Here is a 1,100,126-nt window from a genome sequence, read left to right as displayed (position 1 = left end):
ACGTGTCGATACCAACTTGTTAAATCCTTTTTCCCACACGATAGAATGCCAGACAAGTTCGCCAATGTGAACATACCCATTCGGAACGGAGTTCTTAGCTTGCGACCCAAAAAACTGGATGCCGACGAGGTGGAGTCAAATCTGTTGGAGAACCTGGACGAGGACACCCTTAACCAGATCAAAACGCTGCACGAGAACTTGCAGATGATTGTTAATAAGGCCAGCCAGGCGGTGTTCAAGTAACTGTCATTTTAAACGCTTTTCTAGATATAATGTTATATCATATATTTTAGTACGTTTCGTTTAAGTTCATTTTTTATTTTACTCATTTAGTTCAAGTATTTTGTCTTCATTCATAAAAATCTATCGTATTTACATAAATTTCAATACATGTTTATATCCAAGTGTACGGCGACTTAAATGTAATGTTTTAAATACATGCTTAACCAAAAAAAAAAAAAATGAAGCGTTCAATGATGGTCACTCGCCTTCAAGCAAAACGACGGAGAATCGAAAGAGATGAGAAAGTGAGAATCCAATTTAATTCTGCAATGGATAAAGTCGATGAGATGGCCAAGTTGTTCAAGCAGGATGTGGACAATCAATTGGGTTTGCTTCAAGCCAGGACTGATGCTCGCTTGCTGCAGATGAAGTGGTCGGATTTTATGGCTCTAGCAAAAAAAACTTACTCCAAATAACATATTTTTATAATGTATAATGTCTTATGCTCTGCATAAATTTTTTAGAACCCTGCAAATTGCATAAGAGACAATCGCTTTTATGTTCCCCGATTCCAGAACGTAGCCAATAAAATTCTGTTATGTTAAAAATATTTAAAATGTATTTTCGCACGTTCATATGAATATTGTTTTGAATCGTTTGTTCACCAAAGAGCCCTTTGGCTTTGTTAGAACTAGGTGACTGGAATACATAAATCGTTAGAAATATGCCTCGCACAAAGATTTCAGCTCGTCGTCAGGCCCAGCGCCAGAAAGCTGATCGCGAGGAGAAAGTGCGCCTGTCCCAAATCAAGATGGATGCGGCTCTGGAGAAGATCGATGAGATAAGCAAGCGCTACAAGCAAGAGGTAGACAACCAAATTAAGTTGATCCGTGGAAGGACCGATAAGCAGCTGCTGCAAATGAAGATGCCAGAATTCTTGGCTCTCGGGTTTAATACTTTCGCCGAACATCAGAGGGCCGGTGAGATTCAATTTAACAGTCCGCAATCCAAGAGTAAATATTCTTTTTGTAATGCTTTCTTCCCAGCTATTAAGCCGCCCACAACTCGCAGTTTGTCCATCAGTCGTGGTCGAACCCGGACTCCGCAGAATGCCGCCCAGCTACCGAGGCTTCAGGCGCATTCGGTGGACAGGGCTCTGGGTGGCGACACCATGAGCTTTGTGCGATGGCCCCGCGCCGGAGAGATGGTGCTCTCGAAGGCGGGAAGCCCGCTGGCCGTCCAGTTGCGTCCGGATCGCTATGCGGACGTTCACATTCCCACCAAGGGCGGCGTGATCACCGTGAAGCCGCACAAAATCAACACTGTGAAGCGGGAAGTACTGATGCAGCTGGATGAGAACACACTCAACCAGGTGAAGACACTGAATGCCAATCTCGGATTGATCGTGGACATGGCCAACAAACTGGGGAAATTGAAACCGTAGAGAAACCGTATCAGAGGAAACTTCAAGAACGCATCTATTACGCTTATTTCGTTAATATTTTATTTAGTCTTTTTCATTTTCTCATTTTCAATGTTTTTGTTCAGTTGTTAAACATTAAGTGAACGTGTCTGTTGTTCTTGTTGCTGTTTGCTGCTTTTTGCTTGCTTCTTGTTGTATAATTAATTAATAAATTTAATTAATTGTATGTATATATATATCGATTTGTAAGTACAAACATAGCGTACAGAATTCCGTCTCCACTAACATTAAATTTAATTGTTTAAACATTTTTCTATTGTGTTGCATGTGTGTGTTTTGTGTGTCTGTGGGTGAACATTTTCAATTATGCTTGTAAGTATAGTACTTAGTTAAATTAAAGTGTATTGTGTTTTCATTCAAATGAAAATTCAAGTGAAACTTTACTTGGTTTCCTAACTTTTCAACTTCACTTTCAGTTGTGTGAATCCTTAGACAAACGTTACATTTACACATATACAGATTTAGTTATTAAAAATTATCATTAATTTTTAGTGTGTATTGTGTTAAATTTAGCATTTGTTTTTTGGGCTTCCCATTAGAGTGTGAAATGTGAGTGGGAGTGGGGCGTGTCGTACGCGTTTATATAGTTACAGATACATAAAAATACAATACATAGCAAAAGGTACATATATAGAGACTTAAAATACGCTTGTTTTCACTGAATTATTCAATACGATTTTTAGAGACAAAGACAACATATATGTGGACAATCAATCGATACGTGTAAACAGTGACAGATGACAACAACATAACACTCAGATTTTTAACATTCATTATGTTTGTGTGGGGGTTTGAGAGTTTTCGTAAAACGATTTCAAAGAATTAAACATACGGGTAGTGCGATGAACAGTCGCCCTGACTCAAAACCAGCAATAAACGAATATAATCTAATCAAAATGCTCGTGATAATCTTAAAACAACTTGCCGTTTTCTTCAGTACAGTCTTCCCTCCAAATCACGTATTTTAACATACCCAAATTACCGATTATGTGTTTATCTAAGCGCTAAATAATCGTTGATGAGTGAACAAAACTAGATGCATACATATGTGACAATTTGAACTGAAGTTGCCTGCTCTTAAAGATCTGATCCCCTTCCATAAATTCAGCATTAATCCAACCTCCTATATACGTGGCAAAACCAACCTATATAAATATCGGTTTTGGTTCTTACGCCTCTAACTACGCTAACCTCGACCAACTATTTTATACCCATCCGATACTTTTGAAAATGTTTTTCAATTTCAAATTTTAGGCCTATTTCGTCGTACGTTTTTCGGTCTTTCAACTTTTTTCCATTTGGTAACACAGCCAATCAACGATGCCTTCTTCCATCAAACCAATATTTTCGTTCCTCTATTTTTGCATTTTTGCATTGACTGAAAAGAAGTTAATTTAAATATTGAGTAGTTGTGCTGCGTGAAATTTTTGTTCTATTTTGAGTTCGTACAAATTTCTACTCGCTTTTTTTTACAAAATTGTGCTATTTTCGCTATTTTGTTTAAAAACTATTTTTTTTGAGGCTGTTGTTTTAGAATTCGTTATAACCTTTAAATGCTAGTTTATATATTAGGTTTGTATGTCGTTATTCTTATGTTTGGGCACTACTCATTGCGGTTCAGGGCATCTTTTGTATTTAGTAAATAGTATTTTATTTGTAATATCAAGTTTAACAAATCTTTGTAGGCATTATGCACGGGTACAGGGCGTTGCATTATTTGTTTTGTAATTCTCATTCCATCTCCATTCTCGGCTAATATCTTAAATCGCCAGTGTGTGATTTGGTACAAATTTTATGGTACTAGGTTGCATAGAAATTAGGTTTAATTATGACTGTACAGTATGAACAAATAAGTACGGTTTAGTTAGGGACGTCCGCTAGTCAGATTCGGAATAAAAAATTAACTTTCTCATCAGAAGTGTCCAGCGAAACCAATTTGTATCTTCAATTCGACAAAAAAGCTTAGATCGAGAGCTGGTATAAAACTAGATTAATTTTGCTTATAAAATTCTAAGATGCTTGTATTTACAAAAATGTATGCGCAACTTGATCGATTGAACGTGCGTGATAACAGAACAACTTACCAAATCATATGTGCACTTTAGTAGGTAATCTTATCAAAACTAACTCCGGTTTGCACTCACGTAAATATTATTTGCATTAGGTTAGTTAGCTTTATGTGTAGTACTTAGTTAATTCCTAGTATACTCCATGAAGTTAATGCCATTTGTAAATATCTGTTTATTTTAAATATATTCGAAATAAACCCAATATTTGTTCATGCTTATAAATTAATTAATTTCATTAAATGCTTAAATTCATTAATGCACTTTATATGTACTTTTTGTGTTGCTGTGTGTGAAATTTGCTATATCCTTACCCCGTATAAATATATATATATATTTATGAATTGGTATATATGAATAACTGGCATTTAAACTATTATTATAGTGTATATATAATGCTAAATGCAGTATACTTGTGTATATTCATTTGTCATACTTATACTTTCCTGTTTTGAGGTTTTGTCAGTATAAAAACTATGGGGAGAGCCGGGGCCGAAAATTGGCCACCATCTTTGAATTTTTTGTTTTATAATTTTAATTTAATTGCATTAAATGTAGCCTCTTAAAGAAAATCTCGTCCTAAGCTAGTTTTAAGTGTGACAATTATAATTTAGCTAGCAGCGTCTAGAAATTTTTTCTTTAATAGATATTGAAGTAATTTTATCTGAACCATTTGCAATCTATTTACAATTTACCATAGACGTCTTAATAACTATTGATGAATTTTCGGTTACGTTTAATATTTGTTTAATAAATTTGTATTTTTTTCATACGTTTTTGAACTTAACGAGAGGTATTTCTATTTTCCCAAGTTTTAATATCGCCGTTTCCATTTATTATTTTTTTCATTTATTCGTGTTGTTTGTCGTTGTTTTTGCGTCCGGTTTCAGTGTCAAAATGTGTTAAAGAATGACGATTTAAAATAAAGAAAACATGAAATTTTTAAAATATTGTATATAAATTTTTATTTAGGGCTTTGCAGTTTAAACAGTATTTTAATAAAATTATAAACTAAATTTATATCAATAATATTTGTATAGCATTTGTATCGTTTCTTCTTTAAAATAATATTTATAACGATTGAACCCAACTTAATAGACTTAAAGATTTAAACAAAATCAAAAATCAATAAAAATTACATAATAGAAAACGTGAAACGTTTTTGCCTAGCTCTAGCTTGCAAAATGTTATTTGAAAGTGTTTTGAATCATACATGCCAATTTTGTATATTTAATGTGTAATAGTTAATATAAAAATGGTTAAAATTACATATTAGTTTAAACAAAACCTGTAAAATAGCCTTCACATGAAATTGCAACGCCAACTTTGCTTTGCGCGCTTTGCTTTCTCGCTTTGATATAAAAGTATTTAAAAGTAATTACAATAAATTTAAAAGAGCATTAACTAAATTACAATTTAAAATTTAAGGCGGCTCAAAGAAAAGATACTCAGTGAAAATATTTACAGCAAAGGGATAGTTTTTCTAACCATAGTTAAAGTGATATATTTGGATCTGATTGGTCAATTGGTGAATTGAAAAGAAATTTTTGAAGACGATTGAAAAGGTTTAGAAGGTATACATAAAGCAAAGCCTTTGGAGGTCGTGGTCCTCGTGCTTTTGCAGCAACAAATTAGCAACATTTAGTACATAAAATTCAACAAATTATCACACTGAAATAATTCAACACTACTTTTTTAAATGTACAGCAAGTTTGTGTTTTTGTGTGTTACATGTTACATGCTTTCCCTTCCAATTGTATACATTATATAATCGCTTGTCGTTATATCTAGAGCTTAGCCAACTGCTGCCGTTGCCAACGCCTCTCCAAATGTTATGCAATATTAATGTTAATTCTCTTTAAATATACATATATCAATTTAACAACACCTCGAAACGGCCAGCACTTAACGCATAATTATTTATGTTTTTGCTTTGTTTCTGCTTTCATTCTTTTGTATATATAGCTCTTAGTACTAAGCTTTATCTTTAATCGTAATAAATATGCATTACTTATATCATGTTTGCATCTTCTCTTGAAGTTATTATGCTGTTTTCAAAATATTTAACTAGAGCTTGTGTCTGGTATTTATGTTTTCGCGATTTCTTTTAGACGAGGTTCCCATTTTGCTTTAAAATTAATATTTGCTAGTATTATAAAATAAATATATTTAGGTATATATTTTTTAAATAGTGCTGCTAATATTCTTAATTAGATGTACATGCTTCGCCTTTCATCCGTTGATTTCCTATTGTTTTTCGTATCTAGAGCCATAAATGCGTGCGCAAGAGAAGTTTTGGTTGTACGTGATCCTTGGTTCTGAACTAGGCACCTTAGGGTCACCTCGTAGCGCTGCTGGTGAAGAAGTCCGCTATGGAAATAAAAATGAATTTTGAAGTTATAACCAAAATAAATATGTGTGCCAGTACTTACGCGTCTCAAAGCTGAAGCTCAGCGTTGGGTCCGGCGGCGTGTTGAGCATGGAGTTGTTGACATTGCCGCTGCCCGTGGGCGTGACGTTGCCCATGGTGTTTGTACTGTTGACTCCGCCCACAATGCCACCGCCACCCCCGATCACTGAGCCCTGCTGCAGCGGACTCTGCGGCGTCTGTCCTCGTTGAGCTACGCCTCCTCCGACTCCAGCTCCTCCGGTGGCTGCCGCAGCCGCCTGCTGGGCCCGCACACTGACCACCGCGCGCAGCTCCTGCTTCACGAATTCGGAGTTGGCATTACCACCGGCTACGCTGCCACCACCGCCAGCTGAAAGATTGAAAGGGAATCAGTTAAGTGCTTATAGGTCTATGACCCAGTACACTGGGCTCCAAGCCACAATATAATATAGGGTTTAGTCACATTGGTTTGGCTCAATACTAAACATAAAACATAAAATAAATACAAAACATACACAACGAAATACAACATAGAACACAAAGGTTAAGGCACACTGAAAATTGGGATTTGGGAATTAATTTTGCTAGGTGGGTACCGATAAACGTACTAAACTCCTACAGCAGTGACCAATTTCAATTTTGCATATCGAAGTGTCTTGCTTTTTATAATCTATTGTTTATGTATAATTAATTTTTGATAAAGAAAAAACTTGGGTCTTGGTTTTCGAAATGTGTTCTTAGGGCTAAACATTGTAGGGGATTTTAGGTACACCAAATGTTTTCGTGGGGGTGCAGCGCCTGCAACTATGTATGCTAGATATTATGTACAGTTCAACCAACTTGACTTATTGGGCGGATATTGGGTTAATTACAATGATCGTACAGAGTTATACAAAGATATAGTCGCATATGTGTGGGTTAGGGGTGTTGATACGTGTGTGTTTTCCAGCTCAAATGTAGGTTTTTGACATGTATATACAGAATGCTCCCAAAATTTTGATTGCTTTACGATGCGTGGCAATGGATTATACAGCCATATTATATATACATATTATACATAGATTTCAAATCGGGGTGATTTATACAGCGATCGTGTGAGATAAATGATGGTTTCAGTTTGAGAGAGAAGAGCACACAGGCTTACCGGTCTGGGCGCGACCATAGAAATCATTCGCCTGCTGCGATTGCCCGTAGCCGCCAAGGGTGGCCCCATAGTTGCCGCCCCCGCCGCCAAGGCCAATGATGCCGTTGCCACCGCCACTGCCCATGCCGCCCACGCCCATCATCGCCGGGTGCGTATGCGGATGTGGCGACATGCTCAGCCCGTTCATCAGCTGCTGATGTTGCTGCTGCTGATGCTGCTGCTGTTGCTGCTGCTGCTGTTGCTGCTGGTTGCCGGCGGCAGCTGAACTATCAGTGTTGCTGCTGCTGCCCGGTGAGGAGCCAAAGCGTGGCGAGCCTGTTTTGGTTAAGCGGTTTTGGTTGGTTTCGTTTGGCTTTGATTAAAACTAGTTCAGGTTATCAAGTGTGTGTGTGTGTGTGTGTGTTATGTGTGAGTGTGTATAAAGCTGTCTAAGTATGTAGTTTAATGTTTAGTATGTGGATTAAGGGGTGCTTAAATCACAAGAGATATATCAACTACATTTGTTCTTCATACTCGATTTTTTAGAGGCAATTGAAGGTAATTTAATCTTGATATCCGAATTGTACTCCCCCTTACTTGCTCCTAAAAACTTTTTTTTATTCGCCATAAATAAACTAAACGCCTAGTTTTTAGTTCAATGGTTGTTGATCCAGCATTTTTCCCCGTTCCATTCCTTACCTGGCAAATGTTGGGTGGCCTGTGGCACGCTGCCCTGTCGCTGCAGTCGCTGCAACTGTTGCTGCTGGAAAACATTTACATTGCTGCCGTAGGGGGACTGTGGACCGCCGAAACCCACGCCGGAACCATCGGGCGTTGTGGCCCCGCCACCGCCCTGCCCCTGGAACGAGTTCTGCCGCTGCAGAGCCGCTTGTGTCGCCGGATTGCCGCCGGGTCCAACTGCGCCTGGGGAATTGAGGCCTCGTCTCTGGTTCTGTTGGTATTGACGCGCATTGTACGGACTCACGCCCTGCAGCGCGGCCATGGAAAGGTTTTAGTGGGTCTGCTTTGGCTGGATCAATTCTCAGACACTCACCTGCAGCTGTGCAATGAGCATCGGGTTGTGTTGTTGCAGCGTTCTACCGGCATTGCCGGACGGCAGTGGACCGCCGGGACCACCGCCACCTCCGCCGCCAGCTCCCCACTGCTGAGGACTATTCTGCATGCCCGGCGACTGCATTCCCGAGTTTGAGCCGAACGGAGTGTTGGACCGTCCGCCATCGCCAACCTGTTGCTGCTGGTAGGCCAACTGTTGCTGCTGGACATTGTTCTGTTGCTGCTGGCTGAGTTGCTGCTGCTGCTGCGGGGAGAGTCGTTGACCAGGTTGCGGGAACTGCGGGGCATAGCCTACAAATCCAAATTCATCTTAAGTTATCATCTGCTATGTCATTTTCATAATCAGAATACCTTGGTTGGGCTGCGGGCTGTAGGGCGCGCTACGACCGGGACTGAGCTGCTGCTGCATCAGGGTCTGAGCAAAGTTTGGACTGAGCTGGGCATCTGAGGGCAGATTCGTGCGGGATAGGGACACATTTGGAGCTCCCGTCGTGTTGAGAAGCGAGCCAATGTTGTTCAAGCCCGCATTCATGCCAGCTAAAATATTAGACACAATACGAATATTTGTAAATTGTAAATTAGAGCTTTAACATTCCCCAATACTCACTCGCATTCTCAGGAACAAGCAATTGCTGCTTTTGCTGTTGCTGCAATAAACGCTCCTTCTGCTGTGCGGCCGCCAAGTGCTGTTGCCGCATGTTCCGCAGTTGCTGTTGGGCAGGCAACACGACGCCTCCCGGAGTGGCCACCGCATTCATGGGTCCACGACCGCGGGCGGGATACATGGGTGGAGGTCGCTGAAAACCCTGGTTGCCCTGATTCCGCATGGCTTCCAGACGCTGCATGATGTGTTGCTGATTTTGCTGTTGTTGCTGTTGGTGTTGCTGCTGTTGCATGTTGAGCATTCCCGGATAGGCAGGGGGCTGCTGCAGATGCTGCTGTCGCTGTTGCTGCTGCTGCTGAGCAAGCTGCAACGCCAGCAGCTGTTGCTGCTGCTGTTGTTGCTGATGCTGTTGCTGCTGGCTCATCATAAGCTGCTGGTTTAGATCGTTTCCAAAGGCCGCCGACTCCACGTCTAGCATTAGCGACTTTTGAATGTCGTTGATTGCCGAGGCCTCGGATGGGGCATTGGTCACGATAGGAGTATCATCTGGATAATACTCCATTACGCTGTCTAGCAACTTGGACAGCTCCGAGTCGCCTTCGCCCAGAATGGCCGCCGCTGCCGCAGCTGCAGCCGAAGTGGAGGCCGCTGTGGTAATTGAGGTAGTTGCTGTGGTCGCCAGTTGCTGGTGCTGGAAGGCCAGCTGCGGCGGCTGGAGTTGCTGTTGCTGCTGCTGACTGAGGTAGACATCGTTTGGCTGCTGTTGTTGCTGCTGGGAAGGAATGCCGGCGACCTGTTGTTGCTGCTGCTGCTGCTGCTGTTGTTGTTGCTGCTGCTGCTGTTGCTGCTGCTTTCGGTTGCGATTAGCTGCCGCTTTGGGTCCCGTGCTGCCAGCGCTAATGAGATTACCCGGAGCGGCTAGCGTGCTGCTCACCGTGGAGCTGGTGATGTCCGGCAGCGTCTTCACTTGCAGTGGCTGCTCGGGATTGGGTGCTTTGGGTATCTTTGGCGGATTCTGCAGTAGCTTGGCCAACATCTTGTTCTGCGTGCACAATTTGCTGGGCTTGTCCTCCGACCGTTTGGCAGACGGATCATCATCGGGCTCATTTAGCGATCGCTTTCTGTTCAGCGATGGATCGCTTTGGATTTTGAGCATGGCCTTTAGATCCTCGGTGCTCATGTTGCCGCTGGCACTGTTACGGTGCATGCCATGGCTGCCACCATCCGGATTCTTCAGCTGGCGCATCAGCTCGCTCTGCCGGGAGTTGTTCATAGAACCTGGCCCACCACCCGATCCGTTGCCATCATCGTCCTCGGACTTCTCGTTGAGTAGCTGCAAGTAAATATGTAACTTGAAAGGTGTTCGATTTCGCAATATTAGAATCATACCTTGAGCAGCATGGGGTTCTGGGAATTGCCTGCCTTGTGCAGCATACTTGAGTTGCCGACACCACGCCCCATCGATCCCATGGGTCCAAACATTCCCATCCCTCCGGTCTGGCCACCCATCTTGAAGCCACCGCTGGTGTGCTTCTCCTCCTCGCTGCCTTCTGGCTTGAAGTACTGTGAAATAATTATACTTGCATTAGTATAGATCCGCGAATTTCATGTGCAAAACCAGTTTTAGCCAAGTCCAAGTTATTGACCTAAATCTTACATTGGGACTCACCTTCTCATCATCGCCCAGTCCTCCCAGACCGCCGGCCATGCTCTGTGACTTGGTCAGCAAATGGCGCAATCGCTCTGAGGATTCCTGTTGCTGCTGCTGCTGTTGCGGTGGTGTCTGCTGTTGCTGCTGCTGCTGCTGGGAAAGCAGCATTCCACCCACTCCATTCGGCAAACCGCCGCCCAATAGTGGGTTGCTACTGCTGCTATTGTTGTTTGACTGCTGCTGGTTTTGTTGTTGCTGGACATCCTTCTCGGGCTTTACATCGCTTGAATCGAAGGAGTGGAAGTTGAAGCCACCGTAGTTGCCTCCGCCGGCACTGGCATTTGACTGCGGCGAGGGCAGGCTGGCGGCGGAGTGTGAGGAGAGCTGATAGGGCGTGGCCGGAGAAGCGCAAACAGCCGGACTAAATCCGTGTCCAGACGGAGGGCGCGGCGTGCTAACGGGCGTGGCCACAGAGGCTCGCGAATTGGGACGCGAATCCGTCCAGGCTCCCACACCGCCGCTGGGATCCAATTCGAATGAGGAGGAATGTGCTGCAATGTCGAATTCGAAGGTATCGCTTCCGTAGAAGCTGTGCTCCGCTGGCGCTGGCGAAGCGGTAAACGCGTTAACCAGCGCATTCGCGGACGAGCTGGCCGATGAGCTGGCGCCGGATCGCTGCTGCTGCTGTTGTTGCTGCTGCAGTCCGGTGCCGTTGATAATCGCGCTACTCATCAGCGGTCCGCCCACGCTTGTAGTCTGCGTGCTGTTGCCACCGCCGCCCTGTTGACCGCCGCCCACCAGTCCGCCCAGCAGATGGGTGGGCAACATGCCAGAGGCCACTGGCGAAGACGAGGATCCCGAACCGGTTCCTCCGTGCAGACCATCCATGGAAAGGCTGCTGAGCAGTGAGCTGGCAAGTGACGGACTCGGTGCCATGGCGCATAGTTGACCCAAGCCCAGTCCTCCACTGCCCGCTCCAGTGTTGCTGCTGTTCATGTCGTTCTCCGAGTTGAGCAGCGTCTGCACGGACATTATAAAGTCGCCCTCACCAGGCGTCTGGTTGAGAAACAGTCTCGAGTTTGCCTTCACATGCACGTATACATCCGGTGCTCCTAATCTTAGACGGAACGGTCGCGATACCACACTGGTACCTGCCCCAGCACCCGGCGAATTGGCGCTGGCCGAGTCCTGTATGTCGCGGAGGTGCGACTTGAGGGTGGATAGGTCGTGTGGGTGACACAGGTCCTGCCACAGGCGTCCCACCCACGTCTGCAGGTGCTGCTTGAACGGCTCCCGCAGTGCAGTGGGATCGAGAGTGAGTATTTTGCCGTGGATGTCCAGCTTAAAGGTCATCTGCTCGATCGGCTGCTGCTGCACGTGCTGCTGAATATTGATCTCCAAGGGCGACTCATCCTCCGGTCGTGTGATCAGGCACAGCACCGAGCTGCTGGCATCGGCATCGTCTGAAAATAATATGGTTTATAGGGTGTTTCAACCGGTTTATTTGTGTTTTAGTACTCACCCTTGACTGGTGCCGCTATAAGGACCACCTCCTCGTACTTGTCCTGATGGCCGGACTGCCTCAGTGGCTTCTCCTCGCAGTTTGACGACGTTTGGGTGGCGGTGCGCGTGTCTTTGACTAGCATGCGCACCTTGGTGGAGATGCTGCGCTTCTTGCCGGCCGCAGCGCCACCTGCTCCTCCTAGGCCGCCCGCTCCGCTGGAATTGGAGCCCTGTGAGGCATTCCCGTTGTTCAGCTCCTCGAGATCGCCCCACACGCCCGCTGAGGTGCCAGCAGAACTGCCACCTGGACCAGAATTATTGCCGGAATTGCTATTTCCGCCAATCGGATTGTTGTACATTGTGTTGATGATCGGCTCTACCTTGGCGTGATCCCCCGAATAGAGGTACATGTAGAGCGGCTGGTGGTACAGCTCCTGCTTCTCATAGCCGATCAGGTCGCGGATGTTCTGCGTGCAGGACTCAATGATGCCGTTGGCGTTCACCTGCAGCAGGACCCAGCCGACGCCGCTGATGTAGTGCTCGAGTGCCTCAAAGTACGCCGATATCTCTGGCACCTGGCCGAGCAGGAGTGATGGCTCTGGAAGAAGTGGTTCCGTCGACGAGACCTCGCCCTGTTGTACCGGATGGATTGAGCAGTTGTCCGTGGCACAGCGGCTGCAGCGTGTTGAGGTTGCTTGCGGTTTGCTGGTGTTGTTGTTATTGTTGCTATTCGTGTTGTTGTTGGTCGTTGTCGTGGAGTTGTTGTTGTTTGTCGACGTTGAGGATATATCACGGTTTTGGCCCTTGTCACAAATCTCACGATACTGAAAGAAATGGGGTATTGTGGTAAATATTACAGCTTTAGATACATTTAAATGTGACATGCATAAAAAATGTTTAAATATTAAAAATAGATCTTATTAGAATAGAATTTACTTGAGAAAATCAAATGGTTGCAATGGAAATATGCCTCCCGACTGGAAATATTCATCTTAAATTCTACTTTGTGACGAGCCTCATAAAGACACATCATCTGCTCAGATCGCATCTGTGAGATACATATTCGAATATAAAAACTTCATTCATATCGCGCCCACTTTATCGGCGACATTTAAACCGCGGGCATTATTTATTTGGCGATGATGCGGAAGCATACCGAGCAAAAACTCATGCATAATATGACACACAGCCAATAATAATAATAATAATTATAGCACAAAGATCGGCACACTTTGTGTGGAGTAGTAGTAAGTATGGCAGAGAGGAGGGAAACTCGGGAATATTATTATATGTGTAATATCATTGTATTGACACAATGGAAGTGCAATAAACGGCATTTTATCGAAGTCGTGTGTGTGCAGGGGTTCTATGTTTGTGTTATTTTTACGCGCACGTTTGAAAATAAAGTCATTGACATTTGCGAAAAAATACGCGAACAGCGCTCGTCATATTCAAATATTATTGTTATGGTTAGGATTTCGTTTTCCTTAGGATTTCCACAGCACGCCTCCCACTGCCACCCACTTTCCAGTGGCTCCCCATTCTCTCACTGGCTCTCTTGAAACAGTTTCGCTCTCACACATGGGAATTCAAGGTCAGTCAACTTCAACTTCGCATGGACAAATGTCAATGGCATTTCACTTTTGTTTTGGTTTCTCGTGTCTCCTCTTATTTGCGTTTTTTGTTTAATATTTTTTCGGGTCTTATCGCAGTCTATGCTTTAAATGTGTGACTCAATTCGGGCCAGAAATCGTAAATGACTTACGAAAAATCTCAGAAATAATGAAAAGCTGAGAACACAGAACGTTCGCACAGTCACAAAGTTGCCGAAATACTAAGCACACATTTTTTGAATGCAATTGTGTTAAAAAACGCACAACGACAGCAACACCAACAACCACACGAAGACGAACAACAATGGCAACACGAAGCTTCTTCGCGCTCTTTGCCAAAAAAAGGAAGCTTTGCTCTCTGGCACTCGCTCTTTCCAGTTTTGTTTACCGGCTTGCACGGCGGCAGAGTGTGTGTGTGTGTTATCACATTGTGCACCTGTTTTGTGCGGGCGTATGGGTGTGTGTATGTGGGGGCAGCAACAACAATTTAGAACAATATAGAACGAAACGCAATCGCAACTATGTGAAATTGCAAATAGCCGATACGTCATCGGTGCAAAAGCATTTCAAAGCAGTTCGTTGATCTCCCAAAAAATGGAGAGCGAGCTTTTGTTGTTTGGAATTGGAATTGGAAGGAAGGGAAGCTTGACCAGGAAAAGCACGAATATCGGGGTGAAGGCACTCCGAATAATATCAGTCAAATGATTAAGTAAACATCAGAATAACAACAACAATGAGAGCAACGGTAGCCGTTGCAAAAAAGAAACAACAAAGCCTGGGGCGCGTGCAGTCGTGAAAATGTCCAAAACGTGTCTGGCTTTATCTCTTTGCCACCCCTCCTCTTTCGAAAACATCGTACGCTTCATTTTTGGCGCGCTGTGACCCAAAGACTCTGCCAAAATGATCAAATCAGGTAAAATGCGAGCGTTAGATAAAAGTAAGCAGCTGTGCAACGCAAAAGGGGTTTGTCAACACCCGTATCACCGCGATCGAGGGATAAAAAGCTCCGATTCAAATTAATTGAGGCGAATGGCAGTTTTTGAGATACTTTTGGGTTCTGAATACTCAAGGGTGTGTGGTGTTAAGCAAAATGACTTAATCAATCTTTTTTAGCATTTTGTATTATTAGATCTTAATCATATTTAAAAATCTTTCGTAGCATACTAATCGGAGCAGTGTAGTTTAAATTATAATTCTAAGGATTTTACTGATCTATGTACGCCTTGTTTTTAATTTTCCCTGTTTTTGTACAGCTCAAGTATTTGAAACTGAGTCGTATTAATTTCGAAGACAGATGTTATATTTTTTAAAAGAAACTAATCTATATTTTCATTAGTGTGTCCTTTAAGGACCTTTCTATAAATCGTGCTCGATAGCTTATGATTAGAACTATAAGTCCATTAGTAACGAATATTTAGTCCCCTAAATTTTTCCATATTAAAGTGAACATTTAGTTTTGTTACTTTGAATGAATGGTGCTAAAAATAGACACCACACACACCTCGTCGAACCTAATCAGCCAATCAGTTGATAGTGTAGAGGTGTTGCGAGACGAGCAAGCCAAATAGAATTTATAGAACACGCGAAGGCAAGTGGCGCCGTGGCTTAGTTGGTTAAAGCGCCTGTCTAGTAAACAGGAGATCGTGAGTTCGAATCTCGCCGGGGCCTTTCCTTCCATTCGGGATGTATCTTTTTTCCACACTATATCTTTTTCCATGTCAGCCAGCTAATCGAGTTGTGTTTTGCCAAGTGAATAATAATGTGTGATGAGGGGTCCAGCAATTGGATTAGCGCTGAAAATTGTCTCGGTTCGATCCCTTCGTTGGCTTTTCTCATTAGGGAAAAACCAACATGACACGAACGCGTTTAATTCAATTTGTTTATTATGTACGGAACTCATGTGTGAGCTTGTTGTACCCTTTAATTGCATTTCACTGCCCGGCGACTTGTTTTGTTTTTGCCCGCACGGATTACAAAATAAAATTATGTATTTTGGCGTTGGCTGTGTGCCGCGTTTCATTTAAAAAGCCATTTGTTGGTTTGTGTCTTTTTGCACTTTTTGTTTGGTTTTTTTTTTTGGTTTTGGGTTTTGTCGGTTTTTTGGATGTTCGGCAAAGCGTGGCGCTTGGCTCGAAAATAATTTGCATAATAAAGTGCTTAGGCTACCTGAAACCAATAAAAGAAATACGGCAACAACAATAATAATGCCTAAAACAACATAAAGTCGGGTCGGGCCATTGAAACATAAATAAATTTATGTAAATTAAATAAAAATATTAATTAAATCGTGTTGCGGCGGGGGCCAAATTACGTCAGCCAACTCTTCATAGCCGCTTCTGCACCTCGTATTCCCTTTCGCGACATTCTTTTAAGCTCTTTTTCGGCTGAGCTTTTAATTGCTTTTTAATTGGAACGCGTTTTCGGATGCGCAGAGAGAAAACTCAGGTGAGTTGGAAGAAAGTTTGTGATAAGATGTTGAAGAAAATTACACAATTCTTATATATCAGCAACTTGATAACATATTTTTAAAGTATTTTTAGTTAATACCTTGTCTTAAAATAGAGATTTATAATGTGGTAATCAAAGTGGTAAAAATATCACCCATTTTTCTCTCTGTACGAAAAATATCCAAAAGAACGAAGACGAAGCTGAAGCTGCGGGGAAACTGCATGGAAATTACATTGGGGAATTTCACTGGGCTGTGTTTTTGCGCTGTAATTGATCATTTGGTATTCCGGACAGACCAGTGGAATCGACTGGCCAAGTCCACCAAGTCAGTCATTCCCAGGGTGTTATAACAACTTGTATTGCTTTTTTTTGCAGTTGGTCGCGTTTCGGGCTTTATTAGTTTCGTTTGATGAGCTTATGCATTGGGGTCTTGTCGGTAATTAACTTGTATGCGTGGGGGGCGAGTGGATAAGCAAATGTACACATTTATCAATTGATTTCATACCGTTCGAACCACTTGGTTTAGTATAGCCGCCTTGTCCGGTTTCGTTGAGGTCATATCTCCACGCTTGTTCAGCGTCAATATCTCCGACAGCTGCTCGATATAGCCATTCTCCGCCTCGCGACGTCGCTTCTCATTGTTGCATTTGTTGATCTGTGATTGTGGCTGCAAAGAGCACAATGTTGTTAATAAATTTGTACCACTTAAAATATGAATACTTATGAAAGTCTGAGCCCTCAATTAAGCATAGTTTATGGCTAATTTTGCATGTTTTTGCATATTATCTTTATAAAAAGGTTTTATAAATATTAATAATCTGTTCATTTCATTTTGCATTGGAGTGATAAAATGATAAAACAAACACAAATATTTATTTCCTGACATATATACATACATCCTTTAGATGTTATTTAGTGCTTAGATAAATCATTAAATTATATTTTAGTTGAGCAGCCAAACATATGCCTTGGAACCAGCATAGGAATGTCCATGTGGCGTATACATAATATTCGCATGTCTATTTATAGGTTTATAGGGTGTTCGAAATTCCTTTCTCGTTAAGAGAGAAACTTAATGATTTGCGTTAGCAGGTACTTCCCCGTCCGAAACTTACCAGATTGACCTTTGAATCCGTCTTGCGCCGTATCTTTCGGCCGGACGTCGCTGAGTTGGCAGAGTTGGCTGAGATCGGCGATGCCACCGCATTCATAATGGCAGCCGATCGCTGCAGGGCAGCAGCAAGATTTGCCGTTTGTGCGGCAGCGGTGGCCGCCGCCTTGTTTTGTATGGAACGATGCGAGATGATCTGCTGCTGCAGTTGCTGGTGCTGGTAGGCCAATTGCTGCTGTTGCGCCTGCTGCTGATGCTGATGCTGGTGCTGATGCTGCTGTTGCGCTTGCTGCTGCTGTTGTTGCTGCTGCTGATGCTGATGTTGCTGGAGTGTAAGTGCCGCTGCTGTTGAGGCGCCTGCCACGCCCCCAGCACCAGCTCCGCCTCCGCTGGCTGCCGTCGCGCGCTGCAGTGGATGCGTACCGGGCGCCAGACCGTGATGCAAGCCGCTCAACAAGTTGCTGCCAATACCGCCGGTGGCCGACGATAGTGTAACGGCTGCTGTTGCAGCGGCCGGCGATGAGCGCGGCAGGTTGCAGACCGATATGTTGCCGCTGTTGTATTTGTTGTGGTTGCCGCTGTTGATGCTGCCGCTGGCGCTAATGCTGCTGCTGCTGGTCGAGGTCGATGGATTTGATGTACCTGAGGCCCAATGATCTGGTAAGTCACTTGGGCTAAGCCTGCAAAGAAGAGGTCAAAGTTGAAATTAGCAAAGAAATTGTTTAAAAGAACACAGTAGAATATTTCAGATACATGCTATAAATTTAAAAATAAATATAATATTATATCTTTCTTTACAACCATATCAAATGTTTTATCAAAACATTTTTTTAAGTACGAGCAAACCATTTGTATACGACTTTGTCTTTGGTCATAGACTTGGTTTTTGTGGTTTGGCCTCGAATTCTTATCAGAATGTAAAATTTCCTATGCCCCTGTGCTTCTATTCTTTCTATATATATTTGACTTGAATTACTTTGGGTAATGTGCTGCCTAAATTACTCTTTATTGCCCAATTAATTTGCATTTAAACAGCGCAAGAAGCACCGACAAAGATTAGTTTTAGACTGTATATCAAATATCCTTTTACTATTATATTACTATTAAAGAAATGCTATTAATAATATAATATATATATTATATTAAATATGATAATATATTAAATTTTATACTTATTTCATTATTATTTCTATTAAAACGTAAGTTGTCACAACAATTTCACTACTGAATGTTGAGGTTTCTCTTTACAATCTCAACTATTTCCACGGCTTTCCCCGAAAAATGACTATTTTCCGGTGGAATGTGACGTTTTCAGTTTGCACAATGGTAGCCACTTCAAAGGATATTGAGATGTGTTACATGTTTCCCGCACAAACTTAATCATTTGTTAGCCGGAATTTAAGCAAGTATTTCGGTGATGGGCGGTTGGCTTTGGGTTACCAACGCAACGTGAGCCAAATTAATGTTGTCAGCTGGCTTAGAACCCGGACTTGAACTGGTCATCATGGCCATTACTCTTGTTGTTGCCCTCGTGTCGTGTCCCCTCCGCATTCAACATTTTTATTTGGGCTCTTTCATGTCAGTTTTCATTTGGCTAAATGATTAATTGTTTGTTTTACTCTCTTAAAATGCGGAATAAATTACACGTTTGCCAATCTGTGTGTCGCTGGACGAACCGTTGTGCCAGGAAACGAATATATAGAATTGTCGGAAATATGTTTAATCAAAAAAACAAGCGAGCTCATCAATCCGATTGCAGTAAACTATGTATCTGTATCCCCCTTTTCATGGACCTCATTTGCCACTGAGACTCACCCAACCAGTTGAGCGTGAAACCTTCAGTCCAAATTGAGGACCACCCGGTGGTGCAGTAACTGCTTCTTATTCCTCCACTTTTTTTTAATTACATTATATGCATAATGAAGAGAACCCCAGAGATTGGGGAGCGGGCAAGAACTGAGAACTGCAACCAAATAATTACAGGCAACTGGACATGATGGGGAGATGTGATCAGCGCAGAGAACGAAAAAGTCGGGAAAACACAGGTAAAATAAGGTAGCTACGGTAGCTACGGAACTATATCTACTAAAAAAAAAATATAGCTAAATTATATTACTTTAAAACATTTTCTTAAAACTGATCAACATTCCGTTACTGTTTCTTATCATGGAAGAAACTAGCATACAAGATAGTAAAAGAGCAATAAAAGTATTATATCAAGAATAAGCAGACTAGCAGATTAGTATTATATTATTTTTTAGAGAATTACTTAATTTCTCGTTGATTTACACTAGCTCAAACTACCTGTTTGAGGGTATACAAGAATGTGGGTGAGCTGCGATGTGCCAAAATGACTGACGTACCGCTTACCAGATACCCTGTCCCCTTTCTCTCGCCGCTTCGAGCGATATAATTGTGCGAATTCTTTGCGCTGCTGCTGCTTCTGTTCGCTGTTGGCTATTTTGACAGGGCGACACTTAAATGTGGCAGCCCGCTATGATCATAATCATCCACATCGGTCGCATTCCCATCCAATGCTCTATCGCTGCCGCTCGCCTGCCACACAGGGCGTATGATTGACGCGCTTAATTAAGGCAGCCAGAAAAGAGCGAAACAGAGTAGCGAGTAGCGTAAATTAATGAAATTACAATTAATGCAGCAAGTCAGTTGACTTATTCGCGCTGTTCGCGTTGCTTTTTTCAGTTCCTCTTTTATTTTTTTGTTTTTATTTTTTTTTGCGCTCTTGTTGGGCTTATCAATTTGCACTTTGCCGCTTGGGCTTTCAATCTGCCTCTGTGTTTTGCTATTTTCGCCATTTTATCGTCATGAACTGGGGGGACACATCGTATTTATAGACAAACAGCCAAATATATGCAAAAAACCCACCGTGTGAGAGGGTGGCCAAAAGAGACAGAAAGACACAATACTTTCGCCCCAAAAGAAAACAAACAATGTGCCTTAAAATGACAATGAACGGCATTTGTTTGATCATCGGGAAAATTGAGTGGTTGGGATAATACAGATTTTAATGGGTCGTCTCAAAGTGAATTTGCGGCAATTTATCGGGAAGAAATTACTACATACATATGTATTTATTTCGTTTGGGAACAGCAAAATATTTAAGAACTATTTTTATACATTTCCATACTGATTGAACTTAAGAATATACTGTATTGTATCACTTAATTGTGTTTTTTTTTTTATAAAATAAGACAAACTGAATTGACTCAATAAATTACGTAATGGTGAAATAAATGCGTTTTATCACCGCTGTCAATAAAATTCCACCGAATTCATATAACAACCTGTCAGCAGCAATGATTCCCCGAAAGTTCTGGCAACGATTGCTCCCTTCCTCTCCATTCAAACTCTTTGATGATGAATTTGCATACCAATGGAGGAGACATAAGCCCCCTGGCAAGGTCGTTCCATTTCACATCAGCTCTCGAATGTGTTGGCCAACAAAATGCAGACTATATATACAGAGAAAACAAATTACTCATTACATTTAATGTTGATCATTATGTCAGCCAGAGTTTTGGAACTTGGCTTCAGCGTTTTCGAAGCTTTTGTTTACACCTATGCGAGAGCTTAGACAAATTGAGTCACGACTCACGTGATGATGATTGTTATGGAGAGTGTGCTGTGCACTTCAAAATCGCATCACTCATACGCACCGTATACATACGTATGTCATGAAGCCGGGGAAGCGAAGAAAGCGCAAAACGTTGCTCGGGGCAAAGCTCAAAAAATTGTTTTGATTTTTGTGGGTTTTTTGGGGGTATACGTGATGTTTGGCCTGTCGCCTCAAACTTGGAATTTGGAATTCAAAGAGGAAAATACTTGAGTAAAAAAAAGTACTACAAGCAAGTGAATTTTTAGCTGAAAAATGGGGATTGTTTTAAAAATGTACTAATTATTTAATATAAGAGATCTCAACCTGGGATATCTTCTATTTGTTTGTGATCTCATTTACCTGACTCACATTTCGATTCACTTCCGCATACCGCACAGTATCCTTGACATCAATTGCAAATTGATATCACCCTCAAAAACAAATACAATTTGTAAATATTTTTTTTCGGCTTATTTGTGCATGCGGAATGGAGTTTCTATGGCATTTCAGTGGCACAAATGCTGATTCATTCTGACTAAACCAAATGTGCGGGTTGACTTTCGAGGTAAGGTTATCATATTTTGGGGAATTCCCGAAGGTTTTCAACATGACTGACACATATCTGTAGTTTTCCTGCATTTAAGGTTTTAAGTTGTGTGTTTTATTGTATTTTAACTATAATTGAGCACATGTAACTTTAGTTAAACTCGTCTCTCATTTTTTTGTCGCCAGAGTTTTTCTTGACTGGTCTCAGCTGTGTGCGCTGCCTCGTTCGCCGAGCAGAGACCTGTGCACTTGTTTAAGCCAAGTTAACTAAGTCTAGTCTGGTCTAGCTGACATCCCCACCGCTTCTCGTACACCTCGAAAGCCCCATTTGCTCAGCTGCCGCTGCTGCTGCTGTGTTTTTCAGACTTCTGTGTGGGTAAGCCTGCATTTTTAGCAAACTAATTGTGTGAATGGTGTGAATAAAACATATGTTCGCTCGGTTCGGGTCTCTCCGCTCGAAGAGACACAATGCTCTCAGTCTGAGTCTGTTTGTGGGTCGCTCTCGGCTACAGTCATTGCTACAAATAATAAAGTGGGTCATGGATGAAAGAAAAAGCGTTTTATAAAGTGGGTCATGAATTTTGTTTCACTCACGTTCAAGTGTATTTCGATTGCCGCTCGCCGTTGTTTTTGTTGTTATTACTGCGGCTGCTTGCTGATTTTTTATATATTTTTCTCTATATACACTTTGTTGATATTTGATAAATTGTATGATTCAGGTTTCGGCTGGTAGTCTATTTCGCTTGGGAGCAGCTTAAATTTATTTCCACAATATTTTTGAACTTGAAAACAAAGTTGGGGAATATAAATTAAGTGCCCAATTAGGATATAAAAATGTTTGAAAAATGCGTATTCTTTTTTCAAGATTATATGCAATTCAGTTTGTTAGTTTATCTCGTTCAATGCTTATTTTCGACTCAATGAATCAGTTTCAATCGAGCGATTCAATTAATTGGCATTGATTTATGTGACACATACTTAAATTATTTTTTATTTATTTTTTATTATGTCTTTCGCTTGTGCGTTTAGCCACTTTAATTGCCCCATCAAAGAGCGCCACGAGAAAGGTGGCGGCGAAAGACTGGTGCCATCTGCTACACTTTCACTGACTAATTGCCAATTCAGGCATTGACAGTTTTCACTTTCCATTGAATGGCGTCAAAATAACACTGCTAAATAACTTTGTGAAAGGCGAAGGCCCATTTGTGCAATAAAAATAGTTGTAAAATTAAACGGTTTATGAAAATTTGTTGGCACACGAATTTTCAAAGAAACTCAGATTATAAACACCTACTTTAATTTAATTTATTTTATAGTTAAGTACAATGAATACAATTCTACTTTGCATAACTAAGAGAAATTCCAAAATCAAAGTGAATACATAGTTATAAACAAATTCAGCGTTTTAATAGAATACCAATCAAATGGTCGCTTTAATAGCTAAAATTGCTACCATTTCGAAGCCCATTTCCCCAGGCCAGTAATCACCATTTAACTTGCCAGGCAATTTATTTGATCTGAGTGAACCAGAACGGGGCTCTATTATATCAGAACTGTAACTGAATGATTCAATAGACAGTAACTACGGCAAAAACATGGATGATAACATCTAATGAGCGACCGGCCGAACGACTATGCAATCGCCGGCCTTCCTCCTCCATAGACGCCCCACCTCCACGACCTTATAGACCAGAAGTCTCTCTTTCCGGCACTTTTTGTAATGCCCCGCTCTGAGTCTCGCATTTCGAGTGTTTCACCTGCCGACTGAATGCACTCTTCGCAGTTGTTGCTGCTTTTTTTTTTTGCCGTCTATGTCGGCGAAATAATGTCAGTGGGTCAGAGTCGATTTAGCATTTTGCTGTTGTTGTTGTTGTTCTCCCCACGCTGCACTTGTTTACGTTTTGTGGGTAAGGTTAGCTCATAAGCAGCTGAAACAGCTGTTTAAGCCCCAACTGCCTTACAGTCCTACTTAACTAAAGCTACAGCAGTTGGGTATCGGTTGTATTTGGGTTAAAATCCCAAAGATTTCGATAGCATTCTGCATTCTATGGTGGCAATGGTCAAGTGCATTGCTGCACGTGCTAACATATGGGACATATGCATATAGATGGTGCCATTCGGTGTAAACAGCGCATTTGTATGCAATCGTTTGGATCGTTGAAGTAAACAATTTTTGGGGGTATCCCAAAGATTTATGGCGTTTCGAATTGTGTAGATAAATTTATGCAGAATATTATCTTTAAAGAATCTATCTATCTTTTCTAGCACTTTTATTACTATCCAATTGTGCTGGAAACTTTCCTCTTGCACCATAAGGTGCATTCATTCCAAGTTGTTAAATTCCATGACATCATAAAGTCAGATATCTGATTGACTTATGAAGTGTCAAATAATTTAATTAAAACCTTCGGCTCCTACAACTGCGAACGCACTTTATAATCGAATGTGTGTGTGCAAGTGTGCTTAATCTTTGAGCAATCTCTCAAGTTGATTTCCTCTACCTTGTTCGCGCTGTCTTGGCTGCGTTTCAATGAAATCTCAGCCAGACTGCAAAAATTTAATTTATGAGTAAATAAAATGTATTAAGCTAACCTTCGCAATGCCGTTGCTGCTGTTGTTTTTTCGACTTTTGTTGCTGGCTTTGCGCACTTTGCATTTTGTTTACATGTCGCAGGCAAGAGTTTCAACTACGTAGACTGAGTTGCAGCGTAACCGTGATGTTTTTCGGATACTTTCTGAGCTTTTTGTCTGAGTATTTGAGTATTTCCTCAGTTGCGTGCTACTTCGTTTCGCGTGCATTACTCACCTGTAATCAGAGGGAGAAAGATGCGATTAGCACATGTGGAAAAGGGTTGATAAAGCTGCGATATGAGCCAGATTAGGGGTTGCATTAATATAAAAGTGTATAAGGTTCAGGGTTGGGAATTAAACCACTTCGTTGCAAGGTGCATTATGTTATCGGATTCGATACATATTATTAATGTGTTGCGGAGGGCCAAGTTTGCCAATGTTGTAAAGTTAATTCTGCAGAGAAACAGATATTTCATGCATTTCCTTTACAACGTATCTGATAGATTGATTCTATATCGTGTTACTCCATTCCCTGTGTTTGGCCCTATCATTAAAGCTACTTTGCCCGTCTGGCTGTCTGGCATTCCACTACATTTCCGCTCATAGATAGGGGTAGTCATAGTCCTAGTTCAGGACCTAAATCTGGACTTGGGAATGGGCGGAATTGAGCTCGTGTGTTTTTTTGTCCCTTGGCTGATGGGGTGCTTGTGATTTTTCTACCGGATTACAATTGTTTACACACACGACTGAACATTGTCACAGTTTCCACGACGGCGACGGCTGCAATTGTTCCACAAGGCAAGCCCCCGCGCCGCCCTTTTCCAGCCCATCTCCTCGGGCCCCACATAGTAGCCATGGCATATCCTTTTAAGCCCCCTCGTGTAATTGTGCGTCTTCATGTGACAAACTCTGGCAACTCTGACGTTGCCTTCGTTTGTTGTTTGCACAAAAGTATAAGTTTACAGCGGCAAAAACTGATTTGCATGCAGGTCGTTGTGTGTGTGTGTGTGTGTGTGTGCTGCCACTTTGTCTAACATTTCACTTTATATGCCAGCCACGCCCCCTATACTCGTATATCCTCCGCCCACCGCAATTGCCCGGCGTTTTGTATGCTTTTCACTTTACGTTGCCAGTCAGCAAGCATTTTATTCCATTTTTCTCTTCCTTTCCAAGTTTTTTTCAGATATACATATATACATATGTATTTTTTCGCCTATCCTGCGCTCAGTATTTTTCCAGAGTTTTTCCAATTTTCCGCTCATGCGACTTCCTGCTGTGTCTGTTTGCCTTGCTGACCGATAATGGCGGAGGATGAGATGGTACGGTATGGTATGGTATGGTATGTGGGTACTCCCATTATCAGTTGAGCTCCGGTTTTATCCGCAAAAACACACTGGCACGAACAAAATCTCGTATTGGTTTCACAGTTTCTGACAGTTGTTTGACTTGATGGCTGTGGCAGGTGCAATAAGTCCAGTTATTGAAGAGCCTTCATATTGTGGCAGGTCTTCTATTTGCTTGGACGGAGTTCTGATGTCACTGGAATGTGGATTGGGGCGTTTGAAATTGAATTCACTCGGACAGCTCGAGTTGGGGTTTGTAAACAATTACATGAAAGTCAGTGCGAGTCAAGGGCTACAAATAAGGATGTTAACAATTGAAACTTTATACGTCAAAAGGAGTAAACTGTGAATTGATTCAAGTTATTGGTAAAATAAATCAAATATAGAACAATTCGCTTTCTGAAGTTGAAATAGCGATGATGTGGTCATAGATGTATAATTGAATAATAAAAGAATAATAAGCAGATTTAAAATATTTAACAACTTGAAAGAGTCCAAGCCAAGTAAGTTCAAAATGTCAAATTATTTCGGTCATTTTAAAACGCTCAGCATAATTAATTCCGGTTCTTTCAGCTCGTCAGACGTGGGCAATAAAAATCACTTCATTTTTTTGCTGCAACTTTCTGGCCGGGCCAGCATTACCATATTCTTTTTCTGGCCGCGAATACTTAACCCTTTTCCAACGCTCGCCGCTCAGTCGGCTGTCACAGTTTGACAGCAACTGGCATTGACGCCGTCGCTCAGATTGCATTCGCAGGTTTGCCGCTCCGTTGTTTGCATTTGTGTTGGTATTTGTGTTGCGTTGTTGTGCTCATGCAAATTTAATTAAATGGATTTCTTCTCCGGCTTCAAAACCCCTCTCCCCAACGTTTCCCCTTCCTCACACAGCTCACTCTTTAATTCATTCCATTTCTGTTTTGTTTGTAAGCCGAGCAGCGAGCAGCCCAGCAAGTAATTAAGTTGGACAGAGCTCGAATCCTAGGGCCGTGCCACACAACGCCTTTCGATTCCCCAACGACCTTTTCACACACTATCCATCCAACAGGATCTGTGGAAAAGTCTTTAATCTGTTCGATACTTATTTTCGGTGTGTTGGTTGTTGTTGAAATTTAATTATGATCGGATTGGTGAAAACTGCCCACGTTCATCTATAGCCCACCTGATTGAGCAAGATTTACAGAGAAAAAGGGAATGCCGTAAAGGTAAATATTATTATTATGAGAGGTAAATGATTCACAAAGTACATAGAAGTTTGGAAAATTTAATAATATACATCATAATTCCAAGCACATATGTATGTATACTTTTATTTCAAGCTATTCTCTAAATTAGCATATAAAATGAAAAAAGAGATATGACTTAATTACGCATAGTTCTCATTATCTCTATTTATAAATGAAAGCTTAAATTTTGTGAGATACACTGAGAGAAACTCACACAGAAGCACACCCTGTATGGACTGGCATGCCTGTCCGTCAATGGTAATTCGATATTGCGCCGGTTTTAAAAATTCTCTTTTTCCCTGCCCTGCGATGTGTGTGTGTGTGTGTGTGTGGTTGTGTGTGTGTAGCTGCCAAATTAATTACAGAGCGCTGCACCAACGCACAGAGAGCACTGAGAGAAAAAAAGGGTAGGGGCAGAAGCAACGGAGGGAAGTGGGTGGGCGGTTGTAGTACAAACAAACAGAGCCGGCTGAGATTTTTTATACTACCTTTTTTGGTTTTTATTTTTTTTATATTTTGTATGCAGAGAGCGTCCCCCTTTTAACCCTTTAGTCCCCGCCCGTTAACCCTCTACCGCCCGTCTGCGAGGCAGCTTTAAACTGGCTGTTGGCTGCGGCTTTTTGTTTCCGAACTGGATTTACCTGAGGTAAGTTGAGGTGAGGCGAGTTGTCTGCCTCGTTTGCTGTACTCTTTAGCTGTAGGTTTGTAGGTCTATTACGGTGCTCTCTCTCCAGTTTTTTATTACGCTTTTTGCTGTTTTTTTTTTTAGCAGCTACCTCCGCTTTTTAGCCCGACGTCCTTTGTTTGCAGTGAGCCCTTTTGTCTACCGGTTCCAAAGGCCATCGTCGCTGTCGATCAGCGATTACAATGCCGGCGGAAAAGGGAGGGCACTGAGGAGGTATCTCAATCTTGAAGATAGTTCCTGGTCACCTCACTCCTCAGCTATCGATAAGTGTGCCATGGGGATTTCAAGCTTAACTGCCCACAAATCACGAGTCGTTATAGAAATTCGGCAATTATGATTAATGAATTATAAAATATCTTTGCGAATTATGTATGCTAAATTGCTTCGTTAACCAAACAGTTTTAAGGTTTAAGCACAGATTATTCTTTAGCTTCCGCTTAAACAATGCATATATAAATCAATAGCTAATTTAAGTATCTTAAAGATATGTATCGCTGGCGTCACAGATATTTTATGCGTCAAGTTTAATAGGAATGTAGTACAAAATAATAAAAATCTTCATTTGTAGATGTATCTAGTTTTTATTATATTATATTTGTATTCGGAATACAATATGCTCAGAGCAGGTCTTGTAACAATTTCAATATGATTAACCACTCAGAAAGCCAATTTATCGTAATTTGCTTCGACAATTGTCGTTGCCAGTTCTTTTTTTTTTTGCTACCCATAAAAGTCGAGTTCTGTTCCGCTTCTCCAGCAAACAAACCGGTGCGTAATTTGTTGTAATGGTTTTGGTTATTTTTCTAATGGGGGAGCACACCCACGGCACCCCTCCCTTATCATCGTCCTATCCAATTACAAGCGTCTGAACAGCGACGCCATCATAATTTCGAACTCAAGCTGCGAGCGAATCGAAAGCTTAGCTTCAGATACAGATACAGATACCCATTCCGAATCAGAATCAGCCATTTTTACCTGGCTTCTCTGGCTTTCTGTTCTTTTCTGTGCTCGGTGTGTTCTGGTTTCGTATCGTTTTATTCTTTTGCAGAGCGCAACACGAAATTAAATGCGCAGTAAATTACGCAATTTTATGCTTCGTTAGGTTCGCTTTTTTTCCGATTCACCACGGCAATAGGCGGAGGAGAATTGCTGGAAAATGCGAAGAAAGTAGTCAGAAGGAAGGAAGAACGGGCCACAGCAACAAGTTTTGACAGATCCCGAGCGGTGTTACTTTCCTTCTTCGGTTTTTTTTTCGCAAATTTATTATTCGCACTTGAGGGTTGAAAAGTTCTTTGTAGCTACAATACATACATATCTACCAAATATATATAGTAAGCAGTATATAATGCCATAGCCCTACCCCAATGCAATGCAACATGATGCATTCAGCCTGCGGCAGCTGCAGTGGCAAAGACTTGCATAACAAATTCTCAATTGTGCAACAGACCCTCTCTTTCATTTCTTCTTTAATGAAAAGTTGTCCGGCTGGTGCTTTGTGCTTGGCCTGCGGTGATATTGCGGAAATATGTCACCGCTAAGTACACTGGCCAAAATTAGAGTAGATAATGTGCATATGATGAGATTCTAACAGCACATTTAATGTTGCATTCCACTAACTCATACGATTCATCCAAAATGTAATGTTAAAATCTACAGTGAAGAAAGTTGTTTGGATATTACTTAAGCTGAAGATTTCGCGTAACGAATATTTTTGAATATTTGTATTCTTAACATGTATTAAGCTTGTTTTTTAACTATTTACTGATATTTATTCCGTGTGCAGTTTTGGTTTTTCCCTGTACAGCTGCTGCTGTTTTGAAGTTGAAGTTTGCATCTTCATCGCTGCATTTGCGTTAGCCGAGGTTATGCTCGCACACAGGACCTCACTTACACTCACACTCACAGTCGGGCACACACACACACACACACACTTTCAGCCACATAAAAGGTTGTCACGCATAGTGTAATTCCATGTGACGTAAATGCAAAAATATGTTAAAACTTCACCAAGATGAATGTGAAGGGAAGAACGAGGGGGGCCATGGTGGTAATGCATTGGAATGAGATGCCGGGCAGATTGATGGGCAGTATATGTTTGCAAGGACTCTCGAAGTTGTATTCAGCCAGAAGCTCGAGCTCAAAAGGGGTTGCAGGCGTAACTTCATCATGGAAATGTCAGGGAACTGTCAAGCGCCTCACAACTCGAATGAAATTCGAAGTTGAATTATTTCATATCGGTTGGGCTGAAAGTTAAATATGGGAGTTGAAAAAAGGGTTCACCATCTAAGTAGTGAAATAAATTGCACAAAAAAAATGAAAAGTGTAAAAGTCTCTTGCCATAAAAATATATGAAAAATCCCACAGATTAACATTGTGTGATTCTACATCAGATCTCAAAAGGAAAAATCCCAAGCGCCACCCAAAATCCCACCCACCTCTTTCTAACCATTATGCAAATTGGCCACGAAACGACTTCAACTACATGTTAAATGTTATCTCTGCCATCGGGCCAACATTTAGCCAAATAATAAACTGTAGTGGCGACTGTTTGAGGGGCGGAAATAAGCGTGAGAGGCATTAAAAGCGATGGGAACTGTGACCCAAACAGCAATGCAACTGTAAATCCCATTTAGCCAGAAGCTATAAGGTCGGTCGGTCGGTGGGTCGGCAGAAGAGATTTCCACGGAACACAATGCGAACTCGCAAAACGCAACTCGCCTGCAAATCTGTCAACCGCTGTAATTTCCCCCTGCCACTGACAAACAGTTATCATTATGATGGAAAAACCAGAAATGAAAATTCAACGGCAGTTTTTTGAATTATACGGCAAATTGAGGCGGTGCAGGCACTAATACCAAGTGGAAAATTAAGCTGCATATGAACAGCGTATTGCCATGGAAATTGCATGTCACTTCAGAATGGAAAATCAGGTGTGACACACATTTTGAATTTATTTAAATCGATTACTTAAATGTTTTCTATGCAAAAAATTAATAGCTTTCAAAGAGTATTCATTTAATTTACAATTATGAAATAATTGATTATCATAGAAAATCTTAATGATGTATCTAATAATGAGAATTTCTAAATATTAAGGCTGCAAATTATCAAATTACGAATATTTTGCAATCTCGGGTGCATAATTTTGGTGGATTGCATTCTTTGCCAGCAATTTGCGAGCCCTGTCCCCCCGTCGACAAACCTGCACAAACATTTCACTAATTGCGAACACGCTCCTCAAATTATTTTCCTTTTCGCTCCCCACAACGTCAAATTCGACCAGTCTCGATTATATATTCGCGAAATCAGCTCGCTATATAGAGCACAGTTGGCTCTCCGATTCGCGATCGTGGACCCAAGGGGGTTTTGAAGGGAATGGAGATTATCGCAGGGGCCAACCAGAAGTCGAAGTCAACCAAAGGTCTTTGCTATTTATAAGAAAATGTTTCTCGTTAATTCGGAATAAATACAAAAGAGGAAAAAAAACGCGTGTTTCAGAATGGCATTTTATGTGGAGCAAACAAATATTCGACTAACGGACTTTACAACTTTAAATATCAAAAAAATATATATACAATATAAATATCTGTGCAGGGGGGCAATGAACCTTTGGTTCTATGACTAATGTACGCAAAGCCAAGTGAACTGCCTCATTGGCAAATATTTGCATTTGAGTCGCACGCGCCGAAAAAAAGTACAGAACATAAATACAAGAAAATTAAAAACTCAAAAAAAATAACAAGAATAAACACAAAAAAAAAAAAATGTATCAGTAAATATGCAATAAGGAAATGCGCCATTTTTTTTGGACGCACCAAACAAATCTTGGCCAAATGTTTATGTGATCCCTTATGACTCAGTGTTGAAAAACAAGATTTAATATGGTAAATGGTATATTGCAGGGATGCAAATAAACGTGGTATCTATAGATGACTTGGTCAACCCGGTTGGGTAATTAAAATTTTAGTATGTGGGTCGTAAAACGAATGTCTGTTCTGGGTTACTAGGAAAGGTCGTAAGACCGCAAGTGTTATATCTTTTTAGCCAGAAGCCGTTTCCCCCACGCTCCTCTTGGCCATCGATGAAGTGCATTCGCTGGAAATGGTCCATAAAAAGGGAAATAGATTGGTAGGTGTGAGTGAAAATAGCCCAATAAAAGCGGCTGAAAATAAAACCGAAGTCAGCGAAAGTGGGTTTAGAATGGAAATAACTCGAAAAGAAGTAGCCACAAGTGTTTGATTACTGGAAAAATGTACTGTAAAGAGGATTGGGATCTATTTAGAAGGAGGCGAGGGCAGTTCAAGAAGTTCTTTAAATGTACATATATCTCATTTTGCACGCTAATTGATATTTTTTTTTGCTGTTCAGACCATATATCTTCGCTGTCTCGCCCACGATAGACCCTTTCCAGCAAAAGGCTGCCCACACAATATCTATCAGCATTTACATCGCCCATTACACGCGGAATGAAAAAATAAGCAAAATAATTAATCTGCTGCGTAAATATTCCGCACGTATTTGGCGCCCACACTAAAACGAGTGGAGCTGGCCAAGAAAAAGTGGCATTACTTTGGGGACAAACAATTTTCTTAATGCCCGAAAAAGCAGCAAAATCAAAGCCAAGAGAAGACCAAACGAAGCTGCGATAAAATGCTTTTGCTACGACCGCAATTAATTTTCATTACATGGCAATAAGCTAAATTAAACACGAATCAAGCAGCACGAATAGCGAATAAGGGACAAATTTTGGTCTCCGGGGTTAGAAAATCGTGTTGACATAAACCATTTAAAGGAGTTTTGATTTATTTTCAACATAATTTGAAGGGGGTGACAGAAACATCTTAAGAACTCTCATTAGACCTTGCAATAATTTATCATCTGACGAAGGCAAAAACTCAAAAGGATTAAGGAACATAAAACACAGGGCAAGTGTATAAATAACATTTTAAGCCTGAAAATAATTATAAACTTACGCAACTCGCAAAGAAGATGCATATCAAAGTTTGCTTACCTGCAAAGAAAAAAGGGATTACATTTAGTTGAGTTAGACAACTTACTTTAATAAGTTAAATTAGTTGTCTCAAGAGACTAGTGTACTTGGCTTAACATACATATAAACGTTTTGTCTCTGAACTTATTAAAAATGATTTATCACTTGGCCATCAGCAAATTGTTTTTCTACAGTTCGGACAAAGTTTTTGGTAAACATGCGAGGCAAGTGAATTGAAATAATGCTCAACTTTCAAGCCGAAAAAAATAAGTATTTCTTGGTTTGATGAATCTGTTTTGTTGTATTTGCGTTGTTTCGTGTGTCGTTTAGATAAAAATAGATTTAAGCTCGATTTTTCAGGGTTAAGTAAGCCAATCGAGCGTGAATACACACAGCAAAAGCAAAAACTTGAAATTAAAAAAAATTATGCTTAAAATGAAAAAAATCCAGCCATATTCGTCACTTTAATTCCATTCTTTTTAAGGAACTGCATCTGATCAGTTTAAAAGATATTTGTTCTGCGATAGCCAATTAATCCCTAATGAATTGAACTACGTATAAAATATTCTTTAACGGTTTCGAACTGGTTGATAATCTGAAAAGTATCTGAAAAGTGGTCGCGTCATGCAATCAAATTGAACGAACCGCACATACGATTGACAGTTTATTCCATCAAATTGTGTGACAGACCCCCAGATGTATCCCATATATAGGCAAGGAGAGCTATGGAGGAAGTAAGCCGCCATGGAGAAATGCGGAAGAAAGGTGCCAATGCCAATGAACCGCAGCAAATGAATGAAGATATCGCAGAGTTCAATAGAGTTGGGTACTTTTTGGGAAGCAGGGGGCACACGTGTTGAATGGAACTTATCAAATGATTAGATAAGAACCACGCACAAATAACACCTTCCATTTCGGGGGTGTTAGGAGCGCCAGTTGGAGGGCTAATCAATTAGAATAAAAGTCGAAAAAGGATTTCGGTTAATGTCCTGCTAACGAACTTCGGGTTCACTGAACTGAACGCCTAATGAAGTGTGTATGCGTGTGTGTGTGCCAAGAAAAACAGCTAGTACGACAAAATTCTGTTTCGACCAGAAGCCACGAACAAATGTTATTCGATATGCGTGGCTCCTACACGTTGCTGGTTATAAAAATAGTTCAATTTATGCGCTGACGTCATTCTGGGAGCCTAGGAAATGCCCGTACAGAACCAAAAAGCGTTGGAAATGGAGCAGGAAGCAAAGGGGGGTGGTGGAGGCACTCCAACTTGTTCTTGGACTGGTTTTAGTTGATTCCACAGTCGACAGTTTCTTGGCCTCCTGTTCAATTCGATTTAATTATTATAGCCGCGTGTCGTTTGCCTCCGAGTACTTGGAAAAATCGATTTCCAATTGAGTTTTACTTTTTTATTTGAAAGAGCTTGGACAACTGCTAATAATGGGAATCGTAGAAATATATACTATTCTAAGTATTATCTTTCTTAAAGTAATGCATATAGTATTTGTAGTTTCATTTCATGGTTTCAATTGGAAAGTGAACAAAATATTTCGATCCACATATAGTATGCACGTAATGCCCAAACAATATATCAACTTCCGTGCTACGCTTTTCTCGGCATTTTCCCCACGCCGATATCCTTTATTTTATCCTTTTCCAGGCACTTGGCTCGAACAATAAATCAGCGGTAGGCACATACTACTCTCACTTTTCCACTGGGAGATCCAGCTTAGCATGCCAGCTCCATCTGTCTCCATCACCATTTCCACTGGTGTCGCCATCTATCCATCTAATTCATTCTGCTGTGGCCCCATTTGCTTTGATTTCTATTTGGCTACGTGGTGATTTAATAAATTGTTCATTTATCACTGACATGTGAGCAACGTTTCATCATCCCCATTGCTTTTACATTGCTTCGGCTGTCCTTCTTCAAATTCGGTATTTTGTTTGTGTTTGCTTTTGGCTTATGTCGCCGTTGTTGTGTAATTGTGTAATTATGAGTGCGCGTGTCCTTATCCGCGGCAGGACATCGCTTGATTGCCGCTCCTGTCGCTTCACGGAAAATTGAGATTGGGGCAGAAAACGATTAGATTGTATCTGCACTTTTCTACATTGATTACAACATTTGTGCACTGATAGAAATATATATTATTATATAAATAATAAATAGTTCTTTCTAAAATATTTCAAATTGATTTTTAAACTTAAAAAAAAATATTTGAAATACTCTCAATTTATTTTCCACTTAGACTGGCTGTCGACTTCAAAGCAACGTCATTTTGTTGTCCTTCTTCGTAGACACACTAATCCAGTGAAAAGTTTATTGCCTGCTTTTAGGCGCTGCGCAGTGCCTTAAGCCTTCGGCAGCATATTTCCCCGGGGCAGCTGGAAAAGCCCGCATGGAAATTAGCATAATTCATTTTCAAACGACTGACTGCTTGGGCGGAATCAAATGGCGTTTTTATCTGTTATAGGATTTAGACATATTTATGCCATTCGGCCATGATGGACTGACCAAAACAGCGGTTTCTTTTCATTGAGTGCGGTCAATGATCTCCTGTCCTTCGATATCTTCCTTTTCTGAGTGTTTTCATGTGGTTCAACAATTGTTCTTTGGGAATTTGTTTGTTTTCTGTTTTCGCTTTTTTTTTTATTATTTTTTTGGTACGAAGGGGTTTTCTTTGGGTTTGCTTTTGTTGTTTTAATATTAACCCACTTCAAAAGTCTCGCACACGCATTTTATTTGCATACATTTACGCCCACACCAACACACACATACAAACGGCGCTCGCACTATTTGCATCTCTTTCCCCTGCTTTCGCACTATTTCTTTCTCACTTTCTCGCGAAGTGCGTTAAAAGCTTTTGGTTCGATTTCGGTTTTTGTTTTGTATTTTTGTTTCTCGTGCCATTTGTTCTTATTTATTTTTTGTAATACACTGAGCTAAAAACATGTACTCATGTATACAGCACATATTTGTTTATCCTGGACTTACAAAGAACCTACAACTAGCATATTTAAAATTGTAATTTGGAGTATCTTGGTATTTTTTGTAAAAAAAAATATAGAATGAACACATCATTTAAACATATTATATAAATATTCTTAATAGTTTTAAGTGCTTGTCAATAGATTTATTTGTGTATTTAGCTTGTATCTACCATATGCACTCTTCCCTGCATCGATTTAAATTTTCTTTCTCTCGCATTGTGTGTTTTTCTCAGTGTACTTTTTGTATTTGTGCGTTCGTTTTAGTACGTTTTTCCTTTTGCATTTTACTTCTTTTGGCTTTGCGCTGCGTCTTACGACTGCGCTGCCGGCGTCGCAGTTGCCGTTTTGTATCTTGATTTTGGTTTCGACGGTGAATGAACTCAGGACCTGCGGACGTTCAACTGCGTCCCAAAAGCGCTTCGATTTTGCACCAGCATTGCTTTTGTAATGCTGCGTAACACATTGTGTTATTATTGTTTTAGTTACTGTTGCCGTTTTGGTTGCCATTCGCGCTGTTTTTTGCCCGATGTTCACAGCACATTTTTAACTGTTCTTTTCGGTCGACTGGCTGGAAAATTCCAAATTTCGGGCAGATTTCGCTGGCGACTTGCGGCGCCTGGCTGTCAAACAATAATTTGACATCTTGTATTTTACGCAGGGTATTATTCTAATTCGCGTGGGTTGGGAGTTCAGTTGAGTTCCCTGCCGGCCGTCAAATTAAATGAAAATTTGTGGTCGACTTTGAGGCGTCTTGGCCGAATTAAGGGACTTTTCGGCCAAGTTAATTGACTGTGGACACTTTCGCTGTGCCGAAATAAAAGGGTTTCGACATTATCAAAGGATGCCATTCAGTTTGGTGGTAGTGGTGTTGGTGATTAAATGAAACACTTAACGAATTTATCACACCCATTTATATAGCACACATTTAACAATTGACTGCAATTTAACCACGAGTGCAAGAAACTGTATATTATAATATATTACATGCTTTACAAAACAAAGAAAACAAATCCTTCAATTAACCAAAGATTTGATCAACTTTCCAACCAATATTGCAAAAGGTCACCCAAATCCCTTTTAAAACGCCCACATAATTGATTGTTTCATGGAAAACTTGAGCATTCCGGAGGCTTTAAGTAAACATTTGGGCAGCGGCAAAAGGGCAACAAACATTTGTTTGCCCAGTTTTCTTATTTTGGAAACCGACGAGCAGCTGCCACCGCCCACCAGCAAAGTGGGAGGGGCTGGGCTGGCAGCCTAAAACCTTTTGCGAACAATAAAAATTCAAGTTCAACGAATTCTACGTTTTGGGTAAATAACCTCGAATCGGACGCGTTGAGTTGTCGCTCGCTCACTGATGTTGCTTTTTTGGGCGACAACACCCTGAAAAAGCAGAGCAAAAGCAAAAGCAGCAGAGCAGCAGTAGCAGCCAAAACTGAAATCCTGGCCCAAAAGCACATGACATCCTTGCAAAAAAAAAAAAAATTCACGCCCAAAAACTCGGCGAAAAGCAGAACGTGCAGAGAAAATATGGCCAAATGAGAGCGGCCTCGAATAACCTTGAACTTGAGACGCGTTGCAAAGTCTGCCGAAAAGCATAGCAAGTGGAAAACGTCAAGAGAAAATGGTGCTGAAAAGAAAATCTACACGGCACCTCCGCGCGCAACAAAATGTTTTTTTTTTCTCCGCCCACCATTGTCGTATCCTTTTTATGCTAATTTTTTCGTTTTTTTTTTTCGACAACGTCTGGCAAATAGGAAGGTCGGAAATGGGTTTCTATTTTTTAGAAAATTACACACGTACTTGAATCGTTTAGTTTATTTGATAATGAAATATTACATGGCAGTAACTCGACAGTTAAAGCAACAGCTGAGCAGAAAATTGGCAAGCAAAGAGCACAACTGTACTTGAGACATTTCCAATGATTTATTCAACAAATGGATACGAGTCTAGCATCTTGGTGCTGAAAATTAGAAAATGGTAAACAAGATATTTCTGCCTTAACAAATAGATACCTGAAGAGTAAATCTTTAAGAGTAAAAACAAGAACTAAAGTCTCTAATTCGACGTAATCATAAGCTAACCCACCTCTCCCACGTTTCCTTTAAAATTAATAACTTTTGGGTTAATCTACGGAATACCTAATTGCAAGTGAGGAGAAAGGGAAAGGTGAAGTGAGTTTCTTGCGCCGCTAATCTTGAAGGATGTTAATAACTTGGTCGTACATCGTGAACATGGCACACATTCCATGCAACATTAATTAGTTTCGTCTAATTACAGTCGACAGAAGATACAGCTAGAATCCAGCAGATACAAAGTTACATGGCCAGTTATGTTTTCATGCTATTTTGTCGCCAAAGAACAAGTTAACGACTTCGGCGGAATGACATGGGATGTTGCATGATTGCGGCTTACTGTTAGAAATGTATGCACATGTGCAGATACATATGTGCTGGATAGATATCTATAGATAGACAGATAGATATACAAATGTATCTGTTAGATGACTGAGCGCAAAAACTCGTTCACTAATGGCCTGCCAAGCGGCGTGGAAGAGTTGTCACAGCTCGTTTTGATGTGCCTTGGGAGAAAATCCCCCATCAAGTCGCAAAAATTCAAATGAGTTGGATTAGCTTGGATTTTAGAAGTTGAAATGGTAGTTTGATTAGGGGTAATTAAATAAGTTGGAAAACTAGAAACCCAGCTACTGTTTTGCTCTTTAAACAAATGTTCCTCAAACATTAGGTAGTACACACATTCATTATGTAACATCATACACGTTTTTTTCTTCTAAAAATGGCTGCAACGAAGAAATTTACCCGCCATTTTCAAAATATGTCAAACTGTCACTGCCATTCATCAACGAAAAGTGGTAACAACAAGCATTTCCACATCCATGAAAAGTTGACGCCACGGAAAAATAAGGATGAAAAAAGTAACACTTTTCTAAAAATAACAAAAAGCCATATTGTTAATTTAATTTTATGACATGACAGCAACAGCAACAGCAACTGAAACTACAACAACAACAAACACACATCCAAAACTACCTTTGTACAGTCTGTCAAATGGAAAAAAGAAAAGCTGGTCGATGAGGTGGCCCTAACCAGCGAATAAAAGGCAACTACTAAAGAGCCATCTTGGCAAAGAAAACGAGAAACTTTAGCGGCTTCAAACGGTAAATATAAATATGAGAAGAGTGAGAAAGAGGCGGAAAATGAATACCTAACAACAAACAGAAATGCAAACAAACACACACACATGCACACAACACTTTTTTTTCATAGGCAAGTGCAGTCGCAAAGTAGGCGCGTCTCGTTGTTTTTAGCCTTGTTCAACAAGGCAGCAACAACAACCAGTTACAACTGGCAACACGAGCGACAACAACTTACAGCACCAACAACCGTTTGCATTCCTGACCTACTCTGCAACTTTACATTGACTTCAAACGGCCAAAACCAGCCTCGCCCCCTTTTCCACCTGCCGCCCACCTGAAAGCCAGACACTCTCTTGCCGCATAGAAAATAGGCGGGAAAACAAAGGAAAAGCGGCGGGGGAAGCGGGTGGCGGGGGGTGGTGCGTCATTGGCTGAAAGGATACGAAACGAGCAGAAACAACTACAAAAACAACAGCCGGGATGGCCATAAAGAGTTTTTTTTTCGCTGTTTCGCTTGCCTCCAAAAGTAGTTAAACTTCAAAAGCCGTCGGACAAGAAGAAGAAGACGCAAAAGCAGTCGAAAAGCGCTGGAAAAACGAAAAACAAAAAAATATGGCTAGCTGTGCCTGAAAACGAGTTTTCACTACTTTTGCCCATTTTACAACGGCAACGACAACGAGGTCCGAATCGAGATGGGGATAGAGTGATGTGGTGGATGCCACCAGGCATGCAACACCAAAAACACAAGAAACCCCCAAATGCAGCGTGCAACAACAACAAGGCATTGCAAACCGATGACGTGCGCACAGTGGGCAGGTGCTCAGCAAATTACATAACCATAATAATAGGTAAATATTTCGATTTTAGCACACCTTTTTTTAAATTTATATATTTATTTTATTGGAAAATAAACTTGTTTTATCCTTAAAAATTTGTGTAAAACCAAATTTTTTACGTTGCCAAAACCAGTTTTTTTAAGAGCTATAATTATTGAATCATAAAGTAGATACTTAGTTTCCCACAATTTTCATGGCTTAGTGTCTAGTTTTGGGTTCCAAGATTTTTTTTCATTCATTTGGTTGATTGGTTGTTGCCTCTAATCCAGTTTCTGTGTTACCAAATCCGCCTGACGTCGAATGCGCCTCATTGGCATGCAACGCGAACAAGTTTACAGCTACAACAAAGCCAACAAAAACCGGGCTAACGAAAAAAACGCGACTCCAACAACATGTTACAAGTGCAAAGGCAATGCGCGATGGTCACGTTGCAATGTTAGACACCCACCGCCCCCTCCACCCAAGCAATCGTTTTTGTATCTCCAACTAGCGGCAACCAAACGACTTCGCGCCCATAGACCATAATTTTTTTCACACAGTTATTTTCTCCAGCTACACGGCAATAAAAAGCGCAAAGATTGTTAAAAAGCAGTCTAAATTTGTCATAATAAATTCCTTTATTTTTGATTTGATTGTTATGGATTGAAGTAACAGATATTAATTCTTTCTTCAATGGGGAACATGAAGTTATATTATGGTACTGTAACTTTTAATAATTTCAATAGAGGTACTAAAATGGATTATCTTTATCAAATTATTAAGCCAACTTCTTTTCTGTCTGTGTAGCTCTTTCTTTTTCTCTTTCAATCGTTATCCATCTCTTTCAGTGCCTGTTTTCTGGGTAGGTGCCGACCTGCCCCTGGCAACAATGCAGACGGCCTATTACCACACAGCCAGCCCCAAGTCAAGTTGAAGTTGCCCATGTTGTTGGCGCTTTTTTGCCATTGTTGTTGCCGCTTTGCCCCACTGCAATTGCCGTTAGTCGGGCTGTGGGGTGTGTGCCAATGTCGTTTATAATGAAGTTTCCTGTCGATAAAGTTAAACTTCAAAGCTTTGGCCAAGTTTGGGGGCCTCGCAAAGCTGCTTCTATTTCTTTCTATCGGATTTTATTTTGTTGCTTGCATGAGAAAAGCCGAAGGTGACTTAAATGCGATTTATTCTCCTGGAGGGCAGTATAATTTAATATTTTAGTGAAGAGAAAGAAGCTTTTAGCTGTTGAAGGTAAGGACGTTTATTTATTGTACAGAAACTAGTGGCTAAAAAAGTATTTTATTTAAAAATATAACTGTGGATCGCTTAATTTAAAAAGTTTTTACAATTTTATTTACAATATACCTCGCAAATCTACCTATATTCGTTGAGCTTATTTATACCAAAGCTGATAAAAAACGCATCTAAAAGATTCTGAACAGTCACAACAATGCAAAGCACTCACACACACAGAAGCAACACCCACGTGACGTAATAGCATCACAACAAGGCGGCAAAAAAAAAAAGAAAGGCGGGAAAGAAAAAGAAAGAGAGAGAGCGGCAAAAGTCGCAGACAAACATTGAAATTCATTTCAAAATGTAGCGAGATCAATGCAATGATAAGAACGAAGAGAGAGTGATGGCGAAAGAGAATCCAAAAACTATGCAAAAAGAAAGGAACCAAGAGAGGGGGTCGTGTAAGTCCCGAAAGAGCAGCATAAAATCCTGTCGCATTACAGTTACAGTTGTGTAAGGACCAATATAAAAAATAATAAATTGAAAACAGTGGAGACAACCTCCACGCTCTCTGCTTCTCACTCGCACCTTCACAATTCCACAGCAACGACCTACCTAACAACAACAACCACAGTGCAAAAAAAAAAACGAAGAGAAGCTCTACACAGAAACAGAAACTACGTCAACAAAGTGGGAACGAAATGGAAGCGGGATATTGGAACATTACCATTGCCATTTTGTTTGTGTTTGTTTTGCTCCAATTAGCAACTCGCTCGCTCTCTAGCTCTCTCGCTCTCTGTCCCGGTCTTGTGGCTTTGTCGCTTGCGTCATTTTGCCTTTGCAAAGCCAGTATTTTCTTTGCGCGGAGAAAGCTTTTCTTTGGGAACCCAAACAGCTGCTGTGGCTGTGTCGCCTTGTCGCCGTGCAGCTTTCACAGTGTGTTTCATTGTCATCTCGCCTCATTCATGATGACGCCAAAAGAAAGCAACAACAGCACTAGCAAAATCAAAAGCAGAAAGAAAACGCCGGTTGGGATAGGGTCTCAATTCCATGTGGGATTCCCTGTCCCTTCCTCTCCCTCTATCCGTCTATCTCCGCGACCGAAAACATTGGCGATCTGCTGCTGAGATACGAATATGTACATGTAACCACAACCATTAGGTGTGTTTTTGTTCCCCGCCAATGGGCTTATCAACATGAAAAACGACAAGTAACTCAATCATAACCCAACGTGAAACTAAATTACACTCAAAATAGGGTTACCACACGATTATGAAGTGGGTAGAGCGAGGAACTAATTAAATGTTCTACAAACACAATTTCGTACCCATTCATAAATCTCTCAATGGGCCAAAATCAAATCAAGTAAAAGACTTTTTAATGAAAGCCGCAAGATTTATGAACACTCGAGATCGCATTTTTAATTAAAACACAAAACTGACGAGTGTAGATGAGAATGAGAGCTTTCAGCAATTGAGCGAAAATAGTTTGCTGAATTTTTCAGATGCGAAATTTGGATTGAGAGGCACGCAAATGGGTATTATTTATTCACACATCCACATTAGGCGATTGATGTTTATTTTGATTACCATAAAAACGAAGTACGGAAACAAATCGATTAATGAAAATATTTTGTAGGCGAAGCAAAATTTATAGGACACAGCTGTTTTTGAGAAAGAAATCCAAAATCTTTCTAAGGATTAATATTTTTTATATAGAATATAGTAGTTTTTGCGGCTGGTTTCAGTGATTTTCGCAGATCTTAGGATCTGTACAGGAATACCATTAATTTCGCATAAAAAGATCGGGGGAATGAGTCTGAAATAAACGAGGATTAGGATTTTAACAGCTTCCCCGCTACGTCGTGTACACCACAAAATGCTCCATAAAAGTGTCGAGATTTCTTAAAAGTGAGAACATGAAACCCGCGCATTATCACAACTTTAATGAGTTGTTCTATGGCTGGAAGGAAATAAAAATATGAGGGGAAGAAAAGGAAAATAAAAACTGTCAGAAGGCAACGTGTTCTGGCCATTCCCAAGCGTTCCCCTCTCTCACCGGTTCGCTCAGAGAAACGAACGAAAAACGCTAACGAAACGAAAATGCAAAATGTCAATGTCCTATACTGTACAGTTCAGCGTCAGAATTGCGTCGCAGTTTTGTGTTTTTGCCCACAGAACGCAGAACTGTTCTCGCGGAACGCCGGAATGGAACGCGATGCAAGCCAACAGAAGCGAAAAAATAAGACGAACGTAAGCGTGGACTTCTGGAATGGAGCCAGTATGAGTGTGTGTGTAAGAGAGTGTGGAATGAAGCAATGGGGAAGTGGGGATTACGGGGGACTCGCATGTGTGCGTAGTCCTCTTTGGGGCTTCTCTTCTCCTAAGGGGTATAACACTATTCCGGACACAAATTCATCAAGAACGTTGTCCAATAAACAATAATCAAAACAAGCTTGCCCAAGATACTTTAGCAAAAAGTATCTTTTGTCCAAGTTCAGGGGGATATTATTTGATAGGTATATTATTTAGAAGAGGTTTAAAAGTGTGTATAATTTTTTAAAAATGAAACTTTTAAGAGTATTCAATAAGACCCTTTTTAAACAATTCTACTGCATGACTTTCTGCAAAGTTTCTTTCAGAGTTTCGCGCGCGTCATAAATCCAAAGCAAATACCAAATACAAATAACGTCATTTGTCCGAGCCTTGGTATCCATATCCATCTTTGTGCTCCTCCCATATTGCATTGGTTGGAGCAACTTTTTTAATAAGCGCCGATAACTGGCAAAGAACGGGGGCGATTCGAATGAAATGAGTTCTTGTTGAGCCAATACTTAATGAAAAACGGAAATGCCATTTTAGATTTATAGTTGTGATAAACAGCAACCGCAGCCGGCAAAGAGCAATTGGCCAGTTGAAAGTTGGTAACAACTTTTGGCCGGCTTTGCCAACAGATGTTGGCGGAACTTGTTCCTCGCCTGCGGCCAAAAAGTTAGCCAAGGAAATGTTGCACAAACTTCAAAAAAGATTTAAGGCTTCCTCGCTGAAGCTGAAGAAAAGGCAGTATAAGTCCACACTAAAAACAAAAGTTAAATAGTTACCCCATATTTTTTAAGAGTGTTACCTCCAAGCATTGATTTCTTATACGAACTTACACTAATCACGGTAACATTTACTTTCTTCGAATTCATTCGATACATACCTGCAATGAGAAGAAACCCAAATTGAATTAGCAATGCGTTGGGGGAAAACAATTCTAAAGAAATGGAAAACTCTTGGAAGAGGCACCCGAACAATAAGAAACCCACAAATAGCCACAGACCCATATACGTAAGTACCGCCACTGGCTGATTTTGTTATTGTTGTTCGCCCTACACCTGCACGTGTAATCAAATACAATAAGCCATAAAAAATTATCATAAACAAGACGCTGCCAATGCGGCCAAATGAAAAATAAAGTTGACAATGAGACTGGAATATTGAGGGGTGGTCGATTGGTAGGTGGCTGTGGTGCCTGGTCCCTGGCATTGTTATTGGGTCGAAGGTGAGCCCGAGCTGGAGCCCTCGAAAATCCTTTGGCACACACAGACAAGGACACGATGGCCTGGCCAGCAGCAGCAGCAACAACAACAACTGGCATTGGCATAAATTAAGGACCAACATGTTCGGCGGCAACAACAAGGCTCCACAAGTGTTGACAATAATGGCAACACGAAAAGCTTTGAGGCTGTGTCAATTCGATGACTGTCCTCGCTGAGCTCCGATTTTCCCCGACACTTGCTCCCTATTTTCCCCATTTTCCACACTCACTCTGTCGATTTGCTTAGAATATTTTACAGTTCGTGCCGTTTTGAGTGAAACATGATGTTTGGCTAATTCAAAAGATTTACACTGAATTTCGCAATTCAATTTTTCTTATGATTGAACAGTTGCCAACCGAGAGAAATTTTCCTTGCTCACTTTGCGACCCATTGCATTTATTTTTTCATTCAATCGCAGCTCTAATAAATTCGTTGGAACTAAATTCTTATTTAAAGAGCTTCTTAAAAAATGTATGGATTTACTTCAAAGAGATATATATATTTCTAACCATTAAATTACATTGGAATACTGAGAAATATTTCACCTTTGTTATGCCCTCTTAGAGGACATTAAACTTGAAGCTTTAATAGCGTAATAGCCACCTACTCTGCGCCTTTTGATAAAACAAAAAGTCAGCAAATGAATGTGGCGCCCATGACGTCACCGCGGGGTATATACAAAAAAGTATATATGAGATAAAAAACAGAAAAAAAACGCATCAACCCCTGACGAAAAAGTTCATTGTCTTAGCTTTACAGTTTATTGCACTTAATTAACGTAAAAAGTTTGGTCGGGAGGAGGGGAAGGCTCGCCTCGCCTTCTGGATGGCAACACCTACCAGCTGCAGATACATAGATACAGATACAAAGCGCCAGCGATAATGAATTATTAGCGAAAAACAGCAGGGCAACAGCCAGAGTATCTTTATCCCGAATCTCGGGCTGTATCTGCCGGATATTAGAGCACTGCCAACAAAGCGACAACATGTGTCGCCCCTCCAGCAACATGCAACGTGCAACAGCCGCAGCAACAGAAGGCGAAGGCGTTGCAAGTTCTTAGGAACTTTGAATCACGGTCTTTTCTTCCCCCAATTTCTACAATTTCCCCCGGCTGCCCGCACTCGAAGTTCTTTTAATGTTGCATGGCAAATTAAATTTCTAAATTGCAGCTGTCGTCGCTCTGCCGCACATTTGTCTTGGTCTCCGTGTGTCCATAATCTTGCCAATAGTATCGTCATAAATCATGGCAGCCGAACAGCCCAGACATTTCATCAAAATCCGCAAGAGGATCTCATTCCCCGCTCGACATTGCGTATACGCCGCGTGTGCAGCCGGGAATTGAAGCGTGGTGTCCCAGACCCAGACGCTTGAAAGAGCTGCCAGGCAATCGCCACATTTCTAATAATTTACAGACAAACTAAGGAATTCTCTTGGCATTTTATTAAATAAAAGGAGGTCTTATAATGAAGAATAAGATAGCATTCTTCCCAGCAAACTGGTTTACGCTTGTTTCTGATTTCTTCGAAAATTTAAATTGGTAACATTCCATAAGGCTTTCTTAAGCAATTAATTGTATCTTAGGTTCGTTTGACATATTTTAGTTCAAAATAAGTACATAAGAGATTTTTTATTAAATTTTGCGAGCAAAGTTTCAAATTTATACATTGCTTCATTGTTCACCATTAATTAGCACTCTATGCCCACCACAGAATTCAAGCTGACTTTATTTCACAATGAAAGTAAAATCTGTGAATCACTCGAAACGCATTCCCCGCATTCATTCGAATTGAGATACAATGGGCAGACTGCACCTATGTATGCTTTATGGTCTGGCCCCAAATTGCATGTTTAATTGCAATAAAGAAACAACGCTCGCGAAAAAAAAAACGATGAAAAAACATACAAACAAACAATGCCGCGGTGGAGAGAAAATACAGAAGCAATTTTCATGAAATTTCGCGCACAGCTGAAAGACACAAAACAGCTGCAGCAAAGTGCAGTTGGAAAATGGAAAATGGGGAAATTTCAATGCACAGCCAGAGCGCGAGTGGGATAGCAGAAAGAAAATCCACCTCCCGCTGTTTAATCAAAGGGAATGAATGAAACCGCACCCAAAAATGCTCCGAATAAGACTGAAAACTCCGGTCACAAAAGACAAAAGTATCCTTACATGCTAAAATCCAATTAATAATTTAATTCGCATTAAATGCCATTTTCATTAAAGTTTTTTGTTCGGTTTGTTTTTTCCGCCGCTGAAATTAAACAAGGAAAACTTTGAACAAAGACCAACAATGGTAATGAGTCGAACTTGAAAGTTCTGTGAAACGGAAGTTGCAGTAATTAACATGAATGTTCAAATAAATGTGGCAAAAAGCAGGCAAGAAACTATAAATAAATTAACTATGAAATTACAAAAATCGACCATAAAACATTCATAATTAGCAATAGCGATTTTTTTATTTAAGGTTATTTTTTTTAGTTTATGATTTGGTTCTGAAAAAAACACTAATTAATACTGTTTATAATGAGAACATCGACTGGTTTGTTCCAGCCTTCAATTATTAAGCGCGTTGAATGGTTTATAACTAATTCTAGTTAAGTATATAGATTACTTGGCATAATTGTTTCATAGTTAATAGCTAATTGATTCTCATGGGGCTTATAATCAATTTGTTATAGTTTTTGCAAGCTTACTTTGATTTACAGAGGATATTTGATTGATTTGTGACCCAAAAAATTAGCAATAGTGAAGAATTTTAAATTAACTATTTTTATGATTGGTTTATTATTTCATGAATTATTAATTTGCATACACAAACATTTATTTAAATATTTGTAGCACTCAGCGGAATGTACATATAACTCTTGCTGTGATTTTAACGATGTCAACTACTTATTTAATAATAATTTATGCAGCAATAAAAACTCATTGTTGCTATCATTAAATTAATTGATGGCCGGCCAACGCAGAAAGCTGCCATTTGCATAATTGATACTAATATTTTAATGGTCACCAAGATTAAAGTCTAACCTGGCGAAGAAGTGGCTAATTTTTCCATATCGAATATTGAAATAATATCTGTATGTAAAAACGTTCGAAAGTTCATGTCACAATAAAAACTAAATGCCTGGCTCATTGTCGTAAAAGTTTTTGTCGGTTTATGGATGGGGATAATGGGGAAGGGGAATGGAATGGATTTTTATTATAAACGAAAACGAAATGTGCACCGATGGGTGGGATTTTGGGGGAGAAGAGGGACTGCGGACTTGGGGCTTTCAATGGCCCCAAGATGCTGATGCATACCGAAAAGTCTTCAGAGCGTTGATGAGACATGAAACGAAGCGGCAGTCGGACAGACAGACAGATACAGATACATTTGCAGATTCGGATACACAGATACTGATGCTCAGAATGCAGTGTGTGTCTGTGTGGAGAGATTCAGAGATGCCTTTTAGCTTTTATTACATATGGTTGCGCTGGTGTGGATGCAGCAGGCGGCGATGGAGATGATGGAGAAGATGGAGACCGAGACGAGACATGACCTACCCCAAGGCAAAAATTATTATTATTTTCTTCTTCTTCTTATACGATTCCATATATACGTATATACTTTTTTGTTGGTTCCCTCGTTTTCATTTATATGATTTTCTTTATTATTACTCTTGCTCTGGGCTTCTCCGCTCTTTTCTGGGTTGGGTTTTGCCGAAATGAAGCCGTAAAATTATATATGTACGCATGCCACGGCATTCCGTTCCCCAATCAGTCCTTCCACCCCGATATCCCCCATATGTCCAACTTCATTGTTTCAAACTGCAGCGAGCAATAAATGAGTAATACGGTAATAAAAACAAAGTTTGCACAGCACACGACTGAAGGAACCTTTGTCTCCCGAAATTCTGGCCAAGAAATGTGTTTATCTTGGTTAGTTTCAAAGACAATAGCGCTTGGTCATAACATGTCCTGTGAATCACAATGGGTAAATATCAATTAAGAGATAATGTAACTTTTGCACTAAGAAAATTGCAAGAAACTTGAATCTTGCAACTAAGAGAAAAATGAAAATAATATAAATGTGATTTACCATTTAAATAGACGTTCTTCCGGAAAAATAATGAGTATAAACAATGGAAAATTTAAAAAAACTGCAACGCATGACATTTTGAACATAATTCGCTATTATATTAATACCATCGCTTACATATCTGTGCATTTATCAAATAATCAGACCGTGTCTAATGCCGGCAATGATACCGAAAACGAACCATCTGTATATCTATGTATATATCTATACCCACGTCGCTATAGAGTACATCCCATATGAAACCCCAACATGGCAGCAAGATCGCACTCACGGATACGAAAGCCAGCCCATAAAGACAAAGGCATTAAATTACAACTGGCAAACGAAGCAGCACAGAAGTGTAGCTAATGTTTTGCTACCTGCCACCCAAAACCACCTCATACCCCCTCAAAAAATAATAATACAAAAAAAAAAACAGAAAAAAAACAGAAAAAAAAAACTCCAAACGAAACCATAATTTAATAGCAGCTACTACACCAACGGTCGCTCGCTGTGTTGGTCTAAACTTGATTTCAAAGTTAAACCAACCTTAACCAACATTTATAGACATCAAAAACTTTGGCGGCGCAACGAAAACGACAAAAAAACGTATTTTTTAGTTTTGGGCTTAAACTTGATTTGCAGAAAAAAAAAGCACAAGCAAACATTTTGGATTTGAAGGTGAAGTTGTCTTTATTGAGGTAGGAATGCCAACTGATGGAGTACCGAGAGGAGAAGTAAACCTGACGTATTCTATGGGTAATTAAGCAGACTCTTGAGCCACAAAACCTTGGGCTTGAGGTTGAGCCGAGCCTTCTAAATTGCCCAAGGAAGGGTAAATATTACCATAGAGCATGCAAAAATAGGGGGGAGACATTTAATGCAAGGATAAGCTCATTAAGAGACCAAATGGTAAGCTTAATCTTAAACTAACTCTTCTTAAGTTAATAGCTGTGACTCAGTATTCCAAGCTTAATACTATCTAACCAATGCTAACCAATATGTTTTGCTGTCCAAGTGATGACATAAGAATGTACTTAAATATTTACAATTCCCATCGGCGCATTTCGAAAGAAATTAAATGAAAACTTTTCCCCAAACAGCTCTATTTATCCGTTTAGCCATGCAAACCTGAATTAATAATTAATACCCTGCATTGGCAGAGTTGGAAATTGATAGATACAACGTCGAACCGCAGTAACTCAAGTCAAAATATTCAATAATTTAAAAGTGACCTGCGGAAGTGTAAGGAGTTTAAGGGTTCAAATTGTGCCACTGTTTAATATTTAAACGTTTTTGCAGTTTCGATTGAGCTTAATCAATGTGTGAGCTTCGACAAATAATTGTTGTTTAACAAAACCCATGAAGGAAAAATATTGGAAATCTTTGGCTTGGGTAATTAGCTCATTCCACCTGAAGGATTTCAACTCGTCTGCCGACTGTCTGCAAACAACGAGGATCACATTACAAATTTTCTGCTTGTCAGCATGAACAAATTTCCAGCAGCTTGTAATTGATATTTTGACATGTATCCCTAAGCAGTTCACCGCCTCTCAAATGGGAGGCAATATATATATAAGATTCGATTTCATTCGACGCTGCTGTGTAGGTTTTTCTCACCAAAAATAAATATATTTATATTAGGCTAATGACATAGACGGATTGTATATCAAATGTTGTTTGGCTGGCTGCTCAGCTCCTTCTGATGTAACTTTTCAATCAATTGGATGCCAACACCATGGAAAATGTGTGTGATAAAATTTGTTAGTTTTGAAGAATTTTACAAGCAAAGCTATGCTCAGACAAGTCAAAAGTTATAGAGTCCGTTGAGAGCCAATAAATTAAGCTTACAACAAAGCCAGTATAATTATATGAGTCACAAACGAATTTATTTTCTATATGCATTAAAAAGCTACAGTCATAAAAATGTTGAGAAAATATTTAAGAAGGAGTACTGGCAGCATACTTTTCTCAATTTGCAATGGTTTTTTTGTAGCCTAGTGTTTGTCTAGTTTCACCACACGCATTCTGGAAAAAACTATAAGAAATTGAAAGCAATTTGCCAAGAAGAAAGGCAGAAATAAAGAACAGAGCTATGTATGCTATCACCAGAAGCGAAAATTATTTTTCCAACTCACAGCGGAAAATGTACGAGCAGGGAAAAAAGGAACGCAAACTGCAATATCGCGCTGTCTGCATATAAATTTTGGTTAGGCGACACAAAGGCAGTGGAGCCAGAGGGAAAATGCGTCTGATAAGGATGAAAATAAAATGCGATAATTTTTTTTCTCTTTTTGCGCCAATGGTTTTCATGGAACGGACAGTTTGTGGGTGCCATTTGGGTTTGGGGATGGGGAGCCAGTGGTTATGGGGGATCCAGAGAATTTCAGCTACGGAATGACAAAGTATCTGGCCAACAACAAAGCTTAAGTCATAAAAAAAGTTTCCTATGAGGCGTCAACGAGACGACGAGCGCTCTCTCTCTCCCATTTTCTTGGTATTTTCGCTTTTTGTGTGTTAGGAATTTTCCTCAAGCCAGTTGCCTGATTGCATCCAACAAGGGAAAATTTAGCAAGACAACCCAGTGAGGGTCTTTATATATTGCCCCCTTCCGTGGCAACGAAATCTGTTTACAAATTTGATTTGCCTGCCACGCCCAGCACAATTAGGGCGAGCAAAAAACCATCGGAACATTCTCACACTCAACTGGAGGCCTACGAAACAGGGGCGTAGTTCGCATAGGTGCTCCATAGGGGGTTTTACTTATCGATACTGTGCTTAAGAACCATCGTAATGATGCTAAAATTAGGCAAGTTTAGGTTATAAGTTGAAATCAGTCTACCCAATATGATCCAATAGGATCTCAACTATTTAATATTTCGTACTGAATGTTTTAACTTAAGATCCATATATGTTTTTTGGTGGAGTATAAGGTATGTAACTAACCCCTTTTCGAGGACGCCGCTGCCCATGGAGCACCGCAGATATGGAAAAGCGGGCCTGCAGTCTTAGTCGCATTGATTGTTATGTAAGCGGCTTATAATTTCTTCTCGCCGAGAGAGCGCCTGTCTTCGGATGTTGGGGAAACGAATTTAATTTTTGTTGTCGGGCGTAGCCAAGTGTCGATTGCCGTTTCCCATGTTAAGGTTGTGTGTGTGGGCAGCTATGGACTATGGCTCATCGTTGTTGTTGTTGTGCTGCCCTGAAAATTGCTGTTGCCAAATGGGAAAAGTATGTTTTCAGGCGCTTAAAAAGTAAATTATAGATGGTGTGTCCAGTCCTCACTCCGCCATTTCCTTTTGCCCATCGTAGAGTCCCCTCCATTTATTTGCCTGTCGCACGTAGTTAGTCCTATTCTGTGGCCAGTGGACAAAGTAACAAATTCACTTGGGCTGTGAGAAAAGTTTGGGATCTCTTTTGGAAAAGAGGATGGATTAAGCCGGGTTAGAGCGTAGACCTAATCACTGGGTATGGTGGAAAAACTGGGGTCACTTAGGCAATTATTGATGGTCAAGTGGTATTTTGTTGGTTTGTGGGCGTTGCAGTGGGTGTGGCAACATCAGAAAACCAACTTGCGCTTAGTTTATGTCTTTGGAATCTGCATGCTAAGTCTCGACTAGCTTTTGTTGTTCCGTGATATTCATATGGATGGACATACGGACAGTTGGACGGATATGGACAGATCGACTCGGCTAGTGAATTCAGTACCCTTTTTACCCTTTTATTCCACAAGTAACGGGTATAAAAACAAAAAATCGTTATTATTATCCAAATATGTGTTATGCATACATCCCTTTATAACTAATCCCCATAGCAGACCAATTTCATAACCAGCGCGCTCTTAAAACCCAAACTCGCTTTCCCGCTGCGGCGCAGAAAGAAACGATTTTCACTAAATTATTTTCACTTTTCTTCATAGGCCGACGCGATGAAAACGAAAGTGAAGCAAAGTCAAGTCCCCAGCGACCATCGAAGCCACCGTTACCGGAGTGGAGTGATGTGGATATGGACTGTGGACTGGAGCGCGGAGTGGAGTAGAGGGATTGGAATGGTGTGGAGTGATTGCATTGTTTTCTACGTCCATGTACACGGAGATATTAGATAGGCCTACCGACACGGAGACCCGATGAGCTCAAGTCGGAGTCAAAGTCGGGGAATCGAGCATGCTGATGAGTTTGGCCTACTTTCACTTTCATTTTCTAGTTTCGGCTTACAAGCGTAATCATTTTTGGTTTTTCTCTCTTTGATATTCAGGCGTTTTTGAGCCGGTTTTCCAGAGAGCCATGATGTGAGAGACCCACTGACAATGAAATAAAGTTGTTTCACATTTCATGGTTGCTGCACTGACAGACCAAAAAAAAAAGTATATATTGTATAGGCCTACGAATTATTGCAAAGAAAAACTAAAACAATAGGCAAAAAGTTAATTTTAGACCAGGTTGGCAAAGAAAAATGTTTGGCGATTGCTCATCGCAACGTAGTCATTGATGGATTTCCCATTTTTCTGTACATTTTTTGAGCTCTCAAGTGATGCGACTACACTAGACTACATAAAAAAGCACCGCACCGACACTCTTATTGCTCACTTTCACTTATTTTTCAATGACAATTAGTGGCAACAAAACATAAACACCAAGCTGAAGCCACAGCGATTCACGTTTCTCATTTTAATTGCAAGCCAAAGCTTTAAATAATATAATTTTAATTGTTTTTTTTACCAGCTGTTTAGTGTTACAATTATTGTTTCCCCAAAATGAAGAGTAACTGTACTTAGATATGGAAAAATTTTAATTAGTTATTGGGCATGAACGGTTGCATATAATATGATTTGCATGAGTGCTTCTTGATTTGGATTTAATTGGAGGGAAAAGTTGGAAACCCGCGGGTGAAAAATGGGTAAGTTACCTGGAAAGTCAGTGGATAGCGCAAGACTTATTGGACTGCATTGGAATTTTAACCCAAAGCTTCGATAAAACCAACTATTAACCCTTGGTTGCCAGGCGCCCTTTCTACAGACCCAACTGTTTTTGAAATCACAAATGGCACTTGTCATAGATTCCACTTCGGATATCCAAAAACCAAACAAGTTCGTACGACAGTAAAACTTGAGCTGAGGGCGAAAATAAAATCATAAAAATCCAGCCACATAATTCCCACTCACACACAACTCGAGTCAAGTTAAACTAATAAAAAGAGTAATAAAATCAATTTCAATCAAATTACCAAAGTAAAATAAATACCACCAAAAAAACGCGAGAAATTATGAAGCAAAGAAACGAAAGCGGAGACATCACAAAAAAGTGCAAAGACGAAGCAGCCAGCAAATTGGGAGGCCATAAATCAAATGCCGAAATATGCGCCGAATATTATAGGAAATACGGGGAATACCGGGGGAAATAGGGGTCACTTAGAGATAGAATGCAATCTTCGGGGAGAGCACGAGTTTTAGGTGGTATGCCTCGAGGTATATTGGTTTCTGTATCTGTATCTTTGTATTTGTATCTGTATCCGAGAGATTCGCCGACCGGAGCGTGCAATTAATGATTTTGTCGGGGCGTGATGTCGCAATATTCAATGAGCTCCTAATGACTGGCACATGAGTGTTAGGACCCCAGTTATAGCACTTTAGATTAAATGTCTAGCCCAGACAGACCGAAGGGGGGGCAGGGCACATAAGAAGCTATCGCCTCTGTGATAAATGATGGCTGTTTTTTTCACTTTGCGCACTGAAACCTGGATGGCAGCAGCCATGTCTGCAAATACTAAACATTTGAGGGTCTTCAAAAATACAAGAAACTTTGGGGAAATGTGTCTTAAACAATTAGAATATTTAATTTCAATTATTAAATTAATTTAAAGTAAGAGAAGATTCCTCCTTAAAGATTTCCCTTTATAATAAAGCTCTCTTAGATCTTTCCACATTCGACCGTCTCTGTTTCATCCAATTTACCTCATTAGCCATAAGGCACAAGTTCGAACCCTCCGGGATTGGGATCCCCATGCAGATACATACGTATCCCCTCCATCCAAACTTACCCTGCATTTTCGGCTGCAGCAATTGACATCTGTTGTTGGGGCTCATCTGTTAGCCGCAGCGTTAGATGTGCCCTTCGTTGTTGTTGCAGTGGTTATTGTTGTTCCTGGTGCCGCTGTTGATGATGCTGCTAATTTGTTTTGCCTTCGTTTATTTGATGTCTACACACATAAAATTCGCGCACGAAACGTAAATAAAACACTGCAAAAAGAGGGAGGGGAAAATAAAAGATAATTTTATTAACATTTTTTGTACATCTAGCTTTGTTCGGGCATTTTATAGTATTATTTCAAACAAAACGCTGGACTTGACATAAGTTGCCGCACTTGAAAGAAACACACACACAGAGAGAAAAGGGGGGACCCCGAGAAAACAAGAAAAACTGGCAAAAGCAAATGCCAGCTGGCCACTTGAAGACTCAAGTTACAAGAAACACTTAGGGCCAAGCCGAGCCGAGCCCCCTTTCTCCATCTCCATCATCGTCATCATCATCATCACCCTCCCTCCGCCTGATGATGAAAACCCCCAAAAAAAAGTGAAGAAAACCCTAGCAAAACCCAAGACATGAAATGAGTAAAAGGCGCCAAGTGTGTGTCTGTGCAAGGTGTAGGGAAAATGGGGCTACAAAAAAACGAGGGAGGTACTGAGGCCCCTTTTGTGTTGCCGAGGGCAAAGTGTAAGTTCCCTGTCTTCACCATTTCCCCCAAGCTTTTTTCGGCCAGCAAGGGTTACGGTTTAAGCCTAAATGAGGGGCTGAAGACAACGAAATTCGTTCTTCAGTTATAACAAGTATCTATTATATGTTCAATATTAAAAAACAGATAAACCAAAAATATATCTCATTACTTTTGTACTGTAACTGTTACTAACAATGTTCAAATGTATTTTTTTTAGACATTTTATATAACTATCTATCTAATCCTTTGACAAAATCCGATTTACCCCTGGCGAACTCTTTTCGTAAGCTTCTTGTAAACAAACAGAATTATTTGCTATAAGCCCATGAGCTGATATATAATCTGCAGACTCTGCGCAAATTAAAGTTTCATTTTTCAGTTGTTGCCTCTCTCTGCTCTCTGCTCGGCTATTTTGTTATTGTGTTCGTATTCTTCACTTGGCCAACGTGTCGTATACTCAACTCGCCAGCCACCACCCAAAAGAGTTTTCCACACGCATGTAGCATTCTCGGCCGGGAAATACTTATGCATGTATGCAAGTGTTCGTGGCATGAGGAGAATGCTTTATTGTATTTGCTTTTTAAACATCAACAACATTTTCTGTTGCCATACGAAGTACATGCATATGCATGTGTTGATGTATATGTATATGTATGTAAAACACGCATACACACACACGCACACACTTAGGTGGATAAAACTGCAGCAACTGCGACTGCATTGCGTTTTTCTCATTGTTTTTTCCCCCGTCGCCGTTGCCCCTTTCGGGCTCCAGAAACTTGTTTATATAATTTCCTGTACGCGTGGCACAAAAGCCAGCAGCAGCAGCATAATCTTCCCGTCTTATTCTCTCCCTATACGAGTACATATATCTCCATCAAAATCCCTCTCGCCTGCCCATTCTTTTGTCATGTATTTTTGCTGATAATAATAATGCATTTCATTGTTGTTGCTGCTGGCTTTGCTGCTCTTGTCATTGTTTATAATTGTTGCTTTGTGCGAGCCTAGCAGATGCATAGATACACATGTATCTGCTAGATACGTCAAGTGACGACTGCGAGCGCAAAAACAACTTACAGCATTTCTGATATCACTTCGTCAAGTGACGACTGCGAGCGCAAAAACAACTTACAGCATTTCTGATATCACATCTTCCAGTCCGCTTGCCGTTTGATTGATTAAAACAAGGAAGCAATATCCTTGCCTTCGTCATGTTTTTGTTGGGAATTTTCATTACTTGGGCAGTAGAATAGTACAAAACAGCAGCTATTTAGAAAATTCAATTACACAAGAAAGTGTAATTCTAAAGATTCTGAATCTAGGTTTATCAGCACCCAACTAAACTGCCATAAACCGTGTTTCCAATCGATGAACACGTTTGGCTGGAAGGGAAGTAACAGCCTTCGGACATTCGGCACTTCATTAAAGAAGGGATTCAATAAATTTTCACAAAAGCATGTTAATTGAACGCCAGAGATGTTGCCATGTTATTGATGAGCTGGGGAGCTGCGGCTTAAGTTGATTTCTGCGCTTGAAATAGTTTCAACAAGTCGCAGACGCGACAAGAGAAAGGAAAATATGACGAAGGAAAACAATTTCAGTTTGTTTACTTTATTGTCGACGCGTCGCGTTGAAATTCTTTCTGTTTGTGGACTGGACTTTATTTTTATCAGCGCAGACAAGGACACAACTGTGGAGAGCGAGCGAGAGCGAAATGTAAACAAGCAATAATGAATTTGTGATAATGGTAAATGTTCCTTTTGGCTCACTTATCTTCATTTCCTTCCCTGGCGTTCCTTCTTTTTTCCTTCTTTCCACATTTTTATTTATAGCCTTTAAATTTTTGTAAGTAAACAGTATATTTATTTGTATTTCCGCAACTGTCGGTGGAAATGTGTAAGTGATTGAGTGCAGCGTAGCAAATTAGCCGCCGCCTCGCCTTGGAAAACCAGCTTAGAACCGTGCTAAGCGCTCCAACAATGTGACAACAGAAGCCCAGAGACGCGATAACTTGGCCAAGACGATGGCGATGACAACGAGGCAACTTAATACGCGGTTATGCAACATACACACTCGCGCACACGAAAGAAGCGAATCAGTTGCACAAAGCAAACGACGACAAAGGCCCAAAGCCCCAACGGCCCAAAGGCCCCTTTACCTGAAGACCGGTTTCTTTTTTAGCCACATCGCGAGAAGAGAAGACAAGAAACTCCATTTCGCATGGCCAGGAGATTCTGCACATTTTACCGTTAACATAATGGCTAAATCACCGTTTAGAAAACCGCCAAGATGACGCTGTAGCTGCGAGGGGGTGGTTGTGGGCGGGGTTTTGGCCAAGAAAGACTCCAACTCGTGGCAAAAAAAAAGGAAGGAAAGATTTCAAAAGAATTCTCCTCGCTTCTTCGTTCTTGCCAATTTTTCTTCGTCTCTTTCAGCATTTTTTCTTCTCTGCTTCGCATTTTGCAAAAACGTAATTACAGTTGTTGGTTATATTTTTTTCCCAGACGTGCTTAGAATTAAATTAAATTAAAATTACAGTGAGTGCCAAAAGTTGGGGCAAAAGTCGATGGAGATGAGATAATTCGCAATTTCCAAAAGGTAGCTAAATCAAGATGAAATTAAAGTTTCAACTCCATCACTAATAAAAACACTTTTCCACATTTCCTGTCACGCATTTATCATTCAAACTCAAAAAACAATTGTGCAATAATTCAGTTTCTTAATTTATTATAATTGATTAACTTATGACTCTCCCCTTCTCCTAACACCACAAAAATTCCTTCTTTCCCTGCAACTCACTTCACAAATATTACGTGACACTTTTTTCAAACGTTTCCGATACCAGAACAAACAAATAAATAAACGAAAATTAAATTTATTTATATAAGTACAAACGGAAAAGACTTGTACCGTAAATCGTGCGTAAGTTATGAACTCTGCAGCTAAAAGATAAACAGATTTTCAGCACTTGATTAATTGAGTCTTTGGTTTCTCCTGGGCTTTAAGGAGCAAAAATACCATGAGCATAAAACGAGAAACGCGCAAAAACAAATTGTTTTGTTAGCTTATCGTCCTGAATAACTATTAACATTACTGTACTCGGTCGTTTGTGTGTCAGGCATTCTGGTTTTGGGCTATCCAAAACTTCTATAAAGTGCCATTTCCTTCCACGCTGTGTGTGCAAAAACAATTTTTCTCCATAATGAGGTCAGTTTTAAAATACATAAACTGATTATACGTTTTTTTTTCTTTTTTTTGCCGAGCTCGTGGCTGTGCACACAAACAGTAAAAAAAGAAAAATTCGGCGTAAAAATTATTTTATTGTCGCGTACGCAAGACGACGTACAAAAATGTGTGGCCCAAATAAGGAATACAAGTACAGCAAAAAAAAAAAAAAAGTAAAGCTAAAAGCAAAAATAACAATGACACATTAATAAAGTTAAGTAAATAGAGAAATTTACGAAAATAAAATCAACACACGATAGGCAGTCAAGGCAAATGAAATATAGGCATATACGAAAAGATTCGGATCAAGTTAAGATCAACAGAGATCATATGATGCCTACCTATGCCATTTTCATATCTACTTGTTTTGGGATAACTAGAATCGTTGGAAATTAGAAAGTTATGCGTTTTAAGTAGAGATTAACTAAAGATCTCATCCCGAAAAAACATTTTTCATCAGTTATTTGTGAATTGGGCTTATAACAACAGCCCTAAAACAAACTTCAAATGTAGTTTGGGGTGGTATGAAGTTTATCAATTTTGGGAAAGTGCTTCCGCGTGGGGAGAATTGCACAAGAAGCCACTTATGTACATATGTATATGTTGCCATGTAATGTGCCGCTATCAAATGCTGTGGGCCGTGAAGTAATGAGGAGGTTCCATAGGGGCTGGCCACATAAAACCGAACCGAAACTATCTGAATCGCAGAAACATGCTTTGCATATCGCAGGGAGAGAGCTTCGACTAGCAGTACTGTTACACCCGCCCGTGGAGTCATTTCAACAAGTGGCCAAAATCCGTATGCTCGGGTTTACGTGCCTGGAATGTATTAGCCGCAAAATGAACCATTTGAAGTCCGTTTTTAAGCGTTTTCCATAGTTGCCAGGGGACACCGCGCAGCTGTTTAAATGCCACTGATAAGCCAGCAAGACGAAAGAAAACATATACACTTGGGTATTATTTCGACGATCGACGGAAAGACACCAAATACAAATGTAGCTCGAGATTATCCTCAGCACTTGGCCAAATGTGCGTTCAAGTTAGGCAAACACAAATGTGGGAATTACCCGCCACCACCGAACTGATCAATTTAGGTTAACCCATCCAACAGCAACAATGTTGGCATAAATCAATACGGTTAAAGCCACGAAAATTCCCCTCGACTCGGTGTGGAACATTAGGTCGTATATTAGGCAAAACCGAAGCATTAATTTTCATATATTTCGTTCGGGCCTAAACTGCTTATTAGCATGCAAGCCAAATAGCTACAAGAATCATTAACCATCCAACGGACAGAACAGAAAATCCGACAAGAATAATATTTCAAGAACTTTGACGAATTTGGGCATGCTCTTTAAACTAATCGAAATACAAAAAATATTATAGATACATATGTATCTTTTCGTGTTCTTATTTAGAGTATGAAACATCAAACCCGTACAAAACTATATATAAAAACCATTGAAAATCCAGTTAGGTAATCATGCTTATGTTTTACTAAAGTGGCTTTAAATGATCAATTAACCAAATGAAACTTAGGTTCTCTATTCCCTTTGTCATCCGTCTTCCCAAGAGAAATTTGGATACGCAAAGACGAAAAGCATCATCGAAACTACTCAAGAACAAATGCCCGGAAGCGTTTCAGTTCCTTGGTGGTCAGATTTTCGGTTCGGTCCAAGTCCAGAGATAATAAAAAAAGAAGGAAAGAACAAAACGGAGCGAGATTCTACTGCTGTGCGTTTTGTTTTCAATCATTTCATTAATCACTTGGTCCAGAGAATCTGGACAAGAGTTTTTTGTTCTTTTGCGAGGCTGCTGTTTATATCGCTGCCTTCTGCTTCATTTGTGCCCCGAAACGTGTTAATGTCAAATTTGTGTAATTAATCAAATCAAACGAGAGGAGGGAGCGCGGGATTGCGATTCACCTAGGAGCTGTCTGCTAATTTTCCATTACTCATTTTCCTTTTGGGCACTTTGCTTCCTGTTTCGCTGGCTTGCCAATTGAAATGTTTTTCTTTTTTTCAAATTGGCTAGTTGCTCTCACTGACAAAATGTCAACGATTGTGTTGACATTAGCTGCTGGTTTAAAAATTAGTCTCGGTCGTTAAAATTGAAAATTGAAGCAAAACCGAAGTGTTGATATTTATACATATGCACGTTTTTCTCATTTTTGTTTTTCCTTTTAGTAGGCACACAGTTTTCCTACTTATCTCTAGGTGTCAAGCATTTTCCCTGTCCTGAATACGCTTGAAATCTTCATTTGTCAGCGACATTTTTATAGGTTTTCCCTCAGTAAACATTGCGGGAAATTTTTATTAGTTCGCCATTAAAGTATGTTTCCCGACGTATGAGTGTGTAAATTGCCATAAACAATAATGTCGTAAAGGATCAGGAAACGTTGTTAAAGCCAGCTAACTTGTAGTCATAAAACTTAATTAGTTTGGGAAACATTTAGAAGGTAAGTCAAGCGACCATTTTACAGGAAATGACCCAGAAGTTTTAGAGTTGGTAGGAAACAGAGATAATTATAATGCATATACAGCAATAAAACACGATTAAATGTAAATATGTTGGACAAATTATTTCACAGAAATCACAGTCCTATATTTCCATATTTCTCACTAAAATTAGGAATACATTCACCATAAATTACACGGGTCTGACATCATTTAACCATTGCCATTCTTTGAAAACGTAAATAACTCACTTTTCAAGCAAGTAACACACAAAAACAGCAAGCCCTCGATAAAAGAGCCATCTCCAACTAAACGTCAAGATGGGACACCAAACAAAAAGTAAATTTATGAAGTAAGCAAGAAACACAAAAAAAAAAATACTCAGCAATCGAATAAAATTTACATAAAAGCTAAATAAATAACAGACAGGTCCACCACAAAGAGCAGCTAAGTAGGCATTTGTTTATAGACTGCAGATGTCTCTATTAAAGATACAATCAATTTCACAACAACTAAAGCGGAAAGCTCAGGTCAGTGAGAAAATATGAAAATATATCGGAGGAAATTTCAGATTGCCAATATTGTGATACTAATCAGGCAATCGAATTGCGGTCTATATATATATCTCTTCATATTCGTATATATCTTCACATTGTTTACACTTGGATGCAAATTAGTTTTGTGCCCGAAATGGCGCAGAAAATTCCATGCCCAAACTGTTTTCGATTCTAGCCAGTTTCTTTCTGCATAATGCGAATGCTTTATATGTATATATACTATATATACTATGTACATATTCAAGATATATATGCACACAAACGAATCCGAATCCATTCGCAATGGCTGCATAAGTGTGGACTTATTTTATGGAGCACTCGACTTAAACTGAACCACGTCGCCAGTTCTCAAAAACGTTGGATGGTCATCAAAATAAAAAGTAACAAATTCTTTTTCTACTTCAGTTGCGCGATGACGCACAGAAATATTTATTCGCGCACAGATACTTTTCGCTTGGCGATCTGCTCTATATTTTTTGTAAGGCATAGTTGTATGCAAATAAGCGAAAAAAAAAAACACTATTTACCAAAAATAAATGGGTTAAAGCGTTTTTAAATGTGCATGTTTTAAAACTCAATGAGTAAAGTCTGGTTTTAATAATAAAGTTTGCAAGTTTCATCTGCGAGGTATTTACAATTTGATAGTCACTTTTTTCAGTGCTTATTGCGCGTTATACATTTTTAATTGAATATCACTTTGGCACGCGGAATTCCAGGCCAAAATTTGATTGAAATCGTGGGCCAGAAGAAAAAGTAAATAAATGAATCGAGCTACCACTCAATCAAACAGGTGTTGTGCTGCCCTACCTTTATTGTTCTATTTCTGGACATTGCTGAATTTAATTACACATCTCAGTCTCAGTGCTCAAAGCGGATTAGTAGGGCGTATACAACGTCCTGTATTCCGATTATATCGAAATGAAATGACGCGAAATAGAATAAAATACGCACCATTAATTGCATACTTTGAGGCGCCATTACATGGACACTCGTCAAAATCAATAAATTGAACTCAAGTCATGTGTAAAACTGATTTGTCTGCAGAAAACATGATTCTTGGTATTTCACAACCTTACTTCAGCTAAAGTGAGCTGAAGCTTATGAGTAATCGTTAGTTGCCGAAACATAAATAAACTAAATTTCAGTCATTTATGCTTAAAAAGAGATATCTATAAATAACTATCTATAAATAAGCACATTTTTGCAATATAAATGTGTAATGACTCCAAAAACTATAACACGTCTAGAGAGAAATGTTTCAAAAATCCATATACAACACTTGAAGAACTGCTCTCAACTTACAGGATACCAATAAAACCCAGCTCTTCAGGTTCCTTGTGCCACAACCGAAAATAATTCGATGCCAAGGAGAGGAAAAGACAAACCGGCTCACTTCCAACAGCTGCAAACCCATCACAATCAAAAAATCATTCCGAAAATGTGTGTTTTTATTTTCGCATATGCCAAAAAGAGGCAAAAACAAGACGAGGAGCCAGCAAACGAGTCGTCGTCTAATAATTTGTAAAGAGGCTGCAGATCTGGAGAACTGGAGAACCGAAACCCGGCGTCTCTCATTGTCTCGGGATTCAAATTATTGTGTGTGTGTAGTGGGGCTTCCTCGGCATTATTTTCATTTTTTTTTTCGACTGTCAGATTTGAATACACAGCGGCGCAGCGCAGACATAAATCTTGTTTTGATTTATATATTTGTATAACTTGGTGAGATGTGTCGCATTGAAGAGAGCAGCCCATAGTTTTCAATTAAAAGCCATCCTAGCTGTGAGCGAAAGAGACGAAGGATCAAGAATCTTCATTCTGCGGGAAGAATCTCCTGCGTTTTTTCGGATGGTACTGCCTTTTTTTTTTTGGTACGTTTCGTCGTTTTTTCGTTGATGACCTTGAAAAGCTTTATCTAAAAATCGAGTGCAATCAACTTTATAAACACTCACACACACAGGCTCGCTGGCGTTTCCCCTACATTTCACACACACACACACACACACGTAGGGGGCTTTGAGAAGCGAGCGTTATAACGCGTTAGGTAAAGTCTTGGAGCTCGTTCGCTCTCGCTCTTTGGCTCTCTGGAGACCGCGAGCATGGGCTAACCGCACATAATAATTATTCTAGATCCCCAGGTTCCCAAAGTATCTGCGAGTGTGCGAGAGTATCTGGGCAAAAGGTGGTCGCTCCGATGGTCAAACGCCGCTCTTGTTTTCACGCTTTATGGCATCTTTTTGGTTTCGGTTTCGGTTTCTTTTTGTGTTGGTAATAATAGAGTTTTGGTTCAAAGCCTTTGGCCAAGCAACCCAAAATTGCTATGTGTGTGGATTTTCGATTGGGGGTTAGGCAACAGGTAGGTAGGCTGATGGGTGAGAAGTTAAATGTACTCTTTTCGGGGGCTTCCTATCTTCCTATTCCAATGCAGTTAAAACCGGAACTCGAACCCTTAGAAATAAAAAGCATGACTCATATCTTGTCTTCGGCAATTTAAGCTTACAAATATATATATTGGGGAATCCAAATTTGAATATCGATAAATAAATTTATATTTAATGGACTTTTTACAAAATCACGATATCTTATAGCTATAGCTTAAGCTCTTCTGGCATTGTTGTTACTTAAAAGTTAGCAAACTCTTCAAACTAATGCGCAGTTATCTTGGCTTACAAGGGACCCCGTTTCGGTATATGCTTTCGAATCCGTGACTCATACTTCCTAATCAGTCGAAGCTATAGTTTATAGGCACCACTTTTTGTACTTCCCACTACCCTCCTTCCTGTTGGCCCATTCAATCACTCCGAAATCAACTAATACCCATAAAACAAACCAGAAAAATACTTTGACAAAACAAATATTTGGCATATATAATGGGCATTCCTGAGTCGTTTTCAAATGTTGTTGTTTTTTTTTCGTCTTTTGGATGCTTGCATTAGCCGCACACACATACACAACACAAAACACAACACACACGCAGGTTCGAACTGAATGCCTACCAACGATTTTTTACGCCCAGCCAACGAACCTATGACATCAACATTATTTCGGCCAAAAAAGCCAGCTGAAAATTATTTATTTCGTATATTCAAATTTCAACAGAGCAATGTGCAAGTAACGAGTGGTCAGAGGGGCTTCCGGGGGGACCAAGGAGCTCTTTCTCGACTAAAATCCGAGATTGTCTCAAGCTTTTCCATGCCATTTAAACGACGTTGATTGCTCAATTCGCCAGAAAACCAGATGAGCTAATCGCCGGCTGGGTTACTCTGACTCCGACTTTCGACTACTGGGCCAACTTTGACTTTAGATTTTTAATTAAGATAATTATAGTTGGTCTCGAGCAAGTGATGCGCGATCTGGTTGGGAAAAAGAGTGCAGACCTCAATGAATGGTTGGATACCCGAAATGAGTTGAAACATTTGTTGTCCCAAATGTCAGTCCGTCAAATATTTGTGGGTCGAGGAAGCTCGTTTCTTTTTTGCCTATAGATAAACACAGACGTCAATTAGTTAATATGCTTTTAAAAAAAAAGGAACCGCAGAGCGGTATTTCGCTGTATTTCATTTCGACTGTGACTAAGCCAACCAAGCACATGACAAGAAAAGAAAACTCAGATAGAGACCATAATGATCACACGTTTCTTTCGGTCAAGTACAGTATGGCTCAATAAACTGCAATTTAATGGGGCTTATTTTATTTAATTTTTTTGTTGTTTGCGTTCGCCGGTTAACCTATTATACAACAACTACAGGGGCCAGCGACGGTGCACAGAAAAATGAGTATCAATTCAACAAATTCGCTTGAAGAAGCACTCACACACAGATACGCAAATACCAACACACTGAGAAGCGGAGAACAATATATGGCATACATAATATTAAAGAAATCGCACCCAAAAACCAAATTGGCATAAACTACGCCGAAAATAAATTGAAATCTAAAAATGAAATTCAAATGCGGCAAACGCCCCAAAGAGGAGCAGTCCGCAAAGCAACACAACAAACAAATCAAAATAAGGCACACAAAAAAGCGCTGACAAAATCAAAAAAAAAACCCAACAATGTGGATAAGTGGATGTGTGGAGGAAATAGAGAACCACATATCAAAATATCCAACAATGTCAATCGCACTAACATGCTAAGAAAACTGCCAAAGACTTTTGTGAATTCCAATCGAAAATCATATACAATTTAAAGTGTATTTGTTGTTAGGTTTTGCATGAGAAAATTGTTAATCTTTCGTTTGATTGTGATTTCTTGAGATTGAACTATTATCACGCCTTATTTTGTTAGTTTTATTGAGTAGTTATTTTAAACTTAAATTGTATTACCAAATACATTTTTGTTCCATGCGTACACAACTGTAATGAGTTTAAAACAGAAAAATTTCAAGATGGCAACAATTTCTTAACTATTATTTAAATAGCAGTTAAGAGATCTTCAGCACATTTGCGCACAACTTCAAAAAGAAATTAAAATTATAGCAAAACTCGTGCAGCGGTACGGTCAGATACAGAAAAAAATTACAAAAAAAATACGGACAAAATAAGGCATTCAGAAACCAGTTTTACCTGGAAAGAAACAAAAATTGGTCTGATATTGTACGTAAGCAGTAATTGAAGTTAACGTAATTATAAACGTAGTCCCGGCCAACAAGAATCATGTGCAGCACATACAAAACAACAAAAAACAGATACAAAAAGAATAAAAAAGAAGTTGAACAAAAAAATGTCTTATATTCACGACGAAGATTTCGAGTGAAGCGAACGAATGGTCAAGCTTAATTTCCCAATTAACATGGAAAACATCAAAGGGACAAATTCATTTACGCTTCACAGGAACTTTGGCGCGAGGAAAACACAAGTATGTCCAAAAAACGTGCGACTTTTTCCCACAGAAAAAAAAGTCCGAAAATTTGAGATATTCCAGGATATGATAGTTATGTCCAGTAATTACTGTTTTGAGATATAAAGAGCACTAAAAATAATAATACATTGTAGAAAATATATGTTTTTGTTTAAGATTTGCATTAATTTTTATTAATTTCTTTAAATTTTGATAGGTTCAACATAAAATAAAGCACATTCAAAACTGATCCCAATTAAGACTTAACCTTATTCCTGCCCGCTCTCTAATCTCTATAATTTGACCACAAATAAATTAGTCGATGATTATTTGGCAGGTTTCAAATTACAACAATCCATTTGAAGGTAATCAAGATTGCATTTGCCCAACCACACCATGTCAAAAAAATCTATTTCCTCTCCGTAGTCTATTAGAATTGGTCAAACTTCTGTCTAGGTTTTTTCGTCCGCACTACTGATTGCCCATTTCTCTCTCGGTTTCTCCGATTCTCGCAGTTTGGCTGTCTCTGTGGGCATTGGGCTGTCTTATCAGCCGTTTTCAGTTTTCAAAACAAAGTCCATTTCCATTGTTGGTTGGTCACTGCTCGTGTGTGTTTCGCGACACTACTGTACAGTAGAGACATCGTTTAAAATGCCATTATCTAATCGCCGCTTTACTGCCAGTGTTTCTATCTGTGTGTGTGTGGGGGGTTCTTTGCTGGTTTTTGTGAGCGGTGGGGGCATCGGCGATAAGCCTAAGCGCAGCAATTTTAGTTAGTTTCTTCCTTTTTTTTTATTGAATTATGAGCGGCGAAGATTAGGTTGAAGGGCGCCCAAAAATCAAATACAAAAAACCAAAAGAAACACAGCGAACGAATCTAAAACTATGAAATAATGTGGCATGTTTGAGGTGTTTTCAGTTCTTTTTCTAATTTTGAGTAGAGCCGCCAAACAGGAAAACTGGTTTAACCAGTCTAAAAAAAAAAAAAAAACAAAACAAAAACACCAAATTGCCGACAGCCAGTTAATAGCTAAACTCAAAAACACCAAGTCTAGCAACAATAAACTAATTAAATCAAACCAAAATACGTCGCAAAATGTTCTAAGAGCTCGCTTCTCTCGCATGTAAGAGAGTTATTAGGTAAAAATAGGTGAGGATTTTCATTGACGGTATAAATAAAATGTTCTCAAAATAAATATTTCAATATCATATGCAAAACTTGGCGTTGATAAAGAAGAAAAATAAAACAGCCGACACGCGCTCGCTCGCTTGACAAATGTATCTGTGAGATACGTAGCGCTGAAAAAGAGAACCCGAGTTAAGAACCAAGAACGCAACGGAGAATAAAATAAACCTTTTCGATTCGTGTGAGCCGATTTTCAGTCGGTTTTCTCAGCTCCCCGGTGATAGCGATATAAGTTTCTTTTGGGCTTAGGTTCGGTTTTGGTTTGCGTTTGGGCACTGAGTTTGGGGTTTGTTTGCCGCCGAGAGATCGGATCGCACCGAACGAGAATGAATGACAAACACCGAGGCAGTTTACAATGTTTGCTCGTGTATTAGCAAAAGAATTCTAACTGAACCGAGCAGCGCGACTCGACTCACGTTTTCTTATGTAACAGCCTGCACTTCCACACTTCTGTACAGAACTGCGACTATTATTTCCATTGGCGATCTACCGTTGGAACCAGAGTTCTGATAAGTGTTCTTGCAAAAGACGATTCATGACGAAATGTTGGGAAACTGAAATGGACAAATGGCTACCTTTCCAAAGAATTAATCGCAGTTGCTGAGTCAGCGGAGAACCAAGAAAATCTTTCAGATAATGACACGCTTACGGTTTGATTATGATTTCGTTATTAGTCTTTTAAAAGCTATGAAAGCTTTGAATTTCAAATCAAATGCGTTTCTTAGATGAATGTACTCAAGGAAATATAACCAATCTACATATAATGCGAAGTTAGGATTAAAATAATATCTAATTTGCAAAAATTATCTTATAGGGTCTTCGTTGTCTTAATCCAATAGGGTTTTAAACCTTATTTATATTTGTATTTCAGACTTTACAATTGGGTTCGCTGTCAGAAGCTAAGAAATGTCGCTTCCCACACATATTGCTACATTTCTAAAATAAATCTTTAAGATAGGGTCAAAATTAGTTAATACCTTTCAGTTGATAATTTACGTTGATCAAACCTTGCTCGTTGACTTCAATCCAATAGATAACAATCTACAATAAATGCGTTAATCCATGTTTGTTTAGTTTTTTAGGCGGCCTTATACGTGTTAATTATTGAATATATAATTTGATTTTGCACATTGATTTGCACTTCTTTGTGTATTATACTTTATATTGAGTCGATAACTGTAAATCGCTTTTTGTTTTATCTTCACATTATTATTTACTCTGTATACAACTCGCAAAGTGAAACCGTTGTGTGTATAAATATATCTTTAAATCGATTTGGTTTTTATCTTTTTTTTATGTATTTTTTCTTTTTCTTTAATATTTTTTTTTTTCAATGACTTCTCCAAGGCTAGCTTGAATTTATTTATGGTTTTTATTTGTATTTATTTTGCACAAAATATATACACCAAGATCTCAGGTAAATCATATAGTATTTTGTCAGAGAAACTGCTTGGGGGACGAGAAGAATGTAAAACTATTAATATTGTGTGTGCTTTTTCAACTATTTTTTGACAGTGGTGGGGGGAATTTCGTTTTTTTGAATTTTGAATTTTCCAAAAAGTGGGCAATTAAGATTCACACTGAGCGAAACGCAGTGGAAACGAAACAAAATATAAATAATGATACGCAAGCGAAAAGCGACAAAATTATGAAACCCGAAAGCGGCAAAGCGACACGAGAGAGCCCAGTAGAAGAGAGCGAGCGCGAAAGAGAGTTCGAGGAACGTTTGGGCAATGGAACGCCACACAAAAATTCCGCAACGAAACGAAGAAATTTTCTTCAAAACCCTAATTGTTAAAAAAATATACGGGAGAGCCTAAGCTGATTATTAGATTTCTGCTGTTTTGGTCTTGGATAATTGTCGTGTGTCTGAAGGATACTTTTTTGTTTTTGCAATGGGAGCGACGGATAAGACACGCACTCACACACACGGACGCACACGTAAACACACACGCGCACTTTGCATTGCTTTTTTCTTCTTTCTTTTTGGGCTGTGCCAACTCTTCCCCTGCGTTTCGGTGCCTTTTCTACGCACTTTTCTACGGCTACAACTTTTGAGTTGATCTTTATTCTTTGTGAAACGTAAGTTTAAAGGTAAATAAAGTCGGGACAGACACGCACGGCGAACGGAGAGAGAGAGAGAGACACGTCGACAGTAGACAAAACGAACTGTAGCGAACAGTGAACCTCACCAAACGAAATACAAACTCGAACTGAAATGCATCTCACCGATACGCACATCCATATCCACCAGCTGTGTGACGTGCCTAGCCCTCTCTTCGATTGGCTCTTATCGCTCTCTTCGCCCTCTCTTTGCGCTGTGTCAAGTGTCAAGATGGGAGACCGTGGATTCGCACTGTTGCCGGCCCATTCTCTCTGCCGACGGGGAGCGGCCCCACTAGAACGGGACGGCTAGTTGCGCCTTCGGCCCTGGCCGCGCTCTTTGGCGCTCTTTCAACTGCCGGCATTTTCGCTTGGGCTTCCCAACACACACAAAACACAAAAACAAAATCAAAAGTAACTTTGACTTTTAATGGCGGATTGTCGAAATCACACCACAACCGATCCCAGTTTTGGAATTTTTTTAAAAAACGTTTCTGTCTCAAAATTCATAAGTGCTAAATTTCGTAAAAACATATAATAATGTCAGTTTTATATATAATTCATAATAGAATAAAACTTTCATTATACGACTTTAAATAATTGAACTTGTTTATTACACAAGTAACAAAACAGTAATTTATTTCTTAACTGTTTTATTTAAGATTTAATAATTGTTATTCAGTATCAAAATAATGTGTGGATACATAAGTATATATACAAACTAACAACTATAGCTATTTAAATTTAATGATTTGTTTTAATACTTAACGAAATTTAGTGTGAATCTTTTCTATATATTATATTTCAAAATTTGGTGCTAAAAACTATCTTTAAATTATTCATTTTTAACAAGACTGTTACTTTGCTATTACAAAAATTTTTAACCACCTACAACTTCTATAAAATTCGTATAAAAAATTGATTTTTTAGCAACACAACAAACCCATTTTGATGACGAAACACATGTTGTGTTTGGGGCTCACCGCAAAGAAGAGACAAAAAGTAGCGAAGAGCGGCGATTTTGGACTCTCAGTTGTAGCTTTGTAGCCGGCGCAAAACGCAAAACAAAATTAAGCACAAAAATAAACAGAAAAAGATGGCAAAGCTTGTCGCCTTCAATTTCAATAGCAGCCAGTGCTAGAGAGCTGTTCCTACACAAATACCTATATAGATAGCTCTGCGACTGCCGACCACGTATATCTGCACGAACGAGCTTATATATATTGCAGATACTTAGCTACTTCTACGGCTCTTTTACGGATTTCTTCTGCCTAGTTTTACTCAAAAATTGGTTTTTATTTCCTAAATTTGAACAAAGTATACAAATCCTGACCATAAAATATATTTCATTTGTAATTCCTAATCTTGCCAAGTAAAACCCATCATAAGATCATTTATTTCAAAGTAGATATGTATGTATTTGGAAATATTAGTTAATTTAACAAATTGTATTAAAGTCTATGAGCTTTTAAATTTTCTGTACATTAATTTCTTTTACATATGTACATAAATACGTTTCTTGATTAAAATATTAACAAGTGATATATTGACATTTTCGCATTTATATTTACCATACCCATCCGTGTCTTGTAAAACTTCTATTCCGTAAATATCTTTGAGATTCAGATCTCTGAAGTGTGTAAACTTTTTAAATAATATTTTTAAGTGAATAGAACGCTGCCAAAACCGAGCAGAAAATGGAGCTAACTGCCCTTGCCAATGACATCATTAGATACTTTTTTTGGCATTCCCTAGCTTCAAAGTTCTAGAAATGAAGCTATAAGCCGAGAAAATGGCAAGCGAGTTTCAGATTTTGCCCTCTGGAAAAAACCCTTGCAAAGCTTGTGCCCGTTAACTCTTTTTGTCAACACTTGAGGTTTTCCTGGGATTTTTCCGAGCCGTAATTATGCATGACAATTGTACGTTTTGTGTTTGCTGGTACCTCCTAATGTTGTTTAATAATAATTTTATACACATAATGGCCAACAATATCAACCATTGCCAAACTGTCAGCAACATGAAGAGCTACTATAATTGCTGACTCTTTAAAAACTTTATAGTTGCCATTTTCTTTATGTCTAAGTTGGCTTTTTTATTCTGTTAATGTGGCCAACAATTAGATACAAAATGACTCAAAACAATAATGGAGTGCAGAAAGGTGTGTGTTTAGTTTTCCTCAAGCTTTCGTAGATCTTAGCCCTGATCTAAACATTTACCTGATTCGACTCCAGTATAAAATGACCAGAAAAAAGAGCAGCTAAAAAAGTGAATTTGAAAAAAGCAATTAAAAAGCCGCAAATTGTTGGAGCGCCGGAGAAGGCAAACTCTAAAAATAAAAATCAAAACCAGTAGTTGCTAACGTGACGCCATAAATTTCCCCCCATTTGAACCCCCCTCGCAGACCCACAACATCAGTTGGCCACGATAAACCAGCAAAAAAAATTAAAATCAAAGCCGGGAACCCAAAAAACGAAGGCGTTTTGGCCAAACTTCATGCGAAAATGATTGTGTTTCTATTTTTTGATTGTTTGTTTGCCAGGGCCTTTGCCTTGAATTTGTTTGCGGAAAGCATTGAACGGACTTTTTCATGGATATTAGATGGCAAAAATCGACACTTACAAATATGTACAATAATCAAACATGGCATTTAACTTAACTAGCAAATTATCCGTTTTAAAGTAGTGCAAACTCAACTTTTCTTAATTTTAAGTCTGCAAATGACCAATATTTCTTTTCTTCAATTGAACGTTGTTTTAATCTTGCATTTCAAATGTCAAATGTAATTATTTTATATTATAAAATTTATATTTTCGAGAGTTATATTTTGTTAATATTTTGTTCGTGCCGTTTGTTTAATATTGTGCTGTGTGCATTTCTTCTGGCTCGTATTTGCGGTGTTCGCTGCTTTTTATTTTCTTTTTTGTTTTTTGCTGGGTTTTCTCCGTGTCTGCTCTCGCAGCGAGCTTTATATTTAATATATTCATATACTATATATATTTCCTCCGGCTCTGTTTTATTTGGATTCTATTTTATGCTGATGTCCACAATTCGACAGGTGTTGCAACCGTGAAAGATAGAAAAAGCGTATTTATGTGCTTTTAATTTGTGGAGTAAAAGGGTATACTAGAAACGTATAAGCTTGCACATCTCCATCTCCTTTGCTACGTCAGAGGTATCTGATAGTCGAGGTACTCGTTATACCTATTACTATAAAAGTACTTTCATTGAGTATTAATTATTATTGAGTTTTGAGTTGATATAAGTCTGTTTGGCGAACTAGCTATATCCGACTGTCCATCCTGTCCGTATGTTTGTCCGTATGACCGTCAAGATTTCACTATTATCTTTAGATAATTAACGAGTATCTTATAGTCGAGATTATCGACTTAACCGTTTCTTCTTATATTTTCCATATATATTTTGCTGGGTTTTTGGTATCAAATTAAAAGTTTCTATATGGCAGTTACTCATTTGATGGTGTTGCAGGTTCAAGGAGCTCCACTGAAGAGCTCTTTAATTAGAGTCGAGGAAGAAATTCCCATTGCCAGCAGCAAGTGCAACAGCAGCAGCAGCAGCAACAGCAACAACTGAGCACGAGCAGCGACACGTGCTCTACATGTAAAATTGACAAGGTGACGAGGCCGATGGATAAGGCGGCTTTTGGGGGCCGATGGCAAGGAGAGGAGCAGGAGGGGCAGGGCGAAGGGTTGAGTGGCAAATTCGCACCTGAAGAGGTGAGGTGAGGTGAGGCTACTCTACGTGCTGATGTTGTTGCTCTGTCTGCATTTATGGCATTTTTTATGAATGATGCAGAGGCAACAAAACAGCAAGTGCAGCAACATTTGGCGTTGATGAAGTGCTGAAAGGCAACTGCAATGTGGAGTCCTGCCCCCTTCGGAACCCAGTTGTGTACGCTCTCTGCGCATTTGTTTATGAATTAATAAAATTTTAATTATGTTGCACAAATAATTGCTCACTTGTGCAGAAAAGCATGGATGGCTGGCAAATGAAAACCGAAAACAACACGATAGGTGTAAATAGGAAATGCCCATAACAACCGAGTCCAAAGTGCATTTGAATGAATAATTGATCAAATGCGGAATGCCACCCCTATGGAAATTGCCTTTTTTTCTCGTATCTATAAAATGTGATTATAAATTCAAAATGGATTAACAGGGCAAAATAAAAGCAGGAAAGAGAGCTTAAATTTAAGTTGGGTTGAAGAAAATCACTTATGCTAGCTACAACAAATAATAATACTAATAACTTTATTTCTATCATGTTTTTTAGCCGAATAAATAAAGTTTAAGGTTTCCGCTTATAAAAAAACCCTTTATAAACCGATTTTAGTGCTAATAAATTCTCCGAAACGAGGGCATCAAGTGACTGACTCTTGTATACAAACCAAAATAATATACATTAGCGTTCGCATAAATATCCAAACCAATCTTCTAAAATTTTCTCACACATAAGCACATAAACAGTGGGGGAAAAATGACAGAAATTATGTACAATGTCTTCAAATTACACGAGTCTTATCATTTATTAAAATTCACAGAATTTATTAAGAGAACCCCCGGGCGAGTAGCGCCAACAGCAGCAGAAAAGACCCCATAAAATAATATACATATTTAAATATATCGAATTTCCTTAAGTAAATACCAGCGAAGGCAAAGCTAAGACCCATCCTAACCGAAAGGGAGCAGAAGACCCCCAAATATTAAACTATTTGGTACCTAATGTCCGAGAGGTTAAAGACACAACAAACACAGACAACACGACACAAAAACAAAAAAAAAATATATATATATATATATCGAAAAAACACGAAAATAAGAAAGAAAAGATTCCTGGTAAAGCTCAAATCCTGTTTACTTCCTTTTGAGCTACCTAAGCAACGAGAGCCAGAAGACGAAGCCACTAAATCTTCTATGGGTAGGTTTTAGGAGCCTCTCTTTGCAGCATCTCAATCCCCGAAAAGAATGTGTGCGAATCCCAGCATTATGTACACTTCTTTCATTTTCATATATATATCGTCTCGTCGCTGATTTATTATTTACTTTATAAGATATGTTCCTGCAGCGAAATCAAGTTTGCCTTTATATTTTGATAGGGCAGCTATGAGGATATGGAATCCGGAGGGGGTGTATAAACTTTTGCTTAATTTGTGGCCGGGGATGAGAGGCTTCTATCCATTAGACGGGTGAGAGGCGGGGGATGCGGGGAAATGGCAGACGCTTCACGGAAATCTTGTTAAATTTCGCTTGATTGAATTTGCGCTTGCATTTTCTTATTTTATTTATACCGCTGGTTTTAGCATTATATGTGCGCTTGTATTTTGTCAATTTGGACCACACGCAGCAATCGGTTAGATGAATATTTGTGGGCTAGCCCATAAATTGAGATGCAAGCATTATAAAAACATATTGCTCACTAACGCTACGCTTCTCTCAATTTCTCTCAATACTTGCCATTTTAACCGCAGAATTTATGGCTAGGAAATAAAACGTAAACTAGAAGGGGAAGTGGCTAAAACAATGCGAATTATAAATGCACTTATGACAAATAAATCAAAATAATAACAAAACATATACTAATATCATTGCTGTTTCGTATATTCGAATATATAATATATTAAATAAATATAAATATTTGGTAAGCTATTTCTTTGGCTGTGTGAAAATGTCTTTCAAAAATGTACTTAAATGCATATTTAATTTTTAATATTATATTTCCATATAATAACATTATTCAGTTTGATTTCATTTAATTGCATTCACCTCTTGTGCAAATGTTGAATTAATTCATGCGAGTTCACACCATAAACCAGTAATTAATTGTTTGATTCATGGGCTACCAACCAACCATCTCCCTTGGCCAAAACCGACAAACCCGCTTGTGTGGCAGAGCATTAGCCATCAGCTAGAAGCAAAAGCGTGTTAGCATCGCTGGAGGAAAAGCTTGTGAAGATTGCAATGAAGTCGCTACCTGGGTGGAGTTTTATTGCAGGCAGCACGCCTCCCACCGCCCACGGAAAATCGCCCTGGCAGTGGCATGAAAAACCGCAGAAAATTGCTGTACATCGGGAGAAAAGCCAAGTTAAGCTAAGCTCGTGTAGATGAAACTGGCTTTTTGCACAATGAGATTTATTTATCGTGATTGTGCGCTTAATTGAAAATTGTTTGCCAGCATCTGGATGCGGAACAAGCGATTCCGAGGAGCAGGCGGTGACCACCGCCTGGGATTGTTGGGCGCAACAGGAGTCTCGCTTGTTCGCAACCTTATATATCACCATGACCCTACTGCCTAACGGTATTTTTAACACACATTTATTGACACACATTTAAGGGCTCCATTCTGCATCTCCGTCTCCCACTTTCAGTTAGTTGCCAGGATCCCAGGGATCGAACCCACACTTCCACCCATCTAGACAATTTGTCAACGACATGGCAATGATACAGCACAAGGAAAAGCGACAGCGGGAAAAACAGTAGCCCTACTGTAGCAAAATGAAAATGTCAGCGGCAGCGGCAGCAGCAGTAGCAACAACAACAACGTGCCCCAATCCATCGAAATAGTTAAGTGGATACGAGAGGGCACAGTGAATGGAATCCATCAACCGCCCATGGTGATCCCCCCCAACCGCCATGGTATCCAACTGGCAGCCCCAGCCGACGAAACCTTTCCAATCACATTACTGAGTGCCAGGCGATGTCCTCCGGGGCAAATGGACTGGGTTCGGAAACCCAGGGAGCTACTTAGCATCCCCACTGGAAGAGCCGAACCCTTCAGGACACGAAAATCAAATGGAATGTAACAGATAGATTCCTTAAGATAACAGGAGGCCTTTATCACAGCTCTATAGCTTGGAAAGATATTTTAATGAATTCTCGTGAAATAAGGATATAAACTTAATGGATTTTATTTAATTTATTCTTTTAAGGAATTACAGCAAAATGAGAACAACTTCGTTTTAAATAAGTGTTAGCAACACAGATAGAAGCTGGTTAATTTATCCTTTTCAACACTTGAATAATTGTAAATATGAAATAATATCAAATTGGTATGGGATATAGAACTTTCCATCAATACATGCCTCTTTTTTCTTATAAAAATCCATAATCAGATAAATTATTCACATTTTTCCATGGCTCACCTTAATTTAAAGCGCATGTAGCAAATACTAAATTAGAAAAACAAAAAGCACGCATATGTTTTCAGTCACACAACACGGAACCAGCGGCAACTAAATAAGCAATGGTATTATAGAGATCACAGCCGCACACCCCACAAAGCACCACCCATCACCACTCCATACGGAATTAGCTCTCGCTTTCACTGTGGGTGGTCCTGGAAAATTCCACGAGCCACAAGAATGGAAAGCACTTTGCAGGATAAGCGCCCCGTGGCATCCTCGAAATCCCACCCACCCGTTGTTGAATTGATTTCGCTATGTGAAGATGTGAAGTGCAGCTTCACATATAAATTCCCTGCCAAATTGTTTTGTTTCTGCCTTTGACGTGTTGCGTTTTCCATTTGGAAAATTGATATGGAAATCAATTTAATTCATTCCCACAATTAGGGCCAAGACTTTGGCCCACTGCAGCGGCCCAAAGCAGAGCCATCGAGCAAATCTGCCATAAACCAGCGAACAAGAAATTCTTATGGGCGAGGGCGTGTCCACCACTACCAACTGGCAGTTGAAAAGAGCCGTAAAAACACAAGGAACCACCAGATGAAGAATGCGCACAGTGGGCTGAAAATTAAATAACAATGAATTCAAAAACATAACAGTAATGAGTATTTGTAAATGTTATAACAACCTATAACAACATTATAAAAGTGGCTTAAACATTTTATATATTTTTTTTGTGTTATATTTATGGTCAACCTTTATCCCACTGTGCTTTATTGCAAAATCGTAAGCAATGAAACGTGTGAATTTTATGAGCTCGCTCAAACTTAAATGGGTCTCCAATTTAATGACGAATTCTGCAGTTGGCGAAAGCGAGCGCGAATCTTACAGAACAGAGCGAGATAGATGAAGAAAAGCTGAGGTTTTATATACATTTCAGTCCGAAACATTCTTCGTTTTGCCGTGCTTTTCATTTTCCGGTTTTCACCTTTCCGCTGGAAGGAGCAAAGTGGGCGGAGGTCCTTGTGGGCGACAGGATGCCAAGAATGTGGCAGGAGCAACTCAATGTTGCAGGAGGAGCACTTCAAAAGTGCGCAAACATAAAGGTATCTCAAAATATTTCTTTGTGTGAAACTTATGACCTATGTTTGTATGTACTTTATTTGATTTTCTAATTAAGCTCATGTCGTTTTTAATAAATCATTTTTTTAGATTTATTAAAAAAAAATTCATAAAGAGAATTTGCATTATGCTTAACACAAATTATACAGTATTTTAATCCTAAGGTAATATCAATTTTTTTTAAATTTTTTTCGAAGAAAAGTATTCTTATTTCGTTATATCGTTATCAATTAGCAAGTCTTATTTTGACAATCAATTAAATAATGAAATCGCAGACCTGCCACAACTGGCATACATATCTATGTATGTACATACATACATATGTATTTTCCAATGGATATCCCTTACCTCAGGTTAACTTATCGAAGGGATTTCTCGACGACTTGTAAATCACGCACAAACATGGGGATGTATGAAATTCGTTTGTATATATTCCACTTGTTGCCAACGGCACACGCGCGATTGTGTGTGTGCGGTTTTCCTTCTTTACGACGCGACGCAACAACAAATAAACAAAAGCCGTTGGCGACGACAGCAGCGAGTGTAACAATAACAACACAACTTTGGCGACAGCGACGCAGGTGTCGCAGACGTGTGACGTTGTTGCTGCAATTTGTTATTGTTGCTTTTGCTTTCGCTGTTTTCTGCGATGTGAGTTATCAGAAAATCACCAACACACACGAACACATAGTTAACACACACACACACGAGCACACATTTACGCACAAAACCGTACAAGTATTCCAGTCACAAGAAACAAACAATTTGTTTATAAGTTTAATTGCTCTATTTGACGCCGTTAGCTGTCGTCACAAGACTTCCTGTTGTATGACAATAAGAGATGGCAGGCCAGATAGCATATCTTAAAATTCTGACAAAGTTTCAATAGCACAGCAGTTAATATTTCGTTTTCAAACAAAAAACGTAAAGAATTTTTAATCGGCAAACAACTAAAAGGTGTGCGGGTATTTACCAGCACTGCGGCAACAGCTGTTCGCTGGCAGTTAACAGTTGGCTAACAGTAGTGTTCAGGTGACAGTGTTGCCAGCAACAAGTTTTGAAAATATGAATGTGAATAAAGATTACAAAGTATAAATACCAATTAATAAGCTAGTGAATTTACCTAATATTTTAAGCTTAATATATAAAAAAATATTTTATTTCAGTAAAATAATTGTATTTCCTGTTAAACTTTCTTTTTCGATTCAGTTGGCAGTGCTACTGCAGCAGCTGTTCAGCTGTCAACGCTCACCAACACTGCGCCACATGCTCCACTAAATTTTTTGTTGCCTTTTGCGGCTGATTTGTCACTGCCCGTTTATTCCACAAGTAAAAACCCTCCACACATGATATTTAAACGAATTAGCAAGCAACCATGAGCGCCACTGATGAGTTCCAGAGCTGGCTCAACGAGCAGCTGCGCAAACTGAACACCGACGAGAACGTTTTCGGCTCGTATATCGTTGGAATTTTGGAGGGCGACGAAACCACAGATGAAAAAACCGAGGCTCTCGAGGGAATCCTCAGCGAAACAGGTGTAAGTTTTGGTTAATAATAATAAAATACTATATAAATCAAGGTCCGTGATCTTTGCAGTCCGCCAACATTGAGGAACTGGTGGCCACCATACTCCAAAAGTGGCTACAGAGCCATCCCAGCGCCGATGATCCGCCCAAAAAGGGTCTGGATATCGATGTGAATGCCCAGTTGGCCAAGTTGCTGGAGCAACAGAAGCTGCAACCCGCAGTAAACAAGGAGCGTGAATACACCGAGGAGGAGCGTCGCATCAAGCAGCAGATCCTAGCTCAATACTCCCAGGTTGCTATCCATTCTGGTTACCATTTCACCTATCTATCTGGAATAAAAGTAGGAATATCTAATGACAATACTTATCCTTTTGCAGACTGTCGTTGCCAACGAGGATGACCAGGATTCCGAGGAGGAGAGCGAGGATGACAGTGGGACCCTCACCAGGAACACCAACAAATCGGATGTCCAGGCGCTTGCCAAGGAGAAGCGGGAGCAGGCCCGAATGGACAGTGCGGCCAAAAAGCAAAAGGACAAGGAGGATCGGGAAAAGCAAAAGCAATTGCGCGAGGAAAAGAAGGAGAAACGCAAAACCGTCAAAGGCGAACGGCGTCGATAACCGTCCCCAAGCGAATATTTTTTAGACTCTTTCTATAAACAACAAAAAACTTAGCAAAGTGCATTTCGCTTATATGTTTGCATGTTTGCATTAAGCGAAGTAAACTTTGAGGAGATTTACCGAACTGTTGAATATAAATGTATTTAAATTGAAACGCCAAAGTTTTAATTTGATATTTTCAAATGTTTTTCCTTTTGATTTTCTTTTTTCTTAGTTTCTTTAATTTTCTAAATTAAATTTAAAGTGGTTTTCACATAGCTGTTGTAAGGAAATTTGTTGTTTAACGCTAACTTGGCCAACTAGTTGTAAATACTAATGAAAATGTTAGTTCCGTGTATAATAGTAGTTTTTTTAAGAATCAGCATCATTTGGCTTATCCTCCTCCGCCTCCGAAGTGTCTTCCTTGTCCGATGTCGATTTCTTATTTCGCTCTGATTGTAGTTCCACGGAGATTTTCTTAACCGCCTCCAGATCGTGCAGTTTAATGCGTCTGTTGTTGGGATCCAAGCAGTTGACTTTGACCTCTATGAAGTCGCTCGTCTGCTGATCATCCCAACTGGAATACTGCAAAGTTAAGTATATTAATAGAATTCTTATTGATAATTATATATATAACGATTGCCGCAGGAGGTATATTTTGTTGATATATAAACTGTTTTACATTGATGCAAGTAACATAAATTGACACAATCAATATACAGTTTTTGCTCATTGATATCTCATAGTTGTGACCACCATTGTCATATAAATAATCACACTCACTACAGAACTGGAGGTGAAGAGCAGCTCCTCCTCCTCGGCAGCCGACTTGACCCGCAGATACTTCTGGAGCAGATTCGTCTGTTCATCCTTGCGCCACAGACACAAGCGATTGTTCTTCAGCCAGTCGCTTTCCATAAGATCAGACTTTTTTACCAGCAAATCCAGTTGGTTTAACTTAACAAATTGCTTCTTGGGCGGCAGACTCTGTGGTCGCTTCGAAGTGCTGGCCGACGGGAAGTCAAAGTCGTCGTCGCTGGGATCGGTTTCGAGGTCATCCTCTTCGTCGGACTCCTCGTCGCTCACCTTGGCCATCCGACGCTTGGCCTTCGAGGCAGTGGCTGCCGCCGATTTCCGCTTCCTGCCGCCATCGGAGCCAGATGGCTTGGACGGACGTTTCTTGGTGGGTCGCCAGTCCTCCTCGGAGTCGGAATCGTCCGGACTGAAGTCATCCTCGTCGCTCTCCTCGAAAGTGGTGGTCACCAGTTCCGTGCGACTTCGCATCCTGACGCGAAAATTCTCTACTCCTGCTGCTCCTGGTTGAACCGACCGCTAAATCCTGCAGCGGCTGCTGCTGCTGTGGCTGCTGCGTCTCAAAGCTGACTGAAAATTTTATTGTTGACTCCGAAAAGCCCATTCCATTGCCCGCACAAGGGGGTCTCCCGGAATTATCCTTTAAGGGGTTGCAGCTCGTCCTCTCTTTCGGCTGAAGCTTTTGCGCTGGCGAGCTTTTTAGTGTTGCATCTTTTATAAGACATTTCCGAAAAGTTCTCCGAAAGCGAGCTTAATCGAAGGGAGTCCTGCGGCACATCCTCAAAGCTTTTCGCCAAATCCCAAGAAGCTCGATCTCTGCATCTGCAGACCACGTCTAAATTAGGTCAAAGCTCAGCATCGTTATGCATCTTTCCGAAATGTATTAATTTTTAATCAACAGTTGTTTTTCTGGTATTCCCAGTAATAATGCACTAATGATTTATTATCATTTCGAGATGCAAATTATTATTATATTATTTATGGTTATTGCATATGTTCATAGTTCCTTCCCAATAATAGTAGCCAGTTTTATTTAATCTTTTATTAAGATGCTTTTTACTAATGTATATTTTATTTAAACATTTACATAAAGCTGGACATTGGAGCACACACACTACGAGTACTACTACATAGTTAAGATTTAGTTACTATTCTCTACCTTCGTTGAAGTATTTTCTATGCAAATAATTTCCAAACTTTGTATCAAGTCGACTAATTTATCATTATTAATCATTATATCATTATTAAACTAGTGGGGGAGCAATCAATTCTCCATCGATTTGGATTATCTTTAGACCTTTAGGCGCTATACACGCGTGGGCGTGCCATATATAGCCCCCGATCCGACTCCGGATCCGAGTCCACCATTATTCCGGCGCTGGGCGAGGGGCGAGGCTGGTTGGGGGGTCGGTCCATTGTTGTTGTTGAGGCGACGCTGCTGACTGTCCGAGTAGGCCCGCTCTACAAGTTGGGGAAAGGATCGCTTTATCTATATCTTTTGGTCCATTCAACTTTCCGATCTTCTCATGCACTATGGGGCCAGTCGGCTGGACACTTTGTGTAACATGCACAATTTGGGGCTTTGGGTAAGTTTACCACATATTTTCTGATTCTTCTTTATATTGATAACATGCAAAAGTAAAAAGTTTACATTATAAAAAGGTTTAAAGGTATTGTCTTTTATAACAAATGATAAAATGGAGTGAGGATGATTTATTTAAATAAGATAATATGGCTTTATACAAAAATCATAATCATCCCCTTTAAGATGGGTTTAAATAATAAGCTTACACAATTCTAAACTTGATTAAAAATGGAACTCCTTAAAGTTAAAAACATATAAAAAAATAAAAGTAAAAAATAAAAATATAAGAAATAATGAAATGCATTAAAACTAAAAATGGTACAAAACTATCTTAACTAATTAATGAGCATTCCAGGTATTACGTTTTCCGAAACCAGTCCAAATATGATCCTAAAGCCATCCCATAACCATGCCAGATGAACGATGAGTAATGCAAGCAAAACCGTACAAATCCTCAAACCTACCTCGAAACTTAAGGCCCTGGGCTTCGTTGATGATGGCGGCCAGGGCGGGATGTTGGTAGCGCTCCCGGAAAATGGCCGATCCGTTCATGCGATCCGATCCGTTGGTGTTGCCATTCAGGGTGCCCATGTTGCCGTTCCCATTGCCATGGTGCATCATCATCAGTTTGTGCTGCGGCGTATGCTGGGGCGTCAGTGAAGTGGGAGGCGTGGCATTTCCGTTCTTATAGTAGCGATTCTGGTTGGGATCGTAGGTGGCCGGCTCCTGATTCTGATTGAGCCGATTGGCCATCTTGATGGAGGCGCAGCGATCATCCTCGTTGTTGCGCATCTTCAGGATGCGCTGATCCTGCACCGAGTATCTCGATCCGTTCAGGGAATTCAGCTGGTTGAGATTGCTTACTTGGGTGCTCAGCTTCTTGGCTCGAAAACTGCCACCTGGCGATGAGTTGTTCAGCAGGGTTCCCCTCGACGAACTGCCATTGGTCTCCGTGCTGTCCCTGCTCGCCTCCCGGTAGCTCGAGGGGCGGTGCGTCGATGGGGGCGTGTCCAGGCCACTATCATGGGCCGAACAGTCCAGTTCGGTTTTGGCCAGCCCGATGTTGCTGCCGCCGCCAGTGGGTAACATTGGTTGAACTAAATAATAATAAATAAGCCAATATTAATATCATATTCATTCAAAGCAATGGTAACGATGTTGATGCATCGCTAGTTTTATGGAGTAAAACCCACCTGAGTGCCTCATATCAGTGGGCGCCCTTGGCTTCCGATACAGCCAATCGCGGTCCAGTTCGTTGCCATTATCCGGAGTAGCGCTAACTCCCCGGAACAGTCTGGGCCTACGCAGCTGAACCTCCGTCTCCTCGGTCTCCTCATCCACCACCTGGTTGGAACCGAAGCTGCTGTTGATGAAGATCCTCCTTGGCGATCCGTACAGTGCTCCGGCCTGGGTGAAACTGTTCTGGGCTGAGACATATCCATTGGAGTATCGGCTGAGATTCGCGTTGCTGTGGTGGGGGATCTTTTGCGGCGTCGAGTGGTTCGTGCTGATGCCGCTCAGGTGGTGATTGTGGTTTTCGTTGTTCAGAGCACTCAGATCCGGCACCGAATCGGAGAACAGGAAGGGATTGGCCCCGCCATAGCCGTTCAGACTGCCAGCTCCAATCTTGTGGCGGGCCAGACCACCGGTTCCATTCGTCATCAGCCAGTCGTCCAGGGCACTCGAGTATGTGCCTCCCAGACCAAAGTGCTGGAACTGCAGCGAAGCATGCGAAACAGGAGCAGCCAAGGAGGCTCGGGATCTGGGTCCTTGGGCAATCTTCAGGGCTCGTCTGCGCTCCTTGGAGGTCATTGTGCATTCCTAAAGAGAATAGCGAATGTTTAGTTATGTAGATTGATTTTAAGTTTATGTGGATCCATTTTTCAACTAATGAAAATTCTTGTCTAGTTCTGAGCCAAGTTAGTTCCACTATTTATCCGTTTCACGGCCACTCACCTCCAGCAGCTCGAACCAATCCTCTAGGCCATCATCGCAGCGGAGGAGAACACGACCCTCGCGACCCAGTAGCAGTCCAATGGCGCTGTAGGAGCGCCGATTCAGCCACTCCACCTTCTCCACGTCCACCAGCTTGACCTGAAGCGAAACCGCAGAAGACAATGCAAATCGTTAGACAATCAAGTTAAAGGTTATGTAAACGAATGTAAAACAACAAAAGATTTGCACGGGTCACACTCAGTGGGGCGCTGGGAGAATGGTTCACAATTGTTGGTTGGGAAAGGGGTCTGCAGTTTTAATGCTAAGTTTCATGTCTATATGGTTAAGTTAAGTATGAGTTTGAATATAACTAATTACTCTAATGTATGATTTATGTTTAGATCCCAATCAGTACAAAGAAATACTGTAGAACAATCGAAGGCCTTTCGATGTTTTCGATAGATCGATTTATGTAAAAGACTGTTAATATAACAAAAATTATTTGAAGTGTCTATGTGTCTCTTTGGAATAAAAGTTCCCAAAATAAGTAAAATAAATGACTGCTAGGACCTTACAACTTTATCTAAATAATGCACCAATTAAGCGAGAGCCTTTTACTCTAGTACGTGGCCCGTTTCCTTTTGCATTTTGCAACTCGGTTAAAAGTCATTAGGCCAGAAGGTCTCTACTCTGTGTCCCCCACCAACCTCTACATCTGCTGCTTTTCCTATAGGGACCGCAAACTTTTCACCATGCTAAACTTTTTATTGAACTTAATTTTTTTTTTAGCCTGCAGCTCTTGTTTATGAGGAAAACTTTAACACTGCCAGCGACCGATTCATCGTGCTGGCGCTCGCTTATGGCTAAGAACTATGCGAGGCCATTAGGCAAATATGTCAGCAGGCCCAGAAAGAGGGGAAAAATCAAGAAGCTGGGCCGAGAGTCACTGGTAGCCACCGCGTGTGGCAATTAGCCAAGTTATGCGGCCCCTGTAAGTTCGCCTCCTTCTTTCTTTATTCATTTCCCTCATTGGTTCCATCTCTCTTCTTCTAATGGCCAACATAATTAAGTTCTTAAAGTATTCGGATCGTTTTTTATGATAAATAGTGGCGGCAGCAGATGGAGAATTGCATAAAGCTTCCATTCGTTTGATGGATGATTTAGTGGGCCTGCTCGTGCTGAGATCAAAGATCGAAATCAGAACTCATTTGGGAGTTGTACACATAAGTGCTGTGTGGTGGGTGGTGACATGCAAGAAATATATCAAATTTAAATATTTATGATACACTCATAAATGATACCCAGATAAATCGAATTTAAATGTAGATTGTTTAGTAAGATCTATAGATATAAGCTTGTATAGCTAGAGATGAATTACATTACAACAAATACTATTACAAATTTCACCGTTTTCTTTTGCGCTTGTTTTGTATAAATATAGTCACTTTGACCTCTATTTCCCTGCCCAATCTCTGACCTCACTATTTCATAATGTGTGCCACACAACCCACAATCGATGGCTAAATATTGTCCAAATTTCCATTTTACCTTTGGTTCACAAATAATGTGCTCAAGGTCGATATTGATCGGCTTGTTGGCTCGCCTGTTATTATTTATTATTGTTATTTATGGGTTTTATGAACAAATCCCATTGTTGTTGATGTCGTTTTATATTTTGACATGTTTAACAGCATGAACTGTCAAAACTAACAGAAGCTCAACTGGTCATTGGTTTCAAATTTGGCATTGCAATTTGGGAAAGTAAAATTCAATTTTTGCGCGTGTCTTTAAATTTTTTAAAAAACATCAGTATAGCTTTATCTTTTGCTATCAGAACTGTAACTTCTCAATATTTATTTGAATTTCTGTCCTTCTTTCTTCCATCTACTTTTAATTATGCGTGCTCACATTTTGAACATAATTAAATACTTCAGCATCGATATCCAATCTCTGCAGTGCAACCCAATTAATAATGCTCATTAACGTTGAACAGGCGGAAATTGCATTTCCGGACAGGCACAGCCACCGCCCCCTTTTTGTATTATCCACATTCCGCCCACCCAAGGACAAAAATCAATATAGCTTTCAATCACTGTCGGAGTGCAAAACTGCAGATTCTGAGGCGGAAAACGTTATCCACCCGCAGGCAGGTAAACCGAGGCACCAGCCCCAAAACCATACCACCAATTTTCCCAAGCTCCCACCTGCACTTTCATCACCTGTAATTATGCCCGATTGATTTCCCCCAGGTACACAGATGTCAGACAATCAGACAAATTCAGTTTCATCACTTTTGCCACGATTAGTGTCCTCTATATGCAAATTGGAATCTCTGATTGATGATAGGAATTTTAGAGCTTTTAATTTAGAAGAATTTTAGAACAAAAACCATCTATGTGCTCCTCTTTTTACTTATTCAGTGTTAAAGGGATTTAAGATATAGTGACTTTTATATAAGCATATGGGGTATTTTTATATTTGTAAACGTAGTTTCTGCTTGGTTGAAATAGTCTGAAAATTGCGTTAAAATCAAATTAAATAATTAGTCTGAAACCATCTGTCTTTCAGCCCAGTTGCTCCTCTTTTCGCCTAATTGATTAAGGTGATTACATTGACGAGGCAATATTGAATCATTGTAGTGTCAGTAAAACATCAATGAACAAGCGAAAAGCACAAAGAAGCGATAAAATGAGATGCCGCCTTCCCTCATTAATGAGTCAAACATTTTCAGATATTTTTCGTCTCTTTCACACCCGTGCCGTTCGCCTCTTTCACACCTTTTTGTTCAATGATTCGTTCACGGCTGACATCCCAGGTTCGCGTCTTGGCTACACACGAGTGTGGGTGGGTGGGTGTCTTTGATGTGGCTTCGCTGACCAAAAATGGTTGAATTTATAATATTAAGGTCTTTAACTTGAAGGTCAGTTCGGTGTTTATTTCATTTGAAATTTCCGGAAAATTGTATGGAATTTTCAAAAGAAACACACAGTTTTGTAAATCGAATTATGTAATGCGTATCTAGTCGAACGAATTTTTCGCGTAATTCGTTTATAAATGTTTTCCCTCACATTAAATAAGTTAATCTCCCGCATGCTGCGGGATTTTTCGCCATTTAGTTCCACCTATGTCATTATTTTCCCCCGTGCCTGCTTTTCCCATTTCCCTTGCCACTCTTGCTTATTTACTTTGGAAAATTGCCCGCACAGCAACGGAGCGTTTTTCACTTTGTTTTATTTGCGAGAAAAAAAATGTATTTTAATTTTAAATTAAACTGTAAACAACAACAACCTGCTGCTGGTTGTGTATTGACACTGCTTTTAAGAGAGAGATTTTAGCAGAAAAGTGCCAGAAAACAAAAAAAAAACGAGACAAATTTAAAACAAAATAAAATTAAATTCAAGCGGGGGAAAAAGCGCTAAAGTAATTTTCCCATGATCTCTTTGCAGTGGCGTTGCCATTGTTGTTTTGCTGCAGTTTTATGTGCATTTTCCTTATTTGTTTAAGCAGCAACAACAATAATGTCATCAGCAACAACAAAACACATCGGTAGCTTAGGTAATGAACAATTTCACGGCAATCGTGTATCTAATACTCTCACTTAATCATTTCCTATGTCTAAAAGGTTAAAAGTTAAGTATATATAAATAAATAAATATATATGATACTAATTAATGAATCTTCGAATGACCAAGATAAAAATTAAGATTTAAATGTTTTGCAAAAAATTAAATATTTTTAAAATTATTTAATAATAACAATATATTACTCATTTTCAAATGATTAATTCCGAGAAATATCTTATAGATTTCTTGTTTTGAACTGGAAATATTTTGTTTTGTTCGGTTTTATTAAGATTTTTCAAAACATTTCTCAGAACCCTCAATGATTTCTTTTTTAGAGTGTTTATACATCGACTTTTCGTGATTAGCATTTTCCTGTTTTTGTGCTTTTCACAGTTGTTGTTGCTATTGCAGTTGTTCCTGTTTGTGTTTTGTTGTTGCCTCTGTGCAATATTTGCCCGTTTGCCTTTAGTTTTTTCTCGTATTTGCCTTATTTTCATCGCAAAAGTTGTGCGAAGTGAGTGAAACGAAGGGGCACTCGAAAAGGTGGCGCCTCAAGAAGGCGGGAGGGGCGAGGGGTTGGGCAAATTAACATGCAGTGGATGCAAGTTTTAGCCAATTAGTTGAGCTTAGTTGAAGTTTTTCCGCTCGTTTTTATTCCCCCTTCGATCAGGATTTGTTTGACTAAAAAAAAAAGAATAATACCCAGACAATTGGCATAGTTTATACGGATTTCCACTGAAGATTACCTATCAATTGAGTCCCCTACATGGACGGGTATCTTTCATCTATATGGCTGAGAAGTCAATTGCAAAACGTGACTTCATGTGTTGGGCATTGTCAACCGAAAAAGACTTCATTTTTAAGGCATATGGGTGTGTCCTAGCCCCACTCTATAAAAAACACACCCCTCTTAACCACGAACAGGTTATTCATGGTTTGTTCATAATGCTGGGCATAAATCTCTTTCCGGCTGCAATAGAATTTAACACAATGCGCAGTAAATATAAAAGTTAGCTTGACACTTTGGTGGAGTAGAGGCGTTTTGAAAAGGGGATATAATCGCGGACTCGAAACTTTTAAGGAACTCTCCCTTTGTCAAGCTTTTGCATGCTACTTTTTTTTATAGATTATCTTAAAGTTTGCATCCACTTACCTTGAAGATAAACTGTCCCATATCCGAGGCACGTTCATTGGCCGATCCCGAGGCTCTTTTGAAGCAGTGCAAGTAGTCGCGAGTGAGCACAAAGTAACTGCAAGAGGAGATTGGCTATAGTCAGTACGAATCCGTTCACAATTTGTGGAGTGACCTTTAAATTCATGTATATCTGCCGACAGTCTTCAGTTAAAGGTCAGATACTTCAAATCAAAAACCGGCATCAAAAAGCCGGGCAATAAAATGTTTGAGCCCTTCCCCAACGATGATGGCATTTCGATATGTTATTAATAAATCATAAATCATGCGCCAAAAAATCAAAGCCGTTGCTCGGATTTTAAGTACTTCAAGCTTTACGACTTACTCAAACGATAATAGTATTATTTTTTTATTTTGCAGCAATGAAAATCGACTTTATTAATGTGGCCCGCCATTTTCTTGATGCACATAAATTTCACATTTGTTTATAATGTATGAACAGAAAGTATAAATGGTTTTTAGTTGGATTTTCGGATCGCCTAATAGCTCACTTCCTAGGTGGAAGTTCTCATTTTGTTAGGCTTATTACCGTGGTCAAGTAAATTGAGCCAAGAAAATTGGTGTTCAATTCCGCGGAAGAGTTAAATGGCTTGCGGGTTTCTCGGTTTTCTTCAGTGGGTGGCGTTTTAGAAGAGGGAAAGATTGTTTGCCGTGGATAATAAGCGCTTCTGTTATTAGCTTAGCTTGTTAAATGTCGGAGGCATGCAACTTAATGGCGAACGCCGAGATCTAAGCCAAAGATATGCAATAAGTGGAGTCTTTTTGTAAACTGAATACTACAAAATGAAGATGATTCGGATTAAAAATATAGATAAATAGAAATTTAGGTCTACACTATTATTTTCCATTAATCGATTAGGAACATAAAAAATAACCAATTTTGTGATGATATTTCAGAGCTTTTTTAAACATTTTGCTAAGCTTGTTGTGGCATGTATTTTCAGAGCTGTTTAATAAATCGTATTAAACTTGATGCAAAACTGCAAATCGAATGTTGACCAATGAAATACCGGGCTTAGTTGGTCATTAAGTGTCAATTAAAATGGCGCCGTTAAATGATAAGCGATAAACGTAATTATCGGTTCGAAAGGGCAAAAGCCGAAAGTGAAACAAAAACATCGAATTGCATTGCAACATAATTAAATTTCAATTAAATGCAGCTTGGGGGAAACAAAAACAAAAGAGCTGTCGAATGCTCTACCCCCTGGATTTCGAAGCCCCATTTTTCCCCTATTAGCATTATATGGAAAAAGACGGGCCAGCATGCAGCCACTGTCAATTATGCCCGTTTTCGCAATTAACAACCCTTGGTTGTGAAATATTTTTGCATATTTTCCGGGGCAGTGGGGGTGCGCTCATGTCTGGTCCTTCAGCCAATGCAGATTGCGGTGGAGGTAAATTTAAAAGCGCTTAACATTTATGCATCCCCACTCGACCAGAGAAGAAACTGGGCATCAAATTTAAATGGCATTTTATGAAAATATAGGAAATTATTGGACAAAATTGGGACATAGTTCTTATGGATAAGAATTATATGTTTCTAATCAGAAGCTAATCAATTTAATATACATGATATATTATTCATAACATATGTAAGTTTAAAGAAGTATCTAACATTTCGCAGATAAGATAGATCTATCTATCTTTTTAAGTATTTGGTGTAATTAAGTTTGTAAGAATAATGCATTTTCTTTCAGTGTACTTACCGCTCCTTCCAGCGAGAGAAGAGCCGATCCCTTTGCTGCCAGAGCAGTCCGCGTTTAATGGGTCCTGTCATGGAGGCCACCGGAATGCGTCCTGCCAGCAAGGATTGCTGCAGAGAAAGAGAAGCGGGAAATTGTTGCTGATTGTGCATTCTTCAAATTTAATTATGGGAATATTTGTGTGCATGTAGTTAACGCACTTCTATGCCTCAGCTGTTTTGCTCGTAAATTCTTTTATAAATTATTAAAAAGCCCGGCATGGAAAAGCCAATTTCCCACACACACACACTAGACGAGGAGCGGAGAAAGCGGTAGGGAGAAAGCGAGGCACTCTCGTGAGCTCATGATTAATGTTGCTTTAAAAACGCTGCCACTTGCGCCCAGCATTTCAACCCCAAACGCCCTCTGGCCCCTCCGCCACGCCCACCGCCTACCGCCTTCCTATGCATCCCCATTCTCGACTTGTACCATTACTCTGCCATAAATTCTGTTTGTTGCCGTGCGGTTTGTTGTTTTGGCTTTATGAGCATTAAGGCAATTTATTATCAACCATAGTGTTACAATATTTTACATTAACAAATGTTGGCCGACGTGTCCTGGTTTATTTACCGTAATTATCTTGTATCTGTATCTGAATGTGTTTTTTTGCGGCTGAAGATTAAATTAGCTGTTACCATCCGCAATCGATGGATACGCTTATCTGTGTTCAAATACATTTTTTAATAAGTACTTTTTTAACCGAAGAAGAATAAATTACAGAAAAATCGTCCATCATTCAATATTCGCATGTATTCAAATATTCACTTTAATGACTCAATTTGAACTTTATTCACAGACCCCTTTGGCAAATTATCTGCTGCGTCTCCAACGAAAAATGTCAAACATTTTTAAGTCATAAAACCAAAGCAATCTGAATCTGAAACGAATTGATTCAAAATGAGATGCTCAAATGCCAATGGCAAAAGGCAAAAGCCACTGTCAAAACAAACAAAAAAGAAACATAAATGAGAAAATCTATCAAAATGCTAACGGTTCGTTTTATTTGCGAATTGACAAAAGCGGGATTCCAAAATCGAATTATAATTGAGATGAAGAGCGACGGACTGAATTGGGTAGCTACAAAGTAGCAGAAACAATATCTGCCGAAATCTGGCAAATACCCGAAATGAGGCAATAAATCTTCTGGCCGCTGAAATTGAAGATACTTTTCTTGTTTTATCAGCTACGAGCCATCTATCCTATAAACGGAATGAAGTTCTTAGCCAGTTCTGGTCAAATTAATGTTAGTCACGAGCTACGAGCAGACAAAAGCCAACTTCAAGCTCAATATGGTCAAGAGGAAAGCTGGCTGAAATGGCGGAAAACGGAGGAAAATGAAAGAGTTTGTGCGGATAATTCCCAGCAAAGGGAGGCAAGGTCTAAAAAACTCGGCTGAAACTTAATTTGGCGCATTAAAAACTATTGTGCGCTCGGAATGCCAAGGAAAGAGAGCGACTGATGCTGCGGGAAAGAGAAAGGACGAAACGTGCTTCAGCCATTGCAGTTAATGAGGAAAATGAGTTTGCTTTTGCCTTTTCGCAATTGGGGCCCCAATTTTGTAGCATTTTTTTCCACTGCTGTGGGCGAAAATTAAGAGACAATAGTTTTTTTTTTTAATTTTATTGTACCAAAATAAATACAATTCTGTGTCAAATCAATGGCATAGGGTGGCAATAGAAGTAAGAACTTAAAAGTTTTTAGGTAAAATTGTCAATTAGCGGAAATGTAAACTGAATATCTGGATAAATCCAACTTCGGGTAAGTACAAAGGAGTTCTTTATCATCACTGAGACCTACCTCTATTTGCCTTTCATTCTGGGATTATCTTCCTGCTCAGCTACCTATTTGTTTTGTATTTATGTACCATTAAAGATGAATTATCATTTCTTATCGTTCTTTAAACACTCATTTAAATAAATAAATGAATTTTTAATTAGCAATCATAGGTGTTTATTTTACTCTGCCCCAAGAGACAAAGAAATCAACTCAAGCTGAGAACAAAAGTTTAAATGTCGAGTGAGCCAAGCAAAAAAGTAACCTTTTTTTTTAAATAATTCAAAAAGATGTCTTTGTGCAACTCTGATGTGATTATATAACCCATATGACTTCAGTGTCTTAATGCCCTCATTTTCGTTGCAATTCATGTCATTTTTTCGTGTGTGAAAACTTTTGCAATTGCAGAAATTTCATTTCCCCCACAACAACTTTGATTATTTATGCGGGCTTCACTGTTTGTTGCCGCCAATTCAGGCAGACAGTGGTGAAAAAATATATATTTCTGGTATTTCTTTTCGATTGCACTCAACTGGGCTTATATAATTACCTGACCAGGCTTGGTCTGCCCGTCGCCCCATTTATGGGGGCTTTTAATTGAGGTTGCACTGGACGAGTATGAGGACTGAAAATCTCTGCCACACATCATCATTTTGATGGATTCACACCCTATTTCATTTTTTGTATACCAATACGCCAACACAGACAATGCAGACTCTTCAGACAAGTATAAATTGTTAAGTCTTCACTACGACTTTTGATTTCCGCTCAACAAGCCCAAATGTGTGTCATCGCCAACAGCATATGTATATTGAATAATTCACAATTCACCCATCGTTATTGGACTACTTTTAAGCTAATTCTTAAAATACCAAATCTATATCTTTAAACTCTTCAGTTCACATATACTAATACTGAAAGTGCCATAAAAAGGCGGCTCTTTAAAACAATTACCGCTTTAAAAGGCACTCCGTGAGTCAATGACATTAATAATAAAAAACTTTTTTAATTTAATTATGCACACGCATCCACAGACACAAACTACTTTCAGCGTTGGCGGGTTCAGTGAAAAGAACACACAAAGTGAAAATTTGTGCAACAGCTGGAAATGTGAGGGAAGTTAGGCCCGGCAACCCGATAAAGAAAAAGGAAAATGGCATCAAATGGCATATGAAAAGGTGGGCCAGGAGTTGCTTTTTTATTTAATAAATATTTTTCTCTTTTGCCAGTTGAGAGCACAGCAAGTATTTATGACTTTGGTTGGATGAGTTAACATCAAAAGGCAACAAAATAAAAACTGAAGAAAAACAATGGTGCGCTTTTTTTCGTTGAATGTTGAGCAAAAGTCAAATATAATCCGTAGTTGAAAAAGAAATTCAATTTGCCAACAAGTCATGTTGAAACAATTGGAAAAGCAGGGCCAAAATGAAAATGTTCGATGTTTAAATAACCGCTTCGTTTTAATTGAAAGTCAACTAAAGTTGAAAGTTGCTTACCCAATGCGAATCCGTTGAAAAAATCATTTCGCGCTGAGGTAAATTGAACTTTAAATAAATTTCGTTTTCTGTTGATTGAAAATTTCATTAAGAAATCTTTTCAACAGTTAGTATAACTCGTTATTGGTTAGTTTTTATTCGAATTTCGATGGAGTTTCACTGACACTCAACACTGCACAAGACTTTGGCTAAGATCAGCTCGAACCGAAACGTACCAACTTCCATTGACGACTATTCAAAATTCTGTTGAGCAAAGATTTTCATGACAGAGTCCGCCAAACATTTATTTTATTTGATTTTTTCCCCATCACATATGGCGAAAACAAGCCCGGTTCAAGGGGTCTGGCTGTGTGTGTTCTACACATGCTCGTGAGCACATGCAAAAAATATCTGAATACCCGAGCATTTGAGCTTGTGGGTATCTTTGTATCTAAGTATATGTTGCGGCGCACTGTCGTCTGCCGTGACGTGACACACATGTGGGCAATTCTAAGCAGGCAAGCCATGAAGATTTTCGGCGCTGTATTGCCGTTCTTGTTTTGGCCAAACATGTGCCTACGGTTTTTGGCTTTTATGGTTTATGTGTTAATACGGCGACCTTCATGACCACAAAGCTGAGATTTTTCTATCTTTTTGGGTGGAATGAAAAAAAAAATCAAACGCAACTGGCTGCCAATGTGGCAATGGGCGTGGTAAGTGAATAAAAAATGAGAAATTAGTTTCTATCTGTCTTGCCACATTAAAGATATTTATGGTCAAGTTTCTTAAGAATTCGCGTTGGGTGTTATTTAGGTCTTAGGAAATCAAATGTGAAAAACATTTTTCAGTGACCTACAAAATAATTTTAAATGTTGCAATTATTAGATATTAAACGATAGTCAGTTTTCCTATGTGCCTGCGATTAAACTCAAATTTTGTGACTTTTGTTTGACTACTTGTGGACTTTTCCACTAAGCTCTCAGCAGCCATAACTCACAATCTCCTCAAGCAATTCACCCTATCGACCTTCAGCAGACTCCCTCCCGTCTAGCCACATTGTACATTCTATCTTTTTCTCGGTGCCTGACTGTCAGTCACTCAGAATGGCAAGCTGCGTTTCAATTCCAATTGCCTAGCTCTTTTGAAATGCATTTGCCAACGGGAAATGGAAAATTGCGCCTGCCTGCTTCTCAGTGGGGTGGCTGCCCGAAAAACCCATTTTATGCCCAAGAAGAACCTCAAAACGAGCCATGTTCACACGGCCAGAAACACAAAAAAAAAGACGAGATCCTGCCGCGCAACACTAAGAAATGAATAAAAGAGCAGAAACCAGAACGAGAAATTCAGTTGTTCTCTGGTGGCTTCTCAGAAGTTCATCATCACCATCATCTTTAGCATCATTTTAGATGTGTCCCTGGCCCGGCGACTCTAGGTCTGCCAAAAACAAGAAAAAAAAAATTAAATGATATAAATGCTAACGCAAAAAGTGTTGAGAATTTGGTGTGCCATGTGTGCAGCGGGAAAACGAGAACAGGAAGCCGAAGGAGAAGCAAGAGCAGCCCTTGAACTTGGCCCAGGAAGTGTTGGCCCATTGGCTGCCAGCCTAAATGGTATTTTTTCTTTGATCCTGAGGGGAAAGGGAAACGATCAGGGTGCCTCGAAGTTGCAACACATGTGGTGTTTGTTCTGAAATGAATTAGCACTGGAAAAAAGTTTACGGCACAATAATTTACCCATTACAAATATTATATGTTTTATATAAAAAAATTGTATATTTTACCATGCCTGTTTTATTGCAAGAAAGGCTATGCCGACTCTTCAATCCAAATTCCAAGGGTATTCCTACCTCGCAATATTTCAGAGAGCAAAATTCGTTGGCGGTTTTATTTTTAAAATTCTATGCATATTTTTGCAAGCCCTCCATCCCACTCTTGTGGTATCCCCATCTCCCTCTTGGGGACTATGGCGTCATGCGGGCTCGATGAAAATCATGAGGTTTCCTTTTTATTCCGACAACTTCAAAAGCGCTCAGAGGTGATGTGCGAGATGCTGCGGAGACTGCAATTGATGGCCAACTCTCGGCGGAGGAACTGAACTGGCTTCACATGTTTCTGTATCTTATGTGTATCTATTAGCCGCAACTATGTAAGGTCACGCCTAGCATGGGACCGCCCCCTAAAAAAACATTTCACATGCTGCTCCAAGTCAACTTTGTATCTAGATAAACTCGGTGCGAGTTGTAGTTGTTTGCCATGCCTGATTATGACATTTAACATGAACACGTAGCGAGTGCAACACATGCGAGCGACAGCTCTGGTATTTTTCGCAGTCTTTTGGTATTTCTTTCGCCGGTCACAGCATGACACGCCTGGCAGTAACCAAGAAAACTGCAATCCAGCGAATTTTTTCACATCTTTTCTTTACTTTTACCCCCACATTGTAGTGTTCTTTTGGCCCTGGCAATAAGCTGCCCACATTTGAGAAGTTAGTGGCACCTATTCATTGCTAAAATTGGTAGGTAGTTCAAAAGAAAACTGGACGGGAGTTGGCAGAGAATTGGCAGGAAAAAGTAATGTTATTGCTTACGTCTTGTTTGAAATTCAGCCAATTGGTTTGTTTGTTGCAACTCACCTGGAAATAGAAAAAAAAACATTTTGTAGTGTATTTGGTATAAATTAAAGATAAGGAAGCCCCATTAGAATTATAAATCCTATTACACAAAGATTAAAGACCGCACAGATTAGTTATACAAGTGCTTGGAGCACTTATAATCGGCGCATTAAAAAATCTGAGCTGCCAGAATATTTCGTTGGAATCTAAAATGAAACTTCTATTCAATCCAGCTGTATTTTCTAATTATGTTATAAATTTGTTCAAAAATTCCAAGTCAGCTTGAAAATACATATATGCACTCACAACCTGACACGGCTTATCCGATCAGAGCAACACAAACGAGTTTTATAAAACAAAATCGAGTTGGGCCCGCAGACAGTCAAGTGTGCCAGCGACTTATTTGTCACTAGAGCTGTTTTGTGTTTATTATGATCGCGATCGAGTGTGGGCGATTGAGCACTCGTTCTGGCGGACTGGCAACACCCGGTCTGGCTAAGGTCAGGCGTTCACCAGTGCGTATGAGTAATAAGTTCATAATTGTCGCGTTAAACAATTAACGATTGGCGCGCTCTATAAATACACTATTATCCAGGATGGGCATTCAAGTGCAATAATCTTTTTTGTTTGCATTTCAATTTTCTCTTGTTATTTCGGGTCTTGTTATTTTCGCTCGCTTCGCTGCCTTTAATTGTTTATGTAAATTAGAATTTTGTATTTTTTTTATTTTGCCGCCTCTCACTGATGAGCAATTTAAATACACACGACGAGGAAGTGAATGTGCGCATCGACTGAAGCAGAGTGAATCTTTTGGCTACTTTTGGCACGACTCTCAACTGATTCACAAGGCAAACAAAGGTGTGAAGTACATTAGCCAGTCAATATTAACAAGATGTTCGGTTGAGCAGGGGCTTGGTCTAAACCGCAAACTAAATTCCCAAAACATCGACCGACTTGAACAGCTTTTGGTGGCTCTGTAGCCAAATTGGCTGCCAGTTGTCAATTGTTAAGTTGTTGGATCGGCAGGTAGTTGGGCCACAAGTCCATTCATCTTCATATGTGTCCAGATATGCATCCAGCTACCACTACGCTTTCCACTTCCGTTTCCTGGCCCGTTCAGCCAAATTAGCTTTGCCTGCCAGCCGTTAGTTAGCCAACTTTCAGTACTCACTTTTGTCGCACTCGTCTAGACTTTCGTTTGATTGAGCGCTGTGATGACAAGAGACATCTCTGTCACGGCTGTTGCCAGGTCATCCAACTACCAAGCATCAGTGGCCAGCAAGCCTGCCTCCTTCCACCGCCACTTGGCCATCATGTTTTGGCCAGCACCCTGCTCTCAGGTTCAACGCTTCAATTAAGCCCGCTGTCAATCATTTTTCGAGCTTCACACTTTTGTTTAAAAAAATCGTGAACAATTTTATGACTTGTTTTGATTAGGCGAAAATGACTGAAAGGTGTCTGCCAGCTAAATGGGATATTTTGATTTTTTCCTACCGGAGGGGTTGAAAAGAACAGAGAATTTTTCTAGGAAATCGATTTATCAATTTAGTGCTATGAGTATGTTATAACTAATTAGGCGATTAAGAAAATGAAATATTGTAGAAAGACTTTTGTTCAAGTATGCTTATGTTCTATTATTTTATAGGCCATGGCAAGTAAACTCATTTCAATTTTCTCATTCCCTCCTCATCTGTTTTCAGCTTGGTCTTCCGTTTCTTTAAAATAGATCGGCTCAAGATTATTGATCTTGAATATTTTGCTTTCCATTTATCATCGACTTACACCTTTGTCGCTGGCTTGTCGCCTCATACTTCTTCTTCCGCCCACTTTCCGATCCGATCCGATCCCAATCTTCGCCAGACAAAAGCAAGTCGGCGCACTTTGTCGGCCTGCCCACAAGCCCAGCGATTTTGTCCCGGGCCGTGAGAACTGTGCCAGGTGTATATGCCTCTACCTCTATCTCATCCAGACCATTGTCAACAGACAGTGGCAGGGAAACTTTGCACTATTTTACCTATTTTCTTGTGCAATTATTTATAATAGCGCCCGGTTTCAGACATTAATGCCCGGGTAGCTACCTCGATGCAGGTAAAGTTCCTACTCCAGACACTGTCTCCAGGTCCTGAGTTCATTAAGGGTAATGCATGCCAAAAAAAAGGAAGAAAAGAACTGAGGTGGTTGAAACAAAAAGATTGAAAAGGGAGACCCAGCGTCTGACAAACATTTTGCGATCCAGACTGGCGCACACCCACATGTATCCGAGTATCTGCGTATCTATGGGATGCCAGGATACGTTCTTAATGAACGCCTGTCGCCTAGCACCTGCTGCAGTTCTTAAGAAAATGTACCCTCATTTGTCGGCTACCATATCCTGCAGGTAGGGAAGTGATTTTCCAAAGAGCTCGGGCTCTTAACTATTTATAAATAATTAAAGTGCAACGAGTTCTGGACAGTAGTTTGTTATTGATTTCTTAAAGGGAGTTTCCAGAAGATTGTGTACTTAAAATATAGTGCTAGTTTCGATTTATTTTATTTTTAATTTTTAATTCTAAAAATAGATTAACTAGAGTGTTTGCCGCCCAACGGTCTGCCATTTTCATTGAGGGTGGTCTGACCCATAAAAGACTAACTCAGGAACATTGTGAGGGTTTGCCTTAAAACTGCCAGCACTTCCGCCAATCAAAGCCATACTACTTACGCTTCAAGAAGATATATGTATATTCCCTCCTCACTTCCCTGGTATGCCAAACAGAAGTCTTACATGTGTTGTTCGGGCGCTTTTGTTTTTACCGCCTGTCACATATGTCATAAGCAAAGTAAAGAAGTCTCGTATTTCCCAACATTTGCTTATTAGCGTAGGTACTTGAAGGACCCTTGTCATCCGAGGGGCAAGGTTGTGTGGGAAATATAGCTATGGCCCTCTGGTTCCGTACTGTCCCGCCCCTTTTTATGATGTGCTAATGGGCGGTAAATATATTGTAAGCTTCATTGATTTTCATGCATTTGCTTGGGTATGGGGAAATACTTCAAGTGGGTCATGTAGAACGAAGAAGCCAAATGACATGCAAGTCAAATGATGAATGGCTTAATACACGAAGCATACGTCTTACTTTCGTAAAATGGCTTAGTGGACATTGTCACTTTATTTACTTATAAGGACTTCCGGCATCATAAATTTGCAATCAACGCCCATCAAAAAACTAAACCTGCTGCTAATTCAACCGCCTCACATGGCAGCAAATTAATAATTGATACACAAATATTTGGTTTCTTGTGCGGCGAGAAAACTCGTTGCTTTTCCGCCAAATGAAAATGAAAAACTGGTCAAGCGTTTGTGAGTGACATTTTCAAATGTGGCGAAAACGGCTTTGGCAGCTCCCAACCGCTTTTGTGCTCAATAACTCGCCTAGAAAGTGAAATCTTGGCTGGGAAAAGCAAGACAAGTGGCTGGAGCATGTGGCTCAAGAGATTTATCAGTTGGCCTCCTGCCGGGCGGCGTCATCATCATTAACCACGACAGTCCTTTGTCATTTTTATCACACAAAAGTGGGGGGTAGGTCCTTGGACTGGGCCAGAAAGTTTATGATAAATGAAATTTTTGCACCAAGCGGTTTTGCCTAACTTGTCTTCTTTTGTTGTCCGTTAGAAGGCCAAAAGGAGTGAGGGAAAGTATGGCCTCCATCATTATCGTAATTTTCGAACAAAACACGCACGACTTCGGTTTCAGTTGGACTCTGGCCAGAAATGCTATTTGGCCAGCTGACCAACAGACACCATGTGTGATTGATTGTAATTGAGGTTGGGAAAAGTTGTTGTTCGTTGAATGTTGGTGTCAATGTCAAGAGTGAAACGGAATTGGTCCACACAAATGCCGTTTGACACTTTTGTAAGCCGAAATAAACCATTCTTCGAAGAATTGAGGGTTTTATCCATTAGTCGCAAATCTATACAATGGCAATTTGCTGTTTTGTCAATCGGAAAATATTGTCGATTCCTTCGCCGCTTCAAAAACTTAACAAATTTAATGGGACTCTGGAGGTTCACTCAGATTATCCAATTATACTTCTAGTCTTTCACCTAGTATTTTCTAAAGTTTTGTAATTAACCCAGCTTAGTTCCACTCTGACCCTCTTCACAGTGGTTACGGAAAAAGTGGACTCATCTAATTAACACAGAAACTCAAGTAATCCACTGCAAACTAAATAAACAAAAAAATAAATTATACTCCCCATTAAAGAGCAACAAAAAATGTAATGTATATAAACCAAACGCCAGAGTGTTCAACTCGGTTTTCTTTTCGTTGGCTGTGCCAACAATTTCACTTGCGAAAGCGGTCTGAGAAAAGCTAGAGAGCTGAATTTGTGGCTCGGATTTGAAGTTGAATTCAGAGTTATATACGATTTCGTAATGGACGGCGGGCGAGAAGCTCAACTGCACATTAACACGTTTCAAAATGGGTTCAAAGACATTGCCAAATTTTGGAATATATAAACAAAACAAAATCTTGGGAAAGTTTCTCAAGGGCTATCTGGAAATGTGTCAGAGTCAGAAAATTATGAATGAAATCACGAAAGCACAATGGCAATGGTACAGAAACAAAACCAAATTAGTGTTGGTCTTTATCACAATGTGTATCTTGAACTACTTGAGCAACGATTACCCAAGAAAAAGTTTGAAGATGGGTGTAAAGGGTGCGGTATACTCGAGCTCAAATTTGAGACTTATGCAATTGTCGTTTTTATTATAATTACGGGACGGAAAGAAAAGTCTTTAAAGTCAACGGAACAATGATGGATTTTTGGGAGAAGTTACAAATTTCAAAATATTATGAATGCATTTGTTTCTGTGTACAGAAGATTGTCGCCAGGAGCGAGTTTTTGGTCTTTAAAAGACGCGTTGAAGTTGAAAATTGCTCTCTTTGGCGAAAAGTAGAGCCACAACATACAGTTGTTTTCAAAAGTAATTAAAATGTGCCATAAGCGTAAATTTTAATTAAATTAATTGTTCAACGAAAAAATGAAACGTTTACAGAAGAATGTAAGTTGAAATTCCACAGAGGCCAAACTGTGCACCAGATTTAGAAATAAGCCCCCGAGCAAGTTGAGCCCGTTGATTCCTATTGCTTGCGAAATATATCTGAAACAATTACCAGGCACATGGCAGTCCTACCCACTCACTGACTAATTGACTCGTCTGCTCGATAATTTAGATATAGTTCCAGCGCAAAATAGCATCCAGCACTTAAGCGAAAGTATCTCGTTTTTCTCGCCGCTGTTTTTGAGTGCTTTTATAAGCCATAAATTTGCATAAAACCAGCTAAGCGAGCTTACTCATTCACAGTTGTCTGCCGGTCAGATCGAGCGACAAGTGAATCATCAGATGATCTTTCCCAAATACGCAAATCTACGTATAGTATCTACGTATCTGCAAGTTCGCCGTCAGCCGAAACAAAACAACTGACGCAAGTTCATTCAAGAAATTTCTGCTTATTACGAATCAAAAATACAATTTGTATCAGAAACGTGATTTGTATGCAAATTGCAACTTTTAAATTTATTTTTGCCGCATTTTGTTTGTGATTTTTTAATAAGCGGCCACCAAAATAAACTGTATCTGATGGATGCAAATTACTGTAGCGCTGATGCTGGGTGACATTGCACAGCGTTTTTCATGTTAAAACATAAAAATTAAAATGCCTGCGGTTTGTATTTATGGTTTTCCCATCTCCCCTCGATTTCTTTGCGCCATTCGCTGTGGTCTTCCGGACTCCGGAGTGAATAAATTTCATTAATGTGGCCAATCGTAAAGTGGACAAATAGTCGAGTTGTTGCGGCTGATAGGTCAGTTTATCGTAAAATTCGTGCTTTGATGCCGTTGCCATTGTTTATTGTGTCGTTTTTTCAGTCGTTTTTAACGGTTCTTCTTAACGCATGATTTGCAGCTTCCCAACCAAATTATTTTAGTTACGCAATACAAATCGGTTGTGGCTTGAAAAATAGATACATAATGTTGTACTTTTTACTTTAAATGCAAACATATAGCAACTACATTTTTATTACCCCTTTAAAGTTTTAAATTGCAAATTCTGGTGCTGAATAATAATTTCAGAGGAGGATTGCCTGAAATGAAAACTAATTACCAAACACACACTTGCCATCCTCTATCAGACGGAATCTCCGTGAGGAAACTGTCAAAAAGTCTCTTTCCCCACTTGGCTTTCACATTTCAACGCCATCAAGCAACTGTCAACACTTGTCTCACTTCCCCTTTATCCCCATTTCCTCTTCCGAAATCCCCCCGAAATGGCATATATATTTTAGTATTTTTAGTTAACCCGCGAGAGGGCACTAAAAGTGTCATTCTTCATTTAAAGAGCTAATTTCAATGGTTTCGCAAAATCATTCGGCGGGCTTACTTATTTAGAATAAAAGTTTCGTTCTTGTGAAATATAACAAACTGACATTTGACATTTAAGTTAAGTGGTGTGCCACTGGTAAACTGTTGCAATCGCTCAAAAGTGTACCATTTAAAAGTTTTGTCATTGACGATGGCGAACATAAAGTGCCAAAGATTTGATGGAATTCCGAAAGTGAGCCAGCTCGGATTTTTCCAGTTAATTTAAAGAGAAAGAGAGCAGTTTGCCCTGAGGGCAATTTAGTGCTATTGTTCTTTTCCCCGCTTTTTCACCGCTTTTCCCCCACATTTTCACCACTTTACTGCCCTTTCTCATCTTCAACAAGCCGCACTAATGAGCGTCATGGCATGCATAATGCAAAAGCCCACCCCCACCACCCACTGCAAGTAACATAATCGCCGCTGTCAAGTGCAGCGCTTCGCATGGGGCAAAAAAAAGAGAAGGAAAAGATACAAAGATACTTCCTTGTCCAAGTGGGTAAGGCTAAACCTAGAGTGCCGAGAGTTCCACAGTCGAGTGCGCACACACCAAACTAATGACAATATCAAATTACAAGCGGAGCAGCTGGAAAATTTGCATGACACACTTAGGCCCAGTCGAGATACTCGGATACTAAGATACTCGGATACTCAGGGAGCGGTGAAGGGGTGGCTTTAATCCTCAGTGTGTCCACAACTTCGACTTTGGCTGGCAGTTTGTCAATGACTTGTTAGCCATGGCATTTTCTCCACAGCCACAGCAATTTCTAAAAGCCGAGCCAGCAACTTTTGTGCAGAAAATGAAAGTAATTTGCAAAAGCCACGAATCGTCTTCTTTAATCAACACAAAGAGATCGTGTGCTCGGACGGTCAATGGAAGACGAGTTGCATGAGGCAGAGGCACAGAAAGTAAAAATATTATGATTACATATTTAGCAATTTCAATGCATTAAAAAAATATTTTATAGGTATAATATTTTCATGGCTGTTTTTTTATCTTAACTACTCATTTATTTGAGCAAACTATCTGTAGAGATATTTTCCTGAGTGTCTTATAGATTTTTCTGTTAAAAGTTAACTATGCCAGTATATGTTGTTGACTACAAATTTTATAACAACCTATTAACCAGAACTACCAATTTCGAATTATGATCAGGCCTTGTGGGCTTACAAGCCATTTTTATTTTTCTCTGTGCAGATACTAGTATGTGAAAGTCGCCGAGGGTCGCATCGGATCGAATCCAATCGGAACGGATCGCAGTTGTGGAGGCCGGGTCTCAACGAAAGTGTGTCCAAAGACCAGACTAGATGGCTAATGAAATTAGCTCCGACTTGGCTCGTCTGGTCTCCTTGCGAAGCCGGTAAATTGGGACGAATGTTGGCGCTTAATTGAAATGCTGAGGAGTGCACAGTGACAGACAGACTGAGATAAGAACCTGACAAATAAGGAAGCCAGTTATGGAGCCAGTTTGGCGATTTTCCGATTAAGTCTGGTAAATGCTCGAATTAATCTGAGATAAGCTCGCGGACTTGGTGAACGTGGCTTAGTCAGGCGTTTATAGAATAATTTACATGATTTTTAAAGTGTAAATCATTTAATTTTGCACAAGAAATTTGTAATTGTTAAGTGGCTTAACAACCTGTGAGATCGGAAAATATGGTACTTTCTTAATAGCCTTCTTGTCAAACTGAGTTTTTCCCATCAAATCTAGTTCTTTTCTAAATTATGAACAGGAAATAATTGCCATCAGGGCTCATCAACACTGTCCAATTTCCTCATTTCTCACGATCGGTGAAGCTTCTGCTTTCGAGTGCATCATTCACATGTGGAGCACCTTCGACGGTGTATTTTGTTTTATTTTTCCTTGCATGCTTGCTGAGCGAACAAATTTACTTCCTGCATAGTTGTCTAAGCCCACCCAATTAATCAAAAATCAAAACTGGAAAAACATCAACAAACTGGAGGAGGGTGGAGAGCCACATTTACGCGATACATCTTAGACCTTAGACCAATGGAATCCCATTGATATGAGCCGAAATGCTTTTTCACCGATCACTTGGAATTTTAAAGGGGCATTACTCACGGCGATAACGTAATCGAGGTACCACAAACTGAACTTAAGATGAGTCTTGGATTCTAATAAAAGCTTTCCACTTACTGACGTCACCGGAAGATCAATGTCGATCGAGCAAAGCGAGAACTTACCTAGAAATATAGGAAATCGGGAAAAAATAATGTCAATTTGCTGGCAAATAAGTCAAGTGCAAGATATAATAAAAAATGCAGCCAGATCACCAAGCGGAACAAGAATATCTATATATGTATATAAGTGTGGGACATTTAATTGAGTGCGAAATTATTAATATTTTTCATTCGAGGTTAGCGAACTCTTTTCAGCGGGACAGGCGCCTTAATTAACCGGCAAATAAATGCTAGAAATGGAACCCATAGAGATCGTTCCACTTGTCTTTCATAATGGGGTAATTAGCATTAAAATAAAGTATCTGAAGATGGATCCTTTTGTGCGTGTGATGGGAAAATAGTTTCGCCCAGTCAGCTTCGATTTCTGATGTCAGACGTCTGTCGAGGATGGATAACACGGATGGCATAAGCACACAGATACTGCATATATAACCCATAACGTGCAACACATTGACCCTGGAGTGGCAACAAAGCGTTGCATTGTTCGCGCCCGATGAGAGAGTGGCGTTTGTAATTGGTTGGGGGCTTCGATCCGATGGCGGCTTTCTTAATTAATAGATGAGTTTCGAAAGGCGGAAGTGGCAGACTTCCAATGTGGTGTACTGAAGAAGAATTTACTCCATTCTACCTGCAGGTTGGCACATCACTCCACCTCCGAAGTCATGTCTTCAGTTCACAAGGTTTGATCATCGCCATAAATAACTCCAAAATAATACCAGCTGACAGGCGAACATTTTAAATGTCGCCTTTAAAGTCGGCCCACATCCAAAAAAAAAATCAATAAACAAATAAAAAATAAAACCAAACTTGAAATATTTGTCGAGTAATTTTTCCATATTTGGCTGCTCTGTCCCAAAATGGTTAAGCTATTTTTTGTGACTTTTCAGTGTTTAGGCGCGTGGCCAAATAAAAACTCTGAGATCTACTTTAACAAAAATTTGTTTAAGTTTTTGGCTTATTTGTTTTTTTGTGTTCGATTGCCGCTGATTTTGGTTTGGCTTGCGAACACAAACTTATCGTTAGAGTTTTTATCTTATCGTAGCTGGTGCAACTTTTGTGACTTAAACTCTCTCGATGCAATTTCCAAAGATACAGAATTCTGTGCTAGTTGCGCCACCGAACTCGCAGCGATATATGTGTATATTTTCAGTTCTGGAGCTGCTGGCTTTATGTAAACTCTTAAGTGATTAAGGTCAGGCCGCTAATTTGCTGGCAGACCAATAAACGAAAGTGGGTGAGTTGGTGTGGCATGAAAGGTGCCGCTTCTAAGTTCAGTTGCAGTGGGAGCTCAAATTAAATTTAACCAAATAGTCGGGGTCTCTGGAGTTTACTAGAATTTCGTCATCTGCCCATTTTGTGCAGTTTTTCCCCCGACAAACTACTTTGTGTTCTGGCGCCCCGTATCGATTTTAATTAAATATTTACAAGCGAAAAACATGTGGCTGGCCAAAGTTCCAATGCAGTTTGCTGCTCTGTGCTTCCCCTCCTACTGAAGTCATCAAGGTAAACAGAATTAATATCAGTTGAGTTGTGGCTGAATCAACTCCTCTTCGTTTGCTGTTCACCATTCAGATGTCGCCGGGCAAGAGGAAAATATTCCCGTGCCCTGGCCCAAAATGCAACAAAACTTCATCTGTGGCCTCAGCTCGATTCCCGGGGACAATTGCACTCGGGTCAACAAATGGAAAATCTGAGAAAAAAAGTGCAAAAGAAATCAAGTGGAAATACCCAGTACCAATATCAATAGCCATGTCCAATCCATTGTTCTCCATCCAACGGCAGCTGTCAGATTGTGTATTTCTGTCATTCCTATTCCAATGTGTTTTCAAAATTTTACTTCCGCTCTCCAGATTCGGGGTTTTGGTGCTGATTTATATGTGGCATATCTGTAGAGCGAATCGCCGAAGGGCCATAGATACATATACCAATATCAAATATGATTTTCGAGCTGGCACAGAGAAAAATGGCTTTGAATTGCATTCGGTTTTATGTCGCAGGTCTCTCGCTTCCTTTGCCACTCCAATATAAATTGGCTTTATATAGATTTTGCTGATGCCACGACTGCATTATGTGGGATATGACTATACTCCATCGCCTCTACTTTTTCTTTCCTTTTTATACAGCCATTTATTTTCCTGCGGCCAAGTTTGTCTGGGGCAAACCTGTTTGCCTTGCAGGCTTTTTCACTCTCCTTCTTCTCTATAAATCTGCTGCTCTATAAATCGAATCATGTAATAACATAAAAAGAAGGGAATTTGATTGATATCGTTTAGCCGTTTTATGTAAGTCAAAAGCTTGAACCGCAAAATTTCATTAACTTTCAGCAGCTGCCCGCATATCAAACAGCAGATGCCATAATTAATAGCCATGTGGTGGAGTTGGTTATATTTTTTTCCTTTCTGTTTTAGTGGCGAATATATAAATAAAAGACAGCTAGCCGTTGGCAAAATTATAATTACAGGACTTGCGTGTCTGAATTGCTAATCGGAGATGAGTCGAACCGACTTTCTGTCTTGGATCCTAAATAACTTCTTTACATGGAAGTTTCTTGATATTTCTTTATTATCCAATCTGGTTATTCTGACATCAGACTCATTCAAATGACCCACTTGCATCGCCCAGTTAAGATATCGATTGCCATTCGCCGGTTCTACATTCACATATCAATCATAATTTTTCCCCTATTCACTCTATTTAGATAAACACCAGCTCTCTAGCCACTCGATAACTCGATCGTTTTCCATGTGATATGTGATGTATGTGATTTTTTCCTCAGTACGCAGCTTGAATTCCTATTATTTTGGCTCAAAAGCTGGCGGGCAAAAAACAAACGTCAAGCCGGAGATCTCGAAATGAAATTGAAAATTACAGTGTGGATCGGGGCAGACAGAATTGGAGATGAGCGCTCCAAGTTGGGGATGGTGGACCACGGATCGTTGGGTTGTAACTGGCCACCGAAAACCGGTTAGGCGGTGCGCATGCGCCGGAAAACCTGTCCATCGATTCGCTCTGCCCCCAAGCCATGAAGACAATATAATGGCTCGAAGAGTCGCAGCCGCCGAGTCTTCCAATGGCGCATCAATTATGTTAATGAAGCTTCGAATGTGTCTTGATATTGAAAAATAAAAAACGCCGAGTTGTTCAGGTTTTTTTCAACGAAAATATAGCGGCCGGCTTGGCTTTTAGCCGGTTTTCCTTTGTCCACCTAAATGCCAGCTGCTTAACAATGAACCACAACCGACTAGAACCAGTAGGATCCTAAAATGCAATTTGCATACGCCGACCTTTGCCTACGACACCTTCACGCTTTTCAGAAAACCTCGACGTTTCTTGGCAGCTTTTCTCGTTTGGAGCGTTGTTTATGTTTCCAGCGGCTAAAGATACTTTTGACCCTGAGCTGATTTATCTTAAAGCTTATGACAACCGCACGTAGCTGACATTAAATGGCTGTCCGCTGTAAGGGCTTGTAAATATTTTCTGTAAGCCATTTCCTAAAGTTGCACAAAATGCCATGCAAAATGTCAAACTAAATTTGTTGTGCTGCTGCTGGCACAGCATGAAAATACTTTTATATTGTATAGTAAAATAAGTGCGGTGCGTTCAAAAGCGGGGGTTGAACCATGGGGTGGAAAGTGTTTGGAGCTTTTTATGTGTAGATGGAGTTGGGGAACCGTAGTGATGTGGTGCACAGTAAAAACTATACGACATTTTTATGAAATGTCAAGCTACCAAAGACCTTATTCAGATGAGCTTTAAATTTTGTTCGCTTTCCGAATAATTTGTTTTGTCTTATATAACGAAAAATAGTGCATGGTATGCAGTACATTTGCATTGATCTAAAAATAATGGCATTCCTAATTTAAAGAACAAGTGTTGCCTACAAAAATAGTTTTTAAATGGCTGAAGTTTAAGTTTCTTTAGTTTAATCCTAACTAAACACACACAAATGTTAATAGCTCAAATTTGTTTTATTATATTAAAACGAATTTAGTGCTATTTATTTTCCTGTACTTGATCTCTACTGTAGTTCACTTGCATATTACCATGTTACGTCATATATAATGGCAACCCCCATAATGCTCAACATAGCATGCACCATAAAGTTGAGCTTACTGATTTTGTGGTGCACTTGTCCTTTGTATTTTTTCGTTTTTGTGAGTGGGGTTGCCTTGGCAAAGTCAATTGCTGGCATTTGGCTATGTCGCCGGTTAATGACGATTATTATTATGATTACGATTACTGCATTCGACATTGCGCTTAATGCAACGCTGAGCTTCAACGAGTCTTAGATGCATTAAAAAATTCGCCATGGAATGAAAAATCAGGGCTGAAAATATTTTGCTAGGGTAACGAAACGCGTAAGCTATTGAGTAACGAAACCAAAGTCAAAGATCCATAAAACCATTAGCAAGAAAGGAAATTAACGTAAATTAGCGATAAAAATAAGTTTGGCGAGATGGATGGAAAGTGCCATAAAAACAAGATATAAACAATAAGCGAGATTTAGCAATATCTACTTTGTTTGAGAGAGGAACCAAAACCAAGTCAATCATCCATAACCATGCCAGTAAACTCTATTTTATCTAGGAATTAGCTAAAGTTCGTACCATATCGGGCCTGAAGTACACCTGTTGCGTATACATAGAGCTTTTCAGGGAGGCCGTCTTATCCGGAAATAGAATGCATTTTCCGGGCGTTGATGTCATTGTTCCCGTTGCCGTTGTTGTTGTTGTTGTTGTTGCATTTGGTGTCATGTTTGGATGATGGCCCACGCCCACATCGGTTTTCTGGGCGGTCAGACTGCTCGTCGAATTGACTTTGGAGGCGTGCGAGAGGCGTTTCATGTGCGTCCACATCTGATGCCAGGGCGCCGTTTCTTTCTAAATTGTTTTTCGTATTTTCCCGATAGTTTTATTGGTTTTCATTTGGTTGTTGTTGTGGTTGGTGTGTTTTGGTTGTTTTTGTTTTGGGGGGAAAGGTAGAAACGCGAGGCAGGATTGAGTAAACATATTGGGTTTGCGTTTATGTAAGAGAGAGGTATCGTTTTGTTTGCAGTTTTTGTGTGGGAACGAAAAAACAGAAATAAATGGGAATTTTATTGTCAATTAAATTGTTTGCCAATTTTCGAATAACTAAAATAAATAGTATATTGTTTAGATAATTGATAAAACTTGAATTTGGTAAGAGGAAACATATTTGGTTTGAATCAAGAAGTTGTATGTCTTGTGAATATATTTAGAGTAGATTGGTAGAGCTAAATTTAGTTTTAACCAAGTTACTTACTAGAATAAAGCTACTTTTAAATTCTTTCTGTCATGGCTATGGCTTTTTTAATAGAGGGTAAGTTATGTAAGAGCCACACGCACTTGTCACCCACTTGGCACTCAGAACCCTCTTTCCACACCACAATTATTGCCTCCCCCACACATTCGCCCAACTATGATGTCATACGAAGCCAAACGCGCTACCAATTTTAATTCTATTTGCCTTGGTTGTTTAATTTAGTTTTTTTTTTTTTGCATCGGCTGTAAATACCAGGGTATGATGTCAACTTTTAGCTGCCCATTGTCGCCGGCGCCGTGTTTTAAAGTATCAAGAATTCCCCGATAAGACGCTAAATTAGACGACATCGATTGATAAGTTTTTTGAAATGAATATAGCTATTTCTCCTGATAGCGTTGACTAATTTGCTCCAAGAGAACGAACAAAGAAATCAAATTCCTAAGAAAATTTATGAGCACGGTTGTTGAGGTAGGTGAACTATTAATAGTGTTGAAATAATCCATCCATTTAAATGAGTCATTCTCGAGTGGAGAGAAACAAAAGGGAGCTAATTTGATACTTTAAATTATGCATTTAAGAAATTGATAGTTATATCTTGCACGTACATAAAGATTTATTTATCGGGTAACATTTTAAGGCACAAAAGCTAAAAGTAGGTAACTAGACTGTAGCTACCATGATGGTTGATGAATGCCTGTTATCCACAAGCACTCATAAAACATCGCCCCACGCGACTTGGCTTAATGATGTGTGAGTGCAGCACTCCTTGGTCCTATTATACCATTAAAAGCTCGTAAAAAACCTAGTCTGGGCTGGACAACACACCTTCATCCCCATCATCATGGTCATTATCTTAGATCAACGCAATTTACGCTGGGAGACCCCAATGCGGTCGGCAAATGCATTAAGAGTTCGTGCCCTTGTGGCGAAATGCGGTTATGGTTTGGGGGTCGCACCCTGGGTATCCAACATACCCTTTTTTCCACAAAAAAGCCCCCTATGTGCCACTCACACACACACTCACATGTGTACCACCTTCCACGCAACTCGCACTAATCAAATGAAAACAATTTCCGTTTGTCATGCAAACAGTTGCAGCAACCTACCCCCAAAAAAGAGTAAGCTGCAACAGCAACCATAGCAAGTGGAGAACGGAAGCAATGAAAATGGTCAGCCCATGATTGCCCCTCAGTTCGTTTTTGTCAGTACACCGAAATAAATTTTAAATTTTGTATAAAATTGTATAAATATGTGATATGATAAATATGTATATTAAGCATTTTAAAAGTTTAGTTATATGTCTCGTTGAAAAGTATCATTTTAAAGATCGGACTTAAAAGATAATATTGATATATATCAATTTATCATATAACTTTTATTTTTTTTTATAATTTTTTTAGGTGCACCATGCGTGTGTTCGTATGAGTGAGTGGGTTTGGGTCCGTATTTTAGTTTGCCCCAATCGGGGGCACATGAGTGTTTGCATTGTTGCTGTTGTTGCCATGACCCCTGTCTGTACGGCTGTTCTCTCTGTATATTTCTCTTTATAGTATAAACAATTCATTAAAACGGGAAATGGCAATTATAAAGAAATTATACACAAAGAGCAATGAATAATTTTTTTCTGTTTCCGACGGTGGGCGATGGGGGCGTGGCGCCCGGAGGCCTAAGTAGATATTGCTTATTTGTGCGCTCTGTGTTTTGTGAATATTTAATGCGAAGACAGGCTTTAAGTGTGGCAAGTGCACGATGGAGCCCCCCACATAGTTGGTGGCACAAACTTGGGAAACAAATGCTTGCCCGACTCACGCATTCGACTTGCCACAGAAAATGCAGCGAAAACAAAAGCAAAAACTGATTGCAATGCGGCTGTGTCTTCCACATCGTCTTCATCATCATCGTCATCATCGGCTTTGGATGCATCTTGTTGCCACGCCTCGTTTAACTTCGAGGGGGCGTGGCAGCTGGGGGAGTGCAGGGCGCTTAACTCAATTGCATATGCAACATTTCGCTGCTGCTACAAACTGCAATCTTGACTGTGCCGGCATGCAACATGTTGATGTAATATGCAAATTGTATGCAGTTGCCATTGTCTCGGCAGATTTCCTAAGAAACATTTCTCCTCCTGCCGCATTGCTGTCGTCGCGCAAAATGAGGAAGCTGGGAAAAGCGGGATCTCAGAAGCTTTCGACCATGGAAGTAATTGTCAGAGCGATGATCTGGGAAAATCCGCGGAAAATGCTGTTCTAACTCATCGTAATTGATGAAAAACCAGCAAATAAATGAGTTATACAAATTGTTAGAGCTATCAGCTGTGTCAGAAGTGTGTCAAACATTTTTTTTCGTTCTTGTGCTAATGTTTAGATTAAATTATACACATAACTCGTAAAACGAAGATTCTATTAATACGATTAATATATTTTCTAGGATAACAAAAATGTAATTTTTAAAATAAACATATTTGTCATAAAATGTTTTTAATTTTTAACTGCATTTTTCTTTTGTAAATAACGCGGACTTTTCCATTTGTTTACAGCAAATGTTATTAATAAGCAGCATGCAATGTACGCAGAATGAAAGTTTACCAGATGTTTTTTAATGCGTCTTCCGTATGTTTTATAGAATCTTAAAATGAAAGCCCGAAACAAATTGAACCATTTGCTACTTAACAAATTTTTGTGATCTTCGCTCGAGGTCAGCCCTTTCACACTCACTTTTCATCCCACCCACATTACCTCCCTTTTGTCCCCGAATGCAATCAATTTAAAAGCTGCTCCAAATTATGCCATCTCCATGCACTTAATGCAATCTATCAAAATGCATTAAGTAAAGAGCAAGAAATATTTCAGCTGTTTTGCAATGGAATTTTCGGACAAACAATATAAATTTTCAAAGAAATACATATTCATAAGATGGCTAAATTTATAAAAAATTTTAAATAGCTGCAAGTATATACAAATTTTCCTCTGTGTGGTTTTTCTGTTGTTGCTGTGAAATTTAGTGGGTCACTGTGTAGCAGCTTAATTGTGATATATCACTTTACACGACCGAAGAGGGAAACCAAATTGAGATATGTATGTAAAACAAAAAACAAGAACGGAACTTCAAAACGTTCCGACAGACCCAATAAAACCAGAAGCCACAAAATATTAAATGCAATTGTTCGGCCCGAAAAATGTAACCCAGAAAAATTAGCTTTAAGGCGGTGGTGGCAACCCCACTTGCTGCCAATCCAATCCGCAGAAGGAAAACATTTTTCCATTGGCATTTCCTTTTTGCATTTGTGATTTGCTCCCCTTTTACCCCAAATTCGCCGACGAAAATTGCACTTCTGTGTGCCATTTGGTTTTTCCGCCTTGACTGGAAAATTCCCTCGCGTATCCCCGACAGCATCTGCCCCCATCACCCCCTTCCAGCCATAGCTGGAGCCTAGCGAAGAGCCTATCAAAGCTACACAGCCTCCCAAACAGCCCATCCCCCTTTTTATTTGCATTAAGCTCGGCCATTTATTTGTATATTTTATTGTTGAGCATATTTTCCGCTAAAGTTTTCCTGTCTTTTTCGCCTTTATGAATGAAAAGATCGAGGGGTTGTCAGTGGGGAATGTTGTGGAGGGGGGTTGGGGTTGAATGAAATGATTTTCTTCTCTGTATTATTTGTTTCGTCTCATTTTTATTTTTACGCATTTCTTGCGTGTTGTCTTTGCGACGCTTTTGTCTTTCTCGTCTCTTTGGGTTCCCCCAAAAATTCAGTTCTTTAGTTTACTTTTAGTTTATCCGAGGGTTTTTTTTTCGGAGGGGTTTGCTCTATTTTCTTCGCTGATAAGAGTTATATATATATATGTGTGTGTGTGTGTGTGCTACGCTCACTTGTCTCTCGATTTATTACACGATTTTGGGGCCTTGCGTGTGCAAAGGCAATTCTAAGCGGCAAATGGCCAAACGACTCAAATTACCCGGCTGCATTTGGCTTAACCCCACGGAAATTCTGTTTTCTATTTATTTACCTTTCGGCGGTTACTAGGTTTACTGTTATTCTTTTTCTTCCCCAGCAATCTCCCCTTTCTCTCGAGGTTTTTGTATTTTTGGAACAATTTATAGCTGGCTAATTGAAGAAATGGGTTCAGATCTATTTATACGTGTAGATGGGAATAGTTTACCCATGTTTACTAATTTTATAAATGGCACTGGGACCTAAACTCAAAATTTATGAATAATCAGCAATATTAAATTTGAGCAATTTGAGTAAGATCTATCGCGTTATATATAAGCATTAGTTAGCAAAGAAAAGATTATGTGAATCGATTTTGAGTGCAGTATCTGACTCACGTTATTGTTTTTGCCATTTGACCAATCCTCAAATCCCACATTTCGCTAAATCTTTGCTTTCACATGATGCCAAGAGATCGCCATATACCATTTTTACTCCCTGTCTGCCCCCAAGAACTGACTCATCCATCGCCCAAGGCCCAATGACCAACTCAACTCAACCAAACACTCGACCACTCAACATCGAAACACTCGCATTTGCTGACCATTTCTAAGGCCGCTCGGCGCATTCAGGCATGTAAAATACAAAAACATGTATTTTTCATTTATCATTCTATTTTTTTTTGCCAGATTTTTTTTGTAATTTGTTTGCAAAAGCAAAATGTGCGCCGCAGAACATTTTCACATATTCGTGTGGAATGTGTGCCGCGTTAAATTGAATAGCGCGCTAAAAAGAGCAGAGATAAATTGACATTGAATGTAAAATTTATTGAAATGGTTTACGTGGCAGTGGGTCCTCTGACATGGTCGTGTGTCGCTATGAGAAACTTTTCGCCATAGAAATATGAAAGAGATTTCTCCTCTCGAAGCCTTTTCACTGGAACCACCTTTCTGCTCCAGATGCGCCCTCAACTGGGCCCTTCTGCAATTGCAGCCGAGTGCAACGAGCCGCTGCAAGATGGACAATGGTGGGGGTATCTTTTCTATCCACTTCCACTTTGGGTCAAACATACCTATACCTACACAGATACCTATGGATCTCAAAGTCCGGCACATGGCAAAGCATTTTCAGGCTTTTCACTCGCAACTCCTCGGGTTTTATTTTTGGTCTCTGGTTACCGAAGTGAGTTTTGTCTTCACTTCGCGGTGTCTGCCTCACTTTTGCTCATATTTCGCATGGCCAACTAACGGGCCGCGTTGTCTTTGGGCCAATGCCTTTTTAAGTGTGACTAATTATGACTCGGCTGAGGTGTTATTTCTTGCCGCGAGTTCAACGATCTGCCGCTTGGAGCCCCAAACGGGCGCTGCAGAATAGGGTTGACCCGAAAGCGTTTTTCATGCCACTTGCGCAATTTGTATCGATTTCGTGTGGCAAGAGGAAATCCTGCAAAGATTTTGGAGACCAAGAGGAGCCTATATGTGCAAAGGAATAGTTCAACCAAGTAAGCTGGCCAAATATTTTGGCTGCAGTTTCCCAAAAGGTGGGGTTACCCCCACAGAAATTATGCAGGCAATTTGGCCCAAAAACTCTTACGTACAATTTGTTACAAGTTGACTAGGGAAAAGCTCAGCCTGTATCAGGTAATCAGTCTTGACTTGACTGCTGGCAAAGGGCCAAACAGAATTGATGATGTGACATAAGAGCTGAGGAACTGAACCTTGGCTGCACTAAGAGGAAGTTACTCAGGATAATCAAAGCGTCAAATGTGGGGGAAATATAAAGGAAGTTTTTTGCACATATTATCTTTTCAATCACCTCCATTCATTCTTAGGTAAATACTATCTATATATCGAGATAAGAGTTCACAAAATCCTATCTAACATGTTAGCTCATTGCTATCTACGAGCATAACATCGTTATTGCCTACCCGGTAGATATCCACATTTCGCAATTCATTATCTGAGTTTATGTTTTCAACCATGAGGTGAGGCCAGCTACCTGAGAACTAGGTTCTAAGCTACCTGGACACACAGCCAACCCAACTCCGACCATTTCCATGTATGCAACGGTACTGAGGAACTCAGTTGTAGTCCTCAGTAAGCTTTAAAGAAATAAAAATGCGCAGAGCCTAAAGAGGCTTTTGCCAGATGATGAGACCCCAGCACAGTCGAGATAAAAAAAAAAAACTGGCCGCGATAAGAGCGTTAACAAAATAATAACAAAATAAAAAGCATTTACATATAGCCAGAAGGTCGTGTTCGGACAGCGAGAAGTAGCCATCTCCTCAGTTGGCTAGGCAGTCAGTAACCTATAGCTTAAAGGGGGCTACTTTAGGCCGCAAGGAGGACTTGGGCCATTAGTGAAATGGCCCCGTCAAGAACTGTGGCTGGGCCAGCAAAAAAAATGTGTGTATGGCTTATTCGGTTTAGCCCCTCTTCTTTCACTGCCTTCTCCTAATGTCTGTTCTATTTGCCTTTTCCTCTCTCAACGTGCTTCATTTGGTTTTAGTAGAAGGTAGCCACTAATTTGCAGCATCATGAAGACATTTGTTTCGGTTATGGACCAAATCTAATAAGAGCTTTATGAGATTAAAGGAATCGGGTATCTATGGGGAGTACTTGGATTTGGCAACATATTACGGAGACTGGGCTAATTATTTAGCTCAGAAGTTTTAAAATAAGTATTTAATGCACACTTTAAAAATGTGGCATCTTGGTATTTAAATAGGTTAAGTCCAATAGTGTTTTATTAATTTTACATAACACATGCCACTAAGAATCTTCTTAAGAATAATTTGAATGGGATGACGTAAGAATCAGAATCGTGAAATTTAAAGAATTTCTCTAGCTGGAAAAAATAATCTTCTCAGCCATTTATAAGATTGTATTTTCTATGGCGTAAACTTTTAAAAGTTGTCTCATATATAAACAATTTTTTTGGGCCGATTGAAGACATTTATCAGGCTCTCAAGGTATGCGAGAATTATCTGACGAACATTTTCAATAAATTAAAAGATTAAAATATATGCTTTGAGCAGATTGCCGAGATGTTTTCAGATGACTCGCTGCGATAATACATTCGGTTACTTGGGCCGTCATTATCACGTAGGTTTTTTCACGATCCCCCCTCCTAATTGTAATTTATATCCTACGAGTATGTGGAAGAATCACACAGAAAAAAATTATAGCTTTCTTCAGTTTCTTTAAAATTTTAAAAGAATTTCGAAATCTTACTTTAAGACTATCTTATGTTGATGCAGGATTGTTATTTTGTTCTGTGTGCAGATTTTGCTGCAAGCTCACCTTGGGATCCAAAATGCTGCGCTCCAGGCTATCCTCACGATTCATGGTTGTGGCGGTGCTGCCGGTGCCAGTGCTGCTACCACCGCCGCCACCTCCTCCGCTGCTGTCGCCCACCTCCCGCTGGCTGCTCCGCTCCCGTTCCCGCTCCCGCTCCTGCTGCTCCAGTCGCAGACGAGCCCGCTCCACGCGCGCCAGGGTCGGACTGTCCAGGATGGAGGGAGCCCGTGAGGGGGGCCGTGAATTGTTTGCGGCGTTCGTGTGCAACTGCTGCAGTTGCTGCTGCAGCTGATGCTGCTGCTGCTGATGCTGCTGTTGTTGCTGGTGCAGCGCGTCGAGCGTGGCACTGTTGTTGGAGGAAGTCGACCCGGGTGTGGGCGTGGCGGAGGACGATGAGTTGGTCATGGTGGCCGTCGACGTTGTGGAAATTGATGTGGTGTGCATGAGCATTTTCCGTTCTGTTTCTTAGCCTAGGTTGATGGTTTTTCTTTTGTTTTTTTCTTTGCTTGATTGTTGGATCGTTGAATTTAGCGGTAAGTTAACTGCAACGCTTGCTTATTATTTATGGGGGAATGTTGCACTTTTCGAGTTGACTGTAGGTGGAGAATTAAATAGTGGTTTGCATTAGGTTCTGTACTTTTGCTAATTATTATTTAACGTCGGCTCTTGTTACACACTTGGGTTGGTTTGGTTCTCAAAGCGTATCTGAGTAGTCTGATTTAAATGACTTCAATTTATAAGCAAACTATTTAAGAATTAGTTGAATAATTCAGTCTGTCTATATTTCAAATGGATCAGAATAAGATAAAAAAAAATCGTCGCTATAAATTCGTTCGTAATCTAACTGCCTTTAACGAAAAACCGTAACCACTCTATCCACAATGAAATGTTCACACCTCAATTTTATGCTAGAACCCCTTGACACCTTTGGCAATTTATGTCTCCCTCAATTGCATTTCTTATCAATGCTATCCATCCGCTCACTTTATTTATGACTCCTCTATCTGTTCGCTGGCAGCCGCCAATTTCGGCTTGTTATTATTGCCATTTTCCTTTCAGCAATCCACAAAGGAGTGCAGCCAAGAAAATAGTAAAAAAAAGAGAAGCATAACGAGATATAAAAACTAAACTAAAACCAACACAAGAGCGTAGTCAATAATTTTCACAAAACTGGTTTTCTTTTTCGGGTTTTTCGGTCTGGGCAGGTCTGTCTCTAAAGTCTGTTGCAGGTAGTTTTTACTTTCGCACAACAAAACACTGCGTATTTTTTTTAAGGAAATGGAAGGGGTAACTGCAAAGTGCATGGCCAAAGATACAAATGTATCTTTTCGCATTCGCAACGATTCTTGGGCACTTATCAAGCTGTTTATTGGCCGGGTCGGTTGAGTTTGTTTGCTGACGTCGATGGGGCTTATTATTTATATTTTCTTGGCGCGTTGCTTTCGCATATGGGATGCCAAAAACGTTTGTTTTGATATTTCCGCTGACATATTAATTCTTGAATTTGGTTTCGTTGGTAATTGGTTTGTTGGTTTATTGCACATACTTCTTTAGGTTTAATTTAATTTGTTGGCAGCGTGTCGCGTCGCATTTCTTTGCGGTTTCTCGGTGCGGCTGTGGCTTAGCAAATTGAAAAAACCAATTTTGTTATTGGCCAAAATTTTATTTTCAAATTGAGTTGGTCGCGCAAAGCAAACGAGCGACCGAAGCGAAGGCGAACTATCCACGCGAGCTGCCCGTCGATGACTGGCGCAACGAAAACTGGTTTGCCACCGAATCCCATGCATCGGCATGCGGGGCTCGCTTCGAACATGTTCGAAATGCGCACAGTGGGCCGCTCAGTGGGTCTGTCAGTACCAGCAAAGTTATGGGTGTTTAATCATCTGAGCAAGCATTGCAAAGGAATATGTTATACTTTAAACTTTTGTTATATAACTACAACAAATGACGAAATAATACTTTTCAACAATTAGAAATAGGTTCAATCTTATAAAAAGTAATATGCACAAACTAGAATTTTTTAATATATTTCCTAGATATATATCCGTTTTTACCACTTTTTTGGTTACTATTGTACAAGTAAAATTGACAAATGAAAAATAAATTTGTTGGCCTTATTTTGCTAAAGATGAATGTCATTGTTTTATATTATATTGTATTTATTACTATATATAAGTTGTCCCATTGTATGCCGTTTGAGTTGCGTAGAAAATTTCCCTGTATTTTGATTTCTTCGTTTAGTCAGCAGTGCATCACCCCAAATTAATAAAAAGTAATCTTTTGCTTCCAGGAATTTTTAAGCATAATATCTTTTAATAGAAAGCTCAATTTGAGATTGAGAATATATGAAATTATACAAAAATATAATATATTTACTGAGAACTAAATTTGTGTTTGGTTAGATTATTAAAGAATGTTTTTTTGTGAATTATATTGTATAATTAAAAGAATTCATAAAGTCAAATAATGCTTACAATATTAATATGGATATAAGTTAAAGAATTAAATTCTATATGGTTTGCTTTTTTCTTAAAGATTTGTTTTGAAAGAATATTACGATTTTCACTCTGGGATATTTAATTTCCCAAAACAAACCGACTTGCAACTTCACGCATGTTGAACCCGAACGCGCAGTAGAGAAATTCCTTCACACAACAGGAATAAAATATTATTAATGCGATGAATGCGAATTTGTGAGATAAAAGTTAAGCTTAAGTTGCATTATTATGATCGGTTTGATACATAACAATTAATACATACATATGTATCTCTGGTATTTTAATTTTAAACCTTAAATTTAATTCAAATGTCTTTTTATTATTTATTTTTTTAACTCATCATCCGTAGAATGATTTATTATTGTTATGGTGGTGGGAAAACAGGTTGTTCCCTTCGCTGTGTACTGGAGATCTAAGAGGTTTAGCAGCCCCTCTCTACAAACGAACCACAAATTGTTGCATGCTGGTCCAGTTCGACGTCCCGGAATCGGATTGTGAATCGTTTGAATTGCGTTCATTCTTTTTTTTCCGAATGAAATAATCGAACACTCGACAATGGAGGCGAAAGCGACCAGCACTTGACTCATTGAATCATTGAATTACCATAAGTTGGGAATAGCGGTGGACTCATCGGGTCTAAGAGTTGTCTGGGATTCCATCTTGCCTTCCATAAAGGTGATTCACAGTGAGTTTCACATACTGGCACACATGTAAATTTTGCGGTATGCGAATCACGCAATTATGCAAATTATCGGCGAATCGCTTAATCGCTATCTGTCTTTATTTTGCGACAAACTCCAAGATGGAACTTGCCATTTCTGGGCAATCTAAGCGGGTCTCTATAGCTTTTTGGCTACTCCTCGATTTTAGTTTCCAATTACCAAATTGACACGCCATTCATGAGTCTCGAAATCTTTTTTTGGGATGGGTTCTTTGGTCTGGCGCCAGGCATAATTTTTTAATTTCGGATATAAATGCGATGAAAATTTGTCGTGTCTCGCGCATCGCTGCTTATGTTTATATGCTTGGTGTTTTTTGGGGATTCTCGGAATTTGACGTGTTGTTCGGGTAGATTTCGAATGGATTTTATTTTTTGATTTTGTGTCTGGCGACCGTCACAAGAGGTTTGATAACTTTATTGGCTATGTTCTCAATGCTCGCCTGTCTGGCCTGTGTTCTTGTAATTTGTTGTGATTATCGGATCATGATTGGGGGTTTTAGAAGCGTGATCGTGGAATGGGAGACAAAAGTTCCATATAGACACACATTTGGAAATCCATTTGGAGCTAACATATCAAAATTATGATTGAGGGACCATTGTGTCAGCCCCTATCTAATCATTGAGGGATTAGAAGAACACGGGTATATGGAGGGGTATTGTAAAAAATATACCTCGGGATGTCAAAAAACATGCAATTATAACGTTAATTTGCTTTAGCTTTATCTTCTTGGTAAATAAGTGAAATCATTATTTCATCACGTCTCAAGACTAACATATTTTTTGCCAATTGCTTAGAATTCTTTATATAATTAGTCATTCACTAAATGAATTTAAATAAATGTCTTATAAATAAATGCCTTAAAATCAAATCTAATCTTCGTTGCTAAAAATCATATGTTGTATTCTACTTATGTTTTGTTGAAATTCTTAAAGATATCTCATTATCAATCTAATGCTTATCTAATCAGAATATATATACACATTTAATAGACCACTAAGTGTGCCATTTGTGGCGTCTCTTCATAATCATTCAAGTGCTTCCATGTCTTTCAATAGCTTCCATAGAAGGCGGTGCTCGTTCTTGGGTTTTTGCTTTTCTGGTTCTGTGCCGCACTTCCGTTCCGTATTGGAAAAAGCTTCGTTTTAATGATTTTTTTGTTCTATCATTTTCAATGGTTTATCAAAATGCCGGCGACGCCGTTTCGTCTGGCCGCCATTTAAGACTAAAGTTTCTTCTGTTCTTCCACTGCTTTGTTCTTCCCTCTCTGTTTTGCCGTGTATTTCCGTCCCCCTTTCTCCTGCTCAGTCTGCCCGATTCTTTTCTATGCATATCGGCTTGGCCATATCTTTAGTATGCATTCGACGCATTCGAGAAGTTTTTTCTCCATTTATCGCAAACTTTGGCAGGGCAGGAAAAGGCGCGTTCGGACTTGCTGTCTTTTTCCTCATTTTTTCATATTTTATTCAATTTTATTCGAGTGTATGAGGGGAAGATTTGTCATGTGTTTTGTATGCGCTGCATAAAACAATGCAAAAGTGACATTTCATCAACTCGCCTTTCACTCTTATCAGCTGGCGAAGAAAAAGCAGCTGGGCTGAGCTCTGCTCAACATGCTGGTTGTCGGATGCCGATTGCTGATTCCACTTCCAATCCGCCTCCGCTCCACCACTTCTGCCTTGTCAGTCAGTTGGTCTTTAATACTCCTACAATCGCCTGACTGGACTTTCGATAAGCCTCACTACCCAAGTGATAATAAGCAAAATAACTGCCGAGTCAAAAGAGCAAACTGCGCTCTGATTGCCAACTGACGATTGCCGATTGTCGATGAGCTGCAATTGATGATTGCGAAATGTTCTCATAGTGTCAGAAATTCCCTCATAGCAGAAGTAGGCTTCTAAAAATTAAATTATTTGCCTTAGAAAATTGATTACCACGAATCAAACAAAATAATTATAATATAAATCAACCGGAGTAAACGTATATCTCCTGCTTCATTACTTTCCAATAGTACGAATTTAATATTGCAAATAACTCGCATGATTAGTAAGTTCCTGCTAATAGATCCTATAAATATATTCTTTTTTTCTTCATCATTGCAAGAAACTTGCACACTTTTATTCCCCCATTGATTTATATTTTATGGGCAGATTGCATATTTTTCCGATTGCAAATTTCATCTTGCTGCGCTGACGGCTTGTTTTCAAAACAACCACTCATAAATCACTGATAAAATGACCAAGTACCAATTTCATTTATATTAATTTATATGCCTTTTGCTGCAGCCACTGATTGCGCATTTCTGTCTGAATCGGTTTCCGCGGATTGTTCGTTTCGAGGCACTGACCATGGGCAATTAGTTAACGTGCGGCGCTTTTAATAGAAACTAATAGCCACTACCATTTCAATTCCTATTTCTATCCCCATTCCGCATAAAGGCATTCCGAAAACACGCATTCTCGTCTAGCAACTTCAATGAGGTCGTCCCCTCAGCGGACCGAGGGTAGTTTTAATTAGCTGTGTAAATTGGTCAACGAAAATTAAATTAATTAGCCTAAGCGATGTTAATAACGTTATCGGCGTTGACAACTTTATTGGCCATCAACTGGAAACTGGACATTGATTGTAAGTTGTGAAGAGAACAGATTGGATATGATAGTGGAGCATTTAAGATGAGGGAACATTTAGAAATTGGGAAAACTAATATGGGGGCAGTCAGGCATTATCAATTAAACTTATTAGTAAAATTAAGGATTTGTAAATCAAGTTTATCGTTAAAATGCCAATCTTAAAGACAGCAATGTCAGCTTCTATTTTATTAATCTATGCATAACTAAAAACTCCCTTAAAATTTTATTGTTTATCCAAAGCCATCCTTATCCCATTTCAATCACAACATATCAATATCAACTCTATACTATTTTAGAGTTGACTGATTTTTAACCACAATAAAATTCATATACAGCCTTGACTTTATCTTCATTTAAACTCTTTTTCTACTCATCCTCGGCAACTAGTTCGCATACCGATACACATTCCTTGGCCGACTGACTACCTGGTCATTTTGGCTCACAGGTAGCCGAAAACTCATAATCTTATTAGAATTCGATTGCGGCACGGCAATCGTTTGAATTCGGAGAGAAAAAGGTTTCCCATTCCAGCCAACGTATTTCATTAAAATGGTTTCGATGTTCGCCGGTATTTCTTTTGTGCCTCTGATATTGACGCCCGCCTGTCTATCGCATCTTTTCAATAATAATTTGGGTTTTATTAAACCGCCAACGAAACATAAAAAAAATCGCCTCTCCAGTGACTTTTTGTGAGAGGTGCAAAAGGAGAGGCTGAGTCATGATGTCGGTTTCGTGGAAGATATAACGATAAAGATGGGATCATTGAAGATACACAGCAAGCAGGACAAATTGATGGGGCCTTATAAATGACTGATTAATTCCTTTTTTTTTTGGAAGCTACAAATTCGCATTTCATTGCTGTTTCAATTGCCACTTTTGAGCAAAGCAACTATAAATTCCAAATTTTCATAGCATACTTTTAAGTGGCCATAAATATTCGATGACAAACAGTCGCAGAGATGCACTTTTAGGCATCCCGCACAAATATTCCACCGCCGGATATCAGCTAAAATGAAAACTTTAGAACTTGATAGTTGCAACGACTATTTGGGGGCGTGGCAGGGGATAAGGCGCGTGCCTAAGTGCCGCTTGTCTAGACTGCTTAACTAGCAAATGTCAAATGAAATAAATTTCTATCCGCCCCGCAACGCGCAAGGTAAATATTAGTGAGTAATTGAAAAGGCTTTCCAGTAGTGCTCCCAGGGAAGCGAATGGTTCACTGCTAAAGGTCAGTCATTGTTGTTTGTTGTAGCTTATTTTTGGTGGAAAAAGCGGAAAACTTAAAGGACCAAAAGAAACCGTTCAGGGAGTCCTCGAGTCTGGACCTGACTGCATTGGGATTTCACGAAGCAAATCAAAAGAAGCAAATAGAAGGATTGATGTATGAAAAATTATTGGACACTGGATGCACTTTCTGTTTATGAAAAAATAAATAATATAAATAAATATGTAATTATAAAGTAAAAAGATAATAAAAGCGATAAAACATAATTTATAAAGAATCGCATAATAAAGATTTTGGTCACTTGGGAAGAGTATTGTGGAAAGGAAAAAAATCGCTTGGCATCTTGAGAAAATCCCGTTCTACCAATTTTTCCACTTGTCTTCAACCCCTTTTCATAAGCTAGCCTGCAGCCATCATTCGAAGGCCTCAGCCCCATTTGGCGTTAATTAGTTTGGCAAGGCTGCGGGCGTGTGACTTTCACCAATCATTTACAACAGCAGCACCCCGTTTTCTTCGCTCCACCAGCTCCTCGGAAAATTCACGGATTCCCGCGTATTTTTTCCACGCAGCCAAAACAATTTTCATTAACAGTCAGTCGCCGTCATCGACAGTTGCTGACTTGCCTTTTCCCAATCCACCTCTGACCTCCCAATTGCCAGCCAAGAGCTGATCCCCTTTTCGTGTCGCTTCTCTGATTACACATTTTAACGCCATTTTTGGCGCAACTTTTTCCCTTCTGACTTGGTCGTTAAACCCTTTAGGCCAAAGTAGGAAAAAAGTTTTCCCTTTGGTTGGCTGAACAGCAAATGAAAAGAATCTCAATGAAGGGTTAACAAGGAAAATTTGATTTATTTGATGAGTTTCACTGTTTGCCAGAGAAGACGCATTTAATGAGCATGAAAATGAACTTGCCAAATATTGTGTGAGCTTTGTGGAAATGACCAAAACATCAAGTAGAAAATGTCTCGCTGGAAATATTTTGCAAGTGAAATTTATCAGGAAAGTACAAATTAAATAAAAATTGTTTACTTTTAGATCCAGAAGAATAGAACACTGTTACTTAAATTCCATAAAAGTTTGGCTGCTTAAGATAATTGAAGCACAGCATCGTAACTTATTGTACTGGACCCTGGTGCCCATTTTTTATAGGTTTCAGTTTATTTGTTTTATTCTATTTGCGATTGACAACTGAAAACTTTCTTTATTTTCTGTCCATTGTTGTATTGCTGGCATTGCTTATGTATGTCACATTATTGCCTTATCCAGCCCATTCTGACTTAGACAAAGGACATTTCAGTTTTCAGTGCTGGCAATGGAATTTCAATGCACTCCCATTATCCGCCCATCTCCCAGGATCAGTCTCCAATAAACAAGCGAAACATTTTCCCGCACTTTTCTAAATTCAATAAAACACCAAGAGAGCAAAGGAAAACTTTTCAGTGACGCAACAAAGCCGCTGATTATCCAAGTAGCTTCTCGGATATCCCTCTGGCACCTCCTACTTCTCGGGATGGAGGCGTGTCAAGTAAGCAAGTGACATGAATAATTCCCAAGTCGGTTGGGCAAACATATCCATAGCCGTACCCTTATTGTAATCACATTTGGGCAAACTCAAATGGAAGTTGTAAATTCAATTAGATTTAATTTACGCAACTTTGCAGTGAACCAAAACGAAAGGGAGTGAAATAATTTCAAGGGGATGAGAGCAACAAAACTTCAGAACCAAAGTTTTACTCACTCAGGTTGTCGGGCATAATTAACTAAGAATGCGCAGTCTTAAAGTTTAAGAAAACTTTAACAAGTCCACTGCAGCGTCAAATGTCAAGTAAGTGCCTGACATTTAATGTGCAAAAATTGCAAAACTTTTCTCATATAAAAAGCATATTAAATCATTTTTATGGCAACATTTCTTGGTTTTTAGTTTGGAAGGGCACCCACCGACTGCTTCTACCTGTTTACATTGTTCTTGTCCATTTTTTATGCCCAGCTCATTCTCGTTTTATGCGCCATTTGGCGAGGCTCGTTTAGAGCTTTTTGGCTTGTCTAGGCTTCACTTCAGCCACGGTGCGTATGAGTGATATTTTTATGATCGACGAATTTAGAGTTATGGCTCATCTAAAGAATTATGAGTGAGATGTTTATTAGCACTTGTGCAGCATATTTGCACCTAAATTTCAGTCATCTTAAATATATAAACTAGATTATGACTAGTAAAATTGTTTCTTATTTATTTGTAGTTCTTATCTGTGGATACAGTGCTTTAATGGAAAAAAGCTGTAAAAATAAGAATACTGTCTTCTAAACAAGAATGAAAAAACGTCAAGAGTCGGGAGATTTTGCAGTATATATCTTTTGGTCATTGTAAATATGTATACACACCGTATAAATGGCAACTGAATTATCATAGGAAGTCACGTCAAGTGTTTGGCAACTGCTGCAGTGAAATTTCCACGGAGAGTGCAAAGTAATCGGAATGCAAAATAGTTTGCCAACAGCAGCTGTGACCAAAAAAGCGAACTTGACATTTGACATGTGACAGCGACTGTGACAGCCAGACAAATAAAATGTAAACAAAGCTAAAGCTAAAGTACTGAAATCGAAACAAAGGACACAGAAGGCAGCCACCAGAAGTTGACTGCATCATAATTTTGGTAAAAGTTTGGACCAACTATTCCAATCAGCCATGCAACTAAGAGTGGGAAATGTTAATTAACATCCAACTAGCATGGTGATGGGGGCTGTACCTGGGCTGGTCGCATTCAAGGTTAAATTAGCTAATTGGCTGAATATGGCGTGACTAAATGAGTTGGCAAATGTCAACATGCACAAGTTGTAAAAAATATTTATGACCCGCCAGATAAAATAGGGCTTTAAATGAGAGCTGCTTAAATTCCTTAATTCTCAAATTTATACTTAAGAAAAAGTGTGAGCATAGCAGTCTTCCTTTTCCCAATATAATATTTAAATTAGAATTGAAATGTTTAAAAGGCAAAAAGGAAAGCAAACGGTACCCAGCTCCATTGGCCATGACGGTGATAATCTACCCAGGAGACTAAACAGGCCCAAATGGAGTAGACTGAAAGGAAGAGGAAATTGAGAAGACAGGGGCAAAATACAAAGCGACAGACCACAACAAAGTGTCAAAGCCACCAGACAAGCGGCTTTACAAAAACAGCCAACATTTTGTTAGACAACTTGCAGTAAGGAGAAATGGATAATAAATAAGTGGCAAGTATTATAAAGTGTATAAAATAGGATGAGTATAAAGTGAAAATAAGATAATCAAATTGGAATAACACAAAGTAATCGAAAGAAACTACAATACAATTGAAAATGGCAACGAGAAAAGAAACTTCAACAAAGAAATAGTCCTTGAGGCATGATTGCCAATAGAAATTGGTTAATGAAAGAAAATTAGCATAAATTGAGTGATTTGGTTTACAAAGCCACAAAGTGGCTTAGAAAAAACTTTAATAAAGTTCCTCGTTTTCTGGACCATTTAAATAATTGTGTACAAGGCAGTGTTTGACGGATAAACATTTTCAAAGCATATATTTTTGACACTGTTTGGCAATATTTAAAATAAAATCCCTTGTAAAACACACAAAATCCGATTCAGATGTGTAAATACACTATTGTCACTTTGAAATGTTCTTAACGTCTCCAGGACATAACAGCAATGTTGACGCCAGATGCTTTTCTTTTTCAGATTTTACGTGACACAATCCCAAAAAACTATGAGACTTGCACTTTGTTTCTGGCAGGATGTGTTAGGCTTTCAGACTGCAATTGGCCTGCAGCCCAAAACGACACTGGTCAAACAGAGAAGCATTAAGTGGGCGGCAAACGCCTCAATAATCCTGGCCAAAAAGGAGGCATTCCTGCAACAGCACTGGTCACGCACACTCGTTTGGCATTCATAAATCGCTTACCAAACTAAAATCCTAACCAGATTTGTGCAGAAATTTTGATGGCATTCGGCAGATCCTGCCGACCTGTCCAGACGTAAATAGCAATTTGCAAGACAGGCAACGAGCAGAGAGCAATCGGCATTCTTAGTCCAAACTAAGCGATTTTTATCGAGGAATTGGCAACTTTGATTCTGATTGCCAGTCATTTCGAGCCGGTCTTCGGACCGCAAATGCATAAATGGCTGGAATTCTTTTGACCAAACTAATTTCATTAGCCTGGCAAATACACATAAGGCAAACGCCACCGCGTACACGACGGCCAGCTGTTTAGTCAGTTAATTAAATTTGATTTGGCCACACACAAAAGCCACTTTGCCCTGAATTATGCAAGAGGCACTACATCGCAGGTTGAGCTTTTAGTTTCAATTACCCTTGCAATGCAACTGAAATTGCGCTTAATTATTCAGAGCATGCTCTAATGGAAAACTTCGGTCCTTAGATAATTTATTGGCATTGATGTCATTTGGACACGGGTCAAGGCAACTAATGGAAGGAGAAATCGAATCTAATGTCAATTAAAGACATTTCCTGTATCTCTATGTTTTCTCCTGGCATTTAACACGAATATTCAATGTATGCATTGGGCTTAGATATAATAACTGCATTGGGTTTTTAATAACTTAAAATGCTTTTTGTTCTCTTAACTTTCTATTGTAAAGACAAAAACATGATACAAATTTGTTTTAGCCACTTAAAGCATAAGAAATATCTAGTTTTGTAGCAAAAATTACAACTCAACTTGAGTTTTGTTTGAGCAAAATGATTCCCATGATTCCCTGCCCTTCCCATTAAACTTTTTTTGTCGCTGCAGGCAAACATCATAAAACCCTTGAAAGGTTTTTATTTAGCACACTCACAGAAAGAGCATAAAACACTTGACCGCTTGACCTAAATTTCCCAACCAGAGCAGGATCAACGACACTCGTTGACTGTCCCTTTTGGCCCGGTCAAAAGTCAAATGTCAACAAAATAAGCGGAGGAAAACACGAGAAATGTTTTAAAAATTCCAACACGTAGGCAATTTCTGGATGATGCGCATAAAGCAAGCATGGAATTTGGAGGGCGAAAACTATGAAAGAATATTCACGAAACGGAGGGTTGCAGAATTCGATGGGGAAGGGTTATATCTGAGTCGCCTCATTAAACCTGCCAGTAGTCATGATTTCCACTCAGGCACTCTACTCACATAACTTGGCCCGAGGCGAGAATGAACGTAAATTGATTTGAGGCCGGATAAATTTCGAATGCCTGGGGAGCGCTGTTTCAGCTGCCACCAGCCTGGGAAATTAAAGATTCCGTTGGGCTGACAAAAAGTGTTGCCAAGTTGTCTACTTTTTACTAAAGGACTTAAAATTATGATAGAAAAGAGGTGTGCCGTCCGCTTGTATTTGATTATTTGACTTAGCAACTTTAAATAAAACATAGAATGCTCTCAGACGCATTTTAAAAAACGTTTTTTTTTTTCAACGCTTTGCTATTTTTACTGCAAGTAACTTTTTTGTAACCTACAGCTGTCATCTCTGCTGCTTTTTGCTGTTAGTGTTGATAAGCTCCATGCTCGCACGTACTACATTTTAGCACACTATTTGGGATGCGGGATGCGGGAATATCCGCCCTAGAAATGTGTCAATTTGGCGTCAAAGACATTGACGGAGCAACAACATGTTTACATTAGCAATAAAACAGGCGCAGAACCATCTGAAATTCAAGATGAGCCAGCTGCCAGCGGTATAAAAGAGGGAATGAGTAGGTCCTGAGGTGTTCGCCAACCTCACGTACTCATGGATGGCAGAATTAGGGGGAATCTTGGCTGATCTTATCCACCCCAGACCAGCCAGACAATAACTATAATTGTCGCATCAGCATTTTTTCCGGCCTCCGCCTATGCAGGAAAACGCGCCAGTCATGATTCGTTGGATTCAGGGAAGGAGGTAAATTCCATTAAACCAACCAACTCAGACACAGACGCAGACAATGCCTGAAGGCTCGTCAAGCGATTCCATTTGTAGGTCTGCCAGTGACTTCTGCTTCCTGACTTCGGTTAGCCTTTGGATCTGTGAGGGGCATATAAAAAATTCTTAAATTAAAGTCAATTCGAAGACGAGTCTGCGTCGAATTCGGATGTGGATGACGGGAGGTTTTGGAAAGGGGGCTTGACTCTGAAGTGAAAGTTAATGTTGATTAGGGAAATTGAAGTGATAATGCTAGCAACTTATGGGGGCTTCACTTCAAGTAAAGGTATTTAAATGAGGGGAGAAACACGGCGTGACAAATATTTGCTTAAGACTAAACAACTTGGAAGATAACCAAAGGAACTTTACAATGATTATATAAAACCCTTATAAAGAATCCTTCTTATTATCTTTTATAAAATAATATATTATTGTGGATTGCCTTAAAGAATCCTTTTCGTGCTCTCGAAAACAAAGAAACAAAACTTCTCACCACCGCACATCTATACAATGACCTCATTGGGGATAAATAACGGAGTTTCCAATTTCCAGCATTAATTAACAATTTGGCTTACTTGGCACTCAGAGCGGGAATTTGTAAGCAATTTCGTACACAATAATGTTAGGTGGCTCCGTGGTCCTGGAATCCCTGTATCAGCTGGCGGCAGACTGGACAACGTTTATTTTACGAGAACATTTTAATCTAATTTAGCACACTTTAGATTTATATTTGCTTAAATAGAAGTTATCTGAATGGCACGTGCCGGGCATAACAATGAGCCAACAACAAAAGGAAGCGCTCGTGGTCAACTGCCAGCCAAGATGTGGTCGAAAAGCCAACAAAGGATCCAACAGAAGCAATTTTATTATAGTTTATTTCGTTGGTCGCTCCTTTCGAATATTTCGGAGACGTGTTGCAGTTGCCTCGAATGCATTTGCAACAATCCAATTGCACCGCATTTGCCCTTCCACAATATCCTTTGAGAGGAACATTTGCTGCTTAAATGCAATCAATTGTGGCAATTGTTCCACCAAAGGAGGGATAACCTTGTAAGCGAATGTTTTTTAGCCGTAAACGCGACGCAGAAGGGTGAAGAAGGAGTAAATGGCGTTCAGTAGTGACTGAAGCATTTTCAAGTTCATGGGATAGGTGCCACCAACCAGAATCTGAAGAGAAAATAATGGTTAGCAATAGGACATAACTGAGTAAATGTCTATAAGGCTTCACCGCCAACGGCTTTTGTGAACGCATTATGAGGAACTTCAAAGTCTTTTGCGTGTCCACATCAAAGTCCATCCAATTGCTTTCATAAGCAGCAATGGCAATATCAAAGCTCTGCGAAATGCCATACTTATACAAAAATTTAAAAGAAAGTGAGTGGGAAAATCTTACTTGGAAGTATAGTTCATTGGCCACGTAGTAAAGGACCACACTGTTGGCAAATATCATTACCATATATGCGATGACTATGACGGTCTGAGCTATAGTTTGAGCCTGTTGGATGGGGGAAATAAAAACAAAACTTACATTTTTTTATAATCCCCATCACTCACAATTATCAAGGAGAAAAGAAGAACACATAGCATGGCACCAAAGCAAAGGAACTCAACCAAATGAAGATGGGTGTTCAAGGCATTCATTGCGTCCACAAATCTGTTTTTTTTAAATGTTAAAAGACTTTTAAAAACAATTTCTAAAAAGCTTACCCGGATAATTTCAATTGATATTTTATGCACCATATGATTTCACCACGTACTTGTTCAATTTTCAGCTTCTCTAGGCTTCTCAACTTATGTTGCAATACTCGACACATGAGAATGGCGAAAAGGGTAAATGTCACTACCATGTTTGTGTAGGGTATGTACATGCAACACCCCATTGGAGCCATTATGGCTTGAATCACAAAGAAAATCTCGTAGTAGGGTGATGCGTATTTGTATTCATCAATAGTGGGCAAATACATGCCATATGGCAGAACTGCAAGAGAAGAAATTGACAATGAATTTATCCAATGAAATTATATAGCCCACCTCTTTCCGATCCAAAAATGGGATATGTAACAAAGCCAATGCAAGTGCAGCAGCCCATTAATAAATTAATCCTACTAATGAAAACTGATAGACGTGTGGTTTCCTCGACCAAAAGGTTGATGGTGGGGTCATCTGATTGCTTTAAAACTGCACTTATGCAATATGTATTTTTGAGATAATCTTTCGTACTCACCAACAGCTCAATGTAAAAGCTTTTTAAAACATTAATGAAACGCTCGTAGCTAAAACGCTGTACGCATAACAATACACCTCTGACCACTGTGTTGGTAAACAATACAGCCAGGTATACATTTCTGATGATAAAGTCCAAGGATTCGGTGCTCAGATATATATCCACATACTGAGTACAGTTTATAATGATGTACGGAGCCATTGCGACATAGCGGCGCCAGTTGTGAACGAACAGATATGACCAGAACTTCATTAGCTTCAGAGTGCTCCCAAAAATGGGCATCTCCACCGTATCCATCGATTTCAATTCCATATTGTCTGTGTTAATATCCACAATGGTGTGAATTTCACAGCCCATTCCGGCTTCGTTATATAGGTGCTCAAGTGATTAGGGGTGGGATTTGTCTGTCTTGTCGTGATGTCATCATAATTAGCACTTAATTAATGGGGCTACATCGTGATTGTGTTGGAGCAAATGTGTTAATTAGCCCTCTAAAGGGTATTATTAGAGGTGTAAAGAATACAATTGTATATTGAGGTCATTGGATAAAGGACATGTTCAGTTTTTAGGCAATACAGGTCCTTAAATTTCTTAAACTTAAAGTCAGTTTGAGTAATTGGTTTGGGAAGTTTCGAGGACTTCATTTAACCTCAAGTTGCAAGAAAAAAACTCAACATCTTCATTTTTCATGGCCGTCCCTCTGTACTCCGATAAAAAATCTTAATCGGTGGCAATTTGTCTGTTTCCCAGCCGGACGAACCTATAGAAATCCCAAAACCCTCAAGCCAACAAAGGGCGTTCAAAGAGCAACCTTTTTCATTATAGCCCAACAACACCCACTACACATGTTGCAGACTCCCAATCTGTGCGCCAATTACAAGATGTAGACCCTCTACTTTCTTTGAACTTTGAACTCACACTGGGGGTTTTCACTTTATATTTATGGTCATATAAACAGCAAGGAAACCAAATCATTTGTCATTAAGACGGGAGCTCCGGAATTCCTTTTATTGCCGAGATAGGGGATCTTAATTGAGTTGCAATTGGAAATACTTTTGAGTGGACAAAGCAAAGAAAATATGTGATCAATCAAACAAGTTTTTAAAGAAAGGAACCAGACAAACCTTAATTACTTCATTTCTTGGCTGAGAGATATAAATTGCGTATACGCCCTGTTTGTCCCGAGTTTTGCCGTCACTTGAGCTTTATATCAAGGTGTTACTTACGCTTGATTTGCTTTATGATGTATGATGTATCACCCCTGCCCCGCGTTTCTCAGTCTGGCTGCTGTCTTAATATGAAACTTAGTTAGTCGGGTGCACTGCGAAAACTTAACAGGGCTTAAAGAGAGATTTTCTCTGGAAGGCGCTATGTATTTGGCAGTTAGCTTTTACGTTGGCCAATTATAATTTTAATTGGTTGAACGTGGCCATTAACAGAGGCAACTATAAAATGCATAAAGACAATGTCTGAAAATTACCACCACTTGCTGGGAAAAATATCTTAATATTAACCGATATGCTTTAAGTGTTTCCCAAAAATGGAAAAAGAGTAGAGGAAATCCAGGAAAAGCAAGCTGCAGGGCGCACCTTTTTGCGAAAGCGGAAACTAACAAGCAAAAAGGACGAAACAGTTGAACTTGCAGTATCTTGTATCTTGTATCTACGTCGGGGAAGCACTTAACACGCGTTATGAGGACTCGCCGTTGGGGTTTTGGAGAAAATGCAACGAGCTTGCAACTTTTCCTAGCTGCTAAGTAGGAAAATCGCTCCCAGACAGAGCAGCAAAAAAAGGAAACGAAAAGGGGCAGGGGATTGGCAGGAAACTACGTGTCATATGACAAGTGAAATGTGCGCAAAATTACTTGTTTAGTTGCGGTTAAGACGCCTTTGCTGCGTTTGCCAGACCAACTACAGATATTTGCATTTCTTGAGGTTTGCTTTATGAATTGCGCCAGTATATGTGCAAGATAAACATTTGCCACGGCTGTCGGGGAAACCGGCAAAAGTTTGTGGCAAAACAAAATTAGAGGCGACGATGAAGAGAAGAATTTAATAAATGGAAGAAGGTTTTATTAAATTCTGTTCAGCCATTTTTATGCCTTTCACGTGGCTACGGTGGCAAGCAACCCTCAAGACAGGGTAAGAGAGGAAAGTTTGTGCCACTTTTCTTTTTCTTGGCATTGTTGCTGTCGCTTTTCCGCCTATATATATGTACATATATATATATATGTATACCTCAGGGGATGTCATTTGAAGGCGGCAAGTGTAAAAATTAAGCAGCTAGGGGGAGAGGCAATGAGTGAGATAAAATTACCCGGAAAACGGAGGGCGGTGGTAGCTAAAAGTAATTGTAAAGTATGCTAAGAGGCGTGGCTTGACAGCCTCAAGAGATGGTTTCCTCATTGTTGTTCTGTCCTCACTAGATACAAAGGAGGCGGCAGTGAGCGGAAAATGTGGAACAAGGTTGAATTAGTTTTCCATGTGGGTAATTAGCCTGAGTTGTCCCCTCAAAAGCGGCCAAAACATAATCCGAGTACAAAACTGGATCATAGTCTTATTGATTTTCGTGGTGAAAGTCCTATGTTTATTTTAAAAAACCAGATACGTTATAGGACCAAACTTTTTCAATCTAAAATTATCAAAGCAAACATCAAAGTTGATACAACAGCAAAAAGCGTCAACAAATTAGCAAAATGGGAAGAGCATGAAAAAAGAAAAACGGGGAAAAACTGTCAACATGAAAGGGAGACCAGCAAAAACTTTTACAAGCCGAAGCACAACAAACATTTTCACACCTCATGAGTGGAATTTAAATTTCTGCCTCGCAGAACTTTCTTGAATTGCGGCCCTGTGTGTGTTTGTCTGTTACTCATACGCCCCGTGTGTCGCTGGTGTGTCTGTAAAATTTCATATCAATTTCGTTAGGATTAAGTTATATTTTAGTGCTCGGCAAAGGTGTTTATTGCAAGTTGAGAGTGTGTGCTTTCCCTGCTGAGATTTTGAGCACGTGCTAGTCCTTAAGGCTTTCACACTTTGTGTGTTTTCGCTTTTTTAAGCCGAGTGGAGATTTTCATTCGAACCAAAATATTGATACAGCCTGAAGTGTTTGTGAGAGACAAGGAAAACACATTTGGTTGATAATTCGCTGTGTGGGAAAATAGAGGAAATCGTTGGAAAAATGAAATGACGAAACCTATATACTAAGGAAAAAAGAATTGCAATATTATAAGTGAGAAAACTAATGTTAAAAGAGAAAAATATTTAAAATTTAAGTCTACAGCATTCCAGTTTGTTTCTGTCTTTTGCGATAGTCATTTCATCACTTTGCTTAATTCAATGAGTCTTGTGAGTGGAACTGCAGACATGTAAGTGCTTACTTACCAAAAGGCTTTATGAACCCATGGACTTACAAATCATAAAAGTCATGACCCGGCAAGTTCATAAAAAATTCGGCCCAGAGCAGCAATTGCCATACAAACAGGCGCATTACGGCAGTGGAGTAATATTGGGGGTCCCCCAATTCGGGATCCAAATCCCGATTCCCAGCATGACCGGCATATAATTCAAACACGTACCAATACAGAGCTATATACACACTACGGTGCTGGGCAAAACGATTTGGCCAACGGTAATCAGGCATTTTCATATGAATAAGTAAGCAGGCAGGCAATGCCGCCTGAGTGTGTGCAATAAATTTCGTTGTATTACGAATGCGACGCCCGGCGCTCCTTATGAAAATTTTAAAAGCCGCCAAACTATGCACCCGACTGTGATTGCTTCCATCCTGGCTGCCCGTTTTACCAAACCGTGTCCTTTTTACCACCCGCAGCCACTACAAGCCAGAGCAACAGGAAAATAGAAATTTATTACTACGAAACGTGCAGGAGGAGGCCCAGTCAAGGTGTTTGTTACTTATTTAGAGCAAAGGTAGTACCTCCAAAACTCCCACGGAGCGGAGCAAGACCACTTCTTCCGAGATAAGAGAAGCGGGTAGAAGTAATGGAATATTGTGGCGGAATGGATACCCTGTAATCGTGAAAAGCTTTCAATTGCGAGAATTTTTTGTTAAGTCCCTTAAAAAACTATTAGTGTTTTTGAGTAAGAACTAGCAATACCATTCTCTGTGTGGTACTTATTAAATTTGTTCAATTTCAATCTATGAATTTCTAATATGGTCCATGGCAGCCAAAACACTCCACGTTGCGCAGGTAACTGAAGTTTGTGCCCCTCACAGCGGGCGGGACTTGAGCTACTTGGCGGGGAACCCCCGAGTGAAAAACGTGCCTGAGGCTTTGGCGCCATCAAGTGGCAATCGAGGAGCTCTCCGCAGACTTGAATATTGGAACGAATGAAGGGACGATCGTGAGGCGGCTAGCTGCCACTAAACATTTTAATTAGAAAATTTTGCACTGCCAGTTGAGCCGGCCACAAATCCAATTACCAAGTAATTATGCATTTAATTTGGCACAGCGGTGAGATGGCGAAGCAGACTCTTCATGGCCAGTCATTAATGCAGATGGGTGGCCATCAAATCTGCTCAACTCGACACCAACAAACAAGCCCATGTGTGTGTACTATATGGAAAATAACAAAAAGTTTTTGCCGCATAACTTTGGGCGCCAAGGCTTGAAAATTTCAATTTGCTGTGTGTGTCTAGCCTCGTATGCCCCACTCCCTCCATCATCTCGAGGGCTTACCGTACTATCTGCCATGCAATTAAAAGTTGTTTCCATGTTTTGTCGGCTCCCAGACGCTTATTACAAATGTCGAGACCAGCAGACCACAATCAAAGAGGTCAAGTGCAGTCTGCGAATGTTTTTTTGAGTGCGTAATTTATGGCTGCTTGTCTTGTAATTGGCCCAGGTCGTGGTTCAGGCTTCGAAAAACTTTTTCTTTACCCATACAGATAATGTATCCCTTTTTTTGGTCGACTCTCAGGCCATCTATAAAACTGTCAGCATACCACTAGGCAAATATTTGCCATGTTAATGCCAAGAGACTGAATTTTTGGCACAAACAGTGCCAAAACGTGAGCTAAAATTTATGTGGTGACCTAGTTTCATATCGCTATTCAGTAGTTGTAAAAAATGAAAAATAAAAGTTTCATTTGTTAAATAAATGTGGCCTTAAGGCATTTTTACGCAATTTTCAAGATGACTTACACATGTTTGCATAATTTAGGTTACCCAATCCTTTTTACCTTCGCCGACCACCAATCGATAGACAGCTATCCTTGATTAGCGAGTTCGGAAATTGTGTTTATTTTCAGCTTAGTTTCGTCCTTTTTGTTCCTCGCCTTGACACACTTTTCGTAGGCGTAAACAGGAAAATTTGCCTAAAAAGAAAAAGAAGAGGGAAAACTTTCCATGGCCAAGCCAAAAGCGATTTCGATTTCGTGTCGATTTTCTACGCATTTGAGGCAAAGGTTATGATTGATGAGGGCAACCTTTCTCACATCAAATTTAATTCATACGCACCCACCGCAAAGAATATGCCTAAAGTTCACGGAACCATAAACATAATGTGTGCCCATTTATTGATTTTTTTATTCATCAAACTGATTATAAATTAATTTTAATCGAGTTCGTGGACTAATTGTTTGTTTTGACGCGTTGTTGATGCAGCAATACAGCGATTTGCTGCATTTGCATTTTCTCGCGAGTGGAATTCAATAAAATTTCAAAACTTACCCATTATTGACAAATATTTAATGCGCATAATTTAATTAAAAACGTTTTACAAATAAAAAAAGCAGCATAAAATGACCAGACACGGTGGAAATATTTCGATGCGAGAGTGAGTATGTTTGCCCGTTTTTCCATGCATTTAAATTAGTTACATGAATTTTTTATTACCATATGATGGCCAAAAAAAATTACGTTGACAAGGCTAATATTTTAACATGATCAAACGTTTATAGGGACTGATGGATGAAGTACCAGGTAAAAACTGTGTACAATTTAAAAAAGCCGTTTAAGTAAGAAACTCATTGATTTATTTATACACAGTTCCCTTTAAAAGCAAATATCTTCAAATCTGTCCCCATAAGTCAATCAATCAATATCAAGACAGGAGGACTCGCATACATTCAATGTGTCAAGTACTTGTATGGCCTTAAATAACTTTTGTCCCACTTTTCTAGCATATTTGGGCTCGCCACTATTTAGTCAACCTAAATCCACAAACAAAATACACAAAAACCTAAGAAAACCCGAAGGGGAATCAATGGGACGGGGAGGAAAAAATCCAGGCAGACTCATCAATAAGCCAGCCCAATAAACAGGATGTATGCCTGAAAGCGCCAGTAGCCAGGATTTAGCGTCCCCACGAGCAACTTCACTCCTCAATCAGGGCGGCCAAGTGGAAAATGCCTTGGCGTAGCGCCCTGTGACACCTTGTTAGGGGAAGATAGACAACCGGGCCAGAAGACTTATTAACATTTAGATGAAATGCCACCGTAGTCGGGAGGAACAAAGGACGAAGCTGTACTGTGGCCTTTGGCTTGCTTACTTTTTTGCATTTGAATGCCACATAACTGGCAATGAGCTCGGTGATTCGCCTTTACCTCTGTGATTTAATTTATATGAGGAGTTCTGGCTGGCTTTATATTAGGTAGCTCCGACTTTTGTTTGATTGCAAATAATTTGCATTGACTAATGAAAGCAAAAACTCAGAGCAGAACAAAACACAACTCTCCCCGGGCACTCACACAAAACAAAGAGGCAACTTTAAAGTTCTCCTTGGAACTTTGGCAGCTTCAACACTTCCGACAAAAAGTTGACAAAATCTGCAATTTACTGGCCTCGAGGCAAAGACAATTGTCAAGCCAGACAATTGAGCCAATTGTCTCAATTTCTTGTCCTCCTTTGTTTGCCACTTTCGTTGGCTTTGTTTGGTCTCATTCTGATTTTGTTTAACCAGGAAATGCTAATTTTCCACCAAATTCCACGGATTACTTTGAGGAGCTGAGTACAGTCCCACGCAAAGCTGGTCAACTGGCGCTCATTAGCTATGCACTCAACGTGCTAATGAGCCCGCTTAGGCTTTTGGGAGAGGCCAATAAAATTGTAACAAGAATTGCATGATTAGTGTAAATGCCCTCGCCATAAAACATCCAAACTAAACCGCAGCAAACACATGTGTTGGCCTGGTCAGGGATTATTTGTGTAGGCCCGAAAGTAAACGAATCTCTCGAAATGAGTAGGAGCCATATGGTGGGACTGAATGAAAGCTATAGAAATAACTAGGGAAATGGTACAAAGAAAATCGCTTAAGACAGCAAATGTATATGAATTAAGCTTCGTGGACTCACAAATATCCTACAATATTATAATACACTAAACTCTTTTACCAAAACACAAAATACCAAACCAGTTTTCTCATTTCTTTTACTTTGCTAACCCAAATTTTTAGTTCAAAAAACACATCTGCTTCTCGGCAGAGTATCTGAAACTAGCTTAGCCTTAAATCTGTGGTTTAATAATGAACTCAGGATATAGAGTGATTTGCTGGTCCAAAGCAGTTCCAACTAAATCTAGATATGCTCGAGAATAAAACGAAATGTGTGAGCACAATAATCGTAAATATGCAACTGAAGCATAAGAAAACGTTTGCTGGGCAAACCGAAAGATAAACAGCAAATAAGCCGAGTAGATACCTTCTAGAATACTTTATATCAATGATTGCTTTATTTCGGTGAATCTTTTCTTAGCGCCTGTACATCCTGGTTTTTGTCTAGCCGAGTCCTAGTCCGAGATGAAAAAACAAGAGGGGATATAAACTCTCTTGTTGTTTATATTAAAATAAGGAAATTAAGTTCAAGTCATGCGTGTGCCACATAAACAAGTGCCGCAATCTGTGCGTGTGTGTATTTGCTTACTCTGTGGTTTCCGGTTTGCATCTGTGTGCGAGCGTCTCATGTCTGGCGTGTTTCCTTTTTCCCTTTCTGCCCCATATAAAGCCTGTCCAATCAATCTTTATCAAGTGCGCTAATTATACGCATTAATAATGACAGCTCACAGAGCGAAAGATTGAGTAAGAGTCGGGCAGAAGATTTGAGGAGGGGAACACCAACACGTACACGCCTCGTATACTTTATGTCTTAAAGCCGCGTCTTTAGGGCGGCAATAACTTATTGGGTTCGCTCCACATGACGAAGATTGCTCTGTTTTCTTTTGCGTTTATATTGTTGAAGTTACGAATTAAATACAGAAACTACATATTCTGAAATATTTAAATTCAAAACCAAAAACCACCACTGTGGGCAATATGTAAGCCGTGTGTGTTAATGATCCAAAAAAAACTACTTCTACAGCGCGGTTGACTTTTAACCAAAGAATTTATAAATAATGCGCAACTGATTTTTAATTTTCTCCTTTCGGTAGTGTCGACAGCAGCGACGACAGCAAATTATTCGCGCGGCAGCTGAAAAGGGAAGCCAAAACCACTGCAGACCCGGTCAGAAATAAAATAATGTAAAACTGCTCCACAGGCATGCAAGGACATCAACAGGAGCTGCAGGAGCTGCAGGAGCAGCAGTGGCAGCCACAGGCGGAGTTGGGGAAAATAACTTGCAATTAGTTCATGTCAGGGGCTGTGGCAAGCTATGGAGATACTGCTGCTGGAAAGTTAAAGTCAAAAACCCAAAAACATTGTATGAGGACAAAATGACATCAGGTATGCAAGTGGAAGCTTTATTTGTGTCTGAGATTTTTCACTTTCCCCTTGAACTTGGGCTCCGGTCTAGCTTAACCCTGGCATTGGTAAAATGTCGGGTTTTGGACTTGGAATTGAATCGAGAAAGGAAACGGAAATTCTGTTTGGCTAATGAAAATCAATGAACGAATTTTCCTTTTCCATTTTCTCTCTATCGTGTAGAAAAAATGTGTCCGGAGCTAAATTGAGTCATCGAGTTTTCAGATGAAACGTGCCAAGTACCAGAGAAATATAAATAAAATATGCTGCACAGTTGTTATTCTTTAAAATAAATTTAAGTCTAGACCGCGCTAAAGCTCGTTTATATGCCATGTAAGCTGTCTTGAGTACATCTAATCTATGCATAATTATTATGAAAATAACCCAGCAGAAAACACCTGCGGTTAAGCAAAAGGCTTAGGGCCAAAAAGAGAAAATCTCAGCACATTTCCACCTCAGACCCAAGCTCATTATTATGCACAAGCTGTGCCAAGCCGAAAATTACATTTTGATGTCCTACATCGTTGAGTTTTGTTGATATTTTAATGGATTTGCTATCGAGAAAATTTCCGTGGCCTGGAGGCTGTCACATTGAATTCGGCTTTTTGAATTTCGAATGAAGTTAACAGCCGGTGAATTCTGTCATCCTGTGAAAGCTACGTATGGATAGTTAAGCTCGCTGGAAAAAAGGGGTAAATAAAAATATCGCAACTTTCCCTCCGGCTTTATGGGACTTTAGCGTGTGTCAGTTTCGAAAAAAAAGGGAGATACCTCTAATCCTCTCTAATTGTTCATTAAATCCTCCTCTGACGCCCCATCGACATTCATCTTCTGCGGGGTTCCAACACATCTCTTCCTCGAAGTTTTTCACACGCTTCCAAGCCATAAATTCCAATTAATTTGTCGCATTTTATCTTCCCAGACCTTCGCCTTTTATTATCTTTCTTTTTTTCGGGGGTTGCACCCTCCTTGGGAAATACGCAAATCATTGTTTTATAGCAATTTAATTTTGTTTTCTGCTGCAATAAATAAGTAAAATGGGAGTTAGAAACATGAAAAACGTAGGAAATCCGAATCAACTGAGAACTCTCTTATTTATTTATAACAAATTGCCCGATTACGTTGTTGCCGTCCCGAATTGTTTATCAATATTTAAGGCCAGGACATTCTTGGCACAAGACTCCTTTTGGCCCTTGGAAATTCCATTAGAAATGTGTCAAAAAAATGCCATAAAAAATGCAATAATGGTCAGACCCGAAGCAGGCATTGCACATGCAGCCCGGCCGGAAATCGAGTCAAGGGTTTGGATGGGGTTTCGGTGCCCATCCCTATTGATATTTGCCAGCTGCAGTCGCCGGCTTAAATGTACGCCATAAAATGCCAAACAGACAATAGACCCTGAGGAGTGTGAGACAATGAATACTGGTGATGGGAAAGGAGCTCCAAACTCCGTGCGGCTTTATTGCATGCAAATATACAGCACAACACCCAGACAGACAGTTGGCCGGGACACGTGAAATGATGTGCAAATCTTATTAACAATTGCTGCCAGGAGCAGGCCACAGAAGCAAGTCCAGCCGAATGGATAGGATACCACTTTGGGTTTGCCCTCGGTCTGGACGAGTTCTTCGTCCTTTTCGTCCTCCATGCCTCCTCCGATTGCATTTGTGTTGAGTGCAGCTTTGTTGCTCGTAGCTCCTTTGGGGGTTTTTCTGGTTAGCAAATGCAGGCAAGCATTGTGGTCTATAGGAATTGGGTGGGGACTCGTTTGAGGTATAGTTAAAGTTGTCCAGGGGGCTTACGAATTGCAGGTTAGCGTTGGCAATGAGGAGAACTATGTTCCACTATGTGTGGATGCATGCTAGTTTTAGCAGAGATAAATGGAAAGGAGGGGCACAATTTTAAGTAAAAAAAGAAAACATACGAACTTTCTTAGCTGTCACAACTCTTCACTCCGTGCAGCAAAATTCCTACTTATGGATTTAAAAGAGCTTTAATAATCCTCAGACTTTAATACTAAAATATTCGCCATCCAAAAATATTTGCTCTAAACTCATAGTAATTTGCATGACATCAGCTTTCCTACCACCCCTACAATCCCTAGTTTTATGTCTTGGCATAAGTCTCCGCCCGCAACAATTATGTATGCCAAGTGTTCGCCGGGGTTTTTCCATTAAAATCAACTAATAAATATCCACAGCGGACCGACAGAGTAAAGCCAAGGAAAAAGGACCCACAGAAGTCTCCGGCGGATATTAAACACTTAAATGCTGGCATAATTTTTACGCCAAGCGTTGCCGAGAAGCGGCTAAGTATTTAATTTAATGCGGCATACCTTACTACCATTCACCACGACCAGAAGCTAAAACAAATAAATTGAGTTTGGGCTTGGGGGACGGTCCGACAGTTGGATAGACAGACAGATGGTGGGGCATCCCCACATAGTGGCGGAAAATTAAAGATTAAACGCTGGCAAAAATATTCTCGGGGTCAGACTGGGATGCGAAAACGATGTCTGACTAGACGGGCAGACAGATGGAGTCACTGGAGCTGGGGTGCCAAGTCAAACAAAAGCTAAATGAAACGCTGGCGTGCTCCCCACTCGATTTCTAAATTCGTGTCCGAGGAATGAAGCAGTCAAAAGGTCCGAATGCGACTACCAATTTATGCGCATTATTAAAGTAAACGCATGATATGCCCGGAATGCTGGGTCCAAACTCCCCTAGTAAGAAGGAGTCTCCACATGGACAGCTACCCCACAGAGCCCGCCCCATCACCTGTCCCTGGAATTGCTACTGGCCACGTTCGTAGGTGTCCAAAATGGACATTTATTTATTTAGATTTTAGTTGAAGGCAACATGGAAGGAATTACGTTGGGGTCTAGCTGTTTGGCTTTGGCATCTTATTGGTGTTATTAAATCAAGTGGATTGGGAGGAAGAAGGTGAGTGAACTGAGGGTGGGTATCTGAAAATATTATACAAGATCTAAATCCCTAAAAATGGCTACACAAACTGTTTGTATTTGAGTCCTTGAAAAAATGTTGGCAGGCCTGATTGTTTCATAGTGTATTTCAAAAAAATTAACCTAAAAGTGGAGTAAAGAACATTACTTTTCGCCATGTTCATTGATTTTCGATTTCATTATTTACGGGTATACTTTGAGCACCAAATTAAAACATTAACCAGGAAGCCATTTGAAAGCCACTGCTTCATTTAGTCCAACATTTTGTGGCAATAAATGGACTTTATGTGCACCACCAATGGCTGAAATTATAAGTTTTTAATACGCCCCCAACCCACACAAAACATCTGTAATGGGGCCTCGGTGCAGTGCGTCGCATTATGAACGCGCCATTTGAAGGAGACCAGCAATGGTCGACTTGGGGCAAGATGGCCAACACAATAGGCATAAAAATCAATTATGAACCATTAGTCGGGGCCAGAAGAAGAGGCTGAACAAAAGGCCAGGGCAAGAGCGAAGGTCATAAATCATCTGGCCAGGCTGTTGCTCCGATGGTTCCACGGGGAGGTCCCTGTGCCTCCAAACCCACAACCTCCTCTCCAGTTGTTCACGCATTAAATATTTATTTAGCAAGATTTTAATGGAGCCAAATAAGTTAAGTGTACGGAGCAGTCCATGGTCGAGGCGGAAGGTGGCCCGAACACGTGTTCTCTTGAGCTCGAGAGCAGTGGGAAATGGCAAGGATCTGGTAGGAGGGCAGGACATTCGCTGCGAGTCAGTCAGCCAGGCACACTTTGCTTGTGCTTTATGTATTTGACAGCTGGAGGCACTGGGGCTGGAAGAACGAGAGGCAGAGCGCTTACAAAGCTCCAGACAAATTTATTTCATTCGTGCGGAAATTAAATGCATATTTGACCTATTTAAATTATCAGCTCGAGTGTCGAGACGGAAACAAGTCTGTCTGAAATTTAATTTATTGTGAACGATTTTTCAAATCGTTGAACTGACAGAACAGTCAAATGATGTTGGACACCAGCAACAGATGATGTCAGAGTTGGATGTTGTTGATTTACATATCAAAAGATAAGCGTTAAATAAACCGAAAAACATTTCTAGTTGACTTTATGGAAAATTAACCTTTATATGTAAAATTATTATTATAACTTTGCGTTTCATTGTTTAGAAAACCAAAACTATTTCGAAGTCCTCGCCTTTGGACGAAGTTCAACGCAATTCTTTTTAATTTATATGTCCTCCACCCGCCTTCTTCTTATATTACCCATTTAATTGGCTCGACCATCAAACCCAGACATTGTCTGCACACCTGATCCTTGTAGCTCCCGAGCCCCCTAAATTACCACAAGTTGCTCATTAACCATAAAAGTAGTCACATCCAGAGCCAAGTGGCAATTAAATGGCCGAAACACAACATAATCAGTCATAAAAGTCTTGGGGGACTGACAAAGGTGGGATGGAGCGGAAAAGCCACGTGAGCAGAAAGTTAAATAGGTAGCTTGGGAACACCTCCAATTCAGGATCAGGTCCTGCCAGCCGACACCACAGGCAACGAAAGTGTCACATGACCAAATGGGAATGTTCGACATTTAACTGGGAACAACTTTTATGATTGCTAATTAAGCCTAACGAGCAGTGTCCATGTAAAGAGGACAGAATGGGCAAACAAAATTCTTTCCAATTAGCAAGGCATTTTCTTTTGTGACTATTATCCGGCACCGCATAAATTTGAGCTGGAAACTAGAAAGTTTACTTCCTCAGACAGTTGCGAATTTTCCCTGGGGATTTGGGCAAGGCATCGACAATAGCGAGTTCATCTCATCATGAGCCTCATCTGCATTCGCTGCCAAAACTTATTGCAGCCTGCGGGAAAATGCCAAATTCCACACCCAGATGGAAAATGGCAAATTGCATGTCAAAAATTGTCAGAATCGCATCGCTATCCACATAAAATTGTTGATAAATAACCCAGGGAGTCTGTAAAAATATATATGTTGCATAGTCTGGGTAGCTTTCAAATTGCTTCAAACGGTTTGACTTAATGGCCGTCGCCCAGATTGGCAGCAAACAGACGTCTAGAGAGATATACATATAGCCGTCGTAAGTAAGATGGAAAATGCAGTGGAGACGGCTAAAAGAAAACGCATTACAACCAACTCGACGGGAAGTTCTTTCTTTCAAACTGAAATTATGCGTTTGCACAACGAATCAAAAGTTAACTTGAAGCCAATGTCTATTCGGCCTGGCGGGTCTTGAATACCCTTACTATTGATATGGTCATAGCTCCATCCTGTCCCATTCGCTGTCCCATTTGTCCCAGTTGTCAATATCTTCCTCAAACTCTTCCTCCTCTTCTTCGTCCAAATTTTCTTCCCTTTTCTTTCGATTTGGAGGTCTATACACCCGGCATGTTTTCAAGCATTCCTCTTTCGTATAAAATCGATTTGGATTTCCACCACAGCCTCCATAGTAGAAGAAAATGCAACGATTAGTCAAATAATCGTAGCCCCAGACTTTTACAAAATCATCACAGGGTCCAGGGTTCGCCACATACCAGCATTTTGCTAAGAATATATACAATTTAGATTCATATGCAAGCTTCAGTACTTCTAAGACCTACGTTCTTTAATTGTGAATCCTTGAGGATTAACTGCTGCCACTGGATGCAAAAATAAGAGAAAGATTGTTGGAAAATAAATATACATGATACAATTACTTGAACATTACGGACACAAGTTATAAATTGTTTTTTTTTTTTTATATTGAATGAAAGTTCAAGGCTAGTATGAAAGATGAATATGTAAAAGATATTTTAATATTTCAGTTCAGCTGATTTACTAGAAATGATTTTTCTAAATTTATTTAGTATTTATTCTAAGTCATAAGAATCAAAACTACTCCCAATCATTCAATCCGTTCGAAATCTTAATGTACCCTTTTTTCATTGTTGGGTATGCATAAAAACTAAAGGATATGCCAGGAATGCAAGCTTTTCTAACTTCTTCCCTTATTTTTTCCAGCCCAGTCCTACTAGTACTTTCAAAGTACTTCATCATTTTTATTGCCACGAGAGACTTGGGCGAAGAGCAAAGAACTTAAATATTTTTTCTTTTCTCGTATTTGACTAACGATTTGATGACGTTGATGGGTCTTTGAGATGCAATGACACCAAAGTAAAACTACAGATGCATATTTCAGAGCTTAAAGCTCAAGTGCCAAACCGGAAATAAAAAGAAAGCCATAATGTATATTTACAAGCCCTGCAACTCTTGGTAGAACAATTTTCACACAGCCCGATTTTATCGTCTTGAAGAAATCGATTTAATTTAATTTGCAAAGCGATTTTCACTTAAAATGTGATTACGCAAATTTTCAATTTGAAAACGATAACGTAAATTGGCAGACACAATGTGGGGGAAATGCTCCTATTCAGACATTTCCCCCACATTGGGTATATCCCGAAAATTTCGTCGTCAGCCAAAAGGAAGCGAGTTGAAAATTGTTTTGCACACAAATTTTTGGGGTGGTGGCTAAGATAAGCCAGCCGCTTTTTGTCTCGCGGGTATTAACTGTCTCTATATAATTCTTTATTGCACGTTAAAGGTGATATTTAGCGGAGGATGAGTAACGCAAAGATTATATCGAAGTACATTGAAATTTTAAAATTAATCATTTTTAGGTGTGAGGCGGCAGAGATGTAGATAAAGCCATCGAAATAAATTGGTTACACAGAGTGGTGCTTAAAATACATTTTTTCAGCACCTGTTTTCTTTGTTTTTCTTTCCATTTAAATGTAAAACCCAAAAATCAACTAGGAGTTTGTTACACGAAACCAATATCCGTTAGAATTTGTTAGTAACCGCCGTACAATCATTTTCCATTCCAGCTCCAGGACCCAGTTGAATTAGGTCCTCTGGACCCGGCACTTAATTAAGTCTCGATATAACTTCATGCCGTGTGCTATCCCCAAAATCATCGAATAGCAACCACGGCAAAGCTCGATGCGAACCACCAAAGTGGTTTAGTCCGTCCACTACCCACAATTGGGAAATTCGATGTAAAACTCTGTCGGCAGTTGATTTCAGTTCGCTTATTATCGTCGCACTGACAACACAAATTACACAATCCAATGTGTACTACAAATATGGCGAACTGTAACCGATTTTTCGAATACGGATCTAGCATTTCTAAATTTAAATAGTTGCCAAGTTTGGAATTCCACGGAGGCAGGAGAACCCTCATCAACTACCATTAGAGTGTCAAAGTTCAGCGGATGTCGGAGGCTTTCGGTTAAACCGTGCGCAAAAGTGTCAAAATGTTTAACATATGCCCACATGAGACACTGCAGGACCAGCAGAACCAGAATGTCCTGTCCCAGTTGCTCCTGTGGCTGTTGCTATTTTGGTGTCGCCATTTCCAGTGACAGCGTTGATAACAATGACAATAACAAGCGTCCTGCGCCCAGGGACTTGTTGGCGTTGTGATTAGGGGAAGGGTCCTGCGAATCGGAGAGGTTATCCTCCCAGAGCTGTGTTTTGTGAGTAATCACATGAAATGGGCTGTTGACCCGTTAGTGGCTGCACTGATGTGGGATTGCACACAGTGGGGTCGCTTGGATTTGATGGATGTCAAGGGGAAATCCGAGACGAGCTGAGATGTGGGATCAAGTATGTGATTTTAGATTAAATTGCAAATACGCATACATTACTTGTGATTCAGTTGCATCTATGTCAACGGCAAGTGAACTAAACAAATAAGAACTGATAAGAATTAAGAGTGATATCAGACGTCTTAATGAATGATACACTAATAATAAGTGTTAAGGCCCTCCAATATTAAAGAAAATACCTCATTAACTAACTTTAAGATTTACGAAACCATTAACAATTGCTTAAAATATGTATTAATGCGCAGTCAAGCCCAGTTGAACACTCTGCTAATTAGAAAACCCTCAAGAATTTTCACCGCCCTTTCCGGCGGTATTTTCATTAGCTGTCAGCCGCGACGCCGCATTTCCACACAATTTTCTTTTCCAGCAGGAAATAATAAAATTTTAGCAAGCAGTTTGCGCCTTAATGTTCAACTTAATTTAAACGAACGAGTTAACAAGCATCCAAAAAAATTTGATTTATCGCTGGCAAAACTTTTTCGGCTTGATGAGCTTCGGCCACAGTTTTTGGGGATGGGTGGGAGCCTAAGAGTGTGGGCGTGGCATGAGCAAAACGTCTGCTGCACTTTCGGTATCCTTTTGCAGGCTTTCTTACTTGGCGCGATTTGTGGGTGGCTCAGCAGAACGCTATGCAAAATCGCCCACTAAACTTTAATGGCCTGACATTGAGGCGCCGCCGTCGACATGTCCGCCATTTGGGCGCCAGTTTGGAACCAGAAGTTTGCCACATGCAACCCGGGAGTTGGAGTTTTGGATGGGCCGCTTTAATTGCTTGGCGTGCCATGCGAAAATGTTTGGGAATCGGTAGGGGGAGGCCCGCACATTTTTCCCCTTTTTGATTTTATGTGCACTTTTATGGGACACGAGCTAACCATTTGCAACAACATTTCAAAGGGCACCATTTATTTGGGCATCGGGTGCTTGGGGTTGGTCAGTTTTCCAAAATGTTTTCGTTTGTTTTAATTTGTTTTCGGTTGTTACCTGACGAAAACTTTCGTCTAGACACGGCGCTTGAGCACGAAGCTCTGAAAATACTTGAGGTAACAATTAATGCGAAATGTTATCTTCAGGGACAGTAATAAGTCGAAACACTTACTCATATATTCTTGCAAAAATAGGTCTTAATTTGGCACCAAAAATGTGTGCAAGGTAAGCGGATTTCGCAGGAGACATATCAATATGCAAAAGAGGTTTGGCACAGCCTTGCACTAAGTGAATGTGAAGGCACGAGCTGGAAACGAGAGCATGGCGTCCTTAGATGGGGAAAACCTGGGAAAAGCTGGAAAAGGCTGGAGCTTGGGCTCAGGACACAAGTGGCTAGACGTGACTAGCTTACATTATTTTTGGTCTGGCCACAATAAATGCAAAGTATATGTATGCATCAAGTGCAAAACACGCCGTGGAGAGAAAATATACAAGTACTGGCGACAGCTTAAAATGGAAAACGAACAAAATATTCAATCAGACACAAAAAAGTAAAAATGTACAAAGAAAAATGCGTGAACAAAATTACGAAATATTTTTAGAAATAAGTTAACTGAACCCAAGACATACAATATCTGTAAAAAAAATAATAAGGTTCTTTAAAGATATGGTAAGTATAAAAAACTTCCAGGTTCATTTATTTATTTTATGTCTATTAAAATTATATAATTGAAATTTATTGCAATATCCATTTCATATGTGCCAGTTGTAATAAATTTGCCACACTCTTTAAGGACACATGTTATTTCTAGTCAGCAAAACGAAATAAAAGTCCGCTCAAATTTAATGCATATTATTAATCTTATGCTTATTTCATTTGAATGTAGACGAGGGGTAACCTGGTAAAGAAAAGCTCTTGAGGAAAATCCATTTGTTGTGAAAAATTCAATTTATATTCGATTACGCGACGATGTCTAAGTAGGAAAATAGAGAATGGCTGAACTGCTTGTAAGCGATTTTTTTTGTATTTTTTGCTTGGAGCGCATTGAGAATGTCCTGTCATGCGTTAAAATTGCAATTTCTTTGCCAGGCAAAGCAGGAAAACGTAAGTTGATAAATGAAAAATATAAAGCCATTGAGAAAATCAATCCCGATCCCCAAAATCCCTGTGGGCTTTCGCCCGAGCCCCTCTTTCCTCTCTATCCCCTCTAATTGTAAAACACAAGGCAGCAACAAACATAACAATCATAGTCAATTGTTGGCAGTTAAATATTCATGAGCCGAGTGAGAAATAAAACTGGAAATAGATATCCCAAACAGAAAGGAATGGGGCTTAAAACCAGAAGAAAGTATCCCATGGACATGAGCGCTGATTGCCCACATGACGTGCATAGGAAATGCCCGAAACTGCTATGGGTGGTAGACTCTATATACCATACAGTAGTATTCTGTATACTGTATTCAATACTGTATTGGAAAACAATTTCCATTCAATGGCAGGCGAGCAGACAAAACAAAGACAGGCCCAGCCAGCACTTGCGAAAATTTCATTGCAAATGAAACGAAAAGCGTTTTATTTTGATTTTCTGCACACGCTCGATTGAAGGAGTATGGGAAGGCCAATCGGTGTGGTGTCGGTGGACTCCCCTTCAAAGGCAAATGTTTTGGCACTTTTTCTATTTTCATTCACCAATTGCCCAAGAGCATCCTGTTTTTCTGCTTTTTACGTGGGCAATTTGGGAAAATTCGGAAAGGCGGAGGTATGAGTTTGGTAAGCCAGGAATGAGGGTTTACGCCACATGTTGACAGAAGGATGTTATTAGAAAATGACTTTAAAATTTAATTAACCCGAATAAGGCTTAAAGCAATCTAAGCCAAAGGATTTAAATCAGCTTAATTTATTCACATTAAAATTACGTGAGTTTAAAATATTGGTTTTAAAAATTTTTAAAGCAAAATGAATAAAGAATGTACTATATATTTTGACTGTGACTTTTTTTTGACCTAACGCAGTTTGATGCAATTACTTTCTTCATTCCTTCACTTTTCACTTTCCTTCTAAACTTTGACTTATTGTCTTCTCCATTTCAGTTCGGCTCCAAGCCATGTTCGTCCTGCTCCTCTTACAGGAATTAATAAACCACTCAGTAGAGGACTCCGAAGACAATTGTCATTACCTCCCCGAAGCAATGAAATCTGGCCAGAGTCGATGTGAAGTGGGAGAAAAGTGGCAGACTGAATGCAAGTCTGATTCCGCTGCAGCTAAAATGCTTTCCATGTTGTAAATCTACACCATACCATCCCTATCCTATTCTTCCGAGGACTTTATTCAAGCGGACAAATAACTGAGCACACAAAACACGAACACGAATCGAAGTCTAGATGGAGGGATGTCAAAGTGAAACAACTCGAAAAATATCAACTTATGCAAATCGTTATAGACAAGAAGTGAGGGAAGGAAAAGTTGCCACTATTTTTATTGACAGGACTCAGGACTGTCTGCCAGTAGTCCCTCAAGGAATTGTGGGCATATTTGCTTCTGCTGAAATGAGCAAAAATAATTGCAAATCGTAAAGGAGGAAAACGCTGGAGAAAGAAAGGGAATTTTTCCAGGCGGCTGTCGTCGCTTTTCCATATGTGCAAGGCCTCAGGACGCAGAAGTAAAAGGAGCCGAGGGGGTTGGAGACTAGTCCGGTCTGGAGGAAACGGAAATATGCAATGAAGCAGAAGTTGGCAGGAAATTGTTAAGACGCCGCGCCTCCTTCGCCCCATCTCGCTTTAACTCTCGCTTCCTCTCACTCGCTCACTGAGCTTTCGTTCTCGTTTTACAACTCTACTTTATTTTCCATCATCGAAAGGGTTCCCCGAAGGTTCCCCTGGCTTGCGTTTTATGTTCTTGGACGAATTGAAAAGCCGCATGCAAATAAAATTTGCCTTCTATTTAGTGTGTTGTCCTATGACCTGACTACCCCCCTCGGTTTTTCTCTTTTCCGTTTCCGTATTTTATTCTTTGTGTTCTTGTGGTTTTTATATTTCAATCGAGTTTTTTGTATGCCTTAAAGTGCTTTCCGTTTTCTGCCCTTGTGTTTTCCCAAAATTTGTAGAACGTTTATAAGACATGCAAATGATGATCTATTGCAGGAGTAGCTCCCCGGGGATCTGTACTCCGATTATGTAATGGATTTCCCGCTTTGAGGAAAAGCACAGGAATGAACTTAAATTAAAAAAAAAACTGCTGGAATATAACTTTAGATGGTTGTTAGTTTATTTTTTAAATTGACGTCTATAAGAGGTCAAAATTATGTAGCTTTCATTTCAGTTGAATTAAAACATCCTGTTTGATGCAAACATGATAACAAACACATAACGTACTCAAATAAATGTTTGCATAATTTTAACAACTGTCAGCATAAATTTCAAAGAACGACAGCAATATATGAACTGCGAACTGAATTGCTGGCCAAATGCGAAAAGTTGGTCTAAATGAGAGCCAAAAAATTCAGCACTGCGAAGGAGCACGAAAACTTTGGCCGCCAACTTTCGAAATAAAGTAAACAATAAAATGTGCCAATTGGAATAATGTGCCAAGAGAATATAATTAGAAAAGCGGATAACTATGCTAAAAATATTATCTAATTTTGGATTCAAAAAAGGGGAGAAACCCACCTCATTTTGTTGATATGTTAATTGCACGTGGATTGTTCGTACAAACGGTAATCATTGTACACATTTTGTGTATAACATTTTTGCAGGTTGCGTCACTGATTGAATAATAATACATCAAAAAATGTGCAAGATACTATAAAAAGTAATATGCATTTTAAAATCCACTCCTGCAGGGAAGGCATGTAGATTGATACGGGCAATGCCAGTGGTGGAGCACACGTGCCATGGTTTAGTCTGCACGCGATTCCCCCAGCCGCAATTGTCGACCATCCGCTGCGTCTGCCGCCTGTCGCCAAAAAAGTGGCTAAAAACGTGATGTGCATTTCAAATTGGAGTCCCCATCATCGCCTCGCTGCATCCCTTCCCTTACCAAATCCCAGCCCCAACCCAACCAACCCTCTAGCACCTTTGCCTGTACTTGCACCTGCTCAACTCATCCGATGAATCGCTTGCACTTTTGTTTATGTCCTTTGCAAAGGCGCGAGCGATTGAAAAAACAAAACGAAGGGTAGCTCCAAGTGAATCCTTAGGGGTGTTAAGGGAGCTTCCTCCACCAGAAGTTCAAGTTAAGTGGCACCTTGTCTCGGGTAAGAATTTCACACATCATTAGCCCTCGGAAATTGTCGTTAAGGGTCAACTTTCAGTTATTGGGGATTTTAGACTTACATATAAGACATAAATAAGTAATAAATTCGTATATGAATTATCTTTACCTATCTAATATAAAATCTATTACTTCTTTAGTATTTTATTAAAATGTGTTTAAAAATGTAACTTATTTAGAGAAGAAAAATTTAATTGATTAAAGAATAGTTTAAAATATAGCAATGAAAATTTACATTCAAAATCTTACATTTATTTTAAGCTATACACTTGCTTATGAGTTTCAATATTTGCTAAATCTTTTCAAGCTTTTAAGAAAAGCTTTTTCAAAAGCTACACAAGTAATGTGTAAAATGTATAAATACACGCAGGTTTATCTTTGAAGTTTTTAAAAATAATAATACTATACAGAATTATAAGAGCTCGGTTTTTGTTTTTGAAAGCCCTCCCTGAGGTGAAATTCCATAAGTTCAGGGCTGAATACAGAGCTTTGGAACATTTTTACTAGTTCACTGAATCTTTCAGGGATACCACATATTTTAAGTTGTGCACAACTTAGCTTGTAAAAGCTAGTAGAAGCCGCTAAAATTAAATTCAATTTTTTTTAAGTTTCTAAACTCAGTATTAAGGCTACGAAATACAAAAGTCAATACTTTTTATAACTTTTATATTGCACAAGAGTATATTTATCGCAATTATGTTTGTAAAGACAAAGGATATAATAGATTTTGTCAGATTTGATCGAAAAACGCGACCAAAGTCCAATATATTTTTAATAACATTTGTTGAATATTTTTTCTTATACCTTTGTTTCTGCATCTGAAAGACTTCTCTTCAAAAGCCTGACATGCGGCATCGAATACATTAGCTTGTTCCAGAAGTTTGGATTATTTCTTTCCAGGTATGTATTAAGCACCATGTACGCCCTCAACTCGCTGTCTAGATCATCGAAATTTTCAACATCAGGATAAAGGACAACGATCAATCGCTTGCACCGATCCCTCGATGTTGCATGCAGCGCCAGTCTGAACTCGAGGCGACCCCAGGTGGACTTCAGGAAGTTCTTCGTCATCAGGATGATAATGCGCCTTGAGCCCTTGACAGATTGGTTAATGCAATCGGGAATGGACTCCCCCACCAGCCAATCTCGTAGGTAGAAGCATAGCCTAAACTTGTGCCTGCCGTTCTCCAGTCGATCCACGAACTCTTCGATAAGCTCCTCGTCCTTGTGGGTGAATGATAGGAATGCATCGTATTTCTTGTCTTCGTCGAGTTCCCGTCGGGCGGCCAAACTGAGGCATATTTCGTGTTCGTAGAACCAGATCATTATGGGTTGCCTGAAGCAGATAAAGAAGTTAATTGACAAGGCGATGATCAGCAAAGAGACGGCAAGGGAGGTATAGTAGATAAGGACCGAGGGGCATATATCTGTCTCTTCGACTTCAATCAACGATCTTCCTGTATCACTACATTGAATAGCTGAGGCATTTGCGATATTTTTCGCTTGTTCTTTTACGAATATCAGGAAGTCCTTCTCTTCGCATCTGCAAGTCCACGGATTTCCAAAGAGTGAAAGTTGCAGCTGGGAGCAATTCATTCTTTTCTGAAGAAATCCCCGTACACGATCGTCGAGAGCAGAGAAATTATTGTTACTGATGTCCAGGTATTCAAGTTTGTCTGGTAGTTGATCAATATCGGAAAGTCTGTTGTTGGCCAAATAAAATCGGGTCACACTTGAGTATCCTGGTAGCAAGCTGGATGGCCATTTCTTGAGACTATTCCTTTCAAACACAAGCGTTGTTTGTCCATATGTTGGCGTAGGTAATGGTGGTATTTCGCTAAGCTCCTTTCCACTGCAGTCGACCATAAATGCGAGCGAGTCGGGATTGGAGGTGTCGACGCAGCAAATGCAGTCCTCAGGACACATATCCTGAGTTATTTCAACGCGGCGCAGGACTGTATCGTATTCCATCGGCTCGTGCTTCCTGAGAAAAGATAGAAAGGCCTTTGCCTTGCAATTACATTCCCATGGGTTCCCAGAAAGTTCTATCTTAGTAATGTTCTCCCGATATTCAAGGAAGGCTATCACACCATCATCCAGATACTTTAATAGATTATTGCGTACATCGAGGTACGTTATATTTTCTGGGAGCAGGTGTAGCGGAAGTTCTCTTAACAGGTTTTGGGCCATATGCAATTTCTGTATCGATGCATGACCAGAAACGATTACAGATTCGGTATTAGTCAGTTTTGTTATTTCATTTGCATCAAGATATAAGGTCGTGTTGTACGGAATCGAGTTCGGCAGCCTTGGATAAGAGTCAAGAGTCAAATTCTGGCAATTTATGAGGAATTCATCTGTAAGCCGTTCGAAACAACAAGAGCACCTGTAAGGACAGGGCGCGTTGAGATGGTGGAGGATAATTTCATCGAACTCCCCAGAAAACAGCCAAATGGCGTGATTTAAAGCTTCCATTAACTTTAAATTAAAGTATTTATCCGACTGGCCAAAGGCGTCTATTATTTCATCTTCATTTGCTTCTTGGTATAATAGATCTATATTCTCAACAAAGAAATGTTCCACAAATGAGCCTTTTGTACTTAATTCAATATTTTCCATTATTGTCTCAAATTTTGATGTTTTTATGCGTAACAATTTTGCTTTATACCAAAAAAATTCTTGTAAGTGGTATTCATCGCAGTAGATAATCCATTTGTTGCCAAACTGATTGAAAATATTAACACTGTATAGATATTCAACAACCTCTGGGCTTAGAGTAGTGATCTTATTATGTCTGATGTCCAGATAGTGAAGACTTTCAGGCAGTTGGCTTATGCTTAGACTAGTTAGTTGGTTGTATGACACGTCCAAGCTTTTTATGTTCCGATAACCCTCCAATGAATTATAGGGGAGTTCAGTCAGCAGGTTGTTCTGAAACACCAGAGCTGAATTTCCTTTTTTCGGAATTGGTAGCAATGGAATAGTTGTGAGATTTTTCTGCCAACAATCAATTTCTAACTGGGACTTGTCTCGATTATATGAGCAATTGCATTTTAAGGGGCATGCAACTCCATTAATTCCTAATGTAAATTTACAGTGACTTTTATATGTTTCACATATAAAAGCAGTAAGACTTTTAAATGCTTTGTATCGGTTCACTTCTATAATTTCAAGATTCGTGAAATTTGCAAAGCTCTTTAAGTCAACCGTATTCTCAACCTTCATAATGCAATATTTTAATGATGCCTGAAGCGCAGGAGATCTGAAATGCAGGCAGACATTAACGTAAGATAAACGAGACTCTTTTTTACTAACCTCAAAAATGAAAGATCTTTTAGAACGACATAATCGAAAATAAGGGTACTCAAACTTGTTACATTTTCAAAGGTTTTATCCGTCAAACCTTCTATATTTAAACCAGTAAATATTACTGCACTCAGCTTATCTTTGCCATGAAAAATATTTTCCTCCATTGTTAGTGTTGTTTTTTCAAAAGTGTTAAGATAATAAATTTTGATTTTCTCGGTGTTGTTCATGGTCTTCCGAATGTAATTATTTGTAGTCACAGAATTGTCTGGACTGTCATATAAATATTTAAAAGTTACCATTTTCGGTCCATTTACGTGATGTACATCCATCTCAGTTATCAGCACGGATGGAAGGTAAATATCGTAACTACTTATTTCTCGAATGCCAAGTAGGCTTAGGTATTGTAAGGCAGGGCTTATTCTCATATCGACTTCACTTCGAATTCCAAGCACAGAAATTGTAACAAGTTCGTTATTAGTTTCATTAGAAATTTTTAAAATATTCCAGCGGTGAAACACTGGGCTTGTCCAATTGATTTGTAGCTTAAGAAAAACTAATTTCATTTGATAATCTTCAGTGGTTACTATATTATAAGCGATTGAGCATTTTCTGTCTTCGCCAAATTCACCCAAATATATTTCGCAGTAGTCCTCTCTAATATTGTCCAATCCCTTGGAACAGTTTATGTCTGTACAGTGTTGAATAAAAACAAGAAAAAACAGAAATATAATTTTACTCGACATGGTACGATGTAGTCTGGGTCAAACTTTAAACTGAACTGAATCGACTGGAAATGTGATTTGCTCATAGCTACCAAAAGCAAAATTTATAAATCCGCTGGGACCAATAACAAATTAGTCTTGTAATAATAAGATTACCCTAGAGTGAAATAATAATGAATGGAAAAAGTTCGCATTAAAGCAAATGAAAAACAATTTAAGTTTTGTTAAAATTCCTTGTTGTGCAATAAAAATTATTATTGTTTTAATTGTTTCGTTTTTCTTTTAAATTTCTGTCTATTTATATGTGAAGAACCTTCTGGCCACGCCCACTGTAACGCCCATAAGCCGCTCAAATCTTTCAGCTCCACACTTTTGGAAGTTTATTTGATTTTTTTATATCATTTGGAAATTTCTGCTGATAACCTTGAAATTTCTTTTTTACGATCGAGTAACTCGACTATAGCGGCTATGTATTCCCTTTTTTTAATGTAAGAGTAAAGAGTTTTAGTTGGTACACTTTATTAAATATTTTTCCTTTTAAATTTACTCACACCCTATCTAAATCGAGCCTGGTTTTTTTTTTCGCAATTTGGCTCACATCCTCAGCAGGGCTTCACCGTCTTTTCGTTCCTTCAGCCGTAGCCCGTCCACCTCTGGAACCGCCTGGCTTGTTCCTGGACTGTCAGACCTTCGTTGGTCACATGCCGTGGCAATTGATGTCAAATTTATAACGACAAATACTCGAAAAGTTTGCCACGTAGCCCAAACACACACTCATGCATTTATAGTGGCCCAGACATGCCCACTTTTCACACCTCCCGTCCGCATCTCGCCAGGCACAACCCGGACTCGAGCCCGGACCCGGACCCGGCTGTTCAGATTTCGAGCATCATTATTGCTTTTTGATTTTTGGTGTAAATTTGCTGAGCAACAGAGGTCCGGCGATAGTTGTGTGGTGTGTGTTTGTGTGTGTTTTTGTTGCCTCCCAGATGAATTATGGCCGGCAGATCCGGGGAAGGCACGAATAGCTCTTCTCTTGGCTGGAAATTTGCCCAGGACACAGGCTGCAGCTGGAGATCCTTTTTGGTGGAGAGAACATATTAATGCAATTTTATTTAAATTACGCTACATTTATGCCCCTTGCTCGCTTTGATATATTTGTTTTTTATTCGCTGCCGTCTCTTTTCTGCGCTGTGCGTTGCCGTCTCTTTCTGTTTTTGCGGCAAGGGGAAAACGGCAATCGGAACTGGGGCCCTTATTGTCCTTTTGTGCATTTCATTGCCTTGTCTGCAAAGTTTTCTGCCTCCGCTCGTCGGCACAAATATTTATGGCCATCAAACAATTTATGTCAGCTGATAATTTTAAATGTTAATTAGGCTTGTTGGCTTGACACAGAGACCGTGCCAATTATTAAAGATTTAATAAATGACAAATAAATTTCTGTTTCACAGGAAGGATGAATTAAATACAAATTGATATATTAATGTTAATAAATAAATTGTAGTAATGCGTAATCAATTGTCAACGGGTGTTATTATGCAAAGCGAGTTGTCTGGTCGAAAGTAGCGAATGCGGCTTTAATTCTTAAATAGATGTTTGAGTTCATATTTGCTACAGTTAACTGAAATTCCGTAATTTGAAGGCTTCTTAATAAAACAACCAGTAATTATTCATTGGAGTTGTTCAAATGAGTCCCATAAGTCTCAAACAATTTTCTTGCTATTGCATTTGCGAAATCATTAAGTCAACTCAGTGATGCGGGAAAGGACCTTAGGTAAATTGGAATTGCTTAATTTCATTCACATACACATTGAAAATCACTCGGAATTGTTTGCGGACAGCCTGTGGGATGAGCTGAGGCCCCAAGGAGCCGCAGGAGCGGGAACTTTGCAATTATGGCTAAGGAATAGAAATTCCCGCCGAGCCGTCAAAACCGGAAATGGCAAAGTGGCAAAGCGCAAAGCGGAAATGGCAGGCACAACACAAAGCAACGCAACAGAAAAATGCAAATTTCCACGAAAAGGAAATTATAAAAATATTTGTTGGCGTCGCACCTGGGAGGAGCAGGTCACCCCCATTGAAAAATAGCAAAAGAATTTTTGCACGTGGATCGTCCTTGTTATTGCACCACCCCAATTGTTGTTGTTGTTGTTGCTGGCCGTCTGAAGTCCACTTGAAGCGACGTTCCCGCACTTCGGGACGAAGGTCCCACAACTTCGAGTGCTCCTCGTCTGGCGGAAAGTTTTCTTTTTATTTTATTCCAATTTTTTTGTTGCTTGCCACTATATAACAAATAACAAGTAGCCCTACCGTATATATCGCAGCCCAGATATAAATGGGTATGCGAGCGAGTAAATTTATGCACTGGCAAGTGAAAGGTGGAGTTCATATTTTAGCCAGCCAGCGAGCGATTTCAACTTTAATTATTTTTACAGGTGCAATTTATTTACATGAATTTCAATCTCCGCACCGGAGTATAAATTACCATAAACATATCCTATATGGATACATGGGCAATACGTATTGGGCTCTCCCATTTTTTTTATTCCACCTTATCCACTTGCCAGTGCTTTTTCCATGATGAATATTTAATGCATGGGGCGGGGGAGAAAACCACTCGAAATGTCAGAAACAGCGAGACAGCAAAACGAGCACTACAAACAAAGCCTGTTCCAGACTTACTTTTCCGAGGCCTTTTTCGGAAATCATAAATGCACAAGCACAAACACACGGTTGAGTGTGCGAGTGAGTGTGCCGATGCACAGGTGAAAAGCCAGGCAAAGTCAAATTAATTCCACTTAATTTGTTTTAACCACAAAAGCCAAAGTATCGAATGCCAAATGGATGTTACTATTGCCACTCCATTTTTACGCAACCAATTTTGAGGAACTCTACAGATTTGTGGGTTATAAAGACAGGCTAAGTACTTATTTAACAACATTAAAAAACTAATGTAATTATACTGCAAATATTTAGTATATATATTTTGTCAGTGCAATTTATGTTCTTAAAATAATTGCATTCGTTTCTAATGCGTTTCCGTTTTTTGGGTATAACATATTATTTAATGTTTGGAGTAACAGTTATGTTATTTAAAGATAAATGTTAAATTCAGTTAAATTACATTCCTGTTATTTACATAACAGACTTATTTTTAAAGAGAATTTTTCCATGTTAAACTTTCTGAATTTCCCATTATTGCCTTTCACACAATATCCTTAACAGAACTGTTGGCTTACATTTCCTTAAATAGCGGTATATTTTCCCCTGCAGGAATATGCTTAACAATCCAGCTTTCAAGTTTCGCCAAAAAGCTTTTGTTGCCTAACAGTGGCTTTTCTAAACAGCAACCCCTATGTTGCCCACCCACTTTGGATTTTAACAACTTTATATCTTGGCTCTCATTGGCTGAGCCGCGTTATAAAAGGCAGGGCAGTGCCCAATTGAAGCTTAGTTAGGTTTTTAAGCGGGACTCAGCAGCAGGTGCCCAAGGATGTGACGGACACTAGAATCTTCCCTACACTGCAGTGTACACTGTACACTACATCGCAGTGCACTGCGATGCATGGAGTACTTCTTATTTATTACTTTGAACACAAAATATATATAATTATTTTTTTGTCGTTTTTTACTGGTCAGATAGCTTAGTTAAAATAAAAATAAAAGTAATAAAAGTTAGGCTTAGTTCTAAAGAGAATTTATAGTATTAATACAACAACAAAATATTCTAAATAAATATATATTCGCTTTGTTGTGCTGTTTTACTGACCTAGCTTAGCAAGTATTAGGAAGAACTGAATTCTTATTATTCGGTATTCGTGATACTCGTCAGATAGTTATATTAAAATTTAAACATTTTAAAAATCTTGGACGGCACTTCAGATTATCTGTGCAAAGTTATACAAATGTTCATTGCTTTAAATAGAGTGTGCTATGTTTAGTCATGAGCACGGCCATAAAGATAAATACTCTTTTCACTTAAATTTGATTTATTTTGAATCTATAAAAACAGTAGCCTAGGAATTCTTAGTGTACGATTGGATCGGCACTTGCTAGCATTATTTATTGTAAACCAAACATTTAAATATAAAAGGTTTCGCCATATCATTGTGTAACTTATCTACACGTGACTATATAATTATACGATATTCACGTATCGACAAAATAAATTCTGCTTATTCACTATCAATGTGTCTTTAATTGGGAGCAGTTTTGGTCCCATATCCTATATGGGAAGCGCAATTAATAGAGTCTTTATGGTTTTTAGTAGGGTTGGTTAACAACCGTAAACTTTTGTTAAATAAAAACTGATCTTAAATTAAAAAAAATTGTTTTAATTGATCAGTTTGAATTCATTAAAAATTTTTATATTGTTTCACAAAACACATAGCCAATATTTATTTATGTATATGCGGAGGTCGTTAAGGCATCTCTACTAAATTAATGCAATAACTTCTTACAATACCTAATAACTGTAGATATGAAACGAAGTTAAATTTTCCATTCCTTCTTATCTTGGAATCTGAATTGCATCATGTCAGAAAAATAAAGACGTTCCTAATAGTTTTAACCCAATTTTAATATCGCTAGCATCCTTTCGAAAAAATATCATCAGTTCTCGTTGCGCGCATAGCATCCAACTGCGATTATTCACCCTTTTATTACACATAAGTAATGTCCTTGGGGAAGTCACCCTCGACCGCTTTGGGGCTCAGTGAAAAACTCCAATTACGACCTAATTAACAGCGCCTAATTACATCCTGCCACGCCCACTCTGCGCCCAATGGAGCTCCCCCCACCAACCACAAACGCATTTCTCTGGTGCAGTTCACCAGAGTCATGGGAAAATTAAGTGTAACGCGGATATTTTGCTCCCCTTTTATGTTCGCCAATTTGGCAAAGTCAAAGAGGTAGGAAGCGGAACTACTCGAGGCTGGAAACAATTTATTGGGAATGCAATTGAAAATGCAGCAAGCGTGTCGAGGTCGATTCAGAAAAATGCCAGCCATCGAAACGTTTTGAACTTGCGGCAATAAATTCTTCGGTTTTTGGCAAGCTATAAAATATCCAAAAGAAATAAAAATCCTAATGAAGAGCCTGGGCTGAAGTCAGAGCCTACAAATTGTATTAAAAGTTATACGCTTCTATTTTTGGGCCGGCTCTCGTTTTGTGGCTTCATATTCATTGGTAAGTCACTCACGTATCGAGGTAGAAGACTCAAGCGGTTTGGGTTCAACAATAGTTGAGCAAAGAACCGGAAAAGTCGACTACTTTTGATCTTTAACTTCATCTGATACTCCCAAAGTCCATGGAGAACATTAAACTATCCCACAACTAAACGGACTAATTCCAGTTTTCAACTTATTTACTCTTTTCCATGTCCATCTCGGGCGGGCAAACAAGTTGTCAGACCATCGGACTATCCATGACTGACTGGCTAACAAGTCGTTTAACGCCCACTCAGCTCCTGTTCTTGGTCCTTGGTCCTTGCCAGCCCCTAAACATATGCCACAAATAATTTGTTATTCAATACGAAACACGAAAAAGTACACAAAGCGGCAAACGAGCTTCAACAATTCAACACACACTGGACATTTAGTAAATTGGCTAACAACTTTTTGTTCGGCTTCGCTGTTGTTGTTGTTACGTGATTGCCCACCGCATGTGTGTGTGAGTGTGTATCTGTGTGGGGACGAAATAGCATGTTGTTCTGTGTTGTGTGCCATATGCTTGACCACAGTCACAAAAACCCGACCAGACGAAGAGGGGAGCAACATCAAGTCCGCCAAAAACGAAAAAGATTTCCTGGGACAGATGACACCAAGGACTTTCAGACAGGACGACGGTCCGAATTGAATCGTCGGATTAGGGTGTCCAAAAGGGTTTGTCGCGGCCAATTAATCGTTACGACTTTTAAGTCCATTTGAGATTTCACACTCCAAGCTGTAAATACTTATGTAAGTTCTATGTATTTAGCTGCACGATAAATAATAGACGATTATTATAATATTAAACAAAATAAACAAAGTGAATGGTAGCAACTGTGATCTACTGATACCAAACAGTAAACAGTATGCTTTTTGATTGCTTGCTATTTAAATTTCGAGTACTGAATAAGAACAACAAGAACAGGCACATGGAAAAGGAATAAATTTACTTAACGAACTTGAGTATACATATATGATATTTTCTGGATATAAAATTCAACTTAAAATATTTTATTGCTTTAAGATATATTGCCAATCAACATTACCCAGAAAATAGTTCCACCATTTTACAAGCAGTTTTCGGTTAGTACTTTCGGTTATTTTATGTCTGCGCCCCACACCTCTTCCACGTAGAATGTTTTCCCAAGTTTTTCCCTACTGGTCGCATTTCCTTTGTTGTTTACGGTATGGCCACTTGAGCTGCTTTTATTTTATTGAAGATTTGTATCAAAATGTCAACAGGAGCGCAAGTCAACAACAACTAAAGGAACAGGAGCAACAACATCGACAACGTGAACTGGGGAAAAATGCAGAAGTTGCTCTTTTGATGTGGGTTGTGTGTCTCAAGTTCCATTCTCACTCCATCTTCAATGGCGATGTTTTTGTTTTTTTTTTTCTAGCATTTGAGCAAATAAAATGTTTGCTTAAAAAATTGCAGACATGCATTGCCAGTTTCCCTGTCTCATGTTCCTTGTTGGGTTATTTCACATACATATATGTACATATATATATTTTTTCCAGCTTAAGTTGAAAATGTTGAAATGCTCATTTCTATCAAGTTTGCCATTCTTCGTTATCTGAGAATTTTTGGGTAGTCAGGAATTTACTGCAGTCACGACTTCAGCCTGACACAAACACATTTAAAAATGTGCTAGCATATGTACGCAGTCTGCCAGAAGCTCACATACTTCTTATCCATCCGTTTCGTTGACAGAACCCCCGAAAACCTGCAAAGACCCCCAAAAATCCATCTTATCACCCATTCTGGAGCAGTGAGCAACTAACGACACTTGGCATTTAAGTTGGTATAATGCCCACGGGGGCGGTGTTTCGGTATCACAGAGTGTGTGAAGATAATCTGCTAAGCTATATACTACTCTGATTTCAGCGCGTAGAGTTAGTTAGGGGTAAAATATGGGTCATTCAATTGGCCTTGGAAATTGTTCCGTTACTTAGATATTAAAGAAACGCAGCTATTAAAGGCATAATTTTTATAAATATAAAAGATGAAACACTTATAGCATAAATAACTGAGCGCATTAATCAGAATTTAGTGATATTCCACCAACTTCGCTAGCAAATCACAAACAATGGAGAAGATTCCACGAGACAAAGAACACACAACCGGCAATTCATGACTTTTTGCTGATCCGATCCCCAGACGTATAAGATGTGAAATATTTAATATACCTTCCCCTTGTTTTTCTTTTCCAAGCTTCAGTCGCAACATCGCAACATCGAGTCAACACAGAAACAAATTCAATTACTCAACACTGGGGCAACATGGGGGTGCTTGGATGTGGGGCGCGTGAGTGTGAGTGACATTAATGCGATTCCAGCAACTGTCAATCATATTAGTATTTCCAAAGCAATTGCCAAAAATAATGTTCGACTCTTGTTTTGCTAGCACTTTATTTTTATACGCCCGCCCTTTGATGAGCAGCCCAATACAGAATTTGCAATTTAATCGACTGCATCTAAAAGCCTACAAATAAATTGGTGTAAATATTTGTGTTAGGTGTGAAGCTCTGGAAATAAAATTTCCCTTCTGAACTGAAGAGTCCTCACAAAAAATTTGTTTTAAATTATAAAAAGTTAGGTATTGAAAATTATTATTTAATAGTTTTCTTATAGTTTATATCAAACATTTTTTTAAACAATTTTAATAATTATATTCAAAGTATTTAAAGTTACCAAAGAGTGGTTAATAATTTCAAAACTTATCTCAAATCTAATTAAGGTTAAAAAACTTTCCAGTCATTTAAGAAAGATTATAAAGCCTTGGTCGAGTCAACTTTTAGTTTTCTATTTTGTAAGCGAAACGAATCTCAAACTGCCTTGCAATTCGCTGTCAATTACCTAGCGAATAAACAACACCCCTGACACACTCATTAACACCCTTCTCCCGCCCCTGGATCCAATCGCCCGATTCCGCAGTGGAGAAAGAAATACAAACAGAATCGCTTTCAACATATTTCGAAACGAAATCGAATGTCGAACGTTTGTCGGACAGATTAAAAATACAATTTACGGCAAATCAATTGCGGCTAACATGGCAACAACGATGATGGCGAGGCGAGGAATAAAGGCGAAAATTAAAATGGCCACCGCAAGGAAAACAGTTGGAGCAAAAAATGAAAAGCAAACAATGGGAGGACCGAATTCCGGAAAATCGAAAAATGAAAGGTATACCGCTCCATGCCGATTCCGCACAAAAAAAAACGAAAAGAAAGGATGGGAACAATAAGGACGGCGGTAGCAACAGCTGTTGGCATAAATTTGTATAAATAATAAACAATTTACGGGGACAACTCCTGGACGATTTCCGGTTCTGGCGCCGATTTTCCGGCGTCCATTTGATTCCCGGAATCCTGGACAGCCGGTTCACCTGGTTGTACGTCCTGTCCCTTCTTGTAGCGCAATTGAGCCTCGAAGGCGTGCACTGATAGAATACGTTCCTCCCGAGTCAATTGTGAAAAGTATATGGCGCCCCACACAAAGGTTTGCACATCATGAATGCATTTGAACACTGGTCCGGCGTCCTGAGGAATGAGCAAGACGCCACTGTTCTGTCCCACCAAATTCTTCATCTTCCGCGGAGCCAACACCTCGAGCACAATGCACAGTGATCCAACGGCACCTAGGATGCTGCAGAAAGTCATTAATCCGTAATTGCAACCACGTTTTCCACTGCACACAGAAAAGACAACTCGGTAGGTCATCCTTTCGAAGCCACACCATCCCACCAGCAGGATTAGTTCGGTGAAGAAGATCGTGAATAAAAGATCTCCGCAGGCAAAAATCCGTGGGGAAAACGGTTTCAATTTTCTTGGAATCATGTCTGAATCCCAAAAGAGCAGAAGTATGGCTAGTAGGAAGATATACTTTCCAACGGGAGGAGCTGCCGAACATCGATCCTTTGGCTGGGCCACGAAAAAGGAAATGCCCAGTGTGTTCAGCACACCAGTAGCTATAATAGTTTTTGCGCTGACCATCTCTGGTTTATCTATGTTTTCTTGGAAAAAATTAATTCAGCTTGTTAAATTTTCCCAATCGACCTTTGTATCTTTTTAACAGCCTACTTTAACCTATAAATACATTGGGTGCATTCTACTGAACAGTCTGAATGAATAGTCAAATGAATGCTTTTTCAACGCCTCCTGATGGCTTTCTGGTTCCATCTGATTTTCAAGAGTCGGAGAAATACACTTTTACAGTTTCTGCAGATCCTGGCAGATTCCACCTACCTCGTCTTTTAAACACACACATCCTGTCTCAGCATGGCCTTAACATTTATTGCATACTTTTAAGGGCCATGGCTTATATAACACATTCTGAAGTGGCGTAGGTGAAACAATGCTCTATCATAGCTGGGTAACATGAACTTATTAAAGAGACTCTCAGCAATTGTTGTTTATTTTAATATTTCATCAGCTGTCCTTTTGTACATTATAAAATTTATATTTCAATGATTTTAAATTTATTTATTCTAAGAATATTTTGTATAAATAATGCTTAGTTTTTGGGATGCTGAAAATAAAGAGCATTAAAAAACCAGTGTGTAGATAAGTACAAAAATTAAGTTTCTCTCCTGCTTGTATTTCCTCGTTGGCCTCGTTGGAATTTATATTGGGCACTTTTCTGAGGTCTTTCTGGTTTCAGCTTGTGCGATTTTGATTGGCCTCATAAATTATTTGTAGTCCGAAAAAAACAAGTTTTAGTGCACACTTTGTGGGAAGCCCACAAACAGACACTTAATATGCTATCAAACAATTTCATGGGCAGTATTAAGCCTGCCCGGCTTTGAAATTTTGCCATGACAAATATTTTGAAAAAGTCCAACACTTTAAATTATCATAACCTTAGGCATAGCCAGAGGCTTTTCATAGGAGGGGCCTTGAACAAACATTGACCAAAGTCAATGACAAAACTTTTCGGTGCAGCAATAAAAATCAACAACATTATGCTAATTAGCTTGGCTTCCGCGGAGCAGCGAATGGAGGCCAAGCCCTTTGGCATTCCACGGTAGGGTCAAGATTTTAATCTCTAAATTAGTTTACAAAATACGTAAGTATTTTTCCGGAGTTTTTTACCGAGTGCCTTAGGTCAGGTACGAACAATCAGGATGCTAAAACGCCTAAAAGCATGTGGTCCTTATTTGTCTTATGGCGGTAAGGCAAAAGGTAAATTCTGGGTTCTTTTGTTAACTGCGTAAAGTTTTCACTTGGTAATTTTTCTTACCTTGCCTTCATTCTTTTTCAGCCAAAAAATAATAAGTAAACATTATTTATTTTAAAGGCAGCCAACGCCGTTGCATACCTCCGGGCGTTTCAAAGTGGAAACAATACCGAAACGCTGGAAGTTGGCTTGTCATGGTCGCGGGCAGGACGTCAAAGTAATTAAACAAAAGTAATTAAGATTAGCGGACTTGGAGTAGCTCCGAGTCATCAGCCAGGCTCTCACCTCTCAACCCGCTGCCATTACGCTCATTATCATTATCATAGTGAAGAGGGGCAGGCACGAAAGTGCAAAAGGGTAAGGTTAATGTTGAAGGCAACAATATGAAAAAACCCCTGACAACTTTGACGTCATTATAGCTGGCCATCTTTCGCGGACACTTTATATAAATATAATATATATATATTAATGGGGGGACCGCATACCCTTCGACTCCTCAACGGAAAGCTTCAGGGCTATTTGGGGAATTATTATTGTTATGAAGAGTTTTGTGCGAACAAAGCTAATGATCTTTAAAGATTAGTTTCAAACAATAACAGCACACTCACTCGAAACTGGACTCGGACAATCAGCAAGGGGTCACGACCCCCCAGGAACAATCATCATCAGGCACTAAACTTAATCGACAGCTGACTGGCCATATTTCTCTCGACCCCGTAACCCCCAATCGGCGTGCTTCATTAACTCCCACACACTCGCCCTCCCATATCAATCCAATCCAATCCTTCATTGGCTTAACTCCCGGCTATCATCAACTAAAAAGAAAATCCCTTCGACTCTGATTCCTGGCCGGACCCGCTCGCAAAACTTTCGGCCAACAACTTTCGCAGATATTTGGCTGCTTAAATTATATTTGCCGCTGCCAAAGGTCGGGTTTAAGCGTTGATATGCAGCCCAGCCACGCACCGAACGAGATTTATTAGCATTCAAAGAGGCATTTTAGCCTGCCGCTTACCTCTTGTGTATGGGGTAATTTTTCACCAGACCAACTTTTTGTTTTGATTAAATGAAGCTTAACGAGCGACCGCACAAGCCACCAACAAGTACACCGGAAAAAAGTACACTTAATTAGAAATAACATAAGTTTTTTTTAATTAAAATGAAAACACATGTGTAGTAGTTGCATCACACTAATATCCATTTGTTAGTAAAACCTTTACCTTTCATGTATTAATTATGCTTATATGCTTATGCTATTAGATAAAAATTGTTGCAAGTTTTTTATTTAGATTACTATATATGATTAGGCTAATTAAAATTATATAACTTAACCCAGCAGTATATATTTTTCTCACTGTAGCAGCTGCTACGTGTTACTCATAGACTGGTCTTAGCCGAGCTCGAGGTGCTGCCAACTAACTAATGAGCTGATTTACAGCCCAACACGTCCAGGACAAAGGCCAAGGACTGCAGTTTGCCAAAAGGTGAATGGCAGGGGAGTGGGGATCGGGAATCGGGCATCGGGACTCGGGAAGCGGGATTTGAGGTGAAGGGAGGTCGTATGACAAATGCGCTTTTCTGTTATTTATGGTGACCGCAGGACAAGATGTTCTACGTGCGGTCATTAGGCTTGTAGGCGTTACCGCCTAGCCATATGAAAGCAATTTGTACTGGTTATCGATATATTACGGCCAACTGTGCAATAATGGTTAAAATAAAAGTTCCATAAATTGTTTGACATATTCAAAAACGTTTTATATGCGTAAAATAAAGCTAAGGCCAATGGTTAATTAAGTTTTTTTGAACATACCTACAGTGTTGTATAAATTTAAAAAGTGCTACCAAGTCGATGCTGCTAAGTCTCTTAAATATTTTTTATTTTACATCTTACTTGCTTTTGCTCCTATTGCTCTGCGATTATCCCTCATTAGACTGGGATATATATGTATACACCTTTGCCAGCCAATCAGGCGAAGGACAAAAGCAATCCCGACGACCTAAGCCTCAACTGACAAATTGTAATTGTGTGACAAACAAGCGGAAATCGGCTTAAGCTTGCCTTGCCACAAAGGAAATCCGCAGAAGGTGGCGGCGGATGGTTTAGGCCATGACTTCCTTTATTGAGTTATTAGCCGCACAACGTGGCAGCTCGCTCTCAGGCCGTGTGGCAAGTCAATTTGTCAGTGGGAAAAAGTTTCATCAGTCGCGCAAAGTCATGATTGCTAATAAAGTGCAGACAGATTTCGGCGAATTTTTTGAGGTCCATCGTCATTGTATTGACAACCGATGGAGATGCTAATTTTCATTAGGTAGCAATGACAGGGCAATTTTTATTATCCAGTTTTTCATTCGATGGTTTCAATGTTTGCATCATACTGATTTTTAAAGGGCTTACATAAATGAAAACAAAATGTTATTTAAATTAAACGAAACTTGACACCTGAATAATACTCAAACAATCACACGTTAGGTGGAGAAAATTATGGGGAACAGGGAACATCTTGCAAACGTATCTGTCCTTTCTATTAGGTGGGTGGAAAGCACAAATGTTTTTCCATATAATAAGCCCTCATCGACTGCCAGAAAAAGTGAAATAAAAATGTTCAACTTGCTAGGTGCTAAAGGGCACTTATGCGTAACATTGCGTAAGTGCAGCTGTCAGATAAAACGAGGGGTTGCATCTGGGGGAAATGCAGCAAAGTGCATGCCAGCTTGAGTGTGAAAATTGCTGGAAAAATGAATGCATGCTTATGGGGACTTGGTTTTAAATCCATTCCATTTTCGCCTCCGCTGGGTAAATGGAAATGCGACGTCAGCCTGCGGTTTTTTCAACCCTCACATTACGTGATGTTATTACGTTTGTTGCCCGCCCATCAAAGGGTCTAAAAATCTCCGCCCATTAAACTTTCGATTCTCATCTTTAATCTTGTTTTATTACTCGGTCGGATTTTCGTACATGTATTGTTTTCTTTCGTAAACTCACATATCCCAAATATAAATCTCCCCAGACAAGCCGGGGAAAAACTTTGCCGATAGTATTCCCCAAACTATTTTACCTCATTTGGGCAGTCCTTAGCAGAGAGACTAGACTGCAAGGCATACTTAACCAAAGTCGCAGGCGAACTGCAAAAGAAATTGTGAATATATCTACACAGGAAAACAGGAACCAAACTTTCCATTTTCAATTTGCTGCAGACTTTGGCTAAGTACCAGAGAAGGAGGTCCAATATTTCCGACCGGTTTTGTATACCTTTTTCTATTTTGTATAGCTCTGTCTACTTTAACTCGCATTGAACTGGAAGAATAACATTGAACAGCCAACAATCAGCAGTCAAAAATTTCATTGTTGAGGCGGCAGCGGGAAAAAATAGCAAAACAAGTAGAGGGGAAAAACAGGAAACTTTCGGACAAGGCGTGAAAAATACAAAAAGACTGGGAGAGAGAGAAAAAAACTTTTTCCATGGTGAGAAAAACTTTACAAAGCAGCCAACAAAGTGTTGTAATGGCTGGCATCCAAGGGGATCCCCCGTCCAACGCTTGACTTTTGACCCAACGAAGCGAATGTGTTGCAACGACCTTTGTGGCCTTTCCGCCTCCGCCTCCTCATTCGTCACCACCTAATCCACCCGCTCCACCCACTCTTCCTGTTTTGGTCACATCCTGGCGCAACAGTCGACCACGCCCACTCGCCGCCTATCACCTCTGGGATTCCCTCCACAGTGAACTTGCCAAGCAATGGTGCACGTTTCTCCTTGGGTGTGTGGTGTGTAGAGGAATCCCGGGAGAGGGTCACAGAGCAGTCATCTTGTCTGCCGTCTAGCCTTGTTAGTTTTAATGTTTTTTGCATTGAGCGATGTCTGTGATTTGAAAGAGTTCATTAAGATAGTTCAGTATGGCCAACAGGGAGAATTCATCACTCTCATATCGCATACAATCCGTCTATACCATATATAGACTAACTTTCGGACGGATATGCATCGTTTTTTTTCTGGTCTGGTCAAAACTGACCAGAGATTGTCGAGAATGATTACAGTGACTTAACAACAAGGTCTAGTTTAAAAATATCAAACCTTTTTTCGTGCACTTAATTTAATAGGATCAAGGAATAAATATATAATATATATAAAATATATAATAAAATCATAATGAAATACTTCGAAAAATAAGTAACTAAAAATATTAGCAGTCTAACCATTCGAAAATTCCACTGTTAACTTCGAAAAGAACTTCTTAATTAACCGTCTCCCAACTGACCAGCTTTGCTAGCTCAGTCAGTCATAAAACGCAATTATCACCCTCAATTAGATGGTCCTGCATCAGCGAAAATCGAATAAGCAACGCTTGCAAATTGAATATCTCAAATTAATTGCACTTTTTTCGCTCAACATACGCACATGGACTTGAAATGAAATGCAAATACATTTAATTAACTTGTCTAATTAAATGCTTGGCTCGAAATAGCAATATGCAGCAAACCAACGGAAAGCAAAAATGTGTTTTGATTTTGTTTTCATTTTATCTTAATTCGATTATTATTAAAAGGGTTCAGTTTCAGCCGGAACGAGCCAAAAGGTTCGACGTTGAAATCGGCTTGCAACTCGAACGTTGTAAGGTGATTTTGGGGCATGGTGTTGCAGGTTGGACTCTGTTAACATTTTTGTCGCGTGTTTTGCGGTCTGTTGTTGTGGTTGCGGTTGCACGCAAACAACAAGCCTCCGAACATAACAAGGATACCGGGCATAGCCAGCAACCGGCAGCAACAACTACCAATGAACAGCATCCTGCGTCCTTTGGTTGGCTTAAAACGAAGCTGCACTTCGGCTCGCTCTGTCGGCCGTCGGCCGTCGGCCGTCGTCCCCGCCTGTTATCACTCGGCCAACGCGGCGTATACGTAACAGCACTTCCCATTCGTTAGATTTTCCCTTATTGTTGTTGGTGGAAAGCCAGAGCCCGGCTCTGTGCGAGCATTAGGTTTCGTCGGCAAATCAGTTTCGCTACGGATTCTGCACGAAGCGGACGCGTTTTATCTGTGTTACCCTGAAAACATGTGTGAAAGATCCCCGGCAAAGGGAAAGTCGTATTCAAGTGTAATGTGATCGATGGAAAATAGAAGCACCAGACTCAACGTGATCGTAACATAAAAATCGAGCTAAAAATAATAGGTCCACTTGCATATAAAATTTAAAAAATAACAAAACTTGTAAGCGTTTTATTGAAAGATATTACAATTTTTAAAAGTGGTTGGCATACGTAACACAAAACTAACCTACAGAATTCACAAAAATATTCTTGTAGTTACAGTATGTAAATGAATTATTTCAATACATCGAATTCATACTATTAAAGTCTAAAACAGAAGAACAATTTGATCATCGGAAATGTCTTTTTTATTAGCAATTCATAGATAGCTTAAAATATTTTATTGCTGCATAGTTTTTGAAGAATTAAATAAATTCTATAATACACTTTATAAAAATATGGAATTTTAAATTAAATAAAGTTTAGATATTATTTATAAATATCAGGCACAGAAGTATATTAAATCGAAGGGTATAACAATTTTTAATAGTGCGAGTGCCGGTTAGGATTAGTAATTATAAGCTATGATTAAAATTGGAAGTCCAAAAAGGAGTTGGTTTCATGCGTTTAATATCTCTATATATTAATGTATACAAGCTTTATTTCAATATGTAACGTAAAAGGGTTAAGTTTGGGACTGCAGATCTTTTGAAAGCACTTAAAGACTTCGATTTATCTTCGTGCGAGTATTTCAAATAACTGAACTCCATTTTAAGGTTAACCACAACTACAATCCAGACCACAAACTCACATGTCACTTGTCAGGCCCTCGAAATGGGTAAACAATTAACAGTTAACTCTGCTAATGCACATTTCATGCCAACAAAAAGTAAACAAACAGCGAGACTAGCTCCAGGACCCTCGAAGTCCTTAAATCCCGAAAATTGGCAGACACGCACACAACGCCGCACTTCAATCTGTGAAAAATTCCCAAACAAACTTATATGCGAATAAATGAATCCACTAGAGTTCACTTTGGGACAACTCGCAAAAAAAGTAGTCGAAGGGGAATTTTGTTGCGATTGATAAAGGAAAGCAGTTTTTGCCACTGCAACGCAATGTGCTACATACAAACACAACCGAAAACAGCAAGGCAAATATAAACAAAGAATTTAGCTTAAAAATACATTAACCCACTGCAGCCATGAGAATCAGGATATGCAGGGAAAAGGGCCAGGACCCGACTGCCAACTGCTGAAAACTTGCATACTTAATGGGGAAGGAGATAGAGACAGACAACGCAGTGTACAGTGGGGCTTATGTGTTACTGGGCACAGCCCTATTCCAAATGGAGAATAAATCTTTGTCTATGAATATTGTCAAAGCTTATTCTAAACTTTTCTTTGCATTTGCTTACTATTTATTCAAGACACAACCAAAAATTGAAGATAAAGTGGTAGATTAAAAATATTATTTTATTTATAAATAATATATTTTAAGAACCATATGCGAAAAAATTCATTATTTTGGATATCCACTGTAGAATGGGATGTTTTGCATTCAGGCATCATTGCAGATCAATGGCAATATGGAGCTGATACAGTTTGAGTAAGACACGTAAACACACAGAGCAGAAGAAGGATGGGAAACTCATGGATGTCAGCTGTTTCAGAACTTTTTTCAGAAGCCAGTGAAGAGAGGGCTTATTGGTTCTTTATTTATTTCCATCTTTTTTTGAATTCTTTTTTGAGTTCAGCTTTGTTGCGTTTTGTTTGCTGAAGTTTGGTTTGACGTTTGCAGTTACAGGAACTTTACAAATTGTGCAGAGTAAAGCAAACAAAACTGCAAAACTATGATGCTGCTGATGATGATGTCGAAAATATGTCTGAGCTTTGATCATAAGTAGATATTTATTGGTGCGTTTATTTGGTAAATTTAGTTTCTATATTGCACTTCTGAAAATATAATAGAGTACTTTATCCAGAGATAAATTGAGTTCAATTAAACTCGTATCATTCGAATTAGACAGTAACGTAATCTACCGACTTTTCGATCAAATATAAATGTAACCAAATTAAATCGGAATTTTATTTCCATGTTTGTACTGTTTGCTACCAAAATATAAGTGATAGGTAATAGGCATCAAACTCCTAGCTTGCTTCTTCTTTGAAGAACCTTTTAATGTAAATAAATTTGGCCATAGGTAAACATATCTTAATTCCATTCCGGCCTTCTTTATGCTACTTTCTTTTCTCCCCTCTATTACCAGGAAAACACGAAGGTTAAAAGCTGTCAGACATTTATAGAAACTTAGGAGAAATCCCCTGAGAGCTAGGAACATTTTTCTTAGGCTAATGACAATGTCAAGATTAATTAACGTTTACACAAAATATTAAAAAAAAAACTGTAAACACCCAATAAAAAATATTATAATGGCTATAAACTTAGTCAGCATAAACAAAACAGAAGCCAAATAAATGTTTTATCCTTCATCTACACACCCGTTTAGTTAAGTCCCTTTAATCCCGCAACAATTATAAGCCAATTTGTTTTACCAAAAAGTTATCATTATAATAACAGTCAAAACCAAACAAACACTAAATAGCCCCATTAAAACTTAATTTCCTAGCATAAAAATACAAGAAAAACACATTCGAAACAAGTTCCTCCCTCAACAATTTATTAATTTAATTACAAACACTTTGCCAAACTCATAAAAAAGTGCATAAAATTTGTTGGACTTCTTGTTCTTGTTTCTGATGGTAAATCTGTTTCGGTCCATACCAAAAAAGCTTTATCATGTGTGCGTGGTTTTTGGGGGAAGAGATTGAAGAGAGGAAGAGAGCCAAAATTGCTTAATTTCATAAGCGAGTCATAAGGGAAAAATTTGTGTCTCTGTGTCTGTGTAAGTGTTACGCAAGCTGCGTGTGGAACCCCTTAAAAGCTGAAGGCGACACGCTCAAAAGCCATAAAAAATACAATTTTTAAGAGAAAGTTTTGGATGAGATGGCCAAGAAACAGAAACCAGAGTAGAGGACTGCGCGTGACACAACTATATTTCAAAGACCAATGAATTTAAACTACAATATCAGACACATACCGACTATCCCAATGAAAATAATTTAAGTAAAAATTAAAAATTTATGGAATTAGATTTTCCAAAATGAAGTGTCAATACTAAAAATCAATCTAAATTACTATTATCAATTAGATGTTGATGAAAGTTATGAAGTTAGTTAAATATTAGTGGTGTTTATAAAGTTGATTTCGTTTTTACGATAAGATCTAAAATGTTAATTAATATGATAGATGATTTTTTATTAATAAGATCTTAAATAGTTAATGTACAGATGAAATTATATCACACTGTGCACATTTCGTTTAGAAGATCTTAAGATACTACGGTATAGACAAAAATAAAGTTGTAAAAGAAAAAACGAAAAGTCAGTGAGGAAGAAAACAAGTGAAGGAACCAAAACTTAAGATAAACAACAAATGAAAAGAGCATTTAAATTAATTGGCATAAACTTGGCTGTCAGCATATGCGGTATAGAAACTTTATTTCTCCAAGATTTCATAAAGTTCGCAGACTCAAGTATCAAATATGTTGAAAAAGAAATGTATTTTTTATGAGTTCCGGTTAGGCCTTTTCCGACATTTAATTTTTTGCCCACCACAGATAAACCATATAAAAAACGACATTTATCAACTGGTCGCCAGAGGGCGCTCAAGTTGCTACTGCTCAGGCAAATCTTTATGACTTTTTGGTTATTCCGTTGGCCCTTTTTCCCTTTCGGTGGCTTAAACTTTGCTGCAACACGTGCAAACCGCCTACGCACAGGGGGCGTAGCAGGCAGCTAGCGTGCAGCTCTATGGCATAATATTTTGCCAAACTTTATTGAATTCCCCAGCAAATCTGCATGGCATCTGTGTGCATGTGTTGAAAGTTACTAGACAGCAAACAATTGGGCAGGGAACAGGAAAGTGGGAATCCAGTGCATTGAAAGCAAATTTATGGGTGCTAAAGTCAAATGGAAAACTCGAGAATTGAGGCTGTTTTTTCGTTGTTTTGCCTATGGCAATATCACTGAAAACGAGTGGGACCTTAAAGTTTGCAAGAACTAGTCAACACTTTTAAGTTATGTTTGAAAAATTTTAGTTTCTTAAGACTGATAAGACTTGAAATTGATTGTAAAATAGTAGGTGTCAAGTTCAGTATATTCCTTAAAGTCAGTCTATATAATAACCTTTTTTTGCGACTCCGTTTTTTATAAAATGATTTTAATATAAACCATATTTTAGGTGTGGTGAAAACAATTTAAGGGACTTATAAAATGATTTTTACCAAAATGGCGTTGCTTACAAACAGAACATATTAAGTAAATGCCAGAAGGAAATAATCCTGTGAAAAAAATCTAAAATTTGGTAATTGCCACAAGCCAAAAGCTGCGGTAACAAAACCGTGTGAAAAACTCCGAACAAAAGCGAAAACACAAACAAGCCCCGCGGCGTTTTAAAAACCAGTCCGCGGCAGTGAGGTGGTAAAAACTGAGCCAGTAGATCCGAGAGAATGCACTTTGGCCAGGAGGCGAGGCCATCATTGGGGCTCCTGGCTGTGGCTGAGTCGACCGCAACGGCAAGTTGATGTTGCCCCCGTCTTGGCATCTAATTGGGGCCCTCCTAGTGCTCGCGGCAACAGCGGGGGACTCCACCAACAAGATCATCTTGCCGCAGATTCTAAACGGTGGCGGCGGCGGCGGGGGCGTCGGAACTGCCCAGGGCAAACATCCGTCTGGAACCAAGACGGTGGCAACTGGATTGGTTCCAAACTTCGGAGGAGCAGTTGGCAATGGAGCGGGCGGAGGAGCACCTGTGGCTGGCAGCGGAACCGGAAGCACCGTGGTCGGCAGCAATGGCGTGATTGTGGCCGGAGGCGGGGCCAATGTGCCGACCTCGAATTTAAACAGTGAGTATCAGTCATAACATATCTAAATGAATATTTAACTGAAGTGGCAGTACACTGCCACAGAAAGCACATCAAATTAGGGTGTTTATTAAATATAACTGCGTAAGTGGAAAATAAACACAGCTATGTAATATTTTAAAGATATATTACTTTTATGATCAATATGTTTCCGTGTACAATTTCTCTACAATTTTGTTGCTATAATACCATACAAGCAAGACTCCCAAAACGCCATGTTTGCATTGACTGGCAATTTTGTAGGGCAGTGTAAATATTGCAATCGCACTTTATCTTTATCCGCGATTGCCTTTTGGCTGCTTTCCGACTCCCGCTGCCTGATGCCATCAATAACACTCTGATGCCACGTGGGCGACCAAGGCCCCCGCATCCAATCATATTTGCACAGACAAATGGGGAAAAGGGGACAAATACCATCATATTGGGGGAGATTTTAGCCGCAGGGCAAAGGTGATACAAGGCTTTATGCCAAAAATTGAAAGCCACCTGGGCAGAATGGGCGGCAAAGGTAGAAGTTCACAGATAACCTCGTGCACACATAAAACGCTACTGATCCGGCACTTAGGATAAACTTCATTTAAACTATTTGCTACAGTACGCTTTTATGCAAAATGTGTAGTGGTTTCTCCAAAGACTACGTTAAATGATTTGATGCGCATAGAATTTTACACTATTAACAATAAATGCATGTAAATATTTTAAATTTGGTGAATTTCCATAAACATTCCAAATGTCATTATTTTAAATGAATTCGAATTTGTTGAAATTTAGATGAAATTCATACCACAGAATTTTTCATATCGAAATGCAATATTTCCAATGTGGAAAAAGCTAGTTCTGAGTGTGACGTCACGTGACGGGGGAAAAATGAATCCCGAATGGTGACAGAGCCGCGGGGTGAACACGCCTCCAACTCCGATTTGCCACTCAACTCCTGTGAGTGCCGGCTGTCATTGTTCTCAGGTGCAGTGGCAACAAAAACGATGGGAACACAGGACCCAACAACAGCAATAATGCCGTTTAACTGCGCGCAAAATTCATTCAGGCAGCTCAATTTATTTCGCAACAGGCGACATTCACCGCATCATCCTCGTCCTTATGCACATCCTCGTGGATATCCTACCGCTGACTCGTCTTCCTGCTTCCTTCCAAGTCTCAACTGCCGATGGCCAATATCATAGCCAGCGTGTTTATGCATTGCGAGCTGCGAATTTATTCATGAATCGAGCACCTTCATTGTGCAGGCAAAAATGCAATACCAGCTTCAATTAACTGCTGAATATTTAGTTCAAGGAAAAATGGAAAATTAACAATTTGTGTAAAAAATTGAAGCTTTTTATGTGTGATAATATAATAAATTCCTCATTAAAGTAAGCTATGCATAATTCGCAAATAGCAGTTAAAAAGCGATAATATTTCTCATATTTAATTTATCTCCAAAATAATCATGTCTATCTGTTTTCTCTTGAATAGGTAATTGTGATCAAATGTTTTGATGTTACTATAAAAAAATTAAAAATCTCAAAAATCTTTTTAAAGCCAACATTTGTAGATTATGCATTTTAAAAAGTTGACAACTTTCCCTGTTACCTGTCATCTCTAACAGACTTCCCATTTGATTGCTTGTTGCCTCTATTTTAGGGCGTGGTCGCGTGGGCGTCGGGGGCGTGGTGGCAAAAGGCTGAGACCTCAACAAAATTTATATGCAGACACGCGCTCTGGCGCGAAAATTGCAGCTGGATGAAATCCCATGATTATGCAGGCCATTTTCCCCCGCTGCTGTTGCCATTGTGTAAACTTCCCACGCCAGAATTGCATCATTGGGTCGCGAAATTTGCCCATTGCTCCTGTTTTTTCATCAGTTCAAGTCACTCAAAAAAATACTATTGTTTTCATGCTGATATGAATAACTTAAATAGCCTATTGCCGCTGGCGGATGTTAAAGAAATGTGTTTATATTCAATATATATCCAGATATTACAAACTAAAATAAGTTATTCCTTTTTCAATTCTACTTGTGATGTTTACACAGCTTAATAGAGAATGTACCATTATCTGACCTCTGTTTTTTGGTGACTTAAAATTTGATTAATTTCATTTATTAACACATTTTTTTGTGTTATTGTTTCGTAATTAGTTGGACTTTACTGGAGGGCGCGCCCAAAAAGCATACTGTTTCCATCGCCTATGGCCTCGTGGAGTCAACCAAATTGTAGCGACTTCTGCACATTTCGATTCGGGAATGGCGTATTTGTACATAGCTCTCTATTTGATTTTCAGTTTGCATTTTACATACCAACTACACATGACTGGCAGGCACAGCAGTCATCATAAATATCTAATTAAGCTAAAGCAATAGTTCGAAACCATTTCTGGCTCGTCAAATTAAGTTGCCCAAATATAAATGCGGCAAACGCAATCCTAACTAAAATTTGAACATTGCCCGTGTTCTTTTAAATCAGGAACCAATGCAATTTGGAATAAAGATCCAAGTCGGAAAAATGTCAATAAGAGAATTATATTTTTAATTCCTTTAACATGAGCAAAAATTACTCTGCACACCGAAACTGTCCATTAACGTCATTTTGAAAACTTCTCAAGCTCGCGTCCTTTCATTTCATATTCAAAAGTCTTTGACTGTCCCTCTAAGCCACATTTCGACTTCTTTGAAATCGTGTGATTTGTTATGCATAATTGTTGCCGTTTCAGGAATGCGATTAAATAATTGCAACTCAAACAGTTTAATTGAATTGCCGAAGCTATTTCGTTAGGCTATCATGCTCAAAGCAAACAAAAATTGAATTTCTATATTAAATATTTGCTTGGCTCAACTAAATTAGCAGCTAAATGAATGAAGCTAAGTCTCCTCCCCTTTGGCAAGCCCCTTTGTCCCCTTGTCGCCTGTGGACTATCAATATTTGTCTGAATAATGGGGGAAATGCCGCTAGGAGCTTTCATAGTTGCCTTAACGGCACAATTTAAATGCATTTCGACAAAATTGTATAGTCTTTAAAAGTTAATCGACGCAGCTGCAACAGTGGCTGAATATTTTCGCATAGAGGGGTTGCGAAAAAGAGTTTAACTTGTTGATGTTCGAAGCAAATATTTAAGTGAAATTTCATTTACGCCTGTGTGCTTGAAACATGTGTTTAATTATAATTGTACACATTTGTTGTTGTTCGATTTGCCCGCCAGCAAATTCCCGAACAGCAGCAAAAATAATGAGTCAACGCAAAAATCAATGAAATAATTATTTTGCACCCCGAAGTGTCATTTTTGCAAACCAATGCCACGCCCACTTTGCGCCCGCACGAATTTCGAAACATTTTTACAATTAATTTTGCTCGCATAATTGATTTTTATGGTTTATTTGATTATGCAAATTCATGAGCGGCATATTGACATAGAACTAAGTCAAATATAGGAATAAAACTATTTGAATATTTCATGCACTAAATTAAAATTAATTCATTTTTTACTTGTTGTTTTGTTGATCTCTGTGCTTTGTAGTTGTCGTCGAAGAACCCGAATTTACTGAATACATCGAAAACGTAACTGTACCTGCTGGACGTAATGTTAAACTCGGTTGCTCCGTGAAAAATCTGGGCTCATATAAGGTGAGTAAAAATTACCATCACTACTACTACATAATTAGAAGAAATATATAATATACTTGTTTATAAAAGAAACAATTTAACGAACAGGCTTTTAAAACCCCTACCTCATTGCGATCTTAAATCACGACCAAAATAATTTTGCCAGAACCGTTGGAATTCATTTCAAAAAAGTGCTGACGTCGAATCGCTTAGTTTATATGCACCATTAGCCGTTTTGCTTTCGGCCAAAAGTCCAAAAAGAAGTCCAAACAGAGCGGGAAAAGCGAAAGGGCCACAATAAATGGGGTTGCACGAGAAGGGACGTGAAATGATTTATTAATTAAGCGGCTTGTAATGAGTGCTAATGATTTGATTACTTGGCATAAAAATCATGTCTTAAAAGATTAGACTGGGAGTGCATAGCAAATGAGCTGGCAGCGCGATGGGAAGCGAGCCCATTAATTAATTTCCATTGACTCTCCAGCTTGCAGACTGCAGTTTACATTCTTCCGAAACAACCATTCAAATGCCACTGCTTTCGATGGGACTTAAGCAGATCATTACCATGAATGTCGGAAGCGGCTTACTCGCACCAACTGCGGGCATCATTAGGGGACACTCGGAGTGCCAGATTTCCCGGCTCAAGTAGCCATCAAAGACGGCCTTGTTAGCGTGAGTTGGCTGGTAGAAGCCCATTCGATAGTCTGTCGGAACGCAGGAAATAGAATCAAATTGAGGTGTAAATGAGAGCAACAAGAAAATGTGCTGCAAAACGAGAAACGTGCAGTGCATGCTGGGAAATGGGAAAAACCCTTGGAAAATTCCTGCCCAAGGTTTAGAAGCCGGAGAGACCCGGTTTAGCTTTAGTCGAATGGCATGTTTAAGTAGCTGGGCGTCTGTAAGTAAGGCTTCCCTTACATCCTTCCCCCAGATGTATATGCACTTATATTGGCTGCATGTAATTCATAGCTATCACCACACACTCACACAGGAGTCGGTGCTTTTCCTTTTCCCGCACATCCTGCGACTTGTAACCGGTTGCGTTTATTTTTATGTGCGACACTATGATGCAATTTTCTCGCTTCCGCTCTCTGCCACCCATTTCCCAGCCCACCCTCTTTTTTGTCCTTTGGCTCCATTTTGACTGCTGATGCTGAGCTGTGAAATTGCTGGATGTTCCATATAGTACGTGCGTAGTGGCAGACCGAAAAAAAAATTACTGGTGTTAGGATGTTATTAAAAAGTTCCCTTTTTTCTTAAGTACCAGCAGTGGTTGGAAACGTACTAAATGCTTAAACAACTAAAAGCCTTTAGAATTTGTTTATCTCGCTAGGATGTAAATTAATTAAATTTTTAAAGCAGCACTGTTACAAATTAAACATTTGAAGATGAAGTAAATTAACTTATGAATCAGTTGGCTAGATGAAACAGCAGCTATAAGCTACCCCAATCCCCATTTCAGGTCGCCTGGATGCACTTCGAGCAGTCCGCCATCCTGACCGTTCACAATCACGTGATCACGCGCAATCCGCGCATCAGTGTCACGCACGACAAGCACGACAGGCACCGCACGTGGTATTTGCACATAAACAACGTGCACGAGGAGGACCGGGGTCGATATATGTGCCAGATCAATACGGTGACGGCCAAAACGCAGTTTGGATACCTGAACGTTGTCGGTAAGTTGTGGGGCATCTAATCAGGGTGTGGCAGCTTGGGGACTTCCACAGGAACTGCCGGGAAAGTCCTGTCCAAATACGGGGCGAATTAAAAAATAATTTATATGCCTTAAAGCGGAGTGCAAACATGGCAAAAACAAAAACGCCCAAATCGGGAGAAAGCCGGCTGCGAAGTGGAGTCCAGAGCCGAATCCTGGAATCAGGATTCGTCGAGGGCCAGTAGCCGGAACGGTGCACAGTTCAGTGAATCCTTTGCAGGGGCGAAATTATTTTCCCTGCCATGGGCAAACAACAAACAAATTATTAAAAATGCATGCCATATTTGTGGAAAAGGGAGCGAATTCGCATGCTTTTAATTAAAAAGTGCGAGAAAAAGAAACGAAATTATACGCGGGCAACAAAAAAGACAGAGCAAAACTTTAAAATCATATACATATATGAAAATGTACGGCATATAATAGCATAACCATAGTTACATCAAATGCTTTTCTAATGAAATTAAATATTAAAAACCCTGATAATTGTGTTGGGCCCTAAGTAAACAGCATATTGAAATGCTCGAAATGAATTCAAATTTTTGAATGGCGCCGCCGTTTCATGACCAATAAATGCTTTTCGATTTCAGCGAATAATGAGAAATTGGAAAATAATTGCTGTGTGACAGCACAGTTCATATTAAAAGCAATTTCCTGATGCCAAACTAAAGCTTTTTATGTGTTGGCAAATATTTATCATGCATAAATACGAGGCCAGAGTTCAATTTTAAATGACTGCTGACTGCATCTATTTAAGAGGATTACCAGAGTTTAGCGGATATTGCAGATTACACCCATTTCCCCGCATCTTTTCCAGTTCCCCCCAACATCGACGACTCGCTGAGCTCCAGCGATGTGATTGTGCGGGAGGGAGCCAACATTTCGCTGAGATGCCGGGCCAGCGGTAGTCCCAGACCCATTATCAAATGGAAACGCGACGATAACTCCCGCATAGCCATCAATAAGAATCACATAGGTAAGTGCGGATGCACTGCATCAATCATTTAGCGCTCTCCCCTGTCATTTCCCCAAACTGATTTTCACCCCTTTTCCGCACACCTTTCCAGTGAACGAATGGGAGGGCGACACCCTCGAGATAACTCGCATCTCCCGACTGGACATGGGCGCCTATCTGTGCATCGCCTCCAATGGGGTTCCACCCACGGTTTCCAAGCGCATCAAAGTCAGCGTGGACTGTAAGTACATTGTATTAGATTACAGCAGTCCTCAAAAATTGGTCAAGTAACCACAGGATCCTTTAATTCCACTCTTGCTAGATATGAATATTTACCAGATTCGATAAAGTAGCCGCGAAAAAGTTAGTTAAAATCTAAATAAAAGCGTTGTTGTTTCCATTTGCCTTCTCCTTTTTTTTCATTTTGGCTTTCAATTTATTTTTGTTACGTGCGTACTGGGAATTTGTTTTGCTGTTGAAATGGTTGGGTTTATTATTTTTTGTTGTTTTCTTCAGGATTCGCAGCCGCTCATATTTCCATTTGTCAGCAGCGGATTAAAGCCGAACTTTCGGGGAAAATTGTTGGGGATTGATTGAATCTACCGTGGATATTGCTTATAAAACGCTATAAATTAAAGTATTTTGTTTCAGTAATTGGTTTAACGGAACCCAGCACTGATTAATTAATTAATTGTATGTCTTACCTTTTATTACGTATTAAAAGTGATTCAAATGCTTTCGATCGGAGAGCAAAAAAATATGTATAAATATTGTAGGAATTTAAAATAAAATTCGGTGTTCAGAAGTAGTTTCTAGAGTACGCAATACCTTAAAGCTTCTTTTTATGTCTCGGTACCAAAGTCCCCTCAAAAAACCCACAAAGAGGCCCTGGGCTACGATTTTTTTTTTTCAATCGGAAGCACACTTGTAGCTGCTGCAGTTTGTGGCTTATACTATGGCAGCGGTACAAAAAAAAATGGAAAGACAGAATCAAATCACTGCGTTTGCCGTTGTGCACTTTTTTAAGATTTATTACAGGCGACAGACACATCACATGTGCTGTCAACTCCTGTCATGCCCTGGGAGGTGGGCGTCAGGACTTTCCGTGGGCGTGGTCGTGGTCGTCACAGAAATTTGCTCGTTTGCTGTCACTTAAAAATGCCGCAAGCATAAATCTATTTTTGTTTTGTACACGACATTCGCTGCTGTAACCAAACAAACCTCCGTCGAACGAACAGTGGCTCCAATTCCCCCTTCGCAATACCATACCAAACTGGGCTGAAACCAGTTCCAGTTTCCGTTAACAGTCGGCCGTGGCTAACCTCTGGCCGGCAAAAACTGCAATACCAAATACACTTGTGGCAGGAGAGTCGCAAAAAAATGGGCAAAATACAAACAGAAGAGTCGAAAATACCTTGATTGGTGCAGATGTCCTCCATAAAAAAGGAATTGTTCGATGTTTGTGAGTGTTCAGATTCTCTAGATAGAATCCGTGTCTCTAAATTGGAATGGTGAAAAAATGGACACGTGGTTGAAAAAAAAAATGTAGATGGAATATGTATAATTTTGTAATATTTATTCTTTAATTTGTTTTAAGACACTTAAAAAGTTATGGAATTATATGATATACTTGTTTATACATTTTTAAGCTGAATTTTTATATTTTTTTAGGCAAAATAAGAATGTCATTTAAATGAAGAAATTGGACTAGCTAACATTACCATTCATGCCCGTATTCAATCGAGTGATAGCCTTTAACAATTGCCGATTACTGAGAAAAGGGAAAAAGCATCCCAGACGCAATCTTCTAGTGCGACAATCAAGTCCTTGCCATCATTCCCATTTCGACCCGCACTAATTCCACAAATATTGTCGCAGGATTTTTTTCCAGGACGGTCTCCCCGGTGGCGCAATCAATTGCTCGCAACTGTTCGACAATGCTGCCACTTCAACAGTAATCCTCTCGGCCACCATTCAACCCCTTAACGAGGCTTCATTAACGGCTAATTTTCAAGTTGTTTACACTCGCAGTCAGCTCACCTTTTTTCTACAAATTTTCTATGGAGACGCAGGCGGAAAGAAAAGAATGTCACTCAATGTCCAACAGGCCACCATCCCACCTTCCAAGCTAAATTATTGTTGACTCAACGCGAGTCCTTGTGGCACTTAACAGCTGCTTGACTCGACTGCTGGCCGGGCTTGCTGGCTTTTCCGGCTTTCCTTTCGCCAATATTGTCGCCACTCAATTGTAATTTAAATCAGTGCTCGAAAGGAGTGGAAGAAGCTGTTATCCCGGACAAATGTTTGTCCTTCCACTCCTTGCAGTCGGCACTAGGTCCTGGGTTTCCCTTTTGTGTGGGCAATTAAAATGAATGGAAATAAAGGAAACGACAACTTCAAGGTGATTTCTGCTTGACTTTCGCTTAAGCTGCGCTCAAAAGTTGTCTGCTGGCGAAAAATGAACAGAAATTATATCAATATGGAATATATGTGCTGCATACGAAATAAGTGAGGGAAATGTTTCGCTTTTGGTTTTTGCCTTGTACTGTTTCCTTCGGATTGGGACAGGTTAAGGGTCGTTTGCAGCATATGTTGCCCTTTTGCCGGCGAACTTTTCCGTTTCTGATTCTGATTCTGTTACTGTTGCTAGTGCTATTGCTGTTTCTGTGTCGGTTGCACAAAGGCAACAAATCAGTATGCAGTCAGAAATATGTACATATAAGAACCAGTCGCTCTCTCTTTCTCTTCGGAACCGGAAACAGAAACTGAATTTGTTGCTTCCTGCTTGCTAAGCAACGCACGCCACAAAAATAAACGTATGCGTGTGTGGCCCGATGTAAATGTATGTGTGTCCCAGCCAAAGGACATATGCAAGCTGTCACAGTTGTTTTAACAAATTGTTCGGGCTCTCCTGTACGTGTACGTGTGTGAGTGTGTGCTTCCCCATAAGTTTGAAAAATCAAAGAAAAATCTTCGTGTTTTTATTAAAGAATCTGCCAATCAAAATATTACTGGTCGATCGAGAAATCTAAAGGCAAAGATGGGGAATTGGATTTTCCTTCTCTTCTGTTATCCGTACTTGGCGAGGAGAGCCATTTGAGTACCAACTAACCCACTTGACCCAACTCGCTGACAGGCTAATTAAGCTGCTCACTTCGTCACACTTAAGCTTGTTTTGGTAAAAAGGATTATACCCAGCTCTGATGGCTCTGAGCACCTCATCAAAAATACAAAAGATCCACGAGATACTTTTCATAAGAGTACAGAAAAGCCAGCAGAACCGACGCTAATTTGTGTCCAAGCTGATTAAAAATTCAATTGGACCATCGGGGAGAATCCCTTTCCATGCCATTTTTCGTTTGCCTTCAGCTTAATTGCCAACTCTTGGTGGACATAAATCAACAAAAGGTAAAACAGGCAGACAAATGACAAGGCAAAACAAAAAATATGCCAGAAGAACATCCATTGTGCCCCTTAATGATGATGAAGATGCTGACGATGCTGGGCTGCTGACAATAATGATAGGAAAAACGTAGAGCTCGAGTGTTCATTAGTCCCACTCTCTGCGGCATTTCCCCATTTAATATCTTAATTAAAACTGTGCGCCAAATGCGCCTGAAGTGCGGGAGGTTTTTATGTTTGGTTTCTCGAGGTGGCAAAGGTTGGATTTCCATAGATGTCCTCGCATATAATTGCAAAGGTGCAGCCGGTGCAAGCTGGGAGTCGACTCAAGATGGCAAAAAATCCCGAATAATGCTATTCATAAGATTTCGTTGAAAGAAAATAGTCTCTTTTTTCGCTTTACTCGAGGCTTCCGAGAAGTTTCTCTTGGTGACTCCGGCTTGACTTGCAATTTAAATGAAAATCAGTCTGAGCAGAAAATGCCTGCTTAAATCAAAACTAAAATAGAGCATTTGCATAAACCTAAAAAAGCAGGCAAAAAATATATTAAACATATGCATAAATATATTTCGGTCTTGAAACTTTGTTGTTTGTCAATAAAAAATGGAAGAAAAAAACTTTCAAACTAACTCAAATGAATTATAGAGAACTTGACCACAAGTTTACTTCCAAGTTAAGTTTATAAATTTGCGGAGTTGAACTTTTTTGATTACCGAAATGTCCGAGCAGCAGTTAGATGATAGAGAAACGCAAAATGATTGAATGTAGAATTTTAGGTAGGGCTCGTACTGTCTCCTAACTATATGAGTCTTTATTTGTTTCCTTTCAGTTCCCCCAATGCTGCTTATACCCCATCAGTTGGTTGGTGCTCCAGAAGGTTTCAACGTCACCATCGAATGCTTCACAGAGGCACATCCCACGTCTTTGAACTATTGGACACGTGGCGAGGGACCAATCATACACGATTCGCACAAGTACAAGTGAGTAAACACCATAAAAAATTATTAAATAATGCATTAAAATACATTACGCAATATGTCCTGTTAATATGATTTCCATTCATCTTTTTCCGCTGCAGAGTGGAAGCCACAGTCGGATTGCCAGCTTATAAAACCCATATGAAGTTAACCATCATCAATGTGAGCAGTGGCGATGATGGTATTTACAAATGTGTGGCCAAGAATCCGAGAGGGGAAACGGATGGCATCATACGACTGTACGGTAAGTTAAAAGCACCTAAATATTTTAACTTTAATCTGTTACGTAAGAACACATGGCGTAGAAGGAAAGAAATGCATGGCATTCTTTAAGCCCTTTCATTGCCAGCTGAAGCCCAACTAATTAAGCTCTCCATGTCCAGCGGGTCCAATTGAGGACTCGAGGCATTGAAAAACTACCGCATTGGCCTTAACACGAATTGACAAATCTAAGTCATTTAGATGTTTGTCCGTGCCAGGGACAAAGCCAAATGAAAGGCCAAAATGAAAGGGGCGTAGAAAAAACCTCGACCACATTCGTGGCCTGACTTAATTGCCTGTCTACGAGAACTCACTCTCTTCCTCTTTGTACCATGTGCAACTTGGCCCGAATGAACCGAAATAGCCGCCCAGAAATGTGGTAGTTCTAGCTCGTTGAGCGGCCATAATAAAGCCAGTGAAAAATCAAGTCACGTCCCTATGCCAAGGTGTGGAATTTTTGACAAGGCTTCTCTGGCTTATCCTCGCCCAAGAGCGCTAAGAAGTTTCAGGCTCATATGCGCCAATGGCGAAACTTGGATTTAAAGTTGGTATGCGTGTATGCACCATAATATTGGTAGCAAGTTAATATCACGTATTTAGTTTAATTACGTGATGGATTCGATGGTAGCGAACGTTTTAAAGTTATCGATTGGAAAATGGTTATTGCTGCCACTTGACAGTGAATTGAAAGTCGAACTGAGATTAAAGACAAAACAGAAGATGAAATACACTTATTCTCACAAGTTCCCAATAAATAAAGGTTAAAGCTGTTCTAAAATCGTGATATATAATATTCAACAGAAAATGTCAGCTGCCAAATTGATGAATTTTTTAAGTCTAGGATGCTTTTTTCTTGCATTGACTTTATAAAAACGGCCTGGCATAAATTTAAATAGTCGAATTATATTATCAACAAATTGAAATGGGAAGCGTGCGGAGCAATAGGCTTTTATTATTGACGGCATTTATTGCCCCGCGGCAGACAAAAATATGCATATTGACATATTATTATGAAAATACAAAATAATTAGCATTTCGCATAAACCACTGAGGCGTATGAAGTACCCAAAGAGAGACAACTGCGAAAATTATTCAGAATGATGCAAAAAAAAATCTGTGAATCGAGACTGCAGCAAACCTTAAATAAGTTCAGAATGAAGCAGGGCATAAAAATAAAATTTACCGAAACGTGCTGCAAATGTCAAATAAAAAATGTAAATTATATGAAAACAGTACAGTTTTCCACAAATAGAATACTTATGTTTGCTCGTCGATGCGTTGGACAATGTAAATAAAGGCGCAATACAATGAAATGTCACAATAAAATAAAACCGTTCTTGTACAGTAAATTGTAAATGATTTCGAAAACGTTGAACCTATTGTTATTTTTAATCAAATTTGGATAACGACTCCTACAGATATTAACAGATTTGTAGAAACTTTCAATAGTTAGACAGCTTAGTTACTGAGAACGTAATTATACACTAATCATAAATAATACAATAAAATGTATTATATATTTTCCAGTTTCATATCCTCCAACCACTGCCTCATCGGGTATATACTCCACGGATTCGCATTGGGGGGAAAATGGGATCAACAATAATTATGCGTATGGTGGCCCTGACTCCACGCGATCGATTTATGCGCAGGATAAAAGTAAGTGTATAACATATATCTGCATTATACTTTCCAAACCCGTGCACCAACTACTTATATCACTGATTCACTCTTCCCTACTCACACAACGATTTCTTCGGCTTCTATTTGTGCTCTATTTCATTCCATGCCCACCATTTCATGGCCATCCACTCAGATACGCGATATCAATCGAATTTGAACGAAATCGGATTATCTGAACAAAAATCCTTCCTAGATAAGACGCAGAATCCGTTGTTGGCCAATGGCAACGCCAACGAGGCGGATGCGGAATCCAACGGGTCCCGGGGTCACAACCCTTCAATGGCCATTGCGTGGCTGTTCGTCGTCATCGCGACGCTGTTGTTAACAATCCGATCTGCGGTTGGTTCTAGCCATAGCCTAAGTCTATGTTAGTTAATGCAAACCTAGCTTATAGTTACCAGATTTAACTATGTATGGGACTAGCTGTAAGGCTTTCCGAACACGTAACGTTAGCGAATGGCATTTGCGTATGTATGATGTATGTGTAATAAACTAGACCCTAGTGTAAGAGACCCTAATTACAATCCGCCCTTTCCCCATATACATCACAAGGTATATACAGATATATATATACTTATATATGAGAGACCAGGTCCGACTGAGCTCGTTAAGCATATGTATAGCCATCAGTCATCAGCCATCAATCACACGCCCTTTCTCGGGGGTCTATAAACACTCATATGCGAATCAATTACTAGAAGGTAAAGATGAACCAACCAAAGGGTAAATGCAATTTCATTTTGCTTTCAATGCTGTGCTTCAAACTGAGAAAGTTTCATAGTTATCATATAATCTATCACGGTCTATACTTATAGCTATGCATACACATCTATATATTCGTGCGTTAAACGCTGCTGACTCACACTTGCATATAAGATTACGGACACTTAATATATTATTATACATATGCCTTAAGGATTGCAAGCTGAAATGCAAATTAAGCTAAGAAAAATAAGCCATCACACATATCGATCATGGAAATTGTTTAATTAGGCCAGATATACCGAATCACGTATACAGTTTTGTAGATATAGGTAATTAACATTCGAGGACAAGTTTCGAATGCATTTATTTATTTTAAGTTATCAATTTCAGGAGATTAATGATTTGAAAATCTGAAATTCAGTAAAATAAAATCAAACATCCACTTTAGGAGTGTCAACTAATAATGTCAAATTAAACGTATTATTTCCTGTTTATCATTAATTTATATTATATGGTCCACAAAGTATTTACACCCAGGCTCATCGGATAAAATCTTGTTCGGTTATTAAATAGCAACAACCTAATTACGATGTAACTAATAACAGAATTATTAATGTACTAATGTAAAGACAAAACGAAATGTTAAACATTTAAGCTAAAATAAAGGAAATTTAAATTGTGTTGCTTTAAAGACAAATTAAATTAGAAGCAAGAAAGCATGTTGAATGTTGAGAAATATAATTGAATTATCGCAGAGCTATGGACACAATGGAAAAAGGATATACAAATATATTACATTATATACAATTATAGACTACGTATATACAAAGAAACACACGCATACACGAACTACACTTATGTAACATGTATTTAAGCATATAAAATGAGTTGTAACTGAGGCATTAAATTAAATAAAAATCCCAAAAAGACAAATAAAGCTACTGAATGGCATTCACGGGGCAGTCACGGAAAGTAATGAAAGTGAGCAAATTGAAATAAAAACGAAATGCATCGGCAAGGAACAAGAATGATGTGTTAAATGCTTAATTAGCAACCAAATTAAATAATGCCCATGCAAACACCAAGCATTCATATTAAACAAAATAATAAAAAAAAACCCTGCAAAACATTAATAAACAATTAACCTGGTTGATATTTTTTTTGCTCCGATCTAGCAGGCGGCTGGAACAGGAAAGGAGGTGGTCCAGTTAACTCTGACCGCATTTTATTCGTTATGCAATTCCATAACAACGTTCCTATACAATCACACCGATGAACCGAACTCCGAATACCCTTGAAGTAGTTATACTTATTGATTAAATCATAACTTCAAAAGGCTTAAAAACTGTATTATTTCATTGCAATTGTTTGCTATTTGTTTTAGTTTTTTGTTAATATGTGATTTTTTTGAATGTGTTGCTAAAACCATAATACCCTTTGAAAAGGTAATGAAACAAGGGAAATTGCGTAAAATTGCCATATTCAATTTAATTATTACGCGGACGTGTGGCGTCTGAGGGTTTAACAGCAGGGATTGCGGGATGGGATTCGGTGTGTCACTTGAATTTCAATGACACAAATGCACCAAACTTTAGCATGCATTTTTCATCACGCTTTTTAATCATTTGAAAGTGCAACCTTTGTTGCCATGGTTAATGAAGCATCCCAGCGGATGTGGACGTTCACGATAATGGTTTACCGAAGCTTACGAATTATTGTCGCCTCCGGATGTCGATTTTATAGATTAATATTATAATGTGGTATACGTTCTTTGCGAAATATAGTGCTTTTCTTGTAGAAAGATACTTTTATTGTCAAAATGCAAGTAATATGTTTTCCTTATGCCCAAAATATAATATTTATGATTGTAGAAGAGATAAATATTCGTATATGTAGTGATAGCTACGGAAGTCCAGAAAATAAGAAAATTGAATTGAAAAAACACAACGAATGCAAGATGAAAAAGGATATTAAAAGTTACTCTTAACCTTAAAAGGAAATATAAAGTGGTTGTGGAGAGTCCCAAATGCCTGATGAGGAAATTCGCAAAACTCAGGAAGCATAACAGAGTGGAACAAAAACGAAATCAGCTTGAAATCGCGACACAAAATGTCAATTTCATTACATAAAAGGACACTGCAAACGGGACTCATCTGCATAAAAGGGAAATTATTTTTCCTATTTTTTTGCTTCTTGTTTTCCTACTCCGTTTCGCAATTGCAATCTGCTTGGACAAAGTTTTCGCCAAGAATGATGGCAAAAACGATGGATAAATTATTCCCAGGAAAAACTGCTGAAATGAAGTATTCAAAACAATTTCCGCAATGCACTGCGAAAGGCACTGAATTAATGTAAAGTTAATAAACTCAATCAAACAAAATAAGCACCAGATGAACAAAATTAAGTTCGAAGAAAATGGAAAAAAAAGCCTGCAGCCAAAAAATGTTGAAAATATGTGAAATGCTTTAAGAAATCACATCCCCATGCTATTATTAACCCATTGCATTGGCTGCGCCCTCTTTTTATGCCCCATCCATTGTTGAAAACTTTGAAAAACCCACGGAATGTGGTACAAAATATATGCAGCTGTGACTGCATACTTTTTAGGCTGCCTTAAAACAGAATGGAAAAACGCGAGTATGGGCCAAAATGTCTTTGCGGATGCCTCGCGAGCCTAACAACAGAGATAATTCCTTGGATACTACATGTTTTTTGGGGAGGATGGTCCCAAAATATGGCAGTCGGAAAAAGTTCTTGTGAAACATGCTTCCCATACTTTTGGTCCGTTTCGAATGGAATGAGAGTGCTTCATTGTGGAGCAAGTTCAAAAAAAGTCCAGATATATGGAATGGAAGTGTAGAGTCATGGGAGCATAAATGGGACTCAAATTATGTAGGCAAATGAAAGATAATGAACTACCGAAAGGGTCCAGAAAAATAATTCAATAAATTAGTTCAATAAATACTTAGTTAAAGTAATATTTAACTGAATTTTAAGTAATACATCCTTCCATTTTCCTTTCCGCCATCATTTCTTGTAATTGCCACAAATGAGCCGTATCAAATTTGATTTGATTTCAGCATTTAGGCCACAACAATACCAGTGAGAATAACAACTGAAGGGCAACACTAAAGGAAAATCAGGGGGAAACGGGGAGTAATAAATGTGGAGGAATAATAAAAATATCAACAAGCCAGCAATAAAACATTCAGGCGGTGAAGTGGGAATAAGAGATCTGAGCTGAGGCAGCCAAGTGAGCACTGGAGGAGTATTGTCCAAATGACATCAATAAAATATTTAAAGCCGGCAACAAGGCACGGTTAAGAAAGGAGAATCGCAGCGTCGAATGTCCTTAAGCCACGCCCCCTCAAGTGGTATGAGGAAAAAAATCCAGAAAGGGCAGACAGAAGGCGGAAAACTCCACTTGAGTGGCGCCGTAGCAAACGAGCTTAACAGGACAAGCAGGAATAAGGATGTGCATGAAAACTCACTTGAAGCTGGAGCTGGAGCTCAGTCCTGGCTAGAGTCTGTCGTCTCGGTTTCATCTTGACTTTGAAGTGGCATGACGGAATTTGAATTCAATTGCAATCGCTAACCAATCCTTCTTTTTATTCCCCCCTTAGAACAGCCATAACAGCGTTTTTATTGTGGTTTCACCCTTTTATTTTGCCTGAATCACTTGTCGGCACAAACACGCCTTGCAAAAGACTTAACTTGTTGGTTGAATGGAGAGGAGAGGACTCCAAAGGAGGGTCTAGTTTGTTTTGCCAATGCCTTGATCCGCTCAAGAAACCGCGAACGCCAGGCAAAGGAGGAGCCACTGAAAGGACGCATAATGGGTCCTCGACGATGGGATACCAATTGAGATGGCAGATAGCAAATGGACAACCCAATGTAGAATCCTTTAAGGATGTGCTGCCTTGGTTTCCATTTCTCGTTTTTTGATTTCTCATAATTTGTGCACTTCCATTGGAATTTGTTCGTTGGTGTAATCATTCGCCTTTGAAAAGCTCGTATCTCGGTGCTCCAATTTTGCTGCCACAAATTTACATATTTTAATCAGAAATTGTCGATTTCCCAACGGCAATCAATTTGCGGCAACGTTCCTGCTTTACTTTCTGCCTCAGATCTAGTCTCGTTTTTAGTTCAGTGGAGATTTTATCTTTGATTTGGCTGGAGTTCAGTTCATTTCGTTGGACTGTTGCAAATTGGTTTTAGAGAGTTTCAACTTTAGTCTAAGCTAAAGTGAAATTCAAAGGTGTTTAGAATGTCAGGCGTCCACCGACCAAAACTCAAAGGTGTCCTCGGAATGATAAATGACCTGGGCGGAAATTCATGGTAAGGTAGATTTCTATTAAATGTCCTCCCTCGCAGAGTTCAGAGTCAATAAAGTATCAAATTGCCTTTTAATATGCCACATGGCTTAATGAGCCGCCCTTCGTGTCCTTCCAGAACAATCACGTTAAGTGTTTTACAGCATTTTTCCGCATGCCTATGTACAATTTTTTTTATTGAGTCCAGAATCAGTTTGTGGCCTGGCAATGCGTTCAGGAAATTTTACAATTTTAATGCAAATTTAATACAATTAGGCGGTAACACGGAAGCGGCGAGTTTAAAGTGGAAATGAGCGAAATGGCGGGAGGCAGAAGGTTGAACACGAGGAAAACCAATAATCAGCCTGAGCAAACTTTCTTTGAGGCTCGTAGAGATAGGGGACGATAACGAGGAAGGGGAATGCCGGGAAACCCGAAAATGCAATTGGGACATAAATTTCCATTTTCGGTTTTATGCCCCCGAGAGTTCGCAGTAATTTAACGCTAAGTTTTCCGCTCCGGCCGCCTCCTGCCCTTGGGGCCACAATAAAATAGTAAACATGAATAAGAAAATAAGTCGCGCAAAAAATGAGAAAAGGAAATTTTTGCTAAGTGTCCTGGCTGTCCTGTCTGACTGGGTCTCCAGTTGACCGCCATCGCCATCGCATCCTGGGCAAAAGTTTTCCCCTCGAAGGGCGGCTGGGGGATCTTCAATTTACGCAGCTGTGAGTGGTTTTTGTTTTCCTATTTATCTTGGCCTGGTTACCAACTCAGCTCTGAGCCCTTTTCCGATGTTTTTTCTGTTTTTTATTTCGGCCGTAGCGGCTATTTAATGTCATCATAAATACAAATTCAAGTTCCTGAAAGCTTCTGCTTCTGTTCCTATTCGTGTTCTTCAACTTGAACTTCACGGTGAGGCACTCTATTTTTCTGGGCGCCACATCTAGTTACTTTTCGCGACTTTAAGCCTTTGTCCGGCTGCAATTCTATTAAGCGAATCCAGCCGCAAGTTGCCCGACCCTCTGGATTGCCTATAAATTTCAACTGTTATCAAGCTAACCCGTCCACTTATTCATACCCCTAAAACAGCATGCAGCTGCTCGGAAAACCGAAGCTCCATAGCTCTACTTGCGTGTGACTACATTATTTAGCATTTTTCCCCAACAGCACATAAAACTATCAGTGTGCAAAGATGGCTTAAAGCCACATTGCAATGCTCTTTATGCGATATCAAAAATCTGCAAACTTGTAGGAAATGTTATTCTAATTACTTTATCTTTTAAATATGATTATGGTTTTATATACTGTACTTATACCTCTAAAATAACAAAACTATGGTTAAGATGACTACGATTTTATTTACAAGATGTAAATTTAAAGTATTTATGATTTTTCCTTAAATTATCTTGTGTGTTTGCATTTTAATTTTATCCGAATGTTATCAAAATTAATTTAAATATTAGGCTACATTGTGTAGTCTGCTTTGTATCGTGAGTTGTCTAGAATTCTAAAACAAATTTAAATAACCCAAGAAGGGCATTCACGAACCACAATTCCCCGGAGGGCAAGCCTCTTTGCGGAAGAGGGAAAACAGACGCACTTGTGCCTGCGCCATGTCCTTGCACTTGAGCAGCACTAACAAATGCAATCAACGGAAAAACTCTGGAACGGCAAAAGGCAAACCATCAGGGCACGTACCCACACCTACATAGGTTGCACATCCGGAAAGGGGAATCCCCATTGCCGGCAACTAAAGCGCTACAAGTGCCGACTTTGCCTTTTTGGTTTGCCTTCGCCTCGCGTTTTGTTTTACCACTGAGTGCAAATTATTTATGCCACATGGGGGAATAACACACCTCAGACCCTTTTGCACCTAGCAATGCAATCAAAGCGAGCGGTGAGAGGCAAATAACAAAAGCCACAATGCCACATTGCCACTTGCCACTTTCCACTTTCACTCGAGTGCAATTCGGCTACGGCTACGGCTCCGTTTTCCCTCTCGGTCTGCCCCCAGACCGGAAGTTGAAGTCTTTTGTTTTCATTTCCGTTATTTAATGCGAGTGCCAGCCAAGGCTGTTTGTTGCTATTGTCCGTGCTGTTTTTAGGTGCCAGCTGCCTTGCTGCCGCCGACTAACATAATATATGGGGAAGGCCCCGCGGTGCCAGCTCCCCATGATGAAAGTTGCCCCCTTTCAGCAACTTTTAACGCAAACTTGTTGGCACCTAGTTCCCTTCACCACTTGAAAAGAATTTGCATTTTAGTCTCCGCCCGTGTTTATTTGTTTGTTGGTTTTTTGACTGCATTTTGAAAAATGTTTGCCTTCTACCTGGCGAACTTTTCTTTGGCTTGCTCTCATTTTCCCACTATACTTTTCGCGGTTCTTTTCTAAACGAAGTTAACCAGATTTTCATGTGCAGATAATGATTTTGGCTTTATTTGCATGCCATTTTTTCTTCTTTTGCAGCTTCCTCTTTTATGAGGTTTCCCCTTCTTTTTTTCTAACGATTTTTCACTTTGCTTTGAAGTTGGTTTAGTGGCTGTGCGGAATTTATTGCATACTTTTGTGCGCGCAGAAAATGAACTTGGTCTAGGACTCTGGACTGCATTTATAAGGTGAAATCTGGATTAGGGAAGTGGAAAGCGAAAAGAGTTGCTTTTAAGACAAAATTTATAATCCCCTCTTGAATACGAACTTTAGTAATCAGCGACAGAAATACGAATCTCATTGATTTCGATATTACAAGGTGTCCAATCAAACCCTCCTTTAAGCACAACTTCACATAAAAACCTCTTCATTAAGGAACATTTTATTGCATTTATACACATACTCCTCCTTAAGTAATTGCCCGTAGCATTATATTTAAATGCTTAATCACTGATATTCTCAGATATATATAATTCTAAATAAGAAGTCTTTCTAAGCCTTTTAAAAGTACATTTACCCTTTCTTGGCAATTGATTGGCTCAATTTTACTGAGCTGCTTACTTACCCATTGATGCCCATCTTCGGGCTAGCAAGTTTGCTACTGCAACTTTTTCGCCCAGCTGCTCGCTCAATCTGCTGCCACACACATTCCCAAACTAGCGACGGCCACAAATTGCTTTTTAATAACTCAACTAAGCCAACTTAAAACAAGCAAAACAACCGCCGTGTGGCAGCACCCAAAACAACGAGCAGCAACCTTCAACGGGAAGTTAAAAGGAGGCAGCAACTATAACATCCTAAGCAACTTCAAAATACACTAAACAAAATAAGACAACGTCTCTAATATAGTGACACCAAAAACGGACGGATTGCTAAAGATTCTGGTATACATACTTATCATTCAAAGTGTATATTTGTAGTCAGTAAATAAAAAATAACGACCCTTTTATTTCAAGTGTAGGCAAATCTGCATTCCCAACCAGCATCTCCCACTACTCCTCCTGCGGCTGTTCCAAATCTCTGTTTCTGAATAGTTTCCCGGCCTGCCCACACACACAAACACCCTTGATCCTGGATGAAGTCCAACCCAGTTGCCATCCTCATCCCTCCTGTCGAAACTTTAAAACTTGAGCAATTTGTGAATTTAGTGGCAAAGTTTTGCATCAATTCTGTGGTTGCCACTTTTTCATTATCGCTAGTTGTTCATGTTGTTGTCATCATTTCCAATCCTCATTCCGATTGTTGTTTCTCGGCACATTGCGTTTACCCTGATTTCTCGCCAGGCAACCGGAAAATGATAAACTGCTTAGACAAATATTGCAATCACAATCCTCCATATTGTTGCTCTTGTGCAGAGGAAAGTTTGCTTTTGGCAGCTTTTGAATTAAGCCAGCTAAAAGGATAATCAGGATGATCATGCCAAAGAGTTTTGCTCAGTTTGATGCGTATTTTGGGAAATTAACAGACAAATGGAAGGATTTATAATGAGCTGACGAATTCTACCTATTGAAACAAAAGTAAATGAGGTTTTGAGTTCAGCACTGGTTTAAATACTGGTTGTTAGGGCTTCCTAGAGAAGTTGACGGATTTCCTCGAACAACGGTACGTATGAGTAATATACTTTTAACCTGAATTTTTTTGGAAATTCTGAAATTCTCTGAAATTTCTCAATCAAAGTGTGAACATACCCACCATTCGCTACTAAAAATAATATTTAAATAGTTATGAGTGCCAAAGATGTAGTTGCACAACCTAGACAACTCAAAAGTGCGCAACATAAAATGGAACTATTAGGAGGCGCCATCAAAATGCATAGAGGGAGAGAGGAAAGTGTCAAAAAGGGACAGAAAACAGCAGACAACCATGAAAAGTTCCACATGCAACAACAAACAATCTTCTTCCGTTTTGTTGCTGTGTTGTGGTAATAAAAACTAATTAAATCTGCACGAAAAAAACATGGAAAACCCGGAAAGCAAAAGAGCAGATTCTCGCCCCATCTCTCTCTAACTAGCCATATCGCTCTCTTTCTCTTAACAGTAGCTGCTGGTGTAACATGTTTTAACACTTTGCGTCTAGCCGGAAAACAACAGGCCAAGGTGGTGGTGGTGGTGATGGGGGCGAAGCGAAGGGATCTGGCTGCTGAAGAGCAATTCAAATTCCCATTGAAAATTTAATAACCGAAAATGTTCGGAGCGCAAGTGGATTTTCCTTGCATTTTTTGCTCTTTCTCCTTTGGATTTTCCCTGCAGCTGCCAAGTTGCAAAAGCGAATGGAGTCTATCAGCCTTTCTCTGTCTGCTCTTAGCTGCTAATTGTTGTTGTTATTCATTTATGTTTTATGCCGCGTTTCCCGCTGCCGTTGCCTTACTCTCTTCCTTTTTGAATTTTCCTCCTGGTGGCACTTGCTGACAAAAAACTTTTCCCGTCTGGCAGGCAAAGTGTTGTTGCTGCTGCTGTTGCAATTATTATTGTTGGCACTTTCTGCTAAGTAATAAGCAACCGCAACAACTAGCAAAATCAGTGCGGAAGTGTCGACAAACGAAAATGTAATAAAATTGTTGGCAAACTTCCGAGGCGAGACGAGTGCCAAAAAGGTGGGTGGAAAAGGGGTGAGTTTGAAACCCCTCCCCCAACGCTCATATCCAAACACCTCTGTGGTGAGCAGGTGTAATTGAATGGCCTAGACTTCTGCTCTTCCCCAGGGAAACTCTTCCACTTTTGGCACGAGTCTCGCAATGAGCAGCACACGCCAACGTTGTCTGTCCCCCTCTACACACCATGCTCTGTCTCCCTCTAGCTGTCTGCTTGCGCGGATTTTCCTCAGGAAATTTCCATATGCATTGTGCACGGGCATTAAATGAGATAATTGTATTAATTGCGCGACGGTTTCCCACAAAAGCCGAGGAAAACAATGTGCCTGGAACGGAAGGCAACGATTGGAGGGAAATTCAACTAGCGAAAGTCTGCAGGCAGGAAATCTGCAGAAAGTCCCTCTCGATAAGGAAGGTCTAGCAAGGAAAATACTTTTTAAATTTTGACATATTTACGCTTAAACGTTGTGCGGCTTAATGATAAATTATGAACGAGGTCAAGTTGGTCTATTTTTAATGGAATTCAACTTCTTCTAGGGAAAATCAAGATTTTTATTTTACTAAAAGAATACTTTTAATATTTTCTAAGTATCTACCATAAATGTATATTTAATTCCTTTTCATTCCAAGCATTCAAGGCATCGCTACCTAACATAATTGAAGACAAATTAGCAAAAATTAATAACCCTGGAAAGCCCAACTTAATTATCGTTTAACCACGGCCATCAAATGAAATTGTAACTAGTTTATGACTTACCCCGCGAGCTGAGAAGTCATGCCTGCGGGCATTGCAGGGCAGTTCAAAGGTTTACAATGGCCCATGGGCTCAAATGTTAATTTGATATTTTATTGACTTGGCCATGGCAACTCAACGTGCTATTCATACCCCTGGCAAATAGCCATGGATGCTTTAAAATTAAATGCAAATTTGCCAGCGAGCAACAGACAAGGCAACTTGGCGGAGTCGTTTATCATTCCGCGTGGACTTCTGTAAGCTTTGGTCGCGACGATGGCGGACAGCTGGCAGCCCGAAAATCCATGGCGGATAACCAAGGCGTCGACATGGGATTAGATCAGTTTTAAAGAATCCTGGACGCTTTGCAGCCTAGAATTTTCCAGCACATCTCGCCTGCGGGCCAAGAAGTGATGCCAAATCAAAGATTAAATCTGCAACAGTCTTAAAAGTGGAAGAAAAAAGATGGCATAGCAGCAAATAGATTGCCGTTGGGAAATCGAACAATTCTGATTAAAATATGTAAATTTTTGCCAAAATAGATTGTGCAGCGAATCGATTTTTTTAGAGGAATGTTCCGAAATACAATTACGGGTAACCAACGACAATACTACCATATCCACGGTAGACCAAACCTTTTCCGGGATTGTCCATTTGCTATCGACCATCTCAATTGGTATCCTATCATGGGCGACCCATCTATAAGTCCTTCCTGGTGCACCTCCCCTTTTTGATTGGCCTTCGCGATTTCTTGAGCGGATCAACGCAATGGCAAAAACAAACTCAAGTCTCAAATCCTCCGGCACCCTCTCCTCCATTGAACCGCCTAAGATCCGTAAACAGCTGAAAGACCTTGCTAACAAGTCTAAGTCCTCGGCAGAAGGCTTCTATCCGCACAAATGATTCAAGCCACAAGGAAGCCGCAATAAAATCTCTGTTATTGCTGGTTAAAGGGGTGGACCAAAGTGAAGGGGGGGGCGAAAGCATAAAAAGACGGATTGGTTAGCGATTGCAATTGAATTCAAATTCCTACAACCCCCCCACAGAATCAAAGTGAAACGGAGACGAGGAGCAAGTGCTTCTGATTGAGCTCCATCTCCAGTTCCAACTTCAAGTGAGTTTTCATGCACATCCTTATTCCTGTTTATCCTGTTAAGCTTGTTTGCCACGTCGAACCTCAAGTGGAGCTTCCGGCATTCCCCTCTTGGGTTTTCCTCAGAACAAGGTCGTCCCCTTTTTTTTAGCCGTGCATTGTTATTGGGTTTAAATGTTTTATTGATGTCATTTGGACAATACGCATCCAGTGCTCACTTGGCTGCCCAAGTTCAGATCCCTTATCTCCACTTCGCCGGATGAATGTTTTATGGCTGGATTGTTGATATTTTTATCCTTCCTCCATCGACTTCTCTTCTGCCTCATCCACCACTTATTGTGTTTTAAGTGTTGTCCTTCGATTGATATCTACATTGTTGTTCTTACTCCACTTCCTGTTATGGCTTAAATGCTCAAATCAAATTTTATGCGGCTCATTTGTGGCAATTCCAAGGGATAGAAGTGCTGATGGAGAGGAGGAAAGTTGGCTTATTCAAATTTCAGTTTACTTTTAGCTGGATGAAACTTTGCTGGGGTTAGCCGAGTTGACCAACATCGAAAATATTTATCTTTTCAATTTCATAAAGTTATTCCTCTGGCCACGTTTCGAGTTTCAATTCTTTGTGTTTATCTCGATAAATTGGACAATTTCCCATTTATGCGAAATGCACTTACAACTTTTTCACCCCTACTACGTTTTCCCCTCCACACATTTGGGATTCTTTTGTGCTTTCTCCTTAATAAACTCTCCTCCTTTCCACCAAGAAGATAAAGAATATGGCAAGCATGTTCCACAAAAAAAACTTTTACCCATACGTTCTTCGCCCCTTCCATTATATGGTTGCCACGCCCCTATAATACCCCAAACCAAAGAGGCAGAACTCTGTTGTTAGGAATGCATAAAGAATTTTCTACGCTTTTCCCCATTTGTTTTTTCTTGGTTAGCGGCGGAAACTATTTTGCCGTATGGGCTGGAGAAATTGGCACAGTAATTTTAAGGATACTTGAAATGGTAATGCTATGAATGCAGTTAAATTCCTTTTAAGGAAAAATCTGTTTGCATAACTATCTTACAAGTAAAAGAGCAAAAGTGCTGCTTATAAATGCATCGCCCATATTTGTTTCACCCATTTTGGGTCGATTTTTGCTATGCTATTTCGGGGCTAATTAAGACTTAATTTATAATATTACAGTGACTTTGTTCATTGCTTTTTGAATAGATATTTTTCTGTTATCCCTTAAAGGCATTAAAGAGTGCCTACATAGGCACCTTTTCCGGCACCCCTCTCCGCTTTTCCCCCATTTCCTTCTTCTCCTCGATAATCGAAAGCTATTATGCCCACATTAGTCTGACTCCCAGATTTTCCGCTGCCCTCGTTGTTGCTGTCTGTGGGCTGAGATGGTGTCGCCTCTTTGCAAATATTTACATATGCTCCACGACGACATTGGCGGCTGTGGCACACTTCTCTCGTGTCCTTGTCACTTGGGGGGTATTTCTGCCCCGCCCACCGCCCCCTGCGACATTTATTTTTCGATTGTTTGCAGAGGCTGGCAGCTTTTCACCCACCCATGCCCCCAACAAAAAATGCACGTCTCGCTTGTCTCGTATTTTATTGTTATTTTTCCTATTAAATTGCGTTGGCTTATCGCACGTTTAAAATAGCAGCAGCAACAACAATATCAACGGCATACTGCAGCCCCGCGGAAACCGTTTGAATTGTAACTTTTAACTCCATTTATTGTAAATTGCTGTCTGTACATTACACCCCAACACGCCCAGCGGTCATGTTGCGTGTAGGCGTGGCATCTATCATTACAGATAAGAAAGGAAATAAAATGAAGCGTGTGCTTTACGGCTTTTCTTGGTGGGATGGGCATGAAAACGGAGGCGGAGTATTGAAGCTGGAACCACGGCCATCGATTCCGATTTTCTTTTTTTAGAGGAAACAGAAATTATTGTTACTGTTCTACAAAAGATCCCATCTATTTAAGAACATATTCATTTTGGCATTCTGTTGCCATAAATAATTCATTTTTAATTCCATAAAAATTAAATGGGTATATATATTTCTATATATTATATATTAAAGAAAATAAATAACAATCAGTACCTTCTACATCAGTATACCTAACGAAAAGTCACTTTCCTTTCAACCTAATTCTTAGGTCAAGAGCGTAATTATTTTGCATATTTCATTCAACTGCTGAAAGGATAAGGGATTTGAGTAGTTGGGTGAAAGGCAAACAAGCTGAATAGCTGTCGACTTGTGGCTGACTCCCCCTAATACCCACTTGAAGGAGTGAGACCCACTCAAGTTCACAACTTGTCTATCTTTTCAGCTGCCCGCCCAAGCATTCGACTCTTTTCAAATTGAATCAACACAATTTTCTTTGCCAGAAATATCATAATCATCATCGTCATCATCATCATCCTCGTCGTCGTTTTCGATGTCTTGTGCTCTTGTTTTCCGTACATATACAAGTGACCAAAGAACTTAAGGCCTTCTGTTCTGCGAAACCAACTTTTTGAGACTGTGACAACCACTTAATTACAAAATAATAAAGATTTCGGCCGCAGACGGTGGCGCTTTCATTAACACAATTCCTACGTGTCGCCCCGCCCCCTTAAGAGTCTTATTCTAATTTCAGACCCGTCGTCGTCCATAATGACCTGGTTACCAGGATCACATCCTCATCTCAACCCGGCCCCTTGCTAATTTCAATTTGAAGAGTCCGCGTACTGACTTCTGGGACTCACGTGGCAGCGGGGTCGAGGTTCGTCCGTGGCCCGTTTGTCTGATTTGATTATTAATTGAAATTATGTTTGCCGCGGCAACGCGCATTGAATTTCTGACAGTTTTGTGGCAGCTCTGTGGCAGGGATTTCCATTTTCCAGTTCGACCCCAAAATTCCCTTCGGTCCGTTACTGGCACTGAGCCCATTGTGAGTTTCGAGCCAATGAGAGACGATTATTACAGCGATTTGAGGTGAACTTTTAGTCTAACCAGATAAATAAAACAATGTTTATGTTTAAACATTTAAATGTTTAAAAATCTTGCTATGATATTTTCAAACTGGTCCCTCAACAGCGATGTTGCATTTTATTGGAAGGCCTATTCCCAAAAACGCCTTTGGCAGATCTCACTTTGATATGCAGGCACATGTCGGTGTAGGTTTCATCTGGCGAAGCCCCGGAGTTTCCCCATTCCATCTGACATTTATGATGACAGGCGGTCATGTTGGGAAGTGTGTGTGAGCGTCATTCGTTACCATTCCAACTGATGTTGACACGTGCTACATCATCATAGATGGCGATTCCCCCAGCATTCCCAGCACCTCGTCGTGCCTCCTCTGATGCTTTCCTCGGAGGCACGTACAAAACATAAAAGTAACTGCACTGCGCTTTGTTGAAATAGTTGCAAAAGGAAACGGGTAGCAAAGCACCAGAGGACCGACACAGGGCAGACCGAAAAAAAAGCAGGAAAAATTAGAAAATGAAGGGAAAAACGCAAGCCAACACACAGGACGTCCAAATTCGACTGGACTTCAAAGTGTTCAAATTGCAGCGTCACGGAAAGTGCGAGAGAGATTTCCGCCAAGTGCAATGCACCCAGAAAAAATATAAAAAAAAGGGAACATGAAAAAAGAATAGCTTGAATAAAGACAGACGGCGAGCGATAAGCCTGAAAAAAATGCACAGCCTAATGACGAACAGGATACCAAGAAAATATCTCACAAAAGATTCCGGATCTGTTTGAAGTGCGAGCCCATATTCATGCAGGCTAGATTGAAGAATTCCGACGGCAAAGAAACACTTTTACCATCCAATATAGACACTCTACTCTTTTAATATACGAACTCAAAACTAAAACACTTTCTACAATCAAGCTTAGTGCTTACAATCTATCAGAATTGCTGATTAAATGCGGCTCTTTAAACTCATTTCAACTGCCGTAACCCAATCACATCAGCAGTAAGCCACTTTAGGTAAACATTAGCTTTAGAAAGCAGGATACACAAACATACATACATCCATGTAGCCAAAAGGTTGCATTTCAATGCTTACAAGGTCTCTGGTACCACCCACAGGATTCCCAGGGATGGGGCAAGTCCTGGGAGAGAACACCGATGGCAACTCTCACTTGACTGCCCTGAAAGTGCATTTCATGTTCAAATCAAAGTAAAGGTTGCCAGCAGTCAACCCGCTTTTACTCGACTCAATCACCCACAAAGTTCAGTTTTGCTGGCAATTTTTCAATGATGATGTGCCAGCGACCATGGAAGCTGGGCTTTAAGAATTTATGAAAATGAAAACGATGGTTGCCATGGCCATCAGATAGGACGAAAGCAACCCAAGGCAAAGGCAAACAAAAGTCGCTGGGTAGGGCAACAAAGATCCTTTCGCTGGGTTTGTGGGAAAAGGTTGCCAATGCCATTACCACAATGCAGTCATCGTTGTTGTGCTTATATATCCTTGCAATGATTTCCAGCGTTCTGTTTACTCACGTCGCCCCGCCCCCTACGTGGCAACCACTGTCTCTGCCCCCTTTTCCACTCCTCTGCTGCCCAGTGAACTGAACAGTGCGAGGAACTGGCGGCCCTGGCCGGGAATAAATTATTAAATCATACAACGTTTTAGTGCGCCTTAAACCCTGCGATATGCCTTGTAATCTCTTGCTAGGATTTTCTACGATTAGAAGGGATATAAATACACAATAAAACGTAGTTTCTGCACCAAAACAGTGCCAAAAATATCAATTTATTTTATTAATTATTTAAAAGCTTGTGCTCATCAGAAACATGGAATTGTTAAAACTACTACTTTATATGATATTGGTTTTTAACTTCCATTGGTTTTAAAATTCTTGCTCTATTTTTCAAAGTGTTTTCAGTTCTTTTTCTTTTAGGCAACTTAAGCCAGTTATGAATATGAGAGGTTTAGATAGCGAACAACAAATTTCACAGTCAGCGCTTTTCGCTTTGCAAAAATCCTCATCCAACTTAAACACAAACGCAGACGAAAAGTAGGAGTATCCTTCGCTCAAGCGCTTAATTGAAGTCGGATAAGGACGCTGAAAGAGAGTGAAAAAGTGTAGCATACCTACGGGGACTTGGGCCATAAATCCTCGCCAATTCGGAAAGCCAGTGGAGTGAAGATACCGAATCGATAAGCGCTTAATTGGCCACACGAAAGACATCTTGATGCAGTTGGAAGGAGGCCGAGACAGCTCGGGCAATTGGCTTAGCCGTGAAATCAGGATCTGAGACCTCGCTAAATAAAGTTGCCCATTGGCAGTGGAATTGTAAGATTATAGGGGTTTTCTTTGTGAGGGGGTAGCAACGTACTGCCACCTCTTTAAATGATTCATTAAAATGTAGCGGGTATGAAACTTTTACGCCTGACCCAAGGACCATAATTGCGGAAAGTTTTTACCCCAAAAAAGGTGGTTTTCCGTACACATATGCTCCAATTTTATGCGAACAATGAGAGGTGGTAGCGTGGGATCAGATCACATTGTAAATAAAACATTGTAGAAAATGACAGAGGAGCCGTACCGTAAAATGAGCAGCGACCAAGAGTTCCATAAAACAAAATTCCAAAAAAAAACTGTGAAAAGGCAAAGGCAAAGTGCCGCGAGTGCCGTCAAGTGCGAAATTTAAATTTGCATAAATTATACAATGGGCAGACCCCCGAACAAAAAACTGACAACGGAATCCAACCACAAACACGAAAGACAAAAGCTCAAAATGTTCCGAGCAAATTTTTTGTGTTAAGTCATGAAATATATATGCGATAATCATGAAGGCGTGAGATTTGAGTGGCCATAAAGTGTTTGACAAGGGAGGCGAAAAATGGGATGGAATGGCTTATGAAGGAGTGAATTCGGGGTCACCATAATGACCAGGGAAAATATTTACGGACGAAGAAATAAATTCATTTTAAATTAAGTTAAATTCGGCATTGGAAGGAGAGAGCGAGCTTAACAGCTTACTTTTTGTCGAAATACATAATGACGGTATGCATATGCATACACGAAGTATTTTGAAAGTCCTACTCTCTTTTACTTTGAATTTTATCAAGTGACCAATCTGCGCCCTGTAATTCACCTGGAATCTTATAATTCTTACTCAAGAAAGGCAAACCTGGCTGCAAAAACATAACATTTACAAAAAGCAACAATTGTCTAGAACATTCGCAAACATTAATCACAATAACTAGCCCCAAGCCAACGGAAATCTGGTGCCCTCAGAAACCAAAACAGAAGCCCCAAAATCCTCATAAATATGCGCAACAACAGCAAACTATTAAATATAAGCACACACATATGCATACATGACTGACTTATTCCAGGACATTGGGAAAGGCAAGGGCTTTCCCAAACAAAAACCCAAAACCGCAACTTGTCATAATAAAGGAGGAAAATGCGGCGGAGGGTGGGAGCACGTTTATATTGGCCTAGGAATCAAGAAGGGGTAGGTTGAGGTATATGATGGACACGGGCTAGTCGAGGTCCTGCCAAGACCCCATCTCTGGTTCTGTGGGACGTGACTTTGTGATTTTATGAGCGCCGAGAATGCCACACGTACTCGGCAAGGATTTGCTTTGCCCGGCACTCCGCCCTTTTCCAAATCCCCTGCATTAACACTCAACTAGTGGGGAGTCCTGGCAATGCTTTTTATGGCTGTGTTTAGTGAAAAAAAGGATTCAACTTGATTGCACCCCCAGGAATCTCGGCCTGTGTCGGGATATTGGCCTTATGGCGAATTTAATTGGTTAAAGGACTGGGCAAGAGGGCTAATCCCGGCCAATTAGGAACCTTAGACAGACACTTGAAATGATACGGCATTACTGGAATTCTGTACCATATTTTCCCTTTTCGTCGAGGCGAAACGAAAGTAATTCCATTTGTTTGTGGTCAAAAGGCATTAGATCGCAGTCAAACTATGCAACTAGGGGCAATTTAATGCAAAGTCGTCTGTAAAGTTTCCATTTCTTTCATGCCCTCCGTGTTCCTCCTCTGGCTGGCTGAATTTTTTAAAGCCCTGCGAAATGTTTCAAGTGCACAGAAACAAAGAGAACAAAATTCCGATACAGAGGCCAAAGCTAGGCAAAAGGCTTTTTTTCCACAAGGACCTAGCCCCAGAGAAAAGAAATTGAAAGACAGCAGTAGCTGGAGCTGGGCTGTCTGGCTGCGGATTTCCTGATGATTTTATTGGGCCGCCAGCAAACATTTTTGAGTGTTGCCCAACAGCGGTGGACTGCGGAATGCGCCAAAGTATTTGGCAACTTTTTTCATGCCCCCACTGCCATCATTCGTCCCCATTCCACTTGCCGGAGGCCAGCCAAAGGATGCGGCATAAAGGATTAAGCATGGGTAGCCGGCAGGCTTGTAAATTGTTAAGGAACTTTTCGCAGGGTGTTTTTAAATTTCATTTTTTCCTTAGCCGCACAGCGCGGCGAAACCGAAGACGACACAATAAAATATGGCAAAATATTGAACACTTTTAATGGGCATGAACAGGACCCACCCACACATGAGCTGCAAATGCATCCTTGGGATTCTTCTTTCCGTCATTCCCACTACGGTTTAGTTCCCTTATTGCTCACGACAGCCTGCAGGCTACTTATGGCTGCATATATATAGTGAAAACCAGGCCGGAACTCCCCGTCCCCTTCTATTACCCGATTTCTGCCTTCAGCACATGTGTGTGCTATATATTTTAGCCAGGGTTCCTGTTCCTGCTCCTCGGGCTTTACGTATCGCTGCTTATAGACTGTGGCATGGCTTCTGGGCAACTTACTTAGCGGTTGAGTGCAAATCTTATGCGAGTGTGTTTGTCTGCACACACGTGTGTGCCTGCGTGTGTGTGGGAGGGGGGAGTGTGTGAAGTGGCTGTTTTGTAGGTTTAAGTTGCATTTGCAGCACGGGTATGTTAAACATTTGGTCTGGCTGCAGCGCATTACCTGAATGTGATTGAAATTACCCATAAGGGCGCCGTAATCCGCAAATAAGGAAGCAGGGGCATTTGATAAGAAAAGTAAGCAAAAGATCAATTGTCTTTATTTGAAAAGGATCAACAGGATTAACGTTAGGCAAATTGAAGCTAATAACATACATTTCAAGAAATGTTACGTTCCATCTGATATATATATATATATATATAGAAAACATAAAACCAATAAATTAGTGCTAATTGTAAAATAAAATCTATATTTTAACTCTCCCATATGAATAATGAGGAACTCCTTAGTCAACCCTCTTTTTAAGTTCATATTTTATCGAAAATTCTGTTTTAAAACTTTGAACTTAAACTAGAAAAACTTTAGCCAATAGCTTCGCCAACTGTTTCTCATAATTATCTCACACAAATAGTAGCTGAAACTTATTTTTTAAATGTTATACTCATGTTTTGTTTTATTATACTTAGATCTTTACACTTTCTTTAAGCTTTAATGCTTTTTTCAACGGTAAGACTATTGCCCTGCGAACAAATGCTTCACGCTATTTTAATGTCATGAAGTCATAGACCAGACGAGTCGGCACTTGAATCGTTAATCATTTGCACCAAGAAATTACGTATACGTCAAGTGTAGCCGGTCAGATAAGCGGCACAAGGAGAACTTAAAAGAAAGAGGGTAAAGGAGCGAAACAAGGTTAAGGTTTGAGTGGGACAAAAGGGTTTATCGTTTGATAAATGGCCCCAGATGTTCCCCGACCTCAGAACACAGCTCTTTCCCTCAAATTTTCATATGTTTGCGGTTGAGTTCAAGGTGAGTCCGTGAACTGGCTTGGTGCCCAGAAATGGGCAAGGACCTGAGATGAGATGCGACATTCAGGGATAAAATTATGCAAATGAGCGCCCACCGCCACCGAGCCGAACAATTTGTCAGTCGTTCGGAGGAGAAGCAGTTGCCAAAAAACTTTCAAGACAAATCAATGGAAGACCTCGATTGCAATTAAAATAGTTGGGAGAAAGTTTTGCCGAACCAAAGACGTGACTGAAAGGGATTTAGACCCTAATTAGACACAAGGGAAAATCAATATAAGCTTTCACCCGCAATCTATGCCACATTTCCACTAATTCAGCTTCTTATCAATCGCATCGACAAATGCAATTTTACAAGCAACTGAAGACAGTCAATGGATTCTCGGCGAAAAAGAAGTGGATTTTCCCTCCACACAAGTCGGTGAACATACTCGTATACGCGATAAGACTCAGTCAGCTGGGTATATTGTTGCAGTGGGTGTTGCACATTTTTATGCAGCCCTTAGTCTGTCTGGCTTCGCAGGACGTCCCACCCCCCACCGAGCGCCCAACCCCTTTGATCAACCCCCGCTGTCATTTAACTGTCAGTTGCGCTGCTTGTTTGTGTCGCCCCACTGTCGCTTAAACGTCGCCCCAGGAAAATCGCTGGGGGGCGGCGGATAGGGACGGGGCGTGGCCGAAATACAAATGGAGGAATTCTTCTGGGCATATGTGCGACTCTTTGCGGTGATTATCTCCGCGGCCTGCTGGATATTTTGACTGCAGCAAGCGGGAAATTGTTCATCAGATAATTGATAACGAAGGCGGAAAGTAAGTTCATGGTGGATACCCCAATTTGAGTTGGTTTTCAAGGATTTTATGACTTTTAAGGGAAAATAACACAGGTTTTTTTTATTATTTTATGCTTAAATTTAAGACATGTTTTTAAATGGTCATTTATCATCCCAATAAAATAACAATAAAATAATGGTACATTGCCATTCCAAAAACTTGAAAATTATTATTTGCAAAGGTTTCCTTCAAAATGGTTAAATTTGTTACGTTCTCGTTAACGACCCTTACATTTTGCAACCAAAAATTCCAAATTCCGGCTCCCTTTTCATGCTAATTGATTTCATTGCAGCCACTTGCAGGCCAAAAAAAGAGAAATTTAAATAAACTAGTTAGCCAAGAGCCATGAAAAAGTGCATAAAGAAAGGGGATGGACTAAAAGCCAAACGGGAAACATATTTTAGCCATGAAATTTATGCCGCCACACACTAAATGAATTTCGCAGACCAAGGACCTTCAGCAGGCCAGGACGAGAACAGCAGCAACAACAAAAATAGCAACAGCCCTAGCAACAAAGGACAAATGCAAACAATGCAGATAATTTAGTTGGCGGCGGATAGTTTTGCAACAAAAGCACAACAGGGAAAGAGATCAGGCTGGCCTATAACCAGAGGAGCGAGGCGAGGGAAAGCGCGGAAAATTCGTTTGCCCAACTAGGCCTGCCAACTTGTTTAAATTGGCGCTAGCTCAACGGAAAAGAGGGTGGCAGTGGGGCCAGAAAATCCATTGGCACGCCACAAAAATAGTTAACTTTGTGCAGGCAACGTTTAAATTATGCAAGCTCCGCAGGACACTGGACCACGAACCTCACATGCACCCATCTACACACACATCCCCACATCCTCACCGCCCCAACTCATCGTCCACTCATTTGTGAACGTTCGCTTGTTTGTTCGTTTGTTTGCTAAACGTCTGTCAGGCTTCACAAATGTTTGCATTTGGCATTCAAAAAGTTCATGCAAAATGAAATTAAGTTGACTCCTCAGTGGCTTTAAGGATTTACAAGTATCTAAGCCTTATCCGTATCTGTATCTGCTTGTGCTTGTGCCCCGGCAAATGCAGCTCATTTAAACACATGTCACAATACTTTCGCACAGCTGTCACTTTGACAATTTTCTAGATGAGTTTCTTGCGATTTCGTCGACGCTTCCGCATACCGAGTCCCGAATCGGGCAAAAATGCGAATCTTTAAGCCATCTTTTGGGTGGTGTCTGCGTAGGTCTGTCAATGTCATCATCTCGCTCGTAATGTGGCTGCTCACAGGACCCTAGAATACGGTCTTCCAGGGAGCCACCCACAGACATCACCAGCCGGCTTCTTTAGCTTCCAGACGCATAATGAAAACTTATATCACGCGTATTAGAGAAATTGCGAGCACATGTGGCCCCGACTTGGGTTGAATCCCAGATAAGGGGTCTTTAAACAGCATGTGAAAGTGCTTTCAGGTGGATTGAACTATTAGATAATCCATAATCACGCACAATATTTTCTCTTGGCTTAGTTTAGCTCGCGTTACGAATCACAATAAAAGAACGCTCATTCTCAAGATGTTTATTTAGTAAATATACATTCATCATGTTCTTGAATTCGGTGATGCATCACCTATTCCACTAGAGTATGAAACCATGATTTGAATCCGCATAGCCACTCCAGATTATCTAATCTTAAAAAATAAATTTAATCACCGCAACACGAGTAAGCCCAAAAAATACGAAAGGAATCCCTTCGACTTTACTTGCATTAGCGAAATTAAAATCCATGACCGAGGAGTGCACACTTTCTGCGCTTCCCTAGTAATCCTATTCCACTAGTTGGGTGGCATAAAATTTCATAACAAGAGTCCTTGCCCCAAATGGGAAGGATGCGCTTTGTGGCACCCACATCCGCATCCGCATCCGCATCCGCATCCGCGTCCGTATCCGCTCCATCTTCGTGCTCGCGGTTTCGTAGGAAGTAAATTTCGTTATCGTTTATTATTATTATTATGCGCGATGTGTGAAATGTCTAAGTCCGGCGTCTTCCCGCCCACTTGATTCTTTGCCAGTGTCGGTGTTTGTGTTGTGACGTGGGAAATAAATTTATATTCATAACACACAGGACGAGCCAGGAAGCTAAGACCAGGAAAACTGGCGAGGAAAGGGGCTCCCGACATGCATACAAAGTGCTTTATGTGTGCCACAAGATGCTGAAAGATGGGTCCTCCTAGATGTGGCTGTGGCTCCTGTAGCATTCCATCAACAGACTCGGCAAGTTTTTTGATTAAACTCGAGTGCCTCGGCAGTCAATGGGTTCTTTTTGGGCCTTTCACTTCGCATGGTAGCTTATTAAAGCCACGTCAAGTGCGTGTCGGGAGTAAAGTGCTGGTAGAGCATGTGCAGCTAATGGGATTAGCGATGCATCCACAGGAGAAGTCCTTCCTCGGAGTATCCGACCAGGGTTCCTTCAATCTCCTCATATTGATAACTAATTTACTTGCCACAGCGCTCTATCAACTTTCAACAAAACTTCCCCTACAGTGGAACTTGCGATCACTACTTTTGCTTACTATAAGAATCAGTTTTACTTTACGTAAGCTATCAAATATGAAATGTTTTATTCTATCCAAAGAAAACTATCCAATTTAAGTGTATTGCATATCTCCAGAATAATGTTTCAGTCCAGAGAGTACGGACTGTATCACCAGGCCAGATGCAGAGGCAGACAGACGCAGATAACTCGATTTTAGGTAGCCAAACTTGGCATTAACATGACGACATGACGACAACGACCAAAGTTGAGACATGCGTCTGGAATCCCGACGCTGGACAACTTTGTCGTAATATAAAATGTACAAAGCACAGGTAGTACATAGTTTTCCGGACAGCAGGGGACAGTCTGGGAGCATCGGAATCTCGGGATCCGTCTCCCATCCCAGCAATGCCTTCCAGCCGCATAAAGTCCAACTTCCACTCAACGGCATTCATGCATAAAGTCAAACGGCAGCCGAAAATCGCAGCACAACAATCAAAAAAGCGTTTCTGAAGTCAAAGACGCCGCTGGGCAACTGGAACTACCGAAAAAAGGTGGAACTGGACATGGAAGTGGTCATGGAAATGAGTTGGGAATAGGCGAGCGAATGGGTTTGGGGCCATGTGCAGCGCAATAACTTGCCCAAACTGACGCCATATCCTTGGGGTCTACTTTTTTCGGGAAGAGAGCGCGTTGTATCGATAACGCTTGGTCTACATCTATAAAGGGGGTGGCACTGGGGGCGGTTAAACTAGTGTATCTGTTCATCATATGTCGGTGGACATCCATGGGATTACACAGTGGAAAAATGTCACCTATTATGATTTGATATAGTATGGGTATAATTTACATCAACCCATATTTAGTATTTTGCTTACCGTTTTATAATTATTGTTGAAAATGGGGATTAAATTAAACTAATTGTGAAACTCTTGATGAAGAATATGTATTTTCTGCTACATTATAAAATGCATCTCTAAAAAGCGGAAACAACGGTTTCCATTGCTTATTTATTAGTTTCATATTTTGCTGAACAAAGCTGTATAACTTTATCTATATATATATGAATAAGTTTTCAATAATTTAAAATATAAACTTTTAATAGCACTATGAATTTCTCGCCCTGCACTTGCCTTGGCAAACAATGAGAAATCATGCAAAAATCGAGAAGATTGCATATTTCTTATTTCTACGCTGGCGACTTTTAATTTTTTATGCGAATTGCAGTTGAGACACGAATGCGACTGCGGATCCTTACCAGTTTTCCGCCGCCATTTCCATTCCGATTCCCAAAAAATGCATTCCCCGTTGGCCAAAAAGAAAAAGATGAGGACGAAAAGTTGAAGCCCAACCACATTCCCTGCCTTTGCCATTTTCCGAGTGCTATATTTTGTACGCTCGTGTGTGACTTGTAAATTTCCCTTGTCGGACTCTTAGAGGCGCCTGATTGAGCTCACGTTCTCCAACGTCGGGCATTCCGACTCCTCCAGCTCCTGTTCCGTATCCGTCTTCGGGTTTGACTGTCAGACGGAGTGCACACTTGGTTCGACTTTTTATTCAAAATATATGAAATGGAGTGCATACCCGAATAAGCCCTGAAATTAAACCGGGCAGGGAGAAACGCTCTACATTTCCCCCGTGAATGTGAGATAAGTTTGCCGCAATTTTCGTTTAGTTTTTGGGCTGCGAGTCGGACGTGAGCGCCGGAATTCCTGGGGCCCAAATGAGTTTCCAAACTTCGACATCATTGTCTTTAATCAAAGAGCATTAAAATGTGCATGCGTTGAGCAGAACCCTAATCCCGAATCCAACCCGGATCCCGTATCCGTATTTCACTCCCATTCTCTTCCAGTCCGGAGCAACATTTTTGCATGTCACACGGCGTATTGCGAAACATGAGTATGTAAATTTTTTGCTCAGTTCCCTCCTGCTCATCGTGGTATTTCTATAGCCAGAGCTCTTATGGGTGTTCCCTATGCCATTATACTATATTAAGTACAGAGTTGATTTCACATGTGTCCCTTCAGCAAGGGTGGCTGCTGTGAAAAATGTTGCAAAGATGCAAAACAACTGTTGGCAGTTTGTCAAATTTGATTTGTCATACATCAAATGGCTTTAAAATGACAAGGAGACGTCTGATGTGCTGCTGACAGTGGGTGGAAAACCTTGGGCGGGTTTTTCCCCGGTTTCCCATTTCTATTCAGGGAACTGCGGAGAAGGAGAAAAAATAGACTGAGAGCTGAGTGAAATTCTGTAGAGGTCTGTGTATTCTGCTGTTGAAAAAAGTGTCCAGCAAATAACAGAAGTGTTGATGTGTAAACTCAATTGTGGGTTGTTTTTTGACATGGGACTGGTCAGCAAAAAAAAACACAAGATAAGGGTTCAGCTAATTAAATGAGTTGTGTTAGCAGAATATTAAATGGTCTACACTAGCTACACTTAGCTGAAACTGAACCTCAGTCTGAGTTAATAATCATATGTATAAAGGCAGTATTTGATCATATTAAAAATTTAAAATATTAAGTCCCCCTCGTAGACTTTCTCTTTCTCATTGATCTGCCATCTATCAAGGTAATTTTGTACTCGGTGAGCTTCTCGACTTAATAGCAAAGTCATCAGTCACTTGGGCAACTCCAAATGCGGCAAGCTTAAGCCACAAATTGACGCCACTTCACCTCACTTAAGAGTCCTGCTCATTGCCCTAATATTCTAATATAAATTTAACGCTCTCCATCAGGATGTCAGGATACGAAAACAGAAGAGGGACTGAGCAGCCGGCGGCAATGAGCTGACTTATGAACAACGACCTGGGTAACCCGACGCCAAAAGGTACTTCAGGCCAACAAGGCAGGCATTCAAGGAGCAGCTGAAGGACATGGTAACGAAACTCATTTGCCTCATCAGGACTACGAAGAGAATAGGACGCTCCACAGTTGGTTGCCACCAGGACATGGTCTGCAATTGTGCAGCGTGACAGGCAAATTGCCGGGATACACACCTAGCCACAGACAATGTGGGGTCCTTCACTCCTCTGCTCGCGTGTTAAACTTGGCTGAATGGACTTCACTCCACTCCACCCCGCCGCACAACCAGCCCAACGCCGCACATTGCTACATAACTGGGCCAAAATAGCTGGGATGGGGATGAGGATACGAATGAGGATGAGTACTGAGTGGTGTGCACAAAAGGGCTGGGACTGGCCTGTGCGACCATGACTAATTTGTTAGCAATTATGTTGGATTGACGTCCCGGATTGGGCCACATTAGCATAATTGTTGTTATGAGATCGCCCAGGAGTCCGCCAGCAGAACCGACATTTTGATATGGGGGCATGGGCACGGGCATGGGAATGGAAGTTCCTACATGCAGTGCACTTGACATTCATTAACATGGCACTCGGAGCTTCATTAGAGGGTGGCCAAAACAACGAGGCTGCAATGTGAGACGATGCAAAAAATAACCAGTAAGGTCCTTAAAGAAACTACTTACAAGCTGCTCGTTTCGCATTCACTTTATGGATCATTTCCTGAAGGAATATTAATTAGTTGAACATGAATAAAGATATATTTTAACTGTAATGTCTACTATCCAAGATTTGGATTACGTTTTTAGCAATACATTCTATATTGTAATACAATCAAAAGGTGTAATCATTTTGTTTATGTAATCATTAAATTAAAATTAAAATGTTAAAATTGGTTGCATATATTTGAAACTACTAATTGGCATGTTTTGATTTTGTTAAGTCCTAATATATGCTATGAAAGGGTTAACGTTTCTATGAACAACGAACTTTAACCTTGAGGTAAATACCATCTTCATAATATATTGTTAAATTCCATTAGCGTCGACTTGGCTTTTAAGTCAGAGACGAAAGGGTTTTTTTTATATTTTTCTACAACATGTGTTTAGACGAAATTCGAAATTTTGACGTTGGATGGCGACCCCTTCTGAAGAGACGGTTCATTCACTGGCGTATTGGCAATTTTTGGCTGGCGGGTTGTCGGGCTTCATCGAGATTATCTGCTTTCATCCCCTCGATGTGGTTAAGACCCGGATGCAGATACAGGGTGCCCATCCATTTGGCGGCGAGGTTGTTTACACCTGTCCTCTGGATGCCATCGTCAAAATATATCGCTACGAGGGGTTGTTTTCCCTTTGGAAAGGTATTGTGCCCCCGATCTGCGTGGAAACTCCAAAGAGGGGCGGAAAGTTTTTGATGTACGAGAGCTTAAAGCCGTACTTCCAGTTTGGAGCCCCTAAACCAACTCCGCTGACCCACGCCATGGCCGGTTCGATGGCCGCAATTCTGGAGTCCTTTATCGTCAATCCCTTTGAGGTAGTCAAGATCACTCAGCAGGCTCATCGGGAGAAGCACCTGAAAACACTGTCGGTCGTTAAGTACATCATCAAGCATGATGGCTATGGCATCAAGGGGTTGTATCGGGGTATCACTGCACTAGTGGCTCGAAATGCCGTCTTTCACTTTGGATTCTTTGGTTTTTACAATGCGCTCAAAGACATTGTTCCAAGCCCGGAGGATAAGACATATAACATTCTGCGAAAGATCATCATAGCTGGGTTAGCCAGTTCCCTGGCTTGCGTGATGAGTGTTACGTTGGATATGGCCAAGTGCAGGATTCAAGGACCCCAGCCAGTGAAGGGCAAGGTGAAGTACCAGTGGACCATAAGCACGATTAAAACAACCTTCAAGGAGGAGGGTTTTCGATCGTTGTTCAAGGGTCTGGGGGCGATGATCCTGCGTGTCGGCCCTGGTGGGGCCATGCTCCTGGTGACCTACGAGTATTTATTTGAGTTCCTGAAAAGCCAAAATATTTGATGTATATTTTTTTAACAAGCTTTATCTAAATCAACCTAATATCACTTTCCCAAAACAAACCATTGATAGCTCTAAATTAACTGTTATTAATTGATATAATTAAGTGTTGAAATACATTAAACATATCATTTAAATTAACACATTAATATCTCCCATTATTTGTCCACCCCAAATTGCTAAAATTATCCATAGCTTAAATATATATTCTGTTTACATTTCCGTTTCTGCACCCAAACTATATAAATTCATCTTCGCCACTTGAAAAAGTCCCTTTAATAGCTTGTGTAATGTTTTTGTTACAGTTTCAGTTTCAACTTCCGTTTCCGTTTCGGGACTTCACCCACACAGACATAAACACACACACATACAGAAACATGACCGCAGACCGCAGCTCAGCATGTTTTACACTTTACACTTAATTGTTTAGCACGACAACAACAGAAATACCGAAAACAGCAACTAGAACGGCATCAACAAGACCGACAATTATAAGCCAGCCATAACAACAATTACAATTACACGGAGCACTTACACTTACACTTACAGGGGGAATTATAATTAATTTATGCCGGGTGCTGCGAAAGTGTTTGCTCGGACGCCTCTAAGTGAACTACTGACTTGGTTTTCTTCCTAATTTCCCACAGTTTTTGCGCTCCCCTGTTTTTTCGGTTTCATTCCACTTGACACTCGCAACTAATTGCACGGTAATTGAAGGGTCCTGCAGGACGAACGGAATGGCAATTAAGAGCCATTACGGTGAGCAAAGTAGAGCAAGTGGAGCAGAGGCGAAAGGATTCTGCATTATCATATCTAAAATCAAGACCCAATTAATCCGCTTAATGCCTGTAATTCCTATAAATCAAAGTTGAATGCCTGGCAAATTTTGGGCGGCTGCAAATCAACATTTGTTGCTATCAATCAAATTTTGAGGCCGAAGAGGAAGTTTTCCTCATCGCAAAGAACAGAAGGTTTGGGGGTCATCAAATACAGTTTCATGCTTAATTAGTTTTAATGCGTAATAAGCATATTTCGGCTGAATTAGCCAAAAACATCAACCGTAACTGCGATTGCAACGACACAGCCCAAACATTCAATTGTAATACCAATTTGGGCCTTAAAGTATGCTGTGCACATTTTCAATTATTCATAGCCGAAATTGCAAATGCGTAATGAAATGAAATCAAAAGCAGAATTTCCGATATGTGGAGTCCAATTCCGATTCCTACCGCCGCCCACAAGCCCCAACCCATTCGTTTTCGTCCCCAATGGAGTGGAAATGCCCTTGAGCCGTTTGCCATGTTCATGTCGACGTCATTTTCCATGGTATAGTAATTACACTAATCTATATTTCGAGTATCTGTGTGTGTCCCTCTGAGCATGTGAATGTGTGTGGGTGTGTGCGTGTGTGTTTGCCTATGTAAATGCATTTGAAATTGACCCTGGAGACATTTTCGTTGGCCAGAAAATGCATTCCAAAACGCATTCATTGTTTTGTACCCTTGTTGTTTGCTTTTTGTTACTCAGCCTGTTTAATTGTTTGCCAGCTTCAAGTGTTTCTAGCTTGTTGGCAATTTGTCAAGCGGTTTAAAATTTATCGTATGCTTATAGTGGGAAAATTTAAATGATGGTTTTCGAAAATGCCTCATTAATTGAGTGAAACATGGCGCAGTTGGTAATTTATAGTGTGCTTACATACGGAACAACTAACTAATTTGATTATATCGCCAGTGAAGCCATTCAAAATAAAAGCCACTAGCATAATATTGCCAACGAGGGATCATCAACTTTTTCACTCAGTTGCTCAATCAATTGCTAAACAAATTTTGCTTTTGAACAATTTCGAAAAACAAATTGAATTAACACAGAAGTGCACAATACAATTTAATTGCACTGGCCAGAGAGTTGGCTGCGTTTGCCTCACTCCGCTGGTCAGGTCTAGTCAATAAAATATGAATTATTTGAAATATTTAAACGTCCCAAATAAATCAAATGCCAACACTCAACACCATCAAAGCCAGAGAAGGCAAAATTTACAAGTATTTTTTCGTGTTGCCGAATTGTGTGTTGCCTGCCACAAAAATTTTCCAACTGAGGATAATATTTTTTTATTTATCAGGAAACAGCAAAAATTTGTGTTGCCGTTGTGGTTGTCTAAATAAATTTTTTATTGACCATGGTTAACGCTCCACTGGCCAATAACCAGAGACAGGCTAAGGGGGCGGGAAGTGGGCGTGGAAAAGGCAAAAACCACTGGAGAATGCCAAATTGTGGGGCTTTCCAGGGACGACTGCAGGGAGGTGCGAAGGAGTGCTCAAAGTTCTGGCTTCCCACACAAACGCCTCAAAGCATGCCACAAGTTATTTCACAGCCCAGCTCACTCACACAACAGGCATTCAAGTGTGTGTGTGATTGTGATTGTGTTTGTGTGTGTATGTGTGTTGTGTGCGAACGAATAAATGTATGAATGAATGAATGAAATGCTCAAATTACACATGTTATACAATTGTTGGCAGAAAATATGATTATGCTCCGGGGGAAAAAGGCCAGCAAAATCCCGAGCACGCTCAACAAAATTTTGAAATGTCTAAACGTGGGTTTTGTGTGCCTTCTTGGAGGTGTTAATCTGGAAAATGGAGAACGACTCTATTTTAATACCCTTCTGACATATACAGCTTACTACATTCGGTACATAAATATTAAATGTTTAATTTCACAAAAGAGAAAAACCAAACCAAACACGTGTTGATTAAGTTATAGTTTTATAAATAGTTTTGTTTTATTTGCTCATAGGACATTCGGCATTCGCTCATCTCTTTAACAATCACATTCCATAAATTCATAACACGTCTCCCAGTTACCTTATTTCGCCTAGCTATCGACTGTTCGTTCGGATTTTATCCTTCTTGACTGGCTTTTATTCTGGCATTTTACGTGTCTCATGTGCGCTCATTTTCAACTTTAAAGCAACCAAAGGATCGAGACAGAGGGCTGGTTGAAAATGAAATGAAATTAATATGAAGTTTGACTTAACGCCTCATAAATCATTGTCCAATTTTCAGACGACAACGATACGGGGACAGGGGACACTGGACTCGGAACTCGGGATTCAGGATTCGTAACTCTGAACCAGAGTGCCGGAGAAAATACGGGCCATCCTGCGGTGGCATCGCTGTCCTGCTGACGTTGTAACACAAACACACTTAAAATGATTGAAATATATGTAGAGTCGCACACATATATGCGTAACATGGCACGACATTGCATCGTATATAGTACACATCCCGACTATATATTGGCTGGCTAGCGTCCTAGACGGGCGAAGACTGAAGACTTCCTCATTACACGCTTGTCACGTGCACATTTAACGTTCCGTTGCACACACACATCCACATAATTATACGCACACACAGGCAGGACCACCAACACCAAGGCATGACAGTCTTTCATATTAATATTGTTGGTCAAAAAAAAAATAACAAGAAAAAACAAGGACACGCAGAAACGACTCTTTAGACGCTAGAATGTCAGTCTTGCATACCAATTTTAACATTTTAAAGGTCTCCTTAAAAGTTACAATTTAAAATACCTCTATGATAAGTAACTATCTCAAATTTATAACACTGTTCACTTTGTAACATTGTGTACATTTATGAAATATTAATATATTTCTTAAAATCTAGATAGTTTTAACCAGTTTCAATAACAAACTATTTAAATTTAGAAGCTTAAGCTGCTCGGCCAATAAAACTAAACTCAAGTCCCTGTGAACAACTTTTCGCCATGGAAAAACAAACTGTTGAAAAGAAAAGCCAAGCAGACCATATCAAGTTCTAGTTAAGTTAGTCAAAATTTTCATTCCCACAACTGCTGGGATATGTAAATTTATCCTGTGGACAAACTGAAGAGAACAATATACAGCAGTATAAGGAATGCATGGCAAGTGTTTTTCAATTTGCTTTGCAAATTATGCAGCAAAGTGGGAACTCGAAAATGAAAGTTCCCTACCCATGAGCGAAGATATTGTTAAAGCTTAAGATTTAAGCCAAACCAAAAATTATACACAAGCACACCCTCCGAAATGGACCTTATCAAATTTTCAGTTTGGAGATTTAATTTCATTCCCAATTTCTGCATTATTTCGAATTGCAGCCGCCAACATGTTCATGTGTAATTTAATGCCAACTAAACAGACCCAGATCCGAGCCGGGTCATTAAGCTTGGACTTGAAACGCTGACCACATGGACGGCAACCACATGACGCCGTCGCCCCACTCAGCTAAATATCCACATCCAGGCATCCACATTCGAGATAATTAAACATGCTGCGCACGTGCAGCGGCTGCTTTCAACATTTTATGCTCAAGCAAAAATGAAATAAAATGTTTGGGACCCTGCCGGGGGAAGCCCAGAGGATTGGGGCATACGAGTAGAAGGGTGGGGACTCATGTCTGGCTCTGTGTTCCACAAATTGAACCGCAAGTAGACGGAGCAACTGCTGACCAACAACAGCAACAATTTTATATATATTAATTAAAAGGAATTTTACGCGCTAATGAAATAAAATGTGAAAGTGTGCGAAGGGAAGTTTAATAAGGATATGTGTGTGGGAGTCTGTTGGCTGGCGCATATGCAATGAAAAAGTATTCCACAATTTAATTTGCCAAGAAATTAATGCACACAAAAAGAGATGCACGTTACACATACGCCCCGTGGAACACGTAATTTTAACGCAATCTCAAGATCCAAAGGAGCGTAGTCCTTGCGGCGTCCCGGCAGTTCCAACAGCAGTTGCCGAGGAACTGAAAGAGTGTTAAGCTGGCTAAAACAGTTCGGCTGGAACACTGCAACAAGTTGCATGTGAAACAGGTTTGATCGAACCACTGTTAAAGTGGGCGGTATCTGCAAATGTTATCGGTACTGTTAACGTAATGATGTGTGGCCATTGGTAATTGAATATGTGCGGAGTTCAGGGAAGCAAAAATTAATGGCAGACTGACAAACACTCACTCATATTTCGATGCAGCTTCCCATTCATTATAATTAAGGAAATAATTTAATTTTTGTATTTGGCGATGCATTTGGACAGCTACCTAAAAGCAATCTGAGCTCCCATTCGCAAACAGTCTCATTCAAGCCATATCCCTTTCCATCTGCCTTCGATTGCTGACCCATATCCTGCGGTTCTCTCAACATTGTCTGACAAATATGGTGACAGCTGTCACCGAAAGCGAAAGTGACAGGCCACTGACCCGCACTTCCGGTTTGCTGTGGACTTTCCTGCTTCCCGTCTCCCTGCACAACTGTACCTCGATTCGCGCAGGGATTCACGTTGACGCATCTTTATAATTGAAAATTAATAGTCGCTAGTTGCTTGTTTATGCATTCTCCGGCGACCAACAGCCTCTTTTTCTGGCTTGCATTCCGCTGGTATCCATTCCGCATTTTCGGTGGCCATGTTGGAATGATGGGTGTGGGTAGCAACCATGGCCATTCCCGGAGAGTGGACACGCGTTCAGGCAAACAATACCAATTACCAGGCGCGTAACGGTGCGGCACTGGATATGTGCCAGGTCGGAGGATATGAGGATATGAGAGACCATACGTGTGTGTGAGCACTTCCTGGCTGCCCTCACATATTCATATAGATATATATGCATGTGGGTGAGCGGGGCGTATGGGTGTGTCAGCCATGGCCAATGCAGATGTCTGCTTGTGTTTGTTTTTTGCTGTTTGTTCGTTTAACTGACATTCGTCCAGTGTTATTCCTCCCCCCACCGCTTCACCACTTTTTGGGTTTTTTGTTTGGAGTCACTGCCTGGCCGAGAAACCATTGTACAATTTTAATTGGCGTTTCAGTTATTGAAATGTTGCACCCAGTTCGATTTATATATGCCCTATGCATCGCAGTATCGCGAAAAAGTTAAAGGGACAATGCAAGAAAATCGCATAATGTTAAATAAAATGTACATTCTGTAACAATATTTTTTTATATTTTCCAATCATATATCCTAGAAGATGCTCTTTATTTCTTAGTAAATTCTATATGAAATGAAGCGGGTTTTTATAAAAGCATAAAGTAAAATTGCTCAATTAGTAAGAGTATTCAAGTTTCACCGCGCCAAAAAAAAGTGTCCTTCACTGTTTTCCAGGATATTAACAGTCAATAATGTCAGGTTTTTGTCGAACATATGCGGCAGCGATTTTTCATTGTCGCCTCCAATAAAATCTGTCTTTCTCTCAGTCTATCTTAATATTTTAATTTTTCCTGCATTTCACTTTTAATACGGTTAAATGCTGCTAAAGAAAAAACAATAACTTTATGAAGTATCACTTTTACGGGTGCAAGTAATGATTGATTTTCTGCTTAAGCGGTCATTTTGGAGAGCTTGAAACACATTTCCAGCCTAATTTAAATGCAACGGACTGCTCGTTTAAATTAAATTCGTTGGCTTTCCATATCTGTTTTGGTTTATGCTTTTCGTTTTTGGTGTTAATAATAATATAAGCAGTGTTTTGCTTCAGCGATTGTTTCCTAATAACAAACACGACCCACTCTAATTCCCTGTCCCTGCGAAATCTCTCGGATTTTCTTCCAGAATCTGACAGCTCACGTTGGCGCCTCGCAAGGATTAAGTCATGCTGCTGTCATGCATAAATTCTGCAAGTTGTACAACGGGAAAGGACTCGACCTGGGTAGGAAATAGTTCCGAATTTAATGCAGTAGAGGTAATATAAAGTGGACGATTCAAGTCGAACAGAGAAATAAAAGAAGTTCAGTTCATAAGAGAAGAAAAACTAAATCCTTTATTAATATTATCAGCAGAAAAATTAAATCAATGGACAGCAAATGAATTTAGGCCAGCCCAATTAGCAATTTATTAAACTGACTTAAGTTATTTACTAATTCGAACGAACTCAAGTGTGAAACAATTTTCTCTGTGACACATCCTTAGCACACAAATGATATGAAAATGATTAGCTTAAACTTGCCTCGGTCCTCACATCATTATTAGCATAATAATAAAGTTGTTGGGTGGACACAAAATCACCAGCATATAAGCCAAATATCTTTCTAATTACTTACAAACAAGTCCCAAACCAGAAGGCAGTCCAAAAACAAGGCTAAGCAAAAGTTACATTGGACAGATAGAAACACCAAGCCATTTGCTAATCTTTCAACAAAACACCAAATCCAATCCTTTCGCAGCTCGTTATAGTACATTGTACGACAATGTGATAAACGTTTTAGGCATATATTACAATAATAATTCTCAAACACTGTCGAGGAGTTTTTGGAGCCGAGGCTCTTTAAGCCCGATTTTAAACCAGATTTTGTGCCACTTATTTTGTTGGCATTTTCGTTTATATTTACGAGTTCTTGGTGTTTACACATTGGCTGATTCACATAAATTATGAATTCTCCGAATTTATATGATGTCTATTTGTATATAACCAATTGATAATGTATGATATGTGCGGAAAATTTTAAAAATACCAAACGAATGTGTAAATTTTGTCTACTTGTATTTGGATCTGATTTATTTGTTAAATGCCCAATTTTTCGATTTATGAGCTTGCAGTGTGTTTTGTCCTTGTGCTGATTTTTGGCAACACTTTCGCTGAAAGTGCTCATGCTGTTTTTGATTGTGTGACTTTTAAATTTAACTTTAGCTTCGAATTGTAACGCGTTTGAACAAACAATTTTTATGCTGAATTCAATCAGATTGTTAAAACAATTTACTTAACTGCAATATTTATGCCGACATAATAGAATTTAAATTTCCATCTTAATCATTTGCGTAGGAAAATTAATGGGAAATGTGAATAATTCAAACAGGCCCATTTATTCATTGAAAATTAAATGCTCATGCTATCATGGACATAACGCAAATCATAAAGCAATTCGAAATTTATGCAAAATATTGAATTGCTTATTTGGTCTTTAATATCAGCATGTCAAAATTTTTGTTCAGATTGCAGCATAATTATTTAAATTGCCTTTCTTTGATTTACATACCAAAAATTCACAAAGCATCAAGCAATACCGCAGACATTTTGCGACAATTTAAAGTGATAATACATACATATTTAATTTGCAGCATTTGTTCAGTAAAAACTAAATACAAAGGGAAATTGAAATATCTTTCAGGCATTCCGTGTCGAATTAAAATAATAATTTAATCGCATAGAAAGGTCCAAAACTAACAATGTAAAATTGATAAAAGTGACCAAAGAAGGAGCTGAAAAAAACCAAATTAACCGCGAATTACAAATCAATTTAAATGCACCAAACTTTTTTCCAAAAGCCAAACAATGAAACTTCTACTCGTTATTCTATTTCCGCGCAGAAGAACGAAAACTTTTAATTCAATTCCTGTCTCAGGCATGTCAATGAGTTTGTCTTTGCGGTGTGAGACAAGTTTCGGGCCTCTTTTGGCCTCTCGAATGCAACATTTTCGGTCGTCGCGAAGAATGGAAATTTGTTTGGTAAATTAAAAGTACTTAAAGTGCAAGTCAAGATCCCAGCTTCCCCCAACTAATACCACGTCCTTTGCTCCCCGTCTCATCTGTGGCATTATGTATTCTTTTTTAAAACATGCAAAATCACGTCTATGCATCTTAATAACTTTTCGTGCTCGTGCAAACAATGCGAACGTGAAAGTTGAATAGGTTTGGCTTAGTTATCAGAGGGTTCCCGTCTTCGTTTTCGCAGGAGGAAATTTTCTGGGGTCGCGGGCAGGTTGCTCCATGGTCTCTCAATGCATAAATCAAATGTACATATTGTAGTTGAAGCTAAACTTAATTTAGTTTCCGGGAGTTCCCAACAAGTTTCGGATATCGAGGGTGGATTTGGAGCACAGATAGGGGGAAAGTAAGAATATTCCTGCGGATGTGCAGATGTGTTTGATTTTTGAATCTGGGTACGTAGTTTGTATTCAAGTATTTAAGACTATTACAGTTATTGGTTGAGGCAAGAAAGATAAGAATTGTATTATAAGTGTTGACTTTCCATTGTTAACAACTATAATTTCTTAGTGTCAAACCTTTTAATTAGCATATCTCGGGGGAACAATAACTTCTTAAATCTGCTTGCCCATAGTACAACTATAGTATTGAATAGCTAGTCCCTAAGCCAGCTGCCAAAGCCATGACCATAGCCATAACTTTGTTTAGCAAACACATCCATTCATTCCCATTCCGAGGCACACATGAAACAATTGAATCGAAAAGAAACCAATCAGTCAACAGGGGTATTCCCCACGTAACCCACCAAGGGCTGCAAAAAACCAGCCAAAAAAAAAGTAACAATACAAAAATTAATTGATGACGTGCACACACACATACATGCACACATGAGCACTCACACAGCCACACAGGTGACGCACCAACACTAATTGGCAGCAGGAACAACGTGAACCACATATGCATGTATGCGAGCATATAGCCTGGAAGTCGATTTGATAACCGTGCACGATATGATGGGCGGCATGGATCCCTTCCGCTTTGCTTATGAAACATCCGAAAGGGGACGCTGTAACGGGATTTTGGAGGCGACTCGGTGAAGGGGTGGGGCGTGAACACGGCCAAATCGATGCAGACATAGACGAGCAACAATCAATCAATTAAATGCCTGAATGCAGCTCCAAACAAACCGAGCCACGATAACCATAACATGACCCACCGGATAATGTACGGCATGCAAAAGTGAGGTTGACTTTTAGGCAGCCGGCAACACTATTAAAGATTTATTCTTGTTTCTCGGCTCGTTCGAAACTCCGACTTTCTCTCGGATAGTTTGCCAATTTATGTGACGGACTGAAATTTGTAGAGCTCCATGGATGTCTCATGCAACAAACGGAATTGGAATGTAGCACGATGTGGCAAAGAATACCATTTCTGTTAACCATCTCTATATTTGCAAGTGATTCCAGAAATGGACAACTATTGCAAGCAATGGGTAAAGTGCGAGATAAAATAGATGTAAATATTAAAGGCATATATTTGTTTGTGCCAGAATGCTTCTTGATTTATTGTATTTGTCAATACGAAATCATTAATTCCAAAACTGGTGTCTAAAAGAACTTATGGTAATTTATGGTTAATCGGACTTCCATCAGCTGCACAATTAGTCTGGCCATTTCAGAGAGCTACGCTATGTGAAACTTAATAGAATCATAAATTTTAATCATCTACCGATTAATACTTGTAAAATATAGAGAAAACGTGAACGTCTGGAAATTCCAAGATGCCAATCTAATCAATGGTGATAAGAAACAAAATACTAGGAGAAATTCGAAAAATAAATTATGTATTAATTTATGGTATTTACGCGTTGCCCGGCACTGGCCACATTGTTCGGCCACGTTTTCTTTCTCCTTTTTAGCTTGAAGCTAATATCGATAACCACAATCGACGCCAAATCGAATGCACGTTTTCGCAGGCTCCGTTTCCATTACATTCTTTCCCGAGCTAAGTTCATTTCAATCGTCCGGCGAAATTCCAGAGGCAGATCTTTACAAGCTACCAGATCCTTGCAAGCTAACGCGGAAAAACCAACTTTGCGATGAGTGAGGAACCAATTCCGGTAATGAGCCCCCAGAGGCAGGCCGAGCGGGAGAAGTTGTACCAGTTGATCATCGAGCTGGCCTATCCTGCCACGCGGGAGGTCGCTCTGCTGGAGCTGAGCAAGAAAAACGATCCGGACCTGGCCCCCATGCTGTGGAACAGCTTCGGGACCAGCTACACCCTGCTGCAGGAGGTCGTCAACGTATACCCTTTTATATCGAATCCAATCTTGAAGGCCAACCAGTCGAACCGCGTGTGCTACGCCCTGACGTTGCTACAGTGCGTCGCCGCGCACCCGGGGACTCGCCCGGCCTTCCTGCGGGGCCAGATACCGGTGTACGTGTACCCCTTCATCTCGACCACGTTCAAGAGCAAGCCCTTCGAGCAGCTGCGCCTGAACAGTCTGCGCGTGATTGGTGCTCTGGTCGAGACCGACGACACGGAGGCCATCAGCTTTTTGCTGTCCACCGAGGTCGTGCCTCTCTGCCTGAGCAACATGCTCAAGGGATCGATGCTGACCAAGTTTGCGGCCATCAAAATCATTGAGAAGATACTGCTCAATGAGACGGGTCTATCGTACATCTGCGAGACCCACGATCGCTTCGCGGGGGTGGCCATCACCCTGGGCAAAATGACCATTCGAATGATGAAATCTCCATGCTTCCGGGTGCTGAAGCATGTGGTGCGCTGCTATCTACTACTTACGGAAAATGAGATCGCTCGCAGTGCACTGGGAGTGTGTCTGCCCGATCAGCTGCGTGACGGCACCTTTTCATCGGCCATACAACACGACACGTGCACCAAGCAGTGGCTGAAGACGCTGCTCAAGAACCTGGAGCCAAGGGCTCCTGCTGCTGTGCAGCAGGTCGTCGAGTCGCCACAGGACTCCTAGAGAGTGGAAGCGCCAGCACCAACAACTTTCCTTATTCCGCCGTCCATGCAAGCGCCATCGATGAGTGATCCCCACTCCTAGTTAACTGCTAGACCCAATATACATGGCCTGCATTAAATATGACTACATAATCTACAAATGAAATTGTTTATACTCAGATTGACGGTACAATAAAAAATATCAAATATAAAATATCATAGCTCCTAGCTCATTTTTATTAAATTTCACACTAGGCATACATCTTGACCAGCAAGAGACCCAGAACGCTGGCCACGATGGCGATATTGCTGCTGCTCATCTTTCCGGCCGGATTCTTGTTGCACTTGTTGCCCGAACAGGTGAGACACCATGTCTTATTGTAGTGAGCATAGTTCGGCTTAAGGGCTAAGCTGCAGGCTCCAACACTTGGATGCACGCAGCCATGGAGCTGATGGACGACATCGTTATCTGGCGAGCGGAAAGTAGTTAATAAATGTATATAGTCCGCTTCTGGGGTCCCACTCTACTCACTGTAGTTGTACTTAAGAGCCAGGCAATCGAATCGCGTGCTGGTTAGGTTGCGAACATTCTGATGATAGACACCCAGGTAGTGACTAGTCTCATTCGCAGCCGCATTCGTGCAGGTGACTTTCTTGGGACTCTTGCAGTCCTTTGGCGTTACGCAGGTGTAACACACCAGGGAATCAGCTATGATCCATGTTAAATACAGTCAGTTGAACTCGAATTTCACATTTTACGCAATCGACTCACCGATTTGCACACACACAAAGGCCACAAGTACGCTGACTATTAAAGCTTTCCTATACATTTTGGTTTAAATATTAATACTTTACACTTAATTGTAGTACAACTTAGCAAGACGTCGATTCGCTTTAAACTAAACTCTTTTTAAATGTCAAGAACTCTTTTATAAGGCGATTATCTTCAGATTTCGCACAATGCTCAATTCTTTGAGATAAGCTTGTATGTATAATGGTATATTTTTGTTAAGTTAATCTAATCTTATCGTTTACAGGCTCATAAACTTATCAAAAAGTTTTAATGGAGAAGCATAAAGGGTTTCCCCTTTCGAAACTCATTCAGTTTGGGAAACATTGGGAACACAGTCCTACTCTCATTTAAACATATTTCATTATATAAGAATTCTTTTAAATTTTATTTGTGAAATTCGTGGACTTAGCCCACCGTTTCAAGTATTAGTCACAACCTGGGAATCTCACACCTGAGCGGCTTTAAAAAAGAGCTCTTATCTTAGTCCCACCAAATCTATAAGCAATAAAAGATAAGTCCGTTGCGTACAATTGGTAGTAATTGGGAAGGGGAAGTTTTTACCTAATTAACTTGAAGAGTTGACTTGCAACAATTAATATTTTAGGGTCAAAGATTATTTAAATTTTTATTTTCTAGAATAAATGCAATGGTTGCATAATAATCAATTTTATTTAGTTTTTTTCTTGTAGAAAAAATGCTTTAATTTATAAATACGATAGTAGTTTTGTTTTTTAGTAAACTTTATAAGCTAATATATATTAATGCATACCCATAAAACTCTTAAAAAAACATTTAGGATCTGCTTAGAAGAGTTAAAGCGAAATATGCCTTACTAGATGAGCCAGGTTATAATGTGGAAATGAAAATCAATGTTGGATTTTCCTGTAGAAAATCTTACGCATTTTTTTATGATAAGATCCCATTGTTCGTTATCTTAAGTGATTTTATTTTTAATTCAAATAAATATTGTACAATCGAAAGGTAGTTGAGATACTGCAGATCATAAGTTTAGCTTAGAACCTTGGCCAAAAGCACGGCTATGGCGGATCCCACGATTGTATAGACACTGCTGCTGTAGGTTCCAGCTGGATTGCAGTAGTCGGTGCCGCACTGGACGCACTTCCTGCTCCATCCACTCACTGTGTTGGTTAGGGCAAGATTGCAGACATTTGTCTCGTTGAAGACGCAGCCCAGGAACTCAAAGGTGTGCGTGTAGTCTGATAGGGGATACAAAAATTAGTTAGGATATCTCCTTTCAACAGCGAAAATCAGGAAAAAACATACTTGCTGCATGGTAGTAAGTGAGATTGGCACAGGAAAAACTCAGACTGCCATTAACGGTGGGCACATTACTATGGTATCCTTCCAGAAAATTCTTATTGGCATTGGCCGTCGAATTGGAGCAAGTTTCGGAGGAGGGACTTTTGCATCCAGACGGCGATGTGCACTTGTTGCAGCTCAGTGAGTTGGCTAATATATAAAAATATTCCATTAGCAAGGATTCAACTTTGTGGTCAACATTTTCTTCTCACCGAACGGCACTGCCACAAAGGCCACAAGCACCAGAAAAAAAACTATTTTCTTCCACATTTCGATAGGTTAATATTATTCTTAATTATTATAAACGCAACTCTTTGTAAGGCGACCTCAAGCGAAACTGAATCAAGTGTAGCCGATAGCTGCTCAATTTGTAGTCCAACATTTTACCTCAATAAAAGCGGCTTTTATGTCGGCTATAAAGATTAGATTATGTTATCACTAGGCCCCGCAAACCCACTTTGAGTCAGGAATTGTTGACTAAAACCCAATGCGGGGATTTCTGCTGATGAAGTGCATTTTCAGGTGAGTGTATGTACGCTTCTTTAGCGGATACCTGTTATGAACTAAATTCCAATGCGATAACTAAAACCAAAATGGGAACAGAACTCTTCCCAAGTTTTATATGCTTTTCCGCTTGAGTCTATGAAAAGTGACATCATTATGCAAGTATTGCCAATTTATAGGTGCCATACCAATGGCTTATTGATACCAATGTCTAACATCCTGATTATTAGCTGATAATATTTCTATAAATGATAACCGCCTGGTTTATAACATTAGTTTTATATGTGAGACTAAACAAAGCTATAAAACACATATACTATATGTATATGTCTCAAAATATATTTTTCAGTATTATTGCTATTAAAAGTTAAGTTTCTTTATGTAAGGAATTGTCTGAAGTCGATATGAATTAATGACGATGAGTAATATGCTTCAACCCAGATAAGAAACCCTAAATGTACATAATAAATGAATTTGAAATAAAAAGCTGATAGTTGGGCCTAGTGCAACCGATTGTGAACATAATATTTAAAGTTTCTACCTAAAAAACAAAAGGTGATTCGTCTGCATCGGGCTATGACAACAGGATGAAGTAACAAATAAATAAAATGTTCATTTAGTTTAGAATGTAAGAAAGCACATAGCTTAGCCGTCAAGTAAACTCACGATAGACCACAAAAAATGATTCCATTCTATTTTTTGATGCTCAAGCCAAGGGATAATTTCAACAATACTGGAAGAGGGACTCGCCGTAGGTGGAATTGAAAATCATACATCACAATCGTGGCCATTGCCCCGGACATGTCACGAATAGCTAAGCAGCTATAACAACAAGGATGCTAAGCCGCTGTCAAGGATGCGTAGGAGAATATAACAAATGATAGGACCAATGACTGACTTTGCATTGCATTGGGAAGGAGCACTCCAATTTGGCAAGAACGAAAGAAAAAAACAAAAACACAAAGGATCGCCTGCGGTCGAGATTTAAAAAGTACGTGTATCCGAGTGTCCAAACAGGTAAACAACAGAATTACAATATGCTTTCTTAAAAATTAAAAAGGAAAAAAGCAGCAGACAACAAGCAGCAGCGAGCTCTTTCCGACAGGACAATAAGCAAGGATAAGCATCGAAATGATGATGATGATGACGATGATGGCGGTGGTGCTAAGAGATGGCAAGACAAATACAAGCACAAACATAGATACAGATACGCGACAGGCGACAACGATAGCAAAAGTCGAGGAGTCTGACAGATACATTTTAGTCCTGTTGCGGCTCCTGCTTGTCTACTTTTTCCGCTTTTTGTTCCTGCCCTTTTTGTCCCGATTCGCGCAGGTCCTGGCCACATTTCCGCTTGCACATTGCACTCGTATTCCGGTCACGTATCCTTTTTAATCCTGACAAGAATATTATTTCCATAAAAAACATACACACACTCACAGGAAGAGCGACTTGCGGCAACATCCCGGCAGATCAAGCATACGCCGCGTTGGCCACCTAACTGAGTCGTAGACATAGACAACCCGCAACGGCCCTAGAGCAGATGTATTTAATCTTTCGAATGTATATATTGCCATAAACTTCAGCCCTATGAACAAATTTAAATAAGTAAAAAGACGAATTAGTTACGACAAAAGTTATACATTTTGTTTTTTAAAGAAAACATTTTTGAAGGTACATAATACATTTGTAAGTGGAATATAGTTTAAAATAATAGTTTGTATAATCAATATTATTATTTAAATATAGTACTTAATTTACTATTCCTTGTTATTCTGAATTGATGAAAGGTTAAGAAGTACAATGGCGCTATAACGAAACTCTTTTCTGTCCTCATCAATATGCAGTTCGTCATTGCGAAAGCAAGGATTCAATAGATTTTTTGATGCTTTCGACAATATTTGTTGTTCACATAACAAATTACAAAAGCTGCAAAATAATTTATAACAATCGATTGTTGTTGGACCATCTGGACACACCCACACACACTCGCCTCTGGACCGGCTAAGAGAACAACAATGTGGACGACAATGCAAACAAATCGACAAACTATAATAATAAGACAGTCCCCTGGCATGCCAGCAGATAAAATTAGAGTCCGAGGAGGGACTGGAGATATGGGCGGGAAAATAGGACCCGACTCGCTGCATTGTCTGCAGCAGCTGCAAAAACTTTCAACATCAATGAAAGGAAACAAACAAATTTTACATTTTCTATGTCTATGTCGGTGGCTCCAATGAACAACAAAAAGGGGAAATGGGGGAGAAAAAAGGCAGTAGAAGGCTGAGCGGGGTGGATTCAGCAAGAAAAACAATAACAAAAGCAGCTTAAGTACTGCCACAAGTCGTTAGTCGAGGTCGCCACTCGTGAAAAGGGACCGTAAAACTTTAAAGGATAAGCTGAAGTATCCTAATTGCATCTTGAAATGTAAAATGTGCAAGTATGATTGCAGATTATAATGTCAGTATGATGTATGTGCATATAATAATATATAATGTTTGTTTAATGAAGCTAAGTGTGCATATGTAGTTCTTAAGATCTATCTTAAAGCTAAAAAGGATATAAGATATCCTTTCGCTTGCCTCAAATATAGTGGTGTCATGATGTTTCATTTCCTCCCCTGATTAAATACACCCGAAAATGTGCTGCACATTGACCCACTTGAGTTCATTTGAAAGTTGAAACTTGTACCCCATCTCTCGACATAACCGTTCAATTTGCAGTTCATGTCTTGGCTTCGTTTAGTTCACTTTGCCATTTTTTGCAGCTCCTTGCTGTTAACAAGTTCACGTGCGAAATTGCAATGACCCAAAGGACACAACGACACACACCTGCCGGGCGATTTTCCACCCGACCCTCCCCTTTTAGCACCTGTGGTTCGCCTGCTAACTGCTATGACAACCGTAGATGCTGCAGAGCAACCGAAACGTCAACGGAAAGGCCAGAAGAAAGGCGACTATGGGCGACTAGTGGCGAAGCTCGCAGCAATTTGCAGCATTTAATCAACAATTTAGTGAGGCCAGGAAAATGGCTGGGAAAACCAGAAGAGTCACCGCCGTGCGACTGCAAACGCAGATGAAAAACTTCTCTTACCTCGAATTGGATACTTATACTTATACACTCTACCTATGCCAACTTTGTATGTTTTTCTCTTGCCGAAAACTTTTATTTGCCTTCGATCCAATCATTAGGTAAATTTGATCTCGGTTCGTTCGTCTGTCTGCAGTTATTGATATGATGTGGTCATCCAGGCCACTTCCTCCTTCCAGACTATGCCAATATTGGGTCATGGGGTTTTTCTGGGTCAATTGCTTCAGTGGGCGATGATGAATGGATAGCTGCTGTAAGGCAATGTTGGAAATTCTTTGATTGCATCGGTTTCGAAAACATTGAAATCTGTTTACGAGTGAAGTTCATGTTTTACCTAAAAATACGCTAGAAAACATTATTTTATGTAAATAGGGTATCAACTATGAAAACAATACTCAAATCGTAACGTATTTCCATTCCCTTTATTCATTTAGTTTAGTTTTGATGAAGTTATGATCTCAAATGCCACTAACAGAGCCAATCCAGTCACGAACCGCAGACACGCGCGAGTAAACGCCGGGATAGTTTGGTCTGGCACAGCCGTAGCCCCAGGAGACCACGCCCCAGAGGACACCATCAGCAGCGAGTGGTCCTCCGGAGTCACCTTGGCAGGCGTCCTTGCCGCCCTCCGGCAATCCGGCGCAGAGCATGCGATCCGTGATGCTGCCAAAGTTGCCATAAGCCTCCGTGCACTGCGTCTGACTGACTTTGGGCACCGTAACGGAGCGCAGGACGGCTGAGGTCTCCTGGGCGCTCTGCGTGTTTCCCCAGCCGGAGACCAGGACGGGAGTACCATCGGCAATGTCCGCATCCTGTTCGGGAAGCCCAACGAAAGCCTGCGTCACGTTCTTGGCACTATATTCCTCCAGCTCGAGCAGCGAAAAGTCAAAGTCAATGGTGTAGGCATCGAATTTGGGATGTCGATGGACTCGCTTGATGCCCACCAACTGACCGCCCACAGAAGTCCGCGAGGAGCCAATGCGAACTTTGGATAAGAGTATGGCCGATCCTTCAGTGCAGTGGGCCGCCGTGAGCACCCAGCCCTGAGCGATCAAGGAGCCACCACAGAAGTGATAGCTACGCTGCAGGGAAACCTGATAGGGAATGTCCTTTATGCTAGCCACCTGGCCGCCCACGATGCGTCCATCCAGGCGAGGGCGCCTCACAGTGGCTCCCAAGCTCAGATTTACCAGGAGAATCCCGTAGAGAAACAGTTGAAGAATCGTCTTTGCCATGCCGGTCAATCCAATGCTCGATCGCATATGCTGCAGGTGCAACCAAATCCGTCTTTATATATAGTTTGCCAATCGATCAAGCTATTATCAACTGCGTTTTCAGGGTCAATTCCTGCACTCTCGCTCTGACCACTTGGCCTAGTTCGATGAGCAGGCACTTCGACGACAATAAACTTTATTGCCGCCAAAATAAACGATGTTATCTAGGAGCGGGCGATCGCCCAATAGCCTTAGTCTAGTGCACTACTTTATAGCTTTAGCCAGGTCAGGAACTTGTTGTTTGACGGCATCTCCACGAGCTTTTCCAGCTGCAGGCCATTTTCGGCCGCCAAGACCTTCAGGTCCTTAATGTCGCGAACGCCCCAGGAGGCGTCCCTCTGTCGCAGGCTGCGATCGAAGTCTACATTGCTCTGCGGAACGAGTATGCCGTCTTGTGCATATGGTCCATAGGTGAACATCCTGCCGCCCTTCTTCAACAGCTGCCCGGCAGCCCGGAATAGTCCTATGGAGCAGGCCCACGGACTGATGTGCATCATGTTCGAGTTGAACATGTAGTCGTAGCTGGCAGGTGCTGGAGGAGCCTCCCAGTCCCCGGGATCCCGGGTGATGTCCACATGGAACGGCGGGCGAATATTTCCAGTGGGACACTCCCCTGCATAGGCAGCAATCGAACCGAACTGATTCCTTTCGTACTCCGTCGGCTGGAAGCTGATGTTGGGCAGCAGTGGCGCCAGAAATCCCGCATGTTGTCCTGAGCCCGAGGCAATCTCTAGCAATTGTAAATTCTGGGTGGTTTTGTCCACTTGAGAGAGTAGCGCCTCCGAAATCGGTTGCGAATTGCGATCCGCCGAGGGATGCGATCTCTTGGCGAAGCTGCAACGGGGAAGGATGTGCAGGAATCGCTTGGTCAGGCTGTGTTTGTTTTGCATTTAATAGATTAAAAGTTTGTATATTTACCTCATTTTACTTGTCAAAAAGGATGAAAACAAATGCCGATGTAAGTGATGGGTAGCACTGTTCGAAACTAGGGATGGGCAAAGCTTTACAGCCGTTAAGTAGCGGGAAGCAGTCACGGAATTTGGAAAATACCAATTGGTCACATATAAAGGACACAGTATATTTTTCTTTATGGTATTAATAATTGCAATTTAGGTATCAGTCGCTATTTAGGTTGCGCATCTCTATAAGACACAGTTATCGATTTTAACAGCTGATAGCCACATTTGGCTGCAATATTTTGCTAGTCACCAAACGGTCACACAGTTTTTGTGCTTTGTGTTTTTTTCAAGTAAAATATTCTAGATTGGCAATAATTTGCTCATAAAGCGTAATTTACAAATCCAAACCCGTAAAATGTCCGACAACGATGATGATTTCATGTGCGACGATGATGAGGACTATGGATTGGTAACTACCACAGCAATTTGGCTGTTTTAGGCGAATTTAAATTAAGCCGGCTTCTGTTGATTCCCCACTTTGAAAATCTTTTAGGAATATTCCGAGGATAGCAACTCGGAACCGGATGTGGATCTGGAGAATCAGTACTACAACAGCAAGGCTCTGAAGGAGGAGGAGCCCAAAGCGGCGCTGGCCAGTTTCCAGAAGGTGCTCGACCTGGAAAATGGTGAAAAAGGGGAGTGGGGTTTCAAGGCGCTGAAGCAGATGATCAAGATCAACTTTAGGCTGGTAAGGAAGTGTGCAGCCGGTTGATATATATATTCCTAGCTAATGGCTTATCCCTCCAGTGCAACTACGATGAAATGATGGTGCGCTATAAGCAGCTACTCACCTACATCAAGAGTGCCGTCACCAGGAACCATTCGGAAAAGAGCATCAATTCGATCCTAGACTATATATCCACATCGAAGAATGTGAGTACATGATAAAAGTGTTCTTCCTTTGTTTTTTCCATTTAAGAATATGCATGATTTCAGATGGCACTGCTCCAAAACTTTTACGAGACCACTCTGGATGCTTTGCGGGATGCCAAAAACGATCGGCTGTGGTTTAAGACCAACACCAAGCTGGGCAAACTCTACTTCGACCGCAGTGACTTCACCAAGCTGCAGAAGATACTAAAGCAGTTGCATCAAAGCTGTCAGACGGACGATGGCGAGGACGACCTGAAGAAGGGCACCCAGCTCCTGGAAATCTATGCTCTGGAGATTCAGATGTATACGGTGCAGAAGAACAACAAGAAACTTAAGGCTCTCTATGAACAGTCACTCCACATCAAGTCGGCCATTCCCCATCCCCTAATCATGGGTGTGATCCGTGAGTGCGGCGGTAAAATGCATCTACGAGAAGGCGAGTTCGAAAAGGCGCACACGGATTTCTTTGAGGCTTTCAAGAACTACGATGAGAGCGGTTCGCCGCGCAGAACCACTTGCCTAAAGTACTTGGTGTTGGCTAATATGTATGTAAAACAGAAAACAGGAGAAGTATTATTATTAATTGTCCCATTCATTTTTAGGCTGATGAAATCAGGCATAAATCCCTTTGACTCACAGGAAGCCAAACCGTATAAGAATGATCCAGAAATCCTTGCCATGACAAACCTGGTAAATTCCTATCAAAACAACGACATCAATGAGTTTGAAACCATCTTAAGGCAACATCGCAGCAATATTATGGCTGATCAGTTTATACGTGAACACATCGAGGACTTGCTGCGTAACATTCGCACCCAGGTGCTCATAAAACTTATCAGGCCCTATAAGAACATCGCTATACCCTTCATAGCCAATGCACTGAACATAGAGCCAGCTGAGGTGGAAAGCCTGCTGGTTTCCTGCATTCTAGATGAGTAAGATATACATATTTAAGATGATGTGAACTTTACTGACGTTTACTTCATAACCAGCACAATCAAGGGGCGCATCGACCAGGTGAATCAGGTGCTGCAGCTGGACAAGATCAACAGCAGTGCCTCGCGGTACAATGCCCTGGAAAAATGGTCCAACCAAATCCAATCGCTGCAGTTCGCTGTGGTCCAGAAAATGGCCTAAGTACTGCTATTTCCAATTCGATGATGATTATTAAATTTGCTAGAATTTATCCTAAACAGTTGGAGATGATTCATTGGGCGTAGCTTTTAAGGCTGGTGCTTCCTCCTTCCTTTTGCCACAACAGTTGTACATTGACATCCGTAACCTGTAAATTCCAAAGGCCACGAGGGAAAAGCAACATATCAATGCCAAACTGGCGCAAACGAATCCAATGGCCAGACCAGGTCGAGCCCAATCCAAGGCGAAGTAGATAAAACGATTACCGTCGCTGCAAAAGTAATATTAAACTAAAAGTTGGATAAGATTGCATAGCTTTACTTACATGTCGGTTCCGCCGGCCCAATAGTAAATAAGAGAATGCACCAGGAATATAAGCACCACCGAAAAGGGATACACAAAGTGCATAAGACGGTTAGGATAAGCCACCATAAAGCAATCGAAGACCATGCAGATCGAGTTGAATGCATGGCACCACAAGTTGTAAAGCTCACCTGCCACTTCTGGCATGGCTAAGAGAGATTAAAAAGGTTTTAAAATGGGGTAATATGGATTTTAAGACCTATGCTCACTTGATGATAGCGCTGCCCAGAAGACGGTGGTAATCAACATGGATAGTACCGACGTGGTGTAGTGTGAGATCCAGTAAATTTTTAGAGCACAATGTCCGGGAGCTGAAAGTTTTATTATAGGCTGGTTGACTTAATACTGTTATTACCCTTTTACAACTAATACTTGGCGAAAGTAAAAGTTTATTCATTCCCTTTACAACGACTAATACTCACCAAAATAAGATTGATTGAAGTAGTAAATAGTAGCGATTACAGCCCCGTAAGTGCACGTAAATAGACACAGTGTAAATCCCCAATCCGTGAGAAAAATAAACCATCGACCGCCATTGAAATCCTGCATCATGCTGCCAATGACTCCAGCGGCGAAGAAAGCAGCCAAAGCCCATCTATACAAAACCCAGATTAAATTCCGCTCTCCATTCTGCCATTGCGATCGGCAAAAGACTCCAGGATCTTCATGGTGCAGCGAGAACTTTGAGCGCTGAAACTCCTCCTTTAGGGGCTGGCAGCAGGACTCTGTGTTCGCATCAACCATTATTCGATGGACTCGATTGGAGCTAGTTATTACTTTGCTGGTAAAATGCAGACTGATGAAGGAGCAGGTGTTCCATTGGCTTAATAGCCACATTTACCGCTCTGAATAGAGGCAATCGTGTGGTACTAGCCGTATAGAATTATCACGATCCTTATCATCCTGTTAAGAACCTTTTATGTTTGGTTCGGCAGCAGAACTCGCTCCCGATAAGACCCCCAGCGTGGACAAGGTCGGTCAGAGCGGTCGACTGAATCGAACTTTGATTCGAGCAACATACCATACATACCATTAATCTTCCATCTAGCGCAGTCGCGGTAAAAGCTATTGGTATTTGAAAAGTCATATTCGGAATTTCCTGGTTTTCTGATGGCGCATAAAACAGTTGCTCACTATTGGAATCCAAGTGTCGTATGATTTTGGCTTCGTAGTTCAACTCTTTGCTAATAGCAGATATCATTGGGAATTCTTGATCAGAGTCCATGATAAACCCGATCGGTTCATACCATATTCCCCAGCAGCGCCGAATCACAGAAACCCTATCAGTAGTTGTTGTTAAGATAGGGATAAAAAGCTCGATTCTAACAATTGAACAACCACTATCAACCTGTCTGCCAAATCGTTTTCCGATATGAAAATTTAGTTTTATAGTGGCCATTGATAGTGCCAAATCAAACAACATTATAGACTGAAATAATCGTATATAAATTCAAACATATGATTGTCTTACAAGCAACTTGCCTGTTCATTTAAAGACTAGTACAATATTTTTTGAAGTGAATTTTTTATTTTTTTTTTCTCTATCTATTTGTAACATTAACACATTTTTAATTTGAAACTTTAAACAATAATTCATTCAACAAGCTCGCGGTGAAGAGCATTCTATGAATACTCCCTTCTCAACAGGACTTCTTGTTCAAAATTAAGAAGAGTCCTCCGATCCTTGTGTTCATGGAGGTAGATTAATAGAAAATACATATATGTATGTATGTACATCAGAGCCTCTACAAGTTATTAAAAAAATGTAATCGCCTTTCTTAAGTACACAGCCTTCCTATTTGGAAACCAACTAAAAGCATTATAACTAGACTCAAACAGTTTGTGCTGGTTCTTTGGGTGTAGCAGTAGTGGCTGGAATTTCATCAGGCTTCTTGCTGCACGATTCGTAAATAGAGATACGTAATCTGTAGAAACCAAAGACCAACACACAAAAGCAGCTGACCAGAACCACACATCCACATACTGTTCCAATGGCCAGACCTGGTCGCTCCCAGTCCAAGATGAAGTAGATGAAGCGATTTCCCATTCTGTAAATATTATATGGAAATAATAACTTGTTTAACATATTCCATAGCTGCACTTACGGATCTATGCCGCCAGCCCAAAAGTAGATCAAGGAGAATACTCCATAGGTAATGCCAGCGGTAAAGGGATACACGAAGTGCATAATTCTGGTGGGGAAGGCCACCATAAAGCAATCGAAGACCAGGCAAATCGAGTTAAACGCATGGGCCCACAAGCTGTACAGCTCAGCACCCATTCCTGGCATGGCTAAAAGAATCTATCATAAGTATATATATTTTATAATTAATTAATATCAGAACTCACAAGGATAAAGGGCGGCCCAGAAGACCAGGGTGATCAGCATGGCTAGGACTACAGTTGTGTAGTGGGATATCCAGTAGATCTTCAGGACCCAACTGCCAGGAGCTAAAAGTTGTAAGTGATAATAATTAAAATTCACAAATGATTGATAATGTCAACAACTCGTGTCGCGACAACTCATAACTATATAATTTGGGGTATTTCCAGACAAGTTTGTTAAGCCCATAGGAACTACGAACCGGCGGAATATTCCCAAAGTTCGAATTTCAATTTGGTAATTAGGCCTTATCTTGATCATTCATGAATACCTATTAATAGTTATTGTACAGCTACGAGCAATAGCTAATGCAATTATAAAGGGATTTTTCAATAATAATATGATTTTATTTTATTTAACAATAACTTCTATCTGTATCCAACAATACTCACCGAAATAGGGGGGCTTTATGAAGTAGATGGTGGCGATTATGGCGCCATAGGTGCAGCAATAAAAGCACAGGGAAAAACCCCAATCCGTGAGATAAATGAACCAGCGACCACCGTTGAAGGTCTGAACCATGCTGCCGATCACACCCGCTGCGAAGAAAGCAGCCAGGATCCATCGATATAGCACCCAGATGATATTCCGATCGCCCTTCTGCCATTGCGAACGACAAAAGACGCCAGGATCATCGTGATGCAGCGAGAACTTGGAGCGTTGGAACTCCTCCTTTAGGGGCAGGCAACATGGCTCCTGGCTCTTGTCACGCATCTCGTTGGCTGGATGAACTCGTCGTCGGTTTCGCTGGACTAGGAGGGCCAACAGAGTCCAGAGCAGGTGGCTTCCTTGCCGGTAGATCGCAGACTGACGAAGCCAAGCGGCACAGGTGTCAAGTACGCTGAATGGATGGCCATTTTTACCGCAAATCGTTTCGGCTTGAATCGGGGTAATCGGCTGTGATAGGCAACGCTTCAGTTATCTGGATCCTTATCACCTGGACAAGTACCGTTTATGTCAAATTCGTCGGCAGCGCACGCCTTTGATAAGCCCGAAAAAACCTGGTCCTCGTTGTGCACGAGTGCGGTCAGAGTCATAGACTGAATTGAACCCAGACGGGTGGTCCGTGAATGGGTACTCTTCCCGCACCATTGCTATTAATATCCCGCGATTGGGCCCAGACCCACAGCAATCGATGGCCCTGAATTTTTAAACATTTTTGGGAATTTTCGCATATGCAGCAAGGCAATAAACATATTGATAAACAAACGTGTTCCTCAAGTGCTGGCGGTTTTTCCTCCTTGACAAGCCAAAAGTCGCGATAAGAGTACGCTGAAAAATAATCAATTCAAAATCATAATTGATTGAAAGCCCTTCTAATTGAAGATCGTAGAAACTATGGCTTTTCCTAAGAATGCACACAAATAATCTTTTTGTGTGATTTGAAAGAATCAAAAGTATCTTTGATGTATTTGCTCTTTTATTTCATAAAATGGGGGAGTTTTTCACACTCATTTATTGGTTCAACTATCATTATACGAGTACGTTCAAAGTGAAGTAAATTTGACTGACGTTGTTTCCTTTGCTGATAGGAAGTGTTTACCTGAAATCAGTGGACTCAAAGCAAATATTTTGCAAAAGCTTTTGGGAATGTCCAAAAGATTACAAAAAAAAACCATTAAAATACTATTTTACTTGTACTTCATTGAATGAATCATGGGTTCTATGATAAGGAAAATAGTAAGACAGAAAAGCGACGTAGATAGAGCTTTTTGGCAAAACAGGGTGTTTTTTATGTTCATAATTTCTATTCATTATTATTACTCTACCTAAGTAATAATATGTAATCTGTTTATTGGTATAATCGAATTCACATCGAATTTAAAATTATGCGGAACACAAGAAAAGGTCTTTATTTGTTTTGTTTGAAATAATGAGAAAATGAAAAAAATAAATAAGCCCATTCAATTCCATTAATTGTAATACTTCCAGGGGGAATTCCTAGATTTTCAAGGCCAAACATTCATTTGATAAATCCAGTTTATTTGTAAACAACCGATCTCTGATTTCATAGCACGCAAACTATCGCTGATACGAAATTTTGCACGAAAATCTGTCAGTTGTCAGGTTATTCCCACAGAATCAAGCCAAAGGTTAAATGAATCCACATCTCCGTTGAAGTTGTCTTTCAATTACAGAGCCAAATTAAATTTATTCAAGAACGAGGAAGTTTCTTTATTTACAACAAATGTCAACGACACTTTCGATTTCTTGTTACCGACCAATGGCACGGTCAACAAATACAGGGTATCGATCTAGTTGCCCTTTTGATTACTCGCGAATTTGATGAAATGGGTATGCAGAGTAATTGATCATGGAATGTCCAATGTAATCGACGCAGCCCGTTTGTTAGACGCTCGAATTGCTCCAAGTTCAGCCAGAAATGGATACTGAAACTGCAGTGGAGCTTGTTGGCTAGCCCAACCAACAGCAGGGTATCAATAATAGTAAATAAACTAGAATCGTATGGACGTTATTTATTCACTGTTGAAAATTCCAGAAAATCAGAAATTGATAACGATTGCATAGTAATCAGCAATTACATCACAAATTCCCATTAAAATTTCAAGTATTTTCAGTGACTGCACGTGAATCCAGCTAATGATATCTACTAATATAGATAAATATAGCACACAAGCTGCAATCAAAAATGAATTTTTTGCTTATCTAATAAACAGAGCTTAATTTACTACTAATTAGCTAATTTGAAGTGCATGGTAGGCGGCTCTCCGATGGATTAGATAAGACCTAGTCCACTTTGCTTATCGCTCTGCAAAAAGCCAACAAATATAGGTCAGCTGGAATTTCGAGCATCCAGTGCTGCACGCCAATTTGGGGGTTTGGAGCTCTCGGGTGTTACTCGCCGCTAATGGAGATCTTAATTGGCCGACCTCCATGGCTTCAAGTTCAGTGCTGGTCAATCGTGACATATGTGAGTGCTGTCAATAATACCACTGATACTCTTAATGCCGCTCGTTAAACGGTTCCCACCGACCCAGAGGGCGGTACTTGCTATTTGACACTCTTTCGGCTGGCGAGTGCTCCACATTATATTAAATTGAATTTGCTGGCGATGTCTCGCTATAAAGCATGATACGCCCGTGTCGATGTGTCCAATTCCCGTTAGGCAACCAACCGACTGGAATCGAGCGATCCACCAATTCTCGATCCGATACGATCCAAACCGAACCGATTCCGGCATTCAGTCCGCCGTTTGAAGAGCTCGAGTGCGCGTGCCAACTGGATCAGCTCCCCACAATCCCATCCCTCTGTACCTTAAAAAGCATATATATACATATATATAACTTAGTTTTTCAAGATCACGGCAGAGAGCAGGGCATCGCTCCTTGCTCACACCTACACCTCTACGCGCCTTTAACTCTCTCAATCTCTCCAGTTCGGTGCTCGTGTCGGTCGTAAACATAACTCAAAAAGTGCTGGTGAAGTCAGTAGCCGGCTAAACGCGACTCGGGTCTGAAGTCTCCGCTCCTGGCAATCAGAAAATCCCCTCCACGCGATAAGGGTGTACATAAAAAAAAAACGGGAAAAAATAAATAAAACAAGTTAAATAAATATATAAGAAAATCATATGAAATGCAACTTTTCGACGACTTTTGCAAAAGCTTCAACAAGGAATTGCAAAGGGCGAATTTCGGCTTTGCGTACAATCGAGTTCATTTATTCTACAGATCTCAGGTGAGGACAAACACAGCCGTCTTTATCGGTGCTGTTACAACTCAGGTGGTGGTGTGGTATCATACGTGCAATGCAAATAGTAGTAGCGAAAAAAGGTATATACATAGTAAGTAGTCACTGTCATTAGTGTACCGTGCAAAAACTTCGTGTGAGATCACAGAGGCACGTGTTTCTTAAATATGAAAGGCCAAGGTGCTAGTAACTGGGTCGTAATGCATTTGAAATGCTGTTCCCAGACGACTTCGCACTACGACCCCGGCTATCAGCAAATTAACTAGATGAGTGCAATAAAAAACATAATATAAACATCATATGATCATATCAACATGATAAGCGAAACACCCGAAAAAGGGTTTTTTTTTAAGCAAACCATTAAAATTCCTATAATAACAAGTTAACGAAGCTCCGCGCTTTAAGCTAAAATATAAACTGAGTTCCACAGGGCATCGTATGTCTGCCAGCCATTAGAAATACACTTAAAAGGTAAAAGTGGCTTATATACCAAAAGTTCATTAGAGTGTGCTCAACAACAAAAAAAAAGCGAAGTTCACAGAGAACATAAAATGTTATGGTGAGAACACACTGTACACGCAGGCATTGTTAATTAATTCGTATTTAATTAGAACAGCTAAACTAAAAGCTGGGCTCTATTCAAACATATACTGCTCTAAACAAATATCACACATAGAACAAACTAAAGTGTAACCCACATGGAGATGGAATTATGTTTTTAACCAAATGTTCATGAATGAAAGCAAAGCACCAAAAACCATCCATTTAGAGTAAAAGAATCTTTAAACGCTAGATATTTGAGCAAATATAAGAGTTATATGGACAAAGATATCTATAAGACCATATGATGATACCACGTTAGATAAGAATTATGAAGTTTGCAGCCCCCTTTTTCGACGATTCATGCTGAGAAAATACCAATCTGGGCATTTGTGCCAACATTATGAGTCATTTTCAAATCACCAAAATAAATTCTCTCGAACAAGCCAAGCACTGAAAACCCCTGATAGTTATTGGAGCTCTTCCAATAAAACTGATTACACATTTCTCACGAATGAAATACTAATCAAATCAAAACAGGAACCATACAATAGTTTTGCGCTCGCCATAAATATTCTGGGTAGACCTTATCAGACAGCCCCAACAAGTCCATAAACATCCATGAAGGATCGCGTAATCTAGCGAATCAATGTTTTTATTTCCGAAATATTTAAGTTCTAAACAAATCAATTTGAATAATACTCTACGCACGCAACACTAAAAACTGTGATGCGAAGGTGATATCAGTTAGACAGGCCCTAATTCTGACTACGTCATTGCTAGTGATAAGCGTTTAGCTGTCGTTTGTTAACGCGGGCAAAGATGTGGAGTATTTTAATTAAAATATTACATGATTATTAATCGATGATCGTGTATGGGTCAGGCTGGGGCACGCGATAAGGAATTCGCTATCAATCACAGCAACAATGTAACAATGAATTATTGCCCATATATAATATATTTTATTTTAATCAATTATTAATTATCAATCATTAATTATTAAATAGCTAAAACTATATCATTCTCGTGTTGCAGTGGCAAAAAGATGAGATCAACACCATATACTTGCTCTACCGTTGGATTTGGGCGCTGTTCTTCCTGGGCGTGTACATCATGTGCGTCATCGTTCAGTTTTGCGATGGAAAGTTCTTCATCTACATGACCAACTGGGGATTCGGGCTCTGCACGATCACCTTGCTGATCTCGGCCGTACAAGTCACCTGCTGGCACTTCGATGTGAGGAGCACCCGGAGCCTGGTACAGGAGTCCGGTCACAAGGCGGAGACGTCGAGGGGCCTGAAAATCTACTGGTGGCTCTATAATATGACACTGTCGCTGGCGCTGATCATATCAACAGTATACTGGGTGTTCCTCCATGGAAAAATGAGTGAGTATTGCCGTATCTGCGTTTGTTATTTACTTGGCACTGGTTGGGTGTGCAAGCTGTTACATACCTTACGATATCTATGTACAATAGACAGAGGGCATATTTCTTTCAAATTTAATGTATTTCCCTTCGTTATAGACAAGCCCATGCGATTCCCTGCCATCAGCATTATCACCCACGGCATGAATTCTGTGATGATGCTAATCGATTTCCTGGTCATTGCATTTCCGCTTCGGATACTGCACATGGTGTACGGGATGAGTCTGGCGATTTTCTTCTTTGTTTTCACGCTGATCTACCATTTATGCGGGGGAACAGATGAGTGAGTGGAATCTTGAAATCTTACCCGTATACCTTGCAATTTAGGACTGATCACCTTCACAATTCTCCTGCAGATTTGGCAATCACTACGTGTATCCCATTCTGGATTGGAACAATCCCAACCGCTGTATGGTGACCTTTGTGGGCATCTTCGTGCTCATTATGTGCTACTGGGTGCTGCTCTTTGGACTCTACAAGTTGAAGAGAATGTTCAATAGGGCATTCAGTGTGGTTTGGTCTCCTCACGCTGTGGGCCTGATATGAGGGATTTAATACTCACAAAGTCATTCAATATCACCTCATTGGCACCCGCACGTATACCAAGTTCTATATGCATCGCCAGCATTATGTAACTCCCATTAACCAATCCATCCAAAAACGACACTGAAAAGGGAGTCGCACAATTGCATGCATTTATTTATATCGAGTATTTCATATAGTAAGTTTTAATCATCTGGTTCCTTAACATTGAATTGGTTTAGTTAGGTTAATTCTTATACATTATGTTGTTATTACATATTTGGATTAAATAGTATAAATATGAAATTTGTTGAAAATACTCTACCCAAGGGATAGATCAAAAGAATAATGGAATTGTATAAAAATATATAACGAATATCAAACGTCGAAAGCAACGAAAGTGAATAAAGAAAATGTGGCGTTATTTAATTTAATTGTGCGAATTGAATATATTATTATTATAGCCATGAACAGGGATATATGAAGAAAGTAGTATTTATATTTATTTTTGCTTTTGTTTTTTGACAATTATATCAGTAATTTAAACGGATTATAGTTCATTCAAAATTTAAACAATTGTAGCAAGAGATATCATTTTAATTGTTCTGCATTTTGAGCAAGTTTATCTCTAGTCTTTGGAAGCAATCTGTATATAATTTTTCAAAATGTTTTTTTAATACCCTTTCATCTTTTATCAGCACCGTAGAGGTCATTAAAACATTGACTGTAAAGTGGAACAGGTTGAATGACACTAAAGATTTCGGTAACCGGAATACTTACTTTTTCGCTTAATCTAACCCAAATTTCAAGCCTTTTATTCTGCTTCAATGAAATGGTTACTAAGCTTTTTTCATTGTAATTTTGCAATTAGACTACAAATTCAGTTTTTGAGAAAAAAGTGTTGAGTTCCTTCTAAATATTACGAAATGGAACAATTAAGACATTATCAAGATCGGGCTCTTTTCTTCTCTTTTATACCAAGCTGTACACGCAGGTAAAATCTACTTTTATGTGGCTGCAAACATTTGCCAAATAAAAGCACACACAAATGCACATATTTAGGTGAGCGAGTAATTAAGCCCAAAGTGGACAAAAGAGGAGGGCAAAAACAGAGCCAAAAAGCATCCATCGTTTTTTATGGCTACTTGGTCGTTCTGTCAATACAATACCCAAACACTGTAAAAAATAAAGGCATATCCATTTGAAAATTTTTATTAAAAACATCAATATCAATAGATTTAAGATTAGGTTATTTTCATGCGACAATGGTCAACTGTGTATTCAAAATAATTCTTTAAAACTGATAAGAATTTTAAGAAATCTATTGCTGATAATCCTCTGTGGAATTCCGAAATAAGATGCCAAATTATAAAATTAAAGAGAATTTGTATTAAAATAAAATGTCTGGTAACCGAAAGGCATAAAACAAAACGTTGAAGAATCTTAAAATTCACAAGCACAAATTTAAGTTATAAAATCCCAGAATTGTTTTCTCTGTACAGCTTCTCTCTTTCTCTCTCTCTTGGCTCTGCCGTAAAATACATGTGCAAGCACACCTGCCTGCGTCGACGTCGCCGTCGCCAGCGCAGTCGCCGCCGCGTCTGCGCTTACGATATTATATCGTAATACGGTGACTCCAGCTAAGCAGCAAAAAAACGGCAAGCCGCGATCAGTTTCGATTCTTGCTTCGCAGCGAGAAGTTGTGATTTTTTGATCCGATCGCCGCATTTTAAGCTTTTGGTGCGTTACTTAGTAGTATTAACATGGTTTTTGCTGTTGTTTCTATGGCTGTTCTGGTGCATCGGTGCGTGAATGTGAAGTGATCGCAGGGTGTAATACTCAAACAGACTACAAATCCGCTCACAGCAAACAAACAAACAAGCTCGAAATGGCTGGATACCGTTATGCAAAGTTGTTGTTGCTGTTGCTGTGGTGACCCAAATAGAAATTACCAACCGGGCCAAAAAATAAAAGACAGTTCAAGCCAACAGACCGCGTTTATAATCGACAAAGTACATGGCGAAAAAAAAACGATGCAAAATGTGTGCTACTTGACAAATTGGCAAAGTAAAAGCAAACTAACAAAGATGGAAAAATAGCTAAGATTTATTTAAAGAATTCTTGTTAGTGTGCTGTATGTGCGCTCGGTTGATTTAAATGCAAATTATTCAAAAACACACATTAACAAACTAATAAGTTATTCTAAGCAAGAAGATAGATTTATTCAATTCCATTGCTTGTCAGATTTGTTAATCAAATTAGTTATTAGAGTTGGAAATATGTACTTATCTAAATTATTTATTTGCTACTGAAACAAAATCTTGACAGTGGTTTCTTTTTTTATTCGCATTTCTTGTAATTTTTGCGTTCTTAGATGTATGTACATATATTAGAATAGAGTTTCTACTTTTGTGGCATTAGCTTTGCATACATATTGGCTCATTAAATTTACGATATGCTTGAAATTTTAGGCACGTCCCCAAAAAACGTTAATGAAAAAACAAGCCAAGTGAGCGATTAAAAGTTTCCTGTTTACCAAATAGCAACAAATCCAAGGAGCGGCAAACCAATTTGGACAACAAAAATATTCATAGTATAAGGTGGTAATTTGAAGGTGAGTTAAGCCGTGTAAAATCTGTAAATGCGGTCTAAATACACATTAAGTCTTAAGTGTTAGCTTATTAACCGGTATGCATTAGCAAACTAGTAAATACAGGGCATCCCAGATTTGTTTATATTTATATTCCCACAAATATTATAATTTTATTAGCACTTTACTACTTCGCTTCCGCTTGATTATCGAGTGAGAAAATTATTTTTTTACACTTTCAGTTATTGTACACTGACCTCGTTCAATTCGATAATGACACCTAGTGGAAAACCGGCTTTGTTTCGTAATAGAAATTGATCATGGAGAATATGTGGTGATCATGAGCTATATAGAAAATTATAAGGAAAAATTATATCTTTTTAAGTAAGAATTAAATATAGGAAATACTCTTATCTGTATAGCTGCATTATTGAGATATTTTAGCCAAATAAACAAAATTGGGGAAATAATCATAATTGGCACTCTGCGTTTAATCAACAATCCGCAGACTAATTATATTGAGTCATTTTCGATTGGCCTTTTGGACGAAACTTTTGGACATCCACTTGAAGCCCATATGAAAGTTTCGATTGGCTATGATTAACATTAACATAAGAAATGCTTTCAATGGCGTTGAACTCTTTTGATTTCACTTTCTATTGGAGTGATTGAAGCGATTGTGACTGCTGAATAGATGACGTGTCTTATCTAATCGAGTCGATCTTGATGGGGGAGTAGATATCATGGGAATCTAAAGTCTTCGGCTTGCCATTCCATTCACTCGAGTGGTTTGACGGCATTCAAGACGAATATTTATTTACACAGCTTGTAAAGGTCAACAAGTTTTATTTTTTAAGGTTCAATGTGGTACAACTTCAAGAGCCATAAACCTATATATCATTTGGCTACAGTGCGTTTCATTGATAAAGGGCATTTCAACAAAGTAACTCAATTATGCTTCAAAGTTTTATGGTCCAAAAAGTTACGCCGAAATTGACAAATATAATCAAGTGTGGAAGTCATAAAGAATACTCAGAATAAAAACAGTAAAAAATTACACACATTTATGAATCAAACTACGTTTTAGCCTTATCGTTTCGTCACGCAAGTCACACATTTGTGGGCTGAAGGTAGTTTTTTGGCATATTTTGTTGACGAAAATGAAGCCTGACGCGACAGTCCAAAAATCGTGTAAATAAAATGCAGACTAAACAAGACACCAAAATGTCTTGGCCACCAAAGTGGATGGCTCAGAGTTTGTTAACTGAATTAGCCGGCCTCCTTCGCTCACTTTTTAGCTCGTTAAAAAGATTCATTAGCGTGCCATGCGAGCAAGTTCAGGGACAATGAACATCGCGCACTCGAAAAATGTTTATATCAGAGTTATACTCTAGAGAAGTAATTATAATTTAGACGGGTATGGCGTCACGTTTGTATAAAGCCAACGCGATTGCCGTGAAAATTATGACTGAATACCATTTTAGGGTCTAGTGTAGCGGACAGAAAAGCTGTTTGCGATTCTGGTCTAGTCGAAGCATATGCCGTCTTAATGAACACTTAGTCCGTCTATTGATATTTAGCTTTTTATTTAAGCACAATAAGCTTATTACTGTATTATAGCATCATTAAATGATTTTGAGACCAAGGTTAAAGACAAACTGGCTTTTTGAGCACTATCTTATCGGGAATGCTGAGGTTGCTCAGGTAATGAGAAGAAAAACAAAGATGTTTTATCTAGTCATAGGCCATTATGCAGATTGCTGTAAATATTCTTTAGAGCTTAAGTACTTTGTTAATTACTCACCTCTTTTATTGGCGTCCTACCTCAAGGTACGTTTTTTTTTTTTTAGTATAGCCTCATTTCTGTGCCTTAGTGGGCTACTAAATTATTTTATTGGGTAACCTTATATTCAATTTTTGCAATTAACAATCAACCGATGACGGGCAATAAACTGCCGAGGGTCTCTTTTTGTTACCCTCGATGAAGCGAATAATTATTCACTGAATACATGATAATAGTGCGCGCAACGATGCGAATGAACTGTGTGGTAAATTGATCCATAAATGATGCTACCCCCACCGTGCCAATTTATATAATTATATGAATAGTCAGCCATACAATAGTAGCATTATTAGCACGATTAAGCAGTCTACTTAGCTCCAGCTCTTGAACCTTCTCAACTTGGGTTTCGCATTTTGCACACTAGCCTTTAACCTTTTTGGGTCAGCTTTATCTTAAAAACAGCGATGATTTAACTACCCATTATGGTTATGGCTTAGTAGATAAACACTAAGCATACGAAACATTGGTCAAAAGTTCAGGGATAAATGTTAAATGGCAAACCTTATTACGTATAGTCAAATTTAATTCAAATTTCTGTAAGCTATGCACACAGTCGTAAGGCCAAAATTTGTAAAAAATAAGTCGAGCCAATAGTGAGTACACATTTTTCTAGGGTTCCATTCCACCAGATTCAGCATCGATCTTGTGATCGTTATAGATGGGTTGCAGTAGCTCACGGGCAGCTTCGTGATCGGCCTTTCCCAGGGCCTGGGATCTTCCATAGAGCTTGATGTACTTCTTTTCCTTGTCGTGAACCAAGTAACCACCTCCAAGACCCTGGGTGCACAAGCCCATCGACTCAGCCTCCTTTTTTAGCTCATCGTATACGTCAACTGGGTAAATGGAAGAATGTTTGTAACCTTGAGGTCATGAGAACTATCTCAACTCACGATGGTACTTGGCCTTGGAAAGGCTACGAATCACCTGCTTGGCGCTGCCCATTTCCCCATGGATGTAAACGTGGGCCATCATGTACTTCGATTTTCCACTTTCCACTTTGGCAACAGGAAATGCGACTAGACTTCGCATCGGCTTCTCACAATAAAGTCGAGCCACTACTTACAGATGTTCCATGGTAAATAGGATAACCCACTAGTGAATGGCTACTTACCTTGCATCATTGGCCGCCAAACGGGCTTAAGAAATTTTCCAGCAAACTCCATCTCAAAAAAAAATATTTTTGCTTTTTTTCTTTTTATTTGTGTACTAGCTGTCGACTATACTGAGAATGAAAAGTGAATAGCCTAAGGTCCCGAACAAGCTCGATGAGTGTTTTATAAATGTTTACTAAGATTCGGAAAATTGTGTGCTAAAAAATATTACTACAACATAGATATCTATAAATATTAAATATGAAATGAAAAGCATATCCATCGAGAATAAACAATTATATTACAGGCAGCCATAAACTATTGTATTTGTTTATAGCTAGGCAATAATTTTATGGCCCCAAATATAATTAATTAAGTTTATTTTTCTGTTTATTAAAACTGTATTTTCGCATTAATTATAGTGAATATACAGCTGCGCGGAGAATGGAAACGCTGAGTACGATTCTTATTACATAATCGTGCTGGGAATCACTGCTTTCGCAAAAGCTCCAAACCAAATATATAGTCAGGTTCTTAAGGGCTCAGAAGCTAGCGAGATGAGCAAACTACAGGTGATCGTGCACCCGGTGAAGAAAGAGTTCCAGCGCAAAAGTTGCGGTTTCGACCATGATACGCCCGATGATTTTGTCAAGTCTCAGGTAAGAATTAAATTAAGGTGGGGGATGGGTCAATTTAAATAGTTCAATGAAACGTTGAGGACAGTACAAATAATCGCGTCCTTGGGCCTACGAGAAAAACGCCTCCACTCGTCACGCACCTGAGCAGGTGTGCTTCTATTTGCTTTGCACTCAGGTCAATGTACACGGTGGGCATATAAAAGTGCAGGCTGTCGTAAGCTACGATACCCTAAGATAGCTCTAGAGATCAATCTGGTTACACTTGTCAAAGGTCTTGGCTTAAATCGTTGTATTAGTGTCTCCGATTAAAAGTAAAAGCTTACTTTAATATAAAATCGCTAACTAAAGTATTTTAGTGCATGAAATAAAAATGCCAATTTGTTTTATATTACTTGACCGAATCGAATCTCCTTTACCATTCGTGAAAGACATTGGCCGTTTTACCATTTTGTATGGGGCTCACCTTGAGCATTTTTAATGACTTCTTTTATTCAGAGTATCAATAGAATGAGGGGTCTCTCGATACGAATATATATGCACAAGCTGATATATATGACAGTACACTTTGACTTGTGTACACCGATGGCTCTTGCATTGTAAATTACTGGATTGAAATATTCATAAGCAGCAAGCCGTTACAAATTGTGTGGCAAGTCAAGTAAAAGCAATACTTTAAACATGCGGCAGGTACAACAAATTGCGCTTCTCACTAATGGCGACCTTTAACCTTTCTAATACACAAATTTGGAAGGGCTAGGTGCAGTACGTGCATGATTAAAAATTCACACCGATAGCTTTGGAAATAAATTATAATATATAACGATTTATTAGCAATATCTACATGCAGTTTTCAATAAAAGCTTGGATGCAATTCTCACTTTCGACAGATTCTTAACTACCAATATTTTATGTTAGTTTTAACAATTTTGTAACCATTGCAGTGGCAATCATGTACCAAGAGTATGGCCTATTTGTTTTATCGCTGGTTCATGGCCCTGTTCTTCGTAGTTGTGGTAATAATCTCAATGTGGCCAGAAGCGGATGATGAAAGCAGTTATTGGCTCTACTTTATCTACATGACCAACTGGGGCATATGGATGTGCATGTTGACCAACGTCTTGGGTGCTGTTCTAGTCACTATATGGCATTATCATCCAGAATATGCGGGTGAGTACGACATGGCCATTTTGTAAGAACAAAACAGTGTGCTAATACGCATGGTTTTATATACTCCAGATAAGCTGTTGAATATGAAGAGCTACTTTAGCTATTTCCGTTTGTATTGGGGTATGCACATCATATCTCTGGTCTTGTCCATCGTCATCACCATCATCTACTGGAGCATTCTATACGATGGTAAGTTATTCTTGCACTCAGGTTGCCATATATCATTGACTGGTTTGCGTTTCCTTTAGCTAATGAAAGCGCCTTGGACGCCACGAATGTACTCACTCATGCATTCAACTCGATTTGCATGTTCATCGATCTGTGGATTGTAGCTCATCCCCTGCGGTTGCTGCATATATTTCTGCCAGTGCTATTCGGAGTTGTGTTTGCCATCTTTTCCTATATCTATCATTTGTGTGGTGGCATTAATAAGTGAGTTTTATATTTCTAACCACTTAAAATGAGCTCGGGATTCAACGATATGTCATTCTCTATAGGAAAGGCAAGCCTTATATCTACTATGTGATTGACTGGAGCAAACCTCAGAACGCCTTCATCACGGTCGTTGGCGTACTTTTGTTGTCCTGTTGCATTTATGTGCTGCTTTTTGCCTTCTTCAAGCTGAGATTATTCCTCCATCGACGCTGTCGAAATGCAAATTTCGTGCTGCCCACCAGTGCGAAATCAAATGGGCAATCTAATGGACTGGACGATAAATCCGGAAATGGAATTCAGCACTCACCATCTCGCATATCAATGGTATTGGGCAATTTCGCTGGCTATGAGAATCAGGCTTATTTGCCCACTGGCGAATTGTCGAATAAAGGCTAATAGTTGAGTGCACAATTTAGTCGGTAGTATTTAGTCAAATCAACTTGTAGAATTTATGACCAGTGATATTATATTATATTGTTTTGTGTTAAGTAAATAAATTCGTTCTGCGGAGTATTGTTGCTTAACGGCATTTGAAGGTAAAACCCGGTCTATGTCCTTCGGGAGAATCAATATTTATACTTAAACAAAAAAACATGCTTAAGAATTCTGATCAAAAATTCAAATAGTTAAAAGTTCGAAAAGGATAGCATGAATGTAGCCAATAGCCTTCGGGGTTTTTCAATTCGTTTGACACGCCCGCCTTTGGGAACTTCACAGTTGATAATTAAGAATTTATATCTGACCATATCAGGATGGCTCGAGGTGCATGTGCACCAAGAAAAATTCTAAGCCAATTAGTAGCCAGTGTGGCTGGGTGTACGAGATGTGTAAATATTTTACTCAAGCCCCTAATCACCTTTGAATGGCCGCATTAGCCCAAATAGGCCCTGAAGGACATTGAGTTGGAGTTAATAAGCCGGCAAGGACTGAAGTAATTCTGATTGTGGGGCATCTATTTATAAATGCTCGCAGGTGCCAAGAGATTTTCATTGTTAGTTTCATCTAATTATATAAATAGATCAATTGATTGTAATTCAACTTAAAGGAACACTTATTTTTTAAACAAAATGAGTGACAAATTTATTATTTTACAAGACGTACTGGTATATATACCTCACCACTTTTCTTTGGACCATCCTCGAACAATGTGCTCAAATAATTTATTGAATTGCACATATAATTCGATTGTAGGTATTTTCATAATTTCTCATCCTTTCAACGCACTTTACACCAAGAAAGGGGCTCCTTAGCCAGTGTCCTTAATCACAGATGTTCGGTTCGAGTTGCTTAACCCTAAGTTGGCCGCCCCCGTCTGCCATTGTGTACACACGTTGGCCAAAACGCGTAGCCTTAATTAAGCTTGAAAAGGGGATTTAATAGCCAAAGGACCCGCCCAGAGGGCCCAAGGACGAGCATGGGACACGAGCTGTGCTCACTGCTGGTCATTGCAAGGATTTGCCTTACGCATAAGCTGGAAAAGCAAACCCAGGACTGCTGGTCAGGTGTGGGTTCAATGTCAATTGGTTCGTTGGCTGGTTGGTTCGTTTTGGTCAATTCGGCCGTTGTTATCTTTGTTGTTGCCTTGTCCTTGTGTCGACGGCACATGACATGTCACAAATTCCAACAAATTAGGCGTCGCATCTGTGGTTGTCCATGGATCGATATGAGACCAATTTGATCGATATGAAGTTTCCTTGAGCTTTGAACTTCTTCGAGTGTCCTTGACGGGCCTATTACACCTGTTCCCTCGTCCAGTGTCAACTTCAAAAACGAACCCCAAGCGAATCCAATAGAATTTTAATTGAACACATTTTGGAAACTTTGACAGCTGTCCACACATGGCGTCTAGTCCTCCCCCAAAAAAAGAGGTATCATTGAACTGCAACCAGAAGTAAACTAAATAATTAATCAATTAATAGTGTGAAATATTAATTGAAAGCCGCCCATTGCACATCACACAGCCCAGTGTTCCAATTCCCAACTACTGTATAAAGAATCCAACCCTATGTCACCACTTCCCGCCCCACGGGATTTATCAATTTGGGGCTCTTGTCACTGTGGGTCGCCATGACTGCGCAATTTCTCCGCCATCGAAGTCATGAAAGTGATTCACAATGAACACATACCTTATGGCAGACTCATAATGGGTGAACACACTTTCGAAACGAACCAAAGGACATTTGTGTAGGGCTAGTTCTATTATAATTGCAAATTATAAAAATGCAATTATAAATTATTTATTTATTTGAATTTTGAAAATTCAAAAAATAACAAAAGAATTTTGGTATAACTTACAAGAAAACCTTTCAAAATTAAAAAAAATATCCAATTTACAAACTTATTAAGTATATAATTTTCAGTAATTCAGCAGTATTCGCTTAAATGCATAAAACAATTAGTTACTGTAACTATTTTTTTGAACCACATAACGTGGTTATATAGCCTCTTGACTCGAACAGCTGCAAGTCAAAGGATTTATTTACACCTATGAAAACGGAACTCTTACCGCCAACAAAAAACGGCATAGGCGACAGGACACCAGCACGCCAGCACGGAAAACAAAACAAAAACCGGGAAAATGTTTTAAAAACCATGCCCCACATACGCGAGAGCCCGCACATGTGTGCGCAGGATGTATGAGAAACGCACCGCTGGCTCCAGGACACAGGACACAGGACACTTTGTTTGGAGCGCATAAACAAATGGCGGCCCATGAATGACACGGACATGTGAGGTGGATTTCTGATGGGGGCACAGAGGTATCCTTAGGTCGTGCGTGAGACTTCCAATGGGGCAGGACAAGGAAATCCCGACCACCCACGCCGAACTGGAACTGCATTGGGGGTACGAAACTGCTGGAACCGCTGCTCATAAAGTATTCATTAATTGGAATAGTGACCAGGGGAACCGGGCTCGTAGAGCTAAAAACCGAGTCAGTTGTTAATTCAGAAACTCAGTTTCGTTTCGGACGTTCGTCGAGGTGTACGTGCTCGGTTTGTTGAACTGCTGAACCGTTGAACTGCTGAACTGTGGCACCGTGTAGCACTCGGAAATCGAATATCGGTACCCAAATCGGGCGAGTTCGCGGCTAATGCAGGAATCAAAACACCAAAACCGGCAACGTCATGTAGTTCGTTGTGGTGCGTGTTGCCGACGATAAAGCGCGAGAACAAGTATCCCAGAGATACCAATAATAAATGTACACATATTTATAATATATATACATCGAGCGAATTCCACTCGCCGTAGTCATGGACAGTCGAAGTTATAGAATGCAAAACATTTGTGCAATTCTAACAATTTCCATTGAGAGCTGCTACTGATTCTTCTTTTTATTTTCAACGAGATAATCATTTTAAAGTTGCAAGTGAGTGGACTCGAGTGTGTGTGTGGTGTGCGGTAGGGAAAACACTATTGCGAAAATTCAGCTATACTGGCCACCGAATGGATAATGGGTATTTGTTTAGACACAGGTGAGTAATGCCACATGCAGCAGATTTGTAATCAAAGATTAGCATTGCCTCTCCACGGCCAAAGATAACAAAAAGAACCCTAATGAGTCGCGCAGGCGAACACGACAGGTGAACTGTCCATGAAACCCATGAAACTCCATGGGTTTTTTCAATGGCAATGGGCTTAAAGTCGGTCTACAGGTATAGAATAGCTTCTAGCTGATCACTGAAAAATATTAACTATCTTGCAGCATACTTTCGGGATACCATTGTTATAACATAACAATAACATAAAGTAAATAGTTTTAAAAGCAATACAAGAATAGATATATAAATTGACTACAAAATGATCCCCATACCATACCTTAATTTTTTTTCTTTTTGGTCTCGGTGACATATTCAATTGACCACAACTCAAAGGACAGGTTCAATTGAAATTACTGCAATCACTTTGCTTGAAATTTATTGAAAGAAAAAACAATTATCTGTGACAAAACGTTGCTTTTATATGTGTACACATGGCGTTATATCAAAATCAAGACCTTGCCCAACGGTATAATTTGTATCGGAACTTGGACTCTTTTGGCCTCCATGGCTGCCAGGTCCTGGGACATGTTCGTTGACCAGTCCGAAGCTAGTACACATAAATCCTGAAACTAGCGTCACTCACAAAAACAAAAAGAATAGCGATACAAAAGGGAAATCCCCGAGACGAAAAGGGATAGCAACAATAACAAAACATGTCAATTAAATAAAACTGCAGGAAAATCAATAAAAATGTCACAAGACTGAACTGGTTCCGCGGGTGGGAAAACGTGAAATTTCTATGGGGAAATTTAGAGGGGTATGTGCTCGGTATTGAATGCTATGGAATCGCCATGCCCCAGCTGATTTTCCATGAATGAATTCAGCGGTGACGCCATTCTATACTAAACACGGTTGCCATACAATTAAATAATTGTTAAACATGTTTTAATGATGGGCTTTGCGATTTGTTTCGATCCCTGGCTCCCTTCCCACCCATCGAGTGCGTGTGGTTTCTGTCACTAATTTCCTACTCCTGGCAAATTGCTTCCGGCCTCGGTGAAGGCTGGCTAATGGCTAATGCCAACTTGGCACGTTATGTCTGCCCTTGCCTTTTTCCGGTTCCCGGTTTCCTTGCGCTAACTTGCCAACACATCCGGTTTCCGGTTTGAAAAATTTCTGCGCTTTGGCCGAAGTCAACTGTTGCTTCTCCTTGGGTTTTTAAAAGCATTTAACTGATGAGATGCAGTCCACTAAATTGTCTGTAAAATTTTGATATATTTCTTTCCATTGAAAATTAAATTTAAGTTCTGTAGTTTAGACCGATTACATTTTATTGGTAATTTAAAATCATTTATTTAAATTGGATAGATGCCAGCGCGGCACAAGATACCGGCGAACCAGGCAACGATTGGAATCTTACACGGAATCGAAATGGCCAAAATGCTGGCGATTTGGAGGCCGCTGCGGCGGCAGGACGATTGGGTTCTACCAATGTCGGCGCTATCGATATGCAAAATGCTGGAAAAATCAAATTCGATCCGCCCAAAGTGCCAGTGATATTTGTTTTAGGCGGCCCCGGTAGTGGCAAGGTCACCCATTGCGATACCTTCATGCAGGAGCGACGCGGCGTAACGCACATCAATATGATGGATCTCCTCCAGCAATATGCAATGGGCAATGGTAAGATATTTGGGGTATTGAAGCCAGAAGGTATATAAAAGTATGTTATTGAGGAGATACAGCTAATTTATAATATAGTGCTGCATACTTTTAGACACCTTGACCAGAGTTCGTAGTCTATTAAATTATTTCCCCACAGACATGCAAGACTTTTCGCAACTGTCGTCGAAAACAGTCACTGAGGTGCTGATGTTGGAAATGAAAATGGCTCCAGCTGCCAAAGCATACCTGATATCGGGATATCCACGCTCCATGCGCGACGTAGTCGAGTATTCTGAAAAGGTAATTTTCCACGCAACCGACTATTTTTCGCTGTCTTCCCCACCAGCTCACCCAATTATTGTGAAGCCATTTTGGTTGCCGCACTCTTTATTTGCCCAGTAAATTGCTGCTGAACTATTTCAACTAATTAACTGGCAAATGGGTCGCCGACAGTGTGTTTATTTGGCCATAATTCCCATGGATTTACGGTGACTCCCTATATTATATATGCAAGTGCTAATTGGACGGACTGGGTGCAAACGGCACTTGGGGAGTTTCAAGCACATGGCATTAACTATGGTATATAGACCTATCATTGCATAAGTAGGACATAACAATTTGGAGCCATAAATAAAAATTAATCTTCTTTGATTGATTTTTTTCTCTACTTCCTTTCAGATTCAAGTCGTGAATGGCGTGATTCTAATATCCTGGCGCCAATCGGTTCTACAGAAGCAAATCGATTATGGGGCCAAATTAGGTCATGTAGTACTCTCCTTAGCCAAAATGGAATTAGAAAATTTCTTTAAAAATGTGATGCCAGTCGCCGATTATTTTGATCAGAGCGACATGTTGTTGGCCGTAAGTATATTGTACATTGCAATAATGATCATATCAATAATATATCTTAATTGCTTCCATTTCTTTACAGGTAAATGGCGAACGTGCGCCCACAGAGGTATACAAAGACTTTCGCACCGCCGTACTCGATATACTGAGCACCCTCGAGAACCAAGAGGCCGTGATGAATGGAGTTACAGGTATGGGCAGAGGGATACATGATATACCCGGCAGTATAGTTAGCGTAGACACCGCACCAAGTCAAGCCCAACAAGGGACTCAAATTGCAGAAGACAACGTGACCAATGCCTCTGAAACTGCGGGAACAGTTTTGGCCAGAGATTTGGCGATCGAACGGATGGATGGCGGGCCAAATGGAGCCGTGACAGCCCTGAAAACGGGCACCACCAGTGCGGATGATGACAGCGGTGTTGTGGTCACCCGGCAGCCAAAGTTGCGCCAGGCTGCCGGACCAAACGAATCCGGATCGGATCTGCCACCTATTATATGGGTGATCGGCGGTCCGGGCAGCAACAAGGCCACGCTCTGCCTCAAGGCTGTGGGACTAAATCCTGGCTGGGCTCACATCAGGTATGTTGCATTGGATGTGCTCACTAAATAATTTTGCTTAAACTGATATCATTTTTTAAGTGTCGGTCGTCTATTGCGCAATATCACGGACTCTGCACCACGTGCCAATACGGAAAGCTTCGCCGTCAAGGAAGCCTTGGCCGCTGGGGATAATGCCCCAGAAAAGTCGCTGAATCAGCTCCTGGAAACCAATCTGCGCCAGTTACGAGATAGAACTGGAATTATCGTAGATGGTTATCCCAGAAATCTGCAGCAAGTCAAGTACTTTGAGAACAAGGTAATCTATAGGATGGCTAAACCCCAACTTAAAAGTAACTTTATTTGTATTGCTTAGTACAAACAACGACCGCCTATTATCCTGCTGGATTGCTCAAAACTTCAGTTGGGCAGAGGACGTATAGATGATACGGTTTCCTCCTTTCGCCGTCGCCTGGAACTCTTTCGTGAGCAAACTCTGCCCATGCTCAAGATTCTGGATACCAGTAATCGTTTGCAGATTGTAAGTAACCGAAGAAGACTCCGAAAATAGTAAATTACTTTCATACATTATATAAATATATTGACAGGTCGATGGAGACACGGATAGTCCATCTGTGCAGCGCGAGTTCGAGCGTCTCATCCGGAATCACATCCAGCGTTTGTTGAACAAAACCGATGATATAGACGACTCAGCCGACTTGGGTAATCAGATGATGCGGAACGAGCAAACGGATGCCATTCTACACGATCTGGAGACCAATGTGCCAGGTGCCGTGCCCACGATTAGTCACCACGTGAGCATGATGAACGGCCATCTGAAAAATCGCGGAAGCGCCTTGGGGAGTGGGAAGTCCCACGGCCAGATGATGAACGGACATGTTCCCGGCAGACCCGGAACCGGACCCGTGGGCCAACCTGTGCCCGTCGATTTCCGGCACATGCTAGAGGAGGCCGAGCGATATCCGGTCGACTCATATATGTAGATGTAGGCTTAAAGGAATCCGTAGTGCAGACGGATATCCAAGTTTTATAGTTTTCTAATCAACCTATACTAAGCGTACTGTTAATGCTGGTTTGTTGAATTATCGAATGTAGTTCGGGGGACCAATGCGTAAGTTAGTCCGGCTAGATTAAGAGTTAGAAGAATTCAATTCAATACTTTATTTCACTAGACGAGTACCGATTTAGAATAAGAGTGCGTTAGGGGTAGCCGTTAGAATGTACGATTTCAATAAAATCACAAGAGTTGAAAGTTGCTCAAGAAATTAATTATGATTGATATTTTTTCAATTTTTTAATGTGGTAGTCATTTTATCAACAAGTACAATTGAGCATCGTTCAGAAGAGGATTGAGTTCGTTGCAGGTCCTCCTAAGTCGAAAGGTGCAGACTCTTAGCAAACGGACACGATCACTGAGCAGTATCACAATGGACCGCAAATATTCCAGGAACTTATCATCCAGACCGACCCATCTGAGCTTGGATTCTATTGTGGCGTCTCATTTTCTTCAGGTTGACCAAATAATCTTCGCCTTTCAGCAAAGGAATGCAGGGGAAAACTAATGTAAGGAGCTTTAAACTTAACTTCAACTTTATTTTGAACATGAGAGACTGAATCAGTGGAGGTCACTGAAGCAAATACAATATAGTTTTGCGAGCTTATCATCGATGCATGTGGAGTCTTCCTTGTAGGAATTTGTTCTGCTGATTTTCTCAACATTTACTTCGGCCTTTTGGGTGGAATTATGGTATACCACTGTGGCCTGGAAGTCAGCACTATTCTGATTCACTTTAAACTTGACACGATAAACCGCTGTTTCCGATTCCATCAGGGGTTGGTGCCAATCGATGTTCAGACCCGTTTTTATCTCAGTATTATGGACATAATTTAGCGTCAGATTGCTGCAAAGACTGGTTAAGTTCTTTTGAACGAAATACTCGTTCATTCGATCGATCACACTGCGGGCAATAGGAGTCGTCCAATCCTGTCCCGAGATACGCTTGAAGGGTTCGCAGGTGCACCAGTGCTCCTCAATGCCCGCTTGCGAGCAGGTTCGACCCTCCGGCAGGGGATAGAATAGTGACTGGCAGGTGGGGCAGTCAAAGGACTTGGGTAGCTCTCGACCATCTGGGGTGCCTCCAATCTCGATGATATGTTTCAGCGTGTTGTGGAGGTCAAAGTTGGAACTAAGCCTGTGTTGATTTAACTCCAGTGCCCTTGCATAAGATGGATATGTTTCACGGAACCACGGAGGCAGATATATAAACATCATGGGCAGCCGCTCCTCCAGAAAGCCCTCCTTCAGAGTGGTCAACTTACCAAATCTGGTTCCGTGGTCGGCGAAAAATATCATTATCATTTCCTCGAATTCCCCATCCGCATGCATATCGAGCAGATCTCCCAGCACCTTTTCCTGCATTGCTGATGGCATGAAGGTATCGTCGTGACTGAAGTGATTCGACCAAAACATTCCCCAAATGGGTCGATCGTGAACAAAACGCTTCGTGAACTGTAGGCCATAGTCGTAGATATAACGATTCGCTATCCTGCGACCCAGACAGTATCGCATGTAGTCGTGTTCCGGCAATCGGTACACATCCATTTCGGACTCCAGTGCTCTGAGCAATGGACGAAAGTAGTAGTCCATGGGCTTTTTGGTGAAGCCGGGCTTCATGTAGTTGAAATGATTCGAGTTACTCTCGTCCTCCGCGTATCCTGTTAAATAGCTGGCGTTCTTGAAATACTTCCATATCATCGGCATCTCGTCAAAGCAGCCCTCCTTGTCCGTATCGCACACATTTTCCTTGGCCGTACTAGCCGAATATCCACTGAGTATAGCGAGTATGTTGGGGAATGAGTTGTCGGCAACCTGAAAGAAGAATTTTGTAACTATTTATGACAACAAAGTTAAATTTTACCTATAAAATCTGTTATTTTTGAAAGTATTCTTGTCTTAAATATATTTATATTTTTAAACGGTAAAGATGTGTTCAATATTTTTCAAGCCTTCTCTTACATCTAAATAATTATTTATCTTATCTAACAAGTTATCAAAGATATTTACTCTCAATGGGATCGTTGTTGCATGGCTGCCGTAACAATGTTCAATATTTAACTATACAAACAGTTGTACTCGTGTGTTGCTTTTTTAAGTTTTTGCCCTATAAGCATGCATTTAAATATTGAGTTACAACAAACACCACGGCCGCTTTGGCTCCTAACAAATAATATTAAGTAATATTAAAAAGATATAAAAAAAATATTTTTTATTAATCAAAAACTTAAGCGAGCGTCGGAGACAAATTCACGTCTTGCACAATTGAAGCATGAATAAAATCTAAATCTAATTTGCTAAGCGAATGCTTAGCAATCCCTTGGCTGAGCTCATTTACTTCTTCATATTGAGCGTACATAGGCTCTCATTTATGTTTACTTTAATTAGTCGCTGTCTTGAGTGGATTGCGCATGGATACAGGTCAGCCGAGTTTGAGATACATGGAAAGTTTTGACTTTTAAAGCTGTGTAAGCAGTTTTCACCCTTCTAGTATGAATAACGAATAAGATTGCGGATATTTATCTTAAATGGTTTATCTTAGGTGCTAAGGCATTCTTGGTTCTTTGCTTTATTGTTGCTAAGTAAAAGAATATATAAAGTGGCTGGTATATCTTGTAGATATATGTTATGTGGTTGAGCATATGTCACTATATTATATATCTATATATATACTTATATTCCTACCTTATTGTATCCTTGCATCTCGTACCATCCTGGGCCCTGTAGAAAGTTAAAAACCTTGGGCATAGTGCGTCGTAAGTTTATACGGGAAAGAGAGTCGATACCGTACATAATCACGCTTGGCTTTCGAGCTGCCCTGGGTTTTATGAGATCCTTGGGCAACGGCCGATGCTGGATGAAGGCGAAGGCGTCCTTCTGAAGGACAACTATCGGATCCTCAGCAGTCTGGCACTCGACGACCATTCCCTCCACATGAACTGGGACCTCGTAACCACTTGTGAAATATTTGTTGGCCTTGAGACTGCAAACAAATATTTGTTAATGATTTACTAATGTTTTTTAAGCGGAAAGGGGGCTCCCACTTGTCTTACTTGTCGTAGGTATCTGCACGCTTTCCATATTCGATTTCGCGGTAAAAGCAATTATAGTCCTTGTCAGTGAAATTAAGCAATTTATGAGCAACTTCATCGTCGATGTGCAGAACATGCCGTTTGATAATTTTATTGTATGTCGTTGATATGAGATCGGTCTCATTCGAGCAGGTGACTAGTGTTTGCGGTTTGTACAACTCCATGGCCTCGTCGTTGAAAGGATCCACATAGGGAATATGGCACTTGGATGTTTTCACATAGAATTTCTGCGGTTCAGTCTTTATCGTAACTCGAGAAAATCGCGTGGTAGGCGGATATAAAACATGATTTGCATTCGAAGTCGTATTCGATGGATATATTAGAAAAAGCACAATGGTCAAAAAGCAGCACAGGGCGAGAATCTTGTAGAAAGAATAGCTGAAACATATTCTCAACTCCATGGTGTTCCTTCGACCACATTAACGTCGCTACTGAGACGAAGTGGAAGTGAATACCTCTAAATAAGAATAGCTCGGGCTTTGTTATCATTTCTTGTGAATGAACCACGTAGGTATTCTCGTAAATTTGCTCCCGAGCCCACTCTCGAACTTCTTCTGTTCATCGGCTGTCAAAAAATGGAATGTAAAGTGGCACGAGGAGTGCAGTGATAGCTTTATGTAAGGGCAGGTTCGGGAATTTTGGGCAAACACCACGTAGAAGTGCAATTCGATGAGTTCAGTCAATTCTTTTCGTAGACAAAAAATGTTTAAAGTTAGATTAGCTTTAAGTTCTAATACTTAAAGAGCTCCTCGCAAAAGCGAACATACTTTTTTTATTAGGTTCAAGTATTTGCAACACAATTTAAATAGCTTCCGCAAATATACTTGAAAATTTATAGTTCACAAAATTAGTAAAAAAAAGACTGCAAGTTGAAAGGAAATACATATATATATTACATACAAATATTACTGGATAGTTGGTGTGCTTTCATTGTTTCTTAACTTTGATAGGCATATGCAGAATAACTTTTGAGTACCATCGTCTACACACTCAGCATCCGCTCTATAGATATTAATTCTGTTGATTAGTTCCACATTGATGTGAAGCTCTTCGGTTCTTCTATCGTAGAGAACGGTGGCAAAGAACTCAGCCAAATTCTGATGAACCTGGAATTTGGTATGATAATGTCGCAATCCCTTTCCCAGACCTACGTATTCATCGCTCTCTAGCATTCTTACTTCGGTGATGTTGATTACCCTCAGGGTGAGACTGCTACACAGATTCTGTAGGTTATTATATTGGAGGTATTGGTTAATGCGATCGACCACCAGTTCGGCCATGCGCCAAGTCCCGTGATCCTCCTGGACTTCCTCGTAGTTGTGGCAGGTACAGTAAGCCTCCGGTATGGCAGCCTCCGAGCAGCTTCGACTTTCTGGCAACGGGTAGAATAGCGACTGACACTGGGGGCAGTCGTAGGCCCACTTGGTATCCTCCACCAATCCTTCAATGTTTATAATGTGTTTCAAGGTATTGTACACGTCGAAATTGGAACTCAACCGATTCTGATTCTGGGCGAGAGCCTCCACATATTGGGGATATTTCTCACGAAACCAAGGTGGTGAGTAAATAAACATTATGGGTTGCCTTGCTTCCAGAAACGATTCCTTCGTCCTCATTAGGGGACCAAAGCGAGATCCGTGATCGGAGAAGAATATCATAATCGTATGCTCGAAAGATCCATCCTTTTCGAAATTAAGCAGGTCACCAACGATCTTGTGTTGCATGGCCGAGAGCATAGAAAAGTCATCGTGACTGATGTGATTTGACCAAAACATGCCCCAAATGGGACGGTCGGCCACGAATCGTTGCATAAACTGGCGGCAGTAATCGAAGATATAGCTATTGGCAAGTCGACGACCCAGGCAATATGCCATTTTACAACCCGGGTAATAATGTTTATTAGTTTTTTTTTCCAAGGCATCCAAGACGGGTCGAAAGTAGTAGTCTGTGGGCCTACTCAAAAACCCTGGTTTCACATAATTAAAAGTATTGATGATCAATGTATCCTCCGCGTAGGCTGTTAAATAGCCGTTCTTTTTCATTTCCTTCCATATGAAGGGTATTTCATCTAAACATCCTGGTTGACTTGTATCGCATATTTGATTTTCCGCCGAACTAGGAGAGTATCCTGTTAGGATGGGAAATATGTTGGGATACGAATTATCAGCTACCTGAAATGAATAATAAATCTTAAAATAGCTGTTCGATTGGTTTTCATTAGTTTCCAACCTTATTATAGCCCATCATTTCGTACCATCCTGGAGACTTTAGGAACTCGAACACCATGGGCATCAGCCGTCGAAGATTGGTGCGAGATACTGTATCTATGCCGTACATAATTACACTAGCCTTACGATCTATCTCCGAGTTCGGAGGAGGCTTCTGGTATTGTACAAACGAAAAAGCGTCCTCTTGCAGGATGCGCTTCTCGTCCGCTGACCTACACTCCACCAGCATTCCTTCGACATTCAAGGGTACTACGTAGCCGTGAGTGAATTTAGTTTTGTTCCCCAACCTACTCAGCATAAAAAAGCCGTGTAAAAACTCAAACTAACTTTGTAGATAAAGTCATTGCTCTCTGACTGCGACAGCTTGTGAAGCACTTGCTCATCCACATGCAGGACATACTGTTTTAAAATGGAATCAAAGTGCCCTGTAACCAGATCATTTTGATTGGAGCAACGTGTAAAGTTTTTTGGCGTGTACACTTTTGTGAACTCGGCATTAAAGGGCTCCACATACACCATTTGACACTTTGAGCTATTTACATAGAAACGTTTTTCGCTTTCATTGAATTTTATTGTCAGCTCATCGTTCACCACGAAAGACGTTATGTACCACACAATTGAGAGGAATAAAATAAATGTGCACAAAATACATTTTTTATATGACACCGAAGTAAAGGTCTTAATTTTCATCATCATCGTAATTAGGACTATTAGGACAGAAAGGTAATGACTTGACTAATAATTGTATTTTTTAATTCAAAATAAATTCCCGAACCGAATGGGCAGAACTATGCCTAACAACTGACTTTGATCGGCTCCCAGAGATCGCAATCGATATAGTAGAGTGAAAACGAATAAACATTAGATGAATATCCCTCGACTAAGATAATAAATGTTTACTTTCTTTTATACTCGTGTCAGTATGGCAATAGCTTTTTTCAACACAACGTATATTCTGAAGTAATTAATATAGTTTCAGCTTGTTTTATTGAACTTCAAGTATAGTTTTACTCTATTATAGCTCGCAGCTTTGACAAGCAAACGCAATATAACTTTTGAATCTTATTGTTAACGCACTCTGAATCGGTGCCATACATATTAGTTCGACTGATGAGCTCCACATTCATGTGGAGCTCTTCGGTCTGCTTATCGTAGAGAACGGTGGCAAAGAACTCAGCCAAATTCTGATGAACTTGAAATTTGGTATGGTAGTGTCGCAATCCATTCTCTAAATCTACGTCCTTGTCATCCATTCTTACTTCGGTGCTGTTGACTACCCTCAGTGTGAGATTGCTACACAGATTCTGAAGATTATGGTAATGAAGGTATTTGTTCATGCGATCAACCACCAGATTGGCCAAGCGCCAAGTCCCTTCGTCTTCCGCGACTTCCTCGTAGTTGTGGCAAGTACAGTAAGCCTCCGCTATGGCAGCCTCCGAACAGCTACGATTCTCTGGTAGTGGATAAAAAAGCGACTGACACTGGGGGCAGTCGTAGGACCACTTGGTATCCTCCACCAATCCTTCAATGTTTATAATGTGTTTCAAGGTATTGTACAGGTCGAAGTTGGAACTCAACCGATTCTGATTCTGGGCGAGAGCCTCCACATATTGGGGATATTTCTCACGGAACCAGGGTGGCAAGTAAATAAACATCATGGGCAGACGCTCCTCTAGAAAAGCTTCCTTCGTGTACATAAGGGGACCGAAACGAGCTCCGTGATCCGAGAAGAATATCATTATGGTATGCTCGAAAGCCCCATCCTTTTCAAAACTGAGCAGATCTTCTAGGATCTTGTGCTGCATGGCCGAAAGCATAAATAAATCATCGTGGCTGTAATGGTTCGTCCAAAACATGCCCCAAATAGGACGATCGGCAACGTATCGTTGCATAAACTGGCGGCAGTAATCGAAGATATAGCTGTTGGCAAGTCGACGCCCCAGGCAATATTTCATTACGCAACCAGGGCAATATTGGATTAAAGTCTCATTTTCCAGGGCGGTTAGAAAGGGGCGAAAATAATAATCCGTGGGCTTCACTGCAAAGCCTGGCTTTGCATAGTTGAAGGTATTTGAGTGCTCCTCATCTTCAGCATAGGCCGTCAAATAACCGTCTTTCTTGAAATCCTTCCATATAAAAGGTATTTTATCCAAACATCCATCAACATCCGTATTACAAATTTTAGTCTCTGCCGACTCGGGGGAAAAGCCAGTTAGCATAGCGAATATGTTGGGAAATGAATTATCCGCCACCTAAATTATGATTATTTGAAATTACTTTTTAGTAATAGAATATTATAGAATACATTTAGCTACCTTGTTGTAGCCCATCATTTCGTACCATCCCGGAGACTTTAGGAACTCGTGTACCATGGGCATCATCCGACGAAGATTGGTGCGAGATACTGTATCTATGCCGTACATAATCACACTGGCCTTTTTAACTGGCTTCACTTTCTGTGGAGGATCCTTGTATTGCACAAACACGAAGGCATCTTTTTGAAGGACTCTCGTTTCGTCAGCGGTCCTGCACTCCACCAACATCCCTTCGACATCCAAGGGCACCAAATGGTTCTGACTGATTTTTGTTCTCTTATCTTTCCTGTATTTAACGAAACAAAATTGTTTAGCAAACCTATCTCACGTAAAACACTCCATTACCCGTCGTAATGCTCCGCTGATTGACCATGAATAATTTGCTGATAAAAACAAGCAAAGTCATTCGTATTTGACTCGGAGAGCTCATGAAGTACTTCCTCATTTTTATGGAGCACATATTGATTCAATATTTTATCGTAGTGTACAGAAACAAGATCACTTTCATTTGTGCACGGTATAAATGCCTTCGGGTGATTGATTTTCAGAAACTCCGCATTAAAGGGATCCACATAACGCATTTTACACTTTCCGGATTCGACATAAAATCGTTTCTCCACTCTCTGAGAATCCTCAGCACTAAACTTTTCATCGAATCTTGCGGAATTCATGCTCCACAGACATATTAAGGTTACAGCGAGAAAAGTCAAGATAAGTCTTTTAAATGAGTATGAAATAGACCGGGGGGCCATTGCAAGTATTTCAGTCAACTAATAACTTTCAATTACCTTCAAAAACTGGCTAGGCTACCGGGAAGAAATGGATTTCACGCTGAGTTTTGATTTTTTATCCCATTTAAATCAACAAGTTAAAACGAACTGGCATGCAAAAATATGTGTGAAATATTTAGTTCAGTTTGGAGTTAGGATGGAACCTTATAAGACGCTGCTTTTCATTATACCTTTATTTCTAATAAGCCATTTGTCTATGAGTACGAAAAGACGGCCAGTTCTTCGAAACTCGCAATCTACTCAAGTCGAGCATGAGCACTGTATCAAGACATCAGAGTGCCATATACCATACATTAATAAACCATTAAAAAATGAAAAAGGGAACCCCAAAAAACAAAACAAGATTTGTTCTAAAGATGAAAATTTGATAAACCTTCGTTTCGACGAGAAAACCCATCAATATTTTTTGTATGTAAATGATCATGTGGCCCAGCTAAAACTAAGATCTATGGAAAAGCACTCTGCCAACCTGGTTGGATACAATTGCAGTTATCGTGAGATTAAAAGGGTAAATCGCAGCTATATTGTCGATGAACCTGTTGTGTATGTATGCTTTTTAACGATCGTAGGTTTAAGATTTAAGATAAATTTTTATACAGCCTTGGAGACGAAGTTACATTTTGGGATGGCTATATTGTTCCCCGTTCTGTGGAGGGCATGCTTGCATCCTGCCGAAATGAACTGGAGGAGGATCTACAATCGCATAATTTTACCCTCGTGCAAACTCCTAAGATATATGCACCACTTATTTCCTGGCACCGCATACCGAGTGTTATAATGATTGGAATCGATGGCATTTCCCAGATCAACTTTCGCCGTAACTTTCCCCTTGTATTCAATCATCTTAAAATGCAGGACTGGTTCAAGATGGACGGATACACAAGAATTGGTGAGAACACCGAGTCAAATTTAATGGCTGTGCTGACTGGCTACAGTCCTCACACTTTGATGAATCTCAAATGCGACTCGAGTGGGATTGGTTGCCTCAAAACTGTTCCGCTGATATGGAAGCATTTCAAGAAGAAGGGTTTTATAACAGCCTATGGCGAAGGAATGTCCGATTTGACAATGTTTGTTTCGGAAAAGTATGGGATTTTTGAAGGTACCATTGACTACTATGCTCGTCATAAGAATCGTCAAAGTTGCACTGATAGCAAGGATAACTACGACTATTATGAGGAATTTTTAAAACGACATGCAAACGCCTCCCGTCCATTCTTCGGAGTTTTCTTTGGAAACGGAATAACACATAAATCTTATGATAAAGCCAAATTACAAACTGAACTTTTGGATAAAGTGAAGAAATTCAAGAAAATGGGTGTTCTTACCCAGTCAATTGTCGTCCTATTCAGCTATCCTGTGCTGAATAACTTTTCTAAGGAAGATTTACCAATTTTGTATATTTGGCTACCTCCTTGGTTTAGAGCACTCCGTCCTGAAATAGTTCAAGCCTTGAGGATCAATAGTAAACGTTTGACTTCTCCATACGATCTACATCTCACACTGCAACACCTCTTGGAACTGGGAGAACGTTGGCCACGAGCGGTGGACAGGCTGGTGGATTGCCCCACTTGTCAAACCCTTTTTGCTCCAGTTCCCGAAAATCGAACCTGTTCAGATGCTGGCATAGGAGAATCCCAATGTCCATGTGATAGCTACAAGCTGCTTAGATCCAATCAGATGAAGCAATTATCTGTGGGAAAGCAAATCGTGCGCAGTATAAATGAATTCCTTAACCATCACAACTTGCAGGAGCTGTGCCATAATCTTACACTGATATCCGTCAAAATGGTGTTGCAACGAAAGGATAGAAAATTATCAAGTGGCAGCACCTATAGAGTATATTTCACTGCCAACCCAAATAACGCAGAATTTTCCACAACTACCCGCTACGATAACAATCGCCAAGAACTGGAATATATAAATGTGGAGTCCATAAACCGATTGAATAACTATCAAAATGACTCGAGTTGCATGCGAAGATTGCGAGGCAGAAAGTTTTGTATATGCAAGAGCCAAATTCTAGAGGAAATTTCAGTAACTGCTAAGGTAAATGTGAATGGACAGAAGGAAAATAAGCAAGTGGAAAATCACAGTACTTCAGAGCTCAAAAAATTAATACCGAATAAAAATAAAATAGATGATAGTTTATATGAATTAGCAGACATGCGAGAAAACGACCAAAACATTGAAACATTAAACATTGAAGTTATCTCGGTGTAACTAATAAAAAATTCAGTTCTCTAACAAGATCGGGGTTTATACTTGTGGGTTATAGTCCAAGTGATTTGAACAATATAAGCTAGGTGCTATCCATATATCAACGTTGTTAAAACAAGGGTTATCTCACTTTTACCTTCTCAGGTAAACCTTGCTAAAAGCAATCTCAGATAGTGCACGCTTACACAATCAGAGCCATAAGTTACTGAGTTCAAACGACAAATGATCCTGGAATGGGACAACTTCATTACCTTGGCTCCACTTTTTTGAAAACTTAATTGTTATCTCTCCAGCGTGCATATACATATATGTAAAAGCAAATGCTTCTTACTAAGATGTCAAACTCATTTCAATATCCACAATATGTGTCTACTTTGACTTACATACATACATATATGGACTTATAAAATTACAATAATTTCATAAATCTACAACCAAAATCTAACACCTGGGAGGTAATAATCACACACCCATATTGAATTAAGCCTGCATTTTTAATGCAAAACTTTCCACCCTTACAATAAAATAATTGACAGTAAGATAAAGATAAGATTAACAGTGCCGTAAATCCCTAATTTATTTGATATCTAGAACTCTCAAGTCGCTCATACTAAGCGGGATGCGTCAAGAAATAATTTTATCTTTGTTTGCTTGTAGGTGAAAAATGACAGGTGTCACACAACAATGAAGAACTCTGTTGTCGGCCACCGGAAAATAAATTTTATATCTTTTTACAATGCTTTTAGCTATGCCATTAGTTTGTAAAGGAAATGAATTTATCTAATTCTTGGGACTGTGGAAGTTGTGGTGGGTCACATATTAAATATCCAATCAATATGTCGAATCGTCAGATAAATTGATACTCGTGCCCAGGTTCAGAGCCAGAACTTCTGCCTCATGATTAGCCGCTTATCATTTGAAAGGCTGTGTTTTGTCTACTTATGAACATTGTTTACTAATTCATTATGATAATGGGCCGTCGGCGACTATCAGTATCAGTTCAGATGAGGACAGGCACCCCCGAGGCACAGTGGCGTAATTTAAAGTTTTGGTTGAATGTGTTTCATTTTATATTTACATAAATTATAATGCAGTTAATTAGGACCTAAAATCAATCAACTTTAAGGTATATATATATAGAAACCTTTTATTGAATTCGATTTTCGCAATGTTTTTTTGCTCTAATGAACCACTGTGTGACGTCTGTTTGGACTAAGCGTCATCGTTATCCCAAACAGTTGGCTCTGTCCCGATTTGGATTATATTCATTTCATTAGTTCGCTGCGATAATTCGCAGCCGTCGGTTCATTTTCAGTCCTTCAAAGAAATTTAATTTAATATCCAACATGGCCAACAACAAAATGTTCAACAGGACTACCTCAGTGAGTCCTGGCCAGTTGCATTATTATCACACGGATTTCTACTACTCAATGCCGGATTTGAATAGTAAGTATTGGGGGAAATTGTCCTTTTATAAGTTGTTTACAAGTTGTCCTTTTATAAGTTAAGCACATCTTGGAGCTATCATATACTTGGTTAACTTACATATAAGAAAATCCAAAAATTGAAAATTAAGCTTTAAATAATTTTAAGCTCCAAAAATGTATTTACTGAATACGTTGAAGCCAATATATTAGTCCTCTAAGTTTTTATTTCTCTCCTTCTTTACTTTAAACCACTTATATTAATTCAAGTACGTTTTCATCAAACTTAAGTTGAATTTTTTCAAATGCTAACCAATTAAATTAAATCGATAAATAAAATAAATTCCAAATCCTCCTTAAATTATTTTTCTCCATTCAAACTTTATGTTCGTCACAATCGTAAATTCCCGCCTTCAAGTTAGCCGAGTTTCCAACCCACCTTTTCACCGCAGCCAACTTCATGAGTTTCAACTTCACATGAGTTTCCCGAGAAGTATTTTTCTCGTTCTCTTAAGAGAGAGCAAGCCACCACCACTCAAACAAATCTTAATTATATTTCCCTCTGACTTTTTGTCGTAATATTCTGTTTTATTATAAGAAAAATACTTTATATAGTTTCAGCCTTAGTAAAAAATTAACCCTATATTTAATTTAAATGAAAACCAGATTAAGAAAATCATTCTAAATTTTAGATTTTTAATAATCTTAGGAATTCATTTTTTGTGTACGAAGTTGAATTTTTTACAGTGCACGCTTAAAACAAAGAGCACAGAGAGCGTCTACAGTTGTTTGGGGTTAAAATTTCCACTGTAGCAGTTTCTCGTCTCATTTGTTGGATTGCTTTGTAGTGAACTGAAGCGTTTTGTTGTTCCGCTGTCCAGTCTGGTGAAAATTTCGTGATAATAATGCTGGATAAATATTTAAGCATTTGGAAAACGGTGTAAAAAGTCTGAGTTGGGTGGATTAGACAATTAAAGTGACCCTTTATTTATAAACATTCCTCGGACGTGTTTCGAAAACAAACAAAGATATGCGGAAACAAAGTGTTAATGAAAGAGTGAAAAATAGAGAGAGAGTGTCGCGGTAAGCGGTTGAGCGAGATAGAGAAATTTGTTGATTAAAATGTGTGTCAAATTAAAACATCTAGCCGCTTGAGCAGTCAGTTGCTTCTGATAATAATCATGGGAAGCGGCACGTGTGCTTCGGTTCTCGGATTTATAAAATATTTAAACGTATGCATTCTTCTAATTTTGGATATATGCTCACCTGAGCGACTTTGTTAAACCGCGAATAACAATGCAAACAAGCGAATAGAAACTGAAATCGACAGCTACATGTGAAATTCACAAATCAAAAAGCAATTGTCATCCCAAAGATATAGAACATCTATAGGGAAGATACAGAATGTAAGTGCCAAACTTAGATAAACAAACAAGAATAACATTTCCACAGGTGTTTTGCATTTCAAATGCATATTTCCGTGGCGGCTACAAATCTTTTTCAAAACCGGAAAAAACCGGCTACGCTTATTTCAAGGATTTTCGCACTACACTGAAGTCAAATGCTTGTGCTAAGAAACACACTTTCAATAGAAACCTTGGTTAAAAATAAAACTACAAAAGAAGCAAGTTTTAACACTTGGTAAAACAAAATGTACATTGTTTATTTAAATCATATTGACACCTCAGCAAAAAAAATGAATAAAGCAAAATAAAATACCAATATGTGTGTCGTTGTCATGGGAAAGACCCGGGAAAACCTGACAAAGGAAAATGAAAACCGGCAATTGTATGCAGAAATAGAATGAATGAAGGAAATTTAAGTTAGTATATGTCTTTTTACATTGGTTAATTATAAAGATTGTTAATAGCATTGCTGATAAGAAAAGTCTACTGAAAGTAGGGCAGCAAAAGTATATACAATCACTCGCAATCTATTTATTGAGCTGTTATCAGTGAATGTAAAAAATAAGTTTTTAATAATTTTTAGCAACTGTTTGGTTACTAGAAAATAACATTATTTAAAATTGATTCGATATTTCTGTGTGCTATCTTAATGTAGCATTTAGTGTTGTGTAATATTTGATTTTCTTAGATTTGCTAATTAAGGTGTTGTAGTATATTTGTTCTTTATTCTTCTCCCAAAGTCTGTGAATAACAGCGAATCGTTGATAAGCTGTTTATGATACTGTTTTTATCTCGAAGCACATTTCAGTCGGGTTCAAAAAGCACTCGACAAAAACGTGACAAAGAAGCACAACTCGTGTATGCTATAAATTCTATATTTATGTCACATACATGAATTTATTTATTCCCGACCACAACGCGCTGACGTCGATAAGACCTGACTAATATTAAGATCATTTTTAATGGGAAAAACAGGGCTTATCACCGTTGGCATCATTAGGCGGGCGGTAATTAGGTAAGGCCCTGATAAGGTACCAAAAACTATGCGCAATCATGTGAGATTGCAGAGTAATTAAAACTACATATGGTACTTGTCAAAACTAAGTTAACAGACGATGAAATATTCATAACTGTGGTACACAGTGTTTTATTTAAAAATGAACTATTTAAATTATTTGTATTTCTGATCAGATCTACAAAAAGGATGCCAAAATAAACAGATAAAATAAATCTATGAATTTGCCGCCCTAGAAAATGAGACCGCTCCTGGTCTACATTTTTGCTTGTTAACCGCGATAAGCAAATCTTTTTCCGCAAAGCCCAGTAATTGAAGGGAATGATCCCGAGTCGCTGGTCGCTAAACATCGATCAAACATCGGCTGTCACTTGGCTGGCCATCAATCTGAGTCTGCCAATTGAATATTGTGAATAGCTTAGTTATACACGGCCAATATCAACAGTCGTGTTGGATTGTTGATACAATCTCACCTCTCACAAATACTCCGTTGAACTTATAAGATCGCAAGGAGGGGGAGGCGAGAAAACATGCCGCTTCCACTCGCTCAGACTAATTTGATAATCGCGCAATCAGACAGTGTACAACAAACCTGGCTGGCAATCAGACGTAGTCGCAGGAAAACTATTTCACAGTCAGGGGAACCATTTTAAGCCGTCAGGATGCAGCCGTTAACGGAATATCACTTTGAAGGTGCCCCGACAGGCCATATACAAATTTTATATAAAAAAAAAACCTTTTTCTATATCTCCAGATAGTAATCTTTATCTGTTTTCCATTTATATTTGCAGAAAACCGCAAAATGCACGGCGTGAAGAGGGTGCTGGTTTTCTGCCTGATGATTGTGATACTGCCGGCCATCCTTATCATTATGCCGCTGCACTTGCGAAAGACGGTGTTTGCCGACGTCATCTATCCCATGGCGGAGTCCGATATCATTGAGATTCGGGCAGGAATCTCGTCGATCTTTTGCTCGAAGCACACACTGCGCATGAACTCCAATTTCAACGCTTTCCAACTACGTAATAAGCCGGAAATTGCGACGAATCGCAAGCACATTAGGCTAAAGAAGTCTATGACATTGCCGGATGATACGCTGGAGTACTGGGGCTTCTTCTTGCTGAAGGGTGCCAAGGTGCGAGTGAAATTCTGCTCCCGCTACGATGGATCCCGCATCCTGATCATCCATGGTCACAGGGAGCTTAATCTTTGCGGTCTGACCGATCACAATAAGAATAAGTTGGGCGCCAATTATGCCAAAGGCCACGAGCAGGTGCAGGTGTTCTTCGAAGACAATGTGGAGATCACGGAAGAGAAGGGCAACCAGGATCTGCTAATGGAGCACGAGAACCACGGCGGAGAGGATTTGACTGAGGATGTTTCGCAGCCGCAGGTGAACATACCTGTGAAGCAAAACCATTCTATACAGCCTAAGTTAATCAGGAAAAAACTGAAAAAGGGCACAATTCATGATGGCGAACATGATATGCATGCTATAACAGATTTGCAAGGATCCCACCATACGGAACACATATTGAATCACCATGATCACAGCTCTAATTCTCCTGCACATCACCATAATAGTTCTGCCCATCATCGGGAACAGAGTTCGAATATCACAAACGAAGAAACTAGTCGCAATCACATACGAAATGAAGATTTTCCAGATCAGAATTCGAGTAAGACCCATCATAGTGCGGAAAGTCCGCCTCATCGGGAACGTCTCAAAAGACACAATAGGCGAGCCCATAGGAATCAGAAGAGACAGGAACTTTACGATACGCTTTATAAAAGGTCAAAGAGGGAGAATGTCTACGATAGAAAGACCATCCACGGAGGAAATGCCATAAATTTTACGGAAACCGACGAGTCGAATTCGGTGTCCAGCTTTGAGACAGGACTATTTCAGTGTTTCAATGGAATGATCCTGCTGCAGGAGTTCTTCAGGCCAAAAAATGAATGCTCAAATCCCCACATAATGGACACTTCGCCCAACAAGAGTTCCATGGTGGTGCACAACGTCATCGAGGATGGGTACTACTATTACATATTCTACAGTGACAATGATCACGTTCAAAACGAGATCCACGCCATATTCGATATTTACAAGCCGACGTATCAGTACTCAAATATGAGCGAGTCGCAAAGCTGTCTGAATACCACAAATTGCACATTCAACATCAGTTTCCTTTCGAACGAGATCGTGGTGGTAGAGGTTCCCACACGGGATGGTATCGAGCACGAGGAGGACGATATAACCAACCTGATCTCCACCTGTCATCCGCGCAGCGAGATATACGCCATCTTTCCCATTACGGTGCTGGTGCTGATCCTTTGCTGCTCCTTCCTGTAGTCCTCTTGATCCAATATTATTAATATACTATTGTGATATTTATGGTGAGGTAACTACCGGGTGATATACTCGCTTGTGAGTGTGTTAACGTTATGGCCGGCCCCAAAACGAGAGCTTTAAAAGTAGCCATAGAATATTCCATATGGGTTATACACACGGAATGAACAGTCTGAACAAATCGTTATCAATATTCGTAGGTTTTAAGGTGAATGTAGCCTAAGAAGCAAGCATTTTTAAGTCTACATATGAAAAATGCGAAAATAGTAAGATAAAATATGTAAATTGTATATCGTGTTCAAATAAATGTAGATACCAAGTAATTTTAAGATGGAATTGTAGTACTTATTAATTAATTCAATTATTCTCATTTTATAAACGACTTTGATCTTCTTGTTTACCTTATCGTTAGGTTGATCACATTTTAAAGACAATTCTTATGTACTCATTTGAAGCGGATTAGTTTTAATGCTTTTGTTGAATTTGTATAAGTAATTTAAATTTTAAGGTAATTTCCATTAGTTTTTAAATAAAAAGAAAATTGATTGTAATCAAGCGTTGTAATTTTTCATTTTATCCTCAATGTCGACATTTGAACGTTGCCGCAAAATATTTTCCAGTGGCTCCAGTTTTAGGACAGAAAACAATTTTGTTGATTCTAGTTATTTTAGATTAATTTACACACCAGTCAAAGCTTATATGCCGATAATTTGTGTGACTCTTTTCCTAATTTGGCCACAGGAGTAATGCAAATATTTACATAAAATTTGTGTACACATGCCTGGAAGAATTGAAAGGAAAATACCATTGTCGTTAAAATGAAATAATTCACTTTCTAGTCTTTTAGTTTATACACTCAATTGAGCAGCGTAAGCAAAGTGCCTTGGATTATCCGATTAACATAGTTTCATTAGAGTAAGTTATAAAAGAAAACAATAAAATAGTAAAAATTGTATTCAGTGAAAAGACTTATTTTTAAAAAAAAAAAGGGGAAAAAATTAAAGAAAAAGTCATTTAAATTTAACAGATCGTTGGGAACGTCAGCGAAAGAAAGCTGATTGCTACGAATCTATATACTTTTAGTTGTGTAGATAATGTGTAAGATTACAGTAAAACTATGTTAGTCAGCTATTTTTATACCCGTTACTCGCAGATTGAAAGGGTATTCTCGACTCGTTGAATAAGGTGTAAATGGTCTTGACACACCGAATTTTTATTTCAAAACATCGCGCAGACACTTTTGAAATTTGTTTGATTATTTAATTTTTATCTGCCAGGTCCGCTCTTTTTTTCTTTGTGGGTTTTTTTCTAACTGGTATCTGATAGTCACGGAACTCGACTGTAGCGTTTAAAAAACTCCTGCGGGGTTGAACGCTCAATCGCTTCTCACTAATTAGAAGACGGAATTTTGCCCTTATCAGAATTGTCAGATAATGCTAACAAGAAATACTATCTTATCTGAAGTGATCGATTGCAAAAAGTTATATGAACTCATTAACCACCAGCCTCACATCAATAAATATTTATTGAATGCATGCGTCACCAATTGGTTTAAAAATACTTAATGTATATTCACCATTTTCGGCTAACATGTACACCTTAATAAAATTTCAAGTAGTCTATGTTCAGGTTTCGAATATGAAGTATTAGAAGTCTTTAGCATCACAGAAGCCGGTTGTTAATGTAGATAACGAATCAAACAAAAACGGTTCTTAACGAGTTAGCGCGTATACATAACTTGTTTAATTACAGTCGCGAATCGAAACAATTAATATGTTTTTTGAAAGGTCAATTATTACTCACTTAGAAAGTACTATCTCAAATTTTTAACGTACAATACAAAAAATTGTTTGCATTCAAATTTAATGTTAGTTTTATTTTCTCATACCAGTTTTTGCTTATTTTTATCGCTATTGCAATTTTACAATAAAGAAAAAATATATATATATATATCTATCTATAATATATTTTTAGTCGGGGTTTTCTATATAACTTGGCCAAAAAAGGTGGCACATCTAAAATAAAAAGTGTTTTGTACTGCTCAAAAGCATACCTAACTATCCCTATCACAATTTTAATGACTTTCAAAAAACAAAATTTTAACAAATTTTCGTTAATTTTATATTTTTTTCCTTTCTAGACTGCATTTTTGGAGATAATTCTTTGAGAAAGTAATATTCGAAAGAGTGGACTCACACAAGTCTTAAAACCAACCCCAAAAACAAACCCTTAAGATAGTTTCCAACAGCTGTTTTGCCAAATGGTGACTAGTAGCGAGTGATGAGAGAGACAGGCCATTGATAAATCGAAAATCACACCATTTATAAATACAAACTATCTACCTAGAATCTTTTAGTTTAATATAAGTTTTCTTATAATTTCCAAATCATCACTCTCGCTCTTTATAGAAAGCCGGTACCGGTTTACACCCCCTTTCCAACACACTCATATAAAAAGAACAACGAGAGAGATAGAGAGTGAGCTTTGGCTCTCACCAAATTCTGTTGATTGCACAGGTAAAAACAAATAATTTGTATACTGCGGTAATTAAATTTATTTGTTGAACTATATTCTGGTTCAATATTAAATAGTTTAAAATACTTATTGTGAACTGATATTTTAAATAATATATTTAATAATAATAACTTGGTGAAATTATTTATTTATTATTTTATTTATTTTTGCACTAGACAGCAATAATAGTTTATGTTTCAATATCGACGGTAATAATACCTTTTTAATTTATAACTTGGAACATTTTCTTTTCAGTGTACTCTCTTCTCGTTCTCGCTCGTGCTCAGTTTTAGAATTCGCGACAGTTGTTTTTGTTTGTCCGGCGCGTTCGCTTGCTTCACTTATGCGCTTGTCGAAAATCAAGGAAAGGGCGCGGAAAATAAGTTTAATTAAATATTTCGAGTGGCTCGACTAACACAGCAATTAAGCGAATGTGCAAAACGTGAAAGCAGTTGTGAATAAAACGTACTCATCGCGAAATTAAAAGCTTTTTGGAAGCGTCCTGCGATGGAGAAACGCGTGAGGAAAAATCAATTCGTAAGTAAATGGGCGACGCGGAAAACGGTGATTTAAAAATCAACTGAAATGAAACGCGTGCGGAATTTACCTGAACGGAAAACCTAATCGGTCAGCAAAAATTGCGTTTTGTGCCAAAACAGAAAGCGCAATAAATAAATATATAAAATTGTGCATATGGTGTATCTACATAGAGTGCAAAAAGAACGTGACAAGGAAGAGCAAACGAAGGTGAAGAGTGTGAATAAAACCAAAACAATAAGAACGAACAAGTTTAAGCCACTGTTACGGCAAGTAACGCACAAAAATATACATATGCACATATATTGGTTTCCATCTGGAAACTGAAATTGACTAGAAGGAAGTGGAAGGAAGAATCGCCGCTGACGACCCTTCTTCCAGTCCGGCAACTCACACTGCCCTAGCCCCTTGCTGCAGAATTTTAAAATAAGGCCATTAAAGAAAATAATTGAAAACAATAAAAAAAAAACAGTTAAGCTCTTTTCTAATATATTAGTGAACTCTGATCCTTTGCCTTTAAATTATAAAATTAATGCAAAAAGTTTAAGTTTATTAAATTTAATCTTCTGTTCTTTAATATGTTATCTGTCTGAGGGTCGTTGGTCTTGAGTATTTTTTTAAAAACTCGCTAAACACAAAGGAATATGTTGATAAAGAGGTGAGAAGTGGCTTCCAAATTCGTGGTGTCTTATCCTGGTGTTTGTTGTTGTCACTATTATTGCAATGACATTCCCCAAACAGCTGCACTTCGTTCTCTCGCTCTCCGGCTCTCTTCAGTTGTCATTTCCGTTATGCCCTGCCATGCACTCAGCCCTCCCGCTCCATGCCCTTTTGCATCCGGGGGGTGAATTAACTGCAGCCGAAACGCATTTACTTTAATTTATTTGTGGTTCCAGTGGGCGTCACTTTCTCTCCCTCTCATTTTTATCTCGACAGATAGAGAGAGAGAGTAGCACATGTCATTGTGCGTGCATTTGTGTTTGAATTTCTCGTCTCTGCTCTCTGATTAGCCTCCTCTTGTTATTGTTGCGGGATAATTCGTATGCAGATTGCATATAGTGATTGCCATTCAAATTCAACTGATAGTGGAAGCTGGAATTTGCACTTTAAACATACATATGGTTGTTCTTCCTGCGTCAAGGGGAAAAATAGTAGCCATCTGTCATCAAAATAATGAACCATCATAACAACATGCGGTACTCTTTTTCAAGAAGAGAACTATCTAGTACAGGAAATTCACCTATCATCAACTCATAGTTTTCATAATTATGAATGACTATAAAACACTTTATCTAATGAAGATCCTTACATAGCTCCTTTCTTAATCTATCATTATGTTATTTTTAAAAATATTCAATGCCACATGCATCATGCTTGTATTGGATGTATTTGATCTTAAATGTGTGTTAATTCGTAAAGCCAAAAATATGAATTTGAATAGACTAGCCCAATAACCTTAAACCAGCTGTGCCATGCCCCGCGGGCTATACTATAGAATATTGCTCAAAGAATAAGATTTAGGTGAATGGAGCTATACATATTCATTAATCAGCAATCAATTATCTATCAGCAAAGCCTTTTAATCAATATTTAATTAAGAACTCACATTCCGACTTTTCTTCTTATACATTGCTTTTGTCAATGTCGTTTGAACAACAGAGTAATAGATATTGTTAATTGGAACAGAAAATAATAGTTACTTGAGAACTCTTATAGATAAGCTCTCCATAAAGTACAAAAAAATGTTAAGGAATGGAATTCTTTAAAGTTGAACTAATGGCCTAATCAGTTTTCTCGTTTGTTCAGTTTCGTTTGTTATATGAATCATATTAATATTTCCATTTTCATATGCTGTATTGTACTACAACCCGATAAACAAAGAAACTGAGTTTTAAAAACGAACGTCATGTTACTTTTTGTGCCTGATAACAATTCCGCAGTCCAGTTCCACTTTGATAAACAGCTGCCATCATCATTGTGCCAGTCCTTACTGTATTGTTTATCTGAAAGGGAAGTTACTGAAAGTGAATTAAAATAAAACTAGAACCACAGAGCCACAACATTTAGTACAGGCTACTTTGCTTACACGGTCTCCAAAAATAAAATACAATAACTGAATTGAAATATTTGCGGGATCGCAGAGCGTGGCTGATTTTATTGACCGCAGATGAAAAGCGTCCAAACAAAACAATTGTACAATTGGTTTGGTTTCTGGTTTTAGTTTGTCTTTCTGGCCCATTCTGTTTTTATATATTTTTTTTAATTACGATGAATGGACTGTCACGCTAGTCTGAGTATAGGGCAGCAAAAAAAAAGGCACTCTATTAACTGAATGACATAATAATAAATTTAGTTTAGCTTAATTTCTATTAACAGGTGCTCCATTACGCGCTCTCGATGAATTAGTTAAGAACTTGATTCTTATTATTTATATTTAAATGTTTTACTACTACTACTACTACTAGGAAAACTTAACTACAATATTAAGCTGGTTTTGAAAAGCCCATAAATATAGTTATGCTTATCTATTTGAGTTATGATGAGGTAAACGTTTTATGTCAAGGGTTCTACCCACACACTTTTTCAAGCTTTACAATGCCACAAAATATATTTGTTTTTATTATATGTGAAGCTATCTATCTTTTCGACGAGACAAACTGGTGTTATAATGTTTTATTATCTTTGGCTTTATCTGAGTACGCCACAAACCCCGAACTTTCAAAGATAACAACTCAAATACGTAATTGCACGAATAAAGCTAATCGCCATGGATATCAAATAGATCACTGAAATAGAATTGCCAGACAGGATGAATTATATACACGTTCATATTCGTGCTACCGAACAACGTGTGATTATATAATTTTCTTTTTTGCTCGACTAGTAATTTTTCAATTGGCCGCTGCAGTGCATGGGAATAGTTTTGGATCGGCAATGGATCTAATATTAAAACATTTGTAAATACAATATGTGCAACGATTCGGCAAACTTTTGTTTGTTATTCACTCCACGCAAATCGGGCATCCCAAAAGCGAATCGAATCTGCTCGGTAGACTACAATGATAAGCAAATACGCGGTTAAATTGCGTTTAATTGCTATCGTACATTAAATTGGAGCGGCGCTGGCGGTCTGACTTGTTGTTCATGCTTAAATTTAATTAATTTGCAATTACAATTGCAATTTTCATTGCAATTGCCATTGCAAAGCGCCAAGCAAGTCGGGCAAACACACTGGTTGGTCTCTGATGTGCCACCCACACAACCTGGCATTGCATTCCCAGTTTGCAATTGATGATTGGCTGGGCTCAGGGGTCTATCTCAGATTTTCCAAATCCTTGACCTGGTGACTGCACATCCTCGGTGCGAATTCGTCTAAAGCTGTCGAACTCATCGATGCGCAGCGGAATGGCGACGAGTTTAGCCAGGCCGTAAAATACGGCTAAACACAGGAAAATGGTCAGAATCACTTGGCTGGGCGGCACTAAAAAACAAGATAATGTTTATAAAAACTTGCTTGTTAAATATATTAAATCATAGCAGACCCTTGCTGGTGAAACATGGCAGCTTAGGACTAGACCATATCATTTTTATCACACTTTACACTTTGATGACAGAGTTCCAAATGAGATATAAAGTCAAATTGGAGTATCGACTTTAAAAAGCCACCAACTGATCAAACAAAAGCTACGCCTAACTATTCATACATACAGTGATCCCTGGTAATAAAGGCAAAAAGTGAATAACAATAGCCCAGAAATGGAAAGAATTCTATACAACTACGTTCAATACGCCCCATATGTTTTCTTTAAACTTTTAAAAAGCATTGTGTCTATAGGTACTATTTTAAGATAGGTATATTATTGCCAGGAATGGGCACTTGAAGTATGCTATAGCATTGATATGGGCAATTCCCCGAAATCAATATCTGTGTGTCACAAATAGACTGACTATAGGTCCGAAATTATATCGTGGCCAACGGAAATTGACCAAGAAAACGCTATTAGCACATCACCGATGTAATCTGCAATGGAAGTTGGTGATAACTACTAATAATACTTTGCTGATAAGTTGCGGCTGTGTGGAAAATGATAAGAGCCGGCCATGATAATGTCCACGCCCATGTCATTCACCGAAAATCAATTACAAAAATGCCCATGCATATCTACATGCATTAGCAAGGCCCTTTGCTTGCTTTACTTTTATTTCACAGATAAGTGGAAACTACAGCGAAAAATGAGAAGAGAAACAAAGGCGTAAATTGCTTAAAAACCATCTGCATTTCGGAGTTCTAGCCGCACTCATTAACCAAGTGGCGACTCGTTCGGTTGCAGAAAAACTGCAGTCAAGATTGATTTACTTTGGTTGGCGCAGCTGGTGTGCATTCGCCTGCTGGTCTTGCTACCAATTTAATTGTTTTATCCATGCAAACAAAATTATTAAGTAAGTGCTAAACAAAAGACTCACTAAACAATGACTCCGACGTGATAAAACAAAGAGATTTTCGTGCTCGAATCGAAGATTTAATTGTTCTAACAAATGTGACGACTGCAAGTAATTATTCGAATATAAAGTTTATTTTTGGCCACCAAATGAAGTCATTCTTTTATGCACTTACAAAGCCACAAACATAGTTCTCTTGAATCAGTGACTTCTGGTTGAAATATAGTTAATTAATTAACATTATTTAAGTAATTATCACTAGTTGTGTGCCTAGTTCAACGACACCAACGAAAACCATTCAATCATAATGGTTTAGTACCCGTATAGCTCATCGTTATCTAAACAAAACTGCGAAACTAAAAGAAACCCATGTCGAAAAAGTTATTACGGTGTCAAAAGTTTAATTGCGTTTCTATTTGCACTTTGCCACAGAATAGGCAAAATACTTGGTGTCCAAAATCCCATGAGAATCTCAATGTTGTTCGCTAGTTTTATGACACAAACTCGAAAATAGCAAAATATTCTTGGCGCAGACTCTTTATTTTTTTTTGAATTTTTCTTTTGCAATGTTTATGTACGGCGAAAAGGCAACGTAGTGCAGTAATCTCGGAAGGAAAAAACGCGCAGACACGTGCAAAACTTAAAACGAGCAAATATAGAAAAATTAAAATGTTTTCTGAAATAAATATTTATCAGCAACGTTGCTGCAGTTGCAGAATGCAACTCCGAGCGGCGGCAATTGTCACGTTTTGCATGAGATTAACACAGTTCGAGTTAACCGGGCGGAGGCGAGCCAATCCGAGCCGAAACAGCCAGCTCCATGCTCAGATAGTTGACACAAATGACCGAGTGCAGATGCGTTCCGAAAAACGCAACGATTCATTCTAAAAATACATACACGTGGCTAATTTACTGGCTCTATTGCAGAAAATGTAAGGAGAAACCCACACCGGAATTCCCCAGCCGAAGAAACGCAACCAAAGAAGCTGCCAGTCCTCACAAACGGATCCTGAAAGTTCCTTCCACCCACAAGCCAGTAAACTCAAAACTAAAGCCAAATGACTGCCAACAGTTTGCTAGGAAGGTCCATACTCAATGAGGGTGAGTAAAAGTGCAAGAAAAGCTAATGAGATGATTGTGAATGAACATCCATATTAATTCAGTTTACATTTTCCGCAGGACGCTCAAACAAGCGATCATTTGTGTCCCTGATTGTGGGCCTGATCGTGGGCTTCTGCCTGGCGGAGCTGTTCGTCTACTCCACGCCGGAGCGAAGTGAATTCATGCCATACGATGGCCATCGGCACGGCGACGTGAACGATGCCCATCACAGCCACGACATGATGGAGATGTCCGGGCCGGACCAGGATGTGGGTGGACACGAGCACGTGCACGAGAACTCGACCATTGCGGAGCGACTGTACAGCGAGGTGCGGGTGCTCTGCTGGATCATGACCAATCCGAGCAACCATCAGAAGAAGGCGCGCCACGTGAAGCGCACCTGGGGCAAGCGGTGCAACAAGCTGATCTTCATGAGCTCCGCCAAGGACGACGAGCTGGACGCAGTGGCTCTGCCCGTGGGCGAGGGTCGCAACAATCTGTGGGGCAAGACGAAGGAGGCCTACAAGTACATCTACGAGCATCACATCAACGACGCCGACTGGTTCCTGAAGGCCGACGATGACACCTACACGATAGTGGAGAACATGCGTTACATGCTGTATCCGTACAGTCCGGAAACTCCAGTCTACTTCGGCTGCAAGTTCAAGCCGTACGTGAAACAAGGCTACATGTCCGGTGGTGCCGGCTACGTTCTCAGCCGGGAGGCTGTGCGTCGCTTTGTGGTCGAAGCCCTGCCCAATCCGAAGCTGTGCAAGTCGGATAACTCGGGCGCTGAGGACGTGGAGATAGGCAAATGCCTGCAGAATGTAAACGTGCTCGCTGGGGACTCGCGAGACTCAAACGGTCGGGGTCGCTTCTTTCCATTTGTGCCCGAGCACCATCTGATCCCATCGCACACGGACAAGAAGTTCTGGTACTGGCAGTACATCTTCTACAAGACGGATGAGGTAAGAACAGAATTAGTTAATAAATGTCTTATAACATCCGTTAAAACTAATACATACTATTTCAGGGTCTTGACTGCTGCTCGGACAACGCCATATCGTTCCACTACGTCTCCCCCAATCAAATGTATGTGCTGGACTATCTGATCTACCATCTGCGACCGTACGGGATCATAAACACACCCGAAGCATTGCCCAATAAGCTGGCCGTGGGCGAACTGATGCCGGAGATCAAGGAGCAGGTGACGGAAAGCACAAGTGATGGGGTCTCCAAGAGATCCGCCGAGACAAAGACGCAATAATAGAGACACACGGGTAGACCCGTAATGTACATATAGCTTTTGTATATATCAATAGATAATTGTGTAATCCAACACGATGAATCGCTACAAGCTATCCTAGCAATGCCATTACCACTTCCATAAACCAACTTTATGTCCTCGGTCCATTTCTTCACATCCCGAAAGGTTTCGTTTGGACTCCACTACGGAGCTCTTTCCTTTTGTACAAATACCAAAACTAGGTATAATTTAGTTATGTTACTGTAGTTTGTAATTAAGTCTAGGTTGTACAATTATAAAGTCATCACTAATAGGGCGCATTTACTATTGAATTCTGGTTTTCCGTCACTGAGTTGGCCATTACGTGTTTATGAGTCGCCTAAGTAAATCCTATACATATGTAGTTGTATATTTAATCTCTTTTGTGATTGAGATTATTGCGTATTATAGATCTTAATATTCTACGTGTATTGAATAAAATGAAAATGAATTACAATGTATTTTTGATGTCTGAATGAATTTTAACGAAAGCGATGTAACTGGCAAAATTTTAAATTTGAAATACACTGCAACTTAGTGCTATCGATTTATTTGCGCCGTCAAGATAAAAATATCGGTGCGTGTCTCAGCTATTTGGTATGTGTTATCGTCTATCGGCTTATCTGTTATCGTTTTGCCTCCCATCTCTATAACACATGTTTTGTTTGTAAATAAAATAAGTAATAATGTTGGCGCCAATTAAGCACTTATTAGGGAATTATCGCATAGTCTTAGCCAGCGGCTCTCCACGGCGACAGGAACTGGTCAAGATGTTGGTAGGTTACATCAGAAATCGAAATCCATCCAAGACATAACCGATTAAATTTTTAAGGGACTCAATGCCGAATTGTGTCCTTCGACTTTTGAGGAGAACTTAAACTTGGAGGACTTCAAGGAGTTCTCGGATTATATCGAAGCCACTGCTCTGGGAAAAGCCGAGGAGGTGTACTCGAGATTTAGCTCCACGGGGGACTCCAAAAACCTAATTGTCATAGCCGCCGATACGATGGTCACCTTGGGAAAGGAGATCTATGGAAAACCCAAGGATCCTGCGGATGCTATACGCATGCTAACCAAGTAATGGCCTTTCCATTTACATTAGTCTATCCTGGAACTATTAAAATGAATGATTCCTTGGATATATAAATACTTACGGAACTATTGAGGAATTGTTATACAATAGTTGGAGGAATAAGTTCTTGCTATATTTCTATTTTTAATTTTTTTGTAGTCTCTCTGGAACCTCCAATCGCGTTTTTAGCGGCGTTGTGCTGAAACATGCCAACGGTATTCGAAAATTTACGGACACAGCGGACGTATACTTTGGCGATCTGCTGCCAGAACAAATTCAGAGCTATGTGGACTCTGGAGATCCCCTGTAAGCAGCTAATATGGAATTTAATATAATGAGAATTAGTTTTGACTTCAAAATTGCAGTGATAAAGCTGGTGCATATGGCGTCCAAGGACCTGGAGGCGCGCTCATCCACCGGATCGATGGGGACTTTTACTGCGTCATGGGTCTGCCCCTGCATCGACTGTGCTGTGAGCTAAATAAGCTTTTCCTAGAGGATCTATCCTCGTAAGAGCTGGTGTCATCGTCGCCGTCATCATCACCACCGAACTATCCGTGGTTTATGCGGCAACAAGCGTCAGAGGCTAAACACACTCCAGCTATCTTAATCTTGGTTGATAAGCGGCTATATATCTCCGACGTTGAGGGCCTGTTTGCTCTTTTTTAGCCCAAGTCAATTAAAAATAAAAAATCGTATAACAGCGAGCAGAAGAATTATAGTACATTCTGTACGAGAGAACAGGGAACAGTGGTCATATTGCTTTAAAATTTTTCGAAAAATGTAAACTCCGTATTGACCTAGATTTTATAGCTTTGTATTAGTTGACAAATAGTAAATAATTCATATTTATTTGAATTTAAGCAATCTGTACATACTTGGTTATTTTTTAACTTTACTTACATTTACACTTTTTACTTAACGTATTTGCAACTGAAACTACTGTTCCCACTGAGAGAATCTCGCTTTTGGCGTGCCCCAATCATTTAAAAATGAGCAACTTTTGTTTTAAAGATAACATGGCTGTACGACACAATGAAGTATCTGGGAGCAGCCCCAGTAATCAAACAACTGTTGCGCCAATCGGATCCATCATGACCCAGATCCCCGAGAGCTGCTATAAGATGTGGGGTGGTAGGTTCACCAAGGGGCCGCATGAGGCTCTCCATTCGCTTAATAACAGCCTGCCCTACGATTCCCGCCTCTATGCGGATGATTTGGACGCCAGCAAGGCGTATGCAGAGGCACTCCATCGAGCTGGTCTCATCAACGCAGCCGAGGCGGATAAGTTGGTAAAGAATCTGGAGCTGTTGCGATTCGATTGGATAGAGGGAACTGTGAAGATTCTACCCGGTGACGAGGATGTGCACACGGTGAACGAGCGATTGCTAGTGGAGATTACCGGCGAACTGGGCCAGCGGCTGCACACGGGCAGAAGCAGAAATGACCAGGTGGTCACGGACATGAAGCTATGGCTTCGCAAGGCCATTCGTGAGACCTTGGGCCGGCTGAGTCGCATCATCGAAACTGCCACCAGGCAGGCGGAACTCCACCTGGGCGTCCTCATGCCAGGATACACGCATCTGCAGCGGGCCCAGGCCGTTCAGTTCTCCCACTGGCTGCTCTCGCACGCGTTTGCATTAAGGGAAGATGGCCAGCGCCTGGTGGAGCTCAGGGATCGGGCGAATGTCCTGCCCCTTGGAAGTGGCGCTCTGGCGGGAAATCCCCTTGGCATCGATCGTTTGTGGCTGGCCGAGAGGCTGGGATTCTCGGGCGTCACAGCCAACAGCATGCACGCCGTGGGAGATCGAGATTTTGTAGGTGAGTCTGGTGTGAGAAACGCCCACTTAAGTCATTTCAACGTCGTTGATAATGGATTTTGGTTCGATTGATTTCTTATCAGCGTACCGCTCCACTTTTGATTATTCAGGGGAGACACTGATAAGTGGGGCTGGTTTAATTGCCCAGATTAAACAAAAAAAGAAAAGTTGATTACACCTCTTGGTTTTTGGATTTTTTCCTACATAACAGAATATTGCTTTATTTTAAATTTTGTTTAAATAATTAAATTGCATTGCAATGAAATTTTTTACCTTGCATACATATGCTTTGAGTGCTTAAAGAGAGATTAAAAAGTCCATATCAACCTTCTAGTTGACTTCATCTACTGCTGCTCTATGGTGAGCCTGCATCTGTCCCGATTGGCGGAGGACTTGATCATCTACAGCACCAAGGAGTTCGACTTCATCAAACTGGCCGATGGCTTTTCCAGTGGCAGCAGCCTGATGCCTCAGAAAAGAAATCCGGACAGCTTGGAGCTGATTCGCGGCATGGCCGGAGTGATCACCGCCAATCTGACGGGCATAATGATGACCATTAAGGGCACTCCGTCCACCTACAACAAGGACTTGCAGTACGACAAGCAATTCTGCTTCCAGTCCTTCGACAAGCTGTCCCAAGTGCTCGAGGTAACCGATGGTGTCCTGCAGACGATTCAGGTCAAGCAGGAATCAATGGAGGCGGCACTTAGCACAGACATGCTGGCCACTGACTGGGTAAGTACGCCCAAAGGCTATATTTGATTAAAATACATTACATTCCCTACTTACAGGCCTACTATCTGGTGAAGAAGGGGGTTCCATTCCGCCAGGCGCACCACATCATCGGTCGCGTGGTCTCGGAGGCCGAAAAGCGCGGAGTGGAGATCACTGACTTGCCACTGGGAGATCTCCACACATTCAGTCCTCTATTTGGATCGGATATCGTTGCAGTGGCGGACTACTCCAACAATGTCCAGCAATATAATGCGATTGGTGGAACCGCCAGTAGCAGCATCGTGGAACAACTGCGATTGCTCAAGAAGTGCGCAAGGGATTTGGCCAAACAGTCCTAGGTTACTGTGACTATATCTATGGTAGATCTTTGCTCTATTGAATCGCCTTGTTTTACATATTAAAAATATATTTTATATTGCCTTCTTTACATCTGACTGAAATCAATATAACTTCTGCACGGTATAATATACTGTCCTTTATAAAATACATTTACCATACCTTTTAGCAGGTAGTATAGGACTACCGCGTTTATTTCGTTTTACTATATGTTTAGTTAACAAATTAAAGAGTTACATTTACAAGGGGATCTCTTTGGGAATGCTATACGGTATAAATATGGCTTTGATCGATGTCGCCGCCTAGTTAACGCTGGGACTCTGGGGCGTGTAGGTGTAGGGTTCGTGGGAGCCCTGCTCTCCGTTGTCCAACTGCTGATAGCCGGTGACAGCGGAATTCTGGGGCGGAGCCATCTTTCCGCCGGAGATGAGGACGCCGAGGCTCTGCTGCAGCTGCCAGCGGCGGGCCTCGCGGATGGACTTGTTGCGGCGCAGCGTCTTGGCCAGCATGAAGGCGCAGAGGACGCCGAGGAGCTGGACAAAGGCCACAGTGGTGGCTCCGGTGGCAATCAGCATGGCGCTCTGCGACACAATGAAGTTCATCTTGCGGAAGCAGCCGTAGTCGTAGGTCTCCATACAGGTCATCTGGGTGGAGTCGTTCAGACTTTTGGGTTGGTTGCCGCAGCATGAGTTGGGCACCACCACGTCATCGACTCCCAGAGTGATGTTCACATTGGCGGATAGGTAGTCCTTCCAGTCCTCCGGCTCATTAACTCCGCAGCACTCAAGCTGTAGTGAAGAATTGAGTGAAATTATATTAAGATGCATTTCTTTTTATTTCCTTATATATCCCATATTTAGGGGTTTTGCACATACCATAGATTGCATGAAGTCCACTCCAGATTCCACGTAGGGATCGTGCTCGTACTCAGCCAGGGCTTGGTTCATGGTTCGGATCAGCATGCCCCTCACCTGCGATTGCATCACGAAGGCGGCGATGGCGGCAGAAACCTCGAGGATGAACACCAGGAACAGGCACACTCCGTACTGCAAATAAGTGTCATCATATTAGCGCAGCACCCATTTAAATCTCAGTTTTAATTTAAAACACATTTTCAGTTATTTCTCTTACCAGATTAATGACCATCACACTCTCCTTGACGGCTCCATAGGCCCCCAGGGTGGCCACTGCGATCAGAATGAATCCGATGGCAATGAGGAGTGCCGGTGGCGACGAGAAGTGTCCATCGATGAAGAGGCTGAAGTCGCCGAAGATGGTCTGGATCGTAGTTCCCACCATAATCAGGAGGATGGCGGTCAGCTGGGGGCGGAAAATTGGAAACGAGGTAAGAAATCGTTGGGAATTGCATGTCAAATCCAATTTGCGGTGAGATATTCAGTGTGACTTTGTGAACACATCGAACGCAGTATCTATTATGGACATATTCTGAATGATCAAAAATGGCGAACTAGTTTAGTTTTTAATTCTACTAACACTTTACCGTACTTATATTGTGCATATATATAGGCGTTGTTAAATCTTGTTAACTTATTAATAATAAAAGGATCGTAAAACGTTTGTAATAATAGATTGGCATTGTTAGGTTTTTAAAGCATGTTTGCCCCAACTGCACACCCACTCATTTTACACACTAACGTAATTATTGGCTTGTTGTAAGGCATATATGTTAATATTTATTGTAGATCAACAACCAAGTTGAGCAAACATTTATCACCTGGCCCGGAAATATACATGTACATTGTTGCACCCACACTATAAAAAGTATTTTGGTCTGGCTATCTTATCAGCATGAGTAATTGTTAAAGTGAGTTATCGTAAGGAATGGTGAAATATGAAATAAAAATATTTTTAACCGATATTTGCGATAGCGTAATTTTTAAATTTAAGATTTTCCTTATACCTAATATATGTGGTTGTCACGAATTGCTACCATAGAATCTCAATTATTTTTGATCTAGTTGGTATTCGTTTTTAGAAAGCAAACAAAAAACAGTTGGTAAGAGAAAATGGTTCTTGACCTGTTTCTCTTTCCCTGCGATTTCCCAGTTCGCTCTCATTTGTGTTTTCCTATCAGCGACTTACGTAGGCGCAAAACAAAAAAATATAGAGTGCTACACCCACACTCATTTAGCTGGACGGGATGATAAGACTAAGTGCTCTGTGTGATAAAAAAAAGGCAATCGCAGAAAATGGAAAATAATCCAAGATGGCGGAACCGTGATTCATGGGTGGCATTAATGGAGGACTACGGTCCGGGATTCAGTAACAAGGATCATCTACTCACCGCAAACATGAAGCTCACGATGATGAGCATGTACTTGGCGCACCTCATGCCCGAATTCAGCTGCAGTTCCCTATTCGCCATTTCGCTGTTCGCAGTCTCTCGCTTGGATGTCAGCTGCAATTTGTGAAAGTGTTAATAGCAGGCCGATTTCGATATATAGTATAGTATAGTATCGTATAGTATAGAGTATTGCTCGCTTTAATTTGACGACCGACCGACCCGGCAGTGCACGTACTTTAACTTTTGCTAGTCTCACTTGAACTGAGTGGCAAAACAGTTAAGGCAATCGGCCAAGTCAACTGCCAACCAGCCGTCTCTCTCCCACGCTCCGAAAGGGGCCGTCCGGCCTTGCCGCCTTCTCACTCCCACTCGCTCTGGCACTGCGAGAAATTCGAAGCAATATTTAAATACAAATTTTGTCAAATACTATTATTAGCTTATTGATTTGAATATTTCCATATTTTTCAATGTATGTATGTAGCGGAAAATCGCTTCTTTTTGAGGGTATAAATAAAGAATATAAAATAAATAAATCTATGGAAACATTTAGTTCCGAAACATTATGAATATAATCCTGGAAGCGTAAATATAAAATTATTAAATCCCATTCACTTTTTCAGTGAACTTGAAACACGTCTACTCTCTGGAAAGCTTTCCAAGCGACCGTTATCAGTTTGTTATGGCTCATAGCCTTCCAGTTAGACAAATATATGATAAGATAACGATTTCAGGCAAGTTTTCGCCATTAAAGGGATGTTCTAATATCGAATATTGGGCCAAGTCGATGGTACATCCAGTGACCTTTAAAATCATAGACTTACTGAGACTAACTGGAATTTATATGCTTATAAGACTTCACTCCCCCTAAAAAAACTCAGATGCCGTGCTGGTCAAGTTCACATGTCAATGCCAGTGGCTCAATCGAGTATATTATCGATTTACATTCAGTTTTAAGTGAGTCAACTTCTATGGTCTATCGATTTTTTAATCGCACTGCACTTCCGAACTGCTTAAATTATTTACAGGTAAACACAGGTGTGCTTGCTCATAAGTATGTCAGCTGGCTGTCAGGCTTCAGTGGGAAAAAACATGTATGTGTGTATATTTGCAATACGCTTTTTTTTAAGTCATATATGTATATATTTGAATATCTCTTAATGCTCTGGAACTCCTATATATTACTTTGAATATATTAAAATATATTATTATTAAATATAAATTATACAACAGCATAAATTAAATAAATAAAAAATGGTGATAAAATTTAAATAGATTATTTGAAGTATATAAAAAAATATTATTTGTATCAGTTATAATTCCATTCGTATTTGATTTAAAAACGCAGTATTTTGATCGACAATTATCTATATGCTGTTAGTAAGTACAAAAGTAATAAGGCAAGATTTAGATTGAATGAACAATGCATTCGAAATTTTATTGACCACAATATCAGTATGAACGATAAGATTGCATTGTGCGACAACTGTAAAACCAGTGAGACGATAAGCCTTATTAAACAGCGAAAGAAAAGTTAATATAAATACACTAAAATATGTTATGTTCTTTATTTATACAAGCAAGGGTAAATGTCAGTACAATATGTCTTAGAACATCATCGAATTTAGCAGTGTCTTAAAGTAAATATCGGCACCATCCTCATCTAGCTCATTATCAGAATCGGTTTCCTCCGGACCTACATAAAACCAGTAATGCCATTACGGATCTTAATCTCACGTGCAATATAGCAGGCAAAGATTACGCCAAAGAACTGTAAAGAATGGAGAGGAAAATTGTTGTGAAAGGTATTAGGAAGATATGAAAAATTGCCCTAGTTATATTTTAGGCCAAACAGTACTTGAGCTATTTCAGCACCATAACTCACCTGGAGGACGGCAATGACCACGCCTGCCGCTCCCAGGCTGACCGCATGGGCGGAAATGTATCCGGAGAATCCGTCGAGGCATCCGACTTTGTGTCGGTTTGCCACGCTGGCCTGAGCATTATTGCAGGTGAATGTGCCCACTGCGCCGACGGGAACGTTGCAGCAAGAGATGGGCAGGTCGCCGTTGGGGAAGGCGCCGATCCAGTCGTTGTATGAGCTCACACCACAGCAGTCGAACTCCTCCTGGATTTCATCCCAGAGTTGGGTGGTCGCATTCGGAAAGATACTGTTATACTCGTTCAAAGAGTAAGTCAGGGATTTTTTAATCAAATCGGAGGCGTCGTTGCGCAGCACATAGCCACTGATACCAGCGGCTAGCTCCAGGATGAAGATGATGGCCAGCATGACCGAGAAGCTGAGCACCAGGCAGTAGTTCTCCTTCAGGGCACCCCAGCAGCCAAAGAAAGAGATTACGATGATAAACGATCCGATCACGATCAGGAACGTGGGGATCGAGAAGAACTTTCCGGCCAGGAAGAGCTTATAACCCGTATAGACGGCGCCAACTCCGGCTCCCACGGCAATCAAGATAATGCCAGTGATCTGTATGGATGGTTATAATGATCAGTATTAGGGTCTTTGTTTAAGGCATTTTAGCAATTCATAATTTGGATTTATCGTAATTATTTCTAAGAAAAGGTTACTTATTTATGTTATTAAAATAAAATAAATTGTGTAGGATGTAGGATTAAGTTATAGTTTTTGGGAATGATGGCCTAAAACGAAGTGGCACATTAATAGCACGTAGTTAGACCTTTTTGTTATTATAACCAATATATTTTAAGGATATATATAATGCCCAGAATAACATTTATGGCCACCATTCCTCGTATTTAGTGTATGTTTTAACTAATGACCAATAATCCTTTAGTCAACGTAATCTCAAATGCGCTTTATCAGCGCCCTGTGACTGGTGACTCATCCAAATAGAGACCAAATCATTAACTTACCAAAAAGATCAAGTTAAATCCGAAGAGCGTGTACTTCACAGCATTGGCGCTGCCCGTTAGTAGCGACATTTTGTTTGTTTTAGTTTATGCGCTGTAAGAGCAATAATAATATTAATAAAAGGCTTTAGACCAATACGAGATAGGCTCTTTGTACGGGCCGAAAATATAACACAACCGACGCAAATCGATTCCAAAAGTTAAATACGCTGCAGTCGAAACTAAGACACCAAGGAAGGTTTCACTCCGTATCAACAAAAGCCAATATATATATGTATATATTTAGTTATCAGTAAATGATATGGCACATAGCATGGCACATCTAAGCCAAATGTGGTCAACCGTTGTATTTTTAATGTGCCGATGTTGCCGAGACCGCCATTTCAGACAAGATAAACGAGCGTTTTGATGAGATAAGATACTATAAAATTTTATAGAAAAAGTTTGCGCATTTTTCGGAGCAAAAACTAAATAAGAGTAAGAAAATAGTGTTGTTAAGTTTCAAAACAAAACTGTGATTAGAGACATCAACATCTATTAAAGCTGTTCAAGCGATCGGCTTCTTATTGTTTTGAGTACTGTGTGATTTTAAATATTTTGTATATTTTAAGATAAAGTGAAATTCAACGGAATTCAACAAACTTTGTGCCTAGAGTTCATATGACTCATTTTGCTAGGGAAAGCATTTTAAGCACAATAAAATTTGATGGAAGACACACATATATTAATTTGGCTCGATAGTGAAGATTATAATCACATTTATAGATAAGAAAGCCAAGTGTTAAGGGTTCCTCCGTCTATCGGATCGATGACTCATCTATATGCCAGACCAGTTGGTGCAGTGTCATTTAGAATGCCCAAAATCACGTCACATATTGGCAAACATAATTATGTGGGTTTTCGAAAGTTATTTTTTTTGAATTGCTACCAACTAGCTATCTTAACGTTATATTTGTTCTTATCAGTGGCCCAGTTTGAGCATAACGCAGTGGCACTCGAGTTTCACTTTATCAATTTTTTCTGCCTTTTCAATCTACTCACGGCACACAGAAAGTGGACAATTTTAGTTTAACTTGACGGCAGTTGGACAGCAACTGAGAGGCTCTTCCATTACCGAAAACGCTCGCAGAGGATTATTATTGCAACCATAAGCTTTGCTACCTATCGAGTTGTTGGTTTGCGTGAGTTTAGTGATAAAAAGTGAAATATATAACGAAATGTGGAAAAGCTGCTAAAAAGCTCTTCACAGAGTTAGCACGGGTCTGCGAAAAGAGAACTTCCACGTTGTTTTTTCGAATTGCATGAGCAAATATATAATATTTCATGACTATATTGAACATTTTGGAAATGTATTGACCATTGCTTATACAACGAACCGCTTTGTATTAGCCAACATGGATTACTCGACGTATACGCGATTTATCCCCATTCCTCATATAGATAAAAACTTTAATTGAAAAATGTATTATATTTATTTTCATTCACTTTGCTTGTCGTACACTAAATGCTACCGAAGAATATATATGAGTATCATTTGTTATTTTATATGTTTAGTTTTTAGTTTAATTTTGTGGAGTTGCTGGCATAATTTTAATACTTGAATTTCGAGTGCAATGCCAAAGCGTGTGTTTCCATCTTTTTTCAGTGTGTGGGAAATGCAATGTGGAAATGCGAACAGGAACTGGGAACTGAAACATATTCATAGTCACATTTTGCAATATTAGTAAGTCGGTTAGTTTGGGTGCCGTCAACCTTAATTGTAATTTGTTTGAAATTTATCGCCTTGCCAGTAAATTTCGCAAATTACCTAAAGAAAGTCTCATCGAATTGGGTTGGTCGTTCAGGTGTTAGTGCGTATTACAAATGTGTATATAAATCATTTAAATTAGATGCTTTATTTTTTAGTAGTTCGTTGCTTCCGCGCCGGTGTCCCCACATCCTATTTCCTATCCTTGCCGTGGCGATCCCGCGGATGCCTGCTACTCGCCATCGTCGAGGTGGTCAGGCTGTGGACATGGTGTGGCTGCTGCTCCCGATGGCCATGTCCAGATCCCTGATGCTTGCCGCTGCTGCTGTGCTGGTGCTGATGATGCTGGTGTCCATTCAGAGTGCTTTTACCGTGTCTGTGGACGAGGAAAATACCCTGTTAGATCTAAGATTACACATGCGACAGTACATAATATATAATTTTAATGATTTTTCTACTGTTTGGTTTCTTAGAATAGTGTTTCCAAATTGCTACTTCAACTAAGTAGTTCCAGTTGCTAGAGAGAAATAGAATAGAGCAAGGCCGTTTGATGTGTTTCGGTTTTTTAATTCCAATTTCATTGATGATTTCAGTTGACTTTTTTTTTCTGGTTTCCAGCAACATGTTCATAGTCAGTTTTTAGAGTTGATTCTACTGATAGAGCGGAGTGTGCGTGAGGTTAGAAATTTGAGTGGTGTGAGTTCATTAATCGTAGTCAAACATGCAAGAGAATTATTTGGTTAAACTATAAAATTGTTATATTAGTGGAGTTTGAATTCAGTTTCAAAACACGTTTTTCATAGTGCTACATGTGATAGTAGAGAAATTATAGTTTAATGTCCATTTCCAAACCACTTTTCGTACTTCCCGCTAAATCCCAACATGCAATACTGGGTGTTAGAAAAGTAAACGGAATTTGGAAAAAACGCTTACGCTGTGAAAAGTAAAAACAGATCCCAGACAGGCCCGTTTTTCTTTTTTGTGCTTGTGTGCATTGGCCGAGTTTTTGATTGTGTGTGCGCTCCAAAATAAATAATAATCAAAATTAACAACGAAAGTCTCTCACACTCGAATATTATTTTTGGGATTTTAGTATTAGTATGGGGAACACAGTGGTTGGTTGGGTGGTGGTTAGGAAAATGCAGTTCACTTTTTGGCCAGCTGAGGGATATCAAACGTAATCGTGCATTTGGGATTATTTGGGTGTGCTTGTGTGATTTTTGTGACGAGATCCTGTCAGCCAAAGGATATGTATCATATTTATTTGGATTTTTGGTTTCTTTTGGGCTAAGGTCTGTCCCGCGCTGACTATGAACATGTGCAGATGCCGAATGGCTGGTGGGTGGACACACTGCTGCGCACTTGTCGCATTTTCAGCCTTTTTGGCCAGCCGCTCAGCCGGCCACGCCCCTCTCGAGCAGCCGCCCCTGTCGCCGAGGCACCAAAAAGCTGCGCATGTTCATTGCTCAGATTGTTTTGGTAGGGACGCAGCTTGTCCGCCTTACCCAGCTCCTCGCTGGTGGCATACAGCAGATAGTTGTCATAGACATGGCTAACACTCGAGTTCCGTTTGGCCGGCAAATAGGGCAGGAAGGCGAAGCTCGAGCTGGTCGATTGGGTGGCCTTCAGGGAGGGTTTCTTGCGGGCCACACTGCGACACCTCAGGGTGGACTGATTCGAGTAGCTGGGCGGTATCATCTGCAGCTTGGTGCGATACTCATAGCTGGCGGGCGGATTCACCGGGACTGGGATTAGGGATCTCTTTCGTTTGCTGCGCGGCGGTGGCTGCGGTGCTTTCGTCACCGACTCTACCTCATCAATGCTCGCGTAGTCCGCCTCTTTTGAGGGCCCCTCGACGCTTTCGGCACTATGCTGTTCCGGTGACTCCTCGCTGGTTTCGGTATTGGCTAAATTCGTTACGTATACGTACGTCAGTTCGTGGTGGTGCGTGGGTGGTGCTGTGGTGGTGCTGGCAGATGCAGATGGTTTATGCGCTGTGGTTTTCGATGCTTTCGAACTGGCTGTTGTGCTCGTGGTCGACTTTTTGTGTATCGTTGCCGAGTCGTGGCTACTGCGACTCGATCTCGTCTTACTTGGCCGACTGCTCTCCCGGGTTCCCGACGACGGGTGCTCACTGTGCCTAGAGCGACTGGAGTGACCTGTAGTTGGGCAAATGGAGAATCGTTAGAAGTTACTTAATACAAAATTATACTAAAAGGCAGTTTTATTTCATATTTTTTATAATTATATTCTCAGACTAAATGGCCTCAAAAATAACATGCTGGTGGAGTAAAATTGTGTAAACTGTGCCTTTTGAACTATAACAAATTACTTGATTATGTTTCAGGTAAAATTAGTTTAAAGTTTAAACTAATCGGTCTCAGTGTGGTCCTGGACTAAAGTTACATTGTGCGAAGTGTGTGTACGATGGTTGTGTAAAAAGAAATTATAAACAATTTAATTGGTTCTAGTTTTTAGCAATCTGTTAAACGTAAAAAGGTGTTAAACTCGTATCTGTTGGTTGCAAGTGTTTTTTATAAGTTGATTTTAAAGACATTAATGTTAAAAAATTAAAACAATCGGTCAACTATGTTTTTCATCTTTTTTCGTGAAATCAAGGAAAAGAGTTGCTAGTATCATTTAATCAGTGTTGTAAGTTTTGATAAAAGTGTTAATAATTCTGATCAAAACTAAAAATCATCTGGCGAACCTAAAACGTTTGTTCAGCCTTTGCGGCTGAGTGGCACCCATAATGAGTAAGCCCAAAACAAGAAGTTCTGCAAGAGACAGGATCAGATTAACCGAATTTGATCACACGGTTGTATCCTTTCTGAAAAAAAAGTAGAGATTTTTCTTGATCTTACCCCTGGAGCGCGTGAGTTCATCGCGGTGTTTCTCGGAGCCTCGGGAGCGTTCCCGATCGCGTTCCTTCTCTCGATCCCGATGGCTGGTCTGCCGCGAGCGACTTTCATCCGCCACCCGGGAGGATCTTATCAAGCGACTGGAAGATGAGGTCTTGGTCTCAGTGGATTGATCCATCTCCCGGCTGTGGCGACTGTGATGAGAGCTTCGCTTCGACTCAAGGGAAGATGACCCTGCTCCAGTGGCACTGGAACTGCTCCTTGGCTTGCTGCTGTTCCGATGGACCCGAACTTCGATTGGCTCATGGCGCGACTTCTCTCGCTTGGGGGTGCGCATGCGCAGACGTTCGGCTCGCTGCTTGCTGGCCACTTGGTCGTCGGAAGATCCGCCGCCGTGAGTCATGGACTCCCGCGAACTGGAGCGGGACCGATCACGTGGACAACACTCGATGGAAGACTGCGATGAGCTGCGAGCTCTCGACGGCGAAGGAGTCGACTGCCTGGAGTTTCGGCGCGCCTCAGAGGCGAAGGTGCCACGGGCCACACCCATCGATTGAGGGTATACCTTAACCTTCTCGTCAATGGTCTCTAAAGGTTTGGCGCTGCGCCGCTGCAGGGAACAAGATCTGCGCCGCTGATCCTTGATGGCTGCCTCGTCGGAGAGAGCCTGTTAAAGAAACGATTTTTGAGTTTGAGTTTTATGTAAATTTATAAATATGTACGGTGCTGAAAAAACTTACCTTCAAAGTCTGATCAGCGTTTCGGGTCATTTCGCTTAGGATCTGGGCGTCTCTCTGCAGGTCGGTCTTCCGCTCATAGCTGCCCGGCGATCGGGATCTGTCCGGCGAGTGGGCTGGTGACTTGACCCTGAAGGTGGTGGTCAGTTCGGTGGCTATGTTCTCGTAACAGTGCTCCTCGTCCTCATCCAGATCATCATCATCGTGGTGATAGTCGTTGGTAGTGCCGATGTCGTTATGGTGGGGACTGCTGTGCCTCAGTAGGTCGGGTCGATCGTTGAGCAGTTGCCACTTGGTCGTGGTCGTGGTGTTTGCCTTCACCTCATCACTGTGGCTCACTTTACTGCGACTGGGCAGTGTCCTTCTGGGATTTGTCGTGGTCGTTGTGGAGAGCTTTGTTTGCTGTTGCTGCTTCTGCTGAACTCCAAAGTAGGAGAGTTCGTGTTCGCGCAACTTGCGAGCACCGCGTGCTTCCTTCACAATCTTCAAGGACTCGCTGCCCGATTCATCGGCATTATCTATGGTAGACTGCCCTTGGATTTGCGGCTGAATGAAGAGGGTTCTTGGCTTGGCCACTGGTATCAGTTGGCCAATTCGTAGGGTGGGCGGAGTTGCCTTAGGTTTCTCGATTTGGGGAGCATGGAGCGCTATATTCATCACATTGGACTTGGGAAGATCTGAAAAGGTTAAGAAAAAATATGTAATATGTGATTACTTTTTTTTAACACTTTAAAATGTACAATCTTATTATTGACTTTTTATGAACTGATTAAGCTAAAAAAGCTTAATGGCTACAGGCAAATCGGACTCTAGTCATCTACTTCACTGGTTCAATTACTCAGGATCCTTATTATATTGCGCTAAATGAACTCCTCTAACTCAACACTCTATTTGTCTGTAGTTTTAGCAAGCGTTACCTGCTCGCTTCAGCATCTGATCCTGTGCCTCAATTTTCCAGATGGTTCTCTTGGCTTTGAGGCGACTCCAGCTGCTGGAGTACTCGCTGCCCTTGAACGCCTCTGTCGGCTGCTGGTCTGGCGAGGAACTACCCTGGGTTCCTCCACCACTGTCACTGTTGCTGTCCCGGAAGTACCGCTTCACCTCCTCATCGGCACTGTCTTCCTGATCCTGCTCGGCGGCATCGTAAAGCCTTCGCAGTTGAGTCAACTGCTGGCTCACCGGGATTTGGGTGTTTCCCAGCAATTTCAGCCGAGGCGGAGCCAACGGAGTTCGGGGCAGGGAGTCATACAACGCGCTTCCGAATAGATCGCTGCTCGTAATGGAGGTGGTGGATATGGTGGAGGGACGGCGCGAGGAGGAGTAGGATCCCTCCTCCTGGTAACTGTGCGATCGCAGCATGGGCGTGGGCACCACTATAGTGGGTTGAACCAAGGCGGACTCAATCGAAGCTATGCTCAGGCGACGCATGGCCTCATCGAATTCACTGGCCGATCGCATGGTCCTCATAATCAGCGATGTGGACTTTAATCCCTCGTCCAGGATGCGCTGATGCTGGCGCAGATCCTCCAGCAACAGCTCCTGGGCACTGGGTCGTCGGTGTTGGCGGTATTTCAAACTGGGATGGTGATGCATTGCAGTGCCTGTGTGGGAAATGTGCGGAAAGTGTCGTTGGTGGATTTGGAAATTCATGTTTCTTTTTCTATTGTTTTTTTTTTAGAGCGTGGTTATCGAGCTGAGCTTAGCGGGTGGTGTTAGATGTAGCATTAGATGTGGTTTAGAAAAGCGGCACAACATGCATTAAAAATACAATTCAGAGTACAGAGAGTTCGAGTCAAGTAGAGGAGTCCATGGCTAAAACCCAGATAGACTAGATCATACAACGTAGTTCAGTGGACAAGGTACTACAAACTACAGGCATTCCAACTAACTAATCAAAAGTACAACTAAGTATACTAAGGTATAATTAAAGCACCAACCTGATTCAGCCCAATCCTCTGAGCCCAGGCTCACATTGATCTTGGTCGAGTACCCATTGCCAGCTGGTGAGGATTGCTGCTGCTGTTGGCGCTGCTCTACGATGCGAATCCTTTCGGCCACAGACTTGGGACTAATGGGTGAATCACTGGTGATTCCTTTATGTGAAAAATACATTTTATTTATTTTATATTATTATTTTATTTATACATTTACATTTTATTTTATCTAATCCATACGTACTATTATCTTCAATACACTTACCACTATCCCTTGCCGAAGGACTCTCCCGATCCGCTTTCATGGCCGGAACACTCCAAAGGACGTCGGCACTCTCTATGTTCTCGCCCAGGTGATAGGGTTTCGGCTTAACAGGCTTGTTCTTCAGGATCCCCCGAATATTAGATAGCTCGTCCGTCTCGTTGTCCGTCGTATCCACGCCACTGGTGGAGGTGTAACTGTTCCGCGACGTGGACTCCATCAGACTGTAACGTGGCTCGTGAACCGGCTTGGCCACCGTGGTCACCGTCACTTGAGTGCTGCTGGCGGTGCTGTTACTGCTACTGGAAATCTGCAGCAAATAAGTGAAATATTAGTTGGATTCTTATAAAATAATTACAATAATTGATGAAAATTCATTAATGTATATCGAACTTCAGTGATCATTTATCCGAACTATTCATTTGTCTGAATCTCATGCTCACTCATTTTGTGAGACAAATAAATTTATAATTTTCTTGGGACCTCAATTTTAGTAAATTACTCACCGGCTGGCTAACCACCTCCGGCGGATCCATGAGAGTGGCTCGGTAGGCCACTGTGCTGGTGGCTATCGTCTTGCGCCGCTGTGAATCGTCACCAAAGTGGGTCACCTCGCTGCTCGCAGTGCTGCTGGTAGAGCTCCCTCCTCCGACGGCACTGGCTGACTTAACCAGACTCTGCAGTGGACCACTGGTGGTGGTGGTGGTGTTGGAGCGGCGGCGACGGCGAAAGTTTTGCGTTGGCGGCGGCTTGCCGTCGGTCTCAACAATATTAACGCGACCCGATTCGGCGGCAAAGTGCACCTCCGTCTTGCAGAACTCCACTCGCTTCTGGGCGCTACCTTTGCTCAGGTGACTGGTGGTGGTGTGGGAGGTGCTGGAAACGGCAGTGCCTCCATTCACATGAATCTGCGAGGTTTTGCGGACATCACGCCAGGTTTCCTCCACGGCTATCGAATGGCGTTTACTCAGCTCCCCCTCTGTGGGGCTGGATGACGGGATGATGGGTTTCATGGACCTGCCAAAATGAACAATGGTGCCAACTCCATTCTGTTGTTGTGCCGCATCTGCATTCTTTTCGTTCCTCTCCCGCTCCCTTTCGGTGGGCGACCAGTTGCCAAGTTGCTCACCGGATCTGCCCAGGCCACTGTCCGTGGAGGCGTCCACACGGAAGATGCTCTTATCCTCCGGCGGCGACATCTTCTCGAAGCCGTAGGACTTGCGCCGCAGATGCCACTCACTGGAACTGGTGTCCTTCTGTCGCTGGCGTGACTCCAAGCTGTGCGTATTGTGAACGGGTCGAAAGGCCGAGGGAGTAGATTGAGACGGCGGCGCAGGATCTGCTTTTTCCACGCTGATCTCCCGCACTACGACTGGCTTCTTTTGGTGATAGGCCAGGAAGTCCTCTTTGTAGAGACTCTCGTCCGAAAGCTTCTTTAGCTTGCCGCGTATTTCCTGCAGGGACTCGGCCGTAAGGAATGTGTTCCTCTTGGCCACCGTGGGTTTGGCCGAGGGAGTGTTCAATATGTTGTCCAGAGCGGCCAGATCCACGTGATTATTCCGCATGGCCGTGTGAAGGCGACGACCGTTCTCCAGTTCCGCTCGCAGACGGGCAACGCTCACCGAATTACTCGGCAAATCCAGGGGTCGAGGTCGGGCCGAGGTCGCCGGACTCTTGTAGTGATCCTGCGACTGAAAGGAGCGCCGCAGCTTGCTGACCCTACGCCACTCACCCACCGGCTGTTCGGCGGGATCCTCTCGCTCCCAGTCGTTGCTGAGATCATCCGTGGAAATGGAGCGGGACCGCTGGAGCAGCGTGGATCCTATCGAGGGCACTGGAGGGGCGTAGACCGACTGGGACACCTGCTGGCGACGCTGGTGGCGAGCGGTGAGTCTGTGTGCGGAGGAGATAAAGATGGGGATGTGTTACTGCATTCAGGGCCGATCGGCTAATGGACCAAAATTTCTGTGCGCGACTTACCGCAGATTGTCGTCGTCGTAGTCATCGTTATAATGCCGGAAACTTTCCAAATCACGACGCTGCGTTGGCGGGGCAACAGCTACGTCAGCACCACCAGCTCCACCAGAACCACCCACGCCACTTGGGAGCTGGCCATATAAGTCAGCCTGCTTGGGCCAAACCGCTGACGACGGCGTTGATGATGATGATGATGATGATTCTGGTCCCACAATTGCATGTAGGCTTATTTTGCCCGCACTTCTGTGGGTGTTGCTCGCCGCTTGTGTTGCAGTTGTTAGGTTCGAATTGTTGCTGCTCTGGCTGGAAATGCTCGAACTGCTTTTCTGTAAATGGCAAGCACAACAACGAGAGGCGAAAAATTAAAAACAAAATTAAACAAAATCAACCATATTCAAAAACCAGCACAAAGACGATCTCAGTCCGACTGAGCGAATTATATAGCCGGGCTATATGGCGATCTCGAGTGCGGGTGTCTTTCGTATGGTTATCGTTATTGATGCCGTTGTTATTGGAATTGTTATGCTATATAGCAGTGGGTGCAGTGTTTGACAGGAACTGCTTAAGGAAGCCGGGCACTTAAGTCGCATATAAGCGCTGAATAAGCTGTGGCAAATGAATTTCCGCATTGGAGACAAATGGCTTCAAGAAAATTGAGTCCTCGAATAAATAAAGAACTAATAATGGAAGAGATCAAGCCATAAGTAGCTTATGGAAATAGAGCTAATTGCTATAAGGCAAAATAAATCTTACAATATAATGCAGATTAAGTAGCTGAAGTGAATGTCACAATTATAAATTATATAAAACTTTTGCTTCTCAAAGGGTATATTTTTTCTAAAAATAAATACATTTAATGTTTTCTCCATAAAGTTAAATATATATTTGCACATTTTCTAGGCTTAACAAGTTGAGAAACAAAACGAAATTCCCCGAATACGTTTTCTTAGTAAGATTAATGACCAGAACCTGAGGTGACTGTGACTGTGGGCGTTGATCTTGTCTCAAGACACTTTCTCATCTTTTTTTTGCCGCCCAATAATTAGACACTTTTAACTATGCGAATCGCGTTTCGAGAGAGTTGGCGTAGAAATTTCCTTTGTGGTCATGACCCAAATGTCCAGCTGAAGTGCTAAGCAACGCCTAATTGAGCCACGCTATTATTAAATATTTCCATTCGATTCCGATTCGTTCGATGAGTCAAACATTCAGTCGTACCAGACAGTTTGTGGAAAGTCTGGTAAGGTTTAATTTGATATATGAGTTATTGCCAATTGCAGAGAACAAGCTACTTTTATAAGTTTATTTTGGTAGCTGAAAATGTTCTGAAATGACACTTCCATTTATTTTTAACTGTTTTTTTTTTGACCAAGACTAATTCGTCTGAAGCCAAAATTCCCCAAACATTTTTATAGATGCTAAAAGACACTTATGGGCGATAGCGACTAACGAAGAAACTTAATTACAATTATCGGTTCTGTTTCCAAGAAAATGTTATAAATTATTTTGCAGCTCTATTATTTATTTGAAGCACCGCGATAAAATCTTAATGTTGTGAAGTTAACAACCAGCTTAGGACTTTCTCAAGATATTTTTCGATCCCTGTTCATTACACGATTTCCTCGAATTTCCCAGAGCCATGAATTTTCCCCCAAACACGACAATCGGCGACTGTTAACAACTGGCCATTTTCGGTCATTGCCATGGCCATGGTCAAAAGATTACTCCTGAATAAAAAACGAGATAGAAGAAAGCAAACATTGGCTCATGCTAATGAGCTAACTAAACAAAGACAACTACACGGAGAAAACAAGATGATCAACTTGAATATTCCAACACTCAATTGATTGTTTTAGGAATAAAAAACATTAAAGTACAATACTATAAAATTTATAACCATGATTTCTATTTTAGAAATATTAGACTGTAGAAAAATTGTTTAATTAGCAACGTTCGAAAATATTACATTTATTATGCCAGAAGAATTCCCTATTTATTGCAGTGTAACAAAGGCGATTGAAACAAGACCCTGACTGTGGACTACTGCATTTGAGCCTGGCTCAAACTTACCATTAGATTGCTTAATTTCAGACTTGGAGCCGTATCGGGTAACAAATTGTGGCAGCCTTTGTGCAAAGGCTCGTCGGCAGCGTCCTCTTTATCGCTCGCCTCGCCATTAATCACAACAAAATCAACATGATCGTCGATTAGCTCCTGGCTCAGTGCGGATGCGGATGCGGAGGCAGAGGCGAATGTGGCTGCGGATGGAGTATGAACAATGCCAATGCCAGCATCGCTGCCACTGAGACTACAATCGTCGCTAAGCTCGCAGATGTCAACACCCTGGCTGATGGGGGATGGGATAGTGGACTTTGGAGGTGGATCATGGCCATTGCTCTGACTCGTGCGGTGGTGGGTGGTGGATGTGGTGGTGGTGGATGTGGAGGAGGACCACGAGGACGAGCTCTTTTGGACTGTCTGGGTGCGGATCACCTGCATGGCGCCGTTGGCGGTGCGGGCCTTCAGCACCTCCAACTGTTTGCGTTGCGTGTGCTGTGTGCCATTCGGCTGTGAGATGTTTTGGGAGTCGGATATCTGGGGAGAGAGCGGAGAGAGAACGGGGGATTCAGTGGTGGCAGGATAATGAGTGGATGTTTTTTAGAGGGATATATTATGGAATTAATATAAACATAATGTAGTCATTTTAGTAAGAGTTTTTAAATTTAGTTGGAGTGTGCCATTTGTATGTTCCATATTCATTTCATCCATTTCGTTATTATTATTTTAAACACATCCCATACATATTAAACATATAAATATCAATAAGCCTAAATTACAAAAGATTTCAATTCTGATCTTCAAATGTTATTTTAGCCACATTAACTTTCACACATTGCCTGATCTAATTAATACATCAAGATATGCCTTGTTATATCGATTTCTTAGCCATAATAGCATTTGAATGGGTTCAAAATAAGATAAATAAAACATTAAACAGGCGATCGCGATGTGATTGTCTAAACTTCATTACGGGTGTGGGTGTGTCCCATGCGAGGCGTAAAAGTGCTTTGTCGCATGGCATTCGGCCGTTGGCAACGGGGCGTATGAAAGTTGCCAGACGAAACACTTGACCGTCGGCCACCCTGTGCCCCTCGCTCCAAGTTGCCCCTCCAAAACGCCTAGATGCCTCTTATCTCGACAGCTGGGCGTGCTCAGTTCGCCCGCTTGGCACACGTGACCAAACGCCAGCCACAAATCAAAAGACTCTCGAGAGCAACTGCAATTGCAACGGCGAACAAAACAGCAACTGCACCCTTTTGTGGTAATGCACTCAAAAAAAGAAAAATGGGATGTAAGTCCCATTTAAGGTCCTTCCTGCTTAGGCCAAGTATTTAGATCTGAAATATTTTGTAAGAAAATATTCTTTCAGTTATTAATTTTTCTGTGTGCATAGATCTAAACAATTAGCAGATCCGTTCATTGGATCGTGCCATGACACACTATCGAAGGTAAGAAACAGAAAAAGAAATACAAAACACACTCGAATCGAACTGGCCAAAAGATCGATTGTGGCAATCGATTGCATTGATGATTTATAGTGCTAAAATGCATAATATGCTCCAAATGAAAACTTTAACCCGCCGGTTGTCCAGTTCGCGGCGTATTCGTGTCAATGACCAAAATGCAGCCGCACATTTGACTATGAGTCAAAGTGCAGCATTGTTTATATAGAATACAAATATTTGAATGTTATCCAAGCGGTTCGTAACAAAGAAAATTGCATATTGTATGCAAGTTGTAGGTTGAGTCACCTCAGTGTTCTGGGTTCTCACTTGAAGTCTTGTTTGTTTTTTGTGCTGCAACTCATAACTCGGCGAATGGCGAAAATAATTAATTGGTAATTAGCTTCATTAGATGGGAATTTTTTTCGGCTCGCTGAACAAAGAATGGAATATAAATAAGGGATACGCAAATTCTGGGAAGTTTGAAAAGCGCGGCACCAGCTTTATATTTTATGATATGCACATTGTACGAGTTCAGGGTTATCCCTTTCAAAGTTCTCCATCTGGCGGTTTCACTTATACAGTTTACTTCAATTCAGTTTGGTTCGATTTCTGCCTGGCTAGTGATTTTAGCTCGGCGCTCAGGTCTTCAAGCTTCCCATTGACCCGAGGGCAAACGGACAATGCATAATAATTTCAGCGGCTCCCTAAAGTCACACTCATCCTTGGGACTTGGAACTGAAAAAAGAGTGCAGAATAGCGTGGCAGACATAAATTATAAGCCCAGTTTGGCACCCGCGGCCATGCACGTTCTGCCGGAGTTTCTCACGATGGTCAGAAGGAGACTCTTGGCGATCTGGGACCGCTCTTCCGTAATGCCTCGCAATTTCCTATGGAGTGAACGCTGCAATATGTGTATGTCTGTCTATCTATCGATGACCTCTTTTCGCTGGCTCGCTGATTTTCCAGCTGGCTGCGCCGTTTTAGTTTAGGCCAGCATGTGTAGGCTGTTTGGCTGGTCTTGATCTTGGCCAGGCTAATTAAGCTGTTTGGTACCAATCTGCATGGCCCAGGGGGTGGCTTTATCATGGCAACAGCTGGCGCGGAAAGAAAGCCAACTGTAAATGAATTATTCCGACCTGGCCAAAGTCAGCCAGCCAGCGATCAGTGTCATGATCTTGTACAGCCTCCGACGACCAGCTGATGATGTACACCCAGGCAGCAAAAAAAAAGGAAACCACATAATTGAAAGCGCTGAATCTAAAACCGTTCCGAACCGAACCGAAGCGCAAAGTCAAGTTGAAGGTTCAATGAAATGCAGAGACTTGCCACGACTTCCACGGAGCCCAGCACTCGCATATATTATATGCCAGCCAAAGTCGTGATGATGTAGAGGAAGACTTGGCGTGCGGCTCTACACTGATAAAAATCGTTTGAAGATATCTAAACTATTCTGTTTTCAAAATGAATCCATACATGAATATTATTTTTGAACGTAACTTATTAGGAAACTTCCAAGAACATTCGTACAATGCAAATGATCTTTTTTCAAGATCCAAATATTTTGCTCAGTTTATGGATATGCCGAAATATTTTGTTGCCTGGGCTTGAAACGAATTTAATGATGCTGCACCATCATCATCACGGTCTCAGTCGCAAACTCAATCGCAGTCGTCTGCCTGGTCGTGTTCGTCTGTCTGTGGCCATAAGATTGACTGTCTATCTCCCGACTCCGACTTCTGCCGTGTGACTCTGTGACTCTGCCTCTGCCATGTACGTCCGTGTCGTCCATGTGGCATCTAGTCCGGCCCATAGTCCATATGTCCTCCAGTTCGTGGCATGCATGTCGCCTTTTCTACCTTTTCTGGCTATCCCGGCTTTTCTGGCTGGCAGTTCGCACAGATCGTCGGCATAGACATGCCAAACCATTGACTCTTTTTATTTTTAGCTGGCACTGACTTTGGTACTTTTCAGCAGAGCAATGCACAGTGGGTCTAAGATTCGTAAATTCCAATTCTTCATATAGCTATACGGTTTTATTTGGTGTGTATTTTAACTGCACTTTCATAGCTGCACAATTATAGTATTATGAACGGCATTTCTGATCATATTTTGACTAATTCATGGGATTTTTGTGATTGTGTAACTGAACATTTAACTCAAGGTCATGCTGAATGACTCTTGTGAAATAAGTTTCTGAGCACGACCACAGTGCACTGTGAAGTATTTTCTGTTCTGGTTTGTGCCATTTTGTGAACCTCATACCATACGACCTGTGGGCTTAAGCCATAATAATATACATTTGTAAATGCATTATTTCTGTCACGATCTCGTTGGCTTCATATCTCTATATATGCTCGAGCTTTTGAGTGCAGTCAGTAGTGAGTGCCTATATTTGCGTCATTGAATCCCAGCCAACAGCCACCTGAAACTCACTTCGGTCTCGGCGTGGAGTTCATTAGCGGCAGAGGAAACACTTAATTGCGGCAAGTTGACATCCTCAATTAGTTGCAAGTAATTTACGTGTGTCGGCCAAATGGCTTGAAGAGCACTCGGGTAAAAAAGACAAATGAAATGCTGGTAGTTGACCACAGGTAAATCCCGTGAGTGGCCGGTTGCATCTTCTCCGCGGGCAGCATCTCTGGATTTTATTTGTTTTTTCTTTTATTCTTGCTAGACTTGTGGCAACCCAGTGACCCACAAAGGCGGCGGCATTGCCAGCGGCCCGGTACCGTTAGGCGGCAACATTGTGGCAACATGGCCAGCAACTGAAACCCCAACTGCGAACCAACTGCAACTGCCAGCAAATAATTCAAACTCTGCTGAGCTTGCATGCTTCAAAACAAAAACGAAAAATAATATTGCAAAATGTAAATTCTCTGTCTTGCCTTTCCTTCTTCACAATCCGCCAACCATAATGCTAATGAAGAAGTTGTCAGGAGATCCCTGATCCGTCCATCTGGCTGGCTAACGGTGTCTGGGTGCGTCTGCATAGAGATCTGCTCTGCTCTAGACCCGGCCAAATCGGTATTGGATAATGGGTATTGCCAAATTGATTTCCCTGCGATTCGTGGCGTCAATCGCTGCCTTTGACTTTGTCTTTGTCGGCAAAAGCGCTTCGAATGAACAGCGGGACATCGGTGATATAAATCCCGGACTTGGCCATCAAAAAGAGCCGAGTCGAGCTCTTTAAACTGAAACTAATGCGGGCTAGTACCAGCGATGGCATACTTCTAGCTCTGAATCTCTTATTCTTAGAAATGTGGCTAGAGGCTATTAAAAAGCGTTTTATATTAATACTGTCATTTGGATCATAAAGAATTAAGGTGAAGTATTTCGATATATTAACAAAGCACATATTAAAAAATATATATACTTTCAAGTTGTAATATAGTATTTTTAAAACTTGAGTGGGCCAAACATGTTATTTTCCTTCTGTATAATATTTTATGGCATAAATACTATAACTTAAGCTAAAGGAGGATAACTCTTCCCATCACTGGCAAGGACTTGGTGTCTTCTTTCGGCTGATCGTTTCCAATTGATTGTATTGATCGTTTCCCCAGCCAATCCCCCCACTCTATTACCCTTTCATCTTTTGGCCAGGCTCTCAGCATCGTCAGCCGCAGTGGCAACAAAGTTCAATCGCGATAAGATACAAAGTCAGCGGAATGAAACAACTTTCCGAGGTATTTTTTTTCGGGTTTCGGTGTTTCTCCACGGAATACCCTGCAGCCATAAAAGTATGGCTCAAAAAGGGCATATCAACACTGATCGGGTGAATGTAACAGTTGCCAAATTGAGTGATTGTTTGGCCATTAAATGATCTCGAATTTAGCTCCAGGTAGAATGCATTTAAAATGTCAACTTTGAACTCAACCGCATTCGATCGATCGTTAGTACGGAAATAGGAGGTAATAAGCAGCATATATATAGTCTGTAATCTCCACCATCCGGAGGATCATTGAAATTACCCCAAATTATTGCACGCTGCTCCCAAATCTGAGTAGAGATAAATTTTAATAGCCTAAGATGTCATAAAATTTCTCGGATGGCTGAGCAATCCTAAGGTCAACAGTCTTAAGATATTTCGCTATGATCTCATCAACGGGGCAATAGGATATTCTATTGTTTCGTAAGCCGATCAGTATTCAGTTAGAGCAAAAAATCACTTAATTATTTGGATCAATCTCTTCAGTTCGAGTGCGGCAATACCAAAGACATGATGTCATTGCATTTGATGGACGTTCCGGGCAGTCCAAAGCGAATAGCTCGCAGTTGGCTAGAGTATCTTAAAGTCCAGATCTCGTTAAGTATGTGGGGCTATTTCAGTTTGACCGGACCACGAGCAGAACCACGAACTAAGATCCAAGATTCTATTTCGATTTGGTTCTGGGCCGAGCACTCGAGGCGCGAACTTCAACTTGGCCCCACACACACTACCACTACATGACTAGATGGCCACATGGCCAGATGATGATGATGATGGGCTAGGTTGATGACGGCTGCCAGTGGATGAAATAGCATAAAATTAACGATAGGCCCCGAAGTGCTGCTGTGCCATCCAGCCAAAGGCATTTAATATTAACCGACAAATTCTAGAGCAATCAATGCTGAAGCGTAGCCCAAAGACAAGTGAAATCTGAAATCTGAAGAAGAATAGCACGAATTAATTAAGTATGGCCGTACCGAAAGTACCAGAAGTATTTCGCCTTTTGCTGAAAATCTCTCTGATGCGAAATCGAATCGTAAGTGGCACAGCGTGTGCAACTGCGTTAAAGTCTTTATTTTGCTTTCTATTAATTTCATTATATTTCTCTTTTTCAGCAGCAATTGGGATTCGCATCCAACTTATCAGAGCCATGCGTGTGACCTGTTAATTATGGTTGAGTAAAAACGGTCAACGAATCTCGATGTCTGTGGGGCTTAATAGGAACTTGGGGAAAAGCCGTCTCACACGCAAAACAATCTCAACTGGCTTATCGTTATTGCGGTATTCAGTAACCACCATTGAGCAGCTGATTAACTATGCTATGCCTGCCAAATTGTTAAAAGCCAGATGCTTGAGTTTTCTTCTAGAGAATTTGTGTTGAATTTAATTGCATTTACATTTCTTAAGAGCTGAGCAATGTAATCATCAGATGTTACTTACATTAAACAAAATAATATTGTTAAAAACTGGTAAATTGAACTATTGCGTTGCTATAGTTGTTGTACTTAACTTTTTTCTTTTTGAATTCCGATGGAACTTATTCACCTTAATCGATCAACTTCTGTTTCTGCTTGCCTACTCATGCATCCAAGCTTTAAGTATTCAACTAAATAAACTATTAACTGATTAAAATCGAACAGCAAGGAAACCGAAACTAGCAATCAAGCCGCAATTGCCGCAGACTCTACTAAATTAGTGAACGCCTTCCCATTTAGAGAGTCTGGACCTTTCAATTTCATTTAAAATACGATGGACAAACAGAGAGCCCAGCAATTAGGTCTAGACCCGAGGGGAGCTGAGCAGACTAGAGCATGAGGCTGGTCATGGACTGGAGCCACTGGTTCCATCAATCAGAGCCAAAAGTAATCACATTGTGGTTGGGGCCATATTTCAGGGATGAGTGCTTAGCTCGTGAGTGGAAGAAGTGCTACCGGTGTTTACTGGTAGTCATTTTAAGAAACTGATGATTGATCAAATATAGAAAATATATCTATATATCTTTCAAGTTAAATATAGAACAAAGAAATACTTCTATCATATATAGAAATCTTGGGAAATACTTAAATTTAGGTTTGGCAACTTGAGACCTATTATACAAGGTAAAGATCACCTATATTTCCGGATATATGCCAAATGATGGGCAACTCCGGATCACGCTGCCACCTTTAGTCTTTAGACACTTACCTTGCCGTAGCTGTTCAGCGGTCCGTTTATCCAACGGTCTGCCTCCAAGCGTCCGCTGAAGAGGGCTCCGGTATTGGGATCGATGCGTTGCCATTCACGCACCTCCCTCTGGAAGGGGGACCTGGAGCCCCCCGCTGCCCCCACCACCGCCGTCGGCTGCAGATGATGATGATGATGATGGCTCTGACTGTGATTGTTTGTTGTGGCCACTTCCATGTCGAGAAGATGGAGCTGGGGCTACTGTGGTGCGCTTTTAATTTGCACGCTCGATGCGCTCGAGCTGCCTTTTCCGTTTTTTTCTCTTGTTGCTTTGCTGGCTGCTCCTCTGGAAACGGGAGGCTGCACTTGGCCAGTGCTTTGTGGTCGTCTTCTCCTGCTTTCTGGTGCTCGCCTATTTCAAATTATTATTTATTGTTATTATGCTACCGTCTAGCTGTTCGTGGCCGCTTCCCAGGCCTCGTTCGCGTTCCGTTCCGTTTTGGCTAAATTAATGGCAACTTTAATTCATTATCATAATAATAATTTTCTAGCTATTCTAGCCCTGCTACTGTGTGCACGTGGCTACCCCTCCACACCTATAATAATTTCCTAGGCTTTTCTTTTTGCACGCTTTGCTAACTATTTGCTTTATGGCTTTCACGGTCTAATTTGAGACTTCTCTGTGTGCCTTTCATGTATTGTGTGTGCTGAAATGACAAGAGCAAAGTATATAGAATTTTCGTTAGTTAATTATGTTGCAAAGTGTGGAGATATAGGGTATATGGTATATATAAGTGACTTTTTTCCGATCTCTAGCGGAAGCAAAAGTGCTTTGAATCGGCGTCGTGCAGATTTCTAATTAAATTTGCGGCCAACGTCCAACGGATATGAGACGAGTCTATAGACAGAGCTATACCCATAGAGACTGATAGCCGCCAGCGGCAGATGCTTGGATTCTTTTGAATCCCCTCTCTCACTGTCAGCGGATGTCACAGTCTATTTCCGCCTCAGAGACCCCTCACATAATCGCGGACATGTGTGTCCACTTGTTGTTTCTCTTTTTAATTCAATTTATTCTGCTGTTTCGTTATTATTTCAGGTAGTCGGGCGATAAGTCCTCATCTTCAATGCATGGCTTTTTTTCGCTGTTGTCGTCATATGTCAGACACATCATTTGTAATTGTCAAAGTTATGCAAGAACTTCATTTATTTTGGGGCACAGTGGTTGGTCATCAAGGTAAGGTTAAGGTTCCAAAAAGTTATTAGGGTAAACTAATGATTATAGTTCGGTAGATATATGACAAAATTAATGGAGTTTTGGTCGTTGAATTCGATTTACTGAATATTTCTATTAACATTTGCGATTGCTTAATTTCGAAAATTCGGAAAATCAAGTTCGTTGCTTAAGTCTTTCGATACCTTTAAAATTATTTTAATTTATTTTTTTTTATTGTTAAATTAACCTTTATCGCCCCACTGTTTCCCCCCATTAAGCCTGTCCAAATAAGTGCCGGTCGGCATTAACACTGAAATACTTGTGTCTTATAGCTCTGGAAAAATAAAACGAAGAAAAAATCCAAATTTGGCACAATCCACATCCCAAGACCCATGTCGAAAGAAAAAAAAACCAGCGGATGCAATTGGGTGGACAGCACCCTCCTCCCCCGCCAAAAACACCCACGAAAGGAGAGAGAAAAGCAATTTTCCAAATATTTTATGCAGCTCTGGTCGACCGCTAAATAGTAACTGTTACTAAATTTTCCACAGCTCGACTCGCTTTTTGGCTGTTGGCTTTCGTTAGCCTGCTGCTCAGCCATTAACTTCCTCATATGCCCAAAGAGCTGGCGGTGGAAACCCGTTTTCCCCGTTGAACTTGCACTCGTTTTGGTTTTTGGATTTGGTTTCGGTTTTGGCGAGTGCGTCGCTGAATCTTTTAGCACTTTGGCTAGAAATAAAAGCTGCTCGAAACTGTGGCCCCGCACTCTTTCGCGATTTTATTTTTTTCCTCGGCACGCAGACTTACTCCACATTCACAAATTGGATTCGTATTTCGGACACGTTTTGCCGGTTTTCTTTGGTGACTCTGTGTTTATGCATCCCAGTGTGTGCGCCCTAGTTGATTGTGTTAATTAAAATTTAATTATGCGTAATTTAGTGTAATTAAGCTATGGCATAAATTTAATGACATGCACTGGGCACTGGGGCGTAAGCATGGCCAATTTATTAGTTTTATCCTATCGTTGATTTATATTGAGAAATGCAAAAATTGAGAAATTAGAGGATCGAGTTAGTTGCCTATGTCTTTCGTTCCACTTAAATTTTTATTCTAAATGCTTTCAGCTAGACTTAACCAGTTAAGATGCTGGTAGTCGCATTCCAGGCATTGGAGGAAATAACCACAGAAATACAATTTTCAACTTGAGTTGTTCACGTCCACTTGGCGACTTTAGGCACAATACCAACAATGATGTGACGATGAAGGTCAGCGTAATTATTACTATTATATTTTTACAGTTTGGCTGTCACCCAACCGCAGTAAGGAAATACTGGAAATGCTATGGCCATTCACAACGGTTATTTTCGTTGCAATACTTGGCCAAAACGAAAGTCATTTTGCTTGAGGTTTCTGCGGTTGTTTTCGTATTGGGTTCCAGTTATTTCAATATCAATTTGATGCGTAATTCGCCAGATATTCGTTTGAGTTGTTATTGTTTTCTCATGGGTTAAGTTAATGTAGGTTAATCCCTCATTTTTGGTTTTGCATTACATTTTTTTCTCCACCCACTCGCAATTTATTTTAAAATAGTTTGAATGAGTGGGCTGAAAAAAAAACCAATAGATCCATGTTTATTAATAAACACAGAAATATGAGCCTAAAAAGAGACAGCAGAGATGTGAGGTGTTTAATTGGCATTGAAAGTGCGTGACAGGAAAAATATTTGTGTTACGAAATTTTAGCGAGAAACTCGAATTGTAATTCACACTTTTCAGTATTTGCAACGCGTGCGCAGTCCACGAAAATCGTGCAACAATTGACCGATATGCAAATCGTTCTTTTTCTTTCAGACAGCTGAAAATTTGCATAATTGGCTCGCATTCGCGCGTTTTTCGTGTGTTCTAATTTGAATTTGATTTGTGCGACACAAAAACAGAAGCAGCACGCTCCACATGACTTGGACAACAAGTGTGAACAGAAAAGTTGGCATAACAATAAATTTCAGCTTTATTTTTACAGAGGCAGTCTTGCAAAACACCTAAGACAGCTGCAGAGTAAAAAGTTGCAATTCCTGAGCCCGCATTAACTTAGTTTAAGTAAAGACAACTATTACAAATTAAAAAAAGACAAATTTTAGGCTCTTCAGAGCAAAATATTTATCTGATCAATCATTTCAAGTTCTCGCGTCTTTTTCCAATTAAATGCTTCCCTTGTTCTGCTTTTGGCATACACAACTTTTCCCAAAATCTCACCCGCTTATAATTATTTATTTATTATTTATCTCTTTTGCCTTTCAACAGTAATCTTTAGCCTCATGATTTGAGTGTCTCAATCAACTTTTAATGTTTGGCTTCATTTTTTAAGAAAGGCAATTTTTTGCGTTGCTACAATTCAATTATCAGAATATAAAAACTTTTTGATCGCCGCCACAATTGAACAGCAACGCCTCTATGTGTCTATTGATATATCTAACCATAAATATATCCATCTACATATGAAAAAAACCACAATTGAGGCAAGCTTCCGTCTTTTATTGCCTGGGCTGGGTTTTTAATACACTATGACTGAATGGTTTTTGTGAGGCTTGGAAAATAATTTATATTTAATATTTTTTCAGATTTGCTTACTTGAAACTGAACTTGGATAGGGGCAGGCTTCGTTTAGCCGTCATTATTAGTCACACGCAAAATAATCTTTGAGTCTTTGTTTGACTTCCGTGTGAGACATGCTATAGACAAATGCGCAAATCGGTTAATTATATAGACGGTAGAATATTGTGACGATGCCCGCCAATTAGCAGCACCCGCACTGGATTTAACCGTAAAAGGAATCAGTGTGTTCTCTCATTCTTATTTAATTAGGCAAATGAGGTGTAATCGTGTTGACATTTGTAAAAACTATGTATATTCATGATTTGCAGTTTGTTGTTCAACTAAATGGTTCCTTCGAGCATTTCACTTGTATTACACAATTACATAACTTGGGCCCGACAGAGTGCCAAAAGCAGAGACAGGTTCCTGCCCCTAAGCCATTCACACTCTGCCCACGAAACAGGTAATTGTGGTCGTTACTTTTGCTGCCGTGTCTCAAATGTACAGACATATCATAGATATAAGTATAATGATATATCTACTTGTTCCGTCCAATGAAAATTGTAATTTTATGATTTCCTGCTAACGCCCACAAGCAGCCCGTGCGATCAATTTTCCGCTACCTGCACCACAGGCACATAAGTCAGTGCGTATGCGTAATATGCAAACGATGCGTATGCGTAATGTGGAATTTTATATCCAACTTGTGTAACAACTCTCTGCTAAAGCAAAAGTTGAAAGCTAATTTTTCGAAAGTTTCCAACCATATTCAATATTTATAACGCTCTATAAAGTAGGAAAATTATACATATTTCGGGTGTTAATCATCTTCTACCGTTAGCTTTAACACTTGCACTGGGCGTTTGCTTGAAGCCAAATATTAGAGTTTTTAATTAGCAAGCATAGACTGAACCAACAATAAACATAAAGCAAGCGTAATGTCTGCGTAAACAATTAAAAGTGTTTACATTGTGAAATTGAGTCATCAATATATAATATAGACGTATATGAATGAAAATTTATAACAAAATTTTACAACAGTCAAATCATTCAAATAATTGGTGAGTCACTGAGCAGACATTAGTATTTTCAATTTAACAATAACATATTACAGAGCTGTCTTGGCGAACTAAAGTAAAGTTCGTCACATAAATACCATTCAGCGGGGCAAACAAATTGAGTTGCATGCCACGGCGTCTGCAATTGTCAGGCAACATATGCAACAAGCCGCCCTCACAGCGGCTTACCCCGAAAGTGAAACAGGCCAATAAATAAAGCCAACATCCTGGGTTTATCGGAGTTAAGAGATCAGACCGCAAAATGTGTGTATGTGCCCCAGCTTCGCCCTTCTTTTTTTCGGGCTCCCACATGCATTTCGGACTTCAATGTGACAAAATAAATGAGCCGTTTGGCAATGCGAACAGACGGAGCGAAAAGAAAAAGCGAATCAAAATCAGGAACTGCATATTAAATGAAGCGTAACGAGGGAAAAACGCAAAGGGGTTACCGCACATGGCTTGGAGGATGGGATGGGGATTTCGGTGGAAAGGGTCGCTGGAGGGCCCAAAGTTAATTACAAGTGATGCCTACCACGGAACCGAGCCAAACTGAACCGGCTGGGTGGCCCACAAGCTCCTCGACTTGCGGCTCAGATTTTGACTGGGTCGCTTAAGTGAAATATGAGCTGTAAACATATATTTTTGCGAATTTTTCATGGTTTCCTTTTTGTCAGCCGCTGAAACATAATTTCAACATTGTTTAACACTTTTACTTTTTGGCAAGGCAACGCGGACAGTAAGAAATTATAATTTACATAATAATTTGGCGCTATTTGCTGATTGATTTGCGCCGCTTGTCGCTCATTTCTTGTCGCCGGCTAATCTCCAGCCTTGAACACCTCGAACAAGCTGTGTGCGCGCATTTGTCGCCGCAGCCTTTTGTTTGGCTTTAATTGGTTTCGATTTTGGCAAGAGAAGGTAGAGAAAAACATGCAAAATTTTGCTATAGATACCGAAAGAAAGCAACAAAATAGATATAGTGTCTAAATTTGCATATGAAGTTGGGGATGCCACGATAAATGACATGGGCGGTGTGCGAATTTTGTTTGCAGATTAAGATAGATTAGGCTTTCATTTACATAAATGGAGTTAAGTAAGGTGAAAGACTCCTGCTGGCAAGCACCCACGGCTTTTAGAACGTTAATTGACAGCAAGAGATATGCTTTTAAGATTGATTTGGAATTAATTTTTGGGAATAGCACATCAATATTTTATAGGACCGGGACAATTTATACGAACTGGTTTGAATTTTCAATTGGAGAGTTGTAGATCTCTTTAATAAATTAAAAAATACAAATTTTTAAGCCAATTTTTGTAGTTTACCTTGTTTTACAGTATTCAAGATGAAATTACAGCCATTCAAGTTTCTGCTATTCGAATATCCCTAGCCCGAAAACAGAACTTTCATTTTTCAAATCGTTGACACCAATCGTGTCTTTCAATGTCATTACAGAAAATTATACACCCAAGTATATCTAAAGTACCCACTGCACAGTGAAATACCGAAAAGCAAACGACTTTCACCCAACAGCTGGCGGCTGCTACCAGATACCATTTACTACCGCTGCTGTGAGAAATCTCTGACATTTCTCCCGATTTCAGTTCACTTTATTTTGCACCATTTTATGACACATTCTTCGAGTCGCTTTTCTGTCTATTGTGGTTCACAAACAACGGGCACAATAAGCGCCATGGCCTAAACAGAAAGCAAAAGCGAGCAGTACTTCGGCAGTAGAATGGCAGTGTTCTTCTGACCGTAATAATACACATGGTAAAGAGTAAAATAAAATAACTTGATACTTATTTAAGTACCAGTCAGAAGAAAGTCAAAAGTTAAGTGATTTGTCAGGCGTGACAAAAACAGTACAAGAAAACCAGGTAATAGTACAATATAGAAGTGTTCTTTGGGAACTCGGATTTTCATAACAATGGAAGGGGAAAGTGCTCAGTGCCCCTATTCTACGGTGAGTATTCCTCATTTTGTGCGACTAATTTCATGCAACAGAAGCAGTTTATGGCCTATTAGATATGCAAATTGAACACGATTCGCAATCAGCCTTATCACATAAATTATTTAACAAGTTGCCATTGTTGTTGTTGTTGTGCCTTATGCCCAACTAAGCTTGGCTTAGCTTTGGATGGTTTTGTTTGCTTTGTCATTGCCATATATGATTATGGTTGTACAACAACCTATCTTATCGCCCGAACCTTTCCTGATACTTGCCGCGAGTATTTTCAGTACTTGATGGCATGAGTACGTCATTGAACTTGACTTTGAAGGCGTTCCACTTTATAATACCATGTTTAGCTTTAGATCTTCACCAGAGCCAGCAATCCCGCCTCCTTCTGCCACTCGGTGTCAGTTGGAAACGCATTCGGAATCACATCTGTTGGCCAGAGGAAACCAGTTTTCTAAGCGTCTGCTGCTGCCCCGATGGTCACTCATAGTCGGTACGATCCGGTCGGTTGGAAATTAAAGTTAATTTTTGCTTTGCTTTTTACTTTGCTGATCATCGGGCAATGTGGGGGCGTCGTCAGACAGAAAGAACTGGGGGCAAAAGTTGGCTGCCGTCTCATGGCTGCTCGCATCAATATGCTAATTAAAACTGGGAACTGGAAATCATCCACTGACAGAGACAAATAAAATGTGATTTTGTTCAGCCTTTTCGTTTTGTCATGAAATTTACCCCTTTTCTCCATCGGTGGTGTGTTCCCATTGAGTCACAGTAATATCGTTCTTTATTTTCGGTTTACTACTTGAATGCGCCCATTTCGTCAAGTTCGTCGCTTGAGTCTCTTGTTTTTTTTTTTCACTTACTCATTCCAGAACTGCGAAGAAAAATCCCAGTTAATAAAGCGAAATGACTTGTTAAAACAAAAATTATGAATTGCCGTTAGCATTTTGGGTGAAATTACACAACTTAACGGTTAATTTCGTATTTTTTTTGCGTAATTTGCGTTTCGTTTGTCTGGACAAAACGAAATAACGAGCGCAAAGGGCAACTCTGCGGCGTTTGTTGCACTTAATGAAAGAGAAAAACCGACTGAAAAAACAGACAGGGGCGAATAAAAGACAAAACGGTCGAGCAATCCGTCAGACTGACAGGCTTTTGACAGCTGAAATGCTTTTGAGGGAATTTCGCTCCGCTCTTTGTTCATTCTTTGTTTCGGTACGAAAAAAAATTTAATTTTCATTATTTATTTATTTTGCTTTTCGGTTTCGTCGTTTCACAGTTGCATGCGGAAATAATTCAGATAATCGATGACAGCTATATTTTTACGTTGCTTGACTGCCGAGTAGTAAGTGGGTTTTTAAAGAAATGTTATACTGTGTTCTCTTTTGCAACTTCAAAGAAACCGTTCTTGACTTACAGAGATTGCACATTTGCACACATCCCTTACAGTTTGTGATAAAGATCTAAGATTATCTGCATGTTTGAATAATTATTTTTTACAGTTTCCTGTACAAGTATGTTTCTGATCTTATGTGATCATTAAGACGGTTTAATCTCCAGCTCCGATTACGTTATTTCTTCTTTCTCTCGCCTAATTTCCATATTGATTGTCCGTCACACGGTTTGCGACTTTATCTATTTTTTGCTGGACGATTTCGCCGTTAAGTCATGAATCGTTGACCCGTAGAACTTGTTTGCTTAGGGCTCGCCATCAGTTATCCATCAGATATCCAATTGGGAAAGGTTAGGTTAGGTCGAGCCGAGTCGCAAATGGGACTCTGATGGATGTCAGTCAATGAACGAGAGCTAAAGATCAGATTTCCGAGAGTTCTATCATAATCCCGTTGCGTGGGCGATGACAAATTTTTTCGGGCCACACGTGCCTTTGCCAAAAGATCAAACGAATTGTTGCTGGATTTGTCGGTATGTTGCGTCATTTGGATTATTCCGCATGGGTCGGCACGCGTTGGCCATAAAACTGCAGTTAATGGGATTGTGAATGGGGAAACCATATCAAGGAACTAGTAGTTAAAATGGCCAAATTCTACACTGACACTAGCGCTGCACGTCTTTGCTTTAAAGATCCGAATCGCCTTTGGCGGATGGACCTAAAAGTGCACGGAACATGGTAGAATCTCCTTTTTTACAGAAACCCTAGTTCTTCGACCTTTTGGGACCAAAACAAAACGAGCTCGCCACAACGCAATGCACATACCAAATAGATTGTGATTCAGCCGTTTGATTAGCACTGACACTTTTCCCATAAATAACCAGGTAAAACATGTGCCCCCAAAGGCAGCCAAAGAACTGTAGATTCGAATGCGCCCCTGACACGCAAAAGTACTTAACAATGACCAAAGTGTACTTAAAAGGCTTAAAATGGTCAATACTGCAAGTACGTGGTACGTACAAGCGACAAACTTGAAATGGCAGAAAACAGACAGCAGCTGGACTGGCTGGCTAACAAGCTCTGATGCCTTTTGGCCAAAAAGACAAAAGGATGCCTCTGTGAACTGACTGTGCAGAATGGCAATAGCATCCGCAACAGGAAATAAGCTGCAGCTCCTTTTAAAGCTAACCAAGGCCTTAAACAAACAGCCATTGGCACACGGCTCTCCTCCGCCAGAATCGGAGCCAGAAGAATCCGAAGAAGGGGCCTTGGTCAGAGCGTCCTAAGTGCTGCAGCTTGTTAGGGCCCAAACTCCCCGGTTTCGGCCATCTCTGTCTCGCTGTGTGAGAAATCATTTCAAGGTGTCTTTTGATTGCCATGCTAAGGCATTTACTCAAGGGGTATATAAATTGGTAAGTAAAAAAAGATGCCAGTCAATGTAAAATCAAATAAAAACATATTGTATTAATTACAGAAAACATACTATGTTTCTTAATTTGAATGCTTTTCAGATCCCGAATATTTCAGTTATTTATTTAGTCCCATATGTATACCACTCGAAATGTAGAGGGTATTAATTCAGCCTAACCCCTCCTTTCAATCACTTCTTTCCTGTTGTTATTACCTTTGCGGCTGCTGCGTCGTTTGTTCCTTTTGTGGCTGTCTTTAAAAATAGTTTATCGCCCGATCGCGCATTTATTTCGATTGTCTCTGTCGAAGTGTTGGCCCCCATTCAACCACCTCTTGGGCCCCTTTTAGACCCCAAAAGTTAATGCTGTCAAGATAGCAAAAAGGAAATCAATGCAGCAGCTTGTTTGGCCGGGGCTCTAAGGGCTCTTACCACCTCTTACCGCCGTTTTTCCCCCTCCCAAATGTCCGTCTCTGTGTGAGTTATATGATAAATGCAACAGCTGTGCCACCAACAACAGCAGTAATGCTACAAAGTGTCCAAGAAACAGGAAATGAAATCTGGGCCCTCCATCATTCGAGATCTTTTGTGCTGCGCTTTTTGGCCTCAACAAGGAAAAACAAACTGAAGGCGGAAAAATATTCTAAATTGCTGATCAACACGCCGCCATTTGCTTGCCCGATCGACAAACTTTCAAACTGAATATAATGAGGTGGTTTGTGCAATGGCCATAAGCTCAAATGCAAATCTGGGCGGAGAATGACTTGTATTTTTGCTAAGTAGTGTTGGCCAGCAATCAGTGGGGAAAATTGCAAAATTGAGGATGATTTATTTAGTACCCAAAGGTCTTTTGGGCTTTAAAATATGCAAATATAGTCAGGATTTGAAAATAATCAAAGTAATTAATGACAAAAAGTATATACTGTTAAATTAAGAATTAATTGTATTTTTACAAAATCGACTGCTCAAAAATCTATTTCCGAGGCCAGCAAAGTCAAGTCTTTTATTGAAACTTTCGCTTCGGTCGATTTATCACCTACGACGACACTCAATCACACCGCATCACGTCTAAACTCACAGTAGAGGGCAGGCATAAAAGACTTCAATCCAGCCACAGACCTAATGACTTTCAAAATGTTCACTTTGTGCAGCCGGTGATTTTCAGTTGTGGCCATTTCTTTCAACAATTAAATCATAAAGCGCAAAAATTAATTATGACAAATGGTGAGGCGAAAACTTTTCATTTCAAAAGCAACGAAGAAAAAACACATGGACCGAAATGAGAGCAATAATCAATAATCGATACAAAAGTGAGTAGTTAAGGAAAAGTGAACAGCGAAATGGAAAAGTGAAAGCCACCACCAAAACGCAGAATGAAGTTGAAAAAGTTAAGGAAATTATGTCTGACTGTCTCTGAGTGTCGGGCACAGCCGCGAGATATAGGAAAATTTAATCGAAGTTCCGCATTTTGGTATTGAGTAACACAAAACATAGTACTGCACCCTGACGGATAACTGAACCCGCTGGACTGAACCAATGGACTTTTTCTAACCTGACTGGGCAAACCGTCAATAATGTACAAAGATAGAGAGTATTGTTGAGTATTCCCTCGCTGTGCCAAGTCAATTAATTTTCAGGGTCAGGGCCCAGAAAGCAGCCCGAAAATGAAACCTGAAATTGCTTATTTCCTCGCCCAGTTATCGCACCTCAATAGTCACACAAAAGCCATTTCTGTCTTTAATTCTAGGTCAGCGACAACCTTCACGTGTGTGCCGACAAAAATTTGCATATCGCCCCATATAAACACGGTTATATAACGCCATCCAATTAGCCCGCATTATTAAATTTCAACTTGAACTTTTCTAACGACCAAAATGTAAACAGAGGAAATTGAGCTATAAAAAACGCTAAAAACGAAGCTACAAAAATGAACTAGAAACGAAATAAATTGTTGCAATATTTATATTTTTTGTTGAAGTTAAAAATCAATTAATTCTATTAAAAATAAACAATATATATAGTTAATTGTAAAAATTCTAGGTGATAGATAGTGGTTGCAGCTAATTAAAACATTAAAATTTAAATGGTAAAACAAATTAACTGAACAAACAATTGATGAAGCAAGTTATGTGGGTTAACGGAAAAACTCCGATCGTCTGTCAAAGTTTTCAATTTAGAAATCGTGTAAAAGTTAATTGCGATTGGCGATCAGAGTTAATTGAAAAAAATTGTTTCTGTCGGCCGTCAGTTTTCCTGCAACGATGACAGAAAGTGTAAGTGGGAAATGCTTGAAAAAATTACTGAAAAATGGTTGGAAAACAAATATGAATAGGATTTGCATTGGACCAGCATGTAAAATCGCGATTATCTCTTACACATTGTACAAGCATTTTCATTGCCATATCTTAAGCGTTTTGCAAGCCAATCAACTCAAGAGCGTGAAAAGTATTCACAAAATATTAGGAAAAAACGTTCAAGATGAAAAAATAGGCAATAATAAGAAATATAATTGCTTGTCTTCATCGGATAAGCAACGACGCACAAATTAAAACCATGAAAGACAAGTCAGAAAATGCTACAAAACGCCCGAAATGAAATAGCAACATCAACTAAAACTAAGACAACAAAAAATGTTACAAATTTTCTAGCTGTTTTGTGGTGCTTGGCGCTGCTTAGATTGCGCAGTCAAAGACCTTCATGCTCGTAATTGGCAGCCCCACATTAAGCCCATAACCAAAAATCCCCTAAAAACCGAAGAAAAAAGGCGCAAGAGGAGAGTCCAAAGGTGACGTCCCTCTGAACACGAGAATATCGTGAACATAATTTATGCAGGCAAGTTAAGCTAAATAAGCAAAAAGCTCGGAATGGGACAGGAGCCTACTCAGGTCTGATCCGAACTGAACCCCCAACTAATGAAAGTTAATATGGCTTCCCTGCACCCATATGATGGCTCCAATAAGTTCACCCAGATCGGGGAAAATATGCTCCACAAGCTATGGCAAAATCTCAGACAAGACAATGGCCAAAGTTTGATGTCCGCGAAATGGTGACCAATGAGTGATTTTAAGCATGGGGTATTTGGCTTCTGTTAAAAAATTGTCGAAAAAATCCACAAAAAAATTTGGAATTTTTAAAGAAGCTTGTCACCAAAATGGTTTACCAAATTACCTGTCTTAGCTATTTTACAAAAGTATTTATTTTTTATCATCTATATGTTTTTTAATAGCGGGGTATCAAATAGTCTTATTAAAATATACCCCATTTCATGGATCTCATTTTTTCACCTTGCTTTAGTGTCTCTGTAATTGTTTGCAATTATTACAATTCGCTGGCAGTTTTTGGCTTTGGCTTCGGTTACGGCTCAGCGGGTGGGGTTGGTTGGCCTGGCCAACCCCCTGGCTGGAGCCTGGATTTTCTCCACATTAAAAGTTTTTTGCCTGTCGGCTTGGTGGTTCCATGGAATGACGTCAATAAAATCATTTCGGCTTTTTGTTCGCTGTCATTTGGTTTCTGGTTTTAGTTGAGGTTTGTTGTAGCCTTTTTCATTCCACTATTTTATGACACTCTGCCGCGTAAATAATTGTCATTTGCCATTACTTGGCTTGTCATCAATCCAGAGCGTTGACGACTATAAAGCAACAGTTTTTGTGCGACTTTTGGTAAGCGGCTTTGATTTGTTGGTTCAATGACACAAGTTGGGAGACGCGTCTCAGTTGGGGTGCCGATTTGACGGCTCATTTAAATGGTACCAGCAGGATGGGAGGTGGATTGAAGTGACAGTTGACGAGCGCAGACACTTTGATATTTAGACGATTGGCCATGGAAACTTTCACTTAGAGCAGAGTCGACAAGTTTGGATAAAGAGATTAATTATATGCATTCGATGCAAAGTATTTTTGTGCAAGTTTGTGTCCTAAGTTTTTCGTATTGGAATCTCTGCTTTACCAGTTTTTTGATGGTTTTGTCCACGCTAAGAAATTTTGAGGATTTACAGATTTTGGGTTGTTGCCATCTTTAAACCCACTTAGTATTAATGTGCAAAATTTAACTGCTTTGGATATAAAAATATGAACATAGTTAAATGTACTACCATCAATTATTCATTAAAATTGTATAAAAGTTATACATACACTTAATTAAATGTTTACTGCCATGATTACAAGACATCAGATAGTAATATAAATCCCATTTATGATCAGCTTAAAAAGACATAAAAAATCACTCCAAGATACAATAAATTCTAATACAATACAGGGACTGTATGGAACTGTCCGCACTCGATTTTCTATGAAATAACTTTATGACTCAGTGGTGCATTTGCATTTTATAAATCTAAAATCCAAAGCCGACACCCACCAAACTCTGAAACTGCGTCCATTATGCATATCGAATGAAGCCATTAAACGTTTAATTGCCAGCCATTGGCCAATGCTGAAGTTAGATATGCATGCATCCATTTCAGACCCGGGGAATCTAAACAAATTAGTGGCATTTCCTCATTTGCATTTCATTTATGCAGATGCTGATGCCGAACTGAAGACTTTTCGCAATGTCCACGGGACCGCGAACAAAGCGCCTAATTGAAGGTAATTTAAATTGATTAAACACGTCTATAGGCTGGGCCCCACCGTTAACTGTTCACTGTTCAGTGGATCGTGGTCGCTGTCTGTTTTTTGCGGAGGTGTTTGTTTGCTGCAGTTTTTTGGCTGCTCAATGATTTGGCATTGTCTTGAAAAAAATGAAAAATGAAGCGAAACAATCGATGTCGTGTGGGTCGTTTGCCAGTTGTGATGGGTGGGTCACCGCCACGATGTGCGGGGTTCTGCATTATTTTAAGTATAGTAGCATGTTTTGAGGTGTTTATGGTTCAATTATGGCTGGCGATGATGAAAAATTATAGGACTGAAAAATGGCAAACTAAGAAAACATTCACAATAAATGAATGCTCCTAACCAAGAGCCTGCTGAGCTCATCATAGACCTTGACACCGGCTTTAATTCCATATTTTCTATGAATCACGTTTGAACATCCTGTTCAAACCCGAAAAGTTAATGGCAACTATAAATATTTGGATGCGAAATGCAAACGAATTGCAAACGACCTGGCAAAGTTCATTGGAAACATTAGCTAGAAAATGATTTATAAAGAATTTTATTTATGCCTCAACCATACAAGGCACAGCTAATAATTATGAAAACAAAATGCTTTGTTTTTTTAAGTTATGTGATTTTTATTTTTTTATAAATAACAATAGAAATATATTTCGTTTGAAAAAGTCAAAAATATCATTAATGATTATTGAGAATACAAAGCGAAATTCCACAAAAAATGAATTTTGGACCGCGTACACCATTAAACCTTTTTCGGTCAAAAAGGGTGTGTAAATCAAGGTGTCAGTTGCAATTTTGGCATACCAAATGCGACAATAAACGTGAGGAGCTACACTAATTTGCAATCCATTCAATAGGGAATTGGCTGGAGTAATCGTTTTATTTTCTATAAACCATGGATAACTTAAGCTTGATTAAAAAGTCTCTCGCTGCGGTGTTGAAATGGTCTTAATGTCAACTTCGGCTGCCATGAGCAACTCAAGTTCTAACTTTGACATTCAGCGCGACCGATAAAACGAGCAACAGGCGCGTGCCCATAAAAATACATATAAAACACCATGTAGAGGTAAAGAAATCGAGTATTATCGCAGTTTTTTGACGAAGTAATGCAATATGCCATAAGCTGCGAGTCCCACACCCAGTTTTCCGTTTCAATATCTTTCTGAGGTGACAATTGGGGCCAACACCTTTTGAGCCCAATGGTAATTTGCACTAATGCACGCCACAAGTTCCTAATGCGACAGTTGTAGTCCCCGAAATCACTGGATGTAGTCATAAATATAACTAAGTTTCGGTCCACATAAAAAGAAACCGTAGTATTGAATAACTTGTATAAATAAATGTGTAAAAATTAAAAAACCAGACAACTGTCCCCATATGGCTTGAGTGGGATACTCCGATCTGGTCTGGACATTCTGATGACTAATGGGCGATGTGGGAACTCATGCCCAGCACTAGAATCATTGAACCCTAATTGTTCAAAAATATATTAATGATTCATGATATATGGATAGGGTGATTTGGTTCCCCAATGATCGCTGATGAGTTGGGTGGAGGTGGTAGTAAGATAAATTGGCAAGCTTCGGAGTAAACAAAATATCATGGCAGGCCAAATAATTAACTGAGAAAAATAACTTTATAAATCAGACAAAAGAAAGCATAAGAATGTTCTCTTCTATTGTTGGATGCTTTAAAATGGAGCAGGGCGAAATGACTTCGGAAATCATTATTATAATTATGGGAATGGTTTCCGAGAATAAAAGAGAATGTATTTCTTTTATTTGCAATGTTTTTTTCGATTTGAATAAGAAACAAATAAACAGCAATACGAAGCAAAATGCTCTAGTCAATGACCTTAGCTAAAATATGACTATTTTTTATAGTGCTGTGTAAATGTGATTATTTGTTTTAATTTATCATCGAGCTCAATCAATCTATTTTTTGATATGTCATGTTTATAGTGAATATCTAAATTTTACTCAATTTTCTGACTGATATATATTGCATCATCAGCTATAGTTATTTTCTCATTAGCTGCTTGATTTTCTAGCAGCAATTTATCATAGGTACTAGCTCCTCTCACCGAAAATTAAAAAAAAAAATATACATGTGAGTTTTAATGCCTAGCAGCAAGTCTAGCAAAGTATACATGACAATTTATGGCTCTGGGTTCAATTGAAATAAATCAAAATGAGACGAATTGCACGTACCTGTCCATTTGATATCTTTTTCCAGCGTGAAGTCCACTGAAGGCGTTTTAGCTTATATTTTATTTGGCTTTATTTCATTATATTCTGGTCCGATGCAAACAGCAACAACAAATGCACTGGCGATTGGCATCAATGTCGCTTGGCCGTTTTTTTCCTTTTTTCTCCGTGCTCCGTTGATTGTATTCACCAATACTCACATACGCACAGGCACACACAAACACACACAAAGGCACACGGACAAGGGGCTCAATGAATCTATGGCAAATCGACTTAATAAAAAAACGCGTGGTATACGCGATTTTTTTTGTTTTTGTATTTTTAATAATTTCTGTCAGCTCTCGATGAATACGAAAAACGCATAGTCAGCCAGGCATTGGACAAAAATTATTGAAATTGAAAATGTTTGTTTTCTGGCTAAAAAGTTTCAATGATCAGTGGGCGATTGTCTGAGTGCAACAGCTGTTTGCTTTCAGGGGAATAAATGGTAACCGGAGGCTTCTAATCGCGATGCACCTGACGGAGCATCTGAAAAGAAAACTCGAGTAGCCACAACCTTTCCCTTTCTCGGACTTTTCCTTTTCTGTCTCTGATCTTTCACTTTCTTTGCAATTGTTTTCGGGACTCGGGCTGCTCAGTCTTTGAGACGAACTTTGTGATCCCGGGGTCTTGAATTGGCCCGTTTCGCATTTCACACTCAACGCTTGGCCTCACTCGAAGTCACAACATTCAAGCACTGTTTAATGTTTACTCGTGTTTTGTTTCTAGATTATTTGTATACTTTTGTTTTCGGCACAGTGAAGTGTGTGTGTGTGTTCATACAGTGTCTGCTGGCACACACAGCTATATACACATTAATATTTGCTTTATAACGAACTCGTTTTGAGGCTTCGAAGCTTCCCAGAAACCGAACCGTCTGTCTTGCACGCCAACGCTGTACTAAAAGAGTTTCGCGCTCGCACCGCGCATTAAATACCCGACAATCCGGCAATCTGGCTATAGTTTTTCGACTTGGCCAGGTCCGGAGGAGACTGGGCCTCTCGATGATGTCAGCCTCGTTGGGAGCGGCTCTCTGGTGGAAAGAGATTTGCTAGGCCCAATACAAAGATACAAAAAGAGAACCTGGTCAAAGCCGCTCTTTGGCTTAGTTCGCAGGGGGATAAGTGTATTTATTATGGCTTACAATAACCATACCTACACACTCTGCTTAACTTATTGTGGTTAATGGTGATTTATTGTCTCAGTCTCGAAAAGGAGCTGAACAATGAAAGTTAATAACAATTGAATGATATCTATAAGTTAAACGTTAGCAAATGATATCATATCTTATCGCAACTGCACCTTGTTTTTTCAAGTCAAAAGGTAACCTTGAAAACACCCAGTGCTTGTAATGTAAATTTTTACTTAAATTTATATTTTTTTATGATTTAAGACTCTTTGCGAGCTTTGACAACCCTACTCACTGCTCTCTTACCAACTCACTCTTTTCACCCGGCTTTTGCTTGTCAGACAACCGGCGTTTTTAACGTAAAGTAAAGGCTGCCTACGTTACGTAACGAATGTGCCATTGAACCAGACTTTATGTGTCTTGCACCGAAATAGGGCTTTATTATAAATATTTTTACGATGCATGTGACTCGGGCCAATTAAACATTTATTGTTTTCAGCCTCAAGGTGTCATTGGGTCCGACTGGGTGAGCAAATGAAGCCATTAATTGGAACAGCACACTTTCGATATGCGAACATATCTCAATGTTGAACGTGGGATGAGCCCAATGCAGTCTAGACTGATTACTACCCTACCTACAGCATTCATTCAACACGCACCAGCCGGTTAATCATGATTGGCTTGGGAATCGGAGATCGGGGGGTTTGAGACTATATGCACATATATCTATCTACGCGTACATATGCATGTCAAGTTCAGACGCAAGTAAGGTCTCGCCACGCACTGGGGCATGAAGATCGAATGCTCGGCTCGGAGATCGGTTCTCCTTCGTTTGGAAAACCCTTCAGTGGGTGGCCATATATACGTTAGCTATAAAAACCCAGTTGGATCGGCTACTGCTGGCAGCGGTTTGGGGCTTTAGCCATGGCTTTCGCTACACGCGCCACTTGACCCTTTCGGGGTCGTATAGTTCAAAAACGTGTCTTTGGCTGCCGCATTCGCAATGCAATTGAAATTGGATTTGGACTTGGAGTTGCACTTATTCAGATCCGCGAATTGGTTGCACTCGTTGGTTGGTCCGCTTGCTGGTAGCCTGGCCAACTGGTGTCCCGCCGTTCTCTTCCTCCACTTCTTTCTGGAACAAATTTTTTAACAAATCGCATTTGAAAGTTATGGCACGAGTTGTGAGCTGTCGTCGTTGGGTCTACAAATTGCATTTGGAAGTGTTATTTTTGTAAGTGCCTGCAACAGTTTCAGTGTTCCATTTTCGGCCCTCAATCATTTCTTTACATAGGGATTACACGAGTAAATTTTAGCTGCTGAAAATGGGAAGTGTTACATGGCGAAATGAAAGATATACACTTTGGCTGAAGCATATTATTAAACCTGGTCACAAAGGGAATCAAATTGGTTGAGTAATTATGTTTAATTTCTTACAAATAAGCCATTTATTCATGAATACAAGTTCAAAAGCCAATGACTTGTCTACAAAAAAGCCAAACCTTTACACATTAATGCATCTACTAATGGGCTACAAATGGGCGTAACCGATAATATCACTTCATCTTTGGGTCGACCACGTGCCACACGCATACATATTTTTCATAAAATATACATTATAAAACAAAATTCAAAAAAAATTTAAAAAAAGGTAAGCTAGTAATTTTTGTGTGTTCACCTGGGTGCTTCCTCAAACAAATTGTTGTACGTGTTTTGACAATCTTCCTGATTTTGAGTAGACAGTGCATGCCTGACTAATTGCTAAGCACAAAACCGAAAAACGACCAAAACATGGTGCCAAACCTGTGAGAAATTAAATGTTTAAATACACTCTAATTTCAGGGCAATATAGCAGTATTTACTTCTCAGTACTATTTGATTAGTAATGCTTTTTAATTTGATAATTACAGCGTGCGACAAAGATCAATTTACAGATTGAAAAGTAATTCTTTTGTGTATTCTTAAAACATTAAACCTCTTTTATACTTCGTAGACTTGTACTCGTATTAAAAGTAAGTTATAAATATCTATGCTACCTGCCACACAAAAACTATTATTTAAGTATACAAATAATTTTTGATTATAATAAATTGTTTCTGCAGAAACCCTAATGATTGTATTATTTGCTGTGCAAAATATGAAGTCAAAGTACCCCAAAAAAGGGTATGAAAACACAGAAGATGTTTAATTAGCCGCAAAGCATGAAGACGATGTTTTCGTTGAATATTTGTTTTTTTCACTTGGGCTTGGAGACACGCCCTGCTAATGGGCAAAGGTTCACCTGTTGCCGATTGCCAAAAGGCTTCCGGTGCTGCCACTCAAACAGGTGAGCCAGCTGATTTGTTAAAATAAGTTTTAGGAAGCGCATGGCAATTAATTAATTGCAATTTTTTGTTAATTTATGCATTAGCTTGAAGGTACGTGTCACTCTTATATTTTATTGGGAATTATCCATATTTTTCAATAAATAAGTGGCTCTATTACTACAGAAGTGATGGCAAACAATCAGTATACTTACGTTATATGTTAACTATTGGACATGTTTTACATTTAGCACACCTTAGTCGTACAAGTGTTTCTGGTTTGGTGCGGACTGATGTTTGATTTACGTCTCAATTTGCATTTGCCGAAGCTACGTGCCCTTTATGTCAAAAAAACAAAATCATAAAAAAAGGAATCGTGTATTTATGAGACATTTATGGTGGGAATATGTTTTGAATATTTAATTGGCGATCGTCTTTGCCACGCGCTAGACTTGGTCTCATTTTGGGAGTGTGGGCTGATAGAGAAGTTGATACTATGAGTGTGGTTACAATGCAGGATCATTGTTTCATTGGTATAAACAAGACATAATAACATCATGGCTGATGGCGTGATCCATATTATACATACCAACACTCTATACAGCCAACTCTTTTTTCGCACCACAAATTGAGTCATATTGTGCTATGTTTTGGCCCAAGCCTATTTGCCAAAAGTTTCTGTTTCGGTTAGTTCACTTGGTTCGACTCACGATTAGCCCCCGTAAACTTTGACCCCGGCTAATCATTGTTCATCTCCGTACCTGATGTGTGTGGCATGCCCCAAAAGCCTGCATTCAAGTTAGTTTGGCTGGCAACCAAGTTGCTTGGCCAAACTAGACTCTGCAGCTCACATGCTCTATAAGTAAATACTTAGTCGCATACATAACACTTTGCTGACCCAATTCAAGAGTCGAGAGTGTGCTTGGGCTCTGAACCTTTTAAAGAGCTATTACATGTTGCAGCCAAAAGATTAAACGGGGTCCCAAAAGCGGGCTGCCATCAGAAACAACAGCGAATGCCAGAGTTAAGCGGGCAAAAAAATATTGCGTTGTCTCGGGCTGACTGACAAGACAGAAGTCGGCTGAAAAAACGCTTTGGAAATTGAAAAAAAAGCCAGCGAAGAGATTATATGAATTTAAGGCGAAAGGAAAAGAAACAAATTTTAAGTATAATATTAGAGCGGCTTACACTAAACATTCCCCTTACACAATTTCATTTCATTTAAGAATGTTATGGTTAGAATATAAGTTCATAACAAAACAATATTCAAGACAAAAATCTATTTTCCATCATCAACATTCCAAGCACTTCCTTCCTGTCCTTTTTGTATAGTTCAAGATCATTTGACTTTTCGATGATCGCTTAATTAACTTAAATTGTGGATATTTGATATTTCCTACGGCTTCAGCCAAAGATCAAGCGATAAAAATCTTCAGACTATATGGAAAACCGCTTAGAGATGCTGCCAACAAGAAACGTCAAATAGTTTAGGCCATATAAAGCTAAACTAATTGGCTTCCTGGCGAACCGAAATGGCAAAGACCACATCTGCCACTAAATAAACAATTTAATTATAAATAAATAATTAAATAAATGCCCGACACGGACAGCCAATTTACATGGCATGTAAATGTTTTTGTTCTGCTTAGTTCTTGCCAAATTCTATAAATAAAATTCATATAAATCAGTCAGTCAAACGATTTTGGACAAGTTCAAGTTTTTACGGAGAAGCGCAAATGTATATGGAAACGTACAGTGCGTTCCAATGCTATAAGACTGCGCCCTTTGAGTTGGCCGCAGGAGGAGTTATAAAATGCTTCAATTAAAACTTATCTTGATTTAGTTCTTAATGCAAGCAGCTGTCAAACAAATTGTTCTTAATATTACATTCACTATAGTTTCGTTGGGAACTGTACGTTTGGCATAGGCTGTCAGTGGATCGATCTGCCTTATATGGCAACTGGACCATGTGGCAAAAGTGAATATCAATTCGAATTTCAGCTTGTTCAAGTATGTCTATATCATTTGTTCTCGCTCGTTGGGTCGTCTCAGTCTGAGACCCACGCGTGTTAATTACAAATTGTTTGTTGTGCCTGCTGCTGATGTGGTTTTTGCCATTGTGGGCATTAGTTTGTAGTAGACTTTTGTATTTCTAATTTTTTAATTTTATTCTCCTCCTTATAGTTTGAGGCGCGCAACTTGTGTCACATTTAGACGCAGCGTATTTGTCATGTCAGCAATTAATCAATGGATTTTATAATTTTATGCCAGTTACATGAAAATCACTGGGGGCTGAATGAAAAGTTGTCAATGTGAACAAAATTCGAAATATGGTCAAAATGGCTTACCCCAAACTAGACCCTCCGCTAAGCTTTAAGTTTTGTGTTCAAGCCACTTTGTATTGAATCTTGAATTTGTGCTCGAAATCAATCTGTTAGTTTATATTGCAGTTTTATTATTTCCTTCCCGGGCTTTCGTTATTATTCATTTTCATTTGTGGACCAGCTTGTGTCTTTCGCAATGTTTCTTCATCTTTAGTGAGTGCAGCATGCCATAAAGTCTGTGCCAGTCAGTCAGTCAGTTACTCAGTAAGCTAGGCTGTTATTCATTAGGTCTCCGTAAATGGTCTGCAAAAAATACTTTAGTTGCTAGATGGTTAAATGCGAATTTCTTGTTTTTCCGACCAGCCGAGAAAGCTGGGTGAGGTGAGCGTTGTTGTGCCATGATCTAATCAATAAACGATAAAGTACATGCTGAAATTGATCTCTATGCTGGGAAGGAATCTGATATTGATTGATATCATTTAAACTAATTAAACGTATAGTAATGTAAAGCAAGAGATTGCACAATTACCTGTAATATTTTATTCTGACCCACATTTTTTTAGTTTTCAGCCTACTTTATGTAGTATTATATAATCCAATTAAGATGTGGAAACAGCGAGCTTAAAGCCATATTAAATGTTACCCACCGAACGGCAGTTGTTCATAATTAACCACTCTGTTAATTGCCGTAAATGAATGAGGTCCAAGTAGGCGTTTCTTCCTCTTTACATAAACACCTTTGATTTTGGGGTTGCCCAATGCGGGTTTTGGGGTCCAAAATCCAAGAGCTTTTACAATTGCGCACTTCATGTGTGCCACGGGTCTTGGAGGCTGATTCACCTACATTAGTTATTTATGCGCCCCATTAAGTGCGAGCCAAAAGGGGGGAGTTGACGGGTCAGGTGTTGGGTAATCCTTCAGTAGACAATTGTCTCTGGAGCGACTATGTATCTGGCACCTTTATTGCTCGCTCAAGCAGCCCACACCCCAGATAGATACAGTGAACCCCGATAAGAAGAAATTAGTTCATGGTAGTAGGCAATGTATTAAAAGAGAGCAAGACAAAATATATGGTTAGTACAAATAATTTAAGGTTAAAAAAGTATGTTTAATAGAGGGGTATCTTAGGATATATCTCAAAATATGGGAAATCAGTTTCAACTGGTTTAAGAAATTGAGTCTCGTTTTCAAAAGTTCAGCTGGAGAGAGCAGTAATGTGAAGTCATAAAAAATGTATTTTAAATCATATAAATCTATAAGTTTTTAGGGCTTCACTGTACCGAACTGTCTATTGTTGTCGCTCGTTGGCGCTGATGGCATCATTTCAGCAGCTTCACCAAATCTGCAAAGCACATGCAATGTCTGCTCTTTTGTAATTTAAAATTTTGGCTGGTGGGAAGCTCACTGCCTTATTGACTGACTGGATGACTGACTGACTGAGTGACTGACTAACTGAATGACTGACTTACTTACTGGCTGCTCCCTCGAACTCCACGCGATTCCATCCAGCGTTGGCATAAAGTTCGTCGCTTAAGTCTTTCTCCATTTTAATTATTCATTCATTTGTGTTAATTGTATGCGTGCCACACACTGCACAACGATTCAATTTTCTATATGCCCCAGACATAATGGCAGCATTCGATACACGAGTGGCGTGGGCGATGTTTCATGACAACAAAAAACGAGAGAATTAATTTCTGAAAAGATGCTAATGATTGATTGCGTTTGCATCGCTGGATCTCTTTAAGACATTCGGCTAAATGTCAAAATGCATTGCGTGAGTTTTTCCTTGTAATTGCTTTTATTTCGATTGTTGGTGTGCTGATTAATTTAGGTGCAGCACGATGGGCTGCAAGAGATTACACAAGTGTCTGGTATTTCAATTCATATTTTGTTTGCAAAGAAATTTTTTAAGGCTTGGAGGCTGAACATGCACATATTAAAGAAATGTCCAATAATTCCTTGAACACTTATTAAAAAAGCTAAAACTTAACCAACCTACCTCAACCTACAATTTAAAACAAGGAAGGATTTCGTTGCGCAAGATATTATATTTTATGGTTTCATATTCATCACGTCATTTGGGAAGTTGGAATGGATTCACTCCTTATAATCGTCGAACGCATTTCCTTTGACAGTCGTTCAACGTGCAATAGCGATTGCGGTTGCCCTCGCAGCCGAGGTACCTCATCTTGATGCACCTATTTTCATTGCGGTTGTAGTACCACATCTCTGGATTGGGATCCCTATCACAATGCCTTGCGCGCTCAACTCCTTCGTCCTTGCCGTTTAAGCAGTCCTGATGGTCTATTTGAAAAAAGTGTTTAAAGTGTTAATAAACTACATTTCTTAATATTCTCAAAAATCAACTTACGTGGACGTCCTGGGCAGGACTGAGCAGAGGTGAGGGCCACATAGAGGACCAGACTGGCAAGGATCAAAAGGAATTTCATATTGATGTTGGTGTCTTTTCGAATTATCGACATGAACTGTTTCTTAAAAATTTTATTGAGGTTTATATAGGAAAAATATTCACTATCGTTAAAAAAGTACAAAAGCACGTGCCAAATTTTCAACACGGGGAAAATAAAGCAAAATAATTTCCATTAAACAGTTCATTGAACGAAATTCGGACGCCGCGTGTGTTTTCCATGTGTCATTTAACAATACGAATGTTTAAATATATTGTCGGTAAGCTCATTGTTCAACTACAGTATTAATATTAAGTCAAGTTAATTGCGTTTGCACAACTTACTGTTTTGTAATGTTTGATCAATGCTATGCCATAATCAAACAATAATATTATAAATAAGGTCAATTTATTCAGTTGACCAGACAAAATGTGGACAAAATATAGTGCAAAGTATCAATTCTGAAATAAAAAAGTTTTTTCGATTTATGACTCCTTAAATCACATTATTTTCATTTAATTTATATAAATCTTTTTTTGAAAGTGGATATATAAAATCCCCAAAATGCGGCAACATTAGCTTTAATAAGCACGTTTAATAAAAACAAAATACAAAGAACCGTGTAACGCCCACTAATCGTGGGCTTTACTTCAAAGCAGGTACCCTAAAAGCGGGATTCAATCTTTAAACCTGACATAAACCTAATGGAAATGCTCGGCTTTTGATGCCAAGTATCCATAAAGATCAGAATTTTATTGTCCATCATTTCTGGGCAATCGAAATCACACGACTTGGCACCGATTCGTCTGCCAACGCCAACTCTTTGACGCAGAAAGTTATCTATATCCATATGGATATCGATGGCAGCGATGATTGATTGCCATTAGCGATTCGTAACGGTTTCGCCTTTGTGACTTACCTGTGACTTACCTCCAACTTGGCAGTGGTGTCATCATCACATCAATCATACGCCCCAGCTGCCAAGAGTCGATTTTTAGATCAGTGCAGCTGGCACCTCCCGATGCACTGGAAACGACCGATTCAAAGGTTATAGTGATGCTCTTGGTTTTTCATATGGGAGAAAGTTTGAGCAGGCACTTATATTCATGACTGATACCTTCTCTTATGTATATTCAGTGCAACATATAAGTTTGACCAACTCTGACGATTTCTGTTGCTAACTGATTTGAGAGATTCCCAAAGCTGCCCAAATTCTGTTGATTTATTTTATTGGCATCTATTTGTCAACTTTCCATAAAATGTAGAATTTTCTAGTTTTTTCCAAATTTGGCGACAGCAGAAATTATATAAATTTCGTTTTTCTTCCAAATTGTACTAATAGTGTATATACCTAAGTGAATGTAATTCCCCGCTTATAAAACTGAGGTAATTCTAAAGAACGTATTGTTCTATAATTCTATAATTCCTAGAACTGATCTTATACTTAGAATCATAATCTTTTACTTTAACTAACATTTTCCGATTTTCAAGTCATTAAAACTATTAATTTCTAATAATTAATCATTTAATAAATTAACCATTGTTTGGCATTCTTTGTTCGTCTGCAAATCTTAGATATTCTTAGCGCCGCTCGCATAAAAATCAATACCAAATATTTTTATTGATTTTCAATATTTGTTTATATTGGATTTCTTTGTTTAGTGCCTCACGACTATGCAAACACCTTCAACCGCTGAGTTGTGGGTGTGGGAAGCAGGGGGCCTATTTATTTGAATGATTTGACAGTTCTTTAAGGCGATTGAATCAACTCGTAAAGTCGTAAAAATTTGAATTGCTCAAAGAAATACTATTAAATAATAATAGTTCGAGTACATGCTGTGCAAGTTAAGCTGGAACTTGAAAATCTTAATGTTAATGTCTTAATAATGCTGGGCAACTCAGGAAATACGGATCCAAGAACCGCAGAAGGGAGCGACATTAAAAGTTGACTACGAGGGTTCTCAATCGCTGGAATCACGAACGGATGATGGTGCACCAAAGGGCCTTCAAACTGACACTTAAACGTTGGTTTCTTCTAGATGGGCGTCTACATTTATCATTTGGCTGTAAAAACATAATTCGGAGGGGGCAGCTGCTGTCAGATCTGGACTTCCTTATGGCTATCGGTGATCCATTGTGCGTTGAGATCGTAAATCGAAGCGAATCAAAGCACATTACAATGGCACTTCTGTGACTGCGCATAATGAATGACGAGATTATAGTTATATTTGCTCATCAGCGCTAAAGGCTAGAACGTGATTGAATGTCCCTTGACGAAATGCCGGGCCAAGTGCTTGTGATTCTCGAAGTAATAAAGAAAGGTATATTTTAAGTATGATGATAATAAAATAAAACTGCATTAACCATGAAGTCAAATTTTGTAACACAGGCTTAAGACAGTTATCTACGAGATGCTGACCGATCTTTAATGAAAGTTGTAACTCTTCTTCATTATGGGGTTAGAAGGGTATTCTTTCTGAATAACGAACTTCAGCACAGTTAGGGTATAAAGGAACCGGTATAGTTTTTATTTTTAATTATATTTGCCAAAGACCCGAACCATAAAAGCTTTTAAGCCAAGTGGCGAACCTTCGCAGAAATTAGTGGATACTCAAACCAATTTGTATATCTAGTGTTGCATTTAAGATAAAAAGACTTCTGTAGCAATCGCCTTTATTTAGTCAGTATATTTACACATGTCATGCTGAACTAGAAGGTTTTCGATTGCTGCTGTTTTGAAGTAAATCAGGCTTTGTCATTTTGATTTCTAATGATATGCATTAAAAATACCTATTTGAAGAAGTCGGGATGGCAACTCCCTAAATGTGTAGAAATCGGGATGGCAGCTCTGGAAATGTATTGTAATCCAAATGGCAGCTCCCGGTTTTCAAATACCGACGGTTGCCGCGAATGTTCGCTGTTTTCAAATTGTCATGAGGGAATTGAATAGTTAATAAATAATATATGCCATATTAACAGTGCTATGTGTTTATAAAATTCATTATAAACAATATATTTTTTATTTTTATTAGATTTTAAAATTAATATCATTACAGTGCAGTTTTTTGATGCATTATATTGCTTAGTTCGAGACAATATTAATATCTGTGGGCAGTTCCGAACCGGTTCTATATCGCATTACCAGTCGGACATCCCCGTTGAGGAATGAGGGACTCGGACTTGGAGTTTCGAGTCCGCCTTAGGTGTCAATGTACGTGTTGGGCAATTCTAATTAATTAATAAATTAAGAATGACAAATGATTTTCAAATGCCTTAATTAATCATTTTTAACGCACCAGCGACAGCTTCGAACGTGCGATGGACAGGTGACGCCAACCAAGATGGTCAAGGAAGGTGCCAGCGAAAATGTTTGTCCGGCCCAACTTACGATTTCTTTTGGTGGGGCTCCGGCGATAAAAGATTCATTTAGTGGTTAATTGGAAAAGCGGACAGAATACTAAATGAGTCACAATGAAATATTTCCCTCTATAAGAAATATTATATTCATATTAAATTCTATTTATGATAATAAAATAATGATATATGCAGTTTGAAGTACGTTGAAATAAACAGTTAATGTTTAGTTGACCTATAATTCCCAAAATAAACTCCCATGCGTCAGTTTATAATGACTACAGTCACTTAAAGCATAATTTTCCCAAATTAACGTACCGATACATATATGAAATCATTTAATGTCTCATGTAATTCCAGCAAATTTACACTGCATTCGGTTTCGGTTTTGGCTTGATCTGAATCCGTATCCGTATCTCTTGGCTACAATCAGTTTGGTAACCGTTTAATTGGCCGACAATGGAGCTGTTTGGGCCCCGGAAAAATGTCAAGCGTGGAATGCCGGGTAAATGCGGCGGTTAATCAGAGACCGGGGCCACAAAGACAGCCGTTTGGAGTGGAGGCCAGGGCCCCATGAACATGGACCCATGATCGATTGCAGTCACCTCAACGCGAGGTGACAGTCACCGTCCGTGTCGCAGTTGACACACAGGCCACAATCGACAGTCGACTGGGCGAGGCACTTGCGATATTCCACATCCACATCGATTTCCATTTCAAATGGTAGCAATTACAAAAGGCGACCCCCGAACTATTTGACACTGTTTGCCGCTGAATGTTGATTAATTAGATCGGAGTGGACTGGATTGGATACGATTGGATTGGATTGGCCAAGATGGCGGGGGACTCTTCTCCCTACGAGATTGGCGCATCGCGAGAGGATGGGCCCCCAAGATATAAGTATATATATGTATATGTATGTACATGTAAACACAAATATCTGGCGTCGGCACAGCGTATTTGATCCACGATGACTCGCTTGTATTACTGAAATATGCTGACTCTTGGTCTTCGGATTCGAACTCGTATCGCATTCGATCGCCAAACACTTTTTAGAGTAATTTCAATTTCATAATTCGTTGCGCTAATCTCGTCTTTCTCATGATCGCAGAGAACTCGCAGCTGAGTCAGTGCATCTCTTCATCTCCATCTCCACAGATCCCAGATCCATTTCCAGCTACTTTGGATTTTGCCGCATCATGCCAATGGATCCGCTCCTCTGATTGATACATAAACACGCGCAAAACTCCTTCTCCGATCGGATCTATATCTATTTGGGTTCCATTGGCGGCATTTCTAATAGAAATGTCGAGTATCCAAAGAAATCAGAAGACTTTCGTTTTTTCCCCGGCATACTTTTGTTTTGGGCTGCTTCTTCCGTCGGCCGCCTTTTAGACTGTCTAAGCCCTTCCGCCGCCTTTATCAATAAGCCAGCCGAGATAAGCCACTGGCTTGGGGCGCAGGAGTCGAGCGACCCTGCTTCCTTGGCATGTCAGCTATTTTGCATAACTGACAGCGGCACCCATACCTACAAGAGCAGCACATACTCAGACCTCCAGCAAACAATCAAATGCTGTCTAGTGCCAAGAGTGGGCGTTCCAGGGGGAGTTTGCCGACTAAAAATGCTCAGCACAGTGGTAACTGATTAAACTTACAGATTAAAGTTGGGCAAATTATACTAATGGATGCAATAATATAAATATGTGTAAGAAATTACTTAAGCTAAACACAAATGAAAAATGTTGCGTCACTTTTAAAGGCTGTATAAAACTCCTGAGTTGCATAAATCCAATAATGTTTATTAACTAATGCAGAAATGCTTCATATATGTATGCATTTTGTTAAGAACTGTTTATTTATGAAGTGTAAAGAATATTTCATAACACATCATTTAATTCCACTGTACGACTTTCAAGTCGTCCCAGTCAAAACGAGAAGGGGCGTTTTTGTGGGGAGTCGAGTGGGCTGTGGGTGGTGGGCGTGGGCTGGGTCAGGGGGCGTCGCTCCACTTGTGGTTGTTGCTGCCATTATTGTTGTTCTGGCTGCGTATTTGGCGCTTCCTTCTTCTGCATACATGAATAAGTAATTGAATTTTGCGGCGCGTTGTCAATTTTGTTTTTCCCGCCAGCCTTTCAACTGCCTTTCGCCCCACAGCCCTGCCTCGATTTCTACACAGCAGAACTGAGTTTTTCCTTGACTTTGTTGCACATTTCCCAGTGCATCCACTTAATTTGAAGACTTTTCCTTTCCGCTAAGAGACTTGTTGCGCCAAGCGCAGCACAAATTAAATAAAATTAAGTTAATTTGCAGCTTGTTGAGAAAGCAGGGGGCATTTCAAAATGTTTTGTTGATTAATAAAATGAGCACCGACGAAACAAGTAAATGTTTTTATTGGAAAAACATATAAGGAAATAGTTTTGAAAAAAACTAGTTCTTTGAGTCTACACAATCCTAATGCTGTGCTTCCCCTAATAACCGTGAAGGATGTTTGATTTCTTGCCGGATTTCGCTCGTCACTTGACTTAATTGCAATTGGCAATGGGTGTTGGAATGGAGCTTCCAGCGAAGAACTCTAATGCAGTCGGCATAATAATTATCTGCAGCATCTGGGGAGGAACGGCCAGAAGTCTGTGACATGAAATTGAAATTAAATATGAGTACTTCATATATTTATGTGAGGTTTTTTTTTCTCCTATGGCGCAGACCCATAACGACGTGCCCGGTATGTTTAATTATTTACGATGATATTCAAAAATGGTATGAGTGAGAAAAGATGAGTAGGAATACCGATTTTTATATGCGCTGCGATGACCGTTTAATAAAATCCGAAATTAGCGGCGCACAAATGTGAGAGATCCCGATCTGGGTTCTCCATCTGAGTCAGACATTTCGACGTCTATGCGGAGCTATCTCCAGCACTTATCTACGGGAATTTGAGCTATGGATGCTGGGTATCTCAAACACGAAGACTCCATTTAATTGCGAGGCCCGAGATGGAACACTTTGGGTGATTGCATCGATGCATGCAATTAGAGCGCATCATCACTCACCATTTTTTAACACTTTCGGACCCCTTCGCGCACCTACCTACCCACCTAACTACTGGCTTAATGTCCGTTCATCAATCAGATTGGCGGCCTGGTAGAACTATATATCTCTGCTTCGGCTAAAATCATTGCTATATAGGTGGACTCGGGGCTGGAGTCATTATTTTCACATTTACCCTGCTCATTTATCAGTATTTTCTGTCCCTTTGCATTTTGCGCCCACTATTTCCCGACAAAAAAGAGGGAAAAGTAGAGGAAAATTTCGAGTTTCGGATTGTTACACTTGGTATTTGGAAAAATGTATCGCATTTCTTGCTGGCTTTGTAATTTGGACATTAATATAAATGTCTCACTTATTTTCTTGGTTTCTCGTTGGGGCAGTTTTCATTTCTCTGTGATCATCCGATGCTGTTTTAATGAAGCCAGTCAGAACAGTCAGTTGGAGAAACCGTAATGTATATAATATATTTTTTAAGCAGAAGTTATGATCATTACTGTGCTGGCACAAATCGCCGGGAAATCCGTTCGAATCCGCCCACAACTGTTCGAAATAACTAAATCCTGCCAAATTGAATCCGACACTGAAATCAAGTGATATATCGATGAGCGGCTTTGAGGTCATTTAGTGGCATTAGCCTGGGAGTATCAGCAGTCGGCTTGATCCGCTCAAATTACCGCAGTGAGCTGAGCCCCGTTTTTTACCACTTGGCACCCCTCGTTTCGATGGGCCGTAAAAAATGACAAGTGTAAGGTGAAAAGGGGTGCATAAATTTAGCCAAAATGTATCGCAATTGTTTCTGGCCCATTCGTTGGCGGGGGTATTTGGTCTAGCAACCCTCGCAACTGTTTTGTAAGAGGGTGGAAATCGGAGAACTGGCTAAATGTGGGTGCTTCACTGCCGCGTAGCATGTGTTTATGGGTTTGACTTTTCATTTGATTTAATTTGCCATGCCCGTGCCACCGAGGGGAGGAAACTGTGGCCCCAGATTAACTGTTAGCTTTTGGCACGTTCGCCAGAAACAATAAAATCAAATAAAAATCCTCAACGCCCACTTAGTTATGGTTGTTGTCACTTCATTAGGAATGAACTGTGAATATTTAATACATGGTTGCGGGGAAACGCCAATTGGGGAAAGAGAATATAAATGTATCAGTACTTGAAAGACATGAAATTATTATGATGATGAACATAAAAGGGTAAAATTAAATTTGTTGAATGGTATAATGTGGTAAAAAAGAAACTAAAAAGTTAAAATGTAAATTTTGAAGTCTATGTTTCTTTCCTCTTAAACGTTCGGAAACACATTTCTGCTGATCTAGTATCTTTTGTAGTGCTTAACGTCTGTCACCCACGCATATGACATATTGTGATCCTAGGTCTTGAGCCGACTTTAGTCCGCAATTTGCAATATGTTGCGGTTAAGGGTGCATTGGATAAATTATAGAGGTCCCACCGCAAACCCTTTTTTTCCAACAGCTCTTTGCATTCACATTTTTTGCTCGCCAATTCATTTGCACATAATTTGCGGTTGCCAATACCAGCAGCTGTGTGGCAGCACTTGTTGGTTGAAAAGGATCAGAGGATCGACACCGGCTGCTGACTGAAAATATGATTTAAATGCCTAGATTTAGTTGCAATTACAAGCAGCCAGTGCCACCGGGTACTTTGCACTGTGGTTTTTCTGGGCCAAGACAGATGCCAGATAGTTTCTCCAGATCTGACTTTTGCAATAGTCGTGCGGTTTCTCGAATCGGTCATAGTCCAAAATGAATTTCGTGCCAATCACGGTAATATCTGTGTCACTGGAGCGTTGGTAAGCCGGTGGCCCGGTGGCCTCCGCAAACAATAGTCACTGTTCGATGGCCAAAGCTCAGAAGTGGCTCTCGAAAAAAAGATATCGTCGGCCAATTAGAGATCGGGCGCTGAACTCCAATGACTTTGACTCACTTTCCCCGTATTCCTTACATTCCAATTCGCTCTGAGCCGTATTTAGCGAATAATGACAAATTCTGCGACGTTTCCAATTTCCAGCACTTTTTAATTGGCGAAATAATAGTCACGCTGGCTTTTTCGCTCTAAGCGGCTTAGGTTGTCTTCGCAGTGGCCAACGGACGACTTTAATTAACAGCTCATCAAGATGAAGTTGTTGAGCATTAATTACATTTCAGCTGCCTCGTTTGCTTGTCGGCGCTTTTCCTCCCACAGCACATCAAGTGTCGGCAACTAGTTATCCACTCCAAAAACGAATAACTTAGGCAACAAACTTGTTTGCTCGGGTGTACAAAAGTTGAACCTTATTTGAGTAACATTTACTTAAATCAGATATTTATTTATTTTTGATCCCTAAGAATTAAAACAAGTTCAGAAGCTTAAAAGCAGCTTTTGCTGTTAAGGATCTCAACTTTTAAAGCCGCCCTCGCACTCCCTGATCGTTTTACTTACTTGCCGGCTGATGCAGGCATCCCAAGATTCCGACAACGATGTGTAAATCGATTCATCGTTTGATGCCGGCGATTGTGGATGCTGATGATGATGTTGATGATGATTTGGTGATTTTCTTTATTATTATTACTGTTTTTAACCAACTTCTTATTACAGCGGGTTTTTGGTTATTTTTTTTCTTTTTGGTGTGTTTTTTTTTCCCCTCGCGCTTCCTTCGCGGCGCACTCGAGAGGTGTTGAAGACTTGGCGGTGCCAGATAAAAGGCGCTACAAAATTGCTTTCTACCCGCCGCGCCTCCATCAACTGGGCGTTGGATGAGGGATGGGGGCAATACAGTGAAAACGAGATGGAGCTAGATAGTCCACACATCAATTCATTTGGACTGCTTTGGTCTGCTATGAAGTATCTGAAGTGTGAGAGGAAAAAACTACCGTTTGGCAATCAAATAGCCATAGAGTACCAGTGCCGCCAGCTGATGATGCTATGCTGAGGTAGGATGATGAAAAAAGTGGGCTGTAAGGCGTTAATTGCTCATTATTGGGCACACTTCATGTCACACACAAAATGCAGACGCAGAAATTTATACGCTGATTGAGTTGTCCAAGCCGACGATGATGATCATCATAATGACGACAATAACGCACTTCTCCAGTTACCTTTTTTTATTTTTAACATTTTTTCCACCTTCGCTGCCGCCCTCCATTTTAACACATCGTCTGCTTCTTGTTCAAGTGCTAAATTACATAGTTTTTCAAGTGGAAAAACTCAAGAAATTAAGTTTAGGCTGCTGTAGCTGTTGATGTTGCTGCTACCTTTGTTAATTGTAGGTTTTCGATCTGCTGCTGCGGTTGAAGTTGCACTTGAAACTTAAATCGCATCTAAATAGATTCCAATCTATATCTAAAAATAATATGAATGATATCTCTCTTAGGCATAAAATAACAAATTAATTAAAAAAATATTAGCAACATTTTCATCCTATTAAATTCAATTGTATTAAAATCTGTAATTTTAAAATCATTAATTAAAATGTATCTCACATTTCAGACATCTTAAAATACAAAGAAAAGAGCTGAACAAAAAATCTTCCAGTGTTGCTCTTAGCTCTGAAATGAAAACTAAACTAGTGATTTTTCTAAGTGTACTGCGGTTGCATTCGACTGGACGACAGCTCACGTCCGGGGCTAGCCCGATGGATGGATAGATGGATGGATGGTCCACTGACCATGCGCAGCTGCGTTTGCGGCGGCGAAAAATCTAAGTTCCCCGGACTTGAGTTTGACTTTAATTGCTCTTGACAGTCATCACTGTCAGCGGCGGCAACTGCGCACTCCCTCCCATCATCAAAGCCACCTTAATCATCGCCATAATCATCATCATCGTGGTAACGTGGCAACAGTTGTTGCCGTTTGCCAATCTCGCTGCCCCAATCAACGTGCGCTTGTCAAACCAGACTGGGTCCGTATTTTCTGGTTGGGTTAGACCAAGTGACTGCGGCTGGTGGACGTTGAGGCAAAGGTAGTGTTACTGGTACTGGCTCTTGGGTTTTGGCTTGGGCTTCTTGCCTAATATGGCCGCCATTTTGCAGAGTCATTTGCGTTAATGGCGGCCCCGTCTTTGCCGACTTGGCTATGACTTTTTGGCTCTCCGGCCTGAGCAGGCGCTATCCCAAGCATACTATATAATTAAATGAAAATTTAGAAATTAACATTTAATGAATACGTTAGCGAGTGAACGATATAACTGTAGCAGAACTTAAATATACACTCGGAGTCCAATATGAAGGACCATCTAACAAGTAAGCCAACCAAATAAATTCTTAAAGATAAATATATCTGGTTTGGCGAATTAAATCAAAGTTCTTTAAACACATTTCGCAAAAAATGTGTGTTTATATGAATATGTATATTAAGACATCATTCTCTAACAAATAACTGTTCGCCTAAATATAAAGCGCTACTAGTCAATAAGTCAATTGTGATGGATGCTGATAAATTGCAAAAGATTAGCCCCCTGGATAAGCCGAAGGCCTAAAGACAAAAAGAAATGAGACTCGAGGCAATTTAAAACGGTTCTCCAACTAATAATATATTTATTTAAATCCCTGCTAAATATTTTCTTGAATGCTGAAAGCTTTTTAATTTTTAGTTAATGTAGCTAATTTGTCAAACATGTTTTGTTTGTGTTTGCAAAAAGTTGTTGTTTACAAAATTTGTATTGTGTTTCGTTTTTTTTTTATTTCCCATACATCGCTACCAATTCGTTCGTTAATTGTGACTCATTCTAAGGCGTAAATTATTAATTTTCCAATTTCAGTAATTTATTCACATATTTCGATGATTTATGTTTATTAATGTAAAGTTCGCGAACCGTTACCATTTTTTGTTTTAGCTAAATCAATAATATGAAATATTATTACTTTTATTGTGTGGCATTTTTGTTTTTGCTCGGCAATTATGAACTTTATTGTTAGCGGTTGCTTGTAATTAATGTTGACACATTTGTTGTGGTCACTGTATAACAACTAAAAGTATAAGTCTTGCAATTCAAAAAAAATGTAAACTAATTTTGTAAAATTAAAGTATCGTGCTGTCAGTCTTCGACGTTTTTACGGCTAGAGAACCTCTTTGGAAACTCCCAATTTAATCAGATGAATCAAATTTCGAATGCATATCCATCCATTAACATTTGTCGCTGTCAATATTTTCCGACCGACCCATTCCATTTCCATTGCGACAAAACAATATTGAAATGCGCATACCAAATTATTCAAATGCGTTAAGTTATGAAGTTATCACGATGGCACTTCTACTCCAGCATTCCCCTAGTACGATCCAGTCCGATCCGATCCGAACCACTGGGTGACAATGGGTTTCCCTCACGTAGAGCACCCCGTGGTCAGATTTTTTGGATGTTTTAGTGGGCATGAGCGATCGGCCATGGACTCGGGTGTATGGCCCATTGTGAGGGGCGCATTTGTTTTTGTGCGCTACAATTTCGTTGAGCGGAGACTCCCCTGGCAGGCATTTATTTATGGGGTATTAGCCGGGCCTTAGCGATCCGCTTCTTGGCCCAACTCACTCCCCGGCTATTTTGACAGTAACAAGTTGGCCAGCAAATATATGAGCCGGGACAGTCACTAACTGTCGTCGTTTGCCGTTCGTCGCGCCGTATCGCTTCGCTTCGCTTTGGTACTTATTTCATCGATTCATTTTAAAGATGAAGTTATGAACGCCAAAGCACCACAAAAAAATCGAAAAAAAGCGTATTCCAATTTGAATATTTGATTGGGACGCTCGCGAGCTGCGAGCTCCAAGTCAACTCTCCGGTTCAATCGTCAATTTATGCGGCGTGAACGGTTATCATTTGTTGTTGCTGCCTGCTTTAAGGTAGCCGTGGAAGTTGGCCCAGAGGAGGACGGCTACGTGACATGCGCAGGTGTTCCAGCCGTCGAGCCATTGATCCAAAATCGGAAGTCGCCCAAATACGTGGGTCTTGGTCAAGGGTGGCTTTGCCAAAAATAACTTTGACGGAATTAGTAAATCAAATTAAAAAATTTAAATATTTAAATATTGCATAAAACATTAATCACTCTTTCGCGCACCTCCAGATACAAATATGTCATTAAAAGTAAAGTAAAGGGATGTATTTCTGTTTTGAAGTGAACTCTTAGCAGATTACCTTATAAAACATAAGAAATCGATCGACGTTTTATTCTTTTGAGATACTTAAAATGCCAAATGCTAGAAGAATGCATTTCCTACAGGAGAGGATTGCAACTGTTGAATGTATCTGACAAACCGTTGGCAACTGATCTGTTAGGTCAAGTGCGGTGCAGTCGTATATAAGGTTTATAGTCGCCTTTATCGAGCTTATCAGATCGGGGCAGCACTCTGCCGACAACAACTTAATTTTCTCGCCTCGGCTCGAAAATGTAGCCGGGTTTATGGGTGTGAATAAATCAACGGAGCTGTCAGAGCTCGTCTATGGGTCAAAGGCAAGAGATCATGGCATCTGCACATCATGGCTAACGGTAATGGGCCAGAGTGTGATTGAGATCGGACTGAAATCGGAGTCTGAGTTGCGTTTGAGATGGATGCTCGCTTCATTTAAATTTACAAGAGGCAACCACCTCAGACATCAACTACTTAACGCAGCCATTACACGATCGATGATGAGGCCCAGCCAGCCGATGGGGATGGGTATGTATGTGGAATGGGGAATGGGGACTTTGGTAACTTCATTACCACACTCCAGACCCCCAGATTCCAGACCCCCACTCTGGCAGCTACTCAATAGTCGGGACGGTTGTGCGGTTCGGTTCGGTTTCGTTTCATTTTTCCAGCATTCGTGCACTAATGACACTTTAATAAATCATTCGAAAGGTGAGACATCGAGTGCAAGTTAAAGTCGATGATGGTCCGAAAGGGTGTTCACAAGAGAAAATGAAAAACCCAATCCAGCACCAGTACCAAAACCAAATGAGAAATGCGGTTACTCGGCCCGTTCAGCAGAACACTGAAATATCTCTGTGGAATGATATTTCATGGATAGTGGCAGGCTTCAGGACCGAAAAAGAGAGTTATGTAAATTTACGAGACCGTAGTTATGAGGAATTGAAACGTCTTCTCGATCCATTTGTAATGTGATACGCAAAATGGTAAACTGTAAATGGGAGAAATACTCTTGACAAATATAAATAGCTTTCGAACATTTCTATATACATACGATAAGTATTTAAAAACCAATCCAAACCAGTCGATTAGTTAACATAATGTTAGCATAACAAATATTTATCCTGACACAAGCACGCCCTTTGAATACAACTCACTTCATTCATTCGACTAACTTTTCGACCTTCTAATGTAAACTATTTTTGAGTATGCATACCCGAAGGGTTTTTAAATCTAAATTATGATAGCTTCTGCATAAAAACAATGGTCCGGCGTAGAGCTCCAAAAAGCCCAAAACAAGACAAAACAACCTGCCTCGACTTAAAGAAGATGATACCAAATTCGAATTATTTACGAAATTAACATTTTCTCGTTGACATCTTATTAATACTTCACACCTTTTTCTTCGGCTCCAAAATCGATTGTTATTTTATTAAAATTAGTCAACGCGCCGCACACAGGAACAACAAATCTCCATAGGCGAAATGACTAAAAAAAAGTAAAGTAAGTCCGTCGAGACGATATTCTTCGATAACGAGTTAAGTTTGAGTTCCAGACCTAAAACCCATACGACTGTTTGGCTGAAGAACTAGATGCCATGATATGGGGCTGGTTCCCCCAAAAAATCAGAGGGTTTATTGAATCTTTATGCGCTCTGTTGGTGCTTTTAATTTATTTAAGCAATTTAAATATTTTTTTTAGCCTGCTGCTGTATTTAGAATTTTGATTACTGGCAGCTTTGACGCCGCTTCGCTTGTTTTAATATTAATTAGTTGCTGGGTGCTGCTTTTAATACATTCGCGGAGCTATATAAATAAATATTAAATTAAGGCAGTCTCGCTGGGAGCCACACTAAACATTATTAAAATATTAATAATGCACGCAAACAACAAGCGTAGCCGCCAAAATGGAAAATAAGGCAAAACGTTTATGCATAATCCTAATTCGCTGGTGTGAGGTTCTCGGGCAAATGCGACAAATTAAAAATTCACATAAAATATATTAAAAATTGATCGTAAATTTCGTGCACTCAGCAAACAACGAAAACTCCCTCACAAAACCACTTATACCCCTGCAGCCGTCATTGTTCATGGTTATTAAGCTGTATTAATTTTGCATTTCTTGCTTTTGTGTGTTTTATAATCATTCCTTAATGAAGTGTAGGTTGAAATTGTAATTGAATTTAATACTTTACTGATTTCTGTTGCAATTAATTCATCATAACTTAAGCTTTATAGGATTCTCGAATGATACGTTAAACTGAATACCATAAGATCCTGTTTTCGAAATGCTTTAATCAACAAAGAAACTATTGAAACTATTGAAACTATCTATCTCATACGAACGGAATTACGTTGAGAGTTTAAGCATAAGCTTTGAAATATATAATTACATTCAAATCCGATAATGGTGGTTACATATTTTGGTATACAAAACATTTAAGCAACATGTGGGAGTGGTTCATCCTGACCAATTTACTACAGTTTGGCTGAGGGAACGATGGGCCCTATAAATCAGCTTTCGTCCGGCTGACAAACCAAAATCATATTTAATTTATTTTGGCCAAATGATTTGGCATAAATGGTCGGCAGTGCCCGCCGATGCATTATGAGGAGAACCGCTTTAAATGACCATGACTGTGAAAATTTCTGGCAATGAAAAACATTTGTCATACGCACGGCGTTTGGATGAGGGGGTGGTGGTGACGAAGAGGTCCCGGAACCAGGGGATCCGAGGAGCACAATCCCCACCGAAATTACCATGGAAAGTGCTGCATCATCGACGGCAAAGCAACTAACTGCCTGGCTCGTTAATGTCCTCGTTCCCGTTCTCGTCCGCGTCCTCGTCGTTGTCCTTGCCTGGCTTTATCTTTCCCTACCCCCACCCTGTGTCAACATATACTTGTATTGCGAGTTGGTGTCTGTGTCTGTGACTAATGTGCACACCTGAATCGTCGCAGGACGCGCACAGGTGCAGGATTTCGGGCTGCGAGGCAGAAGCAGCAGGCAGCCCAAGGACCTCAAGGCCTGCAAGCGGAACATTAACGCCAGGCTGTCTGCTGCATCGCCTCGGGCCTGATCGATATATTCCGATTAATCAGTCGACTTTTGTCGCCTTCGTCCTGCGACTCCCAGCAGCGCCGGAGGTGTGAAAGATTTTACGATCCCTCAGTCGGCTTAGATGGAAAAATGCTCTCCCCGCTGGGCGGTGGAGTCTCCGATCCAGGATCGTGCTGTGTGTCCTGGAATTCGGGGACCCACCTAGTGTGGGAAATTTCTACACGGCACTGTGCGAACATTCGTTTATTTTATTTGCATGGGAATGTACTCAAATTTTCCGACTTTCTTTTTTTCCCAACTGCTTCATTTATTAGTTAGTTTCTTTTTACATATTTGCTGAAGAATCTTTAACTCAGTGCGTAAATCTAGTAATGGCTAGTAATAAATATTATATTTAAAATCCTATGGCTAAGGCCTTGTTAATTTTTAAATAATTGCAAAACGATTAAATTTTCCGAGCTAAGCAAATACCCGCCAGAATATTTGGCCAACCCCGAAATTTGTTTTCATTTATTTCCGTGGACATTTCGCAATTACTCACAGACACTTCTGCTCCAGGAATGGCTGGATGGAGTGAGCCGATGGTGGGCGACTGGCGGGGATTGATATTGACTTAAACCGCCGGGTCGGTGGTCGGTTGACATTACCAGGCCCGAACACGTCGCCCCCAATGGCAAATGGCAAATGACAGATGCTGTCAGCCACAAAATGCATAAACAAATACGAATACATGCTCGAGGGCAGCGCGCGGGGCTGGAGGAGGGGGTGGTTTTTGGGCGGTGGCTTTGGCATATGCATTTTGTGCACGAGGCCGCAGCGGACGCTCATTAATTATGAAGGTATTAATATTGGACCGGAGCACACACACTCTCGCACAAAAGGACTTGCCTACATACATGTGCATATATGCACAAACATACGTAGATGGGCATAAATTTTGAGCAAACATAATTTATTACAGCACACAAACACATTTGTTTATATGTATGTATATATGGTTGGGATGTCGCTGCTGCCTGTGACTTTGTTTATTTGTTTGTCGGTTTTAACGCTCAAAATATTGTTTGCCCGGGCCAGGAAAAAAATTAGCACAAACACACATGCATTCACAGAGTTGGGGTCACCGCACCGATGGCAGTCGCCATTTTGTCCAGTTGGATGCCATTTTGTTGGCGTCGGGAAAACTCATGGCGAGAATTTCTTTAAAAAAACCACAAATACTTCCTTGTTTCAATAGCAGAAAGTATATAATTTTATTAAACAACGCACAGATTGTCGTTCGATTTTTTGGGAAGAAGTGGTAATATAATGATATGCATAAGAATTAGTTTGTTGACCACAGGCAAAAAAGAACATTTGTGAAATGTAATATTTACTCAGCTGACACAATTATGCCAACGTTTCAGTGCCAATTCTGGTGATTTTCCAGTTTAGTAGTATTCTAGGAAATATAGTTAAAGACGGTTAAATAGACATTTGCAATTACCTCCACTACCTTTTCAGCGGAATATCTATATTTTTCTCGCCGCAGGGCAAGTAAAATGGCTTCCATAAGCCACTCGGAGAAGCCACAAAAAATGGTTTAATTAAAAAAGCAATATGAAATATGAAATGAAAAATGTGATGAAAGGTTTTAGCCATCAGCGAGTCAGGCAGCCGTGAACCTTGACAATTATCTTCACACGTTTGCTGGGAGGCGGGGGAGCCCGGGTATCATGGCATCGGGTTATCAGGGTGTCAGGGTATCGGGGGAATGAGGATAATCTGCTGACAGTCGCATCGAGACCTTGTGTGTGACCTCCTTTTGTGCCACTCCGATTGGGATTGGAAGAGACAACGCCTAACTCGACGAGGATAACTCGCGTTCAATCACGGCCGCTGAAAAGGAAATGAAAGCAGACTTCCACATACAATAATCGAATAAGCCGCGTATTCATTGCGCGAAAATAGAGGCAAGAATAAATCCGCACATGTCCACCGGGAAGGAGCCGCGCTGAAGATACAGATATCCAGATACAAAGACGCTCCCGGGGAACACAAAAAAGCTGGGAGTTGCAGGCGTTGCAGCAGTTGCTGATGCATCAAAAGCCTAACACGAGGATTTGTCTTTTCAAATGCTCTTCCATTTCAAGTGAAAAAGAAGGGGTTTCGTTTGGGTTGGGGTCCTGCCATTACGGCTTAGGCCCGATAGATATAATGGCCTTATAAGCAGCTCGCTCGGTGCCAATTTCATCCGCTTAGCAATCGGTATGAGATGGGTGGGAAACTCAGGGGATGGCGCGGTTTGAGGTCGCTTTACATGATTATTATTGCCAATGAAATGGCAAGAGGAAAATCAAATTAAAATATACAATTTTAATGGCCACTGGGATGGCACTTTGGCCGGGCCTTTTGTTCTTGGCCCATAACATTTTGCCAGTTGAGTTCAGTTCAGTTCAGCTCGGTTTGGTCCGGTTCGCTGGTTCAATCTGCGATATGACATAATGCGTTTGGCGTCACGTTACGTTGCGTTGCAACTGTCTACAGGGCAAACTGCTCCCATTTCCCACCCTTTACGTAATTCATTAAAAAAGTTAATTTTTACCATCCGCTCGGCGGTCCGTGGGCCCGATTGTGTGGTGATTATGGCCACAGGCCCGAAAGGATATGCCGCCTTATTGGCTTTTGCTTGTGGTCAGATAGTTCGCAAATGATTATGCGGCCAGGACACACAACGCACTTGGGAAACATAATTTCAGCGCCAGAGATTTAAATTATGCGATATGACAGTAAAGTTGGGGAGTTGGCGCTGCTGACATACCCAATTTGTTTAGCTTTCTGTGTTTCAGGGTATTAAAAGTTGGCAGAAACAACTAGTAGGTCCGTCCACCTAGTTCTACAATGATTATTGCTGTTTTACAATATTCCCTACTATCTTACTATAGAATCTCCGTAATTAAAGTGAATCTTCATGCCTCACTCCTTTGTATTGCTCCCTGCATCGAATCAAATCGGTGACCCCTGCTGCACCTTTTCGCATGCCTTCGCAACTGCCTTTACACACCTTTTCCATTCTTACGGGCTACCATAAAAATATTTTAATTAAACTTCACATCTATGCCCAAGATATCCTTTGCCGAGTGCCGAGTCACTTGGACAGACCCGGGCAAACCTTCAACTGTGACCGGAACACTGGCATAAAGCGCAGTCCATTAATCATTCAAATTACCCATACATCATCATTACCCACAGCTCTCAGTGTCCCTCTGCAGTTTCCATTTTCCACTCCGCTCGCCTCTGGCCCCTTTCTGTCTGCGGAAAATCTTGGCTTCAGAAAAAAAATAAAGAAAAATCTTCTGAAATTATTCAATGAGGGCGGTCTCAATTAGTTTTAGGCGTTTCACGGCCTCAGTAAACAGGTAGAGTTAGAGGGTTGCTTCTGCGGGGGGCAACGGAAAATTGTTCAGTTACCTGATTCGGCCATTTGGCCAAGTGGAAGTTCTTAGACAGAACGGCGTCTACAGCATTTTCCACGAACCGCACTAAGCCGCTTGAAAATGGACTCTGGCCAAGTGGAATGAATTCGGAAAATGTCCGATCAGTTGGCGCTAAATGCAGTTTACATTCGTAGACATTACTTGATAACTAAGGGTCATTTTAAATAACTTGTATTCTTGGTGATTTCCCATGACATTTTAATAAAAAAAAATAGTCTTAAATTTCTAAACTTTTTTTTTAAAGATTTATAACATAATTTAGCATGTTGAATAAGTGGTTTTGTCTTACCTTATTCCAAGTAAATTCATCAATCGCAACTTTAACCATTTTTCCTTAGCTATTTAACCGTAATAAATCGACCACATCATCCCCGGACTGGGGTTTAAAAAAAGTGCCTTGCAAATGAGATCCGAGTGCACCTCAAGTGCTGCACTCGCCTCATTTGGCGTAATTCCATCTGCGACATCTGATTCCCCTGCCACCCCATTTCCACTCCCGTTTTCATTCCCATTTTGCCAGCGCCTGCGGTTGTCGCGCTTTCATCGCTAAAGAGCGTTAACTAACCGCAGCGAATGATCAAATATCGAAAATCAATTCCGCAGGCCATTGTCACCCATAATTAAAGTCCACAGAACCGAATGCCCGCTGAGGTGGTGTCACATTCGAGTCGAAATCAGGGGTTTCCCGGAGCAGTCAGTCGAGCGATTCGAGGTCTGCCGAGCTGGGAATTCTCTCACGAGTGCCACTCCAGGCTGTGATAAGGATATGGGATATGGGACAGGCGGAGCAGACGGAACCGACCCACGGAACGAACAAATTGGAAAGACATTTAAATGCGTCCACCACTAAAACAAAACCCAAGGAGCGGCCTACCCTCTTTAGGGGTCTGAGGTTCGGTCGACCGCAGCTTCCGAAACCCATTTGGGTTAGTTTTTGAGTTTTCAGTTACTCCTGCCGGTCTCAATGTCAACTGCAAGAGTTTCTCAAGCGTAACAAGAAATAAGTTACATGACTTTCAACGGAAGTTGTGCGAATGTATCACTTCACCCCAAAAGGCAGAAGAATATATGTATACACAGATATATGTGGAGGAACCTTTGAGGGTCGGCTTACTGTCTGACTGTCTGATCTGGTCTGGTCCACTTCGTTGGCAACTTGATTCTTAATTATTGCATTTATGCTCTGCCGACAAATTTGCGGTAATTGAATATGCCGAGATCTGGTTCTGGGCCCACTGATGAAGTCAATGTGCAATTGCCATTTGGTTAGACCCAACCACCTTTGTCTCTCACGTAATTAGTGCGTTGAGTTATAGTTTATTTGGGGTTAGAACTTGTTATCCCTTCCCGGGCAGAGTTTTGGGTGATTTTTATACCGGAATAGGACCGGACCCCGGACCCCGGACCACCCGGGTCTGCCTATAACCAGATTAGGCTTGTCAAAGCCACAGACTTCGAAAGTGGGTTAATGAGGCTATTGAGGATCTGGCCAGAGCTTACAAGGTTCAAAAGTGCCTATAAGTGGCAAAAGTTGGAAGACACCTCTTGGATATTATCGAGTTACCCCTTTATCTTTCTTCTCAATTGTCTAAATTATTTTCCAATTAATCTGGCCTATACAGACTTGATTTAATTGCCATTGTCCCAGGAAACCTCTTAACCTGAATTTACACCCTTACTTCTTAAGGTTGTCATGTTAAAGGTTAACATGCTGAAGTAACTTTTTCTTTTTACCTAATTATTTGATAATTAATTTACTTAAATCTGCGATCACCACCCTTGAGAAAACCCTTGCATCCAAGTGAAGTGAAAAATTCGGTTAAATGTGTTCCAAATTTAGTTTTAAGCATGGTTTCGCCTTTTCCAAGTCCATTAAGCATTCAAATTGTCTCTTTTGCTTTAATTGGTTTACTTGTTTGTTATTTGTTGCAGAGTTATATTTCGCCTCAGGTGCAGACACATCCGCGCCCTTCCGCCCGTTGCATTTGTCAATATTTTGGCCTGGAACTGCAGAGCTGGAGGATTGGAGGACGGCTAAACCGGAGAGCTGGAGGACTGGAGGGCTGTAGGCAAACAAACATGCTTAAAATAACAAATTAGCATAGGCCGGGGGAACGCGGCCCTGGGACTACGGACTAAAACAACAAATATACAGCCCTAGGGTTTTTGGGAGGAGGGCGGATGAGATGGCCTGGAATGGGTTGCCAGCAAGCTACCAATTTGGTACACTCACTCGAGATCGGGTTCCAAGTGGTGCTGGCTCGCTGGCTGGCTCAAAAGTTACATCAATCACCATCAACACTCAACAACTCGTCGACATCGAAATACCAAAATGGCGCATTGGTGTTAATGATGCCGACTTTGAAATTTTACCGACGCGCCCACAAGAGTTTCTTTTTGCAAAAATAAAAAAAAAATACGCAAAAAGCAAATAAGGCAAGTGTCGTTTTCAAGTTTTCATCATCATCATCATCATCGCCATCGTTCGTCACTGGAGGGTCACATTCGTCATTGGGCAAACAAATGAAGGGGACGTCGAGCTGACAGATAATTTTTTTCAGCTTGTGCTGAATGATGTGCGAACAAGTTGTAATTATTTCGCATTAAGCCACGGAACGCGGCGAAACGAAGATATGCTGATGACACCGATGTATTGGCCATTGGTTCTGGTATATCCCCTCCACAATTCCTTTCAAGAACCAAGCCTCTCAAGATGGTTGCATTGAACCGAATCGAGAAAAAAGGAGTTCAAAACTGATACGATGTTGTCCAATGGAATTTCAGATTTTAGCTTAAAATACAAATTTTAAGGAACCAAAAATGTTTCCTCTCGCATTTTGATAGTAACTCAAGTTTTGACTTTAAATCATATATCGAAGTCCTTCAGCAACTGGTTTTTGTTGGCCATTAGGACCACGACTTAATGTAAACGATTATGACAAATTCCACCACCGTAGTAGGCTCAGTTATCTGGGAGAGAAATCAAACTGCTGCTGCCACATTTCGTTGCATTTAATTATGCGAAAGCCTTCGATAGGCAGCTACCAGTTGACATTGAAGTCTCGCTTTCCCACGTTAAGGCACACACAGCTAACCGCCTACCAAAGTCGTTAGCAGAAGTTGGGTGGAAAAGTCGGGCCCCCTTCTCTCGGCTCGATTTACAATGCTTCCGCGTATTTTTTTTTGTCACCGGAAAGGTAAATCACAAGCTGACCACGCAACAAGCGGAATTATTCCTTTTTCCCCAGTTTCCACTCTTACCGTTTGAGGGTGAAAATGAGAGTTTGGAAAGCGCGCAAGTTTTCCGCGCGCATTAACAACCCCTGGCCATTAGGATTGGGTTTCGGGTGGCAAAGTAACCACCGCGAGACGTCGCGAACGTTTAATTGCATTCGATATGCGCTTTTCGGAATTTTCCCACGATTTTCGTGTAAGATTTTTCCGAAAGGTAACTAGCTCAGGTCAGTTAAGCGCAGCGCGGGTCCAGATGCGTGGATCGAAAGCTGCTGCAAGCGAATGGATGCGAATGCACTTAGATAAATATGTAAAATTTATATGATATATGTTAATAATTAGTCTTTTTATAGCTAATGTATAGGAAATAGTAAAAATAAATAAAAAAATGTGTTTATTTACCCATTATGTAGTTGCTACATAAATAAGTAATATTTATTTTAATATTTATTCTTTCAGAATTTGAAATAGTATGGGTTCCTATAACCCATACCATTATTTCTCGCAGTGTTCATGGTGGTGGCAGCCGTTGATCATCACCATCATCATCACCATCGCTATGCACACTATCATCCTGATAATCAACATTTATGGCCGCTGATTGTTTTCGCGACTGACCGCGACGCCTTCGAATAAAAGGGTTGCTACTCCCAAAAGATACGGCAGATACTTAGGTGGATCTGGATCTGGATCGGAGACCCTCGCCGCGAAGTCTGAGATTTGTGTGACTCATAACGAGTTTCCTCTCGCCTCGCTTGGACCTTAAGTGGATATTGCATTGTCGAGGGACTCGCGATCCTTTGTCTTGCCCAGCTGCCGCTTTGTTTGGTCTTGGACAGTCCAGTACCCTGCTCGATTAATCCTGTTTCCAGTGGCACTTCTTGTGTTACGCCAGCTTATCAAATAGACGGAGTGGAGTAAAGGATTCTTTATGTAAATTTCGTATGAGAGTTACGTTTTTCCCCGGATTAATCCAGTTCAAATCGATGCGCGAGTTTCTTATTAAAGCTGCACGGGGATGTTTATGATCTCGGACAAACGGAACTCTAGTTTTGATATTCTTCACGCCTAAATTATTAAATTTTATAACAAAGGAAGCTGCTTCGGATGGACCTTTATTTGCACAAATCTTTAAAGAATATAAATCTATTTGAACTGAGTTATATCGAAATTTATTGCAAATATGAATCCGGTTTTGAAATTCGTGTTTGCTGTTTACCTACTCAATAAAGGCTGCTAAATCACATGTGCAGTGAATGAAAGCCATCACCATACACGCCCCACCAAAATTGAGACACGTTGCACTGCCAATTTAGCGGTTTATTTATTTACTTCACTTCCAGACAATCCCGCATTGTTTGGATCTGGCGCATGCCAAGGAACTCTGTCCGTAGTCCCAAAACAATGAGCCGAAAATTTCGAACAGAACAATACAATAACCATATGCACAGTAATGCAAAAATACCAAAATCACCTTCCGCGTTGATAATTCTAGTTTTCATACAGTTTATTTAGTAACCACATGCAAACCAAATTTTAAGATTTACCGAATTTCATACGACTGCCAAAAGGGACTTGCATTTAACAACTTGTTTTCAGCGCACTTGTAAAGGATATGGCCAGGATGCGTTCGTGCAGGATCATGTAGGAGAAGAACTGCAGGACACTGAGGAACAGATACTCGTTCTTGGGCACATCGAACTGGCGATCGTGGATTATGGTAGCCGTGTACATCACCATGCATATGGCCACCAGGGCGAATGTGTTCCGTACCGCATAGTATATTCCCTGGTAGTTGATAAATAGGACATTGATGAAGAATATGATCATCATAATGTTGGCTATTGCCACCAAACAGCTGAGCAGCAGATCGCCGGGAACAATGAACATGGGAAAGTAGGCGCCCCAAAATATCGAGGCCAACATCAGGGCAACCACCACAATGCCAGCGTAGAAGTTGACGAGTCTATTCTCATTGTGCTTCTGTTCCATGGCTATATAAATAGTTGAGCTCTCCACGATTGCTGCGATAATGATGTAGTTGAAGGGCACCTTGCGTCCTAGTTTGGTCCAGGATAGTGTGGCGACTGCGAAAAAGGTGCACAGAAGCCACCAGCCGTAGCGCTCCTCCGATCTGCTGTGGCTCAGCATATGGGTGTTACCTATAATGATCCACTGCGTCAATGCGATGGCAGCCAGGATTACACTAAGTCCGTATATCTTGGCCGCATGACTGATGCTCTCATCCGGCGGTTCGCCATAGACCTCCTGATCTATGTTCCGAAAAGTGTTTCTTTGAATACTTGGCATTGGACTAGGAAATACCAGAGTTTATAAAATTCCAATTATCGATTTCTTGACTTTATTGCTCCAAACAAATTCAAATGTTTACCCGAAAAGTTTCTACTGGGTTATCTAGATCGGATTTACAATTCTTACCTTGTGCGGTCTGCATTCTGTACATACTGTAGCAGGTGTAAATCTATAACAATTAGCAAACATTTTTATTAATCACGTTCACATTGGAATTGTAGATAGGCCGTCTAAATCAACTTGCATACTTCCAAGAATCTCCCCTTCAATCGTATTAGAAAACACGCATATGCAGAAGAACAGGGTAAATGAGTTAAGGTAGATCAGCATGGAGCAGATCGGTTCGAGTCCAAGCGGCGAGTATTGCAATCGTCCGTGCATGAACTGTGTTTCCAGGGGGATGACTATTAATACCAGAGCGCTCAGCACAGCACAGAAGCTCGCAAAATAGTATCGCGTGGATACCACAGACAAAACGCTGAGCGGAAGGAGCGCTACCAGGAAAATGGTCACAATCACTCCGGTGACGAGGCCATTGGGAAGAAACGATTTCCGGCATTTGGCTCCAGAGAACATCAGTCCGCCCACCACCAGTGTCATTACGGTAAAGTAGAGCACCAAGTCGGGAATGTCATACATGCTTACATAATATGCGGCGGATAGCGTTAAGAGTCCCACAACCCCGCCGACCATTGCCCAGACGATCAGTGGCCGAATGCGCCGGATGGGCAGGCAGATCAGGACTGCCAGGATGGCGAGGGCGAAGAGCAGCCACACGTACGGCGGTATCGGCAGGACTTTAACAACACTTAACCTGAGAGACGCGACAAACAGTAAGGGAAATGCCGATGCGGAACACAGTAGTCCGGCTTCTATGTAAACAGTACGGGCAAACACTAGCTGCACCTCGTCCGCTTCCTCTTCCAATTCCACTCGCCCATGGGGACAACAAGGCATCGATACGGATTTTTTGAGACAGAAATTTCAAAATTTGATGTAATTCGACATTTTGCTAAGATTGTTCACTAGTTGTGTAAGTGAGGTATACCAAACATAAACTCAAAACCCAAATGGCATGTTTATTGATTTTCGATGGATTAACATGCACTTAAAACCATTCAGTTTTTATCCAACAAGGTCGCATATACATTTCTAGGCTATTTGCACATCAGCCCCAACATCTTAGACTGACTTTATTCAACTATAGTACTGGGCAAAAATGAGCATGCAGGCGAGTAGAAAAATAAAGTGTAGGTGAATGCCAATGGCGCAATCCGCAGTCTCCCCATAAGGCACCTGCTGCAGTCTTCCACAAATGAAACGAGCCTGAAATGGAGCCATGAACGCGATCATGATGACGAACAAGATGGCCACGGCCAGGAGGTACCGCATATCCCTGATGACCACGAAGAGTATCATTAGGACGAACATGGTGACGGCGAGCAGCAGAAAAATGCAGCAGGTACAGATAATGTTGGGTAGCAGAACCTCCGGACTTTTGGCCCCATACAAGTGCAGCAGGGCCAGCAGGGATCCAGCAACCAAAATGGCAATCAAGAGGACCGAGACGCGCACTAGGTGCATATAATAAGCTCCGAACAGGGTGAGGAAGAACAAAGATCCCAGCACCAATCCCCAGCATAACAAGGTCAGTGCTGGAGTCTGTCCGATGCAGCCGAGCACCGAGAGCAGGATGAAAGCTAATATCAGCCACACGTACGGCGGCACTGGAATTGCCTTGTAGACCCTCACAGTGAGTGCCGACAGTATGATCCACGAAATGGAAGACAGCAGGCACAGCACTACGGAGGATAGGTACACCCGGAAGATGAAGGCCCGCAACTCCCGCTCGTTGATGACTAAGACCTCCGGTCCCTCCGCAGGAACTGGCTCGCCACCAGGTCTTCCGGTTCTAGGGCCATATCGACCCCAACCCCGATTGCGATTATTCATGTGTTGATCAAGTATTTTTTAGGTCAATACAATGTAATTTTGAAGAAAGAAGCAAAGTAAGTGATTCTTTTTCTTTTATATTGAGACTAGTGGCTTTCGTAATGCTCTGGCTTTATGCTGATTGCCTTAGAATGATTATATATTTATATTTTTTGTACAGCCTAGGCTACACCGCGCTAGATGATTAGACTGGATGACAGTATCCTTTGGTCTAGAGCTCCGTAGTGACTTGCCAGATCGCTAATCAGTTTCGATCACACAGTGACAGCGATTTCTCTCAATCAAAATCATTTTCGAGTGAAATTTTCGGCCCTTCAGATGTTCGTCTAATGGCCTCCTTTCTCTCGTCGACCAGGATGAAGTAGCACACGCAGAAGAAGAACATCATTGAGTGCAAGTATAAGGTCAGGGTGCAGACCATGAGGTGCTCTTCGGGAACCACTTCCACGACGTCCAGACGGCCGTGGTTGAATTGCGCCTGAATGGGAATCGCTATGATCAGCATCAGGAACAGAATGCTGACGAAGGTGTCGAGCAGCTCAACACTCCCGGTGCAGAGCTGGACGATTCCCACAATGGCCAAGACCAACAGCAGTGCCATCATCAGCAGCGTGGAGCAAACACCGCCGGGCAGGAACTCCTGCGGGCACATGGCCCCTGAGAAGTTGAGAAACAGAATGATCAGGGCCACGCCGATCATCACGAAACTAATAGTGAGCGGGCTCAAATCGTCAATGAGATGGCAGCCAAACAAGGTGGTACACACAACCACCAGACCCGTCATGAACCACTTGCAGGGAGAGTAGTAGGATATTCTCGGGATGCAATGCATGCATATCATCACCAGAAAAATGATTAGGGCCAGGACGTAGCTGGGAAACGGAAGGAACCTGTGCAGGCGAATATTGGTCAGCATAAGCAGAATCCATGCGCCCACCGTAAGTCCGGTGATGATCATGCCAATGTTGTAGATGCTGCGAATGAACTGTGTCATTGGGTCCAGCTGCTCGATCGTCGGCCGGATGTTGTCCCGGTGGTAAATGTTGTCCATCCCGTTAAAATCCTTATGGACTGAGTGTTGAGACTAGGTCTGGCCTGCACCCTGACACTTACCTCCTGGCAAAGCTGCTCACCTTCTATATCTTTTATTTATAAATTGGTATCTTTTCTCATTAAAACCTTTTTATTTTGATGAAACAAAATAATATACATCAAGAATTACACGGACATTCCTCCGTGACTCCTATAATAACCAGAGTTTTTAGAAGTGCCGGAATTTCTCACCACTTGGGAGCCCAGATGACAAAGTAGAAGGCCGCAAAGAACAACAGATAGTGCAGATAGATGTTGACGGCGCAAATCACAAATTCGTAATCGGGCAGCTGAAATCGCCTGGAATGAACCACCTGAGCATGGTAAACGGATGCGGGTATTAGCAAAGTGGCCAATAACGTGAAGTACACGATCTGATAGATCCAATTGTCTGTTAAGATAAACATGGTCATCACAAAGATTGAGCCCATCACAAAGATTACGAGCAGGAGAAACATAGTCCTCTCTCCGGGGAGGATGATCTTGGGTATCCATGCGCCAGCGAAATAGCAGATCACAGTCATAGCAGAGGCCACCAGAAGGTCAAAGCACACGCGGGCAAGGTTCCGCTCCAGAAGCAGGATCACGCCCAAACCTGCCAGACTAACAAACAACCCAGCCATGATGAAACTATACCAATAAAACCTCCGCAACTTGGTCAAAATACAGAAGACAAAGAGAAACATTAGGGACACCATTGCACTTATGAATCCTGCCATCATAAGATCTGCCTCCGGAGGAATTACCTTGGACAGGATTATGGCAAGTATCGTAGTTGTAATCGAAAACAATCCAGCCATCATGTAGCAGCGCCGCACAAAGATCGTTTTCGATGAGTCGACATTTCCGTTCTCCAGTCCTCTGGAGCCTCCGTCTTCCAGAACCGAACGCTGTGGCCTTAATCTACGGGGTGCCAAGCGAAGCTGGTGTATCGAAGGATGCTCGTATCGAACCAAAGTTCCAGGAGCCTGCTCCTGCTGCTGTGGCGAAGGAAAGTTGAGGAGCTGGAGGGCAGGTGGACAGATGACCCAGTCATTTCTTAAACTACCTCCTAACATTGGGAGCACTTGGAGGGCAATAACTTTAAATTTTGACAAAATATTTATGGCACACCCTGATTGTGTACGAAGACATCCCTAAAAGAACAATACAATGTTTAATAAAAAACCAAAATAATGCATATGATCCAAATCTGATTTAAGAACTGGAAATATTTATATAACAATCATCCTAAGATTAAGATTCGCGTAAAAGATAATTACGGTTACTTACCAAATGCGATGGATGCATAAATATTTTACATTTCTCGAATCTAAGCAGTGTTATTCCGTTCGATCAGGGCGGAAAACTCAGCGAGGCATGCGGAATTCCAAGGGGACTACAAAGCCAGCAAGGAAAATGCTAAGTAGCTCCGATCAAAGCTAACAAAACAGCCACAAAGGATGCTTACTCCTTTCCCCTGCCTGCATTGTTTGTTGTTGTTTTGCTGATCGCTTGAGTGACACGCAAAGCAAAGGATACAAGGATACACTGGAGTAGAAAGGCGATCCCGAGATGTGTTTACTGCCGCATCTGCGGCCTCGATCACGATCACTTTCACAGACGGTTGATGCTTGATGGTTGACGGTTGGACGGCATTGTTCCGGCTATGACTCAATCTCAATCAGCTGGCTACGCTTATCCTTGATCCCGCTAAAGACATGCAAATGCCAAGGCAGCAGACAATCGGGGAGAATGTCAGTTATCTGGCAGCTGCATCTCAATGCAATAGATACGCTTGCAGTCGAAGGAGTATAACCCTTAAGTTGCCAATCAAGTCGTTAGCTCGCCTGCTCCTCATGATTGGATTATTGAGTTGGTAAAAAGTGAATACCTTTCGGAAATTGAAAATCAAGTAGAGGAGGTCAGTATTAGGACTAGATAATATGTTCTCTGCACATTTTATAAAACATTTTTAAAGCAATCATATTTAGCTAAAAAGAGAAACTAATTTGAAATAACTTACACGACTGGTTTATTGATCTTTCTCTTGCAGATTTCGGCCTTGGGCCACATCTATATGCACTATTCACTATTCTACAATGGCCTCTTCAGGACAGGTCAATGTACCATAGTATAACTTTTTCGGCTTATATTTTCCACCCACACAACGCTGACAACGATGAAAGGGCCAACGACGAGAGGTCGGGAGGAAAGTGAAAGCGTTGGCAAGTGCTTGACAACAACGACATGCGAGCGTATGCAGTGGACCAGGCCATCACAATCCCCAGCACCATCCTAACCCCACCTCAGACAGCCCCGGACAAACTAACGGCATTTCCCCCGTCGACTTTTCCCGGCCCTAACTTCATTTGGGATTTTGCATGCGAACACGAAAATGTTCGGGAGCCGCAAAAAGCACAAGCCAAAAAGCTTACAGAAGCGTAACGAACGAGAACCGCCCGGAGATTTGGAGGAGGAAAAGGCAGGGCAGCGCGGAACAGGGCTGGGAAGCGGCCACCGTCATCCGTGGGTCAGTGGAGAATACAGGTTGTCTCATTCTACGTGCTCGGGGCACGATTTATAATATTCTATTAGTTCCACGACCCGAGCTCGAGCTCAAACCCGATCCCGAGTTTGGGCCCAGCCCCGGCTGTCGCTGACTGACTGTTGTGTGTGGCAGCGCAGTTAGCGCAGATAATACATCCGTTTCCGGTTAAGCCCATATTTTTGTGTCATTTAGTTGGTGGGCCGACGGGGGACGGAGGGCGGGACAGTGCGGCAAGTGCCGAGACCGCTTGTGTGGGAGTGGAACAGACAGCCACAGATGCTGGCTACACTGGCCAAATATTTGATTTTTTCGATTATAGATATCCTAGCTGTACACTAGTAATCAAATTTTGGGATCACCGCAATTGTTTTTCATAAGAAGGTAATTTTATATTTTTTATTCAAACTTGTTAATATAATATAGAATATTTTTTCCAGCGTACACACAGACTTTAAAATGCCGCTGACATGTCAGCTAACGAGGGGTGGAGCAGAGAATGGGCTGGCTGGAGAATGGGGAGTGGGCAGGAGCTGGGGCAGGGGCATGTGCATGGACACGGACACGGGCTGAAACTGGAACTGAATCTGAAAATGGGGCTGGGCGCATCAAGTGATGCGACAAGTGCAGCAGACGCTGGAGCGGAATCGTCAACGCTTCCGCATATTTCTCATTTCCACAATTAAACATTGTGAGTGGAGCGTTATGGCGAATGCTCCAAGGGTTGCATAAGTTTTTTGGTGGGGTTAGAGGGTTCAGGGGGTTATGGGGATTCAGGGGTTTAAAGGGGTGCCGGCACTGAGGTCGGCTGGAGCCTGCTTCTTAGATAAATCAAAGGCAAAGCAATTAATAATGCATTTTTGGAGCGGGAGAACATATGTGTGGGATTGGTAAATTTGCCGCATTTGCTCCAAAACGGAAGCTCAAATGGAGCTTGCACCTAGCAAAGTCGGGTAATTATGCCCCAGCAGCCCCTTCCTGAACTCACCCGCCCCCGTTTTCGAAACGGAAGTTCTGCATGACTTTCCCGGCACGGGACCCGTAACCCCACTATCTTATCGGGAAATCCAGAAGCCAGCACCCAGGCAGCTGGAAATGAATGGTCGCCTGTCCAGCGTTGCATTATATTAATGAGTTATTGTGTAACACCTTCTGATTCGACGGCTGCTGTTTCGGAGTCTTCCTAGTTCGTCACCGAAAACGTATACAAGTTAAGCAAACAAACAATTTACTGTCAACAATGCTGGAAAGCTGTTTAAACACACACCCACCCGCCAGAAAGTGAAAAGGTTTTTAAAAATAAAATTGTAATCAAAATTCTACAAGGTATGGAAATGTTTTTCGATGAGCTGCCACCTGTCATGCATTTAAAATATTAATACATGATATGCAACTCATTTTTATCTATACTGAAAGTTAATCTTTGAATGAATACACCTTTAAGTTATGTTGAAAGTTATGCTACACTAATTATTAGTGCACGGATTTTGACTCATTTCCACCGCAACGGGTATATGAACTTAGTATACAAAAGCACCGGTCAACACGGCGTTACTAATTACATTTGTGCTAATGTTAATTTGTTACAATTTCCGGAATTTCGCTAATTTATTTTCCAACATTTTTATTAGTGGCATAAATTTACGTTCTAGAAGCATTGGGGTGGTCGCAGTGGAACTTCCTCTTCAATTGTTGAATATATATCAACAGCAGAGGAAATACATTAGCATATTTTACATGTAGAAATGGGGGGAAATGCAATTTACGATTTGAAATAAAATATGCTGGCCAGGTAATGACACATTAAGCAGCAGTTCTTCTCATTTGCCAACGTAACACTCAAGTTTTTGATCGATTACTATCACTTTTCTTGGAGACCCACAACTGACCCACTGAAGGCCCACACAAATCTGCTCGCCAGACGATCGATAGTCACATTGCCATATTGTTGAATGTCTTTTGTTCGGGTGAATAATACCTTTCGTGGGTGTTTGAATTTATGAACAGTTTATGGGCTATGGGCGAATTTTGCACTCGTCCAACCGGAACGCGCCGACCGTACGGGCATGCCTTGAATTTTGATTGATTTTCAAGATATTAATATTTATTTATTTAATATTTTTCATTCCCCTTTGGCTACATATTTTTATACTTTTTATTGCTTGGCAGAATGTTGAAATAAACACGTTGTATTGCCACTGTTAATGGCCGTATAAATTGTTGTCAGATATTAGTAATAAATATATATTTTTCCATATGTGTCACCGTTTGTTTATTTATCATAACAAATTTGTCGGTATTTGTCCCGCACGTGCCAGCAATTTTTGAGGCCCGAAAGCCCCTCTAATGTATTAGCAATGCATTAGTATCCATTAATCGAAACTACAAGAAATTTTTTGCCTGCAGGCCAAAAAGGTTAAAAGCCCGCTTACTGCTGGCATTTTGCCATCATGAAAACGCGCAAGGAAGCCAAACTACTGGTGCCCCATAGACCACATCCTGGTCTCGTCCTCGCAACACTAGGAATATCAATCGATGGGAACGGGTCGGTCGGGGGTGTTCCACCAGGTCACTTTATGGGATCTAAATTGTTTGCTTTTAGCTGCGTGGTTTCCTCACACGTGACTCGGGAAATTGATTGCAACATACTCATTAAGAGCTTTAATGGTTGTGAGTTAATGCATTAAGAGCACGGGTAAACAGTCGATTCAAATAGCTGCACAACAACGAAGTAGAATGTATTACTTACTTGAGAAGTGAGATTTGCCACAGCTTTAACCATCCAATAATATCGTTTTAATTCATGTTTAATATTTCCATTAAATGTTAGATGTCTTTAATTATATCCCATGTTTTAGTACTTAATACCAGCTTAAATTTGTCTACTATAAAAATGTTTTTGGATAAGTCCGCCGAATTTGGCTGCATCCGGATCCTCCCTCTTCCATCTGATGGTCGACACCCTGGGCTCTGAATCAGTAGTCATTGATAGGCGACCGGCTGCCATGGTTCATTAGAACCCATTAAGGTAAACCAAACAAAGAACCGACTGCCAGAACCGAGAGATGCCGGCCGTATTCAGTTCCATCTACTCATAAAATTTCGCAGCTGAGCGCCAAAAGCCGAAAACAAAATCCAAGTTGAACGAAGCGTACAAAATCATTTCCTACTAAAATCAACGAAACGGACATGCCGCAGAGGTGGAGTCGCCGTCGCCCATGTCGGTGGATTGTTCGAGTGGACGCGCGGAGGTGTTATGGCATGGTACGGGCCATGGGCTATGGGATCTGGATGGTCAGTGGTGGGGGTTGGGCCATACTCCATACTCCATCTCGGACACCGGCTCGACTCAAAATGCGTGACTGCGACTAATGACCCGCACGTGTTCCGACTGGCAGCGGTACGAGTTCTACGATGACTATGCGTCGCGCTGAACAGCGAGAATTGATTACGATCGCTGGACGCATATTAATTGTGGCAGCCAGCCAAGGCAGCCTGGCATTGGACGTAAAGGATACCCGAAAAGGACACTGCGTACTGGGTACTCCTCGGTGGAGCCTCGCTGCGCATATGATTAACAACTTAATGGATTCTCGGATGGGGATACTTTACTCTGGCCCATCCAGAGATCGTTCGTGTTGCTGCAGGTAAACAGCGCATTTGTCGATCGTCACCAGCCACACACCGAGATCTGTATATTCCGGGCAATCCCTGGGGAATCGGTAACGGGATGACCGAAAATTTGTCACGCCCCCGAGGTTGGGGACCCCACCATGCCCACACCCCCACCCCCAGCAATCTCCTCTATGAGTGATGATCCACCGAGTTGTCCCATCCCAGCCGACGTGTTGGCGATCTTATCCAATAGTTTGGTGAGCCGCCACGCACCTGGGCATAGGTGATCAAAAATGTTAATGAGTGCTAATTAAATAATTTATTATCGCTGAGCGCGGACGGTGTCAGGCATCAGTAATAAGTGGAATGATAAGGGACTCATACCCCTTTTACAAAATAATATTAAAATCACATTACTACCAACTTTCTAAGTAACCAACTCATTAAGCGAAGAATTTAGACTTCCACAATCATATTTATGATTGGTTGCTAAGTTAGGTATATTTCAGCAGAAAGTAACTAATCTCCCTTCTTTTAAAACAGTTGCCATATTTTGTGCCAGTGCAGATGTAATCAGTAAGTGCTTGAGCGTCTATCAATCAGCGGGATCTTGATAAGCCAAAACAAGCGCCAGCTTACAATCTCTACCTTAGCGATTTCAAATGAAACTGTAACAGAAGCCCAGTCCCCAGCCGAGAGCTAAACTAGAAACTACCGCACCAGCAAGTCAACATGACAAACTATAAACGCAATTACCTAGACAAACGGACACGGGGCAACAAAGGCGTCTACATAACGTGGCCAAAAGGAGCAAAAAGCCAACGCAGCCGCACTACCAAGTTACTCGGGTTACAATGAAATTTGTCTGAGGCGAGTAAACATTGCCACCGCACGTTGGCCCAAGTTGCCAGTTGCGAGTTGCAAGTTGCATGTTGCCAGTTGCGCAGGCGTGCAGAAAATGGAGTTTCGGTTTCGGTAGCCAAGGGATCCTGCAACCGAAACGACAGGAAGCCCCAAGGAAAAGAGGGCGAACATCATGATGAGGAATGTGCTGGCCGAACGTCTTTTGCTAATAACCATCATAAATTTTGCAGCGGCAACAAATTGAAATTAAACGAACAGACACCGCGCAGAGAAATCTTCCCGAGGAGAATCTGCTGTTTCTGCAGTTCCTGCAGCCGCAGAATGCAATCAGAGAAGAGACCGAAAGTTCGTGATTTTTTGTTGTGTGTGGGGTATATGAAAAGAAGTGTAACTACTTTGTTGTTGTCATGTAGTTAGCACTTGAAGATTTATCCGGGTGAATTAATTGCGATCTTGTTGCGCAGATTCGCCAGCAGATTTGCCTGCAGATTCGCCACATGTGGCGTCGGTGGGTCCCTTATCAAATTTTAAACGGTAGCCCAGCTGGTGGTGCATCTGTGGTATCCACGAAATCCGTATTGGTAGCCCAGTATCGCCCAGTAAGTAACTCGGAACCCCAAGCGGTAGCTACTTGTTGGCCATACAGAGACCCATGACAATTATGGGGGGCCATAAATCGCCGACTGCAGTTCCCGGCGAGATCAAGCGATCCCTATACCCCAAAATCACCTTCGATATTATTCACCGGCATTGTCGGCCATTGGCTCGTAAATCACCCGTTTCCATTTCAATTCGCCACATTTCTCCCCGATTTGTGCCTCCTTTTCGCAGTCTTCTGATGTGTCACAAGCCATTGAACTGACGCGACAACATTATTAGGCGAGATCAGCGATGGACGATCGGCGATCGTCGATCGACACTTGGTGACATTATGGATTATGGATTATGGCGCTCGCGTGCTGCTTATGTATGCCAGTCGAATAATTTCGAAAAAATATTATCACGCTACGTGGCAAACGATCGATCGGCGTTGGGCGATCGGTCGATCCAGGCGATCCTCCGATGATCGTTCATCAGCATGCAGCGCATCATCATCTCCATCATCCTCGTTATTGGCAGTGCACCGGGAGGAATTCAGAGAATATTATGCTTAAAATATATAAATACATATGTTCTAAGATGATCCTACTTTTTGACCTTATGTTATTTGAATTGAATTGAATTTACTAAACAAGAGGAACTGTTATGGTAGATGCACCAATATATTTTATAAAAACACAAGCAATGGATCGTCAAAGAACTTAAAAACTTGTTTTTCAGTGCGCTGGGATGGCGGATAGGTGGTGCCGCTTCAACTTGGGCTGCTGATCAATCAGCGCCTTAAAAAGCGAACTGCAGCCGTACCCTTCCATACCAGTTTCTTATTACCAAGTTGGCCCCAGCCGCCTCACATTTGGCAAATACATTTTCGCGCATTTTGCGACGTTTACAAATTGCCGCCATTAATTAGGCAAAAAACGCACGCACCGCCAACGCTTCGAGGGCCCCTAAAAAACCTCTCGCGTAGGCGAATTCACAAAAAATGCTGAAAATATATATGTAGATATATATTTATATATATATGAAAGCTAAACCCCGGAGCAGTACTACCAGACAACCGATCTGGGGGCCTGGAGCCGTCGATGTGGGACTCACATAATAATCTGCGGGTGGACAGCAACCAGGATTGGTTTTGGCATGCGTTCGAAATTAATTACACCCCAACATTCTCGCTCTTGGTGTGCATGTGCTTCTTTCATTATTATAATTCTCTTTTTTTTTTGCTGCTACCTGGTTGCTAATTAAGTTGTTTACGTTGCTGAGTTATTGAACCGCATTTTGGCCTATTGTGATAAAGGGGTTTGGCGGGGCCTCCGATTTGGGACAGGGCCGTCGGCTTGCTTCCAGATACGTGGTGGAATGCAATCCAGAAGGGAACGACGGAATGCATAAGTTGGGCTTCAAATTCCATTAAAATAAAAAAAATTTATAAATAAGAACCATTTATTTAATTTTACATATCATTAAGCAGTGCACATATCTACACATATGAAAAAATTAACCCATTCAAAACTAAAATTTAGTACCTTTTTTTTATTCAATAATATATTTTTTAAACGAAATTGCTTCGATAAATACCCAATTGTTTTAAACTAAGCGTCATCAGTTTCCGAAAATAACATATTCTAGCAAATAAATTGGGTTAATATGCCAAGTTTTAACTATTTATTTGCTTTTAATCACATATCTTCTGAGATGTGGCGGGGTAGGTAATCAACATGTCTCAGCCTAATAAATGTGGTTTTATTTGCCCATACAAATGAAAACTGTCGAGAACTGCCCTTCAAAACGAGCTCAATTTCATATTTCCCATCTTTCCAGCTCGATTCCGCCCCACGTAACTTCCACTTTTCAGTCGCTTGACTAAGTTGTCAACCTGTCTGCCAAGCGGACTGTCAGTTGGTGCATTTTTCAGTTCGGAACGAGTATCGCGTGCCCAGTGCGATCCGGAGTGCCGGAGTTGGAGTCACTCCCTGACCACTGGACCATGGCCCATCGTCAAGAAATTAAGATGCACTTTGGCTGTCATCGGTGTGTTTGTTGTGGACACTGGCCGTTGTCGTCATTTGTTTCAGCCCCTTTTGCCCAAGGGCCTCATCGAATCGAATCTAATACCGAAGCAGACATCACATAATTAGTCTCTCTAAATAAATCAGCCTGCCTTCCTATTCGGGAAATAGGTTTTCCGACCGAGGCACTTGATTTGTTTTCGGGTTATTCAGGCCTGTGGTTTCTTTTTTACTCTCGTTATCTCGCCGCTTGTCTCTGAGGTGATTTAAGTGGCTTTTTCCTCAGATCCCTAACCAATTTGATGTCTCAATTTCAGCGTCGACCGGAATGATTACCAATGTTTTCGGATTCGGAATGGTTCTTCTACACTTTCCCCACCGCCGAGGCGGCGCTTTCGTTTTGATTCGAATGTAAATTTGGTAACCTCGGAATTGGGTTTCTATTAAGTGCGACCCCGTGTTGTTCCTGTTCCATTCAGATGGGATAAGATAATCTGTTTTTAAAAGCTTGTAAAATGTGCGTCTGTCTAAAGGCAATCGTCTGGTCCGCCACTTAAAGCGGCAAACATCAACAATGGCGAGGCGACGACATTACGGCCTGCCATTCAGCCCGTTATCAATAAGCACATTAATTTGATTAATAACCACCTGCAAATCATTTCCACACTGCGCCACACACAAAAGACCCCACGATTGACAAGAAAAAGAATATATATACTTTCCGAAATCTCGCACCCTACTAAGTAGCGAAAATGTCAGCAACAAATGCTGATGATGCCGCGTTGCAGAGCTGCCGAGATGAGAAGTGCCATTACAGCAGAAGCCACATCAATTTACGCATCGACTTGCCAACCCTTTTCCACATAAATCGCTATCTTTATGGAATTTTTATGGCCAATCTCCTTGCAGGCATCCCAGCCCAACCGCAGCCCCACCCACACCGGCTAATACATCGCATCCTGAGTCCTGTATTCTGTGCTCTCCATCCCCAATCCGCAACCCCATCACAGAATCCGGGTGAAAAAAGGTGCACGCGACACTTGCGCATCATCATTATGTGGGATGTGGCCCCGTCGGGCGAAAAGGTGAGGGTTCTGCTTTCCTGGAGGGTTTGGGGGCCCGGGTTAAGTGGCGGGGTTGCCAAATAAAATTTCCTGCCCCAATCTTCGGCGATTCTGCGCCTGCTGCTGGCAGTGCAATTTGTTTTGATAACACAAAAACCAATCCGCAAAGCACCGGGACTCCATCGTTTTGCGTTGGGGAGATAGATAGTTGGAGGATGGAGAAAGGAAAATTCCCAACCATTTAGTCGGTTCGCGTTTTGCAAATCGGTTAGGAAAATTACCGAGCCACTTTTTAAACAGACTTATGGAATTATGCTTTCTTAACAAAACTAAGTTATATTCGTGGAAGAATAATGTTTTGCATATATACATCTCTCATGTAATGACGTTAATGATTATAAATTTCGTAGGTTTTTCCAATAATAATTTCAGATTGAAATCGAAGCAGGACACCTGACACAAAAAGGACGAAAGGACAGTTTTCCGAAAGTGCGTGGGTTAAAGTGTCAGTTTTCTAGCGGTTTGTGTGGCAGTTGTTCAGTGGCACACACGTACACCCCCGCACTTTGGAAAACTGTCAAAACAAATATGAGTCGCAACATGTCAATGCGATGTCAAAGGTTTTAACCCCCAACCTGCCATTCCAACCCCCGCCACACGCTAATTGGTTAATGTAAACAAGTAGCAAGTCGATCGAACCCGACCGAATGGAAAAGTAGAAGTACGGCACTGGGAATGTTTCAAATTTCAAGTGTTGACGCGCCGCAGAAACAACAACCATGGAAAAACAAACAGACGACAGGCGGCGACGCCGATGACGACAACACACTGAACAAATACTTCAATTAATAAACAGACACGCGTCCATCGATAAATAAGTATGTATGCTCGCACAATATGTTACTTACAACGCAGATCCCAAACATCAGTCGACGAACCCGGGAATCCGAGCCCAAGGGTCTCATCTCTGCCAAGTCTTCCAACTTGGACTGTGGTGGTGTAACCAAACACCAAATATCAAACACCCCACACCCAGGCCCGCTCCACCGCAAAACAGCCTGATAAAAGCCTGCCAAGAGCCAGAGACAAGGACTCAGGACATGTCGGCTGACGAGCACTTCTCGAAGGACCTTCAAGGGTGTCCGAGCCATGTAATGTTGGATTATGGTTGCACATGCACGACTGTTCTCATAGCACGCACATTTCATACAAATGGGACGTTCTTGTACCTCTAAGTATAATATTTAACAATTGGTCACATTTTAAGAGCAACTAGTTAGAATTTAATACTTATACTACTAAATTTTAATAAGAATCACACTAAATTTAAATTGATTGATTATTGTTTATATTATTATTATTATTTTGATTAGCCCGATTATTCAGTTCTTCTTAGTTAAGCAAATTGGTTAATACCCTCAAAAAAACTCCCTTCGCCACTATGTGATAAGCTTATTATATGGTCTTAAATATACTTCTCAACCGATTACTAGTCGAACTCTTAACTTTGACAATTCGAAAGCAAAGCGAGTTCCATTCACAGTTTCGGGCAGTCAGCTAACAACATCTTTAACCAGAATTTATGGGACATTCAACTGGAAATGCAGGAACAAAAAAGAGTTGGTAACCTGTCTTCGGATTAGGATTTCACACAAATGTTTGCGCTGTCTGGAGCATAATTTGGCAATCATTAACAAACAGTTAAATTTAAATATTTAACTATTTATAAGTGGGCATTAAAAGAAAAATGTTACAGAAAGTTCTGCCTATCTTGTGGATTCAGATCATTCATAAAGCGCTCCAGCTGTTGTCTCCACTCGAAAAATACGCATTAAGTTCGGAATATGTTAATGGTGCGAAAGTCGTATTAGATACAGATATACATAGATACACAGGCTCGATGCTCCCAATGCAGATAAGTCCGGGAACTGTCGACGATTTTTTACTGGTCGCAAATCATTAGCGTAAAGTGTTGATTTTGCATAAATTTTGATTGGATTGTGTTGGATTTGATTTGCAAAGCAAGTTGCTAGATCTCTTGACTTGAGGCCATGTATTATGTTAATTGGAGTGTATCGACTAATTTGTCCACCTTTTTCGGAGCTCTGAGTTTTTTTGCGTGGGTAGATGTTGAACCATTTTACCAAGTAGCCCGTAGTTTGATTTGTTTGATTCGTTGTAGATTTGTGGCCGAATATCAAATATCTTTATTTTCAGACTCCATGGTGGCGTTTTTATATACCTGTCCGACAGCGTGATTTAATATGTGAGTATTTGGCGTAAAATCTGAGTAAATTTGATTCCCTCTTTGGCTGCGCTCTTAAAGTGAGATTATCTCGGCTGCGAAACTTGTAACCGTAAGCTTCTTTTTGGCCAGACTCTGGCATCGGAAATTCCGACCCTATCTTACTTTCTTTTGCGAAATTTATTTTTTTGTCCGTCGTACCTTTCCTGGAGATTGCAAATACATTAACACTTTTTTATGGTTCCGGCTGGACTGCAAACTCCGAGCTCCAGGCTCCAGGATCCGAAGTCCGGACACCGGCGTCAGTGCCTGGCGGGTGGCAAGCGGCTACGGTTTTTCGCACCATTTGTTGCCCGGCCCGCTGGACGGGGAAATCCCCCATATGTTGATGCTACATTAGACCAGCCAGCTCTCATATTTTGTAGTTTTTTTTTACCACTTGGTTCTGCGGCATAAGCTTGCGCATCATTGATTTCAATTTGAAGCTCGAGTTGTCGTCTTGGCAGGACCAGAATCTGGCAGGACCCCGAACTATCCGCATTAAATGTTGTGTGCTGCGTCGACCGTCGACTCCTTCTCCATACCCACCCGCTCCATTCACCAGATGTCCGTAGTCGTGTCCGTGCGTTATCTGTTTCCGCAACATGATGCCGCAAAGTGTGAGGCGATGGGGCAGCGACAACGTTGTCGTTCTGCTGATAATGATTATTGAAGTTGCCGGCGCCCACACACGCGGATATTTTATATGTATCTATATATATTTATGATGTATGCGATTTGGTCCAGCTGAAAAATTTCAACGCATAAAAATATCTTGGACCTGCCACCCTGCACCACCCTCCAGCATCCAACCACCCCGCACCGCCACTTCTCCCCGCCATGTTGCTGTCGTCGACACTGTGAGCAAGATGGACTTCCGGTTTCCTGTTTCCGTCTGTCGAAGTTCTTTACTTTTTTCAATGCTTCAGCACACACTCACACACACACACACACTAATGCACAGCAATACCCTGTCATATGTACAACAATTTTTATATCGCTTTTGCTCTTCTTCATCATTGTGGGCGGCGGTTGTCTGGGCGTGGCTTTGGTTGTGGCACATCCTTGCATCGACATCTGCTGTTGCCCAGTTGGGTGTGAGTCCTGTGAAAGTTAAACGCAGCATTTTCCTAATAAATCGATTACAGCTAAATCTGAGTTATGGTCCTTTTTTTGTTTTGGACCAGAACTTAAGCGACTCAGCTGGTATTTTGGAGCATTTGAGAGGATCTAAAATTGGAATAATACGCATAATCACCACTCATGCTCAGTGACAGCTGATGGCAGCCTTGAAATTCACAAGTAGGCAAACGCAACCCCTTAGATGGCCAAACACCGGGCAAAACCAATGACAATTCGTCTCAAGCATCATTAGGGCCCTTCCATGACCATGACTTTCAAAAATAGCCGAGAATGCAGCCCAGACAACATGACGCTGCTCGACCGCATGGGAGATTCCGCGGCGAAACACCTGCAACTTCCAGTGCAACTGCAACATCCTCGGCATTCACCAGCCTCATGCTGTGCAGCGAATTTGAAGTCCAGCCGCTTTGTCTGTAGTTGTCTGGCGAAGTTCTCGGACCTATTCGCGCTGGGAGTTGGCCTTGGTGCGAGGACACGCTGCGAACTGTCCGGGATGTGGAACCCGCGGAGGACGCCCTGGCCAAATGGTCATCCCAGCGGAATTGCCAGACTATCAGGCGTCTAGAAATTTGTCACGCATCAGGTAAAACATGAACAGGTTGCAAATAAAATCTACTTAGTTTAGTTTTCATAGTGGTAAAACTAACGAACGTGTAGGCTTATGCAGATAGATATATATATAAAACTGAAATGCTTCTAATGATATGTTGTGCCGCACACGATTCCAATTTCACTGCATATCATCTAATGCTGACTAATAGATCATGTTCGAGGTAGAAATAAAACTTAAACTCGAGTTGAAAGCATTCACATGCTGTAAAGTAGTCCGCCCTTTTCATTTGGCTTATCAATTAATGGTCACTAATAGATCATAATAGAATGCCATAAAATCAGCATAGAAAAGATACTTTTAGCTACTTAAAGATGTAGGTAGTCTACAGTCTTTGTGTGTGGCAAGCTTTCAAGTCGAACTTATTGTCTTCGGTATGCGCCTTTGTAGCATATAAGATTTTGTGGCTTTTTTTATTCTTTCTAAATATAGGGGCCACCGATAGGCAAATTTTGATGAGGCAATGGCTACCAGGTTATCAATGATGATTTGGGTCCATTTAATTTGAATTAAATTCTTATTAGACATTGATGACCCTTGGAATATTGGGAAACCGGACTGAACATCCTCAACTAAAGCGAAAAATATATGTTGAACGATATTTTTTATTGATTTTTTACGAGCACACTGGATTCCAGACCAAAAGAATTATAGGTGAACCTCATAGATTTGCATATTATCCGAATTTCGGGACGTGGTCACCAGCGGGACGAGGGTCGGTGCCAAGCGATTTGTTCGGTCCGCGGGATCGATCGTGTGATCGTAAAACAGAAACATTTAGGAGACATGAGAGGTGATCTTTGTTTGAGGCGACTGTCTCGAAAAAGTCGTAAAGCCATATCAAAAAGTCACAACAGAGCTGGTCCCGAAGCCCATTTCGCACCTGCGATAGGTGGATCTATGAGCTGAAAACTTTTTACGACCTTCGATCTGTTGGATCGATCTTAAAAACATAAAACCAATGAACCGCCCTGTTTGTAGAGCCTCTGCCCCCCAATAATCGGTGACTTATGTGACATTATTGATCGTTAAGGCCGCTAGACTTGAGAAGCGAAGGGACCTGTCATTTAGCGTAATTTTGTAAGTTGTTTTCCAAATGGCTTTCGACTATTTAGAATCGTATCAGACCAAGGAGATTCGTGCTGGTGGTCTTTCCTCTCTCTTCTAGTCTGCGATTTCCAATTTTTCAATAAGATATAGCTTTTTATGACAATATGTTGAGTTGGTCCAAGTTAAGTTGAGCTTTTATGTAGCCAGCGATTTTACGATCGACTTTTATGAGGTGCGATGACTTAGAGATTGCCTTGAACTCGATTTTAGTATAGGGCTTTGTTGTAGGTCTTATAACGGTACTAGTTTTAGTCTTATGTATGCTCGTACATATATAAATATGAGATGTTGTTAAAATAAAATCAAAACTAGAAAGTTTGTTTCCTCTCGAAGCAAGCTGATAAATAGCTGATTCCATTGCCAAGCTAAGCTACCATAAAAAGGGATACAAGATCGTTAGTAATGAATATTTTAATAAAAATCATCACCGACAAATTGGTAGAAGAAACCCAAACACGAATCCGAATATTTGAACAGCCTCCATGAGCCCATTTGACAATATTATTATTTACATAGGAGTAAATCCCTGAAGAGCCAAACATGGCCGAAAATAAATTTGGTGGTGAATGCAGCTGCTTGGTTCTAAACGCAACGGGGATCCTACGAGAACCTACAAGTAAATTTTATTGCATCAAGGGCGAGTGGACATTTCTCCCATTGTTCCACATATTTCTGGGGGAAAATTGTTGGGAAATGTTAAGTAGGCTGGACCGTGGATAAAATGAATCCAAATCCAATTTCATTCTTGACTTTTGGTTCTAGGGATGTGGGCTAACTTTTGACATGGGTTTTATGGATCGTGGCGATCTTGATCTCCATCCCCGTCACAGTCCCTTCCTCAAGAGTGCGTAAAATGTGTGAAGAAACTGGAAACTGGAATAAAAATCGAAACACATATTATTTATGAGGTTCATCAGGAGTTTACGACGGCTCAATGCTCATTCAGAGCCGCCGGTGGAAAGGAGAGGAGCTGGAAAAATACCTTACCGGGCCATAAAAATTATAAAAGTAACGTATGCATCTGCCCCCGACCACTTGGCACCTCCAAGGCAACCTCATGCTGTGCGGAGGGTTCTCCGAGTTCCGAAGTCTGGTGTCTGGCCGGCACAGACTTCATGACGTCCCCGCTTAATGTCCGTCGTTGTAACGAAAGTAAATTTTTCATAACTCGCCGATGAGCCGATCGATAAATATTTCCAGACTGCAGCAGGTAGGTAGTTCGGTTTCGGTTTGGTTCTGTTTGAGCCCTGTAGGTAGCGCGTCTTTCTCTGGCCAGGTTATTTACTCTTTTCGGTTCCATATCCATATCTCGGCCCAGACAAACTGGCAGCAGCATCATTAGCAACTGTATGCGTGTGCGTCTCCTCAATGACAGAGAACAGGAATCCAGGGAACAAGATGCGGGCCCCGCTTTTATTTGCTTTTGTATATTGGGTACTGGGTCTTCCCTGGCCGGGGAGACGGACTTGGGGCCCGGTCGTAAATGACTAATCGAATTGGTAGCCAAATGGTTACTGCAGAAATAACCAATTACCCCAGGATCTTGCATTTCGATTCAATCAATGTAATTTATTAGTGTCATTAAATCAAATCACACACGAATATAATAAGAAGGTAAAACATTTACTAAAAAATTCTCATGAAAAATTAGAATAAGTATAACATATACATGAAAACTACTTATAAGTATCAACAGACAACCATCCATATATTCTTCATATATTATTTTTGAACAGAACTTCTCACCGTTCTCACTAAAAACCGAAACACTTGTCATTCTCGTTTAGGACCATTCAGTTCGTCCTTCACCTTCCGTTCACACTCTTCAAGTGCCCATTACTGTTTGCTTAAGGTCAGAGGGCTTGTCGAATGCAAATAGATCATAAAACTCAAAAATATTTGGTTGCCGTGCCAAAAAAAAAAGGTGTCAAGTGTTCGGTGAAATGCGTGGCAAAGGTCGCAAAGGTGGCTACCACGGACAAATAAACACGACTCTCTATGTAAATATGTGCTGACTAGCAGTTGAACAAATACGAGGAAAGAGGAACGCAGAACTTTATTGCCAACAATTCTGGACTCTAAAGAGGTATATTATTGACTGCGCTTGCTAAATGATTACATCTTGTTTTTATATGTATCTTAAAGTAACAGGAAATTTCCAGTATTCAGTTAGTGGGTGAGAAACAAACATATGAGTAAGTAACGAGTTCCCACCCCGGCCTTTCGGGTATAGCATTACGGGTCTGATAATGTTGCGGGATAACCAATTAGAGTCGACAGGTGGCTTATGTTGGATTTGGACTCTTCAAATATGCACAAATCGCGTTAATTGGCATCGCCGATTTTCGTGGAGTAGTCAAGCCGACAAAAGGATAATATTCTTGCGGCGGTTGGCTAATTAGGCGCACACGCCACATTCACATTCAGATTCAGTTTGTCTGACAAGCGGCTTGCGTGCCACATTTCTGGTCGCTTGATATAAATTGCGCAAATGTTGCGAAGCCAATAAATCGGTTGTTGTCATGGTTAGTACCTACACCCACAGGCATTCACCCCCTTAAGCATAGCGCTTTTTAGCCAACTTATGGGGACCGTATTGCCCGTTGCCAAGGTGCACCGCCAATTAAACGGATTTGGGCGGCGATACGCAAATGCGACCGCTCCTCGGCTTTTTATTGGTAGGCACGCACAAATATGACAAGGTGGGCGGTAAGAAGATTCGACTAGATGAAATAAATATCCTTTTAAAATGTAATGATAAAGGGAAAAAATCAGGATGTATTTGACGTTTCAAGATGATTATTTAATTGGATATTATTTACAATTTACATATTAATTATTACAGCTTAAGTAGGTTGGACTTTATTGTATACATTAATGCCTTTATTAATAACTCTATAAAATTGCGATGAAACCTTTAGAGTAGCTCTATGAATATCTTAGCCTTTTTGGAAACAACTGTGTGTGCCCTCGAATACAAATAGCAAGTTTCCAGACGAAGACCTCAACCAGCTCAGCTCGAGTGCCGCGGTCCACTTGAAATTATGCCAAGAGATGTTCGAGTGGGCACAGCCGCCAATAACCACGCACAACACTCATCCAGATCCCGTCCCGATTCACTCCCCAGACCAAAAAGAACCCAAACCCAGACCGCAAACAACCCTCGAGGTCCAAGAGCTGGCACTAGAACGTATCTTAGGGGTTGCGGGGTTTGGGATTGGTCCTGCTTTCAATCAAAGCTGCTGCGCCGATCTTTCTACTTCGCTAAACGTTTCGGACTCGACTGAATGTGAATCCCGAGTCCGATTCTGATTGTGAATCAGAACCTGGAACTGTCAGTCAGTTGCGGCTGGATTTGAAATTGCCACCAATTAAGCATTGCTGTTTGTGAACTCTCCTCTAGTCCTTGGCGGCCATTTGCATTGTTGGCATAATTATAGGCTTAACACAAATTATTGACAAGTGAATTAGAAATATTTTTGTTTGAAATCGCTGGCAGTCTTTGTTTGTTTGAATTGCTTGTAAAGGGCAATGAATCGGAAGATTTTAGGGGCTGCCCTGAAACCTTCAATTGTGTGGAACTATTTTGAATCATAAAAAGGACTAAACGGTTGCCTGGAAAATAGGTCAGAGGAAAAGAGTTCCAACAAGTCTAGTTATTTAAGTCATTAACGTAATACCACAAATAACAATACTTACAGTTTTTAACTAATTTCAACAGGCATTTGAGTAATATGGAGTGCAATTAAAATGCCAATCCTTGTCTAGCTAAGCCGCTGATCGTTTAGAGAACTAAACCTGTCACTCAGCCACTCCCACGTCGCCCAGAAAACAACTTTAAAATAACATAGTGACAACAGACGCCAACGCACACGGCCAGCCAATTAATATTCATAAGAATTTCGTTACGCTTTTGCCGCAAGCTGGAGAAAAACTACACAGTCACCGTCAAAAGTTGTATCGCCCTCCCTCAAGCACTCGAAAATATTCGAAATCCAAAAACGAAATGTGAAAAAAACGCGGAGCACAAAGCACTTACCTCGACCACTCGGTGCATATAGCACATAGTAAGTACACACAGTCGTCGGAGGGGTTCGCAAGTACTGCGCTGAACTGGAGTATGAAAAGCGGACATGGGCGGCGTTTTTCGGAGGGTGGTTCAAGTAGGTTCGAGAGGGGAGTAAAATGTTATAACAAACGTATCGAATCGAATATGGTAGGCATGTCTGGCCGACCAAACCGAGATTCCCAAGCCCGAGTACCCATAATGTGAATACTTGATGTGTCCGATGGGGGAAAAGTGTTAATTCGTCATGATGACGTCACGGCTGGGAAAATTGATTACCTATGCGAACAGAGCGTATCCTCGAACATCCTCGTACTGTCCTAGCCACCCCGAAAAAGATACACTCGATTTGGTTTTGGAAAATGGGCTGGCCAGCCGATGTCACCGCCTCTCTGAAATGCCACATAAATTGCCGCGTATGAATAAACATTTTGACAGATTTTGGTTTGGTTTTCGGCTCTAAATTTAATAGTTTGCCGAATTTCATGTTACTATTTAGAAATTTAAATTTTATACTGAATCTATCCTCTCGCTGTTTGTGGGGACGATCGCTTAAAGACATAAATATCACTTTATGCAAATGTATAGTTCTGGTTTCTGATTTTTTACGGGTTATTTGGGCACTCGACGAAACGACCAATAAAATTTGATTCGGGAAAACTTGTTAATGTTTCGATGATTAATACATGCCATCATAAAATGATTGCAGGGAAATAAAAATTTGTTTATTAAAACACATTTATTATATTTATATTTACGTATTAACGTATCTCTAATCAGATCATCCAACAAGCGTATAATTCACACTTATTGAACTAAAACCTATTTAATGAGCAAATACTCATTTAAAGAAGACCCTAGCCTTCGCCCTTTGAGGCCTTTTAAATCTATTCCCACACTGTCTCTCATTTTTCCCCAAACAAATACATCTTTCGTATATTATCACGATTTTCACATTTCATATCAGTTGAAAGTAAACAATTTATGCGCCCACACTGACGTCTGGCTGGCTGATTGTGCCGTCCCAACATAATCTACATCAGCGGAGAGTCTGCAGCCCCGGGCACCAAATTATCATCTCGCCCACATGGGAACGACACCTGAGTCCGCATTTAGGGGACCTCTGGAATCGGGGGATAATAAGTAAGGGTTCTGCCTTGACTGTCCATAATGCCACCGACCTCCCCACCACTCGCCTCGCTGAGTTTTTTGTTATGCTAATTGGCATTTAGACAGATCCAAACGAGAACCATCTCCATCCTCAGCCATCCTAGTGCCATCCTGTTGGCGGGGTCCATCCGCACGCACTCACCTATCCGGCCAGAACTCAACTCGCAGACGGACGGACTTTAAAACGCTTAACCAAACAACGGCAAATAGTTTCACTTTTCACTTTTTCCATGCGAAAAAACGAAGGAAGCCCCAGCTTCAATTGTAAGTGAGAAGTGAATGTTGCCATTTTGTTGGATTGCAGCGAATGGGTTCTATGGAGTTGACTGCTGTGCACTGGAAGAAATCTTATTAGAAATAAAGGTTATGTAAAGTTAAGTTAATAAAATGATTCGTCTGATGGTTCGGATTAAAACCCTTTGACACCCCTAAGCCAGAGCCATAAAAAACTTTCCCTGCAAGTTAAAATTGCACTTGATGCAAACCGCAGATGGGTTTTTTTTCGGGCAGTGCATGGCAGTTGGGTCATGTTTGTGTTGGCTGTTAAACTCAGTGCTATTAAAGGCTAAGGCCGACTTTTTGTCAGCCATTATGGTGCATACCTTTTGTGCTCCCAGTGTTATTGTTGCTGTTCGCTGCTGCCTTAGTTGGCAGTAGTAGTTGTGGTAATAGTAGTTTTCCAGGGAAACCCTCACACACACCGGCACAGATAGTGATACGAACACAGATGCAGATACAGTTGCCGGCTCACTCGCATATCGCATTCATGAAATGTATAGGATAATAAATCTTTACCTAGACCCAGGACGAGGGACATATTTTACGCCGATGCTCCGCAGGTAGCTCCGAGTTTTTGCCACCTTTGCACACAGGATGTAACAGGCAGAGGCTGCTGCGTAGGAGTATTTCAGAGCTGGAGGGTTGGTCCTGTCCCGATGTCCTGTAGTCCTGAAATCCTGGAGGAAGGGGGTTGGTCCAGGGCCTTTCTGGGAACTATGAATCCTCGCATTTTTACGTACCATTTTACAATTTCGATTCTTATCTCCACTTCTCCTCTGATCCCTGTGTGTTTTTTTGCGGTATTCGATTTAGGAGACAAAGGACGCACTGCGCATGGGTAATCATTGCTTGCGGACTACTGTGCACTCGATCCTGCTCCGGATCGAAGGATCCTCCGTTTGCGGTTCGTTTGATTTGGCGATCTCTTATCGACAGTTGCATCGTCAGCGGCGATAAGATTAGCTGGGCGGACTGTAGCCAGACTGCATGTCGCTTTCCATTGAATTCTGCGGCTTGGATGCGGCAAGGGATTTCCAATCCCTTTCCGGGGAGGTCTGTTTTGGCCCAGAGGCGTTCAGACATGAGGGCGCACCGAAAGCGATAAGCCTAATCGCAGCGAAAGTCAGGCTGTATATATGATATCAGGGATCCTGATTGGCCAGCAAGCCAGTTGTAAATTAAATATATTTATTTTATTTCCGTTGCAGAATCCAAATCCTGTCATCTCTTATTGGCCGAGGTCAGTAGAACATTTCTTATAACAAACCTATTTCCAACAGACCTACGACAAACTAACTGTTCTGGGCGCATTTTCACTTTCTATTAAATCGAATGGAAACTTTTACTATGGGCCAAATCATTGAGATAGATTGCAACAGCTAATATACCCCAACTCCCAGTGGATTTATGAGCATTAGGTTTCCAGCAACGGAGCTCTGGCATTTTCGAAATTTTCATAAAAACTAGTTTGGCGACGTTTTCGCCGTCAGACTGATCCATCGATTGAAAACGCCACAGTGAAATAAATAAGCGCGTTGATTTTTAAGTGTTGTGCATAATTTTAAATACAAATTTTTGGCTTTTGCCTCTATTTTGGTTGTGAATGCTCTTGGGGTCCGTAGTTTTGTGTTAAAAGCAGCCGGTGACAGACGTTTATTTTCTGTTTTAAATTAAAGCTCCACCGGCTCTGGCCAAGCTCGCTGAGTTGACAGGCGGGTTTTTCGGGCTGTTTGGTTTCTGTTTTCTGTTTTGGGATTGCGAATGGTTTTTGATCTGCCGGCTATGGCGCTGCGAAACCGTTAACACCCATAATAAGTACCGCTACGTACCCTAATTATGTGAAGACGATGGCAGCCAAAAGTTGGGCCAGCGGCAGCAGCAGCAGCCAGTTTTAATGGCCCCATCTTATGCATAATAACTTCGAACCTTTTTAGAGAAATCACTGGAGAGTGCCTCGGCGAACAGCATTTCTCGATTCCAGATTGAGATTCGATCCGGCGAGATTTTCGTGGCAATATTTCTAGTTGATTTGTGAAATGCATTCAGCGACGCGTGACTTTACTTCGAACTTGACTGAAGAACATTTTCCTCTCGCATTTTGTTTTCTTTTTATTTTTTTATTTTCCATTTTTGGACTTTTTTATCTTTTGGCGGCGGCGAGGGCGGAAATTATTTAATGGCGCGTACATGGGCGACATCGCCGGGCGGAAATCACGCACAGCAGCTGGAGTCTGTCGTTTTGGGGAGGCTGCGTGAAATTTTTATTTAATTTTATGCGTTCGCTTTGAAGATTTTTATTAGCTTCGAGCCAATAGCGCTGTTGCTTGCAGAAATGCCAATTTTTGGCTTGGCAAATTATTTGTCACGCATATTTTTCAAATTTATACGTTTTCCCAGCAGCAGATTGAAAGATAGAGGGCGGAAGGTTGCGGTTGAGTGGTGGGTGTGTGGCACAATATAATTTAAATATTTGAAATTTCTCAAGCATTTATCTGGTTGAATGGTTGGGTAACGGCTTGAAAAATCAAAATTAAATTAAGCTCTTGCGGAAGTAGTTTTAGCTTAGTTTTTCATATCTAATAAATCGACAAATATTAATTGTATGTTCCTAATACTGACCTACTTACACATTAATTTCTTCTAATTAAAAATATCATGTTTAAATAACTTTAAGGCAAACAAAGCATTTTATTCGTAGACGCATTTATTTTCATTTCGTACTTTACTATTTATACTTCAATACATTTTCACCTTATTTTCTCAGATCGAACTGTATGCTGCAATCTGGTTGGCAAACACGGCGAGCAACTCGATTCACCTGCAATCAGGCATCTCACACTCATTACCGGCAGCCGAAGGCGATGTCACCTGGAGGACATCGAGTGGCGCATCTGAATGCTGGGCGAGTGGCATGGGCAAATCAGACAACGCTGCGTATGAGCAATGCGATGTGTCGAGACATTTGTGTAATTGTGGCAATGTCAATGCTGGATACGTGCCACTTGAAAATTAGTTGCAAATTACCTACTTAAGTTGGTTTGGCTTCGCAGAAGAACATGTGCAATTTACAATTGTGGGCAGTTGGTTGCGTGGCAACCACGCCCACTTCGGCAGATTCAAGTTTGTCTTATGCAGTGGCACTTGTGCAACCTGGACACTTGGCCAGCAACCTGTTATCACACAATCAACAAGTGCAATTAGCAGCCCTGGTTCGGCACAATGAAGCGTGTGACAGAGCAAACAAATTGCCAAGCGACAAACAAATAAACAAACACACAAGCCAGCGAGCAAACACAATTGCACATGCAACTGCAACAGAAACTGAAGCAGAAGCGAATGCAATTGTGTGGCATAGCGTCTTCGGGCTAACCGTCTTTGTGCGTTGTCATCGATAAAGTTATGAAAGGGTCTGTCATTGGCGCTACCAATCCAGCATTGTCCATACTGGCCATCCTGCCAGGTATTCCACCACTATGCATGCGACTTGTGGCCAAGACAGCTCGGTTGCGAAACACTTGTGTGGCTGTTCGGGACAGGCCCTTTGAATTGGCAATTATCGGGCCAGAAATGCGCATATGTCAGGTGGCAAGTAAACGTGACCCGAAGGGGTTACGTGCTGCAAATTAGCGCGAGCTCGAAAGCCAAGGGCGAGTTGATTAATTAAAACTAAAGCTAAAAAGCCTGCTCATCCTCTCTATCTAGTGTCTTAAGTTGCTTTAGCTTCTTTTTGGCCAAATTTCTAATGTGTTTTTCCGTCCAGATTGCCCATCCCCTTTTTATTATTCACTGAAATAGATATGAATGTTGGCTTCCACCCCACCTGGCTATCGATGATTACCTGGGCCGGGAAAGGGCATCTTCAAAAACGCATTAGCAACTTCACACCCAGAGCCGCTCTGTCCCTTTGGTGGCTTATTTAAATGCAACTCCAATTTATTGTCAACGCGCGGGCATTTCATTCATTCATGGGCATTGTCCTGGTCCGAAGCGGCCCTCATCCCTCCTCGCCGGGGTAATCCTTTGGCCCTCGGGCGACTCCTTGGCACATTAGCCGCCTCGCATCGCGTATCTCGAGTCGACTTGGAACGTCTCGACCTAACGACTTCCGTTTGGGCTTTGCGCACGCGCGAATCGCCTGGAGTCCTCCTTTTGGATTTGGGATACGGAATCGAGTCGGGCTCTCAGTTCGCACTCCATTTCGTTTTTGCCTCTTTTCGCCCACAGCTTTTAATGATAATCTCCTGAGTTATGTGTTTTTAAATATAATTTCGTTGTTGGCGTGCAGACGACGGAGCCATAACTCACATAGCGCCAAGACCAAGTCACGAACTGTCAGACTCGCAGTGAAACTGAGCCTGGGACTCAGGAGCAGATATTTCGGAGGTAAAGGTACTGGCGTCCAACAATTTTGATCTAAATGCTTACATGTGTTACATGTTTGCACTCCCACGGCAGCTCATTAATTGCCGCATAAAATAATGACTTCAATGCACTGAGATAAAGCTTGCTTACCATAGAGATTTAACTGTGTGAAATTGGCATTGAATTTTGAAATAGTACGTATATTAACAGAGAAACTAACACTCCATGATAAATTAAGTCGAATCAGTTTCATAAGTCGAAACAAATGTTAAATAAAGCGTACAGTGGTGTTTAAGGATTAAAATGAATGATAAGCTTAAGTAAATGTTACTTTGAACTTGAGGCAAGGCATTTCCCATTTTGCACACTTGTGGTTTCATTATTTCATTGCTTAATTTGACCTCGTTTAGTTTATTCCAATTGCCATAATCTGCGCCCTAATCCGATTACCGCATGTATTTATCACCCCGATATTCTCGCTGTGTAAGAAATGTTTTTGGACCGGTGGATTGCGTGTTCCCCTGGCATTTGCAAGGGAAGTGTTTAACTTTTTACAACTTTCGCACTGTGTGCCATGGTTTGCCACCCAATTTATCAACCGAGAGCATTTGTCGTCGCACTTTTTCTCGAAACTCGAGATGTGAGTGCGTGGGAACCCGGCCAGTTGAGCGATGGACTCTGGGCCTCATCCCAGCATCCCATCATCCCATCTCCATATTTTCGATGGGAATGCGAGTTCGTGGGTATTTAGCATTGATTGGGAGCCGGCACCAGTCTAGCGCTATTAATGCGAATTACTGTCCAAAACAGGCAGCTGCTGTTGTAATCCTGCCGGCAGGCTCAAGCTCAAGTCATCGGTGAAAGGGGTTCTCGGTGGGCAGATGGGTGGAAGCCGTGGGATGGAAACGCAATTGGTACGAGGGTATTGGAACCACCCTCCCCCGAAGGTCGCCTGCTGGGCTGCCTGTGCTCGAATCGAATGAAATCAAATCAAACATAAATTAAAATCCACTTTGAGCCTATTAAAGTGGGCCAGCTCTCCCACAGGCCTCGTCCGTGTCCTTGTCCGTGCTCGTGTCCGTGGTCCCCGTCCTGATCCTCATCCCGTTATCCCGTTGCTCTGCCTGTCACTGTCAGTCTCCTAGTTTTAATTGACACGCAAGTCAACGTCCAGCCGTCGGCGACATGTCAATCAAAAACTGCATCCCTCCCATTTGTCACCCCCCAAAAGCGAGTCCGCCTCATTAGAGAGCTACGGTTTGTTGACAACACCACGCTCCTCGGCAGCTGCCGCCCTAGCCCAATTTCTTTTTATTGCTAAATCTCCCTTTTTTTATGTTATTACACCCTATCGGTTGGCCAGCCCACATTTTTGGGCATTTAATTGGTTGCACTCAGCGGCAAACAACTAGTCAGCAAACTAATTTAGCCTAAGTGGATTGCACCAAGTGGATCAAGTGAGGCGAGCTAATGATTAAGTGGCAACTAGTTGTGGTGGCTTCAATGGGTATTAATCCATTGGGCAGGCAGAATGCAAGTGAGCAAACAATATATTTACGTAATTAATCTAAAGCGATTGGCAACACAAATGTCACCTGACTCGATTGAGCCAGCTCCCCAAAAATAGTAGCAAAATCCGCTCGAGACACAAGTGGGTCCGTAAATCTATGTTCTATCGCATAGATCAAACCACTCTTGGCCAGAAATCATTGTCAAATGGGCAATACATCGGGTCTTTAATTAATGCCTGTGGTCGCGACAGATACATCCCAGCTTAGTTCGAGTTCCATTTGGGTGGAAAGAAAGTTGGAGCTATTTGGGATGGTCCACACAGAGGGGATATGATAAATTTGGCGTTTAAAATGCTATAAAATGACAACGAAATCGGGGGATTCAATGCAGGTACGATGCCCCGTCGGGTTTTCTCATAAACAAATCAACCGATGCTCTCCGCAGGTCCCATTGTTTTCATCAGTCGGTCGATCCATCTGAAAAACGGTATTTTTGGCGCACGCTAAATTACAAGTCTTAATTTGTTATGCTTTTTGTCAAGTCTCGTTCGGTATTTTAAATATATTTTCTTGTCATAGCAACGCTCGGATTTTGTTAGTTTTTGGTCAGCGTCTTTTTGTTTTTGATACATTTGTATTCTGGTTTCCCATTGTTGATAGGCCTAGATGTGTGAAAACAGTTATCTTGATTTGTAGATTTGTTTACCACACAGCTGGGCTTTGAACTCGGATTTAATGTAGGATCAATGGTCTTCACTAGGTTAATACCGATTAATTATACTTAGTTAGAAGCTATGATAAAGACTTACCTGACAGAATACGAAGTAAACCAGTTTAGCATGACATGACATCATATTGTGTGCTTGAATTTATATACCCACTCTGACTTCCGATGAGAATTCAGGTCACAGACAGATAGTTTCTATATGTATATATTTAAATTAAATTATATGCCGCTGTAATTAAGTTCAGCTGCAGCCCAGCCCAAGTCTATTAAATTATATACTCGTGCGGATCTTATATATCACATATACACTCCTATGTATATGCTGTACATTTTCGCCATATAAAATCCAGTGGCTTGGCCCGGCCTTTGAGGCTAGTCGCGCCAACAAACATAAGCAAATTAATTAAAGTTGCCACTTCAGTTGAATTTTCCAGGTGAGTGATGCGGAACAAATAATCAATCAATCAGCGCACACACATTCCAGCAAAAAGCTGCACGCCCTATCTAGACGGCACAGACGTCGGCTTTCATTGGTCACTGCGACGCTTGATCAATCCAGCAGTCCGTCAGTCTGCCAGTCTGCCAGTCTGCCAGTCCGTCATTCAGGCAGTCATTCAGTGGGGCTGACAGTTGTTCAAATGACGTCGCTTTGCCGGACATGGCGAAATGTTCGAAATAAGTATGAGACGGTGTGCGTATGTAAATGCTGCACGCCCCATTCCCATTTTGCCCCTCTTAATGCAACATAAGCTACAACCGAATTGCCATTGCACAGTGGTGCGTATGCTGTTTTATACTGATTTAAATATCAACTTAAAAGGTAGTTCAACATGGATAAATTTGATGCCGTATTGCAAGTATTCAAATATTCCATGAAATAATTAGATTCTATGTTAGATTTACAATCTGAACTTGGGAAAGTATTCATGATAATCAACAGAACGAAAGTGTGTTCTTTCCTTACATATTAATTGCTTAAATGAAATATTTCTCCCAAATTAACCACTTTGCGACCACTGTGCATGGGTCAGCTTGATTGCAGTGCTGCAGCGCCCGACTTCGTCGCATTTATCGGCAGCTTTTGCACTCATGTGTCTGTGATTCTGGTCCTGCTGCCGGAGTCTGGGTTTCGGAGTCCGGTCAGGTCGTAGTCGCCATTTCGGGGATAGGGTCCCCGCCCCACATTTCCATGTCCATACCCAAACCAGGGCGTGTGTGCGTTTGAACTTTTCCAATTTGCAAGCGAAAAATTGAAAATGCGACGACGACGAATGTGATGAGCGGTGATGGATCGGGGAGGTACAGTAGATACGGGGTATATGCGAGGGGCTACGTCAAGTAAATAAATCCATACGGCTCATAAAAAGAGTTGTTGTGTACCATATATAAAAACAATCTGTAGCTGCTTTGCGGCTCAACTAACTGCCGGACATTCGAAATGAAAGCCACTGAAAATGTTGTTAAGCGTTTGTGTCTGGGCGCGGTTGATTAAAAATATATACACAAAAGTGCACAGCCATATACATACATATGTATGTATATAAACCATTACACACACACATGGCCATGTACAAATTGCGGAAAAAATTGGTTAGTAAAATCGATTTGAGTGGCGAAAAGGGCGAGAGACTGAGGTAAAAAATTGTAATTAAAATTGAATTTCAGCTAGCGGGTGTGTTATTTTTTTTTTATTTTTATTTTTTGAGCCATGGGGCCATGGGCAGTTGCATGGACCACGCCCTCGAACAACAACAACAACAAGAAAGGGGGGCTGACTAGCGAATAAAAATGTTGTGAGAGATTTGTGCAGACTTGGTAGTTGTCATGGCGCCAACGGCCCAAAGAGGGTGCAATTTATTTAATTAGATGCATAAAAACTCATTAAGATAAGAGCTGCTGCTGCTGCTGTGCTCCACCTCCCTGCTGCCTGCATCCGCCCCACACCCTTTTCCCAGGTCCATCACCATCACCACGTTGTTCAAGTGCGCGAATCAACAAATGCGCCAAAGTGCAGGACTCAGAGAACTCAGGACTCGGCATCCTGGGAAGAGTGGGGAATTGTTATGCTCACTTGCAGCCAGTTGAAAAGTAGTGCCAGTGCCTTCCACAGGTAGGGATTTGCTGGGGGATTGACTCGCAGTCAGCCACCTCCTCTGAGTAATTAACTTGAGCAACGATGCTGCCTGCGATGACGACAATAAAACGTCGACTTAATTAAGTGACACAAGTGCATCGCCTTGTTGCTGCTCCTCTCGCCGGGAGTTGTTGTTCTCCCACCACCCACCTTGAAACTTATTGCGATTTTAAGTTATGCCTCGCTTGAATACGAAACTTTGCAGAGTAATGTTTAAAGTTTAAAAAAGATGAATCGTTTATAACAATTAATCTTGGTTGCTTGGAATGTAGCACTAACATCATAATCTAACAAATTGTTGTAACTTTCCTTTAAAAATGAATCCAGGACATTTCAAATTTGCATATATATGGTGCTATTTTTTGCCCCACCATTTCGTGTAAGTGATAGTTGTATTTTATAATAATCTGATATTATGCAGATACTTTGATATGATCTCCCAAAACGAGAAACCACCAAAGACGTACCCTTCCTCTGGCATCGCATATCATGTTCCCTTCCTGTTATCTGCATATTTTACCCCGCCCCCATGTCAGATGTACCACTAAGCCAGCCCGCATAGTTTATATATGTACATAGTTACAGCGCCTCGGTTCCATCTAGTACTGCCACATAACACTCAGCACAAACTGAGCAATCGAGCGAACGGAGTATCAATGACAAATCAGGGCGTGACTAATCGCCTAATTGCAAAACAAACCGCATCCGAATCAGAACGGCCTTGCCGGCCCCTCTCTCCGCGCTCCCTAACTCCCGAAAATACCCAGACCCTTAGCGATAAAAATGCAAAATTATAATTAGACAGCGATTAGCCAATGGCCCCATGGGATTCAGATTGCGCATTTTATGCAGGCGCGCTCATTGCCCGGGAAGAACGCGTTCTGTGATTGAATTACACTAGGCGAAAATGCGGGTGGTGGTCGAGAAATACCAAGAATCGTCGAGATACCGCGATACCAAGTATGCAGTATTATGCAGATAAACTTTTCGAAGTTGTAGTTGTGCACCGCAAATCCCTGAATGCAACCGAAGGTTCGAAATGGGTTGCTGTGGATTAGTTTGCGACTAGGGTTTTATTGGTGATTATGATAATATGCACTGCGATCTATAGGGACTTATTGTCGTGCCTGTTTGTTTAGCCCTTTATTGCCCAAAAGCGAGGATGAGTGCCAGGATGCGGATCCGAGCTCGAGGATTTGCGAGGCGTGGATTTTAGAGGTTCATTATCCGTGCTCACAGGTATGAGCATCGACCTGCCTGCCAATGGTGGATGGGTTTCCCCGTTTTCCGGTGCAGGTGGACGGGATGTCAGCTTATCTCCGGGGTCGCCAGGCAGTCTGAGAATTTGAAAATTTGCATGTGTGGTATGTTGCACCCCTCCAGAGATTTACCTGTACCATTTACCAGTACCTGCCTCGTAAATCATCGAGCCTATCGATCAAATCACGGCTCTATAAATTCTTACGCCTGCCACACATCCATCAAATGCTCGAGTTATTTTTCCGTCCACTGCCAGTTGAAAATTGTCAACCGTTTTTGGGTTTGGGGGCCCACGGCTAATTGGATTTTTGTCAACTAATCCGATTTGTTTATGTACTCGCATCTCGGAAATGTAGCCGAAAAAATGTGTGTGTAGAAAAAGGGCCGTCTCCGAATTGGTTACAGTTTTAGGCTTACGAATCCACTCGATTTCGTTGCATGTCTCACTCGGTTCACCTACATTCCAGAAAATGTGTCAACCAGCAGCGCAAACCGAAAACTCGAACAACTCACAGTCTACTACTTACTGACCAGACTGAAGTCGAAGTAATGACATTTGTTTGCCAACTTTGCGCCATTGTTCAAGTTTAATTAGTTGTTCAACTCTATCCATCTATCTCTGCATCCTATGCGTCGTCTCTTTCTGGCATCCGCAAAGCTTTTGTTGCCATATTTGAAGGGTTGAATTAGAAGTCCCCCGAAGAAAGAGAGAGTAAGCTTAGATACATCTGATTAGGGAACATCACAGAGTGTACTTATGGATATTTTATGCCGGAGCTTACTGTTCAAAATGAAATAAACTAACACTTGACGAGAATGTCAACCAGCTTGTAATGAATTTCAAGTTCACCACCGATGTATATAGCCAGTTATAAAACAAAACTATTATGGCCAATTAATGAACTAAATCAAAAGATCCAAAACAAAGCCAACGAAAAACTCTCACGATCGGCGATTGCTGACTCAGCTGCAGCCAAAAAAAAAATAAAATAAAATAAGCTAAGCACCTGTCTGCTGTCCCCACTATAAAGACAACAAAAAATTAAATAAAATATCAACTGATCGAAGTCAGAAACCACCAAATAAACAAACACACAACAAAATCTTGTTAAACGTGTGATTAGCTCCTAATTTTAATGGCAAGCGAGCAGCAATAAAAATGTTGTCATCGGGATTTCGTTTAATTTTCTCACTGATTGCAACAAATGACAGCGCCACAAAAAATTAGTCGGAGAAATAACATTCGAATGGAACGGAAAGCAGAACAATTTTTTAGCTAATTAAAGGTAGGCAAACACAGCTGGCTGACAAGAGAACAAGCCAAACACACTCAATTCCAAAATAAATCCAAATCAAATACGAGGCGCAGCTGACTGAAACGAACTCTCTCCACTACGATTTGCATGTCAAACGAAGTCGCATTTTTAGCTAGATTGTATCTTCTGCAACTTAGCTCAAATGACACCCATATGGCATTAATAAATTTCTCGTTTTGCATTTGTTTCACACAGCGCGTAGAAATATACACAAAAATTATGCATGTATCTCGAACATGCCACTCGACAATCTCGCATTTCAACACACAAATAAACAGGCCTCAAAATCGAAGATAAGCAGAGGCCCACAGAAAAATCTGTGAATATTATGAAAATTGCGACAAATGCAAATCGAAGCTCGTTTTTTATGTATGCGAACTATTTCGAGCAGCGACAACACAAAAAATGGTAAGTTTTGAAGCCAAAGGAAAAGGTTAAACATTTTTAATCAACCGAGGGTATGGGTAAGGGTTAAGCATCCGAAGCGAAAATTTTAATTTAGATGCGAAATTTTATAATTAAAAATCGTTGCCACTAATTGATTGCAAAGTGGTAATAATAGAAACGAGCAGGGGAATTGGTGGTGAAAAATTGAAAATACATTAATTGAAATTTCCGGGCAGCTTTCATTTTAAGCCAAACCATTTACCCGAATTACAATAATCAGCAGCTTTCGAATGACACAAAAAAAAAAAAAAAGAAAAAGGAGTAGTAAACAGTGTATAATGTTTGCTCACATAATAAATAAATTGTTTTGCAGCCAATGTGTGTTTGTTTTTGGTCCCCGTCGCTCTGAATTTGCAATTTTCATTAATAATACATATCATAATTTTTTATGAGCTCTTTGAAATGTTGGCACAGCGCGTGGGCCAGATGTGATGGTTTGGCCAGCATAAATTAGCCATATTAAGTGGATATTATCGGGTTTTGTAGGCCCATTCACCGTCGCGACAGCCGAGTGATTGGACAATCTGGGTCTGGTGAGCGGCTCTGAAAATATGGTATATGATATATCGCATTATCAAAATTCCTAATAATTGTATTTCAACCTTGATGCTTGATCGGTGGAATTAGTTTGGACGGTGTCGCCTACAAAGCGTCACCTTCCGGTCACGAAAATTGCAGTTAATCATTGACAAAATGCACGTAAATAAATATTGAAATGCCAGTTTGCCGCATGCGATGCACATGAAGTTCCCAAGTAATTGCCATGGCTGGATTTTATAAATGTCGATGGAATACCATTTTTATGGGAATCTCGTTTCATGTTTTGTTCTAATTTGTCAGGGTTTGTTTAATGACATTTTTATTTATGTTGACAATGCGTGAATTTCATTTGATTTTTACTACTCTAATCGCCTTTGTCTCAGAAATTACGCATCCCACTTAAAAATAGAGGGAGCTATAAAATCCAAACTGGAATTTAAGCCAACTGACACATTGGTGAACCTGCTGCATATCGACTCGGTATGCAAAATTCACGGATCCTCCCCATTTTGCCGACGGCAAATAGTAAAAATGTAGCGAGAAGTTTTTTGTAAAGATTTTTCTTTTATTTGTTTTTTTTTTCGTCGATTTTTTTGTGGATTTTGTTTTTATTATTTCCAGGTGCTTGGCAATGTTTTGTTGGATTTGTTTGTTTTCGCTGCCTTGCGCCATGTTTCACAATCACGTTTGCACGCTGCTCCTTGGTTTGTTTTTACTAAATTTGCTTTAGGTTTACTAACATTTTCTCTGGTTGTGTTTGTATTATGCAGTAGATGCTTGCCTTCGATTCGATTTATGTTTTTAATAATAATAATAATTTTGTTTTTGCTTTATTACAATTAATTATGGTTGTCTTGTCTGGTATTTGTAAGCATAATTAATAATTAAATTGTTTATATAATAGATAATAATTATAATTACTTAATGCATAAGAGAATTTATAAAATAGAATGTTTTTTGACATTTTTCTTTGCTTTTCTGAAATATTTTCATCGCCTCGCCTCAACTGCCTTTACTCCTACTAAACTTGTGTCTTGATTCCGCGTCCTGTTGCTCCCTCAAATTGAACGCACATTTAATGTCTGAGAATTTTTTGTACAGCAAAAGGTGAGTGAGTGGAAATGAAATGCTAAACCAAACGATTTGTTGTTTTTGCCGTTGTCCCAGTAATTGGCAACAGTTTATTTGTATCACACAATTGTTTTTAGCTATGCAGCAAGCGGGAAATCAAGGGAAATCGAAGCAGAACGGTATGGAATGCAAGTGAGTTGTCATCTTACTATTGTGGTACAACAGTGCGTATGCTTCATTTAAATGACTAAACATTAATCCTATTCTCATTTATTTATATGCGCGTGTGTTACTCTGCCACTTCGAAATTCGAATTAAACCTGCTTAAGAACTAATGCTAAAATTGTGTCTGTGTGTGTGGCTGTGGTTGTGGGTGTGGTTGTGGGTTGTGGGTTGTGGGTGTGCGTATCCTAGGGCTTTAGTTAATATTTTCAATAATTTACAATGTGGATATATCCAGGAGGCCAGCACTGGCAGCCACCGCTGCCTCGTGGCCAGGATGATAGTGATGGTACAGCTGGTTTTGCTGCTGCTGCTGTTGCTGCTGCTGCTGGTAGTGTTGCTGTTGCTGCTGTTGGTAGTGCAGGTGGTGGTGCTGCTGCTGCTCCTCGAGATGCTGCTGCTGCATGTCCAGCATGCTGGCCGAGGCGGCGAAGGAGCTGCCTGCAGCCGCAGCAGCAGCAACGGCCGCAGCAGTTGCCGCCGCAGTAGCAGCAGAAGTGGCGGAGGAGGCGGCAGCGGAGGGGGTCAGATGGTAGGCGGCTGCCAAGGCGGGTGAATGCGCGGCGGTATGGCCACTGGAATGCGCCGAGGAGCGGCCGCCCGACGACCCCGATGCCGTCGGACTAGGCCGTCCGTTGAGCAACTGTTGCTGCTGTTGTTGCTGCTGCTGCTGTTGCTGCGGGGCCGTCGGCATGTACGGCGGCAGTGGAGGCGAAACGCTCACACTGGAGCCTGCTGCTCCATAGGCGCTGGCCATTTCTCACATGTGTGCCAGCGGCGCCATCGCCCTCAGCGATTGCTGATGCTGCAGGTGGTGTTGCTGCTGCTGCTGCTGCATGGTCTGGTGTTGCTGCGGGATCTGTTGGTGCTGCTGCGAAAGGTGTTGCTGCGGGAGGTGCTGCTGCTGCTGCTGCTGTTGCATCGACTGGTGCTGCTGCTGCAGATCGGGCGAGTCAGTCTGGTAGTGCAGCAGGTGGCGCTGCTCATCCGGCAGATGGTACATGTTCATCAGGTGATTCAGCTCACCACCGCCGGCGGCTGCTGCCGCTGCTGCTGCTGCTGCCGCTGCCGCTGCAGAGCTGTATTCCCGCTTCATGATGTGATTGTTGTTGATGTTGTTGTTGTTGTTGAGCGCTATGGCACTGGGACTGGGCGACACCGGTTCGGACTTGATGCTCGAATCGCTGGGACTGTGGCTCTGGCAGGAAACCTGACCACCTCCTCCTCCGCCATACGGAGCCGGACTGCCGGGCTGCTGCTGCAAGCTACTGCCGCCATACGGCGACGGTGATCCGGGCTGCTGGAGACTGCTGCCGTACGGCGATGTCTGTCCGCCGGACACCGTCTGGTACATCGCATACCCGTTGTTGTACATGTGTCCCATGTCGTACCGCTGAGCCGCGTAGTGCTGGCCCATGTAGGAGGTCTGGTAGGCTGCCGCTCCGGCCGGATCCGCGTGCATCATGTAGCCATTGGGCATGTATCCATTGGGCGCGTTCATCTGGTACATATCCTGGCGCGCCTGTTGCGCTGCCGCTGCTGCCGCCGCTGCTGCCGCTGCTGCACTGCCTCCACTACCGTTTAGCGACTGGTTCTGGCCAGGCTGACCTTGCACCCGCGTGGGCGTCACCGGCTCACCCGGCGCTCCACCGCCCACCGTCTGTCCGGGCATCAGACCGCCCATCGGGTACTTCTCCTTGGTCTTGGTCAGCGTTTTGGTCTTGCGGCGCGGCCGGTACTTGTAGTCCGGATGCTCCTTCATGTGCACCGCCCTCAGGCGCTTGGCCTCATCAATGAAGGGTCGCTTCTCCGACTCCGAGAGGTCTTTCCACTGGGCGCCCAGTCGCTTTGAGATCTCCGAGTTGTGCATCTTGGGGTTGTCCGAGGCCATCTTCCTCCGCTGGCCCCTAGACCAAACCATGAACGCATTCATGGGCCGCTTCACACGATCCGCGTGCTGTTGGTTCTTGTTGGCCGTGGCGCTGTTGTTGTTGTTGTTGCTGGATCCTCCAGTTAGGCTGCTCAATGCGGATCCCGCGCCCAGATGCTGCTGCTGCCCGTGCTGTTGCTGCTGCGTGTGCTGCTGGTGGCTGACCGGCGATGTCATGTGATGGCTTCCGATGCTGCTCTGGGTGGGACTCAATTCGCTGGAGCTGTGCAGCGGGGAGCTCTGTTGCTGCTGCTGCTGTTGCTGCTGCTGCTGGCCCACCTGGCTGCCATTGAGGGTGTTCGCCATCGAGGACTGCAGCGAGCTCAGCGGATTGGGACTCTGGCTGGCCGCGATGTGGGCGCTCATGTGGTGATGGTGGTGGTTGTGGTGGCTCAGCTGAGAGTGGGTCAGGTGCGACTGGCCCAGGTTCATGAGTGGAGCCAGGGCGGAGTACGGCGATGCCGCGTGTCCGTGCAACGCGGCACTTGTGTGATGCGGCGGCATGGTGGCATGCAGCAGGCTGCCCTTCATATCCGATTCCATGGTCAGCATCTTGCTGGGATTGCTTCCAGTTTTCGATGCGATAAAGCTGATTTGACTCAAAGTTGGTTCTCCGTGGATACTCGCCTCTAAGATGCAGTTACTCTTTAGCTTTAGTTTACTCTTTGCTTAGTTAGACATTTTGAACATTTTGTGGGAAACCATGTTGCACTTGGGATTTTTGAGATTTTGATTTTTGCTGCAGTTTGTATTTCGTAGTTTTTTGTATCTTTACGCGTATCAAAAATGTGGCGCTCGGCTCTCTTTGGATTTGTAGCTAAACAGCTTGAATTGCGTTTTTTCCACAGTCACAGATATCAGATAAACATATATATGCTGTTTGCTAGCAAACAAACAAGAGGCGGCGTAAAACACTTGAAAATTGTTGCTAAAAACCGACGCGAAATTGCCTCAGAATATTGTTGTTGTTTGTATTTGATTTTGTTGTAAATATATTTGGTTTGGTTTGGTTGTTGTTTTTTTATTTTTTCGTATTCGAGAAGCGGGAACACCGAAAAAATACCTCCACACTGGGCGGAATTGAGCACCTTTCTGTTTCTCCGGACGACGGCGAAACCTGTTCGAGGTGCGTTCTACGCTGCTTTTCCCTGGCTGTATGATGACTTTTTTTCTTTCTTTCGTATCACCGCTTTTTGGCTAGCTGATGACGAGGCACGAACCAGAACCACCGATGCGATGCGATGCGAAACGATACGGATACGATACGACACGAAACCGAATTCGAGACAGCGAACAACCGAGTTGATGTTGCTGCGTGATGTTGCTGCTGCTGGCTGGCGTGCTGCGACTGCCGTGCGGTACGTTGCGTGCGCGTGTGCTGACGACGGCGAATGCGAGAGTCGAATGAGAGACCGTCTGCCGCTGGCCGCTCGAGCAGGCGGTAAATGCGGTGCGGTCCGCCAGACAGGGTGGCTGGAAAAACTGGTCTTGAGTCGCGAGTATCTGTGTGTGCGTCGCTGCTGTCCAAGTGTGCGTCGGCATTTCCATTGCCCGTCGCCTGTGCGGGAGCGAGATGAATATACGAGTGGCTGGCCTGCTAATAAATCAAATAAACTCGCTGCTGTGCATGTGTGAATCTGTGTGCTGTGAGCGCTGGCTGGGTTGGATTTTGCGCACACTGCTCCGCCAATCAGCGGACGGTGAGAGCGGTACAAATGTATCTGTATCTCGTTCCGGCACTATATCGATCCGCGTTGCGCTCAACGCTGCCATAAAAATGTCGTCTCTGCGTTTATGGCAAGCGCTGTTGCCGCTTTTCCGCTGCCGAAAGAGACTCTGGAGGAATTTCTCGTATAAATTTCGAGCTTTAAACATGGCCGAAACGCTATGGACGGGAGGGCTAGGGGTACTTTCAACCCAGTCCAGGGATCCAGGGACCCAGGGGCCTTAGTGTTTGCGGCGTTTTCGCCGTTAGAGCGCGTCTCACGCGCATAGTTTTTCCTGGTTTCCTTTTTTATTTTTTTGGGCGCAGCTATGTGTACATACAAAAAGATATATAATATATATATATATATATAGATATAGTCACTCTGCGTCTTGCGCTGCGCTTCTTATTAACCTAATGGGTTTGCCAAGGTAGCTCACGAATAATTGTGTAGGCAGGCAGTCGGCAGATGGAAAAATTTATTAAGCAAGTGCAGCTGCAAATGTATCCTGCTCTCGGCAGTCGGCAGTTGTATCTCAGAACTTTGATGCGGTTTGGCTTACACGTATCACGTATCCGCCACATGAGCCGGCCCGTCCTACGGCATTGTCTTAGGGCATCATCTCCCCCCACACGACCCCCCTTTAATTTACCTACCCGCGATGAATGCGTTTTTCTTCAGCTGACTCTGGTATACCGTTTTTTTGGGTTGCCCATGAGTAAATGTTGGGCTCGTTTTTTGTGCGACTTTCAGCAGTGCAAAGTGATTGGATTGCAGTTCTCAGCTGGTGAGAACTACTCACCAACTTGCAATACAGGTGGAAGTCGATTAATTCAAGTTTATTGCACAATCGAAGGGAAAGAACAAGATTCATAGGCTTCTCCAAAAGTAATATTAATTATAAATTGCGTCTTAAATAAACAAAAATACCATTGTGTTCCATTGACTGAAATAAAACATACTTGTGCATCCGTAAACTACGAATAATATAGAAAAGCATTTTTGTTCTTGAATAAATAAAATACAAATTAAATGAAAAAATTTGTATTTCTTCGATAAATAATATATATTTTCTCCCTTTAAAGCACAATCAAAATTTCTTTTGTACAACTCCTTAAGCATCGTCTCCAAATTTCCTGCAAATTCATCAAACACTTGAATCGAGCTACTAACCCATTAAAAAAGTATAATTCAAACAAAGCCGATATGTGGGCTCGTCGGCTTAATGAATTTATGGCCAATTGCTAAACATTTGACAATGGAGCGAAAACACTGGGGCAAGCGGGCACAATAATAAAGGCAAGACCGGCATACAATGCAAAACCTGCCCCAGTAACTGACCTACAACAACGCAACATAATAACATCAAAAACAACAAGAACGCAAATCTTAACCGCAAAAAGTTGGCCAAAGAAAAGGAATAAGTCAAAGTCGTTGTTGATTCTACGGGGGCTATTGTGTAATTTCAAATACGAAATGCAGAAAAAGAAATACAATTCTCGTCGGTTCATTATCAATGTACTTGGCCTGCCTGTTTGTTTTGCTATTGTATGAGTACGACGAGTACAAGTACGAGGCATTGATTCTTTTGATGGGAAGACTGTTGCTCCTCAGAAAGTATTTTGCTGAAAATGGGAAAACAAGCCAAAACCCGAAAAACCAAACAGAAACAGACTTATACTCAGACTCATACTAGAATTGCGATTCCGATTCTGACTCCGATTCTGAATCAGTTTCTGATTCGGATCCAGAATGAGCGACGAGTAGACACTCAGACGTCTTTGTTGCTGCTATTTGTGTTTTGTATTTTGTGTTTTATGTTTTATGTTTGACGATTGAGCGTGCTGGGCGCGTGTGAATGAAAAGGAAGCTCACTCACAAACACTCACAAACAGGCGGGCCATGGGCCATACAAAAAACAAAGTCAAGGTCATTGTAAAGAGTTTTAATTGTTCACACACAAAAAATACAAATGAAAATACGAAATAAAAATACTCTCGCACACACACACACCACTATGCTATGCTACTGGGAAATAAAGCAGAAAAACACAATGGGCGGGAGAGCATTGCACAAACAAGCAGGCAAACATTCGTACATAATAAAAGAAATAAAAACGCAACAACAATGGCCAAATGGCAACAGGAGGAGCAGCGCCGGCAACAACAAAACACAGAATTGGCAGCAAACAAGTTGAGCAAATCTGAATAAAGCCAAAAAGAATATATGGATATTAGCCCGTTCAAGACTTGGCCAAAATCTAAGCAGGCAGCAAATCAATAATCTTGGGGGTAAATAAGTAAATATTCTATCTCTTATTCTTATTCAAATAATTGAATCCTTTTTGAGGATAATCGAACTTGAAACCTGTGACTTGTAATATCGTTAAAGTATTTATTAATTTCTACCCTAGATGTTAAATTTTATAATCGCTCTAATTATTAATATATAAATTTCCTTTCTATTAACCCGAATCAAAAGTTCTTCGGTTGATATTGGCACCCCTCCAGTGATATAAGCCATATTGCATCCGTTTTGTTGGCCAAACTTTGGGCCACTCCTTGCTGCCACATTCTGCGCAACTCGTCCTCTCTTTTTCCATCTTTCTGCCGCCGTGTTGACTCTAAAACTCGGATCTGAATGTTTCCTAAATGCTTTGCTCTTGCAACTTCGCCGGCAACTGTTTTACGAGTTTATCCGTTTAACAACGCCCGAAAAAGAAAGTGGCGCAAAATAAAAAAATCTGCAAACACTCACCCGGGCCGAGAACAAAAACAAGTGCAGAAAAACGTATATTACGTATACGACCCGTCTCGACACTTGTAGACTACCATTCGCATCGCCGGTTGAGCGAGCGAGATGGGGCGAGTGTGCGAAGGAGATGCACTCTCGCACTCACACGCAGACACATCTACAGACCCTATTCAGACTTATTCATTTTACACATTCATTTCCTCATTCAATTCGCAATTGTATACGAAATTTCAATTGTTTGTTGAATGTATTATATGCGTTGTGGCTATGGAAGAAGGCCCTGTTGTTGCTACTGATGGTGCTGGTGATGGTGATGATGACGTTGTTGAAAATTGCATTCCCTGGCGAAGTTCAGGTCGTTTTCGCATGTGTATAGCAATGCGAGTGTGTAAGTGTATGGCTATTTGGCAACAGGTTGCTCTGCTCGGCGTCTAGCTTTTTGAATTCCTGCCACAGGGAGACAAAAGGCTCTCGCTCTGGATGTGTGCGCGTCTATGTGTGCGTTTATCCTGATTGCATGATGATGATAAGCGCGAAGTTCTGGCCATTGAAATTGCGAACGTGTTGATGAGTACCGCATTCATTCATTCATTCATTCAGTCAGTCAGTCAGTCAGACATTCACTCGCCTTGATTGTCGGTGCTTCCATTCTTCACTCCCCATTCTGTTCTGTTCTGTTCCGGCTGGCTAAAAGTGAAAGTCGGTCGGACCGGGTCGTAATCGGAATGGGAGTGGGCATGAGCATGGGGATCGGAATCAGAATCGGAATAGTTAGGATGGTCTGTCTGTCGCCAGCAGAACAATAAAATGGCATTAGTTTTTGGGCTCTGAACTTGATGAAGGGCATTGCGTTGAACAACAATAAAGGTGGTAGTGGGACGAAGGCCTGTCATCGATTTTATGCGGTCAAACGAGAGGACTCTACACATCCACATCTACATATACCCCAACACAGAGAGAGAGAGAGAGAGAGAGAGAGCGAACGAGCGACTGAGAGCGAGAGAGAACTGCCCCACATTCCATGGAGTCTATTCACAGGACGAACCCCCAAAGAGTTGAAAAGTGAAAGATGCAAATAATGGCTCGCTTCTGCCATCCAGTAATGCCATCCCGCTCGCAGACGGGGCGTGTTTGTCAGCCAAGGCGAACAATGAGCCAAAGATATTATATCTTATTGTTATTCTGTATTATTTTTGTGTCATTGAACTTATTTCGCCATAAAGGAAAAGTGAGTAAGGCCATCGGAATATGAATGAGCGGGATGGCTAGACGGCGCAGGAGGGACAGGACGAGCCAAGGCAATCATAATCAATAGACAACGAGGAAGACTGCAATTGTTTTAGCCAGCCTGTTTTTATACCACTTTTACTTACTTCCCCAAATGGTTATTGAGCACCCACACAATGGAAAATTTAAATGTTTCACAGACCTCCGGCAGACAGATAGCCAGACATTTTATACAGCCGAGATTTAGCGATTACGAAATTGATTTTTCATTAGCTAGCACTTTAAATAAAGGATACTGTGCATTTTGAAGCTTTAACTTATTTGGTGTTAAAGGTTTCATCTTGTTCGGGGGAAATTATTCTCGACAAACGTATATTTATTTAAAGAATTAAGATATTTAGTTCTTTAAAGTTGTATTTGTTACTAGAAACTGATTTTATGTTCATGTTTCTCGCCACCATGCACTTGTAGTAGTTCTTCCTTCTAAGTAATTCTTCCTCCTCTTTTATTGAAACTAATAAACCTCGGCGAGCTGCTGGATCCCCAGAAAGAATGATTTTTAAAAGATGGAATACGAAGACCGTCGCATGACTGTCGCCATATTTCCATTTAGTGGCTCTTGGGCGGATACAACCAATTGAGTGGGGCGATGACGAGATGACGACGATGGCTGGCGACTGCAGAAGTTCTTTGTTCATGGGCAGGGCGTAATTTATCGCATCATTATCATTATTATCAACGAGATGTGGGGACGAGCTCGTTAAAGGTTGTTGTCGCTGCCTACTCCTATTGGCGGTGCCGCGCAAATTGCAGCCATTTAATTCAATTTAAATAAATTTAAAATGCGTTGAACTAGTTGAAAGACTTATCCACCGGCAGGCCTGATTTCTCAGGGTGTTTGCGTAGTTTAAGTTTGAGTGCCACAATTGAAATAAGCTGCGACGAAAGCCTCATGAGGTAAACCGATGAATTGCATGAAGTGTGTGAATCATTTGGAGAATTTCTGTTCATTTTAATCCGAAATGGTAGAAGGTAAGTTGCACATTTTAGTGATATTATTTGTAATAAATAATATTATAGTCTTAACAATATAGTTTTCAAAGCAAATAAATTTTTTTTGAAGCTCTGAGATACAAAATCTTCAAACTTCAAATTGTCTATGGGAAAATTTTGAATAAATATGGTCAATAAACTAAATTGTTCAGAACAAAATATCCCATAAATGTTACTTCAAAACTGAAGCATTTATGCAACAAAGTCTGGTTAAACAGCCGAGTGACAGACAAATCGTTGACTTCCACGACGAGCCCAATAATTTGAAACGAATGGCGGAGGAAACCCAGGGTGAAGAGTCTTCAGTTGTTGGGCTCCGATGCCTTGTCGAAAGCGTCAAACTTTTGGCCAGAAACTGGAAGGCAAACAACAAGGAAGGGCTCATCTAGCGCTTCGCTCCGGGCGTGAATAAATGAAGTTTGCAAATTGCACCACGCCTGACCACCACCGAAACACAGAAACACCGAAACATTTGCAGCCCAAGTCACTGCAGCACAGTGCAGTCTCAGTCGCTCAAGTCCACAGTCCGCATTACGAATGCAAAACTTTGTCCTCATTACTCGAGATGTCGAGATGTTGGGCTGTTGGGATGTTGGGTAGCTGGGTAGCTGGAGGTGGAGTGGTGCTACAAGGAAGCTGCCCCTGGGTTAAGGCGTTGCTCTGCGGCCCAAGTTATGGCGTCTGTCAAAGTCGTTGGGCGGGCAAGAAAAACTTGTCGTCATCTCGCATTGTCCGGTGGCCCAAGTTCTCGGCAGCTGCAAAGGCCGCTGAAGGACAACGAGAATCGCCACGATGACGACAACATCTGCACTCCGAACATCCCGATTCCAATCTCAAGCCCAAGCCCAATCACAATCCAAGTTGCCGACTCCCGGCTTCTGGCCAAAGTCCAGCAGCTGTCAGCCCGTCTAACAAGTGTCACAGCAAGTTTTTGCTGCTCTCCTCTGGACACCGAACTGGACACGAACATGGATATATACACCCCATACATATACTATATAGTATATACGTACGTATTCCGGCTGAGTCCTCGGACTGTGGACTTTTTGTGAAAGATTAAAATCTGCAAACAGTTGTCATCCTAGTTTGAGTTTTGCAAATATAGCAAACGGCCCGGGGACTTTCGTACTGATTAAATGATTTAAGGTCAGTTGAATTTTGTTTGGTTTTCTACTTACTGACCAGCCCACTCATTAATTCATAAGTAATTAGTAAGCAAAAGTTTTGTAATTGACTTAGGCCTGATCTAATTGTTAAGCGAAGCGAGCTTTTGTTTCAAGACAAATACGCCTTCGGGTCTTGCGGTCCATGTTTGATGTTAGTGGCTACTTTAAAGATAATTAGGAATTTTCATAGGAAATTTAAGACTGAATCCGAATGTATCTTATTAAAAAAGGATTAAGGTGTAATTTCTAAAATTTGTAAATGCTTATCAGTGACTGGCGGTGAACTGAAGCCCAATACTTACACAATAATTATAGTTTTATCCTTACCCAATACCTTAGATTCCTGACAATTATTTGCCAGCCTCGCCAAGGTAACGAATTCAAATGAGAATATTTTCGGGATCTAGATGTAATCGATGCCGCCTTGTGTAAAACAGATAATTAGACCACCTGCATCGGCACTATCACCCAATCGAATCTCTTTATCCCCAATGAAGACACAAAATTGCGCATGGGCCAAGTATCGTTTAGGGTAACATTAAACTAAGTACTCATAGAAACCCATGACCGCATGAAATTAAGGACAACAAACAAAGCGATGCGAAATCAAAGTCCCCGGCAATTTACAAACTAGTTACTCATCGATACGGTGCTGGAGATCAATCAGCAAAAAGGGATCGCTCAAATTTAGCAGAAAGTACACTGTGCAAAATCCTCCCGACCGACAGCTGGCAATTAGGGCACGCAAATTTTATTCCACGCTGTACTGTTAACACGAAACCCTCCTCCTCCGTCGAGATTTTCTGGGGTATGAGTAGGGGTAGTACCATAGTACCAGCACCACAGTACCAGTACCCAAAACCAGTAGCTATGCCAGTAGCGACCCGAGATCCGATGCTAAGTCTCTGTAATTTGAGTCGATTTTTCCGGCATGCTGTTCGCTTCGTCTGAAATCATCTAGATGCTCTGGTATGGGCCTTGCCCTGCTCGTGGTTCCATTTTAATTGCAGTCGCCGGGGCTGGGCAAAAAAAAAAAAAATAAGTAAAATACGAGTAGGGAAGGAGAAAAAGGTCGCCCCGTTCTGCAATTAGATCCAAGAACGAAAAACGAAGCCGCAGCCGAAGGATCGCAAGATGCGAACCCAGTGATATGCTCCTCATCTCTGGCCCTTACAGCGATCTCCCTGTAATTATGGAACTGGTCGTGAGAAGTGACCTGCCCATAACCATACCGAGAATCCATCCTCGATCTCAATCCATCCATCCATCCGATCTGAGCCCGCTTTTATCCAGCAAATTAGAGGCATTTGAATGACAATGAGAATGCAATGAGAAATCAGTTGGCGGAAGTTTGGTTTTAAATATTTTGTACATTTTGTGGGCGTCCACCCGAATGCTGTGAAGTCTAAGTACCCGACAGGAAATTTGCTTAATAATATAATCGAATTAGGAGCTTGAAAATGGCGCAGCTCAGATAAACGCACACTGTGCACTCGCGCTTGTTAAAGTTTTAGGAGCTCGTCTTGGACACTCCCCTCATGATTTTGGATTTAGTGGCAGATCGGAGCGAGGAGAAGAGGCAACCCCACGGCTCATTCCAGTTGGCTGGTGATGAGTTTTTAATGGCCGGCGCTGACTGCGGCCAATGTGAATTATGGTTTTCATATGTGCCGCACCAAACTGGTTATGGTCGCCGGATTCGAAACGCTGAGTTCGCCAAGCAAACTGGAGCTAATCGTATATATGGTGTGGCCCTGCCAGCTTTTGCTTTGATTTGCAGGACAATTTTGCAAACTATATACATCTAAGTGAAATTGAATTATTAGAAGGGCACACTTCAACTATTAGTTGAACCAGAAGAGTTTATAAAATAATGATCTAATCACAAGAAAACACATGTGGCACATGCTGTTCTAATCAGCACATAAATGGTTGACTAAAAGAGTTTAGCTAAACAAAAACCTTTTATAATAGTCTACCATATTGTTAAACTAATCGTTATATTTACATATAAATATTTGCAGCCTTTGAATCCCGAGAATCTTTTCACCTAACCTAGCCAAACCTATTTAACAACTATCAGACTATATAGAAAAAGTCCGAAACAAGTGTGCCTAATTATTCTGTAGATAAATTTTAATGTTAACAGCCTATCCAAGCTTTCATCAATTGGGGTACCACAATCTATATATCTATTATAATACCCATAGCGATAGAGCCTTTTGCCCCAAGATACCTGTCATGTGTGGCATGCTCTACAGATCTGAGAGATCCGTTCATATGTTAATTCATATTGATCAAATATCGAAGGGAACCGAAAGGCTGGTTAGCCCTTTTCATTAATAGCTATAGGCCTAAGACTCAGTAATTTACAGTAACGCATACAGTTAAGACGCAGCGGCAATATATTATAGACTTTATTTGGACTGGAAACTTATGTACACACCGATGGGCCTGTGGATATTCGAAGATTTCGCATAACTTAGACAGAGGTCGTGATTAAAAATGCAAAAAGTATGAGTTTAGATTCCAATAAATATCCAATGATATGGGAGAGCCTGTCACATTAATTGTTTTCAACACGAACCACACTCGAGATAGAAAAATTCAAATCTCTCCACTCCGATAAATTTATATTAATATCAATGAACTATGAATTCATTTGGCTGCCACATGGCGACACATATTAATAATTTCGCTTATGTCTTTATTCACTGAAAATAAAATATGAGAATAACGAGCCAAGAAATTCTTTTAAAACACTTTGAGCAGTCCAAGACAAGAAAAAACCAAGCGCATCAGAAAGAGCTCCTAATGGCCGTAATAAATTACTCCCGAGAAATTCAAATATTTGTCTAATATCTTAGGAAATTAATTCATAATTAGGCAACTTCACGCCACCACCACACACCAAAATCCAACAACTCCCAATTCCTTTCGGGGAGGCGAACAAAAGTGGACAGTGATTGGGGCATAAATTATGAGAATCTTCGTTATCGGACAGTCGGATAGCTGGATCTTGTTCGACCTGGGGCAGACTAAAACTGGACTGGCTGAGTGTGAGATTAGTCAAACATAAATTAGGCAGGGGTCATCCGCACTATGGAAAGAATTCGGATAGAAAGGTGTTTCTCTAAGTCGTACAGGTGGCTTACAAAATATTTATAAAAATATATATAGCAATCATAGGGATATAGTTTATTAGAGGGTAAATATTCCAGTTTGATTCGTACATCCTAGTTGGAAATGGAATTCAGATTCAAGGGCCACTGTAAATGGGCATTCAATGTGGATGGATGACTGTGACTCTAGCACTCGTACTTCTCCGCCTTTCAGATGCGAGCACGCACTTGGAGGGAACAAAGAACTTGCTGACCGCAGAGCATGTGGTATTCGTATGGCTGGACCTGGATTACAGGGGGATCGGGAGTGGATCTGGATGGAGATGAAGGTAGAGATGGGGACTGTAGATGCTGCTGCGGTGCCTTCTGCGAGCAGTCTGCGAGTTGCAAGTAATAAGCAAGCCGCTGTCGTCGCCATTGAAATGCTGTTACAAGTAACTGAAAGTGCGGACAATGAGAGCTCCGCTTGGCCAGGGAACAATGCCCCGGGTGTGGACTGTGCTCCACCTCGGGGATGTTATTAATATGGCTGACAATTTGTCGTTGTCGTCGCTCCACGTCGGTCAATGAAACGGAATGTCTCTAAAATAAAAAGCCAGGGCAGCTGAAATTGTCGCACTTGGAATCCACCATTCGCCATTCGCCATTTGGCATTTTATTCAATTAACTTGCAAGACAAATAATACAAATCGGATATATATATGTACGTGCGGCACAGCCAATATGGATGGGCATGGGTATATATGCATCTTGTAGGAGCCATTTCCAATCTGCTGCTCTCAGCAGTTTCGGCATCCGACTGAAAGGAAGTGCATCATCAGCATTTGCATTCAAAGGCGGCCAGAGTCTTGAAACTTGAAATTACTTGAGCTCGTTAAAGTGGGAATGGTGGAGCTGATGGCGGTGGGGATGCCCAGGATACCAGGACGAGGGCGTAAATTACCAAAAAAAAATATATATAATAAAAAGGGAGAAAAAAGAACAGAATTGAAATGGCCACTGGCAATTGACACCACCAATAATCCAACTCGAACAAAGGCAAAAGTTCGGCAGGCTGATGAAATTTGCGCTGAGCTCGGCATTTGTTTTGTTTGCCATTCGGAGCGGTAACTTTGTGTTTTGTGAGCTACAATTTGAGCTGGAATATATACTTTGCTCGCATTTTCGCTGCTGCTGCCACTATTTGTGCTTTGCATTTGACCACTTCTAATTGCCAGAACCGAAGCGTTCCAATTTTCTGCTTGATTAAAGCCCAGTTGCTCAGCTAATTACAGGGAGGGGCTAAAACAAGCAATGGCGTGGAGCCAATTTCGTTCGACTGGGATTGGTTTACTTTGCAGCGATTTCATGGTTGGCAGTGCCTAAAATAATTACGAACTACCAGAAACCTAGTTGAGTTTATTATAGTTCTATGTCAAAAGATGGATCGACTAAAATGTTTTATTGATATTTATCTTTATTAAAACAGAATTTTCCAAAGAGATATAGATCAATAAATACTTCTTCCCCTTCAATTTTAATGCCTCGTTTGTCCTTTGAGCTTGCATTATCACAACAAACACCTGGTTCAGCTGGGAACAATCGACACAGCCTGTGATTACTTCAATATACTTTGCGCACTTTCCGAGCAATTTCATCCAAAGCAGCAGAATAATGTACATTGCCAGTAGGTGGGAATGGAAAATGGCAAAGCAAAACAAAATCAATCAAAAATCTCAGACATTTGCTTCTGATTCAAAGTAATTTGAAAGCAATCTCCGACAAAGCAACAAACAAACAAACAAACCCTGGAGATAGCAGGGCCAACTTGGTGCCACTCTGGAAGGGATCCCATACCCAGGAACAGGTAAAAGCACTTTGGCTTTTGGGCTCGGTGGGTTGAGAGTGGATCCCCCAGTTCCGATTTAACCCATGGCATCATCAAGTGGGCCACCTCGTCATAAGTAAGCCAAGCACTTTGCCTGAGCAAATGTGCAAACAGGCAGCGAGCGGTGACTCTCAAACTGTGCCCCTCCAAGTGCAACGAACGTTGCAGGTTGCAAGTCGACAGTTGCAAGGGCACATAGCACATGGGCGCAGCTAGACGCATTCAACCCCACGCCTGCCACTCGCATTCTATTTTTGCACATGAGTTATTTTACTTAAGTTCTAGCGTTGCACTCTCAAGGCACATGCACCTTGCCCCAAACCGCACCCGCCACCCCAGCACCACTCGGCAGTCTGGCTAAAACGCTGCCAAACGTGGCTCGAATGTCAGCAGCAGCTTCTTCGGTGCAGCAGGAGGAGCAGGGGCTTCTGGGGGTCTTGGATGGAGGCACTGCAACTGTTGTTATTCAGTGCTCAAGTAATCAGTGCTACTGTCGCTTATTGTTTGTCCGCCGCCGCTCTTGCAGTCGCATTTTCAGTCGTCGGTGTCTGTTTCGGAGTCGGCATTGCGACCACAGTGGTTTGAAGATATAAACTAAAATTATACAAATTTAAGGCAAATAAAAAATTTTGTAATATGTAACTGATGTCTCATAATATAGGTATCTTATATATGTGCACAAAAAGTATCTACTTTTATGACAGAAGTTTTGGAATCGTAATATCTAACCACTGTACTTCACCAATGGCGGATAGTCTGACTGGAGGTCTGGGCTTGGAATGGTCTGGGACTTGGCAATGAGTCGTCTCTCGCCTTGGACGCTGCCATCTTTCCCTTACCCCACCTTGGGCTCCCCTTTCCCTTAGGTCGTTGTTTCTTCTTCTATTGCTGTTGCAAATATGGCGCCCCATGCACATATAAGGTTTTTTTTTATTTTTGCTGGCATTTTTTGTGATTTATGGCGGTCGTAAGTGGAAACTTGGTGCACTTGCCTGGTAAATTAAGTGCTTATTTGGAGTTTAAGTTGCCGCAATTAGACATTTTCTCAAGGGGCCTGCACTTGGCCAGATACCTGAAGAGTGGATGACAAGTTAGTGGATGCTCGGCGCCCCATGCGTCTCATCAGGACTTTTTATCCCCCCGAGGACTACGTGGCAATTGTGTGCTCATATATTTGTCACCACATTCGGAGTATGAGGCCCGGTATAAGTATAATTGAGAAACTTTGCAGACGATGTTATTGTCAAAAATTACGAGATCTTAGCTTTTTGTCGTCATCGACATTGGAGTTATTCAAATGGAAAAGATGAAATTTAATGAAGATTTGCAAAAATGAGTTTCAATTGCTATTGAAATTATTTTAATTAAAATTGTGCCATGCGAGTTGTGCACCGTTAATTTCATTTATTGAAAACCTTTTGGGATAATCCGTGTATAATAACCAAATATTAAAAAATAACTTGCTAGCCTTGACCGAAATCGCGCAAAAGTCCGGTGGTCCTGGCAGCAAAGCTATAAAGTTCAAAATATAAATTTAATTACAATCCCATATGCAGTGACCCCCTGGGAACGAGAACACTAAATCAGTGCTAATCCTGTGCTCGTGGAGTAGCATCAGGAACTCTGATGTTGGCATAAATCAAGGATGGCATAAAATTTCACACCTTGCCTGGTTTTACGATTTTACGCTTAATTTACTGCCCAGATACAACAAAAAAAAAATAAGAAAACGGCGGATGGGGGCATGCTCGCACGTATATTTACTCGTACATAAAAAAATTGAAATATACTCTGCTTACTGGAATGTCATAAAAACGGGATTCAATAAAAATTAAGAAACGCTGGCAAGATAAGCAGGATGAGCAGATCCAAAGGCAGAATCCTTTTGTCAGGAACAACCAGCTGCCCTCCGATTTTTCCATCGTGTTAAAGGTAGCGGAATCCTTTCCAAGAGCAGGAGTATAGCGTTTTTATTAAATTCCTGGCCAACCAGACAATTCGACGCCAATCGTCGTCGTCGAAGTTCGAAGGCAATTGCCATCCTTCCCAATCCGAGATTTTACTCGTCTCACAGGTCGTAAAAATCGCGCAAGCAGCTCCATAAGATTTATGACTGAACAATAAATTTTCCACTCCATCCCAAAGCCGCCCGGTGCTATGGGTGCTGCTGGGTGCTGGGTGAAAGTTCTTCTTCTAGGCCGGATTTAAATACTCGCCGTCTGGCATTCACTTATCGATCGAATGTCGTGGTAAAGGCAAATCATTAAGTGCCATAAATTACGCCCACCAACCAACAAGTCCTTCCATGAATTTTTTCGCCACATTTCACCTTTGTTTGTCGTGTGAAAATGAATTGCATTTCTTGTGCAATTCCCTCGAAATGCAAAAAATGGATAGACAATGGGCCCAAGTAACCCTCCCTCCTCCATACCAATAGTTTTCTTCTGGCACTGGCCCTGCTCTTATTATTCGATTTTTCTCAAGTACCGACACTCGCATTATTGTTTCGCTAACTGTTTTTCGTTCGGGTTGAGGGCACTTGCAGCTTCCCGTTTTTCCCGTTTTCCCGACTTGCCCGTCAACCGACAATGGCCGTATAATGATATAGGTAAATGCATCCATCCTTCTATTCAGCAACAGCCAACAGGTATTTTTATTGTATTTGCTCATGCCGAATATATCCTGCGGCTGGCCATTGTCAATGGAAATTGCATGGGACTTATTGGGAATACCTCCCTCCTCGATTGGTGGGAAAATGTGTGCAGGAGCCGTAAAATTTGTATCCTGTCGGTGCGGGTGACGGTGGGAATGCTAATAAAGATCACTTGTCCCGAACAGCTTGGGAAATTACATTAAATAATAGTTTACCTCAAATTTTATTATCAGTTAACAGTTGAGCTCTGGATTCAAATCTCAATTATTAAGTATTCAATTTTATCATATGTGTTTATAAGTAGAACATAAGTTAGATTTTATCTGAATAAAAATTAAATAACTAATCGTAGGCAAAGTCTGGTCATATGTGTTTTAGTAATGATCAATATTAATGCACAGAATATTTGTTTTAATTTTCATTGTTTTTCATATCATTCTATTTTTAATAATCCTTTTCCATTCGCATTATCCCATTGAGTGTTGAAAACCAGCGATGTTAAGTAGATGAAATCTTCAGAAAATCTCAGAAATCATTCGCCAGCAACAAAAGCAACTGAAAGTGCTGAAATGCAGTGCCAATTGCGCAATAGTTGAAGGCAAGAGGGCGATTCAAAGGGGGAGTTTGGGACTCGAGATGGAAAAATGCCAACGGCGCAATAACATGACAAGTAACTGAACGGATCTCCCTCTCGAATCCGCCGGCTGAAACACCTGAGGCAGACATAATGGCAGCCAGAATGACGATGATCGATGTAATGTGTTGTATGCAGTAGACTTTTGGACTCTTGGATGTGCCAATAGTTTGGGGGCCCTGGCAAACAACCTTTGTGACAGGCACCTCGGGCTTAATGGAAGATCGGAATTATCCAGGGCTCAACCCGTTACAACTGCGCAGTTATTTCGCCAAGATTTGAAAGGAACAGTAATTTGCATGAACACAAGGCGGTGAATTCAACCCCCAAGGAGTCCAGAAAACCTGAAGCCACCTGGCCAGAGTGACGATCCCAACTTGTTTGCAGGGCAAGCCCTGTTGCCAACTGTGGGCCATCCTGCTGTTGTTTGCCAATTACCAGGAAGCATGAAATTATTATACCTTTTCCAGCATTTCAATTTTCCAATTTCGGATTTTCGGTGCGCACTCAAAGTGCCCATTGAAACGCAAAAAATGAAGCATTTATCCTCTGCCCCCAAAAACCTCGTTGTGTGAGTGTGTTGTGTGTATCTGGCAGATTTTACGGATACACCTTTCCGTGCGTATTTAGTCAGCAAATTGATCCTCCTACAAGGATCGCAGGATCGCAGAGTCCCGCAGGTAGGCAGTCATCCCTTTCCAACACTCCCCTCTCACTCTTTCGCACTCACTGATCGCTCGCAGTGCACAGTTTAATCCTCACAAATCGCCTACAAAGCTGATTGCGCACCGGCACGGGCACACCTGGCCCTCGATTCGGTCCCGATTTCTCGTCCTGACAGGAGGGTTGGTCCTTCGGTGCGAGCGGTGTCGGGTTTTGTTTCTTGCCAAAATGAAATACAGATTTCGGGAAACATGTACTCTGGAATCGGTTTGTGTGTTCCATTCTGGATTCAGTGTAGCAAACATGGGTTTCGGAATTGGGAGCGGCAGTTTCAGAAGGCTTAAGGCGAATTAGAACGGAAAACTGGGCCCTGGATTGAGTCCTTCGATCTGAGCCGAAATCTCGGCCCGGATTGAATTCGATCCTGACCGTAAGCCGAGTTGACTTGATGGCTGTCAGCAGTGCTGGTGGAGGGATTGGCTTGATAAATCCACATAGCTACAACTTTTCAATGGAGGCTTATGCAAATGAAAACTAAAAAATAAAATATAAACATTATCCTTTCTTAAATAATTAAGTTATTTTAAATATAAGTATGATATATTTTAAATATTAATATAAGCAATTGTGGCGGTGCTTTGGGCACAACTGTACCTATTTTTGGGGGCTATACCTGGCAACGTAATCACCCGTTTTCGGTGCTCAAGTAACCCCAACCTCGCGGGGACATATGTCAGCATTTTTCATTCAGATCAATGAAACACACACTCAAGGATCAACCCACCCCTTGTGGCGTGTGTTATTCAGTTGAAAATCGAAAGTTGGGCAATGGGTCCAGGGCGAATCCGCAACTCCAGGCAGCTGCGATCGAGGGGAACACCTTTTGGGCGCCCGAGCCGCGTGCGCAATATATAAATACCATAAATTTTCTATGGAAAACCTCTTCAGATGCCGCGGTATAAAGGAGAAAACTTCCATTCAGCAGTCGTCGCCTTTTGATAGAACTACCCAGCGAACAATGGACACGATCGCATTGTCGTCGTCATCGTCGTCTCCACATCCACATCTTTCGCGATCATATAGTCTTTTGTCTTCGAGGTGAGCTGGGTTTGCTCAATGAACCAAGGACGGGGTGAAGTAGAACATAAACATCAACACGTGTTGCAATTCATTCAAGTTTCGATTCGGTTTTATATTATCAATATTATTTATGGAAAGATGCCAGTGTCTTGGCGCTGATTTATAGACATCTCATGTTGTTTTCATCTACTTTTCAGAGGGGATTGGGTCAAGGAGAGCACGGTATACAGCTGCCGATGAGTGAAAATGGAACCGAAAGGTGTTCAATGAACTTGGGTATTATAAAATGGGTTTTCGATGATCATTAAGCAAGACCTTGTGAACTTAAATGGGGCTCAACACGCTTTGTGTTATAAGTTTTTGTAATATTTAGGGGAAGTTTGGCGAAGCAATTCCAATGTATATTCCTTAGACTTTTCTAGTTGCAAAAATTGCTGTGTGTTTCTTTTGAAGATTTACTAAAAATCCATAAGCCCATTAGGTATAATATTTAGATACTGTAAGAGAAATTAGCTTTGCCTAAGTTTTTCTAACTAACCATTGTATGCATCTGCCCTTGCTTACTTCCTTTAACAACTGACATCAGTAACTGAGTAACATCAAACATGATTCAAATATTTTTCGGGCTTTGCAAATTTGCAGTTTTCCTTTTTCTTTGGGACCATGAGGAAGAAGCTCGAACTTTGTTTGCACTCCGGCACATGACATCCTCTTCCTCTTTGCGAGTTGAAAGGGCCGGAGCACATCAAATAAACTCACATGTTTAGTTAACTCCCAGGTGAAAATTAAAAGCGAAGCGTAACCGAAAAACAACCAAGGATGGCCGAGTGGGTCGGCACTCGGTACTCAGTACTCGGTGCTCCTGAATATCCTGTCCTGTTTTTGGTCGAGCAAGCCACTTTAAGTAAATCCAACTGGCATTGCATACTTTGGGGCGCATGCAAATGTCACATTGCTATGCAGACTGAGAGCTCCAGGTCCAGATTCCCGACACAGATATGTGCAGATGCAGCTTCCCATTTCGGATCTGGATTTGGTTTTGGATTTTCTTTTTGGTGCACTGCCTGGCTGGCAATCTGAAAATGATTTCAGCAGGAAGCTGGCATGTCCAGAGCAATTTACTTTACTTTTGCAAGGCAAACAGGAAGTAGAATGCATATACAAACAGGAGCTGCAGACAAACTCGAATTAAAATCAATGGCTAGGGCCCGACCCCGAATATTTCAACAGCAAAAGTATACAGCTCTGTTTTGGTGCCCTTTGACATTCCCGATTCGTTTTCAGTTGTTTTAGGGACCTCGGCATAATTCATTGCATACATATTTGGATCGATGCGAGTTGGAACTTTGCGTGCATTCCGTTGCTTTTAATCAGCCATAAATTGTTGGCCAAGCAGCATTTGGCCAGGTTGATGGCCTTCAGCAAGGGGATAGTGTCTTCGAATCGTAAAATATGGAATTGCGTGCAAGTGTTCAATTATGTTCTCGGGTATATTTCGCTACACTTCACGCATATAATGCGGTCAGTCACTGGTAATGGATTCCTAAGTAGTTTCATGTTCTGATCATAAATCGTGCTCGCTTTATGGACACTAAGGTGATTAACAAATGGACCTCAAGATATTGGGGATGGACCTTTGGCCTTGCCCTAGGGCATATTAAGGGAGGATCGTTATTAATAAAGGATTTCATTATGAATAGTTGGCCTTCTTATATAAAATTACAGAAAAGGAAGACTTTTTAAATCTCTCCAAACATTCAATTACTTAGAAGAACCAATGGAAATATATGTCTTGATTTCTGTACTTTCAACTCAAATACTTATATTCAAGAGTCGCTACCTTTAAGAGCGATTCAACTTGAAGTGGTTGCCATTCAGCCCACAAATTCCCCTGGCCAATCTCCACTGACAACACTTCACATGCAGGATGCACGCCGCTCAAACTGGCCAAATAAAATGCAGTGCATCAGAGGGCTTCTTCTGCCACTTCGCGCGCTTCTGGCACTTGGGTTTATTGAATAAATCAACGCTTCAAAAATTCCAACTAAACTTAACGGCTTTCATTGGCCTCGGCAAATAGCTTTGGCTATTATACAAAGACCCACACACACGCCATAAAAAAAGTGAAAAATAAGGAGGGAAAAAACTGTAGCCGAAAAGTGCACGTTTTTCGCTCAAAAAAAAAAACTGACATCTAGGTGGGATTTTGTGTGGGGAACGGAAGGAAGGGGCCCAAACAAATGGCCAATGCAAATACAAAGTGGAAATTCAATGAAGCTTAGCGCTACAGACTAAAACTTGGTCTACTAATTGGGCGTGTGACTTGCTCGCCCAAATGGAGGGAGGGTGGTCCCCAAAAAAAGGGGGGACTTGCTACGTGCATCAATGAACCGTAAAGCTATTTCGTCATTTAAAGTTAAAAGCAAGGCAACGGGCCATACAAAGGCCAACAACGACAAACAACCAAAAATAAAATAAATAAAAAGTCCTGCAAAGGAGGAAAGAACGCGAACGAGCGCGACCAAAGTGAAAAAACTAATTTGCGCTGCTTCAAAAGCAAACACAGCCACCAGATTTTTGAGCGTGAGTGAGTGTTTTGGTGTGTGTGTATCCTGAGGAGAGGGTAGGGGGCTTAAGGATAATAGCGGACAGGGGGCCTTGAGGGTTAAGGATCCGACGGGGGCTATGGCAAGGTAGCTGCTACGGCTAAGGAAAAACATACACGTATTTTCGGCCAGGCAAAAAGAAAATTGGGTTCGCGCTGAGTGCTAACCGAAAAACTTTTTCATTAATGCTTCACAAAATGTCGGAGCAGAAGAAGCAGCCAGCCACCGTGTAACCGAAATCTTCAAAAACTTTGGAATACGGTTTTCGATTATTCTATTCAAAAGATCCCTCCTTTTGAAGAGGGTAAGCGACTTTCTTTTTACTCAATAGCTTAAAGAATGCACATTTGAACTTACCCACTGAATGGAAATCATTTTATTATTATATCATAAGATTTAATAAACTACGTTAGATAAAAAAATATATCTTTCATATACCCGCTTGAACTCAGTTGTTTAAAATTTATTTCGGTTAAATCTTGTTTTATGATTTTATAAGAATATATTCTCCGTATCTAAAAAAGTGATCTTCGTATGCAGTCAGCCCACTGTGCGCATCTGAAAGGCTCCTACAGCATGGCCACATGGACGTACTCATTCCGTAGTCCTCCACCAGGATGTACATACGAGTGTGTGCTAACCTGTCAATATTGCATCACAGCCGCCCCAGGTGGCACAAGGAAAGGGGGCAGATATCCGACTGAGGCTCCTGCTCCTGCTGCTGCTCCGGATCGGGCTTGTGTTCCAGCTCCGGCTTCAGGTTCCTGCCCAGATTGAGCTTGTGTAGTTAACGCGTCGAGCTTACTTTTATGCTGGGCTGGAGCCCGATGTCAATCAAAAATTCCCATAACCAATGCAGCTCCCAATGGTCGAGTGGTTTGCAGGGATGTTCATATATAATATATACGTATATATATATATATATATATATAAGGATGTGTGGTTGGGGTGTGTGTTTGCTTTATGAATGCTGTTGGCACATTTGGCGCATAAAAAACGAGAGGAAAATGGTGATGAAAAGGTTGAAAGCGAGCAAGTTCCGCCCCATCTCCATTTTCAGGGGGTTTTCCTTTTCGGCAGTGGCCAACCAAGGAGCATGTGATGAAAAGGATTTTGCTGCCCCTTGCATCTTCCGCTGCCCTCATCGGCCACGCCCACAAGTCCACGCGCCCCACCTGGACAGGTAAAGGTTGCTTTGCCAAATTAAATTGCCAAAAAAATCAATTAGGAACATGTCAAGTTGCGGAAAAGCTCCTTCTGAAAATTGGTGTCAGCAGCAAATTAATTTTCAAGTTTCTCTATCCGCTCTTGGAAAATGGCAGCTTGGAACCAGGGGTGTCCGCCATGATGATGAGTGTATGCACCAATAAAAAGCTGATAGGAAATGATACACCTTTAGAACACGTTACTATTGATACCGAAGTAGGTTCGATTCCAATGTTCATTGGTAGCATCTTGATATTCTTCTTCTATTTAAAAATCGGTTGATATTAAAAGGTTTGATTAAGTAGCAAATAATATTTTGTTTTTATTCTTTTTTGTATTATTTTTAATCCGCTTTGATTTACATTTCATTTAACTTAAATAAGCTTAAGTTTTCTTTTACTTAAGTTCATTAAATATACTTTAATGTCTCGTCATAAATGCCCAAAATAAATAATATCCAGTGACCCAAAGAGACTTCGCCCACAACTTCCCCAACGTCTAATCATTTAATCGTTGACAAGCAGAAGTTTGAAATTTGCATTAACATTAAACCGGAACTAAAGCCCAGTGAAGCGAAAGAGGCACATGAATGTTATTATTAATAGCACACAATATTTGAGTCCTGGGGGAAGTACAACGAAGTTGAGCCCATGATGCCAAAGTCTGATGATGAAGATGAAGCGATGGAGCAGATGATGTAGAAGTGCCGACGAGCGACGACGATTCTGACGAGCATTCTAGCGCAAAGTTTAGATAAACACATCAGCAGAGGACAGAACACAGATACGAATTTGTAGCTTGTCAAACCGAATGCAGAGTGAAAGATACAAATGGCAATTTATAAGGATGCCGATGCCGATGCCTCGCCCTGGTCATTAATGTCAAAAGTTATTGCGCAGGCGGCCCTGCTGGGCGATAAAGTCCTGGGAGCCCTGGGCATGGGGGCGTGGCCGGAGTGGGCGGGGCGGTCGATTGGCTGACCACAACACCACACGCACACACACACACACACCGCCTTGGGCGTCCTTCGTCGCCATCATCATCATCCTAAACATCCATCCATCCATCGTCTTCTTCTGGTTTCTGATGCTGCACACGCTTGGCCAAGTTAGCGGCACGTGTCCTGCCACGCTGCCCCACGCTGCGAGTCCTTCACGTCCACATCGGAATCGCAGTCGCAATGCTCATTCTCATCCTCGTACTAGTCATCTCACATCCGAAATCACCGCCCGGAGCCATCACAGTTGTCTGCGGATGGTTCCGGGTGTCGGCTGTCGCTTAATGGTGTTGCCCCTGGCCAATGAGTTGAATTTAAAGTGTGGGATTTTTCACTTCTGCATGCTTTTAATTAACCCGAAACATAAATTCTTCACTGCATATATATTAGCATTTAATTTCAGAAACCACATTGGCAACGAGGAACATAATCAGAAATACCCTTGATTTCGCTATGTAGTAATGAATGAATGTCCTTTTTAAATATATTTTCTTTTACATTAAAATAGATATAAAATGTCGAAGTGACTATCAATCCGCGACAGCCTCTTGCTTCATTTGCCTGATGGCCATCCTCCTACCAGGACACGCATTTGGTGACTCTTCCTGGGTTTTCCATTCCGGACTCAACTTTTCCACACTTAGCTGCATCGCCTGGTTAGCATAATAAATCGATTAACTCGACAACGTCGACTGTGTTTTTTTCCATATTTAATAATCATGGGCCGCAGGGCAGGACTTCCTTCATTCCGATGACGATGGCTGATTATTTTAATTCCCTAAAACCCCTGTTTCTGTCTCGGCGTGGCCCCCTGGATTCAAGGATCCAAGGTTCCCGGGTTGCAGGACCCACTCCCAAAGTCTACCGCTTGCCCCTTTCGCTCAAAATGATTGATGGCTTTTGTGGCACGCAGTACTTAGTTCTCGGGTTGTCCGCGTGCACATAATATACATGTGTATATATGTATATTTATATACTTTTTGTGCCTTGCTTTGCATTTTTTGTTTATGGTCCATCATCAGCATCTCACGAACCTCCCACCTCGCCACTGCCTGCGTAATAAATCTCCTTTTTTTTACATTTCTTGTTTATCATTTTGTGTCATGCGATTCTGTCTGCTACCCATCTGCGTGCCACTGTGTTATTAAAAATACTCGGATAAAAAAAAAAACAGCCGATGAGGTGGAGGCGGAGATGGAGGTCCCAGTGCCATATTAAGGTATTCCCAGGCATTAAAATTTCATATGAGCTGGCCCACCAACTGACAACCCATCCAGCCGAACCGAAATACTCGCCCATCCATCCAGGCGAACCTTCTGTCCTTCTGCCCGGCCATTCAAGTCATCCATCTCGGCTTTGGCAGCTTTCGCATTAATGCTTGAATAATTCCCCTGCATAATTTGTTGATCATCGCTGGCATTAGTTACATTAGTTTATGGGCTGCGATGCCAACCGCCTCCCCATTGCATAATGAGCGGAACATTTCATAATTCCGTTTAAGAGAAGGGCGGGAAGGATATCCACAAAGCAAAAAAAATCACATTATATAGCGATGTTATAAACAGTCAAAAAAAATGTATTTTAATTACACTTTTTAGTATATACAAAAATATATCATTTTTACTTACCCAACTTTTAATATTTACAAAAATAACTCAGTGTTAACAATAATAGAATAACAGATTTGTTACAACTTTTGATGAAGCTGCTCAATATACCAACTGTTTTGCAAGAAATTTCATTATGTATATTTAATGTAAGAAACCGTACTTTAAAGTGAACAATATTAATCAAAAAATCAATTTTTATAATTGCAGTCTAAACTTATTTTTTTTTTTTTTTTGCATTTTTATAGCTTATAATTTCAGCCAAGTAAAATTTTATTGTTTGCTTTAGACACCTTTGATATTTTGATAAACAGCACCCTCAACTAAAATAAATATTAAGGTAAAAATGATTTTGTTGAACTTAACCTATTAAAGGTATTGATAGTCCCTCCGCAACTTATACCCTCTCAGACTTTCGAGCATTAATAAAATCTGAGGAGAACCCTTTCCCCCGAAAAAGCCAATTCTTCCGCCACTTGACGGATCCGTCCAATAAACCAAAGCAAACAAAGCATTTAAAATGCACAAAGAAAATATTGCGACACACGTCAAGTACAAGGATGGGGAAAACGATAAGTATACGCCGTGTGGTGGGCAGGGGGCACCAGGATGGGGATGAGGTTGAGGCTGGGCCAAGTATACAATGTATACATTCGAGTGGGCGATGGTAATACATATATTAAGGACCCCGGGGCCATTAATGACTAAGTTTGCATTGCGTCCGAGCACACACACTCTGGCTGACATCAATTATTCACGGAATTTATACACGGATTTTTGCCGAGCCCGAGTTTGTTTACTCTAGGCGCATGTCAAATTGGGCGTGATTTTCAAGTGGCTGGTACTCGCTGCTCCCCGTCGTACTTTTGATTATGTTTGTCTATTTGTTGTGCGGCTTCATGCATTTTTGAGTTGCTCGGCTGAGGGCCAGCCTGTTTGCTTACGGTCAAGGCAATTAGGTTTTCCTGCCCTCGGGCCGAAATGTGCTGCAAATATTCAATAAGTAAGCGCCTTAGCCCCACCATTCTGAGCCACCCAGCCTCACTCACCCGCCTCTCCAAAAGCGCAAAAAAGACAGGCCACAGGAACGCAGGTTCAGGACCAAGACCAGGTCAGGCCCATCTCACAGGAGCTGGACTGCTTTTCTGACATTTAATTTTCGATTTTAATTGGATACTAACAGCAGGATGCTGCCCGACTATAACTATGGACCTAGAGGGTCCGGAGTACGGAGCTCAGTACCTGGCCAAGGAAGGAGCAAAAATAGTAAATTAAAAGGTACACAACATGCCCGGCCGGCAGGAGGAGCGAGGGAACAGGGCGGCGAAGGACTGTCGGGTAAAAGCAGCCAGAAACTCTTGGCAAAAAGGAGTTGGCTAACATAATTGAAAAGCGCTTTTCTATTAAGAACGCGCGCCAGGGTTGCCATCTCCCATCTGCGCTGTGTGTGTGCGTGGGAGGGATTCTGTCTCTCTTGGTGTGCGTGAGTGTTGAGGGTACACTTGAAAAAAATGTAAATATATATCATTTCTAAGAAACTAAAAAAGTGATACTTCTTGAAACTTTAAAACGTTATTTGAATGCCTTTGTCAATAATCATAAAAATGTTTGAAAAAATTTAATAGTTCTTCTATACTCAGTTGAGCCAGTTTTCGGTGTATCATAACCAATTTCGAAGCAAAACATCGTTGATGTCATATTTTCTAATTTATCTTATGCTTTTGTAGTGTGAGATACTGCTGTAGCAGTATATTAATTTGCATTGAATTCAAAAGTGCCACCCTGCTATAAACAACGCATTCTCCGGTTAGGTTTTTTCTCTCAGTGTCAGGACCATCATGGCTCCTTGGTAGCTGGAGCACTGATTGGCGGCGGCGCCTATTGACTGACTTAACACGCCATTGAGTTGCCTGAGACCCAGGACGCAAATTGGCGCGCCGGCATCAAGGACCAAGCGAATGGAGCATTAAAAGGAGCCGTTGAAACCATTGGGAACTAACGGTGAATTAAAGCCACGTCTGCCATTCAGGCCAATTAACAGGCCCGCTTCGATTTGAGTCTAATTAAAACAAGAATGCAATGCAAACTATGCACTCGAATATTAACTATGTTATTGTAATTTTTCATAGAGAAAAATATATTCTATTTGCTTAGCGACAAGAATGCACCACACTGGCCATATACAAACACAAACATAATGCAATTACTTATTATGATTATTAATTGTTATATTTATATTTGAGGTATTTCATATGTGACATTAAATAAATGCCAGGCGATATTTACAATTAAATTTAAGCATGTACATTTGTATTTGGAAAAGAAATATAACACCTGACATATTTTGCATACCCTAGAAACCCATTACTGCAATCTGAAAACTGCTTCCAATCAATCACACATCATGCATGCTGCATGGGAAAATTAGGCATTTGGGAAATGAGTGTTATGAATCGGGTTTTGGGGAATGGGATTGTGAATTTCCCTAGGCGAATCGAGCTCGTTCCCATCATCAGCGGCATCAGCGGATCCGTTCGAGTAAAAATATGCCATAATTATCGCTGATAATTGTGAGGCTAGGCCAGCTCTCCTCCTCCCAACCCATCCAGTTGTTCGGGTTCCGGGTTTTGAGATCCAAGGGTTGTTTGTTGACAACTCGATGTGGTTGTTCCGTCTTAAAGCCAGTTGCCTGGGACTTTAAGGAAAGTCAGTAAGGCAACGGAGGCGAAATAGCTTGATTGACAGTCAGTCGGCAACTCGTTGAGGCTCAGCATGCCGAACGGAATTATGGCTTAATTGACATATGCTGAGCACACTCATCTGAGATTCTCCGAGTCCCGGGGTAGATGCATACTATACTATATAGCCGCCGCATAGCTACGTTCACACCCTTTCACACAATATTTATATGTTTATATGTCCCCGAGCGATGCGGGATAATATTTCCCTAAGTAGACACCAACTGACAGCGCAATTAAGGCGAAGTAATTATTTTAAGTAGGGTTACATTTGTCATTACAGCAGGAATCGTAAAGTTGCGCCGAGATTGAAGGGGATTCTCAAGAGCTACGAACCCCTACCGATATTAAGTCTACTAAAGGCAGGATTCCTTACCGGCTTATATATTGTATTCTATACATTTTTATTATAATCAGAAGAATTTATTATTGTATAGAGCTTCCGGGATACTCTTTAATATCCTTAGAAATGGATCTAATATCTATTCTTTTTCTATATATTTAAAACGTACCAAATATAAAAGTTAGCGATTACATTATTTTCACAAGCCATTAAACCTTCTTGAAAGCTGCCTGGCCCTTCGATACGCCATTGTTCGGTCCAAGTAGTATCACTCCACTAGTTTTCGCCCCCTCGGTAAAGACCTCGATTAGCTGTGAAAGATGAAGTAAACTGCAAGACCGAAATCATTAAATCATGAACAATTAGCCATTTATTACTTCCCCTTAATCATGCGCCATTTGCAATTAATTTAAACGCAATTTTCGTAGTCCGCACAGCGGGACCAGATCCAGACTACGGCGGACATATAAAATCCCGAGAGCCAAGACAGCTCTTCCGGCCGGAGTCGGGGAGCCCAAAAAAGATGAGAGACCGTCTTACATGGACGCTCGTCTCACTCACACGGCCACACGACTCCGGCAAATCTTTTGCACAAACATAATTTTGAAACAGACACACGGCCGGGTAAGATACCAAAACCACCCACCACTCCCCCGCAAATGGGAACATCTTGGGAAATTTGAGCAGCAAATTGCAGGCAATCCACGCAAATGGCTTAGAACAACGGGTGGCATTAAAGTCGAATGTGGGCGCGGGGCGGTGCGGATAAGGGAAGGACTACTTTGCCGGGGCAAATAATTTTTCGCGCAGCCCCAAAAAACTTTTCGCCCAGGACACCCCTAGTCCAATAGCGTGCCAGGCATAAATCACGGCGTGCAAAGAGAAAACTTGGAGCGAAAGTTTATCCCCCATCATGGTTTGGTAAGGGGTAGTAGGGGGGCTGGGTGGAGAACCAACGGCGGATCTGCGAAATTTGTCTTGGCGTTCGGATTTATGTTTTTGCGACGCTTCTCGAAACAAACACCGGAGGAGAAAAGGCCAAGGAGTGCCGGAGTCCATGATACACACTCGAAGGAAATTATCCTGGATACTAAAAAAATAATATTCTTAAGGTCAAATAATGTTAATAAAAAAACATTTTCATGTTATATATTTTAAGGTATTTTAAGTATATATAGAAATATATTTTTAAAAATTTTAAAATTCAATATCTTCAAACATAAGTGCTGTTTATCAATGAACTGCTCTATTTATTATATCATGTATCTGTTATCCCATTAAATCGTATCCCTAATATACATAAAACCCGAAAGATTAGTAATTATTTATATCTAATATTTTTCTAAGTAATAGATAGACAGATACAAGGACGGGTCGGGCGAGAGAGACAGAAGTAAGAACGAAGGTAAATTCAGGAAATGCTGTCCTCAACGAAACAAAGCGAAAAGAATCGGTGAATACGTAGCACACCAGCCTACAAAACTCGGGGTTTTGGGGTCTCCCCGGGGTGGTGGAGTGCCGTGATTTATGGCAGCCAAGGTAGCAAAAGTTGAGGGTGGTACACGACAGCGGTACATAACTTTAAAAAAGTTTTACAGGTTTGCCGAGGATTTGCATTTGAACACACACAGAGACATTAGGTTTCCGGGGAAAGGCGGTGGATCCAAGGATCTCAAGGAGCGTTTTGTTCCACAGCTCTTGGCGCTGAGTTTCCTGTTTGTTCACGGGCCCGAATTTGTCATATTTTGTCGCTGATTTCTTGCCGGCTAAAATTCGGTTGCCGCATTCGGTTTGTTTGTTTATTTGTTTCTCCGGTTTTGGGTTCTTTGCAAACAAATTTGTCGTTTAAACTTGACCTTTTTTTCGAGACACAGATAAGAAATGTATTTTATCCATGGAAAATAATATAACTTGTGGGTTGTTTTTAATTAAAGCTTGCAAGTTTTAAAAACAAAACCGATAAGCGATGTAAGATAATAATAATGATCAGCTAATTTCATACCAGTATCTGACATATATTCATAATTTTTTTTAAAGAATTAAAAGTAAAATTTTTGTCCTTGCAGTTCAAGCAGTTTTTGTTTTGATTTTAATTTATTGACTACCGACGAGGTATTTGCGACGACATCAATATTTATAGCTTTTTCACTGTTTGTTATCAACTTTTTGTTTCACTCGCCCTCCAAATCGGCATAAAAAGTGAAACTCCCCAATAAAAGCAATCAAACTCCGCAAAAATGTTGCAAGTGGCTGGCGAAGGCCGCCCGGTCCCCAAAGTACTTGCAACAAAGCCATTCGCATCGGTTCCAGATCGCATGGAATCGAGAGCACAGAAATAGAAACTCCCAGGCGACGGGCAAACTTTTGGCCCAAGCCCGAGTTGGAGTCGGAAGGTCGAGGCTCGCGCATGGCCAACATGAATCCGAATCCGCCATTTTGAGTGGAGAGTCCCAGAGAGTGGAGCATAAAGTATGCGGAAGTCGAAAGTATGATGCGGAAGTCTGAATGACTGCGATTGCTAATGGATGTCGACTCGGAGCACTGGATCCCGACTAAGTCGCACTGAAACCGCTAGGCAGAGTGGGGGCTTGACTATACGGTCGAATGGATTTCAAAATTCCAAGTGAATCCCACCCACATCCCAGCGTCCCGTTTCCATTTGGCTCCTGGTCTGGGCAACAGGAGAAATTGGTGCAACTCGGGCGGGGATTTTGGACGCTCAGCTAGTTTTTGGGGTATCAAGTCCAACGGTGTACGAAGCTAGATAAACGGATTAGGTGGCAACAATGTGGCACACACTCTCCATGCGGGACGGATGGAATGCCGTTCTCGACGAGATGGGGATGACCAGAAGGTGAAAGCTGCAGGGACACGACGAGGTTGTTCCCCAGCAAGGCGTTAACCACTAATCGATAACCCATTAAGGGCTGCCACTATTGCTCCAAACAACATATGTGCCATTAAAATAAAGGGATCAGATCTAAAAACTATAATCCCAAAAGCATAAAGTGGAAAATATATTATCGAGCACATGTTTGTTAATGGTCTTAAGATTTTGATAGTAAGGTAACCGAACTGTGTAATATGAAAGTAAATAACTGCATCTGAATTTACCTGTAAACGTGTACTCCTTACACTTGTTTATATCTCTACCCTTCTATTCTAATTCACTACCCTAATCTTAAATCGTATCTCAGTGTATTATACCTGCGATTTAAAGCACTGCTCTACAAGAAGAGGTCCTCGGGTACCTTTTAACCTGTTCCCCTGCTATTGCCCGTTCCCACCATTCTATTACTGAGCCACTTGCGATCCATCTCCCACCACTCCTGTTTCGTCCTTTTGCGTTTAATCAAACACACTTCCGTTGCAAACGGCTTGAGCTGCTTCAATCAAACAACAACCACAAAAATTTCAAGTGCGGCTGGCTGAAGGATTGCTGGAATGACTGCCCCAGTTGGTTCTCCATGTCCTTAGTCCTGAGACAAAACTCGTCAGCGAAGAAAATACCACAACGTTGTTGTTGATCACGAGGACGACGACGACGATGATGATGATGAACCCTTTGCCTGGCTCTCGAGTGCACACGGGTGTAGCACTCATAATAAGGACTAGCTTCTATTACCCATCATTGTTTCTCCATGAGGGAAATGTGGGTGAATGATTCCGCTCTGGCCACACTTGAATCAAAAACCCATATTCAGACCAGAAATTCGCCAAAATGGCAATGGCTGTAAAACCAAATGCAAATTTGTTTAATTTTTAAAAATTTATGAAATTCTTTAAAAACAAGAGTTTAGTTTTTGAAAATATATTTTAACTACTTTGTAATTCATTTGCGCTTTTGTTCGTTCTGTTTTTCCGAGTGCATTGATGGTTTAACTCGCATTTAGGCATGGATTGCCAGCCTTTTGCCAGTCAGTCCACTTGAACATCACGTGGAAATATTTCGCAAATTACGAGCCTAATTAAAAGGCCCGCCGTCTGAAACGGGTTAAAGCCAAAAAATCTCGAAACCAGCGAGCCAGCGGGCAACTCATTGAACCAAGTCGAGTGTCTGGCCACGCTGACCAGACGACCGGGCAGACGCGATACCCCAGCTCCACTACACTTGTTGGCCCTTTGCATGCACCCCAGTCCAGTGCCAGCAGCACCCACCACCCACCATCCACCGTGGAACCATCAGCACCACCAAAGCCACCGAAGCCACCACCCACTCTACAATCCGCCCGTGCGCCACTCAATTATTGGAGCCCTGATTTATTGCAGCGGACACCCCTGCTCCTTGGACCTGTAAAAGACGAGTTATTGGCGCTCCCCTTATTTTTCCGTGATGAATCCCATTCGAGTGGGTAGGTGTAGTGGGTCGAGGCGATGATGGCGGCTGTTCATTTGCATTTCGAGGGGACTGGGCGGGTTTATTGGTGGTTGACCGCCGGCCAAAGGATGATAGCAATTTCAAGTGCAATCCTTTATTCAGCACGGAGTGTGTATCGATGTTGCGACCATAAATTCCTTTTTCCATCTTTTTGCATAAAAGTTTCAGTGGGCAAGTTTCAAGTTAAAGTTCAACCGATTTGGGTGCTATTGAAATCGGTGTTCAGAAAGAGTCGAACCAGTAGGTGTTTATTTTGAGAAGGGTTATTTATGTGCAAATCTACAAGTTCAATAAACAAACATGATGATTGTGAAACAAAGCTCTTAATATTTTGTATTCTTAGATAACTTTTAAAACAGACTCTTGAATCTATTGAAGTGTTGACATAAGTTAAGTATATCAAAGCTCATATAAGTCCAAAAAAGATTTAATAGTATGCATGAAGTCACGTCCGTTTTCCCTTTGAATATTGCCTAACAAACCTTGGATTTTAACCCAGTTTCCCATTCAAGCACTATGCCTACAGCTAAATTGGAAATTCCATTAAGTCACCAGATTTGCGAGTAACTCTTTCGCCCCCATCGAAAAGGCTTTCCTTCCTTTAATCTACAAGTTAATTTCTTACCAAAATAAGCAAGTGCTGCCATAATTGAATTTCGTGAGCAACATGTGCCGCCTTTGAGCAGACCCTGGTCCGAATACGGTACCGGATCTGAATCTGAATCTGAGTCGCAAACGCAGTGCCAAATCCGAGTTCCAATTCCAATTCCCCCGAAATGAGGCCCAAAATACCACTTTATATAATACTGTTGACATATGTTAATCAGGCGTACGAACACGCGCCGCAAGGAGAGAGACAGAAGGATGGGGGGATAAAGCCGAGGACCCGGACCAAATCGAGCCGTGTGGAACGAGGATGATGTTCCTGCCGATGATGATGATGGTGATGATGTTGCTGCTGTAATTCCTGGCGAGGGGGTGATGGTAATGAGGTTGCTGCGGGGCGGGTCAAAGGCATTAATTCGAATTCAATCTGCAAGGCGCAGCTCAGCGACAAAGTAAAAAGCCTATTTGAGGCACACACACACACCCACACACACAGCGCGCCAGTGAGATGAAGAACGAAGGACGAGAGGGCAGCCACGGAAACAATCTGATTGGAATAAAAGCTGCAGAGTGGCGGGGGGACGACAGGACTTTTGAAACAAGGGTTGTCCTCCAATTCGACGTCTGTTGGCAGTTTGGGAGATAATTTAATTTCGGATTCGCATGAACGATGAGATAAAGCCCACGGCCGAGCTACGAAACGTGAGGGTGAATCGAGTCGGACGGCTAGCATATTGATGCAATCAACTAATCTTCGCGCTTCCGTAGCACTGACCCACTCCCCCCTATTTCAGAGCCCGTGTCCTTGGAAACCATCCCAGCGATAGACCACAGTTGATAAGAAAAACGTCCATATGCAATGCCATCCCCGTGCGATTGATTTAACATATTTCAATCGGATGTGCTAGTGATGCGTGATTCGAATGGCGATCGGGATCGTAATTGTCCTGCATAAAGGAGCTAGCCTAATCGACCTATTGTGGACGCAAAAATGGACTAAAATTAAACTAATCCTTGTTCCAAAACAGAAAATTCGATTCAGCAAATGCTACTTGTCAAATCAGCAAGTCGGTTTAAGTTGCCTGACATCAATATTCAGACTTTATTTCGAAATCCTCTATTCGATTGACCATGATCAATAACTATCGCATGTTTTTGTAGATGCTGCCATCACTATATCAACTGACCCATTTGATGTCACGCAATTAGGATGGACCGATCCGCTTTGATTTTGATCTATTTTGTGCATTGGGCCGAGTAAAAAGGTAGAATTTCAAACAGTTTGTGAAGAGCTGGCATCCATTTGGTAATTTGCCAAGACAAAGGCAGCCAAAACATAAGTTTTTCACTTTGTATATTTGGGTGCGAGGGTCCACTTGTAATTTGTCTACCAGACGCTGCCTCATTTCTGTACTATTTCACATTATATGTTCGCTTTTTTTTTTTTTTGTTTGCAATTAAACGCAATTGCGTTGGCCAGTAACGACCCACTCCCCCACAACCCGCCATTTTCCGTGGGTTTTCCCTGGGTTTTCCTAGCGACGCGACGTCGCCATCGCCATCGTCGCCTGTCGCGCTTTTAAAACTGTTTCCTGTGCGCTAAATGGCGTTTTTGTGTTGGATCCCATCTACTTCTTCTTCTTTTGCTGCTTCTTCTTGTTTTTGTTTTCCATCAGCAATGGAAGGGGCGGTGTAAATTGCGGGAGGGGCATCCATTGCAGGCGACGATAGTTTATGTCCCTATATAGCCAGCAAAAATGGCGACATTAAATGAGCAAAAACTTTTTTATATCATTTCTTTGCACTCCACGGAGTTCTGGATGGCGTAAACTGGGAAATTTTCTTTGGTACTAAAATTTACTTTTTACTATTTATTTATAATATTATATAAAAGTTATTAATATACCAAAGTAAATCATTTTCACAATATTTTTGAAATTCTTGGAAAACAAAAGTCTAACATATTTTTAAGAGAGTAAGAGACTAACAATTAATTTACATATTTTGTATTGAAAGTTCCGAATTACTAATTTGAAAATCATTAATCAATAGGTCTAATTTAAACAACAAAATTATAAAAACACTATTTAATATGTATTTTCAGTAAAATTAATATTCTCTAGGTGCAATTATTTTGCGTGTGCACTTCTGGGTGCATTTCTCAAACAATTAAAACTTTGCTCGTCTACCTACAAAGTTGCCAATTTGGATAACCTCTAAACCAGAAGCGATGACAGAGGGCCAAAAGGGGCGCAATGGAGGTGGGCATGGAGAATAAAACGCGGCAAGAAAAACCAAGCGAACGAACGAACGGGCGACAATGAAAATGAAAAACTTTAGCGCAGAGCAGTCAAAACCAATTTGGAGAATTTAATTAAAATTGCAAAACTTTGGCAACTGATTAAATTTTCGCAACAAGAGGCAGCTGCAGAGAAGTGGGCCAGGTAAAAAGCTTAAAACAACCAACAAGAAAACGGGGGAGTCCACAGCGACAAGTTTAAATTTTTAAACATATCAGAGGGAAACGTTGAAAAAATCTACATTCGCTTTCGTTTGCAGTGAAAATATTTCAGGAACAGAATAACGCAGAATATACACATATATATACGTGCATGTTTGTGTACATATAAAATATGGCAGTCGGAGCAGGACGAGTTCTGAAAGCAGCCCAAAAACAGAAGGACACCAGACTCACTGCCGGGTTGTGGATGTATGTAGCTGCTCTGGCGATGGCAGCCATCATCGTCATCGCCATCGCCATCATCATCATCAACTGCAGAAGGAGCAGGAGCAGAGGGACCAGGACCAGCGAACGACAGACGACGACTGGCAGCAAAGTTTCCCCAATTTAATTTCATCATACTCCCGGGTGTGCGTTGAACTAACGAATGGAACGAAGGCCCCGAGATCGCTGGAACTGTGGGGCGAGGGCAGACATCCATCGCCCAGCAATCACGTAGACGACCCCCATCTGCATCCCCCAACTCAACCCCGAAAAACCTGCGCCCTAAAAAGTACTCTTCTGGGGGTGGCTATCCAATCGCCATGCTGGCCATGGATTCCATGGTTTGGGGACCGAGAATTGAGGACTGGCAGGACTCTGTTATTTTAATGAAAATTGGAAAGTGCTCCTCGCTCCGCTTGGCCCCAGTTCCTGCTCCAATTTCGCTCCTCTGACCGGCGCATTAATTTCAAGATGTCTTCGTGGGCACTTTATGAATATTGGGCGTTCCTTTGATTTTCTGTTTTCGTTTCGAATTAGGTTTAAAGCCGTCTTCAACGGAAACAGATTTTGGTGGAGGGCCCCTTCAATGTTTTATGAACCTCTTATTAAAATTGGAATTTCAGTCACGCGAATTGAAGACATGGAAATGGACATTCTTAAAAACTGTGGTAGAGGTAGCTCTTTATTATAAAATACTTTTGAATTTAGCAACTGATGTATTGAAATCGAGTTCTGCACAATGTGAAAAGGTTTTATTACAGATTACTACAGATCAATCTCTCTGCCTGGATTTTATAGAGGCATTCGTACCTTTAAAATTTATTCAAATATTATTCTTTTTCAAAGTCCGTATTTCACTGTCAGTCGCAGAGCCCAAATATGAGAACTCCCACCTCCAAGAGGTCCTGGTCTCAGGCCAAGCTAATTAGCACCCATAAAACGCACATAAATATGCGCAGCCCAATAAATTATAAATTATGACTTTGGCACCACCACCAGAGCCTTAGATCGTTGGCCAAACCGCAGACAGACAGGCAACAGTTTCATAAAATTTCCACTCGACTGCGCAGAATCTCTGCACAAGGATATAGGGGAATGAGAGCCCAAATCAGACTTGAGGCGGATGCACGAAACAGTGCGATGACTTCCGGTATTAACTAATTTTTTGCGCCCTTTTCCCCCAGGCGCATCTTTAAAGCCGCTTTCCCAAGGTTGTGCGAAAAAATAAAGAAGGAAAAAGATCCCATCCTGAGCTATCCGCTATCCTATCCCTGGAGTGAAGTGGCTGCCTGGATGGTTGGATGGCCAGAGTGGCGGAGGATGGGGCGAACTAATCCCCAGCACTCATGATGCCTTTGGCAAATACTTTGCACCGCCGACTGCGCGACGAATTGGAAGCAATCCGATGTCTGTCTGCACATAGACTCCACTTGGGGGAGGTGATGTTGGTGCTACTACCCTCTGTGGTGCTGCATGGGCGTTGCTCTTGGCTGGGGGTTGCAAAAAAATCTTAAACAAAGTATCGGGCCCAGACCCTCGGAGCACTCCAGGCCACTCGTCACTCCGGGGACCGGATTTCTATGGGTCGGCTGAGATTCGGGACCAGAATAGGAGGCTTAGAGTCAAGTGAGTCTCAGCTCCTCGACGGCACAAAGTCGGGAAGTTAGTTCAGGTTCAAAGCTGACTTCTGCCGGATAAAGCTGACAGGCTATCTGAAAGTATCTGACGGGAAAGTAAGCCTCCAAGAAACAATTTTAAAAATAAAATATATTCGAATACTACTAGAACTTTAGGAGTTTGAAGCATATTTTTAGGCTTTCTTTCCGATCGTAAATATCTTAATAAAAATGTTGAGCTGGCAGCACATAATCTTCAGCAATTTTTGTATAATATTCGGTTACAATTTTCCCATTTCTTTGTCACCATTCTATTTGCACTTTGCGAATCAGTGAACGGAAAAATTATAGACAACTAATCGATGTGGCGTCGCTATATAAACTTTTCCCAATACATTTCCTTCAGAATAAACTTCCCAAGGTGTTTGCGCTTGTTTTACCAACAATTTGCTGGTCTAATGGCCCAAAGCCGAGCGCGGAATAGGCTGGCAAACGTTTTCCACTTGGCCAACACCAACAAAAGTCTTTGTGACGGCTTTAGGGGCTTTCCCTCTTTTTTCTGTGTTTGTTGTTTGCGGGTCGGTGTAAACCGCCAACTTTTATGGTAATTGTTGTTCTGCTGTACATTTATATTTGCATTTTTCTAGCTTTTTTCTGTAGGAGATATTTTTTCCTGGGAATTGAATGGGGGATCATTTTGTGTGGAAACCGGAAAGAGGGAAAAGAATCAGTTCCCTTTAAGGAAAATAATTTGAAGGTTCTTAAACTTAACTTTTGGGCAAGTTATATTTAACACATTTTAAACCCCTTCACAGCGTTAGAAACAATAAGGGCTATACAACCTTATGCACTCCATGAATCAAATTAGGTGAAATCAAAGCAAACGGGTACGATTTCCAATGATTCTCTTTTTTATGAATGAACCAACATAGTGGCAATTCATTAGAAATTTCACAATATATTACGGAATAGAAGGAATTGCAAGTAATAGAGAAAGGTGAAGTTGAAAATGCGGATTACTGGCCAGAATAACAAACAACGCTTGACTTATGGGCCGAGTTTCAGTTTTGAGGCTCAGGTACTCGGGGGCGATTCACATGAAATATGTTCGATTGGGAAGCAAGGACTCGTTGACTGGGTTGTTGAACAATGCCAAATGACGAATGACGCATTATTCCCGACATCGAATTGTGTCACTGACAGCCGCATTCAGGGACATTTCCTTCTGGCTCGTTTTTTCTTATCCTACCCCTCAGTCTGCCCATTTTGCACCCACACAGGCAGCGAGGGGCTAAACAATAAATAATGCCAATGTCATGTTGTTTAAGGTGTATTGGTTCTAACATAATGCGCAATCATTCACTTTAGCCCGATCGTAATGTGAAAAATGCATGTGAACGATTTGATTGATTTTTACTCGATTTTAAGACTAGCCAAACCTCAAAAATCAATTGGAAAACTGACAGGATGGGGATTTTCCCAAAGGAAAAAGCCTGTGAAAATTGTAAATACCAAACTCAGCGGATGGTAAAACCATTTGGTTTGTAAAATCTGAATTTGCAGGACAATTTTTCATTTCGAGCTAAGGCATTTCTGTAATCGAATTATTTTATTATTGTCTCAAGAATTCTACTTTTTAAAATCCTTTATTTAATAATTCGACGTTGTCCTTATTTAACACCTTTGCGTGAAATATTTTCCATCGTGTAAATTATACGCCTAAGTTCTGTACATTTCTTTTTTCACGCTCAGCTGTACATTTACTTTATTTTAAATATAAATTTCGCATTTACACTTGAACTCTGCTGGCAGTTGAGCGGCCATTGAGCTGGGCAGGGGGGTTTTGTGGGGCAGGAGAAGGACCTCCTGGCATCGCCTGTCAGTCAGTTAGACATCGACGGGAACGTCATCGTTGAGGCACAAGAACAAAAGGACTTCCGGTGACGTTTAAATGCGTGGCATGTCACAGCGCAGCGGCAGACAGCAGCATCCTGGCTGAAGGCTGCCTTCGCTCTGCGTCTGAGTCTGAGTTCTGAGTCCTGAATCCTGAATCCTGAAGGCTCAAGCTTCGGCATCGGCGTGTGCCGGCAGGAAACACGCCAGAACGCAGAGGGGTAGAACCCAGAGGGTTGCCCCGTGAACTTGCATTCCATTTATGCATATTTTTGGGGGGTAATGCCCAGCAAAATAAAAATAAAAAAGACAAAACATAAAACTTTTGCATTGATTACTATTAACTAATGAAGCAGCAGCGGCAACAGCAGTCACCCTTGCGACAAGTTCAAGTACACATGTTGTGGGACACGCCTCCATTTCCACTCCCATTCCACTTTCCGCAGATTGAACAATCAGCCGAGCAGAAGTCGCAAGTATATCAACTTATTAATTTCATGAAGTGCCAGGCACATCAATGTCTTCCCATGGAGGCATCAACAATGAAGACTCCCTGTCACCACCTAACAAGATCCGCAAGGAGCGTCCTGGCAGGAGGACTAGATCCTGGACTGGGGCACATCACATCATCACGTATGATTACGCACATTGTTCGTGCGCAGCTCAAAATGCTGTCGAAAATTAAAATTCAGAGACCCTCCTACTTAACTTACCTTACCTAAGCCCATGAATGCACTGAGAAATGTGAATCTATTTAGAATATTAAAATGTCACAATATTCTTTCTAGGTATTGGGCTAAAATTAGTCATCTTTATTATGAATTTCCACATTGTAAGACTAATTTAAAAGATTGCTTTATGCTATATCCGCAAGTGACTCGAATTTCAAATAGAATAGAATGAAGATATGAATGCCAGATAGGAAGTGCCTTTCGTCTTTCTTTTTTCAAGTGTACCAAATGTGTAAGGGAAAAAAAAGTGAAGCAAAACAACGACGTGATTGCATTACACAATCAAAACAGGCACAGCAGCTCCCAGGTCGCAGTTCGCAGGGGTTGTGTCCTTCTCCCGTCGCATTGAGACGAGAATCCGGCGAAAAATCAAAGCCGGGACACTAAAGCACTAAAGTAATAGACCAACCGATGAACTCGAATCCGAATGCGAATGTGGAAACGTGTGCGTGGGCGTTGCAACTGCTCCGCCCCATCATCAGAATCCAATCAAATTAACAACAACAGGCCGCAGAAGCGGCAGCAGGAACAGGAATCGGAATTGGAATAGGAACGGAGTCTGGGCTTATGAAGCCCCTGATGAACCCGATTCCCTTTTCCAAAAACTGCACCCCCTTATCCGCCGGAGCCGCCTGTCGATGGTACGTTAATTTCAATTTGATTTCCTTTTGGTGTGGGAGGGGGAGGAGAAAGGGACTGACGGTCTGAGCAACAATTATACGGCAACTTCATTAGGTCAACATGCGGCATTACTGTGCGAAATGTAAGAACTTGCCAACTGGAGAGGGTGGCGTTGGCCAAGGGGGCGGGATCAGTGGTTTGCGGCTTACGCAACGCTCTCGCTGGCGATGATGATGACGATGATGATGGGGGCGGATGCGCAAGGGGTAGATTAATCAGGGTAAAACTATTAATTAAATACCAATTCATTTCCGCAAATTCAAAGCACACACACAACCAGCCACCCATCGCCAGCCAGCAACCCACAGATGTGGTCCTTTGTGTGGACTCTGGCTGGATTTCTATTTTAGCTGGAACATTTAGCCGCAATGAGCACCTGATGGCTGCTTTGATTTCGATTTGATTTGGATTTAGATTCGGTGGTAAAATGCGTCAGGTATGCTTAGACGTTTGTGGTTCTCGGTTGTGTTTAAGAAACTTGAAGACGGATTGAATAGGAAGGTTCTAGCCACAAAAGTTTCTTTGCAGATCCTTTACTCAATGCGGGGAATGAAAACATAAATAGGTGATTCTACAATTATCATCATTTTTAATATTCGAACTGAAATCTTTTGCATCATATTTTTCGTTCTCAGAGCAGCCACATCCGAAATCACAGGTAAAATAAAATAATTCAAACAAAATTTCCCAAAGGCATTTGCTTTATTTATAGCAAACACCTTCAGGACTAAATTACCCAAATCAGGAACCCATAAATAGCCCTCAAACCTAGATGATTCCCCTAAATTGTGACAATTTCACTGTACCTAGCAGTGAATTTTGCCTGACAGGCAAAAATAACCAAAAATAAAAGAAAATAATGCAGACTGACGGGGGAAAATGGCAACAAAAAATCGTCATAATAAAATCCCAAAGCTTATCAGTAAGCGCAGCAGTCAGAATATTAACAGAAACAAAAAAAAGGAGAAAGGCCGAGGTGGGGCGAAATGATGCACCCCACAAAGATCTCGGCATGGAGCTCTGCTCATCCGGTGTGTCAACAATTCCCAAGCTTCAACGCTTTGATGTTTCGCAGGCAAAGGGACCAGGACCACGACCACGACCACGACCACGCCCACGCCGAAAAGCGTGATGATGATGAGCAGTCGGACGGAGCCACTAAGCCCAGACAGTGTCATCCACTCTGACGGCTCGATGGCATCATTAACGCATATTCCGGACTGCCTTTCGGGCACAGGCAGACACCCGGATCCGGCAGCCAGGATCCGGGATGCATCATCTAGAATCCAAGGGAGCCGAGGTTAGAGGCTCGCTCCGTTTCCGGCTTTTGAAGTTCGAGCGGCGGGCTTTTAATTTTCTTTGTTTTCACACTGACGTTTGAGGCCAAAAGGCGTAAATTAATCGAAGGCTTAATTAGCACACACCAAGCCAAGGACTCCCCGATGACGATGATGGCTCGTTGAGTCGGCGTCAACGTGGCGTATGATTAATAAACAGCTCCCTGGCGGATAAATTCCCCCCGCTGCCAATTCATGTTGTTGTTGTGTGCGCTGCACTAATTATAGGCATCAATGAAGGTGAAGGTTGTCAATATCGCCCGGCGCAACAGCCCGTCGCACTGGCGGTAGCAAAAATTTCCATTTGAAATGTTTTGTAGGTTGCGAAAACAATGGCCTGCCTCCGACGAGGTAATCCTACAGCACCACCCACTCCGCGTCCGCATTTTTGCTTTTCTCGTTTTTTTGCCATGAGTACTGAGTACTGCGGCAACGTAGTTGGCTGCCACTTAATGTGTTTTGCACACTAATTAGGTTGTTTGGCGGCTGCCGTCACATTTCAAGTGTTGAAACAGGTGACAGAAAAAAAAGAGAGAAATACAAAAACGACATTAGGAGCAGCAGGAAAACGAAACTCGTTGCTGCAACAGAACCAACTGCACTCGAGGCCAACACTTTGCGGGTGCAGCCAAGGAAAATGGCAATTGTTTAGATTAGGCTTAAGTAGTTGAGGAATGCGCTACTTGCAACGAAAGTTTCGGGTTGCCAACAACGGAAATTTCAAGCAACTCCTAATCACAGTAATCAAATTACAGAGGGTCTTAGCTTAAAAAAATGATTATTTTCCTTATAATTACCAATGCTTTCATTTTCAAGTTCAAGCGATTTTTAATTCCCATTTTCACGCGCTTCCGCCAGCTTAGTTGGCTTACAAGGGCGCAATCTTTAATTACATTATAATTCTGGTTAAGTGTGCCATTAGCATTATCAATCCTCAAATCGAAACAATAAATTTTTCACAAATTGAAGTGCTTCGGGTTTTGTTTACCTATTTGATAAGGCATAACCAATAATGCAGATAATGATCAGGTGGCAAGAAAAATGGGTAAGAAATTAGTTGATTAAAAAATTTAAATACAGGCCACTTCATTAGATTAAAGTTACTATTGGAATACAAAATGTATGTACATAAGTAGCAGATCTGTGGCCTGACATGCCCCAACCCAAGCTCATCTGCAATTTATGCTTTATAATTTGAAAAGTAGATGACTTCCCATGAAAGTGCAGAACTGACTTGTAAGAAGCGCGTGGCTCAAAAACAACTAGAACATAAACAGCAAAGCTGGAGAGATGCAAAGTGAAAAATGTTTTAATTACTCATCTCAAGGCGAATTCGTAGCCCCTTTGCCCTACGCCCCTGTCGATTGACGCTTCGAAGGGCTGTGGGGGGAGGTCAAACACGAGAGAAAGTTCATGAAATTAAATAAGTTTGTTAAAATATATCTGATGCTGAATCAAACCAAATGAGCAATCGTATCTTTTTTCAATTTTTCAACTTTTAAATATTCTTTTTTCTAGTACTGTGAATTCAAGATTAGCTCCAGTGCCGTAGAATAGTCAATTGTTGCTGTAACACTCGAATGCCTCCATTCTGATATTTGCTCCCCGTTTGCCGCCGTTGTGTGCTAAATAGTTCCCCCAGGGCCGAATCCACTCGAGTCGTGCTAATGAGAACACCCCAGTGACAAGGAGATGCTCACAAGGACGAGCGAGTTCAGATGCCAAAGGAGGCCTTTAATGCACGATGCTGCATTATGCAATACTCGAGCAGGACGAAACAATATTTTACTGCAGTGCCGAAGTGGAGTGGAGTGGTCCCTGCCAAGAACGAAGTGAGAAGGTGTGCAGATCCTTAGCCAGGACCTGCGGCACTGCAGCGTGCTCCATTTGCACACATTTCGACAAGGCAATTAATTATGCTAAACTCGTTTAGAGCAAGGCAACAGCCCCATGCAAAAGAAGAAAACAACGTTTGAATTGAAATATTATAAGTATTAAATGATTATATTTCGTGTGTAGAGTCCAGAATTTTAAACTAAATAAATCAAAGCCAGAAAGAAATCTAAGAAAAATCATAAGCCCATTAATCTTTTCCGCATCCGTTTACCGCTTGAAAGGCTCCGTAATTCATCCCTGAAATGTTGCGTGGCGTGCGGAACCACCTTTGACCAACGCATTGGATGACTTTTGAGTGGATCTAAGGCGGAGATCTCCGGCCGGAACACTGAGGTCCTGACATTTGCGCTGGCCATGCGCAATTAATTACAAAAGTGTTTGCGGACAACTGGGCGGGCTGATGGGGTGTTTATCCTGTGAACCCCAACTGGACATGGCCATGAGGATAGCCAGCATTTCTTTTCGCCAGCCAGCTAGCCAGCGTTTATGGGGCTCAAGTGGTCCAGAGACCGAGAGAAGCGGCAGCTCTTTGCTTTGAGGTTATTTGCTTTTAATGACTCGCAAACTACACCCGCACCCGCACACACGGCGTATGCGTCATGTGTGTGGACTGCTTAAGTGTTTTCAGATATCGCGCATCAGTAGCCAACGACAGTAAGCCCTGGGCCCCATGGTTTGTTGACTTTTAGACGCTGTTTGTTTGTCAGCACAATTTTGCTTTCCTGTTTTTTTTTTTTGTATTATTTTGCATGTTTTTTTTTGCCCATATTTGTCCCATGTACTTTTTGGCTTTTCATCTTGGCATCGACGCAGACAAGCGGCCACATAAATGAGCTTTGAAGTTTGCATACGCGAATGCAGGCAGTGCAGTCTCACTGGCTGAAGGGATAATGCGACGCAATTATAGACGGAGACTGAGACTGGGTCCACGTCCACCCCCACCCGGTTATATCCTTGAAAATAAATTGTTTTGTTAATTATTTATGGTTGGTTTAATGAGTGTGTGCCGTTCGCTGTGTGTTTACTGTACTCAGTGTTCGCTGGTGGTCTGGGACGTCGACTTCCATGTGTTTGTTATACTTTTGCATTTTGCAATTATTTTAATGAGTTTTGCATTTAAACGATTTTATGCAATCATCGTCATTCGCAATAGTGTTGGCTGCGAAAAGGGATATGTGCATAAATACGAATGTGCTGCATAATTGCCGTTTTTGCTTCATTAAAAAATATGTCTTTATATGGTCGGCAGACTCATTAAAAGTTGAATATATTTTATCTCATTAAGTTCTTTCAGGTCTTTCATTAGTGCATTTGATTCGGCTTGATCAACGAATAATAATGCCCATATAGTTAGATATTTGACACTTACACGAACTTAGTTCAAGTCAAATATCCTTTTCTCTTTACATAAGAGTAAAAATATAAAGGAAAATTTGAGGAATCCAAAATTGTAAGTAAGAATCGAATTAAGCCAAGATAATGGAAGAACTTGTAGACCTGGAAGAACCTTATCTGTATATGATTGGCATACCGGCTGGTCTTCGCGTGCACTGGGCCTACATAGTAGATTTTCTACATCCAGAAGAGAATCTTCAACAAATCAACGAACCAAATGTGGAATTGTTGCCCCCCTCACAACGGCAATCCCGAGAAGACACTACGGACTTGGAAGTGGCGCCCTTACCTCAAGCGCCGAGCATTGACCTATCTGCTGCTGGCGATGGACACCACGTCATTCCCCAGATCGCTGATACCGAAGAGCCAATTGTGATTATCTTTCTGCCCAGAATAATGTCATTACCATGGTCCAGTTTAAAGCGTCTGAAGCCGGTGATCATTGCGGCCTCAAATATTCTCTTCAGAAAGATACTGTCCCATTTTGGAATCGATTTAAGTCAAGTCTTTGCCCTCGGCTTGTCATACAATACTCATTTAACAATATTTCACTGCTTTATGGAATACCTTACATCCTGGTTAACTGGATAACATAATTTTTCTTTTAAGTGTGCATTCAAATAAAAATGGCATAATTTTTAATTTTAATCAAAAACAAAACACTATTGATTGCGATTACTGATTGGGTGTTTATGATAACAAATTCAAATCATTTGCCTGTGGTCCTAATATTCAAAAAACTCCTCAAGGTAATCAGGTACTCATGGCTCCCTGAAGGGCTATTAAAAAGACCGAAAATAGACCTTTAGCTCCCCAAGTATTAGCGCCTCGTGTGGGGTCTGAATTTCCTGGTCTGTATGAAATAATAACCGGCACTACACCTTGGTACAAATTCATAAACATTGTATATGAAGTACAATCGAGTAATCGTCAATGGGAACTCATTTTACTAATCGCATGGCAGCGATTAGAACCAATTAAGATACCAATTAAGATATGCATTGACTGGCGATCGCGAATACACTGAACTTGAACTTCGTAGTTAGAATATCAGGTTTATACTTAAGCTTTTGGTTATCGTTAAACCGTTTTATTGGCCCTAAGCCTAAGCACAAGCCTCTCGAGGGTCTAAAGTGATTGCTTATCAGGCTAAAACCGTGTGGGGAACTCCTATAAAAGCAGCTCAAATTTCTAAAGAAAGTCAGTTCTGTTCTCGAATCGAAACTGTATTCGCGGTCAGTTCGAAAAGAAATTGGAAAGTCGTCGCCATGAAGTATTTGTGCGGCATTGTGCTTTTTGTCGCCCTTTTGGCCCTCAGTGTGAGGCCATCTGAGGAGGCTTGTGGATACGAGGTGAGAAGTGAATGCCACATACCGTGAAAGTGATTAAACAAATTGACATTCCTTTATGCTCGACAAACGGCAACAAAAGTGCTTAACATGACATTTAATGTTCAGGTTGCTAATCATCAAACCGATTTTGTTTTGAACCATCAAACAACTAAACCATTCAACGTTTATAATGCATTTCAGGCATGCCCCAAAACCAAGACAAACATGATCAACATTCACATGGTGCCCCATTCTCACGACGATGTCGGTTGGCTGAAGACCGTCGATCAGTACTTCTATGGACACAGGAGCAACATCCAGCACGCTGGTGTCCAGTACATCATCGATACCGTAATCGCTGAGCTGATCAAGGATCCCGCCCGTCGCTTCATTCAGGTGGAGACCTCCTTCTTCGCCAAATGGTGGGCGGAGCAGTCGGAGACTGCGAAGCAGGTCGTGAGGAAACTGGTCAACGAGGGTCGTCTGGAATTCACGGGTGGAGCATGGAGCATGAACGATGAGGCCGCCGTGAACTACCAGAGTGTCATCGATCAGTTCACCCTGGGATTGAAGTAAGTCTTGGAAAAGAGGAGGTAAAAAACAGGAATCTAATGGAAATATGTATATACCAGATTCTTGGACGACACCTTCGGTTCCTGCGCCCGTCCCCGCATCGGTTGGCAGATCGATCCCTTCGGTCATTCCCGTGAGCAGGCCTCGATCTTCGCTCAGATGGGATTTGATGGAGAGTTCTTCGCCCGCATGGATCACCGCGACAAGAACGACCGTATCGACAACTTGGGCATGGAAATGATTTGGGATGCCAGTGATTCTCTGAGCAACGATGAAATCTTCACTGGCCTGTTGTACCGTCACTACTCGGCTCCTCCCGGCTACTGCTTCGATGTCCACTGCGGTGACGATCCGATTATCGACACCAAGAGCTACGACAACAACGTCAAGTCCCGCGTGGATGACTTCCTCAGCTACGTGACTACGGTGGCCCAGCACTACCGGTCCAACCACATCATGATCCCCATGGGTGATGACTTCCAGTACGAAGATGCCCAGGTCAACTTCAAGAACATGGACAAGCTCATCAAGTAAGTGCTAAGGTTACGGATGTTTGCTTACCCATACTCATACTTTTGTCTCCACCTAGGTACGTTAATGAGCGTCAGGCCGAGGGCTCCACCTTCAACCTGTTCTACTCCACCCCCGCTTGCTACCTGAACTCGCTCCATGAAGGTCTCCAAACCTGGCCCAACAAGACCCAGGACTTCTTCCCCTACGGCAGTGACGATAACAGCTACTGGACCGGATACTTCACATCGCGTCCCACCCAGAAGCGCTTCGAGCGCGATGGCAACCACATCCTGCAGGTGGCCAAGCAGCTCAGTGTTTTCGCCGACCTGAACACCAAGCAACAGAAGGAGGATCTGGAGTACCTTCGCGAGATCATGGGTGTGATGCAGCACCACGATGCCATCACTGGAACCGAGAAGCAGCATGTGTCCGATGACTACGATCGCATTTTGTATGATGCCATCCTCGGAGGAGTTAACACTGCTCGCGATGGTCTGCGCAAGCTGACCAATCTTCCCAACGGAGAGTTCGAGAGTTGCCTGCAGTTGAACATCAGCGAGTGCGCCTTCACCAAGGACGATGCCGACAACGTGGTGGTGACCCTGTACAACCCATTGGCCCACACTTCTACCCAGTATGTGCGCGTGCCTGTAAAGAACGAGAACTACCAGGTGACTGATGAGAAGGGCCGCGTGGTGGCCTCCGAAGTGGTTCCAGTTGCCTGGCAGGTCCTGGCCCTGGAGTTCCGCAACAATGATACCCAGCATGAGCTGGTCTTCAAGGCTTCCGTTGATAAGATCGCTAACTACTACATTAAGAAGGTCGCCAGCCAGGAGACAAAGAACGTCGCTGCACACACCAAATCGAAGAGGTCCATCAAGGCTGAAGAAGCAAAATTGGAGGTGCCTAACCGTTTCAAGAAGGTTCACTCACTGAAGAATGCTACTGAGACCTTTGACGACGATGAAGGAGAGACTGTGGTGCAGACTTCGGTATGTTTATGGTTTTCAGTTAATTTTGTATATAAAGTAACATTTGGATTCCTACCTTTATTAGCAAGTCAAACTTGTGATCGACAACAAAACTGGTCTTCTGAAGACTGTCGAAATGAACGGAGTATCCGAGAACATCGACCAGAGCTACGGTGTCTACAGGACCTATGACTCCGGTGCATACGTCTTCCGTCAATATCACCAGGCTGACTTTATTGTTCAGTACGAAGGTGTTGAGTTCACCGTTTATGATGGAGCTTTGGTCAAGGAAGTCCACCAGCAGTTCAGCGAGTATATTTCCCAGGTTATCCGCATCCACGAGGGCAAGAACCTTGTGGAGATCGAGTGGCAGGTTGGACCCATTGAGCGGGAAGAAGAGTTCGGCAGGGAAGTGGTTATCATCTTCAACAGTACCATTGCCTCCGACGGTGTTTCCTACACCGACTCCAATGGCCGCGAGATGATCAAGCGTGTGAAGGACCAGCGTGAGACCTTCACCCCCGGTCTGGACAGGCAGCCAACTGCAGCCAACTACTACCCGGTCACATCCCGCATTGCTCTGCAGGACAGCAAGAAGCGTATTGCCGTCCTGAACGATCGTGCTCAGGGAGGAGCCAGTATGCTTAACGGCCAGTTGGAGCTCATGCTGCACCGTCGTCTCGTCCGTGATGATGGCTATGGAGTGGGAGAGGCCTTGAACGAGGAGAAGTACGGCCAGCCCATGATTGCCCGTGGAAAGGTGTACCTGATTCTCAGCCCCAGCGATGAGTCTACCGCCGCGGAACGCGAAGCCGAGAAGGAGATCCACCTGCCCTTCTGGAAGTTCTTCAGCAAGAACACTGGAAGCACCACCGCTGCTGCCAAGTCGGTTCCCAGCTTCGACGACTTCCCCAAGTCGGTGCATCTGCTCACCCTGGAACCCTTCAACGACGATGAGGTTCTCCTGCGTGTGGAGAACTTCTTGGATCACACCGAGGGCAAAGTGGTTAGCTTCAACATTCGCCCGATCTTTGACTACTTGAACGGTGTTGAAATCCGCGAAACCACCTTGGACGGCAACCTGCCATTGAGTGACATGAAGCGCTTCAAGTTCCACCACGACAGCTCGGGACATAAGCCAGATGCTGTCGAGTACTTCACATCCGCCCACAAGCCACTGGCTGCTGAGCAGTCCCAGGAGGCCTCCGAGTTCAGCGTCACCTTGCACCCAATGCAGATCCGTACGTTCATTATCAAGTCGGAGTAAACCAAAGTTCTCAATGCAGTATTTCATGATATGTAAATAATTTAATAAATAAATTCAATTTCGAAAATTTAAATCCTTCCTTGGTAAAATATTTATGGAATTAAGGGTTTAAATGGGTCTAATTATTGACAATTTATTTTACTGATATTAGGGAAATGTTTGATGTTCGGGGCATTGCTGCTAATATACACTTCTCCCTTTAATGTTAATTAAAACATAAATATAAGAAACTTCGGTTTTAATGCCAAATAAAACTTACTAATCAGCATTTATTGCTTGTGTCGATTATTCGACTGAAATTTATTTTACGGTAATTTTGTTGAATAAATAAAATCAGATTGGATTTATGTGTTGTTTTCGTATTATTCGAAATATGAATTCCATTTCAAATAAATTAAGGTTTACTCAAAATATATTTTTATCGTTAAACAATTTTTTAACTTAATTAGCCACAGATTATTTATTATAAACTTTATTGCTATAAAGTGTATATCGTATCTTAAGCATTTTTTGTTTCAAGATGTTTTTTCAAAACAGCACTGCCTTACGTCTTAAATATAAAAACATTAACATGGAAAGCCATGACAGTACTACATGACGTCTTAAATATATAAAAATTTAAATGGGAAACCTAGATAATGCTTAAATTTAGATATATAAATATTTAAATATTTAAAATAAATATAAATAATATTTAAATATTTAAAATCCCAAAATACTTAATTAATTCGTCAGTGCTTAAAAGAATCAAACCTTTTTCTTTAGCTTAAAACGAACATTAGTAGAAATTTGAGAACAAGAATCCACGATAGTCACATAAGTGTTTTGCTGCTAAGGAGAATCCAGGTCACCACCATGAGTGGTTTGTTGGCTTTGGATTATTTTATCGTTAGCCTTGGTACTTCACTGTAGCTCATCACTTCCACTTTGCGTGGGTCTTTCAAATTTCCGAAAAAAATAACTAATATGTTGCTATAGAGCATGTCACCTTCTGATAATTTCTAGTACAAACCCATAAATGGTGTTTTGAATGCAATCGACAAATTGATTTTACTAATCAGCAGGTTAGCACTGCAACTCTGTCAAAACAGAAGCAATCTTTTATGGAGGCCTATTAAGATAAAAGTTCAATAATGACCAGTAGTAGCAATAAGGTTCATTTGTTTATAAGTTAAACCATTGATCGAAGCGCGGGAGTCATTAACCCATTATGATTAAAATACACTTAACTGACTTTTAAGTGCGCTTGTGTTTACGTAATCCGATAATGCATTCAAGTACCGATTGCTTATCAGCAATCTCTGATATAAATGGGACAGTTTTCAAAAGTTAAGAATTCAGTTGTGGTTCTCACCTGGAACCATCAGTTACATCGATTTGGAAGATCGAGGAATACCACAATGAAGTTCTTGGGCATCGTCCTTTGCGTTGCCTTTTTGGCCCTTCAAGCTAAGTCAGCCCAAGCAGTTTGTGGCTATGAGGTGAGGAAAAGGATCATTTTACCCGAATTGCTTAAACTAATAGAAGCATTATCGTTATTTAGTCTTGCCATGAAACCAAGTCGAACATGATCAACATACACTTGGTGCCCCACTCCCACGACGATGTGGGCTGGCTGAAGACCGTTGATCAGTACTACTATGGCCACAGGAACAACATTCAGCACGCTGGAGTGCAGTACATCATCGACACAGTCATCTCTGATCAAGAATCCCGATCGTCGGTTCATCCAGGTGGAGACATCCTTCTTCTCCAAATGGTGGGACGAGAAGTCAGAGACCATGAGGGCAATCGTGAAGATGCTGGTGAACGAGGGTCGCCTTCAGTTCATCAATGGAGCCTGGAGTATGAACGATGAAGCTGCCGTAAACTACCAGAGTGTGATCGACCAGTTCACAGTCGGATTGAAGTAAGTTATGCCGGTGAAACATCTTTGGAAAGAAAATTGTAAAAGTACCATTTTCATAAAAGGTTCCTCGATGACACTTTTGGAGTTTGTGGTCGCCCTCGTGTTGGATGGCAAATCGATCCCTTTGGTCACTCCCGTGAGCAAGCCTCTATCTACGCCCAGATGGGATTCGATGGCGAGTTCTTTTCCCGCATGGATCACAACGACAAAGGCAGGCGGATGAACGATCTGGCTCTAGAGATGATTTGGGATGCCAGTGAGTCGTTAAGCCAAGTCAAGCTCTTCACTGGACTCCTGTACACCTTCTACTGGGACACTCCCGGCTTTTGCTTCGACGTTCACTGCAGCGACGATCCAATTATTGACAGTGATAGTTACGACAACAACGTCAAGTCAAGGGTGGATGACTTCATCGCCTACGCCGCTCAAGTAGCCGAAAAGTTCCGCACAAACCACATTATGATTCCAATGGGAGGTGACTTCCAGTACGAAGATGCCGAGGTTAACTACAAGAACATGGACAAACTGATCAAGTAGGGATAGAATCTGGTTACTTTAAGTTCTGTGTTTTCTAATTCTTGTAATATCTATGTTAGGTACGTCAACGAACGTCAATCCAGTGGCTCAAAGTACAACATCATCTACTCAACACCCACTTGCTACTTGAACTCCGTGCACAAGAGTGTGCAGTCCTACCCAAACAAAACTCTGGATTTCTTCCCATACGGCAGCGATACTAACAGCTTTTGGACTGGTTATTACACCTCCCGTCCCACACAGAAGAGATTCGAACGCGATGGAAACCACATTCTTCAGGTGACCAAGCAGCTGAGCGCCTTCGCGGAGCTCTCGAGTACGCAACAGAAGGAGGATCTGGAGTACCTTCGCGAGATCATGGGTGTGATGCAGCACCACGACGCCATCACTGGAACCGAGAAGCAGCATGTGTCCGATGACTACGATCGCATCCTGTACGACGCTATCGTCGGAGGAGTCAAAACTGCCGGCGATGCTCTGCGGAAACTGACTAATCTTCCCAACGGAGAGTTCGAGAGTTGCCTGCAGTTGAACATCAGCGAGTGCGCCTTCACCAAGGATGGTGCCGACAACGTGGTGGTGACCCTGTACAATGCATTGGCCCACACCACCAAGCAATATGTGCGTGTGCCCGTGAAGAACGAGAACTATCAGGTGACCGATGAGAAGGGCCGCGTGGTGGCCTCCGAACTTATTCCAGTGCCCGCGGAGGTCCTGGCTCTGGAGTTCCGTGATAGCGACACCCAGCACGAATTGGTGTTCAAGGCCTCCGTTGACAAAATCGCAAGCTATTACATCAAGAAGGTTGATAGTAAGGAGAGTTCGAATGTCGTAAAGGTCATTTCTCAACCTAAGGCGAATGCTGAGACCTACGATGACGGAGAGACGATTGTGCAGACATCGGTAAGTGCCAAACTGTTTAATAGTGGAAACACCTCTTCCTAACTATTTAAAATCCATTAGCTGATCAAGTTGGTGCTGGACAACAAAACCGGCCTCTTGAAGAGGGTTGAAATGAACGGAGTATCCGAGAACATTGAGCAGAGCTATGGTCTTTATAGGACCTATGACTCTGGCGCCTATGTGTTCCGCCAGTACAACCAAGGAGACTTTGTCATCCAGGAAGATGGAGTCGAGTTCACTGTTTACGATGGAGCTTTAGTCAAGGAAGTTCACCAGCGCTTCAGCGAATACATTTCGCAGGTCATCCGTATCAGCGAGGACAAACCCTACGTGGAATTCGAGTGGCTTGTAGGCCCTATTCCAGTTGAAGAGGAGTTTGGCACGGAAGTAGTTACTGTCTTCAGTAGTGAAATCGCCTCCAATGGCGTATTCTATACTGATTCCAATGGACGCGAGTTGATCAGACGCGAAAAGGACAAGCGAGAGGACTTCACCCCCGAGCTTGCTGTCCAGCCCACTTCCGGAAACTACTATCCAATCACATCCCGCATTGCTCTGCAGGACAGCAAGAAGCGCCTTGCGATCCTAAACGATCGTGCTCAAGGAGGCACTAGCATGAAGGACGGTCAAATTGAACTTATGTTGCACCGCCGACTCGTCCGTGATGATGGCTACGGAGTGGGAGAAGCCTTGAACGAGGAGAAGTACGGCCAGCCCATGATTGCCCGAGGTAAGGTTTTCCTAATCCTGAACGCCGCCGATGAGTCGACGTCCGCCGAGCGCGAGGCCGAAAAGGAGTTCCATCTGCCCCTTTGGAAGTTCTTCAGCAAGAACTCTGGAAGCACAACCGCTGCTGCCAAGTCGGTTCCCAGCTTCGACGACTTCCCCAAGTCGGTGCATCTGCTCACCCTGGAACCCTTCAACGACGATGAGATTCTGCTGCGTGTGGAGAACTTCAAGAATCACATCGAAGGCAAAGTGGTTAGCTTCAACATTCGCCCCATCTTTGACTATCTGAACGGTGTCGAAATTCGTGAAACCACCTTGGATGGCAACATGCCATTGAGTGACATGAAGCAGTTCAAGTTCCACGCTGAGGGTTCAGGAATTAGGGGATCAGAACCTGAGTACTACACATCGTCCCACAAGCCGCTTTCCGCGAACCAGACGCAAGATGCCGGCGAGTTCGCTGTCACCTTGTATGCAATGCAGATTCGAACATTCATCATTAAACATGAGTAATTGTATGTCAATGAAAATCAAAGAAATAAATAAACTGATGTCTGTATAAAAACACTCTTGTTTTGCTTAGACTTATTATGAAATTCCTCTTACATAAAGGGAAATAATACGAATCATATGAATATTGCAGAACTATACAAAATTCAATTAACCGCCCGGATTTAATCCAATTAGCTTTGAGATTTACTTTTACCATTTTTATATGGTATTGACAGTTACGGCCTCATATAATTCAAGTTTCTTATGACTGTTGATTACTTTTATTTTATTATCAGTGTGCGGGAACCTTTCTCACTGACTATAAGCACAACTTTTATTTAATCAGTAAAAAATGTATATTATACTCTTTTTCAATACGCTAATTTATCAATTAGGGTGCAAGTGCATTACAGGAGCTTCAAACCGTGAAGTGGCTTATAAACAATGGGTCCAATTCTTATCACAACGTGGTGGGTGGCCATTCTAAAAAAAGTATTCACCAAGTTTTAAGTTTTTAATGACCCACTAATTGATAATTAGGTTACCTTATCTTATTGACCATCATGTATTTTCTTATCAATGTCTACTTAGAAACGTTGCGCCCTATAAAGGAGCAGTCTTGGTTTAATGGGAATTCAGTACTTGGTAATAACAAGATGACTTATTTGGGTCGCATTTTATTCCTGTCCATCTTATTGGTGGTCTTCGTAAAACAATCCGAAACAGTTTGTGGCTATGAGGTAATATAAATTTGTTGATTCTATAAAATGATATCACTATATCCTTTGATATCCTTTAAAGTCATGTCCCGAAACAAAAGCGAACATGGTTAACATCCATTTGGTTCCTCACTCCCACAACGATGTGGGCTGGTTGAAGACAGTTGATCAGACTTATTATGGTTACAAAAACAAAATTCATCATGCCGGGGTCCAATATATATTGGATAGTGTGGTGTCCCAGCTCCTCCAGGATCCCAATCGTCGTTTTATTCAGGTGGAGACGGCCTTCTTTGCCAAGTGGTGGAACGTCCAGTCAGAGACCATGAAAAAGTTGGTCACCAAACTGGTCAACGAGGGACGTTTCGAGTTTACTGGCGGCGCTTGGAGTATGAACGATGAGGCAGATGTCAATTACCAGGGTGTTATTGATCAGTTCACTGTGGGTTATTTATAAACCTTACTTTCGTCAGTATTTTATTAACTTAATTTTCCTAGATTCCTTAACGAGACATTTGGCTCCTGTGGTCGTCCTCGAGTTGGCTGGCAGATCGATACCTTTGGACACTCCCGCGAGCAGGCTGCAATTTTCGCGCACATGGGCTACGATGGCCAGTTCTTTTCACGAATGGATCATAACGACAAGGACACGCGTATGAATGACTTGACAATGGAGATGATTTGGGATGCCAGTGAATCGATGAGCGGCGTCAGTCTCTTCAGCGGCATGTTATACAACTTCTACTCGGACACTCCAGGCTTTTGCTTCGACATACTTTGCACTGATGAGCCCATTATCGATGGTGACAGCGAAGAAAATAATGTGAAGCAGAGGGTAGATGACTTCATTAGTTATGCCAAGAATGTGTCAGAGGTGTATATCACCAATCACATCATGGTTCCTATGGGCGGTGATTTCCAGTACGAGGACGCCAAAGTAAACTACAAGAATATGGACAAGCTGATCAAGTAAGCGTAATTAGATAATACAAATCGTTACCAAATTCATTTTCCACTAGGTACATCAATGAACGTCAGGCGTCTGGATCCAAATACAATATCTTCTACTCCACTCCAAGCTGCTATCTGAACTCCCTACACCAGAGCCTGGAGTCCTGGCCAAACAAGACTCAAGACTTTTTCCCATATGCTCACGAGAAGAATAGCTTTTGGACTGGATTCTTTACTTCCCGACCGACTCAGAAACGATTCGAGCGTGATGGAAATCACATGTTGCAGATTGCCAAGCAGCTTTCTGTACTCGCAAATCTTACTAGCGAACAGCATAACGAAGACCTGGATTATCTGCGCCAAGTAATGGGAGTGATGCAACATCATGATGCCATTACGGGCACGGAGAAGCAGGCTGTCTTGGATGACTATGATCGAATGATGTACGAGGCCATTGCTGGAGCATCTAACAATGCCCGCGATGCCCTGCGGATTCTGACCAAAATGCCCAATGGAGAGTTCGAGAGTTGCCTAAGATTGAACATCAGCGAGTGTGCTTTCACCAAGGATGGTGCTGACAATGTTCTCTAGCCAAATCCCTTCCCGACTTTAATGATCTTCCCCAATCGGTTCACCTACTCACCCTGGAGTTCTTCTCCGAGAATGAAATTTTGATCCGCTTTGAGCACTTCTTGGATAAATCTGAAGGAAGGGTTATTAGCTTCAACATTCGGGATATATTCGATAGTCTTGGCGATTTGGCGATAAGGGAAACCTCCTTGGATGGAAATATGCCACTGAGCGATAAGAAGCGATTCAAGTTCCATGCACGAGAATCCGGAACGAAGCCGTCATCCGTGGAATATTCTACGGCTCAACACAAGCCACTTGAGGCTGTCAAATCGGATGAGGCCTCACTGTTTGCTGTAACACTATATCCTATGCAAATTCGCACTTTTATTATTAAAACAGAGTAAGAAAAGTATAAGAAATAAATGATCAAAATTTAAATTACATTGTTCTTATCTTTTTGGGGTCATAACATTATCGGCTACTTCTCCATGTGGCACTTTCCCTTTCCTGTAGATTAAAACTCCCTTGACTGTAATCCCAAAACTGAATGGGGCTCGCAATCATATACCTATTGTAATCTTTAAGTGGGCAATTACCAATTAAAATCCATTTAAGTTATTGAATGATAAGAACTGCAATTCATGCCAAATCGAAGATAGGCCAACAAGAACATTTTGATTATGTTAGAAGCACTGGAGCACTGCATGTGGCCCAAATAAAACGCATGGTACTTACCCTTTGAGACTTCTCACTAGCGATTGGTTTTAAGTTAATTAGCTCTCTCGACTAGTTAAAATTCAAAACATTCTGAAGTGGTGATTACTTATCAGATAACCCCCCATTGAGAAGTTTATAAAAGTGGCCACCTTTATTGTATAGCCAGTTCTTGTTGTGTAGTTGCTGCTTAGTGAACTCTGCAAGATGAGTTCTGTGAAGAACTTGGCCATTTTGTTGGCCTTGTTTGCCTCCTATATTGTGCAATCCGAGGCTGTTTGTGGCTATGAGGTGAGAAAAACATGAGATCCTTGAAAGCATAGCTATTAAAATGTTTTTTATACAGTCATGTCCCGACACAAAGTCCAATATGATCAATATTCACTTGGTGCCACACTCCCATGATGACTTGGGTTGGCTGAAAACGGTCGATCAGTACTATTATGGCAATAAGCACAACATTCAACATGCTGGAGTGCAATATATATTTGATACCGTTGTTGCCGAGCTGAGCAAAGACTCACGTCGCCGCTTCATCCAGGTGGAGACCGGTTTCTTTGCCAAGTGGTGGGAGGATCAGTCGGAAACCAAGAAGAAACTGGTCAGGACATTGGTGAACGAGGGTCGTCTGGAATTCACTGGTGGCGCTTGGAGCATGAACGATGAAGCTGCCGTGAACTACCAGAGTGTAATTGATCAATTCGCCGTTGGCTTAAAGTACGTTCATAACAAATCAACATTCCTTCCTTACATAATCGTAACCCATACTTATAAGGTTCTTGAATGACAACTTTGGGGTTTGTGGTCGTCCTCGCGTCGGCTGGCAGATCGATGCCTTTGGTCACTCCAGGGAGCAGGCCTCGATGTTTGCCCAAATGGCTTTCGATGGTCAATTTTTTGCACGCATGGATCAGAATGACAAGAACAAACGAGTGGATAACCTGGGCCTTGAAATGGTCTGGGTTGCCAGCGAGAGCCTGGAGGAAATGGACTTCTTCACGGGCATGCTCTACAATCACTACTCTGCTCCACCTGGCTTTTGCTTTGACTCCCTCTGCCAAGATGATCCCATAATTGATGGAAAGAGCTACGACAACAATGTCAAGTCCAGGGTGGATGATTTTCTCAACTATGCTTCCAATTTGGCTGGCTATTATCGCTCTAATCACATAATGGTGCCCATGGGTGATGATTTTCAATATGAAAACGCCTACATGAACTACAAGAACATGGACAAACTGATCAAGTGGGTTACTATTTCTATTAGAAAGTATAATTTAGTAATTCATTATCTTTAGGTATGTCAATGAGCGTCAAGCCAGCGGCTCCAAGTACAATATCTTCTATTCAACTGCTGGATGCTATCTGAACTCCCTGCACAAGAGCCTCCAAAGCTTCCCGAACAAGACACAGGACTTCTTGCCCCATTCCCACGAGGCCAAGAGCTTCTGGACAGGCTTCTTTACCTCTCGTCCCACCCAGAAGCGATTCGAACGCGATGGCAACCATATCCTCCAAGTGGCCAAGCAACTGAGTGTCCTTGCCGATCTTTCAGGTGAAGAACAAAACAAAGACTTGGACTATCTGCGTCAGATCATGGCTGTTATGCAGCACCACGATGCCATCACAGGCACCGAGAAACAGGAAGTTTCCAATGACTACGATCGCCTTTTGTACGATGCCATTTTGGGAGGTGCCAACACAGCCCGCGATGCTCTTCGAGTGCTTACCAATCAGCCAAATGGAGAGTTCCAGAGCTGTCTAAAATTGAATATAAGCGAGTGCGCCTTTACCAAGGAGAATGCGGATGACTTCATGGTTACTCTGTACAACCCATTGGCTCACACGTCTACGCAGTATGTGCGAGTTCCTGTCAAGGAGGAAAACTACCAGGTTACCGACGAGAACGGTCGAGTGGTGGCTTCTGAGCTGGTCCCAGTTCCCTGGGAAGTCCTGGCTCTGGAATTCCGCAACAACGACACTCAGCATGAGCTGGTTTTCAAAGCATCCGTTAATAAGATCGCAACCTACTTTATCAAAAAGATCGATAAAACTACTGAATCTGATAACACTATGCCCACTCAAACTGAACAGTCTGAGGAAGAATCAAACGTGAAAGTTCCCAAACGTTTCAAGAAGGTTCACTCCTTGAAAACCGATTTGGAAACCCTTGATGATCAAGACACAATTGTTCAAAATTCGGTAAGTTTTACAGTATGCACAACAAAAGGTAACATATTCCTAAATATTTTCTTTCCTTACTAGCTTATAAAACTAGTGATCGACAATAACACAGGCCGCTTGAAAACCGTTGAAATGAACGGAGTTTCGGAGAATATTGATCAGACTTTTGGAATGTACAAGACTGCCAGATCTTGCCATTACATATTCCGCCAGGATGCAGACTTGGAACTTGTGGAAGATGCTTTTGATTTCACTGTTTACGAAGGTGAATCCGTCAAGGAAGTCCACCAGCACGTTAACGAGTGGATCTCGCAAGTCATCCGCATCTACGAGGGTGTCAATCGAGTGGAGTTTGAGTGGCTAGTGGGCCCTGTTCCAATTGACGATGAACTGGGCAAAGAGATCGTCACTATCTTCAAAAGTGGCATCTCTTCCGGTGGAGTCTTCTACACCGACTCAAATGGTCGTGAAATGATGAAGAGAGAAAAGGACAAGCGGGAGGACTTTAGTCCCGATTTAAGTGAGCAGCCTGGGAGCGGAAACTACTATCCAGTCACGTCCAGGATGGCTCTGCAGGACAGTAGCAAGCGAATGGTCCTGCTCAATGACCGTTCTCAGGGAGGCGCCAGTTTGGAGGACGGACGTTTGGAGATGATGCTGCATCGTCGTCACATTTTCGCCGACGGTTCAGGAGCCGCCGAAGCCATCAATGAACAACAGTTCGGAAAGGGACTGATTGCCCGTGGAAAACTGTTTCTTTACCTCAACGCTGTCGAGGATGGAGCCACTGCATCCGAACGAGTGGCCGAAAAAGAGATTCATCTACCCTTCTGGAAGTTCTTTAGCAAATCTAGTAACATCCAAAGTGATGTAACTAAGACTTTGTCCGATTTTAATGACCTACCCCAGTCGGTTCATCTGCTTACCCTAGAGCCCTATTCCAAGGACGAAATCTTGCTGCGTTTGGAGAACTTTTTGGATCAGACTGAGGGCAAAGTGGTTAGCTTCAGTATTCGCCAAATTTTCGATGATCTTGGTGGACTGGAGATTCGTGAAACGACTTTGGATGGCAATCTTCCACTAAGCGATATGAAGCGTTTAAAGTTCCACCATGATGATTCTGGTCCTAGCCACTCAGTTCCGGAGTACTTTATCAGTCTGCATAAGCCTTTGGCAGCTGATAAATCTCAGGATGCCTCAGAGTTCAGTGTCACCTTAAAGCCCATGCAAATCCGTACTTTCATCATTAAAAAAGAGTAAAGCTGCGTCATAAATACTGCAAAAATTTGCATTTAATTATTCGAAAATATTTAAACGAACATGGTTATTAATGATATTAAAACTGTCATATTTTTCGGTTTATTGTAATGCTCTTCAAATAGAAGAACCGCAATGATAATTACAAGTTGGCTATGTCGAATCGAGATTATCAGTATCAGCCGCTCCGCAGGATTTTCATATTTGCCGCTTACAATGCAGATACATTTACTGCATTGGCTTCCAACCACCCATGAGTCCCATTCCCACTGAAAACACCTCAAATCCCGGCCTGAGTCGGCATAAGTCCTTTGGTTATTTGGTGAACCCGTGGCTTTGCATTTCGCCTGTGGGTTTTCGGTGTTGTGCAATGCCTGGCTCTTATATCTCTATATAAATGTATATATACATATAAATATATATGTATATAGAAGTGATATCTGTATGCGATATTTTGTTGTTGTTGGTCTAATGCTGCTAATGTCTGGCACTCGAAAAAAGATTTGCGCCCAATACCCCTTGGTTTTGGCCCCTGCCCACTAAATACTTTTGTGCCAACACCACACTCGCATTGCAGGAGGACTGTGGTCCTGGGCTTTTATTATTAAGTTCGCCACGGGAGACTTTAATCTTTCCTCTCTTGGTTGGGACAGCCAGCTAACACACACACACACACATACCGACTCACAGATACCCACAGCTTTACACAGCTACACCCTCGGCTCTACTCCATTTCACTTCAGTGCGATGCAAAACAATGAGCTCCTGAATTCATGCCATATGTGTGTGTACGGAGTCCTGCGTCCTGGGAGATGGGAAAAATTATTTAATATTGCCCGTCTTAGGCGATGAGGCGTGGCAAGTTGAGGCGTTGTTTGGTACTAATCCTTGGCGAGCATTAGACACGGAATTTAATTTAGTTCCAGCTGCAGGCTGGAAAGGCACACAGAGCCAAAATATCAACAAAAATTAAATGAACAACCCAAAAAAGTTTTAAATTTACTTAATAACTTATTTACAGAGTGGGTTAAAACCCATCATTCCACAATAAAGTGTTTAATTATAAAGACAATTTTATTTTGGTAATACATCTAGTTATTCTTTTCTATTTATTCTATTGCATGTGGTCGTAAGCTTACCTAGTTCAATATCCTGTACTTACTTACTGTGCGTTTCTTTCTCTGTACCGGACATGGCACAGTGTGGCCTGGCATATGTGTGCCAAGTACCCCATGCTGGCTGTCAAACTCTACTTTGCCGACTTCCGGTCGACTTGGCGCTTTTAATTCAAATGGAACCCATGCAAGAAGCCACCCATCCACCCACTTGCCGCCGCCTGTTTACTCGCTGAGCTGGGCAGATAATCCAACTTTGATTAAGTAATTTAAGCGTTGGGGAACGTAATAAGTTGGGTGTTCAAATCCCAGACTCAGCCGCTTATTCCCATGTGAGGCCGCGCTGAAGCCGTTCAAACAAAAAAGAAAATCACCATAAAAGCACCAAAAATGATTAGTACAATGCGTAGTATTACAGGGTTTTCCTGCTGTTTTGGGTTCTGTGTTTTCAGATTTCTGGTGTTGGGTTAATGTCTCTGACATCGCGATAACTGCTCACTAATGTGGAGTGCTTACAACCGTGATTAATAAATATTATTATATATTTTTTTAACTTCTATTCGGCTTGCCTAACAAATAAGGTTTAGAAACTGTTCGTAAGCCTTAAAATTGCCATAAAACTGTGCTGCAAATTCCGTGTTTAAGCTGAATTCAAAGGGAACGAACGCGAATCGGAAAAATGAAAAACAATGGGCGAATGGTAAACTAAGCGGCTAAACAAATATCGCCATCGAGCATAAATCCTTGCCAAAGCGCTCACTCGACAACTCAATAATACGAGCACAAGCGGCGGCGACAAAAAAAGCATCCAAAGTGTGCTTTTTGGCACTTCAAATACAGGGAAACGCAGCCGGCTTATAGACAATCGAGTGGTCCCCCCGCGGGAAAATCCATGGGACCAATGGCCCCAGCGGCAAATTGTGGCCCTGTGTCCCTATGTATGTCATTTTAATCAACGGAAACATGCATCGGATTATCCGACAGCTAAACAACACCCGGCGCCGATGAATGGAGAAGCGTTTCGTTTTGACAATTGCCACTACGACGCTTAACTTGCCCGCTCCACAGTTTCCCCTCCCCCTTGCTGTGACAATTAAATGCGCAGTGAGGCTCAAGCCTACTTAGGGTCTATAAAACCGGGTACATGTTCTGAACATTCAAGCACTATCACTGGAAAAAATAGACTAAAAAACCCGATTAGGAGCTGTAAAGTTGAGCTCATTCTAACTTCTCATTTTCAGGTACTTCACCGATCTTTATGTATATAAATATATATATAAAGATATAAATTTGTAAGAACATTTTTGAAATCATTTCATTACACTCCATAGCCCTTTAAAATTATTGCGTGCAATGCATTTTTCTTAGTGTAAGCGATGACAACATTCTATGTTTCCAAGCGCTTGCGAATTTATTGAACCGCAACAAATGTCATTGATGTCATCATCAACAGCATCATCTGCCACTGCAGCCAGTGATGATCATCGGAGGCATTATGAAAATGCGACATCGACAACCATATCCGAATCTTTTTATTAGCAACAAGTTTTTAATATCGCAGCGGGACCTCACATCCATGGAGGTAGAGATAGAGCAGAGGCAGAGGGTTCCTTGAAATATTTTAACAATAGCGCCCTAGTCTATCTATATCTCATCTCGCGCCCCCTTCGCCCCGCGGTGCCTCCACAAGCCGAGCATCCCTTGGTGAGTGCCGATTTTATAAGAATTTAATATGCGCCACGTATTTTGATGTCGAGGATGTGTTTCGGTTTATTCGTACTCGTCCTTTCAATTTTGCGCAGTTCCTTGAATCATTCACACTGTGAGCTGCACCGAAGATTCCCACATAAATGGGCTATATAGTATTGGGATTTTAAAGGTACTAGCATTAGGCATTTTAAGTCAATACTATAAGAAATTTAAATAATGCGTAAAAATATTAAATGCTTTAGTTTGAGAACAGCGTAAATGATTCATATCTGTAGTCCCCCGAAATCCTTCGAGCGTCCTTGTCGATGCTTTCTTCATTACATCATAACGATTATGAAATAAATACTTCCGTTTCTTTGAAACATCTCCCGAGTTGGCGGGGTGCGGGGTGGAAAATTGCGCTCCTCTGTGATTTTCCATAGAGGAGATATAAATCAACTGCATGTCCTGTTTCTGGCGATTGCCAGGAATCCTGGTTCGTTTCCCTCTCCCCACGAGAGTCCTGTATTTATTGTTGCGTTTTTAAGTTTGGAATTTTTAATTTATGGCGCATCCTTCATTGTTGAAAGTTATATTTCTTGCATCTTGGGAGACGGGGCCGGGGATGCTTAAGGAATAAGATATATTTGCCAGCGAGTCTCCAGAAATTATGATGTATGTGCAATAAATAATCCGAAATAAATAAATTATCGCCTCGCCAGAGGTTTTTCGGTTTCTCGGTTTCTCGGCCCGAGTGGCGCATCTAATGGATGCTGGTTATTCGTTCCGTCCAGGATGGGATTCTAGTTTTTATACCACTCGAATTTTTATGATTTGTTGGTGTCCCCGTGTCCCTGGCGGTTTTACACATTTACAAGGGTGCTAATGCTAGTTTTGTGCACTTTTTCTACGGTTCGGTGTGCGAGAAGTTCCTCTTCCAGCTCCTTGGCAATCCTTTGGCTGGGCCATAAATCACAGCTTGATTTGGCGCCTCGCATGTGTCCGGGCATGTCCTTTGTCTATTTGCCTAGCACACGGCATCCTTTTGTTTAAATGCGCCAAATATACTCGTCCTTGCCGACGTTGACTGCCCTGCCAGCTACCATTTTCGTTGGTTTTCCTTCCATTGCTCCTTTTTGTTTTAGCCGAGGGTTAACCCTTTTAACCCTTGGCAAGCAACTACTCTTTGGTTAACCACGGACAGCGCTGGATGACATTTTTCCAGGACATATTGCCACGACACTGAGGTCAACCTTTTTCATGTTCATTGGCTTTGCCACTTGCAGCAGTGGTCCCAGCAGTTTTTCAAAATTGTTAGGTTACTTCTTTCTCATATGGCCAGGCCAACTAATTAGTGTTAATTTGACACAAAACGGGTGTAACTTTTGTGAGAATCCAAGCTATTGGCATGCGTGTACTGAAATATTAAAAATATTTAGACTAGTTAGAAATCAAAACATATTTCATGATGTATTTGGTAGGAAAATTGTCTAATCTAACAAAGGATTCTTATTGAAAACAACTTTGAATAGAAAAAACAAGAATTTGGAAATTATTTTTGAAAATCGTAAACGGCGTAGCTATTATCTCAAGTAGTTTTGGCTGTAAGACATGCTGCATCTGTCCCATTGACTTGACCTCGTACCGATCCCTGCAAGGAGGTCAACGGCGGGTCAGGGGCGGAGTCAGGGGCACGGACGGTGGCCATGTAGAGGGCCAAAGGACCCAAGGGTACGGGGTGCATTTTGCTGTAACTCTGTCTTTGTCGCAATGTCGTAAATAAAGTCGGGGCAGGCATCCTCGCCGAACATTGGAATTTATGCGCGTTGATTTATTTGCTGTTAGCGATTTATTGCTGCCGCAGCCGCATCCCATCGTCCCGAGGAGTGGAAGAGAGGGGTGTGGAGGAGGGGGGGAGGGAATTGGTGACGTGACTGCGGATGTCGCCAGGAGCAGGACACACGTATTGGGCATGTCCTGGTTTCGGTTCGGCTCCTGCGCGCCGCTCGTTATTAAGTTTTTAATTTATGGCCATGTGAATGCAATGGGATGCAGATCCCAACCAGGATCTTCCCGGCTCCCGTTGTTTCTCTCATTTTACTCCCGTCGTTTTTCGCCAAAAATTATATATTTTAATTGAGCGTGCCGCCCAAAAACCCACCGACAATCCATCCGCCCCATTGGCCAACAGTCCGCTTCACCCCTCTCCCCTAATCACCAGCGGCTGTCAAATAAACGCCTTGTGCTGACAGTTTGCCGCTGACAGGCGCATCAACGACAAACAAAGTATTGATATTATTATGACTTTGTCTCCGCCAGATTCTGGCCTTATTTTGTCGTCATAAGCTGAATATTAGACTAAAGGTTACTTATTACTTATTTAACTAAAACTAAGATATAAGCCAATGTCATTCCTTAACTTAGTTTAAGTTTTTTGGAATATTTAAGTTATATTGTTTTATGGTGATATTAACTTTAAAATTAGGGTTCATTCCATAGATATATATAGAGCGTATCGGCACCAGATTCACCATTCTGGGAATGTTTTAAAATCTTTTCGTAATATTTCTTCAATTGTCAGGCTAGTTTCCACATTCCGTACATAACCAGCGCTTCTGTTTACTTACCCTGTATAAATATATTAAATTCTGGATGCTTTCCGGGGGACGGGGTGTCAGGATATGCGCCCGGAGGCGATGGCGGCATCCGTCGGCGTCCAAATGCGGCGACCGCAGACACACGCAAAAATTCTAATTTCTCCACTCAGTAAAGAAACCCCAAAAAAAAGGAAAAATAACAAAAATGGGGGAAAACTGAGGGGGAAAAATACCAGAAATATTTTTCTAAGCATGCGTCGGCGACCCGTCACCATCGTCATCGTCCTCGTCATCCTTGGTTAGCCCAGGGCTTCAAAATGAAATTAAATTTGATGGCCCTGGTGCTTGGGATTGTTTAGTTCCGTATACCTTTTCCGCCCCATTCCGGGAATATTGTGAACCCGGTAGCACGGAGTTGGGAGCACCACGGGCAACTCTGGAATCGCATTAAGCAAACATTTAAATTTAATTTCGCATGTAATGAGGCATTTGTTTGTTTATTTTATTTAACTTGGGCTCTTTTCGGCCGCACTTTCAGTTTGCACCCCTGAAATCGGTCAGAGATTTTGATTCGAGTTTGGCATTTTGGGGTTTACTGATGATCTCAGTGTTTTCATATTTTCGTCTGAATTAAAAAACTGCTCAAAGCATGTCCCACTCCTAAGTTTAACTATATTAAAGGGGGACCACATTTGCGTACAAAGAAATATGTATTATTTTTCTTAGAGATATGATTTCCTATTGAATTCAAAAACATACTTCAGTAGCTGCACCAACTTTCTGATGTTCAACAAAAGAATATCTTGAGGTAACTTAAAAATCCCGTATTTTTCGGCGGTGAGTGTTTAATTGCAACAAGGGAAACATGGAAAACCATTAGAGCACGGCTCATTAGATCAAAAATAGTCTGCTCCATTTTGGCTAATGGACAACACCCTAACAAGTCCACGCACACAAGGAAAACACATAGCGGAAGTTAAGAACGTCCTTTCTCTATAATAACTGAAGAATATTTTTCATATTTAAAGATACATTGCTTAATGTTTAGTAACTGTTACTCTGGCAATTGAAATCAGTTTATCTTGTCTTAAAAACATGATTGTAACCATATATGGTAGTTTCAGGCCTTACAAAGAGTATTCAGAATTGTAGACGCCCATTGTCTGGTATCCTTTCGGATATTTTTGCATCCTGGTTGGTTGGTTGGTTGCCTGCTTCCTTGCCAGACACTTAAGCCAAGCGGCAGAAGCCAACCAGAAGGGCGGGATGAGCTGAAATATTCAAATTGGAAATAGCACACAATTTCCCTAATTGGCGCGAGGATGGCGGCAAAAGAAAAAAAAAACGCGGAAACATCACGAACGGCTTATTATAATCGCGAAAAAATGTTGATGATAATTAGCCGCTGATGGCGATGATGATGAGCACATGCCGCGTTTAATTATTATGTCTCTAATGCATCACTCCCACCCACCTGCAGTCAGCTTTCCCCTCAACGCTCTCGCACCTACATGCAATTTCACACATGTGAGGAAAATCACAAAACAGGCGTCGCATTTTCATAATGGCAACATAAAAAATGCACACACATACGTGTATACATACATACATATTTGATGGGGGAAGCCGGAGCAAACAATATTTTTAATATGCAAAACAAAATGGGGAAAGAAAGATCCTGCCGGCTTATCAAAATGTGTTGCAAAATTAGCTGAGTGGGTGCGATGTTTAAAGAGCTGGAAGTGCTCAGGTGCTCAGGGAGGGGGAACGCATTTGGCTAATTTTCAGATCCTTATAGCACAAGAAAATGCTACTGGAATCATTCTAGTAAAAGGGTAAGAAAAGTAGCACTACCTTCTATGACTATGACTATGGCCATTTATAACTTATATACTTTTCATATATACAAATGGCTGATCATTAATAAATTGCTAGCTTATTTGAATATCCTTGATTATTCAGTGCGCTTTCTTAAGTACTTTGTTAGTAGGTAAACACTTAAAAAGATTGGCATTTGCGTTCAACCACAAGCCAAAAAAACCTGGCTTAGCTCTGGAATTCCTCTTAATTTGGCAGTACCAAAAAGCCAGCATCATTTATTTCAATCATTTATCAAAACGCTCGGGCCAAAAAGAGAAACTGCTAAAAAAAATATCGAATTTCAGGCTTTCAACACGACCGGCTAATGAGCCAAATTCCTGTTGTTGTTCCATGGAAGCCAATGAGTCAAAATTTATCTTTGGAGGATGGCGGCCAGACAAGTTGACAGGCCCAACCTCAAAGTCCGAAAGTTGCGTCGGTGGGTAGATGGAGGGGGCGTGGGCAGAGTTAAGTGCGCAGATTCATTAATTTACATTAAAATGTAATTAGCGGTCAAATAAGTGGCAGGAAAATACTGAAACCGCAAAATATGCGAGCTGCCATTAAAGAAGGGAGCAACACAAAAAAAAAACATTTATTTTATTTAAAAATATTTATTTTATTGCTTAATGTTGCGCTGAGTACAGCGATAATAAATATTCATATTTTATTGTGTCATAAGAGAATTAATATCCATACCAACGCCACTTTTGGCCCAAATAAAAATGGTTTCTCTAATTGCATTCGCCGTCTGGCATTTACAAAACGCAAGACCTTAATTCGTTTGGTTTCTTCGAGATCTCATTAGTGAGACTTTACCAGAATTTGTTTAGTTTAACATAATACACGATGCATAACCTGCCTATTCATTGTAAACGTTCATAACTATAAGCTATTGATACTCTTTTTGGGAAGTTTCAACACTAAGCTAAAATGTAGTTTAATGACCAGCAAACAAGTTTTATCTATTAAATAATCAAGCTTTAAAAAAAAAACATTTTGATTCGAGATTGCAGATCCTCTCTGAAAATATTTCGATAAATTTAGAATTTATGAAAGACTTGTTCATAAGTTTTTCCTTTTGGCAAGGGTATCAGCAAGGAAATTTCGCGCTTGTTAACTACTTCCGCTAAGAAAATGCCTGACTTGTTGTAGGTGCTGGCCACCCTAGAAAAGGTATGAACAAGGCATTATGCTTTCCCGCTTATTTTTCATTTTTTTTTTTTTTTTTTTTGGCTTGTTAACAAATTTTATGCATTTCTTAACTTTCGGAGGCGAGTTAACGAGTCCCGTGCTCTGGAATCCAACTTGCTTATTATTATTTGCGGCGATTCTTTGGCTCGGAATTTTCTAGGGAAAACGCATGCTGCTGGTGGAGGGCGAAAAATGGCGGGGGTGTGGCCTGCATTGTGGTTATCATACTTTAACAAGTTTTCAAAGAGCATGAAATTTTCTTTGGTCGACGAGTCCCCCAGTCTGGACTGAAAAATGCAACTTGGGCGCAAAAATGCAGAATGCAAAATGCTCAAAATGCTGAAAATGCTGCGTGCAGCAAACTTTTTATCATGGCGGCCTGCAAAAAAATCGCATGCAAAATATGGCATTAAAAGCAACCCGCCGCCAAATGCGAAGAATGGCGATCGGGAAGCTGCTTCCCAGCACTGCAGGTGCATTGTCCGAGTGCGGTCGCATTTCGTTAATTTCTGAGACCTGGCCAAAGGACCAAGGACCAAAGGACCAAAGGAAAGCCCAAGAAAGCCAGTTGTTGTGGGCGTGGTGGCGGCATAGAAAACGAAAATGAATTCATAATTAGATGACACCATCCGTGCGTAAATAATAATTTTTGCCAGTTTTTCCTTGTGCTTACGCGGCTCACTCTGCTAGTTAGTTAAAACGCGCGAATGAGTTTTCTTGAGTTTTCCCTCCGCTTTTCCATTGTCAGCGAAAAGCCCGGCTTCTGCCGAAGTTTTATATTTAGCCAGCCCAGCCGGCGGCTCCACTGGTGAAGGCTGAGCAAGTTTTTATCCAATCGCTGCTCTGGATTACCCTGCCATATGCTCTTTGGATCGGGTATATCCGAATAGATATAGTAATGTAGAAATGTATATATACATATCTTAGACTTTTGTGCCAATTAAAAGAAGAGAAGAAAGTAAAATAACATAAACAATAATCCGAGCATTAAAAACCTAAGTTGTTGGTGATCAGTTTTGCCAAAAAATCACATTCGATTCTAACGAAATTTATTAGAAATAAGAATGAAATTGTATTGAGTACTATTTCTTTATCCAAAATGTTATGATTGGTCTGGCATCATAACACCTTGTACCTAGGAAACTCATAGTTCGCTAGAAGCCAGGATAAGGTGCTGCCATTTCGCTTTTGGCCAAGTTAGCGCTGCCATTGGTATCAGCTCGACGGCATCTTCTTCGCTCCTAGTTCGGCTGCTCATCTCATCTCTCCTTGGAGCCCGGCTCTATTTTGCCGGGTTCTCTGTTCCGTTTGTTTCTTTATCGCGCATTTGCCAAGTGGCAAAGTTTTCTCGTTATAAGTTTTGTAGCCTTTGTGTGTCTCCCGCGCAGCTCGCAGCTTTTTGCTTTTTAGCGAGCCGAACGCGATGAGAGCAAACTTTCGATATTCCTTGAAAAGTTTACGGCCCAGCGTCGAAGCAGTCGCGAATTGCCGAAAAAAATACAAATAATGGCAGGGTATTCCCCCCCCTACCCAATGCTGCTGTACCAACCCAATTGAGAGTTGGCAAACAAAAAAATTATATTATTTTATTGTTGTTTGGCTGGCGCATAACTTTATGCCAAACACTTCGCTCTCTGTGCGATTCGCATTATCCCCAGCGAAAGTTTTCCGAACTTGAATCGGAGTTGGGCAAATCGAGGCAGTGGGTCCTCCATAACTTTTGGCTCCATTTGCCAGCGTATTTTGGAAAAGTCGCAGCCAGAATCAGCAGCAGTCTCGTGACAGATAAGGAAAACTATTTCCATATTCATATGCAACTGGCAAGTGCACTTTAAACTCTTGCAAATGAGCAGCTTGGCTCAATGCAGTTTCTTATTTGACAAAAGTTTGTTCTCGTCTACCGATAAATTTAAACCAAAGGCGTTGGCATTAAATAAAGGTATTTTATTCTTTTATGATATGTGTAGAAATGTATTATTTTATTTTCATAATGTTCCATGCTTCTACTCATTTATTGAAGTATTTCTGTAATTTGAAAGAGAGAGAAAACGGCGAATCTGTTTTACTAATTGAATTTTACTAAAAAATATATATATATTTATTAAAAGTGTTCGTAAACAATATTCATCTCATTATTGTATGCGCCACGGTCCACTGAATTTTGTATGGAGTTAATGGATCTTCCTGCCGTTGACCAAAAGCGGATGCAGTGCATCAGCCATGAGCTGATTTCGAGCATATTGTCGGTGCTTCGGGCCGACCAGCCATATGTTTGTAATTGCAAATTAAAATGGAATTTTTGTCACATGGCCAGCAATTAATATGCAATCGGCGATAAATAATAAACAATAATTAAGAACTTATTATGGCCAGCAGTGTGTGGTAGTTTGGAGTGGGGAGTGTAGAGTGAGGAGTGTAAGTGGGTGTGGGAGATTTATGCAGGAACTAATTTTCAAGGTCATTAGAATGCTCACCCAAGTGGGCTGTGGCTGGCGGGAAAGGGGCTAGGAACCACTGACACTGAGCATCCTATTGTTTGGCTAATGCTTATTGATAATCGCAGACAATGGACTAGCCCACCGTCATTATTGTTCGAGCGTAACCCATAAATACTCGTACTCAGGGGCAGTCAAAACAATCGGGTGGAAAGGGGTCTTATAAGGGGGATCTGTCGCCTTAGTCGAGACAATAAACAAGGCAAATCAACGCAATCGATAGGCACTTTGATTTTGGTAGTCACTCTAACCGACTGCCACGCCCACGGCGGCGTACGCCTATCGCCGGGATGACAACTACACATTTATTGTCCTGTTTTGGTTGTGGGAGAGGGGGAGTTAGTAGGGGGGGGGTGGTCGGTTGTGCAGCAAATGGCATAACTTCCGCTTTCGCTTGACTGCTGCAAAATTCACGGAAATTATCAATAAATATGCGAGGCCCGACCCGTAAAATGAATGAAACTGGCAAATTTTTCGCCATATCTCACTGGCTGATTTTTATGTGCAGCACGGCGCACACAATCCAATGTCCTGTGCCATCCAATGTCCAGTTTTGTGCTCGCCATAACGGAAGCATCATTATCATAAATTATCATTTTGTAGGAATTGCATCCGCTGCGAGCCAGAAAAACCGAGCAATAACAACAGAAACGACGACAATTTCAATTGCCGGCATCTCTTCCTCAATATCGCCCCCAAACCTTTTTTGGTCCACCCCAACATCATCCGTCTCGCTCCCACGCCGCTACTCTGCTCGCACATTCGAATGGGCAAATACTATTCTAGTTTAATTTATGGCCGACCGTTGTGACCATGATTCCATAATTTCGGGTTTTTTTTGCCACACGAAAATCTGCTTCATGTTCAACAATTTAATGCGACTTTTAATTGATTTCGGATTACCAAATATGGTACTATAAGTAGTACCTTACTACATTAGTTATATCCCTTTAACTAAGATCTTAAAGTAGCTTAAGAAAATAAATTATTCATTCGTAGTTATTGGAAACAAGTGAAACATTGCTGTACTGTACGTATTGTTATATTCTCAGAGATTTCAATTTGAGATCAGCTCTCGAGTCACGTATTCGCATTGCACCAGGAACGTGATTGAGGCTATATACTCATCCGTTTCTGATTCCAATGATGAATGACACCATTTCAAGATCGCTTTCAAAATGAATACCAACACGTCATGCTTATCGAAAAGGAGTTACCTAAATACGACTTCAAGTTAGTATTGTCTGGAAAGTTTTTGTGTTTAAAAAAGTCGAATACCCATTAATAAAAACAGTGCATGAGATCTAATTATTAGACAATCCGACATTTTAGCTTACACAGAGGATACATCACAAAGTTTTACGATATTATTCATATTCGTTATAGGGCGTTGAAGTGGTCGATGTAGCGGAACGATCGGCGTTTCCCTTGATATATATCAGGGAAATGCGACCGCCGATCAGGAAGAGTATATAGGCGATATAGAGCACTATGGCGACCAAGATGGTGTCATCTCTGACCAGGAACTCGAAGCTGATGTATGTGATCAGCACGTGGGAGATGACCAAAATAACTACACTGGCAACGAAGACACCGATAGCCACATCCTGCCAATACCTCCACGCCAGCAGGTTATTCATAAGTTCAATACAAAATGCCAGAACGAATAGCATTCCTCCCACGACGGCCAGTTTGAAGGGGTTCATATAAAATCCAGTGCTAATTAGAACGGCACAAATGAGCAGCGTGACTCCGAGGAAAAGCAGAGCCGTGGCCATCACCACGATGGTGCAAACCAGACGCCAGTTCATTAGAAAACTGGCTGTCCCCAGTGTCATAAGTTCGTAGCAAACGGCGATGACGATATAGTTGCATGGCCTCCAGTACTTCAGCGGCTCAATCAAATGGATAAAGACGAGCACCACGAAGCCCACGAAAAAGCAGGCGATGGTGTATATCAGGACACCATCTCCAAACAGGCACAGGATCATCCATTGCGGAATGGCGGCCAGCAGACAGATGCCCAAAATGAGCAGGGTCATTGATACAAACTTGACCAGTGCTATGCCATTCTCGTTCTCATTATTCGCCATTTTCGATAAGCAAACCCAACGACTTGCATGTAGAAATTTGGTACATAATTATACAAAAGATTACTAAAATTCGATTGGACCTATAAAGATTTGAGCTAAAGTTCGAAACAACTGAGATGGCCGTACATGAAACTTGCAATTTACTTGTTTTATTTAATCCAAATGAATTTTTGGAAAACGACTGGCAGCGTATTCCTTATAGGGGCGCTGCTCAATTCAATCGTTCTATCCAATTTGGCAGCCTCACCGACCAAATCTAATATGTGGCAGCCGCAAAAGTGCCGACTCTGCCACACCTCTTGAGGGCTTATTCTTCATCGTTTTTGGGCCATCAATTTGAGGCCCACTCATCCTCTTTCGGAGAAGAAAACAAAAAATGAAATCAGAGAGCCGAAGCCCGAGAAACGCTACATAAATGAGAAAAAAAAAATGTCGCATAAGCCGGCGCAGGACATACTGCAAGGACACTTGAGGCTCAGCAGCGGCCGAAAGTCCTTTGAAGTTGGATAAAAACTCGAGTCCCGTGGGTGGGCCAGTATGTCGCCAAGGAAATACAAAAAACACAGATCGCTGACGAGCGGAGTGTGGGGGTAAATCAATCTGCGACTGCCAATGGTAAGGATATGAGAGTCTCTATAATACTATACAATAACAACTACCAGTGAGCGACCTCAAAGTCTGGAAAAACTGCACGACTACAGTCACTGTCAACATAATAGTTCCCCCCTTTAATAATTAACCCAGCCCCATCAATGTATACTTTTAACTTTAAAATCGTGTCCTTCATGTTGAGTTCCAAAAGCGATATACCTCAATTCGATTTTTAAAATACTTTAATTTTATCTCCGCAACTGCACACACATATATGGCCAGCATAATGAAATAAAAATAAGAGGAAATGTTTGGCTGGGAAATTGAATTGAAAATGACCACATTGAAACACACACACGAATCGAAAGCTGGAAAAAACCAATCAAATTCAGGGAGGCCGCACCAACTGTTCCTGGACTTCACCTGTCGCTGATTTCGTTCTTAATTTTAATTGAAATTTGTACAATATCATTTTTCCCTCTCCGCTATTGTTGCCGGCGTGCTTCTTTTCGTATAATTACAAGCGATTAAAATCTGTGGAAATTTATTAAATTCCATAAATCAGCACTGGCATGACCCATCCCCGCGTTCGTTCGTCGGACATTCCCTTGACAATTATAAATTGTGCGTTCGTTGCCAGGCGCAGTAAACTCCCTCGCCAAAAAAGGGACGAAATTGCTTAACCACAAAATGTCACTTCACCCGTTTGCCCCGCCTGACTGACAATGGCCGTTTTTTAACGTTCCTGATTATGTAATTATCTGGGTTTGGGTCCTGCGTACCTCACAGCTTCATCCACCCAAATAAAAATATGCGGCCACCCCATCACGAAAGTTAAGATCGTACATCTCCAGTTACTCCGGCAACCTGTTTACATCGGTGTGACAAGGAGACCACAAATCCATATGCCAATTAGTGGTTTTAGGCCAAATGATTTCATTGTCCGATATACCTTTGTTTGCAGGGTCACAGGAACAGAAAACAATCAAATTTAAAAGAAGTATAGAGTGTAGTTATAGAAGGGTATATAAACACTCAAATAGCGCTCATATACAAGCGCACCCCTATTTCAAAATCAATAAATATACATTACACAATATTACCTCGAACAATTATTGCTAACATTCATCACGACAAATTGCAATGCCCAGCAATTGAGAACCAGAAAAAACATGAAAACCAAATAATACTAAAAAAAAAAAGGAAAACCGACCACAGACAGCAGTTAAATGATGCTACTTGGGCGATAAGAACGAAAAAACATCCTCCTCCAAAATCAGGACGACCCCAGGAGCGTTATTTGTTTTGTGCGTTGTCCAAAACAATTTCCTTCCTTAATCACAAGCTAACTGAGAGGGGGAAAGCAGCCAAAAATGCATTTGTCTGACCAAGGGTCGAAAAAAATACGGAGGAGAAACAAATATATATATCCCGAAAAAACACTTGCAAAAATTCATAACAAATCAATGAAAATAAGTTCTTGTTTTTGTGTGCTAAACTCAATTATGATTGGTTTTTTATTAATAGAATCACAATAGCATGAGTTTCAATATTTCCTTTGAGCGGTGCCTCCCCTAATATTTCTTCTTAAGTTTTTCAGGAATATAAAAACTTTTCTCACTCTGTAAATATATGGAAAACGCAGGGACATCGCTTCTAATTGTAAAAGATAAAAAAAAAGCGAGGCAACAAACTTTGGGCTGCTCGACATTTCTCGTTAGACCCCGGCAACAAACAAAATAAAAAAAACCGGCGAAGATAAATGACAAGCAACTTTTGGGAATGGGTGTCGTGGTTTTTGGATTGGAGCAAAGAATGGGATTGGGAACGAGTCCTAAAGTGTGCTTCTGTATGTGTGCGTCTCTGTGTGTTTGTGTGTCTGTGTGTGTGGAGACATTTGCCGGCAACTGTAGCATACTTTCGAGTGTCTTTGGGCTTTCAGCACGTTCTATGTGTGCCAACAGCTTGTCGAGTGGTTCAGTCCGCCTTTCCCGCTTTTTAGGGGTTTAGGTTTAGGGGTTTCTCTCCTGTTTTTTTGCTATTTGTCCTATCGATGTCGCCATAAGTTGCACAAACCCCTTCAGATGTCCGCCTGCCACAATTTACCCGATTCCCCAACGCTCTCTGCTTGACCAAGTGCAAAATGTCAAGTTTCCCCGGTTGGATTTCTCGCTTTGATGTATGTACGTCTGGATCTGAGTGTATGTAAATACGTGTAGCTTATCGACTGCCGTGTAGTGTGTTTTAATCGAAAACATAACCACCCTAACCTAGGCCAAATAATCTGGCTCAAAGCTGATTATTCAACGTGCTGACTTATCTGCGATCTGCTCTGAGCCGTATGATTAATTGAACTGTTTTGATTTGGCCGTCATATGTCTGCATTTCATTTGACAATAAATTCATTGATTGATAAAACGGGATTTTAAGGGTTTTGGTCAGGTACACATTTAAATTTCCCCATTAAAAAGGTCGATTATTAACAAAAAATTAGATTATATATATACTTGATTCTATTATGATTCCCTGATGAGACAATTTATCTCATATTCCATCTACTAAGCAGGCAAACACATAAATTATCATTGAAAACGATCCAAACCGAACCAACTGAGCATTTTCTCATGGCAAATTATCGAAGATTAACGATAATTAAATTTATTGTTGGCATATACAACCCCCTATTGAATACGAATTTCCAACCAACATCATTAGTCTGGAGCAAACAAATGGACTCCTTGGTAGGGGTGTCTTGTATTTATGAAACTAGGGTCACTGAGGTAATGTGTCATTTGCCTTCTTAAATCTAACTGCAAGCTAATAATTATACAATTGCTCCAAAATATTTAAGACCGGCAAATGCGGGCAAAATAAAGGAAAATATCGTTTCATTCCTACCCAAAACTTATGCATAAATCTGATCTAATTAAATCCATTGAATCTATCACTGAACTTGACCTCCATTCGAGTATGCGGGTCTTTCACCTATTCAATTGCATGTAAAAACATTTAATATATTTTGCCTTTTCATTTCACATCCTTTTTGTTCATAAGTTGAATTCCTTGAGGGGCGGCCCACAGGAAAGGCAATTTTTATTGGATTTTATTTTTATTGTCCTACATAAATGTATTTATTTATGACATTTCTTGCTGTTTTTTTTTTCTCTTGTGGGCACATTGATATTTGACAGTTATTGCGGGTACCGGAAACGCCCAGTTTTCTGGTTGTTTTTTATGGAATGCAATTTTTTGGGTTGTTATTTGTTTTTCAATTTGTCCGTAAGTGTGTCCAAAAGGTTAGGGAATTAACATAGAGTAGAGGATAGTATGGAAACTTTTCATTATAAAGTATTAAGTATTATTTATATTTAAGAATGACAAACTAAATAAAAACAGAGAAAAGTGAAGTCATTTAATGTCAAGAATATTAATTAGCTATTAGCTTTGTGTTTAATTCTTAAAAAAAAACTATAAACTATAGAATGATACTTTAAGATTTTATAATATTTAAATCATAAAGTAGTAGTTATGTGTAAAGTAGTAGTTATATGTTATTCCAATAAATACTTACTTTTGCAGAACTTCAGGTTGATGAAGCTCGCCGACTGCTCCGCGGGTCAAGGATATTAAATCGTGTACAACACCCTCGTAAACAGCTCTTTCCACCACTCACCGAGCTCCTCCTGCCCGAAAGCCAAGTAGTCGTAAAAAATCAGGGAGCGCACGTGTCCATTTTTTTCGTCCTTTTCATGATTCTCGACCGCTTGCATGTCCAGGACGGAGATGCGTGAATAATTTTGTTGCAGGACCTTTGGTCACGCTGTGAATCAATCTTGCGGGCACAGGAAGTAAACAACAGCTCCCTCCCGAATCAGTGAACATGGACATTAATGAATGCAATTTTCGAATATTTTACGAGACAGTTCGCCGGACATTTTAAGATTGAATATTCTTAAAGCCTCCCCGCAGTCGCAACAAAATGGAGCAGCTCCATTTGTCTGGGGTGGTTTTTTTTTTGGTGGGGCGAAGGGAAAACTATTAGCGTTTAGTGCGCATGTTTAAGGACGAAATCCCCGCCAACAGGGAGCAGAGCAAACAGCAACACTTCAAAGTGGTTGCAACCCTGAGTAACTTTTTCTCCCTTCCGTTTTTTTTCTCTGCCACTGCTCTGCGCGTCCTTTTTTGCGCCATTTGTATTGGCATTTGGCAGCGCGTGCTCCAATAAGAACAAAAGGATTCCCTCACACCCACCCACGCCCATCTCCGCCCCGCGTCCGCCAATTTTGTTTGTTTGGTTTCTCGTTCCTTTTATTTTTTGGGCACTTCCGAGTCGGGAGGCCAGGACCCGCAGACATGGCCAAAGGTTATTGGGATGGCAATGCGAAGTGGCTTCCTGAAGGGGATCCCCCATTAATCACCCAACGCCTCTTTAAACATCCTATTTTCACAGTTTCAATTTATTAACTATGACCTTTTCATTTTTATACATTTATTTTATGACGAATGTGATTAAAATTTCTTTTGATGATAAACTGATTTTTGAACAGGATTTAAAAACAAAATAGGGTTTTAATGGTCCAAGTTTATATTGTTTATTTCTTAAATATATATAGTTTACTTTGAATCTATCCGCGAATTAAGTGTTCTTCAATATTCTTTAGAAGCTTAAGAAAATCCAATTAATAAAATCTTCTTTAAGGACTTGGTCAATTTCAAATCTATATTTTTGACAGCCCACCGTTCTAGGCACACCCAAACCCAAAGCGGTACGCATATCAATCCCTCGCAATTTGCATAACCCACAAGGATACACCCACAAGTAACACCCAGTGCCGCCGCAGCTGGCAGAAGATGCGAAACCACAGCAACAACTTATCGCCATCCTCATCAGGTTCATGAATGAATCTGTCATATTATTTCGGCAATGATGCTGACAACAACAACGGCTGTATCCTCGTTTATAGCCTCGAAAAATCCCCCTGTGTGCAATATTTATCATGTCACATAATATTTTTCTGGCATTTGCACGTCACCCCCGCACCGCACTCTCCTAACATCTAGTGCCATGCCGAACTCCCCCAAAATTCTGGCTTAAGCAGCTGATACGCACACACACACACGCAAATAGGAAGGTCCTGGCATCACAACCCCTTCGCTAGCCAAACGATGTGGGCGGCGGCGGGTCGGAGTTTTGGGTGGGTGGGGCAGCGGTTGCCTGCCAGCCATCAATTGCAGCCATCAACCACCGACGACAGGGCGTCTGACTGCCTGATATCACTGGAAAACTCCAAGAGAACAATGCACCGAAAAAAATGAGTATTTTTATATGTTACATTTATATTTATAATAAAGGATAAAAATATAAGAAATTCATACATATCTCTATCTCAGAAAATTGGGATTATAATATTTTTAAATAATTTGTTTAAATATAATACCTATCATTTTCATTAAACTTTTCAGAACCAAGGGAAGACAGAACTATGCTCAACTATTAAATGGTTTTATTTCCAGTGTAGCCGAAGCCGAATCGAGAACTCATGCCACTCCTTGCTGCTCATTGAATTTTCTGCTGATTTCATTTCGACTTCTTTTGCTCCGCTGGGAACGAACTTAAAGTGAGTGGGTGGGTGAGTGGGTGGGTTTGGTGGGTGGGCAGCCGGAAGGAGTGGGTGGGTTTGGGGTGGCTGATTGTTGTTGTGCCAGCTTCTGTTTTGCCTGTAAATATTTTTGGCAATTGTCGCTTCCCCCTTCCCCCGATTTCCCCAGAGGGCGAATTAATGATGTCTTTCCTCTTGGTCCCAAAATGGAAATTACTTATGAATTGCTCTTGGCCTGCTTGTTCGTGTTGTTTTTGTTTTCTCACACTATTTAGGCATATTTATTAACCCAATCAGAAATGCAAAGGGATGTGGCTGTAAAGTTATCATTAATATTATTTAAATAGGAAATCATTTCGCAGCTTTTTTAGGGATTCGCCTAATTTGACTAATATACTAATAAAATAGCTCAAAAGTTGAACTTCTTTATAATTATACCTAACTTTAAAGCAAAGTTTAAGGAATATTCTACAAAGTGATGTCTATATGATGCAGTGAAGAAAGAGGGTAAACTTAGCATAGTAAAATTATAAAATATATTAATACATTACTTAATTTCCGCTCTAGACAAGGGAATTAATTCTCGCAGTTAAGCTTGGCTTGGGTTTCGTAAACTACGGTTAACTTCCAGGATCTTATCCATGGCTAACTCTGAATACACCGGTTTGTCGTCCAAGTGTCCGCCACTCAGCAGTTGCCCTCAGAATTTTCATCCATCAACACCTGAGCAGAAAGGCAGACCCCGCAGCCCAACCATTTGGCCAAATCCAAGGAGGAATGGCGCCGAGTGCCGAGTACCGAGGACGTCGGACCGCACTTGAGGCGCTCCAGAGAAGCGGAACGAGCGGAAGAAGGAGCGGCAGCTGGCCAAGTACCGCGCCAACCGCCATCATCGACATCAGCGGCGTCGTCCTTCCTCGCAACACTCTCAATTAAAATGTCCTCGCTTGGTAAGCGTGAGCGTTCAAGGGGCCATGAAAACTCCTTATTACACGGTGTCAGCGGATCAGCCACACTGCAAATGTTTAAATAAATAAATTTTAAATAAATCAAACAGCTTGTAAAGAAAAAAACAAAATAAGTAAGGTGCCACATTTTGCTTTAAACATCACATAATATTTTAGCAATATTTTCATGGTATTAAACACCACTTGGAATAACTCATGTACCATATTGGAGTTGTATCATAATATTGCTTGGGATCGCAATTGAAAAGCCCCTGAGGAGGATTTTAATTTCTTAAAATATTTTTTATGAATATATATATATATTTTTTTTTTTTTTTTTAGTGCATGGACCACCCTTAACCCGCTCCACAGCCGCGAATCCGCTGGTAACCCGAAGCCGCGAGGGTTCTTGGCACCTACGTGTTAATAACGCGAAATGCAGTGAAATTTTTGTATTTTCAAGCACGCACTCGAGTGTGCCACGCCTCGCAGTCCTTGCCGCCCCTCACCGCCCAACGCCCACCCACCCAGTCGACTTGAAACAAAAACCCTCCACGGGGCAAAAGTAGAAAATAAAAATTGCTGCAAACCAGAAATCATTGAATGAGTTGGCAACACTCGGTGTCCCAAAAGGAGATTCCTTGGTGGAAATGAGGGGGTAGTTTCTTTTTTTTTTGGGCGTAGGGGATGGCGACGAAAAAACACTTTAAAGAAAGCAAAAATTGTGTTTTAATTTTCAGTTTCTTTTTTCTGAAATCTGAAACACTTCAAATATTTGGCGAGCAGAAAGCCAAGCCGAAATGCTGGGACAAGTTGACGCCAAGCGCGGCGAATGCCACAAAATGGACATGGGAAATTTTAAACCCACTTGCCAGCTGCCTAAAGGGCAGCACTTAAAAGGACCCCCCACTTTGTCCTCAGTCCATGTTTACTTTTGCAATATTGACACGAAAATATTTACACAAAAATACAAATCGCGACCATGCCTGCTATCACGAAAAAAAAAAGTTGAAACTCTCTGGAGATTTTCGATGCCCTTCATTTGAGTTCAAACTATTACAAAATCAAGTAGATTACTTTTAAAATGGTAAGCAGTGTTGGGATTCATCATTTTTTTTTAATTTTAAAAGTTATCTTAATGATATTATTTAATGTATATATTTTCCTGAATTCTTAGGAGTGCTTCTATCTTCGGTGCGACCCAGTTGGGCAACCATTCTTGCGTATTTTTGTGTCTTGTGTTGTGTCTGCTTGTCGTCTACAATTTCCACATGTGGCTTTTCCTTGAAAGGCTTTTCGCCCGGGAAAACTTTTCGCTGCAGCTGGAGGGCACCAATAAACGTCAGACGCGTGTCAGGGCGCGTCCTTTGTACACTGACACCTCCACGGCTGATTTGATCCAAAGTTTGGAGAACTTCCAAAGCGACGGGGCTCCAGGTGAACAGGTGAACAGGATGTACTTGGCCACTGTGTGGCTGGCGCCTTCGATTGGACAAATCGGTTAAGTTAACCGTGGGAAATGCTGCGGTTCAGGTGGCCAGGAGTAAAGGAGCCACAATTGGTAACAAAGAAATGGGAAGATATTACCATAGGTTACTCATCAAAACTCCGTTTAAGCAATTAAGCAAGTACATACAATAATTTTAAAATATACAATCTCATTGCATGCGAAATCTGGTAATTATATTGATTATTCAACCATGTCACCGCCACACTTTGCAGATTAAGGCGTTTCCAACTGTTTGTAGCTATACTACATAAATACATTTTAATCAGCACACACACGCGTGCAGAATTAAGAAAAAAAGTAAATCTTTTTGGCTAATACAATTAAACTGATAACTTAACTAAATCAAACAAGTCGCTCGAGCAAAAACACCCACTGAAAAGTGTCGACCATTTTTTTTTTTGCTGCCTTGTGGTTGTGGTGCGACTTAATTCCAAGTCCCCTGTTTTCCTCGAACTCGGCGGAGAGCTGTGAATCTAGAACTGAAAACTTATGTCAGTGGCACGCGTCTGCGGCACGTGACCCCGACATGAAAATCACTCTCAAGATCGCTGAGGATGGCAAATGGATAGGGCTGATGGTGACGAAGGAACTGGGTGCTGGGTCCCTGGAACTGGGCACTGAGTTCTGGGTGGTATTGTCCAAGTGATGGAGGTGATGAATGCCTGTGTGCAGATGCTTTTAAATTTAAATCGAATCAAATTGATTTGCGCACAGTTCCAGTTTCACTTTTTACCCACTACCGCCTTACACTCGAAGAAGTCTTTAATAAGTGGTATTAATCTAGGAAATTGACAGGCACAATATATTCTGATATAAAAAGCATAATTTCTCCGAGTGTAGTATCAATTGGTATCGCCCTTTTTTGGAAACGAAGAGTGCACCGTGCTCTGACCACGTCCCAGCCCCATTGTTTAGCCATTTGACAAGTGTTTTGACAATATTTATTTGAGTTGCTACAAGCCACGGCAACGGCCACGCCCCCAGTCCCGCCCCCAGCGGCATGACACCGCCGCCCCCCTTTTCGCACACTAGAGCCACTGCCGCTGGGTAATTTGATTTCCTCGACGCTGCCATCATCTGCATCCTTGACGTCGGACACGTTTCTGCCTAATGGAGTTGCTCGAGTGGCGTGAATTTCAATTAAATTAAATCAAAATGTTGCATTTTTTATTAAGGCCATTAGCGGCACACACGGAACACCCGTCCACCCCGAGGACCCCCCGCTGTCCCCTAGTTGGTTAAATTAAGTTAAGATACCACCTCGTCAGTGCGAAAAGAACTTGTATCTTAATGTGCATAATGAAGTGCCACCCTTGACTTGCCATCCAGGAACACCTGGAAGTGCCAATATAAATCCGGTGGCTGCACGGCTCCTACTGCTGCGAGGGAAGCTATCGGGAAAATCCCAATTTCTAGGAAAATTGAGCCATGCATTAACTGAGGTTACAGGACCGAGTGAAAAGCTATTTTTGCTAGCAAAAGTGATTTTTAAGGATTTTCTATTATTTAACCAGCAATTATTTATAAGTTGCGGATTCATAATTTATATATGCAATAAGCTTTTTATGTATTTTTTTTATGTATACTTCCTATCTATTTATAAGAAAACGTTAAGGAAAATGCTGCCGTTTTTCCGACTGCTTCTGCGAAAAGCAAAATATCAGTGCACAAGAAGAGTTTCGTGGGCGAAGTAAAGTGGGAGTGGAGTTTCCTATTGTTGCACATGCATTAAGAGTAATGCTGCAGTGCTCGGAAAACGCTGGAAAGAGGGTGAAAATGCTACTTTGAGTGGCAATAAACAATGCATAATGAGTTGAGAGTCGCGTTATTATTGTTGCAGCCCGTGGCTGAGACTGTGTATTACTCAAACAGGTAATTTAAATTAAGCCAAAACAATACGCCAAGGTGGCATTTAAAGCAGGTGCAAAACGCATTTCGCCATTAGGAAATTGCCAATTAAAAAGCAAACACTTCTGGGTCCATCCATTACTGCAACACTTGCAGGCAAATCGTTTAATTGTATTTTAAAAATATACGTAAATCAGCAGAGGAGCCAAATATTACAAGTCTTCATGCAATTTCTCAGATATGAGTAGACACAAACACTTAATTCTGGATACCACTTGAAAATGGCACTTCCAGATCTAAATTATATAAATTTAGCAAATAAGAATTATGCAAAAAGACATTTTTCATTTAAAAAAGGAACATTAAGAGTTTCGTAATTCTTCTATTATCTTAAAAAACAAATTTGTAATTGCACGTGCCGTATTCTGTTAATACAACATTACATTTATAATAATGCAGATATAGACAGCGTGTCAGAGTTTTAAAATAATATTAAATTATTAGCAAAAGGTAGATCGGCATACATAACATAGTTGTAAATATGTTTTCTTTCTTTTGTAAAAAGTGATACTGATACTGTTGCCTAACATTATCTTACAATGTTATTGAAATGTTAATGTTAACACAAAAACAGTGTAAGAATTCTCTTTATGCTAACTTCTACATGCACCCAAGACAACAACCATCGATTACAATCGAGTACAAGTCCCTATAGTTGTGGTGGCAACGTTACTAATCCACATCTATTAAGATGGCAAGGTCAGTTATCTGCTTAAATTAGGATGGCAGCGTCGCACATAATTATATTTGAACTGTTATACGCGAATGTAACTTTTTCTCGACAAATTATATTATTTACTAGCTTACCCAAATATACACGGAACAAGCAGACACCGAAAATCTAAACTCTTAAAATATATTTTGCTTATTTGTTATCTTAAATTGTTTTTAAAATAGATATCAGTACTGCTGCAAATACAGATTCTCTGCTTTTAACTAATACTCGCGTGATTATTATAGTTTTTTGAAACATATCAATGTAAATTTATATTCATTTAATAAGTTTCACAATTGTTAGGCGCTGTTAACCGGCTTACATTCCCGTTAACATTCTGCACAAACATTAGTGTTAACAAATCCAAGTCTTTGCTTAACAGTATTTTCGCCGTTCCACCAGCTGGTCACACCAGAGACGAATTTAGAAATCTAAAGAGAGACCAACAGTTTCTTAGTGCAAATACAATAAACTAATTGTTTAAAATGTGACAACAGTGAACCAAATGCTTGCTGAGTAATAAACCAAAAGGTGTTTTATTTTTTCTGAAACGTGCCAAGTGAATCGGCTCCACGCAAATGAGAGTGTGGGAGAGTGGTCTGAAAACAATGGAGCTGCCGTGAAAAATTGATTAAACAAAATAGTCCAGAAGAGCGCGCAAAATGCACAAAATGGTTAAATTATTCCTCAGGTAATTTCAGTCCCAACAAAAACAACATGTGCCAGATGGCTTTCGTGCTCTTATTGCTGTTGTTGTAGTTCTAGACTCTCTCGTTGCGTTTTAATATTATGAATGACGTAAGCGCGCCTCTTTGGTAGCAATACAAAAGCAATAACAACAATTTGGTTTTGTTGCTTTTGCAAACAAGGAAAATAACAGAATGGTTTTGTACCGCTCGCGTGTGTGGGTGCATAGGTGAGTGGGGAGCTCACTCACCTATGCACACACACACTCAAGCGCAGGTAAAAGTGGCGTCGTTGGATTTTTACTTGGAAAACGTGCTCGAACTATAAAGAGAAAAAGTAAGAGAGCGCTGAGCAGTCTAGCGCTCTTTGCTATGTTATTTCTTTTTTTGGTCAATGACCTAAGCTTTTTCGTCCGTTAGTTGAATTCGTTTCTTTCGCCAATTTCCGTGCTTTTGTGTGCGAGTTAAAAAACTTAGTCTATTTTCACAAAAATCGTTGTTTACACTTTGCTGATGTGTTGGTTATTTCCCAGGCTTTCTTCACCTCATTTTTCAATAAATGAAGTAAACACAAAGTCCGGAGGTCAAAGTTGTGAATGGTAAAAAAAAAGATTAATTTTTAAAGAAATTTAAAAAAAAACTGCCAGAAGTAAACAACGTACAAACCTAAAAAGAATAATTGGGAATACTGTAATTAATAGTGTTGTATAAATTTTATTTCCCGAAGACATGCAGCATGAAATGAGTCTTCATAGTGTTTCCTTATATTTCTTAAAACAAATAGTATTTCACTCGATCATCCAATTGCCTTGCTGTTGTGACATCTTGACAGTAATTAAGTTTATGCACTCGATTGTCACAAAGCCGGAAACAAAAGTGCACAAAGATGTAACATGTTGATATATTTTTACAATGACAACAGCACGCAAATTAGTAAACATTACCGTCCAAATAACAATGCACTGTTTGGATGATAAAGTAAATATTATGAAATAAATATTACGGAGAAGCAGTAACTGCAGCACAGGTATATTTGCATTCGTGATAGCTTTTTGTTAAATAAATTATCTAAGCAATAAGAACACATTTTAAACTTGTAGGATTTTATTTTGGATTATAAACATAAATACACTTAAAAATAAGTGGTAGGTCGCTTTAGCCCCATCAATAATTTTTTTTTTATAAATTTTTCATTGACTAGAATATTTTGTTTTCGAAATTTTACACAATCTTGAACGGCACTTCTGCGTATTAAGATTAATTGTTTGGCCTTTTATCAGTCTGTTTCACTGGAATAAACATTTAACTAGTACTCAGATTTTGTAGGGCACTCTATCTGCGGTGTACTTTGCTGACTGAAAAGAAGAGAGATACAAATGTTGAGAGCGAAGTAAAACGCTTTTGTGCTCTGCTTGATTTAAAAATTTAAACGCCAGTGCTGACCGAGCAATTAAAATGTAAACAGGCGAAATGGGAAATGAATAAGCGTGCCAGGGAAAAATAAAATGAAATCCCAAAATATTTACAATCATGCAGCAGTTGCACATAAAAACCAGGAAGAGAAGAACGGAAACTTAACGTGTATGCTTTCGAAAATATACTTGTACTTTAAAATGGCAAATTGGCAATAAGAAACCGACGCGACATTAATATGGCTAGGTAAATACGAAGGCATCATTGCCGAAGGTCGTTTTTGTTTGCGTGCGATAAACTTTTTTTTTCGACTTTATAGCAAATATTCACGCATACAAACAAACCCGAATGCTTCCCTGTGTTTGCGATTGGTATTATCTGTAGGCCTTTGTTATCCAACCATTTGCTTATCTGGGCTCGGCTCCCAATGCGTGTGTTTGCGATGGGTACTTGATTGAATTGTTGTCCGTATGTTAGCGCCTAAAAAACAATCGACAGCCGCTTATCATTTGGCAGAAACATAAATAAAAGTTCCTCAATCTGAAGCCGAAGGTAAAATGCTCTCTAAGTCGAATGCTTTTCCTAAATTTTGGTTAAAAGCAGGAAAACTGTCAGAACCCATAGCTTTACATTTCTAGGGTATACAATAGTCGTTCGCCGTGTCATCGTAATGGCACTGCCCCACCTCGCACACATCCAAACAGTTTGTCAATCAGCCGACAATCTGTTGCCAATCAAACAACAAAAATTCGTGGGTGAGGTGAGTTCTAGATTTTCTTTGGTTGGAGGATGGGAAAATCTGTCTGAAAAGTGGGACAGCAATTGACTGACTAATCGAACACATTGTTTCAGGCAATTATTTCCATTTAGCTACATGATTCGTTCCGAAATTATTTCATAGACTATGGAAGCTTTGAATACTTTGTAAAAATATATCAGTTTCGCAATAATTACTTTCAATGTATTTATAATATCAATTGGGCATAAGTTCTAAATACCACAATATATATACTCATTGCATTCCTTTAAAACCTTATCCACAAATAAACAAAGTCCAAATTGTTTTCCATTTGAAGTACAAATATTATTGTTTTGTATTGTGTTATCTTATCTAATTGCTCTGAAATGACAAGTTATCCAATAGCAAATATCTGATTACTATAAACTATATTGTAATTATGCAGTATGTTTGTATTTTTCCAACTAAGGAGGGTAGGAAAATAAAAACAATCACAACTAGGAATCACTTTCTTATCTGCATCTTCTGCTGTGTTTTGTGTGTCAAGTATAAAAGTGTCAACAATATGTTATTCCATTTTATCCCCCCAATTAAATACCCAAAATAATGGCTACCGTTGTTAGTACGTTGAAAAATTGTAATCCGCGATTATCCGGAACCGCAATTAAAATGTTTTCACCTTGTCCGTGGCCAGCAATTAATAAGGCTTAGATGGATTTATGGCCAGCATACAACCCCAGATAACCCACAGTCGCATGGCATCATCGCGAAATGCTCATAAAAGGCGCGTCTATGACAGCATCTCCTCCGCTGGTGCCGTGCAAAATTGAGTATTTTTGGCCAAAACAACAAGCAGGGCAAATAATACACGAAAAAAAAATCAAAAAACAAAAACCTAAAACAAAGAGCCCAAACAAACGTCTTGGACATGTGCGCAAAAATCTTTTGAACTTTCGCATTCGAGGCGGTCGAAACAAGTGCCAAGAGCAAACCCTGACATACATTATAATTTGTAGCAACGCCCTCTTTTTTTCGAAACCGATTTTTTTTTAATATAGATATATAGTTTTTTTCGGCTATTTCTTCACCTACACCTACACGCGCGCCTAATCCCATTTCGAGCGGCATCAATAAATTGTCGGCCTGGCAGATATAGCCAGATTTCTATTCGCATTTTAGCTGTTTAAATAGGTGAGTTTGTTGTCTAGTATATATGGCCACCTATTTGGTAAATAGTCTTTAGTCCGCCCACAACAGCTGTTGACACTCACCCACGAAATAAAAAAAGGGAAACGCTACGGAAATAGCATTACCTGGTAAGCCTTTTTTTGGGCAATACCCAGGTTAATTCATAAAAAAAAAGTCCCATTAGTGCCGAAGGGAGTCCCATCGTTAGTTAGTCAGTCAGCTAACTCTCGGTCAACTACAATCTAGATTCGCATTTTTTCGGACATGAGTAACCGCGATAATTAGTAATTGGGAGCAAATCGGTTTGGACCCAGGTGACTAAGTCACTTCGATCCATAGAAATGTAAGTGCACAGTCCGTTTAGGAAATCTATGGACTTGCAAACCAATCGACCGTTAATAATGAGGCCTCACTGTTCATTAACCCATTTCAATAAATGGATTATTTTAAGCCCTACTCGCAACTTGAGCCTCTTTAAATTTAAAACTAACGAAGTTTAGCAACTCCATTTAAATTTTAATTTTATATGATACTGGACTTGGCAATATAATTTTCAAACTCACTATAGATTATGTTGACTTTCGTTTGAGTTTTCATTTGATTGCAAAAACAAAAGAAAGCTAAAAAGAGAAAGTATCGATGCAAAAACAATGGTATCAATTTGTAAAATTAAGACTTAAATCTAAGATCTGATAATGGAAAACTAACTGAAAAGAAGCAAATAGTTATATTTGAATATATAGGGTAGATTGGGGTATACGCAACTGCAGGTGCGTTAAAAATATAAATTTTTGGTATTATATGCCTTTTTTAAATTCGGTAATTCTCATTTTTTACAAAAATTATATATGATTACACCATTAAGTAATGATTGAAATTTATTTGGTTTCCTTAATGCCATACCTTTATTACATATTATATAATTGTCTGCTCTTTATTTGGTGTGTGTGTAATCGAGTTGTCTGCATTTTTCGAGCGATGTGAATGAGTTTTTGGCCTGGTCAACGAAAATTGTTAAACAATCGAGAGTTGCCCACGCGCAAAGTGAGTTCGGTGGCGTCTTCCTACTCAATTGGGCGGCATTGGTCGAATATTCGCCTTTTGATTGAATGTTGTTTGTTTTGAACTTGGGGGGAGCTGGGCTGCGATGAAAGAGAGGGCTTCTCTTTTGAATCGAATTCTCAGATTCTCCGCTCTCTGCGCGCGGCGATCGATGGTGGAGGTACTTGTGCTGGGTTTGCTCAGCGTTGCGACTCATTCGCTTGCGTTCATTCGACGCGTTAACAACGTTGCGTATACGCCTCGTCGGTCGCGCTGCATGAGTGTTGGTGAGCCGTCGCCTACGTGTGTGCGTGTGTGAGTCTCTTTTTTCGAGTTCTCCTGATATTTACGAATATTATTCAGCCGACTTCCGTTCTGATCGCATATAAAACCGCGCCTGTGTGCGCGCCATATAAAATCATTTCTAAATTTATAAAAACAAACGCGTATACACACGCACACTCACTCGCCGCCAAAGAAATCAATTTAATTTGTGCAAGACGTAATGCCTTAAGATGTATGTTTATGCATAAATATTTGCCAAAAGAGCACCCACACACAAAAACCAAACAAAAATCAACAACCAAGTGCCGCCTAGCTGCTAAACAACATTAAAAAAAGTGGGAAATAAAATTTCTTGATTTATTTTCGCCAGACAAATGTCGATATAAACACACACACACATTTCGAAATCTCTTTGCTGCATTTGAATTATATTTATTGTTTGCCTTTTTGTTGCTTTCTATATGAGTTTTGAACATTGTTTATTTTCACATAAATTCTTCAGTTGAAAGTGAAAGCGGCGTCGCATCATCAGCGTCGTGTGAAATGTTGTTGCCGGCGAGTCGAGATCGCAGAATGGACAAGTTATGCTAATGGCCACGAAATACCCCACAAAGAACTGACAAACAAATGCAACAAATCGGACGAGAATCGGCATATCAAAAACCGAAAGCGGCAGTTATCTAGGCAAAATGCGCTTGCAACATCGTTATGCCAGCAAGCCAACTACAAATTCGAGTAATAATACTACCATAAGCACCGCCAGCAACGCCAGCAACAACAACATCAAGCGGGCCAAGAAACTGAGTGGCCAGAACATTATCAAATTGCGCTCCGCCAAGCAATCGGGACCCAAATCAACCTCCACCACAACAATGCCACCAGCCACCCCACAGCCATTGAGTCGGCACCACCCAATCATGATGGATAAGGAATTGGAATCGGCCAAGGAAACGGCGGTATTATCATCGAATAATGACCAGAAGTTGAAGGAGGAGGACATCGAGGAGACCACCAGTACGACGACCACATCCGTGGAGCTGCGATCCTCGGCCAGTTCGCATTATCGGGCATATACCACCATTCGGAGCAATTCGACGTCGGCGATTCTGCACGAGGCGGTACTGCCGCCCCCGCTCACCCCCGCCGGAATGCTATACGCCCGCCCACGCACCCTCAATGTCCACAATGTCTGCCAGACGCCCGCGCAGATAACGCAAATGTTTTTTGGGTACGTTTTTCAGTTTGTTTTCCCTATGTTTGTTTTGCGGGTTCTACTAATCTACTAACAACAAACCGCACACGCTTTTTAATCAGAAAAACCCTTAGAAACATTATTACTTTCTTATTCAACGTTTTTTTGTATTAAAGTTATTCATTACGTTCATTTGAATGAAGAATGAGCTAGTAAACTATTATTAAATGCTATTCTGAACACGATCACTTAATTGTTTATGTTGATGCATTAAAAAGCAGCAATAGAAGGAGTAAATATTTGGATAGAAAAAGAATTTGCAAGTCAAGGATATAAATAAGAGTTTGTTTTACAGTTTGGCATTCATCATTAATTTCCATGGGTGATCAATTGGGAGGTCAAGCTCTTTGCACCTAGGCAAAGCCAAGGTCGTCTAAAAAGCAATCCAGATGTGAATGGGCATTCGCATAAATATTTATGGGTTCTTCAATGAACTGATGGGTTTTGAGGTGATACACAGAGAGGAAATGTGTGGCTATAAAACAGGAAAACTATGTTAAAATAATCATGATTTTAGAACGGTTTATCATCCTCGCAAGGCATTTAACGTAGTGACGAAACGCACCGTTCATTAATCAAGATATGTAGCCGAGTTGCTTGACATTTTTAGGGTTATTCACTTTATTAGCCATTATCCGTTCGTTGTGCATTATCCGATCAGTTCGATACGGTGTTGGCAAAGATTTATCTGCTGGGCGTCACGATCTGCCACGCCCCCATTTGCGGCGGTGGGAACCGCGATCCGTTCCGTTTGGTGCGCTCGTTCTTGGGAGATTTTGTCATCGTTATTTTAAAACTGATATATATATATATTTATATATTTATTTTGCGCGCGCTCAAAAACAGAGAACGAAAAAATTCAATTAAACGAAATTACCACCGCTCCCCGTAAATTGGTGGGTCTCCATTTTTGTCACTGTGTGAAAATTCATTGAACTTGATCTTTGTGTGATGTTTTCGTACTTGTATTTATTTATTTTCGTTGCCTCCATACACAGAAGCGCGTGTATTGCATTTATGTTTAGTGGTGTTTTTTTTCCGCTCTTTTCTCAATTGGAATTCAAATTGAAATTCAAAAAATAATAACAAAGCATTCAAATGTCAAAGCACGCTGTAAACACGATCTGGCCAATATCGAGTAACGAGTGCGATTGCTGGTATCGAGTGCACGCTGTAGATTGGACATTTGTCTCAATTTGCATATAATAAAGTCATAAATAAGGCTACAAATTGTCACTTTTATAACGTATTTATTGAGCACATTGCCTCCAGCAATGGAAGTCATTTTCCGTTGGATAACATCGAATATGTGATTCCCTGCTACAATTAGTATATATTTATAATGTGCAACTCATTCGCATAAAACCGGCTATCTTAATAGCATCATTATCACCTAAAAACACACAAGTTTATTTAATTTAGTGAGTGGGCTTTGCGTTTTCACACTGGATAATTATCAAAGCCAAGCTTAGTCTGCCGAATATTATATACCCCTGAAATAGCTGTATTTTGGTGATTATTTTTGGTTATTAGAATGTAGAGGAAAGATATGAATTCATTTTTAGGCGAGGAACCACGCCCAAGTTCATCGAGTTAGCTGCGGGGTATGAACCAAGTTCGATTCATCGAGTATCTGGCTAGATGGCTATCGCTCTCCTGCTTCCCAACGTCTTCGTGGTCGATGATGTTATGGCTGAAATTTAATTTTAGCCATGATCTATTGTCGACTGACCTTCTTCGTGACACACTCAATTTGTAAATCCACACGTGTCGGCGATTTGCAGAGTATTGCACTCGCTGTTGGAAGCTTGGTTACTTTTCTGCCCCATGGAGATGATGATGAAAAGGCGTCAACTAATTTCAACCCATAAATCTCGGACCGCCGCGTTCATTGAAGTCTTTATGTGGTCTGGAAAATGTACAAAAAAAAGTTCAATTAAAAGAGCTGGATGCTTTTGGCTTTGTTTTTATTTCGCCTTAATTTAATTTCATTGATGCAAGCATAAATCAAGCATTGACCGGGCAAAAGTCGCCATGAAGATGAGTTTATCAAAGGCACTTCAATTCAGCAAAATGCCGCATTCCTTTGTCAATTATTGTAGTAGCATTATTTGTCTTGCCTTTATTGTTTTGTTATTTCTCTTGACGTGAAGTGCATTTATCAATTTGTCTCCCCCACATACATACATATATTAATTTGCCCTCTCATTTTGCTGTCTGGTGGTATTATGCTTTATTTTTAACTTGATTATGGTATAATGCAATATAGCAATGCATACTATATAGCCAAGTAGCAATCACGGTTAATTCACTTAAATCGTAATTGGCGAATGCGATTTTGTTGACGAATAGAAATTCTAGGTACTCGTAGTTTGCAGTTGGAAGCTATTCATTAGGTTGATCATCTGAAATGCAGAAAAGTTGTCGTGTAGAATGATAGTATTTGTATTTTTAGAAGTGTTTTAACTGGTGAATCCCTTCAACCGGAACGTATTAACAATCATTCAAATAGGTAAAACTGATGCAAAGGGATTCTCTTTAATTAATAGCTTTGTTTACTTGGATTTCCTAAACAAGCGGAAAGCTGTTTCAAAGTATTATCCATGATATATCCATTTACACTATGGACTATCATCTTTCGCAGAGGGGAAAACACTGCCATTCAAACGGGTGCAACTCGTTTTAGCGCTATTCATTTATCAAAAGCCAGTACAAATTGCTTTGGACGTCAGGTAGATAAAGCCGACATTGGAAATCGGGAGAAGTCAATTAGGAAAATCACTCGCCCACCCAATTCTCACACAATTCTCGTTTGCGGAACTGCGGCACGTTGGCAAATAAATAGTAATAAATGTGCTGGGAAATGCATTAATAGGCTAAGCAAATGCGCGCATTAATTATTCCATCGACATAATTGAGAAACGTGCTCTAAACAATTAAATGAAAGACTGCAGAGAGCCGAGCCGTAAATGGTATTCGCATCCAGAACCAAACATAAATATCGCAACACTGAGCTAATCGTTTAAAAATACGAACCAACGAGTCCGCCGAGTGCAGATTGCAGATTGCACTTTGCTGCAATCAGCGACTAAGAATAGCCAGGCTATCAGAACTAGTTTATATCGATGTTCCGCCATAAAAAGTCGACCATCTAAAGGGACAAGCTGTATAAGAATCAGGGAACTATATATATTGTATATATATCCCCACTGATTGCCTGATAATGACAGCCGATAAAGTCGCATTGTGATTGCGATGGATGAGCCAATCAACTGATGTTGTCACCTCCAAAAGAGTTTTGGCATTTATTGGGCTCGAATTGATAAAACCGAATATGTACATATAGATTCGGTATCCCTAAAGAGCATTCTATGGGTCGGATTTCGCTGATAAGCTGTGCTGATAAAGTCGAATTAGAGATGATCCAATCGATCGATGACACCATCAAAGTATTTCCAAACAAATCAATGCTCAATACACAGTGATGTGGTCACCACCAAAAATTTGGTCTGATGCAGCAAATGGTAAAATTTTTGATGATAAGTTTGATAAGCGTTATTGTATCAGAAATTCGGTAAATGAACTGTTGCGATTGAAAGCCAGAAGTGTTTACTTTATTTATGAAGTTAAAGTTGAAATTGGCTCGCTTTTATTAACCAAATATTGATGAATTCGCTTTTGTGCACGATCCACTTGCGATGATCTTAGCCACATATCACTCACTTGCTCTTGGTCTATTTTCATGGTCAGAACGAGCAGAGTTTTGGCTACACTCAATGCCATGCCTCTGGCTATTAAAACGTTCAATATGCAAACTAAAAAGCGCTTTAAAAATGTTTTCTTTTTTGCATTGTTTACGTATGTCTATTTATCCGTCGTTTTGTTTACGCGAGCGTGTTCTAAAAATAATATGCATCATCCAAAGTCAAAAGAAAGTGTGAATTTTTGAGGGCCATAACTGAGGCTACTTCATAATTTACAAAGCAAACACATCAGCAGCCAAAATGCAAACAACAAAAAAGAAAAAAAATAAGACCACCACAATTTAATAGCAATGTATAAAGAAAGGCCATTAAATCTTGTGAGAGCGCAAAAAAAAAGAAGATATATCTACCGAAATATTAACGGCGAAAAAGAAAACAATTTTTTAGAATATAATTTTATGGTCTGCTCAAATTTTGTGTGGGATCTGATTGTGTTTATTTCCAAATTGAGCATACTCGCGATGATTGTGTAGATAGGATTATTTAGATATATTTATTGTTTGCAAAAAAACTCCCAACTTATTGGTTCTTTTGAATGTGGTATGAATTGATAGGTAACTTTTTTTGTATTTTATTCCTTCGAGAAGAAAGAAGCATGTTTTGATTACTACAAAGGGATTGTTAGTAAGTACATATGTTTCATAATTTTCCATAAAAAAGCACTATGACTTCACTACGCGACCCAGATCTTATATGTATGTACCTTGGAATGATCAGCTCCACCCACAGATTCCATAGGTCGTACAAACAATTGCGAACCTCGAACTGACTCACATTTCTCCGCTTTTGCATTTTGCATTCACCTATTACAGGAAACCAGATGTCGAATCGATCGATGCCTCACACTAACCTTGCGCAAAAACCGATTATTATGTGGGTTTCTGTGCTATCGAACACTTCGATCTGGGATTTTGGTTCTTTGTTAGTCGACCGAATTATGGAAGTATATGTAACCTATTTATTTTCGAAATGTTGACCTCATACGCACTGTGTTGCCCAAGTGGGAGCAAAACGATAGCGGCCAAATGTGTCGATGACAACTTCATTTGGCGCAGCATGTGGACGGATGATTGACCGACTGACTGACTGACTGACGGGCTGACTGGCTGAATAACCGGCGGATTGGGAGAAGTGACAGATTGGCAAACTGACAAGGTGACAGTACGTAGGCCTTTTGTTCTAGGCCGACGATGGTCGTCGAGTGTCGGGTTCACTATCTCCATACTTTCAATCAGAAACCGATAATTCATGACATCACCATCATCATCATCAGCCGTCCGTAACATTCTGCCCCTTTCCGCTTGAGTGGCACGCTTAATTAGTAATTTAACACAATATTAAATAAATGTGAGCCCTCCGGTTTACAGTCGTTGACCCCCTCCCATGTCGACGCCCCTGACTCGCGTTGTAATTCCTACTAATAAAATCCGCTGCGACTTTTGTTTCTTCATGACATCAAAAGTTCGTGAGCTCGGGTGTACAATTTTCTCATAATCGGAATTTCATCGAGCACTCAGTTTAGCTGTTTCTTTGTAGTTTTATACTACTTTTTGTCCGGATGGAGCCATTGAAAAGCTAAACTGAAAACAGAATGAAAAGCGGCAGAAAGAAGCACTGCACGCGAGCAAAAGCAAATCAGTTGCCCGTTTGCTCGTCTAATGAGCAGTCGTGTTTGTCTGCATCTCGGCTTCGAACATTTATTTAGAATCCTTATTACACTTCAGATAAAAGAAAAACATAAAAAAAAAATAAATATAAAATAATTGAAAAAAGGATTCAAGGATGCGTAAATTAAAAATTTAAACTTCATTCAATTTGGTAAACTTATAATTTTGTTTGATTTATTCTGATTTTTAATAGTAATTAAACAAAAATATTTGTAATTTTTTATTTAAATCATTCTACATTTTACTTTTACCGCGGTAGAGTAAGTAATCTTCATCTTCAAAAAAAATAAATATAAAATAATGGAAAAACGGATTCAAGGATTCGGAATCTAAAAACTGAAATTACATCCAATTTGGTAAACTTATAATTTATATTATATTTTGTTTAATAGTAATTAAACAAAAATATTTGTAAATTTTTATTTAAATCATACATTTTACTTTTACCGCGGTAGAGTAAGCAATCTTCCCATTGGCCAAACGCTTGATTCGCTTCGCTTTCCCAGGGAAAGTCACGCTCCAAATTTTCCCCCAATGTTTGGCGCGCATATTCTTTTTCCGGAGCATGACCGAATCGTGTTCGCACCCCAATCTGAATCGATTTCAGTACACATAGATCGACTGTTCCCAACGACTCCTCGTCGACGATTCGGCGATTGGAAATAGTATAGAAGTGGCGGTTAGATTAGATTAGATGCCAGTGCGATAGGGCAAATCACATTGTATACTCCAGAGAAACCCAAAAAGATTGGAAATCAGACAGTTAAGCCAATATACAGGCCAATTCGTTTTTTGTCTGGCCTCCAGCTGGATGGAATTTCTGGCCGAGCACCGCCAAGTGCTGGCGAAGGTAAACAAATTACCCGCTAGTGATATCATGGCGCTCTACAAATTTGGTATACAATCGAATAAATAATAAATAAATGCAAACAAGGCGAGAGGGCCAAAGAAGCACATAAATACGAAACACAAATGCTTAAGTGTGGAGCTTCAGAAATAAACGTTGATGTCACAAACCGCAGAGGAGCACCACCAAAAAAAAACCTTAATAAATAAAGAGGTAAGAAATAAAGTCGCTGGCAAACCGCAGAATAAAGCGAAACTAAAAGGTTATAGGACAACGACTCTGCAATCAAGATATGAGCCCCGACGTACCACTAAACAACTAAACCGATTCCCAGACAGACGATGACGCTATATCTTCTTCAGCAGGCGATGGCCTAACTGCTTTGTGAAAGTCTCGGCCTGGCTTATTGTCGTTGTGGAAATTATGGCCATGATTGTCTTGCCAAGTCTCTATAAATAGTCGGTGCTCGAAGCAGGCCAAAACAGCGGCAAAAAAACCGGCAAAAGCGGCGCTTCATAAATAAACAAAACACCGATTAATCGGACATGAATGCCTCTTGAGGTAGGGTTTCTACTGAAGTGACCAAAATGGCTAAAGCAGCAGGTAATTAGCATGGCTTAGATCACGCCATAAATTGAATCTGTACTAAATGATAAGCTTAAAACAAGCCAGACACTTTGGCAAAAATACACACAGCCAATGTTAAGAAGAATTTTGATTCGAGTCATTAATTTACGGAGAAGATAAGTTGCAGGAGAATTTCCTACTCCCATTTTGTTTAGCTATTTATTGTAAGCACAGTGAAATATTTTTCAAGCAATGATGCTGTTTTTCCCCCAATGTAAATATCCGATTTGGTTCTTACTTTTTCCTTGAAAGATGCGGAATCGCTTTTCATGGGGCTCTAACTCTATCAAGGCTAATGAACTTTGCAAACTTATCAGCAATGCCAAATGTTATTTAGCAAGTTAATTTTTTGTGCGAATAATGATATCTATATAGTTCACTGTACCCGTTAAGGTTATGCCTAAGCGAAAACTTAATTTTATACCTTCTTTCACCCTTTAACACATTAACATGCATCTGCTCAAATTGCAAACCGTGTTATTGACCAGTAAAAAACCAGTCAAAACTGTAGCTACCCAAAAAATTGGCACCGTCTTGTTAAACACAATTAACTGTTCAAATGCCAGAACATTGGCTTACTTTGTTAAGTGAAATTATTAACATGCATTTGTATACAAAGATGATAAAATTCCATACTCCATTAGTTATTCAATTTTTCTTAACCCATTGGCGGTATTAGGGGGTTGATTTATTGACTTGGGGTCTCTGGGCGCTATTGCGATATCATTAGCGATAAATGCAAGGGAACACGGATTTAGATAAACACCGGAACATCTGCAGAAAGTTCAAAGAGCTCTGCGATGACGCCAAACAGTTTCATTGATAAAGCAGATAGCAGATAGCGCTTATTGTAGGGAGGAGAATATGTATTGCCAAGATTGCTTGGATTTGCTGTTGGCCGGCCCACTAAAAACAGCTGTTCTGTTTCCTCTCTTCGCTTCAGCTGAGAGGCGCTCTTTGTTCGGCTTCTTTCTCTGGTGAGTAAGCGTCATTTTTATTATTAGTTATGACCTCATCATCGATTATTGCCGGGCGAGTTGCGCTGGTGTTGGTGTGTCGGTGTGTTTGTATTGAAACGAGTCGTCGCTGAGCAAGCTGCACTAACCCCCACACTCCCTCCCGGCCCCCTTGGCCCTAGCAACGCCACCCCTCTCTCCTTCGCTCACTCTCTATCTCGCTCTACCTGTTACCAACAGAGAGCCGTTGAGTGTATATGAGTGTGTGTGTTTTGGTGAGGGCGCCACAAGTGTTGTGCAAACATACACCTGAAGAAAAATGTCGTCTTAATTGTAACATAATTTGGAATAGTGTTATTATGTGGCATTTAAGCCCTTAAGTCATTACAAGTATTGTAGAGCACTTCTTAAATATGTATTTATACAATACTCATACTACTGCCCATAAATTATTCTTTTTCCCAGCTTATTATTTAATTATCGTGATAGGCTAATACAAAAAATTGATTGCTTTTCTTTTCTTATCAATTAGCAAACAAACATGCTTCCTTTGAAAATTCGAATTGTTTAATATCGAAACGATAAAACTGATCTTAACTGGTGCTATTTAATATGTCATAGCCAAGTTCACATTTTCTTTGAGTGTATCGCGAAACACACCTCTCTTTGAGATTTGCCTACATCTTTGCATAGATGACTGCTGATTAATCCGCGTGTGGTTGACATGTGTTCTATAAACTCGTACGCAAATATTTTGCGCTTGATTTACAAGCTGTTAAATACAAATATATGTACGTTTAGTCAGTCAAAACTCGTACTGGTTGTTGCTTTTGGCCGACTCATAATAACATCATAACAACACCTCCTCCCCGCCGAGATTACAAACTGTCAAATGCAAATAGCATGTTTACTATTGTGTTTTGCTGATGCGACTAGCAACACTTAATCTTCCTTTCTTTTCTCACGCGCCGAGTTCAATGTACATTTTGTCACTTTGTTCAATTGTGTTCGGAAATTGTTTATTACTCATTTAAAAGGCAGTCGACGAGGAGCGTGGGTCAATGAAATCATTTCCACAAATGCATTTCTCAATGGGTATCTGTTAGCTGGAAGATTGTGCATATGTATGTATGTACGTTGACCGCAACGTCATTCAGCTTGGCCCCTGGCCAAAAATGTTGCATGCGATTTGTTCGGAAAAGTCCATTTATCATTTGCGGAAATGCTGATCTGCTGAATACATTGGGATTTTAAAGCGTAGTCTACTCGTGTTTATCATCAAAATGATCTTCTCAATGAACTGGTTCAGTCAATCTATTTCTCTTAAAGGGCATGGCTTCCTTGATAAAAAGTATAAGTTACATTAAATGTCATTCATTAACCCGCATTGAGAAAAGCCAGATATAAGATAAGCTGTACTTTGTTGATTGAAACAATTATACTTTATTGATTGCGACATTCTTTCATTCACACAGATAGTAAGGTAGATAAAATTGTAATCAACAATGATTATGTGCTCTATCGGATGAATCACGGATACTCCGTTTCTATCTACATAGTTGATGGCCTAATGTCTATTACTAAGTGAAACACATACTAAGATTTCATTATAGGCCAATTGTGCTGGCTACCGAGAGATAGGCCGATTATAGATTGCCTTGTCTTGACTCATTTGTAAATGGCATAACGTTATCTTAAGCAGGTAGGGCCAGAGTAAATGCGAGATAGAGATACAAAGAAAGAAAGGACCTTGGCATATTACCTTGGCCTTATCTGCCCACCTATTAATAATGGGTCGCCACGTATTTCCGGTAGCCTGGTGGCTATGCGCCAATCATTCCGGCATTTTTTGCGTACCTCATATTATGTTCCCTTTTTTTTTCTTTGTTTTTCCACTCGGTTGGTCAAAACGCGAAACTTGTTTACCACTAAATTTCGTCGCAGTTTTAGTAGCTCATCATGTCGGGTTCTAAGAATCCATCAGGTTCCACAATTTCATCATGAGAGCCGCTTGTGAATCATCCGTGACCTGTTTGATTTTTGGAGCAGACAATGGAAAGTACCCATAATGTACATACATATGCTAATTTGCATAGTATTTCCTTATTTGGTGGCAATTCAATGGGCATATTTTATTCTTACCACATGCATCTGGAACATTGGGGTATTCTTCCTGTATCATTCCCTACAGAGTAATGCGATTTCTTAGAAAATTAAGACTTCTATAAATATGTATCTATTTTTAGATAACACTTTGTGCAACTGCATACTCTGTGTACCATTCATACTGCCTGTTGCCCATTAAGTTCCTTCAGGTAATATATCATCTGAATATAAACTGAATACAATGATTCCAACACAGCTGCTTTTACATTTATGACCAAAATTGAAAATCTATTATTTGTATCACTGCTGCACTTCCTCGTGTGCACCGAACCTCCTTTTCCTCGTCCCGGAAATGTTTCGACAGCCAAATTTGAACATCGACTGGCGGCCATTGCTCCTCCTCTTTATGGGTGTGAGATCTCTGGGTTCTGCCGTGTTTGTGGTAAACAAAGCATAAGTTCTGTGGCTGCTGCGTCTGTTTGCCATAAAAATTCCAAAAAGAGTAAACCTAACATATATGGCGCAACTTCACCCACACGAAAACACGGCGAGGCAAACAGAGGCAGAAGCTGGCCAAAAATAGAAGGCCAGGCCAGAACCAAATAAAACTGAAAGAGAGGCCAGGCCAAATTTAGTGAATGATGCGGGGCTGTGGGCGTGCCTAGTCGCTTGATGTTGATGTTGATGTTGATGTAGTCATGTAATTGGCATCTAGACAAGTTTGACCGCCGCCTGCACTTGGTCTTGAGTTGTTTCATAGCCAGCTAGTCTGTGTTGCCAGAAATTGGGAGCACAGACTTGGAATACTCAAGGAACAGACAATCTTGACAAATAGATAGTCTGCAGTTAGTGAGCGAAATTTAGTAAAAGTAACTAAAATCAAAATGGAATTCATTTTAGCAGACGAACTTTCAACTTTCTGAAACTCCGTCTTTCTCTGACATAATCGCCTGGTATAGGGACTTACTTTGCCACTTTGTTGTTTGATTTTCTTGGCCCCTTTATTGCACAGCTTATGTTTTGTTTGAGTGGGTAGCGGCCCAAACAGTTAAAAGACAAGTTTGTTGAGCCATAAAACCAAAAAGTTGCTCCTCATTCATGATTTTTCATTCGCTCGCCCGTTTTGAGCGACGCGTGTTGGCCGATTAGGTAAAATGTTGTAAATTTGTTTGTAAATATATAGATGAAATATAAAGATGATAGGCTACATTACCTAACGATATTTTGTCAAATTTAATTATAATGATTTAAAAAGGAACTTCAATGTAGCTTAAAAAGTAGCAGTAAGAAGAGGGTATCACAAAGTTGATCCTTTATTCACAATTCAGTTCTTTTCTGATTTAATCTGTGAAATAAAAGTTAATTATCTATCTAAATGTAAAAGTGAATTTTTTATTTTGTTATTAATATATACCGTTCACTTACTTTTTGATGACATTTGAAATAAGTTTTTAATTGTTTTTCCGTCTGCTATTTGTCACTTCACTTGACGTCATTTCACGAAATAGCTCTCTATAATTGATAAGCCAGTAATCAAATGAAATAATTCTCAGCGCCCAATGGAATATAATAACAAAGATTGTTCTTGAGTTCAGTCGTGATTCTCGAGCGTATGCGGAATAAAGCCGAGAATGGCATAGAAATTATTTCAAACCCTTTTTACGCAATATTTTACAACATTGAATTATTTGTTGTGTGCTGTGCAAATTGTCAACAACGCAAAAGATATATTAAGAAATATATGCGAATTTGTGGATGAATTATATTTGCGTTTTCCATTTCAAGCTCGCACCAAGTGAAATAAATAGGAACAAAAAATCAAGCGAAAACAGTTTCGAAATAAAATGGAAATCAAGTAACTGCGCCGCAAAGTATTGCTCAGCTATATACGATAAATATTACCCATTTAGCTACTTGCCATCCCGTTCCAAGCGGGTTTCTCCCATTCTGGCTGGCATACGCTACGTATACGCGATATTTGAATTTCCATTGCACAAATGATGCAATTGTCAATGATATTTTTGCTGCCTCTGATGACGATGGCAGTGTTTTCTTGCCAAAACACGGAAGACACTGAGGGAGCCGTCGAAGCTGCCTCACAAATCTCGTAATATTTTCATGTGCATACTATTTTGGCATTGTTTGTGTTTCGCTTTTCCATTTTCGCGCTTACATGACTCAAATTGGTGGCTTTAAAACATGTGTCGGCCCCAGGAAACGTGACTGGCGTACAATTCAGATTTATAGTGATTTATTCGATATATATATACAGAATTAAACTCGGAATTTGTTCGGTTTGTGTGTCCTTGGGGGGGTTCATTGTCGCAATCCATCTATATAAGGAGGCAACTCGTTGAAGTAATTTCCCGAGTTGATTTATTTGGGCATTTTGTGAGTTAGTCGATGTAAAACAGTAGTAGCCTTACGATTTACGATTTATTTTTAGTACAAACTCATAATAAGCTAATCACTAGTTTCGAATCGAAATTGATTACATTCGTGTGTTAATGCTGCAACGTGATCGTTTAATTCCTTATGCAATTCTGAATCATCAAGAGCTTTCTTTGTCAGTACAATGGATTCAATCATTTTGTTTACCTCTGCGCTCATATGAATATCATTTTATTTCCCTCAACGGTTCTAAGTGCTTGAATAATTTTATAAATTGTACAACAATATGCTACCCAAATCATTGAGGAGGCCAATAAATCGATAAATTGTGTAATAAGGTCATAAATCGTTCAGTAAATGATTACCTCAGGGCGGGTTATTTAAAAATCTCCAACAAAGATACCAATTTATGGCTTCCCACTGATGATTTCCCTCTTTTTGTTCTTACAGAGAAGTTCTGAATGCATGGCGAGCAAAGGCCAGATGCAATGTGGTACCCGACGAGCGGACACAGGAACTCTTCCACGAGCTAAGCTTCCATCCTAGCCAAAAGCAGAGTAAGAGCTTCATAAATAGAATATTAAGTATACGTATTTAACCAATCTATTTAATAACAGTTAGCGAAATGCTGCAGACTGCCAAGAAAGTGGCCCGCAAGGGAGGAAGTGGACAGGCAAATGGGCTGACCTTTGGCCAGTTTTGTGTTTTGGCCGCGGATTTGAAACGTTTCAGGTAAGCTGCTTTAAAATGTATATTATGGAAACTAAAAAGCATTAGCTTCAGTAACAATATAAGATTTTTATTAACACATTTACTTTATTCTCCGCAGAGCTTCAACAATTTCGAATCAGCCAACGTACTGCGACTATCAGTCTCTGTCCTCGGGACTGCTGCTCCCTGAACAAGATGATCCTGCCAACTCGTCCAAGCAAAATCTTCAGTCGCCAGCGGCTAACAATTCGTCACCTGCGTACAGCTCCAAGAAGCCGGATAACCACGGTACCGAACTGAGGAGTACCAAGTCCTTTAGCAGTGTGGACGATACCAAAAAGAAGAAGAACGCCACCAATGAGCCCGTCGAGGTGTTCCTTGGCGGATCCTGCAATCCGACCACCTGGCGAGCCGACGTTGCCATACCAGCCCTCAAGGAGCTGGGCATTTCATTCTACAATCCTGTGAGTATTCCTAAGAAAATGAAGATCTCTTGGAAAGCGAAACTTATTTTGTGACTTTTATTTGCCAACAGCAAGTATCCGATTGGACGCCCGATCTCATCGAGCTCGAGCATCGAGCTAAGGAAAAGGCCCGTGTATTATTCTTCGTTATGGATTCGGAGACACGCGCATCTGCTGGTGCCATCGAGGCGGCACACATAGCGGGTCAAAACTGCAAGCAGCTGGTGTTGGTTTTGCATCCGTATAAACCAAATCAGAAGATCCTCAATGAGTCTATTTCGCAGCAGTGAGTATTGTGCAGTATTGCGCACTCATTTCAACATGAAGAATAATCATGCGGATGATGAGCAACCTTTTTCACAAGCCTAGAGTCTAAACTGTCGAATTTGTCTTGCAGAGAATACCTCGATCTGAATCGCAATCAGTTGATACTTAAGGAGCTGGTCTCCCGACGCGGTCTGCCCGTATTGGATAACATACCACTGGGTCTGCAGCGCACTAAGGATATCCTGGGTGGCATCAGGGATCCACCGTCCAAAATATCTTCTATTTTAGAGTAAGTTGTACAGAATGCAATCAATCTATCATCAACTGACTTATTTATTTTCATTTTTCCAGTACCGTTCGCGGCGCCTTTGATCGTGTTAATCCGCTAAACGATCTGCTCACTGTGGAACAATGCAAACGTGCTCTCTTATTCCTAGGCTATGCTCAGAGTTTAGTTAATTTAGACAATCTAAATAAGATCATTATCAACCAACGCGAATCGCTGAAATTGCTCCAAACGCACAGTCCACGAGCTGTCGCCGATGATGCGGATGTGGATGCCGATGGCGGCAACTGCAGCCAGCCCATCCTGCCCAGCCAGGAGCTGATCGACTTTGATCTGTTTTGTGTGATCTCGGCGTATCTGTCCGTCCTGCAGCAGGAGATCCACGAGAGCGGATGCATTTCGCCCATCAAGGGCACCAATGTGCCACCACCGCAAGTTTACTTCACCAACGGTATGTGCCAAACTACAGAAGTTTAGTTTAAAAAGATTTAGTAATGTTTAATTTATTATTAAGCTCCCGATGTGGACATTTACTACTCGGCCAGCAAGAATATTTCGCGCACGTCGAGCAACGCCAGTGTTCCGTCCAATAGTAGCAGTGGCATCGGACACGACCTGGAGCGCCAGAGTCTCTTCGAGCAGCTCAGTCGCAGCCGGGACAGTGGAACTTCTTCGCCACAGCCCACCGGATCGAGCAGTTTGGGTAAAAGCCCTCGGCCACAGATCCTGCTAAACGTGGAGTCCATCGAGACAACGGAAATAATCACCACTAAAACGATAGAGACCAAGCCAAATCCGGTCACTGCATCAACTGTTGTGCATGCCGAGGAGGAGGAGAGTGATTCCAACGACTCGGTCTTCTCCAGCAGCAGCTCCATAGCCAGTGCCGGCGATGTACTCTGCTGCGGTGGTGGCTTGCATCTGCGGGATGTCTATCTGGGCGGAAGTTGTGTGCTTCGCACCAAGTGGCGTCAGGAACTGGCCGTGCCCTACCTGCAGTCCAAGAGCGTCAGTTTCCACACCCCGGCGCTGCACGAGAGCATCCAGCAAATGATTCTGAACCAGGAACAAAACCAGGATCAGGCTCAGCAGCACACAGTGCCGCCGCAGGAACAGCAGCAACAGCAGCGTTCCTTTGTGCGCACTCGCCGAAAGTGCAGGGGCAATCAGCTGCAGCTGGAGGAGCAGGAGGAGCTAACAGTGGCCGAGGAGTCACTCAGCTGGTCCCTACCACCGGTCGCCGTTCGTCAGAGCCTGTTCAATCCATCGCTGCTCGACTCCAGTCGAGTGCTGCTCTTCGTCATCACCAACGAGACCCGTTCCCTGGCACCCATGACCCTGGCCGCCCACTGCATTGGCCTGATGTACAATGTGGTGCTGGCGGTGCAAATGCTGCCCGAAGACTGTGTCCTGGGTGGCGAGAAGGTGAGTTGTTGTCGCCGTCCATAAGATATAGTTATATCTCATATCTTGCTTATAAGTATAAGTATATACAGCGAGTTCAACTCTGATGCTGTAGTTCATTTTATTTGGACTTTTATTAACCAGACGCTATGTTTCTCCTTCCAGCTGACTGTGGCGGCCATCAAGGACTACAATCGCGGACGGTCGTACCTGATCGACTTGGCCAAGAGGCAGGGTGTGCCCGTGTTCAGCGACATCCGGGCAGCCCTCGAGTGCACCGTGGCCAAGGTGAAGGCGTACAACAACCGCGACCGCTGCTAAATCGTACCTGTATTTAAGTTCCAGCCCGTGACAATTTAAGCTAATGTCTAAGTCTAAGGCCTAGTGCAATTTACGTTCTACTCTTAACCCCCACTAACTTAAATGGTGTCTGATCGTATTCGGAGAACACTCTTCTACCTAGTTAACGCTATACGTAATATTATATAGAAGATACAAATAACGAGTGTAAAACCACTAAAATGTCGTCGCCCAGAGAGCGCATTTCATAACCTTATGGAGAAAGTCATGCATTCAGCTCCCCTCTCTCTATAATCGCTATAAGCTATTTGCTTTATGCTAATTTATTATTTATTTAACACCATACACGTGGTACATGTGCTAAATTAAATGTAAATATTCGAAGTGTACAATTCTTAGTGCATATATGTACAATGGAACACCAACTAAAATATATATATTTTATAATCATAGTGAGCATTCAGATCTAAAATAATATCTATATAAAAGCCCCATCATGTATATGTATACCCATAGTGACCCACTGTACCAGTTAGCTGGCAAAAAATATCTCAATAAACCAATTTTTCTAACATTTGATTGGAGAAGTTTTTTTGGTTTTTGAACATTTTCGAAAATGACATTATATATTCTTTATATAATTTGAATACTCTTTGGAAATGGAGATTACTGTTTTCCTGTAAAAATTAGACACTTTTTGAGTATTTTAATTTTAAATAAGGCGCTTATATTTTAAACTTTAGAAAGTTCAATTTGAATAGTGCGCGCAGTAATTAGCTTTGCCAAGTGTCAAAAAAGCTTAGCAATCCAAGCGCAGTGCTACCAGATCGTATGCTTTTAGCACAGTCTGGCAGCCCTCCACCGCGATCGCTAAAAATTGACGTGATGGAAGTCACACGCACACCACCGCAATTGCACTTTTACTCTCCGCTAGTCGCTTTGTTGCTATTTTCGCGTGGCTCCCTTTTCAACTTTGCCAAACAGAATATTAGCAACAAAATGTGATATTATCGCATCTTGTTTTGCTCACGCGTTTTCCGCTTTTTGCAACGGTTGTGTACGTTGTGCGTTGATGGTGCCATTTCCAATTTGTATCTTTCGTTCGATTTGGCGACTTTGATTTCAGTCGCCAATCGTCAATCGCTGCGCCGGGTTCTCTTCTCCACCACTTTGAATTCGAACGTGGGTGTGCGAGTGTGTGTGCGTGAGAGAGCGGGTTCAATCAACTGCAGTTTGCAAGTCGAGCACATTCCCCGCCGCTCCCCCAACAAGAAACGCCACATTTATGCAATTAATGCATATTAAACTTATAAAGTGAACGGAATTTTTGTTTGGCAAAAACAACTACGTAACAGCCATGTTCTAGTGTGCGTGTGCGAGGCAGAGAGCTAGGGAGAGAGAGATAAAAAAGAGAGAGTGATAAGTGAGCGCTTTTGTAACGGAACACAGAAGCCGTAGTTGAATTCCAGTGACGTTGGAAGAAACAACTGCAAAAGGCAAAAACAAAGACAATGTTTATAAGCTGTATATTCCGCTTTGATTGATATAAATGAATATATGCAGTGCGCCAGTTATACAACTGCCCTGCAAAAGTCACTCATTAAATAAAAAAACGCCCGAGATGAATTTCACAGCGGCGGCAACAAGTGCAATAATAGTAAAAAATCAAAAGCCAAACAACGAAATCTCTCCCAAAAAAACGGAGAAGCGTGTCGCGGTGCCAAAAAGAAAACAAAAATAGAAAAATACACAACAAAATAATACGGAGAAACGTTAATTATAACGAGCCACAAAATCGCATAAAGAAATCAACAAGTGTGTGTCTGCCTTTTTTTCCCTATTCGCTTTCATTCATGCGGTCAACTCAACAATAACAACTCGAAAAAGCAACAACAACAGCAGCAGCAGTCGCTGATAAAAGCCCTGCAGCTGAAACAACAACAAAACAACAAAGATAGTTAGAAAGAACATCGTCTGGCCATTGAGCTTTAAGTAAGTTTATTGAGTTCTTAGTTACTGCCTTCAAGTCGCTTAGCTCAACCAGTTGCCAACATTTGTTACGACTATTTGCTTAGCATTTGAGTTGGACAAGCTTTTCGGTTTAATATACAGTGCGTTACAAAACTGTAATGAAGGGAAGAAATGGCAAAATAATAAAGTAGATAATAATATCACAAATTTCCTAAAAACAAATATACAAAATTTAATTGGATGGAATTCTAAGCCGCGTTTTTTCTATAAACATTCTATAATATGCATACTAGATATTACAACTTTCCAAATGAGCAAGTACAGAATTTATCGCAATTTAACATTATATGCATAAAATAAAAATGTGTGTAAACGGCCTATCTTGATAGCCATAATATTTATCTTCTAGAAAAGTATTAAATTATAGTAAAACAAAACAGTTTACGATCTTAAAGCAAGCAGGCTTAAAAACAATCTCTGTGCGATGTATATTATCCAGTAATTTAATGACCAACGAAAGAGTAAACAATCTAGGTATGCAATCTATTATGGAGACATTTGTACATTTGTAGGTTAAGCAAATACAAAATTCAAATTATAACCTTTCAATGACGAATCGCACTGTACTTTGGCGAACTCAATCAAGCGCAGAACGCACAGACACACGTGTGCTGCATGTAAACAGAGCGCCTAGCTAATGACAGATCTCGATGGGTGGTGATGGGGAGAGGTCTCCGAAAGGGCATTATCATCCGGGTTGGATAATCACAGCCAGCAGATACGTTGGGTAACCAGATTAGCGACGATTGCATCCCAGTGGTCAAGGTCAGCTCCTGAAAGTATGCTAAATAAATGAGGAAACACATTTATAGACTATTTTAATGTATCCTCAAATATTTTAGAGATTTGCAATGCAATAAAATTCAGTAGCACTCGTTTATTAAACATTCACAGCAAGGTTAGAGTGTAAAAAGTGTTTGATAAACTGGCATTTTAAACACGCATATTAAGCTCACAAATACAGATACATCTAAAATTTCTCATTTACTATTTATATGGGGTACATTTTGAAAGTTAGACCAGATACAAAAACCAATTTGTGTAACAATAATTTTTAAGAGGACGCCAAGTATTTCAACAGCCCACACAGTCTTATCAAATGTGTCTCAATACATCCTAGAACTTGGAAATCCTGGCCGTGTTAAGAGCCTCCGTCATGAGTCTCCCGAAATCGGAGTGCACCATGGTGAACAGTTTCACTGCCCGCTCCTGGAGGAACTGGCTGGCTTCGGTCAGATGCTCGGACAAGTTGCGAACTAGCCGCTTCCGGCCGCAGTTATCCAGGGTGTAGGTCCAAAAGTCGGTGACCTGGCTGAAATTGTCCTCGGTGTCGCCGCTCATAAATCGATAGACATCTCCGCTCAACGGACAGCACGTCTGCAGACCCAAAGCCCGCGGACTTTCCCTTGGTCCGCAGAAGGAGTTGGGGAAGTAGTTGGGAGCTCCGTTCTGATTGTCAGTCACTGTCATGGCACCATCCCGCTGGAAGTTGCGAACATTCACGCGGTACGGACAGTTCACCGGTATCTGCATGTAGTTTACGCCCAAACGATGGCGCTGCGAATCGCCGTAGGCGAAGAGGCGACCCTGGAGCATCTTATCCGGCGATGGCTCTATGCCCGGCACCATGTGGGCCGGACTGAAGGCCAGCTGCTCCACCTCCGTGAAATAGTTGGTGGGATTGCGATCGAGGACGAGCTTGCCAACTGGCAGCAGGGGGAAGTCCTTCTGGGGCCACACCTTGGTCACATCGAACGGATTGAAACGACACTTTTTCGCCTCCTCGTTGAGCATCACCTAGTGGTTATAAATGAACAATATAATAATAGCTGTTGATCTATGAAGTTTGTATCCGATTATATATTACAAAAAGTATATAATTCCTACCTGAATGTACATTGACCAACTGGGATAGTTGCCCTTCTTGATCGAGTTGTACAGATCCCTGATGGCATAGTCCGGATCGTGGGACATCAGCTCCTCGCATCGTCGGGCGTCCAGGTTCTTGATGCCCTGGTCCGTCTTGAAGTGGAACCTAACGTACTGCGTCTCCCCACTGGCATTGATCATGCGGTAGGTGTGCACTCCGTATCCGTGCAGGTGGCGATAGCCATCTGGAGTACCCCGATCGCTGAAGTACATGAGCAGGGCATGCAGGGTTTCCGGACGCAGGGTCATGAAGTCCCAGAACATGTCCGGATCCTTTAGGTGGGTCTGCGGATTGCGCTTTTGGGCATGGACCAGGCTGGGGAACAACATGGGATCCCGGACATAATGCACGGGCATGTTGCAACCCACAATGTCCCAGATGCCGTCATCGGTGTAGAATTTCACGGCGAATCCACGCTGTTCACGTACCGTATCCGCAGATCCCTGTTCTCCACAGGCCACCGAGAATCGCATAGCGACGGCAGTTCGTTTTCTAACCTTATCGAATATGGTGGCTGCACAGAACTTTGAAATGTCATGGGTGCACTCGAAGTATCCAAAGGCGCCGGCTCCCTTGGCGTAGGCCACCCGTTCGGGAATCCGCTCCGAGTCGAAGTGCATCACCTCGTCGAGGAACTGGAAATCCTGCAGCAGGGCAGGACCCCTTGGTCCCACAGTCTGTATGGCATCCTTGACGCCAACTGGAGTTCCACTGGATGTCGTGATCTCCCTTTGCACCTCGGAGTCATTGTTCTTGTAGTCGATCAATTGATTTGACGCCGTATCGCGTGAACACATTTTTCAATTTTGTCTTTGGCCTTAAAATTTCTATAAAAAAAAGAATTTTCAAAAAAATATTTCACACGTTTGATTTGAACTGCTAACAATAGCGTTGTGAGTGATGTGGTTGTCAATTGTGTTATCCAAAAATTAAGTCTATTTCTAAGAAGACCAGACGCGATGTAAATTTATAAACTAATTATATTGATAAGTATAAGAAAGAACAACAAGATATTTACATATGTACATATTAGACTGTTATTTTATAGATTCGGAGTCAAGAGGATACAAATTATATCAGCTTTTTCCCGGAAATTTATAAGCTTATAAAACAGTTCTATTTGTGTTGTTTTTGGCGCCATTTCACTGAATCGCGAAAGTCACCAGGGTTCAAAGGTCACGAATTGGCAATGCAGACGAGGGGGTCTGCGTCAGCAGCCCCATGATAAGCGATAAGAGGGAGAAATTAAAGAGAGATACAGGGGGACCCAGTGCTATAGAACCCATAGGGCTTATCGGCCTTTCTGGCACTCGAGCAAAAAATCGCATAATGGTAAATGGCCAGGAGAAACAATAAATCCCCGATAATCAGAAATCCTGTTTCGGCGTTATCGGCAAACAGTCATTCTCTTTTTTTACCATTTTTTCTTTTACCTTTTTTTTCGGGGGAATGAGTGTTTTTTATCTGCTAGTTAATAAAGCATTGAAGATTATGATTTCGGGTATTTTTTGGAGCTTTATGTACATGTTACCGTTTGGACAGTTTTGATATTCGATGGGGGAGTGTACGTAGAGCTTTGCTTTATAAAAGCCTTACTATCCCTAGTACAGGTGTGTCTGGCATATTGCTGATATGGGATCGTAAAACAAATGACTCCTCCCCTCCAAAAAAATATCCGATGGGGGCCATGTAATGTGAAGCCTTTGGTTGTCGGCCACTCGAGTTGACACCTACATTGTGTGCACAAACGACAAATAGCCATATTGTATATACCGTTTTGTAGATTTACAGGCGATACTTCGCTCGATTAGCGGGCCATCATTAAAAATTTAATGTGTTCGGCCCGCCTTCTGTTGGTTTAGCCAGTAGTAGATTGATATACGACAGCTTATCGATTACCTTTTCCACTTACAGTTGCCGGGCATTACTTTATGACTATGTGATTGGATCTGCCCGACTCACTTGTAAATAAAAAGTAACCAGTAGACGATGAAGCATCCGCAGGATCTGAGTGTCACGGATGGCCAGCAGCTATTGAAGGTGAACAAGGTGGAGAAGATGGAGCAGGAGGTGCACGACCCCGGTAAGTTTGCAATTACAGTATCTTAGATAAAGCATATATAGATATAAGATCTAGATTAAGATATAGATCTCTCTAAGCATGTAACTGAATTCAATAATATTCAAATTGAACGTATATTTATATAAGTTGAAATATTTTATATACTGTCATAATGTCGTTTTTCACAAATTGCTACCGATTGGTAATTTGTAGTGGAGCTTATAAATTTAATAATACTTTATTAAGTAAATAGTAGAGCAAACAACCCGACAAGACGTTGAACACGTGCCACGTGTGGTGGCCAAATCATTTCCGATACTGTCAGACCTGTTGTGGTATTATAAATAGAGCGCCATGGCCTTGATAAGAACGCTTTTCAAACGATAAGCCTGCAATCATTATAAATGTTTATAATTTGTTTATTGATTAGGAAAATTTGCTGGCACTGTGCCGCCTGCTGCAACCGCCGAAGATGATGGAATTGAAGTTACAATTGAAACGACGGGGTACCGAGAAATCAAGAAAGCGAGTAAATAGGGCTGTGAAAAATAAAAAACAAAAAAAACACGCACAAATTTAAGCGATGTGAAACGTAATCGTAATGTTTAACTTAACCCCAAAGGGTTAAGTATGCTCAATGGCAAACACACGGTGCGACTAAATACTGTGGCTTATATGAACGTACATATATGCCCAGTTTACAACCAAGCAACGTCTCCAAGTTGTTGAATATTTATAGAGACGATAAGCCCGACTGTCTACAGTTTTAGCTTTAGCTCAGCCTTTTTTAAAGGGGCTTGTGTCACCTTAGTCGCTGTGCGTTTACTTTCTGGTTTTTTACCTTAGCCGCAGTTGAAGGCAAATTCGAACCTATGTATGCCTCCTGTAATTCCCAGGTTTTATGCATGTCAGAGGTTCAGGGGCCCCGACTTCATCCATACATATATATGTATTTACTCGTATATACCATATAAGGCGAGGGCCGACTCTCCCGACCGGCTGATATGATATGGGGGTTATCGCCCAGACGCGAACTCCATTGATTTGTATTCGCCTTCGCAAATTGAGGTTCTTTATTTCTGTTATGATTTTTTTGGTTTTGGGTCAAGCGGCATAATTAAAAATACTGTTTTCCGCTATCTAAGATGGAATAGTCGCACTGGCATTGGCAGACGAACTAACAAAATAACCCAAATGGGTCTGTATTTGTTCTGCCTTCTTATATGATATCCACTTTGGACATTCATTAATTTCCATGGTAGATAGTGCAAGAAGTGCCTTGCGTCACATACGATATAAAGTAAACAAATATGCCACTTTGCTTGAGGTCTAGAGGCGTTTTGCAATCGTTTATGATATATATACATACATGTATGGGATATTTAAGATAAGTAAGTTTCATATTGCTTTTAGACATAACATCAATGGTGGTCAACGCAAAGGTGGCCAAGAAGTGCTGATAACCTTTAATAATATATTAAAAATATGTCACAATGCATAATACAACTTCAATCAGTGTTTTTTTTTATGCACCTTGCATATTTTTTAATGACTACCTTCTCTTTAACAAGAACTGCTGATAGCGGCATTTAACGTATCTCTAGAACGAAAGTCGCATTACTTCATGGGGTTTGAATAAAAGCTTTCCGAGTCGAGTATCATCTGCTTTCAGTGAACCCATTTCCGAGGCTCGCTCCTTACACAATCCACTTGGCCCGACTATCCTCACACTTAAACTAATTCTCCAATTAGTCGGAGCTGCGGGCAGCTTTATTCAATTGCGATGCTTATTATATCTTATTGTTTCACGCAGGCGAATCGCCGCGGCGAGTATCTCACAAATACGGGAAAGCGAGCGAAGCACTCAGCCCATGTGGACACATTTCACTTAAAGTTGTCGCCGCTAAATGAAGTGTAAATAGTAAATTGCAGTCAAACATTATGAAAACCTACCACAATCGTCATTATTGCGATCGTCATCATTGCATTCATTCATACGTATGTACATACATATGTGCCAGTCAGGCGACGGCGAGTGATCGTAATGATGATCGCCATGAAGGCGATGACGAACCGCACATGCAAATCACATGTGTGTCCCATGGCTCGTTCTTCGCTGTGTTGTCTCTATAAAAATGTATGCAAATAAAATAATAAGTTTCGCAAAAAACTCACTTAACGAAGCACCCGATGAAGATCGAGCGAAGAAATGCAATGGTAGCTTGCCTTCGGCTTGGCTAATTTTCATAATTCCCTGGAAATTGCACGCTGCAGCAAGGGTCGCCACATGTGGCCGGGAAAAGCGACAGCCATCAGCCCGAACATGACATGCATTTTATTTCAATTCTATCTTTTCCACTCTTACTGACTGCAGCTTTTCTCCGGCTACATGGTGCGTTCGTGCATTATTTTCATCACCACCACACCCCAGGAAACGTATCTCTCAGATAGCAACTGCCGGAGTTGCTGCATTTCGAGTTTCGTATCCACAATTGTGGGGACAACACTTGTTGTGTGTGGCTGTGATTCACTACCCAGATCGGATCGGTTGGTATCGAATAAGTTTTTCGCTGCATTCAATCCAAAACATATGCGTCATGTCCTGATCGCTCGCTCTCCATACCCACAGTCAGTCATACAGATTACAGATGGTTGCTGCTGGTAAACATATTTTGTAATTGCACTTAATGCAATCTCTCAACCCCATTTCGAGGGATCAACCAGATGATGTTTTGCATCAATGCCACAGAATAACTTTTACATATGGAAATTAGTTTAATTAAACTGAAAAAAATACAAAGAAAGAGGTATCTTCTTATTAGCAGCTCTACGTAATGAAAAAAGACAATCATTTTAAAACGAAGTTTTAAATATAAACCTTTGTGTGTATCAAAACCATTTATATTCAATTACAATTCGCTGCGAACAGCAATTAGCCAACTCAACCCCTTTGTCCCCACCAAAATCGACGAATCATAATCATATCAAATTTCCGCAAGCTCAACGTTTATGTGATGTCCGATGATGACGCCAAACGGGCGGCATTCGGAATGGATTCCTCATTCGAATCCAAAGTGCACCGTGAGTGGGCAACTGGGGCTGGCGTGGAGCTACGTTTCGTCACAGAAATTCCGGCGTATAAAGTACGGCTGGCGACGACCAGCTGACTGCGATTGTGCATGGTGTGTGCTGGTGTTGAATGACAGCGAATTATATTCAATTGAATCAGAAGTATCAATCAGTGCTGCGGCCCAAGAAACCCAAAAGCCAAACAAATCATTTGAAGAGCCACCCGTCATCGGTTTTCCACCAGTATCTCTGGCAAATCGGAATTTTCCTACTGATTTTTCAGCATTTCACTGATAAGCGACGCAGAAGCGGCTGGTGCCTTGAACGGCTTAGCCTAAGGCGCTTACTAATCGACTCAGCCAAGACTATGGAATCAGAAACAACGACCTATTATAATGCCTCACTATATAATATAACTGAATCTCTATCTCTTTCCGCCGCTGTCTGAGGCGACGGGGCTGCAGCTCCGGCTCTGATAAGCAACTACGGAGATACCAGACTGACTGTTTGCCAAGCTGAAAGTGAAGTGATCTACAAATAGAATAATAGAGAAACATATTTCACCTAAGCTAGAAAGCTCTTCAGTTGTTAAAGCAGCCTAGGAGTGTTTGAAGATCTTAACCAATTTATCAGATTAGGAAACAGCAAGTGAAATCTTAAGATGCAATCCGTATAAGTCAGGTTGTTTATAACTCCTAACGTCAAAATTGGAATAAAACTTTTTTAAAAAGTAAAGTAGATATAATTTACAATACTCAATTTTAACACATTATTCTATTCTCTTTAGTCTAGCTAAATTATATTTTGAAATAAAATAATTGCATATTTTACAATGTTTCTACATTTTCAAAGTGTTAGAACCAACATAATTATTCAAATCCGAATATTTTTCAACACTTTTTTGCATGCATCCCAAGAGGCGCCGGAACGGAGTGCCCAACTTTTGGTAATCTACATCTAAACTGTGAAAAAAATAAGCAATAAAAACTATTTATTTAATGAAAGCTCAAAAGCACACACAGCCCCGAAAACAAATACCCAGAGATATGGTTTTATTATACGTGCCATTAAACGATTTGAATTATATGGTATACTATGGAGTGCTGTGCGTTCGTGTGAGTGAAATCCGCTTAATCTAGTCTGATAAGACCGGCGGTACTAGAGCGTCGATCTTATGCGCATGCCCCCGATTCGCGGCGATCGAAAGCGATCCAAGCCGATTCAAGCCAATCCGAACGATCCAACCGATCCGATACGATACGATCCGATCCGATCCGAGCTGAAGTGTTAACAATTTTGCCAAGACGACGACTGCTCCGCAGCAATATTATTAATCACGGGGGGCAAGAACAGCAACAACAGTCTAGTCAGAATAGCCAGAATTATATTTATTAAAGTTTCTGTACGATCGTTGGGCTCGGTCAGCTTCGAGCCAGCCGAGCGATCCAGAGCTTTCGTAGTCGCTTCGTCGGGGCCGTCGGCTTCTATATCTACAACAAATAATATTAAGACAGTTAGTACGTGTTGAGAACATTATTTGAGGTTTAGTCAGTGTTTTGCACTAGGCGGTAATAATACAGGCGCCGCAGGCTCACACCCTTTTACCTTTCTACCAACAAAAAAAAAAAAGAAAATAAGACAAGCCGGCTTGAACCAACCCAACTTGCCACTCCAAACAACATTTTTCAAGAGCACCTGTGCGGCACTGGGAAAGGATTCGCGAAAAGAACTGTGATATTTTTAAACAATTTTACCCACCGCCCAATTTGTATTTATTTATTTAAGCGGCTCGCATGTAAATAGATATATATAAATATATATATATCGTATCGAACCAATTGCCGACGGTTCGGTTCGCTTCGGTTTTTTTCTGAGCAGTGCGGTGTTTTCCCTCGCTCCTTAACTTTCATCGCTTCAGCTATTTTCTGTTTTAATTTGTGCAAATATTTAACTTTACTTAAGTGTGTCTCTGGCCCCTCACCTTAGCTGGCTTTAAAATAAAATCGACAACAAAAAAAAAACGAGAGAATTATAAAAAAAATGTTCACCAACAATAACAACAAAGTCGGCAACAGCGACAAAAGCAGCAACCGTTTGTGAAAAACTCAATTTGCCCAAGAGTGTGAAGGATTTTCAAATATTTACACTCGTCTACGATCTTCATTAACTGCGTACCAGGAACTAGGAGACGCGTCTCCCACACTTTGTAGAATTCATAGCTACCAACCGGATCGGTTTTATATATACACATCATTTCAATACGTGAACTATCAGCCAGAGATTAAAACAATCTAAATGTACGCCTCAATGTTGCCCAGTCTGCTAAATATGAAAACGGAGAATCTGACTAACTCAAGCTACGACGATGCATTTCTTCTGGAAGAAAATCTTCTGCACATTATGGGTGAGTGGGAAATCTGAACTACGGCTATCTTCTTATAGCCATCAAAAAGTCAGCGAAAAGGTCCTTGCTTGAACTTAGGATATTTTTCTGATCATATTGCATAGCACACTTTTAGACTGAAAATATTAATTAGAAATGAAAATAACTAATTAGTAATTATTTAGCAACCTAATCCATATTTCCTCATACCAATAAATATATTTTTATGCTGCAATGAAATACTTTATAGATTGCGCAGATTGTTGCGATTAGGAGTAATCTTAAACCAATGGGGGTAAGGCCTTGTTGGTGGTTAATTAAAAATGCGTAGTTTTGGCGATAATCTACTTTTTTATAGCTAACAATATCACGTTTAAAAAGGAATCTGCAGGAATCCCTGCAATCTCAAATTTCATCGAGTCATGCTGAGAAAGCCATTTGCAAAAGTTAGCATGATAACACGCTTGTCGAGAATAATGTGATCTTTCAAGCGGGAAGATAGATTATAAACTTAAATTAAAGGTTATAGCTTTGTGAAATGTGACCAATTTTTCTACTTCTAGTTTTAGTTTTGATGGGTATCTAAAGGTCTAGAATGACCATCTCTGCAATGTGTTTCGTTCCCAGAGTTTAACGCCTCTGATAAGATACACTTAATTGCGTCCATGACAACATCGCAAATAATTCGGAGCCAAAATCAGGCGATACAATTCATGTAGTAGATCTCTCCTCATTATGTGTCCATCGATTCGCGATTTGTGGGGCTTAACAAACAATTGCACTGTAATTCGTTGCCCCACTCGCGATATGGATTTTATCTCTGACAATATCTATATGGCCGCAGATTACTGATACCGTCGTGTGCAAGCCATTCATGGGGGGTAAGGGGATTAATCGTGGCAGCCTGGGCCCCCTATCACACATAGCTGAACCATAAAAACAACTTTATTGCAATGCTTATCACAGCGATTATGATTCTCTGCCCGTGTGCATCTAAGGCGATAAGATTTCATCAAGAGCCAAGAAACAGCCAACGGCAAATATAATAAGCCAACGTTGCGTTGTTAATATTGTGTACTGATTCTTTAAATGAAATTAACTTAAATTAAATGATATTAAAATGCTGTTTACTAGTCATAAATTGCCATCAATGGTGCTCAAATATTCGATCATTAAATTCTGCCATAACCATTTTTTTGTTGGCTTCGCTTAGAACCATTTTATACGATTATAATTTGAGATTAAAATTAATTTGAGATTAAAAACATTAAAATATATGTTTTTGTTTACATCATTGTTTGTGCGCGCGGCATCGGGAGAATAAACTGTGATGTGATTATCAAGCTAAAGATAGAATAAACCTAAAATCACTCAGCCGAATTAAAACTTATTCCTATGCTTTTTTTTTGCACACGACTGGTTGGGTTAATTATCGTTTGCCATTCGATCAATTTGAAAACATTCACATTATTGATACATTTATTACTGATATAAGTAGCCGGTGACCCCTCGATCGTAAGTCATCACAGGCGATGAGCACTTGGCAACCCCCTCCCCCCACAGTCATAAGAAAATCAACTTCAACTACGTGTGCGATTTGTACTTAATTTCTTGCAATTATTCAGCTACCTTATTGAACTAATCACTAGTTCTCGGATGGCAGTTAACTAACCGGAAATACTACCCGTTCTATATGCATATCGCTATGTATAAGAAACGGCCACTCGAGATTTACATCAACAGAAGTTTAGTATTATCGTTAAGTATTGTCAAAAAGCTGGGAAATCGAGTCTCATTGAGTACGGGGGACACTTGGAACACTTTTAACGCCAAAAAAAAAAACAGATAAGTCAAAAATCTAAAGTTTGCCTGCCTAAGATCTGTACACTTGAGAAAATTATAAGTTCTGCGTGTATTTGTTTATGGAAGTACTTTCAAGATTAAGAATCAGGCAAAGTATTGTTTCCATGGAAGCTTAAGTATTTTTTATAGTTTTTTTTATATTTCAAGGCTTGTTAGTGTACTATCCTAATGCTCTTTTAAACTAGTTAAAAACGGAAAAAGTGATTTTGTCGTAACAAGTTGGGTTTCTCCCTGATTAAACGAATTTCATTTTATCGCAGAGAAAGCCGAATTGATCTTATTTTTGAGGTAGGTTAGGATAAACTTAATATATATCGGATTATGCTGGTGAAGTGGTAATGAAATATCTGCTTTGCGGACTTTTAATCACTGCTTTCACACGCTACCAGTCACTGCTTCACTCACCGTGACTTGCAGTTAGATTTTCGCTAGAAAAAGAGGAAATACATTTTGTATATATGCTAATTAGTAATATAATAGAACTCCTAAGCTCTGACGCATGTTTCATCTGAAAAGATCCGAAGGGTCTACTATCTTTAAGGCATGAGCCAAGGGAAAAAAGAGGTTAAAAAAAAGAATCAATTCCAAGACGATTAATTCAGAGCCAGGCTTTGGGTAAGCTAAACGAGTGCTTGGCGCAGTCGAGTTCTAAATGTCATGATACGCGGTTCAAGGCGAGGATTGCTTTAATTGCTCTCGGCTATTTGCTATTTGGAGATACAAATGTATCTGAAACACGTTAGCGCCCAATTAAGAGGCCAGACGGACACGGCGACCATAACAAATTTAGTTAATGGAAATTACACTTGACTCGATTCTAAGTACCAGGCGAGAAGTTTTACTTTCAGCATCAGGTCTAGAGATACAAATACTCGGATACAATAGTTTTAGCCGGCTTGCCATTTGATTGGTCCGAGTGCTGTTTGCCGCTTTGGCTTTTCGTTAATAACAATTTAATTGAGACGTTTTTAGTATTTTAATTATAGACAATATGAGCGCAATTATTAGTCATAAAAATAATGATAATGCCCATAAAAAGTTGAATCTTACGAGACGCCGTTGCTTTTAATTGGATCAGGCCAACGAGGGGAAATCTGAGAAGTTGTATGAATGCGATCATTAATGGTTCTCTTTGGTTTCCAAATAAACAACCTAACCTAGCCCAACTTAAGCCACTGATCGCACTCTCGGTTAGCTGGAAAAGACACAAAGTGTTGTCACTACCTATATTTGCCAGGCAAACATGACCAAACTAATTCGCAATCACAAGAGGGTTTTCCAATTTTATATCACTTATAAAAAAATATGCAATGCAATGAATGCCAGCACAAATCACTTATTTTCCTTAAAAAACACGCAAAAATATGATTTAAATTACAATGTCAAATGGAAACCACTTAAAAATTAATACAATACAATACATGAAAATGATTTAACTTTTCGCAGTGTGCTATTATCACTGCTTTTACAATATTTGTACTGAATATTTCTAATGTCCAGCGTAAACATCCGTGGGGAGATCATCCCCAGTTAATGGCACAGGAATCGTTTCCAAAGTTCGCACTTGGGTGAGAATGTCATCCTATAAAGATCACCACGTAGTTTCCAGGAGATGAGCTCAACTTTCGGTGATTTCACAGATATTTCCACCCACAAGTGTTTGCCCCATCCAAACTCTAAATTTTCCCCCTGTTTTCCCCATCGTGATGCAACACGCTCAAGTTGGTTTTTCGGCTTTCTGGTAATGCCCGTCCGATATTTATGGTATTTTGTTTGTATAACACGGGATTGAAATGCACTTTGCGAATATTAAACATAACCTTTCGATGGATGGGTCAAAATCATTAGCTGAAATAACAGTAGTAGCTAAAGACAATTCCAACGGACTTGATTTGTTTTCACGGAACTACAAATGCAATTAAGTCGCGTACTAAACTAAAATCTTGCCAGTTCAAGCAACTTTCGGAACCCGCCGTTGGTTATAGCCGCACCAAAGGGACGGCACAGACAACCTTCAAAGTTGCATCATTTCGGGGCGTTGTCATGAGCTCAGATCGTGGGTGGGTGCATGCAGCTGTGCAGGCTACTGATAATATTGTATATGTACCCTCCCTCTAGATGTTTGCTTCCCAGGCGAGATTTCTACCTGGCAATTAGACAGTGCTTTGCGGCGTCCGTCTTACGCATATTTATTGACTTTGATCTCTGACAGCAATTTAAATTTAAACGATCTAACCTAAAACAGCCCCTGAAGTGGTTCTAAATGATGAAGTAAGCGAAAAAGTACTTATACTCAGTGCTTCTGTTGAAGGTAAAATGTTTTGCTTCAAGTAACTATGGTAAACCATCTTAGTATCTGCTTAGCTAGCTATCTAAAAAAAAGTATCTAAGAAAGTGCGCGAAAGATAGAGCTATGCAAGCATATGATATATTATTAAAATAAATAAAAAATCAATTAAAATAATGTATATTTTTGCTATGACATTGCATTAAAAATTGCATTTCTTTTTACACTCGTACTCCCCCCTTTTTTTGCGATTTCATTTACAAACTCGCTTAAGAATAGGAATATCACCAAAAGCCCCACTGATATCTCGCTGATTCATTCTTAATTTCTCCGCCCCTCCTCCCCCCTGCCCTGCCATTGATTTGTTTTCAATTTCTGCTAATTGCTCTTGTCGCATGTGGACACCGTGTGTGCAACTATTGTTTCGGATTCGGTTTCGATTTCCAGTGTGTTTTCATTTCGCTCGCCGATTTCAAATTGATCATACGCCGTGTGTGCTATCAGCGTCGCTTCGAAGCCTCGCTGCCATTAGGCACGTTATTGAGTCTCTGCCGCGGAGCTGCGACGCCGATAAGAGTCTATATATTCAATATCAGTGTATCAGTGTACGTATGGTGCTCGATTGGGGGCTATAAATGTGTGTGCGCCCAGATGGGGTTAGGGGTTTCAAAATTACACATTTATGTGGGCTAATGGTAGTCGTTCGCATTGCCGTTGAAAAAAAAAAAAACAATAATTAAGGTTTTTGCTAAATTGCCCTCCTCTGTCGTATGTATTCAATAATCCGTGCCTGTGTGAGCGTGTTCAAGATTTTTCTGATTTCGCTAGCTTCCCTAAAGCGAGCACAGCCCAAATCGTTTTAGAAAAATAATTAGGTGTTATCACAGCTATTTTTACCTCATTATACATATATATATATATATATATATATATATATATATATATATATATATATATATATATATATATATATATATATATATATATATAATCCTAATCAAGTCGAGCCTACAATTTGATCGTTTAAGTGGTGCCCATTAGTTTATGCCGTTCAAAGAACATGATCTGTAATTTACAAAAGCAGCGTATAATTTTAAGATAAAGCCTTTCCATTCGGCATTCTAACTTGTAGGTAACATAAAATCTAATAATAAACTTTATAAAGATCAAAATCGGTTGCTTAGTTCTCCATTAAGTTTATGCGTTGCGAACACAGTGAATGTTTATACTCCATTTACAATTCACAATCTCATAAACTGTTCGGTTGTTATCAAATTTCATTCTTTTTCTGACTAATGGCTGACTAATGCAACGTAAAGGTTCATATTCATACAAAGGCCTCCGGAAATAAATTTGAACACGTCTCTCAATGCATTGTTTAATAAAAAGAGGAATTAAATTCATTTATAAGTGCTACCCAATTCCAAATATATTTTCGCTTCCAACGCTCAAGCTTATATAAAGATATTTTTTAAAAAGAACCTATACCTATTTGCTTGGTAAACAACAACATGGTGTCCAAAAATAAGTACAACATTTGCGTAGTTCGAGCAAAGTTCCCACCGAACTTTTGTTTGGCAGACGAATCATATGAATATATATTATATATATAACCGACACATGCCTGCGGAAACATTGTGGCCAAAAATCCAAACTAACTCAAATAAGCCAATTTTCCAATAGTCATATATTTGAGTAGATATTCCTATTAGTTTAGGAATAATAAATAACAACATAAATAAATAAAACACAATGGTGAGAGAAGGAGAGATCGCAACAGCAACGATGTATCGTTTAATACGAAAATTATCATCGTGGCGCGAACACTTGATTCTCTTACTTTGGAACCGCTCTCCAGATCTATTTATTTATACTTTTTTGGGGGCTCGTCGTCTGCCTGTTACGAGTATTGCGTTCGGCATATTAATTAAATAAATTTTTAGTGAACACATTAGAGTATTAATAGATAAAAGTGTGGCTTTGCTTTTATATGATTGTCAGGTGTTCACTTTTTTTTGTTTGGGGCTCCTTATCGGGAAACGTGAAATCCATGTATGTACATATGCTTTTGATTGCTGTTTTCGGCTCTTTCGTTTTATCAGCGCATCATAAACTATTTGCGGAATACTTGTACCATCGGAAAGCCTTCTAATATTAATATTTTGCGAATCAAGAATCCTATATTTTCTAATCTCAGATTACGATTTGCCCACCCACTTCAGTGTGGGGCATCAACATTTTTTGCAAAACTCACGATGACGCGGTCGGAAAAAAGTGAACTCTAACGATGACTTGGCTAAAAATATAAAACTTACACCGGGGCCTGTTTCCCTCACCCGCGGAGTGTGCGAGCGAGACGGCGGCGGTGGGCGAAAGAGATGGCGAGTGTGGGGCGAGAAAGTTTTATGCGCGAAATGTTAGCAAACTAGTATTATGGTTTTTTATTTACCTTTTTTATTCGTTGCTGTTTCAGTGCACCTATTTGCTTTTTTCTCTCCAACTGGTAAAACAACAACATTAAGTGTAAGAAAACAACAAATGCACACCCATAAACAGAGAGATAAGAACTTTCGGCAGTTGTATATTTTACTTAAACTTCTCTTGGGCGAGCAAGTGCTGTTATTTCGCGTTGGATTTTCAAGCGGTGAGGATATGTTTCAGGTGTATAATATCGGAATTGTCGGGGTGCCGTGATTAACTGTCTGAGAATCTGTAAACAAAGTGAACAATTTGGTGTTTGGAGTGCAATGATGAAAAGTCTATTAAAATTGTAAATGTTTGCCAATCAATTAGCTTTCAGAGAATTCCCGGTATATAAAAACTAATAAGGCAAATAGTGGAAAAGCTCTGGGGACTACCCACTGCGATCACTTCGAGATAATAACATTTATTTTATATAGCTATTAAAATGTTAATTGAAAGAATATATTATGCGAACCCAGAATGTATTATTAATATTTAAATAATTATTTTAAATAATTCTATTTTATTTAATTTTCAAAAACAAGTATTCCTTATAATTTACATCCACTGTACGAGCACATTTATTGTGGTTTATTAAAAGTAACTACCATTTTCCGTCTATGCCTATTTTCCGCTTTACTAGTATTTCTATTTTCTCTCTTTCTCGGTCTCCCCAAATGATTTTCTCACACACGCAAACAGTCCCTCATAACGATGTCCAAATTAAAGCCGGCTTTTTTCTACACATTTTAGTTATTTATTTGTTTATTCGTTTGGCCGATGTCGTTGTCGTTGTTGTTGTTGTTTCTCTCTTGCTTCTGCTTCTGTCCATTAAATGAATTTCTCTGCGGCTGCGTGCCTCTGTGTTGGTGAGAGCCCCAAGTCTGGTTTTGGGGTCTCGCTTCCTCTCTGCTGGAATGAAAGAGAGGGGTCGAGATATGCAAACACAGTTGAATTGATTTAAGCGTCGATTAACGCACACACTCAAAACGCACGGTGGGAATTCGAGCTTTCAAAACTAAATTTAGAAATTTCAGAACGCGTGGCGTCGTGGTGATATAGTGATATGATCGAGCTTTAGAATCCCTAACCAACTATGTTAGAATATAAAAATTCTTAAATAGAAATTTTAACAAGATTTAGAGGGGAAATGCAGTATTTATTAGTTTATTAAAAAGTTTATTTTTGTAAAATATTATTTTATTATCCAAGACGTAAAAGTTATATAAAGCATTATGAAACATTATTAAACCGCTTTTATATATTTTTTTATAGAAAGAGAGTAATATTTATTAACGTAGAATTTTTTGAAATCAGACCACTGTGCGGCAGCGCAGAGAGAGCAGGAGAGGTGCCCAAGACACAACATACGATACCGCGACTGAAAAATTTCGAGTCGTGTGTTTTTTCATTAATCAGTTGCATTAAAATGGTGCGCAAGTCCGGTAGAGTTAAGATTTCTAGTCGCGATCGCGTTGCCGTTGGCAACATTCTGTTGCGTGGCAAAGTGGGCGGTAGGCGGGTGGCAGTTGCAGCGGCAGAGGAAGAGGGGGCGGGGCAACGTCGACGGAGGCGCGACAGCAGTGCGAGCCGAACTGCATCCAGTGACGGTCAGTTGTTGCTTTTATTTTTAATATTGTTGTTATTTGTGCAGTTTCTGTTTGTTGCTATTGCGCGATTTTTCGCTGGTTTTCACAAAACCCCAACTTAATGACCCCTGTGTATCGGACGTTGTACAGCTGCGAACGAAATAAAAGAACAACTAACAAAGTAATAAATAAATAATAATAAATAAATAAGTAAATAATTTATATTGGCATATACGCCTTTAAATGAAAAATATATGAATCTAAAAGAATACATATTATTTAGTGTAGAAAAGAAAAAGAAAGAAAGTGTAGAAAAATTTCGGACTGTGTATGTTTTTAATTGCTCTTTGATTGCAAAGATTGTCCGTGGATTTAAAATGGCATATCCAGTTGCTGCAAAACCTCAGCGAGGAATTTGCGTAGGCATGATCAAATTCTAAAACTGTGCGTGCGCCCAGCACCTGCGGCTCCAAAACTGTGGATCTCACCATGACGGAACACTTTTACAGCAAAGCGATTTACATTTGAAGATTAGAATATTTTCCATTTTAAAGAAGTAGAACTAGTTCGACTAGTCTGGTGGGGTTATGACTTCAAGAAGTATTTCAACAGCTTATACTATATTACTCACTTTTTAGTATATATATATTAAAGTTTAAGTCCGCCCTCGTAACATTTAAGACTTAATGGGTCAGGAATATATGTACGTTATTCTGGTGGATATTTTTTTCATACCACTTACGACAAACTTTAGCTGCTCATCGTATAAATAACTCTAATACCTGATTTTCGTTGCAGAATCGGAGAGCCACATAATGCACGCGGATGCCCTGGCCTCTGCCTATCCGGCTGCCTCGCAGCCCCACAGTCCGATCGGCCACGCCCTCAGCCCCAATGGCGGTGGGCTGGGGTTGAGCAACAGTAGCAACCAGAGCAGCGAGAACTTTGCGCTCTGCAACGGAAACGGAAATGCGGGCAGCGCAGGAGGCGGAAGTGCCAGCAGAGGCAGCAACAACAACAACAGCATGTTCTCGCCAAACAACAACCTGAGCGGAAGCGGTAGTGGGGCCAGCAGCAGTCAGCAGCAATTGCAGCAGCAGCAACAACAGCAATCACCGACAGTCTGCGCCATTTGTGGAGATCGGGCGACGGGGAAACACTATGGGGCCTCCAGCTGTGATGGTTGCAAAGGATTCTTCAGAAGGAGTGTCAGGAAAAATCATCAGTACACTTGCAGGTACACATATATATGTGCTGAGAATGTTCTTATACGGGACTAGTAGGGAGATAAAGATTTTTCCAATGACAAATGGCCAGTCAGAAATAATTTGTATAATTCATAACGTTAACGTTAACATTCTAAGCTTTAGTTAAGTCACCATTAAATCTAATACATAAATACGACAATCTATACGCATTCGTTACTAAACTTTAACTTCTTTTGACAGATTTGCGCGCAACTGCGTTGTGGACAAGGACAAGCGGAATCAGTGCCGCTACTGCCGGCTGAGGAAGTGCTTCAAGGCGGGCATGAAGAAGGAGGCGGTGCAAAACGAGCGGGATCGCATTAGCTGCCGCCGCACCTCCAATGACGACCCGGATCCGGGCAATGGGCTGTCTGTGATCTCCTTGGTGAAGGCGGAGAATGAGTCGCGCCAGTCGAAGGCAGGCGCTGCCATGGAGCCAAACATTAACGAGGACCTCTCCAACAAGCAGTTCGCGAGCATCAACGATGTCTGCGAGTCGATGAAGCAGCAGCTGCTGACCCTGGTGGAGTGGGCCAAGCAGATTCCGGCCTTTAACGAACTGCAGCTGGATGACCAGGTGGCCCTGCTACGCGCCCATGCTGGCGAGCATTTGCTCCTCGGCCTGTCTCGTCGTTCGATGCACTTGAAGGATGTTCTCCTGCTGAGCAACAACTGTGTGATCACGAGGCACTGTCCAGGTAATGTTTTGCATACTATAAGTGAAATTGGTATAACCTTTGCAATCATTCTTCTTGCAGATCCCCTTGTGTCGCCGAATTTGGACATCTCGCGGATCGGCGCGCGCATCATCGATGAACTGGTGACGGTCATGAAGGATGTGGGTATCGATGACACTGAATTCGCTTGCATCAAGGCACTAGTCTTCTTCGATCCTAGTAATATATTAAACTCATTTACAAAAGTAACAAAGGATTAATCTGCTCTTCAAATCTTTTTAGATGCCAAGGGTCTTAATGAACCGCATCGCATCAAATCGCTTCGGCATCAGATACTCAATAATCTCGAGGACTACATATCAGATCGGCAATACGAGTCGCGCGGTCGCTTTGGCGAGATCCTGCTCATACTGCCGGTTCTGCAGTCTATTACCTGGCAGATGATCGAGCAGATCCAGTTTGCCAAGATCTTTGGAGTGGCCCACATTGATTCATTACTGCAGGAAATGTTGTTGGGAGGTCAGTATTTAAATGTTGCAAATATAAGTGTAGAACAATTTATTGATTTATTGTTTTCGCTTACGTTAACAGGAGAGTTGGCCGACAATCCTCTGCCGCTATCGCCGCCAAATCAGTCGAATGACTACCAGAGTCCCACCCACACAGGCAACATGGAGGGCGGGAGTCAAGTTAACTCCTCTCTGGACTCGCTGGCCACGTCTGGTGGTCCTGGCTCGCATAGTCTGGACCTGGAGGTGCAGCACATCCAGGCTCTTATCGAGGCGAACAGTGCGGATGATTCCATCCGGGCCTACGCGGCCAGCACTGCAGCGGCAGCCGCTGCGGCCGTCTCGTCCTCCTCCTCTGCACCCGCATCCGTTGCTCCAGCCTCGATCTCTCCTCCGCTCAATAGCCCCAAGTCACAACATCAACATCAGCAACATGCGACGCATCAGCAACAACAGGAGAGCTCCTACTTGGACATGCCCGTAAAGCACTACAATGGCAGTCGGTCCGGACCGCTGCCAACACAGCACAGTCCCCAGAGGATGCATCCCTACCAAAGAGCGGTAGCCTCGCCGACCGAAGTGTCCAGCGGGGTTGGCGGATTGGGTCTGCGCAATCCTGCTGATATTACACTCAACGAGTACAACCGAAGCGAGGGCAGCAGCGCCGAGGAGCTACTGCTACGAACTCCACTGAAGATCCGGGCTCCCGAGCTGCTAACCGCACCCGCTGGCTATGGAATGGGTGCGTAGTATAGTGATTCGAAGCTAGAATAAATTTCAATAATATATATTATATACTATTTCAGAACCCTGTCGCATGACACTTAAACAGGAGCCAGAGACTGGTTACTAGAAGAATAACGAACGGTGCAATATGCAGTTTGTAATAGGACACCCCTTAAGCAAACAACCCACACACATACAGGCCCTCTCTTGCTGTACTCCCCACCAAGTGCTATATAGAGATGAAATTGAAATGAAGAACTTACTTAATTGTTATGCCTTGAACCATTTTGATACTTTTTATTAGTCCTAAGTAGGTATTTTGGAAATTGTTGCTTAATTTTTAATGTTTAACGCAGTTGCAATATATTTTTGGAGTCATATTTTGCTCAAGAAGTTTATTATATACAATTATACTATATATACACCAATTAGCATGTACTGAGTTTGTTGGTTATTTGGTTATCTTATACTTGTGCGTGGATCACAAAATATTCATATAGGCCATGCAATATATTGTTTTAGGTTAGGGTGTTATGCTGAAAGTGTAATATATATTTAATTTTAAACACAGAACTATTTTTATATGAATATGTATAATATACAAACTATTTCTAAGATGGCTGAATGAATAAACAAAATCAAAATATACAGTGGAGAATATGAATGTAAATCGTTTAACTGCGGCAGTTTTACTAGTAATAAATTTTTCTAAAAAAAAAAGGGAAAGTATTCCTTATCTTTCAGCAACAACTTTCTATGTCCTATGTTCCCACTTAGAACGTTACCCTGATCCTGCCAAGAAAAAATTCAATAACAAATTACAAAGACTAACTAACGTTTATTTATCGATATTGCTAATGCCCGTCTTCTCGACCTGGGCGAGGAGCTCTTGGAGCTTGTTGTCGAAGAGCTCGCATCGGATGGGCATCTCCAGGGAGTAGAAGGGGTTTTTGAGCACGTAGTCCGAGTACAGCTCGTAAACCTTTCGCAGCAGCAGATCAATGCCATTGAGACCCGTTTCCGAGATTATAATAAACTTGATTCCGGTCAGCGTTTGGAAGCAGTGCAGCGTGAAGGTGTCCGCCTCTAGGATCTCGATGCCGGAACTCTTGGGCTCCGGACTCAGTTGGCTGGCGATGGCGAACAGCGGGTAGAACATGCTGGCCAGGAAGATTTTCTCGTTGGTGGTCATTTTTGGCCGGCTGAACTTCAGGTTAATGGGATAGTTCTCCGGTGCTTCCAGTGTCGTCCTCACATCGCGTCCATCATCCAGGGTGACTCCATTGACGGGCATACCGTTGATCGCCACCAGGACATGGCCCACTGTGTGTAAGCATATAGTGAGGTGGTTATATTTCTAGAATACCCAGACACACCCACCATTTATTCCATCCTTTCTGTTGAACGACACCGATACCTTCTTGGAATCGTAGTCCAGCACCAAGTCCAGTGGGTATGTAAAGGTCTTCTCGTGCTCGATGCGCGGCACATTGTTGTCCAGGTTGAATATAAGGCCACCCGATTTACTAACTATATAGACGCCATATATAATCATTTCTTACTATTTCTAATTCTATGTTTCCTAGGAATGTTTTTATATTTTATGCGAATTAGCGATGGTAGTGCCAGACAGCTGTTTGTCGCGGAACCAGTTCCAGTTCCGGCTTCGTTGCCATTAACAGACAATTAACATTGCGACTTAACAGTTGGCCCAAGGAAGGAATTACAATTATTATGATGAATAATCCATTAACTTATTTTACAGATCAGTATTTAAAATAAGGGAATAAAATGGACAGTAAAATCTTTAGCCAGGATACTGAGGATGCCTTAAAAATATTTACAATTTTTACAAAAAAAACTAGTTCTACCAGGGCGGAGTTTGAACTGATTCCATCTTGGGTATCGCATTCATTTAACTAGTTCACGGCCGAACAGCTGTCTCGACATTAAAATTAAAAATAAACATAATTGATTTTCTGCCGGAAAGTATACGTAAACGCGTAGGCGCTTCCATCTGGCAGTGCACCCGATTGACCGACTTGCAACCTCCACGGCCAGCGATGGGCTCCGACGACCAGAGTGCCGGGGACAGGATCCAGAAGGGATTCCAGATCAACTACATGATTCTGCGGGATGCCGACAGCGGAAAGATAATCTGGCAGGAGAACAAGGACTTCTCGGCACCGGACCATGAGCATGAGGCCCGGGTGCCGGTGAAAATACTGGACATGCGTGCCGTTTCCCGGGAGATCAACTTCAGCACCATCGAGTCGATGGAGAACTTTCGCCTGGACCAGAAGGTGCTCTTCAAGGGGCGCATCATGGAGGAGTGGTTCTTCGAGATGGGATTCGTGGGCGCCAACACCACCAACACCTGGCAGTCGACAATCGAGGCGGCACCCGAATCCCAGATGATGCCTGCCAAGGTCTTGAACGGCAATGTGACTATCCAAACCAGTTTCTACGACAACGAGACACTCATCACCAAATCGGTTGTGCGCCTGTACTACATTTAGGCAACTGTGAGTCACCTGCCGTTCTGCTGCTCGACCAGGTGTTCTCCCATCCACTTACGAGTTCTTTTGGATGTTCTTCAAGATGTTCTCTACAAAACATGCATACTTCGCTTTTGAGTACTTCAGCATTTCAATGCAATTGTTTGCGCGTTTATGAACTAGTTGTAGTCCAATGCATTTTAATCTAATCTAATTTTACGTTTATCACAGTAATTTATTAATAAAAGATTAACAAATGTAATTTGCATAAACCAAGGAGTCTGTCAACTCGAATTCGAACGCAACATGCATGCTTATGTACAAATCTTTTGTAGACTGTCACATATGGACTAAAAATAGCTGCCGAACATATTGTGTCATTTGAGATAAATTGTAACCATGGATCTCTGTACCAGTTGTAATCAATCCATAAAGTCTACTTAAGTCTGTTGAAGCTGTATGAGGAGTAATTCACTCATACAATCGAACACGTTGTATTAGATATAGCCTAGCTGTACGCAATTTGTCAGCAAATATAAACGAATGTTAAAAGAAAATTGTTATTTGAACCATTTTAGGATGGATACAGATTTGTGGCCCAACACATAGTAGTAAAAGAAGATATGCAATAATATCGTGTATAGATACTCAGCGACAGGAGAACGCCAATAGGCGTTCCTGGGCATTCCCTACGGCAGAGCGATTCAGGGCGAGTAAACATTGTTGTTATTGCAAGATTAATAAGTACATACATTACTTACTATTTTTTGATGCTTTTGATGTTGGTAAATTCAACCACTTATAAGTTGTTTTTTATTTGACTCACCTTGCTCAACATCCTCGATAGTATAGTGGTTAGTATCCCCGCCTGTCACGCGGGAGACCGGGGTTCAATTCCCCGTCGGGGAGAATGTGAAAGCATTTTCTTTTTAGTATTTGAATATAAAATACTTAATATTTGAATATAAAATATTTAGTATTTGAATATAAGATACTTTTGGTTATGGATCCCGTAAAATTAAACAAGGCTTCTGTTTTTAAAGTATTTGTTGTTCCACTAAGTATAGGTTTTGCTTATAACTTTATTCTTATTAACCGATAAACCCTTTCAAGGCAGATTAATGTAAATGCATATAAAACGAACTGATGTTATAAAATAAAATTGAAAATGCGTTTAAAAAATAAATGTCTTCACATTCTCCCCGACGGGGAATTGAACCCCGGTCTCCCGCGTGACAGGCGGGGATACTAACCACTATACTATCGAGGACTACGGATATCTCTTTGCCGGAACATTTTTTCAGCAAAGTAATTAACATTTGAAGATTAGAATATTTTCCATTTTAAAGAAATAGAACTAGTTCGACTGTTCCCTCGTAACATTTAAGACTTAATGTGTCAGGAATATAACGTTTTTGTAATGGATATTTTTTCATACAACTTACGAAAAACTTTAGCTGCTCACCTTATAAATAACTCTAATACCTGCTTTTCGTTGCAGAATCGGAAAGCCACATAATGCACGCGAATGAAACAGATGTTAAAAGAAAGTTGTTATATGAACCATTTTAGGACACAGATGTCTGGCCCAACACATAGCATTTATATATTATTATTTGTAGAAGAAGGTTAGCATAATGCAATATCTCATCGTATATAGATACTCAGTGAATCTTGCTCAGTGGGAGAAAATGCCCTAGGGGTCAATCGTAGAACAGGTTGCGCCTGGCTCTATTTTACTTTCATGCCAACGAGCATAATCCCATTTAGATCGCGGGCTTGGCTTTCGGCAATACATTGCCAAAGTTTGAATTTAGATTAGGCGTCGATGAATATTCAGCGATTGGAATCGCAAAAAGTGGCTATGAAGTTAAGAGGAACCGGAGAGTGCTGACTTGACCCCATTTAATTCGAAATAGAACCAGTGCCCGGTCAAGTGTCACTCGAGTATGGCGAGAAAGTCTTCTTGGTGGGCAGAGATCTCGGATGGCATACAGTTCGCTTCCATCTACCCACAGCAGCGGATCGAAATAATATAATGGCGCGGTTTAGTGGAGTTGTACTGCTCCTGACAATCGTCCTTCTTGCCGTTTTTGTTGCACAAGGCCTGGCAGAGAAGAACGCCAATAGGCAGAAGCAGCAGAAGCCCAGACCGGGAAATCAAAACCTTGGTATCCAGAAAAATAAGCGTCCAAAGCCCCAAAAAGTGCAGAAACAGAAGCCCAACAAGCAACAGGGTCAGAATGGTCAAGAGCCAAAGGTATTTACCACAATGGTTCCTGATTTGGGCAGGCTCCGTGGACGAACTCTCACCACCGATTGGACAGGGCAGAAGATAATGCAGTTCCTGGACATTCCCTACGGCAAAGCAGAGCGATTCAGGGTGAGTATATATTGTTACTATCGCAAGATTAATAAGTACATACATTACCTACTATTTTTTGATACCTTTGATGTTGGTAAATTCAGCCACTTATAACTTGTTTTTATTTGACTCACCTTGCTCAACATCCTCGATAGTATAGTGGTTAGTATCCCCGCCTGTCACGCGGGAGACCGGGGTTCAATTCCCCGTCGGGGAGAATGTGAAAGCACATTTTTTTCGTACATATATGAATTAAAATAATATTGGTTATGGATCACGTATAAATAAAGGATTTTGTTTTTTATTATTTTCAAGGTATTTGTTGATATTGTTCCACTAAGCTTATAATTTTGAAGTTATAATTTTATTCTTAATAACTGATATAACAGTAAACCCTTTCAAGCAGATTAATGTAAATGCATATAAATAGAACTGTTGTTAAAAAATAAAATTGAAAATACGTAAAAAAAAAAATGTTTTCACATTCTCCCCGACGGGGAATTGAACCCCGGTCTCCCGCGTGACAGGCGGGGATACTAACCACTATACTATCGAGGACGGTGAACGCCGATTGCCAAATACCGGAAACGAAATGCGTGTGAAGTACGTTTTCTAATTCCAATTTGAATCAAATGGCGTAACAAGAAATTAAAGAATATATATATATGTAGTTAATAATAATATTTTTGTTTTATTTACAGCCAGCTGAGCCCGCACCTTCCTGGAAGGGCGTCCTTCCCGCCCATCGACCCCACGCCGGCTGTCCATCCATTCAGGATCTTATCGTGTTCGCCAAGCTGGAGGAAGATGGCTTCGATGTGGAAGACTGCCTGCGTCTGACTGTGAACACCAAGGCGGTGAGTTAATTTCCAACACCTAATATTACCTTTTACAAAAATTAATTAAGAAGAGTTCATTTACCAATATCATCCTGCTTTCATTACAGATGGAGGGCAAGTCCCTGCCGGTGATGGTGTACATCCATGGCGATTTCTTCTACGATGGTGACTCTGTGGAGGCAGCTCCCGGGTATTTGTTGGAGCAGGATGTGGTCCTGGTGTCCGTGCGTTATCGTCTGGGACCCTTCGGCTTTCTGTCCACGCTGACGGACGAGATGCCTGGCAATGCGGCGGTCACGGACATCATCCTGGCTCTCAAGTGGGTGCAGCAGCACATCGCATCCTTCGGCGGCGATCCCCAGCGTGTCACGCTCTTCGGCCAAGTGGGCGGAGCAGCATTGGTCAACGTGCTCACCCTGAGTCCTGCGGTTCCTGCTGGCCTCTTCCACCGCGTGATCTATCAGTCTGGCACGGCACTGTCGCCCGCCTTCATCACGGATGCTCCACTGGGCGCCACCAAGGCCATTGGCCGGATCGCGGGATGCAAACAGTCCACTAAGGTGGATCAGCTGAACAAGTGTCTAAACCGTCTTAACGCAACTATGCTTCTGGCCGCCTTCAGCGTCCACGGCGAAAATCAACCCTCCTTGTCCGGCGGAGCCTACGGCGGTGTACAGCTGGTGATCGGCGGACCATCTGGCATCCTGCCGGAGCATCCAGGTCGTCTGCTGGCCGCCGAGAAGTTCCAGGCCTATCCCACAATGGGCGGTAGCGTCAAGCACGGAGGCACCTTCATGCTGAGAGGTAGTTAAACAGATATTTCTTCAAGATTGTTATATTATATATACTATTTTGACTAAAAATTACAGACATTTTTGCGGATATATTTAATGAAACCATTTTGGACGACAAGATGACCGGAAGGCAGTACATCGACACCATTATCGAACAAGCTAATGGAGCCGATCCCAGTGGATCGTGGAAGGAGTTCTCCGACGAGGAGATATTCACGCAGGATGATGTTAAGAATGGCACCTTTAGGCGTCTGACCCCAGGACTGATCGATGTAAGTATAGTCCGACTTATATGTGATGCAACAATAATTATTTATGGATCAAACTCCTTTCTCTTTCAGCTATGCAGCACTATTTCCCTAAAGAATCCTGTATTATTGGTCCTGCAGGCCAACGCAAAGAAGCTTCCCAATAGCACTTACCTGTACAGCTTCGACTATGAGGGCGAGCAGAACCGCTATGCCACAGGAGAGGATGAGGGCAACTTCGTGCCCTTCGACATGGGTGTCTCACTGACCGACGACAACCTGTACCTGTTCCCGTGGCCACGGTTCCTGGCCTTGAACTCCAACCGCGACCTCAAGGTGGCTCGGCGCATGGTGGCCCTTTGGACGTCCTTCGCCACAACAGGAGTTCCCCAAGCACCCGGACTGCCCACCTGGCCAGCGATGAGCGACGAGACAGGACCCTACATGAAGATCGATCGGACTGTCAGTTTCGGGGACAATTACCTGGACGAGTACCGTATCGCCGTGGAGGAGGCGAAGCACGGCTATAACCTGGTCAACGACGACTACTACGATCTGCAGGCAGCCCTTTTGGCGGCCAGCAAACTGGATAGTCTGAACGATGCCAACGAGGAGGATGAACAGGATCAGGACGATGCTGAGGGACAGAGGGCTGCCAGTCAAGCGGGTGGCCAAAACTGGGTCTTCATCGCCAGGAAGTCAACGCGCGTCCAGAAGCAGTAGAGTTTCCCAGCCTATCAACGTAACTTGTCCCTTTATTTATTTATAACATACACATCCTCAATAAACATATGTGAGACAAAAAATACAAGAAATTTTGAGTTTCAAATCAATATAGGAGCGCGGCGAATCTGCTTTGATTTAAAAAAGTGCTCAAAACTTAGTTCAAAACTTGCTTTCTTCATTGGCCTCATAAATCATCTTTTGCCAGGTGAACAAAAGTTTGGCTTCAATTTTGAATTGATTAGGGAACATAATAAAGTTTTAATTAAGCATGACAAACTCATTTGTTCTGTGGACTATTTATTTTGCTAGTTTTGCATCAGAATTGACAGGTCATGATGGGAAAAATCTTCGGCTTGCTTTGATTAACTTACGAGAGTTAATTGCTTAAAACCCTGATGCTTTTTTTTAAGAAATCCGAATTTTGACAATAACAATTTGTTGACACAGAGTTATATTTACAATATGCTGCTGACTCAACGAAACAAAAATTAATAATAAGTTGGGGAATATGTTAAGTGGTTCCAATTCTCTTGACATTGAGCTCTCAAAAGCACAATAATGAATAGAAATATTTTATTTCTTCGCTTTCTAGCTTCCTTACACCGTGGGGTTTCCCAAATTCATTTTTAGTTAAATGCAGCCAAATTGTGGAATTATCTGTTACCAGATTAGTGAGAAGTTTTTGGCACTGAACCATCACGAATGCTTTCTCCCGCAGCTCGCGATGATGATGATTGATATTATACCTCGTACTGTGAATTCCAGTAGCGAAGAGAATTTCTGGAATCAATTAGGTAAAATCTAAAATTTAAATCAGTTCCCGCATCTCTCGAGAAATTAATTTTGCCTGGCGCTACCCGCACTTTCATCGTCGTGAGAAAGACAAACCAAGTTAATGGACGATGTGATGTCCCATGTTTGCCAGCAAATATTCGCTTCAATATGAGCGACTAATGACTGGCAATCGGACAAATCAGAAGTTCCAGCCAGCGGCTGCTCTTAAAGGTTTCCCTTTTACTTAAGATGATCAACGCAGCACCCAAGCAGCTAAAACCGGAGCGAAATCTATTCTTGCACTTGGAAAAACTTCTAAAGTAAACTTTTAAATTTGACCAACAAAAAAATGGCTCTTAACTTGGTTAACTTGGTGGGTATACAAAAAATTCAATTAGAACGAAGTGTATGCAGTGATATATTATTTATGCTGTCTTGTAAAATCGTTCCGTAAAAGCCAAAAATCAAATGTTGAAACAAGTTTTATTTAGGTAACATTGCTTATTTTCTGTGTATCTATTAGCATAAATCAGTGGCTCTAGCCTCTGGGTCGCCGCATCATTTGCAGTTTATTTCGCGTTTCGTTTTAGCCAGTTTCCGTTTGCAAACTCTTCATTTGGCTATTTCGGTCAGAAGTGGGGTGAAACTTCGGGTCACAGCGGACTAAAATCTATTGGTCCCCGATGGCCACAGATCAGTTGCGATCGGTTCCTCAAAGCGAGTGTTGGTTCGGTTCGCGAAATCCTCTGGAATGCAGCTCTTGTGGTGGAAAATAGTTTACCTGCTCCTAGTACTCCAATCCGTGGTGGAGTCCAGGGTTCGTGGCAGGCAATATGATGAGGAGAAAGACACTATTGTCGAGTTGCCCACTTTGGGCAGCATCCAGGGAAAGATTCTCGAAACTGCCTGGACGAAACGCGAAGTGTTGCAGTTTGTGGATGTCAGATATGCGGAACCTCCGACAGGACTGCATCGTTTTAAGGTATACAAGTGGATATTAATACTAATCCATTAATTAAAACATTAATAAGATATATTGAAATGATATGGAAAAGTGGTCAGTGAAAATAGCAGAAGCTTGAAAGTGTGTCAGCAGAACAAAAGTGATTAAGCCATATACATTATGCAAAAAATTAAAATCGTCGGTATGCTAAATAAGGCTGACTCAGAGGAACTTCGCGAAAAATTCCAAATAGAAATGTTTGATTTTATTGAGCGTCTGGCTTATATAGCATTTTAAAACTTTCAAAATTATGTTAATGTTTTTAGCAGCAATAAATAAGCCAAACATAAAGATTCTAAGAGAGGAAAAACACAAAAAATAAAACGAATCTCTCACGTCTCCCCGACGGGGAATTGAACCCCGGTCTCCCGCGTGACAGGCGGGGATACTAACCACTATACTATCGAGGACTTGAGACAAATTTCGTAAATACCTAATATTTACCATTGGAACTCTTCGTTTGCTGATCTTATCGAAAAAAAATAGAATACTTGCAAGATAAACGATAGCTGAGTCATAGAAAAACATTTATAAATAAAAGCCTGTTTAATCATCAATTGTAAAAATATTAAATAAATTCTAGACTAAGTTTTGAACAACTTACCTATAAACAACATTAAACAATGTTATGCACTATTTATTTATTTATGAACACTTCTGGCTAAAAACTGATTACTGATAAACAATGGAATTATTTTAATATTCTTTTTTAAAACCCTTTTCTAAACCTGCTTATGCAAACGGTGTGCAAACTCAGTTATCATATGATTATGCTATTCATAGGCGCCCCGACCGATTGAACCGTGGGAGGATGTGATGGATGCCACTGCGGAAAAGATAGGCTGCCCGTCGGTGGTGTCGATGGACTCGCTCCGCAGGCTGGATGACGTCTTAGACGTGGAGGACTGTCTGACCATGACCATCACCACTCCGAATGTTACCTCACGACTCCCCGTTCTCGTTTACATCCACGGCGAGTATTTGTACGAGGGCAGCAACTCAGAGGCTCCGCCGGACTATCTGCTCGAGAAGGATGTGGTGCTGGTCACACCCCAGTACCGCCTTGGACCCTTCGGCTTTCTTTCTACTAAGACAGATGCAATTCCTGGCAACGCTGGCTTCCTCGATATTTTCCTGGCCTTGCAGTTCATAAAGCACTTCATCAAATACTTCGGCGGTGACCCTTCGCGGGTCACAGTAGCTGGTCAAGTGGGTGGCGCTGCTATTGCCCACCTGCTCACGCTCTCGCCAATTGTGCAGCGCGGCCTGTTTCATCAGGTGATATATCACTCGGGATCGGCCATTATGCCCATTTTCCTCGAGGAGGATCCGCGAAAGCACGCTCAGGAAATCGCTAAGAAGGCCGACTGTAAAATGGTGACGGTACGGGATTTGAACACCTGCCTAATGGAGCTGACGGCCTTGGAGTTGCTCACTGCCTTTATGGAGCACGCGGTACGTGAACCTTTTAGTTTCAACACTTGGCTAGTTACTTTCTGTAGAGCCTTTACACTGATATTAATTTTATATAGTAGGTAATTGATAAATTATGAAAAAATCATTATTATTACTTCCATTTCGTATATTCTCTTATTAGCTAGAAAAATCCGACCTCGGCATTGGGCACACCGGCGGCATACAGTTCACCATCGGCGGACCCAGTGGTGTTTTGCCCAAGCATCCGTACGATCTGATGCTGGAGTCCAACTTCTCCTATCCTGCAATGGGCGGTTGTCCCAAAAATGCCGGATCTCGCGTGCTCAACGAGATTGTGGACAATGACTTCGAGGGAAAGATACCGGATGATGAATACAACACGTACAACTACATCGACCACGTGATCCGACAAACGGTAGGCACCGATAAGACGATGCTCCTCACCAGCTTCGTAACCCACGATTTCTTCAACCGTCATTTGATGGAAAACGGCACCTTCGACACTCTGATCCCCAGGCTAATCGATGTGAGTTGCTTTCCCAAAACAAACTTTTCTTAGGACTAACATTGTACTTAAATTGCATTTTTTAATTTAAAGTTATAAAAGGACCTCATATACTTTCTAATACGCTCCATTAGTATTAACGACCAGGAAAACATTCTAAAAACTAACTTATAAAATCAAATTTTCAGGTTGCTGGCACTCTGAACCACAAGCTTCCTGTCCTGCTGGCTCTGAATATGAATAACAAGCACAACCCGGACAACACGTTCCTCTACTCATTCGATTATGCGGGCGAGTTTAATCGTTACAAGGAAATGGACGAGGAGACCAACTTGCAGAGTCCCTTCAAGGCGGGCGTTTCGCTCACCGACGAGGCCCTCTACCTGTTCCCCTACCCCGAGCACGTGACTCGTCTCAGTCGCCCGGATCAGTCGATGGCTCACCGGATGGTGGAGCTTTGGACAAACTTTGTGATCAGTGGTAATCCGTTGGGATCCGCTCGCGTCGGCTACTGGCCACCGATGACCACACTCTACGGGCCATACATGAGGATTGACGATACCATGACAATTGGGGGTAACTACTTCAGCGAGTTCTCCGCCACGTTGAGCGACGAGGAACAGGGACACAGTCTGATCCGCGAAGTATACTATTTGCGAAGCCGCAGCCGGAAGCGGGCTCTAATTAAGCGTCGAAAACAGCTGGCCAAATCTAATGCAAGAAGGTTGCAGAATCCGAAGCTCGGACGCAATCCGAAGCTCGGCGGACGCAAGAGCCTAGTTAAGCGGCCAAATCGCAACAAGATACGTTTTTGACCAATATTTGATAAAGAATTTATAAAACCAAAAGTTATGATGTAAGCGGTAATTCAAAAATGTATTTATTCAAAAACAATAGCTTTCGATATACATATTTCTATAGATACCAAAGCGTGGTAAATTTTTAAGTTTGAGTTGTGTATAAAAATTATTATGAAAGGTGGTTTCACATGATTATAATATGGACCATTGATTTGGTTACTTAGTTGTGAGAATTGCGTTCCCTCTCTGCCTGAATGCGGTCCTCTTCCTCCTGCTGGGCCCTATAACGTATCTCCTCCAATTTTTCTTGTTCCTCTTGCTCCTCGCGGAGCTTGATTGCGGCCTCCAGGTATGCCTCATAGCTGGGGAAATCCTCAACCTTAAGAACATCCTGTTCTGCTGCCTCTTCCTCATCTGGTGATCTCTCGTACTCCTCGCCAGGCTGTTGCTCTCTTTCCTGTTCAACCTGATCCCTTCGCTCTTGCTCGCGCTCCTGTTCCTCGCCATAGCTTTGGTCGGCATCATAGTCTTCGTAGTTGGGGTGGGTTGGCTGTTCCTCTGGCAAACTTTGTTCGGGATACTGGTGATTTTCTTGAAGCAATGTTTCTTGCTGCTGTCGCTCACGCTCTTGCTCTTGCTCTCTACTATATTCTTCGTAGCTAGGGTGTTCTTCAGGACCAGGTTCCTGCTGACCACGTTCCTGCTGTTCGCGCTCTTGCTGCTCACGTTCCATTTGCAATTGATATTCTCGCTCTTGCTGTTCCTGCTGCTCGCGACGCAGTTGCTCGCGCTGTTGTTGCTCACGGTCTTCCTCACTGTAGTTGCGATTGGCATCGGATTCGGGGAGATTTTCTTTGCCTTCAGGACCATATTGTTCGTATGAGGGATATGGTAGTCGTCCATCTTCCGGATTTTCTTCTGGCTGTGGCTCTCGTTCCGGATAACCCCACGGGTTTTCTGGTTCAGGATTATATTCGGGCTGTTGTTCTGGTTGCTCTTGCTCTCGTTCTCGCTGCTGACGTTCTTGCTCCTCTCGTTCTCGTTGCTCTCGCTCTTGCTGCTCGCGTTCATACTCTTCTCGTTCTTGTTGCTGACGAATTCGCTCGTCTTGCTGCTCACGTGGCTCCTGCTGAGGATGACGCTGTTGGTCTCTCAGCTGTTGCTCCCACCTACGCTGCTCCCTCTCACGGATGAACTCTTGCTGACGAGCTTCCTGTGCTCTAACGTATTCCGGATCCGCAGGATGCCAATTCGGATGCTGCTGAGTAGGCCTGTTTTGCCAATTGGCGTACGGGTTGTAGGCGTATGGACGACTGGTAGTGGTGGTTGTTGGGGTGGTCGTGGTGGTCGTGGTGGTAATCGGAGGTAAAAAGTTAGTCGTCGGCTTATAGCTCACTCTATGATTTGGCAAGTAAATTCCCTCGCCAAAGTGCGGATCTAGCTCAAGCGTATTTTGCTGATTATTTGTGAAGCGAAGGAAGGGGCCGTACTCGGAGGTAGCCTGCGGCCATACACCAGAATTAGGATTGGGCACGCCAGTAGTCGCAAAGTTCACCCACATGGTGACCAAGGCACGAGACATCGACCTGTCCGAGGGGTTCAGGCGACTAACCTCGGCTGGATAGGGGAATAAATATACGCTGTCATCGCTGAGCGAGGCATCTACTCCGAAGGGAAGAGGGTTGGACAGGTTTACGAACCGACGGTGTTCTCCGCGATAATCGAAGGTGTACAGGTAGGCCGGGATGGAGCGGTATGACTGACTGATGGAGTTAATCACGGGGGCACGATACAGGATGTAGTTGCTAAGCTCGATCAGACCAGCAGCCACTGTTTGCAGACTAGCCGTCTGTTCCTGGATCGGAGTAAAGATCTCGCGCAGTGCCCACTGCTTCCAGAGGCGGTGCTCGCTGGGCGGCGCTGTGTGGCGCAGGACAACGTCGATGTAGTCACTCACATTGCGAGACTGCAGGCGTGCGAGCTGGTCATAGATTCCTGGATTTAAATGAAAACAGAAAACTTTTTAAAGTATATTTGTTACACCTGCAAATAAAAATAAATCTTAAAGCACTTATGCTGATTACTCTGAATTTTTTGGAAATTCCCAATAATAAAAATATAATTTAATTGTCATTTTAAACTAGTTCTAATCAGTTTGACCTCGAGAACAGCAAACAGCACCTTATCAGCAAATGTGTCTCTCAATCGGCCTCTTCCGAAATAGATTAGCTCCATCATGAATCGCAACATTGATGTTATGTTTTGGACTCATATACATGCATATGTTATCATTACACATCTTGGTCACTTGAACTTAATAACTCAACAAAAGTACTTACGCGACACGATGAACGCACTTGCGTCCTTTGTGGCCCCGATAATCATGGGCAGAGCAAGGCTGCTGTTGGTGGCTAGTGCGGCTGGGTGGCTTGGTAGGAAGCCCAGAGCGTCGCCAACCACAAGCTTGAAGCCACCCAGTTGGGTGAGCCCGAGGTGCTCGTTTTGGAGGAACAGCTGCTCGAAGGCCGCCACCAGCTGGGAGGTGGGCAGTCGGCCGAGGCAATCGTATAGGGGCCTAAGTCCTTGTGGGAATGGGTTAATGGGTGGTGGTGGGCAGCGAGCAAGACGGGCGAAGGTACTTAAGGTGTCAAGTGGCTGGTTGTCAATCAGGTAGGGGTTCAAGGCGGTGCCCGACTGCAGGATCAGCTGCTGGAAGAGATTGCCGGCACGACCGCTAAGGCTCAAGGCGTGAGCCAATGTTGCACCACCAGCCTGACCCACTAGAGTCACCTGTCCCTCATTGCCACCGAAGTAGACCAGATTGCGATGCAGCCACTCAAGAGCCAAGTGCAGATCGGAAAGGGCGACGTTTCCAGGAAGCTCATCGGTTAAAGCGCTTAGGAAGCCGAATGGAGCCAGTCGGTAGTTGATGGAGACCAACAGCACATCCTTTTCCAGAACATAGTCAGGTTGGGCCTCCTCAGAGCCTCCGTCGAAGAGCATTTCACCGTGAACAAAGACCAAAACGGGCAGCTGATTGGCGCCTTCGGGTGCGTAGATGTCCAAGGTAAGGCAGTCGTCGACGTTTTCTCCCCGGGATTCAGACAACCTCAGGCGATCGAGCTCCGGAAACTGGGCACAATTTGGGCTCTGGACGGTGGCATTAACTCGTCCCTGGTATCCAATCGGTTGTGCCGCCTGGAAGCGCGCCAAGCCGCCTCCAACCGTACCATACCGTATACCCAAGAAAGCGTTCACTGGGCGATTGGCAATGGTTTTATGGCCACTAATTCCCAAGATCTGTCCGACTTCAGGCACTTGAACCACAGCTTCTTGGGGCTGTTGTGCATATCGGGTCTCCGACTGCCAAGGAAGTGGCTTTAGCGGCTCGGGGAGCCAATTGATTCTGGTATACTCGTCGCTATTGTCGTTATAATCGGGCCGTATACCCACAGAGTGAGCATGGACTTGGGCCCCACAAAGGGCCAACACTAGGAGCAACGGCTTCATGTTGCTCACTCCGTCGCGTTTTAAAGAGAACTGATTTCCGAATCGGATTCGACGGCCTGTAAAGCTCCGAGTACTATCAGTAATCCAAACAGCCTTGGGCCGATCAGCGAGGTTGGCTTGATACTACATTAAAGCAATGACTAGGAAAGCTTATAAAAGGTATACAAATTTATGGTTTTTAACCTAAACTACTTGTTAAAGACTAAAAATATAAAAATAAACGAAGAAATATTGTAGATTATTCTGGATGTGTTTTGAATTAGTTTTTGAACCACCCTCGATATTAACATTTTACACTTTCAACTGTTGGCGAACTCTATTATGAGTTCATTTAGTTGACTATGTCTCAAAGAAGTAGTTAAATCTACTGATATCTGATTTATATTACACTTAATAAAATATGGAAATTTTAAATATACTATACAAACTTTTAAAATTACCGAGGAAACACTTTTTTAATTCGGGCCGGTTTCTTGGTTGAGCATTTATGTATAAGTGTAGCTTTGCCGCGTCTGACGCACTTAATCTCATCCGGTCGGCGGCCGATAGAGGATTATCTGTGGGTCAAGCTTCTCTTGTTGTGGAAGTGTGTTTCGCCACGTTAAATTAAGTTCAACCCATATTTATATTTATATACAACTTAATGGAACCCACTTTGATCATGAAACAATTTGTTAAAATAGCAATCTTCAAACATTAATTTTTCTTCATTTAACGCGTTATTCAAAGTACATTTGAAATATTTTTTTTTTACCAGAATAGTTCTGTTTACTTTTACCTTTTAATTATATGAATGCTTTTTTAATTTTATATTGTATAATCATACATCTTGCCCTTCCCAAATGAGGTTCACCCTTCATTCCCGATCTCAACACAATCTTCGGCGGTCCAGTCATCCGGTCTTTTCCTACAAATCAGGAAAATCACTTTCTTTCCAGTTGCATCCAAGATGAACTCGCCTTCCTAGGCAATGCCTTCGTATTTGTTTGCCAGAATGCAGAAATATATATCTATAATATTCGATAGATAAACAACTCAACTTACTCAATCGGAAATAAGTATGAAGGGATTTCCGAAAACATACCAACTTTTGAACTTGAACTTTTATTAATTAAGTCCCAAAACTATTAAATGCAATAATAAATGTAATTCAGTGGGATTAAAACGCATTGAGGAGTTCGTAATATAATATTCTCTATATTTTCATTTTTATTAATCATTTTAGATTCCGTTCCCTCCGTTTTGGTTTTTTTTAAGTTTCATTTTCAATTTCTTCTTTTGCTTCGGCTTGTTCAGTATGTATCTATAATAATGTGTTATAATTAAGAATCGTCATTTCATCTAAATATTTCAGTTATAATAATACAATATAATAATCATTAATAATATGCGGTTTTCATTAATCGATTTCTCTTATTCGCCTTGCATGTTCAACTTTTGTGTGGCTTGCTTCAGAATGTATTCCGATCCGTTTGGTTTGTGTGGAATTAATTGTGTCTCGGACCAAATCTTTGAGCTCGTGTTCGTTTTTATCAGCTTCAGTTTGATTATTTCGTGTCTGAGAGCGACTATCTCTTATGTCTCGCAGCTTACTGTACGTTCAAGTATGGAAATCAGAGTTCTAGGAAAGCTAAAAGCAAGTGTATGCATATATACTTGAGTCTATATATGTATATACGTGTTTATATATATTCATTCTAGGTATTTTAATCTCGATTATGCTGTGGCAGTGGCCCAAATTAAACAAGAAGCCTCTTAATTCAAATCCAAATTCGAACTTAAAAGTAATGTGTCAAATTACGTATTTTCTTTAGCAGCTTCCCTACGATTTCAACTAACCCTCGTGCACTGAGAAGTACATAAATGCAGAAGTTCCTTCTAGGTAGGTGCACAATTTGAACCTGGCTTGAGTTTGATTGGTAATGGATTTGCCTGCGTTTTGTGTTATGAACTTCTTAACAAATTTACGACTTATGAAACTGAAAATTGTATCGAATTGCTCGCTTTCCCTTTGTCAAAGATCGTTTACCCAAAAATGCACGTTAATTAATTTGTCACTGAATCAAAGTTATTCACTGATTTGTTGCTAGCTTTTTTTTCTTTTGTGTTTTTTTTGTTGTATATTTTGTAGCTCAGTCTTTTTACTAACAATTTGTTGTTGTTCATGTTGTTGTTGTTCTATATAGCTTCTTCATGCTGTAGATTCTCGATTTGCGGTGCCGTTCTGATTTATGATACTGCACTTGCCGCATTCATGAATAATTAAGTGTTGTGTATTAGTTTCTGAATCCAAAACTTGACGAATTCCTAATGGGAGTTGTGTAGAGGAGATTTTTATGGAGGAATTCGAAGATAGGGCAACCGTTACCGATCTTCGGATCTGCTTGAGAAGATCTGGGGCTTATTTGGGTGCACCCTATCTATTAGCGGATTTAAATGGGGATCGGGTCGGGAATTCAATTCATACAGTTTAGTTCGCATCTGAGTTCATTCATTTTAATGGCTTGCTGTTAGCTCTATAGTTGCTTGGAAGTACCGTTTTGTGTCTAACTTTCGTAACTTATTTGGTTAAATATTTGTTATTCGCTTTGGGGCTTTCATTAGTTTGTTACTCATTACGTTCTTGCGCTACATATTCAACAATTTAAATTTATCCTTACGTATTTGATATCGCTAAAGAATGGATAACATACTCGTGGCTCGTATGCTTCGATAATACCTAACCGATAAGCATCTCTTTAGGATTGTGTGTGGTTTTGGTTTTGGGTGTGGAAAGAAAATCAAATGCTTGGGCTTACTTCGATTGAGTTAGGGATCTGATCTTGTTTTGGTTTAATGAAGGAGTATTTATTTGGTTGGTGAAGTATTTACAAAGATTCGCATAATAGTATTCATATGGGTAATGCATACGTTAGGCTTGTTGCGTTATAAAATCTTAACATAATTATATAAATTGAATTCATGAACTCGCTTTACTTTGCTGCATTGATGGCCATCAAGTAAGTAAAATGCATCGATTACGTGTCAGTGTGTGTTCGTCTTTATTCTATTTGCATAGAGAGCTGGCTACTTAGAGATTAAAAAACCAAACGGAACCGGATATAGTACAGAGTTATTACGCTTACTCTAAATCCGCTCAGTAATCTGATTCTCTTGATCTGTAATAGTTCGCTCGATTTCACAAAACATAATAATACAGTTCATAATAATCAAGTTGTGGTAAATGCCTTAAACTAGTTAGTAGGTATTTATAATGTAATGCCTGCTCGTAATAATATCTATCATGTAATCATTAATATATTTTTTTGTTTCATATATATTTATATTTATTTTATGTAAGAAGCACTTGAATATATATCGTTTTTAATGGAAAATGAAAACTTGGGTGTGTGGTGTCATGGATTCATGGATTCATGTTTTCATTTTTATTTTATTTTACTTTTTTTGTGTGAGTTCCTGCTTTCTGCTCTAGCTTTTAAATGTTGCTTGTTGTTTATAGTTTAATAAGTTGCTAATTAGCAAATATGAATGTGCTTCTACCATCAGAAGGTAATAATTGTTTTTGTCTTATTCGGAGAAAGTTAAAAATCGTTTTCGTTTATCTTATAATTATCTTTAAAGTATCTTCAACGACGTCTAGTGATCACCATCATCGTCAACCCCAATTTCTGATGTTCTAAAAAAGTGTCTGAGTTGGCTTATTTCACAAATGTATGCCTTTCGCTGAAAGTTTGAAGAAATTTATATATATGTATTTTTTTTGTGTTTTTGCGCTTGAATTTGCCATTTCCTTACTCAGTGTTTTTAATAAAATACTTTGCTTAAATCAGTTATTTTTCTTGTTTATTACTTCTTTTTTTTGGTTTTTCGTGGATTTTTTAATTTAAAAGCATTTCTAGAGAATCTCTCTTCTAAAGTATCTAATAAGTGTATGTATACGGGTCATCTATATTATATATAAGTATATATTTACGGATTCTCTGATCTTGTTGCTGTTGTTGCTGGTTTATGTGTGTAGGCATGATTTACTGTAAAACCTTTCAATTGCAGCCTGGCTTCAAATTACAATTACATGTTAAATTTGCCTTGTATATTGAATAATCGGTAATCGGCAATCAGTTTGCTTGTATATATGTAAATGGTAAAGTGTATAAAAGTTAATGATCTGATTCAATTAATACTTGTATGCAATTGTATAAGTAGTTGATGTAGATCTAGAATTAGTTCAAAACTCTAGTGTATTCCTAAGTTTTACCATCAGCTGCTACTCTATGTGTCTGAATCTCATTTATATTTTTCATATATTTTTCAAGTGTTTTTATTGCTTTCAAAGTACTCGACACTATTTCTTTAAAGAAAAAGAACACAATAATAAGGTGTATAATTGATTAACTAAATAATCGTAAACAGTAACCTTAGTGTTACATAGTTTGTCTAGAGGTTTAAATTGCTTTAAATAATATTTTTGTACAAATAAAACGAATTAAAAAAATATGCACAAATAACTTTAAAAACAAGTTTTAAAATCACTCGTATCTTTGGCTGTCTAAATGTAATATTAATAATTTTACTTGGTTTCTATGCGTTTTTGTTTTCCACTGTTGATGATCTTTTTCGGTTGTATACATTTTGTCAAAAAGTAAAATTGCATATAAAAAGCATTAAATTGCAGCTGCAAAAAGTATATATTAATCTTACGTTTCTGTGTGGGTTTACTTTATAAATCTACTGCTTTTTATGGGTTTTCTTGTTTATACATTTGCTTTGATTTAGATATTTCTACGCTTTTTTACTCGTTTTCCAACGCAATTTCCAAGTTTGATCGGATGATTTTAATGTTTCTCATACAAAATATTGAGTATCAATTAGCTTATCCTATTTCTAATATACTTTAATATGAGAACAACATTAGCAATGCCCCTAGTGAAAATATTTTCAAAAGTTTTGTTCTGCCCTCCGTTCGTCCAGTCTATAATACAAACCCTATGTGGCTAGGCTAAAGTTCAGTTTTAATGCTTTCACTAAATTTTGATCGATCACTTCACATGAAATTTGTGTATCCCTCTTCATGCATATAAGTATGTATGTATATATCTATATATATTCGAATATATACAAAGATAGCGAGTTGTGTTCTCGTGTAAAGAACTATTCTGAATCAATGCAAACAATAACAACTAAACTCAAAGTGGGCACATACCCAATTATGGCACATATCGCACATACTGCAGATCGCACTGTACAGATCGGTTGAATAATGCGTATAGTCCTGTACATAATTTACACGTTCCTATAGCAGACTGAAGCGCTGGAGTCTGAAGTCTGAAGAAGTACTATAGCTTGAGGCTCTGCAAATGAAATTGACAATGGAAAATGCACTCGATGGATTCGATTTCGTTGGGAGCGCTGCATCGCGTTTGGCAGTTCCAGTTCCAGTTCGGAATGAATCCCGAATGCAATCCCCTTATATTTCCCAGATATCTGACGGCTTAAGACTAATTTGTTTGCCCTCCTACTATTTCGGTAATTCATTTCATTTGTATAAATCAGTAATAAGCGTTTCGTTTTGTTTTGTTTTCTCATTGTTCTTAACCATTTGTTATGACTTTCTAATTTTATCTATTTTAAACTTCTCTGGGTTAAATGCAAAAAATCTTGTATATCGTGTATACTCTATTCGAATAAGGTTTGCTTAGATTACGTTACGTCTTTCCCATCTCTAGGATTAATATTTACATCTGTTGTGTTTTCTTTTCTCTAATCGTAATTAACAATATCATTTTGCAGCTCTAATTTAGCGTAGCCGATCCATGTGAATCGTCTATGAAATCTATTGGTATATATAGAGTCATATATACGTATGTTATGTTATGCTTGCTTGTGTATACTTAGCAGATCGGGGAGTATGTATAAAGGCTATATAACTATAAACTTCGTGTATAACTTCTCTGGCTTTTTGTGTGTAAGTAAATCCCCATCCAGTTTCTATCGCTAGTGAATGATCTTTTCGATTGCTTCTTTAAGTTTAAGGGAAGGGAGGGGTTATTCCTATATCTCAGCGCCACGTTGGAATCGAGTTGTGTGTACTATTTAAGCTAGCAGAACTCTTCTTTACAGCTTTTTTATAAAAAGTTAAAAATAATAACTTTAAAATGTTTTACTTAAAAACATGCACTCGCACCAAAATATCCTGCATTAAGAATACAATTTCGCATTTTAAAATCGAAATCCCATTCAAAATTTGCAAATGTGTATAAATTCAGAATCAAAGTGTTTCTGCTATCTCATTGTTGGTCTACGTGCTAGTACATCTCGTTCTCATCCCAGTCGACCGATTGCAGGACCAGTTTGTCCAGCTCCTTGGAATCGCCGGAGCTGCTGTTGCGTCTGCGCCGCTTCCTTTGCAAATGAGCCCACTTCCGGTTGAGTTGGGTGGCCATTTGGGGTGCGGCAAACATGGCCGCTGCCGCCGCACTCAACTTTGTGGGCGTGATGGCGCTGCTGCCGCGGTGGCCTGCCGAGGCGGTGGGCGTGGCTCCACCTCCGGCTGGACTCATGCTGAACAGCTCCCTGTTGCCAAAGCGAAATCTACGAGGCGGCGGCAGCGGCGGCGATGCAACCATATGCGGAGTGTCGTAGGGCGGCGGCGGTGTGATCATGGCCAGCGATGAAGTATCCTCCTGGTCGTGCTCATCATCATCCTCATCGTCCTCATCCCCAAAGTGGAAGGTGGCCGCATCCGAGTGGCGTTCGTAGAGCTCATAGGAGGGCGTCTCGGCCAGCGGCGATTGCGGTTGAACTGGCGTCACGGGCATGGACTTGGCATATGTCCTGCCGATCATTGGACTTCTGGTGCGTGGCTGTGCTGGGGGCGTGGTCGGACCGGGGGGCGGAAGCGGGTGCGGGTGCGGGTGTGGCTGGGCGTGCGTGGACTGGGCCTGGATGAGTGGCATCGATTTGGTGTTGCATATCAATCAATCACGGTAGATGTAGCTGCAGTTCTTGGGGCTCTCCTGCGGACTGGGACTGCTGGAGGGCGGAGCCGGACTGCTGCTGCTGTTGGACATTACGGGCGAGGAGCCAGAACTGGAGTGCGGCTGCTGCGACTGCTGCTGCTGGGGGCTATTCGAGCGGTGTTGAGTTACTGCAAGAGCCGGAAAGCACACGGATTAGTTGCGAAATATCGACTTGGCATGGGTGCTTGGGTGCATGTTGCATCGATGCTTGGGATAAGAGACACATACGATGGCTATGTAATGAATATTTGGATACAACATTGAATCTGCTGCAACATGCACATAAACACTCGCACACACACACATCGTTAAACTACTGGTACACGTATTAAATAATATATATATCAAGGTTGGAAAGGTAACAAATACAGCACATAAATTATGAAATAACGTGTGATTTTACTCTCAGAAAATAGTTCAAACATAAGAATTCGATTTCAGAGAACTGTCCAACCCATTCGGGTCTTGAACCTCAGGGATCGATCAGATCTCCATATAGATGGGAAAGAAAGACCTGACGACAGATGTATAAAATAGTACTTTCAAAATGGGTGTCTGTGTGGGTGTCGGTGTCTTTGGGTTCTGTGGGCCAGTCAAGTAGTTACTCTAACTTAATGCAACTCAGGATTTTGGACTTACCAATGCCATGACGGGGCGGCTGTCTTCTTGCGCGACCAAGACTTCTGTTACGTGTGTTTGTGTTGTTTACAGCCTATGGGGTTGGAGTGTTATCAATTTCTCATCTTTTATAGTCAAAATAATATGTTTTTATGTCATTGTTGAAGGAAATCAAACACAAGAAACTATAATTTGCTAATTTGCTTCAATCTAAGGAAAAACGTTCGCAATCAATTTTTGCTCTCAAATGTTGCAAGGCAAAGCCAATTTCAATTTGTATTCCAAAAGTGTGGCTCTATGAACCGAAATAAAGATCTGGTTACAATTTAACTATTAGTGTACCGTTTTATTTTGGATTTCTGGTGGGTTAATGCAATATCTTCCAATTAATATCGGGTCTGAAGATTTTAGTGGGCAAGCAATAAAAGAAATAATATGTTTAGCATATACCATATATAGAAACGAAAGCAAAAAGTACATGTATCATGGTTGGATAGTAGTTATTATATTTGTTTCTTAAATATCAAATATTCTCTAAGATGCACACACGCACTTCCTATTGTTTCAAATATCTTTGAAGTATTTTTGTGTAGTCAATTGGGTTTTTTGAATCGGGAGTTTGGCGCCCATGCAGAAGAGTTCAAGGGGTTCAGGCTTGGTGGGAATTCGGTACTGGAAGGTGGGTACATCGGATGGCGCCATATCCAACTAGACAACATACACACACACACACACACATACTCTCAATCACGCAGAGGTCAAACAAAGGTTGAAGGAAGCGCTGGCGTTGGCGATTTGCGAAGCGAGTTGGGCGCGGGATGGCTGACTGGGCTGCACTGGCCTGATTGAACGATTGAGCGATTGATTGATCGATAACCTTTTTAGCCATTCAAAAATGTGTAATGTGGAACAAAAATGAAGGTTGAGTGAAGAGAGATGGAGATAGCAAACAACAAAGCTTCTGCAACAATGCCTAAATATCTATCAAAAATGAAAACGAAATTTGCAGTTGTGCTCAAAATTCGAAATATAATTATGCAAAGAGTGAGCGAAATCGGGGAGATTTTGAAAATTACTTTTTGCCTATGGAATTTCGGTTTAGCTCGTTGCGAAGAGAGCTTCCGTATTGCAGCTTTTGAGCAAAATATTTTCCAGATTAATAATTACAGCAAACGAAAGCCCACCAAAGAAACGTAAAACAATAAAGGACACAAATAAATTAATATAAATCAAAATGAACTGAAATAAATTAACTGAAATGGCTTTAGTTATAAATAAGTATTTACCATATTTTGGGTAATTAGTCCCTGACTGGTTTCAGCCGCCCCACTCCCGTCTCAAAGGTAAACCTAATGTTAAAAGGGGAAGAAGAATAGAGAAAAGATAGAGATAGATTTTTGTTTTTTGGTATTTGTTGTCTTTTTATGTTGTTCTTAGAATGCAAAAGTTAGTATCGATAGAAGGAGTGTCTCTTTGAGCTGAAGTAGAGTGAGTAGTCAGAATGTAGCTGTACAAATGCTTAGATAGAGGTAGGGGTACTAAGAAAGCCCTGCAGAGATCCAATCCCACATATCTGAACGATTGGTGTATTTCAAACCTTAGGACAGAACCCGAAAATATGAGCTATGTTTATGGAACGAAGATGGTAAATGAACATGCTGTTGATCGTGAGTGATGGAAATACGGGTTAAATTATGAAGAATTTGTTGATATAAAGGTGAAACATAGACTATTGTTCAGTTTAGACCGTGATATAAGGCCACACACCCCAAGAAAAGAGTTATATCCGTTGTTCTTATATTAGTTTGAATAGTGATAAGTGTTTAAATAATAGATAAACATGCAGAGGTAACGAATAAAAGAATAAGATCACAACAACATTAACTACAATGTTAGCAATATGATTGGATTCGGTAATGATATATGACAGTGATGCGACTTGGTGCTATATACTTGGTAACACACACATAGAGGGAGTGATGGTTGGGCACTCGCACACACTCGAACACAAAAACACACAGATAGTAAAGGTGAGGCTAAGAAATACACCAATCGACGATTGTGTGAGGAGAGTTCAATCAAATACAAGCGCAGCACAAGGACTCTCGATGGGCGAGCAAGTTAGTTAACTAATGTCAATAAATGTCGAACAACATCGAAAAGAGCGCAATGGATACGGTTAGAGATTAGTTGTAGTACGATACGATAGTCGGAAAATAAAAACAAATCGGTCTGCTCTCCCAGATCGCTATAAATGCTGGATCAACTCACCTTCTTGACGCTGCGGGTGGTGGAAAAGCCATCGCCGCGCCTGTAATTGTCGCCCTGTGGATGGTGAAAATTGTTATAAATCGGAGATGGAGCATCACATGTTCATAATACTGACCATCACCTGGTGGGAACGCAGTGTTCCGAAGTTGTCGCGACCGCGATACGACTGCTGGGTGTTGTAGCCGTCGGGCTGGAACTGGAAGAGGGTCTCCGAGTTGGGACCCTGGTGCATCTGGTGCATCGGTGGCTTGCGCAGCGTGTTCTTCGGCGAGTGCATCTTATTGGGCGGCGGAGGCTGGGGCAGGAGCACTGGCTCCGCATACGTCACCTCCTCCACTTGGGGCAGCAGCTTGGGCTCCTGCTGGATGCGGCAGGACGAGGGGAAGCTGTGTGGATGAAAACAGGGTTATTAACTAGTATAAATACGCCGGTGAAAAGATCAGCAAACTGTTAAAGTTTAAGTGTATGACCATAAGAGGTAGGGCTACTAGTTAAGAAAACCATTGCCTACTTATTGGCGTCTAATTTTTTCCGGCATTGAAGAACCGATGCAAAATCACTTCCATTCAAATCACATCCATTCTATTGGTCCTACTTATTAAGAGTCAACCTGTACGCACCTATTGACATTCTGCCGCTGCTCGAAGTACTCGTACTCCGTATCCGGATACGGCAGATTGTCGTCCTCGTCCTTGTGGCAACGGCGACCGCAGAAGTAGCCTGTAAAGAAGCCGACCAGCAGCGAGAAGATCGAACCGGCCAGAACGGCCATCACGAGTGTCTCCACAGTGTACTGGGCGTTGATTATATCTGCAGAGATTTGGGGACCTTCGGTTAGTACATGTTCAAGGGTCGGATTCAGTTCGTTTCGCATCGATACAGTGTGCATTAGGCAAAACATTTAACAAACATTCCAAATCACAACAAATATGTAACGATATTATTGATTTGGTTTGTTGTTTCAGTGTGGGTATCGGGTTTTATGGAGGTTGGTCCATTATGGCAACGACATCAATAAACATCCAAACATCGAATTTAGAACGCACGGTATAAGGTAATTGCACGGTAATTGTTCAGAAATCATAATGAAAGAAACAAGAAAAATATGAATAGGAACAGTTAGTAATCTTGTTCAACAACGAGAATAAGACTTGAAAAAGATTTCTCATTTGATTAATAAAATATAAATGTATTGAATTAAAAACTTTGTAAATAGCTTATTACGAATATATATGTATGTATATACAACAAAGCAAAGTCAGGGAAAATATTAAATATACGTAGATTCAAAAGCATTTAAGATTAGTAAATTTTTCTTTTAAAAATATCACACAGAATTAAATCATGTTTGATTGATTATTATTTAATAGAAATGTTAGTTTTCTTCAGCAAGTCTTTTAGAAAATGTAGTTAATCAAAAATTATCCTTGTCTTGATGACTTCTTATCAATGGTGGTGGTGTATTGCACCTGTATTCCGGGCTTACAAATAAATTTAAGCTCATAAAAAAGAAATTCGCTTTAGATAAAATGCAGGTGCAAGACACTTGAATGGCATAAAGTGCCAACAAGCCGGCAGTCGGAGTCCGCAGTCCGGGGAATCCCGGCAAAATGAAAATATGATTTGCAATGTAGACAACACGGAGTAGACAACAACAAGCAAAAGGTCGAAAGGTCGCAAAGGAGGTGGGCAAAGTGACAAGCGGGTACGTGCATAATACAAAACGAACAAATGCAAAATAAATATGATGGAAAAATATGCTGGAAATGCGTTTAGGTAAATCACCTTCAAAGTTCTTATCAATATTGTCGATGATTTCCTGATCCTTGCTCTGGCGTCGCGAATCCAATAAGTCCATGTCGTTGCGGAAGCCCTTTTGCTCCCCAGCGTTGGCATCCTTCGAATTGATTTTGCCTGCACGACCAGAATAACGTTAATCTCGGCGCTCTTGGCCAGTCTGGACTTGGTTAAACTTGGCACTCACCTGAGGGGCAGGCCGCATGCTGGCCAGTGGCCACATTCTGGTAGAAGTAGTTCTCCTCCAGCCATCGGGGAGCGCCGTGGGAACGGCACTTGCCAGCGATTTTGTCCCAGGCGCAGTACGGATCCTGCAATGCGACGCACTCGCTGCGAACAGACGTAAAATTTTGGATAAATACGTGCACTCACAAAAAAATCGGATATCTAACACGTTAAAGGAATGGGCTATAAAGGATTAATATTGAGAGACCTAACTTAAATGATCTGAATACATTTCTTATTATTCAGATTGCATTTCTTAACATTTTTATTTATTGTATTTAAAGCTGTTTGTCAAAATATTATGGATATAATAAAGTCAAGTGTATGCCCCACGAATATACTGCATATTGAGGCTGTCAAGTGTCTGACAGGCGACACGAGAGTCACGCAAATTGTTACATGATAATAAAAATGCCATTGTCTGGAGTTGGTTGATAGAGGAGGGGTGTGGAGTGAAAGTAGGGGGGGTGGGGAGGTGCGGCAGGACACTCACCTGCAGCTGGTGATTTTGTCATTGTGACAACGATGCAATTGTATGGCTACCACCTGGCTGTCCGTCACAATGATTAATTTGCCATCGTCGTAGCTGCCATCTTTGGGTTGATCTGCGGGGATCAGAAAAAGCGTTTGAATCCACTTGCTCACATAGTCCTTTTGGCCCAAAAACTCTGCTTACCGTACTGCATGGTTCTGACTATCTCCAGATTGCGAATGGGTTCACTCTTGGTCAGGACATCGATCTCCTCGATGACAACGGAGGTCACTTTATCCGCAGAATCGGCGGATTCCGCATTCACTGACTTGATAATCTTTCCATGATCTGTTGCATTATTGGATTTATTATTATTATAAAAATTTCTAAAGTTTATTATATAATTTCGTATGCTCTACGCACCTGTGCCCACAAAGATAACATCATAGGTCTTGCCGCCAGGAGTTTTAATCTGCGCATCTACGGCGATTTGAGTGAAGCGGTATCTGTAAAGGATGACACGAGATTAATAGGGAGAAATGTATATATTAAATGTCGCGCATATTTCTTTTGCTTCTTAATTACTTTTCCCATTTGATTTCATTTCTATTTAATACTGCTTTCATCAACGACTCTGGTGGTCAGCATCCAAATGGTGGAATGAATGTCAATCCATGTTTTCTTTATTTTGCGACATTGTATTTCGCCAGTTCTCCTGACAATGGACGTACGTCTGTCATTACGGTTAGATGTCCATTAATAATGGACGGATGCCAAAATGGTCCTCCCTGTCGGAATTTGAAGGAAAAGTCTGTGGCCGGCTGGTTGGTTGGTTGGCAGGACTGGTTAGTCGAGGACTTGAACAAACAACTACCACTGCAACATGACTGGCAACACAAGATACATACATACAGACGGCAACGACTGCTGCAACAGCAACAAACTGTTTGTGTTTTTATGGAAAAAACATATTCGAAACAACAACACAAGTAGATGAAATAAAAACGAAAACTTCCCTCTGATTTCACCGCAAAAACGACGCCCCCCGCCGTCTGCCCCAAAAGCCAGCGTTGTTGCAACATTTGTGGCCTGGTCCATGTCCATTGTTGCTGTCATGCCTTCTGCCTCGATTTAAATGCAAATGCCCGGCAGCTGGAATGGGCCACCAAATGGGAGATGGGGAGCTGGGATCTGGGAATTGTGCTCCATTGCTCAGCTTTTTTATTGTTAATTAACTAATCTTGTTTTCGGGACTCCGGCTTGTGTGGAGCAACAATTTCCAAATTGCTCAACAATTGTGCAAAAAATGCATCGAACAAAGTTTTCATTTCAAACAAGTTAAGGGTGGAATTTAAAATTAAAATTTTTGTATGCCATTTCAAACCATTTGGCTGTAAGCTCTTTGATAGCAATTTATTTATATATATTTTTCAGAATTTAGTTAAACTACAATTAAATGCATAGTTCTAAGTTTTGGTTTTCATTATAATATTTCTATCTCTATTTGGAAAGGAAACTTTATTGCAGAACTCTGGAACATTTACTTAACAATTTGGACTAACTAGTTTTTTTAGAGTTGCATTTTTCAAATATATACAAATTTAAAGCTGGCGTACTTCATGAAACTTTAGCATATGCAAAATAAATATGTGAACAGGAGGAGGGAAAAAAATGCTCGCACAGGACCCAAGAACACGTCCTGCTCCGGGTCAAAGTCCAAAGTTCTGGCAATTGAAACTTGCAAAAATGTTGCCAACTTTTTGTATCGCTCCGATGAGTTTAAAGGGCGACGATGACGATGACAGCCAACTTGCCAGACCAATGGGCGGTACACAATGGGCGGGAAGTTGGTCGTCATTTGTCCACCTCTCTTGGACTTGGACTAAGTCGCCACCCCGTTCGTTGGTAACCTGGCAGTGAAAGCGATAAGAACACGTTAAGGACAATGCGATATCTTGGGACAGGAAGATGCAGACGGGATATGGTCAGCCAGCTGGCTGGAATCGGTTGAATATGGGATGCTTCCGGTCTGCGTCAGGAAACAATTTGTAACGGAGCCCGAGCTGGTACATTCAACTTTTGTCGACATTTCATGAGTACGGGTACGGCTTTCAACTTGCTGCTAACTTTCAGCACTCTGCCTCCGCCCCATGCCGCTATGCAAATTATTTGCCTTTTTTCCAGATTTATTTTGGCCACACCACGCCCACCCAACCGCCCCCGCAGGCTGACACTCGAGGAGCGGAAATGGGCTGGCCAAACGAACGGAATTATAATAAATTTATGTTTTGGCCAAATGCCATAAATTCTGTAGAATTTTTGATTTGATTTTGTCATTTGCGTTCAATAAATCCCCCACATTATCCAGCCTATCATATCGACAACCCCCTCGTTTTGCGGCATTTCGCCCTGGTTTCAACTCGAGAATAATTTATGCGCATTGTTTGGGCCGAATTGGAAAACATGATAAATGAATTTCCCCAACAAGCTTGACCTGGCTCAAAGACTAAGCGGCCAAGAGCCGAAGGGAATTAAAAGTAATCTTACGCTGGCTGGTGACAGAAAAGCGAAATGTTGAATGTGGCTCAAAGTATTCAATAACTTGAAAAAACTATCTACTGCTAATACTTTTCCAACTTAGGTTCACCTTTTGTGCCACATCTTACCTCTTATAAATATTGCTAATAAATTGTATTAACCAATTACACACATCACTTGCGTTACAAATCTGCATTTGAACGCATCCTTTGACTTTCCCTCAATAAGGCGGATACATCTATGACCCAGTTAATAAATTGATTTATGGACTGGCGATGACGCCTAATCATCATGCCCTCAAATATGAAATCTCAGTTTAAGGAAGTCGGATTTAAATCAAGACCAAGTCAAAAAGTTGACGTTCTGCCATATGAGAACAGCTGAGCCACAAAATGAGAAAAAAATGCTGAAGTAACTTTTGCGCATTTTTATGGCTTTCAATTGAGTGTCCCGGGGTCTTGATTAAATTCCGATGCACGCCCGCGTCCTCGGGCGGAGCATCCGCTGCTCCAGTCCCCGAAAATGCAGTGAGTCAGTTGCAGAAAGTGGCCGCCCCACCACACCCACACTGCACCCACTCCACGTACATTTGTTGTGGTGTGCTCATGTGGCACAGAAAATGTTCAGGGTATGCGGATGCGGATGTGGAAGGGATGCCAATGCGAATGGGGATCAGGATGGGGACGCGGATGCAGGAGCAGGTCCGCAGACTGCGTTGTTGCTACGTGTTCCATATTTCATTCTAATTTATTCAGTTGTGCATACATATTTTCGTTACGGGTTGCCTCCTCAGCGCATCCATGCATTTCCTTCTGGCTGGCTCGCTTCGTTTGCTTCAAACTATCGCAAAGGCAACTGCAGCTGCCCCACCACCTGAGCCACCATTTAGGCACAGTGGTTCTTGCATTGAGCTTTTCTACAATGGAATAATCTTTGAATTTTTATAACACGTTTGTAGGATAGACTATACAAAATGGCTTCCCAAAAGCCTGAAAAAATTTTTTATGAATTGAACAGTACTTCTATTTTTAATAGCAATTACTTCTCCATTAGTTTCCTTTTCACATTTCATATAACTTGTGCAAATATGGTTAAATTTGCCCCACTGTACAACAGTAACTCCCAGTCGCAAGTGGTGCTCAGTGGCTCGCCTATGATTTAGCCCTCTTTAAAGTTTCACCACTTTGCCAGCACACATCTCGGCGCTTTTCGCGATAATTGTGGCTCAATTACATGGAAAAGTTACCAAATTGAATTTTTAAATTCTCCCTCCGGCCAGAGAGGGCGAAATCGCTGGCAAATAATTTATTGCAACAATCCACCCGTTTTCTTTCCGTTTGCAGTTCAGGTTGCAACGGTTTACGGTTATTTGCGCTGACTAACACCTTATCGAATTTCCATAAACTGAAACAGATGCTGCAACATGGAGGGAATAAACCCATACGATGGCAAATCAACGACAGGATATGCTCGTTGAAAGCAAGTAAGTTTGAGCATTTTGTGTGCGACGACAGACCCAACTGTGAAACTCATGAATTGAGCAATAGTTTAAGAGTTGCCGCAAGTATATGTTATATGTGTCGTGTGTTTCAAAATCAGCTACAACCACGAAACCAGCCGAAGTTGGCCACTTTGCAAGAGTACGGATTTATTTACTACCCTTTGGAGTTCTGTCATATCTCTCGCACCGGAAACGGAAGTGACGAAAGCAACGAAATAAGGACCACGTGCATATATATACGTATGTTGCCATGCAGTTACTCACATTGTGCTCGTCCGAACCAAAATCGGTTGACTGAAAAATGCCGGAACATTCTCGTCCATTAGCGAATGTGTTTTGATGAAGTTCAGTGTGGGATCCGGAAGCGCTCTTGAATCGTTGTGACAGGAACCGGGTCGAGGATCGGGCACCTAAAAAAATCCAATTTTGTTTTAAACTACGGATTTCATATATAGTTCAATAACTTTAAGACGATTCTTTAGTTACTCCTTTGCTGTGCCAAATCCTTATGGCAAATGAAGGCAAGCCCCAAATCGATGGCGACATGTGCAGTCATTTGCTGGAAATTGGCAAAAGCATTTGGAGATGCAAATGCAAAATTTGTGCCAAGCGAAGAATACATTTTTATGGCAAGCCGGCCATAAGTCATAAATTTTCCAGGCAACAGATGTGCCGGAGTGCGGTCACAAGAAATTCGGGATTTGCGATTTCCATGCCCGAGGATTCGGAGCTCTTACCTTGGCGTTGTTCACTGGCAGCCAGTTGGAGTTGATGCCAGTCTGCTCCTTGAACTGACCCTCAAACGTATCGGCAATGTCCTGTGCGGTGAGAAAATGGAGGGAACAAAATTTAATTTTCCATTTCAAGAAACAATTCGGTGACAAGGAAACTCACCTGGAGGGCAAAGGCACAAACCGCTGAGCCGGGAATCGAGTTGCTCGGCGTGTTGAAGACTCCGTAGATCAGTTTCGAGCTCATCGAGCCGTACTGTCCCTCCACCAGATTGCTGGCAGATTCTAAATGTTACAAAAATAATTAAATATATTATATTAGCTGAGCAAAATATATATTAAATATATCAATCAATCACGAAAGTCATTTAAACAAAATCAATGCATTATTTAACATATTTTCTGCAGTTCAACGGTTTGCTTTCAATTAGGAATATTATTTATGTTGTTCACAAAATATTTCATTTAGTTTCAGTAACAGCAAAATTAATTTTGATGATAGCCAAACAGCAATTTACTAATTAATATTCTAAAAACTAATTTTAGCTGGATGTGCGATGCTGTCATTTTTAATAACCAACGTCAGATACACTTGTTCAATTACACAGCAAGATTCAATTCATTCATTCACTTAAAGATAAACACTTACGGATTTCGTTAAAGTAGAAAGGATAATCGCCGGGAATGGAGCAGTTGAGGCGGGACTTGAGGAAGGATGTCCAGCGGTTGCGGAATCGATGCGGGCCACCTTTGTCCCATTTGCAGACGCGGGCAACGCGCGAATAAATCGCCTGAAAAGACCATCGAATGATAAGATATTAATTCAGCTCAGCTGGGGGCTAGCAAATGTCTGGATACTGAGGACCAACAAATGCGACAATCTGCGGAGCATTAATAATCCCAGCATCAGCAGTTGTTTTCTGTCCAACTTTGATTGTATCTTCGCCGCGTTTGATTGCATTTGCTGATGCTCGTGCCCCAAATCGATTGGAAAACTCTTCGATTGGATGTTGCACGTGTACTCACCTTGCCGCAGTTGATGAACTCAACGGCGGTTTCTCGAAAGAAGAAATAGACAAAGTCGCCCTGCGTAAATGAGCTCACAAAGTTGGGGGCTGCGAAACGAGAAATGGCACATAAGTTTGGTCATCAAATTTTATTTATAGTTTTTAAGATTGTAAACATTTTTATAGCTGTCAGTTTTCCAATATTGTCAATATTGTCATATCTATGAATTTATGATGGATATTGGCGGGTAATATGTGACGTCAGTCGGTGATATTGGTTTCATGGGTTCATTGCAAAGGTTCTGAATAAACGACGTATTTTGGTTTAATGGTTAAATTAAAATTCAGTAGTCCCCCAAATGATAAAGTGTAAATATGTTAATTTTAACCATAGCACAGAGATGAAAAGGAAATTTCTTAAACGCAAAAATTGAAATGAAACCAAAATTCCTGAACATTTCCAGTGAATCACTTTGGAACCCCCAAGTAGTAGCTTCCGATACTGCCTATTTAATATGAATTATGAAGTCTGTCGCACATCTTCGCTGGTAAATGACAGTCGAACGTGCCATGTCGGTTCGGATTCAGATTCAGTTAATGGAAGCCGAACATGGCCAAGGCCCTTGAAATATGCAAAAGGCAATCGCGAGCCATCGTAAACTGACATTCGACAGGACACCATGGACAGACATGGGCGGCGTCGGGCTGGGCTGGGTCTGCGTAACCAGGACTCGCACTGCGCTTATAAAACGGAAACGCCATCCTGACAGGGTCCATGACATTTTCAATTACCACAAGTGGCTACAATCGCGCCCAGGAACTTACCGTTGAGACTTAGGCTATCGTACTGCTCGGTCTGCAGGGGCTCCCGGTAGATAATCGGATCGCTGCCACTGAAATCCGCTACGGTACCGGAATACAGTTCGTTGTCTGCAAAGAGAGCAAGGATATATGGTATCTCTGGTTTTTTAAACAACTCTAATATTTTAAGACATATTTTTGCTTTAAAGGTGAACCAACCAACAAACAGGCGTTTTCGGCATTAAAATGTCACAGATAAATGTCAATTACGTGTAATTCTATTACCTGCACAAAAGTACTGAAGTACTTGTTCAATTAAATTGTACTACTATTGCATCTATTATGCATTAAAGAAAATTCAGCTCGGGTATTATAAAGTATTTGTCAATTGCTGTACATCGGGCACAAGCCAACACACATACGCCCTGTTGGCTGACTAAATGCTAGCGACAAATTCCATTAAGCTAAACGACAACATTGAGGGGAGAAGTTTGACATGTCTTCTTGGATGGCATTGAATGCGCCTGCGGCCACATTGAGAAGATAAATGAGATTTTCTTGTTTTTATTTTCATTTTGTCGTTTTCGTTTTGATTTTTGTTTGTGCAGCGAATTGGCTCGCGATTGTCAGAGACTTTGGCTTTGGCTTTGTCCTTGTCGAGCTCCGGCAGCACTAAAATAAAGACAGCCAGTGAAATAAATATGGAAAAACAGAATCAAACCCGAACAATAGCAACGGAAATTCCGAGCTCCCGCTTTTTGTCTGGCCGGAAATGGCTTTGCTGTCTCGGCATCGAAATCTCAGCACCTCCATCCACACAACTCGGCAAAACAAACGTCAAACGTATGTATACCACATGTGTGTATTTTAATAGCTACCAACATTCGTTTTATTAAAATAATGCCTAACTTATCTTTAATTATTGTTACTAGCAGGAGTTATCTATTTTAAAAGTAATTTCTATTCCCAGTAAAATGTTCACGTTCAAAATAAATTATTTTTCAATGCTTGATGGTCGATCTCTTAGTTAGTTTTGATTGAATCAAACCGAGTAGGCGAAATTACATGTTTATTAATGCTACTAAAGAATGGGCAAATGAGCGATGGGTAGCAACTGAATAGAATTCCATGAGTTAAGCGCATTGTGATTTTGGGTCGTGTTTTCGGGTTGGCCTATGATGGTCTTTCAGCAATCTATCAAATTTACAATGCGGCACGTGGGCGTGGCAGGTACACTGAAGGGCGGAATGGAAAATGGGAATTACGTGACAGGAACGTGAGCAGGAAAATGTAAGAGGAACAAGCGAGTGGCACATTAATTTAACACAAAGCCACATTAAAAGCGTCGTCTGCAACAAATTAATTTTTGCCTCCTACCCCGCCAAATACTGCTCCTATTAGCCCTCGTCGGAAGAAGAAACCCTCTGAATCTTCGACAGGCGAGTGCTTAAATTAAGAGGCTGTAAAAGTCACACTGTGAGTGAAAAGTAAAAGTGGGGGGAAGTACCGAAAAGTCCTTTAAAGGCTGGCGGCTGCTGGAGTCAAAAGGGGGGTTGCTGGAGCAGCATAAGGGGAACAGGTGGGGCTAACGGCCAATAAAAACAATCCCCCAAGTGGAGTTAATGGACAGGGAATCTTAAATCAAAATCATAAAACCTATTGCTGAATATTTAAAAAAAATGGCAAAAAACACAACCTAAATGCTTGAAATAAACAGTGATTTGACATTTTCAATTAAAGACTTTTTAGATTTTGAAACCTCTAATTTTGCTCCATACTTTAAGAATTCAATTCATTTAATTGATAATAGTCCTGTACGACATTCGAGTTTCGTGTTCAAAAGCTTGTAATGTTGTAAAAAAGAAAAACTTTTGCTTAAATGCTTGTAATTAACAATGAGAATGCAATTAGCATAGCGATCGATGGTTGTCATTGTCGTAGTTGTATTTAGGATACTTTTTTGTTGAACTGGAGCTGCTTTCTTTGGCCTTCGCTAACAAGGTGCACAATGGGAAAAGGACGTGCCCCCAGTTCCCCCCTGTTGCCGCAGCCAACCGTCGACCTGTCGCAACATCGACAGGACACGAAAAGTTGCAGCTGCCACCTTTGGCCTTCGCTGTCCTCGCTGCATCTAATTGGTTTTAGTTTGTGTGTGTTCTTTGCCCCATCTCTTTCCTTTTCCACGCTGTCTTTCTCTTTCTCGTTCTCATCATTGTTTCGTGCAGCGACGTTTGCTTTTATTGTTTGCTCATTATAACGCCAGTTACCTGACGACCCACGTCCAACCGACCGCCCAGGACTCGGACTCAAAATCCGACTCAGGCTGAGGCTTTGCGAAGTTTTCCGCATTGCAGCAATTGCCCGGGCTTAACTCATTTTAAATGACAATCTAGCGTGCAAAAATTATGCACATCGTCCATGTCTGTGCGCCATCTCTTTCGCACACTGCACCTCTCTATGCGCTTCTCACAAAGTCTTGGTGGGCTTGCAGCGTTTTTCGCTGCCTCTGACTGTGGCATAAAGTTCGATAAACTCTTTAAGTGATTTAATCGATTTTCTGGGCTAGTCGAGGAAAGCGGAAAATGCTCTTTAGAGCGACGGGAACAAGGCGTAATGAAAGTTCATCGCGTTGACTGCGGCAATTTGCATATTTTTGCATGTTTTATTATGCGGCCGGCATACACACACGCGCACACGCTAATACATAAATTACACTCATTTTCAATGACAGGACGTACAGGGATAGAGGGTCGAAATAACGAGCGAACCGGCGGGAATCGAGTTGGAAAACGGGGAAAGCTTTATTACCGGTACGTTGTGTTTTAAATATTTGATATCTAACACACACACACACACGAGCACTTATAATTGCCATTTTTCAGGGTCTAAGCATATAAACATTGCTTTTGGCCCTTGTTTAATGCCTTGAATTACGTTCATTCATGCCTGCATGTGTCGAGCGTAAGGCCCTTAGTTAAATAGCCCACTTAGGAGTAATTACCCTCAACCGTGCACACTTACATTATGCATATCAATGCATTCCTACCTTTGGACCTTTGAAGTACAATTGTCTTCTGTGTTGCAAACCGGTAAATTGCTTAATTTTATGGAAATGACCGTAAACATAGCGTGGCGTAAGATAATGTTTGTCAAGGTATTTTAGATGATATTTAGGATAATCCAGTGGAAAAAAACACAACGAGTATAGTATTATAAGGACTTATCCTTTACTTTGTGTAATTAGTTTCAAGCCATGTAATGTTGGCTTAAACTATGTTACGTTTGGCAATCAGATCGATTCTTGTTCGAAATTTTGTATTATGATGGGACTTTATGCCGTATCAATGGGGTTAATTACACTATACGCCTGACCCACTTTGAAGAGCAAGCTAACCCCATCCTAAGCCCCGACTTTAATTGCACAGGCTGGCTGAGTGCCCAGGGAACACATTCTCTTTGCCATTTTTGTGTGTTATCAATTTTTGGCTGTAATTACACTTCACTTGTACTCTTATAGAAATGCAGACGCCGGGAAATAACGAGGGAGGAATAACGGCTGAAAAGTTTTGGCAACATGTGCGCTTCTCTGTAGCAGTTTCGCATTTTGCTCCACTTTCAGTACTCTTTTGGGCTTTTTGCTGCTTTTGGGCCATCTTTGTTCTGGCTCTGGTGCTTTCCAATTCCTAATGTTTTTGGGGATTTTGAAAATTTGGCAATTAGCTTAATTCGCTTTTTATTGGCGCACCGCAATTATCAGCTTTTGGTCTCCCTTTGGCCAGATTTGCATTTTCAGATGCATCTGCTGGGGATTTTGCATTGTGCTTATAAACGATCGAATTAAAAGTTAATGTCTTTCCAGTCTTTTCCACAAAGTGGTTGCTTAAGATGTGGTCTGGGGAAAATCTTTCCAAGCATAAGCTTGGTTGGTATGGCATCTTTTCACTGATTTTCGAGAGCACTTCAGTGCGTTTCTATTGTAAAATGGCGGACAGAGATTTGGCAGCTATTGTAAATGGCAACTTAAGAAGCGTATTTCATTTGTGTTTCATTGTTAATGGTATGTAATGTATGTCGTTTTTGCTGCGAATTCGGGAACTTAGGCATTAACTATCTTGTATTGTAATAGTTTCTTTAAAACATGCTGAGCAAAAGACTACCTAACGGAAATTAAACGGAACGGAAATTGAAAGTGAAAATGGGAACTGAAAGAAATATCTTGTGGATTGCAACCGATAACTTTTTAACAGAGTGAATTTGATAATTTATTTGAGAAGGTAACTGTGATATTATGTAAAATTAACATCAGAATAATACCCAAAACTTTACGCATTAGCTCTTCTTAGCTGAACCTTTATTTTTAACATAATCTTATGTCCCCATTTCAAGGATCCATTGCTTTTGAACTACGAAAAGATGGGCTGTCCTCTTGGCCTCATTTTGGCAGCTAATTGTTTCTTGTAATGTTTTTTTTTAGTCTTAGACATAAATAGGAAAAAGGAACCAAGAAAAGTCCGCGCATTGTCCGCTAAAAAGGGTCACAAGCTGTGCTTGTTTGGGGTCTTTATACAGCTTTTTTTTTTGCAAACGGTTTCTCTCTGCTTTTCCGCCATTTGGTTTATTGTTTGGACTTTGTTTTCGAGTACATATTTTACTGCAGACTTTTTTTGCCTGGCTTTTTTTCAAGAGCTTTTCGAGTGCTCTTTAGGTGTGTGTGTGTGTGTGTATGTGCGCTGGTGTCCTTTTTATCCTTTGCAGTTGTTAGACGGTCATTTAAACTTTTGGCTCTTAGCAGATTTCATTGTTTTTAATGAAACTGACAGTTGTTGCTGTCGCTGGTCTTGTTTTTTGCCTAGCAGTAGTTGTTGTTCTCATTTTGCATTGCACCCGCACTTTGACCAGGGCCATCCTTTTAGCCGGCTTTGGTTTCCAGATAACGCGCCATTTGTTTTCTTCTGGTCATTCGCCTAAGCCAATTTAAGTTGGCTAAAATAAATTAGCTCTCCTTTACTTTTTAACGAGCACTGTGCGCACGGTCCAAACGACCCAAAACATCAGTAAGAATAACCCTAAGAAGCAAATGATGCGAGAGAATGGCCCTTAATTATTAAATAAATAAATTAGATCATTTCAAGCCATCCCACTTTTTTTGACACAATATTGCTTAGTATTTCATTCACTTAAAGGATGCTTAGCTTTGTTTCTAGAACTTGAATTATAAAACTTACACATCTCTGATTGACATTCCCCTAGGTGTGCTTAAAATGCGGAAATAAATTATTCGAAATCCAAAATTTAATCGATGAGAGGGTGGACTTTATAGCGGCGCAAAGGGGAAAAAGTGCCAACGTGGTGTGAAATTGAAGCGGTTTGTGCGATATGCAAATGCAGCTTGGAACGGTTTGGCAATGGTGTTCCCGGTTCACAGGTCACCGTAAACGCCATGTCCTGCCGAGTCCTTGACATTTTTCGGCGGCGCCAATGTCCGACCAGCCCCTTTCTGCCCCCCTTTTACCAACATTCGTCAGCATTTTAATCGCGTTTGTGCATTTGCTTGGAAAAGTCTAAAATTGAACGCAAGTGATGGCAATTTGTACGCTTCGCTGTGCCTGAGAATCCACGGACGTGCAGAGGGAAAATTCGAAGGACACCGACCGAGGATTGGGGGCTCGGAATGGGGAGTGTGCCGAAATTAATATGCGTCGGCTTTTCGGGGAACGGGACAAAGTTTGCCGGCAAGGGATTTGGCCGCTGTTGGCCATTTTGCCTCCCCTTTTTTTTGGCCGGCAGCACAGCAGCGTTGGCTCGTGATTAATGTGGCAAATGCGCAGTTATAAATTATTTATTACTATTCTTCGCATTGTTTCCTGAGGCGTGTGCGAATTGGTAAGACATTTAAGCCATATTTTCGAGTGCCACAAAAGGTCAAAATGGGGGATGAAATCAGCGTGATAGCAGTTTAATATTCAGAGCACCGAAATGCCGCAAAGCGGGACAGTTAACACAAAATTATTTTGTAAAATATTGACACTCCTCAACTTATCGAAGCCTAAAGGGCTCAATCATAGGAAAGTCCAATAGGTCTTAGGGTATTAAAAAAAACTGCTTTTAAATGATTTTTGGGATCTTTGAAAGATTCTCAGATCTTAATTTTATGTGGAAAATGTACCTTGCTTTGAAATCTTGCTTATTGTTGGCTTGATTTTCCTTATTTCCTATTGAAAGATGTTCATGTTAATGGAAACTTTGTTGCCCCAGACTTTCCTTTCTGTTCAACAATTCTCGCTCGAACCCTAATTCCAAATGAAAACATTTAACAAATTAAACGACAAAGCCGGCTAATACGTGTTTCCTCTTTCCATTTTCTCCGGATCTACAAAATTAGAACTTTTTGCTTTTCTATGTTTTTTTCTCCTGTTTCCTTCTCTTTTCGGTGTGCTTAATTTTTTATTGGGAAAGTTTTGTACTCGCTGGCCGATGTCGTTGGGTGACACTGTCAGCGATTGAAATTTATTTCGCATGCACTTTTTAAATCGAACAAAAATAGATGCCTTCCGCTATATTGAAACACCAGGAAAGCGAACAGGATAAGGCGGTTGGACTGGACCCGACTCAACTGAACTGAACTGAACAGAACAGAAATGGGTGGCTAGATGTCGTATATTGGTGGAAAAAGCAATTGAAAACTTCATCATGGTTACAACAATATTTTTACAACGAAATTGGCACAAAAATGTGTCCACGAACTTTTTGCGCAAAGCGTTAGAAAACTGTGGCCCACTGAGGACAAGAGGTGGGGGCTATAATATGGTCAGGGTGGAGGGGGTAAAACTTTTGTGCCAGTTACCGACCACGCCCACGTCAGCCCATGACATCAACGCCCTGTCACGAATAAAAACTGAATTGATAACATTTTTCAGCTTGTTCTGGTTTTTCGGCGACTTTTTTCGCTCGTGTTTTTTTTTGTATTTCTGAATCGGAACTTTTCTAGACTCGCTGCCATTGTTGTTGCTATTTAGTGCACCACTATGATGGGGTTTTTTTTATGTGTTGCCTCTGTCCGGGCAATTTGTAATCTAAACAACATGGCCCAGCTAACCGTTACCCAATCCGCGTCGCATATCCTTAAATCCTGGCAAGTCGAGCGCTGAAAAACTGACAGCCAGCAAATGACTAAAGACGCAGCTCGTCGGTTGGCGGGGGGTTAAATGTCGATTTAATATTAGCACCATGGAGGGAAATCAAAGTGGAGTAAGAACAAAGTGGCGGAAAAAAAATCAAAAGCCAGGCGGATGAGGCTTGTTAGTACCTAGTTGTGCATTCTTAGCTTTTGCTGATTACAATTAAAAGTCATTTTTACATTGATTTGAAATCAGTTTATCCCTAAATGCCAAAAGTGGTGGTCTCCTTACGGAGTGATCTCAATAAAACACTGCGCTCAATCTACGTAGAAATTCGATATACCCGGCAGCAGGGTGGAAAGTAATGGGCGCAAAAATGGCTGCAAGCAATAAAGAAAATGGCGGCTGACAACAGCTTCAGGTTTGGCTGCTTCTTTTTTGGCCAGGATGTGGCAGCTTGTTGATGATAAACTCTTATGACCCACATTGGCGCGGTGTTGAGGGGAGTGGCGCGGGGGTCACGGGCGTGAAAAAGTGGGCGAGTTGCCAACACACTCGTGAGTGTGTGTGTGAGTAAGTGTGGAAGGAAGAAGCACACACACACATGGGGAAGGCAGCTGCATCCGGCGGAAGTTGTGGCAACACTCGGTGCCCTCTCATGCCGATGGACCAACAAAACCCATCACACACACACACACACTTTCAAGTTAGTTATAAACGTTTATCGATATTATCTATGCCCGGACCCACTCCTCCTTGCTCTTGGCAAAGTTTTCGCTGGCTGCAGACAATGAAATGCAAACAAATCACTGCGCGAAAACTTCACAACATGGCGGCAAAGAATGTCGATTTATGGGTGCCAAGTGGAAATATTATCAAAACTATGACTTTGCAGGCGCTAGAACATGGGTGGCAGATGCAGTGAGGGCTTCAAAATATTTCCACCCACCGTCGCAAGCGCCAAATGCGCTTGTTTATTGGCTGAGTTTCTGGGTTGCACGAGTGGCAAAAATAAAAGTTCATTCTATATGCACGGCGCATTCAGTGTCACAAGTAGAAATGTAACTTTATTTCACTCTGCAATCCTTTTGAGTTGAAATACTCAGAAAAATAACAGTTGGGGAGGGTTAAATAATAAGTATTTACACAAATCGTATGGATATTAAACTCTTTCATTCCATATATTTTTAACGAGTTTCTTTTCACACCTGGTGGGGCCATAAATTTCAATCAAATATCGAGTATGTAGGTAATTTCGAAATCTTTTATCAGTTTGGGTTGGTGGAGAAATATATTTCGCACATAATTTGCAGTTGTCTGCCATTCGGCAGCCGAACAATAATACTAAAAATTTATCATGCGGCTCCCCGCCGTTCACGAAGTCAAACCTGAAAAAAGCGGTAGCGCAGGCATCGCATGATGAATGACAATTTTTAAGCGATTTATTTGCCTGGGCGGCGGGGCAATACGATGAGTCTCTACTCACAGTCACATTCCTTGCGTTTTTCTCTCTTATTGCAAATGGCGATAACAGCCGGAACAAAATGGACAATTCGCATACAAAATGCTTGTGAACAATAAATTATTCGAGTGGCATAACAAAACGGGAAAAAACCAAGAAGGCACAAAGAAAAAGTATTCACAGCTGAATTCGTTGAAAATTGTTGATATGAACAACGGGGCGTATGCGTGTTTTGGTTATTCTTTTCTTGACCTCAAAGTGATGCAATTTAAATATATGAATTTCACCCCAGAGTTCATTGTTATGTTTTTAGCGCAGTTTGAATCATTAAAAGTAATCGCTAAATGAGTTTTTTTATGCACATCAGAAAAATTACGCATACGCAGTGTTGTCCCTGTTCTGTTTTGAGATAACTCTTTTGCAATTTTATTTTATTAATTATCCTTCTTTGATTTCTTAGTTATTCGTTTATGAATCTGTGATATTAACATGAAATTAAATTATAGCAAATTGGGCTAGTGGTAAACTGTACACTTACCGGCCAGCACAGAGGTGGAGTTGTGACGGGGATCGTAGGGGCACACCGCCTGTCCGTTCTTCGTGGCCTCCAGCGTGTAGTTGCTGTCACTAATGATATACGTGTTGCACATGGGCCGGAACGAGTTGGTGCCGCAAACGAAGAGGCGACCCGGCGATGGCACCACCATGATGCGGATGTAGTTCTGGCAGGCCTCCTGAAAACGTTAAAGTTTAAGAATTTAAGCGAAAGGGCTTTAAAGGTACTTTGAGGTCTAAAGAGAATGAAACAGTTGGTGTATTTAAAATTTTCAAGGACTTTTAAAAGTCATTTATACTCTATGAACAATATTTTGAAAAGTTCAACCAGTTCGTTAGTTATTAGTAAATGTCATAAAAGTCATTTTGCGAAATAATATGTAGGTTCAAAATGGTTAAAGAGGTCACAATGTAAACTTATACGCTCTGCTTTTCCACTTCCAACCTATTTTGCATAAATGTTTCGCAAATTGTAATATTTGATGCGTTGCAAAAGCACTTCGAAAGCAAACAATGAATGTTGCCGGGGCGGTGCACCTGCAACTCAATAAATATTAAAAGGCAAATGCGCAACTTGCTCCCATTTAGCAGGAGAGGAGGAACAAACTTTTCCCATAGTGGTGGAAAATTGTTGCCTGACATTTCCGGCGCCACTACAACTACCAACCCCGCCAACTCCCCTCGTCCAGTGTCACCATTGCAGCCGGAAGTGTTTGCACTCTGACATGACAAATCATTTGAAATACTCCCAGGCAGCTGATTCCACTGTACACCTTTTATGTGTCTCTTGCATTTCCTGTGTGCGCTGAAATATTTAAATATTTGGTTTGCCTGTTAATAATGAGGCCAGTCCTTTAGTTGCATTTATTATGAGGGGTCGTTCATATACCGCTAGCTATTTTACTCCACCAAAGTATTGCCTCATGTCATTATTAAATATTTTCCTACATTTTAAGGCCAATAAAAGGGTCATAAAGTTCGCACTAATAAGTATTGCACTCACATAAAATTGTATAGTTAATTACCCTTAAGTGGCCTAATTAATTTAAAAGTCCTTGAGGAAGTTGATTGGAGATGCCTCAGAAATGCTTAGCTTTTTAATTTATGCCCATACCCGCTTTTCCTATCTTGTATTTGCACAAATTTCTTTTTCCATTTAATTTAGTTTATTGTAAAACTATAACATGAAATCCAGGGTTGGTTGTGAAGTCGTACTTTTCTTTATTTCGCTTGTAATTAACACGCATTGCAGACATAGAGGAACAATGTTTAGAATGCAATTATCTGTGATATTTATTAATTTGCTTTCGAAATTTTGCGGTTGCCACTGGCTGTGTGCACTGGTTAATAAATTATTCTTAATTATAGTTTTTGCACATAAATGGTAGCTTAACCCACCCCAAACATATACGTTATATATGATTCTTTTTCTTTAAATAAAAACATTTATTTTGTTTTAAACATTATACCACGTGGGAATATTGATTTGGCAAATATTTTAAATACAATTATAAATCTATGGTTGTGGGAAAATCAAGCAGTGGCCTTCGGCTGTCTAAGTCCTGTCAGTCAAATAAAGCTTTTAAAAATTATGAAGTGAAATGATTTTTAGGGCTCATTACTCGTCGGCGGAATTTGGTTCATTTTGTCGTGTTTTGCCATCATTTACAAAATTTTTGTCTAACCTCGGGCGTTTTGTTAGCCGTCAAAATATTTTCCTGCTTTTTCTTTTTCAACTTTTCATTCCATTGACAAAGAAACATAATGAACAATGAAACTTTTTTTTCTGCTGAAGTTTGATTTTGGCTTTGTCAAGCTATGTTTTATCTTTTACATTTTGGGTGCCGAACTGAAGGCGAAACCTCTAATAAAAATTAGCATGGTAAGGTAAGAGTTAAATACCTAATTAGATTGAAAATAGTCTGGTAATGCTGAATTGAATGGAGAGCCAGAACAAGTTGCTTAATAGAGCTGTATGCGGATAGGAATGTACCAAAGGGTATTCAGAACACTTTTGCCGTGACCCCAGCAGACAAAGAAGGCCAAAGTGTTGGTAAGCTCCGAATGAATTTAACAGCATTTTCCAATAGAACAATGGGCGACTGCAATCCCACTTTCGGTCTCAGAATTGTATTTCTGGGCAGGGCTGACTCTGGGAAAAGCCATTTGCAAACCAATTCGAATGTTGGTTGGGAAAACCAGAGAAGGCCAAATGGGAACGTGGGTGATGCTCAGTGGCCTGTTCAATGATTGAGGTCATAGTTCGACTTAATAAGGATAACAACCGGACGGTTTTCCACAACCACTCTCTTAAGTTCGGGAATCAATAATGAAAATTACAGCATAATTGCTCGTTGCACTGTGGTTCCTGTATTAATATTGAAAATTACTTCATAATTGTTTGTTGCATTCCTACTTTGATTTAACTTAATTGGCTTTAATTGCTCATTTCGAATATCATAGCTGGCTACGAAGCATTTCAAAAACATTTTTCTCTTTGATTTATTTGGTTTACTTATGTTCTCTTGTGTTGGTCAGCTTTACATCGTTGACCACTTTTGAATATTTTATAAATCATCCATGACCAGCTTTCTGGATGGCGGCAATGCACTACGATACATACATATATACCCTGCTCATTTTAAGGAATTTAACGCAAAAATCAACCAATTAAACATTGGTCAAACAACAAAAAGAAAACTTGTATGGACAAATCAAAAAGAGCAGACTGTAACAAAACTTATTTTACCACTTGACCAATTTTTCACATAGCGTGAGTAAGAACATTATATATATCGGACCGCCTTAAATGCATTCCGCATTGAGAAGATTGCAGGCTTTTGCGTCCTTTGGCGAGTTATCAGCTTGATTAACTCGACATTTTCGCACCCAAATTAGTGGCCAAAATGTCGGTTAATTAAAATTGTAAATTTTGAACTTTTCTTTTCATTTATTCTGCCCAGCCAAACAATTGCAATTTATTCTCAGAGGTTTTTACCTTTCCTACCAAATGGCATCGCAGCACGCCATTGCCAGAAGTCCCAAGAAACTTTGCTCCACTCCCTTCCTCCCTTTGATGCCATAAATAACGCGACCCACCCGGGCACAGACATATAAAGTGACCCCCACTCAGGTGGAGCCGGCAAGCAAATTGAGTTCAACAAATTACACCTGCTAATGCCCTGGCTTGCCGTATTTTTGTTGCCCCGGCTATTTTTGTTGGCCGTGCAATTGCTGGCACGACCAGCCAACAAGTGTTGGCTAATTACGTGAGCAAAAAGCCAAACTTGAAGTGCACTTGGGCATGCACAGAAATGGCGAAGAAAACACAGTCAAGGGTTCAGATAGGGCACTCGAAATTTTGGCTTGAAAATACCATAGATGTGCGGTTTTCGTGTTCTTCTAATATTTAAAAAAATATTTAAAAAATATATATTCTAAAAATTAATTCAGGGCACACATATTTGGCGATTATTAAAAAATAAGGTATATACATAAATATATAAATCTTATAACAATTTTATTATAAGCCGTTTTGATACCATATCATTTCAATCATTTAATATGAAAAAGCTTTTATACTATTTAAATAATTCATACACAACTACAAAACAACGTAACACTAGAGTGAGTGAGACGCAGTATTTGGCCTAGTTGACCGGAAACGGAAGGCGAAACAAAAAGGCAGCAACAAAGACAATTTGAAAGCCAAAATATTTGCCATTTCCATTAGGCAAAAGTTTGCTCTCGGGCTTTGATTTGCCCGCTCCCTGTGGACTGAATTTACCCCGTTGCCAGTGCTTAACTGGCATTTTCTTAATGGGTCAACTGCAGTGGTGAAGAGTTTCCAATAAATTTCCTTGATTTCTTAGCCACAAAGAAGAAAAACACAAGAACGAAGCAACAACAGAAAAAGTAGCATAAATCAATTTCTTCTTGTATGGCGTACTTCTTCCTTATAGTTTTCCATGTTTTTAGCGCGAAAAAAGTTAAGATAGATGGCGAGAAGGACAGAGAAACACTTTATTGCCTTGTTTTTGCATTTCTATGACAACGGAAGCAACAGCCAAAGTTGAAATCGAAATGGAAATAGGAATGGAAATGGGAATTGCAAGGCCATTAGGCCAAAGTGCTGGAAACTTAACAAACAGCTCGAAAAAAGCGGCAGATGAATTGAAGCGAAAGCACGAAAATATTATTTCAGGTGTCCACGATTAATTAACTGCAATTTCTAAAATCTATTTTAAGTCCGTTAAAAGTTTTGTAAAGTTAAAAATCTTTTTCGCTCCCGAACACAAAACCAATTGAGGTTAGAATGAAATGGAATTGAATGGATATCAATGTTCTAACCAAATTCATATATGTAATTTAATGAGTTTATGTTTAATGATAACTGAATGCTTAACTAGATATTTTGATTGATGGGACTTTTCACTCACCTCATCCTTGCCCTTGACGAGACACATTTTGGTATCATCCTCCGGCGATGTCCAGACCAATCGCTGCTGCTCGACGAGATCGTGTATGCTTAAATTAAAAACCGTGTTTCTGCAAGAGACAAAGAAAAGAGTTGGCATAAGAAATGGTTCGGCGCTTGTTGTGGTCAACAATTAAAGGGGTAAACTTTCCCGCAGATAGAATTTGTGCGGTTCTCGTTTTATCATTCCTATCGGTTGAGTAAAAAGGGGCAGCTGGCGGTTTCGGAGAATTAATTAAAAAATTAATTAAAATTCATTTGGCCTTTTCGGGCGGCGAGCAATCAACACGCAGCCTGTGACCAGGACCACAAAAAGCCTCTGGTCTATGTTTTGTTTTCCTTTTAACCTTTCACCCTCCTGTCGGCTTGAATGTGATATTTGTGCAGAAATTCCAAAATTTTCGTTAATAAAATTGCACACACACATGCGGTGCATGTTCGTGTGTCCAAGTGCGACCCACAATATGAAGTGGTGTGCAAGGATGGGCGTGTCACATCCTGGAATTCGAGATGTAGGGGGTAAAATTTCATAAAATCAACTCATTGATTATTGAAACCGCAACTACGTGTGAGTGTGAGTGTGTATATATGAGTGTATCTGTGTGGGTTTGGTTAGTCCACCTTGCTGTGGGTGCACTTCGGTTGAACACTTTATGACTACCAAATACGGGAATCAGCCATCGCACCACCCAAATATCACCCGAAAAACCTGCATAACCTTATCCAAACTTTTCAAATTTGCCCCCATTTTTTTGTGTTTTCTTTTTTTGTTTTTTGTTATGCTTTGGTCTGAGTGCAGCAAAAGGAGCGTAAAATTTTAAATAAATACATAGATATGCAGATACTATTTGCGTGAGAGCAGTGGGCTTGCATGCAGATTGCCAAATTGCGCAAAGCTTCTAGTTAAGAAACGAAATGAATTGTATCAAATATGGCATAGGTTTACCATAGGGGTATTTTCGAAATAAATTCATATCTTTCTCAGAAACGCACAGCGCATGAATGAATATGAATATATAATATATAATCAGTGCTTAGTTTGCGTACTGCATTTGATATTGGTCAGTTTGGAGTTGTACTCTTCAAATATTGGGGTAAAATCACTAAACTGAGGCAAACGAATGACCAACTTCGGTGGCATTGGGGACAGGACTTTACCCAGAATAGGACACAACCTTTGTTTGGCAATTATGCAGCGCGTTTTAATTATGACAACGGCGAAAGGCAACTTCAAACGAACGTGAATGTGCACCATCAGCAACATCGTAGAATGCCAGCAAAATCAGCAAAGTTGCTGCAGCTGCACACTTCCCTTGACTACCCCATCCCCTACCCCACGAATGTCAGCACCTCCTGTTCGCAGGACGAACTATATGGCTATGGATATATGCGCCGGTACATATGTACACATAAAATGCGCCGAACCAAATTAGCATATAAAGGGGACAGTCGCCATAATGTGTTGGTCCCGCCCGGGCTAGAAAGGCAGGTGGAAAGGCTCGAATGTTGGTGATAGGTTAAGGGATTCGTGCTGGAAGTATCACCGAAGACTAACTACGAATACGCTGCTTTAAATTAAGGAATATCGCAAGACTAAAGTGAACATTTGTTAAAAACAGACACATTTTCAGTTAAAATAGCATTTTTTATAAGCTTTGATATAAAAATTTAATTAAAAATGTTATTAAGTGTAGAAAAAGTCTGCTTTTGTCGAATAATCTATTAAATAACTTTTAAATGTTATTATCGAATAAAATATTTGTATATTGGATGTGGTAAGAGTGGGCTATAAAAAATTGGGTCAAAGGGTGTTGCAATTGCTGGTGTTGCTTCTGTGGCAGAATGCTGTTGTTGCTGTCGCTTGTCGGCTTGCAACGCTCACAAACACATAAACACTTTAGCGCATTGCTTAACACACATAGGAGCACACTAACACACACACACGCACATTTTTGCAGAGTGCAACAAGCAATGCAAGCGCTTGTGAAAATGTCGCGGAAAATGCCAAAGCGAGGTGAAAGCAAAGGGAAATGGTAAGGCCATGTATGTGTGCGTGTGCTTGTGTAGAGTGGAGTGGAGCATTTTAAAGAACGCATTTGGCGTGAAAACCGAGCTCATAAATATTTTTCACACGGCATAGTGTGTTAGTGTTGCAGTTGTTCCAGTTGTTGTTGCCTGCCAGCAGTGAACGCAACGATTACGCCAGGATTTCCACTGCTTTGGCTCGTATTATCCTGGCGCTGTTGTTGTTCTTCTTGCCATCCTTGTTGCAGTTGCACATTTAGCAATGCTCGTTGTTGCCGCTGCTTTGCAGTTTATTATTATGCAGCTTAAGCGCAGTTGGCAAATATAAAGGGGAATATGTATGTGGTGGGGAGTTCCTCTTGGAAAACGTTTACAGTTTACATTTTAGTGGGATGAAACGCTGGCGATAATGAGGCAACCACAATACCAACAAATTTTGGTGAGCATATTAAAGGCTCAGGCGGAAACATGCTTAAAATTTAGAAAATTAAATTTTTAAATATCAGTCAAACAGTAATCACCACTCCAGTCAATTTCATATAAACTAGACCATCTATCGTATGCTAACAATTGTTATTTAACTAAAAATCGAACAATAAATCGGTATGAACTTTCTAAATGAGTACACCCAATCTGAACGAAACACAACATGCATGAAACCAAATATAATAAAAGGATAAGTGCAGGAAGCAAATTTACGAGCTTGTCTGCTAACGATAACTAGGCAAATCAGGCAAAACAACACTTTGCGTGGTAACCATTTGATGGCAGACCATGGGTTTGAAATTCCTGCGGTTTGTGGTAATGCCATTAAGCCCCAAAATAATTCGTGGTTTACACAGACATGTGCCAAATTTAGCTTGAACACGGAATGATTTGAAGCTACATGCATATAAATATAAATTTTAAACCTACCAATTATTTATACGGAAAATAATTTCAAATTAAAATATGTTTGGCAGAAAAGAAGTTTATCAAAAACAATCCGCTACCGTTTAAAATGCCAGAAATGTTAAATAAATTACAAAACACCAGACAAACACAAAACATGTATAATTTACTTGCCTAAAACAAGTTTAAATTCGTTTAAAATTCGCTCATTATTCGCCAGCCGTTAACCAACCGAATAACAGCAAGCAAATCAACCATCCGCCGCGTTGCCAGCCATCGGAAAGGCAAAAGCCACAAGGACAACCAGCAGGAAAATAAAACCCGCCCGCAGGACCCTCTTCATGAAACAAAAGCCACATGCACATAAATAACAGCATTGTGGTCGAGAAGACATCGCGAAACCTCTGAGAAAAGGATACACATTGAAGGTAACAACAGTCATAAAATAGATTGAAGGCAAGACGAATAACGAAAACTGGTGTAGCCATCATTTCAATCGGTGTTTTTGTGGTTTGGCCCACAAAAAGTATTGGTTATAAACAGGATAAAACAAAATTTCCAAATAAATATTATATGTCTAGACTCACAAGGAAAATATGTAAAAGGAAGCCGTAAATTACTCATACGCAATGTAGAACGACCTTGGTTAGGCCTACAGAAAACCCCCTCACTTCTCCATTTAGTACCGCTTGAATGATTGATTGGATTGTCGAGCTTGTTTTCTTGGTATTTTCATCTTTTGGAGTATAAAATTTCAAGGTGACACGCACATTTTTGGGTATTATGTAAATTAAAAAGACAGGCATTCCAAGAAAAATGATTCGTTCTGTGTTACAGCACAAAATCATTGCCGGGCAAAATTGGCAATTCACTTGAATAATGAAAATTCCCTTGACACTCGATTCCAATCAACACCTTCGTGGAAATTTTTAAAGAGTTTCAAGACTTTATGTTGATTATAGTATTTGAAGGTATGCATTTTACATCAAAAAATTCTTACTTTCATGTCTATTTTAAACAAGAAAACATTTTAATTGTCTCTGCCTTCAACTTGTTTGTTTTATAGATGAAAATATGAATAGTTTTCGAATAAATTAAGACTTAAAAGTATGCTGGAATGCGAGAGGTGTTCTAAAAACAATACACAATTCCATAGCTAATGTAAACCCTTTTTAATATATTTTGCTGCTTCAGGTCCTTTTGATAAACACTGCTAAGCTCTGCTTTTGCGTAAATCAATTCCTTATCTCCATAAATTTCCTTTGAATGGCCAATTGAGATGGCAAATTGCAGGACTGAATTCATCATGAAAAATGCCAGCAACGTTCAGTGTCACACGTCATCAGCGCCCCAAGGGAATGCCCGAAGGCAATCAGAGAAAAGAACACTCGACTTCCGGAATGCATTGATGCATTGATGCGTTGATGCCGATTCTGATGCTGCTGCTACTGCTGCTGCTGATTCCGATTTCGATTCCGATGCAGCCCTGCCTGCGAGGGGGGCGGCATATATCGTGGGCGTGGCATATGGGGGTTGACATAACGGTAAATGGCTTTTCTGAATAGCTAAGCAAATCAGGCGAACATCTCATGTTTCTTCGCTTTCAAGGCTTTTTTGGTTTGCCTTGGTTTGGGTAGAATTTATGTTTGTCGCCGCCATTTGCATGCGCTCGGTGTCTTAGTGTGCGTGTGTTTGAAACGGCAGCCATTTCAAAAAGAAAGAATATATTGGAGTCCAACAGAGAAAAAGGGGGTAGTCCCTTGCTCACTCACATCCATCACCATTTCGAGCTGAGCCTTTGTCATTTTTCATTGACTTTTGACTGTGCCAGGGCTATGGCTTCGACTTCAACTTCATTCCACATCATACGATGATGCTGACTAAGCCAATTCAGGGTTCAGGACTTTGTGTGCTACTATTCTACACTGGCAACAAAATTAGCATTTCAAATGGTTTATTCAATGAGCCTCCCGCCTTAAAATGTTATTGGGTACTAATGTGTTCTGCATATATTTAAAAAATGCACAAGTTCGGTTTTTTTGAAACTTTTTTCAAGTGTATGGCTTGCATTTCCATGTTATTGACCAAAGTTTTTTCGCATGTGTGCAACAAGCCCGGCCCAAACAAGCCAAACCAAATCAACCAACCAAACTCCGAACTGAGCCACGTTATACCGTGCCATTCACTCAATGGAGGCAGAAAATGTCGAAACTGTCAAATGCCAAAAACCCAAATGTGAATTGCCCGAGCTGAGCTGACCCACAACTCGATATCGTTGTAGTTGCATCACCCACGGCACCACCCATGCACCCAGTCACCCACCGAACCAATCAGTCCCGTTAACCAGGTGGTGGCATTTGACTTTTGCCCTTTGGCCAAGTCAGGTGCGGAGCGATTGTTCCTGGCCACAGGCAAACATGGCAAAGCGAATTGCATTTCATCATTGTGGTCCCATAAGCATGATTAAACTCCATTTCGTAGCCAAAATTGGACATTCTTGGCAAAGCCACATAAAATATTAACTGCATTTCGAATCACTTTTAATTTGATGACTCTTGGCCAAACTGCTTAGCCTTCGATCCCAGTCGTCCATTTTAGAAATTGTGAAATAAGAGCTGACTGCGCAATAAGAATATTTTGTTTAAGAAGTGAAGTACAGTGGTATTCAGAAGCATATTCTCAATAATAGAATAAAAGACCTTATATTTTCGATTATATATATATGTCACAATCACATAATTAATATTAAAATCACATATTCACTTGAAGCCAAGTCAATATATTAATGAAATCAATCCCTTTCTGTACAAAGGCCCTCTGAACAATGGCCATTGGCCCATAAGAAATACCTTTTACACAAATCTATTTTGTGTGCTACAGGCATTGACTAGGCTATAAACAATGGCCCATTGAAAACAATGCGTGCGCTTTCCCAAGGCTTTTAAGCCTGTGAAATGGCCAGGCAGACAATTCAATTCGAAATCCTTCAATCCATTCATCGGGACGATTACATTTCAATCCTAACTTCTGATGGGTTTGGCCACGCAGAAATGGACTTAAATCGTCAGAAATTAGCGGATGCCTGCCGCATTCACACATACACGCTGATGTGAGCAAAAACGAGGGCAAACGGAAATGAATTTGCGGTGCCGAAATGATTGTTGTGCGGTTGCACAAAGGACTCGACACACACACACACAAATGCAGGATACAGGATAAGAACAAAATGAAATAAAAGATGGACACCGCCGTGAGATTGTGTGCGTGTTTGTGAGCAAAGGAATTTTCAGACCTGCCGACAAAAGGAAAATTGCATACAAAAATTGGATACGCGATTGCAAGCGAACAGTGGGGCTAAAGCAAAAGTTTTCCTTAATGTGTGAAAAACCAATATTATTAATTAAATTGGTTTGCCTTCTATCTTTCAAGAAGATGAAATAGTGATATAGAGCTTTTGTTCTATGGATGTTTGTCTTATAGGCTTAACCTAATATCTATACATTAATAGACCACTGTGCTCTGTCGCTGTTGAAAAAGACGTTAAAAGCCGAAAGATAGGCTGGCATATAGAACACACTCGAATTCAAAACGTGAGGAATAAGGACAGGCGCAGAGAGACTGAAAGACAGAGAGAGATGGCAAATAAAGCAAGGCCCGTTGGGCAATGAAATGGATTTTCCTTTGTTCGCTTAGCAATTTTATTTCCGCCTTTGTCGCGATTCATTCGATTGCCTGCCAACCTGACATGAACGGCATGGAATGGAACGGAAACGCGCGGGTGGAACGGAATGGAAAAGGGAACGGATGGTATGGGATGGCATGGCATGGAATGCGGCAATGACAGCAGGGAAAACGTTGGCACATTTTTTCCATCTTAATGTGTTAACCCAATTTTCATGTCGAGCGCATTGCCATGGAATATTTATAGATCGCAGCGAGAAAATCTAGAAGCGAAGGAAAAGCTTTACGAGTATTTGCCGCCTAGTTTTCGCAACGCGCATAGCGCAGGAGCTGTCCTGGTTTAGACAAGCACTTCTGGCTTATTTGCATAAGTGTCGTAAGAGATACGAACAGTAATGGCTAAGGTAGTTAGCCTAATAAGTTAGCAGTTCCATTGGGGATTTACATTTCTAATACAAATAATACTTAATAAACAGAAAATTGTAATCTAATTTTATACCATTAGGTTTATTGCATTGCAACCTTAGTTTCAAAAATGATTGAAATGATAAAAATATTTTATAGATTTGTTGAGTTTTTTAGGACTAAGATTGGGTACTTAAATCAAATTATTAGATTAAGGCTTAATCATAAAATATTAGAAACAGAGAGAAGGCTTAGGCCGTTTGGGGGCGTAACAAAATGAATAAGAATGAAAGAAAAGAAATGAAAGGAGTTTTGGCATGGTTGACATCATGTGCGGGTTTAAGTACCCATCGTAGTACCTGCTTGCCACAGGAAATGTAACGGTATAGCTATGCCATGGAAAAGGTGCGTTTTGGGTGTATGTATGTGTATGGTTGCCTGGCAGAACTTTCCCTTTGCACTCTTCTTTTTTTTTAAACATTGTTCATGACGTTTCACATGCAAAACGCGTGTCACATTCGCATTTCCGCCTGTCATCCTAGTTTAGTTGGTCCACCCTAGCCATACACACTACTCGTACATGCTGCCACAAATACATGCACACTAGGAAACCCAAGCCCACGCACACACTTAAACACACGTGGTGCTTTTTGGCTTTCGCCGACATTCGCAGAAGAGGTTTTCCTTTGGTTACTTTGACTCTTTTGGGGTCTGATAAGTGGATATGTGCGTGTGTGAATTCCCTTTCGCAATGCGAGTGTGCAACTTGTTAAAAATCCATTAATCACGTAAGTGGCAACTCTGGATACGACATTGCCGGCATACAAATTTGTTCACGCGTGCGAAAATACAAAAAAATAAAAAGACTGGAGGAAAACCCAGCACATATATGTATGTATGCGAGAATTTGTGTGTATAAGGGGGTTTTCTTTAATTTTCCAGCTTTGGTTATGGTTTTGCATTTTATTGCCTCATTATCTTCACATTGTAAATTACTCGGCAGCAAAACGACTCAGAAAGCGCTTTCCAACTTTATTTATAGCAACTATTTAGGCGAATTAGTTTGCAAATTCGTTTAGAACGTAATTGAGAAATTCTAGGCATCAGCATTAGTATATAATATTATGTATGCGAACTCATTTCATGGAAACATGGCCTGACATGCAGTTAAAATGAAACTGCATTCTTTTCATTTAATTATGTGTGCATTGAATGACCACGAACTATTTAAAGTTGAAGCCCTGTCCTTACAGTTTACCATTGTTCCATTTGGTGAAGGAATTCGGTCCATTCATTACAAGCTGCAAGCATTCTTCGACTAAAAAGTTAACACAACGCCACATTCACAATCACACACATGAAGACACCGAGTGAAGCAAGTTTATTAAGTCTCGTTGGGCCCCAAAAAGTGTGCAACATTTTAATATGTATGTCAGTGCGTTGTCCATGTGGGAGCGGTAATGTGGGTGTGTTTATGTGCTCATATGTGCTGGCATTGTCTAGGCAAAATATAATAAACCCTACATTTGCAGCAAACATATTTTGCGGTCTCTGACAACGACAAAATCCACCGTACCCCGCACTTTCGAAAAAAGCCCGAGTCTCGCCCGAAAAACCTTGGCAACCCTTTAAGTCTTCTGGGGTTATATCTCGAGAAGGAAGTACTGGAAACTTTAGTTCAGCACAGTTCCTCATATCTTTGGGGCACCTGCTGCAAAAGTTTCCGCTTCCTTTCGCACTGGTTTTTGTTTCTGTTTCTCTTGCCAGCGTTGCCGGCAAAATCAAAGTTGCCACGAGAACTAGCTAAGGGTAGACTCCATGCCCCCGAAAACCCCATGCGTTCTACCTATTTTCGGCTCCGAGAAAGTTTGTCATGTTGGTACGTACATATATGCGAAAGTGAACATGCTAGTATCTTCTACTTAAATTAAATACAATGTCTGCAGAAAATAAATTGAAGTTTGCTTTATGTGTATTTTTCACTTGCCCTTATTCCTACCAATTTAGAGATTTCCCTTCAACCAAATCCTTGGCGCCGACTTACAAGGAATCCAACCTTGAGGGAATTGACAATGTAAGAAAGCCAATGCGAACATAATTGGGGGTACCACTCATAAATAATTTAACTCAATGGATTTTTGTTACAATTTAATGCCAGCTAGGTCAAGGGGGATTAAGCTCACATTTTATTTCTAGCTTCTGGTTTAAAATTGCCATGAGTTGTTTTTCAAAGAACCAACATGTCGAAATGTGGGGAAATGATTACATATTTAATAAGATTAGTTGCTGCTGGTTATTCAATTCCTTAACCCAATATGTGTTCCTCTAAACGCATCACAAGTATATTATATTTGTAAAGTTAAGGGATAAATGGTCTCTTACCTGGCACCGATGAGCAGACTGTTGCCATCCTTGGTGACGAGCTTGAAGTGATCCACAACACTTTCGTTGCCCACAAACTTCAGTACATCTTCGGGACCTGGAAGCCGGAAAGAAAAGAGGATTATAAATAAATTGCACCAGGCAACGGGGAGTGGATAGAAGCCGGCTGGCTGGGAGACAGATGAGATGGCCGGATGGTTTTGGTTCGGCCAGCAAATGCCTAATTAGGCAATTAGGCGGCGTTAAAGGCGACAAAAGGCAGTTGAGAAGAAAGGAAAATGGCAAGCGGATTATCTGGCAGCAGCGTAAAAAGCAGTGGAATATTTAGCCACATGGCGCTGCAAAGGGAGCCAACGCAGCTGAAGTTGCAAAAAAGGAAATGGGAAATGGGGCATGGGGCATGGGGCATGACGCCGGGAGTCCTGATGGCAACATTCCCACCCGCTGATATGCAAAAAAGGGCAGCTGCACTTAGAATGGCCCGTTTAGCAACAGCAACATAATCAGCAGCTGCAAGTACAATTTTTGTCGTTTGTTTACTTTGGTTATTTGCATCTACTTTATGCAGCCGTTCCGGAAAACCTTTGTTGCCTTGCCACTTGCCACAAACTGCAACCAGTTCATCCATCTGTCTGGCCGATAAAAAGAGGAGCGGTTGCCACGGGGATTAAGCCGCAAGGTAAACTGTGAAGTTTCAATAATTTATGTTGTTTCTTTCGTAAAATAATAATAAACGCGCTTTAAGAAATATTATGCCTAAGTTTATTATCAAAAATAGTTAAGGCAATAATTTCATTTCAAAACGTTTGCCTTTAAGATTCATAAGAACATAAAAGAAAGCTTTGAATATTATCATATATATTAAATTTTTAATGAAAACCATTTGGATTGCATAGATCCCTGTGGTTTCATCTTTTTATCGCGCATTTAGTACTTATTTCACCAGCAGCCAGCATTTGGATCAATGACGTTGCAGAAGCTAAAAATAATTTTTCTTATTTTCCCAAACTTTTTTGCCTTTCCAGTGAGCTTTTAACTTTTAACTGCAAATGTTCGGTCAACCCCAAAAGAGCAAACAAGTTTTTTTTTCAACGTCCAACGTCCCTTTCAACGCGGAAATGGGTGCGTGGAAAAGGACTGGTGAATGCCACCTGGTTATTGAAAGCGCATTTGGACTCTTTTCATGCTCGTCCACTTTTCATTTCAACGGGTGAGAATAAAAAACAAGCGGCAAGAATGGCAAAAAACGAATGCTAAAATTAATGGGTAGAATGAACGCTTTTATGCACAAGACAGAAGAGCCTTTTGTTTGCTTGACATTTAACGTGACACGCGGGACATGTGCGCAAATGTGGGACTCCCCCTTTTTTAAGGATGGGGGCAGGAGATCTGTGCTAACTATGGGAAAAGTTAAAACCTGGACCCGCAACAGAGTCCTTCAAATGAAGCGACATTTTTTTTAATTTTGCCTTGTAATTAAAAGCAACAAAAGCAGCAAATAGTAGCCGAAGGAAAGGGACACAAGACAAAAGCTGCAGAAAGTCAGGGAAAATGAAAATAAGGAATGGAAAAATAATTATTACAGACAAAAACCTGAGAAATGCTTAAGGTAGAAAGATAGACAAACAAGTAAGGATGCTATGTATGACGTGATAAGAAAGAAAAACTTAAGGAAACCTTAGAGAAAATAATGAATAAGAGTAGATTGAAATACAGTTTTTCATTCGTTTAAGTGAAAATAGCTATAGTTATAATTTAGTCTAATACTTGCTTTTTGGATTATTACATTTTTGTAAATTCTGTTAGTACTGCTTATGATCTTGAAGCAAAATCTCTGTTTCGTTTTTTTACTCAGTTCGTTTTGAAGACGATTTTCAAGACCTTAGCCAGCGCTCGCAACCATTCTCATTTGTATGATAATGATTCTCATTTGTTGTCCCTGAAGCTTTTCCTCACTCACAAAAGGCCCGTGCCAGCCAGCCCATCTCATTACTCAGCCTGCTGTCCCCCGAAGCGCTTTTTGTGCTACAAGTCCAACTTTTGTTTAATGCCACCGCGGGCCTTTTGTCGACCTGGCCAAAAACTTTGTAAGCCCAAAATTGTAAGCTAATATTTGCCTTACCTACATCTGCACACAATACCGCCGTGACACACACACACACACACGTTCATCTGCATAGAGGGAAAAGTGGAACCGGAAAAGAGCGAGAAATTCCGCAACCAAAAATCTAATATTTACCTTGACTTTGCAAAAAGCAAACTGCAAGCTAAAAAATAGAGAAAAAGAGAGAGAAAATACAACGAAAGCGAAGCGGTCCCAGTCCAATTCCCTTTTCCCCATGAGCACACTCGCATAGTATGTATATTTGAACAAAGGACCGGCCAGACAGGAAATAGAAAAGGGAACCCCGTGTCAGAGTCTATCACTTTAATCAACTGGACCGGGCACTGACTGCTCGAAATTATGCAAATTCAACGGAAAATAAAATAAAATTTCTGACGTTCGGGCACATGTAGCGACTGGAGTGGCGGAGTCCTTCGTGTTTGACATTGACTTGCGAACGTGACTGTGCAAGGACCGGCCAACTTAATGGTCAACTTTTCGATCCTGCGGCATTTTCTCGCCACCTCGCCACCAAACAAATCGCACACACCAAACCAAATAAAAAAAAAATAAAAAAAGGCGAAAAAAATACGTTGATTATTAAATATTTTCTTAATGAATTTTTCATTTGCACTCGCGGAATTCCTGAACAGGTTGGCAGTCCTGGTTACAACGGTAAATATTTCCCCAAGATGGCGCGCGCAAACAAAATGGCGTCCGTTTACAGGTGTGATGACCATTCGCCAAGGCCTCATTCCCTGCAAATATTTCAGATTCACATTCGCATGCAATGGTCGTAGCGGAAGGGCAGAAAACAATGCGGCATTAAAAATGCAAAAACCTCTTCTTAAATGCAAGTCAAATGTTGCTCTTAGTGCTGCCGAGAGAAATAAGAGAAAAAGGCCATAAAACGCCAGGACTAGCGCTCAGCAGAAAGGCAAATGTGCAGTCAGTCAATAATAAAGGCTTCCGGAAGGAAGATATGCAAGGCGGACTCCTAAGATTATAAAGACGAAAAAATATTCCATTGTTAAATGAATTAGTTTTAAAATCACGTTCACTGAAAAATTCAATTTATTCGGACTTTAAACGATGCCCTGTCTATATAATTAATCCTGTTTTTACTGTATCAGCTATAAATTTGGTGTAATAAATGTGAAAATTACTTTTTACTTATTGGCATTAACACCATCGCAAATTTCATTTCATGTTTCAACAAAACAAAAACCAACACCGATAGTTGTCTTGAAAGAAAGGAAGACCTTACTTCAAGGAAACGAAGCAAATTTATTCCTGACACCTCTCATAAAAATTATATGAAAACCGAAAAAGAAATAAACTTCTCTGCTCAAGGGTAGAAGGAAAAAAGCGGCTTGGCTTGCCGGAAAACAAAATGCAGCGACGCGTGAAAAGCATTCCCCGTCTTTGGAAACGATTCCACACACCCCGGTGAAAAAGCAACAATAACACGGCGGACGAAACAAATAAAAAAAAGTGTGGAGAAGGAAAAATCCCTCGTTGAGATTTGCATTTAATTGAAATGAACGCCAACGGTCGACAGAGGACACATCAAATGGCTAGACCAGACCAGACAGAATCTGAATCTGAATCCGAATCGGAATCCGAAACCGAATCGGACGCACAAACGGCATGGGAGAAAAGAGCGGGAGGCAAGCGTCCAAAATTCAGGGGATCCTGGAGTTTATTCTTTCGGAGGACCTCGAAACGAAAACTGAAATGAATGCCGCGAGCTGACCCTGGGAACAGGACACATCTCCTTCGAATTCCAGCTTATCGGAGCAGTGGCTCCATTCCATTTCATCCCACTCTTAGCTCAATGGCAATTTTTGATTTGCTTTGTTTTGCCATGCCTCCACTGCGTCATTGCCAAAGTTGTCAATTTCGTTTTCGCTGAGGTCGGCAACTTGATGGAGTTACGCCGTTTGCGGCGAATCGCCGTAATTTAATAGGGATTTTCGGAATTCCGGGTGTGAATGCGATTGATAAGTGAGATTACGAAATTTGCATTTAATTTGTTTTAGGTAGACACTGATTGGCCTATTAGGCCATTTGGAGTAGGTGAAATTCCCTTTGACACACATCTCACGTTACCAATTAATTGAGTTCACAGCAGTCAACTCAATTAATTCAAAATTGTCTTGTTTTATGTAACAGCAACCAAATCAGTGGTGAATAGTTTTATCACATCATAGACTTTTTTGTTTTGCATTTGAATGCATACAATTTTGAGCAAATCAAATTTATTTAGCATGTGACGAAAGCCACGACAGCAAAATAAATAGTTTTGAAGCAGCGGGATTGCCATTTTTTCGATGCTTTGAAAGCGTCATTAATATTTTAAATCGTATGCCAATTACATTTGAATTCATCAACAATTTATAAACGAAAAAACTCTATTAAAAAATCAAAGCGCGTAAAAGAATTATGTAAATGTTGCGGAATTCATTTAGCCTCCAGTGAAATACATTTCATATTTACACAGAGCACAAACAGAGGTATTTGTTATTATTTTAACATTCTATATCCTGAATTGGTATATAAAAAGAAAAATGGGATATATGCAGTATCGCAACGGATCTGAAATGAACAACTGCGTTTACTTAAAATTGAGTAAAATCAATATATTAACATGTTTCTTACTTTTCGCTGCGGACAAGCGTGTTTCGAGCCAAATGAAATTAATCGGGAGACGTTAAGGGAAATGCCGTAAAGGCTTGTAAATTCATTTAGTCCAAAAGAGCCGAGCTGCGGGCATCGAGGTCGTTTCAGCGACCTGCGGTTGCCACGAACTGTGACAGGATATGAACTCCATGTCATTTATGCAGCAATTAACGCCAGGCACATGCGCCACAGGATCGAAAGGACATGCACCTGCAGGATCTCGGCGTCGTATTGCATGCCGCTTTAATTATTATTGTATTATATTGCATTTATTTACGCACATCGCGCCCTGCTTTCCACATATCCTTTGTGCACTCACCGGAAAAGTATGCATTTTCCCGACCCGACGACCCTGCTGATGTCTTGCGCGGCTTGTTGGAACATCAGATGGGCCACACAGTTGGGTTGCTTGATGACAACAAAATGTCGCAACAAATTACCAGGTGTTTCCCCATAAGGAAACCAAAGAATTCCACCAGACGACATATGTATGTTTGCAACCAAGTGCGAGAATTGCAGCGGAATAAATATGTTCGATTAAATGGCGGAAAGTTGGCCGGGAAGAAATGAAGTTAAGTAAAAGCAGGAATATTGAAATGTTTTCTTTTAAAATAAAATCCGTTGTTATTTCTGCGTTCTTACTGCATTTTTAAACAATTTACATTAATCTTTCTTACTTTCGCTGTTAAAATTGAAATATCTGAAATTAAGTATACTATTCCTTTGAGGTATACATTTCATCGTCATTAGGGGCCATCCCCTTTTCGCAGGAACGTGATGTGTTATCCAAACAGGGTCTAAATGATGCCACTGAGTCTCACATCCCCATCCTGCCCAGAAATGTGCTGTTTACTCGCATAATCCCGGATCTTGGCTCCTGGAACCCAAACTCACATGACTCAGATAAGATGTGCTTTACATGTGCCTAAACAAACACGAGATGGGGGCATGTACCTGGGCGCCGTTCAGTCAGGTGCAGGTTACTTTGCTCCGGGTACCCACCCGAGCCCACATCCATTTACAACTGGGGCACACGAGAATGAATCACAAGCTGACACAGTGACAGTGTTGGTATTGTCGGTGTAGCAAAAGTAGCTAGGTTGTAAATAATAGCTAAAAAATAATATTTGCTTACTATAATAATAAATAAAAACATTATTAAGCTATTACAACAGCAAGGAGCTTAATTAAAAGTTTTAACAATTACAAAGACAATTATATTCGCTCTTTGTACCCGGCTAACTAATTATATATACTTTAATTTTAATTGATTTAAATCACAAAATCAATTGGAAAGACCCTTCTTTACAAATATAGTGGCGTACTGGCAATAAAAAGGTATATACCAGATATAAGAAACTTTTCTCGATTAAGAACTTTCTATACTTGGCTAAGAAACAACTAACTTGCCAGTACTGTCAGGATCTCAGGACTCAGGTGTATGCACTAAGTACACGCGTCACTTATTACAGAGACAATGATATGCCGCTTGCACACAAATATGGGCACGACACGGTTTAAAAGCCTGGCTGTTTTGGGGCGCCCCGGCTCCAAGGACTGGAGGATCCCGGGCCCGAACCTTCAAACAAATGTCGGCGGGTGTAATTGATCAGGAGTGACTGGGGCACGCACACAATCAAACAATGACTTGCAGTTGCCCCATAAATCGGCTGCACTTAATGCCGCGGCAGAATGGAGGTGCCACCTAAGAAATGCTCGGCACGAAATCCAAAATGTCAGGACGAGCAGCAGGCAGATGATACAAACATGTGTGCGATGCATTTTATACAGGAAGAAAATTTCTTGGAAATTGTGAGGCTTTCACAGCGATAGGACACGTTCAAGCCGTACGAGCTGGTAATCATACTAAAACGAACTTAAACCCATAAAGTGAGACAACTTTAGGGGCTAAAGCCTATTACCCGTTGCTTTCAAAAATAATATTTTAATAGTTATCACTACAATATAGAACATTAAAACACAAGGCTTTCGAAAAATAAGAAAATTTAAGGTTAAGGTGGACTATTTCCTTACATTTAAATTATAAGCTAGCTAGATATTGGGTAATAATCAGTGAACTTTGAATTTTAAGCACAAGTCCCAAATGTTTAACGACTTTGAGTAACCTGGTTTTTAATTTTCTTCCAGTGCCCAAGGCGCAAGCACGTGCTGAAGTTGATGTGTATTGCCACATGACAATACATGACCCATCCTCGGTGGAATCGCCAACTGGTGCTCCGCTCGGATGATGATGAAGCTGATGATGGCGACGACGAGGATGGGCACTTTGCTCCTGTTTAATGATGCCGTTTGCCTGTCGTTCGGAGGACATCTGCCCGGCTCATCTCGTCGTGGCTGAGCCATCTCAGTGCCGTGACAGCAGCATGTAGGTTATGCGCTCGCTTTGCGCTTTTCATCAGTACGGATCCGGATCCGGACACGGAGCGGGGCCATCTCCCCTCTCTGGTCACCCTTTCTGCGAGTGCATCACCCTCCTTCTGCTACCCTACTGATGATCCAATGACCCATAAAACGGACGCTGCCACCGGGCGGAATCAGCTTTGCCGGGCTTTTGTGGTTCACGTGGCACGCGCACATAAAGTGCCAACTGCAGTGATGACCAGACCAAGGTACAATTTCTTTAATTGACCCACATGGGGTTGTGTGCCAAAAATATGTAGCAAACTTAATGGAAATGCCATTCAGCAATAAAAAGCTAAACATTCTTATACAAATCTTTTTATATGTATATAATCAGAGCATTTGTTTTGTCATATTTAACTAAGAATTCACAATTCGATGATTATAATTTTTAGTTTAAGAAAAGTGCCAAGTTTTCCAGTTTAAATGTACCTTGTGTACATTAAAGCCGGGTCAAAAATACCTTTTGGTACTTCGCATCTCTGAGGGTAGCTCATGCTAAATCGAGCGTTGGCAACTATCCGGATCACATACACAAACGTCCGCGGACGAGGACTTAACTTTGCAGCTATGCTGTGTGAACCGCCCACCAATTTGCATCGATGCATCTGCCTCGAATTGCGGCCACCGGTTGGCACAACCTGCCTTTCTGGTGTCTTTGAGATGTACAAAAATAGTCATATGTGTTTATTTTTCGACTGTCAAGTCGATTAAAGATTTTTGAAACGTATGTGCGTTTCGTCACTATCTCAAAAAGCTAACAAACGCCTTTTTAATTACTTTGCAACGAAATTAGGATTGTAGTATATAGCTTGAAGTTACAGATTTTATTAAAACAAATGATGTATTGATAAAACATGATGGTTTTAAAATAAGCAACCTATTCCATAGTGTAATTGATTGGACTTCTCAATTCTAGACTCCTGTGGATTTATTTAACTATTCAGTAGATTCTACTTGAGGGTTTTAGTAGCAGACAAAGCAAAGGGGACTGAGTTAAATCCTAGGAAAAGCTTTCAGAATTCAACTCGTCAATGTCATCATTGCCATCGTGCATGATGTTATGATGAAAGCATAGATATATGTATGTACATACACACTTCTAGATTCCTTCGACTACTTGTGGCTTTTCGAGGTCCCTGCAACGAGTTTTTAGCCCGCTCAGCACTTTGTCGGGATAAACTTCTTCCGCAGCGTTTTATTTATTTAAACGGAAAGCCGATGAAGCTGAAAGTCTTAAGTGCCGAATGGTTGGTTCGGTGGAAAAACGCTTGCTTTGAAATCGGCCAAAGAGGCCGGGCTTTTATAATTTTACGCAGCTGAATACGTACGGCACACGTACCAGAGATACAAAAGACATAAAGAGTACAAAAGATATAAAGTAAACTGAAAGTAAAGATAAAAGCGCCACAGGCTCAGAAGAAGTGCAAAGACAATGATAAGGGCGAGCCGGAAAAATGCTTGTCAAAATGAAAGAGGAAAACAGGAGAAAATGTAAAACGCTAAAGTCGTCTCTCGGGTTCGGTTTTCCTTTCCTTTCCATTTTTTTTTCTTTCTACTTGACATGGCGGGTGCGGGACCTCTCAAAGGCAATAATTTTCCCTTGGAATTTTCACCTTGGCAACTGATGAATTGAAAAACTTAAAGTTTCTAGAGATGCTAATGGAGTGCAGTTGTTTAAAGGGACGAGTAAGGTAGACTAATAGGTATACTTAGGTAGCGCATCTAGATACTTGTTGTGGAAGTGGAAGTCTTCATATGGTATATTACACACCTGCAAAGATACAAAAGTAAATGATTTCATTAGTATATGGGTTATGAGTTATATTATTTAGGCAATTTATATGCTAAACCACTTGACTTTATCTATGTAATTATAAATATATGTTATTTATATATGTATTTAGTTAGTTTTCCTATCCATACCCCTATATATGCACATCTTCTAGATCCAATTTAATTCTATACTAATTAACTTCTTTTTTCCAATTGAGCTTTGGCAGCACTTTCATTAGTTTGTATTGATATACATTTTTAATAGCACACACTTGGACCAGTGATTTCCATTTGCGCTCGCCTCGTTTTTCGTCAATTTACTCAATTCACTGATTAGTTTTCAATTGGAGCAGCCATTAGAGCTCCATTTGAGTAATGCACATCGTGTTGTGCAACTGCAACTGTGTTGGACAGTTGCCTGGCGACTGTCGGCTAAAATGAATAATCGAATGGTGCTCGGAATTGGGAGCTGAATGGAATTCTGGTTCTGCCCCTTTGTGCATATTGCCATCGTGGTTCGCTGCTCGCTCGCTTCCGTTGCAGCTGGTTTTTCGCCTCACCCCCCAACCCACGAAAACAGTTTTTGCCCTTTTTTCCGATTGCTTTCCAACAAGCCGGCAATTTATTTGCTCGTGACAAGGGGTTCCAACCAAAGTAACAAAACAACGTTTAAAAGATGCAAATACCGCTGGGGTTCCTCTATATATTGCGAATGGCAAAATGGCAATAAAGAGAACTAAAATCAATGGAAATATTCGCGTTGGCATAAATTCCCTTTGAGGGAAACACAAGAGGGCACACAAAAAAATGCTCACACAGAACGAGAATACAATTCGAAAAAGTTTGTAACCCAGATTCCTTTACCCTTTCGCTTGCAATTTTTCACCAATTTTGTGTTATTATTATTATTTGTTTTTTTTTTTTCGAAACTTTAGACGCAGGTGTACTGCGCATATAAGCTGAAAATGGCGGAAAATGTATAAGGAGGGGGCAGGAACTGCAAAATATTCATGGTTTGCATCAGACCAACGACAGAGCCTCAAATGGAATTCTCAATTATATCAATATCATGACGGATATCGGATTGCTAAAAATATTATCAGCTGAAAAAAATGAGACTTAAAATTACAAAAACCCTACCGGTATCAAGATAGTTATTAAATAGCATACATTAAAATTAGTTAGTCCCCTTGATAATATCCTGCTTACGTCCCTGATGGGAAATGTTGCTTTTGGGTTCCGTTTTGTGGTCTTCATATTACAGGATCTGGGCAAACTTTTTCCACTAGCCGTCCTTCATCCTGTTTTGTTTCTGTTATTGCTGCTATTCTCGAATTCGCTTTGCCTGTCCCAAACAAAAACACATTCAAACACACACACACACTCGCGCACACCCACATGTCCTGGGGCAAATTTATTGAATTCGCATAGCAGCCAGGAAGGCAACTTAATTTTGAGGAGAAACTTTGTTAAGGTTCGCCATGTGCTCCAACAAACAGGAAACAAGCAAAAGGGCCAGCCAAACCCTCCCAGACATTTTCAAGTTCCCTTTTTCGTGGGCGGCGGATGGAGGGGGCGTGACCAGCCAACAACAAACGATGCTAAAGTTGGAGGTTTCGGTTTGTGTTTGTATTTTGTTAAGTGTTGAAAATTTATTAGTTTCACCTTAATTTGTTTGTTGCCTGCTTTTCGTGGAAGCGGGTGGAGAGAGTCCCCAAGGAGTATCCGAAAACGTTATTCTTTCGCAGGCAATTTATTGTTATTGCTTTCAACACCCAGCCACAACAATCTCATACAAATATTAATGAGGAAAGTGGTGCCGCCGTCAATCACCCAATGCGTACGTTTCAGAAATCATTTAAATCCGCATTCAAAAGATATAACTGCTACCTACACATAGGCTCTTTTGTTGCTTGAGATGACTTTTTGTCTTTTTCATTAATATTTTAAAAAAAAAACTCCATCTCCCCGACGGGGAATTGAACCCCGGTCTCCCGCGTGACAGGCGGGGATACTAACCACTATACTATCGAGGATGTTGTTTGCCGTTTGCCAGATATGTAACTTATAGCCCATAGCAATAACTATGTGCCCAATGATTCTAAAAGCTTTAATCTAATTAGATTATTGCAATCGTTTCCGAGTTATTCACATAACGTATACGTAGACGAAAGCTTTAAAGCCTTAAAGCACACATCGCACAGTGGGCATAAGGGCAAAAAAAAAAAAGATGAACGTACTACAATAAATGGGCGTGCGAGCGGGATGGCAAATCAAAGTCAGCAGTGCAGCCAAATGGGAAAACATTGTTTTAAAACAATGAAATACAAGCTGGTGCTGCCGCTGCTGCTGCTTCTGGTGGGCTTTCAACCGGGGAGCCAAGCTGAGCTACAAGCTGCAAGGACCAGCAACACGCAATAAAAGACAAAAGTGGAATATGTGCCACAACGCTGAACAGATGCCAACGACCAACATTCTACCGATCCCTATCCCCTTCCCATAGCCACCCCTGACGACCCCCTTCCGACGGCACCCCTGCCAGAACATGCGAGTCCACTTGAAACTTTGCGCTATTGTACTTTCACCCCCTACCAGCCATATATATATTTTTTTCTACAGCCGCTTCCAGCTGCGGACTTTCTCTAGAATCTTTGGCCAACTAAAGCCACTCACAACTGGCTAAAAAACTGGGGGAAATAAAAAAAAAATACATGTAGAGAGTCGGCAGAATCCAAACGGTTTTTACTTCGCAGTAGTAAGCTTCATAACATATTAAAAAATATATTTACTTCTAGAATGTAGATGATATTATGCCAAAGTTATTTAGCATTCACATTTAATGTTCATAATAAATTTGCAAGAAAGCTTAAAAAATTTTTAATACTTATCGTTGTAAAGACTGTCTATAAATGATATCATCACACAATTATACCAAAAAGTTATAAGTAATTTTAAATACTTAAGCATATCGTATATAAGTCCCAGAACAATTATCTCAATACATATAACCATTTTTTAATCCGAAAACCAATTTGTGCTTAAAAAAGAGTATACACCGCATGGTAGAAAAAAAAAACTATTACTCATGCAGCTACTGAAACTGCTGTTTGGGGAAAAAAAAGTTGGAAAATATAATTGCTGTGCTGCTTTGGCAAACTCCATTAAATTTATAAAGTGGGCAAAAGTTTTATTCTCATGCTTGCACATTTTTTATCCGCCACTTCAGACTGTGTGAATGGGCATATGAGCGCTTATTGATTAATAGTTTTATTGCATTCATGCAGACCCCGGTCATTAATTTTGCATGTTAAATAAAAGAGCACTCAATTATGTGGGCTGCATTCGAGGCGGGTAGTTGGCTGAATGAAATATTGATGCACTTTATGCTGGGCCTACCGTCAAACAATGCATGTTTGATGTGGAATTAAAGTCTTTTTCGCTCTCTGCACACGAATATTGATTAGTTTGGGCCGGAAAACAATATTAAATATTCCTGTGAGCTGCAAAAGGTTGGGATTATGTTCTTGGTGCATTTAATAGTTAAGCTCCTTTCAGTGGGTTCCATTGTGAAATGTGTGCCATAAGCTATAACATTTAAAGCGATTCATTCATATAAAATGTACTCAAAAGCAATTTGTTCCCAAAAGAACAGAGTTTTGATAGCTTAAGAATTTGATTAGAAAAATGTACGCAAGATGGCAGGGCATCAAAGCAATAGTTGGCGAATCCCAAGGATGAGGCGCCAAAATGCCTTCGAGGCGGATAAACCTGAACGGAATATTTAAAAAAAAAATTAACAGGACAGACCCAAGAGATTTTCCCAACCGCCCAGAAGAGGCTGCGAAAAGCTTTTTCCCATTTCATTTTCATAATTTCGCCATTTGGCAAGTATCTCACGCGTTTGCAATTATGTGAGGATTTTTCATTTCATTTGAGTTCGGGTCCATTCGAGACCGCAGTTGTAAGAGATTCTTCTATTGTTCATGTTTTGCTTGCTGCACATTTATGCGCAACCGCATTTCTAAAGCAATAAATTCTGCAGCTTTGCCCCAAAGTTGTGGAAGCAACAAAAATATGGACAAACGGAATACAAAAAGTACGTGAAAGCTGCAAAAGAAAACTTTGCTCATTTGTGGCCACCGAATATTTTGATTTCCATTTTTATATTCACTCAGCAAAGCTCTGCGTGAAATATAAATTAATAAGTGTGCACACGGCAAGAAATTAAACATATTTTTTGACGTCGTTCAAAATCATTTTTTAACTATTTTTTTTTAAATAATTATATTGAAAACAGAAGTTATTTGAAATTTTTTTTTATATGCTTTACTTTCAACAAAATGTGTTGTCATACATAACCAATGATTTCTCCCACACTTAAAATAAATATTTCTTTTCTTAAAATGCTTATTGTAGTTGCTAAAATTTGTGCGTACAGTTGAACAACTGAAAAAAAAGTATATAAATATTTCACACGCTTGTTTTTATTGAAAAGAATATTTTTTGATGTTCCTGCAGCTGTTTACTTGGCTGCCTTTCATTATTTGATTTCATTTTTTCTGTTGCCTCCATTCTAAGCAAAGTTTTGTGGACTTTTCGCCCGAGCCAAGCAGCTTGTTATTATTATTTTTTGCCCTCAATGGCAAAAGTTGTAGTAGGAAACAACAATTTCTGCACCCACACCCCCGCACCAAACTCTAACCACTTTACTCAGTTCAACCTTTGGTCCAAGTTCCCGTCGAGTTTTACCATGAAAATTAATTGCGCATTTATTTTGAGTGAGTTTTCGCATCCTGGCGCAGTAAAAAGGACGAGACTGGGGGCCTTTCCTTATAACAACCTGCCAGCATTTGCTGTTGCCATTCGCCGTCTTCTGCGGTTCCTTTCATCCCCAGGAAAACACGGCGGCGGTAAAAGTTAAGTAACCGTGCTCGAGTGGCATCGCCCTTCTACAGGTGACTGCGAAGAGGTTTATGCGTGTGAAGCTCACGCTCCATTCAGGCAATCAGTATGGCAGCTACTTGCGGTCCTGCACGAGATAGAAGACCATCTCGGGAAAATTTAAAAGGAAAATCACCAAAAGGCAGGTGGGGGAATCCAACTAACCAATAGTACACACTTTACAGGAGAAACTGACAGCGTGATTGCTCCATAAATCTTTTGGTTTAAATCTATGGCAGCATTAGGATTAAACCTCATATAAAGAAGTATCTATCTGATAATAAACTCTTTAAAGTACTAGCTGATGGCTAAATAAATCAGTTGGTTTGTATCTAAGCTCATAAATTGTAATGATTAAAGCTTAATTCATTTCAAAATAATATCTATAGCTGTGGTCAGCAGACGAATCGCTTCATAAATATGCTTATTTATATCTACCAGAACTCGTAAATTTAACAAATTCAGCCATAATTGCATTTTATTTTATTATTTTATTATCAAGGCGGTAGATTTGCTGCTTAAAGTATAAATTCGCAAAACATTAAGCACAGCTATTATGTAAGTCAACTAATAAGTTCTCAAACTATAGTGTTTCCCATCCAGCCCGCAAATCAATGTGGTTACGATTAAATTTACCGAATCGTGATGAAACCGCAGAAACTAATAATGAAAAATCCTAAATGTTAAACGACCCCCTGGGGTAGACAGTTATTGCAACACCCAGTCAAGTTCGATGAAAAGTTGCAGACACCCAAATTATACACCCCAATCAACCAGCCACCCATCCCACCCACATCATTTGCAATCCGATAACAATGCGGGTGCGTTTATTTGCACGATACACGAATGCCAACAAGAAATTCCTCTCGGATAGTCATGGTCCATGCAAATTACGTTAGGCCGGCGACTTTGATGTCGCCAGCAGTGAAATCGAATCACAGGGCAAACACTCAACGTGCCACGTTATCCGATCCGTTGTGGCAACCTGATTTGCTAACGATAATTTCCAGTTTTGAAAGCCATGGCATTTGCATTTCAGTATAGTGCGAGGAGGCACTATGGAGGATTATTGGAGAGCTCCATTGCGGAGCCCCCCCTTTTGATTAGCAATTATACAAGTAGTACTGGATGTGGTCGAGAGCTTGTTGAGAGCCAAATAAGAGGATTGCGACGTAAATAAAATATTTTTCGTTCCTAAGAACATAATAGTTCTTTCTAGAAATAAATTTATCTATGATCTATGACGTCATTCTGTACTTCCATCCAATTCATAGTACGTCCTAATACGAGTTAGTCATTCTGATAAATGTATATGATTTTATCAAGATATCAGGCTGATTTCAAACCCCTAATTTATTGGGGTTGCAGTTGCCGGGACTCTGACGACACTAATCAGAATTAGTTGCTGCTATATCCGTCCGGCAGTCAGTTTGCCCCACTGCTTAGTCGTACTTTGTGTCTACAATTTATTTCAGTCGTTTTAATTGATTCTGTCGCTTTTCTCGCTCGGGGGTTCCATGGTTTGCTCCATGGGCTGCCAAAGACGCAGAGTGCAGCCGGCGCATCTTGTTATTTGTAGCAATTAATATCCAATATCTGGGTGCTGGCATCATTAGTTTATTTTCCTTTCGCTGCCAACTTTATTTTTATTCCCTTTCCAACTAATATGTATATATACATCCCTTTTTTTTGTTATTCTTTTCTATCTGTCCGATACGTTTCACTTGGCGCTACAAAGAAAGCTACTAATATCAATGGGAAAACTACAACAAAGGCGCAGGCCAACTTCAGTACTGTTATTAAGAAGCGAATGGAAATTACACTGGGAAAATCTCTTACTATCATTTAGATCAATTGAAATCTATGGCTTTAATGTTCTATAACTATAACTAACTAGTAAAGATTCATATACTCCTCCATTTTATCGATATTTAAAAGTAGCTGTATAAGAAATCACTCATTATTCAGTGAATATTTTTGCTATATCTTTAGATTTTAAATTTAAATTGCAATTTTTCCGACAGTGTACAGGATGACCGGGGTTGACTGGCTTTTGCTCGACTCCTTCCTGATGATGCTGCATTTGACAGACCATTTATCATCCCACTAATTGTGTATCATTAAAAAAAGAGGCAAGTCCGCGCGCAGATACGACACTGGCGCCGATGTTAACCCAAAGGATCCGGGCTAGGAGCGGGAAATACAAAATAAAAACAGCTCCGTTTTCATCCGCCAGACGAAGCCACAGCCGGCGGTATCGATGTTCGCTGACAATAGCAGACTGTGACAAGCAGCCGGGCTTGGCTCGAATGCCGGCGACATTAACAGGGGGCACTGGCTACAACAAACAGTCAGTGACAGTGATAGAAATCTGTGGCAAGCAGATTAAACGTGTTCACAGTCCGCCGGCAGGAGGCAAATGGAAGGAGGTGTCTTTGTAGAAGTCAGTCATCATTATCGCCACTTTGCCACGCGCCGAATGAAGCGCAAACACAATGGGTGCAAAAAATCAATAACACAACTAATGATTCTCAAGAATATACATATATCAGATAACCCAAGATTGAAAACTTTCAATAAACAAAACCAAAATACACAGCTATTGATTGGCTTTCAGAATCCCTTAGAGATCTCCTTTCATTTTGAGGATATCCAATATTTCAATATAATAGGATCTGATATTATAGAGTCTGCTGACTTGGTAAGTTCCATCTACTCTTAGAATTTCATTTAATATGATGTGGTATGTGTTATGCGTTTTAGATCAGAAATCAATAACTTGAAGCGTGCTAGCTTTTTTCTATCCCATTTTATGTTAGCAAAACAAAAGTATATAGTCATATAAAGGTCCGATCCCAGAATTTAACCCTTTTCACCAGTAATCCCCACTGTTCAAGAACGCGGACGACAACAATGGAGCCGGATGTGTGTCGATGGTGGGGGAAGCCAGACTAATGAGAAACGTGCGCCATGAGTTGCGATAAATGGTTAAGTCAGCGGAATCGCTGATAGTAGTAAGCCATCTATTGCAGGTTTTGCCCCCGGCAGACCCTCGCAACGCACAAATACATAATAATCATAAAAATTCAAAGCTCCATCGCCCCCTCACACTCACTAAATGGCATCGATGATGGATTACGACGTCAACTCGTTGGTTATGGTACTGAAATTGAGCCCGAGGCCTGATGAAAATGTTAATGTCGTTGCCAATCGCTTTGTTAATCCATCCATCCCATCATGCCATCCAGGACGAGTTGCTTGATTTTGCGATTCCCCGGCCTCGGTCCATTCCCATGGTGAGGTCGGAGGAAAACAATTATGACCAGCTTTGTGCAGGATCTCCCCGAACTGGTGGCCAAGTTAGTTTGGTGTCCAGGACTGGGCGAAAGTTGTCACGTAATACACACTAATTAATATTGATATTTTCTGATAATGAGCCTTCGATGGCGTGGCCATTGCAATTTCTGCTTAGTCAATGGCATTTTGATAGGCCGGAATCGATATTCTGCCCCGGGGATAACTTGCTTCTAATTAGAGCGAAATGCTAATTGAAATAGTAGAGTTGGAAATTCGCTTAAGTGTATGGAGGAATTTAGGAGTAATCCCCATCGATTGCTAAGTATGTCAGCGAACTCTCTGCATTGCTGACTGCCTGACTTTCCTATTAGCTCCTTTTGTGTATCTGAGATCTGAGATTTTGTTCAAACTTAAGCTCACGCATCAAACATAAATTTGTTTATGACTCATATAAAAGCAGCATAGAGCACCATTAGTTGTAGTTCGCAAGTAGCAAACTACAATAATCTCTCCACTCCCGTAATTAGTTATGTCTGACAGCAAATCTCGATTGCCACACCCACCCATTGTCATTAAAAAGCCCAACACGTATCTTGTTCGACATTTGATAGAACAAACAATACAAAACGAAGCGGGCAAAAGAAAAGGAAAACTCGTTTCGACCTTAACGGGGTCGTAAAGGAGCCAGGAGTTGGTTGGTTGGTTGGCTGGTTGGTTTCGGTTAGTATGCCAAATGCATTCAATGCGGCAGGTCCTGCAGATCACACTTAATGGTTATGCCCATGTCTACAGCAGCCTCGTAAAAGTGAGAGGGACAAAAGCCATGAAAAGTGCCTACACTGAATGAAAAACATCACAAAAACTTATGTCCTTAGAAACGTTAAGTTTAACCTATAGAAAGATTTATCTATTATTAATTTCATTTAATTTTTGTTTTCAGTGTACCGCTTGACATCCTGTTCTCTTCTCGCTACTGATAAGAACGAGTGGGTAGGGCAACGAAAATATTTAATGAAATCAGCAGTGGCACAACAGCGTGGAGATGGAAGCATAACAAAATGCAATTGTTGCATTATTAATTTATATTATGCGCAATTGTTGCAAACTGTGGGCAGAAGGTCCTCGCACACAGATGCACAGCCACACACACACATGTCCGCCATTCATGCGGAAAATCGCGGCAAGGACGACGAGGGGGAGTAATCGGGGTAGGAAACAGACACAGGCCGCAAGATAAGCACCATGTAAAGGTTGCTCGACTGAAACCGTAAAAGAAGCACAAACATAACAAAAAAAATATATATATACTCCAAAGGATAACGACGGCAGGAGGAAGTAGAGCCAACCAATTTGCTACCGCTCTCGTTGCCTTTGTTTCTCGCCCGGAAAGGTGAAGGAAAATTTGGTAATAAAAACAACAATTGAACACAGTTATGATTGAAGTGGAAGCAAAGCCAGCACAAAGGACCTCGCCATACGGGGTAGTTAAGTTAAGGGATCTGGGGCCGAGCCACCGCATCCACCACCACCATCACCATCACCACCACCACCACCACCGCCACCGCCATCAGCACCACAGGTCCATCCCCAGCTGGCGTTGGTATTGTAATACGTATCGATCGATTTGATGGCTGCCAATGCCGATGACACACACACACACACACGCAGCCTCTTCTAATCGCACGTGATACACATTGAAAGTTGGAAAAATCCACAAAATAATTCCAGATTTGTCGGTGAGAACTGCGTATCTAAAAATGCAGCTAACGAATTTTTCTGCCTATTTGAATGACCTTAAAATTGCAATGGTCAGCCTACGGCACACGTTGACCAGTAAGAATATATTGGTTTCATGTTTTTAAATATTATTAAATATTAACTACGTAATATAAGAAGTTCAAAGTTATACAATATAAGTTAGACCATTCAAAAGGATTAGATTTAAGCCATGTTTCAACTTCTTGACTAACCCCTTGAACTGATTTATGCCACTTTATTAGGAAATGGCCTGGTTTTTACCTAAGTTTAAAACCACGAACATTTTCTTAAGCGAATCAATAACTCATATCAATGGCTGAGGTAGAGAGACCTCACCTCGATTCCATGTCTAATGCTCAGTTGGCTAATTTGGTAAACCGATTTCTTGCGCATTATTTCCAGCTCAGTTGCTCAATTGATTGAACTAATCAAAGTTTCTGCCTGAGTGCAACTTTCTCGCAGTGTAGCCGGCAAAGGAAATGGTAAGTTTGCCAACAATTATGGTTCGCATGGCCCCACCCACCTTCCCGCCGCCGCCGCTCATCCCATCCCATCTCATCCCATCCCATGTGTGTTGTGTTTGTGATCGAACTAAGCGCTGCTCCGTTTACCGCTTTGGGGCCAAGGCCCATCATCCAACTTGGGGTTTTGGCAGGGTGGTTTTGGGGGAGGGTGGACAGTGGAGGAGAGAGACTTTGATTATGTTGTTGCCTCAATAGTGGGGAGGCAACAACGGGTGGCGCCACCAAGGTGGGACAGGGACAGAGGACTAGCCCTCGGCGGTCCGTCTCTGTTCGTCGCCGGTTTATGGTTTGCGTTTGCATTTTCAACTAGTTAGCAGCTCTCGACGAGTCAGGCAGCCAAATTGCGGTTCACTATTCCAATGAGACATACACACCAGTGCACTGCGCCAAAAATGATCGACTCGCACGCCAAATAAGTTATATCATTTGAAGGCAGTGAATCAATCAAAGCAAGCAAGAAGTGTGCTCTTCATCTTTTTCAGTGTATTTAGTATCTGTGTGTGCTTGGTCAAAATAATTGTTATTGTTGCTTGAGTGGAATGGGCATGAATGGGGTTGGGAGGCGATGAAGAACCGCATCCTCCAAACATTATAACGTTTTGTGGTATTGTGATTAACATTTCGGCCCGAGCCCCTAATGACCAAGTTGTCGACTTAGGATCGACCATTCTCGGCAGCGGCAAAGTTATTAAACTCACTCGGCATTGATTGGCGCCTGGTGGTGTGCGTGTGCGGTTTCCCAGTGTGTGTGTGAATGACAGAGTGTATATGCGTGTGTGTGTGTGTGTGGATATGTATATAAGGGCTTGTGCCCGCGCTTGTTTGTCCAACGCCTCGTATACGTAATGAGTTTGCATGTGCATTTTCAATAAAAATTCATTTCACAATCGCTTCAGTCGAGTGTGTACAATGCTCGAGTAATTGCATGTTAAAAATTGCTTATTAAGGCAGAAATGGACACGCCCCGTACGCCCAGCTCCCTGATATATCCTTTGTGTCGCCTGCCCAACAGAACGAGCTCTCGATTCATTCTCCTACTTAATGGCCATTAACTAAAGTTGTAGCCATGCAATTTCTGATTAGCCCACAAATTACATTCACGTAGCTATCTGCAAAATGGGCACTTATACCATTTAATTTCTTACTCAATTTAACCACATAGTAAATTCTCAGTCAAGTTATCAGATGGGGTCAAGAATTGACGATTTTACGAACCTGCAATGAGAACAAAGCGGAGATAATAGGAATTAGAATGTTATTTGAATAGGTATTAAAATTTTATAATACAAGTTATTTATATGGTTTGGACATCGTGTCGTATACGTAATACTAAAACAATAATAACCATTTAATGTTTTGGGACTTTCTTTGGCTATGCTGAAATTAGAATACCCTACACTATATGGAAAAGGAGTTCACACTCCACCTTACAGTAAAATTTATGGTTGGCGAAAAACTTCGAACTGAAGAGACGGATCCCGTCTGTCAAATCAACGTGGAGAGCGCCGCAAAGTATGCAATTTACAAAAATAACGTGAAATATTTTCGCAACGCATCCTGGCTTGGAAAAAATAGGAAAAAAAAAACACACCCCACAAACTGCATCCTTAACCCAACTTTAGCTTCGACACGAACTGATTTATAAAGTTTACAAATGCGTGGCAAAAACCTCGTGACTTGACTTGACTGACGGACCCGGGGTTTTGGCTTGCTACGGCTTGGTTTTGGCTTGAGCTGGCTTCAGTTTCTGGGATTTTGGTTGAAAAACGTTTGCCACTTAACACGTACGCCGCATATTTTGTGCCACGCCCTATCCTAGCCTTTTTCGAGCGTACCCCGTCCGTCCGAAATGTGTTTTTACACCCAGAAATTTTTGCTGATTTTGCTGAGTTCGTTTGCAGCCGGCGAAATTTATACGCTGAGTGCAGAAGTTGCTCCGCTGACTGCTGCCATGTGCTTTGTTTGTGCCGCTCTGATCCTTGAATAATCAACAACAGCAGCAGTACTATACTATATATATATTTATCTATATATATTTATATATATGGCGGTGGCAGCCGAACAGATAAACACACACACAAAATCGAAAAAAAAACTATGGTCGAGGTTGGCGATTCGCAGGCAGCAGCGTACGTTGCTCAAATATTAATGTTGACCCTGGACGGGCAGACAGGACTCGACTGCTCGTTAGCCGGTTGCACAGTCCGCAAGGATACATCCAGTATGCCGCAGATGCGGCGGCAACATTCGTAATCAGGAGATGAACTTTCGCCGTCATTAACACAATATTTTAAAGAATTGACAAAGATTTGTGCAGCTCGCGTGCAGAATTATTTGATTTCTTCTAAATTTATTGGGTTTGGTTACGAATTCAATTGGCTAATGGTATTATAAAGGAAAAAAGCCAATCAGAATAGCTGATTATTATCCTCATATCAGTTGCCATAAGAAATGCATTTTTATACCTAACTTAAACTGAGATGATCCTCATAAAAAATGCACTGTTTGACTTTGCAATATATTAAAATATTCAAACACTTTGTATTGCTGAAGCAAATCACGATTCGATGCCCCATCTTTCACTGCTACTCTTCCGATGCAACTGTTATTTATATCTTTGTTATTGTTTTTCAGCAGCTGGCGATGTTGGGATTTTCCTGTCTGTGTTTTTGGCCATTAGATGTGGAAAAACTCCTATCCCAAAGAGTCGCTTATCTTTCGCCCTTTGGCTGGTTGATTTTTGCTTTGCTCCTCGGAACTTTTTGTTTCACCGATTTCGCGATGTTTTATGGCATAGTGCAGAATGCAGAGGATGCTAGCAAAATATTGTCTATATTTTCCCACTTATTGTGCTCATGTTTACACTGCTGCTCCGGCAGGACTCGCTTGACTGTCTAAGCTGGCGGCTATTTCAATCGGTATTCCGCTTAGTCTCAGTGCTCGTTTAATATGTATTTCATGTTTTAATATTTGACACGATTGCACAACAGTTGCTCGCTGTGTTTCTCCAACATTCTTTTCGTTTCCCAGTCGCGCCCGTCCATCGAATTCTTGGCATTTGCAGCGACCAGCAAGCCAACAAAGTTTCCACCCATTTCCTTCTGGCGCACGACCTTTGACCCAACTCACACACCCTTCCCTCCTTGCTGACAAACATTTGGGATTGAATAAGTTGGCTCCGGTGTTTGCCAAGATTTGACCAAAGAAACGTAAGGAAAGGAAAAAGAATTAAAAATAAAATATGCCGTAGAAAAGTTTATGACACTTATTGCTGGCAGAAGAAGTTGAGCCGATTGAGATGTCCAATACTGAAACAAAGTTGGAATCATTTGGGTTTTAAATTTAAATGTATTGATCTGCTCTGGGCTACATTCAAAAAATGCCAGACGGCAATTTTAAACTATTTATCTAGTTTTCAACTAACCAAAGATTATTTGAGTACACCCACATTTGTATTGCAATGGAATCCAAGGGGTAATAACATTGAAAATAAATATAAGAAACTATTTGATTGACTTGTGGTAATGTGTGCTTGCTAATAATGGCACTTCTTAGATAACCATCATAAAATCTCAAGTTTATTTCAAATATTTTTCTTCGATTAGCCACTGCCGAAGGCCAAGTTGACAGTTTCTCGTTGAGCTGAACATTTTTATTTGGTCTCCTCATTTTCTTGACTCCAATCCATCGGCAGTCCCCTGCCCATGAGTCCACCAGCTGTTGACTTCAACTTATAGAAGCTCGGGATTTAAGTGTTATTGTGGGCAATTTGATACTTTCGATTGAGCAACAACATTTGCTTGTGCGTTCAACTGAAGCGTGCAATCCAGGCAGGCCAGCCCCACCCAACCACCCAACCACACGCCCATCCCCAACCGCACCAGCCAGCACCACCCACCATCGTGCACATAATGCTGTAAAAACACGCAAAAATGGCTGCCACACATGTGCACAGTGAATACGAAAATAAATAACTTAATATGTGGTGTACATTTTAAAAAATAATACATAAGACAAGTGGAAAATGAGTTGTAATAGAATTGTATTCAATTCTCATATATACTATTGCTCAAGTAAAAGTTGGAAATTTAAAGAGCTATCTCACAAATGACGGTATCATGGGTTTTCTTTCTAAGTGTAAAAGTCTTCAACACTCTTTTTCACAAAGTTACTCAGACGCTTCGAAAACAAGTTGAATATAAATGATGTTGTGTGAAGCGGCAGCAGAATAAGAATGAGAGGAAAGGACGAAGGATAAGCCAGGACTCGGTACTAAGAAAGATGTCTTGTCTGCAAGTGTGTGTGTCTGTGTGTGAGGGTTGTTGTGCTGGTTATTTATTTGTATGCAAAGCTGAAACATTCAAAATATCCAATATAAATCGTTAGCCAACTTTAACCAATAAAATATAATGCTCATGGACATTTATAAACTGACCGAGAACGGAACAGATAAAATGTGCTCCTTTAAATCTGAAGAGCTTAGCAACATATACATTTTGCCAATATCAAGCTCAACTTCAAATTAAATGCAATATCAAATGCATCTATAAACCGAAATCAATGTAAATTTTAAATCTATTTACCTTTGGGGCGCAATCTAAGACTAACTCAAGACATACACACTCATAAGGACGTAATGCAATTATCCTTTAATGCATATTTAATGCTAAATGAAATAGGAACAAAATCCATTATCCGTAGGTATGTTTAGTCGACCCTTTGTTCGCTTTTGGTCGAATTAATTTGGCCTTGTTGCTGCACTGATTTCACTAATAAATGGCTTGGGGCATTAATTACGAACGGGTAGATGGAAAACCCAATTATCTCGGCACTGAGCAGCAGCAATTCTAACTATATTACATATTGTTAACCCACTTTGGTCCAGCACAAAAGTGCCGGATAAAAAGATGGATTGTAGAAAGCAATTTTTTTTTTGTGCGAAAATTTTGCAAAACTTGATTAGCCGGGCACACGACAGTATATATATGTATATATATGTATGTACAGGTCACACAGGACCCTCTGATCCACTCCTGTTCACTTCCCGCTACTTTATTCCATTTTAACTTTTCTATGACGATGCTGCACAAATTTGCACAGCTGCGAAAAAGTTTCGCCACCAAAAACAGGACGAAAAAAAATGGAAATCCAACTAAGTGCAATGGAAGCCGGAGCACTATCAGTGGCAAATTAATCCGACTCCAATCCGATGGCCAACTGGGAGTCACAGCACAAGTTGGAGTTGAACTTTCAGTGCGAGCTGCAGCCAGGTGGCCGGCATTCGCATTCATCACGGAATGCAACAGCATAATCGGGTGGGGGATCCACCACTTGGAGCTCTATATTCCCAGTACCTGTTCACTTAGCAGTCCGAATAAAAAAAGCAGAACTAATTCAAATATATGCTGATAAAATCTTGCCAAGATTTAAGCTCAGTTCATAATTACAAAAAGGGTTTTGTGTATGCACAAGCAAATATTCATAAATCTAATGGTGGTATAAAGAAGCTTCGCTTATTACTAGTACTATGTTTTGTTAAAATGTAAGCAAGTGTATGCGCTTCTTCAGCTCAAGTTTTAAATCTCACATGGGAAAAGAAAGCCGTGACTCACTGGGAAAATCACATCTCTAAATCCACGCCGAAAATGCGGTTGATTGCGGCATTCCGAGAGTGTTTTCCGCATTGAAAATCTGGCTACGTTTTCGCCATTTGTCGGCCGCTTGGAGCGGTGGGAAATTTGGGGGCGCTATAGCGTGATTGAATGGGTCGCTGGGCTCTGGAGCTATGACCCGGGTCCGGATCGGATGCCACATAATGAGAGTTATGGCTAATGCATTCAGGGGTTGGCCATCGGTTGGCTTTTGGGTACTGGCCACAGCAGCGCAGCCAACTTGATGGATTGCCAAGGGCGTAACCCCAACTGGACTTTTCCGTTCCGCCGCCCAGTCCAACTCCCCCCCCAGTTGAATGGGCATCTAAAATGAAACACTAAACTTGTGTCTAGATGCAGGTGCACGTTTTTCTCCATCGAGATTTGCATAGTCCAGTGTCCGATTGAGTTCGAGTGGAGTTCTCTGTTTTTTTTTTTGCACCCGACTTTTCTGTGGCCTTTTCATGTTCTTGCCTTGAACTCCGACCCCCCAGAGCAAGGTGAAAGTCAAATGTGTCCTGCCACAGCTCGAATTTCAAAGCATACTCAAATAAATGTGGTTAGCCAATTTTTCCCTTTTGTTGCTCATTTTTAATTTATTTAATGGTCTGACTGGATGTGCCAAACAAAGATCAAGGTGGTAAATCATAGCCATGGCTTATTTGAGTAGAACCGAAAGGGTTGCTACATCAAAATGACTACATTTCTACCATATGTTGCCCTCTAATGGGATTAGGCATTCGATACGGATACGAATGGCATTTGTGATTAGATCAAGTTGAAAAATGGAATTATTGATTTCTAGGATAGGTCTATAACAACAAGGACTATGTTTGTATACACACTCGTGCATTTTACTAGACCACACCTTTTTATAATTTCTCTGTGACCCCCAAGCCCAATCAGTTGGCTTCCGTTGTCCGTAATTTCTATGTCCTGTTCAATCCGGCAAAGTGAAGCGGGCAATGTAAGTACCACAAAAACTGAATACCAAAGAGGATGTCCCGGGAAGATATAGAATCGCATCAGGATCTGGACAGGGGGACGACAAAGGCGAGACCAAAGACCAGTTGAGTAAGCAAAAGAAGAATGTTGCTGAACAAGCAAAAATTTTATGACATTGCGAACAAGCTGGTTGCGAGGAGCTCGAGCAGCGTGGCACGAGGCATGGGACATGGGGCACGGGGCACGGGTGCAACAAAGGAAATAAAAAGATGCGAAAAACGACTGAAAAACGCAAACACAATTATAACAAGTGGCAGCGGGCACAGTCGCCCCAACCCACAACGCCCACCTCCCCCTTTTGAGTCTGTTGACCAACAATGTTGGTCACAACATGTACACACAGCCCATGTCCTGGCCCTTCTACTCGTCCTTCCACTAACAAGAACTAATATTTGACAGCTGCCTCAGACCCAAAAAGCTAGGCGAACAAAAAAAATTGGAGGCAGCGTTCAACGACTTTTGGCTGATTTCATAAAAGGTCAAACAGAGCGGCGAATAAAAAAAAAGCAGAAAACAAAATGCCCATAGCTGCAACAACAAAAGTCAAGTAGCCAGGCCATCCCAGGGAGATGGCCAAAATACGACGAACAAAAAAAATGAAATCTTAAAAAAATGCTAGCAACAAAAAAGAAAACAATTTAGCATGCACAACACATGCTGCCGCTGCTCATTTTGCTGGAAACAAAGCGCACTGCAGAGTTCTCCCTTCGGTGCCCAGCCAGCAATGATGAAAAAATAAAAGAAAAAACAGCAAAGTAAAGAAAAAAAAAACAAAAAAAAAGAGATATATAGGTTGGTGAAAACCATGGCGAAAAGCAATATTCAAACCTCCAGAGAAATGCCCACATACACATACACACTGCATGCCACAACTATGTTGCAGGTACTCAGGTTATTGCAGCCGAATCAAATTACAACGTGGAAAAAACTAAATTAAAAATGCGGCTTACAAAAATTTTATTTGCAGAATGAAGATAGCCAGGGATTAGTTTACTGAATTCTTCGCTGCATATTTTATTTAAAAGTTAACATATCAAAAACATATCAAAAGAATTTCTGAAAAATATTGCTAATATGTTACACAACATTTTATAATTTTTTTTCTCCAAAAAACGCCGAAAGGCCCAAATTTCAGTGCAAGTAAGCTTTAAATAATTTAATTATTCCAGTCCAAACGCATGTGCCACGCCCACATCCAGAGACAACTAACTTGATGAGGCATTCAAACATGGCCAAACAAACAGAACAGGAAAAAAGGGAAAGCTGGTAACCCAAGCGCACATCAAACAATTCACAAAATTTAAGCGCACTTTCAGTTATTGTTATTTGAACCCTTTTTTAAACGCAACCCACAAAAACACGCACACCCCCACACACACACACATCAACAAGTACAGTGAAAACAGCCCTGTTATGGCCACTTTAATCAGCAAATGGAAAAATTATATCGTACATACATATATGCGTAATAGAATTCTTAACAAATGTGCAGAAAAGAGGAAAAATAAATGCTGAATAATTTGAAAATGTATGCAAAATCCCCCGAAATGAGCAGCCATCAGTGGCAGTTGTCCTTCTTATCAATGCTGACACTCGTCCTTGGCGTGGGTTTTTTGGCTCCTCACCACCCAACCACCCACCGCCCACATGCCGCCTTGCAAGCCATCCAACCCACGCCATCCTTGGTGGCAATTCCTTTGTTGTCGCTCCAAAAAAGAATCTAATTTGAAATAAATGAACTAAATATGCTTAACACGCGCGCTTCCACACACACAAACGTTGCCATAAGCCACCCTCTGCACTGAGAGAAATAAAAAAAACAGAAGATTTTGATTGAAAAATACCAAGACTTGAAACACACATTTTTATATCATTATCCCCAAATGTTTTGATTATCAGTAAGAAAATGGGTATTTTAAAAATATATATAAATTTTCTAATCATTGTCAGTACACATTATTTCAAGTGCATCAAGCCACCTATGTCCTGCTTTGGAAAAAGTCCTTGGCTCGACTGGTCCTTTTTTTGGTGGGGTTGTTGCTCGACTGTTTTGTCTGGCGCATATGAAATAACTTTTCGTTAGGTTTTCACTTATTTTCCTCCATTCTTTGGCTGCACAGTCGAAACAATTGTTGTCACAAAACACACACACACAGTGAAAAAAGTGGGTGGTGGGGATTACGCCCACAGTAGTCACCATAAACGAATTTGCATGGAATTTTAATAAGGCCAACAAATATTTTGTATTCCCCCCATTTTTTTGGGTCTGCATTTGCTTATTTTTTGGTTGCCATTTTTATTTTTGATATTTTTTGTCGCCATTTCGTTTGGATTTCGTGCTATGCTTTTCATATGATGTGACTTTCTATTTTGTGTAGCCATACAAATAAGCATAAAAATGGAATTGTGATGACGGGCAATCAAAGAATTTGAAATTGTTTAAGCTGCTGCTCTAGTTGGAGCCCGTCTGAACCATAGAATAGTTTTGAATTACAAGCATTCTGCGCACCATATCGTCATTGTAGTTTTCATTGCCATGCCAGGCAGTAAATAAACATAATGGTAAATCGGATCAAAATTCGCAGGAACGCTTATGTAACTGCACATCAAGTGAAAGTCGTAAAAAGGTTATGGCCACAGCAATAACATTAGCCATGGTAAATCAGCAGCAAATAAAAAGCAGCACTTAATTCAAATTTATTGCCCATTTGTCTTGCAGCTTCCTCCCCCACAAACCATTTCAATCGCCCCCGAAAGTATGCTAAGCCCTATAAAATCTAAAACTGATTAGGTGGTAAAAAACCAGGGGGCATTTCAGTGATAACCCTTTTTTACGTTATAATTCCCAACAAAACTTTGCAGTTTTTTTCAACGATGTTCGGTTGGAGCGCGACATTAGCGACATGAACATGGCGAACAGACAAAGCTGGCTAGTTTGCAAAATCGGATGCACAGAGAAAAATAAGTTATAATATAACTAAAAAACACTACATAGTTTTTCAGTTTCTATAAGGAAAGGTCCGAGCTGAAGTACCACAGCTGCATGACGATTTTTTCTATTTGTTTTTAAAGTTGTAAAAGATATTTTGTAACTTTAACAGCAACCATACATATTTGACTAAAACAATATAGTAATGAATGTTTTAAGTTTAAGTTCTAATAAATTTTTTTCAGTGTACCTTTTGCAGGGTGGACTGGCATCAGTTGCTGACCCATGGTCAGGGGTTGCGGTTTATTCGAGTGCAAAGCCAAAAACTTGTTCTCTGCCGTCAGATGGACAGTGGCCACTGGACACGGAGTTCTCTGGTTCCTGACGCTTCTCCGGCTGTGAGTCACCTAACAACTGCACAATGATGTTGTTTTCCCCGCTCGGGCCGCCCAGCATGTCAGGCTAATAGTTTTCATTCGGGCCCATGCACTGCATGCATTGACCACAGGACCAGAAACGGACAGAGCAGGCCACTTCACTCGGCACATTTGTCATTCCCATTTTCTGTGCCATATTTCACAAAATAATTTTTGACTACACAAGAGCAAAGCAACCGACTAACACCCAAGTAAGTCAAGGGTAGTCAGTCACTCATAATTTTACCCTTATTGACGACATGTTCCAAAGACGAGTAACATACAACCACTCTAGTGTCCATCTGCCATTTGGTTTTGATGTTTTATATGATAGTTTTTGAGTGCATCATAGTGCGAAACTTATCCGTAATGACTACGGCCTAATTTAGTGCAAATCTGATCTCGTATGTTGTTGGATAATAGTAACAATAACTAAAAATTATGCAGGCACTTTAAGAAAGGAAAAGGAAAACTAGAATAGAATAGCAATAAGTAGTAAAAGGCAGAAAGCAGAAATCCTTCAAATTCCAATCACTTTAGCATATATTTTAAATAATAATTATACATAATACTATTTAATGGAAACGAGACATAAAAATATGAAAGATGTATAGGCAAACCAAGATACTTGATTGCCTATTTGTGAATATGGTAAAATGGCTAACTCATTTATGGAATAAAAATAAGAAAACTCCAATGGAATCGTTTTGGTCATCAATCATTTTTGCAGGAGGCTGAATTAAATATGCAAGTGCAGGCTGCAGGGATACTTCTTTTCCTATTTCCTTCGCCTGCTGTGGAAGCTACACATGTAGATTTCGATTTATATGTATGAAATTCCATGAGCAATGTTCACAAAGACATTTTCGGCTCATTTTTTGTAGAAAGCAATTGCTGCAGCAGCTGGACAAACATGATAAGAATGGCCACCATTCGATTCGTTGCACGCAAGTCGAGAAATTCCGAAAAATAGTAAAAACAATTTACGCACACATATGTATGCAGAACATGGACTAAGAATATTCAATTCGGCAATTTACATCCGAATGTATAAAATAGAATCGTAAATTGATTTTTATCTTTTGTTCTTTGCAAATTGTCAGGCGGTTAAATTTGTGCTTGGATCTGCATTCTCAAAAATTCAACTTAGTAATGACTAAATGTAGTCTGCAAATCAAGAGAGTACGTAAAATCAGTATTATTAGTTTTCCCAATACTCAGTATGGAAAATCATAGCCTAATGCTCATGGTGGCCAAACATTGGCAAAATTAAATGGATAAATGCAGATAGACACCCAAAGCACTTCTTTGGCATCACTCTTATTATGGGTTTTGTGTTCCAGGCTGCAGCTGCTGTCGTTTCGCTGGTGTCATGCAAAAACTCAATAAATTTTGCGCAAACGATTTATCATGAGCTTGATTACGAAAATGCAGACACAATCACAAGGAGCTTGTGTGTGCTGCCTGTGTGTGTGTGTGTGTGTGTGCTTGCATGGGTGTGAGTGTGTGGCCCATGGACACAGTTGCATGCATAAAATAATACGCCAATATTATAATAGACATACAACAATGGAACCCCGTTTTGGCAGACATTTTTCACATGTCAGGACATTGATTTGCCGTTATTACACAAAATGGCGGCCGGGTACCGTTAGTAACCCACTAATGGATGGAGTCCCATTTACTGCGCATATGTCTGTGTATGGATTCTGGGTTCAAGAAAGGTTACAACTAAATTAGCATAAATTGCGGCAGGAATAATCCACATTAGAAAATGGCCTTTGATTGCACACAATGTGAAGTGTCGAGTAAATGTTTGAGCTGGCCCCTTATCACAATTGTACATTAACAGTTTTGGCTTTGATTTATGAATGACACTGGCCTTCCTTGCATTGAGTGGGCGGAATACAAATTAATAGATTAATATTTTATAATCGAATTTCGTTCGTGATTTGCATACTTGGCATGTCCTCAAGCAGATGGCGAGGCATTTAAACAATCTCTCGTTAAGGCTGCGCCCAAAATTATTAACTGCACTTTGTCGGTCCGTCGGCCGTCAAACAGTTTCCATTAAATTTAATTTACTGGCAGCCCACCTCGCCTCCGGAATCCCTGACAGGACCTCATCCAGTGCATCTGTCAAAGCTCCTGCCGGAGCCGAACGACAACCAAGACCAAGTCCATGCACAGTAAATTAATTAACTTTATTGTCTGGGGCTGCCCGGTCCGTAATTTGATTAAACAGCTCTAACAGCGTTTCGCATATACTCGTACTCGTACACACATGCCTATATGCACGCACATAAATTCTAAGAAACGTTTTAGATCGCTCCATCAATTTGATGGCTGCATTTATCATTTTCGGTCGCATTTTTCAATCGCAAACTTAAAGCCTGCTCAACTCAAATTCATAGACTACTGCTAATGGACTCTAAAGTCATATAGAAAGGACGACCTGGAAAATAATTAAAGTCATTTGCACTTAAGGTGCCTATTATCCAAAATGCAGTACATAAGTTCACATTAAAGCAATTTTATTATCAGAAGTAAAACTATATATTAGCATAGGCACTTTTGTTTGTAAAATATTGTTTAAATATTTAAAAACTGATTTACATAACTCAAAAAAAAAAAAGGAAGCAATCACCTTAGCACTTGAACCGAAAGGAGTATAATAATGAGAAGAATAAGAATATTCAACGAAAATGCTGTTTTGCACTTTTCGCGGAGCGTTGCGAGTTTCTCTGAGCTGTTATGCAAAATGAAAGTAGAAAAGAAATAAACAAATTGAAAAACGTTGTGTATAGATGGAAAATAATATTATTCCCTAGTTGATTTCGAAGTTGGTAATGCAATTTAAGTTTTGCATTAATGTGGTCGTTGCATTTTTAACAATTGATTGTCCGAAGTTTTGTGCAAAGCTGGATTAAGATTGAAATAAAAAATATATTGGGTACAAGCTGAGGAGCAAAAATATAAGCAGAAACGCTAAAATGCCACAAAATGTAGAATTGAAACTTCAATCAAATTCCATACACCTTGAACTCTTTATCAATATATTTCATGAGAGCTATGTCGAAATTTCACAAAACATTGAAATATGAATAAAATGGAATTGAAGTGTGACTCTTTGATAATTAGGAAAACTATAATGAAATTCCACGCAGTTCAAGTAATTCTCAAGCATTCCCGTTGATCTTTAGGGACTTCAATATAGTGCGATAATAATAGTGTAGTGACTCACAGTTATTTACCGCCTTAGCCAAGGGAAAAATAATGTCAATAGGTTGTGTAACCCAGTGTTTCCGGCTGCAGTTGATAAGGGGTAGATGAAGTGTAGATTCTCAGCGGCATTTATATAGAAATAATTGGTGCTTATCGAATGGTATATATTGTATATCCAACTCAAATTGTGCTCAGTTCAAAAGTGTCCAGCAACCAAAGGAGTTCAACATGAAACTCTTTACAATCAACTTTTTAAAATTACTTTTTATTCTTCTACTATCAATCGTTATTGAACCGGAGGGCGGACCTCAAGAATGGTAAAAAAAAAATAATACATTAAAGCTTTTAAAGCTAAAATCAGACTATTGATTCGTTAAATGTATTATGCAGTGATTCGACTTCGAAACAAAGTGATTATTGAAATTGATTATAATTTAAAAGTAGAAAAAAATACAACATACCAAGTGCTAACCTTTGTTTTCATTTTATCGTTTTTTCTAGTCCGCGCTTTTCGATGGAGATCAAAAATGTTAAACAAGAAAAAACAAGGACCTACTATACAATAAATATATCTTAAACGGCACTTGGAATCCCAAACTAATATAAGTCTTTAATGTAAAACATAATACACAACGTAAGACGTCATAAAAATGTTATAAAACAAGTTCACATGTTTTAATTCGATTTGAAACAATTAATAAATTTTGCTTTAAAGTGGAAATGTTTTGCAAATGGATATATTGATCAACAGAGCATCTACGAATATCTTATTAATTGTCGGTTGGACTACTTGAAATAAAAACTCACGCACTAATCTCTACAACTTTTAATTTAATCTCGCTGACCCAATTCCGTGTACGATTATGCAGTCAATCGAACACATGTCGTTAGGCATTATCATCTCATTTCATTATGGCCTGAAATCGTTTTGGGATTACCGCATTCATATTCAGGGCACAAATGGTTGGCTGATTTGGTTCGAAACGCGATGCTGGTAATGCAGTTAATTGATTTGATGTAAAATTGTGGCATAAATTATTTCATTTGCTGTTGGCGCGTTGTTGATCGGCCCTTTATTGTCTGGATTAAGGAACATAATGTTCACTTAATATGCACATAACTGCTAAGTTAATGCGCCACTGAGAACACCTATTTTCACTGCCATTGCTGGCCGCGTTTGGCATTTGCATTGATTTATTAGCATTTTTCCAGCACTGAAAATATGGCGCTCATAAAAGTTTTGGTTTACCTTTCGCCGCACATTATTGAATACTTTTCGAAAATTGATAATGATGAATATAATATTCTCATTAAAAACTCTACGTTGCGTATAATCTTATTGGTTTTAATTTCGTCGTCATCGAAAATTGTAATTCGATGATGTTCAGATAATTTGGGCATTCAAATAAGGCAGTTTAAAGCGAAAAAACAAAATGTATTATTTTTTTTATTATTTTTGCGTTGATGAAAGCTTAACTTTTGAATCTAGTGTGGATGGTAACCAAATATTCTTAAACAAAAACAAATTTAAAGTGGAAAACATACTGGTATAGAAAATGTATGGAAATATTTAAAACTTAATAGGGAAAGTTTACTCACAAATATTATCCCGAACACATATACATACTTACGTTTAAAATACAGCATTTCGATATTTCGTGAGGCTTACCTGAAAGAAAGAAATGAAATGATTTATTAGTGGAATGACAATATCAAAAAATATCACCCACATTTGGTCTTCTTTAAAATTTGAGAGTTTTGCACTCAGTTCAAATTGATTCAGTCGGCAATTGTGAATGCAGATTTATGTCCCAAGAGCGCCAATAATCAAAATGCATTTTTTGGCCCTCGTTTTTGGTCTTTTGGCAAGCACACAAAAATTTCTTTTCACTTTTGCCACAAACAGACTCACAAAGGAAGTCCTGATGATGGGGGGAATCATCATCAGCCAACATGAGCTAGAGAGCGAAATAATTTCAGTACCCAAGGAAGCCCAATGCGCATAATTTAACTGACGAGCCGACGTGCACTGATAAAAATAAATATACATTTGCGATTATATCAATGAATTCCTACTTTATGCGCCAAAGAAGCATTATCTAATATGTAGTTTAAGTTGTGGTAAACACACTTCATTTTTAAAGGGATAGAAAGTAAAAATGAATCTTTTTAATCTTTTGACTTTTAATGGTTATTATTAACTTGCTTATGCAACTTTTTCTCAGTGCATTGTGCGGTTGTGGGAGTGTCAGAAGTTAGGGCGTTGACTGCATTTCATATTGAGTTTTCGACAGCCAGCAAAATGGCAGCATGCTGTGTGGCTGAAAGCCGCAGAAAGGCGCAGGTCTGCGAAGTGCGAGGAGGTGAGCGGAATCGGGGGATATAGCTTGGCCATCTCAACTTCACTGCCAATGGAGTGTGTGTGTGTGTGGGTGTGTGGAGGTTGTCGGTGTGCTTTATTGCATAATCTCGGTCCCTGGGCCTTGGCATCATTTTGGTGATTTTTCTTCTGGTTTCCGTGCAACTCCATGGCCCGATAATGACGTTAATGATGGGTTCTCTGATGTGTTGCATACTTTTTGGCAGCCAGTGTAAAGTGGATGGGGATAGCTCTTTGAACCACTCAAAGGAAGACTTGCTTATGGATTTCAGTATGCGGAGGGGACTCCTTATTGTATAATGTAGAGTATGTATATGGGAAGGCCCCCCAGAGTATGCTATAAAAATTTTATTGTAACAAGTCGTTCAACGTTGAAGACAAAAAACACCAAAAACGACAAAACAAACAAGAGCAAGGATAACTCGAGAAAACCACATCGCAACCCTACTTTTGACCAACCCGCCCCTTTCAACCTTTTTCCACTGCTGTTTAGCATAAAATTTACTGCACCAAGCGGCATTTGAACGTTGGCCCGGCCCGTAAATCCTACTAATCAAATTTATTATCCATATACAGGCAGGCCAACCGCAAGCCATGGCCCTTTCTCTCTCGCCTAACATCTAGTCGTCTCTTTCTCTCTCCCCTTTGAACTTAGAGCCGGTGTCTGGCCACTTCAAATGCCTTGGCAATATGCATATTAAATTTAATTAGAGCGACTGGTAAACATAAATTCATCCAGAGGAACACGTAGCCCGCAATGACCAGACTTCAAAGGCAGCTTAGAGCTTTTAGCAGGAAATCTGGCATTATATTGAGTGCACACACCTACGAAATTGGTGAGCATCAAACAAAAATAAATTGATTTTGGTAAATATGAAGTTAAATCATATTGCTATCTATTGTGATTTAAATAAGTAAGAAAAATAAATAAAAAATTATTTTTCTAAAGAACTAGTGAATCTAATATATATTCGTAAGTAAATAAGATTTAATTTCCGTGTAATCCGTCCGCTATTTAAGCATGAATATAAACCAAAGCTACTGAGCTGAATACGTTTTCCACCCACAATTAATCGCACCACACTATTATATAAAAATAATCGTTTAGTACGGCATTGGGCGAAAAGCAAAGATATTCCCGAAAATTAATTGCAGCCCAGAATACCCAAAACGATGGTGGCTTTTTTGGCTAATTTTGATTATTTCACTGCAGCACTCTGGGGTCCCACGTTAATTGCCTTACAGGCCCACAAAACTGGCTTAAACACACACTCAGACACACACACACACAGAGACCCAACAAATTGTTGTGTGCACTCAATTTAAATGGAGTTTGGTCCCAGCTCAGGGGATACTCTGATAGAATTTTTGCTCATTTTATGCTCTTTCCGGAGTTGCCATGAATGTGACATTAATGAGCTTCCCGGCTTATCCCACAGGCCAAAAGGCTCTGCAGCTCCTGGCCGCACAGGCTTTATGGCTATAATTTGTCCTTGAGTTCTGGAGAGGGAGCCAAAATAAGAGTGGCGTTCGAAGGTGTAGGCCTGAGGAGTATGTTCATAATTAAATTGTTATTTGGCTGAGAAATATATGGCCCAAAAGTGACAGTTCATTTGAAGGTTATAAAAGGTCGCTGCTGGCTGCCCATATATTACCACTTATGTGGGTTTGTATGGGCGGGATTAAAAAATCACATTCATAGCTTAATGGAACCTTTTTGTGAGGGGTCGAAACCCACTATTTGGTAGCCATTCAACAAAAAGTTCCTCGATTGGCTAGTAAAAGTTTTTGATTTCAGTCCAAAAATTAATTTCATTAACAGCATTTGTTCAAGAATTTTACAAAACCCTGTTTTGCTTGAAAACGAAAGAAGGGAGGATATAATTTGATTACCTATTATTTCGTAAAAAAAATTTATTTTCTTTTCTCACATTATAAGCAGAGGTCAGAAATTTTAGACAGCGAAGTTACGTAAAAGTTTAAGCGGATTTAAACATTCTCATTATTCTATTGACTTGTCAATACAAAAAAAGAAGCACAAGGGTGGGAGTTTTTTAAAAGTTCCTTAAATGTTCGTTATTTGGTATATGACCTTCTAGTATCATAATTAATAAATTAATAATAATATCTTCTAATTACTTGACACCTAGACGAAATAAAGCCCCCAAAATCTCATTAAAGTCTTATCGCCCACCACCACATCGCCCCCAGACCGCCCAATTTGCAGTGCCAGATTGAGATTTATATGCCTCATGGAGTGCATCCCATAAATCTCGATCCCAGGCGCAACACACTTACATGCTCGTTTGATGTCAACCTCAAAATCTTCGGGGAGGAGTAGGTGACAAAGCCACAGAACACCTCAATGTATCCATGATGAGCCGGCGGCACACCATTCATTCACATGCCGCCAATCGGTGGCGCATTTAGGGCGGCATAATGAAGCTGCATTCGCCAGGGCGTTACGCAATCAACAAAAATGTATAACACACACGACCCAGACACACGGTGATTTTATCTAAATCAATTCAACGAAAGCTCCATCCAAATGCAGGCAGCCAGATGCAGACAGGCAGAAGGAAGTAGCATCCCGCATGGGTTTCTGGATGATGCTGGCAAACAGAGTGCTAAAAATACACAGAACTCGAAGTTGGGAGATGGGAATCCGGAATCCCGAATCCGGAATTCTGGAATACAAAATACGGAAAACGGAATACGGAACCCGCACCCGCCCCTCGAAAGGCAAACACAATAACAGAGTCAGACTGCGATAAGAGAAACAGAAACTCAAATTAAATTAAAATCTTTCAGTTTCAATTACGAGTTTTTGTGTGCACCACTCCGGTTCCAGCATACAAAACACAAATTGCATTCAAAATGCATTAAAAGCAATTTGCACGAAAAATTTACATAAAATCCAGGAGGAAGACAGAGACAGATACATATACAGATCCAGATACAGAACGAGATAGACTGCGACGGCTACAGCGACGGTACAAAATTATATTGCTATCAATTATAATGGCAATGACAAAACGCAAATGCAACACAAGGTGAAGTTGAAGGAACAGTCAAAGCGAAAGGGGAGTGCCACAAGGGGTGGAAAATCTGGTGGCACGGTATGCAGAACAAATTGCAGTGTTGCCAAGCGCAAAAGGGGAAAAAAAGAAACACCCAAATGCAACAGTGAAACATTCGGGGAGGGCAGATCATCTGCTTACAAAAATAGAAAAGCAATGCATATTCATTTGTATCGCGCAGAGTGCTAAAAACGGGACTATAAGTTTGGGATGAATAATTTTTAAATTAAACGATACTTTACTCATATATTGTATGATATCATACAACTGTTGTCAATGCAAACCTCATTTATTAGGAATAAGCTTTATATGTGCTAATATTGAGGTAATCCCCCATGTAATGATTTTGGCAAATATATCGCTTAGGCATTTTATTCGTTTACCATCTCTAATTGAAATGCAGCTGACTATGCAAATTTGTTTTTGTTGACGCTGTTGGTGGTGCAACGCAACACAGACACGCTTCAAAGGTGCAACCGATTGCCGTTGCATTCGAGAAGGAGGGACGGACGAGATGTGCCACTGACTCCTGGCCCCATGGTAATCTCCATGTGCTGAATCCTTGCAGAAAGAGGGTTGGCAGACCTGGATACTGAATGGCGGCACGGGGCAGATTGGCAGGCCAGACAGATTGCAGTTGCAAGCAGGCGGCGCCTGCCCTGCCACGCCCCCCCATACACAGCTCGTAACTCCCAGCCCCCCTTTGACAGCGACATTGTCGAAGGTGTTGGAATATCCGAGCAATGAAGGCTTTTGTCTCCTGCCCGCCATCACGACTCCATGCCACATCCATCCATAGAACATTGAATTATGCTTGCTGCATGCTACAAATCAGCCATAAAGTTGCTGCTATTTCTGTGGTGGTGCACCACCAAATGGTTGCAGTGCTGCAACAAACAGGCGATATCTGGTTGGATAAATATTGTTCCACTCGTTCAACAGAATTGCGATTGATCTTTAAATTAAATTTGCTATCTTGTTTATAAGTTGCTGTTTGGTGGGGATTTCGGGCCACCGAAATTTCTATGTATATATGATAGTTTGGAAATTTCATTTGGGTTGGTAAATCCTAAAAGACAATTTTGATATTCCAGTTGTAGTAGTGAAAGGCCTAAAATAATTTATTTTCAAGAGCAAAGCATATATTTGCTATCTATGCACTTGATAGAATTTGAAATCTAGTTGGTGCAAAGCTTGCTTATTATCAACTGACAGATGTTAAAGATGTTTTAAATATTTTGACAAATAAGATGTCCCTTTCCTTGTTCAGTATTTGTTTTTTGTAGAGTAGATAAGAGAGATGATAAAAATAAAAAAAAAAGAATAGAATCCTTATTTCCAGTTGCGCTATTTTCTCCTCCGCTCGAAGTTGTTTCGCCATTGTGCAAACTTATTTCCTTTATCCCTCGCCATTTGCCGAGATTTGTTGAGAGCGTAGTATATACTCAGCTAATTGGAGCGGAAAATTAGCAAGTTTTATTGATTCGCTGCACAAGATTTATTGTTCCAGGCGAACTCACTGTACAGCAGACCAAAGGGATCAGGATCTGACTAGGGCTGTGGGCGAATCGTAGTGAAAAGTTTCGACTGCTTTAAAGTTTTCAACTGGATTGAATGAAAGCTGTGCTCAAGGGAAAGCCGCCAAATCATCCAACCATTCATGCATAGTTCGGATGGATAGATTTGCATCAAACAAATGTGGCGGAATTTCAGCAATGCACAGGTTTTAAAATGAGTTTTTTTCAATTTGTTCTTTCATTATTGTGGAAGCGGATTACAAAACATTGCAAACAGCCGAAAGCCCCCCAAGCACGACTGTCACACCCAACCGAACATGAAAAATGCCCTGCAGCGATATTAAATTTTAAAACAAAAAAAAAATGCAGAAAAAGGGACAACTTCGCTCTGCTAAATCGGTCATGATATATGTATACATATCGCTGCGTGCTCCATCCTCTGGCTAAACAAAAATGCAACTCAGCAAAACAAAATAAAGCTTCCTTCCCTTTTTGTTTGTACACCTATTAAAATCGGATTCGAAGGGTATATATGTTCGGTAAACGTGTAGCTCGCATATTAAATTACTTTAATAGATAACCACAAATTTGGCAAGTATCTAAAATAATTATCTAAAATAAGTTGATTCATGAAAGTAAAATTTTATATCAAAAGTGATAAAGTATAGTATATCTACAATTTGTTTCAACAAAACAATACTTAACAAGAGAGTATCCTGTAGTCGAGACTGTCGTTTGCAGCAGCTGTGCTTTCTTTTTGTTACTAAGTAATAAGTATTTCTTTTTGGCATTTGCCGCAAACACTCCAAATGCATTTGCCATTCCCTAGATTTGGCTCTTCCCTTATTTATGTGTGCTTGGTGTATCTTTTTATCGAAACCCTGCATGGGGGTGTTTTTTTATATATTGTTTTTTATTTGGAAGGGGGGATGGATGCATGCATGTTGGTTGTTGCCTTTTCGGGGGGTACACTTCAGCCGGAAGCGTGGATTTTTAATGCATGCTGGCTTGTCTCACTTGTGTGAAGTTTCCTTTTGGCGCCGATGCGAAAGTAGACACATGTTTCTATTTCTCTTACTTTAGTTCCTTTCCATTCAGCTTGCCCCGAGGACAGTGGGCGTGGCACCAATGGGGCGTGTTCTACATATCAGTACGGCACACTCCGGACTTCGTAAAGAAGTTGTTTCTTTTTTTTTTCAAGAAAAACAGCACTCATTTCCTTTGATTACTATTCTTACTATAAGCAGCAGTAATTATACTAAAAATGAATTTACAAAATTATGTTAGTAAACTTTAGTTTTTTAAGGCAATTGTTTTTTAGGCCGCAGGTTCAGAAACCTGAAATAAATGCATTTCTTTTTGTGCACATTTTTTAGCGTTTTACCTAAAATAAACGCAGGTTGTTGCAGAGACTTTTATAAATAGGACTGATCTTTAATTTCGTATTTATAGATAACACTATTGGATTGTATACAAGTTTTATAAACTAATTTGTAATGAATATCTCGCTAATTGGAAATTTGAAGAGCTATTTTCGAAAAGGATTTCCAAAACAGGTGCATTGAGCTGAGCAGCTCCGCCGTTTTGTCACTTTTATTGCCAGCATTTTTCCACTTCGTCTGGGGGGAAATCTGCAACAAAAGTCCGGAGAAAGGCGGCGGATGGATTGGGGAGAACTTAATCCTGTCGCCGAAGAAATGTCGTGACAAATAGTTTTCCCTGTCAGTCCACGACCATACATGTGTATGTATATATTATCGGAGGAAAGTTTAAGAGGTACGGTGTGGATATAGCCAAGCCAGATCACGTAGCAAGGCGCGATTTTGTCACCAGCAACTGCAGCTTACTTTCTACACGTTCACGTCGAATGCATTTGCAGGCGGTGGCGCCTCAAACCAACGCAAGATCCAGACAGACAGACATTTACATTCGGTGTGGTGATATGGTGCTATGGATGCGCCCCGGCTAGCAGAGCTGAAAAGATACAAATGTATCTCGGGGATGCGGCTGTTGCGTGTGTGGCATGCAACGCCCCTGAAAACACTTTGCACACTGGATGCAAGCTGTGTTTACACTCAAATATTTCTTCGTTTATAGCACAGCGGTTGGCCGGGTGGAGTTGGGTCCACCTCCCAAATCCCGAATCCCAAATCCCCGGGCCAGAATCTCGTACCCTCGTCAAGATTACCGGCGACCATTCGTTAAAGTTTTTAGTGGAGTGTAATTAGTCTTTTCTATGGCATGTTCTCTTTTTTCAGGGTTTTCCCATTTTCCCACTTGTATTTTCTTTTTCTCTTTTTTTTTTTTGTTTTTTTGGTTTTTTGGTTTTTCTGTTTGAGGGGCGAAAGGGTGGACCGTGTTTGAATAGTTTTGAAAATCCTTTGCGGCTAACACTAATTTGATGGTTTGGCATATTTAATTTTTTGGTCTTTGTTTTCACGTTAATTTTTCGAGCGTCGGTCAGGAGGTGCAATCACCATAATGGGAAAATAATTGTTGGGGAAATACATTTTGTTGGCAGTGGTTGCGCGGGGTGTAGGAAAAGTGTTGAAGATCCTGATTGAAATAATTTCAAATTTAAGCGAATCTCTTCAGTCAAATTGTTTTATTATAAATGGCTGGTCAAACGTTATGGAAATAATTACTTTGGCAGGCAAAATTCAAACACATGGAATTCCGATTAACAGCCATAAGTATCAATATAATTTAAATGGATTATTTATTATCAGAATTGCTGTTTAATGTCATTTACCAACGGATTACAATTCAACAAATTTATATTGCACTTTGCGGCTTTGGTTGTCATTATTACACAAAGTTTTTTGGTTTTTTCTTTTATAACTAAAAACGTTATTATTTTTTAACTTTTGATTAGTATAAAGCTCAGGCAACCGCTAATCCTTTTAGATATTTGTTCGATCTCTTACATTTTGGTCGCTTTTTAAATACGTTTTCAGTTACCCCCTTCACTCTAATAAATTCAACAAGCTGTCTCTACATTTTCTTCATGTTATTCCAAGTTGTTCCATTTTCCCATCAAGTGTATCGATTTCAATTTCAATTTAGCAGCAACTGAAATCTAACCCAGAACAGTAACCAATTTTCTGTGCAAGAGAGTTCAATCGACATTTGGCATTTCATTTAAACTTGAGCAGAAGTCGATGATGGTTACTGAAGATACAAATGAATTCAATTACTTAACGAAACTGTGTCGAATTCAGCACAGACAAACGGGCAAAGACAAATATAGAAAAATTTTCCTCGACTTCTCAATTGGAATTGGTGCTGGGGCACAAAGACGAGACTTCTTTTATAATCGCCGCATGTGTGTTGAACTGCAACTGTTGCATCCGATGGGCGTTACGAATAGAGATACATTTTTATCCGTATCTTTTTCGCACAAAAGTCATTGGCAGTTGTTGCCAACAAATGAGCTTAAGAAAACTGTCATTTTCCGTTGAACCTTTTTGCTTCATTCCACTTGACTGTGTGTATCCATATGTGTATCCATATCCATATCACATGGATGTGCTTCCACCACCACCACCACTCCAACCTTCAAGCTCCTCTATTCGCCTCGTAATAAATATGTGTAATATAAAACTTTGATGGTAATTATTTTCCAGCACAACACCCGCATGGAATTCCCACATGGGAGGCAGCTATAAATTGAAAACCCGGGACCTCGCACCCTGGAAACGGGGAGACTTGCTGCTGCTGCGAGTTGGGTGTGAAAAATGGAAAGCATCTATAATCTAATTTTATCATTATCACAGTTGTCTGAGCTAAGTGACGTCACAGGCTGCATGTGCAAGAAATGTTTCAGCTGAGTGGAGTTACAGATGAAATGAAAACTTTATGTGTGCTAGGGATTAGACTTTTTGATGACCTAGCATAGCATATGTTTATTAAATTATAACTCATCTGTTATCTAAGCATTTCTCAAAATATATTTTTTATATTTTATTTTAAAAAGAATCCTCCCATTGCTTTGTTAAACAGTTGTAAAACGTTGAGACATTAAAATCCATGGCTTTGCACTACAATTATCATACCTTCCGCACATTTAGCTAGAGGATATTAAAGTGGAGCCCTGTCAGCGAAATGGGAAAAGTGTATTATTGTGTAAGAAAAATCGCCACCCACTTGACTTTGCCGGCAGCAACAGCAAAGCTGCAGCTATTTCATGCAACTTTCATGTGACTTTTGTTTTTGTCAGAACGACCGCCCACACACCCAAAGACACTGAGAAAAAAACCATGTTTTTGGGAGGGGGAACTGCAGTCGAGTGGAGTGGAATGAAGTGGAAAGGGTGACCATTCACCATTCACCATTCACCATCCTGCTTAGCTTCTCTCCGCTTGTCCTTGTGCTTATTGTGCAGCTCGGCTTTCCTGTGTCTGAAGTTAAGTGCAACTCTAACATTGTGCAGCAGGGAGATAGCACGACATTCCATTGTTGTGTGCTGACTACTCCCTGAAAAGACTTAATTCACCCCACTCAGCCTGGAGCCAATTTGGTGGGAAGTTCCCCCACCCCCTCAGCTGTCCTTCGATAAATATATAGCTTGTATATATATGTGGTACAGGGTGGCAACTAACCGACTCTATTACACAGCGCGGTTGTTCCCATTGTTGCTGCTGCCGTGGCATTCAACGCAAATGGCGACAACATTCAGACGCTTAGCAAAAAATGGGCGAAAATGAATTCCCGGGGGGGAAGCTGGGTTGGCAAGGTTAAGCTTTCACGCTGCCATCAAATATCCCAGCAAACTTTAATTTGCTAAGCTGTGGATATAAAACGGGCAGCACAACTCAAAAGGTAAACTCCCAAATGTTGGGGTCATAGAAAAAAGTTCTTGAGTTGAGAGTGCTAAATATATAGGAAGTACAAAAGAGACCACTACTACCTACTACTTTTAACCTCTTTAGACGGTTGTGTTTTGGGTACATACCTGAAACGATATAGAAAGAACATATGTTAGAAACTTCATCAATAGTTTAATAGCTTTATATACTAATGAGAGCATTGATATCTTAAGTTCTATAAAATGTAACATTATTAGCTTCAACTAAACCCTTTAAAGTGTCATGTACTTAACCCCTTTAAGTAAGATGTGTATCCATTTCGAGAACCAAATAATCCAAATGAGATAAAAAACCTTTTAAATCAATCCGTGTCCCAGAACAATTAAATAGATCTCCCACTCACGGGCATCCAATTAAAGATGCCCAAGGAACTCGTAAAACCGAATCATTTACCAGGGCCCAGACAGGTCAGGTACTCACAGATGTCAGCAGTAATTACGAGTATACTACATACATACGTTGCCCTTTTTCTCAACGAGTTCGACAAAGAGGTAAGAAATCAATTGTTAACATCGAGCAGACACGGCCACATCAGTCATTGAACCGCAGAACGGGAATGACATGCAGCATGAGCAATTGTGACCTCGACCCTTGGGAATTCGAATTGGAATTGGACCCGCCCACGATCCAGTAATTCATGGATCATTAAGCTGGGCACAGAAATTAAAAGGGCCCCACAAACACAAACAAATGCCTGTTAAACAATAATAACAATAATAGCAATAATAATAATAACAAGAACAATGCCAGCCACAACCGCCAACAGATGCAGTAATTAATTCTATGAAATTTACGAGCGGTCAATGTGCGGGGCGATAAACTTCAGATGATGACCAGATGACCCAATGGCCAGCGGATAAGTGGGCCTTTATTCTTGATATCATGACTAAGCCAATTTATCGATTTGAGCAGACGCCTAAACAGGTAAATATATATATATTTCCCTATCTTTAGATATATGTATTAGTTTAGATTGAATCATTCTTGGCGGCATCAATAAGCTAAAATCTGTTACAGATTTATGTAACTGAACAATGTATTATAAATGATATGCTTATCTTGTGATTTATTGTACACAATTCAAATGCAGACTTGCGTACTAATTTTTAGCGGCAATAAATTTGTACAAGTTGCATGGCTGCCGATGTCAGGCAATTGAAGAAAGTAAGTATCATAGAAGCGAGTTTTTATTCCCACAGACTGGACTCAATGTACGATTTATGGCAACGCTTTGTCTTCAACGCAAACACACACTTGAATCTGCTAAATGTTTACATGGCTAATTATGATTTATTTGAGCAATCATTTTTCTCAACTGCCGGCAAATGTATATATAGATATAGATGAGAACGGAAGTCTGTCGACTTCTAGGCCATGCCACATTGCTTCTTCAACTTTTCTTGCCTCTTCCTCTCCCTCACTCTATCTCTCTTACACATCTTCCCTCCCTTTCGTTGCGGCATGATGGTGGTCCTGGTGGTCCTGGTGGTCCTCGAAGGACATAGTCGCACTTGCTGGCGAATGTCCCTTTGGCGTCTTTGTTTATCTAAGTTAATTACAGCAAAACATTTTCACTCTCTCCCCGTCTCTGTCATATTCATCCGTCTCTTTCTGACACGACCAGGGGTTTTATGATGGGCGGTGGGTATTCACGCATGTTTGGGTGCGGACAGTTCCGCTGATTAATTGCCGCTAAGCATACAAGCCGCCATTATTCAGCCGCCCTCACATAAAGGCCTAAATATACATGGCCAAAAGCGTGGTTTCAGCAGGGTAGTTACTCTCTACATGGGTTACGTTTAGATCCACATAAATGTCCGGGTTTACAGAAAACATTGCGAATTGCTTAAAATTTTCAGTAACTGATTACATTTTATAGTATGTCTTAAATGGGGTGTGATTGCACTGTCTTCGCATTAGCTATAAATAAAGGATTCTATATACAAAATAAATTATTTAATATCCCATTTTATATATTCATTTTCTGTACACTTAAGCTAGTCGAAACCTCCAGCTGCAATCGGTGAATATTGAAATGCAAATGCGAGTGAAAACAATTTCCGACGCCGTCTCGATGAGGATTGATTGTCGAGTGACGTGGCCAAGTGGCCACGTCGAGCCGTTCGAGATCCTGCCCCATTCCGACCCCCCAACCACCAGATGCCCGATTACCAATCCCGGCCTGACCGCTCCTCACTTATTGTTTGCTAGTTTGCTAGCACGGCTAGCCCGTGTCCAAGTTCCCTGGCAAGGAAGTTGCCCGCTTGTCCAATGAATAAAGAAACAAACAAACAAGAATTTCGTACGCTTGACTGCATGTCTGCATGAGCGAATGAATGAATGAATGAATGAATGAATGAGTGAATGAGTGAATGAGTGGGTGAGCGAGTGTGTGACTGGATGGGTGAGTGGTGCAAATGGCTGAATGAATTGTCGGTGGGTTGTATAAATCAACTTGGCGTTTATCTCAAAGCAAATAAGTCAACAGTGTAGACGGATAGCAAAATGCAATGTGAATGTGAATGAGAGTGCAGGGGTCAAAGGGAAATGTAGGGTGTCTGAGTTGCTAAGCAAGAGGTCAGGGGAAACTTTCCCCGGCTTAGGGTGTGTGTGTGCGAGTATCTGTGTGCGATGACATGGACGATTTAGTTGCGCATCGGTTGGCAGCTTCAAGTGACCCCATCAAGCTGAAGCTCCCCACTCAGATGCAGAATTAAGATTTTGCACTCGACAGATTCTAGTTGAAATTATAAAACTTTCAAATTGCAAAACTCAACTCACTGAATCCGAACAAGCTGCAGAATTCCCAAGTAAAGTTGTTCCTACTAATTTTTGATATATTTAAATATAAGTATGTCCGAAAGTAAGTTATAGTATCTCTTATCGAATCCGAAACCAATCAAGAGCATCTACCGTAATTTATTTGAATATTTTATATGAATAACATTCGCTATGCAATCTAACTAGGCCTGGTGCTCCCCCAGGACATTCGGATGCATTTGCTCTCAGATTTTCACTAGTGGAAATTTTGGGTTGAAGATGTATCTGCACAATGCATCGGTACGAATGGAAAACGTAATATGATAATGTGATGATTCAGATGCACACACGTCTGATTGCCTCGTCAGCTGTGCGAATTATCTTTTGTGAACACACACATGAAATTTGCTAGCAGTCCGGCCAGACCGCAAAAGATCTCTATATACGGACACATAGCCATACAATGGGCATGGCAATGATGCATTTGAACCATTTGGTTTTCAGCGATTCCGGAGTGCAGCTGTAATTCATCAATTAAACTGCGCCTTTATAGAATTACCAATTACCATTCCCCAGCCGGATAGCCCACAAAATGCAAATGCGAGCCCCCAAAAAGATTTCGATATTTGGGATCTGCTGTTCTAAGCTCAAACCCCCCAATTCTCGATGCTCCGGCAATGTGCGGCTTTTGGCCATTCGACAACCAACTAATCGATGACGAAACATTTGCCCAGACACAAAGCGAGCCTAATGCAAACTCGTAGCCCCAAAACTCCAGGCCCATAGGCACACACAGTCGGTGCAGTGTCGTTGCCATCTCATAAAAGATGCACATTGTATCTCATAGTATGCAGAGTATCTACGGCATTCAACTCCACCCGCTGGCTCCCAGTGCAGTTCACCTCCTACTCCGTTCTCCTCCTCCGGCAGCTTACTTTGCGGCCAGCTTCGGTTTGGACCCGTCCTAATGCCCATTTGCCCCTGCATTTGCATTAAAAGCGGTCCGAGCAGAAACTGTCAGGCGGACGGGCAAACTGAACCAAATAGCCCGGCTTGCAAATCACACGGCACAGTGGTTCAAAGCTAGTCAGATATTCGAGCAACATAATAGCTATGAATCTTTAATAATAATGTATTATATATTTTAAGAATAAAGCTAACAGATACGGTTTGGTACCCATACAATGTTATATATTCAGATGCGATACCCATAAATAGCGTTTGAACCACTGTGCACCCAAAATAGCTCACAATTCACAATGCACATGTGGAGTGGAGGAGCACAAGTGGGAAGTGGCAAGTGGAAGAGGCTGGTGTAATTGTGAGAGGGCGCCTGGTCTGCGCCACATTGCTTATTTAATGAGATTAACGTCTAAAGACAAATGTCATGTGCATGTTAACAGACCGAAAGCAGAGGCACTGGAAAATATACATATATATTTTGGAGTACGTTCCGAGCAGACTGGCTCCCATCTTTTGGGCCTGCGGTCGGCCAGTTTGGCAGCTGCTGCTGCTTCCCGTTTACGTTCCCGTTCCTGTGTCCGCTGACGATTGTGGGCTTTGCCATAAAAGGCAGAAGGCGGCACATTTAAAATTCTAAAATGTTTTTGTCCAGCCTACCGCACCATAAGCTGCAGTAACGCAGAGCGACAGGCGAGGAAAGACATAACCCAAACAGGGGGCATTCAAAAGAGTTGGAACGCTTAGATACCATATGTTTTGAGGTACCTCTTAAAATAACGAACTGTGACTTGGAAATAAAGTTATAGATTCAATAGAACTACTATTATCTTCGAAAATAATCTTCGCCCATCGAATCAATTCAATAAATCTTTTCAACGAAACAATATCTCTGAAATATTTTAGTGATTAACTTATATTTTTTGAAGCAATAATACTTTTTTCGGCCCATGGTGCATTGGTGGCCCACTGGAACTTCAAAGTGGCCGAATGCCATTACGGTAACTGCAAGGAGCGGGCGAACATTTGCCGCAGATGCCATGCTTTCCAGCCAGAAGAATCGGAGGTGGACCACAAAGGAGTCCGCTGCAAATGATGACAGCTCAAGCAGCTGAAACGACAGCCTTGACCGCGGTGAAAAGTGAAAAGCTGTCAGGCGTTTCTGCCTCGCTGTCCGTCTATAAAATATATATGGCAAGAATCAGCCAACTATAAAAAGCTAACGAGCTGTAAACTATGAAAAAGCAAACTCTTTGCCGCTTCATATTATTGCAGTTTTTGTTCACAGATTATACCTTGCTTAAATTGAGCTATAAATTGAAGTGGAGTGAGTGTAGAAGCGCTCCAAGGGCGCAGAAACAACATTATTACAAGCGATTCTTACAATAAAACCAAACTTGAACTACACAAAAACAATTCATGCGATGATAGTTCTTATATTTAAATTGAATAAATTTACCAAAAGCCTTTTATAATTTAGTAAAATTACAAAGAAAATTGCACCAGCACACATTAAAAATTCAATTGACAAACACTTAAGGAGCTTAGTTTAAAGCTCGTAAATGAGCTCTAAATCTAAGCCACTTGAAATTCAGAAAGACAGATACTTTACTAACTTCGCAGCGGATGTTGCCTTAACAAATCATCAGTCAAGATAGCGACACAGGATACAGATACAGCAGGCAGATACGAAACACTGATTCTGGGGCACACACTTGCGGTGGATTCCTGGCTGATTTGCCGATTGTCACAACGACATGCGTCTCAATAATTCATCACGAAGGCCGAAAGGCGTCACGAAAAGATTTTCCCCCACCGGGATCCCTAGGCTAAACTTCGATCCCGACATGGCGGCAAATTGCGTTGACGCGGTTGCACGTTGTCACCGCAGAAAAATCGAGCAAAAAGAAACCCTGGGACCCAGCCCCAATCTCTCAGGCCGACTCCTTGGTGTGACAATGATGTATAAAATGCGATAAATCTCGCCAAAAGGAAACGTACAGAGCCGCACAAGAAAAAGTCTACAGCGGATTTGCTCCAGTTAAGACGATGGAAGGTGGTTGCTGAAAGGCACTGAGAGAAAAAATACGATCTAATTTTAAGGGATTTTTTTATCAATATTTATAACATAAACAATTTATGAGTATGAAAAGTAGTGGGTTTCTTTTGTTTGCAAAACATCTAACTTTAAGAGCCAAGATTATACCAACTACTTCAGATATACAATTTTTTTAAGTGCACATCGAAAGTTAGCACGACGGAAGGCATTTGTTTTAGGCCGGGATCTGCTGGGTTTGGCACTGTGTGGCTAAGGGGGTTTTCCTCTAGCGGTAGCCCGCCTGATGACAACAAATTGTACGGCGGCTGCGTGGGATGTCAACTCCTGTCGCCGGCGATGATGATGATGCGTATAAGGAAATGGGATTGGATGGTCTTCCCGAAGACGTCATAGCAACGAGGGTTGTTCGCACAATTGCTCATAAGTGTATGAAGACCGTGTAATGGGTTATAATGGAACCCTTAAGGGTTGACCTACGTAGTTTAATAACGTCTTTGGGAATGATGGATGATGTGCAGTACGAAACAGATGTTTCAATTATGAACAGATTTCATAGGAGAAAGGAGTTACAGGCATTTTTTTTAAGATTGGTTCCATAGACTTAAATCTTTAATAGTTTGTGGGACTTTATAAAGCCGTTCCCTGAGATCATTGCTCATCTGATAACAGTGAGGCCAGCCAACCGAGCAAGTCATTAATAAGAAAACATCGATTTGTTATTGGCTATCGGAAGTTGTGCATCTGCAGACTGAATGCAGCCAAATGGACGTCACGTGAGCACTTTGCAATCCAGCTGTGAAAGCGGAATATCCTAGGGAAATGTGTATACTGTGCCGGCTGAAGTGGAGGTTGTTACGTGGGCGCCAGTGGCGAGGATCATTAGCGTGGCGGGAAAAGTGGGCAAGGTGAAGCGAACTGGGAGAGTGACGCAAACGACGACAGGCGTCCCCATGCGGGCTAAACGATTACTTCTTCTTCCACCAACTAAAATAAAATATATATAAAAACTTTCCGTCTCTGCTCCTGACAGCCCAACGACTACAGGAAACCGAAGAAAAACAACCGCGACAGCGGGGCCTTAACTTGAAAAAGTTTATGTCCAAGACAAAAGTCTGATTTATGGCGCATAATTCAGGAGGAATAAATAGAAAGAAAAAATAACAACAAGCATTCGAGAAAAGTGTTTATTATTTTACTGCCTGCAGGCGTACTGCGAAAGACCAAATAGGTAATTAGGATCTAGGCCATCTCCAGGGTCCAAAACTTTTTTGCTCCCCAGCCAAAACAATAAAGTTAGGTTGCTATTATAATTACTTATGGGCCTTGTAGCAGTGGAAAGCAATGGAAGGTTTTTAAAAGATAAATATTCCAATGAGACTAGATCAATAGTATTGCAGCAAAATCTGTTAAGTGACCCCATTTTACTTAAAAGCATAAATGTTAAGTAGCCAAACCATATTCGCTTCTCATTGCCAGATTCGACACATTAATGTCGGATAAGCTGCACTTGCACATGCTAAAATCTTTCACTTACCGTGTTGCCAACTGTTGAGCAACTCATTTTCCTGTTAATTAAATTAATTAGAGCACAGCGAGCGAGGAGAAAGCGCAGCATACACGTATAAAAAAGATGGGAGCCAAGTTAAACTTTTTTAATTGCATTCAATGTAGCTGCCAACTGCGACGACGACGACAAGGATAAAGCTACTATAAGGCGTTAAACAGAGACAGAAGATGGCACTGATGACGCTCGCAAGTTGGCTGAATGTAGTTGGTAGTTGGGCGCATTCCTGGCCATCATTTAATGACATTTTCATCAAGGCACCACCGCCGCCCGCAGACCCGAAAGCCCCCTCATTATCATTATAATTGTCATGCTGATTTTTGTGCTCACACTTTCGCATGGCGGCGGTGCCTCAGCATTTTCTGCATTTGTTTGGGGTAAAAGTTTTGGCAAAAGTTCGTTCGCATTGTGATTTGTGCGCAGTGGGCGAGATTGTTGTCGAATTCATCAGCCTCCATCCTTAATCCTTGACGCGGCGCGACTTTATTTTGTAATGAGCGCAGTGGAAGGATGTGTTCCCGATAGAGACACCGAAGAATGTCGAAAGTTCGCGAAGGGAAATAAGGTGCGGAATTACAGAATGCTTCGGCATTACAATAGATAATGAAAATACAGAATTTACTTTAAGTAAAAGAATATACAACAGAAAATGCATTAAAAAAAAGCCGTATTGCCGAAACCCGGGATTGAACCGGGGACCTTTAGATCTTCAGTCTAACGCTCTCCCAACTGAGCTATTTCGGCACTTGAATGCTCAGCGATAAAAGCTCAACACAAACTACAAGGCACTTCTATCCGAACAGTGTGGCAAAGGTCAAGTTTATTATTAGTACTATGGCTAGTTCTTATCTCTCAGATACTCAAGAGTATAAAGCCGGTTCGTGAGAGAGGAGATCTAAAAAGAGCATTCATAAAAACTCACGGACTTGGTGATACTACAAATCAGCTTAGGCGTGTGTTTGTATTGGTTTAATTTCATGCTTGATTACTCTTATCAGTAGAGAGCTTCCTAAATCGGTATAATTGAATCATAAAAGTGATAAGACGTGTGAAAAATTCTACTGATTTATTTAGTTTTTAACAACAATATAATCTGTGGCGAGTTACTCCGGCAAAGGTACATCGAGAAAATAGCCTTAATAAAAACCGAACTATTAAACTAGCTTTAGCAATTAATCTATAACTTTTACCTCCTTGACGCCTTGCGTGAATAACTTTGAGTTTGCTGATTCCAATCGTTACAATGTTTCCCTTACTGCTCTCTGCTCTTTTCTAAAAAGCGGAATTATTAAACTTTTAATCAATTTATCAATATTAACTTTTCACAAACTTTTCTACAGCCAGCCACTCGTTTTGCTCATTTTAGACCACCTCGAATGTATGTCGTATACCAGGGAGCTAAGACTCTTTAACTTTTTCATTAGAGTTGTGAGCGGGATTCGCTTCAATTTTTAGTCGTTACGCCATTTCAATTACTGGCCAAGTGCCAGGACGAGCCAGAAAGGGACACACGACGCACGATGCAGTCGGGCAGAGAGGGACAGGACATGTCCATGGCAGGACCAGGACGATCAGTGGCAAATTTATAGAGACAAAAAGCTAGGACAACCAGAACAAAGGGAATAAGTAAAATGTGTAAAAATGGTGAAGGGAATGGCGACGACAACGTCGCCACCGCCATCGAGCTCATTTGTCCACAGATGCAGTGGAAAATGGGGCGGTGTACGGTTAAAGCGGGGTAAATGGCAAATGGGAGGGCGGGGTGGTAATGCTGCTGCACTTGTCGTATTACTAATTTCCCTGGTGACCAAGAGAAAGCCATTGAACCTCTCACATTCGTGCACTGATACTGAAAGGATTCAATATATGAAAACATTTGCAAAAAATCGATTTTTTTCTTTAATAAACTTATATAAAGTTAGCAAATTTTAACTTAATTTAAATTTTAAATTAACTTTCAATTTTTAAATAATAAATTTGAAAAAAAAAACCGAAAGCTAAAATTTTTTCTAGTGTGTATCTATAAGTTACGCCGTTAAACGTTCAATCGCTGGAGTGCAACTTGCTGCATCAACAGAGTTGCCACGGCAACTTTTTGATTAACGCCATTATGAGGTGATTGTTCAGTTCAGACCCGTTCGGGAAAAAGATGGTACGGGTTAAGACCGTTAAGGCTCGTTCCTGGCGACTGCATCCTGCGTCCTGGAGCGACTGCCGCTACCAAATTGCACTCATGTGTGTAATTTATTTTCTCGGCATGAAAAACTTCCTAACCGGAAAATGAGGCACTCAATTAAGAAAGCGTTTAATCCATGAAATGTTCCAATTGCACAGACACACTCGCACTCGAGCAAGTGCAGCCTTGGCAGGTTGGACACGAATTCATGAGGCGGGTTTTTCGGTACGGCATGGATATTGGATTGGAATGGGTTATGGGAGAGGATGGAACGACACTGCCCGGTGGGGGCTGTAAAATTGCTGTCTATATAATTGATTGGGTGTGCCTTTCGGATTTGCTCTTCCGCTTCGTTTTTCCTCACATTTTTCTTTTTGTTTAAAGCACAACCCAGTGATTTGTAATTCCCATTTCAAATTACATGGCCGAAATGTGACCAATTTAAATGTTAGCATAGTCAAATGAGGAAAATATCTATGACAAACTAAAGAGCTGGAAAATAAACTTTAAGCACAAAATATGTGTAAAATTTCGGAAGTTAGGAAATAGGAAATTCCTGCTACATATGCTTAAAATTAAATATGAATTTTTCCATTTTTGATATGATAGCAAAATAAATTAAAATCCAACCGACTTGATTTTTTCTTTGATGACAACAAGCTCATCGTTACGTTTCGCCTATGAATGAATTTCAATTTCATTTTTGGCTTACGTAATCCTCCGTAATCCCTATCATCAATTTAACTATGCATCTCACATATTTCGAAAATCTAAATATAGACAGTGCCAAGCGATGACAGCCACGATTATCAATACACAATTTATTTAACTGAAATATAAATGGAATCAAAGTAATATGTAAATATGGACCAGCGGAGAGGAAACAAAGCCAGACAGAAAATCCAAACGAAGTTGGGCAAATGGGGTTGGGGATTTTTGTACTTGCCGCATTTCCGCCCTTTTGCGACATTCGACTACTGCCAAAAATGCATATGCCAAGGAAATAAAAGTGCTGGGAGTTGAGAATCGTAGAGGATTGCATACATATGCGAGTTGTGCGGCGCACACAAGACGTGTGGAAATTATGCGAGGCGCGTGTCAAGTGGCGCAAAACTGCAAGAAAACTTTTCGCCAAGTCGGTGGTTGCACTCCCCCTCCCCTGCTTAGTTGCCACCGAAAAGTCCCCATTTTCTATACACGTACAGCCATACATACCGCCCATTTCATTACCATTCCGCATCCCACTCAACGCTTGCAATTACATTGTGAATTAAATTGTAATGAGGCGCATGCGGCGAAATATGAAAATGAGACCGAAGTGCCGGCGGAACCAAGTGAAACCGGAAAATGAAGAGGGAGCTTCGGCACGGAATTCCGACTTCGCGCACAAATGGCAATTAACAGTTATGTTTGCTGTTCTGACACGTTGCAGACAGTTTTAATGACGGCCAGAAGAACAGCCAAGTCGAAGACGTCGGCGACAGAACTATTTTTGGGCGAATTCGAGCGAAGGCCGCAGACACCCCCAGCAAAACGGAGACTTCAAACAGGAAGTTTGGGGTTCGGGGGAGACGACTGAATTTACACGGAAATAATTACATTATCACTACTAATCGTGTAGAAAAATATTTATGATACTTCATTAGAGTCAGCCATTGAAAGTTATGAGCTTAAGTGTCTTAGGTTTTTCATGTGTTAATTTTATTATATATATTTCCACATTATTCACAGGTTTCAGTTTCGGGCCGAACATGAATTTTTGACTTAATGCAACTGTTTTCTCTCAGTGCAGAACCTGAGTAATGCAGTTTTCGTTCGCCTAATTGGCTGCCAACGGAAGTTCGTGTCATTTAAAGTCAATGATGGCAACTTTGGTCAGCATCTGGATGCCTTAAACTTCTACAGGTTCAATTGAGCGGAAAATATCAATTTAACAGCCACGGCCAGATGGCGAAATACTAATTCAATTATGATACCTTCTCGAAAAGTATTATACAACTTTGACATACGAAAATATAAGTTTTAGTTCAAATATGCAATTTATTTTAAGCATAAAAAATCGTAACCTATTTACCAAGACGGTTCATTTGCATGCGATTTATTTTGTTCGTTTTATCCCCTTTTTCTGAAATTGGCTTTGTGGTAATCAGGAAATCTGCGCACGTACCAAAATATAAGCGAAAGAAACATTTTGCAAAATGTCCACAAAATTTAGAGAAGAAAGAAAGAGGGGTTTCCAGTGGCTATGGGAAGAATGCAGCGCGATAGTGCCCCAAAACGATCAGCATTAGCTGCCCTTGCCGCCCACTTGATATACGTAATTTCACCGCAAATGTTGCGCCCACTTTGGCGTACAAGTTGTGGAAGAAGCGACAGCGACAGCCAGAAGAAGAGTGCATTTAAATGACCGTTTTGTCGCAGCTCCTAATGACAACCACTTGCGGCTGTCAAATGCAACTCTGGCCACGCAGGGTTGTAATATTTTATGGTCCAAGCGGTGGAGAAAGAAACAGAGCAAGCGTTGGAAAATGGGGTGCTCGCTTTTTATCCTGCCCAGTAAACGCGGGTATATTCAGAAAGTGAATGTATAAAAACGGACAAAATTGGTATTTTAAATATTTATTACAGATATGTAGTATTTCATGAATACGCAGATGAATAGTTATAAATCTTTTAGAACTGCAATTAAAAAAATTTGGGACACGGTACTCGATAGTCGGTACTATCCACAGTAGGCATCCCCTTTTTTCCGCTCTTTTGACCAACAATGGTGTATGAATGCATTGCCCCACTCACACATTTACCCAACAACCTTGCTCATTTGGTCTGCGCCTCCTTGGGCGCATTCATAATTTCCCCATTAACCCTATTTTCCTGTTATGCACGAGTGCCCCAAACAGCGTGAAGAAGATGAAGAAGAAATTGTCACCCAACCACCCCCTATATAACGCTTTCCCGTGCCCCACTCTCCTGCTCCCTGATGGATTTTAAATGAACTTTAACACGTGCAATGTCCCCTGACAGTGCGAAATGAAGGGGACCGGAGCTAAGTAATTGGTTTAGCACTGCGCGAGTGGGATGGTCGAAGGGGACCAAACAGGTTCGCTTCACAGATTATCCTTGAGTTGATTTTACAGCTAAACTAATAACAAAAAATGTTCATTCCAGTTGGCAACAGCAGTTGGCGCAGAAAGAAGACTTTCCTAATGAGATATTGAGCATGCAGAAATTGCAAATTGCATGGCAGCCCTAAGAAAATGTTACTCAAGCTTTACAGTATTGCAAAATCCTTTATTTCCTATCCTAAAATAACTTTATCTATTATAACAAACCTTTACTTTTCGAACTTCAATTTCTGCAACCAAAACTCATTTCCGGATCCTATAATGTAGTTTAACTTAATGTTTACGAATTTCCTCAGATGTGATTCTCAATTCAAATTTATGGGTAAGAGAGCAGTTCTAAAACCCATTCGGTTCAACTACTTCCTGGTATACTAGGAATCTTTTCCAACACCTACCAGAACGATTCGACTCCATATCTTTGCTGCTGCTGAAATTGTCTTCAAGAATGCAACATTTTCTTTGGCAGTCTGGTTTTTGCCATCTCCTGTTCCCATTTTAGAGTGTGCCAAATGCACATTTAATAACCTAATTTCTGAAGCGTGCACAAGATATTTTTAGAATTTAGTTCTTCTGCGCCAAAACTCCAGCATCGCCTCGACTTTTTCTCCATCATCTGCTGCCGGCAACTTTTCTGCTTCATCTTGCACAAACAAAAAGCGGTGCAGAAATACATATGTAACCAGAACTATGTACATTGTACGCCGTATAAATATACATGCTATATACCATATATCTGTCGCCAACCTACGTGAGCACGATGAAGAAATCGCCCAACTTTTGGGCCAAAAAAAACAAAAAAAAAGAGGGTAAGGAACCAAATTTGCATATGCAACGTAACTCCTGACGACGATCATGACGGCAACGATGATGAACACGATGATGATGTCGCACATTGAGGACATACACAGGACACTAGAAATAGCTGCTGGCAACAGCTAACCAACCCATCCCAGCCATCCCATCCATCCAAGCCAGCACCACCCAACTATTCCTATCCCCACTCATTTCAGCACTGAGAGCTTCGCCACTTTTATGCAAATAATGTCTTCCAGGAATTTTTGTTATTTATAGTTAAGATAGCAAAACGTGTGGATGTCTGGGATATATCTCAAAAAGTGTGTGCATTAGTAGCTCTATGTCTCCTGCTCGCACACACGCTTTGTCCAAGTTATTGCTTCATTTCTTGAGCAAACTTCTTCACCTGCCAAAAGTGGATACTTTCGAAGGATGGCAAAAAGGTTTCCTGATGAGTTGGGAGTTAGGAGCGTTGCTCTTTGGGCGTTGGGCGAGTTTTTTGGATGTCAAACTTTAACGGAATATCTGCAACTATCATCCGGCTTCCTGCCACTGCCATTGCCATTGCCATCGCATGAAACTCTGGCAGTCAAATTACATTTTGTAGCTCATAAAAATGTTGTCATTAAAGTTTTTGGCAGCTGACTTCGATTCGTTGCTCTCCGTTGCCTTACATTCCGATTTTGCATCTTTTGGTCATAATTTAAATTGACATTTGCTTTTGTCTTAATTTGGTTACAAAGATTGCAAAGATTCTCTTGAGATTTTCTTCGACTGACATTGAAATGTGACGAATAAATTTGATTATGGGGGAGAAAAAGTTCGAATAAATGTGTAAAAATGTATGCATTTCATGAACATATAAAATGAAATAAAAACAAATATTGTGACAACAATTATGGCTAAATTGAACAAGATCTTAGTTAACAAAATTGAAACCCTATTGTGGACATTCTTCAAATTGATGTGTAAATTATACCATTCAAGTATCTTATGCGTAAAATAAACAAATGAATACTTTTATGAATTCTTTGCAACTGGACTCACCTAATTCAACGTAGAGTTTTGGTCGTATATTCTCCTGCCAGGCACTTTGATTACCAATCACGAGGATTGTAAGTAGTAGGAAGACTTGCATCCAACCGTATCCGTAAAATTTGCTTAGCTTATGTTTCATTATTGTTGCTTTTGCCGTTGCACTTTTCAAATGCATTTTGTGGCCTTTGTTGTAGTTGCTGTTGCTGCCGCTGTTGTTATTGTGGTTTGTGTTGTGTGAATTTAACATTTCTATTTTGCATAAAATTTAGTTAAATTCCAGTTGGTTTGATTAAATTTGCAACATTTATTATTTGTTGATTTTCTGTGTGTGCCTTTGCCTCTAACTTTATTGCAGCTAAATGGATTTGATTTGATGTTTGTTTGGCTTGGTTGTGCGTGTTTTAGAGTTATTGCAGCTGCATTTATGCTTTACTTTAAATTGATTTTAAATTATTTCAAAATATATTGATAAATTTTTTGTTCAACAACTTTTTATAACAGGGCTTAAATTGTCTCTGGGTTTTTAAGGGCGAACGAATAAGTTGCGGGATGAAAGTTCAGTCATTTCTGTAACGAGAGAGAAAGTTTTAAGGTATTAGTTTAGGAATTCTGAATACTTGGCGCACTGTTCGTATGCGTAATTTTAAAGTTTGTTGCGTAACCATATGCCCCTGCTCACGAAGACACTTTTTTGAATAATTGAACCCAATATATATTGTCTTCCACCCCCTTGTTTTAGAATTTTTTTCAATTTCGCATGCATACATTTTGTGCTCGATTTAATGTAGGTCTCGTTTACCCTCTGCGCTTAAATGGGCTTATTGTGCAATCGTGTGTGTGCACACTGGCACAAACAAATACCACACACATACACCCACACGCACATGGCCACGCCCTCTTTTGGGGAGTCGCAGAAATTGTATTTTTTCGCCCCCCCACCCATGCAGATAATTTTAGCGACCTTAGCCCACAAATGGAAAACTGTAAGAAGCGGAAAACAAAAAATATAAAAAAATAAAATAAATGAAGAAAGCAAGAAGGCGGGGCGAAAAAAGAATTTGAAAGGCAGCAAGGAATAAATGGGCAACAAGGCGGATGAAGAAAGCAAGCAAAGAGTGGGCGAGAAGAGAAAAGGTGCCAAGTAGCGTGCACAGTTAATGAGTTTTTCAGCACATCACCCAGACACCCACCCACCCATCGAAACCGCCCATCGAAAGCAGCCAGCGCTGCTCCAAGTAGAGAAATGCAGAGAAATTAAAATGTGGCACGAAAATGTACAAATCTAGCACACGAAGGGGTTGACAAGGTGCGGCGAACGGAGGCGGAATGGGGTTACTCGGTGTCATAAATCTGCCACAGGTGAACTTTGAGGTGGGTGTGGCTGGGCGCTTGGCTAGCTGGGTGGTGCAGAGTGCAGCGCAATTTGTTTTTCCAAGTCATGTGCATCTGCGTTGGCTTCGTTCTAATTATGACGTCAACGGAGCGGCGAGGTGCCAAAAGAGAAAAAGAATGCGCCAAAAAGACTACAAGATACCCGCTAATTAAACTTAAAACCCGTTTAAAGACTTAGTTTATATGGGCAATAAAGTTTTTACTGCAGTTTTTACCACAGTTTGACATTTTTATTAACAAATACTGACGTTCAAGACTTTTAATAAAACATATCTGAAAAAGACAAAAAACCTCTTCCATTATCGAAATATATTGTTGCATAATTTTAGACAAATTTTCAGTTATTTGCTAACTAAAATATCATATACCCTGCATTGCCTAATGTTACCCATTACCAGAATGACCCGAATCGAGCGGGAGGTGAAAGGGCAGCGGGTTATACACATACATACGAGTGGAGTATCCACTTTGCAGCTCCTGTGCTGAACACTCCACCGATTGTTAGTTTGGATAAAAAGCAGACAGACACACACTTGCCAGTGTAGAATAGATGTGAATATGTTTGAGGGCAGTATAAGTGGCCATGTGTTTGCCAAGTACCTGTAAGTGTTCACGCAAAATTTAACTAAAAACGCTGTCACTGAACAGTAAGCCATAAACTATCGAGAGCAATCGATGGCTGTTTGAAAAGCACATAAAAAGGACATATGAGCATGTCAGGATATTAACTACAAACAGTTTAAGGGAATAGTAAATCAAAAAAAAGGAAGATTTACAAAGAAATAGGAATACAAAATAGTTTAAGATACAACTCCCCATTAAACACCATATGTGCTATTAAAAACATTTAACTATGCAGATATGATTTCTGCTCGCACAAAATATAATGGCGCACTTGCCCCAACAATTTTCATAAGTTGCAACCTAATTGTGTTTCCCATTTAGCTGCAATTGCTGCATTTCCAACACACAACTTTCAATGTTTAGGAATAATTTAGAGCTAAGCATTCGGAAGCCATCTACTATTTCAACTCGTAACCCGCTTACAAAGTGCAAACATAAAACATTTTTGGTGAAAACCATCACAAGAGAGACGTTTTGCCAGGCATATAAAATTATTTTTCATGCAGACGCAGACACAAGAACTGGCTAACGAAAAATGAGGCAGTGCCACGCCCACCGGGTTGGGATGTGGAATGGTTTGGAGTGGGCTGGTCTTTTGGCGGCCTTTTTAACTGCATTTTGCACTGTACCCGTTGAAAAACTGCATTTTCCGTTGTGCAAGGACTTAGGGTCCTGGGGTCTGTAAATGGCTACCAAAAATTAAATGCCTCGAATCCCTGCAGACAGCACGAATATGTCAAGTGTGTGTGGGTGTGGGTGGGTGTGTGTGCGTGTGTTTAAACAACAAATATAGCAAATGGCTGGCAGTAAGAAAAACTGAATAGTCCAGATCCTGCGTCTGAGCCTGATGCATTGCGCATATTACTCAAAAATAATGTCTGCTCAAAAAATAAAAACAATAATAAATCCAAACGAAATTGGCTTCTGTGCATTGGGGGCACAAAATACACTGACTGACTAGTTAACTGGTTGAATTTAAATATTATTTTATAAATATAAAATAAAATATTTAAATTTGCTTATGACATTACTTCTGGGACATGTTATTAATTACTAAGAAAGAACTGCAATTGTGGGGAGATTTCCCTAAAGGTTTATATATTTTTAACATTTTCTGTAAAATCCAGCATTCCTTAACCGGCATCAGTTTGCGATTTCCAACACTCACACAACACCCACTCAACACACACCACCCACTCACTTAACACTCATCAGGCGATGCAATTGGTTTTTTGCGGCAGCCATTTTGTTGCAGCCTTTTGCAAAATGGCCGCGCCGCCATTGCAATCACAAGAGTTGAGAGCAAAAAATCAGCTCTTAATATACAAATAAATGCCGCAATTCGCGTTTTGTTTTCCATTTGTGTGTGTGTGTGTGTGTGCAAATGTGTTTTTTTATCGTTTGTGTGCCATGGAAAATATTTATGTTGCAAATCTTGTGCGGCCCGACGAGTTTTTCTTCATTTTCAGTTGTGCTTTATCGCTTTTTTCCCTTTTGGTTTCGGTTCGTGACTTGTTTGTCTTGTCTGCATATCCTGCAGCGATTTGCTGTGTTTTCCTCGTTTTTGGCCTGCAATGGCGCCTGAGCCCCTTAGCTCCTTCATATCCTTGTAAAAATGGGATTTGCCCTTGTTGTCGCTCAAAAGTTCTCATTTATTAGCCTTGCTTATGTGTCTGTGTCTGTTTGAAAATATTTTACAATTTGTTGTTTGTTTTTTCGAACAGTCGCGAGGAAAAGTCCTGGCGAGGAATTTTGGTACTGAAGGCTCAGTTTAAGGGTGTGTGTGTGTTGTAGTGGTTTGTGTGTGCTGGTGTGCGTGAGTGTTTGTGTCCTGGCCCCAAGACAAACAGATTTATTCGCTTAGAAAACTTTGTATCCTTATCTCGGTCCATGTGTCTTTGTTTGTGTTTCGTGTTTTATGTTCATCTTCGGAGGGGTGTGTTTCGGCACTAGAGTAAATAATCATAATGGAATTTTTAAGGCTTATGACAATTTAACATGTTGCTCGCATATGGGATGTACACACTTGTCTTCGTTATGCCTCAAGCTTAACTGTGAAAAATGCGAACTGAATCTAAATTATTGGAATTTATCGTTTTGAAATTTTAAAATGCATTCTTAAATTACATATAGGATAGATGGCACATACTTTTATAAAAAATTATATGAATAATAATAAGTAAAACAAATCGATTTTTAAATCGTTTGGGCTATTTGATGTGTATGGATATTCTAAATCATTTTTATCGAATTTAACACAAATGCAGGTAATAGTTCCTTGGTATTTTCCTAATTACAAACAAGCTCATCCACCCTTTTAACTCATTGGCAAGTTTTCTCCTGCAAGTCGTGTCTAATTAGCATTATCTTATCAAGATCCCAATCTCAACTGCTAATTTATCTGCTCTGCAGAATTCAAAGCTCATTTGAAGCTGGCAGTTTATTGTCCTGCAAAAAAAGCTGGAGCTCAGGGCTTCGAGGGGATTTAACTCTTATTCCTTATGCCATATCACGTTCTCGGAATTTTTTTTCGTCTTTGCTCGTGAGGCAGTGGAAACTTGGGCGCCTGGTGTGTGGTTGTTGTGACTTATTTTTTAGTAAATACTAGTTAGCTAGTTGCGACTGGTGCTGACGCTGTTTTCCCTCGTAATTATTATTCGGATTCCGGACACCGAGAGCCCCGGTCTCCAATCTTTCTGCCAGCTGCTGCCCGAGTTCCGACAGGACCTAATGCTTCCTTTTTCCTGGGGATGGGGATGGCAAAGAGACTAGCCCAAAAAGCTTTCCTTACTTTTGCCGCATTCTGTTTGGCCTGGATTAGCATAATGCTATTTATTGTTGTACTTTTCTTGTTGCCAGCTCTCATTGTTGGCGCTCAGTTAATGTTGCCCCAGCAACTTGAATTTCATTCTTTTGTGGTTGCTCAAGTTTTCGCAACTTGGAGCTTGGAGCGTCGTCCTTTCCTCCATTTTCACATTTTTGGCAGTATGCATTTTGCACTCCGATGTACTTGCTTGTTTGTTTTCCCGCTTGTTATGGATAAGTTTGATGCTGATTCCTCCAGTCGATTCATTACTAATTTCGTTTTTGCAGCTAACACTTTGCAAACATGCAAATTGATGCTCTCCGCTAGCAATTTTCCAGAGGGCGAAACTTTCACGCCGCCGGAGTACTTGGAATTTTATGCAAAACTGCATGGAAACCAATTTGTAATTTGATGATGGAACGAATGCGATGCAAAGAGAATGTATGTTTAAGCAAAAGTCCTTCAATTTGAGTGGACAAGTGGAGTTTAGTTGCACAAAATCGTAGAGTTGATTGAATAAATTGTAAAAATACCTTGACAAAAGCAAACAAGTTTTGTAAATGTTCATGGGACTCTGTCTGTATAAAACTTCCCCGTTGAAATTATTCTAAGCACTTAAGTTTCGCCTGTATTCTGCTTCAAATCTATCATAACATTGACATTGGAAAATGTCTCATATTTATTCAGCGCTGGAAAATCAATTCTCATTTCCATTTCCCTTTCCGTTCGCTGCCTGTGTCTATCCAATACAATCAGTAAGAAATTTTTGAACAAATATTTTCCCATAAATACTTTCCACGTCACGTCTGCGCACTGTCACGTTGCCCGTCCGGATTCCCCCCATCTCCGGATTTCTGTTGACAAGCATTTAGTACGTGTTAGACCTCGGCCAAAGGGCTTAACGCATACCCCGGCCCAGAAACTCAGTCAAAAATGTGGCACTTTGATTCCATGATTTATGGCCACCAAGAAGGGGCAGCGCACTCCCATCAGCTCTTTTGCATTTGATAATCCCCAGAAATTTTGCGTATGCCCAATGCCATGGACTGACGGACCATTTGACTTGGACTTTTTGGCCGCGTGTTTGCACTCGACTTAAACTCCCTCATAAATAATGAAGCTGGCCCTGGTAATCCTCCAAAAGTCGTTGATATTGATATACGGAAATTAAACCGATTTATAAAACTCAAGACAATCAGAGCAATATTTGTTGTATTTTTTTTTTTTTAATTTATTATATTCAATTCCACAAAATACAGTTAAATTTTGGATCTCCTCAAACAAAACGTGACTAAAAAATGATTTCGAAACCCTCCCATTGAACAAAGTTGACATTTACAAAGCGATGAAAAGTTAACCATTAACAAAACCAGAAAAGCACAATCAATCATCCCCATTTGTATGGTTAGGTCTTTTTGACCTTATCAAATAAAACCACGAGACAAACAAGAACACTAAAAGAGCGAGCCATAAAATATTAATGAAATTCCCTGAACCAAACTCGATTTTTGGGGGATGGAGCCACGATTTGAACTTACATCGTTTCGATGTTTGTCACAAATTAGTGAAGTACTTAACCTGTGAAAATGAAGATGGCGGTACTTGAAAATTCAGGAAGCGTACTAAATGTATTTACGATCTGCCCAATCAATTTGAAGGAGAAGTAGCACATTGAGGAAACACTTTGTGGTTATCAATGGGAGGTGATCAATTAAGGGCAATAAAATTCATAATTTGAAGAGCAAAGAGAAGAAGTAAAAAATGCTCACTGGAAATGAATTGCGACAAGACAAGCGAACAAACAAAAATGTAGCCACACCAGTGTCTTCAAAAACCAAACAATTTATGTTATACTCTTTGATCAGTAAAAAAAAAATATATATGAGAGGTAGCTAGAAGAGTTTGAGTTAGGTACACAATGTGGCACATCATAAATGTCACGGACACGTTTGTGCCTCTCCATTTTTCGGTTTAGTGCAACCATAAATTTTTATATTCGCTCTTCATGAGTCCAAACAGCAACAAACAAATAATAAAAACGAGCAGGAGCAAAAATGTTGAGCAGGGTCAATGGAATCCGTTAACAAGGACGAGCATGAGGTGGCGCCACCGCCCACTTTGCAACTCGCACAAAAACTCATAAATCACTTAATCACATAATTAGAATGTAGAGAGAGAGAGAGAAAAAAAAACATTGATTTACGAGATTTCGAATGAGAATTATTATTGTTGGCGCTGCCAGTCGTCGCGTGTTTGCGATTATTTACTAACTTTCTACCCCAAAAACCACACATCTCCACATCCACCGGACCAACATGAGATTGCATAATAGTTGTTGTTCCCTTCATTATATGGAATGCAAATTGGCAATCCGTGAAAGAACGAACCACCCCAGCGATGAGGAAAATGCAAATTGATGGATGGTGAATGCAATGCTGAAAGTGGGGTCCCCATTTTCCCAAATGCGACGAGTTAAAGGGGTGCCATTGTTAAGGAGAGGATTTAGTTTCAAGGTGATTTGAAAAACATTCGCGGCAGCACACTTCAAGTTTAAATAAAATACGTGAGAGGACATTAAAGAACTTCTCTTTTCCTTTTAATTTAAGATAGCGAACAGCATTTGCTTCCCAGCCCATTAAAGTTATTATATTTTCAAGATCCTGCTGACCTCCTAGATAAGCAGCGATATGAAAACAACGATAACTCTTTTGCAGCCCAATCGAAAGGACCTCGCTTTGAAGGCTGAAGGGGCACGTGCCCACATTTTGAGCGATATTCCCGTCCGTCCTGTCTGATCCTTTTCGCTGGCCGAAAACTCGGAGCGAACGAGCATCAACATGAATTTCCACAACTTTTTCATTGGGGCGGCGGGCTGTCAAAAGTCAAAGTAAGCCGACAGACGGCAAAATAGAAGATGAGTGCAAAATAAATAAAACCCCAAAAGGTTTGAGGTACGTGACACCGCCGATTGCCTCCCCGGCACCACAGCCCTTCCTCGGTCATGTAGCATCCCTTTAATCTCGTTTGACTCGAGGGCTTGCACACAGTTGACATCGATAGAAGTTTTCCTTTTTCATTTTACGCTCTAAGGATCATTTCCAGGGGGTTGGTTCTCGGGTTGTTCGGTCGCTGTCATAACCGCTTTAACAGAAACCGGTTGGCCCGGTTCAGTTGGCCATTTCGCTTGAATTCATATTGGAGTGTTGAGCATAAATCGTTCGGATGATCTCATTAGGAAAAGAAAATGGTGTTCGTGGGTCAAAAAAGGAACATAAAAAATATGTGTATTTGCGTTCTTTATGTAGTTTATAAATACTAAACCAGTATATTAAAATATTCCAGCAGATGGCTGAAGTGCGAATCGATTTCGAAAACTATGAAAATTTTTCAAAAATAAATATCGATAGTTAGAAGTGGTTTACTAAGTAATGGGTATGTGTTAGTAGAGCGTTTCCAAACTATTTACATAACTCTTTGGTTTGTAAATAATTTTCAGATACATAATCTGTTTCTATATCAAGATTACCCTATGGAGTAGCTCCTTTCCTTATTTTTGGTTATTAATTCCTTTTCTATTTCCCCACTGGGTTTGCTCGATTTTCAAGGCGCTTCGGGCACGCACACACGCATGCCTCGCCCACGCTTTTCCTGCCCCTCCCCCCTCTTTCTATACCCTGCTGTTAACACCGTTTTTTTTATTGCATCATAAATTTAATATTTTTATGTAATGTTTGTATAACGGTACACGCTCCTACTACCCTCCTTGTGGGCATGTCCGTGTCCTCGCTTTTCTCTTTTTCCCCGATTCGCATTTTGTAGCAAACAAAAAAGGAGAATTCACAACATGCAAGAAGCGCGCGCCCTTGGCTTCTCACCACCCACAAACACACACACACACACGCCCACCCTGTAAAAATGTTTGCCCCTCGAAAGTGTCGCCAGCGCGTGCCATGGGAATTCTGTTTGCTGTTGTTTTTGCAAAAATCTGACTGCGAAATGAGGGCGGCAGCATTCGGCGCCGGGGAGGGGTGCAACATTTCTGTTGTCATTTCTTGAATGCTTTAGTTTTTCCTTGCATCTTCTCCAATAGCTCACAAGTTCTCGTCCTTGTTTCCACTTTTTCTTATTTTTTTTTTTTTTTTTTGTTTTTTTTTTGCCCAATCAAAGATACTGACTTTTTTGGCAGACAGACAGGCAACGCAAGCTTGAATCTCACAAAATCATGTGTCATTCACTAAATAATTGAAAAGTAAAGCTTGTGAGGCATCGGCAAGCCAGATAAGATAAGAATTTCTATTGAATTTGTTATTGTTGAAAGTAATAATTGTTCTTTAATTCGCTCTAACAGATTATGAAATTATTTACATAGCCATAAAATAAATACCAATTAATGTTTAGATCGTCCCAATTTCGGTAAGCAATCAGTTATAACAATACCTTAAACCAAGTTTGCCCAAATCCTTTTTTTATGAAAAGCCACTTTCCGGTGAGCCCAAAATTATTACCTGTAACGAGAGAACAAAAGTATAGGCCCAAATTAAATAAAGCTCAACTCGTGGGAATACACAAAAGAAAGGAGGAATGAATACAGAGCATTTTCAATTTAATTTCATTTTGGGACTGACGGCCTAAACATCGGTGATATTGCAATTCCCCTAATGGCCCACGCAGAACCTTTAAAAAGAAATTACCCATCATATTTACTTAGGATGTGGGGTGAGCGCAGAAAAAAGAAACGAAAAATCCATCACAAAGCCTCGCCTCTTGTCGCACACATCTTGCATACGAAATTACGAATTCCCACGGCAAACTCATCCTGACTGACTGAAAAAAACGCAGGAGGACACCCCCAGGACAAGGCGAATGTGTCTAACTCACTCATCAAACCATCAAACTGAAAGCCGACACCCCATTCGAAACCGAAGTGAAGTGAATCGAACCCACCTAACCAAAGCCAATCGCAAGCACAGTGGCTCCTCGCAAAGTGAAAACCATAACTTCGGTTTCCATTGAGGGTAAGGAAAATTGTAAGATTATATGTATATAAATTTTCCGAGCTCCCATTTATGCAAACTGTAATTGAATTTCCGCCAAACGATGGCACATTTTGGGCCGGTAATGTACTGAAATCCAAATCTAATTATTGTGTAAAATCCATGAATATTACACAATCAACTTCTGATTTAAATTTCTATAGTTATGGTAACAAAGAGTTTTTTAGCCACTGTACTTTCTATGCCATCCACCGAACCTAACTCAACCTATAGCCATTAGTGTTGGGAAGAAATCAATAAATCACATGGAAAAAAAGGGCGAGTATAAAAACCGGAATCGAATGATCGAATGTAATGTCCCAGAGACTCGGTGTCGATAAAGAAAAGAGCCGAACGAAATCAATTTCAATAAATTCCGGCAAACACACAAAGCCCCAGGAATTATGTGTTCGTGTGTAAGCGAGTGTTATCTGCACCAGTCGCGGGTTAAGGCACTGCCATGGGTTAAGGCACTGTGAGTGGGAGTGGAAGGGGAAGCTTTGTTTGTGGGGATTTGACCACCGAAAAAAGCCTCTTAGTATGCAAATCGAGACTTTGGGTTACATTAAGTGAGTGAATCATACTCGCCGCTGTTCTGGCAGCACATCATCTCAAGACCCCGATAATTTATGCTGTAATAATTAAGCAGCCGCTCGAGAACCCGAATCCCAAGCCAAATGACAGCCAACTGTCGGGGGGTGGAGTTGGAAGATAAGGGGGATATGGTATCTCAGCGGAAATGCGGCTGGTGGTCGCACACACGACACATTATGCATACACTATATATTGTATATTTAGTATATTGCAGACCCCAAGCTGAGCTCGAACAGCGGGAGATGAAGGCGTTTCAGTGTGGGGGTGTGGCTCCAACCGCACCATATCAGCTGCTGACAGAAGCAAATGCCAGCGAATTTGGGGGTTGGCTAGAGCTATGGGGAATACATAAAGCTATCTCAGATGAATGAAAAAACTAAGATGTAAACGAATATGATAGGAAACTATACTGGACAATAAATAACACAAGCAACAAAAAGGGCCAGTTAAAGCTTAAAATCATATGGGTTATTGCCTAAACTCCTTGAAAGAATATAAATATTTAGTAGCAACATTATCTTAAATCCAAGTGCTAGCATATATGCACTCGTATGTTTTGTATCTTTAACTCCCATCGCACTTTTTGTAAACTTTCTCGATGTCAACGAAACACAAAATGAATGGAAGCACTTTGAATGATGTCTGCTGCGGAAAGTTCATTTATGTGACAGCAAAGTTGACTTGATGCACTTAGTTGTTGCACTTGTAATTGAAATTTAGCAACAAGACGACAACCCACTGAAATGCTTGAAATAGGGGGCAGGGCAGCATTGTCTCTGGGAATTGAATTGAGCTGAGTGACTGCATGAGTGACTTGAGTGTCAGATGCCAGGGCTTTGATTGATGAAGATGAAGACATTTTCCGTTTGGTCGACAACGGCGCAATTTGCTCGGCCCACGCTCTGGACTGGCGATCCTCGCCAGAGAAATGCAACAACAGCGAACTGCACTTCACCATTGGACCACCATCGTGGTATGCGACAACACCCCCCAAAACATTCGGACATGGATGTCCCCATCCATTCATTCCCGTCCAACCCCTTGGCCAGGAACCTCCTGTCGCCACCGGGATTGTCAACGCCGTTGACCTCATCTCCACCGTCCAACTGCAATAAGCCTCGAATGGTTTGGTCCAAATTGAGGAAACAGTGGGTTTGACCACAGAAAGCTGTCATCAAAAGCCAATTTTATCTTATATGTATAGATAAAATAAAATAAGCTGTTGAAATTTGAGGCTTCTGTAATCTGTAATCTGTAATATTTTAATTTAGCTTGCTAGATAGTAACTGCATATTATTGTTTCTATTCTCTAACATTTCTCGCACTTTCGCACCACTGTGGCCAATGGGTTTTCGGCGCCCTGCTTTACCTTTCGACCCGCAAACTTAACAACAGAACTTTGACAACGACTGGCACTCACGCATTGCAATCAGTTGGCTCCATCAACTAAGATGCCATTACGCTGGTCTGGCCTGCTCATTACCAGAGACCGACCCCAAGAAGTCCGGCCGCAGTTCAAATGAATTTAATTGAAATTTCAAACTTGTCAAGCAGCTACCGCCCGCTATCAGAATCATTTTCAGGCTGCACTGAGAAAAATAAAGAATATTTGATAGGTAATTTCGATACCGAACGAGTTTGCAAACAACAAAGAGATTTTGGCTAGAACAAATCTAAGAAAACCATAAAACATTACAACTTTTTTAAATGCAACTTGTTTCTTTCGGTGTAGCGTTCTTTCGAAATGAGACAACGGAAAACGCATTGGCTGAAGGGGTTTTTTTTGGACTCCAACTTGAAAAGCCGCATCCCGCATCCCCGCCACCCTTCAAGCAGGCGGGGCAGTCAAGTGCTGCGAAATGTGAAAAAGTAAATAAGTTTTCGCCGGCGTTGCACTTTTAATGTTTTCCTGGCAACATCTGGCCAAGACTTCCACTGCCCACCGCCCCCGCCCCGCGTTTCTCCCCGCCAGCAAAAGTGTCATCCAGTGTACGTAACTTTTTAAAAGAAAAGTTTCCCACTCGCCGAGACTTGTCGTCTTTTCCTTTGGCTTCTCTCTGCTTTTCTGATTTTCCACCCCTACCTTTCAGTCTTCTACTTCTTTTTTTCTTAAGTAGCTAGTCCAAAAAATGCTTTGGGACTTTGTGTACAATTTGTTAAGTTATTTAATACTTTTTTCCGACAAGAAAGGAAAGGACTTTTATGACATTTCAATATGGAGCGATAAAGAATTACGTGGGTTATCGATATTTTTAACGAAGCTAGCGAAAAGTTTTTAAACTAAGCGATTTTATTTTTCTTTTTATCCCTTTGCAAATTGAGTTTTAGCCTTGATAAGAACAAGAACTTACAAAATTTATAATACACTTATTCATTATGGTTTCGTCAGATCAACCAGTCTGTTAATTATTAAATCAATCAAATATAGTTGTATCTTTGACACAACTTTGATTGGCATATCAAATTACAAATCTTCGATTAAATAAAGGGAAACTGTTAAGAACTAAACACACGTGCTGGCTCGCCTGCCAAATTGGCCGAGCTCAATTTATTGTTATTAGATTTGGCCTAGGCAACATTTGGTAACCCTAATGGTTCGTACATTGGCACAACATGTGTCACAACCAGATCCATCAGCCCATTCAGGCCACACACACACACTCAGCCTGGGAGTGGGAGCACCAACATCTGGAAGCATTTAAGTGTTAATTTTATAACTTTTGCTCAAGAAATTGCGCTTCCATTGGATGAGCGAAGGACGAAAACTACCACTTGGTCCTTGCTGGACCAGCTAGAAGGCCAAAAGGATAGCTAGCCGCTCGGCACAGAGACTGGAATTTACATTTTCAATTTAAATTTGAATTTCAATTTTAATTGAGATGAAATAGACCAAATGAAGCCGAACTTCCTCCCTCCTCCACATTGTATTATGCACACAATTTTCCATCTTGGCGCTTTTCTCTTCAGCCTTAACCCAATTACGCTCAAATTACTAAGCGCCACGGACGCTCATGGGTTAAATGCGGTGGCGTTGCCTCGGGCTAAACAGAAAAAAAAATTGGTTGAATAAGAATTCCTTGCAACGATGGCAAAGAGTTCAATTTGCAGCTGTCGCAACTTTCGGCGTTGAGTGCACTTTAACCGGAGTGAACCCAAAACCAGACTTTCCTTTTTTTTCGGGGGTTGATTCTCCATTTCGAATGCAAATGCGCGTATGCATTACCGAAATATATTATTTTAGAGGGTTAGACCCCTTTTTTTTTTTTGGTAAAAGGTTTGTTGTTAATGATGCTTGTGCCAAATGGCGAATGAGTCCTTCGTCCTCTCGTTTTCCGTTCGCTAAGAGCTCTGCAGCATATTTGCACTGCTCATTTGAACATTTCATTATTTTCGACTTGAAAAACATTTTTAATCTCAAGTAGCAGATTTTGGGTTCTCATAAGATTTTAGAGACGAAAAATCGTAGCTACTTATTTGTTTACTTCTATAAATATATAGCCATAATAAGTTTAAATTTTAAGTTTTATTTTCAGTTTAATGGAACCGCCGCCTAACAACAAAATTAATACTTTCATATTTCAGTTTTTAGATGAGATTAAAAACAGCATAAACTGCAGGATGTCCGCTAGTAACATCGTAAATTAAAAATTAAACTACGCATAAACCGAGCGAGAAATGATGGAAAAAATGGGCATAAGGATTTTTCATAATTCGCGCCAACCATAATTTATAATATCAATAAAACGGAGGGAAAATCGCGGATTAAAAATAATAACCCAGCATAAAACATAAATCAAAACATAAAACAAATGAAAATTGTATGCAAATGTAGAAGAAATCCCAAAAAATAGGCATCAATTTATATATATATTTATACATATATACATGTATCTCTATGCATGTTGTATGTACAAATAAATGAATGCAGGAAAAAATGGCAAACATTGAATTTTTAATTGCTGGAAATTTGTGTTCTCTGGTTTTTATGGTTTTATCGCGAATTTCTGTATGTCTGCTGCTGTTTGTGCATTTGCGTTTATTTATTTTGAGCCTTTTTATCGAAGTTTTCCCCGGTTCACCCAACGCCACCCACATCAGCCATTCAAATTATTAAATGCTTTTCACTCGAAACTATTCTTTTTTTTAACCATTACCGTTTTTCTGCCCATGCAAAATTTATACGTGTTTGATATTTTCATGATAATAACTAAATTGTTCACGTTAAACATTCCATGAACTTTCAAATAAAAAAAAGTTATGTACACTCTGGCATATATATATTTTTTTAACTGCCTGTAGTTTGTGAATCAAAAGTAAATAGTAATCAGAGTAATAACACTTTTTGCACCTTAATCAAAATTGTTAGACGCGTTTAAAAGCATGCTTCAAGCAAATAAAAATAATATAAATAATAAATATATACAATTGATACAATAATATAACAGCACTGAATTTACCGTTTATCGTTAAATCTTTGTAAAAGTAAATAAATATTTAATCACATCAGGAAAATTAAGGAAAATAAAATTAACCAAGCACGTAAACAAATTTTCGACTTGATGTGGTTTTCAGTGTGAATGTGGCACTCATTTTAATTTTTTTTTTGCACACCGAGGTAATTTGTCAATTTAATTTAGTATTGTGAGAGTTATTCAGTTTAATTAGCAATTCAATGGACATAAATATTTGATAGAATTCTGTACCAGCAATTTCGCCATTTGTTTCTGGTTTAACTAAAAACCAGTGCATATATCTAATACTTTTTATTAAAAATAAAATAGAGTAGATAATGTTTAGTGCAATAATGAAATGAGTTGTTAGTAAACTTGCATCTTTTTTCTTGTAATTTTCAACAGCAAAAATGTTTGCCATAAAGTCATTAACAAAGAATGTTATTAAACAATTTTTGAACGGAAGCGCACTGATATAATTCAATAGGTTCATTAAAAAGTGTGCCATAAAAAGAACTATAGCCGCTTTTGTTGTTTACTATTTTTTGTTTTTTTTTTTTTTGCAATTAACTTTACACACGCGAATGGCCATTGAAAAGTGTCGATGGAGAGGGGAGAAGGGCGGGATTAGGGTCAAGGGAGAAGCTCTTTAAAGCAAAAGCTTTAATAATATTTTAATTAATACATTAATTATATATTCATGGTTTTTATTGTGCAAGTGATTTTATATTAAGTGGAAATTTTAATTGCGATTTTATTGTGCCCCTTAACAAATTCCAATTTATTCGTCCAATGATTTTGTATGCGGGCAAAGTATTAAAAGTGGTATTGTAATTTAAGAACACATAAGTTGCCATTCATGTTCGTTTAGATTACATTAATATAAAGTAAAACTTACAAAAAGTATACAATTCGTTATCAATGAACATGACTTTTATGTTGATTTTTTTTTAGCGGCAAAAATCAATAGATCAAGTTTTTGTTTTCTCTTTTTTTTTTGGATTTAATTAAGCGAAATCCATTTGTCCCTGCCATCTGCCGATTTTTCCCGAATCCATGGTGGGTGTGACCGAGATGGCAGAGCTCGAATTGAGTGTCAATGATACCGTCATTAAATCAATCATTTTGGCCAGTCAGCCAGCCAGCCACTTGCGCTCTTAATTTGGTCAACACGCCAGGCGAGGAATATTTTATTTTCCTACCTTGGCTGCGTTATTTGTTTTTCTCTGTCCTTTATTTAGAAGTGTTTACTTTGCTTTCTTATTTGTCCAAAAATTCCTCGACTATTTTGTTACCCACATTTCATTTTTGCAGGGCTGACAAAGAAAAATGATTATAATCAAATAAACGATGAAATTCTTTACCGAATTTCTTCGTTTGGTAAATAACAAGCATTGATATTGTCCCCAATATTGATTGGTTTTGTAATTAATGTAAGTAAATTATTTTCTTTGTAATGTAATCTAACATTCTGGTTTTTTCATAATTAAATCATGTCGATAAATAATGCCAGCAATCCAATTGCAGAGTTAAATGAAAACTTTATGCTTTTTCCTTGCCAATAGAAGATAAATCATGATTCCAGGCAAATTGGAAAAAATAGAAGATACGAGTGGAAAATAGGGCATGGGGAGAAAAAGAGTTAAAATAACATTTTAGACTCGTGTATCTTGATTAGTACAAAACGCCCACAGCGCGGATCTGGAAAAACGAAACAAATTCAGTTTTTTCCTTATTTATCCCTCTCTGTGTTGTTGGCTATAAATTCTGGTAAAAGCAGCTCTAGCTGCACTGCGTATTAGTCAGATTACAGTGGCAACAAAATGGGTAAAAACGCCACTAGATACAGATACAAATGCATGGGGAACCAACGAGCAAGATTTAGGCCGTAAAATAATTCATGAATTTATTGAAATTTATTAGCATAAGCATGGGCACCATTGTTGTTTCGGAATGTCTAGAAAATGTATCTCATGGATGCGACGCTACACTTTTTGCTCCTATTGCCAACTTGCAGTCTGGTCGAGATGAAATCGTAGAAATTGAATTGAATCGCTTTGGAGTTGGGGGGGGGGGGCAAATGGCGAATGGCAAATAGCAAATGGCAAACGATATGCGTATCAATGGATAACAAAATGAGGAAAAATTGTATCGGTAGACAACTTATACAAATAGCAAACATGGCAAAAGGAGAAAAACTGTCCAAGTGCTACCAAAACAGCCAACTGCGAACCAGTTAGCTAGTCGCAAAGAAACCGAGTTCAGTCAGTGATGTTTATATTGTTTATAAAATAATCACTCGTAGGTTAAATATTCCATTCCATTTAAATATATACTTCAAAAAAAACATATTCGGTTTATGTTGTAATAATCATATAGTAATGTCACAGTTTGCAAAATTAGAGTATTTAATTTTTATAAATTTATTTATTTTCATCTTAGCCAGCAAAGTTAATAAGTATCTCTATATTCTGGCTTTTGTACAGCACTTTTGTTGGCCAACTCCGTTTGAATTTGCCTGTTAATCCATCTATATGCTAGTATGCTCATTCAATTTCTTCGGATGTAATAACTTACTGCACGACTTTGGCTTTTCTAGTTTTCTTTGGTGGATAGATGGGGGATTTGCACCACCCACTGCGCTCAGCACCCGCACATTTAACTGAAATGTAACTTTACCTTCCGCGACGCTGTTGTTGTTGCGCTTTTCCTTGGCTCTTTCTTTCTACACATATTTGTGTATCTTTAACGCGTTTCGTTGTATCTACTTAAGGCAGCTTAAATATTTGTGTAACATAATACAAAACATACGGGCTTCTTTGGTTATACTTAGATACATAGATAGAGAATGTGATACATAGATAGAGAATGTGAAATGGGCCGCGGAGTGGCAAAGGAGGTTGAAAGCCAGAAGTCCACAGTCATCTAAACTACAGTCTAAGCTCACCAGCCTTTGCACAATGGGAAGCAATTATAGTTTACTAATAAAAAAGATAATTGATTAATGCGTGGAAAATGTAATAAGAGAAACCGTGTCTAAGCTAAAAATTCAACAGAGAATTTGAAGACGACCATAAATTGTATCTCAATTCTTATCAGATACAGATATGTCGTTTACCATGAGAGGGGGAAATCAAATTACCATAAGAACTACGAATAACATTTCAAGAAGTGACCATTTACAAAAATGAAAGATTGTGGGGAAATAAAACTGGAGAAACAACATCCCATTAGGGATCAACGGATTAGCGTAGATGGCTCTCTGTCAAATTCCTAAATATGCAAGCGATTAAAAGATTAAAGCTATCAAAAGCGATGACGAGGACCATTTCTCCAATCGAAAATGTATCACAAACCGAGAGTAAAAAAGAGGTAATCACAGATACGAAAAGAACAGATTACAGCTGTGAAAGTAATGCAGACATAAATGCGGGTGAAGCAGAACTAAATCAGATTCCCGAGCCGAATAAATTTTGTTCTATTTTTTCAGCTTGCGTGTCATTGAGTAGGCGCTTAAGGGATTGGGCACATTAAAGATACTTCAGTTGTTTACATCTAAAAATTTATCGAAGCTAATAAAAAGATCTGATAACAAACTTAAGAAAACTTCTTTTGAGTCCTAAAATAACTTAAGTTTTAGTTATTCAAATACAACCTAATAACTTGGCTAAGAAATTGTTTAAACTGGCATCTTTATGTTTTTACTTAATAGCTACCACATTTTTATCAACATTTCCAAATCACTTGTTGTCGATGTCCCTTTTCTGTGGTGCCCACTGTAGCCGTATCTTAAGTGCTTGGTTCGCCTTTGTTTTCCCGACCGTCCAATCATCGGCTCCACTGTGCGGGTATCAGCGTGCTTTGTTTACATTTCAAATGGAAATCGCTCCGTTTTGTATCTCTGTCTGAGCTCCGATATCTCCTGCTGTGTGTGTCCGAGGGTATACTCCGTATCCGTATCTGTCTGCAAAAGTGCATTTCAACCATTTTCGGTTCGTCCTAATAAGGCTCGTCCTATGCCCACACCCTTCGCACTCATGCAGTCGTGTGTGCGACGTACGCAAATATCGAGAACGACTTTTGCTGACCCCTCCCACCAAGGTATGTCCTTTCTTATCCTAGAACGTGGCCAAAGGACAATACGTGCGCTAAATATAGATATTCCCCTGGCACGACCGATGTGCATCCACTTAAGCCGTGGAAAAAGAAACAATTTTGGGAGCTGAAGGTAACGAGACTAGTGCTAATGAATTTTTAAAAATCCCAATGTATCTACCTTAAAATACGTTCTGATTTTCCAGAAAATTAACTTTACCATTTCCTGCGATTAATCTTAATCGAAATCACTACTTTTATAAAAATGAGACACTTGGATTTCATAAACTATATTTAATAAGATATTTATTTCTTAACGTACCATTCCAAAAACTGTCCAGCAGAATGAATTGTTCAAAAGTTGAAACTCCGTGGACGTTGGGATCCAAAATATTCTGAAGATTACGCAATTGATTAGTCCCAGCAAGTCCTGTCTATCGTCTGTTTGCTGACATTGATCGATTGATTGGGTTGCTGTTGTTGTTGTGGTTGTTCTGATAGCTCGATTATCGATTCGCACACACAGACAGGTGAATTGGAATTTTTTGATTCGCACCGATCGCTTGTCGTACTTAAACAAATTATAGACACTTACACGAGACAACACCGAAGAACACAAATTTGTTATATTTACTTTATACGCAGATTAATGCCAGCGGACGACGATGAATAATAGGATAACAGCAAGAACAACAACAACGATGCACGACGACGACGACGACAAATATTGTACATATGTACAGAGGATACAAGGACTCACGCACACAGATGCACGCAGATGCACGCAGATGCACTGGCGCGATAACGGTTATATCGGATATATGAACAGACGAAACGGCGAAGGGGGGCGGGGCGGTGCGGTGCAGGAGTCGAATTAACGCGACGGCGATTATCCGTTAACGGTACCGGTTCTTCATGCGATAAGTAGGCTACGGATGCGTTTTCTGAGCATATTTCCTTGGTTTATTCGTTTGCTATATTCAAATTTGCCTTATTCACTTTGTTTCTGGCTTAAATACTGTGAAAATGGGAGAAGGAAAACTGGATTAGATTTCCGTTTCCTAATCAAAAGTTATGGCCGCAGGGAGAGCTTATCTTGAACACAAATTTCTGGCATAGAATAGATATTTCACAGACTTTTTTAAATTATGTAGGGCTTTTTTAAATTAAAATCAATATTTGCTAATATATGAAACACTATTGCATGAATTTATGCTATTACACATATGGAAGTACGTCTAGAAATACAAATTGAAACCCTCTGACTTAACTAAAACCTATTAAAAATCCCATGTAATTTACAATTTCAACTTTTTTTCTGATAACTTTCTTATTATGACAACAGTACTTTAGTTTTTTTTTTCGGTTGGCAACGCGCTGCGGAGAGATGCGAATGGGGGGCACAGGACAGAGCCGAAAAACATTATGCGGGGGGTGCTTGAGGCAAAGAAGAATAAGAGAGTGCTGCTCTCTCTCACTCTCACTCTCTCTGAGTCAATTTGAAACGCCGCGAGAATGAAATGCAGCGAAACGAATGGTGCACAAAACGTGGCCAGGAAAATAGAGAAATAAACAAAATATATAAAGGATAATCCAGCAGAGAGAGGGAGGGTGGGTTAGCGAGAGCCAGGACCGTTTCATTCCCAAAACGTTCACAAAACAGAATACAAAAGCCTGGCTCTCCTTCCAACTCTCTCGCCCTCTCGCTCACACCCGCAGGATGGCGAAAAATCAATGAAAAATATGTGGAAAAATTGCCGAAATTGTATATTTTTTGGATTCGCTCTGCTACGTCCTAAACTTTGGGTGGAAACACGGTTTTCGTTATTTTCTTATTCTAATGTGCCATAATATTCCAATTTTGTTGTGATTGCCAATAGCAATTGGACAATTTTCGGCTTTATTATTGTTGCACACATGCACTCACACTAGCACTCGATTGCACATGTTTTTAAATTGAGCAATTACCAATTTATTAATTAATGTACACAATGGACAAATCACTTTTCACAATTGCGCGACACAAAGGTTGCGGTGCTGGAATTTGTTTATCAACGCGAAAGATACATTTATATCCTTGTCGAATATCCGGAAATATACAAGAAAATATCTTGAAAAACAATATTTTTACAAGAAACCAAATTTTGTTTTATGCTGCGTTTTTTCCGGCGATTTATCCAATATTTTTGTTTGTTAATGCTGTTTTCAGATATTTTCCAACCGGAGCAACTACGCGCTGCAGCAGCGCGGGCGTTAAATTTTCGAATGAATTGGGAACTCGCACGAAAGAGAGTTCAGTCTCAAATGGCACTTTCTCTGGCGCTAGTGCATTTTCCGCGCGTTAGTGCTTTTTCCAGCGCAAGCTGCGATGTCGCGAACGGTCACTTTTTTGGCTCTCTTTTTCTCTCTGCTCTCTTCTCTTAACAGCTGGTCAACAAACAATATGCAAATTAAAAAAAACAATAAGGATAATTATTTTGTTGACCTAAATAAAAAAATAAGTGAGTGTTACAAAAAAATGAATATAAAAGTTGTAGCATAATGTCGATAATATTACTGAATTTATTGATAAAATATGGTATCTCTATGGCCAATTTAAAAACATCAAAAAAATATTTATAAAATTTTTTTTAAATTACTCAAACGACTTGAGCTCAGCTTTTTTATTTTTTCAAACGAAATTGGAATACACATACACGTTTAAGTTTCTTATTTTATAAAAATATTAGTTTCTTGTGTCCTTTAGAAGGGACAAGCTTTAAGAGAATGTTTAAAATGAAAGTCTCTCTTCAATAAACTCTCTCCTCTCACTATTTTGTTCTCAACAACTGAAACTCCCCTCACTAAAATCGGCCTCTTGAATTCTTATTCTCCCTCGCAACACCTAAAATTATTTATTTATTTATTCAAGGAAATCATGAATATTTTAAAACTAATGTGAGATACATAGTTTCTAGAATGCTTTTCACTTAAAAAACAAAATTGAATTAATGTTAATGAAAGTTCCATCGTTCCGCTCTCAGTGGGCGCGGGTGAGACTGCGCCTGTCAAGGGCGTTTGTGTACGAATTTTGAATATCAACAATCTGGGGGCACGTGTAAAAAAAACATTAAAAAAAAATATAAGAAGAACACTTCTATAATCAGAAAACAGTTTTAGTCACCAAATATAGTTTTAAAACTGCTCGAATAATAAGTATGTTTGGTACCTGGTACCTTTATGGTACCTAACTGAAACCTGGCAGCTCTACTCTTTTCCTATTAGGCTCTCTCTTAAAACGCGGTCTCTGTTTTGCCGGCCGTTTATATGTATTGCTTTATTTATAATTTACAATTTAACCAGTTCACTCGAACACGCTTTTTGTTCATTCTTGTTTAATTCACAACCGAATAAAATAGTAGGGCACTTTACGAAATATATTGTTTATGCTTTTATATGAGCACCTTGCAAATAAAACAACCAGAATGTATTGTTGTACAAACAACACACACGCCAATACGAATGAATACTGGTCGACTAGCGTTGCCAGTGGGAATTTCTACAGCCAGTGCTGCCATATTGGGTGGTAATTTAAATTTATTCTGCTTTCAGTTACCCCGTAACAAAACTTATATACCCGTAGATCGAAACGTGTTTAATAAGAAAAATAATAATATATCATTTTTATAAAAATTTTAATCACTTCCTGGATGAACTAGTTAATCAAAAATATTTTACTTACCGTTTCATCAAGCTATAGGGTGTATTTTTTATTAAATCATTGGTCTGAAACATATATTGCTTTACTGAAATAATTAACTTAAAAAATCAAATAAAAAGTAAATGGAATTTGAAAATAATCAATAAAAAATATTCAAAAAGATATATACATCTCTCCCCGACGGGGAATTGAACCCCGGTCTCCCGCGTGACAGGCGGGGATACTAACCACTATACTATCGAGGATGTTGTTTGCCGACTGTCAAACAACTGTTTCGAGCTTGCGCACTGTCTTCAAAGTAAAATTGGGGAACAGATGAAATTGGGACAAGCATTCACACTCCGCAAATGGAAAAACCGATTTTGACGCGCTGTGCACAACATCCTCGATAGTATAGTGGTTAGTATCCCCGCCTGTCACGCGGGAGACCGGGGTTCAATTCTCCGTCGGGGAGAGCTGTACATTTCTTTTTTCCTTTTCGGTTTATTTCTTTTAAAATGGTACATATTGATATCATTTAGATTTTTTTTTAAAGATTTATTAAGTACGATATTTTTAATTGTTGTTTTTTGTGGTAAAATACAATTTATTTTGTAATATCAATCATTAATTCAAAATGAAGTACATCCGAATACTGAGGAATTGTTTGGACAAGGTCATTGCTTAGAAGATAATACAGAAAACGCATAAGCAGGTACTAAAGGCTAATAAATTTAAAACATTAAAAACATGGACAAAGTGGTTAACAAATAAATATGTGTATCTGCAGTGCGACTAGTCAACCTGCTTGCCCTCGTCGCGATTTCGTTTGAAGGACACGGAATGAATAAGTAAGGGCGGTAGATTGCCACGCAGCATCTGGAGTCGTTTGCTCTTCTCCTTCTCTGGGCGACGCAGCTCGTCCTTGGAGGATCCGGGCGAGGCAGAGGACGAGGCCATCGATGGCGACATGGAGGCCAGTGAACTGGCGCCGGGCAGGACCTCAGAGCTCTGGGTCAAGAGCATGGCAGATCGCCGGAAGTAGCGCGGCATGGAGTAATCATCTTGTGTAGCCCGAGCAGCATTCGCCGTCTGAATGGAATAGAGACTCTGCGATACCCGGTACTTCTCGATGGTGGGCGTGTCCTCGTAGTTCTTCGGCAGATTACTGAACGATATCGATGGCACCTCCGGCGTCATGCTGATTTGACTGCTTCCGGTCATCGTACCGCTAATGGAGAATATATCCGTCTCACTGGCCGACGAGCGGACATTCATGTGCGGCACGCTCTTGGCGGATCGGAGGATCCGTTTGGGTGTGGTCGTCAGGCCACTGGGATTGGCCAGCAGATGGGGATGCCGGTCGATGAGGCGAGGTCGCAGCACCACCTCCTCCATGATCTCCTCCTCCTCCTCCTCATCGGCCTTGTCGTCCTCCTTCTCCTCCTCGGCAATGGCCTCGAACTTTTTGGGAGTGAGTGTCGTTTGGCTACCCGAGGGCGAGCTTTCGGCGGAACTGGGAGCCAGGGTGAAGGTGATCCGCTTCTCGGCCGATCCTGTTCTCGCATCAGTGGCATCTCCTGCAAAAAGAAGAGATACTCATCTTAAGAAGTGTTCCAGTAACTAAACCCATATTATTTAGAGGTATTGTCCTGATTTCAATGTACCCTAATTAGCCAGCTGTCGGAGAGGACAATATTATCTCTGGAAGAGTTGGAAAAGTAGATGACAAGTAAGACGCATAAAAGGTTGGCAAACAAGATAAGGGTTGAGTTCATGGCAGATAGCAAAGATATTTGCAGATAATAAGTAGCCTTCGACAATGGCTAAAAATGGAAATTTTAGATGCGGAACTCACTTACGAGTTATATAGTAAATTTAATAGATTTTTTATTCTTGCTTCTGTTGACTTAGTTTTTCTGTACTCTTAAAATTTATAAATTTGATTTGATTTATAATTCGGATTTTCACAACAAATACCCATTTGCTTATAAGATGCATTCAAGCATCAAACGAGTTAAGTCGCACGATTTTCTTATCAGTATTATTTTTTATAGTATTCATTCTGATTCAGTCAATATTTAAGTATATATTTGCAATTTTCCTTATTTGGATAACAACAATGCGCAATTGTCAAATACAAAACTTAGTAAAGTCGCTTTCAAAGTTTATTTGTAAAAATAAATATAAAAGTAAGATAAAATAAAGCTGCAGTTAAAGAATAGAATACTATAGGCTATACTATAGAATATATAGAATACTATATACTATAGAATGTAATGTATGTATGTAAAATTTTGTAAAGATACTTATGAAATTATTTAATTTACTGCCCAATAATTCTTAATCGAAAACTACTTAGATCCTATATCGAGAAAGCAAAATGTGTTAAACCATAAAAGGTGTTGTATGAATTTAAGTATCGTCAAGCCCCCGACAATAAACGTCAGCTTTATAAGGTATAAGGTATAAGGTATAATATATAAGGTATAAGGTTCTGACGAAATAATATGATGTAGATGGGGAAATACCCAAAACAAAGCAGCTATAAACGTACAGGAGCCCTCGACTGGCGAGTCGGAAAAGTCATCCAACATTAGCAACGGAACGTGATGACTACGTGAATGTAGTTAAGATATCATACACACGTATAACAATATAATTTACAAGTATAAATAAAAATCAAAACAGTCCCGTGCATAAAAACTTGAATGACAATTCTCCGAAACTGGGCTATTAATTGTTTATTGTACAATTTTGCACTGATCGTTGTTAATGTTTTGTTATATTTCGAAATGAAACCTGAGATAATTCGAACATACAATCAATTAAACACGATTTGTTAAATATTGATACATACAACACCTGCTGTTTAAATATTGAAATTGAAAAGATCAATATATTTTTGTATATTTAACATACAAAATATAAGCACAGAATTTATTTTCTATATATATACTCATGTATTGATTATTTTTCAATTAAACTAAAACAAGTGAAGATGATATATGTTATCACTTTTGCTTGGAGTTTATAAATGAGTTCTATAGAATGAAATGACAGCTCTAAAGTTCTACAAATTTGACGATTTCTTTACTTTTATCAGCTAAGGAAAAGCTGAGGAAAAAAAACTGATTACCAGCTCGAGTTTCTTATCTATAAAAAAAAGTACCCATACGTGTATTTTGGACAAAATACATAAATGTGCAGAAATATTCATATTCCATGTGTGTTTATTTGCTGTTAACACTCATTTATGGTCTCGATAAGAAAATCGAAAATTTGACTAATTGCGTTCGGGTTCGTTTTGCTGATGGAATGGGTTGGGTGTAAATAAGTCGATCGCTGTGATTAACCAATTTGCGAATATTGCGATAAATCAGTGGCGCAGGCCTAATAAGCCCATTAAATCATCTCCAATTGGCGGCTTTGGTTTTATCTCTGCTCCCGATTGTGATAACAAATGTGTGACGTGCAGCAAAATATGTTTCTTTTTTTTCATAACTCCAGATGGAACCGGTACCTTAAGGTGCTGTCTGCGTCATTGAGAAATAAAATTGTTAATTAAATTTGGACTCGGTTCCAGATTTGTTCTTTTCCGCTCTTCCTCGTTTGGAGGTTCGAATGAATGAATTTCTTTTTTTTTAAGTCAAATCGGGTTAATGGATTGTGAGTCAAGCCTGCGGAAAAATTTTGGTTGCAAAATTTGTAATAATTGTCTGAGCAAATATGAAATTTGCTTTTCATAGCGTCTTCAAAATTTGTTCAAATATTGCTTGTGCATTTTTTAGATTCCCTTTTAAATTTTTGATTTTCGTAGCTTCTCAGTGAAATCATTTTAACCACTTCTGAGAAATGTATCTAAAAACGGAAAGCTTATCATGTGAATATGTTTGACTAAGCGATTCCAGTCCCATGCAATTAGTAAAAGCAATTTGCTAAAATGCGATGTTGTAGTAATCAGAACTTTTACCTAAAGATGAAATCAGTCAATCATTTTAAATATATATAAAATATGTTAAGCGCAAAAGTGAAAACCAAGCGAAATTTTTGTTTAAAAACTTTATGAAAATCATACTGTTTGCTCTTTGTCGCTTAGGACTAAACAATTACAAGGTCCAACAATTAAGACTTAAATAGTAAACGTTTAAGTTAACTTAAGCTAGGCTACTTAGGAGTATAGATAATACTAAATGCCAGCCACACTGGCATTGCGGTCTCTATCGAATATTTTGTAGCAACACTTACAGCTAATTAGTTAATAATATTAAGTCACATTTTGGCGATATTGGTCACTCTCCCATTGATTATATCCGTATTGCGAGAGCTCCTCAATCTTTGGCACAAATACTGCTAGTACCCATTGAACCCCAAAACCCATCGATGCCATCGAATCTCAGTTCAGATAGAACTTGACCTTGGGCACACCGCTGGATACGATGCTGCTGCTGCGGGTGCTCTTGCCGCTGCTTTTACCATTACCAGCACCACCCAAAAGTGGGGTGTGCGCACCACTGGGGCCATCATTACCTTCCAGACGTCGCAGCAATCGATCCTGATCGCTGAGCCGCGGAGTTGTCGGCATCTCGCGATTTGGCGAATGGATTCCGGCCAGATAGGTCTTGGTGCTGATCCGGTTTAGCTTGGTGGGCTGATGGTCCTGGAAGATTTGCGAGTTGGCAAACACCGCCAGTATCTCCGGCCCCAGGTTGGGCACATTGATCTGTGTCTCCCGACGATAGTCCTCCTCGTGGATCTTGGCGCTAAAAGAGCCGCAAAGAAAGCAGATATTGGTTATATGTCAATTGATATGGCCAACAGTAAGCCAACACGAGCATGCCAATTAATCGCTAATCGCTAGCCACCCAAACAAAGTGCGAAATGCGATCTCTGGATCGGGATTTGATCTATCTATTAGTACCTCATTAGGCTCAGGCCCAAGCTCGAGTTGCCCTGCCTCATTTGCGGCTGATCGCAAATCGGCTGCGGCACCGTCAGCGAATTATTATTATCCGCCGATGTCGGCTGTATGCGTCCAATGATCTGGCCATTCTTCCTGGACGCCAAGTAGTCCTCATCCTCCTCGGGATTGTAGTTGGCTGAGGAGCAAAGAAGAGCAGAAATTAAGAAGTGAAAAAAAAAAACAGTAGTCTTATAAACAAACTTATTCCAGAAACTTCCGAGTCTTCTCTTCTTGAATTTCATTTCCAAACAAAATGTGAGTCTTCTACGGAAAACGAATTTGATCTAAGTTATTAACCCAACTCTCTACCTTCGGAATATTCTCTCGTTAAATTGTTTTTAGTACTTATTATTATTAATTTTTTTATTTAAAATAATAAAACTATTTTGCCTTTCTATATGTATGTAAACATTTATGTAAACAAAACGTTGCCGAAGCTTACTTTAGCGAAACTGTTTAAGATACGCTATATGCAAGTTTGGCAAAAAGTGCCATAAAACTGATTTATCTGCTTGTGTTTTATTTTTTCCTTTTACGACTCGTACTCGATTCCAAATGCCAAACACGTTAAATCGCGCAAAAATCGCCGTAGCATTGTGCGTTTCAAGATCTTATTAGTTTCTCGTGCATGTGTGTGTGCGTATGGCGTGCGAAGAGAGTGAGTATGTGAGTGGCAGTAGCCGAAGTACTCGTACTCGTACTCATTTCAGGTAACCGTAACCAGAGTATCCGTATCCGTCAACTACCCAAATCAAAAACTTACCGATGGATTCGTCGTAGCAGAAACGCTCCTCGAAGCAATTCCAGTAGAAATCTTCCCAGCAGCTACAAATGGAAATGGGTAAAGAAAAGGCAATTCGGAATGTGTGTTAGCCAAGTGAATTGTTGGCTCGAATGCGGAGCAAGTTGTCAAGCGCGGTGGGGGGAGGGGGAAATTCGTAGCGTTTACTCACTTTTGACAGCAGCGGCACATTTTGTTGTTGGCTCCCTACCGCTCTTCCTCTTCCTCTTGCTTTCTTGACTTTATTTACTCTCCGCCCGAATAAAAAATGAAGAGAATCCGAGTCCGAAAATCGTTGTTGTGTTGTAACAATGCTTTGATTAATTTATGATTTCTGTTTGGGAATAATAAATTAAATTCGGATTTGTTTCACGAGGACGAGTTATGTTGTTATTGTTTTTAGTGCCTTTCTGCGGAGGAACGTGCGGTGCGTGTGACTCGTTCCAGAAATTTTTTTTCAGTGGCGAGCGGTGAGCGTGTGGAGACAGCTTTTATCGGCACATGAAGTGGCCCCAAATCGCGCTCTGATGGCGCTCTCCACCCGCTCTCCACTCTACACTGAGGGAAACACGCTACTAAATTTCAAGAAATTGGTTTTCGATTTTTAATAACCCGAATTTTAAATAACAATATGTTCTTATGAATATATTTAAATCTTTTTTAGCATAACACTTGAATATTTGGTTTTATGTTATAGGAAAACGGAATTTATTTATTTGAATTGAAGCGTAGTTCAATAGCGTCGTTGCACCAAAATATTACTCATACGACACGTTTACCATGGAAAACCAGAACCAAAAGCAATACATTCCCGGCAATTTATTTTAATATGTCTCGATTCGTTTAGTTATTCGTTTAATAATATAATTTAACGAAATATTTCATTTTTCAATGAGAATAATTTTTCCATTGACATTTCTTTGAGTGTACGTGTGTGTGATAAAAGTGAGTAGATTTGAGAGGAGCTACTGGAGAACGCTCTCTTTCACCCACTTTATGAACTTATCTCTCTGCAAGTGGAGCCATGGCGGGGGGTGGTGGGCCGGGGCAGAGACAGTTTTAGAGAGCCATTGATCGATCGCGCATGATAGATTACTGCCAGAGAGTGATGATTTTGCGACAATTTTTAACTATTTTAGGCGCTCTTTTGCTCTCCCCATTAAACAGCGCCAACTCTCTCTTTTGGGCGCTCTCTTGTGCACCGTGGGTCAGGTGGCGAGGCGCGTCCCCAACATTATCAGATTAAAAGTGCAAGAATATTTTATAATTTATGAGCAACCGTTATCTCATTCTTTGCCGTTCAGCTTAAATTCCGTTCGCATTATTTCGCAGACATTCAAGGAGCTTAACACGCAGTTTATAGACAGTGTTAATTTTAATAAGTTTAATAAAGAAAATAATATGAAATTTTACTCTTGAATACTTTATAAATTCTTGATTTAAAATGAACGTGCCAAATACAAGCATGGACGAATTTACTTCAATGTGGCCTAGTCTTGTCCCACTGTAACCTGTTGCAGTATTGTGACACCTGTTCAAGCCTTGCACTTCTGGCTGCGTGTGTGTGTGACTGTATGCGTGTGTTGGTGGAGTAATTGAAACTTTTTAAACTTGCACCGTGCACACACGAAGATAACCTCGCTACACGCTACACTCGTGTTTGCCTGCCTGCGTTTACTTAACGCTTTGAACGATAAGCGCTTCTGCAAATTGAGGCCACATTCTCTGCACAGGTGAGTGGGTGCGAGGGGGGTGGTTTTGGGTGGAGTGGTGTGAGGTGTGGATCCACCCAAGGTTCCCCAATAAGCATACTTTTGGGCTGACGAAAATCTCCTTTACTCACAAGCTTTGTCTCTTTGCTATCAGCGTTTTCTGTTCGTAACAATCTTATCAATAGATTGCAAGTTCAGTTTTGTAAAGTCATATCAATAGATTACTAATTCAGTTTTGTAAGTTCTTATCAAAAGATTGCTAATTGAATTCAAACGAGCTGATAAGGACAACTCCCTAAACAGAGTTCAACAAACTGAGCCGTGAAACAAAGTGATCGATCCAGTGCAGATGAATACGTTTATTTTTTTTTTTATAATATTTTATAGCCTTAAATTACTAGTTAATATGTTAATGACTACTTTTATTGCGCCAGCTTAACAATTTTTTGTTGCTCAGACCTCTTTTTTGGTTTATCTCCAAGTTCATTCTGCGAACCTAATCTCTGAGCGCAGATAAGTTAACTCCCCGATTTGATTTGACTTTAAGGTGTCAAGAACCAAAACAATTGTTTGCCGGTTGTAAAGATATGGTTAACACCGAAAAAAAAGAAATTTAAACATTCGTGTGTGTAAGCTTCTCCTGAGTTCATAGACCACAGCGAATCATGATCATGTGAGACCCAGCTGCGACAATCGATCAATTGTTTGTCTTTTGATAAAGCCCTACGGCTTTATATTCGTAGCATTCATAGCATTCGAAGCATTTCGACGTCAGTTGAATTGAAAAGCGCTCAACACTCATTAAAGTTGCTACGATGACGTGAAAGGGGTTGGGCCATTGGTAATTGAATGTCAATCAGCTGCGCTGAAATCAATAGCACTAATTTTGTTGCTACCTTTTCGTTGTCACTGTTACTTTAAGCCGTGTAATGCAATTTGTTGATGTCTACACGTTTTATGCGTGAAACTCATTCCAACTCGAATGGCGTTATGGCGTTATACAACACACCACGAGGGGGGTTGGAGAAATATTGGAATTAGGTAAGCTAATGGGATTTCAGAAACAAGTGTAATTCCAGATAACATTTTTCTTATTATGACAACTTTTTTGCTAGTAAGTGTATTATAACCAAATTTCTACATTTAAACATTTGTTTCAATTTATATCAGCAATTAAATTTCAAAATTTCCATTTTTTCGAACAATCTTCTAAACGAATAAAGTGTGCTTACTAAAAATCTCTATAAATTAAAACTTAACTGTAATTATAAATTATCTTGACATAAATGTGATTTACCTTGAAACAAGTCAAACAACTTTTGCTGAAGCTAAGTGAAAAAATCATAATTTGTGGACAAAAGCGTAGCCACTTCAATTTGCCATATACCAACCCTTTTCCGAGTCATTAATTAGGGTAAACAATTTAAAAGCATTCAGCGAAAATGATTTAAGTTGTCTCTGTCTTTTTAATGGGCCTGTGAAAAGTTTGCGATTAATATCTCGTTAAGCAAACCTGACAAAGCAAACAGCAGTTCTTTGTAGTTCTTTACTTTTTTTTTAACCTGACCTTTGAACTGGGTCGAAATTGAATTGTTTTGGTAATTTGACAGAAAAATATCGCATGCCACAGGTAAAAACTTTGCGACCGAATACTTCCGCACAGAGTGAAAAACAAATTCAGCACCAAAACTAAAAATGCGAACAATAACAATCGGAATACAATGTATAATTTCGCGAGTCACTCGAGCGATGCATGCAATGCGGTGAATTCTTTCCAACAAAATTACAATAAAAACGAAACTGAAATTCATATGCATAACCCATTTCCACAAGTCAGATTAACTGTGGAAATCATTCCTATTACAATATTAATAGAGAAAATAGCGGTTTCAATTTGAAAGACTGCACTTTATACACTTTACTTAATTAACTTTTAATACGCCTGTCAGTCAAACCTTTCCCTCTCTTTAACCACATAAAAGATTTTACGACAACCAAACGAGTTTTGTGGCAGTAAAATATATATGTATATATGTACAATATAATAAACATTATCTAGAATCTCTCACTGGAAAATCACCGAAAAGTTCAAAAGCGTAAAAAAGTTGGCTTACTTCTCAATTTTTTTTTTTTTTTTTGCATTGCAGGAGAGAAACGTGTATTTTTATCAACATGATCTTTTATATTATTCATTATTCCATTTCTATCGTGTGTTTGCTAAGTAGAAATTCAAATCGAGTTCCCACTTCATTTAATTGAGCTTGGCATTTTTTGAAATATTGCGAGGCTAAAAATGCACATATGTATCTACATTTAAGTAAATAAGTAAATAATTAATGGTAACTTATATGGGTACTGAAAATTCCCGAGTAACTTAACATTTCTAATGCTCTTACAAGTTTTTAGGGAGTATTTGTGAGAATTTTGGAAACTTTTGTTATCACTTTGGGGGTATTAATATCTCAATTTGATTTACGATGCTCGGATACGATTCCCCCCATTTTGAATACGCATTTTCCGGCTTCGTAAATCAACAGATGGTTGTTTGCTGTTGATTTTTGGTTTAAATATAAAGTGTAAATTACAATAACCCGTCAAATAAAATCATTCACACGCATCGGGCATCATGGAATCAGCCTCTATAACTGCCCAGAAAGATCGAACCCAGGTGTCATTAACCGCAGCCAGACTTGCAACGCAGTTATGAACATATATATGTTATAAACATATATGTGTATATAGTGCCCCGATCGGTTCATGGCAAACTAAAAACCCCAGACGACAAGTGGCGTGCATTGGCCTCGTTTCAGTTTTTAGGCTTTGACAGGCATCAGACATCAGAGACTGACTTGTATTCCGATCGAGTTGGACCTGCATTGCCGCCGAGTTTCACTTGGCAACCGAAAACTTTCCGCACCCTGTCGTTTTCGCAACTGCAGATCGATTCTCGAATGTTTTTTCAACATCTTTCAGTTTTTGGAGCACACGCGTTGTTCTCTGTTTATCCTATGAATTAGTAACTCAAACTCAAGCGTAATGGACCGCACAAATATTTTCGATTCGTGTCTGCCGTCGTCTTGACTTGCTGCCTTAATAGCCATTTTGTTAGCATTAATAACTTTTAAATGAACGAGCAACAATTCGATTATTTATAACATTCACTTGGAAATCAAAATATACTTTCCATTAAGCTACCAGATAATTTAAAAACGGAAGTACTGAAGTTATTCTCACCACAGCTTTATATAATGAATGAAACCGGAATTGAATGTATAAAAATAAGTCAGCTCAATAAACATCATTAATTGATAATGCAAAATCAAAGATTATTTAAGGGTATTAAATTTTAAATTAAACCCTCTAAATACTTTTAAGGCATAAAAACCAGCATGATTTTAAGATAGTGCCATAAATCGCCCATTAAGAAGTATATTTCACCTTGTTGCTCCACAACGTTTACCGTAATCAATTAATACACTAAAACAAAATGGTTTTTTTCTTATTCACAGAGATAATAGCTGCGATTAACAGCAAAGGTTCCCTCAATTGTTTGCCCATTAATTGAGTGGATCGAAAAGACCCTGAATATAAAAGTAATTCCAGCGTAAACGGGAAATACTCTACGTGAATCTGAATCTGTTTCTCTAGAATTCATATTCTCATGACATTACGTTCCCCTTCTAAATGCGGCTAGAACGATTAAATCGTACTTTTTTATGAATGAATGCAATTTATGTAGGCGATCCTCGTTCCATTGTGATCTTTTCAGTTCCGCGATTTAGTATCACTGTCTGTTTTTTCAGTTGAGTGAGTCACGGGTGTCTTATAAGTAATTTTTACTTGAATCATTCACTCGGAGCACATTCCTCCTTTCAAGATGCTTCCTTAAAATACACTGCGAGTAAACGTCTATATGTATAGGCACTTATCTCGTCAAAATCTGCCCGCCAAGTATTTTGTTTGTCAACCCATTTGCTTCAATTTTTATCAGTAATCACTTGATTGTTCACGACCATATAGCGCGGGTACTAAAGCTATATTATAGCACTTATTTCTAGTTCGTCTGACGATAATGCAGGTTGTCCTCACCACACTTTTTGCAAGGCAAATGCAACTCGCCCGATTTCGAAAGTTTTTTGACTAACTTTGATTTTGAAGCGTATGGCTTTATTACGATAACAGCACTTTTTCGGTTGTCTACGATTGTAGATTAGATATGACATGACGAAAGGAAGAGTTCGGGAATGTTAACGACCAAAAACTAATCGTGGGGATATATACAATCAATCAAAATTGTGTCAAAAGGCATGATAAACAGAAACGGTTGCGTGGACTAAATATACTTGGTAGTTTCTGAACATAGTTAGTATTTCAAAAGTGTTTATCTTTTCATATAAAAGATTGAATTTTTTCAATAAAAATCCCATAACTTGCACTGTATAAAGCATTTAATGTTATTAATCACTTTTAATTAAGCAGTATGAGTCAATCTAGTTAAGGATTGAGCATTCGAATACCAAGAGCCATAATTCGATGAGTCATAACCAAATTCACAGCTTCAAAGTGTTGCCTGGTTGCAAATTGTTTATTTGGCTTTGTATCTAAGTCGCTAAAGAGTTTCAAAAATCCGTCATTTCATAATTGTTTGTTTATTAGCCACATTTTATGGACAAGACACATGACAAGGCAAGCCAAATCAAAGTGAAATAAATCGCAAATATCGATTTGAAATTTCGCATTGCAAATGCAATGGAAACTGATGAGCACAAACAAACACATCATGTTTTTTATGGATGCCTTATTGGTACTCTGTGTGTAAGTGATTCGCAGAATTCGAGAAAATCCCGGGCGTGACCAAAAACCGGAACACCAAGTCAAGTAGGAGAATCTACCTGCAAGGCGCAAACGGTTTTTTCCAGAAACAGGCGGCACAAAGAGTGCAATAAACTGCAACATAAATTCTTATGCTAAATAATTGCTATCATCGAGTGTTTTTTTTTTTAAGGGGGGGAGCGGAAAAGTGGGGTGTTTATACTTGTTCTTGGAAAATCACGAGGCTCTGGCTCAGGGTCAACAACGTGTTGTATGGCGTATTATTGGGCTTATTTTTAATATTATTCTTGCCTGTATGGGTGTATTCAAGTGCGTTTTCAATTACAGGTTCTTAAACAACGCTCTGCTGTTGTACTTCACTTTTTGTGTTTTGATTTAATTCCACTCTCACAAGATCGTTCACTTCGCAACGGCTCCTTACACCACAACTTTAAATCAACTCCGTTCCGCAGGCACTTTCTTTTCACTCACAAGGGTTTTTTTATATGCTGATCCCGTTCGCAGTTTCACAGAACCTTTGCTAACAACTGCGTCACACATGGACAAAACACAAAAGCAATTTTTGACAGTGATCACGCTTTGCACGCGAATTTGACGAAAAAAAACACAGTGGGAAAAACGGGTAAAGCTCGACGATCGATCGATCGAGCTGCGCGCACGTCTGTCGGGTTCAACAATCGTCGGCTGACTGAATGCGAATAAACCGGAGACAACAAATCCACCAGCCACCGACAACAAAACAACACCAGGCAGCCAGCCTCCTAGAGCCTCATAAAATCCGATGGAGCATGAGCATAAGCTTTCGGAAGTTGTTTCACACACGATTCGCTCGCATTGCTGATTAAAGATCTGACCTGGGTTCCGACCTGTCATTGCCGAAAATTGTAATTGATGGCGGCTTCGTGGCCTTGATATTGAAAATACTATTCCAACTGTTACCTATCCGACAAAGAATAACTTATTTTAACTATATTTAACTGTAAGAGAAAGGCTTTTAATTCACCTAATTGTTTCACATAGTACTTTATCTATGATTTCTTATAAACAAACCAAATTTGAATACTTCCGCCATGGACCGATATCTTTTTAAAGTGCGGTAGATGTATATATAAAATCGATAACAAATGCCCAATATAATCAATCAATAAATATCACTAAATTCACATCAAATATACTTTGTTGCAATATTCAAAAATATCATTAATTTATCCATATTTTTCAATCGATTCTATACATATATACAATAAATTAAAAATATATCGTTTACTATAACAGGTCATCCCAAGTCGCACTGCTTGTCCGACAGCTTAGCTCAATCTACACATCGTCCATCTCTAAGTCGAATCGGCCAATCGATAATCGGACCTATCGACCTATTTTCAGCAGCCTAACTAAAGAAAAAAGGCAATATTTTGCAAAAAACATTCGGAAACGGTCGAAAAACACCCGCTTCATTGGCCAAAGGAGCCGTATTCCGTGCAACGCAAAGCGGCGACAAACCAGACAATTGCAGTGTGAGACAAATGTGCGCAAAATGAAAGTGACAATCAAGTCATGGACGGGAGTTGCAACTTGGCGTTGGATAGCGAATGACGAGAACTGCGGTATCTGTCGCATGTCCTTCGAGAGCACCTGCCCGGAGTGCGCTCTGCCCGGTGACGACTGCCCGCTGGTGTGGGGTGTCTGCTCCCATTGCTTCCACATGCACTGCATCGTCAAGTGGCTGAACCTCCAACCGTTGAACAAACAGTGCCCCATGTGCCGCCAGAGCTGGAAGTTCAACGTGCATTAAGAAGCTCGCGTTATAGTTCTAGTTTCTAAATTCCCGTGAGGATCAGGATCAGCAGTAAGAAGAAACCGTAGAGACATAGTAAGCTTTATCAAATGATGGAGAACAGCAGCAACGATGCCCAGCCGCACTTGACGGGTCTGCCGCCACTGCCAAAAAGTCTGAGCGCCGCTACGGCGGCTCCTGTGGCCATTGGCCCCCATCCCCGCACAGCCTCGCCGGCGTCCAGTGTTAACGCACTGACCGTAGCCGCCGGAGAACTATACCTGGGCCCCTCCACCTCCTCGTCAGCGGCGTCACGAAATCGTAGCTACAATGGACACGGACACAGCCAGCGGCACGGTAGTCTTTCGTCCACGCAGGAGTCGCTCAGTGATCGGGAATCTGTGCACAGTCGCGCTTCCAGCACCCACAGCGCTGGAGCTGTTCACACGCCCACTAACAGCTCGAGCAGCACTGGAGCCACCTCGTCCACCATCGACAACCAGTTGGCCATTTTGCGACGGGAGATGTACGGTTTGAGGCAGTTGGACCTGTCGCTGCTGTCCCAGCTGTGGGCGCTAAACGAGTCGATACAGGGATTCCGTGTGTTCCTGCAAGAGCAGGACGCACTGTCGCCGCCCTCGAGGTCTCGTACTCCATCGGATGCGAATTCCTTGAGCTCCGACGAAGAGGACGATGGCTCCTATGCGCCAGTAGCCTTGCCTAAGCTGACAGATGCTGCCGGTGCTGGAAGTGCGGGAGTTGTGAACTCCAGGGCTATGGCCTCGCCGGCAGCCAGCGGGGGACTGCCCACCAAACTGGCCACTGGGTCGACCACATCCCACGCCTCAACTAGCTCCACATCAGGAGCATCCGGCTCCTCATCCGCTGCCTCCTCGATGGGCAAGCACCAGCAAATGCAGCAGCAACAACAGCAGCAGACGCAATCGGCCAACCACTACCATCAGAGGCCAGCGCCACCACCCGCACCACCAGCTCAGCACAAGGCGCATCCACAGTTGCCGCGAATCCTGCAGCAGCGCATGAGACAGGCACCGCCTCCGCCGCCACCCACAAGGCAAAAGGCGGGCGGCGGTGGTGGAGGCGGAGCTAGCACCAGCAGCAGTAACCACAGCATTAGCAGCGTCACCCAGCCGCATCCACATTCACACCAACATACCCACCATTCGCGACCTGTATGACAAAACCCGTTCTTGGACTAAGCCAAGTTCAAGAACAGAAGCAGATTCATATAGCAGCCGCTGCCAACACTTCGGAAAGGGTCAATTAGACGACATTTCTCCAAGAGTCAATTCAAATTCAAGTGCAGAATGATCCCACACACACAACACTCACTCTATCAACTATCAACTCATAAAGCTTGCCATGGTCCCTTGTTCTTGATATTGAATCTCGAAACATATGAACGGTTTATAAATGTTTTTTGCAAAACGATGAAAATGTCTTTGAATGTAAGCGTACCACTTTTCACGTTTAATATTAAATAATAAACACAAAAAATTTGTATTCAATAATAATCGCTAAGTAGTAAAGGATAAGATCCTTATATGCATCTATGTATTACTCAAATTGTATAAACATAAATCTAAAATGCTTGAAATTCCGCATCGAATTCATAGATCTAGTTCTATTATTTGCGTTGACTCTGAAATGTTTTGTTAGAATGCATACTATCCAACAAGAAAAACTAAATGAAATTGTTCCAACTCATGTAGCACTAACCAAAACTAAACTCTTGGCCTATACATATGAATATCTGGATTGATTTTATAGCCCTGTTAAGACTTAGTTTCGTAATGGCGTATCGATTGGAAAAATTATATAACACAAACATGTGTCTGTATCTCAAAAGCAAAATCTAGCTGATCTTACTGTTAGTCCAATAATCCTATCATTAAAAATACAACAAAAAAACTAGGCATATATATGTAAAGCTCAAGTATTGGAGCAAATCCCCCGAGCAGTTGTACAGTGCGTTTCAGATCTATAAGTCAGTTGCATGTTCCGTGAAGCAGAAAACCATTTTAAACTAGTTTCGGTTGTATATTTTTCCAATTCGTTCAAAAGTCTTACTCCGCAATCATGGTTAACTGCCTTGTAAGTCTGGAACGCATTGCATATAATATTTATATTCTAAATACATATACAATTTTTACCAAGTAACAGTTAAAAAGCGAAAATTGATGAAACGCAGTAGATACCATCGGTATCTCCCATATCACAGACATAAAGCGGGAGATTGCGAAATGAAAACAGATTTACATATATTACCTTATCAAAAATTATACAATTTCCAATATTTATTGTTAGTTCTTAGATTGTTTTATTTCTCAAAACAAATTCCTTATAATCTACTAAAATTAAATCACCCTATGAAGTTAAACGATTGGAATTAAAATCCACACGATCATATTTGACTGTTCTTTATTTCGTTTTCATATACACACTCCTCCAACAGAGACTACAAATCAAAATGTGCGTAAATTTGATACCAATCAGATCACAAAAGCATCGATATATTAGCAGAAATCATAAATATACTGCAGCACAAGTCGCAAAATGTAATCACTGACCTATCTTTGAAGATCTCGGCTGAAATATGACCTATAAGGATTCAGTGTAAGGATAACCAGTTAACAAATACATTTTCTCAATAGCAATAGCTTATAATTTTCGATGGTGAGAAAATTTTAGAAGTCATGACTTGATTTCCGTTTCCGCAAGACCTTTAATTTTTTATTCTATACTTTTTGTGTTGTATACAACAACAGCTTTCATCAACACTGAAATTAACGATCATATTTTATCCGACTTATTCAAAGTAGGATCCGGTTAGAAGCATCAAATAAATTTGAGATGAACTTTTGAGCGCTTTTGCTGTGTACAAAAAGGCAAGCAAGATATCGAAAATTTACACTGACCGAAACATATACAACTTTGTGGTTGAGATAGAAACACAATTCACGAAAGGCTATAATTTATACAATTTTGTTTATGACGAAAGTTGGTGGGTAAGATGATATCGTTAAAAAGTGTATTATGTAATGGCAATTTATTAATGAAACGAAAGAAACGATACGAATGAATCGATACAATAAATATCAATTTAAATATCAATGCGCATATGCTGAATTAATTATCGTTCTTATCAAGTTTATTTTGTTTGTTCCTAATGACAGGCTAAACCAATATTTTTGTTTTCGGGTTCTAGTAACCTAAAGTCAAGTTTGGGACGACTCAGTCTAGGTGCTAAATGTTCCACAGCAATCAGATGGGATTTCTGCAAAGGGATACAAGTTAATTATAGTTTGCAGTAACTTTTTAAATTCAATTACTTACTGTCTGTTGTTCCCCAGCCCAATGGCACACCCAGGCGACTATTCTCCTGCTTAAGCCACTGGTAGAGCGGTTCAAAGTACTCCAGCAGAGCGGCTGGGTCCATTTCCGTTTCGCCTGTCAACTCCTCCAACACCTCCTTCCAATGGCGGGAGTTGCCCTTTGAGAGGAACTGGCTCAGTGATCGTCCAGCTGCCTTGCTCCCAAAGATATCACAGTTGTCCAGAGTCAGGCGACTGTTGTTGGGCGCATATTGTCCGGCCTTGCGGCACAAAGCCTTGTGGAACTGAAACTGGAAGATGTGGGCGGCAAAGTAGCGCAGGTATTCCACATCTGCATCAATGTGGTACTTGGCTGGCGGATCAAAGTCCTTTTCGGTGCGGAATACTGGTGGCTCGACGCCGCCAAACTCGGAGCGCATCTGCCAGAAGCCGCAGTTCCATTGCGACTCATCTAACTCATTGCGAAAAACGGCATAGCGATACTTATCCACGGCGTAGCCAAAGGGCAGGAAGACAATCTTGGAGAGGGCTTGCTTGAACAACTGATTGATTCGACTCTTTTCGTCTAGTCTACCATTTTCGATCAGACCAATGGCCTTCAAGTGCTTGGCCGACATCACCGATAGAGCTATCACATCGCCCACAGCTTCATGGAAGCCAGGATTGGGAGCTCCCCGGTAGACAGCCGGCTGTTGCTCATACTGCAGATAGTACTGAATGTGTCCAAGCTCATGATGCACTACATAAAAGTAGTGGCTGTCCACTTCGGTGCACATCTTGATCCTAACATCGCTGTCTTGGTAAAAGTCCCAGGCGGAGGCGTGGCAAACCACCTGACGATCGTCGGGACGGGTGAGCACACTCAGATTCCAGAAACTGGGAGGCAGCGCGCGCATTCCGAGCGACTGGAAGAACTGATCACCCAGCTCAAACAGCTTTTGCACCGTATATCCCTGCTTCTCCATTTCGTCCTTCACGTCCACAAACGGCTTCTCCGGATAGGGAGTAAACAAATCGAGCAGCTCGTTCCACGACTGACCCCACATGTTGCCCAGCAGGCTTATAGGTATGTTTCCCTCCGCTGGCATCACATCCGGACCGTAGTGCTGCCGCAAACGAAAACGAACGTAGCCGTGGAGCTGTCGGTAGAAGGGCAGCAGCTGCTTAAATGTGGCATCCAGTTGTCGCTCAAAGTCCGGGTCCTCGTAGAACTGCACCCAGTAGTCGGCATAGGAGCGGTGACCTTTAAGTAGACAGAAATAAGCATGATTTTAAATGTGAATTCTATTAATATTAAATTGAAAGCATTTGCAAAAAAACTAAGTTTTGCAAAGTCTGAAAAAGTGATAACCTCTATTAACCTAATATTAAAAAATACTATTGTATACAAAACTATTGCCAGACAGTTGGTAGTAAATTATTTTTAGAATTAATATAAGTTTTAATATTTAGTGAGATAATGGTATAAAACTGTGAAGTGAAGTGTGAAGTCGCATAAGTAGAAATTTTTCTTCTTAAAGTTGGATCACCCTAACATCCTTATATCACGACATAGTAAAGGGCACTGAAAATACTTAAGTACTTAACCACAGATAAATGTCAAGTGGATAAGCCATTTCTCTCTGTGCTGGCCGAACCAATTTTCCCCGATTCGGGTCAGACATGGGGTTATCTATTCGTCCATCACTTACCATTCAACTGAGATGCCTTGCGCGTCAGTCGCACGTACTCGGCGAAGTTCTGCCGCATGGGAGTTCCGGACTTATCGTGCCACTCCCGCCAATACCAAGCCAGTTCGGCAGGATCACGACTGTGGGACAGACGCTCCTGGATGTGCGGCTCGAGGGCGAGGGAGCAATCACTGCGATTGGTGTAGGAGCACACGGTGACGGTGGCATAGTTCGTCTGCATCGAACTGATGGCATTCTGCAGGGCCAGGTAGTCGTCGGCATTCAGGGCGGATGCACCCAGTTTGGATAGGTGCTCGGCCTGTCGTCGTATATCCGCATCCTCGGACTGAATGTAATCGGAGGCCTTTATCTGCTGCGCCAGGCGCTTATTCAGCTCTGCATTGCGGGCATACACTTCGATCATGGCCTGGCGGTTCGCCTCAGTTACATTGGTGTTATAGTTGTAGCCGGACAGGAATTCCTCGTGGAAGCGCCTTCGCAATTGTTCATTTTCCAGTTCGAAGAACCTGCGCGCCTCCAGCACCGATGCCGAGCAGCTATTGCCCATGGACAGACCATGGGGTAGCTAATGAAATATATATATGTGTTTAAATATAGAACATAATCGAATTCCTTGCGGTTTGTGTTCGCATATAACTCACCCACAACATGATGACCAGCAATAAGACTGTTATATTGCATGCCCCCATCTCTGGCGCCTTTCCCGGGTCAAGCCGCGCTTATCTCAGCTACTTTGCACTATAAATTTTTAGTTATACGGACCCAAAACTAGGACGTATTCAATCCAGATTGCTTTGTCTTCCCGTCGCCGCTGCTGCTGTGGAGATACTGACTGCTCGGTGCGACGGAGAACGGATTTTATACTCGTAGGAGCGTTCGCGAGAGCGTACGCCGTCTCGCATTCATACACAATCACAATCACAAGAGTGTGCGTGTTCCGAAATTTTACACCTGCCCGCAAATCTACCTGCTTTGCTTTATACCTTTCTTGTTGTCTGCATTATCGGCGGCTTGGCTTGAGCGCCGCTCAGCTGTTGAGTGCACCGCTAACGGTATTTTGTACACCAAACTCAAATGTAGTCAGCTGATATTGTAAAGGCATTGCAAAGCCGTTAATCGTAATCGTGTAGGGTATTCGTTGAAAATTACGGGATTTTATATTTGCTTCAAAGTTTTGTTCTACAAAGTAGCAATAAATCGAATTATTTAAGTTATTATAAAGAACGGCTAAGAGCAGTATCATACAATAGAAATAGGCTCGAGCACATAACTTTATTTTAGACAATTACATTTACTTACAGACAAATACAATGAAAATCGTTATAATATCGATCAAAAGAGGACCCTTGACAATCGGATTATATACTTGGAAAATCGGCCACCGGAGACGGCAGGTTAACTTCAATGCTCCTAATGTTATTATTAGCAATTAGACTGTACAAGATCCACACAATCTTTCCGAGAGCAAGGCACAGTACAAGTTGAAGGAATCGATGCAATACGTAAAACCTGGAAGAGCCATGAATGTTAGATGGAGCAACAATCGAATCTGAATTGTACGCACCTGAATAAACGCTTTTTCGCTTCTTCCAAGGTGTCCCAGGATTCCTTGAAAAGGAACACCCGCATTCCGGACAAGATGCGACTGTAGTACTCCTCCCAGTTAAGAGTGGCCATGTCGAAGGGAAATATACTCCTGTCCTCCGGCGACATGGAATCCCATAATTGGTTGGTATTCTTCATATCCATCTCGTATGTTTTTCCGTTGAAGGGAAACAGAAGCAAAAGTGTTTCGTGGATCCTTTGATAGCTCCTCATCAGAATTGGCTTTTTACCTTGGATACGTAGGAGGAGATCGAAGAAGAAACCAGGAATCAGATGATAGAATATGCACCCCAGCTTAAACAACCAAGGGCAGGTGGTAAAGTGGGCAAATGGATACCAAATCGTTTTGGTCACCGGAATCTTATGGTTATGAGCGATGCCCAACTTGACCGCTTCCCCAAAGGTAATGGAATTTGACTTGGCCGTGGCGAGTGTATAAATGGGCGGCGGCTTTTTCACCGCCAACTGAGAGGACGATGGCGATTCGGAATTCTTTGCCACCTGCCATCCAGAAGCCAGCGCCACGTTGGCACAATAGTCGCCAGGAACTACTAAAGCATCGGCCTTAGGATTGATATACAACAGGCGAAGGATCCCATGGGCATTGCCGTATATCAAGGCTACGATTCCGTGAAGGTTGTCAATCCATCCAGACATCGGCTCGTTGAAATTTGCCAAAACTGCAAGGCACAAAGATGATAATGTTAACTAATGACTTGACCTCAAACTTTCTTCTTTCTATTTGTCTGAGCCAACTAAATTACTTGCTTATCGCAGGACGAAAGACGCAGATAGGCAGGTCCTGACCCTCCATCTGGATCACCTGCTCGGCCAGTGCCTTGGTATAGGTATAGGTGTTCGGAAACTTTCCCATCAGAGCCGGAGCCATTTTGTCCATCAGATCTGGGCTCAAAGTCTCGTTGAATTCGAGCACCTTGGCCGTCGGGCACGATAGGTGCTCCGGATAGAAACGCTCCTCAATGTGCTGCGAGGGGCAGTTGGAGAAGGCCGTGGAGATGTGGACGAAGGCTTTCAAGCCTTTCATCTCCTTGGCCAGCTGAATCAAAAGGCGCGTTGCACGCGTATTGATATTCAAAGCCCTGTGAAGCGGCTCCACGAAGCGAATGGAGGCGGCACTGTGGATGATCACCTGCACATCAGCGGTCACCATCATGCGATCCCCGTCGCTGAGACCCAGACCGGGTTCGCTGCAGTCTCCCGAAATTGGTGTCACCAACTTCAGGGCCTCCGGCTTAGCCTTGAGTAGGATCTTAAAAACCTGAAAAAGATCAGCATTCAACCTGAATTAATATCATACGAATATGGAAGTCACTATAGGATGGGCACCCACATCCTTATCATCATCTTTTTGGACTCACCGGCTCATCTTTCCAGGCCTGGAATCGTCCTTCCACAGTGTCATTCTTTTTGGGCCTAACTAATAGATAAACCCGCCTTACATCAGTTGAACGGAGGAGCTTTTCAATGATCACTGAAATTTGGATTATAATATATTTTAGTTTTGGATTTAGTGTCTAGAGATATATAAACTTGTTATATAGCTTTACCTTTTCCCAGAAATCCTGTGCCTCCGGTTACAAAAACCGATTTGTCTTTGTAAAACTGCAATATGTCAGTCTGCATTTTGGATTGAAATGATATTGGTTCTGTCGGCTCGCCTACAACAATGAGCAGTGCTTTCACTCTTTATTCCATTTATAATCGAATGCTAATGATCTGTTTGTGTCCACCAATGGGATTCAATTATTCAATCTTTTACATTTTGTATTTGATTACTTCATTGAAATACGAAGGTGAAAAACTGGGGGAATTGATTGCTGATTCCGAAGTAGTTTTATGATAGCATTATGTGTTATGCGTCCTACAAGGAGTTTAAGCCGTTTTAAAAATAATTAATTTCGTTATCCCTGTACCAATATTTATAGACAATCCATAGTTTCACCAGTACGAAGAATAGTATCTAAGGATATGCAAAGCATTTGTGTCCGTACTTTCCACTTTTATAGGCCCCCATTAGAACCCGGAAGACATATAATTCTATCGAATTTATCATTTTATTCAATGAAAGAAAACAGAATTGAATTATTCATTTTATTACACCAGCCTGGTATTTGTGATAACAAGACATACGTAAGGGCTTAGGTAAATAAGGTAAATAGAAAAAGCAATGCATTGCAGGAAACACAAAGAATAAATCTACATATATAGTGGAACGTTTATCATTCGTCGGATTAGTATATGGGAAAATTGGGGTCTATATTGCTCGTCCAGGCGTGCAGACCGCCAATCAGGTCTCGAACGAAATGCTTGGGGAATCGATTGCGCAAATGCTGAACGGCGATCTGCGAATCATTACCGCGACGGCAGAGCAATACGACGGGCAGTTCCTTGTCCTCCAACTGCTTGCCAAGCCGCTTAAGATAGCTGTCGTCTAGGATCTCTACCAGTGGCACATTCACAGCCTCGGGCAGCTGGCAAATCTCGAATTCTGCAGTTGGCCGCACATCGATAAGCAGATGTGGTTTAGCCTGGATCTTGCGATGGTACTCCTCCACGGACAAACGCTCATCCGTCGAGAAAAGTAGCGTAGGATTGTTCTTGTCGGTTGCATGCATACCGCAAAACATTTCGTAGTTGATTAGCTCCGTGATCAGCGGCTGGGCGGAGCACATATGACAGTTGGGTCGCTTGCTGCGTATGCGAATATTGCGAAACACGCAGCTACTGCCATCGAAGATTAGAAGGCGTCCGGCGAGGACATCTCCCATACCGACAATCACTTTGATGGCCTCCAGAGCCTGCATGGCGCCAATTGTACCGGTGACAGCACCCAGGACTCCGCCATCTCCGCAATTGGTGACTGCTTCTGGCGGTGGAGGCACTGGGAAGATACACCTGTAGCAGGGCCCATTGCCATAGTTGTAAACAGTAAGCTGACCGTCCATCTTGAGGGCACTCCCGGAGACAAGGGGTTTGTTCAGCATGACGCAGGCATCGCTGAGTAGATAACGGGTGGGCACGTTGTCGGTGCAGTCCAGAACCACGTCGTAGCCTCGGATGATGTGCATGGCGTTGTGAGGGTACAGCATCCTGGAATGGCAATGAATCTCGCAGTGCGGATTCAGTTCGTTCAGGGCTATCCTCGCCGATTCAGCCTTGGACATACCACACCGGTCTTCGGAGTGCAGGATCTGGCGGTGAAAGTTGCTCCGCTCCACCTCGTCGTAGTCGACAAGCCCCAAGTGTCCGCATCCGGCTGCCGCCAAGTATTGCGCCGCGGGACATCCCAATCCGCCCATTCCCACAATCAGGACAGAGCTGTTTTTCAGCTTTAGTTGTCCCTGGACGCCGAAGTCGGGCAGTATAAGTTGGCGGCTGTATCGCGCAATATCGTCGTTGGTCAACTTGGTGTGAACTGCACCACCAGGCGATTCAAGATCATTTCCAACGACCTCCTGCTCTGACCTTGTGGCGAAGGAAACCGAGTCTTCCAATTCTCGCAGGCACTGCTCCTTCTGGTTGAGCGCTGCGCGCAGGTCGGCGATCTCCCGCTTGAGCATGGTTCGCTCGGAATCTACCGCGGATTCCATCATTGTTCTGCTGGTGATGAATGTTGCGTTGCTCAGTCCAATAAACAATTTGAAACAAATGTCTCTGACAGCAATCAGCTGATGAATGTCGATTACACTTACCGGCATTTTCGATTGCCCACTGATTGTTGGTAATCGATCGATTACTTGTACACAGAGCAATAATTATAAAAAATTGTATTACAACACAAATTTAAGGAGTGACACAAATCAAAAATTCAGTTACTTTTTACCGTAGCTACCAATTTGTATTCTAATTTTTCTTTTTACTAATTAGGTATAACAAGTCAATACATTTTCCAACACTGGCGGCCTGCCAGCGAAAACAGCTGTTCTGTTTCTTCAGTCATTTCCAGGCAGTGTTTACAATTATCTAATCGTAAATTAAAACATAGCCATGTCCTGGCTGGGAAGTACGATTCAAAAGCTTGGAAGAGCCACGCTTCTTGCTGTGGGTGGAAAACCTTTGGCTCCGATGGCATCAACCAGCTACACCGTGCGGCAGTTATCCCATGCCGAGCGACGAGCACGCGGTCCCACTGTGCGGCGCTATGGATATGAGGAGAAGATCTTCAAGAGCGGACTACTTCCCCATGTGGACAATGGACAAAAGCTGCCCATGCCGGTGTATCGCCCGAAGAATGCCTGGTCAAAGAAACGTGCTTTGTTTGGCCAGAACGACTACATTGACATCCTGGGCAACGATCGTCTGCATCCAGTCAAGGTGCTCTACTCCCTGCCATCCTGGCTGCGCGGCGTCTCCGGCAATGAGTACCAGGTGCTTCTCCGTAAACGTAAGCTGCTCGAGAAGTCCAAGTATCCCATCGCCCGACCCACCAAGTGGCGGGAAATGGAGAAGCGCATCCTCTACTTGTACAAATTCCTGAACCGCAAGACAAAGACGGGCTATTCACATCAGTAAAATAACCATTATAATCAAATAAAATATTTTGTTTAATCTGATATTGTTCGGAGTTAACTTATCTTAAGAGTATGCTCGGCTGCCATTAGGAAGCGCATTCTGCATCTGTACAAAGTTCCTGGATTCTGTCCGTCATACTGATACTGTGTTATGCTTACTTTAAGACTATCCTCGCTTCCTCGCCATCGATCAGAATCTTCTGACCATTGAACAGGCAGAACTCACGTTTAACGTGCGCGAACAGCAGATCGGTGATGAGAAATATCTGGCCGGTGGAAAAAGCAAGAGTGGCACCGAAATAGAAATTGGCATTTGCCGAGCCTGCATAGATCCACAAGTGCCAAAGGGCTCCCATCATAGATAGAGTGACCAGGAAGAACGTAAAGACCACAAAGCCATGGGCCATGACTGAAAAGAATTACCAAAGTGCTTAGCAGTTGAACTTACTACGTGAGCCAAATAACTTACATTTCCAACATCTTTTCCACAGCGGAAGCAAGGCCAGATAAAAGCCAACATCGCCCAGGCTGGGATACGCCCTAAAAACGGCCATTAGGGCCACCAATACCGTTGCTAGCAGTAGGGGCTCCTTGCGCAGCTTAATACTTAGTGGCACCAGGTATAATACAGTGGCATTCAATTGGAATGTGATTAGGAACATGGTGCGGAAGTGCTCAAACATTTCAGTAAAAAAGTACCAGAACAGACCGATATTTGGTTGTAGATCACGGAAATAAAATCTGTAAGATAGTTAAAGACGTAAAAATAGAAACAGAGAACTATAAGGATAGTTCTTGCTTACATGAAACCCAACGTTCCATCTAGGAAGTTCCAGCTGTTCAGCACAAAATAGTTCGCAACTGCCACGATTAGACAACCGACGATAAAGAGCACCGCTATAGCCACACCCCTTCTGACCGAGTTCCGTGAAAAGACCAGGAGAAGTGGTGCTATCAGTACAATGGGATAGAAGCTGCGGACGGTCTCAAATGCGAGGACTAGAAGGCATGGAATGAGCATTCCCTTCACGAGGCAGTAAAAAAAGAACGCCAGGAACAGATTGCTTATCACGGTAGAGGTCATGCCAATGCAGCTCATAACAGTCAGTGGATTGAAAAGATATGCCACGATCACAAGTTCCGGAATGTCAAGCTTGTCCAGCGGACCAAACTGCAGCTCTTCCGTGTCCTTGGCATACTGCTTTCGCTCTACGTCCTGCTGGTCCTGCTTTTGTTTCACGAATCTCAAACTCATCGCATAAAGCAGAGCGGCCGTGCAGATATCCAGGATTATGTAGAATATGGGCAAGAAATTCGGGTACTTTTGAAACAATCCGGATAGCGCGCTGAGTATTAGCGGCGATTCGTGTACCAGGTCGCCCTGATAGGGATCAATGCCACTCTGTAGCAGGAATATCCCCTCTTGCACTGCAAGAATAACTCCATTCAGACTTGTGCATCTATGTGATGTCTACTTTGTTTACTCACTGCGCTTGTGTGAATTCAAAGGTGTCGCGAACTCCACTCGGTTGCCAATCATCGGAGCCAGCGGCGTGCGACAGAAGTAGAAGCGCACGGCGCCGCCCAGCAGGAGCAGTTTAAAGAACTTCGAATCCATCTTCTAGTTGGGCATAGTTTTTGTGAACGGACTCCGCCTGTAAAAAGCCGCCTACAGCTGGCTTGGTCGTGGCACAGGCCTTCGATAAGTTATCGAGTTCCTTGTCACGATATACGGCTTCTGGTCTGCCGTTTAAGCAATTATGATTTTTGAAAACTTCTTTTTCTTCAAGTTAAATATATATATTATTTTTGGAATAACAAGTTATGGCTCAAAACAGGATTCAAACCCACATACAGTTTTTAAGCCTGGAAAAACTTGTACTGTACTGGTCACGCGCTCATCTCTATGTATCTGTTCCATCTCTCACCAACTAGTTGTTGTTTTTGGACCCGCTCTTGCACTCGAATTGTTGAAATATATATTTCATTTAATTAAGCACAGAAAGCAATAGTAAAAATGATTGGCAGTAAAAAATCCAAGGAGGCGAATGTCTTCAAGGAAATCGCAGAGAACTTCGAGCAGCTGACCAAGAATCCAGAGCTTTTTCTCCAGTTTGTTTTCCTTCCAAAGACCGCGCACGTGTTTTTTTCAAACGTAGTCTACAATTTAAATTTCAGGCCACAGCCGGAACAAGTGAAGGCAATCGAGCAGCTTATCCAGCAGACATACGCCATTAGCATCAGCGGGGATGTGGCTAACAAGAAGGAACTGCTGCCCGAATTGGTGCTGGAGCAAATGGACGAGGAGCAGATCTGGCAGCAACTGGAGATGCGTAACGAACTGGTGTTCCAACAGGTGCTGGAGCAAACCGCCACGCTGACGGCGATGCGCGAGCAGCACCTGGGCATCGAACTGGACGATGGTGAGGAAAAGGAGGAAGAAGACGAAGTACTACAAGCTGAAGACTCAGGCGATGAGGAACAAGATGAGAAATCAGACTTCAGCGACGAGAATGGAGGGCTACAAAAGCAGAAGAACGCGCCGCCGAAAGACAAACGAAACAAGCGAGTACGCAACTCTGTGGTGGACGATACCTTCTTCAAGTTGGAAGAGATGAATGAGTTCCTGGAGCAGGAGGATGCCAAGGAGATGCGCCGCCTAAACAGCAAGAACCGCGTTGAGCAGGCCGATGATATAGATCATTTTGCAGAGGATTTTGGCCTTGGCGAAGATGAGGAGGACGATGAGGCCAATGTTAACTATGCGGACTTCTTTGACATGAATGACGAACTGACAGAGCATGCTAAAAAGATTAACAAAGGCAAGCAGAAAGATTTCTTCAATGAAAACGAGAGTGAAAATGAAAATGAACCGGATGAGGATGAAAATTCCAAAGAGGGCGATTCTGATCAAAGCGAAGGAGACGAGCACGACGATGAACCTGAAAACAATCAAGATCCAGATGAGGCGGCCAGCGAAATAGATGAGTCCGAATTTGTCGCAAAAAGTGGCATTGAACCCGCCAGCGATTCAGACTCGGACTCGGAGAAAGAAGAGGAGGAGCCACAACCCACAGAGCCACCGTCCCAATCATCCAATGAGATGAGAGAGGCTCGTTTGTTCCAACGAATCCGCGACTACGAAGACGTTGTCCTAGGAGAGAAGCCTTGGCAGCTCAAAGGCGAAGTCAAGGCAGCCAATCGGCCCCAGAACTCACTGCTTGAGGAGATTCTCGACTTCGATTCGACCACCAGGCCAACGGCGCCAATCACGGAAGAGGATAACCGCTCCATCGAGGACATAATTAAGCAGCGTATTCGCGACAAAGCATGGGACGATGTGGAGCGCACTGTGCGACCGGTGAACACCCCGCAAGAGTACAGAAAACAACTTGTGCTTGACCAGGAGAAATCAAAACAATCGCTGTCGCAGATCTACGAGGCGCAATATCAGCGCGAAATGGAAAAACTCGATCCCAATCACGATGCCGATGACAAAACTGGTCCGGAACCGAAAGAACACCAAGAAATCAAGCGGGCAATGCGTTCCCTATTCCTTAAACTGGACGCCCTTTCCAACTTCCACTTCACACCGAAACCGGTGGCGCCAGAGGTCAAGATCGTAACGAACACACCAGCAGTTCACATGGAAGAGGTGGCCCCGCTGGCGGTGAGCGATGCCAAGCTGCTGGCACCCGAGGAGGTGTTCCGCGGACCCAAGCACGCTCCACTTGGCAAGACCGAACGCGATCGAACGGACAAGAACCGCGAGCGCCGCAAAAAGAAGCAAAAGCAGCGGGCCATCCACTCGGCTCTGGAGCAGCGCGAGCTTCAGCGAGCCAAGGAGGGCAAGGCTCCCACAAAGAAGGAAGCGGATGCCAAGCTGCTCAAGACAATCACCAAGAATCGCAATGTTCAAAAGGTATATACAATTTTACTTTATCTCTGTTTTATGTTTTGTATTTAAGTGCTGTTCTTGAGCGATTTTGAGTTCTAAATAAATCCAACTTTAAACGATTTTCTTGCAGATCAATGCCAGCAGCAACGACCAGGGAGCTCTGAAGTCCTCAAAGGCTTTCTTCCACAAGCTGCAGGATGCCGCAGCGGCTACAGCATCCAAAAAGCGACCGAAAAAGGATACCGCCAAGGCGGATGCCAAGAAGCTGAAGCTTTAAACGTACACGTTAGGACTTCTTCATATTGTAATTGCCTTAAGCCAGCAAAGTTTTCTCGTCTCCAGTCACGTGCCAGAAAGTTGTCACAAGCACACACTCATGCCCACATAGCAATCCTTGTTGCAAGAATATCTTAGCATGTACTGTGTGTCTGGGGAGTCCCCAATTTGGTGCTCCATGGGAGATGCCATGTGTCGGTACTTTTAATGTTCCATGTGCGCGGATCCTTCGTATGAGTATGTGATGCGTGGGCGCTTTGTGTGTGGCGGCGTGTGAGTCAAGGACATTCTGTGTCCTGTTGAGGGGATTAGGCACGCGTGCAGCTTGCGGAATTTGACTATTTTTAGAATTATTTACTTAAAATAACTGTTTCTATGTAAATAGTACCCTAATTAAAGAAAGCAAAGCAAGTAACGTAGCCAATTGCAATGTTCATGTTCTTTTCTTGAATTGGAGTAAAAATATTCAAATCGAGTTGATATTTTATGTTAATGTTATAAATCTTTGAATCTTTTTTATTATTTCTTTGGTCACAAAATTATTTTGCTTTTTTGGTACCTTGCTGAATGTATTATTGTTTTTAAGATGAGTTTGGAAAACATGTGTATATATACTTTCGATCGTCATCAACAGCCGGTTCTCTGTGCATGTCTGTCTCTACAAATATAACTAATTTTTATATTACAAAATTAAAAAATTTAATTTCATCTTTTGGCGCTAAACATAAAAGAGAATTAGAGATGGCATACAAATGGAAATCGATGTGCTCTAGCAAAAGGGGTGTGTATTGGCTAAAGTTGTAAAGGTGCTTGAGACATCGGTAATCGAAATAGTTCCCGATATCGCCTGTAGCTACGTTTTGCGCATCTGAATATATCGATATTATAGCGTAGCACGTGTGGTTGTGCTGCATTTTAAATATAGTTTTGCTCGAGTTTTTACGCATCTTTCAAAAAAAGCAGAAATTAATATGGTTAAAGTACAGAAGCCGCAGCCCAAGTCGCTGAACAAGAGCGCTAGCATCGAGGGAGTGGTTAAGAAGAAGGGCAAACCGGAAAAGACCAAGAAACTCGCCACAGACGCTACTCTGGAGTTGGCCAGCAACAAAAAGGCAAAGAACGCGGCTCCGGTGAAAAAAGATGCCATCAAGAAGGAGACGGAGGTGTCCAAGAAGGGCGCCGAGAAGAAGCAGTCAAAAGCGGCCAAGCGGCCACTAATTTTGGCTCCTCCTGAGTCGCCGGCTGCTCCCCCACCAGCGGCGAAGAAGTCTAAGGCAAAGTCTGCCGCTTCTGGCGCTTCGGACGGCAAAAAGATCGAAGCCAAAAAACCTTTGATTTTGGCTCCTCCAGAATCCCCTGTGCCACCGAAAAAGCAAGTGAAAAAGACTAAAGCTGCTCCTGTGGAAGCCAAAAAAGAGCAAGCACCAGCAAAGAAGTCTGTGCAAGATCCCGTACCTTCTATAAAGAAGGTTCCTGCAGCTAAAAAGTCAGGACAAACTGCTGTACAAACGAAAAAGACTGCGAAACCCGAAAAACCCGGAAAACAAGCAGCACCAGCCAAACCAGCAAAGGCTCAGCCCGCTTCGCAGCTCCAAAAGAAGGCAAAGGCGGTGCAAAAGTTGTCTAAGCCTGCCAATGCACCCAAATCCAAGAAGCCCCTCGGCAAGTCCAAGCCTGGTCAGGCCAAAGACAACGCTGTCAACAAAGAGCCTGCCAAGTCTAAAAAACCAGTTGAGCTGACCTTCGAATTGAAGTCCTTTGACGAGAAGCGGTTCCATGAGATCGTCAATGAAAATAATGTGACGAAGGTGTGCGAGGCATTGAAGTCTGTTGTCTCCAAGGAGGTGGAAAAGAAGAAGAACACCTCGATCTTCTCTGATTACCGCTACATTCTGCAAGTTTGCAGCTACAAGATCGCCAGCTGCCCAAAGCGCATGGTCAAGTTGAATCTGCAGCATTCGTTGGTGGGCAAGGACGACGATGTGGCTCTCATCGTGCCAGATTTGCAGCGTGGAGCCAAGTTTGACTATGATCCCACCAAGCAGCACTACGAGGATATGTTGCGAGAGGCCGGTGTAAAACAGCGCCTAACTATCGTTCCATTCAACCAGCTGCGCAACGAGATGGGTTCCTTCGAGGCCAAGCGAAAGTTCCTCAACAGCTACGACTACCTGTTGTGCGACGGTCGGCTGTCAGGACAGGCTACTGCCTTTTTGGGCAAGGTAAGAAATTCTGCCTGCTAATGAGTGGGTTCCAGGAAGACAAATCACCTTTCCTTTGTCCGCAAATAGATCTTGTGGAAGGTCGCGAACATTCGTATGTATTTTTTAAAGGTATTCATATATGCAACTTCGGGTTACTTATCTGAATCAGGGTATCCTTCGCAATGTTTTATGATGAAAGGAGATTAAACAAGCTATTTTAAATGTTATACTCTTACAAATTTTAAAACATTTTTCAAACCGGGCGACCATACGAACTACGTTGATTTTATAGAAATCTAGCAAGAACTTTAATACAACTTATTAGCTATTTTCTTAATTTGCAATACCACTGCCTTCTCCATTTGTAGAACACCCAGAAGCCCCGCAATGTGCTCCACTCACTGCGTCTGAGCAAGGACAACGATAAGCTGCCACAGGAGGTGACACGTGCCCTCACCCGCACTGCATTCAGGCAGTTGTCCAAGGGCGATCTAACTGCCGTTCCGGTGGGCAACCACGAGATGACCGCCAAGCAGTTGGCTGAGAACATTCTGCTGGTGATCAAGCAGCTCCAGGAAGTCTATCCGGGTGGACTGGCCAACATTCGTTCGTTGTACCTAAAGATTGATATTACGGGCACCAGTGCACTGCCACTATATGTCAGCATGTGCGCACCACCTGAGGATGTACCATATGTTGTGGGTCCTCGCGAGCAGCGCATGCTCAAGCTTAAGAAGCAGGCCAATGAGGTGCTGTCCAAATTTGCCATGACCAAGGATGCGGAGTTCATTAAGCTCACTAGCGACCAGGTCAAGCGCAAGGCCCAGTTGCGCAAGGAGAAGGCAGCATTGCTGGCAGCTGATGCCGCTCCAAAGGACAATGATGGCGAGGACACAGCAGTGCCCACGAAAAAAGCTCGCAAAGATTCGGGCAGCGAAGGCGCAAAGGCCGAATCCGAATCCGATGAGGAGGAGGAAGTTCAGGAGGCAGAGGACAGTGCCGGCGAAAGTGGCGATGAGGATGAGGAGGGAGATGATGGCGATGATACTGATGAAGATGACGATGACGATAATGAAGATGGTGATGATGACGATGAGGACGAGGACGACGATGAAGAAGACGACGACGAAGAGGAAGACTATGATGATGATGACGATGAAGAGTAATATGCCAGTCTCATTGCTCTTCGTTAATTATAGGGTATTTCTATATATGCAAACGAATCTTGCTATAATTCCGTTTGCAATTTTTACAACAGTTTTAAGTAATAAACGAATGTTTTAAGTATGGAAGTATTTGTGGCTGCGGACACTGGGATCTTTGTTGTGAGCTCTGGGCAGGATCTGAACGGCGAATAATATAATTATAGTAGCAAGGTATATAGCTTTATGTTATGTGATCATATTTCGAGTACAAGAATCAGCTTCACAAATAATGCAATTACGATGCTACTAAATAAAATATATAATATAAATGCTTGAAAAACATATCATCGCCCAATAACTGATTGAATATAATTTAATTTATGCAATTGTAATTATTTGCAAATATAGCATTTAAAATCGCTTAATGGCATCCAATCGATTTACATGAATATTCAGCCATAACGCATATCTGCATTCTATGAAATCAAGCATGGACATTTTACCTTATGGTCGCCGATTTTGAATGCCTTTTCCAGATTGCCAGCTCGCGGAAAATGGCACAAATTCCAGTTGACATATCGCGGCTCAAAGTGGATGCCAACAACCCTTCGTGGCATCCTTTGAGGTCATAAAATCCAAATATGCATTATGGCAACGGTCCTTGCCCAGCGGGAAGTTGCAACGTGTACACACAACAAAGTCAATTTCAATTTTCATAATATATGATTTATATGCATATGCATATACATATACATATGTACCTATAATTTTCTATATGTTTTCGTAAAACTCCTCGATTCTGTACCATCCATCCAGTGGGAGTACAGCAAAATGCAATTTCTTTGATGTCTCGCCGCTGACGAATTATGTATTCTGAGGAGTTTGACCAAAAGTAGCCATTCGCCTGCATAATTTTTCTTAATTAACCTGGCTCGTTGGAACTTTGACAGTCGAATGTTCTTATGTCCATAACTTCCCAGCTGTCTTGTCCAATTCCATCGTGCGAGATCCAATGAGCAAGGTCGCTTCTCCAGAGATTAGAATCACGTTCATGGTAACCGCCGAATAAGTATGGCAAAAACCAAATACCAAGCCGGACGACACGTCGTCGGAAGCAACAAAAACATTGTAAAGCTTTTATCAGCCCAAATTATCATTAGCCGCGTTCTCTGCGCCTGCCATAAAATGCATATGTATGTATTTGTGCAGATAAACATGCATACTGCCATGGTGGATATGGGCGGTTAGGATTCCCTACATACGCATTTGGCATTTCCCCATTTCCGCTAGCCAACCTTTTTGGAACACATGAATTAGCTTCGGTTGGAGCTCTGAAAAAATGTGGGTCCCTTACATGGATTAAGGGATATTTAGCTAAGTTGGAAAACAAAAAGAACTTGCAATTCGTTAGCATTAATTGTAGCAATTAGCCAATACTCTATAAAAAGATACTTTCCTTAACATTATTGGATTACAATTCATAGTGGTCTGTGGTAATTTGAAAAATACTTTTTGATTGAAAATTTTTTTTTTGAACATAATTTTTTAGACAACTGGTCTGTAGTAAGTTTCAAGATATCATATAATCCCAAATTTGAAAATGAAATGGTCATTATTGAATATTGAACATACTTTTGTAGACACCTTAACCTATATTCACTATTTGGGATTGCCATAATTCAAATATCAACAGCAAGCATTCAATTTACATCAGTCAGTCCGGATAAAGCCAATGATATAATTCCTTATCAGTATGGGGTCTCTTATCTCATTACGATATATGGCTTTTAGGGACGACTAATTGTGAGCATGCGAAAATAACCGAATAATTGTGATGGTAATCTCTCATCTGATTAGTCAGAGTTGCTTCGCAGAACGATGAGATAGGTGATGTACTGCCAATTATGAGATAATGCCCGTAAAGTTATTAATAATCTGGAATATTGGGGGAATTTACATATATTGGATTTGACGGCTGACAGCTGCCGCAGCCGCGGGCACTAATTGAAAACAATCAGATGCTGATTAATCCAATGCTGATAGCCATGATCGATGGACAATGGCTCGATAAACGCATCGATAATTGTGCGTAATAGATGATTAATAAACTGATGCAGAACGTAGCCAACTGCCTGCCGAGTTGCTGGTTGCCCTTTTGCCACGTGTTGCGTATACGACCAGTTGGCCAGCACCCACCGACCATCCCATGACTGCGCACAATCCCCATCGAAATCGGCCCAAAAGCAGCAAGTATCACGTCGTGGGCGGACACGAGGACGTGGTTGAGCTTCGGAGCTTCCACTCGGGTGCCACCTGAACGCGTTGAAATCTTTCGTATCCTGGACTCGTATAAATCGCGGTCTCCTTGGCTGCCGATTTCACTTGCGTTTCAGTCTCAAAGCGGTGCAGTCAGCAGCAGTAACGGTTAATATTGTAGAGAACCGATTCCAAAAAGTTTTTCAAAATCCCATCGAGCATCGTCTCTCAACGTTTCTGAACTTTGTTCTTGTGTTTTGCAGTGGAATCGATCAAAAGCAATCGAACTTTGATCGCAAATAAAGCGAAAGTGTTGTGTGCATTTGTGAAAAAGGGTGAGTGATAAAGTTATTTAATTTTTGCTTCAATTTAAATAATTAATCGAAAATTTCGAATGCTGATTATTAATTTGCTTAAAGAAAAACTCTTTGTCCAAAAAATCTTATTAGTTCAAATTATTAATTGATATTAATTACTTATTTTAATATTCCTCTAAACAAATAAAACCTTAAATTTTTCATTTTAATTAGTTAAAAAAAAACCTTAAGCTATTTGAACTTAATAAAACTATTAACCTAAAATTCGCAATCAATAAGATTTCAATCCTTTTTTGCCGTCGGGTAATTTGCAACTTTTACTAAATTTCAAAATATTTTTCTTTTGCTTTTAAGGAAAAGTTGTTCAATCTTTTTGGAATACAAGTTATAAAATCAAACATTTTGAAAAACACAAGGTTTTTTCCGTGTTTTAGTTTGAAAATTGAATTTGCTTTAATGAAGATGGTTTTCTAAATATACAATTATTGTCAATCAATTAGACAATAATTTCTTAAATTTTTAGTTTTAAGAAAGCAAACTTTTTTTCAAATTGCTAGTCAAATTGTTCTTAATACTTGCTCTTAATTATGTTTTCTTAGCTCAAAATTGCAAACGTTTATAATTCTGAAAATGTGCTGGCCGTTTTATTGCTTCTTAGCTGTCCTAAGCCATTAAGTCAACATGTAACCCAGGACCGATGCTGAGGTCCTTCGATGATGTGTGTTGAGTCCAGGACATTTGTTGCATCCCCTTTGTCCTTCCTAAATGGGCTGGGCACTCTTTGAGCTTTGGCCAGACGACCTTTTGGCCCCAGTACTCGTATCTTGGAAAATCTTTATTTTCTTGCTGCAAAATTGAAGCTGGCTCCTTGGCTTTATTACCTCTTGGCTCGGCTCGGGCCAACTAAGTCCTTTGGATTATCGCAATCATTTTGAGCTTTACTTTGCTCCCACATTAGAGCGCCTTTATACTTTTATGATCTTACGAGCTAGCGCTCTTGGCTGTTACTAACTTAAATTGCCAAAACTTTAGTGCGAACTTGTGGAACTTTTGATCTTAAAGTTGGGCTCATGAAATTAATTTCCCAGCATTAGGAACAACAGTTGGGCGATTCGAGTTCGCAGAAACTCCTCATTTGTTCAGTGATTCGAATGACTTGATGCGCACCAAAAAAAAAAACTTAAAGAACATTCAATTGAACTTCAAGTTGAACGTTTAATAAATGAACAATTTAATTTCGCTTACGTGGGCATCAAATTGAAGACCATTTAACCATGTAGATTAAAAAAAGCATAATTGAAAAGTTATGAAATTAAAAATGTATTAAATACGGTGCATCGCAAAAGCCGCTTAGCTGCGGCAGCAGAAAACGTGAGTTACTTTTGCACAGTGTCGACGCCAATTGCTTCTAATCCTTTCCATTTTTTAAATCCGATTTTCAAATTGAATATTCAGTATCATGCAAGAAAATGTAAACAAGGCGGATTATGATTTTACTGGTTTTGAGCTCAATTTGGATACTATTTTAAGCTTTGCTTTTAATTGGTTTTAGTTCACATGATTTCTAAAAAATCAGACGTTAATCGAAATATTGAATTCAATTTATTACAAAAGTATCTCAGTTTTATAAGGCCACAGTTCAACATGTTTAACCATACAAATCCAAAAAAAAATATTCATCTTTATGCACTATTTCGTTGCACTTTTCAATTGGCGAAGTATAAAAGTCTAACTAAGCTCACATCCATCACTTTTCGCAATAAAAGTACTTTTATTCACTGTTTTTCACACCTTCGTCGACCTTTTGATCATTTTGTGTTGCCTACTTTCTTGCGCAAAATGGCACTTCTGGAAAATTCAATTCTCACGCTCAGCGGTGCTTTGGATGAAATGGATGGCGTGGAAAAAACTACTTATTTTCATCTCCTGCCCTTCGGCTGTTTATGAAATGCTCTCTTCTGTGACAATTTGTGGACAATTCGTAATTCGTGTTTTCTTTAAATTTACAAAAGGGGCAGCACACAGGAGATGCAGACGGTAAGAGGGCAGATGATTTGGGTCTTGGGATTTCTTTCTTTTTCATCGCCGCACATTTTCTTTTATCCCTGGGTCTGTGAAAACACTCAGATGCGGAAACTTTCGTGCTTAATTAATTCGCTTTGGAATAAAGGAGTTTACCTCAACTGGGCAACAATTAAAAAATGCTTAAGCGTGGGACTTAAAAAATTCACTTGAGCATGGCCAAAAAGGGCTTAAGCCCCAAAAATACGAAATACATAGACGCATAGAAGCTTAGGGAACTTTTTGGGCCAAAATGTTGCTCAACACACTTGCTCCAAAGGCGGAGGGCAAGTCTCCTTGAACTGCTCTCGCTCTAATTAAATTTGCATATTTTTATTAATTAAATTGTTTAGCCAGTGTGTTTACTGGCAGCATCCGAACTTTGGCCCCGCCGACTCACATGTGCATACTAATCACCGCAGAGCAGGGGAATCCCCTACGAAAATTAACATTGCCCCAAGGCAATGAGAATGCAAACAAAATAAATACTATTGCAGATGAAAATCTGATGCTTTTCATTAGCAGGAGTCCGTGTTTCAGGCTCATCTGCCCATTTATTGCATTTTTATTAAGCGAAGTACTTGGCTCATAATATTTCCGCTTTATATTTTCCCCAAAACGAACCCTGCATGAATTTAATTGAGCACGATTTTCAGTCCGAAAATGTTTACGCCTCTAATTGGGCGAGTTTATGAATTCATAAACTCTCAAATTGCCGGGGTGTTAAAAGTCAAGTGAAGGGGGCTTTATGTAGTGCGTAACAATTTGTTAAAAGTTGGTTGCAAAATGAGCAGCATGTGCCGTTTCGGTAATTAATTATTATGCTAGATATCAGGTTTTTAGATTCTTTTACATTCAACTAGAATTGTAAAATAATAGAGAAACAGTAGCTTTGCTTTTAGAAAGTGTAAAATGAAGACCTACTTTAACTTAAGCCATGTTTATCTAGCAGATATATTTCGATGCTCGCCCATCGCTTGAGCTACTTTATCTGCAATTCTGCAACCAATATGGGCGCTTAACTGCAGGTAATTCCTTACCCCATTTGATTCATTTTGAGCTGCTTACGCCTTCATGAAATATAAATTCGGTCTCTTAACATATAAATTTTCACTTTCCTTCGACACAAGCCCCATTCCCAACATGGAGCTCCTTGATGATGGTATTCCACCGCACAGCTGCCAAATATTTATTCGCATTTAAAAAGTATTTTATGTTGCATTTACCCATAAGCATTCTCCTGGGAACTTCGGCTCCTGCTGCTGCCACGTGAGTCGAAATACCAGTCCTCGGTGATAAGACATGCATTCGACCTCGCCGGAGGTCCTTGTTGCCACCATCCATCTGCTGCTGCTCCTGTGCCCTCAAAAATGCTTTGGCGTTCGGTTTTATACGAGCTGCTCCTTGGGAGTGTTTGTTTTAATCCTCCCCCGACCAAGTCGCCCAGATCTCCGCCTGAATTGTTTGTATGACAAAGTTAGCATTTTGTAATAAATTCGCTTCGAAAAATATTTGAATGTTTATGGTCGGTATTCAAATTAAATACTATACTGTGCGAAACAAGTAAAGCCGAACATTAAACGAGGTACGAATAAAATGTATTTTTTGCAAATTTGCCTTTGAGTTTGGCCAACGTTGAAATTTTCATTATTGTAATGGAAAAGAATAATTTAGTAACAAAAAAAATGAAACATATTAACTTAATGAAAACAAGGACCAGGACACGTTCCATCACCCCCTTCAACTGCATACTCGTGTTTGATTTCTCGGCTCAATGGATCCATTGCAAAGGACCAAGATGTGTGGTCTTCAAACTGAAATTCCACGAAATTAGCTGAGGTCTTACCAATTCCAGCAGGCAATTAAAGGCACTCGAGTTGCTGAATCAACTGCTAGGGTAAATATCACAATACTACACATACACGTTGGCAGCGAGAGCTCAAAGTAAGGCTTTGTGTTATCGAGGAGAAACATTTACATTTACATTTTGCAACTGGCAAACAGAAAATTCAATGCAAAATAAGAGCAATCGAGCGGGGTCAGGGGGCAAGTGGCGCTGTTTGTGTTGAGCAAAAGTTGTGGCAACAATGCTCATAAAACATAAACAAAAAAACAAATAAACAAACAAACGTCATTGCGCCCGGCAGTTTATCAGTCAGCCAATGGAGTGGGTGGCACTGGGTGGCTCTGGGTTGCATAATACATGTGTGAGGAGTGGTTTTGGAGGCGGATTCCAGCGGGGTAATGCCCACCGCCCCGACCTGACAATGCAATCAAGCGAAAGTGACAGAGCGGCAGGAGCTGCGCCACTGACATCGATATGTCGACAACTGGCAACTGGTGCACATGATGACGGCACCGGGGGGATTTTGATTTTGTGGCAAGCTGGATGGCACAACACGGGGGCACACAACAAAATGGCTGCGCCAAAGTATTTAGCCAAACTTTGACACAAGTTTTCCTTTTTCGCATTATGCCCCCTTGGCATAGTTGCTGGTCTTCGTTTGATTTGAATATTTTGTCACTCGACTGACGCACTTGGCTTTCGGCTCCATTCTTCATATGAGTTACGCAGAAGTTTATCAAGTGCGAAAAGTATTTGCAAAGTTCCCTTTTTTCCAGTTGGCACTTTTTTAAGATACATATACCTACTTGGCATCAGGGCCGTAAAACCATACAGAAACTTTTTGCGAACAGCCCTTAAAAGTGGGCTACTATATTTTTTTTATTATTATTTAAGCTATATACGTTATTTACATATTATTTTTAAACATTCTTATTACTAAATTTTCTGAATATCAAACATATCCACTGCGTTTCAATGAACTTAAGTCTCTTTGCACAATCCTTGGCATTCATGTGAGCCCATTTTTCGAAATAAATTTGACATAGATAAAGCATTTATAGTATTTTATTGAACATACATACACCTTGGGGACATGCTTTATTTTCTCTTGCATTTAAAATCATCGGCTTGCCCAAACAACGAAAACTCATCAAAGAATAAAACACACTGTATCGAATTGTGGCTGGCAAAAGCAAAAGAGAAAAGATCCATCCGAACAATTCTGAATCACCGGAGGCTAATTCACAAATTCCCACAGTTTGCATACAGAAATGTGAAAGAATAAAAACATTTGCCTAACACCAAATTCCCATTTGGCATAAACCTGTTGCCAGCATAATTTGTGGCTTGTTCGGCTTGTTAACCAACCGCAAAATTCAAGATCCAAACCAAAAAAAAAAACAAAATAAAAAAAAAACTGAAGACCCATTCGGAAACGCCGCTCTAGTTGAGTGCAATTATTTTAATCTGTTCGGCATTATTTTCGGCATAATTTTTCATCAATTTTAAAGATTCAAGGTTGGGGCCAAAGTAAAATACAAGAATTCCTTGGGCCGCAATGAATTTTTAAGTAAATGTAAAGAGTGCCGGTGCCCAAGTAGAGATTCCGTCCATTGCCGCCTGTGCCCCACACCCCCAAATTGGATTCCGCCTCATCCACATCCCTATCCTCATTCCCATCCACATCCACGTCCTCATCCACGTCCTGAAAGTCTCGTTCTCGAAAGAAACCCAAGGCGGCGCTCGCGTGGCAACTCCCAGGAGGATGTTATCCTGTCGGTTGTTGTGGGCAATGCTTTTAGCCTCCGCAAGTTAAATGCTCCAACCCCCTTTCCCCCACCCCAATCCCCTTTTGGATTTCCTCCTCACCTCTGTGCCCACCTTGCGTTTGCCTTTTCCACCTCATTGTCTTTATGGAGCTCCTTACATCATAGCCACCCCACCCAAGCCCAGCTCCAGCTCCATGTTGGGTCAACAATTTTTACATTGTTTTCGGCATCCGAGAAATGCTCGGTTGTCTCTGCTCCGTGTCCCTTCAACGGGCACCGAGAAAACTTTCGCCCCAAAGTTCAGCTCCCGCGAGGAACGGGCAAAAGTTTTTCCACAGTTATTTTAGCGGTACATAACCATTATAGGTTATACAATTATAATTACTGCTGGTTTATGACGTGACCTTTTAGGCCAGCATGTGTGAAGGATAAGTCGTTTGTTGGTCGTAAAAAGAGCATACTAAAATGATATACAAAAAAATACAGCGTGTTACGGTGTTTAACTGAAAATGAAACCTCTTTCTAATCGTTATGAAAAAACTTGAAGCACTTTTTAGGTCTAAAAATCCATAAAACCATACCTATAAATATAAGTTGAATTAAAGTGTTATTGTTGAGATTTAAGTGCTGACGTCGCGTGCTATAAGGTGTCAATAATTGTGGCCATAAACAGCTTAACTGACTCGACAACCAATCTAATCGGTTAAAGATTATTGCCTTGATTGATGTCACAAATCGTTGCCTACAAATATATTCGACACTTGAAGCTGTCGCGTTTCTGACTTGTTGAGATCTTCCTGATTTTCGCAAGATTCCAAGTAAATAATATATGATTCGAACTTCGAAGTATATAGTACTTAAGTTTGGGAAAACTGACTGCTGTCTGGCGACTTTGGTTAGTTAAGTGCGAGCTCATTAGCAGTTTCCATTAGCCAGAGACTTTTGCACCTGGCATGGCGGAATGTTGTGGCCCCGAAGGCAACTCACCTGTTTGCGGACATTCAGCCGACTTAGGCACAGTGGCTTTGCCAACTAATCAGTTAAGATGGCATCGCTTCCGCACACAATGCGAACCGCAAGGACGAAGGACACGCTCGGCAGGATCGGAGCAAATCAAACGTCTGCCAACACAAATACAAATCAATCTTCTGTCTCCGACTGTGCGGGTCTTGTTTGCTTAATTTGACAAACGGAATAATTTGATGTATATCTAAAATGGCAGTCAGGAACTCAGCGGGGCCACCACCTCCTCCGCCATGGTTCCATTGGGAGCCCAGCGGCACGGACACCGCAGAATCCTCCGGCCAATCCGCCGACTTTGTCACTAATTCAATAAGCATCCAATTACAACGCGGCGGGTGTGGCGCTCTTCCCCTTCCCCCTCACCTTCCATGCGTATACGCAATTTTCATTTGGTATATGAAAATTTAATGCAACTAAAAGTGCCTGTCGCGGCAATAATTTCCCCTAATTATATGGCTTTTCCTGCCATTAGCAGGCTTTGCTAAATTACCTACAATTTATTCAATTTCAGGCGTCAACGGAAACAAAAGTAATGCAACGCTAATTAAATAATGGCAAAGGTTAAGGGCTTAAGATAAACAAACTAGCTAATTCTAATAATATTTAATATCGAGCCTAAATTAACTGGATATTCTGGATATTTATTTCACAAATAAATTTGAAGATAAAGGTATAATTTAATTAAGAAGCCAATATTACTTGCCTATTTGCCTTTTTGGTAGCAATCAAAATCTAAGACACTGATTGGGGAATGATAAGTCCCTCAAGCGATATACCCATCAAAGTCAATTAATGCTGGGTATTGGGATTAAAGCACGTGGATCCATTTTTGATTGTCGATGCTGGAGGAAGTGGGCCACAATCCCTAGCCCTGGCCTTGCGATTGAATGACCCAAATTCAATTTGCCCGGTTTCGTGGCCAGATTCCAGGTTCGCACCACGAGCACCGCCTCCGATTGCCCCACCCAGCAAATCATAAGTACGTTTCCAGTTACCAACGCAGCGGGCCACAGAGCGACCCACAAAGGCCGGGGGCTCACAGGGTGCGAGTGTGTCTTGTGTTGTTTGGCCACAATCAAGGCAATGCAATTTCAATGTCTGACTCTCGTGTTACACTTTAGTCCAGGCTGCACCCACCTCCCAGATCCCACCATCGCCATCCAGACTGGCACTTGACCAAGGTGAGAGTTTTGCGTAGCAGGTGGGGGCGGTGGGTGGAGCTGCCAGCCAGGAATCTCATCTCGTTAGACAAATGCCAGTGCTGACTGGGCAACACTTGATTTGGGTTAGCCACCAAGCAGCCCAAACTGTTTGGCCTATTCCGCTTGATGGGATTTGAATGCGGCGGCCACTGCGGGAGATGGGTTTTCATACTCGAGGCGGGTTTCAAATGCCAGATTAAGTAGTCAACTCCTGATTGCTGGACATCCCTTTGAAGTTCCTTAGAGCAGCTTGTTAGGCGATAACATCTTCGGTTCTGAGTAGTTCTAAATCTCTAAAAATACCCTATAAAAAAACATTAACTTAGTTTTTAGCATTATCCACCTGTAGCAACAAAATAATCAATCAGATTTACTATTCCATTTATAAACCGCAGCAAATATTCTTTTCCACTATAATTTTTTTAATTGAATGCATTCAATGAACTATTTTCGCTTGTTTAATTTTTCTGTCATGGCAGTCGGCTTATATTTAATGTGCTTATAGGCCAAAGTTCGCTGGCTAGTGTTCATTTGAAACATCAATATCTTGCTCGATTAATCGCCTGGCACTTGACTGACTCCGAGGCTCATAAACCACGAGTGGGTGCATCGGAGATCGAGCAAGCTGTGAAAATGCAATCGGCGGAAAGAATTTGATGTGGAGTCGGTCGGAAGAAGGAGGAGTGGTGGGTGCTCCTGCCTGAAGGAATCGCCCACCCATTAGTAACTCGGAGGCAAATGCTCACTGACCGAACCGGATACTATCCATAATAGCAATTTATTTGTTCTCTGTGCTGTACGAAATATATTTACCAATTGTGAATGTTTGCTGATTATTTTTGATTAAATATTATTTGCATCTCGGTCTAAGCCTTTAAGCCATGTCCACGCACAGCAAATAAAAATAAATCGAAATTCATACAAGCGCACACATTTCGGCGAGTTGTTCGGTTAGTTGGCCAGCCACCCCGGGCGTATACTTTATTTATGTATTTGCCGACTACAATCAACTCCAGTTCAATCCACTCGCGCTGGCCCATAAATCAAAAATGATTGATAAACGGTTGAAGGGGACTGGCACGGGCGCCTATTTGAGCAGCCTAATAATTGCACATGAAATGTCACCGCAGGAATACGAGAAACAAAAAGCAGGCGGCCCCCGTCGGTCGGTAATCATACGCCCCGTGTGCCCAGTTACCAGCTACCCAGTATGGTTACCGAAATTGCCCGACGGTGCGTAAAATCCGTTGATTACTTTATTTGGGTCGAAAGTGCGCAACGCACTCGCCCGTGGACACCTCCATTTGTCCCCTTGTCTGTCCGTGTGTTACTAGCCCTCGGCGATAAGAGCGAATGCTCTGGACCACAATTAACCTGTGGCTGACCACACAGAACCACCCGAAATCCCACCCAGAAATGCTCATCCCACCATCCCGCCATCCCACATGTGCAAACAGTCACTGCGCTGGCAGTAAAACGCAATCGAATCCATGAATCTCCTTTGTCCTTCTTGGCCAATTGAAGTGGCATTTTATTTGATTTTAAATCTGATTTCAATAGGGTCTTAAGCTTAATGGTAGTAGGAGCCATGGCCAGAAGATGACTGCCGGACCTGCATTTGCTTTTATCTGCCAAAAACGAAATTTATATTTTTATATGACCGAGCAAATGGGTGGTGAAAGTGCTCGAGTGTAACCACTTGATTGGAAGGGAATTTAAGCCGAGGTGAAAGCGTTTCCTCTTGGCTGAAAGCGATCAAATCCCCACGTTTCCCTAAATTAACCAATTGAAAATAAATGCATTCTGGTAATGTGAGCAATTATTTCATCATCCTTAGTTTCTAAATGATTTGACTTTTTGCTAAGCAGGGGTTTTGCCCATTGTGTCTGGTGATTTTCCCAAATTCATGGTTTTCCCTAAAACCCAAACTCACTTATCGCTATCACTAATTTATTGGCTTATCTGTGAGCTTAATCATGCAATGATATTAAAACAAATTACCATGAAGAGTCACTTATTATTATCGCATAACGTAAGCACTATCAAAGTCACTCAAAATGCCCAATCAAAACAGAGTCCACCTGCGTATTTAAATTTAGGATTCACTTCTTGAGAACAGCGCTATCGAGCAGATAGTCCACATATCACCTCACACCTGAAATGATAATATGCGCCAGATTATAATTATCGAATGGACGAGCATTAAGAACTCATACTGCTTAAGACTGGAGTGGTCAACAAATCTTATCACCGGACAATTTGGGCTGTGATTGATGGCAAGTGCTATAAATTAGACCCGCTACTCCGATCGTCAGTTAGTCGAAGTCGAGTAGACTAGAAACCAAGAGAATGTTCAAGACCATCGCTGTAGTAGTGCTCCTGGCGGCTTTGGCCAGTGCCGAGCTCCATCGCGTGCCGATCCTCAAGGAGCAGAACTTTGTGAAGACGCGCCAGAATGTTTTGGCCGAGAAGTCCTATCTGCGCACCAAGTACCAGCTGCCCTCGCTTCGCAGCGTGGATGAGGAGCAGCTGTCCAACTCGATGAACATGGCCTACTACGGAGCCATCTCCATTGGAACTCCCGCCCAGAGCTTCAAGGTTCTGTTCGACTCGGGCTCCTCCAATCTGTGGGTGCCTTCGAACACCTGCCAGAGCGATGCCTGCAAGACCCACAACCAGTACGACTCCAGCGCCAGCTCCACCTACGTGGCCAACGGCGAGTCCTTCTCCATCCAGTATGGTACTGGCAGCCTCACTGGCTACCTGTCCACCGATACCGTCGACGTCAATGGCCTGAGCATCCAGAGCCAGACCTTTGCTGAGTCCACCAACGAGCCGGGCACCAACTTCAACGACGCCAACTTCGATGGCATTCTCGGTATGGCCTATGAGTCCCTGGCCGTCGATGGAGTGGCACCTCCGTTCTACAACATGGTGTCCCAGGGTCTGGTCGACAACTCTGTCTTCTCGTTCTATCTGGCCCGCGATGGCACCTCCACTATGGGTGGCGAACTCATCTTCGGTGGCTCCGATTCCTCTCTGTACTCTGGCGCTCTGACCTACGTTCCCATCTCGGAGCAGGGCTACTGGCAGTTCACCATGGCCGGATCCTCCATCGACGGTTACTCGCTGTGCGATGACTGCCAGGCTATTGCCGATACCGGCACCTCCCTGATCGTGGCTCCCTACTATGCCTACATTACCCTGTCAGAGATCCTGAACGTGGGTGAGGATGGCTACCTGGACTGCTCCAGCGTCAGTTCCCTGCCCGATGTCACCTTCAACATCGGTGGCACCAACTTCGTCCTGAAGCCCTCGGCCTACATCATCCAGTCGGACGACAGCTGCATGTCCGCCTTCGAGTACATGGGCACCGACTTCTGGATTCTGGGCGATGTCTTCATTGGCCAGTACTACACCGAATTCGATTTGGGCAACAACCGCATTGGCTTCGCCCCAGTCGCCTAATTACGAATCAATAAAGCAACGAGCTCTTTGAATTTTCTACCAAATGTCTGGGTCACCTCAAGTGGGTCACCTTTCGAAGGCTGAAGGTGTAACAATCTAATCTGTTTACGACTTTGTAAGTGGATAGGTTGTGACTCCAATTGCGTTTTACAGTCACGGCTAGTTATGCTTATCTGTTTTTCATATAATAAATGAATTCGACTTTCTGTAAATTGTTCGAGAATGTATAAAGTATATATGATTTAAGTACAAATGTTTCCAAACGATACCACTCCAACTATCTCGTGGCTATGATTTATTGACACTTAAAGAGACTGAAGCGGTTATCCAACTGTGTTATCCGGTAGTCCGCAAATCCCCCCCAGCTGACTGTGGGACAAATGGTGACTCCGGACCCAAAGGAGATGGTGTTATGAAGGCAATGACAGAAACCATCAACTCCGGGAGCCAATTCATTTGTCCAGCCCGTTGCCCGGGCAATGATGTGTGTCACCGGGTGTCAAGAGGGGACTTTGCTAGCCCGGGGGAATGCCACAAATGTCAGGTGCCAAAGGATAGCCAGTGATGTCAGAGAATTGTGCGGGACTATAGTTTTGCAACTGCAAACACAACAGTGACAACACCATTTAGGAGTAGCGGCCGAAGGACGCGCGGCATCCGTATGCGATGACAGGAAGTGGAAGTGCAGTTGAGCAATGCAAAAAGTGGAGGTGGAGGAAGTGAAGCTCGGGACAACTTGTGGACAACAGGTTATATTGGCCCTGCTAGCTAGTTTCCAACGCAAATGAGTGGAGCAGGAAGGAGGGGGGAGAGAACAGGAAGGGGAGCCCAGATTGGGACTGCTTCGTTGAGCAGTTAATGAATCACTTAATGGAAAAACCTGGTCGCCACTCGACTTCCGTTCTGGGTGTAGACTCAACTCACCTCGCCATCGACTTCTAATTGATGTTGACCTTAGAACACTAAACCGCTTGGCTTTTCAAATAGTTTATGAAAGCACTGGAAAAGCGGCAGAAATTTATGGCCTCGAAAATTTATAAAATGTCTTTGTAAATATAGAAGTTATGGAATAATAGCAAAAATAAAATTATACTACTTTTTGGCTTTTGATAAGACACAATGGCACAATTTTCAGTGTTAAAGGTGCGTTCGTTACTAGCCTTTTACCTCGTAAAGCGTTGTTTTCGTTGGAATGCCTTTGCTTAAATGGAAGTTTTCAAAGCTTCGATGTTTATTAAATTATATATTAAATTATGTTAAATATTAAATTATTTCTTAAATTCTTGCAGGAGACAGCCGCACAAAGATGACAAATCGATGCGCTTGCTTCGCCTTGGCCTTCCTCCTCTTCTGCCTCTTGGCCATCTCGAGCATCGAGGCAGCTCCGATGCCCAGGTAGTTGTACCCAATCCCCTGCTTCTACCCCACCCACATGCAGACATATCCTTTCCAATTTGGCTGAACACATACAAAAGGACATAGCCTAATTAAATTCTGGCACTTAAGCTGCGAAAACCGAAAAATGTGCCACACAAATATTTGAGGCAAGCAATTACCCCACTGAGTACGAATCTTGGCCATGTGGGAGATGGAAATATACTTAGGCAGCCAAAAAATAAAATAAAATAAAAAAGAAAACGCTCACATGGCGAAGGAGAATTTTCAATTAACAAAATGTAAACGTTGACAGAAAAGTGTGTCAAAAATTGCAGTACTTGGCCATACACTTGAGTCGTTGATGTAGCTAAAAGATTCTAAGGACACGCCTTGTGTGTGTGGGGTGGTTTAAAACTCAATTTCCCTGCCATCAAAGTAACTATTAAAAATTCATTGACCCTGGCCAGCTAATTAGCAATTGCTCGAATGGAAAATGCTCCAAACACTTTGGGCTTTAACAAATAATTGGGTTTCCATGCAAATGAAGATTTTAAGCCAGTCGAATGTCAAATTCAACGGGGCCAACGTAATTAGATATCCTGTTCAGCCGCATTGTATTGTATAAATACAACCAAATTCCCCATCTAATTTTCCATTTCGTTGACTTTTAAATAGCCAATCCAATGGAGGATACGGTGGCGCTGGCTATAACGAACTGGAGGAGGTGCCGGACGACCTACTCATGGAGCTGATGACTCGCTTTGGACGCACCATCATACGGGCTCGAAACGATCTGGAGAAGTAAGTATTGAAGACAGATAACCTGTCCTAATAGAAATTGTTTCATACATATGTGCACCTAAAGTTCTCTTACTTATTCGAATGCTACCAGTAGTAAGGTTATTTGCCAGAGCCTAATCTAATTAAATCATTTCTAACTGCTAAACTTACTCGTTTTCATAGCTCCAAACGAACCGTGGACTTTGGCCTGGCCCGGGGATATTCGGGAACCCAGGAGGCGAAACATCGCATGGGTCTGGCTGCAGCCAACTTTGCCGGCGGACCCGGGCGGAGGCGGCGATCCGAGACCGATGTCTAAAGCGCCTGGACGATTCCGGGCTGCGAATCCTGTGGACATTAAGGACGAGCGTCAACTTCTCCACCCAAACTTGGCCCATACTTAGATACTTTCCTAGAGCTTTCATTTTATTGTTTGTTATTCATTGTACATAAATATTTATTACTGAAATGTCCTCATGCAATTCATCACATTTTTTTCCCCTTCAAGAGCTATACGAAAATAATATTCAACAGATATCGAAATTATATATACCAAAGGCGAACACCCGAATTAAAGCGTTAAACTGTTGCTCCGAACGAAAATGTTGAAAACTATTTATGCAAATTTTCATCTCAGATTTAACTCAGTGCTAGTTGCTCGTTTTAACCCGAAAATAGGGAAGAAGGTAAAGAGAGAAGGGAGAAATTTAAATAAATATATCCTAAATATATATTCAAGTGTAAGCATAATCGCGCAAAAAATCTTTAACTAGGTATGACTTACATAAACTAACAAAAATTTAAAAAAAAGAGCTACACAAATATACATACTATTTATATGCTAACAACACATTTTTGGCCCCCAAAATGAAACCAACAAAAAAAATCCCCAACGAAACTGAAAGTTTATTTTATCAATAGCCAACTTTGGTCTCACGCGACTTTTAAGTATTGTAAATATAAATTATTGAAGCACACGTACAACTAATGCGATACAAATATATTACGGAATTCTACTTGCATATATATTTAATAATTATTGTGTCTATGCTGCAAACATATATCTTAACGTGAGTCGGACACGATCAAATAAAAGTCTACATTTTGAGAATTGTCTTGAGTTTTTTTAAATTTCTTTAGAGGGGGTTCCTCCAATTTGGAAATGGCAATTTTATCGTTCGCACACCTGACGCACTTTGGCCATCCAATTGCCAGAGCTCATAAAATGTATCTTTTCATCTGGGAGTTGCAAATGCATTACAAATCGAACAAACCGGCCATTAAGGAAGCCAGCGAGCTGTAAATGCAATAGATTATATTTATTTACAGGCGAATTAGGATCGACTGATTTATGCATGGAGTTCAAAAGGTTAGATGGCCAGATAAGTGGACTTCGAGGTACCATAAATTTAAACACACTCAATTCGCAATTGGTGATAAATAGTATGTGAGTAATTAAAAGTAAGCACCTAAATATATATTGTTATATATATATATATATATTATATTGTTATATATATATATATTGTATATATTGCATTATATTTTAAGCGGTTTGCGTGTAGTCGGAAGCGGCTAATGCCATACAATATCATTATCGATAAATAAATTCAGATTTTGAGCAGTGTAATCAGCCATTAGGTTAATCCAGTTTGCGTCCGTATCGCTGCTCCTGGAGTGGGCATTCAAGCTGAGGGGACACCATTCCAGCAGCAACTTGCTGTCGATAGCTGCGACGCTCCTTTTGAGTTGCTGGATCCTCCTCCAAGTCCCTTCGAATCACGCCCACCTCCTCGGCCTTTAGCATCATCAATTCATCGCGCAGCCATTGATTCTGGAGTGCAGGTATATCAACCTGTGCTCAGATAGAAGTTGATTACATGTTGAACGGAAGTGGGATGTACAACACCTTACACTATCCAATTCGAATTTTATTTCGGCAATAAAGTAATTAGCTTCATCCAATTCTTTTTGAACTTCGAGCAATTTGTATTTTAGTTCCTCTGTCTCATTGTGTCCACAATTCAGAAGCCGCCGCATTTTATGTTTCAATTCATTTAGATTTGTCCGATCCATTACCAATTGTATCCGTACTTAAGGAGTTTTAAAGCACAATTGCCTTGAGGCAAAATTATTGCTATCCATTTCGGTTTCGCAGGTAAACAAAGGTTGGCGCACTTGCCCCAATAAAGATAAATACTTATCATTCTTATTCATTGTTCTTGTGAAATCTTAGCAGCCAATATTTGTTGTTACGTCTGGAGCTTTATTTTCTAAAAATCGAATGTTGTACATTTGAAGTTTAAAATACAAACGATTATTTTTTTGAATTTAATACGATCTGGTAAGGTAGACAGATATTTTATTGTTTTGATAAGCTATTTGACTCTATACCCTTACAAAGGGTATATATATCTGTATCAGGATATATAATCTGGATCTTCATCTATGCATATTTGTATACTGGACGGATTGAGGTAGAAATATCATTTAGGGTTTTCAAATGACTACTACGAGTCTGGACTGAATTCGATTTCCACAAATCGCGAACTCCAAATATTCAAATGGATCGGCTCAAAGGAGATTTTCAAGGAGGCACTATCCAAATCCCGTAAAACCTAGGTAGATAATTCAACTTAGTAGTCATTGAACAATTTCTTGTGCTGTACTTACTTTACTAGGAGCCAATCCAGTGTTGTGGAGATGCAGGGTCAGCGGAATCCTGCGACTTAGCAGAACTTTTGTCAGACAGGAGTTTCTGAGATCCACCGACTTACTGCTCAGCTTGGTAGACGATAGGTTAAGGATCCTAAGAAGGTGGCAATGACCTATGGAGTTCCACAGGTGGCTCGGAGACGGAACTTCTCGCATCGCCAAAAGGTGCAGCTCCTCCAATCTTGGCAATTTGTGGCAGATGGTGTGCAGCTGCTGCGCATCGATGTCATCCTCCTGCAGGACCAGCCGACGAAGATTGGTCATGTGCAGTATACTTTCCGCCACCCGTTCACTGCTCCAGAAAGAGTCGTTGAACAGAAGCGATTGAACCTTTAGCGGCTTGTGCCTGGCCACCCAACCTAGCACATACTCATAGTAGTCCCGTGTGTAAAAGACCAAGCGGCGGAAGTGTGGCAGATTCATCAGTCGAGGCAGGAAAGAACCCAGCAAATGGTGGTCATCGATGTGCAGCTCTTCAAGCGTGGTGCACCGCGTTATATCCACAACATTTTCGCCCAGGTTCACGTTGTATCCGTAGTAGAGCATAGTCATCTTGGTCAGCTGTAGGCTGCCAAAGATCTCTTTGAAATGGTCTGGGTCCAGGTATTCACACCAGGTGAGATTCAACTCCTTTAAATGCTTCCAGTGCCACAAGTAACGACCTGTTGTGCTGCTATTGAGTGATAACTTGGTCAGGAGAGGAAACAACTCGGTTAGCTTAAGGGTCTCCTCGTCCGCCTCCTCGAGATTGTAGTCCATGTGGCACTCCAGCGATCGGAGGTGGGGAAAGTCGTATTCTGTCCACTTTACCAGCATTTCATTGTTGGCACTTGGCAAATAGAGATGCTCCACCGTTGCCGACCAGCCGCCCACACATTCCTGCATCAGCTCTAAGTTAAAAGTTACATATATTATTATGGGATTGAATCTATAGTATCAGCGCTAACTCTTATTATTGTCCAGAAATTCCAGATCCTCGCGGGTCAGGGTCACTTTTTTGAGATGACGCCATTGATACTTCACGTATGTCGATATATTCTCGTTGACTTCGGCCAGCGAAAGCTGATCTCTCATTGGCAGGTACTTTAGTATATCTAACCAAACATCTTCATTTATTTGCTCCATCTCACATCGAAATTTTTGTTAAAAACGAGATTACCGAAAGCAAATACTGTCAGCTGTTTATTTGCTTGCTTGCCGTTCGAGACTTGAACTACTTGCATTTGAACTGCTTGAATGCAATGCGGCACTTTCCAACACTATTAGTACATATATATATCAACGTATCAAAATATTTAAAAAGAACGCGCGAAAAAAAGAACACTTATCGTTAGGATTTTTTTCTTATTAGCTTATTTATGGAACTTTTCATATCATAAACAGAAAAATTAACTACACCTAGTAATTTTGTAAAAAACATCGCCTTTTTATGTAATAAAAGATAATTTATATATTTCAATGCATGCTTCGCTTATTTGAATGACGAAATGAACCTTAGTCTAATAAAATGCACAATTCTTTAGTGAACTCAAAAATAATAAATGAACATCGTTGTTGAAACTTAGTTAACTAATTACTTAACGGCAAATAATGTAATCTCAGTAACGTGTAAAATACTTATGAATTAGATGGAAGAACTTATTTGATTGGCACTTGTGGATGTAATTGAAGCTACAACCTATCGATTGGCGTTTATTTATAAACGCGAAAATAATAATACTAAGTTAGTCAGGGGCCAATTAGAGCACCTCAGTTAGCATGCGCTTCGTAGACAGAATGCTTGTTATTTAATCTACCAAGTGGAATATTTACAGTTTTTTAGAATTGGGATGTCTAAGATCAGGAAGAGTTGAAAACGAAAAGAGCCAGACATCCCCATCCTTTAAATTCTTACACCATCGACCAGACCAGATGGAATAATAACCAGTTAGATTCCACCAGTAGTCCTTATTTACTGAGTGTCATGAACTGGAAGGGAACGTGGAAGCTCTGCCCCTTGTGCTCCACCATAAGGTGACCCCGAACGGTGGAGGCCCCGACCACGGTCACCGCCTCGCCCTTCTTTAGCTGCGGCGCCTCCGACTGTCCCTCCTCTGGAAAGTTCATCTTCATGACCCGGTTTTGGGGATAGCTTATTTTCGAGTTCCCGGTGATCGTGTAGGAACGAGACGGCGGAACTGGCGGCGGACGTTCCTGTTAAATAAAAGTAGTTGGAAAGTTCAATATTGTCAAGAAAGCAATAATAATAGAAAACACTCACCAAATCGAGTCCAAACAGGTTACAGGTCTGCTGTATGATCTTCTGGTCGCACTTCTCCTGCGGATCCGGTGGAGGAGTTCCAGCAATTGGTTGTGGCCTTGGTCTGGCCATAGTGCCTCCAATGCCCAGGTTCGTTGTCTTGGCCGAGAGGCGTGGTACTACATCATAGAGTTTGAGGATTAGTTGGTCGGAGAATGGGAATACCCGTGGGGGAATCTCACCAGAAATGGGAGCAGCAGCTGCCACAGCGGCAAGGGCGGCCATTGTGGAGGATGCGGCCTTGCTCTGTGCGGCGGAGTTCGGCGTGGTCTTGTTGTTCGGCAGTGGCGCCTGTTGAAGACCTGGGATTTTGGAGCGCTTGGGCCCGCCACTGCCCATTTTCTTGCGCCACCACCAGCCTCGCCAAGTGGCCTGCATCAGGGTGGCGCTCTTGTGCCTGATCTCGGTGCGCAAGTGCTCCAAGTGCTGGCGAATGCCCTCGCTAAGGAAGACATGACGCTTGCCAGGAGCCCAGGCCAGGGTCACAGAGCCATCCAGCACTGGCGGCTGCTCCATTGCGTACTGCAGAATCAGCTGGCAATCCTCCAGAGCCTTGTCCTCGGTACGTCGCAAGAGGCGGAATGGGGCCAGCATACGGTAGCGGGCATTGAACTGCTTAAAGCGCATGCGATGCGGGAACCCACTGGCCATCAGATTGACCGTCTCCAGGACCTGCAGGGATCGTATCTGGCGCACCACCGTAGCCCTATCGAAGCTGCCGGCAGCTTCGGTTCCGTTGCTCCGGATGCAGCGCACAAAGTGCGGCCTGGCGTGCACCAGGGTTCTCAGCAGATTGTCCAGCCTGGTGTGAAAGTCTTGGGTCAGCGTGGACACCGGCTCGTCCCCGTTCAGCAGATCCGAGTGTGATGTGGGCGAGATCCGGAAGCTCAGACCCCTTGGAGCCTGCTGCTGAGCATACAGGGCTTTCAGCTCGGAGCCAAAGAGATGGGTGGCGAAACCAAAGTTGCAGGTGTGCTTGTAGAAGACACCTACCAGATCGTCGGGCACCACATCCCGGTTGGTGTCCAGAAAGTCCGTAGTATCGTACTCCACCCGCCCGGCAAAGTGACGAATGAGAAACATGCGTGGATCGTGTGGTTCGGCGGTGGGTTTCGTTTCCAAGCGAGTGGAGCTGCGGTGCTGCACCTTCAACTTGGTCACATAACTCTCGGCAGTGCCCCTAACCGAACACTCCGCATCCAGCATGCTGAGCAGACCGGTTCGCAGCGAAGATATCAGATCGATGCAGGGCACATTGTCCACATAGTCCACCTCTGTGTCGCAAACGATGCCCTCGTCGCGGCAGGATTCCACGGAAGACTTGAAGATGTGCGTGTTGTAAAAGTGCTGCATGGTCTCGGCGCACAGGTTGATGCACAAGTGCTCCAGATGGGCATGTGGCGAGGGCTCCTCGAAGCCGAACATGTCCAGGATTCCGATGAAGCCATCGGAGGTGGCATGGCGCACTGCATTATTGAGGGCCGCCATCGACTTGGAGCCCGCATTGCCACCGCCAATGGTGGAGGCGTGCTGAGAGGCGACATCCGCCTGGTTGTGCACCGATTCATTCGAGTCCGAGCTTAGGGTGCCCAGCGTGGATCCCAGGCGCTTCAGGCTGTTGGCCCGCCGCACAATGGTGGCCACCGTGCGGCAGTAGAGCGCCTTTGCCAGGCAGTCCCGCGTCATGTTGGCATCACCATCGCCGCACACGGACTTCACCAGCTGGCCACGAACGTTGTGAGTACGGGTGGTCAGTCCACGGAAGAGGGCAGCCGGCGGAACGCCGAGTAGACTGGCCACCGAGTTCAGCTCCGTTTCACCCTTCACATCCACCTCGAGACCCTGTAACGTACGAAAAATCGTTAATTAGGTAACGTAAATAACTTCGTAGTCAGATCATAAAATAATCAAAATATATTTCTAGCTCAGATTGTTTTATCGATCACGGCTTATCAGTCGTAAATTACCTCCATTATTGTGACGTATGGAATATGGCATCAGCGCAAGAAATTTCGCATTCTATAATATGAATGCCAGAGTTCGATTCGAACTCGCGCGAACGGATTCGAATGCCAGCACTCTGACCATCACACCAATGAAGCATCAGTATACTAGGCGTCTAATAACAAACTAAGGTAGAACTTAAAATTTCCGCTAGATGGCGGTGAAGTGTTGTAATGAAATATAGGTGGCTCTGCAGACGCTTAGTTTTAAAACTGATGCAGAGTTTATAAAATCTTAATTATTTAAGCACTAGTAATTTATACAAAATAAAAAAAAATTAAAATATCCAAATGGTCAATAACTTTTAATTATTTCCTTCAAGGTTCAAGTTTAATGTTTTACTCACCCCTCCATCAATAAACTGAACATTTCCCAGCAGCAAAACGGCGGCCAGGACACGAACGACGTCCAGGAATGGGATGCCCAGGATGCCGAGGCAGGTCTTCCACGCCTGGAACCGCGCCGCATCCTCCTGCTCGTTCTGGCCGATGTCTCCTCGCAGGTAGCGCAGATTGGCCGGCGAGTAGCCATCCAGGTGGAGCTTCTGGCGCTCCTCCCGACTGAGGCCAGCCAGTAGTTGATAGAAGATGTGATAGTTCTTCTCCTTCGGCAGTGGACGAATGACGCGCGTCTGGTCCAGGAAGTAGCAGTGAATCTTGGTGCGGTAAAGAGCCCCATCCGTGACCTGTACCTCGATGAACTGGCCAATGCGACTCGACTCCGAGTTGGTCGTGGTCTTGGCCGATCCCAGGGATCTAAGTACTGTGAATGCAGCTGCCAGGTGCTTGAAGGCATCAGTCTCTGGCCCTCCGCCGGCGATGGCGAAGAGCTGGCGCAGCATCAGCATCGCATTGGCCGTCTTTCCAGCGCCCGATGTTCCCGATAGAATGATGGCCTGCGGATAGCCCGTCTCGCTCTGCTGACGCACTGCCTCCTGGACGATCTTTTGCAGCTGCGGGGCCAGCGGCATGGCGCGGGTGGAGGTGAGGGTCAGCGGGTTGCCCACGTCCAGGTACGGGTTGATGGAGAGCAAGATCGGACCCACGTTCGTCTGAAACACCGCGCAAGATAAATGATAGTACATTAATTAACCCGGTGAGTCAAAATTTTCGGGGGTCATTCAAGAAATTCGAGGAAAATTTATAAATGAGCGAACAATGGGTTCAGCAAAGATACTTCGCAGGATATTTAATATCTTAAAACAACAAAATCTTGTTAATTACTCTAGTTCAAATTCAATTGCTTACAGAACCTTTCTGTACAAAATGGTATTAAATTCAAGTGCTTACTTAACATAATCAAATTAGTTTTAAATACCTTCTTTTATAACTTCTGAGATATACTTGGATAAAGAAAGACCGTTGCTAAAAACTAACAATCTCCTCCATCCCATTAATTGAGTAAACACTACCAGCAAATGTGCAAAACCCGATCCAAGCCCCTCCTGGTTTGTTCATATGCTCACACCTCATCCGCAACACCGGCTGTCAAACTATTCCCCTCGACTAGATCATATTGACTTCCTCGGCCTTCCGCCAAGTAATTGTCGAAATTAGCAGTTAATCTAAGGCTGAGTGCAAACGGAGTTGGGTTTTAATGACAAACTATCAGAATAATTGCTGTAGAGCCGTCTCTCCGGGACCGGTTTCAAATGGTTTCTGTTGCTCTGTGTGGACATAAGTGATTCGCAGAGGCGGATCCCGCTAATACTCACAAAGTACCGCTGCTCGTTGAAGCGGGCCTGGAGCGTTCGCATCACGGCGTGCTCGGTGAGCGGTCCCGACAAATGGATCAGATCCTGCATGTTCTTGGGCGAGGAGTTGCCCTGTTGCTGCTGCTGCTGCATCTTCTGCTGACTCTCGGAGAATCCGAATCCAAAGGGCAGAGTCTTCACACTCTGGCAGGGATTCGTGTGCTTCGACTGCGGGATGAATGGCAATTGCTGGCTGTGGGCGTGGCTGAGATGGTGGCCAACGCCTCCGCCATTGGTGCCCAGGTGTCCAGAGTTGGACGAGCGCATGGGCAGCGTGTTGGAGTTGTTGCTGTTGTTGTTGACCGGTGCATGGGAGTGGGAACCTGGCCCCAGGATATTTCCCATGCCGCTCATGTGTGGCAGTGTCCCGGTGGACTGGCCATGTCCGCTGCCACTCTGCTGATGCGACAGGCCCGGCTTCTCGGCCAGCTGGTGCGGAAGTGGATGTGGAATCGACGTGTTCCTCGCCGACACCACCGCCCCACCTCCAGCGCCACCTCCTCCGCCGGAACCTGAATTCGCAGGCAATGTGTGGCTGAAGCTGTGATTCTGTAGGAGTAGTGAAGGGAAATAAACATCTTTATCAAAGGAAATCGAATGTGGACAAACTTGTTGCGTAACAAGCTCTTACAGTTCGATAGAATATTTGTATATACATACTATAGTATATAGTACTATAAGTATGTCTTTATTCAATAACTTACCTTCGATGTCGTGTGATGGCCATTGGTGTGTTGCTGAACTGCGCTGGCTGAAAGTCCTGCGCCGCTGGAGCTCAGATTGAGATTCGGACTGGATGCGTTTAGGTCAAAGTTGTTGGCCTTGGGACCCGCATTGGGACCTGGGGCGACGGGCTGCGCGCCATTACCCTGGCTCTGACCCTGACCCGGTCCATGACCCACATGCAGGCGGTTTCGCAGAGTCACCAATTCGGTGCTCAGGCTTTTGAGCCGCTGTTGCAGATGAACTGCCTCGTTGGATGAAGATGCATCTGAAGAAAAGCGGATAAAGTTATTGTTTAATTATACTGTTGGTTAGAACATCGGCGAAAAAATGAAATAGTCTTGTTTATCATTCAAACATTTATTTTAATAGTCAATTAATACTTTTGATTTTTCTCCGAGCTCTGATCTTCGTTGACAGATAAACTGAGATGATCTGCGAGCGCCTTTTCTGACCACTAAGTGCATTCAACTAATGGGTAATAAAGACTTCGCAAAGAATCTCAGTTCGCCTGCCATCGCATAAAATTCGATTTGTCTAATGAAGAAAAGATGCGCAAGTCGACTTGTTGTAGTGACCTAATAGCCTGGATGATATCGGTGTGCCCAACATCATGTCAGTGTCCCTTGGAGGAGGATAGAGCACAGGCATTTTCTCCTTGACCCAACGGATCGGCCTGGTCAAGTTCTGGACACTGGTGTCCAGTTTAATTGCGCATTTTCCCTGATGTTGCCGAAAACGCGCCGGCTTGTGCAGAATGTTGTGCGGATCGCGGTAATAATCTCGATACCTCTGGGTCTCCAGATAGAAGTTGTCGATCCTGTCCAGATCGTCGTAGTCAACATTGACCAATCCGATCCGGGGAGCAAAGCCCAAGATGCCTCGCCGATGAACCTCTGCATTTTTGGCCACCATCATCATGTCTACTTCAGGAATTGGTTCCTTTATCATATTTAACAAGTTTATGTATATGAAAGTCAACAGAGAAAAAGAAAGCTCTTGAAACCCAATGAAATTTTTGGCAAAGAGTGCAACCAATGACTGGTAATTCGAGGAAAGTGTGATAAATTAGAAGGTTCAAATAAAAAAACAGACACCTTTGAATATTTGGGTGGTTTGCTCAGATTTTATTTATTGTTTTGATAAGTTGAGCTATTTAAGACATTTTCCAAAAATAAGTTATTTATAATAGCTTGAATTCTTAGCACAATAATTTGCAGTGAGAACACCGAAGAATCCGAAATAGAACTATTGACAGTCAGCGCGCAACATCCTCGATAGTATAGTGGTTAGTATCCCCGCCTGTCACGCGGGAGACCGGGGTTCAATTCCCCGTCGGGGAGATAGGATATTTATTTTTTTATATATTATTTAGCTCATTTGTGTAAATACAATAGAATAGTGAATATCATTTTTACAAATATATGGAACGAAAAATAATACATAAACTTGGCAATATGATCATTGAAATTGTATTTCTTGTATCCATCTTTTTGTTTTACCAAAGTTCCAAAATATTTAACATGTTTTAGGGATGTGCTTTTCTTTCCAAGATTTTAATAATAAAAAAAAAAAAACTAAAAAAAATAAGCCTTTGGCTTTCCAATAAAAACATATAATCAGCAGACCATATGGAAATCTTCATTATGGCGAAAAGAAATTTAATTAGTTCTAATTAACAACTCAATACAACGAAAATCAATTCACACCGATTAATTTCGCCCGGGCCAACAGAATTTTGTGCACGCGAATTGCTTTGGTAGGCTTGTGCCTATGGAGCAGAAAAAGTCATTTAATAGATATAGATGGTGGGCATTTACATAAAATGTTAATGAACTAATTTCGCCGGAGTTAAAGAAAAATAGAGACACCGAAAGCGCTAAGATGAAACACAAATTGGCGGCAGGTGGATACTAAATTTCAAAGACGTGTGTACATCCAGAATAGAAGATCAATGGGCAGACTCGACGAACAGCTCATAATGCCAACTGATTTATGAAGACTTTCAAAACAGGGCCGAGAGGTCATTGTTACAGCCCAACAAACCGAAAACGCTGACAAGCTAACAAGATTTTATTAAGCTTATGCGTTTCAGAAACTTGTCTACTATTTTTTACAGCCTTCAGCGGGAAATCAAACTAATTAGCTAATGAAAAACGGAGAAAAGCTTGGATGAAGTGTACTACTAGCAAAGGTATACCTTCGACCTATGTAATATGTATCGGTGAGCCAAAACACAGAGGCAGCCTGGAAGGCTTATAACAAAATCAGAGTCGACAATATACAAAAAACAATATTATTGATGACTTGAGCTCATACAGAGGAAACCAGTTTTGATGTTGGTTTTTTTTTAGTGCTTTCCGTGGCCCAAAGTTGCACTCAAGAAATAAGACAAAATCCACAGAAAAAGGTACAGAAAAGTCTGCCATCGAAGTCAAGCGAAAAATTTCGAGTGTCTGTTTCAATCAATTAATCGGCGATAATTTCATCAACTAGACTAATGTACTAAAATTAATGTAATTAGCAATTAGCTTTATTGGCTTTTCCTCTACGCTTCAGTTCTCTGGGTTTTTTTTCATGGAGCGGGCGACAAAATTTCGTGGAAGCTGAGTAACCAAGTTGGCCCAAACTGGTCGCCGAGCACAAGTTATCTGCTTTTAGTGGGCCCAGGGGCATGGGAGAGGAGACTGTTGGTGTGGAAGAACAGTCCGTCGCTCAAATGAAATGTTGCAAGTCGAGAGGCAAGCGACACCCATACAACCAGGTATCCATATAAGCGGATTCCGTTTGTAGTTATTGCCGATGATTATGAATATGAATGCGATCGACTGCGAATGCTCATGGAGGTTGATTGAAAAACTCAAACAGGCAGCCCAAGATGGTAAAGACAAGTAAGTCGAGAACCAATCAACTGACACTCTGGACAGATAGTCCAGAAAAGAAATCAAGCAAATGTCTTGACCATTAAGCTTAATATAAAGTTAAGCTTCTGTTTCAGTCGGATATGTCTTTGGTGTTAAAAAAGGAAATGGACAGTTTCGAATAAAAACAGTGAGCTTTTAAAAACATATGAATAAGCAATTATTTGCGTTTACAATGAGATGCTATAAAATTCGCACATTTTGTGTATAACCATTCAAAAGACTTAAGCTACAAACTTAATTTTACCATGTCAGTTCTTTAAGATTAAATGATTGTCCCTTTCAACCGTAAGTTACTAAATTACTAAATAAATTTCCTTAAGCAACTAACTTTATTATCCAAACGAATCAATTGCATTTGTGTTCCCGTGAAAGTTGTTTATGTTCAAGAAGTGCTCTTCATGCTGAAGATGCTGATGAATATTTGCCTAACCCCTATATAAAAGACTTGGACAACAAACTCGAAATTCCTGTCACTTGATAGACTAGCTTACTCGCAGGGATATTGTCCAACTTACCCTGCAGCTTCTTCTCCGTCTCCCAAAATTTTTGCAATTCGGTAAAGTATTTATCCAGTATGAAGACTTTTGACAGGCCCAATGTGGCCATCGTTGTTGAACATTTGTGTGGCCACGACTACGACGACCAAGACGGCGATTTTCTTATTTGAATAATTCCGTATACAGGCACTCACCGCCACCGATACACTCGCAAATGGCCGGAGGAACAGGTTTTCGTATTCGTATTTCGTTTTTCGTTTTCCGCACAGGCTCTGGCAGGCACCGTATCTATATCTATGCCATACAGACCGAACCCGAAACCGAGTCCGAATAAATATATATACATACGTATGTTGCGAGCGGGATATATGTATATGTTTGGGCGAACGTATGTGCAGCTGCAACAAGTGAAGCAACCGCACAGCACACGAAAATAAGTAAACAAGCGAAAAGAATGCAGAAGGGCGAGCGACGACCAAAAACCAAACCGAACCAAATCACTGGAAGCCTGGCCGTCAGGTTTTGGTTTTGGTTCTGGATCTGCTTTTGCTTTTCCTATATTATTGTGCTTTACTTTTCCCCCCCCACTTTTAGCTTTAGTTGCTGCTGTTGTTTTCTTCGCGGCCGCGCTTATTTACTCGTTTTGTGCAGACTTTTTTTTTTCGTCGTTTTGGTTTTGAAAAACGAGTTTCCAACTTTAACTCCAGGTCCAACAGGCAGCCAGACCCAGTGTAGATGTGCGCTTAGATACCTCGATGCCTCTCGATACCTCGAAGGTACACACGAACACAGTACGCCAGTCGGTATACAGCCACACGGAGCGAGATGGATTGGAGTTTTCAAATCGATCCACTGAATCCGCAAATTTGCTGGTGGCACTTTCAACTCTCGACCAGCGTGACCTTTTCGCCGATTAATTATAAACTTTAATTGGGTTTTGTGCGACCGTTTCACTTGGTTTTCAGTCCAGCGAGAGAAAGAGAGGGTTGAGTTACACGTACAACATTCAAACGCGAGCACCCGATGCGAACGATTCAAACTCCAGCGGCAGACTGATCGCTGCCTCTGCTGCTTGGGAGCAGCTCCCTAAGATCTCGGTTCGGGCCTCTCAGCTCTGGTTACGTGCTCTCCCGCTCGGCCAGGTAACTTTTCTAACAGGTAAAAGGCTCTACCCTCCGAGATGCGTGCAGTTGCTCAAATATGAGGTCAAGTGTTTGAACCTCCGCCCGCCGACCATCTCGACTCGTTTCGCTGGTCGCGTGATAATTAGTACCGATTGTTTGTTGCTTTGCTGCATTTCGCAATTCCCACAGCATTGCAGTGGGAATGTTCATAGGTGCACAAAAGTGTTTACATAGCTTCTAGGCGTTTCACAAAAACACAACTACATGACCTTAAAAATACACCCTAAGTTTAAGGATAAGCAAACCTTTTCTTCAAATCAATTCCCAATTTATTCACAGCTACAAAAATTGTTGAATGCCTTTTAAAAATAACGGTAGCGGAATGTTGCGGTACAAACTGCTATGCGCGCGATAGTCGAATGTGTTATCGATTACTTTATAACCGCTTCGCAGACACAAGCAGTCAAAACTGCTTAAGGAACAATGTGTGTCGAGAGGCACTGCTTGCTTAACACCTTACTCACTGGCGACTGCTTGCCATTAAAACCCGCTTTTTTCGAATTCCAATTTTATTTATAACAAGAAAACTTTTTGATTGCCCGTTTTTTATATGACTTGGCTACCATTTTGTGTCTTCCAAGTCAATGACAAATTGAATGCCGCCAGTACTTTTGCCATCCCTTACATAATTAATGTTGAATTTGTTAAGGCCTCGAAACAAAATCGGCGGCCAGTTTTGAGGTTCGATCTTGGTATTTCGCAAATAATATTCACCCTTTGGGAATACACACATCTCTTGAATGGGCGGTAGATTTGAATCCTTGATCAATGGCAGGAAGTATTTGCCAAAGTAGTTGGTGAACCAATCGCAAGGGTTCGTTCGCACTTTGATATTTCCGTGAGCCCACTCTCCGTTCTTGAAGTGCAGAATATCCATCCACACCTCGAAGGAGTCGTCCATGTCGACTTGGTGCATAACCGATCCATTCAACATACGTTCTCTTCCCACGAGCCGCAATGAACAAGTGAATAGAGTTTCCTCTTCGCCTTCAATACCATTTATCGACTCAAATCGACCGATCAAATGCTTTCCCCAGCACTGTAAGTCCAACATTTATCAATTAAATTTAAACAGTCCTATAAAAACTCTATACCTACAGGTATATATACCCGGGAGACCGTCCACAGGATTAGAAAAAGTTTAAGCTCCCAGAGCCACATGCTCACTTACTAAACTAATCGTAATTAGCGTCGAAACTGCTGATTATGCCGTTGACTCTAATATATAATAAAATCGGGCCAAACTGTGTCATGTCTATGGTCTATAAAATTTCTGATAATTTTTATTATAATGTCTGATAAAAAAGGGGAGTGGCCCAATAAAATGTTACGGGAAACTAAAGACACATTTGATTATACAATGAATTGATCATTTAGTTTTACCTGTGATATTTCCAGTGGTTTTGTTGCACGCCTTTTTCCTCTTGGGCACTGGGAGCGTGTAAATGGCTGAGAATTTGGCGAACCTTTCCACCACAGCACTGGTCCTGTTGGACTTGAAGTCCTTTATGTCCGATTGCCCTTTTCCTGGCGGAGATGCCGACTTGCACTGCACAATGGGAGTTGAGGTTTTCGTTTGCTTTGGTGAGGGTGTTGTGGAACTGAAATCGAGAAAACAATAATAATTGTTATAATTTTATAACATTACATCATTTTATGGGATTAAAGTTAATAAATCACTTGCAGGCTCACCTGACTGCCTTGTGGTATTGGCAGAAGAAGTCGGGTCGCATGCGATGGCGACAGAGGAAGTCCTCGCACAGTCGCAGGACATCGTCGTCCTCGCAGTCGTCGCTGTGGCTTGTGCTCTCGCTATCCTGGTCCTCGTCCTCATCCTCCAGCTCCAATCGCACCTCATCACCCTTGGCCTGGGCATCCTGCTCCACCGATGGACTGTAGAGAAAGGTCGGAAGGGACTCGCCGTGGAAATCCGGTATGTTCTCGAAAAAGTCCGCCGTTCGCTCGTAGCTGCTGCTGCTGGCATCAGAGCTCTTGGATCGCTGGAGCTTGGACTTCAAGCCGCGACTCCTGCTCTTGTGGTAGGTCAGCAACTGGTGGCGGCCCACGACATAGTCGGCATAAGTCTGGTCCGGCAGCAACATAGCAGCCTCATCCTGATCGACCCATCAACTGGTCAACAGCTGAAACGGCAGACAACAATTGTTATATGGTGATATTAAGTTAGTTATCCTCTATGCATTATTCAGCATTAATTGACACAATTTCTTACAAAATCTTTCCTTCATGCTAGACAGCTTATTAATAAATATTTGATTGATACGAAATAAAGCTCAAATGGGAATTGAGCTTTTCAATCTGGCGAAAGTAGGATTGGGGACTTGGCCCGCTTTGGCATTTGGCTAGCTCCAGTGCTCTAAGCGACTGGTGAAAAATCGATCGTGACATCAATTCGCATTTTAATTGCTTTTAAATCAAGTGCGCATGCGTCTGGTCGCAGGAGGCCGGCTTCCGCGTCTGCAGGTCCATAAACCTGTCGGTTTATTGGCGCAGCCGATTACCACGATTAGCGTGACCATGACGAAGGTGACAGACACGGACGCTAATGCCTTTTACTGCCCAGCTCAGATGGGTCTCTGGGTATGGGTCTGGGAGTGGGTATGGATCTCGCCTGGGGGCGGGGCCGCTGGCCAAGATGGACCATGGACGCCACGCCATGCAACATGTTGCAAGTACGGCTAAACAGATGAGTTGCTTGGCCAAATGAGTCGCAGTATTTACGCCACACGCGGTTACTTCGCCGTGTGGTCCATCGAGATCCACCCGGCCCGTTGGCAATTAACTCAAATGATTGTCATAAAGTGTTGGACGTGTGTGGAGGATCATGTGGCCGCCATCGGCAGCAGAAATCGGAGACCAGGCCGCTGGCGTCGGCATTTTTCAATGTCAACACAGCGGGCGGCGGCGTTTGATTAAAGTCACTCTCGAACACAAAGAAAAAGCTTCAGCGGAAATCGGTCAAAAATTCGGATTCTTAGATAGCAAAATGTGTCGCAGATAAGGCACATAAATTAAATTATTCTTGGCCAAGATAAAATTAATAAATTGAATAAAAAAATGCATATTTGACCACTATAAATAAGCTATCTTTATATCAGATTTATATCTGAATTCGAAATGTGATTAATGTTTCTTTTCTTCATAATTACTGACTAAATGTCTTCTCTAATATATGTTTTGATAATTCTACGAGAAGTGACCATTTTCTCTGCCTGTAAAAGTCTTTTTGAGATCTGAGATATCTGAGCCACTTGTGGTTTATTACGCAACATGAGAGAGAAGTAGCTTCGAAGGAATGGGTTAACGTGAAAGGCCTATTCCCACAGGGCCAACAATCTAGTACTTTGATTTTGTCAATATATTCCTGCTGATTGGCTCCACCTTCCCGCGAATTCCCCTCATTTCAACAACTCAAATGACAGGATAACACGGCGAAGGAAATGTTTGGCCATAAATCGGCTTAACCAGCGGAAACGAAAACAGCATCCATTCCATCCGGAACAATTTGGCTATCTGAACATGGCTAATCGCCTGCTCGCCGGTCCTTTTAGAATGAATAAAATATGTCATCTAATAAATGCACACGGACAGCGGGAGCCGGCGTGGAGTATATCGGAGTATCAGGTAGCGACATCGCATAAAATAAAATAAATCTCATAAATATGCAGGCTGTGCGGAGCTGGAGAGCTGGAGAGTTGCAGCAGCAGATGCAGATGCAGATGGAGGTGGTCCGTCTAGACCCGTTCGCTGGAATACCTGGGCAATGGTAGCGACTGACTGCTGCTCCGTTGCTCCGACGGGAATTTATTTATTCTAACCACCAGTGCGATATACAATTTCCACTCCAATCTGTAAAGTGGGAAGGCAAACGCTGCTGTGGGTCGCTCCACTCCAATCCGAAAACCTTTCCAAAGGGAGCACCCTTCCTGCCCAGCGGATCGACTTCTCATGTGGGGGGCCGCTGGCAATTTGCATTCGCAGACATTTCAACAAATCAGCATTCGTCGTACGCTGAATTCAGCTATGAATTAATAAGTGAGCTAAAATTCAGACAGATAGAAATGTTTCTTCCAGCTCCATTCATATCGAGTGGGAAGTAGTCAACATTGGTGAGATATATCTTCTACCAGAACAGTGGCGTTAATGATGAAGAACGATCAACATTAAGTATCTTCTTTTGAAAAAGATCGAAAGAAGCACCTACATATCTGTATTTGTAGTTCTTCAAAGTTATAATCTATTTCTTTTGTAAGCTATCTTGTTCAGAAGGATATTTTAAACTTCTATAAAAGCTTAGCATTTTGAGCTATACTTAAAAACCGCCTGGGCAAACATTTACAATCAATTTGAAGGCATCGACTGAGCAATTTCCCAGGCCTGCAGTTGATTGCAGGCCTAGAATGTAGCCCTATTCTCGGGCTCTAGAACTCCTTCCTCGGGTAAGAAGTGCACTTTTGACTCGATACATGGAAATTACATGATTTAACTTAATTTAATAAAGAGCCAAGGGCGGTAAGTCCAACTCAAGGCCTAGTCGTCCGAGCGCCCAACAAACTACAGCTGCTATCGCATCGTGGCTCGCTTTTGTGATTTACCGCATGTTTGCTCCCCACTCCACGAAATCCCTGCCAAGGGTCGAGCGCCGCCCCCGCCAATCTCCACCAAAAGTTACACTGCCCAACTGGGTTGGGCCTCAAGCTAAACACGAGTTAAGTGCAGGTAATAGACAATAGAAATTTCCCACAGCACTAAAAGTGTTTTGGGATAGAAAGAAATTAAAAAAATAGCAAACATAAATATAGAATAAAACTTAGGTTTCCATTACAAGAAAGAGTTTGTTGATCTGTGTACCCAAACACGAAGTTTTCGGTGGAGTCAAAGTCGCAGCCCTGGCGTCTTGGTCGTCCATCAACGTGGAGGGGCTACAGATGTGGATGCTGTCCTCGAACTTGGACACACTTCAAGAAATCTTGTAGCCACCCAATTCGGCCGGCTTCCCATGGCTGAATATTCAACTAGTTCGCGATTTCTTGCAGTGCACGGATTTGTGTAGATCAAGAGATTTTGATTAATAGGTGGTGGTGGCCAGGGTCTGGACGTTCGAAGGTAGACCGTTGGAGATCCGTACGACTCCTTGGCCATGGCCTCGGGTTAGACATTGAGAAATATTTTCGCGAATCGAGTCGACAGACGAAGGCAGTCGAAACTCAATGAATTTTGGTGCGGATGCCATGTGGTTGTGGCTCTCGTTGATTTGGTAATCGCGTTTGTTCTGCCCGTTGTTCCAGCCAATTGTCTGTGTCCTTCTATTGTACAGCAGAATTTAACCAATCCTTACTGCTAATCGTATTCAGAACATTAATCATAATTTTCTAAGAAGATCGATATCTGCATTCGTATGTGATTTTCTTGGTAATTATTAACTATTTTAAGAATAATGTGGGAAGTACTGTGTTTGCAATGCAAGCAAACTAATGAGCTGGAAACTTATTGTCTTGAATACTTATCAAATAAAATGACCTTGTTAATCTTCATTAAATGTACTCCCGAATTAACCTATATAGTCGGTCATATAATGGCTAACTCCATTCTCTGCTGAGGGCTACAATTAAAACCATACCCGTCTGTCAGTTAAAAGGCAAAAAAAAAGTGGTTTATCCCGCGAATCAGCCACAATGTATGCGAAACTCGAATCCGCTTTGAGTTCGCATTCGGCATTAATATTCGCATTCCTGCCGAACATTTTCAACGGAACTTAAATGCATGAAAATTGCAAATATCGTCACGTTTCTGGCTTTAAGGATAATTACGTGTGCATAGCTCAGCAGGCTGTGTTCCCCTGATGCTGGGGAGAAAAAAAGGGGCAGTTGGTCTTCAACCTGTGCAAGATTCAATTTGCGAATTTCACAGCCATAAACAAAGAACCAGCAGCGACCAAGGAGAAGACGTTAAGGTTTCGGTCACGAACAAACCCAGTGGCCGAGGGCGGGTACTGAGGATTTGGTGGAGGAACTGGAAGTGGATCCCAGAAAATGGAAAGTACTTGGTCCCGCTCCCATCGCGCCCGTTCTAAGCAGATGCCCAGAAGCGGAAACGGATGAGGAAGTGCACAGCGGAAAGCGGCAGCACACTCGACGGCACGTAACGTGCTAATTTATGTGGGAGTCCAGCTCCATTCTCCAACCCAATCCCGGATTGGCACACCTGACATCCAAGCCCCGCCATCCACAAACGACGAAAGGTGTGTGAAAACTTTTAATCGAATCTTAATTGCATTAGGTCCCAACAAGGCACATCTCTCGCAGCTTTAAATCCGACTTCAGCAATGTCGATTGGAAGCACGACGATCGCTCCATAATAGATCGATCTAAGTCCATGTACAGTGCGCGGCATAACAATAGGTACATGCACATCTACATTAAATCAAACTTTGAAAATGTATTTTTGAGCAGGGATATTCTAAGATAACTTCTTTAGATGCAAAAGAGACAAAATAAGAGATAAATTCTATTTGCATGAAAATGATTTCTATTCCATATTTTACGAGATATTACAAATAATAATATGAACCTATTTTGTTGACCGCCACTGTGCCTGCATCGATCTATCCGCATTGCGTTAAATTTCTTGTCGCGTGCAGGTTACGCAATATCGTTTCGTATCACGATGCAAGTGGAAGTGGACGTGGATGCCAGCACGTGTAGCCCGCTAAGGACCTGGCCAAGATCACGATCGTGTTTGGCCCACAAAAACTTGTCCTCGCCATTCCGACGGCGCTGCACAGTGGCATTGGCACTGGATCGATGGTCGCCAATAAAAGGAGGCAAACAATTAGACGAGACTTCTCTGGGTTTTTAAAGCCCGACACTTAATATTTATGAATTTCAGAACTACTTGGCTGTTGCATAAGCCATCATCAGTCAGTTGTGGCATCGAGATAGATGGCTCCAACTTGACCTATGGCTTCTCCTGATCTTGGATCCTAGCTGTTTAAGAGCCACAGGCTTACAAACCAATCAGCGAAATCTTAACGATTGAGTTTTAATACAAATTGTGGGTTTCCGCAAGGCATTGTTAAAAAAAAACTTTTGTTTGTGGAAAGTGCTAAAGATTTTATTAGTTGCTGAATCTGTTGTAACATTTATAGCTGCTATTCGAAACTGCCTAACTTAATTAAGTATTTATTGATGTTCAAACACTTAAACCAATTGATTTTAACAATGAGGAATAAAACTGAAACATTCTCAACCTTGACAGGGTAGATTCCTTTATAATTGCGTTACATTTTTCTATTAATCGCGTTTTCTTTCACAATGAGTTATCAAATGGCAGTAACCATATATGATTCTAGGTTAACTAATCCCGACCCAATTGGGTTTAACCAGTTTGCAATTACTCAGTGGCTTACTCCCATTTTTTTTTATCGATATGAATTGTCGTAGAATGTGCGTGTAAAAAACGAGTTAAGAGGCTAGATTGCTGATTCAAAAATTTTTAAAGCACAAAGACCATAAAAAATAGCCAGATATTAGATGCAGACTTCCATGAATATGCCACAAAGCTGGATAAGTTAGTAAGTAACCTGCTATAGGTGTATTTTCTATTGGATGCTTCCTATACATATATATTTATCTATCTCTCCCACGCGGCAAGTCAAAGAGCACGAGGATCGGAGCAGGAATTCCTCAATGGAGCCAAATGTGGACACATTCGATGGGCAAGTGACCCAAGGAGGCAACGGCACAGCCTCACATACAAATAAGTTGGCCAAACCCCGAGGAACGTGAAATATTTTCGTAATTTGTGCAGGATGCGATAAAGAAAATGCAATCGCAATTGCCATGGCCAAAGAGCTACGGCTATGGCCATGTCCATGGATGTGGATGTGGATATGGCCAATGCAATTGCACACCCTTGGCCACCATTTCCGCATGGGCACTATGGATCACCGGTTGCCAGTTGACAGCACACACAGCTGCACACCCACACACACCAGATTCTGGCGGTGATTCTGTGGATCCTGCGCAGAGGTGGGGGCACTAGCAGTATACTGCCGCTTCGGGGCCCAATTCCAAGATTGGACCTCACCTCGCATCACCTGCGCCTTTCGCAGCGGATCGCTGGACCTGGGTCAAAATTGCTTGTAGGAATTTATTGGCAAGGGTTCTGCAATTGGTCGCTGGATCGATGTGCCCAGTTTCAGTTCCTCGGTCACTAATTTGTGACTGCTCCTCGCAGACAACAGGCATTTCTCAAAAGTGGAAATGCTGATTCGCAACACACCGATGCAACGACGACTCGAGCAATTTACACAATTATGGAAATCACCTGGCAAGAACGGCGGTTAAAAGTAATCGATTCAAGTACTTGAAAAGTTTTGGATCGAAAATTTAGCATGGGTTTTAAAACCAAAGGTTGGCTGACCACCGAAAAAAGTAAAGTTACCCTACTTCTTAGAACAAAACGAAAGACATAGAATTTATTTCCGAAGCTAAAAGCATTTTTAGTTCATATATCTTCAATTGCCCTGTCCCCATTTGCAGCTGTCTATGGAACTTTCCTCTTATCTGGATAGATTAATAAGCAGTTGGTTGGGCACTGGGCGCACTGGGCAGAGGCACTCACGATTGACATTGGAGCTGCAGTGGCGCTCATTAAGTATGTATATATCCTCGACGGGCAGGCGGAGACACTAACAACTAATTAACACTTTCAGCTACTTCCACGCCCACCGAGCCGGCTAACCGTTTGCCGCCAGAATTAATGATCGAATTAAAGTTTGCGTGACGACATGATGTGATCCGTGGACTGGCGGGGTGGGATGGACAGGGACATTGATGGTGCTGTGGCGACGACGTCATCATAGCCATCGTCACCAGCGTCGCCAGCATGGAAAAGTCGAAGGCGGAGCTACAGCACAATATCACCCCGGCCAAGAAGCAAATGTCGTGCCAAACAAATACCTCATGAGATCGTCGAGGACAGGGAGCTCAGGAACTGGTTTCTGGTGGCAACCGCATCGCAACAGTCAGCGAAAACGAGGAATAAGTGCCAAGGATTCAGCCCGAAGATGACAGCACCCTTAATAGGGTGATCATAAGGTTGTATGTATTTATGTTAATGGAATGATATTTCAACATTTATTTATTGTGTTTTATGAATGTGATTCATCTTGTCTATATCCTTCTAATAGACTAATCATTAGAAGCATACTATGAAGCATATTAACTTTAATTTGCCTCTCCCAAACTCATAACAAAACGAATCACTGAACTCAGAGACCTTTCGTGAGGATATGAAGACAAAAAGTTGGCATGAATGTTTATGATACAGTAAGCGGATGGCGACAAAAACGGCTGAAGATGATGAAAAACCGGAGGTCTAACACCGCCTGTCAGCCAAGTGGAACGTTATACTCGTACGTACATGCAACATTTGCTGCATCGCATTGTCTGCGAGGAAGAAAGTGAATTGTAAATTGAATTGCATCTGATCAAAATCAAGCGAAACGGATGTGAACAAAAACGTCTTTCTCTCAGCAGCGAAATACTGAAATACTTTACAGAGCAACAGTATGAAGTACTTATGAGAGATTAGCTGGGGTGTGCTGGCATACATAAGTATCTACGTCTACAGGGGCCACTGAGGAGGCACTGCGTCCGATTGACAGATGTAAAAGTGTCGTCTGTCTGGCTGACATTGATGCATTCGAATTCGTATTCGTATCCCCATCAGTCCAACGATTTGCAATACATGATGAACACTGTTGTGATGGGTCGATAAGGTCTGCCCTGAAAAAGGGAAGACAGCCTGGGAATGGTGCAAGCTTGGGGGGATCACCAACACCAAATGATGCATCTTTTGGGAGTGCAGTATGTGGAAAATCTCGGTTTCAGTTCAGTGAGTTTGACAGCTAAGTTTGATGTGTAAGATATCAACTTACAAATATAAATTAATTAGTATTTCCGACTTGTAGGAACTAAAGTTTGAATAACTGGAAAAAGCATTCATATTCAGATCTTGAAGATATGCGCCCAAGGGGTTGTTCATAGTTCGTGTAAATGATGAGTAATTAAGTTGTTGCATAAGCCCCAAGGCTTATATGGCACAATTTCTGTAAGATATTCGAAATCATTTCTAGGTGCGTGCTGAATAGATAGTTTTCCATCAAACTGTGGCGTCCATTTATCTTCCCAGGAAGTGGAATCGTGCGTCCGCCAGCTAATCGGAATGGGTAAGACTTAACCCTTTGCATCCGCAGAAATAAAATTGTTCGCGGGTCCACAATCGAGGCACTTTCGCACCACAGGTGGTTCCACGGAATCTCGTGCAATCCAGACACGCAATCCGCAAAGGAAGCTAACGAGTAAATTTCACTGCGGTAGCTTACTTATCGACGGCTTCAAAGGTTCTAATGAAAGCTGTCAAGAACTTAGAGGTCTTGCTACCCTATTGGCTTATGGTTGATAAAGTCATTATTATTATTATAAAAACTTCCCTTTTAAGCAAATATATGCCAATACCTATTTAACAATCGGGTAAAACCACAGCATTTATTATAAACTGATTAAGCTTGAAACCTAACCAGAAGAAGGTTACCATAGCTATACAAAAGGGAACCCCTCGCATTCTTTGTGGCTTAAATGGACAAAAAGCGACGACGACACGAAGGACTCGATGTCTGGCAACTGAGAGCTGGCTTTTACGTGCGAGTACCAACTGCCTCTCGTGCCCCTTATCTTTTTGGGAATGACAAAAGTTGCTGGTGCTACTCAAATCATGCAAGCTACCGCGGCTACCCCGCGTCCATGGTCCCACCACCAATCTTGTGGATATTTCAATTCAATCAAAGGAAAGATGCGCGGACCGCTGATCATGCAGCGGCAACATGTTCATTTGTCATGACTGGGGATGGTCAGATGGTCATGGTCGAGGATGGGGCACTGGGAAGTGCTGCGGGCGCCCAGCGGGAACGCCAACACCTAAACACCCAAGACCCCGGGCCAGCACAGCACAGCACATACACATTAATCGCCTGCGAAGTGACCCTTGCCGATGGCGAAGGTAATTGCGTACTTACCGCTCTCAGCGGAACCTGAACCTATACAAAGCCAAGCGTACACCGTAAGGTGGATTCGTATTCCCTCGATTGCGTGCCCGTTTCGGGAATAGATTTATCGTCTCGTTTGAAATCCGCACTTTATTTATGGTAGCTTGGCCACATTTCTTTGTGGATCTCCCACTCCAATACTTATTATTTATTATTCTATCAAGCGTTACACTGTCAGCAGCAGCACAATTCACTACGCGCACTTCGAGGCGATTACGAGATTTCCAGGCGATCGAGATCCGAGAGCACTGGTCAAGAGGCACTACCGTACGGGGCGACCTCAAGAAAGAATCTGCAGCGTTGCAGTTGCTCCGAAGATTTCGGAGAAGACCGTCTTCGTATCGGACAACTTGCAACTTGTTGCACGCAACATGTTGTTGGTCTGAGACGACTGCTAATACAAAATGTTCAATGTTTAATAAACGTTTTTATAAAACGAAGAAATACCTTACTTGATATTTTATTTATATAGTAAGTAAAACTACTTTAAATAGGTTTAACATCTGTAAAGAGGTTTTTTTAGAGCACAAAACTTTCTTATATACATTATGAAAAATAATATCTTCAGAAAATCATACTATTTCGAAGAAATCCTTTTCAAATTTGGCCTTTTATTAAAAACCACTAAGCTACATTTTGGCAGGCATTAGTCAGATGACTTATACTATACAGATTCATCAACATCAATGCATTCTAAGTTGACCTGGATGACTAAAACAGCCTTGACCTACAAAACTTTTCCGATCTATCAACTAAGCTTACTAAACATGTAAATACGTTGTTCTATTCCTCGGGACGAGTCTCGCTGTAGAAGCCCAGATTCATTGTGGGAATCATGTTGCTATAGAACGATAGTTCCGCTGCCGAGGGACGCACTAGCTGGGGATCCTGAACTAGCGGAGCAGTCATAGCCACTGGAGCCTGTTCGGCCATTTTTAGGGGTAAAATAGCAGCCTCTTGAGACCGCTGGGCCATCTTGTGCTGCAACTGATGGACCTTGAGGTGATTCTCCAGCTCAATTTGATGCAGGAAACTAATGCAACAGATTCCGCACGTAAAGCTGGGACCATGTGCCTCCAGCTCATGTCGCTGCAGTTGCTCGCGTCGGTTGAAACCTTGATTGCATGTCTTGCAGGCGAACAGCGAGTCCATATGAAGAGCTTGATGCCGTTGCAGGTCCCTCTCCCGTTGGAAAGTTCGATCACAGACATCACAGTGGTAATAGCGTGAGTTTTTGGTTTGTGCGGCAGCCTTTTGTTTCGCCTGCAACGCCTGCTGCTGCAGATCACCCTCCATCGGGGGAATTAGACCCATTTGCTGCTGCTGCTCAACGTCCCGCCTGATATGGACTTGCTGGTGGGCTATTAGCTTATCCTTGCGCGAAAACGAGTAAGGACAGCGTCCACATTGGAAAGCCTTCACCTCTCCGTGCGAACGTGTGTGGCGCATCATTTCCACAGCCGTCTGGAAGGATCGCGGACACTGCTGGCAAACAAACGGCTTGACACCGCTGTGAATGCGCATATGCTTGGTCAGATTTGTATTCCGCGAGAAACTCTTGGAGCAAACGTTGCATGTGTAGGGCCTCACGCCAGTGTGCACGATTGTGTGCTTTTTAAGATCGGAGCGGCGCACAAAACCCTTTCGACAGTGAGCACACACATAAGGACGCTCCGGATCATGCAGTGTCTTTATGTGCGAAATCAAAGCCGGCCGGGTAACCAGCTTGATGTTGCAAAAGGTGCAGCAGTACGGTGCGTTGGGATCGTGTGCAGCCAGCTCGTGCTCTTGACACTCGGCGGGCAGTGTGAACCCCAGATCACAGTATTGACAGAGGAACGCTCGTTTGGGCCGTGCCGTCGTGGTATTGGCGTTGTTGGCAATGGACTGTTGAGCCGCCATCTGGGCCGCATCCATGCCCAGTGGCATGTCGACGTCTTCGCCGTTCTGGCCATCTTCATCGTCCTCCTCATCGTAGTCTTCCTCCTCTTCCTCATCATCGTCGTCATAGTTTTCGTACTCCCCATCGGAGCCGAGTGCGAACTCCTCTTCACTGCTCTCTGCCAGATTCTCGGGATCAACATCCACAATAATGCAGCCCTCCTCGGGTACGAATTTTCCGGGGTTGCCATTCAAGCCTGGACGGTACTTTGCCTGATCTTTAATCATCTCCTTCAGCTGCTCCTGCAGAGACTGTTCCCGCTCCTGCATTCCTCTTCGCAGCTCGAAGGCATCTTCGAGGATCTTCAGACACGTTGAGCAAATGAGCTCCGACAAACATTCGTTGCGATCGTACTGCAAGTGGAGAAGTTATTCATGCACTTTTCCGTGGATTATAAAAGGCCCACTCACCTGAACGCTCCAGAGACTGTGGGAAACCTCCGCAATGGACACATCCTTGCCAAACTGCACGGTGTCCTCGAAAATATTTACCGATTTGGAATCCGTATTACGGTGGCACAGGCGACAAGTGCTCACATCCTGATCCTGGGTCATGCTGATCTCCGATCTATGCATTCTTCAATCATATGCATTTAAGCAGGGATTGCAATATATTATAGAATTGTTCAAGCAAACAAAAGCCACACCGGTAGCAAATAAAACGCGTTGGTCAATGGCTAATCTACCACGATAGTATCGATAAGTCGCGAAATTAATCAACATGGTCCAATCGATTGTCGGAGGAAATCGATATACCGCTGCACTGTGGGTTACTTAATTGAATTATAGGAATTTTTGAATAAACAATTTTGTGTTTTATTAAAGTTCAGATTTATACCTATCCATTTTAAAATACTTTTACCAAAATTGTAATAAAGCCAAATCTAAAGGTCATATGTAACACGTAAAATAAACGTCAGCATCTTTGGTAGCAAAAACGAAACTACTTATGTGTAATTCTTTAGGGTTGAAGTTTGAGGATGCGCAAATTCAATATAACGAAGTTACATTGTACAAATTACAAATTTGTAGAACTGTTTGCATAAAATAAAAATTATCAGATTTATAAGGCTAGTGTCACACTTACGAATAAATCAGTGGGCGGCAGGTACCTAATTGAGGCGTACCTATGTAGGTACACGCCGTGAACACGCGAAGCGAGAGCTTTTTCAATTGCCCGCGGACTCTTGATTAAAGCGGAGGTATTTTTCGAGTGCCGGCACTCTTTCGGCGAAAGCGGATGATTGTTTGAAAATCTGTGCGTAACGCGCGTATATTCCTTTAACTAATCAGCATTGATTGCTAGCGCGGTTATTGCTTAATTGCAGTGCGACTTTTGGTTCAATTGAAATTGACTAATGTTCATTTAGTGGAATTTATTGCACTGCAGATGCTGCAAATTACACTAGAACACACACATACACATCGGCAAAGCAACTGTTACGCCTACGCAGCAGCGGCAACAACAACAAAAACAACAGCAGCAGCAACAGCAAGGGAATTAGCAGCAACAATTTTCCACCCATAGAGGGAAATAACTGTTCCGTGAGTTTATACAATTTGGACTGTATTTGTTGTTGTCCTCCCACGTACTTTTTGTCTATATTATGCTCCTGCCGCTTCTCCTTCTTTCGCTCCTTTTCCCTCCCCACCTTCCCTGTTCCACTTCTTTTCTCTCCCATGCGGTTAGTGTGTTATTCCCGTCCTGAAGGAATAAAAGCAACAGCAACCCCGTGTACATTTATTGTTCTCGCCCCGATGCACGGAGAGAAATTTGATTTTGATTTGATTTTAAATCAACAACGTAAACGTATGAATGATGATCGCGAATTTCAATGGAATAGTTTTATTTTCAGTGTACCTATCATCCTGTTAACCCAAGCTTTGCCCTCGCGCCCTGTAGTTCTCATGAGTGTTACATTTTCTGATACCAAGTCCCTGTTGATTTTGGGTTATTGGGATTCCTCACTTTTCACAGTTACCATGGCGCGCGCATATGATAATGAATTTGTGCATTTATAATTCATGAAAGAGAATTTAAATTTTAATGAATTTTCCGAAATTGAATTTCTTTAAAATGTGTCTATTAGCCCATTTTAGGTAGTGATTTAAAAATTTGTACAGAACCAAAGCACTTTAGCGTATGTACTATGTGCCCTAAAAAGTCTGAACATAAAGATAAAATATAATTGCTTAAGTGAAATAAGCGCAAAGATTGCATTCGAGCTTAATGGTCTGATTAAAGTCCTTTGAAGCAAATGATATGATATCACCACACCGAATCAGTAAATATCTTACCCTGCAAGACTTCTGCTAATTTAATGTTTATACTTGCATACAATTACCCCTAAGAGCACATACCATTTGCCGGCCACATGAGAGTGACTCCAATTTTGTGTACAATGAAAAACAACTCAAGATTGCTGTCCTAAACATTCCCCTCGGCAATTAAGTGCTCGGCAATGATCATTCGATGAGGAAAGTCCAATCAGCAGATCAAATGACTCAAGCTAGGTCTAGATCCACAGCTTAGAATCAATCTCCCCGTGGACTTTGAACTTGACTTGAAACGCTGACGCTAAATTGACCCGACCGGCAATTGGTGGCTGGTGGGGGAGGTCCAGACCTCAAGTCCGGAATTAAGTTCATTTCCGCAGCCGCGTCACACGCGTAGCAGCTTTGTAACGAAACCATGCCCATCGTTTCCCAGCGTGAAATCATGTCACAATCTTATCAGTAGCCTAGGCTTATGCTGCCTGAATGAATCGATGTTCCGCTGTCGCACACCGAACGCTTCGCTGAGATTGTATGGTGATAATGGTGATAATGGGTGTCAAACCATTTACCCCCTTCGCGATATTGAAAGCAGGCGATGCCGGTGGACATTGTAAACAAAAAGTCAAACAAGTGCAATAGATAAATTAATTTCAGCACACTGTCAGAAATGTAAATTTAAACTTGACCCGTATACAGAGTACAAAGTATGCAAAGTATAGAGTACAAAGTATTTTTCTGAAATTTCTTCATTTGAATTACAGTCAACCATGTCGGTAATTTTCTTGTCATTCAACCCTCTAGAATAATCACAGTAAAATCTATTCCACAAATGGAATATATATCTTATAATAAATGTAGTTTCCTATATCATTGCTTATTTTTCGTTGTGTACTAGGAACCCAGTAAACGCAGGGGTATAAACTACGATAAATACGTGGAAATATTATCGCAAAGCGTTTGTTTTCTACAGAACTAATAACATAAGCCATTTATGACCTATTACTGAGCGGCAATATCGAAAATCTAATATTTCCGTGCACATTAAGTACAAAGTTGGAAGTTATAATATGCTTTTTTAGGAACATGTGACATTCACAAGCGTTACACAAAAAAATCAATGAAAATCAAAGGAAAATGGCATAACCATTAGATCTCAGCGCTTGATTAACCCTTATTAGTATCCATTCAACACGTAATTACACCACAAAAGGTCACGTCAGTATCAAGAGGTTGACATCAATTCAGAGCTTCAACCGTCGAATTTCGTATCTGTAACCATAATTATATTTGTCTTAATTGCTATTGCCAACATTTAGAAGTCATTTCGTATATAATTTACAAGCACAGGTGGTTAAAAGTTAATTTAAGATTGACAAAACAATTGAAAGTAAATAAGTTCTGATTAGAACTTTAGTGCTGGCGGCTGAATTTAATATTGAGATGATGTGGTCATAAAGATAAAAGGATCATGTGATGAATTTTGAACAAAAAATGTACTAATCTCAAGTAGTCTTCTTATGTTTAAAGTACTACCCTTGGCAACATGCCTAATTAGTTAAACACGCAACTTTTGAGGGTAATTACGTGATTTATGTGGTTGGAGTAGTTATGTCCCTATAAAAGTACAGATGAGCTTTAACCTGAATGTCAAAGTTTGAGCTGTAAGTCTTTGTGGCAAAGGTACAAAAAATTATTACGAAAGAACAAATTTTTTCCCTTAACACTTACTTAGTAGTTCCTCCCACTCCAGCATAACTATTTTTTATTATTTTGTGTAATCTTTTGATCAAGCTGATTGTGTGCGCTTTCATAAAGAAACAAAAGAGTGCTATTGTTATAAAAAGACTACCATAGCCCATAACAACAGTAATCTTTGGGCGAAAGTACATGCCTCCTTTGTGCGCCACTTAAGCCAAAAGTTGATTACTATTCTGATCTATCGAATCTATGTACTATTCGTCATGGTCTTACCAAGAGCTGATTAAGAAACCTACTCGATAGTTTCGGCTTCTAACAACATGTATCAGCGAGCTATCAAAGTTCACTGCCTTAATCCAAACAAAAGCAATTGGACACTTGCTGATAAGCCTTGAGCAATTTCCCAGTTTAAACGGACCCACCTGTGAGGGGGCACCTCAGTTTTAATTGTCCGATCGGCGGTATCGGACGTGTGCCGACCTTGTTAGGGTCTTTCAAAGGTTTGTTACCAAAGGGATAACGCTCATGAATTTATAATGCCATAAAGCTTTAATCAACCCAACTTCGAGTGCTACTATGTGTGTTCTGTTTGAAAAGATATCGTGGAACAGGGTTATTGAATTTGAAAAAGCATCACATGACAATTTATTGACCCATCAAGACTGTATGCAAATTAGAGAAAATTTAAAATAATTGCAACAGTAAGGCGCACTTCAAACAATCTCGTAATAGTCAAGTAATCCCAGACCTTTCTTAAATTCAATAATGGAGATAAATTTAAATGAGCTTAGTCACGAATGTGTGAATGGTTTGTAGAAACCCAAGCATTAAATGTTCAATACAAAGCACAAGATTTCGAAATATATTCTCCTAGCTTAAACAATAAATTATTAAGAATTAGTATCAATACCCATTTAATATAAATCTTTGTTGTTATTTTAGAAAAAGGATCCTTTGCGGTTAAGCAGCTCCCAAAAATGGCTTGCACATGCGAAGTCATTGGACTGGCCTGCGTGGTGGCCTTAATCCTGAGCGCCACGGCCAAGGCTCCCTATCAGATGCGCATGTTCTTTATATTTTTTGGAGCTGGTCTGATAGTCTTTCTGTGCGTGCCCTTTATGATTCTGCGACCGCGAGACTATCGAAATGCGCTGTAAGTAAAAAATACATAACACTCGTCAAGTATCCAAACTAAGTTGAATGTTTTAATCTTACAGTTTTCCATCATGGTGCTTCCGGCAGCTTTGCCGCCTGGTGGGCATAACAATGGAGGTTCGCGGTCTGGAGAATGTCCGTAAGGACCATGGGGCAGTGGTGATTATGAACCACCAAAGTGCTGTTGATCTGTGCGTTCTGGCCTATTTGTGGCCGGTGATCGGAAGAGCAACAGTTGTCTCCAAGAAGGAGGTTCTCTACATCCCATTCTTTGGCATTGGAGCATGGCTCTGGGGAACCCTGTACATCGACCGCTCCCGCAAGACCGACTCGATCAATTCTCTGCAAAAGGAGGCGAAGGCGATACAGGAGCGCAACTGCAAGCTACTGCTCTTCCCTGAGGGCACGCGGAACTCCAAGGACTCGTTGCTGCCCTTCAAGAAGGGCTCATTCCACATCGCACTGCAGGGCAAGAGCCCCGTTCAGCCGGTGGTCATATCGAAGTACTCATTCATGGATGACGAGAAAAAGACATTCCGTCCTGGCCACGCCCTAATCCACATCCTACCCGAGGTGTCCACCGAGAAGTACAAGAGGGAGGACGTGCAGCTGCTGATCGACGAATGCCAGTCCATCATGCAGACGGAGTACACAAAGCTGAGCAAAGAAGGCCAAGCCTTGAGCTCGAAGAAGCAGGCATAGGACTGGATAGGTTACGATCAAACTCAGGGGTTAAATGTACAATCGATCCACAAGATTTGCCTATCCATGGATGAGATGAATCAAAAGCAACAGAAAGCCGAAACTTGAGGGACGTAAAACCGTTGGCCTAGTATTAAGTTACACAATATCACTCCATCCATGGGTGAATTTTCGATTAATATTAACTGTTTTACCTCCAGTACATGAATGTGTATGCCCAGAGCTTTTTTCGACTAAGCGAGATAAAAACAGAATGATAAATTTTACAAACAAAGAAAGCGCATTTGTTGGATGTTTAGCTTTATGCGAATATTGTATTGATTTATATGTGAATAATGAAATGAGACCTATTTAATAAAACATTTTGCACTGAAAAGATTGTTAAATTTTTTGGGCCTTTACAGTTTTAATATTGGCTTACTTTTTGAATTTTATTATTTCCCGCCAAAAGCGTGGTACATGCCTATCGTTTTCATCCCATCCACAGACGAACAGCTGTTTGCCGGCAATACAATTTAATTTTTTACAGATTAAATGTTATGTGTTCTTAGAAACAACACGCGGTACCCACTAGCATTGCTGTAGATCGAGAGCATTTGTCGGCAAATCCATATTACCACTTGTTTGTTTTGTAAACAAACTGAGAAATGGCATCTGATGGGATAAATCATTCTTCTCCGGACTGGGAGCCTCTGACTCCATCAGATATGGTCCCAAGTGAATCAACCGCGGAGCAGCCGGACAAGCTCTACGACATCAACCGAATCCGAGCGTTTAAACATGTTCCCTTCCTGATAAGGCGCACGGAGACCAAGGACACGATCGTGTCATACGCCGATACTGCAGATGAGATTCAGGTTGTGATGAATTTTCTGCAAATGAAAGGTGTCCCAGCCGAAGCAGGAATTGCTCTACGAGTCACGGAGCACACGCCGGCTTCTTCTATTATAATTTTGGCGTAGGGATTTACATAGGTTGTACCATTGCTATAGTATGAAATCACGATTCTAATTATCCAGGATCCTCAACCACAAGTGCCACTTTTTTCCCACGGATAAAATGATGCTGTCACAGGATCTGTACTCACAGATGAGCACGGCCGGAGTGGAGTTCCTCTTGGTCAACAAACATTTGACCGTTGCCCCCTTGTACTTCACATTTCTGGGGAGCATCTTGGTGTTTAAGGAGGACTGTAGGCTATATAGGGTAAAGTTAAAATCCGCCGATGAGACTGTACACACCAAGAAGCCGCTACCAGCCAATATGTGCTATACCATCTCCACGACGGGCACTACGGGAAAACCAAAGCTCATACATGTGCCCTACGAATGCATAGCGCCCAACATATTGGGGCTCAGGTAAATATCCAATGAACATACTAAAACCCAAGCTAACCACCATGCCCCCAAGCCAAAAGTTAAACGTCTCCATGGCTGACATCATTTACCTTGGCACACCAATTACCTTCGATCCCTTCGTAGTGGAGTTCTTCCTAGCTCTTCAAAATGGGGCTACGTTACTGAACAGTCGTCACTCCATGAGGGACTCCCCAAGCAAGGTGCTAAATGCCCTCTTCCCCGACAACCTGGCCACGCCAGGAATCACTGTTCTGCAGATGACTCCTTCGCTGTTTCGGCAATTTGGAGCTTCTTCCATCAAAGAGCGAGTGCTAAGCGGATCCAGTTCATTGAGGTGCTTATTGATTTATATAATTTTACTCTATTATAAGATATTGACGTATACATTGTTTTAGAGTACTGCTCCTTGGTGGCGAACCATTTCCCAGCAATGTCGAGCTTGTTACTTGGATGCATCCAAATGTCCTGATGCAAAAGCACATATGCAATATATATGGAATCACGGAAATATCCTGTTGGAGCCTACTGCACATCGTTCAGTCATTACAATCCCCTGTGCCTTTGGGCACGCCTATCGAAGAGGACACGGTTCTGCGGATTGAATCCGAAGACAATGAAACCTCACAGCAAGGCGAGCTGTTTCTGGGTAGTGTCAAGCGTCGTTGCTATATCCCAGAAGTTGATGACCAGGCGAATGCCTCAAAAGACGATTCAGGTATTTGTTTCAGAGCGACAGGAGATTTGGTAACTCGACAGCAGGATGGCACATTGTTCTATAGTGAGAGATCGAACGATGTGGTAAAGCGAGCTGGTAATCGCATTAGCTTGGGTAAGTTTTCCCAAAATGTTCAGACAATTTAAGGTGTGCGCAATTAATTTTTTATAAATATGTAGGTTTAATCACCAGAAAAATTCAAAAATGTCTGCCTAGCTCGGAACTGACTAGTTGCCTTTGGCTCGAAGATTTGCAGAAACTCATTTGCTGCATTCGAACCCTAGAGTCGAAGACCAGAGTTCAGCAGCGGGTCCAAACCTTTGATATACTTTCCAAGGTATCGATTGCCGAGCAGCCAGATAGATTTGTCTATCTGCAACACTTTCCCTGCAACGTACACGGCAAGCTGGACAAGCAGCAGCTCCTTAAAATGTGCATTCCCCTTGCTCAACCAGCTCAGCAGATATTGAAGAGTTACCTACACGATAGGCTAGAATGTGTGGAAGAGCCTGATGATAACTCTTCGAAAAAGCAGCGACTTGATGACGCCGCTCCCTGTGGCTATGATTTGAGTTTTCGCCAGGCGGGTGGCACATCATTCCATGCCATCACCATTTGCCGAGAGATAGGTCTGCAAATGTGCATCGATGATGAGCAACGCCACTTGTTCGAAATGCTACTGGATGAGAACATTCCGTTGCGCACAGTGCTAAGATTCTTGGACACAGCCAAGTTGGTGGCCAACAATATAAAGCGAAAGAATGTTGAGCCAGCGGTAGTTGCCTCAACCTGCCAAAGTGGCTTGGTTATTAAACGTATCGAACAGCCGGTCCTCAAGCTTCAAATCTACTGGAAGGTCAACTTCGAGAAGTGCATAGACTCCCCAGTGACACAATACGAGGGACGCTTCATTTGCGTAGGCGCACATTCGAAAATCCTCCGGACGCTTAATCCCCAGACGGGCAGCGAATACAGTGTAGTCAAACTTCCCGATCGTATCGAGTGTAAGGTGACGTTCCTCACCGAGCAGCTTGCAATGGTGGGCTGCTACGATGGATGTCTCTACGGTTTCAATCCCCAAACCGGTGACATTGTATTTCGCGTTGGAATTGGTGGCATGATTAAGTCGCAGCCCATGCTAACCGCCGATGGTCGCCGAATCATAGTATGCAGCTATGCCGATGACTACAATGTCTATTGCTTGTCAGCCGAGCGGCAGGAGGTGCTGTGGTGCCTAAGGATCGGTGAAAAGCCTATCTTTGCGAGTCCTTTGGAGCTGCCGAGGGAACAGTCGCTGATAGTCTGCACCTTGGACGGCAGCTACTCGCGTGTGGCCATTACCGATGGCTCAGTGGAGTGGACGCAGAAATTTAAAGAACCAGTATTCTCCACACCTGTTCTTTTGGAATCCGTGTCCAATATTTTTCTAACCGCGGAAGTGGCTGGGCGAGTCCATGCCTGTCATGTGGGCAATGGCAAAATTGTGAGTACTCTTTTTCTGTTCCCAATTGCAAACATGGTCATAACAATTTCAATCTTCAGCTGGCTACCTTCAGCACAGAAGGAAACATTTTCTCTTCGCTGGTGGTCAAGACCCCACCGACTTTTATGGGACATTCCTTTGCCGTTTTTGGTTGCATAGACCAACATTTGTATTGCCTCCGCTGCAAAACCGGACCGGGTAGCAAATCTGTTGAGTTTGAGCTGCACTGGAAGGTCAATGTGGGTGCACCCATTTATGCCACGCCAACTTTGCTCACAGTGCAGCCGAACGGACTTTTGGTTTGGTGCGCCGCCACCGATGGACGCGCCATGCTGATGAACTTAAGAAATGGCGAGATTCAGTGGTCGGATAAACTACCCGGTCAAGTCTTTTCCAGTGCATGCTTTATTGAGGACCTGCGTCGTATTTTCGTGGGATGCCGAGACAATTTCCTTTACTGTCTGGGCATCTAGATATCAACTGAAACTGATACATTTCCATTTACAATCAACTTGTTGCTTAGTAGTAAGATAGAAAAGTGTGCCTGTACATATATACCAAATATGCATTGAAGAATTTACAGAGGAATACAGAATTTACTTGTATAACTAGAATTTAATCACAATGTCCAGTTAGTTGTTAGAGTACATACATAAGAAAACGAATGTTATATTTTTTGAATCGCTTATAGAAATTGACGTATTCTTCTTTTGAAACATACACAAACATATTTCTTTATATTAAAAGATTTGTTTTGATAATAGCTTTGTTGTATTTATTATGCATTCCTCACACATTCAAATTTTCAATTTTCATTGGTGGTATAAAAATCGCTTTCTACCAAATTCATACAAACTTTTTGTTAGAATTTGATGGAAGGAGATTTCTGTACCACCACCAAAAATAAGACTTTCCCAAGGATTTTTTTCAAATCCTAATACCTAACTTGCTTTTACATTTTGACAGATGTGCGCTTCTGAAGTATCGTTGGATTCTTCGGAACATTTCTCTGACCAGATCAAGCCGCACCTGCTGCACTGTCGGCAACAAAATGATGTTAGCGAGCATTTCGATTTCCTGCCCTCCAGCTTGTCCTTGATGTCCTCGATGGCTTGTCGCTCGCGGTTCGTTCGTCTTGGAGCTCGAAATAGATCACTAAGTGGTCTTCTCTTCTTGTGAAGCCGCTGCTCCTGCAGGATTCGCTGCTCGCGCTCCTCCCGTTTTCTGGCCAGCTGATCCATTCGTTTCTTATAGCGGACTTGGGCTAATAGAATCTCGGTAGGAGTCTTGTCCTGTTTGGCAATGTAGGCTGCCCAAATTTTTCTTCTTGCCTCCAGATATGCTTCATTTAAATCTGTGCGATCCATATGGCAGCTTTCGGCGGAAACTTTTGACACTACTTCTTCTTCCGCTTTTTGTATCTCGTTTCTGAATTTCATTTCCTGAACCCGCTTTTCCCTGGAAAGTATCATTAATTGTTCGTTTATAAACTGAAAATTTTTCTCCAGAATCGGCAACATTTCCTCATACTTCTCATCCGTAATGGGTTTACCCGACGTTAGTATCAGTATGTTGTAGTGCTGAGGATCAGATTTATATTTCTTATATATTTCCATTTCTTCCGCACTCATGGGTACCTGTCTACCCATGATCATGCGCTCCATTTCCTCCACATTCTTGTCAAAGGCCCTTGACCTCAACGTATCCATTTGCAATCGCAGTAGGGTGTCGTGCATTCGTCTGATCGGGGAAATGTCTGTGCTAGATGCCTTTTTGGGAACTCCTAGTGATCCATTGCTGGTTGGTACTATGTAACTGGATCGAAATGCCCTACTTGACATTATAGATTTTCTGGAACCTGTTTCTGATCGCCCACCGTCATAATCAATCTTAAACTGCTTGACATGATTGTGTAAGACCTTTTGCATATTGTGAATATAGCGCCACTTGAGAATTTTCTTGCATTTCTGAGCATCCTCGGGCATTATAACATTGGAAAACCACTCTCTATATTTCCCCTGCAAATCGTTCCACACAGCATTTGCCTGATCCGAGGGCTTCATCCTAGAAATCGTTCCCAAAAAAGTGTTTAATGACATTTTTGTAAAGTCTATTGTTTTTTGATGTGTTCTTGGTTTATCCGAAGCTATTGGCCTATCTTCGAACAAAAGATTGATAATCGTTGTAGCCATTGATGACAAGGGTGGTTGCGAGTCATCCAGTGATCTCACAGAGGATTTTGGCAAAAGTCCGGAATTCACTTTCAGTTTTCCTACTGAAAAGGAGCTTGTTTGAGATAAATGAGATGAATTCAAGTTGGTTTTTATGTCGATATATTTTGATACAGACTTCTGCTTGGCTAGGCTTTCTTCGGATTTATCTTTTTTATTGAAAACTGAACTATGTCTCGTTGGTTTTAAACTTTCCGTTCGATAAGCAGATTTCAATTTTTCGTATGTCGAGAAATGTTGTATTTTTTTAATGGTTGAAGATTTTGAAAACCTATCAAGATCATTCTTTGCCTGACTCTCCTCTCTTTCTTCTGATTGAACATTTTGCAATGAACCGTTTTCTCCTTCTGTATGGTTTTTTCGGACTCTTCTGTGCTTTCCATGCGCCTTTTCCAAATTTGGAAATGTATTCTTTTGCAAAAACTCGTCTTCAATCGCTGCATTGTTTTTTCTGACTCTTCTGTGCTTTCCATGCGGATTTTCCAAATTTGAAAATGTATCCTTTTGCAAGAACTCGTCTTCAATCGCTGCATTGTTTTTTCGGACCCTTCTGTGCTTTCCATGCGGCTCTTCCAAATTTGGAAAAGTATTCTTTTCTTTCTCGTCTTCAATCGCTGCATAGTCTTTTCGCAGTTTTCTGTGCTTTCCAAGTCGCATTTTCATAGTTGGAAATGTATCTTTTTCCAAGGATACGCCTTCAATCGCTGAAGAGTTTTTTCGGACTCTTCTGTGTCGCATTTTTCCAAGTCGCTGTTTCAAATTTGCAAATGTATCCTTTTCCAAGGACTCGTCTTCAATCGCAGCATTGTTTTTTCGAACTCTTCTAAGCTTTCCAAGACGCATTTTCAAATTTGGAAATGTATTCTTTAACGCGAATTTCTTTTTCAATTCTGAGGCTTTTCTTTTTTTCGACCTCTTTAGGTCTCTACCTATAATTATTTTTGAGTCGATATAATGCGGTCTCCTCCAGGTTCCCTCCTGTTTTTCGTCTTTATTTAATGTTTTTTCGCCAAATGCTATTTTCGGTTGTTTTAAATCTGTGTCAGGGGAAATTTCTCCATCCGCTGTATTGTGTGTTTCGATCTTTTTTCGTGGATAAACTTTAACCTTTAGCCTCGATGCCGATAAGTTATGAGTGCTTCTTTTTTGAGAATCTTCATATGGATCTTTCAAAAAATCTAAGTTTATTGAGTTTAATTGTTTTGGCCGCGCAATGCGTTTTTGAATATGTTTTTTACTTGACTTTACGTTGAGATCGTCTCCCGAAGCGAATAATTTAAATTTTTTTGTCACCGTGTAGGGTCCTTTTGAATGCGAAACGTTTTTGTTGTCGTACGTATCCTTTGTTGTTTTGACATTCGTTTGAGATTTTAGTGAGTTTAAGAACATCCATATGGATTTATTAAAAGTATATTTTGGTTTGCGTCTCCAAGACCTACTTCTTCTCATATATCGTAAATGGCTTGCCCATAAACTCCTTACAACATGAATATATTCTTGGGCTTCTTTTATGTTGCCTATGGATCGATTTTTCATTAATTTGAATTGAGACCTTAACATTTCTCCAATATTAAGTTTAGTTGTTTGACTGCAATCGTGATCATTAATTTGCATTTTCAAATTGCTTAACATTTTTTTGAGAAATAAACTGTGTTTTTTATGATGGTTTAATTTTCGTAATAGTTTCTTCAGCCTTTTTTCATTCTTTTCAACTTGCAGATAATTTGTTTGAAGTTCACGATTTTGTCGCTGTATCAATTTAATGGATTCAGCCAAAATGGCCCGGGTCTTATGCTTGGACATCATTCGGATCCTGTTAATCAAATTGCCCTCCTTACTCAAAAGATGATTTAAGATTTTTTGCAATTTAAACGCTTTCGTCCTGCGCCTCCTGAAACCCCTCATTGAATGGTATTTGTTATATATACGGTAGGCAGCTGGTCGTACATTATATCGTTTCAAAATCATGTTTAAGTTGTGCTTATAGTACTTAGTTTTAATATAAATAAACAAAAAAATATTAAAAAAAAAAACAGACGTAGTTTTTAAAGGTTGCTTTGAAACACTAAATACAAAATGCAAACCTCACTAGATGGTTTCTATAAAGTTATATTTAATAGATTTGTTGAGCTTATTTCCTATTGGCTTTCGCTGACTTCTTAAGAATCTCTGCCGCCTTGGCTTTGTTGAGGCGCATCTGCTCCAGATCCTTTTCCCTCTGAGGTATAACTTCAGCGCTGCTAGGTATTCGAGGACATTTTTCAGGCTTCGGTACCGACTGCGATGTGGAAGGAAGTTCCCCATCCAAAACTTCCGATTCGGATGCAGCTTTTCGTTTGCCGCGTTTGGGACGGGCTGCTTTTGTTGCGACATCCGCGATGGCCAAATCATCATCTGTTGGCGGAGCTGCCTTTGCACGTCTTGTGCGTGTCACCTTCTTTGGTTTCTCCGGCGTCTCATCGATCTTCCCGGACATCTTGTCAATTGCCAGTTGGACACGTTTGCTGACGTTCGGTTGTTGAACTCGCAGAGCACTCTTTGCCGTAAAGTAGTTGCGTATGGAACCCTGTATCTTCTTCTCGTTAATTTTTTTCATCACGGGCATCAGAATGTCGTCCGTTTTTGAAGTAGTCCAGCCGAAAGATTTTCGCGTGAATTCTCTGATTGATTCCACATCCGGTGTGCCCCAACTAAATGCATCCCGATTGTCGTCGATCGTGGGCGCTAAATATGCCTCCACCACTGCACCGCTGGGAAAACCCTCGTGCAGTTCGATGTTCTTCAGTTTCTTGCGGAGAGAAAGGCGAGCCGAGCTGCCAGGTGGAAGATTGCTGCTCTTGTGTGCTTGCCACCAGTCGCGAAACTTGATTAGCGTTTGAAGCACCGATTGATTGCAAATACCTGGCCCATTCGCATCCTGTCCGGAAAAGGAGGCCAAAATCTCCAGGGCCGTTACAGCACCAATGCCATGAATTCCTGTAGTGTAGTCACTGCCCACCAAACAGGCCAACTGGATAAGTTTACCCCTGTTGCAGTTAAACGTTTGCTCGATCTGTTCCGCCCGGAATTCCATCACGTGCTTGTTTTGGGCAAAGAAGTTCTTGTAGACAGTTCGACCACCAAAAAGCCAGATATCGCTGTCATCCGTAATGGTGCCGTGGGTGAGATCTGTGGCATTGAGGAAGGCGCACTGCGCCTCTGCCTCCATTGGAGCCACAATGTACGGGATGCCGAAAAGACGCAGCAGCTCCTGACAATCGATGCTCATGCGCTGGCTGATGGACATGCCCATTCGGTCTTGCCGGTTCCGCTCGATTTCAAGTTCCTTTCGCTCCTGAGCTAAGTTTGTAGCCATCTCCTGCAGTTCTTCTGAGGTCTTTTGAGATTTAAGAGCCTCTGCTGCATCTTTGATAATCTCCTGTAGGGGTAAAACATTACATGAATAAAGTATTAAGAGACTCCGGCATATTAATCAGAGCAATACACACCTCAGGATCTACAGTCTTTTCTTCTTCCGGCTCCTTTGGCTCGAAAAGAGACTTCGAGGCCTTACTGGACCTTTTGGTGGGCGAAACTTCCTCATCACTGTCCTCATTGGCATCACTAGTTCGTTTCCGTCCGGACTTCGGGGTTCTCTTTCTAAAGAAGGGCTTCGGGGTCTTGGGTGTTCCCGGCGAAGTTTCGTTTGACGCTTGAGATTTGTCGGGAGTTCGCTTGACCACGTAACTGGTCTCAAAAAAGTCCTTAATCGACTTGTTTTTGCTTGGCGTTTTGTTCGGTGATATTCGATTGTTTTTATTATCGTCGCTGTCGCACAATTCAATAAGCTCTTCCTTCGGAACTATTTTCGAGGATTTCATGGCACTTTCGTCATCGGAGGATAGTATGATATGGGCACTATTGCTTAATTTCACGTCATCTAGAGTGATGTTTTTAACGTCGGCCATCTTTACTTTTAGCTCATCCAATATAGAACTGATTTCAACCTTTGGTTTTGCTTCTTCATTTACGTTTAGCTGAATATCTTTAACTGCAGCCGTTTGCTTTTTCAGATCATTTAAAATTGAATCTAGATCGGGTTTGAGTTTAGGTTTTGCAGGAACCGCTTCTTGGCTATCTTTCACTTCGATAATTTCATCAATGGACGGGGACGGCTTGACTTCGTTAGTTTCTTTAATACTCATATTCGTAATTGGTTTATCTTGATCTTCAGTATCCAATTTTAGTTCCTCGCTGTCTTTTACTTCTATAAAGTCATCGCCTTCGTCATCGCTTATATTTTTCTCAATTTTATTTGCCTCCCCATCTTCGAAAATATCCGCAAACAGATCATTCGAGTCCGTTTGGCCAGTGATATCAACACAAATCTCAAGATTTTTCTTGACTTTATCTAGCTCCTGAACTTCCATTACTTCCTCCAAGTCTGAGTCGGTATCAGTATCTACAATCTCCACCTTGTCCTCGTTAAGATTCTTCTTGCTTTCCTCAATTGCTTGGGAGAGTTGTTTGCTCTCTTCAATAGCTTGTGAAATAAGTTTGGCCTCCTCAATCGAGTTGTCAGCCATGTCGGTCGGGACTGTCGTGATCTCTAGCAACTTCTCAAGGCTTTGAGTGTCATTGAACTGAGTGGCCTCCATGATGTTGCCAACTTCCTCGTCGTTCATTCCGCCGTATTCAATCATATAGGCCCGTGCAGGTCCCTTGGCCGCATGGCGCAATTGCTTGGTTTGAGCTCGATTGAGGCGCAACTCTTGGTCTGAGTCGTACTCGTAGTCCTTTTCATCGTACACCTTGGTCTCCTCCATTGACATAGACAGTGCTTTGGCCAAATCCTCATCGAACTCGGTGCCTAGGTCCACACTTTTCACAGCCTCTTTCTTGGTGGAAGTGCTTGATTTCTCATCCTCCTCAGCGGGTACCTCCTCAATCATCTCCATTTTAACCTCTTGTTTGGTGCTCTCCATTGCTTTCTTTTTAAGATCCCTGACCAGCAGGAATCGTGTGTGTTCATCCGAGCTTATTTGTCTGGTGCACTGTTCAATGGCAGTTGGTGTGAGTATGCCCTCCTCATTGAAGAAGTCGCACAACTCTGCATAGGTAAGCGTATGTCCGCCCATCTCCTGTTCCGCCTGCTCTAAGCTTTCCTGAACGGCTCGGCGCTTGAGGAGTCGCTTCATCTGGAAGGAGCAGAAGTCATCGCTGCGGGCGGGCAACTCGTGCAGACGGCCCCACGACGATTGCTTGCGCGTCTCCTTAATGTCTGTGAGGATCTCGTGTCGCACATCGGCTGGCAGATTCCGAAAATGCTGACTCTTTACATCGATGGCCTGTAAGCTAGAGTTGTAAGAATGTCGAGCGGTTGACTCGTCGAAGGAGCTGTCTGAGGCACTGGCACTGGTGTCCTGCTCGCTTTCATCTTGATTATCTTGCACCGATGCAGCCGGAAGTTCGGGAAGCTTGAACAAGTCATCCTCGTCGTTCTTCTTGGCTGGAGGCGGTCGCTTAACCGGAGATTTCAACAGTAGCTCCGCATTCTTGCCCAGCGCTTGCTGCACTACTTTTTCTTTGGCCAGGGATTGAAGGAGCAAAGCCTGAATGCGATCAGCTTCGTTGCTGAGCTTATTCCTCTGCTGCTGCCGACGTGTCTGAAAGGGCGACATAAAGAGGATTTCATTTAGAGAGTCAATTTGAGTATATTTCCCTATTATAACTCACAATAGTGTCCCTTTTGAGCTGCGGCACGCATCCATCGAAAATGAAAACCGGTCGCACACGATAGTATAGCAATTTACAGAGACGATGGAATAGACCCAGTAAATGGGCATTACTCAGGGTCGATCCCTTGTTGTCCTGAAAGCCCTTCACAACCTGATGCAACCATATGGATATATCTGCAGGACGAAAAGAACTCTAATCAGCAAGTATTTCATTAGGTGGCGAAATCGATGCTTACCCACTGCTAGGATTTTGCCCTCCAAAGTCTCTACGGGCACTGGCTTGCCGCACGGCTCAATGAGCTTCCACAAGCCCGTGACTCCCATTTTCTACTAAAATATTTATTAAAGCATGCAATATAATAATTAACTAAACTTTTTGTTGCGACAAGACGCGCTTTTTTAAACAGCTGTTTCCAGTGCTGGAAAGGAGACGCGGCTATCTATTTGGGATGCGCTAGGGTGATTTTCAAAACAGTGATTTTCAGATCACAATCTATAAAAACAAATAATTACTGAAATACCTAAATATCATTCTGACACCTTTACATACTTTGAATGAAGACGTAAAAAACCAGATCGGATTGAAATGCCGCATTTTTTAAAGCTAAGAGGTATTATTTATTAATTTCTTTCTCTGAAATCCTTTCCGACACTAACAATTAATCCCAGGTAAACGTTAACTAACAACGTAAATTATCTTTTGAGGAAAGTGACAAAACACAAGTGAAGTTCATAGATAATGCTTATGTTTAATGTGCTTTGTTTATGCTTAATACTAGCTTTGTTCTTAAGGACTAAAGAGGATAACTGATCCGTATAGTTTCTCCTATTCGCAATCACTCGGCGGCTTCCTCTGCTGCTGCGGCTGTGGAACTGGCGTTGGCATTTTCGACAGTGCTGGAGTCCTTCTTGCTGGCCTTGCTCTCCTTTTTCTCCTTGACCACTTTTCGATAGACCTCAAGATCCTGCGTCAGGGAGGGCACAAAGCTCTCGAAGTCTAGCTCGGTGAGGGTCTGTAGAATGTCCTTGGCCGTGATGGTCTTGTGGTTCTGCTTGTGGGCCAACGCCGTCGACGAGGATGTCACAAAGATGGCAAACACAGATGCCGCTCGGGCGATCGCTGCTCTCGCTTCCTTGCTGACACTAGCTGACTCCGGCAGTGCTTCCTTGATGAGCCGGCCAATCACGGCATTCGGTAGGTTAAGATCCTCGATGCGCTCGACCATTTTGCTGCTGCTTATCTGGTTTTCTTGGTGGGCACTTCTGATTTCCCGTCGAGGTTCCGGCGTCTTTACTTCCCGCGTAAAGAGTAAACAGCTGGCCCACCAGTGTTGGACAAGGCCAGCGTGCACGCATCTACACCAGCGATGTGGCAACTCCCCCACTCAATTCTGTTTGCGCCGCCTCGTTCGCATCAATTGTTTACACATTTTTATAAATAAACGCCAATTACCCCGGCTTAAATGTGCACGGAGCGGTTCGGGCCCAACTTGAAGCTGTTCCCCTCCGAACTAACGTGATACGAGTCCTGTGCGTGTGCCAGCTACCACGCACATGGACCAGCAACAGGCGACGCCCCCAAAAAAACGAAGGCACAGCGAGTACCACGATCCAGATTATCAGCAAACGGAAGTTTCTAGTCAGGATGAGGAAGAAACCAGCGCTGAGGCCGAGTCGCCCGGTCAAAGAAAGCGGACCAAGACGGAACAGGCGGATGGGATGCTGTCATTGTCCGACAAATTTCAGCACATCCGGGAGCTGCTTCGTCTGGAGTTCCAGCGCGAAATCTCTCAGAAGGTCGAGCAGCTGGCCGAGATCGACCGACGACTGCTGCAAGGACGACAACTGTTGGACAGGCTACGCTATCAGGTGGTCAGCGAATATTACCGAAAGCAACAGGTCCCCCTCACTGGCGCGGATATTGCGAAGGTGCGTGGAGACAGCCTTTTTGGGGACGACATAGCCGCTCCGCAGCTGCCACTGCATCCAGCTATCAAAAAAATCGTTGGCAAGCGCCCTGTGGTCATCCAGAATCATTTGCCAGAGCGCACGGCGGCCACCTTGGCCAAAGAAACCATCCGACTGAGGAATCCGGCTCATCGTCGTGCGGAACGAAGGCGACAACGAAAGATCAAGGAGCGGGGCATCGTAACCGATCACTCCAAGGACTCCAAAGGTCAGCCAGAGCAGGAACATCCCATTTCCGTTAAGTTGGAGGACGAGCAGCCGTGCACCAGCCGACAGGCCAACGAAAGGCAAGTGGAGCTGAATGCCTCGCGGCTGAATAACAAGAACAAGTTCAACTTTGTGGTGGGTAATACTTCCAAGTACATTGGTGAAGACTTTCGAGAGAATGCCACAGGTGGGAATGCTTTGACCTACAAGTGGTTGGTCTATGTGCAAGGCAAAGATCTACCTGAACCACTGGAAAAATACATTAAAAAGGTAAGTGATTCCCAAAAGCGCGTACAGTGTGATTCAATGCCTTCTTGGCAATTCTAGGTGCGTTTCCACCTGCATCCGTCATACCGGCCAAACGACATCGTGGACGTGCACAGCCCTCCGTTTCAGCTCAACAGACATGGTTGGGGCGAGTTTCCGATGCGCATCCAGCTATTTTTCCAAGAGCACTTGCAGCAGAAACCCGTGCAACTAATGCACACGGTGGTGCTGGATAAAACAATGTGTGGACTGCACACGATGGGCGCAGAGACCACTGTGGAAATATGGCTGAGAGCAAAACAGGCGTTAACGAAACAGAAAAGCGGCAAACCTCATCCTCCCCCTGAACAGGAGACTGCACTTCCTGATCCACCTCTGGCTGCTCCGCATCTTTTAGAGCCTTCGGTTTTCGCGTTTCCTGGAGAGTCATGCAAACCGCGCACCATTTCAATCACTCAAAATAAGGAGGAACTGGATGACAATCTGTTTGCTGGTATCAACAAAATTGAACTCAGCGATGACATTGAGAAAATTGAACCAACTGTGCTGGTTTCCGAGCCCCTGAAGTTAAGCTACAGTCCAAGAAAGCAGCCACCCATTCCGTCAACGCCTCCTAGGACTCAACTTCGTTTAAATGCGGCTCAGGTCACCGCTTCGAAGCCTTCTGTGGTCTATCTGCCAGTAAACGGCCGAAGTCCTAGGCAGGAATCCTTGCCAGAAAGGCAGCGGCTGGAGTTTTCGCCAATGAAGCACTATCCACCGGCATCTCCGCAGAGAGCGTGGCAGGAATCCTTGTCGGATCGGCCACGAATAAAGCCTGTGCCCAATGGCCATCACCAGGGCAAGAAGAATGTTGTGTTCCAGAGAGCAGGAAAGCTGTACATTATCGATCCCTTGCAGCGAAGGCTTAAGCAGGCTGCAAAGCAACAATCCCTGCTGAAACCACAATTGAGTCTTCTTAAGCCACCTTCGGAAACGCGATGTCATATGCTACAGTGCATGCAGCACGATCATGGGTACGCCAACATGAGCGAGGTGGAGGAAAAGCCAATGATGTTACCTTCAATAGCAGACACTACCATACAACCGCGACCCCGAAGGCTGGAGCATATCTTTAGAAGTGCGCAATTCCGAAACATGCGCAGTGCTGTGGAGTTCCTGCTGAGCCGCCTCCCGCTCGCGGCGAATGATCAGCAAAAGGAGTATCCGTTCACATGTAGAACCCTCGACGAGTTCCACAATCACACTGCTCTGAAACAACGTTGCTTTGAGTACCTGCGCGCACGTATCCTACGTCGCTGTCTGATGCAGCACCACAAGCTGCATCAGCTGGACATAAGTGGGAAGGAACACTACTGGAGTTTGCGGGAGATAGTGGCGTTCGCCAGGGTTCATGGGTATACGCCAGCTCTCAAAGATGTTTTACCTGGCGTGCAGGGGAAGAGAAAACAAAAACTGAGCGATGAGGAGCAATTGGCTCAGCGTGTTCAGGCGCAACTAAAGGGCGAGCCCCAACCGCAACTGTCGGCCTATAGCAGTCTCAGCTCAGGTAATCGGCTGGAAGCTTGGATAACCAAGCAATCCGATCGTCTGCTTGGTCATGATCAAAAGATGCGAGATAAGGAGTTCATCGATGTGTTGGGTGTGGACAAACCTCATCCGCTTGCGTCCAGGTTAAATAACTCAGCAGGTGTATCTTTCCAAATGGTGAATCATCGCCAACTACTTTATCTACCTCCGCCGAAGCACTTGGATTCGACCTTGCAGCTGGTCCAGGAAATGTGCAAGGACATTAATATCACACTGGAACCGGAGGAATCTCCGCCTGGCATCTCCCAGTCACTGGCTCTCTCGGTGCTCGGCCAAGTGCTGCGCACTTTTGTTGAGAAATTGGTGCGCCGCTCCTTGGCGGCGAAACTGCAACAGGAGACTTTGGAACAGTTGCCACCGGCGGCGGCCAATGCTCCGTTGTGTCTCCAACCTCAGGACATAGGCCGTGTCATCAGTCTGTGTTCCGAATTGGATTTCCTGGGAAACAGTCACTTGGGAGTTGCTCCTCTAGAACCACAAATCTAATGTGCAGTGTTGCCAATTGTTTTGAATTTATTTTTTATCAAGTCCGCGTAATAGTTCAAATTCTACTGGGATATTAGTTGATATCTAATTAGAGCCTTGTACTCGTTGGTAAGCATAAATCTAAGCAATAAATTAACTAAATTAATGTCCGAAAAAAGAAATACTGCGTTTTTAATCATCAACCATTACCATATTTTGAAAGAAGTCATGAGATGAGATCAAGACTTAAATTGTTGTATCAATATAAATAATAATCGCTACAATTGCATATTTGTTGGTAAAATGAAACATGTACATACATCTTTAAGTCTTATCAGCTAACTTCTCAGAGTAATATATCTTTCTAGTGCCCCAGAAGTATGCAGTGAAAAGTGCCGTTAGCAAATTGAATAACTGTTAAAGGGCGGTTTTGCATCTCTTAGCATATCCATATGATTCTTTGACCATTATCGATCGCAATCGCATCTCTTTGGGGGCGCTCTCTTCGCTCTCCCCGCTCACCGATCGATTTCATTCATGGCGCATGCCAATGCCGCCAATGCGGGGATGAGGTCCATCTGTTTCTCTGGCTCTGTTTTCCTCAGTCTCTTTTCCGACGTGCGCGCAACAAGACCTAAAATCAAAGTGGAGCAGAGAAGAGCCCGCTTCCCGCGCTTGCTGCTCTTTAGATTAACTAATTAATTACTTGCCCGACATATAAAATGATTCACGAGTCATTATAATAATAATAATGTCGAAGCCTTCTACAGGCCATATAGCAGCTCCAGTACGTCTAAAATTATCTATAAAAAGCTTTTGGATCACCAATTTTGAATGCTATTTCTTTTTCTTTTCTTTTTTTTTTGTTTCGTGTGTGTGCGTTCGTGCGACAGAAAATGTGGAGGCGCTAAAATGTTCTATTTTTATTTTGCAGTAAAATCCACAAGGAGATGCAAGTGTGTAGTATGTTTCAGCTTCTGTTGCGACGCCAAATTGCATTTGCGGCCAGCACGCCGCTCGATCCCTCGATCGTTTAGACCCCTTCATTGACTCAGTTTTCCTAGTGGTGGACAATCGGTCCACCCACCCAATATTTTTCGGAGCGCCACCCCAAGCGTTTTCCAATGATGCAAATCCCATTTACTCGGATTTTCAAAGTAATTTTCGTGCTCTCAACAATTGTCGCCGTCACAGGTACGTACATAATATCCACCTGATTTTTAGATTCCAATATAACGGCCAGTATTGCCAGGCTCTTCTACAAAAATAGCTATTTCTAGCGTCGAAAAATAAAATGGAAAACAGCTAAAACAAATCATAAAATATTTGCAGTGCTGATTTTATACTTGTTATGCTAAACCACTAAAACTTCGTTGAAAACTGTACAATTCTGTATTAGCTTTCTATTACAAATTGGTGGATAAGAAAGTATAATCTAAATGAAGTAAGCTTCAGATAATAGATATGTGAATTACTCTTGAAGATTTTTTTGAGTTGTATTTAATTGTTTTTATGAACAAACTTTGCTTTCTTAATAATTAAAAAAATAAGTAATTATAATGCCATAGGGCGACATTTTATCATCATTTCAAAAATTGCCGCACTAAAAACTGAAAGCTTTTTGTACTTCAACTTGAGCTTTACAACGTTGTTTATTAAGTATCTTTGCGTTCACTGAAAATGTCCTTTTTTCTTAAACGCACACCTTCTACTGTATTCTGCAGATTGTTGTTCGAGCCGAATCTTACTTCTCCGAGAGCATACGCTGAAAATTGTGCAGCATCAGCACAGTCACATGCATGAGCATGCGCACGAGCTGCAGCAGCAGATCCAGGAGACTGCGGTTGAGTTGCTCAATCGCCTGGAGCTGCAGCGCAAGCAACTGGAGGCTTCGGCCCAGGAGGAGGCAGATCAACTGCATCCCGATACGGATCCCAATCCGGACTCCGGCGACCAACTGCCAAACGCAGACGATTCCATTGCTGCGGATCCGGAACAGGATTGGGTTATTCTCGGATCCAGTACCGACACCTGGTTGGCCAGCGAAAGCAGCACACCAATCACTGATTCCGAGACAGTGACAACACCCGAAACCGTTACGCACACCGGAGAACCGCCACCTGACCCCAGCTCGTCCAGTACGCCAGACTCCACGACGCCCAACCCGAACGACAAGGAGACAGAGATTCAGATGCTGCCCTGCAGCGAAGCTTACAATACTAGCTTTTGCCTGAACGGCGGCCACTGCTTCCAGCATCCGATGGTGAACAACACAGTCTTCCATTCCTGCCTCTGCGTTAACGACTACGATGGAGAGCGGTGCGCCTACAAGAGCTGGAATGGTAGGTAGTCTAGCATAGCCATCCATTCATAGAAGTCTCCTCTTCCTTTGTTGTATGGAACGGATGGAACTAACGATATCTATTAGTCCCCAGTACTTGGTAACTAAATGAACTCGTTCATCATTGCAGGTGACTACATCTATTCGCCTCCAACAGCGCAGCGGAAGGTCCGAATGGCGCACATCGTCTTCTCCTTTCCCGTACTCCTCATGCTGTCGTCGCTCTACGTTCTCTTCGCAGCCGTTTTCATGCTCCGCAATGTGCCGGATTATCGCCGGAAGCAGCAGCAACTACACCTGCACAAGCAGCGCTTTTTTGTCAGATGCTGATTTAGATTTGATTTGGAAACAATTTGGTTTCACCTATATAAGCCTCCTCTTTGTTGGATGGCAAATTCTTGTTGACCATATTTCTTTACGTTGCGCAGCGTAAAATTAACGCTTTAATTTATTGAATACATTTAGTGTACTTAGTAGGATTTTCTATTTAGTTGCAAAAGACGCACAGTTAGTAATTGCTTTTCTTTATCATTTCTTAGTTTCGTTTGTTTCGCTTTTGAAGCTTTCGTTGGAGCTTTTGTAGTTTGTTTGTAGTAACATTTTGTTACGTTAAATTAACCATTACGAAATATTAAGAATGTACTTAGAACATAATCTTAGCGCTTACTCCAGTTACCAGGACAAGTGATTATTTTCGTAACACTCTGTTACATTGTGTATATTGTAAAGGAAAACTATTTTGGTAGTGTATTAAAGAAGAGGATTGGGACTCGACTCGAAACAGAATTAAAACATTCAAAACATTGTTTCCTTTCTGCGGTTCATCGTATCTCGTATCTCGTTTCTATCTCTCTCGTTTTTTTTCAGCCGGCGGATATGAGTGAAGCACGCTTTTGGGTTTTATATTTTATAATATATATTTTATCCAATATTTCGTCCAAAAATTCTTTACAAATTTCTTCGAACTTACAGTTAAATGTATAGTAGAAATTATTCAAAAAATTCTCCTCACTTTCATCATTTCATCGTATATGATTTGTTGATTCTTTCACTATCAAGATCATCAATATTAGAATGGTATGTATGCGCATGTGTGGTGGATGTGTGTGCTTGATGGGTGATGGATGTGTTTTTGGGGACTTAACCCGATCTGGAATTGAGAGGCATCAATAAAAAACAATTGATGCCTGCGCGTGGGTGGTGTTTGAGTGGGGTGTGGTGGTGGTTGGTTGCAGTGGTTGCATTGGTGGCGTGGATGGTGGTGTCGCGTGTAACTCGGACTTTTGCTTGCGTATATCTTGGATTAGGGATATGAAGTTCGTACAAAAATTATTTAAAATATGTAAATGTTTAAAAATGTATTTTTACTTGTTTTTTGTTTTGTTTTGTTTTTATCTCGTTTATCTTGTAATTGTTTGTTGTTTTACGTTGCGTTCTTTTGTTGTTGCTTGTATCGTTTGTTGTTTTGTTTTTAATAATATGTAATATTATATATAATAATTATGAGTAGGATTATTCGCATGTAACGGGCAGTTGTTCCTGTGTTGTAACGTCTGCCGCGGCGGCATTCTTCTCCTTCAGATCCTTGGCGAGATCCACCTGTGAACAAACAATTGAGATTATTAGTTGTTTATCTGATCAAGGCTTTTGTTTTGTGTGTCGCATAAAAAAGATTAAAAACTAAAAGCACAACAACAACAATTAAGGGGAAAGAAAGTTCGCGACAATGACAAAGGCAATCGTCGGCGCAAAAACAAAACGAAATAGTATACAAAATAATGTATTTAATAATAAGCGATTTGCGAATTGTGCGTGTGTGTGTGTAGTGTTTTCAACATTAAGGTACAGTTGTGTATTTATGGTCTTTGGTTTTAGTGAGAGCCAAGAGTTACGACAGCCAAACAAATATTGGGTTAGGACAGAGCGGTATAAATGGATTGGGGTTTGAATAATTTTCTGTTTTCTAAATTTGTATTTTGGTGTGCATGTGTGGAGGATTAGGATGAATGCGTTTTAGGTTGTGTTTATGGACTTGGTATCTTGCGGTTAATACAATGCAGTCTCTATCCTCGGTTTAGTATTACGTACTTCATTCGCTTTATGTCACCAAAAAAATCATGCAATCCCCGAGCAATTCAATCAACATCAATCAATGTACCAAACACTAACGAACTACGTATTAACAACTACGGCAACAAGCGCGCTACCAGCAGCAGAATATCTGATGCCATTTGAATGGGAAACACACACAGAGTGGAGAAAGCAGAAGAAGCACGCCCAGGACATAGCTCCATGCCCACCAAATGGAGCGGCAGATGCAAGAATGGTTATATGGTGTGTTGAAGTCGATGTGTTTTGAAGACTTGAGGTTGCAGTTTTAAGAATCACTGCCAGTTGCTATTCACCTTGTTGTTGCTCTCGCCCTCCTGTTCTGCGGGTCTCACATCCAACTCTACCAGCAGATCGTCGCCTGCTTTGGTAATCGGAGCATCCAGATCGCTAATGATGTTTTCAACCAGGTCGATTTCATTCTCCTTATCGTTATCGCTATGCGCCTCCTCGGAAATAACTTGCTGGTCTGATGTCTCTTGTTCGGTGGTTTCCTCAACAGCTGCTGGCTGTTCTTGGAGGATTTCATCCTGATTTTCGATTACAGCCTGCTCGTCGCACACTGAAGAAGATTCAGCAACGTTGGAGCTGATGCTAACGGTTTCTTTCTCAACTTCGAAATCTACAGATTCTGTAACAGCAACCTCATCGCTTACGGCCGCCGGATCAATGGGATCTGGAACTGGGTAGGACTCTTTTTCGTCGGGTGTATCTTGATCCTCAATAGGTTTCTGGACTTCATCAGGAGTAGGAGAAGGAGCCGGTACTTCATCGTTTTGAACTGGTAAAACTTCCTCAACCACAACAGTGGAGCTGGTTTCCTCAATTGTTTCAGGAACAGAATCCACCTTGGCCTTCTCCACTTGTTTCTCTTGTTCGGTGACAATTTCTGCTGCCTGTTCGGTGATTTCAGCCACTATGCTGATTGCCTGCTGTTCGATCTCATCGGTCTTCACGTTGTTTACTTCGGGAACGTTAGGGGTAACCTGCTGCTCCTCGATAACATCCTCGGACAGCACAAATGCGGAGACACGAGACGGAGGCGGGGATTTGGGCAATGGAGGTGGCGGACTGCTGCTTCTCGTCTCCACAATAACGGACTCGGATTCAATTTCGGAAACTTCAGTTTTCACTTCAGAAACTTCTGGTACGGATTCCGTATCAGCTTCAGACACATCGGCTACGGACTTGGCTTCAACTTCGGGAATATCTACAAGAGGTTCAATTTTAACTTGGGAAACCTCAGCCACGGGTTCAATGGGGGAAATGGAAACGGGGACTTCGACTTCGGTGGACACAGGAGCAACAACCACGAATCCCTCGGCCTCCGCCTCAGTCTCCGTTTCGGCTTCAAGTTCGCTGCTAACCGCCTTGATGATCGCTGCCACAACTTCCTCTTCCGCTTGGCTGGGGGTCACTGTTTCAATCACTTCACTGCTGGCCTGCGTGTGGGAGGTGGGAAGGATCGTGTTTGTTGTTTTGGTTAGGATTGTTTGGGTCTGAACTAACTCTGCGGCTGCTACAACGGTCTCGGTCACAGTGCTTGTGCAAGTTCTTTCTGTATCTGTACTTATTGTTTTTAGTGCAGTGTTCTCTGTGATTTCGGTTGTTTTTGTTTTTGTTGTTGTTGTACTTGTATTTACAGTGAAGTTTTTGCTGTTGTGTTGTGTGGTGCTGTCTGTTCTTGTGTGGTTGTTTACCTCAATTTGCTGTCCCTTCTCGATCTCCGTGGCCACGGGAGTGGGCGGGGGCGTGGTGGTGCCATTGGTGCCATTCTGGTGTGGCTGCTCGTCATCAACGTTGCTCGGAATGTTGTCAGCGACAGGTGCTGTCTCGGTCACTGGGGACTCGGCCAGTCCATTGCTTGATCCGTTGGTCAGCGCCTCTCCGGCTCCATGTCCATTGGTCACCACTTCGGGCTCTGGCTGGCTCTCTTTCACGGGAACTTCTTCGGTGGCAGTGGTGTTCGACTCGGTGGCAGTGACTGTGGCTGGTTCCTCGGCGGGCTTGGGCTTCGCCGCTTCCTCAACTGTTGAAGGTGCTGGCGCCGCCTTTTCGGCTTCTCCGTTGGCCTGTTTCTCCTGCTCGGTCGCTGATCCATTTTCGGCGGGCTTCTCATCCTTGGACGCCGGCTCGCTGGTTGCAGTGGCAGTCTGATAACATTTAGAGATGTTAAATAAAATTCATCTAGTTCGAGTATCAACTTACCTCAGCTGGCTTTTCAGCCTCGCCATTTGTAGCCAACGATGGTTCTGCGGGGGCTGCATCCCCAGCTGGAGCAGCCTCTGCCTCGGCCGTCGTTGGCGACGTTGTGCCAGAGGTGGGCGACGTAGCCTCCTCCGACTTGGCCGGTTTCTGTTTGTCCTTCTTGCCGAAGGAGATGCTTCGGAAGGACCACTTCTTCTTGACCTTGTCCTTCTTGGACTTGGACTTAATGCTTTCGTCTGCCAGCGGGGTGATATCCTCACCAGCAGCAGCCTCCTTCGGAGAACCCTCCTCGCTCTTGGGCGTCTCAGCGACCGCATCGCCACCCTCAGCGACTGCGGCACTCTTTTCGGTGGTCAGATCTTTGTCGTTCTCAGAATGCTCCTCAGTTTCCTTTTTCTATTGACGAAAATTATACATCAATCATGAGCCAAACACATTTGAGGATATGACTTGCTTACCTCTACCGCCGCCGCTTCATCACCACCCTCTTTGGGCGTGGCAGCGTCTCCGTTCACAGCCGGCGCGTCCGTCTTCTGATCCACATCGATTTTCTCCACCTTGCCGGCGACCTCATCGCCCTCTCCGACCTTCTTGGGATCGGTGGTGATGTCGATTGAACGTTTGCTCTGAGCTTTACCCATTTTTTCCTGCTGATCCTCCTTTAGTCGCTAGTGTAAACTGAAAGCAAATGAAGCGAGTAATTAGTTTAAATGTGAAGCATTGTAGAGTGGAAAATGGCACAAGTGCGGCGGCGATTTATATTTTTAGATAGTGTTTCTCCTATTTTTTGCGATTGACATTTTCACAGAGACGCACTCTAGATCTTTCAATGCAATTCGATGACCTCATTAAGGATTGCCGATTACATCCACCACTTATAAGGCTTATCAAATAGGCTAGACGATGAAGAAAACAATTGCGATACGCTAATAGAATTCATTCATAAATACACCGTTTACTTAAATAAATATTTTTAAATAAATTTGCCAATGAGTTTAATAAAAGATTCACACAAAATTTTTTTAAAAAAATATCTCTAAATTATTAATTATAATTTCAATAAAATTTATTCAACTATCGTCTCCAATTACCCAATAAATACTGTAACGAGACGGCCGTAATCGTCAACAATTTCAGCGCCTCAAATGATTCATCGACTCTTGAATGTTTTTCATTATACTGGGAAGTTTGTATGAAACAACGAAACAGACACTGCACCAAAGAAAAGAGAAATGGGGAGGAGGGTTTTTTTTTTTAGAGTGCAATGCGTCATGTTCAAGCAAAATCGAATTACACACACAACATTTTTGCCAGAGTGAATGAAACAGAAACCGTAGCAAAGAACCGACACATTTTTCGGCCGTAAGAAGTTTTTGCATTTTTAGGGGTTGTAAGTGGGAAATAAAACGGGGAAGGTGTTGTGTGTGCTCGTGTGCAGCTAAAAAATGGCGGCAAAGACACACACACACACACACATCAAACCAAACCCGACCCACACAGACAACAAAGGCAAAAGAGCAGCTGTTCCGACGGCTTTCTCTAGACCCGGTGAATCAACAGCCTCCCACATCCGACCCATCCACATGCCTGCCCGCCCCATCGTCCAATTCCACTTCCACTTTTAACAGAAGCACACGCACCACCGGCACGTGGTGCGCCATATGCAAATTAAGAATTCTCCGGGAATCCATCAGTGACTCATTAGCTTCAATTTATTATTGCCTAGTTAGTTGGACGTGAGTCAAGATGTGGACGAGGCAGGAAGCAAAATATTACCGATGTGAATGATTCCCCAACTGATAGCTGCAAATTAAAACGTTCTGACATTGGAGTTTCGCCGAAGAGCTTTGACTCACTTGCGATGTCTAAGGCGTTGTCAACTAAACAAAGGTGTGAGCAATATGTCCATTACCTTTATCAAATACGAAGTATAAATTTATAACAAATAACAAGAACAGCTTGAGTACACAAGCCCTTAGGGTTTGTAATTCTGATTAGAAATAAAACAAAAAGCTTTAAATTTGCACCGAAAGCAAACAATCGTGCACTCGGCACAAATACATCATATCAATTTAAATACGTAACAAGAAAAGAGACCTCAAGTTTCAAGACTCTGTGGGTTCAACGAACCCAGTGAAGCAATTAATATGAGACAACCCGACACAATACCATACGTATACCATACAATACCGGGCCAACTGAAGCTCCTCGGTTATGTATTTCGATCGGAGTGATAGCGCAGCGAGCCACATATCTCCGATGGGCAAAGAATGAGGCTATTAATTCCTGGCCTATGTCTATCCAAACCGGATGAGTAATGGCCGAAATATGCCGAAATACTCCCCCATTGTGCCCACTGAATTTAGTCATAGAAGGTAAGGTAATAACATAAAAGCGCAAGTAAACTGGCGCGCATGACGCATCAAGGAAAAGGACATCGGAAGAGCGAGAGAGAGAGAGAGAGAGAGCAGAGCGTGAGTGAGTAAGAGCCGAAGGACTCGAGAGCGCGAGGGTTGCCGGCATTTGGCAGGGAACTACAACAATAATAACATTAGCGGGTCTGGTCATTGCACGTTGCCATGCCAACATAGCAACAACTGTTGTTCCTCCCTCTTTCACTTCCCCTTTATCGTCATCGTCCCCCATCCTCGTCCTCTGCCCACAACCCCCTGCGGTGGGGCGTGTGAAAATAATTGAGTGCGGTCCAACGTTTATTCGATGCATTAGGACACACATGTACAGGGTTGCCAGATCAGCGCGAAAATTCATCCTTTCTGTGAGAAACTTGAAAAACTATTGGAAAGCAAGCACTTTCTTTAACTTTTTCTTTACTTCATAAATTATAGCAAATGTCTTATGTTCTCAAGTGAAGTGCACTTGAATGTCTAAAATTCGAATTAGAAAAGCACCACTGAATTTTTCCCCATTTGATTTAGGAGGCGGGTAGTTTTAAGGTTAGGGAGTAAAGTGACTCAAGGGTGGAAGACCGGCTAAATGTGTAATCTATGAAAATGACTTAATGGGCGACAACAACGACAGTTTTCGGTGCCTTTGTGTCTTCGTTTTTTATTAGTTTAATTCAATTAGACATGGCATTTGACATTTGGATCCCGATCCCTTGCCCCTTGAGCTGTCGCGCCGATGGACGACGACAAAGGAAAACGCAGAGCAGAGCTCGCAGCTCACAAAACAGCAGCCGCAGTCTATAAATAAAAGCGCATTTATCAACAATGGAGTGTGTTCGAAAATAAAATAAAAGAAGCAACAGCACAAAGAGGCGTGAGTGTGAGCTTCAATTCGTTCCCATTCCCATTCCCTCTGCCTTTCGGACGCAGCCGCCTGTCAATTTTGACACTCCAAGCTGTTGTGTATCACTTTGCTGCTCCTGCATTCCATTCTTCTGCGAATAGTGCTGACGAAAGAAATTCAGCTGAGTAATATGGGTAAACAAAGTTGAGAAAATATACTGGATTATATCATATTTAAACAGTTCCCCTATCATAAAACTAACTGACCAGCGGTGGGATTAAAACTAGGGTTTCTATTCATCTAACTTCTAAGACAATTAGATTTGATAGCCAACTGATTTTGGAATATAGCTAAAAATAGCCAAGCCGACATGACAGCTCAGTCGCCTCCTTCCAACGCTATCTATCCATCTGGCCATCTCATTCTCGCCTGCCGGCGAGGGAGCGATGAGACGTTTTGATACGTAAATTAAATTGATTGTGCTGGAATGTGTCGGCTGAGTGACCGTCTGAATGTCTAGCCGGTCGGTCAAACAAATTAATGTGTGTGCGTTTGGGAGATGCTGGCCTGGCTTGTTAAAGCGCAGGCGCATAGCCACTATTCCCCATTCCCATTATCCGTTCTCCATTCCAATAAAACCATTTGCACTCCCTCCAAGATCAGTGGCAGTGTGGCATCATGATGTGTACATTGTTGTGCAATTAAAATTGAAAAGTTTCACCATTTGTTGTAGGGACAATGCCTGAGAGCAGAGTGCATGCGCACCAGCGCAATTGAACTTTTATAAACTAATCAAGAGAGATCGTTAATGGCATCGCTCACACACATCAAACATCCATCCATTCAATCCAATCCATCCATCCATCCAAGCGTCAGTCCGTCCAGCCATCCTCCTCTCAATTGAGTGGAAAGTTTCCCTCAATCAGGCTCAAGTAGACCCAAGTTTCGAGTGGGAGAACAATAAGACGGCGAGGCAGGAGCAGCAGAAGAAAGCGGAGTGCACTTTCGTTCCATTGTTGCCTTCGCTGCCGCTGATAAGCCACGCCTAAGCCGCAATCAGGCGATGCATTTGGCTTTATTGAGCGTATAGCATACATATACTGTACTGTGCAGTCGCAGTCCACTTTAATTGTCATCAAGAAACATTCTTGTTGTGGCCCCCACGCAAAAAGTATGTACACACACAAACGCACACCCACAATGCGGATGCAATCTTATAAAGATTATGATTCCCGAAAAGCGTGCGAAAGAAATGTATTCTTCCTGACAAATAATCGCTTGGTTTTGAAAGCAACGTTTATAGCATATATTTATTTACATTAAATGAATATAATAACTTTCAGTCTAGACGCAGTTGAAATATACTAATAGTTTGAATTTTGTATTATCACAATGATCAAGGTGCTATTTCTGCTTATCAAATCTTATTAATACACGCAAAATTCATACTCAATCGATTTCAATAATCAGAAAAGCTACGCAAAAATTAAAATAATTGAATGTTCCGTCTGGAAAACAAGTTTGCATGCAAATACCCCATGTATAACTCCACAATGACTTCTCGTGCTTTTTAGTCCGAATTGGGCCTTGTCAACGTTTTAGGCCAAACCACTAAGCCAAAAATATGCAAGAACCAGGAGGCAATAACGAAACCGAGAAGAGCAATGGGCCAGGCCACTATATCAAAACATTGACAACAAGCCGAGTGTCTCAAGTAACCACCGGATACAATTGTTGTTGCTGGGCGAGAGTGCTGTACTGGAGTTGTGGCATAATGAAAATGATACGATACGTAAAATGAATGCATTCCATAATTAGTAGCAAGCAACTACACACACTCCACTCCTCCTTTGCAGCACACATATCACACGCACAAGTTGACAAGACCCAAAGAAAAGAGAAAATATTTTTTTCAATTATCATTTCCGGTCAATTCGGAATGTTCTGTACGGACAGCGGACAACGGACAAGCTCCCTCACCAATTCTGTTTCGTGTGTCTTTACAATAATCACATTTGATATGCATACATTCACATGGCCAAAAATAAAATATAGAATCATTGTTAACGGTACCCAGAAACCTATTCTTCTATATCTGTATTAATAATGACGATAACACCAGAGGAACTCGTGTTTCGGCTGCGATTGGGAAATGGGTGGAGTTTAGTGTGCAGGAACACGGTTCTTCAATTGATAAATGCAGTGTTCGTAGGAAAACAAAGGAAAAGCGATATCAGCAAGTGATTCACTCAATGCGGGTGACTTTTAACAGCAAAAAAAAAGTCCCAAGATCGGGTGCTACGTGATTAATATATGTACCACCACCCATGTTTTAGCGAAACATTTCGCCCGAATTTAGGCATGTTTGGCCAGTCTCGGTGATCTTGGCAAACATTACCTGCCCCACGAAATAAGAACTTGCAGAGTGTACACATTGTGGAGACGTGCTCCAGTCAAGTTTTTCACAACATGACAGTAGATACAGATACGACCGGCTTATCTAGCCGGTTTTTATCATATCTTCAAGATATTCTCGTACTTTGCCACACACAAGCAAACATGCAAAGAATAAAGGAAAGAAGAAAGAATGGGGCATAGTGTGGGTATGGGGCATCGATCGTAAAATTAGACGCACTTGAAAATATCTTCTTCCTCTTGGCCTGCCATTCAAAAACTATCAAAACCGCCACACAATCGCCATCACACACACATATGTACGAAATATAATGAGGCACAAAACGCATAAAATCATCAGCAAGAACCGTAAAATTTTATGAGCTCGTTGAGAACGTCCGATATGTCTTTGTACGACCGTTCCTTCACTATTTACATATATGTATGTATGAATGTATGTATTGTATGTATGATGGCTAGAAACGTATGCCAACTTCTTTTTGCAAGGCGCAAAACCCGAAATGGCATACGAAATATGTTGCCGTGGGGCCGTATGCGTGTATGGTACTTGAAAATATTTCAACAATGTGTAATCTGGAAGACAAGTAGCAATGATGGAAGAACCCTAGTTTTTGTAGCGAAGAGAATAACACTTCAGGGCAAGAGATACGCTTTTAATGGAGGGATAGGTGCAACACTCAGATCTTTTCGTACTTTCTAATTCCGTTGGAAGTTATCTAACTGTGTTAAGCTTTAAAAAGCCATGACAATGTTATAGATATAGTTAAAGCTAATATGAATAGATAAGTTAATTTGCTTAACTTTCTTTTTCTGCCTGGAGTAGTTATCTAATTTTGATAACTTTTTTTAACTTCCTGATCGGGAACGATTTGGTATAGTATTTGTATTTGTATAAATTAAATATATATTGAATCCAAATTGGTGACTAAACTGAGCTGAGTAACGTCTGATTTCATGGATGCATGCACATTTTTTCTCAGTCTATCACACTTTGCCCATAACATAATATACCCTCCACACTCACCCATTACAGGGTATCAAATGAGCGCGCACTTAAATCAACTACGCTGTGGGTCGGTGTTGAAAATAATTACAATAAATATTTGAATATTCAAAGCTTGGGGGCTTCCTTTTTTCTTTATAGACAAGAAAGGGCGGAAAAGCGGGAATAAGCGAATAAGTGCCAATAAATTTGTCGCCTGCCCACGCAGAGTCACCTTCTTCTGCTTCTCCTTCTACTTTTTCATGGCTCAGTGAAAAAAGGATAAAAACGAAGACAAAGTAAATCGGAGGAAAGCAGCAACGAAAAAAGAACCAGAGCGCCCACTAAACCGGTTCACTTTTCTTCTCTTTTCCTGCTGCTCCAACTCTCTTCGCTGATTCTCTCGGTCTCCAATTTTCTCTCTCTCTCTCTCTCTCTCTCTCCCTCTCTATCGTTGCGGTTAATTAAAACTCCGAGAGGCGTGCGACAGTTGTAAGTTGTGTATTAAAAAGTGGTAACAACAACAAGTTAGCTAGCGTGGCCAATTAGCATTCATTTTCCGCAAAGAGCAGCCGCGGCACACAGCCTTTCTGATTAGAAATTCACAGTGGGCACTCGAAGTGTGTCTGTTGTAAACGGATCCTCTTTGATTTTATACATAATTCATTAGACCCTTTTGGTGCTGCGTTAGCTGCCCCATTCTTTGATTTCCGGTACTTACAATTTTTGCGAACTGCGCGGGTGGTCTCTTTCTATCTCTCTTAACTGGGTGAAAACTAACTGTGGTAACTGTGCAATTAACTAGTGAGAGTAATAGTTTAGTCGTTTGGCACTCCGCGTCTTTTAGCTTGTTTTATTTGTGTGTGCAGGCTGGAATTAAATCCCCACGAGAACCGTTAAAGTCGAGCGAAAAACGATGACTGAGAGAGCGAGTCGCGATCAATGGCAGCAGAAACTTCTCATGCAGCCCGCAGCGACTGCGACGTCAGCGTCGGCAGAGGCAGCGACGTCAGCCGGAAGCAGAGGAGTCGAAAAAAAAAGCAGCAAAGAAATGCGGGCATACTCACACATACACACTTACTGACCGTCAGCTGCCGATAAAGATAAAGGCGTGCTCATGGTGCCCCCCTCCACCACCTCTTAAACCTTCCCTTCCCCACCCTCACCCTACCCATTTTCCATCTGATTCTTCTTCCTCTTCTCACTCCTTAGTCAATAACAAACTAATGAGCCTTGGCGGCGTCGATGCGTATGCTTTATTGCTTTATTTTGCTGCCATTCACACAATGACCCCACATGCAACAGCGAAAGCAACAAAAACAGAGGCAAGCGCAGGCAGCGGGAATAAACAATATGCAAAGGGGGAGCCTCGCACAAGCACACACACACACACGCACAGCGAGACAAAATTAAGAGAAAGAGAAGGCGTGAAGAATCACCGAAATACCAAAATATGTGGTGTAACAGTCAACGGGACTCTTGTATTGTTATTTAATTATCGCCCTCGAATGGGAAAGTAATTGAGTATCGGGGAACGGGATTGCATTTCGTGGGGGTACTCCACACTCCAATTCAAGATAAATCTCAGCTGTGGTCGCGGCGTTAATGGAACTGACTCCTGTTGGAAGTGGTTCCCATAAAGCTACGATCAAATGCAATAGATTCAATCCAATCAGGTTCGGAAAATGCTTACAGAGAAATTATACATCAAATTAAACATACATTAAGTTTATAAGCACAGCTATGAATTCAATCTTTACCATCTACATAAATTCACACTAACCAACACTGGCATGGATACAATTTGTAATTTGTGAAATAATTGGTACTCGATGTTTTCGTACTTGTTTCGATTACTGTACCTCCGCGGACTGAGAACAAATAGTGGCTTTGATAAGAAGCGCAAAATAGGCAAATCAGAAAACCGCAGAAACGAAATCGAACGCCACCAAGAGCTCGAATTTGAATAAAATTCATGATCGGCGGGCGGAGTGGGGGATATGATGGAGATCGGATCGCATTGGATTCGACCAGAGCCGCTTATCTTCGCCTCGGACGCTTTTTGTTTATTTTGGTTTCTGGGGCCTACTGCGATTGATTTTTAGTGCGGACTGACTGACTACACATATTTTTCTATTTTCCACATTTCTGTTGATTTGGCATTAATAACAATGCCCATTCGGCACGCCAAATGCCTCCGAAAACAACAACAACACCTACAGCACAAATAAAATAATGTGCACCCCAGCAATTATGATAGTATGCCATACCGAATTCCTGCGGAATTAGTGGCCTCAAGTGGTCGAACCGAGGGCTATATCACTCGAAATGAAAATCAGCTCAATCTGCAAACGTTTTCCACTCACAGCACCCAGAAGCAGAACATCACAGCGGCAGCCTTCGAACATCTTTCACACAGATGTTTGCATATTAAATGAGAAATTCGCTCGCTTTCTGTGCCCACAATATATGTATGGTACATAGATACGGATGTATGGCAGCGGTGACAAGGGACCTCTCAACACTTTGGCTTACACACACCCATATACATACATATACATATATACGCAGCTACCCATGCTCCCCAATTGAGCTTCGGACTTTGAGCTTCATATGTTTAGCGCACAAATGCCCTGGCAGACGACCGGTGTCTCCGTTCTGCGAATCATTAGATCGTATGGGTTACTTCCAAAGTGACCATGCCTACTTACACACTCATTATTTCCAGGAAGTAGCTGCACCAGCATTGATATAAAATTACTATGTTGATAAACAAAAGCCCTGTACCTGGAATCATTCCAGTTGTAAACATTACATGCGTCAGTAAATTGTCGAAAATATGTTTTTCGTACATGCCACCTTTACTGCCCTAAGAAATTCTATAACCATATGTGAACCTCCTCTAACTTCTTAGAATATATCAAGTTTTGTTGTATTGTTATTCCGGAAAAGATTTCTGTTTATTTCCAAATGGTTCGCAGTTAAAGTTAAAACCTAATCGACAGCTTTAAGGCCAATTGTGCGATCGAGCATTGCTGGTTAACCGCGAATCGCACTTGACGAAACGGCATGTTTGCCACCAGTCCCTCCACTCCGTATCGCAATGCAATGTTTACTCGAGTTTGAGCAAACGTTGACAAATTCGCCAATAAAGGCGACAGCAAAAAGCATTATATGTATATACTCGTCCTCAGTGAACGACTGGCAAATATGTACACGAAATTCGAGCCGACTTCAAGGGAAAACCCGCCACAAATTCTATGGGGCGCCCTCCCTCTCCTCCTTGACAATAAACCAATTTCAAAGATACATTCATTCTGTTGCCGACCGCTACCTGAAATCGCAGCGAAATAATTCGATTTGCTCAAATATCGGGAGTGGTGGGGAAATTCAGAATGTAAACTCCATTCCTAATCAAATTTTCAAGACGCAAATTGATAAGATTTTCGGAAATATTTACAGTTCTGGCGCCAAAATTGGGTCACTGACAAATATATTTGGTCAGGTTAGAACAAAAGAAAACCAATCATATTCAAATAATAGATTTCAGTACAGCAATCATGAAATTTCACTTGTCAAACTGGGTTTTGTTCTCAAATGCGTTTTACGTTGAATTCCAAAACTTGTTCAACTTTAAAACTAATATAAGTAAAGTAGAAATATTTAATAATAAAAGTAATGAAAAAATATGATTGTGCCAAGAACGTGCATTTAAGATCCTTGACAGCGACTACTTAAATTTAAGGCATTAGCATTCAGCGTTGCAAGTAGTTAATAAAATTCTCTTAGCAGTAGTATAAATTGCAGTTGACAATCGAAAGTCTTGTGATTGCGCTTCTGCTTCTTCCTCCTCGGCCTCTGCCCACCCACTCCATTCGTAAAGGACTCACACATGCAGCGAGGCACGCACACAGGCACACTACGCCAGGCACGCAAGCACATACACCACACACACAAAGGCATGTAGGCGACGCCAGTTAGGGCGGTGGCTGTCTGCCCGTCTGCGATTGAGCGATTGAACGACTGAGTGAGTGACGGACTGACGGACGGACGAACTGACAAACCGACGCTGCAGAAAGTGCGACGCAGTTTTTCGCAACAAAAGTGTAGGAAAAACAAAAAGACGATCCTCCTCGTATCGATAATCTGAGTAAACCGAGACGCAAAAGGGAACGAAACATATACAAAGATCAAATGGCCACAGTGGGCACTCGCTATGTGCGTGCACCTTGCACAAGGATGTTTGGCCGAGAAGGTAGAAACAAACATGTTGGCAAGTGTAATCAGGCGTACAATGCAAACAAAGAGGAGACAACGACAATGAACCAGAAGTCAAGGCGAAGCGATGGCACAAAGGACCAGAGCGATGAGCGGGCGAGGAGAAGGAAGGCGAGGCACAAAAAGGAGAGAGCGCTCGATTGAGCCCGAGAGACAGAGAGAGAGCGAGACGGATACGGATAGAAAGCCACACCGGCATGGTGTTTGCCTCTGCCGCCGTCACTGCCTGCGCTACTGCTGCGGACGCCGACGTGGTGGCAACGCCGACGCATTGAAGGCGGCACACCCAAAAATTTTGTAAAAAGGCAACTACTCCAAAGTGGCGAAATTCGAATGATGTGTTTTGCGGGGGCGGGGTTAATGACAAAGAAAGTTCTCCTCAAATGCATAAAACTCCATTTAAAGATCTCTTTTAGTCTTCGCTTCTCCCATTCTTCACCGTTCACGCACACTAAGCCGCCTTCCATGGCGTCCTTTTTCCTGCCTGTGTGTGTGCGTCGGCGGGCGTCTCTTTTACAAACACTTGTGCCTCAAATACAGTTACCATTTTTTAAACCAGTTAGTAACTTTTCATCGAAAACTCTTTGTCTCCTTTTCAATCACAATTCCTTTAAACAAACGCGAAATTCAAAGCGGGTATAGAGAATTTCAAAAGTAGCACCACTCACGCACACACACACACGCAAGCCGTCTGCCTGCTTGGCTTTGGTTTCTTTTTCATTTATTTTTTTTTTTAAATTAACTCCTTTATTTTCTGATCTTATGACTTAAAGTGCAATTTACCTGGCTCGATTCTCTCGGTTTCGGTTTAAAAACACACGCACTTGCTTCTTTATTTGCTTTGCGATTCTACACTGGCAGCAGCTCTTTTTGCCTGCTTTCCGTTTCGGTTTCTTTTCTCCTTCTTGTTGCGCGCTCCACAAATAAAAATGTCCGCTCGGGTCTGGTATTTACGTCGCGTTAGGGTGTTTTCGCTGTTAGAACGCGTTAGTTCTTCGGGTCTAGTTATAGTGCTGTCCACAAAGTTAATTTTCCGCCAAATGGTTAACCATACTATCTATATCATTAAAATGCCGTAACTTAAGAATTGTATTAACAATTATATTTGTTGACATCTGATCCCACTTTATTACTTGTTATTTGCAGTAATAATTTGCAGAAAAGTACAAATTACCAAGAGAGAAAACTTATATTATTAAGATGACTTAAACTGAGCCAACTTTTATTTTTTTTTCATTCTGTAAGTGCAATTACTTGTAATTTATCCGTTGGTTTCTTTAAAAACTCTTTCTTGTAAGTCTTTTTGGGAAAATCAAGTTAGCATGCCCGTTGCTCGCAATTGCGTTCTGTTGGGCGAGGGGAAAAGTCGCAGAAGAAATTTTATACCACACGAACGGAATTTCCGTGGCCAAATAACAACAATCAGCCAGCAGTCCCGTCGCGCAGGAGTGAATCAAAGCAGGAGGATTCGGCCAGGATAGCTTCAGGACAATTCGGCTGCATCCCAGAGCCTCCAGTTCCACTGGGTAGCTGATTTCAGCTGGTGGTGGCGGTGGGTGGTGCTCTTATCGGCCTGTGATTTCTTCCATGCCCGCTGCGATAACAGCCAGGCGGACTTGCCTGTCCAGGTGTGCAATTCAATAGTCACTGTACATGACTGGAGTGGATAATCCTTCAATGATTAATAATCCGTCTTTCAGTGCAACACCATGGGCTGCATCACCAGCAGCAGCAAGTTAAACGAGCTGCGCGGTCATGAGAATGTGTTCCGAGTGCGAGTGGCTCATCTGCAACCCACCCCGGGTACGCCCATCATCCGGAGTGGCTACCTGGAGCTAACGCCCCGGGAACTGATATTCCAGACGCCTGGCTGTGAGCCCATTGTCTGGGCACTGCAGCACCTCCGACGCTATGGCCTGAATAACGATCTCTTCTCCTTCGAAGCAGGGCGTAGGTGCATGTCTGGGCCAGGCATCTACACCTTTCGAGTCCACAATGCCGAGCAGCTGTATCCGATGTTCCAGCGCTACATCAACGCGGTGAATACAGATGCCTTTGTGCAGGGCGAACGAGAAAGAGTTAACTCCGCCCATTCGGTGTCCGTGAATATGGGCCGAACTGAGGGCAATAACTACCTAGAGCCGGCTCCCCTAATGAGCCGCCAGCTAGGCAACTTTCACAGTGAGCCCTCGAGCACAAGTGCATCGTATCCGCTGCAGGCGAACGATTCGCAAGTCGATGACTCTCCGCCCAATTTGCAATCACCAGTCCTGATACCCAGTGCCTATTTGGATCAGCCATTGCGGGCTTTGCAGGACTGCTGTCTGGAAGGCACCGCCACGGATTTGCTGTCCACCCCGCCCTCTGGCAATAGGTTGACATCACGAAGGCGCACGATGGACCTGCCACCCCTGGAATCGGCCCCAGCACCAGCTCCAGTTCTGAGTCCCAACGATGCTGTGCACATGTACGCCAATGTGGAAGCTCTGATCTTTGATCTGAGCAATGAGCGCTGCTATGAGAACGTAAATCGCTTGGAGCTCCCTCTGCTGCCGAGGGAACCAATTTCCAATCAAGAGCCGGCCACGCCCACCAGCTTGGCGGGCAGCTGCGGAGTAAACTATATAGTTCTTGATCTTGATCAGCCGCGAAGTCCCGTGGGACCGGCAGGTTCGCCAAAGGCGATCAATGGATTTGGCAGCGGTTTATCACTGATCTCCACACCAGCACCTGTCACCGCGCCAGTAACTCCAGAGGCAGGTACTATGTTGGACGTTCCCCCACCGCCCATGCAGACCCAAAGCCTGAACAGCATCTCTGCTGATGCGGGAGATACTCAGGCGAAGAAGGTAACACCAGAATGTTCCGGGACCCAGGGCTATTCAACCATCGACTTCATCCGCACTTACGCGTTGAACAAGTCGTCGACTGAACTGCCCGAAACAGTTACTCATCGCCAGCACTCGTCGCACGATGCCGAGGAGCTGAGAATCACCAGGCACAGCAAGTGCATACGAAAGGCCTACTCCATAAGTGAGTGAATTGGAGGCGGCAGGAAAAGGATTGGTGGAGGTGACAACGAAGTGCACAACGAATTTACAGAAAGCATAATGGCACCAGATCGCTGGCGAAATAGACCACATAAGTTATGGATCTAACACCAGATTTGTTTGTGCCAAATCTGAGTACCAAAAAAAAGTAAGGAGGAGCTTTTGAAAGAAAAATCATAATGCCGAGAAGTGGCTAAGTTCAGAAGTAAAGAGGACACCAGATCACCAAGAATGGAAGAACAGCCAGATCGGAAAGAGTACAAAAGTATAGAAACAGTGGCCACAAGATTTGTTAAGGCCTAATTGTTAAATGCTCGATTGAAAGGGAATAATGTTGACCAACTATGTAGATGAAAATTCGAAACATTAAGCGTACTAAAACACATCCTGTGCAACTAGAAGGTTGAGCAGATCAAATGGATGATAGCTTGTTAAAAAATATCGAGATTAACTACTAAAATTAACCACACATGGGATCAAACAGGATTTTATTGAAGTATTTGTTGAGTTTCCAAATGACGTTTTAAGTTTTTTGCCGAGAAGATTTCGTGATGCTGGTACTTCTGATTTTGAAAAGCATACTTAAGAAGGAGCTAAGTAACTTTCCTACTATTTTCAATGGATTTTCAAGGGAATACGATATGGAGTAAAAAGCTATGGAGGTTGATGAGAACGTGTTGCACAACGAATTTACTGCACGAGATTGTGGTAATGTGAAATTTGAAGAGTGATTTGTCCAAAGATATGTTTGCTTCCAACTACGCCAAGCTAAAACGCAAACGATTAACAATATTATAACCAGGTTGTTTTTTGTAGTCAGTACAATAAAGTCACACAGCCAAAAACAAAACACATAGACATGAATTGCATACGTACATAACTTGTATTTAAGGATATTAACAATAGCATTACTTAGCGATTAGTTGATTTGTGTAATTGCCAGCGGCTGTTTAGAGCTAGTCATTTTTTGATTTTTGTGCATATAAATTAGTGAGCAACACGAAAGGCTTTTAACATTAAAATTGTACATGGTAGATACTTAAGAGTAGCTCATAAGCACCAGAAGATACATCACCGACGTATACGTGCGTTTGTTGTTGGCAAGGCTTTGAAGTTGTATTTTGTTGCCAAAAAGGAAAAGAAAAAAAAACAATGGTAGAAAGCATCGCGTTGCATTGTCCGCTGTGAGTTTATAATTTTTTACATACATATATATATCGCTGAATTGTTATTCAATTTGTTAGGAGTTATATACACATTCATCGTTTCACACGAACGAGAAGAAATGGATGTTCTGCGGCATAAACTAAATTATTGTTAGTGTCTAAGACGAAATACGTGCAATAAAGCTCAAATGACCCTGTAACTTCCTTTTTTTAAAGTGCCCTGCGATTTGGAATTTATTTCACAGCTACATCTCTTAAGAATGCATTATAACATGGATTACACTAAGGATTTTGATGAAGACCTATTTTTAAATACCCTTCTAAATTGTATAGTTTCCAAGATCTGACGTTCTTTGTTTTTTATTGCATAAATATCAGTTAAATGTTTTAGTTTATAATATATTTTTTACCTTTCCATTGCCTATCAATTGATTTTAAATCGGAATTTAATGTTATTTTAAAACACAGTTTGAAAAAATTGATCTACAAACTGCTTATCAAAGTTGTAATACTCTTAGTGAGTGTATCAGATTCAGAACTCTACTGCGTCATTGTTCAATCTGGTGAAAAGAAGAAAGTGATCGAATCCAGCTGCTCTTCTCTTCCATTGTGTACTCATCGGGTTCACTTAGCGCTCTTTCCTCCGTTCCCGCATTCTTCGGGAGAGCCCCAATTGCGAGCGGAGATGGAGCTGTCAGTCAGTCAGTCACTTGGGCCCCGTTGACATTGACACACGGCAGTAAATAGACGGACGGAGAAATGCAGCTGAATTGGAAGCTGGCCTTGGCCTTCCTAGCGGTGCTTCGCCTGCAACTCGCGCAGGGATCGGAACTTAACTGGGATGCGGCTTCGGGTCCCGAAATGGGACTCCAAATGGCAGTCCACCTGGCGCCCAGCACACCCAAAGATGTCCAGGAAACTGCCGCCATGGCGGTAATCAGTAGAGTAATCGGCGAAAGATCTTCTCAATTGTTTAATGTGCAAGTCAATAAGAATATGGATTTACGAAGCTTTCAGGTAATAATATTAGCTTACTTTATACAAAGATTAACTATTTACTTTTAAGTAAATAAAAAATACAAATGATTCAATTCTTAAGTAGTTTGCCAATGAGAAAGTTCCGCTTTGCCTTACAGATTAGCATGTTGGATGATGGCCGGATTCTGCTGATGGGATGGGATGGTGTTTCCGTGTGCAAGGCCCTCCATCACTACCTCAAATACGTTTTAGGCAAGGACGTGGATTGGTTCAAGATGCGCATTGAGTTGCCCACCAATTTGCAGCTGCCCAATGTGACCATCGAGTCCAAGTCAGCGAGCCCGATTATCTATCACCAGAACGTGTGCACTTGGAGCTACAGCTTTGCATGGTGGGGCATTGAGCAGTGGCGTCGTCACCTGGACTGGATGGCCCTGATGGGCATCAGTCTGACTATTGCGCCGGTCCAGGAAGCCATTTGGGTGGAGGTGTACACGGATATGGGCCTCAGGATGGAGGAAATCGACGAGCATCTGGCTGGACCAGCTTTTCAGGCATGGCAGCGCATGGGCAACATACGGGGCTGGGCGGGACCACTGACAGCGGGATGGCGACGATATCAATTGCTCCTCCAGCAGGAGATTATCACTGCCCAGCGCAATCTGGGCATGAGTGTGGCCTTGCCCGCCTTTGCTGGTCATGTGCCACGTGCTCTGAAGCGCCTGCATCCCGAATCGACGTTCATGGAAGTGCAGCGATGGAACCAATTCCCCGATAGATATTGCTGCGGTTTATTTGTGGAACCCACGGAGAATCTTTTCAAGGAGATAGCCTCGCGTTTCTTGCAGAACATCATTACGAAATATGGTTCGAATCACATCTTCTTCTGCGATCCCTTCAACGAACTGGAGCCACCGGTGGCCAAGCCGGAATACATGCGTTCAACGGCGGCGGCGATTTATGAATCTATGCGCGGCATTGATCCCGAGGCCATTTGGCTGCTTCAAGGCTGGATGTTCGTGAAGAATCCCTTTTGGACCACGGACATGGCTGAGGCTTTCCTCACGGCCGCACCACGTGGTCGCATTTTGGTGCTCGATCTGCAGAGCGAACAGTTTCCGCAGTACGAACTTACACGTTCCTATTTTGGACAGCCCTTCATATGGTGCATGCTACACAATTTCGGGGGCACACTTGGAATGTTTGGATCAGCGAAGCTGATCAATTCCGGAATAGAAGAGGCGCGTCGCTTGCCCAACAGCAGTTTGGTCGGCACAGGAATCACACCCGAGGGCATTGGCCAGAACTATGTGATGTATTCGTTCACCTTGGAGCGCGGCTGGAGTAATACATCTCTGGATCTGGATGGCTGGTTTACGAACTTCTCACACACCCGGTATGGCGTTAAGGATGAGCGCTTGGAGCAGGCGTGGCTGCTCCTAAAGAATAGCGTCTATTCCTTTCGTGGTCTGCAGAAAATGCGGGGACAGTATGTGGTGACACGGAGGCCGTCCTTCAACCAAGAACCCTTCACTTGGTACAATGCAAGTGCGGTGCTGGATGCCTGGCACTTGTTGCTGACCTCCAGAGCCATCATTCCGCTAGAGGATGACAGATACGAGATGTACGAACACGATTTGGTGGACATAACCAGGCAATTCCTGCAGATCAGCGCCGATCAGTTGTATGTCAATCTAAGGTCGGCCTATAGGAAGCGACAGGTTGCGCGTTTCGAATTCCTTAGCGTCAAGCTGTTGAAACTGTTCGATGACATGGAGCTGATCCTGGCGAGCAGCAGGAACTTTCTGCTCGGCAACTGGCTGCAGCAGGCAAAGCAAGCGGCGCCCAACACTGGGGAACAAAGAAACTTCGAATTCAATGCGAGAAACCAAATCACCGCCTGGGGTCCTGATGGTCAGATCCTGGACTATGCGTGCAAGCAGTGGTCCGGCTTGGTGAGCAACTACTATAGGCCACGGTGGAGGCTCTTCCTGGAAGATGTGACAGTGGCTCTCCATGCTGGACGACCCTATAATGGCACCGCTTTCAAGCTGAAAGTTTCGCAGGAAATCGAGCTGCCTTTTAGCAACAAAATTGACGTTTATCCTGTGACGCCAGTGGGCAACACCTGGCTGATTTCCCAGGACATTTTCGAAACCTGGAAGAGCTACTCAAAGGACACGCTCTTTCTACACAACAACAGATTACTAGTGCCTCGAAAATCAGGTCCTAAATAAAGTATAGTCCTATAGTTAAATACAACTGCCACACCAAACATTTTATAAACTTTTCTGTAAAATTGACTTTAAATAATCGAAATAAAAATCTTTTGACACTAGTTGCTTATGGATTAAACGAAAACATTTAAGATATACGAATATTCCACAAAACTTTCGAAATTGATTGGCAGTAATCAATATTGTTTCATCAACTTGTGAAATTCCACGAGGTTATGTACACTGTATTACTATCAAAATCCATAAAATGATCAAGCCCTTATAATTGAAACTTAAATGTGGCTTTGCATCATACATCAATGTAGTTTTAATTGATTTTTATTTAAATTAATGTACAAACTAATTATGTAAAAATTTAAACGATTTAATACGCATTTCTATGGTTATTTTTGTTTTTCTTGATGTATTTGTGTTTTGGGTATTTGCGTTATGATGCCGTGTTTCCTTGATCGTCTCCTTATTGCGGCGTCCATCGTCTTCAACGTCGGGTTAATGCTAGATTTATGCAAAAAGATTGCATACAATTTTGTTACTCCTGCAGCATCTGATCTGTTTAAGTCACTACAATTAAATTTTTACTTTACGGTTTCATCTTCATTCTAATATTCTGGTTTCCTTTGCTCATTTTTGTGTGGGTTTCTCTGAGAGGTGTGTTTGTATTTGTTCAAATATTCATTCATACTCGATCTTTCTACAATTACTCATTTAAAAAATTCCAAACAAACATTATTTTATATTAGTACAATAAAGTTTGCATCTTTCGTATCGGCTGCGTGTAGTATTATTATGACGTTTTACAACTATATAATGTGGATAGTGGGCGGGGAGTTGGGAACTGGCTGGGCTTCTTATTTATGCTGGTATGTCGAGGACAATGCGCAAAAATATGTTAATCATATTAATGTATGTAATTGCGCACGAATAACGATTTACTCATTCACCTTTTAACGCAACTATATCTGTATAGGTGTGTGTGTATGTGTATGCAAGTGTTGTGTGTCTTGTGTGGATGTATTTATATATATAACGTACTTATATGCATTCAATCAAACAAACATTTATACTTTCTCGCTCGAGAAACACTCATACATCACCATCCTTTTATCATTCTCAAGCATCAACTAAAACATTCTAGCTCTGGTACGTCGACATCGACATCTATTCGTCCTGCATATCCTCGGGCAACTCGTGCGGATTCAACATTCCTGGAATATTACGCTGCATCTGATGTTTATTTGACTGCTCCTCGGCCAGAGCCGCTTCACGCTCTTCCAAGTACAGATCGGAATCGTCCTCGCCGGTGGCCTCCTGCAATTAATTATATATACATTAAGGTAAATAGTATTTGATAGCATTTGAGGTTGCCAATTGTGGCTACGGTCAGCTTTGATGGCAATTATTTGACCAATACTCACGCGAATCTGTATGAGAAAATCTCTCAAATGCTCCTTAAATGCTTGCACATTCTCGTCTAAATTGAATAGGCCAGTGACAAAGACTTTGACCTGATTATCGGACAGATGGGTAAATGCCGACTTCAGCAGGGACGCGACATACTCCTGTATGAATATCATATTATCCGGTATCGGACCCAGGTTCACCGTAATCTTCCTGTTCTCCACCAGTGAGAACATGTACGCCAGAATGATGGCATGATTGGGCAGCCCGGCCGTATGTGAGGTGTCAGTGACCACCGAAAATATCTGCATTAGAATATCTGTAAAGTACGTCTGATAAAAGCTCTGCGCCGCACCAGGATGGTGATCTAAGTTTTGAAGCATCTGCAAATGAAAGGAGTCGTTAATAAAAAAAAACAAACAATAAGCTAGTTAAATTCTTAAATGTACCTTAAAGAGGATATTCAATCCCATGTCGGCCACATTCCGCATGGTGTGCTTGAATGCCCAAACCACCGAATCGAAGACCAGTTTGAACTGGGCCGGCGGTATATTAAGGAACGCCTTAAAGCAGTGCGCATTGACCGCCTGCAGTAGCTCGTAGAAACTAAGTCTGTGCTGTGGGAAATCCTCAAAGTTCTTGTTGATCATGTCCAGCGTGCACTCGAAGACGGCGTCAAATATTTTTGGTACTTCATTTGTGATATGCTGACGCAGTTTATGCACAATGATTGCCATCGCACTTAAAACCTTGGGCTCCCGTGCCGATGGAACTTTGCAGCGCTAGAAAATAAGGAAAAAATACATTAGTATTAATGTATTATGTATTCCTGGTGAGGTTGGAAAGTTACCTGATAATCTAGCAGTATAGCGTCCAGCAAAGGCGGTATGAAATTGTCCATCACCAACTGATTGTCGTTGGAACGAGACACCCACTCGGATATCAAGTTAAGCGTCTCCTTCTTGACCACATGCATGGTTTTGATCAGGGGCTGATTGTTCACATTCACGCCATTCACCTCGATGGCCTGGATGATATTCTCCGATGTTATCTTGTACACATTCAGCATGTCCAGATATATGCGGCCAAGTTGAATGACATACGCGTGCCCCAGGGCTTTACAGGCAGCCACATTCGTTTTAAGGATGCTGCCCAGCTGCTTGACAGCGGTCATGTTCTTCAAGAAGTCAACGTTTTTCGAGGCGCGGGAGATGATGTCATCCCACACCTGGTTGGGCAGTTGCATGTACCTCTCGATGAGGACGTCCTGTTGTACCTGATCCACCTGTGCGGAGATCATGTAGCCGACAGCTTCATAAAACGTGTGAACCTAAAAAATGAATTTATACATTAGTATAGCTTTTAAAGATTAAGCTTCAAATGCTGATATAATAATCTTTTAAACAAAACAAGGCAATACCTGCTGCGGCTGCAGATCACAAATGATGCTGCTCATTGTTGTGAGAATCTCGTCAATAAAGGTGCAGGCCTCATTCGGCTGGATGGTGACAAAGTAGCGGCGGCATTTGATGGCTATCTTGATGAACGTATCGCATGCCATATCCTGGACACCATCGTGCGTTTCGTGCATAAATTCGAAGAGTTTGTTTACCACCGTCTTGAGAAACTTCCAATGGGCGCGCAGGAAGCGCGGATACTGTCCCACCACATACATGATATTGGAGGCAATAATGGCCTTGTTGTCCTTGCCCTTCTTCTGTTCGCACAGGCCTAACAGATCCTTGATCACGGTGACCAGGAACCGTTTTTCGTCCTCTTCACAAAAAGCACCTGAAGAGTGATAAAAGAACAAAAAAAATAGGGTTGGGAAATATGAAATAATGGATATCCATGATAATACGGAATATATGGTTGTGATTTATAATAACCAAGTACAGACTGGGAATAAAACACCAAAAATGGCTCACCGGATATGGAACCAATGGCCCAGCACAACGTGTTCAGGTTCTTCCAAGAGAATTCCGATCCGTTCACCTGATTAAGCAGCTTTAGCGTCATGATGCGGTCCGTGTCCACAGAGTCCAAATGGGTAAGAAAGACCAGCGTTTCGCGCATGTTCTTGTACAGGTTTATTGAGTTTGTGTCCTTCATGAACTCGCGCACCACTTCCCCGTTTTCGTTCTCCACCACCAGCACCTCCTCCGGCTTGGCCATGCGCGAGATCATAATGAATCGCACTTTGGACAGGATGGGGGCGTAGAAACGTCGACGGGGATACACTTGTTGCCTCTTCGTAGACTCCAGGGTGGGGTGGAAGAACTCTGAATTGTATAGATCCTCCACAAGGCTGTTCCAGTATTCCAGACAGATCTTGAATACCTCCACGTCCTCCACCTCGCTAATCATCACCAGATACATGAGCGCCTGATTCAGGTAGTCCACATACGTGGCATCCTCCACCAGTTTGCCGTGCTCCTTGAGGAAGGTGCACAGGAACATGGCCAAATTAAGGACCAACTCCTGCTCTGTGTCGCTACCATGCTTGAACACGTGGTTCATGTTCATATTCTGGCCGACTATCTGTTCCAACTGCACCATCGTGTCCTTGAAGAGCGTCGCGAAATTCTCGTCGTAGTTTGCCGCAGTCAGGCCGGCGATCTCGGACAGGCACTTCAAGGTCACATTGCGGAACATGGGCACGCTAAGGAATTTGAATATCAGCGTTTCAATTTGCTGCGTTTCAAAGATGTAACCCAGCGGTATCCAGTTAAGGAACCTCAGCAGAGTCTCGAGCGTGACGTGGATTAGGGCGGCATTCATCGAGTTCTCCAGCACGAAGGAGCATAGTGTAAAGATCTGAGAGAACTCCGAGCACATGGTGTCTTTCAGGTGCTTGGCCTTTGTCTGCGTGATCTGACCCTGCGAAAAGTCGAACACCTCCTCACTAAGGTTCTTCAGGATCACCATGTTGTTCATGCACAGGCTCTCGTTCGTTTTCGACGCACCGACAATGTCACTGATGAATGTCTCCCAGTTGCGTGGCCATTCGCGCTTCAGAATGTGTACCAGAATCATGTTCAGCTTATTCAGATACACTTTGTTCTGCTCCATAACATTGGGATCCGACGAGGTCTTGATGATCAGACTGACCACGTACTTCTTGATTCCCTCGCACTGGTTGCGCGGCAGGACCTTCCAGCGCGTTTTGATGACCTCCTCGAGGATTTGCAGAGCATAAAACTTGGTCCGCTGGTTCTGTGAGTACTCCAATATGCTGTCCACCCGCGTCCATGCCTCTGGATGCTCCTTCAGCGTGGTCAGTATGCTCTGAGCTAGACGCAACTGCTCGCCCTGCGCTGTGTACACAACCTCGACGATCTTGTCCAGCAGATTGATGTCCAGCTTCTGGGAGAAGTCGAGCAGCTTGCTCGCCTCGTCCGATGTCAACATTGTCGCCATCGCTTTGTAGTAGAAGCGGCGTTCGCGTCGGCGTCGCTCTGCAGTTGTGTCCGCGTTAATTTTGATAGCTTCTTGGCTTCCTCCTCCGCCGGATGAGCTCGGATCTCACGTTTTTGCCTTTGGATTTCTTGTTTTTGCTGTTTTTTTTTACTTTATCGGATGTGTGCGGCGGCTTCTGCTTCAGCTTCTTCTTCTTCGCACTATGATGACGGTGAGGAGCGGCGACTCTCGATCTGGATCGGGATCTGGATCTGGTGCCGGGACTGGACCTGAAGCTGTGGAAAGAAGACCGTTGGTTATAAATATTGCGTACTTTTACGCCTGTCGACAGGCAACCATATTTCTTTTTTGTTTTCTTATTTCATTTTTTTGGAACACACAACTACAAGCACACGCTGTTGCCTGCGCGCGCTTACACTTTTTCGCACTCGCACACATCCAAGCGCTCGGCACACCACACATACGCACACACTGGCACAGGCGAACGCATCGCCGCCGCAAATGCGACAAGCAACTGCGGCGGCATTTCGCAAATTTTCATAACTTTTCAAACGTGCCAGCGAGGACACAGTGTGTAATTAATTAACAATCATGAACATGCAATTCACATAGAACCTTACCTTTACCGATTCCAGAAAAGAGCAGCGTGTGAAAACGACGACGACGGACAATGCGAAATGCAATTTGTGTGAACAGTGTGCCCGTATGGTGCTGAACAAACATACGTCTGCAGCCCTGGTCTGCAGGCATGCACGAAAAGTGATCGATAACGCTGATCGAATAAGATTATCAAATGGCATGGATGAAGATGCTTACTTTGTTGGCTTATTTATTGCCAGTGGAGGTGGAGAATTATCGATATTTGGGGACATAGATGTTTTCGATGTTTTTGTCGGAAAACATCGGTGTTTTAAGCATCGATGTTATAAATAAAAACAAAAAAATATTTAAAATAAAAAAGCATTAAAACACTGAAAGTATGCAATTTATTCAGATAAGAGTTAGGTAAAAATAATTTATATTAATTCACTAGTGCATCGTTTATTTTCGATAATTCAAAACGAATCGATTTAATCGATGTTAACCTCATACGTAGCAGGTTCGGCGAAGAAGAAGAGCTGCGATGTCCATCTATTTGTTATGTTTGACAACAAACGGCGGATTGCCCGTGTTTACCCGAAAGAAGGGAGAATGCGAAAATGTAAGAGCAACAGATTGCGTACCTATTCACTTGGTTAATACCCTTTCTCCTTATCCAGCTGCCCTTCTCGACGGTGGCCTCCTTGAACGGCTTTCATATGTTCTTTAAGTCGCTGGGAATCCAGCTGGAGGCGACGACGACCAGCAAACAGCAGCCTATCCAGAATCAGGCTCCCGCGGATGCCGAAGAGTGGACTTACATATGGCGCGACCGGGAATCCATCACCCTGATCGTGTGCGGATACGGTGTGGGGTCGGAGCAACTGCTTCAGACGCTGGCTGACCTTGTCTTTGGAGCGATAGGCATGTTCATTACCCGGGCCGCGGAAATGGCACATGCCACGCTCCTGGACAGACTGAAGAAGGACGCCAAGAAGTATGTGCCGATTGTTGACGCCATTCTGGAAGCCGCCTGTGCGGGCACACAACTCCTTGGCTACACGGACTGTCTGCTGGCGGCGGAAAACGTCCAGCTGCTGCAGTGTTTAAATGAGTTTAGTGGCCACTGTGGCTCGCTCTTTTGCTGTCTGGTTGTGGGACATCGCATCGCTGTGGCCACTGAAGGTTGGTGGGATCTGGACACTCGGGACCGCGAGCTACTGCTGTTCCTGTTGAATTCGTCGAGCACACTGCAACACGATGTGCCGGTCTATTTGCCCGTGAAAAGTCCCCATATAGCCTATCGCTTTGTTAGCATTCCCGTGGCCTCGAACAGTGCTCTGTGTGTCCTGTGTGGCGCTGAGAATGCCTCGTTCCGCGAGTTGCATGCACATGCCATGAGTGCCTATCGGAATGAAGGCAACCTTTTGGCAGCCGCCGAGCGATGCGTGCCGCGCAGTCTGCCCGAGCACCTGGAGATCGATGGAAATGTGCTGGCCATCATTCTAATTAACCGGCACACGCGGAAAAGTCTCTTTACCAGAAATCTAAACCAGACGGCGAGTGTCAAGCGCATCATTGTGGGCGATCTACAGCGTTTGGACATTCTAAAGAAGTTTTTCGATCAAACTATGGATGCAGTCCACCAGTTTGAAGCCCAGTCGTCCAGTAATAAAACAACGTTGGTGGACCAATATAGCTGCTCGGACTACCACAAGTGCTATGCCCATATGGATGAGCTAGGCAATGTCATATTCTTGTTGTTTGTGGCAGCGGTGCCCTCGCATGCAATGAGGTTCGATTATACTTATTTATTTTAATAAGAAGGTCCTTAAATCAGTTTGTACTTACAGGTTCCTAGCGCAACGCATCCATGCTAACATACTCCAGGAGAAGTCAGTATGCTGGTAAACCGACCTTCCTTTCTAAACCTAAAGACTGATTTTTGTTACTACTTTTCCATGCAATAATGTTCTCTTTTGAGGCGAATGACATTATATTTAACAAACGATAGGGAAGTTAAGCATAATGACGAACCTTATATGTATATGCTACATACTAATATGGCTTTAATGACTTACAATTCCGTCCTTACAATACTATTTATATATTTAAGATATACAATATGCCTTTATACTTTTAATACAACATTGTATGGGCGACAATAGATCAGTTGTTTGTTGTTTAGCTGTAAGGGCTTTATCCTTGGATCCAGGTAAAATTGTGCAGTAGATCCAACAGTTAGGTGTGTGGTTTCTCCTTTTGGAGGAAGAATATTGAAACTAGCTCCATTATCGGGAGCCACTAAGGCCATGGTAACACCATACTGGTTTGTAACAGACAAAATTTTAGCCGTGTGCGTGGCTTTATGGTTTTTCAGTTGACGCTGATCCATTCGCACTTTTTTCAGGACTTTGCGGAATTCTTCAGCATAGCCTCCTCTAATAAAGCGTAGGTTTGCCTTTAAATTGACTCTATTCTGGCTAATTGGCAGATACTGCCTAGGACTTTCACTAGGCACAAGTTGAATAGCTGGAGAAGATTCGGTGTAGCCATCCTCGGTCAAACCAGAGCAGTTAGATTTGTTCAGCGAGCTTTGACTTAACGATTTCCAAGAAGTTTGGAATGATGACACTGCCAATCGTTGAGGAGTAGTTGGATCAGAGTCAATGTAGCAATCCTCTGACGACTCGTTGCACGAAGAAGGTTGGTTCATTAATGATTTCCAAGAACTTTGGAATAAAGAGCTTGCCTTACGTCCTTCATATGAAACTGAAGGAGGAGTTCTTGGGGAATTCTGGACAGCAAGGGGCAATGCTTTTGCTCTTCGCCTCGTTCCTGGCCAACTGGTGTTCAGAAGCTGGGAACATGGTGAGAAACTGGAGTTTCCTGGAGAATCAGGTTGACTGCTGCTGCTGCCGCCGGACTTGTTTAACGTCTGCCACATTGTCTGGAACCTGGAGGGAGTGTTCTTCTGTTGAATGGATTTGGACACCGCCAAAGAACTCCTTTGATTGGCTCTTGGAATATTAAAGTCCGTTGGTGTAAATAGATGCTTAATCCTTGGTCCATCGCCGTTCGGTCTGTTCTCCTGCTGATCGTCTCCCTCCAAAAGGAATCTAAGCTTACGTTTGGAGCCCATATTTCTATAGAAGAACTACATTATATTTATTTTATTTTGCCGCGAATTAAAGCCAGTGTAGCCACACCAAAAAGGCTGGGTATAAAAAGTAATCGAATAATCGATAACCCTAGCAAAAAATTATTAGTGCCAATAATATTTTTCAAAATTTGAAAGGCAACTTCAATAATATTTATGTCATAAGACTTGGCGAAGTATAATCCTTTATTAATTAATACATTTATTTCTATAATAGTGTATAAAATAGCTAACGATGGTTTTTCTTCTAAGATAAATTCTATACGAACTGCGTATAGCGATTGAAATATGCTTTTTTTTTTTACTTTTTTCAATTATCGCTTTGTTGGCCAATGATTTGTTTTTATAGCGATTACGTTTTCATGAATGATTAAACGATAATGAACTTCTACGAGCCCAAAGACTGGTTCTCCAAATTGACCACAACAAAGTCTTATCACGGATTGTTACTTGTCGATAGAGATTCATTGAAGGCAACCGCCTATTTTCCATTTCTTTTGTTATGAATGGCATATTTATAAAGTGTATTTATGGACTTTCCTCGCCGGCGGATTTCGACCTGCTGCTCGTCGTTTGCGTTTGCCAACGATGGTCCCCAGTCCCGAAACAGTTCCCAATTGGAGGAGCAGAGGATTGCTGACCAGGGCGGCGGCGATGCCAAGAACTGCAGCACTGGCCAACGGGATGAGAAAGCTTTTGGCCAGCAGTGCTTTGGAGGATACGTCGCCGTAGCCGGGACCCTTGTGTGCGGCTATCTCGTGGTGATCCAGAGTATACGGATACGCATACTCGGCCGGTGAATAGTGCCCATGGCCAACGGCGTGACCCGGACGCGATCCATACACATCAAAGGGAATACCAGCCTCTACACTGGAACTGCCGAAATAGGCGCCACTTGCAGCTCCACCTCCTAGACCAGCTCCTCCTACTCTACCTCCTTCGCTGCCGTGGGAGTACTCGTAGGGATACGGGTGGGAATTGCTTTCAAAGCTGCCCACATTCGGTGCATGCGATGCCCCTACTCCTCCGGCTCCATAAGGACCTTTTTTTGTTGAAAAATTAATTTAAATTTAAATTAAATTTAAACTGTTCTTTCGGTTATTTGTTTCTAATGACTCACCCACACTGATGCGATCCTGGGGATTTGCACCTCCAGCTCGCCATTTATTGTAGGTATCACTTAGACTTTCGCCCACACTTCCCAGAGAGGGATGACCGCTGGAACTGATGGGAGTATTCTTTTCCAATCCCCCTCCTGAGCCTGGACCCCTATAGAATTCGGGCGGTGGCTCGAAACTCTTGGCAATGGCCGAACCAGCCAGGTCCAATTGGTTTCCCGACCGCTGGCTGACCGCTTCATCTTGGGCACTTGCTTTTTGGGTCACCGCGAGACTCGTCCAGAAGATAAGACCAAATGCAAGCCGAAGCTTACGATTGCGGGCGAACATGATGACTAAGCTCGCCGGCGCCATGTCATCGACTTTATAAAAAATCGGAGGAATTGCAGGCGACTGGCGACAAATTGTGGTGTGCAATTTGGAGCTAAAAGTGTCCGCTTCGCTGCGCCCATCATCAGTTGCGCCAGTCTGGACGGGAATTTCACTTTCCTTAGTGAGCAATGCCTAACTCAACTTAAACTACACTGAAAGTAGAGTATTGCACTTTTCTGGCGGAATGTTCAATTGCTTAAATTGCTTAATAATATAATTAGAGCGTATATTTGTTATGCTTAACTTTTTCAAAACCTTAAATATTTCAAATTCAATGGATTTTTTTCTAAGTGCACTTAGAAGTAAAGGGTAAAGAGTTGCCGATGGTTGTGGAAGCCCCAAAGGGGGAAACTACTCCATACCCACGGCAGTCATTCGAAACGATGCCAGATCGCAAACTCAGCTAAGAATCGTTAAGAAATTATCACTGTTTCTGTGATTGCTGGCTGCAATCGAAAAAAAAAAAAAACGGCAGCAATATTACGCGAAAAACATGACCATGTCATTAGATGTATGTCCAATTGGATGGAGGAGATGCAAAAAGATGCTGATGTCATTTGTTTCCGGCAGACGACTCGCGATTGCAAAAATGTATGGAGGTCTTTTGGAACGTGTCACCTTATCAGCTTATTGGGAATTGCGCTGGTATTTCGCGGAATTTCGCTATCTCCGCAAACCAGTGAAATTAAATATGAAACATTTCTGACACTTATCACAACATGTCCCCAAATCTAAGCCAATCGTCCTACACACGTTTCGAATATTCTTACTTTGCATTGCACTAGTCTTATCTTAAGCCCAATTTTAATTGAATCTAATCGGGTCGACCTTGTCGTCCATATAACAAACTGAATGACTTACAGATAGATATAGTGAATTAAGTAATTTGTTGTGCAAGTGGCTTAACTGAAAATGGGGCAAGTAAAGTCTACTTAAGCTTGAGAGCAACGTAATATAAAAAATCAAAGAACTTTGCCGCAATAAACAACACTTTGATTTTCCAAAAGGTGGTTAAAATAAATGCATTAAAGAATTATTTACTTGATTCCAAAGGATTTGTCACTATTAAAGCTTCAAGGCCAATGAGCATAAAGTTTAATAATTGTCATGTGGAAGATACATTATTTTCTGATCTAGGAAACTTCAGTGAAGAGCATCTCACTGCTACGCCTGGCTATGTCCAATGGAGTTTTCCAGGTTTGGCGAGTAACCAGAATCAAGGGTGTTTTCAGATTCGACGGAGAATGTTGGTGTTGGTCTAGGCGTCTTGGGATAATCGACGTGAAGACGACCATCGGAGAGTACAGATGGAAGCCTACGTTCATCATCTAGCTCATCTGGTGGCTCTTTAGCAATGGCTGGGTCAGACGAGGTTCTCTTCACCACGCGGACTGTTTCCGAAAAGCTGGCTTTGTGCCTGCTCATATCTGGTTGGTGGTCGGGACTCCCTGCTCCTCCATCTGAATGCGGACTCCAGCTCGTTGTTTGATTCTGCTCCCCCAACTGGGTTAATAATTTCAATATTACATTTGTCGGATCTGAGGGTCCTGCTGGCTGGGATCTCTGTGCTGCCTCTACGGCGGCAGTGACCATTGCACGTCCTAAGGTTTCGTAAATCGTCCTTATGTTTCCCACATCTGCCTGGTCAATGGTGTTAGTGCATTGATCCCGATGTCCAGGAGTTTCCTTCTCTAATTTGACAAACTGTTTCTGCGCTCTGTGGACTCCTAGAGGTTCCTCCGTGCACAATGACTTGGCATGGCCACAGCAAGGACACTCCGTCGCCATCCTTGCTCCTTGCCCATTGTTAAACCTCGGAGGTGGTATGTAGATGGGCATAACCCCGTCTTCTGGTCGAAGAACATAGTACACCGGTGGAGGTTGGTTCATGCCGCGGGAGAAATTACGAAACTGGCTTTGCGAATTCTTCCGCTTGGGTGTCCCATATTCCTCGGGTCGGATTCTGAAATTCCTTCGAGGAGGAGGGACGTCCGTTGGAGGTCTTACATTCGGCGCAATGGAAGCCGATCGACAAGGTCGCTCTGTCGATGTTCTGGAATTGGGGAACAAGGGTATCGTCTGCACCGAAATGGGCATGGCCTGCATCTGCCCACAGGAACTGGGCTGTTGGGACACCAGCTGGATCATAATGGTGTTCGGTGGACCTGTGCCGCTGGTGACCCTCGACTCCATTGCTATGGGAGACTTATCACGAGCAATTTTTAATCATTACTATCGCAAATAATTAGTTGTGTCACACCTACTGAGATTTTATGTTATATATTGGAGTTCAATCTTCAAATTATAGAATATCTTAAGATTTATATGTATATATGGTATGGCGGATGTGTTGATTAAAAACCAGGTTAATAATTCTATAAGCCACTTAGGTAGGGTAATTTTTTAAGATTAGTGGTGCTATCACCAACAGTTAAGGGTAGTAGATTAATATAAATTAAAATGCGTAAGGCTGATGACTCGTTTGCGTTAAGAAAGTGGGGTTCCCCACAGTTAAGTAATAGGTATTTAAATAGATCAAAATTTCGATGATAAACCATAGTGTCCTAGTTTGTACTATATTTAACTTATTGAGAGGAGTGTGGCACGCGGCATGACCTTTACGACACCTCCATATAATCAAACTATTGCGTCAACAAAACTTAGGGGAGCGTACACTGCGCTGAGATACAGATACAGATACGGTGGGCGATACAAGGTGCGATTATTTTGAAACGATTTCATGTCGCTGCCAAAATAGAATTTCGCACAGGCTTCCCGCCAAGGGAGACAACTGCTATTGATGAAAGCCAATATCAGTGCCGGTCTGGGGTATATAAGCTTGCGAATTCGCCCAGTTAAAGCACACTTACGAAACCAGTAGGAACTCAACAGCACCATGAAGTCCGGTAAGTTGGCTGAGCAAATCGAAAAGGAATCCCCCCATTCGAAAAATACTTCAACCCTTTGCCGATCCCCATAGCACTACTTTTGATCTGCCTTGCCTTCTTCGTGGCGCTCCTAAGCACCGGAAATGCGTGCGATCCCGATTCCAACAACCAGCCCGACTGCAGCGTCGCATCCAACGTGCAAACGAACATCCGCAACTTCTGGGATCCCACTCGCTACTGGTGGTGTGAGTCCTCCACCTCCACGGCCACGGTTGTGGTGTGCCAGGGGGTCAGCGGATTCGACCCCACCAAGAAGGAGTGCGTCCCATGGAACGAATGGACTTGGACTCCCTACTGTTAATTGCATTTTTAACAAAGAAAGAATAAAATATATTGCAAACTAAATGATTAAATACATTGTTTTGATTTTTAACTTTTGCTAATGAGTATTCTAAGATATGGGAATATGTTATAAAGCTACAAAGATTGGCATAATTATATTTAGCACTTTATTTTGTTTCTGCTCAGTCGCTTTCTTGGGAACTATAGGGTATTTAGTAGTTTCATTATTATTTTAATATAACATTTCTGAGATGTTTTTATCCAAATGATATCTTGGAAACTTATAGAGATAAAACTTTATTGCTAGTAATTTGCATTTGATGAATCAAAGTGTTTATTAACGAGAGAAACGTAAATTATACTTTATAAAGTACGTATATACTTTAAATATACTGTAATTTTGAAAAGTAACTTATTTTCTAAGTTGAACTTGGTCAATATATTTTATTGTGTAAAGTTCAACAAGGTTTAAGTTGTCTAAATAGGATCTATTTGGATTGGCAAAGCATACACAAATTTCTTTGCAATAGCACCAGGTACAATATTATAATATTATAACCGACTGATCTATAATAATTAGCAAAATATAAATGTTTCTTTAACATCGAATGGCACTCTCCTCATACGACGTCGTCAAATGTTCCAACTGTCGAGATACAGATACCAATCGTGATCATGCGATTATTTTTAAACGATTTCATGTTCTTTAAAAGAAAGAATAGAATAGCTCCGATAGTCGTAGACAATATGTCAGGATTAGATAGCAGGGTGCTATAAAATGTTGAACCTTGCGTTCCAATCGCATTCGGTATGAATCACTCGAACAAACCACAATGAAAGCAGGTGAGTTTCGTTGATGACCTCATATCCTTGAAACCATGGAGATGCCAATGGCGGGACTGTGTTTCAGCCTTAGTCCTTCTCTTCCTGACCCTCTGCGTGGCCATCTACGCTGACCTTGCCTGCAATCCCTATGACAACGGTGAGCCCGATTGCGTCGGACGCTCCGGAGAGATTTCCCGTGACTTCTGGGATCCCACCCACTACTGGGAGTGCGCTAGCACCGGACAGGCCGAGCTAGTTGCCTGCCAGCAGGGCACTGGATTCGATCCGAAAACTGGAGGCTGCGTCGATTGGAGCGTTTGGCAGTGGTATCCTCCGTGTCCCGAAGCATCCACCTAAGCAATAAACTTTTCTTCAGGATATACATACATATGTTTTTCAATAACTTCTTTTGGTTTATTTGTAATAGTAGTTAATTTGGGAAGATTGGAATGAATGAAGTCTAGAATATTTCTGAGGCTAAAATATTCTTTCGGTTTCTAGGCTTCTTATCGAATTTTTAATGCTTGAAAAAGTTAATGTTCCGGGTGATTATCTCGTTAAGTGTTAAAAAAAGGGTTAGTCCGATTGGGAATTTAACTATTGAACTCACATTCTATAAGCCCTCGAAATGTACAAGTACGCAACTTGCATTTTATCCATTTTCGCATTATGGAACTTTTGGGTCGCCAGTGCTAAAAAGCAGGATAGTTCCACAGGAACAAATGAATTGCCAAAAGAACCAGTGCCGTATTATACAATCGAGAATATTGAAAACCACCAGCAACACTGGTTTACCTACAATTCGCTAAGACAAAATGGAACTTTGTGGAGACTTGGCAACATGGAGCAACGCTTAGCAATGCGAATGCATGCCTTTCAGAGCCAGATGGACACTCTACTTCGGTCTCTAAGGCAACAATTTGAACCCTACGTGGAAAACATTAGAATGTCCAACAAGATCAAGATGTCAGTGTTCAAGAAGATTGGCTCCAGGCACTTTTACTTCGAACAGCAAAAGAAGATGAGCTGGGATAGCGCATACGACACGTGTCGTCAAATGGGTGGTCACCTGGCGAATATTCTCGATGAGAAGGAGCTGAATGAAATCTTCACAGAGCAAAAAAAGAACTACTGGGTGGACATCAACAGCCGTCCCAGCGATGGGGGGTCCTGGACTTCAACACTATCCGGAAGGGATGCTACATTTCTGAAATGGAAGCCAAATCTGCCCGAAAATATACATCGTCATTGCGTTTATGTAAATGCTAATGAAATGTACTTTGAAAATTGTGGCAATGATCACTATTACGCTTGCCAAGCCGAGCAATGGGCCTGAATATAATATATATAATATAATATATATAATATATAATAAAGTTATAAAAATGTAACTCCTTTCAAATTTAATATGTATTTTGTTTTAAATAATCAAAATTGCAGTGTGACTTTAATAATAAAGCTATTAACTTTAGGCATTTAATATATATTTTTTTTAAATATATCATAGCAGATTTTTATTTTTTTCAGTGTGTTTTAGACTTTTTACTTTTCACAGTGATGCTTTAAAACGGTTACGTTATCATTAAAAAGCGTGTCAAAAAAAATTGAGCTCATTGGAAGTTCTTTAGCCAGATAAGATCTCACACGCTTGAAATTTCCCAAACTGGACATGTACGCAACTCACCTCTTATACCTGTTGGCATTATGGAACCTTTGGGTAGTCGGTGGTGGGCAGCAGGACATTCCGAACGGAAAGGCTACATTGCCAAGTCCACAAAAGCCACAAAATACAATCGATCAGATTGGTGGTAACCAAAACTATTGGTTCACATACAACGCGCTTAGACAAAACGAAACACTGGCAATTATTGATGCAATGGAATCGGGCATAGCAAGTAGTGTGCTGGCTTTTCAGGCCCAGATGGAAATCCAGCTTCAGCCGTTAAAGATTATAATGCTCCACCATGCGGGCAACATCAAAGCATCCAATAATATCAAGATGTCACGGTTCGAGGAAGTTGGCTCCAGGTATTTTCACATCGAGAAGAATCTAACGCTAACTTGGTTTGAGGCATATGTCACATGTCGTGAGATGAACGGTCACCTGGCGAACATCCGGGACGAGAAGGAGCTGGATGGCATCTTGGCGCTAGCACCCAACAATAGCTACTGGGTGGATATATCCAAATTGGTTGAAAACGGCGGCACCTTCGTTTCCACTCTAACCGGACGGGAACCCGTCTTTGTCAAATGGAACCCTAATCAGGATAAAAAAAAACAACATAATTGCGTTTATATCTATACTAAAGAAATGTACTATGATGAGTGTTTTGAAAAAAAATCATTCGTTTGCCAAGCAAACCAGTGGGCCTAAACATACGGCAATTATTGTTTTGTAACTTAAATAATAAAATTATATAGATACATTGTATATGAGCATAGTATAGACTGGTCTGCATTGAGTATTATTTCTGAATTCTCTCATTCAAACTATTTGCATCACACACAAAATTCACCAATTTTCTTAAATTGTTCGTTCTTTGTTTTACTTGTGAATTTATCCACTAGGAACATGGCTAAGAATCCAGGAGTTGATTTGGGGCTACCCGTGGCCAGTTGGTATCGTGGTCTATCGCTCGATCAGATGCAGGCGGCCGATGAGCTGGGAACGGCACTGCAATTCGATATCAGGTCCATTCGGGATTGCCTGCTGCGCCTGGGAGTGCAACCTTTGATCAGGAACCGTGAACTCCATCGAATTTGGCGGTTCAGTCGTGGCCAGAAACTGGCCTTTCTCTACTTTCTATTCCAGGAGCACTACGACACCAGCAGTTCGTGCGGAAAGTACTCAGTTAATGGGCAACTTCTGCTCTCGGCCATCGCCTATCTGGATTTGCCCGCAACTTTTCGAGGTCTAGACAAAGTGCTACCTCTACCCGGATGTGGACAAGCGAAGATTCAACTGAAAAATCGACAGAATCGCTCTGCTCGGCCTTCCATCATAATACCGAATTCTACGGCTTATTCAAAAAATATAGAAGAAGAAATGCCACTGGATCTACCAGCTACATTTCGAGCTCTGGACAAGGTTCTTTCCTCGCATACAACTAAAAAGAAATCCTCTTTGCGCAAAAGCTTCTACTTTCAAAAGCAACCACGCCCCAAAACCACGCCCCGTCGTTCCAATCAGTTTTTGTCGGAAACGCCGCTGTTGAAGATTCAGATCCCGAACGAAGTGGGGAATCCCAAGGATGATGAGGATCGTTGGTTTACCGACTTCCAGTTTCATCCCATCCAGCGAACAGTTAAGGCAGTTATCAACCACGAACTGTGTCACCTTTTCGACCACATAGACGAGGTTACCACCGATCTTGCACAGAAAGCGAGGGATCTGTGCGAGTTCCATGAGGAAACTCGAACCCAGGAGCGACAGGCGTTCCTGCAAGAGCAGCGACGACGCTATTTGGATATGGTTGACGTGGAAGGGACTGCAAAGCGAGTGAGTTATCCTTATAACAAAATTATATATAATTAATTTATGAATAATTGTTCATTTCATCGGTCAAGCTTACAAGGGAACGAATTTTGCATCACCTTAATCGCGACGTGGATGAGTACCTTCTGAAGTTTGGTGACAAGGGCTGGAGTCCTGGTGTGCCTGCTTTCCGGAAACCCGGCTGTGTTGCTTGCAGCGAATTGGTGCACGTAAGCTTGGACACTCCTCCCCAGGTGCTACTCCTCGAGGGTAAATGGGGACGTCTGTACGACAGGAGTGGTGCGCTGATGCGACTCTGTGCAGGTGAGGATGGCGAACCAGATTTCCTGGCGGAGGAAGAGGAGGAGGAGAATTCTATTGCCAAACCTGAATATTTCACGGCACCCGGAGACCACAAGCCCTTCGCCTTCAACTATGAACAAATTTTCAAAAGGGACAGCAAGCAGTCTTTGGACACAAATGATGTCGTTAAGAACTCCTTGATGGAAGCACTCTCTGGTCAAAGAAATAAGCTGCATCAAGGAGCTATTGCATCGGTGCCGATTAGGAGCAGTCACATCAACGAAGCCGTGTCCCGGTGTGTGAGAAAAATCTTTGAGAAGAGTTTGCTGGCGGTGCCCACTGCGCCGCCTCCCAAGGATTCCAACGAACGCCTCGTCTACAGCCGCGAGCGAATCGATCCCGATGATGACAAGTTCATGGACCAAATGCTAAGCGATGGCTTTGAAGTCTTGCGTCGCGACAGCAAACTGGTGCTGGCCAGTCTCCACAATGGCCACCAAATTCCGGAGGTACGGGAATGGGTTTGTAGGAGATATGGCAAGCGATATGGTCCACAAAGCCTTGCGGAATTCGAAAGCTACAGACACAATATGGGTAAATTGTCGGAGATGAAAAAGAAATTGATTCCGCTGCTAACCAATATAGATCCGTTGATCGTAAAACAAAATCCCATCCCGTATTCACTTCACAAGGAGATCATGGAGAAATCCAATAAGTTTAAGAAGTCTTTTCGCGAGGAGGTCCTTCAGATCGTCCTGAAGCAATCCCGTCTCTGCTGGCAGGCGCAGCACAGCCTGCGCTTTGTCAACAGTTCCAGGATTCGTCGCACCTTTTTTACCTATCTGCCCAGTTGTCCCAGGAGTATAGATCCCACCTACAGCTACTTCTTAGCTCGTAGGAATGGCTAAGCAGACCTTAGCTCCTAAATCATGACTTTTTGTAAGAATCAGATTTTACAATACCCCGATGTGGTCATGACTGACATTCAATTATTTGAATCTCTAATGCGTAGTGATAAGTTCAAGACTAAATTGATATGTTTTTATACCTCTGATTATTTTTACCATTTGACAAGCAGAGCTTCTGAATATAGAAATGTATATGTTTGATGTGTTTTATATTTTATTAAGGATATTTGGCATTAAGTAATAGGGCCTAAAAAAAATTTGTGGACGGCTTTGTCTTGTGCCTAGCCGCCCGCTTATGTGTTCCATCCTTGTCTAGGGGAGTGCTAACTTGCTCTCCTTCCAAACAACACGTTTGCACCACACGCTTGCCGCCTTTTATACGCACGCTGTGCGGAAAAAGAACTTGGGAATTTTAAGAGCGCTTTGCAAGAAAATTAGTGATATGCATATAACAACTTTTAATTAATTTGTATTAAAACCTATTTATGCAATGTGTATTTATTATAATTTTTCATAACTCATTAAAAAAATTATTCTGGCTAACATTGACACTGAAATTAATGGGCTGATTGATTTCCCGTTTTGGGCACCTGCAACGTGACATTGACGACAACTCCAAATGACCACAAGGGCCACTGGATGACCCAGTCATTAACCAAACGACCACGTTTTACCACCAAAAATTGATTAATCCATCCACGTAGTAGCAGAAAAACATATAAAAAGACAGGTAATGAACAGCAAAGTTATCAATCAATCAACAACGGTTCCCTCATAAGTTCGAGTATCTCTTGCTTCAAAGACAATATGTGCAGCTACGTGAAGTCATCCTGTTCCTTACTGGTCCTGGTCCTGGCACTTGGAGCGGTTTCAGCTCAGCCGGCACGCCTGGCAAAGCAACTTCAGAAACAGCAGGCAGCACCCTACCCATCCGCCGACGAACTGAAGCCGGAGGTTCCATTCGAGGAAGGAGTCCCGGATCAGACATATGGACCACCGGATCTGACCTACGGCCCACCGCCCACAGATGCAGTTGAGCAGCTACCCAGCGATGAGGAGCCGCAAGACTTTACACCCGATCCGGATGCAGAGGAAGTTCAGCCTATCCAGCAGGCAGCCGCTCGCCTGACCAAGCAGATTAGGAACGGTCCACGAGCTCAAGGACTGATTCTGCTCTCTTCGAGTCCATTGAGGGTGGCTAATTCCAATGGAATCCCATTCCCAGTGACCATTCAAGCCCTGTGGTAGGAATACTAAAGAACACTCATCGTACTGATTTTTATAAACATTATATTAATTATTGTCTTTGTTACCGATTGAACTATTAAAGAACATTTGTTGATACACCGAATTGATGTATTTAAAAAACTTTATCGGTGAGGAGAATACATATATATTTATATATATAATTACAAATAATCGAACGATAAAAGTATGCAGATAACATTAGCTAATTTCGGTTTTGGGAAATTCTTAGCAGTTGCTTTGGAATGATCTGCCCCGGCCTAGACTACATAATAAAAGCTAAATAATAATTTAGTTAAGAATACTACGTAAAATCACGTTTGGCATTGTGCGGTCTTCGAGTTAACACAGAAATAATCTCCAACTGACAAACTGAACAAATGTTGCAAAACTTTCTACTTAAAATGCTAGTTATTGTCTGGTACGATTGCAGCTGGCTGATAACAACAAAAAAAATGCAACTAATTTGCCATAAATATAAATTAATCACACTAAAGCACCGCCACTGGACTGGACCGATTCCAGTTGGGAAATGGTAAACAACTAATGGTAAACATATTCGTAGTCTGAGTGTAACTACATAAAGCCTTCGTCATAAATTCGCACACATTTGTAGGCAGAACTAGCCAGGTTCTGCATTCGATTCGCTCATTTCGATTAAACTCAGTGGGTTGTGTCATTTAGGATTTGAGCTAAGCTTGCCCAGGTGCCGAACACAAAGCCACAGAGTCCAAAGATCAGGATTAAAACGTCCTTCCATAGCATCCAATTGAAGCGTCCATATCCAACGTTGTAAAAGGTAATAACTTCAATTATGGGTGGTGCAATTAGGGCCAAAGCTGAACTGCTGACAGCTCCTACCAGCGAGATAATGGAGCCTAGATTGGGAATACAGGTGGCCAGCAGGACTGTGACATAAAATACGATGATAATTGGAACATTTGAAATATGTACAAGCTATACGTACAGGTAAAAGTGACCAGAACGACTCGCAGCACAGTTGCCGACAGATCCTTGGCCCTCGTTGTATCGAAATGACTCCGCACAAAGGGCTCCACGATGTTCACAGGCACATAAAACTGAAGCGTGTACGAGAGGAAGATGGCCACCGCCATTGAAATCCGCACCAACTGGGAAAGTCTGGATATGTAAAAAGGAAGACAATTAAAATATTAGTATTGCAGTCTTTGTTATATCACCTTGCATTACTTTTGCCAGCGTTATTATCATGTCATTTAAATTTTATTTAGATAGTAAAGTTTATAACGATTATCTGAACTGTCAATATTTCGAATAGCGCTTTTCAAAACAGCGAGAGCATGTAGATTATGTATATCAGCATGAGAAATATTAAATCCCTCTGCCTTACAACTAAAAGCGATTAGCAATGGAATGTTTAAGGACTTACGTATCGCCCTGCGGCAGATTTAGGGTAATGCTGCCCTCCACATGTTCTCCGTACTTCAGGTAGCCGAAGAACCCGACAGCTGTGTACAAGCAGGCCACGATCACCATACCCGTGTTGAGGACACCTGTGGTGCCGCCAAAGTCCTCGGGTGTGCGCATATTGTTCTCCAAGGGCAGGACAACACCAATTCCCTCGAACGCGTAGATGGCGGTTCCAAAGTACAGAGGCAACGTCGCCCAAGTGGCCACCGGCTTGACCGTGTGCACATCCGGCAGCTCCACCAGCATGTACGAGAATGTAATGGCCAGTCCGGCTACTGTGAGCAGGGCAGCAACCAGCGAAACTGGCGTCAAATATTTCAGATTCCGCACCAGATTCAACAGGATCATGGGTCCAAGCATTATAAGCAGGTAAATCTGCACCGGCATCTTGTAGTAGTGATCCATAACGTCCTTGATATTCAACGCCACAAAGAGGAAGTAGACGCAGCAGAAACCGATTTGCGTGATGAACAAGAACGTGGTAACAATTCGTCGAGCCAACATGGAGTATCGTCTGAGTCCCAAAGGTCCCGACTCAAAACTGCAGTATGCCACCTCCGAGAAATCTAACGATGGCTGCTGAAATCTCCGGCACAGCTCGTGGGAGCAGTTGACCAGCATGTGCATGCAGTGGGTGCAGATGGCTCCCATGATCATTGTGCCAAAAAGTCCCACATAAAGTCCGGCGTTTTTAAAGGCATCCGGCATTGCAAGAATGCCCGTACCAATGTTGCCCTTCAGCAGATGAACCAGGGTATCGAAGTTGGACGTCGGATGCTCCAGATCGCGATGATGGGTGGGGTTATAGGACTTATCCGTCGATCCAATTTCATCATCTCCCGATCCAGAGGCTGCTGCGTGCACTCACAGAAAAAAGCGAAAGAATTATAAGTTTCTCGTCATAACTCAATTAACTTTGTTATAAAATATTAGTTTACTTAAGTAAACCAAAGATTTTTGATTTGGTCACAAACTCACCTGCTAAGCTGTCCTCGCTGTGCACGTTCACGAGAGTGTTGTCCGGCGGAGAACTGCGCACGGGTGGTGCCGCCGATCCTCGACTGCCCTCGTAGTCAGAGGCATCGCTCTGGAGGAGCAACGGCTGTCGTTCCGTCATTTTTTTCTTGCGCGGCGCTCCCTCGGGAATCTGGAAACAGGGGTAGGTAAGTAACTAAGAGCGTTGGATTTTATGATGCGCCCTCTCCGGCTGCACGAAACACACTGAAAGTGCAACTTGAGACGCCCGCTTTTCGCCTCGAAAATTTTCCGCTGACTCAGTTTTCCACGCTTATAACAATAGGAGGTGCAGATAGTGCGTCGCATAGTGGGCAGTGTTCGCGTGCCGGGCGGAGTGGAGTGGAAAATTTCGACCATGCTGATAGTCGAAGTTAGCCTTGGACTTGACTCAAAGTAGGATTAATGTGATCATTTCATTACTTTGCATATGGGTCTGATTACGCGCGCTTCGGAAGTCGATATCAAATTGGCGAGTTCGTCTCCCACTAGAGTATAGCTTTAAAGTCGAAAACACCAACAAGCCGCGAAAAACAATCCATACGTGGAGATAAGACCCGCATATCTCCTGCGAAGCCAGCGAGCCATACCATATACCATAAATCACAATTATATAATGTGTATCCAGACGGTAAATCAAATATCCACCCATTATATTCAGATTATTTACTTGAGTCAGCAAACGGAATTACTCAAGTTGCATTATTTTGATATTTAACACTACTGATAAATTTCTTGAATAAACATATAAGGCGAGAAGAAAGTTTTCGCAAATAAACGTGAAATCAAAGTGCTAACTTAACAAATACAAAATATAATGGAAGATATACATAATACATAAAAGCTAGGCTTGGATCATATCATATCATTTGCATATTTATGTATCTTGCATGCAATAGTATGGTTATATTGCCATTTTGATAAGTAATCATGCTTTCCTTACTTTAACACTAGCTTTAAAAAATATATTTAATAATGACATTGTGCTTTCTTTTAGAAGACCTACATATAAGAGCTACATGGTCATAGAATGTGTGCTATTTATTTAGCGAGGGATTAATAGTGCTTAAATCGTAAAGTCTACCTAAATCCAGACAAGCAGCCGACTTATGCCAAGAAATCTTTATTTGAGAGCAATAAAGAAAGCAAACAAAGCATTACGAACTTATTTTCGTTTTATCTTGCATCACAGACTTGCACAACAAGGTGCGACATTAGAAAGATACATAACTATATCTTTTTCACTTACACTGACTATATCGGAAATTAGATGTATCTCAACTGGAGATGGTTGAGTTATCGCTTTATTTTACGTAGTTGTCGGAACGCGTCGTTTGGGCAGTTGGAAAAATGATAATGTTGCAACTAAAACTGAAACAAAAACATAATTAACAGATGTACGATACGAAATCAAAAGAAACCCATTCAGCATGCGCAATTTGATGACCAGATGTGTCTGGATCTGCTCTACCTGTTGAAGGTTGGTCAATGGTGTCAGGTCCTCCATTGATTTTTTCCCGCTTGACACTGACAATGAAATGGGTGCTCCTGCGAAGGTCACAACGCTGGCTTATCAATGCACAGAGCCAATCAAATTATAAAGTTCATTAATTACTGAATTTGGGGTGCGTGGTGGGAGGAGGCTTTGGCAATTATCTTCTCGCAGTCTGCTAATCGAACAGAGAAAACATCAGCAATGAATCATGTTGTGTTCATATAAAATAAGTTTGATAACACGCTGCATCACTGTCTCATTAGATAGCGAATGTTTATTTAAACGTTGCAACGCACATCATATCCTTTTGTGGTGTTTTAAATACATACGTTACTAATTTTTTCGAACTCAACTCGCAATAACAATTGCCTCTCACCACAAAAGAAGCACTGAAGAAGCAGAGCAAAACACAGCAATCAACGATGATTTTCCGTATCTATCGATTAGTTCGCTGATTTGGTGGTACAGTGAAAATCGGATAGAAATCATTATTAACCGCTTAGAAAAATAATTTTTGTTTCTTTTTATAAATATCAAATTATACCATAACATCTCAAACATATTCAACATTAAAAAAGAATCAATAGCTGACCTTAATCTATAAGATTTGTAATGTTTTAGTTTTTACTACAACATAATAATTTTTTTATATATAAACCTATTCTTTATTAAACTTCATGATATTTAGTGCCCACTGTACTTGCGCCTTCATCGATAAAGCTATCAGTATTATTTTCAAACTAGACGAACGGTCATACTTTTGAGTTCTCTCCCAATTTGTGACGTGTCTGCGATTAATTTGTTAAAAATCGCCTTTATCCTTAAATATCCGTACAAATATCACATAAAATAGCAAAATGGTGGAGCTGTCGAGCGTCATTTCCAAGTTCTACAACGACTACGTGCAGAACACGCCCAAGAAACTGAAGCTGGTGGACATCTACCTGGGCTACATTCTGCTCACCGGCATCATTCAGTTTGTTTACTGCTGCCTGGTTGGAACCTTCCCGTTCAACTCCTTCCTATCTGGTTTCATCAGCACCGTCAGCTGCTTCGTCCTGGCAGTGTGCCTACGCCTGCAGGCCAATCCCCAGAACAAGAGCGTGTTTGCCGGCATTTCGCCGGAACGCGGCTTCGCCGACTTTATCTTCGCTCATGTGATCCTGCATCTGGTGGTCATGAACTTCATCGGTTAACAAGGCTACAAACATACTGATAAACTCGGATATATTTATAAATAAAATCTAACTCTAATTGTATGTTCTCTTATATGCGCCGAAAAAATCGAAGGGTCCTGGTACCCAATCCAAGTTGAGTACTGGTTCCTTAACCGCCATGATAATGGAATCTACTTTCTCCACATAGTCGGCTAGCTGGGGCTCGCTTATGGCCTTGCATGATTCCGATTCTTTCGATGTCTGCTTTAAGGCATCGGGCTTGCTATTGTGCGGCACCAGCACAGAATCGTTGACATTGAGAGGCACTAGGACCCCGAATACAACACGATTCGGAGCGAAGTTCATCTTTTTGGTGATCTTTGGGGTGGTTACAGAATATGTTATTAAAACACAGCACACATAATTAGAAACCTTAAATAACCTGTGGTGCGATCAAGTTAGATTCCTTATGAAAGTTCATTTGCAGCTTAATGTTGGATATGATATGGGCCTCGTTCTGCTTGCGCACGGTGGTGTTGCATATGGGCACGGCTAACTGGATCGTCGGATTTTTCCCGTTGGTCATTGCGCCTCCTTTGGCCTTCGGACTGCCCGGCGAGCTGTTTTCGGCATGAGCACCGTTGCAGGATTCGACGAGCACATTTGGCGGTGCAGACACCTGTTTGGCCACAGAAACGAGTCGCGTTGTGAAATTCCTTTGGTTCGCATGGACTCGGTTCCTACGTTTGTGCGGCATTTTAAACAGACTCGCAAGAACTTTGGTAATACAATTCAATTCAATGATATAAAACAGCACACAACACTGATTTGACCATTTTGCAGCACTGATAAAACAGATGATGTTTCAGTGGAGACTTAACATTCTCACACCGGTTCGGGACTTATACAACACTGACCCATAAGCAGCTGTTTTCTGAGAACCAAATATTATCAAAATATTAATGAAAAATGGCATTATCACGCGCCAAGCCCGACGAACTGCCCAGGGACGCGGTAGTTATAACAGAGGATCAGGCCCTCAAATACCAATGGAAGATTATAACTTCCTGGGACAAAATCGGCGATGTGTGAGTGCATGAAGCCTTCTAAAGGTGCCGCTTACCTAACAAGTGATCAAAATATTGCCTTGTAGATGGTCGTTGCGCTACACGCCCGGAATTCTGAGTGCTATGGCTGCGGGAACGGGCGCCTACATAAATAATCATTATCGCACCAAGCTGCGACTTGGAGGACATGGTCGATTGTCCACTTACCTCCCGATTGTCGCCGTTCCCGCCATATTTACCATGCTGGCGCACAAGTTCTTTATTCAGCGACCCATCCTGCTAAATCCACTAAGCGAGTGCCCGGTGTGCATCCAGATGCGCAGTGCTGCCTTTCAGACGAGTCTGGGCATCGTATATCCCACAATTCTGGCCCCATTCGCCGCATTTCTGTTCGCAACCCGCTGCTACACGTACCGTATTCCCTCGATTACGGAAAATCCCAGAGAAGTGTTTATGTTGTGGCGGAAAATCACACGCCCCATTATCCCAGCCTTAGGAACCTTAATCGGCCTGCAAGCCCTGCTAACCATGTTCCTCACTGGCCAGGAGGACAAGCAGAACTTTAAAATTATGCTACGCATGAGGGAGATCGAGCACCAGCTGGAGGAGGAACAATTGCCACAGCGAATGGATTTTTAATTGTTACACATTGTTAACTAGCTCAAATAGAGGCGCATTTCAGAGCTTATTCTAAATGCATTTTGTAATATTTGTGATTTTTTAATGGAACAATGTATGGAAATGTTATGAAAACTTCACATATCTGGGGGGTTCTAGAGTGCAATTAATGTAAAATAAGCATGTGGACCACATATTTAAATATAAAAAATTGTTATTTTCGTTTGTCATCCCTAAATTTATCGATATCTCATACAGTTCGCCGCATTGTCTATCGGGCCAATCTCACACGTTGCTGCAGTCGGCTGATGAAATTGTTTGCATTTGCATTTACTGTTTGAAACGTGAGTAATACATAACTTGTTTTGGTTAGGTACCAGTGTGGTCTATTTAAATATAGACAAAATAAACAAGTAAACGTTTTTCTGATTCAATTCGCTTCCGAATTGTATAACTTTGTCACGTACTGTGCAGAGTGCACTTTCACTGCTCCGATTTGTGGCCGTTTTGAGGGGTTAGGGAGCCCCAATTGTCGCGTGGCAACGTTTACACTCACTATTTGTCCTTTGCAGAACCAGCAAAATGAAGTTACTGACAGCAAAGGAGGTGCGCAACGCCTATATGGACTTCTTCAAGGAGCAGAAGCACATCTATGTTCACTCGTCTAGCACGATTCCATTGGACGATCCCACGCTGTTGTTCGCCAACGCCGGCATGAATCAGTTCAAGCCCATTTTTCTGGGCACCGCTGATCCAAACAGCGAAATGTCCAAGTGGGTGCGCGTGGCCAACACGCAGAAGTGCATTCGCGCCGGAGGCAAGCACAACGATCTGGACGACGTGGGCAAGGATGTCTATCACCACACCTTCTTTGAAATGCTGGGAAACTGGTCCTTCGGTGACTACTTTAAGAAGGAGATCTGCTCCTGGGCCTGGGAGTTTCTCACGCAGCGACTCGCCCTCCCCAAGGATCGTCTGTATGTGACTTACTTTGGTGGTGACGCGGCCAGTGGTCTGGAGCCCGATCTGGAGTGCAAGCAAATGTGGCTGGACTTGGGCCTGAAACCGGAACACATCCTTCCGGGCAGCATGAAGGACAACTTCTGGGAGATGGGCGAGACTGGGCCCTGCGGACCATGCTCTGAGCTGCACTTTGACCGAATCGGCGGACGCAGCGTTCCGGAGCTGGTTAACATGGACGATCCCGATGTTCTGGAGATCTGGAATCTCGTGTTCATCCAGTACAACCGAGAATCTGATGGCAGCTTGAAGCAACTTCCCAAGAAGCACATTGATTGCGGCATGGGCTTCGAGCGGCTGGTGTCCGTCATCCAAAATAAGCGATCTAACTACGATACCGATCTGTTTGTGCCACTTTTCGATGCCATCCAGGCGGGCACTGGTGCCCCACCTTACCAGGGTCGTGTGGGTGCCGACGATGTGGACGGCATTGATATGGCCTACCGCGTGCTTGCCGATCACGCCCGCACCATCACCATTGCTTTGGCTGATGGCGGCACTCCGGACAACACTGGCCGAGGCTATGTCCTGCGACGCATCCTTCGTCGCGCTGTGCGGTAAGATAACTTAAAATCTACGTCTTATATACATTATATTATATTAGCCATTTGAATACAAGATGTTTAATGTATCATTCTTCTTCTATTAAAAAATTAATTAATCTAAACAATAATAATCTTGAAATTACCTTCCCACAGTTATGCCACTGAGAAGTTAAATGCCAAGCCCGGTTTCTTCGCCACCCTGGTGAACACCGTGGTTGATTTGCTTGGTGATGCCTTCCCGGAGGTGAAAAAGGATCCCCAACACATCATTGATATCATCAACGAGGAAGAGTTGCAGTTCCTTAAGACGTTAACGCGCGGACGCAACTTGCTGAACCGCACAATTGAAAAGTTGGGTAACCAGACTACAATTCCCGGCGATGTTGCTTGGCGGCTGTACGACACCTACGGCTTCCCAGTCGATCTAACCCAGCTTATGGCAGAAGAGAAATCCTTGAAAATCGATATGGATGGCTATGAGGCAGCCAAGCATAATTCATATGTGCTTTCGCAGGGCAAAGGTGCTAGCAAAATCGAGGAGATCAATCTGGATGTGCACGCCATTTCGCAGCTGCAGGAGCAAGGTGTACCACCAACCAACGACACCTTTAAGTACAAGTACGAGGCTGTGTCTGACGAACGCGACTCCGCCTACAACTACGGGGTGTGCAGTAGCAAGATTGTTGCCCTGCGTTTCGAAAACCAGTTTGTGAACGAGATCACCAGCGGACAGAAGGCGGGCATCGTTCTGGACAAAACAAATTTCTATGCAGAGAGCGGTGGTCAAATCTACGACCAAGGTGCACTGGTTAAAGTCAATGACGAGGCGAACGAATTCCTTGTGGACCGTGTCTACAACCGCGGAGGCTACATTCTTCACATTGGCGTTGTAGAGGGCACCCTTAAGGTGGGTGATGAGTTGGAACTGCACATCGACGTGGAGCGTCGCTGGTTGACCATGAAAAATCACTCGGCCACCCATGCTCTTAACCATTGCTTGCTGCAAGTATTGGGTAAGGACACCGAGCAGAAAGGCTCTTTGGTAGTGCCAGAGAAGCTACGCTTTGACTTTAACAGCAAGGCGGCAATGACCATCGAGCAGGTGTCCAAGACGGAGCAGCTGACTAAGGAGATGGTCTACAAGAATGTGCCGATTTACGCAAAGGAGTCGAAATTGGCCCTGGCCAAGAAGATCCGAGGCCTGCGATCGGTCTTCGACGAAGTGTACCCGGATCCCGTTAGGGTAATTTCCTTCGGAGTGTCCGTAGATGAACTGGAGCAGAATCCCGATTCTGAAGCCGGCGAACAAACCTCCGTCGAGTTTTGCGGAGGCACCCATTTGAGGCGCTCGGGTCACATCATGGACTTTGTGATCAGCAGCGAAGAGGCCATTGCCAAGGGTATCCGACGAATTGTGGCTCTTACAGGACCCGAAGCGCTGAAGGCACTGCAGAAATCTGAAACATTTGAACAAGAAATCGTCCGGCTTAAGGCCACCATTGAAAACGATAAGTCTGGTAAGGACTCCAAGTCGCATGTGAAGGAGATTGTTGAGCTGACTGAACAAATCTCGCATGCCACGATTCCCTACGTGAAAAAGGACGAGATGCGCAACCTGCTGAAGGGCTTGAAGAAAACATTGGACGACAAGGAACGTGCCCTACGTGCTGCTGTCTCCGTCACTGTTGTGGAGCGCGCCAAGGCTCTGTGCGAAGCCAATCCCAATGCCACCGTGCTGGTCGAGCAGTTGGAAGCCTTCAACAACACCAAGGCGCTGGATGCCGCACTGAAGCAAGTGCGCAGCCAGCTGCCCGACGCTGCCGCCATGTTTTTGTCAGTGGATGCGGACTCCAAGAAGATCTTCTGTCTCAGCTCGGTGCCGAAAAGTGCCGTGGAAAAGGGTCTGAAGGCCAACGAGTGGGTGCAGCATGTTTCCGCCACGCTGGGTGGCAAGGGAGGTGGCAAGCCGGAATCCGCCCAGGCATCGGGCACAAATTACGAAAAGGTGGATGAAATTGTCCAGTTGGCCAGCAAATTCGCTCAGTCGAAACTGTCTTAAGAGCAAAAAGGATTCGAAAGCTGCAAGACCTTCAATTACTCACAATTTTGATACACAACTATGCTTAATCTTAATCCGTTGATCTGTTTTAAACAGCATTTCAGATAAATTTTTACGGCTATTTATAAAATAAAAGCATTTATACACTAAATTAATTACATAATTGTGTTTGGCTGAATTCGTACATCGTTGAAAAATAATGCGGGCTAGTAGGACAGTTCACACTTTAAAAATGGGTCCTTTATTATGTTCCACATGAAAACTTTATAATCAGAACTGAACTTATTTTGAGCATTTGATTATATCTAAGCCTTACCTATATCAGTAAAGTCTTTTTAAGTAACTATTTTAACTAAAAATTCGTCAGTATCTATGTTTTAAACACGATAAACATATTTTCAGAAACCAATAAAGCCTAAGATTGGTTTTTCTGTATAATCCAATCGACAGCCTCTGCAAAGTTTTCCAACAACGCTGTTGGAGGTGGCGATGGTTTAACATCTGGCAGATATTTGCCGGTCTTGACCAGAATTCCCTGCATGCCCATGCTCATGGCGCCCACAATGTCATCATTGGCATCCTGCGAATCAAGAATTCGGTATGTTTTCAAAATGTATTCCTTACTTTACTTACATCTCCAATCATAACGCATGACGCTGGATCCCGGCCATCCAGAGCTCCTTCGAAGAAATAAGGATTGGGCTTGCCAATCACTTTGGCGGTTCGTCCTGTAGCGAACTCCAAACCCTTGACAAAGCACCCGGGGCCCAAGGCCAGGCCTTCTGCTCGTTTGTAGTACTTACCCTGATGCACGGCGATCAGTTTGTGATTCTTGTTTTCCAACAGAACGCTATTGCAGAGATAATCGTTAATTGAGATAAGAATATCCTTGCTCGGATGCTCACTTAAAAGCCTCGTTCAGCTGGTCATAGTTAAAGGACTTGGGTGCCAGACCGATTACAACTGAATCCTTATAGCGCCTAGTGTCCTCCGGCGGAAAGTCCTGTCGTGCATCCTCAGACAGAATATAGTAAGGATTTAGTCTCTCATTTTCCACATACGAGACTGCGGCACTCAAGGAGCTGTAGATCTCAGAGGCGTCAAGTTGGAAGCCAATCCTGCAGAGCCGTTCGTGAAGAGTGGCCTTTGAATCCTTCGTGGTGTTTGTAACGAATTTGACCAGTACGCCAGAGTCACGCAATCTGCACGACATTTATGAATATAATTACGAACATCTTGGTTTTAACTAAGCACCTTTTCAAAGCCTCGACAGCATTCGGAGTAGGTTCATCCTCCACATGCAAGGTGCCACTGAGATCAATGAGTGCTCCTTTAATAGACATATTTCTCAACTGTTGAAAGCTTCTCGTTCCTCTGGATAACAAAAACATAATTTCCAGCTGGTTCGATAGCTTTCGATAGTCGTCGCGATATGTTTATGTATCAGCAGGTGATTTTCCACAGGCGTAGACGGGGATTCGAATACTTTTTTAAAAGTAAAAAACTCTACCCGCTCTTAAAATACAACCTAATATATTTATATAATACATTTCTCCAACCTTTAGATCATTTAATTTAATTTCACTTGATTAAGATATGTCAATCCCTTTTACATATTTTTCTAACTATGCCCATGTTCACAAGACTTCAGCAATGTTATTCTCTACCGGCAAATCGTTTCTTGCGCGATTTTCATTGGATATATCCAGAAATGCAAAACCAATTGGTCTCATAGCCAACTACTGTCAGGTGGCATCTGCGCTGCGTCCAAAGAAGGCGAAGTCCACCCGGAAAGAGGTAGAATCATAAGCTTGAAATGGAATTTACATAACTAATGCCACACATTTGTTTCCCCATTTCCAGGCGCAGTACTTCTCCGATGCGAAGAGGATACGTGCCATCGGCGGAAAGGGTGGCGACGGTTGCGTGTCCTTCCTGCAGCTATGGTGCAATGAGAGGGCCGGTCCAGATGGCGGAGACGGTGGCCACGGCGGGCATGTGGTGTTCCAGGCCTCTAACGATGTGCGCAACTTTAACCACGTGGGGAGTATTCTGAAAGCGGAGGAAGGAGAGCCGGGAAGCTCCAAGGATTGCCATGGCAAGAACGCCAAGCATTCTGTGATCAAAGTTCCAATCGGGACGGTGATCAGGAATGCGCAAGGTCAAATTGTCGGGGATTTGGGACAAGCGGATCTTATGTTTGTGGCCGCTCGAGGAGGAGCCGGTGGCAAGGGCAACCGCTTCTTTACCACGGACAAGGAAACGAGTCCCAAAGTCAGTGAATACGGTCCTAAGGGTGAAGATCTATCATACACTCTGGAACTGCGCAGCATGGCGGATGTGGGTTTGATTGGTTACCCCAATGCTGGCAAAAGCACCCTACTGAATGCACTGACACGGGCCAAGCCAAAGGTTGCTCCCTACGCCTTCACTACGCTACGTCCGCACTTGGGAACCGTCCAGTACGATGACCATGTCCAGCTCACCATTGCCGATCTTCCCGGACTCGTGCCCAATGCTCATCGCAATAAGGGCTTGGGCATACAGTTCCTAAAGCACGCCGAGCGCTGCACCTTGCTGCTGTTCGTGTTGGATGCCAGTGCACCGGAGCCATGGAAGCACTATGAGCAGCTAATGCACGAACTCCGCCAGTTTGGCGGACGTCTGGCGAGTCGCCCGCAATTGGTGGTGGCCAATAAGCTGGACGTGGAAGAGGGCCAAAATAACTTTGAGGAACTGCAACGTCGCCTGCAAAATCCCGTGCTCGGCATTAGTGCCAAAATGGGTCATAATCTTGGACAACTCCTGAACAGCATACGCAGAGGATACGACCGCCACAAGGAACAGCCCAAGGAATCCAGTTAGAGGCCTCTGTTTATGTTATGTTGGTTTATTATTTATAAATTAAACTGTAATCTTATAAGCTAAGCAAGCGGGAATCATTGCCTACAAACCCTCCTCGGATGTGGGCAGCCAAAAAGCCATGTTGGTGCAGGCGGACGCCAGCATCATGTATTTCGGATTGAACTGAACGCATTGCACCGGTCCCGGATGGTCACCATTCAGTACGGACACCTTATTGCCAGTGTCGGCGTTCCAGATGTGCACACGTCCATCGGTGCTGCCTGAGAAGATGAACTGCGAATCCGGGCTGAAGCTCGCCTCGATGGGAATGCCCTTGTTGTTTGGATAGCCCGTGAACGTTTGCAGCGGAGTGCCGTGGAAGGCATCTACTAGCCGGATAACCGATCCATTCGTGCTGATCAGGATTGTTTTGCCGTCACGGGAGAACTTAAGGCCAGTCCAGTCGCATTCCTTCTCCTGATTAAGTTTAAATGTGACGAAGGGACCTTTGTCGAAGGACCGCAGGTCGTACAATTTAATGCTTTCCGAGTTGACGCCTGCGGCGAAGATCAAGCCCTCGGGATCGTATGCGGCAATCGGTCGTCCAGAGAGATGCATCAGTCCCTGGCAGTTGGGCGAGCGTAAGTCCCACAGGCGCAGTGTCTTGTCCAGCGAGCCGGAGAGAAAGGTGTCCTCCACCGGCGAAATGCACAGCGAGATAACCTTCTTGGTGTGGCCGGGGAAGTAGCGCAGATATTTGTTGTCGTGCAGGCTGAGATAGCGTATGGTGTCGTCCACCTTGGTGGAGCTGTGGATGGCCGTGTTGTTGGCGTGCGTAAAGTGGATTAAATCCACTCCATACTTCTTCGAGTTCACCGTACGCGACTGCGTGCCCTTTTCACAGTCGTAGATCACGATCTGGTCATCCTCGCTGCAGGATATTAGATGTTCGCCGTTGGGCGCAAAATCGATGGCGTTGATCTTGTCCGTGTTTTCCCGAAAGATCTTGGCCACCTTAAAACTTCGCACCACCGAATCTATTAGTTTTATCTTCATTTTAGTTTGCCGTATTTCGTGTTGTTGTCAATATGCTCAATTGTCGCAAACGGTGTTATCGGTGGCAGAGGTTCACGTCTCGATAGCTGTTTTATCGATATCGCAACTTTCGAACTGGTTCCGGAATGAATTGCAAGAGCGGAAGCAGCAAGTCGATTTAAAGTATTTGAAAATGTATGTTTAAAAATTAAACTAATATAGAAACTCCACGAAAAGCTAATAAAATAAATAAGACTTATTTCAAACCCCAAATAGTGAAACAATAATTTATAAAAAATTGGTCCAAAGTAATGCAAAGATATCTTCAACAACAAAATTTAAGTATATTTTTCTCGTAAAGCAAAATGTGGTGTAAGGCGTCATAGAAATAACAACATTAATATAGCTACATTTCATAATGTACACAGTGCAATTGTAGATGGTCTATTAATTCGTTTTCTCCGACGGGCAGTCACAGGTGATACTGTGGGTATTTCCCAGCAGATCCTTGGGGTCAACGTAGACAGTGCCCTCCTTGCCTCGAGCAAAAGGTGTATGTCCGTTGGTTTGTAAGTAAAAGTCGCCATGAATTCTGAAAATCACAATTTCAAATGATGAAACTGCATTCTGCGCTAAGCATATAAGGTAAGTAGGAACTTACGTCGTGGGACAATGATGACCCATCACCACGGGCGGGCAATTCTCCACTATTTTGTTCTGCTTGAAGTCCGACCATTTTTTGGCGGGCACAGCATCGAATCCGATGGGATACCGATCCGACACGCTCTCGGCCCAGAACCACCAACTCCGCCGATGACTGGACAAATCGTTGTCGCTGAGCATCTTGTAGTTTCGCTTCGGACAGCCAGGCTGCAGACTGTATCCACCATTGGGCCAGAAATCCGCCGTGCCCGTGCTCGTCGGAGCTCCGTACAGCCAGGCGTCCGTGTGTATCACGTCGACGAACTCCGCATCATTGGCAGACAGGTGCGTGCCCGGATAGAAGAGCGGAAATGCGGGATCCAAAGCGGAAATTCTATAAAAGAAAGGATTCAATATAAGCTTTATACACTTTGCCGATCAACGATTTTAAAGAAATAACTTTTCGTGAAACTCTGCCATATGATAATACAAAAGTATTAAACTTTGGACTTTTAAATTATTTATCTAATATCTAATATAATCATGACGTCGGCAAATTGCCAGTGGCAAAGACTAAAATCGAATAAAGCTTGAATAAATTATTTCAAATCAAACCACGCTCATTTCACCTTTTTATCTTTCTGACGCCCTTGGTGCGTTTAGTAATCTCTCGGCCGAGGAGTCCGGCCAGCTGGCCGCCCATCGAGTGTCCGACAATGTGGAACTTCTCAATGTCCAGGCCATGGTCGAACATTTTGAGCAGGACCTTGGCCAGCTCTGGGCCCAGCTGTTTGAGGTTCGGGAAGGCATCGAACATGTAGTTGCCATCGGCCAGTTCACCCCAGTCCAGGACGATAAGATTGGTATCCTTTCGCTCCAGATAGGCCTCGGCTATGACGTGAATGCTCTCCACATCCGGATCTTCCAAGTAGCCGTGCAAATAGAGCACGGTGTTCTTGTCCAAATCCAAGTGCTCGTCCTCCAGAAGACTCTGGAAATCGGTTAGGTCATAGATATCGCTATCTGCCACCGTGGGTCTGTGGATAAAAGATAATGATATAGGTGAATTCTTGAATATATTTAAGAAATTCGGATTTTAGTTTAATAACATGGCTTTATGTATAATTTCTCTACATATATACTAAAAATAATATTAGTTCTTACCCATAATATAGTATAAACTTGGCTGTCGCCAGATCCGCCTTGGAGTTCTTGAGTCCGCAGAGGAGCCCTGTTCAATAATTATCCAAATCGTATTAGCGGAATTTTCCATTTTCGCACACTTACTTACTGGATTTGTTTTTAATGGCCTTGTGCATGTTTTCTGTGGGCTGTCGGCTATTAGTCCATAAAATGATTGATTACGTGGCCAGTGGATTGTCCGGATATCCTCTGGTCCCATGCGGTGATTGGAAAAGACTGGGCCGGGCACTCGGTTGGCCGGATTAATGTGGCGTGGCCTAAACCCCCATTGAAATTGATAACTCTAATTAAATTTCAATCTTTTTCGGATAAGATAGTAATGGTGAGTTCGGCCAAAAAAGCCTTGCGACATGAGCATCGTGATTCACACGAGTGTGGCCCCAACGGCGGCAAAGTCCGTGTGGGAGTCCAAGCCTTTGCTTGTCCATGCATCATTCATGTGCTAATGTGCTCCTACGGTGGAACATCCGATTTCGGTCACTCGAACATTCCCAATCTCCGCCATATTATTCATCCACTTCTATCGGCTGAACAAGTTTAATCGAACGCTAATCCCATTATGCACTTCATTCAATGGTGATTGAATGAAAGCCATAAAAATAAACGCTTTGTCGCCAGCCAGTCTACTTATTTCTACAGGTAGCCAATTCCAAATCACCATTAACGATCAATTAAAATTGCAACATAATGAGTTTCCCCAACTGAATATGAGTTTCCCAACTGAGCTGAATAATTACAAAGCTTTTCCATTGATCCATTAATATGATGGGTTTAGTTAGACTATTACACCATGTTTATTTAAGCATAGTTTAAGTACCTTTTTAAGCGCATTTTATTGTCACTAAAATTAACCTTTTAGAAGTAATAGTCTTTTTATGGGCGGACCCTGTAACTTTGACCTTAGTAATGTGGCTATCATAAAAAATGGGAAAAGTTTGACAGTTCAACCAGCTACAGGGACCACTGTCCATTGCCACAGATTACCTTAACCCGGGGTCTAAGTGAACAAACTACAGTGCTTAAATATGCAGACTTGAAATTACAGCAATGCCATCCAAACACACTTGTAAGCTACAGTCCAACGTCCCTAAGTGGGAACAAAAGTTAAAGTTTAGCTTGGATGGAATATATTTGTTTTCTCAATGCATTAAATTTGAAAGTTGTGTTTAAGTTTTAGCATACATTGTTTTTGGGACCCATTAAAGTACAAAGTTCAATACAAAGTACAAGTAAATACAAATACTTTTTAAAATAAATTATATAAATACTTCAATGAAGTCAAAACTTTCTTGTATAAACTAATAAATTAATATTACAACTACTATTCTTGACAACCTCCTACTCACAACAAATCTAACTGCGGGAAGTTGGACTGTAGAAATGTTTGTAGATGTAGATACATAGATATATGTCGAAATGGAAGACCCCTGACCCTTGTTGCCTGCCCAACGCAATCGTAATTTAAGTACCGGCCTCTTTTTTGCCTCGATTTCGCCGTTGTATCGCGGACATAAATAAAGAGCACTTCAATTTATATTCCGGCTTATCGGGGGAAAATTAGACGTCAGATAATGCTCTGTCGCACGGAGGAGGGTATCAGTGGTTTCGAGGGTATGGAGGGGTTCGAATCGGCGCCAAGTGTTTGGCGGAAGGTAAAAAATAACGCTTAGCGAAACGCGCCACTTGGGGAAATCGGGCAAAATAATGAAGCACTAATTGTAATAACAGCTCAGCGTTTTTGACATATGCGAGTAATTAATGCATAGCCCATAGACTATAAATATTCGGACACTTGTTGCGTCCACGGGGGCAGGTGGATCGTAGGTCAGTGGACGGGAAATGGACGCGGAGATTGCGACAGCCGTGGGTAAACTGATAATGTTCCGCATTTGGCTGTGTGTTTGGTTGGGCACACACAAACACCTCGGTTTATTGCTTATATGCACACACAATTGATTGGTTCCACCCATTTGCCCAAAAATTTGCATCTGATCACCCCATTGACTCCACCACATTCCACGCCGCATCTGATTCGATGGCGCTCGAGCGCCAGACGCAATAATTCAATGGCACTTACGCGTCCACACTCGGATTCGGGATTCGATTCGAGAGTTAGGCAAACATTGGCCAACGCGCAGCGGAACGGCGAAACAAACAAGCGTATCGCTTCGTCGCAAAAGTCCAACTGATCTCTCGCTAGAAACTGCTCGCCACCACCACCACCACCATCATCCAATTAAAAAACAAAAAGAAGCCCCAACTATCGCCAGGTGTCTGTTTGGCGACTATCGATATCAGCCTAGCTAACTTGCTGTCAAAATCGTTTACTGCTGGAATTTCAAAAATGATTTTAGTATTTCAAAATAAATTAACAGTATTTGTAAAATGGGGAAATACAAGTATTTTGTTTGTATAATCTGTGCTTTTCAAAGTTATACCTCTCAAACATTAAAAATAATCAATGCAAATAATAAATGAACAGCCAAATCAAACCTAGAAATTGATATACAATTTTAGGAGTTTAATATTCAACTTTGCTCCACATTAAACATTTCAATAGGTCTTGTGATATTGTTTCACTACAATTTTATTTTTGCATTCAGATGCGATCAAATGTTCCAAACTCTACAAATGTTTTTAATAATGATCGTTATGCCTATGGTAATTTATATATAATATAAGTATGTAAGTATTAATGTTTAGTTGTGTGTCGCGTTTAGTGGGTCTCCTCCCATGCTGATTCTCCGATTCTCTCCTTCCTTTGACTCCTGGCTCCATTCATCCCTCATCCAGCATCGGCTGCAGCGTTTAACACCTTCCGGGATCCACTACAATTTTCCGTTCTTAAGTGTTGTTGCTACATAATATGTTTTGTTGCCGGCGTTAAATACAGAAATTTTTAAAAATAGAATAAAAAAAGATGCAAGAAGGTTGATTACGCTGCAAACAAATATATAAAACACATTATTGCAGACGAACACAGAGTGGGGAATGGTGAGATAACCACGTGGTGGTGGCGATGATACCGGGAAAGAGACAGAAAAATATGGCACAACATTAGTATTGGTTAAAAACTGCACCACTGCACTCGCACTTTTAAACAGGTCGGACATCTAGCCTGGTTATCTTGAACAAACAAACAATCAAATTTGAATATGATTACAACGGGTAGGATTAAACACATTGGCTTGTGGAACTGGCTGGAGACAGCGGGAGGCACATCACACGTCATGTGGTTGGCTACTCATCCTCTAACATTCCGAGTCAAGCGTGGGCGGCTCCGCTGCCTTGCCATTCATCTCCTGCAAAATGTCATTGTCAGCTGCCTCCGGCTGTCGGGGCGGTTCCACGATCAGCTTTGAGTCCATTGCCGCCTCAATTTTGGCGCCCATGCAAGGCGGTATTGCCGTTCTAAACACATTCAGTTCCATTTCTACGACAGGATTTCAATTAAAAGTAAAGTCTTACTACTAGCTGACATTTTATGAATATGTGTAACTCTCAGATTCCCTGTATGTCTTAAAACTTGTGGTAATGCAATTTGCTGTGTTTCAAAAATGTTTTATATTGTTCTTTTTATCCCTGTTAAACCCTTATTATAAATATATCAGACTGTTTATTGCTTACCTGCAGCTATGCCGGCAATGGCCTGTGCAGCAAAATGCTTGACATCCACATCTGTGTCTGTGTTCAGTTTGTCGAGTGTGGGCTTTACTTGGGCATCAATGACGCTGGCCTCCAGGAAGGGCGAGATCTTCTGCAGGGTCTTTGCCACGTTGAAACGAACATTGGCAACGGGATCAGCGGCAAGCAGGAGAACTGTGGGCAGCAGCAACTTGGTGGTGATATCTGTGCCGCAGACCTCTGCCAAAACATTCAGGCAGAACAAGCAAGTCATTCCTAAAAATCATAAGAACTATCAGCATATATTGATCTTTTCAATTTCAATTCGATAACTTACTGTGCAAATAGTTCTTGTTGCGCGACATGACCAGGATCATTGGAATTATGGCCTGTTCGGCCCAGGGAGCTCCGAACTGCTCGACGAGCTTCTTCATGTTGAGGGTGGCTGCCTCACGAATGGCGTACACGTGATCGTTGAGCCATCCCATGCAGAGACCGCGCAGTTTTTGGTCAAAGAATTCCTGACCCAACTGACCGGCCAGAGCAGGCATGTACTCGATGATGGCTAGACGCACACGCCACTTGGAGTCCTCGGCCAGCTCGACGATGGCGGGCAGAAGCGACTGTGACAATTGCTGGATGCCGATGACGTCGTTAACGCAATCCAGATTTGAGATGATGTTTAGGCGCACTTCTGGGCACTCATCCTTGAGTTGAATGAGGAACAAGGGAAGCAATTGCTCCACAGTCTGATAGGCGCCCAGCATGGGACTCAAACCCATGATCACTGAGGCCAGAGCTGACTTGACATGAGGGTTGGGGTCCGATACAAGATCGCGCACATAGGGCAAAATGGAACTAAGGATGATTTGCACCTGGTTCACCTTGTCCAGGTTGGCGCAGAAGTCCTTCACCTTGGTGGCCACTGCAGCACGAACCTCGGCCTCGGCGTCCTTGAGCAAGTACTGGAAGGCAGGCACCAAATCCACCCGAGTAATCTCCGGACCCACAGCCTTTTGCAGATCAACAAACTTCTCGGCCACCATGTAACGCACCCTCCAGGAAGAGTCGCTGGCGCACTGACGCAGCGTGGGCAGAACCAGCTAAGTAAGGAATATTTTTTGTAAGCCACAAGCCATAACGATTTTTAGCGCTGTTCAACTTACGTGCTCTACATCATCCTGGGGCAGCAGCTGGGCAATGCTGACGCAAGCCTCTACAGCCAGCAGACGAACAGAGTCCTGAAAATTAGGTAAGGATTGATATTTTAAAGTGTACTTAAATTGATTTAGGTGCTTACCTGATCATCCTGCGCCAGCTGAACAAAGTTGGGAATCAAATCGGACTTCAGATACTCGGTCTCAACGACCTTGGCAAACTCGCCCAGCTTGTTGGCTGCTGCACGGCGCACCATGGGTGTCTCATCCTGGCAGAGCTTTCGGAAGTTGGCGCGTAGCTCGGCCTTCACTGGCTGCGTGACGCGTGGATAGCAGACCGAGAAGAGGCCGCAGGCAGAGGTGCGTGAGGTGAACCAGTCACCGGAAACCAATCGCTGCAATGTCGGCACCACATGGATCTCCAGATCCTGGGCGCTGTGCTCAGCGGCCACGGTGCGCAGAGATTCCACAGCCTTGTCTCGCACCACGGTTTCCTCTACGGTGGCCAAACTCTCGAGGGGCGGAATCAAGTACATGGCAAACTCTGGTCCACCAACGAGACCTGGAAAGTAATGGCGGGAAATAGTTGAAAATGTTTTGGCAGGAAATATATCTTTGCTCACTCGTAAAGTTGCCCAGTTGATCGGCCAGGGCCAGCAGTACCTCGTCCTCATCGTATATGGTCTCGGTGAGGAAGGGAATCAACTCAGACCGTGTGCGCTCCTCGCCCAAGGCGAGTGCAATGGTGGACAGTTTCTTGATGGAGTTCAACCGAAGCTGTTTTGGTAAGGGGAAAAATAAAAAATGATTATTTTAGTAGGGTATTCAAATGTAGGATAAGTGATAAATAATTCTACGATTTTGAGGTTATTATTGATAGGGCTGATTGGTTTTATTTAAAGAAAAGCTGTGGTCTACCTGTACCTCACATTTTAATTTTCAAACAAAAACGTAGCACATATATTTACTTAAGATATCTTTTTAAGATAAGATTAGTGATTAGATTATTCGATGTAACGAAATTACTTCATCTTACTATCTCATTTTAACATCAGTAATGGTATTACTATTGATTGAAGTTGATCTATTTTTAAAACGCGCAGTTGTAAATTGTTTTCGCAAATAACAAATGCGTATAAACTTATACTTATACATACATAAATGAAGGATAACAAAATCTACAAATAAGAAGCGGATAAACACGTATACCGATAATTGCAATTAATTGATAATAGTAAGATTTATTTTCGCAAAGCGCTAATCTTGTGTATATCGAAATTCGGTATAATTTCGATGCACACACTCGCACCAACACAAATGCCCATGCACCCACACCCACACAGTGACGCATTTTTGCACAAATACAATCGCACATAGAGCAGCAGCAGGAAAAAGGTGGAGAACATGCTGGTCTCCGTCAATGGAACACAGGTGACCTCTCAAGAGTCCCTAAAGTACCTAGGAGTAATGATAGATCGCAGGCTATCGTTCAAGGACCACGCGAGCTACGCCAGCAAGAAGGCAGCAGTCACAGCCTCTTCGTTGGCCAGGCTGATGCCCAACGTCGGTGGCCCAAGACACCCGGCCAGGAAACTGCTGGTGTCAGTAGCAAAGGCTTCTCTGCTATACGCTGCACCAATCTGGAGCAATGCCACTAGCAGGGGCTCATACCTGAAAGGAGCTCGTTCGGTGCTACGGTCAATGGCCCTCAGGCTCATTAGAGGTTTCAGGACCATATCCGAGGACGCGGCGCTAGCCCTGGCAGGCCTGCCGCCAATTGATCTGGAGATCAAGGCTCTCAGTCTAATGCGAAGCGGCGCTTCCAAGCAAGAGGCACACGAGTGGCTAACAGGTGAATGGCAGAGCAGATGGCAGACTTCGCGTCGGGGGAGGTGGACTCATCAGCTCATCCCTGAGTTGACGGTCTGGGCAGAGTGCCAGCACAAATGCTTGGACTACCACCTAACCCAGTTTCTTACGGACCATGGCTGCTTCCGGGCCTACCTACTCCGGTTCCGTCACGTAGAGTCAGCTCGATGCTTGTTCTGCGTCGACGGTGAGGAAACAGCAGAACACGTGCTAATGCACTGCTCCAGGTTCACGGCGGAGAGGGAGCAGCTAAAGACGCTGTCAGGTACCCCGCTCAGCCCTAGTGGCTTGTTCGCGGCCATGCTGGCGAACAGCGAGGCTTGGGAGCTGGGACACAGCCTTATCATCAATATGATGAAGCGTGTCCGATCAGACGAGATGGCCAACAGAGTGGATGCCTAAGCCCAAACTGGCGCCCTGGGTGACGGCGGGCGAAGAATTCTACTCCAGAGTTCCCGGCTCGTCGTAAAAAATCAACTAAAGGAAGAAGGAGCCGCCAAGGACTACACTGAAGGCAGGGGGTGCGACCTGGCCTCACATCCTGCTCACCGAAGTCATACCTTGACTGGCAGTCCCGGTGAGCGAGTAAGGACTGAAGAGCACGCGGAGGTTTTTGTTTTAGTACGTAGGCATAATTCCAATAGGTCTTATGAATCGTGCATGCCACCTACGAACAGTAGGTGGTATCTTTAGAAGATTTTAATTTTCCTACCGTAAGTCGAATAAAAAAAAAAAAAAAAAAAAAAAAATAGAGCAGGGAGTGTGGGCACGCTTATCCAAAATTTAATCACTATTCTGTACATTCCTCACGAGATACAACTGGACTTGGGGGTTTAGAACATGACAAACCTGAACGTCCTCGTTTTTCAGTTCATCGATTAGAACCGCAATGGGATATAGTGAATCGTCGACCGATTTGTCGCTTGCTGCCATTTTTTCCGCTATTCCTTCTGCTCACACACAAACACAAGCGCACTGAAAATCGGGTTTTCTATTCTGTAGGCAAACGACGATTTCGATTTGGCCCTCTGGCGATTCCCAGATTGCTTTTTCAAGGTTACAAAATAATTTCGCAAGGTACTATATTCCGTCGCCTTAAATTTTCTAATAATCCATACAATTATCCGCTGATTGCTATTCTTTCGAACGAAAAACGTACGTCGTTGGTGCAAATTAATATTTTTTTTCTTCAAGTGACACAACGGTAGAGGTGGAACGCATATCGATGATTATTCGATACTATCGGTGTTTCTGGGCGGTAGCATCGATCGATTTTCTGCAATATATTTTACTTAACTGAATTCTGAAGAATATTAAAATCATACTTAACATCAACATACTTAAATTAGTCCAAGAATATGAACAAATATCTACATAGATTACCTGGTAAATTATAATTCTAGAGCCTTATTTTATAATTCTTAATTTTTAAGTATACTTCCAAAGGCTAATTGGTACAAAACCCAATGGCGCGAATTCGGCAATTTAGCTAACATTATTAAATATGTATAATAACGATATTAATCGAGTTGTTTTTTAGATTAACTCAGGCTGTGTGACCATAACTTTCCTTCCAATTTATACAAAAATTGAAATTTATTGAGGCTTAATTCTCTAGGAAGGTTACAAACTCGGTCAACTTAAGCAACTGGTCATCGTTTCCACGAGTTGGCGGTGCTTCCTGAACCTTGGGCTTCAGGATCACCCGGTCACCGTCCAGTTCCTCAGTCCAATTTAAGGCCGCACAGACGCGTTTCAATTCGTCCTCCGACATTAGTGACAATTCCAGTAGATTGTGCTGGTAAATGGACACATAAGCGCTGCCCATTAGTTTGAACAGCTCTTCGCGTTGCTTATCTAAGTAGATACATTATGAGTTTTATAGCCAGTTAGTAAGCTTTTAGGTTTAGCCATACTTAGAAGATCCTCCACAGGTGACTTTACTCTTTCCGACCACTCATACTTGACGTGTTTGAAGAAATCGGCATAGTTATTGTTCTGCAGGGCAATATTGAGCAGGTTCAGTTGGATCAGTTCCTTGTCATCCTTTAGGTTAGCTGGAACTCTCATCCACAACAACTTGGCATCGGCCCTATAGCACACGATTAAAATATATATTTCTTTTGTATCAATCACTTACAGTTTGTTTTGATAGAGATAAATAGCAAGTAATTGCTGGTAGACTTCAGCTCCCAATTCGACTTGCTGTGAAAGTATCGGTTTCAAGAATTCCATCTGTAGTGAATATATTAAACAATCACTCACCTCGAATTCCTCGTTCTCAAGCCGTTCCACTACTTCACTATATTTATTTAAATGCATTTTATTGGTAAATTCTTGGTCGGAAAACAATAATGTGACCGTTTAGCGTGCTGCAAGAAATGAAACCTTCCCAAAGCACTCCTGTTCTTGTGTAGAGTTTAGCTAACAATAGTATACAAATATCGATAGGCTGAATAAAAACATTTAAGCAAAATAGGTTTCTATTACACATTAATAAATCCATTAATAGTCACATAAATTAAAGATTTGAATATCATAATATTACAATATGTTATGCGCATTCCAAAAAAAATATCTTTAAGCATGCCGTTATCGATAGCTGCTTTGACAGGTCTCCACAATCGTAGAGCTGTCAACGTGCCAAAAGTCTCCACCTTCTTTTCGGTGTAAAAAACTAGACTATCAAGATGGGTCGTATGCACGCTCCTGGGTAAAAATGCAATTTTCCATTGTTTCCGATGCCTGTGGGCCAATCTAAATGCATGCAAAATGTGTCTGCCGTGCGGGTCGAACGAATGAATGTGTTAAATGTGTTTCCCCGATGGTTTTAGTGGGTTAATTATCGACCCCAAAGGCAAGCACATGGTGCAGACGTATTCGCGTTTGACAGGCGCCGCCATAAACGCGCACTAACAATTGTGTATTTCTTTCGCAGCAAGGGTATTTCCCAATCAGCCCTCCCCTACAGACGCACTGTCCCATCCTGGCTGAAATTGAACGCCGAGGATGTCAAGGACCAGATCAAGAAGCTGGGCAAGAAGGGTCTGACTCCCTCCAAAATAGGTGAGTACTTCCGAGTATGTTGTTGTTTGAGGTTATGTTAATTCGGAATCCGGTTTTCACAGGCATCATCCTGCGTGACTCGCACGGAGTTGCCCAGGTGCGTTTCGTCAACGGAAACAAGATCCTGCGCATCATGAAGTCGGTGGGTCTGAAGCCCGACATTCCCGAGGATCTGTACCACATGATCAAGAAGGCCGTCGCCATCCGCAAGCACTTGGAGCGCAACCGTAAGGACAAGGACGGCAAGTTCCGTCTGATTCTGGTTGAGTCCAGGATCCACCGCCTGGCCCGCTACTACAAGACCAAGAGCGTCCTGCCCCCCAACTGGAAATACGAGTCGAGCACCGCCTCCGCCTTGGTTGCCTAAGTTCTTGATTCGCTAGTTGGTAGTTTGTTTTCAAGTCTTGCGGGGTCCTACATTTCCATCAATGTACAACCAATAAACCCAACAAATAAAACTGGAAATCGAAACTATTTTATAGACTAAACAAATGATGTGTGGTTTATTTACTTAAATGATTTCCAAGCTCAAATTTGATACTATTTACCTGTGTTAGCTTTAATTCTAATTCGGCGGCATTCCCAATAATGGAACTTTGTGAAACAGCTTAGAGGATGTGGACTGAAATACAAAATGCTTTGAAATATGTTCAGCCAAGTCTGGTGTGTGTCATACCATAATATTTTTAGGAACAACATGATAAATTCATTTTGAAAGTGCGCTTTGAGAACGCCTTTATTTATGTCTTGATCTTCGCTTATGCCTTGATTGTTAGAGCTGAACGTTTTTTTTTAATGCCTGGTGTGTTAAAACTGTATTTCCTAATTAGGGAGGTGTTTTAAATTTCGAAATGGAGGTTAGGCTCTATAACTTTAAAAACACCTATCCAAATAACGAAATTGGAATGTTCCACTCTTTTACATTCACTTGTTGCATGGTTTTCAGCAAGAAACTGCAAATCACATTTATACATAAATATATAAAATGCTTGTACATATGTGTCACACTAGGGGGTAGCACACAGTTAACAATTGTACAGTGGTAGTTCTTGAAAGTGAATGACTAAGGATGTATGAATCTCTGATGGACTCTAATCGCGTTAACATCTGCCATTATTTTCTTTGCGGAACTGCTTTTTCAGTTTCAAATACATGCGTATGTAGGTAGGTCTCCCCATCCCGTGGCCAATAATGCCATTGATTAACATTGATATTTTTGTAAAAAAATATTTTTGTTATAAATCTTACTGTCAATAATCCTAAGTAGATTATAATTATGAATTCACATACTTGCATTATACTGTATGCTATAAATTTGTCTAATACATACATACAGACAACTTATATGAAATATTGTTGAGATGGTTTCATGTTATAAAAGCCCGATTGGAGTTGGAGTTTGTCTTGGGATGATGGAAAAAACTACCTAACGATGATGTTATACACAGTGCGTTCTCAGAACAGCGAAATAACTAAGACAACGCACATTAAGTGTTGTATTTGGTAAAAAGTTAGATCGATAAAGAGTTAATACAGATATCAAATTTCTTTGCCAGTTGCTTAAAACTAATTATTTTCAAACGAAGGGAGCAGTAACTATGGTGGTTCCCGTTAGGCAGAATCTACTGTAGCTCGGGAGCGCCTGGGGTTGGGGGCGAATTTCGTATTTAGAGCCGATAGCCGCCGAAACCGAAACCGCCAGTGTTGAGAATTCAGCATTCAGTAGCCTGCTGCTCTTTCTGGCGCTCGGACCGAAGTTTGTTTTATTATTTACAACATCTGTATATAGTTTTTGTGTTGCTTTGCCGGGTCTTCTATCGCGATTTTCTCACGTTCGCCAGCAACAATAACCATATTGTTGAATGTAAACAATATTGAAACAAAAGTACGTACATAGTACATTGGATTTGCTAGCAATGGCAATTATTTTAATTGTGCGCTCGCCGATTGCTTTGTAATTTGTGTGCTTTGTAATTTGTGTGAAAAAATCCATGTGATTAGATAATTTACAGACAAATGAAAAACCATCGATGCGGCCTTTATCTGTGCGCAATTATTGTTTGTTGGCCGATAAGTGTAATGTACATTTGCATTTGGACATTTCGATAAAAGTTTCCCTTTTTTGTGTCACCAACAACGTGGTACGTTTCTCACACCCGCACATAAATATATAGATATTTACATACGTACATACATACTTATATTCCGAATGGGTAAACGGTAAATGCTCGAAGTGCTTATTCTGGGCGGGTGTGAGTAGAACAGGGAGAGAGTAAGAAACAGACAATTACAGTAGATCCCAATTGGGAGATATACGCATTACAACATACAACAGTCAACTGTTAAGTTACAGAGCTTATAGAAGGATATAAAAAAGACGGTAAAACGAAGGCTATTTTTGGAATCTTTATGTATGTGCTTATAAATAAGGGATTAATTTTTCGCCGCCTGATGAAATTGATTGTATTACTCATCCAAAAATCATAAATAAATAAACTTAAACAAAATATCTGTACTGTATTTTAAAAAGGCGACTTTCTAACTTGAGAATGTAAAACATGTGCGCGGTGTAACATGCACTGTTACCAGTTGTTCACTGTACTGCGAAATGGCAAACGCGTGTTTGGTTTTAGGGAACCAAACCCCTCTTCAACATTGCTGATTCCCTGGGCCCGTCGTTACTGCAAGCCCTATTATGACGAACTACAAACTCTTGAGCAGTGAGTGATACATTCGCTAACCGCCCCTGTCACCCAAACCCATGGGTTTTCCACTAAAAAATAAATAGTACGTCGATAAATGAAACGGCAATGTTTGTGCTCATATCGACTTTTGTTCTAGAACCAATCAGCAGAATTACATATTTCCCTTATCCAATACAGCTCAGTTCATTATTTATCTATTACGCTGCTTATACAGCCTTTTTTATTTCAGTTTCTTTAGAGGGAGTACAACATGCAGTCGCTGAAAACGGCAGATTTGCCGGAAAATCCCCGGGAACATTGCAATTTTGTTTCGGCAGCATGTTTCTGGTGAGCATAGTAACTAACATTTAATTTAAACCTATTAATGGCCTTAATTTTTCTTTACCAATATACGTAGGTACACCATGCCGACTTTTATCAAGGGTCGGAAACGCACATTGGATACCAAGGATCTTTACAGAGCCTTAAAAGAGCACAAATCTGGTATGGTGAAATTGTGATTATGATTCACAAAATGGTGAATTGCGAAATTCTAAATCGATTTGAGCATAAATACATCAATGGAGACGTTTTATTATCTTTGCAAGTCATAATTGTGCATGAAAGACAGTAGATAATGAAGTGATCACTCCACATGTCTTTACTTCAAGCAGACCTATATTTTCCGAACGCACTGTATGTAGTTATCATGGGATCAATTCATTTTACTGATCGATGCACGTACATTGTACATAGTATGTTCGTTGACCGGCTTAATTGATTTGCTTTATGTCTTCAATTGTTTCCATGATTTTGTGTTTCTTTTTCACCAATTGATAGCTGTGGTCTGGGTAATTGTTGTTTTCGTAATCCGAATTTATTAAGTCTCTTATTTGTGATTAAATTGTGTTAATTTGTGCAATTTTTCCAGAGACTCTGGGGAACAAATTGTGCGCTTCCTGGGAATTGGAACTTGATAAAACCAAAGGAAAGCCCAATTTGTTAAGAGCCCTTCTGCGAGTTTTTGGCTGGTACTTCGCACTGCTTGGCCTGGTGCTTTTCCTGCTGGAATTGGGTCTTCGAACGCTTCAGCCAATCTTCTTGCTGAAACTCATCGCCTACTACACACATGGCTCGGAATCGATTGAGTCGGCCTATTACTATGCAGCTGGAGTGATCCTGTGCAGTGCCCTCAATGTCATCATAATGCATCCTTATATGCTAGGCACAATGCATGTGGGTGAGTCAAGTGTTTCCCTTTTAACAAGTCATTTTATTTTGTACATATGAAATGTATATTCTTAGAAGCTAATAAGCTACATAATAATTTATGCCGGGCCAACGTCTTAAACTATTGTTAAATGTCTTAATTACTCTATTTGGTAAATCCCCTAATTCGTTTTAAACGATGTCGGCATAGATAAAAAAGTGACAACAAATTAGCAATCTACATTTAATTAGATAATCTAAGTGCCACTTAGTGTCTGGTTGTTAAATAAGAAATAAAAATTTAGTTTGAAGCTTTATTTGCGATAATAAGGGCTGTAATCATTTAATTTTTTAAACTATTTGTCATCAAAGGTACTTAAACAAATGCTGATATTTTCGCAGGACTCAAGATGCGCGTTGGTATGTGCAGCATGATCTACCGCAAGGCGCTACGGCTGAGTAAGTCGGCACTGGGAGACACCACAGCTGGACATGTGGTGAACCTTATGTCGAACGACGTGGGACGTCTCGATCTGGCTACCATATTCGTACATTACTTGTGGGTGGGACCGCTGGAGACCCTCTTTATCACATACCTGATGTACCGTGAGGTGAGGATGGCGATAATCTTTTGAACCCAAAATATCACGATTAACAAACCCAAATAATTTTACAGATTGGTATCGCTGCTGTGTTTGGTGTGGCCTTCATGTTGTTGTTCATCCCCCTGCAGGCGTATCTGGGAAAGAGAACATCGGTGCTGCGTCTCAGAACCGCCTTACGCACAGACGAAAGGGTACGGATGATGAACGAAATCATCTCGGGCATTCAGGTGATCAAAATGTACGCATGGGAACTGCCATTCGAATATATGGTGGCCTTCGCACGTAAGAAGGAGATAAATGCTATCCGCCATGTGTCCTACATCCGTGGAATTCTGCTCTCCTTCATCATCTTTCTGACGCGTGTCTCAATTTTCCTGAGTCTGGTGGGATATGTGCTGCTCGGGACGTTCCTAACCCCGGAAGTGGCGTTCTTGATCACAGCCTACTACAATATCCTGCGTACCACTATGACGGTGTTCTTTCCCCAGGGCATCTCCCAAATGGCGGAGACCCTGGTGTCCATTAAGCGTGTCCAGAAGTATATGCAGTCCGACGAGACGAATGTGATGGATATGAGTGTGGATCTTACTGACGATTTCCAAGGCAGCAATCAGGAAACGGTTCATGCCGATGGAGATGAGGAGCGCGACGAAGCTGAGGATAAGCTTTTAGGTCCACCAAATCCCACTATTAATGAGAACGCCAAGTTGTCGGAGGCGGGAATCTCTATTAGCGGACTTATGGCCAAATGGGATGTTAACTCCCCCGATTACTCGCTTAATGGTGTAAACCTTCGTGTTCAGCCTGGAACCATGCTGGGTATTGTCGGACGCACTGGATCCGGTAAATCCAGTCTCATCCAAGCCATCCTTGGTGAACTGCCCGCAGAGTCTGGCGAGATCAAGGTTAATGGCTCCATGTCGTATGCTTCGCAAGAACCGTGGCTGTTTTCCGGCACTGTGCGACAAAATATTCTCTTTGGCCAGCCTATGGATCGTCGTCGATACGCTAAGGTGGTAAAGAAGTGTGCCCTGGAGCGAGATTTCGAGCTGCTCCCGTTCAAGGATAAAACCATAGTTGGAGAGCGTGGAGCTTCCCTGTCGGGTGGCCAAAAGGCGAGAATCAGTTTGGCAAGAGCTGTTTACCGGGAGACCTCCATTTACCTTCTGGATGATCCACTGAGTGCCGTGGACACCCATGTGGCCCGCCATCTCTTCGAGCAGTGCATGCGTGGCTATCTACGCGAGCGAATTGTTATATTGGCCACTCATCAGCTCCAGTTCTTGCAGCACGCCGATCAGATTGTCATCATGGATAAGGGTCGTGTAAGCGCCGTGGGCACCTACGAGTCTCTACGCGAATCCGGATTGGACTTCGCCACCATGCTAGCCGATCCAGAGCGCGATGAGCAATCAGAGGAGCGATCACGGTCGCGATCGGGCAGCTACACCCACAGCCAATTGGACCAGCGACGCAACAGCGAGCAATCCCTGCTTTCCATGGCAGATTCGTGCATGGATGACCTCGAGGCGGAGCAAGCTAACAACCAGGAACGCCAGGAGGCTGGTCAAATCGGCCTGCGATTGTACAGCAAATACTTCAAAGCGGGAGGCGGTTTCTTCGCCTTCTTCGTGATGATGGGCTTCTGTGTGCTCTCTCAAGGATTGGCCTCCCTGGGTGACTATTTTCTCTCATATTGGTAAGGAATTGCTTCGGGATTTCTTCAATAAATAAATAATATATATATTTTTACATTTTAGGGTTACCAAAAAGGGAAATGTGGCTTACCGTGTAGATAATAATGACACAACTCGCTCTGAGGAACTCGAACCTCGTCTGTCGACATGGCTGCATGATATAGGATTGTCCGTGGATGCCGAAATGCTGGATACTTATATATTCACGGTGATCACAGTACTGACCATCTTGGTGACCGTGGCTCGCTCGTTTTTATTCTTTAATTTGGCCATGAAAGCCTCAATTCGTCTGCACAATTCCATGTTCCGCGGCATCACCCGAGCTGCTATGTACTTCTTCAATACGAATCCATCTGGGCGCATTCTTAACCGTTTCTCAAAGGATATGGGACAAGTTGACGAGATACTGCCTGCCGTGATGATGGACGTCATTCAGATTTTCCTTGCGCTTGCTGGCATTGTGATCGTCATAGCCGTTGTCAATCCGCTGTTCCTTATTCCAACCGTAGTACTGGGGATTATTTTCTATCAACTGCGCACCTTTTATCTAAAGACATCAAGAGATGTTAAGCGCATGGAAGCAATTAGTAAGTCCCGATTACGAAAATACCTTCCACATTTATTTCATTAACTTTTTTCGAATAGCTCGGTCTCCAGTATACTCGCATTTAGCTGCCTCGTTGACCGGTCTGTCCACCATTCGTGCCTTTGGAGCCCAACGTGTTCTGGAGGCGGAGTTCGACAATTACCAGGATATGCATAGCTCCGCATTTTATATGTTCATTAGCACCTCGCGAGCCTTCGGATATTGGCTTGACTGTTTCTGTGTGATTTACATAGCCATCATTACTCTCAGCTTCTTCATCTTTCCTCCTGCGAACGGAGGCGATGTCGGTCTGGCCATTACGCAGGTAAGCAAAGACGGATTAGTATTTGATTGTTGAACTCATTTAAACTTTCTGTGTCCTACAGGCCATGGGAATGACCGGCATGGTTCAGTGGGGAATGCGTCAGTCCGCCGAGCTGGAGAATACGATGACAGCTGTGGAGCGAGTGGTTGAGTACGAGGACATTGAACCGGAAGGAGCGTTGGAAGCTCCGGCCGATAAGAAGCCACCAAAGTCCTGGCCAGAGCAGGGAAAAATCGTTTTCGACGAGCTAAGCTTGCGCTATACGCCGGATCCAAAGGCGGAGAATGTGCTCAAGTCACTCAGTTTCGTAATAAAACCTAAAGAGAAAGTAGGCATCGTGGGACGCACTGGAGCGGGAAAGTCTTCGCTGATAAATGCGCTGTTCCGACTTTCCTACAACGATGGATCCGTGCTCATAGACGAGAGGGATACCAGTGAGATGGGTTTGCATGACCTGCGCAGCAAAATCTCGATCATACCGCAGGAACCCGTGCTGTTTTCCGGCACTATGCGATATAACTTGGATCCCTTCGACGAGTATAGCGATGAGAAGCTGTGGCGTTCCCTGGAGGAGGTTAAGCTAAAGGAGGTGGTGGCTGATCTTCCCAGTGGCTTGCAGAGCAAAATCACCGAGGGCGGAACCAACTTCAGCGTTGGCCAGCGCCAGTTGGTCTGCTTGGCGCGGGCTATACTGCGTGAGAATCGGATCTTGGTGATGGACGAGGCCACGGCCAATGTGGATCCCCAGACAGATGGCCTCATCCAAACCACCATACGCAATAAGTTCAAGGAGTGCACTGTGCTGACGATAGCCCATCGTTTGCACACCATCATGGACTCGGACAAAGTCTTGGTGATGGACGCTGGACGAGCGGTGGAGTTCGGAACGCCCTATGAACTGCTAACGCTGGCGGATTCTAAGGTGTTCCACGGTATGGTGAAGCAGACGGGTCACGCCACCTATGAGAGTCTGCTGAAAATCGCACAAAAGGTTCGTTTTATTTCGTTCGTTTAGCACATGAAAAACAAATAATGTTAATTACTTTACAAATTGATTACAGGCATTCGAAAACAGCCAGAATCACAGTCTTTCCTCGTGAGAATCAGCTATCATGTGTTTGTCACCGAATCTTTAGCTGGCTAATCATAGTTTAAGTAATCATAATGTTTTTGAATGTGTTATTTTGTGTGAATGTAAATATGTTTGTCCGTGTGTGTGCTTTAAATACTTTATATATGTAACTTAAAAACTGTATAGGAAACCTTTGTTTAATCTACTATCTGTATTTATTAAACATTCACTAAGAGCAATGAAGTGCCTTTAAAAATAAATGAAATATTTTCTCTGTTGCTAATCTACAACCATTCACGTAGTTCTATTGGTTTACGTTATATGGTTATCGTAACGCTTCATTTCTTACGTTGCCTACGTTATGGAATTGTTATACCAGTTACTCATACTCAGTAACGATAGTGCTCTCTCTTTTATTATTTCGTTAAGTGTAAATCCATATTCGTCACATAAGTTTAAGGCGTGTAAGGACTTTTTCATTGCTAAGAGATTTTGTTTAATGAGATATACTATCAAATTATAGTTTTTGAATAGAGAGTGTAATTGGATAAAGGCACAAATACTCAATTTTGCAAGTCTTGACTTGGCTTATATTCCATTCAAGAATCTGTACCTTAGATGTTAGATAAGAAGCTAAGGTTTTTTCCTGCTCACGAAAATAATATAGTGTAATATTTTAAGTCATTTTCATTTCATTAAAGACAGCTGTTTGGGGATTAATCCATCAATCAATTAAATTGGAACAAAATAAGCTCTATGATAAAGCATTATGAAAAAAGCCTCGAGTGTCAAAGTATGTAAATTGATACAAGGTAAGCGTTTATTATTTAATAATGAATTCAAATTACTAACAAATATATATGTACATAATTCATAGTATTCTCCGGCTATCTCTTAAAGCACGTTTTTAAGTCCCATCGCCAAGAGAAGAATCATGGCGCCAAGGGAAACCTTCAGGCTAGTGCTTCCATTGCACCGATTCGTCAAGCAGATATCGCACTGATCGGCAGAGTCTTCTGTTATGTCAAGCTCCTTTCGAACAGCCTGGCAGCCGGATTCTTCTTCGGGCACCTTAACACACCCACGGTTTAACACTGGTCAAAGAGAAACATTTATATTTAATATCTTGTATAACAATCGAGTTCCAAATAATGCCGTGTGCTCACCTCCGTCCTTGTAGATGCTGTAACAGGCCGCAATCTTGTAATTTGTTGGGGGAGAAGGTGAAGTGCTTATGGGTGGCGAAGAAGTTGTCGAACTGGTGGAAGATTCGGACGACGACGAATCTGTGGCGGTTGAACCTCCATTTGTGGTGGAGGAAACAGTCGAAGATTCGGAAGTTGAAGAATCTGTAGTGGAGGAATCCAAAGAGCTGCTGCTAGAATCTTCATTTGTAGTCGAGGAATCAGTCGACGAATCGGTTGTAGAATCGGAGGTTGAAGAATCTGTTGTAGAGGAACCCAAAGAGCTGCTGCTGGAATCTTCATTTGTGGTGGAGGAAGCAGTCGTTGAGTCTGTTGTAGAATCGGAGGTTGATGAATCAGACGTGGAAGAGCCCAAAGAGCTGGTGCTAGAATCTGCATTTGTGGTGGAGGAATCAGTCGACGAATCTGTTGTAGAATCGGAGGTTGAGGAATCTGTCGTGGAAGAACCCAAAGAGCTGGTGCTAGAATCTGCATTTGTGGTGGAGGAATCAGTCGACGAATCTGTTGTAGAATCGGAGGTTGAGGAATCTGTCGTGGAAGAACCCAAAGAGCTGGTGCTAGAATCTGCATTTGTGGTGGAGGAATCAGTCGACGACGAATCTGTTGTAGAATCGGAGGTTGAGGAATCTGTCGTGGAAGAACCCAAAGAACTGGTGCTAGAATCTGCATTTGTGGTGGAGGAATCAGTCGACGACGAATCTGTTGTAGAATCGGAGGTTGAGGAATCTGTCGTGGAAGAACCCAAAGAGCTGGTGCTAGAATCTGCATTTGTGGTGGAGGAATCAGTCGACGAAATTGTTGTAGAATCGGAGGTTGAGGAATCTGAAGTGGAAGATCCCAAAGAGCTGGTGCTAGAATCTCCATTCGTAGTGGAGGAAGCAGTCGATGAATCGGAGGTTGAGGAATCTGACGTGGAAGATCCCAAAGAACTGGTGCTAGAATCTCCATTCGTGGTGGAGGAAGCAGTCGACGAATCTGTTGTAGAATCGGAGGTTGAGGAATCTGACGTGGAAGATCCCAAGGAGCTGGTGCTAGAATCTCCATTTGTGGTGGATGAGGCTGTTGAAGAATCTGTTGTAGAAGCTGAAGCGGTTGTTGAAGAATCCTCAATTGTAGTGGATCCCGATGTGGAGTCCTGTGCAGGTGTAAAGCGTGGATATATTAATACAATAAGGATTGGTATGCAATTTCAAAATACAACGTACATCGTCTGCAGCTCGTGGCATCACGGAAAGAAGAGACCGCTTGAACGGATTGAAGGCGGTCATCGTATCCAAGCCAAATGCGGCCGAGGCATCATCTATAGTGCAAGTAACCGTCGGAACCGTTTCCACAAGGCACTCGCTTCCAACGCAACTGTAGCATTCCAGGGCATTCGCTGGAAAACGTGAGTGGGTAAGAGGTGAATCAGTAGAATGGAGAGGAGTGGGCAGGTTGCCCGAAGGCCGAACGAGATAAAATTCGTCGCTCAAGAGCGGGCAATAACTCTGATTGATAAATCAAATACTAAGATAACATCGAAAAGACTGCCACACCAAGCAAATCTGGCTACTTTCTACGCTCGCATTGTGCTTCTTTTTAGGTTATTGTACTTTAATTTTCCCTTATCAGATAACCTTTTCACTCGATGGGCCCATTTTAATCTGGAGCACGGTCGATATATGTACAACGAGAATTGTTTATACACATATTCCTTGTGTTACCAACTCATTAAAATTGGTCAACAGGTGATGTTGTTATCTTACTTATGAATCAAGCTAAGAAAATTACATTTCGTAATATTCAACTATTAGAAGTGCATATTAAATACCAATCAGTTTTAATCATATTGTCTTAAGCCATTTTACTACGAACTGTTTATGCATATAAGTAATAGTAAAATACATATAATTTTAAGTTTTCACAATAAAGCAAAATTTTAAAAGGAAAAATAGTAGGAACTTTCGCAGCCCTTGAATTCTTTAGTTAGTTCATCAAAATGTTCAATTCAAATGACCTAATATAGGATATTTAGCTGCCTTTTCGAAATATTCTTATATTTCTTTTAAAATATTTAAGATAATTTTCCGAGGTTAAAAGCTTTTTGCGGCAACAAAACTAATTTCAATAATGGAACTGTCCATGGCACTATTTTTGACTGGAATTTCTGTGAACACGAATGATAAGATGTCCCGGATGTTTAAGTTTTTTCTTGTTTTTTCGAACTAAGTTCATAAGTTTTCGGTAAATTCCATTTGTCGTCCGTCAATCAATTATTTATTAAGCTCTGCATTACTCAATCAATTGTCTTGGCGTGTGTTGCAATTTTAGATAATTGTATTAAATGTCCAACCTGGCCAAAGAGTTGAGCTAGCACAGATTGCCATCAGCAAAAAGTTGACTGTGATCACACGCATGTTTCCTTGTTCTTTCTTTTGACCGAAAGGATATTAGCCGAGTTGAATATTATCAGCAAGAATCGGAGCGAATAAAGGATGGGAATCAAACTGCACGACGGTTGAAAGGGAACTACCAATTAAATATAATGTTAACCTGGCTTTTCTGGCGTTTTTATCAGTTTCAGTCACTGATAAGCGCCGCGGCAGCGAAAGGAAGGCAGAGCGCTCGCTTTGTTTAGGCCAACCCACGGTGTGGCAATAAAAGTTAATGGCCAGACAATCGTTGCCGATAAGGAGTTTTAGGGTCCTCGGGGAAATACTGGGCATTCACTTCCTCAGGATGTGTGATAATATTCAGCGTTTTGGCTCTTTGTGAAAGTCCGCAACTGCTTTATTGGTCGTCCAATCGATCTACGTTTTTCTGTTACTTCTTCAAGTGGCATTGACCCACCAATTAATTAAAATTTCCTGGAATCTTAAGCTGATACAATCATTCCTGCTGGCCACATTTAGTCACAATATTTGGGCAAAAACATTCACTAACTTGGGCAACGTGATGGCTCGACCTGGAAATCTTATCTATGAAAATTTCTAATCAGTCGGATACAATTCTAATTACCTCAATAAGTCTAAGACATTTCTCGGCTTTTTGACATCTTTCGTTAGTAATATGCCCAAATGCTTCAACAAATATGTATGTATATGAACTTGGAAGATATAGGCACTTGAAAAAATAGAGCTCTGATTGCAAACAGCAACATTTAAATTACAATATATATATTGCTTTCTATTTACTATAATAAATAGTATATTAATATATACTTTTTCCGAAAAATACATTTAAAAAAATTTACACTGATTTTAAATACACTTTTTTTTTGAGTGTAAAGCAATAAGTATTTGTACTTTGTGTTGGACGTTCGCGTTGCCAAAAGAATATCGATAAATAATCTTGCGATATCAGTGCAGCCAAATGCCATTTAATTCATTTATCTAGTATGATTCATTGCTTTCTAGCGTGGTTAAATAAATAGTATTATGTACATTTATTTATTATGATTCATACATTTTTGGACAGCCGCTTAATAGATGAGCACCGAAATCATGGTTTCTTTGGCCACTTCGTTTGGACATTGGAACTTCAAAAACTTTTGTTTGGCTTGTCAACTACGTAGAAATTACTTAAAAAATGATTTATTGATTTGCCTACAATTACACCCGATAAGTTAGTCTAATCTATACGATAATGTGGGCATAATCTAATCTCATAATCTAATTCTGCAAGGAGTCGTCAAGTCTAATTGGATTGCTCATTTTTATCAATTTGTAAAACGTGCAGGTCAGTTTTAAAATTGCTATAATTGGTTAAACTTTGAGATAAGCCGATTAGATACTTTTACTTTTCGAAAAACTTTAAGTAGCAATAGTTGAGGAAACGTCGGTAAATGTTTTTGTTGAGCAATTCTGGCACTTTATAGTGGTATTTATTTGGCGCTATAAAATCATTTTATTGATAAGCGCGTGCTCGCATATTTATTGCGTTTAGTGTTTCCCGAAGTCCCAAAAATTATTTAATGAAATCTTATCTAATCAATGATAAGCCATTGTTATTGTGTGTTTGATTTCCTTGTTGATTTTGTCTTTGAGCTTGTCTTGAGCAAATTTGTTTAGCATAAATGGCCTAAAAGTATGCCACCGCCTCGTTTTTTAGCATACTCTGTTTGCTTAGTAAATGAAATCGTACCACTAGGCGTATACGTGACATTGGCATTGTTAAGGTATAGGGAACTCCTTAGAAAGCTAAAAACATTTTGTCATCTAACCATAATTTATAATTTCAAATCTCGACATTAAACTGCAGAGTTTAGAGACTTTTAAAGTTGTCTACAAATTATTGCTGCATGGATTGTACCATATATAGCTTTCATTATATGGACAGGATGTGATCGCGCTGTACTTTAAAGCTCCATTTATCTTCCACAATATAAAAGTAGAGCCATAAAAAATTCCTCTAAAGATATTAACCGAAAGTGTTATAAAGTTTAGGATATTTGAGTTTATTATCTGTGTGAGTGAGTGATGTCATGAATCACTTTTTTTTTTCAAATTACTAATCACTGACAGAGTCTGCAATTGTCAGTGATTAGTAATTTGAAAAAAAAGTGATTCATTTTTTTTAAGCTCAAAAAAAAGGAAGAACGATTTGGTTTCTTGTTTTAATAATTACACATTATTTATTAAGTCGCCTGAAGCGTTACATTTGGTTAGATTAAGTTTGTATACAATTACGATTGTATATATTTCGATTTTCGGGTTTGTGCATATCTTAAAGTTACCTTTTCGACTTTTCGAATCACTTAACTATGAGCGCGGACTGATGAGTGTGAGTTCGCCTTAAAGAAACGAGGAATACTAGACTAAAGCACCGGGAAATGGATGATGATCGTGTCCCTAGTTGCGCTGCAGGGCGAATGCCACGATGGCCAGGAGCAGGGTGGCCAGAATGGAGCTCTGGAGCGCCGAGCTGCCGTTGCAGGCGTTCATACTGCACGGATTGCAGTTGGCCAGCTCCGTGTTGTTGTTCTGGATCTTCAGCTGCTCGCAAACACCTTCCATGGTGCTCACCCGGGAGCAACCGCGATCCGTCGACATGGTGCCATTCACTAGAATTTTAGATGAAAGATAAAAATGTTTAAATTTCTTTTAGATTTCTATAGAATCTACGCAAAAGGATCTATTTAACCATTTTGAATACTATGATCTATCCTAATGAATGCCATTTATGTAGACTCACCTGAAACCTGGACGGAATAGCAGTGGTAGGTGTACTCGGTTTCGATCACCGCCCTGCGTTGCCTGATGGCCAGCGATGAAAGGGGCGTGGTGGTCTCCGCATCCTCATTTACCGGCACCAAACGGGTGGTGTTCAAGGCCACCGACAAGGCGGACAGATCCTCAGCGGGTGGCGTTGGCACTCCAGTGGTCGTCTGGACGGGTGCGGCGGTTGCAGGCGTGGGTATCGGAGCCTCGGTGCTCTCAGTGCTCTGGGTGCTCTCGGTGGTCGGATCGCTGGTGGTGGTTTCCACTGTCGTCGTCGTGGACTCCGTTGTGGGTGGATCCGTTTGGACACTCGTGATCACAGTGGTTGTTTCCGGTGTGCTTGTAGTTTCCTGCGTCGTGGTGGTCCTCGCTTCGGTGGTTGTGGTGGTGGTCAACGTGGAGGCTTCTGTGCTGCCGCCAGGATTAAAGAAATCCTTATTGCACGCCAGCAGGGGTGCATCCTTCGGCAGCTGGGCGCAATTATCGCACACATAGCACATTAGATCGGCGCGAATTACTGCAATTTAAAGAAAACATTGCCTTATTAAAACCATTGTTTTTCAGCTTATCAATCAAAGTCATATAAATCGATCTAATTTAGAGTGGTGCCAGGCTTGTTTATGATTTGATATGATGATTCAAGTTGACCCAAATAGATATTCTTATGCAAATTACATCACATTACATTCCCACACACCTCTTCAACTATCATCTCAGATTAAATTTTATATATTTTTATGGCGTATAAACAGTGCTATCCCATTTTTCGCAATCATTTTATTGGACGCCTAGATATCTACATATAACTTAAAAGTGTTCAATTTACAGCTTTGGCAAACAGAAACATTGTGATAAGAGATAAATGATGACAATAAGAATGAAGAACACGTGAGCACCATAAATCAATTTGAATCCAAAGTATTTGCCGTATTATTTGCCCATTCTTTAGTATTACGTTGTATGCGCTTTTCCATAGCCTTTGATCTAGCGCAAGTAGCTGTTTTTTATCTAGTTTTATATGGGCGCCCTTTGCCAGCGAATCGATTCCATTTGCATGTTATCGTCATCGCAGCAAATTGTAAATATTTGCCAGGTGCCAACACAGGTAAATAGAGTAACCTATCGGCGTGGCAACACTGGTGTAATTGCGTTAATTGCCTTATCAGCGGAGCTGGCTACCCTCTCCATAAAACCCAAATATCAGTGGAGTACCAGAAATGAGTCATATGATAATCCGACATGGAAGTTGATCTCTGCTTGACGGGCAGATTCCATATGATATCACACAACTCGTGCCGAAAGGGTACGTTCTTGCAAAGTGAGTAAGTGCAGCAGACTTTAAGCTATTATCATGCCATAATATTTAAAATAATTTCGTTAAATCGTCACAATCAAATGGTTCAATACATCTCTGCCTGGCCTCTGTTGATTTATTATTGGAAATTTATCATAAATCATTATGATTGATGGCGAGTTTTGGGGGCCTGAACGCAGGGTCTTAAATTCTCCAGCGGAACGACAACATTGTTGGGATTTAATGGCACGTGATAAGCGCCACTGCCATTTGAAATTTGCACCTTTGACTCTCTCTCCCATTAATAGCGAGTATTAAAAATTAGTTATTGTTATTATAATTTCCATATAATAAAAAGGTGCAACTCGGTGATTTTTTTGCAAGTTTTTCCCTTAAACAAGGGTGCAACTGGTTGGGTTATTATTTACTTGGGTAAATCCATAAAATAAATGTATTGAAAAGTCATTTAAAATTCTCAAGTCAAAGTTCGTTCTAGACGATTTGCCATTTCTTATACCGTTTAATGAAGAAAACAAACAATTTTGAAGTGGATTTTGGTATATAGTATACGTTACTCTTCTCGACTCAATAAGAAAAAACAAACAAATGAAATGAAATCATTTGCAATTGCGTCAAAAGATCGTGAAAACGTATTAAAAATTCAGGTTTGGTTCGGTTATTTTCTGAGTGGTGCTAATGGCCAGACGAGTTTTTCCATTTCGGGCCGCCTTTTGCGAAATGTGTTAAGTGTAACTATAACATTTTCAATTAGCAGCTGCCAGCCCGTTTCAATGTCAACTAATATTTGTTCGTTATTCACAATTTCCCCGACTGACTTTTCCTTTTCATCTGAGGCATAAATTAGAGAGGGCCGCCCCAATGATAATGCTACTATATATGAATAATGAAATCGAAGGGTGGGAGCTGGCTGCTTGGATGACATTTCCGCATCACACAAAATTGCTGGTTGAATGAAAAAAAGCAATCTTTGCATTATTTATGACAGTTAAATAATAACAAATAAATTGAGCTTTTTTAATGTCACTGCTTTATATGCAAGATATTATGGCCAAATGATCGTGATCTTGAATTCTGAATACATTTCGCTGGTTTTTTTGGCAACTGCATACATCTATCTGTAAATGTATCTGTATCTGTATCTGTGCAATAGCAACACTTGAGACACGAGCGTGTATTTATAGCGCAGCTATAAAATCCTTACGATATGTTTATCAGATCTCATGATTCCTTTTGGCGTTATCTGGTATCTGATATCTGATATCAGATATATGCCCATTATTTAGACCGTTTTGGGCGAAATAATGCACATCAAAGTTATCACGACACTTTTCACGATATTCTAATAGCCGCAAATACCCAAAATGATTGTTTTTTTTTTACCTGGCAGGGCGATTAGCAACAGCAAAGAGCTGGCCAAAACGATGTGACTTTGGCGGAACATGGTATTTGTTTATTTCGAAATAAATATATTCTAGATATATTTCAAATAATTGTTTAGTTTATAGTATTTATGCTAGTTTAATTGGGCCGTTTGCATTTAGGTTTTCGCGCTTCTCGTTTATAGTAATTTATTTTATTTTTCTTATCAAGGCGACCGCAGTTTGCGAATTCTGAAATTTAACTGAAAATCTTGTGATTTGTTTGAGACTTTTTATAGAGTTTTATAAGCGGACTGCGCTGCTACTGCGACGTCAGTGGCTTCGATGCGTAAGAGAGTGGCTGTCAGAGCGGGACGGCAGAGCGAGAGGGGGAGACAGATGAAGAGCGCGGCGTAAAGCAAGTTTACCGGTTTTCTTTATTGATAACAAATTAATTTATAATGCATACCAAACGAGCACCAAATTAATTGATCGCCAAAAGAGTCAGTCCCCAATGCTCTTAACTCCACTCGGAGTGGTTGTTCTCTTAAATAGGTAATGCCTGAAACTGGGTTCTTCAGGGATAAAATATGCAAATGCAAATGATTCAGAACTGGGAATTCATTTGACTTTTCAGTACGATTCCTCACACCCTTTTTATTGCACTTTATTTCAGAGCCCCAGACATTTTTTCCTCGTTAATTAAGCAGCTAATTGCTAGTCAGCGTGTGTAATCGTTAATCCCGAGATTAAACCAACTGAATACGCGCTTTAACTTAATATCGCTCGCGCATTTACATAATATTCGTCACTTTTTGATGTTTGTCATGGTTGTCCCATGATTATTATTCACTATCAGCACGAAAAGCAAACAGTTTCGAATCAGAAAGAGCCGAGCAATTAACAGAGATTTCTTTGTGGCCCCTATTGGCCCACTTCATTGGCACCTGCGCTATTTTTGCGGGCTTAGAACCTCCGATTCGCAATAGCTTAACGAAATTTTCCAGTCGAATAAGCCCCCAAGGTCGCTTTGGCTCGCAACTTAATTCAATTCGCCTGTTGACCCAGAAAAAAAAGCCCAAAGACTGGGGGCAAGGTCAACTGATAAGCCGAACTTTTGTAAGGTGTGGAGTCTTGTTTGTTGTTCTGTTTTTGTTTTCTATTTATTTTTCAAAAATAAGGCTTTGATAATAGAGGAATGTGTATTGTAAACATTCGGTATCAATGTTTCCATTTCACATTCTAATTGGCTTAAGTCACTCATGTTGCAAATTTAAAGTTATCTAGATCTTTCCGAATTATTATACAATAACCCAAACATATGGTAATTATTCATTATTTATTATATTTTTAAATAAATAACGGCCCTGAAGCTTAACGCTTGCATTTCGTAGATCGTGTGTCTTGGCCAAATGCAAATAACTCATCATTTGCCGGCCGCAGTTCGTGCCAAATGTCGAGTGAATCTGGTTAGTGCCGCCGGCTGGTTTAACTGACGCATTGTCTGAAAAGCGCAGACGGGAGATAAAAACCATAACTTCTCCGGACACAAAAAGTCGATGGGAAAAGTTGCAGTAATATATCTTTCAAAGTGTCGACGACATCACGTAGAGCGCTAAATGCGATATTGATACTCATTCTCTTTAAGATTCTCTGTGTGAATTCTCTTCGAGAATCGCTTGAAAGCCGGGCTTTTTGAATGACATTTGGGCATGCTCGTCATACACAAGGTACTTTACCGTCCCGGAAGCCGACGAAAATAAAACGGGGAAGCGTTTCAAAATCCCCCCAAATGCGAGCCCACAAATCGAGAAGTTATATATGTATATATCAGGCTAACAAATTTGGCAGTTGCATTTTAGCCGTTTGGAGCAAGTTTCCTTACAGTGCTGCTGCCCGTTTGCCGGTGGCGTTTCCTCATCGCTTTATTAAGAACTTTACTTAATTCCGGGCCGCGATATAATAATACCATAAATCTGGTAAAAGCTTTAGGCAGCAATTGCCACTCGACTTCCCAACACTTATCGGCCTAAACGCTTTGTCCAGTGGCCCAGTTGATAGTTGTATCAAACAGTATTATCAGACTTTTTCGGGTCGCATGAAGTCATGGAAATCATGGAGCACACGACTCATACCGAATACCGTATACCTCGTCATCACTCTTATCGCCAGCGACTGATTGATTTGATTGCGATACGCCTGCAACTTGAAAGAACGGCCACTCTCAATGAGCGAGCACTTTCCCCAGCTGGTAAAATTTGAAAAAAGGGACAATGCCTTCCTTATCGATGCCAATTAAACAATTATGCGAAAATAGCTCAGGTGTGCTCATGGCCCCCAGACCATCGACGTTTCGAGTGGTAAGCGCGGTATAAATAGACACATCATGTGCCCGCCTCTAAATCGGCAAGCGCTACCCAAAAAACAATGAACTCAGACACCAAAGTCGAAATCGAAGTTGTGGCGGCCATATATCTTGTATTTCTATATATCAATATCGATTGGCCCCACACTGTGTCTGCTGATTCTCTACCATATCGGATGGCGGGTCATAAATGCCATTAGCGTGAGTGCCGCCAGCAGTGTCCAGAATGGGCCATTGCTTCTACTGGCTGATCCGATGGCGATCGGTTGGTTGCATCCATCGTCCTGGCACATATCGCATCCGGCCACAGTCCAGTTCTCTAAGAGCCCGTCGCATCCACCCGTCTGATTGCTCTTCCTGGCGGTGGTGCAGCCCCTCTTGGTGATCGTCGATTCGTTAACTGTCGAGCAGGTGGGGGTTTGAATAAATCATAATAATGATAATAATATTTTCCTATCTATCTTTATACAAATCATTACACCTAGTGCACTTCAGTTTGCACTTGGTTCTATTTTCCCATGACTCAGTTGTAGATAACTTATCGCCATGGGTGGGAGCATCACACCAGGCGGCGTTTTTATGATTTTTATGATGCACACCCATGGGAATGGGTGGCAGTTTCTTACGTTGGAGAGTCACTCTGTAGCAGAAGGGGATTGGCACATCGAGATCGACCTGTCGTGCACTCCATCTCCGCCTGCGTCGCTCCTCCTCCTCCTCCTCATCTTCGTCCTCCTCCTCCTCTTCGCTGACAACTTCTCCCGCTGCTGCTCCTCCAGCTGCTCCTCCAGTGGCTCCTCCAGCTGCACCTCCAGTTGCTCCTCCAGCTGCACCTCCAGTTGCTCCTCCAGTTGCTCCTCCAGTTGCTCCTCCGCCTGCTGGCATGTTGCCTATGTTTGGCGATTCGTCGCTTTCATAGTCCTCTTCCTCTTCGCTGGCATTGGATGAGGAGGGGCCAGGAGCACTATTTGTATTATTCGTTGCAGCAGGTGATGGAGAAGGAGCAGGACTTGGTATCGGACCGGAGTTGGCGGGTGTGCCTTGTCCAATGCCGCTCATCAGTGGAACCTCACACACTTCCATTTCACTTAGCTGCGTATTTTCATCGCAGTCTTCACATTTGTAGCAACGCAAAGCTGGGCAAAAAAGAGATTTTAAATAAATATTTAGTTAAAATAAAAATATGCCACCTTACTCCATAATACAAAATATGGATTTTAAAATATTTTAATATTTTTGTTGGTTTTATGCCAATAACGTAGTAATGTAGTTATTACATTTTCATCATATAAAATGCGAAACTAAGTTTAATTCACAGCGTTTGCAACAGGAAACATAAACCTCTGACCTTGAGATAGACCTTTTCATTCACCCGTGGGTGCGTGAGGTTGCGCCTTATCAGATTCACCTTATCAGCTGGATTAACGTTGCGTATGCGCAACTTTTGTAACTCGCTTCGGGGTCAATCAATTAGCATATGGTGTAGGGCTTACACCACTCGATGATTTATGACATACCTAAAACACAGGGGCCACAGCCAACGAAAGCCACTAGAAGTAGAAGCCACAAGGAGCGCATTCCGGGCAGGTTGGTGAATGGTGAATGGGTGGGGGGTTCAAACTTTCAATTTGCCAAACGTCAAGGTGTCAGAGCAGGCAACTTTCCCAGATTGAGCAGCCCCTTCCTTCTATGGATATATATTTCCTATAAATATATTTATTTTTTCGCCGCTCCACCGTCGTGTCAGCAGTAGCTACCGAAAATTCAAATCGAACTGGCACAAAGAACCTTCCGGAGTCTGTTGTTTGCTCCATCAAAAACTGAATTTCATAACCATAAATGTGGGTTGGGGGAGGACTTGGGGGGTTGACTCATGATTTGCGGGGCTGGTGAAACATGTAGTTCACGGGAAGCAGGGAAAAAACTACATGCTACATACTATACGATAGCATCGGGCCAGACTTTCAAATTAAATGCGAGTGACAGGGAGGGCATGATGGAGCGACAGAGCTGGAGCTATTGATAAGCGGGCGTAGGGGGCGGGAAAAACTGAAGCATCTTACATGAGTAATGGGAAAATTATCTTTGATTGCTGAGCACAAGTCCAAAAAGGAGCAAAAAAAAAACAACAAAAGCAAAATGTGTGATATGGGCTGGGAGTTTTTTCGGCACTCGAAGTGTTGCATACCGTTGAAAAGAAAGTAGTAAGTAAGTAAGAGGTATTACGAATATTGCGCATACGCTCTGTTGGCCTTAGATAAAATACAAAATAAAAATAATTTGTATAAAAAAACGAGGGATGGTAATAAATAACTTTTATGGGAACATCGAAAGTACTTTGTATTCCATAGATACTTTCTCCCAAACTCCAGTAACCCAAATACCCTTTATCATGATGCCAAAACTGTTATACAAGTTCCGTCATCGTTATCGGTTTGTAATAAAATTCGTACGGCAAATTCTTTTATACTGTCATACAGCATTTATTGTGTGCTCGGAATGTTCAATTTAGTTTCCATTTCAAAAACCGCTTACAAACTAAGCAGAACTGAGAGCTCAACGCGTCGCAAAAAAACATATGGTACTATATAGTGTGTTGTTTTTTTTTTAGGCGATTTGAAGCTCACTGAATAATTGTTGCATTGCTTTTCGTTGACATTTTCCTCTAATTGCACATTTACTAACATTTATTGCATTTGTTTCACGTGATTCATAAATTCGCGTCTTGCATTAAGTTGATTGTTGTTTGCTTGCGGCTTTTACAGTATATTTACGTACTATCAAATTTTCAATATTCTAACACGAATTCATTGACTAGACATATAAGCACTTTTGAATTTCAATTTACCTAAGAAATAATATCAGAATTAAAGGCAATTGGTGAATTCCGATGCTCATCGCTCCAAGCCATTAAAACTAACAATCTGAATAGTAACATAATAAAGCTGAACAACAAGAGCTAATGGCATAGAATGCCAAACATTGATATATAGGATGCATGGTAACACATACATACATATCCCTACTCTTTATTTTGCCGGTATTTATTTTCGAAATCGAAAGTTTCATATTTGTTTTGAATCAAAGCGAACTTTTCTGTGTGTGTGTTTTCCTTCTTTTATGTACTGTATCGGTGTTTCGGTGTATCGTGTGTGTGCTGTGCTTACATTTCTAGGGTTAAGGGAGTAGGGGGTTAAATGGGTTTCAGAAGTGAGTGGCATTGAAGCACCTGTACGAATCAGCGATATTGCACTCAAATATTTACAAAGTAATCGGATCGGCGAGGGTAACGCTAAGGGTAACTCAACCTAAATGCAACCATCATGCCACCACTCTTTCCACGGTTATCCGTCCATATCCCGTACACACCATCCAACTTAGCCTTAGCAGCCCAATTGGAGCGCAATCATGGCCAGAATCGTAGCCAGGGAAAGCGTTACGGCCGCCGCACCATTGCAGCGATGCGATTTACAGATGCCGCAAAAGAACGCATCCTCCGCGGAGATTTCGTCGTCCTCCTCCGCATCCTGGCCGTGCCCCTTCCTTCGCTTGTTCTGGTTGCGATTCCGCTGCTCCCGCTCCTCGGGGCTCGGGATGCGCAGCTTGGTACGCAGGATCTCACAGGCATCCGAGTCGCCGGTGTCCAGTTGGCAGAAGCGCGCCGTCACCACTTTTCTTGTATCAGCTGCGGAAAATAGCAGGATATCTAAATTTAATAAATAGTTTACTTGGGTTCACTTAAATTCACTTGATTTAAATATTTATAACCCTATTATATACACTATATTTAAAGGGTTAAAATCAAGTGATTTGATTTTCAATTAAAATGACTATAGCACTAAAGTTCAAGTAATTTTATTAAGATTTTGATGCTCTAAAATCCTTAATTTTGCCAAAGGAATGCAACAAATAAACTTAATTGCTGTTGTCATAAACAGTAAGTGCTTTGAATAAACAATCTGTGTCATGTGAACTATAAAATTTGCCTTTATCTTTAGGGCTTCTTTTATTGACAATCTAGTCGCACTGCAAATTGCAGCTTTATTTCTAACCATTAAATAAGAATCACTTATTAGCCAAAATGAGTCAAGTTGCAGTAAAATGTGATAACATTACTATAGAAAATTTAATATATATATATATCATATATTTCATATTTATTCTTCTTAAAAATACTCACGATCTTTGGCCACAACTTTTTGGCAATTCATGAGCGGACTTTTGTTGGCGCCATTATCGAAATATGAGAACTTATTCAAGTCAAATAGCCAGGTGTCCAGCGATTTCATTTTGTCCAAAGTGCACTCCTAAAATAATATATAATAATCATTCAATTTAATCCGGTTAACAAAGAATGCCTATTGTTTGCTTAATCAATGTATTAATTGCTGTTGCACTCGGTGAGTAAGTTATTAATCTTATCGAGCAATTATTCGTGGAATCATTCGACCATTTCTTTAACGATGCGTTTTCCGGATGGCCTTGGTATCCAGACCAAGACCACTTGAACTCTATTTGTTTAGCACCGATAAGTAGTGCAATAAAACGATTCATGGAAAGGCTTAGGAGTTTAGGTATCAGCATTTGCCGAGAAAGGGGAAGACCCCATTTAAGATTCAGCGATAAAGTGGATAAACAGTACAAGCAATCGCCACTTGAACTCTATTTGTTTAGCACCGATAAGTAGTGCAATAAAACGATTCATGGAAAGGCTTAGGAGTTTAGGTATCAGCATTTGCCGAGAAAGGGGAAGACCCCATTTAAGATTCAGCGATAAAGTGGATAAACAGTACAAGCAATCGCCAATTGCAGCTATAATGACTATTATACTGAACTATGCGAAAATAATTAAGTGTAAAGTGCTTTCCAAGTTATTAATTGCTTTTGACTTTCATTTAATAAAAAATAACTAAATGGCAGTGTCACATTTGTTGTTCTCTTTGCGATTTAAAATCTTCACTTTGACAAACCACATAAATTGATGGGATTATTTTGCCGCATCTAATTTGATTTTGAATTATTTATTTTGACACAAAATGGAGTTTTGCGCACAATACAAGATAAGATTTCCGTGATTAATAATTCAGAGCACTAATAATCAGAACATTTGCGCCTTTTGCTGTTTCGTGACTGCTTGCTTATTCACATCTCTGATTTGACAAATGAAATAAATTTTAAGAGTTTACTTGACTTCTCTAAAAACAAATTTGGCTATCACTTTGACATTTGTTTTGACTTTGACATTGAGTTTTTTTCGATAGTCTAGGAATGTTATAGTTTTTGTAGAAATAAATAAAAAAAATTTCTATTATTATTATGTCTATTCATAACAAAGTTATTTTCAGATGTCAAAAACGTTTAACTTAACTGAAGAAAATTCTAGACCACTTAAGAATCTGAAAACTTATCTTTAATATACAAAATATTTTAATGCTTATTTTAAACAATTTCTTGGTTTTAATTAAAGTGCTTGGCAGTAGTTTTGGTAGCATTTTAAGCCACTTGAGCTCAGGTGTCGCCACTTCAAATCAAAGTAATTCTACCAAGGGGCAACTGGACTCCTACAAGAACCTGTCAGCTTGAAATTTACGCTGTTGGACTTTGGTTGAAAGTTGAAAGTATTTCAACTGTTTGGCACGTGGCCGGGTTAAGCAGCAGTCGGCTAAAAAAAAGGGGCGATAGATGCCAGTAACAGAAAATTCACATAGCCTGAAAAAAGGGGAAAAGTGGGAAGTGGCAAGTGGGTGGCAACCACAAGAGGACGACGACGGAGCACGTTTCCGTTTCCGCTTTTGTGGGCTCCATTTCCAACGGTTGCTCTGTGCTATTTTTTTTTTATTTTTTGTATTTTGGGAGTGCAATTTATGTGCCATGTAGCTTTAACTTGCGACCGTCTGGGCCAGAACTTTTGGATCCGATTAGGTTTGAAAAGGTTGAACCAACTTCACCTGGCAACCCAGTGGCCCACCAACAGGTCACACGCCCAGTAATCAATCAATGCGCCCATGGATAATGTTCTGGCAATCTGCTTTCCAACTCACCTCCGCCACTATGCTGGAATTTGAGCCCAGATCGGCGCAGCTGGGATTATCACTGGAATCGCAAACATAACACCTGATGGCTGCGCCTGTGGGATATGCAATATACATGTAAGATTGTTTATTATTATTAATTTAATTATTAGTTTAATTCTAAATGCGGTAATTATATAAAGTATTCTTAGTTTGTGACCGAACGACTGCTGCTGAGAACTCGACTTCCTGCTACGCTGATTTCCACCCCACTCCACTGCTGCCTTGCGATCGTTCCTTCGATGACTGATTGTCGATAACTTCCATTTCCGACAATCATGTTGCTGCTCAACAGCGCTGCCAACCGGGTTGTTGCCAGCCTTCAGCCTTACTCCATGTTACATACATTTTTACATTTTTTTACATTTTTATTTTGGGAATTTCTGATTGGGCTTGTACCCAATAACCGCAGGCACACACCATTTGAAACGAGGGCCAATAGGGCCGCCAGTGGCAATAGGATTCCCCACATGATTCGCACTATAATTCCTTTTCTTTGATTTATTTCCCTTTCGTTGGCAGATTTTTCAAATATTTTCTGGCACTCGCGCGCTGTGATTTTCTCGAATTTTCCGCTCCAAGACGCTCGGGAGGTTCTTTCGATGCCGTTGGCCAAAGGCAAACTGAAATTGTTGGCCAACTTGGTGAAGGCAATTGCCAGCAAAAGGACGACGACTACGTCATCGTTTTTGGACCGACCCGAAACGAAAGGAAACGAAACGAAGCGAAGCTGCTCGTCCTGTGTCCTTCGTCCTTCGTCCTGGGATCCCTTTGCCTGCGTGGGTGCGTCGCTTGAGTGGCTCCTGATTCCGACAGTAATAACGTCTTGGCCGCCCCACATGGCAGCAAAGGAAAATTTATTTAAATTGCAAAATGCGAAATGCACCAGCCCAAACCAAAGATGGCAACTACTCGTCAAAGGAACAGCAGCAGCGCGACGGAAAAAATGCAATTTCCTTGTGGCCAAACAATTTTGGCCTCTGTACCGCGGCTCAACACCAAAGCCAATAAGATGTAATGGCGAAAAAATTTGAATAATAAAGTTTTGTTCCAAAAATAACTGAGTAAATAGAAAATATTGGATATATGCACAGAGAGAAACTGAGCCTCATTATTTGCAATAATATTCCTTAAAGTTATGCTTCACAAAAATGATCTAATTATGAAAGAAAAGTGGTAAAAGGTATTAAAAATAAAATGATTGAAACTTTTTAAGTGCCTTTCAAATTATAAAAACACTATCCTTTTAATAACTTCAGTTCGTAGTTTGCCACTGAAGCTGAAATTAAATTATGTATTCATAAAAAAAGCGCGAAATGAGTAGTTTTGCAGCTCCAGCGAGATTCTGCTAGAATATGAGTGCCTGGAGAGCTGCGAAAACGTGGAAAAGCGAACTGAATGGAAAGGATGCAGGGGGGAGGGGGGAGGTGCCCAGAGGATTGGGTGGCAGCAGCAACAAAGCGCAGCAATTAGTGGCACCCAAGAGCGAAAACTCATCGGCGTTCCTGCAATGCGGCTTCCCTATTCTTTTTCCTGACCTCGTCGCATGGCCACAGGACGACATCCTGGGCGTGGGTGCCCATTTATCGCCAGCTCACGGTTGTCCTCACATACAGGAAACCGCATCCCCACCAGAAACGCCCCACCCCCGATTCCGAAACCGAAACCGAATCCCGTGCCTTTCATATCTCCCGCGGGGCAGAGCAGCTGGCAAGCGTTTCCATTTATCATAAACAATGCAGACCGTGATTGGTGTAGGGCACGACCCTGGCCCCAAAAGCCCACCAAAAGGGTTAGCAAATGGCGCCGCTTGTGTTTCTGGTGGATAATAAAGGAATAGTCGCGTGGCTGCAGGTGGTTGGGGCGCCTCCAGGCGCTTACTTTGCAGCAGTTTAAAATCAATCTTTTAAGCTTCAGTGGATCTTTAAAAAAATAGATTTCAAAGGAGTGTACTTTTAAAAGGATTATTAACTTGTTTTTTTCGAAGATAACCCATAAGCTTATCAGATAATTGGCGCCCTTGTTCTAGAAAAACAACTAATAAAAATTACTTCAAGCAAAGAACGCAAGGCAAAACTTCTGGAATGGTAAAAGTTTCAATTGTAACAACTTTATTAAAAGGGCTAAGTCGAAGTAATCCACTCCTGAAACTCGCAGCGGAATTTCGAATTAGCGCCAACTGCAACTACGAACTGGAGCAGCGTAGTTTCACTACTTTCCTCTGGCCGTGGGCCATGAAATCGCAGCCTGTTGCACAGGGAAAGGTTGAAATAAAAACGAAATCAGAACCAGACCATTTTCACTACCAAATAAGGTTGCGAGTGGCAAGGACACATTCCGAGCTTTCTGGACAATGACGATGATGGCATCCGAGTGTTGATGTCATAATTCCCGAGGTGTTCGGTGGATTCTCCGCATCGCATGCCGCCACTTCATTTGCTAACAGCAACGGGACATAATTAAAACTGTTTATGCACGCTTCCGTTTCCGGTTGGCATTTCATTTCATTTGGGTTCCCTAGAATGTAAGGCACTCATATGCTTTCGACTTTTACAACTTGACACATTTTCGTAGGAACTCAACTTCGTTTTACAACCTTTTTATCTTTGCATCGAACCGTGCAAATCGGAAAATGTACTTTTTCTCTCATTCTTTTTCCCAGTCTGTTTTACCATGGTCATAAATTTCGTTTTGCGAAAATAGGAAAAAACGCAACAACATTTTTTAGGTCAAAAGTTTGTCTGCTGTTGTGGATTTCCACCCGCAAAATGACCTTTAATTAGTTGAAATTTTCGCTTGGCATGCTAATTGAAAAACTTTTTGCCTCTCCACAGCATTGATGAAATATTTACGGCTGTGTAGTAAAACTGTGTCAGACAATCCTATCCAGACGTACCCGGTTGAAGCTACACAGTCACAAAAGAGAACCCGAGTCGGTAAACGGTGGACTTCTGTGTTGACTCTAGTGTAATTAAACTTTATTACGTATACGCACCGTTCCACGCACTTAGCCGCCGGTTCCCGTTGCCAATTAGTTTGTTCAGCTGCCAAGGACGCTGGAATACCAATCACAGTTAGCTGCGGTGCCACCAATAAACATAAAACTTTATCGTTGGCTCTATCTGGCAGCTTCTGGGCAAATCAATCGCTACAAATACACTAGCAAATACATAAAAAGAATTGCTTGCACAATTGCAAAAGAATCCCACACACACAGTTCGTGGGGATTATTCTGCACTACACACCATATGTGTGTGTGCCACCAGCGAAGGTATTTTATGGCTGATTGGGGAATTCAACCGGCTTAAACTCAAATATATATATAGGTAACTGAATTTGAAAGGATGAAGCTCTTTAAAATGGTTCTAGTTAATCTAGGAGGTGCCTAAGAATCTACTTACAATAAATATAAGCTAGTCGGTTCTAGTATAAATCTTTGTTATAACATAAAATATATAAATTCAAAAATAAATTCACTAGATCCCTCGGAGTCACTTGAACAATTGCCAGGCCGATCATCTTCGGAGCGCTAGGCAGATGAAATCAATTTGGCAGGCAAACAATGCCAAAGTACGTAATTTTTTCCAGCAATCACTTGCACTTGACTGCCATCGCCGTTCAAGCAGCCTCAGGTGGGCCGAAGGCTAAAGGAAAATCGACCAGGAAAATGCAGGGATTTCCTGCTACTTGCCCCCTCTAACCCTTCCACGATTCACAGGTCAATGAGCCAATGGAGCACGGATGCTGATCAAAATGAAAAGGCGAAGCAACTCGAAGAACTATGGCAGCAATTTGTGGGTGTCTTCCGTGCTGCACGTGCCACAGGAATTTGGGAGCAAGTGCTGCATGGCATCGTCACCATTACCATCATCCACAGCAATCAGCTTTTGAGAGGGCGTGACAAGTACAAAATATCGTTGCATACTTCTAGTTGGCTAGTGAAAATATTTACTCCGCATTGCGTATACGCCACGATGGCTGCGAAACGTGACTCAATGTGCGCTTTGAATAATATAAACATATTTATGTGCCTTTGGCAAGAACAAATCCAAGTATAAATCATGCAGCTGATTAACATGCGGAATCTGCGATTCGCTCGAAATGCTAACAAATGGCAAAGACAAGGAAAACTTTGCTGGGATTTACCACTGGCAAAACAAACAAAGCAGGCTTAGTTCAAATAACCAGCATAATCAGCTTAAATATGTACATAAAAGCAAAGAAAGCATTCAACTAGATTTTGTGACACTATCCACCGCAGAATAAAGAATTGCATTTTTAAATATTAAACAAAAACTTGAGCTTCCATTAATTATAAACCACACTTACCACTGCTATGTGAATGGAAATTCCGACCATAAAACAATGGACATTGCATTGCACACATATTTGCGCGATGGCTTGGAAAGAAAACAAAATGCCAGATTCCCCCAGACAATGACAACTTCATCCCCTTGTGGGGTTTTTTGTTATTTTCCGAGCTGTGCCAACCCTGCGTATGCGCAATTTGGCGCGTAATGACATTTATTCCAGCTCGCTTTTATGATGCATAATGTGGAGTGGCTTTCAAGTGTGAACAATTTATGAAAAATATTTGTAAGGTAAAACTCTAACTATGCATATATATTTAAGAAAATGTATAATATATATGTAGATATGAGTAAAATCAATCAAAACCTTTGAATTCGATGACCATGAGTTCAAGATAAAGTTAAATCGGAACTAACTTAAGGTTGTACTACTTTAATATATGTTTAACCAACACTGTCTACACATCAAACAATTAAAGATATTGGGAAACCGTGGAAAAGTCAGTAACTAGCAGAAATAACAGTAATGAATGATTTGGAGAACGTTGTTGGCGAGGGCGCTCATTGAATTCAAAATCAATGTTTTTTATGTTGGCGCCACGCTGTCCACGAAAATAAAAGGAAGCCAACGACTGAGCAGACAGAAGAAAAGCCGCCAATGAGCCTGGGCAGGACGGGAGGCGGAGGAGGGCGTGGCCGAACCAGTGGGCTGATGGCTGGATGGGCGGTGGGGGCGGGGCGGATGCTGTTGCTGGGGCGCCACTGGGGCGGCAGAACGCACCCATAGACAAAAGCTGCAGAGCCATTTGAGCAGTTGAGCATTTGAGTTGGCGACGACAGAACACAAATGCTAACGCATGTAGGTCGACCAGAAGTTGTATTTGTATGTGTATCTCCTTGCGCATATCTGTGTGAGCGTGTTTTCACATCTATGTGTGTGTGTCTGCGAAGAACAAACAACAACACTCTGCGGCGCATTAAAGTCAAATAAATGGGCGACACGACGAGAAATCAATTTATATGAATTTTAAGTTCAATCATAAAAATTTACTTACATATTATCCTAATATTTAGGTACTATCTTAATAGTTGTTTTATACATTTGGAAGAACGTCCTCGTTTTCCGTTTTCAGTGTAATCCTGTGTTTGACTTAATGGGCCAACATGTCAGGGTTTCATGCTCATCCTCAACAATAAAACTAACAAAGTTGCCCTATTATTTTTGGCCTGCGTAGACAGTGACTTTGACTCTGGGCCACAAAACAATTTCTGCAGACATTTTGGCAGCAAGTAACAGGACGACAGACAGAGATGGAGCACAGGAAGTGGGAGCGAGACGGAGTGCGTGGGCGAGTCCTTGGTCAATTTAAGCGCTCGTCCTCCTCATTTGCCATGAAAAATTCGATTTTATACAATTGGCGACAAGTTCAGAATAAAAGAATGCAAATAAATCAAACTCCATAGATTTCTTTTAAATACGATGCTTATATTTTTATAGTAATTAAATACAAATACAGAATACAAGACTAAACGCGAAATAGCTGCCACGTATACATATCTAAATATGGCAAACAGCAAAGAACTTAGTGCAAAATATTTAAGACTTAGCTTAACCAGTTAGGATAAGGTACGTTTTGGATGCACGAAACAGGATGCAGGATGCAGGATGCAGAATGCAGAATGCAGGAGCTGAAGGTGAGCTGATCGATGACCTAATGCCTGAGCATGCTGGCCAGTGCCAGACTGACCACAGATCCAACCAGACTGTAGCCCAACTGGCAGACACTTAACAGGGAGCTGGCTCCATTGCATCCCTCGTCGGGACAGGTGCAGATGATCTGCTTGTAGCCCTCGTTGTCGGCGGTGAAGCAGGCGTTTTGGATCTTCTCCGGAACGAAGCCACAGCTCCGCTCGATCCTGCGCTCGTCATTCTGCTCGAAATTGATCACCGTCTTGCGGCAGAAGGCCACCTCGCCGCTGGGCGGGACGCAGTCCGTCAGGTACTGGTTGTCCCGCTGGGCACGAGGAGTGTTCACCACCAGGCCACCGCAATCCTCGTTGTCGTGCGAGTTGCACTGATGACACCGAATGGCATTCACTGCAAGGACAAACCAAACAGATACGTTTATTAATTGTTTTTAGTTCGTAATGGTGTAGTATATTTAAAAACAGTTCCATGAATTAGTATAGAAATTCATTTATTAATTAACTACTTTAGAAACTTCCAAATGGATGCATTTTGAATTCCGATTAGGTAGACCTCCGCTTTAATTAAACTACTTTTACCCTCGTCGACAGTAATTGGATACGTGCAGCCACTAATGGCATTCAAATGCCTCGCGATTCGCCCTTTTCAAAGTCCTCGTCCCACTGACAGAAATTGTTTTATTAGCTCCACCCACTGCCACCCCAAAAAATAATAGAAAAAAACACTCTGACTGACAAACCGAGTCCTTTTCAACTGCAGTAACCTGAATAATTGCATGTCAACTGCTTGGGGCCAACAAATAAATGCCGAAACATCCAGACTTTGGCACGCAAACCGTCAAGAACTCAACAAAAACTTGGCCTAAATTGATGCGAAGTGCAGTAACCCTAACTAAGGCATTTGGAAAATGCATTAAGAACAATATAAATATATTAAATAATAAATAAAATAAACAAATTTATGATTGAGCTAATAACAAATCTTTTGTTTCAAGCGTTTCTTACAACTTTATAATATGCGAAATTTCATAACCCTTCTTTAATTTTATATAGATTGATATTAATATAACTTGGTTAGATATTAAGCCAACTTGCCGTATTAAATAAATAATTAGTTCATTTAAAATTTAGTCGAATTAGGAAATTATCCTTTTCATTGGTCCGATTGCTCCTATTACCATATCCATTTTCCTTTCAGCTGGTTTGACAGTTTCCATTCAATTTGGTTTGGAATACGATGGGTAAACTTGAAGCCGTCACTCAGAGGAGAATTTTCCCATTGAAACCGATGAAAAGAAAAACTACATTTGCCAAAGGGCAAGGACATGCTTATTTGAAGGAACAGTAACCTGAAACTCTTTCTTGTAAACTCGAAATATGTCTGAGCTTTTGTCAGGATTACAAATGTCTAACAGGGCGTATGAGTAATATTATAACACTTTGCTTACTACTAACTAACTGGCGCAATTAATCCAGAGCAGTGCAAACAAAAATTCAGTAATAAAAAGTCACCTGCCATAAAAATCAGTAGTTGGAGTAGTAGTAGTGAAAACTGAACTGAATTTGCATTTCTAGCATTTGCCATTTGCATTTTACATTTGTTGCATATTCATGCGGCTTGGCAGTGAACTTGCGGGAAATGCGGAAAATCGGAAAAGCGGGAGGAAATCTCAACTGTTGCAACTTTTCGCCTGACAATTGTTCGCTAATGAAACGCGCTCTTCAGTTTGTCATGGAAAAGGTCGAGTGCTATTCACTCGCCGCTGGAATGCCCATAAACGTGCATATTTGCCCAACCGATTAATGGATCGAGGGTATATATATATATATGTACACAATATACATATTCAATATAAACACACATATGTTCGCGTGCAAATACATTCAATATTTAACGCCATTTAATGTTCCCTTAACGAGTGAGTGCGAGTCGCCGAATTGCTTGGACAATCAATTTACTCCAAGCGGTGGATTACAAACGGATTCGGGCAATTGTGTGTGCGTGTGCGCATCGCGCGGATAATTAGTTTAAACTCTCGGATTTTTTAAAACAATTAATAGTTAGCCAGAAGTGATACGTAGAATGATGAGGTAATTGCTGCAAACACTGTGGGCATCGCTTAATTATTGAACGTACAAGGAAAATCTAATAAGTTATAGCAAAATTTAACAAATAATAAATTAAGAAATAAAACATTTTAAATATTAACATTAACATTCAGTGAAGCAAATATTATTTTAAAAAATATTTAATATTAATTCATCATATCTTAGTACGATAAATCCCAATATCTAGTGCTTTTCATTTCAGAAATCAATAAGTATGGCCATTTATCATCATAAAAACACCTCTCATTTATGAACTTAGTATAGTTTTCTTTTCTGTAGAAAAATAAAAACTGTTCGATTTTTTGACGTTTAATTCGGGTAAATACTATTAAATTTGGCGCATGAATGGGCAGCATCAATTTTCTTGACAAGTTTTGGTGAGTCACGAATCAGTTTCCACCCCGCTGCTTATATGGCTTCATGTTTTGTGGTTGGTTTGAATGATTTCAACTAGGGAAAAATCAATCAATTGGCGAAAAACCAATTTTGACAATCTCTAAAGTGTTGGCCAACCAATTGGCCTTTTGTACGAAAATACATTGAAAGTGATTTTCAATTGATTAGCAAAACAAAAGCTAGCTGATTACTTTGAAACATAGAACACCACTTACACTGCAAATAATTCTAACTTAATGGTTATTTTTAAATTCCTATATTATCCATTTAACTGATAGGTAGAAAAACTTACCTGATAACAAATTGGCGGCCAAAACCAGGCACATGGCATAGACGTAGATTGTGATTGCCATTTTGTGGTTTTTGGTTGCAGCTACTAGATTTCCAATAGAATTTTTCCAACGCTGATGCTGCAAGGAGTATTAGATTTTCCCATTTAATTTATCAGAATTTTCTCTGTTTTTTGCATTGAGGTTTGTTTGTAATTTGATTAGCGCTAGAAGCGCTTTAATTAGCATTGCTCTGGTAATATTAATAATCTATAATTCTTTGTATACTACTCTTATTTACACTAGTAAACCGGTATCAGAACGTGGCTAATAAACGTGACAAGTGCCAGTACTGTGCTGATGCAACTTTTGGATTTTTTGAAGATTTGAATATTCAACGAGGCGGATTGCAACAAGTAGCTGCGAATATGCAAATTTAATTTAACTGTTTTGAATAAATTTTGTGTGCATTAAGTGAGTTGTGCACAGTTCAGGGGATTCTTGTTTAAATTACAAATAAATTCAAATTTGCTTTCTACTCATTACGGATTACAATGAATTATCGAAGTCATTGAAAACACTGGTTTTTCACAAACAAATTAAATCCTTTTAAAATGTAATTTCAATCACCTTTGATATTTTCAATTAAATGCCAAACAACTCTTTATGATCTCTTTATGATCTTAAGAAGTTACAGCACACAATTAAATTATTGTTGATTAATGCGAACGGACAACTGGACGCGAGCACCGTCGAGATGAATCTGAAAACTCGTATTTGACTTTTCGAAAAACGTTGATTTTTCAAAAAGCCATCTCAGTGCGAACTGAGAGCCGAGCAGAGTGGCTTCGGGAGAGCGAAGAGAGCGAGATCGGCCCTAAAGCCAGCAAATGGAAAATATGTGAAAACTTCCGTCAGTCGATCGTCGTATTATATCAACATATGTACTCACATACATAAGTTACATACATATAAGTGCGTCTATATAGGGGGATGCTACACAAGGTAGTTTCCACGCCGCATTGATAAGCTCCAGCTTCGGTTGGTTTCAGTTTGGTTCTTAACCCGAATGCAAAACACAGTCCAAATGGAATCCACCGGCTTGAACCAGTTAAGTTCGAATCGTGATGTCACTCGCAAACAGCTCCAAAATAAAATAAATAACATTGACCTAGCTTCTGAATACGCAGTTACTATGCCTATTAACAAAAGATATCCCTTGTTTAAGTAAAATTCCAATATGCAGCATAATATTGGTAGTATAAGCCAATAAAATGCAATAATGGCTAATATTTATAACTTTACATTATAATGTGAATTGTGAAGAACAAATTACTTATTATTTTCATAAACAAGTAATAGCTAATTCATTTGATAGGCTCGGAAGTTCCTAATGAAATCTCGAATTCGGGCCAAGATGTCATTGGCTCTGCAATGTTTTCCTATCGAGTGATCGTTTTGGTTCCGGTGAGCTGGGTTTTTGCGATAGGAGCACGTTCTGACCGCCATAACATGGACTGTACGAGCTCACTAGAAGGCCAGTTCCTTATCAACGGTGCTGATTAGTTAAAGCTGGTTCGCACCTCCAAAAACTCAGCTGTGGTGGTTCGGTCTAGTCCGCATCGGTGACGAAGTCAGACTTTCGGACTCATCTTAATTGGGAAAATCAGTGGATTCGTCTTATCTCTCTTCTAGTTCAAGGCAGTACCAATTTCTTGACTCATCATTATAAGTTATAAATGTTGCCTGATGTAGGTAGCTGTGTAGTGCATTCATTAGGTGTCCAATTCTGCAAACAATGCAACTAATTTTTAATTTCCACGCTGCATTGTGTGGAGCGCCAAGCTAAACTGAATATACAAATTCCGCGCTCAGTTGCCGGTTTTAGCCAGTTTGAAGTGGTTCGTGGTCGAAAACAGCTCTCCATGAAAAGTGGAAAATTTCCTTAACTTATAGTGATTGTGTGGAAAATTTAGGGAAATTAATTGTCCTATATTATGGTAAACTCTTCTTCCTTCTCGCGATTTCAATCGCCAGACTTCATGATTAATTGCGCATAAAAACGAAATTAATGCGAAGCCACAAAATACAAAAAAGTAAATAAATGAAACTCATTTTTTGGGGCTAATGCTCTAATTGAAACAAGGGGGAATTCTCACGATAAATAACCCATATTTTGTTAGAAGAGCTTTTAGTCGGTTCTTCAACTTAATAGACGCTACAGCTTAAAAGCTTAAGATTTCAAAGCTTCGCGTTTTAGTCCGGCTCAATGTTATTTAAATTTAAACAATTTGTTGCTTAATATGTTAGTCAACATTTTGATTATTCGTACTTTAACCCCAATCCAAAGCCAAAACTCTTTTCTTACTATCGCTATTTATAGTCGCAAACATTATTTAATGCAATCAATTGAGGGACATTACACAGAGAAATATTTATTTTAAATATAATTTATTAATATTTCTTTAAAATAAATTATATAAATAAAAAGTTGAATAGATAATTAAAAATATCTACTGTAGTAATAAGGATTTTTAGTCAATTTAACTGTGCCAAAATATTTGAAAAGAAAATATGCAATTTAGTAAAACATAGAAAAAAGGGTAAACTTCGAGTTGTAGAGTATGTTATAAAATTTTTTCCAAGTGTAAGTACAAACGAGACTGGGAGACAGGGTAACACAAATCTCCCCAAAGGGAAATCTGCCCCCACGGATTCCTCAATTTCGCGCACTGATTGGGGCACAAAAGCCAAGCAAACCGATCTGCAAAAATATATGTACATATATAGTGCATATAGTGAGTGAAAGAGAGACTTAATTCAATTGACCAGCGTCTTGGGGCAGCAATTTGTGCGACTTTGTGATAAGCAACGTGGCTGGAGCTCCAAGAGGAAGCCTGCGATTAAGCTTAATTAATCCACTGTGCGACTTCTCCGGCTGTTCGTTCACGTGCTCACGTCCTCATGATCTCCGGCTACGGATTGAGTGTCTGGACGCCTAGTTGAAGTGGCGCTCAGGGTTATGAGTGGATGAGGCGGATAGTCCAGTGCACTGCCTTCGGCTAATTGCAGGTTGTAATTGCGGCTACTTAAAAATACATAAATAAAATGTGAGCTGCCCAAATTAGAAGAAACAGAAGAGTATGTGATTAAGTGCACATTATTTTAATAAAATATGTAAACATGTATATATTTCAACACATTACAATTGAAAATACATTATCTGCCATTTTAGTGAACTATTCCAGGGAGCACGTTTAGCTTTTTAATATATTTGTTATTACAAACAATTAAATAAGCTTAGCTTAGCTAATTTTAGAAGCAAACAATTGATAAGCAATGTGCTGATTATTTTAGTTCCTCTTAAAATTTTAATTTTAATAATTAGTTATTAGATTAGTAAATCAACGAAAATTGCTTAATAAAAAAATCGATTTAATATAAAAACTGTTAATAAGTTTGTATTTTCCCTATGATAATATATAAAGAATTATTATAATAACATTCGAAATGATTTACATATATTTTAATTATATCTTGGCTTTATATGTTTTGTTAAAAAGTACCAAAATGTAATACAAATCTTTTGAAACCCCATCCCTGCAGACCAGTGTCGTTTGAGATACTTTTGCGGCCACACATTCGCATCTCCTGACTGCAAAAACACACACACACACATACACACACTATGAAAATCACAAAGAGGACGCACACTCGAAAGCTTCGCGGCCAAAAGCTCTCTGGCTGCAAGCTAAAAACTGAATCCGAGTTTCAGGCTGGGATTGGGTCTTCCTCCCAGCGACCACTAACCACCAACCACCGACCGCATCCCACCACCCACCGCCAGCCGATGCTATCCGATTCGACTCATCCGCCCCGTGGGCTGCCCGTCCGCAATTCGTGTTCCGTGGTAAATTTGTCGAGTGCGGCTGCTGCTTCGCCCAGTCGTTTGCCGTTTGTCAACCGTTAGCCAGCGTTTGCCGTGAGCGCTAGTTTCTTGCAAGGAATTTATATATATATATTAATATATATATAAAGTAGAAGCAAGTGATAGCAACTGAATCTGAATCCGCAAAATCTGTGTATAAATTAGTCGCCAGAAACCCAAATAGTTCAACTAATACTATTTAGTGTTCAGCTAAAAAGTGTTTCAAGCATATTTCAACAAAAATGCAGTACATCTATGTGATTAGTGCGCTGATTTTGGCCATCGCCGTGCAGCAAGGTAAAAGGATTTAAGTCAACGGACTTCCGACGCGACGCGCTTACACCGATTACATAACGGAAGATATGATATGGATGGGCGAAACGATGAAGGGGAGGGGCTGCTTCCTGGGGGCGTAGGGGAAATTGGGAGAGCTTGTGGCGTCAGGACGGCGCCACAGTCAAAAGGCCAGAGTATCTGGAGTATCCAGAGTAGCCGGTCGTCGTGGCGCCTTTTTGTCCACCCCGCTGAGTAATATTTGCATTCAATAGATATGTATGCATGTATGTAGATATACTTTGGGTGTTGTGAGCTCTCTCTCCTTTCGAGGAGCAAACTTTTTTCTCTACTTCAGTTGCTGGCTCTCTGCCACAGCTTTTTTCCTGAGCTGGGAAAAAACGGAAATATGAGAAGGATGTGGAGGGGGAGCAGGCGGAGATTTCCCTGGGTTCCTGGCACGTTGACATCTTTCAATTAAAACAGATAATAATTAGCACACAGTGTACTATGCTTTCGCAAAGGATAATTGCGAGCAACTGGATGTAGCTCCAAGTTTTTCCTTCCTCCTTTTAAGTTTCCCACATATGTACGTGTGTGTGTGTATGTGCAAGGATTATGTAGGACATGCGCACTCTATTTGGTTAAAGGTCCTGGGGGCCAATTGCAGTTACCCGATATACCCAAAACCAAAATCCGCTCAGAGACTTATATAAAAATAAATTTAATTACTGTTTCATAAGGAAACTTAAAACCTGGGAAATTTTAACTTTCTGTCAGGGAATTCATGTGTATATGCATACCCATATTTTTCGCGTTCTATGCAATTCAATCAATGCAATTGACGACTATTTATATACTTTAATAAACCTTAATTGGTCATGACTAAGTGTAAACGTATGTATTTCCATGAATATGGATGTATTTCCATGAAAACTTGTTGGAAAAAGGGTTGCAAGAGCATATGTCTCATATTTAATAAACAGATCGAAAATATTAGTTAGTTTTGAAACTTTATCCATATGTCTATGAATCATCTGAATATTGCAATCCTTTGTCGCGATGAGCTTCCAGCTCTTAGAGTATCTAGACCAGCCTCGTGGAGTGTTTCATCTTACAGAGGACCTTTTCCCATTGTTCTCAAGCATCTTCGCCCCGAAGTAGGCAGCACATTCTTTTCCGCCCTGCTTATGTAACCCAAATGGACGGAGAATAATAGACAGTAGTACTGGGCGGTGGCGGCGAGGTGAGGCAAAGTTATTCGAGTCCATTAGCAATGTCGATGGCTCAATTAGCAAGGCACTCCTAAGAGCCTCGCAGTCTGGCACTAATGGAGGCGTCGATGGAACCGCTGCCATACCCGGGTGGAGATCACTGGCATATCCATGCCATTGTGCCACTTTTGACACAGCGTGAGGCAAAAGCGCATCGCAGGTTGCACACAAGTGTTTCCACGGCGGAGCAGGTGGTGGTACCCATTCTGGCGGACATTTCCAGCTCGTACATACATATGTACATATATTCGGAAAATTAAATAATGCGAATCTCGTGTCGCGCACGACCTTAAATTCAATTTAGCTGGACGGTACACAAGTAATCACTAGCCGCAGCGATCTCTTTATATCGCATTTGTTTACACGCCTGTTTCTTTCAGATTCGCTTGTTTTGTGAAACTATTAAGGTTAAGCATATGCTGCTGCCAATGGAAATTTTCTAATTGGCATTAACTATGGCTTTGTGTCCATTAGGCAAAAGATTGCAAGTGGGGTAAAAAAAAGAAAGGAGGCAGCTAAAAGGAAACTAATGGATGCACAAATGCAATTACAATTAAGGAAACGCTTTGTAGGGACACTAAATAAGAACTAAGTGGGGAAATAGAAAGGATATATCTAAATCGTAGTTACTGAGATAGTTTACTTGATATATTTTCGAAATTTATCATAAATAACTTCATTGTTTCAGGATATGCCATCAAGTGCTTTGTCTGCAACAGCCACAAAGACGCCAACTGTGCGCTGGACATACCGCCGGACAATCTGCTGAAGGACTGCGATGAGCAGTACTCGTCCCGCGGCAAGGGGATTCCCACGTACTGCCGCAAGATTACGCAGATCATCGAGTTCTCGGTGAACAGCCGTGAGTAGAACAATGTGAATGGATGATAGTCTAGACAATGACAACAATCGCATTGCAGTGCCTCCGGATAGCCGTGTGATTAGGACCTGTGCCTATCAAAACCAGACCTCCACCAACTATTGCTATCAGCGTGCCGGCTTTGGTGGTCGGCAGGTGGTCTGCTCCTGCGATACGGATAACTGCAACGGAGCCGGAGCGATGGGCGCATCGGCGGTGGGCGTGGCAGCCATGGTGGGCCTCCTGCTGAGCGCCCGTCAGTATCTGCAGCGTTAAAGACGAGAATCGAGGGTGTCCCTCAGTTGTTTTTGTTTGTTTTATCGATGCATCCACCCAGTTTTTCTTTCGTATTGCTGCTGCTGACTCTTTGACTTCTGTGACACTTTCACCGCTTTCTCCCGCCCCCCTCACATCATCAACAAGGTCCACTCGCAGAGCTGCTCCAGAGCCAGGTACTAAATGGAATCCAACCTTAACTGAATAAAATCTTAGTTAATATTATATATTTTCAGCTCTGGCCCAGCCTGATTTTGTAACATTTTTTGAATGGAGAACCGTAAAAGCTTTATACAAAGTATTGAATAATAACATAATTCCCTAAATAGAAGTGTATATAAAAAACCAAAGAGAGCATGTAAACAATTGGCCAATATAATCGTTCAAATCTTTTTACATTAACAGGCATTTTGCAACTAACGTATTAAACGAAATCAAGGAAAATAACGAATAAATAAAACTAAACCCTACCGCAGTTGAAAGTATTAAACAAATCGAAAATAACGAATAAGTCAAAGATGGCCACAAAGCTAACGATGTTAAAATTTAAGGTTACACACAAAATAAAAGTAGTACATAATAAATGTTAACACTCTTCGCCTAAGTTTGTCTATTTTTATTTAACACAAGACTCGAACTAAATTTCGGCAATAGCTAACATTAAAAAATTTAAACGTAATGCTCAACGAGGCGAACACTTCATAGAATAATTAGCAAGCAATTGGGTTGAAGGTCGTCCCTGGATAACCCAAAATGATAGTTGTGACACGCTTAGGGGCGACGACCACGCCCAGCCCACATCTCCGCACTCCCGAGGGGAAAACACTCGTTGTTGTAACCAACTGCCAAAAAGGATAACTTTGAAGTCGTTTCATCTACCGCATAGGCACCACCACCCAGCAATGAGAAAATGAATACCAAACTATTGGGATTTCCAGTAGGGGAAACACCAATGAAACCTTTTGTCCAAAGTAGCAAATAATTGCAGATTGCAGAATCAATGAAATACATTAAAACGTTACACAAACCGAAGCAACAAATACATTGTTTTTAGTTCTTTTAGCATAATAACAGTTTATAGTAAAAATTTTTTTAGTTAAGAATCTCCTCTTAAATGCAATATTTGTAATGCAATAAAATTGTAAAATGTTTAAAGTGAAAAACAATAAATATGAATACAAAAGAGCGATGTTTTTAACGACCAGGGGTCAGTGTGCAGAGGGTAAAGTTTTCTGAGATTTAAAAACGCAAGTCTTAACGAATAACTAAATAATTACTAATTTAAAATGCTTGCACAATCTTTTGCTAACCAGGCACGCAAAAACGTTTTATTTCGCTTAAATCTAAACTCGACAAACTAGGCCTTCGATTTCACGAATTTTCAGCGAATTCGCTTGCCAATCTTTACTAAAAGCATAGATACTTGAGGTAACTAGAGGATGGTAGTGTACAAATAGTGCATGTTTAAGGAAATACTCAATTACTTCACCCTAACTAAATAAAAGTAAATCGCTTCTATTCCGTAGCCAGGAAAACTGATTCATTAAAGATAAGCGGACAAGTGGCATGGTAAAATGGATTGCAAGAGACTGGACACAAGTGTTTAGCATCGCTGCAGCTAGGTGTCCTTGTGCACCACCCTCTTGAGGGCCAGGTAGCAGTGTCGGGTGCTCAGATCATGGTAGCCCACGGGTCCTCGCTCGCAGTCCGCGCAAACCAGGAACTTTCTGCCGTCCACCGTATTGGAGAAGCCGATGTTCTCGAACGTCATCATGTCCTTGACCAGCCAGAAGTCCTTCAGTGGCTCGCTGTTTAGGCTGTCCGCCGATCGATCCTGCTTCTGCATCATCAGCGGCACATCCACCTGGCCGCAAAGAAACGTAAACAATTGGATTGTTTGCACAGTCAGAAGGGCACTTACCTCCTCCTGATTGTAGGTGCCCTCTTGGGCTTTCAGCATCAAGCTGTTGCAAAACTGGCAGCGCACATTTGATTTGTTTTTCCCATCGGTGATTTGCTCGCTAAAATCAGCTTCCTCTGTCATTTTTTGTGGAACTGTCTTAATTTTGCACCAAATGCATAAAATGTAATCAGTTGATCCCCAAGCAGACGCTTTACAACACTGTCTCGTTGAGTGGTCACATTGTCTCGTTATCGATAGACAATACTTATCGCCGCCGTTAAGACACAAAATTCAAAAAAGGGGTTTCCGTTCTTACCAACAATAGTAGGTAATATAAGTAAAAACACTCAAATGAGGTATATCTACTGTGCTAAACAGAATTTCACTTCATTAAAACGTTTTTAAACATTAAAATTATCTTTATTTTATCATTATCTTATCACAATCATCACAATGATTCGCCCAAATATAATAATAGAGCCGATAATCTCTGTCAAACTATGAGATGGCTATCTGAATACCCTGTAAAAATATTGTAACTCAACTCCATCCCAGAGCTTTGGTCCTACTAAAAGCATGCGATAATAGAATTGAAAGGCGATAGCTTTTTCGATTGATTGGCAACTCTGGTGAACGTTTTGAAAAGAATTTCCTTTTCTGTTCTGAATTCCTAGAGAGCAGACGGGTCTTACTTTTAGTGAAATTATCGGCACCTGCCACTGTGTAGTTAGGGGATACCAACACTTCAGTCCGTGTAAGTTGCCGCAGTGACTCGACAAAATCCACATGTGATTTGGATAGGATAACCTAAAAATCGAGAAACGAATTCTAAGCATTTCTGTTTGCCTTCGCCAGTTTTTTTTTTTATTCCGATTTAGAACCCAGGCAGGATCATGAACATACCCATTTACCAAGTGCCCTCGGTGACCATGCAGTCGCTGCACCAGCAATCTTTGTACCAGCAAACCTATTTGGATCGCAATCGCATGGTCACCGATGTATTTGTGCAGGAACACGTTTCGCAGAGCTCTTGGTCAATGGCCGGTTCATCGGCTGTTTTTATACCAGGCCCCATTATAACCGGTAGTACCCATGGACACTGCCATCATAGCACGACAGTTTCGACTGTATGTCCTCCATTTGCGGCCTATATGCCCTTTCCAGGCATGCAGTACTATGCGGCAAGCTCAGGTGAGTTCTGTTTACCACTATTGTTTTTGTCCGCCATTCATTGCGTACCACCACCTCCCTCCAGCCACGATGAACGCCTATGGCCATAATCAGGTGTATTCTTCTCGTGCTTCGTCCTCCGTCGGTTTCTATTTGCCACAGTACCATGCAAGCGGCAATCATGTACAGCCGAAAAAGATATTCTGTGCGGCTCAAACGCAGACCCAGGAGCCGGTTAAGACCAGTTACGATGTGGGCACCCAGGTGGATTTGGATGCTGAAGAAATTCGCTCGGAGGCTAGGAAGCCAAAACCAGAAAGGTAAGGCTAAATCCTCTTAAAAAAAAAATAAATATACTACCATTGTTTGCATTAATAGAGTAATTTTGTATTAAGACTTAAAAATAATAATAAAACGTTTCAGTGTTGTTCCTGAAGAATCGAGCATTAGTTCATTGGAAAGCGGCGCAGGCGATGGTTTGGGAGTCCAAAAAACGCTGCGCAACTCGGAGATAAAGCTGCTGGAGCAGCGCCTCCATGATATTACCAGAGTTTCACTGCATGGCAGTGAGATAGCCGAACTCCTGGCCAATGCCCATCGCAATCGTCCGTGCTTCAAGAAGATCGATACCCTGTGTGCCCGCCTGAAGCAGGATCTACTGCGTCCGGATGGCGTGCTGCCAAATATAAACTCACAGGGCATTGCTTGGGCCGTTAAGGATTTCATATTCGTCTTCACCCGCATTGTAAATGCCTGGGTCATACTGAAGGGCTACGTGTATAACACACCCGATGCTTTGAACAAGATTAAAGATGAGCTACCGATGGGCTTTATGGCTTCCTTTGATTCTTGGCAGGTCGCGACCCTGTCCATCGTTAAGATGATTATAAAATCCTTTGTAAATCTGGATGAGCTGCTGCAGAAGCAGAAAAACAGCTTTTCCGGAAAGGATGGGGCTCCAATTAACCAAAGCAATAGCATCTCTCTAAAAAGTTTTATAGATAGCAACGATAGCAGCGGCTTGGGACAGAAGTACCAGGGCATGACTACTGGACATGGCCCCAGTGCCTTTAGTACACCGCATACTCAAATACGGAATGCAGATTCAAAAGACCAAGAGCCCACTTCATCTGCACTTTACAAACCGAAATGTGCATTAAATCTGAACTATCTGTACACCATGATTGAGGATTCGGAGGAAACTCAACGCCATGTAGATGCTAATGGTACTTATCTGAAGACCGGAACGTATCAACCACTGCAAAAGGAATCGAAGCCACTGGAGATGCCGCCAGCAAAGCCAATGGAGCCGATTGCTACCCAGAAGGCTTTGTCATCTCAAGAGATTCCCAACGCTTCAACTCCGAAATCATCTCCACAGTCGGAGCGTCCGCGAGATGTGAGGGCGTACACGAATCCATTTAGCGCTATCGGAAAAGAGATTACCCGGCAGCTGTACGAGTTCAGTGACCGTGTCATGGAGCTGAAAAACTTGGAGCGCTTCTTTAAGAAGCAGTTCACTCGCAACTATGTCAGTTATCTTTGTTAAGTTCCCTACAGCTGCCCATTAATTGAACTACCATTTTAGTACCCAAATTTTTATCAGCATTGCCAGGATGATTTTATAGACGTGCGTGCCATTATTATGCGGTGCGAGAATTCCACGTACCATCACATTTATCAGGCTATCCATGATCTGCGCCGGATCATCTTTACGGTGCGCTGTTACCTTCAGGTATTGGCTTGATTCCATGCAACCGTCTGTTACACTCTATACAACTTTTTATTTTTGAATGCCATCCGCTGCTGCATTTATAGGTCAAGGAGTAAGGTATCCAATCCAAGGTATCAGTATGAGTGGGCCATTTAATGAACTAATGTACTAATCACTGGTCTCATTCGGGCACTAATCTCATATATAACCTATTAACCAGATCACCAATTAACTATTCACCACTTGTGCACAACCAGCAAAGCGCATTACTTATAATGATTTTATGATTATCCCAGATGTACACGGACGAGAACTTACTCCACTACATCGATCTCTACGAGCGCTCTGTGAACGACATGCTGTCCAAGCCGCCACACTATCCCAACCAGTTTGATCACATCATGGGCAGGCCAGGCGAAAAGCTCTTCAACTATGAAATTTAAGTGAAACAGTATTGACATTGTGATCATCAACTGAGATTTAAGCGATTTTTGCCGCTTATTTAGCATTTACACGCGTGGGTGGGTTAAGTAGATTCATTTAATTTCGAAATCAATTAGGCAGACCACAGTGAATTAACCCAAATTTTGAAAAATCCATAATTTAATGTTAATTAACTGAAAATAGTGTTAAATCCGATTCATCAATACCATAACTCCCGTTCTTTGGTCGCGACATTTATTCAGCATGTAATTCATACAGGTCTTATATTTTATAATGTAGTATTTATAACATCTTTTTTTGTACACATTGTACGGATCTAACTGCATTTTGTTAAATTCACTACAAAAATGGCATGTCAATCAAATTTAAATTTGTACAATTAAATAAAAATCGCGAAGTGATGCTAGATCGAATGTAATTTCGGATGTAACTCAAAATGGAATCGTTAGGAACACAAGTATAATATAAATTAAACAAAACAATAAATAAAATGGTATAGCAATTGACTTATATACAATTGGTAGTTAATAATCGTTACTTAGTGCTAATTCGATCTGATAAATTCCCCTGGATTGATGTCCTGCGCCAATAGCATGCCATAAAAAATAGTGGAGCTATCGGATGCCAGGCTTTGGGGATTGCCTTCCTCACAAATCCGTCCATCATCCAGCACTATTATACGATCCATGGCGTGCAGTCCTCGCAGGCGATGTGCGATGAAGAGGAGCGTGCAACTCTTGAAGGCATTTCTTAAGGCCTGCTGAATACTCAGATCAGATTCGTCGTCTAAGTTCGAGGTGCCCTCGTCGATGGCCACCACCTTGGCGTTTTTCAGCAGGGCCCTGGCCAAACAAAGAAGTTGCCTTTGACCGGCGGATAGGTTGTTGCCACACGTCTCAACTTTTCCATCCAATCCGCCCAACTGCTGAACGAGCAGAGTGGCCGCTGCGGAGTTCTTAATGGCATGCCAGATCTCCGAGTCGTAGAAACCATGACGCGGATCCAGATTTTCCCGCACGGTGCCTGAGGAATGGTGTAAATATGTCAGTTTCTAATAGGAGTTCATATTCAAAAATCGTTATACTGACCTTCAAAGAGGAAGGGCTCCTGAGTGATAACTCCTATTCGTTCCCTGAGCACACTCAATGACAATGTTTTTAGATTCACCTGATCCAATCGAATCTCTCCGTGCGACAATGGTGCCACCCGCAGTAGTGCAGCCAAGACAGACGTCTTACCAGCTCCAGTGCGTCCAACGATGCCAATCCGCTCAAAGGCTTCGGTTTGAAAGGTTATACCTCGCAAAGCCGGCGCCAAGTGCTCTCTGTAGCTTAGTTGGACTTCCCGAAAACTTAGAACTCCTTGGGTAGGCCATCCAAAAGGAGGCTCAGCACTTCCGGATGCATTCTGCTCTTCCTCCAGCTGCAGATACTGATCTATACGCTCAACTGCGACCAGTTCCTGCTCTGTTTCAGCCACAGCATGAAGTAGATCTCCCAATTGACCAGTTATGGAGAGAGCGTATGAGATGCATAGACCCACCAAGCCAGGATTCGTTGTGTGAGAGGCTGTAATGGCAGCCAGAAGACCGGCTCCTCCGACAAGTAGCGTTCCCAGGAACTGAAGTCGCAGAGCTAGCCATTGTTGCGCAGCTGACTGTGTCAACTGGGCCTTTATGCTCTCCTCGAGTTTTACTTGGAAATCCCGTTGAAATCTCGGACTAGCTCGCATACTCCTTATTGTCGTCAAGCCCTGCAGAGTCTCAGTAAAATGAGTGTAAAGCGGTGACATTGCATTGCTCGATAATCGTTTGATGTCCCTGGAGGCGTGCCGATATCGCTGCTGTAAGCTTAGGTAGATGGGCACCATGGGTATAATCACTAATCCCAGCCAAGGCATCGCATATAGGCTGACACAGAGAGCTCCTACTAAGCCAGCAAGTTGCGCCAATAGAATATTCAAAATGAATGGCAGCGAATCGTCCACAGTGTTGGTGTCGGATGAGAATCGGTTCAGTATGCGTCCCACTGAGGTGATGTCAAAGAAGTTGAATTTAGCCTGAAGTATGGGTTTGTATTAAACGTTTTCTTTAGATAATAAGTTTGTAAATTACTTACAAACATGACTTTCTTCAGTAGCTTTTCGTGCATAAAGATGGCCGCTTTTATTCCAGCGTAGGCAAACAGAAACGCCCTGGCCAAAGTCACCAAGGAATTGCTCACAGCAATGGCGGTGAAAATGCTCAAATAGAACTTTGTTGTGTGGCCAGACTCTGTTTCATTGCCCACTGACGGTCGCATAAGAATGTGATCCAGGGATGTGTCGTTCTTGTGGGGATCCAAGGTTGTTTCAGTGACCCAATAAGCCAGCCAGGCATCACTTAAGTTCCGTGTCAATTGCATGAGGACTACTGATAGCAGAACAGTAAATGCCAGTGGGGAAGTCACAGCCTTCCAGTAGCATGTAAAAACGTTTCCAGAAAGATGTCCGTACTCCCTTGATTCTTCCAAAAGCAGACTATCCACACTCTTTTTGTCGTCCTGGTTGGATAACTCCACCGAACGTCGCCTGGCTGTTGGTTCCTGCTCATCGTCCGCGTCTTCATCCAGGCTCAAGTCAATGCTCTGGGTCATGTATTCACTCGGAAGAAGTTGACCATCCTTCACCTGAAGAATCTGATTGGCGTGGAAAAACAATTGAATATTTCGTGTGACCACAATGCGCGTTTTGTGCTTAAGAAGTCGCAGGATACAGTGCTTAATGATATGCCTGCCCACATGGGCATCCAAGGAGGAGAGCACGTCGTCCAGGAGGTAAACTATGAATAGAGTATGATATTAAATTAGTTGGAAACTAGAAAACATATCCATGAAGTACTAACCCTTTTTATCCTGATAAACCGCTCTTGCCAGTGCAACTCTGGCTCTCTGGCCTCCCGAAAGTGTTCTTCCATTCTCACCGACACCGACAAGATCGCCTCCAAGGATTTGGAGATCCTCCTCCAAAGCGCAGGCATGCAAAACAGTCTTATACCACTGTTCGTCAAACTGGGCGCCCCAAACGATGTTGTCCCTGATGGTGCCCCTTTGGAGCCAAGGTGACTGGGGCACGTAACCAAATCCAGTGGTCAATTCCTGGACGCACACCTCGCCATCGGTGCACTGCAGATTGGCCACAATGGCAGATAGAAAGCTACTCTTACCACCACCCACAGGTCCTTCGATGCACACAAGCTGTCCCGCCTTTATGTCCACATTTATATCCTTCATGCGGAATGGAGTTGGAGATGTCTGTTCATCGCTATCATGGCAGAAACTGGCGCACTTCATCTGCAGCACACTGGCTTTTGGAGCATCCAAAGGCGCATCATCTCCTGCTCCAGATCCCCCGCTTCCTCTCATTATGGGATTATAGTACGATGAATAATCCAAATTGGGCACATCCATCAGTTGTTGGACTCTCTTAATGGAAACCCAGGCTTCAATTAAACCATTGAGCACCCATGGAAAGGCATTCAATGGTCCAATGAGCATATAGAGCAAGGCCACGCTCGTATAGGTGGTAGAAGCTATCAACTGATTTCCCATTAGTACGGATACGCCAAAGGTGAGCAGGCACATAAGCACGGGAGTGGTGGCCCAAAAGTAAACGCACATGGCATCCAGATATTTCCTTTTCGATAAAAATCGCAGCTCCTCCTGGCGGAGCCCCCGTATCTTTGTTATGAATATATCCTCCCAGGCATTGATCTTGATTTGCTTGGCTCCTTGCATTGTTTCCGTCGTGGCAGATAACCTTGCATCCTTGGCGGTCATCAGACCACTTGAAAATATGCCAATCCTCTTGGCCAGCCATCTATTAATTGGAATCAGAAGAGCAGCGAATATTACTCCCGCCAGAAAGGCTGCTCCTAGTTGAAGATACAGCAAGTACAATGTGGTAAACAGCTTGAAGGGAATGCTCCAGAAGAAGTGAAAACTTATGCAGGAGTTCACAATCCTATCTGTATCCGTTGACATAAGATTTAGCAAATCTGGCTTGGATTCCTTCAAGCCTCTCGCCTCTAGTGCTTTCCTGTATATGGAGTTGACCACTCCCACTCGCATTTTCATCGAAACCATGGCCATGCGCCAGTCGAAGTGGGTGGCACACACAGCCGACAGCAATGTGCTGCCGAATAGACCCAAGGCATAATAATAAACTTGATTGGGATCTGTGTGATCCTGTCGGAGTAGTCCTCCGAGCAGTAGAGGTCCAGCAAAGCCACTCAAGTCGGCGATCAATCGAAGAATTCCAATAAGGTAAAACTCCACACCGAAGCATCTATGCAGTGCTCTCCATAAACTTTGCGATTGCGAAAGAGCCAAGTGCAATTTCTCGCTTAGTCGTGTAATGTTTAGGGCGTCTGGAAGATCAAATAGATCCTCAATCTTTCTCAGCTTTCCAGCCACTCCTTTCAAGATAAGGGGCTGAACCCAGTGGAAGAGGAAACGCGATCCCAAATTGGCTTCGTCCTGTGCGTGACCCAAGTGGCTCTCATTCAGATCGAATTGAAAGTAGGTATATCGCTGGGATAGCAGGGCCTCATCCTCTCTGGAAGAAGCTCCTGATCTGGGCAAATTGGAGTAAACAGCACTTCCTTTTGGTATTAAGGTGGCTCCAAATAGGAGATCGCAGACCAGCGTGGCCAAACTCCAGGGCCACCAGTTAAAGTGCCGACTTGTCCGCAGCCAGACTGCATCCAAAACCACTACTGTGAGCCAAACGACATTGATTAGCAGCGATCCCCGATGACTAAGCTCTCCATATTGACGGGCTGTCAGTAGGAAACCTGTGAGTGGGGGAGGAACAGGAAAACTGATTAGCGAAGGGGTCATATATTATTGTTTGTAGACTTATCATTTTATTGCAGAATACTACTTTTCTGTAGAATTCTACTTTTTTTCTCCTATTTAACAGACAACAGAAAACGACTTTTGTGCAAATAAACGTGCCATAAAGTTAAAACGTTTTAAGCATTAAACTGATAAGGAATTACATATTTGTATTTGATAAAAAGAAAGTCGGATATACAATCGCAGCCCCTAAAAGGGAAACCCGGAACGTGCCCGCATATGCACCTAAGATATTGAATTGATTTAAACCCCCGGAGAGAGGAAAACCGCACACTCACCGCTGTGAACCACCCACATAATGCATTCGGCACTGACAACCAGCAGATCCGCCGCAAACAGTTCAATGCCCTGCTGGTGGAAGGCGAACACCTTGGCTACCGGTAGCAGGGCCAGTACCATGGCCAGGAAGGTACGGATCCAAAGCATACGCAGTTGCAATCCGTTACGGACGACGGGTCGTGACTGATGGCCGAAATTGTAGGCGGATATGGCGGCGAAGACCGTGTACACGGGTAGCTGGAGCAGGATCTCCTGGAAGCAGGGCAGCAGATCGTTGGTCTCGTTGGCGAACGGCTTCAGTCCCGTGGGACAGAACTGCGTCCAGTTCCAGGCAAAATCGCCCCAGTCCACCACCGACGACATCTCGATCGAAATCTTTGATGGATTCTTCGGTCTTCCGCTAGACTTGCTCAGTTAGTCATCGCTGCCTGCACATTTGCACCACTGAACCACCGAGTGGCGTTAAACAAAGCGATAAAAACAACAATTGGACCTCAGATAAAGTTCGTAATGAAAATACAGCCGCTATGTGTAGCCGCAGGGTTGCCAACTATCAAAACGGTGATAAAATTCGTCGAAAGGTTTTCTTTTTCGTCTTTTGTTTTGAATGGATTATTTTCATCGAATTCTACATTATACATTTTTTCAAGTATCGTAGTTTTCTTTTGCAACAGAGAAATTGTTTTATTTTCACAACCGCCAATTTGTTATCGAAAAATTTAATGACCTGGCAGCTCTATGTGAACGACATTGGCCAAGAAAGAAGAAGCATTTGTTTACGTTTTTATTTCACACTTTGTGCAATTTGTGTAAACAATTATGACAACTGGAAGTGAAGCTGATGGGGATGGCGAGCACCAGGGCAACAATGACATCGTCCCAAATCCAGAACATCCTCCGGAGATAATAGACATCTTTAAATCCCTGGCAGAAAACAATCAAATCGTCTTTAAGTCGCAGCAAATAGATGATCCAGAAATTCCGGTCGAAGAGAAGCAACAAATAGCACGAGATGCCTTCGATAAGAACCGTGAGAACTTTCTCATCCGATTTGGAGGCTTTCTGAATGTGAGACAACTGGGGTCCTTCCAGGAGCTGGCTGTCAAGGAACCCATTAAGTCAGATGAAAGTCTGGAGGAGATGTGTCTGCTGCTGGAGGATTTTAGGAGGAAACTGAGCACTCGTGCGGTATCCATTAAGAACCGAAGATACCACGCCATGCAGCAGCTCCTTGACAAGGGAGAATACTTTAGCGAGCACGAGATGATGCAAAGGGCGCCGGATCTCTACCAAGAGCTAGTGGGTCAGTACCTAACGGAGGCGGAAAAGAAGGCTCGGGATAGTTACGATGTTCGGAATACGAGCTTCTCAGGAATACTAATGCATACGTTGGAAAAAAAGCAAAGAGATGAATTGCTAGAGGAAACTCATCAGGAAGGAGAGCAGAGCGTGCAGGTCTTAAGTGAATCCAATCCTCCTGCAGACTGTGAGGTTCCTGTCGCTTGTCGAAAGCAGTGGGGTGGATTTGAAGACGATGAACCAGTGGCCTGTTCAACGAGTCGAAATGCGGAGGTCCGAGCTCCAACGATTATAACTAAGATCTCAACACCGGAGTTTTATAATCCTGGAGAGCGGGAACTGCTACGCAATGAGTTCTTAAGTATGATGAAGGAACGCTTTCTTGGTGGAGAGGACAAGGATTTTGATTATACGGCCGTAGATGATAACACTTTGCTGGATGATCTGAAGCAAATCGAGCAGGACGAAGAAGATGCCTACTTCGAGGACAGCGAGGATGAGGAGGAAATGGAAGAGTATGCTGCGGATGAGAATGCTGTATCTAGCGAAGATGACTTGGATATCTACATGCGGCATCTAAGCAATCACCACAGTCTCCAGAATAGTCACGGATAATAAGAGAGCTGCTGGTCGCTCGGCATCCAAAGAAACCCCTGGAAATCGACTCAGCATTCTGCAGCAATAGACTTTAATGTTATTCTTATTCTTAGCCTTAAAAACTTTTGATCTTAGACACTAGAATACACGCAGTTGTTGAGTATAAATGTTGTTATCTGGGCCTTCCACGACCACGTGGAAAGCCGCGTCCTCTTCCTCTTAAGACTTTGCTATTGGGCGGCGGACTCTTGGGCCTCAGTAGTTCAATCCTACTAGTGCAACCGGTGGCTGGAGCCTCAGCAAAGTAGGTCTGGTACAGCTCGGAGTTAAAGTTCGAGTTGGTCAGTTCCGGACCAACAGTTAGCCAACCTGGTCGGATACTCGAATCCCTGCCGAACAGATGCAAACGCCGTCGACCCAAGCAGAAGTGTTCGATAATGTGAAAGATCTCGATGGGCTTCTCGAAGCTGCCAAACTCCTCTTCCTCTGAGATGATTAAATCAATGTCCACGTTGGCATGGATAAAATCGCCATCAGTGGAGCGGCGAACAGTCCCCTTGATTCCCATTAGGCAGTGTTCCTTTGTGCGTTGAAAGACCGCTTTCGGTTCGAGTTGCTTGGAGTGTCCGGGCTTGTTGATGTTGGTCCGTATCCAACAGATGTCTTCGCACCTCCGGAATCCCCACTTCTTTAGGCAGTTGCGGCCCATGTCCAACCCTTCCGAGGAGCCGCACCAAAGGAATACAAACGAACGATGAGCAGCGATCTCGCCCACATCCAAATCTGGCAGAGAATCAAAGTTATTAGGTTATATTAATGGATGCTTGACTGGGAACTTACTAAGTATATCATCCCAGTTCCAGAAGACCCGCGGTGCTCCACCTACAGTGGCTACCGAAGGTGCGGCCCTGGCATATTCCTCTAGCGGCGGTTCAATCAATATAACATCAAACTTGGCACCGAGCGTCTTAACATCAAGCGATTTCAGATCCGCCTTTAAGTACATAGGTGCGGATGCGGTGTCTTGGATGAGTTTGTCCTTTAGTTTGATCAGTTCTCTCAACTTGGGATACTCCTCGAAGCGGTCAGCTAGTCCGACATCGCGGATGAAGTTTTGGGGACGCTGGCCGGTGTCCACAAAGTGCTGGCAGTAGTCATTGTGCGGATTGGAAGACTGGGTTCCCTTCAGGAAGGTGGAGGAGTCCCTATAGATGATTTCATTGGGGGTTTTCTTGGAGGAAGAGGCGCCACCATCCTCCTCCTCGCGTTGCCCACCGGAATTCAGCTGACGACTGCTGTTAATGTCCTCGGCATTACCCAAAGCCTTTTTCAGCTCGTCAACACTCGACAAGCCCAACTGAGTTAGGAAATACATAAATTATGAGTTAAACTAGACGCCGACTGCTTTTCACATAGTGTGAATACTTACACTTTGCGCTAAAAGCAAACGACGCTTGCGGGATCGCTCCTGGGAGCTCTTTAGCACATCGCTCATACTAATAAATGCAGTAAAAACGTGCTAAACTATACTTTAAATCGCAATTCTAAGAAAACTTATAATAAAAGACAACAAAATTTGCCGTCTAGTGGCGGCATACTGATTATTTCGATATCGATAACACTACACCGACGCAATAATATAACACTTATTAAACTAAATAAGGGGATAACTTATTTATATGAAAATACATTTTAAAGAATACAATTAAAACGATTTACATATTGTTTTATGGACTGGCGCTCATAAGGTCAAATTTTAAAAATATAATTACGTTTACTTTTTTATATCGATATTAGTATTTTTTCCTTCCTAGAGGTGGAACCAACCAAAGTTGCCATTCACGGTAAACGCGTTCAGGTGTCGCTTGCCATTCACAATCAGCTGCATGCGCCGGAAAAAATATTTTTGATTAAACGTTTTTTCTGTGATTTTGCGTTAAAGTAGTGAGGTTGTTAATTATATCGCCTGCAGGATGAGACTGCTGCACAAGACGCTGCTCAGCGGTGTGCTGGTGGTGGCGATATTCGCTATTTACGCAGCCGCGCAATCAAAATCAAAGGTTTGTTTGTGGCCACGTCACTTTTCGGTGGACATTCTAGCTCCACATCCCAGAATGCCGGCTGAAGGAAAATGCAGCATGTTATTAATGGGTATCTTATGCCTTTCAGACGGGACTCTCGCTGTCGGAAAAAGTACAAAACCTGGTGGACATGAACGCCAAGAAGCCGCTGCTCCGCTTCAATGGACCCAAATTCCGGGAGTATGTGAAGAGTGCACCACGGAACTACTCGATGATTGTAATGCTGACCGCATTGGCTCCATCGAGACAATGCCAGATCTGTAGGCACGCCCACGACGAGTTCGCCATCGTGGCCAACTCGTACCGCTTCTCCTCGACTTACTCCAACAAACTCTTCTTTGCTATGGTGGATTTCGATGACGGCTCCGAAGTTTTCCAACTTCTGCGCCTGAACACCGCCCCCGTGTTCATGCACTTCCCGGCCAAGGGCAAGCCAAAGGGAGCTGACACCATGGATATCCATCGCGTCGGCTTCGCCGCCGATTCTATTGCGAAATTCGTGGCCGAGCGAACGGACATCACTATCCGCATTTTCCGTCCACCAAACTATTCTGGCACCGTGGCTATGATCACGTTGGTGGCCCTGGTCGGCAGTTTTCTTTACATTCGGCGAAATAACTTGGAGTTCTTATACAACAAGAATCTGTGGGGTGCCATCGCAGTATTCTTCTGCTTCGCCATGATCTCGGGTCAAATGTGGAACCATATCCGTGGACCGCCGCTGGTCCACAAGTCCCAAAATGGTGGCGTGGCCTACATCCACGGCTCCTCGCAGGGCCAGCTGGTGGTGGAGACCTATATCGTCATGTTCCTGAGTAAGTAAGGGTGTTGCTTTAGTCTTCACATTAGTTCAGTTGACCCTTTTTAGAACATTTAACTAATAACTTTGATTACAGATGCCATGATTGTGCTGGGCATGATTCTGCTGATTGAATCGGGAACACCAAAGGCTCACAACAAGAACAGGATAATGGCGATGACTGGTTTGGTGCTCCTCACCGTGTTCTTCTCCTTCCTGTTGTCCGTTTTTCGTTCGAAGGCGCAGGGCTATCCCTATAGGTCAGTCATTACTACCCTGCAAGCAATATATCACATATTTAAATTGGCTACTCTTTTCCCCACAGTTTCTTGTTCAAATAGAATCGACTGCAGTCCTGTTCCAGTTCAAGTTCACCCTATATCGTTTTGTAGTTAAAATCACCAGCGAGCACACATTTTTCGTGCGTGTAAAACGACTTTAATAAATTCCACTACTAAATTATTTGTACAAAAATGCGAAATGTTTCCAGTCTTCGGACTCAGAGCAGGAACGGAATGATAGCACGTCGGTTCTTTGGATATTCTTTGAATGTTTCCCGGTACCACTTGTGGGTTAGCAGAGCATTGATCGTTTGATTGCTGGCCACCCAGAGGAAGATCAGTCGCCAAATCTTAACTGGCATGTAGAGATCGGCGATGCAGAAGTACATGACCACTTCGAGGAACATGTGCGGCGACGAAAGCAGATTGAAAAGCCCACCCTTGGGCAGAAGGTGCTTTTCCGTTTTGACATTTCCCGTCCGCGGATCCTTTCTCAGGTTAACCAATATCATGTTACTGGCGTACTGCTGCTGCCAGGCGACAAAGAAGACGCCGAGGTAGAGTATTTGCTGGCCTGTCAGCTTGTCGAGGCTGAACTCCATTGGCTTGGAGCCGCGCACAAAGCCGGAGGTATTGGATAGTAAAGCTATAATGGCTCCAAAGTAGTGCACATAACCCACGGCATAGTGCGACAGATTGATTTTGCTCTTCTTGGAGAAGATCTGCACGAAGTTGGTCTCGTAAAAACGCCGGGTGCACTGCAACGTGAGCATGAGTGCGCCCACACAGGCAGTCGTCGAGTCGATCTCCACTTTCCGGTGACTCCGTCCGCCGCCCATGATGTCCAGGAATCGGAGTACATATTCCGGCGCCTCCTTTTGCTCCCGAACGGTTGAAACGAGCACATAAAATGCAAGCCAGCTCCAGAATAGAGCAAAGACGTAGAAGTGCTTGAACCAGGACTTCGGAACCTCCAGCCAGGCCACCAAGGGATCCGTTTCACCTTTGAAACTGTGCTTGCCATACCGAAAGGACTGGCGTATGCTATTGGGCAGGTACTTCTCCACGAAAGTCATCAGTCCGCCAAAGAACACGATCGTGGCGATGAAGGTGCCGAACATCATTTGCAGCAGGTTGATTTTGTACCGGTCGAGTAGGTTTTCGAGGACCTCAAGGATCCCATTTTCGGGTGCCGCCATTGCGAAATGATTCGGCACGATGCAGCCCGCAAAAACTGTAAAAACTTTCTCCGAAAAACGAAAACTTGCGGAACATTCATTCTAGAGCTGGAAACAAGAACGATTTTACCACCGATACATCGATACATTGGCTCAAACTGAAATATCGATTTTATGCATAAAAACCGGCTTAAATTGAATTTAAAATTAGGCGCGTTCATTTAGTACTTCCTTTTTATAAAATAAAATTGTTTGAATTAGACATTAGCAGAGATGCGTAGAGATGTTTTTATGACCCACTGGTCACAAAATAGTTAAAACGAAAGACTTCTAAAATATTATGCTTTATTTGATTGCCTTTATTCATAAATGGCAAACTAATTGGCTAGTTTCATGCTTGCATATCTATATAAAATGATAATTACGATATGGTTTGTCTAGTTCGGCAGGTGTGAGTATTTATGCAATTGATATAACGCTCCTCGATATTGCTTATTGAAATTTATGCGCTCGAATCCAATGCCCTTCAGCAGTAGAGCACTCGGGGAGATGTTTGTCAAATGTCCACTCCATTTCGTCCCAAAGTGCCGCCCTTATATGGTGGTGGCTTGGGACGAGCATAAATGCTGGAGTTTCCGCAGTCCAACTGGTAAAAGCTGTTGTTGGGACTGCAATAGATAAATAGATATTTAAATAAGAGAGTTCTGAATGGGATAGCTAAACAGCTCCACCTCTGAGATCTCATGCTAGTGTTGTCCAGAAGAAAATTGGGATCCTTGAGGCTTTTCAATGTGGTTATGGGCTGATTGGACTTGCTATCCGAACACTGGACCATCTGCACAGTGGATGCCATTGGATAGTCCGAGCTGGAAGAGCTGTAAGCGATACCACACATATATTACCTTGCTTTCTATGAGTAATAAGAAAATAAGAAGAGCATATGTTCATTGGGAAATCACCTCTCAGAACCATCATCCGCCCCAGAATCGCTTGAACCGCTTGGCGGCGCACAGGACTCTTCGCAGATGTGGAAAATGTTGGCAAAGAAAAACTCAGAATGCGGATCGTAACTGAAGAGCAAGTAAACAAAAGATAACAACAATTAACAAAATATGAAATAAAGAAATTAATTTCGCAATTTCCCAGTTGGGAACTCACAACTTCTCGTGCTGGAAACACAAAACAGCGGATAGCATTCCGATTAAAATGGCAAAAATCATGCCCGGAATGGCGAAGGCAAAGGCGAATTCATCGATGTAATTGCGCTCGGGCACATCTTCCCTGGCGATTCCCATCCAGCGATCCTCTTGCCTCTGATTCAGATCCTCCGTCACCTGCTGCTCGTTCTGCTTGCCACTGTGGAAGAGGATTTCCGTGGGCGATTCCATGCCCACCATTCGAAAGGCACACCAGTCCAGCTTGAAGCCCACATTCTCAAAGATTTTCTGCACGGAGGTGCGCTTGTAGGTGCAAGAGGGCAGCTTGTACAGTGGTCTCACTTCCTCCTGGAGTTCCTGGAGCCGCGGTGAGAACTGAGCAAAGCTGCCCACATGGACAATGACTCTGTAATGGGTTGCAAGTGAATATAATCTGATCAGAAATTGTTAAGGATAACCAGATTACCCCTCGCGCTGCTGCGGTCGTAGTGGAAGTCGTCCGCCCATATTCACAGCAGACTCCATGAAGACAACACTCAAGTCCTCCTTGCTATTCGGCCACAGATCGTTGCGGAATATATTTCGTAGGTTCTCCCTTCTGCCGGGATCCATTAGGTGAACCCAATTCAGGTTGTTTATTTTCATCTGCACGACATTGGGCGTGGGAAACTTGTGGGCCACAAACATTGTGACCACAACGCGTCGCGTTTCGTAATTCTGGCGATTAAGGGCGACCACATCCAGACTCAGATCCTTGCCAGCCGCCGATGCCGGAGGAGTTCCGTAGAGGAAGCCGGCGTGGTATTCGTGGCTATACATATAACGCATCCAACTGGGCAAATCGGGGTAATTCTTCAGCGAGGGTCTGTAGCGAAATTGCTGGCTGATCACCTGGTGTGTCCAGTTAAAGAGTTGCGGTTCGATTTTGTAGGTAAAGAGCTCCCCAACATTTGCCTGCAACTTTAGTCCCTTCACTTCGTTGCAGATTAAAGCTAATACGACCACTATCAAGTTTAAAAACTTCATTTTGTATTTTATGTAGTTTTTTTTTACGATTCACAAGCACATTTTAATTGACTATAAACAAATTGTTGTTCCGCCCAGCGCAGAGGCGATGAAAAATTCCAATGGTGTGTATCTGAATGGGAGAGGACTACGTATATTCTCAGAACTTGTTGTTTTTGAATTTCAAAGAGCGCGCATGCGCATTTCGATCCTAAAACAGAGATATTTGTGACTTAGGTCAGTTTTGGATAGTATTTGACAGTTACAATTAACTAAAAAATAAAGAGTAACTTATAAAGTAAGAAAACTCAATCCGATTTAATGTTTTACAATATATCATATAAAGTCATATATCATATCATAGTTTTTGATTTATTATTTAAAAATATACTTAAGTTTTTGACTTGCATGCAAAATAAAGTTTAGAACCATTTTATATTGCCTTTTATTATATTTAAAAAAAATTCAAAATCATAGAATTCTTACTGCGATAGACAATTAATTGATATAAGCAGTGACTGTGAATGAGTCACTGGTTAGTGGAGAAGTGCCATCCCTAAATTGAGTGACAACCCTAATCAGCTGCGGCATTTCGGGCTAAAATTCTTGGTATTAAATACGTGGCTCTGTTTATCTCGCACAAATTGGAGAAGTAATGTCTGCTGACAGATAGCAGGCGCACCTGTTCATACAAACCAGCAGCTTGAAAAGCCCTACGATGTGGACCTGCCTGTGCCAGCTCTGTTTCTATCTACTCTCGGCACTTGCAGTCGCTGCGCTGTCGGTCAGATATTGGATTCATTTACCTATCTTTATGTTTACTGATAATCCATCGTTTAGATTGTGGCTCTGGTGCTATACAAGGCGAAGCCCTATCCCAACATCAAGCGGCACAAGGATGAGGAGACCTTCCTGGACCCGCACACCATCAAAACAGTGACCTTTCCCAGTCTCGAGGACTCGCCAAGTTTGGAGCTCAGTGTCATCGTACCAGCTTACAATGAGGAGCAGCGCTGTATGTTGGTTTTTTTTTTTTGTTTTGGTGAATCACAGTCAACATTTTATCTATGCCCATTTGTGATTGACTGCCTGCACCCCAATTTATCTACAAAAACTTTTCACTAACATTTTCCTTAAAGTTACTTTCCCCAAAAGCTATTAGATTTCTATTTCTTTGATTGATCATATTTATGCGTTTTTATACACTTTTAGTGCCTTCTATGCTGGACGAGTGCTTGGCCTTTCTGGAACAGAAATCTGCAGGCAGTCCCAATTTCACATACGAGGTCATCGTGGTGAGTGACGGCAGTCAGGATGCCACCGTATCCGTCGCCTTGGGTTACTCGAAAAAGCACGGAGCAGAGAAGGTACGCGTGCTGGAACTCATCGAAAATCGGGGGAAAGGGGGTGCCGTTCGCATGGGTATGCTAAGTGCACGAGGTCGTAATCTGCTCTTCGCTGATGCGGATGGAGCCACCAAGTTTCCCGACTACGATAAACTGGAGGTGGCCCTCAAGCAATTAGCTCCCGAGTGGCGAGACGATGGCATTGCCATTGGATCGAGAGCACATCTCGAGAACGATGCGATTGCAACAAGGAGTTTCTTCAGGTAAGATGGTATCCTACATTTATTAGCAGACCTAATACTAATCTTTGTTGCCACAGAACCATTTTGATGCACGGCTTTCATTTCCTCGTCTGGCTTTTTGCCGTGCGCTCGATTCGCGATACCCAGTGTGGCTTCAAGCTGTTCACCCGAACGACGGCCAGGAAACTCTTCACCAGTCTGCATGTGGAGCGCTGGGCCTTCGATGTTGAGCTGCTGTACCTCGCCGAGAATTTGAAGCTACCAATGTCCGAGGTTGCCGTTCGATGGACGGAGATCGATGGCTCGAAACTGACACCATTTTGGTCATGGCTGCAAATGGGCAGGGATTTGTTCATGATCTGGCTGCGATATTTGGTGGGCGCTTGGCGGATTGCCTCCATACAGAAGAAGGAGAAATGATGTGGACTTGGAGGGCATCTCATTCCCAATATTAACTAGCATTTTGTGTCGAACTTACTCCGCTGTCGTGCATTACCAAAACTCGTTTAACTCTAAAGTCTATTTTTGTAGGCCTGATAAAGTTTAACGAATTCTAGCTAGTTAAGTACTGAAGTACAGTATTTTTCAAATAAAAAAAATAATTGATTTGAATAAAATTGCGCGGCAATTGTTCTAAAATGTTAGTAATTAAAAAAAAAAAAAATTATATCAAGTCGTCTTCCTTTTGTATAGTGCGCTTTAAATATATAAAGTTTCGTCAAATTGCTCTTAATGCTTGTTTAATTTTAGAACGAGAAAAGGAATTAAAATTACTAGTTATTTTTTTTGAAATATCAAAATACGCGGGAAAATAAAATGAAAGGCAGTATGTGTGGTATTTTGTATACTCTTGGTATTTTAAGAGTAGTTAATTTAAAATCAGTATATCTCCCTACTCGAAGTGCGGTCACACTGCAAAGAAGTTGCGGCGGCGCGTTTAGTTTCGTATTAAATCGTTACTATTTAATTACAGTTAATTAGTGTAAACAAACCAATCAAACGTAGATACAGCTGCCACGTGAATAAACGGAAAAGATTCTAATTAAAGCGTAGGATCGCGAGTGCAACTGCCATGGGCGCCGCTAAGTAAGGAATTCCAGGAATCCTACGTTGCGCCTGTTGCTCCTCTCCCGCTCTCCAAAATTGCGTGCAGGTGTGTGCGGGTGTCCGCTTGTCTGTGTGAGCGTCTCAGCTGTGCCTGCGTTATATATTGTTTATAAAGTTTTTTTTCGCAGTATGAAAATGCTGAACAAGCCGGTCGGTTGATATTTCGTATTTACTCTCGTCGCCGCGCAAACGAAAGTGTTTTGTTATTGTTGCGTTACCCGTTGCGTCTGCCCCTCCAATTGGAGAATTGTGATTTGTTAGTGGTGTGCGCTGCTGGTGTTGTTGTTGTTGTAATTGCTGTTATTGTTGTTGCTATGCGGTCGGGTCATTGCTTCAAATTGCTCAATCAACGGCACTTGTGGTAAGCTGGTAGACTGGCACAGTTATCAATTTTATTCCTCCTTTCTGTCCCCTTTTTATCGCTATCGAATTACATACATACTTCTTTTGTTCTTTGTCTTATCAGCATTTATTCAATTGCCAAGCAAGCTGCGCTTGAAACTATTGGATTCTCGTTAGGTCTGATAAGAAAGGCGAACTCTGTGCTTAATGCATTCTAATCAGACGCCCTTGTGCTCGCATTCTCTGAATGCATTTCCTATGTCGCATTTTTCTTTTTAATGCATCGTACAACGCAAAAAACTAATCAATGTTAATTTAAATAATTATGCTGCGCTACTGCAGCGTATGGCGACTCTAACTTAAATTAACAATATAATCATCTTCATAGGATATAAAGTAACTCAAAAATTGATTTCAAAATAGACTGAAATTCTTGCTAAGGTCGCAGATTCTCCAGTCTTCTTCTTCCACTAGAAAAAGCGCGACAATAAACAAAAATTAAATGCAAAGTAGAATACAAACTAAGCGCGACCATTTGCGTGGCGAAATTCAAAGTAAAAAACGAGTTGCCAGGCCACGCCCGCTATATGTATATATATACATATATATACTATATGTATGCATATAGCCCAGGTCTTTGGGCCTCTCTCGCTCCACCAAAAAGATTTATGTACACATTGCGCCTTCTGCCTTTTTGCCATCCTTTTTTTCCTTTCTGTGCCTCGGTCCGTGTTTATTTTATTACTTATGGCCATGCGCGTTGCGCTCAAGATTCTGATTCTCTTGGCCCCTCTTTCTACGCTACGTTCACCCATGCCCCCGCACTCCGCTCCTGTTTTTGTAGCGGCTCTGCTTGATTAAAGCGCGAGGGGGGTGGTGTGTGGCAGGAGACGGGGAGAAGGAAGAGTGGATCAGAAGATCCAGTCAGTTGTTGTTGTCGCACGAGCATTTGTCGCTTTGTTTCGCTCTTTTGCAGACGCGTCCGTTCATGTTCCTTGGAGATCAGGAGCGGATTTTTGAATCAGAGAATTCAAATCATATCTTCATAGGGAACTAGTTTATAGTTATAAAAAAAAACTATTTCTTATTAAAAAAACACGTTTTAAAATGATCATTAGTAAGTTCTTTAAATAAATTTATAATTTAACCATTCCCGAATTTAGAGCACTTCGCTCCTGGAGCCTTTCCTGCGTCTTGTTAGCTTTTGTTGAAGTGTGATAATGCCAGAGATCGTATGGTGGCTGCTCCTCCGCTTGGAGCCTCCTTTTCAACGGCCCGTTTGTTTGCGTACACGCTTCTCGCTTTGCAACACGAAATGGAAGTTGTGGGGACATGGTGGCAAAGGGAAGCGGCCAGTGTTGTGGGGAATATGCCGCTTTGGGGGCTAATCCTTTAATCCGCTGTGCGCGACTTCAAGGTCAGCAAGTGATCTTAACTAGTGTATACATACATATGTATATGCATGTATGTGGTATATATCTCCTGTCTGCTCGGGGGCTAATTAATTGTCCGTTTAATCGTTCGATTTGCTGCCTGCCCGACTCGTCTGTCCACTGGGCTTCCCCTTCCTTGGCTCAACACTTCTCCATTAATAGGCAGTATACAGTATCTGTAAATGTATAACTATATTTTTCTCCACTTTTCGCCATCCCATACTGATTGATGCCAAGCGGAACGCCCACGGCAATTAGTCAACCAGGTAACTCCCAGTGCTCCAATGTTTCGGTGGCCCCATGTTCCACGGTCAATGCCTCGAGGGGCGCTGCAAAAAAGATTCGCACGCCCACGCCCCCCAAAAATAGATTTATGGCCTTGCCTCTGCAGAGTGTGTTGTAACCAATCTTTTTCGGCGAGCGCTTCTAATTTTAACCCTCTGTTTGCCAATGCGACATCCATTCTGACGTACCACTAAATGGGCAATAAACTATTTAAAAATTTTTATTTTGCCCATGGAATGATTAAATTTATCATTAAATATTGTCTGTTCATATGTATGTTCATACGTATGCATGGCTATAATCAAAAACTCTTGTCACTTCTATGGGTTAATACAAATATGTCTTATATCGAAGGGTTACAATCGTTTTGGCTTGCGTGTAAATATTAACATTAATTTTTGGTGTGCTAATATGTTTCTTTGCTTTTCAGACACTTTTTCTTGTCAAGATGATGGGCACAAAGCATCGAAACTCACATGTCAATGGCAGCATTAAGTCATCATCATCGCTGCGATCGAGCAGCAAATCCTTTCAGGCAAAAATGGATCTGATGTCGGAAAGGCTGTACGATGTCGTGAAAAGCGGATCGATGGTGAAAAGGGCTCAAAACAAGAAGCGTTTCAGCCCCGTGAATTACAAACATCGATGGTTTGAGTTGACCAAGCGAACTTTCAGCTACTTCGATGTGGAAAATGTGGAGGTGAGTCATGCAAATGCGTACAGCATTTCGGCCAACAGGTTTTATTTGGCCAATACTAATTCAGAAAAAATAATGAACCAACATAATTTAAGCTAAATTAGCGAACACAAAATGAGAATGTAGATAACAGCGAAAAAAAACAAAAATATTATGAGAAGCTTATACGAATAAAAATATTCGAGTCAGATCGGTAAAATCAATAAACTAAAGAGCTTATCTAGAAGTAGATAATATGATAATAATTCATGGATAATCTGAAAATGGTGTTAAACACCACATACAAGCAATGGAACGGTGGATAATTGCTATAGTATGTTAACTAATACTTCAAAAGGTTCTTATCTGTATGCTACAACGTATTTTGATTATCTTGTAAAAATAATAGATGTAGATAAATAGATAGATAGATAACAAAGTCCCTTCATTTTATGAATACGCTTTCCAAAATGCACATCGGAGTTATTCAGTTGTTCCTCCGGGCTGACAATGACAGATCTCAGGATTCGAAGGACCGGGAACTGAGCCCGCTTTGAATTGGCCAAAATGGTGAATTGCGAAGGGGTTCTTTCATTATGCATGTTCAAGTGGGCGTCTCATCTTCATCGTCGTGGCTTCGTCATTTATTGCGTCGCTATTACGGCACCTACTGGGCTCGCAAATTTTCACCATCCGGCGCCCGGGAAACTCAGCTTACTCTACTCCGGCGACCGGCTGCATTCGTTTCAAAACAAATGTGGTTTTCGGTAGAAAAAAGTCTCCAATGCGCTCGGCTTGGAACGTACATATATGTACCACCATTCAGTCCAGTCTCCGGCTGGAAAGTAAGCACTGTGGGGGTTGGAAAATACACACACAAAAGCAGCTGTTAGCCGGCACAATGTGTGTGAAACCCACCCTCGAAAGTCCTTGGGTGTAGACTACGGTGTCGTCCTATCCCGTTATGCCGTTCCAATTGGAAGCGGAGTTTCCCTTGAGTTTCCCACTGAATATCCTGGATGAAGTTCAGTAACCGTGGCAGGAGTTTCTATCCTGGCCTCGTCGCGTGTGGACGTGCGTTAGATTTTCGCACTTAATAGTTAATCAAGCCCAAAGTTTAAGTTGTTTCAAGAAAATATCTTACTGATTTGCATGACATTTACGCATAAACACAAGAAAGAGTTCGTTAAAGTATCGCGTAACTTGTTTATTTGCAATACTTTCCAAATTACAAACATTTTTCTAACGCGCCGGCTGCTACCCTTGAAAATTCGGTTGGTTTTCAGCGGCTAAGTGAAACCACCCTTATTTACCCTGTTAATAACTGTATTTAAACAAACTTCTATCTCTACTAAATCGCAAAAAAGATACGAAAAGTGCAGTGCATCCTATAGATAGCCGAAAACAGGAAAACACCCAAATAAAACATTAAATCGCAAATCCTTTCCATGGCGTCGTTGGAAATTTTTTTGCGAATCTAACCGAAAGTCAACGAAAAAAAAGAGAGAAGAAAACGCCCCACCCAAGGCAAAAGTTTTTCAAGTGTATCCAAGCTGCCTTTGTTTGCGTGCGTGGTGCGTTTGTGTGTGTGCGTGAGTCCCCGTGTTGTTGTCGTTGTTGTTCTTGCTTTTGCTACTTTTGCCGCACCCCGAATTTCGAATTTCGTGTGCCTGTGCCTAAATTAAAAGAATTATCCTGACGCCCAAAAGGACGCATTTTTAGTCGTAGGTAAACATTGAACTGGAAGGGAGAAATCCCCACGGGAGTTACTAGTTTTATGTGCCAAGTTTGAAAATAGTAATTGAATTAGATGGGGTTTTTCCTTGTGGGGAATACGCCTAAAATTATGCAATAAATATATACATTTTATGCCTGTTTGAAATTTATGGAAATTGAAAAGAATTTGATTACATAATAGCAAATACTTCTCTGATAAGTTAATATCTTATATAAGATATCACTCCTTCATTAAAATCGAATGATAGATATATAATTTTAAGTATTTTCCATCTACTTGAACCTCAAAGGAACCTTCCTAAACTCCTTTCAAATTTGAGGTGTCAATCACTCCTGTCACACGATCCCATCATTTTCCTATACATTTATTCATTTCGCTGGTTTTCCTTTGGCACTTTTCTTTTGTCCCTATTTTAAGGGCTGCTGCGGAGTTCGGGGGTTCGATGAACTCGTGTAGAAAATGTCCAATTAATTGATTGATTCGCGGTAGCTTTTTTGTGTGAGCTCCCACCCACCCCGATTTCAACCGAAGTTGATGAGTATGAATCCAGCTGCCTGGCACTCTTCAGTCTGCCCGTCTTCCTGCCTGCTTGTAATCCAATGTCCGAGCCTGTCATGTTTATTGGGGTCAGACCCTTGGACGCAGGGCGCTCTGATTAATGGCTAGCCAGCAACAAGCGCTGAGCCGGCCAACTCATCCGAGTAGCCACCCAGTCATTGCACCTATACACTAGCAAAAAATGAGCAAGTAAGTTATTTGCTTTAAAGGGGATCAATATCTAAGTCAAAAGGCAACGATATAAAAGAAGCAACTTTAAATAATATTAAGTGCATCACTTATGAATCAGCAACAACTTTATCAACTTTGTTTTGCTTCTAAGCTTAAGTTTCCGATCACTTTCTTGCCACTTTCTTTGTTTGTTTTTTGTTCGATTCATTGCTTAATTAAAAAGTAATGTACTAGAATTTTTTTTGTATTTTTCCTGATTGCACTCCCGCCTGGTCCTCATCATCATCATCAGCAGCAGCACCTTCATTGTCGTAGTTGTGTCATTAACCTGTCATAAAAATCGCAGCTTGGGCCAGGTCCCAGTTACAGTCGCGGTCCCACGAGTGCCAAAGGGGTGAAGTGAACTGAAGTGAAGAGCTGGGGGGCTGGGGTCTGGGATCTGGGATCTGGGGGCTGTAGAGCCTAACCATCCTCTATGGCTCACCGCCGTGGTATGCTAATTGAAGCTGGACTTTTTGTTTGCCAACACTTTGCAGTTCTCTACGCTCGCCGCTCCATGGCAATGCGTTCGTTCTGCTCTCAAATACATTTCGCACAGATTAAGGCTGTAAATAACAATTTTCCAAAAGGAGGCGGGTCGCCACGCAATCCGCGTTAAATGGGGAAATGTGCTGGGGGCGAAGTGTGAATAACGAATGTGGGAATGCACTTTCCATCGGAGATGTGGAGAAAATTAGAAGAAAGCTAAGCATATTAGAACAATCTGCATAACAAACTAGCAATATATGAATCAGATGAATTCGGAATTATTATTATAAATATTATAAAATATTTTCAAGTGAACCCAAAGACATAATCCCAGACTATCAATGGCTTGATGTATTTATAGCTTCGAAAGATTACTATATAATGTGCATATAATAAGGATAAGGATACCCTTTCCCCATAAAGGGCCACTGCCCTTTGGCTAATGGAGGTGCCATGTGGCATATGGTTGGGCTGGAGTTCCTTGCCACCTTGGCTCGTAAATGGAAATGCCGTAAATGTAAATGCTTTCACCATTATTGATGTTCGCCTGTGAGAGTGTGCGAGGACTAATCCGGTAGCCACAACGCAGCGAAAAACATTTTTTTTACGACTTTTCGGGCAGTTTTTATCTTTTTTTACGGCCTGCACTCAAAAGTATCTTTTGCAGGATGAGAACGCGGCCTAGAGCTGCTGATCAATCTACCCCACAATTGTGAGCCATGCCCAATTAGACGTTCAAATTTATCACTTTTTTTTTTCGTATTCTACCCCGTTTTTTAAGCCGCTTCGGTGAAAGAAAAATAAGTGCCTCTGTCGTTGGGGATTATTACTCATCGCATGCATTTTAAAATTCTTCACGAATTGACACCTTTGGGAGTCCAGCGCCGAATGGCTTAAAGCTGATTTCGTAGAATTACAAAACCCGCATCGCTCGTCTTCCCCATCCAACTCCTCCTCCTTCTCCAACAATGCTGACAAATTAGCGAGCGAAGCTGAATATTTTTTAATATGTTGGGTGGTCCCGTTTCCAATCGCCGTCTTTATGCCTTTATAAATCTTCGCGCTGCATTTTATTTAACACGAAATTGGCGCCAAAGCCAAAATGTTTCTGATAAGCCACGTCTTCCGTTGTTTGTTGGCTTGAGGTTGGGGGGTTTAGCGGGCAACTTGACTCTGACATATGTTAGCCTTCATTTCAGATCCGAAAATGATCGGATGGCATGACTCTGTTCCTCCTGGACCTTGGAGCACAACCTGACTTCTCTTGCGGTTGCCAGTTGCAGTGGCACATGACCGCAGGCTAAATGACCGAGAAGTTTAAGCCTGATTACAGTTACTTGTTTAAGGATGCTACCGCTTGTTGTGCAGAGCATATAAGGATAACAACTCTTTTTGTAACCTTGAACGTAATATGATATGTGTGAGCTCAAGTTTTTGTACACCCAACGCAATCAATTTAGTATTAAAAATTCTTGGAAACAATAATCCCAAATTTGATTCCCCTTTCCAAGTGACAGCCCGACATATGCTGACTAATTACAAGCACTTTTCGAGCCATATGCCCATATGCTCAATACATTTCAATTGTGCAGAAGAGACCAAGCCCTTTTCGTAAGCACTTGTAACAATTATGAATCACAATCGAAAAGGTAACACTCCAGCTATGGCGGACTCCGACTCGGATTCGAACTGGAACTCGAACCGAGCATGATGGTAATAAAATTATAAGGAAAACCTGTTGGACAATTGGTGGTCGGTTGGTACATGATTTGCCTATTAACGGATTTAAGACCGCGAGATGATGATTCATTCGATGAATGGTGGAGTTTTTATTTGGTGTTATCCCTCGTGTCTTGAATGCCAAATGAAGGTTTTGCAGCGTCTAATGAGTTGTAAATCCCAGAAGGAAGAGCCAGCAGCGGGCCTAGGAATATATACCTTTTGTGCCTGGACTCCAGACGTCGCATTGTCTGTTGAAGTTTAAGCTTTTCATGCTTCATTATGCTGCCTTGAATGAATCTCTCCTATTCGTCCTCCGGTGGCTCCCTTTGTTTTCCTTCGCCCACGAGCTGACATTGAGTTATTACATCCAGACAGGACAGGCCGACCGACGACCGACCCTCTAGTTGGCCGTAAACATAAAGCCCAGTTCCAAATCAGTTTGCTCCCACAGCAAGTGGGCCTAAGCCTAAACACCTTTTACGCCTTATTATCGGCCAGAGACAATAAACCATCGTTTAATTGGAATTAAGTTCGAAAATAAACGCCTTTCTGTGGAAAAACTAAAAGTCTTAAGCGTTTTTATTGGCATTATCGCTTCAGCTATTTCCGCTGTTAATTTAAAGCTCACGAGCCATCGAATCAAATATCAAAAATGAGAAAAAACACAGCCACAGCAGACCCCGAAAAAACAAACCGATCCCCAAAAAATAGAAATCAAAGCCGGTTTCATCCAAATGTGTGAGCATCTGTGGGGTACAGTGCGGTTCGTTATCATAAATACAAAATAAGCAGGGAAATAATATAATAAATAAGTTAAGCTTAGACAAGTTTCATAGTTGTTTAAATAAATTAAGTCAAGATAACAATTATGCAGTTTTTTATTCTAAACCAAGTTCCATACTTTTTCGAAACGCACTGTATCTGCAAACGATTCCGAAAACTTGTCTACTTTCGTATTCAATAGTGTTATCATGAGAGATGGTCTGAATGGCCAGACGCAGACCGCAAACGCGACTTCGGTCGCCGAGTTCCAGATTGTCGAGAGCCCCCTCGTAGCTTCCCCCTTTCCAACTTTTGTGGTTGTTGATGATTGATCTTATCGCGGCCCGCTCGCCCCGTGAGTCATCATAAAAAACACATTTCTCTTCTTCAGCAGCCGCAGCAGCAGCAGCAGCAGCATCTGTAGCCGCAGCAGCCTCAGCAGCGATCGCCATAAGTTGTTAGCTGTTTTGTACTTTATGGCCTTTTGGCGGCGAAATAGGGGCGGTGGATCGCATAAGGAGTGCGGGAGGGAGGGGGGTAGGGAGGCAGGGATGGGTTAGCTTCATAACTCAATGTGGGTTGTCGTTTCGGTTCTGTTTAAGCTGCGTGCGATACTTACTTTCCTCCGGTTTTTGTTTTTTTTTGGCCCACACAAAGGCCGTTGCTAGAGTACTATGGAACGAAACGTAAACTCGGACAGTAAAAAAAAGATGATTTCGACATGTGGGAAAAAATGTAATTACAGCGAATGTTCAAAATTACTTTTTCAACTCGATGAACATTTACGACTTGGCATAAATCATTAACACAAGGAGCTTACGTTTTCAATAGCTTTGTGCCATTTTGGCAAAGTTGGAAAGCTATTAAATGTACTTATTAACTTACTTTTAACACAAAAATCGATTGCTATCTTAGGCAACCTGGATTGCAAAAAAAAAAAATATATACAAATTTGTTTTCATAGTTTTGTTGCATTTAAAATGAGCCATCTTTACCACTGTTCATCAAGCCATTCTTATTAACTGCGTAACTGTAAAATCATGCGAGCAATTGTCCAAGCAAAATATTCACACACCGCTTGAAAAATGTCCAAAATGATAAATGACTTTCGCCGTATTGCCGCTTTTGACTCCGACTAATTTCCGCTTCCAGTGCAATTTCGCCAAATCAAAATTCCCTCGAATCTGTCGTGTAAAAGATCCCCATATGAAAATGCAGCCGGCGACTCAACACTTTTTTTTTACCGACTGCAGCATAGGATCACATGCAGGCATGTCCAGTGATTCAATCTGCTTGGCATCCACCCCATTTCCGGTTTCCATTACAGTTTCCCAGGCAGCTCTTTCACCCGCCATGGCGGAGTGGTCACCGTCGTGGCTCTTTCTTTTTCCATTTTTAGTTTTGGGGGGCGTTTCGCAGTCATCGGTCAGGAATTGGCGCAGACACTGCGTTTCTGTCAGAAGGAGGAGGATTCCAGAGTTTCGACCCAGACAAATTGCCCCGGCGGCCGTTGCTTGTGTTCACTGCTCCAGTATGCGGTTGCGCCAGTCCAAGCTACAGTCTTACCCAGATAAAGTGAATTTTATGGCAAAACGTAACGAAAACGTAGCCTGACAACGTTGGTCTCAAATCCTTGATTATTGCAGTTCTCTCTTGTTCACTATTGTTATCCTTAGTGATTCGTTATATCGAAGCTTCCCTTTAAATCAAAGCTTAACGCCCTCTTCCTGGCCTAATTATGTTGTTGCACATGCACATTTTTATGAATGAATCACAGCCTCCAGCTCTTTCCCACACGAATGAAAAATATTTATAAAAATGAATTAGTCTGCGCTGAAAAAAGTTATGGAGCTATAAAGTGAGCAAAAAAGATTTTTCGCCCAAGCAGGGACTTGAACCCTGGACCCTTGGATTAAAAGTCCAATGCTCTACCGACTGAGCTACCCGGGCACATGGCAACAGGCTCGCGACAAGTGCAATAATAGCAAAGGTCGCCAAAATCAAGAGAACAATTCTGGCGCTCTGCCATTCTGTACTCTCTCGTTAAGTTGGTTGTTGTTTCCAAGTCTATCATAAATTTTTAAAAATATTACTTTTCTCTACATGTATAAAATATTTAACTTATTTAAATACTTTAGTATGTCCTTCATTAAGTTGGAATATTAAATGTATTAAATATTAAACTTATTTCCTTATATTTCTGTTTAGCTGAAATATTATTATTATTTCGTTTCTATTTAAGGAATTGATGTTTTTACACTTGTATGCATATGCATAAATTGCACTGCTGTATTTTTAGAAAAATTCAATCAAGCGAATATTATAACCGAGTAAAAATCTAATTACCTGCATCGAAATTCCCGCGTTGCTTAATCAGTAATATTATTCTAGGATTTTATGAAAAGCCTAGACCATGAAATTTATAAATGCGCTACCGCTCAAAATCGAATTCGAAAATGAATTCGATTTGATATTGATATCCCAATTAGAGTTCCCATTCAGGACAGATGGAAATGCAGATGAAATGCAGTGAACGACCTCCTCAACGATTCGCTCAACGATGTCTGTGAATGGGATGCGGCTGGAGAAATGTATTTATCAAAACATAAAAATAAACACGAATTGCTTCGGAAATAGACAAAGGGCGCAGCGACCAAATGTTGCCCACAAAATAACGAAAAGAAGGAATTTGTATGTACATATATATTTAAACAGCTAACCAAGCAGAGGAAAATGCTTAAGAATGTCCGTGCGTAGGGGTACATACATATGTACATCTGTACACTTTCGAATTTGGCTTTTCCTTCGTTTTCCACAGCTGTCAGAGAAATACCCTTTCCTTTCCTTCTGCGTGTTGTAATTGCTTGATATTTGGTTAGATTTCGAGGGATAGGAATTTTTGGGATTGGGGGTTTTCTTTCGGATCCACTCGCCGCTGATCTTATGACTGACAATTTCCTCAGCACATTTATCTCTTTGGGTCCCCTGCTATCGCACTTTTTGTTCCCCACTCACTTTTCAATTATTCCTCTTTTCCTTTGTCTCAGCGGCAGACAAGTTTTCCATATGTGTGTGTTTGCTTAATACGTTTTAAGCGCTTTTTAAGCGTTCAAGTCACGATTTTCATATTTATAGAGTTTGTCGAGAAAAAGCGGTGGGGAGTGGGTTGGATCGCTGATTGATCAGCTGTATATATGTTTATGTGGATGTGCAAGCTCTTCTTGATGCCTATCTGCATTCGATTTTTCTTCTCCACTCTGTCGTTGTCTTTTCTTTTCTATAAATTTAATTATTAGGGTTGCCCGGGGGCAACTTTGAACTTTGTCTTATCGTTAATTACATCGCCAACGCTTTTTCGGTTTTTCCCAAGATTTCCATGGGTATTTCTCTCATTCTGCGACCCAATGATGGATCACTCCCATGTGCTGGGGAATTCCAGCGAAATGGCTCTTTATGCTTTGGTGACTTTTCTCAGGACGTTTTTAACTCACTAAAGTATAACAAAATATCTCAAAAATAAATGTAATAAATATAATAATTTATTAGTTTTTAATTGTTCAAAGATAAGATATTAATACCTGTTTTTTAACATATATATAGAATATGATATGTAACATATATAATTATGAAAATTGCGTATTAAACCAAATGTTTTTGTAGCTCCTTTTAACGCTCTTTTAAACACCATATTTTCCACAATACTTAATCTGCATTTAATTTTCTGATATCTGATATAATTTTCAATGTGATGTACGGCGTGGAGTTTAATGCAAATTTAGCGATATAACCACGCAGAGGAAGTGAGGTTTTTCTGTTGACAGGAAAAGGCGAAGACAGTCGACATAGATGAACATGGAATGATTTAGCACAAATTACCCACACTAAAATTAATTACTTCGTCTTGACCAGAACAGAACAAAACAGAACATCCCGAGTCAACCAACCGTGTCCTTTTGATGGCTGGGAACGAGCACCGAAAGAGCAGCGAAAACAACTGAAACTATGGCATAGGAAAATTTTCGTTTTCATTGGAAAAATGCATAAATTTTCCACGAAACTGGGGAATGAGATGCAAGGCAAGGCAAGAAAACAACTTGGCTGTCTTTGTTTACATACTTCTTTTAACTGAAATTTATCGCCCGTCGCCGCTCCTACGCGTGAAATTGTAATAATTAAGGAAAATAAAAAAAAACCGGGGAGTTTGGGGAAATTGAAAAACCATTACGCCGAAACATTTTGTATGCCCGGTTTTCTCTTTATTACAGTTATAATTTATTTGAGGCGATTTTTCAAGCGCACTCCACATGCGGTCAGTTTAAGAAGCGCTCCCTCGCAGTTGCAATCAATCATAGGAATTGTCAAGGGGTTCCCCCACTCTTTAAGTATATATATACATTTAGTTTCCCTCGATCAATCGAAGGGAACATGTGTGTACACAGTACATATCTTGCCCGATTCGTTACGCGGCTCAAAGTCGAAACGAAATGGCATTTGAACATGCCACATGAGGCAGTTGGGTTTTCATTAATCAACATTGTAAAGGTACCACTTTTGAACCTCGAGGATGCACTTGAGTGGGCGATTTAGATACAGAGTGGGAGGGCATACATTCCACTCTGTCCAACTGTCCAGTGGAGTGCATCTAGCATTATAATCGGGGTTATATCATTCTAAATTTAAGAGCACTTCTAGTCGGCATCGTGGGAATATCAATTTTGGGGAGTGTTTCTAGCATAGATATATATTAAAATCAGCAGTAAAATTCGAATAGATGTATATTAGCTTCTTATTTTAATTACATTTTCCACTTATACTTACCTCACCTCGTTCTTCAATTATCGTTTCAGTTTCCACGCTCTCTCTTTCTGCTAACCCACTCCACTTTGACCCTCGGCAATGGCAATTTTCACTTAATCGTTTTTCTTTATGCTGCTGGTACTCAATTTTCCGGGACTTTGTTGCGTTTTCCTTCGCCGGCATTATATTTCGTATTTTCTTCTAGTTTCTTTTTATTTCCATTTTTTTTTTTTTTTTTTTTTGCCTACCTGAGGTGCATTTTGCTTTGACAGCTCTCTCAATTATGTACAGGTGATTGCCGTGCCATTAGGACGCTCTTTTCCCAACCCTCCCTGTCTCTTCCTTTAACAATAGAATTAAATAAGGATGCACACTGGTGCCTTTACAGGTGCGTTTCGTGTTTCAACCTGTTGTCCCTTTTGGCATATTGTGTTACATTTGGTGGTCCCTCGACGGCATTTTATTCACTTGCTTCCGGAAATTCCTTTGCCATTTTGAGAGTGGAGTAAATTATGCAAGAAAAACGCGTTTTTAACAAGCGGAGAATAATTAAATAAAATATTCCCATGTCTTAAAGAATAAGCCCGAAGGAAGTGGGTTTCTATCCTCACTCTGTTTGTTTAACCAACTTTCGACGACGTAAACCACGTTCAGACAGAACCCATTTCCATTTCCATATTCATTCTGTATTTTTACGACTTTATTTTTTGGCCTGAGGCAATTTCTGAAATGTTCGAGAGCCAAACTGCATTTTGTTAATCAATTTGATTAATGTTGCCCTAATTGACTTTCACTTGGCGGAGTTTCATTTTGTCTGGGCCTTTCCATTTCGTATATTATTTTTTTTTTTGTTTTTACCAGAATTTTGGCCAACCTGTTTTACAGGGTATTCCGCTTTATTTTTCGTTTTTAGCTAAAGGAAATTTCCATACCCGCTTGAAAGATCTGAATTTAATTGCCGGCAATTTTTAGCTCGTTGTCACTCGGAATCAGTAGCAGCTGCATCTCCATTTCGCTTATTGATGCCACATGTCGGAACACATGCTCAACATTTGCGCAACCTTTGGCAACAGCTCCAGATACATTTACAGATACATTTGTATCTGCCAGTGCATTGACCTTTTCCCCAAAGGGAAATATCTGCAAGTCGGAACTTTGTTCGCTGAAATCAAAGCAGAAAGCATAACTAGCAGTCATACTCTTTTTGCAGTTATGTAGTAGTTCTACTTTTCATTTCTACATCCATTTCGGTTCAGTTCAGCGCAGCTCAGTTCAGTTAGTTGGCTATTCACGAGAAAGTGGCACGACATGCTCCTCCTGCTCCTACTGCTACTCCTCTTACTCCTCCTTCATTTCCAACCAAGCTAACTTGGCGTGTTCAGGAAGCATCGTCTGGCCAACTATACTGAAACTGGGTTGAATTGGGCTGACAGACGCCGGATGTCATCTAGCTGTCGGACTATTTTCCTATTTTTGCCCCCACCTCATCATTTCTGCTTCTTGCTCCTATTGATGATGTTACTTCGCCTCGCCCACTCCATTTACGTAGGATTTTTCAATTCACTGAAAGTTCTTTTTGGTTTCTAAGGAAAAGGGGCACGAACTGCGTTAGCTAATAAGGCATTCTTGGTTGCAGATTGCATTATTACATATAAAGACTCCATATATATATATATATATTACAGTATCTTGATTATATATTATCTTGATTATATCATGATTTCCATATACTTAACTACTAGCTGCAATATACCAATTTTTTTGAAAAAATTCCCTACTATCCATATCATTTCCGTACGCTGACAGGCCCAATAAACCAAGTTAACTGGATGCCGAAAAATGTGCGCCATTTAAGCTCGTTTCGCTCCTTTTTTCGGCATCGTCCTGGCATTCCACTTGACGGCACTTGAGCAACGTCGTCAACGTCCTTTTTTTTGCGCAAGGGCTAATTTTTGCACGTGTGCCGCCACTTGACGGCAACTTTGGTGGGGGAGAGGAGGGGGAGGGAGTCCCGGCCAAGACGGTGCAACAATTGGGGAAGACCTTAAAGCGCTGCCAGCTCAATTAAGTCAACGTAATTGGCCTAATTGACTCCGACGGCCAACAAAGGCTGCCTTCTAAGACGCTCATAACTTTTGGGGCATCGTAAGGTGGAACACACAGGCAGTTTGGAAAGTGAAGATTTTGAGGACCGGCTGATAAGCACGTTGTTGGCTGTCGGTTTAGCTTTTGGCCCCTACTTATCGCAGCAACCCAAAAAAAAATCTATCCAAACACAAAGTGAGGCAAGCAACGGCAGACGCAACATAAAAACCTCATCAACAACAGCGTTGACACAAAGACCTCAAATAAACAAGCAGCAATTTCAAAATAAGAAAAAAAAAAAAATAAAAACAAAAGCTATACAGAAAAAAAAAAAACAAAGGGCGGAGGGGGAGGATAGTAAAAAACAAAAACTGAAATTCAAGAAAGAAATTTAACTTCCTTCTTGGCTTTTTCAAACTTCAAGTTGTTAAGGAAGTGCAGAGTAAAAAAATTCGAGTTTAAATTGTTTTAATATTTTGGCCAAGGTTGATTTATTGAAGCATACCTTATAAAATTACAATCCCTTAATACAACACTGAAAAAAAGTGATTATACAAACCAGTTTAACGTTGATTAGCACTGCATTCGGTGGATATTTTGATAAATTTTTCATTGTGTACATAAAACTTGTGCATAAAAAGTCAAAACCTATTTGGGTTAAGCCAAAAGCTAAAAGGTTGCAGGGAAAAAGAGGAGCGAGTGGGGAAGACGGAACCATGAGCCAGCAGAAAATCAAATTCAACTTCAACTTCAAATACGTAATGAAATTGAAAATGCGTATATTTGCGTATGTGTGTGTGTGGGGGGAGTGGGGGCAGGAAAAGCCAACTTGGCGGCCAATTGAGAATTGAAATTGAAACTCGCACTCCACTCGAAAATGAGCAGGAAAATGCACAAGGCGATCCGTTAAATTGGCGCTGCTAATGTGTGAGTTTTGTGCGATGAGTGGCAAAGATGATAATGCCGATGAACATGGGGCTGCTAATGGGTCCAATGATGATGATTGAAGAAGCCAATTTATCGAGGGTATGCTGTAATGGAATGAAAGTCTGTTGCTCGAAGTGTTTCTTGTTTCTTGTTTGTTGAAAACGAAAACGAACTTCCGTGTTCGTGGTGGAATTTAATTAGAATGAATTGGAGCAGAACTATATTTTTAATCGATTCGTATAGTTCACAGCGAACAATTTATTTGGGAATTTGATACACTTGAAAGTAATTAAAGTTAATTTACTTTTAATTGGAAGAAAGTTTAATTCGGAGTAGAATCTTAGAAGGGCTGGGTATCTTTTATAGTTCCTAAATAGGTTGATATCACTATTAATTGTTGTAGTATTTGCATTATATACATGCTAATCTAGTTTATTTGAATAACTACAAATAATAACTACTTTTGCCATTCATTTAATTCACTTTCAGCGGAGACGCGAACGTGGACGCATTCATTTGAAGGGCGTTCGCCTGGTGGAGGAGGCGACGGTCAGCGGCGAGGGCGGCGATCCCTTTGCACCGGATGTGAGTAGCCAGAAATGGTTTGGGAAAATATGTTTCATTAACAAACGCTGAAATCCCCAGGGTTATCCGTTCCAAGTGGGCTACTGTGAGATCTCTGCGTCGGCCAATTCGCATCAGCTGGAGAACGGCAGCGGCGGGGGCGGTGGTGGAATCGAGGGTCAGCAGAGTGGACGAGCGGTGCCGCAGTACACACTCTACGTGATCGCCAACAGCGAAAAGGAGCGCAGCGAGTGGATCCGCGCCATCCGCCAAGGTGAGAGCCCCCTATTGACTCGATTGATGATGACCCAGTAATAAAGACAAAGGCAAGGGAGCCAGCCAAACTGCAGCTGTTTTTGGCTAGATCAATCGAGATCGATAAGAAGTAGTCGTGTTCAGTTCAAGAAGCGCCTGTAAATTAGGGAAAAAGTAACGTAAAGCAATCAAAAAGGTTTAAGTGGTTAAAGGCAGATGGGTTCATCAGTTTAGGAGACATGAAAATAAAATCATGGAAAATTAAAGTGTATTGACAATATTTAATATTCTTCATTCCATAATCTTTATTACTTATATTTACCCATTTTCAGTTTGTGAGGATAGCAATACTCCAAAATCGTATCGCTATCATCCGGGATTGTGGTCTGGAAAGAAGTGGAGCTGCTGCAAGGGATTATCTCGAAGCACCTTTGGTTGCAGAGCAGCCGCCCATTGGCGTGAGGCAAACAATAATCCAAGTAAGTAAACATTATGTTATAATGCTTAATATGTTGTTAAAACATATAGAAAAGGAATAGCAATATAGTTTAAGATCTAATTAGGCGTTTTTCACTTAGTTTATTATAACAACCTCAATCATTGAGCAGTAATCATATGCAGTACATATACAAAGTTTTCCAAACGAAAACCGACTCTCTGGCGCAGTTGAAGAACCTCTTGAAGCTAGCCTTGACTGGCGACTTCCTTTGCCGTGTCAAGCAAATGTCATTGTCAACTGTGGGAGTTCCCCCACTGCCAGCCACTTTCCCTGCCCCCCTCCCCAAATTGCCCCGGGGGGAAGTGTCCCGCCCCAATCGAAAATGCTCCTTTGTATCTGCACATTTTTTTCTCACTTATCGCCCCTCGTTTTTCACACACATGTTCTGCATTCGCAACGCTTTTCCTTTTTCCTGTCGTCAGGCCTTATTTGACACATTGTCTGCGGTGCCAACTGGCTCCCCATTTGGATTGTTCTCCATTTCATATTGTGTGTGCGTGTCTCAAGTGCAGCTCTTCTACTTTTCTAAGCCGTTAATGAGCAGGCTCGAAAGGAGTCTGGGTTTGGAGCGAAGTATCTGAGAGTTACGCAGATACTTGCACACACTTGCAGATACTTCTGTGTGGCCGGAACAAATACCTCAACAAAATGGTCATATTGCTGGGTATACAACTCTAATGCAAGTTGGCACCTGTCGGTAAGTTTTTTCTTTTTTATTGACTGGGTGTTAATTCCCTATAACGTGCCTGTGGTCAGCAAATAGTTGCTATTTGCCTGTGGATTGCAGGAAATAAGCAGCAAATTTGAAAACAATAGCCAAAATGAAATGTAAATTATATTGGTTCTACTGCTTTCGTCACTAAAGTCTTGAGATGATATCTTTTACCCGTTTTTATCAAACTCACGAGACCTACTATTTGATCTCATAAGATTGTGTCACAGATTTTGAGTCATCAAAACAAATTTTTGGGTTAGCATTAGATAAAAGACCATACAGGAAATTAACAAATAACAAGACGGTTAGAAAGACACCTTTCTTCGTTATCTTCAATAAACCAAAGACAAAATGCCCAAAAGAAATGCTCCACAATAGTTTTCTACTTTTTGTTCACAATCTAATGTAAACACCATTTTGCCTGTCACTATATCCCAAATCCTTTGCTCTCATTATCGGCTGTCATAAATATTTTGATGTAGATTACCAATTGTGCCGGCACCTTCACCAACCTTAACCCCTGAACGCCGGAGGCAGTTGAAATTATGGTCGAGAACTTTTCCCATTCGTCGACAGCCCGCAAATGTCAAGCTGATGTTCTGATTGCTCATTTGTGTCATCAGATTAGATTTGGAAATGGAAACGAAACTGGGAACTGGGAAGACAGACAGCGAGATCCCTAAATGACATGTGTGGCCACATTGTGTCCCACTGTTTGACAGTTCCAACGCATTTTAGGGCACAACAAACTTCAGCTGCCCCATGGTGGCGATATCTTCATGAGGATTCTTCCCATTTTCCTTTTTTTTTTTTTTTTTTAATTTTTGTACTTTAGGGGGACATCAATTAGAGGCGTCACTTTAAATTGCCGTTAAGTCTGCCAATTTCGGCGAGTCATTGGCTGGAATGAGCATCTCGAAGGGATCTGCAAGGAGCCAAGCGGAAATAACAATAAAAATCAGGTCGCCTTCATCTTCATTTATCAGGCGAAGACAATGAAAGTGGAATGACTGGGCCCGCGATTGCGGCAGCGTGTCAGTTGCCGTTACAATAAATTAGCCTGTCAATTTTCTCCTTCGGTTATCTTTCACCCCAACCCACCCCTCCTCATGGCCCTACGCCCCCGCAAACCCCGAGGTCTTTGGAAATTAATTACACTACCCGAAATCCTTTTCCCTCCACATTTTGACTTTCGCCGCGTGCCATCGTTTGGTTTGGTATGATTGCATTTAAGATCCACTTCGCATGACTCTCGAAAAAAATCGAGGGTGAGATGATTAAGAGGAAAAGTGTTGAGCTCCTGACAACCATAAAGATATATTGCAATAAATTGTGCACTCGAAATGAAGTGCGAGCTAAAAACCCTTTAGAAAATGACAACTAACTAGCAAATTGTATAAAATGTTTAATGGAATAATCATTGCCATTATGGCAATAAAAGTGTTACATTTATAACTCTCAGTTCCGACAGAGAAAAGAATGTTGGAATCATCCACGATTCATGTTAAAGATGAAAATAAATGAAGTAATAAACACAACTAAGCTGAATAATAATCAGGCGATACGCAGAAAGTAGGGTCCGCTAGCTGCAATTTAACGATGTCGTTGCTCTTTCTCCAGATTTTTTTTGTGGCTCGGATTTTCGAGTTCTGTTCCACTATTCCCGAAAAAACAAAGATTTATGGGTCTCGTTTTAAGTGCTTCAAAAATAGTTTCATGTTGTGATTATTATCTGGGGTTGCCCGTGAAAAGAAAGGAAGGGGGTACAATATCTAAGCCATAAAAAAGTGAACTCGAAAACAAAGAAGCGCGGGTTTGAAAGAAGTTTTTCTATTAAGTTTTAAACCTGACTTTTGTGGGTTCCACTTTTTTCGTATATCCTTTTTTTCTTCTTATTTTTATTATTTTGACAAACCGAACCAGCGACAAACACCCCCACCAAGAGCAGGGAGGTTTCCTTTTGGCCAGTGGCCACATCTCCAAAACTGGTTTGGGTTTCTTTAGCCACCACGGATGTATCCGAAAAGGCAGCCAGTTGCCATGCCAGTTCGATATTTAAGAGCACTGGCCAAGAGAACAGCAGCAGCCAAACAAAGTCAGACCGACGAAAAGAAAAAAGCTGAAATCCGAAGTACAAACTGGTTTTTATTTTGGCTCTGGCCTGGGCCAATTGTTTAAGCCTCGAATGGGAAAAGTAAAAAACAACAACAACTGGCCAGTATCTTGGTATCACCATTGTTGCGATTGTGTGTGTGTGTGTGAGTGTGCCTAGGCACGTGCATTGAACTTGGCTCGAAAAACTAGGATGTGCAAGCCAATAGACTTATGGAGGCGATGGATGCTGCTTCCTTTCTTTGAACGCCGCAGGCTATGAATTCTGTGGCTGGGGAGGAACTGTCTTGTCCATCTGTCAGTGTGTCGGTGGTGCGCCTGTCCCCCTGATGATTTGATTAATTTTGCTATTAACCGATCTTGGCCAGACTTGGTCCGCCTCCCGCCATTTGATTGTAATTAGGTGCCCCTTGTTGTCTCTCCTGCAGCTCGGAAAAGAACAACCAAAATGCGTCGGGTGAGTGACCATGAAAACGGACCTAAACTCCGCGTACGATAAAAGTTAAAGTACACTTTAAATTCCATTTTCAAACATCTTACAAATATTTAAATAAACTTAACATGTAGTCATTTATGTACTATTAATTTCATATGTGATTTTATTGATGGCATAGAAACGTTTATCCTTGATTTTTCATGGCTATCATTGGGTTGATTGTGAAGTTGCTTGTATTTTTTCTGAGTGCATGCAGTCTTGAAAACCAATCCGCCAGACGAGAAACGCGCCTTTGCGCCTTGTGTTTGTTGTTGCTGCTGCTTTTTGTTCATGCATCTTCAGTGGCTGCTGGCTGCGATGCCTTCGACCTGCCCAATGTGCCTCGCATTCGTTTGGATTCTGCTCTGTTCTGTTCTGGTTGGGTCGGATCTTTCAAAAAGTTTTAGGCCGGAGTGCGGCGTCCCCGCCATCCCCCCGCCGCATCACCTGGCCATCCTGCCATGATTAATGATGCGTTCTGTTGTGATTCGTTCTAAACGTGGGAAATCGGCAGCAGAAGCCGAGCTTTCGAATGGTTTGAACCCTTCGTTTTTATTTACTTCGCTTTGGACCATTCTCCTTTGTTAACTCACTCAGATCTCTTAACCTTTCCATCTCGCAAAAGACCACGCAATAATTATTTTTGGCCATACATAATATCTTGGCAAATTTCTCAACCAATTAATTTCTTTTCACGACGAACTGTGGCGTGTGACAAGTGTTTGATTACCCATTATCTGCCATTTGGTTGGTATTATGTAAACGCTTAAAGCCTAGTCTTCGGACAGGATTTGTTATGCTAAGCCGGGTAATTACCTCATGTCTGCAAAAAGCCAGGAAAATTAAGAAAGAATTTCTATCATTCTCCAAGCAGGTTTGCGAGTTAATCAAAGACATTTAATCATGTGATATTGAGAGGTTTAAGTCGAATTCATTTGATGGATGGTATGATAATGATTTCTTTATACTTATGTTAATGCTTAAGCGTAATTTTTTATCCATTTCACGAATACAATCTAAAGAAAGTTGTCAATTGCAAGTGAATTCTTAGGAAATTTATAAAAATACCAGTACGTGTTTTTCGCGATTAAATCATTAATTTAATGGAAATATTTTAGCTAATGCTGCATTAGTTTAATTACAAAAAGTTGTTTTTCTCTTTTCTTAGATAAGAAATAAAGTCATTTCCCATTTCTATTCCATCGGAAACTTCCTTGTTTCGCTTTATTGAGAAAACAAAAATATTTCCCAAAATATTCTTTTGAAGTTGTTTCCCAAACTTTTCCTGTCGCCTTGTTTTTGTTTTCTTGCTTTGCTCCAAAAATGTTTTTCCTAATTGCGTCTTATAATTGATATTAGCCATGTCTGTTCTCTTTCTCTTTCTTTCTCTCCACTCCATTTTGGACATCAGCCGAAAGATGCATCCACCTCCCCCTCCCTTTCGCCATCTCTAACTCGCTCTCTTTTTCGTGTGTGTTTTGTGTTGCATTACAAGTTGCCTTGCCCAAAAACAAAAATAAACAAAATCTTGCTCTTAAGCATTTTTGCCTCATTTCCTTAGGACTATAGAACTTTATTACAGTTATTGGTTTGTGCTATACCCCTAACTCTCGTGCCGTCTCACTTCCACTTGCATTTACGCGTGTAACTAATATTTCACCGATTCTAACTGTAATTGTGACTGGCTAAGTGCACAAGTGCTCATTGATTTGCCTATGCTTCAAAAGCAGCAACAACGTTTGCGGTTAAATTCGCACTTCTCTTTGTACTCCGCTGCATTTTGCTGCTCCACTCTGCTCTCTTCTGATACTTTATTATTTTCTATACCAGCTGTGCTCCACTCTGCTGGCTCCTGTGTTGTTATTTTACCCCCTACTTGGCAGCTCTCTTAAGATCTGCTGTCCCTCTTTCTCTGTAAAGAGGATCGCTCCCCACAATTGCTTTGCTGCTTACTCCATTTCCACTTGAAAAAAAAAAAACAAAATATAAGCAAATTTAATGTTATAAACTTTTTCTGAAATTGTGCAACCTTTATTTAGAAAGTAGCTATTTATGTAATCTCGTTTTCTTGCTATCAAAACCTCGTTAAAAAATCAGTTATTTGAAAATTAAATTCATATTAAAAATCAAATTGTCTTTCTCTGAGTGTAATGTTGACTTTGCTCTCTCCCACTCTTGCGCTCACTTCTTGAGCTGCTGAGAAGCGCTCGACGCCTGCGCGATCCGAATTCGATTGAGTTTCTTTTGAACCGTCGTCGAGTGCACAACGCAGAGCGGAAAGCGTAAATCGAAAAGCGGTTGCGGTTTCGAATTTAGCTGTTGTTTCGATTGTCGCGTGTGCCATTGAAAAACACAGTAGTTTGTTTTTAGTACCACGACGATAACCAAATTGCTAGATCACTCACTGGCTGCGTTAAGCCGCAAAAGTGCAATAAATTAGAAAACTTGTTTACGGCCAAAACGTGCGACGGCGACAAAATGTAAATGCTCAGGCAGAAGTGAAGTTTGCTCAAAAGGCCAAAAAGTGTTCTCAGCCCCAAAAATAAAACCAAATGTAAATATCTACAAATTGAAAAATAAAAAAATAACTGAGAGGCAAAAGTGTTTGCAGCCAGGCGAAGCGAAAAAATTGTGCCTTTCTTGACTTATTACCGCTGGAGATCTCACTCATCTCCAAAACTCATTTCTAACAGTAAAAGTTGCTTATGTCACGGCACACACACAAGTACAAACATCTGCGTTCAAACCCTATTTAGTGGACCAATCTGGCAACTCTGGGGAGCCGAGTAAAGTTGTTTAACTTGTTTCTTTTTGGCGTGCCACAGCAGTTTTTCTGCTTTTTGCTTTCGTGCTTATCTTTTGCGCATTTTCTAACAGTCCCCCCTGTCACCTGCCGCCCCCTCTCAGAAATTCATTATTTCTTCTGTCCATTTGCTTAATTAACTTGTCGAAAAAAACACACTTAATACAAAAAACTTACATGAGAAAGAACTTCTCAAAGGTTTATTTTTGGTTTATGGTCTTCTATTGTGTTCTTTTAGTTAGTATCTTCAACCAGTGAATCTAAATTCTTGATTTAGGCACGTGTAAAGACTTTGATCAATCAAATTTAACTCGACGGGTAACTTGTATAACATTTTAGCTTGTTCAATTTATCTGCAAGGAAAATAAATATTTCACAACGTCTTAAATAGTTCTTTATTTTTAGACCCAAGTAACTAACTTCTTATCATATTGATTGTTAATTTTTAAACGAATTCTTAAAAATATGACAACTACCTTCTTTAAACTGTTTTTATTTTGGTTCTCTACCTGTCTCCCTTTATTTTGTTTCTCCCTTTCACACCAAACCAATTAGCAAAGTGAGGGGCGCCTCCGATCCTAACGAACTTCAATTTCAAAGTCGTTTACGGCTCTCAAAACCTGAGAATTGTCCTAAGCAGGTAGCCCAAATAGCCGAAATATCCCGAAATATTCCACTGTTGTGTAATTCAATATTATTCTTGTGGATATTTGTATATTGCCCAAACAGGATCTTCAAACAGCTACAGCTCTCTTTTCGTTTCTTTCCTCGTTTGCCTTTCGATTGAGTCTTGAGTTTTGAGTTTTAGGTCACTTTGCTTTAACGAGAATTTGTTAGCCGCTCGTCGTTTGTTTCATGTTTATTTTTCGTTGTTTTGTTGTCTCTTGTGAGGCCAGCACGTTCAGGCAAATGCTTAAATACTTAAGCCTGCTTATCACGTAACCCAGCTCAAAAGCAATCCGTGGAAAGCCATGGAATAACACTACCGACTTAAAACCGAGTGTCCGAAGGCACTCAGTCTACAATAAAAGATGTATTTCCTGGGAGTGGTCGAAAAGGAAGTATGAATCTTCATCGAGACTTATGTTCATATCATATTTACATTCAATTTTTTTAAATGAACTTTCAAGGGATCAAAATGTTAAAACTCCAAACCGCTTACTCATAATATGCTCTAGAATCTTAAAAGACTGACTTCTGTAGTGATACCATCTCAAGTGGAATTTCGCAATGCTGCCCAGTAATCCCATTTCCTATGTACATTATGCATTTCTCAACTTACACTGTGGTTGTGCCCTTACACATTTCTCTCAACTTTCGATTGGCTTATCAGTTTGGCCCTTATCGCATTGCATTCTGTTGATCCAGACAGGGCCATTAAAAAATTACAAAGGCAGCACTAAAAGTGCCGTTTCGAATTTCAATAGAAATCAATTCGAGTCTACTCGTGTTTTCTCAGCTTTCGTGAAGCTTTTGTTTATAGAAAATATTTTCTCCTCATCTTCGCTTCCATGGTGTTCTTTTCATGGAAAGAGGGTCCATAAAAATAATAAAAATAACAAACCAAAATGCCATTAAAAGGTAGCTTGAAATTGTCATTAAAAACTGAGTAAAAAGCCGAACAAAGGGCCTGAAATGAGTGGGGAAAACAACGGGTGGAGTGAGTGAAAGATATAAAATCCCATACATACATGGCGAAGCATTAAATTTGTAACTCTAAAATGTAACTACCGAGTCATAAATGTTTGGATTACAAATATTTTGATGGCAGCGCCGATTAAACAAGGCGGGAGGTTTACTTTTAACTTCCTCTTGAGTGTGTGGATAATTCCTGGTAAATGCGATTGGCATCTCTAACCTCTCCATAAACGTAAATAAAACAAACGAGGCGAAATGTTCTTAACAAATGAGCAAACAGTAAAAATCCTGATGGCCATGTAAAGTACCGTCATACAGTTGCGTTCAAAATAATAGTGCAAACTAGAAGTGAACTAGTTTTCTTTTATTAGTATTAAATAGTTGAAACTATAGAGAATACAAACAGTATGATCTTTCTTATAAAAGATCATACAAGAGCTCATTTATATTTCGTAATTTTTTGAGCTACTTGAGCTATTTTGTTGACCGCAGCTGTGCGGTATGTGCTTATGTGTGGCAGGTACCTAAGAGAGTTATTCATTGTCCATGTTAATTATCGGTAGGAAAAATGTATGTTTTCCACTCGCAAACAGGCCAAACCACTTGTGTGGCTGCTTGGCTCAATTTATAATGCAAACCAGGTTTAAAATCGAAGGATCCTCCGCCTAACGGTTATGCGGCAGTTCACACACACATACACATACGCGCTGGTTCAGATAGTCAGGCACACAGATACGAAAAGGTAGTTTTCGGATGCCTCTTCGAAGGTTGCAAATAAAAATCGGAAACAAGTTTTTCGCCCCATCTCTTTTTCCCTGCCTTTTTCCTTAGGCAGCTCTCTTTGGAACTGGTTAAAAACTCTTTTTTCGCGAATTGCGAAAGCCTGCACTTAGGATTTTTTTTTTGCCCATTTTCCTTTGCGGTACCGTTAGCAATTTGCCAAAAGTAAATTGGCCCAAAGATTCAATTGCAATTTGCTGTTTTGCCTGTTGCGGCTGCTGACTGCCTGTTCATAAAGATTGCATTTTATGGGAGCCCCAAAAGCAACGGGTCAAGGTCAGCTACGTGCCATTTCATTTGTGGAGCTTTTTAGCACCAACTCCGTCGAAAAGTCGAAAACCCCCAAAACAGATCAGGGGGGAAAGAAGACGAAGTAGGGACCACAACAGAGGAGGGAATAAAAATGTACAAAAAACATGACAAGCGAAAGCTATAGCCTCTTTCACTCCCTTTTTTCCGTTGCCGCTTCTTGACCGCTTTAAATTATTTGGCGGATTTGCTTTGTTCACGCTCCTCAAGTTGCTACATGTTTTTCGGCTTTAGCATTTACCTTTCGGAATCAGGTCAAAGCGGTTGCTTTCTTTCGCAGTGCCACGCCCCAAACGGTTTATTTTGTATTCGGTTTTTACTTTGGCAGCGCTTTCCTTTCGCCCGCGGCCAGCATCTTAGCTCTTTTCGGGATTTTTGCAGGGTCAGGCAAGGTCAATGAGAAGTTCATATATCACCGCTTTACATATTCATTTATTCATTTGTCTGGTTTTTTTTGTCGTAGTTTACGACAAGTAAAAGTTGAACTGTTTTTTGGTCGTTTTTGTGTCAACACTCACATGTCATTAAAGTCGAAATTTTAATGCCAATTGTGTAAGGCGTGAAAATTTCACTTTTCCAATTCGACACGAGTTTCAAGCTGCAATCTGTAGCACTAATAACTGGCAAATCAACAACAAAGAGCCGCGGCTCAAAGCTGTGATTCAATCAAGTATAAATACAGCTATTGTTTTCGGATTTCCCACGACTTTTCATCAGGCTTTTAACTTTGAATTTTCTCAAATAAACTATTCTCTGCCCTTGGTATTTGAACTTAAGCGTGGAGCATTATAACTTAATGGCATAGAGTAAGCATTTATAAGGGTAATATCTTGCACTTAACCAACTAAACAACAAGTTCGATTTATTTCTTATAAAATTTAAATCATGTTTTTTTAACCTTTATGTACTACTACATAATTTTGAGCTCTTTATGAGATACAGCTGTGCACAATTCCATTTAAATTCCATCCACACCTGATCATTTCGATATCGATTTAACTGTTTACCAAGCTTCTACCAATCAGTCTGTAAATAGACCTTAATTTTGATACCGCACCTCGCCCATTTTGCCTAAACCGCACGCCGAGCATCGTTAATCATTTTGAAAGTTCATTAGATTTCGTTGGCTTGTTCCACTGAATTAAGGAACCAACTGGGTAATTATGTTGCCAACAGTTGCTACTAAAAAAAAACAAAAAATAATAGTATAAAGAAGAGACAACCAAGCGAGTGTGTGCGTTACAGTGGAGCTCAATGAACTGCGCCTAGGTCTCCTCTGCCCACGGCTATAGATTGTTGTCTCGGATGACTATTGATGGCGTTTTTCACTTGACTGGGTGCGTTTTGTTTGGTTCAAGGTTTTCACTTGCCTAATCTGTAGGGTAAATGAAAATAGTTCTACTTACTCCAAAGCCTCATAAATCAATTTTGGTTTTTAAGTTTGGGATACGTCATTAGCTTCTACCGCATGAAAATCGTTATTAATCTTAAGTTGCTGCTTCAACGATTGATTCACTCGAACAATTACAATGCGAAAATCAATGAAGCTGATGATGATTGTCGATAATGATGGGGGCAACCTCAACCGACTTTGGCTGCAGCATCATTAGCATTTGCAGCAGGCTAACCCCGATTCTTTGGCAGCATTGCTCATCTGCATTTTTAAGGAAATTCTCGAGTAATTCGCTATAAAAAACGAGACACGTTTGATGTTCTGCAAACAACAAAGCATAAATCAAATGCAGAATGTGTGTTTGATTTATGGGGGTTTCATGTGTACATACGTGTGTGTACTTAAAAGCATGCCTCCAATATTTATATTCAATTGCCAAAACAGGAATTAAAATTTCGTCGGCTTCCTCTGTGGGGTATTTTGTTGTTTTGATTGATTGTTTCAATGGTCACTCATTTTTTTTTGTTATTTCGCCTTTTTGGCAATTAAAGCATCCATGAATTTGATGGACTTTAAGTAGTGTTGTAGTTTGCTTCCGCAAACGCGTCGTACTTGAGCAGAAGCTCGTTAAGTTGCCGCTGAACCTAATGTATTTATGTGTGACTTTAAGAAATCGCAATTACAAATCGCTGCAAAATAAGCACAAATCGCTTCGAATGGCCAAAAAAATAAAACCGCTTGCCCAACTCAACTTTAATGACCCACAATGCGTCAATGCTCAAACAAATCTATTTCTCCCCCTGTCAGCAGTAAAATTTCAATTAAAATAGTGGCAAAAAAAAAAAAAAAATCGAGTTTAAAAACGCGTGTGCAACGCTAGCGTTTTTGGTTAGCCATCTCAGCCGTGCCCAAATGATTCCCTGCGTGAGTTTGGCCGAAACGAGCGTCATTGGCAACATGAAGGAGCGGGTCAAGGAAATGAAGGTGTTCGGCTGCCGACTCAACTTCTGGAACCACATTGGTCACAGCCTGACCAGTTCCAAAACCAAAGAAGGTAAATATCAAGTCGTCCAATGGGGCTAACTAGTGTTTTACTTCGCGGTTCCTAAATTATAAATGTAAATTATTTTGTGTTAAATCTAGCAAACATCAGGAGTTAAATTGACAGAATAAGTTATAGTACTAATACCATCTATTTTGGGTGTGAACACATAACTCAGACAACAAATATACAGGTTCTGTCGCTTTGATTGTGAACTAAAATTAAAAAATATAACCGGCTTGAATTTAAGAGAATTGGTTTAAATACGATCTGCAAGTGAATTTCTTGTGATGCCTAAAATTTTAAATATTTGGTAAATCTGCAGTGCAATCTGTACATGAGTGTAAGAAACGTAGAAAGTTCTCTCATTTTCTGTACATCCAAGTGCTGTACCAACAAACGTTTCAATATCTTAGTTTATATATCTTTTTTCTGATAAGAAGCCCCTTTATGGTTCGTTGTTTGTTTATATAAACCGGAAGTTTTCGCAACGAAAGCAAATGATTTTAATCTTATGCAGACAATCACCGCAAAGAGTGCATCAATTACCTAAATATAATGCAGCGTAAACATCTGTAGAGGCTTTGCCATGCCAATTGTAAACACGAATCCATTTGCAGTTGGGTATCGGGATCCATAAGCCAATTCTGAGATGTATTGCCGCATAGCATGCAAAGCGAAAGCTCAACAACTTCCATGGCAGATGAGGCCAAGTCATCCCGCAGAGGCGTCGCTGGCGATGATTGCCTACCAATGCAGCAGTCAGTAGAATCCTGCACTGAGCGAAATACTTTGTCGTTGGTTTAACTTTAAACTGGGAACTGCAAGTTGTTAAAACACTTAATGATGAATGAATATTCAATTTATTACTTAAGTACATGATTACTATGAATTGAATATGTTTCATTATATGAGCAACCATAGTTTTGGAGCCAGTAATTTTTTGTAGTGATTGAGCCAAGCCAGCATTTAGCGACAGTCTGTGGATGCGATCGGAGCTGGCCGCTCTTGGATCTCCGCTCCCTGACAATTATCATGATTATATGGCCATGGCTCGGATGGCAGGCGGTTATTAGATGATCGTCAGCAGTGCAGCCGGCGGAAGAGGAGGAGCATGCATCAGAACATATGACAGCAGCAGGGCGAGACGATGCCGGGCACACGATAAAGAAAGGCAGCGAGACAAAGGAGTAGACATGGCAATTGCATAATTGAAATCAATTAGCAGTCCGACCAAGCCCAGAAGAAAAACCTGAAGAGCAGATCCCAGCTATCCAGCTATCCATCCAGTCGTAATAAAACCGAAAGTGCCACGATGGGGAGGGTTAAATGATAGATTCTACGATTCTCTCCAGGCAGATGCATCAATGCCAATCGAAAAGTCGGTTTTTGCATAGTAATTTCATATGAGAAACGACGGAGATTGAAAGCTGCTCCATCATGCCTGCCCCCTCCCACCTGACCCCCCTTTTTTCATCCATTTTTTATAGCACGCCCCACTTGGAGCGTTTTGTGTGTAGCTAGACTTTCGGTTTTACTGTGTGCTCATTTCGCTTTGTTTTCTTTTCTTTGGGGCTGATTGGCATGCCAAAGTTGACAATAAAATTATTGCATTGTTGCTGTTTGTGTGTGTGTGTCTATTTATGGCCTTTACTTTACTTAACAATGACCACAAAAATTTGCAATTTGCATTTGCAATTTGAGCCAACAGCACAAGCCATTGGCTGGCACTTGTTGAATGTCGGTGCTTTAAAGTTGACCGAATCAATTGACCAGAAACATTCAATTTATTTAGCATTTGCTGCTTTATGTACGGATTTTATGTGCATGTCAAGCTGCGTTTTCTGGTTGTAATATTCGTATTTTATTCAGGTGGTAATTTTAGGCCTTATGCAAATATTAATGCAGAATATTGTCGCAGTGTAGCGCTAACTTTGTAATAATTAACTCACACTATTTTTTAACAACAGTAAAAAACGTGTGACTGCCATGACGTCACAGAACTAAGTTCGTGTCGCAATGCGAAATCACCGCAAACTTGACGCAGATGCTAATTGTTGAGGCGGCACACCTGTCAAAAACTATACTCCAAACTTATATTACTCGTGTTTAACTAGAATTTGTGCACCTTATCGATGCGAGGAAAACGCAAATGTAGCCCAGTGGCAAGTGAATTCCGATACCATTTCCAATTAAACACAAATAGCCTTCGCGGGATTTGCATTCGTTTAAATTTGTCTGAAACGAAACCGAAAACAGAAACTGAAACGCCAGAAACGCAAATCTTTCGAACCCGCAATGGCACGTTCGACTCAACTCAGCTAAACTTAACTCAATCCAAGTCGGGTTAAGTTAAGTTAAGTTAACTTGGGCAGTCGCCAAACCAGTTGGCGACTCAAAGCAGTTGCAAAAAGCGTATTTAAATATTATTGTAAATTGTCTTTTTGGTCCGACAAAGAGCAATCGTTGCGACTCTTCAGACCATGGGGCTTCATTTTGCTTCTGGGCACGAAGCTTCCATACGTGCAATTCTGCACCTGGTCAACTCACCCATCCGCGATTGCCATTCTTGGCTTTGGTAGTGGTTCTGTTGCCATGTCGTAGTAGCCAAGATCTTACCATCCGGTTGGCCACTTTTATTTATTGTAAATTCAATTTGCATCGTGATGCGAAACATTAAGTTATTGACAAGTCTGACAAGACTGTCTGAAAATGGAAAAATGTCTTTCAGGTTGGAACGATAATAAAAAAAACCCGAAAAAAAAACAAACCATAAAACATCAAGGTCAGAGCGCAGCTCAAAAGTTGCTTATCAATTTTATGATTTTGAATTTTAAGGCAGATATACGAAGGGATTTCCATCTGTTGCCGCTGGTCTCCTAAATGGTTTCATTAAAAATGGATAAAAATAAAACAAAAACAATAGTGTTCGCCGCTGCAAGCTGCGGGCAGAAATTAACCAGAAAACCCAAAATAAAAAAAAAATATTTCACATTCAAAAACAAATCAAGCAGCAGCAACGCCCGCTTCATTTTTGACGTCATTTTTCATATGCAAATTGGTTCGATTGATTTCGCTTTGTCCCCGACTATTTCTTTCTTTGTTCGGAGTTTGTTTTATATTGTGTTAATTGGGGACATAAAACCCCACGGGGGGAGTGGCAATCGCTTTGGGGCTCTAATCCCAAAAGATTTGTTTGCACTTTTCAAGTGATTTAAAGCTGGCGTCGATCACCCAGGGATATAGTTTTTCGGGGGAATTCAGACTTGGGATTTACATATATGAGTTTGAAAAAAGTTGCATAATGTGACTCCAAACACGATCAGATGGCCAAGAGACATTAATAAAAGTTTTTATAAGTGTATAATCATTTTTAAGGTATCTTAAACACTGCTAAATCCTCTTACAGCAGTTGAAACACAAAAAGTATAGTATTTAATGAGTTTTCTATTTTCATAGAATCCCATCCCTGCAACTGCTAATTATAGATCAATTTCGTAATAAAATATACAAGTTACATAAAGGTCATGCAATGTAACTGACGTAACTTATTGAAGTATTTAATTCCAGTAGCTTCGCTGTCAGATTCTGTAACTATCTTCCTAAAGAAATTGACGGATTGTTTGTTGCAAACTTATTTACTGCCCACTCAAATGTCACTTCCGTCTGGCATTAATTGAATGCAATGCCATAATGCAAAACCAAATCGAATGCATAATTTGTTGCATTCTCTGGCCGTAAATTGTTTAGCCAATTGTTGTGGCAATTAATCAAGTCGTGTGTAAAGTTATTGGAGAAAGGAACACCCAGCAGCAATCAATGAGATACTCTCGCGAGAAACATTTCAATTAACTTGACAAACTATGTTCTGACAGCTGAATAAAAATTGCCGCAAAATGATTAGAATTCCATGGAGTAGCTTGCTTGCCGCACAGCTTTGCATTCATGGCGCATGCGTTAAAATGTTATTAACCCACATTTGCATAACAAATAACAAAACAAAAACGGAGACGCGGCCACGATTTACAATTTGTTGTTTGTCTTTTTGCCGTTTCCTGTTTGATTGCCATTACTGCAATGTTGTTGTTATTGTTATTGTTAATGTTTGTTGTCGCTGGTGTCGCTGACTGCACAATTTTTCAAACAATTTGCGTGTAATTATTTGTTTTCTTTGCCGCATGCAACTTGCCAATTAGTTAACAATTTTTCACACGCTTTTTTATGAGCCTCGGATGTAAACATTTAACCCTAATTTTTTCATGTGGTATTTTGTTTGTTTGTTTTTTTTTTGTGCAGTGCGTTTCATGGCTGCAAGATGATTGAAATTTTTCAGTTACTTTGAACAAGAAAATAGTTAATTTTCACAAGTGCTAAGATTCTAGGCATTTTGTCTTGTTTTTGTGTTGTATTTTCCTTCATATTCACAGCTCGTTTGTTGAAGGCGTTTAATGGTCTTTGAATAACTAATGTTAAGCATGTGGCAACTGCCTTTCTTCTTCTTTTTCTTTGTTGCCTTTGCTAGTAATTTTTTCTGTTTACCACACAACTGCATTGTTGCCACAATTGATAAATATCAAATTCAACATTGTTGCCTACTTTCAGGCAGAGTGAAGCAACGCAATAAAATTAAATTATGTTTTGAATGCTAAATTTACTAGCCTATTATTGTTGTTGCTCAAACAAACAGCTTTATTAATTTCTGCATTTTAATTCTACATTTGTCCCAAGCAAGTTTAGTAACGAAATAATTGGCTATGTGAAAAAATACTTATATAAAATTGTTATCAAACGAGGTATAAATACTTTAAAAAAATGCTAAATTAGTTAATAAAAAATATTTAAATTAATTAATTCATGCAATATTATGTTAGCAACATGTTGCTGGCACATTAGCAACTTGTGTTGCTACTGCCAACCGATTCATATTCATTAGCTACCGGTAAAACATACACACACACAACTGCAAACACCTGTGCAGGTGTGCAGACATCACCTGTCTCGCTTGCGCCCGCTGAATTTCCCGCCTGTTGCTTCATCTTCGCAAAGCAGAAGAAGAAGTAACAAAAGAAACTGCCTTTTTATTTCGTCTTTTGCGGCTTTTTTCGTTTTTCCACACACTTTGCTATTATACAAGTGAGTTTTTCGTGCTTTTTGTTCTCCGAAAACTTTGGCGTACAGGCAAAGTTCAAAAGTTTTGTTTCGTTACATTGATGTAATTGTTGTAATCGCTTTTGTTGTTTTTTTTTTTTTGGCGTATGAGCATAATGGTAACTTTACCGTTAGCATTCAAAGAAAATTCATTTTACAGTTGAAGGCGCATCGCTTGGTAAATGCAACAAAAACGAATGGAAAATTTTAAAATCATAGTTGCAGCTTCACAAGCCAAAAATCAGAAGAGCTGGATCTCAACTCTGCACCTTGATCGGTGATATATGTACATATACGCATGTGTTTCCCTAGTTACACAGAAAGAAAACACATAATTAACATGACATGCTAAAAAAGTATCTTAAATTTGTTCTTATGATTCTAGATCATGAATCTCTAGAAAATTAAAGATTTTTTGTTATATTTATTATTTATGTTAGAAGTGCTCTTTGACAGATTACTTTATATTAGCTTAGCTTCAAAGCTTAGATGTTTCAAATTAAACAAATTACGAATATTATATAGATTAATCGAAGTGACACACAGTTATTCGCAGTGTTTGTTTATGTTGCTCAAGTTGTCGTCGTTTCGCTTGGCGGCTTCTGCTTTGTGGAGCCTGCTGCTTTGCTCTCCATTCTCTCCACTCTCCGCTCTCCACTGCTACAATTAAGTTTTACTTTATGTTTATGGCCTCCGTGTGTTGGAAGTTGTTTCTCTTGTTGTTGTTGTTGTTTTTCTCCGAGCCAACTTGCTGCTGTCTGGCTAAAAAAATTTCAGTTGCCATTTCAGTTGGCTTTTAAACATTAACTGAAACAGTTCGCGTCGCGCATTAAAAATTGATTTTATTATAAAGCAGAAAGAAATTTCTCAGAGATAATAAATATATTCCAACTACTTGTTGTGATTCGATTTGCGTTGAAAATGAAATTAAATAACAAAGTAAATAAACATAACAAATGACAACGAATGGAAAAATAGTTACGGCCTATGGAAAATGTTTTCAAGATGGCGACGCCTTTGGCCATCGTGTGAAAGCAGACTTCAGATATTGCAAAAATAAATAATTATAAATGTGTAGCGCAAATCGAGATCACAAGGAATAAAATCTTGAGCACAGGAAGCTCTGAGTTTTTTTTATTTCATTCGAGGGCCGCCGCCTTAACGGTAAAAGCCGCTCAGCATCGCTGAATGGGAAACGCTTAAAGGTCAACAGCAAAGCAGCAACAGCAAAGCAGCAACAGCAAAGCAGCAACAGCAAAGCAGCAACAGCAACATCAACTACTATAATAACAAATAACAACTGCAGATTGCAAAAAGGAAGCAACTGAGAAACCAGTTTGCCAACAACCTGAAACTGTAGTTCAAAGAATTGCAAATCGAATCAAAAGAAGAAACATAAAAAAACCGAACAAGCGATTTATGAGAAAGTGAATTGACACAATTACTGCAACATAGCGCCGAGCAAACAGTGGAATTTTTTACCGAGTGGAGCCACCGAAGTCTTCACCGCAGATTTTCCCTGAAGCTGAACTATGATGCTATTATCGGCACTCAAGCTGGGTAAGCTGCAATCAGCGGGGTATTTAAGCATATTGTAACTTCGATTATGGCTCCATTTTTTATTGAGAAGTTCGTCTGCTTAGCGAGTACTAAGATAGTTAGTTAGTCCGTGTTAGTGGTTAATTTGAAGGCAGAAGCTTATACGGCTTTATTTCAGTCTTGTCTAACTTATTAAATTTATAGAACTGATTTTTCTATATTAAGTTGTAAAACATATATATTTGTACAGATTATGGAATTTTGTTTTATTTTATAATTTTTTTCAGTGCCCTCCTTAAATATTTTGTAGACCCTGATCTTGTTTGTAACATTTGTGGGCGTTTTCTTGCGCTGTTAGCTGTCTTTTGAGTCATCGCACAAGCATTTTGATTAGTTTCACCTGCTTGGAATAACTAATAGAGAACAGCGAGAACAAAGCAGCAAACAAACACGTGTTTGAAAGTCTTGCAGCCTTTGATTTCTACAAACACTCGGTTCGAGGCTGAGCACCACCAGGTGCAACAACACTACCTGCATTAATAGCAATAACAAGAATAGCAATTTGCATAACAAATTGTTGGCAGAGGAGGGTTAAAAGGGGGCGTTGGGGGGCGGGGGCGGTAAAAGCGGGGCAAAGACAAAGCACAATTACACAATTAGCCATAAATACCCGTACAACCTTAATGACAAATGTTGCAAGTGGGCTTGGAAATGCAACGCACCTGTTGATGTGGCACTCAGTAAAATCGAAAATGTATGCTTAACTCTAGTCTACGCTCTCCACTTATAGAAAATTCATAAGAGACCTGCTGCTTATATGCATGCATAAAATATGTACTTCCGTTTGGCAATTTTCAAGTGTTTTGAAAATGATTTAAATACCCAAGTGGCTGGGCAACGGGAAAATCCAGTTGTGGACTTATGAATTTAATACTCTGTCATTCAAAAAGTGGTTAACAATTTAAGCATTTCTTCCTACTCTTACTAAAAGTAATATGAAATTTATTTTTGAATATAATTAAAATACAAATCAATATATTTTCCCAACCCAGCAAAGCACAAAATACTTCAGGCTTTCGCAAGAAGTCCGACATCAAAGATAGCAATTTTCTTATTATAAGTATATGTAAGCAGAGAAAATGCTTGGAGCGCTTTTCATTTGTATGGAAAATGGCCAAACAAAAGCTTTAACAACCGGCAAGTGTGCGATTGTGTGCATTTGGCTGGGAAAGAAAGAAAACTTTCTATTTTCGGTTTCAATCTTGCATCAATGCAGGGGCACGAGTACGACTACGAGTATCCAACTGGCGTATTGTGTACGTACTACGTAGTTTGGAGTGGTGGTGCCTTCGAGGCTTTTGTCATCTTTTGCCGGCACGTTTTCCTCGTAACGCTGTTGTTTGGCTTGTTTGTGAGAACGGGTGGAAACTGAAGGGGATTTGGGGGCGGGCGGTCCAGACGCAACAAGTTTTCACATGAAAAATGCGCGCACCGCTGCTTTGTTTGTGCTTCTGTGTGATATTGAGAAAATTGGCTTATCAATTGAAAGTCACTGGCTGCAGCCGGTTGCAAACTGCAGGGCAATTTTTCTCCAACCATACTTTGTATCAATTTATAGCAATACGTGTTGATTGCGGGTTGGGAAATCGCTAAAGCCACTGGCAGTCACTTTCGCTTCGCGATTAACCTTCACTTTTGTTTTTAGCCGCTCGGCGCTCGCGATTCTCGAGCAGGCGCCTACCTGAAGCACTTCTCCATTTGCTCATCCGATGCAAAGTGGATTCCGAGTGGTGGCAGCGCACCGAAAATCCAAAAGAAAAAAAATTAAGGCAGACAACAAAATGTGTATCATGAGCCGAAAAGTTGACTCATTTGTTGAGGGCGATTGCATAAGAGACGCCCACTCAAATGCCGAAACTCGACTGCTCTCGACTGGCATTTAAGTTTCATTTATTTATCTTTATTTATTTTCGCTTTAATTGGGGTTACACTTGGAGTTCACTTCGAACCAACTTTATTATTATTGACGGGCACTCGAAAAACCCCAGTTGGCAAACACTGAAATCGTATTAAGCCGAGCAAAGTCCGGGCAGCTCATCAAAAAAGCTTTCCAATGCCCGATGTCTTTGATTTATCTGCGAATTGTGGGCGACCGAGCGGGCGCCTTGAACCGTTGAAAATCTTGTCAATGTTCAGTGTCAGCGCTCGGCCAGCGTCTAATTAATTATCACCTTGACAAGAATCGCAAGCCACCAAAATGAAAAAAAAATCAGCCAGACAGCATAAGGCGATTTTGCGATATTTGTCGATGGCTAATTAATCGGACAGCCCTGGGGTCTGAAAATGTTTAAATTTAGATTTGAGTGTAGTACATGGCAGCACGCAAATGCAAAATACTCGTGTTATGTTTCAGATAAACTGCATAGTTTTTTAAGAGGGTCATGATTTTATTATATATATAAATAATATATAGGCCACCTAAGTTTTATTTGCTTTATTTAACGGCTACTGTAAAACGAAGACGAAAATCGTTTGGCAGCAAACGAAAGACTTAAGCAACGAACTCGAGCAAACGAAAGACTTAAGCTACGAACTTGCACAAGATATCTAATCAGTTTGGTTTTCTTTTTGCATTTTCCAGGCAACGGCAGTTCTCCAGCCCAGAATTCAACGCGCAGCATCAGCCCCAACAGCTCCACGACCAACAGTCAGTTCAGCTTGCAGCACAACAGCTCGGGGAGTCTCGGCGGAGGAGTGGGCGGCGGATTGGGAGGCGGAGGCAGCCTTGGCCTAGGCGGCGGAGGAGGAGGTGGCGGCAGTTGCACGCCCACATCGCTGCAGCCTCAGGTTAGTTTCGCGCATACATACCCCACAATTAAAACCGCATCTAACCAACTTTCGATTCGAACAGTCCTCGCTGACAACTTTCAAGCAGTCCCCAACTCTATTGAACGGCAACGGAACATTATTGGATGCCAATATGCCTGGCGGTATACCCACTCCCGGAACACCAAATTCCAAAGCCAAGGTAGCAAAAAGCTGAGTAATTTAATTTGCAATAGTTATTAATTTTTCTTTCTGCCACAGGACAATTCCCACTTTGTCAAGCTGGTGGTGGCTCTCTATCCATTCAAGGCCATCGAAGGCGGCGATTTATCGCTGGAAAAGGTAAGGCTTACGCAAACTTATTATCTCTGTAAACGAAAAACTAATGCTTCTGACTTATTAACAGAATGCCGAATACGAAGTGATAGATGACTCACAAGAGCACTGGTGGAAGGTCAAAGATGCCTTGGGGAATGTCGGCTATATACCCAGCAACTATGTCAAGCCGAAGGCTCTTCTGGGCCTGGAGCGCTATGAGTGAGTAAAACTCATTTGTCATATAATAAATCGTATAAGATTACTAATGATTGTCCACCTGCTTACTTTTCTAGATGGTATGTGGGCGACATGTCACGACAGAGGGCCGAATCCCTGCTAAAGCAAGGTGACAAGGAGGGCTGCTTTGTGGTCAGGAAGTCATCGACCAAGGGTCTCTACACACTATCGCTGCATACCAAAGTGTAAGTTTGAGCAAAGCTAACAAAATAAATATGAATATTAATGTAATTTTATGCACAGTCCACAGTCGCATGTGAAGCACTACCACATCAAGCAAAATGCTCGCTGCGAGTATTATTTGAGTGAGAAGCACTGCTGTGAAACAATTCCGGATCTGATCAACTACCATCGCCACAACTCTGGGGGCTTGGCTTGCCGACTCAAATCCTCGCCCTGCGATCGCCCAGTTCCACCAACGGCGGGATTGTCCCACGACAAATGGGAGATCCATCCGATGGAGCTGATGCTGATGGAGGAGCTTGGATCGGGACAGTTTGGTGTTGTGCGGCGCGGCAAGTGGCGTGGATCCATCGACACAGCGGTCAAGATGATGAAGGAGGGAACCATGTCCGAGGACGATTTCATTGAGGAGGCCAAGGTGATGACCAAGCTGCAGCATCCGAATCTTGTGCAGCTATATGGCGTCTGCTCCAAGCACCGGCCCATCTACATTGTGACCGAGTACATGAAGCACGGATCCTTGTTGAATTACTTGCGACGGCATGAGAAGACCCTGATTGGTAATATGGGTCTGCTCCTTGACATGTGCATACAGGTGAGCAAGGGCATGACCTACCTGGAGCGCCATAACTACATTCACCGGGATCTGGCTGCCCGCAACTGTCTCGTGGGCTCCGAGAATGTCGTTAAAGTGGCCGACTTTGGATTGGCCCGATACGTTCTCGACGATCAGTACACCAGCTCTGGCGGAACCAAGTTCCCCATCAAGTGGGCCCCGCCCGAAGTGCTAAACTATACGCGCTTCTCCTCTAAGAGCGATGTGTGGGCATACGGTGAGTAATTGTGCCGCACAACGGAAGCACTAACTTAATTGATTCTTCAATTAATATCTATTATATTACCGTTTTAGGTGTGCTGATGTGGGAGATCTTCACTTGCGGCAAGATGCCATACGGTCGCCTAAAGAATACCGAGGTTGTGGAGCGTGTGCAGCGCGGAATTATCCTAGAGAAACCAAAGTCGTGTGCCAAGGAGATTTATGATGTGAGTGCATTGTTCATGTAGATCCTTAAAGAGTTTTCTAAATGTTCATCTTTGTCCTTAGGTCATGAAGTTGTGCTGGTCACATGGACCCGAGGAGCGTCCCGCTTTCCGTGTGCTCATGGATCAGCTGGCTCTTGTGGCCCAGACGCTAACCGACTAAGGAGCGGACCAGATTGCGGCACCCATCGCCTGAAATTAACACGCACTGAACACACTGAAGCATCTTAAGATATTGAAGAACGTTAAAGGCATTACATTTAAGGCTAAAAAAGCGGCGAAAGAAAGATATATTTAGATTTATACATACATGTATATGAAGCATAAGATTTAGTTAAGCGCGAGCCAGTTTACATAACGGTACAAGCCGCATATGATTATGGTATATTTGGATTATATGATAGATCTAGAGCTGAGCGAATGATATCACTATGTTTATGAACGCGTTAACTGTTAGTCGATGAGATACGAAGCACAACAACTGACAGTCACATATAGTAACTATATTAAATGAGAAAACGGAAATGCATTAAAGTATAGAGAACTGTAGTTAATAGTCAAATTTTTGATACATTTCACATACCGAAAGCGATACAAAAAAATTATAACGATATATGCATATGATACGATATTTAAATGTGCTTTTTTAAATAGCGAGCCACTGTGCTAAGTAAAATATGATTATCTCTAAAGAATGATAGAAACAAACAAACAAGAAAACTGATTATGCATTAAATATTAAATGTAAGCCTCAAGTCGAAAGCGAAATGTTTGCACAACTGATAAAGGATGAAGGAACCGATGGATGATAAGAAACGTTCGCCAAGAAACATAAACGATTTTTAGACTAGATTTGTACGTTGCGTAGTTTAAGTTTTGTGATTTATTGTTTAATTCTTGCAGACGATTTTTATTTTTATTTAATTTTGATCTTGCGATGGCTTCCCACCCACGCTCAAAGTATGAATCAAGTACGGTATAATTACGAGAAATTTATACGATATGCTTTATATTTTAACTGAATTCTTTCGTTTTTTTCAATGTCTATGCGATATAAATCTATATATCTATACACATATTTTACCGTATTTTTATGAACGTTTTACTTAATTAATTTTATCATTTGATTAAGCAACCAGAAATACAAAAGAGAAAAGAAGAACAGAAAATCAAATAAAATGTACGATAAAAATTAATTATTATTTACCCTCTTATTTTGGTATTCATTCGCGAAATTTGGAGACTGCAAGCACAGAACTCGGTTTCACACCAAAATGTTTGCGAGCCAAGTTCAGCCGAGAAGAATTCGAAGCAATGAGAACAGAACCAAAATAGAAGCAACTCACATAGACTTATAGCCAGAGACTAAACAAGATACAAGCCAACAGCAAACCGAATGCAAACCAAGCAACACAACAAGCCGAAACACCAACACCAAACGCAAACCAAAAGCGCATTTTGTAAAACTTTTGATACAGCATTTTGATACGAGGTACGAACTATACACAGAAACCGCAAAGGTTTGTGTATGTTTATATATGAATGTGGTAGCTAGTAAGCGTCCTTCGTACGACTATACATATGTGTAGCATTAGTCGCTCCACAAAACTGGTCATGTCATGTCCGTGCTGATGATTCCTTTTGCTGAGCGGTGGGGCAGATTGGAGATGTTGTATCCGCCTGCCCATCCGCAAAATCCTTGCAGTAGCCAATATCCAGACTGCGGTCAACATATGCAATCTACAACAAATTACACTACTAACTTATAATACGCAGCTTAGTTGATTTCTTGCGCCTATGCATATAGAGCTATATATAAATACATACGATAAACATACATATAAATACGAAATACGTCTATTGCCATGAAACCCACTCCCAGAAATATAAAAACAAAACCAAAAATCATCAACGTGATATTGCTAATAAAAGTACCGAAAATACTGCTGCTGTTTTATGCATAGTTGGGGCATTTCGTGCAAATCAAAAGAACTGAAAACTTCAACTGTCTTCAAAGTGGCGGTGACATGTTGTCAACAATATTCATATCACAGCCAGCTTTGAGGAGCGTTGTGGTTTTTCTCGCCCGCCGACTTAAGAAAACTTCCATTTATTTCTCACATTTTATACGGAATTTAAAAAAAAGAAATCTAAATCAAGTTTGACGCTTAAATACATTTTTTATGACTTGCTGGATAACATTGCTATTTAGCCTGAAAATATGCCACATAATTATGGAGGTCTGAGAAATAAACTTATCTTTCAACTGTATTTTGGTTTTTAAATAGTGGCTTATATGGCTTTATGGCCTACTATTAGGATATAAATAAATAAACTAATAAAAATGGGTTAAATCTAGATGGATTGCGGTTTTTATGTAACTCTGATACATACATTTCATGAATATATGAGTTAAGTATTGTTTTGAACATCACTCTTAATATTTTTTCCCCAAAAACTACACATATTTCAATTTTGCAGTAAACGATTTACCAATACAATTTATTCGTGGTTTCCCTGCCAATAATTTGTCATGCTCCATTAGGCACGTGTGTGGGTGAAGGCTGTCTGTGTGCCACCGCAGCAGTGGTCCATAGATCGGTGGGTCGGCAGGGCGGATTGCGGTCTCGCATTACATAACCACAATCGAGCGGCAATATTTGCTGTGAGCACGGCCATAAATAGGCCTCTCGATGAACGCAAACCCAGTCGAATTACAGATAGTCAATGAGCCATTAAGATACGATTGAACCGTGGGCAGGAGACCGGGGGCAATGTCTATCTAAGGCGACCTTCCCCTAGATACGACTTTCTTAAAATGTAAATGAGCCAATTAAATGGAAATCGATTTTAGGAAAGATGTTTTGGGCGGGGAAATTCTAGCCGACGCCACTCCCAGAAAGTTAATTTGAATATTTTCTTGAAAGTATAAGCTAGCAATTCAAAATATAACGTATATAACAATTATAACAATATAGAGTTTGAAGTTTCCTATGAATGATTTCCCTATGCTTCCCGTACAATCAAAATCCTTTGCCAATTAACAGAGGAGGCTAATGTTATCTCTTACGTCGACTGTTAACGCCAACGCGTTGGCTTACGTGACGTCTTGCATTCGCTACGTCGAAAATTTGAAACGAAAAGCGAGCGTTAGCGACTTGGTGCCGCAGTTTCTGTTCGACAGCTCTCGAGTGCGGTTCTAGCTAGCTCTCTTCTCTTTGCCTGAAACAAACTCAGCTCACAGCGGCCAATCCAATCGGTATAAATAAATCAGCGAAGTGTGTTTTGTTTCGGAAACCTCTAATAGACTTCAAACGCCAGTCGGAGACCGACACTCGAAAGCGGCTGTCACTTGAACCCAATCAACGAACGAATCAACGAAATAATAAATCAGCCACGAAACCAACTACAATAACAACGAATATAGCAATCTCTTTCGGGTGAACAGATGTTTTGAATATCGCCCAAAAATCGCGACTAATCCTGGCAAGGACTGTATGCACTAAGCGCTATTAGCATCGCGATTAAGTGAAGTTTTTTACTGTGTAAAAGAAAGTTACGGAAATCAAACGATACAGCGGAAACAGGACGAGATACCCCAAATCGTAAAGTAGCCTGCGGTAAGGATAAACTGGAGTAGGCGTTAACCAAGTCAGGTGGAGCCCGCCCGAAGCAGCCAGTGGATTGCGTGCTGACCCGAACCCAAAGTTCATTGACTGTCTGTCTGTCTAACTATTGGCATTTCCTGGTGGCATAGGGCTAGGTTTCCCCACCGCCAGTCAGCTGTTCTGCTCCGCCCCCAAAAAACCACCCAGCTCCTCCCATTGTTTTGTCAATGACACTCGCGTTCCCGTATTGATGTCACTTGTTGGCATAGATGTAACCCTTCCGCGGTTCTTGATACCTTTACTTCACTTGTTCCACGAAGCCCATGACATCAGCTCTAATAACCGGTCGACCCGAGTCAGCTCATTTTTCAAAGTCACTGATTATGGCAGGCACAACACAAAAGCGCGTTGGCCAAAATCAAAAACAAACAAAAAATAACAAAGTAACAAAGTAACGAATGGTAAAAGGTTAAATAGGAAACTAAGCTGCTAAGGGGGAATGCAATAATCGCTAAATAAATATTTATGAAATGACCCAATCGGGTATTCATGTATCCAAACATGCAAATTGTGTCAGCAGCAGCCAGTGATCTCAGGCTCCAGAATTTGGAAACGGATGTGATGGTCCCATTTAATTTAGTAATTATCAAATTTGGCCTTATGCCTTGAGAACAGAGTTTCAGAGAAGTTGTTGCCAATTTTTCCCGCCTCATTTCCCAGCTTTCTCTGGGTTTTCAAAGACAAAACACGTTCGCTGCAAAGCACCGAGAATCTAACTTAATTAGATTTGGACGATCGCAAACTAGTTCACACAGCTGACGTCAGTCGGTCTTGTCGTTTTTATCACAATCGAGAGTTCAGTTTGGCTTCTTGGCTCTCATGTTTTCATTTACCAGCTCTTTTCGGCCTTTTTGGCCTTTTACCGGCTGCTCTGCTCACTTGTTGTCGTTTTCTGTTTTTGGAAAGGAATCGCTCAACTTGTTCGTTGTTAATTAAACTTTTATACACACAGCGCCACTGTCTCGGGCGAAAAAAAAACCGTCAATAGTTAATAGAGACAGCACACGAATTATGGCTATTTGGCTATATGTCTATATATCGCGGAGTCATGAAGTTTCTGCGTGGGTCGATCTGCCGTCTGGAAACCCAATTCCGAACTGGCTTTTTCGGACAACTCAATGTGGGCTAAAGGAAACGTCGGCCGCCGTATTTGGGCGTAAAAGCCGCCGAGTTGGCCGCCTGGAAATTGTCTAAATTTTGGGAATGAGCTCATATTTAATTCGCAGTTTTGGAGAGCGTGAAATGAAGTCGAAAGAACATAAAAACGTTTTCACTGAGTAATGATTGTTGATCATGTCAGAGATACAGATACCTCACAATCAGTACAAACGGGGGTATATCGAATGACAATGTAAATGAATAAAAACATTTAAAAATGATTATTACATTCGGAAAATTATTTCCATGTTAAGGAATCTATACAAGTCATTTTTTCACTTATTTTTAACCTATTATATTATATTCAATCAAAGAAGATTAGTAAACACAACTTCTCTTTACAGGGTATTTCAGTTTTATGACTGCATTTTTTATTTATATTTTTAGAGTGAAAATCACAAATTAAAGCTGACGCGTTGTTTTCGTCACGGGTGCAGAGTCGTCGGGTCAACTGTGAGAATATCAATTTAAATCAAACAGAAACACATCATCATAAACAAATCACCGAAGGTCACAAAGATAATGCTGACATTTTTGCTGAAACACTCTGTAACTAATCATGAATGCCACTTTTTGTTACTCACAAAATGCAAGCAAAATTTTATAGCGAGAAAGTCGAGTGTGTGTGGGCGATTTTATTAAACTATATAGTTTAGCCGGTTTTTTTTTCTCACTGACCCCCGTGCATAGATTATCGAGCATCACCATCTATAATTTGATTACTGAAATCTGATCGCCACATGCAAATTTATTGCATGAGCCAACGCTCTATTAACGTGATTAAATGCGACCTCCTGAACGGGCGAACCAAACATTATTCAATTGAAGTTGCACTCGGAAAAATAGCATACATTATTTGGTGGTTATACTTGGCTTATAAATTATAGACATATATAAGGCATATATGATTTTGCATTTCAAATATATTCTTTTAAACAGCTGCAATACCTTATATACATATGTTTCAAAATTTTCTTTGAAAGTCGAGCCATAAGCTACTTTACTATATGCTTCAAAAATCTTGTTTTATATATTAGATGCATATTATTCATTCACAATTTTCTTTCACGATTAAACTTATTGATTTTTAAAGATTTTTAATTGATCTCTTATCGATGCCATATGTGCATATTTAGACAGATTTCCTTCAATGCGAACAATGTGGGTGGTTGGCCAAGACTCTTTGTCTGACAGATGTCTGAGTTTGTTGGCTCAGCTGCCGGCTCTGATTCATCATAGATTTTCAGTTTTCTTCGCTGATCTTGGCCTCGAACGGCAATTGAACAGGCGGTACGGTGTGTGGGCTTTCCAACCTCATGATGGTGATGTAAGAGTCGCCTTATAAGACTTATAAGCTGATGACTGACTGCCTTGCGAAGAGAACATTGTTTTTTGTACATATGTGAATTGCATGCGAGGTCAGGCAGGAGTCGTATGTGGCAAGTAACAAGTGCGGCGGCTGGCGGGGAAAGTGAAGCCTTTCTTGGCAGGAGAACGACGGCTTTATTGGCCCTGTTAACAGCCAGGCCACGCCCCCTAACATTGTTGTAATTATTTACACAGGCTGGCGAATTTTCACGGCCAAAAGAAGTGGCACGCTTCGCATTTCCTTTGGGGTCTGGGTTTGTTTTTGTTTCGGTTTTAGTTTTAGTTCTAGCTTTTGCCTTCCTTGTCCGTCATGCAATTGTCGGCCATAAGTCATTAAAAGTAATCGTTTTGTTGGCTTACATGCCCCACAAAATGGGCAGCATTAGCACTTAGCATACTCCCCTTCGTTTCGCTTCGATTCGGGGCACAACCTTGTTGATCAGGTCCCAAATCTCGGCGCCCGTCGAATCCGAATCCGTATCCAAAGCCAGCCCCATATCGATTACACGCCCAGATGCCTGGTTCCTGGCGCTTAAAAAGGTGGAAAGTTGGTAAGTTGGCAAGGTGGAGCGTGGATGGAACTCCTGATACCAGCCGGTACCGTCTGTTTTCCGATGTCTGCCCGCCTGTCGATGGGCAACACTTGGTGTCCCGTGTGCTGAGCTGTGAAAAGAAGGTCGTCACCCAGGGCAGCAGCAGGTTTTGGGGAATACGAATGTTGTTGAGGGGGACTCTCATTAAAATATTTACTACATATATTCCTAACTAGCTGGAAACACTTTTATTGTGCACTTCTTTTGTTACGACTTAGTCGTAATCATATGTATAATAAACTTGTCTACCGTGGTAACTGCATTAAAATTCATTTGGGTTTCTCTTCGTATTTTATTGTTCCCTTTTTATAGGGAAATTCCATTTAAAGGTTGCAGCTAGCTAGGCATCTTTATAAACTTAAATTTATATTACTTATATAAATTAAGAGAACTTGAAGTGTATTGCCCTCTATTCAAAATCAAATACAACTGAAAGGCAAAGACCTAATAAGAAAGTAATTTAAGTTCCTTAACTTTTTTTTGGTTGCACTGCAACTTGTGTCCCTGCCACTGAAGCCCAAGAATTACGTGCCTACCGCAAAGTTATTGCCATTGTTTGTCTTTCGCGCGGCGCAACAAATTCGCGGCTCGAACAGAAGGAACCTGCAACAAATGCCGAGCAACAGCAGAAGAAAAAGAGTGACAGCCGCCACACGACACGCCCCCATCCACTGAATCCAAACGCCCATGGATATGTGGAGCCACACGCCCGGTTATTAGCCGCCCCATCGGAATTGGCCCAGAAAGTTCGAAACAACCGGCAGACGATTGATTTTTGTGTCATCGACTTGGCTGTTGGAGTAGGGCGGAATTTGGATTATTAGGTTACCCAAATTTAGGGGTCGAAGTATAGATTTCAGTAGTCAGCCCATCACCCACTCACACGTGGAAATGTCATCGAAGGGAGTTCAGTAAATTTGGTCTTTAACTCTTTTTTTTACATTGGGGCACAGTTTTCAGACTTCGATACTACTAAGCCTAAGCCAGCAAGATGAACAAGGTGGTTTCTTGCAGATCTAAATAGCTAATGGCTATCTTGATTTTATTGTTTGGTTGCCTTTTCCAGGTCGAGTTCAAAAACAAGAACAAGGATCAGGGACCCTGCGCCCGCGTGCGTAAGATTCGTCCAATCAACATGGGCGGCAACGTGGAGCAGCGTCCTTGGACTCCAACTGTGAGGATCGGCAGGATCGCCGCCGAGACCACCAATCCGGGTCCAGCCACTGTCCAACTTCCAACCTTGATAGGTAAGCTTAAGATTGCTTTAATGTGGCTGGATATATAACTTATTGAGAATCCCTTTAGGCAGCAAAGTTCCCGACTCCAAGAAGAAGGCCGCACCCTCGTACTCCTTTGGCCACAAGTTGGGCGGAAAGTACGACACCTCCGGACCGGGTCCGGCGCAATACAATGTTACGGGTATGCGTGCCAAGGGTCGGGATTATCCTCGAGCAGCCACTTTGCAGAGCAGACCCAAGGAACTGACACGCTTCTCGAATCCCGGACCTGGAGAGTACGATGTGGTGCCGGCGGCGAAGGCGGTGATCGATGCCACGCCCAAGTACACCTTCGGCCAACGGCCAGTCGCGTTGAAAACCTTCCAGATACCAGGTGAGTCTCGGGCTTCTTCCACTGGTGTTTGAATGGTGTTTTGGACTTGATGTTGGATTTTGGAGTTGGATCTGAAAATTGAATTTGAATTTGGCGTTGAATTCGGTGTTTTGTTGCGGGCTGGTGTCGTTTTTTGTTGCATGCGCGGACTGAGGAGATCATCAATCAATTTCAATCATGGATCATCATTGTACATAGAAGCGAACTCATTAACTAATCCGAATCCATGCCAGTTGCATCTTCCTGCAAGCAGCGCGTAAGTTGCTACCGCCCCTTTCTTCCACTTTCTCCCACTTTCTATCTCAATCTCAGTAGCTAGTGTAGTGCGTAGACGCATTTCGTAGATTATTCTGCTGTATCTTTGGGTATCCTTGCGATTAAATCGTAGTTATGTCACCCCGTAAAGTGCGTGAATGTTTTGGCTTTTTCTATTCTATTTTTTTTAGTACAAATATCTTTGTTAAAAAGTATTTAATTATAATGTAAATCTTCAGTAAATGTCTGTCCTTGAGCATTTCTGTGAGCTATTATAACAGATTTATTTTATTTCTTCATATCTCGTTCTCTAAACTTTCTTTGTTTACCTAAAAAAGATACAAATTAACGTAGGAGGAATTGGCAATGTCTTTATATGGTCATCCATTTTGTGAAAGATTATCTGCAACTTGACTCAAAGTGATTCAGACAAATTAGTTATTTTTATTTATGAGTCAAACGGAAACGGAGATCATATGTCTTAATTCAATTTAAGCTTACACGTATTCTAATTCTCATTTATTATTTCCCATATTCTTAGATTTTCCTGGCTACACAGTGTTTTATGTATATGTGTTACTTTAGTGGTTCAGTAATTTGTGTGAATTTGTTTTTTGTGTTGCCTGATTTGATTTTAATTTGAAACGTTTTTCTCTTTCAATGAATGATTGCCGTGGCAAATCGAGACTCAGGTCCCAACCATTATCAAGTGGTGCCACTTGATGTCGTCAAGCGGCGAGCCCCACGATACTCCTTTCGCATTAAGGTTAACGTGTATTTGGTTAACAATCCAGGTAACCCAACTAACTGCCCATACTTCGTCCACGTTGCGTTTTAGTGTTGGTGTTGGTCTAGCTCCGCTCTCTAACTTCTAACCCGATCAATCAATCCCTACCTCATCACTAATTCCCGAAATAATGTATCTTTCTATGCGTATATCTGTATTTCACCCACTCTTAGTCGTAGCTCACCTAGTGTAGACCTCTAGTTTTGATTCGAGTAGACTAAAATCGAATGTTTTATTAACACTAACAGCTCCGAATAGCTATTGCCCTGAAAAGGTCACGCAATCAAAAAAGAATGCGCCACGCTACACTTTCGGTAGACGAACTAAAATCGAACACGATCAGGGCACACCAGGTAACAAATCCCAGCTCCCCCAGTAACTGTATCTGTATCTGTAATTGCATCTGTAACTGTATCCGTATCTACCCCAATCGAGGCACCACTTGCTCAAGCGAACCCAATTGGATAGTATCTATAGCGCTTTCCTTTCAATTACCGCGACTTCTGGCCAACTTAATACTGATATCCATCCCATCCGCAGCTCCTGGCGCATATTGTCCAGAGAAGGTGAAGCTTAACAAGACGCCAGAGTTCAGCTTCGGCATCAAGCACCATGAACAGCGACCAGATTACACTCCAGGTTTGTGAATAGTATGCCTCTTAGGTTTGAGCCACGTTAATAGCTGCTTCATGCTTTCACCACGATGACACTTTCATTAGCGCCAGGCACCTACAAGCCCGAGCAGGTTGTCCTGGAACACATTCCCGCCTACAGCTTCGGCTTGAAAACCAAACACATCCAGGTCAGCGACACTCCAGGTAAGGCTTCCCGCTCAGCTGGGAGTAGTAACTTGGCTTACAGCGCACACTTTTTTGTCCTTACGACCAGCACCCGGTGCCTACAGCCCCGAAAAGTCACGGTTGCACTCCACACCCGCTTACTCAATCGCCGGAAAGGCCTCGCAAGATGTGGTCGATTGCACACCTGGTGAGTCATAGAATCGCACTTGAATGGATCTTAGACTTAGCGTGCGACCCACACAACAAACCCAACGTTCACACCATATCTTCACCCAATCTCTTACAGCACCCGGAGCATACGAACCCGAGAAGTGCGTCCTGAGCAGGACGCCTGCCTTCAGCTTTGGCCACCGCGCCGAGCTGACCAAGTCCAGTGACACGCCGGCGCCGGGCACCTACAATCCGGAGAAGGTGCGGATGGACCACACGCCCGCATTCACCCTGTCCGGACGTCCCGAGACGAGGTCCGTGAGCGAGACTCCGGCGCCCGGTTCGTATGCCCCGGAGAAGTATCGCAACGATCGAACGCCGGCCTTCACCTTCGGCGGTAAGCACGAGCAGCGACTCGAGAGCTCCACTCCGGCACCGGGCGACTACTGTCCCGAAAAAGTTCGGCACGATCACAATCCCGCTTTCTCATTCGCCGGTCGCCACGATCCGCACAAGCCAAGCGACACACCAGCACCCGGAGCCTACGACACCGAGAAAGTCCGGCAAGATCACTATCCGGCCTTCTCCTTTGCCGGTCGCCACGATCTGCACAAGCCCAGCGAAACGCCCGCTCCGGGAGCCTACTCCCCGGAGAAGGTGCGACAAGATCACAATCCTGCCTTCTCGATGGCCGGGAAGTACAGTCAAAAAGTGGCCAGCGACAGTCCGGCTCCTGGGGACTACTGTCCCGAGAAGGTCCGCTTGGACCACACTCCCGCCTACAGCTTTGGCGTAAAGAGTGATCCCAAAGTAGAGAATAACACTCCGGCCCCGGGTGATTACCATCCCGAAAAGGTTAGGCAGGACCACAATCCAGCATTTTCGTTCGCCGGTCGTCACGACCTTCAGAAACCAGACCACACTCCCGCTCCTGGAGCCTACTTCCCGGAGAAAGTCAGACTAGATCACAATCCAGCTTTCTCAATGGCCGGCAAGTATGATGCCAAGATTACCAATGATACACCTGCTCCTGGTGATTACAGCCCCGAGAAAGTTAGGCAGGATACTAACCGAGCGTACTCCTTTGCTGGCCGCCATGATCTCTACAAGGCCAGCGAGACTCCCGCTCCAGGTGCTTACTCGCCGGAGAAAGTGAGGCTAGATCACAATCCAGCTTTCACGATGGCTGGCAAGCACGACCAGAAGATTTTAAATGGCACTCCGGCCCCAGGAGACTACAGTCCCGAAAAGTGTAGATTAGACCATACACCTGCTTACAGTTTTGGGGGAAAGAATGATCCTAAAATTGAAAACAATACCCCGGCACCAGGAGATTACCATCCGGAGAAGGTGAGGCTGGACCACAATCCAGCATACTCCTTTGCCGGTCGTCACGATCTTCATAAGCCAAGTGATACTCCTGCTCCAGGAGCCTACTCCCCCGAGAAGGTACGTCAAGATCATAACCCAGCATTTTCAATGGCAGGCAAGCCAGTTGAAAAGCTAACTAATGGTACTCCGGCTCCCGGAGACTACAGCCCGGAGAAAGTACGTTTAGACCATACTCCGGCCTATACTTTCGGTGGCAAAAACGATCCGAAAGTAGAGAACAATACTCCCGCTCCAGGGGATTATCATCCCGAAAAGGTCAGGCAAGATCATAACCCAGCTTTCTCCTTTGCTGGTCGCCATGATCTTCACAAACCGAATGATACTCCCGCCCCTGGTGCCTACTGCCCGGAGAAGGTCCGTCAGGATCATAATCCCGCCTTCTCAATAGCGGGTAAGCACACCCAAAAGGTCGCCAACGACACTCCAGCTCCGGGCGATTACAGTCCGGAAAAGGTACGTCTAGATCACACACCTGCCTACACTTTTGGGGGAAAGAACGATCCCAAGGTTGAGAGCAACACCCCTGCTCCAGGTGACTATCATCCCGAGAAAGTTAGACAAGATCATAACCCTGCATTCTCTTTCGCTGGCCGTCATGATCTTCAAAAACCTAGCGACACTCCCGCTCCTGGCGCCTATTTCCCTGAAAAAGTCAGACAGGATCATAATCCTGCTTTCACGATGGCCGGAAAGCATGATCCTAAAGTTTCTAACGACACTCCTACCCCTGGCGACTACAGTCCAGAAAAGGTCCGTCTAGATTACACACCTTCATATACCTTTGCTGGTAAAAACAATCCAAAAGTTGAAAACAACACCCCAGCTCCAGGTGACTATCATCCCGAGAAAGTTAGACAAGATCACAACCCCGCCTTTTCCTTTGCCGGTCGCCATGACCTGCAGAAGCCCAGTGACACCCCTGCTCCAGGAGCATACTCGCCGGAGAAGGTGAGGCAAGATCACAATCCTGCATTCTCTATGGCTGGTAAATACATTGAGAAGATTACCAATGGCACCCCAGCTCCAGGTGACTACTGTCCCGAGAAGGTTCGGTTAGATCACACTCCAGCTTTCACATTCGGGGGCAAGAATGACCCAAAGGTGGAGAACAATACACCGGCACCAGGAGATTATCACCCTGAAAAGGTTAGGCAAGATCATGTCCCCGCATTTTCCTTCGCCGGCCGTCATGATCTCCATAAGCCAAGTGAGACTCCTGCCCCCGGAGCTTACTCCCCCGAGAAAGTTAGGCAGGACCACAATCCTGCCTTTACAATGGCCGGCAAGCATGACCCTAAGGTGACTAATGACACTCCAGCTCCCGGGGATTACCACACCGAGAAAGTTAGGCTAGATCACAATCCCGCCTTCTCCTTCGCCGGTCGCCATGACCTGCATAAGCCCAGCGAAACGCCCGCACCCGGAGACTACTTCCCGGAGAAGGTCAGGCAGGACTTCAATCCGGCGTTCACCTTCGCCGGCAAACACGATCCGAGATCACTGAGTGAATCCCCCGCTCCCGGCGACTACAGCCCCGAGAAGGTGCGACTGGACCATGCACCCGCTTACAGCTTTGGCGGCAAGCACGACATCAAGACGGAGCACATTCATCCCGCGCCATGCGACTACGCCCCCGAGAAAGTTCGTCTCGACCATACACCCGCCTACACCATTGCAGGTCGTCCAGCCGCCGATCACGTGAGCCAGACGCCGGCTCCCTGTGACTACCATCCGGAGCAGTGCCAGGTGGACAGCACACCAGCGTTCACCTTCGGCATGCGACTGGGAAGGGAGCGCATCTCCGATACACCAGGCAAGTAACTTCCAAAGGAAGCCATTAAGCTAAAAAGCCGCATTAGGATTCGTTCCTTAAAGGATGTGTAGGGTTAGATCCTCAATTATCCTAACGAGCATCAGTACCATTGCAGCACCCTCCGCCTATGAGCCGGAGAAGCACTCACTGCACTCCACACCCGCCTACAGCTTTGGCACCAAGTCGGATATCCGCGTGACCACCGATGCTCCAGGTAAATAGTGGCCTCCATCGGTGTTGCATGTTGCTGTTGTGTGTATTGCATGTCTCCCGCTTCTTTGTTTGTTTTCCCACGTCCACCCATTTAGCCCCTGGTCACTATCATCCCGAGCAGTGCAAGCTGGACAGCTCGCCAGCCTATAGCTTTGGCCTGAAGACAGTGCCCACTGCATCGTTGCCAGGTAGGTGATACACGATTCCGCTTTTCTTGGTGCCGGATTCCGCAGACTCCGTCCGGATCCTTACGATCTGTTTTTGTTTTTGTGCTTATTTGTTTCTTGTTCTATGTTTGTTTGCACACATTTTTTGGTATTCTGGCCATGCTATCATCCGTTTCGAATCCCTGTAAATACACACAAATCACCAGAACCCAAAGGCGCGTACATAGAAGATCGCATTGTCCAGAGACGCGAACGCCGTCTGGCCAGTCCCGGTAAGAATCCACAAGATCATTCAATCATTAAACTGCCAGCTTCCGTTTGAGAGCGTTTCAAGTGATGACCTTGATTTGATATAGATCTAAAAACTGTTTCAAAATCTGATCTACTTGAATCGCTGTCTTCATGTAGAATAAAATGAGCTTTTTATACTCACAATCCCGCACCATCTCATTGTTGGAATTCTTTCTTGCCCATTTATGATTTTACACAAATACCAAAACTCAGTACGCAACAATGCGGAATGCACCACCACAACCACCAACCACACCAACAACAATGCTGGTAGCAGCACCACCACAACAACCACCACCACCACGACAAAGACCTTCATAAACGGAGTGGAGCAGCCGCATCTGCAGAAGAAGGAAACCACCAAGCAGGTGAATGGCACCCACAAGGAGCTTAAGTCCGCACCACAAACGCAAGCACCACTGAGCAATGGCAATATCGTTTCCAATGGCAACCACTCGAAGATGGTCAGCACCACCACCAGGATTCAGGAAGTTGCCCATGGCCAAAAGGAGATTGGCAACCTGAAGGTGGTGGCCAGCGGTAAGTCGGATGCGAGTGCCACCAAGGCAGCGGCCGTAAGCCACCAGACCGTGGTACAGGCGGATGGCGCCATCGTGACCAGTGGCCAATCCTCGAGGATGCAGACGGTCAAGTACGCTGTGGAGGCGAGCAGCGTGCAGGAGAAGATTATCAGGTAACAGGAGTAAAATCACTCATACGCAACGTTGCATTTACTCATAAATCTTCAGCGTAAATATTCCCGATTTGTATTCATGAAAATAACAAGAAATTTATTGGCATAACATATATAAAAGTAGCTTTTTACACAAGAAAACGATGTTTACCTTTTACGAAACACATGTCGTATGAGTAATATTTCAATATTGGACTTTTTTATTATGTTTTCTTAAGAACTACAACTATTTTATTGAACTCTTCCGAATGTTAACTGATATTAGTACTCCCAATTGTTTGGTGTCCGTTTCCGTTTCGTGTGTTTATTTGCAGGCACGTCATGTCAAGACCAAGATCACCCAATCCAACCCGAAACTAACCCGAACCATTCAAACACCAGCCCAAGAGACAAGCCATTGAATTAACCCCCCGACCAGCAAATGAATTTACTATCCCAACTAACTAATTACACACATTTTGCCATCATTGACAGCTCCTAATGTCTACAAAATACCTACCGTCATGGGCAGCAGCAAGGAGGGCAAGATTCGCTCGGCTCCGGCTTACACGATTACGGGTCGCGAGAAGCCTCCGCTGATTCCGGTGATGATCTTCCCCGGACCCGGTTACTACGACGGCGAGTACACGGTGGTCAAGCCAAAGCCGCCAGTCTTCTCCATGCGCGGCAAGTACAAGATGGGCAGCGAGGACTCGAAGCCCGGACCCGGAGCGCACTGTCCGGAGAAGGTGAGTCAGATCTCGTTCTCAAGTCCTGGAAGAGTTCGTAAGATTATTATTGAGATTCAGAAACAAATTTTCCCTGAATTAGAGCTGTTTTTGTGGGTAAAGGTAATGTCCGTTTGTGGCACATTAGAAAGGTCAGAGGTAACTATGTTAGTTCTTTGCAAACCCCTGAACTTTGATAATTACCGTAAAACGGACTTTACCTGTGGGGCATCACTGCACGGAAATAGATTTCACCTCATCCTGATACCTCCCGCAGTACTGGGAGAAACGATCGCCTCCTGCCATATCCTTTGGCATCCTGCACTCCCCCTATATCAAGAAACCAATGCCAGTCAACGTTCCGCAGCGTTGTGTTCGCTCTTTGTTGGAGAATCGGGCGGACAAGCCCTACGACAATATTTGAGAATGTGCACACATGTATTTTGCCATTAAATTCCTTTGGTCAACACAGTATAATCAATGGGTTCTTTCTGCCTTCCAAATACTCTTCCCGATAGGTAAACCTCTCCCATGTGCCCGCCTACAGCTTTGGGATCAAGCACTCGCAGTATTTGGGTCGCCTGAACGAGAAGAACACCGAGTTTGACTACAGCTTTTCCGGGATCTGCTAGATGAAGCTGAAGCTGAAGCTGGAGCGCTTCCACTTACCAAATCCTCACTCTGCCCAAGACGGTCTTCGATGAACAGCTTCCTTACCTTAACTACACTACCTTCGCTACTCGTATCGGACTAACCATAAGTTTTAATTGTTTCTCAAACGTATTTGTAAGCCGAAAGTTTTGTGGAATGTTACAATTGTATACACTGATATATAAAGAGATATTACTAATATAATTAGCCAAGATGTTTTCTTGAGCCTTCATTTGGTGATCGGCACAAATATAGTATTTACTTTTATGGCTAATTGCAAACTTCATGCTTGATGCGGTGTTAAGTATTAATGCTCTGCCAGTTGGATGTCCACTTAGTCTCCAACCATCTGGTGATCCGTCATGAAGCTACTGCTGTTGGCGGCGATTGTTGCCCTCGGTTGGCTACTTATAGAGGCTGCCAAGAGCAGGAGTAAGATTGAACTTGATACTCAATGTGTGGGTCAGCCACTCAATTACCAATCTTCTAGCGAAGAACAGCTCCTGCCTGGTAAAGAACAAGTATCCCCCGGAATCCTCTTGTAGATCAACGCGTCGGGAATTCTTTGCCTTCCACCGAGTTCTATTCGACTGCATAAAGGTAGAACCGAGAAACGATCATGAGCATATCCTTCAAATCCTTTGATCATTTGAGGTGACCACAAATTGCCGCAGAATCTACAGGAGGAACGAGTTCCATAGTTTGGAATCGTGCAGAGATGCATGTCACTACCACATGGCTGAACCAAGTCCGCCACCAGCCCGCAATGGTACGACTTCTGCACCTGGAGGTGCCTCCGGAGCGCCAGGAGACGCTGAACCAGCGGATCCAGCTGCACCGTCAGCTGCAGAGTGATCTTCATGCTCAGACCCAAAAATGAGAATTTAATTAAATTCCCTCAGATATTTGAAATTTATGATAATTTCAATTCGGTATTTTCTGTATATTTAGTTTTGATTGCCCTCGTCTTTACAACTACATGATTTGCAAGACTCATAATACAAACATAAGACCACCGATCGGATTCCGCCACTAGTTCTTGGTGATCTCGATTTCGGCATGCATGCAGGACTTGCCCTGGAGGAAAATACAACAAGTTGTCACCGAAATATCCGTCATATATATTGCGAACAAACTCACCGTGTCATGCTTGACCTCCGAGTCGATGATGAGGTGACCGCGAGCCATGCCCAACATGGCCTTGTACTTGCTCAGATCCACGGAGTGATCGTTGGCGCACACCTTCTCCTCGGCCACTGGACAGGAGGAAGGTGCTCCGAAGAGCTTCAGCATATCCTTGCCTTCGGTGGTGGCCTGGTCAATGGCGGCGCACAGATCGATCTTGCCCTCCTTCATCACGATGCCATCCTTCTGGACCTTGAACTTGGCCACGGCGGTGCCGAAGGGCTTGTTGATAATACAGCCCGAGGGTATCAGCTCACACTTCTTGTTCAGCTTCAGGCTGAAGTCACTGCCCACCGTCATAATGGCATCCTCGCCGGCACAGTTCTCCATCTTGACCAGCTTGGCCTTGTAGCCATTCTGCACATAAGATAGCTTATAGATCAGGTCTACTGGGCACCTGCCATACTTACACAAGCCAAGGCTGCCTGGAAGCCCACGCAGCTGAGCAGGAACACGCAGATCAGACGCAACATTCTGTTCACTCCACGTTTTGGATGAGTTAGACAACTCCTGGACGGCCTAACCCCTATTTATATGGAAATCCACAATTATTTGCGCATTAAGCGGTATTTGGCTGCAGCGATCAGTGATCGTTCGGCTCAATTGATTGCTGAAACTACACTGACCGCTCTAAATGTCGGAAATATTATGGAACTTTATGGCCGTCCAATTTTAATTACACCCACGACATGGTATTGTTTGTGTTCCTAGCGTGTCACTGGAGTTTGATCTTTTGATCTCCCGGAATGTGAATGTGTTTGCATTCGAAACTATATGGACTCATCAGGAGTCCGTTGAAATCTGTTTTCTGTAATTGATAAGTGGCCATCGCTCTTGTTACTTGTATGCCATGTCACTGGTTTGTTAGCCGCAGATATGATTGAATGCGAAGCTCCAGTGGGCCTTTAAATGGCATGCAACTTATTGAAATGTAGCAACACGGATGTTCGACAAATAATCAAGACCATTTTCGTGGCAAAAATGTAATGGGCTACGATCAGATGGTTTGTTTTTCAAAACAATCTTATTTAGTTAATTATTACTGATCTTCAAAACGAAGTTGACTATTCATACCTTATGTAATAATCAGATTAGATTCGCCAATTTACATATGTTGTTATATTCTTTAATAATGCTTTAATGAAATCCAACCGAAGCGCATAAATTTTATATTGCGAGGGCGAGTCGAATTTGATTATTATGCAGACTATATATAAAACGTACTTTCAATTTTGTTCTTACTCTTGATCGACGTTAAAATGAAGTATTTGTGTAAGTATAATATAATAAAATACAAATTAATCAAAGAGGAATAGGTAACAATTGCACCGCAGGTCTGCTCCTTTTGGCCACGTCGGTATCTTGTCGCTTTGCCGACGATTTCTACCAACTTTTGGCCAAGGAAAATGTGGCCGAAAATCTCATATCCTCTCCCATTTCGGTGGAAATCGCACTGAGCATGGCCTACATGGGAGCCAGGGCGAAGACAGCCGAAGAAATGAGGAATGTTTTGAAACTGCCCGACGACAAAAAGGAAGTGGCAGCCAAATACAAGGACCTTCTGAGCAAAATCGAAGGACGCGAGAAGGTAGCCACTCTCAGTCTGGCTAATCGCATATACGTGAACGATAGGTTCACGCTAATACCAAAGTACAATCAGATGGTCAAGGATTCATTTAAGGCTGAAGCGGAGACAATCAGCGTTGTCGATCTCAAAAAGGCTGTTTCAATTGTCAATAATTGGGTAGATAATCAGACGCGTGGTAAAATCAGAGACTTAGTTTCAATCAATGCCATGTCGGATATGGTAGTGATCGTCTTAAATGCCATATACTTTAAAGGCCAGTGGGAGTACAAATTTAATCCCAAGCTCACGAAGAAGATGAATTTCCGTGTTTCGGATCAAAAGAGTGTTCCGGTCGAGATGATGTCACAAAATGAATTATTTAGCGCCGCACATGATAGAGAACTGGGTGCCAAAATTATCGAGCTGCCCTACAGAAATTCGAGCCTGTCCATGCTCATTTATCTACCGGACAAGGTCGATGGTCTACCAGAGTTGGAGAAAAAGATCGTAGGATACACTCCGAATCTTTCCAAAATGGATGTAACTTTAAGGCTTCCCAAGTTCAAAATCGAATTCTCCACTCAACTAAACAGAGTTCTTAAGGCGGTGGGTATTCATAGATTATTCTTGGTACACCCATACAATTTATAGACTTCACCTATAGATGGGCATACAAGATGCGTTCCAAAAATCAGCTGACTTCAATGATCTGGTCGAAGACAGTAAAGTTTATGTGAGTAAAGTCATTCACAAGGCGTTCATAGAGGTTAATGAAGAAGGTGCTGAGGCAGCGGCTGCAACAGGTATTTCATCGATTTTTCGCCTCTACTACAATGCTAATATGTTTTATTTTTGCCAGCTATACTTACTGTGCGCTATAGTATGCCTCGTCCGTCCTCACAAATGGTTTTTAATGCCGATCATCCATTTGCCTATGTCATTCGCGATGGGGAAACCATTTATTTTCAGGGCCACTATGTAAACCCTAATTAATGAAATGTACTTTTTCTTATCAATTATAAATGGAAATTGTATTATATTTTATTGTAGAATAAAATGTGTGTACCAGTTTCCTGAAAATATTTCATAGATGGAAATTAGTGAGAATGCTCTAGTCGAGCTCCTTTTAAATCAAAAACCCGTTACTCAGCTGACAAATCGTTAGAAATGCTTCATTAATACTAAATATTATTTAAAAAACAAGGAATTTCTATTTTAAACACTTTGATCTAAAACTAAAACCGTTAGGAAATTTAGTACGCCATGGCATCCCTGGCCGCCTCTGACACACGCCGTCTGGCCAACTGGAACTGTTTTCAAGCGGTCTGGCATCACCACAAACAGCGGTGATTTAGTACATTTATTTAGTACACTTCACCTTTCGAAATAGTAATGAAATAATAATAAAAGGAAACTAAGTGGGAGATCAACTCTCCAACGAAACAAGAAAATTCACATCAATTCACAAATACAACAAAAATATTATTCCATCCATTCTATTCTACGTGCTGTAGATGATGCTCATCGATAGCAAAAAATAACAATCGAATCCGATACCTCGATAGTACCGTCGATAGTGCCCCAGCTCTAGTTAACGTTAAATTTTCGAGCTGTTCGGACGTCAAAGCGGAAGAAAATTCGCGGGCTTTTCACTTTTGTTCGTTGCAAACTGTTCAAACTTTGCCGACGACGCAGTATTTATTGTCTTTCAAGAGCAAACGATACTGCTGAAGTGCCCCCCAACGCAGAAAGTGTTAAGCACAGAAAACCACAACGTAAGCGTTAATTTTTGAAAGGCTCGAAAATACGTTCGATAATATAGATATAGAATCGTGTGCGATATGGAAACGAAACCAAATCGTGTCGTATATAAGTATAAGTGAAGCATCAAAGGTGCTAAGCAAATGAATCCGTAATCGAAAGTTTAGATATCGATGTGAGCGAACCCCCACACCTTCGCAAAAGTAAATAACAAACACAGATACGAATCGGAATTCGAATACAAATGCAAACTCAGCCACAGGTGGTTGAGAAGAGTTCTAAGTGATTGTCAATCATAAGCCCGAAAATCGAAATCGAATTCGGCGCTCGTGATGTTGCTCAATTCGATGCAATTACAAAAAACACCCGAAATAGTCATGGCCACTATGCTCCTATAGATGGTGTACATAATGATCTATTATCAGTGACCTTTTTCGAAGTGCATGTGTATGTGTGCGTGTGGGGGTGCTATTATCACTGGCTGGTATTATTCATTGATAAGTACATATAAGTGTTGGGTGTACGAAAAGTGTGCGTGTGTCTATGGTGAATACGTCTGCGGCATTCCAAGTAATCGAGACTGCAAACATCTACCGGTGCCAGGTATTCAAAATCGTGATTCATCGCCGATCGTGACTGTTGTACATTTAAGAGTTGTTGTTGTATCTTCAGTAGTTGTTATTGTTGTTGTTGCCAAGCTGCTGCGATCAAACGGTAGACTGCGTAAGACTATGAATATGAATAACACTACGATGGATTCCGAACTTACTCATACTCCTTTTCCAGAAACACCAAAATAAAGTTCGTTCATACATATATGTATGAAGAAGAAAGGGTTCACCTTTCTTTTGTTTGCCTGGTCAACTAACTGAATGTGTCTATAGCGACTTTCTTAAACCGGTTCCACGCCATCCGCTTCTTGACCAAACGAACTGTTGATACATTTTCCCCCAATACGTGACTCAGGATCCAGAAGTTCTGATCGAATCAGATGCCCATAACTCATTGCCTCCAATTGCACACTGTGCCCAATTTGTTTATTGAATACAGATCTCCTCCAATTCGCCGACTGCTCCATTTATCTCTGGCCACTTCAAAAGGCCTCCCAGTCCAGGCTGTTGTTAATTGCCACCATTCTCAATCACTTTTCCGGACTGCAGTCCGGAAAATGTGGTGGAAAACTGCTACGAATCGTCGGAGTTTCGAGTCATAAAAGAAGGTGTGGATGAAATATTTACTGGAATTCACCTGGCATCGAGCATTGAACAACTGTTGTGATAAGCCAGAATAATCAATGGATACTAGTGGTTCCTGGAAAATGTGCTCCTCTTGCACCTCTTTTTCACACCTGCCCATTATGCACATGGCACATTAATCAGGTGGGGCTTATGGCCAAGTATCCACCAGATACGCACACCTGCCCCCGCAGTAGGTGTCAAATTAGAGATACTTTACCGTAGTTGATTGTGCTGAAGTAGAGAGCTCCATTACGAATAAATTACTTTGCATGCACTGGAGAAAATGGTCATAGTAGTTCTTTCACATTAATAGAAACTAATTAAAAATACACACAACATATTTAAGCAAAACTCGCCGAAAATAGACTTCAAAGTAATCAAAGAATGTGCGTGACAACGAATTTGTGTATTTCAAGCGATTGTAAAATCTCTATAGATACAGATAGTATATGGAATGCTGATATGTATTATTGCACAAGACATCTTTTAATCTCAAGAGGATTGGTTATGCACAGAAGATTGACTTCCTCTTGTAGATAAAAGCACTAGAATGGAGTTTAGGTACATTTTGTACATCTGCAGAATGACATGGCCTGAACGCGGAAAAACCATTTTCCGTTTCTCTATGGCAGTTCTGATAAGCTGTAGCATTTTTGAGAAACCCCTTAACTCTTTGGGCGAATTAGCTCATAAATTTCCATTTAAGATAATATCTGTTTAATTGAATTTGCCGGTTACCAATAAGCCATAAATAAAAACGATTCGGTGGACAATCTCCATCTGTAGTCTCGGCCAACATTGAACACGTTTTCACACCACTTTGTTGGTTGGTTGGTTTGGCATTCTATGAATGGACACCTTCGCCTCTTTACATCCGCTGCGGTCTGAGTCAGAACATAAATAATAAATAACAAATAATAAATGGACAGCGGACAACAAATGTTTTGGCCAGGCCATTGGTGCTGTCTGCATGGAGAGGTGGAAATAACCTGGCCATAAATCTGCGAAAAAGGCTAAGCAGGCAATTGGCTTTCACCTGGGCCCTAGACTAAAACCCATTCATAAGCGCTGGAAAGTCGTTGGGAAACTTTATCTGCCCCATAAACTGCACGTAATCAAGTGCACTTCGGAGAATCAGGGAAATAAGTAAATATATATATATAAGAGCCATCTTATTTCCGACGGGAATAAAATGAAATGAAGGCAGCCAGCCAGTCAAAACAAAAAATGCATTGAGTACACAAATCGCATAAAATTTAGCCATGTTTAGAGGTCACGGCGAGGAACGAAATGGGCTATATTTATTTATTAATCGGGCGAAACCCAAAACAAACAAATTAAACACTTGTCGGCTATTAAGCGAACGCATATAACATTTCTATTTATTCGCAAGCAGCTGGCCAACAACTTGTTGTCGCCACGCGTTGTAGTTGTATGTATGTAGTTGTATCTGGGCAGAATGCCAGCGATTCAGTTTCACTATAATTTTTTATTAAGTTCCCAGTTTATGGAAAACAAAAGAAATAACTTTTCCAAATCTCTCGAGCGACTTTTGGAGTGTTACACAACCGAAAAAAAAAGTTTCCCAAATGACTCATCTGAAAGATACATTACCTGCTCCGGTAATTTCACTTTTATGTCATTTCACTTTCTTTGCGCGTTATGCAAAGGTTGTCCAAAAAAAAGACATTAAATTATTTTCGCCGCTTCTGCTTGGTCATTACTTAAACTAACCAAAACCCGTATCTCTTTCCTGGCCTTATCGCAGCCCCATAGTAAAGATAGGCCGTTGCGAAATGTTGTTAAGAACTATTTGCCAGATAGTTTATCTTGCAGTGCGCCCGCAATTTAGCTACAGTTCCTTAATCTTGCAGCTTCTCGGGTATCTGAGGCTGCGGCTGATTTCTGTTACCCATTATTCTGCGCTTCCAGTTGCCAATCCATCAAGGCGTCACTTTTCCTTTTTCTCGCAACTCCTGTTGTTTGGGCATTTGTCTTGCAGCTATCGCTTCAAAATGCATTAGATCTGCGCACAGAAGCCCGTATTTCTATTCTCAGCTGGGAATTTGGCATGTGGAATGCCAAATGGGCGGGGACGTGGGCGTGGGCTCCAGTGGAGCCAACTTGCTCTTGTTTGTGGGCGGAATTCACAGCGGGCGCTGTGCACTTGCCCAAAAAAAAAAAGAACAAAAATGTCAATTGAAACGGAACCATATATCAATTAATTAGAGTCGGACAAGTGACATTAAACCAGATGTTCCTGCTGATAGCAGCTCACCCACAAGTCAAGTGACCTCAATCGAAGGGTGCTAAAACGTCTGCTCAATTAATCAAGTCCAAGATCTATTAATTCTGCAGACTTTGGTATTGTCATTAGCTTTAGCTCGCTCAAAACTAATAGTCAGCTTTTATTAAAGCGATTTATGTGCCGAAAAATATTATTATTATATACAGCACACTTGGTTGTTAATGGATTCATATATTGCCAGTTTGAAGATTCTGTTTTTGTTGACAATTTAAATCAATAATTGTTGCTACAAGTCGCAAACAAATCAATTTTTTTAATTAGGCGAGAAAAAACAAGTTGACTCAGTGATAAATTTTGTGTGACCCCAAAAACTTTGTTGAAACTTTCTTTGTGAAATAAGTTGTGTGGCAAAAGTAATTCCATTATCTTTTGGCATTTGAGCGAACTAAATGCTTATCCCTATGACATCCTTGCGTTCATTAGCGTTTTTAGTTAGCTAACGCCCACTTGCGGACATTTGTTGTCCTGACGAAAGCCTATTGGTTAATGGAATTAGCTGGCATTCCATTACCATGTCACCATCCATCCACATACCCTACATCATTACGAGGCACGCGAACTGGGCCAAAAGTAGCGTCATTATGCAGAACGTTGGTTGAACTGTTTGCTTTGGGCCAACGAAACGAGAGTTGGCCAAAAGGCCAACACGCGCTTTTCTGGTCTGGGTGGGCGGGCAGATTGGGCCCAGATCTCTCGATACCGCTGTTAACCGATTGACAAATAGTTTGATTTACGAGCCAGCAAATCTCAGCTTGGCCCAAATTGCAAATTTCAATTTGGCTGCCTGGCGCTTTTCTGAATATTTAATGAAGCAAATGCTAGTCCACACCCCTTTTGTCCGCTTCCAGGCAATGCAGATGGATAAAAATATTTCCCGGTACAAGTATTTCTTTCGTATTTCTCCGTGGCGACTGCTCATTATTTTGGCCAGAAGCCAGCGGCATGTTTGCAATTGCAATCACAGAATTCGTGAACGATTCAACTTTCCATTAAGATGTGGTGCGCGAAATTTCAATTGTAATGGAAAAAACAAAGGAAAACACTTGACTTTAGAGCACAAAAACAGAAACAACGCAACACCAAAGGTCAGCGGGAAAATCAAATAAAGGCACGGGAAAACTCGGTCGAAAGAGTCGTAAATTTTCGTTGGCCCAAACAAAAGGTAGTCGGAACAATGAGACACACTTTTCTCGACTCCGGATAATTGCAAAAATAAACACGGAGCTTGTGGCCCATATAAATTCAATTTGTACAAGGGAGTTGCAAATTAAAATGGACAGAGGTGGAAAATAGCTGCAGGAAAATTCGCTCGTGACGAGGGTCAGCCGTTGAAGTCCAGGCACGTAGGCGGCGAAATTTTCAGAGTAAAAACCATTTTTCAGGAACACGTGAGGGAAAGCCACAAAAACCGCACTCAAACCTCGAAATGAATCTGTTGCACATGCAGCAAGTTTTCCGTTCATTGGCCATAAAGAATCATATAACGTTGAAAGATTTTCCCGGCAAAGCGTTAAACTGTCAAAAGTTTCGGCGTAAAGAACAGTGCTGGAATGGAATGCTATTTCTTTTTTTTTTCTTTATTTTTTGTTGAAAAAACATGGAACTAATAAGAATGTTGGCCACTGATGTAGCCGAAACATGAAATGACCATCCGTTTTTTATGGCAAAAACGCATGAAAGAGTTCTCTTGTCTGCACATAAATACACATTTTATCATTGCATAAATTTGCTTCAAAAGTTTGCCTAAGTTTATTACTTGGTTCTGGGTAAAAAGTGCTTATTAGATACTCGCATAAATATAGCTTGGGAAATTCACAAAAAATCAAGTCAATAATGCTGGAGCTTATCAACAATTTGGTTGTGTGTTTTTAAGCTCTTGTGGTTGGTAAATCTAGTACCAGATTGGGATTATTATATTATAAGTTCCTTAAACGATTTTCAATGACTGTTTATACATTATACATTCTGCTGCAAGATCACTCTTCGAAACAAAAGATTTCGCAATATGTGTTCAATCAATGCAATACGATTCAATGATGATGATGATGATATATGCAAGGAGACACTTGCTCTCAAGGAAAGTTCTCCCCTTTAACAAATGCAGTCGGTCAACCGGTTTGCGTGCTATACAGTTTTATTATAATAATATATACGTAAAAAACATATAAAACTGATTTACATGAAACGCAAACGTGAGTGCAAACGTCACACATGAATAAACCAAAAATGTGGAAAGGGGGGTCATTAAATGTGGGGGACATTGGTGAATGAATGAACGAATTAAGGCGGCGCCACTCGACCGTGGAATGACGTCATTCTTTATAATTTATACGACTCGTTGGTGGTAAACAATTGTGTGTTAAACATATGTGTTATCCATCCACATCGATATGGATTTTGATAGTCGCGAATTGATATGAAAGTTTCAGGCAGCAGTTGATAAATCATATACATTTCGTATCTCAAGAAAACACTCAAAACTTTTACAAATCTAATAGATTACGCAGAAGAATGCAACCGCAAAAAGCGTAGTAGAGTGACTTTGGAAAATTGTGTTTTCTTTGCACAAAAACAAGACAGCTGAAAAATGCCGAGCAAATTATTCATCTGGCTGTGTTTTGCTTCTTTCAACAGTAATTATTCTGTTCCGATTAAAAAATATTTTAAACGAAATGATCATAACAATTCATAAATTCTGATTTCTGTGTATTTCCTTCTTAAAAGATAATCGATTGGCATTATTTTGCGATGACATTGTAAACAAGATTATAAACCAATATCAAGGATTGATAAGCAATTGGCTATAATTCCATTGCTCGAATTGGAGCAGATATTTTGAGCGTTCTGTTTGCCCACGACTGAAAATGACTAAGTGCAGAATTGTGTACTCCGCGATAGGGCGGATGAGGCAGATATCCCCCACCTCTTACCAACCAAACTGGCCTCATTATGCCCATGGCTAATTGCGATCCGAGGACTGTGCAAGAAGACAATCAGAGAGAAATATCAGAGCTGGGAAGAAAAGGGATTCGCCTGCAGCTGGGACTGCAATTAGGGCGCACCGTAATTTGCGTCACGGGCACGTGAGGCACTTAAAAGAGCAGCAAGAAAAACTGTTGCCCAGATATAAATAGACGCAATGGGGGCTAAAGGAAAATGCCACAGCACGGAGTCGCCCTTGAAAATGGCCAAAGTGGGCGTGTCGTCATGACAACTTGCATTCCAGCGACAACACAAACCAATGCACCAAAAGAAATCAGCTATACTTTAAATGGTACTTTAAATATAAAAATAACTTCAAAACCATTTTGAACATTTTTTAAAAACTTTTCTTGCTAATAGTACTGAAATGCTATATATTTATGAGTTGGCTGCCTGCCAAAGTTCTTTTCTCACTGTGTAGCGAGTGACTGGCAGAAAACGGAGTTGCAAGTCTTAAGTTCTCCTTGTCAAAGTCCAGGATTTGCTTGGTGGCCAGGAACTTGCAACTTGCCACAAGCAGCCAGACACACATTTGATGGCCTGTCTGCTACTGGTTATGGGCTTTACTCTCCTAAATTCCTGATGCGATATTGGATTTGGAACATAGTGCCAGTTGCGGAAATAATACGCATTTGCGCGGAAGTGGTTACTATCGTCGACTGATGAAAAACCTGGCATGATTCAAATGACCAACAAATTCGCCGATAAATATGAATTCTGTCGAATTTTTACCAATCTGAGGATTTGCTGAGTAAAATATTTAATACCGATTCATAGCGTTTATCTCTGTATATTGTATATTTTTCGAAATACAGAAATAGTTATATTTTTGAAATAACAAAAAAAGAAAGTGTATTCAGCAGAGTTAAACTTCATGCCCCTTAGTTTTCCGCCTTTTTATCGTCCCATTAGCTGCTCCTCCTCTCAGTTGATTAGCGACCAAGTCAATATTTGCCAGCTGATTGCGTTTAATCCGCAATGCTACCTACCGGTGCGGATACGTGGGGCAGGTGAAACCAGAGCAAATTCAATTGACCAACAAACGCTGCAAACGGACCGAGCACTGACCCCCGAGTCCTGGGAGTGACAAAGATGAATGGCTCTGTGTTGGCTGACCGACCACCTGGCAATTAGCCAGAGGGAGTCGCATAGGCCAAAATGTCATCACGAAGGCGCTGGAGGAGTGCCCTCAAAGTTGGCCAGCAAATTAAATGGCAGTTTATTGGTGTGTCCAGTGAGCAGCCGGGACACTTGTTGTCTGTGGCTCGGAGGGATTACATTTATACGACATGGCCACGGAAGTGGCCCATCAGCAGCCAGCTCGTTTGCTCTAATTGCCGGCAAACGGAGGCGCCGCTTGCACACACTGGAAAAGAATGTCAATTCAATTCAACATCGTATTTAACAAAATATGTCATACTGAAATTAAAAGCAGCGGCTTATCCACACATGCTGTTTTTTTTCGAAGCAAACTGACATGATAAGAAACTTTTGATAGAGAGCACAAAAAACATAAAAAAAAACCAAGCTCGCCACTGCAAGCATAAGTTTAAATCTACAAAAACATAAAAAGCTCGCAAATAAAGGCATAAGTTTAAATTGAAATTTAACGTACTTCTGCTTATAGGAACATCGTTATCTTGTTTCTGTTTTTCAGAACATTTGAATAAAGCTATAAAAGCCTAAAATGCCATGCTGACATAAAAATGCTGCTTCACTTAATTTCATATATGTATCTACAAATGTATCTTTTTGTGGCCGTGTGGGCAATAGTTAGTTAGCTAGTTTAATTGTGCATGTCCCGTTGTCATTTAGAGACTTAGACTAACTCAGTTCAGCTCAGCTTGTGTGACAGTGAGTTATGGCCACGTGGGTGACCTGTTGCCTCATCCGTCGGTGGGTGTGGCACACCGGCCCAAAAAATATGTATATGTATATCTCCCGGAAACTTGTATTTCAAAATGCGGATATGACACCAAAAAAACTGTGGAGCCCATTGTGTTGTTCTTGTTGTTTATGCGTGAGCACAATTTCTGGAGAAGACTTACAAGATTTATTTTCTTGTATTTCCGCTTTATCGAATTTATCGGGCCTGAATGAAGTGTAGAAAACATATATTATCGCATGGTTCCTCCAACCATCCAACTAAAGCTTTATTCCTCCTCGGATGGCTATGCTGTTCACTTGTGATCGACAAGCGGAGTATAACCAAGTATATACAGAAATTCTATAAAAGAAATGTGTTTAACTAAAGTAAAGTTTGGACAAAAAAAAACTAAAAATGGAAAACAACGTGCATAATACAAATATATGTACATATTTACTGATTAGCAAAATGTGCTGCATATAAAAAGAGACAAATAACAAATAGCAAATGCGAACTAAGAACTAATTATCTTAATATAACAGAGACAAACAAACAATATCTATAATCGGTTTAATTCACAACTTCAACTCTAATCAACGAAAAATCATTCGATTTTTTTCAGTGCAACGCTAAGTCAGCAAAAAGTCTTCCAGCGTGACCATGGCATTAAAGGTCCAAATGTGTTAAAATTGTGAATATTTATGAGTGTAGAATTAGCACAATATATAATCGCAGAGGAAACAAAATAACCAAGCGAGATGGCGATGCTTCCGCCGTGGATTCTGCTGCCCCTGCTCCTGATTTTGCTGATCTCGTGGAGCGATGCTGGTAAGTAGCCCTGCACAAAACTCATTCAAAAAAAAAAAAAAAAACATGCTTTCCTACCATTTACTTAATTCCAAAGAATTTTATGGAACTGATAAGAGAAAGCCCTGAAAATACACGACGGCTAAGGCTTTCAATTTGCACAATTAAAAAAAAACAATACATTTCTGCGAATATGAATTGATATTTATGTATGGCTTGCTTCCTGTCAACAATCGCAAATTCTTTATTATTAAATACACTGAGACAAAAAACGGAGTAATCCATGTCAGCATTTAAATTCAATCAAGATTGGTTTTGAATTTAGACAATTATAATTCCATTTTTAAGATGCGATATGATTGTATTGAAGAGATTTCATTCAACTATAAGTTTTCGTTCACTTGCTTTAAATTTTTCTCTGTGTAATGCCATAATCTATCCATCTCTACGCTTGAGCCACTCCACCAGACAGATCCGACAGCCACAGTTTATAGACACCGCTCTGAACTTTGAACTCTGGTTGATATATGCCCGAATTTTGGACTAGTGTTGATTCAAGTGTCGTTTGTATTAGTTACGAGTTTGATGTTGTTGTGCATCTATAAAGACTTTCCTTACTTACACTTACTTATGTATGTATGTATGAGCGAAGAGCATATTATAATAGCTATCAACTCTATTGTTATCGCAGTAAACAAACAATTGATTCCGAGCCTAGAAGGCAAAACAAACTAGTTGAGCGGCCATCGCAGAGGCGTAGCTACGCGCAGCCTTTTGGGATACCACGATCAATTAAATATGAAGCATGGGATTGGGTAAAGGATTGTGCATCTGCGCCCATGACGCCCTCGACCGCAAATCACTGGAAGTCATTATTATTGTAGCGCCACCCAGTGGATGGTGATATTGTTGACCGTAGGGGAGGAGGCCTAAGGCAATAGATAAAGCGGCATGTGGAGTGCTCCGTCGTAGGGCATTCCAGCGATCAATGAACAACAATATACGAGTGCAGATGACCTTCTATTTACCATGTACCGATGAAAGATGTGTACTGCTTATACGGACAGAAATACGGACAAATGGACATATGCACTAATAAATATATGGTTTATTATAATACTTATGTATGTTCTCTTCTACGATCTCAGTGCCTTTGCAGCAGTTCTCTCCGGATCCCGATGACAGCATCGAGAACTGCGGCGGCGAGAATGGAGCTCCCCTGATGACGCCCTGCAAGAGCGCCATAATCCTGGATGCCCAGACGAGCACCACGCTAAAGTGCGAGGGCGACGAGCCGATGAGCTGGTGGACCAGTCAATCGCAGTATGTGCATGTCAAGTCCTTCAATAATACGGAGGATCCGGCTCGACCATTCGGCACCAGCGTGGATCTCATCGAGGTGACGGCTGACTATGTGGCAGCCTACTATTGCGTGAAGAATTCGAAGTTCAGTCAGATCGCCAAGGAGGAGCAGTCGGATGAGGTGATGATCGAACTGGTTAATCAGGGATACGCCAGCTCCATCTACGTGTACGTGAACGATCCGGACACTAAGCTGGTCGATAGTCACAATGTGGTGACGGCACGCCAGTACACCGACGTAGTGATACCCTGCAAACCAGCCATGCCGGACACAGAGGTGCTGCTGGAGACCAGTAATGGAGAAGTAAGTGGGCAGGATCTACAGCTTGAAAACACTTTCAGAAACATCCAGTCTAATGGGCCAAAAAAGGGCCTGCATGAAGAGATTTTACTATATATAATTAAATTAATTAATTTAAGAAATTAAGACCAGTCCTAGTTCTCCAATTTTATGAGATTCATGCAGGTCCTAGGTATGTACATCTGGTGTTACCCCCGAACTTATGATCTTCTTTTCTCGGCGCGCAGAGCACGTGGAAAATCAGCTCGAAAGGTCAGATTCAGGGTAACCCCAAGTTCTTCGATAGTGTGAGGTACCATCCCAGATGGGGCTTTACCTTTCAAGTCATTGACTATGTATCCGGTTACTTGTATTGCAAAACGTTGGACTATGAATTTATCATTGACGTTACCTATCCAGAAAGTATGTCTGTCTTTAATTGATTTCGTAGTTAGACCCCTATGCTCCATATATGTATATATACTCGAACTCTGCTGTACAGACATAATAATATATTATTATAGCGTAGTATTAACCAATCAGCTCCAAGTTCGCAATAGCGTTGATAGGCAGCAGACAGCCAGTCCAAATGTAGGCTACCATTTCAATTGAATACCCACTTGATTGATATCTGACCAATATGCCTATGTGCAGATGCATTCCAGCAAATCTGTCGGTCGATACGATCCGCAACGGGGATTCACCATCGAAATCCGCAGCATCGTGGATGGCGGAGACTACTACTGCCGCCCCAATCCGCCATTCCCGCATAACGAAGAGGAGATGACCAGCATAGAAGTGCGCTTTATTGGTAACGGTCACATTGATAGTGAGTTTTTGCACCCCAAAGTTTGTGATTTGTGATTTCCGTCTATACATGTCGTAAATATTGCTTTCCACTATTCAATTATATTTGGAATCGATCATCGGAAGCTCTTTCGGGATCGGTTATGGTTATGGTATATCCTGATGTCAAGGATCTAATCTATGCAAACTACATTCTCTTCCAAATTCTTTGGCCATAATCACACTCTACAGCCAAGACACGAAACTACACTGCACGCATTTAGTTGTAGACTTTCGCACAAAGTTAAAAAAACTGACTTCAAGTCAAATATGTTTTTTTTATTCAGTTTTCGGTTTAAACTTCCATTAATTTCTTAAAATTGTACTTAAAAAATGAACTTAAAAAGTGGCACACTACTCAAAATCACGGCTTGCTAGTAACATATGTAAGTGTGCTAACCAATGGTATTTTTGCCTTCCTTTGTCTTCCCGCCCTCAAAAAATATTTATTGACCTGCCGTACCCAATGTCATGTTAATCTGCTAACTCCTCCAGCAACCGGATTGGAAATCCCCCGTACCCAACCGACTAACATGGTGTACATGTATGCACCAGGTGTCACCGATGGCGATGACGAGGTCCTCACTGTTACTAACCAATCGACGGGTAATGTGGCACTAATCCGTGGTGGTGATGGAACTTTATCCAGGGAGCGGGCACGGCGAAGTCCAGCCCGCCTGGCTCCGATGAATGCGTCGCCCTCACCCAGACCAGGGCGTAAGTGTTGTCCTGGCTGTTGTTGATCTGTTCGTGTGTCCATTCTGTTCATGTTGTTTTGTCCTGGTTGTGCGTTATAATTTCTTGCATCCTTTTGTGTTCGATTTATGTTGGTTATGGACTGATTTAACTGCTTTAGCAACCTTATTCGCTACTAATCAATGCTAACACCTACCGCCTAAGTACTGTAGAAACGTTAACCCATCTGTGTCCACGTCTATGTCTAACCCAACCATCTGCATGAAGCTGTAGCATTGCTGGCCAGTCCCAGTCCATTGCGAAGGGTATCTAATAAAGCTAAACTTTCTACCAACGCCACAGAAGACGGCAAACCGCTGCCAAAGCCCGTGATCAGGTCCTCCGTGGAGCATCACGTCTTCACGGACACCAACTTCACCCTGGATTGCGAGCAGTCCGCCTACTTTGAATCCGTATACGGAATGGAATGGTTCACTCCGTCCCGGGATGAGGTCAGTAAACCACAATCTAGGCGCATTTTAAGAGAGCAGTACTAAAATAATGATTTCCCGCAGAATCGCATCTTTGCCTCCCAATCGAGAACCGATCCCAAGACCAGGAACAGCACCCACCAGACGGGCAGGAGCACCTTGACAGTGCTGAATGCACAACCCTCGGACACTGGTCTATACAAGTGTGTGACCACAGACAATTCCAACCAGAACGTACAACGGGCCACCTACAGGATCAAGGTCCTAAGTGAGTGTTTATGAAGTATGCTATTATGAAGATATCTACTTATTCCCATTCCAAAACCCACAGAGCAAAACGAACGTTACCTGAACGTGGACGAACCATCGGGTCATTACAACGTGCAGGAATATGCGAATCGCACGATCCAGATGACCGCCAACTTTGAGGGATTTCCGACGCCCTCCTTCAGCTGGTTCAAGCCCGATGGCACCGAGGTGCGGCAGTCGGAGAATAACTTCAAGATTCTCTCCACGGAATTGAGCACAATGCTCCAGGTGCTGAACGCCCAATTGCAGGACAGCGGAACGTATGTCCTCCGTGGATCCAATTCCTTCGGCATCGTTCAGCGGGAGTACAATGTCAGTGTGATGGACGCTCCGGCGCTAAAGATGTCCGACGCATATGTCCAGGTGGGATCCGTGGCGCGACTGGAGTGCACCGTACGCTCCTATCCGCCGGCTATCGTCACCTTCTTTTTCCACCCCTGCAGCCTGGAACCACGGTGGCCCACTTGCTTCGTGCAAAATCAGAACTTTAGCGTAAGTAGTACAATCGAACTAAAATAATAATCTTTGTATTAAAGCCCGATGTAAGGGTTTATCTGATGTGTTCTTTAGTTAATGTTATGGATTATTTTGTAATCGTTTTGTCCTTATAACTATATTTGTATTGCTTTCTTGTGTCGTCCCATGCTTTGGTGTTGTTGTTCTGCAGTTGCCGAGTGAACAGGAGAAATACCAGGTATTTGTTTAAAACCATCTCCCCCTAACGTTTTGGGCACAATTATCAACACTTTGTATACCATCTCCAGTTCCAGACCCGACCGAGACCCGGAAAGCTGAGTGTGGAACGCATATACGAGGTATCGTTCCTGCCCACGGAACCGGGAATCCTCACGTGCATTGCCCAAAATATCATTGATGGAAAGGAGCGAAGGTCCCTGACGAAGGCGCACGTTATGCTGGGCAACATTTCCGAGAACATGACCATATATAACTTCGATAAGGATCACAAAATCGCCAAGGAGGACAATGTGAACTTCACCTGTGAGGCGCTGGCCTATCACTTCGATGGAAACCTTAAATGGTTCATCAATGGAGAGGATTTGAAGGAGTCAGATTGTAAGAGTCTCTAAGTGCTTTCGGTGCGTGCTGTTATATAATTTAAAACAATTTCCCACACAGTGGTTCGCATTGAGACCAGCCATACCAAGTACTCGTACAAGAGCACTGTACACATCTCCACGATATCCGACAGGGATCGTGGAACCTACGAGTGCCGGGCCTACCACAACGACAACGACGCCGTTTACAGCAGCCGTGAGATAGACTTGTACGTCCACGATCCCTCAGCTCCTCAGTGGACAAACGCCGACCAGGCGGGACACTCGAAAATAAAGCGCAAACTTAGCCAAACGCTGGAGCTGGAGTGTGCCTCCACAGCGGTTCCCGTGGCCGTTGTGCGATGGTTTAAGGACGACAAGGAGGTGACCGAAACAAAACTCAGGCACATCATTGAAAAGGAGTCCAAGCTGCTGATCACTCACCTCTATCCCGGAGATGAAGGCGTCTACAAGTGTGTGGTCGAGAACCGCTTGGACAGAATCGAACGCTCCTTCACGGTGGTGATATCAGGTGAGTTTCGAATTGTTATTGCTATTGAAAAGTATTGTTTCACATTGGATATACATTTTAGATCTGCCCGGCATTAGCATGGCCTGGGTGTGGTTCGGTGTTATACTATTCCTCATCCTGATCGGTCTGTGCCTCTTCCTGGCCGTGCGCTACCAGAAGGAGCACAAGCGGCATCTGGCCCTTAAGGCAGCCGGATTGGCCAACTTCGAGGAGGGCGCCGTGGGACACATTAATCCCGATCTGACCCTGGACGAGCAGGCGGAACTGCTGCCGTACAATCGGGAATTCGAGTTCCCGCGGGATAACCTGAAGCTGGGCAAGCAACTGGGAGCCGGAGCATTTGGCGTGGTGCTCAAGGGCGAGGCCAAGGGCATCCGGCGAGAGGAGCCCACCACAACGGTGGCCGTCAAAATGGTCAAGGCGACGGCTGACAACGAGGTGGTGAGGGCACTGGTCTCCGAGCTCAAAATCATGGTGCATCTGGGACAGCACTTGAATGTGGTCAATCTCCTGGGTGCAGTTACAAAAAATATTGCCAAGCGTAAGTTTCGTTATTTACGGGAAAGACTTTGAGTATTAATTGTTTTTAATAATGATTTAACATATTAATCTGTGAATCATTTAGGCGAACTCATGGTCATTGTGGAATACTGTCGCTTTGGCAACATTCAGAACTTCCTTCTGAGGAACAGGAAGTGCTTTATCAATCAAATCAATCCAGATACCGATCACATTGACCCCAGCATCATGACCCAGCGCATGTCCGACAACTACGAACTGAACCGGTAAGTAATTGGGGTCTATTAAACTGTCTAACAAATTATTATGATTTATTAAATATATATACGTAACTAACAATCTCTAAGCTGACTGACTTCAACTTAAGATAACCTTTGTGTTAACTAACTCTTCTAACGTTTTGTTTCATGGTTTTGGTACTACCACTATTATTTATCCACCACCAACTACTTGTACCTAACAACCAAACACGATACAATTAACTAAACTACACACACTCTAAACAAAAAACCCTGAATGTTCTTGCACTGGTGCTTGTGATCCTGCTCCTGGTTGTGGTCTCTCCTCCTGTGTGCTCCCCGCTCTGTGTGTCTATACTGTGTCCTTGTGGTGGCGACCTAACTCCAACTAACAGCGATACGAATGGTGGTGGCTTGAAGTACGCCAATGTCGGTTTCCCGATCCACTCTTACATTAATGAGCCGCACAACAATAACACGCAACCGCCAACTCATCGCAGAAACTCGGACAATGATCCCCGATCGGGCACCCGAGCCGGACGAACCGGATCCGGATCAGCCACCTACAGCTACGACCGTCAGATGGATACCTGTGCCACCGTTATGACCACCGTCCCAGAAGGTAGGTTCACCTCTAGAAGATTTTCACAATATATTTGTGCTTATTATATCTTAATCAACAGACGATCAAATAATGTCCAATAACTCCGTACAACCCGCCTGGCGTTCCAATTACAAAACCGACTCCACGGAGGCGATGACAGTGACCACTGTGGACTTGATCAGTTGGGCATTCCAAGTGGCAAGGGGCATGGATTACTTGTCCTCCAAGAAGGTGTTGCACGGCGATCTGGCCGCCAGAAATATTCTCCTCTGCGAGGACAATGTGGTAAAGATTTGTGACTTTGGTCTGGCGCGATCCATGTATCGAGGGGATAACTACAAGAAGTCAGGTAATTCTAAATCTATTTGTTACTTAACTATTTATTAACATAACTAAAACGAATTAATTAGAGAGTGGAAAGCTGCCCATCAAGTGGCTGGCGCTGGAATCGCTGAGCGATCATGTGTTCAGCACATACAGCGATGTCTGGTCCTACGGAATTGTTCTATGGGAGATGTTCTCGCTGGCCAAGGTGCCGTATCCGGGCATCGATCCCAACCAGGAGCTTTTTAACAAACTGAACGACGGCTACCGCATGGAGAAGCCGAAATTTGCCAACCAGGAGCTCTACGAGATTATGCTAGAGTGCTGGCGAAAGAAGTAAGTATCTAGACTCAATATTTAATCCGTCCTATCCATCGTCATATTAATCTCTATTCTTTCAGTCCCGAAAGCAGACCTTTGTTTGCTGAGCTGGAGAAGCGATTTGCAAACATGCTGGGCGAGGATGTAGCCAGCGTAAGTGGGAAAACATTTTTGAATATGAAACAGAATAATAATTGAGGAACAATTGCCGAACAATTACAGCACTACTTGGACCTGAACAATCCGTACATGCAGAGCAACATTGAGTACATGAAGAAGCAGTCCACGGATTACCTGGCACTGATGGGCTCGCCCGACGAGATGGCGCCTGCAGCTCCGCGCTACGTGAACGGGCACATAGTTCCCGATATACGTGAGTATTACCTCAGCCATGGTCATGTATCAGGTTACTTACTAACTGCGCACAATCACCCACACACCCATCTGGCCATCCTAATGCACCCACTCTCGCTGGCACACTAACTCAGGCATCGAGGAGCTGCCGGATGACTACATGGAGATGAGCCGGGACTCTGATCCCGATGCCAGCACCGCAATATTCTCACCCAAACGCCTCGAGGGCGAGACCTCACACTTTCCGGATTTCTCTAGCGAAACCACTTTCAATTTCCCAGGGGCGCGACAGTCGCCTACGCTGAGTAACAATCTCAACAGCGGATCGAGTAAGCCGCTCCGCAAGAAGAACGGCATGCCAACTGTGGATGTGGCGGATCAGGCGCCGGAGGAGATACCTATGCTGCACCGCCGCTCCACCGGATCGGATGGGAGTCCGGAGCAGGGAAGGCGCTTCAATCAGGCCATCATGCAGCAGTATGCCACGCCCACACCGTCCCCTCGCCATCATGTGGAAACCAAACTCAATGGGCAGTCCTCCGAAAACTATGTGAATATGAAGCCACCCAGGAAGAATATACCAGGCAAAACCACAACAGGTGGCGGGGGCGCTGGTGCTGGAGCCTCCACGGAGGCCTTCTCGAATCCCAGCTATCAGCCACTGTCCACCGTCAACGAGAAGGAGCAACGAAGGTATTAGGACGTCCCGGAGCCATTAGCTTAAGTTTAGGACCTCTTTGCAGCTCAGTTGGAGTTTTAAGTGAAATTTTAAATATAACCAACTTATGTAATGACTATTGTTGATCTTAGGAAAACAAATTGTTAACAGAAAGTAATCGTACGCGATAGAACCTTTTAAAAAATGTTAAAATTTCAACTTAATTGTTTAGGGGCCTTTAAGAAACAATACTAATTAGTGGCATTGTCAAGATTCTGATATAGCTTTAGGACCACACACTCACTCCATGTTATATACTATTAATGCCATTTCATGTTTTACATTTAGTGTAGCCTAAGTTTATTAAACTTATATATGTAAATGATTGTCTTAAAATTTGTATGCATACGACGACTACTCAAATACAATGGGTATGATAACAATATCAATTGGCTTTTATTCAACTCCCTTTATTCTATTATAACTTGAGTTCCGAGGTTCTTTTCGTCTAATCTAAATAGAGCATACACAAATACACGCTTAATAAATTTTATATTTGATTCTTTGTGGGCGTAAAAGGGGACTAAGAATTGGGAATATATTTGAAAAATTAATCAAACAAAAACAAGTTTTAGAGATGACTGACTGACACAGCTTGAATATAAATTCTAATATGAATTCTTGTGGCAATTAATTTTTGTATTACTAGAATATTAGTAACAGAAACCCCATATTGTATTAATTAAATTAATTAAATTAATTCCGTTGGAGCTGTGAACCAATTCATTCGTTTTTGCATTTCAAATTCGATAGCAAGCTTTTTCGATATCGATGTTAGAGCTGCCTTTTATCGATTATTCGGTAGTCCGCCTGATGCCATCTCTAGTTGAAATTCGCTCTCTGTAATTTGTAATAAAAACTTGTTTTTAGCCCAATCATTTGTTATTTACTTGGCTGCAAGATGATGGTAAGTAGAATCGAAAAGACAAATAAAACGTTTTATATTGGAATTATTGGAAAAGTAGTACTTGAGTTTCGTTGCTTCTAAAGTGACGCCTCGCCCGCACACAAAGAAAGTCTTATCATTAAATATGGGCGTAATTATGGTTATTTTGACCCCCATAGGACGGCACGGATGACTCAAATCTGCTCAACAGCCCCTCCACCAACAATGGAGCCACAATGGAAATCGCCTCGCCCACAAATCCACTTGCCACTCCACCAGCAACAGGCGGTGCACCCGCACCAAGTGGAGCCACAAATGGCAGTGGATCCGCCACATCGCCGGATAGCTCCTCCTCAGCCCCGGACACGCCGGCAGTTCTAGGTGAGAACGCCCTGCACGTTGAGATCTCCGATGCGCTCAGCGAAAAGGAGAAGGTCAAGTTCACAGTGCACACCCGCACCACACTGCCGGGATTCTCAAAAAAGGACAATAACGTAGTGCGTCAGCACGAGGAGTTCGTCTGGCTACATGACCGTATTGAGGAGAACGACGACTATGCTGGCTACATTGTAAGTGTTTGGTAAAAGCATTTCCAAACTGCTTACTAAAATATCTTTCTTAGATTCCGCCCTGTCCACCTCGTCCGGACTTCGATGCCTCCCGAGAGAAGCTGCAGCGCCTTGGCGAGGGCGAAGGCAACATGACCAAAGAGGAGTTCAAAAAGATGAAGTCAGAGCTGGAAGCGTAAGTGTCAATTAATCCAAATAGTCATTTTATATGCAAATGTACATCTTTATTTGCCAGTGAGTACCTAGCTACCTTCAAGAAGACGGTGGCCATGCACGAGGTTTTCCTGCGCCGCCTTGCTAGTCATCCCGTCTTTCGCGTCGATCAGCACTTGAAGGTTTTCCTGGAATACGACCAAGATCTGTGCGCTAAGCCACGCAAGAAGATGGCCATCTTTGGCGGATTTGTCAAGTCCCTGGGCAAGACCACAGACGAGATCTTGTTGAGCGCCACTGTTCGGGATGTAAATGACTTCTTTGAGAACGAGCTGCAGTTCCTTACCGAGTACCACGGCCACTTGCGAGAGGCAGCACTCAGGACGGAGAAAATGACGCAACGCCACAAGGATGTAGGCGACTCGCATCAGAAGATTTCAAATGCGTTGACGCAGCTCTCGACTACAGAAAAGGGAAATGTGGAGACGTTTGTGGCCAAGACAGCGGAGATATTTGAAAGGATCAAGGTGTGGTAGGCTGCGTTTTCGCTGTACTTATATTTTATACATTTTTCTCCTGATATTTTAAAGAATCTGGAAACCCGAGTGGCCAGCGATCAAGATCTCAAGCTGGGCGACACTTTGCGCTACTATCAGCGGGATAGTGACGCTGCCAAAGCTCTACTAATCCGGCGACTGCGGTGTTTGGCTGCTTATGAGGCGGCCAATCGAAACCTGGAGAAGGCTCGCTCCAAAAACAAGGATGTTCATGCGGTAAGATTGAGGGATGATCACAAATAGTTCTTCCAGAACTATGTTTCATATCGTTTAAAGAGCAATTGTTTTCCCTACAAAAAGTTTCCAGCGGGTCAATTAATTCTCACGCTTCACTAATTACAAATAACAAATTATTTGCGTTCTTGTATTTTATTTCTACCTGATCTCTGATCTGCCTGTCCCTCCCTCTTCACTTTTTGTGCGTGTTTGTGGTTCTGTTTCTGCAGCCGTTGGAGGTGCAAGAGGTATTTGGTATTTAACGTTTTAACCGTCGGTTTAGTAGATGTGTCGCCACCCCACGTAACTGCTGCATGCGCTCCACCGTTGCTCAATCTGTTGTATTCACTTTAGCATGCCCTTACTGTGGCCCACTTGTTGTGTTCCCTGTATATAATCGTTTTTGTTTATCCTCCAATTAGGCCGAGACTGCCCAGGCGGAGGCCTGTGAAAAGTTCGAATCTATGTCTGCATGTGGAAAGGAGGAGCTGATCGGTTTCCGCAACCGACGGGTAGCTGCTTTCAAGAAGAGGTGAGTCAGCAGCTGCTAAACCTTTTGCTATACTCTGCATTTTATTATCGCTTTTCTAAACACAGCCTCGTCGAGCTCTCAGAGCTGGAGATCAAGCATGCCAAGACGCAGTATGAATATCTGCGCCAATCGCTGCTAGCGCTCAAAGAGATTGCCTGAGACGGGGAGCTGGACGTGGACAAGGAATAGAAGGATGAGTCACCCGCACATTGTTTACACACCCCATTGAAACGCAAGCCTCATCGATTACAAACATCCGGGAGACGAAGTAAATCAATTGTTTAATTGCTAAGCAAACAGTTTATTATTGCACAGGCCAAATCGAGTGCAACATTATTATCTTAGCCCACGTATTATATTAACGAATATTCATTTGTTTTGTGAACAGAGCGCTTTTATATTTGTCAAACAAGCATTCCTCTCTAAAGCATAAACTACAACTACATATATTGTAAACACTTGCATTTGAAGCTGAATATAAACAAGAAATATTGTACAGAAGGCTGGCTGTTTGTAAGCAGTCAGTATACTAGCATTGTTTGGAGTCGATTCGGTAACTGGGCAACATCAAGGGTTTCCAAATTAAGCGTCCCAAGGGGTGCACTTTTCCATAGTCGCTGAAAATTGTGTTTGTTGTCAGAGTTAGATCATCCATACGCCATGGATGAGTTCGGCGTCTTCGATTACAAGTGCCCTGCCAGCGCTACAGATCCCGATTGGAGGACCTCGTACTATCGAGGGCATCGCCACATTACAGACTTGAGAATGGGTAACAAGCTGAACGCTAAGTTTGCAGATAAGGGTATTTATGTAAAAGATCCGCTGCTGTCTGAGAAACCGACTTCTGAGTGCATGGCCAATTATGTGTGGCAGGTGGGTTAATTGATATTCTGATATGTTGCACCAAACTGAAACGAGACCACAATTTTCCAGTATAACGATCCCAACGCACTCAGGAATCCCTCACTCAACATGAAAACGCAGTATATGAAACCATTTGAGGAGGGTTTCCTTCGCTTTGTCAAGCGAAAGATGAAGCCCATTTCTAGTGTCAGTCATGAGTCGTATGTGCTAAAGGAGCTGCCGGAGGAACAGGAAATATTGCCTGTAACAATGCCCACTCCGGTGGCAGCCACCAAGCTAGTCATCGACCGTTCGGAGGCGTCCTACAGCAAGTACCTTGATCCCTCCTCCACCACATACAATCTGTCGTACGTGCGCTGGGGTCCCGAGGACTTGTGCGGCGGAGTAGCTGCCCACGACAATATTACATACTGGAATTGGACGGAGAAGATGCCGCCCATCCAGAAAGTATCCCGCGAAGAGGATCCTACAATGTGTGACGAGGGTAACACGCATAACTGCCCTAAGCGGCGCTGTGAGTTTCAAAACCTCACCAAACGAGTGCCGCATTCGGGAATGGTCACCGAGGTGCGCGCTAATTTCACGGATCCACAGTTCCGAAGGGTTGAATTCGATCCTGAAGTTAAGCCCATACTGGTGCACGAGGAAGTCACTCCGTTTGCGGAGAAAAGCGAATACGGCATCTACGGATCGGGGGAACCAGTTATCAAATACGTTTAGTTCTCTACACATCGTTTTGACTTTTTGTCAAGTTAATCAGCTGCTAACTTAAATTATTTGCAAAACTTATTGAAATTACCACGAATAATTTTATTGCATTAAATAAATTCTGGATATTAGAAGGAAATTTCATTCAAATGAGGTAAAGCTGTGGGGAAGCAAGTGGAAGGCGGACGTGACCAGCACTTCAGCTTCGTCCGGAATGGAAGGAATGCAGTTCTCTTGCTCCGGCGGCGGAGCCTTGGCAATGTAGATAGGAATGTCATTTTGGACGAACTCCAAAATGAACTGCCGGCAGACTCCACAAGGTGTGGTAAACCCATCTGGGTGATAGGCTACGACAGCACCCGCCGTATACTTCTTCTCGCCCTCGCTGATACCCTTGGCCAGGGCACAACGCTCCGCACAATTGCCTGGAGTGAAAGCTACGTTCTCGATGTTGCAGCCCGCGTAGATCCTGCCGCACTTAGCACGGAAGGCTGCTCCCACTTTGAAGTTGCTGTACGGCGCATAGGCACATCGACGGGCGAGAATAGCCGCCTCTAGCAGCTCCCGGCCGTCCTCACCTGGAGATTACGGTTTGATTAACAATGCAGAGGATTCACCGTGATACCAAAGCCATACCAACAGCACAGAACGCGACTGTGTACTCCTCCAGCATCCGTGGATGTGGCAGGTTTTCGGATTCACTAGCTCGACCCCTGTCGCCATTTAGACGCGCCTCCCTGCGGGCCAGCTCGCATAGAAATCCCTCCAGGGTCATCATATACTTTCCCAGTACCTTTCGAAGTTTCTTTTGGCGCAAGTTCTTGATCTTACCGCCAGCGCATTTGGTGCCAGATTGCTCCTGGCGACGAGCTAGCTTCGCCTGCAACATTTCCAGTTCCTTCATCTTCTTCTCCAGCTCTTTCCGCTTCAGCTCATCCTGTAAATTGTTCAGGTTCCGCATGTACCGCTGAAGGAGCTTCCGCTTTTCGGACATTTTGCAGAACTTCAAATTTTTAAAACGAAAACAATTTTTGAAAGCCAGAAACAAATGCTGAATCTGTTGGCAATTTGTAAAACACTAATGTCAACTCTAGCATAAAGAAAAACAAATTATTTTCTTTTTGTGTTTTTTTTTTTATAAAAATGGTTCTATTATATTATTTATCGGCCATTTGAATTTGTATTATCTTTATTAGAGTTGATATTCATTAGGGCAAAATAAGAATGTCAGAAAAGCTTTCTCGTTTTCGATGCGGTTTGGGCGCGTTTTGAACGCGTTTTGAACGCGGTTTTTGTCGCGAGATCGGTCTTCCGAGTATCTTATTATTGTTATCTTAGTCTTATTGTTTGTATGAACGTCAATATCTCAAAAACTAGAAGCCATTGAAATTGGAAACAAACCTTATAAGTTTGTTTTAAAATATTACCACTACCACAACGACATTTCTTGTTTTCGCAACTTGTATGGCTGGCGAAATTTAATCTCACAATAATTTTGTGTTTATGAATCAAATGCAAGTTGAGTGCATATGCACGTCATCAGAAATTGGGGCTTTCCCTACAATGCATTCAACACCATAACATAGCGTTACCAGTTGTCAATCCAAAATTGATATCTATAATTTATAACCTAAAATTAATTTGATATAATGCATTTAATCAAAAGCTGTTAATCACCGCTTTCTAGAATATTTCACAGTCTTAATCTTTCCGTCATTTATATCCCCATTTCCTATTCGTTGATCGAAAAAAAACCTTAAACGCTGCTAAGTAGTGTAATTTTCTTTATTGCAAGTGATTAGATTAAAATTATATTGATTAGACGATTCACCCGAGGCAGTAAGGGGTCGAGGAACAACCCTGAACTAGCTCCCTTCTGCCTCTTTTCGGTTCTTGCTTGCAATGGGCGTTACTTTCGATAGGTGTGAAAACTGCTCGGCAACAGATTAAAGATTGAGGTGCACAGGACGGGATCGTCACTCTGCAAAAGCTCCTGCTTTTCAGCAATCCTCGCATCGATCGCCTGGGCCACATAGATGGGTATATCCGCGTTGGCAAACTCGCGTATAAACTGACGACAAACGCCGCAAGGAGTGGTGAATACATCAGGTTCGTAGGCCAAAACAGCACCTGCGGAAAATTCGGTGGCTCCTTCGCTCACGGCCTTAGCAATCGCCGTTCTCTCGGCACAAGAGCACGGCGTAAAGGCGGCGTTTTCCACATTGCAGCCAGCGAAGATCTGTCCATCGACCTTGGCCCGAAAAGCTGCCCCCACTTTGAAGCCACTATATGGAACGTATGCCCGCTGACGCACTTGGAAGGCCGCAGTCAGAAGTTCTTGAATCGACGGATCTGGAAGTCGAAACAATGCACGCCACGCACAAGAATTAAACTTAGATTTTGTCAATGAGAGTAGTAATTTTTAACATAATTATTTTTAATATCATAAAAAGAACTTTGAAAAATTGACAGTCGTAAATATTTAAGGATTGCTCTATGATCAATCCCCAGCAGGAATCTTACCCAGACTGCCGAAGGTCGCAACCTCCTCATTCTTTTCCGGACGTGCGAAATTTTTTGTCAGATGTGTCATTATAGTTCAATTCTTTTGGTCAATGGAGGCACGCCTATTTTCTTAAATTTTGAATTATTTTTAGCAAGTTTAGTGCGTGGCTCTTTCTCCTTTGAAAGTCCGCTGGCAAATGGACGGTTTGTGGTGACGGCGACGCGCGAAGTTGGCTATGCTGATAGCACTCTCCGCCGTGTGGTGGTGACAAAAATAAACATTTGGCCAATTCGGAGAGCGCGAGAGAGAACCAGGTATCAGCCTGATAAGCAACGATCGCGATCGCAGAGAGCAGTGAAAAACACAAACAGATGCAGTAGCTTGTATAAGCTATTCAATCAACAAATAACGAGGGGTGGGTTTACAGAACATTACAAACGGGATGTCACATAAAGTATTGCACATGGATTGCACCCTGTCCGACTGGGCTGGTCTGGGTTGGGCCCTTCTTTCCTATTTTCCGTTGGCGAAGCTGAAGCCGTTGGGCAGCAGTTGGAGAACGCTGGTGCAGAGCACCCTCAATGGAAGATTGGTCGGCTTAGCGGCGTACAGGGCGATGTCCTTGCCGTTGACGAACTCCGAAAGGAACTGCCGGCAGACGCCACAGGGCGTGGTGAAGCCATTATCCTGCTGGGCCACCACTGCACAAGCCACAAAGTCGCGTTTGCCTTCACTGTAAAAATGTTTTATTTTAGTATGTTATTGGAGAGGATATTAAGGTATGTAAGAATTTAAGTAAAAGTGTTGTCAGCGACTACGAAGCTTGGAAATAACAAATAAATAAATAAAATAACAAATCATTACAGATTAGCTGTCAAGGGTTATCCAAGATAAGCTTTACTGTGACTAACGCTTTACTTTCAGTATTTCATATATACTTAGATCTCAAGCCATGCATATGTGACCCAGAGAATATTGACCCACTGACCTGATGGCCTTGACGGCTGCAGTGCGCTCTGCACAAATGCAGGTGGCATACGCCCCGTTTTCGATGTTGCAACCAGAGTATATGGTGCCATCGCTGGTCCTCAAGGCGGCTCCTACGGCAAAGTTACTGTACGGACAATAAGCCTGTTTCCTGGCTTCAGTGGCTGCCAGGATGAGCTCCTGAATCGAATGATCTGCAGAAAGGACCACAAATTAGAGTGTCGTGGCAGTGTTTCCCGACTTCGTACCCAGGCTCTGGAACTCCCGTACATTGAGATCGTCTCTGGCACCATTGATAAACACCTGTGTCATGGCCAAGCGATTGTTAATGAATATTTCGCAATAGAAGTAGCAGCTCAGCCAACAAACAGCACCAGTTCTCACTTCCAACGCAATGGCAACTACTGCAACAGCTGTTCGCTGCAGGGGCGTACACAGAAGTAAAGTTTATGGGGCCCTAACATTGCTGTTCCACAAATGCAGAAACATATTTCGAAATACATACCTAAATAAAATAAGCATTTGTCAGCTTTTCGGAGTTAAAAATTTCGTGTGACTAAGTATCTACGGGTTCTGGATCCCCTTTTCAGACGCCACTGCCATACAGCATTGCTTTCCAACACTGCAACTCTCTATGTGAATAAATGCTCAGGTAGATGTAAGTGTACTGCGGACTGCTTTATTTTCTCCTTATCGTACAATTAAAGCCCAATTCGAATTATTAGCGACTGGTTTCGTGGGCATTACGACCGGAAATACCGTGAGTGACTGTTCTTGTGGCTTCCCCGCACAAATATCAACCTAATACAGTGTAATAATGTCGACAAACCCAAGTCCGCAGCGGCAACAGTCCGAGGACGTTCAGATCTCGATGGCCAGTTCTGGAGGAGGAGTCGGCAGTGACGTTCCGGACAGACTGCCTCCGATCAGCGTAAAGGACCAGCGCTTCCCCTGCTGCATCGTTTGGACTCCAATTCCGGTTCTCACCTGGCTGTTGCCCATGATCGGACATATGGGTATTTGCACTTCGTCCGGTGTGATTCGTGACTTCGCCGGCCCCTACTTCGTATCAGAGGACAACATGGCGTTTGGAAGACCCACTCGGTACTTAAGGTTGCACCCCAAGCACATAGTGGGCGGCAATTACGCCTGGGACGAGGCGGTCTCCAAAGCATCTGTGCTCTACGGCACCCGCACCCACAATATCTTCTGTGACAACTGCCACTCGCATGTGGCCACGGCACTCATCAACATGCGCTACTACGACAGCACCGCATGGAACATGATTATCCTCAGCATGTGGCTCTTTGTCTGCGGCCGCTACGTCGGAATAGGGGGTTTTATTAAGACCTGGCTGCCATTTGCCATTCTCCTGTCCATCTTCACAATTCTGGGCATCTATTTTTAATATCTATATCTATATCAAATGCTATCAATGTACAAATCTATGTATGTATGACGTCCAATAAAGGATTCATTAATTTATGTATATGTGTGCTTTTTGTAGTCCCACCACATAGGAGATAAGGAAAATACCTATTAGGCAATTAAGTTGGTCATTCATTAATGCTTCAACAACTGTGAAAATATAGATTTTCAATTTCTAGTGTTTAAGATAACGTTTATGCAGTGAATATGTCTATAGTTAGTACATATGGCTACGACTTAGTTTGGCATGTGGATGAACTTTAATTAATTCTCGATCGCGCGGGTGACTTCTTCAGCCACTTCAAGGAGTTTCTTCCATTGAATTAAAGATAGGGAAATGCCCTTCTTGCCGGGAAGAATTTTGCCGCCCTTATCGTAGAACTCTCGAATGTCCACCGATTTGCGTCCGCGGAACTCGTTGATTCGCACCTGGCGAAGACCTTCCAGGGTCCAAGTGGTAGCACCATTTTCGCCCGAATCATTGGGATCTGACTTTGGAGCATCCGATTCCTTCGCCTTCTTGCTTGCCGGCTTGATTCGCTGAAAGAGGTTTTAACTTGTTATACCTAGCTTTGGGGTATTTCTACTGAACCTACATCATCTGGACCGCTATCACTATCTGAAGACGAATCCTTCTTCTTTGTTTTGGGCATTTTATAGAATTTCCGTAAAACAGAAGGAACAAAACGCAAATTGTCAAAAAATTCGTGAATATTCGCGCAACATATGCAGTGCTGTGAAACGCGTCGATAATAGTTGTGGTACAACGGATTCCTTCGATACATCGACTTATTACAAAATCTTTAAAATCAGTTATTGGCGATCAGTTAGCTAAAAATTATAGTTACGTTGTAAAATTACCTTTTTTTTTAGTGGCCAATGTTTTTCTAAACTTAAGATAAAATTAATACGATGTGCAAATCTATCGATAAATTACAACTGGCAGCCCACGCGTACTTTCGTACACTGTTCGACCGGCGTCACTTTAGAACGCGCATTTTTTTGCAGATTTTTCATTTTGTGAAAAGTCTCCTGGCGACAACACACAGGCTTAAAAAAACCAATTTCACTGTGTTCATAAAGTGTAGATCTTATTTATTCTAGGTGAGCCGTGAAAATAGAGTCAACTAATAATCGTACTTGAAATTGTGTGTGTGTGCGGTTGTGCTAATTCTTTCCTTATTTTTTTTTGTCGTGTGCAGTATTATAATAAAAAGAAAATGGGCAAAAAGATCGACAACCCTGAGAGCTCGGCAAAGGCTTCCGATGCCGAGGAGGAGGAGGAGGAGTACGCCGTGGAGAAGATCATCGACAGGCGTGTGCGCAAGGGAAAGGTTAGTTTTCCGAACCAGACGTCCCATAATTTTTGGTCCTAAAGCGCCATTTTCCACCTGCAGGTGGAGTACTATCTGAAATGGAAGGGCTATCCCGAAACTGAGAACACGTGGGAGCCGGAGAACAATCTCGACTGCCAGGATCTTATCCAGCAGTACGAGGCAAGCCGCAAGGACGAGGTGAGTTCAGTACAGTGCGATGCCAAGTACAGTTGTGATTGCTGGGATTTCCATTCCGTTACATTCTCGTTTTGGTCCGTAGGAGAAGTCAGCGGCCTCAAAGAAGGATCGACCCAGCAGCAGCGCCAAGACCAAGGAAACTCCAGGACGCGCCAGCACTTCGGCGTCCACAGCAAGCAAGCGAAAGTCCGAAGAACCAACAGGTAAGAACGCCACCTATTCGGGAAAACATTCCTAGTTTACGGAGTAAGCTAGGGAATTGAGTGTACCTACAAATATTTTCTGTACACTAACTTTTCATTTTGCCGCGCAAATTAGTAAACCAATAGTCATCGCCTACAGTATCCATTGGCATTTAATTGCCCTTGTCGACAAAACTGTAGTCACTTATCTCAAATTTCGTCCTGCGCAAGGAAAAGTTGGTCTAACTTTTGGCAATAAAAAATACCAAAACGCACTGTATTAATTACTTTTTTGTTATTTTATTTATTTAGCGCCCGCTGCCAATAAATCAAAACGTACCACAGATGCGGAACAGGACACTATTCCCGTTTCAGGATCTACCGGATTCGATCGCGGCCTGGAAGCCGAAAAGATCTTGGGTGCCTCCGACAATAATGGCCGCCTGACATTCCTCATTCAGTTCAAAGGCGTGGACCAAGCAGAAATGGTGCCCTCCTCTGTGGCCAATGAAAAAATCCCACGAATGGTAATCCACTTCTACGAAGAGCGCCTATCCTGGTACTCTGATAATGAGGATTAAACAGTTGGAGCATCGAAAGAGCGAATAAGAAAGCTTATACATTTAACGAAAAATTACCTACTTAGAATTATAGCTCCTTGCAGGCGCTTTCAAAACCACCCAACTATTCTGGAAGCATCGGACTTATTTCCATTAATGCCCATCGTCAGTGTGTGTATTTATAATAATTATTTTCAATAAATAAACAAAACCCTTGTTCTGCCGGAGCCTATACAGGTAACTTTTATTAGCCACTTTTTGGTCAACGGTCAGGATCTGACGCGCATATGCTGACCATATGGGTAATAAGGAGAATTTAATTGGTAATTCCAGAGGACGAAACACATTAGTAAGGACTAGATGTTGTAACAATGGCAATCTGGGATTATTGTGTCCACATTGTAAAAGGACTTCCGGGTCTGTTGGAACGTTTTATTATATTCGCTGGAATGTATGTATTTTGTAGGTAGAAAAACAATTATTTTGAAGTATCTTTGTTGTCTATCTGTGCGCGGGCGTATAAACTACAAGATCTTTAAAATTTCACAAGATGAACATTTATTCGTTTTAAAGCCGTACATCTTTATCAATGAACTTACGAATTAAGCAGTTTGTTGGCCACATTGCATTCCGAGTTCTCAAGGACATTACCGCAGCAGGACCAGTGACGTCTCCCTGGATGTCCAGCATGCCCATGACCGCAGCCACTATATCCAGGCATGCGACCCTCACACGAGCACATCACGTTCCGGTTGCCCTTTCCGGAACAGAAGGAGCAGCAGTGGTAGATGCCCGTATGTGGACGAACCTGTCGCGCCTGAAAAGTGAAAGGACCTCCCTTGATGGGCCGGTCGTTAATGTTGATCGTGAGAATCAACGTGCCCTGGGCATCCGGAGTAAAGGAGATGTTGTAGGTGCCATCACGATTGTCCGACACCTCCACGGGTAGAAACTTGGAACTGGAGTCCTTATACTTCAGCATGCAGTTGATCTCCAGGCCACCGTGGCAGAGGGAGACCCCGTCGGCATCTCTAGAGTGAAGCAGAAGATCCGCTTTTTTGTGGAGGCGAAGCTGGGAAAATCCCTCCCACTCCAGGGTGCATAGACCAGGCTCCACTACCTGCATGGTGATGATGCCATATAGGGGGATATCGCGCTGGTCCTTTGTCGACGGAGCACGGATTTTTGGAAGGAAGTGAAGCGAGTCGGATATCTGGGTAAAATGGCTTACTTTATACAATAAAACAAAAAATGCGGTAAACTACCTTGGGATCCACAGGCGGCTTAAATTGCTGACAGTACTCCAAACGCCTTAGAAGTATAGTCACATAACTCAGAATCTCCACATCAGCACCAATCTCGCACAGCTCTTGGCTAAATCTAACCGCATCCATGGCCTGGTGAGTGCGTTTCTCTACGGGACTACGTCAGATAACCAGAGCTTTAACCAAATGGAAAATGTCTTACCCAAATCAAGTTGCTGCTTGAGCACGACCTCCACTTTGGACTCTCTGGCTCTGCTGATTTGCTGGAGCAGAGTCTTGCGATGTGCTGCCAGGGCCTCCATGTACTGCTGCATGTACCGCTCCACTTGAGTCTGGATGTCGTCACACCTGTCGTTGATTCCACGTGCTATGGCATTCAACCTCTCGATGGAGTGCTCCGCATATTGACAAAGGGGACGAGTTTGCTCCGTAGCTTCTTTGAGTAGCTTACCCTGATGTCCAATTGCCCGGGATATGGTCTCATGTCGATGACCTTTATGAAGGAGCACCAAACAGTCGGTGCAGGCCAGCTGACGGCAGTTTGTGCAGAATGCCTTCAGCTCAAAGTTGGTATGGATTCCGCATCGTAGCACTAGTTTGCTACTATCTCCCAAGCCCATCTGCTGTTGCTTTTGCTTCCTGGCGCGTCTAAGCTCCAGGATGCTTCTCATCCGATGGCTAGCGGTGCTCCTTTGCCTTTCGTGTGCCTCCTTGCACAAGGTGCAGAGGTTTAAAGTGCAGCTAATGCAGTGGTAGGTGGCCTGGAAAAGATTATACGCTTTTAGACAGCCTTCAAATCACTTAATGACTTCGTCCCCCTTACGCTGATCTCCTCTGTGCAAAGAGAACACCAGACCCTGGAGATTACATCCTCCCCAGCCTGTAGTCGCAAGACCTCTATGCGTCTCACTAGCAAGTAGTTCTGTGGAAGCTGACGTACTCCACCTAACGGAAGATCCGTGGGATAGTTACAGGTATGACACCGGATGCAGCGGGTGGATACCTCGCTCGCAAAGCTTCCGGTGAATCGGGTGCCGATGGAACTGGTCGATCGCTTTCCTTCACTCTTGGACTGTTCGAATAAATCGGGTTTTATTGGATATAATCTCGTTGTATCTTGCTATCTTACCCTGATCACTAGGCGATCCATGGACTTCTTTCTTCTCAAAGTAAAACTGGAACCTCGCTGCCTGGCGGGTGATACTGTCGCAGTAAGTTCCGCACTAGATCCACCCATCTCCGATCTAAGGCTGTAGTTCGACGGCTCCTCACTGCGAGCTTGATCCTGTTCCCACAAAGATTCGTCCTTAAAGTTCTCGCTGACCAGACATTGGAGACAAAAGGAATGCAAGCAGTGCAGTGTTCTGGGATCAGTGTAAACATCCAGGCAGATGCTGCACTTGAGATCATCTCTGAAGATTACGGTGCTCTCGGGAGGGGTACTCGGCCTCAAAGTAATGCTGGGTGATGGTGACACGGGGAGAGAGATTGCGGAAGATCGTGAGGGACTCCTGGTCAGTGGTGAGGGTGCATCGAAGATCTCTGGTCTTGGAGTCAGTGCAAGCAAAAGTTGAGGTGGCATCTGCACCTGGGGTAGAGTAGTGTCTGGAGTTGGAGGAGATACTCTCAGCTCCGGAGAAGCCTTCAAGCTGAGTAGCCTCTTGGGATGCAGTTGTTCCTTTGCTTTTATGGGCTGTGCCACCGTAGCATTACTGGCCTGGCTGCTGCTACTACTTTGTACGGAAACGGAGGAGGCACCGCTAAGTATGTTATCCAATAGGGATTCAGGGGACGTAGAGCTACCTCCTCCAGCCAAGCTGCTAGTGGGCTCACTGCCACTGTCCCTATCCTGCACACCGAGTTCGACATTGGATAGCCCTGTACCTGATGACCCTGCACCCTGGGCAATATTCGACAAGCCCAACGTCCTTGACCTTCGGATGGAGCTCTTTGGTGCCAAGCCCGGTAGCTTTGGCACTGAAGGGAGATGTATTTTCGAAGTCACTTCGCTCTTTGGGGCAATGGTGAAGCTAAAAAGCTGTGGTGCTGATTTGCGACGCACTGCGTCTGGTAAGGGAGCAGTCTGTAGATTATTTTGCGAAGTCTGCGAGTTTTTTCGTAGGGAAATTTTGGCAGAACTCAACTTTATCTTGAGTTTCCCTAAGGATGCACTGGGTGGCACAACTGGAGGAGGAGGTGGGCTCGGGACAACCACTTCCAGATCCCCTCGGATGCGTTCGTAATCCGTTAACTGGCCGTTCTTGTTACCGTTACTCGTTTTTCGCTTGAAAGCGATTTTCGAGCGATTTTCCTTGCTCATGCTTCCAGATTATGCAATCCTGCAGCTCGGACTACGGATTCGTAGCAATCTGGAGCACTACCGCGTGTTCCCGTTGCATTTGGGACTGAAACTGAGACTGGGTCTCGGACTTGGTTGCTGCCTAATCCAATTACATTCCTCATTGGAAACACACGGCGCAGTGCGAGTGCGAATGGTGGCAAAAGTCTGACACTGACAATTGTGCAATTATCTGTTGTGGTTGCTCATTCTAAATAGTTCTTTCATGGCAACCTGTCACTTGCTATTGATTGACTTTCTGATTTTGGGAGAAGATCCATCGGAATAACCAAAGGAACGTTTCAACTTCCCCCTAAACCCATGAAGTGAAACTCTAGATGGACTCGATGTCGGTAGTGAATCAATTATTTGTGGGTAAATAAAAGTCTTTTTAATTTACCACCAAAAGGGAGTGTTCAAATTACTTTTATTTCTAAATGGGGCAATGGAAAACTTAGGTGTGTAGTTTACTACACATTACTCGAGCAATTGATATGAAACCAATAAGGAATACTCTGGCATATAAATTAAAAGAATGCATAATAATTTCAATATCACATAAATGTAATATTTACACTAACTATGTTGTCTTTAAGGTATTCGTATAATAGTGTTTTAAAAACAGCGGATAACAACACTTGTGTATTTTTTCATCTGAATGCAACTCCCTGCTCCAAACTTCCGTTGATAGCTCCATTAGCTCCATTAGCTGATCGAATGGTCAAGTAACCGCTTACATTGACATAATACATTGAGGTTTACAAAAGCAACGGAAGCTTTCTCTCCCATCTACTCTCGCCAAAACCCTCACACATTTACAACGCTCGCTCTTACTCTCTCTATACGAAATGGGAAGATAAATGGGTGGGAGAGGGAGCTTTTCGAGCGCAGTATTAAGGGGTATATTACTTTCATGGGACAGATAATACCTTTTATCCAGAAAATATCAGGTGTATTCCCAATACCTGAGAGTCATTTATAGGCATCCTGTTCCGTTTTTCCTATATTAAATATTAAGTAATGGGTATACTTTGGTCGGTACTCTCCATTCTAGCTGTCCCACTTGTTTTTGTCGAGCAGCTGGCCCAGTGGCTTTTATTTTCGACCCGCTCGCAGACATCAGTTGCAGTTCGGAAGCGGAATCGGTTGATGTTGTTACTCCGATTCGGACGTGGAATATTTCGCTTTTGTACACTCGTATTTTCGACTTCAAAGAATCGGGCAAATCGGGCGCACAGAACAAACCTGAAAAACTTTCCCTTGCGTTTCTGAGTTTTGATTTAATGTGTTGTGCTCGGTTCCATGTGATTAACTTTGTACGTTTATAGAACCCTTTTTTAAAAACCAATGGAAAAACACGGAATCCGTTGAACCTTTGTGCCACAAGAAAATTTTCATTACGTTTCGCGGAATTTGTTGGTAGTTTGCTCTTTCTGGCCGTTTATCGTGCGTTGCTTTGCTGTTGATTTCCGTGAGGGACGCGCACTTTTCCATTCACCTCCGCTGCTCCAGTTCTGGAAACCACCCCCACCGTTGTAAAGCCTAGCGTTTGCCGGTCCCCAACAATATGGAAGCGGTACGTATTTCGCACCTTTCGCCGGTTCCAAGCATTCAGAGCTATTTAGGAACTTTCGAGCGGGGGACCCGGCATCTGGGTTACAAAGTCCAAGTCCAGGGCGATAATGCTGCTGCTGCTCGAGATATTGCGTAAAAGGTTGAAGTCTCTTCTCTGAGATTCGATCGGCTCCGATTGATCATCCAGTCAATGAACCTGAATCGCCGACGAAAAATTACTAATTTATGCTAAACACCGTCTGCATCATTAGCTATGAACTAAGAAAGTAAAAGTAAATTGGGAGTATTAAAAAAAACATATTTTGCTAATAACAAAAGATTCATAATCTAGAAAACCAAAGCTGGATAATGTCAAAGTCTCCAGAACGAGTTATTTTGCCAAATATTCCTTTGATAATAATGCGAATACATATTAATAAAATGTTTTGTAATTTTGAAGCGATTGCTAAAAATGTTTGTAAATAATACATGGCGAAATGGGTTAAAGTCTCTGGCCCATCGAGATTGGCCAGACTGCTTTGATTTGATATTTGATGAATAATAAGCAGGCACCTGCTGATAAGACCTGGATCCCATAACTCCACATGGAGAATTGTAGTTGTAGGGACTAAAGTCCCACTTTTAATAATATGATTAAGCTATGACATTTTCGACTAGCGAAACAAACTGTTTAAAAGCAGATAAAAATGTACTGTGGGGTAATACATAAATAAACAAAGCGAGATAATTGTTATTTGCATGGATTTGCTAACTTTCTATACCTAGCTTTTGAGAAAATCTCTTACCGTACACAGTTGGTACTTTAATAGCTAGAGTCATTTCATTTTATGACCCATTTAAGACCAACTACAGCAATTACAAGTATATGGCCAAAATCCCAGACGTGCGATGATTATACGAATTCGGAGTTCATTTCGCACACTTGTTCTTACAAAAAAAAACAAATTAAGTTTCTGAACTTCAAAAACCACCTGATAGAGATTGTCACTGCCAAGGAGAATCACAACACACTTTAAACTAAATCATATAAAGATCATAAACTGACCCGAAATGTACTCTTCTCCTTAGGTGGCAAAGAAGGGCATGGAGGACTACAGATTTGGCAGTGTGGACATTGCCGTTTTCCTGGGCATGATCGTATTATCCACCAGCACGGGCATCTATTTCGGGTGCATCAAGTGAGTGACCTTTAAACAAATCCTCGGAATATTGCCAAACAATTGTTGTAATTAAAGGAAGAGCAAGGTGAAGCTCGAGGAGGCGGAACCCACTCTGCCGACGACCACGCCAGAAAGGCGGAAACACGATTTCGGATCGGAGAAGATGAGCGAGTATCTGCTCGGGTCACGCAATCTGAAAGTTTTCCCCGTTGCCATGAGCCTGATAGCCAGGTAGAGTTGGCAATGCGATACCGTCCCCCCCAAACATGCCTGTATAATCTGTTCCCTTTTATTTCCAGCTATATATCGGGCGTTACCATACTGGGCACTACCTCTGAAATCTACAATTATGGCACGCAATATTGGTTTATAGCCATCGCAATAGTGCTCCAAGGCATCGCCGTCTCCTACGTCTATATACCAGTGTTCTCGGCTCTTCAAGTAGGCTCTTCCTATGAGGTACGATACTCGTAAATTCTATAAACTGATTTATTCATTTACAATGGGTCAATAAGCTTATGGTAACAGTATAATAGCTTAAACTTTTAATTGGGTTTAAACTGAAATATTCATTTAGATATAACTAGCTCCTCAACAGCAAAATACTCACCATTTCTTTCAATGACGAGTTGATTAAAATAAAAGATAGACAAGTTCGTCTGTAGTGGTTGTTGATAAGAATGACAAACTTTCTAAGATGTTTCCGTCTTCCCCCTTTCACTCCGTCACTTTTGTCCAATCAATGAACGGCGGACGTAGTGAACACTTTAATTAACTGGGAATCGGAGACCACCCTCCTCCTCAAGTGGAATTTCTTGGACTTTGCGCTCGCCCACTTGTTGCGACTTTTTTCTGGGTTCCAGCGGTTCGATATGATTAATTGCAATGTGGTTTTGCTGCCACTTGACAATTGTGTCGAGCAATTAGTTTTCGTTTTCGGTTTTTATGACGTTGGTTTTCGAATCCTAAACGCAAGTCATTTAAATTATGAAATATAATATTGCTTTCAGTACTTGGAGATGCGCTTTCATTCGGTCGTACGAAGTATTGCATCCTTTATGTTTATTCTGGATGAGGTAAGTCAAAGCTCAAGTTTGAACTACAATGTTATATTAATTGTCGATCCAATTCTAGATTCTGTTTCTGCCTTTCATTGTGTATGTACCAGCTATAGCTCTGAATCAGGGTAAGCTGCATTTGTTAATTGTTTGAAACACACCTTTAATCTTTCGGCAATCTTCCAGTATCGGGCATTAATCTCCATGTGATTGCAGTGGTGATTGTGGTCGTGTGTGTTTTCTACACGTTTGTCGTAAGCTTAGATAATTTAATACCTATGGATTTATACTAATTGCGTATATTTCCAGGGAGGAATCAAAGCAGTGGTCCACACAGATGCTTGGCAGGTGCTGGTCATGTTCCTTTCCGTTCTGGCTGTCGCTATTTTGGCCACTGTCTATGCAAATGGCTTGAATGTCATTTTCGATGATGCTGCCAAAGGTGGCCGATTGATCTTTAACAATACAAACCCATCGCCCTATGTACGGCACACTGTTTGGAGCGTTCTGATCGGGGGATTCTCCTACTGGACCTCATTCAATGCCGTCAACCAGACCATGGTCCAGCGATACATGTCCCTTCCATCGCTCAAGAAGGCTCGCGCTTCCATGGCCATTTTTACAATTGGCGTGGCTGCCTTCGTCTCTGTTTGTTGTTATGTGGGACTGCTAATTTATGAGATGTACAAAGATTGTGATCCTCTGAGTGCGGGACTAATTACGGTCAGTAAATAGTGAATTGTTTTTGCACTTTACTCACTTCTATATCTTTGCAGCACGACGATCAGCTACTGCCGCTCTTTGTCGTCCAGAGTGTGGGTCACATCTATGGTATGTCTGGTTTGTTTATAGCTGGAATATTTGGAGCTGCCTTGAGCTCCCTGTCTGTGGTTCTAAATTCAACGTCCTTGGTAATCCTGGAGGATATAGTTCGCGGCTGCTTCAAGATGCAACCAAGTGAAAGAGCCTCTACCATTCTGGTCAAGTCCACGGTTATAGTTCTTGGCTTGGTGGCCCTCTCACTGGTGTTTGTCCTGGAACAACTGAGTGGAATCCTGAGCATTTGCACTTCAATGACGGCCATCGCAGCTGGAACAACTTTTGGTCTATTTACGTTGGGAATGCTCGTTCCCTGGGCCAATACTGTAGGCACTGCTGTGGGCGGAATTGCAAGTGCTCTGCTCGCCGGGTGGATATCTTTTGGCACGCAGTTTACCATCGCAGCTGGCGAATTGAATTCCCAAAAGCTTCCCGTATCCGTGGACGGATGCGTGGGCAATGTAACGCTTCGGGAAAATATATGGGTAGATGAGGAGCAAGTTTTTCCACTGTACCGACTGTCCTACCACTGGATAAATCCCATTGGTGTGGCCACAGTCATAGTGGTAGGTGCACTAGTCTCGCTTGTGACCAAACCCACAAATATGAAAACACTAGATCCGGATCTAATATCACCAGTGATTCACAGGTAATTTTTGTAACCATATGTTTAACCTCTGGTATTAAATCTATGCTTTCTCTTAGGTTCCTTCCAAAAGAATGCTTCAGTGGTCGCAATCTCCATGCGCAGGCGCACAAAAACCTCTTAAACGTATCCTAAAATAGACGAACCAGAACTTCCTGTGCCAAACTAAATGGAATTGATCGAGAAATCGTGGTCCTATACCTGTGGCATTGAATTCCACACCCTGTTTTGTTAGCATAGTTTGTAGTAGTAGTTGCTTTGTGGTAGTTACCTTATAGATAGCCTAGTCTAGTACAATGTGATCCAGATATTGGAAGACACAAACCGAAGTACAGGAACCTATGAATCTGCATCTCAGAATACAGAGTGCACAATTAACGTAATATAGTAATTGTATTATAATATAGCTTTATTTAATTGTTCTGTTTGTATCCGTTATTTACTTTCCAGCCTTTGTTCAAGCATTATTTTTTTTGGCATTTTCGATTTGTAGTCAGAAGACTGTGTCTCATTATGTATTCCGTTTGACTTTACAAGCATAATGTCTGTGATAAATTCAATAAATAGATCATACATACTATCCGAATTTTGTACACCTAGAATATAGTTAAGCGATTGCAAAGCAGCAGAATTGATATGACCTCTGTCTGGATCTGGATCTGGGATCTGAGTCTGGAATCTGGCGTATCTAGTCTAAACTAAGCCCCAATCAGGCGTAAATCACAAAAGAGGATGTGCCTTGTATAGGCATGCTTATACATACTAATTAACCTTCCGATGATCTACAGCCGATGACTGCCTTCTTCTTTGGATGCACTTTCGTAGCTGGAACCCGATAACAATTAGACAAAGGATGCCAGCACTTAGATAGCTATTGTAGACAAACTGCTGTGGCAGCATTTTGCACTTGGAAACCACATAGTCATCGGGGGTTATAGTGGCCTAAAAGTTATAGCATTTTAGTACAAGTTCGAAGGGCTAACAATCGTAAGAGCAAATATAATACCCACCAGCATAAAGCTGGGATTAACTTTGTTTCGCCAGCTGAACGAGGCCACCGTGTACTCATCGATGCCCAGCCGATTTACACTGTGACAGAAGTGATGTGAATGGCCGGCGAATGCCAGCCTTGGCTTAAGCAGCTCTCCCAGCATATCCGTGGCATCCTTGGAGAGCACATGAAACCGCTCTCGGAACGCCTCGATGTACGGAGCATCGTGGTCCTCGCACATGGTATCCGAAATGCGGTAGGTGGGGAAGTGCTGCAATAGAATCGGCTGGCTGTACGGGTGCCGCCTGGTGCGGGCGCACTCCGCCTCTAGCGGATACTTCATGCAGTGCAAAGTCCGCGAAATGTTCTTCAACTGATCTTCGGCCTGGGTGCAAAACATGCAACCATCACCTTCCATAGCCATCGAATTTATCACCACAAAATGAATTTGCTTAATGGTGTACAAATTGACCGAGGAGTTGTTCAGATAGCTCTCAAAACGCGACATAAAGAAGGGATGCATTCTGGAAAGCACACAAGAGCGCGGTTTTATAAATATTATAGTTCTGTCTCTTATTGACTTACTTGTAATGGAAGCCCACGTCATGATTTCCCGCGAGACTGATGAGCGGAATTCCCGGTGGTAGGTGGAACATCTTTAGGTAGCGCCACACATATTCCTGGAACTGCTTGTCGCTGACCATGTCGCCCTCATCGAACAAATCGCCCAGGACGAAGACCACGTCGGGCTGGAACAGACGCGATGCCGCCTGAAAGGCCCGCGTCATGTGCCACTCCCGGTAGAGCTTGTCCAGCCAGTGACCACGATGCGGTCCTAGCAGATGCGGATCCGCTAGAATCATTGCTCTAAGCGGATCGTCCACATACTTCTTTCGCTTTATCTCCGGCCACTTGCACTTTTGCAGCACCACAAAGTCCGCCACATACTCGCAGAAGATCAGGGCGCACAGCACGATCACAAAGCAGGCGTAAAGAAAGCGCATTTCAGGATTTCCCACCGGCTAAAAAAATAATAACAAATTTATTCTAGAGCTGAAAAACCATCAGCGATAGTATCGTTTTAAACGGATGAACGGCTCGATATAAATTTAAAATATTCGATAAGTTAAACAGTGCTGTCAAGCGGCTGTCGGTGGACAAACAAATTGGCGCCTATTTCAAAGTGGGTTAGTAAAACTGTAGTGGATAAATTTAATTCAGTATACAATTAATTTGTTGCTAAGCAAGCAACTACATTTCGAAAAATAATTATTTTGAGTTGCTACATGTTGAGCAGTAAAACGTTTGAAGCTATGTTTGCAGAAGGACACATAGGTGGCGATACAAACATTTTTCTTTTTTTTTTTTAGTAAGTTACACAGTTTGATTGGTAAGAAGCATTATGGCTAATATATAATATCCTTTATTTGGAATAGGTATTGTGCATTGCATGCTGCTTACAGGCTAACTAAAAGAGATCGTAAAAATAGTTTAGGCCTTGGCCTAGTTCCCAGATTGAAATGCCAGTGCCCAGTTCCTGGGCGAGCTTTATTCGCTCGTTTATGGAATAGAGAGTGGGATAGAAGACAATGTGGCGACCGTCATCGTTTCTGAAAGTAATGATATTCAACATCTTCACCTTACACTCTGCACACGCTGCAGTAGAAAACTCACTTGATTTCAAAGAAATTTTCCACATCCCGCTCATCGAAAGTTAGGTGCTTCTTCACATGCCTGACAAGATCCAAGTACTGGGAGAAGGTGATGGGTCCGCCTCCATCGGGCGTGTAATCATTCCCGTACATATTCAGTCCCAACAGAATTTTAGCCCGCTTAGCCGTCATATCAGCGCAACCCTCTGGAACTATTGTCTCCACAGCCTTACGGACGAAATATAATGGTGCATTTGCTCCAGGACGCTGCACGCTAGAGAAGTCGTAAGTCATCAGAGAGAAGGCGTATATGTGCTTGAACAGCTTGTCCATGTGCTTTTCTCCAAAAAGGTGGCCCGTTTCCTTGCGAAATGGAGGAATGACCAAAATGAGACGCAGCTGTTGCTTTTGTAGTTCTTTGGCTAAGTGACGTAAAAGAAATTTAAAATATTAGTGATAATCAAAGGGTTACAAACCATTAAACCTACCCATTTGCAAAACCAGTGTGTACAGAATTTTATCATCTATGCGTCCAGCTAGCTGGGACCACACCTCCAGGACGAGTCCATCGAAGCCATTATCCTTGCAGCACTTGATCAGCACGTCGTTGACTTTTTTCCTCTCCTGGGCGTCGCTAAGCAAGAGCTTAATGTCCCGATCAGTGAAGTGATCGAATATAAAACGGGGAAACACTGAAATCCAAGGAACGTGAGTTTATACTAATGCTAGCGGGAATCAATTCCCAATACCTTTAACCGTTCGCTGATTGTGCACCTGTTTACCCTTTCTCTGGACATCGGTCAGCCAACCCGCATCGATGTCATGGGTTCCGGCTACGGCATAACGATCTCCCTGCTTCACAATCTGCAGCCAAACCGGCGAGATAATGTCGAACTTCTTGGCAAAGATCTTGGCCACATCATAGCCATGCGAGTTCCACTACAAGCAAAGTAAACAATAGATTACACATGCACAAAATGTGAGAGTATGTCCTATGCTTACTGGAGTCACATAGCCCAAGGTGGTGCCATTGAAGCGTCGCAGTCCCGTCTCCTTGAAGTACCCGCGATGATTGCTCACGATATCCTTGGCCAGGGGCTCGGGACTAACCAATCCCAGATCGAAAACATCTTGGTCTTGCGGACCGCCACGCAGAGCAGTCTCCTTGGTCTTGCTCTTCGATTTGTGGCTGTCCGGGGCGAGGGTACCGCGAACAGAGGTCAGCAGGAGAAGCAGGAGAGCGAGGCGGAGCAGGAGCGCATCAGGCGCACGCATTTTGACAGAAGGACAATCAGGACCACAGCATAAATCGCACAAAAACAAATCGCATACAAAAAAAAAGCCGGCAGCAAAGTGACCATAGCGTACACTAAACGGCAAACGGCATCTGAGAGTCTAAATGGTCACCCTAAATTGGTAATTAACAGTGCGCTTCTAAAATTATTACTATAACTTGATTTAACATTAGATTTGATATATAAGCTTAAAATTATATCACCGAATTATTTGAACTTCAAACCGAAAACAGAACATAATTTGTTTTTTAATTAAACCTTTCCGTTTTAAATCACCCGCTCTGATTTTAACGATTGGTCTACAACAATCGATTTTAGCTTACAGCATTGCCAGATCGCAATGAAAAGCTGCTCAGCTGTTAGAAGCGTTTGACTTTTTCTTGACTTTGATACATTTTCTTAAGCGCAATTGCAATATAATTTGCAATTGTTGAAGAAACAATGCGCGATGTGCCGAAATCGTAAGTATTGAAGCATAGAAAATAATCCCAGATTAATGGAGAGGATATTTCAACTTCCAGTCTCGGTCTCTCGGTCACAACTCCAGGCGGCAGTTCGGGTGCTCCGGACAGTGGACGCCACAACAGCTTGGAGGAAATCAATCTGGACCAGTTCCTGAAGACGTCTAACTACGAGGACACGGTGAAGCAGCTAGACATCTACTATGGCATCGGTAAGGATTTATATAACCTTGGAGTCGTCTTTGGGGCGGCCAATTAAGCACCAATTGACGGCGTCTATTAATAAGCATCGCACATCGCGAAATGTCGACGCCCCACACTTGATTGTAAACAGAATCGTTTGTTTATTTGTATAGCCAATTAAGAGGCGATAGCCGGGTGAATCTAACACTTTCTCTTCCCTCAGTCAAGCGTCAATTGCTGCGCTACCAGAGTCCCATCACCGGTTTGTTTCCGGTGATGAGCACCGACCAGTTGGTGGGATCCGTGCGGGACAGTGTGTATTGCGCATCCGCCGTGTGGAGCTTGTACCAGGCGTACAGAAGGATCGACGATGACCGCGGAAAGTCCTACGAACTGGGCCAGAGCACTGTGAAGTGCATGCGAGGCATTCTGGAGTGCTGGGTCAAGCAGGCATCGCGGGTGGAGCTCTTTAAGCAGCGCCAGTCCAATCAGCACGCACTTCACAGCAAGTTCCAGCTGCACACCGGAGAGAAGATCTATCCGGATGAGTTTTACAATCACCTGCAGATCGATTGCGTGAGTTCTAGGGGATTTCTTATCGAAGAGTTTTGAAATGCTTTGAATCTCCTCCTCTAGGTTTCACTCTATCTGTTGTTCCTCGTCCAGATGATAACCTCTGGCCTGCAGATCATTTACACCCACGACGAGGTGGCCTTTGTCCAGAATCTAGTGTACTATGTGGAGCGCGCCTATCGTACGCCCGACTTTGGCATGTGGGAGCGGGGCTCTAAATATAACAATGGCACCCCGGAGATCCATGCCTCCTCCATTGGCATGGCCAAGTCCGCCTTGGAGGCCATTAACGGATGCAATCTGTTCGGCGAGAAAGGAGCTTCATGGAGTGTTGTCTATGTGGACATTGATGCCCACAACCGGAATCGCAGTATTTTCGAAACCATGCTGCCCAGGGAATCAAGTTCAAAGGTTGTGCATAAATGCGTTATTTGTAGTTTGCATCATTTAATTTAAGTTTGTACTTTTAGGGAGTTGATGCGTCACTGCTGCTCACACTTTCCTTCCCAGCCTTTGCCTCGCATGAAGATCGCCTGGTGGAGCAGACCAAACAAAATGTTGTAAATCGTTTGCGCTGCAAAATGGGATTCAAGCGCTTCACCCGTGATGGATTCCTTAGCAAAAACGAGGACAAATCACGACGCTATTATCACTCTGGCGAGCTAAAGGAATTCGAAGGCCTGGAGTGTGAATGGCCGCTCTTTTTCATAGCCATGATTATCGATGGTGTGTTCAAGAATAACAATGAACAAATTGAAGAGTTCCAAAACGATCTGAGGCGCTGTTTGCGTACTGATGTCAATGGAGATCCCGTGGTGACAATGTACTATGCGCCGGATGGAGATGGCTCCTACATGCGTGCTCCATCGCAATCGCTGTTCCTGTGGGGACAGTCATTCTTTATCATAGCCCAGCTGCTGACCGCAGGACTCCTACACATCAATGAATTGGATCCAATCCGCCGCTACTTACCAAGCTATAATCGGCCCAGAAGGGCTGGTCGTTATTCGGCTTTCCAGGTGAGTTGGAATCGGGATTCTGGCAGGACAAGAAGCGCTATGAAGTGTTTTCTTAAATTGTGAACCAATGGCAAAGCATTGTGGATCCGAAAAGGTTAAATCGTTCTATCTGAAAGATGACAGAAGTAACGAAGTTACGATTTCTCCTTTTGCCATTGGAAAGACATTTCATAGCGTCGGTTTAAAAGGGTTCCTACTTGCCTATCTGGGAGTTTCCGCTTCTGCCGCCGCTGCCGCTGATGAGTTTTGTGTGTCTGCCGTGTGTGTCTGCGTTCGATCTCAATTGGAATACTTTACACATAAGTTGTTTTTTGCCTAAGTACATTAGATGGGTTTAGTTTATAATTGGCTCTTGATACTTAATTCTATCTACATCTATTCATTCTCTACTACCAACCACTACCAAATGCTACTGCTACCACACGTCTATATATCCAAAATGATCAAAATCAAATCCCAAATTGTATTATAATTGATTTCGTAAAAACAGGGCAAAGCTATTGACGAAAAACACAAAGTAAGTAGATGCCCTGCTGTACCAACATATTTTATTGATTTCTAAATTCAAAATTATCTAAAACCTAAATTATGCGTATGTGTACAAACTAAATTTTGCTTTTTAGACCACAGACACATTAGCACAAAAGATCACCACCTAGTTTACATTGTGGCTATTCATGTTCGGCAAGACACACTGATCGAAAATATATAACTATGACACACTTTACGATCAAATCAAATCACACACACCTACACTATAGAAATGATTATTTGCCTATTTTCAGTATGAATTATTACTTCTGTATTACCGTTTTATTTGTATATAGTGAACAAATTCTTTTTGGTATCTAAATCAAAAGTTTTCTTCTACTCTTTTCGGTTTCTTTTCCTCCTTATATACCTATCAATATACTGCATATTTTGTTTAAAAAATGAACATAAACACACGCTCTATAGGCTAAACCGGGCACTGTAAGTAATTGTCACCAGACTTTGGGTTTATTTACGTAGCTTGCAGTTCCTAATTTATGTAATTAACTCAATGACAGCATAAGCTTGATTTGGCTTGATGTTTTAAAAAGGTGCTAACACTGGGAATTCGGATTACAATGTTCTAAACAACGATCACGCCTTTCAAAGTGCAATGCATTCTTAATTTTAAATGATTTTTGGGGCAGCGATTACAAATAAAATGCCAAGAGACAGCAGCTTTGCTTGAGCCCATAGAAAATGTTAACAACTAATTAACTGCCATTGCTAAATATCCATATGCTCCTTTACTAAAAATTCCGCATTGTGCATAAAGAAACCACGCATACCTATAATATTGGATGACAAAAAGGTAATTTTTGGGTTGAAATTTTTGTTTTTGAGAGAGGCTCTTAATTTTGATAAGGAACTCTAATCGGCAAAGATATATCAATTGGAAATATCCTAATAAACTCGATTATCTATTCAAATTAGTACTTGATCACGTATGATACATTTTTCCAAATTCAATTCCAAATTTACTAATTGGGGTTTCAAAGTGTAAGATATTATAAATTTCTAATACTTGTTTGGCATGTTAATATCCTCAAACTGTTACTTAAACTCTCCCAAATCCCGCACTTTTACCCCTCTGCTAGTATTCCCCTGATCCTTTACTCAATTTATGTTTACCTTTGTGTGTTTTTGCATTTTGGTATCTGGCTAGTCCAAATTTTCTTGTCATGTGATTAAAACCCAAGACTATTGAATTGGCCTCATGCATCCTAACATATGATATTGTTAGAAAATGCATCTTCTAATAATACCTTGGTAATCCTTACAGGGCACAGCCACTGATCTTGTGGTGCAGATTGTCCTGATTGCCGAGTCCATGCGACTGCAGGCTATGATGGCCACCTATGGCATCCAAACACAAACCCCACACGAGGTAAATCGAGTCGCAGATTGCTCATTTTCAAAGTACTAATTTCTTTTTTTTTTTATTAAATTAGGTGGAACCTGTGCAAATCTGGAGCTCGACAGAGCTCATTAAAGTATATCAACATCTCGGAGTTAACAACAAGGTTGGCCTGTCCGGTCGTCCATCCAGACCGGTGGGTTCTTTGGGCACCAGCAAGGTGTATCGCATCTGCGGCATGACAGTCCTCTGCTACCCACTAATCTTTGAGGTCTCCGACTTTTATCTCTACCGAGACATGGCTCTACTAATTGATGACATCAAGACAGAGCTACAGTTTGTGGGCAAGTACTGGCGGCTATCGGGCAGACCTACAGTTTGTCTGCTTATTCGGGAGGAGCACATGCGTGATCCGCAATTCAAGGAGATGCTTGACCTGCTGGCCATGCTAAAAAAGGGCTACTGCGATGGCATGAAAGTTCGCATCGGTCGACTACAGAATCTGATTAGCAGCTCGTGCATCGAGCATCTTGACTTTATGAACCAAAGTGATCTGACCGACAACGAGAATGCGTTCTCGCAGATAAACCATGAGTACATTGGCTACCAATCGCTAACAGATGTGCCCAAAGCTCTGACATATGTGGAGGAAAAGATTTCGGTTGCGGTAAGTATGCTAGTTGGAACCATATTTAAGATCAATCATTTACGTATTTATACATTTTTCAGCACTTCGATACCAAACCCACGCCGGATATCATCAACGCACTACGTAGCACGGATTCCATTTACTGTTTGTGCCAATTGTGGGGTATAATTCTCAATCGCGAGGGTCCTCATTTCGAGGTAAACGGTCTGAACGTAAACACGGCCTTGACGCAGCTATACCACCGCGCTGGTTCCTTGCGCTACTGGCGTGCCGTGCGCTACTGCTCTTCTCTTCTTCACCACATTGTGGACTCCATTAGTCCATTTATCACCACTGTGTTGGTGAATGGCAAGGAGCTCACAGTGGGCATCATTGGCCAGAAGGAGACGGTTTTCGACAAGCCCATGACGCCGGCGGAGATTCAAAATGTCATGTACACGAGTGTCCAACCCTACGACGTCATCCAGGCGGTGTTGCAGCAGGAAGTGGTTCTGTATTGTGGCCGTTTAATAGCCACCAATCCATCCATGTTCCGTGGCATATTAAAAATTCGCATTGGCTGGGTGCTGGAGGCCATGCGAATCTACTTACAAATCTCAGGACAACAGAGCATTGATGTGGACAATCTTTCGCCCTTCCAAGTCCGCATACTTCTTCAGAAAGTTTTAACCGTCAGCGAATGGGCTGTAGAAGAAAAGTAAGTAATACAATTATATGTTCTTGGGGCAATATTTAAATATATTTTTATTAGGCTCACTACCCTACAACGTCGTCAACTGGAGGGATGCTTGTGCCGTGTGCCAAAACATTTTTATAACAAAATCTGGGAAATCCTTCAGCGAACCCCTCAAGGCATTCTGACCCAGGGTCATCATTTGCCAGCCACGCCCACACTAACCAACATGAGCCGCGGCGAGTTGACCTTCAATCTGCTGGTCGAGGAAACACTGATTTGCATTGACCGCCCGGAAAGGCGTCAGATAACCGTGGAGCTTTTGTGCATTGTGGCCACCATTCTTAATCGGTAAAAAATACATAATTAGTCAGGATGTTTGAATTTGATTTGATCCATCAAATGATTATCTTTTGTTTTTTTTTAGTAACCCCGAGCTCCACTTTAAGCAAGCTCTAGACTTGGACGGCATCTTGGCGGAAGCGTTCGCAATGTACTGCAAGGACAATAACATACATCATCAACCCAAAGCAGAGCATGAGCAGACCAAAAATGAGGATCTCAAGACTTTCTATTCGTTGCCATATTCCGAGACTACGGGCTATTTGGCTCGCGCCGCGGTCAACAAGGTTTTGCAGGGTGGCATCTTCTCCACCACTGAAGAGGATGTTCAGCTCGATGGCGATCGTTTGCACGACGACAACTGTAAGGTATCCTAAGCCGAGGAAATCCGGATCTAGATTATGTATATAGCACAGTTTGACATATCTTCGTTGCACTGACCCACCATTAGCTCGAATGTTGTAGCTATTTTATTCTGTTATTCTTATTTAACTTGTCTCTCTGTGTGTCCCTCGCCGTTCGCCTAGTTCTAAATTAAATGTTATGTATATTTTGTTGCAATAATCGAAGGTGTTACATGGCCGAGTGTTTGATTAGTTAATAGGTCAATAACACTGGGGGTGGAAACCCGAGCAACTGAGCCCTAACCTCGCTTAAGGCAAGCCGTATTGATTTTCTTATGTCACTTATGTCTTGTCCATGGCTATAAAAGCTCTTCGCCGATTCCTCACTCGGTTTACTTGACCAGCAGTCGTCGCACTTGAATACCACATCATGCGCGCTCCAGAGTGGATGAGCAATGAAATGGCGCGCCTCACATCAAGGCTCGAGCGCTACAAGCCAACGGGCAGTGGATACAACCGCATCCAGTCGATTCGACTGTCCAAAAGCGTCACCCAAATGCTGAACAATCCAATGCCTCCGGCACCAGCCGCTGCCACCGCCAGATCGCAGCCAGAAAGCACCTTCACAACGCCGCGACGGCGCGGTGTCCTCAGTCGCACTCAATCGGAGTGGGAGGAGGTGTATCCTGTCGTCCAGTTCAATCGCCAAGGGAGCAGCGAGAGCAACATGAGTGAGGATAACGAGCTGCGGTTCACCCACTATAGAAACTGTGCCACGCGTATTCCCTGAGTGGATATACCATCTTTAATCTTTTTTGATAATCTATAAATTTATATCAGAATTAAGTGAAAACAATAAAACAACAAATACTCCATACTACTCAGTTTTTGATTGGCATAGTTTTTTCACGATTAAAACACATTCAACTCCAATGTGATAAGACTGAAACACAGTTACACAATCAATTTTTATTACAATCAATTTTAATTCTTTATTTTATTTCGCAAGTATTCCACGCAGTTAATAAGCTAATTTTGAAAATGAATCGCTAAAAAAATAGATACATTTTATATTTACGTTTTAAGTTGTTCGATTCTTAGTATAAAAATTCATTATTTTTACATTTATCATTTTAGTTTCATTTTGCTATATAAAAAAAGAACATACCGAGCTAGTTGGCGTTTACTAATTTTAAGAGATTGCAAAAGGGAGAAATTTCCATTCGAAGCCAACGCACTGTATCATTAAATTTTTTAATTTTGATATGAAGTTGCCTAGAAAGGAGTCGTTTAAGCAAATGATATTTGCATTCAATACAAAAATATGTCAAGTGATATGCCTAAAACTAAAGTCAACGCTCTATATATGCAATATGTATCGATTTAGTTATATAGTAAACAGTATAACATAGACGTAATATCTTTAATCAGTTGTAAAGGGCACAATTAGGCAAACAGCATAGAAATGTATGCGAATCGAAGCAATGGCTAATTTTACATGATATTGTTTTTGTTGTATAAATATAAAACATTTTAATCGCTATTTTTACTTAATAACTCGGATGTTTTAGGTTAGTTATTATATTTACGGTTTCTGTAAAATGCTAAATTCCCTGAATATGAGTTTTCATCATTATTATTAGTATTTTTGCACTTCATCTTAAATTTTTACACTTATTTAGAAGTAACTTAAATAAATTATTTCCTTGATTAGGCAATTACAATTCACTATTATTTGCAATTGTTTGTATTAACAAACATCAACACTTTTCGCTTATTTACTAAATACACAGTTTTACACATGGGCAGTACTTTTGACAAAAAAATCGAACGACTGTATAAATAGGTGATGCGTACTTTTGTGTTTCGATTTGTGTTCTCTTTCTCCTTATAAAAACGTTTAAAAAAGACTATGAAACCTACTATAACGCAATACGTACTAAATACGTAAACAAACTCTACTTTAGTTAAGCGATTGGATTAGGCCTATGTTATTGCGGTTGCTGTGGCTGCAGTTGCTCCGGCCGGCGCACGCTCATCCGACTGGGAATCGAGTCGGTGTCGCCATCATCGTCCACATACTCCTCCTTGGGACGGGTCCACTTGATAAGCGTTTCGGGCGATCGGTATAGGAAGAGTAATTTGGCAAACAGGTCCTCTTCCAAAGCGAATTCCAATGCCTCCCGAACCTAGAAAACGGAAAGAGGTTATCGATGGCTCAGAACTAATTTTGTTTGATTTACCAGATAAATGTCCAGACAGAGCTGCAGCACTCTATCAACATAGGGCAGATCCTCAAACATGATCTTTCTGTTTTGCCCGCCAATGAAGGACTTCATAAAGCGCGAGGCCAATAACACAAAGGTGGTGTACAGACCAATTATGCTACAGAAGTAAATGGAACAATTTATATATGAATTTTTAAGGATTCATTTGCCCACTTACCCTCCCGCTGTGAGGAAGCTGAATGTGGATGGGAACTTTTTATCGTTGAACGTGTACATCACAATTCCCGAAGTGCAGTTGTTGTATGCAAACTTCGATAGAGTTTCGTTGTAAAAGGTGTCGTTGCAATAGTCCCGAATCTCCCACCATAACCCATTGGTCTCGTTATCTCGATGCATTTTGATAACCAACGGTCGGTAGTCGTAGTGTTTTGGGCTCAAAACACTTACCACCGCAGCGTCGCCCGAATTGAGAACCTTGATAAACTTGGGTATCATACCGGGTATCACCACCACTTCTTCAACTTCCGGAGTGGTACCATTTGTGGTGCCATTGCTGTGAATTGGCTCCACATCGTGGGTTTCGCTTAGCATATGAATGAGTGCTGCTCGTCCCTCAAAAGACTCGTCCAGCGATATGGCATGCTCGTCGCCCACATTTTCCTTTAGCCCCTTCGCAGGAGCCTTTCGGGTGAGGGAATAGGAAAACCGGGCTTTCAGTGTGTGATCTGAAATTAAAAGGAGGCTCATCAATGATATTTGAATATTAGGTAATCGAATATTAATATCCTACTGTTTCTTAAATCATTTAGTAGTCGCTGCCTATCCGGCGGTGCTATGTTCCATAGAGATGGTGAATTGCCAGCTAGTCTAACCGCAGCTACATCCGTTGCATCATAGCCGGCAATAAACGTCAAAGCCTGTTTCTCCTTTATGTATGCGTTAGTCATCTGAGAGTACATCTCAGGATTGATCTCGAAGATACTGTCGTAGTTGTTCGTTGTATAGATAGGATCATAGGGTCCAATTCGTATAGATAGCGACACATGGAAGGGTACATTCGAGGTGCCCACCGCGTTGCCAAGAGCAAACAGACACAGTGGTCCCCAAATGCAAATCACTATCAGCAGGACGACGGTGCCACCCATTATTAGCTTGGAAAGTGAAGCCTTCTTCTGAGCTCTCATGGCCGGAAAATCAGTCTCTGACTGCCGGGTGCAGCGTATAAGATATATATTCGAGAAAATGTCCTCCATCTTCAGCCAGTCGAAAATGGTCATGGTGCTGTCAATGCACACCCAATCTAATATGGTTCGCAGTTCGTACAGGAATGGAATCTGCATGTACACCTTAAAGGCAATCATATTGACCATCGAGAATCCCTTGGTGAAGAAGTTGCCCAGAATGCGCTTGGGGTATCCGGATTTGATTTGATAAGAGCTGAGCAGCATGTAAAAGCACTTGATAACGTAGAATATTATTGGAGGTGCGAGGGAGTTGAATGTGCGCTCCGTAACTGCAGGCACAACGAAGAACATCCAGATGTGTATTCCGATAACCGAAAAGAAGTGGAAGATGATCTTGTTCACCAGGGCTTTGCGCAGATACAAAGCGCGATCAATGACGATGAGCAGGAACTGAACCAGTAGCATAATCAGGAATGGTATGGGCACTTTGTTTTCCGCAAGATATGTCTGTACACCTTCATCACTTTCCGTTTGCTGAGTCTAAAGGCAGAGAATAGAATGATTATAATCTCTAGAAATTTATAAATTATATAAATTGTACTCACTCCAAATGCCGTGAAGCCGAAAAGTAGCACAAAGAAGTTCACAAAATCGCAGAGGAACATCAGAGCGTATACATCTGTGGCTAGACGGGATTTGTGGACCAAACTGAAGAAGAATTTGTACAGCGATGAAGTGTACTTGGTGCGCCTGAAATAAAAACGATTATTTTTATTAAGGATTTCTTTGTTCGTTAGTCTTTTACTTACTCTAGCTGATTGATGCCCGTCTTGCTGAACTCTGGCGATCCTGGCAAAGAAGCCTGGCTCACTTGAAGACTCAGCTTCTGAGCAGCATCATCGTTTAGCTGGCGGGAGTCCGGTTGGGACAGGTTGTCGCTATCGTCGCGTTCATCACTAAAATAAGAGCGAAGGTTAAATAAAGTAGTCTGTTTTTTTAAAAATATTCTGTAATTTACATGCTAGCGGTGGGTTTGGTGAACTGGTTGTCCGTGTCCTTGTAGCCCGATTTCCACAGGCCTTGTGATTTAAGCAGATAGCGATGCAGGAATAAAACCAGCAACAGGATCAGGTCATAAATCGCATAGTGGGCCTTGTTCTCAACGCCGAATATTTTGGCAGGTGTCAGCGGCTGATTGGGCAGTTGGTGGTAATTGGACCAGATCAGCTTAAACTGGAAGATGCACTTGATCAGGACGATGGCCTGGGTGTAAGCAATCAGAGTGACCCAGAAGGTTTTAGTGGGACGCGGCAGAGACAGTGTACCCCACAAAAAGACCATAATGGGCAACGGCAGCGAAATGAGACTGGCATTGACCACCTAGAAATGAAAATGATATCAAATAAATTCGCAGGGCATATGAATTCAATTTCTTACCTGATTGATGAACACCACAATGTAGCAGATGAGATCCGTGTTGGCCAACAGGGCATACCACGAGGAGATCAGCACCTCGACAATGATATGATGATCTCTCTGGGCGAAGTTCTCCTCCTCCAGATTGAATTCGCCCGCGCTGGAAGATCGTCGGAACAATATTAGATAATAAATGATAATCCCTATGCACATTCGTGGAATCTATCAACTTCACATGCTGGGTGCCGTTTTTCTTTATTGAAATGTGTGCGCTGCATGCTCCACAGTCTACATGCGAGTGCATCATGTGGAACTCGGGTGGAACACAAAAATTGTTTTAAACTGGGATAAATCGAAGCCAGACAACGGTACATACTAGCAAAGAACGCATAGAGATAGATTTAAATCATAGCAGCGAATACAACTTAGTGGAGAGGCAGAGACACAGATACAAATACAGAAATAGATGCAGTTACAGTTACCAAAAGATACAAAGGGAAGAGACAGAGTCGTGATAGATTTTAAAGTAGTCATGGGTCTGGGCGATGATCATGGTCATGAGGATGGGCATGAGCTTAAAAGATAGATATGAAGATATAGAGTTGGGTGGGTCGATTTATACTGCACTGGAATGTTAGACTTCATTTGTAGTTTTACCTTTAATTGTAAATTAGTTTTCTATTTGAAAAATATTGATATGTATTTGAATTTATATTTAATTGCACGCTGAGCAGATTCTAATTCTTATATATTTTAAAATTTACTTTAATCAAAAATTAGTAATAACTGGGTACTTTTTATCAAAAGGTATGTAAGCTTGTAAACTCTGGTTTTAAGTTCTCGTAAAATCGACCCGCCTGTGAAGAGAGAGTTATAGAGCGTTACGAGCACAAACCGAAAGACACCAACACATGAATAGGCACATCAATAGGCTAGGGGGTAAGTGGGCTATACGCATAGTTAGTGGGCGGGACCAGTACCTGTCCACCTGCTCGTAGGACCAGTGTTTGCTCAAGGATCCTGAGCCACCGCCGCTGTGGTGATTATGGTAATAGTGTGCACCGCGCTCGACAGATGGCGCTTTAATACGTATCTCAGGCAGGCCACAATCCGATTTTCGACTGAGCATCGTGCTATATATACGAGTTATACATATTTGATACAGCGCGTGGATGGGGGCAACAGAAATGGAGAATGGAGTGAAATGGAAAATAGGTGTCACAATGAAAATAGAGAAAATTGCTCAAGTATTCGGAGATCTCGGTAGAGTCTTAGAGAGCAGACACTTTGATGTGTGGTTAGTTGAGTTTTTACTGATCTCGATTTAGATATAGATTGGTAGAATGGTTCGATCTACTTACCCCTTGGCTGGCGGCGATGAATTGATTGATTGTTTTCTAACAAAACAAAAATTGATTCGGATGATCGAAATGCGCGCAGAAAAATGTAAAATGTAAGAAAAATAAATTAGTAAGGATCTGTTTTTGTTCATTCTGGAAATTTCGTCTTTGACGTATACATAATCACATGGAAATTATCTCTACTCTAATGAAATGAGGTATAATTCATTATTTTCTAATTTCGAAAAGAACATGTAAGTGCATGTGAAACAAAATGTGCGGATAGGATTCGGAAAAACTGAAGATTGATTAAGTATTTCAATTTCATTTTGATTGTGTTTGAGTCGTATTATTAAGCTAAATATTTGCATTTTACTTGAAAAATCGAATTTTGCAACTGGTCTAGTAGAATAGAAGATATGATCATAACGCTTTTGGAATCCCCGCATTTAAAAGAACGATTTTCATGTGGTTTTGGGTTACCTATGGGCGACTCCATCCACGGTATCTACAGGGAGTTCGATGATTTCTTCGGCAGCGCGAATATGCTGATGCTGTTGCTGTGGTGTACTGGTTGTAGTTGGTTGCAGTGGTTCTGGTGGTGATAGCGGTGTGGTTGTCGTGTTCGTGTTCAGTGTGGTGCTGGTGGGGTCTGAGTGCTCGGTGGCATTTGTAGGTGCGATCACCACCCGCCGCGGGGTGGATGAGGAGGCGGGCGGGTCACTTTCATCGCTTTCATCGCAACAGCAGCAACAGCAACATCAATCGATCGATCGGGTATCAACAACAACATGGTGGCACAAATGATGGAGGTGAGGTGGTGAAACATTTTGTCAGGTGTGTCGTAGGTTTCGAGAGTAGTAGTATGTTGTGGAAGCAGGTACAGAGTTTCAAACACACGGAACACAAAAGTAAAACGGATATGCAAATAAAAAAAGAAGAAAAAGAATACGAAATAAATAATTGAATAAAAACCGAACATAACTATTAACAAACTTAAATACAAAGAAATTGAACGGTTCGTAACGCGACCAGAACACGCTACTCTACGACGTTCGGGGGTTTCCAGTTTCCAAAAATCAAAACTTAATTCAAAATTTTAACGCAAGCGGCGCACACTGGAGCTGGATTCCAGAATCGCTTTCTAAATACCTCTCGAGATTGGACTTGAGGAAGTGGAACATGGCAGCGGCACTGGACAGCCCCAGGCGGTTCAACGAACTGGACTCCTGTAATGGGAAGCAAAATCGGAATTTTAGTCACAAGTACCATACTGCATAGATAGGATAGATCCAACTCACCTTCAGGGTCTTCTTTTCGCCGGCCAGGATGCGATTCACAAAGCGATAGTTGCGCGAGAAGCGGTTCAGTCTTATGGTCAGCGTGACCAAGAAGCCCTCGAGCAGTCTGATAATGGGATTGGTATCAAAGTCCTCATCCGAATCCTTGGCCGTCACCTCTCCGCTGTCCACTTCCATTTTGGACTTGCTATCGGAGGTCTCCTTGGAGGTTTGCTCACGTCCCAGGCCAGTCGAGGGTGGTGGAATCACGGGCAGATCACCCACATCCCTAGTGGGCGCTGGACTAGCCGAACTGGAAGCCGTCGCCGCATCGCGCTCCTTGGAAATACCCTTGCTGGTGGAGGGAAACTCGCCTGGGGGTGCATCCTTCGACTTCTGTGGGTTCAAATAAATATAGCGAGTTAGACCACTGGCTGGTAATAGCTGTAAGAAAGACATTTACACGATATTAACGAAAAACCAAGCTTATACAATATGCAGATACAAGAAATCTTTTTTATTTGTTTTTTTGTACAGTATTTTAAGGTGAGTGCGCCCAACTGCTGGTCGGCAGCTTGATATTGCGGGCGCAGTTGAAAAACTTGAGCTCGTGAGCAAAATATGTGAAATCAACGGGAGGTGCGCCAATTAAAGACAAGATATGCAGGTAGCTCTGCTCCATAGACTCACAACCTCGAGCAGCGTCTGGCTGCGACGACCGAAGTCGAGCGGTTCGGACAGCGTCGAGGTGCGCATGCCCAGGTCGCACTCAATGGTATCGTCGTCCTCATGGTTGTCGCTGGCCAGGTCAAGATCGGGCCCAATCTTCTCCTTCTCGTCGTCCAACTTCAGGAGAATGCGAGAGCCGGGCTCTGAGGCGTAGGAACGCTCACGCATATAGAAGTGGCGACGATACTCGGCATCATTTAGATCCTTCCACACCTTCGATCACAAGTCGGGGCAATATTTGATTTTGATTTTTTTTTTTTTTTTTTTTGGGAGGGGTTGGAATTTGCAAGAATTTAAGTACGGTTCGAAAGTCATGCGGGCAAGTATGGCATGCAGCATGGCCTAAACTCAGAGGAATCCCATCTAGAAATATGCGGAAACTCACATCGTAGAGGGTCTTGCGTCGCTGCATCTTCATCTCGCTCTCGGTGATGTTTTCCTCCTCGAGGAAGTCGATCTCGTCGTGTATCAAGTCGAGCTCAAACTTATCGTCCATCTCCTCGAACATATAGTAGTCACCAGCACGGGTAGCTGCAGGGAACATCGAAAACAACATTATTACACACGGCTCCAACGAAGTGTTGCAGTTATGGTGTTTAACAACATTCAGATAGGTATTAGTAAATAGTTGCTAGGAGTAGTAGTCGGCTTTTCTTTATGCATTCAAATTACAGAGCAGCGCACACAGAATTTCATGCAGTTAATCGGGTAGAGATTATATATACATGGCATGGGGCAGCTTAGATAGCGAACAAATGAGGCACAACAAACAAAAACTTTACCATGTGGATGTAATTTAATTTCCTTCCTTCTGCGTACTGTTGGTGCAGGAAGTGGATAACCATGTTCTAAAAAATAATCAAGTAAAAAAATAATCAAAAATAAAACGTTGAAAAACGAACAGAATTTAGACATTTGGCTGTAATTGAAATCAAGATGAAACATAATCTAACAACGGCTAGCCGATGCTTCAAATGTTGTAAATTGTATATTTCTGAACCGATATCCAAGGCATTCAATATGCTTATAGACAGTGGAAATATATAACCAGATTCCATATCCGTTTTGAAGGAAATAAAATAAATATTTAGAAAAAAGTATTATATTACAATAAGCTTTGAGAAAAATTTGGAAGAGTTACATCCATGCAGATCAAAAATCTTAATTTACAACAGAAGTGAACCCCCTGAAGCTTAAGAAACTGATTCTAGCAATCACATTTAGATCGATGAAGAGATTTATAATACACTTGTAGCAGCGCTCAGTAGTTCTGATTGCGCACTTAACCATTAACCCAAATGGAAGTAATTGGGAGCTAAGTAATCTAGTTTAGTGTTATTTACAGGCCAGACCCATGGAGGCAGTTTCTTGGGGTCTGCTACACAGGACCCCAATCGGTTTTATTGAAGATTAAAGATCACGCACATTGAACAAATTGTTTTTTCTGTACAGAGTTTCGTTAAAATAGAGCAAAATTATCATTAGAATTTGAGAGTAATGATTCATCCAATACATGGTCCATGCAGCAGAGCAGTCTCGTAGAAGGCGCACATCAGCGACTCCATATAGGAGCTCGTACCCACGGGTCCCCAGCTATGTGGTCTCTGTGCGGATTGCAGAGCGGCCTCGTCCCGAGCTCCGGATAAGTTGCTGGACAACCGCTTGCGCTGCGACTGGCTGGCCTCATCCAAGGAGTAACTGGCATTTCCCATGCTCTGGTGTCGGCGGTGTAGCGACTTGTGCCGCATGGTAACCACCTCATCCTTATCCGCCGACTGTTTGGCAAGTGGGATAAATGAGTGAGCGATTGTTTTCTTCTGGGATGCAAACCGAACACTTTTCAGTCTTACCACTTATAAGTATTATAACATAATTCTGTTAGATTTTCAATTTCTAAATTAATTAATTAATTAATCAAATAAACACTTTAATCTAAATAACACAATATGAACGGTTTGCATCCCACACTTTCCACTTTTTACCATTTGCTTTTTCATGGGCGATCGTTTGATGGATACCGTTTCGTTCCAGGATACAGCGGCATTGGTTGACGACTGGCGACGATGTTCTCGTCGAAGATTTGGAGTCAGATTGGAGGACATCACAGAGCTGGCTGCACTGGAAGCCATGGCTGTGGCATAAGCGGCCAACGGAGGAGCCAGGCACTGCATCCCAACCGTAGGACTTAGCTCAGGAGGAGCTAATCCCAAAGAGATCCTTTTCGGTTCCAAAAATCCCTCGGTCAGGAGAGTAGACAACGCATCCGTACTGGGCGTGGTTGGCTTCGAAGGTTCTGGGCTTTTGAACACACATTCCTTCGATTGAGAGCTAACATGCTTCTTAGGCATTGCCACAGTTGTCTCCTCCTCGCTGACCGACTGTACATCCACATAGTCCGTAATCTCCTCACACGGCATCACATTGATTTCCGGTTCAATAATCACGGCAGCGTCTGCGCTGTCCACGCTTTCCACGCTGCCTCCACTGCTGGAGAGGATCGAAGCTCTGGCTGGCGATGAAGTGCCAGAGGTGGCGGAGCTATGCTCATCTGGGGTCAGATAGCCAGATCCCTGACAAGAGGTGAAGCTGCTATTGTGGGCCAAAGGCGCCACATCGGACATTGCGTGCTCTGAGGGCGTGCGTCGCCCTTCACGAAGCCAAAGATTAATGTAAGACACACACGCGACAATTTCCAACGATCAAAATACAAAAGGGGAAATTGCAAAAAACGCGACGAGAAGTTCGAGCTCCAAAAAATTACAGAAAGGGGAGGAAAAAAACCCCTGGAAGTGATGGTGCAAGCACTTACCGTCGAAGTGGGTTTGTTTGTCCAAGGGGCGCAGCATCTTCTGCTGCGTGGCACGGATGCGCTCCATCTTTCGCTTGATCTTATGTAGCACCTGCTTTTCATGGTCGTGGCGATGCGCAATCTGCTTATGTCGTAGACTCTCAATGATGTCGGCTCCTCTGTGATAAAAATTGTTCAATCAATTGATCGATAGAATGGCTGGAGATTTAAAAACCCACCTTGAGGCCAGGATGTTATTTGCTTTGGTGTCCGTTATGATGTGACAGAAGTAGTGCGACTTGAAGATGCGCAGCTGGAAGATGATGAAGGCGAAGCAAATCGTGTCCCACAGGAGGACCACCTGGTGGGTGATCTTAGGACATTCGCCTGGCTTAAGCGCCAGTTCAGCCTCCTCGGGCAGCATTATTTGCTCTGTAAGCACATTGCTCGTACAGGTGATGCCGAGCATGTGCACCAGCCAGCAGCAGTCTTTCGTCAGTTGGGTCATGAACAAACAGCCGGCCATTTGGAAGGACGTCTTGATGAGTATGTTGGCAACATTGAATGCCAGCAGCCACTTCCAGCGAAAGATGATGGTGTGTATGGGACGCAGATAGAAATCCGATCCCTGCCACAGGAAGATAAAAGCTCCGATCAGATAACCCAGTGCCAGCAGATCCGCAATATTGGTGCCGGCCAAGAAAACAACTGCCAGAGTAAACCAGTAGAAGCCGCACAGCACTCCGTTCTTGAGGATGTCCGAGTAGTTCCGGATGTAAGAGCAAAAGTCGTGGGTGGGATTGTCGAAGGGAACGCGACCTAGCTGAGCAATATCCGCGATCACACTGCGATTGCTGCCACCCGGATAGTCGTCGTTACTGGCATAACGCTGTTCGATGCAGAAGATACTCTTCTGTCGGTTCAGAATGACCAAGACAATGAAGTCGAAGATCAGTTTGGGTACGTGGTTGAAGTGCAGGGCTCCTGGCAGCATCGTCCATCGTTGTATGCCCTCGCCGAAGGGACCTTCATCCCAGGGAAACACTGCAGGCATACAAATACGTTATTAAACTGCATTTATATTGATTGATTCATATCATACCCAGGCATGAGCTCGGCGGCAGTCCTACCAGCACTATATACTGTGTCAGTATGGAGATGGCAAAGAATGCCTGAAAAACGCCCCATATTTTGGCGCACTGCGATCTCCGCAGAAGCAAAAGCACCACCAGCCACAGAGCATAGACTACGGCCACAATATCCTGACGATATGTGATGGTGGAGACCAGCGCGATTAGCGATATCTCAATGCCGAATTTGTAGAAGCCAAAGTTGAGGAGATACTTGACCAGTCCCACCAGATCCTTCTCAGCATCAGCTCGAATAATATTGGGGAAAAGCAGCTTGGTGGGTGGAGCATTCAGTGCTCCGATCTTGACGCGCATTTGAAGCTGCCGCAAACTGATCACTGCGTGCATGGTCGCAATAACCATGTAGATGATGTAGGTGCGCAACAGGCTCATCAGTCCGCCGGTTACCTTGTCAGCCTTGGTGAGGCCAATCCACTCCGCATTGTTGGCAGTCCGGTTGTCAGACTGCGAAATATGATTAAGATTAAAATATAAGGAGCTTTCTCATGGGATAACATTCACTTACACAAACCACGTTGTGCTGCGAGTGACTCAGGTACTCGATCTGGTAGATCATCTTGGACAGAACTATGACGGTGACAATGAACGAGATGAGGCGGCTGATCACCACCTGGACGGCCTTCCGCGAGGTGGCGCCCAGCACACAGAAACCCACAAAGATAATGTGCAGTACGCAGACTTCGCTGACACTGCACACGAAGGCTGCGATATACACAGCCTTCATGATGTGCAGCTCCAGGAAGCGCCAGAAGACATCCTTGAAGTTCTTGAAGATGTACTCCGACTTGTTCTTGATCTTGCGGAACGATATGCGCACCAAGTCTCGTACAGATGTCTCGAAATCGGTGGTGGCTCCTGGAGCAGCCTCCGCCGATGGACCCTGGGATCTACGCAGTGAACCGGCGCTGCCACGTCGCTTCGATGGCGCCGGTTCCAAGGCAGTTGTCTCCGTGGGTTTCTGATGTGCCGATCCGCCAGCCAACGGCTGCTGTTGCAATGATGCGATGAAGCGCTTGTGGAAGTAGTGCACTTGGATGACGGTCAGGATCACAATTATCGTCGGTGATACCAAATGGAGGAACAGATCCTTGGTCTGATAGCGCTTAAGGCCGATATCCTTTTGCCTAAAAAGCATACATTTTGGTTAGATCGGTTAACCTAACGTTGAGCATGGTCTACTTAAAGATATAAGTTTAGAAAACAAGCCAACTTACAAAGTCGCTGACACATTGAGATAGTCGCTCCAGTACTTGTCGAACTTGTCGAATTGATATGTGTAAATCAATATAAGTATGGACATGGCATAGAAGATCAGAAACAGCCAGAAGCCGTACATGATCTTAACCCACGCCTTGGACGACGATTGAAAAACTAGCAAGAAGAATAGGAACAGGGCCATGTAGCAGATGCGGAAGCCGGTCATGTTCTCGCCAGTGATGGCGCAAAGGAAGATAACCAGCACGAGTAGCCAGATCCACAGGCGCACCAGTAGATTCTTGATCACATCGCCGGCCTTTTTTAGGAACTTTGAGGTCTTCTTGCCATCGTTGATGAGGTAGCTGGAGCCAGCCGATCCCACAGTGATCTGCAGTGGGGCAATGATGTCCGCCAGAGTGCTGTCTCTTCGGCGATCGCGCTTCTCCTTGAAGAACTGTCGGGACGTCACCCAAAACATTAGCACAAACGCTGTCTTCACGATCAGCGGCACACATGGACGCATTTGGTTCTCGATGGGTCGTTCGAAGCCAATTTGTTGCAGGTTAATGCCCGCAGTCTGCAAATACTTCAGTTAATTAAATTTAATTCGTAACTTAAGTGTCGCAATCTTACGGGAACGCTCGTGGGCAGCTCTTCGTTGTTGAGATCCATGCCGTATATGTATTGGGCAATCAACAGGGCCTCAGCATACAACACTATAAAGGGACTGGACCGCATCATGGCCTTCCTCTGGTTGGGAATCATCCATAGCACGTTGGCCCACAGCAACAGGACAAAAGTCAGCCAACTGTGATACACTATGGACCAGGCCTATCAAGAGATTGAATATTTGAAAAACTATACCATAACTTCAAGATATATGTGCACTGACTTACCATCATAAGAATGTTTGTGAATATATAGCTGTTCTGATATATGAATCCTCCCACGCTGACGAATCCATACGATATTTGATCCAGTATGGATGTGGTGGTGTTCTCCTGCTCCGATCGCTGCTCCATCGAGTCCAGCTGAATGTCATTGCCCCGCTGAGTGACACTGGGCGCCACCGAGGATCCACTTTCCAGCGGTTGGGCCTTTCCAGCCTTTCGCGTGCTTTGGCGCACCAACTATGGATTCAGATATGTTTTTATTAGCTGGGAGATTGGGTTTAACAGGACAGACATTAAGAAGAGAGATCAGCTTACTAAACAAGATATGTACAGACAAAGAGTTCTAAAGTTCTAGGGCACTACGGGTGTTGATGGCGATAGTTAACTATCCGGGTGAGAGTTGCAAACTATTTTGTATCGCATTGGCGGTGCTCTATGACCCAGAACACATACATACAGACACACTGGCGCATTTAGTACAATGTTTAGTTTATAGTATGGGTTAGAATATCCCTTGATATCGGGGGAAATACTACGGCGATTAGTACTACAGATCGCTAGAGATGTTAGATTTAGACGAGTACAGTTTAACATAGACAAATGGCAGACGTTAGGAAAGCTTAATCCAAATGATATATAGAGAACAGAGGCAGAGATAGAGATAGGCTAGAACTAGTCTAATGATTAGGCTTTGGGGTTAGGCTGGGAGAAAGATACACGCTATTGGCGCAAAGTGGAGTTAGTTTACGTACAGGCGTCGTCTCAGTCGGTTCATTCAACGTTGCACGCTGATCTCGGCGCAAAGAAACCTAAAGCGGAAGTAATAAAAGAGAGAGCATAAACAAAAATCAAAAGAAAAACAAACATACAAAAAGGAAAATGGCAGGAAAATCGCAAAGAAAAAGAAAATGGTGGTCAGACTTCAGCAAAAGCGCACACAAATCGGATAAATTTCGGCGCAGTTTTGGGGTTAAACATTAAGGCACAGACGAACATTTAGTTGGGTTTTAGTTGCGGCCACTAATTGTGTTTAGTGTTTGTCCTAGTTCTAATCCTGATACTAATTTCATTATCCCCGCAATATTAATTTAAATTTAAAGTCTGTAATCGTATTTAAAACCAAAAAAATAAACCTATTAGTGCATTTGAAAATGAAGTATGCAAATAAAAACGTTCAGCTGAGATAAGTTTTCCATAAAGTTTTCGTAATGGATTATACTTTTCAGGTCATCTAGGTAAGCCGGCTTATTGGGAATTTTCTGTGTCCCCATTCTAGTACACCCATTCCAATTCATTGTGCCCCCAAAATCCCCAGAAATATTCAACATTCACACACTGAATGGAGATCAAAACAGAAACCCTGGCCCAATCCACTCGCTCGCTTACACTCAAGCGCTGATTGCGGATTGCAGTGGAGGAGGTGGCGTTGGTGGTGGTCGTGGTGGTGGTAATGGTCGCTCCACCTCCGCCAGGATTCGACCCATCCCGACGACCCCGCGATGTCTGCGAGGTGAGCAGCGATAGCTGGCGGTTGACCTTGTTGCCGGTGGTGGTGTTGTTGATGCTGCTGCTATTGCAATCTAGTTGCTGCCCAAATGCGGTGGCGGGTTTGGGCTCCAGCTAACGAGTTCGGTGTTCCGGTGTTTGTGGATTTGAATGTTTAGGTGTTCAGGTGTTCGGTGTGGTGTGTTAGTGACAATTGTTTGTTTGTTAGATGTTAGGAGTGTTTATCATGTTTTCGTTTAGGCGTGCAGAGATTTTTGTGTTAGAAGATTTGAAATTGAAGTGGTTTATCCGGATGCGTAAGGCAGCATAAGAAGAGCAGAAATTGAGAGCAGATAAAACTATATCCCAGTGTTGGCCAGATCTTTAAGAAGAATGAAAGCGATTTAGTTCCAATCGGAACGTTTATCTTATTTAAAGTTTAGCCAAATAAATATTTCTAATTAAGCCCGCTTTCAGTCTTGTTAAATCAAGCCTGTTGTTTAATATCATAATCTGTGTTAGTTGCTCTAAATCTGCCTAAACCAGAGTAAGAGCTGTTCCTTCATTGGAATTCAATTTTCTCACAATTGAAACTTACCCGTGGCTTAATGAGATGCTTGGTGGTCAGGGCCAGTGCGAAGTAGGCAAAGAACAACGCAAAGGGATTGAGGTACGAGTCCAGGGATAGCTTATTATTGTACAGAAAGACTCGTATATCCGGCGAGCAGTAGGATTCAATAAGCGGTTCCAGTCCAATCAACCTGATGGGCAGAGAAAGATGATAGTCTGATGATTTCCCGGCACTTCTTCCACCCCTCCTCTACTTACCGGGCTGTCAGGGTGGTATGATTGAGGTGGCTCTGCATCCATGGCGTCTGGTAGGATACAATGGACAGGGAGTGCAGCACGAGGACGACCATCACGCAGCGCAGCAACAAAGCAAAGCCCCTGCAACAAAAAAAGGTGCGAGAATACAAAGGGAAAAGTGAGTAGGATGTCCGGAATTGATGGCGTTGATGGGACACGCACCGTTGCAGCGTCTGGCATGTTGCCCAGTAGGTGCCGGCCAGCAGGAAAATGAGAAAGTAAAATCCGCCAGGCACCGAGGGACGCAGCACGGCCGCAAAGAACAGCGTGGCCAGGCAGAACAGAGGAGCTGTCGATGGAAGCGATTCATTAAATTTCATTGAAAAACATTCGTTTGGGGGGAGCCCATGAATTCCCTGAGTATGTTGTCTGAACAACTTCTGGAGAATGTGGTAGGCAAACTAAAGCTTAAGTATGCTAATTATCCCAATAATGTTACGTTTTAAGTGGGTTCACCATAAGTAGTTCCTACTTACAGATCTTGACCAAGCCCTCAAAGTGAATGTGCTGGCTGATCATGGACACTCGTTTCCTCAGCTGCTGCTGCTGTTGCTGCAGTGGCGTGGTGACCGTGGCCTGTTGCACATCTCCTCCATTGGCATCTGCGCCAGATGGCTGAGAAGATGTCTGGGCATTTTCCGCCTGGCCATCGACCACTTCGCCGTTCTCCAGCTGCTCGGCGCCGACGGGCTGAGAGGCCACTCGCTTCACCGTGAGATACGAACCCAGGGAGGTGGCGAAAACCAACACCTCAGGCACCAGCCATTCGATGATGGCAAAGGGCCTACAAAATATATATTATTAATAAACCGGCACGGCACCACGTGATCGCCAAAACACCCACTGTAGATCAATAAAGCTCACGAAGCCAATGTGACGCAGCAGACGCTCACTGAACGAGCAGTTGTAGATGGGCAACGTGAGGCTGACCGCCAGAATCTGGAGCGTTATGTGACCCAAGAGGACCAGCGTGCTCAGCGTCAGCAGGATGATGAAGAAGGCAGTCACAGATCCTTTGAAGTTGCGTCGCGTGGCCAGCGGAACGAAGGGCGACACAAAGAACATCAGAAGGTACACAAAGGATATGCCCACTGGTCGCATCAGGGCAGCTAAAGATTCCAAAAAATTAGAATATATATGATTTGCCGTAATAAAATATCCAATTTGAGGCATAAATATGGGTACTCACCGAGTACCAGGACCGCTGGCACCACGATGCGCTGGAGCACCATGCACGCATAGCTGAAGACCATTTTGATGGATGCCTCCGGCGCCGTTCTCCTCCAGATGCGTATCCGGACTCAGACTCCGACTCCAACGCAGTAGCATTCATAAAAGCCTCAGCTTCGAGTGCAATTTGTTGTCACAAGCGGCGCAGAGCAGCTGAAAGATGAAGAAAAGAACAAATTGCATTTGAGTTTCAGTCCAAGGAATCCCGCAATGCCTGTTGCTACTGGCACTTTAAGGCTTAAAGATTAATCGTTCTTAATTAAGCGGACCCCAAATATTTCACGGATATAAACTTTGACACAATTTTAATTAACACTGCGAGGAAAGCAAATAAAATCCAGCCAAAGCTGAGGAGAAGGCGTGGCAGTCGGCAGTCGCACGCTATCCTGAATTGGGTGGGGTTAGTTTCAATTTTCCGCTTCCGCTTTTCACATTTTCCAGTTGCGAAAGTAGCAAGAGGAGTGGCCACGCAGCTCAAGCTTAAGGGAGTCGAGACTAGGATCCATATATAGGTTGTGTAATTGATATTCAATGGCACATAATGTGGCATTTATTCGAATACGGTTTAAACTAATGGTGCAGAAACTGTCGAGTCCAAGAATGAAAGAAAGAAAGCCATTCAGAATGCCAAAGGATAATGGCGAAGGAGCATATCAAACGTTTGAATTAGCTAATAAATTCTCAGAAGTTAGTTCGGTAAAGTTGATACCTTTATTTATTGAATTAATAAGCTTGATTATTTACAACATTATAAAGCTACAAAATTTCAATAGAAATATATTTGTTTATCATTTATATGTTCGAAAGCTTTCCATAATTTAAATCAATATTTTGTTTTGCTTATCTTATATATTTTTAAAAGAACTTATATATACAGCTATATTTTCTAATATTTTTTTCTATTTCATTTGCACAAAAGATAAAGAAATTCGGAATTCACTTAAAGTGCTTCTTTATCAGTAAAAATGTTGTTGTTTCATTGAACTCGTTTCTTTGGCTAATTTACAGATCCACTCAAGTCACATATAACATATAATAGAGAAAAAACATGATGAATTCCTTACCTAATGCCTCACATGCACAGTGAAACAAACTACAAATGCAAATAAAAAATAAGCAAAAAATGAGCAACAAAACTGCTAATTTCAGTGAATAGCGAAAAAAGATCAACAGCCATGACGTAATTTGGCATGTTCAAAACTTTTAATTCCTCACTTTTGGCTGGTTTAATGAGAACAACAAGGCGGCAAACAAAGAAAGCAACAAAGAGTGCGAAATCGTGGGGAAAAGAGACGCCACCCACGCCTCCAACGCAAATATATCCGACATAATGTCAGCTAATAAGAGAGAGGCAGGCAGAAAATTCGAAAAGCGAGGTTCTGGGGCAGTTGAGCCACCGAGCCGACAAACCTCAAGTGGTGCCACACCTAACCCCACAATCACCCACGACCACCCACTTTCCCCACCATCCATAGACAGGAAAAAAACGAATGATAGAACGAACCACAACAACGAGCCGGTTTGCCCCCAAATGGCGATAAAAAGCAGTGGTAGGCATATGAAAACAAAAAAGGCACTCCACTGTTTTAACAAAATAAATGCGGGCTCTTGGGGCTAGGGGGTGGTAAAGGGGGAGGCGGCGGCAGACCGTGCCATATTCTCTGTCTGAGCAGATGTCTAATGGCACAATAATGCTGATGGAAATGCGACTGTCTATATGGATGTTTAATACACAGACTACGCAATGAGAATGGCTATTTCAGATACAAGCAAGATGGTTTTATAGAACAAAATAAATATAATTAAATGCTTAAAATACAGCTTATAAAGTACTTCCATGATAAATGCTATAGAATTCAGCTACTGAAAGGCAGCAGGCTTAATTTCAGAATGTTTTAACCCTTTTTAAAAACCCATAAGGTACGCATGATGTTGGTTTTATAATTCGATCATTACATAAAGACGAAGTAATCCTATAATCGGAGCTCTTTTCCACTTCCAACGGCGGAAAGGAAGCGACAAGTCTGCATTGTTCCATCAAAATCGAATGGCACACGTGTTGCTTCTATGCTTTTAGGGCGTGATTATGGGCCTGCACAGGCATTTCAAGGCACACACCCCCCTTTTTGGGGAACCCTTATATCTCTAACCCCCCCACAATGACAATGAATATGAAATGTTTAACCCGCGTGCTATTCGCAACTAATTCATTTGCCATGCACGCATCGCTGATTGCTGAGCTGCTGCTGTTTGTGATTATATTATAAGCATTATAATGTATATGAATACGCAGATACTCAGCTACTCAGATACATAGATACTCAGATATCTATATGCCAATCGAGGTGCCAGCTGCTGTTGCCTGTCCGCAATCATGGGGTTAGCCAGCCTTTTGCTTTGGCCCATTTCGATTATTTCGATTTCCATTTCCATTCCGATCGAAATGTTTATTGTCTTTCGATTTCGAACATAAGTAGCATTCTCATGTGGTGTGTGCTTTCATTGGGTTAACTTGGCACATCAATGTCGCTATTGAGATTCCCAGTGTTGCCCTTGTTTGATATGTTCAATGCAGATGAAATGCATGTTTTGGCACTTGAAAACAAACATTAACATTTGTTTTGAACGAAACGCAGGCAGCTGCTGGCAAAATGTCCCAGAGGTCGGGCCATGTGGCGTATACGTGATTTTAAAGTTATATTTCCAAATAAATCATTGTTAAATGTACAAATTGCCAATAAATTTGCAAGAATGTGTACTTTTAGTTTGTTGTCCAAAGAATTATCTTGCTTGCATTCATAATTATTTGTGTTATGAATAATAGCATGGAAATATATTGTGCTTATCATTGAAATGCTTTAGAATCACATATTTTGAATGCGTGCGGTTTCACTAGCTGGTCTTGGTCAGAAAATGGAGCTTTAAGTCCCTGGCACAACACCCATTTCAACTCTCTCGAAGTTTCGGAATAATCAAGATGAAGCGCTTTATCTCAAGCCGCTTACATGAATAACGAAATTGAGCTGCAAGGGACGAGCTTAATTGCCAGACTGCCATCATCTCGCACTCAGATCGACCTTCATCCTCGTCTTGGTGCCCACCGAAACCCCCTGGCATTCATTGCCAAGTCCCCCAGTCACTTGAACTTTGTCTGGGCGGCAACTCTTGCAATAATATTTGCAATTCTATTTACCCAAGTGCACTGGCGAAACCGAAAAGCGTTGACAAAGCCAACTAATCTCTGTCCAGTTAGTCTGTATTCCTTGCCTCCCTTGCCGCGTGTCTGTGGCCCATTAATTTACCATTAATTACGAATGTCCAGCGAGTGGCATGGGCTTTTCTTTTTTCTTTTTTATTTTTGCTACCCACTTTCAACTTGCTCTATTTTTAGTGGAGGTTTATTTCTTTTGTAGAAGCTCGTAATCCAAGAATTATTGCACTGGCTTGGATACCTCTGCCAGCTGCAATTGTCGCTGGGGGGAACCCATTGATGTCACACTACTTTTGATTCTGATTCCTGTTTTAGAACGACGATGACGTCACCTTGTGTGAAAATTGACAATGTCGCTACTACTCCGCAAATTGTTAACCCCTTGTTGCCACGTGGGTTCGTTTGCTTTAAAAGAAGTAACTATCCGCGAATCAAAGCATAATTACTTAATAGCACGCAATGCTTATTCCGAAAAGTGGGAGTAGCGAAAATAATGAACCAACTTCAGTTGACATTCTTGGTGTGCGTTTGAAAAGCAAGCTTGCCCATAAAAGCAGAGAACTTCGCATGCCATTTTATTTTAGAATAAGTTGAAAAGTAAGAAAGGTTCTGTATTTAGATGTTAAGCTCTTCTAAAGCGAAAAGTCGTAGGGTAATGTGGTTTTAATTACACAATGAATGTAAGAAATCGGTTATTTGGTTCAAGAAAGAAAGTCACATTAAAGGTTTCAAAAAAAAGTAATGCTGTGAAATTGAACACAATTTTATTTGACCAACAGCAACATATATTTCATTACAAGTAACAAACCAAATGAATTATCATTCGAATATCATTTCAGCCCGCATTAATCAACAAGGGTTAATTGAATCACAGAATTTATGGTTAATGTGTGATAAATCCGAATGGAATCGTAAACTTCACATGCAACGGCAGCCATGTCATTGCATCTGGAGAAGATTTGGGTCACTTTCAGCACTTTCCTCGCTTTTTTATGCAGCGGTTAAGGGTTTGGGGCAGCTTCTACAATTACGTGTACGTAAATTTCACAAGGGAAATTAATTTCAAAGTGGTTGCGACCCCACACACACACCAGCGCACACACATTTAACTTGTTTTTGTGTGTGCGACGCTGGGCAGAAAGAGTGAGCTAATGGGCCGACAAGCTGTGGCCAACGCCTTCGTTTCACTCAAAGTGACAGCAGCTGGCCAGGGAGGAGCAGGAGGCGTAGGAGGAGACATGGGGGCGGTCTAACCAAAATGCAATTCGTCTCTGGTCTTGGCCTACATTTATCTTGGCGAGCGAGCCCCCTCCGCCGCTTCCACCGTGGAATAAACTCTGGGCATGTCTATAAATACAAGTGCATTTAATTTTTAAACAGGCGCATCTATTTCTATTTTTAAGAGGATTGTCTTTATTAGCACAGCTAGGAAGTTTGTTGAATAAATATAGGACTTGATAAGAACTTTTAGTTTATTAATTAAATTCTTACTGAATGAGTAGTTAATATTTAGGCTAATCAGTAATGTGTGCTACTAGAATACAAAAATTTGGCGACTTTGTACCACTGTAAACTGCACCAGCTGTGCACAAGAGCATCGGCGACAAAGTGGCAGGGGCATGTGGGCGATGCGGCCTGTGGATTCTCCATAGTGTGCAAATATCATAAAATGTGCAGCGCGCACATCTCTCTGTTTGACCTGTCAGAGCATATTCCACATCCGCCATGTGTGCCGTGTGTTTGAAGCAAGGGCAAGAAGCAAGTTGGCATAGCTCCTGCCTTGTTGTCCATTAACAAACAATTTGGCTGATGCATTCGGCCGAAGGAGCAGGTAGGAGCTGCTAGTTCGCCTCCCGTTTTTTATGATTCACTTTGTTTTTTATACCTTTTCCCTTTTTTTTAATCTATTTGAAAGGCCAAAATCCCGCTGAGCACGTACATGTGTGCAATTGCTCCGCCCAGAAAATTGTCGCGTTCCGCTAACGCGACATTAATAGTGACAAATGTGGCGAAATGGTAATGGACTGGACATCCTCCTTACCACTTTCCATTTCATTTGGTATCATAAAAGTATATTTTGGTCGTTTTATGACAGTCACTTTTGCCTTTCTCTTGCTAATTTCGTTGCCATTTGACCCCTGCTTAAAATATGAACAGGAGGACTCTCAGTGCTAAGTGCCATGCTCTCCTCATTCATCATCATATATCAACGAAATAGTTGCTACGACCTTCGTTCCATTGCCCAATCCCTCAGAGAAGACACGCAACAGTTTTTTCCAGACACATTTCTTTTGCAAATTAGAAACGGGAGTGCGGGCTAGGCTGTCAAATGAGTGTCGTCCTGACGGGCGGTCCTTCGGATTACGACCTGACATTAACATGCTTCCAAATAGTTGACTCAACTCGACCCGAGGGATACACATAGTTGAGTCAACAGGTTTTGGCCCTGAAACGGGGCGCATTTTATTCAAATGAAGGTGGGGCTTGTCAAATGACGTACAAAGTTATCTAACAACTCGATTAAAAAGTTATGTATGTTAGTCGAAGTTTATTTAATCTATACTAAAAATACTTTTAATTAAATATAATAAATGTGCTTTTCAGGCAGAAGTTTATCTAGTTTATAATCTCCTTTCAGTGGAAGTAAGAACTTTTTGTTTGGAGCTATCAATGCGCAAAGATTCTTTGTGATAGTTAGCATCGAACTAATTTTCTTAAACTATTTAAATGATTTGCTTACACTCTAAACAAGATGCCGTAGGAGGATAAAAATATTCTTTATAAATAAATTCCCGAGTGGCAGTGAAGCATGTCCACAACCATCCACGCGCAGCATTGCACACTTTGTAAAGGGGGAATTCAAGATCGAAAGCCAAGACAACAAAGAAGAAAACTCAATGAAAATTGTAAACCCAGACTCAGTTGGTTTCTCACGGCCATCGAAACAGTGCGAAAAATCGGCAACAATAACAATCACGCATGAGAAGTCAACCAGCTAGGATTATCTACATATATATACTCGATATGCTCAGAACTATCTGAATAAGTATTTTCGCCCGTGCAAACTTATATTTATTTTATTTCCCGATTGCTGGCCGCACACCCACAATGCCACGATAAGATACATAGATGTATATTATTTCTGATAGAAACTGACTGCGATAAAACTAAAATTTAATTAACGCATTTAGAAGCGCTGACAGCTTAGCAAATGTGGAATCGAAGGAAATTCTCACATAAAATGTAAAATATGTTCTTGGTATGCGTTGAAAGCGCTGAAATAAAGCTAAATCTAAAAACGAGTTCTATGTGCGAGACCGGCAGCTGACTAAATTTCAAACCAGACTCACAGACAGAATGAGACTTTTGTTTTATTGTATCTAGATATAGATATATACCACTGTGGTTCCGTGTGCGATGACGCAACAACGCATAAAATGTTAAGTAATTCGTTTTCTTTATTTTAGGTTTCTTGCTCGCCTCTGGCGGCAGCATTTTGTTGAAGTATTTCGGTTCCAAAAAGGCCACAACAAGGCAAAGGCCAAGAGCAGGTAGGAAAATACGGAGGAAACCATAACAGCTGCTGCCCTTCGCCTCCTTTAAATGCATCCTATATACCTGTAGGTGTTCCGGCCAGAAAACCGAAAATGTGGGCAAGTCACTGGAAATAAGACAGCAAATAGGCCAAGTCATGTCTTTGGTGTGGTTTACCAAAAGTACAACTATTAGATTAAGAGAGGCAAAGACAAATATTTAGCTAGTTCAATAAGCAAATCCTAATTGTAAAGGGGCTAACGATTAAAACATTCTAATTTAAAAATTGTATCTATTCAAGCCCTGTTTTTTAAAGATATCGATTCGGATGTAAATTCATTTAACCCATATGTTTATTCTTAATTTTCCAAATGGGTTTTTTACACATGTAGGTTGCATAGATGCAAAAATCGAACATAAATGTTAAAGGCGGGAAACGGGGCGTATGAAATAAAGGGTTCGAGCGAACACAAAAGAAAAATCGCAGTGGCATCATCGAGAGACAAACAAAACAAGCTGCAAAAATAACTGCAGCTGTTGCAGTTTTATAAATGTGGATACCCAAAAACATACTCCTTCGGCTCATCCACCGCCATCCAAAAGGGCTGGCTACCTATCCAATCTGCACACATATAGTATAGATATACTATATAATATATAGCTGGGGTTAGATGTGAACGGTCTGTTGTCGCTCGGTTGGTTGGTTTGGTTGGCTTTCCACAATAAAAGTGAAATTTCCTCGTGCCAAATTCTGTTTAAAGGTGGGTGGGCGTTCGGTGGTAACGACTTTTAGCCACTGACACTGAAACATTTCGTGGAGAACTTTCCGAGGTTGCACAGGGCAACATAAACTAATTGCAACAACATTTCCTTCCATCTTACAACGAAGAAGCAATCAAAAAAAGCTACTTTGATAAATGAAATGAGAACTAATGATGGAGATTATTTTTCGTCCCTTTTTTTTTTGGTAATTAATCAATGTGGCTGTAGGCCTGCACGCTGCATTGAAGTTTAATGACTTGATTTGTGTACATCTCAGAGTTTTCATCATTAAATTTTACCCCAAACATTTTTCGGCAACCAACTCAAAGGCGATTGGCCGCAAATCAAAACATTATATTGTTTAAAGATCTATGAAAATTTTAATTGGCTAAGCAAAACAAAAGAACAAACGCCGAAATCAAAGTTCAAAATCATTGATCTGATCAGAAATCAAACATAAAGAGGCAATTATGACATGAAAGCAATTGAGTTAATAGGTAATTTTTAAAAATATTCATGAAGTCATCAGCAGCTTTTGGAATTAGTGTTTCATTGAGAAAGCAAACAACAAAGCAGTCAGATGCCCAAGCCGATGATAATGCCACTGGTCTAGACGGGCGATAGTCGTGTGTCCCACCGAACGAAATGCGTCATTTATTGATTGCAAATAAATATCTGGGAACGCAACAAGCGACAACAAAGCCAAAACCGCAACGGATGCAATGCCTCATTCAAAAATGAGTCAAAACGAAATATTTAAATGTTTTTCAAAGCATGAGGTAACATTTCCGTTTGTCAAATACAAATGAGAACCACATAGATAATAATATGTTGCAAAGAAATGTAAATCATTACTATTAACTCAAACATGCATTTAATATGTATGCAATTGTTTGATTTTAACGATTATTTTTAACGCAGTCATGTGCTGCCGGCTTCTAATTGAAGTGTGTAAATAATAAACAAACACCTTGATTTATATACATATGTATGTACATTGCCCCAAACAACAAACAGCAGTGCCATGTGTTCTAAACCCAAGACTGATAACACTGAAGCCCAGTTTTTAAACCCCACCCAAGAATGCAACTGCGGTCAAACTACTAGAAACATTTAATGTTTAAAAAACCTTTAATTTTTTAGGAAATTAAACTGATGCTTGGATGAGCAAAAAGGGACATCCGGTCGGCAAAAAACTTCAGTATATATATTTTTGTAATAATATTTTGTTCTCCACTCCCCTCTCATTTATGATTATCACTCGCTTTTTAAGCGTTCATCCATGACCATGAGTAATCTGACCGTTAAGCTAATGGGTCAACTTCTAGTGGCGTTATCGCCGCACTTCAAAAGGAAATACTTGTTAAATGAAAGGGGTTCACTACCGAAACGCTTTATCGCGGCAGAGAAATGTAAATAAATGAAAGTTATTTGCGCTGATTTGACGCTTTTCCGTGCCTGCGCTAATTCCTCAAACTAATTGACACAGAAACGGATTTAAAAAACTTGCAGTACACGATAATGAAATTAAAAATAGATCAACAGCTGAAAATATACGGTGTGCGAGCGAGATGGCGCGATCGAGCGATGGCCAGAAAAGTCAAACAAAAGCCAGCGGGGCAGAAAGAGATGGAGAGGGGGAAGTGAGAAAAACACAAAGAACTAGAACACGGGAAATCAGAATGGGAAATCAAATGCGTTTGGTTTTCTTGTTTGCCTGCTCTTCACACTTGTTATTTGTGAATCTCGAATTTGTTTGGCGAGTCGAGAGACCTTCAGCTTCAGCTTTTTAGCGCCCTTTTTATCGAGTTGCTAGGCATTCGGAGTCGAGCAAAACAGAGAAAATATGGCCAAGTTCCACGGTGTCTTACCACATTTGCATAAACTCTGCGAACGGCGACCACAACAAAAACGAAAGCGAACGATTTTTACCGATTTATCACCAGGAACACACTTTTAACCATACACTTTCTCTATTTGAACAAACTTTTTAGATCTTTTCGATCACTTTTGCCCACTTTTCACCACTCTTTTTCTGTCGGTGCAAATTATTTGGTAAGAACTTCAGAGCATTTGTTATTGTTTCGTTTCGGCTTCGATTTTTACAGGCGCTGCTTTGTGTTTGCGCGAATCCGCGTATTGCACCGATTTTGGTTGCGAACTGCGTATATATCGGAGTATCCGTATCCGTGTGCTTAGCATTAACCGAAAATATCGTTAATGTAACATTTTCTCCCGGCAATTTGTGCACTTTTTGTTACTTTTAGCGGAGCACCGGACACACAACCAACGCGGATGAAAACATTTCGAACTGAATGAGTGGTTAGCGCTTCCTTCTCGTTAAATACCAACACTCTCCCGCTCTCTCTATGCGTTTATGCGGGGCTAATATCATGAAAAGAGTTCAATTCATGTTTTGTCGATCTCTTGCATGGGCAGATATGCTAGAAATCAATTTTATTCATAGGTTGGTGCATTTAAGAAGAAGTTATACATTAAATTACCTCTTAATGTTGATATATTTTAATTAGTATGTACAACTGTTTAAAACGTTGACATACGGAACATCATCGCTCCATATGTTAGTTATATAAATCATGTTTCTCGCGTGCCATAAACCTCTCATTTTTGTTGCCACATTTCGAGAGAGCAGGACAGTGGGCTGAAAGATGTTCAATTGAGACAATCAACATTTAAATGTAAAAGGTTTTTAAAATATTTCCTTTTTCCATTCCATAGGTTTTTCAAAACAAGATACTATCTACCAACTATTACACATGTTCCTAACTATCATAGTAATTATGCATCTCAGTTCCCAATATGAAATTAAACTTAGAATCTTTTAAGTGTATAGGCTGCCAGACCCGCGAAATAAAACGCAACAGCTTGACGTTTTTAAATTGCAATACCGTTGGTCACACAAAAACATAGACCAGATATCGATAGACCCCGATACATTCGGTCAAATAAAATCGTGCAATCTTTTTCTAGACTTCCACTAGTTAAAAAATAGATACAAACATGTCCGAATTGCAGGTGAACTAGCAATCTGCGTCAAATACGCATTCGTATCTTAAAGTCTGATTATCTCTTCAAACTTAACCTAAATAGGAATTCAACCAGGCGGCCGAAGATGTGAAGAACCTGAACACCACACCCGGGGACAATGACCTTTTGGAGCTCTATAGCTTGTACAAACAGGCCACAGTGGGGGATTGCAATACAGGTGGGTCTCGGACATAGTCGCCACTCCGCTGCACCATCGATAATTCAAATCCAATGCAGATAAGCCCGGCTTTCTGGACTTCAAGGGCAAGGCCAAGTGGGAGGCGTGGAACAACCGCAAGGGAATGAGCAATACCGACGCCCAGGGCGCCTACATTACCAAGGTCAAGGCACTGATCGCTGCCGTTGGCCTGAAGTCCTAGACTCAATCAAAATTGGATATTGCATTTTATAGTCTCAGTTGTCGTCAAACGCACAAACTTTGATTTACAGAAACTTCGCACAAACTTCAATTTTTCGCACAATATACACCACAAATTCGTAACGTAACGTAAGCCATGTAATTTGTCATAGAGGGAATGGATATACATTTAACTATGTAGGATACTGCTTAGGCATCTGTGGGTGAGGCGGCGGTGCTGCCCTGGGACTGGCGCTGTCGCTCGTACACCTCTCGCTGTAGCTCGCGAAGATTTAGCTCCAGTGTCTCCACCACCTCAAAGTTCATGTCCTGACGAGCCTGTTTGATGTAGCCCTTGATGATGTTTATCTGCTCGATCAGCGGATCGTCCAGGCTGGACTTGCTAGCCGCCTGCGGTGCCGACCAGTTGTTCAGGGATTGAAGATCAGACTGTGGAGCAAATGGAATCACAGAAGTTACAGATAGAGCTTTGCCGAGAGTCGTCATCTACATACCCCTTGGGCAAAGGATCCGCTTTCCGGACCCGGAACTCCAACGTTGGATTGGTTGACTGCCATGTTATTTCGCTCGTAGGCCTCCATGGCCATGCGCTGCTCGGTGAGGATACGCTGCTCCGTTTCCATGCGTCTACGCTCCTGCATCTGGCGTATATGCGACTCCTCTGGCAGTGTTGGCAGCGATAGCATTCGCTCCTTGATAGCTTGGATGCAGCTCAACCGAATGGCCTTCTTCAATGCCTCCTCCCGGCTGCCTGGTTCACAAAATATGGCTAGAATACGCTTGCTCCTCATGTCCATGGCCTCTGCCACTTGTCCAATCTTGCCGCGCAGAGCACCTGCATCCGCCAACGTGAAGATGGTGTCCCCTTCGTTCAAGCTATTGATGATCTTTATATACATGTCCAGATCCGGGGTAACTTCCTTTTGTAGCTGACGAATTTGTTCGTAAACCTGGACGAGGAGTGGGCGACAAGTGCGACTTTCGTGCATATCTTTTCGAGTGTCCAGCAGCCAAAGGCAGTGTTCGCACAGCCGGATGGCGTTCTCATTTTGATGCAGCTGCTGGAGGGGCTCGCTTCTTGTGGTGGAAAGACTGGCTAGTTGCACTGCGGGATTAGAATCAAATTAGTTACATTTTTTTCCTCAATTATCGGATATACACACTGGCATCTTCCAGGGGCAGGAACTTGGAGCAATCATTGCACATTATGCCTCCGCACAAACGGCAGTGGTGCTGTCTTCGGGCGAAGTGGAAACTCTTGGCACAACTGGGGCACAACTTGACGGAACTACCATCCAGCCAGGAAACCGTTTGTTGTTCGTGCTGACGCCGCTGCACTGAATCCGCTGGCAGATCCTTAAGCAAACGGTGCAAGCGAATGATTAACTTGTTCGTTTCGCTAGCATATCGCTCCAGGCGAGGATTGCGAATGGACTGAAAGTATTCGAAGTGGGAGCACTCAGCACCTGGCTGCTGCCTGGCCATATAGTTAAATACATTTAGACGGGAGCGGGCATTACTGGGTCCATTGCGATCTCCGTTGCCATTGGGATTCTTGGCAGCCGCTGAAGAGGAGGAACCAGCGGGCGATGATGCAGATGCACTTTTTTCATCCTCAAAGGGGTTTAGGATCTTCTTTTTCGCCTTGGTAAAGATGTCTTTAAAGGATTTTAGGGCAGCCTCCTCTTCCGCGTGCTGGCGGGCAAAATGATCAGTGAGCACATCGATGGACTTGAGATCCGCCCGGCAAATGGGACATAGGAAGCCCTCCAGTATCTCTCCACTGGCCGAGCTTTGATCTTCGTCGCTGTCAAAAGGATTTCCAGACATTCCGGCGATGAGTAATCTTAGTTAATTCGGTGGGTGTGATTTGTTGTGGTCTCCTCCCCAAAAAAAATGGACCTTAAGGTTTTTTTACTTGTCCTAAAGCAGTGGCATGACGCGACTAATGCCACTTGTAGTCCTAAACTCGATTAATACGGTTATTGTTTCCACAAATCCATTAATTTCATTTAAAAACTAATATTTGCACAAATCATCAAGATCTGCCTACTCCGCTCTTCTTCTTGCTTAATTGCCATTCACAGTTATATCCTAGTTTAGGGCTGCAGTATGTGCAATATTTTGGCTATTTTTGCAGTTGTTTCGTGTTTTTAAAAATTAGTTAATGTAGTCAAGGAGATTTCAAACTTTTTCCCAGTTAAAACTAGCTCGGTATAGGGGGAATAAATATTTTTAAGCATATTTTGATTACCATCTTTCGCCTGTCCATTTCTAGATCCGCTGCATCCCTGGTCGAAAGCTTTCCATGGTAAATGGCCAAAGCGCGAAAAGAAGCAGAAATTTGCCTGCCTGGAAGTTTTCTCGGGTTTAATGCTTTAAATCCGTAGTGAGTGTCAATATCCTGTGATTAAAAATAATTCCTAAGGCAACTGTGCACTTGGCACACATCTTCATATCGAGTTAGCCCAATTTAAAGCTCCAGATCCGCCGCTAACATGTCGGAAAGATCGAAAGGTGACGTGTCCGCTCGCGTAAACAACAACGCAAACGCAAACCCGACGCGTGTCGTTAAAAATCCGCTTCTGAGCGCCTCCGTGACCGGCCTGAGCTTCGACGACTTCCCCAACAAGCCGCAGCTCCTGCCAGCCGCCCCGCCCGTGGTCCATGCCACGCCCCCAGCGGCGCCCGTCCTCATCGCTGGCATCTTGAATCGCGGTAAGTGGGTCACCCGTACGTTCGGGAATCTAACGCGGAGTGGGGGTCACCTGTTGCTCGGCTACTATAATGATAAGCTGATAAGGCAGGCACTTGACCTTCTAACCCTTTTCATAAACTGTGATTGACTTCAGCAGGGATTAAGTTATTATAAACTACGTTCAGTGTAAAGAGAAATGTGTCAGGTCAGCGCACTTGTTTAGTCTTAAACAAATATGTATACCTACTACTAGCTGAACAAATATATTTGTAGACATATTATAATAGTTTTCTTAAATTAGAAGTTTCTACTTGAGAGTGGAAACAATTGTTATTGTTAGTCATTATTGGTTCACCCAAAACATAAGACATTAGTTAAGTGAAATCTAAATGTAAATGTTTTTTGATAATGTTTCTTCTGATAAGCTGAAGATTAGGCACCTTTTTTGCAAGTTTGGCCGTCCATTTAATCATTTGAAATCACCGACATTGTTTACACTACTTTTTATAAGTTGCACTTCGTTTCAGTAGTTTACGCAGGGACAAACAATTGTATCCTAAATATGTGGATACATTTAGTAAAACGGTGGCATATTGTATATCAGATACTTCCATGGCATTTTATTAGACTTCTCCGAGTCCCAATAGGTTCTAACTTGGCACAGTAACATAACAACAATCTACTCCATGCTCCTAGTGGAGTGGGATCTATATGTAGGCAGCTCCAGCGTTGTCTTCCTCCGCCTGCAACACCATACAATGCTCCATATGAGGGCTGCGATAAGCAGGATCAGGAGAATCACTCCAAGGCAAATGGCTGCAATGGCGGCCTCGTTCAAATACACATCTCTGACATCGATGGTAAGGCTCCTTTGGTTTCCGGCCGCATCGAAAGCCATGAGTGATACCTTTGGTTCGCAGCAAGAGGCCATGTAGGTTGCCTTCAGGGGCTCTGTGCTACCAGCAGTATAATAGTTCCTATAGAAAAGACCCTCTGGCGGCGTGGCCTGCAAACGCATCATGCCCGACTGCCAGTCCTGAGCGGTTACATCTACAGTCCAAAAACGTTCACCACAATTCTGGGATTCGGGCGTCAGATAATCACAGCGGCTGCCAAACTCCCAGGATAGTGTAGGTCCAGTTGAGTCCTGCAAATTACATTTAAGCATTTCAATTATGCTTTAATAATCAGCTTATCAGCAGTTCATATACCTGAGCATCTATGCTGGTCACCACTTTAAGATTTACCGCCAGAGTAGATGTTTCGCGACCATAATTGGTGAAGGTAATCCGATCTGTTGTGCCCTGAGCAGTGCCAGTGGGCACCAGAACAGTCAGACGCACTGTGACTGTCCCCTGGGCGCGCAGACTTAATCTATAAAGATAGAAGTATGTAAAATGTATAATATGTAAACCAAAGACTTCGCTTTTAAGCGCTCCAACCTGGTAGGATTCAGTTGAACCAGGAAGCGCCGCTCGTCGGTGACTTGAATAGTGGAGTAAACAGTTTCCGTTTTCATGTTTGTGACCTCAAAGAGCAGCGTAGCTGTCTGACCAGCCATCACCAGCAGTTTAGATTCAATGCCCAACTCAATTTTTGTGCCACATCGCTGGAGGAGCATGGCATTAAGGGTGCTCCTCGGTTGTCCAGTACTGGGAGCCAAAAGCGTTTGGTTCAGATTCGGAGAACTTTGGATTTCCTGCTCCGAAAAGGTTTCGATTTCGTTCTTCGGGGAGTCCACATCTTCCTCCAGCTTTTCCGTGTCCTTTTCCTTATCGGGAAATTGAATTTTGGCCGACTTGGCCTTTGTTTGTCCGGTTTTGTAGTAGCTGTCGATGCGTTTGATGATGTCGCCTGTGAGGGAAATAGAAAATAAATTCAAATTCAATTGCGCACACGTGTTTTTCTTGCTCTATGGAAATGTATCGATGATGGCGTCAACGCTGACGATTCCATCCAAGGTTCAAGCGCGGTTATCAGTCGAGATTCGTATTCATTGGGGCAAACGAAACAGATCACGGGCCCTTATCTGTCGAAACCCAGTCTCAGAGCATTTAATTAGCTAACGGGGACTCAGTTCTGTGTGGCAATCAATACCGCCAGGTTGTTTGTCATTTTGTTACTATAACTTACCCAGAAACACATCCGCCTTTCTTTCGGCGCGCACAAAGACATTGTACTTCTCGAGCAGCTCGGGCTGTAACTTCAGTTTGAAAATCGACGCGCGTCGCAGCTTGTTTAGCGGTACGTAGGCATCAAGTTCTTGGTTATTTAACGTTTCCGTGACATTAACTCCGCCGAATTTGGCTAGTTTCTTCAAATTGATCTCTAAAAAGTAGAAAAGCACAAAAATAAACAGAAGTCTAACAGCTGTTGGCCATTCACAACGCAACGCGGACAGCTGTTACAGGTGTTTGCGCAGCGTTGCCAGACCACAGCATTGCGTACAACTTTTAATTAAAACATCATAGTTGTGCAATAAACATTCAATCTGTAAGCCATCAAACGTGTTTTTTATAGCCAAAATAAATATAATTAATGGACAAACATTAAATAAAGACATTTTGCGGTAATCTTTATCCATCTGCGAGTCCTTGGCAACCCTAACCCCGCAGCTGCGCCGTAGTTGTTGTGAAAGAAAAACACGTCTACAAAAATCCGCGAAAAAAACATTTGTTTTTCCTTGTAAAATTAGCAAATAACGTACGATTTTCGGCCGCTAAAGTGTTGACAGCTTGTCTAGATCAGTGCTGACGACTAAGCCATCCAGTGCAATAAATCACCAAAAACTGGTCGCATTCTAAATTTGCCCTTGACAGTGATGTGATTTGCCTAATTTTGTTGTTTAAAAACGTATGTATGTATGTTATTATAAGAAAAGACCACATTCACAAAAGCTGGGAAAGATATTTAACCATAAGAGGAAAAAACAGCTGCCTCAAATATTCAAAATGTTGACATCTTTCATATACCTCAAAGTATGATAATATTTATAAATTTATGATAAATACTGTGCAAAAGGGTTATTTTTGTTTGAGTTTTGAAGTATTCTTTTGAAAAGGTCACAATTCATTGGGAGTTGAGGCAGGCAGTGCAAAAAAACATCCCCAAAAAATTGATTTTTTTTTTTGTTCAGGGTGTACATGTGAAGTGCGTGCTTGTGTTGGTAACTTCCGGGTGATAACTTTGTTTATAATCGGCGGTTCCATAAGTTATAAAAAGATTGCAATACTTTCACTGGTTATTTTCAGTTTTGTGCGATAAGTCGCTGTTTTGACTACAAATGTTTCCGTCGTTTTTGAGTCATAATTATTTTCTGTCTGACCCCGTGCAATCTTCATTTTATTAGCTATACAATACAAAATCGGACTTTGTCCACTCGTTCGACGTGGCGTATGATTAATCTGGGGAACGCTTGTTATAATTGATCCATTCTTCCAACCATTCTACGTTTTAAGTTAGTTAACAATAACATTTTGTGCCGGACAGTTGCAAGTGCTCCATGATTAAATCGAATTAGATATATAATAAACATACTCACCTTAAAGGACGAAACACAGAAGGGACTAGAACACAAAGTGCTGATACAAAGTTAAGGTGAAGTTCGAAACAACATAATTTATCTGCACACGCAAAATATTCGATTTTAAATGGCTGAGTTGCATTAAATTGTTTTGGAATCAGCTGCTCGGCTAATTAGCTTATGACCATTAACGGTCACCATTTAAAATCGTTATCATTTGTGTGGCTTAGTGTTAAATAGGTTTGATTTTCATCGTTTTCGTTTTATTTGTGGACCCTTAAAAAGCTAAAACATTTATTACTTTATAACTGTAAAACAGTAAACATATATATTGAAATTTCCTTTGTACTACAGTTTAGTGTCAAGTGTGTGTTTGTTGAGCATTATTATTATACTAGCGTTTTGGTTAAGGAAAGCGTTGGGACATCGGCTATATACAAGGATCAGCATAGCTGACTTGGGATTAGAGAGCAGCGATTGGTCGGGTGTTAGTCAATGATCTTACGAGCTAAGGACATAAATTACACAGTAGTACAGTTGTCAATACATCTGGGAAGTTATTGGAAGCTTGTGCCATTATCAAGAGGATTAGACTTAGGATCTACGTAGGTTTGGCACACAGACTCCTACACATTTAAGTCGCTAAACACTAAAATACAACCCTGCGTTAGTAAGTGCTATAGAGCAAACGGAGTCGGTGCTTGGTAACTCGCTTTACGAGAATCACTAACCACCATTCGGCGTCTCCATCGTGGCCCGTCTCATATTCGCATCGATTCGCACATGGAGGCTGGACAGCGTCGTGTCAACCGGCAGATCCAACTCTTGACTGCCTTGATACGCGTCCGCTACTAGGGTGAGCTGAAAAGAACAATAAATGTCAAATGTGTTGGCCACATTAATCCGACTCGATGGATCATTATATAAGTTTGAATAAATACCAGGCTTGAAGGCACATTCTCAATTAAAACCCAGTAGATAATCTTATTAAAAGGCAGTTAAGATAATAGAATTAAAACACCATAAAAAGTACCCTTGCTTCTGGGTTTCCCAAAACCTTAAGCACAGGAAATTGAAATTATGCTAATTTCTTATTCCGCATTCCGCAGAATTTGAGTACAAAATACTCAAATTGCCATTTCGCTGTGTGGGTTAGTTTCGGCATTATTGTCTAGGCTTCCTTTCTACCAACAGATTTGCCCTTCACTTTTCTTTCCATAACCTAGTTTTGCAGTGGCCGCACAGCCACAAAAGATGCACCATCATCGACAACAAGTCGCGGGGTCTTGAGCACCACCTGTCGTTGTGCTGGCGCTGTCGCTGCCGCCTGGCCACTGGAGAGGTAATCCAAGTGGCTCCGTCTCAGTTGGCTGCTTGGGCAACAGTCGGCTGGATCTGGTTGCCACTTTCAGTTTCTCAACACTTAGGCCTTCCCCGCCGAATCTGGCTCTGGCCCGCACACTTTAATTACCCCAATTGCGGGTCGGGTTTGCTCGTTGCTATCATCGCGCTGATATCTCACCGTATTGCCAGCTATATGCTGTCCGTGCTCGGTGCTCACAATGTGGATGATCTCGCCACCGGATCGGATGGCCACCTCACCCAGAATGCCGCCCACTGCGTCCTCAGTTTCGTTTTCGCTGCCCGATCGCTCTCCGTACCACAAAAGGAATAACTACAAGAGAATCCCACAGATTATACAATGAGCATTTTAGATCGTTCATCGTGTTTGCTTAGAGCTTCTTCGCACTGTTGATCAACTCACCCGGATCCTCTTCTTCAGCAGAGTGATGGCCGCATCTTGGACCAGTTCCGTGTGCGGTGGGATGACTGCGGTCGAGATGAAAACAGCACTGTCGTAGGGAACCAGCTCGGCGGCATGCAAAACGCCCACAAACGAGTTGCCGCCCTCGTGCTCCTTGGTGCTATTCAAGCCAGCGATGAACTCCCGGGTGTTGTTGAAGCTGAAGGCAGAAGGAGCACCTAAATGAAAGGGAAATTGGTTTGAGTATTTTCTCATTAAAAATCATATCCATGCAAGAAAGATTGTTTGAAAGAGTGATAAATTCGTATACTTATAAACTTACCGGCAGCATTAAGTGTTACCAAAACAATCTTGATATCGATGTTCTTGTCCTGTAAAGCATCGATATAGAGACGCTTTGCCTGCTCCAAGGATGCGGACGAAGGATCCACAATCACAGCCAGGGGCATGCGAATGTACACATCCTTGATGTAGTTGCGCAGTTGATCCGCGGGCAACAATTCCGGCTTCAGGCCACCAGTCACTTGGATGTGCTTGGGCTGTTTTCTAGGACTGGGCGTTGTTGTGGTTGATGTGCTGGTCGTTGTTGTGGTCGAAGTAGTTGTCGTTGATGTTGTTGAACTGGTGGCTGGAGGACTGGGTGCTTGGGTGGTGGCCCAGGGGAAGCCGCCGAAACGAGCCCTTAGTATGGGCAAAGGTGCCTGTGTGGTGGTAGTGGTTGTTGTGGTCGTCTTAGCTTCTGCATGCTCGTCGTAGTAATCATCCTCGGAGGAGTACTCAAACGGTTTGGTTTTGTGCCGACTGGGCAGCTGTTGGACTTGAGCTTGGGGAATGGGCTCGTGTTGCTCAACTCGGTAGAACTGATCAGCTGGAGGTTGCTCATCCACCGACTTGGTGGCCTCCTCCTCGATGTAGTCGGTTGAAGTGTGCTCCTGATCTCGCTGGGGGAATCTCTCTGCCTTGGCCTGACGCACATATTCCGGTATCATGGTGGTGACCACTTTTGCTGTGGTGCTGGCCACCATCTCGTCCTCAGGCGCATCCTCGTAATAATAATCCCGCGCGGGTTTGTCCACCTTTGATACACGTTTCTGGGTTGAAGAGTCGTCCATCATTTCGGCGGATGAGTTTTCCCCGGAATACGGAGCCATGGTGTTCATTCTGCTCTCCATGGGCCTCATGGTGCTCATTTCCAGCTCCATGACCTGAGAACTTTCGGTTTGGTCCTCTTCCAAGCTATTGCGATGCTGCTCCATCTCCTTTTCTACCTCGGCGTCCAGTTGAGCAGGGTCGTAGATCTCATCGTTGCCTCCGAGGCTAGAGCCAATCATTTCGCCGCCATAGTCCTCATCCTCTCCAGAAACTCCGGGATTTAGTAGCAACGCTGCCAGGAGCACTCCCAGCCAGAGGTGCGTTCTCAAAATCATTTCGATTGATATATGATCTTAGCTATCCTCAGTTGTCAGCATAAAAGTCTGCAAAAAATGATGGAGCAAAGAAATATGTCAAAATACGATTTTGGAAAGCTTTTCGGAGTTCAATGATTGATTGATTGATTGATCGACTGACTTCTTTCGCTTACTTAATTGACTCAATTATTCATTATTATTTCGAGTTCACTTTTGCTGAGCCTTTATTTTTAGTTTTTCTATAGATTTTGTCCGTTTTTTTCGACTATTTGTCTTCTTTTCAACACTTTCGCAATGTGAAAAAGTGAAATGTTATGACTGCTCATTGTGATAATCATCTGGTTTGTTATTAAAATCATTTTAAATAATTATGGCTGACAAATCGAACATTTATAGCAAATTGGCGGTGCAGAGATTTGAGGAAATTTCCATTTAACTACGAAATTCTGGTGAATTTGTTGTTTTAAAATGTTTTTATAATTTGAAAGCTTTTGAATACGCAATGAACTGAGAGAAATGATATAGCCATGGAAATGCTGCGATCTCATAGCTAGAACAATCAGGAAATACTTTTCTAAAAATATTTTCTAATTGTACTAAATCCGATTTAAATTTAATCTGCTGCTAACCTTGATTAAATGTGATTTTATACTAGTTGAAATGGCTGTAATTGGTAGCTTAAGTTTGATACTTTTGATCTTAGCCATAAAAGCAACAAAAGTTATCCAATGTAACTTGGCTTAAATAAACATAAAAAAGATTTTGTAGAGCCTAAAATACTTTGCCAAAGTCATGTTCATGAGCATGCAATAAAATAAAAATAAGCCTTGATGCACGAACTTATTCAAACCACTTAAGGGCTGGTAAAGCAGTAGTATGTGATGAAAAGTTTGGCCAAAATCAACTAAAAGCCCAAGTAGCTCGTCGGAAAAAAACCGGGTAGGGTATTAAAAACATATATATACAGAGATATGGTCAAGGTTTTGTTAAACCTGCTGCAGGTGAGGAAAATTTGAAACACAGAAAGCGAAGACGACGTTGACAATAAAACAAATTTGCCATAAAAAAAATAAAACAAACGACTTCTCGTGGTTGTGTAAACTCACACATGTGAATCCATTTGTGAATCAAAAAAAAAATTAAATAAATGTTTAAACTTGATTAAAGCCGGAGGAACACGCTAACTTTGTGGCTTCAATTTGATCAATTTATAATATTTAATTAAGCAAATGCAATTAACACATTGGTTAAGGCAACATGCAAAACGTTTTTATGATATACGCTATTTTCCTTTGCACTCGCCGTTTGTTGTTTATACTTTTTGTTGCATTTTTGCAGCCGTTTCTTCTGCGACTTGTTTGAATAACAAATTGCCCACAAATCAATTTGAGTGATTGATTTCTTGGCTCTCGCCCCGTGATTTGCAGTGTAAAAACTCAGAAACGAGCAGTTGCCATTAATTAACAATATGCAAAGCCGCAAAAAAAAAGATTGAAACGAAAATACAAATAAATAAAGCAAAATGAAACGAAATGAAATATACATTCAAGTTTAAATCCAAAAGTATCGCATTGATGCGTAAAATGGAAATAAATTAAGTTAAAATATTCTGCGTTCGTTTTTCTTGTTTGGCAGGCCGCCCGAATCAACTCCAAATCGATTTGTACATTTTCGTGCGTTGCAAGGTCACCGAATTGGGGGTCAGCGGGGGATCATGGATCATGCAATTTAATAGCCAGAGCTTAGGCCTCTCTTGGGGTCTCGCGTTTTCTCTTTTTTTTGAAAACTTTGTCATGATAAATTCGTGAAAGACACGTTCGTCTGTCGTCTTCATGCTTGTTTATTATCGTTTTAAAATTTTAAAATCCATTGCACAATTCCCATTCATAAGACATCTTTGGCCAAATGCTGGGTGGCTTCTATTCATTACAGATTCTTAGCCTCAGCAGGTCACGTAATTCTTTGATAGATTGCCCTTTGGTTTGGGGGAACTCCTCAGTTCCGAGAAGTTAAAAGTTTTTGAGAAAAGAAAGTTGTCTTTGGGTATATAAAGTTCTAATTTACATTTCGGCAAATAAGCTTTTGATTATAAAACCAAATTAATGCAAGTTGATAAGATAAACGGCTGGAAATTCGATATAGAACCTTACTAGGAAGCACTTATCTTCAGATAAGCTTTGGTTAATTGCATAATTTAAAAATTCAAAACGAAACCAAATGCTTCTAACGTAAATATGATTACAACCCAAAAGCGATTAGAGTGGCCCAAAAACAACATTTCAATGGGATTCTTCGTGATCTATAGCCACTCTATTTTGTGATCGGGAAAAAGTGCTCGGATAAAGACCGAAAAACCGAAACCCACTTAGGCAGTTCATCAATCAGGCACAACAGGCGTCAGCAGCTGATTTGCTGCGGCTCATAAATGAAAAAAAAAAGCAACCAGCTCCAACCAAATGGTTCTATAAACAAATTAGAGAGGCGAGCTCGTTGTCGGTTTTTATTTATTTACATATTTCTTTTCATTGTTGTATTTTTGCTTTTGCAATTACGTGGAGTCAGTCGCCGAGATGTGATTAACAGACGCGTAAGCATTTATTTTCGCCATGATTTTTATATCACTCGGACGTTATTCTGCCGTTTTTATAGCTCCAACAAATTAATGAAAAATAATTGCGAAAATTATAAATTCAAATTGCGTTCCTAGCTACCCCTTTCCTACCCTTCTTTCCCTCTGACCAGCCCCTTCGTGTCAGCTGAATCGACTTGAAAATGCACTCTAATTGTGGCAGCTTTGCTCGGCGATCATCAGCGATGAATACTTGTGGTTGTGGATTGGAGAGGGGGTGGAGCATCGGGGAGACCAAACCCTTCAGCGAACCCACGCGCATTTATATTGTTTACTTTCCTGACATTGAAAAGCCAATTGATTTGTTGATTTTCAGAGCTTTGAAGGGTTCTGTTGGGCCTAGGAATAACAAAACTAATGGCATTCTGTTTGTAGAACTAAACGGCGGCGTGGGCGCATTTTTTTTCGCATTTTTTTCTGTGCCTAATTTCATGTGCTCCGAAACTCGGCTTACTATTTATTTCGCTACTTTGCATTTAGGTATTTCCTATGTGCTTCAATTTGCTTAAAATGTTTTAAATAAACCTGCTTTTTATTCACTTGCCTTTTGTGAAACTTCTTGTCGACGTGGTCTGCACTCAATTTAGCTTTCTAGCTTGTTTTTTTTTTTTTTTTTAATATTTATTATTAAATGTTTTGTGAATTTTCGAAATTCAAAACAAATAACTTAGGCAACAAACTTGTTTTCTCCTTGCTGTGCGCACGAAACAATCTCAATGAATTTTAATTACACCTTAAGCGGTACACTTTATTTATGAGTTTTGCCCACTTCTTTGCATTGTTTATTAACTTGCAGATTATGCAAATCACGACAACAACAAAAAGCACGAGCGCACAGATATTTCAGAAATATTCACTTGCTGCAGTATTTCACGCGCTCAGCAAATTGCAAGCGACCGAAACAAAAAATGTACAAAATTAAGAGCGTTCGATTTGCGGCCGTGTATTGGATTAACCCGTTTAAATATATTTCTCATGCGCGACTTGTAGTTGTAGCTTGTAGCTTACTGCGATTTTGGCAGCTGCCTTTGCTTTTTGCTGGCGATCGCGTCAACGTCTCAAATGAAACTGAAAGCAGAAACACAAGCTGCGACCAGCGGAGCAGTTCGCTGCTCATATTCACTCCAATCCACTCCACTCCAAACCGATCCGATCAGATCAGCTCGGCTCGGCTTGGTTGTCTGGGTTGGCATGGCTTGGCTTGGCTCTCTTTACTCGGCCGAGGCAGCAGGTATATAGATAGGGGTATGGGTATAGGTATACCCGATGCTATAGCTGGCTGTATGGCCACAGAGGTTGGAATCTAGAAGAGCGTGCCACTGATAAACCGAGGCAACGTGCTGGAGCAGCTGAGCTGATGCCACAATTGGATATGTTCATGACACGAATGTTTGGTGGCAGCGCCATGGAAATATCTTCGCTCGGATGGCAATTCTGTTCCCATGGTATCATCAACCTGTTATGCAATTACTGCGCTATATCATTCTCAACACTCGACATGCTGATAGCGCAGCTGAAATGCTTAGATCTTATCGTTGTAATATGTCAAAAGTAGTGGCTTGAATAAGTTGTCATACAAATAAACTAAGATTCTATAATACAAGTTTTGCTTAATTAATCAGCAATAAAGAGATAACACTTCTAACAAACACGCATGTTAATTAAAAATGAACTTCCAAACATAATCAATTTATTATAGAGAAATTATTTAGGCACATTGGTATTTATCCTTGAGCGCCAGGATACGAGAAGCTATCTCTTCAGTCATACTTCCCATACCACTGGCCCGATATTGCTCGAGAAGCCTAAACAGTTCCCCCCTAGCAGAGTTATCCGGGAATCGTACTACTCGCTCCATGTCGCCAGCAGCTTTGATCAGCTTTTTATGGAACTCAGTGAACACTTTGGAAATCATGTTCGATTGGAAGTGATTTAGAGGTCTGGTGAGCGCCTGCCTCTTGGAGGGTGATCCGACTAGAATTGGCTGTTCACCGTGTTCATTGAATCCTTGAACAAATGCCATCTTATCTTCCAAACGACTGGACGTAACTATGGTCTTTCCATGCTCGAGATAGTCCAGCATGGATTTCCTGTAATCTGCATATTCGGGATAGGGCACTAGGGCAGTGACCATTTCCTCCAACATTCTCTTCATCAGGATAACTGAGTCCTCCCACCAGTCTGCTTGAAACGCTCGAACGTGTTGGAAAAACTGGCATATAGCTACTGTATTCCGTTCCACAGGATCACTCCTGGCAAATGCCTAAGAAACAACAAGGATTACATCCTAAAAGTGAGTTTCCTCTTGGCCAAACTCACCAGCATCACTAGGAAAAATATGATCCGAGGAAATGACATTTTGCAAATCTTAGCAAGTGACTGCAATTCTTTTAATGCACTCTTCGGGTTTTATAGTAGTTTCCTTATCAGTTTTTAATTATAATTATACTTCTTATCTATAAAATACTTTGCACCAGTTTTATATTGACTTTAAAATAGAAAAAATAAGTAATTGCACTTCTTGGAACTGAAAGAATCATTTGCTTAAGATGTTCTTCATGCAGCCGATTAAGTTTTTTGACAAACAAACGCAATATTAGTAACTCATATGCCATTTTTGATGTTTGAGCTTAATAAGATATTAACTTTAGGCCTTATTGCGAAAGTTGTTGATCTTAACAGTAATGCAAAGAAAGTATATAACACAATAGGCGCTAACTTGATAGGAGTGCTTGCCTTCTTTGTTCACTAAAGATTAATATAATCAACTTTAAGTATATCTATGCTTAATGAGTCGCTGGAATGATTTAAAATATTTCTCTAGGAATCACAATGCCCTCGAACTAATCAAAGCAGAAACAAAGCGAATAACACTTTTTCAAGTTCAGAGTAATAAAACTTTGCAACTTTCTGGCAGAGTTCTTTGCATGTTGACCTTTTTTTTGGTTTGCAATCATTATGGCAAATAATAACCGCATTGGTAGCATGCAAAGTGAATATGTAATCGGCCTGGTGGTCGTCAAAAACTCATCCAAAACAGACCGGCGCTGAACTTGTGTAGGAAGTTCGACTACCCGACTGGCCGGCGCATTAAAATGGAGCGTGAAATGAATTTAATATGACAACTCCGACTGGCAGTCGCTGATAGCATCAATAAAATCATAATAAATACAAGCGCGTACATATATAGTGGGCCATTGAATACGTTCATTTAAATATTGTATGCGGAAACGTTGAGGCTTCCTCAATTTTTTAAGGTATTAAGGAAGGGTTTTGCCGGCTTTCTTTACCTGTGCCTTAGAAATTCCATAGAAATTAGTTTAGTGTGGGTTTGTCACTTAAGCAGTACCTGTAAGACTCCAGAATAAAATAATTCTTTTGGCTATGTGTAATGTGTGTGACACAAACAAGAATGGCTCAGTTGTAAAAACACATTTTATTGTTATTCCAGCAGAACCTTAGATTGTTCAGGAAAAAATATGTAAACACAACCACAACGTTTAAGCACAATGATTCCGCAGCTTTTTAGCTTGTATGACAAATTGTTGAGCATCTTCAGCTTGACATGACTTGTTTTCCATGCGAAATCGTGCCCATTATGACCTACGTGCCTATCTTGAAAAACTCCCAATACTAAGGTCTTTGGCAGAAACCATTGAACCACTTTGTATTGCGGTTTGAATAGCAACACTTCGCTGAAATATTAAGTACTAATTGTGTGGTTCCAGCGAGGAGACATGGGCATGTGGTCAAAGCTCTCATTTGGTAAGAGTTTTATTTAAAATATAAATATATCATATACAACAGTTGACTTATTTGTAAGCCTACTATATTTTCATTAGCTAAAGATCTGGATAATCGCAACCAGGGTATAAAAGAGTCGATGGCAAGGAGATAACTTCGCACATTTTGAAAGCAAATTTATTGCATCCAGAATTTATGCAGCTCACGCAATTTTCACTTTGCGAATATTACGCTGTTGTCGTGCTTTCGTTAATAATTATGCAATCAATTTTTGTTGCTCGCCTTCTGCGGCGGCAGTTGCTCCTGCTTTCGGGCATTGCTTCAATTAACAACTTTGCGGCAACGAACGCAAAAGAAAAACCCTTTCAATAAAACAAATTAAATATTTGGCAATCGTTTTGTGTCGATTTTTTTGATTATCGTTCCATTTGCCGCTTGCTCGCTCGATCGGCCTGTGATTTTGTTTGTGGCTCCCATATGGATGCCGAGGCTGGTTCAATTTTTGATGAATATATAAACACGTACGCATGTCCCAAGAGTGTTAATCAAAAATTACCAACTTGTTTTCGCGGTGGCAGCCAAACGAGCCCCTCGAGAAGAACGAGAAGAACTGGTGCAAGGCGGTGTCAGCTTTTTGTTAATAATTAGCTAATGTGCCTGATGTCACAGTGTCTTATCGAATACACTAATATCCTTAATCCTTTCGGTGTTATTTCACTTTCACAATATTCACTCGATTCACTTGGGCACCTGTGGAGCACTGCACGACTGTCGATCGACTAAAACAAACTCCTCTAATTACTGACCTTTTTGTACTTGTCGCACACGTATATTTTGTATGCTTTTGTGGCTCATAAATTGTTTAAATATTGAACAATTGGCTGCAAATGGATGTATGTAGCTAAGCGGGGAAACGGATTGGCACACCCCATCGATAAGATATATAGAGTCATAGGAATCCGCTATCGGAATAACCCGGAGGAAGCGAGATTGTGGCAGATGCGTCACGGGTCAGTGGGTGTGGCGGCATTGGGTGGCTGACACAATTAGCATACCCCTACTACGAAGGGTTTACTCATGTGCTCGGGGGAAAAAAACCCGAAAATACCTTCGAAAATATGCGAGTCCCATATCACCTTTTTCACCTGAACTTGCTGCTACCTGAGTTTGTTGCCTAAGTCTTTCGTTAGTCCGTCCTGAAATAATGCACTTTCCGTGAAACGGGTACAACGATTTTAGTGCATGTTTAGAGTATAATCCTGTGCCGATTTTCCACTGCAGAAAAAAAAAACAGTTCGAACTATATATAAAAGGTTCTTTGTTTGCTAGACGTCGAGATTATCTGAGCTACTTTATAGAAGTCAGCAGCAACGATAATCGCAACAGAATTCTATAAATCTGCGTGTTTGCGTCGGAAAAGTGCAGTTCTGTAAAATGATTAAGGAAATGTACTTCAATCTCGTCATTGCTTGGCTGGCTGTACTGGTACGATACATAGGAACAAATTCGAAAAGAAATTATTAAACTTTCTATTGACCGCAGTTACCAGCGAACAGTTATCCACTGGAGCCAAATGCGAAAAATGCATGCGAATTTATCAGAAATGTTGCCCGATTTCCTCACGATGAGAATGCTTGGTGGGAAAAGAGTAAAATTTTGGCCAACTCTATATTGGATAATAAAATGTATTATAAAAGATCATATCGTTCCTGTAACCAATATGTTGCTTCCCTACAAAATCTAAAAAATCGTGGAAATGAATTAAGTGCATCCAGTCCTTGGGCACAAATAGTTGAATATCTTAACGCATCCTCACAGGAATATGAAGGTGGTCCGTGTAGTGAAGAGGAACCCTACAGTTATATATACTCAAGTAACATTAAAAACATGAAAAACGATATACGCGAATTGAGTCAAAGTTTAAAAGATCAGATCGAATATCATAGTTTGGTGGCACAAATTAATACGAATGCTGATACGGTTATAAATACATTATCTGGTTTCTCTATTCCGATGCTGAAGTATTTAACACGATTTCCTTTGGCAAAGTGTACTCTACCCAATTGAAGAAATCCCATTTAAAAGAAATCCAAGAGAATAAATTGACATATATAATATTGGATGCAAATGGTTTTTTGTATTAAATTTCGTTAGGATTGTAATGCATAATATTGCAAGGGATCTAGGCAGTGGGTTATTGACACCAAATTTGTAAGCATAAAATGGGAATGCCTTATGGAATTCCTTTGAAAAAATGGGAGTCCCCATATCTCATTTGATGATACCTGAGTTTGTCTGTTCTTTGAACCACCATAACACACTTCCACTAAAGGGTAACGTAAATTTGTCGAGAGTTGAGCCTATTGCTCAGAAAAATCAGCAGGTAGTTAAGGATAGGTTTTTAAAGAACCAATTCCTTTAAAGTGCTATAAAAGGAGCTCCGTTTTTTCTTGAACAATCAGTCTTTTTAAAGCAAGCGTAATATGCGTTTATCTGTAATAATTCTATCACTCACTTTATTGGTAAGAATTTGGTAGTAAAAGTAACCATTAGGCTTATTACATGTGCTATCTTAGAGTTTCTCCAGCGGATTTCCCCTGGAACAGGGAAATGTTTGCGAACTTTTGGAGCATGTTGATACCGACGATTCGTGGTCAAATACTCGACTCCCAAGTCGAGTTTCTTCAAAACTGTCTGGATTGCGCCAACAGTGTAACTTCCCCAAAAGAACAAATGCAGTACGTTGTTGAATTCATCGACTACCATGAAATGCATTCCAAAAATAAACCTACACGCACAAATACTTATTTTGGAAAAAACATGATACATTTATTCAAGAAAACTGTCGAAAAACTTACGCAGCTGAGCAGAAAACTAATTAAAGTGTCGGAAAAAATTGATGAGAGACTGGGCAAAACAATTGACAAAAGTAAGAAATTACTTTTTGGCCAAGAAACATGAAGGTTTTATAAAACTGAGCAATGCTTTTCTTTATAACAATTACTAAATGAGCTGATAGTGCTTGCTACATATACAAAACCATAAATAATTTCTTTGTTTACTAGAAATTATATTTTCTTGGATTATTAATAAAATCAGAGATAATGAAACAGACTGAAACGACTATAGCTCCCCTGATTCTTCTTTAGCAATATTACCGAGCTACAAGACGTTTCCAATATTTGTTGGAAAAGTTTTTGGGATAGAGTATTGAAAGTCGTGCCCGGTTTATTTATACCATTTAGCCGCTGGCAGCCGCAGACTGGCCGTCGTCTCGAGGAGCTTCTTCAGCATCATTTCCAAAGAGCACGCACTTTATTGAGATTTATTTTGATTTCTTATTTTTTTCGTGTGTGTGCTGTTTTTTTGTTTATTTATTTATTTGGCCCGGGGGTTCAATGCCAAACATTTTTGCCATCCTTTGTTTTCTCAGTTGTTTTTCGGATCGCGTTTTTGGCATGCGACCTGCACGAGCCTTTTGGCCAGCGTTTAAATTCCCAAATTGATGGCAATCTTTTTTTTTGGGGCATTGTTGTGGCCCGAATACATATTATGTGCTGCTCGGGTATCCTGCAAATGATTTCATCGTGCTTGACGTGCTCATGTGGGCCTTAATTGTTTTATTTGAGTGCCATTATGTGCAGGCAGCACTTGGGACAGCCAGACGGAGCTGGAGCTGGAGCTGAAGATCTTTCAGATGCTGCTTCTTTCGAGTGGCCGAAAGTGACCGAAATCTGGTTATGATGTCATGCTCCTAAGTAAGGTATAAAATTCTTCCACATTTTGATGTGTGCGTGTTTCTTTGTTTTTTGTGTAGGGTCACAATTTGAATGAATTATGCTGTTCTACTTTTTTTGCACCTTTGCGGTTAGACGAACGCGAGCGTCTTTATTTATTTTAACACATTTGTCGTAATGCGTCATTGTCATTGCGGGCATTTGTAAATATTAAAACAAAAACCACCTCAAACTGAAAACTGGAAATTTTTCGTTGTTATTTAATATTTTCCGAGCCCCACCTCGGCCAGTTGCTATAGCTAATCTTTGCCTAGCCGTTACAAATGACGACCCTAAAAGTGACAACCCAAAGTCGACAATGTCAAGTGCCTCAAAGTGGCGAAAATATACGGCAAAAAATAGTTTTGCGCGTAATTTAAGCGGTTTTACTTGACATTTATTGGAAAAATGGCAAAATAAATCATATTTTTCAAACCAGCAATTGAAGCCACAAGTATACATTAATTATTTGCTATCAATCAAATTATTTAGCTCTCAAAAAGACTGCATATTTATAACATGCAAACAAATATATGTATCTTATATAATAAACAATAAATTAAATTAAACTCTTACCATATTTCCGTCGAAATATTATTACAATCATTACAATTATTACCTTTATCAATTACAATATTAGCATATTTATGGGCAGCAATTTACTGCCTTAATAACTTATCCATGAAAGTGATTAATAGACTGGATTGCACACTATCGTAGTGAATAAAAAGTACTCACACTGATATGCATATGGAACCTGACCATTACGGACGCGCATCTGTACGTGGACTTCAGACCAGGTGGACTAGCTTAGAAGCAAGCCCGTTTGATCCAAAGATCGCATTTAGAATCCCATAATTTGCCATAATCATAATTCTAAATCATTGGCCTGGCTTTGGAATCTGGTTATGCAGCTGCGACAAGAATTCCAAACTCGCTTTCGAGCATGTGAACAATGCAGTTCTTAAAATAGTCTCCACTCCGCTCGAGGTGTGAAAACCTTTTGGCCAGCGAATACGCCTCGGATCCAATCACGTTTCAAGATCGAGGTGAATTCTTTGACGTATTCGCTGGCCAAATGACACGTTCGCCATGTTTTGCGGCCAAGTGCTTTCATTTCGCATTTCACATTCATCGGGAACTTCGCGGCGCTTCTTCTACAAATGCCATGGCATTTATACTGCGGCTAATGTCAAGATTTGGCTTTTTATGACACCCCCCACTATGCAGCGCAGCAAAAAACCCGATTCGGATTTAGAGTGTGGATTAAGTTCGCTAAAAAAACGTTAACTGACCTGTTTGTTTACCAGTTCCCCACATGGCTGCTGTCGTTTATTATGGGTTAATCAAACGGTGGAACCATTAAAACTATATCTAGCCAAATTGAAGGCGGAAAACATTTGAGAGCAATCAGTCGGTGCAATTGCACTCAATCTACATCTCCAAGTCCAGTTCCACCTTCGATTCCAAGTGCGAATTTATGAAACCCGTTTATGGCGATTCCGTTTTGAATTCTGCCAATATTAATTGGCATTCATTACAACCCATAACTTCTTGACGAGCATACGTTTCTTGTTTGTGGGGAATTGGCCACTTCCAAATAATAACTTCCTATAATCCCAACTACAAACAATTAGGCATCATACTGACCAATGCGTTTTTTTGTCTACATTTCAGAACCGAAATCATTGGTCACCGTCGGTCAGCCATCGAGCATTGACGAAGCGCTCGACGAGATTAACTTGAATACCAGCAGTGAGGATTCCGTTGGCGCAGGTGGATCAAGTCAATATCCAGGCGCAGGCGATCAAAACGCCAATCCTCTGTTGGAACCACCAACGGAAGCTGGAAGCGATTCGTTGCTGAGTCAGGCAGCCTCCTCCTTTACTGCCCTGCCTGCGGTGGCCTCCAATGTGTTTTCCACCTTCTCGAAGCGGATCTACGCCGGCAGCAGGGAGACCTCGGAAGAGCCCAAACTAGACATACAGCCCTCTTACATTCAGCAGGCCAGCTACGTTCAGCCAGTAGCTCCAGTGCCAGCTCCATTTTATGCAGCTCCACCAGCGGCCGCAAATGAAGTGGTCGCCCCCGAACCACCCAAGTTCTACGCACCTACTGAGGTTCCGCCACCGAACGTAGGAGTCCATGCACCGCCGCCTACATCGGGAAATCCAAACACATACCGATTCACCGCCAGGAAGAAGCTATACGCTCCCATTCCTGGATTCTCCGAGCAGTCCGGACAACCTGCACAGGCACAGTTTCCTCAGGCTCCCCAAGCGGCTCCATCATTCCAAACGCCACCATATCCACCACAACCAACATACGCAGCCAATCCTGCTCCCTTTGACATATCAGCGCAGCCAGCTCCAATTCCCGCAGAGGAACGCAAATCCGGTGGAGGACTCTTCTCTTTGACCAATCTCGTGCCTACAGGAGTCCTTCAAAATATCACAGGACTTGTTCAATCAGCCACTGGGCGAAGCAGTGAACCAGAAAACACAAATGTCCAGCAAACAGGAGGCTACCTAGACATTACAACAGCAACAGCACCAGCTCCATCGACGAACTTATTTGGTGGACCAAATTCAACCCTTCCGCCGGGAGGTAATTATTTCGTTCCGGGAGCACCTACATCTTTACCCTCAACAGAGGTAGTAGTTCCACCTTCGGTCGGAAACTTTTTCGCGCCGCCAGCTCCATTGCCTGTAGCACAAGCAGCTGCTCCACCAGCTGTAGGAGCCTTCTTCACATCTGCTGTTCCAAGTGTTACGCCTTCATTTTTTACTCCAGGATCAGTTCTACCTGTTGCACCGCAGCCTGTTCAGTCATCAACTGTTAACCAATCTGCATTGCCACCAAGCCATCCTCCGGCCGCATCTGCAGTAGGAGAACTCTTTGTTCCTGCACCAACGACAATCGCCCAAGGAATTCCACCGGCAGTTCCATTTGTTGACACACAAGCTGTTCCAACAATACCTTTAACAGTACCACCAGGCAATCCTCCTCCAACATCGGCACTAGGAGGATTCTTTACCACAGGTGAAGTTGCACCTGTTGTTGGGCCATTTGCAACACAAGCGACACCAGCAACACAATCTGCAGGATTCTTTAATCCAGGAGAAGTTCGTCCTAATGTCCCATTAACCGAACCAGTTCCAAACATACCGATTACATCATCAGGTGGGCCACCTACAGGAGTATTTCCACCAGCAGCCGCTCAGCCTGGTGTCCCAACTCCTTCAAATCCGAATCCCTTGCCAGGAGCAGCTGCACCACCGCCAGCCGCTGGGCAAGCTTCATATCGTCTCCAGAAGGGAACTCGTCTTTACAAGAGTCCATTGACGCCTCAGGAAACCGCAACATATTCGGGATTCGCCGCTCCTCTGCCCCCCACATCTGTAACTCCAGCAATTTTTAATCCATTCGGAGCATCTGCACCAGGATCATTAGGGCATCTAGAGGGTCAATCCAGCCAAGGAGTTCCTTTCTTTACGCCGTCAGTGCACAATCCAACAGGACAAGTAGCAGGTCCATCTGTTGCTGTTCCACAAGCAGCACCTATTGCCCCTCCACCAGCGACCTCAAATACAAGTGTTGCTCCTCCGCTAACAGCATCTGTAGCCAATCCTCCTCCAACAGCTGGCTTTGCCAGTGTACCCCTCTTCGCTGCAGCAACAATATCCTCAACGGCTATTCCTTTCTTCAATCCTCAACCAACAGGAGCGGAAGCAACAACTGGTTTGAGCCAACAAGAAAACGCAGCTGAACCATCGACAACTTTGGAAGGTCTAGTGCAAGGACCTACTCCAACACCCTCAGCAAGTCAATTCTTTGATACGCCTTTACCAACAGGAACCCAGCCGGAGAACCCAGTAGCAAGTGTTTCCTCGGGAAGAGAAAATCTTGTACAGGCGCCAACATCGAACCAAGGAATTCCATTCTTTGCTCCACCGCCTCTAGTGACTTCGGGAACGAATATTTTTACACCACCACTTCAGCAGGAGTTGATAGCACCAGCAGAGGACTCCAAACGATCCGAGATTCAAGAAGAGTTCTTATCAGCACCACCACAAGAATCAAATCTATCAACCGAACTTGGAGAAGATACACACACTGGTCCTCCTGTAATCGAACCCGTTCTGGAAGAAACCCCAGCAAGTAGCTCGGAATCGAGTGTTCCACTATTTCCGCCCGCAAGTAAGGTAGATCAAGGAGATATAGTCTACCGAGAACCATCTGCGCCGGTGGAGCAAGAGATTCCATTGTTCGTGCCAGTGCCAGCTTTGCCGGGACAAAGTCAGGGCATACCACTGTATCCACCACCATCAACTGGTTCCACCAGTGCCAGCTCGATTTTTGCTGCGCCACCAGTGGCTTCAAGTGCTCCATTTTTTGTTCCTGTTCCTGGTCCTCCGTCGGTTTCATCGTTATTTTCCCCCGCTCAATTGGATTCTACTTCTTTGTTATTTGCTCCGCCACCAGCATCTGCAAATACAACAATACTAACACCGGCTCCGGATACGACTTCTACGTTGTTTGCTTCCACACCAACAACAACAGCATCCATACCAGATATAGTTCCAACTACATCGGCTGAACTGGTTGACGCTCCTCCTGGCTTCCAGGGATCATCAGACGACACCGTAACCAATCTATTTCAGGGAAACTCTGAAACCCAAACAGTTTTTAGTCCATTTGCACAAACTAAGGCTACACCTTTGGTGCAGGAAACAAAACCCGAATTGGTTCCACCTCCAATTGGATTCTTTGCGCCGAAAAGCGAATCCGAAGTTCTTAGCCAGCCACCACTTGCTCCCTCGCCGCTGCTAAGCTTCTTCAGCACAGCACCAGAAACCACAACATCCACCGACTTCAATTTCTTCGGAAGTCCAGCACCCGGCAGCGTGTTTCCTGATTTGCCAGTTCAGCAGGGAATCGCACCGCCACCATTGGCACTTGAGTCACCGCCACAGAATAGTGTGTCCAATATAGCCACATCTGCTATAGGATTCGATTTGTTAAACCAGACCCAGCAAGCTTCAAGTTTAGTCGAAAACTCTAATCAAAATTCAAGTGTCAACACTTTCGACGGCTATTTTGGTGGTCCTAGTGCCTCTGCGCCACCAACATTCGCACCCGAGACAACTACTGAACCTGTTGCTCCAGCTATAAACTGCGATCCCGTCAATTTCTTCGATCAGGTTCCTCAAACCCAGTCGCAAATCCAGCAAGCTAACGAGGATCAGCGCATTCAGAACTTCTTCAACAATCCACCGTTACAGGATCAACCCGCTGTACCAGGTGAACTCAAATACGACATTGTCCACAGCGGAGTGGCTGTAAAGCAGCTGCAAGAGCGTTCACAGACACCCGTTTCAAATCTTGTCGAGCCGCCTTCGTCCGCCTGTTCGGAGTTCTCGACCCTTGCTCTAGCACCAACACAAACCGATCGCCCATCGGGCGACGATCTATTCCAGCAGCATCTGGGCGAATTGCCCGAGGAGATCCTCAGAGAGCTCAGAATGGCAAGTGCCAGCAGCGAGAAGGGCCAGGTGGCGACGCCTCCCGTGGCTATAGTACGTTGAAAAGTACCTGAATATTGTTTTTATTATACTAATTAACAATTTTTCGTTTAGCCTTACTCACCAGTGGTGGCCCATTGGTTCTACAAGCGCAGCGTGGACACAAAGTTCATCTGGACACCATTCAGTCACTATGATTCGGCCTTGTTGGAAACCAGTCTAAACCTTGGTAAGCACATTCTTTTAGTTAGCTACTGAAACTTTTCAAGCAAAATCATCTTATGACTAAATCATAATTGCAGACGATTCCACATTGATTATTCCCGTTGAGGGTGGCCGCTACGATGTAAACATCAAGGAACGTACCAAGACTCCCGTTTACTGGGAGGGAAAGGCCATCGAAGTGCGACGCTGCTCCTGGTTCTACAAGGGAGTTGACTCCAAGTACGTTCCCTACACCGAGGACACGGCTGCACTACTTGAAGCGGAATATAAGCGATCTGCGGAGACTGGTGAATGGCATCAGAAGATCATGCTGGCCAATGGCGAACAGGTGGTCTTCCACGGACCTACAGTCATCGTCCACTTCCTGCCGCAACAGAATGCAGACACTTGGGGAGCCAGCACACAGGGTTCCATGCGTCCGAGAGTTGTCAAGAGGGACTTGGAAGATTTCACCATCGAGCAAGGCGAATCGCAGCGAGTCGATCACCTGCTTTTCATGGTGCATGGCATTGGCTCAGCCTGCGATTTGAAAATGCGTTCCGTGGAGGAAGTGGGTAAGTTATATACATGAGTCTCTTAGATTTCTGGCAAATAACAAATTTTTAATCATTCTTAGTGGATGACTTCCGGGTTATTGCCCAGCAACTAGTTCAGTCGCACTACAAAAACTCAACAGATATGGGCCTGGTGGGTCGCGTTGAAGTTTTGCCCATTTCGTGGCACGGACACCTGCACTCCGAGGAGTTAGGCATCGACGAAAAGCTGAAGTCAATCACTTTGGAGTCTATTCCTCGCCTGCGAAACTTCACCAATGACACGCTGCTCGACGTGCTGTTCTACACCAGTCCGAAATACTGTCAAAAGATCATGAACACAGTGGCAGATGCGCTTAACGATGTCTACCTGAAGTACCGAATGCGACACCCGGAATTCAATGGGGGAGTGTCGCTGGCAGGTCACAGTCTCGGCTCCCTAATCCTATTCGATTTACTGTGCCATCAGGAACCGCTCAAAGAAAGCGAGGAAGAGAATAAAGTGAGTAAAATTTTAGCGGTCAATAAACAATTTTCAAAGCATTTTATCTATTAAGGAGAATCCCGACCAACTTCCGCAAAAGCAATCGAGCCAAAAGGTACAGCTTCCAACCAGCGATCTTTTGCCGAAACAAGTCAGCTATGCGATGGGTCCGGAGGGCACAGGACAGCCTGTGATTACATATACACAGCTGATATTCCACCCCAAGAAATTCTTTGCTCTGGGCTCACCCATCGGAATGTTTGTAACTATCAGGGGGATCGATAAGCTTGGCCTCGACTTCCACCTGCCGACGTGTCCGGGTTTCTACAACATATTCCATCCCTTCGATCCGGTAGCCTATCGGATCGAGGCGCTTGTCAATCCAGACATGAACGGCATTCGACCGGTGTTGATTCCCCATCACAAGGGACGAAAACGGATGCACCTGGAACTGAAGGAGACGATGACACGTGTGGGTGCGGACATCAAGCAGCGATTTATGGACACCTTCAAGACCACGCTGGACAGCGTAAACTTTTTGACCACGGTGACGAAGGTTAAAAAGGAAGCGGAGGAGTCGCTGGAGAAGGAGACAAGCCAGACTTCATCGCAAGCTTTTCAAAAGCAAAACGAGGATCAGGACGAGAGTTCAATTGCCAGCTCGTCTTGCAAACTACGAAATCGAACCGATTCCAATTCGACGACGGCTTCCGACCCTGAGTTTATAGAACTTGATTTCCCACTGGGTAAGCTGAACGACTCAAAACGTGTGGACTACGTGCTTCAGGAAGCTCCACTAGAATTCATCAACGAATATATTTTCGCCTTGAGTAGCCATGTGTGCTACTGGTAAGTTATCTCCTAGATTTACTCAGTAAATATAGAGTTACTTACCAATTATTGCTTCTCAAACGCAGGGGCTCCGAAGATACGATTCTTTTCGTGATGAAGGAGATTTACGCCAGCCTGGGAATCAGCACAGACAGCCAGGTGCCGCAGTCCTCAATGACCATCGAGCGGCCCGTCTCGCATGAGAGCAGTGTTAGCCACTCGCTGTTGCCGATGTGAGTCCACAAAACCACACGAGAGCTCTGTTGGATCCAACGATCCCACGTACCGTATACACCATAACTATATATAAATTTAGTACCAATTTATTTAGATATGTTATTTGTTAGCCGAATCATACAAAGAATTTTCCATATGTGCAACTCTAACATAGTTAAAGGTATTATCCAAATAAGAAGTCTTTATCGTTTGAGTGACTAATCCGTAGCAAGTTCTCGAGCTTTACAAAATTACCTATGTATTGATCGGATTGGAAACGAGGAGACCTATTTGTTATTTTTGTAATATCGCCTGTGTAACAATTAACTTTGTAACATTATGTTAAACAAAGTGTATGTCTAACAAATTTTAAAATAAATAACTACCATTGTTTTCAAGTTTGGCGGGTATTCATATATCGAATTACTGTTTCAGCTTATCGATTAGTCGATAGCTGCTCTGTTGCGGTATTTTTTGGCCTGTAAAATACCACATTCAGAAGGCAACAATATGGAACGATGAAAAAAAGAACAAATATTTATTTTTTAAATAGTACCGCAATTTCTTCAGACTCTTCAAATATCCAAAACGATTAGACTTCCAGGAAGAGGTATTATTTGTTAATATTTAATTGTAACTTATGAATAATAAGCTACAATTCCCACATGAGAAGCGATTTGAAATGAAAAGGCACTTTATGATTCGTTCGATATACATTAATGTATTTAGAGTTAATATATAACCACAGTTATCGCTCAGTAATTATCATTTAAATAATGGCATTCAGAATGCTAAAATTAAACTACAGATGTTTTAAAATGTACTCGAATTGTTGTTGGATCGCATGCATATAGGCGGATGCAGAGATCGACAACAGAATTTGTGAATTTTCTAGGACTTAGAGACTAGTCTAATTTTATAATCCTATATAGCTGCCTTTGCTAATCATTCTCTACTCCTACCATATTACATATATGTTCGCTCTTTTTCTCGAAAGACCACACTGTGTTCTTCCTACCGGAAAAACTACACCCTAAACTTAAAATACTATTTACACTTGGTGGTCTGATCCAGCAGCTTTTTCCACAAATCGAATTGTTCGTTCGACTTGATCATGTGCACGCTGATTGCGTTTCGGATGTTGCACGGGTTGAATGAGATGCGTCGGTTGACGAACTCGTTCGCCTGCACCCGCTTAACATTAAGGCTCTTGGCTACTATGCCCGTGGTGAACACGTCCTCCAGCTTCAGATAAACGGTCTTCAGAGATCGCACGTACAGTTCGTGCACAATGTCGCCGGTGAGTACGTAGGCGGGTCCAGTGGTGAAGGACGGGAACACTCCCGCCGCGAACTGGTCGACGGACACATAGTATTTGGATTTCTTATTACGAATCGGTTTCCATTTCTTGGCCAAGCGACCGTATATGGTACGCTTATCCTTGTGCTTGTCCAGGAAGGTCAGCAGCTTGGGCACATTGATGAACATGTCGTCGTCCGTCTTGAGAATGTACTTTGCCTTCGGGCAATGCACATCTGCCCATTCCAGCGTCGATATTGTCTTGAGGGTGAGGTTGTTGTACGAGTCTATGAAGTTTCCTCGTATCAGATCACCATAGATAAAGTTCTCCTGAGTAAGCGCTTTGTTTATGGTGTCATTGGTGCCACGTCCTAGGACAAATGCCATGCCCACGTCCCTTCTCGTTCCGTAATGCATCCAAGTCTGCCGAATAGACATGCGGGCTGCATCATGAGACATCGCTGAGCTAATAAGAACCAGGAGCTTAATAAACTGTCCGCCTTTCGGACATATGCGCTCCGCATCGATCTCCTCATCCACGTGGCCTGGCTCGTAAAGTTTCTCGGTGGCCACTCCCTTGGAAGGATCCACAGGAGCACTTGGCACCGCGCTCTTGGCTTTCGTTGTTTTCACAGGTGGCACTGGTGGTTTTGCTGATTTTGGCAGCGGGTTTGCCGCCTCTTTCTTGGCTTCCTTAATTTCCTGTATCACCTTGGATTCCGGTTCTTGCTTTTCGGACTCAACGCCTGACACTTCCAGTTTACCGTCCACTGCGTTGAGTTGTGCCATATCCGATGGATTGCCTTTATTTAGAAAAAGAAACCACACCATTAATTGAAATGCAAACAAACACTCAAGCGAATTCTAGTCCGTCCCATAAACATCTGTTCGACAGTAATCCAATAGTATGAAACAATATGTCATGTTTACAGCGCTTTCATAATGAAACACGAAACCTGGCCAAATAAGCGGACTGCACATTTCATTCTCCATTGCCGTGGAGTTATACAAATGGGTGCGCCGCCAGCGGGTCTTTGTCTAAGCAAATGTTTGTCTTCGGAGTGGTTTTACATCAATAAAACAAAACAACTAAGGCAAATTGATACGCAAGTTGAAATAGGGTAAACAAGAGGATCAATTTGAAGAAGAAACAAAACTAAACTGTTCATCGATCTAGTTGCGAATGTTGTACCTGGATTAGGAAATAACGCCCTATTAGTAATAGTGTAATAATTACCCGTGCTACTGTTCGAAGTGATGTTCTTCAGTATCCTATCGGCGTTCTCAATAAACTTTTGCAAATTGGAAGTGGGTATGAGGAGGTCGGCATCGGAAAGGCCTGGCTGCACCTGCGACTGTGACTGGGGCAGTTGTTGTTGTGGTGACTGGGCGGGAATCGATTGTTTAACAGCCAACGTGTCTGCAGAGCTGTTGTTGTTGGTGCTACTGTTGATGTTGCCTGTGGAATAAACATTATTAGCCTTATAAACGCGTAAGCCTTAACCGCACCCACTCACCTGTGATGCCATCAACACTCTGGCCATACTGCTGCTCCTCCAGCAGCTCATCCGCCATAACATTGGGCGTTTGGTCAGGGCCACCAACCTGTGGACTGGCGCCTGCGGAGCCACCGTCGAGCAGAGCATCCTCGTCGATGGTGGGCAGCCGATGCTGCGGATGCTTCTTGTGTATCTCCGCCTGTTGCGGCGGTGATTGTTGCGAGTGTCTGCTAGATACGCTTTGCTGCTTAGACGAACTTTCACCGGGCTGCGAATTGTACTCCTTATCCGTGCTATTGACTGGCGGCACTTGGTCCATCGGCTGTCGCCCAGGATGACCGCCAATCAGCTGCTGCGGCGGAGATGCCGCGGGGTGCACATGGTTCGCTGTGAGGGTGCTCGTTGTTGAGTACGAGGCGTAGATGAAAATGGTGAGGATCAAAACGATTAGGACTAAAAAGAAGCGTAGCATGCGCGTGTTGTGAAGATTGGCCACAGCCGCCATGGTGGCACTTGCTAAATCTCTCAAATCTCAGTCAGTCTAGGTCTCAGTTTCAGTCTGGACTCCGCTTCTCGTCTTCAATTTGTGAGTATTTTGATAACGATCCCTCACGCTTGCAATTCCAACGACGAATGCGATGAAACTACAATGAGAACACAACGGAAATAAAGGTAAACAACTGATTCAGCTGATTCAACTATAAAAATATGAACGTATATAAAGATATAGAAGGAGAGAGGTGCTTCTGTCCAGCGATTAGATCATTATTTCCGCAATAATAAAACAACAATAATAAAGGCAGTAACATTCGTTCAAAGCATTTAAGTGTATAATTAAATCGTAAATATTTTCTTATCCAATATAGAATGGTATTTCAAAGTCGAGCATGGCCAAATACTCGGTTTTGTTGCTTTTCTTACCATTGGCGAGGAATAATGCAAATATTTGTGTAGAGAGTGAACTAGTTGGAGTTCACTACCCAGAAAGATAGCGCTCTTGTGTACTTTAAGAATCGTTTACAAAAGAACACTTAAACGTAATTAACGTTTTGTTTCAGTTTTTTTTTGCACAATATTTTTGAAAACTATAGTAAAGTCGATGCCTGGTTTTGAACTGAAAATCTGAAGAGCCAGCTGAGTGAATATGCGATTATATTTCAGAAAACACAAGCGAAGGGATTGGCTACTTTGTATGGTAATGGGAGTGACGAACTGAAAAGCATTTGGGAAATTTCCGTGGGCTAATGAATTGCCAGAAAGAGGAGAACACACGCACAGCATCCAGAATCGTCACGACATCGCCATCGGCTGTGTCTCTACTTTGCATGCGCTCGAATAAGTCAACAACAGTCTTGACCCTATTCCGCGAATGAAGAGAACCCCAACGGAGGCAGAACAGAGCTCCAAGCACCGGACAGACCCATGCTCCATGCTCCAGGTGGCAGGGAACGAACCACTTGAGTCGCGTTCCATGGCCGGCTGGTCGATAAGATTTCTTATCGTTCGATCCCATCTGTGTATTTCTGGGCTTTCTCAGAAATCCAGTATATCTATCTATATCTATAGATTTATTGGGCATTTGCTCTGGGACGCCATAAAAATAGTTGAAGTAGTTAGCTCGATATAAAAATCAATACAACAGCATTACTCAGAGCCTCGAAACTCTTCTAACAACTTTCGATTTGGCCCCGAACCGTCTTGAATAGTCAATGAAAATCCCCATGCGTTACTGTGGGTAAGTGTGCTACCTTAATTGTTTGTCGATAAGCCAGTTCCTATCAATCTTATAACACAAATCTTATCTGCTTGTCTAGCGGGGAATGGTAAGTCATATCATATACTTCATACTAAAGTCAAATATTTATTTGCCCAGAATGTTTGTTGAATAATGAATTAGAAATAGAACTACAGGTAGAAGTTATCGATTAAACATCAAACATCATCACATCAAAACATGCAAATATGCTATTAAACTTGATTTGAGTTAAATGCTGATGCTACAATATTATAGTTTAAGTCTGAGGTTCTTTATAAGTGTAATGAAGATGGTCATCTTCTTTTCTTGCCAAGAATTACTTGTCACGCGTCTAGCTATCAAATAACTGCCAGGAAATGACGATAGAAACATTTTTGCCAAAACACCACTTATCTTACTTGCTACCTTTTACCTATGATTAAAAATCGTTTTGATTTCAAACAATTAAAAACGTTTTTGAAACTTATCTTATCTTTGGGGAGGTGAAGGAACACCTTAAGTCGCAATTCGGCAAGGTAAAACCCAATCGAATTTATGTTTTGTCTGTTTTTCCTTCTATAGAATGCGAACTTCTTAAAAGAAGCATTTAATAAAAGATATACATTGCAAGAGATGCATTTTCGTTATCGCCTGACCAAGTTAAATGCAAAGCTGATAAGACAATGGCTAACTTCTAAGAATTTTAACTTATCAATTAATTATTATCACTACAAATTTACTGTCCCACAACATTTATTATTTCTTTATTGCGATAATGCTATACTGAACGACGTTCACTGACATTTAATTAAAATAGTTTCGCCAAATATTTGGTCAACTAATGCACGTTTATCAGTCAAATGGGCTGAGCAACTTCATCGATGTGGTCTGGCTTGGTCAACAGTCAGCCGGGAACCGGAAAGAATAGCCACGAGTACGAGCACAATGGAATTTTTTTTTGGGGGCTAAATCCGACAATGTCGTATCGTGTTTATGGCTTATCGTGAAGCTGAACGAACAGACACACACATAGTACAGCAAAATTCTATTTCCATTTGGATCCGCAGCGTGACGTGCAGCGCATTGATAAGAGATAACCCTTTGTTTTTCCATCAAGAGTGAAAGTGTTGCTTATCTTGCGCGATAAGATGAATCACTCACTATGCATTGGTTAATTACAGTTTGTAAATCGCTGTATATGTATGCATCTTACTTTGAATTTCTGCAATAATGGCGACTCGTTTCTTATCAGGCTTTCATTTCCCTTGCGGGATATAAACATAAAACATATGTTAAATATGCTATGAACTTTTTATCAGCACTAACTTTGTATTCTCTTCATAATTAAATCTATAAACAGTAATCAATTTAATGTTCTCCATGGATTTCTAACCAGTTCCCATAACTCACTGGGCATATAATTGTTCAATTTAAAGAACTTTGACTGTAATTGTTCCACATGTTTCAGCAGTTGCTTTTAGTGCCTTGTAATTGTGTGCGAAATTACCAAAGAGCCGTGAAATTTGACGAGAGCGCGTAATTTGATGAAGTGTAACTCGGATTCAGCGCAAAAAGTTGGAGGCTTCGCGAGGCGAGTGGTGAGCGGAAGTGGATCCAAGCTTCCAATCCGGCTGGCGGTCAGTTATATTTTTTTTTTTTTCTTGGCCCCACTCCGACTCTGCTAATAAGTACAATGAACCGCAGATAATCGCCGGTTGGACGGCAAACGGGTTTTCGGGCGTCTCGAAACTATCTTCATCTCCAACGGCCCACTATCAATCACAGTTTGGACCAGGAAGATTCAGCTGGACTCCGGATCGTGCTAATGAAAGTCTTCAAAATAAATGGCAACGAAGTGCCTGCAGAGTCGTATAAATTTCAACTAAAATCTGCATTCCCACTTGTTGGAAGTTAAGAGCCCTGTTTTATTTGTTTTTAAAATACCGAGTTCACTTAATCACATAGATGTGGTTCTTAAGTTGCATAGAAACAAGTAGAAGGAAAGATCATTTGACATTTAACTTTCCCTCAAATCATTTTAAATGCAAATTGAAGTAGGGAAATAAAAATGACTCTTCAAATGCATTTTTTGTGCTCTTAACAAGCAGAACTTACTAAGGAATTAATCAGAAAGCGGAAACCTTCTATTCGTTGATAAGAACTTTTTTGGAACGCATTTCTGGGACTCTACAGAATATTATAGAGCTTCGAGAAATTAACGATAATGAAGGGATAATAATTTTATTTCTTGTGAACGTTTGCTTAGAAATCGAGCATTATTGGAGTCCAAGCCAGTGATGCGAGTAAGACCACATCGACGTGGAGGTTAGGTGGCGTTAATGAAACCTCCACTTGACTTGGGCTCGCTGGTGGTGCAATGTCCGGCCGTGGAGTTTGGAAATGTGCGCTCGTCGGTTGCTTAAGCATACGTAAATGTGTGTTAATAAAATAACAGAAAAAACAAACGAAACAAAAACCCTAGGCAACGCATCGTCATCGTTGCGTCGCCGAGTCTCGTTGCCCATCCGAAATCTTGGAATCTCCGGGCAGCCAGACTCGCTCATTATAAACTTACCTCCAAGTGCGGTTTAGCTGCGTCTCTCTTCCTCGTTCGCTGGAATCTGAGATGGTGCTATTGTTGGACCAGGGTCAAGCATAATTACTTGCTTGCCTGCTTATTTTGAGTGCTTATTTAACGTTAATAAATATGCCTTTTGTTGACAATTAGCGATGATGAATTGCTATCGTTGTTGTTGTGGTTACTCTTCTGTTATCCTAATGTTTGTTGTTGCTGCTGTTGTTGGGCCCCAGGCGCCACCACGGAAATCGTGTGCCTTGGGGAATTTTTTTCTATCTGGTTATAGTTTTGCCCGTATTTCGGCATTAATCGATTTTAATAACGCCAGCCCGTTTCATTAGTCATGCGAGGCATGTTTTATAAATAAATAAGCATTAACACCTTGGCAAACGAAGCGATTTGTTGTTGTTGCTGCGAAGCAGAGATTTTGATTTAATTTCGCGTTGCCCTCGATTTTTTTGGGAGTTTTTCGCATAAAGTCTGCTGATGAAACGCGGCTTTTTAACACTTTTAGGGCTTTGCACAATTCGCTGCGTTACAGCGGCCGCAAATATTCCAATTTTTTCCTCCTTTTTTGTGGGAACACCATTACTCCCACTTCCGAAAACCAAACCGATTTTGTTCGCGATTAGCTCAACATTAGTGATGTACAACAACATCGATAAGTTAAAAATCTATGTTTTACTTTTGATAAGTCGATAACTGTGCTAACATTGATATGTTATGGTCACCCTATGACGGTTAACAGCACTGTAGACCAACAGCTGTTTAATTTGCAGCAATAGATAAGACCAAAGTTCATTAAAACCCTGAATAAATTGGTCCCTAATATTATCTTCCTTAAGTGTTTCATATTCCTCCTTAATTTATGTAAGTATATAAATAACATAGCAACCTTCATGGTGCAGAGTAATCGGAATACGTATCGCTTTCTTAGATTTAGTGAACGAAGAGATGTCGCTGATTCCGGCTGTTACCAGACTCACCTCCTCCGTAATTCGGATACTGGGCTGCAATCCCAGTCCGATGACGCTACAGGGCACCAATACGTACCTCCTCGGCAGTGGCAGTAGGAGAATCTTGATCGACACTGGCGACGAAGACGTGCCGCAGTACATCGCTCACCTGGGAGATGTGCTGCAGCAGGAAAAGGCCTCCATCGACACCATCCTGCTGACGCACTGGCACCACGACCATGTCGGCGGCGTCAAGAGCATTGTGGGTACTAAATTGGCCGACAAGGATTGCCGGGTATTCAAGTTTGGGCGTACAGATGCCCCAGATGTGTGTCCCGAGATACCGACGGATATCAAGCTCCATCCGCTAGCACACAACCAAGAGTTCACCACGGAGGGGGCGAATGTGCGGGTGGTTCACACACCCGGTCACACCACCGATCATGTGGTGCTGGCCATGAACGAGGGCACACTTTTCAGCGGCGATTGCATCCTGGGCGAGGGCACCGCCGTCTTCGAGGACCTATTTGAGTACATGAAGAGCCTAGAAAAGATATTAAACATCAAGCCGCAGCGTATCTTTCCAGGCCACGGCAATGTCATTGAGGAGCCGATCGGCAAGATTGAGTACTACATTAACCATCGCAACCAGCGCGAACAGCAAATCCTGCAGTTCTTCGTTCAGCGGCCGAACGAAAGCTTGCAGGCTATGGACGTCGTGAAGGTGGTCTACAAGGAGACACCAGAAAACCTCTGGCCCGCCGCCGCCTACAACGTGAACCACCACCTAAGCAAGCTGGAGAAGGAGGGAAAGCTGCGGCTCAGCAAGTCGGCGGATGAAGAGTTCTATGTGTACCAGCCAACCAGCGCGCTCTAAATGCTTGATTTTCTTATTTTATTTTGTTGAGCGTATATAACTATTTGTTTGTAAAAAATTGTTAAATAATTTTCATTTTCTTTATACCTTGTTATCACACTTTATGGTGTCATCTAATAACATATTCCACAAGGTAAACTGTTCGTTATTCCTTACCATATGGATGGTAATTTTGTCGCGGATATGGCACGCCTCGAATTTCGTCCGGGTGTTGGCCATCTCGCGCACATTTACCCGCCGGATGTCAAGACTTTCAGCCACAATGCCCGTGGTGAAGACATCTTCCAGCTTTAAGAATGCGGTATTTAGCGATTGGACATACAGATCATGAACAATGTCACCAGTGAGAAGGTAGGCGGGTCCGGTGGTGAAGTAGGGAAAGGTAGGCTTTCCATACTGAGCGTTGGATATGTGATATTTAGACCACCTGTTTCGAATGGGTTTCCAATTTTGGGCCAGTCGTCCGTAGATCGTTCTATTGGCTTTAAGCGTGCTGATGAGGGTCAACAACTTCGGCACATTGATGAACATGTCGTCGTCCGTCTTGAGAACGTACTTAGCCTTCGGACAGTGAAGATCAGCCCATTCCAGCAGAGAGATGGTCTTCAGAGTGAGATTGTTGTACGAGTCTATGAAGTGTCCTCTTATCAGATCCTGGTACATAAAATCCTCCTGATCGATGGCCTTCTTTGCCAACTTGTTTTTGCCTTTTCCCAGGACGAATGCCATGCCCACGTCCCGTCTGCTGCCGTAGTGCATCCAAGTCTGCCGTATGGACATTCTTGCTGCCGAATGCCGAAGGGATGAAGTAATTAAAACTAATAACTGCGTGGATAACCCCTTTTTCGGACATATTCTTTCCATATCAATCTCTCTGTCCAGGTGACCAGGTTTGTAGATAGCTTTCACAAGCGGCATTCGGACGGGAACGTCGGTATCTATTGAGAACAACACCACTGGTTTCCTTGCTAAAATATCTTTTGAGTCTAGCTCGTCATCTGTGGAAGAAAAACAAAGTAACTTCAATATAGGTCGACGAAAAAATAATTAAATACTTCTTACCCTGGAGCTTATCCTTATCAATTCTTCTGCTTCTAATTGACGCAATAGATTCATCAATAGTTGTATAGATATCCTTGTTGCCTCCACTGCTGTTTCCTGAAATTTGTACGGCGAATCCACCGTCGAAATCTTTTATAGGCTCCTTAAAGGATCTTAGCCGTATCGCTTGGCCCACTAACTGCATTCCGGGATGCTTGGACACTACATCAGGCTTCGCTGTCGTAAAATAGTCGACTTTTTCCATTACCCCTACTTTGGAAACGTACGTGAAGACAGTAAAGCTGACAAGGATTAGAGTCAGGATGCAGCGCAGCAGTCGGCCAGCCATGGCTAAAGGTTAGTTCTAGTTTTCCGGGAATGTAACCGCTCTACAAGGTGGATTTGAACCAAGCGCCCAAAAGTCATGTTTATAAAGTTCGCTTAAATAGGCAAAACATGAAAAGCATACTTGACTTGACACTTTATTTTTTAGTCTTATCATAGTTGTGAAATCCTTTTTGGATGCTGTATTTATGGAATTGAATGTATTAGGCTTTTGGGGCTAGGGCCTCATCCTGGTAAAGATACTTCTTCCTTGCCATTATCTATATTCGATTCCGGCGACCCACAAAATTTCACCGAAACTCCTTCTCTGTTAAGGGCGCTTTTCAGGCCACTGTTGATGATGGTTCTGCTTATGTTAATTAACATGACCAGCTCGCGTTGCCAACCACTAGCAACTCTGCACTGTGTACGTCAGCTGTCAAAACGAATCACAATTTTTTCACGGCTTTTATTGTGCGCTGCATTATTATTGCATTTTCCAGAGTCCAAAGTGGTTGCGTAGCATATGCGTGGATCGGTCGCGATACTTAAATGTCGCACGCATCCGGTGCAGTGAGTGTCAAGTGACCAGGAGCGAGTACAACCAGTGACCATGTCGTTTGTGGGCGGGGGCGGGTGCGGTGGCCAGGACGTGCACAAGTTTGTGGAGGCCCTGCAGGCGGATTTCAAGACCCTCTCGCTGGAGACCAAGAAGAAGTATCCTCAGATCAAGGAGGTGAGTCCTGCTGACGTGTGATTCACGGCCGTGGTTGTCTAATTGCGGCACTTATCCGCCGACACACGAGTGTGTGTCACCCAACAACCCAGTTGGGTGGTGGTGGTAGGACGTGGGTGGGCGGGGGTTGGTTTGCTCTGGTTCCACCTGTGCTTGCTCTACGCAATTATGAAATTGATAGCCAGCGCATATGAAATTGTTTTTATGACATTTCCACCTGCCCATTAACTCTCTAACGTTTCCAATTCCAAATCAGGCGTGCGAGGAGGCCATTTCCAAGCTCTGCACAGCTGGCAGCAGCCAGCAAAACTCGGTGTACTACACCGTCAACCAGATACTCTATCCGCTGGTGCAGGGATGCGAGACCAAGGATCTCAAGATTATCAAGGTGAGAGCAGCCATTTTACTATATAGTAATTATATCTAATTGTTGCCCATATCTTTTCCAGTTTTGCTTGGGCATGATGCAGCGGCTCATCACCCAGCAGGTGGTGGACCAGAAGGGCGCCCTATACATCACCAACGCACTGTGGACCCTGATGGAGAACAACATCGAGGAAGTCAAAGTGCTGCAAACAGTAACTCTTTTGCTGACCACCAATACGGTGGTGCACGGCGACACATTGGCCAAGGCCTTAGTTCTGTGCTTTCGCCTGCACTACGCCAAAAATCCTACAATTGTGAATACGGCCGGTGCCACCATCCGGCAGCTGGTGTCCCTGGTGTTTGAGCGAGTGTACCTGGAGAAAGACTCGGTTTCCAGTCTCCAGCAGCAACAGTCCAGTGGTTCGCCAGCTGAGGGAGAGGGCGGAAATCAGGACGTTCAAACCTTTGCTTCGGATGCATTCCTGCTATTTCAGGATCTAGTTCAGCTGGTAAACGCGGATCAGCCCTACTGGTTGTTGGGCATGACCGAAATGACGCGCACCTTTGGTCTGGAGTTACTTCAGGCCGTGCTGACCAACTTCAGTGCCGTGTTTCACGAGGTATGTTTACAAATCGGCTTAGACGACGAATCGACTTTCAAGTCTTTCAATTTCCATTATTTAACCAATTGTGCCGCTTCTGTGGGCGTTTAGATCAGAAAATAAGCAAGAGCAAGTCTGAAATTTCACAGTTTCAAAGGTTCAGTTTTAGATTTCATATATTAGGCACACATTTAATATAACTATATATATTAATTAATTCCTTTTTTTTAATAGAGTAACGACTTTCGACTACTACTTAAGGAAAGAGTCTGTGCCTTGGTCATAAAGCTCTTCTCGCCAAACGTCAAGCATCGCCAGCTGCCTGCACCAAGCAATGGAAACGCTCCTGTGCCGGCCGAGAAACCCTATTTCCCAATCAGCATGCGATTGCTGCGCCTTGTGGCTATACTTATACAAAAATACCACACCATACTGGTAACAGAGTGTGAGATCTTTCTGTCGCTGATTATCAAGTTCTTGGATCCGGATAAGCCAGCTTGGCAGCGAGCCCTGGCCCTTGAGGTTATCCACAAGCTGGTTACGCGCTCTTCACTGATTGCATTCTTCTGCAAGTCGTACGACTTAAAAAATCATGCCACCAACATTGTGCACGACATGATTGCCGCCATGGGCAGCTATATACGATATTCCCTGATTAATGCATCGGCCATGCTGAATGGCCAGCAGAATGGAGTCGCCAATTCGCTGACAGCCATGTCGGGAAGCAATCAATGTGGCTTCATGTTTCGAGGTGCTTTCCTTCCCTTGGTAGCCACTTATGCGCCAGGCGTCTCAAAGGCGGTTTAGTAAGTTGAAATATCAGCTTATTTGCTTAAAATCTTATTAATAATTTTATTTTTCAGCTTGGAAATGTTGGATAAGATAGATGCATCGAATATTCCCGACAGTTATGGTATCTCGGTTGGGCATGCTATTCTACTGGATATGACCCGATCGATTGGAGGTGTCATTCAGCGAACCCCAGAGCTTCATCCCAGTCACAATACGGAAGTGATCACTGAGGAGGAGCACAAGCCTCTGTGCCTCCAACTGGTGAATTCCAGCTGGTCTGCCCTTCTTAGCGCTTTTATTCCGTTGGTGGAGACGTCGATTGACGAGGCCACCACGGAGAACATCCTCAAGGCTATGCAAAATTATGCAGCTCTGTGCGGAATGCTGGAGCAACTGCAGCCCCGAGACGCCTTTATTATGGCCATGTGCCGCGCCTCCTTTCCGCCCCACTATGCCATGTCCATATTTGCCAATACCACACAGTCGGATGGTGACCTAAGATGTGAGTACCGAATTGTATATACTTATTGCAAAGCAAAGCTTAACGAAACCTTTCCTTTACAGGTCACACGCGCAGTGGTAGTCAAGATCTAAGCAGCCAGTTCATCAATAGCTGTAGTGGCGATGCAGGAGACTTCCGACCACAGATCGTGGCGGTGGGCACACCGCTGCCATCGGCGTCGCTGCCCCACAGCGTGATGCAGGCGCCCGTGATGCTGACTAACAAGAATCTACAGTGTATGCGAGCTATTCTTTTCCTGGCGCACAACAATGGTGGCATTTTGGGTACCTCCTGGCACATTGTGCTGCAGACGCTGCAGCACCTAGTGTGGATCTTGGGGCTGAAACCTTCTACCGGAGGCAGTCTTCAGGCCATGCCAAAGCCAGCTGTGGAGGCCAATGTGGGAATTCAAACGGCAGTGATGGCTGATCTTCCGGTGCTGTCACAAATGCTTAGCCAGCTGTTCGAGTCCAGTCAATATCTGGACGATGTAGCGCTGCACCATTTGATCGATGCGTTGTGCAAACTCTCCCACGAGGCCATGGAACTGGCTTATGCCAATCGGGAACCATCGCTTTTTGCGGTAGCCAAACTGCTAGAGACTGGCCTAGTGAACATGCCCCGCATAAAGGTATTGTGGCGACCACTTACAAATCACCTGCTGGAGGTGTGCCAACATCGACACATTCGAATGCGGGAGTGGGGCGTGGAAGCCATTACCTACCTGGTTAAGTCTGCCCTACAGTTCAAGCACAAAACGCCGCTCAAGGAGAACATGGTAAGATTACCCCTCTGTATTTCTCTAACAATTTATGTAGAACGTCACTGAAAAGTGTTTTAAAGAAACAAAACACAAACAAAACACAACAAAATGCAAATGTACCCCTTTCTCGTTTAGGAACTACAAACAATGCTGCTGAGTCCTCTCTCTGAGTTGTCCACAGTCCTGCACGCAGATGTACGTCAGCGACAGCTGGATTGCGTCCTTCAGATCCTAAACACTGCAGGGGAAATCCTCTCCTTTGGCTGGCCAGCCATTATTGAGATCATTGGTGCTGTAAACGAGCACCATGGCGAGCCGTTAATTCGCACAGCATTCCAATGCCTGCAGCTGGTTATCACAGATTTCCTGACCGTGATGCCATGGCGGTGTCTACCCCTGTGCATCAGCACTGCTGCTAAGTTCGGCTCCCAGACCCAGGAATTGAACATTTCTCTAACGGCTATCGGTCTCATGGTAAGATATGTTATACAACTTAGATAAACTATTGCATACATAGTATTATTGAGTTATGTTAATTGTGTACTTTGATTGCAGTGGAATATTTCAGACTTCTTTAATCAAAACCAAGACAAGCTAATGTCCACTCAGCTGCAGGATGTGTCCATTCTGCCCGACTTCCCAGGCACAGTGAAGATGCCGCAGTTCGATAAGTTGTGGATGTGCTTGTACGCCAAGCTGGGCGAGCTGTGTGTGGATCTGCGTCCGGCGGTGCGTAAATCGGCCGGCCAGACGCTCTTCTCCACCATCTCCGCCCACGGCAGCCTGCTTAATCCGCCCACGTGGCAGGCGCTGGTCTGGCAAGTTCTCTTCCCGCTGCTGGACAACGTGCGTGCTCTAAGCAGCTCGGCCAGCAACGAGAAGGTTGACGCCAGTGGCAACATTCTTATCCATCACTCGCGCAACACAGCCCAGAAGCAGTGGGCCGAGACGCAGGTGCTGACTTTATCGGGCGTCTGCAGGGTGTTCAATACAAAACGGGAGCTGCTTCAGATGCTGGGTGATTTTGAGCGAGCCTGGTCACTAATCCTAGAGTTCATCCAGAACGCTGCGTTGAGCAAAAATGGTGAAGTTTCACTTGCTGCCCTAAAGTCTCTACAGGAGATCATGTACCACAATACAGCAGAGCGAACGGAGAGGGCATTGAAGGATCCTCAGACGGCCCAGGAGCAGGACGAGGAAATTTGGACCGTAAGTAGTCTAGAGATTAAGGTGCAATAGTTGTCAACCAAAGTGGTTGTCTTTTGTACATTTGTACTAAGTAAACCTTTGTCTTCCCTATTTTTGAGCAGATTGCTTGGAACATTTGGCTTAGCATTGGCATGGAGAGCACCAAAATGTCCACATCGACCTCAACGAAGTTGCAGCAGCAAAATAGCAATGGCGCCGAAACTCAGGAGGACTTTTACATTCCCAGTCAGGCCTTCCTCACCGCCCTGATCCAAATCTTTCCCGCCATTTTTCAGCACATTCAAGTCAAGTTAGTAGACAGACCTACATAGGAAGAACGCATTGTCATAAATTCCCCAATAATATCTATCAGATCTTTTCATTTTAAATTTGGTGATTTATACATTTGCTATGCTAAATATCTTTTTGGTTTTTTTGCTTCAACAAAATTAATTTATATTTGAAATGTTTTCAGATTTAGTGCAGCAGACTTTGACAAGTTCTGCACGGTACTAACGAACGCTGTGTGCATTCCCGTCCAGACTGATGCGGTTCCTTACATCATGTCCACTGTGTCGGACACCCTGCTGACGCCGCTACACGATGGCATTCTCGATTGCATGGAACTTATACAGAAGGCAAGCATTACAAGACAATCCATTATAATATATAATTAATAATCTTTGAATAGGAGGCGACAAAAACCGATTCCCACATCAGCCAGCTTATCCCTGCTATTTTCCGGCAGTTGCTGATCTTCAGTAAATTCGCTTGCGCACCGCCCACATTCCAGCAGAGTGTGGAGCACAAGTATGCCAAGACCTCGGGTCACTATGCCAACAATGCCTCCGTTGAGGTGGTCAGCATGAACTACATACCTTTCGGGGAGAAGTCAATCAGTATTTGCGTGAAGCTTTACCAGACAACGGCCACTGAGGATCCGGTTGTGCAGGAGCAGATTCTGCATGACATCGTCAAGGCTCTGCGCACGCCGCTGGCAATGAAGTACAAATGTCTGTCCTCCAGCACATGGAAGCTGGCCATTTCCAGTCTGATTAGCGTGTTGCATACTGGTCTCAAGGTGGCGCGAGCTAAGCCGCAGCATTTCGCAAGCTTGTGGGACGATTTGGCTGACACCCTGGACAAGTTCCTGTTTCCGGCGAGTGTGTGCACCATCGAGGATCGCGGACTCGAGGAGATCGTGCTGGATGAAACGATCGATTGCCAGGTTATTGAGCTCCTGAGGGACGAGGTGTTGCCGCACTCTCACGAAATGCCACACCAGTTTATCATGCAGATCGTAGTGCTGCTGAACAAGGGTTCTATACACTCCGCCTCAGACACGAACATTTGCTACGAATCCGACTGGAAGCTGCGCGAGATATTTGCCAAAACGTGTTTCGAGACCCTTCTGCAGTTCTCGCTGCTAGAGGACCATGCCAACACCAACAACAATCGTCTCAACGCCAATGTGTTGGCTGCTGGGGCCGCGGGAGCAGGTGGCAAGGACTTTGCCGGCAGGCTAGCAGTCACCGCCCTGTTGCATCGATTCCAAGAGGTGCTCAAACGGTTTAACGACGATGAGAGACAAAGCGGAAAGTGCCCGCTTCCAAGGTACGATTCGATTAAAAATAGTCCTGGAATACTCATATGACTCATGTATTTTACTTTGTTGTCAGGTTCCGGCTATCAGAGATATCGTTTGTGCTAAAAGCCATTGCAACACTTGTGGTATCCATGAAAAAAGCGCCAGCATCAAAGGGTAAAATATACACGACTTACCTAAGATTAAATGCAACTTACATGTTTCATTTCTCGCAGTCAACAAGCCGGCTTGGGATCAGTTGATTGGCCTGTATCCATACCTGGTGGACTGCACCACAACAACGTCGCCGGAAGTGTCGAGATCGCTGCGCGAAGCACTGCTCCAGTACACGGACTTGCTGCAGGCGCCACGATCCTGCGCAGCGGCCACCTCAAACGACAATGTAATACAATCGAATGGACAAGAGTGAAAGTATGCCTAGACACAGACAGAGACCAAGTCCACATCCAGACTGGTGACAGCTGTGCGATGTTTTTCTTAGTTGTTTAAGCGCGAACCGTTTGAATATATATTTATTTTGTGCATAAATTATGAATGTTAATCTTAGCCCTCCCTCGCATAGATGTAACGACTAAGCATCTATGTACTTACATACATACCTAAACATATATATATATATATATATTTATATTTGTAAAAGTATTTTGTAGTTGAGCTATGAAGTATACAATAGGTTTATCCGGCGTTGCCCCGTAGCCGAATAACCATGATAAAACCCTACGAACCGCTTGGCACAGGAACGAAACGCAGTCAGCTGATTCCTTTAGTACCTTTTCGAGACGCAAAGACAAAGAACTATAAGCTATGGCTAATACCTATACAAATCTAACTACGATCTATTTGTGTAGCGCATTTTAAAGTACAGACTTGCGTGTTATCTGAATCAAATATTAACCATTAACCATGATGCAACCAACCAACTTTGTAGTAACGTTTTTAAATAAAGCAAAAATTATTATTACCACCTGTTAAGCGTTGTTAATTTATGACGTCAGATTGGTCTTATCGCCAACCTCCAGTTGGATGGACGGCTGCCTCGACAACAAATTTGCCTCGTCGGTTACCTGAGCACACACATCTTCTGTTGCCCCATCCTTATCGCATCCGCAGTGTGGAGCCACCTTGAGCTGCCTCGACATGGAATTCTTTCGACTTGGCAACTGGTTTGTATTTGCGAAATGGGGTTACTGATTACTCTTGTTATGTTTGGCAAAATAAACTGTATGCGACTACATAATAAATATTTATCTCATCTTGTTCTTGCGGAAATTCTTATGTAACTAGCAGTAATGTCAAAATTGGTAGCAAATTCGTATTACCAATTTGGACTTGTATGTTTGTACCTACCTTTGGATTCCGCTTGTGCGTTTAGATCAGCGAAAGTGCAAGGTTTTAATCTAAATAAAATTTTTATTTTAATTTGTTTTGTTTCATTTTTTTGTCGGTTTTCTGTTTTTCTTTTCATTTTAATCGGTATAATAAGTATAATAACATTTTTTGTTGTTCTTGTTTTCATTATTATTATTACTGTTAATGTTAATGTTTTTATAGTTTTTTATTTTCTTTTGGTTTTAATATTAGAATTAGGCAATCGAGTTTAATACTACCTTCGTTTTAAATATTATGCAACGAATTTTTGGGTTTCTTTTCCATCTCATGATTTTTGTTTATGAATTTTTAAATGTATATATTTAATAAACTCATTTCCGTTCTGGCTAGGCAACTTCATGTGTGTCCGGGCAGCAGCCGCACACTCCGTTGCTGTCTCGTATATTTTTTTGGATTTTATATTTTTATGTTCTTGCTTTTGTTTTATGTGCTTGTCAACTCTTTTTGTTTTTATTTTTATTTTTTTTTTTTTTTGTTTTTATTTTTTACTTAATGCCGTGGGCGCTTAATGTACAGTTGCCTTGTAAAAATGTACAATTCAAGCGCTTGCTTTAAAATATTTGTTTTTTTTTTTTTGTGGTTTTTCGGTCTTTATTTGTTATTAATCTATATTAGCTGAAAGTTGCGTTTCAACTCTGCCCTATAAATCACTTTTAATAATAAATAGCCGCCACGCCGCCTTGGTTGCTCCTTCTGTTTGGTTTGGTTTAGCTATTTACTTGTTTAGCGCTTGTAATTAACATTTTTGTCGTGTTCTCATTATGTTTAACCTTTGTTTTAATTTCATGGGCTTAGATATAATACAATTTGTTGTTTATTACACTGCACTAACGGTCTCGTTCGGCTCACTTTCACTTCATTTACTAACTGCCTCTTTTCGCGGATTTTTCAAGTTCTAACTGCCAGCGGCTGCAAATTCTCAATTTCTCCATATCTCTACTTCATTTCTCCACTTTGATTTCGCTTAAACTGCCTTAAACTTTTAACTTGGTTGTTGTCCGCCATGTAATATTTAGTTAATGACTTGTGTGTTCGTGTATGTATGCGTGTGTTTAATGGTTTAACAATAGTTTAGTTTTAGTTTAGTTTAGTTACTAATTTAGTGTAGCACATCCGTGAGATGAGACGAGATTTGCGTGTTTAGTTTCCGGGACTTTTGGATTTGGGGATAGGGGTTTGTTTCTTTCGTCGGGCGTTCGATCTAAAAAACTCTATTTATATATATATGTAATGTATGTATATATAGTATGTATGTTTATAGTATGTTTTGTATGTATATTAATTTATCTGGTTTAATTAGTATTTGTTAAACAAAAGTAACGCAAGAGATTTCATTTAGTGCTAAAAACAAGTGTATGCTTATGTAAGTATTCGGCCTCGGTTCCGGTTTCCCTGGACCTAATCCTCAATTATAATTATATTTATATCATATAATGTCTATGTAAAGAGATGTTCGGTAGATAGGCGTAAAGAGCGCAGTTTTCTTCTTATTGGAAATTCGTAAAGTTTGTTAGAAATCTGATGAAAGTTTCATTAAAGTTTCCTTTTGTTTTTTGTTTTTTGGTTTGTCTCTCAATTTATTCGATAAACTCTTTACATTAAATTACTTAGCTAAATTGTTGGGTTCTTTTCACCATCTTCTGCTTATTTCGTTTTTTTTTTTTTGTGTATTTTGTTCGGTTTTTTTTCGGATTTGTTTTTGCCATAGCCATACAAAATGTTGTGTTTCTTTAATGTATAACTTTAAGTACATATACATGCTCGTACATACACATATGTATTCCTTTGGTTTTAGTTTAATGAACACTTTGTTGGGTTCAATTTCAATATTAGTTTAAAAAGTTAGTTATAGTTTAAGATTAGCGTTGGTTTTACATTTTCTTGGTTTGGTTTTGGTTTTGTTTTAGGTTAGGTTTAGAAAAAGTTCTGCTTGTCGAAATTAATATAGTTAAGAAGCGCTGTGCCCTGTTGACTTGTTTGTGATTTCTCTTCGGTCTAGATTTAGGATTAGGTCTAGTTTTAGCTTCGGTTTCCATAATTCATTATCTATGTATTTGTATGTATATATGTAATTTATATAAATTGCTAAAAATCATAGTTTTATCGATTAGTATTCTGAAACGGTTTCGTGTTCGCTCTAGTTGAAGACATTTCGCATAGGGTTGCGCCGGAATCATTTGGAATCCTTTCCCGGGACCTGGTATCGAGTTCTATTTTGGTTATCATACGGCGAAGTCTGGCTAGGAGAGGGGCGGGGGTCTGGCACTTAATTGATTTGATCTGCTTGTCATTTTAACTCCCCTAAAGGCTTATGCGGTTAGCTATCCTATATATCTAGCTCATCCCGGAAGGATTCCATCTGCCTCCGGCGGCCCATGTGTGTGTTTTGTGTGACATTCGGTTACTAGCGTGGATTACAGAATATTTAACTGCACTCGGCTCTTCGGTTTCGGTTTTGGTATCGGTTTTTATGGCGAACCGTGTTTACCCGTAGTTCTAACTGGTTTCTAGAGTGCTGATGTCACACCCGCTTTAAGGCCAAGTCACACGTTTTGCTCAAAGACGCCGATAAGGGAAATGATTTAAAAGGTAAATTATACGTTAATGTTTGGTTTTTACTTCTACTGAAACCCTAAGGCAATTATTTGTTTTCCTACAGTGTCTCTCCTACAGATTTCATTAGCACTACTCTGGGCGCCTGCGGAAAACAAAGTTCGGTTTTTCTGTGTTCGATTCGCAGGAATCTCAGCCTGGCCGGCTGATGGCTCCTCCACCATATACTCATTTCCATATCTATCGGAAGCTAGCTCCTTCCCAGAGCCGGAATTCATACAAAATGTGTGACTTGCCAGTGAGTCCGTCCGCCAAAAAGAATATTTTTGAATAAACATACATTTGGCTCTGATTTCGCGTACAATGTGTTTTGGAGCTGCAAGTGATTTCAATGCCATAACAAGTGTTGAAATTGTAGGTTTCATTGCATAATGATAGTATAACTTTGGGGGCATTTGTCATTTTTGCTGTTTTTGGATTTTACAGCTCCGAAACGCACTGTACGGGAATTCGAAGAGAGACAGTTGTGATTTAATTTTCAAATATACAAGCTCTAAGTTGCATACTCGCTGCTGCGGAAATACATATGTATATAAAACCGAGGACCTTCCTGAATTTCGAACCTAACCTGTCAATTGTATCTATCAATCGTGGGAATACCGATGCGAACCGCTTTTCTGGCTTAGGTTTAGTCTTAGCTTTCGTTTCGGCTTGTGATTTAACTCCCCTCGACATTTGGCTTATGCGTCTAATTAAAAGTACATGTAATTGTTAATATTATTTATTTATATGTTATATATATAATATATATAAGGTTCCTTCTTGTGTAACTCAACTAGAGCTCCGTCCGATGTTCACATCTAGCTGCTCTACTCATGAAGCGACTACCGCGTGAGATTCAAAAGTGTGTGCCAAGAAATTCTGCATTTGTTGATTATACTGTTCGATAGTTAGCAACAATTGATGGGTAAACAATGAATCGTTGTCGGTCGGTGATCGGTAAATGATAGGGGAGACCTGACCATAAGATAAAAATGGGTATGGATGTGCAGTTCCAGGGGTGAGTGAGTTGTGGTGCTGTGGAGGCGTCATATGTTCTATCTGAGGATTTGTAGTTAGGATACACGATTTGTTTGTTGTCAGGCTTAGTAGTTGTCGTTTGTTTTCTGTACAAAAAGACATACAATACTGCGTATGTGGTTGTTTGTATATAGGTGTATATTTTATAAGTATGTATAGTTTCCGTTTGGTTTTTGCATCCTTTCGTTAGTATGTTGTTGTATATATATATATTTAAGTACATATATATAGCATAGTTGACGAGTGTTCCGAAGTTGATTTTGGTTTGGTTTGCTTTAAAGTTAGTTACGTGTGTATGGTTAGTTGTTCATGTTGTTGCTGTTGTTGTGGGTAACATTACGTCATACAATATAGCAGTAAATAGGTATCGTAGCTGTTGTTTTTCGTGTTGTTGGGTTCGCTTTTCAGTTCAAAGAGGTTCAAGGACGTCTGGGATATTTTCTAGGGGAGTCGGTTGGTCGGATGGATCCAAGCCCAGAAGTAAAAAAAAAAATGAAGGGGGTTCATAGGCGAAGTAAGGGGTAGGGGCTCACTTTAATGTACAGTTATGCATAATAGATCAATTGTAATACAAGTAGTAGTTGTTGTTGTGATTAATAGTTGTTATACACAAATAAGCCACAAAAACTGTACAACAATTGTACATGAATAAAAAACTTATGCACGAGAATTTATCGACGGTTTCCAAAAAGTCTCCTCTCTAGGCTATTATTTACCTTTCCCCTCTTCATCTATTTTTGTAATTCATCGCATATGTATATAACTATGTAATCGAACATGCACACACACACACGTGATCTATATATATATATGTATGTATATATATAGTAAATTTATATATATATATTCTTTATTTATATATATAACAAGAACATTTCTTTGTTGGTTTTATCAAGGGTTCTGTTTATTATGCTCATTTAGTTTACTATACAAATCGTCTCGTCTTCTATCATTTAACATAATTTCATTTCATTAACTTGATCGTTTTGCTGAGAACACAGTTTACTATGTAAATATTTAAAGCTTTGGTGGCGGCGAAAAAATCAACAACGAAAGGTTCACAAAAATGAAAACGTACATATTTAACCAAAATTAAATACATACAAATTTATAATTTATGATTACGAGTTAGGGTGTGAATTGAAGACCGCTTAAGTTCTTTCGCAATTCGATTTTTATACACATACATTATACATACATAAACAACCGAACTTAACAACAACAGAAATGAATTAACAGAGCTTATGATTTCTTTTTGTATTTGTTTTTAGTTCTTAGTGTGTTTTGATTTTGGTTTTTTAGTTTTTTTTGTTTACCAAAAATGAGGCTAAGCAAATAGTACTGAACTTTACAAGTTTTGGCAGTACGCATCTGATTTACGTCCATCCTCTTCTCCTAAAATTATGCAATATACAATGTTCTCGCTTCCAACGCTTCGTCTACCTTTCCATCATCAGCTACTAGTTGTGGTATTAATCCTTTAAAAATATACTCATAACGCGCTACTTAATTGTTTAAAAAGTTCATCTTCAGTTTTTCTCAATACACCGTATTAACTAAGTTAAATAAACAAAGTTCTTTCAACGTCGTTTGCAAACGGTCTCCCATTTAATCGAGTTCCATCCTGTTCTCCTCCGCCATCTTGCTCTCAGATGTTGCTGCTGTTACTTCCGCTTCCGCTTTGCTTCTTCTGCGTTCTTTGCTAAGTTCCGTCTCGAACTGAAAACTAACCTCAAAATATCGCTACCTAAAAAATCATAGTCGTATAAAGAGTCCTCCTGCTAGGAAAGAGAGAGACAGAGCCTCGCTTCTACGGTGAGTCGGGCAGAGACAGAAGAAAGTGCCCTTTCTTCAGCTATTATCAACTTTTTAGGTTATGTACAATATTATTCTGTTGTTCTGGTGGAGGGTGCGTGGGAAAAGGGGTGGCATGTGCGACATTTTTGCTTGGAGTTAACGATTCACTTTAAGGTTAATTGCTAAAGTTCGTTTATTCTGCCATCGTCTATTCATATTCTCTTATTAGTGTTCGTTTAACTGCTATCACTTTCCATTTTAATATTATTTTAGATTTACTTCGGTTGTCTCTTGTTTAATATTAATTGTTTGCTTTTCCTTTATATTTCATTAATAAAATACAATTTTGCTAAACAAATTTTGCTGTTTTGCTGGGGCTGGGAATTTGGGACAGGGACATGGATACACAACTTTTTCTCTTGTGACTGTTTTCCTTATTTCGGTATCATTACCATGCTCGATCTCGCTAGTTTTATGTAGTTTATGTAATGTTTTTAATGCATTTTACTTTCAGTTAGTGGGTTTTTGCACATATTTATATTGTTTAATTTGTTATATTTTATACGGTGTGTTCTTTCTTTTACTTAGGAATTTTAATCATAATTTCTCCTTTTCTTTTTCCTGCAATAAAGAATAAATTGCAAAAATCACTTGAATTAGTTTGGAGGTCTTGAGTGATGGTTTGCTCATGTTGTTGTGATTGGATTGGGGTTTTATCAACGAATTTGAATAAAGTCAACGTAAAATGTCAAGGTCACAGATAGATTTTATAATAGAGGGGATCGCATTCAAATACTCAATGAACTTGTCTATGCTCCAATGCAAAATAAGTTAATAATAAACAAATAGTTAAAATTGTTTGTTAGTACCAAAATTAGACTACTTTGGTTGTTGCTGTTGCAGATGCCGTAGATGTTGCTATTGCTATTCCGATTGTTAGTAGGTTTTTTTTTACTATTTTGGTAAATTATTGCAGTGATTGTTGTTTTTGGAGTTGTAGTTGTTGATGTTAGTTGACGCTGGGCACATTTTGGATCAGATTTATTTAGTCAATGCGGGTTCATGGAGAATTGATCGAGGGCGAGGTTTTTATTTTGGGTTAGTTTTCGTTTTTGGTGGTGGCATTCGGTTTTTGGTTTTTTAGATTTGAATTTTCAGTTTTTTTGATGATGATTGCAGAAAACAGTCAACCATCAATCGATCGAATCAAGCGGCAGGTTCTCCCACATGTTTTCAGTTTTTTTTTTAGGATTTCTCATTCAAATTAGTTT

At 41.5% G+C, this 1,100,126-nt stretch overlaps 157 protein-coding genes, 6 long non-coding RNA genes, 13 other non-coding genes and 1 pseudogene across 293 annotated transcripts in view; 81 read left to right on the top strand and 96 right to left on the bottom strand.

The window, feature by feature from the left end:
* LOC6611793 (borealin) overlaps nt 1-462 on the top strand; it is a 1,680-nt gene extending 1,218 nt beyond the window's left edge. For both annotated transcript variants that reach the window (XM_002036279.2, XM_032727658.1), the window contains exon 3: nt 45-462. In XM_002036279.2, coding sequence (XP_002036315.1) covers nt 45-243 — 199 coding nt within the window. In that variant the 3' untranslated portion in view covers nt 244-462. The remainder of the gene's footprint in view (nt 1-44) is intronic.
* Nucleotides 463-946: 484 nt separating this feature from the next.
* LOC6611792 (borealin) lies at nt 947-1,789 on the top strand. The gene is made up of 2 exons (XM_002036278.2): nt 947-1,202; nt 1,269-1,789. The coding sequence occupies exons 1-2, from the start codon at nt 947-949 to the stop codon at nt 1,664-1,666; spliced, it is 654 nt and encodes a 217-aa protein (XP_002036314.1). The 3' UTR covers nt 1,667-1,789.
* Nucleotides 1,790-5,166: 3,377 nt separating this feature from the next.
* Nucleotides 5,167-68,389, bottom strand: LOC6611790 (neurogenic protein mastermind). 3 transcript variants are annotated; one of them, XM_002036277.2, is made up of 14 exons: nt 68,040-68,389; nt 54,126-54,324; nt 17,292-17,967; nt 16,682-16,843; nt 12,135-12,939; nt 10,631-12,075; nt 10,351-10,524; nt 8,965-10,294; nt 8,709-8,894; nt 8,338-8,648; nt 7,983-8,271; nt 7,305-7,619; nt 6,204-6,530; nt 5,167-6,141 (listed from the first exon to the last, which is right to left on the bottom strand). In XM_002036277.2, exons 2-14 carry the CDS (start codon nt 54,152-54,154, stop codon nt 6,110-6,112), a joined length of 6,081 nt encoding a protein of 2,026 aa, XP_002036313.1. In that variant the 5' UTR covers nt 54,155-54,324; nt 68,040-68,389; the 3' UTR covers nt 5,167-6,109. The 3 variants fall into 3 exon arrangements, with proteins under 3 accessions (XP_002036313.1, XP_032583547.1, XP_032583548.1); XM_032727656.1 differs by having other exon boundaries at nt 7,983-8,235; XM_032727657.1 differs by lacking the exon at nt 7,305-7,619.
* On the top strand, nt 15,323-15,396 carry Trnat-agu. The gene has a single exon. It is a non-coding gene; the product is annotated as a tRNA-Thr (tRNA).
* LOC116803616 lies at nt 21,022-24,016 on the bottom strand. Its single transcript, XR_004363690.1, has 2 exons — nt 22,044-24,016; nt 21,022-21,967 (listed from the first exon to the last, which is right to left on the bottom strand). It is a non-coding gene; the product is annotated as an uncharacterized LOC116803616 (long non-coding RNA).
* Nucleotides 68,390-78,678: 10,289 nt separating the features above from the next.
* LOC6611789 (coiled-coil domain-containing protein 43) lies at nt 78,679-79,729 on the top strand. The gene is made up of 3 exons (XM_002036276.2): nt 78,679-78,959; nt 79,019-79,240; nt 79,326-79,729. Exons 1-3 carry the CDS (start codon nt 78,798-78,800, stop codon nt 79,566-79,568), a joined length of 627 nt encoding a protein of 208 aa, XP_002036312.1. The 5' UTR covers nt 78,679-78,797; the 3' UTR covers nt 79,569-79,729.
* Nucleotides 79,730-79,764: 35 nt separating this feature from the next.
* On the bottom strand, nt 79,765-81,316 carry LOC6611788 (putative uncharacterized protein DDB_G0287265). Its single transcript, XM_002036275.2, has 2 exons — nt 80,331-81,316; nt 79,765-80,132 (listed from the first exon to the last, which is right to left on the bottom strand). The coding sequence occupies exons 1-2, from the start codon at nt 80,829-80,831 to the stop codon at nt 79,920-79,922; spliced, it is 714 nt and encodes a 237-aa protein (XP_002036311.1). The 5' UTR covers nt 80,832-81,316; the 3' UTR covers nt 79,765-79,919.
* An 81-nt stretch (nt 81,317-81,397) lies between these two features.
* On the bottom strand, nt 81,398-119,080 carry LOC6611787. 9 transcript variants are annotated; one of them, XM_032716212.1, is made up of 10 exons: nt 118,890-119,080; nt 117,347-117,936; nt 109,439-109,711; nt 96,212-96,256; nt 90,342-90,448; nt 88,597-88,693; nt 83,902-84,039; nt 83,139-83,766; nt 82,410-83,042; nt 81,398-81,821 (listed from the first exon to the last, which is right to left on the bottom strand). In XM_032716212.1, the coding sequence occupies exons 2-10, from the start codon at nt 117,791-117,793 to the stop codon at nt 81,667-81,669; spliced, it is 2,523 nt and encodes an 840-aa protein (XP_032572103.1). In that variant the 5' UTR covers nt 117,794-117,936; nt 118,890-119,080; the 3' UTR covers nt 81,398-81,666. The 9 variants fall into 9 exon arrangements, with proteins under 9 accessions (XP_032572103.1, XP_032572106.1, XP_032572132.1 ...); XM_032716223.1 differs by having other exon boundaries at nt 81,734-81,975; XM_032716226.1 differs by having other exon boundaries at nt 81,734-81,972.
* Nucleotides 119,081-131,403: 12,323 nt separating this feature from the next.
* On the bottom strand, nt 131,404-132,874 carry LOC6611784 (odorant receptor 30a). The gene is made up of 7 exons (XM_002036271.2): nt 132,563-132,874; nt 132,370-132,508; nt 132,046-132,316; nt 131,893-131,992; nt 131,732-131,833; nt 131,567-131,674; nt 131,404-131,505 (listed from the first exon to the last, which is right to left on the bottom strand). Exons 1-7 carry the CDS (start codon nt 132,872-132,874, stop codon nt 131,404-131,406), a joined length of 1,134 nt encoding a protein of 377 aa, XP_002036307.2.
* A 13,518-nt stretch (nt 132,875-146,392) lies between these two features.
* LOC6611783 (kunitz-type serine protease inhibitor PILP-2) lies at nt 146,393-146,986 on the bottom strand. The gene is made up of 2 exons (XM_032725622.1): nt 146,856-146,986; nt 146,393-146,799 (listed from the first exon to the last, which is right to left on the bottom strand). Exons 1-2 carry the CDS (start codon nt 146,938-146,940, stop codon nt 146,513-146,515), a joined length of 372 nt encoding a protein of 123 aa, XP_032581513.1. The 5' UTR covers nt 146,941-146,986; the 3' UTR covers nt 146,393-146,512.
* Nucleotides 146,987-154,896: 7,910 nt separating this feature from the next.
* LOC6611782 (protein toll) lies at nt 154,897-160,518 on the bottom strand. Its single transcript, XM_002036269.2, has 5 exons — nt 160,440-160,518; nt 160,235-160,360; nt 158,945-159,052; nt 157,414-158,095; nt 154,897-157,360 (listed from the first exon to the last, which is right to left on the bottom strand). Exons 1-5 carry the CDS (start codon nt 160,516-160,518, stop codon nt 154,897-154,899), a joined length of 3,459 nt encoding a protein of 1,152 aa, XP_002036305.2.
* Nucleotides 160,519-166,608: 6,090 nt separating this feature from the next.
* Nucleotides 166,609-167,331, bottom strand: LOC6611781. Its single transcript, XM_002036268.2, has one exon. It carries the CDS (start codon nt 167,329-167,331, stop codon nt 166,636-166,638), a length of 696 nt encoding a protein of 231 aa, XP_002036304.1. The 3' UTR covers nt 166,609-166,635.
* A 6,190-nt stretch (nt 167,332-173,521) lies between these two features.
* Nucleotides 173,522-192,917, top strand: LOC6611780 (lachesin). Of its 2 annotated transcripts, none has more exons than XM_032727429.1 (10): nt 173,522-173,714; nt 177,836-178,499; nt 182,028-182,134; nt 183,576-183,792; nt 184,645-184,803; nt 184,895-185,023; nt 189,014-189,164; nt 189,263-189,405; nt 190,950-191,081; nt 191,239-192,917. In XM_032727429.1, exons 2-10 carry the CDS (start codon nt 178,178-178,180, stop codon nt 191,475-191,477), a joined length of 1,599 nt encoding a protein of 532 aa, XP_032583320.1. In that variant the 5' UTR covers nt 173,522-173,714; nt 177,836-178,177; the 3' UTR covers nt 191,478-192,917. The 2 variants fall into 2 exon arrangements, with proteins under 2 accessions (XP_032583320.1, XP_002036303.1); XM_002036267.2 differs by having other exon boundaries at nt 191,299-192,916.
* A 25,987-nt stretch (nt 192,918-218,904) lies between these two features.
* LOC6611779 (mitochondrial 2-oxodicarboxylate carrier) lies at nt 218,905-220,001 on the top strand. Its single transcript, XM_002036266.2, has one exon. The coding sequence runs from the start codon at nt 219,010-219,012 to the stop codon at nt 219,910-219,912; it is 903 nt and encodes a 300-aa protein (XP_002036302.1). The 5' UTR covers nt 218,905-219,009; the 3' UTR covers nt 219,913-220,001.
* Nucleotides 220,002-230,287: 10,286 nt separating this feature from the next.
* Nucleotides 230,288-231,558, top strand: LOC6611778 (CCR4-NOT transcription complex subunit 9). The gene has a single exon (XM_002036265.2). The coding sequence runs from the start codon at nt 230,477-230,479 to the stop codon at nt 231,368-231,370; it is 894 nt and encodes a 297-aa protein (XP_002036301.1). The 5' UTR covers nt 230,288-230,476; the 3' UTR covers nt 231,371-231,558.
* Nucleotides 231,556-232,250, bottom strand: LOC6611777. The gene is made up of 3 exons (XM_002036264.2): nt 232,121-232,250; nt 231,881-232,057; nt 231,556-231,817 (listed from the first exon to the last, which is right to left on the bottom strand). The coding sequence occupies exons 1-3, from the start codon at nt 232,176-232,178 to the stop codon at nt 231,600-231,602; spliced, it is 453 nt and encodes a 150-aa protein (XP_002036300.1). The 5' UTR covers nt 232,179-232,250; the 3' UTR covers nt 231,556-231,599.
* An 816-nt stretch (nt 232,251-233,066) lies between these two features.
* On the bottom strand, nt 233,067-233,808 carry LOC6611776. The gene is made up of 3 exons (XM_002036263.2): nt 233,674-233,808; nt 233,426-233,611; nt 233,067-233,358 (listed from the first exon to the last, which is right to left on the bottom strand). The coding sequence occupies exons 1-3, from the start codon at nt 233,729-233,731 to the stop codon at nt 233,150-233,152; spliced, it is 453 nt and encodes a 150-aa protein (XP_002036299.1). The 5' UTR covers nt 233,732-233,808; the 3' UTR covers nt 233,067-233,149.
* A 3,647-nt stretch (nt 233,809-237,455) lies between these two features.
* LOC6611775 (trypsin-1) lies at nt 237,456-238,341 on the bottom strand. The gene has a single exon (XM_002036262.2). The coding sequence runs from the start codon at nt 238,315-238,317 to the stop codon at nt 237,514-237,516; it is 804 nt and encodes a 267-aa protein (XP_002036298.2). The 5' UTR covers nt 238,318-238,341; the 3' UTR covers nt 237,456-237,513.
* A 45-nt stretch (nt 238,342-238,386) lies between these two features.
* LOC116803536 (UPF0585 protein CG18661) lies at nt 238,387-239,324 on the bottom strand. The gene is made up of 2 exons (XM_032727244.1): nt 239,248-239,324; nt 238,387-239,163 (listed from the first exon to the last, which is right to left on the bottom strand). Exons 1-2 carry the CDS (start codon nt 239,250-239,252, stop codon nt 238,539-238,541), a joined length of 630 nt encoding a protein of 209 aa, XP_032583135.1. The 5' UTR covers nt 239,253-239,324; the 3' UTR covers nt 238,387-238,538.
* A 214-nt stretch (nt 239,325-239,538) lies between these two features.
* On the top strand, nt 239,539-241,354 carry LOC6611774 (COP9 signalosome complex subunit 2). The gene is made up of 6 exons (XM_002036261.2): nt 239,539-239,697; nt 239,782-239,976; nt 240,036-240,161; nt 240,225-240,706; nt 240,764-241,096; nt 241,154-241,354. Exons 1-6 carry the CDS (start codon nt 239,644-239,646, stop codon nt 241,296-241,298), a joined length of 1,335 nt encoding a protein of 444 aa, XP_002036297.1. The 5' UTR covers nt 239,539-239,643; the 3' UTR covers nt 241,299-241,354.
* Nucleotides 241,327-242,445, bottom strand: LOC6611773 (protein rolling stone). The gene is made up of 4 exons (XM_002036260.2): nt 242,081-242,445; nt 241,868-241,969; nt 241,621-241,807; nt 241,327-241,566 (listed from the first exon to the last, which is right to left on the bottom strand). Exons 1-4 carry the CDS (start codon nt 242,400-242,402, stop codon nt 241,350-241,352), a joined length of 828 nt encoding a protein of 275 aa, XP_002036296.1. The 5' UTR covers nt 242,403-242,445; the 3' UTR covers nt 241,327-241,349.
* A 959-nt stretch (nt 242,446-243,404) lies between these two features.
* On the bottom strand, nt 243,405-245,093 carry LOC6611772 (protein rolling stone). Of its 2 annotated transcripts, XM_032715142.1 has the most exons (5): nt 244,991-245,008; nt 244,434-244,938; nt 244,008-244,109; nt 243,764-243,950; nt 243,405-243,706 (listed from the first exon to the last, which is right to left on the bottom strand). In XM_032715142.1, exons 2-5 carry the CDS (start codon nt 244,753-244,755, stop codon nt 243,490-243,492), a joined length of 828 nt encoding a protein of 275 aa, XP_032571033.1. In that variant the 5' UTR covers nt 244,756-244,938; nt 244,991-245,008; the 3' UTR covers nt 243,405-243,489. The 2 variants fall into 2 exon arrangements, with proteins under 2 accessions (XP_032571033.1, XP_002036295.1); XM_002036259.2 differs by having other exon boundaries at nt 244,434-245,093.
* Nucleotides 245,094-246,731: 1,638 nt separating this feature from the next.
* LOC116800343 lies at nt 246,732-247,634 on the top strand (annotated as a pseudogene).
* Nucleotides 247,327-250,671, top strand: LOC6611771 (protein rolling stone). Its single transcript, XM_002036258.2, has 4 exons — nt 247,327-247,737; nt 249,325-249,676; nt 249,815-249,998; nt 250,072-250,671. The coding sequence occupies exons 1-4, from the start codon at nt 247,636-247,638 to the stop codon at nt 250,259-250,261; spliced, it is 828 nt and encodes a 275-aa protein (XP_002036294.1). The 5' UTR covers nt 247,327-247,635; the 3' UTR covers nt 250,262-250,671.
* Nucleotides 250,672-251,878: 1,207 nt separating this feature from the next.
* On the top strand, nt 251,879-258,543 carry LOC6611769 (protein rolling stone). Its single transcript, XM_002036256.2, has 7 exons — nt 251,879-251,977; nt 252,709-252,851; nt 256,184-256,420; nt 257,341-257,566; nt 257,636-257,755; nt 257,815-257,998; nt 258,064-258,543. The coding sequence occupies exons 3-7, from the start codon at nt 256,319-256,321 to the stop codon at nt 258,395-258,397; spliced, it is 966 nt and encodes a 321-aa protein (XP_002036292.1). The 5' UTR covers nt 251,879-251,977; nt 252,709-252,851; nt 256,184-256,318; the 3' UTR covers nt 258,398-258,543.
* On the bottom strand, nt 255,174-255,939 carry LOC6611770 (sex-regulated protein janus-B). The gene is made up of 3 exons (XM_002036257.2): nt 255,782-255,939; nt 255,561-255,725; nt 255,174-255,503 (listed from the first exon to the last, which is right to left on the bottom strand). The coding sequence occupies exons 1-3, from the start codon at nt 255,831-255,833 to the stop codon at nt 255,280-255,282; spliced, it is 441 nt and encodes a 146-aa protein (XP_002036293.1). The 5' UTR covers nt 255,834-255,939; the 3' UTR covers nt 255,174-255,279.
* Nucleotides 258,544-260,969: 2,426 nt separating the features above from the next.
* On the top strand, nt 260,970-265,821 carry LOC6611768 (adenylate kinase isoenzyme 5). Of its 3 annotated transcripts, none has more exons than XM_002036255.2 (9): nt 260,970-261,474; nt 262,849-263,160; nt 263,300-263,442; nt 263,821-264,003; nt 264,074-264,182; nt 264,273-264,573; nt 264,634-264,850; nt 264,908-265,072; nt 265,140-265,535. In XM_002036255.2, the coding sequence occupies exons 1-9, from the start codon at nt 261,453-261,455 to the stop codon at nt 265,533-265,535; spliced, it is 1,848 nt and encodes a 615-aa protein (XP_002036291.2). In that variant the 5' UTR covers nt 260,970-261,452. The 3 variants fall into 3 exon arrangements, with proteins under 3 accessions (XP_002036291.2, XP_032583602.1, XP_032583552.1); XM_032727711.1 differs by having other exon boundaries at nt 260,971-261,474; nt 264,258-264,573; nt 265,140-265,821; XM_032727661.1 differs by having other exon boundaries at nt 260,971-261,474; nt 264,074-264,573; nt 265,140-265,821.
* Nucleotides 265,822-266,124: 303 nt separating this feature from the next.
* LOC6611767 lies at nt 266,125-269,522 on the bottom strand. The gene is made up of 3 exons (XM_002036254.2): nt 268,660-269,522; nt 268,292-268,589; nt 266,125-267,421 (listed from the first exon to the last, which is right to left on the bottom strand). Exons 1-3 carry the CDS (start codon nt 269,097-269,099, stop codon nt 266,168-266,170), a joined length of 1,992 nt encoding a protein of 663 aa, XP_002036290.1. The 5' UTR covers nt 269,100-269,522; the 3' UTR covers nt 266,125-266,167.
* A 29-nt stretch (nt 269,523-269,551) lies between these two features.
* Nucleotides 269,552-271,808, bottom strand: LOC6611766. The gene is given in 3 exon segments (XM_002036253.2): nt 269,552-270,869; nt 270,928-271,227; nt 271,230-271,808. Coding segments are annotated over 3 exon segments (1,959 nt in total). The 5' UTR covers nt 271,623-271,808; the 3' UTR covers nt 269,552-269,603.
* Nucleotides 271,809-271,890: 82 nt separating this feature from the next.
* LOC6611765 lies at nt 271,891-274,298 on the bottom strand. Its single transcript, XM_002036252.2, has 3 exons — nt 273,587-274,298; nt 273,242-273,527; nt 271,891-273,178 (listed from the first exon to the last, which is right to left on the bottom strand). The coding sequence occupies exons 1-3, from the start codon at nt 273,991-273,993 to the stop codon at nt 271,934-271,936; spliced, it is 1,938 nt and encodes a 645-aa protein (XP_002036288.2). The 5' UTR covers nt 273,994-274,298; the 3' UTR covers nt 271,891-271,933.
* On the top strand, nt 274,169-276,255 carry LOC6611764. The gene is made up of 2 exons (XM_002036251.2): nt 274,169-274,575; nt 274,632-276,255. Exons 1-2 carry the CDS (start codon nt 274,169-274,171, stop codon nt 276,253-276,255), a joined length of 2,031 nt encoding a protein of 676 aa, XP_002036287.1.
* A 1,328-nt stretch (nt 276,256-277,583) lies between these two features.
* On the top strand, nt 277,584-283,375 carry LOC6611763. 3 transcript variants are annotated; one of them, XM_032713818.1, is made up of 2 exons: nt 277,584-277,698; nt 280,889-283,375. In XM_032713818.1, the coding sequence occupies exons 1-2, from the start codon at nt 277,599-277,601 to the stop codon at nt 282,448-282,450; spliced, it is 1,662 nt and encodes a 553-aa protein (XP_032569709.1). In that variant the 5' UTR covers nt 277,584-277,598; the 3' UTR covers nt 282,451-283,375. The 3 variants fall into 3 exon arrangements, with proteins under 3 accessions (XP_032569709.1, XP_002036286.1, XP_032569763.1); XM_002036250.2 differs by lacking the exon at nt 277,584-277,698 and adding an exon at nt 278,514-279,082; XM_032713872.1 differs by lacking the exon at nt 277,584-277,698 and adding an exon at nt 280,341-280,790.
* Nucleotides 282,885-284,340, bottom strand: LOC116800291. The gene is made up of 2 exons (XR_004361222.1): nt 283,588-284,340; nt 282,885-283,228 (listed from the first exon to the last, which is right to left on the bottom strand). It is a non-coding gene; the product is annotated as an uncharacterized LOC116800291 (long non-coding RNA).
* Nucleotides 284,341-285,270: 930 nt separating this feature from the next.
* Nucleotides 285,271-292,596, top strand: LOC6611762 (glycoprotein-N-acetylgalactosamine 3-beta-galactosyltransferase 1). Of its 3 annotated transcripts, none has more exons than XM_032713979.1 (4): nt 285,271-285,498; nt 290,866-291,039; nt 291,118-292,007; nt 292,073-292,596. In XM_032713979.1, the coding sequence occupies exons 2-4, from the start codon at nt 290,997-290,999 to the stop codon at nt 292,304-292,306; spliced, it is 1,167 nt and encodes a 388-aa protein (XP_032569870.1). In that variant the 5' UTR covers nt 285,271-285,498; nt 290,866-290,996; the 3' UTR covers nt 292,307-292,596. The 3 variants fall into 3 exon arrangements, with proteins under 3 accessions (XP_032569870.1, XP_032569920.1, XP_032569983.1); XM_032714029.1 differs by having other exon boundaries at nt 285,271-285,708; XM_032714092.1 differs by lacking the exon at nt 285,271-285,498 and adding an exon at nt 286,138-286,156.
* A 367-nt stretch (nt 292,597-292,963) lies between these two features.
* On the top strand, nt 292,964-294,103 carry LOC6611761 (dTTP/UTP pyrophosphatase). The gene is made up of 4 exons (XM_002036248.2): nt 292,964-293,100; nt 293,157-293,401; nt 293,556-293,702; nt 293,762-294,103. Exons 1-4 carry the CDS (start codon nt 293,011-293,013, stop codon nt 293,907-293,909), a joined length of 630 nt encoding a protein of 209 aa, XP_002036284.1. The 5' UTR covers nt 292,964-293,010; the 3' UTR covers nt 293,910-294,103.
* Nucleotides 294,104-294,203: 100 nt separating this feature from the next.
* LOC6611760 (argininosuccinate lyase) lies at nt 294,204-296,378 on the top strand. Its single transcript, XM_002036247.2, has 3 exons — nt 294,204-295,217; nt 295,551-295,951; nt 296,008-296,378. The coding sequence occupies exons 1-3, from the start codon at nt 294,389-294,391 to the stop codon at nt 296,287-296,289; spliced, it is 1,512 nt and encodes a 503-aa protein (XP_002036283.2). The 5' UTR covers nt 294,204-294,388; the 3' UTR covers nt 296,290-296,378.
* Nucleotides 296,379-296,446: 68 nt separating this feature from the next.
* Nucleotides 296,447-298,848, bottom strand: LOC6611759 (tetraspanin-6). Its single transcript, XM_002036246.2, has 5 exons — nt 298,828-298,848; nt 298,593-298,706; nt 297,419-297,607; nt 297,163-297,333; nt 296,447-297,075 (listed from the first exon to the last, which is right to left on the bottom strand). Exons 2-5 carry the CDS (start codon nt 298,671-298,673, stop codon nt 296,590-296,592), a joined length of 927 nt encoding a protein of 308 aa, XP_002036282.1. The 5' UTR covers nt 298,674-298,706; nt 298,828-298,848; the 3' UTR covers nt 296,447-296,589.
* Nucleotides 298,849-300,133: 1,285 nt separating this feature from the next.
* LOC6611758 (CD63 antigen) lies at nt 300,134-302,627 on the bottom strand. Of its 2 annotated transcripts, XM_032727324.1 has the most exons (4): nt 302,523-302,627; nt 301,485-301,575; nt 300,475-301,077; nt 300,134-300,360 (listed from the first exon to the last, which is right to left on the bottom strand). In XM_032727324.1, exons 2-4 carry the CDS (start codon nt 301,551-301,553, stop codon nt 300,286-300,288), a joined length of 747 nt encoding a protein of 248 aa, XP_032583215.1. In that variant the 5' UTR covers nt 301,554-301,575; nt 302,523-302,627; the 3' UTR covers nt 300,134-300,285. The 2 variants fall into 2 exon arrangements, with proteins under 2 accessions (XP_032583215.1, XP_002036281.1); XM_002036245.2 differs by lacking the exon at nt 302,523-302,627 and having other exon boundaries at nt 301,485-301,683.
* Nucleotides 302,628-302,934: 307 nt separating this feature from the next.
* Nucleotides 302,935-337,739, bottom strand: LOC6611757 (serine-rich adhesin for platelets). 12 transcript variants are annotated; one of them, XM_032727301.1, is made up of 13 exons: nt 337,594-337,739; nt 320,399-320,880; nt 313,070-313,594; nt 311,003-311,325; nt 309,529-310,915; nt 309,026-309,332; nt 308,764-308,919; nt 307,744-308,427; nt 306,830-307,503; nt 306,093-306,756; nt 305,939-306,005; nt 305,322-305,387; nt 303,518-303,604 (listed from the first exon to the last, which is right to left on the bottom strand). In XM_032727301.1, the coding sequence occupies exons 2-12, from the start codon at nt 320,612-320,614 to the stop codon at nt 305,369-305,371; spliced, it is 5,022 nt and encodes a 1,673-aa protein (XP_032583192.1). In that variant the 5' UTR covers nt 320,615-320,880; nt 337,594-337,739; the 3' UTR covers nt 303,518-303,604; nt 305,322-305,368. The 12 variants fall into 12 exon arrangements, with proteins under 12 accessions (XP_032583173.1, XP_032583196.1, XP_032583186.1 ...); XM_032727282.1 differs by lacking the exon at nt 305,939-306,005 and having other exon boundaries at nt 302,935-303,604; nt 305,159-305,387; nt 337,594-337,735; XM_032727295.1 differs by lacking the exon at nt 305,939-306,005 and having other exon boundaries at nt 303,483-303,604; nt 337,594-337,738.
* Nucleotides 337,740-344,689: 6,950 nt separating this feature from the next.
* Nucleotides 344,690-345,074, bottom strand: LOC6611755 (kappaPI-actitoxin-Avd3c). The gene is made up of 2 exons (XM_002036242.2): nt 344,982-345,074; nt 344,690-344,914 (listed from the first exon to the last, which is right to left on the bottom strand). Exons 1-2 carry the CDS (start codon nt 345,058-345,060, stop codon nt 344,715-344,717), a joined length of 279 nt encoding a protein of 92 aa, XP_002036278.1. The 5' UTR covers nt 345,061-345,074; the 3' UTR covers nt 344,690-344,714.
* A 23,756-nt stretch (nt 345,075-368,830) lies between these two features.
* On the bottom strand, nt 368,831-369,768 carry LOC6611754. The gene has a single exon (XM_002036241.2). It carries the CDS (start codon nt 369,613-369,615, stop codon nt 368,887-368,889), a length of 729 nt encoding a protein of 242 aa, XP_002036277.1. The 5' UTR covers nt 369,616-369,768; the 3' UTR covers nt 368,831-368,886.
* Nucleotides 369,769-369,822: 54 nt separating this feature from the next.
* Nucleotides 369,823-370,655, bottom strand: LOC6611753. The gene has a single exon (XM_002036240.2). It carries the CDS (start codon nt 370,573-370,575, stop codon nt 369,823-369,825), a length of 753 nt encoding a protein of 250 aa, XP_002036276.1. The 5' UTR covers nt 370,576-370,655.
* A 105-nt stretch (nt 370,656-370,760) lies between these two features.
* On the bottom strand, nt 370,761-371,625 carry LOC6611752. Its single transcript, XM_002036239.2, has one exon. The coding sequence runs from the start codon at nt 371,569-371,571 to the stop codon at nt 370,816-370,818; it is 756 nt and encodes a 251-aa protein (XP_002036275.1). The 5' UTR covers nt 371,572-371,625; the 3' UTR covers nt 370,761-370,815.
* A 113-nt stretch (nt 371,626-371,738) lies between these two features.
* Nucleotides 371,739-372,674, bottom strand: LOC6611751. Its single transcript, XM_002036238.2, has one exon. The coding sequence runs from the start codon at nt 372,620-372,622 to the stop codon at nt 371,849-371,851; it is 774 nt and encodes a 257-aa protein (XP_002036274.1). The 5' UTR covers nt 372,623-372,674; the 3' UTR covers nt 371,739-371,848.
* A 66-nt stretch (nt 372,675-372,740) lies between these two features.
* On the bottom strand, nt 372,741-373,793 carry LOC6611750. The gene has a single exon (XM_002036237.2). The coding sequence runs from the start codon at nt 373,719-373,721 to the stop codon at nt 372,852-372,854; it is 870 nt and encodes a 289-aa protein (XP_002036273.1). The 5' UTR covers nt 373,722-373,793; the 3' UTR covers nt 372,741-372,851.
* A 29,999-nt stretch (nt 373,794-403,792) lies between these two features.
* LOC116801701 lies at nt 403,793-406,484 on the bottom strand. Its single transcript, XR_004362177.1, has 2 exons — nt 404,130-406,484; nt 403,793-404,075 (listed from the first exon to the last, which is right to left on the bottom strand). It is a non-coding gene; the product is annotated as an uncharacterized LOC116801701 (long non-coding RNA).
* Nucleotides 406,485-407,099: 615 nt separating this feature from the next.
* On the bottom strand, nt 407,100-410,924 carry LOC6611747 (GATA zinc finger domain-containing protein 10). Its single transcript, XM_002036234.2, is given in 1 exon segment — nt 407,100-410,924. A coding segment is annotated over 1 exon segment (2,265 nt). The 5' UTR covers nt 410,077-410,924; the 3' UTR covers nt 407,100-407,811.
* Nucleotides 410,925-454,194: 43,270 nt separating this feature from the next.
* LOC116802367 lies at nt 454,195-454,829 on the top strand. Its single transcript, XM_032726875.1, has one exon. The coding sequence runs from the start codon at nt 454,289-454,291 to the stop codon at nt 454,793-454,795; it is 507 nt and encodes a 168-aa protein (XP_032582766.1). The 5' UTR covers nt 454,195-454,288; the 3' UTR covers nt 454,796-454,829.
* Nucleotides 454,830-455,423: 594 nt separating this feature from the next.
* Nucleotides 455,424-458,932, top strand: LOC6611746 (lysosomal alpha-mannosidase). Its single transcript, XM_002036233.2, has 5 exons — nt 455,424-455,556; nt 455,737-456,107; nt 456,168-456,638; nt 456,698-457,613; nt 457,678-458,932. Exons 1-5 carry the CDS (start codon nt 455,473-455,475, stop codon nt 458,857-458,859), a joined length of 3,024 nt encoding a protein of 1,007 aa, XP_002036269.1. The 5' UTR covers nt 455,424-455,472; the 3' UTR covers nt 458,860-458,932.
* Nucleotides 458,933-460,215: 1,283 nt separating this feature from the next.
* LOC6611745 (lysosomal alpha-mannosidase) lies at nt 460,216-463,488 on the top strand. Its single transcript, XM_032727601.1, is given in 6 exon segments — nt 460,216-460,340; nt 460,403-460,557; nt 460,559-460,768; nt 460,831-461,301; nt 461,365-462,208; nt 462,269-463,488. Coding segments are annotated over 6 exon segments (2,943 nt in total). The 5' UTR covers nt 460,216-460,259; the 3' UTR covers nt 463,451-463,488.
* A 597-nt stretch (nt 463,489-464,085) lies between these two features.
* On the top strand, nt 464,086-466,076 carry LOC6611744 (lysosomal alpha-mannosidase). Its single transcript, XM_032727277.1, is given in 4 exon segments — nt 464,086-464,169; nt 464,231-465,117; nt 465,168-465,687; nt 465,690-466,076. Coding segments are annotated over 4 exon segments (1,878 nt in total).
* Nucleotides 466,077-466,560: 484 nt separating this feature from the next.
* LOC6611743 (lysosomal alpha-mannosidase) lies at nt 466,561-470,005 on the top strand. Its single transcript, XM_032727706.1, has 5 exons — nt 466,561-466,677; nt 466,733-467,103; nt 467,162-467,632; nt 467,685-468,588; nt 468,652-470,005. The coding sequence occupies exons 1-5, from the start codon at nt 466,594-466,596 to the stop codon at nt 469,828-469,830; spliced, it is 3,009 nt and encodes a 1,002-aa protein (XP_032583597.1). The 5' UTR covers nt 466,561-466,593; the 3' UTR covers nt 469,831-470,005.
* Nucleotides 470,006-482,062: 12,057 nt separating this feature from the next.
* Nucleotides 482,063-483,094, bottom strand: LOC6611742. The gene has a single exon (XM_002036229.2). It carries the CDS (start codon nt 482,868-482,870, stop codon nt 482,145-482,147), a length of 726 nt encoding a protein of 241 aa, XP_002036265.2. The 5' UTR covers nt 482,871-483,094; the 3' UTR covers nt 482,063-482,144.
* An 11,470-nt stretch (nt 483,095-494,564) lies between these two features.
* LOC6611740 lies at nt 494,565-517,114 on the top strand. Of its 5 annotated transcripts, none has more exons than XM_032727649.1 (10): nt 494,565-494,832; nt 499,996-500,721; nt 513,554-513,660; nt 513,721-513,835; nt 513,933-514,278; nt 514,350-514,564; nt 514,676-514,834; nt 514,897-515,282; nt 515,346-516,256; nt 516,401-517,114. In XM_032727649.1, the coding sequence occupies exons 2-10, from the start codon at nt 500,183-500,185 to the stop codon at nt 516,554-516,556; spliced, it is 2,934 nt and encodes a 977-aa protein (XP_032583540.1). In that variant the 5' UTR covers nt 494,565-494,832; nt 499,996-500,182; the 3' UTR covers nt 516,557-517,114. The 5 variants fall into 5 exon arrangements, with proteins under 5 accessions (XP_032583540.1, XP_032583542.1, XP_032583539.1 ...); XM_032727648.1 differs by lacking the exon at nt 494,565-494,832 and adding an exon at nt 499,447-499,725; XM_032727651.1 differs by lacking the exon at nt 499,996-500,721 and having other exon boundaries at nt 494,567-494,832.
* Nucleotides 495,914-496,473, bottom strand: LOC116803614. Its single transcript, XR_004363689.1, has 2 exons — nt 496,354-496,473; nt 495,914-496,182 (listed from the first exon to the last, which is right to left on the bottom strand). It is a non-coding gene; the product is annotated as an uncharacterized LOC116803614 (long non-coding RNA).
* Nucleotides 517,115-517,520: 406 nt separating the features above from the next.
* LOC6611738 (transcription factor HNF-4 homolog) lies at nt 517,521-540,035 on the top strand. 3 transcript variants are annotated; one of them, XM_002036225.2, is made up of 8 exons: nt 517,521-518,527; nt 522,411-522,579; nt 537,011-537,449; nt 537,661-538,157; nt 538,218-538,355; nt 538,419-538,655; nt 538,728-539,387; nt 539,452-540,035. In XM_002036225.2, exons 2-8 carry the CDS (start codon nt 522,486-522,488, stop codon nt 539,496-539,498), a joined length of 2,112 nt encoding a protein of 703 aa, XP_002036261.1. In that variant the 5' UTR covers nt 517,521-518,527; nt 522,411-522,485; the 3' UTR covers nt 539,499-540,035. The 3 variants fall into 3 exon arrangements, with proteins under 3 accessions (XP_002036261.1, XP_032583544.1, XP_032583543.1); XM_032727653.1 differs by lacking the exons at nt 517,521-518,527; nt 522,411-522,579 and adding an exon at nt 527,443-528,031; XM_032727652.1 differs by lacking the exons at nt 517,521-518,527; nt 522,411-522,579 and adding an exon at nt 536,038-536,233.
* LOC6611739 (catalase) lies at nt 519,532-521,489 on the bottom strand. The gene is made up of 2 exons (XM_002036226.2): nt 520,454-521,489; nt 519,532-520,363 (listed from the first exon to the last, which is right to left on the bottom strand). Exons 1-2 carry the CDS (start codon nt 521,291-521,293, stop codon nt 519,683-519,685), a joined length of 1,521 nt encoding a protein of 506 aa, XP_002036262.1. The 5' UTR covers nt 521,294-521,489; the 3' UTR covers nt 519,532-519,682.
* Nucleotides 526,405-527,300, bottom strand: LOC116803613. The gene is made up of 2 exons (XR_004363688.1): nt 527,233-527,300; nt 526,405-527,117 (listed from the first exon to the last, which is right to left on the bottom strand). It is a non-coding gene; the product is annotated as an uncharacterized LOC116803613 (long non-coding RNA).
* A 154-nt stretch (nt 540,036-540,189) lies between the features above and the next one.
* Nucleotides 540,190-541,011, bottom strand: LOC6611737 (trafficking protein particle complex subunit 4). Its single transcript, XM_002036224.2, has 2 exons — nt 540,752-541,011; nt 540,190-540,694 (listed from the first exon to the last, which is right to left on the bottom strand). Exons 1-2 carry the CDS (start codon nt 540,924-540,926, stop codon nt 540,210-540,212), a joined length of 660 nt encoding a protein of 219 aa, XP_002036260.1. The 5' UTR covers nt 540,927-541,011; the 3' UTR covers nt 540,190-540,209.
* A 273-nt stretch (nt 541,012-541,284) lies between these two features.
* LOC6611736 (probable cGMP 3',5'-cyclic phosphodiesterase subunit delta) lies at nt 541,285-542,426 on the top strand. The gene has a single exon (XM_002036223.2). The coding sequence runs from the start codon at nt 541,435-541,437 to the stop codon at nt 541,888-541,890; it is 456 nt and encodes a 151-aa protein (XP_002036259.1). The 5' UTR covers nt 541,285-541,434; the 3' UTR covers nt 541,891-542,426.
* Nucleotides 542,427-542,706: 280 nt separating this feature from the next.
* Nucleotides 542,707-542,778, top strand: Trnad-guc. The gene has a single exon. It is a non-coding gene; the product is annotated as a tRNA-Asp (tRNA).
* A 289-nt stretch (nt 542,779-543,067) lies between these two features.
* Trnad-guc lies at nt 543,068-543,139 on the bottom strand. Its single transcript has one exon. It is a non-coding gene; the product is annotated as a tRNA-Asp (tRNA).
* A 740-nt stretch (nt 543,140-543,879) lies between these two features.
* Nucleotides 543,880-546,942, top strand: LOC6611729 (glutactin). The gene is made up of 5 exons (XM_032727508.1): nt 543,880-544,252; nt 544,936-545,091; nt 545,181-545,877; nt 545,943-546,139; nt 546,209-546,942. Exons 1-5 carry the CDS (start codon nt 543,908-543,910, stop codon nt 546,836-546,838), a joined length of 2,025 nt encoding a protein of 674 aa, XP_032583399.1. The 5' UTR covers nt 543,880-543,907; the 3' UTR covers nt 546,839-546,942.
* Trnad-guc lies at nt 544,380-544,451 on the top strand. The gene has a single exon. It is a non-coding gene; the product is annotated as a tRNA-Asp (tRNA).
* Nucleotides 544,721-544,792, bottom strand: Trnad-guc. Its single transcript has one exon. It is a non-coding gene; the product is annotated as a tRNA-Asp (tRNA).
* A 1,370-nt stretch (nt 546,943-548,312) lies between the features above and the next one.
* Nucleotides 548,313-551,506, top strand: LOC6611727 (glutactin). The gene is made up of 4 exons (XM_002036220.2): nt 548,313-548,597; nt 549,402-550,073; nt 550,216-550,581; nt 550,749-551,506. Exons 1-4 carry the CDS (start codon nt 548,367-548,369, stop codon nt 551,373-551,375), a joined length of 1,896 nt encoding a protein of 631 aa, XP_002036256.2. The 5' UTR covers nt 548,313-548,366; the 3' UTR covers nt 551,376-551,506.
* Trnad-guc lies at nt 548,957-549,028 on the bottom strand. Its single transcript has one exon. It is a non-coding gene; the product is annotated as a tRNA-Asp (tRNA).
* Nucleotides 551,418-554,897, bottom strand: LOC6611726 (glutactin). The gene is made up of 2 exons (XM_002036219.2): nt 553,700-554,897; nt 551,418-553,355 (listed from the first exon to the last, which is right to left on the bottom strand). Exons 1-2 carry the CDS (start codon nt 554,868-554,870, stop codon nt 551,581-551,583), a joined length of 2,946 nt encoding a protein of 981 aa, XP_002036255.1. The 5' UTR covers nt 554,871-554,897; the 3' UTR covers nt 551,418-551,580.
* Nucleotides 554,898-557,887: 2,990 nt separating this feature from the next.
* On the bottom strand, nt 557,888-561,840 carry LOC6611725 (actin cytoskeleton-regulatory complex protein PAN1). The gene has a single exon (XM_032715708.1). The coding sequence runs from the start codon at nt 561,821-561,823 to the stop codon at nt 561,173-561,175; it is 651 nt and encodes a 216-aa protein (XP_032571599.1). The 5' UTR covers nt 561,824-561,840; the 3' UTR covers nt 557,888-561,172.
* On the bottom strand, nt 561,823-677,185 carry LOC6611722 (semaphorin-1A). 2 transcript variants are annotated; one of them, XM_002036217.2, is made up of 22 exons: nt 676,858-677,185; nt 675,212-675,907; nt 655,904-656,461; nt 596,844-596,940; nt 587,422-587,530; nt 582,966-583,161; nt 573,872-573,976; nt 573,066-573,154; nt 572,689-572,830; nt 572,203-572,324; nt 572,046-572,126; nt 571,573-571,718; nt 567,693-567,775; nt 567,474-567,617; nt 567,291-567,402; nt 566,760-566,902; nt 566,561-566,689; nt 565,396-565,585; nt 564,891-565,161; nt 564,776-564,829; nt 562,526-562,598; nt 561,823-562,014 (listed from the first exon to the last, which is right to left on the bottom strand). In XM_002036217.2, exons 3-22 carry the CDS (start codon nt 656,139-656,141, stop codon nt 561,845-561,847), a joined length of 2,694 nt encoding a protein of 897 aa, XP_002036253.1. In that variant the 5' UTR covers nt 656,142-656,461; nt 675,212-675,907; nt 676,858-677,185; the 3' UTR covers nt 561,823-561,844. The 2 variants fall into 2 exon arrangements, 1 of the variants encoding a protein (XP_002036253.1); XR_004361420.1 differs by lacking the exon at nt 561,823-562,014 and adding an exon at nt 563,791-563,853 and having other exon boundaries at nt 565,396-565,603; nt 676,858-677,184.
* On the bottom strand, nt 607,791-607,862 carry Trnad-guc. Its single transcript has one exon. It is a non-coding gene; the product is annotated as a tRNA-Asp (tRNA).
* On the top strand, nt 629,783-630,386 carry LOC116800479. Its single transcript, XR_004361425.1, has 2 exons — nt 629,783-629,889; nt 630,074-630,386. It is a non-coding gene; the product is annotated as an uncharacterized LOC116800479 (long non-coding RNA).
* Trnaf-gaa lies at nt 649,432-649,504 on the bottom strand. The gene has a single exon. It is a non-coding gene; the product is annotated as a tRNA-Phe (tRNA).
* Nucleotides 677,186-678,762: 1,577 nt separating the features above from the next.
* Nucleotides 678,763-678,834, bottom strand: Trnad-guc. The gene has a single exon. It is a non-coding gene; the product is annotated as a tRNA-Asp (tRNA).
* Nucleotides 678,835-678,971: 137 nt separating this feature from the next.
* Nucleotides 678,972-679,043, top strand: Trnad-guc. The gene has a single exon. It is a non-coding gene; the product is annotated as a tRNA-Asp (tRNA).
* Nucleotides 679,044-679,151: 108 nt separating this feature from the next.
* On the bottom strand, nt 679,152-691,553 carry LOC6611719. Its single transcript, XM_002036216.2, has 6 exons — nt 691,329-691,553; nt 684,485-684,646; nt 684,295-684,356; nt 683,490-683,667; nt 683,099-683,331; nt 679,152-680,148 (listed from the first exon to the last, which is right to left on the bottom strand). The coding sequence occupies exons 2-6, from the start codon at nt 684,502-684,504 to the stop codon at nt 679,364-679,366; spliced, it is 1,278 nt and encodes a 425-aa protein (XP_002036252.1). The 5' UTR covers nt 684,505-684,646; nt 691,329-691,553; the 3' UTR covers nt 679,152-679,363.
* LOC6611718 (anaphase-promoting complex subunit 11) lies at nt 685,747-692,676 on the top strand. The gene is made up of 2 exons (XM_002036215.2): nt 685,747-686,045; nt 692,133-692,676. Exon 2 carries the CDS (start codon nt 692,392-692,394, stop codon nt 692,647-692,649), a length of 258 nt encoding a protein of 85 aa, XP_002036251.1. The 5' UTR covers nt 685,747-686,045; nt 692,133-692,391; the 3' UTR covers nt 692,650-692,676.
* Nucleotides 692,677-692,715: 39 nt separating this feature from the next.
* LOC6611717 (flocculation protein FLO11) lies at nt 692,716-695,061 on the top strand. The gene has a single exon (XM_002036214.2). It carries the CDS (start codon nt 692,742-692,744, stop codon nt 693,828-693,830), a length of 1,089 nt encoding a protein of 362 aa, XP_002036250.1. The 5' UTR covers nt 692,716-692,741; the 3' UTR covers nt 693,831-695,061.
* Nucleotides 695,057-698,711, bottom strand: LOC6611716 (angiotensin-converting enzyme-related protein). The gene is made up of 4 exons (XM_002036213.2): nt 698,320-698,711; nt 697,679-698,243; nt 695,989-697,230; nt 695,057-695,929 (listed from the first exon to the last, which is right to left on the bottom strand). The coding sequence occupies exons 1-4, from the start codon at nt 698,365-698,367 to the stop codon at nt 695,892-695,894; spliced, it is 1,893 nt and encodes a 630-aa protein (XP_002036249.2). The 5' UTR covers nt 698,368-698,711; the 3' UTR covers nt 695,057-695,891.
* Nucleotides 698,712-698,932: 221 nt separating this feature from the next.
* LOC6611715 (fatty acyl-CoA reductase wat) lies at nt 698,933-701,266 on the bottom strand. 3 transcript variants are annotated; one of them, XM_032727250.1, is made up of 5 exons: nt 700,852-701,266; nt 700,663-700,775; nt 700,052-700,562; nt 699,243-699,963; nt 698,933-699,187 (listed from the first exon to the last, which is right to left on the bottom strand). In XM_032727250.1, exons 1-5 carry the CDS (start codon nt 700,925-700,927, stop codon nt 699,037-699,039), a joined length of 1,572 nt encoding a protein of 523 aa, XP_032583141.1. In that variant the 5' UTR covers nt 700,928-701,266; the 3' UTR covers nt 698,933-699,036. The 3 variants fall into 3 exon arrangements, with proteins under 3 accessions (XP_032583141.1, XP_032583142.1, XP_002036248.2); XM_002036212.2 differs by lacking the exon at nt 698,933-699,187 and having other exon boundaries at nt 699,826-699,963; nt 700,048-700,562; XM_032727251.1 differs by lacking the exons at nt 700,663-700,775; nt 700,852-701,266 and having other exon boundaries at nt 700,048-700,138.
* Nucleotides 701,267-701,381: 115 nt separating this feature from the next.
* Nucleotides 701,382-702,968, bottom strand: LOC6611714 (adenylyltransferase and sulfurtransferase MOCS3). The gene has a single exon (XM_002036211.2). It carries the CDS (start codon nt 702,895-702,897, stop codon nt 701,536-701,538), a length of 1,362 nt encoding a protein of 453 aa, XP_002036247.1. The 5' UTR covers nt 702,898-702,968; the 3' UTR covers nt 701,382-701,535.
* A 238-nt stretch (nt 702,969-703,206) lies between these two features.
* On the top strand, nt 703,207-703,857 carry LOC6611713 (39S ribosomal protein L51, mitochondrial). Its single transcript, XM_002036210.2, has one exon. The coding sequence runs from the start codon at nt 703,292-703,294 to the stop codon at nt 703,814-703,816; it is 525 nt and encodes a 174-aa protein (XP_002036246.1). The 5' UTR covers nt 703,207-703,291; the 3' UTR covers nt 703,817-703,857.
* LOC6611712 (phosphatidylinositol glycan anchor biosynthesis class U protein) lies at nt 703,831-705,511 on the bottom strand. The gene is made up of 4 exons (XM_032727252.1): nt 705,304-705,511; nt 704,619-705,243; nt 704,285-704,556; nt 703,831-704,224 (listed from the first exon to the last, which is right to left on the bottom strand). Exons 1-4 carry the CDS (start codon nt 705,431-705,433, stop codon nt 703,971-703,973), a joined length of 1,281 nt encoding a protein of 426 aa, XP_032583143.1. The 5' UTR covers nt 705,434-705,511; the 3' UTR covers nt 703,831-703,970.
* Nucleotides 705,512-705,744: 233 nt separating this feature from the next.
* LOC6611711 (U3 small nucleolar ribonucleoprotein protein MPP10) lies at nt 705,745-708,419 on the top strand. The gene is made up of 3 exons (XM_002036208.2): nt 705,745-705,927; nt 705,994-707,737; nt 707,844-708,419. Exons 1-3 carry the CDS (start codon nt 705,833-705,835, stop codon nt 707,988-707,990), a joined length of 1,986 nt encoding a protein of 661 aa, XP_002036244.1. The 5' UTR covers nt 705,745-705,832; the 3' UTR covers nt 707,991-708,419.
* A 454-nt stretch (nt 708,420-708,873) lies between these two features.
* LOC6611710 (ribosomal L1 domain-containing protein CG13096) lies at nt 708,874-711,485 on the top strand. The gene is made up of 2 exons (XM_002036207.2): nt 708,874-710,211; nt 710,562-711,485. Exons 1-2 carry the CDS (start codon nt 708,961-708,963, stop codon nt 711,357-711,359), a joined length of 2,049 nt encoding a protein of 682 aa, XP_002036243.1. The 5' UTR covers nt 708,874-708,960; the 3' UTR covers nt 711,360-711,485.
* Nucleotides 711,486-713,715: 2,230 nt separating this feature from the next.
* Nucleotides 713,716-728,548, top strand: LOC6611708 (diuretic hormone class 2). 3 transcript variants are annotated; one of them, XM_032714089.1, is made up of 5 exons: nt 713,717-713,762; nt 713,858-713,929; nt 726,570-726,678; nt 727,333-727,458; nt 727,621-728,548. In XM_032714089.1, exons 3-5 carry the CDS (start codon nt 726,587-726,589, stop codon nt 727,754-727,756), a joined length of 354 nt encoding a protein of 117 aa, XP_032569980.1. In that variant the 5' UTR covers nt 713,717-713,762; nt 713,858-713,929; nt 726,570-726,586; the 3' UTR covers nt 727,757-728,548. The 3 variants fall into 3 exon arrangements, with proteins under 3 accessions (XP_002036241.1, XP_032569980.1, XP_032569974.1); XM_032714083.1 differs by having other exon boundaries at nt 713,717-713,771; XM_002036205.2 differs by having other exon boundaries at nt 713,716-713,929; nt 726,570-726,675.
* Nucleotides 724,131-725,324, top strand: LOC6611709 (lysosomal aspartic protease). The gene has a single exon (XM_002036206.2). It carries the CDS (start codon nt 724,162-724,164, stop codon nt 725,278-725,280), a length of 1,119 nt encoding a protein of 372 aa, XP_002036242.1. The 5' UTR covers nt 724,131-724,161; the 3' UTR covers nt 725,281-725,324.
* LOC6611707 lies at nt 728,326-729,617 on the bottom strand. Its single transcript, XM_002036204.2, has 2 exons — nt 729,352-729,617; nt 728,326-729,292 (listed from the first exon to the last, which is right to left on the bottom strand). Exons 1-2 carry the CDS (start codon nt 729,511-729,513, stop codon nt 729,080-729,082), a joined length of 375 nt encoding a protein of 124 aa, XP_002036240.2. The 5' UTR covers nt 729,514-729,617; the 3' UTR covers nt 728,326-729,079.
* Nucleotides 729,618-729,682: 65 nt separating this feature from the next.
* On the bottom strand, nt 729,683-731,377 carry LOC6611706. Its single transcript, XM_002036203.2, has 3 exons — nt 731,100-731,377; nt 730,111-731,042; nt 729,683-730,055 (listed from the first exon to the last, which is right to left on the bottom strand). The coding sequence occupies exons 1-3, from the start codon at nt 731,275-731,277 to the stop codon at nt 729,948-729,950; spliced, it is 1,218 nt and encodes a 405-aa protein (XP_002036239.1). The 5' UTR covers nt 731,278-731,377; the 3' UTR covers nt 729,683-729,947.
* Nucleotides 731,378-731,523: 146 nt separating this feature from the next.
* LOC6611705 (unconventional myosin-IXa) lies at nt 731,524-752,816 on the bottom strand. Of its 3 annotated transcripts, XM_032714016.1 has the most exons (9): nt 752,635-752,816; nt 743,229-743,677; nt 742,920-743,137; nt 736,913-737,199; nt 736,170-736,757; nt 734,802-735,506; nt 732,634-734,293; nt 732,413-732,570; nt 731,524-732,345 (listed from the first exon to the last, which is right to left on the bottom strand). In XM_032714016.1, the coding sequence occupies exons 2-9, from the start codon at nt 743,636-743,638 to the stop codon at nt 732,100-732,102; spliced, it is 4,272 nt and encodes a 1,423-aa protein (XP_032569907.1). In that variant the 5' UTR covers nt 743,639-743,677; nt 752,635-752,816; the 3' UTR covers nt 731,524-732,099. The 3 variants fall into 3 exon arrangements, with proteins under 3 accessions (XP_032569907.1, XP_032569917.1, XP_032569913.1); XM_032714026.1 differs by lacking the exons at nt 742,920-743,137; nt 743,229-743,677; nt 752,635-752,816 and adding exons at nt 740,371-740,646; nt 741,104-741,393 and having other exon boundaries at nt 731,532-732,345; XM_032714022.1 differs by lacking the exons at nt 742,920-743,137; nt 743,229-743,677; nt 752,635-752,816 and adding an exon at nt 740,371-741,393 and having other exon boundaries at nt 731,532-732,345.
* On the bottom strand, nt 737,285-737,983 carry LOC116800218. The gene has a single exon (XM_032714061.1). It carries the CDS (start codon nt 737,880-737,882, stop codon nt 737,469-737,471), a length of 414 nt encoding a protein of 137 aa, XP_032569952.1. The 5' UTR covers nt 737,883-737,983; the 3' UTR covers nt 737,285-737,468.
* Trnad-guc lies at nt 738,203-738,274 on the top strand. Its single transcript has one exon. It is a non-coding gene; the product is annotated as a tRNA-Asp (tRNA).
* LOC6611703 lies at nt 742,056-742,721 on the bottom strand. The gene is made up of 2 exons (XM_002036201.2): nt 742,635-742,721; nt 742,056-742,575 (listed from the first exon to the last, which is right to left on the bottom strand). The coding sequence occupies exons 1-2, from the start codon at nt 742,695-742,697 to the stop codon at nt 742,096-742,098; spliced, it is 543 nt and encodes a 180-aa protein (XP_002036237.1). The 5' UTR covers nt 742,698-742,721; the 3' UTR covers nt 742,056-742,095.
* A 439-nt stretch (nt 752,817-753,255) lies between the features above and the next one.
* LOC6611699 (zinc finger protein 771) lies at nt 753,256-755,296 on the bottom strand. Its single transcript, XM_002036197.2, has 2 exons — nt 755,017-755,296; nt 753,256-754,959 (listed from the first exon to the last, which is right to left on the bottom strand). The coding sequence occupies exons 1-2, from the start codon at nt 755,179-755,181 to the stop codon at nt 753,448-753,450; spliced, it is 1,677 nt and encodes a 558-aa protein (XP_002036233.2). The 5' UTR covers nt 755,182-755,296; the 3' UTR covers nt 753,256-753,447.
* A 478-nt stretch (nt 755,297-755,774) lies between these two features.
* On the top strand, nt 755,775-760,813 carry LOC6611698 (1-acyl-sn-glycerol-3-phosphate acyltransferase alpha). 2 transcript variants are annotated; one of them, XM_002036196.2, is made up of 3 exons: nt 755,775-756,150; nt 759,523-759,733; nt 759,798-760,813. In XM_002036196.2, exons 2-3 carry the CDS (start codon nt 759,558-759,560, stop codon nt 760,435-760,437), a joined length of 816 nt encoding a protein of 271 aa, XP_002036232.1. In that variant the 5' UTR covers nt 755,775-756,150; nt 759,523-759,557; the 3' UTR covers nt 760,438-760,813. The 2 variants fall into 2 exon arrangements, with proteins under 2 accessions (XP_002036232.1, XP_032582477.1); XM_032726586.1 differs by lacking the exon at nt 755,775-756,150 and adding an exon at nt 759,063-759,080.
* A 122-nt stretch (nt 760,814-760,935) lies between these two features.
* LOC6611697 (beta-alanine-activating enzyme) lies at nt 760,936-764,754 on the top strand. 3 transcript variants are annotated; one of them, XM_002036195.2, is made up of 6 exons: nt 760,940-761,395; nt 761,457-761,795; nt 761,848-762,129; nt 762,191-762,624; nt 762,690-763,993; nt 764,053-764,754. In XM_002036195.2, the coding sequence occupies exons 1-6, from the start codon at nt 761,085-761,087 to the stop codon at nt 764,464-764,466; spliced, it is 3,084 nt and encodes a 1,027-aa protein (XP_002036231.2). In that variant the 5' UTR covers nt 760,940-761,084; the 3' UTR covers nt 764,467-764,754. The 3 variants fall into 3 exon arrangements, with proteins under 3 accessions (XP_032575191.1, XP_002036231.2, XP_032575186.1); XM_032719295.1 differs by lacking the exon at nt 760,940-761,395 and having other exon boundaries at nt 761,760-761,795; nt 761,919-762,129; XM_032719300.1 differs by lacking the exons at nt 762,690-763,993; nt 764,053-764,754 and having other exon boundaries at nt 760,936-761,395; nt 761,848-762,134; nt 762,185-762,264.
* A 61-nt stretch (nt 764,755-764,815) lies between these two features.
* On the bottom strand, nt 764,816-768,216 carry LOC6611696. Its single transcript, XM_032719306.1, has one exon. The coding sequence runs from the start codon at nt 768,190-768,192 to the stop codon at nt 764,935-764,937; it is 3,258 nt and encodes a 1,085-aa protein (XP_032575197.1). The 5' UTR covers nt 768,193-768,216; the 3' UTR covers nt 764,816-764,934.
* A 101-nt stretch (nt 768,217-768,317) lies between these two features.
* On the bottom strand, nt 768,318-772,347 carry LOC6611695 (DNA repair protein complementing XP-G cells). The gene is made up of 4 exons (XM_032719287.1): nt 772,178-772,347; nt 771,940-772,115; nt 769,713-771,869; nt 768,318-769,642 (listed from the first exon to the last, which is right to left on the bottom strand). Exons 1-4 carry the CDS (start codon nt 772,263-772,265, stop codon nt 768,356-768,358), a joined length of 3,708 nt encoding a protein of 1,235 aa, XP_032575178.1. The 5' UTR covers nt 772,266-772,347; the 3' UTR covers nt 768,318-768,355.
* Nucleotides 772,348-772,670: 323 nt separating this feature from the next.
* Nucleotides 772,671-773,257, bottom strand: LOC6611694 (DNA polymerase epsilon subunit 3). Its single transcript, XM_002036192.2, has one exon. It carries the CDS (start codon nt 773,165-773,167, stop codon nt 772,778-772,780), a length of 390 nt encoding a protein of 129 aa, XP_002036228.1. The 5' UTR covers nt 773,168-773,257; the 3' UTR covers nt 772,671-772,777.
* A 70-nt stretch (nt 773,258-773,327) lies between these two features.
* Nucleotides 773,328-776,631, top strand: LOC6611693. Its single transcript, XM_002036191.2, has 2 exons — nt 773,328-774,386; nt 774,444-776,631. Exons 1-2 carry the CDS (start codon nt 773,496-773,498, stop codon nt 776,457-776,459), a joined length of 2,907 nt encoding a protein of 968 aa, XP_002036227.1. The 5' UTR covers nt 773,328-773,495; the 3' UTR covers nt 776,460-776,631.
* Nucleotides 776,632-777,043: 412 nt separating this feature from the next.
* Nucleotides 777,044-779,573, top strand: LOC6611692 (protein gurken). 2 transcript variants are annotated; one of them, XM_002036190.2, is made up of 4 exons: nt 777,044-777,225; nt 777,373-777,632; nt 778,163-778,780; nt 778,910-779,573. In XM_002036190.2, exons 2-4 carry the CDS (start codon nt 777,563-777,565, stop codon nt 779,107-779,109), a joined length of 888 nt encoding a protein of 295 aa, XP_002036226.1. In that variant the 5' UTR covers nt 777,044-777,225; nt 777,373-777,562; the 3' UTR covers nt 779,110-779,573. The 2 variants fall into 2 exon arrangements, with proteins under 2 accessions (XP_002036226.1, XP_032575520.1); XM_032719629.1 differs by having other exon boundaries at nt 777,332-777,632.
* A 104-nt stretch (nt 779,574-779,677) lies between these two features.
* On the bottom strand, nt 779,678-794,951 carry LOC6611691 (A-kinase anchor protein 200). Of its 4 annotated transcripts, XM_002036189.2 has the most exons (6): nt 794,804-794,950; nt 783,555-783,774; nt 783,097-783,492; nt 782,589-783,041; nt 781,185-782,330; nt 780,240-780,378 (listed from the first exon to the last, which is right to left on the bottom strand). In XM_002036189.2, the coding sequence occupies exons 2-6, from the start codon at nt 783,735-783,737 to the stop codon at nt 780,292-780,294; spliced, it is 2,265 nt and encodes a 754-aa protein (XP_002036225.1). In that variant the 5' UTR covers nt 783,738-783,774; nt 794,804-794,950; the 3' UTR covers nt 780,240-780,291. The 4 variants fall into 4 exon arrangements, with proteins under 4 accessions (XP_032575481.1, XP_002036225.1, XP_032575461.1 ...); XM_032719590.1 differs by lacking the exon at nt 781,185-782,330 and having other exon boundaries at nt 779,678-780,378; nt 794,804-794,948; XM_032719570.1 differs by having other exon boundaries at nt 781,185-783,041; nt 794,804-794,951.
* Nucleotides 794,952-795,341: 390 nt separating this feature from the next.
* Nucleotides 795,342-798,436, top strand: LOC6611690. The gene is made up of 2 exons (XM_002036188.2): nt 795,342-795,648; nt 795,721-798,436. The coding sequence occupies exon 2, from the start codon at nt 795,730-795,732 to the stop codon at nt 797,059-797,061; it is 1,332 nt and encodes a 443-aa protein (XP_002036224.1). The 5' UTR covers nt 795,342-795,648; nt 795,721-795,729; the 3' UTR covers nt 797,062-798,436.
* Nucleotides 798,437-798,923: 487 nt separating this feature from the next.
* Nucleotides 798,924-801,552, top strand: LOC6611689 (alpha-N-acetylglucosaminidase). The gene is made up of 2 exons (XM_002036187.2): nt 798,924-799,253; nt 799,373-801,552. The coding sequence occupies exons 1-2, from the start codon at nt 798,996-798,998 to the stop codon at nt 801,449-801,451; spliced, it is 2,337 nt and encodes a 778-aa protein (XP_002036223.1). The 5' UTR covers nt 798,924-798,995; the 3' UTR covers nt 801,452-801,552.
* Nucleotides 801,553-801,734: 182 nt separating this feature from the next.
* Nucleotides 801,735-806,988, bottom strand: LOC6611688 (exportin-1). Its single transcript, XM_002036186.2, has 7 exons — nt 806,890-806,988; nt 804,778-806,544; nt 804,270-804,640; nt 803,700-804,179; nt 803,299-803,631; nt 802,867-803,232; nt 801,735-802,759 (listed from the first exon to the last, which is right to left on the bottom strand). The coding sequence occupies exons 2-7, from the start codon at nt 806,267-806,269 to the stop codon at nt 802,610-802,612; spliced, it is 3,192 nt and encodes a 1,063-aa protein (XP_002036222.2). The 5' UTR covers nt 806,270-806,544; nt 806,890-806,988; the 3' UTR covers nt 801,735-802,609.
* Nucleotides 806,989-807,365: 377 nt separating this feature from the next.
* On the top strand, nt 807,366-809,015 carry LOC6611687 (protein fuzzy). The gene is made up of 3 exons (XM_002036185.2): nt 807,366-807,470; nt 807,529-808,643; nt 808,702-809,015. The coding sequence occupies exons 1-3, from the start codon at nt 807,393-807,395 to the stop codon at nt 808,757-808,759; spliced, it is 1,251 nt and encodes a 416-aa protein (XP_002036221.1). The 5' UTR covers nt 807,366-807,392; the 3' UTR covers nt 808,760-809,015.
* LOC6611686 lies at nt 808,826-810,063 on the bottom strand. The gene has a single exon (XM_002036184.2). The coding sequence runs from the start codon at nt 809,988-809,990 to the stop codon at nt 808,980-808,982; it is 1,011 nt and encodes a 336-aa protein (XP_002036220.1). The 5' UTR covers nt 809,991-810,063; the 3' UTR covers nt 808,826-808,979.
* Nucleotides 810,064-810,182: 119 nt separating this feature from the next.
* Nucleotides 810,183-811,727, bottom strand: LOC6611685 (glycine-rich cell wall structural protein 1). Its single transcript, XM_002036183.2, has 2 exons — nt 811,129-811,727; nt 810,183-811,050 (listed from the first exon to the last, which is right to left on the bottom strand). Exons 1-2 carry the CDS (start codon nt 811,478-811,480, stop codon nt 810,524-810,526), a joined length of 879 nt encoding a protein of 292 aa, XP_002036219.1. The 5' UTR covers nt 811,481-811,727; the 3' UTR covers nt 810,183-810,523.
* Nucleotides 811,728-812,562: 835 nt separating this feature from the next.
* On the bottom strand, nt 812,563-813,779 carry LOC6611684. The gene has a single exon (XM_002036182.2). It carries the CDS (start codon nt 813,689-813,691, stop codon nt 812,663-812,665), a length of 1,029 nt encoding a protein of 342 aa, XP_002036218.1. The 5' UTR covers nt 813,692-813,779; the 3' UTR covers nt 812,563-812,662.
* Nucleotides 813,780-814,300: 521 nt separating this feature from the next.
* Nucleotides 814,301-814,791, top strand: LOC6611683. Its single transcript, XM_002036181.2, has 2 exons — nt 814,301-814,404; nt 814,479-814,791. The coding sequence occupies exons 1-2, from the start codon at nt 814,395-814,397 to the stop codon at nt 814,745-814,747; spliced, it is 279 nt and encodes a 92-aa protein (XP_002036217.1). The 5' UTR covers nt 814,301-814,394; the 3' UTR covers nt 814,748-814,791.
* A 673-nt stretch (nt 814,792-815,464) lies between these two features.
* On the top strand, nt 815,465-815,941 carry LOC6611682. Its single transcript, XM_002036180.2, has 2 exons — nt 815,465-815,571; nt 815,639-815,941. The coding sequence occupies exons 1-2, from the start codon at nt 815,562-815,564 to the stop codon at nt 815,908-815,910; spliced, it is 282 nt and encodes a 93-aa protein (XP_002036216.1). The 5' UTR covers nt 815,465-815,561; the 3' UTR covers nt 815,911-815,941.
* A 213-nt stretch (nt 815,942-816,154) lies between these two features.
* Nucleotides 816,155-816,894, top strand: LOC6611681 (accessory gland protein Acp29AB). Its single transcript, XM_002036179.2, has one exon. The coding sequence runs from the start codon at nt 816,182-816,184 to the stop codon at nt 816,887-816,889; it is 708 nt and encodes a 235-aa protein (XP_002036215.1). The 5' UTR covers nt 816,155-816,181; the 3' UTR covers nt 816,890-816,894.
* Nucleotides 816,895-817,199: 305 nt separating this feature from the next.
* On the top strand, nt 817,200-817,984 carry LOC6611680 (accessory gland protein Acp29AB). Its single transcript, XM_002036178.2, has one exon. It carries the CDS (start codon nt 817,223-817,225, stop codon nt 817,925-817,927), a length of 705 nt encoding a protein of 234 aa, XP_002036214.1. The 5' UTR covers nt 817,200-817,222; the 3' UTR covers nt 817,928-817,984.
* Nucleotides 817,985-818,021: 37 nt separating this feature from the next.
* LOC6611678 lies at nt 818,022-820,440 on the top strand. The gene is made up of 2 exons (XM_032727487.1): nt 818,022-819,052; nt 819,121-820,440. The coding sequence occupies exons 1-2, from the start codon at nt 818,126-818,128 to the stop codon at nt 820,237-820,239; spliced, it is 2,046 nt and encodes a 681-aa protein (XP_032583378.1). The 5' UTR covers nt 818,022-818,125; the 3' UTR covers nt 820,240-820,440.
* Nucleotides 820,441-820,491: 51 nt separating this feature from the next.
* LOC6611679 lies at nt 820,492-820,589 on the bottom strand. Its single transcript, XR_048513.1, has one exon. It is a non-coding gene; the product is annotated as a U6atac minor spliceosomal RNA (small nuclear RNA).
* Nucleotides 820,590-821,006: 417 nt separating this feature from the next.
* On the top strand, nt 821,007-821,590 carry LOC116801938. The gene has a single exon (XM_032724039.1). The coding sequence runs from the start codon at nt 821,047-821,049 to the stop codon at nt 821,485-821,487; it is 441 nt and encodes a 146-aa protein (XP_032579930.1). The 5' UTR covers nt 821,007-821,046; the 3' UTR covers nt 821,488-821,590.
* Nucleotides 821,591-821,616: 26 nt separating this feature from the next.
* On the bottom strand, nt 821,617-825,859 carry LOC6611677 (proton-coupled amino acid transporter-like protein CG1139). Of its 7 annotated transcripts, none has more exons than XM_032723994.1 (7): nt 825,772-825,859; nt 825,563-825,614; nt 825,419-825,495; nt 823,912-824,080; nt 822,893-823,796; nt 822,452-822,624; nt 821,617-822,392 (listed from the first exon to the last, which is right to left on the bottom strand). In XM_032723994.1, exons 3-7 carry the CDS (start codon nt 825,452-825,454, stop codon nt 822,148-822,150), a joined length of 1,527 nt encoding a protein of 508 aa, XP_032579885.1. In that variant the 5' UTR covers nt 825,455-825,495; nt 825,563-825,614; nt 825,772-825,859; the 3' UTR covers nt 821,617-822,147. The 7 variants fall into 7 exon arrangements, with proteins under 7 accessions (XP_032579885.1, XP_032579917.1, XP_032579892.1 ...); XM_032724026.1 differs by adding an exon at nt 825,197-825,318 and having other exon boundaries at nt 825,419-825,614; nt 825,772-825,858; XM_032724001.1 differs by having other exon boundaries at nt 825,563-825,617; nt 825,772-825,786.
* A 315-nt stretch (nt 825,860-826,174) lies between these two features.
* LOC6611676 (dolichyl-diphosphooligosaccharide--protein glycosyltransferase subunit DAD1) lies at nt 826,175-826,701 on the top strand. The gene has a single exon (XM_002036175.2). It carries the CDS (start codon nt 826,300-826,302, stop codon nt 826,636-826,638), a length of 339 nt encoding a protein of 112 aa, XP_002036211.1. The 5' UTR covers nt 826,175-826,299; the 3' UTR covers nt 826,639-826,701.
* LOC6611675 lies at nt 826,653-827,428 on the bottom strand. The gene is made up of 2 exons (XM_002036174.2): nt 827,042-827,428; nt 826,653-826,977 (listed from the first exon to the last, which is right to left on the bottom strand). Exons 1-2 carry the CDS (start codon nt 827,354-827,356, stop codon nt 826,693-826,695), a joined length of 600 nt encoding a protein of 199 aa, XP_002036210.1. The 5' UTR covers nt 827,357-827,428; the 3' UTR covers nt 826,653-826,692.
* A 64-nt stretch (nt 827,429-827,492) lies between these two features.
* LOC6611674 lies at nt 827,493-828,375 on the top strand. The gene is made up of 2 exons (XM_002036173.2): nt 827,493-827,687; nt 827,753-828,375. Exons 1-2 carry the CDS (start codon nt 827,569-827,571, stop codon nt 828,303-828,305), a joined length of 672 nt encoding a protein of 223 aa, XP_002036209.1. The 5' UTR covers nt 827,493-827,568; the 3' UTR covers nt 828,306-828,375.
* A 156-nt stretch (nt 828,376-828,531) lies between these two features.
* On the top strand, nt 828,532-832,066 carry LOC6611673 (alanine--tRNA ligase, cytoplasmic). 2 transcript variants are annotated; one of them, XM_002036172.2, is made up of 3 exons: nt 828,532-828,628; nt 828,857-829,861; nt 830,003-832,066. In XM_002036172.2, exons 2-3 carry the CDS (start codon nt 828,867-828,869, stop codon nt 831,906-831,908), a joined length of 2,901 nt encoding a protein of 966 aa, XP_002036208.1. In that variant the 5' UTR covers nt 828,532-828,628; nt 828,857-828,866; the 3' UTR covers nt 831,909-832,066. The 2 variants fall into 2 exon arrangements, with proteins under 2 accessions (XP_002036208.1, XP_032570026.1); XM_032714135.1 differs by lacking the exon at nt 828,532-828,628 and adding an exon at nt 828,781-828,798.
* Nucleotides 832,067-832,126: 60 nt separating this feature from the next.
* LOC6611672 (haloacid dehalogenase-like hydrolase domain-containing protein 2) lies at nt 832,127-833,300 on the bottom strand. The gene is made up of 4 exons (XM_002036171.2): nt 833,163-833,300; nt 832,814-833,110; nt 832,542-832,758; nt 832,127-832,488 (listed from the first exon to the last, which is right to left on the bottom strand). The coding sequence occupies exons 1-4, from the start codon at nt 833,297-833,299 to the stop codon at nt 832,324-832,326; spliced, it is 816 nt and encodes a 271-aa protein (XP_002036207.2). The 5' UTR covers nt 833,300; the 3' UTR covers nt 832,127-832,323.
* Nucleotides 833,301-833,549: 249 nt separating this feature from the next.
* LOC6611671 (mitochondrial ribosome-associated GTPase 2) lies at nt 833,550-834,836 on the top strand. Its single transcript, XM_002036170.2, has 2 exons — nt 833,550-833,705; nt 833,772-834,836. Exons 1-2 carry the CDS (start codon nt 833,562-833,564, stop codon nt 834,771-834,773), a joined length of 1,146 nt encoding a protein of 381 aa, XP_002036206.1. The 5' UTR covers nt 833,550-833,561; the 3' UTR covers nt 834,774-834,836.
* On the bottom strand, nt 834,783-835,878 carry LOC6611670 (WD repeat-containing protein 82). Its single transcript, XM_002036169.2, has one exon. The coding sequence runs from the start codon at nt 835,806-835,808 to the stop codon at nt 834,855-834,857; it is 954 nt and encodes a 317-aa protein (XP_002036205.1). The 5' UTR covers nt 835,809-835,878; the 3' UTR covers nt 834,783-834,854.
* A 233-nt stretch (nt 835,879-836,111) lies between these two features.
* On the bottom strand, nt 836,112-839,825 carry LOC6611669 (inactive pancreatic lipase-related protein 1). The gene is made up of 6 exons (XM_002036168.2): nt 839,710-839,825; nt 837,721-837,889; nt 837,594-837,660; nt 837,059-837,466; nt 836,449-836,823; nt 836,112-836,379 (listed from the first exon to the last, which is right to left on the bottom strand). The coding sequence occupies exons 2-6, from the start codon at nt 837,746-837,748 to the stop codon at nt 836,235-836,237; spliced, it is 1,023 nt and encodes a 340-aa protein (XP_002036204.1). The 5' UTR covers nt 837,749-837,889; nt 839,710-839,825; the 3' UTR covers nt 836,112-836,234.
* A 370-nt stretch (nt 839,826-840,195) lies between these two features.
* On the bottom strand, nt 840,196-845,486 carry LOC6611668 (serine/threonine-protein phosphatase PP2A 65 kDa regulatory subunit). 2 transcript variants are annotated; one of them, XM_002036167.2, is made up of 7 exons: nt 845,132-845,484; nt 843,037-843,190; nt 842,557-842,975; nt 842,423-842,497; nt 841,594-842,359; nt 841,260-841,532; nt 840,196-840,572 (listed from the first exon to the last, which is right to left on the bottom strand). In XM_002036167.2, exons 1-7 carry the CDS (start codon nt 845,213-845,215, stop codon nt 840,568-840,570), a joined length of 1,776 nt encoding a protein of 591 aa, XP_002036203.1. In that variant the 5' UTR covers nt 845,216-845,484; the 3' UTR covers nt 840,196-840,567. The 2 variants fall into 2 exon arrangements, with proteins under 2 accessions (XP_002036203.1, XP_032583375.1); XM_032727484.1 differs by lacking the exon at nt 840,196-840,572 and adding an exon at nt 840,630-841,065 and having other exon boundaries at nt 845,132-845,486.
* Nucleotides 845,487-845,844: 358 nt separating this feature from the next.
* On the bottom strand, nt 845,845-846,673 carry LOC6611667 (COP9 signalosome complex subunit 8). Its single transcript, XM_002036166.2, has 4 exons — nt 846,548-846,673; nt 846,423-846,487; nt 846,199-846,374; nt 845,845-846,139 (listed from the first exon to the last, which is right to left on the bottom strand). Exons 1-4 carry the CDS (start codon nt 846,602-846,604, stop codon nt 845,889-845,891), a joined length of 549 nt encoding a protein of 182 aa, XP_002036202.1. The 5' UTR covers nt 846,605-846,673; the 3' UTR covers nt 845,845-845,888.
* Nucleotides 846,674-846,891: 218 nt separating this feature from the next.
* LOC6611666 (40S ribosomal protein S13) lies at nt 846,892-847,840 on the top strand. Its single transcript, XM_002036165.2, has 3 exons — nt 846,892-846,995; nt 847,221-847,348; nt 847,411-847,840. The coding sequence occupies exons 1-3, from the start codon at nt 846,973-846,975 to the stop codon at nt 847,713-847,715; spliced, it is 456 nt and encodes a 151-aa protein (XP_002036201.1). The 5' UTR covers nt 846,892-846,972; the 3' UTR covers nt 847,716-847,840.
* Nucleotides 847,841-849,079: 1,239 nt separating this feature from the next.
* On the top strand, nt 849,080-855,816 carry LOC6611665 (probable multidrug resistance-associated protein lethal(2)03659). 3 transcript variants are annotated; one of them, XM_002036164.2, is made up of 10 exons: nt 849,080-849,233; nt 850,283-850,380; nt 850,451-850,536; nt 850,964-851,272; nt 851,644-851,852; nt 851,918-853,545; nt 853,607-854,130; nt 854,189-854,454; nt 854,516-855,445; nt 855,516-855,816. In XM_002036164.2, the coding sequence occupies exons 2-10, from the start codon at nt 850,304-850,306 to the stop codon at nt 855,552-855,554; spliced, it is 4,068 nt and encodes a 1,355-aa protein (XP_002036200.1). In that variant the 5' UTR covers nt 849,080-849,233; nt 850,283-850,303; the 3' UTR covers nt 855,555-855,816. The 3 variants fall into 3 exon arrangements, with proteins under 3 accessions (XP_002036200.1, XP_032583374.1, XP_032583373.1); XM_032727483.1 differs by lacking the exon at nt 849,080-849,233 and adding an exon at nt 849,342-849,489; XM_032727482.1 differs by lacking the exon at nt 849,080-849,233 and adding an exon at nt 849,969-850,068.
* Nucleotides 855,817-856,320: 504 nt separating this feature from the next.
* Nucleotides 856,321-859,252, bottom strand: LOC6611663 (suppressor protein SRP40). Of its 2 annotated transcripts, XM_032727486.1 has the most exons (5): nt 859,064-859,252; nt 857,937-858,109; nt 857,458-857,866; nt 856,693-857,358; nt 856,321-856,620 (listed from the first exon to the last, which is right to left on the bottom strand). In XM_032727486.1, exons 1-5 carry the CDS (start codon nt 859,125-859,127, stop codon nt 856,421-856,423), a joined length of 1,512 nt encoding a protein of 503 aa, XP_032583377.1. In that variant the 5' UTR covers nt 859,128-859,252; the 3' UTR covers nt 856,321-856,420. The 2 variants fall into 2 exon arrangements, with proteins under 2 accessions (XP_032583377.1, XP_032583376.1); XM_032727485.1 differs by having other exon boundaries at nt 856,693-857,866.
* A 2,064-nt stretch (nt 859,253-861,316) lies between these two features.
* LOC116801217 (flocculation protein FLO11) lies at nt 861,317-864,866 on the bottom strand. Its single transcript, XM_032719406.1, has 3 exons — nt 864,625-864,866; nt 861,904-862,446; nt 861,317-861,772 (listed from the first exon to the last, which is right to left on the bottom strand). Exons 1-3 carry the CDS (start codon nt 864,683-864,685, stop codon nt 861,561-861,563), a joined length of 816 nt encoding a protein of 271 aa, XP_032575297.1. The 5' UTR covers nt 864,686-864,866; the 3' UTR covers nt 861,317-861,560.
* A 2,188-nt stretch (nt 864,867-867,054) lies between these two features.
* LOC6611662 lies at nt 867,055-868,740 on the bottom strand. The gene is made up of 3 exons (XM_002036161.2): nt 868,485-868,740; nt 867,594-868,103; nt 867,055-867,367 (listed from the first exon to the last, which is right to left on the bottom strand). Exons 1-3 carry the CDS (start codon nt 868,543-868,545, stop codon nt 867,132-867,134), a joined length of 807 nt encoding a protein of 268 aa, XP_002036197.1. The 5' UTR covers nt 868,546-868,740; the 3' UTR covers nt 867,055-867,131.
* Nucleotides 868,741-870,097: 1,357 nt separating this feature from the next.
* LOC6611661 lies at nt 870,098-873,670 on the bottom strand. Its single transcript, XM_002036160.2, has 4 exons — nt 873,459-873,670; nt 873,009-873,094; nt 871,148-871,274; nt 870,098-870,652 (listed from the first exon to the last, which is right to left on the bottom strand). Exons 1-4 carry the CDS (start codon nt 873,508-873,510, stop codon nt 870,351-870,353), a joined length of 567 nt encoding a protein of 188 aa, XP_002036196.1. The 5' UTR covers nt 873,511-873,670; the 3' UTR covers nt 870,098-870,350.
* Nucleotides 873,671-878,813: 5,143 nt separating this feature from the next.
* Nucleotides 878,814-882,595, bottom strand: LOC6611660. Of its 2 annotated transcripts, XM_002036159.2 has the most exons (3): nt 882,460-882,595; nt 881,853-881,970; nt 878,814-879,446 (listed from the first exon to the last, which is right to left on the bottom strand). In XM_002036159.2, exons 2-3 carry the CDS (start codon nt 881,911-881,913, stop codon nt 879,061-879,063), a joined length of 447 nt encoding a protein of 148 aa, XP_002036195.1. In that variant the 5' UTR covers nt 881,914-881,970; nt 882,460-882,595; the 3' UTR covers nt 878,814-879,060. The 2 variants fall into 2 exon arrangements, with proteins under 2 accessions (XP_002036195.1, XP_032583251.1); XM_032727360.1 differs by lacking the exons at nt 881,853-881,970; nt 882,460-882,595 and adding an exon at nt 879,562-879,578.
* A 3,171-nt stretch (nt 882,596-885,766) lies between these two features.
* Nucleotides 885,767-889,029, top strand: LOC6611659. The gene is made up of 4 exons (XM_002036158.2): nt 885,767-886,054; nt 887,993-888,166; nt 888,225-888,615; nt 888,676-889,029. Exons 1-3 carry the CDS (start codon nt 886,000-886,002, stop codon nt 888,437-888,439), a joined length of 444 nt encoding a protein of 147 aa, XP_002036194.1. The 5' UTR covers nt 885,767-885,999; the 3' UTR covers nt 888,440-888,615; nt 888,676-889,029.
* Nucleotides 889,030-889,726: 697 nt separating this feature from the next.
* LOC6611658 (guanine nucleotide exchange factor MSS4 homolog) lies at nt 889,727-890,550 on the bottom strand. The gene is made up of 2 exons (XM_002036157.2): nt 890,361-890,550; nt 889,727-890,303 (listed from the first exon to the last, which is right to left on the bottom strand). Exons 1-2 carry the CDS (start codon nt 890,481-890,483, stop codon nt 890,058-890,060), a joined length of 369 nt encoding a protein of 122 aa, XP_002036193.1. The 5' UTR covers nt 890,484-890,550; the 3' UTR covers nt 889,727-890,057.
* A 438-nt stretch (nt 890,551-890,988) lies between these two features.
* On the top strand, nt 890,989-894,088 carry LOC6611657 (protein mitoshell). Of its 3 annotated transcripts, none has more exons than XM_032713912.1 (7): nt 890,989-891,096; nt 891,198-891,533; nt 891,598-891,832; nt 891,936-893,043; nt 893,101-893,247; nt 893,331-893,343; nt 893,523-893,613. In XM_032713912.1, the coding sequence occupies exons 2-6, from the start codon at nt 891,236-891,238 to the stop codon at nt 893,340-893,342; spliced, it is 1,800 nt and encodes a 599-aa protein (XP_032569803.1). In that variant the 5' UTR covers nt 890,989-891,096; nt 891,198-891,235; the 3' UTR covers nt 893,343; nt 893,523-893,613. The 3 variants fall into 3 exon arrangements, with proteins under 3 accessions (XP_032569803.1, XP_032569802.1, XP_032569801.1); XM_032713911.1 differs by having other exon boundaries at nt 893,331-893,357; nt 893,523-893,610; XM_032713910.1 differs by lacking the exon at nt 893,331-893,343 and having other exon boundaries at nt 893,523-894,088.
* LOC6611656 (multidrug resistance-associated protein 7) lies at nt 893,888-899,357 on the bottom strand. The gene is made up of 5 exons (XM_002036155.2): nt 898,844-899,357; nt 896,552-898,501; nt 895,788-896,488; nt 894,759-895,728; nt 893,888-894,693 (listed from the first exon to the last, which is right to left on the bottom strand). The coding sequence occupies exons 1-5, from the start codon at nt 899,205-899,207 to the stop codon at nt 894,215-894,217; spliced, it is 4,464 nt and encodes a 1,487-aa protein (XP_002036191.1). The 5' UTR covers nt 899,208-899,357; the 3' UTR covers nt 893,888-894,214.
* Nucleotides 899,358-899,589: 232 nt separating this feature from the next.
* On the top strand, nt 899,590-900,956 carry LOC6611655 (coiled-coil domain-containing protein 97). 2 transcript variants are annotated; one of them, XM_032713913.1, is made up of 2 exons: nt 899,767-899,874; nt 899,937-900,956. In XM_032713913.1, the coding sequence occupies exons 1-2, from the start codon at nt 899,857-899,859 to the stop codon at nt 900,756-900,758; spliced, it is 840 nt and encodes a 279-aa protein (XP_032569804.1). In that variant the 5' UTR covers nt 899,767-899,856; the 3' UTR covers nt 900,759-900,956. The 2 variants fall into 2 exon arrangements, with proteins under 2 accessions (XP_002036190.1, XP_032569804.1); XM_002036154.2 differs by having other exon boundaries at nt 899,590-900,956.
* Nucleotides 900,815-902,341, bottom strand: LOC6611654 (N6-adenosine-methyltransferase non-catalytic subunit). The gene is made up of 3 exons (XM_002036153.2): nt 902,170-902,341; nt 901,581-902,097; nt 900,815-901,523 (listed from the first exon to the last, which is right to left on the bottom strand). Exons 1-3 carry the CDS (start codon nt 902,233-902,235, stop codon nt 900,913-900,915), a joined length of 1,194 nt encoding a protein of 397 aa, XP_002036189.1. The 5' UTR covers nt 902,236-902,341; the 3' UTR covers nt 900,815-900,912.
* A 260-nt stretch (nt 902,342-902,601) lies between these two features.
* On the top strand, nt 902,602-904,082 carry LOC6611653 (tumor suppressor candidate 3). The gene is made up of 4 exons (XM_002036152.2): nt 902,602-902,800; nt 902,910-903,636; nt 903,718-903,880; nt 903,946-904,082. Exons 1-4 carry the CDS (start codon nt 902,714-902,716, stop codon nt 903,959-903,961), a joined length of 993 nt encoding a protein of 330 aa, XP_002036188.1. The 5' UTR covers nt 902,602-902,713; the 3' UTR covers nt 903,962-904,082.
* LOC6611652 (polyprenol reductase) lies at nt 904,036-905,174 on the bottom strand. Its single transcript, XM_002036151.2, has one exon. The coding sequence runs from the start codon at nt 905,098-905,100 to the stop codon at nt 904,120-904,122; it is 981 nt and encodes a 326-aa protein (XP_002036187.1). The 5' UTR covers nt 905,101-905,174; the 3' UTR covers nt 904,036-904,119.
* Nucleotides 905,175-905,407: 233 nt separating this feature from the next.
* On the bottom strand, nt 905,408-907,262 carry LOC6611651 (epsilon-sarcoglycan). Of its 2 annotated transcripts, XM_002036150.2 has the most exons (5): nt 906,703-907,262; nt 906,238-906,642; nt 906,039-906,149; nt 905,811-905,954; nt 905,408-905,747 (listed from the first exon to the last, which is right to left on the bottom strand). In XM_002036150.2, exons 1-5 carry the CDS (start codon nt 907,260-907,262, stop codon nt 905,636-905,638), a joined length of 1,332 nt encoding a protein of 443 aa, XP_002036186.1. In that variant the 3' UTR covers nt 905,408-905,635. The 2 variants fall into 2 exon arrangements, with proteins under 2 accessions (XP_002036186.1, XP_032583214.1); XM_032727323.1 differs by lacking the exon at nt 906,039-906,149 and having other exon boundaries at nt 905,636-905,747.
* Nucleotides 907,263-907,813: 551 nt separating this feature from the next.
* Nucleotides 907,814-909,496, top strand: LOC6611650 (dolichyl-phosphate beta-glucosyltransferase). Its single transcript, XM_002036149.2, has 4 exons — nt 907,814-908,025; nt 908,082-908,256; nt 908,454-908,850; nt 908,907-909,496. The coding sequence occupies exons 1-4, from the start codon at nt 907,960-907,962 to the stop codon at nt 909,247-909,249; spliced, it is 981 nt and encodes a 326-aa protein (XP_002036185.1). The 5' UTR covers nt 907,814-907,959; the 3' UTR covers nt 909,250-909,496.
* Nucleotides 909,497-909,784: 288 nt separating this feature from the next.
* Nucleotides 909,785-950,860, top strand: LOC6611649 (tyrosine-protein kinase Btk29A). 4 transcript variants are annotated; one of them, XM_032722485.1, is made up of 13 exons: nt 909,785-909,982; nt 912,427-912,696; nt 926,450-926,545; nt 926,606-926,798; nt 927,112-927,258; nt 947,874-948,079; nt 948,144-948,260; nt 948,320-948,400; nt 948,465-948,595; nt 948,670-948,798; nt 948,857-949,629; nt 949,707-949,840; nt 949,902-950,860. In XM_032722485.1, exons 2-13 carry the CDS (start codon nt 912,445-912,447, stop codon nt 949,998-950,000), a joined length of 2,358 nt encoding a protein of 785 aa, XP_032578376.1. In that variant the 5' UTR covers nt 909,785-909,982; nt 912,427-912,444; the 3' UTR covers nt 950,001-950,860. The 4 variants fall into 4 exon arrangements, with proteins under 4 accessions (XP_032578376.1, XP_002036184.2, XP_032578426.1 ...); XM_002036148.2 differs by lacking the exon at nt 909,785-909,982 and adding an exon at nt 910,028-910,297; XM_032722535.1 differs by lacking the exons at nt 909,785-909,982; nt 912,427-912,696; nt 926,450-926,545; nt 926,606-926,798; nt 927,112-927,258 and adding an exon at nt 938,311-938,557.
* Nucleotides 920,029-920,101, bottom strand: Trnak-uuu. Its single transcript has one exon. It is a non-coding gene; the product is annotated as a tRNA-Lys (tRNA).
* Nucleotides 950,861-953,003: 2,143 nt separating the features above from the next.
* Nucleotides 953,004-966,367, top strand: LOC6611647 (extensin). 15 transcript variants are annotated; one of them, XM_032715682.1, is made up of 15 exons: nt 957,601-957,624; nt 957,691-957,871; nt 957,930-958,235; nt 959,183-959,284; nt 959,526-959,630; nt 959,818-959,916; nt 959,997-960,095; nt 960,166-960,264; nt 960,364-960,624; nt 963,298-963,432; nt 963,548-963,646; nt 963,741-963,833; nt 964,019-964,084; nt 964,317-964,797; nt 965,272-965,285. In XM_032715682.1, exons 1-15 carry the CDS (start codon nt 957,616-957,618, stop codon nt 965,276-965,278), a joined length of 2,142 nt encoding a protein of 713 aa, XP_032571573.1. In that variant the 5' UTR covers nt 957,601-957,615; the 3' UTR covers nt 965,279-965,285. The 15 variants fall into 15 exon arrangements, with proteins under 15 accessions (XP_032571507.1, XP_032571573.1, XP_032571498.1 ...); XM_032715616.1 differs by lacking the exon at nt 957,601-957,624 and adding an exon at nt 953,004-953,457 and having other exon boundaries at nt 960,364-963,432; XM_032715607.1 differs by having other exon boundaries at nt 960,364-963,432.
* Nucleotides 966,368-966,501: 134 nt separating this feature from the next.
* Nucleotides 966,502-967,062, top strand: LOC6611646. Its single transcript, XM_002036146.2, has 3 exons — nt 966,502-966,587; nt 966,646-966,755; nt 966,810-967,062. Exons 1-3 carry the CDS (start codon nt 966,518-966,520, stop codon nt 967,008-967,010), a joined length of 381 nt encoding a protein of 126 aa, XP_002036182.1. The 5' UTR covers nt 966,502-966,517; the 3' UTR covers nt 967,011-967,062.
* A 15-nt stretch (nt 967,063-967,077) lies between these two features.
* LOC6611645 lies at nt 967,078-967,963 on the bottom strand. The gene is made up of 3 exons (XM_002036145.2): nt 967,751-967,963; nt 967,296-967,697; nt 967,078-967,232 (listed from the first exon to the last, which is right to left on the bottom strand). Exons 1-3 carry the CDS (start codon nt 967,811-967,813, stop codon nt 967,188-967,190), a joined length of 510 nt encoding a protein of 169 aa, XP_002036181.1. The 5' UTR covers nt 967,814-967,963; the 3' UTR covers nt 967,078-967,187.
* Nucleotides 967,964-968,577: 614 nt separating this feature from the next.
* On the top strand, nt 968,578-969,979 carry LOC6611643 (serine protease inhibitor 42Dd). Its single transcript, XM_002036143.2, has 4 exons — nt 968,578-968,612; nt 968,675-969,513; nt 969,572-969,710; nt 969,767-969,979. Exons 1-4 carry the CDS (start codon nt 968,600-968,602, stop codon nt 969,898-969,900), a joined length of 1,125 nt encoding a protein of 374 aa, XP_002036179.2. The 5' UTR covers nt 968,578-968,599; the 3' UTR covers nt 969,901-969,979.
* A 527-nt stretch (nt 969,980-970,506) lies between these two features.
* On the top strand, nt 970,507-988,992 carry LOC6611642 (vascular endothelial growth factor receptor 1). Of its 13 annotated transcripts, none has more exons than XM_032724227.1 (19): nt 970,507-970,682; nt 979,686-979,891; nt 981,019-981,536; nt 982,167-982,323; nt 982,854-983,075; nt 983,397-983,545; nt 983,609-983,792; nt 983,856-984,325; nt 984,501-984,527; nt 984,598-984,907; nt 984,971-985,420; nt 985,482-985,961; nt 986,046-986,205; nt 986,574-986,800; nt 986,862-987,131; nt 987,193-987,442; nt 987,508-987,580; nt 987,650-987,800; nt 988,063-988,481. In XM_032724227.1, exons 2-19 carry the CDS (start codon nt 979,822-979,824, stop codon nt 988,479-988,481), a joined length of 4,587 nt encoding a protein of 1,528 aa, XP_032580118.1. In that variant the 5' UTR covers nt 970,507-970,682; nt 979,686-979,821. The 13 variants fall into 13 exon arrangements, with proteins under 13 accessions (XP_032580118.1, XP_032580111.1, XP_032580094.1 ...); XM_032724220.1 differs by having other exon boundaries at nt 982,167-982,341; XM_032724215.1 differs by having other exon boundaries at nt 970,508-970,682; nt 982,167-982,341; nt 986,679-986,800; nt 987,916-988,992.
* A 305-nt stretch (nt 988,993-989,297) lies between these two features.
* Nucleotides 989,298-991,913, top strand: LOC6611641 (sorting nexin-32). Of its 2 annotated transcripts, XM_032724298.1 has the most exons (8): nt 989,298-989,406; nt 989,565-989,954; nt 990,008-990,129; nt 990,190-990,634; nt 990,698-990,880; nt 991,111-991,128; nt 991,303-991,412; nt 991,478-991,913. In XM_032724298.1, the coding sequence occupies exons 1-8, from the start codon at nt 989,401-989,403 to the stop codon at nt 991,569-991,571; spliced, it is 1,368 nt and encodes a 455-aa protein (XP_032580189.1). In that variant the 5' UTR covers nt 989,298-989,400; the 3' UTR covers nt 991,572-991,913. The 2 variants fall into 2 exon arrangements, with proteins under 2 accessions (XP_032580189.1, XP_002036177.1); XM_002036141.2 differs by lacking the exon at nt 991,111-991,128.
* An 84-nt stretch (nt 991,914-991,997) lies between these two features.
* On the top strand, nt 991,998-993,118 carry LOC6611640. Its single transcript, XM_002036140.2, has 2 exons — nt 991,998-992,285; nt 992,346-993,118. The coding sequence occupies exons 1-2, from the start codon at nt 992,073-992,075 to the stop codon at nt 992,994-992,996; spliced, it is 864 nt and encodes a 287-aa protein (XP_002036176.1). The 5' UTR covers nt 991,998-992,072; the 3' UTR covers nt 992,997-993,118.
* On the bottom strand, nt 993,074-994,085 carry LOC6611639 (cytidine deaminase). Its single transcript, XM_002036139.2, has 2 exons — nt 993,621-994,085; nt 993,074-993,562 (listed from the first exon to the last, which is right to left on the bottom strand). Exons 1-2 carry the CDS (start codon nt 993,976-993,978, stop codon nt 993,126-993,128), a joined length of 795 nt encoding a protein of 264 aa, XP_002036175.1. The 5' UTR covers nt 993,979-994,085; the 3' UTR covers nt 993,074-993,125.
* Nucleotides 994,086-994,751: 666 nt separating this feature from the next.
* On the bottom strand, nt 994,752-995,761 carry LOC6611638 (cytidine deaminase). The gene is made up of 2 exons (XM_002036138.2): nt 995,508-995,761; nt 994,752-995,336 (listed from the first exon to the last, which is right to left on the bottom strand). The coding sequence occupies exons 1-2, from the start codon at nt 995,575-995,577 to the stop codon at nt 994,894-994,896; spliced, it is 513 nt and encodes a 170-aa protein (XP_002036174.1). The 5' UTR covers nt 995,578-995,761; the 3' UTR covers nt 994,752-994,893.
* Nucleotides 995,762-995,862: 101 nt separating this feature from the next.
* LOC6611637 (cytidine deaminase) lies at nt 995,863-996,890 on the bottom strand. The gene is made up of 3 exons (XM_002036137.2): nt 996,726-996,890; nt 996,479-996,671; nt 995,863-996,223 (listed from the first exon to the last, which is right to left on the bottom strand). Exons 1-3 carry the CDS (start codon nt 996,787-996,789, stop codon nt 996,004-996,006), a joined length of 477 nt encoding a protein of 158 aa, XP_002036173.1. The 5' UTR covers nt 996,790-996,890; the 3' UTR covers nt 995,863-996,003.
* A 228-nt stretch (nt 996,891-997,118) lies between these two features.
* Nucleotides 997,119-997,966, top strand: LOC6611636 (transmembrane protein 222). Its single transcript, XM_002036136.2, has 3 exons — nt 997,119-997,135; nt 997,203-997,237; nt 997,312-997,966. Exon 3 carries the CDS (start codon nt 997,349-997,351, stop codon nt 997,883-997,885), a length of 537 nt encoding a protein of 178 aa, XP_002036172.2. The 5' UTR covers nt 997,119-997,135; nt 997,203-997,237; nt 997,312-997,348; the 3' UTR covers nt 997,886-997,966.
* A 50-nt stretch (nt 997,967-998,016) lies between these two features.
* Nucleotides 998,017-998,654, bottom strand: LOC6611635 (RNA polymerase II transcriptional coactivator). The gene is made up of 2 exons (XM_002036135.2): nt 998,502-998,654; nt 998,017-998,445 (listed from the first exon to the last, which is right to left on the bottom strand). Exons 1-2 carry the CDS (start codon nt 998,556-998,558, stop codon nt 998,170-998,172), a joined length of 333 nt encoding a protein of 110 aa, XP_002036171.1. The 5' UTR covers nt 998,559-998,654; the 3' UTR covers nt 998,017-998,169.
* Nucleotides 998,655-998,874: 220 nt separating this feature from the next.
* LOC6611634 (heterochromatin protein 1) lies at nt 998,875-1,000,393 on the top strand. The gene is made up of 5 exons (XM_002036134.2): nt 998,875-999,009; nt 999,108-999,239; nt 999,303-999,419; nt 999,502-999,622; nt 999,914-1,000,393. The coding sequence occupies exons 2-5, from the start codon at nt 999,126-999,128 to the stop codon at nt 1,000,180-1,000,182; spliced, it is 621 nt and encodes a 206-aa protein (XP_002036170.1). The 5' UTR covers nt 998,875-999,009; nt 999,108-999,125; the 3' UTR covers nt 1,000,183-1,000,393.
* Nucleotides 1,000,394-1,000,695: 302 nt separating this feature from the next.
* On the bottom strand, nt 1,000,696-1,004,894 carry LOC6611633 (tripartite motif-containing protein 45). Of its 2 annotated transcripts, none has more exons than XM_002036133.2 (5): nt 1,002,556-1,004,894; nt 1,002,250-1,002,498; nt 1,001,629-1,002,187; nt 1,001,427-1,001,575; nt 1,000,696-1,001,374 (listed from the first exon to the last, which is right to left on the bottom strand). In XM_002036133.2, the coding sequence occupies exons 1-5, from the start codon at nt 1,003,744-1,003,746 to the stop codon at nt 1,000,757-1,000,759; spliced, it is 2,766 nt and encodes a 921-aa protein (XP_002036169.1). In that variant the 5' UTR covers nt 1,003,747-1,004,894; the 3' UTR covers nt 1,000,696-1,000,756. The 2 variants fall into 2 exon arrangements, with proteins under 2 accessions (XP_002036169.1, XP_032580165.1); XM_032724274.1 differs by having other exon boundaries at nt 1,000,696-1,001,323.
* A 14-nt stretch (nt 1,004,895-1,004,908) lies between these two features.
* Nucleotides 1,004,909-1,009,602, top strand: LOC6611632 (sodium-coupled monocarboxylate transporter 1). Its single transcript, XM_002036132.2, has 10 exons — nt 1,004,909-1,005,340; nt 1,006,408-1,006,517; nt 1,006,575-1,006,730; nt 1,006,799-1,006,958; nt 1,007,510-1,007,575; nt 1,007,634-1,007,685; nt 1,007,744-1,007,811; nt 1,007,867-1,008,280; nt 1,008,334-1,009,025; nt 1,009,082-1,009,602. The coding sequence occupies exons 1-10, from the start codon at nt 1,005,332-1,005,334 to the stop codon at nt 1,009,155-1,009,157; spliced, it is 1,803 nt and encodes a 600-aa protein (XP_002036168.1). The 5' UTR covers nt 1,004,909-1,005,331; the 3' UTR covers nt 1,009,158-1,009,602.
* Nucleotides 1,009,414-1,011,094, bottom strand: LOC6611631 (metallophosphoesterase 1 homolog). 2 transcript variants are annotated; one of them, XM_032724308.1, is made up of 4 exons: nt 1,010,599-1,011,094; nt 1,010,033-1,010,537; nt 1,009,786-1,009,964; nt 1,009,414-1,009,720 (listed from the first exon to the last, which is right to left on the bottom strand). In XM_032724308.1, exons 1-4 carry the CDS (start codon nt 1,011,015-1,011,017, stop codon nt 1,009,711-1,009,713), a joined length of 1,113 nt encoding a protein of 370 aa, XP_032580199.1. In that variant the 5' UTR covers nt 1,011,018-1,011,094; the 3' UTR covers nt 1,009,414-1,009,710. The 2 variants fall into 2 exon arrangements, with proteins under 2 accessions (XP_032580199.1, XP_002036167.1); XM_002036131.2 differs by having other exon boundaries at nt 1,009,414-1,009,964; nt 1,010,599-1,011,093.
* Nucleotides 1,011,095-1,011,413: 319 nt separating this feature from the next.
* LOC6611630 (chitinase domain-containing protein 1) lies at nt 1,011,414-1,013,024 on the bottom strand. Its single transcript, XM_002036130.2, has 5 exons — nt 1,012,668-1,013,024; nt 1,012,415-1,012,604; nt 1,012,154-1,012,357; nt 1,011,688-1,012,087; nt 1,011,414-1,011,623 (listed from the first exon to the last, which is right to left on the bottom strand). The coding sequence occupies exons 1-5, from the start codon at nt 1,012,938-1,012,940 to the stop codon at nt 1,011,482-1,011,484; spliced, it is 1,209 nt and encodes a 402-aa protein (XP_002036166.1). The 5' UTR covers nt 1,012,941-1,013,024; the 3' UTR covers nt 1,011,414-1,011,481.
* Nucleotides 1,013,025-1,013,312: 288 nt separating this feature from the next.
* Nucleotides 1,013,313-1,019,312, top strand: LOC6611629 (probable phosphorylase b kinase regulatory subunit beta). Of its 4 annotated transcripts, XM_032727503.1 has the most exons (12): nt 1,013,313-1,013,421; nt 1,013,482-1,013,633; nt 1,013,828-1,014,180; nt 1,014,241-1,014,588; nt 1,014,648-1,015,196; nt 1,015,687-1,015,713; nt 1,016,154-1,016,168; nt 1,017,010-1,017,114; nt 1,017,179-1,017,751; nt 1,017,814-1,018,430; nt 1,018,485-1,018,757; nt 1,018,834-1,019,312. In XM_032727503.1, the coding sequence occupies exons 1-12, from the start codon at nt 1,013,402-1,013,404 to the stop codon at nt 1,019,123-1,019,125; spliced, it is 3,324 nt and encodes a 1,107-aa protein (XP_032583394.1). In that variant the 5' UTR covers nt 1,013,313-1,013,401; the 3' UTR covers nt 1,019,126-1,019,312. The 4 variants fall into 4 exon arrangements, with proteins under 4 accessions (XP_032583394.1, XP_032583396.1, XP_032583395.1 ...); XM_032727505.1 differs by lacking the exon at nt 1,015,687-1,015,713; XM_032727504.1 differs by lacking the exon at nt 1,016,154-1,016,168.
* A 116-nt stretch (nt 1,019,313-1,019,428) lies between these two features.
* On the top strand, nt 1,019,429-1,019,969 carry LOC6611628. Its single transcript, XM_002036128.2, has one exon. The coding sequence runs from the start codon at nt 1,019,523-1,019,525 to the stop codon at nt 1,019,880-1,019,882; it is 360 nt and encodes a 119-aa protein (XP_002036164.1). The 5' UTR covers nt 1,019,429-1,019,522; the 3' UTR covers nt 1,019,883-1,019,969.
* An 89-nt stretch (nt 1,019,970-1,020,058) lies between these two features.
* LOC6611627 (piezo-type mechanosensitive ion channel component) lies at nt 1,020,059-1,046,688 on the bottom strand. 13 transcript variants are annotated; one of them, XM_032727489.1, is made up of 31 exons: nt 1,046,259-1,046,688; nt 1,036,840-1,037,033; nt 1,036,495-1,036,759; nt 1,036,127-1,036,434; nt 1,035,813-1,035,939; nt 1,035,612-1,035,731; nt 1,035,382-1,035,544; nt 1,034,685-1,034,918; nt 1,034,051-1,034,107; nt 1,033,302-1,033,535; nt 1,033,039-1,033,236; nt 1,032,423-1,032,982; nt 1,031,714-1,032,332; nt 1,031,160-1,031,652; nt 1,030,297-1,031,101; nt 1,030,079-1,030,236; nt 1,028,052-1,028,117; nt 1,027,655-1,027,800; nt 1,026,562-1,026,984; nt 1,026,413-1,026,489; nt 1,025,744-1,025,992; nt 1,025,282-1,025,317; nt 1,024,901-1,025,053; nt 1,023,942-1,024,080; nt 1,023,523-1,023,884; nt 1,023,314-1,023,460; nt 1,023,110-1,023,254; nt 1,022,111-1,023,044; nt 1,021,538-1,022,045; nt 1,021,336-1,021,477; nt 1,020,059-1,021,281 (listed from the first exon to the last, which is right to left on the bottom strand). In XM_032727489.1, the coding sequence occupies exons 2-31, from the start codon at nt 1,036,901-1,036,903 to the stop codon at nt 1,021,084-1,021,086; spliced, it is 8,130 nt and encodes a 2,709-aa protein (XP_032583380.1). In that variant the 5' UTR covers nt 1,036,904-1,037,033; nt 1,046,259-1,046,688; the 3' UTR covers nt 1,020,059-1,021,083. The 13 variants fall into 13 exon arrangements, with proteins under 13 accessions (XP_032583380.1, XP_032583381.1, XP_032583393.1 ...); XM_032727490.1 differs by having other exon boundaries at nt 1,026,562-1,026,936; XM_032727502.1 differs by lacking the exons at nt 1,028,052-1,028,117; nt 1,034,051-1,034,107; nt 1,034,685-1,034,918 and adding exons at nt 1,027,231-1,027,482; nt 1,028,783-1,029,044; nt 1,029,252-1,029,916 and having other exon boundaries at nt 1,026,562-1,026,936.
* A 624-nt stretch (nt 1,046,689-1,047,312) lies between these two features.
* On the top strand, nt 1,047,313-1,047,942 carry LOC6611626 (acyl-CoA-binding protein). Its single transcript, XM_002036126.2, has 3 exons — nt 1,047,313-1,047,423; nt 1,047,499-1,047,613; nt 1,047,673-1,047,942. Exons 1-3 carry the CDS (start codon nt 1,047,409-1,047,411, stop codon nt 1,047,813-1,047,815), a joined length of 273 nt encoding a protein of 90 aa, XP_002036162.1. The 5' UTR covers nt 1,047,313-1,047,408; the 3' UTR covers nt 1,047,816-1,047,942.
* Nucleotides 1,047,934-1,049,901, bottom strand: LOC6611625 (rabenosyn-5). Of its 2 annotated transcripts, XM_032722749.1 has the most exons (4): nt 1,049,312-1,049,901; nt 1,048,978-1,049,248; nt 1,048,309-1,048,919; nt 1,047,934-1,048,243 (listed from the first exon to the last, which is right to left on the bottom strand). In XM_032722749.1, the coding sequence occupies exons 1-4, from the start codon at nt 1,049,642-1,049,644 to the stop codon at nt 1,048,004-1,048,006; spliced, it is 1,455 nt and encodes a 484-aa protein (XP_032578640.1). In that variant the 5' UTR covers nt 1,049,645-1,049,901; the 3' UTR covers nt 1,047,934-1,048,003. The 2 variants fall into 2 exon arrangements, with proteins under 2 accessions (XP_032578640.1, XP_032578634.1); XM_032722743.1 differs by having other exon boundaries at nt 1,048,978-1,049,901.
* Nucleotides 1,049,902-1,050,146: 245 nt separating this feature from the next.
* Nucleotides 1,050,147-1,075,570, top strand: LOC6611621 (nascent polypeptide-associated complex subunit alpha, muscle-specific form). Of its 2 annotated transcripts, none has more exons than XM_032722720.1 (7): nt 1,050,147-1,050,532; nt 1,069,036-1,072,937; nt 1,072,998-1,073,112; nt 1,073,186-1,073,662; nt 1,073,725-1,074,143; nt 1,074,202-1,074,974; nt 1,075,043-1,075,570. In XM_032722720.1, exons 1-7 carry the CDS (start codon nt 1,050,313-1,050,315, stop codon nt 1,075,191-1,075,193), a joined length of 6,057 nt encoding a protein of 2,018 aa, XP_032578611.1. In that variant the 5' UTR covers nt 1,050,147-1,050,312; the 3' UTR covers nt 1,075,194-1,075,570. The 2 variants fall into 2 exon arrangements, with proteins under 2 accessions (XP_032578611.1, XP_032578601.1); XM_032722710.1 differs by having other exon boundaries at nt 1,050,148-1,050,532; nt 1,074,199-1,074,974.
* Nucleotides 1,051,104-1,060,911, bottom strand: LOC6611623. 2 transcript variants are annotated; one of them, XM_002036123.2, is made up of 9 exons: nt 1,060,383-1,060,910; nt 1,056,123-1,057,275; nt 1,055,801-1,056,018; nt 1,055,558-1,055,710; nt 1,054,767-1,054,896; nt 1,052,646-1,052,840; nt 1,051,955-1,052,366; nt 1,051,724-1,051,886; nt 1,051,104-1,051,659 (listed from the first exon to the last, which is right to left on the bottom strand). In XM_002036123.2, exons 2-9 carry the CDS (start codon nt 1,057,225-1,057,227, stop codon nt 1,051,192-1,051,194), a joined length of 2,844 nt encoding a protein of 947 aa, XP_002036159.2. In that variant the 5' UTR covers nt 1,057,228-1,057,275; nt 1,060,383-1,060,910; the 3' UTR covers nt 1,051,104-1,051,191. The 2 variants fall into 2 exon arrangements, with proteins under 2 accessions (XP_002036159.2, XP_032578627.1); XM_032722736.1 differs by having other exon boundaries at nt 1,051,192-1,051,659; nt 1,060,847-1,060,911.
* LOC6611622 lies at nt 1,061,512-1,062,300 on the bottom strand. The gene is made up of 2 exons (XM_002036122.2): nt 1,062,158-1,062,300; nt 1,061,512-1,062,101 (listed from the first exon to the last, which is right to left on the bottom strand). The coding sequence occupies exons 1-2, from the start codon at nt 1,062,194-1,062,196 to the stop codon at nt 1,061,547-1,061,549; spliced, it is 594 nt and encodes a 197-aa protein (XP_002036158.1). The 5' UTR covers nt 1,062,197-1,062,300; the 3' UTR covers nt 1,061,512-1,061,546.
* LOC116801689 lies at nt 1,064,589-1,065,672 on the top strand. Its single transcript, XM_032722768.1, has 2 exons — nt 1,064,589-1,065,067; nt 1,065,125-1,065,672. Exons 1-2 carry the CDS (start codon nt 1,065,017-1,065,019, stop codon nt 1,065,647-1,065,649), a joined length of 576 nt encoding a protein of 191 aa, XP_032578659.1. The 5' UTR covers nt 1,064,589-1,065,016; the 3' UTR covers nt 1,065,650-1,065,672.
* Nucleotides 1,066,055-1,067,823, top strand: LOC116801692. The gene is given in 3 exon segments (XM_032722773.1): nt 1,066,055-1,066,104; nt 1,066,159-1,066,241; nt 1,066,243-1,067,823. Coding segments are annotated over 3 exon segments (423 nt in total). The 5' UTR covers nt 1,066,055-1,066,065; the 3' UTR covers nt 1,066,544-1,067,823.
* Nucleotides 1,075,571-1,075,873: 303 nt separating the features above from the next.
* On the bottom strand, nt 1,075,874-1,082,924 carry LOC6611620 (beta-1,3-galactosyltransferase 2). Its single transcript, XM_002036120.2, has 4 exons — nt 1,082,281-1,082,924; nt 1,077,989-1,078,614; nt 1,077,709-1,077,930; nt 1,075,874-1,077,274 (listed from the first exon to the last, which is right to left on the bottom strand). The coding sequence occupies exons 2-4, from the start codon at nt 1,078,473-1,078,475 to the stop codon at nt 1,076,220-1,076,222; spliced, it is 1,764 nt and encodes a 587-aa protein (XP_002036156.1). The 5' UTR covers nt 1,078,476-1,078,614; nt 1,082,281-1,082,924; the 3' UTR covers nt 1,075,874-1,076,219.
* Nucleotides 1,082,925-1,083,041: 117 nt separating this feature from the next.
* Nucleotides 1,083,042-1,084,202, top strand: LOC6611619 (beta-lactamase-like protein 2 homolog). Its single transcript, XM_002036119.2, has 2 exons — nt 1,083,042-1,083,153; nt 1,083,221-1,084,202. The coding sequence occupies exon 2, from the start codon at nt 1,083,238-1,083,240 to the stop codon at nt 1,084,114-1,084,116; it is 879 nt and encodes a 292-aa protein (XP_002036155.1). The 5' UTR covers nt 1,083,042-1,083,153; nt 1,083,221-1,083,237; the 3' UTR covers nt 1,084,117-1,084,202.
* On the bottom strand, nt 1,084,183-1,085,817 carry LOC6611618 (beta-1,3-galactosyltransferase 5). Its single transcript, XM_002036118.2, has 2 exons — nt 1,085,179-1,085,817; nt 1,084,183-1,085,114 (listed from the first exon to the last, which is right to left on the bottom strand). Exons 1-2 carry the CDS (start codon nt 1,085,504-1,085,506, stop codon nt 1,084,198-1,084,200), a joined length of 1,245 nt encoding a protein of 414 aa, XP_002036154.1. The 5' UTR covers nt 1,085,507-1,085,817; the 3' UTR covers nt 1,084,183-1,084,197.
* Nucleotides 1,085,818-1,086,094: 277 nt separating this feature from the next.
* LOC6611617 (protein MON2 homolog) lies at nt 1,086,095-1,093,002 on the top strand. Its single transcript, XM_032727003.1, has 13 exons — nt 1,086,095-1,086,217; nt 1,086,474-1,086,605; nt 1,086,667-1,087,203; nt 1,087,420-1,087,991; nt 1,088,049-1,088,479; nt 1,088,542-1,089,257; nt 1,089,378-1,089,716; nt 1,089,798-1,090,451; nt 1,090,553-1,090,740; nt 1,090,906-1,091,068; nt 1,091,122-1,092,044; nt 1,092,110-1,092,192; nt 1,092,252-1,093,002. The coding sequence occupies exons 1-13, from the start codon at nt 1,086,095-1,086,097 to the stop codon at nt 1,092,443-1,092,445; spliced, it is 5,055 nt and encodes a 1,684-aa protein (XP_032582894.1). The 3' UTR covers nt 1,092,446-1,093,002.
* Nucleotides 1,093,003-1,100,126: the final 7,124 nt, after the last annotated feature.

Source organism: Drosophila sechellia, chromosome 2L (genome assembly GCF_004382195.2).
Source record: "Drosophila sechellia strain sech25 chromosome 2L, ASM438219v1, whole genome shotgun sequence".
NCBI classification, from domain to species: domain Eukaryota; kingdom Metazoa; phylum Arthropoda; class Insecta; order Diptera; family Drosophilidae; genus Drosophila; species Drosophila sechellia.
Note: the sequence above shows the minus strand (reverse complement) of the source record. Positions and strands in the feature narration are given on the sequence as shown.

What these genes read in the sequence shown, in the direction of transcription:
- LOC6611713 (XM_002036210.2), top strand. Translation starts at nt 703,292, where the DNA reads ATGTCCTGGCTGGGAAGTACGATTCAAAAGCTTGGAAGAGCCACGCTT.
- LOC6611739 (XM_002036226.2), bottom strand. Translation starts at nt 521,293, where the DNA reads ATGTGTTCACGCGATACGGCGTCAAATCAATTGATCGACTACAAGAAC. An exon ending in GTTGGTCAATGTACATTCAG is followed by an intron (nt 520,364 to 520,453) that starts GTAGGAATTATA and finishes TATAACCACTAG; the next exon opens with GTGATGCTCAACGAGGAGGC.
- LOC6611743 (XM_032727706.1), top strand. Translation starts at nt 466,594, where the DNA reads ATGAGTTCTGTGAAGAACTTGGCCATTTTGTTGGCCTTGTTTGCCTCC. An exon ending in CAATTCGCCGTTGGCTTAAA is followed by an intron (nt 467,104 to 467,161) that starts GTACGTTCATAA and finishes CATACTTATAAG; the next exon opens with GTTCTTGAATGACAACTTTG. An exon ending in ACACAATTGTTCAAAATTCG is followed by an intron (nt 468,589 to 468,651) that starts GTAAGTTTTACA and finishes TTTCCTTACTAG; the next exon opens with CTTATAAAACTAGTGATCGA.
- LOC6611716 (XM_002036213.2), bottom strand. Translation starts at nt 698,367, where the DNA reads ATGGGGGCATGCAATATAACAGTCTTATTGCTGGTCATCATGTTGTGG. An exon ending in TGCTGGTCATCATGTTGTGG is followed by an intron (nt 698,244 to 698,319) that starts GTGAGTTATATG and finishes ATATTTCATTAG; the next exon opens with CTACCCCATGGTCTGTCCAT. An exon ending in GGGCTGGGGAACAACAGACA is followed by an intron (nt 695,930 to 695,988) that starts GTAAGTAATTGA and finishes ATCCCTTTGCAG; the next exon opens with AAATCCCATCTGATTGCTGT.
- LOC6611742 (XM_002036229.2), bottom strand. Translation starts at nt 482,870, where the DNA reads ATGGCGAATAATGAGAACGAGAATGGCATAGCACTGGTCAAGTTTGTA.
- LOC6611623 (XM_032722736.1), bottom strand. Translation starts at nt 1,057,227, where the DNA reads ATGATTTTGAGAACGCACCTCTGGCTGGGAGTGCTCCTGGCAGCGTTG. An exon ending in AGCATATAGCTGGCAATACG is followed by an intron (nt 1,054,897 to 1,055,557) that starts GTGAGATATCAG and finishes TGTTCTTTTCAG; the next exon opens with CTCACCCTAGTAGCGGACGC. An exon ending in GATGGAGACGCCGAATGGTG is followed by an intron (nt 1,052,841 to 1,054,766) that starts GTTAGTGATTCT and finishes TCTACTTTTTAG; the next exon opens with AGATCAATTTGAAGAAACTA.
- LOC6611657 (XM_032713910.1), top strand. Translation starts at nt 891,236, where the DNA reads ATGAACATACCCATTTACCAAGTGCCCTCGGTGACCATGCAGTCGCTG. An exon ending in AGGAAGCCAAAACCAGAAAG is followed by an intron (nt 891,833 to 891,935) that starts GTAAGGCTAAAT and finishes AAAACGTTTCAG; the next exon opens with TGTTGTTCCTGAAGAATCGA. An exon ending in CGGTGCGCTGTTACCTTCAG is followed by an intron (nt 893,248 to 893,522) that starts GTATTGGCTTGA and finishes TGATTATCCCAG; the next exon opens with ATGTACACGGACGAGAACTT.
- LOC6611645 (XM_002036145.2), bottom strand. Translation starts at nt 967,813, where the DNA reads ATGTTGCGTCTGATCTGCGTGTTCCTGCTCAGCTGCGTGGGCTTCCAG. An exon ending in TCCAGGCAGCCTTGGCTTGT is followed by an intron (nt 967,698 to 967,750) that starts GTAAGTATGGCA and finishes TCTTATGTGCAG; the next exon opens with AATGGCTACAAGGCCAAGCT. An exon ending in CGGAGGTCAAGCATGACACG is followed by an intron (nt 967,233 to 967,295) that starts GTGAGTTTGTTC and finishes ATTTTCCTCCAG; the next exon opens with GGCAAGTCCTGCATGCATGC.
- LOC6611718 (XM_002036215.2), top strand. Translation starts at nt 692,392, where the DNA reads ATGAAAGTGACAATCAAGTCATGGACGGGAGTTGCAACTTGGCGTTGG.
- LOC6611776 (XM_002036263.2), bottom strand. Translation starts at nt 233,731, where the DNA reads ATGTGGAAGAAAATAGTTTTTTTTCTGGTGCTTGTGGCCTTTGTGGCA. An exon ending in CTTTGTGGCAGTGCCGTTCG is followed by an intron (nt 233,612 to 233,673) that starts GTGAGAAGAAAA and finishes TTTATATATTAG; the next exon opens with CCAACTCACTGAGCTGCAAC. An exon ending in CACTTACTACCATGCAGCAA is followed by an intron (nt 233,359 to 233,425) that starts GTATGTTTTTTC and finishes ATCCCCTATCAG; the next exon opens with ACTACACGCACACCTTTGAG.
- LOC116802367 (XM_032726875.1), top strand. Translation starts at nt 454,289, where the DNA reads ATGGAAGAACTTGTAGACCTGGAAGAACCTTATCTGTATATGATTGGC.
- LOC6611767 (XM_002036254.2), bottom strand. Translation starts at nt 269,099, where the DNA reads ATGGAGTTGAGAATATGTTTCAGCTATTCTTTCTACAAGATTCTCGCC. An exon ending in CGTGCAGATACCTACGACAA is followed by an intron (nt 268,590 to 268,659) that starts GTAAGACAAGTG and finishes ATTTGTTTGCAG; the next exon opens with TCTCAAGGCCAACAAATATT. An exon ending in AGATGCAAGGATACAATAAG is followed by an intron (nt 267,422 to 268,291) that starts GTAGGAATATAA and finishes TTCTTCTTTCAG; the next exon opens with GTTGCCGACAACTCATTCCC.
- LOC6611688 (XM_002036186.2), bottom strand. Translation starts at nt 806,269, where the DNA reads ATGGCGACAATGTTGACATCGGACGAGGCGAGCAAGCTGCTCGACTTC. An exon ending in CTATACTGCTAGATTATCAG is followed by an intron (nt 803,632 to 803,699) that starts GTAACTTTCCAA and finishes CTTATTTTCTAG; the next exon opens with CGCTGCAAAGTTCCATCGGC. An exon ending in GATTGAATATCCTCTTTAAG is followed by an intron (nt 803,233 to 803,298) that starts GTACATTTAAGA and finishes TTTCATTTGCAG; the next exon opens with ATGCTTCAAAACTTAGATCA.
- LOC6611671 (XM_002036170.2), top strand. Translation starts at nt 833,562, where the DNA reads ATGTTATTCTCTACCGGCAAATCGTTTCTTGCGCGATTTTCATTGGAT. An exon ending in CGAAGTCCACCCGGAAAGAG is followed by an intron (nt 833,706 to 833,771) that starts GTAGAATCATAA and finishes CCCCATTTCCAG; the next exon opens with GCGCAGTACTTCTCCGATGC.
- LOC6611676 (XM_002036175.2), top strand. Translation starts at nt 826,300, where the DNA reads ATGGTGGAGCTGTCGAGCGTCATTTCCAAGTTCTACAACGACTACGTG.
- LOC6611774 (XM_002036261.2), top strand. Translation starts at nt 239,644, where the DNA reads ATGTCCGACAACGATGATGATTTCATGTGCGACGATGATGAGGACTAT. An exon ending in TCAAGATCAACTTTAGGCTG is followed by an intron (nt 239,977 to 240,035) that starts GTAAGGAAGTGT and finishes TTATCCCTCCAG; the next exon opens with TGCAACTACGATGAAATGAT. An exon ending in GTTTCCTGCATTCTAGATGA is followed by an intron (nt 241,097 to 241,153) that starts GTAAGATATACA and finishes CTTCATAACCAG; the next exon opens with CACAATCAAGGGGCGCATCG.
- LOC6611647 (XM_032715607.1), top strand. An exon ending in GAAAACCTTCCAGATACCAG is followed by an intron (nt 958,236 to 959,182) that starts GTGAGTCTCGGG and finishes ATCGAGACTCAG; the next exon opens with GTCCCAACCATTATCAAGTG. An exon ending in GCGCATCTCCGATACACCAG is followed by an intron (nt 963,433 to 963,547) that starts GCAAGTAACTTC and finishes GTACCATTGCAG; the next exon opens with CACCCTCCGCCTATGAGCCG.
- LOC6611707 (XM_002036204.2), bottom strand. Translation starts at nt 729,513, where the DNA reads ATGGATCGGACAAATCTAAATGAATTGAAACATAAAATGCGGCGGCTT. An exon ending in TAAAATTCGAATTGGATAGT is followed by an intron (nt 729,293 to 729,351) that starts GTAAGGTGTTGT and finishes ATCTGAGCACAG; the next exon opens with GTTGATATACCTGCACTCCA.
- LOC6611634 (XM_002036134.2), top strand. Translation starts at nt 999,126, where the DNA reads ATGGGCAAAAAGATCGACAACCCTGAGAGCTCGGCAAAGGCTTCCGAT. An exon ending in AGGCAAGCCGCAAGGACGAG is followed by an intron (nt 999,420 to 999,501) that starts GTGAGTTCAGTA and finishes TTTGGTCCGTAG; the next exon opens with GAGAAGTCAGCGGCCTCAAA. An exon ending in AAAGTCCGAAGAACCAACAG is followed by an intron (nt 999,623 to 999,913) that starts GTAAGAACGCCA and finishes TTATTTATTTAG; the next exon opens with CGCCCGCTGCCAATAAATCA.
- LOC6611760 (XM_002036247.2), top strand. Translation starts at nt 294,389, where the DNA reads ATGAGCAACTTTTGTTTTAAAGATAACATGGCTGTACGACACAATGAA. An exon ending in GGGAGATCGAGATTTTGTAG is followed by an intron (nt 295,218 to 295,550) that starts GTGAGTCTGGTG and finishes TCAACCTTCTAG; the next exon opens with TTGACTTCATCTACTGCTGC. An exon ending in ACATGCTGGCCACTGACTGG is followed by an intron (nt 295,952 to 296,007) that starts GTAAGTACGCCC and finishes CCCTACTTACAG; the next exon opens with GCCTACTATCTGGTGAAGAA.
- LOC6611727 (XM_002036220.2), top strand. Translation starts at nt 548,367, where the DNA reads ATGCAGCTCTTGTGGTGGAAAATAGTTTACCTGCTCCTAGTACTCCAA. An exon ending in CTGCCTTTATGGAGCACGCG is followed by an intron (nt 550,074 to 550,215) that starts GTACGTGAACCT and finishes TTCTCTTATTAG; the next exon opens with CTAGAAAAATCCGACCTCGG. An exon ending in TGATCCCCAGGCTAATCGAT is followed by an intron (nt 550,582 to 550,748) that starts GTGAGTTGCTTT and finishes TCAAATTTTCAG; the next exon opens with GTTGCTGGCACTCTGAACCA.
- LOC6611628 (XM_002036128.2), top strand. Translation starts at nt 1,019,523, where the DNA reads ATGCGCGCTCCAGAGTGGATGAGCAATGAAATGGCGCGCCTCACATCA.
- LOC6611658 (XM_002036157.2), bottom strand. Translation starts at nt 890,483, where the DNA reads ATGACAGAGGAAGCTGATTTTAGCGAGCAAATCACCGATGGGAAAAAC. An exon ending in GCACCTACAATCAGGAGGAG is followed by an intron (nt 890,304 to 890,360) that starts GTAAGTGCCCTT and finishes CTTTGCGGCCAG; the next exon opens with GTGGATGTGCCGCTGATGAT.
- LOC6611717 (XM_002036214.2), top strand. Translation starts at nt 692,742, where the DNA reads ATGATGGAGAACAGCAGCAACGATGCCCAGCCGCACTTGACGGGTCTG.
- LOC6611769 (XM_002036256.2), top strand. Translation starts at nt 256,319, where the DNA reads ATGAGCAAACTACAGGTGATCGTGCACCCGGTGAAGAAAGAGTTCCAG. An exon ending in TTATCATCCAGAATATGCGG is followed by an intron (nt 257,567 to 257,635) that starts GTGAGTACGACA and finishes TATATACTCCAG; the next exon opens with ATAAGCTGTTGAATATGAAG. An exon ending in TTGTGTGGTGGCATTAATAA is followed by an intron (nt 257,999 to 258,063) that starts GTGAGTTTTATA and finishes CATTCTCTATAG; the next exon opens with GAAAGGCAAGCCTTATATCT.
- LOC6611678 (XM_032727487.1), top strand. Translation starts at nt 818,126, where the DNA reads ATGGCTAAGAATCCAGGAGTTGATTTGGGGCTACCCGTGGCCAGTTGG. An exon ending in TGGAAGGGACTGCAAAGCGA is followed by an intron (nt 819,053 to 819,120) that starts GTGAGTTATCCT and finishes TCATCGGTCAAG; the next exon opens with CTTACAAGGGAACGAATTTT.
- LOC116801217 (XM_032719406.1), bottom strand. Translation starts at nt 864,685, where the DNA reads ATGTTCCGCCAAAGTCACATCGTTTTGGCCAGCTCTTTGCTGTTGCTA. An exon ending in GTTGCTAATCGCCCTGCCAG is followed by an intron (nt 862,447 to 864,624) that starts GTAAAAAAAAAA and finishes TTTAAATTGCAG; the next exon opens with TAATTCGCGCCGATCTAATG. An exon ending in CTATTCCGTCCAGGTTTCAG is followed by an intron (nt 861,773 to 861,903) that starts GTGAGTCTACAT and finishes CTAAAATTCTAG; the next exon opens with TGAATGGCACCATGTCGACG.
- LOC6611729 (XM_032727508.1), top strand. Translation starts at nt 543,908, where the DNA reads ATGGCGCGGTTTAGTGGAGTTGTACTGCTCCTGACAATCGTCCTTCTT. An exon ending in GCAAAGCAGAGCGATTCAGG is followed by an intron (nt 544,253 to 544,935) that starts GTGAGTATATAT and finishes TTTTATTTACAG; the next exon opens with CCAGCTGAGCCCGCACCTTC. An exon ending in TGACCCCAGGACTGATCGAT is followed by an intron (nt 546,140 to 546,208) that starts GTAAGTATAGTC and finishes TTTCTCTTTCAG; the next exon opens with CTATGCAGCACTATTTCCCT.
- LOC6611643 (XM_002036143.2), top strand. An exon ending in TAAACAGAGTTCTTAAGGCG is followed by an intron (nt 969,514 to 969,571) that starts GTGGGTATTCAT and finishes CTTCACCTATAG; the next exon opens with ATGGGCATACAAGATGCGTT. An exon ending in TGAGGCAGCGGCTGCAACAG is followed by an intron (nt 969,711 to 969,766) that starts GTATTTCATCGA and finishes TATTTTTGCCAG; the next exon opens with CTATACTTACTGTGCGCTAT.
- LOC6611699 (XM_002036197.2), bottom strand. Translation starts at nt 755,181, where the DNA reads ATGCATAGATCGGAGATCAGCATGACCCAGGATCAGGATGTGAGCACT. An exon ending in ACAGTCTCTGGAGCGTTCAG is followed by an intron (nt 754,960 to 755,016) that starts GTGAGTGGGCCT and finishes CTCCACTTGCAG; the next exon opens with TACGATCGCAACGAATGTTT.
- LOC6611779 (XM_002036266.2), top strand. Translation starts at nt 219,010, where the DNA reads ATGGCGACCCCTTCTGAAGAGACGGTTCATTCACTGGCGTATTGGCAA.
- LOC6611627 (XM_032727502.1), bottom strand. Translation starts at nt 1,036,903, where the DNA reads ATGGTCTTCAGCTATGCGTGCATGGTGCTCCAGCGCATCGTGGTGCCA. An exon ending in TGCTCTGCTGCATGGACCAT is followed by an intron (nt 1,027,801 to 1,028,782) that starts GTATTGGATGAA and finishes TGTTCCCTGCAG; the next exon opens with CTACCCGTGCTGGTGACTAC. An exon ending in TCGGCTTCACGGCATTTGGA is followed by an intron (nt 1,023,045 to 1,023,109) that starts GTGAGTACAATT and finishes CTCTGCCTTTAG; the next exon opens with ACTCAGCAAACGGAAAGTGA.
- LOC6611674 (XM_002036173.2), top strand. Translation starts at nt 827,569, where the DNA reads ATGGCATTATCACGCGCCAAGCCCGACGAACTGCCCAGGGACGCGGTA. An exon ending in TGGGACAAAATCGGCGATGT is followed by an intron (nt 827,688 to 827,752) that starts GTGAGTGCATGA and finishes ATTGCCTTGTAG; the next exon opens with ATGGTCGTTGCGCTACACGC.
- LOC6611637 (XM_002036137.2), bottom strand. Translation starts at nt 996,789, where the DNA reads ATGACACAGGTGTTTATCAATGGTGCCAGAGACGATCTCAATGTACGG. An exon ending in ACGGGAGTTCCAGAGCCTGG is followed by an intron (nt 996,672 to 996,725) that starts GTACGAAGTCGG and finishes TCCTTTCTGCAG; the next exon opens with ATCATTCGATTCAGGAGCTC. An exon ending in GCAGCCGTCAAGGCCATCAG is followed by an intron (nt 996,224 to 996,478) that starts GTCAGTGGGTCA and finishes ACATTTTTACAG; the next exon opens with TGAAGGCAAACGCGACTTTG.
- LOC6611669 (XM_002036168.2), bottom strand. Translation starts at nt 837,748, where the DNA reads ATGCACAAGGCCATTAAAAACAAATCCA. An exon ending in GGCCATTAAAAACAAATCCA is followed by an intron (nt 837,661 to 837,720) that starts GTAAGTAAGTGT and finishes ATTATTGAACAG; the next exon opens with GGCTCCTCTGCGGACTCAAG. An exon ending in GGTCATCATTGTCCCACGAC is followed by an intron (nt 836,380 to 836,448) that starts GTAAGTTCCTAC and finishes TGTGATTTTCAG; the next exon opens with AATTCATGGCGACTTTTACT.
- LOC6611705 (XM_032714016.1), bottom strand. Translation starts at nt 743,638, where the DNA reads ATGTTGCTGCCGGACCAGACTTATGCCGACTATGTCGTGGGCCGCCAC. An exon ending in AACCACTGGAAATATCACAG is followed by an intron (nt 737,200 to 742,919) that starts GTAAAACTAAAT and finishes GCTTTTCTTCAG; the next exon opens with ATGCATCTTCATCCAACGAG. An exon ending in AGCTGCTGCTCCCATTTCTG is followed by an intron (nt 732,571 to 732,633) that starts GTGAGATTCCCC and finishes TCTATGATGTAG; the next exon opens with TACCACGCCTCTCGGCCAAG.
- LOC6611646 (XM_002036146.2), top strand. Translation starts at nt 966,518, where the DNA reads ATGAAGCTACTGCTGTTGGCGGCGATTGTTGCCCTCGGTTGGCTACTT. An exon ending in AGAGGCTGCCAAGAGCAGGA is followed by an intron (nt 966,588 to 966,645) that starts GTAAGATTGAAC and finishes CCAATCTTCTAG; the next exon opens with CGAAGAACAGCTCCTGCCTG. An exon ending in TTCTATTCGACTGCATAAAG is followed by an intron (nt 966,756 to 966,809) that starts GTAGAACCGAGA and finishes TGATCATTTGAG; the next exon opens with GTGACCACAAATTGCCGCAG.
- LOC6611690 (XM_002036188.2), top strand. Translation starts at nt 795,730, where the DNA reads ATGGGCTGCATCACCAGCAGCAGCAAGTTAAACGAGCTGCGCGGTCAT.
- LOC6611772 (XM_002036259.2), bottom strand. Translation starts at nt 244,755, where the DNA reads ATGCGTGACAAGAGCCAGGAGCCATGTTGCCTGCCCCTAAAGGAGGAG. An exon ending in CATAAAGCCCCCCTATTTCG is followed by an intron (nt 244,110 to 244,433) that starts GTGAGTATTGTT and finishes TACAACTTTTAG; the next exon opens with CTCCTGGCAGTTGGGTCCTG. An exon ending in TGGGCTGGCGGCATAGATCC is followed by an intron (nt 243,707 to 243,763) that starts GTAAGTGCAGCT and finishes TAATATTTACAG; the next exon opens with AATGGGAAATCGCTTCATCT.
- LOC6611711 (XM_002036208.2), top strand. Translation starts at nt 705,833, where the DNA reads ATGATTGGCAGTAAAAAATCCAAGGAGGCGAATGTCTTCAAGGAAATC. An exon ending in AATCCAGAGCTTTTTCTCCA is followed by an intron (nt 705,928 to 705,993) that starts GTTTGTTTTCCT and finishes TTTAAATTTCAG; the next exon opens with GCCACAGCCGGAACAAGTGA. An exon ending in AGAATCGCAATGTTCAAAAG is followed by an intron (nt 707,738 to 707,843) that starts GTATATACAATT and finishes ATTTTCTTGCAG; the next exon opens with ATCAATGCCAGCAGCAACGA.
- LOC6611629 (XM_032727503.1), top strand. Translation starts at nt 1,013,402, where the DNA reads ATGCGCGATGTGCCGAAATC. An exon ending in AGACATCTACTATGGCATCG is followed by an intron (nt 1,013,634 to 1,013,827) that starts GTAAGGATTTAT and finishes CTCTTCCCTCAG; the next exon opens with TCAAGCGTCAATTGCTGCGC. An exon ending in AAACACAAACCCCACACGAG is followed by an intron (nt 1,017,115 to 1,017,178) that starts GTAAATCGAGTC and finishes TTATTAAATTAG; the next exon opens with GTGGAACCTGTGCAAATCTG.
- LOC6611626 (XM_002036126.2), top strand. An exon ending in AGTGGGGGATTGCAATACAG is followed by an intron (nt 1,047,614 to 1,047,672) that starts GTGGGTCTCGGA and finishes AATCCAATGCAG; the next exon opens with ATAAGCCCGGCTTTCTGGAC.
- LOC6611706 (XM_002036203.2), bottom strand. Translation starts at nt 731,277, where the DNA reads ATGGAGCAAATAAATGAAGATGTTTGGTTAGATATACTAAAGTACCTG. An exon ending in ATTTCTGGACAATAATAAGA is followed by an intron (nt 731,043 to 731,099) that starts GTTAGCGCTGAT and finishes CTTTTAACTTAG; the next exon opens with AGCTGATGCAGGAATGTGTG. An exon ending in CTGGATTGGCTCCTAGTAAA is followed by an intron (nt 730,056 to 730,110) that starts GTAAGTACAGCA and finishes TTATCTACCTAG; the next exon opens with GTTTTACGGGATTTGGATAG.
- LOC6611765 (XM_002036252.2), bottom strand. Translation starts at nt 273,993, where the DNA reads ATGGCCCCCCGGTCTATTTCATACTCATTTAAAAGACTTATCTTGACT. An exon ending in TCAGCGGAGCATTACGACGG is followed by an intron (nt 273,528 to 273,586) that starts GTAATGGAGTGT and finishes CGTTAAATACAG; the next exon opens with GAAAGATAAGAGAACAAAAA. An exon ending in AAATGATGGGCTACAACAAG is followed by an intron (nt 273,179 to 273,241) that starts GTAGCTAAATGT and finishes ATCATAATTTAG; the next exon opens with GTGGCGGATAATTCATTTCC.
- LOC6611775 (XM_002036262.2), bottom strand. Translation starts at nt 238,317, where the DNA reads ATGCGATCGAGCATTGGATTGACCGGCATGGCAAAGACGATTCTTCAA.
- LOC6611762 (XM_032713979.1), top strand. Translation starts at nt 290,997, where the DNA reads ATGACTGCCAACAGTTTGCTAGGAAGGTCCATACTCAATGAGG. An exon ending in AAGGTCCATACTCAATGAGG is followed by an intron (nt 291,040 to 291,117) that starts GTGAGTAAAAGT and finishes CATTTTCCGCAG; the next exon opens with GACGCTCAAACAAGCGATCA. An exon ending in TCTTCTACAAGACGGATGAG is followed by an intron (nt 292,008 to 292,072) that starts GTAAGAACAGAA and finishes ATACTATTTCAG; the next exon opens with GGTCTTGACTGCTGCTCGGA.
- LOC6611753 (XM_002036240.2), bottom strand. Translation starts at nt 370,575, where the DNA reads ATGCCTTGTTGTCCCCATGGGCGAGTGGAATTGGAAGAGGAAGCGGAC.
- LOC6611672 (XM_002036171.2), bottom strand. Translation starts at nt 833,299, where the DNA reads ATGTTTTTGTTATCCAGAGGAACGAGAAGCTTTCAACAGTTGAGAAAT. An exon ending in CAGCTGAACGAGGCTTTTAA is followed by an intron (nt 832,759 to 832,813) that starts GTGAGCATCCGA and finishes TCTCTGCAATAG; the next exon opens with CGTTCTGTTGGAAAACAAGA. An exon ending in CATGCGTTATGATTGGAGAT is followed by an intron (nt 832,489 to 832,541) that starts GTAAGTAAAGTA and finishes CTTGATTCGCAG; the next exon opens with GATGCCAATGATGACATTGT.
- LOC6611622 (XM_002036122.2), bottom strand. Translation starts at nt 1,062,196, where the DNA reads ATGTCATTTCCTCGGATCATATTTTTCCTAGTGATGCTG. An exon ending in TATTTTTCCTAGTGATGCTG is followed by an intron (nt 1,062,102 to 1,062,157) that starts GTGAGTTTGGCC and finishes GTTGTTTCTTAG; the next exon opens with GCATTTGCCAGGAGTGATCC.
- LOC6611692 (XM_002036190.2), top strand. Translation starts at nt 777,563, where the DNA reads ATGATGCAAATCCCATTTACTCGGATTTTCAAAGTAATTTTCGTGCTC. An exon ending in AACAATTGTCGCCGTCACAG is followed by an intron (nt 777,633 to 778,162) that starts GTACGTACATAA and finishes TGTATTCTGCAG; the next exon opens with ATTGTTGTTCGAGCCGAATC. An exon ending in CGCCTACAAGAGCTGGAATG is followed by an intron (nt 778,781 to 778,909) that starts GTAGGTAGTCTA and finishes TCATCATTGCAG; the next exon opens with GTGACTACATCTATTCGCCT.
- LOC6611759 (XM_002036246.2), bottom strand. Translation starts at nt 298,673, where the DNA reads ATGGCGAATAGGGAACTGCAGCTGAATTCGGGCATGAGGTGCGCCAAG. An exon ending in TCGTGAGCTTCATGTTTGCG is followed by an intron (nt 297,608 to 298,592) that starts GTGAGTAGATGA and finishes TTCCGCCCCCAG; the next exon opens with CTGACCGCCATCCTCCTGAT. An exon ending in GTGTGATGGTCATTAATCTG is followed by an intron (nt 297,334 to 297,418) that starts GTAAGAGAAATA and finishes ACTTATTTGCAG; the next exon opens with TACGGAGTGTGCCTGTTCCT.
- LOC6611635 (XM_002036135.2), bottom strand. Translation starts at nt 998,558, where the DNA reads ATGCCCAAAACAAAGAAGAAGGATTCGTCTTCAGATAGTGATAGCGGT. An exon ending in GTGATAGCGGTCCAGATGAT is followed by an intron (nt 998,446 to 998,501) that starts GTAGGTTCAGTA and finishes AACCTCTTTCAG; the next exon opens with CGAATCAAGCCGGCAAGCAA.
- LOC6611709 (XM_002036206.2), top strand. Translation starts at nt 724,162, where the DNA reads ATGTTCAAGACCATCGCTGTAGTAGTGCTCCTGGCGGCTTTGGCCAGT.
- LOC6611725 (XM_032715708.1), bottom strand. Translation starts at nt 561,823, where the DNA reads ATGCCACTCATCCAGGCCCAGTCCACGCACGCCCAGCCACACCCGCAC.
- LOC6611621 (XM_032722710.1), top strand. Translation starts at nt 1,050,313, where the DNA reads ATGTCGGAAAGATCGAAAGGTGACGTGTCCGCTCGCGTAAACAACAAC. An exon ending in GGAAACCAGTCTAAACCTTG is followed by an intron (nt 1,073,113 to 1,073,185) that starts GTAAGCACATTC and finishes TCATAATTGCAG; the next exon opens with ACGATTCCACATTGATTATT. An exon ending in GCGTTCCGTGGAGGAAGTGG is followed by an intron (nt 1,073,663 to 1,073,724) that starts GTAAGTTATATA and finishes AATCATTCTTAG; the next exon opens with TGGATGACTTCCGGGTTATT.
- LOC6611757 (XM_032727265.1), bottom strand. Translation starts at nt 320,614, where the DNA reads ATGGAAGTGGCCACAACAAACAATCACAGTCAGAGCCATCATCATCAT. An exon ending in CGCTGAACAGCTACGGCAAG is followed by an intron (nt 313,595 to 320,398) that starts GTAAGTGTCTAA and finishes CTCTCTCCCCAG; the next exon opens with ATATCCGACTCCCAAAACAT. An exon ending in CGGAGGTGGTTAGCCAGCCG is followed by an intron (nt 309,333 to 309,528) that starts GTGAGTAATTTA and finishes TATTTGCTGCAG; the next exon opens with ATTTCCAGTAGCAGTAACAG.
- LOC6611788 (XM_002036275.2), bottom strand. Translation starts at nt 80,831, where the DNA reads ATGCGAAGTCGCACGGAACTGGTGACCACCACTTTCGAGGAGAGCGAC. An exon ending in TCTTCACCTCCAGTTCTGTA is followed by an intron (nt 80,133 to 80,330) that starts GTGAGTGTGATT and finishes TTAACTTTGCAG; the next exon opens with TATTCCAGTTGGGATGATCA.
- LOC6611754 (XM_002036241.2), bottom strand. Translation starts at nt 369,615, where the DNA reads ATGCCAAGTATTCAAAGAAACACTTTTCGGAACATAGATCAGGAGGTC.
- LOC116801689 (XM_032722768.1), top strand. Translation starts at nt 1,065,017, where the DNA reads ATGATTAAGGAAATGTACTTCAATCTCGTCATTGCTTGGCTGGCTGTA. An exon ending in TTGCTTGGCTGGCTGTACTG is followed by an intron (nt 1,065,068 to 1,065,124) that starts GTACGATACATA and finishes TATTGACCGCAG; the next exon opens with TTACCAGCGAACAGTTATCC.
- LOC6611696 (XM_032719306.1), bottom strand. Translation starts at nt 768,192, where the DNA reads ATGATTTTGAAACGATATAATGTACGACCAGCTGCCTACCGTATATAT.
- LOC6611649 (XM_032722485.1), top strand. Translation starts at nt 912,445, where the DNA reads ATGATGGGCACAAAGCATCGAAACTCACATGTCAATGGCAGCATTAAG. An exon ending in CTGGGCCTGGAGCGCTATGA is followed by an intron (nt 948,596 to 948,669) that starts GTGAGTAAAACT and finishes TTACTTTTCTAG; the next exon opens with ATGGTATGTGGGCGACATGT. An exon ending in GAGCGATGTGTGGGCATACG is followed by an intron (nt 949,630 to 949,706) that starts GTGAGTAATTGT and finishes TTACCGTTTTAG; the next exon opens with GTGTGCTGATGTGGGAGATC.
- LOC116801938 (XM_032724039.1), top strand. Translation starts at nt 821,047, where the DNA reads ATGTGCAGCTACGTGAAGTCATCCTGTTCCTTACTGGTCCTGGTCCTG.
- LOC6611715 (XM_032727250.1), bottom strand. Translation starts at nt 700,927, where the DNA reads ATGCAGACTGACATATTGCAGTTTTACAAAGACAAATCGGTTTTTGTA. An exon ending in CGTCTTTCGTCCTGCGATAA is followed by an intron (nt 699,964 to 700,051) that starts GCAAGTAATTTA and finishes TGTGCCTTGCAG; the next exon opens with TTTTGGCAAATTTCAACGAG. An exon ending in GCGAAAAAGCGTTTATTCAG is followed by an intron (nt 699,188 to 699,242) that starts GTGCGTACAATT and finishes TGGCTCTTCCAG; the next exon opens with GTTTTACGTATTGCATCGAT.
- LOC6611667 (XM_002036166.2), bottom strand. Translation starts at nt 846,604, where the DNA reads ATGCATTTAAATAAATATAGTGAAGTAGTGGAACGGCTTGAGAACGAG. An exon ending in TTGAGAACGAGGAATTCGAG is followed by an intron (nt 846,488 to 846,547) that starts GTGAGTGATTGT and finishes ATACTTTCACAG; the next exon opens with CAAGTCGAATTGGGAGCTGA. An exon ending in ACCTGTGGAGGATCTTCTAA is followed by an intron (nt 846,140 to 846,198) that starts GTATGGCTAAAC and finishes GTATCTACTTAG; the next exon opens with ATAAGCAACGCGAAGAGCTG.
- LOC6611778 (XM_002036265.2), top strand. Translation starts at nt 230,477, where the DNA reads ATGAGTGAGGAACCAATTCCGGTAATGAGCCCCCAGAGGCAGGCCGAG.
- LOC6611764 (XM_002036251.2), top strand. Translation starts at nt 274,169, where the DNA reads ATGGAACCTTATAAGACGCTGCTTTTCATTATACCTTTATTTCTAATA. An exon ending in ATTGTCGATGAACCTGTTGT is followed by an intron (nt 274,576 to 274,631) that starts GTATGTATGCTT and finishes ATTTTTATACAG; the next exon opens with CCTTGGAGACGAAGTTACAT.
- LOC6611697 (XM_002036195.2), top strand. Translation starts at nt 761,085, where the DNA reads ATGGCATCTGATGGGATAAATCATTCTTCTCCGGACTGGGAGCCTCTG. An exon ending in TCTTCTATTATAATTTTGGC is followed by an intron (nt 761,396 to 761,456) that starts GTAGGGATTTAC and finishes CTAATTATCCAG; the next exon opens with GATCCTCAACCACAAGTGCC. An exon ending in TGGTAATCGCATTAGCTTGG is followed by an intron (nt 762,625 to 762,689) that starts GTAAGTTTTCCC and finishes ATAAATATGTAG; the next exon opens with GTTTAATCACCAGAAAAATT.
- LOC6611653 (XM_002036152.2), top strand. Translation starts at nt 902,714, where the DNA reads ATGAGACTGCTGCACAAGACGCTGCTCAGCGGTGTGCTGGTGGTGGCG. An exon ending in CCGCGCAATCAAAATCAAAG is followed by an intron (nt 902,801 to 902,909) that starts GTTTGTTTGTGG and finishes TATGCCTTTCAG; the next exon opens with ACGGGACTCTCGCTGTCGGA. An exon ending in CTATATCGTCATGTTCCTGA is followed by an intron (nt 903,637 to 903,717) that starts GTAAGTAAGGGT and finishes CTTTGATTACAG; the next exon opens with ATGCCATGATTGTGCTGGGC.
- LOC6611693 (XM_002036191.2), top strand. Translation starts at nt 773,496, where the DNA reads ATGGACCAGCAACAGGCGACGCCCCCAAAAAAACGAAGGCACAGCGAG. An exon ending in TGGAAAAATACATTAAAAAG is followed by an intron (nt 774,387 to 774,443) that starts GTAAGTGATTCC and finishes TGGCAATTCTAG; the next exon opens with GTGCGTTTCCACCTGCATCC.
- LOC6611782 (XM_002036269.2), bottom strand. Translation starts at nt 160,518, where the DNA reads ATGAACTCCACCTTTCACTTGCCAGTGCATAAATTTACTCGCTCGCAT. An exon ending in TGGCGAGATGCGGACGGGAG is followed by an intron (nt 158,096 to 158,944) that starts GTGTGAAAAGTG and finishes AACACTGTACAG; the next exon opens with ACATAAACTGTTCCAAGGGA. An exon ending in AAAGATCTTTCATTTTTGAG is followed by an intron (nt 157,361 to 157,413) that starts GTTAGTAAAAAA and finishes CCTGCATTTCAG; the next exon opens with ATCTCCTGCGCTTCAGGCAT.
- LOC6611662 (XM_002036161.2), bottom strand. Translation starts at nt 868,545, where the DNA reads ATGCGCTCCTTGTGGCTTCTACTTCTAGTGGCTTTCGTTGGCTGTGGC. An exon ending in CTGTGGCCCCTGTGTTTTAG is followed by an intron (nt 868,104 to 868,484) that starts GTATGTCATAAA and finishes TTTTTTGCCCAG; the next exon opens with CTTTGCGTTGCTACAAATGT. An exon ending in CTACAGAGTGACTCTCCAAC is followed by an intron (nt 867,368 to 867,593) that starts GTAAGAAACTGC and finishes CCTGCTCGACAG; the next exon opens with TTAACGAATCGACGATCACC.
- LOC6611740 (XM_032727649.1), top strand. Translation starts at nt 500,183, where the DNA reads ATGCGCTTGCAACATCGTTATGCCAGCAAGCCAACTACAAATTCGAGT. An exon ending in GCATTTCATTCTACAATCCT is followed by an intron (nt 514,279 to 514,349) that starts GTGAGTATTCCT and finishes ATTTGCCAACAG; the next exon opens with CAAGTATCCGATTGGACGCC. An exon ending in GTGTCCTGGGTGGCGAGAAG is followed by an intron (nt 516,257 to 516,400) that starts GTGAGTTGTTGT and finishes TTCTCCTTCCAG; the next exon opens with CTGACTGTGGCGGCCATCAA.
- LOC6611714 (XM_002036211.2), bottom strand. Translation starts at nt 702,897, where the DNA reads ATGATGGAATCCGCGGTAGATTCCGAGCGAACCATGCTCAAGCGGGAG.
- LOC6611659 (XM_002036158.2), top strand. Translation starts at nt 886,000, where the DNA reads ATGCAGTACATCTATGTGATTAGTGCGCTGATTTTGGCCATCGCCGTG. An exon ending in GGCCATCGCCGTGCAGCAAG is followed by an intron (nt 886,055 to 887,992) that starts GTAAAAGGATTT and finishes TCATTGTTTCAG; the next exon opens with GATATGCCATCAAGTGCTTT. An exon ending in CGAGTTCTCGGTGAACAGCC is followed by an intron (nt 888,167 to 888,224) that starts GTGAGTAGAACA and finishes ATCGCATTGCAG; the next exon opens with TGCCTCCGGATAGCCGTGTG.
- LOC6611787 (XM_032716212.1), bottom strand. Translation starts at nt 117,793, where the DNA reads ATGCTCATGCACACCACATCAATTTCCACAACGTCGACGGCCACCATG. An exon ending in GGCTGAATTTCAAACAAGAC is followed by an intron (nt 90,449 to 96,211) that starts GTAAGCAATAAC and finishes CTTTCTCTGCAG; the next exon opens with CAATCCTTGCTGGCAGGACG. An exon ending in TGGGACAGTTTATCTTCAAG is followed by an intron (nt 84,040 to 88,596) that starts GTAAGTGGATGC and finishes GTTTCGCTTCAG; the next exon opens with GTCAAGCTGGTGGACGTGGA.
- LOC6611750 (XM_002036237.2), bottom strand. Translation starts at nt 373,721, where the DNA reads ATGTTAGGAGGTAGTTTAAGAAATGACTGGGTCATCTGTCCACCTGCC.
- LOC6611719 (XM_002036216.2), bottom strand. Translation starts at nt 684,504, where the DNA reads ATGTGCCGCTGCTGTCAAAA. An exon ending in TTGGGCCTGAGCCTAATGAG is followed by an intron (nt 683,332 to 683,489) that starts GTACTAATAGAT and finishes CGGCTCTTTTAG; the next exon opens with CGCCAAGATCCACGAGGAGG. An exon ending in ATTGCTGCGACGTCTGGAAG is followed by an intron (nt 680,149 to 683,098) that starts GTAATGATGGCC and finishes TTCTTTTTGCAG; the next exon opens with GAGATGCCACTGATGCGAGA.
- LOC6611665 (XM_002036164.2), top strand. Translation starts at nt 850,304, where the DNA reads ATGCAGTCGCTGAAAACGGCAGATTTGCCGGAAAATCCCCGGGAACAT. An exon ending in CATACCTGATGTACCGTGAG is followed by an intron (nt 851,853 to 851,917) that starts GTGAGGATGGCG and finishes ATAATTTTACAG; the next exon opens with ATTGGTATCGCTGCTGTGTT. An exon ending in TGCTGAAAATCGCACAAAAG is followed by an intron (nt 855,446 to 855,515) that starts GTTCGTTTTATT and finishes AATTGATTACAG; the next exon opens with GCATTCGAAAACAGCCAGAA.
- LOC6611771 (XM_002036258.2), top strand. Translation starts at nt 247,636, where the DNA reads ATGCAACTTTTCGACGACTTTTGCAAAAGCTTCAACAAGGAATTGCAA. An exon ending in GTTCCTCCATGGAAAAATGA is followed by an intron (nt 249,677 to 249,814) that starts GTGAGTATTGCC and finishes CCTTCGTTATAG; the next exon opens with ACAAGCCCATGCGATTCCCT. An exon ending in TTATGCGGGGGAACAGATGA is followed by an intron (nt 249,999 to 250,071) that starts GTGAGTGGAATC and finishes ATTCTCCTGCAG; the next exon opens with ATTTGGCAATCACTACGTGT.
- LOC6611681 (XM_002036179.2), top strand. Translation starts at nt 816,182, where the DNA reads ATGTACAAGTACGCAACTTGCATTTTATCCATTTTCGCATTATGGAAC.
- LOC6611773 (XM_002036260.2), bottom strand. Translation starts at nt 242,402, where the DNA reads ATGGTTGATGCGAACACAGAGTCCTGCTGCCAGCCCCTAAAGGAGGAG. An exon ending in CTGGGCAGCGCTATCATCAA is followed by an intron (nt 241,808 to 241,867) that starts GTGAGCATAGGT and finishes AATCTCTCTTAG; the next exon opens with CCATGCCAGAAGTGGCAGGT. An exon ending in TGGGCCGGCGGAACCGACAT is followed by an intron (nt 241,567 to 241,620) that starts GTAAGTAAAGCT and finishes TTACTTTTGCAG; the next exon opens with CGACGGTAATCGTTTTATCT.
- LOC6611656 (XM_002036155.2), bottom strand. Translation starts at nt 899,207, where the DNA reads ATGTCGTCGGTGGTGGACTGGGGCGATTTTGCCTGGAACTGGACGCAG. An exon ending in GGTTTATCAGGATAAAAAGG is followed by an intron (nt 896,489 to 896,551) that starts GTTAGTACTTCA and finishes CTCTATTCATAG; the next exon opens with TTTACCTCCTGGACGACGTG. An exon ending in GGAGCCCTTCCTCTTTGAAG is followed by an intron (nt 894,694 to 894,758) that starts GTCAGTATAACG and finishes ACCATTCCTCAG; the next exon opens with GCACCGTGCGGGAAAATCTG.
- LOC6611677 (XM_002036176.2), bottom strand. Translation starts at nt 825,454, where the DNA reads ATGGAGGACCTGACACCATTGACCAACCTTCAACAG. An exon ending in AATCTGCCGCAGGGCGATAC is followed by an intron (nt 822,625 to 822,892) that starts GTAAGTCCTTAA and finishes TTACATATCCAG; the next exon opens with ACTTTCCCAGTTGGTGCGGA. An exon ending in CGTTCTGGTCACTTTTACCT is followed by an intron (nt 822,393 to 822,451) that starts GTACGTATAGCT and finishes TTTATGTCACAG; the next exon opens with TCCTGCTGGCCACCTGTATT.
- LOC6611642 (XM_032724187.1), top strand. Translation starts at nt 979,822, where the DNA reads ATGGCGATGCTTCCGCCGTGGATTCTGCTGCCCCTGCTCCTGATTTTG. An exon ending in GACAACTACGAACTGAACCG is followed by an intron (nt 986,206 to 986,573) that starts GTAAGTAATTGG and finishes TCCAACTAACAG; the next exon opens with CGATACGAATGGTGGTGGCT. An exon ending in GCACATAGTTCCCGATATAC is followed by an intron (nt 987,801 to 987,915) that starts GTGAGTATTACC and finishes ACACTAACTCAG; the next exon opens with GCATCGAGGAGCTGCCGGAT.
- LOC6611625 (XM_032722743.1), bottom strand. Translation starts at nt 1,049,644, where the DNA reads ATGTCTGGAAATCCTTTTGACAGCGACGAAGATCAAAGCTCGGCCAGT. An exon ending in CCTGCCCCTGGAAGATGCCA is followed by an intron (nt 1,048,920 to 1,048,977) that starts GTGTGTATATCC and finishes CTAATCCCGCAG; the next exon opens with TGCAACTAGCCAGTCTTTCC. An exon ending in GCGGATCCTTTGCCCAAGGG is followed by an intron (nt 1,048,244 to 1,048,308) that starts GTATGTAGATGA and finishes TTTGCTCCACAG; the next exon opens with TCTGATCTTCAATCCCTGAA.
- LOC6611650 (XM_002036149.2), top strand. Translation starts at nt 907,960, where the DNA reads ATGTGGACCTGCCTGTGCCAGCTCTGTTTCTATCTACTCTCGGCACTT. An exon ending in TTACAATGAGGAGCAGCGCT is followed by an intron (nt 908,257 to 908,453) that starts GTATGTTGGTTT and finishes ATACACTTTTAG; the next exon opens with TGCCTTCTATGCTGGACGAG. An exon ending in GCAACAAGGAGTTTCTTCAG is followed by an intron (nt 908,851 to 908,906) that starts GTAAGATGGTAT and finishes TTGTTGCCACAG; the next exon opens with AACCATTTTGATGCACGGCT.
- LOC6611617 (XM_032727003.1), top strand. Translation starts at nt 1,086,095, where the DNA reads ATGTCGTTTGTGGGCGGGGGCGGGTGCGGTGGCCAGGACGTGCACAAG. An exon ending in GTCGGATGGTGACCTAAGAT is followed by an intron (nt 1,088,480 to 1,088,541) that starts GTGAGTACCGAA and finishes TTTCCTTTACAG; the next exon opens with GTCACACGCGCAGTGGTAGT. An exon ending in AGGACGAGGAAATTTGGACC is followed by an intron (nt 1,090,452 to 1,090,552) that starts GTAAGTAGTCTA and finishes ATTTTTGAGCAG; the next exon opens with ATTGCTTGGAACATTTGGCT.
- LOC6611781 (XM_002036268.2), bottom strand. Translation starts at nt 167,331, where the DNA reads ATGGTCAGCGCAAAAACTATTATAGCTACTGGTGTGCTGAACACACTG.
- LOC6611708 (XM_032714089.1), top strand. Translation starts at nt 726,587, where the DNA reads ATGACAAATCGATGCGCTTGCTTCGCCTTGGCCTTCCTCCTCTTCTGC. An exon ending in GCAGCTCCGATGCCCAGGTA is followed by an intron (nt 726,679 to 727,332) that starts GTTGTACCCAAT and finishes ACTTTTAAATAG; the next exon opens with CCAATCCAATGGAGGATACG. An exon ending in GCTCGAAACGATCTGGAGAA is followed by an intron (nt 727,459 to 727,620) that starts GTAAGTATTGAA and finishes TCGTTTTCATAG; the next exon opens with CTCCAAACGAACCGTGGACT.
- LOC6611630 (XM_002036130.2), bottom strand. Translation starts at nt 1,012,940, where the DNA reads ATGCGTGCGCCTGATGCGCTCCTGCTCCGCCTCGCTCTCCTGCTTCTC. An exon ending in CAATCAGCGAACGGTTAAAG is followed by an intron (nt 1,012,358 to 1,012,414) that starts GTATTGGGAATT and finishes CTTGGATTTCAG; the next exon opens with TGTTTCCCCGTTTTATATTC. An exon ending in GAAAATTTCTTTGAAATCAA is followed by an intron (nt 1,011,624 to 1,011,687) that starts GTGAGTTTTCTA and finishes CATTACTTTCAG; the next exon opens with AAACGATGACGGTCGCCACA.
- LOC6611780 (XM_032727429.1), top strand. Translation starts at nt 178,178, where the DNA reads ATGTTGCCCCCGTCTTGGCATCTAATTGGGGCCCTCCTAGTGCTCGCG. An exon ending in GCCGACCTCGAATTTAAACA is followed by an intron (nt 178,500 to 182,027) that starts GTGAGTATCAGT and finishes TGTGCTTTGTAG; the next exon opens with TTGTCGTCGAAGAACCCGAA. An exon ending in TGGATACCTGAACGTTGTCG is followed by an intron (nt 183,793 to 184,644) that starts GTAAGTTGTGGG and finishes CATCTTTTCCAG; the next exon opens with TTCCCCCCAACATCGACGAC.
- LOC6611641 (XM_032724298.1), top strand. An exon ending in ATGAAGTCAGAGCTGGAAGC is followed by an intron (nt 990,130 to 990,189) that starts GTAAGTGTCAAT and finishes TTTATTTGCCAG; the next exon opens with TGAGTACCTAGCTACCTTCA. An exon ending in GTAGCTGCTTTCAAGAAGAG is followed by an intron (nt 991,413 to 991,477) that starts GTGAGTCAGCAG and finishes TTCTAAACACAG; the next exon opens with CCTCGTCGAGCTCTCAGAGC.
- LOC6611736 (XM_002036223.2), top strand. Translation starts at nt 541,435, where the DNA reads ATGGGCTCCGACGACCAGAGTGCCGGGGACAGGATCCAGAAGGGATTC.
- LOC6611684 (XM_002036182.2), bottom strand. Translation starts at nt 813,691, where the DNA reads ATGGAGTCGAGGGTCACCAGCGGCACAGGTCCACCGAACACCATTATG.
- LOC6611620 (XM_002036120.2), bottom strand. Translation starts at nt 1,078,475, where the DNA reads ATGGCGGCTGTGGCCAATCTTCACAACACGCGCATGCTACGCTTCTTT. An exon ending in GAGTGTTGATGGCATCACAG is followed by an intron (nt 1,077,931 to 1,077,988) that starts GTGAGTGGGTGC and finishes TTTATTCCACAG; the next exon opens with GCAACATCAACAGTAGCACC. An exon ending in CACTTCGAACAGTAGCACGG is followed by an intron (nt 1,077,275 to 1,077,708) that starts GTAATTATTACA and finishes TTCTAAATAAAG; the next exon opens with GCAATCCATCGGATATGGCA.
- LOC6611738 (XM_032727652.1), top strand. Translation starts at nt 536,053, where the DNA reads ATGGTGCGCAAGTCCGGTAGAGTTAAGATTTCTAGTCGCGATCGCGTT. An exon ending in CCGAACTGCATCCAGTGACG is followed by an intron (nt 536,234 to 537,010) that starts GTCAGTTGTTGC and finishes TTTTCGTTGCAG; the next exon opens with AATCGGAGAGCCACATAATG. An exon ending in GCAGGAAATGTTGTTGGGAG is followed by an intron (nt 538,656 to 538,727) that starts GTCAGTATTTAA and finishes TTACGTTAACAG; the next exon opens with GAGAGTTGGCCGACAATCCT.
- LOC6611768 (XM_032727661.1), top strand. Translation starts at nt 261,453, where the DNA reads ATGGGTATTTGTTTAGACACAG. An exon ending in AGAGCGACATGTTGTTGGCC is followed by an intron (nt 264,004 to 264,073) that starts GTAAGTATATTG and finishes ATTTCTTTACAG; the next exon opens with GTAAATGGCGAACGTGCGCC. An exon ending in CCAGTAATCGTTTGCAGATT is followed by an intron (nt 265,073 to 265,139) that starts GTAAGTAACCGA and finishes ATATATTGACAG; the next exon opens with GTCGATGGAGACACGGATAG.
- LOC6611687 (XM_002036185.2), top strand. Translation starts at nt 807,393, where the DNA reads ATGTCCATCTATTTGTTATGTTTGACAACAAACGGCGGATTGCCCGTG. An exon ending in AGAAGGGAGAATGCGAAAAT is followed by an intron (nt 807,471 to 807,528) that starts GTAAGAGCAACA and finishes CTCCTTATCCAG; the next exon opens with CTGCCCTTCTCGACGGTGGC. An exon ending in GTGCCCTCGCATGCAATGAG is followed by an intron (nt 808,644 to 808,701) that starts GTTCGATTATAC and finishes TTGTACTTACAG; the next exon opens with GTTCCTAGCGCAACGCATCC.
- LOC6611746 (XM_002036233.2), top strand. Translation starts at nt 455,473, where the DNA reads ATGAAGTATTTGTGCGGCATTGTGCTTTTTGTCGCCCTTTTGGCCCTC. An exon ending in AGGAGGCTTGTGGATACGAG is followed by an intron (nt 455,557 to 455,736) that starts GTGAGAAGTGAA and finishes AATGCATTTCAG; the next exon opens with GCATGCCCCAAAACCAAGAC. An exon ending in AACATGGACAAGCTCATCAA is followed by an intron (nt 456,639 to 456,697) that starts GTAAGTGCTAAG and finishes GTCTCCACCTAG; the next exon opens with GTACGTTAATGAGCGTCAGG.
- LOC6611655 (XM_002036154.2), top strand. Translation starts at nt 899,664, where the DNA reads ATGACAACTGGAAGTGAAGCTGATGGGGATGGCGAGCACCAGGGCAAC.
- LOC6611758 (XM_032727324.1), bottom strand. Translation starts at nt 301,553, where the DNA reads ATGTCGCTACTAACGGGCAGCGCCAATGCTGTGAAGTACACGCTCTTC. An exon ending in GATTTAACTTGATCTTTTTG is followed by an intron (nt 301,078 to 301,484) that starts GTAAGTTAATGA and finishes CCATCCATACAG; the next exon opens with ATCACTGGCATTATCTTGAT. An exon ending in TGGTCATTGCCGTCCTCCAG is followed by an intron (nt 300,361 to 300,474) that starts GTGAGTTATGGT and finishes CATTCTTTACAG; the next exon opens with TTCTTTGGCGTAATCTTTGC.
- LOC6611698 (XM_002036196.2), top strand. Translation starts at nt 759,558, where the DNA reads ATGGCTTGCACATGCGAAGTCATTGGACTGGCCTGCGTGGTGGCCTTA. An exon ending in CGAGACTATCGAAATGCGCT is followed by an intron (nt 759,734 to 759,797) that starts GTAAGTAAAAAA and finishes TTAATCTTACAG; the next exon opens with TTTTCCATCATGGTGCTTCC.
- LOC6611755 (XM_002036242.2), bottom strand. Translation starts at nt 345,060, where the DNA reads ATGAAATTCCTTTTGATCCTTGCCAGTCTGGTCCTCTATGTGGCCCTC. An exon ending in GTCCTGCCCAGGACGTCCAC is followed by an intron (nt 344,915 to 344,981) that starts GTAAGTTGATTT and finishes TTTTTCAAATAG; the next exon opens with ACCATCAGGACTGCTTAAAC.
- LOC6611763 (XM_032713818.1), top strand. Translation starts at nt 277,599, where the DNA reads ATGGCCAACAACAAAATGTTCAACAGGACTACCTCAGTGAGTCCTGGC. An exon ending in CTCAATGCCGGATTTGAATA is followed by an intron (nt 277,699 to 280,888) that starts GTAAGTATTGGG and finishes TTATATTTGCAG; the next exon opens with AAAACCGCAAAATGCACGGC.
- LOC6611784 (XM_002036271.2), bottom strand. Translation starts at nt 132,874, where the DNA reads ATGGAATTGAAATCGATGGATACGGTGGAGATGCCCATTTTTGGGAGC. An exon ending in GCTTTTACATTGAGCTGTTG is followed by an intron (nt 132,509 to 132,562) that starts GTGAGTACGAAA and finishes GCAGTTTTAAAG; the next exon opens with CAATCAGATGACCCCACCAT. An exon ending in TTCTTTTCTCCTTGATAATT is followed by an intron (nt 131,834 to 131,892) that starts GTGAGTGATGGG and finishes CCCATCCAACAG; the next exon opens with GCTCAAACTATAGCTCAGAC.
- LOC6611691 (XM_032719570.1), bottom strand. Translation starts at nt 783,737, where the DNA reads ATGGGTAAAGCTCAGAGCAAACGTTCAATCGACATCACCACCGATCCC. An exon ending in AGGCTGAAAAGCCAGCTGAG is followed by an intron (nt 783,042 to 783,096) that starts GTAAGTTGATAC and finishes AAATGTTATCAG; the next exon opens with ACTGCCACTGCAACCAGCGA. An exon ending in AGGGCGAGAGCAACAACAAG is followed by an intron (nt 780,379 to 781,184) that starts GTGAATAGCAAC and finishes GTTTGTTCACAG; the next exon opens with GTGGATCTCGCCAAGGATCT.
- LOC116800218 (XM_032714061.1), bottom strand. Translation starts at nt 737,882, where the DNA reads ATGATAAAGGAACCAATTCCTGAAGTAGACATGATGATGGTGGCCAAA.
- LOC6611631 (XM_032724308.1), bottom strand. Translation starts at nt 1,011,017, where the DNA reads ATGCGCTTTCTTTACGCCTGCTTTGTGATCGTGCTGTGCGCCCTGATC. An exon ending in GACGTGGGCTTCCATTACAA is followed by an intron (nt 1,010,538 to 1,010,598) that starts GTAAGTCAATAA and finishes TGTGCTTTCCAG; the next exon opens with AATGCATCCCTTCTTTATGT. An exon ending in TTAATCCCAGCTTTATGCTG is followed by an intron (nt 1,009,965 to 1,010,032) that starts GTGGGTATTATA and finishes TATAACTTTTAG; the next exon opens with GCCACTATAACCCCCGATGA.
- LOC6611660 (XM_002036159.2), bottom strand. Translation starts at nt 881,913, where the DNA reads ATGGCAATCACAATCTACGTCTATGCCATGTGCCTGGTTTTGGCCGCC. An exon ending in GGCCGCCAATTTGTTATCAG is followed by an intron (nt 879,447 to 881,852) that starts GTAAGTTTTTCT and finishes TTGTCCTTGCAG; the next exon opens with TGAATGCCATTCGGTGTCAT.
- LOC6611790 (XM_002036277.2), bottom strand. Translation starts at nt 54,154, where the DNA reads ATGTCAATTGCTGCAGCCGAAAATGCAGG. An exon ending in GCTGCAGCCGAAAATGCAGG is followed by an intron (nt 17,968 to 54,125) that starts GTAAGTTTGGAT and finishes TCTTCTTTGCAG; the next exon opens with GCTTAGCCCAAGTGACTTAC. An exon ending in TGCTCATTGCACAGCTGCAG is followed by an intron (nt 8,272 to 8,337) that starts GTGAGTGTCTGA and finishes GCCGCGCTGCAG; the next exon opens with GGCGTGAGTCCGTACAATGC.
- LOC6611666 (XM_002036165.2), top strand. Translation starts at nt 846,973, where the DNA reads ATGGGTCGTATGCACGCTCCTGG. An exon ending in GGTCGTATGCACGCTCCTGG is followed by an intron (nt 846,996 to 847,220) that starts GTAAAAATGCAA and finishes TTTCTTTCGCAG; the next exon opens with CAAGGGTATTTCCCAATCAG. An exon ending in TCTGACTCCCTCCAAAATAG is followed by an intron (nt 847,349 to 847,410) that starts GTGAGTACTTCC and finishes CGGTTTTCACAG; the next exon opens with GCATCATCCTGCGTGACTCG.
- LOC6611640 (XM_002036140.2), top strand. Translation starts at nt 992,073, where the DNA reads ATGGATGAGTTCGGCGTCTTCGATTACAAGTGCCCTGCCAGCGCTACA. An exon ending in TGGCCAATTATGTGTGGCAG is followed by an intron (nt 992,286 to 992,345) that starts GTGGGTTAATTG and finishes ACAATTTTCCAG; the next exon opens with TATAACGATCCCAACGCACT.
- LOC6611789 (XM_002036276.2), top strand. Translation starts at nt 78,798, where the DNA reads ATGAGCGCCACTGATGAGTTCCAGAGCTGGCTCAACGAGCAGCTGCGC. An exon ending in GAATCCTCAGCGAAACAGGT is followed by an intron (nt 78,960 to 79,018) that starts GTAAGTTTTGGT and finishes TGATCTTTGCAG; the next exon opens with TCCGCCAACATTGAGGAACT. An exon ending in TCCTAGCTCAATACTCCCAG is followed by an intron (nt 79,241 to 79,325) that starts GTTGCTATCCAT and finishes ATCCTTTTGCAG; the next exon opens with ACTGTCGTTGCCAACGAGGA.
- LOC6611675 (XM_002036174.2), bottom strand. Translation starts at nt 827,356, where the DNA reads ATGCCGCACAAACGTAGGAACCGAGTCCATGCGAACCAAAGGAATTTC. An exon ending in CTAACTTGATCGCACCACAG is followed by an intron (nt 826,978 to 827,041) that starts GTTATTTAAGGT and finishes ACCACCCCAAAG; the next exon opens with ATCACCAAAAAGATGAACTT.
- LOC6611770 (XM_002036257.2), bottom strand. Translation starts at nt 255,833, where the DNA reads ATGGAGTTTGCTGGAAAATTTCTTAAGCCCGTTTGGCGGCCAATGATG. An exon ending in TTGGCGGCCAATGATGCAAG is followed by an intron (nt 255,726 to 255,781) that starts GTAAGTAGCCAT and finishes ATCTGTAAGTAG; the next exon opens with TGGCTCGACTTTATTGTGAG. An exon ending in TTCCAAGGCCAAGTACCATC is followed by an intron (nt 255,504 to 255,560) that starts GTGAGTTGAGAT and finishes CCATTTACCCAG; the next exon opens with TTGACGTATACGATGAGCTA.
- LOC6611670 (XM_002036169.2), bottom strand. Translation starts at nt 835,808, where the DNA reads ATGAAGATAAAACTAATAGATTCGGTGGTGCGAAGTTTTAAGGTGGCC.
- LOC6611663 (XM_032727485.1), bottom strand. Translation starts at nt 859,127, where the DNA reads ATGCGTGTGATCACAGTCAACTTTTTGCTGATGGCAATCTGTGCTAGC. An exon ending in TAGCTCAACTCTTTGGCCAG is followed by an intron (nt 858,110 to 859,063) that starts GTTGGACATTTA and finishes CACGTTTTCCAG; the next exon opens with CGAATGCCCTGGAATGCTAC. An exon ending in TGCCACGAGCTGCAGACGAT is followed by an intron (nt 857,867 to 857,936) that starts GTACGTTGTATT and finishes ACACCTGCACAG; the next exon opens with GACTCCACATCGGGATCCAC.
- LOC6611783 (XM_032725622.1), bottom strand. Translation starts at nt 146,940, where the DNA reads ATGTATATTTATTTTCCAACAATCTTTCTCTTATTTTTGCATCCAGTG. An exon ending in AGGATTCACAATTAAAGAAC is followed by an intron (nt 146,800 to 146,855) that starts GTAGGTCTTAGA and finishes ATATATTCTTAG; the next exon opens with CAAAATGCTGGTATGTGGCG.
- LOC6611633 (XM_002036133.2), bottom strand. Translation starts at nt 1,003,746, where the DNA reads ATGAGCAAGGAAAATCGCTCGAAAATCGCTTTCAAGCGAAAAACGAGT. An exon ending in TGGATCGCCTAGTGATCAGG is followed by an intron (nt 1,002,499 to 1,002,555) that starts GTAAGATAGCAA and finishes TTATTCGAACAG; the next exon opens with TCCAAGAGTGAAGGAAAGCG. An exon ending in CAAGCAGCAACTTGATTTGG is followed by an intron (nt 1,001,576 to 1,001,628) that starts GTAAGACATTTT and finishes GTAGTCCCGTAG; the next exon opens with AGAAACGCACTCACCAGGCC.
- LOC6611673 (XM_002036172.2), top strand. Translation starts at nt 828,867, where the DNA reads ATGAAGTTACTGACAGCAAAGGAGGTGCGCAACGCCTATATGGACTTC. An exon ending in ATCCTTCGTCGCGCTGTGCG is followed by an intron (nt 829,862 to 830,002) that starts GTAAGATAACTT and finishes ACCTTCCCACAG; the next exon opens with TTATGCCACTGAGAAGTTAA.
- LOC6611686 (XM_002036184.2), bottom strand. Translation starts at nt 809,990, where the DNA reads ATGGGCTCCAAACGTAAGCTTAGATTCCTTTTGGAGGGAGACGATCAG.
- LOC6611703 (XM_002036201.2), bottom strand. Translation starts at nt 742,697, where the DNA reads ATGTGGCTCTGGGAGCTTAAACTTTTTCTAATCCTGTGGACGGTCTCC. An exon ending in TCTCCCGGGTATATATACCT is followed by an intron (nt 742,576 to 742,634) that starts GTAGGTATAGAG and finishes TTGGACTTACAG; the next exon opens with TGCTGGGGAAAGCATTTGAT.
- LOC6611726 (XM_002036219.2), bottom strand. Translation starts at nt 554,870, where the DNA reads ATGAAGCCGTTGCTCCTAGTGTTGGCCCTTTGTGGGGCCCAAGTCCAT. An exon ending in AAGTGCGTTCATCGTGTCGC is followed by an intron (nt 553,356 to 553,699) that starts GTAAGTACTTTT and finishes ATTTAAATCCAG; the next exon opens with GAATCTATGACCAGCTCGCA.
- LOC6611680 (XM_002036178.2), top strand. Translation starts at nt 817,223, where the DNA reads ATGTACGCAACTCACCTCTTATACCTGTTGGCATTATGGAACCTTTGG.
- LOC6611685 (XM_002036183.2), bottom strand. Translation starts at nt 811,480, where the DNA reads ATGGCGCCGGCGAGCTTAGTCATCATGTTCGCCCGCAATCGTAAGCTT. An exon ending in CCAGGATCGCATCAGTGTGG is followed by an intron (nt 811,051 to 811,128) that starts GTGAGTCATTAG and finishes CAACAAAAAAAG; the next exon opens with GTCCTTATGGAGCCGGAGGA.
- LOC6611654 (XM_002036153.2), bottom strand. Translation starts at nt 902,235, where the DNA reads ATGAGCGATGTGCTAAAGAGCTCCCAGGAGCGATCCCGCAAGCGTCGT. An exon ending in GTTTGCTTTTAGCGCAAAGT is followed by an intron (nt 902,098 to 902,169) that starts GTAAGTATTCAC and finishes TTCCTAACTCAG; the next exon opens with TTGGGCTTGTCGAGTGTTGA. An exon ending in GAACTGGGATGATATACTTA is followed by an intron (nt 901,524 to 901,580) that starts GTAAGTTCCCAG and finishes ATTCTCTGCCAG; the next exon opens with ATTTGGATGTGGGCGAGATC.
- LOC6611651 (XM_002036150.2), bottom strand. Translation starts at nt 907,262, where the DNA reads ATGAAGTTTTTAAACTTGATAGTGGTCGTATTAGCTTTAATCTGCAAC. An exon ending in TGTTTCCAGCACGAGAAGTT is followed by an intron (nt 906,150 to 906,237) that starts GTGAGTTCCCAA and finishes CTTGCTCTTCAG; the next exon opens with TTACGATCCGCATTCTGAGT. An exon ending in GCGGATGATGGTTCTGAGAG is followed by an intron (nt 905,955 to 906,038) that starts GTGATTTCCCAA and finishes TATCGCTTACAG; the next exon opens with CTCTTCCAGCTCGGACTATC.
- LOC6611710 (XM_002036207.2), top strand. Translation starts at nt 708,961, where the DNA reads ATGGTTAAAGTACAGAAGCCGCAGCCCAAGTCGCTGAACAAGAGCGCT. An exon ending in CTACTGCCTTTTTGGGCAAG is followed by an intron (nt 710,212 to 710,561) that starts GTAAGAAATTCT and finishes CTCCATTTGTAG; the next exon opens with AACACCCAGAAGCCCCGCAA.
- LOC6611632 (XM_002036132.2), top strand. An exon ending in AAGTAGGCTCTTCCTATGAG is followed by an intron (nt 1,006,959 to 1,007,509) that starts GTACGATACTCG and finishes TATTGCTTTCAG; the next exon opens with TACTTGGAGATGCGCTTTCA. An exon ending in TGAGTGCGGGACTAATTACG is followed by an intron (nt 1,008,281 to 1,008,333) that starts GTCAGTAAATAG and finishes ATATCTTTGCAG; the next exon opens with CACGACGATCAGCTACTGCC.
- LOC6611761 (XM_002036248.2), top strand. Translation starts at nt 293,011, where the DNA reads ATGTTGGCGCCAATTAAGCACTTATTAGGGAATTATCGCATAGTCTTA. An exon ending in AGGAACTGGTCAAGATGTTG is followed by an intron (nt 293,101 to 293,156) that starts GTAGGTTACATC and finishes TAAATTTTTAAG; the next exon opens with GGACTCAATGCCGAATTGTG. An exon ending in GCTATACGCATGCTAACCAA is followed by an intron (nt 293,402 to 293,555) that starts GTAATGGCCTTT and finishes ATTTTTTTGTAG; the next exon opens with TCTCTCTGGAACCTCCAATC.
- LOC6611712 (XM_032727252.1), bottom strand. Translation starts at nt 705,433, where the DNA reads ATGGATTCGAAGTTCTTTAAACTGCTCCTGCTGGGCGGCGCCGTGCGC. An exon ending in TTTGAATTCACACAAGCGCA is followed by an intron (nt 705,244 to 705,303) that starts GTGAGTAAACAA and finishes TTATTCTTGCAG; the next exon opens with TGCAAGAGGGGATATTCCTG. An exon ending in GATGGAACGTTGGGTTTCAT is followed by an intron (nt 704,557 to 704,618) that starts GTAAGCAAGAAC and finishes ACTATCTTACAG; the next exon opens with ATTTTATTTCCGTGATCTAC.
- LOC6611792 (XM_002036278.2), top strand. Translation starts at nt 947, where the DNA reads ATGCCTCGCACAAAGATTTCAGCTCGTCGTCAGGCCCAGCGCCAGAAA. An exon ending in CGCCGAACATCAGAGGGCCG is followed by an intron (nt 1,203 to 1,268) that starts GTGAGATTCAAT and finishes CTTTCTTCCCAG; the next exon opens with CTATTAAGCCGCCCACAACT.
- LOC6611689 (XM_002036187.2), top strand. Translation starts at nt 798,996, where the DNA reads ATGCAGCTGAATTGGAAGCTGGCCTTGGCCTTCCTAGCGGTGCTTCGC. An exon ending in TGGATTTACGAAGCTTTCAG is followed by an intron (nt 799,254 to 799,372) that starts GTAATAATATTA and finishes TTTGCCTTACAG; the next exon opens with ATTAGCATGTTGGATGATGG.
- LOC6611661 (XM_002036160.2), bottom strand. Translation starts at nt 873,510, where the DNA reads ATGTGGGGAATCCTATTGCCACTGGCGGCCCTATTGGCCCTCGTTTCA. An exon ending in ATTGGCCCTCGTTTCAAATG is followed by an intron (nt 873,095 to 873,458) that starts GTGTGTGCCTGC and finishes CATATCCCACAG; the next exon opens with GCGCAGCCATCAGGTGTTAT. An exon ending in ATTCCAGCATAGTGGCGGAG is followed by an intron (nt 871,275 to 873,008) that starts GTGAGTTGGAAA and finishes ATATTATTTTAG; the next exon opens with GAGTGCACTTTGGACAAAAT.
- LOC6611638 (XM_002036138.2), bottom strand. Translation starts at nt 995,577, where the DNA reads ATGACACATCTGACAAAAAATTTCGCACGTCCGGAAAAGAATGAGGAG. An exon ending in TGCGACCTTCGGCAGTCTGG is followed by an intron (nt 995,337 to 995,507) that starts GTAAGATTCCTG and finishes TTCGACTTCCAG; the next exon opens with ATCCGTCGATTCAAGAACTT.
- LOC6611619 (XM_002036119.2), top strand. Translation starts at nt 1,083,238, where the DNA reads ATGTCGCTGATTCCGGCTGTTACCAGACTCACCTCCTCCGTAATTCGG.
- LOC6611695 (XM_032719287.1), bottom strand. Translation starts at nt 772,265, where the DNA reads ATGGGAGTCACGGGCTTGTGGAAGCTCATTGAGCCGTGCGGCAAGCCA. An exon ending in GGGCAAAATCCTAGCAGTGG is followed by an intron (nt 772,116 to 772,177) that starts GTAAGCATCGAT and finishes TTCGTCCTGCAG; the next exon opens with ATATATCCATATGGTTGCAT. An exon ending in AAAAGACTGTAGATCCTGAG is followed by an intron (nt 769,643 to 769,712) that starts GTGTGTATTGCT and finishes TTACCCCTACAG; the next exon opens with GAGATTATCAAAGATGCAGC.
- LOC6611694 (XM_002036192.2), bottom strand. Translation starts at nt 773,167, where the DNA reads ATGGTCGAGCGCATCGAGGATCTTAACCTACCGAATGCCGTGATTGGC.
- LOC6611668 (XM_032727484.1), bottom strand. Translation starts at nt 845,215, where the DNA reads ATGGCAGCAAGCGACAAATCGGTCGACGATTCACTATATCCCATTGCG. An exon ending in CAACAAGAACTATTTGCACA is followed by an intron (nt 841,533 to 841,593) that starts GTAAGTTATCGA and finishes TATGATTTTTAG; the next exon opens with GAATGACTTGCTTGTTCTGC. An exon ending in CATTGCCGGCATAGCTGCAG is followed by an intron (nt 841,066 to 841,259) that starts GTAAGCAATAAA and finishes ATCCTGTCGTAG; the next exon opens with AAATGGAACTGAATGTGTTT.
- LOC6611639 (XM_002036139.2), bottom strand. Translation starts at nt 993,978, where the DNA reads ATGTCCGAAAAGCGGAAGCTCCTTCAGCGGTACATGCGGAACCTGAAC. An exon ending in AGTCGCGTTCTGTGCTGTTG is followed by an intron (nt 993,563 to 993,620) that starts GTATGGCTTTGG and finishes CGTAATCTCCAG; the next exon opens with GTGAGGACGGCCGGGAGCTG.
- LOC6611636 (XM_002036136.2), top strand. Translation starts at nt 997,349, where the DNA reads ATGGCCAGTTCTGGAGGAGGAGTCGGCAGTGACGTTCCGGACAGACTG.
- LOC6611618 (XM_002036118.2), bottom strand. Translation starts at nt 1,085,506, where the DNA reads ATGGCTGGCCGACTGCTGCGCTGCATCCTGACTCTAATCCTTGTCAGC. An exon ending in TGATAAGGATAAGCTCCAGG is followed by an intron (nt 1,085,115 to 1,085,178) that starts GTAAGAAGTATT and finishes TTTCTTCCACAG; the next exon opens with ATGACGAGCTAGACTCAAAA.
- LOC6611652 (XM_002036151.2), bottom strand. Translation starts at nt 905,100, where the DNA reads ATGGCGGCACCCGAAAATGGGATCCTTGAGGTCCTCGAAAACCTACTC.
- LOC6611752 (XM_002036239.2), bottom strand. Translation starts at nt 371,571, where the DNA reads ATGAATAATCGCAATCGGGGTTGGGGTCGATATGGCCCTAGAACCGGA.
- LOC6611751 (XM_002036238.2), bottom strand. Translation starts at nt 372,622, where the DNA reads ATGGACAACATTTACCACCGGGACAACATCCGGCCGACGATCGAGCAG.
- LOC6611722 (XM_002036217.2), bottom strand. Translation starts at nt 656,141, where the DNA reads ATGTTAAATTCACACAACACAAACCACAATAACAACAGCGGCAGCAAC. An exon ending in AGTCAGAACCATGCAGTACG is followed by an intron (nt 567,403 to 567,473) that starts GTAAGCAGAGTT and finishes TGATCCCCGCAG; the next exon opens with ATCAACCCAAAGATGGCAGC. An exon ending in TATTGATAAGAACTTTGAAG is followed by an intron (nt 565,586 to 566,560) that starts GTGATTTACCTA and finishes AAATCTCTGCAG; the next exon opens with ATATAATCAACGCCCAGTAC.
- LOC6611737 (XM_002036224.2), bottom strand. Translation starts at nt 540,926, where the DNA reads ATGATTATATATGGCGTCTATATAGTTAGTAAATCGGGTGGCCTTATA. An exon ending in CAGAAAGGATGGAATAAATG is followed by an intron (nt 540,695 to 540,751) that starts GTGGGTGTGTCT and finishes GCTTACACACAG; the next exon opens with TGGGCCATGTCCTGGTGGCG.
- LOC6611777 (XM_002036264.2), bottom strand. Translation starts at nt 232,178, where the DNA reads ATGTATAGGAAAGCTTTAATAGTCAGCGTACTTGTGGCCTTTGTGTGT. An exon ending in CTTTGTGTGTGTGCAAATCG is followed by an intron (nt 232,058 to 232,120) that starts GTGAGTCGATTG and finishes CATGGATCATAG; the next exon opens with CTGATTCCCTGGTGTGTTAC. An exon ending in GGCTCTTAAGTACAACTACA is followed by an intron (nt 231,818 to 231,880) that starts GTGAGTAGAGTG and finishes TCCGCTCGCCAG; the next exon opens with ATAACGATGTCGTCCATCAG.